This window comes from Rhinolophus sinicus, chromosome 14 (assembly GCF_057876585.1).
Source record: "Rhinolophus sinicus isolate RSI-liver-muscle chromosome 14, RSI-T2T, whole genome shotgun sequence".
Classification (NCBI taxonomy): Eukaryota; Metazoa; Chordata; class Mammalia; order Chiroptera; family Rhinolophidae; genus Rhinolophus; species Rhinolophus sinicus.
Genome location: NC_142514.1, coordinates 93,215,385 through 94,368,817, shown reverse-complemented (window position 1 = coordinate 94,368,817; position 1,153,433 = coordinate 93,215,385). Strand labels below are relative to the sequence as shown.

At 40.9% G+C, this 1,153,433-nt stretch overlaps 4 protein-coding genes, 1 long non-coding RNA gene, 1 other non-coding gene and 6 pseudogenes across 7 annotated transcripts; 9 read left to right on the top strand and 3 right to left on the bottom strand.

The window, feature by feature from the left end:
* The first annotated feature begins 132,196 nt into the window (after window positions 1-132,196).
* FOXQ1 (forkhead box Q1) lies at window positions 132,197-138,538 on the top strand. Its single transcript, XM_019752350.3, has one exon. It carries the CDS (start codon window positions 136,433-136,435, stop codon window positions 137,636-137,638), a length of 1,206 nt encoding a protein of 401 aa, XP_019607909.3. The 5' UTR covers window positions 132,197-136,432; the 3' UTR covers window positions 137,639-138,538.
* Window positions 138,539-149,453: 10,915 nt separating this feature from the next.
* Window positions 149,454-183,898, bottom strand: LOC148755763 (uncharacterized). The gene is made up of 3 exons (XR_016018479.1): window positions 183,427-183,898; window positions 172,734-172,832; window positions 149,454-153,488 (listed from the first exon to the last, which is right to left on the bottom strand). It is a non-coding gene; the product is annotated as an uncharacterized LOC148755763 (long non-coding RNA).
* A 38,566-nt stretch (window positions 183,899-222,464) lies between these two features.
* On the top strand, window positions 222,465-228,728 carry FOXF2 (forkhead box F2). The gene is made up of 2 exons (XM_019752351.3): window positions 222,465-224,386; window positions 227,820-228,728. The coding sequence occupies exons 1-2, from the start codon at window positions 223,192-223,194 to the stop codon at window positions 227,984-227,986; spliced, it is 1,362 nt and encodes a 453-aa protein (XP_019607910.2). The 5' UTR covers window positions 222,465-223,191; the 3' UTR covers window positions 227,987-228,728.
* A 97,731-nt stretch (window positions 228,729-326,459) lies between these two features.
* On the top strand, window positions 326,460-327,246 carry LOC109458570 (small ribosomal subunit protein uS5 pseudogene; annotated as a pseudogene).
* Window positions 327,247-452,620: 125,374 nt separating this feature from the next.
* FOXC1 (forkhead box C1) lies at window positions 452,621-455,506 on the top strand. Its single transcript, XM_019752390.3, has one exon. It carries the CDS (start codon window positions 453,165-453,167, stop codon window positions 454,803-454,805), a length of 1,641 nt encoding a protein of 546 aa, XP_019607949.1. The 5' UTR covers window positions 452,621-453,164; the 3' UTR covers window positions 454,806-455,506.
* An 11,350-nt stretch (window positions 455,507-466,856) lies between these two features.
* On the bottom strand, window positions 466,857-1,116,275 carry GMDS (GDP-mannose 4,6-dehydratase). Of its 2 annotated transcripts, XM_019752387.3 has the most exons (11): window positions 1,115,936-1,116,275; window positions 1,012,702-1,012,746; window positions 995,483-995,570; window positions 993,322-993,431; window positions 838,066-838,258; window positions 837,120-837,224; window positions 806,585-806,712; window positions 603,078-603,196; window positions 570,930-571,026; window positions 467,530-467,598; window positions 466,857-467,299 (listed from the first exon to the last, which is right to left on the bottom strand). In XM_019752387.3, exons 1-11 carry the CDS (start codon window positions 1,116,035-1,116,037, stop codon window positions 467,237-467,239), a joined length of 1,119 nt encoding a protein of 372 aa, XP_019607946.1. In that variant the 5' UTR covers window positions 1,116,038-1,116,275; the 3' UTR covers window positions 466,857-467,236. The 2 variants fall into 2 exon arrangements, with proteins under 2 accessions (XP_019607946.1, XP_074191415.1); XM_074335314.2 differs by lacking the exon at window positions 1,012,702-1,012,746 and having other exon boundaries at window positions 1,115,936-1,116,228.
* On the top strand, window positions 652,964-653,393 carry LOC148755762 (small ribosomal subunit protein eS24 pseudogene; annotated as a pseudogene).
* On the top strand, window positions 773,034-774,150 carry LOC109458600 (anaphase-promoting complex subunit 10-like; annotated as a pseudogene).
* On the bottom strand, window positions 832,244-832,413 carry LOC141572548 (U1 spliceosomal RNA). Its single transcript, XR_012497873.2, has one exon. It is a non-coding gene; the product is annotated as a U1 spliceosomal RNA (small nuclear RNA).
* Window positions 1,084,017-1,084,151, top strand: LOC141572415 (thymosin beta-4-like; annotated as a pseudogene).
* A 17,579-nt stretch (window positions 1,116,276-1,133,854) lies between the features above and the next one.
* LOC141572330 (large ribosomal subunit protein eL34 pseudogene) lies at window positions 1,133,855-1,134,244 on the top strand (annotated as a pseudogene).
* Window positions 1,134,245-1,140,123: 5,879 nt separating this feature from the next.
* LOC109458571 (nucleosome assembly protein 1-like 4 pseudogene) lies at window positions 1,140,124-1,141,290 on the top strand (annotated as a pseudogene).
* The last annotated feature ends 12,143 nt before the right edge of the window (window positions 1,141,291-1,153,433 follow it).

The window sequence follows — 1,153,433 nt, the reverse complement described above, 5'->3', positions numbered from 1 at the left end:
ATGAGTTCCTTGTATATTCTGGATACTAGCCCCTTATCGGAGGCACTGTTTCCAAAAATCTTCTCCCATTCAGTTGGTAGCCTCTTTAATTTGTCAATGGTTTCTTTTGCTGTGCAGAAGCTTTTAAGTTTCATATAGTCCCATTCGTTTATTTTAGCTTTTACTTCCATTGCCTTTGGAGTCAAATTCATAAAATGCTCTTTGAACCCAAGGTCCATAAGTTTAGTACCTATGTTTTCTTCTATGCAGTTTATTGTGTCAGGTCTTATGCTTAAGTCTTTGATCCATTTTGAATTAATTTTGGTACATGGTGACAAATAGCAGTCCAGTTTCATTCTTTTGCACGTGGCTATCCAATTCTCCTAGCACCATTTATTGAAGAGGCTGTCTTTGCTCCATTGTATGTTTTTAGCTTCTTTTTTTTTTTTTTTTTTTAATTAAATTTATCGCGGTAACAATTGTTAGTAAAATTACATAGATTTCAGGTGTACAATTCTGTATTACATCATCTATAAATCCCATTGTATGTTCATCACCCAGAGTCAGTTCTTCCATCACCATATATTCGATCCCCCTTACCCTCACCTCCCCCCCCAACCCCCTTACCCTCTGGCAACCACTAAACTATTGTCCGTGTCTATGAGTTTCTGTTTCTCATTTGTTTGTCTTGTTCTTTTGTTGTTTTTGGTTTATATACCACATATCAGTGAAATCACATGGTTCTCTGCTTTTTCTGTCTGACTTGTTTCGCTCAGCATTACTCTCTCAAGATCCATCCATGTTGTCACAAATGTTCCTATATCATCTTTTCTCACTGCCGAATAGTATTCCATTGTGTATATGTACCACAACTTCTTTATCCATTCATCTATCGAAGGACATTTCGGTTGTTTCCATGTCTTGGCCACCGTAAACAAAGCTGCAATGAACATTGGAGCACACGTGTCTTTATCTCTAAATGTTTTCAGATTTTTTGGGTAGATACCCAGGAGAGGGATTGCTGGGTCATACGGCAATTCTATTCGTAATTCTTTGAGGAACCTCCACACTGCCTTCCATAACGGCTGTACCAGTCTGCATTCCCACCAACAGTGTATGAGGGTTCCTTTTTCTCCACAACCTCTCCAACATTTGTTACTATTTGTCTTGTTGATGATAGCCATTCTGACTGGGGTGAGGTGATATCTCATTGTGGTTTTGATTTGCATTTCTCTGATGATTAGTGATGTTGAGCATTTTTTCATATGTTTATTTGCCATTTGTATGTCCTCTTTGGAGAAATGTCTCTTCAAGTCCTCTGCCCATTTTTCAATTGGGTTGTTTGTTTTTTTGTTGTTGAGTTGCACGAGTTCCTTGTATATTCTGGATACTAGCCCCTTATCTGAGGCACTGTTAGCAAAAATCTTCTCCCATTCAGTTGGTGGCCTCTTTATTTTGTCAATGGTTTCTTTTGCTGTGCAGAAGCTTTTAAGTTTCATATAGTCCCATTCGTTTATTTTAGCTTTTACTTCCATTGCCTTTGGAGTCAAGTTCATAAAATGCTCTTTGAACCCAAGGTCCATAAGTTTAGTACCTATGTTTTCTTCTATGCAGTTTATTGTGTCAGGTCTTATGCTTAAGTCTTTGATCCATTTTGAATTAACTTTGGTACATGGTGACAAATAGCAGTCCAGTTTCATTCTTTTGCACGTGGCTATCCAATTCTCCCAGCACCATTTATTGAAGAGGCTGTCTTTGCTCCATTGTATGTTTTTAGCTTCTTTGTCAAAAATTATCTGTCCATATTTATGTGGTTTTATTTCTGGGTTCTCAATTCTATTCCATTGGTCTATGTATCTGTTTTTCTGCCAATACCATGCTGTTTTGATTATTGTGGCCCTGTAGTACAGGCCAAAGTCAGGAAGTGTGATACCTCCATTATAGTTCTTTTTTCTTAAGATTGCTTTAGCTATTCGGGGTCTTTTGTGGTTCCAAACAAATCTGATGATTTTTTGTTCTATTTCTTTAAAATATGCCATTGGGATTTTGATGGGGATTGCATTGAATCTGTATATTGCTTTGGGTAATATGGCCATTTTAACTATGTTGATTCTTCCAATCCATGAGCACGGAATGTCTTTCCATTTCTTTGTGTCTTCTTCAATTTCTTTCAAAAATGTCTTATAGTTTTCAGCATATAGGTCTTTCACATCTTTGGTTAAGTTTATTCCTAGGTATTTTATTCTTTTTGCTGCAATTGCAAAAGGAATTGTTTTTTGTATTTCTTTTTCTGAGATTTCATTGTTAGTATATAGGAAGGCAATGGACTTTTGTGCGTTGATTTTGTAGCCGGCAACTTTACTGTATTCGTTGATTGTTTCTAATAGCTTTTTGGTGGAGTCTTTAGGGTTTTCTATATATAGCATCATGTCATCTGCAAAGAGTGATAATTTAACTTCTTCATTCCCAATTTGGATGCCTTTTATTTCTTTCTCTTGCCTGATTGCTCTGGCAAGGACTTCCAACACTATGTTGAAAAGCAGAGGTGATAGGGGACATCCCTGTCGTGTTCCTGAACGTAGAGCAAAGGGCTTCAGCTTTTCTCCATTAATTATGAGATTAGCAGAGGGCTTGTCATATATGGCCTTTATTATGTTAAGGTATTTTCCTTCTATACCCATTTTATTAAGAGTTTTAATCATAAATGGATGTTGTATCTTGTCAAATGCTTTTTCTGCATCAATTGATATAATCATATGATTTTTGTCCTTTATTTTGTTTATGTGATGTATCAGATTGATGGATTTGCGGATGTTGAACCATCCTTGTGCCCCGGGGATGAACCCCACTTGGTCGTGATGAATAATCTTTTTAATGCATTGTTGTATTCGATTTGCTAGAATTTTATTTAGGATTTTTGCATCGGTATTCATCAGAGATATTGGTCTGTAGTTTTCTGTTTTTGTGCTGTCTTTACCAGGTTTTGGTATCAGGGTAATGTTGGCCTCATAAAATGAGTTGGGGAGTACTGTTTCTTCTTCAATTTTTTGGAAGAGTTTGTGCAGAATTGGTATTAGATCCTCTTTGAAGGTTTGGTAGAATTCACTAGTGAAGCCATCTGGTCCCGGACTTTTGCTTTGGGGAAGGTTTTGGATGACTGATTCAATTTCGTTACTGGTGATCGGTCTGTTTAGATTTTCCAGTTCTTCATGGTTCAGCCTTGGAAGGCTATATGTTTCTAAGAACTTATCCATTTCTTCTAGGTTGTTGAATTTGGTGGCATATAGTCCTTCATAGAATTCTTGGATGATCCTTTGTATTTCTGTGGTGTCCGTGATAACTTCCCCTTTTACGTTTCTGATTTTGTTAATCAGTGTCTTCTCTCTTTTTATCTTAGTAAGTCTAGCCAAGGGTTTGTCAATTTTGTTAATCTTCTCAAAGAACCGGCTCTTTGTCACATTAATTTTTTCTATTGTCTTTCTGTTCTCTGTTTCATTTATTTCTGCTCTAATTTTTGTTATTTCCTTTCTTCTGCTGACCTTGGGTTTTACCTGTTCTTCTTTTTCTAGTTCTTTAAGGTGTAACATGAGGTTATTTATTTGGGAATTTTCTTGTTTCTTGAGATAGGCCTGTAATGAGATAAATTTCCCTCTTAAAACTGCTTTCGCTGCATCCCAAAAATTTTGGTAGGATGTATTTTCATTGTCATTTGTTTCTATGTATCTTTTTATCTCTCCTCTAATTTCTTCTTTGACCCAGTCCTTCTTTAAAAGTATGTTGTTTAGTCTCCATGTATTTGTGTTTTTTCCCGCTTTCTTTTTACAGTTGATATCCAATTTCAAAGCCTTGTGATCAGAGAATATGCATGGTATGATTTCAATCTTCTTAAATTTGTTGAGACTGATTTTATGTCCCAATATATGGTCTATCCTTGAGAATGTTCCATGTACACTAGAAAAGAATGTGTAGTCTGATGTTTTAGGATGAAGTGCTCTATAAATGTCAATTATGTCCATTTCATCTAATGTGTCATTTAGGGCTACTATTTCGTTATTTATTTTCTGTTTGGATGATCTATCCATAGCTGTCAATGATGTATTTAAGTCCCCTAGTATAATTGTGTTTTGGTCAATTTCTCCCTTTAGTTCTGTTAGTAGTTGCTTGGTGTATTTCGGTGCTCCCTGACTGGGAGCATAAATATTGATGACTGTTATGTCTTCTTGTTTTACAGTCCCCTTCACCATTATGAAATGTCCATCTTTGTCTCTTGTTATCTTTTTCACCTTGAAGTCTGTTTCATCTGATATCATTATGGCTACACCTGATTTTCTCTGGGCACCATTTGCTTGGAGTGTCAATTTCCACTCTTTCACTTTGAGTCTATGCTTGTCCTTGTAGCTGAGATGTGTCTCTTGGAGGCAGCATATGGTTGGGTTTAGTTTTTTGATCCAATCTGCTACTCTGTGACTTTTTATTGGTGAGTTCAGTCCATTTACATTTAGGGTGATTATTGATATGTGAGGATTTCCTGTCATTCTATCTTTAGTTTTCTGGTAAGGCTGTGTCTCCATTGTTTCTTTGCCTTTTTGTTGTTGTCTATTATTTCTGTGTGGTGGTATTCTATGATGTTTCCCTCTGTTTCTTCTTTTATTTCAGTATATATTTCAGTTCTGGATTTTTTTTGAGTGGTTACCCTTAAGTTTATGTAAAAGAAAGTTTGATATTTAGAGTATTCCATTTTCTTCAGCACGCTTACTTTCTCCATTCCCATATTCCGGTTCAGGCCTTTATTCTCCCCCTTTTTGAGTTTTGGTTGCCACAAATTGTCCCTGTTGATGGTGGTCGAATAGCCTCCTTTAGTATTTCTTGTAATGCAGGTCGTGTATTAGAAAATTCCCTCAGCTTCTGTATGTCTGGAAAGGTCTTTATTCCTCCTTCATATCTAAAGGATATCTTTGCTGGATATATTATTCTTGGCTCATGATTTCTCTCTTTCAATAGTTTGAATATTTGGTTCCACTCCCTCCTGGCTTGTAGAGTTTCTGCTGAAAAATCTGATGATAATCTAATGGGCTTTCCTTTGAAAGTTACCGTCTTCTTTTCCCTGGCTGCCTTGAGGATTCTTTCTTTGTCGTTGATTTTAGACAGCTTCAGTACAATGTGCCTTGGAGAAGGCCTGTTGGGATTGAGGTAACTAGGTGTTCTATTTGCTTCTTGGATTCGAGGGTCCAGTTCTGTCCACAAATTTGGGAAGTTCTCATCGATGATTTGTTTGAATATATTCTCTGTTCCCTTCTCTCTTTCTTCTCCTTCTGGTATGCCCATTATTCTTATATTGCTCTTTCTGATGGAGTCAGAAAGTTCTTGTAGAGTTCTTTCATTTCTTTTAAGTCTCAAGTCTCTTTCTTCTTCTATCTGTGTCATTTCCAGGTTTCTATCTTCGATGTCACTGATTCTTTCCTCCATCTGGTCAACTGTACTACCTAAGCTGGTTATTTCATTCTTAATTTCTTCTATTGAGTTCTTAATCTCCAGAAATTCTATTTGGTTCTTTTTTAAAATTTCAATCTCTTTCGTAAAATGCTCATACTGTTCTTTAATTGAGTTTCTGAGTTCATTTAACTGCCTATCTGTGTTTTCTTGTATCTCGTTGAGTTTTTTCAGAACCGCAGCCTTGAATTCTCTGTCATTTAAGTCACATATTTCTGTATCTTTAAGTGCCTTCTCTGGAGATTTTTCACTTTCTTTCTGAGCTATCTTGTTGCCTTGATTACTCATGGCGATTACTGGTTTACTATTTCTCTTCCTAGACATCTACAGGAGTGACTTCTGCAACAAGTTGATAGGAAGAGGTCTTTCTTTTGTTCAGCAGTTCTGTTTACTCCTGCAGGGATCCGCCCAGATAGGTGGGGCCAGGGGCAGGGTGAGCTGTGAGAGGTGGCCCAGAGCAATGGCGGTGACCACCACCACAGCCGGTCCTGCTTCCACAGCTCTCTTCCCTTTGCCGGAACTAGTTGGGCTGTGGATTTGTGTTTGTGGGCCACAGTTCTCAAATATAGCAAATTTTCTGTTGTTTTGATCTGACACTGCTACTGTTTCGCTTCTAGCACCGGGCAGGTGGGGGCGGGGCGAGCTCTGGGAGGGGAGGGAGGGGGCGGCTAGTCTCAGTGCCTAAGGCTCCGTTCTCTGCTCGGCAGTGCGGGCTTAAACCACCGTTTTCAGCCTTTTTCCCTCAGTCTTTTCTCCGAGGTCTCTGCCGTGAGCGTTGGGTTCAGCCGTGTTATATGCTGTCCCCTCAGCCCTGTGGAGCCCTGGCAGAGCCCTAGCAGTCCGATCTCCCGCAGCTGCGGTAGTTCTGGGAAGCAGCGTGCTCGGCGCACTGAGCTGGGTCTGAGACCTGCGCCCGCGGAGCTGCGTCTGCGCTCACTTCTCACTTTCCTCCTCCCCCCACTCGCACGCGCGAATCTCCCACCTGTAGGTGATTTCAGTCGGTAGTGGGCCTCTTCATCTTGCCTGTCTGCTGTGCAGGGAGTCCTTTGTGGAGTTTTTGTTGTTCGATTCTTTGTAAATTCCAGGGGAGCTTTACAGAGGCTCACCTCACTCCGCCATTTTTCCGGAAGTCCCCAGGTCAGAATTGAGGACCAGCATTCCCCAACCCAGGCTGAAATCCAGGACCAGCACTCTTCAATCCAGGCTGGAGTGGAGGACCAGCCCCCTCCAACCCAGCCCAGAGATGAGGACAAGTACTTCTCACCCCAGGCCAGAATCGAGGACCAGCACTCCCCACCCCATCCCGGAGTCCAGGACCAGCACTCCACAACCAAGCACGGAGTTGAGGACCAGCTTTCCCCAACTGAGCCTGGAGTCGAAGACTGCCACCCCCAGTTCAGCTCCTGAGCATGGCCCTTAGGGGTCCCCCTCAACCCATAGCACCAAAAGCCCCAGCAGCAGTGGAGTCCCAGAGGGAACAAACATGGAAAAGTCCCTCCATGCTGGGCATCCTGATGGTGTGACCCCAGCCTTTTCCTCGGGCCACACACAGCCAGGGCAGCCAGGGGGTGGCTAGGAGGTTCTTGACCCTTATTTTAAGCCACCTTTGCTGTTGGCAGTCCACCAAGAAGCCACATGGCAAATGGAACCAAGTAAAGCCAATGTAATGCTTAAATGGTGGACAACCAAGGCAGGGCCACAGTGAAACACTCTGGGAAGGTCAAGCCTTTCTCCCTATATATTAAATGTGGAACTCGAAAATGCTGAGCACCAGAGAGGCTGGCCAGATGGTGTGTAAGATCAGCCAGAGGCTGAACGCAAACAACCGCAGCTGGGAGCAGTGCAAGAAGTACACGCTATGTGAAGGACTGGGTCCAATGGATGGTGGAGGTGTGCCAACTGCCCCAGCATTCTCTGCACAGGATTCAAATCAGGATGGTACCCAGCATGTCTGTGGTCCTAAGAAGCATCATGCCCAAAATACCTGGTGAGCTTGGAGGATGGCCTGGAGGCCCCTGGGGGACAAGAGGAGAAGCCGCCCTCACTGCAGGTCCACCCCCCAGCCCCCACCTGGGTGAAACTTCAGAGACAGGACTGTCGTTCCTGGGGCCCTTCTCCCCATCCCTGCTCTTCTCTTCTTCCATGTTTGTGGGGTGTGGGTGGTTCTTATTAAAGTACTGGGTTCTTCCAGATCTTGTAATAAACTGATGCTCCAGAAAGATGTCTCAGACTGTTTTGAACCTCCCTGTACAGAATTGGGGCTGTGCATCCTCCAGGCCAAGAAGCATGTAGCGATGTAGTGCTTGGACTTAATCAGAACAACCAATGGAAAAGAGACTGAAGACAACGCTCATGGCAACTCCCAGTAGCAACGAGTGCTGTTCCAGAGGGAACAGGCTGTGAGCCAGACTGCAAAGCGAAAGGCAGAAGTTGTGTGTCACCTACCTACACTCATGTTACCTAAAGTCTTCAGAAGAACTGAGGGGGGACTGTTAGTCCTGTGGCCTGTGTTAATTAGGACCAAGAGATCCACTATAGGATAGCAAACCAGTCTGTGTGGGGCGTCAGAGAAGTGACAGGGGTGTGGGCCCCAAAGCAGCTCACGGGTCACTTAACTGTGTAGCTGAGTTTCCTGATTATAAGATAAGAGTCAGGTCTTCCTATTTACCCATGAGGATGGGGCCCCAATGTGCAGGTGAGAGGGAGCATGAGGGCAGGAGGAAGCTGGAATGTTAGCTGTATACAGGACAGAAGTGGAGGGTGAGGCTGGGAAAAGAGAGTTTGGCCAGCACCCCTTGTTTCCAGGAACACCCGCACTGGTGCATTTGGCTCTGCATCTCCAAATTTAAACATCCCCCAGCTCAGGGCCTGGACAGCAGTCAGCTCCGATGACAACGCTCTGCTCAGGAGACTTTCTCCTGTGAGCTCTGGCCCAGTGGCTGCCTCCGACCTCCCTCATGAGCCCCAGCTCAGTGCCACAGGAAGGACTTGGGGTTCTGTTCTGAGGAGCAGGGGCTCCCGAGCAGGGAGGGACATGATCAGCTGCCATGAGACAAGATGCCTCTGGCTGCTTGTACACAGTGCTCGCCGTGGGAGAGAGAGAGCCTCAGCATCAGTAATGAACTCCCACCATCGACTTGGCAGCAAATCTGCTGAAAGCACTCACTGGCCCATGAGTTTCAGCTGGTTCCTGAATTAGGAATTACTTCATGCAGTTCTCTGGTGGACAACCTCTCATACGGCATGAACTCAGGACAGGGAGTGGGGTGCGGTAGAAGGGAACATTGAAAGGTGTGTGGCAGAGACACCCAGGTGGCTCCCAAGAACCTTGCCCACTTCTCTCTCCGAGCAACCTATCACCTGACTTACAGCTGAGCACGTGGCCGCCCATCACTGCAGAATTCCCAGCCTCTTCTGCAGCTAGGCTGGGAGTGTGACCACCCTCTCCCTCCAAGATGGGAAGTGAAGAAGCAATCTGCACAACTTCTAGGAGAGTTCCTAGGAGAGAGAAGCAGGCCTTTCCTTCTGCTTCCACTTCTGCCCTGCTGCTGAGAATGCATGCTCTGAGGCTGGAGCTCCGTTCTGGCCCGTATGGGTGAAGGCAACTCCCCTGGGATGATGGGGCATCAGGGAGAGGAGTCTTCTGAAGCAGACCTGCCAGTCCAGCCCTGGACTGTCTGCCTTCACAGCGAGCTGGAGAGAGATACAAACTTCTGTCGGCCACTCTTAAGCTGGAACCTTTCTTAGGAAAACTGAACCTATCGTAACCAGGACAGTAGTCTTGGAGGGGAGTTTCTGTGTGGTTCCCTTGGGGCAGGCTGCTCCAAGAACCATAGCTGTCTGAAATTGTCAGCCCTCCTTTCCATGGCTGACAGCCAAGCTCAACTCCAGCCCACTCTCCTCTCCTGGCGCTTCTCTGGAAATGCAACCTGTGAAAATGGATGTTCCCAACTAGACGAGTCTGGAGCAAGTCCCTCCAGGGAAGTCACTTGTGCTTTCCACCCACACTAGTGCACCCCCACTCTCTCCCAAAGATGCAGCAGCTTTGGAAGTAAACTGTGCTGACTCTTTCCCTGCTAACATCTACAGACACTGAAGAACTCAGGGAACAGGCTGTCTCACGCCTGCGATAACTTGATTATTGCTAGAAATATGAGTTTGGAACTGGCAATTCCCTGCTAAGCGGACAAGTTTAAAAGCCTAATTTCAAAAACCAACCAAATTTCACTCATGGTATGAGGGCAGAAAGTGGACTCGGTCAAGCCTTGGCTGGAGCTTTCAGTCTGGGGAGACAGATATTTAGGACTCCGCAGGTCTGTTGTATTGTCCATATAATTTCCTATGTGCACTCCGTTCTCATGGAGCCCACAATTTTATGGGGAAAAGGAACTTGAATATATATTAAAATATTAAAGTTGTTGAGGATATCGTAAAAAGAAAGGTATCAAGTTCATTAATTCTTCATATGTTTACTCTAAGAGTCTGCAATGTGTCTTGTAGGGCTGGTTTCAAATAAAATGTACTAAAAGAAAATCTGAGGTTCAGTAAGGTCAGCAGATCAGGAAATGACTGCCAGTGAACAGACAGTTTGTTACTCGCCATTCCCAGAGGAGGGGCCATGCCACACCCTTCGGGATCACACAGGGAAGCCCCAGGATCACTTAGGAGGCAGAGGGATCTGTGAGAGATGTTCCTTCCTGAAAAGAAAGAGATGGGCAGGGAAGGAGGGGCCCCCGTGCTTCTGGCTTGAGCTCTAACTATGGGGATGTGATGGCTGGAATGGAGGCAGCCATCCTGCAACCATGAGGGAGTGACACTATCATTCCATGAATGGTAAGTGCAGATGTGGTGGCTTCTGAGTCACTGATGGCATTTTTGTGCCACCAGACCACTTCTGGACCTCCCATCTCTCACATCTTTAAACATTAAACATGAGATGCCTTTGTAGTTTAAGCCACTCTTGGTAGGGTTTTCTATTACTTCAGACAAACACATACCTGAATGACACAGCCTTCAAGTCTCAGTGGAAAATTCTCTGTCCTCAACTAATTCCCCAGCAGAACTGGGTCTCTGCCCCGTCCCCCCGACCCTCCACCCAGGAAAGCAGCTCATGAGCTGTGGTGCTCTGGCTGGCTGGCTGGCTCTCCATCTTTGGTCTGTGAACTCCCCTGGGGCAGGCCTCTGCCTTTTGTGCTCTCTACACTCTAAGCCTGCACACAATGGGTCTTCAGGACACCTGAGGGACATCACTACTCACACTCCTACTATGGCCAGAAGCCTCTCGCCATCCAAAATCTGTTGATTTGCTGTGGTCCAAGCACTGTTTCTGCACCCCAGGGGCTTCTACAGCCTCTTCTGTGAGAAGTGTGAGGTCCCAGCTATCAGATCTCACCTGACATGCACCTTCAAGTGCTGTGCTGGTGACAGAAAGGACTACGTGAGCTGGGTCTCAAGGGAGCTGTGGAAAGGGCAGTGATGGATACATCCCGTTCCAAACTGACTGAGGTTTCTGCATTTTCTGCAAAAGACTGCTGGTGTGCAAGTGGGCTTTCCTTTTATGGAAGCAAGTGAGCCCCAAGGCCCAAAGGAAGGAGTTGTCCCCAGATAGGATGAGGACCAAGACTCTTGTAGGAGCTTCAGATGCTGGTCTGTGAATGGGTGACTGCCTATGTGTTCATGTGAGCATGACCCTGTAATTAACAACAAAGCAAGAGAAAGGGATGCCAGGGATGGGGGCGATGGGAGAGTGTGGTGGTGCAGGTGAAAGAAAGTCTCCTTCCTCCCATCAGTGAGGATTGCTTGTGGGCCAGGTGGCAGTTACCAAGTCTCAGGCTCCCACAGCTCCCCAGCCACGGGGCTGGCAGCCTTAGCCCTGGTCACACTGACAAGCCACATCATGCAGCTTCTCAGAGTATGAGCAGCAGAATCTGGGGGTGCAGTCTGGCTCCACGCTTCCTCGCCATGGCCCAGTTATGTCCCTTCTCTGAGACTCAGTCTCACCCTCTAAAATGGGAACATCAGTTACTACTTTAACAGGGTTAATCCCATGAGGATTAATTTGGGTAACATGAGTGGCCCAGCCTGTAGCCAGCCCTCACCAGACCCTGCTTGAATCCATTTGGATCTCCACTTTAGACTGGAGTCTTGCAGTGTTATTTGGAGTTCTTCCTTGAAGCTAGCCTAAATCCATACGGTTTCAGTGCCAGGGGGCTCCATTTTTTTGATAGCCGGTGACAGGAATCCCAAAGTGGCTTAAACAAGCAAGCAATCGAAGCAGGAGGAAATAATTTATGTACCAGGAAGTCTGAAGGCTGAGAACTTCAGGCAAAGCTTCACCTGGGTGTTCAATGACCCCAGCAGGAACCAACTCTCTTCTGCCCTCTTGGCTTTGCTTCCTTCCGTCTGTGCTGGTGTCCTTCTCAGGTGGGCTTTCCTATTATGGAAGCAAAATGGCCACCAACGGACACAGGATGATGTCATATCCCCTCAGGACCCCAACAGAAATTGAGCTTCTCTTGTCCCATGATTCCAACATGAGGGCCTATCTCCTGGGACCTGATTGGTCACATGCCCAGCGTGAGCCAATCACTGTGGCTGTGGAGCATGGATGACGCTGACTGGCCAGATAACAATCATGGGACCAACCTCTCCAAGGATACTTGTGAGATGTTCCCTCTGTTTTTAGAGTGGGAGGTAGTGTGACGCCTAAGACAGCAGGGTTGAGTGTCCAGCACTGTGTTCCCCTGGGCTTAATTTCCTGGGCTATACTTGCTCATGTCCTCTTTTCACACCCCACTGTGTCCTGTTTACAAAGCAATTCATGGCAGCACCGCTTCCCTCCCCAAAGCCCTTTTCACCCAGACCAAAAAGGAGTGAGCCTCCTGTAGGAAGACAAGGTTTGGGCTCCACTCCCAGCTTCAAGGCCTGCTCTTGGTATCCCATCATATTGTTCATTCAGTCCACCAATGTCACTGAGCACCGACGACATGCAATTGTGAATTTCAGGACTGGTAATTATTCTGAGAGTGGTCATCACCTGGGAGTCTTCCAAGGAAAAGGAGTTTTGTCAGAGCAAGCATCTGGAAGTAGATTCCAGTCCTACTGTGCCACTCACTGTGTGGCCCTGAGAGAATTCTGTCCCCTCTCTGGGCTTCTGCTCTCCCACCTGCAAACCGAGGCACTGGCGAAGATGGAATTCTGGAACCCCCTCAGTTCTGACATACTGTGGTTGGGCCTTTAGCATGTCTCTCCAGCTGGGAGTCAGCTCAGGTCAGAGAAGAATCTGGAGATTTCTGTGTGTGTGAGGACCCCAGGCTCTAGGTTCCTGGGAGGTTTCCTGATGCTGCTACTGCTACTACAGAAAATCTCTTTTGGGGTGTTTGTGAACCCCACGCCCTCCCACCACTGAAAGTCAAGTTTGAGACACTGAAAGGGAAGTGTAGAGAGGCCACATGGAGGGGAGGAGAGGATGGTGTAGAGCTTCCATGGAGCCCATCCTTCTTCCACCTTCCTCTCCCTCCCCCTTCCTCTCCCACCCACCCCCATTTCTGGGTTCCAGCTGAAATTGGTCCTGGCTCCCTGGAAGAACTGGCTCCCTACCAACCCCTGGTGTTGGTAGGGAAGAGAGGGATCCCTCTGAGGCACACCCCGTGGGGAGGGCTTTCTTTTACTTCTGGTTCAGTCTTGTTTCTCTTCACACTTTCAACATTTCAGGACATGAACTGATTGTTGTGGTCACTCTGTAACTCCTTGGTCAGTTCACTCATCCCCTGAGCACCTTATTGATCCATCTGTTCCCTCCTTTACTTAGCTCATGCCTATTTTTCTAAAACAACAGGAGAGAGAAATCCAAAAGGAATGGAGAAAAGCCAAGAACAGAGACTAGAGCAGCTGGACGTCTCAAAAGACTGGAGCCAGCAACTGGTAAGACCTGCGAAACCAAGTCTGCTGTCTCTTCCACCAGCCCTGGGCCATACAGTCACTCATCCTTGCTGCTCTTTGCACATTACTGGACCCTCCTCACTTTCCAACCCATTGTTTTCTCTCCATTGCCACTGCAATGACCCTAGTCTAAAGCACTCGGTTTTTTGTTTGTTTGTATGTTTGTTTGTTTTTTGGCCTGGAAAACTGAAATGGCTTTCTAATTTTTCTCCCTATATCTATTTTTCCCCATTTCCTGTCTGTTCCCCTCACTACAGCCAGAATGATTTAGATTTTTTATTTTTTAAATGCCAGAAAATAATTATAGGAAGTAAAGATTTCCGGATATTGCTGCCAAGGAAACCAATATGAAAGCCCAAATCACCGCATGTTTGGTGAAGTGCTGGTTAAGGTGCAGATGCAAATACTCCAGGAAGCCTTCTTGGGCATCTCTCTCTCCCAGCTCTGATGTCCTCCAAAGCTCTTATCTAGGTCCTGGGCACATTGGCCCTCCCTGCTCTGCCTGCTGAAGCTCCACTGCTTACAGTCCCCACCAATAACACAAGGTCCAACAATTAAGTTCGCGTACTTGTTGCAACAATGTCACTAACCTTTTCTGATATCAGAGGGATTATTCATTATGAATTTGTACCAACTGGACAAACAGCTAACCAAGTTTACTATTTGGAAGTGCTGAAAATGCTGCGTGGTGCTGAAAGGCTGTGTGGAAAAGATGAGAACAACCTGAACTTTTTGTCAAAAATTCATGGCTCTTGCAACATCACAACAGCACCAATTCACAGTCACTGTGAGGGAGTTTTCAGCCAGTAAACAAATAGCTGTATTGGAACACCTTACTCACTTGACCTGGACCCCAACGACTTCTTTCTTTACCCGAAGATAAAGGAAATATAGAAAGGAAGACATTTTGGTGACATTCAGGACATCAATGGTAATAAGACAACAGTTCTGATGGCCATTCCAGAAAAAGAGTTCCAAAATTGCTTTGAAGGGTGGACTAGGCACTGGCGTCAGTGCATAGCTTCCCAAGGGGAGTACTTCAAAGATGACCATAGTGATATTCAGCAATGAGGTGTGTAGCACTTTTTCTAGGATGAGTTCACAAACTTAAGTGTCAGACCTAATATAAGTGAAATTACATTGCATCTGTCTTTTTCTGCCTGACATACTGTACTCAGCACAATACCCTCCAGGTCCATCCATGCCACCGCAGATGGCAAGAACCCATTCCCTTCCATGCCGAGCAATATTCCATTGTACGAGTATATACGCACCACCCCCTCTTTATTCATTCATCCATCAATGGACATCCAGGCTGCCTCCACATCTTGGCCATTGTAAACAATGCTACAATAAACATATGGATGCACATGTCTTTTCAACATAGTGTTTTGGGTTTCTTCAGATAAATACCCAGAAGTGGGATTACTGGGTCCTTCTTTGTCTCTTCTTTTAGTCTTTGTTTTAAAGTCTACTTTATCTCACATAAGTATTGCTACCCCAGCTTTTTCTCCCTCATTTCCATTTTCATAAAATAACTTTTTCCATTCCTTTATTTTCAGTTTGTGTGTGTCTTTCAATATAAACTGAGTTCTTTGGCAACATATGTAAGGGATTTTTTTTTCCTGTCTATTCAGACACCCTATGTTTTTGGAGAATTTAATCCATTTACCTTGAAAGTACTTGTTGATAGATAGTATGTAGTTACTGCCATTTAATTATCCATATTTTTTATTTTATTTTATTTTATTTGTCTTAAAGAAGTTCCTTTAATATTCCTTATAATACTGGTTTGGTGGTGATGAACTCCTTTAGCTTTTTCTTGTCTGGGAAGCTCCTTATCTGTCCTTTGATTTTAAATGATAGCCTTGGTGGGTAGAGTATCTTTTGGTTGTAGGTCCTTGTTTTTCACCATTTTGAATATTTCCTGCCAATCCCTTCTGGCCTGCCCAATTTCTGTTGAGAAATCAGTAACAATTTTGTGGGAGCTCCCTTATAAGTTACTATTATAGTTGCCTTTTTCTTGCTGCTTTTAGGATTCTCTCTGTCTTTAACCTTTGCCATTTTAATTATAATGTGTCTTGGTGTGGGCCTGTTTGGGTTCATCTTGTTTGGGACTCTGTGCTTCCTGGGCTTGTATCTCTATTTCCTTCTCCAGGGTAGGAAAGTTTTCAGTCATTATTTCTTCAAATAAGTTCTCAATCCTTTGCTTTCTCTCTTCTCCTTCTGGAAATCTTATGATACGCACGTTGTTGTGTGATGTTGTCCCAGAGGTCTCTTAACATATCCTCTTTGTTATATTCTTTTTCCTTGTGCTGTTCCAATTAGGTGTGTTCTGCTACACTTGTCTTCCAAATTGCTGATTTGATCCTCTGCTTCATCTACTCTGCCAATGATTCTGTCTAGTGCATTTTTCATTTCAGTTTTTGTGTTCTTCACTTCTGACTGGTTCTTTTTTTATGGTTTCTATGTACTTTTTTTTACGCTTGCCATCTCTTTGTTGAAGTTCTCACTAAGTTCCTTGAGCATCCTTATAACAGTGTTTTTTATTATGTCTCTGGTAGGTTGCTTGCCGCCATTTCGTTTAGTTTTTTTCTGGAGTTTTCTCCTGTTCTTTCATTTGGGACATATTTCTTTGTTTCCTTATTTTGACTGCCACTCTGTGTTTGTTTCTGTGTACTAGGTAGATCTGCTACATGGTCTCCCAGACTTGCCAGGTGGCCTTACATAGTAAGTAGGCTGTGGGGTCCAGTGGCACAGTGTCCCTGGTCACCTGTGCTGGTTGCTCCAGGAGTGTCCCCTGTGTGGGTTGTGTGTGCCTTCCTGTTATAGTTGAAACTTGATTGCTGTTGGCACCTCAGTGGGTGGGATTACCCTCAGGTTGACTGGCTCTGGGGTTTGGCAATGTCCACAGCTTATGGGCTGCTGTGGGAGTGAGGCTTACCACACAGAGTGGGATTTGCCCCAGGGGGCTCTGGTGCCTGTTGAGACTGCCCTTTGGGTGTGCCACTTGTGAAGCTAATTGGGCAGTACTCTGCTGTAATCTGAAGCCAACCTCCAAGTATGTTGGTTCTGGGGCTTCTTGAGAAGGTTTCTGATACAGGCCCAGGTCAGCCACTGCCTGTGACCCTCCAGGGATGACCTAATAGTGGCTACAAAGTGATCCATGGTTGGTTGCTGCCTGTGCTGAACCTGGGAGAGGCCATGCTGTGGGAGAGGCCATGCTGTGAACCAAGGACTGCTGCCACCAGAACCAGGTCTGGGGTAGTTCAACAAAAAGGCAGGACATACCATGGGAGCCATATGGTTGCTGGCTCCCATAAGGTTCAGCCATTAATAAAGCCTTATGTGGTATGGACAGAGTTGGGTGCGGCAGGGTCTCAGTGAGTCACCAGGGTGGAGCAAGTGGAGCTCACCAAACCAATTCAGATTTAGATTTGGCCATGGGAGTGGGGGAGGGCTCAACACTGGAAAGATGACACCTGCCTGTCAGCTGCATGGGAGAAGGATCCCATGCTGGGAAAATGGCAACTATCTTCCAGCCCTCACCTCAAAGCCACACACCTCAGGTCTGACCCCCAAATGTCTCTGATGCCCCCCCTCACCCGGAGTCACTGACCCTCCTCCACAGCCCAGGGTGAGAGCCTGTGGGTGAGTCGCTGGGCTCTTTAAGAGGACATCTGGGTTTCCTGAAGACTTACATCCCCCCAGACAGTCGAAGTCCCCGCTGTTTATCACAGCCATATGTTGTGGAGGCTTCTCTTCCCCGCACCAGTACTCCAGGCTGGGGAGCCTGGTATGGGGTTGGGGTCCCTCGGCTGCTGGGGAGCCTGGTATGGGGAACCTCTGTGGCTGAGATATCTCTCCCAATTTTCATCTGCCACATGGCAGTTTTGTGCCAGCCTGTCTTGCAGCTCTACCCTTTCTACCAGTCTTGAGGTGGCTTCATCTTTATATTTTTAGTTATAACTTCTTTTCAGTTAGACTTCAGATGGTTCTCCAGGTTGATTGTTCTATAATCTAGTTGTAATGTTGATGTGTTCACAGTATGAGGCAAGCACAGCCATTATCTACTCTGCCATCTTGGATTTCCCTCAACATTGTACTTAATGAGTAACCATTTTAAAAGATACTAGTCAAAAAGATTTCTATTTGGATCACTATATTGGGCTCCTAAGTCTTTTTAATTTAATTTTAAATCATCCAAGACAATCCAAAATAACTCATTATTGCCATATAAACCACATTTTCTAAACTGTGTTATAGGTTATATACACTATTGATAATTTTGAACTAAAATGTTATTTATAAATACATAAGAAAAGCAAAATGTATTATCTATGCATGGTTATTATGCAATAGTAAGTTTATTTTAAGAAAGACATAGTATACCAGATGCAAGAAAGAAATTGCATGAAAATGCTTGATTCTGATGAGAGAGGTAAAGAGCTAACAGGAACAAGCTTAAGAATTAACCGCTCTGAATCCCTCAGCTAGCAATTGATACACTCTCTCCAGCTTCAGAGTCTTTGCACACACTCTTACTCCTGCCTGTAATGATTCCCACAGTTAACACCTCCTGACCAGCGTTCACTCTCAGCAGCTGTTCCTGACTAAGGTGGCATCTCCAACCACCCTTTGCAAACTCAGCCAAGCTTCCCTCTTCATTCTTTTCAAAATGTCCTGCCCTTCCCCCACAGCACAGGCCAATATTGGGCTTACATATCTTTCAATCCTGCTTTGATTGATGCTGCCCCCACCCATCTTCCAGCTCAGCACAGGGCCTGGCACACAAAAGTGTTCCATTTTAGAAAAGATGGTGGCATTGTCCAGGAAGGTGCGAGCACCTTTTGATTTAGAAGTTCAGCTCCTAGGTATAGATGCCAGTGGTCAGAGAAATGTGTGACACAGCCCAGGGCCCTGTGCTCCCAGAGCCCAAGCTGGAATGGGCCTAATGTGTCTATCAGGAGAATGGATAAATGTGGCCCATGTACACAATGCTAAGCAGCCATGGGAATGCATGAGCCCTGGTCACTCCCAGGAGCAGGGGGAGTTCCCCAGGTAGCCAGTCCCCAAACAGGGCCCGTATCACAATCCATCTACATGCAGTAAAACAGTGAAACTCAATGCCTCAGCTGAGAGGTGCCCACCTGGGAGTTAAACTATGTCTCTCCCATTTAACACAACCACTCCCGGCACTCTTCTTTTTATTGTGGTACAGTATACGTAATATACATACAAAATATACCAGGGGTACCAAAACAATGTATACACATTTTGAAACATGGCCAATGTTGCTCAAGCAGTAGTTCAGCATAATCAGAAGTGTCTGGACATTGATGGTAACCACTTTGAGCACCTTTTGTAATTGCAGAAGTCAAACGTGACTTGTATTCATCTTTTGTTATCTGTATATATTATTACAATTTTAATAGCTTTTTCCTTTCTTAAAATGTGTATACATTTCTTTGGCACCCTCTGTGTGCGCACGTGTGCACACACACACACGAGGGCAGACAATTAAATTGGCAAACTCATCCTAGAAAAAGTGCTGCATACCTCATTGCTCAATATCACTATGGTCACCTTCGAAGTACTCCCCTTGGGAAGCTATGCACCAGTGCCAGTGCCTAGTCCACCCTTCAAGGCAATTTTGGAACTCTTTTTCTGGAATGGCCATCAGAGCTGTCATCATATTACCCTTGATGTCCTGAATGTCATCCAAATGTCTTCCTTTCTATATTTCCTTTATCTTCGGGTAAAGAAATAAGTCATTGGGGACCAGATCAGGTGAGTAGGGAGGGTGTTCCAATTCAGTTATTTGTTTACTGGCTAAAAACTCCCTCACAGGCAGTGCTGTGTGAGCTGATGATGCAAAGGCCATGAATTGTTGATGAAAAATTCAGGTTGTCTGACTTTTTCACATAGCTGTTTCAGCATTTCCAAATAGTAACTGTTAACTGTTTGTCCAGTTGGTACAAATTCATAATGAATAATCCCTCTGATATCAAAAAAATATTAGCAACATCGTTGCAACAAGTTGGCAAACTTCATTGACAGGCCTCGTGTGTGTGTGTGTGTGTGTGTGCGCGCACGCACGCCCATATATGTGTTTATATGTGCAATATTTGACATTAATAAATATTTTATGGGAGACCAGAGGACTGGTCCAAAGTGAGAATCAGGATAAATAAATAAATGATGATTACTTCAGAGCATACTCAATAATTTTTCTTATTGTATTCCTTGCCTGGCCTTATGCTTAAATCTCTAAATTTCTCTTTGTTATTTATGGATTAATTAGTTTTCTTTTTTTTTTCTTCCTTTCTCTCTTTCTCATTCATTTTCCTACTTGTTCTGATGTATATCTGTATGTTAACTTATGAAAATATTGGCTAGCCTATAAACTTGAAGGAATATATGAGCAAAAAGATAGCAGGGGTAGAGCAAAAGATATTAGGGAAAGACAAACAAGATGAAAGCAGGAGTCACAACGGCAATATGAAAAAGACGCAGTTGAAAAGTACATGAAGTCTCTTTAATTCATTAACCAATATAAATATTATATAATTGCCACAAACATGTATTCACCAAAAACAATTACAACAGAATTTGTTAATACACTTCTTTCAGAATTAGAAAGATCTAACAGTAAAAACTAGTTAGGGTATTCTGATCATAATCTAATAAAATTAGAAAAATATAAAAAAGTATTTTTCTTAATAACTAAAATATATCTTTCTAAATAATCCATTTAATAATACTGAAAATCAAATTTAAAATTAAACTATCTAGAAACCAATGAAATAATACTTTATACCAAAGCAGATATAGCTAAAGCAGTACTAACTGCTCTATCTTAAGACATTAGGGAAAAAAAGTCTAAGATACAAAACTAGGAAGACTCAAGAAAGATATAAGCTAAAATTAATAAAAATAAGAAACAAAAATAGTAGAAAAGATAAATAAAACTTAAAAGTGACTATTGAAAAGACCATTAAAATCGATAATCTATTCATGGGCCTAATTAAGAAAAAAAAGAGCAAGTAAAAAAATATACAAAACCAGGGAGAAAAAAATACAGATACAGAGGGAGTGTAAGAATAACAAATAAATAGTATGTGTAGCTCTGTGGAAATGGAGTTGAAGCCTAGAATAAATTTATTGATTTTTCTAACACATAAAAAGCGAAAATTTCCCCATGAAGAAGAAAAATTTGAAAACACCACTGCCATAAAACAACTCAAAGAGTGATTAAAGACCTCCCATCAAAAAAGTTCCCAGGGCCAGTTGTCTTCAAAGCGGAGTCCCATCATTCTTTAAAATTAATTTTAACATTATATACATTTTTCCATGGCATGTAAAAACATGGAAATTTCCCTAATTTATTCCCTAAAGCTAATGCATTATTAATTTTAAAAATTGATAAAATTGGTACAGTAATAAAAACCATTTAACAAATATCATTTATGGATAAAAATTTTTAATTCTGAATAAAATATTAACAAATGAAATCCAAAGTGTCTCAAAAGAATAACAGAGGAACAATCAAAATGGTGGCGTGAGGTGAGCCTCTGTAAAGCTCCCCTGAAATTTACAACTAATCAAACAACAATAACTCCACAAAGGACTCCCTGCACAGCAGACAGGCAAGATGAAGAGGCCCACTACTGAATTCACCTAAAGGTGGGCGAATCGCGAGAGCAGGGGAGGAGGAAAGAGAGAAATCCTGAGACGAGGACACAATGCCACAGGACACAGACCTAGATCAGTGCTTCGAGCTCGCTGCATCCCGGAACTACCGCAGCTGTGGGAGAGGGAAGAACTTGGACTGCTAGGGCTCCGCTTATGGCCCACAGGGCTGAGGGGACAGCATATAACACGGCTGAACCCAATGCTCACGGCAGAGTCCTCGGGGAAAAGACTGAGGGAAGAAGGCTGAAAATGGTGGTTTAAGCCCTCACTGCTGAGCAGACAACAGAAGCCTTAGGCACTGAGACTAGCCAAACCCTCCCTACCCTCCCAGAGCTCGCCCTGCCCTCACCTGCCTGGTGCACGAAGCGGAACAGTAGCAGTGTCAGATCAAAAGAACAGAATATTTGCTGTTCTGAGAAGGGTGGACCGCAGACAGAGACACACAGCCCAACTAGTTCCAGCAAAGGGGAGGGAGCTGTGGAAGCAGGACCGGCTGTGGTGGTGGTTGCCACAATTGCTCTGGGCCACCACTCACAACTCACCCTGCCCCTGGCCCCACCTATCTGGGCGGATCCCTGCAGGAGTAAACAGAACAGCTGAAACATATGGGTTCTGAATCTGGTGCAGGAAGAGCTTTGGAACTTCAAAAGCTCTACGCATACCCCGACAGACACTGCCCCTTGTGACCCAGGCAAACTACTAACAGAGGAGAATCCCATCTCCCAGGGAATCACCCCATTGTGTGAGAAGCTAGAATAGTGCAGAGGAAACATAGCGCTACCGTGTGAGAGAGGGAAAAAAAAAGGTTGCAGTCGGAGAGAAAATAAAACATTCTACCAACAAGAACTGGAAAACAAAACAAAGACCTCTTCCTATAAACCCTTTACAGAAGCCACTGCTATAGATGTCTAGGAAGAGAAATAATAAATCAGTAATTGCCATGAATAACCAAGGCAACAAGAAAGCTCAGAAAGAAAGTGAAAAGCCTCCAGAAAATGATATTAAAGATATGGAAATATGTGACTTAAATAACAAAGAATTCAAGATTGCAGTTCTGAAAAAACTCAACGAGATACAAGAAAACACAGAAAGGCAGTTTAATGAACTCAGAAGCACAATCAGAGAACAGCATGAGCATTTTACAAAAGAGATGGAAATTTTAAAAAAGAACCAAATAGAATTTCTGGAGATTAAAAACTCAATAGAAGAAATTGAGAATTAAATAACCAGCTTAGGTAGTAGAGTTGACCAGATGGAGGAAAGAATCAGTGACATCAAGATAGAAACCTAGAAATTACACAGATGGAAGAAGAAAGAGACTTGACACTTAAAAGAAATGAAAGAACTCTACAAGAACTTTCTGACTCCATCAGAAAGTGCAATATACGAATAATGGGCATACCAGAAGGACTTGAAGAAGAGAGAAGGGAACAGAGAATATATTCAAACAAATTGTTGATGACAACTTCCCAAACTTGTGGACAGAACTGGATCCTCGAATCCAAGAAGCAAATAGAACACCTAATTACCTCAATCCCAACAGGCCATCTCCAAGGCACATTGTATTTAAGCTGTCTAAAATCAACGACAAAGAAAGAATCCTCAAGGAAGCCAGGGAAAAGAAGACGGTAACCTACAAAGGAAAGCACATTAGATTATCATCAGATTTTTCAGCAGAAACTCTACAAGCCAGGAGGGAGTGGAACCAAATATTCAAACTATTGAAAGAGAGAAATTATGAGCCAAGAATAATATATCCAGCAAAGATATCCTATAGATACGAAGGAAAAATAAAGACCTTTCCAGACATACAGAAGCTGAGGGAATTTGCTAAAACACAACTTTCACTACAAGAAATACTAAAGGAGGCTATTCAACCACCATCAAAAGGGACAATTTGTGGCAACCAAAACACAAAAGGGATAGAGTAAAGGCCTGAACTGGAATATGGGAATGGAGAAATTAAGCGTGCTAAAGAAAATGGAATACTCTAAATATCAAACTTTCTTTTACATAAAACTAAGGGTAACCACTCAAAACAAATCCAGAACTGAAATATATACTGTAATAAAAGAAGAAACAGAGGGAATCATCATAGAATACCACCACACAGAAATAATAGACAACAACAAAAAGGCAAAGAAACAATGGAGACACAGCCTTACCAGAAAACTAAAGATAGAACGACAGGAAATCCTCACATATCAATAATCACCCTAAATGTAAATGGACTGAACTCACCAATAAAAAGGCCCAAAGTAGCAGATTGGATCCAAAATCTAAACCCAACCATGTGCTGTCCTCAACAGACACATATCAGATACAAGGACAAGCATAGACTCAAAGGGAAAGGGTGGTAATTGACACTCCAAGCAAACGGCACCCAGAGAAAATCATGAGTAGCCATAATTATATCAGATGAAACAGACTTCACGGTGAAAAAGGTAACAAGAGACAAAGATGGACATTTCATAATGGTCAAGGGGACTATACAACAAGAAGACATAACAGTCATCAATATTTATGCCCCCAATCAGGGAGCATCGAAATATACCAAGCAACTACTATCAGAACTAAAGGGAGAAATTCACCAAAACACAATTCTACTAGGGGACTTAAATACATCATTGACAGCTAGGGATAGATCATCCAAACAGAAAATAAACAATGAAATAGAAGCCCTAAATGACACATTAGATGAAATGGATGTAATTGCCATATATAGAGCACTTCATCTTAAAACATCAGACTATACATTCTTTTCTAGTGTACATGGAACATTCTCAAGGATAGACCATATATTGGGACAGAAAATCAGCCTCAGGAAATTTAAGAAGATTGACATCATACCAAACATATTCTCTGATCACAAGGCTTTGAACTTGAATATCAACTGCAAAAAGAAAGCAGGAAAAAACACAAATACATGGAGATTAAAAAACATACTTTTAAAGAACGACTGGGTCAAAGAAGAAATTAGACAAGAGATCAAAAGATACATAGAAACAAATGACAATGAAAATACATCCTACCAAAATTTTTGGGATGCAGCGAAAGCAGTTTTAAGAGGGAAATTTATCTCATTACAGGCCTATCTCAAGAAACAAGAAAACTCCCAAATAAATAACCTCATGTTACAACTTAAAGAACTAGAAAAATAAGAACAAGTGAAACCCAAGGTCAGAAGAAAGGAAATAACAAAAATCAGAGCAGAACTAAATGAAATAGAGAACAAAAAGACAATAGAAAAAACTAATGTGACAAACAGTTGGTTCTTTGAAAAGATTAACAAAATTGACAAACCCTTGGCTAGACTCACTATGATAAAAAGAGAAAAGACAGTAATTAACAAAATCAGAAATGAAAAAGGGGAAGTTATCGCGGAGACCACAGAAATACAAAGGATCATCCAAGAATACTATGAAGGACTATATGCCACCAAATTCAACAACCTAGAAGAAATGGACAAGTTCTTAGAAACATATAGCCTTCCAAGGCTGAACCATGAAGAACTGGAAAATCTAAACAGACCGATCACCAGTAACGAAATTGAATCAGTCATCCAAAACCTTCCCAAAAGCAAAAGTCCGGGACCAGATGGCTTCACTAGTGAATTCTACCAAACCTTCAAAGAGGATCTAATACCAATCCTGCTCAAACTGTTCCACAACTTGAAGAAGAGAGAGTACTCCCTAACTCATTTTATGAGGCCAATGTTACCCTGATTCCAAAACCTGGTAAGGAAAACACAAAAAAAGAAAACTACAGACCAATACCTCTGAGGAATACAGATGCAAAAATCCTGAACAAAATTCTAGCAAATCAAATACAACAATGCATTGAAAAGATTATTCATGACGACTAAGTGGGGTTCATCCCCAGAGCACCAGGATGGTTCAACATCCACAAATCCATCAATGTGATACATCACATAAACAAAATAAAGGACAAAAATCATATGATTCTATCAATTGATGCAGAAAAAGCATTTGACAAGATGCAACATCCATTTATGATTAAAACACTTAATAAAATGGGTATAGAAGGAAAATACCTTAACATAATAAAGGCCATATATGACAAGCCCACTGCTAATCTCATAATTAATGTTGAAAACCTGAAGCCCTTTGCTCTACGTTCGGGAACACGACAGGGCTATCCCCTATCACCTATGCTTTTCAACATAGTGTTGGAAGTCCTTGCCAGAGCAATCAGGCAAGAGAAAGAAATAAAAGGCATCTAAATTGGGAATGAAGAAGTCAAATTATCACTCTTTGCAGATATCATGATGCTATATATAGAAAACCCTAAAGACTCCACCAAAAAGCTATTAGAAACAATCAACGAATACGGTAAAGTTGATGGCTACAAAATCAACGTACAAAAGTCTGTTGCATTCCTATATACTGACAATGAAATCTAAGAAAAAGAAATAGAAAAAACAATTCCTTTTGCAATTTCAGCAAAAAGAATAAAATGCCTAGGAATAAACTTAACTAAGGATATGAAAGACCTATATGCTGAAAACTATAAGACATTTTTGAAAGAAATTGAAGAAGACACCAAAACATGGAAAGACGTTCCGAGCTCATGGATTGGAAGAATCAACATAGTTAAAATGACCATATTACTCAAAGCAATATACAGATTCAATGCAATCCCCATCAAAATCCCAATGGCATTTTTTAAAGAAATAGAACAAAAAATCATCAGATGTTATTGGAACCACAAAAGACCCCAAATAGGCAAAGCAATCTTAAGAAAAATGAACAATACTGGAAGTATCATACTCCCTGACTTTAGCTTATACTACAGCTGTACAATAATTAAAACAGCATGGTATTGGCAGAAAAACAGACACATAGACCGATGAAATAGAATTGAGAACCCAGAAATAAAACCACATAAATATGAACAGATAATTTTTGACAAAGAAGCTAAAAACATGCAATGGAGAAAAGACAGCCTCTTCAATAAATGGTGCTGGGAGAATTGGATAGCCACGCGCAAAAGAATGAAACTGGACTGCTATTTGTCACCATATACCAAAATTAATTCAAAATGGATCAAAGACCTAAGCATAAGACCTGACACAATAAACTGCATAGAGGAAAACATAGGTATTAAACTTATGGACCATGGGTTCAAAGAGAGTTTTATGAATTTTACTCCAAAGGCAATGGAAGTGAAAGCTAAAATAAACAAATGGGACTATATGAAACTTAAAAGCTTCTGCACAGCAAAAGAAACCATCGACAAAATAAAGAGGCAACCAACTGAATGGGAGATGATTTTTGCAAACAGTTCCTCCAATAAGGGGCTAATATGCAAAATATACAATGAACTCATGCAACTCAACAACAAAAAAACAAACAACCCAATTGAAAAATGGGCAGAGGACCTGAAGAGACATTTCTCCAAAGAGGACATACAAATAGCAAATAGACATATGAAAAAATGCTCATTACTAATCATCAGAGAAATGCAAATACAAACCACAATGAGATATCACCTCACCCCAGTCAGAATAGCTATCATCAACAAGACAAATAATAACAAATGTTGGAGAGGCTGTGGAGAAAAAGGAACCCTCATACACTGTTGGTGGGAATGCAGACTGGTGCAGCCGTTATGGAAGGCAGTGTGGAGGTTCCTCCAAAAATTACAAATAGAATATGGTAAATATGACCCAGCAATCCCTCTCCTAGGTATCTACCCAAAAAATCTGAAAACATTTATACATAAAAGCACATGTGCTCCAATGTTCACTGCAGCTTTGACACGGTGGCCAAGACATGGAAACAACCACAATGTCCTTCGATAGATGAATGGATAAAGAAGTTGTGGTATATATACACAATGGTATACTACTCAGCGGTAAGAAAAGATGATGTAGGAACATTTGTGACAACATGGATGGATCTTGAGAGTGTAATGCTGAGCGAAATAAGTCAGACAGAAAAAGCAGAGAAGCATATGATTTCACTGATATGTGGTATATAAACCAAAAACAACAAAAGAACAAGACAGACAAATGAGAAACAAAAACTCATAAACACAGACAATAATGTAGTGGTTACCAGAGGGTAAGGGGTGTGGGGGTGGGAGATGAGGGTAAGGGGGATCAAATATAAGGTGATGGAAGGAGAACTGACTCTGGGTGGTGAACACACAATGGGATTTATAGATGATGTAATACAGAATTGTGCACCTGAAATCTATGTAATTTTACTAACAATTGTCACCCCAATAAATTTAAATAAAATAAATAAATAAATATAAATTTAAAAAAAAGAATAACAGAGTAAGATCAAATCAAGTATAACCCAATAGTAAATGTGTATTCACTATCTGGAAACATAACAACATAATTCACTATATTCACATGGAGAAGCATACAAGCATACCAACTGATACTCAAAAGACCTTTTATAACAACTGTTCCTACCACTACTTCAGTTAAAAAGGAATAGAAATTAAATCGTTAATATATTACAAGAGGACTAAAATACAACCAATTCATCACTGTAAATGAAGAAACGCTGAAGTCATCTCCATTATAGTCAGAAAAGAGCAGTAATGCCCGCCATCGCCTTTATTACGCGTATTCACCATAGCTTTAGTGATCTGCCAAACGAAATGAGACAAGAAAACCGTCCATACAAATATTAGAAGAGTAAAGATAAGTTTTCTTTCCTTGCTGGTGATATGATTCTATTCATGTGAAATTCAAGACACTTTGAGAATGAAACACTATTAGAATTAATCAAAAATTTTGGTAAGGTATCTATCTATATAAAGATGAACACACCAAAATCCATAACTGTTTTTCTATATTGGTATTAAATAGCTAAAAACAAGTATTGGGGAAATGTTTAATTCACAACAGGAATAAATCTATAATGTAGGAAAACATCCAATAAGAAATATTATTCAGGCCATGTGAAGAAAACTATAAAGTCTTGTTGAAGGATATAAAGTCTGAAAAAGGGGAAAATATATCATGTTTTTTAATGAGATTTAATATGATAAATTGACAATTATCCAAAAATTAATATGTAATATAATACAATTGCCATTTTAGTCCTACTGGATTTGGGAGTAATGTGGGTTGAATAAAGTTATTTTAAACTTCATTTGGAAAAATAATTGACCAAAGATAACAAAGAAAAAAGTTTTTACATATGTGTATGTTGGGAGTTGGGGGAGAAGTGGACTTCCCTTACCTGCTACTAAGACATACTATAATAAAAATGAAATTATATTGGCATAGAGATAGACAAATAAATTAATGGAAAAAAATCTTAGAAACAGATCTTAATTTATAAGAGAATTTAATAAATAACAATTTGTTGGATGGAGGTTGGTTAATGAAATAAATGATGCTGGCACAAATGGCTCTCCATCTGGAGGAAAAGAAAATTGGAACACCACCTCATCATATGTATAAAACTAACACTAAATGAAGTAAAGATTTAAATGTCAAAACATAATAATAATTTAGAGTAATTGTAGGACCATGTACAAATGAGGAAAGAAAGGAAAAACAAGAAAAATGGGAGTAAAAGGGAGGTATCTCAAAATGTATACAGAATACAGACAAACACAAACACACACACACACACCTAACTGATTACAGGAAAAATTTATGTAAGACAAAAATTTACTCTAAATAAAATCTAAAGAGTTGTGGTACACTGGGGCAAATACCTGTCATGTATGTTATGAAGGGAATTGTTTGAAAGGCAATTACCCACAATATACACAGTGCTTTCACAAATGGTGAAGGTAAAGACATACAACCTAAAAGTAAAGCCAAAGGAAGTGAGGTGATTTACAGAACACATCCAAGTGTGTGCATCCTCACTGAAAGTCAGGAAAAATGAAAGAAAGTAACGATTAGTAAGGAAAAATATTTTGAACATGGTAACATCCTACCAGCAGGGAAGCTGCTAAAAATACACACTTCTGATGGAAATGAAATGGTTGGAGTCTTTCTGCAAAACAGTCTGACAATATCATTAATTAAGTGTAAAGAAATGTGTGTCCTTTAACCTAGCAATCCCACTCCCAGGAATCTATCTGACAAAAATAAAAGCATTAGTAGATTAAATGCTAATACTTTTTAGTCATAGCACTGATTATTCAATCATAGTACTGTTCATAGTAGCCAAAAGTAAAAGAGAGAGATCTTAATATCTAATAAAAGAGAACTATTTGAATAATTTTTTGTATATTTGTGCAGTGAAATACTGCAGTCATTGAAAAGAATGAATTGCATAGCAGCTTTCTATGTAATAGCCCTAACTGGAAACAGTCCTGGTGTTGATCAACAGAGAATGAACAAATTAGCGGTGGTATATTCATAAAATGGAACACTGGTCAGGAAAAATAAAGCAGGGGAGAGGAAAGGAGGACAGTCTGCTGCTATTTCCATAATCTGGGTAGATTTCAGAAACATCATCCATGTGAAAAAAAGTCTTACACAAGAGTCCACATTGTACGAATCTGTATTTGTATAAAGGTCTAGAGGAGGCAAAAGTGATCTACGGTGGGAAAAATCAGAAGTCATGTCTGTGAATTGACTGGGAAGGGATTGGATTACATAGGTGCGTGCCTTCGTCAAATCTCATCAGATGATACACTCAAGGTTAGTGCTTTAGATTATATATGAGGTTTGACAATTACGTTCACAAACTTGTTGCAACGATGTTGTTAACCATTTTAGGTATCAGAAGAATTATTCATCATGAATTTGTACCAACTGGACAGTTAACCAAGTTTACTATTTGGAAGTGCTGAAAAGGCTACATGAAAAAGTTAGATGACCTGAACTTTTCACCAACAATTCATAGCTCCTGCGTCACAACAATGCACCAGCTCACACAGCACTATCTGTGAGGGAGTTTTTAGCCAGTAAACAAATGCCTGTATTGGAACACCCTCCCTACTCACCTGATCTGGCCCCCAGTGACTTCTTTCTTTACCCAAAAAAGGAAATATTGAAAGGAAGACATTTTGATGACATTCAGGACATCACAGGTAATACAATGACAGCTCTGATGGCCTTTCCAGAAAAAGAGTGCCAAAATTGTTTTAAAGGGTGGACTAGGCACTGGCATCAGTGCATAGCTTCCCAAGGGGAGTACTTCGAAAGTGACCATAGTGATATTCAGCAATGAGATACTTAGCACCTTTTCTAGGATGAGTTTGCGAACTTAATTGTCTAACCTTGTATAAGTTGTACCTCAGAAGAAAAAATAAATAATGAACCCTAGCTAATGGCATGCACACACAGTATTTAGGGAAGTACACTGGTGTCAGCAACCTGCTTTGAAATACATTTAAAAAAATAAAATTAGATAGAATGATGGATGGTTAGAAGGATGAATAGATGGAAAATCAAGCTTAATCATTAAAGGGTAAATGGTGGAATCTAGGTAGCGGGTATAAGGGTGCTTTTAATAAAATTCTTTCCACTTTTCTGCATGTTTAAAATGTTTCATAACACAATATTGCACCTACAGAGAGAGAATCCGCTGGATCTATACCAAATGGCTGAAGGGACTTCTACAGGGAGACAAGCAAGATGTAGCAAAAGTGTACATAACAAAATTATATTTTAGCAAAATAAGAAATGGCCAAAATACATCCATGTATGTGTGTATCTACCAAGATAATCATATATGGTTTTATGAACATGAAGACAATTGTATAAAGACCCTTTATCCCTGGGAGAGGTAGGTGGAAATGGGAAACGAAAGGTGAGATCACAATAAAAAGAACATATTCCATGTTATATACCTTCTGTAATAGAGAAAATGCAAGAAGGATGATCGCCAACATACTGTTGTTAGCTCACCGTTGGAAAATTCTAGATTTCATTTTTCTCACAATTTTCTATACTTTTAAAACTTTTTTACACCAATCATTTATTATCTGCAATTTAAAAGTCATTTTCATTTTAGATAATCATAAAACCAAACAAACACACACAAAAAAAAATGTCTTATTCTGAATCTTAAAGGGGTCCGGAAATCCTCTTAGCCACAGGCCCCCAGAAAGTGGGGACTACTTCTGACTACCAGAGTCGGATAAGTTTATCAAGTGGTCTCAACTCCATGCTGCAAGCTGCACGAATTCCACTGGGAAAATGGGACCATCCGCCACCAAGATTTGCTTTCCATAGTCTCCAATGAGCCAGAATGTGAACACCCAGGAAGATTCTAGAAAGCCTGTGCTCGAGGGCCGCACCAAGGGCCCCCAGTTCACAGCTGCTTTTGAAGGACTCATCCTGCAGAAGTGATCCTTGCCACTTCAGACTTGTGGACTCTGGAGCACTCATGCAGCAGGCAGCCACACAGCCCACGTGTGACGGTCCCCGACTGCATCCCTAGGGCCACCAGACAGAAGCCCTTGCACGAAAGAGTGTACAGGGGACACGTCTCTGAAGGACAGATGCTGTGGGCTCAGCACGTGGGAAATGCCTCCCTGTGGGCACAGCATTCTGCTGTCATCCTTGGGCCCAGCGGCAGGGCACAGGCGGCCTTCCTGACCTGCACTGAGGAGAGCAGTCCCTCCAGGATCTCTGCAGGAGAGCAAAAGCTCATCAACCCTGGTCGCCCTCTTTCCTGTGCCATCCCTCGGCCCAGGGCACCAAGCGTGGTGGAGAGGCTGGAGGAGGAAAGGGAGGCTTCCCAGGGCTGCAGTGTTCTAGAATCTACACCCCGGGCAGACGTCCTCCCTCCATATCAGTGAGAAAAAGAGCTGAGCGCTTTCCTTCCATCCCAAATCCAAGGGATGCAGAAATGACACCTGCTTCTCAAGTCAGAATACCCCTTGCTTTCACGCTTTCTGCCTATTTGTGAATCCCTAGAGTTCCGAATATTTCCCAGACAGTTAGGTGAGGTCCCCGGGGAGCCAACTCCAAGGAGGCGCGTCCTGGGGCTGCGCTCCTCACTGCCTCACTGTCACCCTGGCTGTATGCGACACACCAGCAAGCACCGTGGGCAAGCAGGTGCGTCCGTGAGCAGTGTGCTTTATGCCCAGGTGATGCCCTGCAACACATGTTAGCTGTGACAACTGGTGTGAAATGCCTTTGCTTGGCATCACTGTGAACGACTGCTTCACCGGGGCAAACTGAGCACATTTTCCTTGGCTGAACAAGCTCAACATTTAAAACAAGTATGTCAAAAGGCCCTTACAAAATGGAAGTGGAACCTACCCATTCAGAGTAGTTAAGCAGTTCCCCCTGCTGTGGTGTGTGGGATAGGAGTTAAAAACCCACATTTGTGAAGCAGATTGCTGGTTTCGCTGCCCGTGTGACGTTGGACAAATGACGGTAGGAGGTGAGCCTGAGCCCCATCCACAAAATGGAGGTAACAGAGTTGGGCTCAGTGCTGGGTGAAAGGTTTGAAAGAGATAATAAAAGTAATGTCTGAGGGGCAGCTCAGGTGGCTCAGGCGGTTGGAGCTCCGTGCTCCTGACTCCAAAGGCTGCCAGTTTGATTCCCACATGGGCCAGTGGGCTCAACCACAAGGTTGCCGGTTCAATTCCTTGAGTCCCACAAGGGATGGTGGCCTGCGCCCCCTGCAACTAGCACCAGCAACTGGACCTGGAGCTGAGCTGCACCCTCCACAACTAAGACTGAAAGGACAACTTGACTTGGAAAAAAAATCCTGGAAGTACACACTGCTGCCCAATAAAGTCCTGTTCCCCCTGCCCCAATAAAATCTTTAAAAAAAAAGTAATGTCTGACACATCTTGAGGAATCAACCAATGTTGGCGATTTTATTATTGGTATTTATTATAGTATGCATGTTTTAAAAGGCATTTTGTAATTTTTCAAAAATGTAAACTAGCTACCAATGCTTTTATACCCAATTATTTTCTGCCAGGATTGATGCTGTTTGAAGTACTTTTGGGCCATTGGATGACACGTTTTCTGGTATGGTAGAAAAACAAACAAACAAATGAAAAACATAAATATAACAAACAACATATTCATCCATGGTTTTCCTACAGAAAATATAATTTCCTAACAAGAAAATGGTATTTATAGCAACTCAGTTGTTTTAAACTATACCACTTAAGAGTAAGAATTTTAAAAGAAAAGAAAAAAACAAACAAAAATAAACCACCTAAACATGAGTTGTGTAGCTTTGTCACTAATTAACTGTCCCAGTTATCTGAACATGTGCTTGCCTTTGAACTCTGACAATGATCTGGCCCTCCAGTTGAGGACCTGGCCCACATGCCCAGCAGGCTTCCCCTGAGAGGTGTGGGATGCTCTGTCCCAGCAGCCACCACATCTTGTCCCATTCTTATCGCCAAAGAGGATAGGCTTCCTGACACAGACAATATTTGCAAATTTTAAGCAAAAACCCCTTTGTTATTCTCTTGATTTAGTCTCCCACAGTCATCTGGAACCCTAAAACTCTAAAAACTCCTCCCCATGGATAGTAAATGTCCCCCTTGTCAGTTCCTCACACTTAAGGGCCTGACTTTACCTTCTGTCTTCAAAAGGAGCTACTTTAAGGAGCTACAACTTTTTTCTTACAGCACTGACAAATATCTACACCATGTAATGTTCCCTTATAGGATGTTTTAAACAGGATGTTGTCAGGGCCTACAAAGCAGGGCATGGAAGCCTGACAGTGCCAGGACTGGGAACAAGCCCATCAGAAGGGGTTGGGGGTGGGGGTGGCCAGGGAGAGGCACACACCTTTCCCACAGATAGGCTGTAGAGCTGAGCTTCAGGGCCGTAGTGCTCATAGCTACAACAGCCACTGGAAGAGCAAGCCTCAGTCCTAAAGCTACCTGGATCCTAGGAAGATTCTAAAGATGGACTCAGTCACTGGGACAAAGACCCATCCAGTCATTAGAACTGGGATACAGCGGGACCAAGGGAAAATCTGCTTATTAGAACTGGCCTATGAGTTTGGACAATTAAGTTCACAAACTCATCCTAGACAAAGTGCTACATACCTCATTGCTGAATATCACTATGGTCACCTTCAAAGTACTCCCTTTGGGAAGCTATGCACTGACATCAGCACCTAGTCCACCCTTCAAAGCAATTTTGGAACTCTTTTTCTGGAGTGGCCATCAGAGCTGTCGTTGTATTACCCTTGATGTCCCGAGTGTCATCAAAATGACTTCCTTTCAATATTTCCTTTATCTTCAGGTAAAGAAAGAAGTCATTGGGAGCCAGATCAGTTGAGTAAGGAGGGTGTTCCAATACAGTTATTTGTTTACTGGCTAAAAACTCCCTCACAGACAGTGCCGTGTGAGCTGGTGCATTGTCGTGATGCAAGAGCCATGAATCGTTGGCAAAGATTCAAGTCGTCTAACTTTTTCACGCATCCTTTTCAGTACTTGCAAATAGTAAAATTGGTTAACAGTTTGTCCAGGTGGTACAAATTCCTAACGAATAATCCCTCTGCTGTCAAAAGAAGGTCAGCAACATCATTGCAACAAGTTCTCAAACTTAATTGTCAGACCTCGCATAAGGTCAATCTGCCACCTCATGTATGACTTGACCTCGAGTAACAGCGTTGTCCTCAGCCTATATTTTAAGTCAATCACCCAAACATACCCTTTATATTTGATGAAAATCTACCTGACCATTTTGCACAATGTAGTAACAAAGAAAGAGTTATTTTTTTATTTATAAAAAAAATATTTATGCTGTGCAAGCACACTGCTGTGCAATTTGTGATGTAGCTTTATTTAATCTGTGCAAACACTCTGTTAAGGAAACATTATTGTTCAGGTAAAGAAAAGGACTACAACATGGTAGAGTTGCAATTCAAACTCAGCTTTTATCTCTTTCCAATACTCATGTTCTTTTTATTACAAGACATGGACTCTCAACTACTTGTTCATGGCACACCTCCATTTCTACTTATATTTTAATCTCCAAGAGGGCAGGATTGTGTCTTAAATTGAATACTCCTTGTTGTAACCTAACCTAGTTTTGATTATAAAATAGGTTTAATGAGTATATTTTAATTAAATGTATGAATCAATGGCCATCAGTTTTCAGGAAAGTAATTTCAGTGGAAAGAATGACTTTACAGTGCCCAGTCCCACTCCCTTAAGTGTGAGCTCACAAGTGGAGGGGTTTGTTCCATCTAAGAAACACAGTGTTGCACAAATATGAAAACGGCCACCAAACTAATTCGCTGCTTCAGATGCTGTATGTGCAGCTTCATACTAACTACCTAATAGCCACAATCTAGTTACCCTACTTCCTCCTCCCCAGAGACATTTAGCAATGTCTGAAAATATTTTTGTTTGTCACAACTGAGGATGGGGATGCTACTGGCATCTAGTACATAGTGGCCAGAGATATTGTTAAACATTTTCCAATGCACAGCTGACTTCTGCCCAGCGAACAGTGGAGGGTATCCACCCAGTGAAAAGCCTTGCTGGCAGCTGGCTATATGGCAATGGACTGGGCGGAGCCTCACACCAAGAGAGGGCTTTCGCAGCTGGGTCCAGACCGCCTGGCCAACTTCAACCAGAGCAGTCCCACTGCATCTGTTCACAGCTAACGTTAACATTTAGCATGTTGTTACAATGTGCCAGGCACTGTGTTCAGGGCTTTACAAGTATCCTATTAACTGCTTACAACAACGCTATGAAATAGGTACAATTACTCTCATTTGTAAAATAAGAAAAAGAAATCTTAGAAATTTTGGAATGTGCTTCTCTGAACAAGTGGTAGACCTGGACTTTGAGCCCAACAGGGCTATCTTCAGTCTGTATAACATTTGTAAATAAAGCATCTTTCAATTTTCATAGGGCAAGGCTCTTTCCTTAGTACCACTTAATTCCTTATTATGTTATGTCCTCTAACCAGAAGCCACAGATAAGGGCCTGTCCAAGCAGTTTCTCCGACTGATCTTTTATAAAAAGATAAATAAATATAGATAGACAATGCATGCTGAATATTATAAAATGACCTGAAGTACACTTAATGGAAAGACATTAATAATATATTTTAAACAGGACAATATACACAACACAAGAGTCACTTTTAGAGCACACGCAGGGGAGAAGAACGAAGTAGTGCAAGTCAAATATAAAGGACATTTATTATATACTAATCCAGCAAGAACTAAGAACTCCAGGGCACCTATCTAATACATCGAAGCAAACACAGAGAGTCAGCCAGAATGAGGAAACAAAGAAACATATCCCAAATAAAAGAACAGAAGAAACCTTCAGAAATGGAACTAAATGAAGCAGAGGTAACCAAACTGTCAGAGACAGAGTTCAGAATACTGATGATAAGAATGTTTAAGGAACTTAGAGAGGACATCAAGAAGGATGTAGAAATCATAACGAACAACCAGTTAGAACTAAAGAACACAGTTACCGAAATAAAGAACTCACTTGAAGGAATTAACAGCAGGTTAGATGAAGCAGAGGATCGAATCAGCGACTTAGAAGACAAGTTAGCAGAGATCACCCAAACAGAACAACAGAAAGAAAAAAGAATAAAAAACAATGAAGATGGTTTAAGAGACCTATGGGATAACATCAAGCGCAACAACATGCGCATCATAGGAATACCAGAAGGTGAAGAGAAGAAACAAGGGATTGAGAACATATTTGAAGTAATAATGTCTGAAAATTTCCCTAACCTGATGAAGGAAACCAACATACAAGTCCAGGAAGTGCAGAGAGTTCCAACCAGGATAAACCCAAACAGGTCCACTCCAAGACACATTATAGCTAAAATGGCAAAGATTAAAGACAAAGAGAGAATCCTAAAAGCAGCAAGAGAAAGACAGAGGGTTACATACAAGGGAACTCCCATAAGACTATCAAATGACTTTTCTGCAGAAACATTGAAGGCCAGGAGGGAGTGGCAGGAGATACTCAAAGTGATGGAAAACAAAGGCCTACAACCTAGGTTGCTTTATCCAGCAAGGCTATCACTTAAAATTGATGGGGAGATAAAGAGCTTCCCAAAAAAGAATAAGCTAAAGGAATTCATTACCACCAAGCCAGCATTGCAAGAAATACTAAAAGGACTTCTGTAAATAGAAGAAAGACGAAAACAATTTATCCACAAATTTAAAAATGGCAATAACTATGTACTTATCAATAATCACTTTAAATGTAAATGGTTTAAATGCTCCAATCAAGAGACATAGGGTGGCTGAATGGATAAGAAAGCAAGACCCTTGTATATGCTGTATACAAGAGACTCACCTCAGATCAAAAGACACACACAGGCTGAAATTGAAGGGTTGGAGTAAGATATTCCATGCAAATGGAAATGAGAAAAAAGCTGGAGTTGCAATACTTATCTCTGACAAAATAGACTTTAAAATGAAGAAAATATTAAAAGACAAAGATGGACACTATATAATAATAAAGGGATCAATTCGACAAGAGGATATAACTCTAGTAAACATCTATGCACCCAACATAGGAGCACCTAAATATATAAAACAGATATTGACTGACATAAAGATGGAGATCAACAGTAACACTATCATAGTAGGGGACTTCAACACACCTCTGACAACAAGGGACAGGTCTTCCAGACAGAAAATCAATACGGAAACAACAGCCTTAAATGACACATTGGACCACTTGGATTTAACCGATATTTTCAGAGCATTCCACCCCAATGCTGCAGAATACACGTTCTTCTCAAGCGCACATGGAACATTCTCCAAGATAGACCATATGTTAGGCCACAAAGCAAGTCTGGATAAATTTAAGAAAATTGAAATCATACCAATTGTCTTCTCTGACCACAGTGCTATGAAATTAGAAATGAACTACAGGAAAAAGACTGGAAGACACACAAATTCATGGAGGCTGAATAATATGTTACTAAACAATGAATGGGTCAAACAGGAGATCAAGGAAGAAATCAAAAGATATCTCGAGACAAACGAAAATGAAAATACAACGACCCAAAATCTATGGGACGCAGCGAAAGCAGTCCTAAGAGGGAAGTTCATAGCACTGCAGGCCTACTTAAAGAAACAAGAAACATCACTAATCAACAGTTTATCTTCACACTTAAGGGATCTGGAAAAAGAACAACAAAATAAGCCCAAAGGGAGTACAAGGAAGGAGATAATAAAGATCAGAGCGGAAATAAATGAAACAGAAACCAGAAAAACAATACAAAAGATCAATGAATCCAAGAGTTGGTTCTTAGAGAAGATAAACAAAATTGACAAACCTTTAGCCAGACTCATTAAAAAAAAGAGAGAGAGGACCCAAATTAATAAAATCAGTAATGAAAGAGGAGAAGTGACAACAGACACCGCAGAGATACAAAAAATCCTAAGAAATTTCTATGAGCAACTGTATGCCAACAAATTTGACAACCTGGAAGAAATGGACAATTTCCTAGATGCATACAACCTCCCAAGGCTAACTCAAGAGGAGACAGAAAACCTGAATAGACTGATTACCACCAAGGAAATTGAATCAGTAATCAACAATCTCCCAACAAACAAAAGCCCTGGACCAGATGGCTTTACAGGTGAATTTTACAGAGCGTTCCAAAAAGAATTGTCACCTATTCTCCTCAAACTCTTCCAAAAAATCCAGAGAGAGGGAAGACTCCCAAACACTTTTTACGAAGCCACTATCACCCTGATCCCAAAATCAGACAAAGACACCACAAAAAAAGAAAACTACAGGCCGATATCGCTAATGAACATAGATGCAAAAATCCTCAACAAAATACTAGCAAACAGAATTCAGCAATATATTAAAAAGATTATACACCATGATCAAGTGGGATTCATCCCTGGCATGCAAGGGTGGTTCAACATCCGCAAATCAATTAATGTGATACACCACATTAACAAAATGAAAAATAAAAATCATATGATCATATCAATTGACGCAGAAAAAGCATTTGATAAAATTCAGCAGCCATTCATGATAAAAACCCTTAAGAAAGTGGGAATAGAGGGATCATATCTCAACATAATAAAGGCCATATATGATAGACCCACAGCTAACATCATACTCAATGGGGAAAAACTAAAACCATTCCCCTTAAAATCAGGAACAAGGCAAGGCTGCCCACTTTCTCCACTTCTATTCAACATAGTGCTGGAAGTTCTAGCCACAGCAATCAGACAAGAAAAAGAAATAAAAGGCATCCAAATCGGTAAGGAGGAAGTAAAACTGTCATTATATGCAGATGATATGATACTATATTTAGAGAACCCTAAAGACTCCACCAAGAAACTATTAGAGCTGATAGATGAATTTAGTAAAGTAGCAGGATACAAAATTAATATTCAGAAATCAGTTGCATTTGTATATACCAATAATAAAACATCAGAAGGAGAAATTAAAAAAGCAATTCCGTTTACAATTGCTCCAAAGACTATAAAATACCTGGGAATAAATTTAACCAAAGAAGTAAAAGATCTGTACTCAGAAAATTATAAGACACTGAAGAAAGAAATGAAAGAAGATACAAATAGATGGAAACACATACCATGTTCATGGATAGGAAGAATTAATATAGTTAAAATGTCCATACTGCCTAAGGCAATATATATATTCAATGCAATTCCTATCAAACTACCAACGACATTTTTCACAGAAATAGAACATATAATCCTAAAATTTATATGGGATAACAAAAGACCCCGGATATCTTCAACAATCTTGAGAAATAAGAACAAAGTGGGAGGTATAACAATACCTGACTTCAAATTATACTACAAGGCTACAGTAATCAAAACAGCATGGTACTGGCATAAAAACAGACCCATAGATCAATGGAACAGAATAGAGAGTCCAGAAATAAATCCATGCCTATATGGCCACTTAATCTATGACAATGGAAGCAAGAATGTACGGTGGGGTAAAGACAGTCTATTCAATAAATGGTGCTGGGAAACTTGGACAGACACATGCAAAAAGATGAAGCTGGATCACCTCCTTACACCACATACAAAAATAAATTCAAAATGGCTTAAAGATTTAAATGTAAGATCTGAAACCATAAAATTCCTAGAATAAAATATAGGAAGAAACTTCACAGACATTACCCGGAGTAAGATTTTTACTGATATATCCCCTCGCGTGAGGGAAGTAAGAGGAAAAATAAACATGTGGGATTACATCAAACTAAAAAGCTTTTTCACAGCAAAGGAAACCATCAATAAAACAAAAAGGGATCCTACTGATTGGGAAAATATATTTGCCAATGATATATCTGATAAGGGGTTAATATCACAAATTTATAAAAAACTCACTCAACTCAACTCCAAAAAAACAAACAACCCAATTAAAAAATGGGCAGAGGACATGAAGAGACATTTTTCTAAAAAGGACACACAGATGGCAAACAGACATATGAAGAAATGTTCAACCTCACTAACCATTAGAGAAATGCAAATAAAAACCACAATGAGATACCACCTCACCCCAGTCAGGATGGCTATCATCAATAAATCAACAAACAACAAGTGCTGGCGTGGATGCGGAGAAAAGGGAACGCTGGTGCACTGTTGGTGGGAATGCAGATTGGTGCAGCCACTATGGAAAACAGTTTGGAGATATCTCAAAAATCTGAAAATGGAACTACCTTATGATCCAGCAATCCCACTCCTAGGTATCTATCCGGAGAAATCCAAAACTCCAATTCAAAAATCTTTATGCACTCCTATGTTTATTGCAGCACTATATACAATAGCCAAGACCTGGAAACAACCGAAATGCCCATCAGTAGATGACTGGATTAAGAAACTGTGGTACATTTATACAATGGAGTATTACGCAGCCATAAAGAAGAAAGAAATCTTACCATTTGCAACAACATGGATGGACCTAGAGAACATTATGTTAAGTGAAATAAGTCAGAAAGAGAAAGACAAATACCATATGATCTCACTTATATGCGGAATCTAAAGAAAAGAATAAGTGAATGAACTAATCAGAAACAGTTTTGGAAACATGGAGGAAAAACAGAGGGTTGCTAGAGGGGCGGGGGGGTGGGGATAAGGAGAAGGTGAGAGGTTTTGGGAACGTACAGAAGGATAGTGGATGGGGGGAGGGGGGTTCACACAGTGTGAGGGATATAAATGATAAATGTCTAAGTTTTGCTTTGTCTTGTGCACCTGAAACTAATTAAAAAAAATAATAATAATATATTTTAGATTAAATAGTACATATTTTCAATACTTTTTTGAAATTTATGGAACAATGTTGGGACTAGAATATTTTCAAGGAGGAATGTTGGAGATAGGAAAAGCAGTGCTTCTCAATGAGGAAAGGGGGGAAGATTTAGCCCCCCGCCAACCCCCCACTTCACTTCCTCCTCCCCAGAGACATTTAGCAATGTCTGAAAATATTTTTGTTTGTCACAACTGAGGATGGGGATGCTACTGGCATCTAGTACATAGTGGCCAGAGATACTGTTAAACATGTTCCAATGCACAGGACAGCCCCCAACAACAAAGGATTATCCCGTATAAAATGTCAATAATGTCAAGGGAGAGAAATACTGAGAGAGACAGAGACATAGGCGGATCAATCCATAGGTAAGTAAGTAGGTGGGTAGATGGAAGGAAAGAAGGAAGGAAGGAAGGAAGGAAGGAAGGAAGGAAGGAAGGAAGGAAGGAAGGAAGGAAGGAAGGAAAAGACTGTGCCCTAGAAGTCACTTTAGAGTCAAAAGACTGACTCATAACATCATGATTATCCTTGTAGTTCTGGTACGATGCTGTCCTGTGGTTACTGGTCAAATCATTTAAATTTCATATGGCTTTATAAGCAAGTAATAATATTATCAGTCATATTTAGGAATAATGTGGTATCTTATAGAAATAGCAAGTACTTATCATCTAAGATACACTTATAAGAGAAGAGACTGGAAATATAAAAGATCATTTTTAAATTCTGAAACTATTTGTAAATATCTTCTTCCATTCAGTTGGTTGCCTCTGTTTTGTGGATGGTTTCTTTTGCTGTACAGAAGCTTTTCAGTTTGCTATTGTTGCTTTTACTTCTCTTGCCTTTGAAGTCAAATTCATAAAACCCTCTTAAACCCAAAGTCCATAAGTTTAGTACCTATGTTTTCTTCTATGAAATTTATTGTTTCGGGTCTTACGTTTAGGTCTTTGATCCACTTTGAGTTAATTTTGGTACACGGTGACAGGTAGCAGTCTAGTTTCTTTCTTTCGTACATGCTTTCCAATTTTCCCAGCATCATTTATTGAAGAGGCTTTCTTTTCTTTTTTTGCATGTTTTTGACTCCTTTGTTGAAAATTATCTGGCCAGGAAAAAAGCCAGTTGTGACAACATACATGGATCTTGAGATCATCATGCTAATCAAAATAAGTCAGACAGAAAAAGTCGAGAAACATATGATTTCACTCAGGTGTGGGCTATAAAACTAAAAGCAACAAATAAACAAGACAAACAAACAAAGAAACAAAAACTCATAGACACAAACAACAATTTTGTGGTTACCAGAGGGTAAGAGGGGAGGGAGGTGGTCGATGAGAAAAAAAGGTGTCAAATATATGGTAACGAAAGGAGAATTGACTCTGGGTGATGAACACACAATGCAATAAATAGATGATGTATTCTAGAAATGTACACTTGAACCCTATATAATTTTACTAACCAATGTCACTCCAATAAATTTAATGAAAATGTTTAAAAATATTTTGAAACTATTTCATTAGAAAAGTAAGACACCATGCATGGAAATAAAGGAGTTGGAAAAGGAAACCAACTGTTTTATTGTGGCTTTGGACATATTGAGTTTGAGATGACCATGATATGTCCACACAAAGAAGCTTGGTAAGGAATCAAAGACATAGGGCTAGAAACAGACTAGGTCTAGAGACTGAGAATCTCAGCTTTGAAGTAATAGCTGAAATCAAGAGACAAAGATTGTTTACTGGGGACAAAAAAGTGGTAACATTGATGGGAACACTGTTTTGTTTTGTTTTTTAATTTTATTAGTTTCAGGTGCACAAGACAAAGCAAACCTTAGACGTTTATGATTTATATCCCTCACACTGTGTGAACCCCCACACCCTATCCACTATCCCTCTGACATCGCACAGAGCCAATACATTTCCACTGTCTCTATTCTTAATGCTGTACTCCACTTCCTGTAACAATATACATACAAATATATAAATATACATATATATATTTATATAAAATTATAGTTGGCATTCAGTATTGTTCACCTTCAGGTGTACAGTGCAGAGATCAGGCATCTACATCATCCCTGAGGTGGTCTCCCAAATGGGACACATGTCCATCGGATACCCTACAACATCTTTACATTATTGATCACGTTCCCCAAATTAATTTTCAAAACCCTGTGGCCATCTTGTGGTTACCGACTATTTTCTAAACCTCTCACCTTCCCGTTATCCCCACCCCCCCACCCCTCTAGCAACCCTCAGTTTTTCCTCTATGTCTCCAAAACTGTTTCTGATTAGTTCATTCACTTATTCTTTTCTTTAGATTCTGCATATAAGTGAGATCATATGGTATTTGTCTTTCTCTTTCTGACTTATTTCACTTAACATAATGTTCTCTAGGTCCATCCATGTTGTTGCAAATGGTAAGATTTCTTTCTTCTTTATGGCTGCGTAATACTCCATTGTATAAATGTACCACAGTTTCTTAATCCAGTCATCTACTGATGGGCATTTCGGTTGTTTCCAGGTCTTGGCTATTGTATATAGTGCTGCAATAAACATAGGAGTGCATAAAGATTTTTGAATTGGAGTTTTGGATTTCTCCGGATAGATAACCTAGGAGTGGGATTGCTGGATCATAAGGTAGGGGAACACTGGTTTTGGAGAGCACTTCCCAGGGAACAGCCAAGAGGGAAGAGAGTCAGTAAGGAGACAGAGGACCAAGAAGCTTTGATGTCACCAAGGCACTTAAAGAACAGGTCTGGCCATCAGTCCCAAATGCTACAAGGAGATCAATAGAAAAAAGGTGGAGGAAAGATCAAATGTTTTGAAAAATGACAGGTGGGCTTTAGAAGTACAATACAGTCAGATAATTAAAGAATAGTTAATTTTTTTAAAAGGAGACATTCTAGGTAGACCAATTGTTTGAGAAATAGAACGATGAAGGGAAGCCAATTTGGGTGATACCTAAGCATGGACTGGTTGATCAAAAGTTTTTTTCTCTAAAATAAGAGTTATTTAAATATGTTCTTTAAAAGGATGGGGGAGGTAGTTGATAAAAAATAATCTCCATGGATCAATTGCTCTTCTGTGAAAAGAAGGAAAAATCACCATATATTCAATCCCCCTTACCCTCATCTCCCACCCCCCACCCCCCGCCCCCGTTACCCTCTGGCAACCACTAAACTATTATCTGTGTCTATGAGTTTCTGTTTCTCATTTGTTTGTCTTGTTCTTTTGTTGTTACTAACAATTGTCACCCCAATAAATTTAATAAAATAAATAAAAAAAAGAAGGAAAAAATAAAAAATAATTATAACTATTTGAAATGTTAAAGTAATAAAGAAAATTTTACTTTACCACTATATTAGCTAAGAAGGATCAAATATTTAAATTTATTTCCTAATCTGCCTGAAACAATGAGGATCTATTTTCAGTTACAAAAAAAAAAAAAAGAAAACATTGCCACAAAGATAACTGGACAGCACCAAAGAAAGCTATCTCAGTGTGTATTATATTAACATCTGTAAAACGTGTTCCTACTTTTCTGTTCAGATTAGATTTTACAGCTTCCAGGAGAATCTTACGCAAGATGCATGGCATGATCTTGCCAATCAATGCTTATATTTTAAAAGTAAGAGTAATGTATTAGCTTAGTAAATTTGCTTTAATGCCAAGGAGGAAAATGGTAACATTGACCTGAAATGGTTCCAGTGACTGATAATCTATGTAAAAGAAAAGTGATGCAATTTGGAGTTATAATAACTATTGGTAATAAGAATAACAGTCACGTGCTTGCTACTTTGGCAAGATTTGGCCCTGAGTTTAATTACAGAAGCATCCTTTATAAAGGCTGTTACAGAGTCAGGAAACCCAAATCTAACTACTGTGATTGAAAAAGTATTTTCCTCAATTTTAGCAAAATCCAGAAATCTGGGTCAAGGATAATCATCATCCAAATTAATTCTGTCTACTTGAAATAAAACTTTGTATCTATCCATTTTCATACCCACCTTGCTCCAAAAATGATTTAGTATTAAATTTATTTTCTTTGTAAATATATAGCCTGTCTTAAAATTCATAGTATAATACCGGGGGTGCCAAAAAAAATGTATACATATAACTTGCATTCTTTTGTTATTGGCATATATTGAGTATTACAATTTTAATACAATTTTTTCCTTTCTTAAAATGTGTATACATTTTTTGGCACCTTCTGTACACGACTGAAAAATGAGTACACATGACACAAATAAAGAATGCTTAAATTTTCAAAGGCACAGCCTCTTTTGGAAAGAACAGATATGGAAGATAAAATTCCAGTTTGACAGCAAAATGAGAATTTAGAGATCATCTAATTCAATCCTTCTATTCTTGATTTGTACACGATTAACGAACTGCAGCCAATGTCAGTGAAGTGAATGGCCTAAAGCGTTCCTTTAACTCTGATTTTAAAGATAAGTAGGACCAGAGTCATAGTTATTTTATCTTTAATGCAATTTTATTTTCATTCCTGAGAGTTATCCCTGTGGGTTGCACAGATTTTATTAATAATAACAAAAAATAAATAATAAAAATAAATATTGGATTTGTTGTTTGTCTCAAATAATTTTTGGGACAAATAGTGATGATTTTCAAAACTCCTGATTTCTCTCATGAGCTCCTCAAAGTAAGAATGAGTTCATTTCTTTCCTTCACCCCCATTAATGGAGGTAGAGAAAAGGGCTTCCTGATCCCTAAGTGCTCTAGGAGGCCAGGCTGGAGATGAGAGGCAGCAGCAGTAAATTCTTCCCCACCCTCTGACCTACAAAGCACAGTGACATAGTTGGTGGGAATATAGGATGGCAAGGCTCAGTTGGTTGAAATCCCAAGTACAGAGATAATTACACAGAACTTTAAGGAGGAATCAGGCTAGCTGTGAGACCCACCACAGAGGTCAGCACAGGCTCAGCAAGGATATTTCTTCATTTTACTTGATCTCTAAACTGAGCCTGGGTATCAGGCAGCTCTGGGAAAGACCCCACCAGGAAAGCCTCAAGGCAAAGGAGGTGGCATCACTTTGTCACATTTCCCTTTAGAAAACTCTGGTAGTTTTCCATTTTGCAGTGGGAGATCCATCAGAGAGCATGTGCCTCTCGCACCAAGCAAGACTACTAGAATCAGTTACATAACAAAGCTTGACTTGAGCCCCAACAAGACACCAAAAGCATCAGACCTCTGGCTATCACTGTATCAGATGACATCACCATTGACCAATCCCTTAAAACCAGAAGACATTTTATTTCCTCTTACCCAAGTTACTCCTCCTTCGGGCTTGAATATCAAATGACAGAGCTTTAGAACACATAGAATGACCTTCTCTCTCTCTCTCGTTTTTTTTAACCAAATAATGAAAAGATAAATGGTGTTCTCCACTATATTCAAATTGTTTTAACACTTTAGAAAATTATAAAACAATTTGTTAAAGTGGTGACTAGTGATTTCACCAAGATCAGCCTCAATACAGAGTTTTTATGATTCTGGGTGTTTTGCAAGAGTCTGCTATGCATAAAATGGTTCTTAAAAAAAAAGAAAGAAAACTTACAAATTATGCAAATTACACTGGATTTGAACTTTTAGACTTCTGACATTTATTCAAATAAATGAATTATGTCTTTTCAATTTGACTCACCTCAGAAATTATTTGTAGTCCATAATACAGATCAATTATCAATAAAGAAAGGACAGCATTAGAGAGGAAAGAGGGAGGAATATGCTAAATTATCAATTATATTTTATGTAAAAACTTCTTCCCATTTGTTCAAGAAAAGGCATTAACTTAGACTTAGCAAGTTCTATCAGCACTTTATTGATAGCATTGAAGATGTTTTCATGAATTGTTGAGTTATAATCACTTTATAAATTACTGTGAAGCAAATGTTTACTTCCAAAGCAGCATTTTCCAAACTGTAGTCTAAGGGAAACTAGAGATATGTATATGTATTTGGAGGGAAACAAGACTTTCATAGTCAGAAAGCACATTCTGTAACTCCTTTTAGAGATTTCCAAGACACATTAATGTATCAAGAGTCTATTTGACCACAGAACCCAATTTTCCTGAAATTCCTATTAAAACTCCAGTGGGTCTCAGGTTCCCTGAACACCAGTTGTGAAACATGATTCTGAATTCTTTAGAACAGTTCACTCTTATAAGAAGTTAAAAGAGTCCACTTGTGATTTGTTTTCACTAACTGTTTGCTTGGTAAAGTCTTTCCTGATAGATAATCCCAAAGCAAACCTCTGCCAGGTCTGGGTTAAACATCAAAAGGTCAGAGTTAACAAGGTTTGAACCAATGAGAGTTTAAGGACATAAGTAGGCCACTACAGAAATGGTGAGGAAATACCCACACCCACTCCCATCCTGACATATTTCTTTAAACACACCTAATAACCTTTCTCATCACCCCCCACTCCACCAAGACACATCAGTTCTTCCACACCTGGCCACTGGCAAGACCATGAATTTTTTTACTTAGTGCACTAACCTCTTGTGTTCACTCACACTCTTCACCTCAACACCATCTTCTTCTCCCACTTGAAACATATAGCTGGTCTATGCTTGCTCATTGTCCCTTGTCAAAAATCTGCCTTTGAAAAGAATTTGACATAGATTTACTAAAGGTATCTGCATTTTAATAGAAGCAGATAAGTCAATCAGTAGTTAAAGCATATAGAAATTCTGAGCTAGAAAGGGCATTACAGATGAAACTTATGGCCCCAAAAGACGTTAGAGACCATATCAAAGTCTCTAAAATCTCAGGTCACTTTGCTACACTCCCAGCCACCCTCCTCCTAAGTACTTTACATAAAAAGAGGAATTACTGAAAGTTACCTATTCTGCCCACTTTTAAGACCTACCCTAAAAGATTCCATGATAATGTCACTCTCATAACTTTGAAATGGAAGCCCTTGGCTCAATTTTTCTCTTTGTACATCTAAGAGGAGAAAACAAAATTTCTAGACATGGGACAGAACAAAAGTTCTAGACCTCGGAGAGATTTCAAGATAGTGGAATAGGTAAATGCTATGCCTGTCACCTTCCATGACCACATTAAAATTACAACTAAATTATAGAACAATCAACCTCAAGAATCATCTGAACACTAGCTGAACTGAACCCCTATAACAAAGGATATAAAGAAGAGACCACGCTGAGAGAGGCAGAGATGCAAAACCAGCTTACCCCAAATCCACAGAGAGTGGTTGAGCATTGGGAGGGACACCTCGGTGGCAGAGGTCTGAGGGGTTCCACACCCACACTGGACAATCCAACCCAGGAGTCTTGTGCCAGGAAAAGAAGTTCCCACAACACCTAGCTGTGAAAATCAGTGAGGATTCTGCCAGTCCCAGTGAGAAGGAAGGCAGCTGGAAACCCAGACATACTCTTAAAGGACCTGCACACAGACTCAATCACTTGCAAGCACTTATCCTGGTCTGTAGTGAATGGGCAGCAACCCAAAAGGTGCCAGAGATATATAGGGAAAGACTGAGTTGTGTGGCTGCAGGGTGAGGGCTAGAGGGACAGTCACCATCATCCTTGTGTGGAGCCCACCTAATGTGTAGCCTACAGAAGGGCACCATCAGTCCCATGTTGAGCCCTCTCCCACAAGGTCAACTCTGAGACTGAATTGACTTGGTGAACTCCACATGCACCCCACCCTGGTGACTCCCTGGGACCCCACCTCAGCCAGCTCCTGTGGCATCACATTGGCACTCTCAGCTCCTGGGAAGCCAGCTCCACCTCATAAGAAGCTGCAGCTTGTACAGCAACAGAAGGCCCACAGCAACCTGTGCGGCCAACTGAGAAAATGTCAATGGCAGACAGTCAGACCCAGCTCGCCCTGTAGACTTTCTTGGGAAGCTCTCAGGGATCTGTGCACCAGAGGTGAACAATGGCTGTCCGTGATGTTCTCTGGGTGTTTTGTGGAGTGGCCACAGGCTCAGCACTGGTGCAAAAACTGAATCTGTTTTAACTTTGTAAACACCACCAGCCCCAATGTGGTGATTCCCTGTGACCCAGCACTGCCCAGCTCAGGTGGAGTCACCAGGGCACTGTCAGCACCAGGACAACCAGCCCAGCCCATGCACCTAAGAAGGCTTTTTCAGTGGCTGAGTCTTACAAGCAGCCAGCAGGTGGCAACAGGCCTTGGCGATGGGGAAGGCTGGGACATTGACTAAGCTGCCCCAGGCCTGATTCTGGTGGGAGTCAGCCTCAATCCCCAGGAAGGCCACCCCCACATGCCTCCATGTCCAGCAAAGACAGGAACCAACTGCATAGAGTTTTGTAGCTCCTACCAGGTAGCCCTGGGCCAGTCACATGCAATGGCTGAAACTGGCCTGAACAGGAGCCCCTCCCAAAAAGTATCAGAAAACAACACACCAGGAGGCTGACTTCAAATCACACCAGAGCATCACCCGATTAGCCCCAGAATCGGGTGTGGTCCAAACAAGCACAAGTGTCCGCTGAGGTGAATACCCCTCTGAGGGATCAGCCCACACACACCAGCTTATACACTGTGAGTATAGCCAATTCTCACAGACAGTCAGCCTGAGAGTCAGTTCCACCCACTAAGGCACCAAAAATAACCAAGGCTCAACTACAACAGTAGAGTAAATGTAAAACACACAATGTGTACTTCTGGAACACATGTTGCAGGTGATCAGGGAAAATGTGCCACTAGGCCACACCAGACACCTACTATATAAGGCCACCCAGTGAAAACTCAGAGTCATAGGAGATCTACCTAATACATAGAAACAAACAGAGAGATGCAGCCAAAATGACAAAACAAAGAAAAATGTCCCAAATAAAAGAACAAGAGAAAACTCAAGAAAAGAATTAAGTGAAATGCTTGCAACTAATCTACCAGAGACAGAATTCAAAAAACTGGTTATTCGATCCCCCTTACCCTCATCTCCCCAATAAATTTAATAAAATTCAATTAAAAAAAAAAAAACTGGTTATAAGAATGCTTAAGGAAATTAGTGAGAACATCAACAATGAGATAGTAAGCATAAAGGAAATAGAAACCATTAAAAAGAACCAGTCAGAAATAAAGAATACAATAACTAAAGTGAAGAAAACATTAGAAGAAATCAACAACAGATGAGATGAAGCAGAGGACTGAATCAGTGATTTAAAAGACAAGGTTGCAGAAAATATGCAGTCAGACAACAAAAGAAAAAAACAATTTAAAAAATGAAGATAGTTTAAGGAACCTCTGGGACAACATCAAGTGTAACAGCATTCCCATCATAGGAGTACCAGAAGGAGAGGAGACGGAGCGATGGATTGAGAACCTATTTGAAAAAATAGGACGTCATCAAAATGGCAGTCTAAGGTGAGCCTCTGTAAAGCTCCCCTGGAATTTACAACTAATCGAACAACAATAACTCCACAAAGGACTCCTTGCACAGCAGACAGGCAAGAGGAAGAGGCACACTACTGAATTTACCTAAAGGTGGGTGAATCGCACGAGCAGGAGAGGAGGGAAGGGAGAAGTGTGGAGACGGAGCCGCACAGGCTCAGGACACAGACCTTCCTCAGTGCTCCGAGCATGCTGCATCCCGGAACTACTGCAGCTGCGGGAAAGGGAAGAACTCGGACTGCTAGGGCTCCACTTATGGCCCACAGGACTGAGGGGACAGCATATAACACGGCTGAACCCAACGCTCACGGCAGACACATCGGTGAAAAGACTGAGGGAAGAAGGCTAAAAACGGTGGTTTAAGCCCTCACTGCCGAGCAAACAATGGAAGCCTTAGGCACTGAGACTGGCCGCCCCCTCCTTACCCTCCCATAGCTCACCCCAACCCAGCTGCCAGTGCTAGAAGCGGAACAGTAGCAGTGTCAGATCAAAAGAACAGAGTATTTGCTGTTCTGAGAACTGTGTACCGCAGACACAGATTTGCAGCCCAACTAGTTCTGGCAAAGGGGAGGGACCTGTGGAAGCAGGACCGGCTGTGGTGGTGGTCACCACCATTGATCTGGGCCACCACTCACAACTCACCCCGCCCCTGGCCCCAGCTATCTGGGCAGATCCCTTCAGTAGTAAACAGACCTGCTGAAACATATGGGTTCTGAACCTGGTGCAGGAAGAGCTTTGGAACTTCAAAAGCTCTCCGCATACCCACACGGACACTGAGCCCTGTGACACAGGTGAACTATTAACAGAGGAGAAGCCCATCTCCCAGGGAATACCCCCATTGTGTGAGAAGCTGGAATAGCACAGACGAAACATAGCACTACTGTGTGAGAGAGAGAAAAGGCTGCAGTCGGAGAGAAAATAAAACATTCTACCAACAAGTACTGGAAAACAAAAGAAAGACCTCTTCCTATCAACTTGTTGCAGAAGCAACTCCTGTAGATGTCTAGGAAGAGAAATAATAAATCAGTAATTGCTATGAATAACCAAGGCAACAAGACAGCTCAGAAAGAAAGTGAAAAGCCTCCAGTAAAGGAACTTAAAGATATGGACATATGTGACTTAAATGACAGAGAATTCAAGATTGCAGTTCTGAAGAAACTCAACAAGATGCAAGAAAACACAGAAAGGCAGTTTAATGAACTCAGAAACACAATCAAAGAACAACATGAGCATTTTACGAAAGAGATTAAAATTTTAAAAGAGAACCAAATAGAACTTCTGGAGATTAAGAACTCAATAGAAGAAATTAAAAATGAAATAACCAGCTTAGGTAGTAGAGTTCACCAGATGGAGGAAAGACTCAGTGACATCGAAGATAGAAACCTGGAAATTACACAGACGGAAGAAGAAAGAGACCTGAGACTTAAAAGAAATGAAAGAACTCTGCAAGAACTTTCTGACTCCATCAGAAAGAGCAATATAAGAATAATGGGCATACCAGAAGGAGAAGAAAGAGAGAAGGGAACAGAGAATATATTCAAAAAAATTGTTGATGAGAACTTTCGAAACTTGTGGACAGAACTGGATCCTCGAATCCAAGAAGCAAATAGAACACCTAATTACCTCAATCCCAACAGGCCTTCTCCAGGGCACATTGTATTGAAGCTGTCTCAAACTAACGACAAAGAAAGAATCATCAAGGCAGCCAGGGAAAAAAAGAGGGGAACCTGACAGGAAAGCCCATTAGATTACCAGCAGATTTTTCAGCATAAACTCTACAAGCCAGGAGGGAGTGGAACCAAATATTCAAACCATTGAAAGAGAGACATCATGAGCCAAGAATAATATATCCAGCAAAGATATCCTTTAGATATGAAGGAGGAATAAAAATCTTTCCAGACATACAGAAGCTGAGGGGATTTTCTAATACACAACCTGTAGTACAAGAAATACTAAAGGAGGCCATTCGACCACCATCAACAGGGACAATTTTGGCAACCAAAAAACAAAAAGGGAGAGAGTAAAGGCCTGAACCGGAATATGGGAATGGAGAAAGTAAGCGTGCTGAAGAAATGGAATACTCTAAATATCAAACTTTCTTTTACATAAACTTAAGGGTAACCACTCAAAACAAATCCAGAACTGAAATATATACTGTAATAAAAGAAGAAACAGAGAAAACATCATAGAATACCAACACACAGAAGTAATAGACAACAAAAAAAAGGCAAAGAAACCGAGGAGACACAATCTTGCCAGAAAACTAAAGACAGAATGATAGGAAATCCTCACATATCAATAATCACCAAAATGTAAATGGACTGAACTCAAAAATAAAAAGGCACAGAGTAGCAGATTGGATCAAAACACTAAACCGAACCATATGCTGTCTCCAAGAGGCACATCTCAGCTACAAAGACAAGCATAGACTCAAAGTGAAAGGGTGGAAATTGACACTCCAAGCAAATGGTACCCAGAGAAAATCAGGAGTAGCCATAATGATATCAGATGAAACAGAATTCAGGGTGAAAAAGATAACAAGAGACAAAGATGGACATATCATAATGGTAAAGGGGACTATACAACAAGAAGACATAACAGTCATCAATATTTATGCCCCCAATCAGGGAGCACCGAAATACACCAAGCAACTACTAACAGAACTAAAGGGAGAAATTGACCAAAACACAATTGTACTAGGGGACTTAAATACATCATTGACAGCTAGGGATACATCATCCAAACAGAAAGTAAATAATGAAATAGCAGCCCTAAATGACACATTAGATGAAATGGACATAATTGACATATATAGAGCACTTCATCCTAAAACATCAGACTATACATTCTTTTCTAGTGTGCATGGAACATTCTCAAGGATAGACCATATATTGGGACAGAAAATCAGCCTCAGGAAATTTAAGAAGATTGAAATCATACCAAGCATATTCTCTGATCACAAAGCTTTGAAATTGGATATCAACTGCAAAAAGAAAGCAGGAAAAAACGCAAATACATGGAGATTAAACAACATACTTTTAAAGAACAACTGGGTCAAAGAAATTAGAGGAGAGATCAAAAGATACATAGAAACAAATGACAATGAAAATACATCCTACCAAAATTTTGGAATACAGCGAAAGAAGTTTTAAGAGGGAAATTTATATCATTACAGACCTATCTCAAGGAACAAGAAACATCCCAAATAAATAACCTCATGTTACACCTTAAAGAACTAGAAAAAGAAGATCAAATGAAACCCAAGGTCACAAGAAGAAAGGAAATAACAAAAATCAGACCAGAACTAAATGAAATAGAGAACAAAAAGACAAAAGAAAAAATTAATGTCACTAAGAGCTGGTTCTTTGAAAAGATTAACAAAATTGACAAACCCTTGGCTAGACTCACTATAATAAAAAGAGAGAAGACACTAATTAACAAAGTCAGAAATGAAAAAAGGGAAGTTATCACGGACACCACAGAAATACAAAGGATCTTCCAAGAATACTATGAAGGACTATATGCCACAAAATTCAATAACCTAGAAGATACGGACAAGTTCTTAGAAACATATAGCCTTCTTAGGCTGAACCATGAAGAGCTGGAAAGTCTAAACAGAGCGATCACCAGTAACAAAATTGAATCAGTCATCCAAAACCTTCCCAAAAGAAAAAGTCCGGGTCTAGATGGCTTCACTAGTGAATTCTACCAAACCTTCAAAGAGGATCTCATACTAATCCCGCTCAAACTCTTCCACAAAATTGAAGAAGAGAGAGTACTCCCTAACTTATTTTATTAGGCCAACGTTACCCTGATACCAAAACCTGGTAAGAACAACACAAAAAAAGAAAACTACAGACCAATATCTCTGATGAATACTGATGCAAAAATCCTAAACAAATTCTAGCAAATTGAATACAGCAATGCATTAAAAAGATTATTCATCATGACCAGATGGAGTTCATCGCTGGGCCACAAGGATGGTTCAACATCCACAAATCCATCAATGTGATACATCACATAAACAAAATAAAGGACAAAAATCATATGATTATATCAATTGATGCAGAAAAAGCATTTGACAAGATGCAGCATCCATTTATGATTAAAACACTTAATAAAATAGGTATAGAAGGAAACTAACTTAACATAATAAAGGCCATATATGACAAGCCCTCAGCTAATCTCATAATGAATGTTGAAAACCTGAAGCCCTTTGCTCTACGTTCAGGAACACGACAGGGATGTCCCCTATCACCTCTGCTTTTCAACATAGTGTTGGAAGTCCTTGCCAGAGCAATCAGGCAAGGGAAAGAAATAAAAGGCATCCAAATTGGGAATGAAGAAGTTAAATTATCACTCTTTGCAGATGACATGATGCTATGTATACAAAACCCTAAAGACTCCACCAAAACGCTGTTAGAAACAATCAACGAATAAGGTAAATTTGCCGGCTACAAAATCAACGTACAAAAGTCCATTGCATTCCTATATACTAACAATGAAACCTCAGAAAAAGAAATACAAAAAACAATTCCTTTTGCAATTGCAGCAAAAAGAATAAAATACCTAGGAATGAACTTAACCAAGGATGTGAAGGAACTATATGCTGAAAACTATAAGACATTTTTGAAAGAAATTGAAGAAGACACAAAGAAATGGAAAGACATTCCGTGCTCATGGATTGGAAGAATCAACATAGTTAAAATGGCCATATTACCCAAAGCAATATACAGGTTTAATACAATCCCCATCAAAATTCCAATGGCATTTTTTAAAGAAATAGAACAAAAAATCATCAGATTTGTTTGGAACTACAAAAGACCCCGAATAGCCAAAGCAATCTTAAGAAAAAAGAACAATACTGGAGGTATCACACTCCCTGACTTTAGCTTGTACTACAGGGCTACAATAATCAAAACAACTTGGTATTGGCAGAAAAACAGACACGTAGACCAATGGAATAGAATTGAGAACCCAGAAATAAAACCACATAAATATGAACGGATAATTTTTGACAAAGAAGCTAAAAACATACAATGGAGGAAAGACAGCCTCTTCAATAAATGGTGCTGGGAGAATTGGATAGCAACGTGCAAAAGAATGAAACTGGACTGCTATCTGTCACCATGTACCAAAATTAATTCAAAATGGATCAAAGACTTAAGCATAAGACCTGACACAATAAACTGCATAGAAGAAAACACAGGTACTAAACTTATGGACCTTGGGTTCAAAGAGCATTTTATGAATTTGACACCAAAGGCAATGGAAGTAAAAACTAAAATAAACGAATGGGATTATATGAAACTCAAAAGCTTCTGCACAGCAAAAGAAACCATCAACAAAATAAAGAAGCAACTGAATGGGAGAAGATTTTTGCAAACAGTGCCTCCGATAAGGGGCTAATATCCAAAATATACAAGGAACTCATGCAACTCAACAACAAAAAAACAAACAACCCAATTGAAAAATGGGCAGAGGACCTGGAGAGACATTTCTCCAAAGAGGACATACAAATGGCAAATAGACATATGAAAAAATGCTCAAAATCACTAATCATCAGAGAAATGCAAATCAAAACCACAATGAGATATCACCTCACCCCAGTCAGAATGGCTATCATCAACAAGACAAATAGTAACAAATGTTGGAGAGGCTGTGGAGAAAAAGGAACCCTCATACACTGTTGGTGGGAATGCAGACTGGTGCAGCCGTTATGGAAGACAGTGTGGAGGTTCCTCAAAGAATTACGAATAGAATTGTCATATGACCCAGCAATCCCTCTCCTGGGTATCTACCCAAAAAATCTGAAAACATTTAGAGATAAAGACACATGTGCTCAAATGTTCATTGCAGCTTTGTTACAGTGGCCAAGACATGGAAACAACCAAAATGTCCTTCGATAGATGAATGGATAAAGAAGTTGTGGTATATATACACAATGGAATACTATTCGGCGGTAAGAAAAGATGATATAGGAACATTTGTGACAACATGGATGGATCTTGAGAGAGTAATGCTGAGCGAAATAAGTCAGACAGAAAAAGCAGAGAACTATGTGATTTCACTGATATGTTGTATATAAACCAAAAACAACAAAAGAACAAGACAAACAAATGAGAAACAAAAACTCATAGACAGACAATAGTTTAGTTGTTGCCAGAGGGTAAGAGGGGTGGGGGGTGGGGGGTGGGGGGTGGGAGTTGATGGTAAGGGGGATCGAATATATGGTGATGGAAGGAGAACTGACTCTGGGTGATGAACACACAATGGGATTTATAGATGATGTAATACAGAATTATACACCTGAAATCTATGTAATTTTACTAACAATTGTCACCCCAATAAATTTAATAAAATAAAATTAAAAAAAAAAAAAAAAAAACCACAATGACATATCACCTCACCCCAGTCAAAATGGCTATCATCAACAAGACAAATAGTAACAAGTGTTGGAGAGGCTGTGGATAAAAAGGAAACCTCATACACTGTTGGTGGGAATGCAGACTGGTGCAGCCATTATGGAAGGCAGTGTGGAGGTTCCTCAAAAAATTACGAATAGAATTACCATATGACCCAGCAATCCCTCTCCTGGGTATCTACCCAAAAAATCTGAAAACGTTTATACATAAAGGCAAGTGTGCTCCAATGTTCATTGCAGCTTTGTTTATGGTGGCCAAGACATGGAAACAACCAAAAGTCCTTCAATAGATGAATGGATAAAGAAGGTGTGGTATATATACACAATGGAATACTATTTGACGGTAAGAAAAGCTGATATAGGAACATTTGTGACAACATGGATGGATCTTGAGAGTATGATGCAAAGCAAAAATAGTCAGACAGAAAAAGCAGAGAAGCATATGATTTCACTGATATGTGGTATATAAACCAAAAACAACAAAAGAACAAGACGAACAAATGAGAAACAGATACTCATAGACACAGACAATAGTTTAGTGGTTACCAGAGGGTAAAGGGAGTGGGGGGTGGGAGATGAGGGTAAAGGGGATCAAATATATGGTGATGGAAGGAGATCTGACTCTGGGTGGTGATTACACAATGGGATTTATAGATGATGTAATACAGAATTGTACATCTGAAATCTATGTAATTTTACTAACAATTGTCACCCCAATAAATTTAAAAAATAAATTGAAAATAATAATAATAATGACTGAAAATATCCCTAACCTGGCAAAGGAAATAAATATACAATGCCAGGATGTGCAGAGAGTCCCAAACAAGATGAACCCAAAGAGGCTCACACCAAGAAACATCATAATTAAAATGCCAAAGGTTAAACACAAAGAGAGAATCCTAAAAGCAGGGGGGAAACAAACAACAACTTGCTACTTACAAAGGCACTTCCATAAGATTGTCAGCTGATTACTCAACAAAAATTTTGCATGCCAGAAGGCAGTTGCGTGCAATATCCAAAGTGATAGAAAGCAAGGACATACAGTCAAGACTACTGTATCCAGCAAGATTACTAATGAAAATTGAAAGAGAAATAAAGAGCTTTCCCAATAAGGAAAAGCTAAAGAAATTCATTACCACCAAGGCACTATTACAAAAAATGTTAAAGGGACTTCCTTAATAAGAAAAAGGGGGAAAACAAACAAACAAAAGATTAATAATATGAATAATAAAATGGCAATAACTATGTACCTATCACAATGATCACTTTAAATGTAAATGGATTAAATGTTCCAATCAAAAGACACAGGGTAGCTGAATGGATAAGAAAACAAGACCTATACTTATGCTGTCTACAAGAGACGCACCTCAGATCAAAAGACACACATAGATTGAAAGTAAATGGATGGAAAAGGATATTTCATAGAAATGGAAATTAAAAAAAAAACTCACAATGGGATTTATAGATGATGTAATACAGAATTGTACACCTGAAATCTATGTAATTTTACTAACAATTGTCACCCCAATAAATTTAATAAAATTAAAAAATAAAAAACTCAGGTAACAGTACTTATACATGACAAAATAGAGTTGAAAATGAAGATTATAATCAGAGACAAATAAGAACATTACATAATGATAAAGGCATCAATCCAACAAGAGGACATCACCCTAGTAAACATCTATGCACACAACATAGGAGCACCTAATTATATAAAGCAAATATTGACCAACATAAAGAGAAGAATTGACCATAACACAATCATAGTAGGGGACTTTAACATCCCATTGACACCAATGGACAGATCTTCCAGACAGAGAATCAACAAGGAAACAGCGACCTTAAATGACACACTAGAGCAGATGGATTTAATTGATATTTTTAGAGCATTTCACCCCAAAATAGGATATACATTCTTTTCAAGTCCACATGAAACATAGTACAAGGTACACCACATATTAGGCTATAAAACAAATTTCTGTAAATTTAAGAAGATTGAAATCACACCAAGCAACCTCTTTGAACATAGTGGTATAAAACTAGAAATCAATTACAAAAGAAAACAACACAAAACTAAAAAACACACAAACTCATGAAGGGTAAATAACATGCTACTAAATGATGAATGGGTTAACAATGAGATCAAGGACAAATCAAAAGATACCAGGAAAGAAATGGAAAAGAAAATACAATCTAATGGACACAACAAAAGCAGTCCTAGTAGGGAACTTCCTAGCAATACAGGCCTATCTCAAAACACAAGAAAAATCTCATGTAAACAATCTAAACTTACGCTTAAAGGAACTAGAAAAATAACAGCAAATCAAGCCCAAAGTGAGTAGAAGGAAGGAAATAATAAAAATGAGAGTGGACTTAAACAAAATAGAGGCGAAAAAGCAATACAACAGATTAGCAAAAACAAGAGCTAGCTCCTCAGAAAGCTAAAATTGATAGACCTTTAACCAGACTCATCAAGAAAGAAAGAGAGGACCCAAATAAATAAAATCAGAAATGAAAAAGGAAAAGTGAAAACAGAAACCACAGAAACACAATTAATTTTTAAAAAATATTATGAGCAATTATACACCAACAAATTGGACAATCTGGAAGAAATGGATAAATTCCTAAAAGTATACAGTCTTCCAAGGCTGAATCAAGAAGAAACAGAAAACCCGAACCGACTCATAAAAACTAATGAAATTAAATCAGTAATCAACAACGTCCCTACAAACAAAAGTCCTGGACCAGATGGCTTCATGGGTGAATTTTATGAAACATTCAAAGAATTAACACTTGTTATTCTCCAACTATTCCAAAAATGTCAAGAGGAGAGAAGGCACCCAAGCTCATTGTATGAGTCCATCACCCTGATTTCAAAACCAAAGACATTACAAGAAAAAAAAAAAAAGAAAAAGAAAACTATGGGCCAACCCTTGATGAACATAAATGCAAAAATCCTCAACAAAATATTATCAAACTGAATTCAGCAACAATACATTACAAAGATCATACAATATGATCAAGCGAGATTTATTCCTGGGATGCAAAGATGGTTCGATATTCACAAATCAATTAACATGGTATACTACATACACAAAACAAAAGATAAAAATCATATGATCCTATCAATAAATGCAGAAAAAGCGTTTAATGAAATCCAGCATCGATTTAAAAATCTCAGCAAAGTGGAAATAGAGGAGACATATCGCAACATAAATGCTGTATATGACAAACCCACAGCTAACATAATAGTCAGTGAGGATAAGATAAAAGCATTGTCCTTAAGATCAGGAACAAGAAAAGGATGTCCACTTTCTCCACTTTTATTCAATCTAGTACTGGAAATCCTAGCCACAGCAATCAGACAAGAAAAAGAAGTAAAAGGCATCCAATTGGAAAGGAAGAAGTAAACTGTCATTATTTGCAGATGATATGATGCTATAAATAGAGAATCCCAAAGATTCCACCAAAAAACTATTAGAACTGATAAATGAATTTAGAGAAGTAGCAGGATACAAAATTAATATTCAGAAATCCGTTGCATTTTTATACACTAATAATCAATTATCAAAAGGAGAAATTAAGAAAACAATCCCATTTACAATTGCATCAAAAATAAATAAATGAATGAATGAATAAATAAATCAATAAGTGAAATACCTAGAAACAAACCTAGCTTAGGGGGCAAAAGACCTCTATTCGGAAAACTATAAGACACTAAAGAAAGAAATTGAAGAAGATACAAATAAATGGAAGCATATACCGTGTCCATGGATAGGAAGAATTAACATCCTTAAAATGTTCACATTACCCAAAGCAACCTATAAATTCAGTGCAGTCTCTATCAAAATACCAATGGGATTTTTCACAGAACTAGCACAAGTAAACAAATTAACATGGAACCATAAAAAAAACCCTGAATAGCCATGGCAATCCTGAGAAAAAACAAAGTGTGAAGCATCATTCTACCTGATATCAAACTATACTACAAAGCTATAGTAATCAAAACAGCATGGTATCAGCATAAAAACAGACACATAGATCAATGAAACAGAGAGCCCAGAAATAAACTCATACATGTATGGTCACTTAATCCATGATAAATGAAGCAAGAATATATGATGAGGTAAAGACAGTCTATTCAATAAACAATGCTGGGAAAACTGGACAGATACATGCAAAAAAATTTGAAACTGGACAGCCTTCTTATACCATATACAAGAATAAACTCAAAATGAATGAAAGACTTAAAATTAAGATCCAAAACTACAACATTTCTAGAAGAAAACATAGGCAGTAAACTCAGCTATTACCCTTAGCAATATTTTTTCTATCTCCTAGGGCAAGGGAAACTAAAGAAAAAATAAACAAATGGGAGTACATAATCTAAAATGTTTTTGCATAGTAAAGGAAACCATCAATATAATGAAAAGACATCCTACTTAATGAGAGAAGATATTTGCCACTGATATATCTGATAAGGGGCTAATATCCAAAATTTATTTAAAAATATCATACAACTCAACACCAAAAAAACAAACAATCCAATTAAAAACTGGGCAGAGGACCTGAGTAGGCATTTCTCCAAAGAGGACATACAGATGGCCAATAGACATAGGAAAAAATGCTCAATGTTGCTAATCATCCGAGAAATGCAAATAAAAACCACAATGAGATACCACTTCACTCCTGTCAGAGTGGCCACTATTAATAAACCAAGAAACAGTGCTGATGAGGATGTGGAGAAAAAGGAATCCTCATGCACTGTTGGTGGGATTGCAAAGTGGTGTGGCCACAGTATGGAGGTTCCTCAAAAACTGAAAAATAGAACTACCTAATGATCTAGCAATTCCACTCCTGGGTATTTATCCAAAGAAATCCAAAGCACTAATTCGAAAAAATATATGCATCCCTCTTTGTATTGCAGCGCTATGCACAATAGCCAAGATATGGAAGCAACTGAAATAAATGCCTATCAATAGACAATTGGATAAAGAAGAGGTGGTACATATATATAATGGAATATTACTCTGCCATAAAAAGGAATGAAATCTTACCATTGTGACAACATGGATGAACCAAGAGGATATTATGCTAAATGAAATAAGTAAAGAAAAGACAAATACTATATGATTTCACTTATATGTGGAATATAAAGAACAAAATTAATGAACAAACAAAACAGAAACAGACTCATAGATACAGAGAACAAACTGATTACCAGATGGGAGTGGGGGTTAGGAGGTTGGGAGAGGTGAAGGGATTAAGAAGTACAACGTGGTAGTTACAAACATGTCATGGGGATGTGAAGTATAGTATGGGGGACACAGTAATACTGTAAAAACTATGGATAGTGTCAGGTGGGTACTAAACTTATCAGGGAGATCACTTCATAAATTATATATATGTCTAACCACTATCTTGTACACTTGAAACTAATATAAAATAATGTTGAATGTCAACTATAATTGAAAAAAATTTTTTTTCATGGGGATATAAAGTACTGCATGGGAAATATAGTCAATAATATGACTTATTGGGGGTTATCATTTTGTGAGGTGTGTAAATGTCTAATCACTGTGTTTTTGTACACCTGAAGTTAATATAATATTGTACGAGTATGTTAATGCTAATTGAAAAATAAAATTTTAAAATTAAAAAAAAAAACTGTTCTAGACCTCATAGTCATCCAATGAGCACCCACTCTCTTCCTGTCACTGTTTCAGAAAACAACGATATATTGTGAATAAAAGAAGTGAAGTCCCTTCCCTGTGGATCTGATATTCTAATGGAGAAGACAAAATAATCAAGCAAGCAAATACACATAACATATAATGTCAAGTGGTGCTCAGTGCTGTGCAGAGAACAAAGCAAGATAAAGGAGTGATGGAGGACACTCTCTTAGATGCAGTGGTCCTCAAGGTCTCCCTGAGAAGGTGAAATTTAGGAATGTCCTGAATTGCACAAAGAAGCACATGTGAAAGCCCAAGCACAAAAGCTCCCAGACAGAAGGAACACTGAGGGTGAAGGGGCCAAGGCCAGAACTGCCTGGGTGAGCTCCACAAATGGTCAGAGCTGGGGAGGCGGTGTCCAGCGGAGGGGGCAGGGCCGGAGCCCGCAGGGCTTGAGTCATGGAGAAGAGCCTACATTTAGTCCTGAGGATGATTTAGTCCCTCAGAAGGCTCTGGTCAAAAGAGTAGCCTGATTTTAACATTTTTTAAAGGCCACTCTGAGGGTAACGTGAAGAAATCGAATTGGGAGAGAGGGTGGGAACAGGATGGAAGTGGCAAGATCGGTCAGCAGACCATTGCAACAGAGTAGAGAAGAAGCGATGTCAGCCCTGAACTGGCAGCAGTAGGGAGGGAGGGAGACTGAGGAAATTAAAGGAATCAAGGATCAATCATGTGTCGGGGAAGCTGGTACTAATCCCTGAGGGAGAAGAATGGGAGACAGAGGCCAGGATGCAGGTGGCAGAAGGCGGAGGTCTAATTGGGGTGCTACATACAACACCTAAGTAGAGAGAGGTCATATCGACAGTTTGGTACCCAGACCAGGACTCAGGAGAGAGACCACTATGATATTCAGCAGAGGACATTTAACTTAACCAATGGCACTTAAAGTCACAAGAGAGGCCGCTTGGGGAAAGAAGAAGGTAGGGTAGAGAGCCGGAGCGTGTGTTGTGGAGTACACTGGCATTTACAGACTAGGAAAAAGAAGGCGTACAGCGAAGGGGACTGACAGGAAATTACGATACAAAAATGAATGAAAACAAATAAAAGCAAACAAGTTTGTATGCTCCAGAAGCCAGGAAGAAGAGAGAGTGATCAATATCAATTATGTCAACTGCTCCTGAGTGACAGAACAAGATTAGACCATGCGATCGGGCAATATGGAATTCACTGGTGACTATGGTAAGAACAAAAGAAGTGGAAATGGTCAGGCAAGTGTTCCTAAAGAGTTTTGCTGTGAAAAGGCAGAAAAGTGCAGCAATAACTGTCATGGGTGGAGAGCCCAAAAAGGACTTTTTTAAGTGGAAAAGTCTGGAATGTTTGTATGCTCTTTGGGATGACCCAAGGTGGGTGGGAATTAATGATGCAAAAGAAAGAAGGCTTAACTGCGAGTGTTGACTCCTTGAGGGCAGAGGGGCCCAGCTCACAACAGGAGGGATGCCTTGAGAGAAGAGCAGAGACATTTATCCACCGTAGTGAAAAGGAAGTCAGAGCCTAAACACAAATGCAGGCAATGAGCTACTTTTATTGCTTCTGTTTAGTCAGTCAAATAAGAAACCAGATGATCAGCTTAGTGAGAATGAGGATGGACGTGGTAACTTAGAAAAGAGGAAGGCATGAAGCCACATCTCAGAAACAAGAAATCAAGTGCTCCCTTGAGGCTCTGCATATATACTGAAGCAGAGCTGTCCTCCTCCTCGGACACAGGGTGAGCTTGGGGCTAAGCAGAGTTGGGGGTTTGGCCAGGAGCATTGAGGGTGCACACAAAGAAGTGATGATGGTGATGCCCCTGAAATCGAAGCCAGGTGGTACATAGCGGTCAGTTTCAGGGAGTCAGAACAGGAGGGAAGGATGGTTGGGTTGGGGGTGACAGAGTGAGCAGACTGCAGAGATGGAGGTGGGGCCGGATCATGGCAAAGCCAAAGTTACAGTGATGGCAAGTCTAAAAATTACTATGCCAATAGATTAATGAAACGAGGTGGCTGGAAAGGTCTATGAAACTAGAATTCCAAATATGGAGAGGCCAGAGTGTTCAAGCACCATGCATGTGGACTTGAAGTTGCCAAGAGTGATGGCAGGAGGAGAGATGAAGAAGAATGGCAGCCAGACAGGTAAACCTGCAGTTACTATGAGAGCAACCCGCAGTTCCTTAGCAAACTACACAAAGAAACACAGAGCATGGATCATCTGAAGGTGTGTGATGCAAAAGAGAGGGGAATTGTCAAGACAAATAGGAGGAATTGGGGCCCACGAGCAAGGAGGAGCCCGGTGAGCATGTAGACCCAACTCCTGGCCTGAAGCTCCATGAGGCTGGGGAGAAAAGCAGCTACTACTGAGCATTGTAGGGGAAGCATATTTCCCTGTGGGCCTGTAGGCTCCAGGTGGAGTAGACAGTGAATTATCACGTCTGGTGGCCTGACAGTGAAACACAGGGGAATGGCTCATATCCATATATCCCAAGGTCTCTCAGCCTGAGCACTATTGACATTTGGGCCAAATAATTCTATCTTGTGCAGGCTGTCCTGTGCATTGTAGATGTTTAGCAGTATCCTGAGGCCTCTACCTACTAGATGCCAGTAGCGCATGCACACACACAATTTTGACAACCAAAAATATGTTCAGATATTACCAAATGTCCCCTGGGGGCACAATCACCCCAGTCTGGAACCTCTGACCTATTCCTAACAACCTTGGTGTCATTCCTCTTTCGCACCATTAAGTATCCACTCAGCTGAGTCATGGAAGAGCAAAAAGTACATCCCCATGAAGGGTTAGCTTCTTCCAAGAACACACATCAAGTTGCCCTGTGCTTGAGCCAGCATTATACCTTTTTCAGTGATAACTCAAAGAAGGCTACCTAAAGAAACCATTATTTGTCCCATATTTTCCACTGGCCCTAAACACTAGTGTAGAATTGGTTTACTGTAGATCTCACAAGTATGTTCAGTACTTACAGCTAAAACTTCCAGGATGCAAAACACAAGCCACAGAAATTAATATACAAGTCTCTACAGGCCATATGAAAACCTGCCACTGGGTGTCCTAGAAAGGACTAGCCTTATTCCCCAAATTACTCTGCAGATTCTGCATGGAGTCATGGGCACACTACTTGTGGAGACTTGTGAATAAATGACAATAGGACAGCACACAGATCTTTGCAAACAGTGTGCACCTGGGCCCCAAGCTGGCACAGTACCTATGGGTACACCAGTACAGTCCCATCGTTGTACAACTAGTCCAATCCAGAATCACTGATTTCCAAATGACAATGCAATCATCCTGCAATCTACGTGTTTAAAAAAGGAGGATATACACACATACAAAAACAATCACACATGGATCAAAGACTTAAGTATAAGGCCTGAAAAAATAAACTGCATAGAAGAAAACATAGGTACTAAACTTATGGACCTGGGGTTCAAAGAGCATTTTACGAATTTGACTCCAAAGGCAAGGGAAGTAAAAGCTAAACTAAATGAATGGGACTATATCAAACTTAAAAGCTTCTGCACAGCAAAAGAAACCATCGACAAAATAAAGAGGCAACCAACTGAATGGGAGAAGATTTTTGCAAACAGTGCCTCCGATTAGGGGCTAATATCCAAAATATACAAGGAACTCATGCAATTCAACAATAACAAAAAACAAAACAAAAAACCCATTGAAAAATGGGGAGAGGACCTAGAGAGACATTCTGCAAAGAGGACATACAAATGGCAAATAGACATATGAAAAAATGCTCAACATCACTAATCATCAGAGAAATGCAAATAAAGACCACAATGAGATAGATATCACCTCACCCCAGTTAGAATGGCTATCATCAACAAGACAAATAGTAACAAGTGTTGGAGAGCCTGTGAAGAAAAAGGAACCCTCATAAACTGTTGGTGGGAATGCAGACTGGTGCAGCCGCTATGGAAGGCAGTGTGGAGGTTCCTCAAAAAATTATGAATAGAATTACCACATGACCCAGCAATCCCTCTCCTGGGTATCTACCCCAAAACTCAGAACACATTTATCCATAAAGACATGTGTGCTCCAATGTTCACTGCAGCTTTATTTACGGTGGCCAAGACATGGAAACAACCAAAATGTCCTTCAATAGATGAATGGATAAAGAAGTTGTGTTATCTATACACAATGGAATACTATTCTACCACAAGAAAAGATGACATAGCGCCATTTGCAATAACATGGATAGATCTTGAGATTATAATGCTAAGCGAAGTAAGTCAGACAGGAAAAGTAGAGAACCATATGATTTCACTGATATGTGGTATAAAAACTGAAAACAGCAAAAGAACAAGACAAACAAATGAAGAAACAGAAACTCATAGACACAGACAGTAGTTTAGTGGTTACCAGAGGGGGAGTGGGGTAGTAGATGAGGGTAAAGGGGATCAAATATATGGTGATGGAAAGAGAACTGACTCTGGGTGGTGAACACACAATGGGATTTATAGATGATGTAATACAGAATTGTTCACCTGAAATCTATGTAACTTTACTAACAATTGTCACTCCAATAAATTTAAAACAAACAAACAAACAAACAAAAACCAATCACACAGCATTTCCTTGAAGTAACCAGAATGGCAACATCTAAAACAGTCTCTTTTGGGAAGCTCATTTCACCAAGGTTAACCATTGATGGTAGGGTGATCCCTTCCTACGCTGGGTGCCAATCGTCAAAGCTAAGAATTGAAGCTCCATCAAGAATTTTTCTAGGAGATGGTAGTTGTGGGGGTCTGCTCTAAAAGAACAGATTTCCTAGTGTGCTATAGACTAGAGATGGACACTTATGGTTAGATGACCTCCACTTTTGGAGAAACCGTACTTCTGTCCTTCTCAACGTCTTGAGTTCATTCCGTCCTCAGGAATTCATTTGAACTCACACTTCTGACACTGAGGATCAAAGCCCACAGAGACTGTTATCAACTGGACTTAGATATTCAGCAAATGCTCCTTTCCTTTTCTCGCACCTTTATCTGCTGGGTAGTTGGGTGGTGACTGGAACCCAACACTTTCAAAAGTTCAGCAAGAGAAACCGAGGTTGTGAAACCCAAGAAGTGTGCTGCAGTGTTAATGAGCCACTCTTCAAAGAGGTGCATGGCAGGTGGAAGCAGAAGCTGAAGCAGTGTCTGAGATGACCTGTGACCTTTGCACAGGCGTGCTCTCCAAGCCCTCCCTTATTGCAGCCGGCTAATGGTTTTCCGAATATTTCCGTCCTGGAATCTCCCAACTTTCTCAAGAAGGACAGAGCCCTCCAGCCAACAATTGCAGCGCACCGAACAGGATTTTTTGCACCATCTCCCTTTTCGAGAGGCATACTTTCCAAACGAGCCCATGGCGGTGCTCATCCAAACACTCCTTCCCTCTCGGGGCCCTGGGGGAGGGGCAGCGCCCTCAGCTGGGCCTCTTTACTCAGCAGCTCCAGCACCCCTGTCCTTTCTTACTTCCTCTCCCGGAGTGGGAAATGGGAGTTTGGAAAGGTGAAAATGTTCCCTATGCAAAACAATTCTGAGCAAAAAAAGGAACTTTTTAATCTAAAATTAGAAGTGACCTGAAAGAAGCTAATTTGATCAGAGAGCAGGGTATTTGTGCAGAATTCCCAGCCGGAGACTCGAAAAGTAACTGGGTCCCTGAGGGAAGTTTGTCACCAGATTAAGAGCAAAGGTATTTATTTTTCCACTCATTTCTTCAGTTAAACAATTTACCTACAAGTGTTTATTGGTATCTCTGCCATGGATTTCGGCTAGGAGACAAAATAAGCAGAAGACATTAATTCTTTGAACAAGATTTGAAGTATGTCGGGCCCTAAACATAAAATGGTTAAAAAGACTCAATCCCTGATGATGAGGAACTCAGTCTTCTAAGGCACATACATTGACCAGAGTTTCCCAACCTCAGCACTACTAGCATTTGGGGCCAGGTCATCCTTTGTTGTGTGTCCGGTGTGTTGTCAGATGTTTTGCAGAATCCTGACCTCTACCCACTAGGGCCACAGTACCTCCTTCCCAAGTTGTGACAACCAAACATGTCTCTAGATAGTGCCAAAAGTTTTCTGGAGAACAAAATTGATGCGTACTTTCTCCACACACATTGAGAACCACGGACATAGACACATATTAGCAATATAGTATGATAAATTTAGTAGCAGAGTTATATCCAAACCATGGTTGTTGTACAAAAGAGATCTACACACCTTTGCCTAGGAAGGAACTCAGAGAAGGTGATGCTGAAATAATGTCTTGAAAAGGAAGTAGGAATCAATGGGTAGACAAGAAAGATGAGGCCAAAAAACAATGTGCATAAAAGTAAGAGGCAAGAAACTGCAGGTACACAGATGATGAGAGATGGCCAGTGTGAGACAGAGTTAGAGAGAGATGCAGAGGACACATCACCTAAGGCCTGGGCAATCGCAGAAAAGCATGTGGCCTCCCATCATTTGAAAAAAGAAAATGGACACAGATGGAATGTTTTAAGCAGGGGTGTGACGTGAATAAAATTTTTAAATTTTTTTATCCCACTGACAGAAAGCATTGATTGCCTTTGCTCTAAGGGAAATTCAAATGTAACATGGAAAAAAAAAGACACACAGGAAACATCACTAACCAACCATGTAGCCTCATCCTGTACAGACACAATAAAGAGAACAGGACAGAATAGTCATTATTTGTGCATTAAAAAATTAGCAACTCTTCTTATGAATAATGTTAACGTTGTTGTTTGCATTGTTGCTTTTGTTTTTAATAAGCAGCCTCTCTGGTTCTTTCCTCACCAGTCTGCGAGTTTTTCAAAGTCAGGGACAGGTGTCCAGTTTCTCTCTCTGTCCCAAAGCTCGTAGAGAGCTTGGCGTGGTGCAGAGCCTCGGTAAGCATCACTGGATGAATGATGTTCTAAACCAGGTGTCGGCAAACTTTTTAAATAAAGGGCTAGATAGTAAATATTTGGGGCTTTATAGGCCAGGCAGCTTCTGTACCAACCACCTGGCTCTGCTGTTTTTTGTTTGCAAATGAAGACACAGATTGTGCATAAATGAATGAGTGAGACAGTATTCCAATAAAACTTTATTTAAAACAGTCAGCAGGCTGGATTTGGCTTGAGGGCCATGGTTTGCTGACTTCTGTCACAGAAAAATGTGCTCTCACTGCGTTAAAGAAGACAGCTACTCAAGAATATTCTTGTGAAAATAAACATCCTCACAAATAGAAGGAAGGCAATCTCTTGGTCCTGAATTCAAGTGATTCATCTGCTCTTACAGACACACGTACCCACTTGCTCTAACGAACTCAAAGCGGCAGAGTGCTGGAAGCAGAAGATCCAAATTAATGCCTTCCTCTCACTGCTAAGGAAAGGAAGTCTTCATAATCTCGGGTGCCTTGCCGCTCTGATTACCTCATGTGTGGAGGAGAAAACTCAAACCCCGTTTGAGTGACAGCTAGAAGCAGACTTCGCTGAACACCCGCAGCCTCACTTTTGTGGGAAGAGAGCCAGCCTTTCACCACGGAGGGAGATGCTCCAGGATTAGAAACGGAGCAGCAGCAGTGTTAGCCAAGCTGAAGGGGCCTGTTTGGCAATACCTTCCTAGCTTGATCACTCCCAGAGCAGCAGGGCTGCAAGGTCCCCGGGTCTGCACTTAACATAAAGCCAGGGCCACTCAGGGGATAAAGAGGGCCTAGACCTGCCTCGGCCATGCGCACAAAGCAGCAGTGATCCCTTGAACTTGTATTCATTGAGAAGGAGAGTCTGGACATCAACTGTCTTGAGAATGGCATTCCTTTCAATAAAGTTGCATCGTAAGACCCAGTCAAGAGGTCTTTAACTTCCTGTTGATCTGGGAGAGTGATGTCCCAAAGCACTACAGTCTGGTTCCCAGCACATAGCAGACTTTCTAACTTCAATACCAATTGTCGGACTCCCCGAGGCTCTCAAAGCTTTCCACAGGCAGGCTTCTCCAGCTCCCAGCATCCCGCCTGAAACAAGAAGAAATAGTCGCCTGTATTTCTTCTGTCTCACAAATGGAAAGACAAGGACAAGTGGCGCCAACTCAGAAACAGCTCTTCCCAGTTTGTACCAGGGCCTGGTGCATCTCTCCTCCCTGGACCTGTCCCTGCATGCATTAGAGACATTTTGTGGTCAGAGAAACATGTGTTTTTACTGATTTCATTGTTGTAATCTTTAGGGTGGTTCCCTTCACAGGTTCCAAAGTAACTAGATATGCAAGACAACTCACAGAAATGGCATTTCAAGTGGAAAACTTGTAATATAGGAATCCAGTGTCAAAATTTTACTTGAAACAGTCTGGAATCAGAAAGGCAGGAGGTTAGAAAGTGCTCTCCAGGAAAAATCCCACCTGCATCCCACAACTCGAGGACAGTATAAGGCGGTATGTCCACATCTGCTGCCAACAGTTTCTGCTTGCTGAAGCAAACTGCCCTTTCCTTATGGCCTTGGTAAACTTGGCTTAACAAAGTGACACACCCATCTCACATAAACTGCTTTACTTAAACCTACACATCCCAAACTTACACTCAAATGACAGGTTCTCGTTTGAAGTTTAGAACAAGTCAACACAATTACCCATACTTCGATTCAAAAGATTTTTCATGGTCACTTGGCATCATCAAAATGGGATGGCAGTAATATCACAAAAGGCCCCAGTGCAGCTACTTACAGCGTTCAAGTTTTGGAGACTTTTTAGGGGTATTAGGATAGATAATACATCTATTATTTTGAAAGTGCTACATTATTAATTAATTTAACCTTAAAAGATTCACAACTATATTTTCTTTTAGGATCTATCTGAAAACATGAACACTGGGCAGGGGGGCATCTTTTTTTCTCTCACAATTTTTGGAAAAAAATCAAAATCAACTGTTATCTTCATTGATGCAGAATAAAAGCTGTGACAACGCCTGGTGTCTTGTCTATGCTTTACCTTCACCCCACCCAACCCCAAGCCCCCAGAAAAGACTTCAGTTATTTTATTTGTACCAGTGATTCCCTTCTCAACAAAGGCCAATTCACTTTCCAGGAAGGACCCAGCTAAGGGGACGTTTGGCAATGCCGAAGGGCATTTTAATTTGTCACGACTGGGGAGGAAAGTGTGCGTAAGGAGTAGAGACCAGGGATGTTGCTAAGCATCCTACAGTGCACAGCATGCCCCTCACCCTAAAGCCAATAGTGCTGAGGTTGAGAAACCCTGCTGTGCTCATCCATACAATCACTATGAAACGATCGCTATGAAACGTTACGAGATTGTCAAACAGGAGGGCCATTTCAGGCTATACTCACAGTATCTGCACTAAGAGCGCTAATGTGCTTCATGGACAGGGCATTGGGCATTGGTCCCCCACTTTTTGAGGAGGGCTGCTGTGGAGTGTGGAGAAGCAGGAAGCTGTGAAGTTCTCAGCACAGTCCATGGAAGGCCAGTATGGCTCCAGGTGCTGGGCTCTATTCCAAAGTCCGTCTGGATCCAGGCAGACTTTTCAGCAGAGGGCATGACATCAACTGATCTTTTAGGAAAGGGAATTGAAGATGCAAATGAGAGAGAGGTTGAAGATACATGTACATTGTTTTGTGATCTTATGAAACTCTAAAGAATATTTTAAATTCTGAAAGGGCCAGAAAGTTGGTGGTAAATATAAAATAAAAGACAATATTTACATACATTTGTGAGTTGTTTCTGCACAGAGGAAGTAACATCTAAAGTTAGACCTTGTTTGAGCGGTGGATATTAAATGTTTTAATTGCAAGATTTTTACTATTGTAAAAGTCATGCGCACTTATGATAAGGCTGAGAACGGGACTCCAGGCCGAGGTGCAGCACAAGGCAGCACTCGAAAACAGAAAGCACTGAGCACCCCCAGAAGCTGGAGAACTCAGGTGAGTCATATGCTTGCAGCAAAATGTAGAGGAGGCTATAGTGGGACTCTGAGGACCATACCTGCCTGGGCTCTGTCTGAAGGTGGGACATCTGCCTGCTCCTTGAACATCCTCGTTCTCATTGCTTCTTTCAACTCCACTGAGTGATTCTGTGAGCCCATCAGCACCTGAAACGCAATCAATGTGCCCAGAATCTCATTGCAAACTCACTCAGAGCCACTCGGGGCTTTCCTAGTCTCTCTGCCTAGGGGCTTTCTTCATTTCTTTCCACGAAATCTGGGCTTGGGTCACCTCTTAATCACATCAGTTCTCCCATCTGAGCATGAAGATAGTTTTCCCTGATAGAGACCCCAAAGGCAGAGAGCAGCAATCCTCGCTTAGCATTACACCACCTGCCCCAAGCATGGGTCTGACCCCTCCTCACTCCTCTCTTTTCTCCAAATCTGTAGAGGTTGTTTTTTTTTTTAAGCTTATTGGGGTGACAATTGTTAGTAAAGTTACATAGATTTCAGGTGTACAATTCTCTAATACATCATGTGTATATCACATTGTGTGCTCACCACCCAGAGTCAGTTCTCTTTCCATCACCACATATTTGATCGCCTTTACCTTCATCTACCACCTCCCAAATCTGTAGCTTTTGAAAATCCATTTGTGTTCAGCAATGTCTCTTTCAGAAGCCTCACTGCCTGGGGACTCAGCCTTGGGGACACTCCCCTTCAGTCTGTGCCTTTCCCTTGTCTTCATCTTTGGTGATATGTATCCTCACTTACAGATTCCTTTACTAACAGAGCCAATCAGAAAGGTCCTGATCCAGCCCCCTTGGGTTTCTTAGAGGAGAACATACATCCTTGGCCATGCAGCCAAGGAGCAAGACTTATGGGCTTTGAATCATTCCCTACTTTTCATGCCCCACCACTTTCCCACCTCCTTGAAGGTCTGTCAAAATCTACACCTGGTGAGACCATGGCCATCCATCCCAGTCCATCTCAAGGCCATCTTACTTGTTCCATTTGCAGTCTTTGAGGCATCTAGAACCTCATCTAGTGACCACAAAGGAAGAAGAATCCAGGATGGGAAGGACATGAAGACTGGGGAGAACTAGGGAGATGACAAGCACCCAAATGGTGCCCAAATATAGTTCAAGCCAGCATCAATGCCCAAGGGGGCATGTTGGTAAAACATGGGGACAGGAGGTTCTAGGAAGTGACATCACTGCAACCCAAGCACTTAAAAGGAGGGTCTCAAGGACCTAAGCAGATAGCAGTTCTATGCTCCCTGGGGAGAAATCAATAAAGGTTAACACAAAGTAGCTTTGGTGGGAATGTGAAGCTGAGCAGGCCCAGGTTCAGGGTGGGGCTCCAGCCCTGGAGTTTCATGAGCTGTCTTAGAGATTATTGTTTGTAAAAAGGAAAACAGAGCTACCTGCCACAAACAGGGACTTATTAGAATTCTCAGGATGGGCAGAGGGGGAAATCTTCCTGCCACTTCAAATTTAAGTCAAGTTACTTCAGTCACCTCATGGCCTGTGGCAAAAGCACTCCCCGTATCCTTCAGTATTTTTATGATTTCCTCAGAATTATGTCCCACAGATGCCTCAGCCTCTAGTTCCTTCATATTCTCAAAGGAAGCTTAATCACTGACCTCATAGCCTTCACTGAAAGTACAGTGTCTTCTTCTATTCCCAAAACAAATGATTGTTCAGAAACTTACACATTTCGTGAACTTTACAGACATCTTAGTGGACCTACATGGAAAAGCCACATGAAGCTGTGCCTGGCTCCCAGCTCCCTCCCACTTTCATCTCCCTCCATCCTCTCCCCCGGCCTCTTTAGGATTATCTGGGGAGTTCCAGATTCTTCCTCCTCATACAAAGCAGCTTCAAGGGAGACCTCTTGAATTTGAGTCCTGGCACCAGCTCTGTAACATTGGTTTAGTTACTTACTTTCACTAAGCCTTGGTCTCCCTAACTTTAAAGTGGATATTTTCATAGTACCCACTCTGAGGTTCAAATGAGAAAATCCAGGGAAAATGCTAGCACAGCATCTGGCACATGCTGAGTGCTCAGTAAATGTTACCATTATTATCCTTATCCTTTTGTTTCCTAAGCCATGTGATCTTGACCATCAGTATCCATATAAAGTCCAAGCAAATTACTTTTTCAAGCAATGTACAAAAACATTTCTCATCTTTAAGAGAATCAGGAAATCTCCTAGAACCTGACCAGGCACTGAAGGTTTTAAAACAACTTTCTCTGCTCTCTCTCTCTCTCTCTCTCTCTCTCTCTCTCTCTCTCTCCCCCCCATCTCTCCCTACCTCCTTCTCTCTCTCTCTCTTTCTCTGTCTCTCTCACTTTCTCATTTGCTCACTCTCACTCTCCCTCTGCTTTCTCCATCTCTCTCTCTGCCTTTCTCTATCTCTGTATCTCTCTCTACCTGACCATTCTCTTAATTGTAGCAGACTCTTCATTCCCACACACCCATAACTACAGCCCACCCAGGTGCTCCATGCTGCCCCCACTGAACCCATTTCCACTCACCCTGCAGCTCCCTTCGCAACACTGTCTAACACAAATCCTCAAGGCAGAAACTGGCTCAACTTAGATGAGGTATCTACACTTGGTGAGCTTAGCTGCAGCCAAAGTTGCTAGACAATCTGGCCCAACATGGTCCAGAGCCCATCTGTTGGCAGAGACATGGGAAGGCATATAAGCAAAGCTTGTGGCTGACAGACAGCCCTCACACTCTTACTGCCACAGGAGTCCTGGCTAGAGCAGAGCTGACACAGGGAGATGGCCTGGAGAGCTGGGCCTGGGAGCTTAAATTGTCGTTAGCTCTGGGAAGCACCTACCAGTGGTTTTGAGTCTACACACATTCTCCCTGCTGTGTCCAGGACAGGACTGGGCACTGAGGAGTCAAAACCTAGAAAGTGTAGGGCATCAGAGCTTCCGGCTGACCCTGCAAGTGTGCAAACAGAAAGAAGGCATAGAGCCTACAAACCAATATGGTGTCTCTCCCTTAGAATTCCTGTCGTGTTTCCCAAACAGTATACCTAGAAGATGTTAGCAAGTGCTCCTCACTTGGCCCACTTTAAGAGACCCCTTTGGCTGTAGATTTCAAAATCCCACAAGGCCTGTTCCCCGGCAGTCATGCACATTAGCACACCAAAGGCTCTGAAAAGTTCTGCGGGAACAACCCAGCATTGTCCAAACTATTGGACAGGGGGATCCTTTTTAGGTAAAACACCTATTAACATCACATAGAACCTCATCGGGATACAGCTTGAAAAAAGCTACCCTATGGCATTCTGTGTATCTTGTCCTTTTCAGGGCTGGTTGTGTCCCTGCATAAAGCCCTCCCACTGTACGGTCGGCCCTTTGGGGCCTCAGAACCCTGAGTCTGATCACCCACATTCCCCCTCCAGCCTGGCAACTGAGGCTTCGTCTCTTTCTTCAACAAGACTGTTGTAAACTGTACCCTTTTTGTCTAAACTCTTTACCCCCGAGTCACTTGAATGTTATCTTCAGTGGCTTCATTTCTTATCCCGTTCTCTAAATGTCTGTTTCCCAAATTAACTCCTCACCATGGGCAGTTTGGTGTTGCTGGAGTCCCAGGTTGGAGGAAGAGAGGGGCTCCAACAGGCAGGCCCAGGCAGGGTCTTGTCAGCCTCACTGAGGACTCTGCTCTATGTAGGGATCACCACTGTGAGCAGCAGTGGTGGCATCACTCACAGTAGTCATGTGATCTAGTAACATCTTAGAAAGGTCACTCTGTGGCTGGTAGTGACAGCGAGGTGGTGAATCAGAAGAGAGACACAAATACCCTGGGAGAAGAGGTGAGACTGACGGTGTTTAGGAAGGAAGTCAGAAACACTTCACTGGGGTTCTCTACCTGGATGCCGCCCCTCATGCCTCAAAGTTGGTTCAAAATCACCATCTTTTTACCCAAATGTCTCTCCCCGCTCCCTTTTTCTATTTTGCACCATAATTTTTCAAGTCCCCAGAGTAAGAAGCTTAAGGCTACGTTTGACCCTTCCCTCACCAAATCCCATTAATCCTTCCCCTGTCTGTAATGCCCTTCACCTCTGTCCTTCCCTCTCCATCTCTGTGGCCTCCTCCCCAGTCTAGACCCAGCACACCTACCAGTTGTCCCTGCAGTGTCCTGTCCAGGCCCCTTGTCAGCATCTCCTGTCTCTAATCCACTGCAGCTCACTCTCCAAGTGATGGCACACATTTCCCCCCTGCCCCATGGTGCCCTGAAATATGTGCCCCCTTCTCTGTGGAAATCTTTGACTCCAGCCCAGCTGGTCTTCTCAGTCCCCACACCCCTACTCATGCTTTTTCCCTGCCCAGGGTCATGGACCTGCAGCTCCCTGAGGCACACTTCCTTGGCAGAACTTTCCTATACCTTCTATGAACCTTGAGCACATGCTTTCTTTTAACATTTAGGTCCTATTTTACCAGCTAGACAGTCAGCCCCTAAGAGAAGATGGAGACTTTATTCTGCATTCCAGCCTCTCCTCCCCTAATGGGGGCAGAAGGGATGTACTAATGTTGATAAGGGACTCTGTGCTTCCATGTACTCTACGGGTCATTACAAGCCAGCCATGGTCTCCTAGGAGTGGATATGACTTCTGAGCTTTCAACTCGCCACTGTGATGTCACTCAGGGAATAGGGAGACTGTGGCTCATTGACTTGTTCTGTGGATAACCTCTATAAGTACTAGGATTTATAGTTCTCTAATTTGCTAGAAAACAAATCTAATCCAACAGCTCTTAGGAGGTAATGTACTGTGGGATGCCATATTCTAAGCTTGTTGTGAAATTATAATGGCACTGAAGGATTATCATAGACTTTTGTACCTTTTAATACTCTCCCTTCACACTAAATAAAAAAATATTCATCTTTCTTTTCCTTACAAGGATCTGATTCAGGTAGCATTTACTAAGAGAGTACAATATTCTAAGCATTATGCTAGATGATTTTGCCCTCGTTTTTTTCACTTTTGTGATCAGATCACTTCACAGTTTTAGCAAAACTGGGCTGATTGTGTTTTATTTTTTCTGCAGACTTAACTGAAGCCAGCCCAAGTAAGTCATAATATAAATTATATAAATCATACAATGGGGTCTACTGAACTATATTTAAGCATGTAACTAATAAATACTTATTGAATTAATTATACTTCTGGAAACATTGAACTTAAACGTTGCCACAGCCTAACAAGGTAATATTATGACCCACATTTAGAATGAGAAAACTGAAGATAACAGACAGGAAATACCCTGCCCGAGGTCACACGGCCCATGCCCAGTCTCTGCCTGAGGGCACATGGCCCCCTATGTCTTGCTCTGGACTCTCTTCCAGTAGATAACCAAAAGAAAATGCCGAGGCCCTCCCAGAGGCAAGCCTGCCCTCCATTTCAAGTGAGCCAGTGCACAGAGCTGAAGTTATTCTCTGCACAGAGCACACAAAACCACAAATGTGTCACCACACAGACCCCGAGGAGTGGGAGGTGCAAGTGACTGTCTGAGGCTTCAGCGCCTTCCTAAACTGAAGAGTTTGTATTTGTATGCAACAGTTGGGTGCTGCTGTTTTATCAAGAAGGGGCTGACTATGCCACTGGCAGGAGAGTTAAACCATGGTGAGGGCCAGTAGGGCAGCGATTTGTGAGCGGGCCTCCACCTCACCCTCCTCTGCAGAAGCAGACAAAACTCAAATCTGTCTCTTGGAGGCCTCTGGTCTACCCACTCTTACCCTGCCACATACAACTTGCAATTTACAAATAAATATGATCTCAACATTATTCATAAAACAAAAGTATTATAAACAATGCTAGAAATGACCACATCCATTCTGCACTACACCCCCAAATCCTGGCATGGCATGCCTTCCAAGTGAGAAAGGGGCCACTTATGAGAACAGCCAACTTAAATAGCTACAGCTTTCATAATTTTCATACTAAAACATAAGTAACTTCTAAAAGGTAGCAATTGTTTTGAATAAAGTCCTTAGGAATATATATACTGGGGGTGCCAAAAAAAAATGTATACACATGGCTTGTATTCATCTTTTATTATTGCTATATATTGAGTATTACAATTTTAATACAGTTTTTTCCTTTCTTAAAATGTGTATACATTTTTTGGCACCTTCTGTATATACATATATATATAATATATGAACACATATATATATATAATACTATACATAATGTAGTATGTAGGAATATATATTATATATGGGGATATAATATATTATAAATGGGGATATAATATATTATATATAGGGATATGTTATATATATATTTATTATAAAGAGTCTCATTATTTTCAAAGTGAACATTTCATATAAAGAAAACAGCAGAAGCCACGCTTGATGTTGGAATCTTGGTTGAGAAAAATCTGTATTCACATATAAAAAAGCTATTATCCTAATGTGAGTGATTCACTTATTAAGAAGCGGGAAGCTTGTTCTTAACAGAAGAACATCTGTTCATTGCTCACTGAATTAATAATATTCACAGTATTGTTCCTTGTTCCATAATTAACCTTTAGTCATACCATTTTTCTTACATAAGAATTACCTGGCTTGTATATAAAACTTGTATATATACGCATGGTCTTTGATCTAGAATGCCCATGCACATAGAATAACATATGATTGTGAAATTCGAAGGAGGGCTGAAATTCTCTGTGTTGTTGGAGACATAAAAATCATTAGGTTTTGCTGTTATTCTGAACAGTAATGCCTTCAGTTTAATTATTGGTGGTAAATCTCTTAGCTGAGTGACTCTTTCAGGGTTGACTATTATATTAAGACAAATGGATCTATTCCTAGGCTTGGTAAGTACGGTATATAAAACGTCTGAACACTGGATCAGATTGTATGGTTAATCCTCTAATTGCCCATTGAGAAACTGTTTCAAGAATAATTACAGTACCTGGTTGTATTCATATGCATTGCTAATCCTTTTCAAAATCTTATGAAGCTATTTGGCTCAACAATATCCTGAGGCTAATGTTGCCATAGGTTTGATAGACACTTGCTTTAAAATACTACCCTGGATACACACACACACACACACACACACACACACACACACACACACAATCCAAATGCATTTGCTTTCAAAGTGCCCATTACATTTGAAGTTAGTATTTACTCACGATTTTGCCTGAGCTCTTCATAGAAGTCACCCCTTTTTCCTCAGGGATGGGGGATAGATTGAGAAAAATACACACTATTTCCCTGACTCTCAGCCTGGTTAACTCCAAAAATTTGTGTCTTAGATGTCAGCTCTCCAAGAAGTCTTTGCTGAAGACCCAAGTTGAAGTCAGACAGCCTCTTTTCTGCTGCCCTATGTCCTGGGCCTCCTTTCTCCATGCAAGTACTAGATGCTGGTGTTTAAGAGAAGTAAGTAAGACAATTTTCTGTTCTTAAGGAACCAGCAGGTAAATAACTACAAAACAACAGTTCTGTGTTGATCTTGACACAATGGAGGCCAAAGAAGGGGCTAGGCTTAGAGAAATCTGGGAAGGCTTCAGGAAAAGAATGAGCAAAAGCAGGAGTAATTTCGGCCCACTCTGGATCTGATTCAGGAGCTGATGATGCATAGAACTTCTGTTGTAGTTCCCTCTGGTTTGCAGAGGTGGCCACTACGGAGGCAAACATCTTGGCAATGTCAGGGTTACACACATCAATGGTGTGGCCATGTGACATTTCTCCCAGTTTGTGATATCACTGTGGGAACTTCCCAGCTCTGCAGCCTCCAAGGCTGGTTCCCCAGCCCTCCCAGAGAATCTGTGAGGTGCACTTTATTATTTTCTTTTTTTAATTTATTTTTTTTTTTATTTTTTTTTAATTAGTTTCAGGTGCCCAAGACAGAGCAAAACTTAGACGTTTATCATTTGATTTTTTAATATATTATTTTTCTCCTGAAATTAGCCTGAGTTGGCTCTGTTGCAACTGAGAATTTTGACTGAAGAAGGGGAGGGGGAGCTTTGGAGAATGGTCCTGGGAACTCAGGTGTGAAAGGGTCTTTTGTTCATGTGGTCCAACTGGATACTTCCCGTTAGGACAGAATCCTGGGAAGGAGAAAGCACTCCTGTCTGCCCAGGCCTGGGAAAAATCAAGATCGAGAGAACAGAGAGTGTCCAGAGAGTGGAATTTCTGACCTGGAGGCTGGAAGGAGGTGAGCATATTCTCCCCAGTGTCCCTGGAAATCCACCTGGAAGACATTGGGCCCATCCTGTGGGTGCAGGGTAGATCTTCCCAAAGTGCCTTCCACAACCTCCACTTCACCCATAGCAGGTTCCCAGCAAATGTCGGTGCTTCTCCTTTCCTGTGTGGCATTAGTGCAAATGCATGTCACAGCCAGGCCTGCTGGAGGCCTGTGGCCTGACTTATTCTTCTTCACCAAGCTCTCTCCTCTCTCCTCCTTCTTCCCAAACATGGCTAGATGTGCATTCTTCCATAGGAGTCCTTGGCCCATCTCTCCAGGAAGCACAGGCTCTGAGTGTCAGCAAGCTTAGAGAAGCTGAAGCCTGGATCAAGGACAGGACAGCCTCAGAAATGGGGGGCAGGGAAGACAGCCAGCTACCATCATACAGGGAACAAGGTCAGAGCCTGGATGTTGTGCTGTAATGGTTGAAAGTCAGTATATCTGTAAGATATACTGTGGTTCTATGATACAGTATAAAGGGCATCAGGGGAAAAAAATAATAATTCGTTGTCCTGTTGACATAAGGCAATGAAGGGAAGAGAAGAACTATAATCTTTTACCCTAATCTGCATTCTGTGAAGTATATATTGTCATCTCATGGGAGAATTGATTGTGTCTTGTGGATAATTATCCTAAGCACAATAGCTATTATTTATGACAGCATGTGTCACATTAAATTTGTAATAAGTTTTATTTTATTAGAGTACTAAGCCTTGTTCTTGTTTGTTCAGTCTTCTATTGTCCTGTTAACATGCTTACCTGTTCATGACTCTAAAAACATAGAGGTAATGTCAGTTCAGTGCAACCAGATTATTCTACCACCTCCCATATATGTTCTCTCTCTCTCTCTCTCTCTCTCTCTCTCTCTCTCTCTCTCTCTCTCTCTCTCTCTCTCATTTCCATCTCCATATGGAACTGTTTTGAAGAATGACAATATATGTAATGATTGGATAATAGGGTAAATTTAAAAGAAGATATAAAAATATACTAAAGCCTCATATTATGTCATGTATAAATATTAAGGAAAGTTGATTAGGAATTATGCAACAGAATAAGTCTAATTAGAATAAATGACCCCTTTACCATTTCTCATGATATAAAAAAAGTCCACAGAATTACAAGTCCACTAACTAACTGAATTATCCTGAAACAGGAGGAGAAAAGGAAAGGAAAGGAAAGGAAAGGAAAGGAAAGGAAAGGAAAGGAAAGGAAAGGAAAGGAAAGGAAAGGAAAGGAAAGGAAAGGAAAGGAAAGGAAAGGAAAGGAAAGGAAAGGAAAGGAAAGGAAAGGAAAGGAAAGGAAAGGAAAGGAAAGGAAAGGAAAGGAAAGGAAAGGAAAGGAAAGGAAAGGAAAGGAAAGGAAAGGAAAGGAAAGGAAAGGAAAGGAAAGGAAAGGAAAGGAAAGGAAAGGAAAGGAAAGGAAAGGAAAGGAAAGGAAAGGAAAGGAAAGGAAAGGAAAGGAAAGGAAAGGAAAGGAAAGGAAAGGAAAGGAAAGGAAAGGAAAGGAAAGGAAAGGAAAGGAAAGGAAAGGAAAGGAAAGGAAAGGAAAGGAAAGGAAAGGAAAGGAAAGGAAAGGAAAGGAAAGGAAAGGAAAGGAAAGGAAAGGAAAGGAAAGGAAAGGAAAGGAAAGGAAAGGAAAGGAAAGGAAAGGAAAGGAAAGGAAAGGAAAGGAAAGGAAAGGAAAGGAAAGGAAAGGAAAGGAAAGGAAAGGAAAGGAAAGGAAAGGAAAGGAAAGGAAAGGAAAGGAAAGGAAAGGAAAGGAAAGGAAAGGAAAGGAAAGGAAAGGAATTCCCAAGCAGTCCCTGACGTTGACCCCATGTGATGAATGCTAATATAGTGAAAGTCACCCAATTTTCCTCACTTCACAGCTCAAAGAACTATCACATTTTCTTTTAATCAGTGTGTTACGCTGGACGTAGCTGAGGGCCAGTCCGTGGAGGACAGGGGCCCCAGGAATCTTCAGGAGGCATGTGGGATGGCCGTATGGAAGAGACATGGTACCACAATCCTCCAACTTTCAACACACAAGATACTTCTTTTGCTACAAAATACCCAGTGGCCAAAGGGTCCAAGTCCAACCGTATGAGCACCAAAACAGTCATGAAAGTTCAAAGAGAACCGATGGCCCTAGTTTTAATGAGATAGATACGAGAAAGATGAAAACTGACTCTTATTCAGCATCAGACATGAAGTACTACCCCATACCTCATCATATTATAAAGACCTAATAGCAAATCACACAAAATGGGATATGACCTGAAGAGTTGCTACAGACCCACTGTGGTGCTTCCATCGGTGGGTGAAGTCACATGGCCCTTGGGGGGAGACAGCAGCTGCAGTGGAAGTTAAGGGGCTTTGAAGCCTGAAGCCCTGAGCTGATTCTCAGCTCCGCTTCTTACTAACTTTATGACCTTGGGCACGTATCTCAGCCTCAACATACTCATCTGTAAAATGGAGTAATCACCATGAACTGGCCTGGCAAGGTTGCTGTGAGGATGTCCACATAAGTGACACAAGGTGAATGTGAATGTCCTCCCTCCCACTTACACGAAATTCAGGCAAGTTGCTCATTCTCTTTTACCTTTCCTTGTTTTTTTAAATGAGTATCAGTAACAACTGCAGCCATGTTCTGCCCATAGGTGTTATGAAGACCCATTGTATGGCTGTTTCTGTAATCCATAAATATTTATCTTCTCAGAGTGAGGACTTATATAGAAGCAGTTGATTTTTATTCCCCAAAAATAAAGAGGCCTTATTATTGTACCTATAATTATCCAGTTGTGATAATGTATTATTATTAAGGCCATATTGCTGGATAGAAAATTGCTATTTAAAACTAATAAAATAGTGAAACATCTATTTCTATATTAGGTAAAATTATCAAAGCTCCCAGCTCCATTGCAGGAGTGCACCCGTGGTGGCAGCCTCCAAGACAGCCCCCGAGGAGCTCTTTCCTGCCTAGTTCCCTCCCATGCTGTACCCATAGTTAGTCTGTGTGACAAATAGAACATGGCAGACGTGATGGTAAAAGCCCCAGCACCTACACTCCATCTTGAATCACTGGCTCTGGGAGAAGCAGCTGCCCATCTGGGGACACTCAGGCAACCTGTGGAGACATCCACAGGGCAGTAGGCACTGAGATCCCAGCCAACAAGAACTGACCGTGGAGGCCTGCTAACAACCACATGAAGTGGATTCTCCCTCAGCTGAGCCTTCCCATGACTACAGCCCTGGCTGACAGCTTGACTATCATCTAATGGCAGAACGCCAGCTAGAATCATCCAGCTAAGCACTTCTGCATTCCTGGCCCACAGAAACTATAATACAGTATTTGTTGTCTTAAGTTGCTAAATTTGGGATAATTTGTTCCTCAGGAATAAGTAAGTAATAAAAATTACCTAATCAGTACATACAATCGTACATACACGTACACACACACATTCATTAAGAATGAATCCTTTTCAACATGGTAACTATATTGTACTCTGGAGTCCAGCACTAAAGTTGTCCATACTGAGGTATCATCCTGTCATGATGCCCTTTAGTTCTTCAGCTGAAAGACGTTAGTCCCTGGCACCCAAGATGTACCCATCTCACATCAAATTCCATCATATATCAAAGAGCATATTCTAGGTTGAAGGAAAGAGACCATGTCTTTACCAAGGAAAGACAAATATAAACGAAAATATTTGCCAACTAAAGAGAAAAGGCCTCATTAGACTCCTCCAATAAGATGAAAGGAGAATCCAAATTTTATGACCTATGGAAAAATCTGCTAAGCAGGATAAGGAATCAGTGAATTCTTGGTACACTGTCTGTTAGTTGAAGAGATTCTTCTGAAGCATATATAATATGGGTTATCTAAAATAAATCAAAGAACAAAATGAATGGATAACTTATGACATAATTCTTATGCTTAGAAATATATGGGAGACAAAATATATAAGGAACTCATACAACTCAACAACAACAAAAATAAACAATCCAATTTAAAAATGGGCAGAGGACCTGAAGAGACATTTATTCCTCTAAAGAAGACATACAAATGGCCAACAGACATATGAAAAAATGCTCAACAGCACTAATCATCAGAGAAATTCAAATAAAAACCACAATGAGATATCACCTCACCCCAGTCAGAATGGCTGTCATCAACAAGACAAATAGTAACAAATGTTGGAGAGGCTGTGGAGAAAAAGGAACCCTCACACACTGTTGGTGGGAATGCAGACTGGTGTAGCCACTATGGAAGGCAGTGTGGAGGTTCCTCAAAAAATTATGAATAGAATTGCCATATGACCCAGCCATCCTTCTCCTGGGTATCTACCAAAAAAATCTGAAAACATTTATCCATAAAGACATGTGTGATCCAATGTTCATTGCAGCTTTATTTACGGTGGCCACGACATAGAAACAATCAAAATGTCCTTCAATAGATGAATGGATAAAGAAGATGTGGTATATATACACAATGGAATACTATCCTACCACAAGAAAAGATGAAATAGCGCCATTTGCAATAACATGGATGGATCTTGAGATTATAATGCTAAGCGAAGTAAGTCAGACAGAAAAAGTAGAGAACCATATGATTTCACTGATATGTGGTATATAAAACTGAAAACAACAAAAAGAACAAGACAAACAAATGAAGAAACAGAAACTCATAGACACAGACAATAGTTTAGTGGTTACCAGAGGATAAGAGGGGTGGTAGATGAGGGTAAAAGGGATCAAATATATGGTGATGGAAGGAGAACTGACTCTGAGTAGTGAACACACTATGTAATATATAGATTACGTATTACAGAATTGTACACCTAAAATCTATGTAACTTTATTAACAATTGTCACCCCAATAAACTTTAATTTTAAAAAAAGAAATACATGCGAGATTTTATAAGAATCCAAAGATATTACTATCCAGTACTTACATAAAATACAGTGTATACGTAGGTCTGACAAGTTTGCAAACTTGTTGCAATGATGTTGCTAACCTTTTTTGATATCAGAGGGATTATTCATTATGAATTTGTACCAATTGGACAAATAATTACCCAAGTTTGCTATTTGGAAGCGGTGAAAAGACTGCGTGAAAAAGTTAGACGACCTGAAATTTTCTCCAACAATTTATGGCTCTTGCATCACGACAATGCACCAGCTCACATGGCACTGTCTGTGAGGGAGTTTTCAGCCAGTAAATAAATAACTGTATTGGAACACCCTCCCTACTCACCTGATCTGGCCTCCAATGACTTCTTTCTTTCTCCAAAGATAAAGGAAATATTGAAAGGAGGACATTTTGATGACATTCAGGACATCAAGGGTAATACGATGACAGCTCTGATGGCCAATACAAAAAAGGAGTTCCAAAATTGCTTTGAAGGGTGGACTAGGCACTGTTGTTGGTGCATAGATTCCCAAGGGGAGTCCTTCGAATGTCACCATAGTGATGATATTCAGCAATGAGGTATTTAGCACTTTTTCTAGGATGAGTTTGAGAACTTAATTGTCAGACCTTGTAAGTACATTTGTAAAAGATGTAAAAGATTGTGCCTCAGATCTGTCATGACCTATTAAATTCTACATTTATAATTAGTTAATCCCCAAATTCTTTGCCATCATCATGAGATGAAACACCCTTGATGAACAAAATGATTTGTTTATTATATAAAATGAGTCATGAAGAAAAACTATTTCTGGTTTAGACTAAGAAATCCAGTAACTGAGTAAGGCTGCTGTAAAGCAATGACATAAATATTAATAATAATAATATTAACTAAAAATATTGGAGATAAAAGAAAAAAGGAGACAGAAATTAGACTATGTAGGTGTGCCATAAGTAATTTAATTTTGAAGAGGTGGTCTACAGTTTGAGTTACTAAAACTATTTTCAAATAAATTTGGCATGCTTTATTCTGTACTTCAGTCTGTTACATAAAGAAAATTTCCATGAGAATGATGCTCAGAAAGTAGAAGGGCTGCCTTGTGGGTCTTTGAGAAGAAAGACAAGTAGACTTGAAGAAATGTGGCATTGTTCTTTGTAATCAGAAAAAAACTCAGACCAAATGTCATCAAATGAAGCAAGAACTGGATAATTGCTCTTTGAAGAACTCTCTGCAATCTGCCTCAATTTAAATCAGATTTGAATAATTAGAAATTTCCTGAAATCTCAGCTCCTTTTCAATTCAGACTTGAATAATCAGAATCTAATGAAGATATAAAACATTTAGAAACATATCAAAGGTCGGAAATTCAGTTTAAAATTAAACCCAATAAAAGTGTGTGATAATTTAAATACATGCACAAAAAGTATTTAGCAAAATTTAATACCCATTAATTATTTTTTTTTAAAAAGAGAAAATAAGCTCTTCGCAAACTGGTACAGAAGGGAACTTCCTCAAACTGATAATCTATAAAGAAAACCTAAAGTAAAATATTGAATATTCTCCCCTAAAATGGAGAATAAAGCAATTATTCTATTCAAAATTATACTCAAGGTCTTAACTATCTGTATTAAGAAATAAAAACCATAACGATTAGAAGGAAATACATAAAACTGTCTCTATTTGCAGGTGACACAATGGTTTGTTTAGATAATCCCATAAGATGCATGAAATAACCACTAAAACCTATATGAGTATTCATCAGGCTAGGATACAAGAGTCAATTATAGTTCTAATATCAGCATAAACAATTGGAAAAGAAAATTTTAAAATTTACCTAAGAGCCCACATCATTTACAATTCAAAGATCAAATATATTTAAAAACAATTGTAAGCCAAATTTTAATGGAGACAAAATTATGAATATGAGTCAACTAACAAAACTCTAAGTTAACAAATAACAAAATTTTATAACAAATATAAAAAAAGACTTCTAAGTATGCTATTTCAGTAAAGCATACAGAGGGCGCAAAATTGGATTTCATTTGCAAAGCATATATGATTTGGTAATAAAAATAAAACAAACTCATACAAAATAATTAGGTAACACAGAAATGTCAACCTGTGAGATATAGAGATTCAGAGTTCTGTAAGACAGGAAACCTCAGTATAGACTGAAACAGTCAGAAGGTAAGTCGGGTTTAGGCCTAATGACAATCGCTCACTTATATCATATAGCACTTTTACTGCTTTCTAAGTACTTTGAGATGTTTTCTCCCGACTCTTAAAACTGCTGTTAGATGAGCAGGACTTAATACAGTCTCTATGTTATGGAAGAGCCTGAGATCATATAACTGGAAAGTGGAGAGGGAGGATCAGAACTAAGGTCCTCAACTCAGTCCCTTTATTTTCCAGGTGGGAGGGGAAGGACTGCAAGAACAGAACGCACAGGGAGTGAAGATGAAGCCGCTGGCTCAGATGTAGTACAGGGTGAACATTACTATAATGTTAGACCAGAATATCAAACTGGATGGGTCATCAGAGCCTGCTGATAGCAACACACACACACACACACACACACACACACACACACACACACACACACACACACGCTGGTCTCTCGAATGAGGAAAGGCAGCTTAGTGGTGTAGAGCCCAGATTTGGGTGTCAGGCTCAAAGGAGATCCAACCTCAAACACAGCATCACTATGTGATCTCATGCAAGCTACAGTCCCACACCTGAAAAATGACCCACACTGACACTGTTCGGCAAGGTAGCTTCGCATCCTTTTCCTTAAAGAGGACTCCCTAATTGTATGAGCTTCAGGGACCCGGGAAATCTGGAGCTTCCTCTGTACTCTGTAATTTTAGCTACTCTTATTTCATTACACATAGCATGGAATCTTGTCGGTCTGGATGGAGTCACAAGGGAGACAGGGTGGGAAGGACCCCAGAGTCTCTACCCTAAACATCCATGCCCTATTGCCTCTCCAAACACCAAGAACATTAGCAGGTAGTGATAGCAATAGTAAATACTTGTAGAACTGAGCAGATCCTCACCAGAATTTCGAAGAGTTCAGTGTGTCAATGCTCAGATGCATATAAAAGAAGAAAAATTCTAAAACTTTAGGTGCCAGGGTTCCCCGAATTGAAACAAATTTTACCATGTGCCCAATTTCAGACTGCCAGATCCGTCTATGAAGCAGCAGCCAGAGAGCCATCTTTCAAGTTGGTTTGTTGAATTCTGTTCTACACAGAGAATAAACCAGCCATTTGACTGCAATTAGAGCCAAATGTCCTCGGGATGTGGCTCTACTCACAGAAATGGTAATTATCTATGGAAGTTAGCGTTTCTGAGCTCCAAGCTCACTGTTTTACACACAGGACTCTACATTAATGCTGTGAGCTAGGTACTAGCTCCACTCCTCTTTACATGTCAGGAAACTGAGACTCAGAGAGGCTAAGAACTTTGAACAGATTCCACAGCACTCAAGTGGAAAGCTGGGGGTGAGTTTGGACTCTGAGCTCCACGCTGCTCTGCTTCTGGAAGGTGGAGATAACAGCCAGCCCTCACATAACCCAGGCTCCTAATTTGGAGACTATATAAAATGGCAGATAGTGGCAGAACCAGAGTGACAGTACAAAGAAAGGGCCCTGCCCCTTCTCTCAGACACAAGGTTCTTTCAAATTCTTCCACCTCTGTTCCCAGGGTCCAAGAGAGGCCTTCCTCACCACACACCTGTGCCTCTCAGAATGACCAGTGCTGGGCAGCACCTTGTAATGTTGTTGGGAAAGCAAGTGCTCAGTCTCCTGATCCAAACTGACTGAGAGAACACTTGTTGGTCCCCTGGTTCTTTGTATGGAAAGGTGTGCTGAGGGAAAGAAGTGATTGTTTATGTAGATTTTGGCTTTAGAACAACTAAGGTCAGGCTGGCAGTTGACATGGGTGAGTAAGGTCAAAACAATAACAAAACACCCCTTATTTGAGATCATAGCAATTGCTTAATTATATACTTCATTATGCTTTGACGTTGCTGGGGTTTCCAGCCTCCTGTAACTCACCGAACCTCCAATTCTGTTTCTTTGCTTCTCTGGGCATGGCCCACAGAAGCTTGCCACCAGCTGAATGGTTTCCATGTGGACTCCGGGTCCTTTGGCCTTGATAATGGGGTAACCTGGCAAACAGAGGCTGGTAAAAGTCCAGCAATCCGAATTAACGTGAGAATCAAGAAGCCTTTAGTTTGGTGGTAATACGTCTGAAAAATTTGGTTTCTTTTATTTTCTTTCTAAACAAAAAGTGCTTTCTTCTGTGTTGCTTGGTCGCTCAACAAGGAAAAAGGAACTGTTTCTGTTCTTTATTGTTTGCTATTTATTTAGTGTACAAAGGTAGAGTCCATAGCCTGTGAAAAATCCTGTGCATAAACTGGAAATTCTAGCTTTTTAAAGAACCTGTTTGTCATTTTATATTGAGATGTGTAGATTTTCTTTTCACTGATTATCAAGAGGATGTTTAATATTGCAGGTTTTTATTGGGGGGGGGGGGCTTCTTTCTTCTTGTCTTTAAAAGAACTGCAAAGTTGTGTTAGAACAGTAAGCTTAAGGTAAATTTTGTTTGTTTGTTTCCTTCTTATTTTAGAAAAGAAAATGTGCTAAGGGAAAATTGAATATAAGAACTTTGAATAAAAGTGTATTAGTGGGGTTAAGTGATTTTGGACAATGTTGTCAGGTATATCAATAGGAAAGGAAAATAAATAAGAAAGAAACATCACTTGACACTTCTTCCAAGAAGACATACAAATGGCCAACAGATATATCAAAAAATGTTCAACTTCACTAGCTATTAGGGAAATGCAAATCAAAACCACAATGAGATACCACCTCACACTTGTTAGAATGGCTATCATCAACAAGACAAATAATAACAAGTGTTGGGTAGGTTGTAGAGAAAAAGGAACCCTCATATACTGCTGGTGGGAATGTAAACTGGTACAGCCACTGTGGAAAACAGTACAGAGGCTTCTCAAAAAATTAAGAATGGAATTAGCATATGACCCAGCAATCCCTCTCTTGAGTATCTACCAAAAAAATCTGAAAACACTTATCTGTAAAGATATATGTACTCTGATGTTCATTGCAGTATTATTTACAGTGGCCAAGACATGGAAACAACCAAAGTGTCCTTCGATAAATGATTGGATAAAGAAGATGTGGTATATACACACAATGGAACATTATTCTGCCATAAGAAAAGATGAAATAGGGCCATTTGTGACAACATGAATGGGTCTTGAGATTATCATATTAAGTGAAATAAGTCAAACAGAAAAAGTCAAGAACCATATGACTTCACTTATATGTAGGATATAAAACTGAAGGCAACAAAGGAACAAGACAAGGAAAGAAACAAAAACTCATAAACACAGACAGCAGTTTAGTGGTTATCAGAGGGTAAGGAGGGGAGTGGGTGGTATAAGAGAAAATAGGACATAAGAAGAGAGACTAGGACACAGTCACGTACTTAGAGCAGACCATGTGAAGAAACAGAGAAAAGGTGAACATCTACAAGGCAAGGAGAAAAGTTTCCAAAGAAAACAACCCTGCCCACACCTCAGACTTCTAGCCTCCAGAAGTGTAAGGAAATAAATTGCTGTTGTTTAAACCTGTGGTATTTTGTTAGGGAAGCCCTACCACATTAATACACTTTTCAAATAATTGTCTTAGTGGGCACTTGAAGTTAAGTTGCTGGAGGACATTTCAAAGGATCCAGGAGAGCTGCCGTAAGGGTTATCACTGCTCACTTATCAATTGACTTACCTGGTACTCTCCTCAAAACCCAAAGGGACTCTTTTGTCCAGGGACTACCCTCACAATGCCTGCGCCCAGACAGAACTATTAGGTTGGTGCAAAAGTCATTGCGGTTTGAAAGGTTAAAAATAATTGTAAAAACCGCGATGATTTTTGCACCAACCTAATAAATTGCTGTTCACTGGATGGCCTGCCGAGTCAGTCAGAGAAAAGACAGTGGAATTTTTCTAAAGATGCCTTTTCATTACAAGGTTGGAAAGGGGTTTGGCACATAAAAGATGCTCAATAAACATTTGTTCAATGAGTGAGCAAAACCCTTAGGAGACTGAATTCCCTTCGCCAGGCTGGGGATCTTTCTACCCAATGAACCTGTCTATATTCAGAGCTTCCTCTTATTTTTTCAGAGTTACAGCTCTCCTCCCCTCTTTACACCTCTAAAATATGCTCAGGTCTTCTTTCAGCATCCTTCCTGAGCTACATTCCCCTTCTCTTTTCAGTAACAAAATCTCATATATTTCATTCCAAAGGACAACATAGTTTTGCCTCTAGGGAGATTCCTCAAGGCAGAGGGTAATTGTCCTGTAATGCGTGGGCCAGCACTATAGTTGGCCAAAGAAGTGATGTTTCTCCGGGTTGTTTCACCTTTTCGCCAAGGTCAGGTTTCCTCTCTAAGGATAACAGCACTAGCTGTTGTTGGCATTGTGCTTTGCAATTTACAAAGCATATTAATCGGCACTATCTCATTTATCTTCACAACAACCCATCAAGGCAAATTTTTTTTAGTAAAGAGGCACATCAGGAAGGTGATGTGATCTTAGTACGCAGGTGTAGTATCGATTGACTTATTTATACAATCCCTACCAGCATTCTACACATTAAATTATTTACAGTGATGAACAAGCATTTTGAGAATCTCATGGAGCTGGTAAGAAAATCTGGCTTTTCCTTTTCACCTGGGAACAATAATGGCACATGGGTGGCATGAATCCAACAGTCTCCCCCTATATCCACAACAAAAGACACCGTAACCACGCACACTTTCCAACTGGGCTGGACACACCTCTCCCAGATTCTGCATTATGCTGTTTCCATATCTAAGTAAATGTTCGTGAGATCCGGACCGGCTCCGATCAACTGTTAATACATTTATTTATACATATTGATGCTGCAGATAACCTGATGACTAGACTTAAAATGTGTTCAGGAATGCCCTTTCTGATATTTTGCCATTATGTTTTCTTATTCTTTCTGGGGATTCAGGGCTGGTAGGCAACATTCTCTTCATAAATTTCCAAATTAATTCTAACCAAGCCACGCCTGAACAAGCGGCTGGTGCACTGGACAAAACAAAGGGTTCCCCCAAGCATTCACCTACGATGTTACCACAAGCTACTCGAAGCAGTCAGGAAGCCAGCTACTGCCTCTCCTTGTCAGATGCACTTCATCTTCCCAGGGAACTCACATATCCAGGTCCTAACAAGAGTTGCCAATCACAGACATTTTGGGGATAGGATTATTTTTTTCCATTTCTAAGCACAAATCGTGGAATACAAAAAGCACTAGCAGTTGAGATACCATATGCTAACCCCTGAGTGTCGGTATTCTGTGCTGAGTTGAGTTGCTTTGCCTCCTCGGCAGCATGCAGAGAGCTGCTGAAAGCTGTTGTCATCTGAGATGGGCTCTTCTGTTGAACAACAGTCTTTGAAAGATGGCTTTCACAGAGGATTCGGGAGCAGGAGAAAAGGCAGGTGAGCAGGCAAAGAATGTAAATTTATAAATCTGCATTTGTTCCTGAGGTCAGCATCCAAAGCAGAAATATGTTTGACTTCTTACAAATCAAGAAAACTTTCAGTGCTGTTACCAGCTTCATTAGCTTTTGTAGTGTTTTGCTTTTGCTTTGCATTTAATCAGATGACAGTCCTGCTCTTCCACCTGCACAAGGTGGTTCTGTTTGTTTTGCTGGCCTAGGGAATAGAATATAAAATGACTTTCACACTTGCTTATTTCATTCCTAATTCCCATGCAGCTGGCATTTTTAAGAAAAAGCTGAGTTTGGGAGTGAATATGTGACAGGGGATGTGTGGGACTGAAGTGTACATCTCAGCCTCATTCAAGCCACACCCTTACCAGCTAAACCCATTGTCATGTGGGGTGACAGGAGAGGTCTCTTCTGGGGTCTCTAGTCCTGCTCCCCGCATAAGAACGCAGAATATGGTGAGGCCAAAAAGGAACACCCACGGAGCCATAGATAGGGTAGTCATACCACTATAGTCTCACTGGCAACTGGGTTGGAGACACAGGAAGCAGGAGACACACGATCCACAACCCACCGTCCATTTGTCTCTGCCAACCAACCTCACTTGCTAGCTGCAATCACCCTGCTAACTACAATCCGCTGCTCTTGCTAGCTCAGCCATCATCTTCTTGCTAGCCCCCCATTTTCTGCTAGCATAGCCACAACAGTTATATTAGTGGCCAATGGCTCACTGGTTACAGCTGACAGCCAACTAGCCACAGTTGATGGCCATCCAATCACAGTTGATGGCCATTTACTACCCGAGTGAACACCTTTCCACGTGAGGCCAAAAGCCTGGAAACTGCACTCCTGACTCTGTCCCCACACCCATCCCCACTCCAGCGTTGGACCCAGCCCTGTCTCTTCAGATGGACACAGCCAACCGAAGCAGTACTCTGGTCATGCCTAAAACTACTGCAGGAGTGCCACCCCCAACACGCATGCGCACGCACACACACCAACATGCACATCCAGACCGCCTCTCATTGCCCGTCCTAATGGACCCTTCCTCAATCCAAATTACGCTTATTCTTTGTCCCCTATTGGATTTTAAATTACTTGGATGTTTAGACTGAAGCTTTTTCTAAACTTCCATTTCTGTCTCAATTTAGAGTCATCAGAACAAATTGTCCCCATGGGCCTGACTGGCCAAATTTAGTTGCCACCAGCTTCCCTGTTACTGGGGTGAGAGCATCCAGCATAACGAATAGGCTGAATTCAGATGTGGACAATGAAATACCCCATAAAATAGGGCAAAAATTACAGCCTCTCTGCATAAATGATGGTCATTGACTCCTTAGGGAAGAAAAATGACAAGAAAAAAGAAAGACTAAACACCCAAACTAAAATAACTTCTTAAAACATCTTTAGAATCATTTTCACTTATTTTTCCTGTTGACATAGGCCTTACCAGAAGCTTTCTGAAACCACTGCCTCTCCACCACGGTAAAAATTACTCCTAATTTAGTTGTTCTTCTGGTCTTCTGAAATTGATCTTAAAATACAGGACAAGAGATATCCAAATAAAAAGGAGGCAAGGTTCAGAGAAAATAGCAAGACAATGAGTACACTTCCTACAATGGCAACCAAGATATATTTCTTAAACCCTTCCTTTGGTCTGTGAATGAAGGAGATCACATCCTATCAGTCCTTGGCAGAGATACATGATGATAAAGGTAATAGAATAACCAAATCAAAGAAAGCTGGGAGAGCATCCTGTCCAATTTCCTGTTTTAGCAGAGGAGAAAAATGAGATGCAGAGGACTGAAACAACTCACTTAAGGTCACTAAGGCAGTTAGTGGCAAAACTGAACTTAGAGCCTTGTTTTCTTGGCTCTTCAGCGTGGGTTTGCAGAATCCCAGAGTGGGAGCCACAACCCGTCCAACCAGCCCATTACCCCACCAGCACCAGGTGTGGGGCCAGTGTGCGCCTGAGCTCTGGGAGGTGAGATTGACCTCACCTCTTCTCAGAGCAGACCATCCTAACTTTGGACATCTCTGAATGTAATGATGTTGTAGTTTCCACCCCCCGTCCTACTGCTATCTTTGGAGGTGACACACAAGTTTTGCCTTGTTTCCCTGGCCTGTGCCTCAGAGTCAAAGGAACTAGCTGTGTGTTCACCAGTCTCTCAGTCATTCTCCCTGAAGCATGCTGTCAGGCTCTTTTGAGAGCTGATCTCTGTGCTTTGGGTATATTTTGTCCTTGTCTTCTTAAATGCGTTGTCCCAAACTGAATGCCAGTACTCCAGAAGGGGTTACACTAGCCTAGAGAAGAGAAGGGCAGTTCAGCATGACAGGAGGAAACACTTTGCCATAACACAGCCAAAGATGGTGTCATGCGGGAGACCCTGCTCGCTGAGCCATTTTTCAGGCGGGGCGGCCTGCGGGATCTCTGCTCCCGCTCCCCACACAAGAACGCAGGATATGATGAGGCCAAAAAGGAACACCCACAGAGCCATAGGTAGGGGAGTCATACCACTATGGTCTCACTGGAGGCTGGGCCCACCAGACGCACGACCTGCTGTCCGCTCCTCCGCCAACTGACCGACGACTCTCCTCTACTCTCCTCAACTCTGTTCCTCTACTCTCTTCCGCTCTCCTCGACTCTCCTCGGCTCCTCGGCAATCCTCGGCAGTCCTCTGCTCTCCTCCGTAGCTACAGCAGTTATACCAGCGGCCAATCGGCTAACCAGCCACAGCCGATGGCCAATCAGCCACAGCCGACGGCCATCCACCACCCGAGCCAGCACTTTTTCACGTGAGGCCAAGAGCCTGTAAACTACTTTCTGGGGCTCTGTCCCCACAGATGGACTGGACAAACAGGTGATATCTACATTCTACTGTCATCAGCCATAAGTTCTTTTTATACTATATCACATTGCTAGGCCTTGGAGCTCTAGTGAAGTGAATTCTTTGAACCTGAGTAAAGGGACTTTATGTTTAAGCTTTTAATATGTAATTTTATCTTAGTCAGCTTTTCTTTGTAATCTGTACTATGAAGCCCTTTCAGCTCTTGATCCAGACTGTCCTTCCAAACATGTTCACCCTGGGGCAGCACAGAGCTGAGTGGTATGGCTCAGCAGGAGACGCTGTCACCGTTGTCACTGCTGTCATCACATAGACCAGCCTTTGCTGCATGGAGTCATTGAGCCTGTTAAGGAATTGCTCTCGTACTGGCCGCTAGCTGTATGCCTTCATTCTGTACACAAGCATGTCATCAGAAGAGACTGCCAAATGCCTTGCTGAATACCCCACCATGGCAGCATTTCCTTGACCTACAAGTCCAGTGGCCCTGTCAGAGTAAACAATGGATTTGCCTCAATGTGACTTGTACCTGTGGATCTAGGCTTGAGCCTAGATTTGCCACTACTGCCCTGCCAACTCTGGCAAATATGAACAAGTGTGCCCCATGCCCTGATTTTCAACTCTGCCACTAAAAGTCTGAAGAGTACTGTCGTGCAGGGTATCAGGCGGGGTCTCTGCTCCCGCTCCCTGCACAAGAATGCAGGATATGGTGAGACCAAAAAGGAACACCCAGGGAGCCATAGATGGGGGAGTCATACCACTATATTCTCACTGGCGGCATCCGCCTCTCTGCAATCCGCTCTTGCTAGCTCAGCCACCATCTCCTTGCTAGCCCCCATTTTGATGCTAGCATAGCCACAGCAGTTATGTTAGTGGCCAATGGCTCACTGGTTACAGCTGACGGCCAACTAGCCCCAGCTGATGGCCATCCAATCACAGTTGATGGCCATTTACTACCTGAGCCAGCACCTTTCCACGTGAGGCCGGGAGCTTGGAAACTGCACTCCTGGCTCTGTCCCCACAAGTACTCAGCCATTTTAAAGGAGGGGGTTGTCTGTGGAAGTACTGGGAACCCCTGAGGGCTCCGGGCTCTGTCTGCCCCAGAGCTCAGCTGGGATGTTTCCAATGAACTGCCTGCGCTTTCCTCATGGGCTCACAGGAGGATCAAGGATGGACAGTGTGGGGACAGAGCCCCAGAAAGCAGTTTACAGGCTCTCGGCCTCACGTGGAAGGGCGCTGGCTCGGGTAGTAGATGGCCGTCAGCTGTAGCCAGTTGGCCAATTGACCGCTAATATTACTGCTGCGGCTGTGGAGGAGGGCCGAGGAGAGGAGAGGGGAGTGGAGGAGAGTCGTCGGTCTGTTGGCGGAAGGGCGGACAGCGGGTCACGCGTCCAGTGGACCCAGCCTCCAGTGACACCATGGTGGTGTAGCTCCCCTACCTGTGGCTCCGTGGGTGTTCCTTTTTGGCCTCACGATGTCCTGCGTTCTTGTGTGGGGAGCGGGACCGGAGACCCCACAGGCCGCCCCGCACAACAAATGGCACAGCGAGCAGGGTCTCCCACACGACAACAGGGAGTGTGCCAGTGCCGGAGAGTGGGCATCAGGGGAGCTCATCCACTCTTCTCCTCTGGGAAGAGCTCCTCAGACTTTCCCCATCTTCAGGACTACTTACCTGCTTCCCTGAAACAAGCTCCTGCTGCAGGCTGCCTCTGGTTCAGCTCCAGGCTTCCTGCAGGCCTGTTTTTACCTCTTTCCCAATCTCCACTGCTGCTAACAGGAGGCACTCATTTTCCGGTCTGTCTGGATGGGTTTTATGAATTTATGTTGCAAAAGAACCTCATCGCAGTAACAAAATACAGCATTCCAAGCAAGCTAAAGAAAAAATGTATGGAGCCTGTGATCCTGTCTAAGACCAACTAGTGTGCCACTTTTCAGTTTTAGATTGCAGAGAAAAATACTTCTCCCCCTTAATAGTGATGTAAGAACCCTCTATGTTTGTGAAGCCACTAATCTTTCTGATCAGAATGCCATTTAAAATCATTACAAAGAGGTCAGTAATTTCTGCCTTCAACACAGAGGGGCTCCTTTTACATTTCTTCACTGGTTTATTGCATAAATATTTTTGCCATCATTCTTCAGTGTGTAGGTGGCATCTCCAGTGTGTAGGTGGGCAGAGACAGTGATAAATGAGCCTCCAGGTGTTACTGCACTTTAAAAAATTCCTTTAACAAATAGTTATGAGGACTGAAGTCATTTCAGAGGCAGTTACTAGGGAAGGCTCCTCCACAGAGAATTCTTAAAGAAACACTGAGCTGTTTGGTAGCTACAGGACACACTCTCAAGGAGACAAAATGTAACGTCTATATGTTGAACATAATTTAATCTGACACTGTCAATTCTCTGTTCCATCCTAGCAAATACTATTTGATGCTTAGAATGCAGACAGCACTATACATGCTGTGGACTTTGCAAAGCAGGAGAACATACACTGCTTAATCTGATCCTTATGACATATGTGAAGCACAGAGGCGAACTCTCTATAAGTATTTAAAAGACTCAAACTCACAAAATTCGAGAAACTTAGTCAAGATTGCCAGGCTAATTAGCAGAAAGGTCAAGACTAGAACTCAGGTTTCTTTAACCCAAGACAGACTCGTCAGGAGAGAAACAGCAACGGAAGATGGAAGAACTATGATGTTGGACCCAAATAGACTTGGATTCCAATCCTAGCTCTCCTTTCTGCCAAACATGTGGCCTTGGGCTAGTCATGTAAGTGTTCTGACTTCCAGTCTTCTTACCTATACAATGAAAGTATCTCTAACTCTCGGGATTGTGGTGAGAACTGCAACTGACACATGTAATGTGCTTGGCATGTACCCATTGCTACCATCCTACCAGTGTTTCCACTGACCTTGGTTTTCCTCTCTGCACAACAGTGTTTTCCAAAGTGCATCCCACAAAACACGTGTGCCAGGAAATGATCTCCAAAAAAGGGTCTCATTGTTAAATAGTTTGGGGACCTTGCCTATTTTATCTTGCTCTTTGAAATGAGCATTTTAAGAGCTCCACCAGACTTTAATCTCCCCGAAGGCAGAGAACACATTTGTCTTCCTTTGCACCACCTTCATAGGGCCTAATACAAAGCCTGACACATGGTGAGACTCAGGGGAAATGATAAATGAGCAAGTGAATGGATGAATGGAAGGCATAAGAAGTCCTGCTTCAGGAAAGAAACCCATTTAACTTTGTGGGACACAGCATTTCCAAAACCTGTATCGCAGTGCATTTTCCTTTGAATACCTGTAAATTGCCGTCCTGAGAAATGCTGTTCTGGAGGAGTGGATAATGTTCAGCCCCTCTCTGCATGTGGTGGGGTATCTGCTGCTGGGAAGATGGGGTTAAGAAGACCCAACAGGTCTCTTCTAGTCATTATCGATTTTATAAAACTCCCAGACTGACTTTTCCCATACATAAAGATATAGCTGGCTACCTTTCTCCATCCAAGTAACTTAAAAAATGCAAATTTTAACTTGAAAGAAAATAGTTAGGAAGGAAGATTAGTATGATACAAATCTACAATGTATTCCAAGAGGAAATAAGAATTTTCTCTTATAGGCATTCATGAATTAATTGAGTCCTGAATCACACACATTAGCCTGACATTAAGACTTAAAACAGTATTTAAATTTCTCCCTAGGAGGAAAAGAAAGATGATGGGATTTCTATAAACACAAAGATATTCCAAACGAAGTCATGTTATTTGCACAGAAGTCTTTGTAAATGTGATCAGTGCTGAGGGAACACTCTCAGCAGTGCTAAGAGGTGTGTGATGGGAGCAGGGGTATGTTCCCCAGGAGCCACAGCTTTGAATCTCCCTTGTAGAGTATGGCTGAAGAACACAGACCAGCCTCGAAGCTTCTAGCTGAGGTGGAAAGGGTTTCCTTCTCTCGTAGGTCACTGCCTGCTTTAGTCTGCTCAGGCTGCCACAACAAAATGCCACACATTGGGTGGCTTTAAAAACAGACACTGATTTCTCCTAGTTCTGGAGGCTAGAAGTCCAAGGTGCCAACTGATTCAGTTTTTAGTGAGAGCTCTCTTCCTGGTTTGTAGGCAGCTGCCTTCTTGCTGTGTCTTCATATGGTCTTTCTTTTCGCTTCTTATAATGCAGTCCTATGGATTACAGCCCCACCCCCATAACCTCATTTTAATCTTTATTGTCTCCTCGCAGATCTTATCTCCAAATACAATCACATTGGACTTAGGGCTTTAACAGACAAATTTGGGGAGACATAAACATTCAGTACATAACACTAAACTTTGCTGGAACAAGCACTACCAGCAAAGACCTGCAGTGCCAATTGTCTTGCAGTTATGAGACAGTCCAAAGTTGAACAGGCTTGACATAAACTATGAGTGTTAATCCTAAAGGTAGTACGGTCCAACCAACCACAACTAAGCTCAGTGATAAAGAGTCAGGAGGATATTTCACACTGCCAGTCCATATCTCACATACCTGGTCACAAGAGCTGCATCAAACTTGAGAGAAAAACAGAAATAAAAATGTCCCCTAGACAACCCAAGTGTCTATCAATAGATGAATGGATAAACAAAATGTAGTATATAGACACAATGGATGATTTAGTATTAAAAAGGAAGGAAATTCTGACACAGGCTACAACATGGATGAACCTTAAAAACATCATGCTAAGTAAAATAAGCCAGACACAAAAGGACAAATATTGTAGGACTCCATTTATATGAGGTACCTAGAGTAGTAGATTCATATAGATAGATAGTAGGTAGTTGCCAGAGGCTGGAGGGATGGGAGAGTGGGGAGTTATTATTTAATGGGCACAGAGTTTCAGTTTTACAAGATAAAAAAGTTCTAGATATAGATTGTAGTGATGGTTGCACAACAATGTAAATACACTTAACACTACTGAGCTGCACACTTAAAAATAGTTAAGATGATACATTTTATGTCATATATATTTTACCATATTAAAAAAATACACCTGCCATTATTTAAAAAAAATTAAAATAAAATAAAATCTCTTTCCCTAAAGAAGTCATGGACACTTTTATGCAGTCTCCTAAGCATTGCAAAGCAAGTTTCTTTCCCATCCTGGCCACCTGACCATAGACAGCCACTCTAAATGCTGTTTCTCCTCACAAAACCTGGAATTGCTGGCACTTGTAAGAAGTAGGGATATTTCTAAACTAGTGGTTTCTGTTTAAGCCTGGACTTTGCTCTCCTAATGGGTTAAGGGCTGTGTTGAGGTAGCTGATTTGTGGAAAGCTCTTTGGCATTTCATAACACACCTTCAAACTTCAAGGGCACTTTCAGCATTGTCTCTAGCTGTAAAAGCATCATGTCTTGGCAGAAGTTTTCGATGACTCGCATTCTTTCACAATTCTTGCTCTCCAAAATGTTTTCTTAAAACACCTCTGCCCATAAATGCAACACAAAAAAAGGTGCCTTATGAGTCATAGGACTAGAGCACACACTAAGACCATGCAATAATCCTGTGTAAATTGCTCCTTAATCATTGTCAGACCCATTAGATCAATATGCAGTGTGTATTTCTTTGGAAACAAAGCCCTCTATAAAAACTACCTTTGTAAACAGACTGAGCAATAAAGAATCCCACAATGAGTTTCATCAAAAAGAATTTTTAAAAGATAAAAGTGCATTTGTTTTGAAATCATTCAGGGTAAAATATCAAACAGGATTTCCCCATGTCTACCCTGGGCATTGACTGCTTTTAAAATTTACATATGAAAAAAAATCATGATGGCCTATCTGAGCAGTTAGGGACAAATGCTGAAGTCCCTTAATGGAGATCAACTTTGCACAGGAAAAACAACATATAGATTCAACAAGCAAAGCATAGAATTCAACTAATTAGCTTCCTTTCCTAAGCTTGACCTTGGCCATCCCCACCTCATTTCCACACAAAGCTCTGCACAGAAAGAGGCTCATAATCAGGTGTGTGTGCTCTTCTCAGCACACACAGTAAAAAAATTAGGAACTTCTTTTTGTTGTTGTTTACAAGGAATGGGGACAGAAGTTAATGTCGCTTCCATACCTAACATGATTTATTCCAAGTTCATTATAAATAAAATGGAGAGAGTTGAGCCTCACAAAGCAAAGTGGGATTCTATTAGAAAGGTCCAAGAAAAACTTGGGAGAAATAGGCATCATCACCTACACAATACACACACACATACATTCAGACACACAATACACACACACTCAGACACATTCACACTCACACACACACTCATACATTCACTCACTCACACTCAGACACATTCACACATGCTTACACTCACACACATACACTCAGACATATTCACATCTCCCACACATACACTCACAAACACATACACTCATACTCATACACATATATACACTCACATACATTCACACATGCTCACACACTCACATGCACAATCACATACACCCTCATACTCAGCTGTTCTGCCCAGGGTTGGTAAGTACACGACAAGCACGATCCATCCTCCCTCTGGAGCCCAGGACAATCTGTAACTGCTCATGACACCACCCTCTCCCTTCTAGTCTATACTTGTCTCTCAGACCCTCTCAGCAATTTAGACGTCATCTACTCGTCCATCTAGTTGGCACTTGAACTTGAACCTGTGCGACCTCCCTGACTAAGCTTCTTTATTCTTGAACCCATAAATCTTAAAAGAGTGAATCAAGAACAAATGGAATTTGGATCCAAGATGGCAGAGTAAATAAACACTGTGCCTGCTTCCTTCTGTGAACATATTAAAATTACAACTAAATTACAGAACAATCAATGTGGAGAATCATCTGAAGTCTAGCTGAACAGAAGTTTTACAACTAAAGATATAAAGAAGCCACATTTAGAGTGGTAGGAGGAGCAGAGACACAAAACGGGCTGGCCCCAAACTTCCATGTGGCAGTTGAGAACTGGGAGGGATAGCTCAGCTGCAGAGGCTCCCATTTCCTGGAGGAGCGAGGGACCCCCAGCTGCAAACCAGTCTCCCCAGCCCAGAGTACTGGTGCCAGGAAGACGAGCCCCACAACATCTGGCTGTGAAAAACAGGGAGGAGTCTGACCATCCAGATGGGATGGAAGGCAGCAGGAAACCTAGATGTCCTCTTAAAGGGCCTGCACAGACTCACTCATAAGCACTCACCCTTGGCTTCGGTGAAGGGACAGTTATTCACGGGTTGTCAGAAGCATATGGGGGGCAGACTGAGGTGTGTGGCTTCACAGTGAGGGCTGGGGACAGTCATCACTTTCACTGTGTGGGGTGCTTCTCCCATGCAGCCAGCAGGTGGGCATCATCTTTCCTGTGTTGAGCCCTCCCCACAGGGCCAAATCTGAATCTGATTGGTCTGGTGAGCTCCATTTGCTCCACCCTGCTTACTCACTGGAACCCTGCCCAACCCAACTCGCCCAACACCAGAGGCACTTTCTCCATGAGCAGCCAGCCCCACCAGAATTGCACTCTTTCTTGGAAAACTGTCAGAGTCCATGGGCCCCAGGCAGGCAGTGACTGGCCTCAGTGTGCTCAGAGACTTTTGCTGAGTCACTCCAGGCTTGGCACTGGCACCAAACCAGTCTACATTAACCTGATGACAACAACTGTTCCTACTGAGACTCCGCCTCACCCAACTTGTGTACCTCATGAAGCTTTATCAGTGGCTGGCCTTAAGGAAACTGGCAGGTAGCAGCTGTCCTGGCATTCTGTGGAGCTACCCCAGGCCCAGTACTGGTGGCAAATATCCTATGTTTGCAGCGTGGCCTCTCCCATGTGCCTTCAGGATTAACTGTGGATTGTCTTGTAGCTCCTACCACATAGTCCCCATCTGATCACAGGCAGTGGGTGATCTGGGCCTGCACCAGAGCCCCTCACAAGAGGCTCCAGAACCAACATACTTGGAGATTGGCTCAGACCACAGCAGAGCACCACCCAATTAGTCCCACAAGCAGTATACCCAAAGGGCGGTCTCAACAGGCACCAGAGCCCACTGATGTAAGCCCCCACAAAGCAGCCCATAAGCTTTAAATGTGGCCAAACCCCACAGCCAGCAGCCTGAGAGTCAATCCCACTCAATGATGTGCCAACAGCAATCAAGGTTCAACTATATCAGGAGGGCACACACAATCCACAAAAGGGATACTCCTGGAACACTCGAAGCAGGTGACCAGAGAGACTATACCAGGGCCACACAGAGCACCTACTACATAAGGCCACCTTGCCCAGACTGGAAGACAGAGCAGATCTACCTAAAACATAGTAACAAACAGAAAGGCAGCCAAAATGAGGAAACAAAGAAATACGTCCCAAATGAAAGAACAGGAGAAAACTCCAGAGAAAGAACTAAAGGAAATGGTGGCAAGCAATCTACCAGAGACAAAATTCAAAATAATGGTTATAAGGATGCTCAAGGAACTCAGTGAGAACATCAACAGAGAGATAGTAAGCAAAAAAAAGGTCATAGAAACCATAAAAAAAAAAAGTCAGAAATGAGGAATACAATAACTGAAATGAAGAATACACTAGAAGGAATCACCAGCAGACTTGATGAAGCTGAGCACTGAATCAGTGATTTGGAAGACATAGTAGCAGAAAACACCCAAATAGAACAGCAAAAAGAAAAAAAGAATCCAAAAAAAAATAGTAGTTTGAGAGACCTCTGGGACAACATCAAGTGTAACAACATTTGCATCATAGGGGTACCAAAAGGAGAAGAGAGAAAGCAAAGGATTGAGAACCTATTTGAAGAAATAGTAACTGAAAACTTTCCTAACCTGGTGAAGGAATTAGACATACAAGTCCAGGAAGCACAGAGAATCCCAAACAAGATGAACCCAAACAGGCCCACACAAAGACACGTTATAATTAGAATGACAAAGGTTAAAGACAAAGACAGAATCCTAAAAGCAGCAAGAGAAAGGCAACTATTAACTTACAAGGGAGCTCCCATGAGATAATCAGCTGATTTCTCAACAGAAACTTTTCAGGCCAGAGGGATTGGCACAAAATATTCAAAGTGATGAAATGCAAGGACCTACAACCAAGATTACTCTACCCAGCAAAGCTATCATTGAGAATGAAGGACAGATAAAAAGCTTCCTGGACAAGAAAAAGCTAAAGGAGTTCATCACCACAAATCAGTATTACAAGGAATGTCAGAGGGACTTTTTTAAGATGCAAAAACATAAAAGATCAAAATTATGAATAATAAAATGTTAAAAGCTACATATCTATCAACAATTACTTTCAATGCGAATGGATTAAATGCTCTCCTCAAAAGACATAGGAGGGCTGAATGGATAAGAAAACAAGTCCCTTACATATACTGCCTACCACAGACTCATTTCATATTGAAAGACACACACATACGGAAAGTAAAGGGATGGGAAAAAAGATATCTCATGAAAATGGAAACAAAAAAGAAAAGCTGAAGTAGCAATACTTATCCAGACTAAACAGACTTTAAAACAAAGGTTATAACAAGAGACAAAGAAGGACCCAGTAATCTCACTTCTGGGTATTTATCTGAAGAAACCCAAGATACTTTAAGGGAATGTGTGCATCCATATGTTTATTGCAGCATTGTTTATAATAGCCAAGATATGGAGTGTCCGTCAATGGATGAATGGATAAAGAGGTGGTACATATATATAATGGTGGTACAGCCATGGAAGGGAATGGGTTGCCATCTGCGGTCGCGTGGATGGACTGGAGAGTGTTGTATTGAGTGGAGTATGTCAGACAGTGAAAGACAGAAGCAATGTGATCTCGCTTATATGTGGAATCTAAAGAACAAAATAAACAAACAAATGAAACAGAAACAAACTCATAGATACAGAGAACATTTTGATGGTTGCCAGATGGGAGGGGGGTTGGAGCGAGTGAAAAAGGGGAAAGGATTAAGATGTACAAATTGGTTGTTACACAGTATCATGGGAATACATTCCCATGTAGGGTATAGCATAAAGAATATGGTCAATAATATTGTAATAACTATGTATGGTGTCATACTGGTACTAGATTTGTTGGGGTGATAGATGGGAGTGTGTTTGGGATCAGGATGAAGAAGAGGAGGGGGTTAATAGGTACAAATTGATTGTTACAAAGTAGTCATGGGGATGCATAAGGATTGTAGTAAATAATATTGTAATAACTATGTATGGTGTCAGGTGGGTACTAGATTTATCAGGGTGATAGATGGGAGGGGCAGGGGGCAGGGTGGAAAAGATGAAGGAATTAAGAAGTACAAATTGTCAGTTACAAAATAGTCATGAGAATGTAAAGTGAAGCACAGGAATATAGTCAATATTATGGTAATAACTATGTATAGTGCCAGGTGGGTGCTAGACTAGTCAGGGGGATCACTTCTTAAATTATATAAATATCTAACCACTATGCTGTACACCTGAAATTAATATAAAATAATATTGAATGTCAACTGTAATTGAAAAAATTTAAAAGGGGTAAAATGTGAAGGGGAATAAGAGGTCCAAATTTCCAGGTATAAAGCAAATAAGCCATGGGGATGTAACGTACAGCATAGGGAATATAGTCAATGATACTGTGATAGCGTGGTACGGTGTCAGGTGGTTCCTGACTTATCATGGTGATCACTTTTTTAGGTCTATAAATGTTGAATAATTATGGTATACCCCTGAAAGTTATATAATATTTTATGTTAGCTATATTTTAATAAAAATCTCTTTTTAAAAAGAACAAATGGAATTTCATATTAGGAAATATAATTATGTTTTTGCCTATTTGCCTTGAGGAGAAAAAACATATTTCTATAAAGAATAGGTTATAAAGTTTCTTAAACATCAACCTCATTTTTTTTCGATGTCTTATTACTTAGTTACGGCATTACCCTGAAATGTCTCCAAAAGTGGACATGAGGCTCTGACTTGGGCCATAGACCTGTATAGGTCAGACCATACTTTGTGTCCCTTGTCTGTGGAACTTGATGAGCTGCATGGAAGCACCGTCCAAATTGTAAACGTACAGGATGAAATGGGACGACTTTAACACTCCAGAGATCTGCCCAGCTTCCTAAATCTCTCTCCTTCCTTCTGGAAGAAAGGAAACTACGTTATTTCTATATTAATTTTATTGAATAGAATTGTTCATTCGATTGAAGTAAGCTCAACGTTTTTGAATAGCTCTCCTTCCTTTTCTCTACTGTGTGTGCGTGTGTGTGTGTCTACGGGCATGGGGTGGATGGCACATATGTATTTTTCAAGAAAGAGAAGGGGAGAGGACAGGAATTTTCTGGTTGAATTGGTTTCATAGAAGTAAAAAATACAAGTGTATTAATCTGGCTTCTACCAACAGTTTCAAGCCCCAGGGGCTGCATGATCCTCCTGTCCAGAAAGTGGTGGCTTTAGACAAATGGTTAAGAAGGCTAAGAGCCTCAGTAAGACAAAGACTAAGAAGAGGAAATCCGAATTTTCCAGTGAAGCATTTTGTATCAAATACTTTAAGAAGCATCACCTACAAGTCCCTTTTCCAGTGTGTCCCAGAACCAGGACGCACCCCACGGTTATCCTTGGTGTGGGACAGTGTGCCAGGATATCTTGCTCTTCAGGCCAGTTCCACACCGGGAGTAGAAAGGGTGGATGGACACATGGTGTAGAGAAGAGGAACAGTGAGCCCCACGCATGTCTGCACAGTTAGTGGGCCAGAGATAGGAGAGACTGAGCAACTACAGGAGAGAAGGGTGGGCCCCCTGGCTCTACAAAGGGCTCCCCGACCCCTCCCCTTCTCACTTCAGATGGGCAGCCACAATCACCCCCACTACTTGTGGTGGCCATCAGTCATACCTATGCCTCCCCATGTCACTGCTAGCCCTGCACTGGATTAAATGACCCTACACTTCAATTGATATAAAGAAAACAGACATATGTATCAAATGTAATTAAAAGTATACTAGTTGAAAGTCAAACAGAAGAGGGCTTGGTAAAATACACTAGGGTGTCGGGTTTCACCACACACATTGTGTGGGTGCCTCAGCCCTTCAAACCCTCCTCCTCTGAGTAAACTTGGGTTTCCACTCACCCTTCAAGATCGAGCTGGCTCAGGAGTGACCGTCTCAGTGAGTCCTTCCCAGAGAACTCTCGTCATCGGGCCCCCCTCCCCAGAACCTACTCTTATAGTACAGATCCCATAGCATTGTTACTGTTGGTTACTCATCTTGCTCCTCTGGAATTTGGAGTTCTCTAAAGATGGAAAGCCATTTATCTTTGAGTCTGCAGTTCAGAACCTGGCACTAGAGATGCTGGGTAACCGATGCTGACTCAATCTACCAAAAAGTGTTTGTTGCATATCTGTCTTCAGGCCACAAACTGGCAGACACTATGGGAAACAAAGAATAAGTAGGAGACATGTTTGATTTCCCTAAATGCCTGGTACTTCTGTTGGAAAGGATGCACTTGGAAGGCAAAGGGCACACTCTAGAGAAATTTCCAAAGTAACCCATAGGAGAGGGATGGGAGTGTCACAGGTCAGGGAAGCTACATGGGAGACAGATGAAGGTAGTGAGCACTGGGTATGTAAAAGAGGCTCAGCTTGACTTGAGAGGACAAGTGATTGGGAAAAGGAAGGGATGAACGGAGAGGCACCTGACCACAGGGTTTGTGAGCATAACCTCTGAGCAATCCATCCTGCGTTACAGTGCTCGCTGCACATCTTTGCTGACTGTGTGGTCTTGGGGTACGCTCCTTAGTTATTCTCGGCCTCAGTTTTCTCTATAAAACAGGAAAATGATAGTAACCTCAAATCGTTTGTGTGAGGATTAAATGGGACAGTGCGTGGGAAACCCTAGCATAACGCAGTGCAAAATCTCTCATCAATATCCGCTATTAGCACACAAAGCAATAATGAGCCCCGCCTACTCACGGGACAGAAAGACGAGCTATGCCAGCACTGGTATCCCCTGAGAAGAGTCTGAACAGTGGCTTAGAGAAACATAGTAGGTTACGGGGAGCTTGAAAAACCAGCAGATGAACCTAAGCATGACGGATGTGGGAAGAAACAGGAAGCCCCAGGAGGCGTTCCCCTGGCCCGCCCCCTGGTGAAAAAGAGCAGAGCCCATGGTCCCAGCCCTGAGTCTCCTCACCCCACTGCTGCCTCGCACACTGACTGCCTAATGGTAATCAATACCATTTCCAATAATTAAACCTTCTGTGGTGCTCTGATTACTGTGTGGACTCTTTTCCCCCATTAACAAGCAGTACCTAAAATAGGCTAAAATAATAAAGTCTCTCATCATCTCCAACTTTGTTTGACTTCATACTTCTGCTCAAGAAACATGACCTTGATTTTCACATCTTCAAAACAATAAGCCAGCACGTCCCCCAGGTATTGGGAGAGTGGGCATCCATCACACCTACTGGAAACGGTGGGACCTATCACCCTAACAGGGATGAACCCTGACATCCTGCTGCCCCTGAAGTCCATGCCATTTTGGGTATTCCTCGTTTCCACTTTCATGTACCTGATTATCCTTCAAAAATGGGAATGTTTTTCCCTTCAAATACATATGTGCATGCAGTTATTTTCTCGCTCTCTCTTACCCACAATATTTCTCATTTGTTCCAAATCTCCATGATTCTTTCAAATCATGGAAACTAAGATACTGTCTGTCACTAGCTCCCAAAACGTTTGGTTTATGTTCTACCAGCACCAGTAGTATGCTGAAACAAGCTCTTGTTAAATTTTCAAGAGTCTGTGAAACAGTTGTGAAAGAATTGGTAATTTGACATTGCCCAAGGTGGGGGTATTTACACTTTATGGAAATCGGCACCCACTGTAAATTAGGGCTTGATTGATGGTTTTGTTAATTGTCTAGATGTAAGAAAGTCATAGAGAAAATGTTAATACTGAAGATTAAACTATAAAATGTGTTGTCGGTAGACATTACATTGTGAGTAACACAAAATAATCAAGGAAATATTATGCCAGTCTTTGAAAATTACTGTTTCATTCCACACAAAAAGTGACTCACATCATGTCTTCATTGTTTCCCTTTTGTCTCGTTCATTAATGGTAAACAAAATATCAACCAACATTCATATTGGAATCAAATTCTGAAAGCCAGTACTGCGTCCACCCCTACCATCCACAGCACAGAATTCCCTAGGGAGGGATGGCATTAGGTGATTTCATTCCCATGGGTCCAAGCTAGCCAACCCTCCTCAGCCTGCATGCCAAGATAGCTGACCCTTCCCCTGGCTGCAGCCCTGCTCTCGTCATACCAACTATCCTTCAACCTGCAAACAAACAGGACCCCTGAAGATTTCCAGTTGTAGGAACAACAAACTCCTACCTTCTTTATTCATAGGCTTTGAAGTTTGAGAATTTCCCAACAGTGAAAGGCCTCAGAGATTGTGAAATAAATAGGAGTACATCTTAAGTAAGTCATGTATAAATGACAGGAATGGAAATAACATTCCCACAGGCTGGGCGTTATCAAATATTTAGGACAAACTCTAAAGAAACACAATTTGGCCTCATTTTTCTACACGTTCTGTTTTGCACTTTTGGAAAAGTTGCATCTGAATACAAAATTGTTCTTGCAGACTAATTGCACCTGCAATCAGCTAATTGGAGGGGCAAGGATCCAGCCGTGCTTGCAATTATGTAATTGCCGTTGTAATTCCTTGACTAAGAACAATGATCATTTTTAGATAGCACTTACAGTTGTTTTTCAAGTAGTTTATAAGCATCATGTAGTTATTCTTCCAATAACCTTGCACCACACCCATTTTACAATGGTGGATCGAGCAGAGAGAGAGGGAGACCAAAGCAAATGCCCTCTGCTTATGATCGGAGAGAAACTGTGCAACCTCAAACACAAATGTCACCACATCACTCCTGGGTTTAAAACAGTAACAGCCCCCAGTATCCACTAGATAAAGTCCAAATTCTTTAGCAAGACATGCAGGCTCTTCTTCATTGGGCCCAATCTATTCTACTTGTTTCATTCTCACTCTTCCCCACCTTCCTAAAAGCATCCTGGGCTCCAGCCACACAACTGTGTGCTAGTCCCTGTGCATGCAATACTCAAACATACCACCAGGAATGTGCAAGTAGCCCTCTGTCAGATGCCCTTCTCCTTCTTCCTCAGTTGGAAAACATCCATTTAGCTGAGCTCAGCTCTCACCACTCCTGAAGAGCCTCCCTCAGTGACCCCAGGTAAAGTTGGTCACTACAATTGTGACGCTCCAAGACAAATTGTCTCACCTGCAATATGGTAACTGAGTTGTTCCTTATGTGTTTATCTTTGCAATTAGACTATGAACTTGTCCAGGATAGACATGGTTTCTCATTCATCTTAGTATCAACCCTTGCCCCTGGAAATCAGGTATGTGCTCAACAATGCCTGTGGGATGAAAAATAAATGAAGTCGGTCTGTCTATGAAAGGCTATGGGCACTTACTTCTGGTCTCTTTGACAAAGTGACTGAATCAGCTGAGGCGCGAGCAGGTCTCGGTTCTCATGGAGAGAGGGGACGGGGTCTGATGAAGGTGACAGACAGACCTGCAGGCTGGCTCAGTACTGATGCCTGGGCTCAAAGGATGAGCCATCCAAGTGAAGCCCCCCTGCAAGAGACAGGAGGAGCCCTTCCCCCGCTCCCCCATGTTTGCAGAGTAAGGAGATATCTCACATCCTGGAAGTCCTCCTCATGCTGCCTATTTTATCTGTACCTTTGGTAGTGAAATATCTTCTCACTAAAAATGAGATTTCTTTCCAAAAGCAGCTTGGCATGTTTTTCAACAAAATCAGTTTGCATTTTGAAATTTCCTATCCTGACTCAAAGCACCATCACTATTGGCCCAATTGCCCAAGCCAGTGTGGACCTCTCTGGGCACAAAGCCCAGTCAATGTACATTCCCTCCTGGATCCCTCCCTTGTCTGTCATCTCCTTTTCATCCCCACTGGCACTGCCTCAGTGCAGGTCCCCCTCATCACTCACCTGAGTCATTACAACCACCTCCAACTTGTCTCCCTGTCACCATTCCCAGCTCCCTGAACTTCATACAAAAGCCTCAGATTGCTCTCCATTTCATACAAAATAAAGTCCAAATCCTTAGGCCTGGTATTCAAAGATTCCATGACCCACCATTTGTCTAAATACGCACTGTCCAATATAGTAAAGGCTAGCCACACAAGCTATTTCAATTTAAATTTGAAATCAGTAACATTAAATGAAAATAAAAATTCTCAGTTGTACCAGCTACATTTCAAGTGCTCAAGAGCCATATGTCTTGTGGCTAACATACTGAATAGTGCAGTTCTAGAACATTCTGTGGCCACATGCGATTCTATTGGATATCACTCTTCTAGATATGCCTAGAAAGGACCAGGAAGCTGTTCTTCAGTGGTACCTTCACACAGAGAGGAAGACCCAGATCTACCACTGCTCCAGGCAGGCTTGTAAATCATTCATCAGAACAACAGTTTCTGAGTGTCCCTTTTCTGAGGACAGAGGGCATTATCACAGCAGTTTAGGGACAAAGGAGATTCTACTTGAGAAACTCCTAGGCAAAGTACCACTGTACAGAGGGACTCGGGAAATCTGGCGACCCTAAACCATCCCTGGGATGAAGTGGGACTCTCTCAACAATTAACCTTGAGTAACTTGGAGTGAGGGAGGTGGTGACATGACCATTTGACCTAGTGGTTCTTAACCTCAACTACAGATGAAAATCCTTTAGGGATGTACAAGTTGCATCCCAGACCAGCCAACTCAGAGTCCTGGAGGTGGAGCCCAGACATCCGGAGTGCTGCCCAGCCTCCCTCCCTGGTAAGTCAGCTGTGCATTTCAGGTCGAGAACCACTGGTTTAGCCCAACAAGGTGTCACACTGGTTTTGGTCTCCTTTTCCTTCAGTTTTTCTCCATAGGCACACAATCATAATAAAATGAGTGAAAAATCAGAATTCCTTTCTTCTACTTTGATATGAATTCTTGGTTAAGTATATTGATATAAAATTGGTTCTGTTGATTATTTTTAAATAACATTTAGAAGCATTTTGTTAACATTTCAATAGCATTTTTGTCCTGTAAGTCACTGAATCTCCAGGCAGAGTCCAGCACAGATCTCTCCCTGTCCCAACTCCTAACTCGACCTTCCAGTTGTTCAGTGTTTGAATGCTTCATGGCTGTGTCATTTGTAGACAATTATATATATTTGATAGGGATTTACACACATGATTGATTCTACCACCAAAATTTACCTGAGAGTATTTGTCAGTATTTACTCATGCCTAAAAAGCAAATAAAAAGCAATTTGTTTCCTCTCTGCTTATGGAAACTATTTCAAGAACAACTGAATTCTGTAAGCATAAAAAAAAAAAAAAATGCCTTGTGCCACAATATTGGACTGACCAACTTTAAGTTAAGAAATCATTGAATTGTGGAGCTTGAAGGCACCTTGAAATCTACAAACCAATGGACAAGTTTTACAGGTAAATCTCGGATGCTCTGGGGCTTCCCCAAGGCCAGCTGATTAATACTGGAGCTGAGATGAACCCAGCCCCAAACTGCCAGTGGAAGAGGAGGACACTACCAACTTACTGAGGAAAACAAAGGTTTGCATTGTTCTTTCAACAATTTACTTTAAAATTGAGATTATAAAGCTTTGCCCTGAGCCACTCAAATACCCTCTTGCCTGATCATTTTTACGTAATCACCAATGTTTAGGACAAAGGTGCGCCCATATGTTTTCCTCTCACACAGTAGCTCTTCTTTAGTCCCTGCTCACACAGCTCAGCTCAGCACACATGAATAACAAGTGTCCCCTTCCTATGTGGCAAGTGCTCTGTGAACACTTCACTTGTACCTTCTCATTTAATCCTCACCACAATCCTCCAAGAGCTACTATTGTTGTCTTCAGATCGCAGATTGGGACACAGGTTTAGAGACATCAGGTCAGTGTGCCCAAGGTCACCCAGCTTGTAAGTGACGGAGCTGATATTTGAACCTTGATCTGCATAATGTGAGCCCAAGCTCTGAAGCACCACAATTTTCTGCTGAAGAGTCAGCCCTAGAATATTAACCCCAGTCTTTTGCTCAGAAAGCCTGTTCTCCACCACAAACTTGGGAACTTCCTTAAAAGGCTTCCATGTACAGCTCACAAAACTCCTTCACCCACAGTAGGGACCCTCGGCTTCCAGCTTGACTGCTCCCCATAACTACACACCATGATCCTGTATTATGGGACTATTTAAGTAATCGACTTAGGTCATCACCCAACGAACCCACTGCCCTGATTCGAAGCCAGCCTCCCTTATCAGCTCATTAGGATGTCAACACGTCGCAGCCAAATGTCACCCACGTACAGAGGCCTCTTCTTGCTGGGACTACTTGAACCTCACAATGCTTCACAAAATCATCCCAGTTAGCTTAACTGTGAGGCCTGCTAAGCAAAATAGGTCTCCAGTTTATGCCCTCCAGGAACTTATCACAACAATTAATATGGATACGTTTCCCTCTCTCCCTTCTCTGTCTGTCACATTCAACTCTAAGTATAATCACCAGCACCCACTAGTTGTATGTTGACATAACTGATTTAGCACGTTCTCCAGAAGCATGAAGGTTATTCCTTTTAATCATTACATGGTTGTTCTTAACACAAGACAGATATTGCACTGAATATTTTCATTACCACAAAGAAACAAGATCCAACAACAGATCAACAGACTTGCTAAATATAGTTCCTTTATAGCTGTAGGAACCCTTCCCCTAAGAACCCTTTGGCAACTAAATAATATGCTGTGCCCTTAACAATATTCCCAAATGCCTTTGTATTTCTGGTCATAAAAATGCAAAGTGACTCACTCTCTAGGGATCTTGCTAGGTTATTTTGAGTAGATCAACTCCCATAATACCTCTCATTCATTGATTCATTCAATAATGTTTTGCTGAGTCAGCCCTTATGTTAGGTACTAAGGAGACACACACACACACACACACACACACACACACACGAGGTCTGATAATTAAGTTCACAAACTTGTTGCCACGATGTTGCTAACCCTTTTTTGATATCAGAGAGATTATTCATTATGAATTTGTACAACTGGACAAACAGTTAACCAAGTTTACTATTTAGAAGTGCTGAAAAGGCTGCATGAAAAAGTTAGACGACCTGAACTTTTCGCCAACAATTCATGGCTCTTGCATGATGACAATGCACCAGCTCACACGGCACTGTCTGTGAGGGAGTTTTTAGCCAGTATACAAATAACTGTATTGGAACACCCTCCTTACTCACCTGATCTGGCCCCCAATGACTTCTTTCTTTAAGATAAAGAAAATATTGAAAGGAAGACATTTTGATGATATTCAGGACATCAAGGGTAATATGAGGACAGCTCTGATGGCCAATCCAAAAGAGGAGTTCCAAAATTGCTTTGAATGGTAGACTAGTCACTGGCATCAGTGCATAGCTTCCCAAAGGGAGAACTTCGAAGGTGACCATAGTGATATTCAGCAATGAGGTATGTAGCACTTTTTCTAGGATGAGTTCATGAACTCAATTGTCCAACCTCATACATTCTCACACAAACACAAAATGCTCCAGTTTATCCTTAAAGAGGTCATTCTCTACTAAGGAAAATGGATACATACCTGACAGTACAGTGTATTAAGCATATAGTGCAAGCACAGTTCCTGTAGGAACACAGAGGAGAGACACTGAATCCAAACAAGGAGAAGCTTCCCAGTGGAATATTTGTGTTGTACACAAAGAAGAAAAAGCTGATACAAAGAAGGAAATTCATCCAAAATTAGTTGGATGAATGGAATGACGGATGGATGGATGGATGGATGGATGGATGGATGGATGGATGGATGGTATCATGGATGGAGGGACGTGTGAATGAGTGAATGACTTCACAGAGGAGTGATGTGATAGGCATGCAAACAACATCAATAACTTTAACAGAGTGTGCCTGAGGGCCTGTGAGTAAGGAAGGAGCCGCCATCTAATATCTGCTAAACACAGAGCTGTTCTCTGGGGAGAAGTCCCTATATGCAGGCCAGGAGTCACCCAGCAGAGGAATGACTTTTTTAGACTGCAGGAAGGGCCTGCTCAGCAGCACCAAGAAGAGAGAGCTTAGAATGTTTGGGAAATGTTTGATTTGTCTAAAGAGGAGTTGAGTTAGGGAGAGAGGTCAAGGGGAAAGGTGAACACATACTTAAGGTCACAGATCATGGACAGCAAGCAAAGGAATTTTGATTTTGTCCTGGAGATAATGGGGCGCCATGGTCATTTGGCAGGTGGCCTGGAGAAGTGGTCAGCATTCTAAGTCTCTTGTAATAATTACAAGAGAAATTATGAGAATCTGAAGCAGTGGAATGCTGTAGTGGACAAGAGGAAACTGGGTTGGATTAAAAAAAAAAACATATTTAAGGGATTGTTGACTTGGATGTGAGGGGAAGCCCAGAAGGACAGAAGCACAGTAACCTTTCCATCGCAAGCACCTAGAGTGGCAGAACAGACCAACAACAGGTGTTGCTGTGATCACGCCCAAGGCAGCCTCTTCACCAGAAGGCTCCAAAGGGTGCACAGTGGTACTTCCTCTGTCTTTGCTCCCAAGATTCCAATTGCAAGAATGGACCCCATTTTTGGAACACCCACATCTTGCCATATACTGGACTAAACACTTTATCCACATCACACAACCCAATCCTGCCTAAAACTCTTAGACGTACGTATATTAGTCCTCCTGCTGTATTGATGAGGATATGGAAGCTTCTAGAGGGTGAATAACTTGCCTAAGATCACATAGCAGACCTGGGATTTAAATCCAAGTTTAGAGTGACTCCAAAGCCTTTGTTTGTTCACAACAGTAGACTGCTTCCTCAAATGTTGTCTCCTTGGAGTTCTGTCTCTTCCTCTCTCCCTCCCTATCAGGTTGACTACTCTCATTCAGCCTAGGTCAGTGCATAAAACAGCAAAGGCCATGGCCCAGCTCATTGGCCAGTCATGTACCCACCCAGGGCTTCACATGGGACCCTCCATGCCCCACATCTGGTCCCAAGAACAGTGTGGCAGAAACCAATGCCAGACTCCTACACAGATTCTCCCCTATTTCTTACAGCAGAACTCCCAGTTTTTAGTCAGCTCCCTGCTGCCCTGATTAGGACTACATTTCCCAGGCTCGTGTGTCTACTATAGTCAAGTAGGTACATTTCGGTCAGTGGGGTTCAAGCATGAGTGCAATGTGTACTCTTGGGAAATACTGATACAAAGAAGAACGGCACCCTTCATTGTCCCTTCCTCCATCCTGCTGGCTGGAATGTGGACATGATGGCAGGAGCTCAAGCATCCAATATGGATTACAAAGCCTTGTGAGTGGCAGCATAGAAACCTGGAAGGAGCCTGGGTCTCTGGGGACCTAGTGGAACAGCCATGGACTTCCCATTTTCCAACATTCTTAAAGGTGCCTCGAATATCTTGTGTTTGAGCCACTGGTAATCGGAGTTCTCTATCACTAATAACTAATCTTAGTCCTAATGGATGCAGGCAACAAAATTGTGGAGAAGCTATTGCTATTTCCTCTAAATTAAACATTTGTCACCTGCTAAGTGAGTCATGCTGACTCTCTTAAAACAGAAAAGGCTGTCTATGCATTAGGGGATATTTACATCCCTCTCCATACCACATTTTGCCATATCATGGGGGTGGGGTGATGACTGGAATATGAAACAGCACATTCTGCAGCTGAATAAGCAAACTGTCCAATTTCAATCATTTGTGCTCTGACTTCTCATGGTCTATTTATGACCTTTGTTCTGTATCATTAAATACTAACCAAAACTCAACCCATCTTCTCACCCATGCAGTCCAGAACCCTTTGTCAGCCATAACATCTATCTCACCTTGAAGGCAATAGAAGCCTTCACATCTCAGACACTTCTTCCCAAATAACAAGCATCTGGTGGTGATTTAGAGTCTTCTTTCATTCAATGCATGACCATATTGGTTAGTTTTTTTGCTTCCTGCTGACAATTCCACAGCACATATCTTTTAGACCAGGAGACAGGCAGGATCCTGGGGAGGCGCTGGGTGGACATAGGCCCAGCTTGTACTGCAAGGCCTCAGGCTGAGGTGCCAACTCTAATACTCTGATGTTGGCCTCTTTGACCACGCTACACTATCTTTTTAATTCATACATGCTTTCCATGGCTACTACGTGATATAAGCTAGGAGCCGGCCATTTAGTAAGTGCCTTTCAGCATTAACCAAGTGTCTACTATGTGTTCTAAATTGTCCTAGGATCCTCGAAGCCAAGGAAAGAAAATACAAAGTGATCCCTGCTCTCAAGTTTCCAGACAATAGCCATGTAAGTTTTCTCTTGATTCTATGAAAAGCACATAGTTTTTTATTTTATTTTATTTTTTTAAGGAGGGTGCAACTCACAGTGGCCCATGCGGGGATGGAACCAGCAACTTTGGTGCTACTACATAGCACCACACTCCAACCAACGGAGTTGGCCACCCCTTATAATTTTTAAAATAGGGTTTTGTTTGTTTGTTTGTTTGTTTTTCGGTGTGTTTTTTTCGTTGTTGGGGGGGAGTTGCTGTGTTTCTGTGTAAACCAGAAATTATAAGTCTGCTTAAGTGTAAATTAATATATAATAATAATAGTCTACGAACATCCTTATATGTCAAAGGACCTCTTTTACTCATTGCAACAGAAACTTTGGCTCTAAGGGACTACTTTAACCATGATGTGTGAACATCCCAAACTCACTCTGAGTACTTAGCAAGACTCATGCAAAATGCTTAAAGTTTATATCAAATTGTACTTGTTCTGAAAGTAGGACCCCAGGCAGAGCCAGAGTACAGGAGGAAGGCCACTGGACCCAACATGAAGACTTAGTCACATATCAAGTGCACCACTAAGCCAGCAGGACTGTCAGGCCACTTGCTGTCTGAACACGGTCACTGCAGACATGTGGATGGGAATGCCTACTTACCTCCATGTGCTGTGCTGAGCATGAAGGGACAGCGTATGCGGATGTGCCTCACAAGTGCTCAACATGGAAAGAACATTCTATGAATATTGCTTGAATCTTGGTCAAAACCTACAGTTAAAAATGTATAAATAGGTTCTGTGAAAGTGCGACACCAATGGTTATACATATGCTCTAGAAATCTAAATGAAGGCTACATCCTGATACTAAATGCAGATGAAACAATACAGTTCATGCATAGAGTCTCAAATGCAGACAGTAGGAAATAATAATGGTAGCAATAATAATAACTGTTTATTGAACACTTACTGAGTGCTCACACTTTATATAAATGATTTCATTTAATCCCCACAATAACTTAATGGGAAGGTATTCATAACCTTATTTTACAGATATGTATACAGATCTAGAATGAATGGTGGCTATAGCAAAAGATAAGGAAAGAACAAAGCACTTGGGTGTAGGAAGCCACGAGAGCCAGCCCCTTCCCAGTGTGAATGGGAGAAGTACTTTGACAAGATTGGGTTCTTCCTTTATATACCTAGGTGCTAGCATTAAGTTATCACCAGCATAACGTAAGAAAAAAGCTTGCAAGATGTTTAGGAAAGAGTATGGAGATGAAGAGGGCTAATTTTGTGACGCCAAGAGCAAACTGATATTGAGATCCCTCATGGTAATCTAGATACGAGTGAGCTGGCAAGGAAGAATTTTTCCTTGTGAATTCACTTTCAGGTACCATCTTCTTTGAATTTCAGCCTTTAGGACTCCGTGGATCAATATCCATTCAAGGCTTTGGACTAGACCCTGACTTCAGCATCTCTGAAGCCCAAGAAGTTTTATGCAGTTTTCTTACCTATGTGCACTTGTATGTTTTTTATAAGAAAAGGTTCCCAGCGCTCATCAGATCTAAAGAGATCTGTCACCGGAAAAGATTAAGACCCTGCTTCATCTGCCAAGAGTGAGGCGGAGCCTCTGTGGGGGTGTAACTCTACCTGCACCCTAGCCAGTGGCCTGCTGAAGCCTGTTCTGACTGCAGGGAGCCCCAAGGCCAGTTACTCTGGGAACCTGGCCCACAGTGCAGATCGTCAGCTGCTGGTATAAAGCTGCTGCGCCCTGACTGAGCAGTGGGACAGAAAAGCTGCATTTCCTCCCCAGAGACAGGCTACCATACCCGGAACTGAAGGAAACGAAAGTCGGACTTCAGACTTCCCTGAAAGTCACATGGTCCCCACCGTGTTGGTGACATTCTCAGTGCAAAAGAAAGATGGGGAGGCACAGAAATGAAGCAGGTCTTTGGTGCCATTGGCTTGAGGTGCTCCCCTCACACCTGCCCACCTCAGGCTGCACCCCTCTCTGCCCAGCCACCCTTTCCTTTCTGCAGAGATAACTAACAGAGAGTCGCAGCCCCTCCTTTCTGGTTCCATTGTCCAAGCTGGGACAAGCGGCCCAGCCCTCCCCAGGTGGACACAGGAACCCCACAGACCCCATGCTGTGTACCAGTGAACATGCAGAGGATAACCGACCCTCACAGCTGTCATGAAATCAACTTCCTGCGTCATGGAAAACTTGTCTTTCCCTTTTTTATCTTACAGAATAGAATAGAATGGAATGAAAAGACTAGAAAATACATGAGCCATTGAATACACTGTAGTAAAGTTAAGTTTTGCTTCTTGAAACTTGTGTGTGTGTGTGTGTGTGTGTGTGTGTGTGTGTGTGTAGGATTATAGTGTCTGTTAGGAAACTGAAAGATAAATCTAGAGCAGTCTATGAAGCTTGTACACAATGGCAATAGCTTTTTGAAGAGCTGTGAAGTCAAAGCAGAAAAAAACAAAACCAGTGGGGACAGAGAACCTGGATTCTAGTCCTGGACACGCTGTGTGTTCCCAGCCAAGTCCCATAACCTCTCTGAGCCCCTTCCTCAGTTGTAAAATAGAGATGGCAATGCCTGCTCTGCTTACCTCACAGGATCACTGTGAGGTTCAAATGGCACAACTTTGACAAACATTGTACACACCAAAGGACAAGGCTGACGTAAGGCATTTTGAAATTCTGGTTTATGGTGGGGAGTTCAAGCCAGGAAGGGAAGCGGTGGATAATAGGGTTGTTTAGGAGTCACTGGAGGGTGCAGAGGGTGTTATAGGGCCCCCAAATCATCGCATATGGCATCCTCCCACTTCCCCTATGTGTCCAGGGAGGAAACACAGGCCAGGTGATGCCTCAGGAATCCTTCTACTGCAATGATTCTAAGCAACACAAGCAAAGGATGTTTCAAGTTTGTTTCATTCAATGTCCCCGGCCCTGGGGCTAGTATTTGACAGCACCTGAATGTCTAGTGCTGACCTGTTCTTCCTGGCTCACCCCACCCTACAGAGCAGTAGGAAATCCATGCAAGCCTATCACTTATCGATGAAGTGAGGCAACATTATGTGCATTCCTCTTACTGGAGCGAACACTGATGTTCTGCCCACTTCATGGAAAGGTCTTGCAAAACATTGCTTCTAATGTCTTCTTGCATGAGTCATAGACTGGAGGATGAAGAAACACGTCTGGATGGCAAACAGGAAAAAAGAAAAGGAAGAAAGCTATGATGATGTGTTCTTTGAACACAACTCTAAGTCAGTTTACATGAGCAAAATCAACATGTAGATGTTTGTGCAGGGTATGCTGTTCACGGACAAAAAAAAGTCCACTCCTTTTCTTTTTTCTAATTAAAAAGATAATAGACACACAAAAATCAAATAATAAAATCAGTTCCTAAGGAGAAAGGAATGTCAGCATTTTAAAGTGCATCTTTCCAAATCTGTTTCTTTTACTGAACTAACAGGTAAATACACACAAATGGAGACATTGTACTGATGTTATTTTGCAACCCATTTTTTTATCCATCAAAATGTCAGACAGATTTATCTGTGATGGTGAATGAAGAACTAGAACACTGCTGCTAGTAGTTGGATAGCATTCCGTCATATGAATGAAGCATAATTCCTTAAGAATTCTCACTAAAGGACACTGACATTGCCTCTGAACTTTTTATTGGGACATAATTGACATACAACATTGGGTAAGTTTAAGGTGGACAGTGTGTTAATTTGATACATTTATAGTTGCTTCTGAATTGTTGCTTGTATAAACAAATCCAGGATAAACATTCTTATACATTCATCATTGTGCATTTGCCCAATATCCCCTGGGATAAATTTCTAGAAGAATGAGCCCGAAACTATCGCATTTTCAACGCTAATGCATATTGCCAAATTGTCCTGCATAAATGTGATGCCAACCCCCATTGCCCCAGCAATGTGTGAGAGAACCTGTCCTCCACCTCACCCACAGTGGGCATCTCCAATTCGTTCACTTCGCTCCAATCTGACAGGTAGCAAATAATATTTCTCTGCTCTTTGAATTGCATTTCTTTGAATTCGGTGAGGTGTTAAATTATTAACATTACTTGTTAATCAATATACTACTGGCAGTGATAATAGCTAATGTGCATTGAAAGTGTACTGTGCACCAGCCACTGTGCAAGCATCTTACAGAATTGCTTAATTCTCGTGATAGCCCCTCCAGGTAGGCACAATTATTATCCCTGTTTCACAGGTAAAACCAGAGATGTGGAGGTGTTCATCTGCTGATGGTCATCGAGCTAATAAACAGTGACCCCAGGACTCAGACCAGGAGGACCTGCCCCAGAGCTGTGGGGCTGAGCAGGACATTGCACTCTGATTCTGTTTCTTCTGTGTATGTCTCTAGGTATATTTCATGTGTTCATGGCCTGTGCCCACTTTTCAACTGGAGTGTTCATCTTTTTCTTATTAATTAGTAATATCTCTTCATATATTAAGAATATTAATTCATCGTCATTTTTGCTACCAACTTTTTTCTCTATGGAATGTATTTATACCCAATTTACAGCTTTCACTTCTGTTTATAATTAGTGTAAGGACTTGAATAATGGCTGTAATAAGCCTGATGTGATAGGTTATATCCCCTGATATATAGATGAGAAGAAGCAGGTTAGCTAAGCTGAAGGTGTTAGATTTCGCTGGTGGCCTGTTATGGACACCCAGAGTTTCACTAGCAGAGTGCTTGGCGCTGGGAGAAGGGGAGGACGTAAAAGAGAAAGGGCGTCAGAGTGCGTCATGAAGTAGTAACTTCCCCTGTAACACATCTCTTTCTGAGTGTTTTCCTCCTCGTGGAGCTTTTCGCGCCACGTCTGCCAATCCCCAAGAAGTGGGGGTTTATCACGTGGTGTGGTTTCTAGGGATCTAAAATCTCTTCTTTTCATTCCCAAACTCAAATCACCCTTTACTGAACACAGACTAAGCTTTGGCTACAGAACACTTTCCAGAAAGCAGGGCATATGCAATGGAGACAAGGGGTCAGACGCCCCGACGTGGGGCCCCGCAAGGCACTGTGACTATTAGTGAGGTGTGTCACTCTCTTTGCTTCAGTTTCCTCATTAGAAAAATGGGGATAATGATAACTAAGTCATAAAGTAGCTTGGAAATGAGCTAAGAAAATGTTCCTCAAGTGTTGGTGCCTCGTAGGACCCTGAGTTCTCATCAGATGGCCCTCTGTCCCCACCCTGGGGTTCTCAGAGATCACGCGCAGGAAAGGAAGACAAGCCTCGGAGGCACTCACAGGAGGAATGGAAGGGTTGCTATGCCTCAGCTGCCCTGCATTAACCTAGAACCTCAGTTTATGTGTCTCCAGAATTGACCCACGAGACACTGCCAGAGCTAAACAGCGAGACAACCATAAAGCCAACACCCGATTCCGGTTGCCTCTATCTGTCTGGGTGTAGGCAGTGAGTGCATCCCTGCTGCCTGCCCCTGTCATCTATAATCATTTGCCTCCGTGGTTATTCCTGAACTAGTATATGGTCCCAGAGCTGCTGTCTTTGCCTCTGATTATGCAGGATAGCAGAGTCATAATTTAAATGAAATAATACCAGGATTCATTCAGAGAAAATTCCCAAATATGTCAGAACTCCTTGGAAAGTACATGAGAAATGTGATCCCCTTAATTTATTGTAAGAAGCAAAACAATCCCCTCAATTGCTGATACCCTAGTATTTCCAACCATCCTTCCCAATACACACACACACACACACACACACACACACACACCCCTCTTTTGGCCTTGAGTTGTTTGTTATAATAATACTCTCCCTTTGTAAAGCACTTTGGACTTAAAGAACATGGACCTGCCATGTGTTGAGCCCTCCTCTTCGCCAAGCCCTTTACAAAGGAGAATTGAGCAGTTCCAAAGCCGCATACCAGACAACGACCAAGTGCAGTTCCAACCCAGGCGTCTGCCCCCGACGCTTGATCTTCTCCCAATCCTTCTGAGTAGTACAGCTCCTGCTGTCTCCATTATGGACGTGAGACTAAAAGATGCTGCAGAACGTGCCCCACTGTCACCAAGGTGGAACCAGGACCCCAGACATGGTTTTACACCCCGGCAGGCAGCCTCCCCCAGCCAGGCTCTGAGGGGCACTCATGGGAGAGCTCGTGGGCACCTGAGAAGTCCTCTGCTGAAGGGAGACATAAAGACTACATAAGTCAAGATCGACCCACTCGCGCGGGAATGGCATTCAGAGGCCCTGGACTCCCAGCCCTCCTCCCCGAGGTGCTCACTTTGGCTTCAGCAAGCAGATGCTGTGGCACAGCCCTCAGTCTGCCCCATCCCTTGGTTTACCTGTAAAAGCTGACCAATGCAACCAGCCCCTGAGGGCCCCATGGTAAGAAGGCAAAACCAAACACAACTCTGAAGGAGGAAGTTCAGAAATGCAGCCAAAACAAATGCCACTGAAATGAAGGATGAGAAAACACTACAAGAATAGCTGGCACAATGAAGTACATACCCTCACATTCTTCAAGGGCCTTAAACATCAAGGTCAGCTCATCTGTGAGAGAATGCACCAGCATGCTCAGTCTGCAGCCATGTTACCTGCTTTCAGTGAGGATTCATTAGGGCTTTGGAGCGTTCCAACTGGAATCATAGACTGTTCAAGCTGAAAAGACTCTTGGGGAAAAGCCAGAACAATCCCAGTATTTAACAGTTGATGGAATGAATGTACCATCATCAAAGTTATCAAAGAGGCATCATCAAAGTTACATAGCTGGTCAATGGCAGAAAAATGGCCAGAAATCAGGTGACAGAGCTCCAATAACATCCGCACTCATTTCTAAGCACTCAAACTTTCCTCCAATTCTCTTTCCTCCATACATATTTACACGCACATGTGCGTGCACGTGCACACACATACACACACATCCAGCATTGCTTCACACTCCATAGACCACATACTCATCAAGCCCTTCCAGACATTTAAGCAGCACTATAACTCCAGTAATGCGGCTGACCATGAAGCTTATGACTGTGCCCAGGAGGGGCCTGGCTTACATTCAGCTGTATATTTGTACCTATTGTTCACTTGATAGTCAGGCCATAACAGTATTGAGCTATAAGGCTGTTAAATGAGTGAAAAAATGCTCCCAGAGGGTGCAGCATGGTGCCCAGCTCACGACAGCCTGTCTTAGCTGGGATGTGTCAGGCAGAAGACAGTGGTGGAATGAGCAGGGGCTTTGGGGTCACACAACCTGGGCTGAGATCCCCACATTGCTCTTGACTTTGGGCGGATTGCCTACCCTCACTCAGCTCCTGAGTCTATATACATAGGCCTCTGCAAGGAGTAAATGAGATGATGTGTGTTTGCTGCTTGACTCCATACCGACAAACAGTAGGTGCTAAACAAACAGAACAACCAGATCTGAGATCTGTGTGTGCTGGAGAAATGCACCGTTCTGCCCCTTCCTTCCCAAACGTGCAGCCGGTGAGCAACTTCGTCCTCCAGGGCGCGTTTGTAACCACACAGCGCCAGACACGGCGCGGTGTGCGGTCAGAGCACAGTCCACCTCTACGGATGGGAAGTTTCTCCAGACCCCTTCACAATTTACCTAACCAGGAGCGCTTGCCTAGGGACTCTGAAGGGACTCAGATGGGTCCTGTCCCGGCAGATGCTCAGCACTTGACTTCTGCCGTGCCGCCAAGCACGTGTTGTGAAGGAGCTTTGTTAGCATCCGCAAGTCATTTCATTGGGTTGCTCTGCCCAACTGGATCACAACGCCCTAGAAGGCCATGGTTAACCAACACACCCCCCACACACACACCCACCCCCCCCGTCAGCTGAGAGGGCATTTGGATCCAACGGGGACCCAAGGGCCTGACGCTGGAATATGTTTTCTTCCACCCCAGTGAAACCTTCAGGTGAAGGCCCTGCATCTTTTCAGAGATTCTTCTCAAGTGACTGTTTCCCAGAGACTCAATCAGTGTGGGGAAGGTGCAGAAAGATCCTTATTTACCCCTCTCTTCACACATTCTGAACACCAGCTTCTCAGGGGCCAAGCACACAAGCCCGTACTATACAGGAGGAGCAAGGCAGACACGTACAGAATGGCCTGGTCTCAGAACAAATGCAGACAGTCTGGGAGTCCCACACACACACAGAGCCTGCCTCGAAAAAGCTCAGCTCTACAGTCGTCCCTGAAATCGGGAAACATCAGAAGCAAGAGCAATAAGAGACAGGAGAAAGGGCCATGTGTCAACAGTCAGCTGTGAGAAGTCCCTGCTAGCAAGGATCAGTGTCCAAAGGACGCCCCATCCATCCCATCGCTCGGTGTTCACAGACACACACACACACACACACACACACACCTTGGTACTGTGAAATGTCTGGGCTAGACAGTTAGCCCAGCCTGATCGTCTCCAAGCTCAAGCTAGAAATCTCCCAAAAGTGGCCTAAACTTACATGAGTCCTCCTGTATAGACAGGTCACAGCTCACTGACTCAGTGAACCTTCTCAGGGGAAAAATATAGAGAATTGCCAAGGATTTGGCACCAGAGACTGTATGGCTCCCATAAATTGCTCTCTTATTCTCTAAAATCCTCATAATTTACTGAGCAATTATTTCAAGCTGATTGTTTCAGGAATATTATCATATTTAATTTCCTCCTTATCATTAACTCTTATTTTCCCAGTAAGGAAACAACTGCTGAAAAATTATGTAACTTGACAAGATTATGCTCTAGAAAGAAACAAAAGCCCTTGTTTGGCATCCATCAGACCTAAATCCAAATGGCCCCTTCACCACTCACTAGCTGAGCCACCTGAACTGCTCTTTGAGCTTTCTTCTCCTCATTTGTAAACTGAGGTATGATAATATCGTCCTCACAGGATTATTATGAGGATTGACTGTATCAAAATATATAAAGAGCTTAACATACTGATTGGCACATATAAGTGCTCAGTAAAAGATAAGTTCCCTGATTGGGTTTACTGCCATTTTGTTTTCTAATCTCCATTCTGCCAATGCCAGCTCATACCTCCATCCCTTGGTAGAACTTTGGAGAAAGCAGGAGGCATCTCTCAGTGAACACAGCCCTCCTACCTCTTCAGTTCTGGATAACAGTAGGGTGGCTTTCCACTGCAAAGTTAGCTTGTCCTGCTACGTGAGTCAAAATGCCCCTGTGGTCCTCCACTTTGACAGCCTTGATTACTTTAAACACTTGTGCACAACCAACCAAGTACATTTTAATTTGTACAAGTCCTTCCTACAACCTAGTGATCTTTACACAACCTTTAAAAAATAATAAAAGATAAAGAGAATACTGAAAAGGGTCTACGATTTGCTTGAACTGACATCAGTCCCAGGGTAAGCCATGCAGCCCTAAAAACTGTTGTTTAAACGTACATTCAGGTCCTGTGCTTCTTCCCAGTGTCACAGCCAGGTGCACACTCAAGATGTAAGTAACCCAGATGGAGTGCTTGGGAGGGACTTGTTAGCAGCTCTACAAATGCAGACTCTCTCTTTCATCTTTTCTCATGTTTCAATGTGAATAGAGATCTGGTAAAATTTAAGAAGATACTTTCATTTAAAGATACATACGCTGGCATTTGTTTCTCCTTCCCCTCGATAAAATATCTGACCCCGAAATTCCCCTTGCCCACTTCTCCCTCTGAACGCATGTGACTCAACAGCACCTTGCCCCAAGCGTCTCGATGCCGGCTGGGACCTCTGGGCACTAAAACAGGAAGTACAGGGGCTTAACACCCACAGGGCCACCCTTGACCAATGGGAGATGAAGCCATGGATAAATGCTTCACCCTTTGCAGGGAACAGCAGACAGTTCCAAGATATATTTCTTAAGGCACCTGAGGCATTCTCTGGGAGCTGGTCTCCTCTCCACAATGCATCCTATAAGAGCTTTCCTTCCCTGTCTTCCTCTTCCTGCTCCTCACTCCTGGTCCCTGACATTATTTCCCAAATAAGGTACCTGCATACAGGCTGGTCTTTCAGGCTCTGCCTCAGGGTAATGCAGGCTAAGGCAAATCCTTTTCTGCAGTAAAATCCAATGACCACAGTTTTAAAATCAACAAACAGGACAGGAGACCTTACGAATAGGTCCATTCCCAAATATGGACCCAAAATGGTCCCAAAATAGGACCATTCCCAAATATGGGATATATAGTTGCTGTCAGTCTAAAAGAATGGTGGGGGGAAAAAAGGTTTAACTTGACTTCCCTCAAGAGAGTGAGACAAAGAGGCAGAGAGTATCAGGTCTTGTTTGGCAATAAGCCAAAGACAGGCCACAGCAGTACTGACAGGTTGTCACCACATCTGAGCTGAGATGGCTGAAAGAGCTTTTAAAACATACGTTCCAGAAAGTTGAGACCAAAATCCCACACTAAACAAATATTTTAATTTAGAGAGGAGGAAATTACCCTCTCAGGTGTACATGGAGTGTGGTGGAGGAAGGAATACTAATACTGCAGTACTCCAGATTAAACATCTTAGAGCTTGAGAAACCAATATTGTGCTTTACCAAATATGCAAAACATCTTGGGAACGTTCCAGAAGGAAAAGGGTTATCTGCAGCTGAGTATAACCAACCAGCCCAACAACTCACATAACCCAGACCACTTTGGGGATTACACCCACAGACAACTTTTGAGCATGCCAGTGGAGATCAACCAACACACCAAAAACATGTTTCAGAGTTTCCCAAAGATTGCAGTGACAAAGTTCAAAGCAAGACACAAGCAGGCCTGACCTAAAATAACTAGCCCAAAAGCTACTTAGAAAGTGTTGACACAATTTCTTCTGCACAAGTGTGTGTGTAAGAAGACTAAAGAGAATTTCTCCACTATGTCCTAGGGCATGGAGCTCAGGTGTGAAACAACCAAGGGACTGGAGGCAGGGAGGCGAGGCTAAATGAACTTTTTCAAGTCCCTAAAACTTCTGTGCCCCAGTTTCCAAGTCTTATTACAAAATTAGGCTGATAATATCAGAAAGAAATCACGAGGAAGAAGAAATGAAAGAGCATAGTAGAATATGCTTTGTAAAAACAAATAATCTCATGTCTACTAGTGTGAGAGGACAGACACTCACCTTTGCCTAGAAAATCCTATGTTCACACCTAATATAACTCAGCCTTATCAACTAGCATGAAAAAAAAAATTTGAACAAATTACTCTACAAAGACCCTTTACATACCCTTAAGCACTACAAAAGCATCTTGTCGTATGACTGATATGAAAAGCCATTCTTCCCTCTCATTGAAGAGCCCTAGGGGTGCTTTCCTTCCTGGAAGTACCACTTGAGACCAGCTTTAGTTAGATCATAACCTTGAAAGTAACATATATAGATTGATATAATTCAAGCTGGCCTCCTTCCTGTTTGTAAAAATCAGTCAATTTTTCCTTGAGCGAGTTTAAAGACATTCCTCTTTTCATTGGAGCTCCAATTTGTCTTCGTAACTGATATTTTGAAAACAAGTACATAGCCAGAAATAATAGTCCCAGTTGCAAAGTCTAGAAATTCAACCTACCACAAGCCCATTAATTTGTTAATTTATCTATGATAAATTAACAAATTAAAAGAAGTACTTTGGTCAGTTATTTAGTATCAATGCCTGCAAACATTACAAAAAGAGAGACAAGTGCCTCTTGTTGGAAAAGCAAACCAATGTCTTTATAGTTGTTTTGAACAAAAAATTATCTGAATCTCATTGAGTCTCTAAATTCAAGTGCTAATTACCAGAGAATGCACATGGAGAACATGTTAAAAGACACCATGGGAATGCAATCAGTAAAATCCACAATGTGGTAAACTTTACATATAAACATTGAAGTTTTTTTTTTTCAACAAAAGAAAATGGAAGGAAAAAGAGATAGTGAGGAAGGGGATGAATGGACTTAGTTATTAAATAAAGTAAAAATACACACAAACCAATCAAAATGTGTAAACTTTATTTGAATCCTAATTCAAATATGTAAACAGTTTTTTTTCAAATTATGATTTAAAATCCTGGCCATGAAGGAGAAACTGGTACAGAATATTTTTCCTCCCCCAAACAAATAGAAAGTTGTACAAAATATATTTTTAAAAATTTCAGACATAAGGTATCAAGCAATATAACTATGATCCCTGAGAAAAGGAAACAAAGGATCTGAGTTTTACAATCATCCTGGATTTTGGCCTGAGAGCAATTTTAAAACAACAGCAAAGGGACAGAAGAAAACAAGAGTTGCTCCAAAATCTCAGCATTGAGGAGAAACAGATGGGAGTTCAGGAAGGCTAAGCCTATTGGAATTTGTAGTAAAGTACCAGAGAGAGTTGAACTACCCAAAGAAGAGTGCCAGAAATCAGCATAGGGGACCCCTTAAGTCTTTTACTGAATACTAATCTGTGTATTCACGGGATAAAAGCTTACAAGAATAGACAAAGATCTGAAGAAGAACTATAATCAGAACAGTTCCCAGAGCTTTCACAGGGCTGGGAGGCATGTAGATTCTAACTAGCCAGTATGTACTCCCCTTCTTGAACACTTAGTAGTAGGGCTAACATAGCCATAAAGTACAGACTATTCTAGACTTGCCCTTTTTTTAAAAAGGCTTAAAAACAAGTTTGGTAAGGATTAATCAAGTTTCTTATTTATCTACCAAAACAAATTTCAAAACTCTTTGAGAAAGAAAATGAAATCCAAATAGTCAACAACATAAACCTCACAGTGTCTTGCATCCAATAAAAATTACTAGACATGCAAAAAAAATCAGCAAATTATGACACCTAACAAAAAGGAAAATCAGTCAAAAGAAATAGATCCATAAATGACAGAGATATTAGAAATAGCAGACAAGGACTTCTGAAAAGCTATTATCCATATATTTAAGATTTTAAAGGAAAACATGAATATAATAAGAGACTAGATAGATGATAGATAGATGGATAGATATAGATATAGATATAGATATAGATATAGATATAGATATAGATATAGATATATAGATATATAGATATATAGATATATAGATATATAGATATATAGATATATAGATATATAGATATATAGATATATAGATATATCGATATAGATATCATCAAGTGGAAATTCCAGAGAAGAAAAATACAATTATCTGTTGGGAAATTTTCATCAGACAATTTTAACGGCAGAACAGATGCTGCAAAAGAATGATCAGTGAACATGAAGACACTGCAATTAAAAATATTCAATAATAGGGGAGAACAAGAGAAACACACACAGAAACTCAGCAACCTGTTAGACAATATCAAGCAATCAAACATACACATAATTGGAGGGGTCAGATCAAGATGTTGGAAGAGGTAAACACTGTGCTTACCTCCTCTCACGACCACATCAAAATTACAATTAAACTACAAAACCTGAAGAATCACCTGAAGTCTAACTGAACCAAAGCCCTATAATTAAGGACATACAGAGGAAGCCACAACAAATGTTGTGGCTTCTTGCCATTGGTAGGAGGGGCAGAGACACGGAATAGGCTGGTCTCACAACCACATTTGATCAGAGTAATAGCTCGGCTGTAAAGCTCCCCACCCCACCCCCACCCCCAGCCAGAGGAGCAAGCACCAGTCTACCAAGTGGCCTTAGGTATTTTAGGAATTAAATTATTTCCTTTCCACATCAGTGTTTAGGAACTGGGGTAGTAAAGCACTATCAAATAACAGAAAGTCTTAAATTTGTAGATACTTGCCATAGTTAATTAAGTTAGTAATTGGTGTCTAGAAATAGATGCATTATCTTCCTTTGCCTAAAACCACTTCAGGGAGGCTCAGAAATCATGGAAATGTAAACTCATTCTTTGCCATTGTTTATTAACTTATTTCCCTGTGAATTAAGGGGCAAGGGACAAAATTAGCTAATGGGTTTTTTGTACCTACAAGTAATTTGGTCAGGCCCCACTACAGGCATTTATTATTAACCCGTCAATAGTAGACCACCTCCCAATAAAAAGGATTAAGAATTAGAGAACAGAAATCTCCCAGCATTTCTGGGGGATTTATGAACTAACAAAATATTACATATGATTTTTTTTTTTTTTTTTTTTGCAATGTCTGAGTTCTTCAACTGTTCCTAGACTTGAGGATGCTGTGGATAGAGGCGCAGAGAATGATGTACGTCCCCATGCATTCCCGGTTTTTCTTATATCTACAAAAGGTAAATGGCTTCCCAGCTGTAAAACAACAGTTAAAGATAATATACCAAAACCAACTACAAAGAGGAAGAGCAGTTTTATTCCTGATCGTAACTGAAAATAAATGCAGCATATTCCCAGCATGTGGCACAATGCAACAGCCATTCTCAAGGCAAGGACTGGGGATGCAGCAGTGAAGAAAAAAGACAAAACTCCTGTCTTCATGGGGCTCACATTCTAGTTCCTGGGGACCTTTTAGTCCTTTCCAGGTGGCCTAGTGCCAGCCATTCTCATGTGGGGCCTTACTTTCCAAAGTCTACTGCCCATCTCCCAATGCTCTAAGTCACCCTGAAATGTACAAAAGGCTTTCCTGCTGAGAATTCTCCCACCTCTACCCCACGTCTTTCCACCTAAACCTTTGTAGGCTGCAAACCCTGCAGACAGCAGCCCACAAGTGGCTGAGGCAAGGGAAAGCCTATCCCACAGGAGTGATTGGCAGGTCCTTTCCCTACCTGAGATCCTGGACTGGGATAAGGAGAGGCTACTGCTGTTGGGGTGGGGAGGTCACCCCAAGAAAAGGGAAAAGTGGGATGGGGTGTATACCTTCCTTGGTGATGACCAACACTCCTTCTGTCCACAGGAGGGGAGAAGTTGCTGGATATAACCCCGAACCCCAGGTTGCTCTGCAAGGAGAGCAACACCACCAAACCCCTCCCACCAGGCCAAGCATCCTGGGCTGCTGTAGTGGGGTTTGCTGGGAGTTCACGACAGATGGCCCCAAGAAGTCCCCAGAAGCAGAAATGCCCTTGCTATACGTTCCACCCAAGAAAAGATGCATACCAAAAAATTCTGCACAGGAGCTGAAAGAAAACGTCTTGTCCATTCTAATAGGCATCTTTTTACAGGCAAGAAAGGGCCAGCCACAGCCCCAAGGTCACGTGGTCATGTGTGAGTGGCATCAGGGCCTAGTGTGGTACACAATTTTCTTCTCTCCTCTCTGAACAATAGTCCTATCAACGGACTGAAGCTCTCTGGAACTTGTGAAACTTGAAGACCCTGGAGCAGCTGGGCTGGGGGATCTGGAGAGACTGGGGGGGGCGGGTATAGGAGAGTGTTGCCCCAGGGTGTAGGAACAGGTTGTAGGAAGTCATGCGGGTCTGGGGAAGTGAACTGCCAGCCTCCACAGAGGGCAATGTTGCTGCAAACCCTTTGGGTTGCATGGGGGCAGTGGTGTGGTGGTAACTGAGTGGCTTCAGGTCTGCGGGACAGCTCACCTATGTGGTCTCAAAGATGGAACTGGGAGTGGGCAGAAAGCCTTGGCCCTGTAGTCTCTCAGTGGCCGTCCCTTAGACTCTCGCCAATCTGGGCCTGCACCTCAACCAGTCTGGGTTTATCTCCTCCATAAAATAGGCCTTCTGTCCTCCTGTCTTGCCCACCTCCAGAGTTCAAACAAGGATAATATTCATTACGAGTGCCCATTATCCCTAGCCAAATCGATGCTCTTTTACCTGGCTGCTTTCTTGTCCCAGCTCACTCCCCTCTCCAGGTCCAAGGGACGGTAAACTCCCAGGGCTAGAGCTGAGCAGATCCCCTTCAGGGTGGCTCTTCCCCAGGAAAGGAGCCATTACCCCATGGCCTCCCCACTGGAACACGCAATAAATGTCAGTGTAATCTCCAAACGTGATCATTTCCTCAAACACAAAAATAACTGATGGAGCCTTCTCTGGGTCTGTCATTTTGCCCACCCCATACTACATGCCTTTAAAACTGCCTGAATAAAGATGGGAGATGATTGTGTATGCCTTCTACACAAATGGTGGAAAATAATAAAATAAACATCAAAGGTGAGCGCCACGTACTCGCAGTTTCGTAGCTATTCGCAACAAAGGCAGGAAAAAGGAGGAAATCTCACCGTGGAAGATTAGAAATGTACCCTCTGGGGGCCTGTGCGCCCCTCCCTGGAGTATAGACACCGAGTAGGGGTCAGACCTCAAAAGTCCTGGGGCTGAGAAAGGTCTCGCTTTTCCCGATCGTCTGACCCAGTGCTACTGAAACCACAGTGAAAGTCCTCAAGAAGGATTGGAAATGGCCGCAAACACGTCGTACTCTCGGCTCCCGCCCCCAGAGAAGACGCCCTTCCCGTTGTTCCTCTTGGAACCCACGAATAGCAAGGCTTCGCTTCTGGAGGCTTCCGCAGCGGCAAGCGCGCAGGCATAGCCCGGCATCCCGCGCCAGAAACAGCCGCCCCAGGTGAAGAGGGAACACTGCTGTTCTTCCCCAAAAGCCACCAGCCAGGTACAGAAAAAGGTAAAGAAAGGCAAAAGAAAAGTGAGTCTGAGGCCATTTAGCGAGCCAGAGTCAATGTCATCCAAAAAAAGCGTATACAATTTCAAGTCCAACATAATATTCATTAAAAAATGGAAAGAAGACAAAAATAGCCCTCGAAAAGGAATCGTAAGACTGGGCACGGCCTGTGGCTCCCGTAAGAGGCCAGTTCAAAGTGTGTCCGGTGCGGTCTCTGCAGTTCAGCACCTCGTCAGGGACGAGAGGCGTTTATTTTCGGAAGAAGCACCGTTTCACTACCAGAGAATCAAACACTCATCGCGTGCACCGTAGAAAGGCAACGGGCCTGAACAAAGTTCCTACTGCCTGAGGCCCAGAGCCTCCAGATGACCCCCGCCAAGCCCTCTTGCCCAAATCGCTCCAGGGCGCAGGGACCCCTCCCCCGCGGCCCCGCGCTTTTACCTGAGCCTGGGAGCGAGTGGGCGTGGCCGGCACACACGCACACCTCCAGCCGCGCGCACGCTCCCCATTGGCAGGAGGCGGAGGGCGGAGCCGGCCAGACCCAAAACAAACAACCTGCGCTAAGTCATTTTGGGGCCGCGCCGCCGCTTTGCCCTGACCTGGTGCGCGCCCGCCTGGGAGCCACAGCCCCCGAGGCCACCTCGTGCCCCCACCTCTGTGCCGTCGGTGCCCAGGCCCCGCCCCCGTGGAGTCGCCGCAGGGTTATATTGGGCCGAGCCGAAGGTGGAGGCAAGACCTAGCGGCAGCGGGCCAGAGCAGAGATGTTGCTCCCGAGGCCGGGGGCAGGAAAGCGGCTGCGGGCGCCAAGGCCTCGAGGACTCGGCTCCGCGGGCGCTCAAGGCTGAAGGCACCGGACCCTGCTCCGAGGGTGGCACGCATACCAGCCTTCACCACTTCCCTGCCCCGAGAACTCCTGCCCGGACCTGGGACGTCCAGTGAAGAAACCCTCCTGGTCTCCTGAACCGATAGCAGATGCGCATGCTTCTTCCCTCCGGCAGGAAATCCCAAGGCCCCTACTCCTGGGCACCAGAGGTTAGAACCGCACCCCTGCACGCATTCACCCCGAAGTCTCTTATCCTCGAACTGAAGACAGTGCCCACCCAACTCCTGCCTCTCCGCCCCTCTTAGTTCACCCAATAAGTACACCGCCTCCAAAGAAAAATTCCAGCGGAAGCGGTCTCTTCTACGGAAAAGTGACTAGCGCAAAAGGAGGGAGAGCTCCCGGGAAAGGAAGGCAAGGACCCCTGGCCCCGGAATCACCACCTCCGTCCCCGGCACCAGCTTCCCAAGACTGGGAGTAGGAAAAGGGTACGGAGCTGGGCAGGGACAGGGTGCGCCGGCATGAAGTTGGAGGTGTTCGGCCCCCGCGCGGCCCACGGGGATAAGCCGGGTGGTGACCTGGAGGGCGCAGGCGGTAGTAACGCGCCATCTCCGCTGTCGGCAGCTGGCGACGACTCCCTGGGCTCGGACGGGGACTGTGCGGCCAACAGCCCAGCGGCAGGCGGCGGCACGGGGGAGCTGGCGGGTGGTGGCGAGCGGAGCACGAACGGTGGTGAGCCAGCAGCGGAGGAGGAGGGGCGGGCAGAGGCGGGGGACGCGGAGGTGGGCGCGGCGGGGCCGGGAGCCGGGAGCGCAGGGAGCGGCGAGGGCGCGCGGAGCAAGCCGTACACGCGGCGGCCAAAGCCTCCGTACTCGTACATCGCGCTCATCGCCATGGCCATCCGCGACTCGGCTGGCGGGCGTCTGACGCTGGCCGAGATCAACGAGTACCTCATGGGCAAGTTCCCCTTCTTCCGCGGCAGCTACACTGGCTGGCGCAACTCGGTGCGCCACAATCTCTCGCTCAACGACTGCTTCGTCAAGGTGCTGCGCGACCCCTCGCGGCCTTGGGGCAAGGACAACTACTGGATGCTCAACCCCAACAGCGAGTACACCTTCGCCGACGGGGTCTTCCGCCGCCGCCGAAAGCGCCTCAGTCATCGGGCGGCGGCTCCCGCACCCGGGCTGCGGCCCGAGGAGGCTGCAGCCCGCCCCGCCGCCGCGCCCCCGCCGCCCGCGCCGGCTGCCCCAGCCTCGCCCGGTGTGGGTTCGCCCGCCCGCCAGGAGGGGCGCGTCAGTCCCGCGGGCAAGTTCTCCAGCTCCTTCGCCATAGACAGCATCCTCAGCAAGCCCTTCCGCAGCCGCCGCGACGGGGACACGGTCCCTGACGTGCGGCTGCCTTGGGGCGCCGCGCCCTGTCCGCCGCTGCCCGCATATCCTGCGCTCCTCCCCGGCGCGCCTGGCGGGGGCCTGTTGCCGCTCTGCGCATACGGCGCGGCCGAGCCGGCACTGCTGGGCGCACGCGGAGCCGAGGCGCCTCGGCCCGAGCCGCACCGCCTGCTCGCGCCCTTCTCCGCCTCCGCCCCTGCCAAGCATTTCGGAGGCCCGGCGGCGGGTGGCGGCGCGCACCTGTACTGCCCCCTGCGGCTGCCCGCGGCCCTGCAGGCGGCCTCGGCCCGCCGCCCTGGCCGGCACCTGCCCTACCCCGTGGAGAAGCTCCTGGCCTGAGCAGCGCCGGTGGGCGACTTCGGGGAACGCAAAGTTCAGGGTTTTGCACTTCTTGTCCAGAGGAAAGGAGACTTTGAAGAAAATTCTCAATCAAACGTGCCTTAAAGCTACAGAATTTTTGACAGAAATGTTTTAACTTAGTCCAGAATATTTCCTTCGACTTTTATAACTTTACAGAGGACCAAAGCAGTTTTTCATAATTGTTTGAGTTTCATGAACAAGCATGTCCCTCTCTCCCTTTAAAAAGATTTTCCCTCTGTTCTTACTGCCTAGGCTCTCCCTTATTCCTACTGTTTTTGTCTCACCTTTCATTGATTTGTCCCTAACAAAAAAGAAAAAAAGCACATCAGGGAACCATTCCGTATGATAAATGATATGACTACTGTTTGGGGTTTATTGGGCCCCTGTTCCGTGTACTTATGTGTCATTTACAGGTATAACTGAATGTGAGAGAGGTGTCAGAGAACCTTCAGTCATTTCTCTGCTATTGACCCAGTGCTTCACTGTGCCAAAAGATATGTATATGTATATGTATATGTATATGTATATGTATATGTATATGTATATGTATATGTATATGTATATGTATATGTATGTGTATAGTTGGGGTTTGTAATTAAATTATTTATATATTTTTGAAACCTGAATTGAAAATGTTGCAGGCAACGGGCTACAGCTTTATTAGTGGTTCGGTAATCTCTAATGGTGGTCTCCTTGGGCCAAGCCATTCCATTAAAGGAAAAGTTAACATTATGTATGTGGGGTGCCAGGTGCCAGGACCACTGCCACGTGAAAGCAAGCGTGATTTTTATTTTTAATATTTTATTTGTGTACATATTAATGTATAAATTTTATGAAACCCAAGCATAGTGCTTATTTTTTAATAAAATTCACAACTGACTGTGGTGATGGGCTGGAGATGGAGAGTTTTTAACCCCCACCCCCCAAAAAATAGGTTTAGGTTTGAGTCTCAAGAAACTTCCTGTGGGGGTCAAAAGATTTTCCTGAATGATTCAATAAAGGCAGAAGCAGTCAGCAGGTTTCCTTACCTGCAAAATTGCTGTATAGAACTCCAGAATGGGATTTCCATCAATGGGATTTCTTAAAACTTCAAACCAATGACCTCTCCAGAGTTATTAGAACAAATCATAAGGTATGTGCCCCCAAGAATCCTTTAGTAAACAAATTGTTAACAAGCTTATAATCAAGCAGATATTTTCAGGTAAATTGGTTCTGATTAGGGGCTTAAAAAGCTGGAAACAATCTTGACATAGGACTATCTTAACACACCAAAGACTTCTTCAGGGCAATTTTAAGAGTAACTTAAATGTCAGTGTTTTTGTCAAAATAAAACTTTGTACCTTTTTAGAAATGCAAAAAGTACATTTGGGTGTTAATCCATCGTAGTGTTTCTTTTCACTCTCCCCTTTTGTATGAAGAAAGTGTTTGTAGATGTGGGGCTGCCAGGCCTATTGCAGTTGTGATCTGAAGAGAAAATGCCAGATGGATGGGTAAAGATAATTTCCCATATTAAAAATGGAAGGTTTCGATCAGATGAAGTACTAGAAAAGTGTGAACATCTGTTTCTCAAATTCAAAAACAGTGGAGCTCTAACAATTTATGAGTTGCAATATTCTAAAGAGCAACACAAACAATGAGAAATTCAGAGACTGGAAATTTAGGCCCCATTGTTGTTCCTACCATTCTTGGGTAGATCTCATCTCATCCAAGAGGATAATTTGGGATCAACATATTGTGAGGTAGGGAAAGAAAGTGAAGTTTACTTGAGGATGTTGCCTTTCAGCAGGAATGGGGGGGAAAGTCTAGTTAACAAGAAACAAGTCTTGACTGATTTGGGTTGTATCTACATAGTAGTCAGGAAGAGTGATAATAATAGGGTTGAATTATGACAAAAGGTAGGCATTTAAGTGGAGATTTGCACCCCCAAGGCCAATAATTAGACCAGAAAATAAAACTGAAACAGAGGGAAAACAGAGGGGACAATGAGTTGAAATGATCAGAACCCATACTCAATTCTTTGTTTTTCTCTTGGAAACACACTCTAAGATTGAAGGTGAGGGGGCAGTCATCAAACTCATCTTCCCAACTCTGATGCCAGTAGACGTTTCCCTCCAACTCTGTGCCTTGTCTCCAGAGCAAGGTGCTGCTTTTTATGTCAGTTTTATAAAGCCACTATTTTTATTGCTATTTTGGTACGGGACGACAGGTCTGCAAATGGAGATTTTCAGTCGCCGCTGATTTATGTTGAAGAACACAGCACAGCAGTGTAAAAAAGGGAAAGGAAAAGGTGATGTTTTTTGAAATCACAGCTGTTCTCTCCTCCCCTCAAAAAATCCTTCCTTCCTAATGAACACTCCGGAGTCTGCGTCCGGTTGACCAGGGTCCCCACCTTCAACTTCTGGTCCCCTTCAATGTCTCCCCACGTACTGTAAGGTTTTCTAGAGAATGGTCAGAGTCGCATGAACTTTGCGCCCCTGTTCGGTGCTCCGTGACCAAGCTCCTTACTCCCACGACCCAAATGACAAAATAAAACTGAAACGGGGGAACAGGGGGCCTCGGTGGGCGCGGACAGCGAGGAGGGTCCCAGGGCTCTGTCGCCGTCTCCCGCCTCTCCTTCGCACTGTTCGCCCCCTCCCCCACCCCCAGCAGTTTCGCAGGGTGGCGGACGCGCAGAGGGAACCCTACGAGCTCCCGTTTTTCTACAAGAAAGTGGAAAGTTGCACCGACGCCTTTAGTTCCAGTTCGCGGGAACCACAGGTCGATACGATGATCAGGGCTTTCAGCGATGAGGTCCAGTCGTGCTCTCAGGACCCGGGCCTCCAGCTGCAGCCACCGCGGTGTATCTGCCCAGAAAACTGAATTCCTTGGAGGTGCGGGAAGAACGCTCCGCGCCTCGGGCGGCTGGGCCAAGGTCAGGGCCTGTCCCTCCTCCAGCCCCCGCCCAACTCCTTCCACAGCCCGCTCCTTTCCCCTAACCCACTTCACCCTCCTCCCACAGCCCACCTCTGTCCCTAGCTCCCAGCTCGCCCTTTCCAGAATGTGAATCGTGCTGGAGCTGAACCTCGGCGGCGGCGGGGGTCAAGGGACTGCTGAGTCGGGGTGGGGGTCTGTTTCATTTGGGAAATGCCCTTTGATAAAGGTCAGGCTTGCCTGAAGCCAAGAATGAGGGCTCCTTGAGTCGGTTTTCAAAGAACACCCCTTCTGGCACCTGCGTTGGCACTTTGCAGTCCCTTATTCCCTCAACCCCCTAGAAGACTCCTCCAGGCCTCGGTGGACAAGTGGGGGGACAGAAATGCACAACCGCGACTCCAGCTCCTACTGAGCCATAGGCGACAGTGCACACGTCCTCCCCACAACAAGGGGTGGAGTCTACTGCCTTTGGGAGCTGAAAACTTCTCTGGATGGTGACACACAATATTCTGATCAATCTAAATCCCCCTTTCTAATGTAGAAGACGATTTATATAAATACTGGAAGCATGGGGCTGGATGGGGGCTGCGCCCTGGTCCTGGGCCCTGTCTCCGCTCAGTCGCCTGTGTGTAAGCCAGCGCAGCAAACAACTGCACCCATCTCTTGGACGGCTTGCTTCAAGTCCCTTAGCTTATGGATGACCAACCTAACTAAGATTCCCTTAGACTTGTAAGTCACATTCTTGATTCCACATGAATTATAACGGAGGGAGAAAGAGAGGGGGGCGGAGGAAAGGGCACAGAAGGGAAAAGAAAAAACTCAGGGGTGGCTGGCTAGCTCAGTTGGCTAGAGCGTGGTGCTGGTAGCACCAAGGTTGCTGGTTTGATCCCCACATGGGCCACTGTGAGCTGCACCCTCCTTAAAAAAAAAAAAAAAAATCAGAGAAAGTCTCACCCCAAACAGATAAAGATGGATTGCTCTAGGAGCACCCCAGGTTGAACTCCTTGAGCTGGAAGCATGCCTAAGGAGAATTACCTATGCCCTCCCTGGTTCCACTATTGCACAATTTCACAAACTTGACATTTTTCTGCCTCAGGGAATGTGTGTTCACATACAAATACAAACTTAAATTCATTGACTGTCTTGGATAGACCCTAATCTTATAGATGAACAACAGGGGCCCATGGAGTAGCTTAAACACTCCTTTGTAGCAGACCCATGTGGAAACCAAGATCCAGTTCAAAATTCTTTCCACTATAAAACAATTATCTGGGTAATTCAGACCAAAACAAACTTTGGCCTGAACTTAGTTGAACTATGCAGATAATTGTCTCAATTCACTTTTATTACAATGGTAGGCAGATTTCCCAAACTGGTAAGAATTTATTCCCTCCACACCCCCATAATTGTCCTTTTCTAGAAGAGGCTACGTCCAGCCCTTGCCTGAGACATCAGGTGTGGGGTGTCTTAGACTTTTTAGCTTCAGTGTATGGGGTAGTGCTCATGCTACCACAGTGGTAGCACCACTTTCTCTCACTTCTGCTCTGCGCCAATTACAAACCCCTGCCAAGGGTAGCAAAAGTCTCTCTATGCTGAGAAAGAAGGGTCTACTGAGGCCTGGGTGTGACTCAGCAGTCCCTGCTCTCTGGTGACAAGCACTAACAGGCGGGTGCTCACTGAGGCACACCTCTCCTACTTTCCCACACCAAGCCCAAACTAAAAACGGTCCCTTTCTGACACTGGAAAGAAACTAGAGCTTCTTATAATTTGCCTTCCATTTTTAGCTTCTAAAAAAATGCTTACTCAAAGCACCCACGTGACTGACAACTTTCTTAGATAGTAAGGAACTTTGTTGGCATTACACATACAAAGATACTGCTTCTCTGTTTAACTATTTTTAAATTCTTTAAATCATAATAGCTGAGCTTTGCCTTGGTTCTAGAAATTAGACCCCAAAGAGTCCTCCAGTAAATATTTCCTGTTTTCAAATACCACAATACTTCTTAACAGACTTGATAGTTCTCTAATGAAGACATTAAACTTTTGTTATGCTTTAACAACATAATTTGTTAATTCTTAATGTTGTCAGCAAATGGGTCTAATAAGTATCTTCTAAGATCATGATCAAAAACATAAAAATATAACGTTGACCGGATTCTAGGTCCTCTTTCAAATTGGCAAAGATTCTGATGTCACAAAATGCTGGTTGTTGTGCAATAGTTTCTGCTGCAATTGTATCTGTTCAGCATTACTAAGATGGACGGGTGATTAGAAGCAAATGTTGTTCCTGTCATTTGCCAACTTATACACAGAAGAGAGAACTGTATTAACCTTCGCTTTTGGTGAACTACAGCCAAACATAAACATTAACATAATATAACATTTCCCTTACCACTCCAGGACCCTCTTTGCTGCTCATTCCAGAAACAGTTTAACTCAGAAGACTTGCCATAACTGAGCCCTTTTATCACAATTGTTTGGAGCCCAAAATAATATATGTATTCAACATCATTGACATGTATTTGTTTTTTCTGATCACCAATTTCTAACTATTAAGGGAAAAGGTAGAAAAGTTTTCCCACCTTTGGCTGGCTTATGCTCCCTGTATGTAAATATCTGGCAATACTCAAAATCACAGAAGTGATTCATTCAAGAAAGAACTCCTAATGAAAACTCCAAAAAGACCTGAGTCTAAATTCTGGCTCTGGCTCTCACATCTGGGTGACCTTAGGGCAGTGGGTCACCCCTCTAATCCTCAGTACAACAAGGGGATTGAGCTAGAACATGTTCACACACCTCCCCTCACAGTTCACAGCCATGAAAACCTAGCATAGAATGCTAAAGATGTCATGCGAATGGATGATTTTTCTTTCCCCTACACTCAATCAACTTGGAATCAACTGTGTATTTCATGGACAAGTTTCATTAGAGCATTAGTCAACATAAGTCAAATACTTATAGACACAACAAAACATATTTGAGACTGTTAGGGTACAGTGGACATATGCAACTTGTCATTATAATGGATCTTAACATGTATTTCCAATATATTTTCTCCCAGTGTGCTTTCAACAACTTAAATTTTGCACAAAATCCTGGCTTTCAGAATTAGGTGTAAAACACGCTTATTTCACAGGCAGGAAATTGAGGCTGAGAGAGGTTGGGATATTTTCAAGAGGTTTCATCATAAGTAAGGCACGCAGGGCCACTTCCCTGGCTCTCGTGATGGCTCCCAGACCAGTGCTCAAACCCTGGGATGAGAGGATCAGACCAACCTTCATTTGCTTATTGAAGAACAAAGTCCAAATACCACAGGCAATTCTCAGGGCAACACCTAAAAATGCAACTAGCACTATGGAAACTGAATGTATACATGTGTGTACAAATATAACATAAAAATACTAATACTAAATATTAAAATAAAATAAATGTGGGAACACTAAAGGAGGGCAAATCTGGAAACTAAAAAAAGCCCCAAAAATACCAAGCCAAATAGTAATAAATATTATTATTTAATAAAGTGCATTCCAGATACATTCTCAGGCCTGAGGAAAGCATGAATGATAAGGGTTACATGATACCTGCAGATAGACCTACCTTCATATGGGGGAGCAGTCAACATTTGTCTCTGCCATCCCAGCATCTGACCCCTTCCCCTGGTATCAGTACCCTGTGGAGGAGTCACCTCTCCCGATGTATGCCATTCTGCAGGTTGACCTCCCCAGCCTAAGGCAGGCCAGGCAGGCCTTCTCTTCCCCAGGACTCTGAACTTGGAGCAGAGGGATACGAGGACCAGGCGTGAGTTGGGTTTCATTTGTCCCTCATGCCCCAGTAAAATGGTCCTTTAGGTTCCTCTACGGAATTGCCCTGTCTCCTCTCCTTGTCAGGGAAATCCTTCCAATCAAGCCCTGCTTTGCTCACATTCGTCAGTTTCTGTCATTGGTACGCTCATCACTGTCCTGTGCAGTCAGCAGGCACAGAGCCAGGCAGCCAAGGTGGCTTTCCTGCTCTTGCTCCCTTTCCTTCGGGAACTCTTCTCCACGTACTGGCCCTGCTTGGACACACACAGACCCCGAGTGGGAGATGGTGGGGGACGCAGAAGGTAGGAGGAAGTGTGAAATGGGGGGCCAGGCAGTCGGTCAGTGCAGCGCAGCTCTCTTCCCTTCTAGGGAACACACAACAAGCAAAGAGGACCTCACACTATGAATGGCTACTCTGCAAGACAAAGCAACAGGCCACAGAGCTCAGGACAGGAGACCTCCAAAACATTGGGCTGAGTGAAAGGAGCCAATTCAAAAAGGTTACATCCATACAATTCCATGTGTATGACACTCTGAAAAAGGCAAAAGGGACAGAAATCAGATCAGTGGCTGCAAGGGTCTGGGGTGGGGGCTTGAAGGGGCACACAGGAATTTCGGGAGTGATGGAAATAATCTACCTCTTGATTATGGAAGTGGTTTCAGGACTGTGTACGTTGGTCAACAGTACCGTACATCTAAAAAGTACATGTTCCTATATGTACATTATATTTCAATCACCCTGACCTAACAAATAAACTCATAGAGAATGAATGGTAAGACATATTGTGTTGCCCAAAGCAAGGAAGGATATGTCCTAACAAATAACAGCTTAGGTTAAAGGAAATAATGCTTTTTTTATGGAATTTTGATTGATGTACTAGTTAAGGGAGTATTTTCAAAAGAAAAATAAACTTCCCAGTGCTTCTTAAATTATACATAGCACCAAGCCACCCCTCCTACGCTGGGTAAGGCAGCCTGTGGCACTGGTGCCCACTCCACTTCAGCATGGGAACTGTCTCAAGGACCACCATCAAAAAGGGATGCCATGCCAGAGCTTACCCTGTGCATGTTCCTCCCACATTCAGACACATTGTTTCCTTCATCTGGCCCACTGGCTGAGAAAGGACAGAGGAACAGAGAGCTGACAGCCCAAGTGGAAGAGGAAATAGCATTACTATAGTCCCATTGGCTGCCTGAAGCCTGGATGAGCTCACAAAGCAACTCCTTGGGGGTACTGCCAACTCCAAGACCTGGATCAATGCCCAGCACTCCTGCAAGGAAAGGCTACCAACCGAGGGACCCAAAATGGAACTACCAGGAATACATGACGTCACCCAAACCTATCAAACACACTCACCTACCAACACATTTCAGAAAGCAGCCCCCAAATGAAAGAGGTCACACAAACACAATTCATTCCCTCTGCTCCCTGGCCCATACCTGCACCCCAATTCTATAATCACAAGTGTCAGAATGCTGTGGAAATATTGAGAAAACTGGACACTTTTGACCCCTCATAGCAGTTATACAAGTCAGCAATCTGAAACAAGATAATTATTAGTTCTCATATTTATTATCTGAACCCTTTTAAGTAATGGCCTCTGGAGGCATTTACAAATGCAATAAAAGACCTCATCATTGTTAAGTGCAACATGATGTGGGTCACTTTGTGTTTTGGCTTCAGAAGACCCTCAAGCCCACGCTGTGCCTCTGCCTAACTTCAAGGATGGTACACGCTGTGACTAAACCTTCTCCACTTGTGTGCGCAACTCCAGCTTCTGCTTCGTAAATGCTTGTTGAACTTATTCAGGGGTTCGAAGTCAGTAAGAGGTGTCAACCAATTTGGATCTCGGAAAGATAAATCTGAGCCCATATTTTCCAATATGTTAACCCCAGAATGACTTGTGACTGAAAAGAGATGTCAGGTGGCTCAAGTCACCTCTTTGAGCTGTGTCCATAAGCAAAGTCAAAGCGCTTATGCTAAGAGATTCAGCCTCAGAAACAAAGATTGCCCCAAAGGGCTTTCTTAATGAGTCACAGGAAATTAAAACTAGTGTATCTTTTACTCAATGGTTGATTCAACAGAATCAGGGCCCAGCCCACATCTGGGGCCACTGGCTGGTCACTTGCACAGAGTAATTCATGTTTAGAAAGGGAGCCAAATGCTCTGCTTGATAAGATCTCTCTCCCCACACTTCTCTGATTGCCCACCAACTCCACTCCCCTGCCCCAGCTACTCTGTTGTCTGAAATACCACCATTTGATTCATTCTGTCAAGTTATATAATAAAAATGGGGCATAAATTCTACTAAAAGGAAAAAAGAGAAAAGGGGCGGGGGGAGAAAGAGGTAATCATTGTTCCACTGCAAACACGGCTTCCCCTTCTTCACATCTTTGCTAATTGTAATTGCGGGGCCCATGTGGACCCACTTGCTGGCCTCAGACTACACAAGCTCTACATACAAAACATATCTGTCAATAGGCAAACACAACACAGATTACAGAGTCTTCAATAACATTCCCGGTGCCCATCTTAAGCTTTTATCTTCTGTACTTCAGTAGCGGAGTCATCAGGTATGAATGAAACACTTCTGGTGACCAGCAGTGACTTCAACTCATGCAGAGAACACAATGCCAAGTTCTGCTGCCCATGGGCCACAGTCTTCTCTCTCGATGGTCACTTTTCCTTTGTCTTAGGATGTGAAATTGTGTACTGGAATAAATTTACCTTTAAATTCCTTCAACAGATCATTTTGCTCCAGCCTACAGCTTTTTATCAAAGTTAGAAAGCGAAAAATCACAATCCACATTTAGAAGTCAGGCTATGGGGAAACAGGAGAGGAGTGATGGAGGACAGCCGGGACGGACTTCAGTGACTTGGGAAGGAGCTTACCCCTGCTTGCCCCTCCAGCGTGGCTTTTAGGTCAGCTGCAGGCTCTGAGGCCTGGGCTCCTCAACTCCTCGCTATGCTTCCCTGTTTTGCCCTTTTGGAGAATGCAAACATTGTTAGTGCTGAGCACCTGCCCGGCCCACCCCCACCCCCCACTATCCCTCCCCACCCCCCACAGCCAAAGGCAGGCTTTAGTTCTAAGTCAGAAGCAATCTAAAGGATAAACGGGATCACTGCAATCAAACATATCAGCTCAAAATCTCGATTCCCTGCCAGACCAGGGAACAGACCAGTTCAAACAGACTGTTTTCCCAAACATCACACTAGAGACATTTGTTAGGGCCGCACCCAAGCGAGCTAGTGACTTCCTCCAGCAAAGTTCACATCACTCTCCTGGAGTGAGTGCCAGGTAATATATACTCAGACTTGGGGAAACAAGTCTCAGGTAGTGTCAGAATGATAATAATGAGCTCAGGTCACTCTTTCACTGAGGAAAACTCTTTTACATGCTACAAGGTCTTCTCTGGAGAATTGTGCACCACCCTGGGCAGCGGCTAGGACAGTAGCAATGCCCCACCACCTGCAGGAGCAGAGTAGGCAGGCAGTGCCCACACCATCAAACCTGGCAGCAGAGCCAGCAAACAGAACTGAGTCTCTGAAATACAAACGCCAGGCCCAGAGGCAGGCCAGCACCCAGTGGAGGGCTAAGGCAGCTCCATCCCATGGCCCAGCCTCCCAGCCTTTGCATATCAGCACCTGAGTCCACCCACTCAGCCTCTCTCAATTGGGGTGCCCCCAGAGCACTCTCAGCAAGAACTGGGCTACAAGTTTATTGGGTAGGCACAAGAAATACCAAGATGGGCACAAGGAATTGAGCCCATGAACTGAGGGCAGAAAGTAAAGAGTGAGTTATCAAGCCAACTCTGACTACGGGTAACTAGTGCCTGAGGCCATGTGGAATCTCTGGGAACAGTGTAAAAGGTCTGCCTCCAAAAGGTACCACTAGTGAGCAGAGGGACAAGGTGGTCATTGGTAACAAGGTTTGGGGGCTGGGGAGGCAGGGGAATGTTATTCCTTGGTGTTTTTGGACGTCCATGCGTTAGTTAGACTGAGTGACTTTCCATGCCTTCAAAGAGAGCTTCATGCAGATACCAGCACCTACAAACATCTCACAGACAGAAACATCTAATCCAGTCCAGCCTAGAGAGGTCCTGGGAAAAGACACACCAGGCTCTTTCAGTCAAGACTGGCATCTTCCAGTAGGGACACCGCTTGGCAATATGACTTCTGATCTGTGGTGTTTGCCACTTTCTATGGTGTAAATGCTCCTACTATGGCTGATTTGAAGCCATTAACATCTGACACTGGATGCAACGTTCTTAACTAGTGAGCAACTGGCTGTAGTGTCCTGAGCTGAGAGAAGCCTGCTCTAGTACTTCACAGAGTGGGATGGGAATGGTGCTGAGGTATTGAACCACTGGCCTTACTCTCATCATTTGCTGTCACCAAGGGACAGGGTCTCTTGGTCACAGTGACCCCTATAATGGGATTCTCAATCCAGTGGCAGCTCTTGTGTCTAGAGCTTATTTTTAAAGTTCAAGGGCTGACATGAGACATAAGAGTCAACGCAGTATAATAATTAAAAACATGGACTGAGGCCAGACTGCCCAGACTTGACTCTCAGCTCTATCATGTATTATCTGCTGTAAGCTTACGCAAGTTACTTAACCTCTCTGTGCCTGTTTCCTCACTCATAAAATGAGAATAATAATGATAACAATAGTAATTACCTCACAAGGTTCTTGTAAAGATTAAGTGAGTTATTATATACACAGTGCTTAGAACTTTGTCTGGCACATAGTTAGAGTAATATAGTAAATACTACTACTACTATTATTATTGCTATTATTATTATTTTATTATTATTATTATTTAGCGATGAGAGTGAGCAGTTGATAAGCCAAGACCCTAAGAACATAATGAAGCTGTCTTGTTCCTCCTGAAGGTGTTTTCCATCAGAGGAGTTGGGGGGCGGGGGGGAGAGAGAGTCTTCTTGATGAGAGAAATGTTTTTTTGTTTTTTTGTTTTTTTGTTTTTTGTTTGTTTGTTTGTTTTAAGATTTTATTGGGGAAGGGGAACAGGACTTTATTGGGGAACAGTGCGTACTTCCAGGCCTTTTTTTTTTCCCCAAGTCAAGTTGTTGTCCTTTCAATCTTAGTTGTGGAGGGTGCCGATCAGCTTCAAGTTGTTGTCCTTTCAATCTTAGTTGTGGAGGGTGCCAATCAGCTTCAAGTTGTTGTCCTTTTAGTCTTATTTGTGGAGGATGCAGCTCAGCTCCAGGTCCAGTTGCCGTTTTCTAGTTGCAGGGGGCACAGCCCACCATTGCTTGTGGGACTCAAGGAATTGAACCGGCAACCTTGTGGTTGAGAGGACAAGCTCCAACCAACTGAGCCATCCGGGAGCTCAGCGGCAGCTCAGCTCAAGGTGCCATGTTCAATCTTAGTTGCAGGGGCGCTGCCCACCATCCGTTGCGGGACTCAAGGAATTGAACTGGCAATCTTGTGGTTGAGAACCCACTGGCCCATGTGGGAATCGAACCAGCAGCCTTCAGAATTAGGAGCATGGAGCTCTAACCGCCTGAGCCACTGGGCCGGCCCGAGAGAAATGTTTAATGCCACAACCAATGAAGCAGACCTTTTAACCCAGGTCTCAGAAAGCACACCTACCTTGTTTTGGGGTTTGTACAGCACCACGCTCAGATTAAAACCATTATAAATAACAGATGCCTTACTTTTCTTTTATACACATAGCTTTTGGTCCGTCAAGTGCTTTCAATAAAATAAGGAGGTTCCAGCTGAATTATATGAATAGGAAATCCAAGGGTAAAATGAAGTTCTTGCAGGGATTTTGTTCAATTTCAAACCTTTGTGGGGATCTTTCGTTTTCTCTCTGGTGGCGGGCTCTCAGCTGTATATGATGTCAGAGGGGTAGCAGATTGGGGGTTGGGGGTTATCACTTTGTGAGGGGTGTGAGGAGCTTCTTATGTGTCAGGCATCTAGCACTGAAGAAGCAAGGGGAAAGCACAGCCCTGCCCTCCAGGTCTCACCGTGAGCAGGAGAGTACCACACCTGAGGCTGTGCTATACCAGAGGCAAGTCTTGGATGTCCTGCGGCCACATAAGAGGTGCATTATTCCTGGGCCCCAGGGATTTAGAGAAGGCTTCCTGTAAGTGTGGTATTTCCACTGAAATTTGAACCAGGAATAAGCCTGACGCAAAGGGCTAGGAGTGAATGGGAAGCTTTCCAGTTGGAAGAAGTAACTCGCACAATGGCGTGGAGCAAGAGAAAACAGCATAGTCAGGGAAGAGCAGATTGTCTGCGTACATGAACTGCAGAGCCTGTGGTGTGCGGGCAAAGGAGACCAACAAGAGAGGTAAGTATAAGCCAGATCATGGAGCACCTTGGTCGTCATTTTGAGGATAACGGGGAGTAACTGGAGTGTTTTTAACAAAATACTGCTACTGTCCCTTATAAAGGTAACTCTGGCTACTCTGTGAAGAACAGAAGGTGGGAGGGAGGAATACAAGCAGAGGAAAGCTAGAGCCTCCTGCAGCAATCCAGGTGAGATGAAATGATGTGATCAACGTGCCCACAGCGGAGATGCAGAGGCAGGACCGACGAGCTCTGCAGTGGGCAACCAAGACTGGAGACTGACTGGATATGGGGGAGCAGAAGGACACAGGGTGGGCGTGTGGACGTCCATGCAGCAAAGGCATCAAGAAGGAGCTGACTCTGCTTACACATGGGAGGGGGCTCTGAGCATGCAGGTGTTCAGTCCCCAATACAGTGCAAAAATGAAAAGGGGTACCATTCATACTGCAGTCAGAATAATTCTGTATATCAGTTACAACAATTTTTACCAAACAGAAGTAAAGTGTTTTGAGGAATGTGTATTTTTCTAATTTGCTCAAAGGCACCATATGAGCTAGCCATGGCCGTAAGGACAGTTTGAAATTACACTTTAGAGACACTAAGCTTGAGTTGCCTATAGAGTAGCTGAATGGGGCAATCAGCTACACAATTACATATATACATCTCCAGTTGAGGAAAGATCTGGACAGGAGATGTAGTTGGGAAACAGCATATCGTTTTTTACAGCCATGGAGACAGATAACATCAAGGGGAGTGTGAGCTGAGCAGAGGTTTTTAACTTGGGAGCGTAATGTGCCTCTTTGAGAATCAGAAAAGAAATACAAAAAATACCATGTTGAACCTATATAAGATATATATGTATATATGGCAAGGGGGTGAGGGAAGAACAGGGGAAATAACACAGTTCCTGAAGCTAATAGTAAAGTGCCCCGAGCAAAGGGAGAAGACAAGAGACTCATATTTAAGATAGGAGTAAGGGAAAACGAAAAGGAGGGAACTAGGAGAGTGTGGAATCATGAAAACTGGGAAGACTCACATTTTACAAAGAGAGGAAGTGTCCAATAAGATAATTAGGTTTGACTTCCCTGCTAGACTAAGAGTGAGCTTAGGAAGCCCCCCTGCAGAGAAGTGGTGGGTGGGGCTGGTAGCCAGATGGGGAAGGGAGAAGACAGCTTAAGGGAAAGCTGGAAAAAGAAAGAGTCTAGAGAAGGGTACTCTTTTTTTTTTTTAATTGCTTGAACCTTCTTAAGTGTTATTGGGAAAGAGTCAGGAAAGAGAAGAGGCTACAGATGGTTGAAAAGAAGTAGTGGGGCTAGATTAGGGAGCAGTTATAATCAAGACACTAGGGCCCTCTGCCCAACAGGGGCTAATCATGGACACCTGGCCAGTGGGTGGAGGTCTGAGCAAGCTACTGCCAGACGTCTTCCACCCCACCCTTTGGTCCTGCAAGCCTTCATCTCAGCCTGAAACTAGAGGTGGCCAGGCTGGGAGAGGCTCCCTGCCCTGCCCAGGGCTCCATATAGACTATCTTGGGATAATTGGAATATCAGTGGGGGCAGAAATGGGGCCTTTTGGGACCATAGAGTTAAGGCTTCCATTGCTACAAGAAGATGGCAGATCTGGTGAAGGGAGTGGCAGGAAGAGAGAGTGTGACCGATTTTTATCCCTTAAACTGATGTGGAATTAAACTTCCACTGGAAATTGTCTTACCTCTCATTGTATCTGCACCCCTCCTTGGGGAAGAATAGTATGAAATCCTGCGTTGGGTCTCAACTCTGTATGCAATAGTTGTGTGATCTGACTCTAGGTACTTGGCCTGAGCCTCTGTTTCTTCATCTATAGAGTATACTGGTCTTTTATATGCCCCCAACAAGGTGTAAAAGACCAGAATGGAACCAGTCTTTTGCCCCTTGTTGGGGGCATTAGGATTCACTTAGAATACACACACATGTGCGAGCACACATACACACACACACACACACATTTTTTGAGTACTGTGTATGTACAGTATATGGCACAAACAGTAATCAGTATTAATAGTAGTGGTAGTACACCTTATCCTTTAATGATGAAATCAAATTCTCATCAATCAACTTATAATTATTATACAAATTACACAATGTACCTTGAGGTAGACACCTGGGGGTAGAGTTCTTCAGTGCCTTTAACTAAATTACCTAGAATTTGATCTACAGGATTATATTATTTATGTTGCACATCAAAAGTCATGTATGTCTTTGCCAGCATGCATATCATATCATTCATGCCAAGAAATATAAACCTTTAATATTACTGATTGTGCAATTAACTTATTTGGTCTATAAAGGAAAAATACCCCATATATTTAAGAACTATGGGAGGAACATTGAAAACCTAGTGGATATAGTGAATAAGATCTCTTGGCCTTCTCATAAGAATTTTCATCTGTTAAAGCAACCAAGAAAATTCACTCCAAAAATATTGTTAAAGTGATAGTAACAAAAACGTTGTGTATTCCTTCTTTCCTTTTAGAGCAGAGCTAAATGCATACAAGATAAACAGAATTCATCTGCTCAATTGCTTTTTTCAGCCCAATGATTCTGTCGTCATTTTTCACACTGTTCAAGTAGAAACAGGCCCTATTAGTCTCATGGTTGATGCACATAGGTGATTAATCTCTTTTTAAATTTGTGTTTCTTCCTACCAGAACCCCTTAATTTTCCACTTTTCTCTCGATCCTCTTGCCATCTTCTTCATTACTCTTTGAGACCTCCTTCAAAGTACAGCCAAATATTCTCCTGAGTGGAAAATGGCAGAATCTTTGATGAGAGAGAGAGAGAGAGAGAGAGAGAGAGAGAGAGAGAGAGAGAGAGAGAGAGAATGAGACAAGTTCCTGCCTGGACCATACAAAAAACCTGTCTAAATCTTTTTATTTCCAAGGAAGCACAAAGCCTCCATTTGGCAGCAAGTTACTATAGTTAATAGGTCAATCTGCAGAACTACATGGAGGCAATAGACTCTGCTCAAACTGAATCCCTATCTCACCCAACCCCCAAATAAATGTCTGAAATAGCAAAGATTTATATGTATAAAGCAAGCCTGTCAGAGTACTAGAAGGAAGCTGGAAGAGATTTGAGACTTCTTTGCATATGTAGGACTCATCTAAACATGGTACAAATCCTAAATGCTATCCAAGAAAAGGCAGGTAGGTTTGATTCCATAAATATTGTAAACTTCTACTGGTTTAAAAAATAGACAAACAAGGAATGTATTTGTGACCTACCAATGTAAAAAACAAAGGCTAATGATAAAAAAAAAAAAGAAGAAGCTTTTATAAATCAATTTTGAAATTACTAAAAACCCAGGAGAGATGCATAGTGGTCTAGACCAGATAGTTGCCACAAAACAGAAATGCAAATAGTTCATAAACATGTGAAAATATTCAATCTTTCATAATTAAAATATGAATTAAAACAATAATGACTTGCCCTTTGTTGACTACTGGCAAAGATTTAAGTTTGATAGAACATGGAGTTGGTGAGGTTTTAAGGAAATAGGCTGTTCATACAATGTTAATGGTGCTGTAAATTGGTGCAACTTTTGCAGGGCAATTTGGCAATATCTATTAAAATGTAAAAGGCACACACCCTTTGACCCAGCAATTCCATTGCTGAGAACTTACCCTAAGGGATCGCTCTCTCCACTGTGCAACTGTGCCTGTGTACCAGGGTGTGTGCTGCAGCATTGTCGTCCCCACCCCCAAATGGGGGGAAAAAACTTTGAATACCAATTTAAGGAACTATTTAAATTAATTAGAATACAGGCACACAGTGGACCACTAAGCAGTTAGGAAGTGAATAGGTGGGTCTCTGAGTGCTGCTATGGAAAGGGTCTGCTATGTAGGGGAAGCAAGCTGCTGAACCATGCATGCACGTTAAAAATCTTTAAGTATATATCCACATGCATAAATGCTTGTGCATGCAGAGGAAATGTTTAGAAAGATTTGAAGAAATGCTTAAATTGTAGTTACCTCTAGGTAACTGATAGGACCGGAGAGATTGGGGGTGTAGAGAAAATATTTTATCCTTTCACCTTATATGCTTTCATTCTATTTGGAAGAAGTATTTTTACCATTAATGTGCATTACTTTACAATTTAAACAAGCATAGTTTACTAAAAGAGAAAGAAAACAAAAGGGGGAAAGTAAGAGAGAACGAAAGAGCAGAGGGGGAGGTCAGAGGGAATGAAGGAGGGAGGGAGAGGTAGACAGGGAAGGGAGAGAAAAGAAACACTTTCTCATTCTTTTGAGCAGATGAGCTCTTTACCTATTTAGATGAGGAGGACACAGGTATTAGCACATTTTAAAACGTCAGCGATTTTACCAAACTTCAAACACTACCTTGTTACTTCTTTTCAATGAAAACAAGGAAGCACCATACTCCTGGATCTATCTACACTTTTCCTGGGTCTCTGCAAAGCAACTTGGGATAAAGTGCTTACTGCAATGTAAGCCCAGTGGGAATCCAGGAAGCCAGACGGCATTTCCTCCCATAATACACAAATTTGTATTTTGCCTGATGTTTTTGTCTCTGTGCCTAGATCCCACAGTGATAGGCACCACCAAAGTACACAGACCACAGAAAGCTCCCCTGATTTTGCAGAGAGAAGACAGACATGTGGAGGTCAAGAGGCTTCCTTTGTAAAGGCCAAGAAGCCCATCAGGGATCCTAGGAAGAGCTTCTCCGACAAAGTCTGGGGCAGATTAGAGCGTCAGTCTTTGTTGCTTATGCATGTGAGGCTTTACTAGATGAAATAGCTTAGTTCTTCCCTTTAAGAGTCTGGTAGAACCTACATTCAATTATTTTTCATTTACTTTTAAAAGTTCAAGCCATATTTGAGGTCTATTTTAAAAGATAATGGGTTATTGCAGAGAATGTTTTTCTTTTTTAACAACTAGTTTTTAAAAATTGAGAGGCTTTAAGAGGTGTTTTGTTTTGTTTTTTAACTTTTCTATGGAAAAGGAGAAAAGTCTAGATCTATCACAGGGCCAACAGAAGGACGAAATCCGCTAAGAAAAGCAAATGAGACCTCCTCCTTTATGCCCTGCTGCTGCCCTGCCTGTCCTGTTCCCAGCCCACACTGAGCTCTACAACATGACTGAAGCTTACAAAATATTCTACTACTCGACAGTTTAAATATTAACGAGCAGGTAAAGATACTGGGGGTAAAAGCCCGGAGCCTGTAATAAGAAGCAAGCCTCGGCTGGATTCAGTAATTACTTCTTACCCAACTCCAAGGCCGCAGTCATAGCTTTCTGAAGATTATACACTTCCAGCAGCTCTGGAGGGAGGGCCTAACTCTGCCAGAGTTACATAACCCTTCTCATAGCATAATAATTAGTCATTAAGAAGCAGAACAAAGGGCCATTCTGACCACGGTGGCACTCTAACATTGTCTGTATTTGCTTTCCAGAAAGGACACATTTCTTACACATTCTCCCCCACAAGAGTGTAAATGGGGTTAGGAAGAAAAGGTGGAGATGTGGGGAGAAAAAGGTATGTCAAAGAGTTTGCTGCAGAACACAGATTCCGTGGGGATTTTCTGTGCCTGCTACTACGTTTCTTCCTGTTGCCACTGTGTGTAACCTCCCACCAAAGTACAGGTTTCCATTGTGGCCGTGCTGGCCACTGCTCACCAACCGGCACCACACCTCCCGCTGGGCCTCTGAATCTCCTTGGTTTCTAGGCTTCTCCTTGTCAGCAAAATCGCTGCCCTCATGTACCACATATTTTTCATAGGACTAAATGTTTATGAAATCAGGGTTCTAAAGTATTACTGTCCTGGTTACTTAATCAAATGAATACATAGAACCTGAATTTTAGGGCTAGAGAACTAGCTTCAGAAATAATCTAGTCTAGTCTACTGATTTTAGAGATGAAGAAACTGAGGCGAGAGAAGTCAAGAGGTGAGCTTAGTTATGAACATTTTGGGGGGCCCTAATGAAGGCACTTGGCTTTACCTTTTTATTTTTGGAGTACACAGCTAACCTCGCATGCTTTCTTTGTCTCCTATATGAATTCAGAGTCTATTTGCAACCTCCACCCAACCTGTTTGTACACCTGGAAGACTCAGCTTTGTGTATGGGATAGAAGATACTCATGGCAACACTGCAGCCTGCAGGTAAGTTTGAAGATAACAGCAGTTCACCTGTATAGAATGACCTGACAGCACAAGGGCCCAGGTCTCTGACAACCTCAACCCCTACAAAAATAAAGATATGTCTAAAGAAACTGGGTGGAGAGATGGCATTGAAGACGTAAACTTGGGTTTAGACTGAAATGATGGAGCCAAAGCATGATTTGTTATTCAGAATTACATTTGCCAAAGTTTACTGAGAAAAAAAGTTTAATTTCTCACAATATTGTTAAGAGAATTTAGTCTTCATTTGTGCTTTATAGACGAGGCCCAGAGAGTAGAAAAATAGCCCATGAGTCACCCTTTCTCCTTCTTCTGCCCACAGCAGCCATCACTACTCAATCATGGTGCTTGCTTATCACTAAGAGTTACTCCAAGTGGACAAAGGAAAAATAGTCCTTCACATCAAACTCATTCCCCTTGTGTGTGAGTTTGACTAGCTTAGATCAGGGAAATGCCATGAATGCTGAATATCCAGATTTTGATACATCTCAACATATCATTAATAATGGGATGAAATAGGACCATTTGTGACAACATAGATGGATCTTGAGATTATAATGCTAAGCGAAATAAGTCAGACAGAAAAAGGAGAGAACCATGTGATTTCACTGATATGTGGTATGTGAACCAAAAACAACAAAAGAACAAGACAAACAAATGAGAAACAAAAACTCATAGACACAGACAATAGTTTAGGGGTTACCAGAGGGGGGTTGGGGGTGGGAGATGAGGGTAAGGGGGATCAAATATATGGTGATGGAAAGAGAACTGACTCTGGGTGGTGAACACACAATGGGATTTATAGATGATGTAATACAGAATTGTACACCTGAAATCTATGTAACTTTACTAACAATTGTCACCCCCATAAACTTTAATTTAAAAAAAAGAATGGTATAGAGAAGTGCAAGCTAGATACTTAAGTTACAGAGAATTTCAATGGATTAGTCAGTTGTACCCCAAAGGTGCCCAGTTAACAGATTAAAATCAAGTTATAGAGAGTCCTCTAAATCAAAGAATAATTTTTCACCATATTTTCCAAAGAACTGGACATAAACACCTTCATATCTCTGCTCAAATGTCACGTTTTCTGTGAGACCTTTGTCTCTGTCCACCCTATCTAAAATCGTAAAACATTCTCCCCCTTTTTCCTCTCTCTCTTCCCTGCTTTCTTTTTCCCCTTGGCACTTGTCATTACCATATACACATAACTTATTTATCTTTGTTTAGTGTCTATCTTCCCTACTTGAATGAAAGCTCCAGGAGAAAAGAGATTTCTTCTGTTTTGTCCCTATTGTATCCCCAGAGCTTAGAACAGTGCCCACACTGTAGGGTACTCAATAGATAGTGGATGGATGGATGGATGGATGGATGGATGGATGGATGGATGGATGGATGGAGATAGCATGCTTATCTAATGTGAATACAACATAAACTCAGGAGAGTTGGGAAAAATATTAAATGACAAAGTCAACAACCAAAATTATCTTGACAGGTTAGAATGATAGTCTGAAGCTAGCAAATGGAATTTAATAGACTCCGTAAATCAATCCCACACTTAGATTTCAGAAAAACAATTGTACAAGAAGAAGATGAGAAAGATAATGTGGCTAAATAATAGCACGTCCAAAACTGACAGTTTCAGGTGAGTGCCAGCTCAATCTGAGTCAGAAAACAAAAAACCCAGCCTGTCAAAAAAGTATGATTTTCAGTATTCAGGTGTGTCCATATCATTCCTTTATTTAATCCTCACCTCTTCGTACATACACAATATACATATGAAAAATGTTCACAGCCTGACTTCTAAGCAAAGATGAAAAACCATATAAATGTCCATCAATAGGAACTGGTTAAATAAATGAAGAAAATCTATGCCATCGAATACAAAACAGTGTTTAAATAAAAAATAAAGACATTCTTAATGCACTAATTAGGAACAGTCTCTAAAGCAGGTATGTAAGTGGTGGAGGGTGGGGGGAAGAGCAATTTAACAAATGAGGAAATAAGTGCCACTTTTTGTTTAGAGCCTTGCTACCCAGGGTGATCTCTGATCACTAGCCTGGGCATCATTTGGGAGCTTGTTATAAACGCAGAGTAGCAGGTCCAAAATCCCAGACCTATTGAAACAGAATCTGCATTTTAGTAAGATTCCCAAATGATTTCTGTGCACATTAACTTTTTGAGGAGTGCTGCTTTAGGGAATAAATTTAACCCAGCCTAGCTCACCGTATCCACACTCTGAGAAGGACCCGGCCACGCTTTCCCTCTAACCTCCCTTCTTGCAGCCCTCCTTCTTGTTCTAAAGGCCGTGGAGCCCTTAACATTCCAATGACCCTGGGTCCATACCCAAAAGTCTCTCCGGGATACTCTCAGGAACACTGGATTTTGTAGGATCCTGCAGTTAGCTCAAAAGTGTCCATGGCTGAGCTGACACTGATGTCAGCTGATTTTGTTTTGCCAAACTCTGCTTATTATAGCAACATAAATGGGTACAGGTAATTCTGTAATTTGCTTTTTTTGAGTCACACTGCTCAGGTCAAGATGCCCGCTGCAGCCAACCCCTGCTGGCTGGTGGTAATTTTCAGTTGTCACCATCTAAATGTTCAGTCCAACTGATACAATCCCAGCCTCATCTGTGCATTCTCCTCCAAGGATACACAATGGGCCAGGTTAATCTCAAAATAATGCAGGTATTCTTTCCAAATTCAAGCTTACTGGGCCACAGCACAGTACGTCCTTCACCTGCCAGAATTAGGAAACTTATGAAGGCAGCAAGCAGTACTGATGTCAGCGTGAGAAGCCACTCGTTATGGAGCTGTCAGCTTATGCTGCTCATCTCTTCTTCCTAGAATTGGTAATGGCTGGCTTGACTTTCCCCTCCTTCAGTCATGTGGCCAGTGTCACCACATCTTCATTCTCGGCTACACGCCCAACCCAGGCAATGATGTGCAGCTTGTGATCCTTGCCCTGCCAGTGTTTTAGAGCCAGAAGCAAAGCCCACATGCCAGCATTGTACAATATGGAGTTTGGGTGAGATTTTATTCATGTCTTATAGTCACTGGCCAGAGGAATGAAGTCCGCATTGTTCACAGGGTTGCTATGGGTCTGAGAGGTCCCATTAATTTGGCAGCATCCTATGGGATCCATAGCCTAGTGATCAAAAAATGCCCACTCTGGAACACAGATCATTCCAATAAACTCTGTAACAATCTTTCTGTTTCACTTCAGACATAATCAAGATCTGTTACACTTAACTATGAAAAGAGTAGTGCGCATTCTATGAAAGGTAATAAAGGAGTTGTCAAATCACCAGTTTGCAAGACTTCAGAAGGTACAGGCAACATATTCAATCAGGAAGTGTGCTGAACTGTGGACGATGCATAGCTTTAGTGTAAAACCCAACTGAGGGTTTTTCAAACTCATCTTTGTCACAAGAAACTCATCTTTCTTCCATCACAAAAAACATTTTTTTCTTCCTATACAATTTTAACATTCTGAAATTGGCCTGTGTTTTAAAACATGCAGATGTTTTAAAGATGCTGATATTTATGGTGTAGTGTTTCCTTTCTTTCTGAAAAGCTATATTTACCTGCAAGATTTATTCTTGGAAAAAGCATGGTATAGAGTAGTGTGTCAGTATACTACTGTGTGCATAAAGGTGGGGGGCATAAGTATACACACACACAGGTGTGTGAGGATGACTCCAGGAATTTGATGATAGGGGAAACAAGTGGCAAAGAGACATTTCATCAAATGCTTTTGTTGCTTTTGAATTTGGCACCAGGTATAAGCATTATCTAGTCAAAAAATTAAATTTAAATTATAAGTAAATGAAAATATTTTTCTACCCTATTTAACACATATAATTTTGTATCTTATTTAACCAGTATTCAGTGCCAGTACTACAGAGTGATGTCCTATTTGTCACTCACAGTGAAGTCTTTCTCACCAGCAGAATGTTCAAATCTGAATGCCATACTTTCAAAAATTATATTTGCTGTTTATATAATAAAGACACTTCCCTGTCTCTCCTTCTGCCTCAACATCAAAAGCAACTCAAGGAAGCTCTTATCTCTAGGATCAAATGTTCCACTTTATAGAGAGTGATTATTACTTTTAAATCTCTTAGCATGTCTTCAAGTGCTTCTTGTCTGTAAACCACGTGTGTCTGTGAATTACCTCACCACGCTACTTTCCTCTGCCCAATGAGGAGACCCTGTACCAGAAAATGACAGACAAATTCAAGAATTCTCTTAGTGCCAATTCAGATAGTAAAAGTATCTGTTAACAAATTTTGTTTATTCATTTTATCAAAACTACAGTAATAGGTGGGGAACTTCCATTTTCTGGTCTGGCATTTAAAGAGTTTGGAAGTCATTACTCCCATCCTCACAACAAGAAAAAAACAAAAACTGAACAAACTGAAAATCAATAACTCTTCTTAGATCCATCAAAGAACTGTAATCACAAGGCAAAAGGCTCCCCCCAAAATGGAGACAGAAAGGCAGATACAGAGGCTCACAGCTCACTGGAGCAGAAGCCCAGGAGCAAATAACTAAACACTGCTGCTAGAACAAGTTTCTTCTTCCCAGTACATCATTTTAGTTTTCAACAACAAATTACAAGGCATATTAAAGGACCAAAAAAAAAAAAATGTTTAAAGACACAGAGCAAGCACCCAAACCAGACTCAGATGCATTAGAGATGCAGAAATTATCAGACTGGAGATTTGAAACAACTAGGATTAATACGCTAAGGACTCATATGAGAAAAGTGGGCGATATTCAAGAAATGATGGGTAATGCAAGCAAAGAGATGGAAAATGTAAGAAAGATTCAAAAGGAAATAGTACAAATCAAAAACACTACAACTGCAATAAAAAATGCCTTTGAAGAGATCATCGGTAAACTAGACACAGCCAAGGAAAAAATCCGTAAGCTTGAAGAAATGTCACAGAAACTTCCAAAATTGAAATGTAAAAAGATAAAAATAAAGAAAATGATAGAACAGAATATCCCAGAACAGAGGTACAAATATAAAAGATGTTAACATATACATAATAGAAATACCAGAAGGAAGGGAGGGAAAGAGAGAGAGAGAGAGACAGAAAGAAGAAAAAGAAGGAGGAGGAGGAGGAAGGGAGGGGGTAGGAAGAAAAGAAATATTTGAAGCAATAATGATAGAAAAAAATCCAAAATTAATATCAGACACCAAAGCACCAAGCCAGGAAGCTTAGAGAACTCCAAGCAGCATAAATAACCAAAACTTCACAATTAGACAATGGATATTCAAACTGCAGATAATCAAAAGCAAAGAGAAAATCTTGAAAGAAACCAGAGGGGAAAAAGACTCCTCACTTATAAAGGTGAAAGGATAAGATTGGGCTTTTAAAATTCATGCAATCGAGAACAGAATAAAGTGAAATATTTAAAGGTTAACAGGAAAACACCCCCCACCAAACTAGAATTCTGTATCCAGCAAAACTGTTCTTCAAAAGTGAAGGAGATATAGAGATTTTCTCAGACAAATGAAAATTGAAGGAATTTGTCTCCAGTAGCCCTGCCCTGGAAGAAATGTTAAAACAAGTTCTTTAAAGGAAAGGAAAACAATATAGGTCAGAAATTCAGATATATATATAAAGAAAGGAAGAGCATTACAGAAGGAATAAGTGAGGTAAAATACAAGCTTTTATTTTTCTTATTCTTAATTGATCTAACAGATAAAAGTTTGTCCAAAATGATAATAGTAAAAATGTATTCAGTGATTATGGCTATTTGATGAGTGAAATGAATGAAAGCAATGTTATAAAATATGGGAGTGATAAATGGATACTCTGTTATAAGGTACTTGCACTACACATGAGGTAGTATAGTCTTATTTCAAGAGGATTTGGAGTAGTACATCTATGTTGCAAACTCAAGGACAACTACTGAAAAAAATTTTTTTTAAACTAAGTGATACGCTATAAGAGGGAAAAAAAACTGAATCATATAAAATATAAAATGCTCAATTAAAACAAGAGAAGGGGGAGGGGTACTAGATGAGGGTAAATAGGATCAAACATATGGTGATGGAAGGAGAATTGACTTTGGGTGGTGAACACACAATGTGATATATAGATGATGTATTACAGAATTGTACATCTGAAACCAATATAACTTTACTAACCATTGTCACCCCAAAAATTTTAATTAAAAAGAACGGTTAAAAACAAAACAAAAAATCAAGAGAAGGCAGGAAAAGAATGGAAGAAAAAAAAACAAGGTCAATGAATAAAAACAGCAACAAACATGGTAAATATTAATCTGTTTATATCAATAATCACTTTAAATGTGAATGGTCTAAGGGCACCAATTAAAAGAAAGAGTCAGAGTGGCTAAAAGTACAAGGCCCAGCTATATATTGTGTACAAGAAATCCACTTTAAATATAAAGATATAAGACTTCCCGAAAAATGGCGGCGTGAGGTGAGCCTCTGTAAAGCTCCCCTGGAATTTATAAAGAATCGAACAACAAAAACTCCACAAAGGACTCCCTGCACAGCAGACAGGCAAGACGAAGAGGCCCACTACCGACTGAAATCACCTACAGGTGGGAGATTCGCGCGAGCGGGGGGAGGAGGGAAGGGAGAAGTGCACGGAGACGGAGCTGCGGGGGCGCAGGACACAGACCTAGCTCAGTGCGCCGAGCTCGCTGCTTCCCCGAACTACCGCAGCTGTGGGAGAGGGAAGAACTCGGACTGCTAGGGCTCCGCCAGGGCACCACAGGGCTGAGGGGGCAGCATATAACACGGCTGAACCCAACGCTCACGGCAGAGACCTCGGAGCAAAGACTGAGGGAAAAAGGCTGAAAACGGTGGTTTAAGCCCTCACTGCTGAGCAGAGAACAGAGCCTTAGGCATTGAGACTAGCTGCCCCCTCCCTCCCCTCCCAGAGCTCGCCCCACCCCAACCTGCCCGGTGCTAGAAGCGAAACAGTAGCAGTGTCAGATCAAAAGAACAGAACATTTGCTGTTCTGAGAACTGTGGGCCTCAGACACAGATTCGCAGCCCAACTAGTTCCGGCAAAGGGGAGAGAGCTGTGGAAGCAGGACCGGCTGTGGTGGTGGTCCCCGCCATTGCTCTGGGCCACCTCTCACAACTCACTGCGCCCCTGTCTCCACCTATCTGGGGGGATCCCTGCAGGAGTAAACAGAACTGCTGAAATATACGGGCTCTGAATCAGGAGCTGGAAGAGCTTTGGAACATCAAAAGCTCTCCGCATACCCACCGGGACACTGTGCCCTGTGACCTAGACGAACTATTAAAAGAGGAGAAGCCCGTCTCCCAGGGAATCCCCCCATTGTGTGAGAAGATGGAATAGTGCAGAGAAAACATAGCACTACCGTGTGGGAGAGAAAAAAAAGCCTGCAGTCGGAGAAAAAGTAAAACATTCTACCAACAAGCACTGGAAAACAAAAGAAAGACCTCTTCCTATCAACTTTTTGCAGAAGTCACTCCTGTAGATGTCTAGGAAGAGAAATAGTAAACCAGTAATCGCCATGAATAACCAAGGCAACAAGGTAGCTCAGAAAGAAAGTGAACAATCTCCAGAGAAGGCACTTAAAGATACAGAAATATGTGACTTAAATGACAGAGAATTCAAGATTGCAGTTCTGAAAAAACTCAACGAGATACAAGAAAACACAGATAGGCAGTTAAATGAACTCAGAAACTCAATCAAAGAATAGCATGAGCATTTTACGAAAGAGATTGAAATCTTAAAAAAGAACCGAATAGAATTTCTGGAGATTAAGAACCCAATAGAAGAAATTAAGAATGAAATAACCAGCTTAGGTAGTAGAGTTGACCAGATGTAGGAAAGAAACAGTGACATCGAAGATAGAAACCTGGAAATGACACAGATAGAAGAAGAAAGAGACTTGAGACTTAAAAGAAATGAAAGAACTCTACAAGAACTTTCTGACTCCATCAGAAAGAGCAATATAAGAATAATGGGCATACCAGAAGGAGAAGAAAGGGAGAAGGGAACAGAGAATATATTCAAACAAATTGTCGATGAGAACTTCCCAAATTTGTGGACAGAACTGGACCCTCGAATCCAAGAAGAAAATAGAACACCTAGTTACCTCAATCCCAACAGGCCTTCGCCAAGGCACATTGTATTGAAGCTGTCTAAAATCAAAGACAAAGAAAGAATCATCAAGGCAGCCAGGGAAAAGAAGACGGTAACTTACAAAGGAAAGCCCATTAGATTATCACCAGATTTTTCAGCAGAAAATCTACAAGCCAGGAGGGAGTGAAACCAAATATTCAAACTATTGAAAGAGAGAAACCATGAGCCAAGAATAATATATCCAGCAAAGATATCCTATAGATATGAAGGAGGAATAAAGACCTTTCCAGACATACAGAAGCTGAGGGAATTTTCTAATACACGACCTGCACTACAAGAAATACTAAAGGAGGCTATTCGACCACCATCAACAGGGACAATTTGTGGCAACCAAAACTCAAAAAGGGGGAGAGTAAAGGTCGGAACCGGAATATGGGAATGGAGAAAGTAAGCGTGCTGAAGAAAATGGAATACTCTAAATATCAAACTTTCTTTTACATAAACTTAAGGGTAACCACTCAAAATAAATCCAGAACTGAAATATATACTGAAATAAAAGAAGAAACAGAGGGAATCATCATAGAATACCACCACACAGAAATAATAGACAACAACAAAAAGGCAAAGAAACAATGGAGACACAGCCTTACCAGAAAACTAAAGATAGAATGAAAGGAAATCCTCACATATCAATAATCACCCTAAATGTAAATGGACTGAACTCAACAATGAAAAGGCACAGAGTACCACATTGGATCAAAAAACTAAACCCAACCATATGTTGTCTCAAAGAGACACATCTCAGCTACAAGGACAAGCATAGACTTAAAATGAAAGGGTGGAAATTGACAATCCAAGCAAATGGTACCCAGAGAAAATAACGTGTAGCCATAATGATATCAGATGAAACAGACTTCAAGGTGAAAAAGATAACAAGAGACAAAGATGGACATTTCATAATGGTGAAGGGGACTGTACAACAAGAAGACATAACAGTCATCAATATTTATGCCCCCAATCAGGGAGCACCGAAATACACCAAGCAACTACTAACAGAACTAAAGGGAGAAATTGACCAAAACACAATTATACTAGGGGACTTAAATACATCATTGACAGCTAGGGATAGATCATCCAAAGAGAAAATAAATAACGAAATAGTAACCCTAAATGACACATTAGATGAAATGGACATAATTGACATTTATAGAGCACTTCATCCTAAAACATCAGACTATACATTCTTCTCTAGTGTACACAGAACATTCTCAAGGATAGACCATATATTGGGACATAAAATCAGTCTCAACAAATTTAAGAAGATTGAAATCATACCATGAATATTCTCTGATCACAAGGCTTTGAAATTGGATATCAACTGTAAAAAGAAAGCAGAAAAAAACACAAATACATGGAGATTAAACAACGTACTTTTAAAGAAGGACTGGGTCAAAGAAGAAGTTAGAGGAGAGATCAAACGATACATAGAAACAAATGACAATGAAAATACATCCTACCAAAATTTTTGGGATGCAGCGAAAGCAGTTTTAAGAGGGAAATATATCTCATTACAGGCCTATCTCAAGAAACAAGAAAACTCCCAAATAAATAACCTCATGTTACACCTTAAAGAACTAGAAAAAGAAGAACAAGTAAAACCCGAGGTCAGCAGAAGAAAGGAAATAACAAAAATTACAGCAGAACTAAATGAAATAGAGAACAAAAAGACAATAGAAAAAATTAATGTGACAAAGAGCTGGTTCTTTGAAAAGATTAACAAAATTGACAAACCCTTGGCTAGACTTACTAAGATAAAAAGAGAGAAGACACTGATTAACAAAATCAGAAACGTAAAAGGGGAAGTTATCACGGACACCACAGAAATACAAAGGATCATCCAAGAATACTATGAAGGACTATATGCCACCAAATTCAACAACCTAGAAGAAATGGACAAGTTCTTAGAAACATATAGCTTTCCAAGGCTGAACCATGAAGAACTGGAAAATCTAAACAGACCGATCACCAGTAACGAAATTGAATCAGTCATCCAAAACCTTCCCAAAAGCAAAAGTCCAGGACCAGATGGCTTCACTAGTGAATTCTACCAAACCTTCAAAGAGGATCTAATACCAATTCTGCACAAACTCTTCCAAAAAATTGAAGAAGAGACAGTACTCCCTAACTCATTTTATGAGGCCAACATTACCCTGACACCAAAACCTGGTAAGGACAGCACAAAAAAAGAAAACTACAGACCAATATCTCTGATGAATACCGATGCAAAAATGCTAAACAAAATTCTAGCAAATCGAATACAACAATGCATTAAAAAGATTATTCATCACGACCAAGTGGGGTTCATCCCCGGGGCACAAGGATGGTTCAACATACGAAAATCCATCAATGTGATACATCACATAAACAAAATAAAGGACAAAAATCATATGATTATATCAATTGATGCAGAAAAAGCATTTGACAAGACACAACATCCATTTATGATTAAAACACTTAATAAAATAGGTATAGAAGGAAAATACCTTAACATAATAAAGGCCATATATGACAAGCCCTCTGCTAATCTCATAATTAATGGAGAAAAACTGAAGCCCTTTGCTCTATGTTCAGGAACACGACAGGGATGTCCCCTACCACCTCTGCTTTTCAACATTGTGTTGGAAGTCCTTGCCAGAGCAATCAGGCAAGAGAAAGAAATAAAAGGCATCCAAATTGGGAATGAAGAAGTTAAATTATCACTCTTTGCAGATGACATGATGCTATATATAGAAAACCCTAAAGACTCCACCAAAAAGCTATTAGAAACAATCAACGAATACAGTAAAGTTGCTGGCTACAAAATCAATGCACAAAAGTCCATTGCCTTCCTATATACTAACAATGAAATCTCAGAAAAAGAAATACAAAAAACAATTCCTTCTGCAATTGCAGCAAAAAGAATAAAATACCTAGGAATAAACTTAACCAAGGATGTGAAAGACCTTTATGCTGAAAACTATAAGACTTTTTTGAAAGAAATTGAAGAAGACACAAAGAAATGGAAAGACATTCCGTGCTCATGGATTGGAAGAATCAACATAGTTAAAATGGCCATATTACCCAAAGCAATATACAGATTCAATGCAATCCCCATCAAAATCCCAATGGTATATTTTAAAGAAATAGAACAAAAAATCATCAGATTTGTTTGGAACCACAAAAGACCCCGAATAGCCAAAGCAATCTTAAGGAAAAAGAACAATAATGGAGGTATCACACTTTCTGACTTTGGCTTGTACTACAGGGCTACAATCATCAAAACAGCATGGTATTGGCAGAAAAACAGACACATAGACCAATGGAATAGAATTGAGAACCCAGAAATAAAACCACATAACTATGGACAGATAATTTTTGACAAAGAAGCTAAAAACATACAATGGAGCAAAGACAGCCTCTTCAATAAATGGTGCTGGGAGAATTGGATAGCCACGTGCAAAAGAATGAAACTGGACTGCTATTTGTCACGATGTACCAAAGTTAATTCAAAATGGATCAAAGACTTAAGCATAAGACCTGACACAATAAACTGCATAGAAGAAAACATAGGTACTAAACTTATGGACCTTGGGTTCAAAGAGCATTTTATGAACTTGACTCCAAAGGCAATGGAAGTAAAAGCTAAAATAAACGAATGGGACTATATGAAACTTAAAAGCTTCTGCACAGCAAAAGAAACCATTGACAAAATAAAGAGGCCACCAACTGAATGGGAGAAGATTTTTGCAAACAGTGCCTCCGATAAGGGGCTAGTATCCAGAATATACAAGGAACTCATGCAACTCAACAACAAAAAATCAAACAACCCAATTGAAAAATGGGCAGAGGACTTGAAGAGACATTTCTCCAAAGAGGACATACAAATGGCAAATAGACATATGAAAAAATGCTCAACAACACTAATCATGAGAGAAATGCAAATCAAAACCACAATGAGATATCACCTCACCCCAGTCAGTATGGCTATCATCAACAAGACAAATAGTAACAAATATTGGAGAGGCTGTGGAGAAAAAGGAACTCTCATACACTGTTGGTGGGAATGAAGACTGGTGCAGCCGTTATGGAAGGCAGTGTGGAGGTTCCTCAAAAAATTACGAATAGAATTACCATATGACCCAGCAATCCCTCTCCTGGGTATCTACCCAAAAAATCTGAAAACATTTAGAGATAAAGACACGTGTACTCCAATGTTCATTGCAGCTTTGTTTACGGTGGCCAAGACATGGAAACAACCAAAATGTCCTTCGATAGATGAATGGATAAAGAAGTTGTGGTATATATACACAATGGAATATTATTCGGCAGTAAGAAAAGATGATATAGGAACATTTGTGACAACATGGATGGATCTTGAGAGTGTAATGCTGAGCGAAATAAGTCAGACAGAAAAAGCAGAGAACCATGTGATTTCACTGATATGTGGTATATAAACCAAAAGCAACAAAAGAACAAGACAAACAAATGAGAAACAGAAACTCATAGACACAGACAATGGTTTGGTGGTTGCCAGAGGGTAAGGGGGGTGGGGGTTGGGGGGTGGGAGATGAGGGTAAGGGGGATCGAATATATGGTGATGGAAGGAGAACTGACTCTGAGTGATGAACACACAATGGGATTTATAGATGATGTAATACAGAATTGTACACCTGAAATCTATGTAATTTTGCTAACAATTGTCACCCCAATAAATTTAATAAAATAAAATTTAAAAAAAAAAGAAAGGACAACAACTTGACTTGGAAAGAAGGCTTGAAAGTACACAAGGTTCCTCAATAAAGTCCTGTTCCCCTTCCCCAATAATCTTTAGAAAATATATATGTATAGTGTCACAGAGGTTCTAGACTTATTGGGGATCAGTTCATAAATTATATAAATGTCTAACCACTGTGCCGTACACCTGAAACTAATATAAAATAATAATGACTATAAACTATAATTAAAAATATATTCACAAGGAGATTTCTGGTCAAGATGGCACAGTAGGTAAATGCTGTGCTTACTGTCTCTTGAGGTGACCAGGGAGACAGCACTGAGCCCCACAGTACACCTACTACATAAGGCCCTTCTATTAAGACAAGGAGACATAGTAGCCCTACCTAATACATAGAAACAAACACAAGAAGGCAGCCAAAACAGGAAGACAAAGAAACATGTCCCAAATAAAAAAAATCAGAACAAAGCCCCAGAAAAAGAACTAAACAAAATGGAGACAAGTAATCTACCAGACAGAATTCCAAACATTGGTTATTAGGGTGCTTAGTGTTCCCAGAGAGAACTTCAACATAGAGAAAGGAAATGTAAAAATGGAGATAGAAAACATAAAAAAGAACCATTCAGAAATACAGAATACAAGAATGGAAATGAAGAATACATTACAGGAAATCAACAGTAGATTAGATGAAGTAGAGGATCAAATCAGTGATTTAGAAAATAAGGTAGTAGAAAACACCTAATTGGAACAGCAAAAAGAAAAACAGAATCCAAAATATTGAGAGTCTAAGGGGCCTCTGGGACAACCTCAAGTGTACCAACATTCTCATTATAGGGGTACCGGAAGGATAAGAGAGAGGGGAAGGAATTTAAAACCTATTTGAAGAAATAATGGTAGAAAGCTTTCCTAACCAGGTAAAGGAGATAGAGACGAGGTTGGACAACTAAGTTTATGAACTCATCCTAGAAAAAGTGCTACATACTTCATTGCTGAATATCACTATGGTCACCTTTGAAGTACTTTCTTCAAAGCAATTTTGGATCTCTTTTTCTGAAATGGCCATCAGAGCTGTCGTCATATTACCCTTGATGTCCTGAATGACATCAAAGTGTCTGTCTTTCAATATTTCCTTTATCTTCAGGTAAAGAAAGAAGTCATTGGGGGCCAGATCAGGTGAGTAGGGAGGGTGTTCCAATACAGTTCTTTGTTTACTGGCTAAAAACTCCCTCACAGACATTGCCATGTGAGCTGGTGCATTGTCTTGATGCAAGAGCCATGAATTGTTGGTGAAAAGTTCAGGTCGTCTAACTTTTTTATGCAGCCTTTTCAGCACTTGCAAATAGTAAACTTGGTTAACTGTTTATACAGTTGGTACAAATTGCTAATGAATAATCCCTCTGATATCAAAAAAGTTTAGCAATATCGTTGCAACAAGTTTGTGAACTTAATTGTCAGACCTCGTATACAACTTCAGGAAGCACAGAGTCCCGAACAAGATGAACCCAAACAGGCCAACACCAAGACACATAATAATTAAAATGTCAAACATTAACGACAAAGAGAGAATCTTAAAAGCAGCAAGAAGAAAGCAGTTAGTTACCTACAAGGGAGCTCCCATAAGACTGTTAGCTGATTATTCAACAGAAACTTTGCAGCCTACAAGGGATTGGCAAGAAATATTCAAAATGATGAAAAGCAAGAACTTACAACTAAAATTACTCTACCAGCAAAGCTATCATTTACAATCGAAGGACAGATAAAGAGCTTCTTAGACAAGAAAAAGCTAAAGGAGTTCATCACCATCAAACCAGTATTATAAGGCATTTTAGAGGGACTTCTTTAAGACTAAAATAAATAAATAAATAAATAAATAAATAAATAAAATGAATAAGAAAATGGCAGTAACTACATATCTAGTAACTACATATCTATTAACAATTACTGTCAATGTAAATGGATTAAATGCTCCAATCAAAAGATAGGGGTGCTGACTGAATAAGAAAACAAGACCCTTACATATGCTGCCTACAAGAGACTCACTTCAGATCAAAAGACACACACAGACTGAAAGTAAAGGGATGGAAAAAGATATTTCATAAAAATGGAAACAAAAAAACAAGCAAAATCTCTCATAGCAATACTTATAGCAGACAAAATAGACTCTTAAAACAAAGACTATAACAAGAGGCAAAGAAGGACCTAGTAATCCCAGCTCTGGGTATTTATCCAAACAAATCCAAAATGCTACCTGGAGGGTACAGGTTCCTCGTTATGTTTATTGCAGCATTATTCACATAAGCCAAGATATGAAAGCAACCTGGGTATTTCTGAATGGAAGAATGGATAAAGAACAGGTTTTACATATATACAATGGAATATTACTCAGCCATAAAAAAGAATGAAATCTTGTCATCTGTAACAATATGGATGGACTAGAGAATATTGTGCTGAGTGTAGTAAGTCAGATAGAGAAAGACAGATGTCATATTATTTCACTTATAAGCGGAATCTAAAGAACAAAATAAACAAACAAATGAAACAGAAACACACTCATCTATAGAGAACATTTTGATGGTTGCCAGATGGGAGGGAGGTTGGGGGTGGGTGAAAAGGGGAAGGGATTAAGAAATACAAATTGGTAGTTACAAAATAGTCATGGGGATGTAAAGTACAGGGAATATAATCAACAATATGCTAATAACTATGTATAGTACTAGGTGGGTACTAGTCAGGGGGATCATTTTTTAAATTATATAAATGTCTAACCACTATGCTGTACATCTGAAACTAATATAAAATAATATTGAATAATATAAAACAATAGTGTCAACTCTAATTGAAAAATTTAAAAGAGGGAGGGAGAAAAAGAAGAATAAGAGGTTCAAATTTCCAGATATAAAACAAATAAGTCTTGGGGATGTGATATACAGCATTGGAAATATAGTCAATAATATTGTGTCAGATGGTTGCTGAACTTACCACGATGATCACTTCTTTAACGCTGGGAATATAATCAATAACGTGGTAATAATTCTGTATAGTGCTAAGTGGGTAATGTTGAATAACTATGATGTATACCTGAAACAAATATAATATTGTATGTTAGCTATATTTTAATACAAATATTTAAAATATAGTCACAGGGATATAAAGTACAGCACAGGAAATATAGTCAATACTATTGTAAGAACTATGTACAGTGTTAGATGTATAATAGACTTCTTAGGGTTATCACTTTGTGAGGTATATAAATGTCAATTACTGTGTTGTTTTGTATACTAAAAATAATAATAATAAAAAGATCAGGCTGAAGATATAAACAAACAAACAAAGTATGCTTTCAGACCACAATGGAATTAAACTAGAAATTAGTAAGAGAGACAGTTTGAGGCTTAAAATTACATGATCATTATATAGATGCAGAAAAAGTATTTGACAAAACCCAACACTCATTTATGATAAAAACTCTCAGCAAACTAAGAATCGGGAAAAATTTACCCAAATTAATAAAGAACATCTACAAATACCTACTCACCTTTACTTAATGGTGAGCAACTTTGTGTTTTCCCACTAAAATCAAGAACAAGGCATGAATGTCCTATCTCATGACTCCTTTTGAATATTGTACTGGCCTAGCTATGCAATAAAACAAGAAAAGGAAATTCAAAATATACAGATTGGGGGGGAAAGCTTTTTTTTTTTTTTTTTTTTTTTTTTTCAGACAGCATGATTGTCTATGTAGAAAATCCCAAAGAATCAACAAAAAATCTCCTGCAACTAATAAACAATTTACAAAGTTATACGATACAAGATTAATACACAAAAAGTCAACTGTTTTCCTATACACCGACAATAAACAATTGGATTTTTATATTAAAACACCATTTATATTAGTACCAAAAAAAAAAGAATAAAATCATTGTAAATCCAACAAATGCATGCAAGATTTATGTGAGGAAAACTACAAAGACCTGATAAAGAAGATCTAAATGGAAAGAAATTCCATGTGCGGTGATAGGAAGACTCAATATTATTAAAATGTCAGTTCTTCCCAACTTGATCTATAGATTCAATGCAATCTTAATCAATATCAGAGCAAGTTATTTGGGGACATCAACAAATTGATTCTAAAGTTTATTTAGAAAGGCATGAGACTCAGAGTAACTGACACAATATTGAAAGAAAAAAACAGAGGACTGACAGTACTCAACTTTAAGATTTACTATAAATCTATAGTAGTAATCAAGATAGTATAGTATAGGTGAAAGACAGGACAAATAGAAATATGGCACAGAATAGAGTCCAAAAATAACCCCACACCAATATAATCAAATTTGAAAAAGAAAAAAAGGCAATTCAATGGAGAAAGTATAGTCTTTTCAACAAAGGGTAGGGAGTGAAATCAGAAACATGGCAGAGTGAGAAGACCACTTCATTTCTGCCCTTAAAGTTACAAGTCAGACAACTATAATTCAACAAGGATCCCCTGCTCAACATACAAACACATCTGAAAGATCCACACATCAAGATATCTGAAGGTCAGTATATCAGAATGAGCAGAGGAGGCAGGACAGGGAAGGACAGAGATGAGCTCTACACACTCAGTTCAGCTCCCACCATTGCCTAACTTGATGTGGTAGTGGTGTAGGAGTTGGGCTGCAGCCCTCACACAGCAGTCCAGAGGGTAGGAGGGGTGGAAGAAACATTCTGGCCTGTGTAGCAGGTGTCCACTGCAGCTATACCTAGTGACTGGGGCAGACACACACCACAGTGGTATGGCAGCCGTGGACTAGTGGCCATAATTATTAACAAGAAGGCAAAGCTGCAGACTTAAGAACCTGCCTCCCGTTGCCACCAATGCCCCTCTTTACACTACCATCATGGTGGAACCCAGTAGAGGTAGAATCCAATAGAGGCAGTAGAGATGTTTCAGATAGCACAGTGTGGATGGCAGTCTCTGGTTACAAGGAGGCAACTCTGGGACCTTGCAGACCTGGAGTCCCATGGCATGCCACATTCCACCACAGAAGTATGCCCTTAGACTGAGCCAACCCAGACACAAATGGATGGCCACAATTGAGGAATACAGGGCATTTTTCATAAGCAAGGTAACACTGCCCCACTGAGATTCCAGAGGTACCAGTAATGCAGGTAAACGAAAGAAGAAAAAAAAAACTTGAACTATAGCACCCTCTATTGGAAAACAAAAAAAAAAGACCTGTACTTAAAAATGAAGAGTTCACTAACTCAAATGCCTAGGCAGAGAAACAATCCATCAAGTACCATGATATCTCAGAAAGAAACAAGAAACAAGGTATCTCAGAAAGAAAATGAAAAGTCCCCAAAAAACAAACTCCAAGACATGAAAGAGTATAATTTAAATGACAGAGAACTCAAGATTGCAGTTATAAAAAGACTCAAGGAGATACCAAAACAAACAAACAAATAACTTGGAAAAGCAGTTCAATGGGCTCAGAAAGAAACTCAACGAACAAAAGGAGTATTTTACCAAAGAGATTGAAACTATAAAAAAGAAACAAACAGAAACTCTGGAGCTGAAGAAATCAATAAATGAGATAAAGAATGCATTAAAGAACATAGGAAACAGAGCAGACAAGATGGATGAGAGAATTAGCAAGCTCACAGACAAAATTCTAGAAATGACTCAGGTAGAAGAAGAGAGAAAACTGAAAGTTTTAGAAATGAAAGAACTCTATGAGAACTATCTGAACGCCATTAAAAAGAAGAATATAAGTATAAAGAGTATACCAGCAGGAGAAGAGAAGAGAGAGCTTATTCAAACAAATAATCGATGAGAACATTCCCAAATCTATGGAAAGAGCGTGACTCTTGAATTCAAGAAGCTAACAGAGCATTTAATTATCTCAATGCATTTAATTATCTCAATGCAAAAAGACATCCTCAAAGATACATTATATTAAACCTGTCAAAAGTTTATGACAAAGAAAGCATTCTCAAGGCAGCCACACACAAATACTGTAACCTACAAAGGAAACTCCATTAGATTATCATCAGAATTTTCAACAGAAACCTTACAAGCCAGGAGAGAGTGGATGAAATATTCAAACTATTGAAGGAGTGAAACCACCAGCCAAGAATAATATAAGTGAAGTTACCCTTTAGGATGAAGGAGAAATAAAGGTTTTCCCAAATAAAAACCGAGGGAATTTACCACCACAGACCTGCACTACAAGAAGTGTTTAAAGGAGATCTTCTTCCTGTAACAAAATGACAGAAGTACACAAAACTTTGAGTAAGATGACAAACAGAAAGACAGAAGCAGGATATTGCAATTCTATTTCAGAATACAGTAGTCAACAATTATAACATAAAGGTTAAAGGGGGAAAGCATTTACAAAGACTATAACTTCTGCAATTTAGAAATGAACACACAACATAAAAAGGGACAATTTATGGCAAAAAATAAAAGAGGAGGAGGAAAAGGATAACTTTCATAGATGAATGAAAGTAAAATGCAATCAGAAGAAAAAGGACTAATGTACATAAAAGCATTTTTTACACAAACTTAATGGTAACAACAAAACAAAACTCTAGAGCTAAGATACATAACACATACAAAAAAGAGAAAACAGAGGAAATAATCATAGAAAACCACCCAACTAAACAACATACAGAAACACAGGGGAAAGAAACAATGAAGGCAGAGAGCAACCAGAAAACAAAACATACAATGGCTGTAGTAAATCCTCATATATCAATAATCACCTTAAATGTAAATAGACTTAACTCACTAATCAAAAAGCACAGAGTAGCAGGATGGATTGAAAAACAATACCCAACTATACGTTGCCTTTAGGAGACCCATCTCAACTATTAGGTTGGTGCAAAAGTAATTATGGCTTAAAAAGTTAAAAATAATTGCAAAAACCACAATTACTTTTGCACCAACCTAATACAAAGTCAAACACAGGCTCAAATTGAAGGGGTGGAAGATGATACTCCAAACAAATGGCATCCAGAGAAAAGTGGGTATAGCTATATGTATATCAGACAAAATAAATTTCAAGATAAAAATAAAGTAACAAAAGACAAAGATAGAATTTCATAATGATAAAGGGGACAATTCATCAAGAAGACATAACACTTATCAATATATACGCACCTAACCTGAGAGCACCAAAATATATAAAGCAATGACTAGAAAGCCTAAAGGGAGACACTGACAAAATACAATTACAGGAGGAAACATGAATATTCCATTGACAGCAATAGAAAGATCACCCAAACAGAAAATCAATAGGAAATGTTGACCTTGAATGACACATTAGGTCAAATGCACATAATTGATAATTATAGAACTTTCCATCCATGACAAAATATACATCCTTCTCAAGTACACATGGAACAGTCTCAAGGGGCCAAAAAATTAGTCTCCATAATTTTTTATTAGTTTCAGGTGTAAAAAATAATGTAATAGTCAGACATTTACACCCCTCACAAAGTGATAACTCCCCTCCACTAATCTACTACATTGTGTATAGTTGTTACAATTCCATTGACTCTATTCCCTGTGCTGTACTCCACATCCAGTGACTATATATATATATATATATATATATATATATATATATATATATATATATATATTTATTTATTTATATTTATATTTATATTTATATTTATATTTATATATATTAAACTATAGCTGACATTTAATATTATTCAGCTGCAGCTTCAGGTGTACACTGCAGTGGTCAGGCATCTACACCATCCATGAAGTGGTCTCCCTAATAAGACAAGTGCCCCTCTGAAACCCTACAACATCTTTACATTATTGATTATATTCCCAAATTGTCTTTTGTATCCCCATGGCAATTGTGTGGCTATCAATTTGTTCTTTCAAATCCCCTCACCTTCTCCTTCATCCCCAACCCCCTCCCATCTAGCAATCCTTAGTTTTTCCTCTGTATCTCTGAGACTGTTTCTGATTAGTTTGCTCATTTATTCTGTTCTTTAGATTCCACATATAAGTGAGATCATATGGTATTCGTCTTTCTCCATCTGACTTACATCATTTAGCATAATGTTCTCTTGGTCCATCCATATCACTGCAAATGGTGATTTCATTCATCTTTATGGCCAAGTAATACTCCATTGTATAAATGTACCACAGTTTCTTAATCCAGTCGTCCACCAAAGGACATTTTGGTTGTTTCCAAGCGTTGGCTATTGTGAATTGTGTTGCAATAAACACAGGGGTGCAAATATTTTTCAAATTAGCATTTTGGATTTCTCTGGATAGATACCCAAGAGTGGTACTGCTGGGTCATAAGGTAGTTCTATTTCCAGTTTTTTGAGATACCTCCATACTGATTTCTATAGTGGTTGCACCAAGCTGCATTCCCACCAACAGTACATGATGGTTTTTTCCACATCCTCACCAGAGCTTGTTGTTTGTTGATTTATTGATGATAGCCATTCTGACTGGAGTAAGGTGGTATCTCATTGTGGTTTTCATTTGCATTTCTTTAATGATTAGTGAAGTTCTAGCCGCAGCAATCAGACAAGAAAAAGAAATAAAAATCATCCAAATTGGAAAGGAGGAAGTAAAATTGTCATTATATACAGATGACATGAGAGAAGAATCCCAAAGATTCCACCAAGAAATAGAATTGATAAAAAAATTTAGTAAAGTGGCAGGATACAAAATTAATATTCAGAAATCAGTTTTATTTTTATGCATCAATAATAAACTATCAGAAGGAGAAATTAAGAAAACTGTCCCATTTACAATTGCTTCAAAAACTATAAAATACTTAGGAATAAATTTAACCAAAGAAGTAAAAGACCTATACTCAGAAAATTATAAGACACTGAAGAGAGAAATTAAAGAAGATACAAATAAATAGAAACACATACATGCTCATGGATAGGAAGACTTAATATAGTTAAAATGTCCATACTACCTAAGGCAGTATGTAGAGTCAATGCAGTTTCTATCAAACTACCAATGACATTTTTCACAAAAATAGAACATATAATCCTAAAATTTATATGGAACTGTACAAGACCCTGAATAGCCACGGCAATCTTGAGAAATAACAACAAAGTGGGAAGTGTCATATACCTGACATCAAATCATACTACAAAGCTATAGTAATCAAAACAGCATGGTACTGGCATAAAAATAGACACATTGATCAATGGAAGAGAATAGACAACCAAGAAATAAATCCATACCTCCATGGACATTTAATCTACGACAATGGAAGCAAGAATTTACATTGGGGAAAAGACTCTATTCAATAAATGGTGCTGGGAAAACTGGGCAGACACATGCAAAAAAATGAAGCTGGATCACCTCCTTACACCTCCTTAATTAAAAATGGATTAGAGACCCAAAACCGTAAAACTCCTAGAAGAAAATATCAGAAGTGAATTTGCAGACATTACCCTTAGTAATTTTTTTTTAACTGATATATCCTCTCAGGCAAGGGAAGTAATAGTCTCCATAAATTTAAGATTAAAATCATACCCATATCTTCCAACCACAACAATATGAAACTGAAAATTAACTACAAGAAGTGGGAAAAACCACAAATATGTGGAGATTAAACAACATGCTACTGAAAAACTATTGGATTAGGAGACCCATATAGAAGAAATAAAAGAAGAAATCGAAAGATACACTGAGACAAATTAAAATGAAAATATGACATACCAAAATTTTGGGGATTCAGCAAAAGTGGTACTAAACGGGAAGTTAAGCATGACAGGCCTATTTCAAGGAGCAATTTTTTTTTTTTAATCTCAAATAAAAAAACCTAACATCACACTTTAAAGAACTAGAAAAAGAACAAATAAAGTCCAAAGTCAGTAGAAGGAACAAAATAATAAAAATAGAGCAGAAATAAATAAAACAGAGAACAAAAAGATAATAGAAAAAAATTAATGAAACAAAGAGCTGGTTCTTTGAAAATATAAATAAAGTTAACAAACCTTAGGCTAGATTCACTAAACAAAAAAGAGAAAAGACTCAAATAAATTAAATCAGAAATGAAAGAAGAGAAGTTACACCAGACACCACAGAAATACAAAGGACTATACAAGAATACTATGAAAGGCTATACACCGACAAATTCGACAACCTAGAGAAATGGAAAATACTTAGAAATATAGAACCTTCATAGACTAAACCATGAAGAATTGGAAAACCAAAATAGACCAACCACTAGTAAGAAAATTGAAACAGTAATAAAAAATAATCCCAAAAAACAAAATTCCAGGATGAGATGGCTTCATTGGTGAATTCTACCAAATATTCAAAGAAGAATTAATATTGGTCTTTCTCAAACTCTTCCATAAATTAAAGAGGAGGAAATATTTCTGAGCTCATTTTATGAGGTCATTATGCTGATACCAAAACCAGGAAAGGACAACTCAAAAAAAATAATTACAGACCAATATTGCTGATGAACATAGATGTAAAAATCCTAAACAAAATTGTAGCAAATAGAATACAACAATACATTAAAAGGATAATACATCACGATCAAGTGGGGTTAATTCCAGGTAAGCAAATACAGTTCAACATACGCAAATCAATCACGTGATACACCTCATTAACAAAATAAAAATTTTATGATCATATCAATAGATGCAGTAAAAGCATTCCACAAGACACAACATCCATCTATTATTAAAACATTCAATAAAACTGGTACAGAAGGAAAGTACCTTGACATAATAAAGGCCATATATGCAAACCTTCAACTAATATCAAACTCAATGGTGAAAACCTTCAAGCTTTTCCTCTAAAATCAGGAACAAGATAAGGATGCCCACTCTCACCACCTTTATTCAACATGGTGCTCAATGTTCTAACCAGAGCAATGAGGCAAGAAAGAGAAATGAAAGACATACAAATTGGGAATGAGAAGTAAAAATGTCACTATTTGCAGATGACATGATTCTATATATAGAAAACTAAAGAATCTACAAAAGACAATTAGAGACAATGAACAAACACAGTAAAGTTGCAGAATAGAAAATCAATATAGAAAAATCTGTCGCACTCTTATATACTAACACGGAAATATCAGAAAAAGAAATGAAGAAAACAATCTAAGTTATAATTGCAACAAAAAGGATAAAATACCTAGGAATAAACTCAGCAAAGGATGTGAAGGACCTATCCACTGAAAACTACAAGACAAGACATTGATAAAGAAACTGAAGAAGAAAAAAGAAATGGAAATAATCTGTGTTCATGGATTGAAAGAGTCAACATAGTGAAAATATCAATACTGCCCAAAGCAATATACAGATTTAGTGTAATCCCCATCAAAATCCCAATGGCATTTTTCAAAAGAAATAGAACAAAAAAATATCAAATTTGCATGGAACCACAAAAGACCCCAAATACCCAAAGCAATTCTGAGAAAAAACAACAAAGCTGAAGGTATCACACTCCCTGACTTCAAATGATACTACAAAGCTATAATAATTAAAACAGTAAGGTATTGGCAGAAACACAGATTAATGGAACAAAATTCAGAGCCCCAAAATAAATCCACATGTATATGTGCAATGATTTTTTTATAAAGGAGCCAAAGACACACAATGGAGAAAAGAAAGCCTCTTCAATATATGGTGTTGGGAAAATTGTAAAGCCAAGTGCAAAAGAATGAAATGGGACTGCTATTTGACACAATACACAAAAATTAACTCAAAGTGGAACAAAGACCTAAATATAAGACCTGAAACAATAATACATAGAAGAAAACTATAGGTATTAAACTTATGGAGCTTGGTCTCAGAGAAGACTTTAAAAAGCTGACCTCAAAGGCAAGGGAAGTAAAAGCAAAACTAAATGAATGGAACAATATCAAACTAAAAAGCTTCTTTATAGCAAAAGAAACCATCAGCAAAACAAAAAGGCAACCAACCAAATGGGGTAAGATGTTTGCAAATGATACCTCCAATATGGATGTAATATCCAAAATATATAAAGAACTCACAAAACTCAATAATGAAAAAAATCCATCATTGCAGCTTTCTTTATGGTGGCCAAGACATGGAAACAACCAAAGAGTCCTTCAATAGATGATTGGATATGGAAGATGTGGTATATATACACAATGGAATACTATTCTACCATAAGAAAAGATGAAATAGTGCCTTTTGTGACAACATGGATGGATCTTGAGATTATTATGCTAAGTGAAATGTCAGAAAAAGTTGAGAACTATATGATTTCACTAATATGTGGTATATAAAACTGAAAACAACAAAGGAACAAGACAAACAAATGAAGAAACAAAAACTCATAGACATAGACAATAGTTTAGTGGTTACCAGATGGTAGGGGAAAGGGGATGGTAGATGAGGGTAAAAGGGATCAAATATATGGTGATGGAAGGAGAACTGACTCTGGGTGGTGAACACACAATGTGATATATAGATGATATATTACAGAATTGTACACCTGAAACCTATGTAACTTTACTAACAATTGTCACCGCAATAAACTTTAACTAAAAAATAAAAAAAAAATCCAACTAAAAATGGGCAGAGGACCTGAAGGTACATTTTTCGAAGGAAGACACACAGATGGCCAACAGTTACATGAAAAGATGCTCAATATCACTAGCTATTAGGGAAATACAGGTCAAAACCACAATGAGATATCACCTCAAACCTGTTAAAATGGCTATCATCAACAAGACAAATAATTAGTGTTGGAGAGGCTGTGGAGAAAAGGGAACCCTCTTAAACTGCTGGTGGGAATATAAATTGGTACAGCCAGAATGGAAAGCAGTCTGGAAGTTCCTCAAAAAATTAAGAATTTAGAGCTATCTTATGACCCAGGTATCTACCTCCAAAATTTGAAAATAGTTATCAGTAAAGATATATGCAGCCCTATGTTCATTGCAGCATTATTTACAAGAACCAAGATATAGAAACACCCCAAGTGTCCTTTGACAGATGACTTGATAAAGAAGATGTGGTACATACAAGGTCAGACAATTAAGTTTGTGAACTCATCCTAGAAAAAGCGCTACATCCCTCATTGCTGAATATCACTATGGTCACATTCGAAGTACTCCCCTTGGGAAGCTATGCATCAATGCCAGTGCTTAGTCAACCCTTCAAATCAGTTTTGGAACTCTATTTCTGGAATGGCCATCAGAGCTGTCGTCACATTACCCTTGATGTCCTGAATATCATCAAAATGTCTTCCTTTCAATATTTCCTTTATCTTCAGGTAAAGAAAGAAGTCACTGGGGGCCAGATCAGGTGAGTAGGGAGGGTGTTCCAATACAGTTCTTTGTTTACTGGCTAAAAACTCCCTCACAGACATTGCCCTGTGAGCTGGTGCATTGTCGTGATGCAAGAGCCATGAATTGTTGCTGAAAAGTTCAGGTCGTTTTCATCTAACTTTTTCACACAGCCTTTTTAGCCCTTCTAAATAGTAAACTTGGTTCACTGTTTGTCCATTTGGTACAAATTCCTAATGAATAATCCCTCTGATATCAAAAGAGGTTAGCAACATTGTTGCAACATGTTCACAAACTTAATTGTCAGACCTCGTATATCATCTCCTTGAATAGTCTAATAACCCTGGATCTCAGGACTGCTTTTACCACCATTTTACACATGAGGAAACCACGTAGGAAGGCTAACTAACCTTTCTGAGGCCTCGCTGCACAGGAACCAACTTCGCTGTGTGAGCCCTGAGCCTGTGCATCAAAGCCTGGGACAGCACTTGAGGGTAGATACGGAGTTCAGCCTATTGCTGTGACACCACAGGACTGCAGGCCAGCTCCTGTTTTGTTCCCGGCAGCATTCCTAGCACGGTGCACAGCACCTGGAACAGAGCGCCTGAATGATTTCATGAAGTAGCAGATCTCACCAGGACCAAGAGCTGTTTACCTGAAGTGAAAATACGTGGATAAGTTCCAGAGGAACTGACTACATACATTCATCTGACATTCTGAATAACGAGGACATGACCGCCAGAAAGCACATCTGGAGGTTTGCTGTCCAACCCCCGGCTTCTGGTACTAACTACCAGCACATTCTGATTCTGGTGAGACTTGTATAATTCAATTGTGTATTTGTAAAGTATTCCCTTAACTACTTGTCACCAGTGAGTGAGTACTTACTAATCACTAATCACCACCCCCCACATGGTTGCTCCTTAAGCCAAGATGCTCCTTAAAGCAGATGCTAAAGATTTTAGCAAATGCTGTCAACTTAGCATATTTGAAAAAGTAATGTAAATGGCAGCATAGGCTCATCTCTGCCCCACAGAAAGCTCCAAAGTGGGAAGCTCATGTGGAATATAAAGGCTGCAGTGAATACCCCAAGACGGCTTGTGAATAGTAAGGCACACACACCTAGTGGTCTGAAACAGAAGTAGGCAAATGTGCTGCCACGTGCATATTCTCACTCTCTAACCACTTCTCTCCCTGCCGTCCCTCCACTCAATCAGCCCCTAACGTCTTTAACAACTTTTAAAGTAAAATTCTCAAAGCAGGAAATTAAACATGAGAAACACAGTATTGGCACCATATGGAACCACCCACTTGTTAAAGCCACAAGTTCATAATCAATTTTTAAAAATTATTATTATTATCATTATTCATGATGGATTATTCTGCATAATTACCCCATTTTGTCAGAGATTTTTCCTCTGATGAAGCTGTAACTGAATTCTGTGACTTTTCTAAACAGAGTTACTCCTTACTATTCATGCATTTCCGCTCTGATTTTTCCAAGAATGTAGGCTTACTCATATCCATTGATTTATGAAATACCAAGGCTATCCTCCTGTCCTTGGTTTCTCTCATTCCTCTTTTTCCCATATATATATATATATATATATATATATATATATATATATATATATACATATAAATATATATATATATATTTATATGTATATATTTATATGTATGATCACATATGTGTATATATATTTATTTATTTATTTATTTATATGTATGATCATATATATATATATATATATATATATATATCACAAATTAGGATAGGTAGTACATTTATCTATTATCTACACTTTGTTACTTTTGACTTCTAGACCAGTAGTTCTAAAACTTTGGCTGCATCAGACTCTCAACAGGGACTTGTAAAAACACAAATTTCTGGGTCCCACTCAGAGACTATAATTCAGTAGTTCTGGGGTGAGACCATGGGACCCAAAAATTTGAATTTCAAACAAGTTCAAGGTGATGCAGACGATGCTGGTCCAAAGCTTACATTCTGAAAACCATTGCCTGAGAGGAATTATTTCAAAATCCACCAAAATGGATGACAATTTTGAACACAGAGAATTAAAAAGAAAAAAAATCTCAAGGAAAGTCAAAACAATGGTCAACTGCAGAGAAAACACTGTCTTGACAATATGATAATAAAATACTGAGAACAGACTCTGGGTGGTGAGCACACAATGTGATATATAGATGATGTATTATAGAAATGTATACTTGAAACCTATGTAATTTTGCTAACCATTGTCACCCAAATAAAGTTAATTTTAAAAAATCAAATAAATAAATAAATAAATAAAAGAAAAGAAAACACTATGACAGAAGGGTTTTGTGGTGAACTTTCAAAATCATCATCATAATAATCATCTCTGGAGTTTTCTGAATAAGTGTGTACTTGACTGTATGTCTGCCAATTTTTGCTGAATTTGAATCTTCTCAAGGGTGAAGTTTCAAATTTTTATAAATAAACTGGACCCTAAGTAAAAAAAGTTTTTCTTCTGAGCCCTGTGCTTTTTCTTGGGGTCCTGGTTGCTCCTCAAAGTGAACTCCTGTGTCTCACTCTTGCATCTCTACCCACTCATAGCCTGAGCTAGATTATGAGTCTAGCTCATCAGGATGGGTTCTTTCTTTTCCCACATAAAAACCTGCTCTCAGAATAAAATATGATTTTTTCATTAAAACAAAAGTGTAGTGGCTGGATCTTTTTCAATGTGTGATTCCTCTTATAAGAAACTGATTTCAAATTTATTCTTTTCTCACCTAATCATAAATGTACTAAATGTTCCAAGTAAATGAAGAAATGACAGAAAACTGTAAAAAAAGAAAAAAAAATTACCCTAACCTCAAAGCCAGATAAAATGTATGCTAAAATTTTGGCTATCTCTTTCCAGTGTCCACCCCTCCCCTTCTATCCTTCACATGTCTGTATGCACACGCATGCACACACACACACCAACATTATCAAACTGGTAGGATGGATAAGATATTTGGGAGAACAGTTTCCAGAAAAACCCCACCCATAGAACCAACCATATTTTCTTAGTTTCAAAATTAGGACATATTTCAACAAGTACAAATGTACTTATAGAAATAACAGGAGAAGTGTTTAAAATTGACACTGATCTTGTAAGCTACAACATATAGTTGTCCTGCCCACAGATACCCCAAATCCCAAGGGCAGCCATGCGCACAAGGAATGTGTAACTGAGTTGCCTGTTGACACTTTATTAAATGCGATCACTGTCATGAGAGAAAACATCCCATGGAACAGCTAATGAGGGCAGGCTGTTCAGCTGGGCTTACAGTGGGTGCAAATGTCATAGACTCTTCCCGTAAAGGTTTCTAATCTGGCCATGACTCCATTTGCCTGCCAAATTCTTCAGCTAGGTAGTCAGCAGCTCTGACTTGCTCAAGGTCCTCCAGGTTGAACATGGGCCTGAGTCGACATCCTTGCATAGTCACATCTAATTGCAGACCTCACATAGCTGACGCCCTCTGAATTTCTCTAGAGAAATGGTGAGTTGGAATGTGATCTTAACTTACATTCTGTCAGCAGTAGTGCTGTAGCCATCCCTCCCCCAACGCACATTTCCTCCTCACCCCTCACTATGTCACAACAGTGTTTATGATGGGGGTGAGATCCAGGCAACATAATGATTCTGGTCAGAGTACCACATTGCCTGGAAATCCACTTGTGTAGGCAACATAATGAACAGCGTCATTCTCCTGAATATAGTACCACTTAAATAATATATTTTTGCTGTAACCAAAAGAAAAGAGATGTGTAACCTTGGAAGGAAGGAGATATGAAAAAATGGCAAGAGAAGCAACATTAAACACTAACAGCATGTAACCCGATCCTCAAACAACAGTGTCATACTACAGATGCTGCAGTGGTGCTTGGAAGACAATGTGTCTGTCTACTACATTGTCTGCTGTGCTCCATACACACCTGCTAAGTAATGAATCCATACAGATGCCAATTGGTGGGGAAATGTCATTGTTCTATGAACAATCTAGGGAGTCAGAGGAAAGCAGAGTTTGTTCAAAGGCTTACCAGAGATTATCAGTCAGGTGCAGCAGAAGCCCCCAGTTCTGCACTAGGCAAGGAGGTACTTTCTAGCTCTTCTCCCTTGAATCACTCCCCACTCTTTCAACTTGCACATCCATCCAGCATAGAGCCCCCATACAGTAAGGCAGGAATAGGGCAGTAGAAGTTTGCAGCTTCTCCTGAAACTTTCTCTCAAGAATAAAGTGCATCGCTTTGAAATCTTGGATAACTAAAGATTTTAGACTGGTCAGTTGAGGACCGAATACACAGAATATCCTGCAGGAATCCAACAAAATCTCCACAAGACAGAGCCAAGCCTGCCTGAAAATCTCTCCCTTTCCTTTCATTACATTCTGAAGATTTCAAGGGGTTGGCAGGCAGCAATGGCTGCAGGAGACCCTGCCAATTGTTTCAGCCATCTCTGCTTTACTATAAGCATAGCTGGGTATTTTGGCATCAACTGATTAGTTTATCTCTCTTGAGTCTAAAAAAATAGTCCTAACAAACATGGAGAGACCATGCAATATTTAGTTTTTGAACTATGAAATCTTTTGGTATACGTGAAAAAGAATAATACAAATTTATCTATGATGTGCCTGTGAAAAAGTATTGATATGGATATAGAAAGCAGAGAAAACTTTCAATGTAAAACCCCTTATTGTAGAATAATGAATATTTTTATCCTCATAAATATTTCTTAATATTACCTTCAGAAATTACAGATGCTAACACATGCTCACCACAGTCTCTGAAAGGATGCAAAAATTACAAAAAGCTAATAAGCTAACCCACACACCCTCTCTCCATTTATTCCCAAAATCTCACTGCAATCAATCTTGACATCCCAATATTATCCTTGCACACTCGTCTTCATACTCTAAGGAAAATACAGACACATGTATAAGGGCTTTTGGTCATTTAAAAAAAAAGATAAATGGATACATACATACCTAAGCACATGAACTCATTCTGTCTCCAATGTTTCTAACTTAAAACATCATGAACACCCCACCCCTTCAATTCAAGAGACATAATTCTAACTCATTCTTTAGAGAGGTTTCGCAATATTTTGTAATATAGGTGTTACATGGCATATTAAACTTCCTTGCTGATGAACCATGAGGTTGTTTTCAGGCTTTTGCTGTTAAAAACTATGTAGACCTCCCTATGAGTGGCAAAGTAATGACGTCCAAATATCCTCTCTTCCATAATAGCAACAAAAACACTAGCAAAAGTTGTCATCGTCAACTTTTTTTGACCTCTGAAAATCAGCCAAAGCTTGAAATAATCCAGGCATGTTTTACTCAGGTAAAACAGCTGAATCTTGGTAATAACAGAGAGCTGTGTGACATTTTAAACTGTTCTATCCCCATCTCCGCCTCCCTACCTTTTTGGAGCCTTGAAAACAAACAGCCCCAAATCATGGTGAAACCAGCATCCTGTCAACATCTGAAGGGGGTTGAAAGGTGTTTGAAACTTCTTCAAAGTCCCAATCACAGAGAATAGTCATTATCTGGCTTTTCAGGTGGTTCTCTGAAAGACCCCACTTTATTTGACCTGACTCAAAGTGCTAATAACCTTTTTCCCAGGGGTATTTATGAAAGACAAATCACTAGCAATTGTGTAACATCATGATTGCCTGAAGCAATGATAAAAAGTGAAGCAAAAATTAGACTAAAAAAAAGTTAAAAGGAAAAGCTGGGTACTGAGGCGTCCATAGAAGCTTTTGCAAAGCTCTGATATATTCCTGGGAGTCTAGAAGGCCACATGCATTTGTAGGGTTATGTGCATCCCAGAAAAGACTTGAGAAGTTCCTACTTTCTCACCACCGGCTGACTAAGGCTCTGTGCAAGCAGCAAGCTATGACTAAGACAGAGATGTCACCTGTCCTATTGGGTATAAAAGGCTTTTCTCAACACATACAAAAGCCCCTAGGCAAACACTGGAAGACTTACTGGTTCCAGACATTTGAGAAAATTGCTGTCCAATCATAAGCTGATTACTGAGCAGAGATTTCAGTGGTCATACATAACAAAGAACACAGAATTTACAGAATTCATTCAAAAAGCTACTAAACAAACAAACAACAAACAGTAACAACAACAAACCTTGGGTGGTGGAAAATTTGATTTACAGAGTTGACACATTATATTAGTCAAAATATCCAGTTTTCAAAAAAAAATTACGCACAGAAACAAGACACAGAGAAACAAGAAATGATCACTCACACACAGGAGGAAAAAAGCAATTAAAAGAAACTATATCTAAAAAAAAAAAAAAAAAAAAAGAAACTATATCTGAGGAAGCCCAGACATTAAACTTACTAGACAAAGGCTTTAAATCTGCAATTTTAAGTATGTCCAAAGAGCTAAAGATAATCATATCTAAGCAGCTCAAGAAAAGTATGAGAATGACGTTTCACCACATATAAAATATCAATAAAGAGAAATTAATTTTTAAAAAAAGACTAATTTGGAAATCTAGAAGGAAAAAGTACAGAAGCTAAAATAAAAAATTTACTAGAGGAGCTCAACAGCAGATTTGAGTAGGCAGAAGAAAAAAATCTGAATTCTAGAAAATAGGTTAATAGAGGTTATCCAGTATGAGAAACCAGAAAGACAAAAGAATGAAGAAAAATGAACAGTGCCTCAGAGGCCTCTGGAACACCAATAAGTAAATGAACATATGCATAATGGGAGTAAAAAAAGTAAAAAATTTTTTTAAATGAGGTAAAAGGACAAAAAGAATATTCGAAAAAATAATGGCCAAAATCATGCAAAATTTGATGGAATACATTAATCTACACATCCAAGAAGCTCAACAAACTCCAAGTAGGAAAAACTCAAAGAAATCAAGACCTAGACACATCATAATCAAACTGTCAAAAGACAAAAACAAAGAGGTCATCCTGAAAGTAGCAAAAAAGAAGGAACTCATTGTGCGCTTGGGCTTCTCAATAAAAGTTAATAGCTGATATCTCATCAAAAACCATGAAGTCCATAAAACAATGAGATTACTCATTTAAAGTGCTAAATGGAAAAAATTGTCAACCGAGAATTCTATATCCAGCAAAACTGTCCTTCAAAAAAATGAAAGAGAAGTTAACACTTTTCAGATAAACAAAAACTGAGAGAATCCATTGCTAGAAGATCTGCCCTGACAGGTTTCCTTATCTATGTAGAGATTAAACCAGTCTTTCAGTTTTCCAGTTCTCTTCATGGGATTGTTACAAGGCTTAATTAAAATAATATTCATAAAGCATTCAGCTGTTCAGGTATCCCTGAAAAAAATGCAAAGCACAATATTATTGTGATCATTATTCATTAGGATGATTCTGTCTGGGGCAAGGGATGTAAAATAAATAAATAAATAAATACACTAGATAGTAACTAAAATCCACATGAAAAGCTAAAGAACACAGTAAAATTCACTTCATAGGTAAATATAAAGGACAGTTTAAATGTATTTTATTGTAACTCTTTTTTGCCTACCTAATTTAAAAGTTACTTTATAAAGCAACAATGATAAATCTGTGTTGATGGGCATACAATCTATAAAGATGCAATTTGAATGAAAATAACAGAACAAAGGAGAAGGGAGTGAATTAAGCTATATAATGTGTAGCAGCAAAGTTTTTGTATAGTACTGAAATTATTTAAATTAGATTGCTATAATTTAGGGTGTTGATTATGATCCCCAGGACAATCATTAAGAAAATAAGTAAAAAATGTATTTAAAGAAATAAAATGGGAACTTAAATGGTATACTAGAAAATATCTGTGTAACACAAAAGAAAGTGATACTGGTAGAATAAAGGAACAAAAAAGTTATCACATATAGAAAACAGTAAAATGGTAGACATAAATCCTACCTTATCATTAATTATATTAAATGTAAATGAATAAAAAGTCAAACAAAAAGAAAGAGATTGGCAGAATGGACTTTAGACACATGATCCCACTATGTGCTGTCTAAAAAAGACACACTTTACATTTAAAGACACAAATAGTTGTAAGTAAAAGTCCAGAAGAAGATATAACATGCAACAATAAAAAGAGCTTTAATGGCTATACCACCATCAGATAAAATATATTTTAAGACTAAAAAATGTTACTAGATACAACGAAGGACACTTTATACTGATAAAGGGGTCAATTAACCAAAAACAAAACAATTATAAACATATATGCACCTAACATAACAGATATGCATCTAACAACAGAGTCCCCAAAATACACATAGCTAAAGCTGACAGAATTGAAGGGAGAAGTGAACAATACAACAATAAAAATTGGAGACTTCAATACTCAACTTTCAATAATGGATAGAAAAACTAGGCATAAGCAAACAGAAGAATTAAACAACACTATTAAACAACTAGACTTAACAGATATCTTTAGAAAATTCCTGGCAACAACAGCAGAATACATACATATTTTTTTCTCGTCAAGCACATATGACATTCTCCAGGACTGACCACATGCTAGTTCATAAAACAAGTCTCAATACATTTAAAAGGATTGATATACACAAAATATGTTTTCTGAACAAAATAGAATGAAATGAGAAATCGATAACAGAAGGAAGTTTAGGAAATTTACAAATATGTGGAAATTACATAACACGTTCCTAGAGACCAATGAGTCAAAGAAGAAATCACAAAGGAACTTAGAAAATACTTTAAGATAAATAAACACAAAAACAAACATACCAAATTATATGGGCTGCAGCAAAATCAGTTTTTAAAGATAATTATATAGATGCAAACACCTATACTAAAACAAAACAACAAAAAAAAACCTCAAATCAATAACCTAACCTTCCATCTTAAGAAACTAGAAAAAGAAGAACAAACGAAAAAGAAAGTGTAAGGGAGAAGAAAATAAAGATTAAAGTTGAAATTAATTAAATGAAGAATAGAAAAACAATAAACAAAGCCAATAAAATAAAAGCTGTTTCTTTCAAAAGACCAACAAAGTTGACAAACTTTTAGCTAAACTGATCAAGGAAAAAAGAGAAAAAACTCAACTACCAAAATTAGGAATACAAGAGAGGATATTACTATCTAGCTTACAAAAATAAGGATTAGAATGTAATATTATAGGCAATTATATATCAACAAATTAGATGACTTAGATGAAATGGGAAACTTCCTAGAAAGACACAAACTACCAAAATTTCTAGAAAGACACAGACTACCAAAATCTAAAAAAAAACTGAAACAAAGAGATTAAATTAGTAATCAAAAAACTTTCCACAAAGAAGAACCCAGGACCTGTTGACTTCACTGGTAAATTCTACCAAACATTTAAATAATAATTAATACAAATTCTGTACAAATTCTTCCCCAAAACATGGAAGAAGAAACACTTTCCAACTCATTCTATAAGGCCAGTATAACACTGATGGCAAAACCAAAGATGATACAAGAAAATAAAAGATACATGAATATTCCTTATGAATATAGATGCAACAATCCTCAATAAAATACTACTAAATTGAATCCAGTAACATGAGTATACAAAGAATTATACACCATGTCCAAGTGGGAGTTATTCTAGGTATATAAGGTTGACTTAATATCTGAAAATCAATTAATATAATACACCACATCAATAGAATAAAGTACAAAAGCCACAGGATAAAAAAAACAAAACAAAAAAAAAAACATGATCATCTCAATAGATGTAGAAAAACCATTTGACAAAATTCAATGCCTTTTCATGATAAAAGCACTAAAAAAATAAAAACCTTCTCTACCTCATAAAGGCATTTATGAAAAAGCCACATATAACATCACACTTAATGGTGAAAGAATGAATGCTTTCCCACTAAGATAAGGAAAAAGACAAGAATGTCTGCTATCACCACTTCTATTCAACATTGCACTGGAGTTCTATCCAGAACAACTAGGCAAGAAAAAGAAATAGAAAAGCATCTGGGTTGGGAAGAAAGAGATCTACCTCTATTTGCACTTGACATGATATTCTATATAGAAATGAATGTACACACACACACACACAGAAACTATAAGAAATAATAAACAAGTGCTGCAAAGTTGCAGGATACAAGATCAACATACAAAAATTGATTGCATTTCTATACACCAGCAATACACAATCTAAAAATGAAAACTAGAAAACCACCCCATTCACAATGCCATCAAAAATAATAAAATATTTAGTAACAAATTAAACAAAATGTAAGTTAAAAACTGAAAACTACAAAACATCATTAAATTTTTTTTAAAAAATCACACAAATAAACAGAAAGACATCCCATGTTCATGGATTGAAAGACTTAATACTGTTCAGAGGGTAATACTCCCCAAACTGGTCTACAGATTCAACACAATCTATCAAAATTCCAGTAGGCTTTTATTCAGAAATTGACAAGCTGATCTTAAAATTCATATGGAAATGCAAGAGCCAAGATAGCCAAATGTTCTTGAAAAAGAACAAAGTCGGAATATGCACAGTTCTCAATTTCACAGCTTTCTAAAAAGTTATTATAATCAAGACAGTGTGGTATCTGCATGAAAATAGACATATAGAGCAATGGAATATAGTTGAGAGTTCAGAAATGTACCCACTAACTTACGGGCAATTGATTTTTGACAAATCTGGCTAGACAATTCAATGGGGAAAAATAATCAAGAATGGTGCTGAGAGCTCCCGGATGGCTCAGTTGGTTGGAGCGTGTCCTCTCAACCATAAGGTTGCCGGTTCGACTCCCGCAAGAATGGTGCTGAACAACTGGATATCTATATGCAAGTGAATGAAGCTGGACTCTTTCTTTACAATCTTATTTAAAAAATTAACTCCCAGTGGATAATAGACTTAAATGTAAAAGCTAAAGCTATCAAACCCTTAGAAAACACAGGAGAAATCTTTGTGACTTTGGGCTAGGCAAAGCCTTCTTATATATAATACTGAAAGCCCAAGTAACAAAAGTAAAAACAGATAAATTGGACTTCATCAAAATTAGAAACTCTTGGGCATCCAGCTGGCTCAGTTGGTTAGAGGGGAGCTCTGAAAACAACGTTGCCAGTTCAATTCCCGTGTGGGATGGTGGGCTGCCTCCCCTGCAACTAAAGGTTTAAAATGGCAACTGGACTTGGAGCTGAGCTGCGCCCTCCACAACTAGATTGAAGGACAACTACTTGGAGCTGATGGTCCCTGGAAAAACACACTGTTCCCCAATATTCCCCAATAAATTTTTTTTTTAATTAAAAACTTTTGTGTTTCAAAGGACATGATTAAGAAAGTGAAAGGTAACCCACAGAATGGGAGAAAATATCTACAAATCATATATCCAACAAGGGATGCATATCAATACTATACAAAGACATCTTACAACTCAATAATAAAAAGACAACTCAATTTTTAAAAATGAGCCAAGTATTTTGATAGACATTTCTCCAAAGGTATACAAACAGCAAATAAGTGCATTAAAAAAAGTGCTCAGTATCACAGGATCATTAGGGAAATGCAAATCAAAACCACACTTTATACTCGTTATGATGGCTAGAATTAAAATAATATTGTTGGTGAGGTGGAGAAATTGGAACCTGATACACTGCTGGTGGGAACGTGAAATGGTGCAGCAGCTTTGGAAAGGAGTTTGCACAGTTCTTCAAAGTGTTAAACATAGAGTTACCATATGACTCAGTAATTGGAAAACATGCATCCACAGAAAAACATGCACACAAGTGTTCACAGCAGCATTACTTATAGTAGCCCAAAATAGAAATAACCCAAATGTCCATCAACTGATAAATTGATAAACCAAATGTGGTCTATCCATATAATGGAATATTAGTTGGCCATTAAAAGTCATCAAGTACAGATACATGTTACAACATGGATGAACCATGAAAGTATTACATGAGTGAAAGAAGTCAGACATGAAAGACCACATAATATTTGAGTTAATTTATATAAAATGTCCAGTGCAAATCCATAGAAACAGGGCCTGAGGTTAGGAGGAAATGGTGAATGACTGCTAGTGGGTACAGGGTTTCTTTTTGGGGTAATGAATATGTTCTGGAACTAGACAGTGATTGATGACGGTTGCACAATTTTGCAAATATATATACACTGAAATGTACACTTTAATAAATGTGAATAGCATGTGAATAAACTTTTCAATAAGGAAAAATGTAGTAATAAACATTTTTATACATATATGGTTACATACTATGGATTTTCTATAAGGATAGATTCCCAAGTGTAAGATTGCTGTGTCAACATTATATAGGGATTCTTTTCCCCTAATTGTAGATATTGCCAAGTTTTTTTCCAAAGGTGGTGTATTAATTCGCACTCCCAGCAACAATATATTGGAGAGTTCATTTCTCCAAATTCTGTCTGTCTCACTCATATTATTTTTTTCCAAGTTGATACGTGAAAACAATATCATTATTTAAATTGCATTTCCCTATTTCACTGAGCTTCTTTTCATATTGATGTGTAATTTGGATTTCCCTAACTATGAATTGCCAAGTTGTGTCTTTTGCCTATTTTTCTATTATTTGTCTTAATTAATAAGAGCTCTTTGTACATTCTATGTATTAACCGTTTATCTTATACATTACAGATTTTAACCCCATTTTGTTTATGCTGTCTGTATCTTTAAATGTCAATTTACATTATTATAATACGGTTTGAATAATTTGTAAAAGCAAGAAATAAACAAGACTATTTCATACCTCCTCTTTCCTTAAAACTCTATGCCCTCCTATCTCCTTATTCTCACTGCCAAAGTAGAAACCACCAGAAAAGACAGTCCCCCTCTTCCCATATATTTGGTATTTCAAATATACGAAAATGCCTGAATCTGTACTTAAATACACTGCCTCTTAAGATCTCAAAGTGGTCAACCAGTCTCTCTTGGGATCCAAGGGCCACCCATCCCCTTGCATACCTCTTTGAAATCTTATTTCAAACCTCTGCCTTTGTATCATCATTTACCATGACAGGAACTTGGGAGTCAAAAAATGCTAGTTTAATTGAATTAATAGATTTCAGTCAAGACAGGTTAGGGACTGCTCAAAGATAAGTCCATTTCCTGAAATTAGTGGGGCTCGACTTGATCTGGTCTAGTCAAAATTCTAGAACCATGTTTCTCACACTTTGTTCATCTCATGACCTCTTTACACCCTCAAAACTTTTTGTTGCTGTAAGATTTCCCCCTTATTTTTATATTAAATGTCCTATTCAGTACCAATTGGTTTGATATTGGATCTCTTGGATTTCTATGTATACAAGCATTTCATTTGTAAATAAAAATATTTCTATTTTTTATTTGATCTTTAAAAAATACTAAATACTTGAAATTATATAAGTCATCTCTAGCTAATTCCTGATTATAAGAGAGATGTTATCAATTCTTCAAAATATAAATAATTTTAATGATAGCTTTTTGTAAAGGAAACTTGGGATTTCAAAATAATAATTTATCAAGATTTTGGTAGGCATAATGAAAAATAACTAGTAAGGACACAGAAGTACTAAGAACTGAGTTTATCTCTGAAAATGCACACATGTATGTACTGATTAAGAACATAGTAGAGAACATAAGAATACATGAACACACATTTTATTAGCCATCTGAGCAATGTCATTTTCACATGCTGTGTAGCCCCTGGAAAGGGTCCCAGAGAACCCATGGGTCCAACAGACCACATTTTGAGAACCACTGTTATAGATGACTCCCTTCAGAAGTTTGAGGGATGCTGGATTAAACTGGTCCTAAAGGTGGAAACCAGGGAAAAGAAGAAAGAAAATGAAAGCGTGGGGACCTGGGCTTTCCTACAGCCTTTGAGGTTCTCATCAGGCTTCAGAGGCTTGATTCTCTGAACAGGAAAAGTCTTATAAATACTAATGCGCTGTTGGACCTTCTCTGGCAGCTGCAGGCTTCCAAAACAGAAAATTATTTGTGGGTAGCCCACAAATCATTCTTGCTTCTCTGCAGCTTTCCTTCAGGTCCTGGGGATATGTTCAACTGCACTGTCAACCGCACACATATGCATACCATTCTGGAGATGGGTCATAAACATTTGACTATATTGGCTCAATAATGGAGACATCTTGGCTCCAGACTGTGCTAAACTTTGCCCATTCCATAAATATCCCGTAAGACATTCCCAAGGCACTGAATGATGCAAACCACATTTATCCACTTACCATAGACAAAAATGTGACTGAAAAGGATCTCAACTTCTTCCCAATAAAAGAGATGGTGTGAACAGTGTTCACAATACAAACCTGCCATTCTCCTTTAGTTGAAAACAACTTCCAATGGCTCGTAACAGAATCTTTCAATGTTGGGAGTGATTTTCTTTAGAACTGATATCAAGTATCGCCTCTACTCTCGTACCCTTAAACATGACGTGCAGGGATGAGGTCCAGCACATGACATCAGTCCCATGCTCAGGAGCCCTGCAAATAATAATACTAATAGAAGGGGTAGTGAAAGCAGTAGCAATGCATCACTTTATGGACTGCAGGTGTGTCTGGCAAGCGTTAGCATTTATTCGGTGTATACTCTGTGTACAGTATTGTATTTGCCCCCACCAGATGACAGTAAGCTGACATTTGATGCATTATCCTGGAGCACTATTTGCCTTTCTATTTCAGTGATTCAATACATATTTGTTGAAGATATGAAAGTTTTACAAATGTTCACTTGCAGATCTACCAGCATCATAAAGATTAAAAACAGTACAACCTAAAACTCCTATTTCTACCTGTATCACTTTGCTAGAGCTGCCATAACAGAGTACCACAGACTGGGGGGCATAAATAGCAGAATTTATTTCCTCTCAGTTCTGGAAGCTATAATTCCAAGATCACGGTGTTGGCAATGTTGTTTTTTCTGAGGCCTCTCTCTTTGGCTTGTAAATAGACGGCTGCCTACTTCCTGTGTCCTCACACAGTCTTCCCTCTGTGTGTGTGTGTGTGTGTGTGTGTGTGTGTGTGTGTGTGTGTGTGTGTCCTAATCTCCTTTTTTATAAGGACACCGGTCATATTGGATTAGGCCTTATTATATGACCTCATTTTACCTTAATCACTACTTTGAAGGTCCCATCTCCAAAACAGTTACCTTCTGAGGTACTGGGGGTTTGGACTCCAATATATGAATTAGGGGGAACGTGGTTCAACCCAGCCATCTCTCTCTCCTGTTATCCCTTTGTGCTTACTTAAATTTCTTCGGTATGGGCCAGGCAGCAAACACACCTACCTTGCTCCCCTCTGAGTCTACAGCATTTGGCAAAGGTTCCTGGCCTTTAGCAATGCTTCAATACATATTTGCTGAAGGTATGAAAGTTTTACAAATGTTCACTTGTAGAGACTCCTGCATCATAAAGATTAAAAACAGTAAAACCTAAAATTCTATTTTGAAGCCACTCAGTTCTATAATTTCATTTTTATATTTATTCTCATATAAAATACGCCAAAGTATTATAGGTAAAACATTATTACATGACGGAATTTTTAAGACCTTTAGTTATTTTCTTGGTGGTAACAAAATCATTCTATGAAAGTACTTAATGTCTTTACTATTATTTAAAGATAAAAGAGCTAAGTAAACTTTTTCTTGAAACCTATATAATTTTATTAACCAATGTTACCTCAATAAATTTAATAAAATTTAAAAAACAAATCCATCGGCTCTGTTGGATCATATATGTATCCCTTTCCGTTTTTATTATTATTAGTTTCCGGGTGTACAAAACAACATAATTATTAGACATTTACACCCCTCACAATGTGATAACTCCACCAAGTCTACTACCCCTCTGACATCTTACACAGCTATTACAACACCATTCACTATATTACCTATGCTGTAATTTATTTACATCCCATGACTATATATTTTTAATTACAGTTGACATTCAATATTATTTTATATTAGTTTCAGGTATACAGTGCAGTGGTTAGGCATGTATATAATTTAGGAAGTGATCTGCCTGGTAAGTCTAGTACCCATATAGCACATCCCTGTGACAATTTTGTGACTACCAATTTGTACTTTTTAATCCCTTCACCTTTCTCACCCATCCCCCCAGCATGGATAAACCTGGAGGGTATTATGCTGAGTGAAATAAGTCAGACTGAGAAACACAAATACCATGTGATCTCACTTATATGTAGAATCTGAAGAACAGAATAAATGAACAAACAAAACAGTAATAGACTCATAAATAAACTTTTAAAGCGTCCTTTTCAGAATGAGGTTTAGGACTAATTTACAATGTTGCTGAGTAAAGTTTATTTTCAATGGTGCCTCACATGGACTAAAGCCTTCCACAGTGATAAGCAGTTTTGCATGTGCGCACAAACACTTTCACAATCCACATGTGCAGATTAAAAGAAAATGATTTTTGGTCAAAATTTCTTCACACATGATTCAATTTCATATGTAAGTAAACTCCTTTGACGCGAAAGTGTTTAAAACAGGAAATTAAGCTAATCTGGTGGGGGTTTTTTCTCTCCCTCCCTCTCTCTAAATAGGAAAAAAATATAAAAGGATGCTTCTCAGGGCATAGAGCAAAGTCAGGACATTTACATCTTCTGTTTCATGAACTCATAAACATCTGCAATCAGCATCTGGAGTTGCCCAGCTTGTGTATCTAAACTAAAAGTCATCCTCACCCTGTATCTGGAAAATGATTCATCAAAAGGAAAAGTACTGCAAAACGTAGCTGTATTCTTGGAAATCATGGGGGGGGGGGGGGAATCTTAAAAAAAAAAAAAAAAAGTTGTTCTGAACATCACAAAATTGAGCAGAAGCTTACAAAGTCCAGGATTTTTCTTTGCTGATTTTAGTCTTTTTAAATACCACAGGCCCGAAAACACCCCCACCCAGAGCAGCATCAGGAAGAGAAATAGCAGTGTTGTGGGGGCCTCAGGGCCGCCCTGTTTCACCCAGAAGCCTTCAATGTCTTGTGCTACAATGGCTGGGGGTAGCACAATTTTAGGAAATGCAAAAAACCTGGAAACCCACTGACCTACAGATAACCTATTCGGCAACAATGAGACGTGAAAAGAGATTTCATTTGAAAAAGTAAATGGGAAAAGAAGCTTGTTTAAAAAAAAGAAAAAGATTCCCGTATTTCCGGAAGGAAGTCGAATTCTCAAGATATTTCGGATCCCTGCCTTAATGGGTCTGCTTGTTTAGGGGATTTTCCCCGTAGTAAATAAGGAACCGGGACGTGAGAGCACGAAATGTGGCTCTGAACTGAGCAAACATCCTCAGCGCAGCTCAGCGCTTGGGCCCAGCACACAAATGAGCAGTGAGTTGAATTTCACCTGAGGGCACCAAGGCTACTACTCATCCTGACTGCTTGCTAAGTGCCCAGCCAATGTAGAAAACACCACCAAGAAAACTGCTCTGGAGCCTGCAGACTTCCCAAGCTAAGACATATTCTTAGAGAACAAGACAGCAGTGCCGATGTAGTACGCGCCTACCACCGAGGTGCAGGAAATTCAATCCCGGGGCAGTCCTGCCAGAACTCTCCCTCTGCTTCAGGGAAACACCAATAGCCAGATGACCATTCATCTGAATGTTATTCAAAGCAAAAAGTATTTGAAAATCTTATTTTCACATTCAAATTGTTATAAACTATAAAAGCAGGCAATCTTTGATTTCTTTGTTTGGTCGGGTCTTTTTTTCTCTGTCTCTGGGACAGAGGAAATTCTTTTAAAAATAAGGAATTTAGCAAACTTTCATTAAAAACAAAGAGAGGAGGGTGGCTCCTAGGCCTTGGAATAACAACCTTGAAGAACCAGCGTTCTTTCTAAATCAAAATGGGAAACAAAAATTTTTGTAAAGAAGCGTTTTTACAAAAGAGGGATTTACAGTAAAAAATGAGACACCGAGAGAACAGAGCAGACATGGAACAATCATCAATTGCATCAGTGAGAGCCAAATACAGCAGGACAAAAGATGAAGCAGATTCCTCCAGGCTGTCCCTTGTGTGGTGGAAACCCATCAGCACTGACACCTCACCTCACCAGGTGTTCATCTCTGGAGGAACAGGTGTGGAAAACATGACCCAATCCAGCAGCCAACCCCAAAACAGCCCCATGCTCTGGGACCATAGCTAAGTGGGGATTTCCAGGCCTCAGGTGCCCATCAGCCCCCTTCCCACTTCTAGGGAAGGGGAATCCTGAACTAGCCTACCCCCTATCCACACCTCACAAAGCTATGATCTGACTGCCTCTTCAGGGATGGGCCTTTAGGCATACACTTTCAATTTTCAAAGGAAGATAAAAGACCATTTTATAATCTAGGAATGCAAAACAGAGACTTTCTGAATACCATTTTAAGTGAAAAGCACAGTCAAGTTGGACAGAAGAAAGGAGAATTTCTGCTCACTTCACAATAAACCAGTTTTTATATTCTAAGTGGTTTATATGTAATTGTTGAACATTTTGTGATCAATACCTCATAAATATCAGCAAGACTCATTATAAGACTCACTTTTATAAACTCCAACCTATTATGCCAGCTCTTCATTTCGGGGTGGGAAAGCCAAGCTTGATGGTAGAAAATCTGATCACTTCAACTCCCTCTGTGCTTTCATTACCATCCATTCTAAAAGGAGGGTTCTTCCATCACAGGAAAATTATTAGTTTTTCATCCTAGTCCCTTTGAAACCTTTTCAACCTCACCAAAAAAAGATAAATAAGATTAAGAATTAATACTTCAACACTAATTTCCACCTATCTTTCAACTTATATTTTCTTCACTCATTCAAATAAAATTTCCAAAATTCCACAGATCCCAGGCTGGAGACAGAGAGCAGAAGGGAAAATAGAAGTCACCATGCTTTGTCAGAGATCTGAGAACTAGCTCTTATTCTGTCACTCTTAGATTAGGATCACACAGTTTCTCCTAACAAATGCTTTGCACCCACAGCCAAAACCGAAGACACGTGTGAACCAGGGTTTCTGTAATCCAACTGCATCTCATTCTAATAATCCTGGGGAGGCAGGGGAGGAAATGACTTGAACCATGAAAAGAAGGCCTCTCCAAAGACAGAGGAAGCACCAGGGAACGTTTATAGTGAGGTTTACAGTAAAACGTTTCGGCAGGGAAGGAGAGTTGTGCAGCCTCAGGGTGTGCTGCTGACAAAAGTGCTGGCTCATTTGCTGTTTTTAAGGGCCGTAGACCTATGATGTCAGAATTCATTATGCACAGAGGGCCTATTTACTGCCTCATAAACTTGTAGACAAGGAAATTGTTGGTGAAAACATCGTTTCCAAAGCTAAAATGCAATCATTCATTTGTCAGCTCCCACCGGACCATCAAGTCCATCTCCAAGGATTTCTCCAGCCAGAAGCAAAGTCCTGTGTCCTGAGTAGTAAAAACCTTCCTGCCCTAGTTCCATTTTGAGTATTTATGCCACATCTGAGCCACAGTTAGGTCAGTGTGTATCTCTAGAAGAAAGATGCAAATCCATGTCCCAGTACCTGCAGTCAGCAGACACTCAACATGGCTAAGGCGAGAAAGGGGACGGAGGAGAAGGAATGGGAAGAGAGTAAAGGTATCCGAAGCAGAAAATTGCCACATTAGGTCCTCTTGGCATAGGGGGATGCAGATAGCTCCACATCAAAGCTAATTCCGTAAAACTTGGTTTAGACTGGCAATGTTTATTTGTCCTCACCATTTGCTAAATGTTGTACTGCTGCTAGAGATACAGCACCCAAACAGTGCTTAGTGCATAGTAGGCACTCAAAAATATTTGCTGAATGAATGATGAGAAAAGTATGTGCCTCCCCTATTCTCCAGCCATCCTTCTGGGAGAAAATGTGTGTGCCTTTCCCCAGCCCCGTGAAGGAGCTATGTTATTGCAGGAACTTTGGGACGTGTCCCCCAGTCCATCAAAAATACTGTCCATTTGCTGAACTAATACCCTATTACTGAATTTTTTCTCTTTGTATGAAAAGCTGATTCCTTCATATTCAATGTACATTTCTATAGTTCCTTAAGTCAGAAAATAAGAAAGAATTATTGTTTAAGATAATAGAGACTATATCTATCTTAAACTCAAAACCAACGTAATACTTAGTGATAAAATACTAGAAACCGTCTCATTAAATCATGGGGAAAATAAAATATCCACTATCGCCAATATCATTTACCATTGTCTAGACATTCTAGCCAATGCAATAAAACATGAAACAGAAATAAGAAGTACAATGTTTGGCAGCGTTTCCCAAAACATCATCCTTGGAACACAACTTTTCTGTAATGTTAAACAGAGTTAAACAGTTTCTTTGCTGTAAGACTTCTCAAAGCCTTAAATACCCTGACACTTACTATGAGTCTCCAAGAGGAAACATCCAGCATTTCCTAACACTTTAATCATTGAATAGTTCTTTTCTCCGAGAATTTGAGAGGTCGTGTGTTCCTTGAAACACTCTTTTGGAAACTCTGACTACATTTGTTTCTGACCTCAGATATTTTAATTTATGTATTTAGTCAAATATATCTCTCTCCATGAACTAAACATGTTAGTTAATAATGAGGGCTTTAGAGTCAGAAAAACCCATATTTGAGTCCTACATCAGCTACTGACTAACTCAGGGGCTGAAGAAACGTCTTTTCATCTTTCATGAGCTTCAGTTTTTGCCTCTGTAAAATGGAAATCATGTCTACCTTACAAAATATTGTACATATTATGTTATATAATATTTTTGAAGTTGCTTCCTTCAGACATATTTGAAAATTCAAATTAAAACAACCATGAGATATAACCTCCATTATGGAATAATCAACGCTGGGAAAGATGCAGTGAGAGGCTGTAAATTGTAACAACTTTTAGAGAAAGTAAATTGACAGCTTAATCAAAGACTTAAAATCATTCATATCTTTTGATCCAATAATTTCATTTCTAGGAAAAAAATTATAACCCATATGTTTGTTGAAGCTTTTTTATAGTAATGAAATTTTGGAAAGAACATAAATGTCTATCAGTATGGTATCAATGAAATAACTCACATTACAGGTACTAGATATTTGTCATTTGTTAGCTGCACCTTTGGGATATTTCCTATTGTATGTAGTCTTGTTGGGAAGATATGCTGCCAACCTAGAAAATGGGGTGGGGGAAAGAATCTGTCTTTGCCCCAGCATGCCCAGGGGCAGGCATCTAAGTCAGACTTGTTCCGTCATTATCTCTCTCTCAGGACTTTGAATCTTGAGCTGGTGAGAAAGTATTAGTTTATAAATTATGAACCTGCTACCTTACCTATTTCCTGGCGTGGTGTGTGTGTGTGTGTGTGTGTGTGTGTGTGTGTGTGTGTGTGTAAAATTTCAATGTTTTCCTAAGTCTCATCAGAGGCTGTGTCTCTTTAAAGAAACATCTTTTGGTTCTTAAAATTATCTGAATTTTACAGAGGAAAATTGTCCATTTCACTGACTTCTGCCATCATCTTTATGATCTCCTTCTTTCTTGAATGCAGAAGGTATTTGCCATGCACTCTCCAACCCCAAGTCTTGCTAATTTCCCTTATAATGCATTCTGCCTCCCAAGGTAGAAGCCAGAGACTTGTCTTCTCAACTTCCCTATAGCAAGACTTCACCCCTGCACCTTAGACTCTACCAATCAGATCCACCCATGAAATGCTTCCTCTGTCATCTGCTCTCAGTAGTTCATAATTTCCCTTATGATAAGTTTAGTAACTCAGTCATTATTTCATACTCTTTTTGAATGTTCACAAACATGTTTTTAAACTATCCTTTTTATGTCCTTGTTATAAACACCTAAATTGGTTGCATTGTGGTGACTGAATATGGTTCATATGATATTAATTCTTTGGAATTTACTGGTACTTCCTTTGTGGCCTAGTCATGGTCAGTTTTTGTGAATGTTTTTTATGTGCTCAAAAAATATATGTCTATTCTGTATTCATTACCAGTGTTTTCCAAATGGAGTTCCACTGACAGGCTACATCAGAATCAGACTCATATGAATCACTATAAATAGAGTGCTACAGACCTCACCCTAAAATATAACATCTAAATCTCCGCAGTCAGACTCTTGAATCTGTGTGTTAACCAGCATCTCAGGTAACTCTAACAGCAATTTTAGCAAGCACTCTCTTTTGCTCCTACCACACCATGCCTCCACATTCAGACAGGAACAGAGATACAATTTCAGACAAATGGAATCCTTAATAATTTTGAAGAAATAGGTTCCATCTCCTCCCATGCTACATTTTTCCAGCATTCAAAATCATTTGTATTAGATTGTTCTTCCTTATATCTATCTTAAATGCTTCACGCATGCTTTCTATCCTTCATGCATTTCCTCCTCCTTCCTTCCTAAAGAACCCAGATTTCATTTCTTAATCCCATGATACATGTGAAACCATGTGATTCAGGGAAGATTCACTGCATGCCCAGCTCCAGAGAAGTGTCTTAAGTAGTCCAAGTCGACCCCACTGTACTTGCCACTGTACTTGGCTTGGATAATCTGTGGACATTCTGCTGGAAATTGTTACTCATCCAGACTGAAGCATGGTATCTAAAATGACCCCCAAAAAAACAAAAAAGAAGAGAGGAGAACTTTCCATTCCACAGCAGAGATTTTTTCCCCATATATATCCTTCTAGATGCAAACAGCGAAGCACACGTTTTCCAGCTGACGCTATCTTAAAACCAGAACATAAACAAGTTCTAAATAAAGTGCATTCAGTGGCCAGCAGAGTCGAAAAACAGAAAGAATTTGAGGTCTTGCTGATATCACTGAGCTGCTGAAACAATCAGCTGAAAACCCAGCTGATTTCTGTTTATGTGAGATAATGCACTCAGTGTGTTAATAAGGATTTCTGTTGCGCGCAGCCTGAATCACCCTGATACACTCCTGGGTCTTTTCACTACAGGTTAAAAACTCAACAAACCACTTTTAATTTTCAAAGTATGAATTTTTCACCTACTTAAAGACCACAAGTAAAATCCCTCCTCAGCTTTCTTAAAACTGAATACTCCTCAACTCTGTTATCTTTTCATCATGAGTGTCATCCTTCATCTCTGTTATCACTCATAATTCTTTTCTGAATGAATTTCAGGTCTTCCTTTAGCATCTGAGTGCACACATTACCTACCACAGTTTGAATAGTGCTGAACTTACTAAGAATTACCTCCAATCTGTCACTTATCTATATTAACTCCATAACTAGACTTCAGTGCCTACAGAGTTTAGGAATAATGTGACTGTGACCAAATTGGGAAAAATCAGCATATCAACAAACATGCCACTAAAATGTGAGTGCCTCATAGAAAAATGGAGAAAGTCAGTTGACTGTTAAAAGCACTGTAACCTACTGTGCTATGCTGTAAACAGTCTATGGCAATGTCACATGGTTATAACAGCATAGTGGGTATAAGCAGGGTGACTGTCTAGAAAAAGAAGAGCTCAGAAGTCAGACTTCACCCTGTTTAATAGCGCTGTCTCTCATTCTGAACAACTGGCACCTAGAGTGGAGAATGTCAGTCCAGGCACTTTGGTCCAAGTGACAGCCTTTGAATGTCCCAAGATCATTCCTAAGGGCCTGTGTATCTTCTGCTCCACATGGCCAGCTCTTCCCATAGTAGGCTCCTCTCAATCATCAAGTCCCACATCAATGTCACCCCACAGAAGGCTTTCCTGATCCCACCAACGGCCATTCTCTAGGGCGTCACCCTGTTATATTATCATGACTTCATACTGAAGGAGCACAGAATATGCCACCCTAAAATATTCCCCTTTGACATAAGGATTATTTTAAAGAAACAGAAGATACAAGAGACACTCTGAAAACTGAGCAGAAGTTACCGTTTGTAAGGAACATTTACATTTATAAGGCAAATATCCATTTGTCAGTGTCTCCCTCTCTATACCAGAAGAGAAGAATGACTCTAAATCACAAGAAACTCTAAGCAATGGAGAAGGCACCTACTTAAATCTCATAACAACCTTACCCTTGTTTACTGTGCTTTTCCTAATGATATCCCTTAACTGGCTCCCTGCCCCCCACAACATCTTTCTTTTCTCTTTAAAGAGGGTATTAATGTGGTGACTTGGGATATTTCAGGAAGCTACTCAGTTTTCCTGGGCCTCTTCAATGTATATAGGAGGTATACATGTTGGTACACTTGTGTTTGTTTTTTTGTTAATCTGTCTTTTATTAAGGGGGAGAGGTCTCAAGCCACAGAACCTAGAAGGATAGAGTCAAAATTATTTTTCTTCCCCTATGTTAGCATCAGCAACTTTCTCATTTATGTATGAACTTGTTTATGGTCTGTCTTCATACCACTGTCTCTACCTGAAAGGCTTTTTGTACATTTGTTTGTTGTTTTTCTCCCCATCCCTCGAATTTAAGCTTTGAAAACAGAGACCTTGACTGTCTTCCCCTGAATGTTTCCCCCACACCAGGAACAGTACCTAGCACAGAGTAGCACTCAAAATTGATTTGTGGAACAAAGGAATCATCTGATTTAATGAGAACTCCAGGGCCTGCGCAGCCCCAAGACTCCAACAGTGTTGTAAGCCCATACTCTCTCTATCTCCTCTGCTTCTTTCCTGGTTGTTAGCTAGGCAGAAAGAATAGGGCTGGGGAGGGGGAAGGGAAGGTGGATCTTGCCCCTCAAGGGGAACTTAGCTAATTGTAATGGATTATAATACTGTCAGCATTACAGGGAAGGAAAATCTCCACCCCCTGAGCCACCATGATAGTTCCCACAAGAGCCAAATAAGGAAAAAAGAAAAAAAAAAAATTCCTCCTCCCGCTGGGAAAGAGTGGTCAGGAATAACGGGCCTGGGAATGCCTGTAATGCCACCGAGTCTTGAATATTTCACACCCTCATTTCGAAAATAATAAATTCCCAAGCCCCAAACCTCTTCAGTGCAGTGGCTATTCTCCCAGCCTGCCCACTCCCACTACTCTGGGAGTGCACTGTCTTACCCTCTTTCTTTCAATAAATTCACCACTTGCTCTGCTTATTTGGTGCACCTTTGAATTCTTTCCTGTGGTGTAACCAAGAACCTGTTCTTTGGCAACAGGCTGGTGCTCTTCTATTGTAAATGGGCTTCTGCCAAGGAGCCAGGAAAGTGACAAGATGTTCAGTCACAGAAAGTTTCGAGGATGAATCCTTATGACCCCTGATCTAGTAGGGAAAGAGCCAGTCTCGCTCTCTCTCATTATCTTATTATCTTAACTAACAATACCAAGAAAGGACTCTAAGTGATCGAGGCTGATCCCACGCCTGCACTTGGCCAACTACAGTGGCCAAAGGATGGGTAATATAGATAGGTGATCACATGACGACCCCAAGTCTGAGGGTGTCATAACAGTGTGAGTGTACCAGGATGACACTGAGTGAGGGGAACAGAGTTCTCAAGGATACAGAGATGCTGTCACCAGTAGAAGGAAGGAAAAGATGCCAGGCAAACCAAAAAGCTATATATAGAGAGAGAAAATTCTCTAAATATGGCAAGATTTTTTTAAAAATACATTTTATCCTATTCTCCAACACACTGCTCTCTTTTGAAACTCCCAGCTATTAATGAAAGTCTCAAACTGTATTGATCTCTGGGTTTCCTGTTAATCTTCCAATGACCTAATTTTCCCTGTTCCAAACAGTGATGCTATGTTTATCTCTCCCTCTTTAAAGGATTAATAGGAAGGTTAATAGTCATTTGCAAAGTTGTTCTTGTTCTCTCAAAGACCATATGAATCACAAGTAAATACAGTGTAAGTTGTCACAAAAATGAAAGTGAAATTTAGAATCTTTTTAAATAATTTATATTTTCAGAGTTTAATCCTTTTCTTAAAGTAATATTTAAAGCTTTAAGAAGTAATTTAGACGAAGGTAACTTTAATTATGCAAATGAAGTATTTGCATTATTTGAGTAATATGATTTATTCTGTTCCCATCAATTGAAATTCCATGTTTAACTCAAGGTATGAAAGTAAATTGCACTGTCATTATATCAGAAAAGCAAATGAAAACTAAAAGAAAAAGTACAAATAATATAGGCCAGAAAAAATGTTTTTAAGGGGGGGTTACCTACACTACCCAACTCTGATCTTCACTTTGGGGACACATCCAAAGTCCAGACAGCAATCAAATCTTGGCCTCGAAACAATTTCCTAGTTAGAAAGGGATCAGGAATACATTATAATGAATTCAAAGCACTCAAAATTAATTATTATTTTCACATCACTATGGACTTATGCATGCTGATGTTAGGAAATAAAAACAAGGGGCAGCCTGTTGGTTCCATGGTTAGAGCACAGTGCTTGTAACACCAGGGTCCCTGGTTTGATTCCCACATGGGCCAGTGATCTGTGCCCTCCACAACTAGATTGAAAACTACTTGACATGGAACTGATGGATCCTGGGTTTCCCCAGTAAAACACACTGTTCCCCAGTAAAAAAAAGAAAAGAAAAGACAAACAAACAAACAACTTATTCTTCTGTCATACTTACTTGCTATATGTATCTAATTTTTTTCCATCTGGTTAAATCCCTACGTCTGTAAAATGCACAAGAATTCAACTTCATTATTTTTTGTAACTGATTTACAGGAAAACTCTTCTGGCTCAGATTGTTTTCTTAGAGCCCTCCAACTGCAGAAGTTTTCCATAGGTAGAAACCACAAAACAAAAAGAAGTGTATTAAATTTCGCTTCTGCTGAGCTCAGTAGGGCAGACTCCCTTAGCCTGATGCCAACATACACCCTCCGCCTACACCAAGCAGCAGACCAGAGATGGGTGATACTTACACCTGCTTTCCAGGTGATAATTGCTCCCTAAAGAGAATCTGTCACTCCCTACCCTCTTTGTCCATCTCTAACACTAGCCCAGACCCCCAAATGCACTCTGTCCCTTTGTTCAGATGAGCACTGCTATTCTAAAGGCTTGAACAGTCCCCTTGTCACCCAGCCTCCATCCTCAAAGCCTGTCTACCCTGTTGGCTCTTTAATTTTCTACACCCATTTTCTTCCAAAACATGGGTTCTGGAGGTTTAGTTTATATTTTTGTGTTCCCAAACACCATTTTCTTTCAATGGGGGAAGAAAACTTTAAGAGCCCCTCTTTTGCTGAATGAAAAACTGACAAATGGAAACAACTCACATTTTATTTTTTTCAAATTCTTAACATTTTAACTCCAGAGACTGGAAGAGTAAATAGGTGAATATCTGACTCATCAAGTACGTGGGTCTTTTTTAAAGCAGAGACCTAGTCACAGCTGAGTCTCTCATTAGACTTGTTGCAGTGGAACACCCCACTCCACTGCCATTCTCATTTGCTAGCTATTAACCAACAAGAGCCAAACAAAAGGGAAATTGGCTTTTTCCAAATATATATATATATCATCCCTCTAACTGGGAAAATAAAATTCTGAATCTATCCTAGTTCCACGTTGATAAAGTGAGGTGGAACGTTAAAACAGAACAGACAGCAAAGTTACATATAAAAACTCTGGCCACCAACCTCAAGATGAAACTTTAGCTGCAAAAGCCACTAATGAAAAGAAGAAAGAAAAAGACCCGGGATAAAGAAAAACTATTTTGTGCCAGATCGTTTTAAGAGTGAGAGTTTATGTGAATGATTTATTTAAATGGCTATTAAACTGCGAAGGCGTTTATATATGTAAAATATGCATATTGGAGGAAGTCAGCTGGTAGCTTCAGGCTCCTGAGGGAAAATCCAAAGTTCACTACCAATCCTCGGTCTACCGCAGAGAAGTCCGCAAACCCCAGGGGCCTGGAATTCTTAAAAGGCCATTCAAACCTCAGGTGGACTCCGCTGTTTCTCCATTTTCCTGTCCTTCCGTTTTTCTTTCCTTAAAAAACGTCTTATAGGATTTGCATTTGAAGAGGTTCAAGAGGTCACTTCCCCTCTCACTCTCCCTCTCTTGGCCCAGCCGAGCAGCCGCGTCCGGACCCCCTCCTGAACGCCGTCCTAGCTGCAGTGCCCCGAAGTAGCGGCTCTGCCTCAGGTTTTGCGCCTCACGCCCAGGTGCCGGCCACTGCGGGGGCCTATTTGCCTTGGGAGACGCTAGCCGGCCCTTACGTGGCCACGCGCCTCTTCCGGAATTCAGGAGAAGCCCGCGCTGATCTCAAGCCGAAAAGTGGCCGCTTATTGCCTGCCTTTTCCAAGCAGTATTTGGAGACAGGGCCTAACCGGAGTGGAACCTGACCGAGCATCAGACAAGGGAGACTTCGAAGGCACTAAAACGAAAATGCTCTCTCCGCTTTCCACCCACAGCTTCTAAAGCTGTCGCCCTCTGTGCCCTGTTTCCGTTCCACTCCAACCCTAGGGGGACACCGTTCCACTCTGAGGGCGCAGTAGCGCACCCTCAAGTAGCGCTGCCCAAGGCATCCAGCATCCCAAGCAATTTGGCCGCTCGAGCGGACGGGATTACGCCGCCGAAGTATGGAGAGGTATGGCTAAACCAAGCCCGACGCGGGCCACCAGCTCCCTTCTCGGAGAGCTGCACAGGCCCCAGTACCCAGGAGCGACCCAGCAGTCCCAGAGCGATCGTGCGGCACACACCTGCTTCGCGCGCCGCTGCTCCCGGCTTGAGCCTTCAGCTGGGGGTCCTACCCGGGCCTTTTTGTACTGTCTCCCAGTTCCGTTCCTAACCCTTAATTCTCAATCGAATCTTAAAACTAAAACAAAGCCCAGGAGTTTAGTAGGGCCTGGGACAGGAGCAGGGCCCAGTTTTCCCTAGCTCCTTCAGGCCACAACCGGAAGTAACCCGGGGAAAGCCGGTCCAGGGTCGGAGGAATCTGCACCGTCAATTTCACCTCTGACGCGTGCTGAGCATTCCCCACGTGCTGCATGCTGTTCTACGCGCTTGGCTTGTATTAATTCGTTTAATCCACCCAACAACTACATGGCGCAGCTATTATGATCCCAGTTATAGAAATGACAAAACTGAAATCCAGAAAAATAAAAATAACTTGCTCAAGGTCACATATCTAGTAAGTGCAAGATGCATTGGGGCGGGAAGAGACAAAGAAGAAAATTAAATGGGCAAACAGTATTTACGATCTTAGTATTTCAAATTACAGGTTACATTTCGAAATCAGAGCTGCCTGGGCCTAAGGGGATAGAGGGGGATGCCCGGCTATGGCCCTTTGTATCTTAGCTTACCGGAGACTGAGGGACCCATGCCCGCCTCCCGGGGCTCCCGGGGCGCTGTGGTTTGGGTGGACGGTGAGGGTTCTTTGCCTGCCTCTCCACCTCCCACAGGGTTGTCCAGAGTCTGCGCTTGTTGCAAACGGGAAATGGGGCAGAAAGGAGGAAATTTCCGCCCAAAACAAACACGCGGGCGTCTGCCTTGCTGGTGGCTCACGTCTGCGATGAACCCACCAGGAGCCCTTGCTGCCAAAGCAGCAGTGCGCGGGCAAGTTTTTCATTCTTCCCTGGTGATACCTCAGGGACCAGAGACCCCTCGAGGGCACATCAGCCGTCTGGTCAGCTTTCTGTGGCTCGCCCCCCACTGTGAGAGCCCAGGACCCACACATTCCGGGCGCCCATGCCGGGTATTATCACACTGGTACACGAGGCACACTTTGCTCGGGAAAAGTAACTCTCTACCCTGCAAGAGTGAGCTTCTCTGCCTGCGCTCAACTGCACACACACACACACACACACACACACACACACACACACACACACACCATGGTCAGTGTCTGACCTGCAGGAGCCCCCCCGCCGTCCTTCAAGGGCTAGCGCTCAGTTCCGCCTGATGCGAAATAGTCCGACCCCTCCAACCGACCAAAGGAAACATCCCCCACCGCGCGAGAATTAGCGCTTCGCGGTGGAGCCACGCAGCCCCGCCCAAGCACGAACATACCCAGAGAGACAGACCCCAGCCCAGCACAGGCGAACTTAAACTTACAGACAATGGACACATCTTTTCCTTATTAAGGACAAAACCAACGTGCATATGAAGAGATTGCTCAGGGAAGGCAAGATCCCAAGTACCTATGAAACTTACAGAGTACCTTAAAACTAAACAGCGCTTTTGTTGGATTGGGCCAAAAACAACAGTATAAATGTGTACATGTTAATGCTTTTTTACAACTTTTATTTCATCTTTATTGTTACCATGGGAGGGGGGGTTATTATTTTTATTATTTCCATTTTACAAAGAAAAAAAAGGAACTAAAACTGAAGCTCAGAGACTTACTACCCAAGGTCACCAGAGCAGGTCAAACGAAATCTAGAGCTACCTATGGCCACCACACGGCTATTCATCTGCTCCGGGTTGCAGTGAAGGTGAGGGAAATTCTAAACTACTACATGTATTGTTTGGGAGAGCAGAAAAATCAGACAAATCAATGAACAAATATTTGTGAAATATTTGTAGAGTCCTGGTGTGGACTGGGGGTTGTGGGTATGAGCCAACCAGTGCCTTGTGGTCCACACCCCAGGACCAATTCACCCCACCAACCTAGTCCAAAATTCCCCCACAGACACTTTGAAACAATACAAAAAATTATTTCCTGGCTGACCACTGCCTGGGTAAAAAATTTGGAATCTACTCTATTGTCCACATGGATAAACACACACACACATATAGGTCTATTCAAAGGACACCTGTGATCTTGCAGTAAAAAAAAAAAAAAAGGTCACATGTATGATCTGGTATGCATGTATGGAAGCAGTGCGGCATTAACTCTGGCAACTGAACAAGCAGAGCATCTCTTTTCACAGCCCCCTGCTAAAACACACCCCTGGCCCCAGTGAGGGTGAAAGAGGGAAAGCCTGGAGAAAAGCAAAAAACGAGGGGCTGGAAGTCACTTGAGAGGGAGGGAGCAGCAGGATGGAGAGTTCTGTTTGTTAAACACACATCCAAAACAATGTTCCAGCCCGATTTTGAACTTCCCCAAGGAAGTGTGCTGTTCTGCACCAAATGTAATTTTAGGTATGAGAGGGTGTGGGCAGGAGTAATAAGATACACTTTTAGAACATGATGTCTGAATTTGCCCTAATTTATTTCAGCAAGAATGAAAATAGAGAGAAAAGAGAATAGTGAAGCAAGTGTAGCAAAATCTTGATAATTGTTAAATCTAGGTGGTGGATATATGAAGGAGGACTTATTGCATACCCTGTCCACTTATGTGTACTATGAAACTTTTCATAGTAAAAAAATATTAAAAGAAAAATGAAAACTCAACCTCTGCACTTAAATGGGTGCATTTTATTGCATGTAACTCATACCTCAGTGGAGTTAATTTTAGAGTTTTTTTTATAAAAGTCAATTGTGATGGAGAATGCCTTCTTGTCCTCCAAAAGATAAAGCCCACTTCCTTCTGACACTATGTTACAGAGGATGATCAGTGGGTGACATTTTGATCTCAAGTTCCAAATCTAGTGCCCCTGGCTTTCTCACATCCCAAGCCTACCCCAAAAGGAGCCCCAAAGTTCCTTTCTTATCTTGCAGACTTTTACCAGGACAAGTTTGGGAGCTGCCTAAAGTTCAGGGAGCCTCCCTTAGTTAAAGGGAATGAGAAATAACAAAAGCAAAAAGTTGTCTTCCTGTTACTGTAAACCCAGAAAACAAAAGAATGGTTTTGGAGCCTCTCCACGGATGAGAACGCTGAGGTCCAGAGAGGAAACGCCTTCTCCAGGACACCTCCCTGCAGAACCAACCGGAACTGGCTTCTCCAGATGATGGACGGTCTGTTTTCTACTAGACTTCAGGAGAGCTCCAGGTGTAACTTACAGGTGGAGATACAGCCCCAGACCCCTTGCTTCGGGAACCAAAATAACTGAACCAAATCCTGAATTTCTTCGGCAAGGCCTAAGCATGTTTGCAACAGATAGAGGGCATTTCAAGAGAGGCGTAAAAGTATGTGACTAATTTTCCTTATATTTTAACTGGGTGGAGGCGTAGAAAAAGCAGAATGTGTCCTAAAGTGACCAACCGAGTACGAGGTAAGTGACAATACTGAAGGAATCTATCCACCTGGGAGCCAAACATTGGCTGCCCCAAGGCCAGACCTGGGGCCTGGGCCGCGGGCGTGGAGAACCCTGGAAAGGAGAACTGCGGTGATGGACGCCCGCGGGGCAGCCTCACAGACCGCGATTCCCGAGAGCCTGGTGCCACCCAGCGGAAGCAAGAAGAACTCCTGCTTCTTTCGCGCGGGTGCCCACGGGAAACGGGAGGCACAGCCCGCAACGCCGCAAAATCAAAGGACTCTCGGAGGGACAGGAGCTCATGCCCATTTGACCACTGCAAAAAAGATGCCACGCCTTGTCAGTTCACCGTTCCCCACTGACAAGGACACCGTGACCAGGGCCCAAAAGCTTGTCGGCCAGGCGGAAACTCTCCTTTCACCCTGAACCCCAAGACGAAAAGCGCCTTCTCCTAAAATGCAAACTATCCCACCGAGAAGCATTTGGTGTTGACATTCAACGCAGAGCGGGGGCGTGCTTTGGCCCTGCCGGCAGAGCGTTAGCAGGCACTGGGGACAGTCAAAGGAGAGGGTGGGAGAGAGGGTGAGGAGGGCTGCGTAAATCATTTGGAGGGATTTTTGGCCAGAGTCCCTGTTTCCGAAAGGTTGCGGGATGGCTTTGACGTTGATTATATAGCTGTTCTCTTTTCAAGTGTGCCCTTCCCCGCCGCAGCCCTCGAGTGTTGGAGGATTGTGTTTGAAAGCAAGGAAGCATTCCTGAAGTGGTGGGTGATGGATTGTCTAAACCCTTCTGGGACATTTTGGGCGGTGGTTTTTGAGGCAGCTCATCAATAAAGACCCCCCTGGAGAGAAGGGGGCGGCTGGTGAAGAACCCCCACCTCACAACCCGGAGGCCCCAGGCCTGGAAAAGAACCCTTGTGGCCAAGGGGCAGGGAGACATGAGGGAGTAACAGGGGAGTAGGCCCATGGCAAGTGGAGACTTCGCCTTGCCTGCAACTGTCCTCCACCGAAACCTTTCAGGCTGCGCTGCGTGGGTGCCGTGGGGTGATTTATTTGCGGAGGAGATAGGGAACAGCAGAAAAGCAGGTGGACTTCCAACACCAGGGTGTCAGGGGAGCAGGAAGGAAGTGGAGGGGCCAGAGGCCACTTCAGGCCATCTTGCTCCACTAGGAGTGCTCTACTTCTACTCGTTTAGTCTAGGCTCCTACTCCAGCTCCTCAGCTGCACTCACTGCATGCGATTTCCCTTGGTATTGCTTTCTTTTTGAAGCTTCGACCGAAAACCTGTTCACCTCTCCCAAGTTGGAGGAGAGAGATGGAGGAAGGGAGCGTAAGGATAACCCGGCTCAAGCCATCCCGACTGTTTGATGGGCTCAGAACTTTTGGATCAAGCCACAGATGCAGGCTCTGACACTGCAAAGCCCTCTTCCTTCTCGTGGAGCACCAGCCTTCACAGATGCCCCCTCGAGGTCCTCTCTGGCCCCAAACATGGGCTTCTCTAGGCCCATCTCGAAGAGAGGTTGGGAACCCCAATGCGGAACCGGGCGTAAGACTGGAAACATCCAAGAAAAGGCTGGCCTGAAGAGGCAGCTTTGGGGCCTCATCTAGTAGGATGCCCGGCCCCCGCATGCCCGGAAAGCCGCGGCCTCCGATGCTTTCCTGGCTTCCTCTTCTTTCCCAGCACCAGCGCGGCGCGCAATCCCTTCACCCTCGTGCCTGCCTCCCGGGCCTTTCGCCCTCTAAGGTCCCGGGGTTGCACCAAGGAGCTGTCTTCTTCCCTCCGGCGACCAAGGGTCAGGCGGCATCCCAGAACTTGCACCGTCTGCCAGGCTGACGGTGGGGGCTGGTAGGGGAGTAATGGGGTATGGGTCGGAGGGAGGGCTCCCTAACGGCAGCTCCACTAAGGCGGCGTCTGGGCGCCCCGAGGTCCCAAGTCGGGCTCCGGGCGCCGAGCACGTTTTATTTATCCCCACAGAGGATGCTGGAGGACAAAAGAAATATTTGGACGTCAGAGCTGATTTATATTTTTGGAAGAGCTACGTTTCCTTTTCTGAAGAGAAGCGAGCGCGCCCCATATCCTGAGCTCAGCGGGGAGGACAGGAGGGGGTTTTGATGCTCCAGGAAGTTCATCTATCACGGCGCGGCGCGCAGGGCCCGGCGCCCCGCGGAGTTCGCTGCCCTAGGAGATATTTATTTATTTGGGGAGAGGGGAGGGTAGGGGGACAGGAGACCAGCCAGACACCAGAAGAAAACCCGACCCGGGCTGGATTGGGACCTCCAGGGAGTCTCGCCGCCTGTGAACCCACAGCGGACCAGCCTTGCCTCTCTGTGGAGGAGTGTCGGAGGCGCGGCTTTGCGACCTGCGGACGCGTTTGGTTGGTGCATTCCGCTGCCCCCAAAGCGTACCCTCCCTCGTTTGTGCAGATGGCTAACCCCTCCAGGCCTCGCGGGCCCTCCCGGGTGCGTCCAGCCCCTCCGCCAGCCCTGCCCTGCCCTGCGTGCGCGCACGGCCCAGTCACCTTCCTCCCAGCCTGGGGAAGCAGGCAGTCAGAAGGAGTGGGAGCGAGGCCTCCCAAGGGGTGGGGCCACAGAGCAGGGACGTGCGGGACCACCCGGCCAAAAGCACAGCAGCGTGGGTGCAAGGGGAAGCGATGCTGAGCTCTAGGTGTCCTAGGTCCCACGCCTAAGACAGGCCTGGCTCCACCGGTTTCCATCTCATAGGGGGATTTTTCATCCTAGCAGCACAAATGGATCCAAAATTAACGTGCTGGGGTGGGGGGGTACCAGCACCCGCACTTGCTTCCACCTTTTTTCTCCCTACACTGGGAGTGTGTGGTACAGCCTTCCTTGATTTTCCTTCACCACTGGGAATCAATCATTCTTGTCCCCATGGGAGACGCACAGACTGTCTGTGCGGGCACCGTGTCTTTTCTCTCCTTCCTTCAGGAATGAGAGCTGCCTTTTAGTAGGAATGGCTGTCCCTGCCATGAAAACCCTCTTCTCAAGCCTCGGCCTCCTCACAAATAAACGTAGCAGGCTGTGGGCGACGGTCTACCGCGGAGGCCCCGTGGTACCTCCTTGCCTGCACCAGGCACAGGGCCTGTGGGCAGATAGACCGGCTCTGAGAACACCCCAAAGTTGTTTCTCCACACGGAAGGGAACCAGGATCTCGAAATCTGGGACGTTCGGAGATAGGAAGAGGCGCGGTCTCAGCACCGAGCTCCGGTAGATTGGACCCCTTTTTTCTCCCTTCCCAAGCACCTCAGACCTGGTCAAGTGGGTGATTAAGTCATCATGCCCACTTCAGGCCCAGGAGATGTAGGGCTATCCGCGGACCTCTCAGGAAGGTGGCTATAAAAAGTGCCCTGCTAAGGACACAGGCGTTTGGAGAGCGGAAGAATCTATCAAATAAACATTTGGAATTGGGTGGCTGGTGTTCAAACCCGAGGTCTGGGGGTTTCTGGACCGAGGAAGGAGACCAGACGCCGAGAAGGGTGTAGAATTCCCCCTGTTACCCCTCCTCGCCAAGTTCCCCTCTCCAACCCCAGCCTCGGCGCCCCTTCCTGGCCGCTTGGCCTGACTTTCTATCATAAATTGAAGTTTCTAGAGGGGCTTCAGTGGCGTGCAGACTCGTGGTCTTCCGTGGTTTCCTCAAACACGCTGACACCCCCTAGGCCTAAGCACTTGGTCCCACCGTCCCCATCCTCGAGGGAGATGGAGAATCCTCTACACACGTTAACTTTGTATCACAACACAAGGGGAACAGTGTGGTCAGTTTCAGACTGAATTAGGAAGAGAATTTGCTCCGGCCGGGCTGGTGGAAGGAAGGGAGGGGCAAAAGGATGGAGAAGTGCCCCAGGAGGCGAGGTCTTAGATGCAGTACACAGCGTTGGTGCGGATGCGTCTCCGGTGGGTAACTCGTTTAGTCTAAGCCCTTTCATGTAAAACCCACGAAGCAGAGAAAGCATGCTAAGAACATAAATTTTAAACCGCAATAATGAAGAGATTTCCGAGAATAAAACGCCGATTGCTGAACAAAATCGGAGAAACCCAAGCTTCCCGAAGTTTACACTCCCCTGCGCTGGAGCAGGGGCGGGACTTTGGGGTTTGGAGGGGGCAAGGAACCTTCAGCCCAGACGGGGACAGTCACCAAACGAGGGAAAGAGCACCGGTATGGAGAGGGGACCAGCAGCTCCGAGGTTAACCAAGGAGCTCCTGGGCTTATCTATACTCATTTTAAGGAGCTATACTGTTCCTTCACGTAAGAAAAAGAAATTAAGATTTTTGTTGTTTATAAAGCAGTGAGAGTCAGCCGGGAAGAGTTTACCACCTTAAGAAGGGACTCCTAGAGAGAGGGAAGTGTTCTAAGCAAGGCTGTTTCAGAGACAAACATGACTTCCCTTTTAAACCATATGCTAAACAGAAATCCAGATATTCTTGCCAGGGATAAAGAATTTGACATAATTTGTTACCGCACACATTCTTACCCAGGAGGTTTGTATAACGCGGTAATTAAAACACAGGTCAGAGAGGTTTGGCTGTGAGGTAGTGGAAGCAGCCTGGGAGTGGGACCTCAGGCCTGCCTACAGGCCAGCTTTCATGGAGTCATCTGATGTTTCTAAGCCTCAGTTTCCTTACCTCTAAAGGGGGATGACAGTACCTATGCCACGTGGCAGTGCCACGATTGGAGTGGAAAGGCTTGTACGTGTGAAATCTATAAGGAACAAACTGCAGAGGTTTGGTCTTTCTAGACGTGAGGTCTCTGCCAGAGGGACAGTTTCCATACCCAGAAGTGGGATGTTCAAGAAAGAGTTTTGGAGAAGAGGTCCTTCCTGCTCAAATAACTGAGAAGGTCACCAACCCCACATCTTTGGGAGTGCAGGGCAATATTTAGACACCTAGAAAGAGAGAAAGGCTCCAAGTCAGCCCACCTGCTCCTCGCTGAGGCTCTCACTGCTCTCTAATGTCTATTGCCCTTCCAGGTCTTGTCTAGCCTCCTGTGACACTCACCAAACTATAAGTGGTATTTCTTGCAAGCTTAGAGAATTTGGGTAAAATAGGTAAGACTGTCACTAGGAAAGGGCAGGGAATCTTTAAAAATCCCTGATAATTTAACCAGCTGAATTGGTAGAAACTAACAATGTGTAGAGCAGATTTTTTTTTTTTAAATGCATATCTGTGGGCCCCCTAAGACCCCAGGGGAGTATTTTTTTCTGGAGATAGCCTCGAAAGCTTCCATCATATTCTCAAAAAGACTAATTACCCCCAAACTGGGAACTGCTGGTATACAGAATTATTACTAGCCTTGCCTGGATTTTAGAGCTGGTGCTGTTTATTCTTCAGTCTCTGGATCCTAAAACCTTTTAGGGCCTGAGATCCAACATACATAAGAATCCCCGGATGCAGAAAATCAGAGAGAGTCTGATTTTGACTTAGTATGTTTTCCCCAAATCCATTGCCCACCACCTCCATCCACAAATGAAATGATTGCCTTCCTTTTTTCTATGCTTCCCAGCTAGACCGATTCTCTTCCTAATACACACACACACACACACACACACACACACACACACGCGAGACTATGAAGACTGGGGAGCTCCTTTGAGATACTATCAGTCCTTCTCACTACAGATTGTTTTTATTTAATTATTTTTCAGACAAAGCATTGGCCTAGTGTACACTATGTTTACTTTTATATTTAGTTGCTTATATTTAAATTATTCCATGCAAAATGACAAAAAGGGGGTAAGAGAAAAATACTATAATGTAAATAGGGACCCATCCCTAAAAATAAAAGGTCACCAGTCACTTAGAAAGAAATTCTTAGAAGTGGAAACAACTGCAAACCCCCTACCCCAACTCAATCAAAACATCTCATCCGGAAAAGAGCGACTTGTTTCTTTTTTCTATTCGAAATGAGCGGTAAACTGAGTTCATTTTGGCCGTGTTTTCTTAGCTGACTTAGCTGACTCTCAGCTACAATCAGGCCATTTTCGGACACATTCCCATGTAGGTACCAGGGGTGCTCTGGAGGAAGCTGTCGACGCCTGTTCAACTAATTTAGGTTTTCTTTGTCTAATTACTGCGGAGCTTAGGGAAAAGGAGCTCGGCTCAAGGCAGTAAACTGACACTCAGTCTCTGTGTGTGGTATCCAGGCAGGGTTTGATGGAAAAAGCCTGCTTCCACTCAACTTCAGGTCACTGTCTGGGGCCAGACCTAGCCCAGCCCCCAGCCTACGCCTCCCACCACTCCCTCTCCTCTGCTCTACAGCCTCACCAGCACACTCAGCCAGGAGCAGTCCCCCATGGCTCTGGGGGCACAGATAGCTAATGCCAGCCCAAAGAGGCCTGCCTCCGTTCTGTTCCACCCAAGGCTCTTTGCTGCCCACCTTTCACCAGATCACCACATAACGTCTCCTTCTCTTGCCCCTCCCCCATCTCACTGGCTCCCCCATCTCGCTGGCACAGGTGCTTGCTTGCATCTTGGTCCTTTCAAAGCAGACGCTGAGGTGTGCCCAGCATAGCCTCCCTTTTGGTCCTCTGATCTGCAGCAGCTCCCCTCTGGGCCTCCCCCTTCAACCCTGTGTGGCCCAGCCACTCCCCAGGCCTCCTGATCCCCTCCTCCCACTTCCAGCCCCTGTTCCTGGTCAGACTACATTTCCTTGCAGTGCAATCCAATAACTAACTGTCCAGTCTCATTGGAAGTGATGCCTCCCGAGGGCACAATCTCTCTCCCCGCAGGACTCTTACTCAAGAGTGGAATTAACCACACTAGGGTGGAGTGTTCTCCCCACACAAGGTAGCTTCCAGCCGCACCATGTTTTTGATGGGCAACACTGAGCCTGAGGATGTAAATCTAGTGATAGTAACACACCCCTTCAGGACTGAATATAAATATAGCTATCTCACTGATCTCAGCACCAGCCTTCTTTTTGCATTTTTTACAAAATGTCAAGTGGAAAACAGAAAGAAAGTGGAAGCAAATGCAAACAGGAGTTCTATTCGACCAGATTTCCAGCGTCTCTAAAACTTGCTCTAGCTTTCTCTATCTAAAGCCCTCTTCTCAAAGTTCAGCAAATGCCCACGACAGCTCCAGGCCACAACCCTGGGGCACTAGGGCGCCCTGACTTCTCATCCTCTACTAACTATTGTCCCGTAGCCTGCAGGCCCTGTCAGAAAGAGAGAGGATTGGCACGTTACCTTTGGGCGTCTGGCACCCTGGCCTGCTGAGGGCTGCAATGTCTAAATGAAGTTGACAGATGGTGTCAGTGCGGGAACGGGGGGGGGGGGGGGGGGGAAGACAGCTAAGGAAGCTCCTGGCGACGGCACCAACGGCAGCACCACTCGGCCCAGGATGGGCCAGGAAGAGGAGGGAGGAGAGGGAGGAGGAGGGGAGGTCTGCGCCACCGGGGGCGGTTGGTTTCTGGGACTGGAGGCAGGATGCTGTAAGGGGCAAAGAGAAAGATTTCATAAAGCCACAGGTGGTCGAGTTTTGCTTGGGGCGGGGTGGGGGTCATCCTAGCAGAAAGTGAGTTAGTCTGTGATCTCTCCCTTTGAAAGAGGGTGGGTGGGAGAGAGTGAAAGAGGCCGAGAGAGGAATTAAAGACCGAAGGGGACCCTGGAGAGCAGGGAAGGAGATAAGAAAAGGAGCCTGCCGTCAGGTGTGGGGGGAGGTTGAGCGCCGAGGCGGAGCGTGCCCTCCCCAAGGCGGCGGCGCGAGGAGGGACTGGGCGGGGTAGGGGTGGAGGGAGGGAGTAAGGAAGGGAGGGAGGGAGGGCGGCCGGGGGGAGCAGCGGGAGGGAGGAAGTCTGAGAGACAGAGCGAGGAGCGCTCCTGAAGGGAGACATCAGGCTTGTCCTCGGGGTGCCGGTCGCGGTCCCAGCCCGCGGGCGCAGCTGCCCGGCACCGGGCCGCTCCGGCTCCACGGCCCGGGAGGCCGCTGTGAAGGCAGGGCTGAGGCTCCGGGAGGGATGCGCCGGGCGTTGCCTCCCGCCCGCGGCCGCCGCCAAAAGCCCGAGCGGAGCTGAGGGAGGCGACGCCGAAGCGCTGGCTCGGAGTGGCCACGGCTGCAGCCCGGGTATCGGGCTAGGGCGCTCGCCTGGCTTCTGGGCCGACCCGGTTCCGGCGCCTCCGCTCCCGGCCGCGCGGCCCGGCCTCGCTCCCGGGTCCCAGATGACCTCCGAGGGCGGGCCGCCGCCGCCCCCGCCGCGCCCGCCGCCGGCCCAGCTCCGCCGCTCGTGCAGCCCGGCCCCCGGCGCGCTTCAGGCCGCCCTGATGAGCCCGCCGTCCGCCGCCGCCGGCCTGGAGCCCGCCTCGTCGTCCTCGTCCTCCGCCTCCTGTGCCTCCTCCGTTTCCTCGTCGTCGTCCTCCACCTCCAACCCTGCCAGCGCCTCCTCCGCGGTGGGCAAGAGTGCGGGCGGCGGCGGCGCGGGCGCGGGGAGCGGGGGCGCCAAGAAGGCGAGCTCGGGGCTGCGGCGGCCGGAGAAGCCGCCCTACTCGTACATCGCGCTCATTGTCATGGCCATCCAGAGCTCGCCCAGCAAGCGCCTGACGCTCAGCGAAATATACCAGTTCCTGCAGGCGCGCTTCCCCTTCTTCCGCGGCGCCTACCAGGGCTGGAAGAACTCCGTGCGCCACAATCTCTCGCTCAACGAGTGCTTCATCAAGCTGCCCAAGGGCCTCGGGCGGCCGGGCAAGGGCCACTACTGGACCATCGACCCGGCTAGCGAGTTCATGTTCGAGGAGGGCTCGTTCCGCCGCCGACCGCGCGGCTTCAGGAGGAAGTGCCAGGCGCTCAAGCCCATGTACCACCGTGTGGTGAGTGGCTTGGGCTTCGGGGCCTCGTTGCTGCCCCAGGGTTTCGACTTCCAGGCGCCCCCGTCGGCGCCGCTTGGCTGCCACGGGCAGGGCGGGTACGGCGGCCTTGACATGATGCCCGCGGGCTACGACGCCGGCGCAGGCGCTCCGGGCCACGCGCACCCACACCACCACCACCACCACCACCACCACGTCCCGCATATGTCGCCCAACCCGGGCTCCACCTACATGGCCAGTTGCCCGGTGCCCGCGGGGCCTGGAGGCGTAGGCGCGGCCGGGGGCGGCGGCGGCGGTGGGGACTACGGCCCGGACAGCAGCAGCAGCCCCGTGCCTTCGTCCCCTGCCATGGCGAGCGCCATCGAATGCCACTCGCCCTACACGAGCCCCGGGGCGCCCTGGAGCTCGCCCGGCGCCTCGCCTTACCTCAAGCAGCCGCCCGCCCTGACGCCAAGCAGCAACGCGGCGGCCTCCACGGGCCTGCACTCCAGCATGTCCTCCTACTCGCTGGAGCAGACCTACCTGCACCAGAACGCCCGCGAGGACCTCTCAGGTAACAGCGCGCCCACTGGGGGCGTCGCCTTAGGCCTCCAGGCTCTTCAGCCACTGCCCCTTGCACCGGAGTCGCCGGAGCCTGGGGGTCTGAGGACACTGGGAGAAGGTGATGCTGGGGGGAGCTGGCACCTTATTCGTGAAGGAGAGCGGGTTGGGGTCATACTGCCCTCCACCAACCCTTGGCCAAAAGGTGGGCCTCTAGAATTTGCACTGCTAGAGGATGGTACAGAATCGCCAGCCTACGGTCTTTGGATGTCCTTGTGGACTACAGGTCTCAAGTCTCAGGCCTGACTTAGCTTAGAGAGAAGGCGTGTGGCCTTTGGGGACCTTGGTCAAGGAGATATGTCTGTTTCTTTTTGTCTTTTTTAAAGTTTGTTTTTGCTGTATTTTCGCCCGTTTAGTAAAAGTCAGAAAGGGAGATATTCGGTATGCTGAGGGTGTGAGTGGGGAATGGGTTGCAACTGGGCAAGTGTTGAAAGGAGGGGAAATGAGGCAAGAGAGGCAAGCAGAGTGGGGTCCCAGGATCTTAAACTGGCTATTGAGTCTCCGGCCTTCCCACAACGGTGACCCACCTTGATGACACTTGAGCCTGTCTTAGGCCAGCAGGATCCGAGACCCACAGCTGTGACTCCCTTGAGAAATGCCTGCCCTTGGATGCCAGTTGTGTTGTAAATAATGTTGGTCGAGGATTATGAACATTTATTGACTTGCCAAACTTTTCCGTGGGAGGGGACAGGTAGGGTGGAGAAGGAAATTTGAATATTTGTCCAGGTTTACTGAGATAAACTCTGATATTAAAACCCACTCTGAGAGTCGAGACAAACTCTCTTATATTAACCCCTTCTGGGTACCCACAGGACGCAGATTAAAACTGAGATGGTTTGCCCATCAAATGGTGCTCTAGCTTACACTTAACTTGCCTTCCCCCCTATTAGAAAATGGTTCACAGGACAATGCATACATTATATTTTCATGAATCGTGTGCGACAAGAGAAGCAAGGGAGAAGGGAAGCCCAGAAATGGGCAAAAGATGTTGGTTCCCTGGATGGTGAAATTTCCCAAATAGGCCTTTTAAATGCGGGTCTCAGAGGTTAACTAAACAAAGACAGTCTCGGCAGGACCACACCGGAGAGGATTTTAGCCTGACTTAACCCACTGAAAGCAGAGTCTTGTTCAATTTTATGGGAATTTCTACAAGTAACCAATACAGACGACCTTCCCCTATTTTTTTTTAATCCTGGCAGACTGGCTGTCACTCACTACCCACCCCAGGCGTAGCCCGCTGACCCACTCGCCCACCCAGCCGCTCTTCTCCCGGCCCTGCAGATTTGTCCTCTCCGCTTCCTCTCTCCGGGCAGGCCCTTCTCAACCTGAATCCAGGCTTTGAGGCTTCGCAGCCGCCGTGAGAGCCCTAAAAATTAAAAACAAACAAAAACACTCAGGAAAGCGATTTCTAATCCTTCTGTGCGGTGGTCCTCTCCTTACCACACACACCGGGCGCACGCACAAGCCCCAGAAATTCGGGGATCCGGAAACACGACTCTTTGTCTTGGAGAGAACGAAAAAGTGCCGGGCGGAGCAGGCCAGCCTCTGCCGCGCGGCCTTTCCCAGAACCCTCTCACGACCTCTGAGCCGAGATTGGGAAACCGTGGCTCGGCCGAAGCCGAGCCAGACGCTCTGCACTTTCCTCTCTTGTTCTCAGGCTCCTGTACCTTTCGAATATTATCCCCACCCCCAGCCCTTGTTTTCTTGCAGACGGGCAGGGTGCATGGCGCCCTGCGGGACCCGCGGGTCTGCGGCCTACTTAGAGCGGAGGGCCAAGAGAAGAGCGGGGAGGACAAGCAGGGCTGAGGCTGTGGACAGAGGAGCACACACAGAGAGACACACACAGACACAGAACGACCCTTCCCCATCACACCCACGCAGGTCTCATCCTCCCACTCGGGACAGGGCAGCCAAGGCCCGTGTGCTCTAGGAGGACACGCGCGCTTCGTTGTGTGACCCTTTAAAGAAGGAGCTAGGGCTCTTATCGTCTTTTCTGTCACAACAAAGTGCCCACGATGGCCCTGAGAGGAGGTGTGAGCGCTTGCTTGGGGTCCTGCCTGGGTGCCTATTTGGGGAATCCAGGAACTGGCACCGCGACATGCTGTAACGTGCTGGGCGAGCGCACCTGTGTGCAAAGCCACAAGAGCATATCCAGGGCTCATGGACCGGTTGCTGTTTTATGAGAGCAGTGCTGAGCATGTGTGGCGACAATACGTGTTATCAGACAATAAACGTAGGCCGAGTCAAGGGTTACTTAGCAGCCTGGTCTTTCCGTCAGCGCTGGGATGTGGCCAGGCCGAGGCACGCGAGCAGGGCACACGCTGCTGGCCGACAGGTATGGTTTTCACACACTCAAAAACTGAGTGAGGCCTCGTGTCAGCGTGCGGCTGATGGTCCTCACACCCTGTGGGTGACTGGAAAGACTCAAGCTAGCAGGCCTAACCCAACCCGGCACGGAAAGAGGCCAGTTCTGGGAGAAGCCCAGGTCCCAGCGTGCACCAGACACCTCCGGCTGTTTGCGCCCCGGAGCTCGCAGGCGCCGAGAAAGCAAAAGCAAAGGGCGGCGGCAGATCGGCGCCCAGTGTCCGCCTGCCTCCGGCCCTGGGCCGAGGAGCTGTCCCGGAGCAGAGGGGTACAGGCCTACTTCCTCCTCCGCCAGCCGGGAGCTCTCTGAGAGGCTCCGGAGGGGGCTCCCCGCGCTGCCAGTCGCCTCGATGTGCAGAAGGGTGTGCAACTGATCTCTTAAAGAAGGGCTTTCTCTGTCCCTGGAGTCCTGGCTTCTCTTGAGGAAGCTTAAAACGTTACGGACATCCGAAGATGGCGCGCTTTCTTTCCCGGCCCTTTCTTAAGCTCTGGAATTGTTTTCTGTCCCCACTTTTGGCACGGGAAATACTCCTGCTGTGGCCTGCGACTCTGGCCGGGCCAGTTAGTAGGGAAACAAGAGGTGAGGGCGACAGCGGTGTTTCTGCTGAGGGGGCTTGGAGTCTGGAAAAAGCCCTGTGGTCAGGGACCCGGACCAAGAGCCTGGGTCAAGTTGTCCCCGTGTCCCTGCTCCTCCTGCGATGGAATCGTCGGTTCGAGCCTCCAGGAGTAATAAGGGAACTCAGGCAGGCACATCAGAACCCGGTTTAGAGGGGGACCCTGCTCTGTGTTTGTGGGTACATCAAAACAAAACGTAATGATTCCAGAGTTGTCCTATGACCCACAGTTTAAAACTCTGAGAACCTTCTAGAGCTGCGTTCCCTCTACCAGTTTTATAGCAATAGACCAACACCTTTCTTACCCTGAGTCAAAAAAGACACCAGTTAAATTTTTAAAAATAATAACGCCACACCCTAAGCTGGACAAACTTCTTTCTGAAAAGAGTTTTTATTTTCTTCTTTCAGTGGGACTGCCTCGGTACCAGCACCACTCTACCCCCGTGTGTGACAGAAAAGATTTCGTCCTCAACTTTAATGGCATTTCTTCTTTCCATCCCTCTGCTAGCGGGCCATATTATCACCATCACCACCATCAGAGCGTCTGTCAGGATATTAAGCCCTGCGTCATGTGAATGGAGGGAGAGAGGCCATGCCAAGGCTGCTCTCTCCTTGTGTGTGTGTGTGGGGCAGATGAACTGAGGTGGACTCACGTGATGTGCACCCCAATAGCAATAAGTAGCCCCCCAGTCACTTAGAATCCCCAGGCCAGCATTGTTCACTGACACTTGTCTACCACTGGTAGAAGGACAAGCCCTGGCATGGTAATGCCCTAAGTATGTGCAGGCTCCAATCAGAGGGAGAGCTGAGAACTCAGCTTCTCAGCAGAGATGGTACAAAGTTACCACATGAAAAACATAAACATGTAACTCTGGGATCTTCATTGCCTTCAGTAATCAGGGTCTGAAAAACACAGACAAGTTGTGTGTGTTTTTCTTTGTCTATGAAAATTTGTGTGCTTTTACAAAAGGCAGTGCTAAACACAAATTTTCAAGAAAGCCTCATCTTGTTGCCTAGTGAAGGAGAGAGTTGTTTCACCAAACACTATGTTTGGATACAGGTGCCAAAGAACATTATTAAAGAAGTATTTAGAAACAATGTGTCTAGTTTAAGAAAGTGGTTTTCAGTATTGTGACAATACAACGTTTTTTACAAGGTTGTTTTCTACCACCATATTTTAAAGATATTTTTATGATTTCATGTATACTCACACTTTGCTTGTATTTTAAAAGGAGGATATATTTGCACTTATGTATACTTTTACAGTTTGCCAAACAATTTTGATGTAAATTTTTTCAATAAAATGTATATAACAAATAGTCGTTTTAGGGACCTATTTCCTTCACGGCATCCTGAGATGGCCACGTTCTCTCCACCAGCCAGCAGTGCAACTCTACACTTTTTTTCCCCAAGTTGTATAATTGACGTGGTGTGGGGTCTGTGCCTTGAGTAGTACAGGCCAGGTTCTGATTGTGGGTCTTCTCAGGAGAGAAAGAGAAGAAGGAATGTTTTCTGTAATTTCTTTCTTTCCTTCACCCTAGCTCTTTCTGGCTAAGCAAAAAAACTGTAAGGTGAAAGGAACTTAAAAGAAAACCAGGCAAGATAATGAAAGACAAAAATGAAAATCAAACAAAAAAATTTGATTTGAAGAAATGAAGTTTTGTGCCCCTTTTGTTCTGTTTCCTGCGCCCAAGGAGAGTTTTGAGTTTTGCTCTTTCCTCTTCTCCACCAGCGTGGAGTGACAGGCCTGGCTGAGCCGCCAGCGAGGGTTAGGTACCCCCAAATCACCATCTGATTCCCCTTTGCAAGTCACAGCTTTGTTATGGGTGCCAATCACATTTTGTTACAGGTGGTGGTCAGATCCTAAATAGTCCTGGGTGGTGGGGAGGAAGCTGCGGGAACAGCAGCGGGCCCTCTTCAGCATCACAGGTTCTTTAACTTCCTTGGGGAGCAACAAAACTTGGCCCTCACAAGATGTCCTGGGCCTGCTCTCTGTCCCCACCCTCCAGTTCAGAGGCTGGCCAGCCCTACTTAGCTTGGCACCCGCCAACCCCCACACCTCTCCCCCATGTGCCCTATCCTCCCTCCTTATTTTTTTCAAGGGAGTTGATGTATTCCCTCAGGGTCCCCCCCCTCACAGCCCTTTTTCCTCTCTTGCATGGCCTCCCAACGTTTCCCAATCATGAATGCTACAGGCAAGGGCTGGAGAAGCTCTGCATGAAAAAAAGAGAATAGGCCCACTAGCCAGGAGTGCTTTTTTCTTCCCAGCCCACCCTGTCTGACCAACCCTTCAAACTCATGGGCAGTCGCAATGCAGATCAGAGCTGGAGCAGAGGTTCTCAACCCACAATCATGCTGCGGTTTTCTTCTCCAACCCAGGGCTGGGGTTTTGTTGTGTTTTTGCTTTTGGTTTGGAAAATTCACCTTTGTTCCTGGTTCCCTAAAAGGTCTTTCTCCCAGTCAATCACCAGGCACTTAATAACATTCAGTAGATACCTCACACACAGGTTTTTGTATTCCAAGTGAAGTTCAGTCCAAAGACCATCTCCCTAGTAAAACATCTTGTCTTAAAAAAAGTCTTAACCATCTTCCTAATCCTTATACTTCCTTTCTATAGTTCCCAAAACTAAGCAGTGATTTAAACTTTTTTGTGTGTCTTCATTATCATATTTGCAGTTAAATAGGGCATTTTTTTTTCTTTTATACTGAGCTGCTCAGGGGCCTGCTATAAATTATGAAGTCAGTTTCAGAGTTTGCTCCGACCACAGTGCTGTGTTTACATTCCTTCCGAGGCTGCCGGCATGGTCGTAATTTATATCCTAAACACTTGAACGTAACTTGTTTATACAGAGAATGACAGGACCTCAAAGACAAAAACGCTGCATCTCTGAGTAACCGCATTGGAAAGGCTAGCGCGCCCCCTAGTGGTGCAAAGGGATGCAAAGCTTCCCTTTCCCGGACTCCTCTCCCAACCCCGCACACGTTGATTCACGGTTCTTTGAAGATGCAGGAGAACTTTTTTTAAATGACCCATTTTAGGGTGCTTTTCCCATATCCTTATGATGTGGGGATGTTGATCTTACTTATATATCTGCACTAGATCATGGCTATCGGGGGTTCGACCCATGTCTGATTTCGGTTTGTTTCACACGTTTTTGCCAAAATCATATGTAAGAACTGTGCATCTAGCATCGCAGACACAGGCACAAAGGCGATCTTCACTCTGAAGCAGGGCTTCTAAGTGACATGGAGGGCTTGTTACACACAGGCCACTGGGCCCACCCCAGCTTCTGACTGAGTCCCTCTGGGCTGGAGCTTAAGAGTCACCATTTGTGATAAGTTCCCAGGTGATGATAATGTCAGTCCAGGGACCACACTCTGAAAACCAAAAGTCTAGAAAGGCCGTCTGAATTACAATATTTACAGGCTCTGATGGGTGTTGCGGCTAATTGCTTTGTTAGATAGGCAAAGATCTAAACAGGTTTTTGGAAAATAGTTTGTCTACCCAAATACCTCTGTCATTGGCCCCTAGGGAAATGCAAGGCCGAGTTTGGAACCCTGCACCAGAAATTTTAATTCAAACTTAATTTTTAATTCAAAGCGATGAGGCCTCTTGTTTTATTCCAGCCAAGAAGTCAGGTGGCATCATTGAAGTTTAGCAGTAAGTCTAAGTACTTATGCACAGCTCTGACCTCAGAATTCTCCAGGAAAAGGAGGTGAGAATTGCGGCAAACACACGGGGAAAGAAATTCCTGTATTGGTCATAAAATCTTTTGAGGGTAGAACAGACAGAAGGCAAAGAAAGGGGGCTGCAGTCTCAGTGTATATAAATAATGATCCCTAAATACAAATGGATTAGGCAGAATCATGGGGGTCGTCGTCAGGGAGAAAAGAGAGACAGAGGGAGAGATACAGAAAGAGGGAGCAGAGAGGGAAAGAGAGAGTAAGAGATGGAGGGAGAGAAGAGAGAAGAAAAAGAGAGGGAGTGAGGGAGGGAGGAAATGGGGGATAAAGGTAGGGAGGGATAGAAGAAGAGAGAGAGGGAAAGAGAAAGAGAAGGGGGAGCGCGGGAGGGAGGGAGACAGACAGAGAGAGATCTAGAGAGGAGGAATCTGCAAAATATCTCCAGGGTTCCTGCCCCAAAGTTAGCAAAGCAGCCTTTGAAGCTGGGCTGCTGTCCTCTGAGGCCGCAGTTATCTCTCCAAGTCTCCAAGGCCGGGCATTGGCTGAAACGCTCACATACTTCTGTTTTGCTTGGCTTCTGCTTGGATTCTCGGGAAGTAAGACAATTCTCTAGTTTTGCATGCTCAAATTTTCTGAACTGCTGCTTCAACTTCTAGAGAATTTAGGGAAAATATTCTTGACTTAACATTTTAGAGAGTGGAAGTCTGATTTGGGGGAGAATTCTTCAGGCCCATAGTATATGCCACCACACTGTATTAAATGGAATTAGTACCTCCTTCCTGAAGAAAATCTCTCTTGTTGATTCACATATACCTAATTACTGTGCATCATGGTGATTAATTCAAAACAGGCACTGACTTATTTAGAATGGAAATATATTTTAATATATTTTATCGGAACGGAAATATATTTTACCAAACCTGCCTCTATGAAACACTATCTGAGTAGGGAAAAACACCACAGATGTAGAGATTGGGCCAGGGAGGGCCATAGCACACAGTCGTCAAGATCATTTGGGAAAAAATAAAAGTCCTGGAAGTTCTTTTGGAGTTCAGAGCGCCCTGAGTCCAGAGCAACACAACTGATAAATATTCAGCACTCTAGTTCCTAGGGGATGTGTGCATCCCAGGGCCAAATCACCAGTCCTCTTGGCATAAGTGTGTGCAGGAGAGGAGAGGCGGTCTGAGGAGCAGCCGGGAGGCCAGTGCCCTCGACAGTGTTCCCTCCGGAAGGGCTCCATCCTATCCTTCCAGCCTGAGAGCTGCTGTCTCACAGATAAAAAGAGACCCAAAGGGCCTTGGCCACAGCTGGGCAGGGACCGCATTCCCCTGACAGCACTGTATCACCTCCCAAAGCTAGTGGAGCATCTCCAGAATCACAAAGTGCTTTGAATTTGACTGAGTCTGGGCCCCATGTGGGAAGGAAAGCTTCCTTCCTCTCTCTCCCCTCTCTCTCCCCCACCCAGGTCCCCACCCCTGTCATCAGGGACTCTGCCACTGCCCCTTGCCATTTGCACCTTATCCGGGACCTCCCTACTCCCATTTCCTAAGCACTACTCCACTGTGCCCTTCCTATGGTCTGTGAAGCCATCATTGTCACCCTCCTGTTTTATCATGGAGGAAATGCAGGCGAAGCCCAGGGGAAGCTCCTGGCAGTGGGCTCGTGAGGCAGCTGCTGTGTGTCTCCTTGGTTGGGGACGCCCTCTGTGTGCAGAGCCTGTCTGTAGGACCTCGTGTTATCCTTGATGTGTTCACCCCAGCACTGAACAGGTAACAGCATCATCCAGGGGAAGTGGCTGAAGCACAGGATGATCTGCGCTAACAGCTGTTCTTCAAGAAGAAGGAAAGCAACTTCTGTTCAAAAAGAGTCGCTTAACTGAGCTGAAATGTGAGATAACCAGACTAGTAGTTGGTGTCTGAATAGGGTTCCAAAAGTATCCGATTAGCGACAACCCCACTTTGGGGGCCCAGTGGTAACTTGATGGAGGACCTGGACATAAGTAGGGGTCACAGCACACATGTCTGGTAGAGGGATCTGGGAGCTGGGAAAAGCACCATGACTGACCATCCTGTCACCCAGCCAGCCAGCCAGCAAGGTCAGTTACTCTGGGAGGGGCTAGACCTCGGGGTTCTTCAAAAGTTCCCTGAGTGTTTTTATTGCTCAGACCAGAATTGACAGCCACTGATGAACTTGACCTTGTTTACGTCTTACAGAAATCCTCTGAAGAAAATGTTATTGTCACAAACTTGCCTGTTTGCAGAGAAGAAAAGGGTGCCCGAACTGTGTGTGGCTGGTGTCCACGTTAGTTCCCCTGTTTGGAAGGCAAGTGTGCTACGCCCTACACACACCAGGCCACTTGGACAGCTTTGGTAAATCAGAGCCCAGTCTTGCCCCACATGGCCACACAGGATCTCTGGGCAGGACTGAGGGTGGGGGCCTCAGGAGCTCCCCAGGTAAAGCCCTGCTCCATGTCCCCAGACTGCAGTCAGGCGGCTGCCCTGCTCACAGACCCCGCCTCTGTTTTCAGGACAGACCTATGGACAAGGAGGTACAGTCCGGCACTGCTGCCAGGTGTAACTCACAGGAATCAATTACTCAGGTTCTTTCCCCAGGGAAGAGTCGGGCTGGGGAAGGCGCAGAGCGTGAAAACATAAGCAAGGATTGCTGAGGCCCTCACCCTCCCACAGGGCTGCTGGGGCTGGCCGACTGGAGCTGTGCAATCTCACAGCATTACTGCCACATGTCACTCTGCACCTGGGACATCTGGACAATAAACCCAGGGGCCTGGACCTCACCTGTCCAGGGCCTCCTAACAGGGCAGCTGTCAATATTCTAATTGGATGGCAGTAGTGACCTAAAGATGTGGGGTCTCCAGGCCCCACGCACTAAGACAGGATTGTCCAGCAATAAGTGACAAATAGGGGACCCCTGCAGGGACTGACTGGGAGAGAGCCAAACAAAGGAAGAATGGTGCCCAACACCAAGTGCATCAGAGCCATTGCTTAAAGAAACACACACATGCAGACCTGCACACACACAGACATATAGACACAGATGCACTCACAGACACACAGGTACACACAAACACACACACAGACCTACACACACACTCCCACAGTCTTCTTTTCAGTTGTGGTTCTAGCTCCAAGTATCAAAAGTTTGACATTTTATCCTACCTGCCATCTTTCTAAATTTCCAAATTGATCACAATGGTTTAATAATCACCTTCTGAGATTTCCTTTTTCTCTAATGGCAGGACTTCCCCCTCCTCTAATTCTAGAAGTGTAAAAAATAGCCTCTTTCAAATTAAATTGTTGCTTTTGTTTTCAAAGGTCAAACTGAGCCCCCAGCACAGACAGGCTACCTGCTGGGACCAGGGCAGAGTGTAAAGGTTTCCGAGCCACGCACAGTGCTTCTTGGAGCAGCACCATGGCAGTGCAGTCTGGAGGGTGCCCTGCCGCTCCTCACAGTGGCAAGATCCCAGATGGCTCTGCTTGTGTCAGCCTCTGAACACTGGGTGTCTCCTTATAATGATAAGAATAGGTCTGGTGGGCAAGACAGATCCAACTTCCATTCGGATGACCTCTTCTTCGCATGCAGATCCCAAGTCCTAACAGGAATCAGACAGGTGACCAACAGGGAGCCCTTGATCAAGAAATGAATCAACCAGCAAATGTCTGACCCACCCAGGAGCACACAAAAGATGATGCACCAGCTTCAGATCTTCTCTCGTGGCAGGGACAGGCAGATGAAAGCTCATAACAATTACCTAGGCTGTCGGGATGAAACCCTGTTCCTTATCATGCCCTGGAAATAGCTCCTGGAGAAATTATGTACACTAAAGAAATGTCCCAGAGATGTCTTTAGACCGTCTCCCCCACCCTCACCCCCAGTCCCTCCCAAACTGCATACCCTGGTTCACTGAGCAGAGGGGACTATGAAGAACAGGGACATCAGAGGCAGGCAGGGCTGGGTTTATTGAGATCCTAGCCCTGCCACTTACTGCATTATTTAACTTGGCTGTGCCTCACTTTCCTAAACTGGGCAGTGGGGGTACTGAGACCAACTTTAAATATTGATTAGAGTGGTTACAAAGCAGTTAGTTCCTGGCATAATGTAGGTGGTCAAGGTATAATCCCTCAGTTTTCTACGAGCATGAAAGCATGGCATGCATGATCTCATTTTATATATAAATTGAGTCCCAGCTGCGCCCTAAATGAGACAGGAGGGAAACTGCTATTATCCATGTATGCAGATGAAGGGGTGGACCCAGGAAAGGCATGAGGCTATTGTTTTAGTTTGCTAGGGCTGCTATAACAGTGTCGTAAATTAGGTTGTTTAAATGACAGGAATTATTTCCTCACAGTCCTGAAAGCCAGAAGTCCAAAATCAAGGTTTAGGTAGGATTGCTTTCTTCCAAAGCTCTGTCCTTGGTTTGTAGATGGCACCTTCTCCCTGAGTCTCTTGTCATCTCCCTTCTGTTTCTGTGTGTGTCTATCTCTGTGTCCAAATTTCCCCTTTTTATAAGAACACCAGTCACAGTGGATTAGGAAGGACCCACCCTAATGACCTCACTTTAACTTGATTTCCTGTTAAAGACCCTATCTCTGAATAAAGTCACTGGAAGTTAGGACTCTAACATATCTGTTTTGGAGGAACACAGTTGAATTTGTAACAATTATAAACAGCAGAACAGGAATCTACTTGCTTTCTTATGGTCCCCAAGCCAGAGACTTCACCAAGAGAGTCTCAGGTAAAGCGAGCTCTCTGAAGAACCCTATCAGGAGCTGGGCCATTGGAGTACAGTCTTTTTTCTCCATCATCCCCTTGAACGTTGAGTGACCTGGAAGCTAATTTTTGTTTCCTTCCGTTAGAAAACACTCTAGAGCTGGTATGCAGGTGAGCCCCAGCCCAGCCAGCCTTCGTTCTTTTGGGCATCAGACATGGGCCCCGCACCCAGAATCACACCTCCCAAAGAGAAGAAAGACCAGGGAACGACTGTTTTGAGCTGGGGAAGAACTAGTGTGGTTCACACCATATGAACACTGAGAAGCAGCTCTCTGCTGGGTTCCCAATGCGTCAGGCTCTCTGCTAACCTGCATGCAACACCTGTCAGTCCTTCAACCACTCTACTCTACTTCTATTTCTAAGAGGTTCATATTGCTAAATCCACTTCCTAGATAAGCAAACTTGTTCACCACTACACAGCTACTAACTGTGAGAGCTGAAACTGCAATCCGAGTCCATCATCCACTGGACTCCATACTTCCGAATTAGGCAGTAGGAAAGGATGGGTGGCAGCTGAAGTGGGGGAGGCTTTGCTGAAGGGTAGGCATGCCCAGTATGCCAGGGCGTCCACGACACCCACCCTGGCAATTCATGAGATGCATACGCACACGGCAGGACATTTGTCCAGGAAGCACATATATCACCCAAGGCATAGCTCCATCCCGTAGTAGACTTCGTCCTCCTCTTCCCACATGAAGGGGTAGGCCTGGAGGAGGCCAGGCAATGGCAGTAGGGCCTCCAGGACCCAACACTTTCTCCTAATGTCCGTAGTGAGAGCCAGCCACACTGAGACAGCCTGGGACCTCGAGCCATAGGCAGTGGGGTGGTTCTTTGGGATCCCATACTGAGCGGGCTCTGATCCACCCTAAGGCCAACTTCCCACCGAGTGGAGACTCCTTCAGTCCCAGAGAAAAACAGCAGGACTCCCAGGCCTGGTGAGAGGGGAGCCGGGAGGCATGTCTGGGTCTGAAAAGGGACTTCAGGGAAGCAGAGAGCTGGCCCTCAGTGTCTAGAATGCATCTCGCTGGGACTTCCTTAGAAAGAGCTCAAACTCCGCTCCCCTGGGTCATTTGCCAGCAACGTTCCCCTCAGTGGACTGGACAGCCCCACAGGCTTGGAGGAGACAAGGTCTGCCAGGCGCCTTGGACAGGGAGGAGCCTAGCGTTTGCTAGGACTGCAGCTTTCGTGACACCTACCTGCTTCTGCAGCCCAGACATCCTCTCGGCCCATGCTGCTGGCTAATCTGGCAGGACTCTGCATCCTCAGACCAGGCGGAGGCTGACTCATGGAGGGGTTTTAATTTGGAAAACAAGATTACAAAAGAAAGAAACCACAGTTCTATTAACAATTACATGAGACCAAGGCTGAACTTACAACTTGCATTTTCCCCTCCAGATTCAGTGTGGCTATTACATGAGGCTCTTCAGAATTTCCAAGCAGGCTCTATTCTCACGGAACGAGAGGCAATTGCAAGGAGAGGGTGTTTGGTCTTCAGAGTTCTAGTTCTTTTCCATCAAAGTCCAGGTGAAATGCTAAATCTCATTGAACTCTGAGTGTGGCAGCGGAGAGCATGAAGAGGCTTATTAGAGCAAATTAGGGTACAGGGATGCTCTCTAAGCAATAGGCATTAAAAATCTGAAAGCAAGTGTGCCCTGTGAAAAACAACTGATAGGAGGAATCGAAATCCCCCAGGCCACCCAGCTTTTATTTTGGACCACGGAGGAGGGGTAGGAGATCACGACCCTCCTTGGACTGTGGCTGGAAGACCACCCCGCTTCTTGCCTCTGCAGTGTTTAAAAGCAGCCCCCAGTCTCAGGGCAGATGCTCAGCATGGGGCCGCGGCGGCCTTTGTTGTCCGGCTTCCGGCTGGTCCTCTTCCTATCCAAGCTGCCTCTGTCACTGCGTTGTTTGATATTTTCAAATCCGGCCTGAAGCAGATGATGGGGCCACAGGAGGAGAGTCCTTCAGGGTGTCTTGTTTGGTTTGGAAATATTTAAATGTCTGCTGCATTTCCTCCGAGAGGGGAGAAGTCAGGGCCTGTGGGAGAGTCCTGCACTCTGGCCACAGCCTGCAAGGACCTCATCTCCCCTACCCGCCCCTCCACCCCCACCACACCGTCTTGCGAAGGAATCCCCACCGCACCCCCACCCTCGGCACCATGAGAAACTCAAGACCAACCCAGACATTCCCCACAACCTGTTTACAGCCCAGTGACTCAGCTCGTCACTTTTTAAAAGCCAATGTAGCAATTGTCCATGATTATAGAAGCCTTCTCAGCTCCTGGAAAAATCACCAGCATTATTAAGTCCCGCTGCGGGACACATGTTTTCCATAGATTCAAGTGCTAGTGGCCACCACAGATGAACCAGCCTTTCAGAATGAAGAGCATGTAATTAAGACATAATCTCTTCTGCTTAGCAATATATGAAGCAGTAAATGGTTGCAAAGGTTAATTAAATTCTTCAACTTCCCTTTGGCATGTAAGCACCCCGAAAGCAGTTGAACCCCCTGCAGTCTAAAGGCAGTGACCCTCACCACTTCACAGTCTATGGCCAGGTGGTTCACAGCAAAGTGTATGCTTCTCTCTGGGGTCCCAGGCTCCTGATGTAGGCCGATCTGAGATTTATACTGACACACCTTCGGAGCATAGCCAGATTGACAGGGGAACGTAGGGAAGCAGGATGCAAGGAGTGACAATTAAGTTTGCGAACTTGCTGCACCGATGTTACTAACCTTTGATATCAGAGGGATTATTCATTATGAATTTGTACCAACTGGACAAACAGTGAACCAAGTTTACTATTTGGAAGTGCTGAAAAGGCTGTGTGAAAAAGTTAGATGACCTGAATTTTTGCCAACAATTCATGGCTCTCGCATCACGACAATGCACCAGCTCATAGGGCACTGTCTGCAAGGGAGTTTTTAGCCAGTAAACAAATAACTATTGGAACACCCTCCCTACTCACCTGATCTGGCCAATGACTTCTTTCTTTATTCGAAGGAATATTGAAAGGAAAGCATTTTGATGACATTCAGGACATCAAGTGTAATACGACGATAGCTCTGATGGCCATTCCAGAAAAAGAGTTCCAAAATTGCTTTGAAGGGTGGACTAGGTGCTGGCATTGGTGCATAGCTTCCCAAGGGGAGTACTTCGAAGGTGACTATAGAGATATTCAGCAATGAGGTATGCAGCACCTTTTCTAGGATGAGTTAGCGAACTTAATTGTCAGACCTTATATAATACTGATTAACTGATATGGAGTGGGCTTTGCTAAGTTAAATATTGATGAGGCAAGGGCTCCTGGTAAAGGAGATTTGATTGTGTGAACACAGAGCTCCCCATGGAAGCTTCCTGAATCAGGTGAATGCCTGCCTTTCCGGGGAAAAGCACCGCCTGCTTTTAACATGTTGTCAGGAGTTTTCTGAGGCCTGCCCTTGACAAGTTAAAAAAACAGAACACTTTGGGGCAGCCAGATAGCTCAGTTGGTTAGAGCACAAGCTCTGAACAACAGAGTTGCTGGTTCGATCCCTGCATGGGCCAGGGAGCTATGCCCTCCACAACTAGATTGAAGATAAGTTGCCGCTGAGCTTCCGGAGGGGTGGTTGGATGGCTCAGTTGGTTAGAGCGTGAGCTCTCAACAACAAGTTTGCCGGTTCAATTCCCACCATGGGATGGTGGGCTGCACCCCCTGGGACGGCAGATAGACTTGGAGTTGGGAAGCGTTGGAGTTGAGATGTGCCCTCCACAACTAGATTGAAGGACAATGACTTGGAGCTGATGGGCCCTAGTAAAGCACACTGTTCCCCAATATTTCCCAATAAATAAAAAACAAACAAAAAAGGAACACTTTTTCCTTTATACCTGCCCACATAAGGGAAAATCCAATCATTTTATGCTTCTCTGTGCAGAGAGTTGACATAGTCTGGGGCTGACCAGGACTTGTCCCTATGGACAATTTAGAGTCTTTGCAATGAGGTCCTTGTCAGAGATTATAACCTTCGTCTCTGCTGTTCAATTCTTAGCAAATGCTAATTTTTAAGAAATAATACTTATGAGAGATTACCCAGAGACACGCACTCCATTTTTGCTACATTTCATCCGTAGTGAACCTGCCCACCAGACAGCTGAGGGTTTGGGAAAGAATTTTTGACACATACAGAGTTGCCACTCTGTCATTCTTGGGCATTAGCCTGAAGCCCACATTGAGGGACCTTACAGGCAGCAACTGTTTGATACTCACTGGTGTGTTTATTGGAGGGGTTTTGTTAAGGATGTGTCCTAGTCCACCCTGTAAGCCCCAGTTTGGGTCCAGCCTGTGGACCTCAAATGATATAAGTGGTGGTCATGTCTCACTCTTAGCTCGAGCCACAGGGAAGGCTCTGCAATCACCCCACCCCACCTTGCCACAACTCGAGCTATTTGGTATGCCTTTTGCATGTGGCCCTACACATCTTTCCTCGCCCCCGACTTCCTGTCTTGTTAAATATATGTCGGCAAGCTGCCGCAACCTTTCTTTCCTTTTTTTCCTCCTTATCTTGGAAAGCTTCTGTTTTAATTTTTAGCTTTCTGATTTGTTACTGTATGCTTTACATTTCATTCTATATTTTAATGAACACATGCACGTCACAGACACACGGTAGGACCACTTGTACAGAGAGTGAAAACTACGTGCCAACCCCCAGCCCCGCCCTGCCACTGCCCTCTGCATGGCAGAGGCCATCATCTTATTCTCTCTGTGTCCCTCAGAGACAGTCTACACACATATAAGCATGTACATGGAAATGAATTTAACTTCTTTATTATAATTTTGTTATGTATTAAAATGAAGTCAAAATTTCCCCATTTGATTATTTCCATCTTGTTCTTCTGTACTTACTGATGAAGACTTAGTGGTCTTGCTGACAGAGCTGTGAATTTTCTTACAATTCACGTGTGCACACACAAATTACTTTTTTAGTGTATAGAAACTGATACAGTTTTGTTTTTTTGTTTGTTTCTGACAGATTCAAAACCTGGAAAGAGAGGACAGGCACATGAAGCAAAGGAATTCCGATGGCCCAAGTATGCTGCTACAGCGGAGGCAGGTCCCAAAAGCAATTCCACCTGTCCTTGAAAGCTTGCTTAGGCTTCCAGCACTAGCAGAGGAAGTACAAGGACATTTGCAGCCTGGTTTTCCTCAGGCTGCTGGCCTCTCAGCCTCAGGGACTGGAATGGAGCAGCGGTGTGTGTAGCTGCTGTGTCCATGTGGCTCAAGGGGCACGTGCCATGGGAGGGAAACCTTAAGTCATAGGTTTGGAGCTTCAGACGTGATCCTGTGGCATTGGGTTTTCTTACAAGTATCAGAAAAATAAGTACACTTTATTTACTTGTAGATGCTGAAGACACTGAACCGCATTATACAATGGCGATCTCTGGAGGCTGTGGGCACTGCAGTGATGAGTGCTGAGCCTCGCTCTGAATCGTCACCGCTACCATTCAGGCGAGCTCAGGCAGCAGTCCTCACTCTGCCCTTTTAGAAAATAACAAACAAATCTGCACAGGCTTAAGGAGAGAAGAGCTCCAGTTCTCCTTGTCTGGGTAGCCAAGTGGCAAAGTCTTCCTGACTGCCTGCAAACAGAGACAGAACACTGTTGTTCTAACTGCTGTGATTTACCAAAAACAGACCATGCAACGTAGGCGCTAACTGGAGATGAAAGCATAGGGAGCAGGAATTAGAAGAACCCATGCACCTGCGATATGGTTCACATGTCTTATATCATTTAGTCCTCAGTTAGCCCTATGAGTTAAGTCTCCTGTTATTTTAATTAAAGGGTATAAGGCTTGGACTGATGAAGTGACTCAACCAGAGGCAGTAGGGCAGGTAACTAAATGTTGTGCGGGAGACCATGCTCGCTGCGCCATGTGTCATGTAGGGAGGTCTGTGGGGTCTCTGGTCCCGCTCCCCACATAAGAACACAGGACATGGTGAGGCCAAAAAGGAACACCCATGAAGCCATAGGTAGGGGAGTCATCCACAGCAGTTATATTAGTGACCAATGGCTCACTGGTTACAGCTGACGGCCAACTAGCCACAGCTAATGGCCATCCAATCCCAGTTGATGGCCATTTACTACCTGAGCCAGCACCTTTGCATGTGATGCCGAGAGCCTGGAAACTGCACTCCTGGCTCTGTCCCCACACTCCACCCCTATAGGGTCTCGCCTCACAATCTACACGACAAACATCTTCCGGGAGGGTTCCTGTGCAAGGAGCCTGGAGGTGAATGCAGTATCCTGGACACAGCCAGGCTCTCTGGGCACAGCCAGGGTTTCTCAGGGCACCACCAGTACTTCTGGCACAGCCAGACTTCCTGGGCTTCTTAGGGTACCACCAGTCTCCCCAGGCACAGCCACAGCTCTCAGAGCACTGCCACTCTCTCTGGGCACAGCCAGACTTCCTGGACTCAGCCAGGGCTCTCAGGGCACTGCCACTCTCTCTGTGCCTCTCAGGATACTGTGCTGGAACAACAGAGACTCACAGTCAAGGTGCTTAATATTCTTGAAGGCAGCTGGTCAAGACACAAAAGCAAACATCCACCAGTTCCACTACATTGTGGCATGTTCAAGCGGTCCATTAAATTAAGGATGGAAGGCAATTCCCCATAGTCCACAGTCATTCGCCAGGGCTGTCCTGGGGGTGAGGGACAAACTTGACCTCACCCTCATCTCCCATGGAGGACTCAGCAAGCGTTTCCTCCTGGGACTACAAGTCCTGCATCCGGGCTGCCTCAGCAAGCACTTCCTAGCTCACAGGGCCACAACGACCTTCGCTTTCTCTGGCCTGTGCTGGTTGGGGAACCGTCCACGTCTTCCCACCTCTCCACGGGGGTCCAGGTCTCCAGCAGCTGCTCCTCCCGGTCTTCCTGAGACTGAGTGTTCATACGCACAAACTGCTTCACCGCTCTTCGGAGAGCTTTGGCCGGCACCGTACCCTGCTCGCTGCGCCATTTGTCGTGCAGGGTGTCATGCGGGAGACCCTGCTCACTGCACCATGTGTCACGCAGGGAGGCCTGTGGGGTCTCGGTCCCGCTCCCCACATAAGAACACAGGACATGGTGAGGCCAAAAAGGAACACCCATGAAGCCATAGGTAGGGGAGTCATCCACAGCAGTTATATTAGTGGCCAATGGCTCACTGGTTACAGCTGACGGCCAACTAGCCACAGCTAATGGCCATCCAATCCCAGTTGATGGCCATTTACTACCTGAGCCAGCACCTTTCCACTTGAGGCTGAGAGCCTGGAAACTACACTCCTGGCTCTGTCCTCACACTAAAGGAACAGGAGAGAGAAACTGGCTCTGTGCTTTGATTTTGAAAGTGTGCCCATTGCCCTCCAGGGATCCAGGGAGGAAAACACAGTTTTCCTGACTTACCAGTCCCTTTTGAGATTTCTAAAGAGAAAATCTGAACCTTTCTGGCCAAATCAAAAGATCTCAGAAGGTCTGCAGCAGTGGTTCTCCACCAGGAACAGTTTTACGCCCGAGGACCAGTTGGCAATCTTGGAAGACAGTTTGGTTGTCATGCAGTGGGGGAGGGTAGTTGCTACCGGCATCTAGTGGACAGAGGCCAAGGTCCTGGGAAACACCCCACAGGGCACAGGACAGCCCCACAATAAGGACTTACTTGCCCCAAGACATCACACAGTCAACAAAGGTTAAGGAACTCTGGTCCACAGGCATAAAAAAGTCAAGCCTTATAATTGTTGCAACACTTTTAAAGAAGTGTTGTATATCTTCAAGGAGAGCGTGCTTCACTGTAGTCACCTGGTAGCCGCCAAATTAAATTTTCTCTGTCTTTTGGTGTCTGGTGTACTCGTGTTGGAGATCTTATTGCCCAAATAAGTGTATTCTCAATAGAATCTACCTAAAGAAGTATTCCTAGTTTTGCTACAGAATTCTGCCACAAGATGAAGAGGCTTCTTGTGAATATGGATACCCCAGGCCAGGATCTGCACTGCACAGCAAGAGAGAGGATAGGGTACACACACAAAACAGAGGGCACATCTTGTACATGAAGCATAGTGACTTGGAAAACATCTAAACAAATGATAGCAATTTTTAGGGACTCTTAACGAAATGATTTTCCCAGAGTTCCTTGAGTATACCGTGGATTTTGACATCACTTCTCAATGGCAGCTAGTTTATCATAATTCCACATCTATCTCAGACACAGATGCAGCTCAGGCTGAACAAACCCCAGAGGACTCAAGAAGAGTCCCAGCACAGTGACAGCTCATCCTCCCTCAGATGAAAAAGGAGATGTTTGTAACATGGTTGCATCCCCCCTCTTTACTCCAGGGCATTTTTACATCTGGCAATACTAGAAACCACAAGTCAAACACAGAATAACTCAACTAGCTAACAAAGAAATGATCAAGAAAGCCTTTGGCAATCTAAACTGCTATCATGTCGTTTCTTCTTACTTTTCCATTCTAAAATTTTCACTGATTCTGGAAGTACCATTTGATGAAGAATATACACTGATTAATTGTTAAACTGAGAAGTTCCTCAAAAGCTATTGTTTTTTAGTCATTGTTATAAAAACATTTTTAAAACAACATTAATTAAAGTTTGGAAAAAGAAAACAAATCACCTATAATACTACACTTTCGAGAATTTAGACAATAGACACAGAGGAGCAAGGAGGGCAGCAGTGAGCTTGCAAACTGGAGCAGGCATGACCTATCGAAAGCCCTCAGCTGCAGCCAGTCATGGATATACAGGGTCTATTGATTTTCCACAAATCCAGATTATTATGTAAAATCTCCCACTTAAAAAATATTTGCTCATTTTTTTTGTACTTTTTAAAGTCTAGGTTTTTTTTTGTTTTGTTTTGTAATTTTTTTAAATTTTATTTTATTGGGGAACTTCTAGGACTTTCTTCCAAGGCAAGTTGTTGTCATTTCAATCTTAGTTGTGGAGGGCGCAGCTCAGCTCCAGGTCCAGTTGCCGTTGCTAGTTGCAGGGTGCGTAGCCCACCATCCCTTGTGGGACTCGAGGAGTTGAACCGGCAACCTTGTGGTTGAGAGCCCACTGGCCTATGTGGGAATCGAACCGGCAGCCTTCGAAGTTAGGAGCATGGAGCTCCAACCGCCTGAGCCACCAGGCCGGCCCCGCGCATATTTTTTTAAAGCACTGTGCCAGCTAAATAAAACACATCTACAGGTTATATTCAAATGACAACCAACCAATTTGAAACATTTGCTATATAATTTTGCATCCAAATAAGGGTGAACAGAAAAATTGGTGTGAGTTTATGTATTTTTATAATTTTATAATCAGAGCAAATTGGAAGACATATTCTCAATAATATTAGTGGGTCTTAGGCCTCTCAGCTTATTAAAAGGCTATTGAAATAATGTAACTAAAGACAAAAATGTTGGTGAAACTCCTTATTGTACAAAAAAACAAACAAAACAAAGCATGTCTTGGTCCACCATAGTTGCATGCGTATAATTTTTTTTTTAATTTTATTTTATTAAATTTATTGGGTTGACAATTGTTAGTAAAATTACATAGATTTCAGGTGTACAATTCCATATTACATCATCTATAAATCCCATTGTGTGTTCATCACCCAGAGTCAGTTCTCCTTCCATCACCATATATTCGATCCCCCTTACCCTCATCTCCCACCCCCCACCCCCCACCCCTCTTACCCTCTGGCAACCACCAAACCATTGTCTGTTTCTCATTTGTTTGTCTTGTTCTTTTGTTGCTTTTGGTTTATATACCACATATCAGTGAAATCACATGGTTCTCTGCTTTTTCTGCCTGACTTATTTCGCTCAGCATTACTCTCTCAAGATCCATCCATGTTGTCACAAATGTTCCTATATCATCTTTTCTTACCGCCGAATAGTATTCCATTGTGTATATATACCACAACTTCTTTATCCATTCATCTATCGAAGGACATTTTGGTTGTTTCCATGTCTTGGCCACCGTAAACAAAGCTGCAATGAACATTGGAGCACACGTGTCTTTATCTCTAAATGTTTTCAGATTTTTTGGGTAGATACCCAGGAGAGGGATTGCTGGGTCATATGGCAATTCTATTCGTAATTTTTTGAGGAACCTCCACACTGCCTTCCATAGCGGCTGCACCAGTCTGCATGCATATAATTTAGAACTCATCTTTACCAAGACAAATCTACTAGTAATAGAGGTGTATTACTGAGGATGAAATTGAGAAGATTCTTAGATAAGCAGTGAAGTTACTATGACACCATAGGGCCAAGGCTCCCAGGGCCAAGACACTGGAAGGAAAACCTTTGAAGGATTATTAAGTTATTAGGAATAAGAAAAATGTCCCTTCTCAATGCTCAAACCCAAGGAATTAAGTTGTGGCCCATATCATAAGTGAATATAACTGTGGAGTGTGGTACATCCACTTCTACAAAGAAATTTCCATCTTTACAGTAAGGGGAAAAGTTTGGCCATTTCAAGCACAGACATCAGATGGTGTCTGCCATAACTTGGAGTTATGAATTTTATTTATTCATAACTCAAGTGCTGAAGTTTATCCATCATTACTCTTTGAGCTTCTTAAGCCCTTGGAATATAGAGATAAACAAAACTGCCATGGTTCCCACCCTCATAGAGTACATGCATGGCCTGGTGGAGGAGACATGAAATAAGCACAAGCATCCAAAGATCTGTATAACTGTACAGAAGTGATAGGGCAATGAAGGTGCTAATTGACCTGTGGAAATGCCCATGAGTCCTGTCTTGCATAAGCAATATGAAAATAAATGGTAGAAAAAAATCAAGAAACCTACTATGGGGCTGTGATTTGCACCCAACTCACAACCCAGAATTCTTGTCTGAAGCAGTTAAAGGCATAAAGGTCCTTCAGGCAAAAAATCTTGAATGTATGAAGGTGAAAGTATTATAAGAATATTTAGATGCTGTCATTAAAAACAATTATACCATTTGAAAGGAGTAACTCATTCCTACATTGTGACAGAGCTGGGATATCCTAATCAGACCATCTGAGGGACAATCATTTTTCATAGCGATGCCCTTGCACACGGAGGGTGAGGAAGCAGAGCCAGTCTTATCCCTAGCCTTGGTAAAGCTAAATGCAGACAGGTATTTTATAATAGATGGTTAGTTCCTGAGGGAGACTGTGGAGATCATCCCCACCTTAGGACGGGGAAATCTCCAACCAACCCCCAGATGATTTATTAAGTACCTGCTCTCTGAAGCAATTTCATCTTGAGCTTATGATCTACCATCACCAAAAATGATTTGCTACTGAGGACATATAGACAACTAACCCTTGACTGTAACATGGGAGCACCTCCAAAAGAAGATTTATTTGTTTCCGGCTGTGCAGGCTTTGAGTAAGGAGCTGTCAATGAGGTGCTACCGAGTATGACACCAGCTAAGTGTCCTAAGGTTAACTCTTGCCATGTGAAGGACTAACATGCAAAGTTCTTTCTGTAATTTCCTTCCATCTTCCTTATGAATGTTTGGTTTTTCACAGGCAATACAGATCTGAAACAATGTCTCCTCCTCAACTGTTTTACTGTCAATTCCTGGCAAGGCTGCCAGAAAGGACTCACATTTCCACTTCTTGATGCTCCTTCTTGAGATGGACAGTCCAGCTGATAGAGCTATGAGAAGGCTGGTACTGTAATTGTAACACTGACAGCTGCCTTCACTGATTCTCATGCATGTTATGAGCATTTCCAGTGTGCAAATCCCTTCCATAAAGCTGAGCAGAGGTGGTACCTGGATGGGAAAATGTGGAAGTTGACGACCAAAGACAGGACAGTTTCTATTTCCTCATCAGTACAATGGGGATGAAAAAGGCTACTGTGAAGATGGAATAAGATGATTTGGTAAGTGATAATTAACTCTGTTAATTCAGATAATTCATAGTAAATGCTCAACAAATGTAGTCATGGTTATGATATCCTGCTCCCCATTCACTGTCTACTCTTGTCTGGGCCTTTCCTCATCAAAAACAAAGCAGAGATTGGTTGGAGTGATTTCTAAATTTATTCCTGGCTCTGAAACTCTGTAACTAGAGGATGAGAACCTATTTCAAGGGCTTTCAGGACAGAAATCTCTTTTGAAATTATAGGGCCCCAAGTCAGGATCTCAAGTTCCAGAATAAAAGGGGGAGTGCTGTTCAAACAATCTCATTTGATGCCAAGATTTCATACAAGCCTCAGACTCAGATGGCAACATAAAGTGTCTTGGCCAGTGCCGGTAACAGAGAGCCTCTACTGGTCTTTTCACAAGAAAAATGAGTATTCACAAGTTGTCACATTTATATAGATAATATTTTTAATCTTTATACTGCTTACCATTATCGAACACTTATATGTACTACGTACCTGTACATAGTAGGTGTTTTACATACATTTTCTTGAATTTTCCCAATAACTCTGCCAGGAAGATTTTTATGGATGAGGAAAAACAAGGCTCAAAATAGGCAAGTAACTAGCCCAAGGACACAGAGCTGTTATCTCCACGCTCAGTGGTGCAGCCTGGAGTTTCTCCCAAGCCTATGAGGCTCTGAAGCCCACTCTCTTTTCACAGTGTTTAGGTGCTCCAAGTATTGGTTGATTGTTTTTACAAGAGGAACTTTTATTAATGCACATAAAGCAACAATACCCTGACCACTTACCTCAGCCCGCCCGAGGGAGCACATGTGAGTTAGGAGGTCATGCTCCCGGCCCTGCACTGCATGACCAGGTCACGGAGAGACAGCCGGGGCTCAGCAGGGACACACAGTCTTTTGGGAAGTCTTTGCCCATAGTGGTAAACAGGAAGACCGTTTATGCTGACTGTACAGTGAAGAAAAGCCACTCTCAAATTTCTACTCCATGTGGCTTCTCATGGTTGGAAAAACCAAGCCTGCCAGTGTCATCCACCACCAAAGAGAAAGGAGCCCCGAGGCCTTGGAAGGTGGACCACCCGTGAGTTGTCTAATCAGGATCAGGCTTCCCGGCACTGAGCAGGACGGGGTGCATGGAGACGAGAAAGTCACCACCGTGAAATGCCTTCCAAACCTCCCCTCTAAGCAGAAGTCCCAGTCAATCACTCCAGCAGGGAGCGGGCTGTCAGGGGGCATTCCAGCCACATCTTGCCCTGCAGCGCTCAGGGAGCCTCCACCTGAGGCACCGAACATGGTGTCTTCTGCGCTTTACTCCAAGTCTGGCTTTCCTCCAGCTCTGCCCCACTGTTACTCACCCTCCCTGCCCAGACTCTCCTACAAACTCTTACGCGACCATCACAGAGGAGTGTCAGTTCTGGAGCTGACACTGCTCCCGCCCTGAGGAGGCTGTCTTCAGCTGCTTTTTACAGATGAACTAAGTGAGGTCAGGGTGGTACTAAGGTGTCCATGGCCACAGAGCAAGTAGGTGGCAGAACTGAGCTTCTGGCCATGCCTGCTATCTCACTTTTACTCCAAGGGAGAAGAGATGAAGACACATGAAGAGCTAGACGATTAAAAAGGACAATCCAAAAGCAAAGATACACCCAGGGCTTGGCTCAGGGCTTCTCTGAAATTCCTGTGAGGCTGGGCATCCAGCACCACATGGGATTTGGGGACCACGGTGGCAGTAGGGCCATTTGAAAGGTTTGCTTTTGAGGAAAGGAAGCTTCCCCTTGCTTTTGCTCTTTCTTATCTCCGTTATTCCTGTGGTCAGCCTCCTGTGGCTTCCTCCACTGCTGCCTACCCTATCCATCCCAGCAATGTCCTCAGGTGCCCAGTGCTCTGCCTTTTGGGTTCTGTCCATAGTTCCACCCCTCTCCACCCCCTCACCATTGTCATTTCTCACCCCTCTCTCACGAAACTCCTCTCTCCTCATGTTCTTCCCACCTCCATCATTGCCTGGACATTTTCCCTTGGATATTTCCTTTATAACCCCAAACCCCATGTCCCAATTCAGTTTTATTGTCTGTGTGTCACACATCACACGAGGTAGTGTGCAAATGCTCCCTAATGACTTCTTTTGTGTCCGTTTGGTCTCAGCTAGCCTGGTAGGTAACTTGGCCACAAGGATGCACTTTCTACTTTTAAAATATCCTCCCACAGCTCTCAGTGCCTAGTAACTACTTAGGCAAGCATGTCAAACTACTCTGAGCCAATTTCTGCCAAATTCTACCCACATACAACATTTAGGGCCGGCCCAGTGACTCAGGCGGTTAGAGCTCCATGCTCCTAACTCCGAAGGCTGCCGGTTCGATTCCCACATGGGCCAGTGGGCTCTCAACCACAAGGTTGCCAGTTCAATTCCTCGACTCCCACAAGGGATGGTGGGCAGCTCTCCCTGCAACTAAAATTGAACACCTTGAGCTGAGCTGCCGCTGAGCTCCCGGATGGCTCAGTTGGATGGAGCGTGTCTTCTCAACCACAAGGTTGCCGGTTCAACTTCCGCAAGGGATGGTGGGTTGTGCCCCCTGCAACTAGCAACGGCAACTGGACCTGGAGCTGAGCTATGCCCTCCACAACTAAGACTGAAAGAACAACAACTTGAAGCTGAACAGAACCCTCCACAACTAAGATTGAAAGGACAACAACTTGACTTGGAGAAAAGTCCTGGAAGTGCACACTGTTCCCCAGTAAAGTCCTGTTCCCCTTCCCCAACATTTAAGAGCAAGTCTCCTTGACTTTGCTGGAAGCTTGGCAAGGTTCCTTCTGCCTGTCCTTTGGGACACCCGAGCGAGCACACTGAATGGAAGTTTTGCTCAGAGGCTAAGGAAACAGCACCCTAGCAGCAGGTCAGGTCACTTTCCAGTGGGATCAGGAAACAGAATCGTTCATTAGATTGGAGTGTGGGGGCCCCAGGGCCAACCAGAGGCTAGAGTGAGGGTGCTTTCCTGAAGTATCAGGCCACCGGGATCACCATGTGCAAATAATTTTTTCCTGCAAGTCCGTATAGTCTTTCCAGCTAACACATACCTTAACCACCGCTCATTTAACCATGGAGAGTCTTAGTTTCCACACTTTTCCCCCCCTAAACAATAAGCTCTTAGGGGTATATTTAGATGGTGGCCTACAAAGGCCTTGCCTGCCTCTAAAATAGGGATTGGCAAACTTTTTCTCTAAAGGGCCAAATAGTAAATATTTAGCTTTGCAAGACACACCATCTCTGTCACAACTACCCAACTCTGTCACTGTAGGAGAAAAGCAACCTTACACAGGATGTAAATGAATGGCATGGCTGTGTTCCAATCAAACGTTCCAAAAGTGAGCCATAGTTTGGCCACCTCTGGTCTAGAGTATAGATTCTTGATTGGGACCCTTCAAAAGCTAACCAGTGTGTAATGCTGATTAGGGCACTTCCAGTGTTAACCAGTGGCCCCCAGAGTGTATTTTCTGGCATACATACGCTGAAGTATATGAGTAAAGGACAGACAATATGGCAGTGACTCTTAACGATAATTATCCAATTATGATATTATGCTAACATCTATTGAGCATTTAGTGTACACTAGGTAAAGCACTTTAGGGTATTTACTCTTTTTTTTTTTATTAGTTTTAGGTGTGCAAAACAATGTAGTAGTTAGACATTTATCATTTTTAACCCTCAGAAAGTGAAAACTCCCCTCCCCCAATCTACCACCTCTCTGACATCACACACAGCCATTACACTTCCACTATCTCTATTCTTAATGCTGTACTCCACTTCTTGTAACTATATATATACATATATATATATATGTGTGTGTGTGTGTACATATATATGTGTATATATGTATATGTGTATATATGTGTGTGTGTGTGTGTGTGTGTGTGTGTGTGTGTATATATATATATATATATATATATATATATATATAAAAATTATAGGGTATTTACTCTTTAAACCCCATAACAACTGTCTGAAATAGGTACTACTATAATTACTCCTACTTTACAGACAAGAAAACTGAGGCTCAAGAGAGGATAACTGACTTGCCTAGCATTACAGGAGGGGTCACATCAGACAGACAGGCTCCAGAGCCCATACTCAGGCTGCCTTTGAATGGCAGTTTCAAAACCAGAGTCTGACTCTGTGCCTCACCACACACAGCTGTGTGACTCTGGGCATGTCACACTGAGCCTCAGTTTCCTCATGTTCAAAATGGGGATGATCATTGATCCTTTGGGGGGCTTTTGAGTGTATTCTATACTACATATGAAAATGTCCATCCCAGAGCCAGGCAGCTGGTATGAGGTACAAGCTAATTGAAATGAAATTGTTTAAGAGATTTATTAACATATAATTCACCTATCACACTGAGTGTACAACTCAGTGACATTTAGTATACTTAGTCATACAACCATCACCATAATCAATTTTAGAACATTGTCATCACCCTCCCAATAGAAACCCTGTACCCATTAGCAGTCTAATCATTAGCAGTCACTCACTATTCTACCCCCAACAATCCCACCCCAGTCCTAAGCAATCACTAATCTGCTTTCTGTCTCTGTGGATTTGTCTATTCTGGATCATTTCATGTAAATAGAATCATACAATATATAGGCTTTTGTGTCTGTCTTCTTTCACTTAGCTTGTGTTCAAGATTCATGCATGTTGCAATGTGTATAAGTACTTAATTTCTTTCATTGCTGAATTATATTTTACTGTATGTATATACTGTATTTTACTTATCCATTCATCAGCTGTTAGACATTCAGGTTGTTTCCACTTATTGGCTATTATGAACAATGCTGCTATGAATACTTATATACAGAATTTTGTGTAGACATACATTTTAATTTCTCTTGGATATATGCCTAACAGTGGCATTGCTGGGTCATGGTAACTCTATGTTTAACCTTTTGAGGAACTGCCAAAAGGTTTTCATCTTACATTCCCATCAGCAGTGCATGAGGGTTCCGATTTCTCCACATCCCTGTCAACACTTGTTATCACTTGTCTTTTTATTTATAGCAATTCTACCGGGTGTGAAGTGGTATCTTATTGTGCTTTTTATTGACATTTCCTTACTGGCTAATGCTGTTGAGCATCTTTTCATGTGCTTATTGGCTATTTGTATATCTTCTTTGAGAAATCAGATCCTTTGTCCATTTTTAATCTGGTTGTCTCTTTTTTTTTTTTAATTTATTGGGGTGACAATTGTTAGTAAAATTACATAGATTTCAGGTGTACAATTCTGTATTACATCATCTATAAATCCCATTGTGTGTTCACCACCCAGAGTCAGTTCTCCTTCCATCACCATGTTGTTTTTCATTATATATTAGGGCTATAAGATCCTTATCAGGTACATTGGCTTCAAAATATTTTCTTCTGTTCTGTGGGTTGTCTTTTCACTTTCTTTGAGATATCATTTTCAAAACAAAAGTCTTTTTTTTTTTTACTGAAGTCCAATTCATCTATTATATCTTTTCTCACTTGTGCTTTTAGTGTCATCTCTAAGAAGAGTTTGTCTAACTCCAAATCACAAGATTTATACCTATGTTATTGTCTAATTGTTTTATAGTTTGTTTTATATTTAGGTCTCTGATTTATTTTGAATACATTTCTTTATATGATGTGAAGTGGGGGGTCCAATTTCATTCTTTTGCACCATTTGATGAAAAGACTATTCTTCCCCTCATTGAATTGCCTTGACACCCTTGTTGAAAATCAGTTGGCCACAAGTGCAAAGTTCTCAACTCTGTTTCTTTGGTCTACATATTTGTTCTCATGCCAGTACCACACTGTCTTGATTATTGCAGATTTGTTGTAAGTTTTTAAAATCAGGACGTGTGAATTCTCCAACTTTGTTCTTCGTTTTCAAAAATGTTAGACTATCCTGATTCAGTCCTTGTATTTCCATAGGAATTTTAGTATCAGCTTGTCAATTTCTGTAACAAAGCCACCTTCAATTTTCAAAGGGATTGCATTTCATCTGTAGATCAGTTTGGGAAGTATTGCCATCTTAACAATATTAAATCTCCCAATCCATGAACATGGATGTCTTTTTGTTGGTTTAGGTCTTCTTTAATGTCTTTCAACAATGTATTGTAGTTTTCAGAGTACAAGTCTTGCACTTCTTTTGTTAAATTTATTCCAAAGTATTTGTTTTTTAATGTTCTTGTAAATGAAATTGTTTTATTAATCTCATTTTCAGATTAATTGCTAGTGTATAGAAATATAATTAATTTTTGTATGTTGCTCTTTTACCCTACAATCTTGCCTGAGTTTCAACAACAACAACAAATGAACAAGAAAAAGGCAAAATGAAAGTAGACTGTAAAATAAGGAGGTTAAGGAACCATTTTGTTTTTATAAATGAAGAAAGAATGGCTATTGGGAGGAATCACTCAGTAGCAATTCCTCCTGCACTGAGATAGCCCTGCTGCAGCAGAAGAATTAGGAAATTCATTTGTCTATTCGTTAAACAGGTATGTATTATGTACCGACTATGAGCCAGTCTGCCTGGGTTTAAATACTGTTTTTGCCACTGAACAGAGTTACTGATCCTGCCAATAACTCAGTTCCCTTATCTGTAAAGTGGGGGAATAGTTCCTGCCTAAGTTTTCTGTGAGGAGTAAATGAAGCCCTTAAACAGTGCCTGGCTGAGGATAATTGCTTTCAGGTCTTAGCTATTGTTTTTTTTTATTATCACCAGACACTAGACACAAAAGTGAACAGAGACAAAATTCATGGAGCTTACATTTTAATGGCAGGGAGGGGTGAGCAGGAGGAGAAACAGACAAAGAAATAAAACAATAAAGATGTCAAGTAGTGATAAGTGCTATGAAGAAAAATAAAACATGGGAGGGAGGGAGGACTGCAAGGAGAAGGTGGGGTCAAGCGTTTCAGGTGGGGGCAGGTTAGGCTTCCCAGGCAAGGTGACATAGGAGCAGGGACCAGGAAAGGGTGAGGGAGACAGCCCAGAAGCAGGACATTCCAGAGAAAGGAGCAGTCAGTACAGAGCCCTTGAGCAGAAGCATGCTTGCCATGGGGATGGGAGGTGGGAAGAGAGGCTAATGTGTTCTAGAGACACAAGTTGGGCCAGGGAAACTAGAACTGGGTGAAAACAGAAGGGTAAGGGAGTGAGGCACAGAGGGTGTCCAAGTCAAGGTCATGTTGGGCCTCATAGGGCAGCAAAAGAACTGTACATTTTATATACACCAAACAGACTTCCTTACTAAGGAGATGGAGCTGTTACCTTGCTAGGTAACAAACCACACCACAATGAAGTAGCTTACACCAACAATATATTATTTCCCACAGTTATGGAGGTTGCCTGGCTCACTCAGGAGGCTGCACTCTGCTGGCAGCCGGTCAGGACAGGTCTAAGGCCTCTCTCATAGGTCTGCTGCCTTGTGTTGGGTCTTTCTCCACCTGTGAGCTCTCATGACTCAGTTTGTCTGAGCTAGGGCTTCTATACAGGGCAGCAGGAGCATTCTGGATGGCAATGGTGGAAGTGCAAGGGCCCTGAAGGCCTAGGCTTAAAATTCAAATAGTGCATATGCTACAATCTGTCCTCAAAGTATGGCCCAGTTTAGGATGTGGGGAAGTGGAAGTTGCTGCAAAACACCGTGGCTGTGTTTCCAGTCTCCGGCAGGAGGCATGTGAGACATTGGATGGCTACTGGTTTGAAGTCCCTTCCAGAGAGTTTTACGAACAGCTGGCAGTCTCCTCAATTAGTTAGGTTAGTGTGATTCGAAACTCAGGCCATCTTCTCACCTAGACATCTTCTTAGGGCAAATTCTGCCCAGGACATTTTTCTTCAGCATCTCATGGATCAAAGAGGCACTCTTTTCCTGTGGCTCCTTGAAGAACCACTGTTTTCCTAAACCCAATCTTTCATTTTGGGGTTTTGACATCTCGTATTTTGCTATTTTTCCCCCTGAGCATGGTGGCCTATGCTGAGCTGCTGAGTCACAGATGTGATTCTCAATGTTTAGGTTGGAATTCTGGAGCAATCCTCACTGCTAAGACAGACATGGGGACTGTGCGATTTCTGAATGGGTCCTTGCTGCTTCCTAAGCTGAGGACTCCCTGACACTTGTGTTGATGGGCTTCACTGTAGCCTGCTGGGAGAAAAACAGACCCGGTCTCCTGACTGCCACTTAGCAGTGATGCCCTTAGGTGGCAGGATTACATTTAGGTTGGTATAATCCAGATTAGAATATGGAAATTGGTTGATTCCATGTCGTCTTTGTTATTGTGAATTATGCTGCAATGCACATGGGGATACATATATATATATTTTTAATTAAATTTATTTGGGTGACAATGGTTAGTAAAATTACAGATTTCAAGTGTATAGTTCTATAATAAATCATCTATATATCACATTGTGTGCTCATCACCCAGAGTCAGTTCTCCTTCCATCACCACATATTTGACCTCCTTTACCCTCTTCTACCACCACCCCTCTTACCCTCTGGTAACCACTAAACTTTTGTCTGTGTCTAGGAGTTTTTGTTTCTTTGTTTGTCTTGTTCCTTTGTTGCTTTTAGTTTTATATCCCACATATGAGTGAAGTCATGTGGTTCTCGACTTTTACTGTTTGATTTATTTCGCTTAGCATAATAATCTCAAGGTCCATACATGTTGTTGCAAATGGTGCTATTTCTTCTTTTCTTATGGCAGAGTAGTATTCCATTGTGTATATATACCACAACTTCTTTATCCAATCATCTATAGAAGGACACTTTGGTTGTTTCCCTGTCTTGGCCACTGTAAATGAAGCTGCAATGAACATTGAAGTACATATATCTTTATGGATAAATATTTTCAGATTTTTGGGGATAGATACCCAGGAGAGGGATTGCTGGATTATATGGTAATTCTATTCTTAATTTTTTGAGGAAACTCCATAGCAGTTGTTTTCCATAGCAGTTGTACCAATTTACATCCCCACCAGCAGTGTATGAGGGTTCCTTTTACTCCACAGCCTCTCCAACACTTATTATTTGTCTTGTTGATGATAGCCATTCTAACTGGGGTGAGGTGATATCTCATTGTGGTTTTACTTTGCATTTCCCTAATAGCTAGTGCAGTTCAACATTTTTTTCACATATCTATTGGCCATTTGTATGTCTTCCTGGGTGAAGTTTTTGTTCCTGTCCTCTGCTCATGTTTTAATTGGATTGTTTGTCTTTTTGTTGTTGAGTTGTATGAGTTCCTTATATATTTTGGATATTAGCCACTTATTGAAAGCATTGTTTGCAAATATCTTCTCCCATTCAGCTGGTGCTTCTTCGTTGTTTGTTCTTGTTGTTTGTTTGTTCTAGTTTCAGGTGTAGAAAACAATGTAATACTTAGACATTTACATGCCTCACAAAGTGATAACCTCCTCCAATCTACTACCCCTTTGACACTGAATATAGCTATTACAGTTCCACTGACTGTACTCCACCTCCCATGACTATATATATATATATATATATATATATATATATATATATAATTACAGTTGACATTCAGTATTATTCAACTTCAGCTTCAGGTGTATAGCACAGCGGTCAGGCATTTAGACAATCTATGAAGTGTTCTCCCTAATAAGCCAGTGTTCATCTGGCACTTTGCATAATCTTTACAACATTATTGATTATCTTCCCCAAACTGTATTTCATATCTCCGTGGTTACATTGTGACTACTAATTTGTACTTTCTAATCCCTTTACCTTCTCCGCCATCCCCACTCCCCTCCCATCTAGCAACCATGAGTTTTTTCCCCCTATATCTCTGAGTCTATTTCTGTTTTCTTTCTTCATTTATTCCGCTCTTTAGATTCCACATACAAGTGAGATCATATGATATTTCTCTTTCTCCATCTGACATATATTTCACTTAGCATAATATTCTCTAGGTCCATTCATGTCATTGCAAATGGTAATATTTCATTATTCTTTATGTTCGAGTAATACTCCACTGTATAAATGTATCACAGTTTCTTTATTCAGTTGACTATCGATAGGCATTACAGTTATTTCCATATCTTGGCTTTTATGAATAACATTGCAATAAGCATAGGTGAGCACATATTTTTTCGAATTAGTGGTTTGGATTTCTTTGGATAGATACCCTGGAGTAAAATTGCTGGTCATAAGGTAGTTTTATTTTCAATATTTTGAGGAACCTCCATACACTTTTCCATAGTGGCTGCACCAATCTGCAATCCCACCAACAGTTCATGAATGTTCCCTTTTCTCCACATCCTCTCCAGCACTTGTTGTTTGTTGATTTATTGATGATGGCCATTCTGATCAGAGTGAGGTGGTGTCTCATTGTGGTTTTTATTTGCATTTCTCTAATGATTAGTGAGGTTGAGCATTTTTTCATATGTCTGTTGGCCATCTGCATGTCCTCTTTAGAGAAATGTCTCTTCATGTCTTCTGACCATTTTTTAATTGGGTTGTTTGTTTCTTTGGTATTGAGTTGTATGAGTTTTTGGTGTGTTTTTTTTTTTAAATAAATTTTGGCTATTAATCCTTTATCAGATGTATCTATCATTGGCAAATATCTTCTCCCTTTCAGTAGGATGTCTTTTTGTTTTATTGATGATTTCCTTTGCTGTGAAAAAAAATTTTTAGTTTGATGTAATCCCACATGTTTATTTTTTCTTTTGCTTCCCTTGCCCCAGGGGATATATCAGTAAAAATATTACTAAGGGTAATGTATGCAAATTTACTTCCGATATTTTCTTCTAGGAGTTTTATGGTTTCAGGTCTTACATTTAAGTCTTTAATCCATTTTGAATTTATTCTTGTATATGGCATAAGAAGGTGGTACAGCTTCATTTTTTTTGCCTGTATCTGTCCAGTTTTCCCAGCATCATTTATTAGAAGGCTGTCTAACCCCAATGTATATTCTTGCTTCCATTATCATAGATTAAATGACCAATAGGCATGGATTTATTTCTGGGCTCTCCATTCTGTTCCATTGATCTACGTGTCTGTTTTTATACCAATACCATGCTTTTTTGATTACTGTAGCCTTGTAGTATGATTTGATGTCATGGAGCATGATGCTTTCCACTTTGTTCTTATTTCTCAAGATTGCCATGGCTGTTTGGGGTCTTTCTGATTTCATATAAATTTTAGGATTATGTGTTATAGTTCTGTGAAAAATGTCATTAGTATTTTGATGGGGATTGCATTGAAACTATATATTGTCTTAGATAGTATGGACATTTTAACTATATTAATTCTTTCCATCCATGCACATGGCATATGTTTCCATTTGTTTATATCTTCTTTAAATTCTGTCTTCAATGTCTTATAATTTTCTGAGCACAAGAGTTTTAATTCCTTGATTAAATTTATTCTTAAGTATTTTATTGCTTTTGAAGCAATTGTAAATGGAGTTGTTTTCTTAATTTCTCCTTCTGATAGTTTCTTATTGGTGTATATAAATGAAACCAATTTCTGAATAATAATTTTGTATCCTGCTACTTTTCTAAATTCATTGACCAGTTCTAATTTTTTTTTTTTTTTTTTTTTTGGTGAGGTCTTTGGGATTCTCTACATATAGTATCATGTCATCTGCATATAATGACAATTTTACTTCCTATTTTCCTATTTGAATGCCTTTTATTTCTTTTTCTTGTCTGATTGCTGTGGCTAGAACTTCTAGAACTATGTTGAATAAAAGTGGTGAGAGTTGGCAACCTTGTCTTGTTCCTGATCTTAAGCTTTCCGCCATTGAGTGTGATGTTAGCTGTGGGTTTAGCATATATGGCCTTTATTATGTTGAGATATGATTCCTCTACTCCCACTTTGCTAAGAGTTTTTATCATAAATGGATGCTAGATTTTGTCAAATGCTTTTTCTGCATCTATTGATATGATCATATGATTTTCATTTGTGTGTGTGTGTGTTTCTGTGGTGTCTCTTGCTCCAGAGATCGTGAATAAGGGTGTATGCACAGGGAAGGCATTTCTGTGGGTAATCGCTGGAACTGGATCTATCAGTTTGGAAGGCAAGGAGGAAAACAGGGACAGTAGAATCACATAGGATGAATACACACAATATTTGTATGTTTACAGTCTTCAAAAGCCCTGTTACCTACATTATCACCATTAATGATAAAGAGGAAAAACAAAAGAAACTTTGATAAAGACAAATCTGAGTTGAAGGGATGTCCATTTTCTGGGTGTCTTCCCTTCTCTGTAGGATTATTGTATGTGAACAAACGTATTTGTCATTTGTACTGGACACACAAGTGTATTGCATTGTTAGAGATCCCGTGGCATGAACCCTGAGTTTTCAGGGAAGACCAGCTGAATCCTTAAAACTAAACAGAGCTGACATCTGCTAACCCATCTGATTCCCTCATCCTCATTTCCTGCTTGAATGTCTACTTTTTATAAACAAACAAACAAACAAGCAAAAACAAACAAAAAACCCACATAGTTTTCATTGTTTATGAGTTATTGTTATCGTTTTTAGGGCTATATTTCTTCAAAAGGCTGTATATATAAGATCATCTTTTCTCTTCTGGGCCAGAACACTAGCTCTACTACACAATTAAAGCAAAATAGAGTCTTTTAATATAGGACTAAGATCACTCCCTTGTGTTTGTATTAGCCAACTTCATTCACTTTTTAGAGCATATTTATCTGACGTATGTGGCTAGCTCTGATTTAGTTGTTTCATTAGTCTCTACCTTTTAAATGTGGAAAAATTGGCTCGAATCACTCATACCTGTTGCTACAAACATCTGCCAGAGATTACTGCAATGAAGTGTCTTTCTTTGACCACTTGACCAAAAACAAAAGGCCCTCGCTCGTGTCAATCTCAACCCATAAAACTGTCATTATTTGCATGGAACCTACCCAAAAATGGTTTTGCTGCTCACGGGACAGTAGGGAGAATGCCTCAGGCCTCTCTGCTTGTCCCCAAGAGACTCTGGGTGATGAACACACAATGGGATTTATAGATGATGTAATACAGAATTGTACACCTGAAATCTATGTAATTTTACTAACAATTGTCACCCCAATAAATTTAATAAAATAAAATTAAAAAAATAAAAAGAGACAACCCCTGGCAACTCTCCAGGGAGGACCCCTTCGGAAAATGCAAAGCTTAAGGAGATAAGAGAATCTATCCATTTCCTTTCCACCTGAGTAATATACTTTGGGATTAAGGAATTATTGACCCTATTCCCAAGTTCAGCTCTGCCTGGTGACCATGAACAATCACACTTTACTGCTATCCCCACTCTCTCAGGATAATAATATTACCCGCCCTCTAGGTAGAATATTAAGTACATCTTATCATCAAAGGCTTTGTACACATTCTTTTATGTAATCTTCATGTCACCTGTTTTGGCTTAGAGCCCAGAGAGTTCTGGCAAATCTAAAGTTTCAAAGTTGGTGAGTGGAAGGAACAGAATTCCAAAGCTCTTCAAGCATTTAGAAAAAGTCTCTGAAGAAAACTTTGGAAAAAAAGCAGCTCAGACATTACCTGCTTAAGTGAAAATATTCTTTCTCCTTCATGTCTCATTTACCAAGTGTAGAAAGAACTCACACTCCCGTTGGTCTTGCCTTCCTCATCATGTCTTTACCAGAGCTCACAGTCTTACCATGAACACACAGCATTTCAGGAGTGAGAAATGAAGAAACTGGAGGCCAGGACTATTTATCAGAATAGAAAGTTCCCAATGACCTCTGCATGGTCACATATAATTCACTGAAATATCTTTTATTTATGTTGCCCTGATAAGCAATGTTTTTTAAAATTACATGTTTTAACTTAGGACTTTTAAGAAGTGTGCTGTAATTCTCAGGACATAGCTCTTTATTCTTATGGACAAAACAAGCAGAGTTTTAAGCTGGCACCCACCTTATTTTTAAATAATGCATCCCTTGATGCCATCTCTGGTTGCTCATATATAAAGGATCAGATACCAGTTGACAGTCCCCTGAGAGTAAGTGGCTGTGCCTTGAGCAGAGCCACAGGAAGGTGGGCCCAGCAAGGAACACAGGTTGGAGACATGCAGTCCCCATGTGAGAGGGCTTCATCAATCTTAAAGTGAACAGCTGGCTAACTCAACTAACTTGACTCCAGCAAAAAGCATTATTTCAGTAAGAAATGCTATTTCTCCCCTATAAGATTCTTGTAATGGGGAAAATCACAAAATTAAAGTAAAAATTCAAAGCCTGGCTTTTTTGATAATATAGACAAACTGCTATCTATATGAATCTTCCATGATTCAGATTTGGTACTTACTAAAACTTAAGAAATGGAGGTTTGGGGTAACTGTCTGCATCTTGATGGTCGATTCATGAACACTGCTTTGGAGACTTGGAGTCAGCCAGCCGGAGTTCAAACCCTGCTGTGCTGCCTCTAGCTGTGAGACCATGTGCCTTGTCCTCTCTGGACTTCCCTCTCCTCGTTGGAAAGATTAGAGCTATGATACTCACCTCGCCATTTAGCTAGAGAATCAATAAAGCGACACTTTGAAGCCTCTTTGTGCACCTCACCTGCTTTCAACAATAAATCTTGACAAGTCTACAACGTTTTCCTGACAAAAAAAAAGTTAGTGCAGTTTCAGTTTTTTTTAAAAAAAGAATCTTGTAAAGAGGACGATGAAAGAAGAATTGATTAAAAGAAATAATCTACCAAGTGTCTGGAAAATATAAGGCAGGTATCCTATTAAGAAATACACATCACCACAACAAATGCACATCATTACAAGAAAAGAAAAAGTAATTGTGTTGATGGATGTTAACTAGACTTGTTGTGGTGATCATTTTGCAATATATGTAAATATTGAATCATTTTGTTGTACACCTGAAATTAGTATAATGTTATATGTCAGTTATATCACAATTTTTATAAAAGAGAAAAATCCATCAATAGTTCTGAGTAAGGAACTCTTGAGAAACTAATTTTTCCATGTTAAGTTAGGTGTGTATGGCCAGCAGTGCTTAAAGGAATGATCTGAACAAGTGCTAGTGAGGATGTGAAGAAACAGGAACCCTTGTATGTTACTCATACGAATGTAAAACGGTGCATCTTCTGTGGAAAACTGCATGGTGATTACTCAAAATATTAGAAATAGAATTACCACATGATTCAGCATTCCACTTTTGGGTATTGTCAACTAATGGTTGTTGGTACCAATTCAACACCACCGTGAATCCTCAACTTGGGGTGTGAAGAAGGAAACTTTATTCAGTGCAAATAGCTCGATTGTGATACAGTATGGTTGTGAGAACAGCACGGCTGTGGAAAAGCTCTAGTGTTATGGATCAATTATGAAACAGCACTGCTGGGGAACAGCATGGCTGTGAGGTGGCCCTGGGGTGACGCAGCTCTGCTGTACTCCAGTCTGCTCCACCTGCTCTGCTCCACCTGCTCTGTTCCATACCATTTTGCTCTGGTCCAGTGAGACTTCTGTGTTTCAGCTCCACCCAGGGAAATCCAGTCTTTTGTCTTCAGTATAATGCAAAACTGTGCTCCCTGAGGCAGTGGGGAGCTTACTTACATATAGAGGAGTCCCCACCCCAGTCCCTGATTGGTCTGTCCTCATGAAGTGTGGACTTCAAATTCTCACAGTGTTTTTCAAAAAGTACTGTCCTGATTGGTTGGAATTGAGTCACTCTGATTGGTCGGTGAAGATGCTAATGGCGAATCTCACTGCACAGCTGTGTTTGGACAGGAAAATCTCAGTTCAATTGGTTGAAATATGATACCAGGAACTCCTTTATAAAGGTTGGCTTAGATGGCAGGACAGTGCAGACAGGCAGTTCAATGTGGCAGGCAGGCAGTTCCATGTGGGCTTCTCCCTAAAGTGCAGTTTGCGTGAGATGTCCCTGTTTAGAAATGGCTGCTAAACTCTGTTTTTTAAATTTGAGCCCAGTTAGCCACCAGAAGCTCTTCTTGGTAAGTGTCTTCTTTCTCAGGGTCCACAGTATATACCCGCAAAGAATTGAAAACAGGATCTCAAAAAGATATTTGTACACCCATGTTCATAGCAACATTATTCACAACAGCCAAAGGGTGGAAACATCCCAAGTATTCATCAACAGATGATAGATAAACAAAATGTGGTATATACATACAATAGAATATTATTTAGCCTTAAAAGGAAGGAAATTCTGACACTTATTACAACATGGATGATTCTTGAAAACATTATGCCAAGTGAAATAAGCCAGTCAGCAAAAACCATGTATTTTATGATTCTACTTATATGAGGTTCCTACAATCATCAAATTCATAGAAACAGAAAGTAGAATGGTGGTTGCTAGGGGCTGGGGTAATGGGATATAAGGAGTTAGCATTTAATGAGTACAGAGTTTCCGTTTGGGAAGACAAAAAAGCTCTGGAGACAGAAAAAGATGATGATAGCATAATTTGAATGCACTAAATGCCATAGCATTGTATACTTGAGAATGGTTAAAATATGGTAAATTTTATGTTAAGTGCACGAGGTCTGACAATTAAGTTTGCGAACTCATCCTAGAAAAAGTGCTACATACCTCATTGCTAAATATCACTATGGTCACCTTCGAAGTACTCCCTTTGGGAGGCTATGCACTGATGCCAGCGCCTAGTCCACCCTTCAAAGCAATTTTGGAACTCTTTTTCTGGAATGGCCATCAGAGCTGTCGTCATATTACCCTTGATGTCCTGAATGCCATCCAAATGTCTTCCTTTCTATGTTTCCTTTTATCTTCAGTTAAAGAAAGAGGTCCTTGGGGGCCAGATCAGGTGAGTAGGGAGGGTGTTCCAATACAGTTATTTGTTTACTGGCTGAAAACTCCCTTACAGACAGTGCTGTGTGAGCTGGTGCATTGTTGTGATGCAAGAGCCATGAATTGTTAGCAAAAAGTTCAGGTCGTTTTCATCTAACTTTTCCATGCAGCCTTTTCAGCACTTCCACATAGTAAACTTGGTTCACTGTTTGCCCAGTTGGTACAAATTCATAATGAATAATTCCTCTGATATCAGAAAACATTAGCAACATCGTTGCAACAAGTTCGTGAACTTAATTGTCAGATCTTGTATTTTACCACAATAAAAAAAAATGGTATGTGGTGCAAGAGCAGGAATGCCCCTTTCTAAGGATCCTGCCATGAAAGGACCAGTTCTCCTTGGCGTCTACCTTGGCCATGAGAATAACTCTCTCTGCGTTCAGCTGAGGTCGTTCGGCCAGGTGGACACGGAGGTGCAGTACAAGTCGGCAGCTCTAGAGGCCACACTAAAAGCCTTTATTCCCGGTCCATCACTCCAGAATGGTTTTCATCAGGACAGATAGCCAAGATTAACCTCAGGAACAAAACAGCAGCAGATAAAATGGTAGGAACACACACTTTGCAAACAACTAAGGATTCAAGAAAACGTGTATTATACGAAACATTGGAGGAAAGCCATCTGCCTGCTCAAAACATGAGGTCAAATGGAATAGAATTGAGAACTCAGAAATAAAACCACATAAATATGGACAGATAATTTTTGACAAAGAGGCTAAAAACATACAATGGAGGAAAGACAGCCTCTTCAAAATAGTGCTGGCAGAATTGGATAGCCACGTGAAAAAGAATGAAACTAGACCGCTATCTGTCACCATGTACCAAAATTAATTCAAAATGGATCAAAGACTTAAGCATAAGACCTGACACAATAAACTCCATAGAAGAAAACATAGGTATTAAACTTATGGACCTTGGGTTCAAAGAGCATTTTATGAATTTGACTCTAAAGGCAAGGGAAGTAAAAGCTAAAATAAATGAATGGGACTATATCAAATTTAACATCTTCTGCACAGCAAAAGAAACCATCGACAAAATAAAGAGGCAACCAACTGAATGGAAGAAGATTTTTGCAAACAGTGCCTCCGATAAGGGGCTAATATCCAAAATATACAAGGAACTCATGAAACTCAACAACAAAAAAACAAACAACCCAACTGAAAAATGGACAGAGGACCTGAAAAGACATTTCTCCAAAGAGGACATACAAATGGCAAATAGACATATGAAAAAATGCTGAACATCACTAATCATCAGACAAATGCAAATAAAAAACACAATGAGATATCACCTCACCCCAGTTAGAATGGCTATCGTCAACAAGCCAAATAGTAACAAGTGTTGGAGAGGCTGTGGAGAAAAAGAAACCCTTATACACTGTTGGTGGGAATGCAGACTGGTGCAGCCGCTATGGAAGGCAGTGTGGAGGTTCCTCAAAAAATTACGAATAGAATTACCATATGACCCAGCAATCCCTCTCCTGGGTATCTACCCAAAAAATCTGAAAACATTTATCCATAAAGACACGTGTGCTCCAATGTTCATTGCAGCTTTATTTACGGTGGCCAAGACATGGAAACAACCAAAATGTCCTTCGATAGATGAATGGATCGAGAAGCTGTGGTATATATACACAATGGAATATTATTCGGCAGTAAGAAAAGATGATATAGGAACATTTGTGACAACATGGATGGATCTTGAGATTATAATGCTAAACGAAATAAGTCACACAGAAAAACCAGAGAACCATATGATTTCACTGATATGTGGTATATAAACCAAAACAACAAAAGAACAACACAAACAAACAAATGAGAAACAAAAACTCATAGACACAGAAAATAGTTTAGTGGTTACCAGAGGGTAAGGGAGGAGGGGGTTGTTAGATGAGGGTAAAGGGGATCAAATATATGGTGATGGAAGGAGAACTGACTCTGGGTGATGAACACACAATGTGATTTATAGATGATGTAATACAGAATTGTACACCTGAAATCTATGTAACTTTACTAACAATTGTCACCCCAATAAACTTTAATTTAAAAAAAACCCACAAAAAACATGAGGTCAGAAAATGAGGGAAGCAGTCTCCTGGTTTTATGGAATAATAAGGATGGCGTGGGATGGGGAGAATGATCTCTCTTTTTTTCTAACTTTATTGAGATATAATTGACATATACCGTGTTTTCCTGAAAATAAGACCTAGCTGGACCATCAGCTCTAATGAGTCTTTTGGAGCAAAAATTTTATAAGACCTGGTCTTATTTTAATATAATATAAGACCGGGTATAATATAATATAATATAATATAATATAATATAATATAATATAATATAATATAATATAGTATAATATAATAATACCAGATCTTATATTAATTTTTGCTCTAAAAGATGCATTAGAGCTGATTGTCTGGCTAGGTCTTATTTTCAGGGAAACACGATAACATTGTGTAAGTTTAAGGTATACAAAATATACAAGGTACACTCCCACTAAAGTATTCTCCACAGAAACATTTAATGCTGCTTATAGGAAAAAGCAAAGGTAAACTGTACCACGGTCAGCAAGATCAAACATTCTGCAAAGAAAAGTACTCCTCCATCCTCATCATCCTTACAAGTCAAATTTGAGTTCTCTTATTTTCTAATTTAAAAACATTTTAATTTTCTTTCCTAAAACTTAAATTTATTGGGGTGACAGTGGTTAGTAAAATTACATATGTTTCAAGTGTACAATTCTGTAATACATCATCTATATATCACATTGTGTGCTCACCACCCAGAAAGAAACCTACCTTCCATGGTGTGAGAAACCTAATTTTAAATTGTATTAGGAGGCTTCCAGTAATCTCTGGTGTGTCCCCGTGCTGTTGTTCTTGTTGCTGTTCTGTGCTTTATTTTAAATAATCTGTGTAAAAATATACTGTGGAAGTGTGGGATATCTTGCATGTGTTTGTCCAAATCAAGGCTTAAATGGGGAAACTTTTTAAAATAAAAATTGTATATATTTAAGGTGTACAACATAACATTTATATATATAATTGTTATATATATAATTGTTATGAAGGGATGAATGGATAATAAAAATGTGAGATATATAAATATATTTTATTGTTATTATCTATTCATCCATCCATAGACACTTAGGTTGTTTTCATACCTTAGCTGCTTGTTGTAAGTAATGCTGCAATGAACATGAGAGTGAGTGCAGATGTCTCTTCAAGGTAATGATTTCATATCCTTTGGATATATACCCAAAAGTGGGATTGCTGGATTGTAAAATGATTTTACTTTTCATGTTTTGAAATTTTCCAGAATAGCTGTACCAATTCACATCCCCACCAACAGTGCACCAGGATTCCTTTTTCTCTACATCTTTGCCAACACTTGTTCTTTTATCTTTTTGATAATAGCCATCCTTGCAGGTGTGAGGTGGTTATCTATCTATCTATCTATCTATCTATCTATCTATCTATCTATCTATCTATCTATCTATCTGTCATCTATCATCTATCTATCATCTATCTATCTATCTATCTATCTATCTATCTGTCTGTCTGTCTGTCTGTCTGTCTGTCTGTCTGTCTGTCTATCTATCTATCTATCTATCTATCTATCTATCTATCTTATAGGGAAACTACCTACCACAGTAGTGTTAGTTAATACCTCCGTTACCTCATATAGTTTCTTTTTTGTGCTGAGAACATTTAAGATCTACTCTTAGCAATTTTAAAGTATGTAATACAGCACTGTTAAGTGCTGTCCACAGAGCCCCAGCAATTATTCATCTTATAACTGGAATCTCTTTTTTAAATTGTTCTCGGGTTTTTCAGAGCAACAGGGAAAAGGGTTTTCTTTTGTAGCACAACATCGCCATCTCATGGAAAAAGCTTATATGGTGCAAAGTTTCTCTAAAGTGAACATTTTCTAAAAGCTTCTGCCAGGAACTTTTTATATTGACCCAAGCAGTCCAACTCTGTACTTTTAATGTCCACTATTATTAGTGGTGGTCCAGAGAGAACTATTCCATTATTTAAAGGCAAATATTTAAGAAAAAAATCTGAACCTCATTTTGTCTACTCTTTGCTCTTAAGACTAAAAAGTCTTTTTTGGAATTTGAATTTCAGATGAGGATCTGATCACTAGCATTAGTTTCACATTGAATACTCCCATTAAAGTATACTCCAAAAAACATTCAATCCTGCTAACAATCCTGCGAAACACAAAAGTAAACTGTACAACAGTCAGCAAGATCAAACATTCTACAAAGAAAAGTACTCCTCCATCCTCATCATCCTTACAAGTCAAATTTGAGTTCTCTCATTTTCTAATTTAAAAAATTTTTTTACTTTCTTTACTAAAAATTAAATTTATTGGGGTGACAGTGGTTAGTAAAATTACATATGTTTCAAGTGTACAATTCTGTAATACATCATCTGTATATCACATTGTGTGCTCACCACCCAGAGAGAAACCTACCTTCCATGGTGTGAGAAACCTAATTTTAAATTATATTAGGAGGCTTCCAGTAATCTCTGGTGTGTCCCCGTGCTGTTGTTCTTGTTGCTGTTCTGTGCTTTATTTTAAATAATCTGTGTAAAAATATACTGTGGAAGTGTGGGATATCTTGCATGTGTTTGTCCAAATCAAGGCTTAAATGGGAAAACTATTTTTTTAATAAAAATTGTATACATTTAAGGTGTACAACATAACATTTATATATATAATTGTTATATATATAATTGTTATGAAGGGATGAACGGATAATAAAAATGTGAGATATATAAATATATTTTATTGTTATTATCTATTCATCCATCCATAGACACTTAGGTTGTTTTCATACCTTAGCTGCTTGTTGTAAGTAATGCTGCAATGAACATGAGAGTGAGTGCAGATGTCTCTTCAAGGTAATGATTTCATATCCTTTGGATATATACCCAAAAGTGGGATTGCTGGATTGTAAAATGATTCTATTTTTCACGTTTTGAAGTTTTCCAGAATAGCTGTACCAATTCACATCCCCACCAACAGTGCACCAGGGTTCCTTTTTCTCCACATCCTTCCAATACTTGTTCTTTTATCTTTTTGATAATAGCCATTCTTGCAGTTGTGAGGTGGTATCTCTTTGTGGTTTGGATTTGTATTGGGGAAAGGAGATTTTGAAAGTAAGTCTTGGCCATCATTCAACAAAGATTGTTGCTCTCCTACTATGTGCCAGCCACACTGGGAGCTGTTAAAGATACAAATGAAAATGAACACACAGACCTGGTTCCTGCCCTTAGGAACAAGATGTGGAAGATTCAGTCCATAATCTGAATATACACCCACAATAGTTTTCTCCTTAAACTGCAAGAAATAGCCCAGGTGGAACTGGTATCCTGTAAAGGCCTGGTTTTATGGGACCTTAGATGTGGGGTTTCCAGGTGGACAGGGGCAAAATTATCTGAACTACTAGAGGGTAACTTGTGCCTTTGAATTACTTCAGTGTTTCTCAAAATCTAACCGGCTTTGTACTCAGGTTCTCTTTCCATGGCTTCTTGGGTCTAGGGAAGTTGTACAGATTGGAAAGAATCTTCTGATTTCTGCCTTTTCAGTGGCTAATACAGCAAAAGCTCAGGGTGTCCCACAACAGGGCTTCTTGCAAGATCATAAGTCCTCCCTCTCTGTGGGATCATTCTCATCAACATGCCAACAAGCTGTCATTTCTCCCATTTAAAAACAAATAAAAAAGGCATTTCTATCAACTCATTTTTTTTATCACCTGTCCCAGTTCTCCACTCATCTCTACAGCACAATTTTCAGAAGAGCTGTTTATAATCTCTGTCCCCACTTCCTCTTTTGAACCCACTCTGGCGGCTCCTTTCCTCCACCATCCACTGAGGTCCCAGTGCCTTCTCAGCAGCACCTGACACAGAAAATCAGCACTCCTTTCTAGAAAACCTTTCCTCACTGGCCTCCAGGACTCCACCCTCTCCTGGAGTCTGCACATCACTCAAACCTCCATCAGTGTCTCATTTGCTCTTTCGTCTTCCTGACCAACAATTATTGGAGAACATCCGGGATCAGGCCTCTCCCCCATTTCACCCATATCTTTAAATACAATCAATATTTGGGTATCTATTGATACCCAAACTTGACCTCTCTCCTAAACACCAACTGCCTCCCTGCACCACTATTGTTCCGTCTAATAGCCAATCCAAAATGTAGAATGCCCCAAACCAAACTCCTAGTCTCCCCCACAAATCCCACTTCTCCCTCAGCCTCCCACTCAGAGTGCAGCAGCTCCACACTCCCACCTGCCCAGGCCGAGGCCTGAGTTCACTTCAATGTCTCTCTTTCTCTCACATCCCTCATCTAATCCATCAGAAAACTCTTTTGACTTTATGTTCAAAACATATCTGAATCTAGCTGCTTTCCACCATCACCATCCTAGCCAAGTCACCATGATCTCATGCTTGGATAATCATCAAAACTCTCCTCCTGGCCTCCCAACTTCTTTACAATGTAGTCTCAACATGGCAGCCAGATCGTATCACCTCCCTGTTCAAATCCTCCATGGCTTCTTCTCCCACGCAGGAAAACCCAGAGCCCTTGTTTTACCTATAAAGTTCGATATGAGATGCTCCTGACCACTGCCCCTCAGCTCTCCCCATATCACCTCTCTGACCTTCCCCACATTGTTCTCTCTCCATCTGCTCCCCAGCCGCATCTGTGCTATTCTGCCACATGTCTTGGCAAACCTCCAGCTGGGGTACACTTGTCCTCATGTGTGCCCAGCTCATGTCCTCAATAACTCCAGGCCCTTGCAGAGCTTTCCTTGACCACCTACTACCCACCTCTTCTCTGCCTGATCCTTTTCCATAGCAGGTATTCTGTGCTATGTTTTTACTTTAGTGTTGTTCTCTCCTATTGGAAACAATATGCCACACCAAGGCAGAGACCTCTGTTTCTCTTAGTCACTGCTGTCTCCCCAGTGCCTGAGATGGTGCCTGGTTCCTTGTGGAGAATCAGTCAATATCTACTGACAAATAAGTGGGCATTACGTGGATTAATGGAAAGCACATGGTCTTTGGAGCCAAGATACAGGTTTATGCTCTGAATTTGACGTTTATTAGTCAAAGATTTCTAAGACACAACACCAAAGCACAATCCATAAAAGAGCAAATTAATAAATAGGACGTTAACAAATGAAAAAAGAATTCTGCTCTTTAGAAAAAAGAGACTGTTATTATCCATTTATGATTAAAACACTCAATAAAATGGGTATTAGAAGGAGATTACCTCAACATAATAAAAAACATATATGACAAATCCTTAGCTACTATCATACTCAATGGTGATAAACTGAAAGTTTTCCCTCTATGATCAGGAACAAGACAGGGATGCTCCCACTCACCACTGTTATTCAGCATAGTACTGGAAGTCCTCGCCAGAGCAGTCAGGCAAGAGAAAGAATAAAGACATCCCTGGACTGCTATTTGTCACCATGTACCAAAATTAATTCAAAATGGATCAAAGACTTAAGCATAAAACCTGAAACAATAAACTGCATAGAAGAAAACATAGGTATTAAACTTATGGACCTTGGGTTCAAAGAGCATTTTATGAATTTGACTCTAAAGGCAAGGGAAGTAAAAGCTAAAATAAACAAATGGGACTATATCAAATTTAACATCTTCTGCACAGCAAAAGAAACCATCGACAAAATAAAGAGGCAACCAACTGAATGGGAAAAGATTTTTGCAAACAGTGCCTCCGTTAAGGGGCTAATATCCAAAATATACAAGGAACTCATGCAACTGACAAACAAAAAAACAAACAACCCAATTGAAAAATGGGCAGAGGACCTGAAGAGACATTTCTCCAAAGAAGACATACAAATGGCAAATAGACATATGAAAAAATGCTCAACATCACTAATCATCAGAGAAATGCAAATCAAAACCACAATGAGATATCACCTCACCCCAGTCAGAATGGCTATCATCAAAAAGACAAATAGTAACAAGTGTTGGAGAGGCTGTGGAGAAAAAGGAACCCTCATACACTGTTGGTGGGAATGCAGACTGGTGCAGCCATTATGGAAGGCAGTGTGGAGTTTCCTCAAAAAATTACGAATAGAATTACCATATGACCCAGCAATTCCTCTCCTGGGTATCTACCCAAAAAATCTGAAAACATTTATCCATAAAGACACGTGTGCTCCAATGTTCATTGCAGCTTTGTTTACGGTGGCCAAGACATGGAAACAACCAAAATGTCCTTCGATAGATGAATGGATAAAGAAGCTGTGGTATATATGCACAATGGAATACTATTCAGCGGTAAGAAAAGATGAAATAGGACCATTTGTGACAACATGGATGGATCTTGAGAATATAATGCTAAGCGAAATTAAGTTAGACAGAAAAAGCAGAGAACCATATGATTTCACTGATATGTGGTATATAAACCAAAAACAACAAAAGAACAAGACAAACAAATGAGAAACAAAAACTCATAGACACAGACAATAGTTTAGTGGTTACCAGAGGGTAAGGGAGGAAGGAGTTGTTAGATGAGGGTAAAGGGGATCAAATATATGGTGATGGAGAACTGATTCTGGGTGGTGAACACACATGGGATTTATAGATGATGTAATACAGAATTGTACACCTAAAATCTATGTAACTTTACTAACAATTGTCACCCCAATAAACTTTAATTTTAAAAAAAAGAATAAAGGCATCCAAATTGGGAGTGAAGAAGTAAAATTGTCAGTTGAAGAACATGTGGAATATTTTGTTTTTTGAGGTTATAATAAAGTTGTTATTATGGACTGAATGTTTGCTTCCCTCCAAAATTCATATGTTGAAAATCTAACCCCAGTGTGATGTTATTTATTAGGAGGTAGAGTCTTTGGGAGGTGGTTAGATCGTGAAGGTGGAGCCCTCATAAGTGGGATGATTACTGATCTTATGAAAGAGGCCCTAGAGAGCTCCCTCAACCTTCCACCATGAAAGGACACAGCAATAAAATGGCTGTCTATGAGGAAGGGGGTTATCACCAGACACTGAATCTGCCAGCACCTTGATCTTGACTTCCCAACCTCCAGAACTGTGAGAGACTAATGTCTGTTGTTTAAGCCACCCAGTCTATGGGACTCTGTCATAGCAGGCTGAATGGACTAAGACAGTTATTGGGAACATTTGCCTACAAGTTTTTGTAAGAGCATGTGTTTTCATTTCTCTTAGGTAAATACATAGTAGTGAGATTACTGGATCATTGGTAAGTGTTTCTTAGCTTTATAAGAGACTGCCTCGTTGTTGTTGTTGTTTTCAAAGTAGCTCTACCATTTTTCACTCCCACCAGCAATGTACGAGAGTACCAGTTGCTCTGCATTCTCGTCAGCACTTGGTATTTTCAGTTTCTTTTTATCCGTTCTAATAGGTGTGTAATGGTAATCTCATTGTGATTTTAATTTATATTTCCCTAATGGCTAATGATGTTGAGAATCTATTTCATGTGTTTATTAGTCATTTGTATATCTTTGGTGAAGAGCATTTTCAAATCTTGTGCCAAATTTTTTATTAGGTTGTTTGTTTTCTTGTTTTTGAGTTGACATGGTAACTTTCTTATGTACTGCGTTTTCATATTTATGTGAATCTATTTCTGGATCCTCTGCTTCAGTCCATTAATCTACCTGTCTATTCCTGGGCCAGGACCACACTGTTTTTATTACTATCACTGTTTTATTATGGTAAGAATGTATTTCATTCATAGAAGACAAGTGTTTCTTTATTATTCTTTTCAAAATATTCTCAGTATTTACAAATATTTATTGTTAGATTAATTTTAGAATAATACTGTCCAAGTTATCCCCAAGTTCTGTTTAGATGTTTACCTAAATGATATTGAATTAAATAAAATAATTTAGGAAAAAATATCCTTTATAACCTTGTTTTCCGATCCAAGAAAAGAGATCTTTCGCTTTATTATAATCTTTATTTGTGTCTGATGAGTTGACTTTCCCCCCAGATATTTGTATTCAGTCTGTTTTCACATTCAGCATGCACAAAGTCAGGGATAAAATCAGAAATGAAAACAGGACACTTTGGGGCAGAGCTCTGATTTAGTCCCAAACTGTACAGGCTTGAGACTGAACCATGACAATGATGTTCTTTACAGCTGTCTTCTTTTAGCTCTTTGTAAAATTTACAGCATTAAATTTGAGGATTAGAAAGCAAATAGTCCCAGTTACAGTTAAGACTCCATCTCTCTATGCAGCCCATAACTCTTTACAGTGAATGAAAATTCTTTCAGTTCTTTTTTCACCCAAGGGAGAGCTCACCGGTTATAGAGGCATTCCAGAAGGAATCCACATTGCCACTGTGGATTGCAGCCACTCATCCGCAGCTACAAATATGTGACGCATTGAAAATGCCACTTTCTTAGTTTTTAAAATAAACGTAATCCCATGCAAACACTAAAAGAGCTGTTTAGCCTGATGTACAAAAGAATTCTTGTGAATAAGAATGCAAGTCATCAGCCTGCCTACCAAGCTGCCGAACTCTCTCTCTTAGTGATCAATTGATGAAAAGTGATCAGCTCCATTTCCAGGTTCCTCTTCCTGCCGTTAACAAGTCTAGCTTTTGCTTTATTTTCAAGAGGCTGGTTTCTATAATCTACAATTTTGAAGGAAGGAAAAATGGCTGTTGTATATCTGATTTAAAATCTCTTAAATGTTTAATGATATGCGTGTTCTCAGCTTCTATAAAGAAGCTTGGTCCCATTTATTTTGCTTCCTAGAGCTTTTGCATCCTACAGAATTCAAGTAAACATCTTAGTCATGATATAGGTTCAGCTTCCTTACAAAAAACCCCAAATTGCAATGGCTTAAATAAGAAAGACTGTTTCTGTCTTATATAAAACTATGATCTAACATGACAGTTGAGCTCCATGAAGTTTTCAGGTGTCACATTTCAGGTTTGCCTGTTCTGTGCATGGTCCAGTGGCATTCCACAACATTGCAGTCACGAGGCAGATGGGGGAGTGGTAGGGAGGCCAGGCCGCTCCCCTGCAAGGCATGAGTCAGAGACTGAACATGCCGTTTCCGTGCACACCCTTTTGGACAGTGTATTAATGGTCCCCAAATTGCCCCTAAAACTTAGCCATTTAAAACAGCCAATATGTATTATTTCACCATTCCTACAGGTCAGGGATCTTCATATGGCTCAGCTGGGTGCTTCTAGCTCAAGGCCCCTGGTGAAGTTGCTGGTGAGCTGTCAGCTGGGGCTGCAGTCTCCTCTGAAGCTATGAGTTGGGGGAGGATCATCTTCCCAGCCCACTTGCATGACTGTGGGCAAGACTGAGTTCCTTGTGGGATGTTAGGCTGAGGGCCCTAGTTCCTCACTGGCTGTTGGCTAGAGGCTGCCCTCAGTGTCTTGCCATATAGGCTTCTCCAGAGGGCAGCTCACAATATGGCAGCTGGCTTCTCTCTGTGCAAGTGAGGGAGAGAGCAGGAGAGGTCACCCAAGATGGAACACACAGTCTTTTTATAACTGAATCTTGAAAGTGAGAGTTCCTTTCTGTTCTGACAGAAGGCAGGGCACAGGTGGAGACAACCCAGTGTCCTCTGATCAGTTGCTTTTTGCTCAGATAAAGCAAGGACGAAGAAGAAAGACAGTAATCATGATTATCTAGGACACAAAGGACACCACAGCCAGGACTCAGTTACCCAGCCATGTCTTAGTTATGAGGAGGTTGGGAAGTGTCACCTTTATTTTATGCATCGATATGCCCAACTAAAAATTTTCTATGAATCTGAGAAAGAAGAGGAGAATGGATATAGAGGAACAAATAAAGTAGCAGCCCCTGCCTCAGTAAGCATTAAGAGATTTTGCAGGGCTATCATATCCTTTGGTCAGGATGGACAAATTTATGCAGGAACAGAAGAACCCCAAAATCTCTGTGACTGAACAGAAGCTGAGCTCTTGCAAAATCCATTTCAGGTCTAGGACACCTCCTCAGACAACAGCTTCCCTGGGGCAGCTCAGTATTCCAGCTTGCTTCATGTACACCATCATCACATTATATTACATCATCACATGACCAGGGGAAGAGACAGGAAGACGGGCAGGCACTGGCCCCCAAATGCCTCTACTCAGAAGGGGTGTCCACAATTATACTAGGGGACTTAAATACATCATTGACTGCTATGGATAGATCATCCAAACAGAAAATAAATAACGAAATAGTAGCCCTAAATGACACATTAGATAAAATGGACATCATTGACATTTATAGAGCACTTCATCCTAAAACATCAGACTATACATTCTTTTCTAGTGTACACGGAACATTCTCAAGGATAGACCATATATTGGGACATAAAATCAGTCTCAACAAATTTAAGAAGATTGAAATCATACCATGCATATTCTCTGATCACAAGGCTTTGAAATTGGATATCAACTGTAAAAAGAAAGCGGGAAAAAACACAAATACATGGAGATTAAACAACATACTTTTAAAGAAGGACTGGGTCAAAGAAGAAATTAGAGGAGAGATCAAAAGATACATAGAAACAAATGACAATGAAAATACATCCTACCAAAATTTTGGGATGCAGCGAAAGCAGTTTTAAGAGGGAAATTTATCTCATTACAGGCCTATCTCAAGAAACAAGAAAACTCCCAAATAAATAACCTCATGTTACACCTTAAAGAACTAGAAAAAGAAGAACAAGTAAAACCCAAGGTCAGCAGAAGAAAGGAAATAATAAAAATGAGAGCAGAACTAAATGAAATAGAGAACAAAAAGACAATAGAAAAAATTAATATGACAAAGAGCTGGTTCTTTGAAAAGATTAACAAAATTGACAAACCCTTGGCTAGACTTACTAAGATAAAAAGAGAGAAGACACTGATTAACAAAATCAGAAACGTAAAAGGGGAAGTTATCACGGACACCACAGAAATACAAAGGATCATCCAAGAATACTATGAAGGACTATATGCCACCAAATTCAACAACCTAGAAGAAATGGACAAGTTCTTAGAAACATATAGCCTTCCAAGGCTGAACCATGAAGAACTGGAAAATCTAAACAGACCGATCACCAGTAACGAAATTGAATCAGTCATCCAAAACCTTCCCAAAAGCAAAAGTCCGGGACCAGATGGCTTCACTAGTGAATTCTACCAAACCTTCAAAGAGGATCTAATACCAATCCTGCACAAACTCTTCCAAAAAATTGAAGAAGAGACAGTACTCCCTAACTCATTTTATGAGGCCAACATTACCCTGATACCAAAACCTGGTAAGGACAGCACAAAAAAAGAAAACTACAGACCAATATCTCTGATGAATACCGATGCAAAAATCCTAAATAAAATTCTAGCAAATCGAATACAACAATGCATTAAAAAGATTATTCATCACGACCAAGTGGGGTTCATCCCCGGGGCACAAGGATGGTTCAACATACGAAAATCCATCAATGTGATACATCACATAAACAAAATAAAGGACAAAAATCATATGATTATATCAATTGATGCAGAAAAAGCATTTGACAAGATACAACATCCATTTATGATTAAAACACTTAATAAAATGGGTATAGAAGGAAAATACCTTAACATAGTAAAGGCTATATATGACAAGCCCTCTGCTAATCTCATAATTAATGGAGAAAAACTGAAGCCCTTTGCTCTACGTTCAGGAACACGACAGGGATGTCCCCTATCACCTCTGCTTTTCAACATCGTGTTGGAAGTCCTTGCCAGAGCAATCAGGCAAGAGAAAGAAATAAAAGGCATCCAAATTGGGAATGAAGAAGTTAAATTATCACTCTTTGCAGATGACATGATGCTATATATAGAAAACCCTAAAGACTCCACCAAAAAGCTATTAGAAACAATCAACGAATACAGTAAAGTTGCTGGCTACAAAATCAACGCACGAAAGTCCATTGCCTTCCTATATACTAACAATGAAATCTCAGAAAAAGAAATACAAAAAACAATTCCTTTTGCAATTGCAGCAAAAAGAATAAAATACCTAGGAATAAACTTAACCAAGGATGTGAAAGACCTATATGCTGAAAACTATAAGACATTTTTGAAAGAAATTGAAGAAGACACAAAGAAATGGAAAGACATTCCGTGCTCATGGATTGGAAGAATCAACATAGTTAAAATGGCCATATTACCCAAAGCAATATATAGATTCAATGCAATCCCCATCAAAATCCCAATGGCATATTTTAAAGAAATAGAACAAAAAATCATCAGATTTGTTTGGAACCACAAAAGACCCCAAATAGCCAAAGCAATCTTAAGAAAAAAGAACAATAATGGAGGTATCACACTTCCTGACTTTGGCTTGTACTACAGGGCTACAATAATCAAAACAGCATGGTATTGGCAGAAAAACAGAAACATAGACCAATGGAATAGAATTGAGAACCCAGAAATAAAACCACATAAATATGGACAGATAATTTTTGACAAAGAAGCTAAAAACATACAATGGAGCAAAGACAGCCTCTTCAATAAGTGGTGCTGGGAGAATTGGATGGCCACGTGCAAAAGAATGAAACTGGACTGCTATTTGTCACCATGTACCAAAGTTAATTCAAAATGGATCAAAGACTTAAGCATAAGACCTGACACAATAAACTGCATAGAAGAAAACATAGGTACTAAACTTATGGACCTTGGGTTCAAAGAGCATTTTATGAACTTGACTCCAAAGGCAATGGAAGTAAAAGCTAAAATAAACGAATGGGACTATATGAAACTTAAAAGCTTCTGCACAGCAAAGGAAACCATTGACAAAATAAAGAGGCCACCAACTGAATGGGAGAAGATTTTTGCAAACAGTGCCTCCGATAAGGGGCTAGTATCCAGAATATACAAGGAACTCATGCAACTCAACAACAACAAAACAAACAACCCAATTGAAAAATGGGCAGAGGACTTGAAGATACATTTCTCCAAAGAGGACATACAAATGGCAAACAGACATATGAAAAAATGCTCAACATCACTAATCATCAGAGAAATGCAAATCAAAACCACAATGAGATATCACCTCACCCCAGTCAGAATGGCTATCATCAACAAGACAAATAGTAACAAATGTTGGAGAGGCTGTGGAGAAAAAGGAACCCCCATACACTGTTGGTGGGAATGCAGACTAGTGAAGCCGTTATGGAAGGCAGTGTGGAGGTTCCTCAAAAAATTACGAATAGAATTACCATATGACCCAGCAATCCCTCTCCTGGGTATCTACCCAAAAAATCTGAAAACATTTAGAGATAAAGACACGTGTGCTCCAATGTTCATTGCAGCTTTGTTTACGGTGGCCAAGACATGGAAACAACCAAAATATCCTTCGATAGATGAATGGATGAAGAAGTTGTGGTATATATACACAATGGAATACTATTCGGCGGTAAGAAAAGATGATATAGGAACATTTGTGACAACATGGATGGATCTTGAGAGAGTAATGCTGAGCGAAATAAGTCAGACAGAAAAAGCAGAGAACCATGTGATTTCACTGATATGTGGTATATAAACCAAAAACAACAAAAGAACAAGACAAACAAATGAGAAACAGAAACTTATAGACATAGATAATAGTTTAGTGGTTGCCAGAGGGTGGGGGGGGTGGGGGGTGGGGGTGGGAGATGAGGGTGAGGGAGATCGAATATATGGTGATGAAGGAGAACTGACTCTGGGTGATGAACACACAATGTGATTTATAGATGATGTAATACAGAATTGTACACCTGAAATCTATGTAATTTTACTAACAATTGTCACCCCAATAAATTTAAAAAAAAATATATAAAAAAAAAAAAAAGAAGGGGTGTCCAGTCTGAGCATGTCTGCTCAGATTTCACTGACTAGCATAAGCCACACCTAACTTCAAGGGGCCAGGAAGCACAATACCCTTATGAACTTGGAAGGAGAAGAGATCCAAAAGAATGGGCAGGCAACACTGCGTCTTTGATATCTTGAGGGGCTTCAAGTTAGCTGTGGTGCAACAGAAGAGTCCTAGAGAGGCAGAGGGGCAGCTTGGTGCCTGCCGATGGCTACAGACCTGGGCTCCCCTCCCAGCCTGCCACACTGTACCAGTGAGTTCCCAGGTTCGGACAGCATTCCATTAACTCATTTACAGCCAAGAACAGTTTTCAGTTTTAGCTCTGAATGAACTTCGTGAAGTTGGAATTCATTCTGACAGAAGGAACCACAGATAAATTCTATTGTTCACTCGTCAACATAGGCCACCCACCTCTTAATTATTCCAGTGTTTTGGTGACTTCTTAAATAATTTAGAAAACACTGCACACAATACACTGAACATGAAAAGTCCTAACAGTGGAACCCAGGGGTGTCCAAACTTTTTTCAACGGTTTTCACCAAGGGCCATATGTGGTAAAATACACAAACAGCCAGGCCACTCACTCGAGGTGAAGTACATATTGCCTCACCTGGTTTATTTAAGTAAACTAAATATATTTTTGGAATTTGCTGCGGGCCAATTAAAAATGGATTGCGGGCCGCAGTTAGCCCGCGGGTCACAGTTTGGACACCCCTGGTGGAAGCCAACATAAAAAAAATCTGTATTTTCTACCACAGCTGTTGATTATCAACATGATACCCATAGTTTTTCTAAATGAGAATCATTCGCCCAAGGTTTCTGGTCCCAGATTCTGGTATCTTTCTTGTGACATCATGTGGCTTTAGCATGAGCTTCCTCCCACCCCTGGGACTATATGGTAATTAATGAGGTATTTTGGATACTTTAATCTGTCTTTTCCAGGCTATCCCAGACTGCTCTGTGTTAAGTAGAACACCTTCACACTGGCATTACTACTGTTCTTTTTCCAGGTGTGACCATCTATCTCCCTTTATCTGCTTTGGTTTCTTCTCCATTCATAGAGGGAAACTCCAGCTGTTGTAATAGATAAGTGTCAACATCTCCATGGCTTCACATGATGCACGTTTATTTCTCATTTACTGAAAATCTCAGATGGATATTCCTGGTTGTTGCCAATAGTGGACTCCAATCCACAGAGGTATTCAGAGACCAGGCTGATAGAGGATCTACCATCCTCAACAATGTTTCCAAGTTTGCATTAGGTACCCCCACCCCCACCCTGCCCCAGCGAAAGTAGGAAGAAAGAAAGTAGAGGAAGCACACACATTCATATTCACTTGCTAGGGCAGCCAAAACTAAGTACTCAGACTGGGGGGCTTAAACAACAAAAATTTACTTCCTCAATTCTGGAAGCTGGAAGTCCATGCTCAAAGTGTCAGCAGGGTTGGTGTCTTCTGAGGCCTCTCTCCTTGGCTTGTAGATAGTTAGCTGTCTTCTCTCTGGGTCCTCACAATGGTCTTCCCTTTGTGCCTACATCCTAATTTCCTCTTCTTATAAGAACACAAGCTACATTGGATTAGGGGCCACCCTCACTACCTCATTAACCTTAATCACCTCTGTAAAGACCCTATCCCCAAATGCAGTCGCACTCTGAGGTACTGGGGGTTAGGACTACAACATGTGGATTTGGCGGGGGACACAATTCAGCCCACTCGGAATCACATTACAGTAAGAAGTTGTCTTGGTCAAAGCCACTGGCCAAAGCCAATGGCACAGCCCCACCTAGCTCCAAGGGCAGTTGGGAGTTTTGCCTTGTGCCTGGTGCCAGCTTTCCAGCAACTCCCCACTGTGGCAGGAGAAGTGCGAGTTGTGGGTGGACAGCTAGCCAGCCTGCCACACCAGGAAGGCTTTCCTTTGTGTCTCTTTACCTTTAATGCCCCAACCACCAAATTCAGATTGTCCAGTGAAGGGAATGAAAAGCCTAGAAGGCTAAAGTAAGTCAGCTTCCTGCGTGCGTTTCCTTATGTAGGTCGTGTAGTAAAGACCAGACACAGGTTTCCAGTTTTTGGCATTGCATGCTTAATGCACAATAGAATTTTAAAAATTTAGTTACACATTGAGTGTCATCAAGAGGAGTAAATGGTGTAGCTAAAAGAGAGAGAGATTTGGGAGAGCAGAGATTTTGAGAAAGACCCTCTATACCCCGCACAACAACCAGGGTAAAAATGTCCCAAATGCCAGCCATAATCCTAACTCCACAGAAATGTAAGCCCTCCCAGAACTCTGGCTTCCCAGCTGTGTAGGAAACACTAGCTGATGCCAGGAACGGCCTTGATGATGTCAGCAGGTAGGGCTGAGGTATGCACAAGCTCCTATTCGATCTGATGGTTAATAAATGGAGAATAGGTCTCAACAAGTTCACTAAGGCAAGTTTAAATGGCTGAGACCAACATTCTAATTTTTTTTATCCTGAAGCTTAGTTTATTAGAGATTACTGCCTGTACTGTGAACTTCACCATCACTTGTGAACTGTAACAGTCTTGGCAAGAGAGGGGTTTTCGGGGCCGGCCCGGTAGATCAGGCAGTTGGAGTTCCATGCTCCTAATCCCGAAGGCTGCCGGTTCGATTCCCACATGGGCCAGTGGGCTCTCAACCACAAGCTTGTCAGTTCAATTCCTCAAGTCCCGCAAGGGATGGTGGGCTGCACCCCCTGCAACTAGCAACTGGCAAATGGACCTGGAGCTGAGCTGCGACCTCCACAACTAAGACTGAAAGGACAACAACTTGACTTGGAAAGAAAAAAGGCCTGGAAGTACACACTGTTCCCCAATAAAGTCCTGTTCCCCTTCCCCAATAAAAAAAAAAAAAAAAAGAGAGGGGTTTTCATCCAAAAAAGTGATCATCTGTCACCATCCTTAGTTAATTTCTGATAGATGTTTTATCTTTAAACTTTAGGACATTGTGCCATGACTTCTTTCAGGGCAGGATGGTCAGAAAGTGAACAGAATTTTTCTATGTGCCTCAAAAAGCTCTGATATGTTTCAAAGAACAAAAGTGTATTAAGGAAAAACTAAGGCATTCTCCTTAAAAACCTGACAAATGTATGTTCATAGTTTCTCCTTTCCTATAAACAGACATAAATAAAATAAATATCTGTTTAAATATATTGTGTTTCTTTTTGTGGAACTAGATTCATTGTATAGTAGTCCCCCTTATCCATGCTTTCACCTTCCAGTTTGCTATTCGCAGTCAATCATGGTCTAAAAATGCAAAATTCCAGAAACAAACAATTCATAAGTTTTAAATTGCATGTCATTCTGAGTAAGATGATGAAATCTTGTGCTGTCGCCTCCATCCCACTTGGGACATGACTCATCCCCTGTCCAGCATCTCCATACTGGATGGGTATACATGCTCCCTGCCAGTTAGTCACTTAGTGGCCATCTTGCTTATCAGATTTACTGTCAGGCATCGCACTATTTGTGTTGAAGTCACCCTTATTTGACTTAATAATGTCCCCAAAGCACAAGAGTAGTGATGCTGGCAATTAGTATATGCCAAAGGGAAGCCATAAAGTGCTTACCTTAAGTGAAAAGGTATGTATGTATAGGAAAATCATAGTGGATAAAGGGTTTGGTACTATCCATGGTTTCAGGCATCCACTAGGGGTCTTGGAACAGATCCCCCACAGATAAGGGGGAGCACTGTGTACACATTAATTTTCAACATGTTTTTTTGACTAAATATGTTTGACTTAATATATCTCCTACCCATAAGAGATCAAGTTTTGTTACCTAATTTTTTCTGTAAATGATAGAATGACATAGAACTTTACATAAATGGGATTATATTATGTATATCAAGTTTTATTGTTGGTACAGCCTCCTTTAGCTTTTGTATTTGTCTCTTCGCCTGTCTTTCTCTGTGGCCCTCACTGCAGGTGACAACCTAGCACATGTCCTTCAGTACTTCACGCATGCTTGTGTAACCATCCGTAGCTTCAAACTGTCATACATAGACATATAGAGAGGCTTTTCATTGTTTGTTTTATACGTATGAGATCATAGTAGCCACACTTCTCCAAGCCTTATTTTCTCACCATAACACTCCCCATTGAAATCCCTCCAGGTTAATTGGCAGAGCCATCGTTCATTCTTTTTAGTAGCTGCATAATACTCTACAGTGTGGCTGTATCACAATTGGTTGAACCATTCCTCTGCTGATGGGTATTTACTTTGTATACATCTTTGCCACAGAGAACAATGCTAAGTTGTCTTTTGGAAATTAATTATTAGAGGTTACACAACACCAATGTCCCCAAAGCACAAGACCAATTCCTGTTCATTGTAACAAATATGGCAGAGATTTCATCTGGCTGTGTGCATATTTCCCTTGTTTCAGGGTTTTAGCATTCTACCCCAGGATGCCCTCAGATACTTAATGTTGTGCCCTCTTGAACTCTGACACTCCAGCCATCTATGCTGCATCCTAGTCATTACTTTCCTTGCCTTCTCCTTTGAACGTCTTCAAATTTGCAAGCTCTAAACTTCCCAAGTAGAAATAAGTTTTACTCCTCTGATCCCAAAGATTTCCATTACTGAATTTTAACAAAAATGTTGGTTTCCAAAAACATCTGGAACAGTAATTCTGAAAAGCACCTGTGAGACTCTGGGAAAGTTTTCTCTTTTATACACTAGACCTCTGAGGAAAGGCTAGGGGTTCATAAGAATCTTGGGTGGGAGAGGGGCAGAGACGGCATGTACAGTGTGAAAGTGATCTTGATTGTGAATGGCCGTCCAAGAACAACCAAAGAAATTTATAGTTAAAAGTATGTTCCTTGGTTTCTCTGTGTCCTGCACACCCCAGGAAATGGGAAAATGGTTTCAGGACAGCCCTTTTTTCTCTAGAGGGCTGTACTTCCCTTGATGCAGAGTGGTCTTCGTTACCACCCTAAATTTTCATCAGTTCTTATTTGCTGGGTAAAATTCCTATTGATACCAACCTACTCTATCACATCTTCAACATTATTTTTTCCTGCATTGAAATGATCAAAATGAGCATTAAGATGAAAATACATAACCAAGAAGATAAACAGTAGCTGCAGAAAGTTCATAAAGATAATAAAACCTCATTTGATTGATAAGGAGAATGAGGCAGAGAGATTATGGTGTCATTCCCATGCACAATGGCCTTAATGTGAGGAGAAACTTTGAAAAGTTTGAAAAATGGTAAAAGGGTATGTAGAGTGGGCAAGGGCGAGTGTGATAGAATATGAGGTGAAAGTAGGTAAGGCCTTGCATCTTGGGGTAAGGAATTTGGATTTTTTTTCCTATAAGCTTAATGAGCAGTCTTTGGAAGGTGTGTAGAGAAAGAATTATATTAGTAAAAATTGGAAGCTGTTTGATGAATTAGAATATTACTGCAATAGAACAGAGAAAATATGATGGGCTGAATTAGGTGAGGGTGGTGCAGGGGATATAAAGAGAAGTGGATTAATTTTGGACACTTTTTTTGGAAATAGAAAAAATAGACTTGGTGGATTGGCACTTGGGAGTGATTTAAAAAGGAGGAATGGAAGGAACTTGGAAGGAACATGATTGGAAAATTGATGACAAAGATATTTGGGGAAGAGATATGTGGAGGGACCTCTCTGAATAGACAAAACCATGAAAATATCTGTGTGCCATGTGAAGGCTCACCAAAGCACAAGAGGGTGTTAATAATCAGGTAGATAGGATGACCAGTTCTACAGATGTCATTCAGCCCATGTCCCCAGCCACCCGTCACTGCCCGATGGGCTCCTGCATGAAGTGGCAGTAGTGGCAGGGATGGAGGTGATGCATGGACCTAGCAGCATGGACTTCCACTCTCAAGGGATGACCTGGCTAGACCCACTGCTGAGTGTCCCCTCTGCCAGCACCAAAGACCAACAACACTGAGCCCCAAATGACACTATTCCTGAAGTGATCCACTAGCTACCTGGTGGCAAGTTAATTACACTGGACCACGCCTATCATGGAAGGGGCAGTGTTTTGTCCTTACAAAATAGACACTTGCTCTGGATGTGGATTTGCCTTTCCTGCGCACAATACTGCTGCCAAAACTACCCTCCATGGACTTACAGAATGCCTCACCCACTGACCTGGTTTACACATAGCACTGCTTGTGATCAAGGAGTTCACTTCCGAGCAAGAGAAGTGCAGCCGTGTGTGAGTGCCCATGGGACTCACTGAATTCGTCATACTCCCCGTTCTGAAGCAGATGACTTATAGAACAGTGGAATGGCCTTTTGGAAACTTAGTTACAGTGTGGCCATGTCCTCCAGAAAGCCGCATGACATCGAATCAGTGTCCACTCCATGGTGCTGTGTCCCCACAGCCAGATTCACAGGTCCAGGAATCCAGTGTGGAAATGGAAGTGGTGCCCACTCACTATTACAACACCCTAGTGACATACTAGCAAAAGTTTTTATTTCTGTTCTTGTGACCTCATGCTCTGTAGCCTAGAGGCATTAGTTCCAGAGGGAGGGCTGCTTCCACCCGGAGACACAGCAATGACCCCACTGAACTGGAAGTGAAGACTGCCACTGGACCCCTTTGGGTTCCTCTTGCCTCTGAGTCAACAGACAAAGGGAATTACTGTCCTAGCTGGGATGACTGATCCCGACTAACCCCGATTCTGGTGCTGGCTTCAGGCATTGGGTGAATGACATGGCCATTTACCAGAGGAGGCACAGCGCTGGGAGCAGGGATGGAGTTAAGACTTCTCTGTTGGACATGCTACAACCCAGTAGAAATGCCAAGTGTGGATATGTATTCGTGGACTCCACCGGGGAGATCAAGGTTTTAAATACAATCATGTAAGACATATGGGTGAAAGCTATGGAACTGGATGAGATCACCCAAGTAGAAAATGGAGAGAAGAAAGAAAAGACAACCCAAGACTAAGCCCTAAAACTTCAACATTCTGAGACTGAGCAGAGGAGGAGAAGGAGTCAGGAAAGATAGAGAGACAGTAGGTAGTGTCTTAGAAAGAAAATGAGAGGTGTGTGGGACACAGAAGTCAAAGGGAAAAGAGTTTCAAATGGAAAAAGTCAGTATCTGGTTAAGTGCTGCTCAGGGATGGCATGAGATGGGGAAAGAGAAGTGACACATTGGAGGCCATTGCACACCTTGGTAGGCGTGGGCTCAGCAGAATGGCAGGGGCAGAAGACAGTGGAGGAAGGTGAGGAGTGTACTAGTTATCTCTTGCTATGTAACAAGTTACCACAAATTGGTCAGCTTAAAACTATACGCATATATTATCTCATCGTTTTCATGGCTTTCCCTGGCCTCTGGGTCCTTTTAAAACCCAGGTGGGCAAAACAATCTTCTCTGAATATCATTTACATCCCCTTTCCCTCCCTCTAGACACACTTGCTCTGTCTACACCTCCTGCCCAGACCAGCTGCCCTGGGCCATGTTTTATGCCTCAATAACCACCCACCCCACAACCCCTGCAGCCTTTGAGCACCAACTATTCCAAAACCTCAACAGAGTAATTGTTAGTTGACTAGACAAACTGAGTGGAGCTGTCACTGAGAACATTGGAGGAAGGATCCATGAATGCCTGCTAAAGCTCCCAGGGCCAATGTGAACCCAGATCTGGGATCCGCACCCCATTATGTCTTCATTCTGCGATTGCATTGAGGGTGCCCATTGCTCTTTGAGTCTCCTCACCATAAAGGCCCTTTATCTAAACCAACTCGAGGAATTTGCCCCCAGGCAACCCAAACACCTTAACATACCTATTCCAGGCCTCACAACACCCCCCAAAAGGACTCATTCTTAGTTGTTAGTTCAAAGCTAAACATGCCTTGACAGGAATTGAGGGGAGAAGGAAGTGTGTAGGGGTTATTGTTTAATGGACACAGTTTCAGTTTGGGAAGAGAAAAGAATTCTGGAGATGGAGGGTGGTGATGGTTGTACAACAATGTGAATGTACTTAGTGCCACTAAGCCGTGCATTTAGATATGGTTAATATGGTAAATTTTATGTTATGTATATTTTGCCTCAATTTAAAAACAAACAATCAAATTCTCATTCTTGCCTTCTAGGTCCTCTCTCAGCCAGCCCTTCCTATGCAGCGCCATCGCTCACACTTGCACATAGTCCCCCCAAGTGCACAATGGCACACTCTGTTTGGCCTCCTTCCCCCACCCCCAAGAACTCCTGGGCTTCAAGGCCTTTATCTTTCTTTCTGCTCTTCCATCTACCTTGAAGGTAAACGCTTTCTATTCCAACCATTAAAATATTCCATGTTGCATTTAAGGCTCAGTCTAAGACTTTTCTTCCATGAAGCCCTCCTGTTACACCTTGAGAAGTGATTTTTCCTTCCTTAGAATCGCCTTGGCTTTGATGCAGAGCCTCCTTCACACTGTCACACAGCTGCTGTGGGGGCAGAGCCCCAGAAAGTAGTTTCCAGGCTCTCAGCCTCACATAGAAAGGTGTTGGCTCAGGTAGTAAATGGCCAACTGTGATTGCATGGCCATCAGCTGTGGCTAGTTGGCCGTCAGCTGTAACCAGTGAGCCATTGGCCACTAATATAACTGCTGTGGCTATGCTAGCAGAGCAAGAGGAAAGAAGAGGAGGAAAGAATGGGGGCTAGCAAGAAGATGGTGGCTGGGCTGGCAAGTGTGGATGGCAGTTTGCAGACAGTGTGGATCCAGCCTCCAGTGAGAGTATAGTGCCGCCAGAGAGAATATAGTGGTATGACTCCCCTACCTATGGCTCCGTAGGTGTTCCTTTTTGGCCTCACCATATCCTGCGTTCTTGTATGGGGAGCGGGAGCAGAGACCCCGCAGGCCGCCCCGCATGACAAATGGCGCAGCGAGCAGGGTCTCCCGCATGACAAATGGCGCAGCGAGCAGGGTCTCCCGCACGACAGCTGCTATGTCTTGCCTTGGAATGACTGGTTTCACGTGTGGCTTTGTGTAGCAGAGAAAGCTACAGTAAGATTATAAGCTCCCTGACGGCAAGGACTTAGTCCCAAATAATCCAGTAAAATCTATTCATTGATTGTCTGCATGTGCCTAGCTCCAGGGAATCCCAAAGAATCATGGCCATGGTCTCAGCCCTCAAGGGGTTTTCCTTTTAAAATTATTGTGGTAAAATATACATCATATGAAAGTGATCATTTAGCCATGTTTAAGTATACAGTTTTGAAGCATTAACTAATTCACATTGTTGTAGAACCATCACCATCATTCATCTCTCCAGAACTCTTTCATATTCCCAAACTGAAACTCTATGCCCATTGAACAATAATTTCTCATCTTTACTCCTCCAGCCCCTGGCAACCACCATTCTATTTTCTGTCTATGAGTTTTACTACTCTAGGTACCTGATATAAATGGAATCTACAATACTTGTCCTTTTGTGACAGGCTTATTTCACATAGTATAATGTATTCAGGGTTCATCCATGTTGTAGCATGTGTCAGAATTTCCTTCCTTTTTAAGGCTGAATAATATTCCATTGTATGAAAATACATTTTGTTTTTCCATTCATCCACCAGTGGACACTTGGGTTGTTTCTACCTTTTTCTATTGTGAGTGATGCTGCTATGACCATGTGCAAATATCTGTTAGAGACTCTGCATTCAATTCTTAGAAGTGGAATTGCTGGGTCATATGGAAATACTATGATTAATTTATTGGGATCAATAATCTTCTAATAGGGAGTAACATCAGCAGCATGGCAGTATGAGAGGACCTGCAGGTCACTCCCTTTGAAGTTACAACAAATCAGACAGTTAAAATTCAACAAAGCATTCCCTGCTCCACACACAAACATGTCTGAGAGATCCTCACATTGAAACCTCTGAAGGTGGGCATATCTGAGGGAAGAGGGGAGGAGGGAAGGGGGAAGGATAGAAGACTCTCCTGGCAGCAGTAAAGAGATAGGAAAACTGCTTAGGAAGCCATTTTCGTCGTTCAGGAGGGAGGGAGGGAAACTTGATCCAGGGAATAAAAGAAGTAGGAATAGAAGGGAAGCTCAGCATGGGTTCTTTCTTACGCAGTTGATAGTACTTCCAAGCATACTGTTTCCACATTTGGGTCCAAGAATACTTATTTTGGGGAAAACTTGGAAGGATAAGCAAAAGACAGGAGGTAGGACAATAGATGCTCTGGGTGACAGCCTCTGAAGTTGTCAGTCTTTCTTGGAGGTTATCAGCTTAAGAAGCCTTGAGTTCTTCCAACACATTCTATACAATCAGGAATGCTTGCAGAAAGCCAGCGTTATTATGCCATGAACGAATTATGTAAACGATGCTGAAACGCCTATAACAGGCTTTTAAATAGCCTAAAGCAAACAGGAAAATAATTCTGTATTAAATTTCTAAGACTTCCCGTGTTCCAATAGGTTGAACCTATTGGGGGTGAGCTATACCTCTCAAGTTTCCTTGGCATTTTGTTTGTACCTCTTTAATGCACACACCACACATAGCAACTGGAAGAGTTGTTTTCTGGATCTCAAGTCTCCTCCAGTCCATCGTAAATGTTGTTGAAGGTAGAAACCACTCTTGGTTCATCTTCAGGCTCCCCAGCATGCTTGGCAAAGAGTAGGGACTCGGTCAATGTGGAAGGAAGGAAGGACGAGGGAAAGAGGAAAGAAAGAAGGAAGGGAGGGAGGGAAGGAGAGAGAGAGGGAGGGAGAAAAGAATGGCTGATTATGGGGTGAAGCGTTTGAAACAAGCATGGCTGAGGGCAAGTAGAAAAGGTTAAATAAAGACCAACTAATGAAGAGTTCACCATGCTGAGGAAATACAGGAATGCACCAGATTAATCAGAAATATTTCCAGAAAGTTCAAAGAGAAAAACTGACTAATTCTATGGTAGGTTAACTAGGAAAAAAAATGTCCCAAACTGAAACAAAGTCAGATCACTGGCCAGAAAGAGTTTTAAATGATGATTTTAAATAAACCCCTGGCCAAAATGTACACACATCCATTTCGTTGCTGCTTCTTTTGTTTCTTCATTCTTTGTAGGTTAAGGTTATGGACCCTGGAGTCAGCCTTCCTGGGTTTGAGGCATGGGTCCCTCACCAGTTCTGTGACTTGGTGCAAGTCTCTAAACCTTTCTGTGCCTCAGTTTCTGCATGTATAAGGTTAGAGTATGAAAAGTACTAACTCTTAAGCTTGGGGTAGTAAGCAAATGACTTACTGGATATAAAGCTTTTAGAACAGTGCCTGGAATGAATGTTTAACATTAGCTTTTTCTCTGTATGTTTGCTGTATTTAGCACTTCATATGTATCAGGTATATTCAAAATCCTTGGAATAAAAAGACAAAGATGATATTACCCATCTGATAGTCTATCGGGGAAAACAAGTGGGAATAAACAATTATAGGCCAACATGGCAAATGTTGTAAGAAAGGCATGCATTACACACTTCAGGGAGCCGAGAGGAGGGTGAGGAGGGAGGGCTGAGCTGAGATGAGTCACCTGCACAAGACTGAAAAGTCCGCCAGCTCCACCCCTTCACTCCCTTAAATTCCCTGTTTTCTTGTCTTACAGACAAACTTCCTTTGTCTGCATCCCTTACTATGGGAAGGGGACCCCCCTATCCTCTAGATTCTTTATTGAGAAAGCACAATTGGGTGATTTTCTCTAGCTTCTTTGAACAAGGGAATAGAGGAGTGGGTGTTTCCAGGGTGTGATGCTAAGGGCATGCTCCTTCTTGGCCAATCGAAACAGGAAGAAGGCCGTGGGAAGGAAGAAGAGAACAACTTCTGGGGAAGGACAGTCACAAACCAGACCCAAGGTTTAGGTAAATAAACAGAGGCATCTCAGGGCTTTGGTGAAGATGCTGGCTGAGGGCAAGAAGAGAGGAGAGGTGGGGACAGGCGAAAGTGGGATTCCTGTGCTCTTCTGAGGTATATATGGGAGGGGTGGGGGATTAGTGAACTGGAGACAGAGGAGATAATACAATGGGTTTTATGCTTCTGTATTTTGAGTGTAGCCACCTAATGCCCCATCAGTCAATGACTCAAATGGGAGAGACCACAGTAAAATGTTGACATTTAGAAAGCTTCTTCTTTTTTTTTTTCTTTTTCAGAAGCCATTGCTGTATTGAGGAGACCTTGCCAGAAAGGGATTGCTGAGGAGAAACCTGAAAATACTTTGAACCTCAATGGATTTGGGGAAGCAACGGGTTCTTTCTGTTGCCAGCCTTGTTTTGTGCGTGTGAGGTGCGTCACTAACACTAACAATGATCTGTTTGCAAAGTAGCCCGTAAGCATGTTTCATTTCATTTTCACACCCACCTTGTAAGGTAGGCCCTGTGGATGGGCCTTAGGGTGATTTTTATACAACAGCATATGACACAGCACTTTTATGCTGACAAGTGAGGTGAAGTGTGTCCACTGGTGGGGCATAGAGCCCGACTCTGGCCGGGGTGTCCTGACCTCAGCGGCAAGCTTTCGTTCCGGGGCCTCAGCAAACAGTGAACAAGACAGAGCGCTTACCCCCTTTCCTTCTCCCGCAGAAAGAAAACTTGGGTAGATCCTCTTCACAGACAGCATAGGAATAACTCAAAATGGATGCTCCTTTAGTGAGGAGATTTACGTCAAGAAACAACTCTTTGATGTCCTCTCCTAAAGGGAAAAAGAAGATCAGCTTTACTATTAGTGTGGGTTTTGCTGTATATCAAAGCATTCAAAATTTATAAAAGTTTGAGCCCAAAGACTTTTTATTTCTAGAAGTCTGTGCTGTATGGGGAACAGTTTTCTTCTTTTCTTGGTAAAACAGCATTTAGGCAGTGCTACAGGGGATTACAGTGACAGCTCTGGATATGAGACACGGTCCTTATACATATTTTATCTGCTTGGAGCCAGGCAATTTATCTGCTGTGCTCCCCTGCCCTGATGCCGCGGCCACTTAATGTGATGGCGGCCGGTCTAGCTTCAACAGCGTCTCAGCTACGTAGTATTACACACCTTCCCTGAGAGCGCTGGGTTTGGACAGACCTCCATACCCCCCACTGTTGCTAGGCAGCTGTTGTAGCATAGTTACCCGGGAAGCTTCAGGGTGCTTGGCAGTGCTGGCTTCCGACGCTTTCTGGAACTGGTTTCTATTCCTCCCTTTTGTGTTCTACCTACTGTGTTTCCCCCCAAAATAAGACCTAGCTGGACCATCAGTTCTAATGCATCTTCTGGAGCAAAAATTAATATAACTCCTGGTCTTATTTTACTATAAGACCCGGTTAATATAATACAATACAATACAATACAATACAATACAATACAATACAATACAATACAATACAATACAATACAATACAATACCGGGTCTTGTATTAATTTTTGCTCCAAAAGACTCATTAGAGCTGATTTTCCAGCTAGGTCTTATTTTCGGGGAAACATGGCAGTCCTCCTTCCACTCCACTTCTCTTTCTTTGTTTCTCTCCTCAAAGCATTTATTGAGCTGCTGCTAGAGTCCAGATATTGTGCAAGGTTTTGCAAATACAATAACGCATGAGAGTTCTTGGACTCTGGGAATGTTCTCTCCATTTCTCTGGAATAGATTCCACATACTAAGTTTATTAAATCTGTCTGTTCTGGTTTCGATAAAACTGTTTTAGAAAGGAGACACTCTAGTAGCTATAGCGATATAATGACTAACAGTAATGGCATGACCACATAAAAATAAACAAACAGGAAGCATTCTAGCTCATTGATTGGGGTGAAGGAAGAAGATATTACATGTCTTGCCTGCGTCAAGGTTTAAGAATATGTATTAGCTATTTGGGAAAAAAAATATCACAAAGACAAGTCATGCTGCTGGTAGTAGACTTGTTTGTTGCTGAGATAACTAAGCAAAAACTCTCTCCTGAGCAGATGTCAATACTTAGGCTCCAAATATTTTCTTTCTTTGCTGGATGTACTGATTCCAGGTGCTCATATCATCCAAATGAGTAACTGGAGTCTTTTCAGTACAAGAGCATAGCATTAAATGAGAGTTCTACTCTATCTGGATGTCAACCAGACAGAGAACTGAATATGAAGAGGGAAACAGAGTTAATCCCAGAAAGTGATGGGGAACGGTGGCTTAGGCAACCACTACAGTCAGTTCAAGTAATTGGGAGTGTGAAGAGGCCGTGCAATGTTTTATTTCATGTCAATAATCTTTACTTACTCAGAATGATTCCAAATCTAATGTTGAGATTTGGTTTTAAATATTTGGAACACTGTTCAACAGACAAGCCAAAATCTTGTAACGGATCTGTCAAGAAGAAAAACACAGATTAGCTGTGAGTACATTGTATGCTCTGCAAAGTCACATTCAAAATTCACACCAATTATATTACTTTTTTCTATATGAACCACTAAAATTGACTCAAAAACATATCACCCAATATATTTTGTGTGTGTGTGTGTGTGTGTGTGTGTGTGTGTGTGTGTGTAGATCCATGAGGCTTTCAACAGCCCCTCCCAGTTTCTGCAAAGTCAACATTGGTCAACGTCAAGTTCACTCTGATGTCAGGGTCTCAGTCTATGAAATGAGCAGTGCCTTGGTGTGTGAGTTGCCTCGTCACTTGTTAAAATTTTTATCGTTGGGACATAAAATCAGTCTCAACAAATTTAAGAAGATTGAAATCATGCCAAGCATATTCTCTGATCACAAGGCTTTGAAATTGGATATCAACTATAAAAAGAAAACAGGAAAAAACACAAATACATAGAGATTAAACAACATACTTTTAAAGAAAGACTGGGTCAAAGAAGAAGTTAGAGGAGAGATCAAAAGATACATAGAAACAAATGACAATGAAAATACATCCTACCAAAATTTTTGGGATGCAGCGAAAGCAGTTTTAAGAGGGAAATTTATCTCATTACAGGCCTATCTCAAGAAACAAGAAAACTCCCAAATAAATAACCTCATGTTACACCTTAAAGAACTAGAAAAAGAAGAACAAGTAAAACCCAAGGTCAGCAGAAGAAAGGAAATAACAAAAATTAGAGCAGAACTAAATGAAGTAGAGAACAAAAAGACAATAGAAAATATTAATGTGACAAAGAGCTAGTTCTTTGAAAAGATTAACAAAATTGACAAACCCTTGGCTAGACTTACTAAGATAAAAAGAGAGAAGACACTGATTAACAAAATCAGAAACGTAAAAGGGGAAGTTATCACGGACACCACAGAAATACAAAGGATCATCCAAGAATACTATGAAGGACTATATGCCACCAAATTCAACAACCTAGAAGAAATAGATAAGTTCTTAGAAACATATAGCCTTCCTAGGGTGAACCATGAAGAACTGGAAAATCTAAACAGACCGATCACCAGTAACGAAATTGAATCAGTCATCCAAAACCTTCCCAAAAGCAAAAGTCCGGGACCAGATGGCTTCACTAGTGAATTCTACCAAACCTTCAAAGAGGATCTAATACCAATTCTGCACAAACTCTTCCAAAAAATTGAAGAAGAGACAGTACTCCCTAACTCATTTTATGAGGCCAACATTACTCTGATACCAAAACCTGGTAAGGACAGCACAAAAAAAGAAAACTACAGGCCAATATCTCTGATGAATACCGATGCAAAAATCCTAAATAAAACTCTAGCAAATCGAATACAACAATGCATTAAAAAGATTATTCATCACGACCAAGTGGGGTTCATCCCCGGGGCACAAGGATGATTCAACATACGCAAATCCATCAATGTGATACATCACATAAACAAAATAAAGGACAAAAATCATATGATTATATCAATTGATGCAGAAAAGGCATTTGACAAGATACAACATCCATTTATGATGAAAACACTTAATAAAATAGGTATAGAAGGAAAATACCTTAACATAATGAAGGCCATATATGACAAGCCCTCTGCTAATCTCATAATTAATGGAGAAAGACTGAAGCCCTTTGCTCTACGTTCAGGAACACGACAGGGATGTCCCCTATCACCTCTGCTTTTCAACATCGTGTTGGAAGTCCTTGCCAGAGCAATCAGGCAAGAGAAAGAAATAAAAGGCATCCAAATTGGGAATGAAGAAGTTAAATTATCCCTCTTTGCAGATGACATGATGCTATATATAGAAAACCCTGAAGACTCCACCAAAAAGCTATTAGAAACAATCAACGAATACAGTAAAGTTGCCGGCTACAAAATCAACGCACAAAAGTCCATTGCCTTCCTATATACTAACAATGAAATCTCAGAAAAAGAAATACAAAAAACAATTTCGTTTGCAATTGCAGCAAGAAGAATAAAATACCTAGGTATAAACTTAACCAAAGATGTGAAAGACCTATATGCTGAAAACTATAAGACATTTTTGAAAGAAATTGAAAAGACGCAAAGAAATGGAAAGAAATTCCGTGCTCATGGATTGGAAGAATCAACATAGTTAAAATGGCCATATTACCCAAAGCAATATACGGATTCAATGCAATCCCCATCAAAATCCCAATGGCATATTTTGAAGAAATAGAACAAAAAATCATCAGATTTGTTTGGAACCACAAAAGACCCCGAATAGCCAAAGCAATCTTAAGAAAAAAGAACAATAATGGAGGTATCACACTTCCTGACTTTGGCTTGTACTACAGGGCTACAATCATCAAAACAGCATGGTATTGGCAGAAAAACAGACACATAGACCAATGGAATAGAATTGAGAACCCAGAAATAAAACCACATAACTATGGACAGATAATTTTTGACAAAGAAGCTAAAAACATACAATGGAGCAAAGACAGCCTCTTCAATAAATGGTGCTGGGAGAATTGGATAGCCACGTGCAAAAGAATGAAACTGGACTGCTATTTATCACCATGTACCAAAGTTAATTCAAAATGGATCAAAGACTTAAGCATAAGACCTGACACAATAAACTGCATAGAAGAAAACATAGGTACTAAACTTATGGACCTTGGGTTCAAAGAGCATTTTATGAACTTGACTCCAAAGGCAATGGAAGTAAAAGCTAAAATAAACGAATGGGACTATATGAAACTTAAAAGCTTCTGCACAGCAAAAGAAACCATTGACAAAATAAAGAGGCCACCAACTGAATGGGAGAAGATTTTTGCAAGCAGTGCCTCCGATAAGGGGCTAGTATCCAGAATATACAAGGAACTCATGCAACTCAACAACAAAAAAACAAACAACCCAATTGAAAAATGGGCAGAGGACTTGAAGAGACATTTCTCCAAAGAGGACATACAAATGGCAAATAGACATATGAAAAAATGCTCAACATCACTAATCATCAGAGAAATGCAAATCAAAACCACAATGAGATATCACCTCACCCCAGTCAGAATGGCTATCATCAACAAGACAAATAGTAACAAATGTTGGAGAGGCTGTGGAGATAAAGGAACCCTTATACACTGTTGGTGGGAATGCAGACTGGTGAAGCCGTTATGGAAGGCAGTGTGGAGGTTCCTCAAAAAATTACGAATAGAATTGCCATATGACCCAGCAATCCCTCTCCTGGGTATCTACCCAAAAAATCTGAAAACATTTAGAGATAAAGACACGTGTGCTCCAATGTTCATTGCAGCTTTGTTTACGGTGGCCAAGACATGGAAACAACCAAAATGTCCTTCGATAGATGAATGGATAAAGAAGTTGTGGTATATATACACAATGTAATACTATTCGGCGGTAAGAAAAGATGATATAGGAACATTTGTGACAACATGGATGGATCTTGAGAGTGTAATGCTGAGCGAAATAAGTCAGGCAGAAAAAGCAGAGAACCATGTGATTTCACTGATATGTGGTATATAAACCAAAAAGAACAAAAGAACAAGACAAACAAATGAGAAACAGAAACTCATAGACACAGACAATAGTTTAGTGGTTACCAGAGGGTAAGGGGGTGGGGGGTGGGGGGTGGGAGATGAGGGTAAGGGGGATCGAATATATGGTGATGGAAGGAGAACTGACTCTGGGTGATGAACACACAATGGGATTTATAGATGATGTAATACAGAATTGTACACCTGAAATCTATGTAATTTTACTAACAATTGTCACCCCAAAAAATTTAATAAAATAAAATTTAAAAAAAAATTTTTGTCGTTGTTGAATTTTTTATTTCCTTGAACTTAGACTTCAAATAGTTCATTGATTGCACCAAACATTTCACAAAGTATTTATTATAATTAAAACAGATGCAAATATATGCAGATTTTCAAAACTAAGACCTGCATTTAAAATTCCGTGCTATCCCATCACATCTTATTCAATGTAATACGCCCCCACAACCACCAAATATTCCTCTATATGCAAGATATTGCATTAGCTATGATAAGGAGGACAAATATAATATTTTTTACACATAATTTCTACTTATTCAAAGAGATGCAGTGGCTCATTTACACCTTGGAATAGAGTCAAGAAATGTTCACCTGGCCCCATCCTCCATCTCCATATCACAAATCCATCCTTCATCCCTTGAGATCAGGGCTGCAATGTAAGCACCCAGCAAGTTCCCACACTGATTGGTTTGCTCATGCGGCTCCTCCCATTTCTAATGGTCTCACCCCTTTGGGCCATTGTCTAAATACTAAGTGTCACTCATTCCCATCTTCTTTGTGAAGGCTTCCTTGATAGTCCCCAAAATATTCGTTTGCTTCTCTGAATTCTTAAAACAGTTATGTCTGAAATAGTTTTTGTATGACTTTGTCCTTTGTTCTTTGACTTATCCTGCCACACTTAATCTAAACACAGAACTCCTGAAAGGCAGGGGCTGGTGTTTTGTTGTCCATTTCCTTCTCCTTTGTGCTTCTCGCTGAGCCTGACAGAGTAGAGCTCGGTCTATATTGCACTAGTCACTGAGCTGTGCACTTTATAAGAGTTTTCCATTAAATTCTTCAGACTCCCCAGCGTCTAGCAGAGAGCCTCACAGTCGGACACATAGTAAGCACTCCATAAATGCACAAAATGAATGGATGAATGGACCATGCATTAAGCTATCATCTCTCAACTCCAAATCCAGCCTTCTAAACTCTGCTTTGAGAAGCTGGGCTTCTCTGCAATCACGTTTCTCCTTTGCCATCCGCCAGAGGGTGCTGGAGGGAGACTGAGGCTGCGCAGAAGGGACTTGCTCCTTCTTGCATACTTGCCGATCCTTGAGAGTGTCACCTGCTGATGGCCTATCAACCTGCCAGTCGCAATTGGTTCCAGTGTTCAGCTCCTTTTGCACCTTCCCGGAATCAGCTGAGGCTCAGTTCTGTGGGCCCCTAAGCTCCTGTGATGACAGTACCTCAGGAGCTGTCACCCCTTCACTGGCAGTATGTATCTCAGTTCCGTACGACTCTTCTTTCAAGCTTCTAGAGTCTAATAGCTCCAACCTCTGCCCTCTGCTCTTCCGTCCGTTAGGGTAGCTGCTTCCTAACTGTTGTTTTTTGCTGTTTTGTTTCTCTAACAACTGCTTAACCAGTTCCCTATATTAAATCCTCTCTGTTAAAATAACAGATATGGTCCTGTTTTCCTGACCAGACCCAGACTGCTACAATAAATCATGATTTTGAGAGATAGGTATGAGTTACCTCATTTCATTGATGGGAAAATATAGACTCAGAAAGGCTTTATTAACTGGCAGAGTCAAGATTCAAACCCAGCCTTAAAAAAAAGCAAGCAAGCAAACACACAAATTGCCTCCTCTCCTAGTATTGTGCAGGGGCACTCACAAAGTAGAGCCTCAAAAATGTGTGTTCATTATTTGATTTGTAGGATTGCCTAGAATATTTTGTGTGTAGGCCTACGGTGTCTGGTAGATCTCTTTCAAAACTGGTTTCAATTTCAGCTGAGCTATGAGCTCACATTTGTCAGTGATAGAGTTCCAGACAGTTTTATCACCCACATTACTGACCTGGAAGATACATACTTGTTTGTGGTTTCTTCCATGGAAATGATCACTAGGTAATTTCAGCCTTGCACATCTAATCTAGTGTACTATTGTTTTATCAAACCCCCTTTGATCTGGTCACTAACTTTTCCGAGGGGGAAAAGGGATTTTCGGTTATGATCGTTTTACTTCTTCATAAACATTTTTGTGCTGTCCCAGGTCTTCCTTCAACTTGGAAAATCGGAGCAGGGAGTATGGAGACAATTGCTTTTATAAGGTATTTGGCAATCAGTATTGAAAAAGAGAGCCCGACTAACAGACGTTCAGGAGAATGCATCCTCAAAACTGTGAATAAATTTAAGTTGCTATCTGAGGAAAGGTGAAAGAGTCTAAGTATGTACTGCTTAACCAATTGGCAGTTAAAGAATTATACTGTATGTTTATCAATATTTTAAAGCTAGAGCTAGAATAAACTAAGGGCAGAAGAAAGAAAGAAAACATCTCCTTGATACCAGAAAATATTAGTAGGGAAACAATAAGGCACAAAGTCACAAAGAAAGCAGTTGGTTGATTCTCTCTGAAGATGTGTATATAAAAACAAAAAGATAGATTGCTTAAAAAGTGCTTAGAGTTTTAGTGATCTTTCCTAGCAGGTATCTCAATTTTATATTCGAGAGCAAATTTTATATTTGAGAGTGAATATGAAGTGTGCAGTTTTCTTGGGGAAAATGACATCAGTTCCTCCCGTCCCCCAACCCCACCCTCACAGACTCATGTCCTTCCCTCTATTGATTTGTATTTTCACTCAGGCACTTAGCATGCCTATATTACATTACATTTTCTTGTATATCTCTGTCATTCCTCTACTAGATGCTGCAAGGCGGGCTCTCCAACCCCAGGGCATAATGTCTTAAAATTATACTAGGCTCCAAGTAGTTGTTTGCTGAATGAATAATAAGGGTTATATGTACTTTTTTTTTTTGTTAGCAGAAAATAGGCTGTCCTGTGCATTGTATGTGTAAGAGGCATCTTTGGCTTCCACCCAGTAGATACTAGTAGCACTTTTACCTCCAACTCTAGTTGTGACGATCCAAATTGTCCCTAGATATTACCAAGTGTCACCTGGGGGACAAACTCACCTCTGGTGGAGAACCACTGCTTTAAAGAACTGCTTTTTCAATTAACAGATTACCAACTGCCTCAGAATCACCTGCCAAAATAAAAGGTAGTGGATTGTATTTTTAAGTAGTGCTTATATAATATCAGAACTGATGGGATGGGGGCGAGAGGGAGACTTTCCCCTGGACACTTGCCTCAGCTAATTTTTAAAACATATTAATTGGATTATCTGAATTTGGATTTTCTCAAAGAATAAAATTGGGAGGTTAATGAGAGTTGACCTTCTCAGGCTTCGAGGGCAGAGAGAACTGTTTCCTCCAGACTCTTTATTGTGTAGTGGCAAACAAGCTGAGGAAAGCTTCATGGTGAAATATACAATCTTTTCATCTAAAATATTTTTTCCTTAGCCTTTAAGTTATACCCACTTCTGTCTGTCCTGTGGACATGTATTGCTTCCACCCACGGGAAGACGGTATTTACAGTGAGTGAGCCCAGTGTGCCCCCAAACCGCCCTGCTGCCCCAGGGCCCTGGGACATGTCTGCATGGATGGCAGGCCCCTCTAAAGAGCTGAGAGCCAGTCCTGTTGGGGCTGAGGAAGAGGCTTCAGGAAAGCAGCCCTTAGCATCTGCCTTTAAGGGCAGCAACAGTTAGATGCGTCCTGGAGCTGTTTTGGGCTCATTCATGGAGTAGAACAGACTTAGAGAAACAGCTGGGGCTTAGCAGATGTAGGGTCTTAACAAATCTCAGCTCTAGAAACATTCTTGTGCCTTAAACACTGATGGTGGCCTGTGCTCTCGTGCCTGGGCTGGGCTACAACTGAGTGGTTGTCTAGGAGAGGACAAGCTTGCCTTGGTATTTGCTAGCCAGTGCTGGGGCCTCAAATGGAATCAGAGGCAAGAAGAAACTTTTTCATACTCCCAAACTGAACTATACCTCTCAAGTTTCCTTGGCATTTTGTTTGTACCTCTTTAATGCACACACCACACATAGCAACTGGAAGAGTTGTTTTCTGGATCTCAAATCTCCTCCAGTCCATCGTAAATGTTGTTGAAGGTAGAAACCATTCTTGGTTCATCTTCAGGCTCCCCAGCGTGCTTGGCAAAGAGTAGGGACTCGGTCAATGTGGAAGGAAGGAAGGACGAGGGAAAGAGGAATGAAGATTAACCTATCAAGGAAATCCCATTAGATTATCATTGGATTTTTCAGCAGAAAACCTACAAGTTAAGAGGGAGTGGAATCAAATATTCAAATTATTGAAAGAGAGAAATCACCAGCCAAGAATAATATATCCATAAAACTTATGCTTTAGATATAAAGGAGAAATAAAGTTGTTTCCATATATACAGAAGCTGAGGGAATTTACCATCACAAGACCTGCATTATAGGAAAAACTAAAGGGAATTCTTTTTCCTGAAACAAAAATACAAAATGATACAGAACTATGAGTAAGATGACTAACAGACAGAAGCAGGAAATTGCAAACTGTGTTCAGAATAGGGTGTTAAACACTTAAGCACAACATAAAGGATAAAGGACGTAAAAAGATTTAAGAACAAAAAAAGAAGAAAATAATAGCTCTTGGAACTTGGAAATGCATTCACAGCATTAAAAGAGATAATTTGTGACAACAAAAACATAAAGGAGGAAGGGATAAAGGAATGAACTTGCATGGGTAAATGGAGATGAGATGAAATCAAAAGAAAAAAACTATTGTATATATAAAACTTTTTTGCATAAACCTAATGATAATCAGAAAAAATAAAAAAACTGAGGTGTATAACATTAAAAAAGAGGAAACAGAGAGAAAAAAAATCATAGAATACCACCAAAGTAAAATAACAGACAGAAACTCAAGGGAAAAGAAACAATAGCAACACAAAGCTACCAGAAAACAAAAGATAAAATGGCTATAGAAAAACGTCATATATCAATAATCACTGTAAATGTAAAGGGTCTGAACTCACCAATTAAAAGGCACAGAGTAACCGTTTGGATCAAAAATCAAAATCCTTCCCAGACAACAAAAAGCTAAACAAGTTAATTACCACCAAACCAGTATTACAATAAATGCTAAAAGGACTTATTTAAGAAAAAGAAAAAAGATTTAAAAATATGAATAATAAAATGGCAATAAGTACAAACCTATAATTACTTTCAAAGTAAATGGATTAAATGTTCCAATCAAAAGACATAGGGCGGGGATGGCTGATTAGCTCAGTTGGTTAGAGTGTGGTGCTCTTAACAATAAGGTTGCAGGTTCGATCCCCACATGGGCCACTGTGAGCTGTTCCCTCCACAACTAGATTGAAACAATTACTTGACTTGGAGCTGATGGGTCCTGGAAAAACACACTTAAAAAAAAAAGACATAGGGTGGCTGAATGGATAAGAAACCAAGACCCATACATATGTTACCTACAAGAGACCCACTTAAGATCAAAAGACACACATAGACTGAAAGTAAAGGAATGAAAAAAGATATTTTGACAAATGGAAATGAAAAAAAAGGCTGGGGTAGCAATACATACACCAAACAAAATCAACTTTAAAACAAAGACTAAAAAGAGACAAAAGAGAACATTACATAATAATAAATGGATCAATCCAATAAGAGGCTATAACCCTCGTAAACACTTATGCACCCAATGTAGGAGTACCTAAATATATAAAGCAAATATTGATGGACATAAAGGGAGAGATTGAGTATAGTATGGTCATTGTAGAGGACTTTAACACCCCATTGACATCAAAGAATAGAATATACAGATAGAAAAATCAACAAGGAAACAGCAGCCTTAAACAACACATTAGGCCAGATCGATTTAACTGATATTTTTAGGAAATATCACCCTAGAGCAGCAGAATTATATTCTTTTCAAGCACACATGGAACATTTTCCAGGACAGATTACATGTTAGGCCACAAACCAAGCCTCAATAAATTTAGGAAGACTAAAATCATACCAAGTATCTTCTTTGAACTAGATATCAATTACATGAAGAAAACTGAAAAACATACAAACCCATGGAGGTTAAATAACAGGCAACTAAACAATGAATGAGTAAACCAGAGATTAAGGAAGAAACAAAAAATACCTTGAGATAAATGATAATGAAAACATAATGACCCCAAATATATGGGACACAGCCAAAGTAGTTCTAAGAGGGAAATTCATAGCAATACAGGCCTACCTCAAGAAACACAAAAAATCTCCAACAAACAGCCTAACCTCACAACTAGAGGAACTAGAAAAAGAACAAAGTCCAAAGTGAATAGGAAGTGAGGGTAGTTAGGAGGTAGGAGTATTTTCATGTGTGTTGGTCTAATTAAATTTCTGAAGTAAAATAAGTGAAATAAGTCAGACAGAGATTGGCAAATTATATATACACACATATATATGTATATATATGTATATATGTATATATGTGTATGTGTGTGTATATATATATATATATATATATATATATATAATTTTTTTTTTTTAAGCTCATAGATACAGAGAACTGGCTGGTGGTTGGCAGAGGCAGGGGGTGGAGGTGGTGAGTGAAATGAGTGAAAGGGTCAAGCAGTAGAAACATCGAGTGCTAAAAAATAAATAAGTCCTGGGGCTGTAATATATAGCATGGTGACTATAGTTAATAATGTTGTGTTGCACATTTGAAAGTTTCTAAGAAAGTAGATATTCAAATTTCTTATCACAAGAAAAATGTAGCTATGTATGGTGATGGATGTTAACTAGATTTACTGTGGTGATGTGATCATTTAAAAAAAAAAATTCTGAAGGAAGACCTCCTCAAAACTGAACAGTAAATAAACAATTCAATTAGAAAATAGGAAAGACTTGAACAGACACTTCCCCTAAAGGAGATATATGGATGACAAATAAGCACACGAAAAGTTATTTAACATCATTAGTCATTAGGGAAATGTAAATTAAAACCACAATGAGATATTTTAGATGACAATGTATGCTGATTAGAACAGCTAAAATAAAAAAATATATAGTGACAATACAAAATACTGACAAGGAGACAGAGATACTGGATCTCTCGGACATTTCTGGTGGGAATATAGAATAGCATAGCCACCCTGGAAAATAATTTAGCAATTTCTTGTAAAATAAAACATACACTTACCATAAGGTGCAACAATTGCCCCCTTCGGCATTTATCCCAGAGAAATGGAAACATGTCCACACAAAAATCTGCACACAAATGTTAATAGCAGCTTTATTTGTAATAACCAAAATCTAGAAACAACCCAAATGTCCTTTGACAGGTAAATGGTTTAACTGTAGTATCTCTATATGATGGAATACTACTCAACAATAAAAGAAACGAACTGATACATGCAGTAGCTTCTTGGATCGTCTCGGGCTTTAGGCTGAGTGAAAACAGCTAATCTTGGGAGATTACACTACATACTGCATGATTCTATTGATATAACATTATAAAATGGCAGAATTAAAAAGATGGAGAAAAATATAGTGGTTTCTAGGGAAAAGGCATGGGGAAGGTATGCAGCAAGATGTGACTAGAAGGAGATACAAAGATGTAGGGTGAGCGAGCTACTTTGTGGGAGTAAGACAGTTCAGATTTTGCTTGTGGCAGTAGTTACATGACTCTATACCTGGGATAAAAATGCACAGAAGTATCCACACTCACACACACAAATGAGTACAGGTAAAAACATGATATCAGCTTAAGGTCTGCAGTCCAGTTAATGTCAATTTCTGGCTTTGATATCATACTAAAATTTCATAAGATAGTCCTATTGGAGAAGATGGGAGGTACTAGGACTGGGTACTAGGACTCTCTTTATGATTTTTGCAACTTACTCTGAGTCTATAATTATTTCAAAATAAAATAAAAATTCTAAGAAAAATCTAGAAGCTAATTGGCTAATTAAGAATCTATAAAGTATATCAGTAACCTCTGAGTCAAGGACTATGTCATGAAGAAGTGACATCTTCTCCAGGACTTCAGAGGAGAGCTTACTCTTCATGGAAAGCTGCATCAACTCCTCTGCCACTGCAGGTCAGCAATATCCTCTCTGAGCTGGTCCAGAGTCTTCCTACTGGAAGTAAGAACTTTCTACCTACCAATCCTAGTGTTGGTGGGAGTCATGGAGACTAGGTCTCGGGCAGCTGGGAGAAGAGAAAGGTGAGACCTGGAGATGAATGGATGGGGATGTGGGTGTGAGAGTGTGTGCATGTGTCTGTGTCTGTCTGTGTGTGTGTGGGGGGGGGAAGGGGCATAAGGGAGGGAGGGAATTGCTGAGGAGGGAGTTACCAGTCACCTGTTTTCCCTAGAGTTGGCTCCAGATAGATAGTGGTTTTCTTTGACTAATCCAAGATTCCAAGTTCAGTCCCTTGATGCTAATGTGGTTTTCTTCCAAAGTTATGGAATGTTCTCTCACCATGTAAGTGTGTCATCTGCTGTCACAGAACATTCCTGATGAGATGGAAAAGTGAGCTTCAGAATTACATAGACCTGGACATAAACTCTTAGCTGTGAGACTAGGAGTACGTGATTTAACTCTTCTGGGTCAGAGCATTATAGTAGTTAAAATCATAACTCATGTTTCTTCAGCACTATCTATGTGTCAGGCACTATGCAAAGTGCTCACCTCACAATTTTCTTGAATAATTACATGAGTTTCTAAATCTAAAATTGCTTGGCAGAATACCTATATCAAGAGTCAACTGATAAACTCTGCACTTAAATAAATATTATCCCCATTATCATAGTAACCAAGAAGAAAAAGGAAACACATTTCTCAAATGGCATGAGAATCTCTGAAAATAGTAGCAAATGATGATTTTCAAATGGTGAAACAAGTTGGAATAACTCTGACATGTGATTTCTAGTCCTTAAATGTGCTTTGCACTGGACATTAGTCATGATCCCTGAAAATTTCAGCACAAAGAATCCGTGTGTTTGCTTGCACGTGTCTTCAAGTTGGATTTCCCTTAAAACGCTCAAAAGATTAAGTGCTCCCCTTGGTGTTAGCAATTTAAAAAAACACAGCGCCATTTCCTTTCCTCTAACTATGCAATAATGCATCAGCCAAAGTAAATACAAAGAATAAAGTTAGGTAAAAATATAAGAAACATCAGTGAGATACAGACTTGACAAAAGTTAATTCCTTAAGGAAGGACTTGATTGAACTGTGGATTAAAATGCCAAATAATCTGACTTTAATGCATAATTTCTGACATAGGAGACCTGATTTGGAAGAAGTTTGTAACAGATGGATATTAAATTAGGATTTTAATCCTTTTACGCTTCATAAATACAAGTCCAAAGTAGACTGATTTGCATATGCTAACATTCTGTCCTTGCTTTTAGCCTGGGGTGTCTGCCTTAAGCATTAAGGATGGTGTGGTTGTGGTGGTGGTGACGGTGGTGGTGATGATGGTGGTGGTGATGATGGTGGTGGTGGTGGAGGTGATAGTAGTGGTGGTAGAGGTGATGGTGGTGGTGGTAGTGGTAGTAGTGATGGTGATGGTGGTGGTGGAGGTGTTGGTGGTGATGGTGATGATGACAATGATAATATGGTGATGGTCGTGGTGATGATGTGGTGGTGGTGGTGGTGGTGGTGGTGGTGGTGGTGGTGGTGGTGGTGATGGTAGTGGTGGTGATAATGTGGTAGTGGTGAAGGTGATGGTGGTGAAGGTGATAATGTGGTGGTGACGATGGTGATGGTAGTGGTGGAGAAAATGTGGTGGTGGTGATGGTGGTGGTAGAGAAAATGTGGTGGTAGTGGTGGTGATACTGTGGTGGTGGTGATGGTGATGGTGGTGGTGGTGATGGTGGTGGTGGTGGTGGTGATGATGATGGTGGTGGTGATGCTTTTGATAGTGGTGGTAGTGATGGTGGTGGTGGTGGAGGTGGTGGTGGTGGTGCTCATGGTCATGTGTGTGTGTGTGTATTAGTTACAACCAGCACCTGACAGTGAGACAAATGACATGTCCAACCCTCATTAGAAAGGACTCCAATAGACAATTAGAAAAGTAAAATACCAAGTTAAACAGACAAAATTCAGAGATTTTCAAGCAGATCTTCTCCCTCGAACATTCTGTCCTTTCCCTATCTCTCCCACCTCTTCTTTCCTGGAGTACATTGAAATCTTTGGATTTCTAAGTTTAATTTTGCATCTCAATTTTTATGAAACCCAGCAAGATCATTGAGGCCACATTGATAAGTTTTGACCATTCCTCTCTGGGGGAAAATCATATATATATATATATATATATATATATATATATATATATATATATATATATGTACACATATATGAGTAATCACATAAGGAACCCCATTTTCCACTTTACCCTGTGTCACTTTACCCCATGGAGGCACAGATGTGGTCTTTGGGGAGAACATTTGAAATTAAACATACCTGTTTGAATTTATTTTGTACATGGAGGTTCTAAGCCCTCAGTAAAATGGAGGAACTATGGTTTTGTGTGGTTTTCAAACTGAATAAAATGGCCCAAATCACTTATGCGTCTTAATCCCCAGCACAATCAATAGGTTTGTCAATCTTCCATGGGAGTCTTCAAATCAGTCACTTCCATAATTTGATCTCGTTAATCTTCTTCCTCAGCCTTTCATTCATGGTAACTGTAGGGTCTTAAATTTCTAGACAAACCTCAAATCTCTGTTCCCAACTAAATCTATTGGAAGTGCATGCCTCCTAATTTGTTTTTTAAGTGACATATTAGACCCTTAGGCTCAAAGAGAAAATACCTGAAAAACCGCTGCTTCTTAGAAATTCATCGAACAGCTTAAAAAATAATTCAAATGAGCTTCATTCCAGAGGTGAGGTTTTTATTGACCAACGTTAACTCTCAAAAAATTATATTCCAATAGTCCAGAGTGAAAGTACATTGAGGTTTTTTTATCAAACACTTAAAAGAAACATTAAAATACAACTGTTTTTCCCTTTCCACTTTTAGAAAGGACAAAAAAAAAATCAGAAGAAAATTACTTAATGTTGGGGATTGTGAGAGGAGAATTAGCAAGAAAAAAAATTGTACTTCCAGAGAATTTTCCACAATCCCATGATAATCTCCTGCACCTCCTATTGCTCCATTAACAGGATTCTAAAAAGAGAACTACTGCTCAGAACCAGAATCACCGAGGTATACAAAATCTTTAGCCATGAAGACAAAAGTCTATTGCTATGTACCAAATGAATCTTCACTCATTCATTTATGTATGACTCTCGAAAGGCTGCCATGTTCCAAGTCAAGGACTAAGTGCTCAAGATAGACAAGTCCTTTTCTTCCTGAAGCTGGCTCCTAAACATGAATGACTAGGCTCTTCTGCTCTGAGGTCTAGTCCTGAGCTGCTTACTGGACAGCCATATCTGGTACCTCAAAGCCATCCTGTTTTATGCTAAAATCATTACCTCCTAAGTATGCCCCTCTTCTTTTGTCTTGCATGTAACAGTAACGCATTAAACATAAAATTATTTTAAGAAGGGAGGGTTACCACAAGGATATAGAGGGAACCTCATAGAACCCAAGGACAAAAAGTATAGTGAAGCCCAAAACCCAGAAAACCAGAAAATGGAAGGCATTTATAACCAGGGCAGTCCTTCTGCTCTTCTCCATTTCTCCATTTTTCTCTCTGGCATCTCATGTCCTTCTCTCTCTCTCTCTCTCTCTCTCTCTCTCTCTCTCTCTCTCTCTCTCTCTCTCCCTATCTCCTCTTTCTTTTTCTCTGCCATATTTCTGTTTCTCAATGCATAGGGCAAAAGATGATTGAATCTCTGTTCGCAAAATTTTATGACCTCCCACTTCACATCCTAATCAAGCCTGTTTAGTGACTCCAGTTTCAATTCCAAATTCTTAGGAGAGAAAAATCTTCCTGATATAGTGTAGCTATAAAGCTAAATATATACATGCGTATCTCCTAGTGTATCATTTTCTTGACCCCATAGTCAGTATAGTGTATTGATGGGATTACTTACTAATTGTATGACCTTGATCAAGTCAGTTACCTCTCTGTCTCACAATAATAGTACCTATCACATAGAGTTTCTATAAAAATTAAATGTGATGATGAAAGAAATTTATCACAGTATATGATAAATTTATCACAGGCACAGAATATACCCCAATAAAATGTTACCTATTACTATTATACTAAGGTTATTTTGTGTCAAATTTTTGGCAGTTGCCTGGACACATTTTCCCAAGGAACATTATATATGGTTATTGGGTTCCCACTTATATCCTGTCAAAGCTTTGAAACTCAAATGTCCCCAGATCTCACCAGTCCATTAAAAATGATTCTCTGTTCATATCAATATTCTATTAATATCAGTGTCCCATCTGTGTAACTGCATAATGTTATAGTCCTAACACATTCTCTTTAAATTCTCCAGTTTATTTTTCTGGAAGTTTACAGATATCTCAAATGTATGTACCAACACCATGATCATGCTTATCTATGCAAGTTCCTGATTCCTGATTTGATGTTCCTGATTTGATGGCTATGCACTGTAAATCTATTTGTGGCCATGAAAAAGAACCTTGTCAGTACACTGCTGTGGGTATTCTCATGAATAACACTTATGCCTTATCAAAGATGACATCTCTCTATGAGTATGCCCTCACATCCCACATGAAAAATGGCTTTGCTTTGGATCCACAGAGGCTTTCAAACATACATGGATAGAATGCACATAATGATTGTAGTATAGTCTTTAGAATCAGATTTTCCATTTATAGTCCTTTCCATTGCTGACTAGCTGTGTGACTATTGGTTAGTTACTTAATCTCCTTGAGCTTCAATGTTTTCTTCTGTCAATTAATACTGATCCCCACAGAGATATGGTAAAGATTAAATAAGATGATGCATTTACAGCCTTGGAGATTTCCAGCTTCTAGAAGTGGAGAAGTAGTTTATAGCAAATAAACTACCATCATCAAATGCCATCATCAGCTATAAGCTCTAAACAACTATTTAGAGGCACTGGAGAGCAAACAAAAGAGGAAGAAATGGGAGAAGATTCAACTCTTGAAAGAAAATAAACATACAGGGTGAAATCCACATTCACCCAATTTTTTCTCTTTAGGCACTCCAGAGTCTACATGGAAAATAGAGCTCAAGCAAAAGCAGCAATCGTGTTGGGCTAAAATGTCAGAGGTTATAGTTTGGGACTGCAACAATGACTAGAAATCAAGGTGGGAAGAAATCCCACAAAGAAGGGAATCACATAGGGGGTTAATTGCTTGCCAATATAAAACTCTAAATTTTCAGAGGAATATAACACAATCTAGAATTTCTATACCATATCATTCATAGTGTCCAAAATACAATCAAAATTACTAGACACACAAAAAAAGCAGGAAAATATGACTCATAGTCAACAAAGCTGATTCACAAATGACCTAAAGTTAGAGAATAATAGATATACTAAGGAATTCACAGGAAAAGATGGATATACAGATGAAGAGTTAAAGAAATAACAGAAATAAATAAATAAATAAATAAATAAATAAATAAATAAATCTCCTAGAATTCTGCACAATGCAGAATATTTCAAGATCATTCACCTTGAAGACAGATAATTTAAATAGAAATTATCCAAACTAAAGAACTAGCAAAAATAATTTAAAAAACACTGCATAGAGCCAAAATGACATGTGATATAGGATCAAACAATTTAATCTATACATAAATGGAGCCCCTGAAGAAGAGGAAAGAGAAAATGAGACAGAAAAAAATATTTGAAAAAAATATTTAGAAAAGAAACATCTTGGCCAACATTTTTCCAAATTTTATTTAAAACTTCAACACTCGGATAAATATGAGCAGATTCCAAGTGTGGTAAATACAAACAAAACCACACCTGAGCACTTCATTATCAAGTTGTTAAAAACTAATGATAAGGAGAAAAATCATAAGACAGAAAAGAATACCCACCTGTTACTGTTGACTTCTCATCAGAAATGTTGGAATCCAAAAGAAAGTGGAATGACATCTTTAAAGTGCTGGAAGAAAAATATGAATTCTAAAACTCTATGCCCCATGAAAAATTTTTCAAAAATTATGGCAAAACAAAGATATTTTCCAATTAAAAAAGCTGAATTTTCCCAGCAGTAAAAGATTACAAGAAATACATTATAAAAGAAGAATATTCAATTGAAGAGAAATGATACCAGGTGAAAAAATTTATCTATAGGAAAGAATAAGAATTTGAAATCATAAATATGTGGGTAAATATAAAAAACTATATTTTCTCTTTCATTTTGTAAATGGCAATTGAGTATTTAAAGTAAATATAATAATAGTGAATTGTGTGGCTTACAACATATATGACAGCAAAAATATTACAACTATAGCACAAAGAGATTAAGTGAAATTATGCTGTTATGTGGTTCTTACATTATACTTTAAGGGATATATATTATTTGAAGCTAGATTGTGAAAAGCTAAAGATTCATATCATAATCCATATATAACCAAAATACAAAGAGCTACAAAGCTAATATAGAAGACAGAATAGAATATTAAAAAACACACAACTCAAAGAGGAGAAAAAGGAGGAACAACAAAGAACACAGGGTAAAGATAGAAAACAAATAGTAATGTGGTGGAATTAACCTCCACTATATCAATAAATTAAGTAAATATAAATTGACTATACATTTCAATTACAAAGCAGAGATTGTCAGACTGGATAAGAAGCAAGTCCCAATAATATGCTCTTTAGAAGAGACACATTTTTAACATAAGGACACAACAGGTTGAAAGTAAAATAATGGAAAGAATATATACTATACAAACACTAAACATAAGAAAGATGGTGTTGGGTGGCCGGATGGCTCAGCTGATTAGAGCACGAGCTCTTAGCAACAAGGTTGCAGGTTCAATTCCCACATGGGATGGTGGGCTGTGCCTCCTGAACTAAAGACTGAAAATGGTGATTGGACTTGGAGCTGAGCTACGCCCTCCACAACTAGATTGAAGGACAACGACTTGACTTGGAGCTGATGGGCCCTGGAAAAACACACTGTTCCCCAATATTCCCCAATAAAAAACAAATTTAAAAAAAGAAAGGTGGTGTAGTTGCTAAGAGAATAGATCTTAAAAGTTCCTATCACACACACAAAAAAATTGTATAGTGACAGATGTTAACTTGACTTATGGTGATCATTTTGCAATATATACAAATATTGAATCATTATGTTGTATACCTGTAACTAATATAATGTTATGTCAACTATACCTCAACTAAAAAAAAAATAAAGCTGGTGTGTTTATATTAATATCATACAATGTAATCATCAAGACCAGAAGTATTACCAGAAATAGAAAGGAGAACTTTATAATGATAAGAGTTTATTTATCAAGACAAAAATAATCCTAATAACATCTAATAATAGATCCTCAACATACCTGAAGTAAAAATAATAGAAGTAAAGTGAAAAAATGTTGGACAATTTAACTCCCCACTCTTAGTAATTTGTGCAACAAGTTAAATAAAAACAAGAATCGGGATATAGAAAACTTTAATAATATACTATTAACCACCTTCATTTAATTGTAATATATTACATAAAACACTACATCCAACAACTGCAGAATGCACATTTTTTCAATTGCAAATGGAACATTCAACAAAATAGACTATATGCCATAAAACAAGTTGGTAATTAACTTTCAAAGAATTGAAATCATATAGAGAATTAAGTTAAAATTCAATACGAATGTGACCGCTACAAAATCCCAAAGTAGTTATAAATTAACCAACACTACTTCTAACTAATCCATGGGTCAAAGTAGAAATAACAAGGAAATTAAAAATATATTAAAGTGAATGACAATGAAAATACAAGATATCAGCATTTGTGTAAAGTAGATAATCTCTACTCACCAGTTCCTCACACCCCACCAATAGAAGACACTGTGATTTCTTTCCTTACTCTTTCCACCACTATTCTCTTAGAAAATGCTTGATTTTCCTTTTAACCCTCATGTCACCAAGGATTTTTGTGTGAAGCTGACCCCATTAGACTTCATGGATGGGGCATAGAGCTCAGAATAATTTTTTTTTTTTCAGAATAAATTAATCAATACTTTCCCATCTTTGGTCATGTTAATAGTTCAGACAGGGCATATGACTCAATTTAGGCCAACAAGTAACAAGAAATCTAAATTGAAATCAAAATTAAAAACACATAACAAGGACACTTATATCCTCTCACGTCGAAAGGTATAGCTGCAAATCAACTTTGGAGTTGGTTAACTCTGCAACTAAATGATAATGTCAAGGATCCAATTTCCTTTGAACTTTCATGACAGAGCTTCATAAACTAAGTTGCAGTTTATCATTGGCAGAGAAGACAACATCCAACAGGAAGAAAACAATCATTTCTTCCTATTGTGTCTCCTTTTAACAAGCAAAGAAATCTTTCCTATAAACTCCTCAGCAGATTTCTACTCAATTTTCATTGACCAGAATTGCATACAAGCCTAAATTATGATTAAACCAATGATTATTTTCCTCAGCTGGGGCATACTTCCTTAGAAGCAAAGAGAATATGGGAAAACTGAGTCAAATTAAAGTATTTTGGTAAGGATGAAAAGGAAGACCAACTTTTGATTAGGAACCAACCATGTCTGCTACTCTCTGTGATACCATTAAATATTGCTCCAGGCTGAAACAGCTCTGAAAGGTTACCTTTAAAACATTTCATGTAGGGTCCAGTCATGATGGTGGAGTAGGTAAATGCTGTACTTACATTCTCTCATGACCACATCAAAATGACAAACTACAGAACAGTCATTGAGAATCAGCTGAAGTTTAGCTGAACTGAGGCACTACAACTGAAAAGATACAGAAGAAGCTACCTAGAAACTGGTAGGGAAAGCAGAGCTGTGGAATGGACTGGCCCCTCACCCACCTGTAATCATTAAAACTTGGGAGGGATATCTCAGCTGCAGAGATTCCTCCCCCCTCCCAGAGGAGCGAGGGGCCCCAGACCCACAACAGATTTCCCAGCCCAGGGTTCCAGTGCCAGGGAGAAAAGTCCCCATAACTTCTGGCTGTGAAAACCAATGGAGATTGTGGCAGAGTGAGACTAGGGCAGCTGCAGTTCCAGGTGCTCCTCTTAAAAGGCCTGCTCAAGGACTTACCTGCTGTCGGACTCACTAACTCTGAGCCCCAGCCCTGGGGAAGCAACTAGAAAGGTGCCAGGAACTTGTAGAAAGGAACTGAACTGTCTGGCTTCAGAGAGAGGGCTGAAGGGCAGCCTTCTACCGGACATAGGAGCTGTTGGAAGCCATTCTTTGTTGAGCCCTCCCCTCTCCAGGCGTGCAGATGAAGGTGGCTTCCATATCTCAGTCTCCATCAACCTGACTCAGTTTGTCCACCCTGATTCCCCGAGACCTCACCCCACCCAACTTTCAGGCACACCCACAATCCTTTCAGTGGCTTTTCTATATAAACAGTCTGCCTTTGTTCATGCTTTTCTAAAATATCTCAAAGGTTCACAAAACCCAAACAAGCAGCATCTGGCTTCAGCATGTCCTGTACCTCTGGCTGAGCAGCCCCAAGCCAAGCACTAGCAGCAGCTGGCCTCACTTCATGACTTGGAGTCTTGAGGCACCTCTAACCCCAGCATGGGTGGTGGCAATCTTCAGATTGTTTGTGGCTCATGACTAGTGGCCCTGGGCAGGACACAGGCTGCAGCTGAACTTGGCCTGAAGTGGGGCCCCTCCCAAGAGGCCCTGAGACTGGCATACCCAGTGGTCAGCTTCAGATTCAGACAAAGCATCCCTGGCCACCTCCAGGGATGAAACACCCAAAGGGCAGACTATGCAGGCATCAGAGACCTGCTAAAGCAAACCCTGTTCTGTAAGATCAGCCCCTGCACCACAGCTCCCCTACTGTAGCCACAACTAGTCCTCACAACCAATCCCACCCATTGATGTACAAACAGAAACCAAGGCTTGACTACAACAGGAGGGCACACACAACATACACAAGGAACACATCTGGAGTACCCAGCTCATGTGACCAGGAAGACTGTGCCATTGAGCTCCACAGCACATCTACTACATAAGGCCCCTCTACTAAGACGGGGAAGCATAGCAGTCCTACCTAATACAGGGAAACAAATACAGGGAGGCAGCCAAAATGGGGAGACAAAAATATGTCCCAAATAAAAGAACAGAACAAAACTCCAGAAAAAGAATGAAACAAAATGGAGACAAGCAAGAGGCTAGAGACAGAGTTCAAAACACTGTTTATAACGATGCTCAATGAACTCAGGGAAAACGTCAGCAAAGAGATAGGAAACATAAAAATGGTGACAGAAAACATGAAAAAGAACCAGTCAGAAACAAGAATTACAATAACTGAAATGAAGAATGAGTTAGAGAGAATCAACAGTAGATTAGATGAAGCAGATGGTGCAATCAGCAATTTAGATGATAAGGTAGCAGAAAACACCCTATCAGTACAGCAAAATGAAAAAAGAATCCAAAGCAATGAGGAGATTTAAGGGGCCTCTGGGATAACATCAAGCATACCAATATTTGCATCATAGGGGTACCAGCAGGAGAAGAGAGAAAGCAAGGGATTGAAAACCTATTTGAAGAAATAATGATGGAAAACTTCCCTAACCTGGTGAAGGAAATAGACATACAAACTCAGGAAGTGCAGAGTCCCAAGCAAGATGAACCCAAAGAGGCCCACACCAAGACACATCATAATGAAAATGCCACAGGTTAAAGACAGAGAAAGAATTTTAAAAGCAGCAAAACAAAAGCAGTTAGTTATCTATAAGGAGCTCCCATAAGACTGTCAACTGATTTCTCAACAGAAACTCTGCAGGCCAGAAGGAATTTGCACGAAATATTCAAAGCGATGAAAAGCAAGGACTGACAACCAAGATTACTCTACCCAGCAAAGCTATCATTTAGAATCGAAGAACAGATAAAGAGCTTTGCAGACAAGAAAAAGCTAAAGGAGTTCACCAAAACCAGATCAGTATTACAAGGAATCTTAGAGGGACTTCATTAAGACTAAAAATAAAAACAAAAAGTATAAGAAAATGGCAATAACTTCATACCTATCAACTATTACTTTCAATGTAAATGGATTAAATACTCCAATCAAAATATAAGGTGGCTGAATGCATAAGAAAACAAGAATCTTACATATGCTGCCTACCAGAGACATACTTCAAATAGAAAGACACAGACAGATTGAAAGTAAATGGATGGGGAAAAAAAAATGTTTCATGAGAAAGGAAACAAAAAAAGCTGGGGTATCAATACTTATGCCAGACAAAATAGACTTTAAAACAAACGCTATAGCAAGAGACAAAGAAGGACCCAGTAATCCCACTTCAGGATGTTTATCCAAAGAAATCCAAATGCTATTTCGAGGGGATGTGTGCATCCATATGTTCATTGCAGCATTGCTTACAATGACCAAAATGTGGAGGCAGCCTGAGTGTCTGTCAATGGATGAATGGATAAAAGGAGGTGGTACATATATATAATGGCATATTGCTCTGCCAGGGAAGGGAATGGGTTCTTGCAGTGGCTGGATGGACCTGGATGGTATTGTGCTGAGTGGAGTATATCAGACAGAGAAAGACAGAGGCAGTGTGATTTTGCTTGTATGTGGAATCTAAAGAACAAAATAAACAAGGAAAACAGAAACAAATTCATAAATACAGAGAACATTTTTATGGTTGCCAGATGAGAGGGGGTTTGGGAGTAGGTGAAAAGGGGGAAGGGACTAAGATATAGAAATTGGTTGTTACAAAATAGTCATGGGGATGTAGGTAGGGTATAGCATTAAGAACATAGTAAATAATATTGTAATAACAGTGTATGGTGTCAGGTGGGTAGTAGATTTATCAGGTGACAGATGGGAGGGGGTAGGGTAAAAAAGGTGAAGGCATTACAAAGTACAATTGGTAGTTACAAAACAGTCACGGGGATATAAAGTAGAGCATAGGGAATATGGTCAATAATATGGTAATAATTATGCATAGTACCAGGTGGGCACTAGACTAGTCAGGGGGATCACTTCTTAAATTATAAGAATTTCTAACCAATATGCTGTACAGTTGAAATTAATTTAAAATAATATTGAATATCAACTGTAATGTAAAAGTTAAAAGGGTCGGGGGAGGTGAAGGGAAATAACAGGTCCAAATTTCCGGGTATAAAGCAAATAAATCGACAGTCCAGATCAAAATAGTGGCATGAGGTGAGCCTCTGTAAAGCTCCCCTGGAATTTACAACTAATCGATCAACAATAACTCCACAAAGGACTCCCTGCACAGCAGACAGGCAAGACGAAGAGGCCCACTACTGACTTCACCTAAAGGTGGGCGAATCGCATGAGCAGGGGAGGAGGGAAGAGAGAAGTGCGGAGACAGAGTCACATGGGCACAGGACACAGACCTAGCTCAGTGCTACGAGCTCACTGCATCCCGGAACTACCGCAGCTGTGGTTGAGGAAAGAACTTGGATGGCTAGGGCTCCACTTATGGCCCATACGGCTGAGGGGCATATAACACGGCTGAACACAATGCTCACGGCAGAGACCTCGGAGAAAAGACTAAGGGAAGAAGGCTGAAAACGGTAATTTAAGCCCTCACTGCCGAGCAGAGAACATAAGTCTTAGGCACTGAGACTAGCCTCCCTACCCTCCCAGAACTCGCCCCGCCCCCACCTGCACAGCGATAGAAGCAGAAGAGTAGCAGTGTCAGATCAAAAGAACAGAATATTTGCTGTTCTGAGAACTGTGGACCGCAGACACAGATTCGCAGCCTAAGTAGTTCCGGCAAAGGGGAGGGAGCTGTGGAAGCAGGACTGGCTGTGGTGGTGGTCACCACCATTGCTCTGGGCCACCTCTCACAACTCACCCCGCCCCTCACCCCACCTATCTGGGCGGATCCCTGCAGGAGTACCAGAACAGCTGAAACATATGGCTCTGAATCTGGTGCAGGAAGAGCTTTGGAACTTCAAAAGCTCTCCGCATACCTACACAGACACTGTGCCCTGTGACCCAGCGAACTATTAACAGAGGAGAAGCCCGTCTCCCAGGGAATCCCCCCATTGTGGGAGAAGCTGGAATAGTGCAGAGGAAACATAGTACTACTGTGAGAGAGAGAAAAAAAAAGGCTGCAGTCGGAGAGAAAATAAAACATTCTACCAACAAGTACTGGGAAAAAAAAAGAAAGACCTCTTCCTATCAACCTGCTGCAGAAGCAACTCCTGTAGATGTCTAGGAAGAGAAATAATAAATCAGTAATTGCCATGAATAACCAAGGCAACAAGACAGCTCAGAAAGAAAGTGAAAAGTCTCCAGAAAAGGAACTTAAAGATATGGAAATATGTGACTTAAATGACAGAGAATTCAAGATTGCAGTTCTGAAAAAACTCAATGAGACGCAAGAAAACACAGAAAGGCACTTTAAAGAACTCAGAAACTCAATCAAAGAACAACATAAGCATTTTACGAAAGAGATTGAAATTTTAAAAACGAACCAAATAGTATTTCTGGAGATTAAGAACTCAACAGAAGAAATTAAGAATGAAATAACCAGCTTAGGTAGGAGAGTTGACCAGATGGAGGAAAGAATCAGTGACATCGAAGATAGACACCTGGAAATTACACAGATGGAAGAAGAAAGAGACTTGAGACTTAAAAGAAATGAAAGAACTCTACAAGAACTTTCTGACTCCATCAGAAAGAGCAATATAAGAATAATGGGCATACCAGAAGGAGAAGAAAGAGAGAAGGGAACAGAGAATATATTCAAACAAATTGTCGATGAGAACTTCCCAAACTTGTGGACAGAACTGGATCCTCGAATCCAAGAAGCAAATAGAACACCTAATTACCTCAATCCCAACAGGCCTTCTCCAAGGGACATTGTATTGAAGCTGTCTAAAATCAACGACAAAGAAAGAATCCTCAAGGCAGCCAGGGAAAAAAAGACGGTAACCTACAAAGGAAAGTCCATTAGATTATCATCAGATTTTTCAGCAGAAACTCTACAAGGCAGGAGGGAGTGGAACCAAATATTCAAACTATTGAAAGAGAGAAATTATGAGCCAAGAATAATATATCCAGCAAAGATGTCCTTTAGATATGAAGGAGGAATAAAAACCTTTCCAGACATACAGAAGCTGAGGGAATTTTCTAATACATGACCTGCACTACAAGAAATACTAAAGGAGGCTATTCGATCACCATCAACAGGGACAGTTTGTGGCAACCAAAACATAAAAAGTGGGAGAGTAACAGCCTGAACTGGAATATGGGAATGGAGAAAGTAAGCGTGCTGAAGAAAATGGAATACTCTAAATATCAAACTCTCTTTTACATAAACTTAAGGGTAACCACTCAAAAAGAAAAATCCAGAACTGAAATATATACTGTAATAAAAGAAGAAACAGAGGGAAACGTCATAAAATACCACCACACAGAAATAAAAGACAACAACAAAAAGGCAAAGAAACAATGGAGACACAGCCTTACCAGAAAACTAAAGATAGAATGAAAGGAAATCCTCACATATCAATAATCGCACTAAATGTAAATGGACTGAACTCACCAATAAAAAGGCACAGGGTAACAAATTGGATCAAAAAACTAAACCCAACCATATGCTGTCTCCAAGAGACACATCTCAGTTACAAGGACAAGCATAGACTCAAAGTGAAAGGGTGGAAATTAACACTCCAAGCAAATGGTACCCAGGGAAAACCAGGTGTAGCCATAATGATATCAGATGAAACAGAATTCAGGGTGATAAAGATAACAAGAGACAAAGATGGACATTTCATAATGATAAAGGGCACTATACAACAAGAAGACATAATAGTCATCAATATTTATGCCCCCTATCAGGGAGCACCGAAATACACCAAGCAACTACTAACAGAACTAAAGGGGGAAATTGACCAAAACACAATTATATTAGGGGACTTAAATACATCATTGACAGCTATGGATAGATCATCCAAACAGAAAATAAACGAAATAGCAGCCCTAAAGGACACATTAGATGAAATGGACATAATTGACATATATAGAGCACTTCATCCTAAAACATCAGACTATACATTCTTTTCTAGTGTACACGGAACATTCTCAAGGATAGACCATATATTGGACACAAAATCAGCCTCAGCAAATTTAAGAAGATTGAAATCTTACTAAGCATATTCTCTGATCACAAGGTTTTGAAACTGGATATCAACTACAAAAAGAAAGCAGGAAAATCACAAATACATGGAGATTAAACAACATACTTTTAAAGAATGACTGGATCAAAGAAGAAATTAGAGGAGAGATCAAAAGATACATAGAAATAAATGACAATGAAAATACATCCTGCCAAAATTTTTCGGATGCAGTGAAAGCAGTTTTAAGAGGGACATTTATATCATTACAGGTCTATCTCAAGAAACAAGAAAAATCCCAAATAAATAACCTCATGTTACACCTTAAAGAACTAGAAAAAGAAGAACAAGTGAAACCCAAGTTCAGCAGAAGAAAGGAAATAACAAAAATCGAGCAGAACTAAATGAAATAGAGAACAAAAAGACAATAGAAAATATTAATGTGACAAAGAGCTGGTTCTTTGAAAAGATTAACAAAATTGACAAACCCTTGGCTAGACTCACTAAGATAAAAAGAGAGAAGACACTGATTAACAAAATCAGAAATGAAAAAGGGGAAGTTATCACAGACACCACAGAAATACAAAGGATCATCCAAGAATACTATGAAGGACTATATGCCACCAAATTCAATAACCTAGAAGAAATGGACAAGTTCTTGGAAACATATAGCCTGCCAAGACTGACCCATGAAGAACTGGAAAATCTAAACAGACCGATCACCAGTAACGAAATTGAATCAGTCATCCAAAACCTTCCCAAAAGCAAAAGTCCGGGACCAGATGGCTTCACTAGTGAATTCTACCAAACCTTCAAAGAGGATCTAATACCAATCCTGCTCAAACTCTTCCAAAAAATTGAAGAAGAGACAGTACTCCCTAACTCATTTTATGAGGCCAACATTATCCTGATACCAAAACATGGTAAGGACAACACAAAAAAAGAAAACTACAGACCAATGTTTCTGATGAATACAGATGCAAAAATCTTAAACAAAATTCTAGCAAATTGAATACAACAATGCATTAAAAAGATTATTCATCACGACCAAGTGGGGTTCATCCCCGGGGCACAATGATGGTTTAACATCCGCAAGTCCATCAATGTGATACATCACATAAACAAAATAAAGGACAAAAATCACATGATTATATCAATTGATGCAGAAAAAGCATTTGACAAGATACAACATCCATTTATGATTAAAACACTTAATAAAATAGGTATAGAAGGAAAATACCTTAACATAATAAAGGCCATACATGACAATCCTCAGCTAATCTCATAATTAATGGTGAAAAACTGAAGGCCTTTGCTCTACGTACAGGAACACGACAGGGCTGTCCCCTATCACCTCTGCTTTTCAACATAGTGTTGGAAGTCCTTGCCAGAGCAATCAGGCAAGAGAAAGAAATAAAAGGCATCCAAATTGGGAATGAAGAAGTTAAAGTATCACTCTTTGCAGATGACATGATGCTATATGTAGAAAACCCTGAAGACTCCACCAAAAAGCTATTAGAAACAATCAACGAATACAGTAAAGTTGCTGGCTACAAAATCAATGTACAAAAGTCTATTGCCTTCCTATATACTAACAATGAAATCTCAGAAAAAGAAATACAGAAAACAATTCATTTTGCAATTGCAGCAAAAATAATAAAATACCTAGGAATAAACTTAAACAAGGATGTGAAGGACCTATATGGTGAAAACTATGACATTTTTGAAAGAAATTAAAGAAGACACAAAGAAATGGAAAGACATTCCATGCTCATGGATTGCAAGAATCAACATAGTTAAAATGGCCATATTACCCAAAGCAATATACGGATTCAATGCAATCCCCATCAAAATCCCAATGGCATTTTTTAAAGAAATAGAACAAAAAATCATCAGATTTGTTTGAAACCACAAAAGACCCTGAATAGCCAAAGCAATCTTAAGAAAAAAGAACAATACTGGAGGTATCACACTCCCTGACTTTAGCTTGTACTACAGGGCTACAATAATCAAAACAGCATGGTATTGGCAGAAAAACAGACACATAGACCAATGGAATAGAATTGAGAACCCAGAAATAAAACCACATAAATGTGGATAGACAATTTTTGACAAAGACGCTAAAAACATACAATGAAGGAAAGACAGCCTCTTCAATAAATGGTGCTGGGAGAATTGGATAGCCACGTGCAGAAGAATGAAACTGGACTGCTATTTGTCACCATGTACCAAAGTTAATTCAAAATGGATCAAAGACTTAAGCATAAGACCTGACGCAATAAACTGCATAGAAGAAAACATAGATACTAAAGTTATGGACGTTGGGTTCAAAGAGCATTTTATGAATTTGACTCCAAAGGCAATGGAAGTAAAAGCTAAAATAAACGAATGGGACTATATGAAACTCAAAAGCTTCTGCACAACAAAAGAAACCATCAACAAAATAAAGAGGCAACCAACTGAATGGGAGAAGATTTTTGCAAACAGTGCCTCCGATAAGTGGCTGATATCCAAAATATACAAGGAACTCATGAAACTCAACAACAAAAAACAAACAAACCAATTGAAAAATGGTCAGATGGCCTGAAAAGGACATTTCTCCAAAGAGGACATACAAATGGCAACTAGACATATGAAAAAATGCTCAACATCACTAATCATCAAAGAAATGCAAATGAACACCACAACGAGATATCACCTCACCCCAGTCAGAATGGCTATCATCAACAAGACAAATAGTAACAAGTGTTGGAGAGGTCGTGGAGAAAAAGGAACCCTCATACACTGTTGGTGGGAATGCAGACTGGTGAAGCCGTTATGGAAGGCAGTGTGGAGGTTCCTCAAAAAATTAGAAATAGAATTACCATATGACCCAGCAATCCCTCTCCTGGGTATCTACCCAAAAATTCTGAAAACATTTATCCATAAAGACACGTGTGCTCCAATGTTCATTGCAGCTTTGTTTACGGTGGCCAAGACATGGAAACAACCAAAATGTCCTTTGATAGATGAATGAATCAAGAAGTTGTGGTATATATACACAATGGAATACTATTCGGCAGTAAGAAAAGATGATATAGGAACATTTGTGACAACATGGATGGATCTTGAGAGTGTAATGCTGAGCGAAATAAGTCAGACAGAAAAAGCAGAGAACCATGTGATTTTACTGATATGTGGTATATAAACCAAACACAGCAAAAGAACAAGACAAATAAATGAGAAACAAAAACTCATAGACACAGACAATAATTTAGTGGTTACCAGAGGGTAAGCGGGTTGGGGGGTGGGAGATGAGGGTAAGGGGGATCAAATATATGGTGACAGAAGGAGAACTGACTCTGGGTGATGAACACACAATGGGATTTATAGATGATGCAATACAGAATTGTACACCTGAAATCTATGTAATTTCACTAACAATTGTCACCCCAATAAATTAGAAAAGAAAAAAGAATGTGCTGTCACAGGACGAAGGAATGAGGATTTTTAAAGAAATAAGGCATGAATGAGCCCAAGGGATATTTTTGGAATGATGGAAATGTTTTAAAATTGAACTGTAGTGATGACTGCATGATTCTGTACACTTACTAAAAAGAATTTTTTAAAAAAGCAAGTAAGTCATGGGTGTGTAATGTACAGCATAGGGAATATAGTCAATAATACAGATGGTTTGCAGGACTTATCATGGTGCTCACTTCTTTAGGTATATAAATGTTGAATAACTATGGTATATACCTGAAACTAATATAATATTGCACATTAGTTATATTTTAATAAAAATCTTCTAAAATTTTTCATGTAATTGCATTGAGTGGTGTATAATAGAGCTTCAAGAAGTTGATGTGTGCTTTAAGAAGAAATTTTCATCAGATAGATGTTACAGGTTTAGAGAGCGAAACATTCTAGGCCCAGAGGACAGTGTGTGTGTAAAGGCAAAGAGACTTAAAACAATGAAGCATACTCAGGGAATTTCAAGAACTATAATTGAGCATGCCTGGAGTAAAGAATGCAAGTAGAGAGCAGAGGTAGATATGCCAGGAGGTAGGCAGGGACCAGATCATGAAAAGCGTTGAACACTCTGCTGAGGAGTTTGGAATTTATCCTATGGACATGAGAGTGCCATGTTGGACAGGCATTTTAGAACAATCATTCTGCTGTCATGTGGAAGAGGAGTAATACTGGAGTCTGCAAGGTTAGTGAGGAAGTCCCCCCATAGGCCAGGCAGGAGAGGATGACCAATGCGGGTGGAGAGAAGTGGGCAGAGTTCAGGGATATATCCTACGCAGAATCAACAGAACTTGATGGCCAATAAAATAGGATGGACTGAAACTGCCTCATATAGGGAGCAGAGATTTCACAAAAGGAGAAATGGGATTTTAGTTTAATTTTCTTCTGTAATAAGATGGACTAAAAGCATTGGTTTGAGACTGTGCTCCAGTGAAAGATTATATTGTGACTGGCAAAGTCATGACCTTAACATCATGGGACTTGGGACTAATCTCTTGACAAAATTGTGAAGTTTAACTTCCAACGTGAATGTCCCCTTCTGCTCTGTAGTATTCTCACCTTCAGGAATCACCTATATAACCAGTCAATTATTATTTTTGAGCATTTACTCTGTGCCAAACATCTTACAGAGCGGGTACGTATCAAACGCCACCCGTCTCTCAAGTCGGGAAGTGTGGTAGAGTGTCTGCAAAGGGAGTGGCCCCAAGTCTTCCTACCTGTGAACGCATATGCCACCTCTCCCATCAAGAGGAGGAGTCTGGCTTCTTCTCTGAGAAAACACCAATAGCAGATGACAAGGTGCTGTGGGAGGGGGTCCAGGGGCCTGGGGGCCTGGAATGGGAGGCCACGGCGGTGTCCTGGCGGAGATTGTGGCCACGGAGCTGGCGGAGGCAAGGCCGAGGACAAGGAGTGGATCGCCATCACCACGCTGGGCCGCCTGGTCAAGGACATGAAGACCAAGTCCCTGGAGGAGGTCCATGTCTTCTCCCTGCCCATCCAGGAGTCTGAGATCGTTGACTTTTTCCTGGGCTCATCCCTCAAGGGCGAGATTTTGAAGATTGTGCCGGTGCAAAAGCAGACCCGCGCTGACCAGAGGACCCCGTTCAAGGCATTTGTCGCCATTGGGGATTGCAGTGTACATGTGAGTTTGGGTATTAAGTGATCCAAGGAGGTAGCCTCTGCCATTCGTGGGGCCATCATCATGGCTAAGCTCTCCATTGTCCCTGCATGGTGAGACGACTGGGGGGAAGGAGATCTGCAAGCCCCAGACCGTCCCTCGCAAGGCCGCGGTGGCTCCGTGCTGATGCGCCTCATCCCGGCCCCCAGGGGAACTGCAATTGTCTCAGCTCCTGTGCCCAGGAAGCTGCTGCTGAGGGCTGGGATCCAGGACTGCCACACCTCAGCACTGCCACCCTGGGAAACTTTGCCAAGGCCACTTTGATGCCATCTCTAAGACTTGCTGGAAAGCAACCATGTTTACCAAGTCTCCCTGTCAGGAATTCACTGACCATCTTGTAAAGACCCACACTACAGTTTCTGTGCAGAGGACCCGGGCTCCAACTGCAACCACCACATAATTTTATACAAGAAAAATAAAGTGAATTGAGTCTGTTAAAAATAAAAAAGAAGTGGAGTCTATTTCCCATACTCTGGCATATGGCTTTATAAACTTCTTATGACCAACAGGATGTAGCAGAAATGGTGTGTGAGTTCTGGAGCCTAGACTTTCAGAAATCTTGCTCTCTTGGAGTCCTGAGCTATCGTGTGAAGTCTAGCAATGCTGCGGGAGAGACCACATAAAGAGACAGAGGCTCAGCCAGCCCCCAAGCCATTCCATCTGTCCCATCAGAGGCTCCACCAAGGTGAGGCTAACCTGGGTTGTTCAGTCTGCTCAAGACTTCGGATGACTCTACTTCATGAATGACCCCAGGCGAGACCAGCAGAAGCACTGCCCAGTTGAGTCAGGACCATATTGCACAATTGTAGGTAAATAAATGGTTATTATTTTAAGCTACCTAATTTGGTTTTTTTCAGTAATAAATAAGTGATAAAGGAAGTAAAGAAAATTGATTTTAAATGTATTGCAGCTAAGGTTTTAAGGACTAAATGCAGACCTATCACTTTTTTTTTTCTGAAGAGAATCGGAGTGCAATAGCTATTACGAATGAATTCACCCATCAGCTGGCACTAATCTACTTAATACCTACTATATGCCAAGTTTGAGATGGTTGCTCCATAGAACATTAAAAGTAGGAGGTACAGAGATTGCAACTTAGTGAAGGAGATCATATTTACATGAGGAAATAGCACAGGATATAATTTGTAATGGTGAAATTTAGGCACTGCATCAAGTCAATATGTATATATTTCAAGCAGATGACCCACAGCGTTCCAAGTAGGTAATCAGAGAAGACCCTAAGCTAGTAGAGAATTGAGGGATGAGTCTCTTGGGTCCTGTTTATTTATACTATTATACCACACAAGAGTCAGGTCTGGACTATGCTACTCTTTGTAAGTGGAACTATGGTGAACATTGATGCCAACAGAAGTGACTAAGAGACAGGCTTTGGAAGGTCCTTGTCATTTTTTCCTGGCAAGTTTCTTCTTCCACATATGACTTTAATATAAGATTTTTTATTCTAATAAATAGATTTAAGCTTGAAGAAAGTAAGTGCATAAGTAACCTGTAGCTAGCCTCACAGTTCCACAGCATGGGCCAAGGGGCATGGATGAATGTGTGTCATCAAACAGAGCCTCTGTCTGATTTCAAAATGTAGATTAAAGCCACAGTGATCAAAGCAGTGTGGAATTATGTAAAAGACTCACATAGATCAATGAAATAGATTATAAAGTCAAGAAATAAATCTTTACATCTCCAGACAAAGCATTCATTGTTTTACAACAAATGATGTTGGGACAATCAGATATACAAATGCAAAAGAATGATATTAAACCCTTACCTCACACTGTGCACAAAAGCCAACTCAAATGGATCGTTGACCTAAATGCAAAAATTAAAACTATAAAACTTCCAGAAGACAACATAGAAGGAACTCTTTGTGACCTGGACTTAGACAAAGATTATTTAAACATGACATTAAAAGTACAATAAAAAAATTGTTTTGATAAGTTGGACTATGCAAAAGTTAATAACTTTTGCTTTTCAAAAGGTACCATTAAGGAAGTGAAAAGACAAGCCACAGCCTGGGAGGAAAAAATTACAAATCATATATCTAATAAACTACTTTAATCCAGAATACCTAAAGAACTCCCAGAACTCAATAACAAGAAGACAAGTAACCCAATCTTAAAATGGGCAAAATATTTCAGTAGATATTTTACCAAAGAAGAAATATATGAATGGCTAATAAACTCATGAAATGCACTGCAAGCTTACTAAAATAGCAATAATTTTAAAAAGAGTTAATATCATGGATAAATACTACAACTTAGATGAATCTCAAAACTTGTGCTAAGTGAAAAAAACACACACAATGATTCTATTTATATGAAATGTCCAGAAATGGTAAATCTATAGAGTCAGAAAGATTAGCAGTTGCCTAGGGCTGGGGTGGGAGCAAGGACTGACTGCCGGGTACACAGGAGCTTTTTGGATAGGTGAAAACATTCTAAAACTGGACTATAGTGATAGCTGCACAATTTATAAATTTACTAAAAAACACCCATTGAATTGTATAGTTACAATGGGTGAGTTTTTTAAATTAAAATTTATTGGGGTGACAATGGTCAGAAAAAGCTACATAAGTTTCAAATGTACAATTCTATAATACATCATCTATATATTGCCTTATGTGTTCACTACCCAGAGTCACTTCTCCTTCCATCGCCATATGTTTGTCCCCCTTTACCCTCATCTACCACTCCCTTCTCCCCTTACTGTCAGGTAACCACTGAATTGTTGTCTGTGTCTATGAGTTTTTGTTTCTTTATTTGTTTGTCTTGTTCCTCTCTTGCCTTCAGTTTTACATCCCACATATGAGTGAAGTCATATGGTTCTCTACTTTTTCTATCTCACTTATTTCATTTAGCATAATAATCTCAAGATCCATCCATGTTGTCAAAAATGGCAGTATTTCATCTTTTTTATGGTAGAATAGTATTCCATCGTGTATATGAAGTCTGACAATTAAGTTTGCAAACTCATCCTAGAAAACGTGCTACATACCTCATTGTTAAATATCACTATGGTCACCTTTGACGTACTCCCCAAAGGTGGAGCTTACACTCCAACGCCAGTGCCTAGTCCACCCTTCAAAGCAATTTTGGAACTCTTTTTCTGGAATGGCCATCAGAGCTGTTGTCATATTACCCTTGACGTTCTGAATGTCATCAAATGTCTTCCTTTCAATATTTCCTTTATCTTTAGGTAAAGAAAGAAGTCATTGGGGGCCAGATCAAGTGAGTAGGGAGGGTGTTCCAATACAGTTATTTGTTTACTGGCTAAAAACTCCCTCACAGACAGTGCCGTGTGAGCTTGTGCATTGTCGTGATGCAAGAGCCATAAATTGTTGGCAAAAAGTTCAGGTGGTTTTTGTCTAACTTTTTCACGCAAACTTTTCAGCACTTCCAAATAGTAAACTTGGTTAACTCTTTGTCCAGTTAGTATAAATTCATAAGGAATAATCCCTCTGACATCAAAAAAAGTTTAGCCACATCATTTTGACTCTTGATTTGGACTGATGGAACTTTTTTTGTTGTGGAGAATTGGCTGATTTCCACTGTGCACTCTGACACTTTTTTTCAGGGTCGTATTGGTACACCTATGTTTCATCACCAGTAATAACACAGCTCAAAACACCATCTTGTCTCTCCAAAAGGTCTTGGCAAACTTTGACTCTCCTTTGCTTATGTTCGTCGGTGAGCTCCTCTGGGACCATATTTGCACACACCATTTTCATGCCAAGATTTTCAGTTAAGATTTTCCCAACTGTGTCTCTATCAATGTTTACTTGATCTGCTATGCTTCTCACAGTCAGCCAACAATTTGGACACACAATTCAATGAATTTTTTCATGTTTTCGTCAGTTCTGCTTGTTACTGGCCACCCTGACGCATTCAATGACGCATTCTTCATCAATGACACATTCTCTCCCCTCAGAAAAATGTTTAATCCATTTGTATACTGACGTTTTCTTCATGGCATTATCCCCATAAACTTGGACTAACATGTCCCTGATTTCACTTCCACGCTTGCCAAGTTAACCAAGAAATTTAATGTTTGTTCATTGCTCTAATTCAAGCTCAGACATTCTCATGGCATACAAAAGCCTGCCACAACAATAATGAACATCACTCAGCAAGACACTGACAGGAATACACTGTGAGACAGTGATATACCAAGGTTATTACTGAGCTGTTTGTACAGAGCTGCCAATGTAAGTGCACAGTGACAAGTTCGTGAACTTAATTGTCAGACCTCGTATATACCACATCTCTTTATCCATTCTTCTATTGAAGGACACTTTCATTGTTTCCATGTCTTGGCCACCATAAATAAAGCTGTAACGAACATCAGCATACATATATCTTTACAGATAAATGTTTTCAGATATTTTGGGTAGATACCCAGGAGAGCGATTGCTGGTTCATATGGTAATTCTATTCTTAATTTTTTGAGGAACCTCCATACTGTTTTTCCACAAGACCTGTAACAATTTACATTTCCACCAATAATGTATGAGGGTTCTTTTTTCTCCACAGCTTCTCCAACACTTATTATTTGTCTTGTTGACAATAGCCATTCTAACGGGTATGAAATGATACCTCATTGTGGTTTTGATTTGCATTTGCCTAATAGGTAGTGAAATTGAGCATTTTTCATATATCTGTTGGCTGTTTGTATGTCTTGTTGGGAGAAGTTTCTGTTCATGTCCTCTGCCTATTTTTTAATTAGACTCTTTGTCTTTTTGTTGTTGAGTTATATGAGTTCCTTATATATTTTGGATATTAGCCCCTATTGGAAGCATTGTTTGCAAATATCTTCGCCCACAATGGGTGAATTTTAAGGTATATAAATTATATTTCCATGATGCTGTTTTTAAAAAATAAGAAAAAAATGATAAAGAAAAAAAAAGAAACTCTGTAACAGGTACATGAAATTTCATGGGATAGCCCATGTGAAAAGCGCTCTGTGACTTTTTAAGCCCGGTATGGATCAGAGCAATAATAATATGGGGTTTTGTGATTACAGGAAACAAAACAAGGACTGTATCTATTGAAGGTGAGCTTAGCAACCAGAATAATTTTGGTTAGCCATAAAGAAGGACATTAAAACCTTCTTAAATTTTTAATGGTTGCTAAATCCTACAGCATTTAAAAAATATCCCAATTAGCATCTAGTTCCTATTCTTAAAATAGTTTTAACTTCATCTCAGCTTCCAGAGATGAAAAAAAAAGTGAGAGCCAACCAAGTCTTCTTCTTTGCCTTATGGTTTTAGGCTTCCCCAGCCGTCATTAGAGATATTTACAGATAGCTTTGGATGTTTGTTGATTTTGCTGCCCAGCATCTATTTTTTCCCTCCTCTTTGTGTTTATTTCCATTTTCTAGACTTTGATGTACTGGTGTATTTGGTGTGACTTTTAAGCCCGTTAGCCATTCACATTTCCTGCTCAGCTAGTCTGAGGTCCAATCTAATTGTAGAGGTCCCTGTTGAAGTCTCCTTAAGATGGTAGGTATTCAGGAAATCAGGAAGGTGCAGTACAAGGGAAGAAAAAGCAGGAAGCTGGCAGTGAGATCCCAAGAACAATTCCCAGTCCTTTATTTGGCCCTTCGCTCACGGTGAGCTCCCCTTGTTTTTCTGTCTCTCTGTCTCTTCTCTCTCTCTCTCTCTCTCTCTCTCTCTCTCTCTCTCTCTCTCTCTCTCTCTTCTGAAGGGTCAAATTCTTTCTCGTAAGGCTTGACCCCTCCTTTCCTGGAAAATTTATTTTTTACCAAGAGTTTCCCCTCAATCATCCTACCTGGAGAGACTCAACAATGATAGAAAATGGAACTTCAGATTGAATCCTTCATCTTCTCTCAAATGAAACAAGCATCTAAGAAAAGAATCTACTTATTTTACATTTATTAATACATACCTTACGATGTGATCACCATGATAAGTCTAGCAATCATCTGTCACCAAACAAAGTTATTACAATATTACTGACTATGTTCCCGTGTTATACATCCCTGTGACTTATTTATTTTATAACTGGAAGTTTGTACTTTTTATTCCCCTTCACCTTTTTCACCTATCCACCTACCCCCTCCTTGCTGGCAACCATCAGTCTGTTCTCTGCATCTATGCATCTCTTTCTGTTTTGTTTTGTTTTAGATTCCACATATACAGGTGATATCATACAATATCTTTCTCTGCTTATATCACTTAGCATAATACCCTCTAGGTTCACCCATGTTGTCACAAATGTCAAGATTTCATTCTTGCTGAGTAATATTTAAGTTGTACACCTGGTACTAATATCATACTATGTCAACTATACTTTAATAAAAAACCTGATGGTGCCCTTATATCACTTTTAAAATAAAATAACAGACTATATGGTTCCAACTATATGACACTTTAGAAAAAGCAAAACTATGGAGACAGTAAAGGGGGTTACTGCGGAGGGAAGGGATGAATAGGCAGGACACAGAGGATTGTGACACTGCTCTGTACGATACTGTAATGATGAGTACATATCATCATACATAAAATGCACAATGTCAAAAGTAAACCCTCATGACAACTATAGATTTTGGGTGATGATGTGTCAATGTAGGTTCATCAGTTGTAACAAATATACCACATGGTAAAGGATGTTGACAGTGGGGGATGCTACATGTAGGCAGGACAAGAGGAATTGGGGAAATCTCTGTACTTTCTGCTCAATTTTGCTATGAACAAAACTGAGCAAAGCTACTCTAAAAACTATTACTAATTACTCTAAAAAATAAAGTTCATTAAAATTTTTTAAAATAAGAGAGCAGAATTGATAGGTGGAATAAATACCAAAATCCTGGTGTTGTTATTCTGCTCCTGAATGGCAGTCACCAGAATTATATGTGGCCATTGTCCTGCTCTGACCTGCAGAAGCAGCTGCTCAATGGTGGCAGCAGTTGTTGCCATTATTCAGGATTAGTCTTCACTCTGCCTTCTTCACTTACGGCTCATAACAACAGCCTAGTCCATAGATGCTCAAGGCAACCTCAAGCCTACACATCATATCTAGAATTCAAGCAATTCCTAGGGCTATGAAGAGCCCACCATTGATACATTTCCCCCTACACCCATGCCCAGAATTCCTCCTGGCTGCCAGGCTGTAATTCTCCTTGTCTGTGAGTTGGACTAGCAGGAGCCAGAGAAAGTACAACTATTTTGGAACATTAAAACAGCTATTGACAAGGAAATGCTAAATTATTCTATTTTGTTTGTTTATGAAATACTGTGTGACAATATAAACTCTGGAGAACAGAACCCATGTTTTGCTCTCCCAGTATTTTTATCAAGGCTCCTTTGCAAGCGGGTCACCAAGTCCACATGCTCCTTGCCTGGGAAGGATTATTTCCCAGTGCTGAATGAGGTTGCCTGAAGATAACCTCTCTTCCTGCCTGTGTGAAAGCCTATTCTGGATGGTCAACTCAAAGACCGGCAGGGTGGCCTGTAACAAGGGAAGGAAGCAATCAGAAGATCCAGCCCATGGGGTGCAGTGGCTACCCAGCCCCCTCAGCCAGCTATGCCCATCAGGAGAGAAGCGACGTAGGGTGCTCAGCTATCCATTCATCTAGCTGCTGGTTCCTTACTTACCTTCTCTTGTACAGGTAGGTTTTAATTAAAACAAGAGCTAAGTTCCGTGTGAGCCAACCGAAACATGTTTGTGAACTGCCTCCAGTCTGAGAGCACAGTTCGTGACCTCTGGTCTAGACTCTGAGAAAATTAGGTGCCATGCCTGGAAAGGCTGTGGAGAAAAGACAAGGTCCCAACACCGAGAAGGAACCTCGGTCCTCTCCGTGGCTGTGCTTCAAGCCAGTGGCCGGCTCTCGTCAGGTGGCTGCACGATACACCTAAGGAGGTCAGATCCTGGGTCCTGTGCTCTCAGCCCCTGGAAAAATTCTCACACTTTGATGGACTCCAGAGCCCAGGTCGCTCAGAACCCAGGCACAGTGCTGGCCGGGACAGCCTTCCTGAAGCCTTGGGGCTCTGTAAAACCTGCCACCTTTGCAAAGTCCTTGGTGGTAGCCCCGTTAATGACTGAAACAGACTTTCCACCAGCTCAGCCAGATAAGGGTCCAGGGTCATATTTGAATTTGATTTGAAAGGAATAAAGAAAAGTGACATTTCTTTCCCATCTGTGTTTATAATTTTAGATTCACACTTGTAGTAAGAATAAGGCTCCTAATAGACATTCCTGACCTTGTACCCCTCTCTACCCAGGTTCCTCATCCCGTATCTGAACCCACTCTCATCCCTGCTTCTAGGGGTGGGGCAGGCAGGGAGGGAGGATATCTTTTTCATTCATTACATTGCAATTATTTCTCTTTTGAGCTAAAAGCTGAATAATTTATTTTCTAGGTCACCTCAAGATATCCCCAAGTCATCACTGGAACTGTTTAATAAAAGTCATTCTTCATTACAAAGTATATTAATTTGCTAGGGCCACCATAACAAAGTACCACAGACTGGGTGGCTTAAACAGCAGACATTTATTTTCTCGCAGTTCGGGAGGCTGAAAGTTTGAGCTCAAGTTTTAATAATGAAGTTAATTGTGTATAGTTCTGTTGGCAAGATTGGTTTCTTCTGAGGCTTCTCTCCTTGGCTTGTGGATGGCTGTCTTCTCCCTGTGTCCTCACAAGGGCTTCGCTCTGTGTATGTCTGTGTCCTGACCTCCTCTTCTTACAAGGACATCAGTCCTATTCAGTTGGGGTCCACCCTGAAGGCCTCATTTTAACTTAATTACCTCTGTGAAGCCTCTACCTCCAAATGTAGTCACATCTGAAGTACCAGGTTTTGGGACTTCAACATATGGCAGGTGGGGGTGGGGAACACAGTTTAGCCCATAATACACAAAGAGGGTAGCTTTATTCGGGACCCCGAAAGTTGTTCCCGTCACACAAATACAGATCTGATCGTATCAAACCCTGTGCCAGCTGAGTTCTTCAAAGTTTTAGGTGCCCGAACTTGCTCCCTAGGCTTCTGTACAAGGCTTCTTCAAAACTTATGGTGTATTCAAAACAAAGTCTTTCTAGTTTTCCCAGTGAAATGTTCATAGTTCTAAGGCTGATCTTATCAAAAAGCTTTGTCAGCACAAAGCCTCTGGATTTACATAGGGGACTCTGGAGAAAGCCACATGGTGTCAAGGAGAAGCTGGACTGTAGCCTCCTCTTTTGGTAACCAGATTGATATATAATACCCTTTATAGTCTTGTTTTTCAGCTTAAATTGTATATTCCCCAAGTCGTCGGCTGAATAAATAAATTGAATTAGGGGTGGGGGTGTGCAACTTTGAATAACGCTGGCTCTCATCTGTGAAATTCTATATGGCTTTGTCTAGGACCTAGACCAGTTGTTCTTGCCTGGCAGTAATGGTTTGATTCTCACATTAAACTTACTAGTTTGATAAAGGGCCAAAAAGTGCAGACTCAAGAATCTGAAATGACCCATTTTCCAAGGCGAGGCCCTGGCAAAGCCAACTATCTGTGGGAGATGGGAAGGGGCCCGGGCTTCTAATTTTGTGGTCTCCCTGAGGAACAAACATTTCTTTTGTGTATGTTTCTACTTTGATGTAGAAATAAAAGAGTATTTATATATCATTGAAGCTTTATCATAAACATTTTATAGGGAACATTTGCCCAGGAATCCCCAAACTTTGATGCCATTACAAGTCAGGGAGAAAACGATGGACACAAGCAGGCCAGGGAGCCCGAGTGTAGCCTGTCTTCTCCCACAGCTGCAGAGCTGCCGCCCGCCACATTAGCCCAGAGGTAAGCCGTTTGACAGCAAAGTCTTGCCACAGATAGAACTCGTCCTCATCCCACTGGCAGGTGTTTTAAAGCAGAGCCTGAGGCAGCATCTCCAGGAAAACTGGAAGGTCAGTTCTTCCTGTGAACTGCAGGCTCCTCTGAGTCCCCACAACTGCATTTCTGTGAATTCAGGTGGGACCTTGAGGAAGGGACAGAAAGCTGCTCCAGCCAAGAGCCAAGTCTGAGTGAGTGCCTTTTGTTTGCAGGTGCACAGCAATGCACAGAGCTGAGCTGGACGGTTGTCTCCCAGCCTGCTGACCGGCTGTGGCAGCACCCTCAGTGTGGGGGCAGGGACAGAGGGAGGCAGAGTGCAGAGGGACAATGCTGAGCTGGGGTGAGACAGCCTCAAGCTTCCCCCTCCCGGGAGTCTTCCAATCAAGAAACGTCTTCCCTTCCTGCTCCTCACTTTCTCGGGCTCAGTTGCAGCCACAGCCCCTGCCATAGGTAGTGCTAAGACCACGGACCTCAGAATCCTACCCACCTGGGCTTGAATCCCAACACTGCTATTTACTAACTGTGAAATCTGGGGCAACATGCACTATACTCACTTTCTTCATCTTTAAAATGGGCTCCCCTCACCTTCCTCACAGTATTGTTGTGTGGACTAGTGAAGTCCTAAGAGAGCCTGTGGCCTGCTATTATTGTGCTTTTTGAGGTTGCGGGGTCAGCGCCTCATGTGTTAAATATGTTCGAGAAGAAAAGCAAACACCTTGATGAGCAAACTCAGCTTGTCTATCCCTGAATGGCCTCTGCGCCATGCCCACCACTGGGCCATACCCAGGGTGGGCCATGCCCAGCCTAACAGCCATACCTCACCACTGATCGCCTCCTTCCTAGTGCCCCTCAGGAACTCCCACGTGGCCACTGGCCTCTGTCTGAGCACAGGAGACAAAAATGTGGACCTTGGGAAAGGGAGAGGGGGGCACCCCTCTTTCTGCACCATACTTGTATCCCAGAGAGGAGGGGTGGAGTTCTAAATGTGGTGGCCCCAGAATGCGAGGTTCTCTGTTTTGTAAAATCCCAGCCAAAGCCAACAGGACACGAACTTTCCAATGACCATCCTCCTTATTCTATAAATGGAAGTCATGTTTCCCAAAGTAATGCTCAGGGAAAAAGTTTCATCTTGAATTGCTTCTCATCTCCAAGACTGTGAGCTCCTTGAGGAGAAAGAATATGGGCTACTAATGTTTGTATCCGTAGAGTCTAGCACTGTCTGGCACATAGTAACCATAGTAATGGTTTGTATGTTGAATGAATACAGACACCCTTACATCTCAGCTTCTTTATCTCATTTCTCTAAGCAATCTTGATCGCTTTTAGCAAGCTGATTAACATCAAAGCCTTGATTTTCTCATGCATAAAATGGGGCTAAAACATGCCTAAATATTAGGATTGACTTCAGAATTTAATCTACAAGAATAGTGTTTCCAAACTAAGGGTCTCTTCCCATTTGTAGGTCACAAAATCAATTTAGTTGATTATGATGAGCTTTTTATAATGAGGTAGGAAATAATTGGACACAACGAAAAATGTGGTTGGGAAGATTAGAGTAAATGTTAATAAGTAAAAGTATTGTATTGTAACTTTTTTTCAATTATGTGTATAGGTGAGTACTGGCTTGGACTATAAAATGTATTTCTCACTGTACACGTGGTATAAGATGTCTGAAAGTCACTATGGGAGCAGGCTCACAGGCCAGCTCTGAGAGGACGGGATCTCGGCACACACTGCCTGTGGAGCCCAGTGTCACCTGTGAGAAGCAGTGGAGTTTCCCCAGGTCTGCGCAGTGGCAACCGTTGTGCTGCAACACCCTCTGGGATGCACTAACTTTATCATGTTGCAAAGGTTTCACCTAAAGAACTAGTTTCTGAGTGAAAAGCCCAGACCTATACAAGTCTGACATTTGTTATTTGAAGGTAAAGAAACCACAATTAAGACTAAATTGGTCTTTTCTCAGGGGATGCATAAACACATGCTCCAGAACATTTTAGAAGGAATTTCAGGAAAGGCCTATAGTTTCCATGTAAAGTCTTGGACCGAAAGGCTTATATTAGGAGGAGAAAAGCTGAGGTTTGAAATTAGAGAATCATGAACTCTCTGAGTAAGAAAGGACCTTAGAAATCAACTGACAACCCCATACATGAGTCCTTTGTGCCAGGTCACTTCCAGAGAGGGGGATCCTTGCTTCCTCTCAGAAAAGCCCATTCTGTTTTCATCAGCTCTAATTGTACAAATGGTCTTCATTTTATCCAATACAAAACCCCCCTTCTGTCACTTTCAATTATTGATCCTAAAAGCCAAAGAGAAAAGAATTCCCTTATAAAGTCTCTCAATTGATCAATGCTAAAAAAATGTATTGACTAAAAAGTTGGATAGCCCAACAGTTGTATAATCCTCTGAATTCAACCCAGTGCACATCATCTTGAGGGACTTGATCATAATTCGGGTTCTTTGTCCAGCTTCCTTTTGTCATTGGTTTGATTTAAAAAAAAAAAAAAGAGTCACAAAGCTAAGTTATTACATGAACATAAGGAAACCAAATACCCTTTAACAGTAACTTTACCCATATTATCAACATCCAGTCTCAGTCTCCTTTTTGAAGAATTGAGCTTCTGAGATCAGAACAGAGAATGTTGTCTCCAGAAGGGGCAGGGAGCTAGGAGAGTGCCCCTTTCCCCTTATGAGTTCCATGTTGATTTCTGCTATAGAAACTTCCTCTGGTCTCCAGACAGCACCACTTCTCTATTACGATTCCACTGAAGCATGGTCACAATACTCTTTCCTTGGATGCTCTGAGCACAACTGAAATGCATTGGAGTTTGTAAGGAAGAAGGTCATCCCAACTGCACAAAACCAAAAAGAGAAATAGGTTTGAGGCATTGCTGTTGGTACCATGGACTCTCAGAGTGCTCAGGTCTCCCTGGGACCCTTATCTCCAACATGGCACCATCCACTTAACCCCTGCTGGAATCCTAAGTAAGGAAAGCAACTCCCTTTACAACCTTAAAGATTCCATCTTGGGCGTCGGGATCTCCCATCCTAGTCCCTGAACCTCTTCTTTTCCCTCTTTCACTAGCTGGGTTTACTCTTCAGTGAGTCTTAGCCAAGAAGAATCTGGGTCTTATCACACTGGTAACCTCACGATCCCAGTGTCCACCAGCACTGTGGTCCAGCAGCCCCGTCACTCCATGTCAGTCCCCCACAGAGAGTGGAAGATTGCCTTCTCCAGGTTTAAAAAAATTCCTGCTTGAGTTCCTCTGCTGACTCTGAGGGACCCCATTAGGCACTCAGTTATTTTCCCAAGTAGAGATAAATTCATAAACACCAAGCACAAGGAATAATCACACCCTTTCTTACTTAGAAGCCACCACCACCCACTCAGGTATCCCCTGGACCCACTACAGTATCTCTCCCACCCAAACGTCACCAATTTGCAAGTCATCAGTTCACCCTGACATCTTGTTCTGGGACTCAGTTTGGGCCCCTGTGCTGTGTCCCAGAGCCCCAAACATTCTGGTGGAAATAAAGACTGGCTGTCTTCTTTTCTACGTGGAGTCCTCTCGACTGCCTTCTCAATTAGCATGTCATCCATCAGATCGAGAGAGAAGCAGATGGCAGAGCCTGCCTAAAATATAGTGTGGTGGTTCATTCAATCACCAACACAAAGCAAAGCACATTCTGGCATTGACTTCCCACAAGATATTTTTTTATCCCTTAGCGTATCATTTGTATAAGACTTTCCTAGATGTGCATACTGTTCCTGGAATCTTAGTGTTGGAAAGATCTTGGAGGTCTTGTGATCTCATACTGTCTTTTTGCAGGGTGGTTACTAAAACCAAAACCATTCAGCTTTCTACTGAAATAATAGGGCCTAGTGCATCCCAAGCACTAACATGCTGCCCCTTTGTGTTCCTGATATACTACCTGGGGCAGTTGTGAAATATGGCCACAATTCCTCGCCCTTCCTCCTATCACAAGGTAGGACCTATCTGTTCATCCTTTAAAGCTGAGTGGGCTTGTGGCTGCTCTGACCAGTGGAATATGGTGCAGAAAATGCTATGTTTTGATGTTAGGTCATAAAAGGCCATGCAGTGTCCCTCTTCCTTGCTGGAACACCGGCTCTTAGATCTTTGAGCCACCGTGTAAGAAGTCCAACTATCCTCCCATAAGGCTGCAGATGTGGGAGCCTGTGAGTACGTATGCCAGTCTTCACACCCATCGGAACCCAGCCTTTTTGCCATTCCCCCACAGCACGAGTCTCACACCACCTACACCCGTCCGTTCACCAGCTGAATACCTCCAAGTGACCTCAATCTCAGTCAGGGCCACACACGGCAGAATTGCCCTGCTGAGCCCTGCCTGAATTCCTGACCCACACACGTTTAAGCTACGAAAAAAAAGTTATTATCTTAAGTCCCTAGGTTTTGGAGTAGACTTTGTGCATCAGTAAATAACTGGAACACTGCATGATTTCCTATATTAGTTTGCTAGGGCTGCTGTAACAAAGTACCACAAGTACCACTGAGTAGATTGAACAGCAGAAATTTATTTCTCAGTTTCTCAGGCTTGAAGTCCAAAATCAAGGTTGTTTCTTCTAAGGCCTCCCTCCTTGGCTTGTAGATGACCACCATCTTCCAGTGTCCCTGCCTGGTCTTCCCTTTGTGTGTGTCCTTGTTCTGATCTTCTTATAAGGACAATAGTCATATCGAATTAGGGCCCACCCTCATGACCTCATAAAGAGTAATTAACTCTTTAAAGACTCTGTCTCCAAATTAGGTCACATTCTGAGGTACTGGGGGTTAGGACTTCAACATATAGATGGGGGGGGGCACAATTCAACCCATAACACCTCTAAAAGTGTTCTGATCACCAACTCCAATGTGTGGGTATAGGGGTTTTTCCACACCTCCAACAATTCTCTGGACTCCAGCTGATGTCCTGACACTATCCACCCAGAGATAGCATCAGATTCCACAGGTTGTGTTCAGTTCCACAAGACTGTGCTTGCCTCCTACTTCAGATGCCAATCACGAGCCCAGGTTGTTACCTCTGCTCCTGACCTACTGGCTGTAAATCAGAGGTTCCCATGACCCCCTCCTTGGGTTTGATTAATTTGCTAGAACTCAGGAAACCCATTTATTCACCAGTGTTAAGGAATAAAAGTTCAATCAAGTAAATCTGAGCATCTATTTGGCTTTATTGAGCAATTCATGAATCAAGCAGCTTCTCATCTAGCAAATAAAGAGGTGCTCCAAGGAGCTGTACAAAATGGAAGGCTTTTATAGGCAGAAAAAGGGTGGGATAAGGAAGTTATTAGCAAAATAAAAGAAATGATTGTTTCAAGCAAAGATGTCTTTTGGGGGGAAGGGAATGAAAGGGATTATCAATGAAAGAAGCAACCAAACCTGTAGAGAATTTTAATGAGTTTATTTGAGCCAAACTGAGGACAATTGCTGGGAAGCAAAATTTCAACAGGTTAAGAAAATGCTCTGGAGAATGGCAGTTTTGCAGCTTATTTAATACATTAGAATTAAAGGAAGGAGGCATAAGGAGGGTTACACAAAATCTATTGGTGTTAGGTTAAGGGGGCTGGAGAAAGCAAAGCAGGGAAATCTCTGGGATTGAATAAAAGGTAAAACAGAGAAACATACTACTTTTACATAGTCTGGATAGTTAATGATTAACATTCACAGCACATAGAGGTGGTATTTTGGGAACAAGACAGCACTGATGGGTTCTCCGTCGTGCTTTGGTGAGGTGGATTACGCCCTGAAGGGTCCTGAAAAAGGGATTACCCTGACATTCCAAGGGCATGCTATCATAGTGCAAAAAGACAATAGATAGGCTCACCTCTCAAGGTAAACATTGACCTTTGTTAAAGCAGCTACAAGTCTAGGATGTGACTACCCACCATGATTAACATTCATAAATTCCACCTTTAGTTAGGAATTTTTATGTTCAGACCATCCTACGTCGTTACTTTCAGTCTCAGTTTGTAGGGACTGCCATGCTGGCCTCCCAAGTTTGTCAGGTTTACTGTGCAGTCTATTTTTCATCCACAGGGTCTTAACATGCCAATTACCTAATTAATGTTGACCAGGAAATTTCAGATTGACTATTGAATGGTCACATTCCTGGGAGAGGTTGAAACTGCAGTAAGTCTTAGTTTATTATCATAGGGGTAAATGACTCCATTTGGGGCCTGTTATTTCTTTTTTAACACAAGATTACTGGTTTACTACAAAGAATATTAAATGATACAAACCAACAGCCAGATGAAGAAATACATAGGGCAAGATCCTGAACAGAGCAGCTTCTGTCCTCATGAATGTGGGGCCCAGCATGGTGGCACATGGAAGCGTTCTTGTTCTCCAACCTGGAAGCTCTTGGAATCCCGTATATACTACCTAAGGAACAGCCAGATGGAGGAGATGCACAGAGCAACGCATGCGGAAATGATGGGGAGCTTCCGTGCCCCTCTGAGCCCACCACTCTTCCAGAATACGTGGAGACTTGTTCACCAATCCAGAAGCTCTCTGAACCCTTCCTTTTGGATCAGTATGAAGGCTTCATTACATAGGCGTGACTGATTAAATCATTGGTTACCAGTGATGGATTTAACCTGAACCTCCTCTTCCCTCCTCAGAAATTAAGGGGTGAAACTGAAAGTTCCAAACCTCTACTCTGGCTGGTTCCCCTGGCAACTAGTCCCCAATCTTATGTACTTTCCAAAAGTCACCTGATTAATATAAATCCAGTGGTGGTAGACAAAGACCAATCTATATTTCTTATTATAAATCACAATATCACAACCTTCTTAAAAGGAAGAACAGTCTTTATATAATCCACACCCTCAAATAATCACTTCTAACTGCTCTAATAGGAAAAACAACGCACTACATATTCTTGCCTATATCACTCAATAATAATACATCCTAAACTGAAGTTGAAATAATGTGCATAGAAAAGAATGAAAATCAGTTATGATTATGTGAACTCTTTCTTTGTGTACAATGGGAAACTGGGGCCCACCTTCCAAGATGGTGAGAATGAAAAAAGCTTCAGGGCCGTGATAACAACTGGTCATGCAGGCTGTAGTCCTCCATCACACCTGTGCTGTGTGAGGCCAGGGCCACTGGGACAGAAAGGCAGGCCACTTCAGCAGGGCACTGTGGGGGAAGGCCAAGTCTGTCAGGGCTTTTTCAGGCTCCCCTGTGAGCCTGGCTCCAGCAATCAAGCTGTTAGGTTAGGCAGGAATCCCACCTGCTGCAAACACAAACAGGACACTCAGTGTTCCATTAAGGAACTTGTATATTACTCTGCAAGCCCCTCTCATTAATTATGTGCATGATGCTGTGCTGGGGGTGGGTGGACAGCAGATTGGTATGCTAACCTTTCACCTCTCCAGAGCCTGGACTCAAGCCCCAGCCCCCAACTCCACATGCAAACATGGTCTTGGCAAGCAGAGGCCGAGTCTGGTTTATGTAGAGCGAGGAAACCACTGGCAAGCAGCTCTCTTGGCCCCGGCTTCAGGACACGGCTCAGGCCTAGACTGCAGGGGTGTATGGGAATAGCCGTGAGGGTTTCTGCAGCAGCCTGCAGGGAGAGAACCTTTCCTTGGAGTAGGAAAGCACAACAGTGTTTGTGTCAACAGAATTGAGTCCTCCCCACTTCCAGGTCTTCTTTTTTGTAAAAGCTCTGCTTCCTCTGTCAGGCTACCTCACAGCACCGAACCTACCTACTCAGTTCTTTTCAACACCCAAGCTTCCCCAGGTGGCCCCTGTGCCTCTGAGTCTCAGGTTCTGCACGCCCTCACTACTCTATGAAACTTTCCAAAGAGAAATGAACTTGCTGGCTCTAACCTCAGCTCCAGTTTCCATGCCATGGCCTCAAGCTCCTCCTGCCATGTGGCCAGTCCCACCTCAGGTGCCTGGAGACACCTTGGTCACAGCTGTTATTTGGATTGTACCATACTCGCTGTCGAGGTCTCCGAGAACTTCTCATTCAAGGTTGGCAAGATGCTGCCTGTCATCTCTAATCTTCCGAGGTCTGTGTCCCTACCAGGAGTTTGTTAAGGCACATGTGTGCTTTATGAAAGGAGAGGGGCTGAGGCACTGACAAATGGACAAAGCAGTCTGACTCCCTCCAAAGCACTTTATTTAGCACAGGAGCATTTTTCTCCACCATAGGCTCTTCCTCAGAAGCAGGAAGCCATCCCTGAACACCACCCACCATTTGAGGTTGTTTAGTACTACAAGTGATAAATAGTCATGCCAGCAGCTTACACCTTCATGCTCTGCCTCACTGTCTCGCTTGACCCTTACAGCTGGGACTTAGGCAGAACAGGATCTCTCCTCATATCACAGGGGTCAAGTATTTGGCTACCCCAAGGTCATCACACTAGGTGAAGTAAGGGAGGGATGTGGGTACCCGTCCAGTACTCTTTCCCTCACACATGCCATCTGGGGCCTGTGAGTCCTGTGACTCTCACAGCTCCCAGCCCCAGGCAGCCACGCCTCATGTTCTTTCACTGTGGGAGTCTGCCTACTCCATATGTTTCCCTCCTCCCCAGAGTGCTCATGACACCAACATGACAGTCGCAGCAGGAAGCAGAGATGCACAGCAAACAGCAGGCATGTCATTGTGACGCATCAAGCTACCTGTGAATCACCTGTGCCCTCTGTCAATTTATCACTAGCTCCCTTGCTCTACCCTTCATGAATGGCCTGTGAAAACGGAGCTGGGCCTATTAAATGTTTCCTTTGCCAGCTGGCACAAGGTGAACCTTTATCAGTAGAGGGCATTGCGGAAACATTACGGAAGGAAGAAGTCTTCCTTTCTGGTTCCAGTGTGCTCTTTTTTCAGCCTCCTGCCATACACGCAGTTTCTCCAACAGTAGGTCCAACAGCCCCTGTGGCCAGAAGCAAGCTCCCCTACAGACCCTACTTTGGATGGGTTTCTGCAGAGCGCCTCTGATGAGATGCCTCCTTGTGAACAGCTTTCTCTGGCTGCTAGGGGGCAGCTTTTTCAGGAAGTTCTGAAGGATGGATTTCCAGAAAGTTCCACTAGCACAGCAGTACATGTGCGGTTCTGCCATTTAGGAAGCCATGTCCATGACCTTTCTAACAAGGTCTGGGCATCACGTCAGGGACTAGGAACCCTTTCTTGGGCATTCTATCTCGGCCTTAGGGGTTGTGGCTACTCCTTATATACATCTGCCATGTCTTCATTCTTTAGAGTTCTCTTCACTTCTAACTAACCAATCCTTCATGACTTTAACTCCTTATTATAGTTAATAATTCTTTATATTGAACTTTCCCTGTTTCTGTGTCCTTATTGAATCCTGGCTAACACATTGCCTAAGTGGCAATCATTTTTCCCCTGGAAAACAGCATTGGCTTTCCTAGATTCAGTAGAGGGAGACCAAGCCAGTGAAAGATGTGGAAATCATGCCATATTAGGGATAATTGTGTAGAATCAAGGGAAGGGGAAGGAGATGTTGGCCAATGTGATCTGCTGCCTTCAAGTTCCTGATAAGCTGGCTGTGGAAATGGACTTGGACCTGTTCTATTGGACCCAGAAGTGAGATAGAGAGATCACCAATAGGCAAAAATCCATGGGGCTGGAGAGGGGGCAGATCTCCACTCAACATAAATAAGAACTTTCTAATCATTCTGGTTGTTTGGGCATGACATGCACTGCTTCCACCAGGCTTGGTCTTCCCTAGCACACATGCTGAATAAGGAGATACAGACTGGACAATTGCTTGGGAAGAGTTATAGAGGAGGTTGGGGTCCAACAGAGAGGATTTCTAAGAACCCATTACTCTGAGAGATTTTAACAAATAAAATATAAAGCAAAGCATTGCAAAGACAAAACAATAAGAAACAGCTAAATAATAACATTAGACATTTTTAACCTAATATGTGGATCTCCATGTCATGCTCACATGGTGTAACTAATAAAGTCACTATAAAAAAGTTTCTCTCCAGTTTTTAATATTTTGGTATAATATATCTACCTGGATAAAAGCAATGTATCAATAATCACACTGAAATCATAGCTCTATTGGTACTCTAAATATAGTTAATCATTTGAGCAAAACACATTTTCAACTAAGGTAAAAATAGTATTGCCGGCATATATGTGTTGTATAGTTCTATAATTTAATTTTTGATTTCATCATAAAATCTCATTTGCTGTTTTTTATCTTATGAACCCAAGGGCTGTTTAACTTGGACATTTATGATGTACTAAAGTTACTGTGAGACTATTTAAATAGTTAGCATTAAGTGCACACAAATTTATGGTTCCATAAATGTCCTCTCGAACTGTATAAGATACAGTTCTGCTGGAAACCTAGCTGAGAAATTCAGACCTAGTTTCATCACTATTTTCTAATCAATAAGCAATGTTTTTATTCTCACTACTTTAACAAACCTAACTATTATACACAAAAGGTCTGAGTAATCAATGTGGTAATTTAACAAATATCTATTACTTGTCTTTTGCCAGCCTCTCTGAATATAGCAGTGAGAAAGACTGCTATGACTCCTGCCCTCAGAGAGTGGAGAAATCATGTTTCACTGTATCAGTGGTACACAGAACTATGAAAGTTAATGGGGTTGTAGGGTAGCCTGAGCTAAGGACTGGGGAGGAAGGCATGTAGGCAAAGCCTCCTTGAAGAAGAGATGTTTAGGCTGAGTCCTGAAAGTTGGAGGCAAGAGGCCAGGGGTGGGTGGAAGGGATGGGTATTATTATAGGTGGAGGAAAGAGCATGCCCTTACCACGTAAGAACATGGCAGGTTCAAGAATCTAAACACTAAGGGTACAAGAACCAAGGAAAGGTGATACGGGGGGAAGCCAGGAACCAGATCCTTGGGGGAATCACAGGCCATGTTACAGACCTGGAGCTTTATTCTTTGCCGTATCTTCAGCCTGTTCACCTTATTCTTGATCTTAATGTTGTACCCATCAGAGTGTGTATGCATGTGTGTGCACACACGTGAATGAGGGTATATGTTTATTGGGTCTAGATGTAAGAAGTCTTTCTTACCATTCATCCTAGTCGTATGTGGAAAATAGTGCTTTATCCTGAGTGTACCAGGAAACCATAAAATGCTGTGACCAGATTACATCTTAAGTTTCATCCTGGTTGCAGAGAAGAAAATGGACTGGTGAGGAGTAAGACTGGAAGCAAGGGACGCAAGCGCAGTTGAGAGAGTTAATTCTGCCTTAGATTTGAGTCATGCCAATTGGGATAGAGTGGACAAATCTGACAACTGTTTAGGGAAGAGGGACACTAAGACTGTAAGTGTGCAACATGAGGTAATGGACGGAGTCAAGCCTGCTTTCCAGGAGTAGGGATTGAGCAGTGGCTTGTATAGTGGGGCTATTTCCTACAAAACGGAACCATGCAGAGGAAGCACATTGGCCTAGAGAATAAAGGGCTCTGTCTGGGAAACATCTAGTTTGAAATTTCTGTGAGGCATCAATTCGGAGATGTTGAGTAAGTAGTTGGATATATGGGTCCAGAGCTTAGGAGAGAGGTCAGGACTGGAAATGAAGATTAATTCAGACATTTCTTTGGCAGATGTTTCTTGAGCTCCTACCATGTGCCAGGCACTGTACATTATGTTCTAGACATCCATTAGTGAGCAGACTTTACAACTGCCCGCTTGGAACTTCCAGCAATCACCATTTAAATGAAAATCTAAGTCATGGGAGCAGATATGCTGGCTGAGGGTGAGAGTTTTAAATAAGATGAAATGGGTTTAGAATTTCAACATCTAAGATTGAAATAAAAGAAGAGTAGTTGGCAGAACAGACCAAAACAGAGAAAAACTAGCACCGTGGTATGCCCTTAAGAGCCAAGAAGAAAGAGTTGCAAAAAGGAGGGTGGGGGTATCAGAGTCAATGCAAACCAAATTGAAATGACACGCTCAAGAGCGGTGCTCGATTTTCTCCCTCACTTCCTAGGTTTGCTCTTAGAATGAACAAGAGCATAGGCGTGAAAGCCCTCTGAGTTCCAGGGGACAAAATTGCTTATAAAATATCAGTTTTTATCATCACCATAATTATCGTTATAACAGTAACGTCAAAGAAACTACAATTGCAAAAAATTAAAGTGTCACCACCCAAAATTATCTTTGTTTCAGAGATTAGAAATAGGACAAGGGCTATGCAAAAAGATAAAAGATAGTGATATTTGAAAAAAGAAGAAATTGAAAAATACAGCAGATGAATGTTTCCTGGCATTCCTAGTCAACTGTAGATATTTCTTTGCTGATATGATGACTTATTTGCTAATCTCTGTATGTAGATGTACAGAGTGCATTTCTGATATTGAATACCCTCACCAGTTGGAGAGACCCCACTCTCTCCTGGTTGTTGGCAAGTGTCAGGGAAGTTACTAAACAGTTTCGTGCTGGAGAGTTTACCTCCCAGACCTTTGGCTTCTGAGATGATCCACTGTGAAATGGAATCCTACATCCCTGGGATGAAGGATTGTGAAGCATAGTGAAATTGTAAAGTGTTTTTACTCTCATTGTTATTATTAAAGTTTGCTGTGATAATTGGAGGAAACTAAGGAGAAATGACAACTACCTACAATACGGGACCGTGGATTGCATCCTGGAACAAAAGGAAAAAGGGACATTACTAGAAAAACAAATAAAGTCTGTACTTTAGTTAATAGTATTGGACCAATGTTAATTTACTGGTTTTGATCATTATAATACATATATGTCAGATGTTAACATTAGGGAAAGCTGGATAAAGGATATCCAGGAATCCTCTGTACTTTTTTGGGGGCAACTTTTCTCTAAGTCTAAAATTATTTTAAAATGAGCACTTTCTCAAACTCAAAAAAAAATGTTTAAAACTACTCTGTAAAACCCTAATTAATTGAAACTCTCTAAATCCTCAAAGCAGGTGTCAGATTTTGAATTTCTTATAACTATTTTCTAATGGGTATAAGTTGGTTCTTGTGATAAGCTTAGGTAACTTCACATTATAACACCAGTGTAAGTCTTCAACATATTTGTGACTTTAATTGCCTTTGACTGTTTCTTCAAGTTTTCTGCACCTAAGTACAATAAACCACCTCATTTAGACCCACCACTTTAGAAAAATATTGGAGGCCACACATATTCTTATAACATCAAACAAAATAGCCTCAGTGGCTCCTAAAAAAAAAAGAAATTATCTTTATTTTATTGTTTTAAATTTACTGTTTATTATTGCAATAAAGTATTTTTGTATACTTGCTTTTTAATATCTTTACCAAACTATACCTGCACATAGCCACTTTCATTCTATCAATTTTCAAATGGTCCAGTTTAGTGTATAAGCCATCTCAGCGTGTGAAGCATTTCTGAATGCATGGACCCATACACTTGTAACACCCATCCCCACGTGCTGCTAATTCACTCAGCACAAACATGTTATTGAAACAAGTCATGGTGTGCAAAACATTTGGTTGTCTCTTATTGTGGTGATATATTAAACAATGAAATCTGACTATATCATCAGGAAACACTTGCTCTTCTGTCCCAATTCACTCTATTATCTGTAAATGCACTGTGTTATAAGTGAAAGAGTTTGCCAAAATCAGCAAAGTCAGTTTTTTGTTTTTTGTTTTAAGCCTGGCTATTTGTCTCTGAAAATCTTTTTTGGCTAGATCCTATGTCTCTTTCCCAACTCAGGACTTGAATGATAACCACAGAGGATCTGTGTGAAGCCTGATGTCTGGGGACCCTCAGCATCAGGGAGGCCCTTTTATCTAATCTCTTTTCATGTAAATGCTGTTTGTGCCTAATGCACTGTAGCATCTCATTTAGATACAGAAAGATGAATTCCACAAAATAAAAAACCAAAACCATTATTCAGAGATTTAACAAGAATGGTTTCACTGAATAAGCACTGACCCATCCATCTAAAGGACTATTTACTCAAAGAACCCACCAATAAAGGACTTCTCCATACAATACACCACTGATGTCAGAGAGGGGACTGTGTCATTTGGGACTATGAATGTGCTAAAGCAATACTCCCAGGAGACCACACCTTCTATTTGAATCCCCTGAGTAGTGCTGACGGGTGATGTATCAGCATGTCCAAGCCAGAAACATAGTCAGCCTCCAAGGAGGATATCAGTCGACCTGTAAACTGTAACATGTGGCTTCCTTTACAAAGCTTCACTCTGCTGAATTATCAGTTTTCTACTTAGTGCAGTGTCCATGCGGCATATTTTACATGACACACAGAGAAGGCTAATCCTGTCCACTCAAAAACATGCAGTTTTGCTTTCACTGAGACTTAGAGAATTATTCTCAGCAAGACCATCTATAATGGTATGGCTCCCTCCATGGACAGGAGGGAGTACCAATGAAGAAAGTATTACAAACTGAAAGATGAAATTGTGTTTAAGCATGTTATGGAGATGTTATTCAAGCCAATAGTTAATATACGAGTCCCTGAAAGGATTCGTTTAGTTATGTTAGCTGTATAAAGACAGTCTCTTCAGAGTACAAGTATGTAAGATTTGTCAAAAATAGTATCAGCTAAACTAGACTGTCAGAAATGGAAAAATAGGGCACTAACTTCCTTGTTTCTCCTCCCAGACATCCAGTCTTGCAGAGTGAGAAAACAACTCACGTTACCTGGTTCCCTTGGATCAGACTTGGGGCACAGAGAGCCCAAAAGGTCCCAGGCAGTACTGGGACAGCAGGGGGCGATGTTAGCACGTGCTAGTAGACAACCCCCAGCCACCTGCCTGCTGCTAAGGAAGCTCTTTGATCCTTAGCTGCTCCCATGACTGGAAATGAGCAGGGGACTAGAATAGAAAGTGCACACAGATACTGTCCTGAAAGTGCAGGGGAGATTTTCCTTCTGTTTAGACATGAGACAAGGAACAGATGGGGACATACCTAATTTCCCCTGATCGGTTTGCTTTTGTTCAGATGAATCAAAGAAGAAAGACAGAAATCATGGTTATCTAGGACATAGGTTTAGGTCACGTAGAGTGACCACGTCAGAGTGGTCAGTATCAAGAGCTTTAGGGATGGAGAAGGGTATCAGGATCGGAGCACCACCCCAATGCATCTGATCCAACTGCCTCTCCTGTCAGAATCAGAGCTTTTCTTCTTTTAATGGTTCTGGAATACTGGTCCTCAGATATCATCTATTTTAATGTAAATGTCTCCCGCAGCACCAACTAGCTAAACTTATATGGGGGCGCCAAAATAATGTATAAAGTAGACAATGATCAAGGTTGCTCAAGCAGTAGTTCGCTGTAATCAGCAGTGTCTGGATGCTGATATGAACCACTTTGAGCACCTCTTGTAATTTTGGAAGTCAAACGTGACTTGTATTCATCTTTTGTTATCGGTATATATTGAGTATTACAATTTTAATAGTTTTTCTTTCTTAAAATGTGCATCCATTTATTTGGCACCCTCTGTATTTAATGGGATGGAACACAAGATGAGTGTCTTAGTGGTTGAGGAAGGTCCTGTGGACCGAAAAAAGCGTTCTATGGAAAGTAACCTTATAGGGTGATCTGATTGTAAATTCCTAACTGGGCAGGTCATGGTGGGTAGTCACATCCCAGACCTATAACTTCTTTAGTGAAAGACTTGTCTTTGCCTCAAGCAGCCCTGTCCATTGTTTCTGTGCAGCTAGGTGAACACACATTTGAAATGCCCCTTTTCAAACCCCTCCTAAACTGCAGCAAGCATGCATGCAATCTTAACTATCCTGTAATCCAATCCCTGTCTTGCTTTCTCCCTCCTTTCTGCAAACTTCCTTACATTCCCTCCTTAATCTCAAATGCATAAAAGAAGCTGCAAAACTGTCATTCTCTGGAGCATTTGAGATCTTGCTCCCCTGCATATGTCGTCAGTTTGGCTCAAATAAAGTCTTATAAAAATTCTCTACAGGTTTGGATATTTTTCAGTCCAACAATCCCATCCATGACTCCTGTTTCTTGCATCCATCATGCAATCCATCAGCACATCCTGCCAGTTCTACCTTCAAACGCAGCCAATACTCCCCAGTTCCACTGTTCCAAATGCAGCCACTGTTAAGCCATATTTAGGCCATGCCATCTTGTCTTGATCCTGCCTTGCTTTATCTCCTAGGGGCCTGTGATTAGCAGGCCTGGGAGGGCCTGGGTGGTCCAGACAGTGACCTGGGGCCAGGGTGTGGAGCTGCAGGGCTTGGTCATGCCCTGAAATCCTTTGTCAACGAAAACCCCCTGAAGCTTTGAAGGGGGAACAGCCTCATTTACCCCCTCCTCTAAAACTCCATACCCTTCTTTGCTTGGAGAGGTTATGGTCTTGTCTAGCCTGATCTCCCGCAGCTCAAACATGTCAAATAAATTCTAATGGACCAATTTTGGTCTCCCGCGACTCATTCCTCCTGTCGCGCCTAACAGCCACTGCTCACCAGTTCCACTGTTCCTTCCTGGTCTGGCTACCACCATCTTCTCTCACCTGAACGACCACAAAAGCTTTTTAACTGGTCTCCCTGGATCCTTCCTTGCCTCCTTTACTCCAATTTCCACTCAGCAGCCAGAGTGATGTTATTAAAATGTGTGTCAGATGATGTCATCTCACTGCTCATAACTCTGCGATAGCTTCTTATCTCAGAACAAAAGCCAAAGTCTTACAAAGCCCTACGTAATCTGATCCTGGTACCTTTCTGGCCTCCTCTCTTATTGTCCCTCTTACTCAATCTATCCCAGCCATTCTGTCCTTATTGCTATTTCTTGAACTTTCCAGGCACATTTCCCACCTCAGGACCTTTGCACTTGCTGTTCCCTCTGCCTATGAGATTCCTCCCCTCTCTCAGATCTTTATTTGAGTGCCCCCACAAACCCTCTTTATACCTGTTTCCTGGCTTTACTTCATTAGCATTTATTACCATCTAACATGCTACATATTTCATTACTCATCTTTTTCAACATCTGTTTCCCTCAACCTAAATGTGAAGACCAAGAGGGCAGGGTTTTGTTTATTTTATAGTGTATCCCCAGAGCCTAGAACATGTCTGGTACAGTTGGTGCTCAACAAATCGCTGCTTCATTCATTCACTGGGGGAATGAATGAATACTGAATGAACCAGACAGGTCAGCAGGATAAAGCCCCCCAAAAGAGGAGAGAGATGCTGCATAACTCACTGGTTATGCCAGGCATGCTATTTCTTAATCTATTGGTTAAGGGTGGCCAGAGGAGTCCTCTAGCACAGTGTTTTTCATCCAACATGGTACCCATAAGAGTGGCATAAGATCATTTCAGTGGACCGTGACCATCAATATAAAAAAAAATTAAAGAAAAAGAATAGACTTTTAAAAATTAGAGTAAATTATATACAATAAGGATAAGTATTATTTCATGAAATTTCTATTTCCAGTGGGCATACACAGATAGATGGTCAACTATTGTAATGTAAAATATACTGCTTATCATAGTTTTCAAGCAACAAAGTTTGAAAAATGTGTTATAGATAACACCCCTGAGGGTGATTAAAATAATCCTGTTTGAACAGTTCTACAGAGAAAGATCTTCCACGGCCTTTTTGGGACTCCCATTACATGCAAGTCAGTATACTTACATGTCCAACATGTCTCTGAGGCCCTGCTCATTTTTCTTTATTCTTTTTTCTTTCTGTCCATCTATCTTCAAAGTTGGCTGACTCTTTCTTCTGCCAACTCGAGTCTACTCTTGAGTGTCTCCATTGAAATTTTTATTTTTGTTTTTGCATTTTTCCACCACAGAACTCCCATTTGGTTCTTTTTTATAAATTCTACCTCTTCAGTAATATTCTCCATTTATGAGTCATTTTATCATACCCTCCTTTGATCCTTTAAACATGGTTTCCTTAGTTCTTTAAGCATATTTACAATACCTACTCTGAAGTATTTATCTGCCTAGTCCATCGTCTGGGCTCCCTCCAAGGCAGTTTCCATTGCTTCTTTTTTTCCCTGCATATTGACCACACTTTCCTGTTCCTTTGTATGGCTCATAATTTTGCTGAAAATTGGATATTTAGATGGTATATTATAGTCACTCTGGATAAGGATCCCTCATTTGGGAGCTTGATTTTTAATTTGGTTGTTTGTTTAATTGGTTAGTGACTTGGCTAAATGTGTGTGCAACCTCTGATGTTCTTCCTTGGGTACTTTCCTTGCTTACGATTTTTTAAGCTGGCTTCCTAGGGGTCACCTGGGTGTGCATAAACCACTTATTTGTCAAAAGTTGTGCTTAAGCCCCTTAGCCACTTAGATTTTCACCCCTTACTGTTGGATCTCTGTGTGGCTTGGAGAGTTGTCATAATTCAGGGAGTTTATGATGTTGCCCTGTCTTCAGCCTGGCACTCATAATTCAGAGAATCTATTTCCTGAGAAGTTGCAACCTTGGGCATGTATGGCCTTCCAGACAACCAGGAAAGTATGATTTCATTATTTACCTGGCTCGCTAGGAATCACCCCTTTGGTGTAGCCCGTGTTTGGTCAGAAGTTGTGCTTAAGCCCCTTGTTGATGGTTCTGTGTGCGGGGTGGGGAGTGCTTTCACATCTGCCCCAGGGCCTAGAGGGACAGCCCTGTTCTATGAGCAGACACTGGAAAGGGTGGTGATCCCTGGTCTTCTCAGCTTGCCCCTTCTTTTGTGGAAGCTCCATCCCATAAACAAACCGGTGTGAGGCAATCAGGCCCCATTGTTCCTAGCCTGGTACACCTGGGTAAACCCTCACCCTATGAACAGGAGCTGTGTGGGGAAGAGAGCCCAAGTCCTCACCACCTTGCCCACCTGGAACACCACTTTCACAACACAAGACAGGGCAGAACAAGAGATGCAATGACCTGCCTCCCACCCCAGGATAAACAGCAGCCTAGATTGGGCCCTGAGGGGGTGAGTCCCAACCTCTTTGCTACACCTGCCCAGAGTAGAGCTGTCATCACACTAGCTTGAGGTGGGAGGTGGGGAGCAACCCGAGGCTCGAATGCCACAGACTCTTGTTATTCTTACGGAGATTTAGTAGATTTTATCAAATGATTCTCCTTTTGCTGTGTGCCTTTAGAACAATAACTAGAAGGCTTAGATGGTTGTTGGGTTTTATGTTTTTGAATAATTTTTCTCAGTTAAATGGTTGTTTCGCTAAAGACAGGGTTTTCCTAGTTCCTCACACCATCATTCTGGAAGTTCTGTTCCTGGGCTTTTTGTAATCCTCACCAAGGCCTTACTCTGTGACAGAAGCTTTCTGTGTAGAATTCAGCATTTCATGTGCATTGAAACACCCTGCTATCTTTCAGCAGGTACCCATGCCTGATTCAAAGGGGAGTCAGAGGAGAATGAGGACAAATACAAGTGCAGAGCTCTTGTTTGGTAGTTGTGGTACCCACTAGTGGATCATTCAGTTCAAGACAACAAATATTGCTGATGGAGCCCTACACTTCAGTTCCCATGGGCTATCTGTTACTTTCCACCAGAATAAAAAGACCAAAAGGGCAGGGGGTTTTGTTTGTTATCTAATTCTGTATCCCCAGAGTCTGGAATGGTGCCTGGTTCAGAGCAGGGCAACCTGTCGACTGGATATAGTTCCTGGCCTCCAGCTGTAGCTATGAGGGGGACAAGATGGTGATGAGGCCGGGATTCTGTAGGAGAAACTTGACCTCCCTGCGACATAGCTGTTAGGCTCATTCTCTGATCCTATCATCTATCATAGCCCCCAGCTCTAATCCAGGGTGGTTCCCACCCAACCCCATAACAAGGTAGACAGAGCGCCACAGCTGTAGCCAAAAACTGGTAGAGCTGCTCCTTGAGAAAGATGCATCCTTGTCACTCTGTCACTCATACCTCAAATGGTGCCCCATCTGTAAGAGGGAAAGAGACAGCTGGAGAAAACTATTCTGCCTCCATCCCAGGAGACCAGGAGACATATTTTTAAAAATAATCATTGGGAAATACATTTTGTGTCACATGCGTTGAATAATTGAGCAAAGCCTCTTTATATATTAGGTCTTAAGCCTTGCCACCACCCTCTAAGTTAAGGAATATCAGACTGGTTTTGAGATGAGGAAATGAGGCTTAGAGGGGAAGTACAGTTGGCCCTCCATATCCACAGGTTCTGCATCCTGGGGTTTAACCAACTGTAGATTGAAAATATTGGGGGGAAAATGTTATGTTGTTGCTGATGTGCACTATATGCCGTGTTTCCCCGAAAATAAGACCTAGCCAGACAGTCAGATCTAACGCGTCTTTTGGAGCAAAAATTAATATAAGACCCAGTCTTATTTTACTATAAGACCTTATATAATATAATATAATGTAAGACCCGGTTTTATATTAATTTTTGCTCCAAAAGACACATTAGAGCTGACTGTCTGGCTAGGTCTTATTTTTGGGGAAACATGGTAGTTAGGCCTATGATGGTTACATCTGTAGTGAACATGTACACTTTTTTCTTGTCATTTTTCCCTTTCAACACAGTATAATAACGATTTACATGGCATTTACATTGTATTAGGCATTACAAGTAATCTAGAAATGATTTAAAGCGTATGGGAGGATGGACAAATACTACACAATTTTATATAAGGGACTGAAGCATCCTCGAATTTTGGCATCTGTGGGGGGTCCTGGAACCAATCCCCTGAGGATATCAAGGGACTCTAAGTTGAACATCCCATGACCAGTAAGTAGCAGAGCCAGGATAGGCATCCAGGAATACCTGAGTGCAGTGTTCTTTCTGCTACTATCTATACTATATCATCCAGGAAGAAAACATTATTTTAAATGTCCCAAAAGATCTTCATGGTGGAAAGGACCTATGAGTAAGCCAGGAGAAGCCCCTCACATTTTGCACTGGACTATGTAAAGTCTTACTTTAAACTGAATTAAGGCTCTGTTGTGTTGGCTGAACAAAATGATCCATCATATTATCCAAGATGATCGTGTGATCCTGTGACTTGCTTTGACTTGCAGCAGCCTTAGCCCCAAGGCCCACCTCCAATCATCATGTTGTCCTACAGTTACCTCATGAGTTTCTTTTTTTCACAGTTTTAATCATATAGTATCTCCTTTATAGTATCTCATATAGTGCTCAAAGGCATTCTATTGGAAGCAGCTGACGTTCATTATTATCATTTAGTGCTATCACTAGAAAAGTTGGAAGCCTTTCTTTTTAATTCAGTTAATTAGGATCTTAATGTAAGACTCCCCTTTGCTCAAAGCTCTGCTGAAGCAAAAGACATATTTTTTTAAATAGTATTTCTAAATGACCACTAACCTGGCAAGTCTCCCAATCAGAGATGCCTTTTTGTTATTTATTTTAATTATTTCAACATTTACAAAACCTAATTTGCCAAAACAAGCCCCTCAGAAGTTTCTGAGTGCTGAATTCTGACTGAGCAGGAGGGGCTTTAATAATTAGGCATGTTTTCCATGATGCTAGGGCACAGCCCTTCACTGGGCAGAGATGGCATGCTCCCTCTGCAGCTGTGTGAGGGGCCCACCAGTCTCACAACACAGATATGGCAAGAGCAAATTTACGTGCTCAGGTCTGGTGCTTTGGCCAGAAGGAGAGGCTTCCAATTGTATGTGCCACACCTAATTATGTAGCACTTTTATGAGGTGGACGGCAATGCCCCAGGGGCTAACTCAGGGACATGGGATTTATTGAACTCTAACTGCAAACTGACAGCCCTCAGCATGCATGAAACAGAGCCTATATTATAGGAAAGTCAATGTTGCAAGAGAATTCTTTCAAAGCAAAGTGAGGTACCCGTTCTCTAGTTGGGGTCCCTGTGCAATGACACCAGCATTTCCACCATGAGCTCAAGGTGCAGATCAGCAGGAGACATGCAGAAGGAAAGATAAGGGAGCAGTGACCCAAAAGCATACTTAGGGCCTTCCCAGTGATCGAAGGGAGAAGGGAGCAGCGTTCCTAAAGATAAATTCACCTTAATCAGGAACACCAAGAGTGATGCGATTTTAGTTCAACAATTTCTAGGGATAAGACGGGCCAGCAGGGGTAGGATCAATAAGTTTGGTTTCAAGAACAAGAAGACTGGAGTCAGCCACCTGTCTCAAAGTATCATTGCAACTTCAGCCCTTCACTGGCCAGATAAATAGAAGGAAGCAGGAATGTGTGATGCAACCAACCAAAGAAGAGCAGTTTACTATGTGATCACCCATGTCTAGCTTTAGGGAATGTTTTTGAATAGGGACAGACAATATGCTCTGCTGAAAATCAAAAGGAACATACTATAGACTTATAACTCTGCAAGTTTTAACCCCTGAATGAGTCAAAAATTTCCTTAGGATTTGGGAGCATCTACCTTTGGAGATTACATGTTTCATCCTAACCTTACCCTGTGCCATTGCTCTGGGTAGCATGGGCAGCTCTCCCTGCAGGACCATAGGAAGCAAGGGCAAGCTTGAAATGAGCATTTGTTTCCTTGGAACATTTATTAAAATAAGAAGATGTTATGTATTCTCTTCATTAATCCGTAATGTTGCAACCTGATTCAAAGCAAACACTTTAAAAAGCTCAGGGCTGATGTATAAGGAAAAGATCTTCATGAGGGATCCTTAGAGATTCTCACATATTTAAGCCAATGTGTCAGGGTGAAGACTCTTGCGACCCTGTAAGTAGCTGGTAAGTGTGGAGTAGGGTGACTATTCATCCTAGTTTTCCCAAGGCGTATCATTTTATCCAGTTGTCCCAGGATAATGGTTAATATTGTCCCCTTGTATTCTGAAAAGCACCTCAGTTTGGACGCCTAAATTATGCAGTACCTAGAACTGGAATCAATCCTGGAGATCTGACAGCTTCTCATCCTTCAGGTGTCAGTTCCAACAACTCTAAAACTAGTGTCTTTTACTTACCTTGGTTCCAAAGAGGGCAGTGAGTGATCAACAAGGCAAATGGAAGGCCAGACATCAAGTCAAACTCTATGCTTGCCTGGAATAGCTGATCTGCCCCTGCATTAATGGCCATGCTTCCTTTGACCACAGTGAGCCTTGCGGCCTCTCTGCCATCTGCCCCAGGCCCATCACTTTGGGTTAATGACATTATGCTGACAGAAGGAAGATTTCTCCAGCTTTGTGATGTGAAGGTCAAGCCCAGCCCAGCCAAGCAGTCCTTTTTAAATTAGTAACAGCTCTTAGCCTCTCTATTTGGTTGTCATAGAAATAAAAAACAAGATCCCCTTTTTCATTGAGATCCCATAACACTTCAGATATCTGGAAGAGAGATTTTTGGAATCAAATTGCCCAGAAATTCTGAAGAACTGAGCATCACTTATTTGGAAGCTGGAAGAGTTGGATGTCCATGACCCCTACAGGGTATCCCCTCCATATATGATGTGGGCACCAAGCAACATATTGCCTTTGTGGTTACAGGAAGACCTCCAGCTTTTCTGCAAAGTTTCTCTGGGATATGAGTTGTACAAGCTATCTACTCTTCAATAATTGCTACCAAATGGCAGGATTTACTGCTAACTGTGCTTACTAACCTATGAAACTTGCTCTGAATCAGGGACCCATATATTGCCAAGCTACAGTCTCTTTCTCAGTCTTTACTGGTCTGAGACAATGAATGGGTCAAGGTATTAGAAATAGATGGAACAGTATTTGGGTCCTAGCTCTGTGACCTCGGTATCTTAACTTCTCCAAATATTCATAAAATTGAAATATTAGATAAGAAGAACAAACTACTGTACAACAAAAAGAACAACAAAATTCAGGACTTTAAAGAATAAAGGAATTTAGGGGGATTTCTGGTCAAGATGGAAGAATAGGTAAAGGCAGTGCTTGCATCCTCTCATGACCACATCAAAATTACAACCAAACTACAGAACAACCATCACTGAGAATCACCTGAAGTCTGGCTGAACAGAAGACCTACAATAAAAGATATACAAAAGAAGCCACTTTGAGACTGGTAGGAGGGGTGGAAACGTCAACCAGGCTAGTCCCACAAGCACGTGTGGCAGATAAAAATTGGGAGGGATATCTTGGCTACAGCAGTCCCCCAGAGGAGTGAGAGGTCCAGCCCCACACCAGACTTAGGACCAGGGTTCCAGTGCCAGGAAGAGAAGATCCCACACATTGTGGCTATGGAAATGGAGATTGTGGCTGAGTGACATGGAGGGCAGATGGAGTCCCAGGCTCTACTCTTAAAGGGCCTATGCTGGACTTACTCACTGACAGACTCACTCACTCTGAGCTCCAGTGCTGGAGCAGCAGCTCGAAAAGTGCCAGGGACATATGGGGAATAATTGAATTATCTGACTTCAGAGAGAGGGCTTTCTCCCAGACAGAGGAGTTGGGGGGAGCCATTGTTTCTTTGTTGAACCCTCCCCGCACCCAGCATGTAGACTTTAGTGGCCACCATATCTGAGCCTTCATCAACCTAGCTAACACTTTTGGCCCCCTACCTGGTGATTCCCTGAGACCCCACCCCACCCAACTAGTGGACCCACCCAAACTCCTTCCAGTGGCTTTTCCAAACAAGCATCCTGGCTCATGTTGCAGTTTTCTAAAATCTCTCAAAGGTTCACAAATCCCGAAGAAGCAGCACCTGGCCTCGGTGTGTCTCATATCTCTTCCTAAGAAATCCCAAGCCTGGCACTAGCGGCATCCGGCCTTGGTTCATGGTTTGACCTCTCAAGGTACCTTCAAGCACAGTGTGGGTAGTCCAGTTTTCCTAATAATTTTGTTAATGTGCCATGAAAGACTGAAAATTTGATTATGTAGTGTATATATTAAATTGTGAATTAGTAGGACTTTGATGTAACAGCATATCAACATTTGAACATATTGGTACTTGATATTTTATTAAGGAAAATTAGCCTCCAAATTTTAAGCTGGAAAGTCACTGGGTTAACTGTTTAGAAAAGAATCACAACTACATGACATTTTATGTTTTGGGTAAGTATGTTAAGAATTGTGTACAAATTGAAATGTCTGTGTACTTATCCTCAAAACAACCAATAAAATCTCAATTATGAAAGAAAAAGAATCTTACCTCATTAACATGACAGAAAACTCCTTAATCACTTTCATCACAGGAAATTCCAAAGGCTGTAGGAGCTCTCTGCCAGGATCTAAGGCCAGGGGAGGAAGGCCAAATATACGTTCTTATTATAAATCATAATTTATCACACATCTCAAATTTAGTATGTACATATGTCAAAACTCATCAAATCATACACTTTAAATTTGTGTAGTTTATTGTGTGTCAATTATACCTCAATTAAATGTTTTTTATAAAACGTTAGTATGTTTAAAAAAAACAACAACAAAAAAAACACTTGCTTTTTTCCCTGAATATGTTCTATCTAAAGAACTCTAAAAGAGTCTGGAGGCTTTGCTAGAAATAAATGATAGAGACTTATTTAAGGGTCTGAGAATTTGCAAACTGGGAACGCAGCTGGGCAAAAACTCAGAAGTTCCAAAAAAGAAAGTAAAGCTAAAAGTTCTGATAGTAAAATGTCCATTGTTGAGTATTATCAGTCCTGCATTCTTTGCCCTAGGATTTGTCCAGGATGATTATCAGTCTGGTGTCAGGCAGTCAGGATGCTGGATACCAGGTGGTCTAGAAAATGGATGCCAGGAGGTCTGGTCAGTCTTGGTGGTCTGGATAATGAATGTCAGGTGCATGTATGCGTGAGTCCTTCAGAGAGTAAACAGGTGGCCTGGATACATGAGGTCATCAGGGGATAATTAGACATTACCTGCAAGTCCAGATGTATATCCAGGCATTGAAGCAAAACTGGAAAGTTCAAAAAAGTTTAAGTTCTCGGACTAGTTAGAACAAGCATGGAGCCTTCCCTCATGCTTCAATCTTCATAATGTTAACAATTTTAGCAGCTTGTTTAAAATGACTTCATTTTATATATTCCCGATCTTTACTCTTACCTCAGTTCTTTCCCTAGTTGCCGCCATTTCAGCAAATGGTACCACATAGTTGCCCGAATAGAAATCTTAGGTAATGAGTCCATGCCCTCCACACCCACATGAAATCCTGTCTATTTTGTGTCTCAGATCCATCTACTTCTCTCCCTGAACATGGACTGAGCTGTCATCATCCTGTGCCTGCACAGCCTACCTGTTGGTGCCGTCTCACGGCCTTCCCTCTCACTGCCTTCCCTCTCACTGCCTTACAATCTTACCTTTTTTCTGTATATGTAGTAATAATATACATACATAAAATTTACCATTTTTACCATTTTAAGTGTATTGTTCAGTGGCATTAAGTATATTCACATTATTATGCAACCATCACCACCAGCCACCTCCAGAAAATTTTTACCTTCCCAAACTGGGACTCTGTACCCATTAAACAATAACTAGCCATTCCCCCTTTACCCCAGTTCCTGGTAACCACTTCTGTCTCTATGAATTTGACTGCTTTAGGAACCTCATGTAAATGGAAACATCTAGTATTTGTCCTTTTCCGTCTGGCTTATTTTACTTAGAATAATGTCTTCAAGTTTCATCTATATTGTAGCATGTGACAGGATTTCATTTTTTTTAAAGGTTGAATGATATGCTATCCTATGTATGTGCCACATTTTGTTTATCCATTCATCTGTTAATAGATACTGGGTTATTTCTACATTTTAACTATTGTGAATAATGCTGCAGTGCACATAGGTGTGCAAATATCTCTTGGAATCTCTGCTTTCAATTAGTTTGGATATGAATACCTAGATGTGGAGTTGTGACATCACATGGTAATTCCAGGTTTAAGTTTTTGAGAAACCTCCATACTGTTTTCTATTGCCACGCAGCAGCCTACCCGTCTGTCTCCTCGTACCTGCCCATAAAGAAAGGCGAGTCTGTGAGACGGATCCTTTCAGGGACTTTGCTTCACCTTTGTGCTTACACCTTATGTCTCCCTGTTTGGCTCCAAAGGATGACTGGCTAGTCAAAGACGGTTACGATTACCCAAGGGGTGGGTTGGCAACCCAGCCAGATACAGCTGTGTGGGGACCATCTGGGGAACTCGCAGGACTGATGGAGGTGGGCACAGCCTCCCACCTTCCCCCGCTAAGGAGAGCCTCTGCCTCTGTGGCTGCATTCCTTCCCACAACCTGCAGGGGAAGTGACTCAGTGATGTGCTCTCCATCTATTCATATGCATAAAGGTTTTGTCCCTTGGGGACTTAACTTATCCTGAGACTTACGGTTCTGCTGCCTGCAGGCAAGGGTGATTGGCTTAAATCAGTTTCCTATTGTAATGTATGGGATTCACACATCTTGAGATTGACAAGCTTTATCCTCTCCTACCTAATAAAAGCCATGTGTTGGCCCTATTCGGGGCTCAGTCCTTGAGACTTGAGTCCCTCGGCCCCACTTGCATTCTACTCTTACCTACTGTCTTTCTTAACCTTGTGCCGCCCTTCTCGCTTCCCACTGCTCTTGCCGTGCTGGACGCAACAGTTTTCCACAGTGGCTGTATTATTTTACATTTCTATCAGCAATGCACAAGGATTCCAATTTCTCTGCATCCTCACCAATGCTTGCTATTTTCTCTTTTGTTTTGTTTTCTTTTGTTTTTGTACTAATAGCCATCCTACTGAGTATGAAGTGGCATCTGATTGTTTTGATTTGCATTTTCCTAACTAATAGTGATATTATCTTTTCATGTGCTTTTTGGCCATCTGTATATCTTCTTTGGAAAAATGTCTAGTCAAGTCCTTTCCCCATTTTTTAATTGACAATTTGGGTTTCTGTTTGTTTGTTGAGTTTTAGGCTACTTTTTAAAATATAAATTGGATCATGTCATCTCTTATTCAACCCCTTCTAACAGGTTTTCAATGCATTTATAATAAAAACTTCTCTGGCAGCTGTCTCCCTCCAAACCATCGTGCATCACTGTCCTGTTGGCTCACTAAGCAGTTCCCTCACTAACAGCCTTCTTTCTGTTCCTCAAACCCACCAAGCTCTTTCCCTGATCTCTCCTCATGGCCCTTCCTGTTGTAGTTGAGAGAGCCCTTCCCTGATTGCCTCAGCCAAGGTCACCACCTCTTTGGCTGAGAGTTATGCTCTGTGCATCATCTTGTTCATTACAACCTGAAATTACCTTGTACACTTATTTTGCTTTTTCATATCTTTCCCTCTTCACATAGCTCCTTGATGCAGGGATCTTGCCTGTTTTGCTCATGAGATCTTTAACACCTAGCCCAGTGCCATGTTCATAGCAAGAAAAATAAGTATTTGTTAGATGAATAAATAAATCTATTAGTCTTCTGCTACTGTGACTGTTATTTCTACTTCTATTATTGGCCCAACACTTCAAAAGGCCAAAACTCAAAACATCAGAGTTTGGAGTAAAAAAAGGTTTATTGATCAAGAAGTCACCAACCAAAAAGATGGGAGCCCTACTGTTCCTCAAATCCGTCTTAAGAAAATAGAGAGTTCAGGCTTCTTTTATATCAAGGGAAGGGAAAATAGGAGGGTCTATTTTTGTAAACCTCAAGTGGCAAGCAGAATTCCTCTAAGGATTAGCATGTCTATATGCAAGACTAAGCAGAAGCTGTTAGCCTGAACACCTAGCTTGAACAAGATGGAGAACAAAGCAAGCTTGAACAAGATGGAGGTAAAGAGGCCAAACATTTCACTCTGTTACACTTCTACTATTTCTATTATTTATTGGAAACCTATTATATGCCACACACTGTGCTAGGTATTTTAAATATATGAGTACTCTCAAAAAATCTGAAACTCAGGTATTAGAATGCCTATTAAATAATAAGAAAATTGTATCCCAAATTAGGAATGTAGGGGAGCAGAATTTGTCACCCCAAAATGTTTCTTTGGCATAAGGATTATTTTAAGCTAATTCTTTTTTAAGAAACAGCAGACATGGGAGATGCTCTGAAAACAGTAGAAGCTGTCCTTTTGTAAGACATTTACATTTACTAGGGAAATTTCTATTTGTAAGGCTGTCTCCCTCTCTGTACCAGGAAGAAGACTAAATCTGTAGACACGCTTATCAATAGAGAAGTGAAGGAATTAAATCTACAGAACAACCTTACCCTTGTTTACTGAACTTTTCCTGGTCACCTCCCATGACTGACTCCCAACCCCCAACGTCTTCTGTCTTTCTCTGAAGATGGTATTTAAGGTGATGATTTCCACCATTTCAGAGTTACTCAATTTCCCTGGGTTTCCCTTGTATAAGGGAGTCATATATGTTATTAAACTTTTGTTTGTTTTTCTCCTGTTCCTGTTAATCTGAGTTATTATAAGACCATCCTAGAAAGGTAGAAGGCAAGTCTTTCCTCCCTGGTAGTTGGCATAGTCAGCAGTGTGAACTTCACTGGCTGGACACGGCTTGCCGTCGCACTGGGAGATCCTGGGCCTTCTGACAAGAGCAGGCAGATGGTGAAAATTTTTACCACATCACTCTCCTGGATCCCTGCCTGCAGGGTCTGATGGAAGCAAGAGTGGTAAGTGTCCTCTTTCCTCTTCTAAATTTAGATTAGCAGGAGAAAATATCTGTGGAACTTGTTCCTTGGGTATAATGACTCTGGTAAAACTTTGGTTTGAGCACTCTTATTTTGTATTTATCCTTCTTCTTCCCACAGACGGTCATTGCTTTCTTTTGTCTCTGTGGTCTTGTTCTATGTCTTGAGAGCTTGACTTTATGACCAGTGAGAATATCCTCTCTGGTCTCCGCCAGCCAGAGGATGCATGTACCATCATGCTTCTGGTGGGCAGCCACATAAGCTTTGGATCTGATATGCAGTGTTCCCTTTGGCTGTGCCAGCTCTCAGAGGAGTTTGTCATAGGGGTCGAGCAATAAGGGACCTTTGTTGTCTCAACCTTCATTGTCTCATGAGTGTTGGAAATGTCACACTCCAGTAGCACATACCTGGTGTCACAGATTAGAGGTCTGTGACTGGAGGTATCTCATATTCTTCTGGGAAACTAGAGACACCATTTGCACCAGCTCCATTCTCGTTCTCCCTTAGGAAAGAGGAGTCTTGCAAGTGAAAACAATGTTCTTTCCCAAGATTATAAACTCTAGGGGCAGACGAGTGGCTCAGTTGGTTAAAGCGTGAGCTCTGGGAAACGGGGCTGCAGGTTCGATTCCCACATGGGCCAGCGAGCTGCACCCTCCACATCTAGAATGAAGTCAATGAGCTGCTGCTCAGCTCCTGGGTGGCCAGATGGCTCAGTTGGTTGGAGTGCGAGCTCTCAACCACAAGGTTGCCGATTTGACTCCTGCAGGGATGGTGGGCTGCACCCCCTGCAACTAACAACGGGCGACTGGAGCTGGAGCTGAGCTGTGCCCTCCACAACTAAGATTGAAAGGACAACAACATGAGTTGGAAAAGTCCCAGAAGTGTACACTGTTCCCCAATAAAGTCCTGTTCCCCTTCCCCAACAACAACAAAAAACTCTTTTTTAAAAAAAGATTATAAACTCTAGAAGGAAGAGAGCTGCAGCTCCTCTTTCCTTGGTGCCTTCCACGTCCACTATGCTGCCTCCTGAGCTCATCAGTCTATGAGTGCAGAGGGGGCAGCCATCACAGCCATCCCATTTCTCTGACTTTTGACTGACTCACTGCTAATTTAGAACCATGAATCTTCCTCCACTCCACTCCCCCACCAGGTCCATTTATCTGCCAAAGCTACACGCAGGTGTTTCTGGGAATTCCTAGGGGGTTTCTTGTGTGAAAAAGAGAAAAGGAACCTTTGAGATGGCCAGGCCTGGGCGCTCAACTACAAGGCAGCTGCCAGCATCACACACACCATCTTCTGCAGGCCCCTCTGTTACCAACCAAAGTTCGTGGGTTCTTTGCCCACCACATATATAGGCCAGATTCTGAAGCAACAGGTTTTTTGTAGATAAAAGTAGTTTTTATTCATGAGGCAGCCTGATGAGGAGACAGGAGGAAGCCCAAATCTGTATCTCCGAATAAAGATTTGAGGCAAATTTAAAGAATAAGATGAGGAGGGACTATGCATATTTATGAATTCTAATTCAGGGGTCTGGTTGGATAGTTTGGACCTAAGCCATCTAAGGTAGGAATGTGTAACAGGGCAAGACAAAGCAAAATAATTTCTCTGGCAAAGTTGGATTGGTCAATCCTACTATGTGTCCATATTTGGTCTAGGCACTGGATCTTCCCTATTGATGGACCATTAATTTCTAAAGGGTTCCAGATGGCAAATGATGGCACTTCTGTTTCTTGAGTTCCATGAACCATGGTTCTGTTATGCTCTCAAAGTCAGCTTAGGGTCATTTGGCTGCTTACTGCACCTGCTCAAGCCTCTGGGACCAGTTTTATCCGGATAGTCTGGCACTGTGAGGAGGCCTGGCATTCTCTGAAAAACACTAGAAAGAAACTTGACAGAAAAAAATACATGGGTCTGGTTTCAGTGTTCAGGCTCGGTTTCACCTTCACTGAGTGGTCGTTCCTGTGCTGGGCTACAGTAGTGACATGGCAGTCTGTAGGAGATTCCAGCAGGTAAGCATTGTCATGGCTTGGCATTAAGTGACCCTATAAAACTATTTTTTTCTGAAATATTTAGCGCTAACTTATTAAAAACCAGAAAATATGTTTAAAGCCATACCAGTTTTCTAAATTGTACAAGAGGGTGTGAAAATCCCTTCCCTCAGTAGCTTTTTCCTTTCTCTTATTCTGAGTCCAGATTCTCCTTTCTGCATGAATACAGTAAAATAAGAGACCCTCTGAGGGATCTATGGCTAACCAACCCAAAAGCAAGAGCCAGAGCTCCAGAAACCCAGTGTAGTGCCATGCAGCGCTAGAGGGCACCAGCATGAAGCAAGGGCATCCTTTTCCAGCAAGCCACCATGCTGCTAGGTGGTCTGAAACTGGGCTGGGGAGAGAGGAGCCTTCAGAACATGTGGAATAAGATCAAAGGTGGCTATGCTACAACACGGATGAACTTTAACATTATGCTCCGTGAAATAAGCTAGTCACAAAAGGACAAACACTGGATGCTTCCACTCATATAAGCTTTCTAGAATAGACAAATTCATAGAGACAGAACAGAATGATGATTGCCAGGGCTAGGGAAAGGCAATGATGGGAAGTTAGTGTTTAAATTGTTTTAGTTTGGCAAGATGAAAAAAGTTCTAGAGGTAGAGATGGTGATGGCAGCACAGCAGTGTGAATGCCACTGACCTGTGCCCTTAAAAAGGGTTAAAATGGTAAATTTTATGTGATATGTATTTTACCACAATAAAAGAACTTGAAGGTAGCTGGTTCCCAATCTCCTCTGCCTAATCTCAGAGAAACACATGGGCATAGAAAAGGAAGGGATGACCCTACGTATTGCCCTGACCCCATTGCCTTCCAGACCTTTGACACCACAGAACTCTTTCTAGCTACATTCACAGGCCACTTTCTGGGCCCACCGGGACCGGGGTGGGGGTGGGGAACTGCTGTGGGGAGAGCCAGCCTGTAGGCAGGGGACACGGCACGCAGTATGTTGACTGGCCATCTCCTTTTCCTTCCTCTCTTACTTACTGAGTGGGCATTTGCATGCACTTCACCCAACTCCTCCACTTTCAGGGCAGCCCTGAAACCCAGGACCAGCAGTGAGGAGCAGCAGAAAGAGCAGTACACTACTTGGGGACACCTGGCTTCCTGGCCCAGTTCTCAAGCCCTGTGTCACCTTAGGCGAGTCTCATAATTTCTGTAAGTCAGTTTCCTCATTGGTAACATGAGAGAGTCGGACAAGATAATCCCCAAGAGCCCTTCCAGCAACTCCCTTCTGAGAAATGGCCTGCCACAGCATGCTCCCTTTAACACACACAAAACCAAAACAGAGAAGAAGATTCTTAGAAGGAAGACGAAGTCTTGCCCAGCACACGGAGGCAAGGGGCCCCTGTGACTTTCTGAAATGCAGGAAGGGCACAGGTTCTGCAAATTCTTGTTCTCTCCTTGAACATCTCTCACTCTCTGAAGAGAGTATTTAGGGAGTAACCAAATACTTCAGCCCTGACCTGCTTCCTTAGCTCCTGATTGGATTCCAGAAGGCCTGCCCTGTAGCAGCTGTGGGCACCTGCTCCAGCCCCCCTAGGCCTGGAGATGGCTAGTCCCAACCAGTCCCACGGGCAGCCCTGCAGGGGTCATCTTGATGTAGGTGATGTTGGATCTGCTGGCAGTTTCTGAGCGTGGGCCGGGATCGTGTCTCGTGAAGCCGAAGAATGGAAACACGGACCAGGGAGAAGCAAAGAGTTGTAAAGGAAGATAGTTTATTAGAGGCAGGAGAAGAGGTTGCAGCTCCCAAGTAGGAGGGGTTCCCGAATGGGGGGTGCCCCATGACTGAGGCAAAAGCTCTTACTTTTATACCTTCCCTTGCCTGCTTGGGGAAGGGGAGCTGTTTGAAGGAGGGAACTTGTTTGAAGAAGGGAACTGGCGCCTTCTAATGAAATTCGTCTACCAGGTTTGTTCTGCTTGCCTATCCTGGAGGAATTAGCAAAGTAACCCTCTCTTATCTATCAGATCAGCTCCGTTTGTCAGGCCAAAAGGAATTTTATGATTAACCTCAAGGCCTTGTTACACTATGTCCTGGAGCAAAGGAGTGATTTTAAAACCTGAAGTTTTAGGATATGACTGTCTTTGTTTATTCCATCAGGGACCTCCCTGTCTACCTAGGGACATGCCAACTCTCCTGTATCAATCTGGGCCCCAGCCCTCCCCTCTTTTTGTGACTTTTGCTGGTGACTGGGCTGGGCAAAGGAGCAGGCCCATGGCACTATCTCTGCCCACTCAACCTGGCCCTCAGGCCGCGTCAGGCAGGACAGGCCACCAGCCGCACAGCTGCCCTGGAACTGCTCTGTCTTTAATTAGGCAGAAGTTTTATGAGGTGGATGTGAGCACCAGATTTGCGGAACCCTCCCTGTGACCGAGGCCCAGCTGACTCTCCCAGGGTTTCACCTAGCCCTGGAGACAGGTGCCCCTGGGCCTTTCTTGGCCTGCCCTGCCTCTCTGAGCCTAGACTGGTATGACAAATACCTGAATAAGCTCACAGGGTGGAGAGAACATGATGATCGGAGTACCCGGAAGCAGCAAGCTCATCACCAGGCTTGGAAACCTCACGACTCTAATTCTCCGTGCCATAGCCATCATGGAATGAAGACTTAGAAATTGGAAGTCTGTGAGCAGAACAATTCTGTCATAAAACCTTAAGGACCATATCAAGGCTGGGCCCCGAACTTAGCGTGATTTCTTTATTTACCAACAGGATAAAACAGGTCATTCGTTTTCTTAGAAGCTGCAAACCTGTCACCCTGCTCAGAACCAGTCTAAGCAGCTGTTCCAAGTACAGCCTTCAGCTCATGCCAAACTTAGGTGAACTGTAGGCTCGTAGGATGGAAATATGTGTGCCCGGGGCAACACGTGCATTTGTACCCTACTTGTGTGTAGGTGTTTACATACACCCCAAATGGACATGCACACACATTCATCGTACATGCCTGCTAAGGCCTTGGGAGGTAGAAGGCTCTCCGCACTCACAGGATGGAAAAACCATCACGTTTATTGTCTGCCCTTGTGCGGTATTTAAAATACAACTTTGAATGTGTGCAGATTTTTAAATGTTATTCAACCACTTGGGTTTTTTTATTTTTTTAAAACTAAGCTGACTTTGAGCCAGACTGCATCTGTGTGCATTGAAAGGGACTATTCTTTCCTTCCCAGCCCTGGCCCCCCTCCCCACACACCCTCCTTCAAGTGAAACCCAAGTGTTTCCTTTCCCGTAAGGCTCAGCCAGCCAGGTTTCTCCTAGAAGCCTGTGCTCAGCTCGGAGGCCAAGCCCTGCAGCTCAAGCAGGCCCCCGTGAGTCTTGAACTACAAACCCAAGTCCCAGGGTAGGAAACTGTCTGTCAACAGCCCCCATATTTACAACTGCAAGGCCAGGCTGATCTCCTGGTGCAAAGCTATTGTTCAAACCACCAATTACATCAAGGAGTTCCTGGATCTTTGGTTTTCTCCTCCAAAAAGTTTTCTTCAGCTTTGAAGAAATGCTGTTTCCTCCGTTGTCTCCTGTCTAGTGATGATTCGGATTAGAGGATTTTGTTATTTTGTTGAGGAGAGGACCACAGTGCACATTCTCTCCATTTGAGAAGACACCCCCTTGAAGGAGCATGCATACCAGCATCCAGAATTAATCTCAGTTCAAACCACTGTGATCTTAAGCTGGGGATAGCCCTTTGGTGAATGGGTCAGTCCCTCTATCTTCTCCAAAAGACACCATGGGCTGTATTTCCTAAAATATGTTTTTTTAATCTTCCATTTTCTGTGTAAAACAATTTACCATCATATACATATAACCCACAAGACAACTTTGTCAATCTCATGATTTTCATTTCTTTATATATTTTCCAGTCCTGACCATGTGAATGAGTATTTTACCAAGTTTCAACCAGCATCTAATGTTTTCACCTAACATTATTTAAAGCCACTGCATTATGATGCAGTCTGCACAATTATAATTCCTCATGCTCAGATACTATTCCATCCGAAGAATGCACTGGAATTTAGTCTGCCATTCTCTGTTGCTGGACATTTAGGTACAGCATGGTAGAGACCAGTTGTTTCTTCTATTGAATTATTTCCTTGAGATGAATTTCCATAAGTGACATAAATATATCCATTGGTATAATCATTTTCAGGTCTCGATGAAACTTGCTTTCTGAAACAACTTGCTTTGTAAAACAACTTGCTTTCTGAAAAGCTTTTAAGAATTTACAATGCCACCTAAAGCAAGCTTTATTTATTTATTTATTTATTTATTTATTTATTTATTTATTTTTACTGCAACCTTGCCAGGAATTAAATTAGTTTTTGCTGACTTAGTAGTTAAAAAATCATAAACTCAAAAGGTTATTTTAATTTGCATTTCTTTCATGACTAGTGAAGTTTTTTCCCTTAAACTCCATGCATTTTAAAAATAGCCTATGGCTATACCTTCATCCTACCTCTTCTAGACTGCTTCAAAGCGAAGGATGCAAATGAGGCCCAAAGGGGAAAAAATGAAATGGAGATCATCAGAATGGCTTGTGAATTGACTTTCCAGTACACATTACACACTTAGATCTATTCCTACTAGTATAAAATGGGAGACTGAGCTAGGAGATGAGGAGGGCAAAGAAGTAATTTCCAGGGTCAGAGAAGGTTGGAGGCCATTTCCCTCCCTCTCTTGGGTGATGATGGGGTTTCTGTGCTGACACCTGCTGCCTCCCTGGGGCCGGTTCCCTTCTATGGGCTCTCAGGGTCCCAACAGCTTGGTTACCTTTCCTAACAACATGTCCCAAAATGTAAGCTCACTATATGCAGCTCTTTGGTCCTCAAATTCTATATTTCCAGCACGCACTCTCCAGTTTCTTTTCAGCAGGTGTGACAGGCTTGTAGTGTTTTTGTTTTTTTTCCCAGCTTTATTGAAATATAATTAATATATAACATTGTGTAAGTTTAAGGTGTGCAATATGGTGATTTGATAGACTTATATATTGCAATATGATTACCACCATAGCTTTAGCTCACACCGCCATCACATCGCATGATTTTCATTTCTTTTTTTGTGGTGACAACATTTAAAGTCTATTCTCAGCAACTTTCAAGTATCTAGTACAGCATTGTTAGCTATATTCACAATGTTGTGTATTAGATCTCCAGAACTTGTTCATCTTATAACTTGAAGTTTGTACTTTTTAACCAACATCTGCCCTTTCCCCCCCACCCCTGGAACCTGGGGACCACCATTCTAGTCTGTTTCTACTCAATTCTGCTCTTTAGATTTCATATATATGTGATGTCATACAGTGTTTTTCTTTCTCTGTTTGATTTATCTCGGCATAATGCCTTCAAGGTGCACCCATATTGTTGGAAATTGCGGGATGTCCTTCTTTGTCATGGCTGAGTAGTATTCAGACACGCGCGCGCGCGCACACACACACACACACACACATATGTATATATCTCACATCCTCTGTATCCAGTCATCCAGTGATTGACACTCAGGTTGTTTCCATACCTTAGTTATTGTGAATAATGCTTCAATAATGCTGCAATAAGTGGAAATACGTGCAAATACCCAAAAAATAAATACCCAAAAAAGAAAGAAACCATTTAAAAAATAAATAAATAAATAAAATAATAGTTACAGATTCCCAGCGTTGTCAGGATTAAATGAGTATATATACACATTGCTTACCATATTGAGTCCTCAATAAATGTTAGCTATTGTGGGAGGCAGCCCATAAAATGACTCTGTGTAATCCCTACTTGGGAGTGCAAATATCTTTTTAAGATCCTGTTTTCATTTCCTTTGGATAAATATCCAAAAGTGGGATTGTTGGATCTTATAGCAATTCTGTTTTTTTATTAGTTTCAGGTGTACAAAACAATGTAATAGTTAGACATTTACACCCCTCATAAAGTGATAACTCCCCCCCCAATCTACTACCCCACTGACATCGTATATAGCTGTTACAATTCCATTGACTCTATTCCCTATGTTGTACTCCATATCCCGTGACCATATATATATATATATATATATATATATATATATATATATATATATATATATATAATTATAGTTGACATTTAATATTATTCAGCTTCAGTTTCAGGTGTACAGTGCAGTGGTCAGGCATCTACACCGTCCATGAAGTGGTCTCCCTAGTAAGACAGGTGCCCATCTGACACCCTACAACATCTTTACATTATTGATTATATTCCCCAAACTGTCTTTCATATCCTCGTGGCAACACTGTGTCCACCAATTTGTGCTTTCTAATCCCCTCGCCTTCTCCCTCATCCCCACTTCCCACCCATCTAGCAACCATCAGTTTTTTCTCTATACCTGAGACTGTTTGTGATTAGTTTACTCATTTATTCAGTTCTTTAGATTCCACATATAAGTGAGATTATATGGTATTTGTCTTTCTCTGTCTCACTTACTTCACTTAGCATAATGTTCTCTAGGTCCATCCATAAATGTTTTGAGGAACCTCCGTACTGATTTCCATAGTGGCTGCACCAATTTGCAATCCCACCAACAGTGCAGAGCGATCCCTTTTCTCCACATCCTCACCAATACCTACCTTTTGTTTTCTTTTGTTTTACATAATAGCCATCCTAATAGGTGTGAGGTGATAACCTATTACACCTTTGATTTGCATTTCTTAGTAATGTTGGGCACCTTTTCAAGAACGCATTAGCCATCTATATGACTTATTTGAAAATGTTTTCTCTTTTAGGAATGGGAGCCTTAGGACTGAGAACTGAGGCCTCTAGGGGTTAAACTAAATTAGCAGCCAGGAGCACTGCTTTTCAAACCCAGGTCACTTGGAGACTGTAACCGAACCTGGACTCCAGCCCCTGCGTCGTGGCCCGCGCACCACGTCAGCGGTCCCTTTGGACCTGTGGTGTCCACTAACTTCAGGCTGAGAACCAAGTCCCACCTGAGCCACCAGGACTTCTGCAGGGAAGTTCTGTGTTGAGCTGGTGAAGACATGGGTGCCTGATAGGAGGCTCATCCTCAGGCCATTGGGGACATGTTGTTTTCTTGTGAAGAAGTTAAGGGACAGTTTTGGATGATGAGAAAGAGAGACTAGGGGAGAAATAGGGGACATCGACGTTGGGCATCTAACAAGCTTTCTACTTGGGAGGATCTGGGCCTTATCTTGATTCACAAAATCAATACTCTTAGTCTGGTGTTCAACAGCTCTGCCCCAAAATGCCCTCCCACTGTCCTAGAAAGATAAACCATCATGTGTGGTTCCTGGGTCAATCTCATGGCTGAACTTCTTGTAGTTCCTATACAGTGCCAAGTTTTTCCCTCTAGCACAGCAAAAGTCACCCACATTACATTTGTCTGCGTATTTATCTGTCTCTCCCACTAAATTGCCATGTCTTGGAAAACAAGAGCATCTCTTAATTCTCGTATTCTCAGCACATGTCGCCTGAGGAAAGTATTGAACAAATAAGGGCTTTGGGAAGACAGAACTGAACACGGATTCTCCTTGAGTTAGCAGGTACTGCAGGGCTTGGGCAGCAGTCTGGACACAGAGACCCTTTGCAACCATCCACCCGAACAGCAACCTTGCCCAGCATCCTACAGGAGCCCAAGCAGAGCCCACGGGAATAGAACCTTTGGCATAAGTTTCTTGAGAACCAGGCACTCTTAGATCATCAGTCCCCTAAGCAGGGAGACTTGGCCCTGATCATGCTACGTGCAGCTTCATCAGCCTTAGCAGGACAATCACACCCAAACCAGGGGGCTCTCTGAGGGTCAGCAATGAGTGACAACCTGGTAGTAAAAGTACTGGGCTCTGGTTGAAACAAGCTTCCCGAGGATCCTAGCCCAGTCCTTCCACCTGGGTACTATGGTGGCTGTTCATTTTTATTTGGTTTGAGTTCTTTTTACTACTCCACTCCTCCCAGAAAGAGTCAGATCATGATCTGGACCCTGTGCTTTCCTTTAGCTTTACCCAATTTGTGTTACAGCCTGCTGTGTATTTAGCAAGCACTACGTAAATTTTCAGTTATTTTACACATATCTAATATAGACATGTATATAGCTGTTATTTTTCACTTAATATTTTCACAATATTACTTGCTCTGTTCACTCAGCATTGTGTATTGGAGCTCATTCTATAACAGTACATTTAAAGTTGCCTTGTTCCTTTTCTTGGCTGCATATTATTCCCATGTGTGGGTTTACCATAATTTATTTAACCTGTGCCCCATGGATGGGCATTTCAGTTATTCTTCTTAAGTTAATCTTCTGCTATTGTAAGTAATGTCCCATAGTCTTGTAAAATTACATCTGTAGGATATATTCCTAAAAATGGGATTGTTTAGTCCAAGGGCATGGGCATTTTAGTATGGGTTGAAATTGCCCACTTGTTGTGCACAGATGTCATGTCAGTTCACAGTTGTGTCAACACTGTATGAATATGCCCGCCTCCACACACATGATATTTATCACTTGGTTAATCTTTGCTAATCATTGTAGTTTTGAGTTGCATTTCTTCTATTATAACCAAGATTAAGTTTACTTCTAGGTAGGCTTTGTATAGTTGTCGCCGTTGTATATCGAATATGTAGTTCATTATATCTTAGACTAACTAGTTTTCATTTGTCTGTATGAAAGATATTGACTATAGTATATAGATTTTGAATGCAGTCACTTTACTGAAGTGTTTTACTTCTTGTAATTCCCTGGAAACCCCCCCAAAAAAAATCTGCCTGAAAAGAATAACTATCACATAAGTTGCAAATAATGATTAGTTTACTTCCCCTTTTTTAATTTTTATATGTCTAATTTCTTTCCCCTATAATTTATTAACTGATCTCTAGGACAGTATCACATGATATTTGTGAAAGTGTATATTCCTGTTTTACTGCTTTTTTATGTAAATGTCTCAAGTGTTTCTGCATTTTTAATCATGACACTGCCTTTGGGACTGAATATGTTTTTATATCATGTTAAGGAAGTATCTAAGTAGCTAGATACATTAAGGAAAAATGGCTGCTAAAATCTCAGAGACAACCAGGCATTATGTACCTCATAATGGAAAAACACACATCACCTATGAGGAAATCTTGTCCAAAAAATGTCAAAGCTGGATCTGATTTACCTTCTAGATCCAACTACCAACTTACGGAAATACAGGAGACAGAGAAATAGTCTATACTACACCAGAGGGAAGCAAACAGCAAAATCCAGACTGTGGGAAAATCTACAGGGCACACAACTCAGGTTCTTCAACAAACATATTCCAAGGTGGGGGAAAGAGAAAGGTTGAGGGAGACACCTCTAGGCTAGAGAGACTTAAAAGACATCAACCAATTCCAGTGTGTGGCACTTATTTGGATCCTAATTCAAACAAACACGTTATCAAAAAATTATGACATTCATGAGAAAATGCAAAAATTTGCACATTTACTGGACATTTGATGACAGTAAGAAAAGTATTATGAAATTTTTGGTGTGATTTTGACATTAGGGTTATTATTTCAATCCTCATCTTTAAGAGGTATGTACTAAAATATTAACTGATGACATAATATGATGTCTGGCTTTGGTTCAAAATAATCTAAGAGAGAGGGAAGTGGATGGGGCACAGGTGTAACAAGATTGGCCATAGTTGGTACATCTTAAGTACATATGCAATTTTTATTTGTCAATTATAAATAAAGCTTGGAAAAAAAAGTAAAAGAGTGGCATAGGTGAAGCTGTGTAGTGGGAGCATGGGGGTTCATTATACTATTCTACTCTTGTATTTATTTGAAACTCTTTATTATATGAAGTTTTCAGAAATGAATGGCGCATTTTAACAAATGTCTTTTTAGAACCTGTGGAATGACTAAATTATTTTTCTCTTGTGTGCTGTTAATATGTTTCATTTTATTAATCAATTTCCTATTAGTGAACAAACCTTGCCTTCCTGGGAAAAAAGCTATTCAGTTATGGTCCATTAGTCCTTTGGTCCAGTGGGTTGCTGGGCTGTCATTGCTGTTACTTTGATGAGGACTTTTGAATCATTATTCTTAAGTGAGATTAGTGAAGACCTTAATTTCAACGTAAATTCAAAAATGGATGCTTATATGGGAAGACAACTTGACTGTAAGACACCCTTATAATTGCAATGATAGTGGCAGTAAATATTGATTACCTATCACTGCACTGAGCACTTGACTTCTTAGCTGGTCCTGCCCTTCATCTCACAATTAAGAAGAAAGGATCTCACATGCCCTGGAACAAGGAGAGAAAGGGCAAAAGTAGCATGCAATCCACTGGGCTACACTGCACCTGCATCATTCCCTAAACCAGCCACACAAAACCACTGGTTGTCCTATGCATTCTCCTGGTCTTAGAGTCTCAGGGTTAAAGATGCCTCAGTCCTACTGTGAGGTCTTTACCTAAAGAGTCACTGGAATCAGGGTAAGAGTTGTTCCTCAACAGTCTTTTCCTTAGCCAATATCTTGCTTCACCAAGGCTATTTTAGGAAAGTTGAAAATAGCCCATTGGAATATCTTGAGAATCTTTGAACAATGAATGTATGTGTAGAAATCAAAGTTCCGTTTCCTGGTACAGGGGTTGTCTCGTAAAAAATAACATCTGATGGTTCACAGACTTAACTTACATTAATATAGCATAATTACCATGGGGGAGGAATGCTCTTGATTTGATACTGAATGAAAACAAGAAGGTTAAAAAAATAACAGTATATACAGTAAAATCTCAAGTTTGTAATACAGGTATATACAAAGAAAGAAAAAAATGGAAGGAAATATACCAAAACATTAATAGTTGTTGTACATGGATGGTGAATTATGGCTGATCTTCTTTGTTTCTGAAAATATTTTTCAATAAATATATCCTAATTTTTAAAAAACTATCATTTAAAACAAATAATATATGGTATCCCATATTTGATCAAAAGATTGTGGCTAATCCTTTTCTATTAAAATTTTATCCTGGTTAGTTAAATTTCTAGAAATTTAACTGCCCGTTAGTATGTCCACATAGGTAAAAAGTGTGCTATCATCCTACTGCGTTATTTTTTAAAAACTTTATTACTATTAGACCCCGATATTTCCTCCACACAGCCAGCATTTTGTTTATTCTTCTCACTGCTCACCCTGTGATCTGATCAAGATTCCTTTAAAAATAAAGAGCAAACTACTTAGGAAGTTTGAGATCAACAAGGAACAGAGACTTTATTGGCTTTCATTGTCTCCTCAAGTTCCGCTCTCATTCTTCTAGAAGCCTGTCACTATGGACAAGTGTGTTGTTCCCATGGGATTTATCCTCAACACTGCTACCTTCCTGGGCACGCCTCCCACTACTTGCTGTCCCGCATTTCCAAAATGCTTCTGTGCTAATACTGTCTAGACATAGGCAGTAATATGCACACATACCCTAATGCTATTTTGAAAGCTGTGAAACAGGCAAGCACAGAACATTTGACATTCCCTTGCTGTGCATGGCATTATCATAAGTAATTTGAAAAAGAGCACTCCAAGTTTTCAGATGCTTTGCTTTCAGAGAAACCAACTCTCTACTCTCAACAAACCCAGCATGCAAGCCATAAGGGAGGGCTTGTAGATTTATTTCCTGCAGCTGCTTTGATTACATATTACATATGACCCTAGTCCCCCAAAGACATCACAAGTTGATTGTTTCAGAAACAGTGGTGTTAAGATCAAGTACCAGAACCAGCTTATGGCCTAGAGACAGCCCAAACCTTCCAGGTAGGGGAAGTCAGCCTATATAAGCCACTTACACGCCACTTTAAAAAAAAACAAAAAACAAAAACACCAAGATATGACAGATACTGCCAAATAAATAACCCTCTTTTAAAGAATAACTTTTTGGTGGTCTGAAGAGAGTGAAGGTTAGCTTTTAAAAAATTGAAATAATTTGGCTCTCCTCTCAGTACCAACTGTGCCATTTGTAAAAGCAACAGAGACCTCAAAATTGTTCTGAGCTCATTCTTCCGGGCCACGAAGGTGAGATTCAAGGCCATCGTGATGTAGGAATATTTTTCTCTGAGTCCCCAAATGATGTACGTGATGTTGGATCTGCCGGCAGTTTCTGAGTGTGGGCCAGGATCGTGTCTCGTGAAGCCGAAGAATGGAAACGCGGACCAGGAGAGGCAAAGAGTTTTTAAAAAGAGGATAGTTTATTGAAAGCAAAGGGTCAGAGGCTCCCGAGCAGGAGGGGGTCCCGAATGGGGGTGCCCAGTGACAGACAAAAGCTCTTACTTTTATACCTTCCCTTTCCTGCTTGGGGAAGGGGGCTGGAGCCTCCTAATGGAATTCATCTATCAGGTTTGTCCTGTTTGCCCATCCTGAAGGGATTAACGAAATAACCCATTCCTATCTATCAGATCTGCTCCTTTGTTGGGCCAGAAGGGATTTGAGATTATCTATTAACCTCAAAGTGCATTCTCATGTCTTGGTCCCGGAGTGAAGGAGACATTCCAGGGCCTGAAGTTTTAGGATATGGCTGTTTTTTGTTTATTTCACCAGGGACCCCGCTGTCTACCTAGCAATCATACTAACTAACCTGTCTCACTTGGGTGGTCAGCATCACTTGGAGAGGTGGTGATACAGGATAGTTAGCATGTCCCTAGGTAGACAGGGAGGTCCCTGGTGAAATAAACGAAGACAGCCATATCCTAAAACTCCATGTTTTGAAATCACTTCTTCGCTCCAGGACATAATGTAACAAGGCCTTGAGGTTAATCATAAAATTCCTTTTGGCCTGACAAACAGAGCAGATCTGATAGATAAGAGTGGGTTACTTTGCTGATTCCTTTAGGATGGGCAAGCAGAACAAACCTGGTAGACGAATTTCATTAGAAGGCGCCAGTTCCCTTCTTCAAATAAGTTCCCTTCTTCAAACAGCTCCCCTTCCCCAAGTAGGCAAGGGAAGGTATAAAAGTAAGAGCTTTTGCCTCAGTCATGGGGCACCCCCCATTCGGGACCCCCTCCCGCTCGGGAGCTGCAACCTCTTCTCCTGCCTCTAATAAACTATCCTCTTTTTAAAACTTTTTGCCTCTCGCTGGTCTGTGTTTCCATTCTTCGGCTTCACAAGACACGCACTCAGAAACCGCTGGCAAATCCAACATCACCTACATCAGTGGGAGGCAAAACAAGGGAAATCCTGGGAGAAAGTACGTTGTCCAGACCATGGCAATACTATTTGGGAACACTATTAGGAGTCATGTGGTGATAATAGGTTGCATTTAAACTAGGGCATGGTTCTGGGGGAGTTCAAGCATCCTCTAAAGAAGCTCATGAGCTTTTAATATGAGGCAAAGAAGTATTTTGGGACCCATTTTACAGCAGAAGTAATGGATTTCCCATTATATGCAAAAACACAGAGTAGATTTGGTAATTATCGATTTTATTTGAGTACTCTGCAGTTGCTAGACTGTTTATTCAGACAAAATCAATTTATGGCCCTAATGGATCAAAATAACAGGTTGATCTCTGCCAAGTTTTCTTTTCTTGTCTCCTTTTTATGCTCAGTGGTCATGACTTCGGAGAACTGATTTCTTTGTGTCCATTCAATAACAGAGAAAGAATCATTTTTAAACCAAAAAAAAAGACCTTCGCATTGCCTTGATTTGCAAACAATGAATAGACAAAGATCACAGAAAAAGCAAGGGCAGTGGTGGAGAACCACATTGCATCCCGCCCTCACCTCTGCTGCCCCACCTGCCAGGTCTTCCCACCTGCTAATCTGGCCTCATTCATAGCCTCAGTCCCCGGAGGGCAGAGACTGCTGTGAGATGTATGCTGATGTGTCTGGCACCAGAGAAGATTGTAGCAGGAGCTGAGTAGACATTGGTGACTAATTTCTTAAGCTGAGGTTCCCTTTGTTGGTGTAATGCTTTAAAGAAAATGCCCAGATGGTCTCCCGAAGCCTCTACGGGCATGTCCATCGCAGGGCCTTCAACATCCCCAAAAGAAATGGGCTTAAGGTTCCTGTTTAAACTTCCTGCATCACTGGAAGCTTTAGTTTTCTGATAGGAATGATTAATTCCTGTGGAATTGGTACTGTTAGGAACTATTAGGTGAAGTGCTGTGCTCAGCCACGCTCCAGCCTCGGAGCTGCAGTAGGCTCTGAGCTTTACACAAATGCACTTTCAAGTGAGTGAATCAGGTCAGAGACACTGGGGGAGGAAGATGGGAAGGATGATATGCACATGTACGTGGGCCACTAGGCTGGCCTGGGGAATGTTTTGCACTGATACTCTTATCTCTGTCCTCATTATTTTAGAGCCTCTGAATAAGATCCTTGCTAGAGCCACGGGCTCAGAATTGCAGAGCTGGAAGGTCCATCTATGGCCCCTCTTCCAGAGCAGTAGGCTGGCGTCTACTGAGAACAGGAAATAAACCCGGAATGTTTTTCCTTAAGTGAGACTGAGGGGGGTTCCAGGCAGCCTACTGTTTCTCAGCTTCCTAACTGATGTCCATTGAACCAGAAAGACGGCCAGGCAAGAGCTCTTATTGGTCAGTGGAGAAGGCAGACCTGCTTTAGTTTCTTTCATTCCCCCAGTGCTGAAACCATCTGTACTCCAAGACTTGAAGAGCTACCAGACACCTCATAAAAGTCACCTCCTCATCACAGTGTGCACTTCGTCTCTCTGAACCTGCTTCCTCATCAGTAATGCTGTCTTTGGAAGATTAAGAAAATAATATGCGGGAGTAATCCCAAGTGTGGGTCATTCCACTCCTGGCCAAGGCTGCCGCAAATGGAAGTAAGGATGTGTCCGTGCTGTCATACCGGAGAAGAAAGGCTGCTTCCCATCCTCACTGCCGCGTGTCGCTCACAGCTCTCCTTACTGCTACAATACCCCAAAGAATTCACTTAATCTCTCAATTTCAGCCTATACAATGTCGAACTCTCCAGATGTTCCCAAGTATAAAATTTTAAATTTAGCACACTGTGGTGTACTCTCTCAATAGCCAGATGTTTTGCTGTATTAAGAATATGGTATTGAAATACGAAGTTCCAAGAACCAAACTACGTACTTTGCTTAAGTATTATTTATAATTGTTATAATAACCTTGAGAGGCAGAAATGATTACCTATATTTGTCCTTTTCCTTATGTCAGTCCTGTGGATTAGGAGGTTCCATGCCATTTTATGGAGACAAAACCGAAGTCGGGAAGCTGTGTTACTCACCTTTACCTTGGGTCACATGTTTGGTACTTGACAAGAGCGGGAATTAGAAGGGGGATCTGCCCAACTCCAAAAATCACTCTGCCTTCATCTCTCTGAACCTGCTTCCTCATCAGTAATTCCGTCCTTGGAAGATTAAGAAAATAATATGCATCGACTAGGAGGGCACAAGCTCAAGGCCTCCTTGGCCAATACAGCAGGGATGTATTTGACTTGAGGAACACAGTGTTTTAAAATGTTTTAATCTGAATCAAACAGGCGGGGGATGTTCCCTTCCTTTAAGCACAAATCCCTCTATGCCCTGTTGTCCTCACCCAGCTGATTCCTAATTGGCTTTATCCATATGGCCCTTACAATTATGTGTGTGTGACCCCTGTCTGGGGGAGAGTGCAGGGAAGAAGTGGAGAGGTCACATTCTGTCCCACAGTGATCCAGCAGGACTGAGAAACAGGTGGGTGACGGCAACAAGGAAGGAATTGTTTCCAGATCTTCAGGGGCCCTGAGCTCATGCCCAAGGACATGCCAGAGCTGAGAGTTCACATCACCCCCACACACACACACTTTACAAAGAGGGTGATCCTCTCAGCCTTCCCACAGGACTCGAAGAAACCAGCCAGGTAGCCTTCCTTAATGATGAAACAGGCAAAGGGCTTTCCACCTTTCCGCTTACTTTTCCCCAGGACTTTCCATCTTATGCTCTGTGAAGGGTGAGGCTGGTTGAACGAACAACATTTTGGCCTGTGTTTGAATGTTCTATATTCAAATATATGATAGAAGGGGGTGATAATTTTTGTTTAATAACTTTACTTCTTATATTCTGCAACTACTGGCAGGAAGAGGAGACCTGGGAGCCAAACTCCCAAGATAGATCATGTCTGTCAACTGAAAGCTGCAGAGGAAATAAGCCTGAAATGGGAAAGGAGGAGGAAAAAGGTGGCAGGGGTCCCTACTGCATCACATGACATATTAACTATATCTTCTTATTTTCTGTATTCTTGATGCTTTGCCACCTGGGGCCTCTCTGACAGGGAAACACTGCCCCTCCCAGGGTTAGCCAATTCTTAGAGAAGGCAAAGGACTCACCTGTGAGCACACCTTTCGTATGCAAGCCAACCAATCCACACCCCACCACCTCCTCTGAGTTGTTATACTCTGGGCCCAAACACCTCAAGGCCAGGTCCTAGACAATCAGGGTCAGCATGCCCAGAGCCTACTGACATTATTCAAAGTAGCCAATCCTAAACCTGTTTACCCTGCCTTGCCCTTTCCTTCCTGTTGAAACCACAATCAGGGCTCTGGCCCATGCTTTCCTCCCATTCTGCCTGCCTCCTCTTGTGGAGCTGCAGAGCACAGCATGCCCCCCTCCTCTTGAGATTTGTGACTAATAAACTATTTTCTCAATGGCAATCTTCAATTTTCTCCTGATCTGTTGGCTTCACCATACATGAATAATAATAAAACCTACATTTTTTTCACATCAAATCTCTGTTATATTGCTCAAGAGTGCAAATAAGCTCAAAGAGGCTGATACTAGTGACAACCCACAGAAGACACTCAAATAGCTACTGAGTTACCAAAAAGGATGACACGGTAAAACGTCCAGACGTGCACATTTCTTTCACATACAAAGTTTGATTTAGCACCCATGAATACAGAGAATCCGAAAAGTTCACTGCTAACTGAATACATTTCGTGTGATCTAACATTTAAAAACAACTGCCAGACAGTTTACCCTCTAAGGAAACTTATTTAGGGGCACAAACTACTTTGGTAAGATTAGTGTTAAGAAGTAATAGGAGGAGGTTAAGGGAAATCACTACTACATACACTAGAAACATACTGGAAGGCAAACACTGCACCCCCCTCCAAAAAAAAAAAAGCTCCACTGGGGAAAAAAAAATGTTGAAAGCTAATTGTAACACTAGTACCCTGCTCCAAGGTCAACAACGTGAACAACGAAAAACAAGGAAAAGACCTTGCTCAATCCCACGCTCAGTGAGGGACTACAGGAAAGAGCTGTGCGTGAATGGAACTCCTGAGAGTAGAGTGATGCTAGCATTCAATGGGCATGTCTTGATCTGAGGACCCACCACTCTTGGCCTTGACCCAGAGCGTGTGGCCCAGCAACCTGGGTGTCCAGCGTCCATTCACAGGTCTCACCTCGGGTAGATGAAAGTCTCTTACAGCTCCTTGACAGTAAAACCTACATTTTAAAACACATCAGAATGCAATCTGTCTTTGATTGTAGGACAAAAATTCTCTATTTCTGGATCCCCACTTAAATGATCATAATCACCTAATTAATTGAGCAGCAAAATTAGCAAATATATTGAGATTGCCTGCAGCATACAATCTATATTCTCAGCAATATGTAGGATAAAAAGAAACAGACCTGGTCCCAGCCCTCAGAAAGTTACAATTTTATCGTTTCCAATCCTGTTGTTAGAAGATGGACATTGAGACATCATCCCCAGGGCACCATAATCTGCTAGAGCATTTCAGAAAGTGTGTTCAGTAATTCCAGGGAATGCTGCGTGGTGGGGTGGGGTGGGGTGGGGGAAGAGCTCAATAGCCAGAGGATTTAGAGAATCATTGTTTCTGGAGAGTCACAAAGCACATTAGCATATTAAAGTCTCCGGGAAAAGGAGTTTACAATACATTTGTTGCTGGAACTGTTTTTTTCAAATTGTATCAGTGACAACTATTGACAGCTATTAACTGCCCATGAAACTCATTGTCAGAACATACTTTGCGAAACATTGGCCTATAACAAAAAACTTAGGAGCTGTTCCTTATTTAAGTTATATGAGAAATTTCAGAATGTAGGGCCAATACAGCATTTTCTCAACTGATAATTTAGTATTCTTTGTTATTTCTAAATATATAATTGATCCCAATATACAACCGATCTCATAGACAAAAGATGGAAAAAATAATGCAGTAAAAGCTCTTAGTTGCCTCGTAATATTTTCCCCCTTATTTAGTCACAGAATCCTGATTTTATTGGGAGTGGCAACATGCCCAACTAACAGACTACATTTCCAGCCTCCCTTATAGTTAGGTATTGCCAAGTTACTACTTCTGCCAGGGAGGCAATGATGGTTAGCAGAGAGCTAACTCAAATATTGAGCCCATTTTGTCCATTTATGACTCTTTAATCCTGCTGTCTGGAATGCAGATGTGATGGCAGGAGCTCCATCAGCCATTTTGGATCATAAAGTTACCTTGAAAATGGGAGCTACACACTGAGGATACGGGAGCAGAAGAGGCTTGGGTCCCTGTGAACATTGTGAAGCTGCCACATCAGCCCAGGAATGCCTATATCTGGATGTGCTGTACCTAACAAAATAAGCACTTAGACTTGTACATTTTAATCACTGTTATTTGAGGTTTTCTTTTATAAGCAAAGGAGTAAAATCTTAACCAAAGGAAAGAAAGTAAGCATCTGAGAGAGTTTATTGATACTTCCGGTACAGTAGTTTATTGGCCAACTTTCCAATAAATTTCCACCTTCCCAGCTGTTACTCCAAGCAAAACATGATCTATTGCCTGATAACCAACAGCAAAATTTCCTTTCCATCTAGGAATTCCTTGTCACTCCAGAATATTAGCCTGTGGCCCTTTATCCTTTCTTCAGGATAGGAATTATGTTTTTCTTGCCAGATTCCTTACAGAGTTATACAACATGAGTTTTCACTGATCATTGCTTTTCACAATGTAAATTTATCCTGTAAATTTTATTCTCATTTTTTTTGCGTGCATCTCCCTTTTGGATGCAGCCTCTCACCACAAGTTTGCCATGTCATTCAGTTGTGATATTTTCACCAGGTTCCTATCCCTTTTTCTCCATCTGTCAGGAATTGAGTTGCCATTAAGAGGAAGTTTCTTTTTGATTCAGTAAATTGATGTAAGAAGAAGAGCAAAACTATTTTGATTAGAATATGTTTGCTTTTCCAGCTGTCTAATCCAAATTCAAAAGCTCCTTATTTAACTCTCTCTGTGTGCAAAACAAAAATGAATCGAGGCCCAGAAAAGAAACAAAAGCTTTTACAGAGTAAAAATATTTGGTTCTTCTTCATCTCAGAAATTATGTCATCTCAGGAGACATCTGTAACAAGGTTTGCTTTCTCATTTTAAGCTAACTAATGATAAGTGGAATATAAGAGTTGAATTTTGTGAAAATCATCTTAGTCCTTTTGAGCTGCTATAACAAAATACCATTGACTGGGTGACTTTTAAGCAACAGAAATGTATTTCTCACAGTTCTGGAGGCTGGAAGTCCAAGATCTGGGTGCCAGCAGGTTGGCAGATTGTTGACTTTTTGCTGTGTCCTCACATGGTGGAGGGGCTAGAAAGTGCTGTGGGGTCTCGTTTATAAAAATACTAATCCCATTCATCAGAGCTCCAACTTCATGACCTAATTACCTCCTAAAGGCTCCATTTCCTAATACCATCACATGAATTTTGGAGGGACACAAACATTCAGACTATAGTAAAAATATCATGGTTTACTAAGTCATTTGCTTTAATCTCTAGAATAAGGACAGATGGATAGGTAGGTGTGTGTGTGAATATGTGTGTGTGTGTGAGAGAGAGAGAGAGAGAGAGAGAGAGAGAGAGAGAGAGAGAGAGAGAGGGCTAATATGATTATAAGATGATTGAGGGAACATCTAGTTTAATCTCCTTCATCTATGGATAAGGAAGCTAAAGCCCCGAGAAATAGCCCATGGTTTCCCCACTGACACCTGCAATCCAGGACCCTTAACTCCCAGTGCAGAGGTCTATCACTACAGCTTCGCCTCATTCCCAACGGAATTAGTCAGTCAAACTAAGTTATGCTGCAATAGGAAGCAACCCCCAAATATCCATGGCTCAAAACAGCAAAATTGATTTCTCTCTCACACTAGGTGTGCGCAGCTGGTCAGCGCAAGGGCTCTGCTCATCTTAGCTAGTCAGAGCCTCAGGCTGACAAAGTTCCACTATCTTAGGTCACAGCCTTCTTAGAACAGTCTTCAAGTTCACTGCTGTAAGGAAAAACAGCATGGAGGGACTCGTACCAGGTCTTCCCTCTTCTACCTGGAAACAACCTGTGTCACTGCCTCTTCCATTTCGTTAGTCAGAGCAAGTCTAATGGAGGTTGGGGAATGGTCCACATCTGCCTTGTTGTGTACTACAAAGTTGGGCTGGTAGGTAGGGAGACAAAGGCAAGATTCACCTGCAAAATCTTTCTCAAGACAAAATAAAAATGACCTCTGATGGAGGCTTAGAAATTTACAAAGAGACGAGGCATGCTTAGAGTCATTAATTCTGGCTATGTTCAAATCTGAGAATAGTGAAATGAAGACTTTAAAACCTTAAACACATAATAGTGTGGCCATGAAGAAAACTCTATTTTTAGAACATGCTATATTGCTAAGCTGGATGTTCTTTGAAGAATGTTAGGCCTGGAAGGAACCATTGTCTTCTTTACCATCCCTGCACAGCTATCTGGTCACAGCCTTCAGTCTTCAAGTTCACTGCTGCAAGTATGGATATTATCACTTGTACAGAGCATTAATTATGAACACAGAGTGGATGCTAATAAGTCTGAGAGCTGTGTCAGTCACAAAGCAACAGTCATGCCAGGACATCGCATGAAAGGCGTACCCAGTGAACTCCCTAACCAGATAACTCCAGACGCAGGGAGGTGTATGTCCACCTGGATGGCTTTATGGGACAACAGATCAGCTTTATCGGACTGCAGATGGGGGCACCACACCCAGTCTTGAGCATAAGATCAGAGCTCTCTGACTGCTTATTGCTCAGACCTCAGCTGACCAGCTGACAGCTACACCTGCACTTGTCCCAGATGGAGCCCTTGAAGCCTCACCTCCTGACTGTCTCTCCAGCCCAAACTGATGCCCGACCCTCCACACCCCAGCACCGAAGGGATCTTGCTGAACACCGGACTCTCTCTCCTTCTTGCATAAGACTCTGTTTGCCTCACCTGACCCTATTGCTTGCAAACCTGTGTGACCCGCGTATGTGAAATGGCTCTCCCTTGACTATTGAAGAGTATCCTCTGGTGGAGCCTCGGTTAATGCCCGTGGGGAAACCAAGTCAGTAGGACTGGATCTATGGCTTTATTCTCATGAAGTCTGAGGTTGTGGAAAGACACAAACGTGTATGAGACTGCTCCTTTGAGTCACATCCCGCTCATGACAATACCATTTTACAGAGGATAAAATGGAGACTCAGGATTAAGGGGAGTTGACCAAGTACATTAGTCAGAATGAGCTACATTAGACCTTAAAATTCTACAGTAATAAAATATCTACAGATAATAAAATATCTACAATAATAAACAAACTTAAAATTCCTGTTCTCTAACATACGTGTTTGTGTGCTTGCTCACAGGGTGTGTTCAACATGGATTGTCAGAGAGCTCTGTTCTGTACAATCCTTGGGACCAAGGATGATGGAAGCTCAGCCACCTTGTAGCTGCAGCACTGGGAGCAACCTTTTTTTTTTTTCAGTCACAATGGCAGAAGAAGAGAGAGACAAATGATCAACCTGCACATGACACAAGTCGTTTCCACTTGCCCCCTATCAGCAAGGTTGGTCATGTGGCTGGACCCCACCAGCAGTCTCTAGGAAGGACAGATTTCTGAGTGTGCAGGACAGGAGGCTGTGATAGCCACCAAACCCAGGCACTCAGCACAGAGCTGTTAGAACTACTTCTAGCTGTCCAGAGCCAAGTCATGTGAGTTTCCCTTCAGTGTTCCTATTCAGAAGTCAGAGTAAATGGCTTAACGTTAAAATTGGGGTTTAATCCAATGACCTTGGGTCAGTGGCTTTATCTGAGATTCAGTCTGGTCATTGATAAATAAGAATAATAAAATTTCCCTCAAGAGTGTTTATCGGGATTGCATGAGATAATGAATATTAAGTACCTAGTATAGGATTTGGCACACAGTAAGCTCTCATTAAACTGTTGATGTTGAGATGTAGTTTTAAAGTCATATGATATCATTGTGTCCTCTACTTTAATGTCAGAAGGATGATGTTGGCCAGGTAATTGAAACACCTTACCCTTCATTGTCGACCTCAGACTTGGTCAAAATGACCCTCCAATGACAATCTTCGTTGGAGCTGGCAATTCGTCACTGAGAAAAACCTTATCACAAACCCATTAAAAGTCTGGGTTATTTTTATGACCTCTTTATTTCATCCATTAATTCAACAAGTATTTATCAAGCATCTCCTCTTCACTAGGCACTTTCCACGTGCCTGGATTACAGTAGTAGAGAAACAATGAGGGTGCTGCCGGCCTGGCGCTCAGACTTGGAAGAAGCATAGCGTCACCTCACAGACTCTTGGGAAGTAGTAGGGACAGAAAATGCCCTTGCACGTGAAGGGACTTGGAAGCTCTGCAGCACATGGTGTCATCATACTCTGTATCCACACACAGAGCAGAGCTCCTAGTACACTGGATTTGAGTCATCCCTGTAGGTAACAGTGGGCACAGGGAGTATTGCTATGGCGAGCTAGTTGCCCACTCCCCTCAGGAAGCTGCACTCCCACCCTCCTTTGATTGCTTCTTCTGCAAACCACAGCAAGCCTCAAGACATTTACTCTCTTCTCTTTCTTGTAGTCCATCCTACTTACACATTCCCTTAATGTGATAAATCCAGTAAACATTATAAAAGTAACAAATTGTGACGCCTTTTCAGAGGCCTCTGTGAACTGTGTCTATCTGTCCCCAGTTGGATTCTTGCTCATGGCCGGGACACCATTTCCTTCCTCCTCCATCACGAACGTCCCCACCATGTGCCTTGATACCACATCCCTGGGTTGTGCAGATGCATTCTGGTACTCAATCTCCGTCATCCTTTTCTTAGTATGCCTTCCTTTATTCGATGGCAGGAGATGGAAACACCACCTGGCTCGTCGCAATGCCCATAGAATCTGAGCGGCAGCTAATACAGCAGCTTCCCAAAGTGTCAGCCTGCTCACTGACCTGGAAGAGCCAGAAGCCTCCTTGCTGTGTAGGACTCTGGGAGTCACTCCTGAGAGCTCAGTCTATATCTTGTTTGTTCATGTTCACCAGTGATTCTATGAGCCATTTAATATCCTGTAAGAAATCCCTTTCTGCTCAAACTGCTGAGAGTAGAATCTGTTCTATAGCTGAACTCTAATCAAGACAATGATTGGTATCAGTAGTGTTTGCAGAGCTCCTTTCGTCCCTTAGGAATGAAAATCAAAGATCTGCTATTTCAATGGTTTTCTAATTCCTGAGTTCAAGTGGTACACAGATAATTTTTAAGAAACCTATTCCACGCCCGCACCTTCCATAAATACTGTTGCGCCTAGCATGTGTGTGAGTACACAATCACCTTTCACCCACTTACAACAGAAAGCATTGACCCTCAGCCCTCCCAGACTCACTCGGGTGATTGCCTGGGGCTTAGAAACCTTCAAATGCCAAACATCAAAAAGCCTTTCCTGATAATTAATCAAGGTACCATAAACCCTCCTGCCTTTCCACCTTTCCCTGTCCTGTGTGACTTTCTGTTAAGGGTGGTGAGGCTTAGCATTAGTAACTGAGTATTTTGGCCTGTATTGACATGTTCTGAATTCAGATGTATGATGAAGTGGGGTGGTGAGAGTGATGACAAGTTCTGCTTAATAACTTCACCTTTTATACCATTCAACTGTTGTCAAAGAACACATCATTTTGAAGAGAGAGTCCTGTGAGAGAAAAGGAAAGAGAACTTGGGTGGTAAATACTAGACTTAAAACTAGGAAGGAATTGGAAGAATGGACTGATATTTCTATAACAAAACCCTTCTCATTCCTATGAGCTTAATTTAGTCATCAGGGTTTTCCAGCAGTTTCATCTACAAAGCACAAGAAATAAGAAAAGAACTGATGCAGAGAGTAAATCTTAAACATTCTCACCAGGCATACAAAACACATGTGTTTATTATCTTGATCTTGCTTTGTAATCATTGGTAATTATAATGTATATGTACATGTATATCAAGTCATCCCATTGTGCATATTAAATATACATAATTACATTTGTTAATTATTCCTCAATAAAGTTAAAAAAAAATTGATGAAGAACTATGTTGCATTATGGCAGTGGCATATCATCCCGCTACATTAAGAAAAGAATACTTTAGGTATTTTGGACATTAACCCTTTATCAGAGGTGTTGTTTGCAAATATCTTCTCCCATTTTGTTGGTTGCCTCTCTGTTCTTTGATGGCTTCTTTTGCTGTGCAGAAGCTTTTTAGTTTGATACAGTCCCATCATTTATTTTAGCTTTTACTTCCCTTGCTTTTGAGGTCAAATTCATAAAATCCTCTTTGAACCCAAGGTCCATAAGTTTAGTACCTATGTTGTCTTCTATACAGTTTATTGTTTCAGGTCTTATGCTTAAGTATTTGATCCATTTTGAATTAATTTTGGTACATGGTGACAGACAGCGGTCCAGTTTCATTCTTTTGCATGTGGCTTACCAATTTTTCCCGGCACACTTATTGAGGAGGCTTTCTTTTCTCCATGGTATGTTTTTGGCTCCTTTGTCGAAAATTACCTGCCCATATTTATGTGGGTTTATTTCTGGGTTTTCAATTCTATTCCATTGGTCTGTGTGTCTGTTTTTCTGCCAATACCATACTGTTTTGATTATTGTCACTTTGTAGTAGAAGCTGAAGTCTGAAGTGTTGGAGAGGCTGTAGAGAAAAAGGAACCCTCATACACTGTTGGTGGGAATGCAGACTGGTGCAGCTGCTATAGAAAACAGTATGGAGTTTCCTCAAAAAATTAAGACTACCATATGACCCAGCAATCCCTCTTCTGGGTATCTACCCAAAAAAATCTGAAAATATTTATCTGTAAAGATATATGTACTCCGATGTTTATTACAGCATTATTCACGGTGGCCAAGATATGGAAACAACCAAAGTGTCCTTCGATAGATGATTGGATAAAGAAAATGTGGTATATGTACACAATGAAATACTACTCTGCCATAAAAAAAAGATGAAATACTGTCATTTGCAACATGGATGGATCTTGAGATTATTATGCTAAGTGAAATATGTCAGACAGAAAAAGTCGAGAATCATATGACTTCACTCATATGTGGGATATAAAACAGAAAGCAACAAAGGAACAAAACAAATGAACAAAGAAACAAACACTTATAGACACAGACAACAGTTTAGTGGTTACCAGAGGGTAAGGAGGAAGAGGGTGGTAGAAGAAGGTAAAGGGGATCAAATATATGGTGATGGAAGGAGAACTGACTCTGGGTAGTGAGCACACAATGTGATATACTGGAGGTGCCAAACAAATGTGTACACATTTTAAGAAAGGAAAAAACTGTATTAAAATTGTAATAATATATACCAACAACAAAAGATGAATACAAGTCATGTGCAAACATTTTTTGGCACCCCCAGAATAGATGATGTATTACAGAATTTTACACTTGAAACTTACGCAATTTTACTAACCATTGTCACCCCAATAAATTTAATTTTAAAAAGAGAAAAATTTATCACATAAGTGATACATTTTCAATAAAAATTTTCTCCTGTGTTCAGCAATAATTTATCAATTTTTAAACAGATTTATGTTATTTTCATTAGTTGCATATGATAGCAATACTTGTAGTGATGACTTTACCTAGAAAAATGTCTTGAACCCCTACAGTCTTTTGGTGACAGGAAATAGAGAACATTTTAAAATTTCATTTCAGATACTTTTTTTTGTTTGCAGAAAAGAGTGATCATTAAGCTTTTCAAGCATAAAAATATATTTCAAATACAACATGGATGAACTTGAAAACATTATACTAACTGAAGGAAGGCAGTCACAAAGGACCACATATTATATGATTCCATTTATGTGAAATGTCCAGAATAAACAATTCTATAGAGAGAGAAAATAGGTTAGTGGTTACCTAGAGCTGGAGGGAGGGAGAATGGAGATTTTAGGGGCTGACAGTTAAGAAGTTCAAGATTTCTTTTGAAACAAAAATTTCTAAAATTGATTGCAATCATGCATGGACAACCCTGATATAGTAAAAGCCATCAAATTGTACGCTTGAAATGAAGGAATTATACAACATGTGAATTTATCTCAATAAAGCTGTTAGGTTAAAAAATACCAAAAAATATATATTACATTATGACAGAATTCCAAGGAGAAAGTGGAATGAAATACATGTTCAAAGAGTAAAAGGAAAAATAAAATTTTCAAGTGTCCAAAAAGGCGTTGTATAAGTATGTTTCAAGTAAATATTGATGGCTGCTGGCTTATAGAAGAGGCAATAGCTTCTTTAGTTCTGCATGATGGCTTTGGGCAGTGCTCTGAAAAGACCAATCTGGAACCTGTTTCTTCAGTCGTCCCAAAGAGTCTCTAAATCATGCAATACTCTTTAATAAATCTGTGTGTTGCTTAAATTAACTAGATTGAATTCTGTTGTCTGCCATTGAACTTGGGCAATGCACCATGTAACCCTCTTTGCCATTCCTTTCCCTATGTTTCCTTTTTTTCACTAAACCAAGTCACTGCACATGGATCTAGGATGTATTATTCATTCTCCTTGGCCAAAGCACAGGCTTTCCTTTTTTAAAAATGCAACTTGATATTTACCCTCCATGAAGCCATTTTAGATGAGTTCAAAAACACATTCCATTTCTTCTGAAACTGTAACTTAGACACTTATTAATGGCTCTTTGGGGACTCTAAGGACATTAATCAGTTTCAGAGCCAGAGTCAGAGTACTTCCCCTGGGGAAAAACTTTTCACATAACGTAAAAGTATTTTGACCCTAGCAGGGCAGATGAGGACTTAAAAAAAAAGCTAGGGTTTAAGGTTGAGATGGTGAAAGATGTGAAAATCATTCCTCTAGTCTTGCAAGCTATTTCTCTTCCCCTTTCCTTATCTCCCCCTTTTCCACAACACTTGACAATTGGTAGCAAAATTGCACGGTAGTTAATCATGCCAATGACGATATTCTTTCATTAAAAAAAGCCCAACCTGTCAGCAAAGCATGTCTATCTTTCAGGAGGCCATGGAACTCAGGGCCACCCCCAGCGCGCCTGAGTCTTCTCTAGATCATAGATGCTCAAGTGCCGAATGGCGGCAGATGCTGCCAGACTTGCACAGCCCGCCTCCTGGAGACAGGTCCTGGCGCTGCGTCCTACTTCCCACGGGCTCTCGGTCCCATATCTCAGCTGTAGACTTTTCATTTGGCCCACAGCATGGCAAATAAGAATGCAGAGACAAACTTACCTAAAGTTTTAAAGAGAAACTTTCAAAGGAAAACTAAATGAATAGAGGTCATTGTAACAAATATGTGAAAAACAATTAGAAAATGTGTAAGTTGTATTTCTCTTTTAGTGTGATTCCCAAAATCACTACCTTTTTTTTTAACCTCACTCAGAAGTGATGTCATGACACTTCAATTAACCATATCATTGAACTTTTGAAGCAGCTCTAAGCAGCTTAGGAAATTAAAAGACAGAATAATTGGCAATTAACAGTGTCATCTAAATTTTATGTCTTTTACAAAACTAAAGAACAATGCAAAGCAAACTGGTTAGTTAATCCTATGTGTTGATGTGTCATTTCCAAAACTTAATTTTCTTTGACTAATAAGACCAACACTTTCTCTAACAAATCAAGAGGTAATGGGGTGAAATGTCACTGAATCAATATTTAGGATTTGGAGCTAAAACTTAATATGTAGAGATTCCTTAAATGGAAGATTGGCTTCCTTGCTAATAACAGCTACCTGTTCCTACTTTAATTATTCTTGCTTTTAATGAGTGGATTGTGTTACATACCTTTTTGCTCACACGTGTATACAATGCTTGTCTCACCAGGAATCAACCAGATATTAAAAGAATTTAAACATATTCTGGCCATAAATTATAAAAGCTGCATTTTGGACATTCTAAGCATTTTTATTATTTGCCACCTGTCCTGTTGTAAATATTGAGGTGCAGAAAGGCTCTAGAGCAACTTTGCTTGAGAATTCCCAAGGAAAGTCCCCAGTGACAAGGGAAAGCCAGCAAGCCTTATGAACTTGAAACATCAGAGGAATTGACCATCCTGAGGTATATGCTCTTACAAGACATTGTAAAAACAAATGGTGAGTGCCTAGAAAACCAATACATTCTCACTCTTTCTGTAACGTCATCTTTTTAAAAAAATGACAATTCCTGAAAACCCGTGTATGCATAATTTTATGCAAATGTCACATGTGATCAGATGGAGTTGCTTCCAATTATGTTTACTAAAAGCGAAAATTCAGATACATTTTTGTATCCTCTTTTTGAAAAAAACTATAGTCCTCTTTATTAAAAATAAAATTTGGTAACAAACACAAGCATGTGTTACTAAAAGTGTCTTAACTGCTTCCAAAAATGTGTGAGCTCATACATGTTTGAAATCCCTTCTTTTCCTCATTTTCAGTGACAAACTTTTCATTTCCTGCTCTGAAACATGTGGAATATTATTTTAAACAAAAGTCTACTTTGAAGAGCTTTCAGGCTTGGTGTGAGTGTTCAGTATAGAGAGCACTCAGGCCTTGCTGCATAGGAGACTGGCTACAGCAGCACTACACATAATAATCACTTGCTTTCCAACCAGATGATAAACCAGAGGATAGTGGCCATGTCTCCCATATTCTCTGTAGTTGTCCTGGGTGCCTCCATTATCTTTACTATACATGCAGGGGTCCCAGGAATTAACCATAAGCGCTAATATTTGTAGGGCATACTCTCTGTACCAAGTATATATTATCACAGAGAATCTCTCACACCATATCTGGGAGGTAAAGGTTGTCATTACCACTGTTTTCTGCCTGAGTGTACTGAGGCTTAAAGGTACTAGTCAGTGTGCCCAAAGTAAAGTAGGCCAGGGAACAACCGAGGTATCTCTGGTGCCAGCACATCATGTTGTTGCCTTTTAATAACTGCCTTACTTAATTAATGGGCCACATTATTCTTCCATTAGGTATATCTGCAATCAGCATTTGATAAATATGAAAATAAGAATGACAGTTGCAAATGGAAATGAGCAAAAAGCTGGAGTAGCAATACTTATTTTGGACATAATGGACTTTAAAATGAAGGCTACAACAAAAGACAAAGAAGGGCACTACATAATAATAAAGGGATCGATCCAACAAGAGGACATAACCCTAATAAATATTTATGCACCCAACAAAGGAGCATCTAAATATATAAAACAGTTTGTGACTGACATAAAGTGAGAGATCAACAGTAGCACTATCGTAGTAGGGGACTTCACCACCCCATTGGCACCAATGGGCAAATCCTCCAGACAGAAACTCAACACAGAAACAGTGGCCTTAAATGACACTTTAGACCAGTTGGATTTAGTCGGTATTTTTAGAGCATTTCACCCCAAAGCAGCAGAATATACATTCTTCTCAAGTGCAAATGAAATATTTTCCAAGATAGACCACATGATAGGCTACAAAACAAGTTTCAATAAATTTAAAAAGATTGAAATTATATCCAGCTTCTTCTCGAACCACAATGATATGGAACTGGAAATCAATTATAAAAAGAAATCTGGAAAACACACAAAAACGTGGAGGATGAATAACAGGTTACTAAACAGCAAGTGGGTCAACAATGAGATCAAGGAAGAAATCAAAAGACACCTTGAAACAAACAAAAACGAAAACACAATAACCCAAAATCTATGGGACGCAGTGAAAGCAGTCCTAAGAGGGAAGTTTATAGCAATGCAGGCCTATCTAAAGAAACAAGAAAAATCTCGAATCAACAGGCTATCTTTATACATAAGGGAACTGGATAAAGAACAGCAAAAGAAGCCCAAAGGGAGCACAAGGAAGGAAATAATAAAGATCAGAGCAGAAATAAATAAAATAGAGACCATAAAAACAATACAAAAGATCAACGAAACCAAGAGCAGTTTGTTTGAAAAGATAAACAAAATTGACAAACACTTAGCCAGACTCACCAAGAAAAAGAGAGGACCCAAATTAATAAAATCAGAAATAAAAGAGAAGCGACAACAGATACCACAGAAATACAGAAAATTTTAAGAAACTACTACAAGCAACTATATGCCAACAAATTAGACAAACTGGAAGAAATGGATAAATTTCTAGAAGCATACAATTTTCCAAGACTGAATCAAGAAGAAACAGAAAATCTGAACAGACCGATTACTACCAAAGAAATAGAATCAGTAATCAACAAGCTCCCAACAAACAGAAGTCCTGGACCAGATGGCTTCACAGGTGAATTTTACAAAACATTCAAAAAAGAATTAACACCTGTTCTCCTCAAACTATTCCAAAAAATCCAGAATGAGGAAAGGCTACCAAACACATTTTATGAGGTCACTATTATTCTGATCCCAAAACCAGACAAAGACATTATGAAAAATGAAAACTACAGGTTGATATCCCTAGTGAACATACATGCAAAAATCCTCAACAAAATACTAGCAAACCGGATTCAGCAACACATTAAAAAGGTCACACACCATGATCAAGTGGGATTCATTCCTGGTTGGTTCAATATCCGCAAATCAATTAACATGATACACCATATTAAAAAAATGAAAAATAAAAATCATATGATCATATCAATAGATGCAGAAAAAGCATTTGACAAAATCCAGCAGCCATTTATGATAAAAACTCTTAGCAAAGTGGGAAGAGAGGGATCATATCTCAACATAATAAAGGAAATATATGATAAACCCACAACTAACATTATGCTCAACAGGGAAAGGCTAAAACCTTTCCCATTAAGATCAGGAACAAGACAAGGCTGATCACTTTAACCACGTTTGTTCAACATAGTGCTGGAAGTTCTAGCCACAGCAATCAGACAGAAAAAAAAAAAGAAAGAAAAGAAAAAAAAAGGCATCCAAATTGGAAAGCAGGAAGTAAAATTGTCATTATATGCAGATGACATGATACTATATATAGAGAATCCCAAAGACTCCACCAAAAAACTATTAGAACTGATAAATGAATTTAGTAAAGTAGCAAAATACAAAATTAATATTCAGAAATCAGTTGCATTTTTATACACCAATAATAAACTATCAGAAGGAGAAATCAAGAAATCAATCCCATTTACAATTGCTTCAAAAACAATAAAATATCTTGGAATAAATTTAACCAGAGAAGTAAAAGACTTGTACTCAGAAAATTATAAGACACTGAAGAGAGAAATCAAAGATACAAATAAATGGAAACACATACCATAGTTCATGGATAGGAAGAATTAATATAGTTAAAATGTCAATACTACCTAAGGCAATATATAGATTCAATGCAATTCCTATCAAACTACCAATGACATTTTTCTCAGAAATAAAACATATAATCCTAAAATTTATATGGAACTATAAAAGACCCTGAATAGCCACGGCAATCTTGAGAAATAAGAACAAAGTGGAAAAAAAAAAAAAAAAAAAAAAAAAAAAAAAAGAACAAAGTGGGAGGTATCACGCTACCTGACATCAAATCATACTACAAAGCTATCGTAATCAAAACAGTATGGTACTGGCATAAAAACAGACACATTTATCAATGGAACAGAATAGAGAGCCCAGAAATAAAACCATTCATATATAGTAATTTAATCTATGACAATGGAAGCAAGAATTTACACTGGGGTAAAGACAGTCTATTTAATAAATGGTACTGGGAATACTGGACTGACACATGCAAAAAAATGAAACTGGACCACCTCCTTATGCCATATATGAGAACAAATTCAAAATGGATTAAAGACTTAAATGTAAGACCCAAAACCATAAAACTCCTAGAAGAAAATATAGGAAGCAAATTTGGAGACATTACCCTGAGTAATATTTTTACTGATATAGCCCCTCAGGCAAGGGAAGTAAAAGAAAAAATATACATATGGAATTACATGAAACTTACAAGTTTTTTCACAGGAAAGGAAACCATCAATAAAACAAAAAGGCAGCCTACTGAATGGGAGAAGATATTTGTCAATGATACATCTGACAAGGGATTAATATCCAAAATTTAGAAAACACTCATTCGACTCAACACTAAAAAAACAAACAAGCCAATTAAAAAATGGGCAGAGGACATGAAAAGACATTTCTCTAAAGAGGACATACAGATGGCCAACAGACACATGAAAAAATCCTCGACCTGGGGCCGGCCCGGTGGCTCAGGCAGTTAGAGCTCCGTGCTCCTAACTCCACAGGCTGCCGGTTTGATTCCCACATGGGCCAGTGGGCTCTCAACCACAAGGTTGCCAGTTCAATTCCTCTAATCCCGCAAGGGATGGTGGGCTCTGCCCCTGCAACTAAAATTGAACACGGCACCTTGAGCTGAGCTGCCTCCCGGATGGCTCAGTTGTTGGTTGGAGCGCATCCTCTCAACCACAAGGTTGCGGGTTGGACTCCTGCAAGGGATGGTGGGCTGTGCCCCCTGCAACTAACAACAGCAACTGGACCTGGAGCTGAGCTGCGCTCTCCACAACTAAGACTAAAAGGACAACTTGAAGCTGAACGGCACCTTCCACAACTAAGATTGAAAGGACAACAACTTGACTTGGAAAAAAGTCCTGGAAGTACACACTGTTCCCCAATAAAGTCCTGAAAAAAAAAAAAAAATCCTCGACCTCACTAATCACTGGAGAAATGCAAATTAAAACCACAATGAAATACCACCTCACCCTGGTCAGGATGGCTGTCATCAATAAATCAACAAACAATAAGTGCTGGGGAGGCTGTGGAGAAAAGAGAACCCAGGTACATTGTTGGTGGGATTGCAGATTGAAGCAGCCACTATGGAAATCAGTATGGAGGTATCTCAAAAAACTGGAAATGGAACTACCTTATGACCCAGCAGTTCCACTCTTAGGTATCTATACAGAAAAATCCAAGATGCTATTTTGAAAAAGTATATGCTCCCCTATGTTTATTGCAGCACTATTCACAATAGCCAAGACTTGGAAACAACCAAAATGTCAGTAGACAACTGGATTAAGAAACTGTGGTACATTAATACAATGAAGTATTACTCGGCTGTAAAGAAGAATGAAATCTTACCATTTGCAGCGATATGGTTGGACCTAGAGAACATTATGCTAAGTGAAATGTCAGTTGGAGAAATATGATCTCACTTATATGTGGAATCTAAAGAACTGAATAAATGAGCAAAGTAAACAAAAATAGTCTCAGAGATATAGAGGTAAAACTGATGGTTGCTAGATGGGAGTGGGGTGGGGATGAGGGAGAAGAGGAAGGGATTAGACAGCATAAATCAGGAACTACAATATTGCCAAGAGGAAATGAAAGACAGTTTGGGTATTATAATCAATAATGTAAAGATTTTGTAGGGTCTTAGATGGGAACATGTCTTATTAGGGAGACCACTTCATGGACGGTGTAGATGCCTGACCACTGCACCGTACACCTGAAGCTGAAGTTGAATAATATTGTATGTCAACTATAAGTTAATATATATATATATATATATATATATATATATATATATATATATATGTATATAGTCACGGGATATGGAGTTCAGTATAGGGAATAGAATCAATGGAATTGTAATAGATAGATACGATGCCAGAGGGGCATTAAATTGGGGGAGGGAGGTTATCAGTTTGTGAGGGGTGAAATGTGTAACTATTACATTGTTTTGTACACCTGAAACTAATTAAAAAAAAGAAAGAAAGAATAAAAAGGAGGGGGGTGGGGGTGGGGGTGGGAGATGAGGGTAAGGGGGATGGGAGATGAGGGTAAGGGGGATTGAATATATGGTGATGGAAGGAGAACTGACTCTGGGTGATGAACACACAATGGGATTTATAGATGATGTAATACAGAATTGTACACCTGAAATCTATGTAATTTTACTAACAATTGTCACCCCAATAAATTTAATAAAATTAAAAAAAAAAAAGAAAGAAAGACTAAAAAGGAATGACAGTTACAAAGCCAAATAATTCCAACATGCTAAAATAAAAGAGTTTTTAACATTTAGTTCACACTCGAGCGTTTTCTACAGTGCTTTTCCTCCAAAGAGCTCTACAATTGACTTGTAAATTAAGACTATATATCAACTTAACTCATAATAAATATTTCATTATTTGATTATTTCAGGTCAAATTAAGTCTAAATGTATCATGAAATATTTAAGCTTCCCTTGCAAATAAAAACACTGGAGCTACTTATTTTACACTTGAAAGATTTAAGCTGTACAATGTCCATATAATAAAAAGAATTTCCAGGCGAAGACAATAAATTGTGCCAAGAAAATTAAGCTTTCCCTTGTCCACCATAAGTATTTACTTAAAAAAAAAAAAGAAGAAGAAGAAGCATTAAACCATGAAGAAAAAACAGTTTAAAGAGAATGGAAGAATGGATGAATTCACATTTTCATGTAATTGACATTAAACAAAGATTTCGACGATCAGCTAGAAAATTAGACAAGATAATCTCTATTGCCTCCCATCTTTTTTTTTAGCTTTTTATTGAAAAATATTTTAACTTTATACAAAAAAGTAGAAAGAATATTGTAATTGATCCTTTTTGTAGCCTTCATTCAATTCAACAATCATCAATACATCTTATTTTTATATACCCCTACCTAATACCCCTTCCTTCAACTGCTTTGAAGTAAATACAAGATATATCATTTCCTTTAAAAATATTTCCATTGATATTTCTAAAATATAATTACTCTTTTTGGAGGAAAAACAACATAACTACACTATAATTATCTCACCTAAAAAAAAGAGGACTTAAGAGCAATTATTTAACATCATCAAATATTTAGTCAGTGTTCATTTTTCTCTAATTATTTCATGATTTCTTTTTATGGTCTGTTCAGATCAGGTCCAAAGCCCATACGTTGTACTTAGCTGATATGTCTCTTAGGTCCTTTTTTTTTTCATTAGTTGCAGGTGTACAAAACAGTATAATGTTAGACATTTACACGCCTCACAAAGTGATAACCTCCCTCCCCCAATCTACTACCCCTCTGACATCATATATAGCTGTTACAATTCCGTCGACTCTATTCCCTACGTCCTGTGATTATATATACATTAAATTATAGTTGACATTTAATATTATTCAGCTTCAGCTTCAGGTGCACACTGCAGTGGTCAGACACCTACACCATCCATGAAGTGGTCTCCCTAATAAGACAAGTGCCATCGGATACCCTGCAAAATCTTTACAACCTTCTTAATTATATTCCCCAAACTGTCTTTTGTATCCCCATGGCAATCTTGTGGTTACCAATTTGTGCTTTCCAATCTCCTCACCTTCTCCCTCATCCCCTCTCCCCTTCCATCTAGCAATTCATCAGAAACAGTCTCAGAAGTATAGAGGAACATCTTAGGTCTTTTTTAATCTATGGTTTTCCTCTCTTTTTCCTTGAAATGTATTTATTCAAAAAACCAAGTCATTTGCCCTATAGTATTTTCCATGTTCTGAATTTGCTCATTGCATACTGGAGGTATCATTGAAATGTCCCCTGTACTTTTTCTAAATTGGTGGTCAGATATAGGTTTTTGATGACTTTTCAGTGTTGCCTCTTCCAAGATTGTTTAGCTTCGTGATTTTCCCTTCCCCTTGAAAAGAAGAAATATATACCATGACCTGCATATTATACAATTTATAACAATCGTAGACGAGGATTTTTTCTTTGGAATTCTTTGTTGGGAAGGATACTTAAGATCTCACCTGGACTAATGGAAAGAATACAAATTTTAGAGCAAAAAGAAAAACCCACCACCTATGAGTTATGTGATCTTGAGTAAACTATTTAAATCTCAGTTATTTCATCTGTAAAATAGAGACAATAACACCTTCCTTAAAATGTTTTTATACACATGAGAGAGAGTAACATATATAAAGCACCAGGTAACACCCTAAGATTTTAATAGTGGGTCTCAAGGATGTCTACTAATACTCTAGGGGTCTCAAGGATGGCTACACTCTCTGCCTGAAGTGTTTTTCCCATTCTTCTCCCTACCCCTATATTGCTTTTCAACAATCTGATGAGCCATTACTTTCCAGGAGATGCTCCCAAAATCCCAGGCTGAGCTATGTACCACTGTTTCTTGTATCATCAGCATTTATGAAACCACCATTAGTTTGCTCGTTTTCTTTCTTCACTAAAATTTGAGCTACTTAGAGATAATGCCTCTGTTTTACTTTACTCTGTTTTGTATTACTTTTTTTCTGATTTCTTTAAATTTTTCAATTACAGTTGACATTCAACATTATATTAATTTCAGGTGTACAACTTAGTGATGAGACATTTATATAACGTACAAAGTAATGAACCTGATAAGTCTAGTACCCACCTGATATCATACATACTTATTACAATATTATTGACTATATATTGACTATGCTGTACTTTACAATGCCATGACTATTTTTTAAACTGGCAATTTGTACATTTTAATCCCTTCCCCTTTTTCACCCATCCTACCAACCCCTATCCCATCTGGCAACCATAAAATTGTTCCCTGTATCTAGGAATTTGTTTCTGTTTTGTTTAGTTTTTTAGATTCCACATTTTAGTATTCGTCTTTCTCTGTCTGACTTACTTCTCTTAACATAATATCTTCTAGGTTACCATGTGGTCACAAATGGTAAGATTTCATTCTTTTTATGGCAGAATAGTACTCCATTGTGTATATGTACCATAATTTCTTTATCCAATCATCTGTTGATGGACACTTAGGTTATTTCCATAATCTTGGTGGGAATGCAGACTGGTGCAGCTGTTATGGAAGGCAGTGTGGAGGTTCCTCAAAAAATTACAAATAGAATTATCATATGACCCAGCAATCCCTCTCCTGGGTATCTACCCAAAAAATCTGAAAACATTTATCCATAAAGACACATGTACTCCAATCTTCATTGCAGCTTTATTTATGGTGGCCAAGACATGGAAACAACCAAAATGTCCCTCGATTGATGAATGGATAAAGAAATTGTGGTATATATACACAATAGACTACTGTTCGGCGATAAGAAAAGATGAAATAGGACCATTTGTGACAACATGGATGGATCTTGAGAGTGTAATGCTAAGCGAAATAAGTCAGACAGAAAAAGCAGAGCACCATATGATTTCACTGATATGTGGTATATAAACCAAAAACAACAAAAGAACAAGACAAACAAATGAGAAACAAAAACTCATAGATACAAACAATAGTTTAGTGGTTACCAGAGGGTAAGGGGGGAGGAGGATGGTAGATGAGGGTAAAGGGGATCAAATATATAGTGATGGAAGGAGAATTGACTCTGGGTGATGAACACACAATGGGATTTATAGATGATGTAATACAGAATCGTACACCTGAAATCTATGTAATTTTACTAACAATTGTCACCCCAATAAACTTTAATTAAAAAAAAAAAAAAGAAATGATCTATTTTCATTCTTTTGCATGTGTCTGTCTAGTTTCCCCAACACCATTTATTGTGAACACTGTCTTTACACCATTGTATATTCCTGCTACCTTTGTCATAGATTAATTGACCATATGGGTGTGGGTTTATTTCTGGGCTTTCCATTTTGTTCCATTCATCTGGGTGTCTGTGTTTATGCCAGTATCATGCTATTTTGAGTACTACAGACTTGTAGTATAGTTTCATATCAGGTAGCAAGATACCTCTAACTTTTTTCTTCTTTCTCAAGATTCCTTTGGTTATTTGGGGTCTTTTGTGGTTCCATATACATTTAAGGATTATTTGTTCTAGTTTTGTGAAAAATGCCATTGAAATTTTGATAAGGATTACATCGAATTTATATATTGTTTTGGGTAATACAGACATTTTAACGATGTTAGTTCTTCCTATCCATGAATACAGTGTAGCCTTCCATTTATCTGTATCTTCTTCCATATTTTACAGTTTTCCATGTACAGGTCTTTTTTCCAATGTTTAAAATATTTTTTAAAATTTTCAATTACAGTTGACATACAATATTATATTAGTTTCATGTGTACAACTTATGATTAGACATTTATGTAATTTACTAGGTGATTTCCCCAATAAATGTAGTACCCATATGACATACCTATTACAATATTATTGACTATATTCCTTATGCTGTACCCACATCCTCATGACTACTTTGTAACTACCAATTTGTACTTCTTAATTCCTTTCTCTATTTTACCTACCCCCAACCTGTTCCCAGCTGGTAACCCTCAAATTGTTCCAGTATCTATGAGCTTGTTTCTGTTTTGTTTGTTTGTTTATCTTGTTCGTTAGATTCCACATATAGTGAGGTCATATGGCATCTGCCTTTCTCTGTGATATTTACTCCACTTAGCATAATATCCTCTAGTCCATCCATGTTGTTGCAGATGGCAAGATTTCATCATTTTTATGGCTGAGTAATATTCCATTATACATATAGCCATCTTCTTTATCCATTCATCTATTGAGAGACTGCCTCCAGGCTGCCTCCACATCTTGGCCATTATAAATAATGCTGCACTGAACATATGGATAGACGCATCCCTTCAAAGTAGCATTTGGGTTTCTCCAGATAAATACCCAGAAGTGAGATTAATGTGTCCTTTGTGTCTCTTGTTATAGGCTTAGTTTTAAAGTCTATTTTGTCTGATATAACTAATGCTACCTTAGCTTTTTTTCATTTCCATCTTGATGAAATATCTTTCCTGAAAATATCAGTCCCTCCCCTCCCATTGATGTGTCAATAGCAACCAAGGCTCACCTACAACAGAAGGGCACATAAAACCCATACAAGTGATACACCTGCAGCACCCAGTTCTAGTGACCAGGGAGACTGCACCACTGGGCCCCACTGGACACTTACATCATAAGGCCACTCCACTAAGACCAGGAAGCATAGCAGCCCTACCTAATACATAGAAACACAGGGAGGTAGCCAAAATAGGAAGACAAAGAAACATGTCCCAAATTATAGAACAGAAGTAAGCTCCAAAAAAAACACTAAACAAAATGGAGAGAAGCAATCTGCCAGTCACAGAGTTCCAAACACTGGTTACAAGGATGCTCAGTGATCTCAGAGAGAACTTCAACAGAGAAATAGGAAACATAAAAATGGAGATGGAAAATATAAATAAGTACCCATCAGAAGTAAAGAATGCATTAACTGAAATAGAGAATACATTAGAGAGAATCAACAGTAGATTAGATGAAGCAGAGGATAAAATCAGTGTCTTAGAAGATAAGGTAGCAAAAAACACCCAATCAGAACAGCATAAAGAAAAAAGAATCCAAAAAATGAGGATATTTTAAGAGGCCTCTGGGACAATATCTAGTGTACCAATCTTCACATTATAGGGCTACCCAAAGGAGAAGAGAGAGAGCAAGAAATTGAAAACCTATTTGAAAAAATCATAATGGAAACCTTCCCTAACTTGGCAAAAGAAATAGATATACAATCCCAGGAAGTGCAGAAAATCCCAAACAAGATGAATCGAAAAAGGCCAACACCAAAACATATCATAATTAAAATGCCAAAGGTTAAAGACAGGGAGAATCTTAAAAGCAGCAAGGGAAAAGCAGATAGTTACCTAGAAGGGATCCCCCATAAGACTGGCAGCTGATGTCTCAACAGAAACTTTGCAGGCCACAAGAGATTGGCATGAAATAGTCAAAGTGATCAAAGGCAATGACCTATAACCAAGACTACTCTACCCAGCAAAGCTATCATTTAGAATCAAACAACAGATAAAAAGCTTCCCAGACAAAAAAAAAAAAAAAAAAAAAGCTAAAGGAGTTCATCACCACCAAACCAGTATTACAATAAGTATTAAAGGGATTTCTTTAAAAAGAAGAAGAAAATAAAAAACATATGAATAATAAAATGGCAATAACTACATATCTATCAACAACCACTTTAAATTTTTGCAAATGGTTTAAATGCTTCAATGAAGAGACTAGGGTGGCTGAATGGATAAGAAAACAATAACCTGGGGCCGGCCCGGTGGCTCAGGCGGTTAGAGCTCCATGCTCCTAACTCCGAAAGCTGCCGGTTCAATTCCCACATGGGCCAGTGGGCTCTCAACCACAAGGTTGCCGGTTCAACTCCTCGAGTCCTGCAAGGGATGGTGGGCTCCGCCCCCTGCAACTGGGATTGGGCACGGCACCTTGAGTTGAGCTGCCACTGAGCTCCCGGTGGCTCAGTTGGTTGGAGCGCATCCTCTCAAACACAAGGTTGCCAGTTCGACTCCCACGAGGGAGGGTGGGCTGTGCCCCCTGCAACTAGAAAACGGCAACTGGACCTGGAGCTGAGCTGCACCCTCCACACCTAAGACTGAAAGGACAACTTGACTTGGAAAAAAGGCCTGGAAGTGCACACTGTTCCCCAATAAAGTCCTGTTCCCCTTCCCCAATAAAATCTTAAAAAAAAAAAAAAAAGAAAGAAAGAAAGAAAGAAAACAATAACCTTATCTATGCTGCCTACAAGAGAGTCACTTCAGATCTAAAGCACACACAGACTGAAAGTAAAGGGATGGGAAAACATATTTCATGAAAATGGAAACAAAACAAACAAACAAACAAAGCTGAAATAGATATTTATACCAGAAAAAATAGACTTTAAAACAAAGGCTATAACAAGAGACAAAGAAGGACCCAGTAGTCCCACTTCAGGTATTTATCTGAAGAAACCCAAAACACTACTTCAAGGGGATATGTGCATCTATATGTTCATTGCAGCATTGTTTACAATGGCCAAGATGTGGAGACAGCCTGGGTGTCCATCTATGGGTGAATGGATAAAGAGTAAGCAGTAAATATATACAGTGGAAAATTGCTGAGCCATGGAAGGGAATATGTCCTTGCCATCAGCAGCAGCTTGAACGGACCTGGAGGGTATTGTGCTGAGTGGAGTATATCAGACAGAGAAAGACAGATGCAATGTGATTTCACTTATATATGGAATCTAAAGAACAAAACAAACTAATTGACTAACTCACAGATACAGAGACCATTTTGATGGTTGCCAGATGCAGGGGGCATTGGAGGTGAGTGAAAAGGGGGAAGGGATTAAAAAGTACAAATTGGGGGCTGGGGGCCCGGTGGCTCAGGCGGTTAGAGCTCCATGTTCCTAACTCCAAAGGCTGCCGGTTCAATTCCTCGAGTCCCGCAAGGGATGGTGGGCTCTGCCCCCTGCAACTAAAATTGAACACGGCACCTTGAGCTGAGCTGCCGCTGAGCTCCCGGATGGCTCAGTGGGTTGGAGCGCATCCTCTCAACCACGAAGTTGCCGGCTGGACTCCCGCAAAGGATGGTGGGCTGCGCCCCCTGCAACTAGCAACAACAACTGGACCTGGAGCTGAGCTACGCCCTCCACAACTAAGACTGAAAGAACAACTTGAAGCTGAACGGCACCCTCCACAACTAAGATTGAAAGGACAACAACTTGACTTGGAAAAAAGTCCTGGAAGTACACACTGTTCCCCAATTAAAAGTCCTGTTCCCCTTCCCCAATAAAAAAAAAAAAAAAAAAAAAAAAACTTAAAGAAAAAAAGTACAAATTGGTTGTTACAAAGTAGTCATAAGGATGTAGGGCATAGCATAAGGAATATAGTCAATAATATTGTAATAACTATGCATGGTTTCAGATGGGTACTAGATCTATCAGGATGATAGATGAAGGCGGGTGGGGATAGATGAAAAGGTGAAGACATATGAAGTATAAATTGGTAGTTACAAAATAGTCATGGAGATGTAAAGCATTGAAAGTATAGTCAATAATATAGTAATAACTATGCATAATGCCAAGTGAGTACTAGACTAATCAGGGGGATCACTTCTTAAATTACATAAATGTCTAACCACTATGCTGCACACCTGAAATTAATATAAAAAATATTGAGTATCAAAATAAATAAATAAAGTGTAAAAATCATATAAGGATTTTCTAAAGCATTTTTAGTGGTTTTTATTTAATGTACACTATAGTTATATAATTTGTTTTGATGATGAAATGTTCTACTACGATTGTTAAAATATCGCTAATGTAACCAAGGAATCAATTTTTAAATTTTATTATTTTTAATTACTTAAAATTAATATAACTTTAGTATAGCAATTTTCTACTGGTTTGTGTTACATGAAATACATTTTTTAACTTTTATCTTTCTTTTATGCTTATGTTAAAGGTGTATCTCAAAAATATGAATGGATAAAAAAATACTTCACAAACAAACGAAAACTGAGGTAATTAATCAGCAGCATACTGGCACTACAAGAAATACTAGGGCAAGTTCTTTGGGTTGAAGGAAAATTATAATAGATGGAAATGTGAAATTGCAGTAGGGAATAAAGAATACTGGAAAGCATGAAAACTACTCACTGGAGGTCAATGTGGAAGGAATAGAACCTGGGTTCCAAGCCATCGCATAAGGAAGTACTTCATTCATGATGAATTGAATAGCCTATTCAGGAAAACAGGGATTGCCTCCTCCCACAGATCAGCCCCTCTTCATTCCAGCACCTTGAGTTAAAGCAGAAGAATCAAACCCTTTCCTTCCATTCCTGATAATATTGTCTCCAGGAACTTTTTCCCATGCAATGATAATTATTTTCTTGAAAAAAAGTAAATCTTTAAAAGAATGTGTGCTTGCTCTCTTTTTAAGTTTCTTTTGTTTAAAAAATTGTTTACTATAAGAGCTTCATTGAGATATATAATTCACATGCCACACAATTAACTCATTTAATGTGTACAAGTCAAAGGTTTTTAGTTTATTAACAGAGTTCTGAAAACATCACTAAAATTAATTCTAGAACATTTCATCATGCCAAAAAGAAACTCCATACCCATTAATAGTCACTGCTCATTTTCCCCCAGCACTTTCTCTCCCAGTCCTAGGCACCACTAATTTACTTTGTGTCTCTCTAAATTTGCCTATTCTGGAAATTTAATATAAATAGAATCATATAATAGATGTGATAGACGTTTTTGTGACTGGTTCCTTTCACTTAGCGTAATGTTTTCAAGGTACATCCATGTTGTAGTGTGTATCAGTATTGCTTTTTTCAGTTGTGGTAAAACACACATAACACAAAATTTACCATCTTAACCATATTTGAGTGTATAGTTCAGAAGTGTATAGTTCTGCAATCAATTTCCAGAATGTTTTCATCTTGCAAAATTGAAATTCTATACCCATTAAACAACTTCCATTTCCCCTCACCCCTGGCCCTTGGCAATCACCAATCTACTTTCTGTTTCTATTAATTTGACTATTCTAGATACGTCAAATAAATGGAATCACACAGTATTTGTCTCTTTGTGATTGACTTATTTCACTTGACATAATGTACTCAAGGTTCATTCATGTTGTAGCATCTGTTAGAACTTTCTTCCTTTTTAAAGCTGAATAATAGTTCATTGTGTATATATACCACATTGTTTATCCATTCATCTGTCATTGGACATTTAATTTGTTTCCACCATTTGGCTGTTGTTAATAATGCTGCTATGCTTATGGGTGTACAAATATCTCCTTGAGACACTGCTTTCAATACTTTGGGATAGATATCAAGAATCATATGGTATATATGGTAATATATACAGAATCATATGGTAATTTCATTTTTAATTTTTTTTGAGGAACTGCCATACAGTTTTCGGTAGTGGCTGCAATATTTTCCATTCTCACCAATAGTGAGTGCACAAGGGTTCCAATTTCTCCAAATCTTCACCAACACTTATTATTTTCTGGTTTCTCTACAGTAACCATTCTAGTGAGGGTTAGGTGATATCTCATTGTGGTTTTGATTTGCATTTCCCTAATGATCAGTGATATTGAGTTTTTTCTTATGTTTATTGGTCATTTGTATATCTTCTTTGGAGAAGTATCTATCTATATTTGCCCATTTTTAAATTAGATTAAGGTTCTTTTTATTATTGATGTGTAAGATTCTTTATGTAATCAGATACATGATTTGCAATATTTTTTCCCATTGTTAAGGTTGTCTTTTCACTTTTTTTGGTGTTATCCTTTGAAGCACAAAAGTTTTTAATTTTGATAAAGTCCAATATATCTACTTTTTCTTTTAATTCGTATGCTTTTGGTGTCACATCTAAGTAATCTTGGCTAACACAATGTCATAAAGATTTATTCCCATATTTTCTTCTAAATCTTATAGTTTTAATCTTACTTTTATGTTTATGACTTGTCTGAGTTAATTTTTGTGAATAAGTGGTCTAACTTTATTCTTTTTAAGGTGGATATCCAGTTATCCCAGTACCATTTGTTGAAAAGACTATTTTTTCCTCCATTGAATTGTCTTGATAGTCTTATTGAAAATTAATTCACTGGAAATGTGATGGTTCATTTCTGGACTCTGGATCCTATTCTATTAACCTATGGACATGTCTATCTTTATGCCAATACCACACTGACTTGATTACTGCAGTGTTCTAGTAAGTTTTGAAGTTAGGAAGTAGCGTCCTCCAACTTTGTTCTTCCTTTTCAAGAACGTTTTGGTTATTCTGGGCACTTTGAATGTTCATATGAATTTGAGATTGTCAATTTCTTCAAACAATTTTGCTGGAATTTTGATGATACTAATTGCTTTTCTTTAGTGTTTCTTTTGAGTAGGTCTGTTAGCAACAAAATCTTTCAGTTTTTGTTTATCTGTAAATATTTTTATTTTATCTCCTTTTTTGAAAGATAGTTTTGCTGGATATAATATTCATTGCTTTTTTTTTTTTCCTTTTAGCACTTTGAATATGTCATCACATTGTCTTTTGGCCATCCGTTGTCACTGATGAGAAGTCAACTGTTAATTCTTTTGTGGTTCAACTTTGGTGTGTGTGTGTGTGTGTGTGTGTGTGTGTGTGTGTGTGTGTGTTTAATTTTGTTGATTAACTACAGAATAATAGAATCACATGAAGCTGTGTTGAGGCTTCTCATCCTTTGTAGCTGGTAAATTTGGATCAATTACTCAAACTCATGAATCCTTATCAACATTTTCTAATACGATGTGTCTAGATGTAGATCTGTTTGCATTTATCCTACTTGAAATTTATTTATGTTTTTCAATGTAGATTAATGTTTTTCATCATAATTGGGGAGTTTCAGCCATTATTTCTTTTAATATGTTTTCTGCTCCTTTCTCTCCTCTCTCTCAATTATTACATATGTGTTGGTGCTCTTTCTGGTGTCTTGCATTTCTCTAGGCTCTGTTCATTTTTCTTTATCTTTCATCTCCCTATTTTATTTTTCAGATTGCATAATTTTTGTCTTCAAGTTTTGGAATTCTTTTTTTCTGGCAGTTAAAATCTACTATTGAGCTCCTCTAGTGATTTTTTCATTTTAGTTATTGTAGTTTTCAACTCCAGAATTTCCATTGGATTCTTTTTCATTTTCTATCTCTTTGTTGATATTCTCTATTTGATGAGACATTATCATTATATCTTCCTTTACTTCCTTCAGCTTGACTTCCTTTAATTCTTTGAATATACTTGTAATGGTTGCCTTGAAGTCTTTGTCTGTTAAATCTGATGTCTGAGCTCTCTCACATGCAGATTTTGTTGCCTGTTTCCACTTCTCCGCCCCCCGATGGGTTACACTGTCCTGTCTATTTGAATGTGTCATTTTATTGTTGTTGAAAACTGGACATTTTTATTCATATACTATAGCAACTCAGGATACTGATTTCCCCTCCCTTTGGAAGATTTTTGTTTTTATTATTGTAATTTGCTTGTTTTTTATTTAGTGACTTGGCTGGCCTAATTTATTGAAGTCCATTTCCCTTGCAGTGTCAAGCATCTAATTTGCTCCTCAGAAAGCACAGCCTTGGGTATGTGCACAGTTACCCTGGGATGACAGTGGTTTTAACAGGACATTCTTTCACTGTTTCTTTCCCCAACCTATCTGTTAAGCTGTCTGCCTTTGCTGATATCACATCCAGTTCTTAGGTTCTACTACTTGCCTGGTGATTGCTGTATTGTTTTTCACAATGCCCTGGTGCATAAATTTCTCCATAGTCTCAATCAATTAAATTTATACCCTTTTACAAGGGTAGTTTTTAGGCTAGTCTTCAAGATTTGCTTTGAACCCCAGAGCGTTCTCCTTAGCTGTCTCTTTCCCTGGTTCTCTCTGATAAACTGGCTGGCCTAGACTTGTTGTGCTCATGGAGCTACCAGCCTCCTCTTAATTGAGTACCAGCAGAATCTCTATTGTTTTTGAGAACTCTCTGAGGTTTGACTTCCAACATGCTGTTCTAAATAAAGTAAGTTCATTTGGGGAGAACTTTGGACGTCTCTGTTCTTAAGGCCCACCCCTTCTACTAGCCACAATCTCTGAGGTGCTGCTCTGAAGCTGGGGGCAAGGGCAGTGCTGCACTTCTTTTTGAGAAGCATGCTGGGCAAGGACAGTTTTCTCTAGTCTTCTTGTCTTGCCTCCCCTAGCATGGAACCACCACTTTATGAGTGAGCTGGAATAAGGGCAATCAGGGCCCCAATGCTCTTGGCCTGCCATCTGGGATAGAGCTTCCATTCTAAGAATAGAGGAAAAGAAAACTTGACCTCAGCCACACTCAGCTGGAATTTAGCCTATTCAACACAGAACAGGAGGAGATGAGGAATACTGGGGGGTTGGCCCCCTTAAAGAGATGGTGGGACAGAAAGTCCTACATTCTTGGGCACACCCACCTAGAGTGTAGCTCCCATTATGCTGAACTGATTGGGTGCAGGTTGTGGCTCTGGGCCACAGACTTTTTCTTTCCTTACCAAGATTTAGTAGAGCTTTGTGAAAAAATATTTCTTCATTTACTCTCTCCCTCAGCACAATTTCTAGAGCTTTTAAATGGCTGGAGTTTTTTAAAAATAATTTTTACCAATTATGGTTATGTTGGGGAACTGATCTACAGAGTTTCTCACACCACCATCCCAGAAGTGAATCAACCATATGTGCTCATAAGCATAATAATTTTTAGGGAAGAATATTTAAGAAACTATGCATAAAATGGTAAAAGGAAAAATAAAATTAATTCCATTTAATACCAATCTGTATTGGAATTTGTCATTTTTCTTTTTAAATAAACCATAAAAATAAACAATTTCAAAGCTAGATCGTAAGACTATACAGATTCTGCCTTTGTTCACTGATGACTTGCTCTAGGAGTCCTAAGGCATCCTGTGAAGAATTTGACTCTCCCAAGGATGCCATATTGTGAGGAAGCCCAAGCTACAAGGAGAGACACAGCTGAGCCCAGCCAGCAAGTCATCTCAGTCCAGGTGCCAGCCCCAAACATTTAAGTCATCCCCAGGTGTTCAAGTCTTCCCGGCTGAGATATTAGACATTGTGCAACAAATACAAGCTGTCCCTGGTATGCATTGTGCAAAATGGAACCCACAGAATCTGTCAGCATAATAAAACAGCTGTTTTAGGTCACTAAGTTTGGGGTTGTTTATTACACAGCAATAAGCAACTGGCAGAAAATTCTGTATTCAGAACTATTTCTAATACGTCATGGTCAGCAGGTAGAAATTAACAAGAACATTGCGAGATGTGAGATCCAGGCTCACGAGCCATCATGCTGGGGAATCTCCCAGCCCAGCGAGCTCACACATTGTAGGGGTTCTTTCAAGTGGCCTCAGGGGTTCTTTCAAGTGGCCTTTTGGATGCCTGAACAGTCCCCAGCTCCTACAGTTGTAGACCCCAAAAAGAAAGAATACGATGTGGTAGGTGCTGAAGAGTTCCACTAGAGTTCATGTCAGTGTGGAGATCTGGTGCTCAACTCTGCAGGTTCACAAACCTGATTTCTCAGCGTTCACCAAACCCACAAGAGACAGATAAATGACAAAAGGGCAACTTACTGATTTACAATGAGGAAGATCATACGTCTTCTCTCCTTCTAGGAGGTGTGATGTTGAAGCTGAACAGTAATCAGAAGTTTGGTGACCAAAGAACCAGAGCAAGGGGTATTATAAAATAATGCAAATATTTAACAGAGATTAAATTCAAATGAGCTTAATCTCTCATTAAGCTCTAGCTCCACACAGAGGTTAAGGTGAGCAGACAAGGGATAGGTGTTGCTATGTGCTGGCCCCTTTCTGACTGGCGCATAATCTTTAGCTGTGTTAATACCTTTCGTTAGGTAATAGGGGCTTCTCGCCACTGACTGTCACGTGGATGCAGGTGCAGTATCACCAGATCTTCTGCCTTTTGGAAGAGATGCTAGAAATCCAGGTTTTAATTTAAAAATTCCTGATTTTTGAAAATAATGACTCAAACCGTTTGGTAACATGATGTGGGTCCAACAAAGCCCATCATCAGAATGAGTCCCACCTGCTGGCTGCTTGGTTGCAAACTTTGGGTGAAAAATCAGGTCTTCTGGCATGTGGATGTAGCCAGGCCTGTTCACAGAAAGCCCCTGGTAGACTTCGGAGGTGAACTCCTGGGCCCAGATAACGGGAGGCAGCCCAGCACTGGCACACAGAGACCTCAATGTCCCTCACACCCTGCTGAGGGGACATGTTCACTGAGGAGCTGAATGTCACCCTTATATGGTCATATCTGCTGTTTCTGGAGCTGAGACCCTGTAAACATGTAAGGCAGTGAGCACACAGTTCAGTGTTCCTCCAAACTGGCAGCTGACAAGGAGGTTGCCAAGGTGGAGAACTCTGGGCTGAGACATGCATGGCAAGGATGGACACAGCCACTGTCTGCATCCCTGCCTCATTCATGTTCTTTTCACTGCTGGTTTCTTCCTTCAAAAATAAACCAGAGTAAAGCAATGTTAGACTAAGTCCAGGGGCAATTTTGGCTAATCCCCAAACCTGAAACAGGAGAAGGCAACTTTGAATCATCCTCACTCAGGCTGTTTCCCTCCCATCAAAAGTTTCCCATCAGTCCTTATAACCCTCTAGTAGCCCACTCTCAACCGGATGTGCTGTGGGCCTTGCACACACAGCGGGCCCAGCATCACGACAGGCAACCCTGGCCAACGACCAAGGCCCCATTCTTTTCCCACAATTAGCTGATGACTAAAGCCTCAGTTTTCTGGAGCAGACTCAATTATGAATGATGGGTTCCTTCAACAGACCATGATGGATATTTTGTTCAGAAAATTCCTTGGATGGATGTAGAAATTTCCTTTCCCATGGCAGAAAATGCAGAGCCGTAGGATTTAACAAACCTGGGGCCAAGTTCCAGTGTTTGCCAGTTCTCTGTCCCTGAGTGCTGCACTTCCCCTCCTAGAGTGTCCGGTTTCTCATCTGTGGAAAAGATATAGCAACCCCTTCCTATAGTCTTGTAAGTGTCTGGGAAACACAGGGAGGGACGACTTACATTTGAGCTCACTGAGTCTCTCCTCCCTACACCTTGAGTTAGTCATCGTGGACACTGGCTAGGAATTCAATAAGCATGAGTTCCCTTCCTCCTAGTCCCTATCGCCAGGTTTTATCTCAACAGGAATCCCCGCCTGTCACTCAGGGCAAAGCTCCTGTTAAGGCCCTGGGTTTGCCCTGTGGTGTCAGCATGATGACCACCCACTAACACAGAAGGAGCCTGGAGTCCTTCCTCCTGGGGCCTCTGGGTCTGCGTGCTTCCCCACTCTGAGCCTCCTCCCCGTGTCGTCTCCTCTATGTAGGTGTGGGAACTGAGGTTCTTAACAGACCCAGAGGGTTTTGGGGAGGGAGTAGAGCTGGAACTATAAAACTCACAACCTCTGAGTTCCCAGGCTCTTTGTCAACCCACCAAGCCATGTCACCTCACAGCTAATGCAAACTGTGGCCCAGCATTCCCTGGGGAAATGTTTAAAAGCACAAGTCTGGTTTTTAGAAAACACAAGAAGCTGACAGTCCCCCACCATTTGAATCTGTAACAAAGTGAAAGAGAAGAGGGGAAAGAGCTTCTTGAGTGACATTCTCACAGGAGACACCATTTCTACCTGGGAAACTGGAAGATTTCAGGCAATAATTTTGCTCTATCAGGAAGAAAGCCATAATCCCCAAAGCATTCCAAAGTTAAGAGCCGGCCCTGCTCCAGCCTCAGTCCAGTCTTAACAATGACTTCCCAACAAGCCTGAGGAGGCCACAGTCTCAGGGTTTCACTCTCCATTTGCTTGCTTTCAAAAAGAAAAGGATTCCAGGAACATCAAAAGTTCCCCTTCCCAAAAAGGCAATCCAGGATGCTGTTTGAAACCTTCCTTCACACCCAGACCTCAGCCCGTGCAAGAAAAGACAACACTGTCCCATCCAGCTCCCAGTTAAATGAAAGGCTGGCCTTGTTCTGATGGGAAAACAGGGTTGTGGCTCCCCACAATTGGAAAATGCAGTTTTGATGACTAAAGTGTGTATTTCAACAAGCTTTGTGAAAGACGTTTCTGGGCGAGGTCTGAGAAAAGGAGGCCATCAGTGAGCTGTGTGCCAGCCTTGTTTTCTCTGAACTTCTGGCCCCAGTGGGGAAGGAACTAAAAGTTAGTTTCTAATTTTCAGTCTTGATCCACAATGCTAAAGGGTCATGGCCTGGGGTTTAGAAAACGTAGCCATGAAAAAGATCCGAAATGCTCTATTCAAGGTCAGTCTACCAGCCGAGTATTCCTTCTACGACAGAAGCACCGCAGGCACAATCTGGGGTGACAAAATTATTCTATATGACAGCAACATTGTACAGTGAGGAAAATCCTGTTACACATCCCTCAAGTCATGAGTCATTATATCAATGCTTTAATCTGCAAATTACCTAATGATTTCAAAGTGCTGTCATGCTTGGACTGAAACCTGACTTGATAGGCCTTCATCTCTGAAATTCCTATGCTTTCATTCTTGATAACAAGCCTGGTGCTTTTACTTGTATTTATTTGACACCAGTTTATGAAATTATGTGCAGAACAATCAATCCTGGCAATAAACGAAAGAGGAGAAGTTGGAGAAAGAAACACCCAGGCTCAAAATCAATCATTGCTCAGTGGATAACTCAATACCAGTAACTTCCAAAAGCAAAGCTCTTCAAGAATGAACAGCTAGTGTGTCTCACTGGCTCCAGGGAGTGATTCTAGAGAAAACTGGTAACTGCAGGAAAGCAAATAGATCTTGTTTGGCTTTCAGAAAATTTTTTTTTCTAACTTGAGTTATCACTTACATGAGGTACCTAGAATCTCACACTCACAGAGACAGAAAGTAGAATGGTGGTTGCCAGGGGCTGAGGGAGGGGGGAGGGGGAGTTGTTGTTTAATGGGCATTGAATTAGAGTTTTGCAAGATGAAGAATTCTGGAATCTGTTGTACAACAGCGTGAACCTACTTACTACTGAACTGTACACTTAAAAAATAATTAAGATGGTACATTTTATGTTATATATATTTTATGTTATATATATATTTTATCGCAATAAAAAAAAGAGAAAAAGGAGTTGAATTAATTGCTAACATTCAAAAGTCGAGACATCACACGTACAGATCTCGTTTCCTTCTCCTCTCTTACCTATAATTGAAAGGTGAGGCTACACTGGGCCTACCATCCCACAGGGCAACAGCCCGTTGGGGCTGAGAACCACTACCCCTTAGCAAGCTGGACAGTCTCCACTCACCCCAGTCGCCACTCCAGGCCACCAGAAGCTTTTGGGTTTCAGAATCCTGGCCTGGAGCAAATGGAACATACTCTACACACTTGACCCAGAGCAATTAAGATGCAAAAACTTTAAATACACGTCAGAGTCCTATGAGAAAATCCTCTAAAATGCATTCTGAGTCATGTGGAACAATAATTTAGGCAGATAGCAAATGGAAAAGACCAAGGGCTCAGCGGGAGGGCTGCACCTGATGGCCGCGCCCACGCTCCGCGGCACCTTTGCTTCCTTTGACGCTGTCCTGGTTCGGCCGCGCTTCCAGGTCTGCAGAGGACTCAGTGCTAGTAATCACCTCCTGAAGGGGTAAAGGGCCACTCATCTTCCTCCCAGGACACTCCACCTGGGCCTCCCCAGGCCTGCACCAGGGCCCTGAACGGGGACAGTGGGTGATGTCAGAACGCCCATTTGTCCGCTCCCAGGCTGCAGGAGCCCTGGGCCCTCAGGGGCCAACTTTGGGGAAGATTTGTGATGTGGAAATCTAATCCTTGGAAACAAAGTTGAGCTCTGGCTGGTCATATGCCATCAGTCATGGGCAACCGGGCAGCCTCTCGGAGTAACGGCCATCTCAGGCAGCCAGGCCCCACCCCCACGGCTCACAGCGGCACAAGCGCACCTTCCTCTTCTGGATCCAGAGCATTCACACCAACCTGGGTGTTTGACAGGATCCAGGGACAGGTCAAAAGTACCAAATAAGGAAGAGTATCTGAAAATGGGCACCAAAGGAAGAGGAATAAATGGCTAGAAAGCTGAGTTTAGCTGTCCAAGCGTTTGGAAATGCCTCAAAGCCTGACATTAGTTTTTAAATTGTGGTCTTTAAAGTGTAAGAAACGACTGTACTAGTAAAGACAAAGAGAGGATACCATTTGTGTCCAGATGTCCCTGGAAAGAAGGAACAGAGAGTCTTGAGGGCAAATGCAGGAATAAACACCAAGAGACTTTTGGCCCAGAGTATTCTAGATGCCCAGCGCTCAACAATGGTACCCAGCTTTTAGAAGTAAGGCCAGCACTTGGGCACAGAGCAACCTGACTTTAGAAGTCATCAGTGCTTTTGTTTTTTATTTTTTTTATTTTTTGACATTTATGTTTCATTATTTTATGTAGAAAATTTCTGGTTTTGAACAACTCAAAGAAGGAACCGCAAAGAGAAATGACATGAGGAGGGTGGGAGGGATTGAAGCATTATCTAATGTTTTCAAGAAGAAAACCTACCATTCTTTTTTTTGCGCTTCTCTGATGAAATTTATTACTCATCCAAGCACAGTAGATAACTGAGTGGGGTATTCCATCAGCTTTCTAAAGACAGTAATGCCACATATCCAAAATTCCACCAGTTCAAAAACCTCATATTCAACACATTGTAAAGAGTCCCTCTATGGTATCCATCTCGTACCAAATAAATCCTGCTGTTGTCACAGATGGCCATGGTTCTTTCCATTTCTTATGTGGGCTTTGAACAGACCATAAATCCATTGATGAATTAGTCATTTTAGACCACAGTTCTTTCCACAAAGGCTAGGCAAGGTATGATGAATTTAAGCCATGGGGCCATGCACAGGAAAAATCATACAAATTCTCTCTTCATAAATTGAGAATGAGACATTTGGGAGAAATGTACTGTGAGTTCTTGCTTACACCCAGATTCATTGATCATTTATTAGCAGTTTGTAAAAACAGCTGAGAAAGTTCATCCTTCCTGGGTTCCGGTCCAGTCTATTAGTAACTAACCACGACTGGTTGAGTCATAGCTCTTCTGGGACTCAGATGTCTGGTAGCTAAGATTAGTCCCTGTAGGCTTCTTGCTGTAAGACTCCATGGGATCTACAAGAGGCAGGAAAGAAGATCAAATAATATCTCGGAAGAAATGGGCAGAAAAGACTGAAGAGAAACTGAGAAAGAGGATAGCAGACAGCTCAGTCTCCCATAACCTGAGGTAAGAGTGATCCCTCTTTGCTTTGAAATCAGAATTTAGCCTTTCTAATTTCTAGAGAGATGCTTCAGCCTGAGTTTAACAGCCCCAACAAAGACAACATGGCCTGAAGTGCATCCACCCCCACGATGGAGAGAGCCCCTGTGATAGACAAGTCTTCACCTGGAAAGAATGCACCTTATCACCACGTTAAAGGCACTGGAAAGGAGAGAGGACACATTATTATAGTTAATTCCTGCTTTTGTGATAGATACAGAAAAACAAGGGGCAACGATGTGGGGAAACCAAAGATTCCAGGAAAGGTCTAGGTGCATCAAGGAAGACTGAAGTACTTATAAATATATGATGTAATATAGTCACAAAAAGAATTTTTTTAAAAACCTTATGATACACTGGGTGTACACAGAGGACAAACACTGTGTGCCTGAGAGGTAACAAGACTTTCTTTATTCTGCAGATCCCAACCCTTAGTTTAGCCTTTCAGAAGACCGCAGACAGTTTGGAGCACCCCAAGTTCACAGGAACATTGAGACATTGGAAGCCTTCCAGAAAAGAGCCACAGAGTTGAGTTACAGGCTGTGAAGGGTTGAGCAATGAAGGGAGGGCCAATAGCATGAAACACTGAGAAAGTGCAGCAGCTATAAGTCAACCAGGGCAAGAACAACCTAAAAATAATCACAAGGCCTCCCCCATGAAGAAGGTTTCCAACTCCACGGACCAGGACCTGGGCGGCTGCAGACCACAACCGGGCTCTTGGCCAAAGAACCAACAATATATTTATAACCTGCAGTTTCCAGGGACTGTGGCTGCTGTCCTGCCTATACCAGGTTTAGCGAAGTCAGCTGTCAGAGACGGAATCGCATGGAGAGGTGACACGCTCAAGGAGAAGTGGTCCCCAGGAACACTGTGAGGGGCCCTGTTGGTATAGATGTGTCCTCACCTCTCTTCATCTCCCCTCTCATCAAGCCCTTCCTCTCGCTCTCCACTTTCCTCTCTTCCTTGTACCTTCCTCCTCTCCTCCCCACTGCAGTAATCCTTGGTGATCTTCTGTTATGTTATCTTCCCCAGTCCAGGGAGAAAGTGAGATCATAAAACAAACCATCTTTGAAGTGTGAGTGACTCTGCAGATTAGCCTCCAAGACTAGAGGGTCTGTGAGGATGGAGAGTCCAGCAGACCATTGGGGGTCGTCGAGGCCACTGTGGAGGCCACTGCCGTCCTCCTGTACCTCAGGCCTCTCCCGCTGTGAGCGTCTCACCCAGCTGGAGCGCTTACTACTAGTAGCACAAGTCAGAGTTTCTGGCACTGGGTGCTTGGCCCCCTCTTCCACTCAACCAGCCTGAGCCTATCCTTCCCTGAAGTGCACAACTTCGGACTCTAAACAAAAAAGCCAGAGGCAAGAAGATATGGGAGAGTTACTTGCCATTTTTTTTTTGTTATTGTCTTTGAAATCAATGATTTGAGTTAAAGTGGCTTTTAGGTACACTAATATGGCCATCACTTGGAGCAGTTTAGAGATGAGTTACTCATGCTTCAGCTGGGAAAAGCTCTCCTGAGTCTTTTTTTTTTTTTAATTATGCTGTATTGACTGAGAACAAGGTACAATTTTATATTAAGTAATGAAGCCAGCATAGAGAAAAGTCCCTTAGCCAACACACCTGGAGGAAGAAGCATGCAGTGATATGGGGTCCCACCTGGCTTGAAGCGCAGCCCTGTAAGCACCACCATGCTTTACTGTTTAAACCAGGGACCACCTTAGGACCCTCACGCCCTGGGGAGCTAAGATTCTACCAGAATCTTTTTAACCTGTATTCACTTTTCTGCCGTAGAAAGAAATCTTTATAAACATGATATTTGTTCTATAATTCAGATTTGATCAGGGTGATAGGTCCACCTGTTGTGATCTGTGGTCATCTTTGTTGGAAGGACACAGGACAGAACATCTGCTGACCCTTAGACATGGAATGGGGACAACTGGAAGAGCAAGTAATGCCATCAAAATTTGATATTTAGTTGGGGTGCGTGTGACAACTTTAGCAAAGTTTTGAGCTGCCTCTACTTCTTTGTGTCTGTCCATCGGTCCTGCAGTCCCCCCAAAAAAATCCCACCCAGTGTCCAGAGAGGAGAAAAATCTCAGGACAAGGGCGCTGGGGGCACACTTTGAGTCAAGGTGAACAGAGCTGTCACTTGGGCAGGATGTGGGCCATCAGGAGCTCTCTTACACTGCCACGGGTCATTGGTGACTAGCACCCAGTAACCCCACTCTGAGGGATGTACTTAACAGAAATACAATACATGAACATATGCATCACAATTCACGTGCAAGAATTTCATAGACAACTGGTCCAAACATCCCCAAACTGGAAAAATAACTCAGGTGTGCAGCAGGATTAAAATTTATAAAAAATAAGTGTAAAGGAGCATGTAAACAATGAAAACAATAAACTATAGCTACATACAGAAAGAAGCATCAATGTCACAAGCACAATGTTGAAGGGAAGCAAGACCAAAAGAAATAGACTCCATTTATATACAATCAAACACAGACCAAAACTCACACAAAATGTGTATTGTTTAGGGGTTATAGCCAGGTGGTAAAACTATGAAAAGAAAAGCAAGAATCTCCAGAGAAGTGGGATAAAGATGAAACTGGGAGAGCACATGGGTTGCTCTCCCAGGAGTGGGATGAGGTGTGGGGTGTTGGAATGTTTCATTTCTTGATCTGAGGGTGGCTTCACTAAACTACATATATACAGGGAAGCATTTTCTGCATGCATGTTCTACTTGTAAGTAAAAGAAGTGGGGAGAGAAGAAAGATCACTGAATTTAAAGTAAAATCCATGGGTTTTATTCCCATCTCTGTCACTTATTAAACCCTTAAGCTAGTCATATAACCTTGTTAAGTTTCAATTTTCCTACTTATACATATACCGAGGTGTGATTAAAAAAAAAAATACAATAAATGCTGCTGCCAAATGCCATCCAATGGAAAGACAGGGATCCTCAATACGGGAAGTGGCGCGTCAAACCTTAGTAACAATGTGTGACAAGTTTTAACTTGATTGGTGCAGTCAGTTGGGTGTGAGCTACAGTTGACAGAAGCTGTGTTTTAAAGTGTGCCGTAAATGATCTTCCATCATGACAATGCTCTGTGTCACACATCGCTTCTGGTATATGGCAATTTCTGTCAAATAAAAACATTATGGTGTTTCCTCATCCATCTTATTCACCAAATCTGGCACCGTGCTATTTCTGGTTCTTCCCCCAAGTCAAAATTACCATAAAAGGTAAATGTTTTGAATCGATTCAGGCCATTGAGGCAGCCACGACAGCACGACTAAAGACACTTGTGAAAGAGGACTTCCAGAACTGCTCCAGAAAGTGTCAAGAATGATGGGAAAAGTGTGTTTGAAGCGAGGGGGAGTATTTTGAGGGGGATTAATGGCAATGTGTCTTTTACTGTAATACGTTTTTTAAAATTTAAACGTTCACTGTAGTTTTTTATCACACCTTATAAGTGGTAAAATGGGAGTAATAATCTCAAAGAGTTGTTGTGTAGCTAAAATGAGTACATATTTTTAAATGCTTTAAATCTAGAAAAGCAGCATACACCTGGAAAATGTAACTTTATCAACTCCCATCTCGAAATTTTGTCTATGTGCACATTGATTTGCTATCTATGCCCTTAGTAACCATCTGTTGTGTGCTTGGAAGGTGCCTGGCACTATGCTGCGTGCTGTGTAAATTGCAGGGAGCAAAAGCAGACATTTCATTGTATATATTTGCATCAATATGCAAAAGTGAAACTGGGATCCATCAACAGATGAATGGATAAATAAAATGTGGTCCACCCATACAATAGAATATTATTCAGCCTGGAAGGAGAACTGACTCTGGGTGGTGAACACACAATGGGATTTATAGATGATGTAATACAGAATTGTACACCTGAAATCTATGTAATTTTACTAACAATTGTCACCCCAATAAATTTAAATAAAAAGAAAAGAAAAAAATTAAAACATTAAAACTTCCAGATTTAAAAAAAAAAAAAGAATATTATTCAGCCTTTAAAAGGATGGAAATTCTGACACATGCTACAACACGGATGAATCTTGAAGACACTATGCCAAGTTAAATAAACCAGTTACAAAAGGACAAACATTGTATGATTCCACTCATATGAGGTCCCTAAAGTAGGCAAATTCATAGAGACAGAAAGTAGAATGGTGGGTGCCAAGGGCTTGGGGAAGAGGGACAGGGATTTAGTGTTTAACGGAGACAGAATTTCAGTTTTACCAAAAAAAAAAAAAAAAAAAAAGTTCTGAAGACAGATGGTGTGATGGTACAATGTGAATGTATTTAATGTTACTGAATTGTACACTTAAAAATATTAAAACGGTAAATTTTATGTTTTGTATAGTTTACCACATTTTTTTTAAATGGTTAAGATAGTTTAAGAAAAAGTGAACATGGGGAAACACTGGAGGTATTCTCGCTAAAGTAAGTAACAAAACAAGATGTCCACCACCATCACTACCATAGCACTGTACTGGATGTTAGTCAAAGCAGTTCGATGAGAAAGAAACGTATAAAAATTGAGAGGAAAGTGAGACTATCACTGTTAATGGATGCAACGAGGAAGCCTTGAGAAAATGAACCAAAACTACTGCTATAAACAATAGTTCAGGAAGGTCAAAGCAGAGTCAACATTAGCCTCTACCATGCTTTTCCCCTTTCTGGTGGTCATGCCCCATGAGCATGCTGCCTGAGCAGGGAAGGGCAAGCTGAGTTCCAGCCCCATGCCCACTCAGCTGAATGCTTTATGCAGTGACACAGGTCTATAAACGCACACTCTCAGTAGTAAGATAGAAAATTAACACATAGAAATCACCAGCTTTATATATACCAGCAATTCCCCTTTAAAAGACTGTGGGAAAGGCAACACTATTTATAAGAGCAATACCAAGACAAAACATCTAAGGAAAACTTAACAAGAAATGTGAAAACCTTTAGCATAAAACTTCAAAATGCTCTGTAAGAATACAAAGGTAGGATTTTTTTAATGAGAGGACATACCATTTTCTTGATATGAATATTCAATATCAAAAGATGTCCACTCTCTCTAAGTTCATTTACTTAAATATGAATTCCATCTCAATTTTTAAAAAGGGAATTTTCTGGAACTAGACAAGTAATTCTAAAGTCTATATGAAAAAAAAGGAAGGAGAAACAAGAAAATGTAAAAGTAAAGAAAAATGAGACGGGGCCAGCCCTAAGACATATCAAATATACTCTAAACGTTTACTAATTAAAACTAAAAGAAAGGCTAGTGGAAAAGGGTTAAAGAGTTTAGAAATAGGATCAAGTGTATATGTGAAATAAGTGTATGACAAAGGCTACATCTTAAGTCTGTGTCAATAAAGATGGACTTTTTAATAAAGGAGACTGGTGCAACCAGGTAGGCAGTTGGAAAAAGATAAACTGGATCCATCCCTCACAGAATACACCAAAATAAACTCCAGATGTATCATAGACTTAAGTATAAGAAAATGAAACCATAAAAAGTACGGAAAAATTCCAGGACAGAAAACATCCAAGGCCTTTGTAACTTTGAATGGGAAGTTCTTTTTAACTATGACTCAACAAATTAGTAGTCAATTAAAAAAAGAAGATTGAGAGATTGATTAATCTAAACACGTAAAAATAAAAAATGTCTACATGGCAAAGACATCATGGGCAGCATGAATACTAGATAATATTAGGGAATTATTGTTCATTGTTTTGGGTCTGATAATATGATGAATGTGTAAGAAAATGTCCTTTTTGGAGATGTGTGCTGAAGTGCTTGGGTTTAAAAAGACATGCTGTCTTCATGTTATATGTAAATTATACATGCTCACACATGCACGTGCTCACACCCCCACAAGCTTACACAGACACAGCTAAGGCAAAGATGGTGACTACTATCAATGGTTGAATTTAGGGGATGGATATACAGGTGAGTGGTGCATTATTCTTTCAATGATTTATTTATTCATAATAGAAAGTTGAAAAAAATACACCATGAGCAAAGTCAAAAGACAAATGACAAACTGGGAAAACTATTTGTAACTCATATCATAGACAAGGGTTGATCTTCCTAATACATAAAGAACTTCTATAAATTCAGAAGAAAAAGTCCAATAACCCAATGGAAAAGTGGACAAAGGCAGAATTAGTTCACAGAAAAAGAAATATGAAATATGACCTTGCTAGTAGGAGGACAAAATGGTAAAATGACAGAGGATGGGTATTTTATATCTGTCAAAACTATAAATACATTTAGCTTTGACCTAGAAATCTGACTTCTCGGAATTTACACTGTGGATACCCCTGCATATATATACAATGACAGATTTCCAAGTTGATTTATTGAATCGTTGTTCATTATAGTAAAAGACTGACCACAACACATCTGTCCATCTATGTGGGGCTGGTTGAATAAACCTTGGCATAGTGACTGTTTAGAGAAGCTCCCTATGTACTAAGGGGAGATCAACAATAAGTGACGATAAGTGAAAAAAGTAAGGTACTTTTCTTTAAAAAAAAGAATGAAAATAAGAATATATATACTTTCTACTTCTTCATATTTCCACAATGAAACACTAGGCCAAAGCATATACATACTCCCCCACCCCACCCCACACACACACAAACACTAATAAATGTAATTACATTTGGGGCTGGGTTTGGGGAACAGAAGGACAGTGACCTGGATGGGAGGAAGACTTCCCCATTTCTACCTTTTTATATGTTTTCTATTTAAACCATGTTCGTGCATTGCCTAGTAAAATAATAAAAAAAGTTTTTTCTTTTTTTTTTTTTTATTAAATTTATTGGGGTGACAATTGTTAGTAAAATTACATAGATTTCAGGTGTACAATTCTGTATTACATCATCTATAAAAAAATAATAAAATTTAATTTAAAAAAAAAAGAAAGAAAAAAGCCCTCAAGAACTTCTTCTGATTTTTAAATAAAAATTTTTAAAATGTCGGTAATACTTGTTTTAAAGATTGTTCTCTGAGTTGTCTGGTCCACACCTCGATTCCCAACATTCTCTGTGACCTCAGTCATCTCTTTTAAATTGTGCAAATTCATGAGCCAATTGCCTCCCTGGTGATTTGGTGCCTGTGCAGAACTAACCTCAACAATTCAGAACGACAACAAAAGCAAAAAAAAAAACAAAACAAAAAAAAAAAAAAAACCTTTCTTTGGGGACTTGCTGTAAGTGCTCCCATTAGCTCACCCACATGGCTCTGCTTGTGTAGACACAGCCTGACTTCTCCCAGGTGCCTCTGGGTACTATCCATCTCGGTAAGCTCATAAAATCCCCTTTCCAGATAATTCATAAACAAATATGGAGGTGAGAAAATCAACAGTGCAAGAGTGTTGGCTGCTGTTCAAGAAGGATGGGAATAAGCATTGCTCCACATGGGTCTCGTCCAAAACCAAACAGAAAACACATCCCGCCCTTCTGAGCCACCCAGATGCCAGAAGGCCACACGTACTGATTCTATTCATTCTAGTCTATTCGCAAGCGAGAACAGCCAGAATGTTTGAAATGGCTATAGTATGAGCGGGCAACTCTAGGAGCCTTTTGAAACCCACCACCCTCTCCCAGAAGCTAGTTGCTCAGCATGAAAACACATTTTGCAGAATGCAGCTGCCGGATGAGGACATTCCTGGACTGCTCTCCTGCCTGGGGAGGTGCTGCTGTGGGGACAGGGGCTCCAGCAATCCTGCTGAGTGTCAGTGCTGAGGCTGAGTGTCTCTCCCAGGCTCCCCACATTCTGACACCCTACTGTGTGCTATGGGGCAGGTGAAATCAGCGCAGAAGAGAGAAAACCATTTATGAAAAGCACATGCAGCCTGAAGTGTTTATAGAAAGGAGAGGTGCGTGTCCTTGGGAACAGTGCATCTGTGGGCGTCTGCAGGAGAGTGGGCTTCTGGGCTCCCAGAGCTGCCAGGCAGAGCCACCTCCTCAGAGCGACACCTGACCTGGGGCCCTCTGCCCGGGGCCAGCACAACAGCACTTCTTAGCACATGGTTCTAGACCAGCGCCCCCATGCGCTGTGCCCCAGGCCAGCTTCTGGGCGAAGCATTCCTCCCTTTCTCAGTTTCCAACCAGGGACAGGAACAGGCACTGGCTACCTGCAAAGTGAACTCCTGCTGTGCCAGTCACGTGCCTCTACAACAAACCAACCTTGACAATTTTCTTCTTCAATATATCTTCTAAATCCTTTGGCCTTTTCCTCCTGTGACTTTGGCTTTTTCTGTTTTCCTTTTACAAAATAGAATTCTACAGGGCAATAAAATATTTAATACAGAAAGTAAGACTTCAGTTTTCCCCAGTTGCTACCCAGAGCCTTTCTGAGAAAGCTCCAGGTTGTGAAAAAGGCTGTGAAAAAAAAAAAGGCTGTTAGTTCTGGTTCTAGCTCCTGCAGAACCAGAGCTCTCACTGACTAGTGGTCACTAATTCATAGAGGCTGGTATGTTTTCTCCAGAAGTTAAAAATAACAACTGTTCCTGACAATAGCTATTGACCAGCTGCACCAAATCAATGGACTGCTGAAAGTGTGGAGAAAGCTAGAAGAGCGCCCAGGCAGGTTGTCATTTAGCTGTGACTTTCCTCTAACCCAAGTAGCTGCCACCATCTTCTGCTTTCCCAGGGTGATTGCTTTCTCCAGGGTATATAAATACAGGTTTTCTGTGACTAGAGAGGGCACCGCAAAGGTCAGGCTGGGAGAGACCTAAATTACATCATTCATGAGAAAAGAGCAAACCCTGGAGGGTTGGGGGTGTGCGCTTCTCCTGTTATGACAAAAATGTTGAATTAACAGGGTCAGGGGTTAACCTCACTCCTGCTTAGCCAAAGCCTTCAAAGATCCCTTTCTGATCTATGTCTCACACTCCTAATTCTGAAGTAGCAGGCAAATGAGGGCATTCGGGCTTCAGAATTACCTAGGTCTGATGAGTGTGTCTCCTCAGCATCCCTTCCTTTCCTATTACCTATAACCAAGCAGGGAGAGTCTTTGTACTCCCTGAGGAAAAAAATGACCCGTTGATTCAAGGTTTGTATCAGCCAGACTGAGAGGTAGGCTCTGTGTGTCAGTGTGTGTCAGTGTGGAGGTTTGTGTTGGATGTGCTTGTGGGTGTGCAAGTATGTGATGTGAGTGTATGTTGGCTGTAAGTGTGTATATGTGTTGTGTGAGTGAAGGTGTGTGTGGGAGAGAGAGAGAGAGAGACAGAGAGAGAGAGAGAGAGAGAGAGAGAGAGAGAGAAAGAGAGAGAGAGAGAGAGAGAGAGAGCACATCTCTTGTGTGTGTGACTGGGTTGAAATTTGAATTACTGGTGAACTGAAGCCAACCAATTCAAATGAATAATTTCTTTTTTCATTGACTCAAGAAAAGCTTAATAGCTCTGGCAAAAACTCTCCAAAAAAATTTTACCTTTGGGCATACATGGCCCAGCACCAGACAAGAGGTTTCAGCCCCAAAGAATTTGGCAGAAAGTTATGAGCAAGTGACTGAAGCAGCTGTGAAATGCAACTCCATGCTCCTCTCACTGCCTGCTAGCTCCTGCTGACAGCACCGGAAGGCCACTTCTGCAGCCTTCACTCCCGCGCAGTCAGTGGGCAGCAGAGCATGGCTGATCTGGTGTGGTGGCGGCAGAAGCAAGTCCCATAGAGGTGTTTGTGAGCTTATGTTAAGCGACATTTACGGATATAGCACAGACTGTAGGCTTCACCAAAAGTCTATATACGTATCCTAAAGCTATCTCCTCTCTATAGAACCTTACACACTCAGAATACCATGATAATCCTAGGTGTTTCACCATCACTTTCCTTTAAACCTCAGTTCCATTAAAAAAAAACGCTGTCCCAAACATTGCCAGCAACATCAGAGTTACTGTTCAGAGCAAACCTGGAAAGTTCCGGTGTTGGGCAGAGTGAGTAATTGAAGACTGACAGCTATAATTGTTACTACTTAATTATAAATGCAAGAACGTCTTTCACTTGAGACAGAACCTAAATCTCATTTACACCATTGCCTAGTACTAGCACACACTGGCACATACTAGATGTTTAATAATAATGGTATGTATGCTTTTTTTGTGCACAGAGATGACCGATATCAAGCTTCAAATTGCACAAAGCAAAAGAGGGATGTTGAGAACGCTTTGACTGACCCCTCAGAAGCTCACTTGAGGGCAATTTTTTAAAAGTTGTTATCATTATCCAGTTGTTGTGCCTGTGACACTGGCTATGTGAGAAACGCAGAAAGGAAAAAACAAAGCCACAGTATTTCAACAGTGGTAGTAACAAGACAGGTGTCGGTCCCAGTGTGTTCTGTGGGGTTCGAAGGAGAGGCACTGCCTGAAACATTTGCGTTTGGTAACTGAGGTTGAGATGATTATCAATGCAACATTAAAAACACGATCAAAGTGAAGTCATTATAGTTTCGCTCTTCTTTTGGCAACTCTAAGTCCCATTCATCTTTGCATTACCCACCCTTAGCCTATTCACAGTCGATGGTCCATAAACGTTTCTTGCAAAATCACAGAGAGCAGCATGTCCATTTCAGTACCTAAAAGCCAGGAAACAATCCCCCTGTAGTACTGAAAGAAAAAGGAGGGAGAGCATCATTTAATTTACCCAAGACAAGGGGAGACACTGCGTTAGCCCCCCTTGTGGTCCAACCCCAGCGGCTGCCATCGCCCCCCCACACACACACATGTACCAGCTCTGCTCCCCTGCTGCAGATACGCGGTGTACTCTGTGTAGCCCCAGCCTCTACGTGCTGTTTTCCAAGAGAACACTGCTCTGGGAGATCATTTCATGGTCCACATGTGGGGGCACAATGCATGCCTCATAGAATTCTAAAACATACAGCAGGCTCTGAGAAAGCATGCAGGAGAGGAACAAGTTGGGCTCTGCTCAGAATTTCCCAGATTTATACGTTGCATAACCCACAGTGCTAGTATTCTATGGAACTCACTTCAGGAAAGGGTGCCCCAGAGGGGCGGTTTCATAATCTCACTTTGGAGGAAATTGGTAAGCCTTCCTTGTCATGAAAATATGAAGAGGACAGTTGAAAGTGATCCTTTACCTGAAATATTTTCCCCAATATAGCTCCAAAGGGAAAAAAACACCATCTCCAAGTGAAGCAATTTATACCTTCTAGTATATGGAATACAGTCATATTCAGCAGTTCAACAATGACGAAATTCTGATCTTTAGAATGTCGCAAAACTATCAGTTGTGACTGGCAAAGCAGGCGAATAGCAGGGCTGGTCACATCCAGAAATGCAGAGGGTGTTTGATGTGTGACTTTTTTTGATGGGAGTAGAAAGATGACACAGAAAGGGATCATTAACTTCCAGGGAGAAAGAAAGATGAAGAGCTATTTTCAAAGTCCTGTGTCTTTATTAACAAAACACTGTATAAATGCAGTTAATTTTTTAAAATGTGAATTATCTTTGCTTTGACATTAGATAAAACCAAAAGTTATATTACTAGATAATAATCATTACCCAGAATCAACAGATTTTTAAACTGTATGTTGAATTTACCAATATTATAGTCAATCCTCATTATTCACAGATTCCATATTTGCAAATTCTCCTATTTGCTAAAATGTATTTGTAACCCCCAAATCAGTGCTCTTATTATATTTCTGGTCATTCATGGACATATGCAGAACAGTAAAAACCTTAAGTCGCCCCACATGGTTCCAGGTGAGGGTGAGCAAGGTGGTGCTCTGCCTCCTTGGTTCAGCTCTTGTAAACAAGTGTCTTTCCATGGTCTATTTAGTGTCCTATTTTTGTATTTTTGTTGGTGATTACACTGTTTAAAATGGCCCCCAAGCAGAGTGCTGAAGTCTAGTCTTCCTAAGGGCAGAGGGCTGTGATGGGCCTCAAGGAGAAAATATGTATGTTAAATGAACTTCATTCAGGCACGAGTTATAGTGTTGTCAGCCATAAGGTCAACGGTTATGAATCAGCTGTATAGTACATAAAATAAGGTGTCTTTGAACAGAAAGACACATCAAGCAAGGTTCTGTATTGATCAGTTGATGAAAATGTAAGCAGAGGCTCGCAGGAACCCAACCCTGCATTTCCCCCAGGAACAATGGTTCGGTATTTGCTAATTCAGAATGTCTGGGTACGTTATAGAGCTTAACATCGGCAAATAATGAAAATCAACTGTATTATTTGGGAAGCAACTAGCAAAGTTTCCTTCACGAAACAGTCTTGCTGAACGTGAACAAGACCACTCCCGGAAGGTGAGCGTGCTGCGAGATGCCCAAGCTTGGGATGAGGCCAGAACCACTTGGCCAGCACCAGGCAGCCCTTCGTGACAGAGCACACAGGGAAACACGCTGTTTGAATCAAGTCCACAGCCAGTTTATTCACTCAGCACTACGTGTAAATCTCTTTTACTCCTACCTTCAGCAAAGTTTTCTGTCAATTCCTGGTTGAAACAACCAAATGGTGCCCTAGAAGGCAAAATTTATTAACATCTTGACTCCACTGCTCTAAATTGTTGTTCTTATCTGAGCTCATTTTAATTTGAGATCAATATTTTAACATGTCATGACAATCAAGTGTAACTGTAATTTCAAACAATCTTATAAAGCTATGCTGACATCATCAAACATTTGCTCAGACATTGTAACTTCACCCTTTTCTGTAAGGAGCCTAGGAGATCACTCCTCGAGGAGGCCTGAGTTAGTATAATGCTGGCTCTTGTCCCCAGCTGTATCACAGCCTGCACGGCCCAGCCTGGCACACCGTTTTGTTGACTTCAAGGAGAGCTCACTAACATGTGGGAGCAGTTTGGTCCCCAGGACACAGACAACATCGGCTGGTACACTTCAACCACCGTGCAGCTCCACGGCCACCAGAGTGGCCCACATTCAGTTCTGAGGAAGAAAAGTTCAAAATCTACGCTCCTACTTCCTTCCAGCACACTCTCCGTGCCACCTCCACAACACACACACACACACACCACACACACACACACACACTCACACACACACACTCACACGGAGCACTCAGCAAGATTAACTTTGTTCAATCCTTTAAAAAGTCCATGCTTCTAGAGTCAGTCCATGGATAGACGGTTACAGCCAAATAAGTCAGATTGATTTTAAAGTATATGCAGCTACCTAAAAAAAGTCCTTTATGATCAGGCACCCTCACCACCCAGGTGCAATGTGCTTATTCCATGACGGGATCATTCTATAGTTACAAAGAGATGTGTTCACAGACTGAAATAGCACATTTTCCCTTTGAACTGATGCAAAGCTCCTTGGGCGATTTGGAGAGCTGTGCCGGGTGAGTCCAAGGAGCGGAGTGACTCACGGGGGTCTGCTTGGCTCGTGCAAACACAGGATGTCTCAGGAGGAGCTTTTACTCCTTGGGTGAGTTTTCTAGAAACCCGATGAGGCTGCTCTCACCCCGAGATCATACCCGATGAACTGGGCACCTGTGGTAACCTGCTGTATCTGTATACACCTCGTGGCCAAACTGAAGGAAACCCAGACGGTGCTATCTTTGTGCAGAGGAGCTTGGCCTGAGGGCACGCAAGACCGGAGTGCTGCCTCCCAGGAAGGAAGTCCCAGGTAGGTGCCTTAACCAGTGCTGGTCAGCCCTCCCCACCTGTCCTACAAGCTGGCCAAGGAAACCACCCTGGTTGTTTGTTTCTCCAGAGGGCAAAAGGGGGATATGGCAAGGAAAATGAAAAGACTTCCCTTTGGGGAAAAAGCAAATGAGGAGGGCACTGGAAGATTTTCTTTCTTCCCTTTGAGTTTTAACAGAAGCAGATTCCTGGCATACTGGGGTACCATTATAGGAAATGAAGCATCCCCTGACTGGTTGGTATTCATTTTGCTGTCATTTGTACCTGCTTGGTAGCTGAGGGCCACAAAGGTGAATCTAGATGTGGTGTGTGTGTGTGTGTGTGTGTGTGTGTGTGTGTGTGGTCTGATTTTTTTTATGTTTTTGTTTTGCTGTTTTCAAAAGAAAAAAAGAAAAAAACCCAGACAAAGATACAATAAATGACTAGCTGGCCAAGAAAAAAATTGCTGGCAAGTGTGGGTTAACCCAGCTACCAGCTTTCTCGCAGCTGCTTAACTTGCCTATAGAACATTTAGTTAGTGCACTAGAAACATTTGCATTCTTGCTGGGGACTCTCCCTAGTAAGGTGTCTCTGAGTCAGCCCCCATCTTTCCCGGCACATTATACGTCTATCAAGGTGAAAATCAAGAGGATGAAGTTGAGAAAGTGCCTGCCTTTAAAGTCTCCCTTTGAATATGACTGAACAAACGCTTCTGATTCAAAAATAAACTTGCAGGTTGTGTTATGAATTCTATATGATTCAAAATGTATAGGAAACAAGGAAACTTGTCAAGGCTTAGTCCTTAATAAAACCCCCTTTTAATAATTGTGGGGGGAAAAGAAAGCCCTATTTTTCTCTTTCTTTACTTAAAGCACTAGAATTCTGTTGTCTAAAAGCTGCCTCCCTGGAGCCCATGGAAAATTTGCCTGTGGAAATGCGACAAAGTAGTGAGCGTTCTTAAAAGACATGTTAAGCTGAGAGTAACCCACAGCCAAAGAAAAACAACGAACTTTATGTTCTTCCAGAACAAATTACACACTTTCCCCAGCTCATAAAGACTTTTTATGTAACTTCACTCAGGCAATACTTGGGCAGGGAGGGTCTGCGGGGAGATAACCACATCCCTGGGGCAGCAGATGCCCGGGTTCACACCACCTCACAATACCCAGGAGTGTCTCCACCTGGCATCACGGCGCCTTCCGTCAGGCTGCTCCTGTGTCCCAACAGACTCCTGCCTCCGGGCTCTTTTCCCCGCCTGGGAATCAGAACTTAATGCCAACTTGCATCCATCAGGGCCCCGAGCAGAGAGAGGAGAGAGGGGCTGTCACTCACATGCTTCAGTCACCATGTAAGTCAGTCTCTATTGATGCAAGCTTTGGGCCTTAGAAGTTAAAACTCAAAATATATACCCTGAAAACCTTCTAAGAGAAGTCCAGCCTTCTCATGGGAGAGATTAAATTAGTCAGCTCCATCCTTCTCTCAGTCAGTGCAGCAATTTTCCTTACCAATGCCACCCCACCTGCAAGCCACTCCTGCTGGCTGGCTGTCCCACCAGGCTGAAAGTGTCTCTCCTTGTCATGCATGGTCTCTGCTCCTGCTCCCCACATAAGAATGCAGGATATGGTGAGGCCAAAAAGGAACACCCTTGGAGCCATAGGTAGGGGAGTCATACCACTATAGTCTCACTGGAGGCTGGAGTCACCCGACGTGAAACCCGCTGTCCGCTTTTCTGCCCACCGACCTACTCCCACTCCCCAGCGCAGCCACGGCAGTTATATCAGTGGCCAATGGCTAACCGGCTACAGCTGACGGCCATCTACTACCCAAGCCAGCACCTTTCCACATGAGGCCGAGAGCCTGGAAACTGCTCTCCAGGGGTTTGTCCCCACACTCCTCCAACAAGGTTTCTGCATTAGGTGACCAGCCAAGCCAACACGACAAAGCTGAAGAACCTATGACCAAGAAAGACTATGTTAATCACTTATACGTGAGGGTGAGCTTTACATAATTCCAGGGAGTCATTCGAGACAGTTATGAATGTTGTGTTTTATTTAAATTATTTTGTTAACATATCAATATTATCAAATATTAACAATTCTATTAATTATTTAAATTAACTCATCTAGCTGCCCATCACCTCTCATATGAACTATAGTCGAGGTTTTTCCAAGGGCTAGATTTTTAGTAACACCTCCAAACCCTCAGCTGCTGGAAAGGTTAGAAAATATCAGGTGGCTGAGTTGGGGGTCCCCAAAGAGTGCTTGTCAGCTAGTGCCTCATTCCCAGGGGTGCCTTGGGGCAGCCCTCGCTGGGGCACGACCAGGCCAGAGTGACTGGCTCCCACTGGGTCTCAGTGTGCCCCTACCGCCTCATTCCCAGGGGTGCCTTGAGGCAGCCCTCGCTGGGGCATGCCCAGGCCAGGGTGACTGGCTCCCACTTGGTCTCAGTGTGCCCCTATGTTCTCCACAGCAGGGCCTCCAAGCAAGGCCTGCTGTGATGCACAAAGCTGGTACTGCACTGGGTGAGATGCCAATGGCCCCATCCCTCTCAGGTACCCTCTCTGAGGGCTCAGTGTGGTGAGGGCTGGTACCCCAGACAAAGCCTTTGCAGCAGGTGCCTGGAGGTGGAGACTTTTAGGGCACACAGCATCTAGCACCTCAGTGTCCTCGAAAACATCTGCCTGGGCTGCTCTCCTTCCCCAGCCCTCACCTTCACTTCCGCCCTCCCCTCCCGCTACACATCCAACGCAGGGACAACTTGATTTTGGTAGGTGTCTTTACGGAGAAGTGTTTTCTAAATCAGTTTGGGAAATACATGAGCAGAAGTGCAGGAGGTGTACCTCATATCGGTCTGCTGAGCTGGGGGATCCAGCGCACGTTTTGAACGTTTCCTCAGTTGCCTCTCATGGGTATATTTGGATTTGGAGATGGATTGACCGAAGTAGACAGCAAGTCCATTTATGGTTTTTGGCCCCGCATAGGGAAACAGGCCCACCAAAACAGACCCTAATTTGAACCGAAATTCAGCTGCTTCTTCTCCCTAATGAGCTGGAGTCAGTCTAAGGACTCAGCAGTGAAACCCATGAGGGACACTGCCATTCCAATCCACTGAGGAGGCTGTTGTCTTGCAAATATTTAGCGATAAAGCTCATGGACACTCACCTTGCTGGTGTGAAACTTCTGGGCTTCTGAGGCACCTTGGTGCAGTTCTCATTTATTGCCACTAGATGGCGCACGAGATCCATCACAGTCCTTGCAAACTGGTGTGTTAAAAGTGCCACAGCCAGGACTCCTGGAGGAAAAAGAAAAAAAGAAAAAGAAAAGGCTGTAGGGGACGGTAAGGGGGTGGGGTAGGGAGAGAGTCGGGAATAACTTTTGTTGATACATTCTTACCGAGTCAAGAAATAACTAAGATCACTGGTTTCAGTCTTCAAAACTAAGTTTCCATGCCAATTTATTGGATCTTGTGATAGAATACATAGCATCAATATATAAAAACCCCAGATAATTAAAGTTGCAACCAATAAATACAAAATATGGAGTTTACCTTTAATTTTTTAGTCTATGTAAAGCATCATTGAGTGCATTATATCTAAAACAAGGCCACAAGAGATTTTTTAAATAATTTCTTTTCCATAAGTGCTAAAGGGCAATAGAAAGAAATGTCTGGCTGTTGTTGACACAGCAAACGTCTTGAGCCTCTGGCCCTCTCCTATTCTCAGAACCTCTCTTCTGTTTAAGGCTGACATCACATAAGACCTCTTCTTCCCCAGGTTATAGCACACAAAGTGAAGTGTGCCAAGAGACAGAGTCCTCATGAAAATTCTTCTCTCACTGGGAAGCCAGAGCCATTTGCCCTGGAGCTTCCCAGACGCCCAAACACACACACACACACACACACACACACACACACACACACACACACACACCAGCCCAGAAAAACCAGAAGAACAGCCCATAAGCAATCAGCTCTCTCCCTCACCTGCCCCCCTCTTCTTCCATAGCACCCAACCTTCTTCCCCTTCCTGGACCCCCACAAGCCCAAGAGATAAGATTCATGCAAAATGAGAGGGAAATCGATACTCTCCAGACTTGTTCCCCCTGAGCTGCCCCACTCTGTCTTCATGTCAATTTGCAGCGCTTTCATTTGTGAACCAGCAAATGTTACATAAACGATTCACCATTTTAAAGGTGAGATAACATCAGAGCGGAGGGAGATAAAGGGCTTTACGGGAATTCAATGCCCATGGTATTGGGAGTAGTTGAGGCTTTACTTCTTTGCCTTGATGGGGCTTTAGGCCCCTTGTTTATCTCCTTCTCTCACCAAATTACTTGGGGTGTTTACACCTCTCCCTCTCCCCCTGACACCCACTTCTTTTTCTTCCCACACCTCCCATGAGCCCTCTGCCTGTCCCATACTTGTTCACAGGGGAATTTCCAGGCCCAGCCGCCAGCTGGAGGACTTTCCAGAGAGGCTTCCTGTGATGTGATTGTATATCTCAAATAGAAAGCGATCCTTTTCCAAATTCCATTTTCCCACTTTATAACTTTAAATTCTGTAAAATCATACATTAAAGAAATGGTCAGATAAAAGAAAGGATCATACCTCTACCCTAATGATCATTTTTATTTTTTATTTTCTTTGACATTTTTTGTCCCAAAGTATCCATCAGTGGGTTCATCATTTCATGCTCTGCAAGGTCCTAATAATTATGATTTTTCATGACCCCATTAAATTGATGTTCTCATTAATGGACATCTAGTTTGCTTCAAAACGTGTCTTCAAAAACTTTTTGCTTCAGTGTTTACACTGTTAAAAACCTCAGTTGTGTTTAACACCTGAGGTTATAGTATAGTAGACTGTAATTTTTGTATATTTACAAATCAAAATCTCAACTGCAATACATAAATGATTTTTTCCCTAGACTCAGAGCTCCCTTTGTTTCCCATGGTAACACAATTTCTTCTAAAGCTCAGTGAGCACGTTCACACACAAACCGTCACCAACACTGAGGAGCAGGCGGGTGCTCTGAGAACAGAATTTCTCTGGGCCCCTTCGACCTGACCCATTTCTCCTGATGCCGTTAGTGTCTTCATTCGCAGCGTCCTTTCTCAGCATCATCAGACTTGAACACACAACTCCTGTCAGTGTGTGCTGGTCAGGGTAGAAATCTGAAACTCCAGGGACATAGCTGGAACTTCAGAGCATGGTATGCTCTTTCATTTATTTATAATCACCGTTCCTTAATTTCCTGTATTTACACAGTTTCTTTTTTCAAAGGCATTCCAAAGATTCTCCATTGGGATCATCTCATAAAAATCCCTCTTTTAACTTTTAAGTAAGAGACAGGGATTATTCTCTCCTTGGAAAACAAGGTAAACTGAGGCACAGCTAAGCACGTCGTGCTAGACCTCCTGGGTGTGCTTGGCTAGACAGGCTTTGCAGTGTGGGGCCTCATGCCTAGGGCACTGAGCCAGCCAGAGTTCCCCTCGGCTCTGCAGCTAGTGCCACAACCTGAAATCGAGGAAGGCTTTACTTCTGTGTCAGATTTTGCTTGCAGCGCCCAACCATTTCGTGGTGTATACTGTATGTAGGCAGAAATTGGACCAGGGAGACATATAATTCCACATAGAGACGGAAATTTTCCACGGAGAACACCCACACTCAGCTCACAGAGAAGGAGAGGGCAGCAAGCACGCGCTGGGCCCAGCAAACAGATGCAGGTGAATGATCCTCCACCTCCTGATAGACCCGCCCCACCTGGAAGGGGCAGAGGCAGGGCCTGCAGGTGGGCTGCAGCGCCTGCCTGGCCAGCAGATAAATGATGGCTGTCCTCCCCAGGCCACCTTTCACACATGCTTTACTCCCTTTGGTGGCCAAAATGAGAAGACCCCCAGAAAGTTCTTAAACATCGGTACAAATACTGCCTTCCGTCAGGCTTCAACATTTACTCTATGCCTGCATTTGGCAGGGCAGCTAGGTGGAGAGGCCTCCTTCCCCTCCAATTTTCCTCTGCTCCTGACAACACGCTTGGTTTCTTGCTGCACTCACTTTCTTGAAACACTTAGTTCCAGTGGTATCCAATACCAGGGCACTGATCCTGCAGGGACCCCCAAACTGGGTCTGCAGTAGGAAAGTGGTGAAGGGGTGTGGATCTCTTCAGCACTCTTCCTCTCCCTTCCATTTGTGGCCTTCTCTTTGCCACCACTCCCCTCCCCCCATTTGTGTTCCCCTCCACAGGGCAGCTCTAATGGAGGAAAATGGATGTTATAGAAGCAATTTGCACTGAAGTGTCAGACAGCTCCTGTATCTTTAAAAAAAAAAAAAAAAAAAAAGGAGGAGACATGTTTGAACAAAAATTACCCGACCCCCACCACACACACACACACACACACACACACACACACACACACACACACACACAAGTCCAGCCTGCAGACAGAGGGCCCATTCCCTGTCTCCTGGCATGGCCCTGGAGGCTCCCAGCAGCGTCTCAGACTGAACCCAGCCAGGAGGACAAGGGGGGCTTCCCTGCAGTATCCCTGTGGCCTCTTTGCCCCATACAATCATTAATACGCCCTTCAAAGATGAGAGCATTCATAACCACAGTCATTACGCTTTCTAAGGGAAAGTAGAATCAATAAAAGACCCATCAAACTTCTTCCTCAAAATTTTGGTCCTTGATCTCTTTTCCGACCCCAGCTCCATTCTCTCTTCTCATGCCCCAACACCCATTAAGTTCAAAATTTAAATATAATATTAAATAACTAGAAATGGGGCACAGTGGGGGACAATGAATTGTATCTATCAAGACATACATTAAAATGAATTATTCAACATTCAAACTTTTCCTAAGAGAAAGAACAAATTATGCATCCATCATTTTCTTTTTCCACTGAATGTAGACACTTACAGTATTTGTTTGATGGATAAAATTGAAAGTTATGCTAATTTTGGAAGAGCAGATCTAGGCATATCAGAGAAATTTGTTTATAAAGGGACACTGCCAAGAACTTTAAATCCAGTACTTGACCTGTACTTAACATTACTCTGATCTGCTAGGGAACGCTTTCTGGGTTCTAAATACCTGCTTGGAAAATGTTTGGCATAGTAGGAAAATAAAGTACAACTCTTCTTTTGTGAGATTTACAATAGACTGTCAACACCATCTGATAATTGAATCTCCTTGAAATCAGCAAAGCTATATAGAGATATCATCAGGGAAGCTCATGGACAAACCAGCAACAGAAGGCAAAAAAAGAGTAAGAAAAACTTGTTTATCTCCATTTAATGCATAATCAAAGGAAATTCAAAATATGCCAAACTGAGGAGAAATATGAAACACAGGTTTTTCAAAATTCTTTTAAAAGTAAAAGGCAGTGTTATTGCAATGCATTAGCCCTCTCTTTTAAAACACCCAAAGACAAACTAAAATGGGCAAAGCATCGCAATCGAAGTCTGAGCCAGAAAAAACAGTTGACACTGATGACAGTAATGTTTACTAGAAAACTAACCTAGTTCCAGCAGACAGTAGACAATGCGACTGATATTAAACAAAATATGTGACTGTATTTGCCTTGATGTGAAGAGGGTGGAGCCCGGTCTATTTTCCTATTATGTAAAACCACTGTCCGACTCCTCCCCAAACATTTTCCCAGTGACACATTTATGGGCCTTTGGACAGGTTCCTTACTAAAACAAATACACCTAACAAGTAATCTTTGATAGCAAATACTCAAAGACAAACAGTGAAACACTACGATGGGGTGTTTCTCAAGATGGCAGCACGCACTCTGCAGAATTACCACATACAAAAGCAACACAGTTCTGCTTTGCTGACTGGGCCCGTTCCCAGAAGTCAGCAACTTTTAGCAACTTGCTCTTTCTTGGCAAGTAACTAATTTTCCCCTTTATGGGCAATGAGTGGTCCTCTTCCTAATAAGTCATAGTGTGTATATATGTTGTCTACTTTAGAAGAGAGAGAAGTATAAAGACAAACTATTAGTACAAGCACACACTCACAAATTTAAAAAAATGTCTCCTAAACTGATACCGACACCTTATAAAAGTGTAATTTAACCTTATCTAATCTGGAGCCTGTTTCATCATTGGCACATCCCATAATGTAAACCTTTGTGTTAAAGGAAGAAGGAAAAGCAGGGGCGGGTGGGCGGTGGCCAGCCTCTCCTGTGAGCCGCCGCGGGGACTTTCTGCTGCTGGGCAGTCAGTCAGTGCAGACTTTGCTGTCCCAGGGACAGTAGGTGAGAAAATGATGGATGGGCCAGGGTACAGTGAAGGCAAAAATGGCTAAGAGAATCGTTTCCTTTTCCCATCTGCTCAGGAAGGACGTCAGCGAGATAGACTAAACACATGCCCTGGGTTGGGATTCCGTGTGTGCGCCCGTGTGAACACAACAGCCCAGCCTTTAAAAGGACCTTCCTCCGCCCGCTGCGCGGACCCACAAAGGCAGACCAGACGCCCACAATGGCTGGTCTTGAAGAGAAGCAGGACAGTCCCAGACTGTTGCCGCTGCCGGTGGCGGGGGGGGGGGGGGGGGGGGGGGGGGGGGGGCGGGGGGGGGTGCTGGGGGGGCTGGGACATTCCCGGCGGAGTCTGGCCTATGGAACCCATCGCCTGCTGCGGCCACCACCTGGGGGGACCCACACTCCAGGGCTGGGCAGAACTGGCTCTCTCTTCCCAAGAAGATGCAGTATATCCTGGCGCAGAGGGGTCCCTGGGCACCACTGAGGGGTCCAGAACACTATGTTGCCCTGTCCTCTGGGACAGCACATCCTCTTGGTCTGGAGAAGCAGTACCCTCCCAGGCCTGTCTGAGGCCTCAGGTCTGTCTGCCCCTGGCTCTGGCCACCGGCCACCTACTTTCTACCTCACCAGGAGACTTTGGATCAATCTTCCAGGCTCAGACCAAGTCGGAGCTGGGCAGGGGAGGGATTCCTCCAAAGGAAAAAAAGGCCCTGCTCTCTCTAGGCCTCTGTTTATCCCCACAGGCCAGGTGGCCGAAGGTCTACATTACACATCAGGGTCTTGGTGGGACCTCAAGCTGAGGAGCCAGGGTGACTGCGGAGGGGAGGCTGGACTAGACTTTGCAACGTCTGGGTGGGGGAGCCCTGCCTCCCTAAGAAGTGGGTGACCTCAGGTCAGCTCTCTTCAGTAAGCCTCAGTTTCCCTCTCTTTGATATGAAAAGCATGAGTTCTATGACTGTCCAACAGTCCCCTCATGGGGTCCTGGGGGTTAGCCACTCCTGAAACCCATCTTCAGCTGTCCATCCCTCCCACAGGCTCCTTCTTGCTGAATCCTGTGAGGGGAAGAGAATGGAAATGTTCACATTTTCTTGCAGTATCCTAAGCTTTCTTAGCCTGCAATATCCGGTCTGTCTAGTCCCTCTGAAAGCAGGGGTGGGGGCTGAGAATTGGGGCACATCCAGCATGGGGGCAGGGGACAGGAAAGATCATCTCTTCTTCCATTCGCTGTATTTCCTAGAGAATCTTCCTCAGTACAACTAAATGGAAGGGAAATCCAGGAGAAGGGCCATCAGATAGCATTCAAGATGAGAGCAAATGCATTAGCCAGCAGGACCTTTATTAGTTAATACAGAAATGTTTGTGCCCAAATACATAGCATTTTTCTGTGCATGTCCTGTGAAGATTCCTAAACATATGTATGCAAATATATCAGCCTTGTGCAAGCCAAGTGTGTTTACACACATACAACAGATCCAAGCATTAATGTGGGTGAACATTTCCCCTGTGGCTATTAGTATCTAACTTCACAAAGATGTCTAGCAAAAGGCATGCTATTATATCTCCAGCTGCTAGAATAGTGCTGAACATAAAGACAGCCTTCTTATACTTGTTGATTAAATGGTTTAGTCAATGTACCATTGATCTGAAATGCACATTTTAACATCTGAAATAGAAGTGAGACTTACCACTGATGATGCTTAATAGTTTAATATTTCCTTCTCTTAGTGGCACATAAATGACACCTTAGATCCAATATGACACAGCAAAGTAAAATTATGAGGGCTGTGTAAACTTAGGCAAGTTATCTATTCTCTTTAAGCCACAATTTCCTCCTATATAAGGCAGGGATAATAGTATCCACATCCGAGTCCTTGTGAGGATTAGATAAAATGATTACTTAAAGCACTCAGCAGAATGACAACATAAGTGCTCCGTGCATCTTATTGTTATTTAAGGGTCTGTGGTTAAGACCAGAGAAATGTCATATCAAACAAATTCACCCTTGGTTAGTATTCACACTCTGCTCTGAACTGTCTGCAGGAGGAGTCAGGCTTTGGGGAGAACAAAGAGTTGTCCCATTTGGTGAATGGAGAGATTTTCTAATTCCAACCGGGGTCTTTGTGACCCCAAGCAAAAGGGGACCTCAATAAAAGTCAATCCTGTGTTGCTTTGTCTATTGCCCTTGATTTATAGTTTAACTCTAGTCAACTATTGGCCTTAAAAAATACTAGGGCAACCAGAACTACATACTACAGAGGAAGAGTCTTTTTACCTTTCATGCATTTATTTTTATTTAATATTCTGTGGAAATTTGCCTCTCTAGTTGCCATAGTTTACCTTTTCTTATAGCTTCACTTCCAAACTAAATAGCACTAATCCGAATGCATACCTCTCTGCCGGCCAACGTCTAGCCTCGCGTCTGTGTCTACCGTGTATATAAATATTGGCACGTCTCTCCGTGGGTAGAGCCGCAATGTGCGCAGTCGGTGTTGTCCTACGGTGTCCCTGGGGTGTGTAAATGCGTGTGGGGGTGTGAGACCGCACTAGCAGCCACCATTACTGCCACTCACTAGTCCTGTTCTCTAATCTGGTTCTTTGGGGGTTCAGTTCTTCGTAATTAAGACTAAGGAGTGGTTAAAAAACAGAAGTACATTTTCCTGGAAACCAGCAGTCTTCATTTGCAACTTTTATTGGCAAACCTGGCTGCCAGTAAATACATTCCTTGGCATCTCCCAGAATGTAATTCACTTGATGAAGCGGCCTTGCTTTTTCTGTAATGTGCACATCAATTAAAATGGGCCGCCTGGAAGGAATGTAGCCGGTGGCTGAAAGCCCTGGTACCAGGTCACCTCGGGCTCCAGAAACCAAAAGGTCCTTGGTCTGTGCCTGGGAGTCTGAGATAGTCTCCTATGGGACTTCACGAACAGGCTATTCCCGCCTGGACTCTGGGCAGGCTTCAGGATGCGAAAACAGCAGCCAGTCCCTGCGGGGTCCCACTCCAGCGGCGTGGGCTTCCCTAGGGAACCCTTCCTCAGGAGCCACTTCCCCAGGAAAGGCTCTGGAAGGCAACGGAGGAAGCCGGGCGGAGAGCCCCCGCCTCCTTAGAGGCGCAGCCGAGATGAAACTGAGGACGGCAGGGGGCGCTCGGAGCTCGCGCAGGACCGAGTGCCCGTGCCCAGAGCGGCGGGCGGGCCCGGGACCCCGGAGGTATAGGACTGGCCGGGGACCTGTGGCCCCTAGCCCCGGGCTGTGGAGTGGACTTGGGACTTCCCACACCTTCCCTTCTCTGCCCTGAGCTCGCAGGGAAGAGACAGGAAGCCTGTGGAGGGCAGAAGAGGCCTCCGGCCACCGCTTCCAGCCGCAGGCACACGCGAAGATGAGCCGCCCCCTGGGGAGACCTGTTGCCCCGAGCCAGGTGCCCGCTTTGTCTCTGCCCCTCGAGGTGCAACCAGCTGCAAGGCACAAGGTCTGGGTGCGCGGCTGCTCGCGCCTTATGCACAGCAGGCCCTGCCGAGCGTCCACGACGGAGGACGCCGGGGCGTTGGGGTGAGGGACCTAGGGAGGAACATCCCAGAGTTCAGGCCCGATGGGCGCGTGAAGGGGCCGGGTCGTCGAAGCTCAGACTCCGCGAAGGTCGCACTGGGGCGAGAGAAAGGGTCTGCTGCAGCCCGAGCGCGCGGGTCCCCCGTGGGGCAGGGCTGGAACCCCAGGAAGTGTCTGCCGCCCGCAGGCCATAGGCCCAGCCGCCAGCAAGGTACAGCCGGCCTCAACCCCGCCTGCAGTTCCGAACTGTCTGTGGGTCTGTCCACTGGTCAAACCTTTCCTCCAACACCCGTTAGCCAAGCGGCGTAGGTGCAGGAGTGCGCGCTTCCCGCCCGAGCCCGGGGAAGGCGCCTTGGTCCCTCTGTCCTCTGACGCCCGCCCGCACCCTCACTCTGTGCGGCTCTGGCATCCTCTGCGGCTTGAGGACAGCCGGGACCAGAGCGGCGCGCGCCCCAAATGACTCCAAGTCGCGAAGCTGGGTGTCGGCATGGCCTCTACCTTTTCGGGCCCTGACTTTCGGCGGCGGTGGCCCTGAGTCGGCTGGTGAGGACCTGGGTAGGGAGAAACCGAGGCGCGCGCGAGCACACACGCACACAACTAGTCCTTTCCAATTATCCGCCTCTTTACACATTGTACGCTTGCCCTGGATTGTTCACGGAAAACGACAGTTCGAATTGCCATCTACCTCTGCCTGGACAAAAAGAAGCCCTGCGTCTTTCGTAGCTAGGCATCAAAGTTAAAGATTCACTTCCCGCAAGCCCCGTGGCCCTTTCTTGATACTCAACTTGGCTTTGAGCCCCAGAAATGCTCTGGGAGACTGGGGTTTCCCTGCAGCGAGGCAGCAAGTGAGCCCACCCAAGGGGGTCACCACGAGAAGGTGTTGGCTTATTCTCTCCCGTGTACGTAACTAGTGGGGCGGCCCGTGTTGGGGACTTGGGGAATGACATTAACTTACCCCATCTTATAAACTTCCGGGGGAGGGCTGTCCCTAGGAGGGCAACAATCTAATTAATTAAATCATGTAGACACATAATGTAGATCACTTTGTCTTTAAAACATCATCGAAAAACAAACACTTTTAATTTATTGTAAGAATTATTTTTCTACGAAGCAGGGGCTGAATTAGAGGGACTGCGTTAACAGAACCTCTACTCAGAAACCCCGAATTAAGCGAGAAGAAGAAAGTGGATCCTCGGAGTCGCGGTCACCCAGACGTTCGGTCCCCGCCTTCTCCCTCCGCTGAAAAGTCTCACTGATGACAAACACTACCTGCCGGGCCGACCTTTTGATAACGAATAACGGTTATTGACGCCAGGATATTCTCCTCTACCCCTGGGCTTCTGGTCTACGTAAACGAGGCCACATAGAGAAGCATGAAAATTACCTAAATAGCTGAAATACACCCCCAAAACGGACTTGCTCCAATTGTTTGTGATTTCAATCTAGTGAGGCGTTTTCAAGTCGAATTGTCGGGGTAATTGCCTTAATCTTCCACTTCGTCTCCGAGCAGGGAAAGGGGAGATGGTAGGACGGCCGCGGATCTGCAGCCTCGCTCCTGGGTTTGCAGAGCCCCCAGAATTCGAGGCACCGTCTAGAGCTGGAGAAGCCCCTTTCCTCATCTTCTCTAAGCCTGCCTTTCCTGTTCCACAGCTCCTGGGCCAAAGCCCGCACCCCCCTCCTCCCCCATTCCAGGCCGGCTCGCGGGTGTCCTAGCCCTTCGACTGGACGGTTTCCTGGGCACAACTCAGAGCCTAGAGCGTGCGTGATCCGGAACAGCGGGCGGGGAGGGGGTCTGGGCACACCATGGAGGCGATTCGGCTGGCCAGGGCTGAGGGGGACGCTGGAAAGTTCCCGAGGGGTCTCTGATGGGGAAGACAGTCTGTGCACCCAGGGCTGGGCTAACGCCCTTCAGCAGTCGTTTCCTGGACCTGGGTCCTCCGCGCGACCCTTCTTCTCTCTACTTGACTTGGAAAAAGAAAGAAAGAAAGAAAGAAAGAAAGAAAGAAAGAAAGAAAGAAAGAAAGAAAGAAAGAAAGAAGGAAGGAAGGAAGGAAGGAAGGAAGGAAGGAAGGAAGGAAGGAAGGAAGGAAGGAAGGAAGGAAGAAGAAAGAAAGAAAGAAAGAAAGAAAGAAAGAAAGAAAGAAAGAAAGAAAGAAAGAAAGAAAGAAAGAAAGAAAGAAAGAAAGAAAGAAAGAAAGGAAAAGAAAAGGAGTTCCCGGGCTCCTGATGACCTGCATTAGGGCATCATCTCTCCCATTACTCCCCACACACACTCATTCCTGCGGTGTCACCACGTTCCCGAATCCGGGCATTTCCTGGAGTGCTTGTCACAACTCCCTTCTTGGTGATTTTCTACTGTGTGGAGCCGGGGGAGGCCTTGTTTTAAATATCGCTGTGACGTCACGCCCCCTCCTCAGAGCCAAGAACCCTCCGGTGGGCCCAGGGAATTGGAACCCCGCCTGGCGGGACAGGGAGGGGATGGGGGTCGGGGGGCGTGACGAGCGACAGTTCCATCAGACATCCATTACAGCTGTCGCCTGCGGGGCATTTCTGCCAATTGAGACTAGTTTGTGGGGGAGACGGGTGATTGAACAACCCCGTGAAGCAGAAAAAAGGAGCATCAAAAACTTTAACCTGGAAATAAAAACTTTAGCCCATTCCCCACCCCCACCCAAGATTTCATGTCCGCGCCTTAATGTCCACTTAACGCCGCTAGCAGCAATAATAAGTACTCGAAGTACAATTCGAACCGTTTACTGGAGGTTTGCTTCCGAGTGAGCTTATAAACACAAATGCAAATGTCTTTTCCTGGCGAATGTCCAGAGCTAAACCGGTGGAAAGTTGATCTTTATAAAGCTGTACCCCTTCTTTTTTTTTTTTTCGCATGCCAGATACTAATTTCACAACGGCAATTTTTATACCCGAAGCGGGGAGCCCAGAACACAACTGCTATTCGATTTGAAATTTTCATAACAAGCTGTTTACACTTCTCGGGGCTGACGGACAGAGGGAACGAGGGGAGGGGCAGCGGAGCACGACTGTCTATTGCAAAACCCAGGCCCGTTGGCGTTTCCCACACTCGGAAAACAAACGAGTCGCTGTTTCTGTGTTCGTCCCTGCGCACCGCTAGTAGTAGAAACGCATTTTAAAGACCGAATTCACCAAATGCTGAGGAGCTTAGGGAATCCACTTACTTAACTGGCCTCCAGGCTGAAGCAAGAGCGCCCCATAAAGCCTTAGCCAAAGGGGCTGATTAAGCCTGGGTATAGGGGCTGCGGGTTGGACACGAATTCGTTTTTCAAGTCTTGGGGTTTCTCCCGGGTCCTTTCCCCGTAAGTGTTTAGAACTGCCAACTGCTGAGCCTCCTGCTGAAAAAAAAATCGAGTGTTCTTCCAGCCCGTCTGTGACTGGGCCTTACTAACACCCTGGAAAAGGAGTTTCATGTGCCCCGAGCGCACAACCAGCCAGGCGGCAGCGGCCTCAGGAATCGGGACTTCCGGGCAACCTCCCAGGCTAGTTCTAGAAGTAGCAGGTCCTCCTCTTCTCTCCATGAAATGTCCATTTTTGAAATACAATGTATATTTTTCATGTTCAAGTGACACCAAGCTCTGCCTACTACTCAAGTCAGCGCCCCTGACATCTAACAAATGAAGCTGAAATTCGGATTTTTGTGCGGAGTGAGGAAGTCGAGTTACCAGGGGGAAGCCAAAAGGGGCTCCGAACACGTGCTTGCAGTTAAAGATTGTCAGAAAATTTGGGAGTGGAAGTGTTCAATGCGACACGCTGCTCTTCTTCACAGTTTGCTAAACCCGCCAGCCCCCCAGCTTCTAGTAAAGGACCTCGTGCTCAGTGTCCAGGAGGATCTTTTCTGCAGTTGCCCCGGTGCAGGGTCGCGCTGCAGGAGGAGGGAGGCCCATCCATGTCCTGCTCCTTCGTTTTTCCTCCCTCATTTCTCTTCTTCCCATCTCACCCCAGTCACCTAGAAACTTCAAAGCCCACGAGTATGCACCAGGAAGGATACGCCTTCTGCGCTTATCCCCCTTCCCTTGCAGGTGCGATTCTGAACATTCCCCCCAACACCCGTTATCTCTGCGAGCCGGCAGCCCCGCGCGTGTGGAGATGGAGATTGAACTGGGACGTGTTAAGCTCTTGGACGTATTTATTTGCTTCTTGTCATCACACCTGCTAATGTCACTGAGCCCGCAGGCTGACCCCTCCTCTGAGCCAAAACACGCAGTACTCGACAAAAGGGGATGCTGCATGGCGAACCTGAGGGATTGCATGCTTTCCGAAGGGCAGCGTGGGGAGCCTCCTGGCTCCAGCAGCCCGCTTCGCAAGCTCCCTTGCGCAGCCGAGGGCCCTGCGGGGGGGGGGGGGCGGGCGGAGGCCAAGGAGCGGGGTGTCCCTCAGTGGGGCGGGCGATAGCCTACCTGGGCGAACCACCGCCCGAAGCTCCTGGCGAAGGCGAATACCCTCCTCCCTTATTTCTACTGTGGAGGGGTCACGCGGACGGTGCGGTGGGGGCGACAACTCCTTCCCCACCAGGAACAGAGCAAGGCTGTTACTGAGCCCTTGAAACTATGGCCCGTGTAACCCAGTTAGGACAGGAGAACCTCCAGGTGGCAGGAACTAGAGACATCTGTGAAACCAGTCGATCGGGCGATCGGGAAGGGAGGGAAAAAGTGGGGAGAGAGAAAAGGTGAAGGGAAAAGGAGGAGGGGCCCGGGAAATCCCGGAGCTGGAGCCGGCCAAATTAGCCTAGGAATGGGAGAGAGCCAGCGCGTGTTGGGGCTCCAGGAATCGGTGTCATCTGGGAGCGGAAGAACAGAGGAAGGGTCTGCGTGGGGCCCGGGAGGACCCAGGAAGTCTGCGGGAACAATGGAGGTCCGTGCGGAGGGCCCAGGGTGGGAGACCATGTCCCGCGCCGGCGGCGGGTGGGTGGCCGCAGGGTTGCGAACCGACTGCGAGCGCAGGCCGTGCGCCCACAGGGGCGCGGGCATCCGCGCAGGACCCCGCGGGCCGGCGCGCGTGCGGTCAGCCCCGCGGTCCTACCGCGGCTGGGCGCCGGCCGTCCGGGCTCGGCCTCCGGCTCATTCAGAGGCGGTTCTCCCCTCCCATTGGCTACTGATGCTGCGGTGGGGCGGGGCTCCGCTGCCCGGAAAAAATGTAACTGCGTAAAAAAGTCCTCGCCTGGGTGACGGATGCTCAAAAGTTCAGAAGTTTTCCAATGCTTCCTTAAGCGGCCGGCGCGCGAGAGACTGAAAAAAAGGTGACGCGGGGCCCGGGAAGGCGGCCGGCGCGGCCCCTGCCCTGGTGATCTGGCCGCCTTCGCTGGCGGCTCCGGGCAGATTCTCCTGAAAGGCTCAGGCCGTGTGGCGAGAAGAGCGCCTTCTTGTTTTTAAGTTTTGGCTCTTTTTTCCCGTTCTCGCCTGGAAGTGGCTCCGTGAGTTCCTCCAAGGCCGTCTGCGGCGTCCCGGGCCGTCCTGTTCCCTAGCACCGACCCTCCTTCGCGGCTGGCGCGGGCCCCGAAGTGGCCGGAGGAGCCCAGGAGCCCGAGCGAGTGCAGGGAGAGGCCGCGCGCGGCCCGCGGCTCCGGGAAGCGGCGGCGGCCCGGCACCAGCTCCGCGGGGCCCGGAGTCGGACTGGGCGGCTGGCGCGGCGCGGCGCGGCCGACCTGAGCGAGGGTGGGGGGCGGCGGGCGGCGCGGGGCGGCGGCGGCAAGCGGGGGCCATGCAGGCGCGCTACTCCGTGTCCAGCCCCAACTCCCTTGGAGTGGTGCCCTACCTCGGCGGCGAGCAGAGCTACTACCGCGCGGCCGCGGCGGCGGCCGGGGGCGGCTACAGCGCCATGCCGGCCCCCATGAGCGTGTACTCGCACCCCGCGCACGCCGAGCAGTACGCGGGCGGCATGGCCCGCGCCTACGGGCCCTACACGCCGCAGCCGCAGCCCAAGGACATGGTGAAGCCGCCCTACAGCTACATCGCGCTCATCACCATGGCCATCCAGAACGCCCCGGACAAAAAGATAACCCTCAATGGCATCTACCAGTTCATCATGGACCGCTTCCCCTTCTACCGGGACAATAAGCAGGGCTGGCAGAACAGCATCCGCCACAACCTTTCGCTCAACGAGTGCTTCGTCAAGGTGCCTCGCGACGACAAGAAACCGGGCAAGGGCAGCTACTGGACGCTGGACCCGGACTCGTACAACATGTTCGAGAACGGCAGCTTCCTTCGGCGGCGGCGGCGCTTCAAGAAGAAGGACGCCGTGAAGGACAAGGAGGACAAGGACCGGCTGCACCTCAAGGAGCCGCCGCCGGGCCGCCAGCCTCCGCCCGCGCCGCCGGAGCAGACGGACGGCGCCGCGCCCGGACCGCAGCCGCCGCCCGTGCGCATCCAGGACATCAAAACCGAGAACGGTACGTGCCCCTCGCCGCCCCAGCCCCTGTCCCCGGCCGCTGCCCTGGGCAGTGGCAGCGCAGCCGCGGTGCCCAAAATCGAAAGCCCCGACAGCAGCAGCAGCAGCCTGTCCAGCGGGAGCAGCCCCCCTGGCAGCTTGCCGTCGGCGCGACCGCTAAGCCTGGACGCCGCGGAGCCCGCGCAGCCCGCGCCGCCCGCCCCACAGCCCGCGCCGCCCCCGCACCACAGCCAGGGCTTCAGCGTGGACAACATCATGACGTCGCTGCGGGGGTCGCCGCAGGGCGCAGCCGGCGAGCTAGGCTCGGGCCTTCTGGCCTCGGCAGCCGCCTCCTCGCGCGCGGGCATCGCACCCCCGCTGGCGCTTGGCGCCTACTCGCCGGGCCAGAGTTCCCTCTACAGCTCCCCCTGCAGCCAGAGCTCCAGCGCGGGCAGCTCCGGCGGGGGCGGCAGCGGCGGCGGCGGCGCGGGGGGCCCCGGGACCTACCACTGCAACCTGCAGGCCATGAGCTTGTACGCTGCGGGTGAGCGCGGCGGCCACTTGCAGGGCGCTCCTGCGGGTGCCGGCGGCTCAGCTGTGGACGACCCCCTGCCCGACTACTCTCTGCCCCCGGTCACCAGCAGCAGCTCCTCCTCCCTGAGCCACGGCGCCGGCGGCGGCCAGGAGGCCGGCCACCACCCTGCGGCCCACCAAGGCCGCCTCACCTCGTGGTACCTGAACCAGGCGGGCGGAGACCTGGGCCACCTGGCTAGCGCGGCGGCGGCGGCCGCGGCGGCAGGATACCCGAGCCAGCAGCAGAACTTCCACTCGGTGCGGGAGATGTTCGAGTCGCAGAGGATCGGCTTGAACAACTCTCCGGTGAACGGGAATAGTAGCTGTCAGATGGCCTTTCCTTCCAGCCAATCTCTGTACCGCACCTCCGGGGCTTTCGTCTATGACTGTAGCAAGTTTTGACACCCCAGGCCCCCTCATTGCCAAACTGAATCGAACCCCAAAGCAGGAACAACCAAAAGAACCATCAATGCAAAATCGAAACCAAAAAAATGCAATTTAAAAAGTCTTGAAGAACTTTCGCCAAACCGGCGAACATAGAATCCCTCCAAAAGTTCAACTCACCAGCACAAAGAAAACTATTTTCTTAAAAGATTTATTCAGAGCCACCTCCACTTTGCCTTATCTAAATAAACAAAACCGTAAACCATTTTACACAGAGACAGCAAAATCATGGTTTATTAAAGGACAGTGTTACTGCAGATAACACGTAAGTTTCTTCTTGCTTTTCAGAGAGCACGCTTTCCTTTTCCTCCTCTCCCGTTCCCTTACCCTTTTCCTTACTTCACCTCTCACCTGTAAGATATTTTATCCTATGTTGAAAGGAGGGGAAAGTCCCCGTGTATGAATATCGCTTTCTTTTTATTCATGGACTTGTTTTAAAATGTAAATTTCAACATAGTAATTTATTTTTAATTTGTAGTTGGATGTCGTGGACCAAACGCCAGAAAGTGTTTCCAAAACCTGACGTTAAATTGCCCGAAACTTAAATTGTGCTTTTTTTCATTATAAAAAGGGAAACTGTATTAATCTTATTCTATCTTCTTTTGTTGAACATATTCATTGTTTGTTTATTAATAAATTACCATTCAATTTGAATGAGACCTATATGTCTGGATACTTTAATACAGCCTTAATTATTATGAGGGAAAAAAAAGTTTCAGAGATTCAAACACTAGACGTTACCTATTCTCCTCCTAAATCTCTGAAAAAGTGGAGAAACCCTCTGACTATTCCCTGTCAAATTTCACATAAAAATCTCTTTTTTGTTTAGTCTTTTTTCCTGCAGCATCTTCTGCAAAATGTACTATATAGTCAGCTTGCTTTGTGGCTAGTAAAAACATTATTTTCCTAAACAGATCTGAGTTGGCATATACACAAAATATATTTCTCAGTAACGACAGACATGATTTGGAAATTGTCAGCAGCGCTCTTTACCGCAGTGATACCTGTGTGTAGAGAGATGTGAATGTACCTCCAAATATACACAGATGAATATTTGGCTTGTGTAGAACGTAAACAGTTGCGATGTGTATCATACACCCCTGTGAACCAAATGCTGGGTAGACTTTTTCCTATTATTTTTATTCCTTTATAAAAGGAAAAATAAACCCTTTATAAAAATGTATGTATATAACTCATCCACATTTACAATCCTCCATGTGTTATGTAGACGGATTGATTTAAAAATATATATATATATATACCGTGGGTTGGAAAGGGAAATTTAATCTTTGGGAAACTATTTTAGAACATATGTTTGTAGAACAATTATTTTTTGAGAAAGATTTAAAGCAGTAACAAGAAAGAAGGAGAGAAGAGCAGAACATTTTAGCCTAGGGTGGTTTCTTTTCAATCCAATTTTTCTTGCTAATTTACAGTCAAACCTAGGGGGCAATCGGATTGGCCCTCCCCCTTTGTAAATAACCCAGGAAATGTAATAAATTCATTATCTTAGGGTGATCAGCCCTGTCAATCAGACTTTGGGGAGATGGCGATTTGATTACAGACATTCAGGGCCTTTCAGTTTGTTTTCGAGGTAATACAGTTTCCTGCTATCTGCCGCTCCTATCTAGAGGCAACACTTAGCAGTAATTGCTGTTGCTTGTTGTCAAAATTTGATCATTGTTAAAGGATTGCTGCAAATAAATACACTCTAATTCCAGTCAAAAACTGCTTTACGTGGCCTCTGATTTGCTCGGGTCTCCTTTGCTCAGAGTCGTAACCTAATAGCCAGGGAAGATTGCAGCAGCGCAGGGCGCGGGTGTCTCTTCGGGTCAGGCCCCCGGCTGGGGCTGGCCTCGGGGCTGCTTGTGAGCCTCCGCGCAGCTGTCGCAGCCTTAGGTCCTGGGGCTGCCGTGAGCTTCCTCGGGTCACCCCCTTTGTGTGGGCGGTGGAGGGAAAGAATCCATTGACAAAGCTCGTAGAGTTTGTGCGTTGATCCACATTGGCGAGCCGAGTGTGGAGCCGGGATTTGCGGACAAAGGAGGGGTCCAGTGGCCGGAGCTGGGTTGTCTAAGCCCGGAAGGAAAGCGGCAGCAGGTTACCAAATGGCCCCGGCCCTTCGGACCGGGTGACGGATCCCTAGGCCGGGCAGCTCGGGCAGCCGGAGTCGGTTCCTTTCCGACTTGCCTGGTTCAACTTTTTGGAACCAGATAGCGAGCGGAGGCCAGCGGGCCACCGCGGGCTTTCCAGGGGGGCGTTTCTCGAGGCCCGGGCCCAGCCGAGTCGCGCCCGACCCGACGCCGGCCTTCGGACGCCGCTCCGGCACTGAAAGCTCCTCAGCTAATTAGCTGTAATTACCCGCCGCGGTCGAGGCCCGGCCTGTTTGTGTTTGGAGCTCCTTCCCTCGTGTCGCCCCCGCCCTCCCTCCTCCCTGGCTTCCCGCAGCCTCCTCGCGAAATCAGTAGTTTGGAGAGAAAATAGAGTCCAAGGAGACCTTGGCTAGGTGCATGTGTTGGGACGTGGATGCCGGGAAGACAGCGCTGATGATAAGGTGGCAAAGGGCAAGGGTGTGCGTGAAGGGGACTTGGGCCCTCGCCGCCGGGCCGGTGGAGCCGCGGGAAGGTAGCGGGCTCCGCTCCTCACCCTCGCGCCGCCTAGACCACAGGGCTCCCGTTTACACTCCTCGCTGCCTTTGTTTTGAAGACACACGTGTGTTTAGGAGCTCAGCCGGGGTGGAAAGGTCACAGGCACTCCATTGCTCCCAGGTGACAGCAGCCACAGGTTTGTAGGAGGACCCCCAACCCGCGCCCCTAGGCCTGCCCGCGCCGACCTGCCCGGTCCAGCGCTGAGGCCCCAGGCGGCCTGTCCCGCAAGGATGCGTCCCCGCGGTGTGTGAGGTCGGTTGACTGAGGCCACAAATCACTTGGCAGTGGTCGGGGCGGGAGTCACTCGGCCTAAAGGACGCGAGAGGCGCGCAGGCAGGCAGCGGGTTCGGAGTGTCCAGGCTCCAGGTGACCGCGACACACTGCGTCTCCTGGGACCTCGGATTTGTGGCCCTAGGACGTCGCAGCCGCGGCTAGCCTCAGGTCTAGGCCCAGCCTGGCCCTAGAGAACTGGACCGCGCCGCTCCGAGGAGTGGGCCGTGGGATAGAGAAGCAGGCGCTCGGGGAGAGGGCGGCCCTGGGGCCTTGAAGGAGCGCACGCGGCCCGAGCTGGCGTAGCCGCGCTGGTGTCGCTAGAAAGCTGAGTGGACTGCGGGTCCCCTTTGCTTCTCCTTCCTGCGTCCAGAGTCCCTGAGGCTGGAGAAGGAACCGGGTGTGAGTGCAGTGCGCTGGCTTCTGGCGGCCGGCGAGGAGCCCCTCGTCGCAGCTCCTGACAGTGTTTACATGCTTGCCAGGGGAAGACTTCTTAGCAATCATTTTTGCTCTCTTCGATTCCAACGTTTGAAAATTAGTCATGGAAGACATATGTGTTTAGGAAGGTGTTTGTGTTATACATATATAGAAAAGGTAGTTCATTGCTACCGGAGTCACATACACAATAGTTCAAAAGCTATGTTTGAGTGGAAGGTCCGAAGTTCTATTCATTAGTCTTATTTTTAAAACCACATATATGCTTTCTACTATCAATACACTTGCGTTTGGATTCTCACAACCAATTTAAGAAAAAACAACTCCCACCAGCCTTACTTAATCTGGGAGATTCCTTAGTGGTTTGCTCGTTTGGTTTGTACTTTTTCAGTAATGAGGATAATGCTTCTGTAAAATATTCTAAAAAAAACTCCTTGATATTTTAACTAATAGTACGTTTTGAAATTGGCTTGCAGCACCCGGCAGTACCCATTGGTGGGGACTTGGTTAATTTTGACATTAGCCTCTGTGGAAAGCTTTAGGATAGTATTTTGTCCTTTCTGTAGCAGCGGGAACATTTATTTTCTTAGCATTTTATACCATGAGTATGTAAATGCCAGCATGTTACATGCCACCTGAAAACTGGCATTTGGCATATTACACGTGTGGTAGGAATGCATGGTGTCTCCAGGGTTGTGTAGTCAGCAAGCCTTTTTCACCAGACTTCATGCAGACAGGCATGTATTTTACGATTTATCATTCCACAGTTTGTGTCGTTAATAATCGATGTTTGCAGAGGAATAAGGCTCAATTGTGCTGGGGGCCCATACGCTCTTGGCTGTTTCCTGCGGGGTCAGAAACAAGGGTCAGGAAACAAGAGCGCCTTATAGCCTGGGCTCCCCTGAACTTTGATAGGTGAAGAAGGGACATAAGACCTTTTCTTTCCCACCCACTTCCCTAGAGAGGAGTCTCAGTTTTTAAGGTAGAGGGCCATGCGTTTTGTTCTTAATGCTGCAAAACCCCACGGAGGCCATGAACCCTCTGCTGGTTCAGGCTGCCTGGCCAGGCTGCCTAGGAGGGACCAGAGGCACCCATAATAGACCCAGGCCCTGAATACCTGTGTTTTTCCCGGCTGGTAGTGGCACCCAAAGCAAGGCTGGTTGGAGTGACAATTTCTACCTCCAGACCACATCTTGGAGTTCTTGGGGAGGGAACTCCATTTGCTTCTGAGTCCAGTTCCCACCTCTGGATCCTGCCTGGTGTTGCAGGGCCTTGTCTTTAGACTCCTCTCATTTCAGAGCCGGTTCATGAAGCCATTAGCCTTTCCCACCCAGTCATAAACAAATGTCGCGTTAGGGGCAAGATTGATGGTGGCCATGTAATAAAGCTGGCCAGGCAGGTCAGACTACGACTCTGCATGGGCAGCCATTCTTCAGCCAAGCAGGGAGTTTTGCGGGGAGGCAGGGAGAACAGGGACCAAGACACTTTGTCAGAGTGCTCACCCCACCAAGTTGTGGGGAGGCGGGGAGCAGAGGGCAGACAAACCATAAGCTCAGAAGAGCTTCCAACAAGAAAAGCCTAGTTTATTCAGACAGTGGCCACAAGGCATGAAAAAACCCACTGAGATTTGCTATGGGACTCTAAAATCCAGCTTCAGAAACCCCATTTTCCTGAAAGCTCCTATTTCAATTTACAACAAAGCCAAGAGGTTCCTGGTAAAGAGGTTTTTAAATGGCCTTCCTTTACCATTTGGGTTCTGTAGTCATAACGAACTTTTGAGGCCTGATATCCCCTTTACTCCATCTCCCCTTTTTGAGTGTAAATCCAAGATAATCATTAAGTTCTATGTCTCTTTCTGTCTCTATCCCTCTGTCCCTCTTTGTCTTTGTCACTTTTCCTCACCCCTCTTCCTCCCAGGCCCCCAAAGAAGGCCTTGAGGCTCCGAAGTTCCTCCCAGATGTCCCCACTCCAGTTGGGCTGCTTCCCTGGTGGCCTGCAGGCCCAGGGGCTGAGCCCTTTGGGGGATGGGTCAGATGCAGGGGACCAGAGCTTACTCCCAGGCCTCTGACAGACCCGGGGCCACAAGGGAGCCGGACTGGTAGATTCCAGGTCCAGTCGGGTTGTGAAAGGAACAATACTTAATTAAATGAATTCCAGCTCCAAAATCCACTCAGGAGAATGAAAACCGCTTCTCCACGATGTTCTAAACATCATTAGTAGTGGAAAATTGAGCAAAATGTACCATGTCCGCCTTATTGGAAACCAAAATACGGCATAGAGGGCATAAGGCCTGACTTAAGACCTTGGTTGCACTCCTTTCCCCTCCTGGCCTGGCTGCAAGTAAACCCTCTGTTTTATATTATTTTTTTGTTGTTTACTTGATTTTTTCCCTCACTGATTTTAAATTTGCAGCATATTGAGCGTATTATAGGAGATGCAGTAGGATCTGGAATTTCCTTGCATATAGGTCTGGGTCTTCCAAACAAGAGAGAAGGGCGGAGCTTCCACCGGAAATACAGCCCAAGAGGAAAAGCACCGTCTGCATGGTCCTGAGAGGGCCTGGCATTGCTTCCAGCTCGGGATCTCCCCACCTGGGGTTGGGAGGGTGACCCCAAAAGCCTGAGTGTTGCTTCCCCAGGTCTCTTGCTCTTCCAGATGGCGCCTCCCTCTGTTCTCCCAAAGAGCATCTTTCTCTGTTTGTCTTTGGGTTCCTGTAAGGCCGACAGTCAGCAGTGCTGGTCAGTTGAACTAAATTGCCCATTCTCTTCTAGCTGTCTCTCCATGTCGCTCCTAGGAAGACTGGGTGAGCTGCTCATTTGCCCCCTAAGTCAACACAGCTTGGTTCTACTTGGGTGGGAATGGGAGTGCAATTTGTTAACCCAGGGAGTGAGCAGTGGGTGGTCAGCTTGGGCCAGGCAGTGGGGCCTTTCCATTGAGCCAGGTGGTGAGACCCCAGGCAGGGCCTAGGCACGAGGAGGAGGTCTAGTGAGGAAGTGAGGAGTTCTTTGGGGCTCAGAACTTGAGGTTGGGGAGTGAAGCGGTTTGCTGTAGGGCTTTGAGGATGACTTGGACAGAGAGAGAGAGAGAGAGAGAGAGAGAGAGAGACAGAGAGAGAGAGAGAGACAGAGAGAGACAGAGAGAGAGAGAGAGAGAGACAGAGAGACAGAGAGAGACAGAGAGAGAGAGAGAGAGAGAGAGAGAGAGACAGAGAGACAGAGAGACAGAGAGAGACAGAGAGAGAGAGAGAGAGACAGAGAGACAGAGAGAGACAGAGAGAGAGAGAGAGAGAGAGAGAGACAGAGAGACAGACAGAGACAGAGACAGAGAGACAGAGAGAGATTCCCTTCTCCATTACCTACCCCAAGAGAAAAAGCAGGAAAACCAACATTCAGCGCCATTAACTCTTAAGACCTCTGCATTTCCTTCAGTATAAAAGCAGGTCATTGGTCCCGGTGGCTGGGCCGGGTGGGGTCTTATTAATGGCTACAGATGTGAAAGTGGACAGGGTTGGGGAGCACGTGTTTAAGTGGCGATCGGATTCTTTAAAATCCTCCAGTGGAGGAAAAAATGAATACTGTCCTGGAGTGGAGCAAAATCAGCAACCCCGACGGTGCACAGGGAGGGCCCTGAAGGCTTCAACCGCCTGTCTCCGGAGCCTGTCGCACCGGGCCGCGTGTGCGGGTGGGGTGCGCCAGTCCCCCAAGATGGGTGGGTCCGCAGCGCCTCGGGGCCTTTCGGGTGCCCTGGCACACAGGACAGCAGAGGCCACAGAGCCGGGGCCGAGGGACAGGGGCTGCCCTCCTTGCGGTTCCAAAGAGGATTTTAATAATTATTACGCACGAAAGACACATGCGGACAATGGCTGGGATTCGCAGTTGGCCCGATTACGGCCAGAGGAGGAATGTGGGCTAATGCAAGCTCGCGGGGGAAGGCGGGGTACGGTGGGTGTCGGTGTGTGCCGCAGGAGCCTCAGTCCTAACTGTCCCGGGGATAGACATAGGAGTTGGCCCCACCTTTGTTCCCGCAGCTAAGGGCTGTCTAGGTGCTATAAATTCCCAGGGAGAATTTGGCTGGGTGATGCCCTGAATCACCAGTTCCCGGGTCCCCTCCGGGCTTTTTGCGCCCCACTCCCAGTCCCGCTCTGGTTACACGTAATATCGGAGAGGTTCAGGGCAACGATTTACAGTAAATGTTTGGTGACCGGGGAAATAATGTGACATTGCTCTGCATTTGTCTGCTGGCCCCTGGGCGGGCCTACCCGCCCCTCAGTCCCGCAAAGCATCCGTGGAGCCAGGGGCCTTGGGGTGCCGACAGGATAAGAGCTCCCTCTCTCCCTGGAGCCGCCTGTTAGAGGTGGCACAACAGGAAAGCCTCGCCAGAAGGCCCTTCCCAGGCAGCTAGCTCTCTCGCCATAAAAAGCCAGACTCCAGCCGAGGTCCTGACCCTTTCCAAATATACATTCCCTCGCCCCGCGGCCAGCCACTCTAGCCCAGGCTTCGGGCTGTGCGGCTTCCTCACAGGCTGGCGCGGCTCAGCTCCTCCAGTTAGAGTAGCGGGAGTAGGGGAGCCCCAATTTCAGTTGTCTCCCCCAGGTCACCAATCCTTTTGCTATCCTGCTTTGGACGCTGGGCTTCTGAGCGCCGGTCCCCGGGTGCGCCCTGAGCGCATTAGCTCATTTGCAAAGCCAGGGATGCAGCTGTGGAGCATTTTCTTTTTCTTAACGACAGTTTTCCATCACCTACTCAGCTCCCCGCGGTTGCTCCGGGGTGGGAAGCTCGAGGCTGTAGGCACCGGGACATGTGGCGGAGGGACCAGAGGCCAGCGCATGCGCACGTGTGGCGCCGCTCAGTCCCCTGCGGTCGGCGGTCCCAATAGCTCGGCCCCCTACTTTCCGGCCAAAGCCTAGAAGCCCAGAGACCTAGAGCCTCGCCCGAGGGTGCCGACCCGAGCTAGTGAGCGGGGCGCAGGCCCGCCGAGGCCTACCGCAGCCGCCGTCGTTGCTCAGCAGCACAGCAGCGAAGTGGTCCCAGTGCCTTACGCGCAGAGCGAGCACGCTGGCGGGCACCTCGGCCCGCGAGTGCAGAGATCAAAAGGGGCTGCTGAGAGTGGGGCGTCCGCAGTGTTATGACCCTTGACCCTGAAGGAAGGGCGGCAGCCAGGGAGTAGGCGGCGAGGCCTGGGGTCAGCCCGCGGTCGTCAGCCTCCTAGCACAGACGCTCTGGCTGAGGAAATGGGTGAGGGTGGGGTGGGGCCCTACCATCGTATTCGTAATGGGGGCCTTGGAAGGTCTTTGGGGATAGAGCGTACTCTGGGGGAGCCAGGGCGCGTCTACGGCGTCGGGTCGGAAGCCCTCCAGCTCCGGCCTGGAGAGGCAGCGGCGGCCTCGCAGGCCAAGGACAGCGAAATGGCCGTAGGCCCAGTCATCGGTAATAATCCTGGTGGCACACCCCTCCAAAAGTGCTCCATGCTCCCCTGGTGTGTGCTGGGGAGGGAACGAGGCTGAGAGGTCGCGGGGAGGCCTCGGCCTCGAACATGTTTGGGGCAGGGTAGCAGCACCGCTTCCGACTCCTTGAAGAAATCGTCCCAGACCCTGTGTGTTGGGGAAAGGACACCGTGGACAGGGGAAAACCCCGACTGCGGAGAGTGGGGCAGCTCCCAGAGACGCCTTGTGTCCCAGTTGTCGCCGCTGTTTGTGAAAATTCTTGGCATCCCAATCATTAAAACCCACAATTTTCGGAGGTGCGGGTGGCACAGGTAGACCCATTTGTAGGACACATCCACACACACAGAAACCCGATCTTTTTGTTCAACCCGGGTGGGGGCTTTACACACACACACACACACACACACACACACACTCCCCATGCCATCTAGGCTGCAGTGCAGGTTGTGACAAATATATGACGTGTAAACTTGGACTTAATGGGCTTAAAACTGAATACCCGGTTGGCATTCCCATATACAAACCAGGTGCCTGAGGTGTTTTGAGGTTTTTCTAGGGGCTTAGAAAGTTATTTGTAAACAATGCGTTTGTTATTTTGAAATGATATTTTAAAGTGTTTCCCCCTGCTACGACTTTAATAACATATGGAAGGTTTCATTCAGCAGCAGGGACCAATGGGCAGCCAAATGTTCTATCCAATCTTGGTGGTTGGTGTAGGTAAAGGTGATTCAAGGAGACGAGCAATTTCTGTACTGGTTTACCAGCTCACAGTCATAAAGCTGAAATCAGGTTTCCTAAGGGCCATCTTGCATGGAGCGGTATCTTCCAAGCACTTCGGCACTTCCCTTGAAGGTCCTGCAGCCTGCCAGGCAGGCCTTTGCTTCCAAGTAACTGTGGAGCTGTGTCAGGTTTATTATGCCGGACCCAGCTCCCTCTCAATTCTTTAAAACAAAGGGTAGCAGACACAGCCCAGGACAGAGTCTGGCAGGCAGGTCATGAGGCTGCGGGGAGCCCAGGTGGCCCAGGCATCCACGCACCTTGTTGCTTGCTCATCTGCAGCACAAACAAGGCGTTTGACTGCTTTGCTGTGATACTCGAATGTGCTGAAAATTGAACGTTCCTCGTGTTCACTTTAAAAAATCAAGGTGGAAGATATTTTATTACATCTAAAATGAATAGCCAAAGCTGGCAGAGCAGGGAAAAAAGGGCAAATAAATTCACTGGAAGTGAGTTGAGATTCAAGATAGAAGAAACCCTTTAATAAGAATTGTCTTGAAGGATATCCAAATGAAATTCACAGCACAGAAAGAAAGCAGAGAAATACTCAGGCAAGTCTGTTCTCCTTTTCTAATTTTACACCACACACCTAGAGACCTAAAAGACAAACGAGCCTCCCCCCTTCAACCCATTGAGGGTGCAGGAATCGAGAGAAGGTTGAAACCAAAAATACTTTTTGTGTCCTTCAGACACTGATACCCCAGGTTGTTTTGGGAAGAATAATTTAACATTACGGCTCCACTGGAGTCCCAGTAAACCCCTACCTAGAATCTGTGCTGGTCTTCACTGAAGAGCTTATTATGTCTTTAGGTGAACAAGCCACAAAATACTGAACTGAATGCGGCCACTGCAAGCCCTAAGGCCCCTCGAATGGCCTCTATGCCTGGGTGTGGGAAGAGGTGGGGGATTCAGGGGGTCAGAGGAGGAGAGGGGGTTCCTGTTCATCAGGGTCAAAGCTAAAGGGGATGTGTGTGAGTGTGTTTATTTGTGAGATTTGTGAGTATGTGTGTGAGAGTGTGTGACAGCAGGTTTGTGAGTTGTGTTTGCAAGTGAGTGAATGTGTGTGAGTGTGTGAGATGGTATGTTTGTAGGTGTGTATTTGTGTTTGTGAGTGTTTGGATGTGTGTATTGGAGTCTCTGAGTGACAGTGTGTGAGTGTGTATGTGTGAGTGTGTGTGTATGTGTGCCCACCAGCCTGCCTAGTCCTTCCTGGAGGCCCAGTCTGCCAGGGACCATCTGTTTCCAATTAGCAGCATCCCGATTGGGAGAAGGCCCGTCCTGGGGCAGCTTCTGAGAAGGGGGGCACAGCTCAGGCCACCCCAGTTCTGCTCCATCAAAGCTGAGGCTGGCCCTGGCCAGCATGCTGTCGCTGCAACTCACAGCCACACAAAGAGCCCTCTTTCCTGCAGCCAGCCTTCGGAGCCTGGGTCCTCCCCCAGATCATAAACCTGCTGGTGAAGACATTCAGAAATAGTTCGCCAGCATTCACAGGAGCATGTGCAAAGGCTGGAATTCCATTTGCTATAAAGTTTTATTTTATTTTCCTTGGAGGGGGAGCGAGGGGGAGAAGAGTCCTGACCTAATTTGTTCTACAGCAAAACACTATTTCATGCAAGATATCCACCTGTACACAGACAGATCCGTGCTCACTGCCTGTGGGTTCCATAAGTCTGTGTGTCCACCTGCCTGAGGCTGTGCAGATACAATGTCCATGGCACTGGAGCATAGGTCTGTGGTCAAAGGCAGGCCGCCTAAATGATGCACTCAGTGAAGCTGGATTCGGGGGTCTGAGGCCCAGCCTTAAACCTCTTTATTATAATTCCTAATTAATGCTGATGTACTTGAAGGGCACAGTGTCTGTCTGGCATCTATTAGGCACCTACTGTAAATTGGTCGAGTGACTAACTCAAAATTAGATTTAAAAAGTGATCTAGTAGTGAGAAGGGGTTGGAAATAAGTATTGTGTAAGATTCTAGACCACAAGGAAAGGCATGGACTGAGACCTCTTGGTGACCCAGGGGCTTTGGCATGGAACGTTCCAACAATATTTACTTACCTTCAAGTTTCTTCTTCTAACCCCCCTCTATTTCTGAAGCCTTCTTTTGAGATGATTGGAGCCCCGTGGGTTCTAATTATAGTCAGCAGAGACCGGAGGGGATGTGAATGCCTCCTTTCTGCAGGAACTGGGTTTCCAAATCCTCTGGATAGAGTGGATTATTGTCACCAGGAAGGAGAAAGAAATGTCCCAGGCAGAGCCTTAGGAGGACACTCTGGCCAGATCAGACTCAGGCCTGGCAGGGGTCTGCCAGCAGGGGTTCTCTGAAAAGGGAGTAGGCCTGAGAGAAGCGATTTCCTTCCAAGGCAAGGATTTGGGTGTCTTTATTTGGGGCCTCATAGCTGCCTTTATAATTGGGAGGAAACATCGACATCTACTCTTACTGTTGGTTCATAGAAAGGCCATTTTTAATAAGAAAAGAGAAACACCATCTGAAAGCCCCACACTTTCAGTTGTCTAATGACATAGTTTCAAGTAAAGTGAATATGTGATTAAAACAGCTTGTTGATTTCACAAAACCATTCTGAAAGGGCCTGGACAAAAGGAAAGTGGGCCAAACGCGAGTGCCAGGTCCCGGCTGCTGCAAACCTGAGCGACCCCAGTCCTGCGGGCGGGACCACCTCGCAGATGGGGTGAGGGTCCTGGGCAACCGTCGGAAGGACACGCTCTTCACCCCTCCCAGGACCACGCCTGCGGCCCCTCACCAGCTTGTTCCGCGATGGGGATAAAGGCCGGCGGGGCTGCTGGGGCTCAGCGGCTGCGCTCAAGCGTTGGGGTTGTTCCTCATGAGCTCCACGTCGGCATCCACCATCTCCCGCACCAGCTCCTGAGGCCCAAGACGGGGGTGGGGGGTGGGCGGTGAGGGAGGAGTTTGTCACTCTCTCCTGGTGACACCTCCACCCTTGTGAGGCCTTCACCCAGCCCCTCCTTGCCCTCTGGCCAGGCCACCTCAGGCGCCCAGCTGCCTGCCCGGACGGCCACCCTCCCGCGAGGTCCGGCCCACACCGGCGGGTTGGCAAACCAGCCCACGCGCTCCACCGTGAAAAGGACACTTACATCAAAAGCGACCCGAGGTTTCCAGTTCAGCTTCTGTTTCGCTTTGGTGCAGTCTCCTTGTAGAAAGTCCTGCAGGGTGGAGGGAGAGAGAGAGCAGGCGTGGTCCGGTTTGGTGGCGGGATCCGGAGTCGCAGGGACCCCCGGCTCCCCCGCCCCCCCCCCCCCCCCCCGCAGCTGTCGAGTACGGGAAAGGCTCCCGTTTCCCTCCTTTTGGTCCCCTCCCGGCACGTTGTCTGGGCTCTTCCAGCCGTAAATCTTGCGAAGGTCGCGTTTAAGAATGTTCTGCGCAGGCCAGTGTGGACCGTGACAGCCACAGGGTCCGCAGCTCGCGCATTCCTCCCGCGCACCCCTCCGGTCCACGGCGTCCCACTGACGCTTAATGACTGTGTGTGTGTGTGTGTGTGTGTATATATACTGAGTTGACAGGGACGCTACTGTGAGAACTGTTTCGAATTACTGCACGTCTCCGGCGCGAAGGGAGTAAATCACCAGACCCCCCCACCGCCCCCCGCCTTAGTCTGCAGCTTCTCTAGGGTGGAGGGGGACGCCCCTTGCCCCACGCCTGCCGGCATGCTGGGTCCCATCCCAAGCCACCAGCCGCAGCGTGGAGGCGTGCGGTCCTGGGGGACCTCGTTCCAGGCGGGGGCTGCGCGCCCCTCTTTGTAACCCAGCCGTGGTTAACTTCTGCCGGTAGCCCGGCACAATTTTTCTCCCGCAGCGGCTTCGAGCTTTTTTGACCCTCGAAAAGGACGGGCAGTTCACACTGTCATTCAACACACCCACATGCACGTAAAACGAAACTGAAGTCTCACGAAGCAGTCCTCAGTCTGACTGTCCAGGGGCACACAAACCAGTATTTTCTATTCTGTTCTATTCTACTCCTTAGAAAATGCTGATCTCGACCCACTTACTTCATCCCACGACCCACTAACAAGGTGCAACCCACAGTTTGAAAGCCCTGCTCTGAAGAGCGAGCTTCGGGCAGCCTCTGCAGCCGCCGTCGCTCTCCTCCGTGTGCCCAGTGTCCCCTAACCGCTCCGTTGGAGGAACAAGTTAATTTTCAAAGGAACCCCCAGGTCCTGTACAAGAGGCCGGGGCCGCCATCTGCTTGGTCCTTGAGTTTCTCATCCCATCTTACAGGCCCTTATCAAAATGCTGAAACACACAAAACAGTACGCCACAGACCCTGTGAGAGTCTGCTCGCTTAGCTTTACCAGAGCAGAGCGGAAGCGGCAAACACATCAGGGCTTCGGAGACTTTCCATCCATTTAAAAGACTTCCTTGGAAGGAAAACTGGCTAAAAGAAAACTAGAGGAGAATAACTTCATCCTGCATCTCAGCCCTCACTCACCAATTTCTTATTACAGCTCTTTGAAGACTGAGTTAGGAGAAAATTGAGACGAGAATTTCAAGATTATTTGCAAAAAAGGACGGAGGGAGGGAGGAAGGAAAGAAAGCAGGAAGGACAGAAGAAGAAGTAGAAGAAGAAGAAGAAGAGGAAGAGACAGAGAAAAAAAGAAAGAAAAGAACTTTGAAATACACCATTTTTGGGGTAAGATAAACATTTGGCTTTTCCATATACAAAAGTATTCATCAAATAGTACACAAGATATGAGTCCTCGAAATGGAAGAATGTGAAGGCAGTATGAAAATAGCTGAACTTTAAACACGTTAAATACCTCATTAAGGCACTATTTTAGCTACACACAATATTAAGGAACAATCTAAAACCAGTGATATGGAGGGAAAGTAACAGATCCTCAAGCTGCAGTTGAAAGCCTTCCCCACTGATTTTCTCCAGAATGCCCTGGAAGGAGGCAGGCAGGCCTGGGCGATTTGTTACAGACCCAGAAGGGGCTGACAGGACCTGCCCTGCAGGACTCCCTGGGTACTTCCCCTTACTGCTAAGCCTTTGCTACCAAAGGGTGTCTGGATGCTACTTCTCAATGTCTGTACTGTTTGCTTGAAACTGTACCTTAACAGAGTACATTCAGCAACTCTCATTCTCAATCATCCGTCATTACTTTTTAGGGTTGAATAAATCAAATTCCCAAAGGCTTTCTATTTTACAATATACTGAAGTACTGATTTCCTCTCCAGAGTGTTAATCATAGTAAAAAAAAAAGTTATTTCTGCTGGCCTTAAAAGTCCATATACAGATTCTTCAGGAAAAGTAGGATACAACAATTAATAATTAGCAATTTAACAGGAACTGGAAATACAAGTGGAAAAACAAATGATTTCTCTTTCCTTTCCCTAAATAAACTTGTATATATAGTTCTACAATATTTCTATTTTCCTATAAGTCACACAAAGATATTCATTCTTTTTCCCCAGAGGGAGCTGTGAAATGTGGCGTCATGAAACAGCACCGTCCTCCCTCAAATTCTACAGCAGTTACACAGCCTGAAGAAACACGGTTATTGTTTAATCACGTAACACTTGTTGTAAATCAACTAGCATTGCATAGGATGCAATTCATGGCTCTGAACTTATAGTTAGCAAAACCCTCAAACCAAGTTTGGCTTCAAATGATCTCAGTAGGCTTGGGAAAGGGAGCTTTGTATTGTAATTATGTTTCCTGTATTTTTCTACAAGTAGCTCATAATATAAAAACAACCAGGGAACTACAATAAAGGAAAAAGAAAAATGGTTTTCAAAAGCCTAGAAACAGACATTACTACCATACACTGTAAAAGTATTTCATTGAAACCAGAGACGCACCCAGTTAAACTTCCCAATTTAGTTTTGAGCCCAACTCCTACATTCCAGTCTAGCAGCTTACTTTAACTTTCTGCCAAGGCTCCGTCTCCCTGACATTTAATTAGGACCAAAAGACCTTGTGAAGGGAAAGGATGAGGTCCCATCAAAACAAAATAGTGTCTCTTTATACCAGCTGCAACTGTGCTAACATTTAGAGTATTCCAAACGTGTGTGCCCCAATCCACTTTTAGGGAAAGAATAAGGACATCCCAGCTTGTTTTACACTTCACCCCTCCTGAAGGACTTTCTTACCTCCTCCTGTTGTGAGAAGTTATAGTAAATGGTTTAGTCTGCAAGGTTTGGGGCACAAGGTGTACTTAAAAGGTGGCATGGGGAGGCCTGGCGTGGGAGTGCGTGTGGCTCTGGAATGACAGCAAAGATGTGGAAATGCTTCTTTACCTAAGGCTTCCGCTGGCCTGAAGAGAACCAAGACTGTGGAAGCTGTATTCATACGAGGACAGGACATCCGGGACTGCCCTTCTTGTAGCACTGTGTCGAGCAGTGGGAAGGGGGTGGGGGAATAAGGCTACAATATAGTTTCCTTTTAAATTTCACAAATCCTCTCCACTAGGGTGTGATCAGCTCCTAAGTACCAAGGAGAAGAATGAGTTCATTTGTTTTGCTCTTTTTTTTTTTTTCTTTTTGAAAGTTCAGTTCCTTCTTTGTTTATAGGCTTAAAGCTATAGTATGACAACAGGGGCAAAAGTTGGATTAAAGTGATGATTTTATGTATAGTTTCCAAAATGGACTTTGTGCACTGGGTGGTCTGTAACCTTTCTTTAAAAAAGACAATAAAGCTCTGAGAAAAATTTAAAGGATTTCTGTGTGAATATGACATTTCCTGAACTCTGGCTTCTGGTGTCTTCACCATCTCCATTGCTATTCCTTAGGTGAGCTATACAGTTTCAACATGTGATTAATTATTGTCAAATTCAATTATGGTTAGCTGAGGATTTTATAGCAGCAAAACAGTATGGGCAAGAGAAAATGTATATGTCAGGACTCCTAGAGCCCCCTGCTTTTTTCTCAGAGTTCCTGACTACTGTTGACTTGTTTGACCTTGAGGAGTTGTCCTCTAAGTCTCTGACCAGGCATAAACCCTAAAGGTCAAGGCCAGCGGTCAGAACTGGGAACAGCAGCCCAGCAGGAGGGGATATTTGGCTGCAGCAAGTTTTCAGGCTTTCCTGGCTTACCTTCTTGTTAGAGTGAACTGATAAAGGGGCCAGGCCAAATCCTGGAAAAGTCATTGAGCCAGTTTCTGAGCCCGCAGTAGTTAACATAAAGTCCCCGAAAAGCAGAAACCATGCTATGCCATTATCTTCTACTCTAACTATCTTCCCTCTCCTCAAGTCTCCTGGGCACCTTTTCACCTCCATCAATATAACAACACATCTTTAATGACACTGGTTTTCTTTCCTTCCCCCAATCTTATTTTATTTTGATCATTATTTAACACATTAAATCCCTTTGCTACCCACCCACTTTTCCTAAAATCATTGTGGGAATGTTATTAAATAGATTGTATAGCATATCTTTTCAAAGTTCACATTCTCATTTTTTCTTCCTCTTTCCTTGAAGTTGCGTTGGGCAAGTTTTAATATTTATTTCAAATTATGTGTTAGATACCATATTTCCTCAAAAGATCTGCTCGTAAGGTTTGCGATGGAGTGGAGGAACAATTTAAGAGTGTGAGCGCTTTTGGCAGGATGTTGTTAACTTTCTAATGCGCATATTGAAAGAAATTCACTCTTGAGTGCTGTAAAGAAGGAGAAGATGTATAGACAGGGGATGTTAATAAGGAAAATTAAGACTGATGAAAACCCTGGCGAAACATCTTCAAGAATTTAAGCTATGACGCGGCACTCGATATTCATTTCTTTCCTTCCACGTTTCTTAAAAAAAGCAAAATTGAGGATTAGCTCCGGTTCCAAGGGAATAAAAGAACGCCAATGAATTTGGTTCTTGATCTAACTGTATGCTAATGGAGAGTGAGCAGGGAAGATTTACTCTTGGGGAAATACTTCTTTTTAGAAAAACAAAAAAACAAAAATCTAAAAAAAATCTAAAAAACAAAAAACACACCCCAAAACAAAATAACCCTAAAACCCGAAACCCCAAAGAACTTCAGTAAAATGGAAAAAGCATTAGAGTTGCAGAGAATATCCCAGTCAAGATTCAAGATATGCAGCTGAAAGTAAGAATGGGAAAACCAAAAAAACAAAACATAAAGTCTGAAAGTTCCCCCAGAAAGTTTGCAGTATAATGTCTCTTATGAGCAGTTTAAACTCTTATGTGCTCATAAATATATCCTTTGATTGGAACCTTCACAAAGAGGGAGCGAATCTCAGAGCAGTAAGAAATACACTGGCCTTAGTAAGGGTAAGGAACATTTCCCATCTCTCTTCCCTTTTACTGCTCTATCTCAGCACAAATTGAAGTTGAAGCCAGGCATCTCCTTTAATGACAAGGGGTGATAAGAGACAAGTAGAGAATAGTGGGCCGTCTGGTCTGCTCAGGAAGCTGTACTCAGTGGGACTGTCCGTCAGCAGGAGCTGACAGAATGCCGTTAGAGCGAAACAATGCTTGGGCTCAGTCTGAGGGAAATCAAGTCCGTCAGCACCGGCTCCGACTAGCACACTGACAGTGGACATAAAGTGGCAAAGGGAACAAAACAGTGAGCAGGCCCTGCATCGTGTCTCAATCCCGCCGAGCAACACATGTGTATACTGGACTGAAACTCTGCTCAAGCCCTCACATCGTGACACTGTCACCTCTGCTGGTGGCCTCACATGTGAGCCCCGTTACTTATGACTCAGGATGTGCGGTCCCGACCTCCTGGGAAGTGTGTTAAGGGGTCTCTAGGATCTTGTGACCCTTCACTTGATCCCATTTTTCTTGGCTGGGGACCACTTGTGTTCAATTGGTAGAATTTGGCCTTTGGAATCAATAGCTATTAAGAGCACCAAACAAAGGGAAAGAAACCCATCTACATGTATGCCCCCAGACACTAATGAAAAAGTCTACCAAGCACCATAGAGCTTTCATGGAAAGTGAGAACACTGTCTTCCTTATGTGTCCATTTGTAAACAAAGCTTAATGTGGTTAAAAAATAAGTATCCACTTTATAAAGGGAGAATGCAATTAATGGCTTTTTAGTGCAGCCTACATATAGAGGCATCTGTTTTCATTTGTATTTTAAAAATATGGTTAGCATAAAAAGAGAAATGCAGTTCGGCAAAAAGGGCTCTGTAAGACACACAAACAACATAATCATATAGGCAAAATACAGCAAATAAACACATTAATTTACTTTTAAATAGAGTTAAAAAAAATATTCTGGAGAAAGTCCTTTCAGGCAGACACGCTTGCCGCGTGTGGAGACAAGGATGGTGGCCCGTTCTCCTCTGTGGAACGGCCACACACATTCCATACAGCACATGCCACGCGGGAGCCCTGCTGCCCTCCCTGTGAGGCAGAGGAGCAGGCTCCCAGGACACTCCAGCCACCTGCACTGGACGGCCCTGCAGGCCTTTGGGGCCTGTCCTTTCAACAAGGCACTGGTCTGAGCAGGCTGAGCAGAGGAAAGCATTTCTCAGAAGCTGTACCTCATACCTTCTGGGGCATTATCTTCTAATAGGTGGGTGTTTAATAGGTTGCTTTAAATAAAATAAGCAAATAAGATGTAGGGGATGTAATTTTGCATCATATATATTTATGAGGTACTATCTCTTTCTGTACCTGTTCTACATCTGTAATTATAATTGTAGTTACTTTTTTTCTTTAGCTTTATTTCTCGATCCCTGGTGCTTCTAGGAGTATCAGCCTAGGGAAAGCTAAATCAAGTACTGTAACTGAAGCCCACTTGACTTTGATTTCTTCACCGATCTTCACTCTAACCAGCTGATATGGGGGGGCTGACTCACAGCTGTAATTCAGGTCCAGTTAATGAAAGGGAGATAAGATTGTTGGTGACCTCAGCACTCCGGCTTCAAAGCCAGCACCTCTTTGTCGGAAATGACTGGTTACGGTTAATAACTGGCTCTCGGGTGTAAAGATTTACCCATGCTGGTAGGATGTGACACAAACCCTGAGGAAAGGAGATAAAGCACCTTTAAGTGGACTGATTAAAGATTGTTGTGACATAATTGGCAAGTAGTGTTCTGGAGCACGAGACACAGGCTACTTTTCTTTTGCCACTTAGTACTTTTTACCCTCAAAGCACTTTACATCCATCAGCTAATTAAATCTCCAGAGAGTCACATTCATAATGCAACTCAAGAGATCTTGTATCTGTTTCAGGTGGCCTCTTTCCTGGGGATGAAAGCAGTGTACAAAGTACCTGTGGGGTTATAGCCCAACTCTGCCCTTGGCTTATCTTCAGGTGCATGCGGAGGGAAGGTACCCTCTCATCCAGGAAGGCCGACTCAGGCCACACGTGACCCCTAATCGCACACGGTGAAGGTGATTTTCCTTAAGCTTGTTCCCTTCCAGTTCATTAGGACATCTACACAGCCCTTTGTAAAAGGTTCCCCCACTCCCTTTGAATATCAACACTAAATATTTTAAATGATACGAATGCCTCCACAGTATAGATGGGATATTTTTTCCTTTGGGGTTTTTCTCAACTTATATAATACATTAGGTTATTCAAATTCAAGAAACCTCACTTCAATAACCCTTCAGACTCCCTCCCTCCCATCCATCCATGAAGCCATTCATCCAGCCGGCCAGCTAACCAGTCAGTTAGCCATGCATCCTTCTCTCCAACCAAAATAGAAATGACATGACAGGGTCATTCAAATGTGTATCCACAAGTTCAGTCAAACATTCGTTCCCTCAATAACTTCTTAAGAACGTCTAGGACTAACCAGGTAACTGATCACATCCAAATTGCTTTTTTCTCTGGGGACTTTCATATTTCTGGAAAAATTAAGACAACTACTATGAGATTTGTTAGTAAGGTTTTTGAGAGGCACGAAGAAAAGATGAGTATTAAGATGAATCTTTAGGTTTTCTATGATTTTATTTATCCATTCATTTGGTTTCCTATTATCATAATTAATAGAGAGTTTTTACCAGGGTATCTATACTAGATGGTTACCTAGCATTTTTTTTTTTTTTTTTTTTTATCTTTTAAGAGCAATAGAATCCTATACCTGAATGCATCTACAGAGATATTTAAACTAAATAACTCTATTAATGTCACAAAGCCATGGTAGGGTCTTGGATGAGATGGCGGGATTTCTGGCTGTTAGTCCAGCACCCACAACACTCAGTAGGGACTAACCCTCCCCAGAAAGTCCTGTAAGCAACATACCTTAGGCTGCATTACTTTGAATGGCAAACAGATCTCTAAATAATAAAGACTATATCAACATTTAGAAATATTAATACACTCCAATGCTGAAGGAAAGAGATGGACAGAGAAGAGTAGATACTGTATGATTTAATGTGTATGAAGTTCCAGGAGAGGCAATTAAATTGATGATGACAGAAATTAGATCAGTGCTTACTAGAAAAAGACCGACAGGGAAGGTGCATGAAGGAAATTTTGGTGATGTTTTTATGTTGACAGGAGTGTAAGATTTATGTGTATGTTTGTCAAAGTGGATCAAACTATGTAGTTCAGACCTGTGTGTTTTACTTTGTGTAAGTCACGTCTCAATAACAAACGATTCTCAGACATCAGCAACACTGAAGAGACCTCGTTTCACATCGTGGCTCCACCACTCAGTGTGTGACGTTGGGTAACAAGTTCTTAACGTTTCTGAGCCTCAGGGTTTAAATCTGTAAAATAGGGAAAACATTGCCTATCTTGCAGGAATGCTGTGAGAATTCAAGATTACACATGAAAAGTAGCTAGCAGTATTTCTAATTCATTGTATACTTGAACAGGTTTTCTGTTAAGGCTAGCTACTGTTGCTTTTATCCCTAAGGTGTAGGAAAAGCTATTCTTTTCATTTCTTATAGTAACATGATGGATGAATTTGTAATATTTTAAAGCGAGCTGTCTTACAGTATTTTTTCCATACTTATATGCTACTTTCACCCTGTACCTCAACCCAACTTCTGTTTTTAGATCATCATTTTTTGAATAATTGTAACCAGAGTCTGCAGAATTTTGTATTCTGCTTTTCAGTTATTGCAATCATTTCACATGCTCTTGATTGTTGTTGCCAAACACTTACTGTTTCAGATGCTGGGGAAGCAGCCATGGACAAGACAAGGCCATTCCCCTGAGCTCATGCCCAGCTGGTGAGAGAGGTAAGGGTACAGGAGATATGAATTAAGAGCATTTCGGCTGTGGGAGAGCCAGGCAGGAGGCTGAAGAGGAAGTGGGATTGATGAGGAGTGGGAGGCTTGGGTGGGGAAGGCCTTCCTAAAGAGGCAACATTTGAATTTGAGATTTGAATGACAAGAAAAAGCCAGTGCATAAAGAGTTGGCCCAGGAGGGTCTCCCGAAGATGCCACAGTTGCAAAGACCTCAGGGAGCAATACACTCAGCCTGAGTAGCAGAGAGGAGGCTACTGAGTCTGGACAAAGCGCCTGAGGACATCGAGGCCCCAGGCCAAGGTAGGGGAGGCCGGTCAGATCACCTCTGGCCTCCTGGGTAACGCCCATCATAGGGCACAGCCATGTTGTCACACGGCTTTATTCTCTAGTCACTGATTGTCCCTTAGAGCATCTGCCACTGGCAGGCCAAGACTCCAAAGCTGGCTACTGCAGCTGAGACTTAGGGCCATGCCCAGCTGGCCCTGGAGGACGCAGGGCCCAGTCCTGGAGGCAGAGTGCAGGGGCCTGTCCTGCTGCTCTGGCACCTCCTGGGTGTGAGGTGGAAAGTTATTCCTCTTCTGGCCAAATGGATACACATTCAACCTCCTCAGGGTTGCTGACATGGTGTCCCACCCTTTACTTCCTCCTGCAGGAGAAGAATCCTGACGAGAGTGAATCTGAGAGCACAAGCTCTCCTTGCTGGCTGAGGAGCCGCTCTCGACTCTCTTCCTCTCCACTAGCTCTCAAGAGAATGGATACAACACTGACATTTGCTTGGGTTTTTAAAAAGTTTTAGCAAATTCTCTGTGTGTGTGTGTGTGTGTGTGTGTGTGTGTGTGTGTTGCATAAAGGGCCACTCATCTACAAAGAACCCACTTTACTTTAAAATTCACAGTCCTTTATCAGCTTGCTACACAGAGTATGGAGTTTGGATTTTGTTCTGAGCTCCTGGAAGGCTGTAAGGACTGCAGGCATAGGCTCGGCCAGACGTTTCCAGCCTTGCTGTGGGTGCTGTGCTACATCAGAGAGGGGCTGTGTAGGAGAGGAGACCAGCTGAGACAGTGGCCACAGATGTGGTGAGATGGTGGCAGCTTGGACTGGAGGGAGGTGGTGTAAACGGGAAGCTGGAAAGAAGTGGATAAACGGGGGGCCTATTCTGGAGGCAGAGCAGGAGGACTTGCTGATGAGCGGGGTGTGTGTGGGGGGAGAGGATTCATAGAGGACTCAGGATGCTGGCTTGAATGAGAGCCTTTTTATTGCTTTCAAAGGCACTGTATGCGTTTATAATGCTACCAACAAAGTATGAGTGTAACATTTTATCATAACCCACCGGCATTAGATATGATCTCCTTTTCAAAGAAACCTCTCATTTTCATGATTATGAAACTGAGACTTTCAAAAGATTACTTTTGTAAAATTGCCTACGATCGCTTATATCATTCCACAGAACACTGTCTTGTTTTGAATCTTGATTTGGTGCCAAAGCTTCTTAGCTGAGGAAGTCTCATTAACTCAGAGGAGGCCCCGTGTCCACAGGCCCCGCTGTATTCGTGGGGAGGGAAGGTACCGGGGAAGGCAGCTCACCTTCTTCCACAGCCCTAGCGTAGGGGGCAGCTTCAGCTGCCTTAAGACAAGCAAGGAAAGGGTTAAGTCAAACTGTGTCCACTCTGCCTGACCAACACGTCCTGCTTTAAATCTATGGCTTGTGGCAGGAGGAAGTCCGAGAGGTGGCCTTTCACATGACATCATAAAAGCCTGATTTATCACCAGCCACCAAACATCTAGAAAATCATAACATCCTTTCAGGAAAATGCAGTGGAAAATAATCAGGTTGACTTTGATGAAAGCTTTGGTGGGGACTCCCAAGTGTGACGCTCTGCACAGAAACCCTTGGCAGGTGCCCTGTTTGCACTCAGAAAGGCCTTCTCTGACAAAGCCGAGTCAGAGCTTCATGGCTGCCTACAACCGAGCGTGGCTTTCATGTCCAAGATAAAAAAAGAGTTTGGCGCACACTCTGCCAGCTCACCTAAAATAACACTTCAGTGGATATGACATGCTTTGGAAATGACAGCTCTATTCAGATGTGAGAAATAATTGATTGTGGAAATAAAAATCCCAGTCTTGTTACATAAGCCTCTGCCGTACCCGCAGTGCTGACCTGTGACACTTCCCACACGGCATCCATCGCTCTGCTCTTGTCTGCTCTCTCCTGGGACTGTCTTTAGGACCCTGCCCTATACTTAGGCCTCTTTCCTGTGTGGTATTTCCAGAGCCGTGTGCCACTGTGGAATTCTGCCTCATAACTAAGAGGGCTAAGGATTGACAGGGGAGAGACATTCCAAAATGGAGGAATGTCCATTTTATTTCAGAGGAAATAAAGGGATGAATTCCTCAGGCCACCAGGAACTGGTCCTGGGAACGTCTGCATCTTGACGTTGTCTCGTTTGTTCAGTAATTTCATAAAACCACCGAGCAGGAACCTTCTCTTCTTTGATGTGCACGACATGCTCTGCAAATAAACACAGGAAAGAGGGACAAAGGCAGGCTGGGGTCTTGGATGATTCTAGAATTCTGGCCATATCAATCTTACAAAAGCCTGTCAGTAGAGAAAGGAGGCCTGACTTTGCAAAGCAACACCAACAGAAGGTGCTGGGATTCTTGAGTTTGGGGAAGGAGAGGTGGTCTACAGATTGAGCCAGGATGACAAAGGGCTAGTCTGGGTTGGAAGGCTGACAAAAATGAAAATTTGGGACTCAGTTCAAAGTTCCTTTCACTTTGTTTTACTGCTGTACCTCAAGTATGTTGCACAAAGACTATTCGTGGGATCAAAGACTCATGTGAGTAGACACAGCTCCGTGAAGGTTCCTGGGCGCCTGGTGCTCAGTGCAGACGCTGTGGAGGAGAGCCCCAGGTTGGAGGAGCACACAGTCTGGGCCCTGACACCATCCACGTAGGAGGGGGCCTCCTCCTCCCACCTAAATCAGCTCTAACCATACCACTGTTACATCCTTCCATGTTTGACTTCTTAACTGAAGAGGCCTGCCCGTGCCTGATCTTCCCAGGACCCTATACAGGAAACAGGAATGACAGGGAAGGGAGCAGAGGAGAGAGGTGAGGCCCAGCTCTGGCCCTGCCGCGTGAGTTCTGTAACTCAAGCTGTCCTCATCTGTATACACAGAATGGCTGGACTAGAAGAATTTCAAGGTCCCTTTTCTAAGCTACTCCTTGCCACTCGGCTGGGATTGCTGGTGCTGGAGCGAGCACTACATGCCTTGTGTCAGTGCCTTAGGGACACCCATCGCATCTTCTGACCTAATGACCACTCATTGTTTCATAGCATCCAAGGCAACAGGAGCAGCAGTGTTCAAGTTCGGCTCCAGCTGGGCCCCAGTCTGGCTTAGCCTCAACCCTGAACTTTGGGAGTTCTGCTTGTGAGTAAAGCTGGGTGGTGGGGGAGCTGCGTGCCTTGGCAGCGGGTGGTGGGTGACCTCTCCTGGATCTGGCCCCACTGCAGCTCTGACCACTGAGGCTGGGCACATGCTTCCCACATGGCTCGAGGCAGAGGGCGCTGGTCAGGAGGCGAGTCAGCAGGGTGGTGTGCTGCACGGAGCCCTGAGGGTATTGGGACATTCAGGTAGCTGGGACACACAACCAGTCAAACCGAGTGCTGCGGCTATTTTGTGGCTGTAAAGTGGACAGTTGTGGCACCTTATTTTTCTGGGCTACACGTGTCACGGAGGCACTTGCATGATAGATACATAATGGTGACAGCGGGGAAACAAATTTTTCCACTGATGCGAATCATAATCAGATGGCCTGACCTGCTGGAGACTGTGGCCGGGTCAGGAAACCTGTAGTCAGACGGTGAAGCGTGGTTTCCCTGCAGTGGGCTGGTGAGCCACCTCCACTCCCTACCCCTGGGCATTCGTTCAAACTGGAATGTGACAGGGCTGCTGGCTGTTATTCGCTCCAGGGGTAAAGCCTCTGGGCCCAATGACTACTTTAGGGGTGGGGAAATTGGGGATCCCCTAGAGCCAGCAATAACATCTTTTCACTGGGCCCTTTCTTTGTGCTATATGCTAAACACATTACAAACCTCGTGCTATTTCACCTTCTAACAATCCTGTATGGTTCACGAGGAAAGTGAGGGTCCAAGTAAATTAAGTAACTTGCCCAGTGTCACTCCAGGCGGAGTCTGGACTCCGACCCAGGTCTGTGTGACTAAAGACTAGGTGATTCGCACATGTACGTAGACCACCTCCTGAGGGTCTTCTCTCCTTAGCACGCGGGCTGACAGGAGATGAGAACAACAGTGTGCCAGGATGGGCATCCCTTCCCATGAAGCAGACACTCTTGATGAGGATGAAATCGCCCCCGGCAAAGAACTTGTCACAGACGCAATAGAAGGAGCTATGCTTTTCCTCGCTAGAGGTCCAGAAACACTAAAACTGTTGGTCAGATGACTTGCGTAGATTACAGATTAGAGCAGACACCAATGGGAACCTGAGTCAGCACAAAAGAGGGCCTGCCAAGAGATACCAGGTTGAAACAAGCACACAGCTCTTTATGTCATGGCAGCACACGGTGACAAGGTTTGATGCAGCCTTGGATTTTAGAGCAAAAATGAATTCACTGTTTTTCTCTAGCTGGAGGTTAAAGGTTTTATAAAGGGAACCTCCGCTGGATATAAAGTATCTTGTTTTGGCCAATGTGATTAATGTAGTCTTCTCAGAAACAACTATCAATTCTTCAAGTACCATCAGGAGTGGTGATGATAATGGCTGTTATATTTATGAGAAGCTAAAACACAGACCAGTGGCCATGTGACCGTGGAACGATGTCCTGGATACCACTAGGCCATGAGACCCCCAGGGGATCTCCTCTGGCAGAACCTGGCTTTGAGGTGGGTTCTTCTAGGAACTACTGCTGTGTAGGACCACCAGGAATACTAAGAGACATGGGAACTCTGTGGGTTTGGGACACTTCCAAAAGACCTGTGCTCAGCATCTGACCCCCTCAGAACACTTTTTTTTGAAAACACTTCAACTCACAGAATTTAAAAGAGTTGTCTGGTCTTATTTATGCAACTGCCATGACCTACTATCAGACTTTTCAGTTTCAGGGCCCCAAGCTTTTCAGTTTCAGGGCCCCAAGAGTGAAGGAGACCACTGCTGGACCTGGATACGAGCAGAGAGTAAGTCTGGAGAACACGGGATATCTAAAGACTTTACCCAAATCTACTTAGTTCTTGAGTTTGATAGTGAGTGAGGAAAGAAAGGGATGCCTCTGATTATCACAGTAGTAATGACAGTAATAGTTATCACAAGAGAAACAGCCATGCTGCACTTTCCTATTTAAAAAGGACCTTCCAATCTAATGTAATGCTGGCAACATGCAGTCATTCACACAATCAACAGCCATTCTCACTGGGTCCTCAAGAAGTTCAAGGTCCAATGGTGGAGACTAATAAGCAAATAGCAGATCTGATGCATGTCCCACAGTGCAGGTGAGTAACGGAGAGCAGGTGAGCAGACTAAGGTCGAGAAGAGAGTAGGGGGTAGGGAGAGGGTTGAGATGGGAGGGGTATGAGAAGGGGAGGACAGTGAGCTTGGGGGTGGGCCTGTGCTACCAATGCCCCCCAGGTGCTTGCATAAATAGGAAAAGGGAAGACTTGTCCAACAGTCCCCCTGGGAAAGTGCTAGGGTTAAGCTACCTTCACAGTGGGACAGAGGAGGGGACCGCAGCCCAACAGGGGTGCAAGGACCCAAATCCTCTCCAGAGCAGATGCGCCCTAAGCAGGTTGTGAAGAATGAGCGGGAGGTAGGAAGGCAAAGAGCAAGGCAGGCAGTCCAAGACGGGAGCAAGGTGTGCAGGGCATCCAGGTGTGAGGGAGTCATCGAGGAGCAGCAGGCGGGTTGAGGGGAACTGTTCCCTGGGGCTGCGTGTGCACCCCAGGAGCCTAGCGGTCGTGCTAGATTAGCATGAAATTCAGCGTCTCCCTAAGCTGACTCCTTGTTCCATCATGACTAACTGGGCTTCGGGTACTACATTTATGAACTTGTTACCTTTTATCTGCGAACAATAAAGTTTATTGACAACATAAGCACTGAGAACAGCGCCTGACGTTGCGTGGGTATTCAGTCATGGCAGCCACATCAGTGTGTAACGTTATAGCTCCACCAGGGCCCGGAACAAGTGAGATCCCTTAGGTGGACATCCCAGACCTCTGTGCTAGTTCTCCAACGTTACTTACTCCCTTATAGAAACGACTCATTGTATAATAGCAATCAGCAACCCTCTTTTGTCACACCGTTAGTTCCCACAGTCTGGAATATTCTTGTTCCTCATCTTCAATTATTTAACTATAGCCCTGTAAAAGCACATGAGATTTGGGGTCAGAGAAACCTCGGCTGAAATTCTAGATTCACCGTCTGTTAGATGAGACTCAGTTCCTCACTGGTACCTCCAGCTGGTGTTTTGGCGAGGACATGCCCCGAGCTCATTCCAACCTTTTCTGTTGTGCCTAGTCTACCTGTGTACCCCCACAGCCCTGTCTCAGCGCTGCCGACACAGCAGTCAGAGAGGCAGATGGGCAGCTCATGTAGCACTACGGGGGCGCTGGCAGTAAACAACCAGCAAGGAAGAAACCAGGTCATTATAAGGGCCATGATGGAAATAACATTGAGTAATTGGGGTCAGAAATGCTGATGAGGTAATGTTCAGGCAGAGTCAAGACTGACACGGAGAAGCCAGCTACAGGAGGCCCAGGGAGAGTTCCAGGGGGGAGCAGCTTCGGTTGGGGTCCAGTGGCAGGGAGCTGGCTGCTAAGAAATCCTTGCATTTTGGAGTGGCCCCTGAGGTTGGGGTGAGTGAAGCTGTTACAGGTGGTAGTGAATTTAAGATGTACTCATTTATAGCTTTGCCAAGAAAGGTCTCTGGATCTCTTTCTTCTTCCGGATACTTATCAGACCCTCTGCCTGCAGGTGTCCTCTGGGCTTCCCTTGGGGAACCTGTTGGCCATCCAGGGGCTAGTGATTGGACTGTACTCAGTTTAGGACATCCTGGGAAAGGGCTGGCGGCCAGGTGGCACAGATACTTGCTGCTAGGAGCTCCAAAGCCCACAGGCCTCAGAGGAAGCCCCGGGCCCACTCCAGTCCTCTTCACTCCTAAGCACACACCTGGAGTTGCTGCAGGAGGGAAATGGGGGTTGATGTATTAGGTTCATCAGGGATAACCTAAGTCACTGTCACCATGTTAGCGAAGATACACAGTGGGAAATACACTCTGTCTATCGATGGTGCACAGAAAGTGCTGTGGGGGGACTGCCTGAGCTGTGGGCCACAGGAGGTCTTTCAGCAGAAAAGTGACCTTCCTGTCAGAGGAGGTTACTGTGACTGACAGGGCACTGCACAGCCCAGTGAGTGTCTACCTGACCCCCACTACGATCTGTTATCAGGTGACTCAATGCTTCTTACCTCACATCCCTGACTGGAGTACTGGGAAAGGGCACAATACCCGCGGAGGCACAGAGGGGAGGGGTGGGAAAGACCCCTGTGCCCCCGGGGGTGAGCACAGGCCTTTAGACGCAGAGCATCATGCCTTAGCAACCCACTGCTCACAGCTCACTTCTTTTCAAAGGCTTTTCTCTGTCTTTTCCTCCCGAAGGATTCATGTCTTTTAAAGTAAAGCCTTTTAAATATTGGTCAACCTTTTGTTTAACATTTTGCACATCTTAGAGTCTCCTTGCATCTCTCTGGCTTACCTTCATAAAGGGGAAAAGAAAGGCTGTGGACAACTCAGGACACCTTCTTCCCCCAAACGGTACAAAACCCATCAGAATGTTCCTTAGGACCCAGGAGAAGGCCCTGGCTCACACACCTCTGGGATGTCCCCTGCCTTTTCCTATCAGTCACTGTTCCCTGGCACGTCAGCACCTGCATTGCTCTTTCCTTTGGGCCTTATGTCCTCTTTGCTAGGAAGTCACTCTCTTCAGATGTCGGTGGCCAGTAGCAAGCTTCATTTCCATTGAAGTCTGGCCGCGTCAGCCTGAAAACCTATCCCGAAGTCATCAGTTCTAGAATGATTTTTCTGGTCTGCCTGAAAGTTTTGGTTTTGTGGGGGAAGAAAATGAATTGCTCCTTTTATACCATCAAAATACTCCCCTCTTCTAAAGTTTAAGGTCAATCTGGCCTTGTCCTCTAGACTGGAAACATGGGTGCCATGGTGCCCATAATCTTGAGTTATAAATGAGGTGAGTTTATTCATCTTTATGACTAGAAACACAGTGTGATGTTTGGACTTTATAAACCTCGCCTTCATGATGTGCGTGTAGCATCCGTGTGAGGAATGCATTGGGAGGGGGAGGGGCTGGGGACCAGCAAGGTGTGCCCCTCAGAGCCCAACAGGAAGTCAGGGGGACTCAGTGGTGCTCAGGGTGCATGCAGCTCTCCTATCCAAGGGCAAACCAGGGACAGCCGGCCCCTGCAGTCCTCACCTAGAATCCTCACGGAGACCCTTCCTCACTCTGACCAGTTCCTTGGTTTTCTCTCATTTAATTGTTTTCCTGGTTTGGAATATCTGCTTCTGGAGACTGCTCAGGGCCTTTTAACCACCCACCCTCCGGCCTTGGCAGAGTGGACACAGCTATATCTTAGACCATCTATTCATAGGTGGGCATCAGACAGATTGAGTTCATACTTCCTTTTTAAATTTTATTAAATTTATTGGGGTGATACTGGTTAGTAAAATTATATAGGTTTCAAGTGTACAATTCTGTAATACATCATCCATGTATTTGCATTGTGTGCTCAGCACTCAGTCTAGTCTCCTTCCATCACCATGTATTTGACCCCCTTTACCTTCTTAGTCCTCCCTCTCCCCCTTTTACCCTCTGGTAATAACCATACTGTTTTCTGTGTCTCTGAAATACTTCCTTTCATTTTCTTATCTGGTTGCTTTTCTCCACCTGTCTCCTCAGAGAAATCAGTGGTTCTAAACAAATTTGTAAAGTTGGGATCCTTAGCCAGGCCAAATGAATTAGAAACTGAGTGGGAGTCTTTAGAAAAAGTGTCCTAGAATTGTTTCCTCAGAGCACACCTATTTTGAGGGCAGGGAAACATCTTACTCAGCTTGGTGTCCCTGGGACGCAGCCCCTTTATGGGTACATGATGAACATTCCAGGGAAAAAGGCCTCTCTCCTTCAAACGAAGGCCAGACTGCCCATGGTTTAGCTGGACACTCCCATGTCTGGCCTAGCCCCTCTTGATGTTCTCTTGCTTCAATTACTCCCATCTTCAAGGGACTCCAAGTTCCTTATCTTCCCCAGGCTCCCCTTGGCATAAATGCGGCAGGTGGAGCCTGCAAAAGTCCCATTAAAACACTGAGAAAGAACAAAGGAAGGCATTCCCTGGAGACCATGCTCTGATTATGCCTCAGCCAACCTACTTCCAAGGCTCACAACCCCCACCCATTCCGCGCCCAGCTGTCCCAAGACACCTGCCATCCCTTCCCCAGGCCCAGCCCCATGGTGGGCATCACACTGCGTCCTGACTCCATATCTCCTGCTTGTTCTGCTGGAGCTAGGAGCTTTCCCCAGACTCTCCTCCAGTTGTGCAGACTGGCCCTGGCAGGTCCACCCACAGCCTACAGCCTTGAGTCTGAGGATATGCTGTCCTTCCTCTAGGGACCAACTCCTGGAAGGCCCTCACCTGCCAGATGAGACCTGATTCCACCTTGAGGGAACATGTGAGCAATGCACGCGTGTGGACACCAGGCTGTCATTCTGTCTCGGCTGCCTGCTGAGCGCCTGTCAGCGGAACCGGCACGCTACCACCCAGATGCCCATTGCTGGGCACCCAACTCTGCCCTCAGCACAGCCCCCCAAACCCTTGCCTTCTCTCAGTTTCCGTGAACAGGCTCCACAGAGCGGTGAACTGAACTGGCTAAACTCGAGGTCTTGTCTCTGACTGCCCTGTACTCCTGCCTGTCTCCCCACCCTGTACTTCTGCCGCTCTTCCCAGGTTCCCTGGTTGACATTCTATCCATTTTAAATGATTCTTTAAAATTCTGACCTGGGGCCAGTCTCCTGAGCCACAGGCTGACACTCTAATTCCAGCCACCATTCAGGGCAGGAGCTCCAGGGTCCCCATTTACAGTGCCCTCGGTGGAGGTGAACGATTTGCTGATGCCCAGAGCTGGTGTGAGCCTAGCCAGGACCTGCAGGCACGGCACTCAGTGTCTTCGTGGTACCACTGCTGCCTCCGTGCCACTGTCTGGGTGACTGCTTCTCAGGACCCTGCAGCCACGTGTGGACACGGCCCCTTCACAGCTCTGCACCCCCGTAGCCCCTGCCTTGCATGCACTACCACTCTTACTATGTTACCACTTCTGCACACACTACGTGCTTTGCCTCTGTTGCACCATCCAACTCTTCCAGTAATCTGAGGTGCTAGATCATCTCATTTTTTGCACATGAGGAAACTGAGGCTTAGTAAGTTGCCTAAAGTCACTAAGTTAGTGAGTGGGAGTGAGGGGCATGAGCTATAAACTCTGGTTTTATTCCTAAACCCTTGTTCTCAATCATTGTACTTCCTTTCCCAAATTGAATGAGAGCTCCATGTGGGCAGAAATTGTATCTTGCCCATTGTCAGTGACATGTGATGTGAACGATGGCTTCCTGCACATAGCAGCTTTAAAAATCATCTATGAAAGCAGGCCTGACCATAAAGAGTGCTTTTCAATCACTGTGCAAACCAGCGCCTTCTCCTGGGGTCTCTTCTCCTATTGCTGGCTCTGTCGGTGCTCCCCAGATCCTGAATCTCTTCCTCTGCTGGTCCCTTCCTCCCCTTGCTCCTGCCCCATTCACCACCCCTCTCTCCTCTGCTGGTTCCTTCTCTCTTCCCACCTCTAAGCTCAAGTTCTGTTCTTTCTGTGGGCTGTCTCGTGGCAGGACAATTTCCACTCGTGATTTCAGTTATCACCTCTAGGGACACCACTGTCTCCATTTTTAGCCCTTACCTTTCTCCTGGGGTTCAAACCTGCATTTTCCTGGCAGCCGCAGCTGGCCACTCACAGGCACCTCAGAGTCACCACCCCTCCCAAGGGTCTTTCCCTTAAGAAGTCTCCATATACAACCCTGCTTTCCTATGTGCCACTGTCCTCTGCATGTCTCTTCTAGCCCCTTTCACACAGTCTGTAATTCCTCTGTCAATTAGTTGATGGCTCTACTGTCTCCTTCCACACAATGTGAGCTCCTTGAGGGCCAGAACCACCTGTCTCACTTACCGCTCTCCTCAGGACCTAGCACCTGCGGAGAGCACAGTGGGCCCTCATTGAGTCGGTGGAATGAATAAAGGGATGCTTAAACTGAGGTCAGTACAGCCTCCCACCCACCAACTAACTACACTTGTTTCCCTTCCTCAGTGCTTTGTTACCTTCCCACACCCCATCTTAAAATCATGGTCAGCTAGCTCCCGCTGTTTTGCCCCCATCATTCATTCCCAAATTTGCCAGAAACTTTTGCACTCAGGTTTTCCTTTCATGGCCTTCAGGTCACATGTCCTTGGGTGACAACCGCACCATCCTTCTTAACAAACCCGCCCCCGCTACCCACTCCAGTGTCCCTTCTCTCCTGCGACGCAGCTCACTCCTCCTGGAGACCCATATGACATTCTCCCAGTCAGAAATCTCTGTGACTTGTCAAATAAAATCCGAACTCTTCCTTAGACTTTCAATATCTTTGACAATTTGAACCTGACATACTCCAGGTTTATTTCTCATTCATTTGCAGCCATACCCTGCATTCAGGACAAGCTGGATTAACCAGGAAGAAGACTCTCCCCACCCCCCACACCTGCCCCGTCATATCTAGAAATTCAATGAAGAAGCGTCAATTGAATACCTGCCATGTTCCAGGTACTGGGTGCTGGACACACTGCTAAAAGTCACAGGGCTGGAACAGGGAGTGTAATTCACAAGCCAGGTCAGAGAAAGCCTGTCAGTCTGTGTCTCAGGCAGGGTACCTGGCCGATCCCTTGACATGGGAGGTCAGGCCTGTTCCTTCTCTAGCCTGGCTGGACAAGGGGGCGTTCAATAGGAAAGGGCAGAACTGCTTTGCATAAAGGTGACAAGACCTGGTTGGGGAGCTGGGCAAGTGCCAGAGGGAGAGGAGCTGAATTCCTCTCCCCAGGGGACCAGTACTCTACAGGGAATAACAGCCAGGGACTTTAAAGAATGGGCCTGTCCCATATGTGATTTTAAATTGCTTCATTCACTAACATATAATCAACCTCTTTACCAAACCCTTAAAATTACAGAAGATCTTATTTGTGATGTGATATGGGAAATGGAAGATGCAGGAGACCCAGAGCAAAGGTGGAGAGTTCAGAGGAAGCTGGAAATTCCCCGAAGCGAAATAATTTGCAGAATATTGGGAGAGACTGGTATGTGGGGACAGGAATTCAAGCAGTTTAAAAAGATTTAAAAACAGGGTGTCCCCAGTAGGCAGAAGGGTCTGGAAACATCTATGTGATTGAGACTTTGGTTACAGAAACCAACCACAGTACCTCCAGCTGCACACGGGAGAGGGGCACATGAGCCAATCACCACCATTCCATGCAACGAGAACAGACAGGGTCCTTCGTGGGGACGGCTAGGATTAAAGGGAAGAGAGGTAGCAGCTGCTTTTTCTTGGGACAGACAGAGCTCTGCACAGCAGACAGTGTCTGGGCTGACTCCTGAAGAATCCTGGGAACTTTCTCAGGCCAGAGTGGGAAGCACAAGCCTTTCTTTCTTCTTGGAACACTATTCTCTCCACCTGGACCTACCAACATCGTACCCATCCCTCAAGAACCAGCTTAGAAGCCACGTCCTCCCAGAGCGTGCCGACCCTAAGTGATCTGTTCTTCCCGGGAGCTTGGGCAGCTCTGTGCTCCTCACTGACACAGCTCCGTTCCCCGAACCCTCAGTGCACATGAGTTCTGCCCTTACAGCGTCTTCCTGACGGTAAAGGAACTGTCTTATTCAGACTCCTCTCCATTTGCAGCTCGCAACGTATTTTGCCTACAGTGAGTGCTAAAGATATATTTACTGAAAGAGTGAGCAAACTCCTTGTTTCTAGCTCTTTTCCTTGATTTGATGAGAACAGGCTTGGGGTCCTACAATTTGGGCAATGGTTCATCATATCCTCCCTTTTCAGGATTTCCCCACTATTATTCTTTAGAAGTGACAACATAAGCAGTGTGGTTATTCTGTGTGCAAGAGCATCAGAGGAAGTTATTTTGGGTGGGATCTCACATCTCTACCATATCTGCACATTTTAAGATCACCTTCATCCAGAAAACACACACACCACTAACGCTTCTCTGCAATGCCATGCCTTCTGACTTGCTTACCAGTGGAGCTGCATCCAGAAATGCGGGGCGTTCTGAGGGTTACGTCTACATCATCATTGAGGCTGCTCCATGAGGCATGGCTTCATTTCACAACTAACAACACAACGTCACGGAATTCACGGGAGAAGCACATAGAACAAACGTCAGGTCTGCTAAACCCTTATTCCTTGCCATTATAGTAAGGAATGGTTTTGAACACATGCTGAGAATATACAATTACATTTTCCTCTGCACAAGGAAAAGTATGGCTTTTGCTGCTTCAAAAAATGCAAACCTGTTTTGCATAGAGAATTTTCAGATGTTAGTTGCAAAATACTTTAATTCATTGGTAGTCTAGCTAATTATCACTCCCAAATAATGAAACATTGTAACTATTAACAATTTTAAATGAAATAATTTTTGCAAAATCGCTGAGTGTTATTGGTCTAAGTGTAAAAACACCGTGGTGCTCATGGTGTAATTCTTTTACGGCTGCTTAATTCTTCTGCTGGCTGCTGCAGAGACCTTCCTGATAAAGGATCTAAAACCTTAACAGTCTTCTTGTTAGAGGTCTTCTTTGAATTTATTGCTCTAAATTTCTCGATACACATAATGGTTGTAAAGGCAACACTATACAGAACCAGAAAGGAAAAGAACATGAGCTTATGTTTATGGCAAACTTTGAAATACACAAATGTAATTACAATTCTTATTTTTAAAAAAGTGTTCACTTATATTACTGTCTACCAAATACTATTCACATGTGAGGTTTCAGATTATGCTTCAAATCACCTGCCATAAGGTTGGGTTTCACTGGTGTGGGAGGCGCACATTAATCCTTTCTAACCATTAGGGTTCTGTGTTAGAATAACACTGTGATGCACTCTCAGGAAGTAAACCTGGTACTAAGAAGAAATGAGACTTGCTCTGTGGGGTTTTACATAGTCTTGCTATGACTCACCTCAACCCATGTTTCAAGTATGTGTCATTCACTCTTCTTAACAGATGGGAAAACTCAGTCTCAGAGGACAAGGGGGAGGTCAGAATACCTGATAATTTCCCAATCTCTAAATTTAACACATACTTATGTCAACAACATTAAAGATGTTTGTAAAATTGTGCAGCTAGCCTTTTTCAGAGCACATTTAACTACATCCACTAAACTAAGATTCCTAGAGGACCTGAAATCCTCTATTATTGTACCTTATAATATGAAAGTACATTGCACAAGGTACCAACGCAATAGGTCCAAATGTTCTTGCCCTGATTACTACATCTTCTTTATGTGCAGGCCAAAGGGCACTTTTTCCTTTTGCTACATTCCAACTCATTCTCAGACAAAAGGCTAGTTACCCCATGTTATTCTTTCTAAACCATTTCTTCTTTATTTTTAAATAAAAGTTTATTGTATCATTCTCTAATAAAGACATTTTTACTGTACTTCAAAGATATCCCTTAGATATTAGGGTTCTAAATGGCTGTTTAACAAAATAGTTCTAACATATTTCTTTAGGTAGGTGACCAGTTCCTGGTATCATAGAGTTTCCCAAATTCATCTTTTAGAGAGCCCTAAAAAGAACAGAATGGAACGTCCCAGCATATCTCTTGGCCAGTAAATCTGTACTTCACCTTCTGAAAAAGGTCAAAAGTATCTGCCTAGCTGTCTGATCTTGGACAAGTAACAACTTCTGTGGGTCTCAGTTTCTTTAGCTATAAAGTGCAGAGTTGGATTTAGTGGCTGTGGCCTCTTGTCTCTACCCGCTGAGACTGTAGCCTTTTTCTCTCCTCATCTCATTTTATGGAGACTGGTGTCTACAATGTCAACAACTGCACCAACAGCACAAAGAATTTTAACTGTCAAGGCAGCCAGGAGCCTAGCAAAGACTGAAAGGATGAACTTCTGCACATGGCTCTACCAACAAACTCCTGACAGCACTTTTGTTGATCAAACTCCATGCCAGGAGCAAACAACCAGGAAACATACGTTAATTTCTTCCTTTAAAACCGGGAAGAGGCTCCTATAAGTGCTGCAACACTCCTCCGGAGTGTCCCAACAGACGGCTTCTTACAGTGGCACCTATTTAAGAATCTGTGAGAAATGACAGTCCATTAGTAACCAGGCAGAACCAGAAATACTCAGAGGAGTCTCCTGCCAATTCTGTTTTACTTTAATTGTCAACTACACTACAAGCGCAGAGTAGAAAACCCCTCTTTACTTACTGTTCACTGTTTAAATGTCTTAAAAAAAGGTTTTGCACATCTGAAACTAAAAAAAAGAAAAAAAAAAAAAAGAAAAACAAAACAGAAAAAAGAAAATAAACTCATCCATCCAAAGCTAAAAAACACACACAACTATGACAGTTTTCTTAGATTGAAAAGAATGACCAAACGAATGAAACAGAAAAATGCCCAACAATGCTGCCATACCTCTCTGGGGAGGCAGAAGCAGCTGCGCTGTCGGGAACAGAACCAGATCAACAATGAAGACAGATGAGGAGCATTCGAGGGCCCCTCTTGGGATGAAAACTAGGCTTGGCACTCAACAGGTAACAGGTACTGTTCCTCTTTGGGCACCTTATCTAAATAATAATGGCCATGCTGGGTTTCACCACCATTAACAGTGTGCACACTCCCCTTAGATCTAATCGGACAGGGAGTCACTTTGAGGCCTGGTGGCCTTGTGCCTGCTGTGGCACGTAGGCAGCAACCCACATTCACCTGACTTGTTCTCACCGAGTCTTAGCTCACACCTGTCATACAGGTTAGAAACACTCAAAGACAAGTTCAAAAAGTCAGACTGATCTAAAAATGCAGTCTGGATCGAATTGCTGAGGCCCAATGCAGTTCTCTCATTTGCTATCCTACACATGTTCTTTGATTTGCATGTCTGGTCTTTCCAGGTAAGGGACAGAGAGGCAAGAAAATATTCTCCTGGAACTCCTTTCTATGATGCTCTATGAGCCTCAATTTCTGGGTCCTGTGTCATCAAGGCTCCCACTGTGCTATGTGGACACCTCCTTTAAGTAAAAGAGCAGTTGTGGGTGTTTGTGATCAAGGCGTGGAACACACTTGGATCTCTTGCCCAGGAGATCTGATGCCCGGATTTAGCTAAGGCCAGACTTGTTGCCCTTCCCCAGTCTCTGACCTTGGAGAAAATGGATGCAGATGTGGAACTTTAGGTTTTTTTGCCAGCTCAGACATTGTTTAAGGTATCCTCTTGTCTATATTCTGTTGTTTGTCCTTCCTCTGCTTGTTGAATATGCACTGGCTGCCACACACATGGGTGCTGCCTTGTCCCTGTCCCCACCCTTTGCTAGGTCACTCATTTGTGTTTAAGCTTCCCCCTTGATCAGGTTTGCTTGATTTTTCTTTTAGCCTTCAGCACACTTTTGGTCATTCAGATCAACAACCCCTCGGAATCTTGGCTTTCCTGACTCTTTCCTTGGCTTGTGCCACTCACGTCAGTCTTGCATGGGTGCTCATGCTGGTCAGACATACATTCCTCTTCTGACCCTCATGGTATCACCCTTGATGAACTCAACTATTGTCATTTCTCATCTATGCTCTTGACTCATTTGTTTAATTTGCCTTATCATTCAAATTGGACTGTACACTGCTCTAGAAAAAATATTAAATTTTTCTTTTTCCCATGATCAAAAATGATGCTGTACTTACAATCGGCCTTCAAAAACAAGTGCAAGAGACAGATAAATGGGAAGACATCCTGTGTTCATGAATTGGAAGACTTAATATTGTTAAGATGGTAATGCTACCCAAAGAAATCTACACATTCAATGCAATCCCTATTAAAACCCCAATGGTATTTTTTACAGAAATAGAAATTTGTCCTAAAATTCATATGGAATCTCAAAGGATTGGGAATAGACAGAAGAATCTTGAAAAAGAAGAACAAAGTTGGAAGTCTCACACTTTCTGATTTCAAAACTTATCACTAAACTATGGTAATCAAAGCAGTGTGATATTGGCATAAAGGCTGATGAATAGACTGATGGAATAGAGATCCCAGAAATAAACCCTCATATATATAAAATGTTTTTTGACAAGGGTATCAAGACTATTCAGTGGGGAAAAGACAGTCTTCTGAATAAATGATTATGGGAAAGCTGGATATCCGCATGCAAAAGAATGAAGTCAGACCCTTATCTTATACCATATACATAAATCAACTCAAAATGGGTCAGATCTGAACGGTGGAGTCAAGATGGACTTATAGGTAAACTTGAGCTTACCTTCTCCCACAATCACACCAAAATTACAACTAAATTATTGAACCATCATTGAGAACCATTCAAAGACTAGCTGAACAGAATTCCCATAACTATACCTACAAAGAAGCCACAGTAAGACTAGCAGTGACACAGACTGGGCAGGCCCCACACCCACATGTGGCAATTAAGAAATGGGAGGGTTATCTCAGCTGTGAAGGTCTCCCTGAGGATCGAGGGGTATCAGCTCCAAACTGGGCTCCCCATCTCGGGGCAACAGTACCAGGAAGGGGAGTGCCCATCACTGGTTGTGAAAAGTAGTGGGGATTGTGTCTCAGGGAGAGAAAGGACTGCAGGAGACTGAGAATGCTGCTTTTAAAGGGCATGGGCACAAACTCATTTGTGATAAGCTCTGGCACAGGGGCAACAGCTCAAAATGTGCCAGGGATACACCAGAAGAAATACATTGATTAATTTCAGGGTGAGTACTGGAGGGGCAAGGATAGGGACATCTCTCTCAGGGGATAGAAGCACTCGCCATTTTTCCTTTGTGGAGTGCTCCTCTGACACAGCTGGCCCAGCTCAGGTAGGTGCCAAATCTGTGCTGTCCGTTAAGCTGGCTAACACCATTCACCCCACTCAAGAGATTCCTTGAGACACTACCCCACCTAACTCTCTCCCCAGCAGAGCCTCTTCCAGGGACTTCTCCACACATGCAGCCTACCTCGGCTCATGCTGAAGACTTTCCCCAAAATCCACAAGTCCCATACGAGTAGCAGCCACCCTCAGCTAGTTCTGCAGAATGTCTCAAAGGTCCACAAACACAGCACAAGAAGCACCGGCCTCAGTTCACACCATAGTGCTCACCAAAAGGTCCCAAGCCCAGCAAAGTGGCAACCAACTGTGTATCACTTTATAGCTCCTACCAAGCAGCCTCAAGCCTGAACAAGAAGCAGCTGACCTTGGCCCATACCAGAGCCCTTCCCAAGAGGCTCCAGACCCAACACACCCTTAGCCAGCTTTGGACCACACCAGAGCCCTACCCAAATAGCTCCACAACCGACATACCTGAAGAGCAACCACAGCTGGCACCAGAGCCCCACTAAAGTGACTCCTGCTCCATGGGGTGAACCCCTGCACAAACAGCTTGTCTGCTGTGGTCACAGCAGATCCTCACAGCCAGTCAGCCTGAGGGTCAACCCCAACCACTGACATGCTCAAAGCAATCAAAGCTAAGCACAACAGTAGGGCATACATGACCCACACAATGGACATTAGTTAGATCTGTAAGACTTAGCAGATCTAACTAATATAAAGAAACAAACACAGAGTGTCAGCCAAAATGAGGAGACAAAGACACATGTCTCAATTGAAAGAACAGGATAAAACTCAAAAAAACAAACAAAAACAAAACAAAACCTAAATGTAATGGAGACCAGTGATCTACTAAATAGAGTTCAGCACACTGCTTATAAGGATATTCAATGAACTTGGGAGAAGAATAGATGAATTCAGAGAGAATATCAACAAAGAGATAGAAAACTTAAAAAAGAACCAGTCAGAAATGAAGAATACAATAATTAAAATAAAGAATACACTGGAAGGAATCAACAGCCAATTAAATGAAGCAGGGGGTCAAATCAGCAATCTGGAAGACAACGTGGTGGAAAAACAATCAGAACAGCAAAGAGAAAACAGAATTACAAAATGAGGATAGTTTAAGGGGCAACATCAAGTGTATCAATATTCACATCATAAGGGTAACAAGAAGGAGGAGAGAGAGAACAAGGAATTGAAAAAACTGATTTGAAGAAATAATGACTGAGAACTTCCCTAACCTGGTGAAGGAAATAAACATCCAAGTCCAGGAAGTACAGAGAGTTCCAAACAAGCGGAACTCAAAGAGGCCAACACCAAGACACACCATAGTTAAAACGCCAAAAGTTAAAGACAGAAAGAGAATTTTAAAAGTAGCAAGAAAATAGCAGTTAGTCATATAAAAGGAGCTCCCATAAGACAATCAGCTGATTTTTCAACAGAAAATTTGCAGGACCCAAGAAAATGGCATGAAATATTCAAAGCGATAAAAGGAAAAAAAACCCTTACAACCAAGATTACTTTACCCAGCAAGGTTATCATTTAGAATTGAAGGAGAGCTAAAGAGATTCCCAGACCAAAAAAAAAAACAAAAACAAAAAAACTGAAGTTCATCACCACTAAACCAGCATTACAAGAAATGCTACAGGGACTTCTTCATGTAGAAAAGGTCAAAAATAAAATTAAGAAAACATAGGAAAGAAAAACCCTCAGTGACAAAGGCAAACATTTCGTGAAAGCAATGGCTCAACAAATTATAAAGCTAGTGTAAAGGTTAAAAGACAGGATCTTTTAGATCTTGTAGAAAGATCATATTTAATTGTAGCAATAAATTAAGGGATATGCACACTCACGAAGTAAAAAAATAATGACAAAAACATAAGTATGGGGGGGTGAGTAAAAATTGTAGTGATTTTAGAATTTGTTCAAACTCAAGCAATAATCAATGTAAAATAGACTGCTATAAACATAGCTTGGTATATATGAAGTACATGGTAGCCACAAACCAAAAATCTATAAGAGGTATACAAAAAATAAAGAGAAAGTAATCCAACCATAACTATCCAATCCAATTATAGAAAGTCATCAATATGCAAGAAAAGAGAGCAAGAGGATGGGAAAGGAACAGAATAGAGCTACAAAAACAATAAAAAAAATTAATAAAAAATCAACAAGTATATCCATGTCAATAATTACTTTAAATGTAAATGGTCTAAATGCTCCAATCAAAAGACACAGGAGGGCTGAATGGATAAAAAAAAAGACTCATATATATATTGCTTACAAGAGACCCACTTTGGATCAAAAGACATACACAGACTGAAAGTAAAGGTATGAGAAAAGATATTTCATGCAAATTGAAATTTAAAAAGCTGGGTAGCCATATTTATATCAAAAACAAACAAATGAACAAACAAACAAACAAACAGTGGCCTTAAATGCCATTTTAGAGCATACGAACTTAATTGATAGTTTTAGGACATTTTACCCCAAAGCAGCAGAATATACTTTCTTTTCAAGTACAAGTGGAACATTTTCCAGGATAGACCATATGTTAGGCCACAAAACAAGCCTCAATAAATTGAAAAAGACTGAAATCATATCAAGCACCTTGTTTGACAAGAATGATATGAAACTAGACACCAATTACAAGGAAAAATAATACACAGATACATGGAGACAGAAAACATGCTACTAAACAACAAGTCAGTTAACAAGATCAAGGAGGAAAAAAATACCTTGAGACAAATGAAAATGAATACACAATGACCCCAAAATCTATGGGACACAGCTAAAGCAATTCTAAGAGGGAAATTTATAGCAATACAAGTCTACCTCAAGAAACAAGAAAAATCTCAGATAAACAATTTAACCTTACACCTAAAGGACCTAGAAAAAGAAGAACAAACAGAAGCCCAAAGTGAGAAGAAGGAAGGAAAAAATAAAGACCATAGTAGAAATAAATGAAGTAGAAACGAAAGAAAGACAGACAGACAGAAAGACAGAAAATATCAATGAAACCAAGAGTTGGTTCTTCGAAAAGATAAATGAATTGACACACCTTTAGCCAGACTCATCAAGGAAAACAGAGAACCCAAATTGAAAAAAAAAAAAAAAAAAAATCAGGGGGTGGCCCAATGGCTCAGTTGGTTAGTGCATGAGCTCTTAACAACAGGGTTGCTGGTTCAATTCCCACATGAGCCAGTGAGCTGCGCCCTCCACAACTAGATTGAAGACAACAAGCTGCCACTGAGCTGCTGGTTGCCGGTTCAATTCCTACATGGGATGGTAGGCTGCACCCTCTGCAACTAGGTTGAAAATGGTGACTGGACTTGGAGCTGAGCTGTGCCCTCCACAACTAGATTGAAGGACAATGACTTGACTTGGAGCTGGTGGGTCCTGGAAAAACATACTGTTCCCTAATATTCCCCAATAAAAATTAAAAGCAAAAAAAGATCAGAAATAAAAGAGAGTGACAACCAACACCACAGAAATAGAAAAAACTATTAGAAGTAATGAATTCAGTAAAGCATCAGGACACAAAAATTAATATTCAGAAATTGGTTGCATTTTTATACACAAAAAAAATCAGAAAGAAAAAAATTAAGAAAACAATCCTATTTACAATTGCATCAAAAAGAATAAAATATCTAGGATTAAATTTAAGCAAGGAGGTAAAAGACTTGTACTTGGAAAACTGTAAGACACAAGAAAGAAATTGACGGAGATACAAATAAATGGGAGGACATGCCATGTTCATGGATAGAAAGAATTAACATGGTTAAAATGTCCCTACCATCTACAGTAATCTACAGTGTCAATGCAAGCCCTATCAAAATACTCATGGCATTTTTCACAGAACTAGAACAAATAATCCTAAGATTCATACGGAACCACAAAAGTCCCTGAATAGCCAAAGCAATCTTGAGAAAGAAGAACAAGGTTGGAGGTGTCACGCTATCTGATATCAAACTATACTACAAGGCTGTAGTAATAAAAACGGCATGATACTGGCATAAAAACAGACACATAGATCAATGGAACAGAACAGAGAACCCAGAAATAAACTCACACATATATGGTTAGTTAATCTATGACAAAGGATGGAAGAATACATAATGGAGTAAAGACAATCACTTCAACAAATGACGTTCGGGAAATTGGACAAACACACGTAAAAGAATGAAACTGGATCACAATCTTACACCATATACAAGAATAAACTCAAAATGGATTAAAGAGTGAAATATAAGGTCTGAAACCATAAAACTTTTAGAAAACATAGGCAATAAACTCATTGACGTTTGTCTTAGCAATGTTTTTTTTGGATATGAGTATGTCTCCCAGGGCAAAAGACAACAAAAGTAAAAGCAAACAAATGAGACTACATTAAACTAAAAAGCTATTGCACCTCAAAGGAAACCATTAACAACCAAAAAAGTAGCCTACCTACTGAAAAGGAGAAGATTTGCAAATGATATATCTGGTAAGAGGTAAATATGCAAAATGTATAAAGATATGCAAAATGTATAAAGAACTCATATAGTTCAACACCAAAAGAACACAAATAATCTGATTTAAAAATGGGCTGAAGACATAATAGACATCTCTCCAAAGAGGACACACAGATGGCCAATCGACAATAGACTCAATGTCACTAATCATCAGGGAAATGCAAATCAAAACCACAATGAAGTATCACCTCACACCTGTCAGAATGGCTATTATCAATAAATTAACAAAAAAAAATAAATGTTGCTGAGGATGTGGAGAAAAGAGAACCCTTGTGGGATTGAGAGAACCTTGTTTGTGGGATTGTAAATTGTTACAACCACTATGGAAAATAGTATGGAGATTCCTCAGAAAATTAAAAATAGAGCTATCTTATGACTCAGCAATTCCACTCCTGGGTATTTAGCCAAAGAAATCCAAAACACTACCTAATTCAAATAGACATACACAGCCCTATGTTAACTGCAGCGTTATTTACAATAGCCAAGATATGGAAGCAATCTAAGTATCCATGAACAGACAAATGGATAAAGAAGATGTGGTACATATGTACAATGAAATACTACTTATCTATAAAAAAGAATGAAATCTTACCTTTTGTGACAGCATGGCTAGACCTAGGATATTATGCTAAGTGAAATAAGTCAAACAGAGAAAGAAAAATGCCATATGATCTCACTTATGTGTGGAATCTGAAAAAAAACCCCAAATTAAAGAACAAACAAAAGAGAAATGAACTTATTGATACAGAGAACATATCGATGGCCCCTAGATGGGAGGGATGTTGGGGGATGGGTGAAAAAGATGAAAGGGATTAAGAAGAACAAATTGCTAGTTACTAGAATAGTCATGCAGATGTAGTACAGCATAGGGAATATAGTCAATAACATAATAACTATGCATGGTGCCAGGTGGGCACTATATTTATCGGGGTGATCACTTTGTAAGGTATATAAATGTCTAATCACTACATTGTACACCTCAAACTAATATTGTATGTCATACTTATATTGTATGTCACATAATATTGTATATCAACTATAATTGAAAAATAAAAGAAGATTAAATGGAAACAAACAAAATGGTTCAAAGACCTAAACTTAAGAGATGAAATTATAAAACTGTTAGAAAACATAGTGAAAATTTTTATGACATTGGATCTGGCAATAATTTCTTGGTTATGACACCAAAAGCACAGGCAATAAAAGTAAAAATAGATAAACTGGACTGCATTGAAATTAAAACTACTCTCCATCTAAGGACACAATGAAGAGAGTGAAAAGGCAATGTGTTCTCCCATCAGAGTGGGAGAACATATTTGTAAGTCATACTCGTATATCTGACAACAGGTTAATATGCAGAATATATAAAAAGCTCCTACAGTTCACCAACACAATTAAAATTGTGCAAAGGACCTGAATAGACATTTCTTCAAATAAGATATACAAATAGCCAATAAGCAAATGAAATGATTAGTCACTACGGAAATATAAATAAAACCACAATGAGGTACTACATCACACCCTTTAGGATGGTTATTACAAAAAAGACAGAAAATAACAAGTATTGGTGAGGATGTGGTGAAATTCTACACTGTTGGTGGCAATGTAAAATGGTGTAACTGCTATGGAAAACAGTATTGAGGTTCCTCAAAAAAAAGAATGAATATATAATCTAGCAATTCTACCTTTGGGTATACATCCAAGAATTGTAAGCAGGGTCTCAAAGAGATATTTGTATATCCATGTGCATAGCAACATTATTCACAACAGCCAAAAGGCAGACGCAAACGACATGTCCATCAACATGAACAGATAAACAAAATGAGGTTTATACACACAATGACGTATTATTCAGATTTAAAAAGGAAGGAAATCCTGACACAGGCTACAATATGGATGAAACTTGAAGACATTATCCTAAGTGAAATAAATCATACACAAAAGGAAATAAATCATACACAAATATTACATGATTTTACTCATATGAGGTCTCTAGAGTAGTCAGATTCATAGGTAGTAAGTAGAATGTTGGTTGCCAGCGACTGAAGGGAGAAGGGTGTGGGTATTTATTGTTTAATAGGGACAGAGTTTCAGTTCTGAGAGATGAAAAGAGTTCTGGAGATGGATGGTAGTGATGGTCACACAACAATGTGAAAGTACTTAATGCCACTGAACTGTTCACTTAACAATGGTGAAGATGGTAAATTTTATGTTATGTGTATTTTACCATAATAAGAAATAATCAACCCTCAAAAATAAATCAAGAAATCATTACTGTATTAAATCATTAACTCTCCTTTACTTTTCAAAAAGTGTCACACTAGAGCTACTCCTTTAGTTGGTTTCTGAGCCTTACTGTTTGTATTATAGCACCTAGCACAGTGCTGGTTACATCTTGGAAACTCAACACTAAATAAAAAAAAGAGCGTGGGGATGAATATATGGATTCCTGATTATTTTTCTCTTAAATTTCTAAAGCCACTCATTCAACTATTTTCTGTTTAAACTGACGTATATAAGTATATGTATTTGTGTATACATATATGTCTCTTTTTTAAGTTAAGAATTTTCCTATTTACGTAAAATACATACATTAGTTTTTTTTTTTTTTTTTTAGGTAGAAAGCCTATAACATTTTTAACACAAAACTAGAAAGAAGAGTATAATAAATGTCCATATATACCACCCAGAATCAACAATTAAGAGCTTTTTATTTGGCCATGGTGTATCATGTTATGGTAAACAATAATTTTCTCAGAGTCACGGTAACATCTTTGTGTCAAGTACGAGGAAAAGGAGTTAAGTAACTGGACCAAAGTCACACAGCTGGTAAGTGGTGGAGTTGGTACTTACACCCAGGGCATCTGCCCCATAACCCCAGCTATGACAACATCTGCCAAATCCATTAGGATGCATTTCTTTTATTTCCACTTTTTTATGCAAGTTAATTATCTTAACTAATAAGATTAATTTTCCAACTGGGCCAATTTTTCAAATAAGGTTAACTTAAATTTTCTTAAAAAGAAAACAAATACCTTACGAGTCTGTTCTCCTACCACTGGTATTTGAGCTTTGGAAACAGCCTCACGACCGTCTCGAAACACTCAGTTACGCTTCTGGAGTCCTGACTATCTGAAGCATGTGCTGAGGCATGTGGGGTCTTGGGCCTCACAGCTGTGCAATTCAGAGGAGAAAGTTACTACCTCCACAGTCAGTTACAACTTAAGTTTCTAAATTAGACCCAGATTTATCCCTTTTTTGTCAATGAGGAAGCAATTTATTCATTTTAGAAAAATGCTTTTTGCCCTACTCTTTTCTTTCACCCTGTTCCCCAGGCAGATTTACAACCACAAATCACAAATTCAGGCTCAAATGAGGTAACATCTGCAAAGAGCTTTGTAAATGGTGAATCAGTCCATATGGTAAAGTAGACTGGTTTGCTTGCTAGAAAACATAAGTTTACACTTTCTGACCTGGGTTTGGCCCCTGGCTGCACATTGCGGCTCTCTCCCTCCACAAACCTGAAACACTACTGAGCAAAGGACTGAGGTCTATACTGTGGTGGAGAAGGGCTCCGGCAAATGGTCCCTCACCAGGAAACGATCTTCACAATTATGTTCACAAGGCACAAGGAGAAGACTGAAGTCTGGCCTCCCAGACGACCATGCGGGAGGCTTCCTCAGGGGGAAACAGGTACGTGTGTTAGTACTGGAACCATGGAGTGGCACGCGTCATCAGGGCCCTCTCCCCCACACCCCACGTCTCACCCAGGGACCTCTGCTCCACCCAGCGTCCCATCTCACTGAAGTCAAACTTACATTCTGTACCAGGCCGATCAATGAGAAGAAACTTGTTTTGGGGATGAAAAACCCGGATGTATTATAGGGTCACTCATCATGACACTGTCAGAGACTCGAATGATGAATTAATTCTTTCATCCAGTGGTCACAGTGTGATGGTGGGCCCGGCAGGCATGACCTGCTCTCCCATGGAGCACATGAGGGCCGTGCAAGAGGGCACAGAATGGCCACGTCATCTACCCAAGCAGGTTGTGGTAAGTAAAATGGCTCATCAATGACCATGTGAGTCCTCCAGAACATTGGCCTCCTTTAGTGATCGGGACACTCGACAGGGCTTGCTCAGCACAGGAGGAGCAGCAGCGCTCCTGGCTGATTCATGGATATCTGACCAGGATGCCGCCAGATTCCTGATGAGCACAGAGGACGGATGATGTGCTTATGTGCACGGTGGGGACTCTGCTGCATGGGTGTTTTCCCAGATAAAACCAGGTGAGGTGTTAAGGGACAGAGTGGGGCTGGCTTGTCTGGTGCAAGCCTGCAGACAGGGTCCATCAGGTCCCTGCTGGAAGGGGCACTCAAGCACTTAGGCAGGTGCTGAAATGGGAGAGGCTGAGCCCCTAGACGCTGGTCGGCTCGAGATGACAGCTACACTGGGGATCATAAAAAGCAGCCGAGCCAGGAGATAAGTGCTGGTAACTCGTGTCACAATAAAAACGCCAGTTTTCTGTATTATTTTACAACATCAACCAGCTTAGGAATTGCTTCCAAGCGGGACACTCATACGGTCCACTGTTAAAGACAACTGGGCATTTATTAACTGGTGTTCACGTGGCTCCTCACTATCCGAGTTTGTGAAATGAGACCAAATTTCCTGTCCTTGGTGTTCTTTCGAGAGCAGCGACCACGTGGGTGCTGTAAAATGTTTCTATCAAAAGCAACAGCTGAGGGCAGGCACTCTACACTGGCTCATCCCTATCTCAGTCACTTTCTCTTGCCCATGAGAGTTAAGCTAAATTCTTTCATTAATTCTATTCTTTACTCCTTCAAAATATTCTTGTAACAAAGATGTACATACAAGCAAAAGATTCACATAATAATTTTAAGTAAAATGTCCCTCCCTCCTTTGTGAAGTATGAGGTGAACTCAGGGGCAGTGGTGTGCAGCCCAGGCCCAGGACACTGGCTCCTCTCCTCAGTTCAGCCTTGCATAGCACTGGGGCCCCGCAGTCTGGGACATTCTGACGGAACAGCTCAGAGGCTAGGATTGCAAAGGGCATGTGTTTGCAAAGAGACATCCAGGTGATTATCTAGAAAATGTGCCCCTGAATTCTAAGCTGAAAGACATTATTTTGAGGGTTGTCTTCTCCTGAATTCGGGTGAATCATCATGAACTGATTTTATAAATATTGCTATCCTTCAAATTAAAGGTGTATATTGCACTGTCTCTTTATCCAGCAGTTGCTCCTCTAATGAGCACACTTGAACTTGTTCATTGTTTCAAAGCTGAAGCCACAATTTGTGAAACCTCATTTTGTTTACAGCTTTTCTGCTGAAGAAGTACAGTGTAGCTCTGTTGCCTGCTGGCCATGCCTCCACCGCCAGCAGACTCCAGAGACAAAATTACCTGTGTGAAGGTGGGAACTTGTCACAGGCATCGTGGTGCAGGTGCAAGACTGGCTCTGTTTTTACCTAATGCTTTTTAGTAGATACTTTATGATATACTCAGTCATATGAAGTCTATTGATCATGACGGAAAAAAAAGCAACTTTTTTGAATGAATAAATTCTATTTTAAAGAATAAAAGAGCAAGATTAAAAAAAAATCAATATATACATTCATAATGCTTCATTTCAAAACTGTAGAATCTGGAATATTTAAAGCACCTGGGAGATTATTTAGCTCAAATTTCCTCTTACAAATCAGGAGTTGAGACACCAGCCCTGGGGAGGCCAATGTCTTGACCAAAGTCACCTTCGCAGCATGGCCTTGTCACCCAGCCAAGCCTGTTGTCACCAGTGTCCAAAGAAGGAGGGACGTAAGGTGTAATTAGGGTTTTCTTTGACAAGAGATGTTGGTCGGGGTCGGGGGCCTGAGAGTTGTCCTCTGCTATCTGAAAGACTCACGTGGGCAAGGGGTCCGAACTGTTTGTGGTAGACAGATGGAGAAGTTACATGGTGGCAGGTTTTAGTTTGATAGAAGAAAACAGCTTTCTGACAATGGAATGAGCTGCCTTGTGAGCTAGTGACCAACTCTTCATCGTGGGGCAAAACAGACCCTGCTTAGCCTCTATGAGGATTTGCTTGAGGAAAGGAAGGCTGACCAATCCCAGCGCTGTGTTGGGCAGGGACATGACAGGCAGAGTGCGTGCTGGGAGTACCTCTGGGGAGAGTGTTCGTATTTTCTTACGACTTCACGGTTGCATGTTTTACATATCATATAATTCACCCATTTCAAATGCACGATTCATTCAGTGGTTTTCAGGTACTCTACCAAGTTGCACAACCATCACCATACATCAGTTTTATAACATTTGCACCCCGATAAGATCCCACGGCGGAAGTCACTTCAACTAAAGCTCGTCCGTGGGTCTGGATTGTCTAGTGAGGGCCAGTCTTACGCGCACCAAATCCTGAAGGTTTGCACCACAACCCGGCTCCCGCAGGGAGTGTGCTGGGTGCTGTGCCAAAAAGCAAGGGTGACCAGGAAGGGACTGGAGGGAAAGGAAGAGGCTGGCAGGTGGGCGACCGAGCCCACGAGTGAACCAAAGGGTAGTGTCACTCAGGTAGCACCAAGAGAAGAGTATGTCTCCTTCCCTGGGTCCTGCTCCACTCCATGTAAGTCCTAGCTGTCACAACTCTGCCGCGGCCGTGACACTAGCACTCTGACCTTCACGAGAGCACACTTCAGAGGGCTTTAAGAGCATGCCATCATTTGAAAAACACTCAGGAAACTGAAGCCAGCTGCTAGCAAAAAGATGGTCCTGACTGTACCGTCCATTTTTAAAAGTAGTAACATCCATTTCAAACCCACTTCATTTCCCTAACAAGTTAAAGTCACCAGAAAAAGGGAACCCTCATTACACTCAGGCTCGCTGTGCGCCCCAGTAGGGGGTGTCCGTGGCCTCCCGCGGACACCGTGAGAGCGCAGTGTGCTTGGCCCCGCGTCGTGCTCCCCATGCCACCCAGCCTGGCTGTGACCTCATGGCAGGTACGTACACAGCACCCTGAAGACAACCGCGCGTGCGCTGTGCTTTCCGCGCACGCGCGCACTCCTTGCTTCCACGTCCTGCAAAGCCTCGCGAATCCGATGTGGGGCAGTCAGGCAAGGGCAAGGGAAAGCTTCCAATCCACGTGCCAGCTACAACTCAGGGGCCTTGGTAGGACTGGAGTAATTTTTAAGGTAAAGCCTAGGACTTCGGCCACAGGAAATCTGAAAATCTAAATTGATAGTTAATGCTTCATACAAAAAAAAGCTTTGAAGTGTGGAGCTCGGTCTTTGGGCTTATAGCACCCAACATCCAAAAGAAACAAAAACAACGCAGCTACCCATAAAATCTCAGAAAGCCATTTCAGTTTTTTGAAACTTTAAAAATATTGCAAACATAGCATGTATTCTCCAGAAAGGCTGACGGGGAAAAGGATGTAAGGGGGTGGAGGTAGGGGGTGTCCCGAGTAGCACTTGTAGCAGGAGAAAATGAAGATGTATGTTAATGAGAAAAACATGTAGGAATTACATCTTTGTTAGTGTCATCCGGCACAGAGTGTGATCAACACTGTAACCTGCGGGGTCACAGTCTGCTCCAGTCACCTCTTCCATCAACTAACTGGGTAAGAGCCACCTCTCTAACAAGGCTGGAAATGGATTCTTTCTCTTCTGATTATTATCTCACTGGTACCTGAATTCAACCTACCTATCTGTTTTGTGAGATACAAGGAACATGTCATGTTAGAAGACAGTGGCAAATCTAAAGCCCAAATCCTGCTACAAAGTCTTTTTAAAATAGACACAACCTCAAAAGTGGGGTGGCAAAGAATATTCATGCTCAGCCTCTGTAAGCTTTCAGAGAGCTGCCTGGAAGACAGGGATATTAGGAACTCTCATTCTGTCCAGCAGAGCTCCATGGATTGTAAATAAATCCGTGCTGGTCACACATCGGTCTCCATTTTTCCCCCATCTTGACCTTGAGATACGGCCTGAGGAGACTGCAAGTCCCAGCAGGCAGTTTTCAGTCTCTAACTGAGCAGTGCCACATAAAAGATGAAAGCAATTTCAACAGGCACCATGTATACTCCTCTTGGCTCCTGGAAAACTGTAGAAGCCCTGTAACTGGCCCAGTGTTTGGGCAGCAGCCTCCTGACATCTTTTTCAAATTATAAATCCATTTGGGATAAATTCTCATGGGTTGTACCTTAGAGCCCGGAGTGGATTGCACAGCAGGTGCTATTAGAACCTAGCTGTAATCAGTGACTGATGGTCCAGGAACCTGGGAAGGTTCTAATAATAAGCAAGAACTATCATCAGAATACTTAAACACTTAACCAGCTTTGCATCTTCAAAGCACTTTACAAACATTAATTAATTAATGTACACTACACCCCTGTGATATAGTTAAGTATTATTATCTCCATCTGACATATAAGGAAACAGACAGGTTAAGTGGCTTGCTTGAGGCCACACAAGCCCAGAGTGGGTCTGGGAACTGAAATTAGAAGCACCTGATGCAAACTCACACCCAGGTGTGCTAGTGGTGTGGTCAGCTGGCTCACCTGAACCCTCAGTAGGGAGCTGAGAAGCACCTCTGTGGGAGGGCCTGTGGTTACAGCAGACCTGCTGACAAGTGTCATAGGAGGCCAGCCTCAGGCTGTCCGTCAGACCCTGTCCCATTCCACAAGGTGAAGCTGCTCCTTGATCACTTTGCAACCCAGAATGGTCAGTAAGAGTTTGATGAGGGAGATCAGGAGAGTGAGAGCTATGCTCTGGCTAGTCCACTGCTCTGTCTAGCTGCGGTGGGTGGAGGAAGGACAGCCCTTTGCTTCTGCATTCCCTCACCACATGGGAAGTGCACTGACAGGTCTGGCTAGAAGAGAATGCTCAGGCAGGCCAGGTAGCTGGAAAAGTCAGATGTCATATCTAAAGAGTGGGTGACAGAGGGAGGAAAAAATGGAGGAAAAGAGCAGACACGGGCAGGAGGAGCCTACCATCCGAGAGTCCTCACAAACAACAGCAACAGCAGCAAAAACCTACCCTGTGGAAATGGAGGTTGTAACTGAGAATGAAAAGGACTACTACAGAAAGGAGAACTGAATGGTGAAAGATGAATTGCCTTGGCAACTGAAGGTGGCAAGAAAGGGTAGGAAGTTGGGTGGCTGGAAGGAACATGGGGGACTGGGCAAAGGAAGGAGACCCAGCATTTCCTGAATGCCGTCTATGTACCAGGAGCTTTACAATAGTCACGTATTTAGTCCTCAAATCAGCTCTGCCAGGTGAATATCACTTTATTTTTATCCTCATTCTAGGAATGGGAAACTGAGGTACCAATGGTCAATTTTCAGGCAGAGTTAGAATTCAAACCAGGTCTGGATAACATGACCATCCTGCACCATCCAAGGCAGCGAAGGACTCGGGCATTTCAATACATGGAAAGGCAGGAAGAACTGGGAGGAGGTGCAGATTTGGGAGTGGCTGTAAGGACGCTAGTGGCACCACGCTGGGGGCACTTCTGGCACCCTGCATCTGTGGCGGACAGCTCCCATACGAGGAGGTGCAGTTGACTTGAGAATGGTCTTAGGGAAATGGGGAGAAGCCGGAAAAGGCAAAGGAAGCCCTAGGCCCATGTGTATCTCTGGCAAGCACATTCTTAGGAATCTAGTAAACCCTACCTAACTTGTTGGAATATCCAAGGAGAAATATTCAAGTGGTTCATATGTGTCACACCGGTTGGCTTACATTAACTTAGATATGCTGTCATCAGAGCCAAGGAAAAGCCCTTCACTCTTTAGAAAACACAAATTGACATAGATCATCCCAATATTTCCCTGGTTGTTTGCTGACAACGCAAATCTGGAGAGTGCTCCTGTGTAACATTTGTGCTCTCTCCTGCCAAGGTGCTGGTGACAGTCACCAGGGAAGGACGCTGCTTTGGGATGAATGGACATTTGTTGAATGAATGACTAAACAAGGATTCAGAGGCAAATGTTGTCTACCAATCCTTGCAATGGGACTGCCAGATGGAGGATATAGGTTTGCATTTACTTATTTTACTAAAAGCTCCCTATCTCCCCGACCCTCTTTCTGAATATTGGAAGACAGGTCTGACCTTTTCCTTTCAAATATGACATTTCCTTCTGTGGGAAGAGACGCAACCTAAAGTGAAATTATTTTCGTGGAACTAACTCTTATTTATGGTATTTAAAACCAGATTGTAGCTTTTCTTAGCATGTCGAGCTTTTCTAGCGTGTGCAATGGGAATGAAAAAGGGAGAGAACTTCAACTTGGGTTGTCTTCGAAAGGGATACTGGGAAGTGACGGGAAGCGAGGGTCCTGAAACGTGTGCAGGCAGAGCACCCAGAAGCAGAGCTGTAGGTGTTGGTTCAGAAAAGGCTGCTCTGCTTCCCTTTACGTACCAGCCCAGTCCAAACTGTGGAACCTCCCGCCGCACAGTGCCCTCAGTTGCCTCCTCTCCTGACGTATTTAACTGAAACCCCCTAAAGTTTCCTAGAACGTTGAAAACCTCGATATTTTCTCCTTGCTTCCACCCATGCCTCCTACAGAGTTCTTTCCACAGCTTTTACGAATGCAAGTTGCACTGTGGTGTTCTTGCTGTCCAAAACAACCCCACAGTTCCCCTTCTCACATCCACCAGAACCCCAAACTCTAACTATGGCCTGTAGTGCCTTATGTGACCAGCCCATGGCCATTTCCCTAACCTCTTCTCTTCGCCCAGTCCCTGCTCACTGGCACGTGCACTGGCCCCACTGCTGTTCCTTCAGCTGGCTGAGCACACACCTGCCGTAGGCCTGTGTACTCACAGAACACCCTTCGTGGGAAGGTCGACGTGGCCTGCTGCCTGATTTCCTTTATGCCTGTACCCGAAGCTCTCATTATCAGAGAGGCCTGCCTCGATCACCAGTTACTTTGCTTTGTTTTTCTTCACAACACATATGTCCCCTGGTGGACTCATTTATTTATCGTCTGCGTCCTCCCTTTAGGAGGTAAGCATCCTATGCATAGGGACTTTGCACCCCCAAGGCCTAGCACAGTGCTTGGCACCCGGTAAGAATCTGTTGGATAAATGCTTTATTCTTGCACATACCACCTATTATAGTTTCTTTACAATAAAAAAAGCAATCCAGTAAAATTTTCTACTTTGGTATTTATTTTTATCAAATTAATCCTGAAATGTTACACATTCTTACTCCAAAAGACCAACTTTGGATCTTAATGATTTTTTTTAAGATCAAGAATCTGTTCCTTTTACTTGAATGTTGCCCAGCCTTTGGTTGAAACCTGTAAAAGCCTGGGCCGACTTGTTGGTCTCAGAGATTTCTGAATCCTGCATGTACTTCCTTTATGCCCATGACCCCTGCCTCACCTGCCAGCTCCCCATCCAACTCCATGGTCCGTCACCAAGGGTGACGCCAAGGTGCGCTCTTACCTCACTGTTCACTCCTATGGAGGGAGGACTGGGAGTTTGGCCCCCCAGTGGAACTGAGTCATTTCCCCTTACAGGGACCTGGGATGAACGAGTGTCCCATTCTCCTGAGCATTCTCACCCCCGTGTGTGGCCCAAGTTTTCATTTACAACACGGACAATCACGTAAAGCTGAAAGTGACGATGCTCTTTTGACTGTCAGCCAGATGGCTATGTCACTCTGCCGGTACTGAAGGGTTTGAGCCCATGTAAACTCTTCCCTGATCAGCTGCAGTTCTGGCCCAATGATTAGGGGAAACATGCTGATATTTAAGCACACTATTTAGCTTGGAAAATCCTAGACAGCAGTAAAGAGGCTGCACGTTCAGGTAGAGATTTCTCTACTTCACTGATATCAAAGGCATAGGGCCATAAGAACGTTTTGAAATGGAAGTGAAAATAGTTCTAACTGTAGTATTAACATGTTTTACTTCAGGAGTGTTCATCATAGTCACTTATATATGACATATGCGCTGTGTAAATACATACAGTCTTCTACACACCCAGTTGGCTTGCCTCATCTGTAACTCCTGTGGACAGAGCAGGATTCATGGAATTGGCAGTTGGTTGTTTATTTTTTTCTACTGTATTCAAAGGTGGCTTATGCTTTTAAGGGCTTTTAAGTGCATAATCACAATTATTTTAAAGGGTTTCAATTCCATGTGCTAGAGAGGTAATGAGCCAGCATAGGAATTGAAAGTGAAAATGAAATATTAATATAAAAGGGAAAGGGGGAGTAGACCCTTGACTTTTAGTGCAAAGAATAAGACAATCTTAGACTCATTTTATACATCACTTTCAGCCATTTTTCTTCTGAGGTAGGAATGAATATCTGATGTGGAAGTATAGGGCAGAAAGCTTTGCTGTTGTTTTTGGCATTCTGGTTTTCCTCTTTTACTGTGGCCAGAGCAGAGGGCCTCCTTCTTTCTGGTGCTCACACATTCCTGATTTGCTTGTCATCTGGAGATGTGCTTTGTCAGTGGCTACTGGGTTAAGAATGAAGTAGAGCAAAATGAAGAAGACAGTGAGGAGATAATGGGAGGGAGAGAAGGATATGCATGCGCCTGGCTTCACACAGGCTATAGCCCCGGAAGAAGAGAACATGTGTAAGTATAATCATGTCTGAAACGTGACGAGGAAGCTTGCTCTCTGAAACAGACCCCGCTGAGCTAAAATAAGGACTACTTTCTAAATATCATCTTTAATTTATCGTTTTGGTATATTTAGATTTGTTATATCAAGTTGAGTTATATAATTGGTAGACTTTCTGAGGACATTATTTCTAATTTCAGTGACCTATAGGAGTTAAACTTGACCTCTGGTCACATGTGCTAAGAGGAGTCAGCCAAATGCACAATCAATGGAGGAGTGATAATGACACTTCCATTCAGATAGGGCTGGGAGTCTACAAAGGGATATCCACATATATCACTTTTGATTCTCAATAGCCACAAGAAGTAAGTATGTAGTAGGTAAGTAGATTGGACACCTGTCCCACGTTATGGATAAAGAAACAAAGGCTCTGTGAGACCCCTAAGGTCAGACAGCCATGAGGTTCTAGAAAGGGGAATCAAATTTTTGTCCCAAGGTCCTCTCACTTGCACCACAAGGCATGTGTCTCCTTCTATACCCTCTTTATTTTATACTATGGATTTGTGGGCTAGAGCTCCTCTTCTATTGGTCCTGAAGATGCACCAAGACCAAGAACATTGTGGAGCAAATGTGGTAAATCTTAAGTATCAGAGAACTGTCCTTTATTCCCATTCTGTCAGCCTTACTGTACCAGGGAAGTAAATCTCTGCTATGATTTACTTAAGTTTTTGTCTACCTACTTGTTTAAATCAAAAAGAAGTTCTTGCAAATTTAAAAAGTTGTACAGACACTCAATGATCTAAAGGTAACATGAATTTATACTTCCACAATCAGCTTTTTATGTCACGGTGTTGTGATCATTAATAGAATTTATTGAGCATCCATGGAATGCACAGGACCCTTGGGATCCTGGGGTATAATTTGAACTATTTCGTTGCTTTTGTTGTGTAGTAGGCATCTCTAATAACGTCTATAGCTGATTCATGACACATTCACATTTTGGGTTCCCAAGGTCACAGTGTCCTTGTAACCTTGGCATGGAGTAAGCTAACTGGAATGATGGTGGATCAGGAACTAACTTCTCTCTTTTTTGACAACATGAACGGGGCTGGCTGGGCACTTCCTGTCTAGCAGTTGATGTAATCAACCCTCCCAGCTGGTCACAGGCATTTATGGAGTACCCTCTGAGGAAAGGGTGCTGTGTTTTCTGCTGAGTACAAGCACCCTTGGAGTCCTCACAGAACAAGTCAGAGCATACCTAGATGAGCAACACCAAAGAGTAGGGCTTCAGCACATACTAACATGAGCCAAGTGGCAGCTGGGCCCACCCTGGGCCCCTGCCATTGACTCAGCAAGTATGGCTATCTTATAGGGTGTCGGGGGGAGGTGGTGGTAGAGATGAAAGAAGCAAGTCTGCTCAGCAAACTGCTGGATGGCCAGACCCAGATTGATCAAAGTCTGCCATTTTGCCTTATCTATTTGGAACCATAATTCAAGAATGAAATTGCCCTAGGTTTTCTCCTCCCCACCATTAAATTCCATTCAATCATAGTAGGCAGAATGCAGTCACGCTCAAGCAGCCAGATGTTATCATTACAGACCTTTCTTTATAAACCAATGCTGAAACTTGAGTGGTTGATGAGACCAGCTAAGCAGTTGTACCTTTGACCCGACTGCATTAAACTTGCCCTATCAATTTAAGCTTAGTATAAACACCATTTCCCAGAGCCCCTCATGAAGTCAGCGGTGAGAAGAAGCTGACTAAGCCTAAACATTTTTTAACAGCAATCTTGTCTTACAACACCAAGGGGATTTACTGGGTATCTGGGGCTTTATAAAACCATATGAACATGCTGAAAGAATTAAAATCCTTTAAGAATGAAAAATTGATGGTGACAGTCCTTTCTGAAGACCACTTGGTGGAATGGCAGCATAGAAATGGGTAGGAGAGTTGATTTGAAACACTTTTGTATTTTTTAAGTGACACATTTTTAATAGTTTTTTTTTCTTTTTTCTCAAATGTTTACTCTGAGGTGGCCACTCTGATAAAAAAAAAAAAAAAGTGTCCTACTTATCAGTAACTTAGACATTTTGAGAGAAATTGAACATATTTATTGTCCCAGTTAAGTTTTTTTCTAATATAGAACTGGGACCCCCTCTCCATTCAGACAGCTTGGATCATGCCATCACAAAAGGTAAGGATACATTTATGATTTGTAAATAAATATACTTCAATGTAAGGCTATTTCAAAAGAGAAGACAATCCTTGGAAGTGTTTGTTTAATATATATATATGTTTTGACTTTGTATAAAAAGAGTATTCAGTTACTCTGTGGCTTAGCTTCCAAATAAGTAGGGTACTGTCACTTTCTGCTAAAATAGTACATTGGTAAGCAAACTGTACTATAAGATTTATAAACTCTAATACAAATTACTTTGAAAAATGTCTTATCAATAAGATAAAAATTTTTGAATTATAAATTATAAAAAGTGGGCAAGCAATGTAAATATTTTAAGAGACAGGGAAGAAAACGGAACCCAAACATCAAAATAGAATATTCTCCATTAAGGGAAAAAATACTTTTAAGTTAGAAATAGTTTTTTTGGAAAATCATCTGATTTTTGCCATATCAAACAAGTACCAGGGTATCAGCTCAGGACAACAAAACCAGTTAGTTATCAAGAGGTATTTTCATATAAGCCTCACATACACTGGAATTAGTGAAGAGTCATAGATTTAAAGGAAACATACGTGTAACTCAAATCAATAATATGAAGAAATCAACTAGTGAAGAGAAGAGTTCTCTATAAGAATTCTCTATAACTGTGAAATCTAATACTGAGGTCTAAAAAAACTCTGTCAAATGTCTTGCTAGCCTGATTAAAAGAATTCTTACATATTTTTCCTTTTCTTCAGAAGGAGGCAACAGAAAAGACATTTATTTCATGGGATAAAGAGAGAAAACACTGAAACAGTTCTTGGAAGATTGGGGTCTAGACTTGGTACTGTCACAGTTTGTGCAATTTCGTGAGCCCAGCATGGCCTGGCCCGTCTCTCTGAAAGCGTGCACTTCAGAGCGGATGGCAGCTCAGCTTCTTTCAGGCCCTACAATTCTTCCAAGGTACACAATCTCTCTGGGATGCATTTCAGATTCTGTGATCTTTAAGGTTCTTCCCATCTTTCTTTAGGATTCAACAAATGAAGGAAACATTTGTTCAGAGAGAAAAATGCACTTCGTGAATAACACCTTCCTCTGTTACTTCAATAAAAAGAAATAACATGCATTGCGTGCTTTGCTATTTAAATGGGAGTATTGAAAAATGATGTCATCACATTCCACAGCACTTCACAGTGAGTTTATGAAGCTGACACTTATAAGTGGAGGTCTGCCATCAAGAGCTGTCACAACCTGTTTGATGACGGCCCAGTGATTGCAAAAACCACAGAAGACCCCCTCCCCCCGAAGGTTTGGTGGGCTTCTCAGGAATATCCACTTGGAATTACAAAGGAGGGGAAAGCTTAAACAGTGTTTTTCAGACCCATCAAGTCTCTAGGAAGGATCAAATGGATGGCATGATTTCAACCCCACTTGACGCGGGGTGAGAATGAGGAAGCCTCGCTGGGTGCTGGGTGGCCTTCTGGGAGTACGGGGCCAGAGGGCAACGGTTTAGAAAGGAGAGGGTGTTAAAACATGGTGAGACAGGGGTGAGAGGGGTGTCTTGTGCATGGGCGTAGTACACAAAGAGCTGTACTTTTCTTGCTTTGATTTGAAAAAGCTATTTTAGTATGAAGGGTTTCTTCTTGTTTGATTTTTCCACCTAAACTAAAAGTGTGAGGAGAATGCTTTAGGAAAAGTTCTGGTAATTAGAGAAACCTTTTCCACTTGATGTAACACACAGGAATGTGGGATTTGTAAGCTGAGGCATCATGACTGGTAACTGATTTTTAGTTTTTCTTAATTAATCAGCAGCTCAGATATTTAAATGGAATTGGTTTATCCACACTGGGATAGGCCAGAGGAAAAAAAGTACACTAATCTGAAAAACTAGGATATTTTCTAAGTTGGTTTATAATTAAAAAGAACATTTAAAATGAAGAAAATTAAACAGACATGCTATAACATAATCTTCCTAAGGTAAGGCGACACTGGAGAGGTAATCGAGTCCTACTGTCTTCTGACTTCTGCTGTATTTTTAGTTTTCATTCTGCATTCCACAGTTCCAAAAGCTGAAGTCATCTGCAGGTCAAACCATGGCCTGCGGTGACTGCCTAGCACTTCTTAAAAAATGCATTTTAGTTCTGAAAACATGAAAACTCTTGCTCTGAGGCTGGATTCAATGAACCACACCTCTTTACAAGTTGCTCATCTTTCCTCCCTCCCAGGGCAGACTTCTGCTCAGAGTTTTGCTGTCACCACATAGCTGCGGGGCTTTTCGAAATCCTAGACAATGAAGCTCATTTCCAAGTTGCTCACCTCCCAGCAACGGTGAGGGCCTTCAGAAGGCTCGAGTCTATGGATTGGGGGTGAAGATCTGACAGCAGCATCCTGTAAACCATGGTAACCTACCAGCACTTACAACGCTCCAAGGTGTCAGTCGGTTGCACCGCCCTTACCCTTTCCAAGCGACCTGTGACCCACAAAGATGCCAGCCTACCGGAGCCTGGTGGCAGGCTTATCGCTCTCATCTACGAGTTTCAGACACATTCATGTTGGTGCATGTGTTTAAAGGCTGCCTCTCACTCTATGCCCTGTTCAGAATAAGCAAGCAAAGGAAGGCAGCTTTCATCCTAGGTTGCTCTTCTGTGAAACACCACAGTGATGAGGAAAATGAATGGCAGCTGCTGGGGTCTGGCCAAAAGCAACAGCACCACACCACCGCCAGAGACTACACCTAATACAGGGCATCATTATCTTCTAGGCCTAAAGTCACAGATGTATGTGCATGTAAACCACTAAGTAAATAAACAGGAACACAGAATGAATTACATCCTCTGATGATTTCAGAGGCAAGCATTTTGTGCATTCCTAAATATGTATAAGATAAATTAAAAATGGGCAATATCACGAATCCAGGACTACCACAGACTTCCTCATTGTGTTTCGGACTGCATCAGACAGGGCCTAGTCGTCACACACTACAATCACATTTGGGTCTGTCTTAGAGATGACAGGTGTGGGTAATTTGAGAGGTACCGGTAACCTTGAAGCAATTGCTATGCTGTATTTTCTGAAATGATAAAGGTGGTCTGGTGCCAAGTCACGATGAATGAATGAGAGAGAAGATGGGGTGACAAGAGATGGGAAAGAACTGGAGGGCATGGGATGGTGGGTGGTTAGGATAAAAATGGAGTGGAAGAGGGGAGAGGTAAGTGGGAACAGGAAGTAGGGTGGCTATGATAGAAAATAGTCCACAAGCAATTGATTAGGTGGTGTGTGTGTGTGTGTGTGTGTGTGTGTGTGCAAGCAGGCATACATATTAAGAGACCTAGAGTTTTGTGTAATTCTTTCCATACAATGATAATTTTAGAAACAAAAGTATTTCTGAAGTTTCCAGTTTTATATCTAACATTCTTGGGCATTATTTAAGTCTCTAAAATCAGTGTAAAAAGAGGCATTTCACAAGCTCGGTCTCCTCAGTAAGCAAACTCAGATGCTGAGACAGAATTCTGAGATTGGATAAAAGGTCTCCAGAAGTGACAGGCTGCAGAGGTTTTACATGTGGTGCAAGGAGGCCTATTTGGCCACCTGCCTGAGTATCTTCCAGAAGGTAAAAGGGACCTCAGGAGAATCCAACCACCTCACCAGGCATTGACACAGTAGTGACGCAAATTTCAGGGTTAATTTCCTTCCGGTTTGTGTGCCCTGTCTCATGCGGTACTCTTCTGACCTTTCTAAGGAGGCTTTCTGAATGCTGCTGGTTAGAAGCTGGAGTCGGCATAGGGCTAGAGTGAACGCTGTTCCCAAGTATCCTTTCTGGGCTGGTCAGAAAAAGCAGCTTGTTACTGGGTCTGCACTCCTCACCACGCCCAACCAGGCATTTCAGCGGGGATTCGGAATGTACCATCTAATTCCCAATTCCATATTTTTAAACACAGCATGAAACAAGCCATCGATCAGCCCACAGCAGCTGGCAGAGGATCAAGCAGGCCCACCGTGGCTTGAACTTTGGTGAAAACAAATGAGGGTTAGGATTTCAGAGACCCTCTCCCGTTTCAGGCGATCACTAATTCCGACTCCATTTCCCCTAACATCCCAGGCTGCCCAGGCTGCTCAGCCCAGCAGACTGGTGCCGGCGGCACAGAGTCACAGGCTGCTGTGTTCCCAGAAACTATAGGGCCAAGTGATCAGGGCACTGCCATATCCGGGCCGTCCTCCCCACCTTTTTGGCAAAGACTCCAACTTTTTCACTATGACCTCTTCTGTTAACTTGTTAAAGGGCCTTTTCTTTTTTTTTTTATATAGGACTTTAATTTTTTAGAGCAGTTTTAGCTTTACAGAAACATTACACAGAAAATACGGAGTTCCCATATATCCCTTCCTCCCCATTCCTTGCACAATTTCTATTATTAATACCTTGCATTAGAGTGGTACATTTGTTACAATTGATGAACCAATACTGATGCATTAGTCACTAAAGTCCGTATTTCCCATTGGGCTTCACTCTTTATATTGTGCAGTTCTATGCCTTCTGACAAACATATCGTATCATGTCTCCACCACCACAGTGTTGTACAGAAGAATTTTTATGCCCTAAAAAACCCTGTGCTCCACCTCATCATCCCTCCCTCTCTCCCCCCGAACCCCTGCCAACTACTGATCTTTTACTGTCTCCACAGGTTTGCCTTTTCCAGAATGTCATACAGTTGGAATCATACTGTATGTAGCCTTTTCAGATTGGCTTCTTTCAGTTGGTAATATGCATTTAAGTTTCCTGCCTGTCTTTTTGTTGCTTGATAGCTCACTTCTTATTATTTCTGAATAATATTGCCTTGGATGAATGTTCCATAATTTATCCATTCTCCAGAAGGATATGCTGCTTGCTTCCAGTTTGTGGAGATTACGAATAAAGTCGCTACAAACATTCCTATGCAGCTTTTATGTACACGTAAGTTTTCAACTCCGTTGGGTAAATACCTAGCGGTGTGACTGATAGATCATATCATAAGACCACGTTTAAGGTTTTAAGAGACGGCAAACTTCCCTCCAAAGTGGCCCCCCCACACTCTGCACCAGTGGCAAACAAGAGTTCCTGGGGCTCCAGACAACCCTGCCAATATTGGCATTTGGGATTTTCATTACTCTAATAAATGTGTAGTGCAATTCCCTAATGACATAGGATGTTGTACATTTATTTTTCCATATGCTTATTTGCCATCTGTATATCTTCTTTGGTGATGTGTCTGTTTAGACTTTTTGCCCATTTTTGATTGGGTTGTTCATTTTCCTTTTGAATTTTAGCAGTTCTTTGTCTACTTTGGATACCAGTCTTTAACAGATATTTGTTTTGCAAAGACTTTTCTCCAAGTATGTGGCTTTTTTGTTGTTCTCTTAATTGTGTCTTTCACAGAGCAGAAGTTCTTAATTTTAATAAGGTCTCATTATCTTTTTCTTTCATGGACTGTGCTTTTGGACTAAAAACTCCGAAATCATCTTTAGTGTTATAACTAAGAACTCCAAGGTCACTAGATGATCCAGATTTTCTCCCATATTATCTGCTAGAAGTTTTTTAGCTTTCCACTTTACATTTAGGTCTATGATCCATTTTGAGTTAATTTTTGGGAAGGGTACAAGGTCTGTGTCGAAATTATTTTTATTTATCTATTTATTTTGTATGTAGCTATCCAGTCGTTCCAGTACCATTTGTTGAAAAGACTCTTATCCATTGAAATGTCTTTGCTCCTTTGTCAAAGACTAGTTGACCATATTTGTGTGGGTCTATTTCTTGGCTCTGTATTCTGTTCCACTGATCTATTCTTTCACCAATACCATGCTGTCTTGATTATTATAGCTTTATGGTATGTCTTGAAGTCAGGTAGTGTCAATTCTCTAACTGTTCTTTTTCAGTAGTGTGTTGGTTTTGGGTGTTGTGTCTTTCCATACAAATTTTAGAATTAGTTTGTCAATATCCACAAAACTGTCCTATATTATGTTCCTTCTTTATGAAGAACTTCTTTTTTTAAATTTATTTTTATTTTATTATTATTAGTTTCAGGTGTGCAAAATAATGCAATAGTTAGACATTTACACCCCTCATAAAGTGACAACCTCTCTCCCCCAATCTACCCCCCGCTCTGACATCGCACATAGCTGCCACAGTTCCACTGACCCCATTCCCTGCGCTGCACTCCACATCCTGTGACGATATATATATATATATATATATATATATTAGACCACAGTCGACACCCATCACTATTCAGCTTCAGCTTCAGGTGTACAGTGCAGTGATCAGGCACCTACACCGTCCCTGAAGTGGTCTCCCTAATAAGACAAGTGTCCATCAAATACCCTACAAAATCTTTACAACGTTACTGATCATATTCCCCAACTGTCCTTCGTATCCCCGTGGCAATCTTGTGGTTACTGATTGTGCCTTCGAATCCCTTCACCCTCTCCCCCATCCCCACCCCCCTCCCATCTAGCAACCCTCAGTTTTTTCTCTGTATCTCTGAAACTGTTTCTGATTAGCCTGTTCATTTATTCTATTCTTTAGATTCCACATAAAAGTGAGATCGTCTGGTATTTGTCTTTCTCCATCTAACTTATTTATGAAGAACTTCTTTTAACTTCAATTCTTGCAAGATAAGTCTAGTGGTAACAAATTTCCTTAATTTATATTTGTTTGAGAAAATCTATTTCTCCTTAACTTTTGGTGGATAATTTCACTAAGTACAGAATTCCAGGTTGGTGTTTTTTTCTTTCAACACTTTAAATATTTCACTTCACCCTCTTCTTATTTGCATGGTTTCTGAAGAGAAGTCTGATACAATGCTTACCTTTTTTCTTCTAGAGATAAGGTGTTTTTCCCCTCTGGCCTCTTTTGATATTTTTTCTTTGTCTTTTATTTTCTGCAGTTTGAATATGACATACTTAATTGTAAATTTTTGGCATTTATAGTACTTGGAGTTCTCAGAGCTTCCTGAATCTGTGGTTTGGTGTATGTCATTAATTTTGGAGAAATTGCAGCTAGTTTTGCTTTAAATGTTTCTGCTGTTCCTCTCTCTTTCTTCTCATTCTGCTACTCCCATTATGTGTATGTTACACCTTTTGCAATTATCCTGCAGTTCTTGGATATTCTGTTCTAGTCCCCCCCTCCCCCATTCTTTTTTCTCTTTGCTATTCAGGTTTAGAAATTTCTATTGACATATCTTCAAGCTCACTTATTCTATCCTTGGCCATGACCAGTCCACTGATGAGCCCATCAAAGGCATTCTTCATAGCTATCTTAATTTAAAGTCTTATAATTCCAAAATATTTTCTATATCTGATTCTGATGCTTGCTTTGTCTCTTCAGAGTATGGTTTTTGCCGTTTAATATGTCTTGTAGCTGAAAGCTGGAATCGATGTAACAGATAAAGTGAACAAATGTAGAAGACCTTTAATGTGAGGTTTTATGTTTATCTGGCTAGGAATTAAGCAGTGTTTATCGTTTGCTGTAGCTGCATCAGAGGCTAAAATTTCCTCCAGTGTCCTTGTTTTTGTTTCCTCCTTTGTCTTTGGGTTTCCCTATAGATTCCTTCTTGGAGTCTGAACCTTGCAGTTCTTTCAGCTGTAATACCCATTAGTATAAAAGAGCCTGGTGACGTGGTGTTAAAGTGTGAAGGAAGGGAAACATTCTATAATCCTATAATTAGTGCTCATTCTTTTATTGGTCTATGTCCCTGGGCTGTGACCTTTGTAAGTGCTTTTCAGCTTTCTTCCTCATCATCCTAAGTGAGACAAGAGGGCTAGAGGAGGCTGGAGTTGAGTATTTGCTTTCCTTTACATCAGTTAGACTCTGGTAAATAGTTTCCCTTGAAGGAAGGCGTTTGTTAAGAAGAAGAGAGAGCTTTGAACATACCCTGTTTCCCTGAAAATGAGACCTAGCCGGACAATCAGCTTTAATGCATCTTTTGGAGCAAAAATTAATATAAGACCCGGTAATATATTATATTAGATTAGACTGGGTCTTATAGTATAGTAAAATAAGACCGGGGCTTATATTCATTTTTGCTCCAAAAGATGCATTAGAGCTGATTGTCCGGCTAGGTCTTATTTTCAGGGAAACACGGTATTTCAAAATGGTTACTATTCTTCTCCCCCCTGAGGTGATTTTTCTTCATTCTTCACCATGAGACTCCTGTAGGTAAAACTCATGAAAGTGTGGGGTCCCCCTGATGCTGAACCCCCAAGAGTTTTGATCTCTCAAGCTAGTTCACACTCAGCCTCCAGCAATTAGTCAATCACCATTTACGTGATCCCATCTGATGCTGGCCCAGTGGAACTTTCTGCTCCTGATAATCTCTGATTCCCTCTATTCACGTCTCTCTCCAAATTTTGGGGCAGTGTTTTGCTCCGTGACCTCAAGGATCTGAAGGATCTAAGAAGAGTTGTTGATTTTCAGCTTGTTTCGTTTTCTTCTTGTTGTGAGAATGATGACTTCTCTACCTACTCCTTACATGTTGGAGTGGAAACTGGAAGTGAGTTCAATGGACTTCTAATTTATTTTTCTCTTCAACTAAATGCAACTCAGATCAAACATGGAAAGGTAGTTCATAAGGCAGGGAAAGTGGCAAAACCAGACAGGTAGAACATTTTAACTTAAGACTCTGTCAGAGGTAAAAGATTAAAATAGATTTTACAATTATTTTTCCACATGACACATTTATAAATTCCTGTAAGGAGAGATTTCCCTGTGCCAAAACATGTTTTCAGGCATTTCTTTTAATTATTTAAAGTTATCATAAAAATTACTTAAATATTTTATTTACACAAGCCCAAGTAAGCCTTGCCACTAAACACTACAAAGATTTCATTATTTGTTTAAAACAAGCACCCACCACAGCACATTCTAATTCCTAACCCTAATACCGATAGCAAAGGAACACGTTTTCTAAATGAGTGCTGTTTACCAAGATAGCCCTAGACAAAACTGCTTTTCAAATAATTTATATGACCCAATTGCACGCATACACACACACACTCACTCTCACACACAGTACTCTCTCTTTCACATATACAGGCACATATTGTAAAAACAAGGGAAGACACCATTTTGCTGGTGAATCCTGTGTCAAGTGCAGATAGGTAGTGGCTGTCACATCTGCACTGAGTATTCTGCATTGAGCAGAACCTTTATGAAGACTGCCTTTGGCACTGGATCCAAACCTGAGCAAGAAGCCCTGTGATGCCCTCTTCCACAGAAGCATATGGATTGTTCTAGCCCGTGGGGGTGGGTGGGAAAGAGTTTTAAAATATAAATAGAGACCAGGACAATGACTACCTTTATTTAGAGGTGACAGCAACATTAAATAATTTAGGTCAGCTGATGCAAGAGCTGAGAAGCTGAACCTTTACAATGACTGGCATGGTTCTCTATCTTGCTTACTAGGCCAGGCCAGCGTGGCCTGGTTAAAGCTGACTATTTGTTCAGATATGCTCTTTGCTCCCATACTTGCTGATATTGACCGTGGGAGTTTAAGGTCCATGAGTGATCCATGGGGTGATGGTGGGATGCTAATGGGTATAGAGAAAGTCTCTATGTGCTTCAGTCACACACAACACCTCCAAAAGGGAGTTTGGCCACTGCAAGTTGCTACAGTTCAGTATGCACCATATTTTGATAGTGTACAGGCAGTGTTTTATTGCAGTCAAATAATATCTGGAGCTCTCACAACAGCAAACTGCAGGCACTTCAAAGGGATTCCAGTCCAACTAGAACCATCATTACAAAACAAATTTTAGCTTTATTGTTAGCCAGACCACAAAGGGGTAGAGACTGTGCCAAAGTAAATGCTCTTGAAATCTCCTCTATATATTACCTTTGAACAATTAATTGGTCTCCTGGAGACAAGGAAAAAAAGGGAAGAAAACAAAATAGAAGATTGACAATGGACTATATTGTTCTTGGATGTTGTAGCATGGACAAACCATAGTCATACTGCACAAATGCCTGCTCTGAATTGATCATTAATTTTAGCTAGTCTACAATTTTACACAGTAGGCTAGGTGTCATAAACTGAAATCATACTCACTTTGTACATTATTTTTTTAGTTGGTTACAGAGAGAAGATTCTACTACATCAGAGAATCTATTGTATTTAACATCCAGCTGTTCAATGGACCACTGCCACCAAGCCTCAGAGGTGACCTTCACTCGTGAAGCACTTCTCTGTGGCTAACCCAAATTCCTAACACATGGGCCCTTCTCCAACTTGACTTCTTGCAGCATCCTCCAAAGTGACACGATGTAACTGAGCAGCCAGGTTAATGACTAGCAAAGGTAGGGGTTACTGCAGTGGATGAATGGGGGCCTGATCCATGTGAGGAATGAAAGGTTTTGGGGTCCCAATCCAAAATATCAGAATCCCTTTGCTGTAATAGCTATTTGTCTTCTTACACCTCTTATCTTCCAAAGTTCTGTACAACTTAAGGCTCAGATCAGATTTTACCTCTGATTCACTGTGGTTTGATTTTTCGTATCGGGAATAGTGCCTGTCTTCTGGCCTCCCTCCCTTGGGAGCTGTCCTGAATATATATTACATTACCTTTTAATGTGACATTTCACATTGATAAGGTCCTTTGAGATCCTCATATTAAGGGGACTTATTAAGGAAAAGTATCACTGATGCCATCCATGTATTCTAGATGCAACATCTGAAATGTAAGAATCACAGAACAATTCCCCTGTAATTACCTTCACTCAGATGTTGCCCAGCAGGCAAACTACAGCAGTCAGTCTGCAAAGATGTCTATCCAGAGTGGGTGTGAAAGCGTGCTTGACCGTTCTGAAATTAATGTGCGGAACCTAACAGGATGCTTTTCATGATAAATCACCTTGGGTGATGTTTCCTAAAGAAAAGCCACAGAAGTGGGCCGGAGACAATTTAGCTCTTGGTCTGTTGTCTCTGGCTGTTCACATTTACTGCTGTCTCTTTAGGAGGGAGGCTAAAAAGAAAGCAAAATGCACAGACACCTACACACACCATACACGGACACACACATGCACAGCACCCACACACACCATACAAGGACACACACACACATGCAGACACCCACACACACCATACACAAGCACATACACACATGCACAGACACACACATACTCCCCTCCACCCCCAAGGGTTGATGGGCACAGGGCGTGTGTTGATGTAGGGGAAGGAATGTGTCGGCACATTTGACCCTTGGCAGCGTCCTACCACCTGGACATGTTGGTACTCGTCCAAATGTGACAAAAACTCCTGCTTGACTGACTGCATGACATCATACTGCAAATTCTGTCACATTGTTGGATAAGTCACTCATTTTTCAGTCGGCTGTGTTCTACTTCTAGCATATGCAGGGTTCCAAAATGGCCCAGGAAAAAAGGAGCCCTACGGTGTCCCACACCTGACGTGAGGAATCACAGAAGGCTCCACGCTCAGGACAACGGGTACGGCTCTGAGTGCAGAGGACCGGGGCAGACAGATGCACAGCAGGGCTGCCTGACTGACAGGGCTTTCAACACAGGTGCGCTGAGGGCGTCACAGGGAGCAGTCAAGTCCCACCCGCCCTGCTGATCTGCACACCGCACTGAAGTGCTGCAAGTCGAATGAAGAGAACGCTGTGAAGCTGTCAAAACACCACTTAGTGCATTCAGGTAGAAATGCCTCCTTTTCTTCCTTTTTTTAAACTTTTATTTATTTTAAGTGTGTTTTTCTAGGACCCATCAGCTCCAAGTCAAGTTTCAATCTAGTTGTGGAGGGCACAGCTCACGGCCCATGTGGGGATCGAACCGGCAACCTTGTTATTAAGAGCACTGTGTTCTAACCAACTGAGCTAACTGGCAGCTCCGTTCTCCTTCTTTTCTTAATAGAGAGATATGGGATTTGGATTTAGCAGACCTGGCTCCACATTATGGACCTTTCACTTACAAATCTTCCAGACTTCAGTATTTGGTATGTTCTAGGTAGATGAAATGCTCTTTTCTTCCAAAATTTTGACACTTTCTGAACACCTACATTTTACCTTCCAAAGTAGATGCAATTGTAAGCAATTTGATGGGATTCATTTATTTTATTTTATAATTTATTCTAAAACAAAAGCAAAGAAAAAAAGGGAGTCCGTGTCCAAAAAGACCTTAGCACACATTTTATACGCGGTCACAACTTTGGGCAGGAAAAAGCCAGCACTGCTAGAGCCCTGACAAGTTCTCCTTGGGCCCCACTCCCAGGGTCTCCACCGCCATCAAATTCACAGTCGGTGGGCCCCTAACTGTTGGCATTTAGGTCAGGTTCACAGACAGACTCTCCAGTGCCAGCAAGGGAACGTGCACCCAGGTCTTCTGATGTCTCAGAAAGATCAATCTGGATGTTTTTGCAAAATCTTCTGATATTTAAATTCAATTAAAGAAAGCACCTCCATTGGCCCTGCTGGTCCTAGAGGCTCCTGATTGGACACTTCTGGTGGGCAATGCAGAGCAGGGAAAGAAAATGTGTGCAAATGCCTGCAAACCTCACTGCTTAGTCCACGAATTTCCTTTGTTTGAGATTGGTTCCCATGCCATGTGTTTTACCCCACCCATGGCTCTAGTGTTAAAGTTAACCCAAGAAACTGTGGCTGAAAGGCTGATGTCAGAAGCCCAGGAATCCTCGCTCTAGTGCTGGCTTCTCTACTATTTGCTCTTCAGCAAATAGGATGTAACCATTTAACTCCACAGGTTTCAAGGAGAGGGGGTGGGTATCCTACACAAATGACATGATATGCTGATTTGCGGGAGTAAAAGCTTTAGACATAAGAGTGATTTTGATCTCACTTGTATTTTCCCTAAATTTGTTTTTCATTGAGTTAAAAAATTCCTTTGCACATGTTCAACTTTGTATTTACAAGTCATCAGATGAAGTAGTAGGCTCTTGGCCTTTGATGTGTAACTAATCATATTTCATGTGTCCTAAAATCCTCTGGATTATCAACACAAGTTTTCCTAACTATAAGTGCAGTGCTTTGTAAAATACACAGAGTGGGTATGGGGCATCAATAGACCCGGGTCAGTATAGACTGAGTCTGCCATCTGTTAGCTATCCTGTTTCACCGAAAATCAGACCTAGCTGGACGATCAGCTCTAATGCGTCTTTTGGAGCAAAAATTATTGTAAGACCCGGGATTATATTATATTATGTTATATTATAAGACTCAGTCTTATATTATAGTAAAATAAGACCGGGTCTTATATTAATTTTTGCTCCAAAAGACATATTAGAGCTGATCGTCCGGCTAGGTCTTATTTTCAGGGAAACACCGTGCGTACATTACACAGGTCCCTCATCTCTTTAGGCCTCCGTTCCCCCATTTGTAAAATGGGAAAAATAACCATAATACCTAACTTCATAGTGTTGTGAGGATTAACTAAGTAATAAAGATGAGGATGTGGAGCAACTGGAACTCTCAGCTATTGCTGGAGGGAATGCCTAAGGGCAGAGCGAGCTTGGAAAACAGTTTGGCAGTGTCTTACAAAGTTAAAAGTATACTTACCACAGCAACCAGCAATCCCACTCGCAAGTATTTACCCAAGAGTAATAAAAACTGAGGTCCACACAAAACGTGTACGTGAATGTCCAAAGCAACAGCATTCATCCCATCCCAAAAGGAAACAACCCAATGACCTTCAGTTGCTGAATGGGCCAAACAGTATGTACTCATACAATGGGACACTGCTTAGCAATACAAAAGAATGACCTAGTGACATGTGGAAGAACATGGGTGAATCTCAGCCATTACGTTAGGTGAAAGAAGTCAAACACAGAAGACCAAAAATGAATGATTCACTTTATATGACCTTGTAGAAAAGGAAAAGCTATAGTGAAAAAAAAAAGTGGGCTGAAGGATTGACTGCAAAGGGGCAGGAGAGAACGTCCTGAGGGAAAGGAATTGTTCTCTGTCTGGGCTGTGTGATGGTTGCTTAATTGTATACACCGCCCATAGTCATCCAGTTGTACGCTGCAAGTGAGTGATTCTTATTTTAAATAAATTATACCTCATTAAGGCTGGGGGCAGGGGAGCCAAGCACAGTACCCGGCATCAAGTAAATACACCAGGTAAAGTGTTAATCCTCTTCCTGTTTAGTTGTCATTTAGAATTATAACCCTGTGCTTAGATGTGCTAACGCTCCTGTCACCAAAGCCACGAGGCCTACATGTAGTTTTCCCCTTCAAGTCCTTCTGACACTAAACTGCCTCCCCCGCCAACTCCCCCTGCCTTTTTTTTTTTTACTATTTAGCTACCTCAAAAAAGAGAGAGTGAGAGAGAGATAAGGTAGAGAGACTTAAACTAGTGTTTGTAAAGCACCCTGGGACACTTCTATAAAAGTGATACAGGAGTGAGTGCCAGGTGTTGTTACTTATTCTTCGTTTCAAATATACAAATAGTACAATTCTTTGTCTGATAATTGACTTTAGAAATAAAGCAAAAAACCCTTTTTATTGTTAAAGGCAACTAAAGGCCATCTGACAATAAATGCCTCATCTCCAGTCTGCTGACAGATTCCTGATGCTCGCGTTTCCGCCTGGGCCATGGCGCCTAAGTTCTGACAGCTGCGATTCCCCCGGTGCTCCCCTCTCCTTCTCCCAGAGATCAAGTCCCACCAGGCATGGGGCAGGTATGTTGGCATGAACGCTCAACAGAAGAATGGAGTGAAGACAGGAAAAAGAACCAGAGGGGCACAGAAGAGCATTTTAGGCGCAGGCTGAAGGAAAAATGATGGATGTTTCACTCAACATTTCTTGGCTTTACTAATCGATAATGTGTTTAAAAGCTAACAATTTATGACAATTTTCTTAATCTTATCAGTAAGCTCTTAAATATCACACACAGGAGCCTTCCTTTGGCACAGCCCCGAATCTTAATTTCTCTTTCCCATTCTGGGTAATTATACCATAAAGCAGAGGATAAAGAGTCACTTTCTGAAACAAAAATGTCACTCCACTTTGGGGACTTCTGGGGCTGGTCCTTGATGACTGTGGGTCTTGTCTGGGGGTATCGGTAGAACAGGAGCCTGTAACTCTAATTAAAGCCCTTCCTGGAGGCACATGCTGTTTAAGGGGAGAGTCGGACCTAAGCGTGTTTCTCAGCCTCTGCACTCTGAAACCCGAGATGACCGGTTCTTTCCCGCACAACAGTGTGGAGCGTGTAGTTGCTGTTATGACTTGTCTGGTTCCCACAGAAAGAGAAATCCTGCCAAATATTTGTAATCTGCGCTGAAGTATGCAATCAGGGAAACCACACCCAGAAGCAAGTGCATGGCTGAATAATTAAAAAGATCTTGCTTGAAGATCAGATGGAAACATTGGTCAGGAGTGTAAGAAGCTAATGAAGGAGCGGAAATGGCATCTCTAACAACATTTTGGCTACCGTCCTCTGCAAAACATTTTCTCCTTAGACTCTGGTTGACATGCATGTTTCTCGATGCCCCGGATTAATCACAGTGTTTTCCTTTGTACGTGCAGTCATTGAAGACAGTATCTGTATCTATGTAAGGCGTCTAGATAAATAGATCCCATCAATTCAGTTTTAATTTATGTCACAAGCCAAAATAGAAGGCACTTATGTGCAAACAATCATCTCCTTTCCTCCAAGCAGGCCTCCTGTCACATGTGTGTGACAGCACTGGTAAACGTGCGCGATACAGTCACGCAGGCAGCTTGTGGGATCAAGCTGCTGCATGTTTCAGGGCTGGCTTCACTATACGAAGTGGTTAAAACCATTCACTTTCTGAGGTCTCGGTAAGATACAGGACTAAACAAATTAATGTAGTATTCCAGGATGCAATAAACATTTTTAATGAGATTATTTAAGTTAGTAAAGCTGAACTTTATATTTCATAGTCAGATAATAGCTACCAGCAGCGCCATCTGTTGAAATATTGCAAAACTTCATTTCCTCCATCCCAAATAATATTTACTTTAAGTAAAGGAAGATAAAAACATTTGGAATCACAGGTAGAACTAGAATTGTGTGGCATTTTAGGGAAAATCACAACTCTCGTTTCCAAGGCAAGGGAAAAGCACTGTATGTAAAGCCCCTCCCTGCATCGGTAACCTCCCCAGTATTTACTAAGCAGCTCACGGACAGACTTTCTCCTTTAACAGAAAACTAAACAGCTCATACTGTGATTTCAGTGCTTTCTGAGGGACCACCACCAGGGAAGTTGGGGGTAGCAGCTGAGCAACACACGCTGTGCACAGTCTCACTCATACTCCACAGTATCACTGGGTTGCAGAGCTGGAAGGGGCCCAGGCTTCCATTCTACATGTTCTAGGTCTAAGTCTTGCCCAAGGTCAGACAGGTGGCGAGTACCAAAGTCAGGACCTGAATTCAGGCCCCAGGTGTTCTGAATTTCAGCCCAGAACTCTTTCCATTACATTCCAGGTCTCTATCTTTCAGTGACATGTGGGGGGCAGTACTACCGTACCTCATCCACCCAACAGAGAGTGATCGAGCAGCTCGTTCCAGGCACTGTTCTAGGTGTTAGAGAGACAACAGTGGACACGATGAGCAGAGACTCAGTCTCATTGGACTTACAGTCTACCTGGGGGAGAGACACAAGAAGGTGGCAGGGAGGCTGTGATGGGGTGTTGCTATTTTATGGAAGCTGCTCTGAAAAAGTGACATTTATACAGAGACGGAAGGAGTGAGGGAACCCGCCCCGTTCTTCAGCTTTCTGGAGAGACAGCATGTCTGTCTGCGTGCCCTTAGGGTGACGTCTGAAAGGGCAGTGTGGTTGCAGAAAGGTGAATGGGGGTGACAGGGTCACAGAGGTAGGGGAGAGGGCCAGATCATGGAGAGCCTTGTCGACTGTGGGAAGACTTAGCATTTCATTCTGAGTGAGATAGAAAGCCACAGGGAAGTTTTTGAGGGAGAAGTAACAAGAACTGAATTGATTTTAACAGTGTCACTCTGGCTGTTATCTTGAGAGTGAGCTCCAGGGGGCCAAGAATAGAAGCTGTGAGGATGCTACTGGAAAAACCCATGGCAGAGAGGACGGTGGCATAGTCTAAGGAGGTGCTGGGGGAGCTGGTGACATGTGGCTGGATTCTGGATATATATCTCCAAAGGAGAGTACACCGAGTTTGTTGATGATGAGAGATGGGTGTGAGAGAAAGAGAGGGGTCAAAGGTGTCTCTAAAGTTTCAGGGTTCTGCAAAAATAATCACCACATTTGTTGACTACCTACTCTGTGTCAGGCATATTATTTCTGCTAGTCTCGGAAACTCTGAAAGGTGGGAATCGCTCCCACTATACAGATGGGAAAAAAAGGCTTAGAAAAACTCATGGCTTGCGAAGGTCACACAGGTGCGAGGTGCTGAGTAGAACACAGGTCCCACTCCAGACCGCTTTCTTTCTCCCACTTGAATCTACCTCCAGCAATGAAGCAATTCCAATTCCCTCTACTTTCTAAAGTCATGTGTGTGTTTCCACTTTAGTATGTGCTGCCGAAGCGAGCACAAGTGTTTCCACCTTAAATCTTCTCTGTGACTATTTTCTGAAACCTGTCTATGGTCTTCAAGCACATCCTTAGTTGCTGAGTGGCAAATCCACGGCAGCTCTTATAAGGTCTCTATCATAGATACTGGCCCAAACGGGAGAATTTGTCTGGGGACTTTATAGTCGTATGCACAGCTTAGTATTTTTAAAATACTGCTGTAATAGTCTTCATTAGGGACATCAATAGCAAATAAAGTAGCAAGTCTATAAAGACAGCCAACTAACACTTTGGAAGTGTATGCAGATTTTGGGGGTAGTGCTTTTTCCAACTTTTGGCATCTATTCAAGGAACATGAGTTTATAAAAAAAAAGTCAGCTCTACACACATAAGCTTTGGAAGGTAAATGGATGACAGGACTTTAACATCCTGTCATTTGCACTGGACATCACCCAGAACCAACATTAGAGAATGTGTATTTGCATGGCCATTGCTCTAAAGATTACTTTCTTATAAAATGGTATTGTTATGAAGGATGCATTGAAAAATGATGCTCTGAAAATACACTTTTGTACCATCAATTCTAGTAGCCTACTACACTCAGACAACTATTTGGTCTTTTTATCACGCTGAGCTGTTAACTGTGTCAGAGGTATATACCTTTTAACCACTGAAGAGATAGGAGGAATAGCTTGTATGGGGTCGCATATTTCATACTGGGTTGGATATGACCACAGAAGGTTTTGTCTACCACTTCCCTCTCCTCTTCATTTGATTTTGCTCCACGCCCAATGACTGCAAACATGAGCCAAGAGAGCCCATAAAATTACTTAAGTGCAGGCCTTTAAAACTACTTTGCAATGAGTACTTAAAAGCTTTCACTAGCTATTATAAAGTAACTTTTTATTATCTGAATGAACTGTCTCATGACTAATGTCATCCAACAATGTAGCAATCTAGGGCCACTCCTCCTGAGTCATAACTGTGTCGATCTGAATAGAGGTATCATTTAAAAAACTACACCCACAACTTTGAATCAGATACATTTGTTATAGACACTGGATATTAGGAGTAAACATGTTTCTGGCAGCCCTGCACAGGTAAACTTGTAACTCCAGTGTTGATCCTGTCACTCATTGACACACAAATCTCTTTCCTTTTTCTTCCGTGTACCGTAACTATTTCACATTCCCAGGGTTTTTAGTCCAAGTTGCCTTTCCATTGCCTACAAGACTGATTTGAGGGCGGACTTAGACTGCAAGCTACTGGAGCGCAGGATTTATATACCATAGTATCATGCAAATGGGGACTCTCTGATGCCTTCTGAGAAATTGTAATACAGTTAAAGAAGAGTCATGATTTTCTTAAGTCAAGTGGATCCTACCTGGTCTAATCTTAATGAATCTTCAAATTGGCTTTCAGAAGCCCACAAATATACAAAACATGACCAAGTAATATGATTGCTTTTGTTAAATAAAATGAAACTGTTGCACATTTACATACACAAATAAACTGAGCATTGTTTCTTCGAAAGAAATCATCCTGGAGTCTAATATTACTTATACCAGCCTTGGTTCAAAATATTTCTGGAGTGTTTCTTTGGGTACTGCCTTAACAGTGAATCTGTAAGTCACATTAGAGAACCAGTTTTATGGTATAGCTGTAGTATTTTAAATTTGTTTTGCCTTTACAGCTTTATTAAGGTTCATAATTAACATGAAATAAGAAGCTGTCATCCTTGTCTTTGTTCCTATGTGTGTCAAGTGTCCTTCAACATTTCTTTTTCTTTGTCACTGGTTTTGTGCAATTTGAGTTATGAGGGATCTCAGAGCAGTTTTCTTCCTGTTTGGGGTTTGTTGAGCTTCTTGGATTTGTGCGTTTAAGGTTTTCACGAAATTTGGAAAATTTTCAGTCACTGTTTCTTCAGATATTTCTTCTGTTCTCACCTCTTTTCAGGGACTCCAATTACATGTAGATTATAGCACTTGAAGTTGTTCTATAAAACTAAAAAAACTATAAAACTATAGTTTCATATACATATTTATATAAATATATGTATATTTATATATAAAACTAAAAAACTTTTTTTTAAATGAACAATTCTATTTTTCTGTGTTTCATTTTGGAAAGTTCTTTATTGCTATGCCTTCAAGGTCACTGATCTTTCTTTTACAGTGTCTAGTACACCATTAATTCCATCCAATATAATTTTCATGTTGGACAGGATAGATTTCATCTCTACAAGTTCAATTTATATCTTCTTTCTACCTAATTTTTTAAACAGATGAAGTTCTAAAATTTGGTTTAATGTCCCTGCCACTGATTTTAACATCTTTGCCAGTTCTAGGTTGGTTTTGGTTCCTTTTCTCTTCATTATGGGACATATTTTCTTGCTTCTTTGGAAACTTGGTAATTTTTTATTGGATGCCATACATTGTGAACTTTACTTTGTGTAGCGGTAGATATTTTTGTGTCCTTATAAATCCTTGTGAACTTTGTTCTGGGACAGTGTGGAAACAGTGTGGTCTTTTGGGTCTTCCTTTTAATACTTGTTAGGCAGGTCTGGAACAGTACCCAATATAGGGCTAATAAATCCCGATAACACAGGCAAGACCCTTCTGCACACTTCAACCAACGCCTGCGGATTTTGAACTTTTCTAATCTGGCTGATGGGAACAGGCAATATTCCCAGCTCTGTGTGATGCTGGATACTGTTCCTTCTAATCCTTTTGGGTGGTTCTTCCCCAGCCTTCTTAGATGGTGTCCTCATATGCCTATGATCGTCAGGACTCTCCTAGATACGCCGGGGAGGGGGGGTGTCTTTGCAGCTCTTTGGCACAGTCTGTGCAGTTCTCTCCTCTTTGGAACTCTGTCCTGTGTACTCTTGCTGATCTGTCCTCTCTACTCTCATCTCTGTTCTCTTGACTTAGGGAGTCTACCAGGCTCTGCCTGACTCTTGTCTCTAGCTGTATCTTGGAAAGTCTCTCAAGTCAGTTTGTGGGGCACTTAAAGGGCTCACCTCATTTATTTCCTATTTCTCAGGGATCACGGTTGTCTGCTGCCTGATATCTAGTGCACTGAAAACCATTTTGCCACACATTTCGCATTCTTTGTTTTGTCTTGTTCTGGACAGGAGGGTAAATCTGGCCCTTGTCCTTCCATTTTGGCTAGATGTGGATGTCTCCCATGCTTAGTTTTTGTTATCACTCAACATGGCCATCACTTTGATAATGGTAGACTTTGGATGACTTGTGCCTATTTCAGAAAAAATCAAATAAAAGTACAAAGGATAAAGCTCTGTCCCTAGCAAGCACGGTTAGTTACTATGTTGTTTACCCTTTTATCATTAACTGAGCATGTACCATATACCTCACCAGTAAGCTCTGCTTTATGCACATCATCTCATGTAAATCTTTATAACAACTTTTTAAAGTAAATACTATCATCCCCATTTTAAGTATGTGAAAATTGAGACTTGGAGAACCAAGCAACTTGCTCAAAGTTACATAGCTATAGTAGTAAGTGGCAAGACTGAGAGTTGGAACCAAGTTTGTCTGATTCCAAAGCCTGTGTTCTAATCCCCTGCACTTCCTAGTGTAGTAAAGAGAAGATCTTAGGCCAAGCTCTTCACTGGAACAGACACAGCATTATTAAAACAAAGAATACAATGCCTTCCCTGATGACCTGAAAAAACATAAGGACAACAATTACTCTGTTTCATTGATTCAAAGATGCCACTGACAGTTAGAGGAAGCATTATTTTATTTATTCCTGAGAAAGGAAAAACCTGCCCGTCAAACTATGACACAATATTTTAAATACCAATTGTTTTAAGATTGTTACAAATTAAATTTAATAAGCACTTAAATTTAAAGACTCAGATTTAATGTTCTTTAGGATCTCAATGACCGGCACCTACTATGTGCCATTATTACATTTAATTCAACAACACTAAAAGCTAGGCATTACAGTCTGCATTTTACAGAAGTAGAACTAAGATTCAGAGAAGTCAGAAACAAATTGAAGTTCACGCAGCTAGAAATTGGTGGTGTTAGGCTTTTGCTATTTCTTATATGCTCATAAAAAAAATCAGCCTTATTACATGACATGTTTTACTAATGGCATGTTAATCCCATGTACGTCTGCACACATGTACATTCCTGAGAGGCCCTGGGAGTTAGATCTGCTGTAACAGATGGTGAGAGGTGGAAATAGGATCAGTGAATGTTGGCAGAATGAAATTTCTCATCCGCCCACAATCTATGAATGAACAATGTCATGAATGTTACATAAACATAGAAAAAGCTTAAAGATTATTTACTGTGGCAATAAACCATTTTAAAAATTAGAACATACATCTGTTCAAATGAAAAATATCTATTGCTTTTGTAGATTCCTACTTAGTTTGAGTGTGTTAGAGACTCAAGGCAAACTCTGCTTAGTGAGTATAATTGTCTGCAGCCCTTAACATTAAATGCCTTTTTACAATACTATGTGAGGAACACTCTGCTCCAAGGACAATTTCTTTTTGTTTTCTTGTTAATTCGGTCCCTCTCTTGTGTTAAAAAACAATCAGAGAACAGATTCATATTTCTTTGTATGAACAAATTTAAAAAAAATTTCCAAAGGTAAAAGTGAGAGGTTGGTCATTTATTCTGATTGATAACTGTAGCCTATAATGAAATATCCAAAGACAGCCAATCTCCATGTCATCACTAGTACAGTATGTAATGTGGAGAACACTGAGAAGGTAGTCTACTGTTTAGGGTCCTCATTTCTAATAAGGGCTATAAATCTCAGCAGCACATTAATTTCAGAAATAAATGGATTTCTGTGCTTTCTGTAAAAGAGCTGAACCCATGAATGGCTTTGAAATAGAAAGAAGTGTAACTCCCTTTGAAACCTCATGTCAGTAATATTCTCTAAACAATGATAGGTATGTTAATGTAAAGACTGCTATAATCCTGGCCTTGAAATGTGATATTTTTAATAGGAATGGTTCAACTATGCTTCCTATTTCAGAAAAATAAGGGGTGACAGTAATATACAGTGAACAGATTTTTCTAAATGCCAGTTATTGCTGATTATGGAGAGGTCTCTCATGCGGTAGCAGTGTCTAATAGGTCAACCTTCCCTGAAGTCAGGGACACTTGGGTCAGACAAATGGAGTCTGGACGTGGCTCCTGTGAGCCGATGTGAGCCTGTGCCTGAGAGGCCCATGTGCCAGGGACCTGCCCTGTCATGCTGAGATTCTGGCACCTCGTGTGCTCCTCTCCCGGCTCACATTCAGTACCGGGTACCCAGGGGCTCAGGCCTGAGAACAACAGTGCTGAGGAAAGCCCATGGTGCCACAAGCAAGCTGAACCCCAAAGACATACGATCACACACTTTTTATTGTTTTGAGTTGAAGCTTTGATAAGAGACACAATGCCGGAGGAAAGGACAGGATTTGGTTTAACTTAGATGAAGACGCTGCAGCAGCTGAATGCATGCACAGAGAGAAAAGGGAAGAAGAACAGCAAAGGAAGGGGGCAGACGCAAACACATTCATAAAAGGATGATTATAACCCTCTTGGTGCAGCACTCTAGAATTCCTAATGTTTTAAGCAAAAAGAAAACAACTGTAATGAAATGTAAGGAGACCCTTTAACACTGAGGAGGTGACAGCTCAGGCCTGGCCTACTACTGCACACCTGTTGTCTGTGACTTGCAAAGGACTGCCTCACAAAGGCAGTGCCTGCTCCCCCACCCCGCCCCGCCCCCAGCCCGTGTGCCTGCTCCTTTGCACTGGCCACCGCCTTTTACCTGACTGGCTGCTCATGGATGGGCCACACACATTTCTAATCCTTGTAAAACCAGCTGAAGAAACATTTTCCCCCTGAGAATTTTCTTGTGTTCTTTGCTAATAATGGCTACTTTAACTTGCTTTTTTCCTCCTCCACGTTAGCAAACAGTCCTCAAGTTGATGTGCCAAATCTCTTTTGGAATAACACATGGCTTAGCAAGTATACACACATTTGTTTAGCACTTTGACAGGTTACCAACAGCTTTACAAACAGTATTTCGATTGCTCTTCAAGACAAGCTAAGGAGGAAGGCGGGGGAGGCATTATTATCCCCATTTCACAGGGGAGGAAAGTGAGGCTTAGAGGGGTTAAAAAGGTGACTTGATCTGAGTTATTCAGCTAGTAGCCGAAAGAAATAGGACAAAAGTCCTGATGCTTAGTCCACTGCCCTCTATTCCAGAAAGGGTTTATCTCCAATAAAGCAAAAGCATGTGAGTGGTTAGAATACTGATTACTGCAAAAAGACTCAGATTTAATGTCATTAGGGTCATGTAGTCAAAGAACAAGTATTTGACCTGTGGCTTGGCCACTTACAGATCTGTGACCCTGGGTAAATAATGGTCCCTTTAAGCAACCACTACTTCTCAAAAGAAAGAAGTAGTGATAATGACCTGGTAGGGCTGCCATGAGACTGAAACAAGCTACTGCATTGAAAATGCGTAACACTCTGTCTGTCACATAGTAGGTACCCACCAGCACCTGTGTTATTCAAGATTATAACAACTGTTTCATTGTGTGAGCCTAAATGCCACAAGTCAGCATGTTTAAAGTGGCTGTGATTCCTCCACACTCCTCATTAGGTTTAATTAACATCTCTGAAGATCATTGCTGTGCTTTGATGGCAGGTATCACTCAAGTTCAAGGAGTCACCACTTCTACTACTTTGCTTGTGAAACCCAGGGGGCATATTCACAGTCTTTTGAGGGGGAGGAGGGGCCCTTTGAAAAGGGCCTTTCTGAGTAAGCACCTTAACAGAGCCCATGTGGAAAGCATTTTTGGGAGCTGGGTCAATAACTAAGGCAGCCAGTCCCTTCCAGATTGCCCAGAACTTTCCCAGTTTGGGCATCACAAATCATGTGTCCCAAGAACCCAGTCAGTCCTGGGCAACCTGGGATGGCTGGTCACCCGTCAGTCACAGAGGCTAAACTAGTAATAAAACAAAGCAACCTAAACCCAGCTTCTTATAAAATATTCCTAAACAGAAAATAATGCAATAGCCATGGACCCCTGCAACTCTATGTTCTGAACCAGTGGTTCTCACAGTGTGGCCTGCAGACCAAACAGCGTCAGTGTCACCTGAGAACATGTAAGAGAAAACGAATCTGGGTGCACTCAGCCAGGTCTGATGAGCCAGAGACTTCAGGACGAGGCCCAGGCATCTGCCTTTTAACAGCCCCTGGATTATTCTGATGTTTGCTCAGATGTGAGACCATTGGTCTAGACCGTAAGTGAGACTCGCTGCCAAATAAAATGAAGACAGTGAAAGGCCACGAGAGAAAACTTGTTTCCTTTGAACATTATCATTTACTTCCATTTCTGATTACTTAAACTGAACTGGGAAAACCCTATGCAAGCACTGCCTCCCCCTTGCCCCACAGTAATGCACTATGACTTAGAGACCGTCAAGTGTGAAGTACCTCCGAAAAAGCACACACTGGCAGGAGAGGCCTTGGGACAAGTCAGACGCGTGGCATCGTTTGTGGCCACATGCGAATGCCATTTATGCCTGTGTTCTGAAAAGAAAAGGGCGGACAAAGAGATATTGCTCCCAGACTGTGCACACCAGAATCCAGTTTCCTCTCTTCAGCTGGTACTGCAGGCCTGATTCCAGTAATAACAGCCTCCTGAGGAGATTAAAGCGCTGGCAACCACAGTTTATCTTGGTTAATGCATACTTTAGCTTTGTGTATATATGCACATACACATACACTGCAGTATTTATGTATGATATACATGTGAAATATTACTGGAGATGGGGTCTGGAATGGGCAGGCAACACCTATGAAGCTAGAACTGAGGTTTTTTTCAATGTAATCTGTTTTCCCAATTGCCCTCCGCCCTTGTGTGGTAAAAACACACATGTGTGCATATCAGGAAGAGCACCCCCTCCCTGCAAACAAGTTCAGCCGTCTCTCTTCTGTTTCCAGAAAGAGTTGAGTATTTTGTGGTAGCTTCTTTTATCTCTGGGAACTTTGCTTATTAGAAAAATACCTGGAACTTCCATCTCCTGGCTAAGGAAAACTGCAGGTCGGGAGATGAGCTGACTGGTGGTTGCGGCTTCATGGCAACTGGACAAAGCGGGAATCGAGGTGGAAAACAATCAGGGTGACAGTGCCCAGCACTGCAGAAGGCAAGGCGCTGCTGCCACTGGCCCGGACACGGAAGGGAAGCGTCACAGCAGAGGTGCTGCCCCAGGGCACCGTGGGGCCTGGTCTCCTTTTTTTGTGATAGGGGTGCATGTTTCCTCAGGAAGGAGCAGATAAGTTACTCCTTGGGGCTGTGAATGCTTTCTCGTCACCTGGCCAAATGGAAATTCCAAAAGTACTCTGAGTAGACAGTGCCACTAGGAGTGATGGGTGTACATTCACAATACTAGCCACAATCATGGAGTGATAAAAACTCCCCTCTCTATTTTCATGTAAAATAAGTGGGAAGCTCAGAGTTGCAACCTTTCAAAAATGTTAATCCCGTGTGCTTTATGGGCTCCATCTAGTCTCTCTTCATGGCCCTCTGTTCAAAAAGCACACGCCCGGACTGTATTAAACGAGAGAGGCTGCCTCAGTGATAGAGAAGTGTGACATGTGCTGCTCTTCATTTAAGGAACTCATCAGAGGAGAGATGGAAGAAAGAAAAGAAAAACTGCATATCAGACTAGAAAAATGAGCCCTAAGGTTTATGTTTTGAGAATGCGAAGAAAAATAAAATGGGAGTAGGGAAAAGGAAAAGAAGCCAGAGGTGAGATGCTGATGAGGAGGGACTAAAAGGATGGGGTGGGGGGTGGGCAGCCAGAGAGTTTTTCAGAAAAGGACGCACACTGGGAGGTGTGCTGGAGGGGGCTGGAAAGGACATTCTGGGGTCAGGGAATTCCCACATGCCTCCTAGAGCTGCCTAACAAACTCCCACAGATTTAGGGGCTTAAAACAACGCAGGCTTATCCTGTTAGAGTTCTGGGTGTGGGCAAGGCTGGTTCCTCCTTAGAGGCTTCAGGGGTGAGAATTCATCCCTTCCCCTTCTCCAGCCTCGAGAGGCCGCCTGCACACCTTGGCTCATGGCCCCCTCCTCACGTCACTGTGACCCCTGCTTTTGTCATGACATTTCCTTCTCTGACTCTGGTCCCCCAGCTCCCTCTTGTAATGACATTCGTGTATGAAGGGCGTCTCCTGTGTGCCCAGCTGCAGGGGAGCACACACAGCTTCCTTATCCCCAGGGGCAGGCTGCCGGATGGATGGGCTTCAGCACCCCCACTTAACACTTACGAGGCCCAGGGGGGGGCCCAGCAACAGGTCACATGGTCCTAGGCCTCTGTGAAGAACTTCCACAAGTTAGATAGATTTGCATTTTTTTCTGTAAGGAAGGCCTCAAATGTATAAACTCCCACACAAACTGGATCCACACCAGTTTAATCTATTTGTCCATCTATTGAAAGACTCTCAGGGGAAGCTACGGTTTAATTAGAAATACTTTGTATTTAATGATGTGGCAGAAATACTACAGTGTTAAGATGTGCAGGAAAAGGGATATTTCTTTAAGGAAAAATCTTCATGCTCCTACTGATTTATCTGAGTATGAAATTTTTGTTTTATTATTTAAGAAAACTCACTTTTACTCTTAACTACTCTTTAAAGGTTTTATTTTTATTCTGAATTTTATTTTTATGCTTGCTGGAAAAAATCTGCAATCGTTTAATTTCATTTTCATGTAGTTACAAAAGGAGAAAATCGAAATCTGACAATTTGATGTTCAGATCAAATGGAGCTCCCCAGTACCACTCAAAGCAGGAAGGGCAAGGAGATCATGGAGGAAGTTTCATAAACACCAAATTATTAGTTTTTTGGGGGAAGAAAAAAAGCACATCTGTAGTCTTTTGGCACCTAGTCAGTCTGAACAGTGTCAGAAGCTCCACAGGAAGGATTCTGTATCACATTTTAAACTCTTATGAATGGACAAAAAAATAATTAAAGAGTGCCTGGATATCAGGGCCTTTGATTTGAGAAGTAACATGGAGACATAGGGCAACAGTATCTATGTTTGGTATTTTGCAGACTTGAGCTCTCTTGTCTGATGAATGTTCTACATGACAGATAGAGGTGCCAGCACAAACCTCGCTGAGCTTCCGCTGCCCCCCACATACAACACCACCTGTGGACAGTGTCCTGCAGGAGTTAGTTACTAACTGTCGCTGTACTCCAGGCACAGATGTACCCTAGACACAAAAATCCATCCCATGCCCATTCTTGAAACCTGAGACTGTTACTGTACTTTAAAGATAATTGAGAAATAAAGACAGGAGTTAAATACAGAGGTCAGGTGTAACTTATCCTATTCATGAATCAGAACACCAAATACAGAACCCTGGGCAGACTCTCTGATAACCAGGGTACCTGACCATGACCCTTTAAGAGTGCGGCACTTGCGGAGGGGCGGGTGTTTAGCAGAGTACATCATTCTGTTAAAGGGATGAGCTATGTTTACTAAGTTTGCGTTATGGTTAACCGATTGACCCCAATTCTTCATGTAAATTGTGTTTATTATTCAAAAACACAAGTAACGCTTCTTTCCTTGTGAACGTTTCAGGTGTTTTCTTCCCATGGAAAATGAAATAAAAATAAAAGTCTTGTCTTTCAATCTCTGCGTTCTTTCCCTACCAGATTAAACACTGTCTGTGGATGGCTTTTCAGGTGTGAGACCTGCATCTACTTTGACTCTCGCAGTTCTCCACAGAACAACTTCATTCTCTAAGGCAATTTTTGAACTTAGAGACAAATCTGTTCAATTTAAGGGATATATAATCAAATTAATGAGAAATTAGTAATATCTATGTTCTCTTGTGTCTTTGTGATGACAAAATAAAAAATAAAAAATTCTACTTCCATACATTAGGCCATCAAATCTGAGGTCACTGGGGCAGAAGTCTTATTACTTTTAAATTTTATATAAATATTAATTACAAGTAATGCATTTATTTATAAATTTCTTCCTTTTCATACCTCTATAAATGTTTCTTCCATTTCTGTAAACTTAAACTTCTATAAAACAAATTATTTTTGCTTACTGATGATGGATATGACAGTTTTATTTGGAGGAAAACATGTTTTTATTCAAAGAGAACGGTTCTCCCAAAGTGGCTAAAAGCTGGTTCACAACACGGGAGTTTGTCTTTTACAGGGAGATATGACGTTATAAAACATCAAATGTCCAAGACTTTTGAGATGGGGATATTATTGACCTGGAAACTGGAATCCCCCCTTTAATAACAGATATTAAAGAAGTGTCTCAATGCAACATGGTCAGCTCTGTTTTCGCAGCAATGCCAGACACAACCTCATGTTTTAACAAGAGTAGCCTGGGTCTGGCTATCTGTAAAAGTAGAGCTTAGCTCAGGCACCACTGGAGAACCTGTGACAGAATTAAAGACATGCAGAGCAGTAGGAACTCCTGGTCTGGTTCCTCAATTTTATAGATGAGGAGACTGAGGTACAGCAAAGCTAGAAAAATCCATATTTCTCTAGTGGCATCGTCAGGACCAAAACATCACAGTACCTTCCACTCTTTCTCCCAAAATTTTCATTAAAAATACCCTTTGCCCACTCAAGAGGTTAATGTGCTGAACCATTTCCTAACAACACTGCTCTGATTATGGTTTGTAGTTTCACTGGGGGGTGGGAGAAGAGTTAGGAGAGTAGGGAAAGGAGCAGTAAAAAGTAGCACTTGGTATTACTGAATCACGTTCCCTAGGGAAGAGGACAAAAAACGCCTGTGAGAGAAGCCGTGATGATGACAAGAAGGTGAGCATCCATTCTCTGTCCTCTTCTGTCTCTCTCTCGATTCCTTAGCCATGGTGGCACTAACAGCATTGTCAGTAAGGACGGCATGTGCCTATGGGGAACTTGGGGGAATGATGGCTTTAAGAGTTTCCAGGGGGAGGTTTCTGGAGGTTTCCAGGCTGATGCCCCTAAGTCATAAGCACTTAGGATGTTACAGCTCAAGAACACTGAACTGCAGACAGACACACAGCCTCACTGCCCTTCTGTTGACCCTGGGGGAAATCACTTCCCCATGAAAGATTACTTCGTCTCTGTGACAGCTCTGTCCCAGTCCACACTAAGAAGAGAGACAATCAATTGTGCTGACTTATGACTGCTGGTTTTCGTGTTCCAGATTGCTGAGCATGGAGGATTTCCTAATGCAGCTGGACCAGAGCCCAATACGCAGGGACGAACTGAAGTGTTAAAACAAAACGTATGCCCTTTTATAGCTGCAGCAGTACATTTTGGTTGAGAGAGCGGACATATTTCCTAAGCATAATAAGAATAATGTATGCCCTTTTAGTGTAGTGTAGGAGTTCCTTCTGTGATAACTACTCTGGAACAACTGAGCTGGTGTCTCAGCAGGGCTGGGTTGGGAAACTGCAAGCAGGTAGAGTCGTGTTTACTTCTCTCTCTCTCTCTCTCTCTCTCATTCTCTCCCTCCCTCCCATCTCTTTCCCCCTCTCCCTCCCTCCCTCCTCTTCCTCAGGGAGAACAGATGTTTTCACTGATAGTTTGTAAATATTCTTAAGGCAGGCAGTTTGTACCTGAATTCACCTTTCTTATCTCCAGTTCTACCCTAAAGTGATAATGCAACATATCCAAACATGTCTTGTCGTACCAAAAAGGAGCCTGTAGCTCAAGTATTTACTTTCATTCAAAAAAGTTTTTAAAGGTTATTTTTGTATATGACTTTTTCTGTCCATTAAAAACTATTTTGTATACATATAGAAATACAACCCTCTTCCTCACACCCAGTAATGCAGAGGGCTGCATGCTGGCCACTGTCCTTGGGAGTGTCCGTCGGAGCCTCTGAGGCCATGTTCTGTCCCAGCAGCAAGGAGACGTGTGTGTATGTGTGTGTGTGTGTGTGTGAGTGTGGACACAAGTTCCTCCTGAGCATCACATTACCATTGGTGGCCCAGGACAGAACTCCATTTTTAAGCATCACATACACTCTCTTGGTTCACATGGAGCTTACAGAAAGCTACAATGCCAAGGCTTTTTTTTCACACGTGGTGCTGTTAGGTTGTGTCTCGTCCTTAATGTGAGTTTTAGATTTTGGCTTAGGACTTGAAGTCATCACATTTCTCTTCTCTTTTTCTTTTACCTTTGATGTTCCCTTGTCCTTTAACGTTTTCTTTTACCTTGTAAAAATGAGTATAAGGAGGTGGTCGTCTCATGTGAGAGAGATGTTTCTGAACATCAGTGCACCCTGACTTCCTAAGGCCCCATCGATCATAGTATTAATCACCTATCATTTGCCTGTCATAGTGACAGGCACCATGGATGCTACAACAGCGAGACAAGACATGATTCTCGACTCTAACAAGTTAACATTTTGCTAAGGGGTCTGAGATGTAATCAGCCAACAACAAAAGGTTGTCTACAAGGGTTACATTTGCACTGCTGGCTCGGAGTACAATAGGGCCATCAAACAGAGAATGAGCATTCCAGGGGGCAGGGTCAGTCAGAGAAAAGGTACAGAAGATTCAAGGAGGGTAACTGTGGAGGTGAAGGAACAGCCCTGCCTGGTACACAGGTAATATGTATTAACAGGGAAATCAGATTCTGGAGAGCTCTGAAGGCTGGGCAGAGTCATGTGGACTACATGGGGTAGGTGACTGGGAATCACTGCAGGAAACTGGGCAAGAATGTGCCTGTGAAGAAGGAAGGTGAATGTATTCAAACTATTCAAGATGGTTTGCTGAAAGAAGAGGACTGAGGCAGTGAAACCAGCTAGAAAGAAACTCAGGAAACCAAAGGCATACCCCAGAAAGGAGGATAAAAACGTCTGCCTTGGGATATTATTGAAAAGAGTCAAGAAGGATTTTCTGGTCAAGATGGCAGGGTAGGTAAATGCTCTGCTTGCATCCACTCACAGCCACATCAAAACTACAAGTAAACTACAGGACAACCATCATTGAGAATCGCCTGACATCTAGTTGAGCAGAAATCCTACAACTAAGGACATACAGAAGAAGCCACGTGGAGACTGGTGGAAAGGATGCTGATCTAGAACAGGCTGGTCCCACACCCAATCGGGAGGGATATCACAGCTGCCGACGTCACCCTTGAGGGATGAGGGGTCCAAGCCCCACACCAGGCTTCCCAGCCCAGGGTTCCAGTGTCAGAAAGAGAAGTCCCCATAACTTCTGGCTGTGAAAACCAGTGGCGATTATGGCTGAGTGAGACAGAGGGCTGCCGGAGTCCCAGACACTCCTTTTAATGAGCCCGTGCACAGACTTACTTGCTAGACTCACTTGCTCTGAGCTCTAGTGCTAGGGCAGCAGCTTGAAAGGTGCCAGAAACATAGGGGGAGGAGTTGAGTTGTCTGGCTTCAGGGCAAGGGCTGTAGCGGCAGCTTTCTTCCAGACAGAAGTGCTTGCAGAATCCATTGTTTCTTTGTTGAGCCCTCTCCCACCCAGTGTGCAGATGCAGGTGGCTGCCATATGTGAGTCTTCATCAACCTGATTAGCACTGTTCCCCCAGCCCTCCCTGGTAATTCCCTGAGGGAGGCCTCACCCCACACAACTTGTGGGCCCACCCAAGCTGCTTCCAGTGGCATTTCCATACAAATGGCTTATCTTGGCTGATGCCGAGGATTTTCCTAAAATCTTTCAAAGGTTCACAAATGCCAACCAAGCAGCATCTGGCCTGCATGTGTCCCACACCTTTTGCTAAGCAGCTCTAAGCCTGGCACTAGTGGCAGCCAGCCTTGGTTTGCAGCTTAACCTCTCCCAGGCACCTCTAAGCCCTGTGCAGGTGGAAGACATCTGAAGATCACTTTGTGGCTCATGCCAGGTGGCCCCAGGCAGGGAACAAGTGGAGGCTGAACTTGGCCTGTGGCGGGGTCCCTCCCAGGAGCACCACCAGGCTACCTCCACAGATGACACACCCAAAGGGCAGACGGGGCAGGCACCAGAGCCCTGCTAAAACAAATCCTGTTCCATAGGGTCAGCCCCTGCACAACAGCTGCTCCACTGCTGTCATGACCAGTCTTCACAGCCAGTTGGACTCAGGGTCAATCCCTTCCATTGATGTGAAAACAGCAATCAAGGCTCAACTACAAGAGGAGGGTAGACACAGACCACACAAGGGACACACCACACCTACAGTACCCAGCTCAGGTGATCAGGGAGATTGCACTACTGGGCTACACAGCATACCTACTACATAAGGCCACTCTACTAAGACTGGAAGACAAAGCAGCCCTACCTAATGCATAAAAACAAACACAGGGAGGCAGCCAAAATGGGGAGACAAAGAAACATCCCAAATGAAAGAACAGAACAAAGCTCAAGAAAAAGGACTAAACAAAATGGAAACAAGCAATCTACCAGATACAGAGTTCCAAACGCTGGTTATAACGATGCTCAATGACCTCAGTGAGAACTTCAACAACAAGATAGAAAACATAAAAATGGAGACAGAAAATATAAAAAAGAACCAGTTAGAAATGAAGAACACAATAACTGAAATAAAGAATACATTAGAGGGAATCAACAGTGGATTACCATGTTTCCCCCAAAATAAGACCTAGCTGGACAATCAACTCTAATGCATCTATTGGAGCAAAAATTAATGTAAGACCAGGTCTTATTTTACTATAATATAACACCCGGTTGTATAATATAATATAATACAATACAATACAATACAATACAATACAATACAATATAATATAATATAAAATACTGGGTCTTATATTAATTTTTGCTCCAAAAGACGCATTATAGTTGATTGTCCAGCTACGTCTTATTTTCGCGGAAAAACAGTAGATGAAGCAGAGGTTCGAATCAGCAATTTAGAAGATAAGGTAGCAGAAAACACCCAATCAGAACAGCAAAAAGAAAAAAAATAATCCAAAAAACTGAGGGTAGTTTAAGGGGTCTCTGGGACAACATCAAGCATATCAATATTCACATCATTGAGATACTAGAAGGAGAAAGAGAGAGCAAGGACTTGAAAACCTATTTGAAGAAATAGTGATGGAAAACTTCCCAAATCTGGCAAAGGAAATAATCATACAAGCCCAGGAAACACAGAGAGTTCCAAACAAGATGAACCCAAAGAGGCCAACACCAAGACACATCATAATTAAAATGCCAAAGGTTAAAGGCAAAGACAGAATCTTAAGAGCAGAAAGAGAAAAGGGGATAGTTACCTACAAGGGAACTCCCGTAAGACTGTCAGCTGATTTCTCAACAGAAACTTTGCAGGCCAGAAGGGAGTGGCAGGAAATATTACAAGTGATGAAAAGTGAGGAAATACAATTAAGATTACTCTATCCAACAAAGCTATCATTTAGAATCTAAGGACAAATAAGAACCTTCCCAGACACAAAAAAGACTAAAGAAGTTCATCACCACCAAACCAGTATTACAAGAAATGTTAAAGGGACTTCTTTAAGAAGAAGAAAATTAAAAATGTGAATAATAAAATGGCAATAGCTACATATGTATCAATAATTACTTTAAATGTAAATGGATTAAATGCTTCAATTAAAAAACATAGGGTGGCTGAATGGATAAGAAAACAAACCCTTACATATGCTGCCTACAAGAAACTCATTTCAGATTGAAAGACACACACAGACCGAAAGTAAAGGGATGGACAAATATATTTCATGAAAATGGGAACAAACAAACTAATAAACAAAAAGCTAGAGTAACAATACTTATACCAGACAAAATGGACTTTAAAACAAAGGCTATTACAAGAGACAAAGAATAACTCAGTAATCCTAAAACACTACTTTGAAAGGATATGTACATCTGTATGTTCATTGCAGCATTATTTACAACAGCCAAGATGTGGAGGCAGCCTGGGTGTCCATCAATGGATGAATGGATAAAGAAGAAGTGGTACATACGTACAATGGAATATTACTCAGCCACAAAAAGAATGAAATTTTGCCACCTGTAACAACCTGGAGGGTACTGTGCCAAGTGGAGTAGGTCAGACCGAGAAGGACAAATGCCATATGATTTTACTAACACGAGGAATCTACAGAACAAAGTAAATGAGCAAAGTAAACAGAAACGACTATAGCTACAGAGAACATTTTGATGGTTGCTAGAGGGGAGGGATTTGTGGGTGTAGGTAAAGAGATGAAGAAGCACAATCGGTAGGTGCACAGCAGTCATGAGGATGTAAAGTGTTACATAAAGAACATAGTCAATGATATTGTTGTAACTTTGTATGGTGCCACATGGGTACTAGATTGATCAAGGTGATCATTTCGTAAGTTATATAAATGTCTAATCAATATATTGTACACCTGAAACTAATATAATAATGTATGTCAACTGTAATTAAAAATTAAAAAAAATTATTAAAAGCACAGTCAATGAGAAAATACAGAAGAAGCACTTAGCATAGTGTCCGGTATGTAATATCTGCCCAGGAAATGCTACCTAATAGAACTATTTTGTTGTTATTATTTCCATGTGTGAGAAGAGAAATAAATCAATAGGAAGTAAATAAATGATATATAGCCCCTGCCAGTGTGGAGGTTGTTCTGTGGATTAATTTTAGGTATATCTGGCCATAAAAGCACGTCTCCTATCATTTGAAGGGGTTGAGTACAAATAGCGTTGGCATTAAAGCATTTAATGATCACACTCACGGTTAAAATGCTGGACAAAGCCCATGCAGAAGTTTTGCACATCAATAGCTCAGAGTTTTGATAATGAGATGCTAGTTCTATAGACAGTTAATTATTAGATGTGACTAAACAGCAAAGTAATGAATGTTCAAATTCCATTCAACCAATAAATACTGATAGCTTACTATGTGCGTAGCAAGATAGTGGTGATACAAATGAAACAAAACACCTGTCCTGTACTTAAAGAGCTTAAATACTGGGGCAGAAAGAGACACAGAAACCAGCAATTAAACACAGGTACACAGTCCCTATGTGAAAACTTCTGGCATCATTTGGAACTTAGATTGTTTGGCTTCTAGGAGTACAGTGACATGTGTAGTGCACAGAGGAGAACTTCTGCTCTGGTCTGTCTGGGATAGTATCCATTTATCCCTGTCCTGGCATTGCATCAGGCCAGTGCCCCCCTTTACTCTCAAAAGTTGGAGGGTGAATATATGGTAACACTAACCCCATCTTTCTGGACACCTCCAACAATGTCTGGGCAGCGTCCTGTATCAAACATAATGTTTCTTCTGCAAAATTAAAATTTATCGAGCAAAAAAGCATGAAATCTTGAATATTCACAGGAAATAATACTATAAAGACAAGGTATAGATAGTCTTGTGTCAGTTCAAGTTAGATTTTGCTGCCAGATGGGTTATGAGAGAAGTTTTGATTTTCCAGCGCTTGCTGGATTTTGAAATCCAGTGTAAGGGAATGGGGACCGTGCAGGGTGGTAAGTGCAGGAGTTCCAGAGAACGGAAGAGAGAACACGTTACGTGGTCCATCTTGGGAAGTTGACGGAGCTTCCCAGAGGAAGTACGAGCAAACCCGAGCAAACACGAGACCCGGAGACTAGGGAGGAGAACTTAGCTCCTGGAGAATTCGGGAAGAGGGGCAGTGGAGGGAATGGCTATCTCATCAACTTCCTGGGACGTTCCCAGTCACAGTCAGACAGGGACAGAGCATGAGGCAGAGGGTCCCTCGCTAGCTATGGGGTGCAAGTGGAGAGTGTTAGGCCAGGAGGAACATGGTACGATCTGAGCTTTAAAAAGAGGCGCTCTGGCAGCTTAGCAGCTGATGCCTCCTGAGGAGAGGGCCAGGAACGGGGATACAAGTGGGAGGTGGCACAGTGAGAGGTGATGTGCTCCAGGGATGTTCCTGAGGCGGTGTCTAGGTTTGGGGATGATTAAAGTGGGGGGGAGGGCGTGAGGTAAAGAGTGGAATCCAGAGAAACATCCAGGCTGTTTCCTGTTTATTTGTTCTAATCTGAGGGCCGGTGAGAAATACTTGTCTCTTTTCTCATGCTTTTCTTTGTTTTAACTGATGAGAACAACTCTGAGGTCTATGGCCAAGATGGTTTTTTCCCCCTTTTTACATTAAGGTAATACATGCTCATCAGTGAACATCTGGGAAATATAGAATGTTAGGGGAAAGTTCCAGTATAGGCCCATCAGCAAAACACAATGCATGCTAACATTTGTGCTGGAATGAGGCCTGGAACACAAGAGACAGCTAAAGACTGTGGCTGAATGATCATTTCCTTCTAACTTTCTCTTACCTGTGTGTAGGTTTTCTTACATGGCTGTGATCATACTGTTTGTACATTTTTAAGTGCTGCTTTCCCACTCTTAACACTTTATCTCAAACATTTTCCTGAGTTATTCCATGGTCTGAATAAATGAAGTTTTTAATGGCTTCTTTGCATTGTGTCAATTTTGAAGTATCATGTACAATTGTCTTTTATGATTGGACATTACACTGTCCAACAGATCTCTAAACCCCCAAAATTTATTTTAAAGGCAAACTCTCATGCCAGTATTTTAGGGAAAGCAAAGAAGCATTTGGCATCTCTTACCAGTTCCTAGCTTAAAACCTTCCAAATTCTCTTGCTGTCAACTGAACTGGGCATGGAAATATTTATAACTGGTGGTTTGTGGATAACAGAGTAGTATTTTAGCAGTTAAAGGCATCTCAAGTTTCAGTACCTCTCAAATGTTGTTTACCCAAAATTTCAATATTATTATTGGTTGGGAATAGAAGGAATTAAAATTACATGTCCACTGTGCCCACCAGAACCACGTCTCTGCTAACCATACTTTTTATATGACTTTACAAAAGCAAAACCAAGTCATAAGGTTTTGAGGTCAAAAAATGGGGTGAATAGATTGTGATTTTAAAAAATATCTATCGTTCCATCCACCTACCTATCTACTGCTTAAAAATTTTTCTAGGTCTCATAGGAGGGGGAAGAAAGGCTTTAAGGATAGATTGAGAGAAATAATGAGAAGACAACTTTCTCTAAGGCTCTGTTTCGGAGCCCTGTTACTTTGCCGAGGGGTGAGGCACTGAGTGGAAGTGGCCTTTGTCCCTGAGGGCAGCCCTCCCGCAGGCCAGACCCGACACACAGCTCTGGGTAGAGGACCTCTGCTGAGCTTCTTGGCCTTCCCACCCACCTCACACTCCTGAAAGACACGTGTTGTTAGCACACAGATTCGGAACTCAGGACATGCGCTTCCATAGAAAAACAATTTTATATATGGTAAGTAGGTGTAGTTAAAATATTTTCATTAATATTTTAGATTCATTAGAAATGAAAATAGGCATTTGTTGGGCAGGGCTGGGGCCCTAATATCATTTAAAGAAGCTTTAGGAGAGAAAAACGTTTTCAAGTACCAACTCTTTTACTGCACCAAAGACTTCACAAAATATGTTGAACCCTCACAACTCATGTGGGTAATTACATTTCCTGAAATACGGTATAAAAAATGAAATAAGAATAAACCAATACATTGCTCATCCAATTTTAATGGCATAGAGAGGAAACGTCCAGAAGTACCAAATGGGAAAGGTGCCCATCCACACCCTCCTAAGGCTTGGAGGCCATAAAGAGCAAGCCATTTGTTCGCCATCCACAGAAAATGTGTGAAACAACATGAGGCGTCTTTACATATCTCACAAGTAGGAAGGGAAACAACTAGAAGACGGTAACTCTGCAGATGCTGGAAATTCTCTCCTTGAGAGGCAGCATCCCACCCAGCTGTGAGGTGTGTTCAGAAAAGAGCAAGACAGACGAAGACAGAAGGGCGAGCTGAGGAACAGGCCTGCAATGGGAACCCCTCTGGGGACACTGTGAGTAGAGTGGCAGTGACAAGGACTAACATGCCACATGGCAGAGGTCCAAATCTGAACTGCTCAGGGATAAATAAACGTGTAATGAAGTCTGATATTGACAATATTACGGTTTAGGTATGGAGAAGGTATTGGGAAGAAAGTCCCATTACATCAGATAAGTGGTCGATAAAATGGTTTAGATCATGGAAAAAGGAGGTTTGGCTTTTCCCCAACCATTCCTACTCCAAACTCTCGTCGAATCGTCCTGTTAAACGAAACTCTAGTGGTCTGCTCTGAGATTCCGAAGGCACACTGAAGACAGAACAGTGACACTGGCCAGGGCTCGGGCCTTGCTAACACTGCCCTGAGCCCCAGGGAAAGACCACTGTTGCTTGAAAAAGCCACCAGAAGTCACATCTTACTATCCTGCATCTCACAGTTTATCCTTTAAACATAAACTAGAAACACTGCTCAAGAAGACTTTTTTATGTGGCAAGTACAATGTGTGCCAATGACACAGCAAAAGGACAAGGAGTCGCTGATGATACGATGATGAGCTCCAGCTAGGCCATGACCCCTCCCACTCATAGATGAATCTTCAGAACCACGGGGGAGAGCTGGGCCACCTGTATAATTCCCTCTGATGGCCCATGAAGTGTTCACATTGCCTCAATTCTGCAGGTGGACAGGACAGGGTTATGTGCTATGGACAGGGCACGGATGCTGCCCCTGAGTTTATAGTTTCAGGCCATAAAGTAGGTGCAAACACAGCCACTGCACTAGGAGAAGCTGTGCTGAGAAGAGGCGAAGGCAGATCTTCAGAGAACCGAAGTGCCAGCCAGCCCGGTGCCGCAGCGCAGGAACTGACTGAAGCACTGAGGCTGGTGTCCCTGGTGGCTCAGGAGCAGCAGGCAAAGTTCTCAGGGAGCTGGGACTCATGAGCCTGGGGAAAGACGGAGGCTTGATGGGGAACCACAGCCTGGAACCGGCCAGGCCGGTACCACACAGTGTGCGTGACCTTAGGCAAGTTACGTGGCCTTTTGGTGCCCCAGTTTCCCCATCTGCAATGATGATAATGAGAAGATAACGCTCCCAGGGCAGCTGTGCGCGGAGACCAGGAGGCTCTGTGCTGGGAAATCAGGGAGCTGCAAGGCCAAACTCACACCTTCTAAGTGGCGCAAAGGCCATTACCTCAGCAAGGGCCTTGCTGCCTCACCCCACCCCTGGACTGGGGACAGAGAAACACGTGATGGTTCCAGCCGATCTTCACAGCAGCAGACCGAAATGACTCCTCTCTGTTTCCTGAGGCGAGAACTTGACTCTGAGCTGCCCTTGCACAGCTCTGAGACACTGTGTGCTCCAGAGAATAAAGGGAAACAAGGAATTTATCAGGAATTTATTCTGCAACTAGCATGTAGGTTTGGGACTGAGAGTTATGTTTCAAACCAGATTATGAAGTTTTGGGAAAGGAAAACGGTCTTTCAGTTCAAAGCCTGCCTGGCTCATCTGGGCACAGCACCCAATAATGGAGAGTTTGCACCTCAAACAACAGCTTTTGGCTTAACTGCAGAATTATTTTCTGGAAGTAGTCAACAAAAATTGCATATGTATATAAAATGATAACATAAAACCCCAACCCATACAAGATCCTTTAAGGTAAATGACTTCAGATTTTAAAAAACTCGTTTTATATTGCCTAAATCCCTGCCGTCTGAGCCCATGTTGTAGCTGGAGGCTTCCTGAGAGTGGCTGCTGGTCACCACCGTGCCTGCTGAAGCCAGGAGGCTCACCTCCACCAGGCCTGTCAAGCTGACATTGTCTCTGCACACTCTGCTTTTACATTCCCAGCCTCCAGCAGACAGAGAACAGCGTTTGTAGATGTACATGTTCCTAAGAAGCTTAACCATAGTATGGCTGATAACACAGCAGATATATTCATCAACTTGGTAAAGAAAATCAAACTGATTGATCAGATGCCTAAAGCAGCTCACTGATTCCTGATTTTTCGTGTATACTTGTGGCATTCATTCAGTCATCAAACACTCAGTGGCCATGTGCTCTGTACTCAGCATGGAACAGACAGGTCATTGTGTCAGATCTGACAGAGCTCCAGCTTATCAGAGAACTCTGTAGGGGCGGGGGCAGCATTCAAAATGCGCGTCTGCATAGACACATCAAAATATACCTTGGAAGTTCTACTGGGAGTTTCTTGGAGATGGGGTTGGGGAAACCAAGGCTACCTGCACACAAAATCGTGACATCTAAATTTCTACCACTATTTCACTTTCATTAGTAAACTACCTTTTGAAGCTGCCAAGTTCAACGTCACTACCGTGCCTGCTGAAGAAGGTCCTAAGAACTTCCTCCCTTGAGGGGCAAAAGCTCTTCATGTTCTGTTGTGTGTGGGAAGGTGCCAGGCTTTTCCAAAGTACCCATGTGAGTTTGTGGAGGGCTTACCTACGGCTCTGTGAAGGGTTGACTACACATCATCAGATTACACAAATAAAAATTTTAATCACTCAAAATGAGCATTTAAAAAGTAAAATAACCTATAAAAAGATACTTGAGCTAAGCTAAAACTTGGGATTAGAGAAGAAAGGAGCCAGTCTTCACACTTCAGCTTTGATTTTTCTCAGCATGGATGACTGGAAAGGAATGATGATTCTCTACAATTGCATAAAAAATGCTGGATTCTGAGCATTCCCCCCTGGGAAGAATCAGCTTATATCTGATTTTCAAAGAGGTTAATGAAACCCAAAAATGCTGGGGACAACTAAGCCATCTGCATCCTTCTGACTGCAGACCTCGGTGATCTCACTGTGTTCACTGCCCGGCTCCAGGCTGGCTGTCTCAGTGTGCCTACGGACAATCCTGAACTCCCAGAGACTCCTGCTCAGCTGGTTTGAAGATAAACCCTGGAAAAAAGTATTTTAAACAGCTTTCTGTATGATTATAATGCACCAGGCTTGAGGACTCTGGCTAGTGTGGCCACCCTTAACAAACTATGCCTGTAATTCTGCTTATTGCCTGAGTAGAAATGGGTCTCTGGCCACTTCTCTAAGAACATAGGGAAACTGGTACATCCATACCAGCTCTGACTTTACAATCAAAATGAAACACCTCAAGTGGGAAATAAATGGAGAAACCCAATTTGCCACTGTTTGCTTTGAACCTGCTGCATACACAGCCTGCAGTTTTGGGGGTACTCCTCTACCATTTTCACACATTAAATCTAGGTATATTTTTTTACCCACTTTGCTTATTTCTGTGCTGTCAGTCTGTTCTTACCTCTAAGACTCCTGGTCTTCTATGTATCCGTCCCCACCCCGTAAGTGACTTGGGAAACTTTTGGAAAGCCATCTTTTCAGCCACATTCTGTGCAGTATGGACCAAAGTCCCCGTCGGCCATATGGGATGAGTTGGATGGAAGGACTGTCAAAATGGCATAATAAATGCCACTGTGGACATTAGGGCTGACATGGTGTGACAACCAGCAGATGTCTGCTGGGTGGCTTTGCCGAATCGCCACCCACAGAATATGCCCTACAAATCTTGTCCAATCCGTCGCCTGAGCGTTTACCAATACCTGACACTCTTCCTCTGTTTGTAATTCCATGACCGTGACTTACTTTTTAATCTTCTCCAGCATCTAGAAACAGACTTAGTACCAAGAGAGAAAGTTCCAAGAGATCAAAGATTTGGTGCTTCACAGAAGTTCTAGAGGACATTGAGTAATTCAGTCAGTTTAGTCCTAACTTCTTGTTTGAGGAGTTTGAGTTTTCCTCGAAAATAAATTTATACTAATAATAGTATGTTTGATAATAGATCTCAACATGTTTCACAAACATTAATTCAACCTCCCAGTACTTTTGTGAAGTTTGGCACAATCATCCTTCATTCAGAAGACGGAGAACCTGAGGAGATGTGAGAGATGAAGACGCAGACAGCTAAGTGTAGGACCGTCAAGTGCTGCTTCCTTCTTAAGTCCTGATCACCTGACTGAAGTGTTCCTCCCTGTGGTTTCCTTCAGAGGAAGACACTAATAGCATCACTAATGATTTATAGAAACAGCAATAACTGCAAATACACATTCCTAACCCATTATCTATACTGAGAGCTGGGGCTCAGGATGTCAAACAGATAGAAGATGCAGAAGAAATAAGGACTCACCACAACTCATGTTTGAAACCAAACACACATTTTACTTTTAAGTCTTTCATGCAGACGACAACGCATAAAGGTATCAGAAATGAAGTTCATCTGCCTTTATAAAAATGGAGGAAAGACAAAAGAAAAGAGGTTGCGTTATTGGGAACAAAAAGAATAATATAATGACAAGTGCAGAAAAGGAAAGAAGAGCATTTCTAGTAAGCAATGGGTTATTTAGTTTGGATTTTAACAGAGGTTGGTAGCAGAACAACGTGAGTGTTACTTAGCTGGGGAAGAGGGCTGAGGAGAAAGGAGGCTAAATCAGAAAGATGGACAGTGGGACAATGGAGCAGGTATATAAAGTTGTTTCTGCTGTAGAAAGCGAGAAAGCAATAAAACTGTCAACACAAGTCTTCTTACCGAGTCATCGATGTAAGGCTAATGAATCAGAAGAAATGTGACCATGGTGGGCGTTCTCAATGGACAAGCAACTGACTTTGTTTTATATTTGCCAGACAAACCCAAATACAGGAGCCAAGTGCTAGCTTTTTCATAAATGTTAAAGAAAGGCATGATTACAGCCATTCTCTTAGCTACCGTTATCCTTCTGGGATGAGTATCCTGGTTTTGCTGATGGACCCCCAGTGTGTTGAATTATCTTGCCTCGTCCTTCTGGGATCAGTTGGTGTTTGCCCAGTCCCACATGTGACTATTGCGCACCAGCCTTGCGGCTCCCAGCACCTACCATCCGCCCACTCCAAGATCAGGTGCTCGGCCATTGTTTGTTCAGTGTCTCCTCCCTTTGTCACACGCCCTCCCACTGCCCTCCCTTACCAACTGAAAGAAGAGACAATGCATCATATTAACAGCCACCCCCACCTTTAGGGCAAGTGGGAGGTGCTGATTCATGAAGAGACTATTTCATATCACCAATGGAAAAACAGGCTTTGGATCCACGGACTTTCTTGCCCTTCCCCCCCAACACACACACGACATTTTATAGGTGTTCCAACTGCGTGAAAACGGCTTCCCATCATCTCAATTTGGCAGCACACTGCACATGGGCCTAAAAGGAAAATCAGCAACTGTTTTGATTTGCATTCCTTCTTTTCTTTTTCATATTCATCTGACCCATGGACGCATTAGAATTCTTTCTTCACATCCTCAGTGTAAGTTAATCTTTTTAGCAAGACAGCTATACTCAATCAGTACACTTCTCTTCATCTGAGAAGTGTAATGTTAAAGAAAACTATATTTTCTATACCTGTTTTAGAAAGTATATCCAAAGCCTATTCCAGTGCATTGGACTGTATTTTTCAGCAAAATAGGTTCACAAAGGCAAAGATATTGCAAGCCTTACTAGGAAAATCTTCTCCGTAAGCCCAATACTTATTTCAGAAATTAAAAAAAAATATTATTCTAAATGACTGTCACTTATCTTACACAATCATATACTTAAATTCCAGTCTGCACTTAACAGAAGAAAAACACTGACAATTCTAAGTGAGGGAAGGAAGTGGTAACATGCCATTAAGTGTCTAGTAGACTTTGGCTCCAAAGTAAAAACATCAGTCATTACAGTGATTCATTGATCTGTACTTCTCACTTTTTTAATCACAAAGTTTTGAAGATAGAATAGCAAAGGAACATATGAAGTGGACCAAGCCAAAGGAACAAGTAAGTGTCTCTACGCTGTATGCTCCACAAATAGTCTTAGAGTAGGTAAAAGAATGATAGTAGCTGCCAAAGGGGGTATTTCTTATTAGCAGCTCAAAGTTTAAAATACCTCCAACTGGCAGATGTACTTTCCTCAGACCAAGCAACCTAGTATGTACTTAGTGCCTGTGATGTTGTTGGTGCAGCCCTTCCAAGACTACAGACTTACACAGTGCCAGCTTTCTCACACAGGGACGGCACCACAGTGCACACGACACACCATCATGATGCCTGAAGCACCTCGCTTGAGAGTCAGCTGTAATATCGCCATTACCAGTGCTTCCCATGAAGAGGCACCGGCATCAACTCTGGTGTGTTGAGCTCATTTAAGATGCTTGGAAGAGATTAGAAAGGAAGTTGCAAGAAGGGAAGGGGGGAAACAATCAGAACGTATGAAAAAAAAAAAAGAATTTCAGAAAAGAATGAAGAAAGAAAGAAAGGAACATCAGCAAAAACAGGAGAAGATTAAAAAAGGGGCAGAAAAATGAAAGAACTAGTGAAAAAGGCATATATAAAAAAGGGCTAGATATGGAATATGAATTTTATTTAAAGATTGGATGTACACGTGTGAACTGTAAACTCAACACTCATCTTGCCATAGAATCTCAAATAGAAAGAAAAACGGGAAAATCTTTATACCTTCTTTGCTATTTAAAATTTAATTACAGTTTATTACTTTGGTTTGAGCAATTTTGTTTATACCAGAGATGGTTGGAAAGCATGAGAATGACTCACTGATGTGGCATACAGACATTCATTAATTTATCCCCTACTATGTGCCAGGTGCTATCCAATGTCATTTCTGTTCACAAGGTCCCAGGTGGAAATAACACATCACAATGCAATGGGACAAGTACTTCAGAAGAGGTGAGTGCTAACTTTGCCTGAGGCAATAAGGGAAGGCTTCATCAATAGGCTGACATTTGTGCAGGGCCTTGAAACTAATAATTTATCAGTATTCTTCTATATGCCCATTGAGGTTGGTGGAAAAATATGCATTGTTATGTTACAGTGGAAAACGCAGGAGAGCTGAAGAGCTTTAAGAAGATTTATAAGTTTGAGGCTGGGAGTAAAAAGTCTTGGGACTTATACCTTTTAAATTTATAATGCAAGCCAGTACAACTTATCCAAATTATTACTATACTTTCTTTTAAATTTTAGAATTTCAATAAGGGACTCTCTAATCTTCCAAAAATAAAACTAATCCAGAAACAAATATTTCTCTTCAACATCTTCTTAACTTGCCTTAGAGAAAATATGACACATTCCCAAAAGTTTAACAAGCGGTTTTAGATGATCTCGGTAGGGACATTTTCTCTGATGATCTGTTTTCCAAAAATAATAGAGACAACCTGCATTGAAAAGGTACAGTGTCTTTCTAATGCCACTTCTGCACAGCATTACTTTCATTGTCACCAAAATCCCTGTAAAATAGGGAAATATTTCGTATAAAGTCGAAGAATGTGTTTTTAAAAAAGCGTATTTAGATTGATCTTCTTGGAATGACTGTTAGGGACCCATGTTTATGAGATAAACAAATCTCTTATGAAAGTAAGGTCCTCCCTATTCCTGACTTTACCTTTTTAATCACTAAAACAGCTGTAAGCTGTTTAAGAATTAGTTTCAAACACAAAGTTGTTAAACTAACTTAATTAAACAGATGAGGGAACACTTCCAGAACTTGCAAAAGTCAGGGATCAGATGACATGTACCGAAAGAGAGGCTGGTGGTCTCAAGGAGAATAGTGGCTCCATGGAGCGGAAGGAGGACATGTGCCTGGTTTTAAGGCTTATGACAGCGAGAAAAGGGAAGAGAAGGTAAAAATACAGGGAGAAAAAAGTAGACACAAATAAAGGAGGAAGAGCAGCTGAACTGCTGCACAGACAGGCTAGAGGTGCAGAGGCATGGCGCAGAGGGGCACGGCGACAAGTGGAAGGGCTGGGAAGGAGCTTTGTCTCTCATTATTCCCCTGCTGAGCCCACTCTCTCCACAAGACAGCATCCCTGCCCTATGGCTCTTTCCCAGAGCACCTCCTGCCCCCACCTGGAACGTTCTCTCTCTCTCTCTCTCTCTCTCTCTCTCTCTCTCTCTCTCTCTCTCTCTCCCTCTCTCTCTCAGCACACATCTGTCTAAAACCCTGCTCCAAAGCTCCCTTCCTTTACGAAGGCTTTCTTGTCTTTCTGCCCGGTGTTCCCTCAGACTTAAGCATGGCTTGTCCTGATTCACAGCTGCCCAAGCGCATGTGGATGGTATTTTTTGAGTGTGTACATTATGAAACTTTAAACTGACGATTAACTAGAGTCCTCCACTTTTTCTTTCTCTTCAAAGTGATTAATAATGCGTTTTCCAAACAATAGAAAACACTGTGATCCGGCAACGGTTCAAAGAGATTCATTCAGTATTCTCGGCCAACAGGCTATCCTACAGTCCAAGGACTCTCCAGGCTCCAGAAGGAACACAGCTCGTCAACCCCTCCTGTCAGCCTTCTGACCTCCAGAACTGTACGATAATAAATTTGTGCAGTTTTATGCTGCTCCGTTTGTGACAATTTGCTACAGCAGCAATAGGAAACCAATACATTTTAGACTGTACGAGTGACATCCGGCTGGCTCTAAGAAGCAAGTACAAAGATAGGTTTTTGCATCAAGATTTCTGAGGGAAGAGAGAAGGGTGTGGTTGCCAGTAAATGTCAACACGATGATAGGTGATGTCTTCTCTCTGGTGGCTGCTCTCTAGCCTGTGAGGGATCCTGAGTTCTAGGGCATAGCCGTAGAACTTGCTGGAGGTCAAGGCCTGTTATAGCCATTTGGGACATGCAGTTTACGCAGAATCAGAAGCGAAGGTCACCAGTTCAACTCCCTACCTTTCACCATGATCATCATCTCTACCATTGGATCCAGAAGTACAGAACTGGTAGTGCTAATTAGCAGCCTTTTCTGCATGAAGTTGTACAGGTACAAAACAAAATGAATACTTAAATAAAAGAAAATCTCAGGAGTTGAAGACCTCACAGTATCCTTTCAGATGCCTTGTGATAAATAATGATTTCAGAGAAGTGTATAATGATGATGATGATTAATGATGATGACAGTAGTAAAAATTATAATATGCCGTGCAAAGTACCTTATATTTACACAAGACCTTTGATCTTTAAGAATTCAAAAATGCATTGCAACTTGACTTCTAGGACACATCAACTTGAAATTAGGTCTCTGCTTACCACTGATATTCAGTTTTGCCTGTATTGAGATGTACCGTATTTTGTCGAAAATAAGACCGGGTTGTATATTAATTTTTGCTCCAAAAGACGCATTAGGACTTATTTTCAAGGGATATCTTATTTTTTCATGTACAACAATCGACATTTATTCATGTACAACAACCTACATTTATTCAAACACAGTCATGTCATCTTCTTCTGGAACATCATCATAACTCTCCAAACCCCGAGTTCCGGCTTGAATTTCTTGTGACTCCATTTCCTGTGGAACCATTGGCCCCAATCTCTCATGTCCAGCAATAGAGCTCTCCTTAAATGAGCACTTCTTGTCCATGTAGCCTGCTCGTAGTGCATTGGTGACACAGCTGTCAGTGATTTTATCCCATGAATTCTTCACCCAAGTCACGACCTCTTGCAGGCCAGGCTTCACAAAGTTTCCACGCTGATTTCTCTCCATTCTATTTTCAATGCAGTCATTGATTTCCATGTGCAAATGGTCCTTGAATGGCTTGTTTATTGCAATATCAAGAGTCTGGAGATCGGCAGTCATTCCTGCAGGAATCATTATTTGATCTATTCTTCTCTATGCAAGGAAGTTCTTCATGTCTTTAGTGTGGTGAGTGCTGGCTGAATCCCAGACTAGCAGACCTCTTTGGCCACCTCGCAAAACAAGTGGCAGCACTAAATCGACCCAATTCTTTATGACTGCTTGTGTGCCCCAAGCTTTTTCGGTTTCAAGAACATAAATCCCTGAAACACGTTCAACCTTATCTTTCTTGCCCTTAGTGATGATTAGAGGTGGGGCTTTCTTTCCATCCAGATGAATTGCCAAAATACAGGTAACACGTGCACTTTCATAACTAGTGGAGGGAATGTAGATTGACGAGGCACCTCTCTGATCAATTGTCGTTTGAGATCTGTGGCCTATAAACACTGCAGTTTCATCCATAGCAATCATGTTGGAGAGTTGGTATTTAGAAAAGTCGATGCTATCAACAAAGGACTTGAATGCAAGTGTACATTTAATAACGTTAGTATCTTCCAGCTTGAAGAGTGTTGTCAATCTTCTTAGAGACAGTTCATATTGCTGAAGGAAGCCATCTAGCCAGTGTTGCAATGCTTTGAATTCTTCTGGGGATATTTCTGAGTGTGGTGCCATTGCGAGGGCAAATGCTTGAATATCAGCCCTGCACACAACAAAGCCTTTGCTCTCCTGTCAGCAATCCATTCACAGTTGATGTCTTCCAGCTCAGGAAATAATGGGTCCCGACCTGATCCACACCTGCGCTTCTTAGCATTTCCCTCATCCACCTGTTGACTGAGGTTATTGTACTCTGCTCGCCATTTTCAGACCAATTGGAGATCCATCTTCTTCTCTTCGCAGAAAGCCTAAGATTCTTGCTCCGGAAGTCCTCCATGATTCCTGTCTTGTACTCGGCAGAATAGCTCTTTCTTTTTGCACTCACCTTGTCTGGGAGTCAAAATATTATTCCCTTTAAATCTACCATTAAATCAAGTGTTAACTGAAGACTTATGAGACAGGAGTGGCAACAAAAATGATGGCAGTTAAGAATGATGGTCTACACAAAAGCAATGAAAAATTGTAGGCACCAAAATTCAGAAAACGTTTATTTCACACGAGTGCATTAAGTATGCCCGTTATAACACACGATGTATTGAATTATGAAGATTCATATTAGACACAACCACGTCCATTCATTATCAAGTGCGCACGTTATTCGTGCGTTGTGTCTGTACTCCAATCGGTCATTTGGCAATAAGTCTCGAGTTCATCTGTTTACATAGGTGTTTAGCTCTCGTCCAAAGGCACCCGCTTGGGTATTTACAAATACTTAATTATAATTTATATTATCATTTATTTTAAGTATTAATGTCAATCATATTATTTATTTAGATTTAATTATATATTAATATTATTATTTTATAATTCAATACATCTGTTGTGTGTTGCAATGGATGTACTAAATGAATCTGTCTGGTTGACGATCTTATGGGGCTTATTTTTGGGGTAGGGCTTATACTATGAGCATCCTGAAAAAACCATGCTAGGGCTTATTTTCCGGTTGGGTCTTATTTTCGGGGAAATACGGTAGTAATCATTTGCCAGTTATTATAAACTATTTGTACTTGGCCTATAAATCTTTAAGGAACATTGAAGGCAGGGAATAATTATCTAGGGTCAGGGGCACTGAGTCTGGCACAGGCTCTGGGACACAAATGCTTGATTTGTGAACTCTGGATTCTTAACCCCATTTTTCAAAATGTGTTTCTGAGTCTTACCTCCTGGAATTCACACTTGCCTGCCTGGCTTTGTGACTAGCTCCCTGTTCATGCTCTGCTCTTCTCCCTGCTCCCTACCCCAAATGCTCTCTTTTGGGGTGCTCATCTCAGGTCTTCAACTCTCAAAGCTTACACATGAGCCTCTTTCTTCTCCAGGCGGCCTCGGCTCCCTCCTGCTTGATATTGCTACATGGATATCCCCAAGGCACACGAATGTAACAGCCCTCAGCACCTCCCCCTGCAGACAGTGTCCTCTCTTTAGATCTCGGATGTGGGTACGGCATCACTATCTCCCCACAGCCCTCCACTTCAGAGAGTCACCCTCAGTTCCTGCCTATCTTCCACCTGTCACGACCCAATCTGATCCCTAACGCCTGGTGTTCATCTCTGCAGTGTCCTGGGACCTGTCACAGTTTTTCTCCCTCCACTGCCCTGGTTCAGGTAGCTCCTTGTTATACTTCCCTGTGACTGTCCCAGTAGCTTCCTAGCTGCTCCCCCTTATTTGTCTGAGAGTTACTATCAAACAAGGACCGCATCTCATCCATCTTTATATTTCTCACAGGGCTACTAGGACTTCCTTCCATGGTAGGAATCCAATAAACATTCTTTCTGAATTGAATCTCTAAGACCTAATCACATAAGAGTATTTTATCTTACATATACTGATATATTTCTGAGAAGCTGAGATAAACAAAAGTTATATTTTAAATGTACACAATGAAAGTACTATTTAAAGGATTCCTGTAATGATCCTAAAAATTAGAGAATCTTTTGGTACCTAGATAGCTGCCCATTTCTTAGCTTAGATATTCTTACACCAGTTTTTCATGAAGAAGTACACATATGACTTATCCAGGCAACTTGCAAATTTATGCACAAGCTGATTTTGCTATTAAAGACAGCGCCCATTCTGAACAGCAGCTGAAGGGAACTAGGTTTTACTGGCAGGCCGAGCCGTGAAGCATGCAGATCAGAGCTGCCAAATCAGGAAGTAAGACCATCACTGTGGGTCTCCACCTGGAGGTTTCCAACAAAAGCAGTCAAATGGACTGTCCACTTCGCTGGTAGACGTAACAATGAATGAAGAAGCCAGTTTGCCGAGAGCCCAGGGCGTGGGGAGTGTGGTAACAGGGAGCCTCAGAGTGAGATACAGACAGATAGGAGCCCAGGTAGATCTACACAGACTAAATTTTAGTACAGCCAGAATATTTGGTGTCCATAAGGGAATAATGTGCTAGGAAAAAAATCAAATCAAGCCTGGACAAGAATAATTAACCTTACTGGGAAGATAAAGCAGAATGGGGCGAGGGAGGAAGAAAACCATGGATGGTATTATCTATGAAATCTCCATGCATAAAGATTTTTGAATTATAGTTTGGTAGAAGGTAAACATGGCTTGATAGAACAGAAGTGCATTGTTAAGCTGTTTAAAAAACAAATAGCAAATAGGGATTTGTAAAATTCCAGAACACAGGTCTCATTGGCTAGATGAAAATGAGGAGGGAACAGGTGATCACATTGGTGATGGATGGGCCTCCCGTATGTAACTCTATACTCTGAGTGGCCTGCATAAGAGCTAGTTTAGGTAGAAGCTGAGCTCAAGTAGTAATTGCTATTCCTAAGAAAAGTAGCTGCAGAGGCTAAAACAAATTTCCAAGATTTTGGAATTTATTTTGTAGACGTCAAGAGGTCAACACTACAATTATAAACCAGGGTAGTCACTACCTGGACAGCTTCTTTAGGAAAAAGGGACAGATGTCCCTATTGGTGCAAGGAATGAAACCATGTACATTAAGGGTACCAAAAAGGTTTTAGGATCAATACAAAAAATACTTTTAAGTAAGAGAATGCATACCCTTATGTATACTCATAAACATTTTTGAGTCTTTAATGACATCATTCTAATCTGGATTTAATCATAAGGACCTTCAAGGAAAAACAGGAGAAAGTTGGGGGCATTATAGTCACTACACAATGCTATTTCATGAGATAGAGATGGAATGTTCTTGAGGGGGCCAGCAATGTTAGGAGAGATCACAGGCTTTGGGAGGAATGTTACATAACCCTGGGGGTTTCTATGGGATCCCATGAAGTATGGAAAACATACAGTGGAATATTTGAGAATCAACCAAAGAGATTGAAACTTAAAGCTCTCTTGGTTAAGTCCAAGGAAGGAAAAGGGCAGGAAAGGCCAATGTGATTAAGGAAGGATATAAAGATTAGTATGAAGAGTCTAAGAGGGAGGCTCAAAATATATAAACAGTGATTTAGAGATATAAACTATTTATAAAATATAAGTAGTAAAAACTTCAGAGAACAATTACAAAAGAGGAAGCATTCTGACGAGGCATTAGTGACAGCATCCCACACGGGTGTGCTCTGACAGTTACAAAAGGAGGAATGATAGGATATGAATGTTGGAAGGGACCTTACAGAACAAGTAGTCCAGCCTCTCCTTTTACAGGTCCAGGAATGCAGGAAGAAAGGGACTTGCCCTTAATTTGCTATCTCTGAATCCTCTTTCCCGCAGCTCCCACAAGTCAAAACAAGGAACAAAGAAAAGTGGGGGGCAGGGGGGGCGGGGATTAGAGCTGTAGAGGTCAGAAGGATCAGGACAGGGATATCAGAGCTGGAGAAGGTGAAGGGATGGAGTGGAGAGGATCTAATTTCTTGCTACAGGAGGGGAAGTGTGAGAAGGTGGTGAGAACAGGGAGTAAAAGGGGACAGTTTCAAGACCCCCAATACACAAAGACGGACCTGAGGGAAGCTCTACCTGGTATTTATACAGTCCTCTGATGACAGATCAGATTCTTGAGGTCTGGAAAGTGTTACGTAGCATTATTCTAGAGCTACGGGATAGAGCAAGCAATTATCGGCCATTTAACTTAACCTCATTTACAGAAAAATATTAGGAAAAGTTTGCAAAGGGGACAACTCGACAAGCATATGGTACTTTTATTAGAATTTGGCCACATGTTTTTACTGAAGGAAGGTGTTGGTTTAACTAGCTTGTTGGACTCCTTTAAAGTTACCGTTTTCTCAATTTTAGATTTGCAGTCATATTTTTTTCTAATATCTATAAAGAGTGGGAATAAACAAAGTATCTAAGCAAATAACACAAAAGCCAATCACAATTGAGGACAGTAGAAATACAAGCAGAAAAATGAATGTTAAAGACAAATAATATAGCAAGAAAAAAACTAGTTCTCATTATCTGGTAGAATTGAAGTCCTTTTTTATGAAAAATACATGATTTCACTTTTGGTCTATGAATGTGTCCCCCATGCCGTTTCCTAAATACTCTGCATAAATAAAGGATTTTTGCTTGTTTCACTGAAAAAAATCTTCCTTCTTTTTGTGTTTGTTTTAAGTGGCTTGACCATTTGGCATGGTTAAAATTTTCCAAGTTAAAAATTCCCAAATGAAAAGATGACACCTTTGTGATTATTTTAAAATATGTAATAGTTCAGTATCAATTTTCTTACATTTACATGATACTTCCATACCACTGAGTAACTATTTAATCTTAAGAAAGAGGATCAAAAAGGAGGGAAATTAAGATAAAACAAGAATAAAAACATATTAAGAACATATTAATGTTTGCTAGTAGCCTTGATTATACCTTATCTACTTTTTATTGGTTAATCTACACAGTTCACCAATGATGTCATTCTACTTTTCAAAACTTACTAGACTTAAGTATAGATCTAGACCTCTATATCTATAGTTTCCACAAAGGCAGGGGATGTTCTGTCTTGTGCATACAAGGGTATTCCCAGGGTCTAACAGAGTGTTTGGTAAATAGCTGAATGCATAACTAAATATCAATCACAGCATCAATACTGGGTTTTTTACTGTGTGCCAGATACTATTCTAATAAGCATGTTGTATACTTGACTATTATTCTCCAACAATTCTTTGAACGAAGTTCTATCATCAATCCCATTTTTAGAGAGGAGGAAACAGAGGCACTGAGAAGTAACTTGCCCAAGGTCACACAGCTAGTATTTGACAATTCAGACAGTCTGGCCCTGGGGCCCATATATAAGCACAACCCTACTTCTCTATGAATGAATCTGTGTGTAAACACATGCACATACAGAAAACTACACACAAGATAGGAGTTTTCAGAGGCACAGAATTCAAGTATTAATAACATCATCACAAAATACTGGAATTCAGGGGCAATGGGAAATTCAAAGTCTAATGTTCAGGATCAAACTCTCCACAGTAGCAAAACTCCTAAATGTTCAAAGGAAGCCCCAAGGTTTTATAGGTAGAGAAGCAAAAAATTTGACTTCATTCAGTTCTAACTGGGTGCTGGAGTCTGTAGTTCAGAAAACTTTCAAGACTCTTCATGTGGATACAGAAGCAGTAGTTAAGGTTTTGCGTGGCAATGGGGACACCGATTCTTGGCACACGTGGCAGTATGCTCTGTGTGGACCCATGGTGGTCTCTTTTGGATTAGAGCTGGCCTATGTGGAGCAAAGAGCCTTTCTTAAGGCTTGTCTGAATCTTATTAGAAAAAAGATACAAAGCTCCATGTCCCTTTCATCCTGCTTTAGGATACCGGTGTTCTGAGACTTGATATGTCCTTATCACTTTTTTATTTTCAAATTTTCTTTATGTTTTTTGCCATCAGTCATTAGGGAACCATCTGACTCTCAGAAGGTCTAGTGTAAGCTCCTGGCTTTGGAGTGCCCTGTGTGCTGAAGATCTTGGGGAGATACACATGATAAAAGCTCATCAGGATAGCAAGCTTTTACAGAATCTGAGCAAGAATGGAGAGAAGCCTCTGGCATGCTGGATGAACTTAGACACTGAGTGGGCAAGGATATAGTGTAGACCAGGGAGAATTCCATGTCTCCCCTATATTAAGTGCTGATAAACCTCAGAGAAGCTTGGTGGTTTTTGGGACTCTCTGGATGTGTTGGCTATCAAGGCCCACACCTAAGTGAAAGCTCGTTTACAAGTCAATGTTCAGTACTGGTCACCTTTCAACTAGACGAATGCTACTACCCCTGAGGCAATTCAATATAAGGCTGTCAAGCTGATCCAAGTTTGGGGAAAACTCCTTGTTCTGATGAATGAGGTTAAAAGTTTAGTCTCACTGTACAAGAAAATCTTGCCCAACAGAAAACCCAGTTGAAATGGAGTGAGCAAAATTAATGCAGCCTAGAGGCTTAGAAAGATGAAATGCAGTTAAACATCCAAAATCAAGCTGTAAAAGGATTCTGGGGTGAGAGCTAGATCAGTGAACAAATAAAGCAAGATTATGAAATAAGACACCACTCTTATGTTCAAACAACTTTAGTGCAGATGGAGTTGCAGAACAGGTATGATAACGACATTTGAATGAACTAAAGAAATGACGAGGGATGCAGTATCAGGACAGGAAAGGGGCTGCTAGGGAGCGACTTCAAGAACTGTCTTGTTAGTCCAAGGGTCCTTTTCCTGCTCAGCAAATCCTTTTGTTCTGTGCTCTTATCAATCCTACACCTTGCCTAAGTGAGAATGACAGACAAGCCATTCTTAATGACTTCCTAGCTTTGGAAACTATTCGGTCTCCAGAAAGAGAAAGAACCGTGTTTAAATTGTTATAAGGATTGAGGTTTCTGTTGGCTCAATAAGTTTTCCACTCTGAGATGACAATTTTTGTTAGCACAGAAACAAATTTGCCTCTTTATGTGATCTGTGTGACATTCCAGCAATTCCAGCAAAGTGACACGCTGCAGCACCTCGAGGACAGGGAAACAAATGCAGCCTGACTGGGGCTCCACAGACAGGCCTTGTTGCTGTGTCAGCAGGAGTGTGCCGTATCTTCCTCCCCCAGAGACACAGCACATCCTCTCTTTGGCACACCCACGAGCCATTAACACAGGGAGCCATTGTTCCCTGTGTGTCCCAGACCCAGCCACGCCCTGTGCCAGGGCAGTGCCGAGACACTGCAGCCTGTCTCTAAACACTGCTTATTTCCTTTCCTTTTTATTTCCTCCTGTGTGTAAGAGTGCATGAAATGAAGTTTTTCTTTGTTTGAAACAAGACATTTTAAAGGGTGGTTACTGATGACATATGCACTTTCAATTTCTTTGCTGGGGTTTTCCTAATCTCTGAAAGCTTGTACGACACATGGGAATTTGGTTCAAAACACAGGTAAAACAGGTTCAAGGGATTCTATTTTCAGTTAATGTACATTTCATTAGGTAGCCATCATAGTTGAACATTTGTCTCGGAAAAGTCTGCTTTCTTTTATGTTTAGGTATATAACATGGTGAGTTTTGTCACCAGAGTGAGTGTGGACCACATTAAAGTGACAACACCAAGCTGAAAGGTTGTATAAATGTAGGAAAGGCAGATGTTATGTCCTAACAATCTATAGGTCATTTCTTAACACAGGAACCTCTGTATTTATAAATCCATTAATTTATCCACCCATCTACCTATTAATCAATATTTATTAAGCACCTAATTTGTTATATTCGACGATACTAAAAGAAAAGCTCCTTATCCTAGAAGAGTTCACGGTTTGGTAAAAGGAGAAAGACATGTAAACAAATGAGTATAATAAATTATAATAGGTGTTATAATTATCTACAGTGTGTAATGGAGATACAAAGGAAGGAGTAGAAATTTCAGTGCTAGTGTTTATTTTGTCCAGAAAAGGATTCACTTGAGCTGAGTGTTAAGAAATGTGTAGGGAGACCATTTATGACTTACGTTTGTGTATGCGTGTGAGTATGTGTGTGTGCGTGCGTGTGAGTGCGTGTGTGTGTGTGTGTGTGTGTGTGTGCACTGGAGACATAGGTAAGCACTCCAGATCTTGAGATCCTGCAGGTTGTGGAGGGCCTTGTAAGTCAAAGCTACCCTGTAGGTATCGGGGGCCAGCAGTCAAAGCAGAAGACTAACACATTGAGGCTCATTGATATGAGTCTCCATTTCTGAAACCAACTATTTCCTTGGGTGTATTTTACCCTTGTTTTCCTTTTTAAAGCAATCGATTTTGTGGTGAGAATAACATCTCAAATTCAACGCACTGTACTCTGGTTTGGGAAGTGCCCACTGAAGGATGCCAGCGAGCCCAGTGGAAAGCTCTGAAGGTTGGCGTTGGGCATTCAGTGACAGTATTTTCCCAGCCAGCTGGCCAAATGCAGCCATATGCTGGGCGGCCAAGACTCCTTACCACTTCAGTTGGTCGGTAGTATTTGAGATCCACAGTCACGTGAACTTTGCCGGTCTCTTTACATCTGCCCACTTCGTTTTCATTCTTTCCTTCCCACCTGTAAAGAAGATAAACACTTAATCAGCCTTTAATTGCTTGAGAGCATTTGGCCAAGCTGCAGTCCCTCAGGATGGCTCAGCCTTTTCCCTGCAGGAACGTGGAAGCTCATTAACTGCAGGAGCACAGGCTGCAGTTGAACTATGTTATTAGGGAAACAGTGACGTTCAAAGCCTTCCCAGATCGTTTGGAAAGAGCAGGGGTATTTTTTGTTTTTCGTTTTTTCTTTTCTTTCTAAGAAAATCGTGATGGAGTCAGAAATGAGACTTTAGAAATCAACAGATTATTGAGAATAAGTAATTGGGCAACTTTCAGGAATTTTAAATTTTGCACTTCTTTAGACTATTCTTGATAAAGTTAATTATTATGAATTAATTAATTTCTTCTGAATCTCCCTTCTTTATATTTTAAAATTTTTGTAGGGATATTTGTTATTAATTCAATGCATTTCAGTTTGAGTAACTTTCACACCCTAATTAACCATCTATTTCATTGCTGAATTACATATAAATTTCCTTACTCTACCGAGTCAGCAGTGGGCCTCATTAATAAATCTCAGATGATTAAATCTCCAAAAAGTGAACAATTAATTGGTTACTTCTTGCAAAGAGAAGGTATATTAGCATCTCTCTACTTCCTTTGGTTCAGCTACAATGTTATTATTATTTTTTAAAATATATATTTTTAATTTTTCAATTACAGTTGACATACAAGATTATATTAGTTTCAGGTGTACAGCATAGTGGGTAGACATTTATATAATTTAAAAAGTGATTACCCTCTTCCCCCAATAAGTCTAGTACCCACCTGGCACCATGCATTGTTGTTTCAATATTATCAACTATATTCCCTATACTATATATTACTTTCCCATGACTACTTTGTAACAACCAATTTGTACTTAACCCCTTCACTTTTTTTCACCTATCCCCTCAACCCCTCTCCCATCTGGCAACCCCCAAATGTTCTCTCTATCTATGAGTTTGTTTTGTTTATTTTGTTCTTTAGATTCCCCATATAAGTGAAATCACATGGCATTTATCTTTCTCTGCCTGACTTACTCCACTCAGTACAATACCCTTTAGATACATCCATGTTGTTGCAGATGGCAATACTTCATTCTTTTTATGGCTGAGTAATGTTTCATTGTATATATATGTACCACATCTTTTTAATCCATTCGTTCATTGATGCATACGCAGGTTGCCTCTATATCTTGGCTATTGTAAACAATGGGTGGCTATGGTAAACACATGCATCCATATGTTTACCATTGCACACAATGCTGCATCCATATGTTTACATATGTAGTTTACATCCATATGTAGACATATGGACGCAGCATAAATATCCCACCTCTGGATATTTAGCCAAAGAAACCCAAGTTTCTTTGGATAAATATCCAGAGGTGGGATTACTAGATCCTTCTTTGTCTCGTTATAGCCTTTGATTTAAAGTCTATTTTGTCTGGTATAAGTATTGCTACCTCAGATTTTTTTTTCTTTTTGTTTCCATTTTCATGAAATATCTTTTTATATCCCTTTAACTGTAGTCTGTGTGTATCTTTCAATCTAAAGTGAGTCTCATGTAGGCAGCATATGTAAGGGTCTTGTTTTCTTATCTATTCAGCCATGCTATGTCTTTTCATTGAAGCATTTAACCCATTTACATTGAAAGTAATTGTTGATACATACCGAGTTCTGACAATGAAGTTCGAGAACTTGTTGCAACGATGTTGCTAACCTTTTTTGACATCAGAGGGATTATTAATTACGAATTTGTTTCAACTGGACAAACAGTTAACCAAGTTTACTATTTGGAAGTGCTGAAAAGGCTGTGAAAAAGTTAGATGACCTGAAGTTTTCGCCAACAATTCCTGGCTCCTGCATCACAACAATGCACCAGCTCACACGGCACTGTCTGTGAGGGAGTTTTTAGCCAGTAAACCAATAAACTGTATTGGAACACCCTCCCTACTCACCTGATCTGGCCCCCAATGACTTCTTTCTTTATCCGAAGATAAAAGAAATATTGAAAGGAAGACATTTTGATGACATTCAGGCCATCAAGAGTAATACGATGACAGCTCTGATGGCCATTCCAGAAAAAAGAGTTCCAAAACTGCTTTGAAGGGTGCACTAGGCACTGGTGTTGGTGCACAGAGCTTCCCAAGGGGAGTACTTCGAAGGCGACCATAGTGATATTCAGCAATGAGGTACGTAGCGTTGTTTTGTTACAATGAGTTTGCAAACTTAATTGTCGGACCTCATATGTAATTAGCGCCATTTTATAATTCATATTTTTTTAATCTTTCTTCTCCTCCTTCTCCTCCCCTTTCTCCTTCTTCTTCTCCTCCTCCTCCTCTTTCTCTTTCAAGAAGTCCCTTTAATATTTCTTGTAATCCTGGTTTGGTGGTGATGAACTCCATTCGCATTTCTTGTCTAGGAAGCTGTTTATCGCTCCTTCAGTTTTAAATGATAGCCTTGTTGGGTAGAGTAATCTTGGTTGTAGTTCCTTGCTCTTCATCACTTTCACTATTTTGTGCCAATCCCTTCTGGCCTGAAAAGTTTCTGTTGAAAAATCAGCTGACAGGCTTATGGGAGTCCCTTGCAGGTAACTAACTGCTTTTCTCTTGCTGCTTTTAAGATTCTTTGTCTTTAACCTTTGACATTTTAATTATGATGTGTCTTGGTGTCGGCTTCTTTGGGTTCATCTTGTTTGGGACTGTGTTTCCTGGGCTTGTGTGTCTATTTACTTCAACAAGTTAGGGAAGTTTTCAGTCATTATTTCTTCAAATAGGTTTTCAATTTCTTGCTTTCTTTCCTCTACTTCTGGTACTCCCATGATGCAAATGTTGGTATGCCTGATGTTATCCCAGAAGTCCCTTAAATTATCCAGTGATTTTTGGATTTTTCTTTTCTTTTTGCTGTTCTGATTGGGTGTTTTCTGCTACCTTCTCCTCCAAATTGCTGATTAGAGCCTCTGCTTCATCTAATCTACTGCTGATTCCCTCTAATATATTCTTCATTTCAGTTAATGTATTCTTTATTTCTGACTGGTTCTTTTTTTATGTTTTTTTAATCTCCATTTTTACGTTTCCTATCTCTTTGTTGAAGTTTCAATGAGATCACTGAGCATCCTTATAAACAGTGTTTGGAACTCTGTATCTGGCAGATTGCTTCCATTTCGTTTAGTTCTTTTTCTGGAGCTTTGTTCTGTTCTTTCATTTGGGACATATTTCTTTGTCTCCCCATTTTGGCTGCCTCCATGTGTTTGTTTCTATGTATTAGGTAGGGCTGCTATGTCTCCTGGTCTTAGTAGAGTGGCCTTATGTAGTAGGTGTCCTGTGGGGCCCAGTGGCACAGTCTCCCTTGTCACCAGAGCTGGGTGCTGCAGGTGTGTCCCTTATGTGGGTTGTGTGTGCCCTCCTGTTGTAGCTGAGCTTTAGTTGCTGTTTGAACATCAGTGGAAGGGACTGACCTTCAGGCTGATTGGTTCTGAGGACTGGTCATGATGACCGTTGTGCAGGGGCTGATCCTATGGAGCAGGATTTGCTTTAGCAGGGCTCTGGTGCCTGCCCATTCTGCCCTTTGGATGTGTCATCTATGGAGGCTGTTGAGGGTCCAAAGCAGGTTACCAAGTATGCTGGCCCTGGGGCCTCCTGAGAGGGGCCCTGCTACAGACCAAGTTCATCCTCTGCTTGAGCCCTGCCCAGAGCCACCTGGAGCAAGCCACAAAGAAATCCACATATAGATGATACCCATGCTTGGCATGGAGGTGCCTGGGAGGGGCTAAGCTGGAAACTGAGGCCCACTGCCACCATTGCCAGGCTTGGGGCTGCTTAGCAAGAGGGATGGGGCACATTGAGGCCAGATCCTGCTTCTTTGTGTTTTGTGAACCTTGGAGAGATTTTAGGAAAGTCCACAGCATGAGCCAAGACAGGCTGTTTGTACAGAAAAGCCACTGGAAGCAGCTTGGGTGGGCCTGAAATTTGGGAGGGGCAGGGTCTTAGGGAATCACCAAGGTGGGGTGAACGGTGTTAGCCAGGTTGATGGAAACTCAGATATAGAGGCTGCCTGTGTCTGCCTACTGGGTGGAGGGAAGGCTCAACATAGAAACTATGGCCTCCACCAGCACTTCTGTCTGGAATAAAGCTGCCCCTCCAGTCCTTGCTTTAAAGCCAGACAACTGAATTCCTCCCTGTATGTCCCTGCCATCTTTTGAGGTGCTGCCCCAGTTCAGAGAGAGTGAGTCCATCAGGGAGTAAGTCCATGTGTGAACCCTTTAAGAGAAGCATCTGGGGCAGCAATTGCCCTTGCCTCACTCAGTGCCAATCTCTGTTGATTTTCACACCTAGAAGTTATGGGGATTTTGCTCCCTGGCATTGGAACCCTGAGCTCGGGAATCTGGTGTGGGATCCCTTACTCTTCATGGGGGGGCCTCTGCAGCTGAGATATCCCTCCAGATTTTTATAGTCATATGTGGGTGTGGGGACAGCCTTTTCCACATCTATACACCTCCTATCAGTCTCGTGATGGCTTCTTCTGTACTTCTTTAGTTGTAAGACTTCTGTTCAGCTAGACTTCAGGTGATTTTCAATGATGGTTGTTAGGTAGTTTAGTTATAATTTTGATGTGGTTGAGAGAGGAGGCAAGCACAGTGTTTACCTATCCTGCCATCTTGACTGGAAATGAGCTATTTTATTGTTATTTGGACTCAAGTTTTGCTTCCTTAAACATCTACAGTGGACAACAGTTAAGGATCCCAATAGTGGCCCCCTGAAGTCCACGTCATGCACCACACAGGATATGCTCAGGAGCTGCAAGTTCAGCTTTTTGCTGGAATTCCATTTTACGTTCTCATTTTATAAAGAAATAAAGCCACTGGCTTAATGTTGACCTCTGGATTTCTACAATCCAATGTCCAGACAACAGAAAATACTCTATAATTTGAATTATTTTTAGAAATGAACCTTTTGGACCAAGGAAGAAAAGCAATTAGAAAGTAATGTTTGACTTCAATGTTTATCCTCAGAACTGGTTTGCTGTATCAGCGGGAGATGAACCCTATGACAGCAGGGTGATTCGATGTGCTCCTGGATCCAAGTCACAGTGGGGAGTAAAGGGAAGAACAGAGCATTAAATTAGTTACTCAACTATGTGATTTACAAGTGCTATTGAAGATGAACGTTAAATATTGATCATGGTTATATTTTGGACATAGGTTGAGTATTAGAGACATAAACTGATCTCACAAGCTTTATTTTAAGCAATGATCTGAATGTTTCATTCTCAATTCACTTTTTGATAACATAGAGATTTCATCATTGGAGGAATAATCAATTTATAAGTATGCTAAATTTGCCAGTGGACTCAAGGCAAATATGAAAAACATCCCACAACAGAGAGAATCATATTACATAATAGAATAATTTGTTGAACAATATGAAACTGTACCACTGGCATTTTCCAAGACTTTCATATTAATTGACTCAAAAAGGAATGTTTGATAATTTCCTTGTTTGGTTTAATTTCTTACTGTCAATTAGACTGATTTGGCAGGATCAGAGCTAAGTTTTTGGAAAATTCATCTATAAATGGTTTGTGGATGTTCTAGAGTATGCAGACTAAAAATTCTGTATAATGAGAAAACCTAAAGTGATGCTGAACTCTGTACATCTTTTATTGATAACGATCAAATTTTGGCTAATATCCATAGTAAGGGAGAATAATTGGTAAAGCTTTAATTTAAAAAAATTACCTAATTCTAAAGTTAATTATTTAAGTGAAACCTTTCTTTGGTTAGGCTTTCAGTAAACAAAAAGATATTTGTATGGTAAAAGCATGTTTTAATTTTATTTTTGTTCACATTTTATACTCTCAAAGAGAAACAAGTTCAATATATATCTTTCTGATAGTATCTCCAACTAAGCCAAAGGGTTTACAAAAATACTATTCATAATTTTGGTGTTTTTTCCAGTTGTAGCTAGGTATGTAATCTACGATGGGTCATGCTGACTTATGTACACACATACATATGACACTGCCCTTTATATTGGTAAATCTGTTTAGATGTCACAAACTTGAGAAATGATAATTCCATATATAGAATCTATATAATTAAACTTTTTTTGAAACCACACACAAGCACACATACATGTTTAAGTTGCTAAAGCCTTGGGAAACACTTGGAGAACTTTCCCTGACTGGGGAAGGAGCATGTAGGGCAGGAAAGGAATGAGACTAAGCCAGTGGTGGCTAGACCAGGGACTGGCAAATTGTTTCTGTAAAAAGCTAGAAAGTAAATATTTTAGGCTTTACAGATGACATACAGCCTCTGCTACATTTTCCTCCTTCTCCTTTCTTTTCTTCCTTCTCCTCTTTCTCTTCTTTGTCAACATCATCTTTGTTGTCGTTGTTGTTAAACTACCCCTTAGAACGGTGAAAATCTCCTTAGAGGATAGGTAAAAACAGGCCTCAGGTGGGCTTCGGCCTGTAGGTCATAGGTTGCCGCTCCTTGCTTTAGGGGATGAGTTAACTGTATATGCTCACCCTCAATTAAAGGCAAGCATTTAATTTCTGTTCACACCAATAGGTTGCATTGCTGGATCAGCTGTAATTTTCCTGTCTACTACTGATTCTGTTTGATTGCTCTGCAGTCATATACTAACATTTGGCATTTGTACAGTAGCTGAAATGGGAAAAGATTGCATCTGTCTGAATATTGTCTGCTAGGCTGCCATTTTGCAAATGCTCTTTACTGTCGAAACCATCTCTAATGGCATGACATTGCCCATACGATTGATATAGCTGCACTGAATAATCAACCGTAACCAGGAAATGGCTCAAAGCAGAACTGAGTTGGCAAAAACCACTTTCTAATTTGCACTAGGTCTACATGAGGGCAGTAAACAAAAGTTTCGGCCAAGGGCCAAAAACATTCAGTTACAACAATACACGAAACACTTGTATTAACAAGTAAAAGGTAACAGCTAACTTGTCTTAACAAGTAATGTTATTACTCAAAGCAGAGATGATGTGTTCATGAAATGACAGCACCTTGACAGGGAGTAGAGGATTTAGCTAATTAACAGGAATTGCTACCCACTATTTTTAGATCAACAGCTCACTGAACAGCAATCCTGTATAACTCAATTTTTAAAATAAATTGTTGACTCCTAATAAGCATTACAAAGCAATAGAAAGCATCGAAGGATAACAGAACGAAGCACAATAAAGCAAGATGAGGTGCTATTAAAGTCTCAGCTAGGAATCCCTTTAAGGAATAACAAAAGCAAAGTCAACTGTGTAAGTTAAGTTTAAGTGACACAGATAAAAAAGGGGAGGGGACGAAGCACTCCTTGTAGCAACCTGAATATCACAAAAGCTCTCAGGGATTATTTTAAGAAATACTACTTCATTAGGAGGTTGTCCGAGGCTAAAATTTAGTAAATGACATAAAGTAGTCCTGGAAGAATTATTAGGTTCTGGAAAAAGACAGTAGTTTGCACACACGTTTGCTTCGTCCCAAGACCCCTTTCAAAAAAGGAACTAACTCACAAGGACTGAAAGAACAGGAAAGAGAAACCAAATTCTAGAAGCTGGAAAGCAGATGGATGCGTGTTAAAGGACTTAGCATGAGCCCTAGGAAACAGACTCCTAAGCCAGAGTGGGGAGGCTGAGAATGAACCTAATGTAACTTGCAGGAGACCACAAATGCTCAGGATGTGTGGACTGATTACAGTTCTCCTCGAGAAGAAGTCTGATGCCTAATCCCCTCTGGGTTTCTACATCACTTGGCAACTGCCTCTATCTTTCTGGAGCAGAAGGTCCCAGGATTGAAGATCACTGGGTCGAGTGAAAAATAGAGTCACCATGCTGAAAAGAAGGAAAAAGTCAGTGAATGCTGAGTGCTGAGACTCCCCAGCCAGCCCCAGCGTGCTGGCCATCAGGCTTATCTCTTTCTAGGGAGGAGAATGGGGCCTCTTCTCTGGGCATCAGAGACTCTCTGATTAAACGGCCCTTGTCATGTCACCCTGCAATGACACAGCCAACACGCTCTGACTATGTTCTCAGAAACTCCCTATTAGTGTTTTAAGCCCTACTTTTAAACATGAGCACAAAACAAGGATTCCCAGACAGACACGTGAGGAAAACACCATATATGAAACACAGAAATCACAACAAACAAATTGAAAAACAGTCACTTGGAGGAAATAGAACAAACAGGGGAGATAATTAACAAAACAAAACAAAACAAAACAAAACATAAAGTCATATGCTCCACCATTAATATCTTCAGAGACACAAGGAAAGATATCAAAGAAACAAAAACAAGACGCTGTATAACAACAAATAATTAAAAAAGTTTAGAAATTGAAAACAATTCAGAAATTAAAAATTCAAGAGAAGATTTTGAAAATAAAGCTGAAAAAGTGTCCCAGAAAGTAGAGCAAAAAGGTTAGATATGAAAACCAGAAGGCTAAAGAATGAAATCTTACCATTTGCAATGGTATAGATGGACCCAGAGAACATTATGCTAAGTGAAATAAGTCAGACAGAGAAAGACAAATATCATATGATCTCACTTATACGTGGAATCTAAAGAAAAGAATAAATGAATGAACTAATCAGAAACAGTCTCAGAAATATAGAGGAAAAACAGGGTTGCTAGAAGGGGGGGGTGGGAATGAGGGAGAAGTGAGGGGATTAGAAAGCACAATAGGTAACCACAAGATTGCCACGAGGATATGAAAGACAGTTTGGGGAATATAATCAATAATGCTGTAAAGATTTTGTAGGGTATCCGATGGACACTTGTCTTATTAGGGAGACCCCTTCAAGGATGGTATAGATGCCTGATCACTGTGCGGCCCACCTGAAGCTGAAGCTGAATAATAATGAATGTCAGCTATAATTACACACACACACACACACACACACACACACACACACACATACATGTGTAGTGGAGTACAGCATAAGGAATAGAGACAGTGGAAATATAACGGTTATGTGCAATGCCAGAGGGGTAGTAGATTGGGTGAGAGGGATTATCACTTTGTGAGGGGTATAAATGTCTATTGCACTGTTTTGTACACCTGAAACTAATAATGATAAATAATTAAAAAACAAAACAAAACGAACACAAAAAAACAGGAGGATTGAAAAAAAGCAGAAGATGGCCTCAAGAGGTCAGTATAATAGGATTTCCAGAGAGCACAGAAAAAATGGAACAGAGCAAATAATTATCTTAAAATAAATCAAGAAATTGATCAGAAATTGAAAAGAAGACACATTTCCAGACAGAAAGAGCCCAAAAGAGTGCTCCAAATAATGGGTGGGACTAGACCCACGTCACATGAAATTTCAGAATACTGGGACAAAGAGAAGGTCTGACGACTTCCTGAGAGAACACACAGGGACTCGGAGTCAGAGTGGTTCTGAACACCCCACAGCAGTACTGCAAATTAAAAGGCAATAGAGCGATGCCTTCAAAATTCTGAAGGAAAATTATTTCCAAACTAGAAATGCATATATCAGCTATTTTATTAATTTTGAAGATAGAATAAAGATATTTTCAGATATACAGTAGGTCCTCAAATAATGTTGTTTTGTCATAATGTTGATGAGAAAAAAAACAATTGATTCTCGGCTGGGGCCACTGTCTGCTTGGGTTTGCACGTTCTCCCCATGTCTGCAAGGGTTTTCTCTGGGTATACTGATTTCCTCCCACATCCCAAAGATGTGCACATGTCTACACTGTCCCCGTCTGAGTGAGTGTGGGTGTGTGTGAGTGAGTGGCCCTGCGATGGAAGGTGTCCTGTCCAGGGTGGGGCCTGCCTGCACCCTGAGCTGCCAGGATGGTGTCAGGCCAACCGGGGTCCTGCACTGGAATAAGTGGGGTGGAAAAGAATGATCTTACTTGTTTTCAGTAATCTTTCTTAAATGTATGTATAGCTCACAGTTATTTCAGTGCTTCATATTAGAAGTGTTTTGGGTCTTTACGTAGAAGTTTGGTGATGTTTTTGTGACCAGGAATATGCTGTGGGAAGTTAACTCTTGTTTATATCAATTAGCCTGTGGTAAATTGGTTTTGTTATAAGTTGTTTCACTTAAAGTTGTAGTTTCCAAGACCCCATGGATGACATTAAGTGAGGACTTACTGTACTTTGTCAAAAAATATTTACTTTCCATGTACCATTCTCAGGAAATGAATTGAGATTTGCTTTACCAAACCAAGGAGTTTTTTTTTAAAAAATGCCAGGAAATAGGGGATCCAAACCAGGAGAGCGGCTAAGAGAACCCTTCAGATGAACAGGAAGGTAGATCACGGAATGCCAACCCTCCACCAGTCCAGATGGGATCAGGTCAGAAGGTTCTAGAGGGCCTGCTATAGGATGACATGGCTGATAGAATAACCCATGCGCTGATTCAAAGCTGATTTAGACAGCTGGGGCAAAGTTTGGGGTAGTTAGTGATAAATATATAGAAAATAAGGCAAATGGACAAAGACAGTAATTATTAGCTTCATGGTAAACAAATGACAATTGTATAGAAAAGAAAAAGTGATTGTGGTTTACTGATATGAACAGCACTGATCATTCATGATAATGTAACACTAAATATGAAGCTAACTTAAAATAAAACATAACAATAGCGTATTAAGAGAATGGAAGGATGGGGCAAGGGAAAGAAAAGAGAACAAAATGCTTGTTTTGAATAAAAGGAGGACAATAGATAATGTCTAGAAGGGAAAAAACATCAAGAGCCAGCAATCAAAATACGTTATTTAGAAACTCGGGGGTAAATGACAAAATAATGAGCTAAAACAGTATAAGAGAGTACAATGGTATTTCCAGAGAGAGAAGAGAGACATAGAGCAGAACAAATAATCTTGAGGTAAATCCAGACAATTTACCAGAGCAGAAGTGCATGTGTATCGAGACCCAAAGGTCCCGCAGACTGTCCCAAAGAGCAGACAGGACTAACTGTGAAATGGAGGGGTGGGAATAGTAGGGGGTGGGAAATTGCTGGGGTTTCTGACAATTCCTGTGGAACGACTGGAGTTTAAATTAGGAGCTGGAGTAACTAGGGAAAAAACAAACAACACGATAAAGAAGGAAATAAAATCATGACAAAAACGAGCTTTATAAATCATACACTGACCGACCAAGGCCCACCCCAGTGGCTCCCTCTTCAGTACCCGCCAAGGCCCCACCCTGACCCAGCCAGAGCTCTGCCCCAGCGTTTCTGCTCTGCCCAGCTCCCCTAAAAACCCAGTAGATCCCTCTAGATCTCCTCCTCCCACTCTGTCTTCTGGACAACAGAAGAGATGATGTTTTTTGGAGCCATTGACACTCCAGCTGCCATATCCTCCAGAGGAAACCACCCACAGGGCGGGCAAATCAAGTCTGCAAAAACTGAGGAGGAGAAGTCTGGGAAGAAGCAGGCAAACTGTAAATGGCTGGACCTCAGAAAATGAGGTAAGAGTTGCGTGTGCCAAGGGAGGGAGGGGGTATCAACATTGCCAGATGTTGGGGAGATGTTAAAGAGGATTAGAGAATGGAAACAGGTCCTTCGAGTTTAGTACCCTGCAGGTCCCCAGGGATGTTAGAAAGAGCCCCTTTGAAGGAGCCGATGGGGTAGACTAGAGTGAGGTGAAGAGGGCAGGAACTAAGGAAAGGGGGAGGGTGAGGAAAGGCAACTCTTTGGTACTGTCTGTCAGGGCAGGGAAATGAGAGAAAGGGCAGGGTCTGGAGGGAACCAGTGTTTGTGTGTGTGGGGGGGACATTAAAAAAAAAGATGGTTGGATTTGAAAATGTCAAGATGTTGATGGGAAAGAGCTGTGAAGGAGGGCTGAGGAAGAGGTGGAGGGATAATTGATAGTTTCCTGAGAAGCCAGGAGGTCTGTTTCCAGAAAGGAGTGAGGGGTGACCTGCTAGTAGAACGAAGCAAGGAGGACAGGTCATAATTTTCAGGTTCAGGGACCACTATTTTAATCCCAAAACCTACTCTAATTTCTAAAAGACAACACTAGTGTAAAGGTTGTACTGTGTCTGTATGAGAACTAAAGTTGTGCCCAGGTCTTTCAGATTGCTACTGAAATGGTAACCCTTCTTCTCCATCCATGCTCAATCTTTCTCCATTTTATTTATATTAACAATGATAATTGTCACTAAGTGAGGGCTTTCCAGCTCTTCCATTGTAGTTAATAAATAATCAACAACAAAAAAGTAAAATTTAAATCCATCATACACTGTTCATGTAGAAGGCTGTTCATGTCACTTGTTAGAGTAACAGCTACCTTTCTTCTGCGCTTCCCAAGTGATGGGCCCTTGGAAATGTCAGTGCATGAATCCCCACACCAGGAGTCAGGCAGATAGGACACCCAGTAGTTTCCATGTGGGGAAAGGAGTTTAGGGTACTGAACGATGTATGAAGGCCTCATGGGCAAGGGCTTGGGTGCCCTCTTAAAAGGACACTATCATTTTTATGGGGAAGCCTCCCAAAAATGTTTTCTGTAAGAGTTATTGATTGGTCAATATTTCCCTTGCTTCTTCTTTTCATCAGTATCACTGAAAAACTATTAAACTGAGAGGCTCTACTTTCAAATTATCTTTTCTTATGCTTTATCTTTAGGAAACTGGATTGTTATGATTAAGTCAATGGTAAAAGCCTTGTATGGTCTTGTCTAATGTGGGTGGCTCAACAGATCAAATAAGAAAAAACAAGAGGTTGCTCTCCCCAGCTGTAAAAATGGCAGTGAAAGGAAATTCAAATGCACAGCTAGCTTCTAAATGAGCCCCAGTGTTTCCATGCTATCTCTACATGGATTGCTGACTGTGCTCTATCCACCTGCTTTATTTTAATTTAACTCAGCTGGGGGCCCATTCCCAAAGATTATAGATGGCGTTTGTCCTGCTTTACAGGATAAGTAAAATGTGTGGAGGTTTTACTAAGGGGCCACCTAAGGACTAGTACTCAAGTTGTGTATGAGAGTCCCAGTCGTAGTTCAGAACCTTCTTTCATCTGTACCTCCTCCATTTGGCCAGCCTTATCTATGCACCCACAGATATTCACCGAGTCCCTACTCCAGGTGCCAAGGACGCAGGCATAAGTGAGCAAGACATGGTCTTTGTCCTTTTAAGGGGCTAGAAGTCCAAAGGCCACAACAATATAGTGCGTCAATGATGGTACAAGGCAGAAAGTACTGTTAGAGGACCAGTGCTGTTAGAGGCACTGGCGAGACTTGGTTGAAAGTATGGCGTTGGCCATAGGGAGAACACCTAAGCTAAGACCTAGAGAATGAGTGCGGGGGAACAGAGGGAACAGGAGGTGTGGGTATCTCTTGATATGCCCCAATGTGGTCAGGCTGGTCCAACCCAGTTTATCTGTTTGCCGATCGCCCACATGGAGCTTCCTGACTCCTGCCTCCATGTCTTTTCTCATGCCGTTCCACCCACCTGGAATCCTTTCCTTCTTCTGAACTACCGTCCCGATCTCCCACTTTGGCTAAGGACCCGTTTAAATCTATGTTTCTGTGGACAGCACTCCAGTCAGGATCATGGTGCTATTACTTCAGTACTGAGATAATGAATTTTCACAAACATCATCATCTATTTGTGTATATTTGTAAATAATGTGCTCTTACTGTCACCCAATTAGAGCCTATACTTCTCAAGCACAAGAAAATGCCTTTTAATTCTCTTAGATGAGTTTGGCTTTCAGAGAAAAATGAAGTGGGAGGAAAGCACATTTACTGAGCACCTGCTATGTCTTAGGTACTGTGCTGGCTGTTTAATTAGGTAACATATAGAGGCAGCAGCTATTTTGAGGATCTAATGGATCCTTAGTTAAAGAATTTAGACTGACCTGCTACCCAGTGAATTGCATCAGCTGTGTGTGAAATGGAACAAGGGTGCCTTAGCCTCCAGGGCACAGCATGACATCAGCACTCAAATGAGATCTTCTACATACTAATAATTCAACATCCTGCTGCTTTGGTAATGGCTCACATCACTTATGCTGTTATATATTGTTTTTTATGGGTTAAAGCCCCAAGCATATTAGAAGTTAAAATGATGGTAGGGCTTAAATTCCAGCAAGATAGCAGAAGGGACAAAGAACAAAGAAAGAAGGGGATGGGGTTCTCTTTCAACGGTACTGTAGTTCCCCGAAAATAAGACCTAACCGGAAAATAAGCCCTAGCATGACTTTTCAGGATGCTGATAATATAAGCCCTACCCCCAAAATAAGCCCCAGTTAAGATCGTCAGCCAGACGGACGCATTTAGTACATCCATTGCAACACACGACGGATGTATTGAATTATAAAAGAATAATATTAATACATAATTAAATATAAATAATATGATTGACATTAATACTTAAAATAAATGATATAAATTATAATTCAGGGTTTGTAAATACCCAAGTGGACGCCTTTGGACGAGAGCTAAATGCCTATGTAAACAGATGAACTCGAGACTTATTGCCAAATGACCGATTGGAGTACAGACACAACGCACGAATAACGTGCGCACTTGATAACAAATGAACATGGTTGTGTTCAATATGAATCTTCATAATTCAATACATCGTGTGTTGTAATGGACGTACTTAATGCACTCGTGTGAAATAAAGAAACATTTTCTGAATTTTGGTGCCTGCAATTTTTTGTCCCTTTTGTGTGGACCATCATTCTTAACTGCCATCATTTGTGTTGCCACTCCTGTCTTATAAGTCTTCAGTTAACACTTGATTTAATGGTAGATTTAAAGGGAATGATATTTTGACTCCCAGACAAGATGAGTGCAAAAACAAAGAGCTATTCCGTCGAGTACAGGAAAGGAATCATGGAGGACTCTCCTTACGGCTTTCTGCAAAGAGAAGAAGTTGGATCTCTGAATGGTCCGAAAATGGCGAGCAGAGTACGATAACCTCAGTCAACAGGTGGACGAGGGAAATGCTAAGAAGCACAAGTGCGGATCAGGTCAAAAACCATTGTTTCCTGAGCTGGAGGACATCATCTGTGAATGGATTGCTGACAGGAGAGCAAAGGCTTTGTTGTGCGCAGGGCTGATATTCAAGCATTTGCCCTCGCAATGGCACCACACTCAGAAATATCCCCAGAAGAATTCAAAGCATTGCAACACTGGCTAGATGGCTTCCTTCAGCGATATGAACTCTCTCTAAGAAGATCAAAACACTGTTCAAGCTGGAAGATACTGAAGTTATTAAATGTGCGCTTGCATTCAAGTCCTTCGTTGATGGCATTGACTTTTCTAAATACCAACTCTCCAACATGATTGCTGTGGATGAAACTGCAGTGTTTATGGGCCAAGGATCTCAAATGACAATTGATCAGTGGGTACCTCGTCAATCTACATTCCCTCCACTGGTTAAGAAAGTGCACGTGTTACCTGTATTTTGGTAATTCGTCTGGATGGAAAGAAAGCCCCACCTCTAATCATCACTAAGGGCAAGAAAGATAAGGTTGAACGTGTTTCAGGCATTTATGTTCTTGAAACCGAAAAAGCTTGGTGCACACAAGCAGTCATAAGAAAGTGGGTCGATTTAACACTGCCACTTGTTTTGCCAGGTGGCCAAAGAGGTCTGCTAGTCTGGGATTCAGCCAGCACTCACTGCACTAAAGACATGAAGAACTTCCTTGCAGAGAGAAGAATAGATCAAATAATGATTCCTGCAGGAATGACTGCCGATCTCCAGACTCTTGATATTGCAATAAACAAGCCATTCAAGGACCATTTGCGCATGGAAATCAATGACTGCATTGAAAATAGAATGGAGAGAAATCAGCATGGAAACTTTGTGAAGTCTGGCCTGCAAGAGGTCGTGACTTGGGTTAAGAATTCATGGGATAAAATCACTGACAGCTGTGTCGCCAATGCACTACGAGCAGGCTACCTGGACAAGAAGTGCTAATTTAAAGACAGCTCTATTGCTGTACATGAGAGATTGAGGCCAATGGTTCTACAGGAAATGGACTTGCAAGAAATTCAAGCCGGAATTCGGGGTTTAGAGAGTTATGATGATGTTCCAGAAGAACATGACATGACTGTGTTTGAATAAATGTACATTGTTGTGCATGAAAAAATAAGACATCCCCTGAAAATAAGCTCTGATGTGTCTTTTGGAGCAAAAATTAATATAAGACCCGGTCTCATTTTCGGGGAAATACGGTAAGTTGAAGCTTATGGAAAGTCCAAGTCTCTTTATTATGTATGACCAAATGTTCTGTATGGTCACAACTGTTGAAGGATTAGATCTGTTTAGAGGACCTCCAGGAAGTCCCCACAGTACCTACCTTCAGAAACAGGCTTCTATGCAGGTTCTCACAGTGAGTGCTTTTCTAGCTCTAATGGCAGATTCTAAGGGTGATGACTGGATGTGAGTCACACTTTCATCACTCAGTTGCACAGATGTCACTCATCTCAGTATGGACATCAAAGAAACACTTAGCAAGTGTTAAGGTAGGGGTTAGAGCTGTTGGGCGGCTCAGAGGTAGCTGGACTGAAAACAGATGCCACAACGCTGTCAGGAACGGGACGCTTAGTCACCTATGCACACTTAATGGCATGGGTCTTCCCAGAGGAGAAAGTGCACAGCCCAGTGATTTTCCTTCTCCTGACTTTCCCCCTTAAGGATCCTCTGAAGTGTGCCATGAGAAAATCTGTTCATCAAACGTGACTGATGGGAAGGAAGTGTTTTCCCTATAATGTAGTCAAACACAGTCACAGGCTCAGGCACAGGGATTCAGCGTTCGCAGCCTGGAGGTTCCTTTTTGTATAGTCCTGCTCATGTGTGTCCTTAAGGGCCAGAGGCCAGGAATACCACCCACCAGGAAACAATTCCCTATTAGGGAAGGAATTTGCATGAATGTCTCATGTCAGCCAGGAGGATTTTAGAAATGAGTGTCTTTTTAAATATATAATAATTGTTGTCCTTATTGTTTATACTGAAAATGTAGATACACTACCACAAACTATGATATATATTTCCATTGGCTGAAACATCTCCCCACAGTCCCAAGCAGTACATGGTGGTTCTCACATGGTTACAGGCTAATCTTAAACTCTCTTCTCAAAATTTAACAAGATTAATGACAGAAAATTAGTCAAGACAAGTATTTGCTTCTGTTTGGTTTATGCTACTATCACTTTAATTGTGGGAGAAAAGTGCTTCCTTTCCAAATTACTGAGTAATAAGTTGATGAGAAAGTGAAAGACAAAACCTAACACTAAAAAAAGAAAACAACAGACTTCCGGAAAAATGGCGGCGTGAGGTGAGCCTCTGTAAAACTCCGCTGGAATTTACAACGAATCAAACAACAAAAACTCCACAAAGGACTCCCTGCACAGCAGACAGGCAAGACGAAGAGGCCCACTACCGACTGAAATCACCTACAGGTGGGAGATTCGCGCGAGTGGAGGGAGGAGGGAAGGGAGAAGCGCGCGGAGACGGAGCCGCGCGGGCGCAGGACGCAGACCTCGCTCAGTGCGCCGAGCTCGCTGCTTCCCGGAACTACCGCAGCTGCGGGAGAGGGAAGAACTCGGACAGCTAGGGCTCCGCCAGGGCTCCACAGGGCTGAGGGGACAGCATATACCACGGCTGAACCCAACGCTCACGGCAGAGACCTCGGAGAAAACACTGAGGGAAAAAGGCTGAAAACGGTGGTTTAAGCCCGCACTGCTGAGCAGAGAACGGAGCCTTAGGCACTGAGACTAGCCGCCCCCTCCCTCCCCTCCCAGAGCTCGCCCCGCCCCCACCTTCCCGGTGCTAGAAGCGGAGCAGTAGCAGTGCCAGATCAAAACAACAGAAAATCTGCTGTTTTGAGAACTGTGGGCCGCAGATACAAATTCACAGCCCAACTAATTCCGGCAAAGGGGAGAGAGCTGTGGAAGCAGGACCGGCTGTGGTGGTGGTCACCGCCATTGCTCTGGGCCACCTCTCACAACTCACCCCGACCCCGACCCCACCTATCTGAGCGGATCCCTGCAGGAGTAAACAGAACTGCTGAAACAAACGGGCTCTGAATCAGGAGCTGGAAGAGCTTCGGAATATCAAAAGCTCTCCGCATACCCACCGGGACACTGCGCCCTGTGACCTAGACGAACTATTAACAGAGGAGAAGCCCGTCTCCCTGGGAATCCCCCCATTGTGTGAGAAGCAGGTATAGTGCAGAGAAAACAGCACTACCGTGTGGGAGAAGAAAAATAAATTGCAATTGGAGAAATAATAAGACATTCTACCAACAAGTACTGGAAAACAAAAGAAAGACCTCTTCCTATCAACCTGTTGCAGAAGTCACTCCTGTAGATGTCTAGGAAGAGAAATAGTAAACCAGTAATCGCCATGAATAACCAAGGAAACAAGATAGCTCAGAAAGAAAGTGAAAAGTCTCCAGAGAAGGCACTTAAAGATACAGAAATATGTGACTTAAGTGACAGAGAATTCAAGATTGCAGTTCTGAAAAAACTCAACGAGATAAAAGAAAACACAGATAGGCAGTTAAATGAACTCAGAAACTCAATCAAAGAACAGCATGAGCATTCTACGAAAGAGATTGAAATTTTAAAAAAGAACCAAAGAGAATTTCTGGAGATTAAGAACTCAATAGAAGAAATTAAGAATGAAATAACCAGCTTAGGTAGTAGAGTTGACCAGATGGAGGAAAGAATCAGTGACATCGAAGATAGAAACCTGGAAATGACACAGATAGAAGAAGAAAGAGACTTGAGACTTAAAAGAAATGAAAGAACTCTACAAGAACTTTCTGACTCCATCAGAAAGAGCAATATAAGAATAATGGGCATACCAGAAGGAGAAGAAAGAGAGAAGGGAACAGAGAATATATTCAAACAAATTGTCGATGAGAACTTCCCAAATTTGTGGACAGAACTGGACCCTCGAATCCAAGAAGCAAATAGAACACCTAGTTACCTCAATCCCAACAGGCCTTCTCCAAGGCACATTGTATTGAAGCTGTCTAAAATCAACGACAAAGAAAGAATCCTCAAGGCAGCCAGGGAAAAGAGGACGGTAACTTACAAAGGAAAGCCCATTAGATTATCATCAGATTTTTCAGCAGAAACTCTACAAGCCAGGAGGGAGTGGAACCAAATATTCAAACTATTGAAAGAGAGAAATCATGAGCCAAGAATAAGATATCCAGCAAAGATATCCTTTAGATATGAAGGAGGAATAAAGACCTTTCCAGACATACAGAAGCTGAGGGAATTTTCTAATACATGACCTGCACTACAAGAAATACTAAAGGAGGCCATTCGACCACCATCAACAGGGACAATTTGTGGCAACCAAAACTCAAAAAGGGGCAGAGTAAAGGCCTGAACCAGAATATGGGAATGGAGAAAGTAAGCGTGCTGAAGAAAATGGAATACTCTAAATATCAAACTTTCTTTTACATAAACTTAAGGGTAACCACTCAAAATAAATCCAGAATTGAAATATATACTGAAATAAAAGAAGAAACAGAGGGAAACATCATAGAATACCACCACACAGAAATAATAGACAACAACAAAAAGGCAAAGAAACAATGGAGACACAGCCTTACCAGAAAACTAAAGACAGAATGACAGGAAATCCTCACATATCAATAATCACCCTAAATGTAAATGGACTGAACTCACCAATAAAAAGGCACAGAGTAGCAGATTGGATCAAAAAAATAAACCCAACCATATGCTGTCTCCAAGAGACACATCTCAGCTACAAGGACAAGCAAAGACTCAAAGTGAAAGGGTGGAAATTGACACTCCAAGCGAATGGTACCCAGAGAAAATTAGGTGTAGCCATAATGATATCAGATGAAACAGACTTCAAGGTGAAAAAGATAACAAGAGATAAAGATGGACATTTCATAATGGTGAAGGGGATTGTACAACAAGAAGACATAACAGTCATCAATATTTATGCCCCCAATCAGGGAGCACCGAAATACACCAAACAACTACTAACAGAACTAAAGGGAGAAATTGACCAAAACACAATTATACTAGGGGACTTAAATACATCATTGACAGCTATGGATAGATCATCCAAACAGAAAATAAATAACGAAATAGTAGCCCTAAATGACACACTAGATGAAATGGACATAATTGACATTTAAAGAGCACTTCATCCTAAAACATCAGACTATACATTCTTTTCTAGTGTACACGGAACATTCTCAAGGATAGACCATATATTGGGACATAAAATCAGTCTCAACAAATTTAAGAAGATTGAAATCATACCATGCATATTCTCTGATCACAAGGCTTTGAAATTGGATATCAACTGTAAAAAGAAAGCGGGAAAAAACACAAATACATGGAGACTAAACAACATACTTTTAAAGAAGGACTGGGTCAAAGAAGAAATTAGAGGAGAGATCAAAAGATACATAGAAACAAATGACAATGAAAATACATGCTACCAAAATTTTTGGGATGCAGCGAAAACAGTTTTAAGAGGGAAATTTATCTCATTACAGGCCTATCTCAAGAAACAAGAAAACTCCCAAATAAATAACCTCATGTTACACCTTAAAGAACTAGAAAAAGAAGAACAAGTAAAACCCAAGGTCAGCAGAAGAAAGGAAATAACAAAAATTACAGCAGAACTAAATGAAATAGAAAACAAAAAGACAATAGAAAAAATTAATATGACAAAGAGCTGGTTCTTTGAAAAGATTAACAAAATTGACAAACCCTTGGCTAGACTTACTAAGATAAAAAGAGAGAAGACACTGATTAACAAAATCAGAAACGTAAAAGGGGAAGTTATCACGGACACCACAGAAATACAAAGGATCATCCAAGAATACTATGAAGGACTATATGCCACCAAATTCAACAACCTAGAAGAAATGGACAAGTTCTTAGAAACATATAGCCTTCCAAGGCTGAACCATGAAGAACTGGAAAATCTAAACAGACCGATCACCAGTAACAAAATTGAATCAGTCATCCAAAACCTTCCCAAAAGCAAAATTCCGGGACCAGATGGCTTTACTAGTGAATTCTACCAAACCTTCAAAGAGGATCTAATACCAATTCTGCACAAACTCTTCCAAAAAATTGAAGAAGAGACAGTACTCCCTAACTCATTTTATGAGGCCAACATTACCCTGATACCAAAACCTGGTAAGGACAGCACAAAAAAAGAAAACTACAGACCAATATCTCTAATGAATACCGATGCAAAAATCCTAAATAAAATTCTAGCAAATCGAATACAACAATGCATTAAAAAGATTATTCATCACGACCAAGTGGGGTTCATCCCCGGGGCACAAGGATGGTTCAACATACGCAAATCCATCAATGTGATACATCACATAAACAAAATAAAGGACAAAAATCATATGATTATATCAATTGATGCAGAAAAAGCATTTGACAAGATACAACATCCATTTATGATTAAAACACTTAATAAAATGGGTATAGAAGGAAAATACCTTAACATAATAAAGGCCATATATGACAAGCCCTCTGCTAATCTCATAATTAATGGAGAAAAACTGAAGCCCTTTGCTCTACGTTCAGGAACACGACAGGGATGTCCCCTATCACCTCTGCTTTTCAACATAGTGTTGGAAGTCCTTGCCAGAGCAATCAGGCAAGAGAAATAAATAAAAGGCATCCAAATTGGGAATGAAGAAGTTAAATTATCACTCTTTGCAGATGACATGATGCTATATATAGAAAACCCTAAAGACTCCACCAAAAAGCTATTAGAAACAATCAACGAATACAGTAAAGTTGCCGGCTACAAAATCAACGCACAAAAGTCCATTGCCTTCCTATATACTAACAATGAAATCTCAGAAAAAGAAATACAAAAAACAATTCCTTTTGCAATTGCAGCAAAAAGAATAAAATACCTAGGAATAAACTTAACCAAGGATGTGAAAGACCTATATGCTGAAAACTATAAGACATTTTTGAAAGAAATTGAAGAAGACACAAAGAAATGGAAAGACATTCCGTGCTCATGGATTAGAAGAATCAACATAGTTAAAATGGCCATATTACCCAAAGCAATATACAGATTCAATGCAATCCCCATCAAAATCCCAATGGCATATTTTAAAGAAATAGAACAAAAAATCATCAGATTTGTTTGGAACCACAAAAGACCCCGAATAGCCAAAGCAATCTTAAGGAAAAAGAACAATAATGGAGGTATCACACTTCCTGACTTTGGCTTGTACTACAGGGCCACAATAATCAAAACAGCATGGTATTGGCAGAAAAACAGACACATAGACCAATGGAATAGAATTGAGAACCCAGAAATAAAACCACATAAATATGGACAGATAATTTTTGACAAAGAAGCTAAAAACATACAATGGAGCAAAGACAGCCTCTTCAATACATGGTGCTGGGAGAATTGGACAGCCACGTGCAAAAGAATGAAACTGGACTGCTATTTGTCACCATGTACCAAAGTTAATTCAAAATGGATCAAAGACTTAAGCATAAGACCTGACACAATAAACTGCATAGAAGAAAACATAGGTACTAAACTTATGGACCTTGGGTTCAAAGAGCATTTTATGAACTTGACTCCAAGGGCAATGGAAGTAAAAGCTAAAATAAACGAATGGGACTATATGAAACTTAAAAGCTTCTGCACAGTAAAGGAAACCATTGACAAAATAAAGAGGCCACCAACTGAATGGGAGAAGATTTTTGCAAACAGTGCCTCCGATAAGGGGCTAGTATCCAGAATATACAAGGAACTCATGCAACTCAACACCAAAAAAACAAACAACCCAATTGAAAAATGGGCATAGGACTTGAAGAGACATTTCTCCAAAGAGGACATACAAATGGCAAATAGACATATGAAAAAATGCTCAACATCACTAATCATCAGAGAAATGCAAATCAAAACCACAATGAGATATCACCTCACCCCAGTCAGAATGGCTATCATCCACAAGACAAATAATGACAAATGTTGGAGAGGCTGTGGAGAGAAAGGAACCCTCATACACTGTTGGTGGGAATGCAGACTGGTGAAGCCGTTATGGAAGGCAGTGTGAAGGTTCCTCAAAGAATTACGAATAGAATTGCCATATGACCCAGCAATCCCTCTCCTGGGTATCTACCCAAAAAATCTGAAAACATTTATATATAAAGACACGTGTGCTCCACTGTTCATTGCAGCTTTGTTTACGGTGGCCAAGACACAAAAACAACCAAAAGGTCCTTCGATAGATGAATGGATAAAGAAGTTGTGGTATATATACACAATGGAATACTATTCGGCAGTAAGAAAAGATGATATAGGAACATTTGTGACAACATGGATGGATCTTGAGAGAGTAATGCTGAGCGAAACAAGTCAGACAGAAAAAGCAGAGAACCATGTGATTTCACTGATATGTGGTATATAAACCAAAAACAACAAAAGAACAAGACAAACAAATGAGAAACAGAAACTCATAGACACAGACAATAGTTTAGTGGTTGCCAGAGGGTAACGGGGGCGGGGGGTGGGGGGTGGGAGATGAGGGTAAGGGGGATCGAATATATGGTGATGGAAGGAGAACTGACTCTGGGTGATGAACACACAATGGGATTTATAGATGATGTAATACAGAATTGTACACCTGAAATCTATGTAATTTTACTAACAATTGTCACCCCAATAAATTTAATAAAAAAGAAAAAAGAAAAAAAAAAAAATATCCTTCAGATCTTGCTTTTTTCATCAGAACTTGGGTTCCTGAATGCTCAAAAGCCAAGATATAGCTTCTTTTACTTTCTGCATTATGGCTGGGGCTTCTCTTTCCCAGAGGCATGCAGGCCTCAGCCTAATTTGGTAAGTTGTTTGTTTATGATGTAACTCTGCTGTTTGCATGCAAGCATCACATCACCAAGTTTTCTTGGAGGATATAAACAAAAAGGATGAAAAGTGCAATACAAAGGGCCTTTTGATTCAGAAATACTCAGTTTAGATCCTGGCTCTACCGCACACACTAGCTGAGAACCTTTGGAGGGTCACTGTGCCTCACTTTCCTTCTCAGTGAAACAGCACCCACAGGCCTGGAATCATATTTTGAGCTACGGTGAACACGTTGTTTTTGTGTACTTAGCACCATGTTTTGCCTTTTTTTTCAGCTATGACATGCCACTGCTGGTGGAGGATACTGCTCTTCTCCCACTCAAACCATAGATTTCTGCGGGGCTGCCAAGCATAGACTTCTCTCTCCCTGACAGCAGGACAAGGCCCAGGAGCCTGCTCCACACTCTGGCGTCCATGATAGGTCTAGAGATGATCACGGGACCAATGGGGTCAGCCAGAATCCTCCTGCAGGGTTTCTCGAAGAGGATAGCTATCAAGAAGGTTCTAGTCCTCTTTGACTATGTTAGGCTGTCTCACCAGAAATGCTATCAGTGATGTCCTCGGTCAGAGAGGCAAACTGAAGGAACGGCGGTGGCATTCCAAGAGTAGAAGGCCAAAAAGCAGAGAGCACTGACAGAGCTCCAGATTCTGGACCCAAGTGTTCCTGAGGCTACTTTGAGTTCAGTTTCAGTCCCTTAAAAATAAAATAACTCTGACTAGTAAAAATACTCATTCACTTTTCTCTCCTTCCTAATATAAAGACTTTCATTAGGCTCAATGCTTTGTTATATTAGCATGGATACTTCACACATTAAAAACAAATAAGAATTTATATATATTATTCTTCACAATTTTTGGAGCTTAACAGAACATTCCTAATAATAAAATGCTATGCTTGATTACTTAAGAAAACACAAACAAAAGATGCACCTATTTTTAGAAAATAAGGTGTTAAGTTGCCTCTACTATTGTATTGAGTGGAGGATATTCATTTATTCTAAAATATACATTTCAATAAAAACTTTGGAGGGTTATTTAAAAGCAATATGAATTCTGTATTAAAAACACACAAAAAAACCCTCAATCCCAACATAAGCAATCCACAATACATTTTTAAGCCCACAAAAGAATACGGATAATTTCTTTGAAATGTGAAATACCTTCTTTAAAAAACGAAATAGAGGGCATAAAGATAATCTAGATGACTAAAATGCATTGTAAATATTATTTAATATACTACTTTTTATTTTTATTCAATATTTCAACTCTCAGCATTGTCTTTAAAATAAAACTACTACAAACAAAGATATTGGTTATGGGTTTATGGACTTTAACTTATTGTTGGGATTTAAGCAATGTCAAATATTTTAAAATGCAAAATGATTTAGGAAATCATGTTACATGTTTCCAGAGAGATAAGCTCTTGGGCATTCTCCAATTTCCAAGGTTATTTTGATGGAATGATATTATAATGTTTGAAGTAAGCAAACTACTTTATAAATTGTTAGTTCATTTGAAAGAAACCGAGTCATCCAGAACTGGTGGGTTTGGGTAGGTGATGATGGCTGGAGAAACCACAGTGGTCCTTAGGCTCTGACGTGACTTGCATACCTGCTCTTTAATCTGAGAAGCATAGTCTCTCAGGTTAAAGAGCAGTTTGGTCCTGGATGGACCAGAAGCAATTTCCAGAAAGTTTGGCTTTATACTTTGGAGATCCCAGTCTTCCTTTGGTCTATTTCCTTCAATCATATGAAAAAAAAAGGTAGAAATGACTCTTGCTTTTCAGATCTCTTCGTCTCATCTGAGGGCATTCCTGAACTTATTAATGGCAGAAATGGAAAGTCTAGAGAGATCTGTTAACCTCAGTTAATCAGATGATGAACTTAATCCAATTGCAGTGACCTTATGAATAGTGGAGATGTGAGGAATAGAAGGAAAAACGAGGAACTTACTGATTTGTTCCCATGGGAAGCCCTGGAATTTTTAAGTCTTTACATTTTTAAGAAATTACTCCCCTTGCAATACCTTCCAATCAAATTTCCCAACTTCCAAAACTCTTCTTTGCATTATTGATTCATTAAAATGTCAATTTCTTTACCAAATGTCTGACTGTGCTGGGCAGAACGAAAGGTACAGACAGGAACCGGAACCAGATTCCGCCCTTAAGGAAATGACTGTCTCGTCTAGCAGGGAAGGTGAACGTCACAGATGACTAAAACAAGGTCGAAAGTGATAAGGAATTGGACGTGGCAATTGTGAAGTTTCATTCAAACGTGAGGATCTATAGTTCTCTCAGGCTCTGTACTCAAGGACCAGCAGCACTGGTGTCACCTGGTATCTTCTCAGAAATTCAGAATCTCAGGCCCCACCCACACCTACTAATTCCAAATCTGCATTTTGACAAGATCCCCAAACGATTCACAGAAAATTAAGTTTGAGAACCACAGTTGTACAGGAGACAGATTTAGGAAAAAGGTGTTATAATTCTGATACATGTCCAATTACTTTTCAGAAGGGGTCAGGTGTCAGAGACAAAGACATGTCTAACTCCAACTGAGCAAGCTGGTTCTTCCTCCTACAAGGACCTTTCTCTGCTAAGTGTCTTTGTTAAATTTCTTCTGGTCATACAAGCATGAAGCATTCGTGTAACCTTCTTTACTTTTTCTTGTCCCCAAACATACAATCAGGTGCCCAATCTTACAGTTTCTACATTTTGTTTATCTCTTGTGTTCACTGTTGACAAATGTAATGTTCCATCAAGTAACTATTTCATTAACAGCAAATGCTTATATAGAGCTTAGGATGTATCAGGCACAGTTTTAGGTGCTGCACCTATATTAACCCATTTAACCTTCACACCACTCCTGGGAGCTAGGTACCCTTAATAGCCCCATTTTACAGTTGGGAAAATAGATACAGAGAAGATAAATAAGTCCCCTAGGAAGTTGCAGAGCTGGGATTCCATCCCTGGGAATGTGGCACAGGGACTGTGTTTTTATGGCACACAATATTATGCCACACTGTGTACACATAAGGACAGATATCTTAGGAATGGAGCTGACCACATCATGAAATAAAAAAATTAAGACAGCATAATTGAGAGAAGGAGGCATGCACTCCTAAAGGTCTAGAAAAATGTTTCTTCAAATATTAATAGTAATAAAACTATGAGTTACTAAAGTACAATACTATCCTTGGCCTGCTAAGCTTTGTTCAGATCCCACTGTGTTTTCTTTGCTCATTTCTGCCTGGTTTCTGACTGTGCACACACTGTTCCCAAGAAGGACTCGTTAGGCTTGTGGAAAGCTTACAGACAGATGCAGTGGGGATTCTGAAGCTCAAGGAGCAGCCGTGGCCCTGGCACATGGAGTTGCCTGTGGCTTCCCTGCTTTTCTTCCAGCTGAGATCAATATGCTGATACATGGAACCAATAGAAGACCCAGAGGAAGGAAATTGCAAAAAATCGAACAACAGAACATAACGTACAGACAGCATGCACAAAGCCATCATGATTTTATTATCTGGCTCTGAGAAGGAATTTTCTATTTTCAGACAAACTATGAAGAATATGCATTGTAAACATTCTTTTCCCACAACTCCAATGATATGACACAGAAAGACTTGAAAACGGTACTGGGCACACAGGTGGTAACTGCCACCAGTGAGATATGCTGCCACTCGGAAGGCTTACTAAAGGACAAAGCAAGGTCTTTAGTTCATTTGGAATAGTCGTCACCTCACATCCATCTCTCTTTTCTGGAAAAATTTGGACAAAGTTTGATTTCACTAAAATTTTATATACCAGGCAAAGGTAATTTTTAATATACCACTAAAAGCTTGATTCGTGTTTAGTCTGTCAATTGAAACACAATGAAGGTCATTGCCTGAAATTTGAAATAAATTTTAGTGAAACCGACTCAACTGCTTTACTGGTCCTTCCAAACAGAGGGAGAAACTACCAATGACAAGTATCACCTTAGGAAATGACAGACAAACATTTCCCAGTGGGTGATTCACAGAACTGTTGTTTGTGTAGGATTTTAATATAAAATTTTAAATTAAGCTTGGAAAATGCTAGGTTAAACAAAGTTAAACACTTTCTTTAAACTGTTGTTTACATCAGTTTCTTTAAATCTGGTGCTTCTCCAAGAAGGGTTGTAATATTCAATATTTTTTAAAGGAGCTAGACATGGAATGCTTTTTTAGAAATCTCCTGGAATAGCATCCTAGTTTGTGACAGACTGAGCTAGGTCAAAAAATAGGTATTTATCCCATGGGAATACAGGACAGAAGGATGACTTGGTGACTGAAAACAGAATATTATCTCCAAGACAGGAGAATGGCCAACTTGCATATACTTCCAAAAGAGTCTTATTTGAGGATTCATTTGCAAGACTACCCTAATTTTGAAAAATTATGTATAAGATGATTCCTTACTACAAAAGCATATAAGTTCATTATAGAAAATTTGGATATAGAGAAATGTATACAGTAGAATACTAAAAGTCACCCATAAATCTCCCATGTAGAAACTGACATTTATTAAATTTTTGGATCAAAATGGCGGCGTGAGGTGAGCCTCTGTAAAGCGCCCCTAGAATTTACAACTAATTGAACAACAAAAACTCCACAAAGGACTCCCTGCACAGCAGACAGGCAAGACGAAGAGGTCCACTACCGACTGAAATCACCTACAGGTGGGAGATTCGCGCGAGTGGGGGGAGGAGGGAAGGGAGAAGTGCGCGGAGACGGAGCCGCGCGGGCGCAGGACGCAGACCTAGCACAGTGCGCCGAGCTCGCTGCTTCCCGGAGCTACCGCAGCTGCGGGAGAGGGAAGAACTCGGACTGCTAGGGCTCCGCCAGGGCTCCACAGGGCTGAGGGGGCAGCATATAACACGGCTGAACCCAACGCTCACGGCAGAGACCTCGGAGAAAACACTGAGGGAAAAAGGCTGAAAACGGTGGTTTAAGCCCGCACTGCCGAGCAGAGAACGGAGCCTTAGGCACTGAGACTAGCCGCCCCCTCCCTCCCCTCCCAGAGCTCGCCCCGCCCCCACCTGCCCGGTGCTAGAAGCGAAACAGTAGCAGTGTCAGATCTAAAGAACAGAATCTTTTCTGTTCTGAGAACTGTGGACCGCAGACACAGATTCGCAGCCCAACTAGTTCCGGCAAAGGGGAGGGAGCTGTGGAAGCAGGACCGGCTGTGGTGGTGGTCGCCGCCATTGCTCTGGGCCACCTCTCACAACTCACCCCGCCCCTGGCCCCACCTATCTGGGCGGATCCCTGCAGGAGTAAACAGAACTGCTGAAACACACGGGCTCTGAATTAGGAGCTGGAAGAGCTTTGGAACATCAAAAGCTCTCCGCATACCCACCGGGACACTGCGCCCTGTGACCAAGACGAACTATTAACAGAGGAGAAGCCCGTCTCCCAGGGAATCCCCCCATTGTGTGAGAATCAGGAATAGTGCAGAGAAAACATAGCACTACCGTGTGGGAGAAGAAAAATAAGCTGCAGTTGGAGAGAAAATAAAACATTCTACCAAGAAGTACTGGAAAACAAAAGAAAGACCTCTTCCTATCAACCTGTTGCAGAAGCCACTCCTGTAGATGTCTAGGAAGATAAATAATAAATCAGTAATTGCCATGTATTCATGGCAACAAGGCAACAAGACAGCTCAGAAAGAAAGTGAAAAGTCTCCAGAAACACAGATTGTGTTGAAAAAACTGGACAGATATGTGTGAAAAAATAAAACCGGACCACATTCTAATACCATATGCAAGAATAAACTCACAATAGATTAAAGACTTAAATGTAAGACCTGAAACCATAAAACTCCTAGAAAACAATATAGGCAGTAAACTGTCTGACATCGCTCTTAGCAATATTTTTTTGGATATGTCTCCTTGGGCAAGGGAAACAAATGAAAATGCAAACAAGTGGGAATACATCAAAATAAAAAGTTTTTACACAGCCAAGGAAACCAGAAGAAAAATATAATCTACTGAATGGGAGTAGGTATTCATCAACAATTTATCCAATAAGGGGTTAATATACAAGATACATAAATAACTCATACAACTTAACATAAAAAACAAACATTCCAATGAAAATTCACAGAGGAACTGAGCAGGCATTTCTCTAAAAGGGACATGGAGATAGACAATAGACATGAAAAGATACTCAAAGTCACTAATCCTCAGAGAAATGCAAATTAAAACAACAATGAGATATCACCGTACACCTGTCAGAGGGCTATCATCATTAAGTCAACAAATAACAAGTATCGGTGAGGTTGTGAAAAATAGGGAACCCTCATGCACTGTGGGTGGGATTGCAAATTGGTGTAGCCCTATGGAAAACAGTATGGAGGTTTCTCAAAAAATTTAAAATAGAACTACCACATAACCCAGCAATTCCACTTCTGGGTATTTATCTGAAGATATCTAAAACACTAATCTGAAAAGATATGTGCACCTCTATGTTCACTGCAGCATTATTTACAATAGCCAGGATATGGAAGTAATCTATCCATCAATAGATGACTGTATAAAGAATAAGTGTTACATATATACAAGGGAATATTACTTGGCTGAAAAAAAGAAGTCTTACCATTTGTGACAACATGAATGTACCTAGAGGGTGTTGTACTAAGTGAAATAAGTGAAATAGAGGAAGACAAATACCATATGATTTCACTTATACGTGGAATCTAAAAAAGTAAACAAACAAAAGAGCAACAAACGCAAAGCTACAGAGAACAAACTGATGGTTGCCAGTTGGAAGGGGGTATAGGACAGGGTGAAAATGTGAAGGGATTAAGGAGTACAAATTGTCAGTTACAAAATAGTCATGGGGATGTAAACTACAGCTTGGGAAATACAGCTAATAATATTGTAGTAACTATATGTGGTGTCAGGTGGGTGTAAGACTTTTCAGGGGGAATCACTTTGTAAGTTATATAAATATCTAACCAGTATGCTGTACACCTGAAACTAATATAATATTGAATGTCAAGTGTAATTGAAAAATAAAATATATTAAAAAATAATAATGATTAAAATGGTAAATTTTATGTTATATACCAGGGGTGCCAAAAAATGTACACAAGTGGACACTTTGGTCAATGTTGCTCAAGCAGTAGTTCGCTGTAATCAGAAGTGTCTGCACGCTGATGGCAACCACTTTGAGCACCTCTTGTAATTGCAGAAGTCAAATGTGACTTGTATTCATCTTTTGTTATCAGTATATATTGAGTATTACAATTTTAATACAGTTTTCCTTTTTTAAAATGTGTATACATGTTTTTGGTACCCTCTATGTATTTTTTACCACATTAAAAAAATTGGGAAAAAAGGAAGAATCTTCCAATCTTCCATGTGTAATGAAGGATTTCCCACAAAGCTTTCAAATATTGCAATAAAAATCTAACTTCAAAATGTGTATAATGCAGCAAGTAAATGTAATGCATGATTATAAGCTGGATCATTTTGATATAAAGGATAGCATTCACCTTATTGGCAAAGATCAAATCAGATCTGATGAGTAGACAGTAGCAATTTATCTATGGTGAATTTCCTGATTTTGATGTTTGTATTGCGTTTATGTGCGATAATTGCATTGTTTATAGGAAACGCACACAAAAGTCCTGGGTGATGGATGTTAGGCTTCTAAATACTCTCAGTGGTTCAAAGAAAAGACCATTGCTTGTAATGTGTTTGAAACTTCTCTGTACTTTTTTAATGGTTTCAAAATTTTAAAATATAAAGTGAAAGCATTAAAAAAGATTGTGTAATGTTATTGATCTGGTAAGAGTAGATTTAGCTATAGTAACATTATAGTAAACCATATACAGTATAAACCATAATAAAACATTTATAATTAAAAATAATTTAGAATGTTTTAAAAATAAAAAATAAAACAGATAATAGAAATTTTCAAAAGATTGTTTAGATGCTGACAGATATTTCACATGGAATAACTATGGGTGGAAGGTGTGAAATACCAAGACCCTGCTCCATACTGAAACTGCAGATATTGCTTTACAAGAGAGTAAAAAGGGAAAAAGACGAAACCGAGACAGAATAGCAAGCACATATACAAATCTGCCAGCAAATGTCTGATGAATGCAGAAATGAACTCTCAGTTATACTTACACAATGGTTTTTCCAATGTGCAAAAACGATTTCTCTACAAATTCCCGGACACTATGGACTTCCCCAGTGGCGATGACAAAATCCTCCGGTTGATCATTCTGCAACATGAGCCACATTGCCTAGAGACAGAGGAAAATCCAGGTTAAAGTTGCACCCAGCTGCCACTGGAAAATGGAATGTTACCAAACTCACATAATTGGCTATGGACATTGTTAAAAGGTAAACTGAGGCAAATTCAATTTTTTAAGAGTTTATTTGATCCTACGTCTATCCGAATAGTGCAGCGCTAAAGCAAAGGTGGTTAGGAATGTTTCACCACAGGCTAGGGGCAAGGTTTTTATAGAGCAGACACTGAAGCAAAGCCAGTAAGTTATTTGGTTGGCTATAGCATATGCAGTTGCCTTATTTGGGACTCAAGTTAGCTGTTTGTGATTAGTTGTTAAGTTTCATTTGCTTGGTTTTGAGTGAATTGAGTCTGGCTTAATGTCTCTACCAAGACATTAAGCACTTGAGGTCAGTGTGATGGTCCCCATGTTGAAATACTTTAAAATGACTATGAATTTAATACAATATTCTGACCACTATAGTAGTGGTTCTGAAACTTGAATGTTCCTGAGAGCCATGTGGGGCGCATCTCAGTATGGATGCCTGGGCCACAGGTGCAGACGTTTGGACTCAGTAGAGAACATGCTTTAGGCATTTTTATCTTTAACATCAGGTGATTCTCATGCAACAGGTCCTTGGGGTAAAATTTAGAGGAACAAAATGTTAAAGAGTATCTGTGGCAAAGAACTTTCCCATAATACATTTAAGAAAAGACGAGTTTAAAAAGCCTTATCTAATATACTCTCATATCATGGATGGAAGGTAAGGAAACGTCATTTGAAGACAGATGTTTGTCCCCCCAAATATAAACAAATTTAACAGTAAAGTTAAAAATTTTACCAATGTGTTGACATTAAAAAGAAAAATAATCAAAAATCATTAATGGAAAAACAATCCTATAATGAATATTCCTAGCACTAGAAAAGTTATCTGAGAGGCAATGAAAACGTGTGGAGTTAAGGATTTCCTCAGGCAGAATTTCAAGGTCAGGTGTTCTCAGCCAGAGCATCATACAGGTGCTCTTTTCAATAGGAAGGAGAAGTCTAATTGGCCCACAGTGCAGCCTCAGGGCTAAGACACAAACTGTGGTAACGTCACAGCCTGGCTCTACTTAGTCACATCAGCTTTTGTCAACACAGACAGACCTGTAGTTTCTGTAGCTTGGAACTGCACATTAATTTTAAAGGTTTTGTTTACACAGATAGACAATGTAGATTTAAAACAAGTAAGTATACTTAGTATCTGAGAACATGTCTAAGAAAAATCCAAGGGGAAAAAAAAATCAAAGTTTTTTATCACTCCGACGCACTTTTCAAAATATAATAGGTAAAAATAATAGGCACTTCATTATAACACAATTTGCAATATCATGTGAATTAAACTCTTGTTCTAACATTTAAAGAAAACTGTTTTGGTTGGTGTCTCCCTAGCTGCTATTGAATAAACTGAAAAGTAGGTTGTTGAAATCAACGGGCAGCTTATTTTGTCTTAGAACATGAAACCAAACAAGTTTAATTCCTCTTTATTTATTTGAATTTGTGGCAGACTTCTAAAAAAAAAAAAAAAGGTAAATATTTCTCCTTTACTAGAAGTTACTTCTTGTGAATATTGTATTTTTGGCCTATTACAGGATTGTTTTAAGTCACATTTTTGTTCTATGGAAGATAAACCTTTGGGCAATTTCATATGCCTTGGAGATGTGGCACCCTGGGTGGGGCAGTGGCAACAGACTCAGGTCAGTGATCTACTGAAAAGTAACCGATAAAATTTTCTTGGCTAGGAGAGACTTTTGTTCACATTAATAAAATATCTGCAGCTTCATTTTGCATTAAGGGATCATCGTTGACGAATTTAGTCACAATACTTTTTAAATTTTACATTGATTCTATTATTAATAATAAAGTTTGATCAGTTTTTTAAAGGCACAGAATATGAGATGCTCTCCTTATTGGGACAGTCCGTGCAGTGCAGAGTCTGCAAAAGCTTTGCAGTTCCCTCAGCTCATGGCTGCGCATACTGCTGTGAGCTCCAGGCCCAGAGGAGGGCCATGGGCTGAAATGCAGCCTGGCTCTGCTGGCCAAGCCCTGAGCCCAACCCCCTTTGTTGTTAAGCTCCTCCAAGAGGAGCTTCTTGGTCATGGCTGGAGCCACTGGGGCTAGACTGGCTCTAGCTAGGGCCCGGTGGGCCTGCTTTTCACACTGTGCCTTGCACGGGCAGTTCCCCCGTCTGTGTGGGGACTCGCACCTCTCCTAGATCACGTACAGGAGCCCCAAGTGTAGTTGTTGAAGTGAATTGCTGTCATCTCCGTGGGTTTCCCTGTGATGGACAGCACACAGCCTGGTTGGGTTCCCTGGGACCTTTGGCCACCCTTCCTTCCCCAGCTGAGCTGACCCTCCCACCTCCACCAGTGCACTGGGGCGTGCACGCGTGAGTGCGTGTGTGTGTACACACACACATGCACACACAGATTTATTTGGGCTTTCTTCAGAATATTTTCAAAGTTTTTAGGAAAAATTAAATTATGCTTCTGGCTAGAATATCTATTTAAACATTTTTCTGAGGGATTAGTATATACACTTAAATGTGTTTTACTCAAATTTCCCTTCTAAAAATAACATTTCAAATAGGTCTTTCAGGACTGCTCAGCTTATTTTCTTTCTTTCAAAACACTATGTTGTGCTAGAATGGTTTTGAAAAAAATCATACTTTTAGTCATGTGAAAGAAAGCAAGGGCTCACTAAAAATAAAAGGAGAAAATCTGATTACCAGTTAATGGTAGATTACTTTAAACACTGGCACAAGTTCTCTGGTGCTTGTTTTGTTCCTCAACAGGAATCTGAGGATCAGTCAGAGCCTCTCACTTTCACTAGCGTGAGTGTCAAGAATCTGCTCTTTTCTTTTCCATAAGACTATCTGCAGCCTTTGACCTATCAATTTCTAGGCATTTCCTCTAAACTTCATATTGTACCAGACTCCAGTCTGAGGGTGGGAAGGGAAAGGATATACAACTCCAGATTTATTTGTTATTACTGAATAGTTTACTGGTTTTAACAGGGGGAAAGGGCTTTGTTTAAATTTCCACTGAGCATAATTAATGGTTATTGACTGGTAAATGAAGAACAGGTGACACTCTGGATTAGAAGATAAACGATCTTATGTTCTGGTGTGATAATGGGTTAGTAATTTGCCACAAACTGTAGGCCCAGTGCATCCTATCGTAATGCTAGGTCATGTCCAGAACACAAAGGCCCCTGTGTGAGAAGTACTCTGCCGTTCACCTCCTTATACAGCTGCACACGTTGATTTGGTCTATTTATTCTCTGATGGATGGCACAACTGAGGCAAAAGTTCACCACTTCTCACCTTCCTGTTCACATGCTGAGCATATGACCCATGACACCACCGGGGTACAATCTGTGATCAAATTGCCACCCAGCTTTGGCTTCTGACTATAGAAAGGATTTTGAGATTACATGTTTTAGATGAAAATTCTCTTTGTCTCTCAAGAAATGAAGGAAGAAAAAGACAGAGTCTTCCCACATTCTTTCAGTGCCCTTTAAGGATATGACTGACTTAATCCACTTTCTCAGATACTTATTTACTTTCAGCCCTGACCTGATCACCAGTGGTAACAGAAAACAAATTTCCTGCTTTGTAATCCATCTCACAGGGAGGAAAGACAATCAGTTAAGGAATGTTCAACATAAAAATGTCCTTTAATGTCAAATGAACAGTACAGTTTTCAAATCATGTCTCACATTCATTTTGCGTTTAAGGTACATGAAGTTTAGGAGAAATCTGACTTCATAACTCTGACATATGAAGGCCAAGTTAGATGGTTATAAATATTAGTTAAGTTTGGACATGTGCTCTCTTGTAACTTGTAACTATATAATGAACTGATCTGTTCTACAGGTGTAATTTAGAGAAGACAAAATAAAACTTAATTTAAAAAATTTCAAATAAAAGTACTCCTCTCCCACAAGCTACTATTTGGCCATTGAAGTCACGATTGCGGAAGTGGGCAGTGAAGGGTCATTTCTCTTTCCTTGATTTGGTAGCTCTGGAGGCTTTTCACAGCTAGACCAGTGAAGGAGAACACCTGAAGTACATCACCACAGCCCAGTGACTACACCTGATTCCATGCATGCCTTTTGGGTGGGATGGATGTTTGTCTTAAAAATCTGGATTCTACAATGGCTTCCACCTCACCATTAACTCCAGTTCAGGATCCAAGCCACAAATACTTATTAACTGAGCTGGCATCCATGAATAACAAGATTTGTTAACCAAGGTTATGTTTAACTATGCTATTTGACTGCTGGTTTTTCAGCCCCGTGCTTTTGTGCTTTATGTGCTACTGTTGTAAAAATAATGTTAGAATGATACACACACACACACACACACACACACACGTATAGTTCAGAGGAGAGAATCTATGAAATAATTCTAACAAAAATTGTAGGAATTTGAACAAATGGAAATTAAAATTCCCAATAAAGCATGCCAATTGTGGATCCACTCACATACATTTGGTCTTAAGCTTTGTTCAGTCGCTGTTTTCATGATGCCAGCCTGGTATTCACAGTGTGGTTGAGGACTTCCAGTAGTTCTGTTCTAGGCTTGAACTTCAGTTTTGTGGGATCCATATCAGTGGGTCTGAGGGTTAGCCTGGGAGAGCACCCCCTGCTCTAACATAACTAGGAAACAGGCACCAAATGACTAACAAATAAAACTATATCAAGAAAATCATCGATATAAAACCAAAGGATGGCCTGAAGTCCCTTTCAATCTACTAATTTTCTTCATGGGCAAAACCTACTATGGTTTGTGGGTTCCTTTGATTAAGGACTCTTCAGACATTTTAAAGATACAAAATTACTGAACAAGAAAAATCATTAGATAATAAATTAATAAAACCACCAAAAATGATGAAACAGTTTAAAGCTACACAGCTCTTGCTTCTTATATTTGCTGTTAGCATATCATCTCCATTGATATCACATACACTGAAAGAAAGGGGCTATGTCAAAATCCGCCTTGCTCTGGGTCCTTTTATTCTAGCCAGGTACACCAATCTGCAGATGCAAAGGTTGGGACTAGTTTTCCTCATCCCTGGAAACAACACAAAACCTAAAAGCTCTTACTCTTGTGGTAATAAGTCTGAGTCAGCTTTTCTGGGATACCATCTGTTCTTGTGATGTAGATTCAAGTTATATATTTATTTCGTCCATTAATCTTTGAGTATATTTAATCTTTTCTACTTGTTCCATTTCTTTTTCAGGAACACCAATTACGCACATGTTGCATCTCTTTCCTTCTATTCTCGATGTATATTTTATCCTATCTAATCATTTTTATGTTTGCTCTTTTCCATATTGTTTTATGTGATTTCCTCCTGTTGTTCACCTGATTGTTTTTAGTAACACTTACTTTAAGTTTCATTGCTAATGTAGCTTCAATTTCTGCAATGATTTTCTTTTTCTCGTCAATATCTTTCCTGCTTACTTCCAGCTTAACTCTTCCATTTATTTTCTTTAAGCCAGGGCTCAGCAAACTTTTTCTTAAAGGGCCAGGTAGTAAATATTTTAGGCTCATGAGCCATATGCTGTTTAACACAACTACTCAACTCTGTTGTTGTAGCAAATACACGGCCATAGACAACATAGAAACAAGTGGACATGGCTGTGTTCCAAGAAAACATTATTTATAAAAACAGGCAATTGGCCCGTGGCCTGTAATTTGCCCACCTTCACTTTTAGCAAACTGAACAAAAACATGTTGCCTGTATTTCTTTGATTCTGTGGAGAACAATTATCTGAGCTCCAGCTACATATTTTTTTCTTTGAATAATTCTTCGTATAATATGTGCTATTTGTTTTATGAATGTTCCTCTTCTTCTCCTTGCAACCCTTTTCCCCACTCCCACTCAGGTACAGATCATGGGGTAGTGCCTTTTCAATTACTATTACTATTTGAACAAGGCTGGATATTTGCTGAAGAATGGTACGAGGAGGAGCAGGAAAGTGCACTGAAGGCAGCCTGCAGCTTCCATTCAACCTTCTCTCAAAAGCCTCTCACCAAACTCACTACATTCTCTGCCCCAGGACATGGCTGCCCTCATTTTTCAGCAGTTAGTTAGTGTGGCTCCCAGAATACCCATAAGTCCCAGGGTCACTATGATGCTACTTGGCCATTACTGCTTCCTCTGTGACTTCATCCCAGATCACATCCTGCACTGCCACTCAGCTAGGAGGCTGTGCCACAGACAGTAAAATTGGTTTCTCCTTCAGCAACATCTTCCCGCCATCATGAAGTATAAAAGTGGTCATCTGTAAAGATATTCTCCATTCCTAGGTAGTATCATTTTGTGGGTCTCTTGAACTTAAAATTAATTTGAGTGAAATCTGCAGCCTATATATGTATGTATGCTCAGTATAATATATTCTGAGTGAGTGCATATAGATCTATTTTGAGCAATTATATGTATCCTAAAGTATGTGACCATGTAAATAATAAAAAGAACCTAAATGAAAAATGCACATACAAATAAAGGATGTTTCACTCGTCAATGCTGCTAACAAACCATCCTAAAACTTAGTGGCTTAAACCTTTTTATTGCTCAGGATTCTGTGAGTTAGGAATTCAGGAGTGCTCGGCAGAGGTGCTGTTGGCAGAGGTGATTTGACCAGGGCTGTAGGACCAAGATGGCCTCCCTCACAGAGGACCCAGACGGTCCTTGGTGCCGGACATACCTGAGTTCTCCACACGCCTCCGCCCCCATGGTCTCTCATTCATTCGTCTAGCTCAAGGTTCTTTACACAACAGAAGCTACAAGGCCTCATAAGGCATCAGCCTGAAAGTGACCTCGTGTCACTTCCTCTGCATACTACTGATTATAGGGTCAGCCCAAATTCAAAAAAGGGTGTCCCCCTTTATGAAAAGAGTGGTAAAGTCACACTACAAAAGGGCGTGCAGGATGGGAGGGATTATTGCAGACATCTCTGGAAAAAATCTACTATCTTGTGATGATTATATCAGCTGATTGTTTCAAGAAAGTAATGAATATTTATGCCTTTAATTCCAACATTGCTTCAGTTTGTGGTTTCTATGTAAGGCTCTATGTATCTTTAACATTGTTCAGGGATAGTTAGGTTTATATGAGGGCAACAACAATTCACAGACTAACACCTGGAATGTGGAAACTCACTTTCAGTCACTGTAATTTAATAAATGTTCTGACTTGGCCCTAACATCATTACTGTCACAACATACTTCTCAGAAGTAGTTGTTTCCTGGAGCGCACCCAGCCACCTATCTCAGCCAGGTGTTTCCAATTACCTGCTCCCACTCGCATACCTAGGTAAGCCATTCTAGAATTAGTTCCTGGCTCAACAGGAACAGTGTAACACTCTGGGTATGCAGCAGGAAGTCCCTCTGCACTCACGGCCACCTGATCGTCCATCTCCCTGCCCAGGGTCCCCGGCCATGCTGCCTAAACACGCTCTTGGGAAGCTCTGACTTCTCTTTGATCTGACCCCTCAAGCACGTCCTGACCGTCTGGTTTTACCTCTCAGTCTGACTCCGACCTTCGGAATCCAACTTCTGGGCTGGTTCTGGGCTCCCTGAATAACAGGCCCTAGCCTTGCCATAGGTCTCTCAATTCCAGCGTTGATAATCGTCATTAGCAATAAATAAAAACTCTACATACACCTATTGCACGTATTAGGTAGATGACGATAGGCCATTACAAGCTTAGTCCAAAACATGCCGTCCAACAGAAATATAGTGCAAGCCACAGATGTAATTTTTAATTTTATATTAGCCACATTAAAAGAGAAAAGAAAATACGAAGTTAAATTTGATGTTTTCTTTTTTTAAAGGAGGGCACAGCTCAGTGGCCCGTTCGGGGATTGAACTCACAACCTTGGTGCTATCAACACCACGCTCTAACCAACTGAGCTAACCGGCCGCCCCCAAATTTAGTGTGTTCTTTAACTCAGTATATACAGTATATTATCATTTCAACATAAAATACTGTAAAGGTGTTTTACATTATTTTCCCACGTATTAAGTCTTTGGCGTCCAGTGTGTAGGTTGTGTTTACAGCACATCTCAGTTCAGACTGGGCACACTCTTCAGGTGCTCAGGAACCACATGCAGCTGGTGGACACTGCATGAGACAGGGCAAGGCCAGCACTGGAGAGGAAGGAGAGTCTAGACCTACTATGTGATGCACTGCCCTTATCCTGTGTGTTCAATCTGTCAAGGTTTGCTGGGGCTTCCTGGAGGAGGCTCCCTCATCTTGGTAGCACAGCTGGCTGAATAAACCCACTTTCCTCCCTCCTTTGCGATTATCTCTGCCTCCTGACTTTTCCTGTAGTGATGTCATCACTGATGCCAACTAGGGGAGCGAGAACTTGAAAAGTAGTATAACTAGCTCCTAATTTATGATAGCTCACGTGTGAATGCTTGCATCGTTCATGTATAAATGGGCAGTGATACCACATCCCCAACTCCCAACTGGAATACCGGAGAGCAAATACCTAGATAACCTCTTATGGGTATGTTGAAATGCAGTGCTGAAGAGAGGAGGCAGGGACTTTCAAATTTTATTGTGCATTACAATCATGTGAAAGGTTAAAACACATTGCTGGCCTCTGCTAGCCCCAGAGCTTCTGATTTAGTGGGTTTTGGGTAGGGCCTGGAAATGTGCATTTCTAACAAGTTCCTGAGTGAAGCCGATGCAAGTGTCCGGGCACCACATTGACAGTGACTCTTGTGGTTGGAGCTCAGAGTCAGAATCAGACCACCAGTGTTTAAACTCTAGTGCCAGGATTTTTCTCAGCAACTTCCGGCAAGTTCCTTAATCCTCCAGTGCCTCAGTGAAACGAGAACAATAACAGTACCTACCTCATAGCTTATTTTTAGGATTAAATTAATTAATATATGTAGAGTGCCTGGACCAGTGCCTGACACACAGTAAGTGCTCAAGGACTATTACTTATCATGATGTTGATGACAGTGATGGTTATGTGGCTTGAGAGGGTTACTGGTACCCAAGGATCTAGTTCATCTTTATGACCAAACTCTTGTACCTATATATGGCACAAGGAGGAAAGACTGAAAGGGTGGAGTAAATTTAATCCTCATTCTGTGATAGCCACAGAATTTTATAGCTGGAAGGTGCCTCAGAGATGTCCTCATTCAACTCATTTTAAAGACAAAGCCGCAGAAAACCAGAGTGGTTACCTGACTCACCTGAAGTCACACACCTGCTTAGTGCTAGAGCCGGGACTAGAATCTTGATTTCCCTTTTATATTCTTTTAACTGCAGTACACTAAAATGCATTTTTCCTAATGGCTATTCCTAGGAATGCAATTTCCTGTAGGAAGGCTGTTATAAGTGGTTGTTAGGAATAGCTGCATGGACTTCTGTGGGACCTGACCAATCAGTATATATGGAATGCCTGCTAGGTGCCAGACACTGTGCTAGAGTCTGAGATACACCAGGTGGGAATAAAAGGTAAATGCTGCACCTCCTTGGATTATGGACTCCCAACATTTATACAGGAAAAGAATTTTAAAAGTCCAACATTTGATATAAGAACTTCTGAGACAAACTGTAGGTAGTGTCTAGAAGAAATTGCATGGAAGCCTTTTGAAACCTTCCTTCCAAGCAACACTATCCCCACCCACAGCTCTTGCTGAAGGAGTGAATTAAGGCAGCTATATTTAAGCCAGGTGACCTGTTCCTGGGCCTCCCCTCCCTCCTGACTCCCTTAGGATGGATGGAGACCTGACATATTCTGGGACAGTCAGTCTCGAAAGAGTCTGGAGTAAGAGACCCAGAGACTGAATGAGTAGGACAGCACTGCAGCCAAGGGGAGGGCAGAAGTGGGGCTGCAGAGTGAGCAGGAGAAGATCTATCTGGGCAGAGGAGTGGGAAAAGGGAGACAACAAAGCTCGAGTGGGCCTGAGAGAGGACATGCACACACATGGGATAGCAGATTTCACTTCCCAGTTCCTGTGAAGCCTCCCTACACGCTTTATATAAATCCCTTCTTACTTGGATTTCTTTGCGTTGGTTTCTGCTCCTTGTGCCAACAAGCTCAGGTGAAGATAGCTGGAGACCAAACAAGACTCCCAGGACTTTGCAGTCTGAGTGCATGGACCCATCATGCATCAGGATCTGGCCTCAGAGCTGAGAAGGCAGTTGTTTCCAAGGGGGTAAGACAACACTTAGGACTGCAAAACTGACCGAAAGATTGCCATGTGCCCACCCAGCAACCAAAATAACGTATGGCCAATGGGATAAATGCTAGCAGGAAAGGGAGTGTGGGAGCACCAGGAGGAGACAATTAACACACACCAGAGGAGCAGGAGAGCTTCGAGAATTCTTATCGCTCTGTTTTTTAATCCCATCGAGCACTGATGACTGCCTATTCTTCAGCTCCTCTGAAGGCTGCAGACTAGGACACTTGCACCGTCTTTGTAACTGGGAATGAGTGTCCCATTCAACTCATTTCAAATGTGTTTCACCACAATATCCTCACTCACAAAAATCAGGATTTCAATTTAAGAGTGACTCTCCCACTCAATACTCTTAAAACTATGCTTGAATAGATTTAGATTTAATCATGCTGTCCTTAATTTTTGGTTGCTAAATATAAAATTACCCCAATATAAACAGTACATAAGCTTTGTTCTTCTGGGAGGTTAAATTGCTCTTATTGACTTGGTCTCATCCATGAGGGTAATGTTTTTGTTATCATAATTATGTCCTAGATGCTGACTCTGTAATGTCCTTGATTGAAAGAGATGAAAAGGGAAGCCAGTTATACTTAAGAAAACATCTATTGTAACAGTAATATTAGTCTAGTGATACAGGAGGAAAGAAATTCTACTTTATATAAAAAAATAGTAACTTGGAGACAACTTCACCTCCAGTAAGGGCCCCTCCACACTATTGGAAATTAAACAAAGAGCTTCTTTATGCTCACCAAATTAAAAAAAAAAAATCAGGAGAGCTCCTAAAAGTTCAATTATTTTAAAAATACATAGATGGTGATGGGTTTTTATTTCTGTCTGTATAACTCTAGATGAAATCTAGAAAAACAAACCTCTGATAAATTGAATTAACATTTTCAAAACATTTAACAATATCGAGTATTCGAAAATTCTAAAATGTCCAAAAAGTATTTTAAAAGAATTTTAGAAAAGCTTAATGGAAATTACCAGATTCTGGAGAATAAACATTTATTTTTCAGTGACTAAAATTTTCAGTAGTCTGACAAGTATCAATGACTGCTCAAGATCCATTATCAACAATAAACAATTGTCTATTACTACACAACACCATAAGTAATGTCATCTAGCAAACGCTAAAGGTCGAGAATGAGGAGCAATCTTTTCTGTTACTATAACAACATTTTTCGCATTCATTTCATATGAATGAACAATGTCTTCATTGTTATCCTGAACACTAATTTAGTGTTGTATTTTTTTGCTTGTGTCAATGAGTGTCAAAATATTGTTCTTTTAGTACATGAAAGTATTTGCATAGAGCTTTATTACTGATCTTTAGATGTTGGCCAGAGGCAAAATAAAACAGAGATGCTCCAGTTGGGAAATCTCACTAGCAATGAAAAGCAAGAGTCTTTAACATATTCTGCTTTTCTGCCAATTTTTTCCCCAAGTACACAATGGTTTATTTACCCCACAATTGGTGAAATTAAAAGCAACGTCGGACACCACAAAACAATACTTCAACTATAAGACACAAGGATTCCATTTCCCTAAAAATGAAACAGAAAGTTTGCAAGGAGGACTAGAAAAACTCTTAAGAGGAAGTGCTAAGATCCTAACATGAATTAAAATACAATACCATGTAAACCAATTATGGAAAAGCCAAAAAACACAGTGTGTTTCAACAATGAGCTGAGAAACATATGGGCAATTTTTATTGTTATGCCTTTCTGCATCATTTCATCACTAAATGCTCAATTGCCTATAATTGTTTGCATGTATCCCAGTTATTAAGAAAAATAAAGCCACTACATTTTCTGTCTCTTCAAAGTTGAAGAGTTCACACCAGGTATCTGATGTGGTTTTCAATCTTGTTTTTTTCCTCCTGAACACTAATTATCTTGCCATGGTCGTACGGCTCGAAAAGACAAAATGCCCTTTCAAGAGGAGTAGGCTTCAGCTGCTGGGTTACTCACTACGAAACTGAGGGCTGTACCCAACTGGTTGCAGTCGGGAAACAGCAGTCCCAGAGCTGGGTGCCAGGACGGGCTAGGAAAGGCCATGCTCGCACCACGAGAAACCAGACTAGCCTTTCAAGTCAAGTGTTGGCTTGTAGACATATAAGTTAATCAGCTATGAAATAACCACCACAATGTTCTTATTGATCACAAAGGGCTTCTGATGCAACTCTTGGCCAGGCGAGGATCTGTGCTTCATTCTTTCAGCCTCCAGCTTTCAGAAAAAGAGAGCAGCAGCACATTGAGAGCGGTTTTTACAAACTTCAGATGTTAACTTCATGATTTACACCTTCCTAGGAAGACGTGCAGTGTGCCGGGTCTTCACAATGCAGTGACTGAACCCATCACATTCACATACGTGCTTGTTTTCTCAAAGAACACGATAGCGTCCCCTACATTTTTTTCTTCACTGAGACACTAGGTAATGTTGATACTTTTGTTTTTAAATCAGTATTGTTGATTCAAAGAATAACTATTGAACATTTGCTCCAAAAGTCATCAATTAATTTAAGAAGCTGGTAATTTAAAGTGTGTAGGTAGACTATTTAGTATACCTTTACTGCCCTGAAAATGAGCCAGTGGGATAATCATACTTTCTGCTTAATCTATACCAAATCTTTAGTTCCCATTTCTACTAAATTCTTTCTCAAACCACAGAGAAAAAAACAAAAGTAGGTGAGGGTGACTTGTGCTGTTGGAGCTTTAGGACATATTCTAATATGTTGCTAAATATGGGCAATTGGGTCATCCACAGATGTGACAATAATCTAATGAGTTCTCTTGTACTAGGCAGCTCCATTATTCAGAAGTGTCCGCTAGAATGAATCCTCTTAAGCAAAAATGAAAAAGAACAAATTCAGTACAGAGCCTGGTGAGAGAACTATGCTAAGAAGCTGAAGAATCAGTGAGTTAAGTCTTTAAGAGAAACATTCAGTCAATCAATTCTCCAAGGGCATGGAGACAAAATCCTGGTGGCTCCCCAGGAGTGAACTGGCTGCCAAGTAATGAGTCCTCTACTTCCGGTACGCCATCCCCACTATCTGGTTAGGCCTCCAGACGCACGTGGCCACAGCCGTGAAAAGAGGTCAGTCAGTGAGAAAAGGAGCACGCTTGGCTGAAATGACAGTTACATAATTGTTCCTGCTTTTCTTTTTTTCTTTCATATAGATTGCCTGTGTGTGACTGAGCCCAGGGAAGACTGATGAACAAAAATCAAGTATTATACTTCTAACAGTGACAAGGTTTGCTCTGGGGGGAACAACCGGGTATCCCGGGCTTCGTGGTGGCATGACGATCTACAAAGCTGGCTTCTCAGTTTCTCAGATTCCCTTTGGTCTCCAGTTCAGTGTTAGATTAGTTTACAGTTTTGCTAGGACCACTGAGGGAAAGAACAAGTATCAGCCATTTGCTCCTAAGGGTGAACAGTGCCCCCCAGCTGGGGGGCATAGGTGTCCTGATCATTTGGAGGAAACAGCGCCACCTGCTGAGACCCCGACCTCTTGGTCCAGGCGCTTCCCCAGCACCCCGCGGGTTTGAAGGCTCTGCAGGAGAACAGAGCCCGAACTGCCAGCTTCTCCTCTGAATTCAGCTCTTCCTAGCACTCCTGGAGGTGGAGGCTAAGAGTGAAGGAGTGGAGAAAAAAGTGTTTTGCTTTGTTTTTCAAAGATCTTTTTCCAGCAGCAAGCGCAGTGATGGTAGCTTAGGAACCCTTTGTGTGATCACTTGTGTACTTTTAGGCAACAGGAGACAATTACTTAAAGCTGAGCTTGTGGTGAGAGGCTGCATACAAAAACACATACTCAAAACAAAAACCCGTATGCAGAATGTGAGAGCTGAGAGAATCACAGGGCCAAGATGTGAAGGCCTCATTTGTTTATTCGTCTTTCCAAATGAAGTGTTTTTACAGGAAAACAGGCAGTCATAAAGGACCGTCTTGGTGTCGTGCAATGAAAAGAACTGAGATGGAAGTCCTGAGACTCCAGGCTTGTCATGTTAAACAAGTCACTATTTCACCCTTGATTTTCTTACACGGGTTCCAGGGTTTTAGGTATCCCATTAAATAACATTTTGAAAGCATTTTGTGATGTACTAAATGTTATTGCTATTATAAATGATAATATTATTGGAGAAAATTCCAGGCTTAATGCCTAAGAGATCAGTGTTCCACAATGATCACTGAGATATGACGTGATAATTCCATGGACTGTTATCAGACTTCACATAAAAACACTGCATCTTTCAGAGCTCTAATTCATTTTAAAAATGTGTTTTAGAACAGAATCTGGAGTTTTAACATTTCCATACAATTTCTGATTCCTTACCCCAAACAGGTCAGTTATATTCACGTTTTCAAAGAGCATAAAAATGCTGATAATTTCTATATATGTCTTATATGTGGGTTTCTGCTACTTCAGGAAAATAAATTTGCATTATATAGGTAGATATTTCAGAGGAGCTTTAAGTCTTTTCTTTTGAATAGTTAGCTTCATTAATTGTTGTTAGATAGTATTCTTTTGTTTAATAGTGTTTCTAAATAGTAAACAGCTTTTGACAGTGTTTTCCAACATGATTTCTCAATGAAGAAGGAAATAAGTAGAGCCTGAACTGAGGAGTGAGCAGCAGATTTAAACAAATGAAATCTTAGACAAACAAACAAACAACCTTTATAAACAGATCATTTAACTGGAGATTGTGCTTTTTGGAAATGGATTCTAACTTGAGCATAATAATAAGTCTAATGTCATTTTTCATTCAACATCATTTTCCTAATTATCTTGGTCTAAGTGTTTCCAATCTTTATTGTTTATTTTGGCATAAAGAGCTCCCACCTCCACTGTCTTTCTTCCTAGAGTGGGGGGATGGTGTTAAACATGAAGGTTAGGTGGGAACACAACCATTAATAGGCAGCAAGAAGGCTGTGGTCTGAAAAAGCACCTCTGAACAGATTAGCAAGCACTGGACAAAAGTAAACCAAAGAATGGATCAAAGCAGAGCCCCCATGAAAATATTCATTTGCTATAGTTTTGATGAAAACAATGAGAAGGATTTCGCTAACATTTCTTATAAAGAATGTTACTTTCATTGTCTTATTTTATAGATGGAGAAACTGAGACATGCTAGGAGTGGGGAGGTGTGTGTGGGGCGAATGACCTGCATAAGGGTCAGGCGGCAGCAGAATGAGGAACAGAAGGCAGATTTCCTGATCCCTCTGCCAGTTTTCCACCCAATCCAGCCCGGCTAAATGAAACGGCAGAAGCTTAGTTATGATAAGCAGTTCCATGAAAACACATCCTGTGCCAGATTCTCTCCAGTGCCCAAGACACTCCCCGATGGTGAGTTAAGGCTTGGAGTCCTTTAACTCTTTCAGCACACACTGACTTAGGAAACAAATACAGTGAGAGGGCCTTGGGTAAGCGTTCCCAAGACTCAACACAGGACCGTCCTCCCTTTCCCACTTTTCAGGCTTACCCACCAAGGGCTGAGGAGTTTGAAGCCTTTAACCTGGGTCCTTTGAAACATCCCTGGGTCCCCTTATTAACGACTGTACTGAAGATATCAAGAGCAAATGTCCACTAGAACGGTGGTCAGACTGGCTGCACAGACTGGAAACTATCGAGATGAAATGGAGGGTGATACTTGAGTGACTGTTACCTTTACAAAGGGATTCTCTGCACAGTTTATTATATTCAACACTCTCAGTGCATCAACATGTTTGAGTCTATGCTTTTTTTTTTTTTTTTTGACAGAGAAACTAGGGAAGTTAGGAAACCTAAGCCGTTGTGTATTGAGTCATTGGAAATTGAAAGGTAGCAAAGATCAGAGAACTTCTGAGAGTTGGCAGGTTTGTTTGGTTTTTAAGGCTAAGAAAACTGGGGTCCAACAAGATGTCTCACAGGGCTAAGGACAGGGCAGCATTAGAGCCCACACCTTCCATCTTCCAGGCCAACCCTCTTTCTAGGTCACCATGTAGGAGATAAAAGCATCCTGAAAATCATAATTTAAGCCAATGATGAAATGAGTGTAATGTTTATATATCTGCTTTCATAGGGAAATTAGGAATAACTTTCTAGTGAACAAAGTACTCTAAAAAGTGATTTCTCTTTTTAGCAAGGCACTGGAAGAAGGGTGTAAAACAGGGTTCACAATTGCAGGGCCTCCAGGGCCCAGGCTCAGCTCCCCCGTTGGCCCCCCAAGTCCATCCCCTCCTACCAGGGGCCATGTGCATTGCACTCTAGCAGACAGATCCCATCTGAAATGTTAAAAATCTAGCATTATGTTAAGAAAACTCATATTTTAACTGTTAGCAAAAAAAAAAAAAAAAGTAAAACTTTGCTTGGACTAAACAAACCATGCCAAAGGGCTGGTCACATCTGGTGCAGTGAGGTCGGCCTGTTAGCAATCTTGCCTAAACAAGTACCTCAGGAAGAGTTGTTTTTTCTTTAAGAATCTGACGTAAGTGTAAAACTGAGCAAGGCTCTCCAAACCTTCTTCTCACACCAGCACTGCAGGGTACACTGAAATTTATTCACTTCACTAGAAAATAAAATGGACAAACTATAAAATGTAGCTTCTTAGTCTGCTGACAATATAGACAGCATATTTAACAATACTCATGTTTTCCTACTTTTCTGAAATGTAAACTGCAAAAAGAATATAATTTAAAAGCTGGAAACATATTTTCTAATACTCCTCACCCCAAATTTCATTAAATGCACAAGAGAAAACATCCTTTGTAAAATAGCTAATATAATTACAAAATAATTAGTTGCAGAGATCCTACATAATAAAAATAACAACAACCCTTAAATTTCAGTCATCTAAAATCAGGGAACTCATTCTTTGGGAAATAAAAATACTAGTTCATCTAAAGTAAATTTGGGGTTGAAAAAAAAGAAAAAAAAAGACAGTCAAGCAAAACCCAGTACTACTTCCACCCTGTCCTCTGTCCACCCTTTAGAATGTATTTCAAATAACAACAAATGACAAAGACAGAAAGTGCTATTGCTAGACCTCCCCTGAATTCTTCTCAGAGCTGCCACCTCTCCCAGTTCCCAGACTGACCTCTGAGTCAAGCCAGATGGGCTGAGAGAGACATCAAGCAAGTGCTGAAAAGGTGACTTGAGTATCTGGCAGCTGAGTCTGGAGCGAGTTTCTCTACCAATTCTCCAGGGGTTGCTGCTTTCCAATTTCTCAGGAATGTTGAATTCTCCTCATCCCTTCACTGAATCTCTCTCTGGAGAGGTCAGGGAAGCCTGTGACATCTCCGGAGGGCACTGCCTGACTGAATTAGCATGAGATAACTTTAGACTCTCTTCTAAACAAGAAAATACAAGGGAGGGAATTTCATTAAAAGCAGAAGACTGGGTGATCCAAGTTAATCCCGGCTCTAAGCTGCCGTAGAAACACTCAGTGTTTATATGTGACTCTCCTCTCTGTTAGAGTTCACCAACTAGAATGCCAGCAATGCTGAGTGTCCAACTTGACCTCAGCTGACCAAACCTTACTTTCATAATGAAGGTAAAAAGTGGGTTTGGTGGTGTCAAAATAAGGATTCAGCCTGTGGATGTGTTACTATATAAAGCAGTAAGATCCCAAGCTCAAAAATAAACATTTCAGGATTTCAGCCTTTAAATATCTCTTAAATCAGGAAAAGAGGAAACTTTAATAGGTAACATGAATCAGTAACCATATGTACGTGTGTAAACACGGGAATATCTAACGTCAATTTAGTAAGGCACAGAATGTCATCAAGACATGCTTTCTATTTTATCTGCAAATGTTTGAAAGAACACATTGTAAATATTTAGAATGATAGTATAATTAATGAGATATGTTCAAAAAGTACAAGAATGACCATTTCATCATTTGCTTTTAAAAAATTTAATTGGAAGGATAGCTCTAGAAAAGGTATCAGTGTAGACTGCTTATAAAATATGACCAATAAAATATTAAAAAATTCAAACTTGGATGCATGTTTTGGAGCTCTTCTGTTTCAAGAAGCTCTATGTTTACTAACTCTGTGAATAAATGTTTCTTGTTAGCTACTATACCACAGTGTGTACTATGTTTCACTTTGATTTAAAAAATATTTTGTTTCTTTTGAATATTAATAATTTGTGAAAGTTGGTATTTCATAAGTATAATAAACTATTACCTATCCGAATTTTGCAGACTAAAAGTTATGCTGTGTATTTTTAAACATTTTTGTGCACTTTAAGATATTTTCCATTTTGGATTCCCTTTCATTTTCCTTGACGATTATAAGAGATAAAAGGTATAAAATAAGATGCTTCAGATGAGGCCTAATGGCTTACTTTGTCTGATTATAATACATCCTCCTATAGACAGCAAAGTACTCAGCGATGAAAATTATTGGCTAGTACATTATACTTTACAGTAGGTGATCTCCTGCTAGAATTAGTTCCTAGAAAAGTCCTGTTTTGACTTGGTGATTCTGTGTAATATGCCCCCGACTACTTCACTAAAGCCTCACAACAATGACCGACACTAACGGAACACATACTGCACAGCGGCACTGTATACCAAACTTACAGAGATAAAGAGGAAATGTACCCCTCTCTCAAAAAGCACCTAGGTATGTGATGCAGAAGGTACGTAATGTAACTTGTGAGGAAATAAAATTCCTGAAAGTCAAAAGTTGGGTTAAGAAACTCTCTGAAACCTGGGCGAAACTGAAAAAAGATAGTTTAGCCTGTGGTAAGTTACTTCTCAGCTGAAGTACAAGTTATATGCAGATTGAAGCTATGACCATACCAACAATCCAGGAAATACAGTGAGGGAACGAATGGCATGCTCTAATTCCCTGTCTCTTTTTAACACCATCATGGGCATTTTCAGGGTAGCTGGTGGGCCTCAGTGAAATCTATGGCTATAGAACTGTGCTATTAATTATAGCCCATAGGAAGACTGAAGCCCAAGATTTAACTTCAGTTTTAAGCTCTAACAAACCAAAATTGATTAGCTTAGACATGAAATGTGGATTTGTTTAGGCAACACAGAGGTTACATCTAACTTTCTGATGATTTCTATCTTTTGTTATGAATGCTAAATAAAATTGTAAACTATTTTGTGGCTAAGTATTTTAATTTTTTAAAGCAGTGATTATTAACTTGATTTGAGTCATGGACCCCATTGAAAATCTGATGACAAATAAGGAGGCTATGTTCTTCCCTGGAAACCATATGTGTGACATGGGCACATTTTTGCGTAAGATTTTAGGAGATTCAAGACATCACCTAAAGGCTATCTTTGGATGCGAGGCTCTAACATTTTGATTTACAGAGATAACACTACAATTTCCACTAAGCTTTCACTCGTGCTTGCTTCCATCTAGTAGACATTTACTGAAGGTCAAGTTTAAGGCACTGTATTAAAAGCTGTGTGGAACACAATAGTGCAGGACACAGTCCTAGCTGTAGAGAATCTCACCATGAGCAAATCTGGAATGACACTGTACACATTGTCAATACAACTGCCCCAGAGCACTCCCAGGACGGCATTTCCTCCTGTGTGAATTGGAGTCCTGTGACAGTGACCCCCAGCACTGGGTGTGAGACAATGGCTGTGAACAGTGCTCTCTTTGTAAATGGTAAACCACTGTGCAAATGTTAGTTGTTCATTTTATGAAGTCAAACTTGCCTTCCTGTTCTGAGAGCCAACCATTGAGTAGAAAAGCAAAATTTTATACCAGAAGAGTGAAAATGAGAAGGAAGAGAATCAGAAGCATCTATAATGGTGTCTTTAATGAGAATAGAAGATCATTTCATCAAAAGCATTCAATCAAGTGCTTTGAAAACACTTTTTTTTTTTTTAAATAAATGATGATCCTTTAATAAATAAAGCTGCCAAGATAATAAATGAAGAAGCATTTGCTAGAGTGTATAACTCAGGGCTCTGACCTACTTAATGCATTCTTTATTTGGTTCACAGGCTATATAAATAAAATAACTAAACTAAAAATAAATGTAAGAAGTAAAAGGTTTATAAGAGATAGTCACTCTTGATACTCACTTATCTCTCATACCTCACATGCTAAAACGTCTCCACCTCCCCTGGCAGTCCAGCATTGTATTCTTTTGGAACTAAGACAGCTAAACTTGAAAATATGATTCATCTGGAGCCTGTCAATTGCAAGACAGTCAAACAGACTATCGTCAGTTTCAACTGACTATCGTCATTCCCAGGAGAATGGCTTTGATGGTGTCTTCTTTTGTCTTCTCTTTTTCCTAATTTAGGATGTAGAGAGAAACCACGAGGAAAGCCTGGGCATTGGACAGACCCTGGTGAGAATTCCAGTTCTGCTACATAATGCCTAGAATGCTAGGCAAGTCACTTCAACGGTAAAATGAGGACAACAATGCCCCTTCTGCAGGCTTGAGAAACCTAAGTGAGGAAATGCCTGTGACACTGGTTGGCGCATAGTAGTACATTGATACAATGGTAGTTAACATCAATTTGCGTTAATGCTGCCGCCATTCACTCTGAATAAATTAGGCACAAATACCCTACAGTCATACAGGATGTTTATGTTTGATAAAACACCCACCCAATATGTCATGTGATCCTCACAACTTTGAGTTAAAAAGACAGGGATTGCTTCTCTTTTGCCTATGAGAAACCAATGGATGAGAGATGTTAACTGATTTGCCAAAGTCACACAGTGACAGTTTTATGACAACATCTGGTATGTCCAGCAAGGAGAGCGTCCTGTGCTACCTGCATCTATTGTACAGTATGGTATTTGAACCAGCTCTATTAATGCTGTAAATATTCAGGAAAAGGAGCTATGTGGGAAGTGTGAACATACAATAAGGAGACGACCAGTCTCCAGAGAAACTGAAGAGCACAGGAAAGAAAAGAGAACAGGCAAAGTGGATTTTGACTTCTCACAGCAGCAGAGAGAACTGACTGGCAAGCAGACCCTGCAGGCTAACAGGGTGGGTTTACAGGCACCAGGAATGGTACTCATGAAAACAGCACACTCGCCTTCTGTACTCTCCAGAATCTCATGCTGTTTGCAGTTACTGCTACAAGGAAAATAAAGCAGGAGATGATGAATTGAAGACCACAGTCAAAACCCAATACTTAAAAAAAAAAAAAAACACACACCAAAAAACTCCGACAGTAGAACAGGAACGGAATATGCTAAGGAAAAAGTGAAAAATGTTCCTTTATAATTGAAAGCGCTTGCAGTGGATGCTGAGAAATTCTGATGCACTTAAGTTCCCAAATCCTTTCATTCTGTCTTCAGCGAAAATAGAAGCCATCTGATTCATTACTTTGAATTTGCGTGTTGATAAGAAAAAGTACCTTTCAAATACAGAAGTGGCCGTTGAAGGACTTCAATGGATGACTGTTGGGACTGCATCCTCAGAGGTTGTTAAACCTTTTACAGATTATATTTAGCTCTGCCAGTGAACAAAGCTTGAGCAGAGACGCAGAGGACAGAGACACTAATTTGGTGCAGCAGCATCTACTCTCATGCACGAGATTATCTACACTGAACAGAACATGGAGGATTATATATCATGGAGGATTCATTTAGAAGAACTTTGAAAATAGGCTGGTGACTATGGGGAAAGCCTAGTGGGGGAAGAACTGGTAGAGGCCCATTATGCTACCTGAGATAAAACTGAACATGGAAATAGACGGAAATATTCTTTATTTCCTCTTAGTTCTTTGCAGGTGGCAGCTTGTTAGCAACAAGCTAGTTTTTGGACGGAGGGTTTTATTGCAAATATTACCCACCTCTATGTTCCTGTTTGATATTCCTTATGCTTAAGCTGGGATGTACGTTTCAGAGGAAAATACAGGTAAAAAGCTCACACAGGGAAGATTTTGGTGATCACTAGCTGGGACTAATATTAAAGAATCTCATTCCTCTTTCTTTGTGAATGGCAGTGCCCGCCAATACTTAATTGCAAACATTAGGCTCAAACAGGAGGTTTAAAGCAGCTGGAAAGGAAGGTACAGTTTATCTCACTCGATGATGAAAAAATGCAGGGGAAGTTCAAAGGAAAACGGATGCTTTATACTTTACATGTGTTTAGGGCAGTTAGAAAACTGAGTGAGGGTCCACTATTTTAACTTCAATATAAGTGTACTATTTGAGAGACATAGCTAAGTTATTTGGGCTAACCAAGATCTTTCTTAATAGTTATTCTATTCCTTGGAATTATTAGAATCTAGTGAAGGAACAATTCCTCAAATACACCTCTGTGTTTTTACTGAGATGCTAACTAAATGGAAGCCCTGTCCATTGCCCAGAACGTTGAGTGCTACAGTGTCAAACGTTGGGCGTAAATACTTACCTGCACTCACCCACTTTACAAAAGGGGTCTAGGTGCCTCAGGACCCCAATAAACAGTCATACAAATGAAGAAAGAGGGCTGACACTTGGACAGGTATGTGTGACATCAGAGGGAATCTGAGTATCCCTGGTATGACAGCTTCACAGCAATGGGCAGGAGAGGTGAGCAGCTCACTGACACTGGCCAGCTCTGAGAGCTTGTGGTAGGCACCTGGGACTGTCCTGGGTGCCCTGGCCCGACTCTCAGTGCCGGATAACACGGGAGTTCTAAGCCATCAGTTCCTCCGGGGAGAATGAGGGGAAGGACTCTACAGAAGGAGTCACGTCTTATTGCAAGACTTTAGTCTCCTTGGGAAGGATAGAGGAGACTTTAACACGAAAGAGTACAGCCTGTTTTTAAGAAATATCAAATCCACTAACAGTTTATGAGTATCTTAGAGTTCAAGCATTTATTATTGGGTGAAAACCTGAAACTACTGTACATGATACAGTTTTTAAAAAATAGGAACTAGAGGGAATTTTTTAATAGTAGCTTCAGTTTAAAGCACAGAAATGACTACAACTATTCGACATCAACATTAGAATGACTATATGTATAAATATATAATATAAAAATTAAAGGGAATCTTGAAAGAAGAAGGTGATGGCCATTGTTGCTTCTTGCAAAATTCCCAAAGAGCACTGAAAATGTAGGAAGCAAGGCCTTATGAATAAATGAATAAAAAACATAAGAATTCTACTTCTCTCGTTTCTCCTCTGAGCTGCATTATTAATATAAATATAGCTGCAGAATAAAGAACAGTATATTATCTGGTGTAGAGAGATATACTGTCTTCTTAACTCACTTGTGCCTCATCACTCCTGTGTCACAGGGTTTAACCTCCCCCTCTTGTGGAAATAACATCCTTGCTTTACAGCATCTATCATGCGGTCTTTCTGCATACATGGGGGATAGACAGAGTAATGAGTTGATATGAGATATGGAGTAGATCCCACAAGTAAGAGAGGCAGGCTCTCAGATGAATTATGAGGGTTATTCCTTCACAGCTGCAGATAGTTTTCATATTTTGTAAAACAAAACACGATGCAATCTCTCACTAGGCTATTAAGAGCGGATTAGGGCCCATCAGCATCCCCGAATGATGACCGTGTGTAAATGTGCAGACATAGACAAACACAGGCATAAACACACACGCACTCTGTCCTTCTGTCTCAGCAAAAATCGAGGGAAGCTGTTTTAAGCTACGGCTCACATTGAAAACATATGTGCAGCACGTTATAGTTCAGAAAAGCACGGTAACTCATGTCAGGGTAGAAATTACTTGACCCAAACTGAAAAAGGAATAGCTTCCAAAGTTTTTCTTAGTGCTTATAAAGAAGCACATTTTCATATTTAATTACTTCAGTTATCTTCACCAGCAACTCTGATTGAATCATAGATGTATATAATTTTAGACTATCAGAAGACCTTAGATGACCTTAGATTAAGAAAAGTGAACTGAGTTTCAGAGAGTTGTAGGTAGAGCAGCTGGTCTGGGGCAAAGAGAAATTTCTTTGGGACCAGGGAAATGATTCTTGGGGGGAGGGGCAGGGTCCATGGAATTTCCACGTTGAGGCCACTAGATGGCCTGTTGTCTTTGGTTCCTTCCAAAGAAAAAGTCTATTACAGACAAACCACTTAATTAGAATCCATAACACCTAATATGATCATGAAAAATAAGTAAATAACACAACTCAGGGACCAAGGCTGGGGTTTCTTCAGAATTACCACGCCCTCCCAGAGAAGAGGTGGAGAATTGTGATGGCAAGCCAACGGCCGGCTGAAGGTTCACAAGGGTTTATGGGCACCACAGCAACCCCCACGGGCCATCTTTGTCCTGCTCTTCAGTGAGAACGCTGTGTAAATGATAGTTAAGACGGCCACCACCCCTCAGTGTGGCTGCAGCTCACAGAACAGCTTTGTGTGCATTAGAAAAAGGCGAGCGTTCCTTTTACTCTGGGACAAAATTGCATGAATATGTTGATTGTTACAATAGGGTGCTCTACTGCCACCTGCGAGAAAATCATCATAACAAGTATGCAGATCAAAGCTGTCTGTAAGGATGGCACTCACACTGGCCCCATGGACTTCACCCCACTACACTTTGAAGCTTCCTTAATCTTATGCTCAGGAGGGCCAAACACATCACTTCTTTGAATAGACAAGTCACTGCCTGGCCTGATGCCCTATCCCAGGAGTCCAGGGAGGGAAGGAGGCAGTACCTTTTTAAATATTCTCCCTGTTGCTATGAAATGAGATGAGGGCGGCTGGCACATCTTTTTTCCCTCTAGAAAACTGTGTTGCTTATAATTCAAAATATTGTTCTCCAGAACACAGAGGCATTATCCCACAATTTTCAAAAACATGAGCAATAGATGGCTGTTTCTAAATAATAGGTCTGTTTTGCTTCAAATTTTCTAAAACGAATGTGTACACTTTTCTGACGTTATAGTGAAAAGTTTGTTTTTAAGAAATCAGAAAAGGGGAGCTTTCCCGGCTGGTTTGTCACTCCCTTGCTATGGGTGGACAGGCCCTTGCACTGCCTCCATCCTGCAGTCCTCTGGGCAGCCTGGGCAGCAAATCAGCTCGACTCACAGGTCAGCGCCTGTGCCCCGAAAACCAGGCAGCACCCGGAGCTGACAACACATCATGATGAAGAAGACACTGGCTTTTCTTAACCATTCACCGGAGGACAGTGAAATAAATACCATTTCTTTATTTCCCTTGAATTTGGAAAGTCATGGGGGCAGGTGTGGCCTTTCTTTAAACAAATTATGTTAAATACACAGATTTCCGTTTCGGTCTAAGGCATCCCTGTTGTGATAAAGCCTTGCATCCCACACAGCGTTGGAGGAATCTCAGATCCTCATGAGCACCGAATAATCTGTGGACCAGCAGCTCTGCTGGTTTGTGGAACCTCAGGCTCAACCTCGGACTCACCGCATCAAAATCTGCATGTAATCGAACCGCCGAAGCACGGCATGAGCTCTTTTCTGCCTGGGCAATTGCCTACCCTGACAGCCCGTTAGCACAGGATACAGACATGAGGGTGAAGACTGATGCTCTTTTTCCACGATGTTCTGCAAACTCCTGCGGGATGTGGCTCGGGCCTCATCAGCCCAGGAAGCAGCAGCACACAACATTCGCAGGTGTTCATGTGGCAAAGCGTCGCTATATATTTTATATGTTCACATACACGTATACATATATCAGCCCTCGGGAGACCTCGCTTCAGGTGGAGGTGTCAGCCAATCATCAGTGTGAAAACAAATGGCTCAGACACAAACTCGAGTCACCTCTCTGCCGAGAAACCTGGCACAGTGGTCACGAAGCTCACCACTGATGAACACCTGCCATTTTCCAACTCCATATGTTGCCCCGGTCCTCACAACATTACTTAAGTAGGTGGCGGTGCTGCGATGCGGTGGCAGGAGAAGTGGAGGTCGGACGCACGACTGCACCGGCTTCCTACGACTTCATCTAAGGTCTGCCCACTTCAAAGGCGATGCTCCCTTTACTATTCAGTTGCTTCCTTCCAGGTCATGCTGTTGTGGGGAATGTGTGAAACTTAAAAATTTATTTGATAGTTTAGTGGTTACCAGAGGGTAAGGGGGCTGGGGGGTGGGAGATGAGGGTAAGGGGGATCAAACATATGGTGATGGAAGGAGAACTGACTCTGGGTGGTGAACACACAATGGGATTTATAGATGATGTAATACAGAATTGTACACCTGAAATCTATGTAATTTTACTAACAATTGTCACCCCAATAAATTTAAAAAATAAATTAAAAAAAATTTATTTGAATGTGGCAATTCTAGAAAGAAATAATGTTTGTACTTTTATTTTATATTATTTCTGTTTCTTTTTGATGTAGTTCCAAATTTATTGCTAAAGGTTGAGGTCACCTTGCTTTTAGAAATTTAAATATATAATATATATTTATAAAAATACATACATATACACATATGCACACGCATACACATATATACACCCATACACATATGCACAAACACATACGTACACCCATATACATGTACACATATAGGTACTCACAAATATGCACACACACATACACAGACACACATTTCTATATATTCACATACACATATACATATATTCACATGTGCACATACACATATATACACATATATACACCCATACACACGTACACATATGCACATGTAGTAACACATACATGCACACACATATACACTCAGGCACACATATCTCTATATATTCACATACACGTATACATATATCAGCCCTCGGGAGACCTCCCTTCAGTAGTGGGTGTGACACCATGAGTCTTACAAGTTTCCTAAGATTGTAATGACATTAATATTTCTAGGAAAAGGGGAATGAGGAGCAGGTCTGCTTCTGAAATGTAGTACTGTGAGGTCAACAGCCATGTGTGAGGGAGAGAACGGGAGTTTGATCAGATGGTCTCTGGGTGAAGCTCACGTTTATAGAACACTTTCTCTTTGGGGGATGGAGAAGGGACAGCAAGAAGGTATAAAATGCCTTCCTCATTCTAAAACACAGTTCTCCTCAGACTGCTCACCGTGAATAATGAACCAGGGAATTAAAGCTTTAAACCTGTTAAAGAAGCAATATTAAGTTTGGTATAAATATAGCTGAAATAATCCAGACAGTTTTATGACCTTACACCCCAAATAAAGGTGAAATACTGAATTCTTTCCCTAGAAATAGTGGTAAACACAGCTAACAGATGGAAGAGCTGAATGGAAATTTCAATAAAGAAGGCCACAAAGAAGCATTTGTAAGCTCAGGGGTGCACACTTTAAATAAAGAAGCTGAAAAATGGAACTTTGTTTTATTTTGATAGAGTGCCAAAACAGTACTGCATTCCTTAAAGAGCTGAATAAAGGATTGAGTTAGACTGGCCTTCTCAACACCTCTCGAAAAGCCCCCTTGGGTCTCATTTTGCTGGGATGACTATTTATATGACAGGTAAGGGAATAATTTTGCTGGATTCAGTTACACTCAGGCCTCCGTGACCCCTGGGTCAAAAGAGCAAAGGCAAAAGTGACAATGTAGATAATTGCCTGTTCAGGATAATGGAATACTGATTGAAGTCAATGATTATAACACCTGAAAGATAAATGAGCTGATGTGAAAGGTTCAGTGGAGATAGCAGACAAGTGGGACGGTGGGCACTGCACCAAAGAGTGGCCGAGGGACTGAGAAATTCAAGAGGCGAGGCGAGTTTCCTGACCTGGAACTTACTCCAGCCTGGAGTGTTCCAACATCTAAAATAGGTTAGTTTGTAAAACATGCCATAAAACAGAAATTTCGCCCAATGCCCCAAACTGCAGGATTAGAGTAACATTAGTTAACGTGGTCCTCCATTAATTTTCACTGTAACCTCTGAAGGCCTAGACTTGCCCCAAATCCATTATTTTTGTCTGTCACTGGAGGGAACTTTCCCTTCCTGGCAGCCAGGAAAAAGCCTGCTGACGTTTGCAGTTCAGACCTCAAAGCGCGTCGACAGCAGCCCTGACCAGTGTGGGCCAGGGCTGTACCAGCTACACAGTCAGAACTTGGCCCCTTGGTTTTCTTTCTTTCTTTCTTTTTTTTTCCTTCAAGGCAGAAAAATGCCTGAAAATGTTTTTCCAACCCCAATTCCCCCGCTGCCCTACTGGTTCAGGTTTCTTATTGCTGTGCCTGGCCCTTCACGGGCCTGTCCTGTCACCTTGCAGGGGCTGGCGCGGCCTCCCAGGCTGCTCGCTGGGCCAGACCTGGCGGGGCTCTCAAGGACAAAAAGCCCCACTCTGTTTCCAAGTGAGGCTGGAGGTGGGGTGCCGCAGTTCTCATGCCTCCTCAGGGTTCGGGGTCGGGACGGCCCTTCCTGGCAGGTCTCTCTGTGGTCAATGCTGGGAGTCTTTCTGTCCCAGACCCAATATGCCGCTGGATGGGAAATTTTGGAAACAGGTCACTCCTTTGCCTGTTTCCCGTTCTGTCTCTTCTGACACTGATCTGATGACACACTCTCCTGACCAATGCCTTTTGAGTTGAAAGTCCTCACTTTGCTTCCGAATAAATTCACTGAGGCTCAAGGTCACATATCTGGTGAGCTAACATTTTGGGATTCTACCCAGGCCCTCTTCCTCCAAATCCTTTCCAAAAGTAACCAAAGAACCCTGAGTGACTTGAGAAGCTTCTAGAGATTATGACTGTGGAAGGAAACTTTTTGACCCAGCCCACAATTTTCCAGTGAGAGACAGTGCATCTGACCCGTGAGACATCCGTCTTCTTCTTGATGAGTACATGTCTATGTAAATAGGAATGTTCTCTGACAGGAAATGTCCTCAAAATATTCTTTTGTTGCACCCTCCCCCCACAAGAATAGTGTATAAGCAGCTGGACAAGCATAACTCAATATTGTGTGCTAATCTGTAACTCTAACTGATAGTGGTAAAATAAAAACACCACTGATCAAATTCAATTTCTTCTTTAATTTATTGAGGGTCACAGATGAATTAAACCAAGTATCTGTTTTTAATTGCTCAGAACCCTGAAAGGGAGCCAGCCCTATGACTGTAGGTACATTTTAGTGAACAGGCACAAGCAGGCAATTACTGAACCAGCTGGAAAGAATCACTTCTCCCGAGTTCTGCTTCAGTGGCTGATTCCAGTTGTGAGTTTAGTCTTGAGGACACATCCCCCAGATATCTCCCTCAGGCCACACACAAATAACCGCACCTTCAGGAGAGCTGGGATGGGCTCCGTATATAAAAAGAGAAGCATAGGTAATACACTCCCTCCACTTGCAACCTATTGTAGACATATATGAAAAGATACATTTTAGTAACTGCATTTGAGGATATAGGAGTAAAAGTTTTGTTTTCTAAATAATTATTTCTAATCTTTTGGAAATGTGTGACTTTGGGCAACTCACTTCTCTGAGTCACAGTTTCCTCATCTGTAAAATGAGGATGATGATACGTTGTAGCACAGAGGTTTTTGTTAGGATTAAACTAACGGGGGTCAAATATATGGTGTTGGAAGGAGAACTGACTCTGAGTGGTGAGCACACATTGTGATATATAGATGATGTAATATAGACTTGTACACTTGAAACCTATGTAATTTTACTAACCATTGTCACCCCAATAAATTTAATTTAAAAAAAATTATAGTACTTAGCATGGTGGGACACACATAGAATATATTCCATAAAAGGTAACAACTGCTATTATTTGAAAAGTTCATGCAGGCTTCCCGGGATTGTCTCCATTGGCCTGTGAGAGGGGAAGAACAGAAAGGTGTATGCTCCTCTGCTTCAGAGCCCCCTCCATGACACTAGAAGCCTGTAGCCATCACATATAGACCACCTCCTTTCCCTTCCTTCTCCCCAGCCCATGGGGCTGGAAGTCCTGGCAGGGGCCTCCCCACCTGCCTGCTTGGCATGAGTGGGCCATGCTGGGTGCCGGGCCCAGGAAGCTGGTAGCCTCTCCCTGCTCTGTCCATTTTCGATTCTGTGAGGATCAGCACAGTACAGCTCACTGTCATCTCCCCAAGCCGTGCAATGCAGCACGTAGCTCAGGAGCCTGATAGGATATCAGACAAACAAGGTCTTTGCCATCTTGTTTTGCTTTATTATACCTCAAGGTGACTTTTCTTTTAAATCTGAGAGACTGAATTGCAAATGGAGACTTACAAGTACAAAGTCCATGGAGAAATCTGACCTGGTGTAGACATTATAATGTAGTATCATTTCTCCACATCTTTTTTTTAAAATGTATAAATTTAAAACCATCATATCAAGAAACCAAGCTTTAAATTTTAAAAACAAGCTTTAAATTTTTTAAAACAAGATTTTTCTTTTTCTTTCATATCTCATTAGACATGCAATTTGAGTTTGAAGAATTACCTGCTGGAAGTGAGTTTTTCTCTGCAACTGCTGCAGTTGGACAAAACTAATCGGTGCTGTAAGATCATCAAGTTCATAAGCACTGTCTTACATGGGAAGTCTGTGATTTGTGAAGATGCAGAAATCATAAAAGGCACACAACAACCTGCTGGTTAAGAAAAGCTCTTTGCTAATCCACAGTGAGAAAATGACCTTGTGTGTTTAAGGGACCTAAGGCAGAACTTCCCAAAGGAGGCCCCTGCCTTCCTGGTCCTTCCTGCAGGTGTCACTACTGCAGACTCAGGTCCCCCTGTGAGAGACAGGAAGCTCTGAGGGAGCTCAATTCCTGCTGTCGCTGGTGGTCCTGGCTTGTCACTCAGCAGCTGCCTAGTCTCTGGCATCTCGGTGCTCATTGCCTCTGGCGTGGGTTCTGTCATAGCGTCCTCGAGCCCTGGCGTGGGTTCCTGGCCCTTTGCTCCTCAAGCTGACTGTGGAGCCGCCCGACTGCTGCCTTAATCGCTTCAGTCCAAATCGACCTCAGGTGGGTTTGACTTCCCATGTAGAGGCCAAACCCTTGGGCCTGGTTCCCTCTGGTATCTTCTGCCACCCTCCTTCCCAAGCTGAGTCACCTCATGTGAGATATGTTGGCAGCTCTTCCACATGGATTTGAACCCTAATGCATTGTCAGTACAGAGAATAATGTCCCGCTGTGAATATCCTCTAGAATGAACCCTGCTGGTCATAACATCCTTCCCTTTCAACTTAGTACTGCAAGATGAGTCACCAGGTTCCAATATTCTTAATGGTTGTGGAGCCTTTTACAATTTTATAGTATTGTAGGAATAATAATTTAGGAGGAACAATATTCTCAAACCAACTTTTTTTTTTTTTTTGGGCAAAAGTTGATTTTCAGAGAATCCCAGCTGTACTGAAATATTGATGAGCAGAGGTGGAATGGGCTAACTTCAAACACAAATCCCTGTCACCACCCCTCGCTGCCAAGTTCAACAGACTGCACAGCAACAGGCTGTTGTGCTTGGATCAAAAGGATCTGAGAGTCTGGAGGCAGGCTTGAAATACAACTGATTTTATTATGAGTAAAATTAATTCAATGGAATTCTATTGAAACTGCATGGGGGGAAAGAGAATTTGGCCTGGCTTAGTCCAGACTCAGAATTTGGTCCAATTCTTTCATTTATTTCCCTATTCCAACTTAGCCCAAAAGAAATTTCTAGCAAAAGACCTAGTTACATGTATTTAAAAAGCACGAAGGAAAAACAAAACATCCAAACGAGCACACCCAAACCTAGTTATGTTCTAAGAGTCACTGTTTCTACATACACAACACCAAACAAGCACAATAATGTTTGATTCAAGCTTTGCAAACACTCATTTTCTCAGTTACTTTGAATAAAGACAATTGGGTAATTTTTTTTTATGTCATCAGAAGCCACAAAAAACTCCCCAACGTTCATCTTCTAATAATATCTTTCATGTCCAAGCTTAAGACCAACTTAGGGCCAATAACCTGAATTTAGAGAAAACGGGACTATCATCAAACACAAAGTTCGTATCTCCTATAAAAGGATGAACGCTGTGTATCAGGAGACCTCTGACAGAAATGCCTCATGGCTGAATGTCGGATTCTTAAAGTTTACTGACTTTGACTCAATCCCGGCAAAGAGAAATATTAGAAATTACCAGAAGTAAAGAAGAAGGGTAAAACGGCAACGCAGATGAAAAGTAAAATGTTTATGAAATAATTTTTCTAAATGCCTAAAATCTGCTAAGCACTATGCACACCCACATTTTAACTCGTCTGACTCCCAGAACAACACTGAAAAGGAGGCACTATTCTTCTCTGTCAAAAACCCGGGACTCATAGAGGCTTGGTAGGGGAGCACCGTGTATCCCTGAAAATCAGACCCAGCCGGACCATCAGCTCTAATGCGCCTTTTGGAGCAAAAATTAATAGAAGACCCGATATTATATTACATTATATTATATTAATTATATTATACCCAGTCATACATTAAAATAAGATTCAGTATTATATTATATTATATTATATTATATTATATTATATTATATTATATTATATTATATTAATTATATTATATTACATTATATTATACCCGGTCTTATATTATAGTAAAATAAGGCCGGGTGTTATATTAATTTTTGCTCCAAAAGATGCATTTGAGCTGATGGTCCGGCTAGGTCTTATTTTGGGGGAAACACGGTAACTGAAGACTTGGTAACTCAACTCAAAGCACCTGTCACATCCCTGCATTTTGGAAGTTTGCCCCTGAGGTTGTGTGGTGCTGGTGTATGGGAGCAGAGTCTTACTGGACTCTGCTATGTTAACTGTTTATTTGTGTGTTCCCCAGAAAACTATATGCTTTGCGGGCAGCAGGGTGCTCTTCTCACCACTGTATCCTTGTGGCCTGACCTAATAAATGTCAGACAAACACCAAATATTTAGATCATGATCCACATGTGCATAGGAATCCAAAAGGAGGGGTACAGTTCTCTTACTCTTTGGAATACAGAATCTGAATCAAGTTGTAAATCAAAATAATAAAGTGCATAGTGGTAACTGTTCCTTTTTCCTTAAGAAGAGCTGTGATGTTTACACAGGTTAACGATACTGCTGCTGAAATAAATACGCCTTTGCCATCTTAAGAGTGGCAACTGTATTAGTACTGAAAATACACAAAAGAGAGAAAAGTGAACATGTTAATACAAGCTCCTGACAATGCAGCTCATTCATTCATATTAATGGGCTTCAAATACAGACACTAAAAGGACCCGAGGCTCTTTGGTACTTGGTGACAGAAAGTATGTTAACATGTTAAGGTTAGTTTGGCTGATTTACAAACTCTTGCCCCTTCCCCATGGGTCTATGGGCAGCCCTGGATTTGTGATAATTGGGTAGGTGGTCAGGCTAGATGGACCAGCCTTAAGAAAAAGAAAAATAAACCCAAAAGACCAAAAACTATTCAACTTTAGTTAGGGCCCTAAAACCAGTAAAATATAAGGGAGCTAAATCTGCTGTAATAAAAGTTGTATTTTGCATGTTACACGTAGGCTACTTATGATGCCATTTAGAATTTTTTTCTAAGCATAACTACATGTGACAGAGACCAGACAAGTTTATTTGTAAGTTTTCACAAACCTCCTTCTCCTTCACCTGCCCGAGGATGTTCAGTTTGTCTCATCCAAGGACTGTCTGGGGCTGGAAGGAGTAATGGCTGGAGAGGAGAGCAAAGAGGCCAGAGACAGAAGGAAAGAGACGACTTGATGTGGAATCTGAGAAGCTGGAGGCCTTCGGGTAGATGGGTGAAGAGGAACTCCAGGGCTAACTCCTTGGTGTCGTACGATCAGAACCCCTTGGTTGCCTCTGCCAGAGACAGCAGAAAAGAATAAAGCCCCTTTTCAGTGCTTCTAAGGGGCTGGACGTTTGCTTCTTTGGGCTGTGTGACTGGCCACTCAGCAGTCTAGTTCTCTCTGCATTACATGTAAAACAGACTGATTTCATTCATCCGCTGGTCCATCAGAGATGCCTTTGCAGATCTAAATAACGAATCACTGCAATAGCGACACGAAAATCGTGCAACTCTGTTTTAAACGTGACTATGAAGTAAGGGTTTTCCAGAGTAGCTTTGTGACAGCATAAACTTTTCTCTTAAAAAGCATCAAGAATCACTTTTCAGTCTAATAAGGTAAGGATCAAAATAAAAAGTGTGCTGAATAAAGCTTCAGTAATACTCAGAGTTGTAAGAAGTTGACCCACTATTTTCCAGCAGAGCCTTATGTCAACCAGGGTTAGGGAATATAATTCATGAAGTCTTTTGTGTGGCCGTGACAAATCCAGATGGTTTACAATTGAAAAACAGGATTAAAAACATGTTTTTATTTGTATTCTTAATAAATCCTCAGCACGAAGTATAAAAAAATGATAGAGCTATATAGAGGGTTAAGAAAAAGTCTAACAAGTAGCAAGAAAAAATAGTTTTGTCAGATGAAAGTCATAATGTTATATACAATTGTAATAGGTTGTATCATTGGGCCTCATTTCCTTAAAGAGAGTAATTTAACCATGACCATGGCAACTCAAAGCCATGATGATATTTGATAGAACTTTCTTATTCCTTAATGACAGTCCAGAAAAACTGCACTCAAAAAATGCTTAGTATTAAGTTTTCACAATGTGAATAACATCTCATTCTGGAGAAGTCAATCCCTAAGAACTTGGCATAGCATTCTTGTGGGGTAAGACCTGCAGCTGGTCTGGGAGACAGTGCAGCAGTATACTTTTTGATGGCACCATTCTATCTAAGTAATGCATGCTGCTGTCACAGACAAACACTGAAATCTCCATGTCTTAATATAGCCATGCCTACCCAGAATACACTGTCAGCCACAAACGTAATTTAAAATTTTCTAGTAGACACAATTAAAAAGAAAAGAAATAGGTGAAATGGACTTTTATAACGTGTTACTTAATCTAATATATACAAAATACTATTTCAACCTGTAATCCATATGAAAATTACCGAGCTATTTTACATTATTTTTTTGTACTCTGAAATCTAGTGAGTTTATATTTGAAAAAATCTTAGTTCACACTAGCCTCATTTCAGGTGCTCAATAGCCACATTGTAGCTAGAAGCTAAAGTTTTAACACAATAGAATCTAGCCTTGCTTTCCTTGATTCAGTTGGGTATTTAAAAGCAATTTTCAATGTATTGATTCAGGGACAAAGGTCCTTCTATCTTTTGGACATTTCCATCCCCTAGGGGCTCAGAGACCTTCACTTCCAGTCAGTGAACAGGGAAAAAGAGGGAGGACCCAGAAGCCACACATCATTCTGCTCCCAAACAGGCACTGGATCACCTGGATGCCAGGGGACACGAGATGTCACTCGGGGCTGAGCGGCTGCTTCCCAGCAAGAACTCAAAGGAGAAACAGGATCTGTACAAAGCTGGCGAGTCTAAACTTCCGTTTTTTGTTTTTTTGTTTCTTTCTCACAAGTAGGGCAAACTGCATGCTCATTTTGAAGTTTATATTCCTAACATTCCAGACTGACTGGCTTTATCAGAGAGGAGGAGATAAATGACACCTTAGTTTGGCATTCACATGGCTGAGGGTCAGCGGTGTGGGCATGCATGGGTACTGAGGCTAGCATTTTCAAGGCTGGTGGGCAGGAACAGGTCTGGGCTACCACGTAAGTGTGCTGAGATACGAATACAAACTCTACTCTGTGCAGCTGGTTTGTCTGAGCTAGTCCTCTAGTGACTGTTGTGGCCACTCTGGTTGTTAACAAAATTTCCCCAAACTTAGTGGCCTAAAACATCCATTTATTATGCTCATGAATTCTTTGGGTCAACAATTTGGGCAGAGTTGTTACTAATTGAGGGCTGGACTCATTTGAAAGATGGGTCATGCCTGTGTCTGGAGGTCAGTGTTGACTGCTGGTTGTGAGCCCCAGTGCCTCTCCATGTGCAATAACAGGCTTTCTCATATAGTGACAACAGGATCCCAAGGGCAAGCATCTCCTGACAGGAAGTCAGACGGGACCTGTGTTCCCTATTTGCCACATTCTACTCACTGAGACAGTCACAAAGGCTGGCCCAATTTCCAGGGAAGTGAAAAGACGTTCTATCTCTTGAAAGAGAAGTGACAAGGCTCTGGAAGAGCATGCCAGGCTGCTAATGTTGCTGTGGCCCTTTGTAGAAATAGAATCTGCCACACTAAGTGACCTGCTGAGCATCTCCTGAGTTTCAGAGGGGCTCTCTGGTCTCTGCTCACCATTCAATGCTGCACAGAATGATGCTATTGTAATAACGCCACAGAAATGGTAAAATAATGAAGCATTAGTATAGTTCAATTCAGTTCACCACAGTTCGTTAAATCATAACCATCAATGAGGTTGATAACTATGATTCAGAAAGATGGAACCGGCAATGCCTCGACAAACAGCATCCAGCTGGCAGAGACCCTGGGCTGAGGGTGAGCAGACAGGAAGTGGAGTTCCCGGGGGCAGGCACCAATCAGAGCCCGAGTCCTGCAGGCTAGGGCACAGAACAGGGCTCAGGGCTCTGGGCGGTGGAGTGCAGAGACTCAGCGCAGGGCACTGCCACAGCTCTGGCAAGCCCAGAGAGCCTAGAGGAAGGCTGTGGCTTCATGAGCAGGAGGTGACCTTATGTTCCATGTTCATGGTCCACACTCTGGGCTTCAGCTCGCAAACTGACTCTTAGCCCTTGCCTGTTGGTGACTGTGATTGTGCAGGTGCTGCCTGGAGTGGGGCTGGACACTCGTGTACCTACACGCTGAGCACTGAGGCTCCAAACCTCCAGGCTAGACACCAAAAGCAGTGCTACCCACCCTCACAGGGCACTGGCATCTCTCAAATGAGGCAGTTATGTATTGAAATTATTATAATTAAGAAAATTTGTCAATAATTTGCGGCATTGTTATCTTCTGAAAATTATAATTACTTTGGAAAGTAGGGAAGAACAAAACAATGACTATCGATTACGCCAAAAAAGAAACACAAGAAACAGAGTAAACTAAGTGTCAGTTATGATGTAGCAGCCATCGATACACTGAGACACCTCCCATCATTTCATGTGCTCATGGACCCTCAGCAACGTGACCCCAGCAAATATAATTCTGCAGTTATTCATGACTCTCCAAACTCATTTGTGTCAAAACAAAACGAAAGTTTCCCACTTAATAAAAATGAAAGGCTAATAGACTTGAACATTTACTGCATGTTTTTTGGGTATGCCATAATCTCCCCCTTGGCTAAATTGCCATCGTATAAATCAGACCCTTAAGTTATCATTGTTATAGTAGCAATAAAAATAATAATAAAAGTACTGTGAGGTCAGAAAATGTCAAGAACAGTCAGAAAAATGAGAGCGACATAAAACAGTATAAAAGACTAGCTCGCATTGGAAAAATTCAGGTACTGTACCTCCAAGTGTATTCCAGCAGGAGGTAGCTGCCACTGCTGTTTTATTTAATGAGTCTCCACATAAATCCCAGCTGCTAACCATGTGATAAGTCCATCTCTGCAAACAAGAGGCCCTATTCTCCATCAGTGTTGGGTCCTGGCTGTCACTAATGGGAATTTCACTTACAATAAGGGAAAAAACAGATCTTGAGATGCTCCTTTGGATTTTCTTTTTTCTTTTTTAAAAACACACAACTTAAACACTAATTGGTTTGACTCTATTTTTTGCAACAAAATTAATGTGTAAAGGCTTGAGACCCAAATACGTACATAAAAAAGGAACGAGAGCAAGCCTGGATACTTGAAATGTTTTTCATGTGGAGATGATATTAAGACATTTTCCTAAATTACCAAAGAGAGAATTTGGGCTCTAAAGTAGAAATAAAGCCTAACTGTTTCATAAGCTGTCTGTGATGAATAGATACGAGAAAAGCATGACATCTTGTTTGGAATATCCTTAAAGGACACACTTGTTTTTGTAAGCTTCTTAACTCCCAAGTTGCAGTGGCTGCCGCACCATTTTAAAAGTGGAGTGTGTACAGGTCTGAAATACAGACTTGCACTTGGTAACAGAGGCTGGGTGGGTGGGAAGGGGTGGGAGAGAGGAAAGAACAGCCTCGAGGCACACAGGCTGGGAGCCCAGCCCGGCCACATGCTCACCTTGCAACCTTGGCAGGTTACTTACCCTCTCTAAGTCTCAGTTGCCCAGATGTCAAATTGGAATATTAATACCCAGAGGTTGGAACAGGCACCGAGGAAAGGCTTGGCAAGTCAGCCAAAAGCAGGCACCGAGAGGAAACCATGAGTCACGAGGCAGGGACCAGGAGACTACTACCCAGGCCATAGCCAGGAAGGCGATCCAGAGTTCAGAGCAGGGGTGAAGGGACGAGGGGAAGGCTCAGAGGACCCAGAAATCACACAGGCACAGAAGGTCTTATGCACACTGCGTGGTGGACAGGACTCTTCAGTGTCTTCAAAATTAAAAAGGAGGGTAGGGGCTGTAGCACACAAATGGACTCATCTGGGGCCTTTTTGTTGGTTTCTCAGGTGGTGGTCATGGGGTGACTATGCTGGGATCTCTTGGCAGAAATGCCTCAGAAAATTTGATGGAAATAGTTGAAGGAAGAAAGAAGTAGTTTCTGATACTTAACCAGCAATGGAGGGGGAACAATAAGGGCTGCAGGTGATGACATCGTTACTTTAGGGAAGAGAAAAAGAGCTGCTGTCCGAAGACCTCTCAATGAGAGGTTCAACAGGCCTCTCATTTAGGGCCAAACATCAATCTAGCTAGTTAAGAGTATCAAAGCTCCATTAGGCTCAAATGCTGTTGATGCAACTTAGCACTCTATATTTTAGGAAAAATAAGTTTAACTTTTTCAAAAACCATATGTTTGATTTTAATTAACTATCTTAGATTCCTGGATTTTCTTTCCCCTCCCTAGTTTGTTAGTCCAATACTGCACTGTAATTCTGACATTGACACCAAGGGGTTAGACTCCATGCTGTAAAGGGCACAGCCCCCACCAAGATGGCCCTCACTTCTGATGCCAGCCATAGGTCTGGGGGTTCCCTGGCCACTGCACTTCTAACCATCTACACATTCAGTGTTGCCCTGAGTCCCTTCAAGTTTGATAATGTGTTAGAATTAGTCACAGAACTCAGGAAGTGTTACACATACGCACGGAATAAAAAACAGGACCAGCCAAATGGAGGGACACATAGGGGATGGTCTGGGAGGGTTCCAAACTCATAGCTTCTGTGTCCTCAGGACATGAAACCCTCCCAGCACGTCTATATGTCCACTGAGTCTTGGGTCCAGTGTTTTTTACTGGGGTTCATTATGCACACATGATTGATTGGATTACTGACTATGTGGTTGAACTTAACCTCCAGCTCCCTTCTACCCAGAGGGCAGGAGGTTGGGCTGACTGCATGTGGCTCAAGGTCCTGGCCCTCGAATCACGTGGTTGGTCTTTCCAGCATGGCCAGTGCCCTCTTACAGTTAGCTAGGGGCCCACTATGAGTTACCTCATTAGCATGGTCCAAGGGGTCCACCAGGAATAACAAAGATGCACCTATCACTCATCCCTTCCAGGAATGAGGAACAAAGGCCATGTGTAACTCTTTATTACACGAGTTAGACAGAAGTCCGTAGACAACAAACTTTTCTTATTGCATCTTGCTGCTGGTAACATAGCTAAATATTATGCTAGCATTTAATCTTATTCCTGTTTAAATAAATATTTACATTTATTAGCTTCTATAGTTAAAATTATTTGTGATTCATTCTGATATATTTTTCCCCATCTTGTATCCAGAAACACATATTTTTTTGGTTCTTAAATATATACGTTGCATTCATTGCTGTTGAAGTTCTTATCGTATTTCATGAACTGCTTCTCCCATTTTCAAGGTCATCTTGAAAATCTCACTCTTTTTGTCAACAATCTTATCAATCCTACACACTGATTGACAAATCCAGACATAAGTTGTGTCACCCTAGTATGACAGCTCAGGAATAAACTTTCAGGGTTTATGGGTTATTAGATAAGCCCCTTTTGTCAAGAAGAACATAAACCAATAATTGATAATAATAAACAAGAGCTCCTATTTATCGAATGTCTTCAATGTGTTAGGAGAAACAGACTTACAACAACCCAAATGAGGTAGACTATTGTTTTCATTGTTTTACAAATGAGGAAACAGATTTAGAGAAGATAAGTAACTTATACACACAGAAAATGGTGGAGTTGGGCTTTAAAATCAGTTGTTTGACTCAAGCATCTAAATTCTTAACTGCTATTGACTTAGTTGTTTTAATGGAGATGATCTGACAGGCAAATTATCTGTGAAACTTCCAAATGTTCCAAAATATCAAGGTTTTCAATAGTCGAAGTTATAACTAAAATTAAATTTTATTGACTATAACAAGAAACATGTAGTTTTAAATAAATTTCAATTCACTGACAATAATCCTGATACTTGGGGGTTACGTGTAAACTTCTGTTTGTTCACACCTGCTGATTCCCTTTACCTCTTGTGTTAGATTGAATAATGGTCCCTCGAAGATGTCCATGCCTTGAGATACCTCCATACTGATTTCCATAGTGGCTGCACCAATCTGCAATCCCACCAGCAGTGCATGCGGAATCTCTTTTCTCCACATCCTCACCAGCACTTGTTTGTTGATTTATTGATGATAGTCATTCTGACAGGTGTGAGGTAGTAGCTCATTGTGGTCAGTATGGCGGTATCTCAAAAAACTGGAATGGAACTCTTATGACCCAGCAATTTCACTCTTAGGTGTCTATCCAGAGAAATCCAAAACACTAATTTGAAAAACTTTATGCACGCTTATGTTTATTGCAATGCTATTCACAATAGTCAAGACATGGAAACAACCGAAATGCCCATAGGTAGATGACTGGATTAAGAAACTGTGGTACATTTATACAATGGAGTTATTACTCGGCCATAAAGAAGAATAAAATCTTACCATTTGCAACGATATGGATGGACCTAGAGAACACTGTGCTAAGTGAAATAAGTCAGACGGAGAAATACAAATACCGTATGATTTCACTTATATGTGGAATCTAAAGAGTAGAATAAATGAGCAAACTAATCAGAAATAGTCTCAGAAATATAGAGAAAAACTAAGGGTTGTGAGATGGAAGGGGGATGGGGATGAAGGAGAAGGTGAGCGGATTAGAAAGCACAATTGGTAACCAAAAGATTGCCATGGGGATACCAAAGACAATTTGGGGAATATAATCAAGAATGTTGTAAAGATTTGGTAGGGTATCCGATGGACACTCGTCTTATTAGGGAGACCCCTTCATGGATGGTGTAGATGCCTGATCACTGCAGTGTGCACCTGAAGCTGAAAAATAATGTCAACTATAATTATATATATACATATATATTTTATATATATACATATATATTATATATATATGTATATATATTTACAGGATGTGGAGTACAGCATAAGGAATATAGTCAGTGGAACTGTAACAGCTACATACGATGTCAGAGATCAGAGGAGTAGTAGATTGGGGGAGGGGGTTATAAATGTCTAACTATTACATTGTTTTGTACACCTGAAACTAAAAAAAAAAAAAAAAAAAAAAAAAAAAAAAAATGTCCATGCCTTAATCCCTTAACCTATGAATATGTTGCTTTACGTGGCAAAAGTGATTTGCAGGTGTGATTAGGATCTTCAGCAGGGGATATTATCCTGGTTATCTGAGTGAGCCCAATGTAACTGCAAGGTCCTTATAGGGGAGGCAGGAGGATCAGAGCAGGCAGAGAAAGTGTTATGAGGACAAAGCAGAGGTTGGAGTGATGTGCTGTAAAGATGGAGGAAGGGGCCATAAGCAAAGGAATACAGTCAGCCTCTAGAACCTAGAAAAGGAAAGGAACAGATTCTCCCCTAGAGCATCCAGAAGAACATGTTGCTGACACCGTGATTTTAGCGTATAAGACCCATTCGGACTTCTGACTTCCAGAACTATATGATAATAAATTTATGTTTGCCTCAGTCAGCTTGGGCTGTCATAACAAAAGACCATAGACTCGGTGGCTTAAACCTACAGATAGTTATTTTCATACAAGTCTGGAGTTTAGAAGTCTGAGGTCAGGGTGCCCGCATGTTCAGTCTTGGTGGGAGCGCTCACCTTGGCTGGTAGACGGCAGCCTTCTCACTAAGGTGTCCTCCTCATGTGCCTCACTATGGCGTCTCCTCCCCTTCTTACAAGGGCACTACTGAGGGTTCCACTTTCAGGACCTTATCTAAATGTAATTATCTCCCAAAGGCCCCATCTCCAAAGGTCATAACATTGGGGGTTAGGGTTTCAACACATGCATTTTTTTTTGGGGGGGTCACAATTCAGTCCATAGCAGTGTTGTTCTAAGCCACCATGTTTGTGTTAATTTGTAAAACTAGCAATAGAAACTTAATTTCTTTCCCATCTTCTTTCTCTAGATAAATGAAATGAACAGTTTACTATACTAACTATAGTTAATAATACTGTACTGTGTATTTGAAAGTTGCCAAGTAAGTAAATCTTAGAAGTTCTCATTGTTAAGAAAAATAATTTGTAACTATGTATGGTAATGAATGTTACCTATGCTTTTGTGATCATTTCACAATATATGCAAATATAGAATCATTATATTGTACAGTTGAACCTGATATGTTATTATCTGTATCTTAATAATAAAAAAAGAAACCTTACTTCCTGTTCCTAGAATATAGTGTGCATTCAGATGAAAAGTGAACATACTTTTTAAGTTTAATATTGTGTATAACGTATATAGTCAAATTATAACAGAATAGACACGTCATTTAGCAAACTGTTGTAAGTATTGAAAGGGGCTCTGGAGGGTCTGACCAGTTGGGAGAAGCTTAACAAATAGTCAAATTATATTTGTTTTTTAAATTAATTTTTAAACTAACCAAATTTTACACATAAATAATATTAAACATTAAATAGTGCAAAAGACTTATTATAAAAAACAGAAGACCTTGTTCCCTGCTCCTCCCAACTGATCCAGAACCACTTTCAGCACTTACAAGTTTGCTGAATTAGGTGTCTATTCTGTTATGTCCTGGTTAATCCATTTTAGGCATTAACTATAGGCTTCCTATTACAGAAGTAGAGGAGTTTTAGTAGATTTACTCATTTTTTTTCACCCTAAACTGGTGGACGATGATTTCAGTTCCTTTCTTAAAAACCCCTTCCCTCTCCCCATCACACTTAATAACTGTTGGGTTTTTGTCATTTAATTAGTTTTCCTTATATATCTGCATCTTCTTATACCCTTCAACTCTATTTATTGTCCATGCCCTCAAATCTGTCAGAGTACTTATTGGTTCCTTTTATTTTTTCTCCTGGATATACACATCCTGAAGGCCCCCCCCCACCCCCCAATTACTGTCTGTTCTACACCTGTTGCTGTGGTCTTCCTGGGACTTCCTTTGCTGTCATCCTGAGAATTTCCTTCTTTTTTCTTTGTGTTGGATCCCCTACCTCCTGAAATTATGCCTTCATTTATTTTTTAAATTTTTTTTATTCCCTTGTTTTGGTGCAGTATATCCTCTAAGAGCTTTCTCAGAAAAGTGTGTGGAGGAAAATTTCTTTAAAAATGATGCATGTTTGAAAATTTCTGTAATACTTTGACTGGGTTTAGAATTTCAGACTAAAATAATTTCCAAAATTCCGAAGGCTTTTCTTCATTGGCTTCTCATTCTAATGTTGAAACAAGCTTACACAATGCCATCTTTACTCCTGATTTTATGCTAGATCGTTTGTATTCCTGGAAGTTTTAGGATCTTCTCTTTAATCTCAATGTTAAAATTTCACAGTAATGGTCTTTGGTGTGGGTCTTCGTTCATTCACTGAGCTAGACACTCACATACTTTTTGCAATCTCAAGATTCATAGTCTTCAGTTCTGGGACATTTTCTTCAAGAAGTTATTTGAAAATTTCCTTCTATTTCCCTTTTTTTTTTTCATTATGAGATTCTTTTTTTTTTTTTTTAATTGTATTGGGGAATATTGGGGAACAGTGAGTTTCTCCAGGGCCCATCAGCTCCAAGTCATTGTCCTGCAAGCTAGTTGTGGAGGGCACAGCTCAGGGCCAACCACAGTCGCCATTTTCAATCTTAGTTGCAGGGGGCGCAGCCCACCATCCCATGCGGGAATTGAACCAGCAACCTTGTTGTTGAGAGCTCGTGCTCTAACCAACTGAGCCATCTGGTCGCCCCTCTGGAAGCTCAGCGGCAGCTCTTGCCTTCAATCTAGTTGTGGAGGGCACAGCTCACTGGCCTATGTGGGAATTGAACTGGCAACCCTGTTGTTCAGAGCTCATGCTCTAACCAACTGAGCCATCCGGCTGCCCCTCATTATGAAATTCTTATTAGATGCTTTCACTTTTCAATATATCCTCTAGTTCTCCTACATTTAATCTTCATGTGGGTATGCTCCAGGACTTAGTTCTCGGTTCCCTTTTTCTATCTATACTCACTGTAATAGTGATCTCTTCTAGTCTCAACAAATGAGTTCTTCAGGTTTCCTCCAGGGGCACCGTGGGGCATTTTCCTGGGTCATTATCAATTCCCAGATGTCCCACATTTTATGGTAGTCTCAGCACCCATGATAAAATGATTATGCATTTATGATGAAATTCTCTAGTCCAGAATGGTTTTAGGAACCTATGAAGCTGTTCAGGAGTACAGATATGGGTTTAGGTGAGCCTAAGAGTTCCAACTGTCTTCAGAACAGAAATCCAGGTAAACTGAAATTGCTATGTTCCTTTAAAGTCGGTCTGAATCAGTGTGGGAAACTATAAATGACCTCCTTCCGTAAGTTCGTGGACTGAAAACCTGATGTATGTTCTGAAGCTGTCCACGGATTTGGTGAGTCTGCCCTTGTGTGTAAGTGAATATAGTCAACTCCAGGAAAGCTGGGTGCTTCTGGACCACCCCAGGTGAGGCTGGGGCTACGTCTAATGCAGAGGTGATGAGTGCGTATATTGTGAAGGCAGCTCATCTTCTTATTTAAAAATGCCCAAGGAAGTGACCCTCTCCCTACTCCAGGGGATAATTACTATCGTTTCCCTTCCTGCTCTGCAATTTTATGGTCACCTGGAATTCTGCGTCTCTCATTTTACTTAGTATTCCTGAATGCACACAAATTCTCTGCCTCAAGTCTCAGAGCTTCTCCCAAATACTCAAGACTTAAAAGTATAGAAAGTTTGACAGTGTAGAGCCAAAAATATAGAGATGTCTTTACTTAGCTTAAAGTATAACATGCCTGGGCCTGGCAGGACAAGAGATCCCCAAGGATGGCAGAAAGTGAAAGGACAGAAAAGGCTTTACATGCTACATGGGAATGGCTTAGTTTAAATGGACAGGAGATGGAATAGATACTTGTTAACAAAGGGTGGGGAAGTGAATGATATCCAACGAGTGCACGTTTTAATGAGAGGGAAAATGACACAAAACAACCAAACGGACAAAATAAATCTATACGAGTTTATCCTAACCTTTTGAAGTGAATTTATAAGCCACCTTTCAATGCCATAACCAACACATAGTGTGGTCCTTCTCTTTTTTATGATAAACCTATGGAGATTCCTACAATTAAATAATTACATTCCAAATCCCATTTATTTATATTTATAGCTACTCTACTTTAAGGATTTCTCAATCTAAGTCATTGAGAAAAAACTAAAAACTGGGAAAACTGCAGCACCACATAAATTGCTGAGGTGGTGCAAACATTTGGATAAACATAGATACTTGTATATCAGCAAAAATCAGAGAAAGGAAATTGTGGCATTTTAGGGATGGCTCTGTGTTTGGTGATTGAAACCATGGAGTGGCCATGTATGATGGTTCTATGTCTAACGACAGAATTAGAAGTAATCTACTGGAAATAAACAAGTCTTGGGAGAGTCTGGCCTTAGTTTGACTTCATAAAGAAGTAGGGTTAATACTGTCGTCGTAAGATGAAGGAATGATTTGACAAGAGAAAAGTCTAAGATGTCCTACATTGAGTCGCAGCAGGCTGGAGAGGGAGAGAAGAGACATGAGTAGTTAACCAGTTAATAGCTGTGGGCCAACCAACAGTAGCGGGCTCACATCCCTGACAGTAAGTTGGAGCTTTGAACCAACTTCTGCAGTGACCACCAGACATCACATTATCCTGCATATACTGGAACTTTCAGGACTGCTGCCTGTAACCAGTCAAATATAGTAAATATTTCTTCCAGACTGTGCACCTATCATAGAAATGCCCCGGCTTCACCTTTTCCCGCCCACCCTTCTCTGTAGCCAGTGTAAATTCTTTCAAAACAACTTACACATTTCTTCCCCCATAAACGTATGCAGGTGCCCAAGGACTGTTGCCTTCTCCACCTAGCCTTGTGGCTGGTGGTGCAGACTTCATGCTCCAGGACCCGGGGCTTACTGGCTAGAACGTTGCTCAATAAACCCTTTCTTTTAGAAAAGCTTTTGGTTGAGAGAGTTTTCTTTTCTTTCTACATATTAAATATCAAAGTTTCCTATCAACTCTGAATATTAACAACAGTCCCCAAATCATTTTACATATTGATTAAAAGCTATATGTATTCAGTGAGAGGACTTTCATATGTGTACTACATAGGACGAACTTGCCATTCTTACCCCAAGAACATAAAATTCATCTGGAACCTTTGAAAAGAGACAGAAATGTCCCATTCAAGACTAAATGTATTTAGATGTTAATAAGATCCTAAGGGTTCTAAGTGGTCTCAATGAATGTATTTTTATATAAAGATTTCTATAAGTTACCAAACACTCTGATGTACTGACTTTATTTTTTATTTTTAAGGTATTCTCAGTTATAGTTAAAACCCACGAGGCACCAAAATTACATAAATGCATACAATGTTCATCTAACTGCTTAGATGGCTGTGTGGAATCTAAGTACTGATTTTCCTTCCGAATATTCCTATCTCTTTTTTATACATATGTATATGTCTTTTAAATTGCCTATTGGAGAGAAGATCAAGATACTATATTTCCTCATTGGAAAACAGCTGAAATCTGAAATAAAACTTTTAGATTTAAAAATAATAACTATGCAGTCATAAATGGGCAAATTAGTATGAACTATGCCTTGAATGCAAATAAAATGTGAAGATGAATTATGTCTAAACATAAAGTCCACATGAAATGTTTCAATACTGGAATGAGCTCTGCAATATAAAGAATATGTAAATAGATGTTCTTATTCTGAAAGCAGTTCATTCACAGTAACAGTGATTCTTATTTTATTTAAACCGCTCTTTGATTTAAAGATATGCAAGAAACTTTTGCAACATGACACTATGGAAGCACTCAGATGAGTGTTGATAATTTATTGTAAGTACATAATCTTCATTTACAGTGACCCTATTTCTAATAGTCAGTGGAGCGGGCGTGGGAGAAAAGCAGGGCCTGGCCAGTTTCTTTCTTTCTATACCAAATTAGCAGGATGTCTGTAGCCGAACAGAAAGCAGTAATCAGAGCTGGACCCTCAGTCAGAATGCGTTCCTTTCTGAGCATAAGCACAGTGGTATGTGCACACTTCTCTATTAATCGTCACAGGCCCCGAGAGGGCTCTGCAGCCATGAACCACAACAGGGCTCTGGGCAGAGATCCCTGCAGTGCTGGCTCTGGGAGGGCCGCCTGGCCTCAAATTTTTTCCTTGAAGCTTACAGACAACCAGGGTCTCTGGTCATTTTATCTCATGCAGGAAGATATGTAGAAAGAATGTATAAAATTTGTTATTTTTCCTTAAGACAGTGCTCCAAAAAATAGGACGAAAAAACAAAGCTGGTTCAAGTTATAAACTACACTCTTACTGTGTGTATTTTGAATCACCTGGGGTGCTTTAAAATAATACAAATTCTCAGGCCTCGCTCCTGCAGATTGCAATTAGGTAAGTTGCTGAGGAGCCTGGGAACTCCTGATTTTATAAAGCTCCCTATGTACTCTTAACAATCAAGCCATGTTTGGGATTTCAAAATTGATCCTATTTGGGATAATTTCCTTGGGATACTAACTTCTCAAATCATAACCCTCAAATTTTATGTCAGTATGAAATATTGAACTCCTATACATATTTGCTCCTTTAGCAACATAAAATTCACCGATTTGCCTCATTTTAATTAAAAATAAAAACACAAAGTATTAATTTGCTGTGTTTTCTGTCCAAATGCTCCCTGTTTTTGTAGCAAAAAACTTGAGGAAGCAGAGAATAAGGTTTTCCCTTCCTCAGCATTAGTAAAAATCTTGTTCCTCAAATTGTAGTGATTTTTACTCATTTGATATGTTCATAGGGGTTCTTTTCCCGTTCATTAATGATAAATCAGAGAAAATTTGTCTTGCTTCTGATGAGAAATGTTCATTTAAATGGCTCTAGAAAGTAGAAAAAATGGTGCTACTATACCCACATCAAATGATCACTAGAGCATAATTCTGTTGTGCTGAAGGATAATTTAAAATTTATAGCTGGCATGATAAAAGAGTACTGATAAAAAGAATTCTCTTACTTCTTTCTTTAGTTTAGGTTATACACATTGTAACAGATTAGTTTACATCTATGCTGACTTTCTATGAGATTGAAAGCTCCTCCTCAGGAAGAATTTTGTGATGTTCTGATTTGTGTGGTGCAAACATGGTGGCAAGTGCATGTCAATACCATCACCACCACCACCACCATCATCATCACCATTGCCATCATCATCATCATCATCGCCATCATCACCATCACAATCACCACCACCACCACCACTACCACCATCATCACCACCATTGCCATCAATATTATCATCATCATCATCACCACCATTGCCATCAATATTATCATCATCATCATCACCATCATCACCATCATCACCACCACCACCACCATCATTATCACCATTGCCATCATTATCATCATCACCACCATCACCATCATCATCATTATCATCATCGTAGTTATTAACGTTTTAAAAGTCACAGTTTCATGAATTTTACATACACTGTGTTTAATTACCCATTGGAATCCTGTGAGGTCAGTATTATCATTATGTTCATTTTACAAATGGGGAAACTGAAGCACAAAGAACTTAGGAGACGCCCCAGTATTTCACAACTAGGAAGTGGCAGAGCCAGTGTCTGAACCCAGGAAGTCTGGCTACTGAGTTGATGCTCTGGAACTGTGCTCCAGGACATCATTCACACAGAATACAAGGGAAGTTGTGTACTTGGGGATCCCAGTGAGCACTGCCTTGAGGACGCTCTATAACCATCAGACCCCATGTCTGTGTGCACACCAGCACAGACTTCGGAACATGTCAAAACACTTGTTCTTCAGTGATGGGCAGGGCACTCTTACTTTTCTGTTTTAACTTTGTCTCTGACTCATTTTGGGATATTAATGTTAAGAATGTCGTATAGTTATTTCCTGGTTTTATATACTCAAAAGCACTAGAAAATGCCTTCCTGCAATTCTTTTACAAAGTAGTCAAAGGAAACAAAGTTTACACATTTCCAAGTTTTGGTTTCAATCTCAGTTTGTACCAGCTTCAGGAAAATACTCATTCCGTAGTTCTAGAATTTTCATTAAGTGTGACTGTATACTGAAGGAGGCCAATCTTGCCTAAATTCTGATTTAAGAGTTTATTTCTATTCTTTCCTCCCTGGCTGCTTGAGGGTCGTCCGCCATCATGAATGACGCAGTAACTATCTGGCCCAGGAAGTTCATGACCAATAGACGACTTCAACAGAAACAAATGGTAATCGACGTCCTTCACCCTGGGAACGTAACAGCATCTAAGACAGAAATTTGCGAAAAACTAGCCAAAATGTACAAGACCACACCAGATGTCATCTTTGTATTTGGATTCAGTACCCATTTTGATGGTGGCAAGACAACTGGCTTTGGCATGACTTATGATTCCTTGGATTATGTAAAGAAAAATGAACCCAAACACAGTCTTGCAAGATATGGCCTGTATGAGAAGAAAAAGGCGCAAGAAAACAGTGAAAGGAACACAGAACAGAATGAATAAAGTTGGGGAGACTGCAAAGGCCAATGTTGGTGCTGGCAGAAAGAAGGAGTCAAGATTCGCCATTGACTTTCACTGTGGTGACTGAGCAGAGTTTTCATGAGAGGACTAATAAACGAGTAACTTTGAAGAAAAGTTTATTTCTAATTACCCAGCAATCTCTCTCTCTCACACACACATACACACACCGTACCTACCTTAAGGCAAAAGTCTTAAGGATTTAAAAAGCTATTACTGAAAAATGCACTCCACACCACTGTGTTCTGATTCTCTAGTCAGTGACGGTACTAGGTCATTTAGAAAGAAACATGATCTTTAAGGACGTATGCAGTAAACCCTCCTGTACTTTGCTCTTCTCAGGTGAGAACAGAACCTGTAGAACCACACAGTCTTGTGCAAACCCTTTGTGTGGGAGGCTCTGGAACAGTACCAGGCTTTCTGGAAGCTGGAATGCGAGGGAGGAGCGTGTGGAGGGAGTACCAGGAATCCTTTGTTCGGTCAGAATTATAATGATAACTCTCCCTGCCACCAGCAACCCACTGACTCTTCAGGAGAAAGTATGGCTCCTCTGGGCCTACTGCCTGTTTGGAAGTCCTCCAAGCGAATGTCCCCTAAATGTCACCCAGAACCAGGCACTAGAAATTTCTATTTCGCGAGGACCTTTGCAATCAGACCACACTTTCGGGTCCTGGCACCCTATATCTTCCAGAGTACGAGACAGCTTCGCTGACACCTGCACAAGGGGTGTGAACTGCAGGCTACAACACATCAGTGGCAACGCAAACCTGCCTTCTGCTGCTGAAAAACATGCTTCTTATTTATGCGAAGCAGTCATATGGATTTAGCAAGGCAGGAAGCTGGATGTGAAGAACTTACAGACCCCTAATTTTACTTCTGTCTCACGTATGGTGTTCTGGGCCCAGTAATAATTCATGAGACAATAAAGAGACAGTTCAATCACCACCACTTATTTTAAAATATGTATTTTCAGAATTTCTATACCTAACAATCCCCAGAACATTGTTTAGTTCAAAGACGAGAAAAGGAAGGGATGTAGAATCAAGCAGCTGGAGCTGGAGGAGGACAATGAAAGGGAAAACGGACGTGAGGAGGCTGGGGTGTGGACGGTGGGTTCCTGACACTCAGTCCAGGTCTAGAACTTCCTACTGGTAGAAGAGTCAGCCATTTCCCCGCCTTTTTGCCCTCAATGTTCTGATAATAAAAACCAGGTTCTCTTTAAAATGTCAGATTTCTCAGGATTTAATCCCCAATGATGAAAGTTGAGCAAACTTGATATGTCAGCTTAGACAGCATATACTGAAAAGGCCTCAAGCTAACAAAGGATGAGGTGTTACACGTGACTCTCAGCCGAGGTGCACTTAAACTAGGTACCTTTGGTCTAGCTTTCATTTTTAAACTGGGATATCTCTAATGGGAAAATTTTTAATAGGAAAACTATGATCAAGATATACTTCTATGTTAAGTCTGAAGGTCTTCATTATTGTCAAGGGAGGCTAAGGAAGGCAAAAAAATAGAACTTGATTCTCCTTCCTTCCTTAGCCACATTCTAGAATAAACAGACGTCACATGACCCTAACGTGAAAAGGAGAAGGAAAGCAGAGGAAGAAAGTCAAGAGAAATTGGCTGGGGATGTAGAGAGAATTAAAATTGGAGACAGATTCTGGAGAGAATAATTCTTGGATTCATGCACATGCTATTCATTTAATGATATATATTATCATTAACACACAATCTTTGATTTCAGAGTTACATCCTACTAAATAAACCCCATGGACTAAAAGCCTAGATACATTGGTCTGGAAACTTCCTTGTTGAACAAACAAGAAGACCCACCCACTATTTCAAATACATCCCACACATTTATAACAGAGATTCACTGGAATTAACAAAGTCTCCAAGGTTTAAGCTAGTAGGTCATTCACACCTTATTGTCAAATTTTCTTTAATAATTAAAGTCACAGGTAGCTAAGATGGTCTCAGCAATTCAGAACTTTGCTGTAGGGAAAGAGAGCAGGAGGCCAGGGCAATGGAGTTGAATGGAGTAGAATGGTCTCTCATTCACCTGCTCACAGCTGACCTTCACCTCTTTCCCAGCCCTGCCCTCCCTTCCATTTTAACTAGGTTCCTAGGACTGGCGGCTGACTTCTGGAAACCACTCCTGAACAAGGTCTCCAGATTAGGTTTTCAAAGTGAATGAGGCAGTTTAAGTAATGTGATATGCTATAGAAAGCAGGAGGCTTCTGATTCTGAGAACTCTGGGAGTGAATCCTACAACTCCACATACCAGTTGTACGGATTTGGTGAATTACTAAAGTTTCAGTTTACTCATTTGTAAAAAGTGGATAATCATATCATCCTGTGTCAGAAGGGCCCCTGTGAGGTGAAAGGAGGTCACATTTGCAAAGGGCAGCATGATGCATTCATCGTTCCTACTGATGCCCATTTCTTCTAGTGTCGCACATTCACACGTCCTTGGGGCCTGGGGGAGGCAGACGCAGCCAGCATGGAGCCGCAATCAGGGATAAATTTGGACGTGAAGGCACAATGGTGCTGGGCTTCCAAGAACAGTCACACCAGGAGGTGCTGAGAAATGGGAACAACTTCTGGGGAGAACTTCCATAAGAGGGAGCTTGGAGACTGGTAATTCCAGAAAGGGTATGTCCTGGGTTAGGGCGATGGCTGTCACAGATCTTACCTGTGGCAGTTACCAAGTCATCCCTGCTCTTGAAAAGGTATGCTCCAAGGACACAGTCCACTTCGTCTGTCCTCTGTGGAATGCTCGACCCCCACTGTGAGGTCAGCAGAGTCTACCCTAAAGCTTAGAAATCGGAGTTCTCTGTACCGTCCCTATTCTTTGAGACCCACATTGAAATTACCTTCCAGAAGGAGAAACATGCTGTCTGTGAGGAAGCTAAGCATGGTGATCTTTATGGGGGACATACGTATCCATTTCTAGTTTGTTCCTTTGAGTTTTCATAACGCAAGCCATGCCATTTATGAGTGAGAAAGGTCCCTGGTTGGAGAATATGAAGTACGTAGATTATCGCAGTTCAAGTTGCCAATTCTGGTAGCAATGCAGTAGATAAGTAATTAGTAGCAGTTTGTTGGACCACTAATACCAGAGATTCATACCCTTGGAACAGAACCTTAATACAGCAGTAAAGGTTTATAGCTATATAAAGCTGTCCAGCTGGACTGGAAGCAACCCACAATTATTTTCCATGCAAAACCCACTCGCATGAAGCATTCCTCACCCTACCTCACTGCCGGTGGAGAGGCAGGGCAAGTGAAGCCCATGTTTGCATGGGAATTTTCCCAGGGCTTAATTCGAGAAGCTGAAACAGTGAACACACCTGAGCAAATGAGGCCAGGATCAGGTGGGCTGTAGCCCCACATTTCTCTAAGACTGGTTTACTAACACAGAGAGACGAAGGCATTTTCAGTCTTTAAGGTTGGAATTCTATCCACTTGGTATAGTAATGTTCAATTTTATCAGCTTTGCAAGAGGGGACAATGGAGAGGGGACAATGTATTTTCAGTGCGTTGCATTTTCCGTGTGTGTGCCTGTCTGTATATACCTCAGAGAAAACACCTCGTCTAATGCTACCCTCTCCCCATGCGTAAATGACATCGGATATTGTGCTGCTGAAATAGGCACCGACCTTAACATGCAGCACCTCAGGCATTGCTAACAAATTAGGATTTGGATAGTAAAGCAAATTATGTTAAACAAAGGCTCGCATTTGCCAAAATAGAAAACTGGAAATGTAGTATCACATAAGGAAAGAGAAAAAAAAATAACGCTGCAACACTTTCAGTTGATTATTCCAATGTAAAACTAAATCTACCTCCTAAAATATTGTAACAAAGGTACAAGTCTTCAGGAACTGAAGAGAAACTGAATTATACATGTTAATGAATGTATAAATATCAAACACACCAGTTAGCCTTGGTCTTGTATACAGTTGGTACTCAATAAATGTTACTTGACTTGAACTGAAGGACAAGACAAAATTCTGTTAAGATGAAAAGGAAAAATGAAAGTTTCCGCAAAGCAAGTATTTTGTATAACAGGCATATCTCAAACTAATAGGCAGGAAGTATATTTAAAAAATGTTTTTGCTTTAGGTCTAAAAGATTTTCCTTTCCAACTATAAAACAGCTGAAATCATGTATTCTCAGCCCAACGTAATTTCACGCCTAATTTATGGAAATAGAATACCAAAGGACTCTGAAAGGGAGAGGGCAGGCAGGAGGGAAAGGATAGTGTGACATTAACACAGGGACCTGCTACTCTGTTGTTTGGCCAGGAGAGAGACTTGGGCGATTCTAGCCTACAGGCAGCACTGTGAGATTCCAGCAAAAACATGTGTTATGAGGGGAGAAGGGGGGTTCTCAGCTGAATGAACTTACTGTTACCTTTTTCCCCTCTAACATAAGTCTTCTTTTTCCTGATACTGTCTGAATTTGAAACATCTAATTTAATCCGTTGGAGGGCCAGTCTTCCTTTTATTTCCTGTCTGTACTGAAGCAGTCGCCTGTTTCAATTACGTCTTTCTCCAGCTCCTACATTTCTCGTGCTCCAGCTGGCTCAAAGTGCACTTCCTTGGAAGGTAAAATGCACTAACTGTGCTGATCGGAGACTGATAGCTGGAGAGCCACAATATTTAATAGCTGCACTGATAAGGAGGTTTAAAAAAATCCATTTTTGAGCCTAAACAAAAGGATATTATGTAGCTGTATGTTCAATTAAGATCTAGTTAAATTCTTTTTCCCATTATGTGGGACTTCATACAGGCAGCAGACATAATTCATAGTGTTATGGCAAATTTCATCGGCACTGTATGTTTGAGAAATACTTCCCTCCTGCTTTTCAGTTAGTTACTGCTGATTTGGGACCAGCTTGGTGCAATTATTTCAAAGAACAGAACTGTGGGATTGATATGGCGTTCTTGCAAAACCTTGGCTGGCTAAAAATAAGGCTGTTTTGTAGTTGAGAAGGCAAAAAACGACGCTGGGCTGTAAACACCAGTCAATGTATTTCTTTTCTGCTTTATGAAAACCACAATTTCTTTTTCTCCCCCCCCCTCTTTACTCATAGTGTAGTTTAATTACAGTTTAATCTTTTTCAGCCAGCTGCCCTGGAGACCTTATTGTTCAACTATAGTATTATCAAGGCAGCAGCTACAATTTATAGCAAAAGGTAGAGGCTCCCCTTAGAAAACCCCAAATTCTCCCTCCCTCCCTCCCAATAAATAAATAAATAAATAAATAAATAAATAAATAAATAAATAAATAAATAAATAAATAAATAGTCACTTTATTTCTAACTCACATTGCAAATTTTTATTAGGCCCCAGAGATGCTGGCCCAGTAATTAAAGAAATGCCTGAGAGGTGTTGATCAACACTTACCCTGTTTAACTCTGCCGGGTCAATAAATCTGAAGGAAAACTTTTAAGTTAACAAGATTGTTTAGGCCTCCGGTTGCTGAAAAGTATTTGGTTACACCGAGGGGAAATGAGGTGGGAGAGGGTGGAGGAGAGGTTCAGAAGTAAAAAACCAACTCTCCACACTCCAGGTACAAGAAATACAGAGTAAGGAGTTTGTTGCAATTGAAGGGGGTGCTAAGGTCAGTAAATTATTTTTGCTGCTTTAAGCTCACAAGTGTAATTTAGTGTCTGATTTTTAGTACATATGTTGAAAGCGTGGCTATAATCCTAGGGGTTTCAGTAAAAAGAAAGGTATAACTCCACTGTTTATTAGAACAAAACATGACAAGAATAAGGCAACTGCTCAAGTCTGAGATGGAACTTTAACTGTTACTTTGCCAGTCATTCCTTTATTGTCTTCATTCTTTCAATGTTTTGAGGTAAGTTTGATTAATAAAATCATTTTCTCTAAAGGAGCAGGAATAGCAAGAACCTTTCCTCCAGCGCAGCAGTGCCGGCTGGCCAGCTGGAGGGTTTCCGCTCTCCCACTAACTTGGTCCTTTCCAACAGCAGTCGTTCTCCAACCCCAGACCTTCCCTTCAGTCTTAAATCACAACCCAGGGGCACATGGATGCTCACGGGGCTTCGGGTGGCTCTGCCCGGAGAGGGTCTCCAACCTGCTGCACCTGGGACCACCTGAGCCATCTCTGAGGCTGGTTCCCTCCACCAACCCCCCCGCCCCCCACCCCCACCCTCCAGCAACCACGGCCTCTGCCACCTACCCTTCTGCTGCCACTCTGTTTTTCTCTCCTTCTGGGGTTTTATGTAAAAAGTGCAGCTTTATGAATCAGAACTTCAGTGCCTACTGGTCCTCTCAGTTGTTATACCTGCTGACCAATTCCCCTGCTACCAGAGAACACATTCATCTCTTATTTATCACGAATTACATACACTTTCATTTGAAATTATGGAAATTCATTAATACACTAAACTTTACAGAAAAAAAAAAGCCAATGAACAGAAAGTTCTAAAAATCTACTAGAAATCTGCGTCTAATCCTAATCAATAGACATTTTTACATGGCAGAAATGTGTTTATTCTATTTTGTGTTTTTCTAAAACTCTTTAACATCATATGCTTATGTCCATTGCTCTTAATATTTTATAGGCTAAAATCATCTCTGCCAAACCATAAGGCACAGATCTGTAGGACCTCCATGGAATATTTTTCCAAGTGCTTCCACAAAATCAGTTTCTGTTTGAGAACACACTAGTCTCCAAGTATCCGATAGCGAACCTTCTAAAGAAGTTGAGCGGCATTCTATTTCAAAGAGAAATCAAGACAGACATCTCACTCTATCATAGAGTGTCAATTTTCCTCCGTTTTCTCTCAGTTTTGGAACTGATGGGTCGCTCTTCTGACACACAGAACGTATTGCTCTATCTTTACGGTCTTAGATTTTCACAATGTAACTTACTAGGTTAGGCCTTTGAGCTAGTTCAAAGTTAAGCTGCTTGATTTTATTAAGTGCTGGTATAAGAAGTGGTCTGAAATGTATGCTTTATTTTTTTCTGTTGTAATCTGCATGCATTGAAATATTATAAGATATGCTGTTTGTTTTCTAAGTAGGGGGAGCATATGTTATTAAAAATATATTCCTGTGTATTAAAAAGATCCACATACATGCCATTTTAGAGGTGGTACTGTCTAGGTTTGCGTAAGTGCACGACGGAATTGCCTAATGATGCATTTCTCAGAGAAAGATCAACTTACTTTGTGGAGAATTTCAAGATTATCTTTTTCTCCAAACATAAAAGGGTAAGGATGGCTGGAACTGAAGTGAAGCCAACATTATAAAATATATACATACTTACCTATCTATGTATTTTTATCTACCTCTCCCTCCAGGTATTTGTTTAATTAGGTTTTCGGTACTGTCTTTCTTTTTCAAAGATGATTTTACATCAGTATTTTCCATGAACACATCTGCTGTTGCTTTACAGCCTGAATTTACTAAATGTCATAGCTAACAAAGGAAGGATTTACGTTTTTTCAACATACATTCATTTTATTTTCTCCAAGCTCCTCCCTCTCTACTCAAAGTTGATGACTTCTAAAACCAAAATGGTTGGTCAGAATCCAATCAAGAATATAAAGGCAACTGAATAAATAAAACCATGAAGTAAGTGTAAAATATTAGTGTCCAGACATCCGAGATGTATGTGGCTACTATGAAACTCCCACAGCTGTTCTGGCCTGGAGCTCACGTGGTTCCTCAGATTTAACAGGACCCATTACCAGTTAAGAGTTTTATTTGCTTAATAAATTACATTCTAAAGCACAATAGCCTAGGTTCATAGCTGTAAAATTGCCAAATATTGTCAATGGCCACTCTCTGGTTATAAATAACAAAATCATCTATGACTCATTGGAGTTTTGATTCCCAGGGCAATTCTTTCTCACCATTACTCAAAAATGTAAAAAAGTGCCTCTACGTGGCATTTTATGGAGGTTATAAATTACTCAAAGGAGATGACATAGGACAGATTTGTAGACCGAGTAACAGGAACCAGCCAAGCAAATGTGTAAATTAAAAAACTAGTGACAAAGAAGAGGGCTAGTGAAAGAACACTGGAATCCTAAGAATAGATCACAATTAACTACAAAAAAAGAAGAGGGGAATGGAACAAAAGTAATACAAAAAACATTCACATAACATGCTATTAGGGGCAATGTATTAAAATAATTGAACCATCACCTGGTGATTCAAAGAGCAAAACTCACGTTAACCTTGAAATGTATGTATATTCACAATCTTATTTGAATGCATCAAAAGGTAAACATAGTATCTAACAGGTGCCACAGAGACAAACCTTAGAAAGCCATTTTTTAATAGCAAATATCAATTTTAAAATGTGGTTAATAGTTCTTTCATTTACACAACTAACATATAATACTGAGCAGTTGCTGTCTGCTTGCTCTCAGGCCAGTGGCTGGGGTATTGAAATTAATAAGGCACGGTCCTGCCATCTGCAAGAGAAGCTCTCAGTCCCACAGAGGCTCACAGTTGGGAAAGGAGGGAGACGGTTAAATCAGCACTCCCACTTGCACTCCCTGGGTTAACACAGGTCCCCAGCACGGAATGGTGCAGACGAGGGCACCTGACTCACTTGAGTTGGGAAAGGCAGGCTCAGGAGAAATTGTGCTGGGCATGACAGGTGGGAGGAACCTGGGGGAGTAAAGATGGAGAAACAGTTGTCCTGGCAGACAAAACAAGGTGAATGAGAGGCATGAAAAACCTGGTCTCTGTGGAGACAACAGACAGGGGAGAGGTCAGGGAGTGAGGTAAGAAGGGCAAGCACGAGGGTTTCCACTGCCAAAGAGGAGGATGGACGTTACCTGGTAGGCAAGCAGGACAGTGACAAGGTCAGATTGGTATTTAGAATGATGACTGTTTCAGCACTGTGGCTAATTCCAGTATAAGACTATTTAATGATCAAAGTCAAGCTTTTTTAGCTTTTAAACAGAATGTTGAAAACTAAAAATGTATTTTTGTGGCAATTAATTATGAAGACTAGAGCAGAACAGACTCGGTTATATTCTTTTTACATGTACTGCACATGTACTAGTCCAGTTATTTTCTGTGGAAATGGAAGGTGTCCATTCACAACGACAAGGTTTTTTACATGTCTTTATTGCTCCCTCTCATTTAATTATGGGTTTTCCCCGTCCAGTATTCTAGACAGTGATTTGTAATGATGTTAGGAAGATTCTGACAATGTGAAATACAATCTTGCCCATTAGTTTGTCCCACGTTCAGAGGATAGATTTTAAAATCTTTTTGTCTCTAAATTTCTTAGACTAACTGCTGGGTAAACTCTCCTGCCCCACTGAGGTTGAAATGATGAAATAATTATTGAAAAACTTTCACCTTTGTCAAAGAGAAATTTGTCCTGTTTCATAGAAGCCATCAAGAATATGGTCTTGAGGTCTTTTCTAATATTCAGTGTAATGCTATGACGTGTGAACTGCCTTAAACAGACATTTTGACAAACAAGTTGTGTAAGTATTATCAGCTAAGTTTTATTCACATGTGTGTCCTTCGCAACTTCCAGTGGTATTTTGCACACAGTAGGTGATTAAGTACACCTTGAATAAATGAGTATTGCTTTTAATTATAGATGATTCCATTTTAATACATGTTTAACATACTATTTTATATGTACAATTACTACCAATATTTTGATTGACCACATACATATATTTTTAACTGAAGAGCTCCGTAATGCTTTTGGCGACTTAATGGAAAGAGTCTCCTGTTACACAGCGCACAGGCACATCCACAGGCACAACCTCTGTCCCTCACGGAAGATAATGGCATCGCTGACCCTTCCCTGATGCTGTCTCCAGTAGGACCCGCGTCTGAGGGCAGTGACACACTGGTTGGTGCTCCTATTCTGCTACCTGTCATTCTCTGAATAAGTTTGATAGTCCATTAAAGTAAGTACTGGGCCCAGAGAATTCTCTTTGGATATATAACACAAACCCACTTGAAATTAAGTACCTAGTTTCACAATGCTTTGCTTCCATATTTTAGAATTAGAAGCGCTGATATTCATTCATCTTATTCACCTAACTACTATTTACTGAGCAAATATGTTCCAGGTACATGCTGGATATGTAAAACATAATGGTACTGTCTTCCTGTCATGGAAATCACAGTCAACTAGGAGAAGCGACGTATAATTAAGATATAAAAATGCTAAAACACAGACCTTTATACAATGCTATGGAGGTACAGTGGAGGAGGGAATTATTTTGAGTGGGATAAAGGGTGGGTTGGAGCAAAGCCCACAGAGGTCAAGTTTTAGCTGAGGACCTAGGAGTTCCCACGCAGAGAGAGGCCGTGCTACCCAGGCAAGGTGAATGGCAGGACCCAGGGACACGGGCTGTGTGCACAGAGCACATTGGGGACGTTCAGTGCCCCGGTGGCGATACCGTGAGGAGCACGTGAAGGGGAGATTCCAGTCAGTCCCTTGGGGCCACGGGATAGAACTCACTGAGGATTGAGAAAAGTAGAGGAAACCAAGGCTTTCCAGTGTTAGCAGCTATAGAATCTCCCCAGAAACTCAGGAGGGATATGAGGGAGATAAAAAAAGAAAGAGCAGAGGAAGGGGAAGGGAAGGGGGAGGGGGGAGGGCGGAGGAAAAGAAGGAGGAGTCCGGGGAGGACAAAGACGAGAAGGGAGAAGAGAAGGTAAAGCCGGAAGGGCAGGTCAGAGGGTGACAACTCCACGCCTAGTCCCCACACCGAGGTGGGCTAGCCCGGAAGCTACAAGTGCAGGGCCCGGGGCGCGGCAGCTCTCTGGGGCTGCGCAACCACCTTGGGTCTTGCTGTGGATTCTCGGGACTCGCTGGGAGGGAGGCCCACTCTGTATTTTATTCATTTTTTGAAACAAACAAGCAAAAGTTCCAGTTCGATGTAAAGTTATTAGACTACAGTATGAAAAGAATGTACACTGGGAGGAGAACTTTTTTTTTTTTTTTTTTTTTTTTGCTAGAGCTTTCCTTGGTTTATCTCTTTGATAATTCTTGGTGACTATATGCTTCTAAAAGGCGATACTAAGCATCAATATATGGTTTCAAGAAACTTGGAAAAGAATAAACACTACTAAATAACTAATAAATAAACTCAATCATTTTAAAGGTTTCTTTTCATGAAAGTTCAGAAGGGAAACCCAGAGCTCAGTAGTCAATGCGAAGTTATTTTAGAAACTACTATTCCTAACTCATTCCTAATGTCATTTAATGTGAGAAAAAGAAAGAACTCTTATGGGCTTCCTTTTTCATCTGAAAACTTTACATGATTCCCCAGGAGACAGAGAATCGTAACATCCCTAAGGAGGCACATTGGGAGTGATTCATTCTAGGTGGCCAATAATGGACGGTCGAGAAAACAGAGTTCCAGAGGTTTTAGTAAGAGCGTCTTTCCAAGGATTACAGCATCCTTACGAGGTACTCAAGACCTTCAAGGAAGAGAGAAGCAGCAACTCACTGACCGTTTCTTTAGTAGTGATGTGTTCTTGTGTATAATTTAAAACAAAAACTCCTTTTAAGTTTTCTTAGTGCAAGTCAACTAAATACAGAATTGTTCATCCTATTGTTTTATCATTAAAAAATATTAGGGGAAAAAAAGCACAGAATCTATCCCATGCACTGTTTAATATAAATAGTAAAATATTTGGTTTCATGTAAAGAAATGTATAAAATGTATAAATTATAAAACATAATTGTTTCACATTAGCAAATTCGGAAAATCTGGCATTATGAAACCTGTGCTACATTTTAAAATGAAGCTCAGTTGTCAAAGGGAACCTGAAGCCTACCTGTCCTTTCTGGCTTTCCATTTTCATTTCAGCAGATTCACATATTGGTAAAAATTTCCTGATACTTCAATTTCTGGATATTTCAGTTTCCAATTAAAAATGATAGGATGAACATTTCTGCACTTAGTTGACTTGTACTAAGAAAAAGAAAGGTGTTTATTTTAAATTAAGTGTGAAAAGTCAGGTCAAATTTGGGGACAATAGCAGGCATGTAATAAAACATCATAAATTCTAACACAAAACATACATGACCGCGTTATAAAATCTCAAGATGAGATACGTGATGCCATGGGTTAATACTGACCACATAATTTAAAACCAAATCAGAGTATCAGTGCTCATATAAGAGTCTGATTAAATCTACCTTGGCTGCCAGAAAGTGTTTGGGTAGCATCAAAACCGGGAAGGTTTTCATTATCCTCATTCATAGGACTGCCTGTAGCAGACACTGGAACTCCTTTCACAAAAGGAAATAGCTTCCCACTTTCAAAGGACTGTGACTAGAACGGTCTTTTTTTCTTTCTAAAAAATGTGAACGTTTTCGGAACCTTTGGAAAGACTATCGGAACCTTATGAAGGTCTTATAATGTTTTCAACATTAATACCCAAGATAAGGGTACCCAGAGTAAAAAGGGGCAGCTCCTGTGGGACACTCAGGGACCACCCAAGCTGTGTTCTGTAAGTTTGTCGATGTGCCTGCCATATGAGGAGCAGGAGAAATGTAAACACGTCGGGGATTGTGAAGACTTAAATAATGTAAGAGTTAATAATACGAAGAGCCACCTCATGTCTATAGTATTAAAGAACTCTCAAGTGGAAGATGATATTTAATTTGAAGGCATTTTATAGTTGTATGTAAAAAAAAAAATCACACAAGTGTGTATATATATATATTCAAAGCTCACGTATATGAAACAATTCTGCTTTGTAATTCAGTCTCTAAACGTCTTTATACAAAATCAATTAAACTACTGGTATTTATTTTATGATTTTGTAAAATTTCCTGATACTTCAATTTCTGGATATTTCAGTTTCCAATTAAAAATGATAGGATGAAAAATTCTGAACTTAGTTGACTTGTACTAAGAAAAAGAAAGGTGTTTATTTTAAATTAACTGTGAAAAATCAGGTTAAATTTGGGGACAATAGCAGGCATGCAATAAACATCATATATTAAAGACAAAACATACATGACGGCATTATAAAATCTCCTCTTTAAGGTGAGATATTCTGCTGTGGATTAAATGCCCTCTCCCCCCCACCCCCACATAGTACATCTCATTCAAATAGGTAGCTGAGGCTTTCCTCTATGTTGGAACACTTTTAGAGCATTTAAGACAACTTCTTTTTCCCCAATGCATGTACTGTGTGCAATAAAAAGCAATTCACCTAATTAAAAAATTCAGCAATTCACCTTAGGTTTGAGGCAAGTTTAGAGTATCAGTCACCCTATAAATAATATTATTAACCCAACAAGTTATCATGCAAATATGTATAAAATAAGAGATAATTTCATAAAATAAACATTAGATAACTTCTTTATATTTGGAAATAAATAGCCATGATAGAAAATTTCAGTGCCTTTGTTTTTGCTATTAAAGTCTAAATGAAGGCTACTTGTCGTCCCAGCCTCACTGATCAGGCACGAAAACGTACCTGACATAGACAACAGGCCTATCCATTGACTTGAAAGGAAACATTTATTCCACTTGGTGAATAAGGCCATTTCTTAGAAAACTAAGAGAAAATCCGTCTGAGTATTTGTTTGTTATTCTCCTTTTGATGGCCCACATGCTTTCAAACATCTCTTATAAAAAAGGAATTGGTGAGATTAAAAAAAAAAAAAAGATACCATTCCTACTCACACAGAGCAAGGAATGAGATTTTCAATTTCTTTATTTTTCCTTTTTTTTTTAAATGAAAAAGAACATGCATAGTAAAAAGGCCAAGCCAAGTTCTATAGATAACTTAGTATTTAATTAGTTGAGCTGTTTTTGATGGCCCTCTGCCTGTTTTACACCTTACACTGATGTTCAACCTTGTTTTAGTTCTTGCAGATTTCTTTCACAAGAAAACTCAGGCTGACAGAATATTGCAAAATAAAGAGAAAACTAAATAATTTGGAAGAAAGAATCTGGAAACTAAAGAATCTTCTCAAGTGGAAGAAAGAGTCTTTGTCCATCAGACCAAATACATGCCATATTTCTAACATGCTATGTATGCAAATTACCAGCTATTTGCCATGCGAGGTAAATGAATAAGAGTGTACACTGTCCACGGGTGTGGGCGCTGAGTTGGGTGTGAGGTTTGCACTCCTGGCCTTTACCTGACCTTGACAGGTGGTATGACAGGGCAAGGGGAGAGGAAGTGGGTGCAGAAGTAACCATGCATTCATATCTCATTCATTCAGTACTTATGAGAGCTTACTGTGTTGTTGGCAGTGTTCTAGGTGGTGTTGAATCCTTCTAGGTGGAGGACCTGCTACGTACCAGCAGCTGTAAATACCACCATTCACCTTTATGCCATCTTATTGGAAATGATATTTTTGTGACTTACTTATGCATGAGGAAACTGAGGTTCAAAGACCTTATTTAGTTATCTTAAATTACGTCAACTAAGGACTGAGCTATGACTGCATCCCAATTTTGTCTCATTTCAAAGCTAAGGATCTCTTGATGACTATATTATGGTGATTCCACAAAATATCACTGTTAGATTTATTCACGTATAATAGCAGCACCCTCTTCTAAAAGCTTCAAGAGAGGTAATATTTCAGACTGCTACTGGTAATTCATAGTATATTGTGACATGTTTTGCTATGATTTCTACTAGTTTATAACTTTAATATAAAAGTAATACATTGTCATTGTAATAAATCAAAGAACACAGAAGTGTATAAAGAGTTAACAGGCTTTCTCCTCCTCTTACAAAGTTGAATTCAACCAATTAACCAATGTTCAAAGTTTGCCTTTTTCTTTTAATAACTTTTTCTCAGCTCACGCTAACAGCAACAAATCACACGGACATCTCTTTTCTTCCTTCCTTCCTTCCTTCCTTCCTTCCTTCCTTCCTTCCTTCCTTCCTTCCTTCCTTCCTTCCTTCCTTTCTTTCTTTCTAATTGTGAAAATGTTTCTTTTTGTCTTTTGACAGCAGGACGCTGCTTCAATGGGAGTAAATGGAGGGGTAGTGATAAAGTTTTGGAAGACCATGGAAACTGCCAGAATAAAGCATGTCTGGATGGGGTTATCAGAGTTTAAATCAAATAAATTTTCCCTTTCTTCTAAAGCAGTATCTAGAAAATTAATTATTAGTAAATTAGCAGTCACTATACATAAAAATAGCAGCATGACTATACATAAGCTGGTGTCTACACACATATATTTAATACATTGCTCTCTCTTTGTACACACATGCGCGCGCGCGCACACGATGCTACTGATAGATTGCAATGTAGAACATGCCTTCCTGTTCCAATACAAATGGGTCTGCATTTTCTTTCAACTTGGCAAGGTTAAAAAACAGACTCGTCATAAGTGTGTAATGTCTTGAACCAAAATAGACTTCCTTAATGATTTGTTTTCTCCAATTTCACCACAAAATGTAATGCAGCCAACAAAAGAACTATTCTTCCCCCACGTATAATAACATGTTATTCAACAATCATGTAAGAAAGCCTATACATAAGACTGCCAAGGATCTGAAATTGAGTTTCTAACTGAAATGTTTGGGGGAAAAAAAATTTTTTTAAAGTTTCACTCCAAGGCTTTGAGTGAAGTGATATAAATACCTAGGCATATACAGTTTTGCTTTGCTACTGTAACATGCTTACAGAAGTAGTTATGGTTTACTTTATGACATAGGTCACTGAAAACATTAACCGTAAAAACATATAAAGATACAAACAAGTTCTCAGTAGGCCATTTACTTTGTAACAGAACAAACAATTTAACTGCTTCTGTCCTTGGGAGGGCAAACAGCTCCGGATGAACCTGGGTCAGGAGGACCCCTTGGCTTTCTGGGAGCTTCCAGTCTGCGTGCCCTTCACCCTGTCTCACGACATCGGAGGAGCTGCACCTTGGACAGGAGGTAACAGCCTGGTTAACAGGAGCAAAGGCACCTATGCCCTAAATGCTAAAGATTATAATTAAATGATGAGATTTTTCTTTCTCTTCTTTTCTTCCCTCCCTTTCTTTCTGAGAACTTCAAAAGAAAGAAAAATTATAATGCTGTAAAAAGCTTAAAAAAGGGGAAATAAGTGAATCCCCTATTTAGTTTTCTAAAATATAGAGTTGGTCTTAAAATATATTTCATTATCATTAGCCCACCAGAAAACTACAGAAACTACAGAACTAGAGAACATAAATGCAACATCTGACTACACAATGATGCATTAATGCATGCTTTGGGTATAAATGCGGTAATGGATATCAATATTACCAAACGTGAAGATATCTCCTGCATCTGTCACATTTCTGAGGAATTCAATTGGATGAATTAAAGCATATTAGGCAAGAGAAGGCATAGCTAATGAATTCTGAAAATTAGAATATCAAGGACAGATTGTTGTAAAGACTGAAAGGTTTCTCTGAGGTGGGGGTGGCAGGGGAATTTGTATAATGTATATAACATGTCATGTATGGAGCACACATACACACTTGTACACTGGATCATCAAAATAAGTGCATTTTGCCTCATGGACTTTGGGGAGCCTCGGTGTAAGTCCCAGACCCACTGTTTACCTCCCATGTGGCCATGGGTAAGTCACCCACCCTTCTTTGCCTCAGACTAGGGAGAACACCACTCATCTTACAGGGTTACCGAGAGATGTAAAAAGTTAATGCAGGTAAGGCCCTAGTGTCATACCCTGCAATTAGTGTCATATCCTGCACTTCATTAATTCTTGTGAAAAGTACTGGCTGAAACTTGTCACATCAGGAAAGTTTCATGGAAGAAGTCTGCCCCTTGGAAGATATTTCTTTATATCCATTTTAAAATCTGTACTATGGGTTAGGTTTCTCATAGAGATATTATGACAGGTAGAAGGTTTGGGGGTAATGTTAATCTAGTTGCTCCGTTGTGATGAATGAAAACATTCAAGACAATAAAATAGTATGGTCCACAGTAGGAGTCTTCATTCTAAGTGGAAACGATTGCTGCAATTTTGAGCATTTGTTTTGGTAATGTGCACAACAATACAAATATCACACAAAAACTTCTGTCTGGTACGAATATAAAAGCCCCCCCGATAGTATAACCATTATTTAATGAAACTGCATATTTCCTAATCTGTTGTTGCAGTTTCTAAGCTACCTTTGACTCATCATTAAAGAAATGAAATTGACAAGCTTGAAAACAAATTTAGTATGAATTGTAAATGGGGAAAAAGAACTTAGGGTAGTTATCTGTTATTCACGTGATACTGAAAGAAGAGGCATAAACTTTATTATAAAAAATAAAATGTGGATAAAGAATCCCTTGGTAATGAAAACATACACATAAAAAGTATTGGATTTCGCAATCAAAATTTGCAATGAGAATTTTCTCCCTTTGGCAGTCAAACAAAAATTCCAGGAAAATGGTTTAAATTCCCTTCACAAAGTTTAAATGTAGCTATTGGTTATTAACTTGCAAATATAAGATAATATTTTGATATAGATATCTGACCAATGATTACTTATGTACCCTATAAAGCTTAGAATATTTTTTGCCTTTAATATATTTGATATACAATTATTGTTATAGCAGTCCCACCTCTATTTACTGAATGTAATTCCATACAGATGTGTTAGAATCTCCTAGAATTCTATGTAAGTTTTAATGTAAACAATTTACCTAGATGGATAGTAGTGTTCATGATTATTTTTAAGAGAGAAGAATGTTTTAATGACGGGGTAACCTACTCATGCTTTGAAGAATAAGTTCATTTAATTTCTAAAATTCTGATCCACACTGTAATTTACATAATGCTCTGTAATGTAAAGTCTGCAGCTTTTAAAAAAAATCACGCATTCCTCTAAACTCACATTTCACAGATACAAATGATCCATTAGACTGTCCTGCTTGTAAGCCTAAACACTCTGGGGCTGCCTGCTCACTAGGTCTTTCTGCACATGTGGGTAGGGGCCTCAGCTGTGACCCTGGCCCTGGGCTTCTAACTCAGCCCCCTGCCATTGACTTCAGCAAAGTCACAGAGCCAGTATGTTTCTAAGAGGAATTTACAAAAACAGTTATGGGAAATACTGAAAGCACGTTGACCTCACTGTGTCTTACGTAGTACATGGGTTCTATATATGGACACATATATTACGCCCAATTATAGCTATCCCAAAGTGAAAGGATGTCTTGAGAGAGGCATTATTATAGCAAACAAGACAGGAAACATTCCTTTTCATTTTTCAAGGAAACACAGATATTTGTTTCTTGTCTCCTGGCAAAAATGGGAAGGTCTCTAACATTTCAGAGTTAGTGTGTCTCTCCCGAGATTCCAAGAAGCGCCGATGCTAAACACTCCCAAGCCGAGGCAACATTCCTGGTTCCTTCCTAGCTGGGAGGTTCTGTTCAGCCTGAGCTGTGTGTGCTGCCAGGAGCCGCCGATGGTGGACAGTGACCAGCGGCCAGCCGGCTGCGGGTGGGCGGGCTGGCGCTTCAGGGAGCATGCCTGGCAAAGCCAGGGCGGCCAGGAAGAGGAGGGGGAGACTGACATTTCTTTGGTAATAAAAACTCAATTTATATAAACTATAGGAGACTTGGTGAGAAAGTAAAAGAGGTAATTGTTCACATTCCAAATGTTTTAATATATAAACTGTGTAACCATCACTCACGAATAGTGCAGCTGCTAACAATTTTTCTTTTTTTTCTCTCCCCAGGATAAAAATCATGCTGAAGCCAAGAGATGTTTCTCTAGTGAATGATATTTTGAAACTTTGGTCATAGTACATTTTTAAGAAGTACATTTTTAAGAAGTCAGGAAAGCTCGTAGTCTGAAATTTGAAAGAAGACCCAGTTTTTACCCCAAGTAGGAAGGACCACATTTCGGCTTAGTCTTCAGAGGAGGAAAAAAAGGCCAATTCTGCATGCACATCTGTTTCCAGTGTGATGCTGGTATGCAAACTATTGTCTATTGGAAGTGTGTTGTGGTAACGTTTGCCAGGGTTAAAGGCTGGGTCAATTTGATCAAGAAGCTAAAATTAGCTTCTGTGTGTTTTCCTGAAAAGAAAAAAATACTGTAAAGCTCTTTGTTTTCCTTTAAGCACTGTTCTCAGATTTCAGTTTCTGGTGTGTAAACTACCAGGAAACAGACGTCTATGACAAGTGACTTTTTGTTCATTGCATTCTGCATAATGAAATGATGCAACACATTACCTGAGCTGAAGGATGCATGAAAAAAGCAAGCATTCTGACTTACTTCACATTATCCCATTTAAAAAATATTCACCTACAAAATATTTAAAGCGAACGCATTTGGAAATTCAAAACCATAGCTACATTTTAAAGTATGTGATGGTTTGGCAAAGCCCAGACATATTAAGAAACTCATCATTCTGAGAAGTATTGGGGTAAGTTTTAGGTCATATATTCCTGGTTTCATGACAGTGCTCTGATTATTTTCACAGGAAGTAAGTTCCTTAAGACAAAAAGGAGGGAAAAAATTCATATAAAAACTCCAAAACAGTAATAATTTAACAAACTCAAAGTGCAAAAAAGGACTAATAGAAACAAAATTCACAGTGATGAGATAATTCAAGAAAAATACCAATATGCAAAATTACTTAACAGTTCAGACAGATGGGAGAGAAAAAAGGAAAGAGCATAATTATCTGTTATGTTTAAGACTTTGTGATGAGTGCACAAATAAACCAAAAACAGAAGCATGTTTTTTATTTACATTCTCAGAAATTTACTTTTTCTTGTATTAGATGCTAAGTTAAATAACAATGATCTATTTTTACTCAGTAAAATGCCTCTTTCATATTTTAACTACTTAATTATTAACTTTGAAAATGATTTATAATATAATAAAATATAATTTAAAAATGATCTATAATGTAACAAGTATTTTTATTTTTTGTTATAGCATAGTTACAACTTTCCCTGATAAAGAGAAGTCTGAGAGAAGAAATAAAGTATTTGTTGGGGGAAGTATTTGTTTTCCCCCAAATACAAAATGTGATGGGAAAATAGTTCAACCTAGTTATACCAATGTGAAATATTATATATTTGGGTCATTTATACCTGAAAATTTCTTTTTCTCTAGGCATCCTCTTGATTTTAGTAAGTTTTTGTGCTTTTTAAATTTAAAGATAATTAAAAAGATTTGGTATGTATACTAGACATATGTAAAATATTTGGCAACACATATTTCTATACAAAATTTTTGTATTTGTAAAATATACATAAAATTACCTACTTTTTATATTTATATATCTTCTATAATTTAACACTCTAGTACTTACTAAATGTTTGATTTTTTTTTCTCTTGGGTCAGATATTACTGGGGGAAAAAAAGCCATTATATATTTTGACATCAACAAACTTCTATATTATCTCTAACTTCTCAGTACCAACTCTTCAGTTTAAAATGGGCCCATTTCTCACACAATTCTTTTTTAAAAATGGGGATAATAATATGAAACATCAATACGTGTCTATTCATCAAGTCCAAAGCTTTTCTGATACTATCTTCCTAATTGTATCACCTTAAACGCAGCTGATTGCAGTCTTCTCTGAAGAGATTCTCCAGGGTTTATAAGATCTGCGCTGGCCATGTGCTCTTCCCTCCTTGTCCTAGCACTCCCACCTCCTCCTCTTCTGGGCACCTGAATTTAGGCATTTCCTAAAGTTGTGACCTCATCTTCCTTCCTTTTCCTTTTCCATACTGTTTTTCACTAAATTCATCTACTAATATGGCTTCAATTACCTATGTTTCTGGTGTAAGTACCTTTAACCTTCTGGTCCATGGATAGACTTCAGGGGATCTGTTAGACTCCTGAAATTGTTAGAATGTGTGAATAAATATGTACATTTTTGGTAAGCATCTAAGTTTTTCACTGAAAGTTGTCCATGACTCAAAAACAGGATAAAACAAAAATTGAGACCCCCTTTTCCCACACCATTTCAAATAGCCCAGTATCACCCACACTTCATGTTATCTGCCATACCCTGAGAAAGTTGCTTCTCCTGTGTGCCTACTTGTTATGTTATTACCAGGTTCTACCCCTCTTTTCTCTGTCACCCAACAACTTCAATTTGCTGTGAGTCCAGAGGCTTCTCTGCTCTCATCTGTTCCCACTGCCATCCCATCAGTCTGTGACCCTTGAACTATGTGATGAGTTTGCCTCCCAACTGTCTTCCTATCCAGGATGGCCACTGTCATAAACCATGCAAATGCACTACATCTCCATGCGACCTGAAAGAGCCTCCTGGGGCTATGCACACAGTCAAGGATCCAGGCACACACACTTCCGTGCTGTCCACAGCATCTTTCCCACTTCCCTCTGCAGTCTTGTTTTCTACAGAAACAAGACTGCTCTTCCTTCCACAATTAATTATTCACTGTCTCTAAGTATATCCAAACTTTTTTTTAAAGCCTTTGTGCCACATCTCCTGATGATCCCTCTGTTCTGGAAAAATACTGTGAAATCCTTGCCTCTCCAAATGCCCAGCAACCTAGCTTCTGTGTCTGTTCCAAGGGTTTTGCAGGAGGGCACAGGGTTTGCAGCAATAGGAGCGCATGTGTCACGTCAGCTCCAGCACAGACTACCCAAGGAGCCTTCTGCAGACTACCTCAACTCTCCGCAATCACAGACTTGTTCTAAAGTGTGGATAATATTTAACAGCCAGAATATGAGGATTTTTAGTGCTCAGTATTTTGTAGCTAATTATTTTAACATCCTCATTCCCAAGTAGTGATTTTGCTGTCCTCTGTCCTCTGCCTTGGGTTCTAATACTGCACGTGTATTGTTTTTTCACCTCCTAAACATGACTTTAGATGTTGAGAGCATTTGTTAATTATATTTAAATCACCTCGAGCAGCTAGCACAGGGCCTTACACATAGTAGGTGCTTATTAAATATTTGATTATTTTTCTGAAGTCACTTTTTCTTGGGCCAAAAATTACAGAGGCAGAGGAGAAGGAGAAAGAGGATTCACAGAGAGTTTTTAAAAACTTTAAAAACAAAACAAAACACACATCTAAATCCTTTACTTGCAAATAAATAAATCCTCTTGTGGAAGTCAGTCACAGTTTCAAAACGAGATACAATGCATAAGGTTTTTACATGTACCAAAGCAAAGCATCAACTGAGAATACCCCTGATAAAGTTTCTCTTGTACAGTTTCCTTCAAAATATCTGATACATGTGAGGATGTCAGATAGAGAAAGCATAAAAATTTCACAAAACATAAATTTTCTTAACTTTTAAAAAGTTATGACCAAATGCATTACAAAACTTCAGATTTGCAAAATAGACAAATAAATTACAAGTTGGCTTAATTGAGCTATACTGAAAAAATAATTTGAAGAACCAGTTTGAACAGCTGTAGTAAGAGGATCATGGAATATTTTTAAGTAGAGAGCCTATGAGATCTATGTTTATGTACAGATACAAACTTTATATATTAGCAAATTGTTTTTGTGCAAACAAAGGCTCCTAAATTATGTTAATTGCTTAAAAGTTTGTTGTAGGTAGTAATCACATTCACTTTGCTTAAACTGTTAATATAGTAAGTAAATTCTTTCTACAGATATTGTAAAAGTAGCTATGAAATCCAAATTAATAAGGCAATTTAAAACAGCCTGACTTCAGTTATACATACCTGATTACTTTTTAGTTCTGAGGTCTTATCAAGAATGATCTGAGCCCCATAAATTTTCAAATTACTATCTGAAATCATTTCACATTAGAAACCTATGTATAAAATGAAGAATTTGAAGAGCTATTGTTTATTATAATTTAACAAATATCTACTGAATACACACTAACGTCAAGGCACTATACCATATGTTTGGAAAGAAGTCCCAAGGCAGAATCTCTAACAATCTTGTAAGTTAGTTTTATTAAAAGATAACAATTTGTTGCCATTGTTTCAACCCCCACCAGCTAAAACAACTTTCAGGGGATTTAAAGGAACTAGACCTGTTCTGTAGGATATTCAAAAATAATTGCATTATGGGGAATTTAAAAAGCCACAATGCTTACCCAGGGAAAGATGCAGGCTCAGAAAAGTCATGGGAAGACCTTAGTCGTTCACTTTAAGATGATTCCTGGCACAGCCACACACTACAAGAATAAAAAACAAACAAAACCCTAGCAAACCCTGGGAAGGAAGAGAATCTAATTTCCAGAGTTAACATATAAGATTTAAATGTCCAGTTTTCAACAACAACCCAAAATCACAAGGAACACAAAAAACACACAAAACAAAACAAGAACAACAACACAAAACCAGAAAAGTATGGCCCACTCAAGGGAACAAAATACACTAACAGAAAATATACCTGAGGAAGCCCAAACTTTGGAGTTACTAAAAACTGTAAAAAAAGATGCTCAAAGGGCTTTATAAAGGAAGTCAACAACAAACCAGGAAAATGACATAGGAACAGAATGAGAATACTAATGAAGAGAAAATTATAAGAAGGAACTACAAAGAAATTCTGGAGCTGCAAAGTAAATAATTAAAACGGAAAATGCAATAGAAGGGTTCAGAAGCATAGTTGAGAAATAGAGAATCAGTAAACTTGAAAATAAGACATGTGAAATTATTCTGAATGAGGAACAGAAAGGAACAAAAAAGTGATCAGAGCCTAAGGGACCCATGGGACACCCTCAAGCAGGGCAACATATACACCGTGGGAGGCCCAGAAGAAGCAGAGAGAGACAAAAGGGCCAGAAAGAATATTTGAACAATTGTCACCTCAATAAATTAAAAAAAAAAAAAAAAAAAGAAATAATGGCTGAAAACTCCCCAGATTTGATAAAAGACATGATTCGATAAATCCAAGAAGCTCAATGAAGAACAAGTGGGATAAACTCAAAGATGTGTACCAAGACATGTAATCAAACTATCAAAAGACAAAAACAAAGAGAGAATCCTAAAAGCAGCAAGAGAGAAGAACCTCATCAGATACAAGGGGTTCTCAAAAAGATTATCAGACAATTTATCATCGGAAATCTTGGAGGCCAGAAGGTTTGATATATTCAAAGTGCTGAAAGAAAAACATTGTCAACCAAGAATTCTATATCCAGCAAAGCTGTCCTTAAAAATGTGGGAGAAATAAAGATATTCCCAGGTAAGCAAAAGCTAAGAAAGTTCATTATCACTAGACTTGTCCTGCAAAAAATGCTAAAGAAAGTCCTTCAGGTTGAAATGAAAGGAAGCTAGACAGTAACTCAAAGCCACATGAAGACATAAAGACCCTGAGTAAAGGTAAATACATAGCCATTATAAAAGCTAGTGTCATTATCATTTTGGTTTGTGACTCTGTCTTTTATTTTCTACATTACTTAAGAGAAGTGTATAAAAAAGTTATTAATTTATATTATTGGGTACACAATGTTTAAAGATGTAATCTGTGACATCAATAACAAAGGGGCAGTGATAGAGCTGTATTGAAATTAAACTGGTACAAATACAAGTTAGATTGTTATAACTTTAGGATGTTAATTGTAATCTTCAGCTAACCACAGTATCTATGGAATATAAACAAAAGAAAATGTCTAGAAAATATACACAAAAATAGCTATAGAATATATACAAAAGAAAGTGAGAAGGAAAAAGATAAGGACCTGGTACAACTCTGCCATTTACTAACATGTAGTTCTAATTTGTCCACTTAACCTATTGGAATCTTAGTTTCCTTATTTACAATTAGGGTAAATACCACCTGCTGTGACTGCTTCACAGAATTAGAGGGAGGACCCAATATAAGTAAAGAGGATCCAATATAAGTAAAATGCTTAGAAAACTGTAACTTCCTATAAAGAATTTGGGTGATTGATGAGAAAATACACTTTATTTGAACTGACATTGTCCTACTTGAATCTGCATTTCTAATGTCTGTAATATCTTTGCTTATGCTCCTCCAATCTCTTTATATACACACAAAGAGGATGACATGTAAGCCTTACCCTTTTCTGCTCAATGCTATAAACAGTTGTAGTTCATCAGTAGAAAATATTAGTGTTCTTAATTATTAATGACACATTCAATTTTTAATTTTGTGGATCTCATGGTAGTAGTTCAGGAATCTCCATGTATCTGTATTAATAATCTATATAACTCAAAGAAGATAAAGAACCGTATTTTGCCATGTATAATGCACACTTTTTTGCCCAAATTTGTGAGGGAAAAATAAGGATGCACATTATACATGGGTAATACTAATTCTGTTTCTATATAAATGTTTTTAACTATTTTATTTGTGCTTATGAGTTAAGTGTAACTCTAGAAATCAATGATATCCGTGTGCAAAATAATATCCTAGAATATGATAATTGGTTTTGCTGAACTAACGATGAACTTGCAACTATGAAGAGTTCTTGGCCTTTCTATAATGGTTAAATATTGTAAATTTGTTACTGGTACACAAAATTTCCTGTTCCTTGTATCTGTTCTTGTGTTTTGTAATTATTTGTTACATAAAATTGCTTGGACTATAATATTTAAAAAAATAAATGCTAAAATTCCTTTATAATACAAAAACAAGTACCTAAATGTAAACAAATAAAAATTTGAATTAAAAAATTAAAATGAAAGAATTTTTCCCCCTGAAAGTTTGGGTCAAAAATGTGGGTGCACATTATACAAGGAAGCACATTATACATGGCAAAATACAGTAATAATTTACCTCTCTCCTTTGGCACAACTATGTAATAATGTACCTTAGAACAACCCTTTTCAAGGAGTTATGTGCCTTCAGTGGGATGAATTAGTTCTTAGATGACTCACAAGAAATCTGTTGCTATCTTACCACTAAAGTTTGCAAGATTAAAAAAAAAAAATCTGAGCATATTCAAGGTCATCCACACACCTAGACACGCTTGCTTGAGCGGAAGTGGATATCACCTAACCGTGGTATGCCTATGGAGGATGTGCTCTTCATTAAAATACATTTAGAATTCCATATAGGACTTACATACTTACATACTCAAAATAACCAAGTGAATAAAGTGATCAATGTGATTGACTAAGTCTCCAAGTATAATTACAATAGCTATAAACGACTTGAGGATTTGTAGTAAAATTAAAAACATTTTGGTGAAACCAATTCAACTGCACAATGCTTTTTTTTTTTTTTTTTTTTTTTTTAAAGATGAGTACCACACACCAAGGTTCCTGGTAGAAGAGATGGGGACCAAAAACCTTCTCTAATGAAGAGTAGTGGTTTCAGAATATACAACCAAGGACATCATATTATGCATTTATCCATCTCCACCTTCCAATTTCTTGCTGTCAAGTTAGGAACATTTGTATTCTGTTCTATCCTTTTGGTTGAGTAGTCCAGACTTTGTCATAGCTTGACTCTAAACAATGGAAACCAAAAATCAATTTTACATTCTAGCAGCCATGCAAATAGTGCTCTCTGCAGAGCCAGGTAATGTGCTCGGATCACACTTCATTTCCTAAGATTCTGGCTTGGCACATGAGTCCTTGTCTTACAAGACAAGAATATTGTCAGCATTAACGTCATGTGAAATATCATGTCTGGGGTTCTCTTCAAAACGATACAGGATGAAAGAAGTCAGTAAAAGTATAAATTAAACAAGAATGTAGGTTGATAAATTGTTGAAGCTGGGTGATACGTACTTGAGAGTTATTTCATTATGTGATACTGCCTAAGTTTATATGTTTAAAATTTTCTAAAATAAAATGTTTAAAAAAGTGAATTCTCTTTTAGCTTGCTACATACTTGGACTATGACTGTTTCGGCTTTCTATTTTTCCAAGTTTTTATTTAGAAAGTGATAAGACATCACTGTAACTCTTCTATCCCTCATTGCCTTATTTATTTTATGTACTGCTTGGAGTTCATGCCAGTCTATTTGAATACATTCTTCTTGGAACTCACTGAGTCTGATCTAATCTGTACTGATCACTTAATAGGCTTGAATCACTGCCACCAGACCAGGGATTCTTTTCATTGGATGCTTTGTTTTGTTTGCTTTATCATACATTTCTGTCTTTGTTTTCTCTCTTATTTCACTGGAATTATGGGTATAGAAGGATGTCTCAAAATTGACTTCAGTCTTCCTACTTCATTGACATTGTGCTTGGATAAGGAAAAGTTGATTAAAAATAATTTTCTCCTCAGAATTTTGAAGGTCTTGCTCAACACTTTTTAGTATCCACTGTTGCTGACAGGAAGTTCCAGTGTAAGTCTGATCCTTGTGTGGTTGTGGGTGTCCGGTATTTATTTATTTATTTTTTAGCTGCAGCGGGTGCAGCCCACCATCCCTTGCGGGAGTCGAACCAGCAACCTTGTGGTTGAGAGCACGCACTCCAACCAACTGAGCCATCTGGGAGCTCCTGTATTTATTTTTCTAGAAGTTTTTAGCCTTCCTCTTTATTCTTGGTCTTCTGGAACTTCATAATGAGTGTATGTGAGGGTCTTTCTCATTCTTCTTGACCAGCCTTTCACAGGCACTTTGAACCTAAAGGCTCGTAGCTCTCTCAAAATCCTGGAAATTTTTCTCCTGTGATTTTCAGTTAGAAATTATACCTCTGAGGATTTATGCCTTATGCCTTTTATTTTTCCCCCCAAATTCAAGTCCTGTTTTGTGGAGGTTGTGTCTTCTTGAGTCTCTCTGTGGATAATAAACAGACATAAAGAAATGAGAAAGCCAAGTGTGAGGTCTATGTATGAAGCTGAATGACTGTTGAGCTGTTTTGGAGCAACTAGGGAATCATCCATTATACAAGGATCCCTCAAAGACCAGAACGGTCAAGGCTTAGTTTCCGGAATCCAAATCACCTCAGCCATGCTGGTTCCACCAAGGGAGCTTGTTCAGATACTACAGAGAAAAAAAGAGTTTGGATTTTACAGGGTAAAAGCAGGCATGAATAGGCATTGCATACACTGACTCTTAGTTAATCCCTGTTTCAGACCTATGAGTGACTTCTGCCTTATGTGATGTGTATCAACTTCTAGTGGAAAGTTTTTCCGGGTTTGCTGGGCAAACAGGCTCTCTCTCCATGTCTTCTTGGCCCTTGATCCTCAATGTGTGGTCCTCAGATTGGCAGCATCCGTTTCACCTGGGAACCTTGTCACAAATGCAGACGCTGAACCCCATCTGAGACACACTGAAGAGCTTGGAGTGATTCACACTCATGTTCAAGTTTGAGAAGTGCTATTTTAAATCACAATTTCTTCTATTCTGCTTAGTTCATTAACATTCTTTGATCCGCTCTGTGTTCAGAAATCAGGTAAAGTACTTCATCTGCTTTTCTCTTTGATGTTATCAGTACATAAATCTTTTATCTTTTTACTTTTTTTTTTTTTTTTAATGGGGCCTAAGGCTGTAATAGAAACAAATGCATGTGTTCATTCCACTTTTTTGAACTGGAATCCTACTTGTTACATTATGGGGCCTTCTCTCAATTACTTTATTTGGAACACTAAAGAATTCTTTAAGGAAGATTCAATAGCTTGAAAAGACCTCATTCAATGTTATTTCTGAATGCCATTCTATAGGTCAATTGATAGTAATTGTAATAAAGGAGGCAAATTTAATGCAGATGTAGTTGTGTTCCTGAAGGTATGCTCTCATAATTGCAAATGTTAGATGTTGAAAACAAGTCTTTTAAAATTTGGCTTAAAAAGAAATACAGAAGGTAGTTATTTTAAGGATTTCAAGAATACATACATAGAGGATAAAAGGGAAAATAGCTAACTTAATGTCATGCAAGTGGCTACCTCTAACATAGAAAACATTTTCCAAGGACAGATTTTTAAAGTGCTGCACACAAATATTTTAAAAGTACTGTATCTCAAACAGCTTGGACAGCAGTGACAGTGTGTTCTGGGAAAATCTGTAGACAACTCAGGGGCTCTAGTGATGATGAGCAACTACAACAGAGATAAAACTGAAGAGCTGGAAAAATATTATTTCAGAAAATGTGAGACTGGAAAAACATAGTAGGTATATTTATAAATATATATGTATATATATGCGAATAGCTATATCTATATATCTGATTTTAAATCTATAACTAAATTGAAAAAAGTTAATTACAAGCAGATATTTTCCCCTAAAAAAATATTCATTCCCCTAACCCACTTTTTTCAGTGAATCTTCCCATAAGGTGAACACAAGAATCATCTTATATTCAAGTTACTTTATATGGGTATGTATGGTCCTCCTGTGCACTGTGTTCCTGGAAAGTCACTCTTGCCTTGGCCTTTCTCAGATTTCCTTTTTCTGTGTTCCCCTAACACCTCTCAGGAGGCTTCTTTAAAGAGTTCTCATACATGGAGCTGTAATTATTGATTAACTCATTAGTCTTTTCTTTTAGACATGCACCATCAATGTGGTAGCTACCAGCCACAGGCAGCTTTTAAATTTTAATTTAAATTAATAAAAATTAAATAAAATTAAAAATTCAGTTCCTCAGTCACACTAGCCACATTTCAAATGCTTAAAATCCACATGTGATTAGTAGCTTTCACATGGAAGAGTGCAGCTATAAAACATTTTCATCATCAGAGAAAGTTCTACTCAACAGAGCTGTTCTTAATCAGGGTTTCTTAACCTCAGCACTATTGACATTTCTTTAGGTTTATTTATTTATTTTTAAACTTTTATTAAATTTACTGGGGTGACAATGGTTAGTAAAATTACATAGGTTTCAAGTGTACAATTCTGTAATACATCATCTATATATCACATTGTGTGTTCTCCTTCCATCACCACATATTTGATCCCCTTTACTCTCATCTACCACCCTTCTCCCCCCTTATCCTCTGGTAATCACTAAACTATTGTCTGTGTCTATGTGTTTTCTTTCTTTGTTTGTCTTGTTCATTTGTTGCTTTCAATTTTATATCCCACATATGAGTGAAGTCATATGGTTCTCAACTTTTTCTGTCTGACTTAATTTGCTTAGCATAATAATCTCAAGATCCATCCATGTTGTCGCAAATGTCAGGATTTCATCTGTTTCTTATGGCAAAGTAGTATTCCACTGTGTATATATACCGCATCTTCTTTAACTAATCATGTATGGAAGGACACTTTAGTTGTCTCCATGTCTTGGCCACCATGAATATAATGCTGCAATGAACATAGGGCTACATATATCTTTATGGATAAATATTTTCACAGTTTTTGGGTAGATACCCACCCAGAAGAGGGATTGCTGGGTCATACGGCAATTCTATTCTTAATTTTTTGAAGAACCTCCATACTGTTTTCCATAGTAGTTGTAACAATTTACATTCCCACCAGCAGTGTGAGTGGGTTCCTTTTTCTCCACAGCCTGTCCAACACTTGTTATTACTTGTCTTGTTAATGATAGCCATTCTAACAGGTGTGAGGTGGTATCTCATTGTGGTTTTGATTTGCATTTCCCTAATAGCTAGTGAAGGTGAGCATTTTTTCATATATCTGTTGGCCATTTGTGTATATCTTCTTAGGAGAAGTGTCTGTCCAGGTCCTCTGCCCATTTTTTAAATTGGATTATTTGTTTTTCTGTTGTTGAGTTGTATGAGTTCTTTATATATGAGGTGTGATCAAACACTACAGTGAATGTTTAAATAAAAAAATGTTTAAATAAAAAAATGTATTACAGGAAAAGACACATTGCCATTAATCCCCTTCAAAATACTCACCTTCGCTTCAAATACACTTATCCCATTGTTCTTGCCACTTTCTAAAGCAGTTCTGGAAGTCCTCTTTTGTGAGTGTCTTTAGTTGCGCTGTCGTGGCTGCCTCGACGTCCTAAATCGATTCAAAACGTTTACCTTTCATGGTCATTTGACTTTGGGAAGAGCCAGAATTTGCATGGTGCCAGATCTGGTGAATAAGGTGGATGAGGACACACCTTAATGTTTTTATTTGACGGAAACTGCTGTACCAGAAGCTAAGTGAGACATGGAACCTTTTCATTATGATCACAAAATACGGTGAATGCTGCTGATGAGTGCCATCCAACAGAAAGGCAGGGATCTTCAATATGGGAAGCGGTGCATTGAACCTTAGTAACAGTGTGTTACAAGTTTCAACTTGTTCAGTGCAGTCAGTCAGGTGTGGTCTACAGTTGAGAGAAAGTATGTTTTAAAGTGTGCTGTAAATCATCCTTCATCATTGCAGTGCTCCATGTCACATATCACTTCTGGTATATGGCAATTTCTGTCAAATAAAAACATTACAGTGTGTTCTCATTGTTGTGCGGGACGGCCTGCGGGGTCTCTGCTCCTGCTCCACACATAAGAATGCAGGATGTGGCTAGGCCAAAAAGGAACACCCACGGAGCCATAGGTAGGGGAGTCATACCACTATGGTCTCACTGGAGGCTGGGTTCACACGATGTGCGACCTGCTGTCCGCTTTGCTGCCAACCGACCAACTCTCCTCCACTCCCCAACGTAGCCGTGGCAGTTATATTAGTGGCCAATGGCTCAATGGTTACAGCTGACGGGCAACTAGCCACAGCTGACGGCTATCTACTACCTGAGCCAGCATCCCTCCACGGGAGGCCGAGAGCCTGGAAACTGCTCTCTGGGGCTCTGTCCCCACACTCATCCACCTTATTCACCAGATCTGGTGCCATGCAACGTCTGGCTGTTCCTCAAAGTCAAAATGATTCAGCACATCGAGGCAACCACGACAGTGCAACTAAAGACACTCACGAAAGAGGACTTCCAGAACCGCTTCAGAAAGTGGCAACAAGGATGGGAGAAGTGAGGGGGAGTATTTTGATGGGGATTAATGGCAATGTGTCTTTTACTGTAATATATTGTTTTTAAACATTCACTGTATTGTTTGATCACACCTTGTATTTTGGATATTATCCCCTTATTGGAGGTGTTATTTGCAAATATGTTCTCCCATTTGGTTGGTTGCCTCTTCGTTTTGTTGATGGCTTCTTTTGCTGTGCAAAAGCTTTTTCACTTGATATAATCCTGTTCATTTTATTTTTGCTTTTATTTCCCTTGCCTTTGAGATCAAATTCATAAAATCCTCTCTGAACCCAAGGTCCATAAGTTTAGTACCCATGCTTTTTTTCTATGCAATGTATTGTTTCAGGTCTTATGTTTAGGTGTTTGATCCATTTTAAGTTCATTGTGGTATACGGTAACAGCAATCTAGTTTCATTCTTTTGCACGTGGCTTTCCAATTTTCCCAGCATCATTTATTGAAGAGGCTTTCTTTTCTCCATTGTATGTTTTTGGCTCCTTTATTGAAAATTATCTGCCCATACATATATGGGTTTATTTCTGGGTTCTCAATTCTATTCCATTGGTCTGGGTGTCTGTTTTTCTACTATTACTATGCTGTTTTGATTATTGTTGCTTTGTACTATAAATTGAAGTCAGGGAGTGAGATACCTCCATCCTTGTTCTTTTTCCTCAGGATTGTTTTGGCTATTCGGGGTCTTTTGTGATTCCATACAAATATGATGATGTTTCATTCTATTTATTTAAAAAATGCCATTGGGATTTTGATGGAGATTACTTTAAATGTGTACATTGCTTTGGGTAATATGACCATTTTAACTATGTTGATTCTTCCAGTCTATGAATATGGATACCTTTCCCTTTCTTTGAGCCTTCTTCGATTTCTTTTAATAATGTAATAGTTTTCAGTTTTCATTTCCTTTGTTAACACATTGCGTACGGATCACGAGAATCTTCGTTTTCTGTGTCCCACTGCACAAAGGAAGCTGCTTTCTACAGTATCACACCAGGAAGGATTACTAACATCATAGGTGAGTAAATCCTAAAAAATTCCATAGAAAAATAATAAATGACATAGAAGCATTTACGCTTTAAAGAGAAGAGTGCATTTTAAAGTAGTTTATTTTAAAAACCTGCCGGAACAGAGGGGTATGAGGGATTTAAACCCCGCCGTATGCAACGTGTTAAGTTTATTCCTCGTTATTTTATTCTTTTTGTTGCAATTGCAAAAGGAATTTTTTTCATTTCTTTTTCTGAAATTTCATTATTAGTATACAGGGATGCAATGGGTTTTGTTCATTTTTGTCCTGTATTTGTTTATTGTTTCTAATAGTTTTTTTTTGGTGGAGTCTTTAGAGTTTTTATATAAAGAATCATATAATCTACAAAAAGTGACAATTTGACTTCTTCATTCCCAGTTTGGATGCCTTTATTCTTTCTCTTGCCTGACTGCTCTGGCTGAGACTTACAATACTATGTTGAACAACAGTGGTGCGAGGGGGCATCCCTGTCTTGTTCCTGATCATAGAAGAAAAGCTTTCAGTTTTTCACCATTAAGTATGATATTAGTTGAGGGTTTGTTGTATATAGCCTTTACATGTTGAGGTAGTTTCCTTTTATATCTATTTCATTAAGTGTAATCATAAGTGGATGTTGTATCTTGTCAAATTTTTTTCTGCATATATTTATATGATCACACAATTTTTATCCTTCATTTTATTTATGTGGGGTATCACATTGATTGATTTGCATAGGTTGAACCATCCTTGTGTCTCTGGAATGAACCTCACTTGTTTGTGATGTATAATCTTTTTAATGTATTGTTGTATTTGATTTGCTAAAATTTTGTTTAGGATTTTTGCATCTGTATTCATCAGAGATATTGGTCTGTAGTTTTCTTGTGTTATTCTTACCAGGTTTTGGTATCAGGGTAATGTTGGCCTCATAAAATGAGTTGGGATGTATTGCCATTTCTTCAATTTATTGGAAGAGTTTGAGGAGGACAGGTATTAAATCATCTTTGACTGTGTGGTAAAATTCACCAGTGAAGCCATCTGGTCATGGACTTTTGCTTTTGGGGAGGTTTTGGATGATTGTTTCAATTTCCTTACTGTTGATTCATCCACCTTCAGATGTTTCGATGTGCAGATCTCTCAGACTTGTTTGTGTGGTGTGCAGGGAATCCTTTGTTGAATTACAGCTGTTCTACTCATACCTTCAAGGGGAGAGATTAAGGGGGACCCCTCATGCTGCCATGTTTCAGATATCACTCCCCACTGTTGACATTTTGTGTCAGATAATTCTTTGTCCTGGGATCTCTCCTATGCATTACAGAATGCTTAGCAGCTTCTACCTCGTAGGTTTCAATAGCATCCCTCCAGTTGTAACAAGCAGAAATGTCTCCAGACATTGCTGTTGATTGAGAACCAGTACTTTACATTCTAGACATCTTGACAAAAAAGAATATGTTTATTCAGCTTTGTATTCCATATAACCAAGCAACATGCTTGGTGTACCACAGAGCTCAATGTATGTTTAGAAATGAAGAAAAGAAGGGAGATAGAAGAAAGGCCCAGAAAATGAGCATTTTCCACTCTAACTCTTCTCTAGTAAAAAAAAAAAAAAAAAAAAGCCAACAGTAAATACATTTTGATATAATTATTTTTGCCTAGAATATAAGTGAATAATATCTGATATCTGTTTAGAGATAAATCCTTCATAGTTGTTATCAATACCACATTAATGCTGTCTGATAATAATATAAAATGGAATCCCCTGCACTATACCAAGACATCTAAAAGATAACAAGTGGAGATAATTATTAGAGTTTAATTGAGAGTATTCCAACTTTTACACTGGTATGTGAAAATTTACCCAATCATGGTAGAAAATTACTTGACAAAAGTATAATTTTAAAAATTATTCTTAACACAATTCAACAACCATAAATGTGGAGATCACACTGGCTTTATTTTGCTGTTATAGATACAGGTTTAATGTTTCCAAATCAGAATGAACCAGCAGAGTTATTCTGTTAAGGCCTTTTGTAAATCATTTCCTGAAGGCTACAAATGCATGACCAACATTATGAAACTGGAGCAAGTCAGAGGGCTTTCCTCCCTCTGAATCATTCCACTGGTCATCCTGGTCTCCTTGACATAAGGTCAAAGCCCTCCCCTTCTAAAACCAAAGGGGATTTCAGTGGTTGTGTCCCTTCCGCCATCTTTGACAGGGAACGTAAGCAAGAAGGCCTTGACTCTACTGGTAGCTACCACTAACAAATGCTGCTTAAAATTCCTTTAGGAAAATGATGAATCATGATAGTAAGTCCCGCTTTATGGAGGTTAGGTGAAGAGGAAATGTTTATAAACTGGAAAACACTAAACAGATGCCAGGTTCACTTTTATGTAAGTAGTTTTGATACAGTTATAAAGTTTTTAGCTAAGCAACTAGGGGAGAGCACACATTGACGATAACTGTAAATCCCAGAGGCAGTTTTTAGGGAAGCATGCTTTAATAAAATAAAAACAAACACCTTAGAGTATCATGTCACTAGGGGATAGTCAAACTTTTTTATTCCAGCTTTATGAGGATTCATCTGAACAAAGACATTCCTACCCTTTTCAGGTTTTTTGATGAAATCATGAAAGCTCTCCAGGCACCAGCACCTGTAGGGAGTATTTATCTGAGGGGGTAAAGCTTGCTTCTAGAGGTATTTGTTAGGGCAAACTACCATACTGAAAAATGAGATGTATGATGTGTGGGAGCCTAGTTCAAGCCCATAATAACCATCAATTCCAGGGTCTCTGCACAGCCAGGGTGCAAGGGCCACAGGTCACTTCTGGTGACTTTCACTCTCACCATTTTAATCTCCATGCATGAGAGTTTTTGTAAAGAAATAATTCTAACAAAGAGCTTCTTTATGGTCTGGGTCTTAGAATAAATAACTAGAAGAAGGTTTTGAAAATAACTTCAGAAATTTAATAAATCTGTGAAAAGTACCATGTTACATGGATGGGCTAGAGCTAAGGGAAGACTGGCGTGTAGAACAGAAAAACTCTTTAGATGTTAATTTTTATCTTGCCCCTTTGACCTAGGGGTGCAACGATGACTGTTTTGTGCTGAAGGACATGTAAGTGCTACCACTGCCTGTCACGCAGATGACACACAACCTGGCTGCCAGGACTCAACGGATGTTCAGGATGAAGAAGCAGAAAAGTACACAGCAAGGCTGGGTGAGACAGAGCCAAAGAGTCTCTGTTTTTAAAAACAGTCTGCCACACAAATTGTTTGCTTGACTGAACATTCCGGAAGAAAAAGAACTACCAAAGTGAGCCTCCACATTTTAGAAAGCACATTTGCAAAAACCCTTTAGCTCAAAAGTTAACTTTTCATTTCTCTTTTATGTTGAGCTTCATCAAGTGCAGATCCGACAAGCTCCAGTGAAAATGTCGGCAGTGGACGTGAGATGCCTGCCATGAACTTTATCAGACTGTGTCTTGGTGGCCTCTTTCCAAATCACACATTCACCCAACAAAACGTTCAGGCCACACAAGGAAGGAAGTCCTCAGCTACTGAAGATCGTTAGCAGCACTGGGTGAAGTCGCTGTCAGTTTCTTGGGGTTGGCCTCTGATCACTCATACAAAGGACGGAAAATTGTCGGCGCCACTGGAGCTCTGCCCAGCTCAGCCAGCAGCAGAGCATATGAAAGCCTCCTTCTTTAAAACCAAGACGCTGGAAGAGGGCAAAGGGTGGCAGGGACCCTCAGGCACATTAATCAGCAGGGGAATCGGCCCAATGTCATCTCCTGCTGGGCTTCACTGCTGAGACTACATGTGTCAGCAGCTCCCAGAAAAGGGGAGGCCCCACAATAACACTGGAAGCATCAAATGTCCTCCCTTCTCTTCATATGGAAAGCTCATCTCAGAGGTGTCAGGATAAAACATGAGAACAGCATTTGTCCTCAGAGACAAACATGAGTGATTCACTGTCTCATGGCACAATGAGAGGAGGAGGACACTGTAATAAAAACTTTATAAGGGGAAATCTAAATCCTGAATGCAGCTCACATTTTAAAAAACTTTTTTTTAATTTTTTTTTTTTTTCTTCGTTTTCTTCATTTATCTTCTCCTCCCCTTCCTTAGGGAACATGACACAATGTAATTAAACAGTAAATTACTTGAGAGAGAAATGTTTAGACTCATGACAAATTTTTGTGCAGAAAACAAAACTTCACACCCCACTCATATTTTGGATGATCTAGTTCTCCCAGTAAAGCAAAAAACTACAAGGTTTTAAAAAAAAACAATTTTCAGATGGAAGGGCAGTGGTTTGAAAAATCTTCATTATTCAAGACAAAGGTAATTTACAGAGGCAGAAATTAAGACGAATCCAAGTTCCCCATTAAATAAAGTAAATTAAGAGGTAGTTGGTTAGCTTTTCTCAATTTCTAGTCAATGTGTAAATGGGAAATATGCTCCCATTGAAATCATAACATGTCCATTCGTTCAAATCCTTAGAAAAACTCCAGGATTCCTGCTCATTAAAAAAATGAAAACTTGTATATACAAAGACAACTGAATCATCAAGGCAGAGCTTAGGTTTTAGCTAAAGTTCATTTAAAACCTTAAAGAAATTATTAAGGGCTAATATTTTTAAATCTAATTTTAAAATTGAAAAGGGAAACGTTACAGATTTGCAGGCTAAATTTGCAGGTTTGGTGTGCTTTGAAGTTAAACCAGCTGATATTAATTTCAAGCAGCAAAAAACTGAAAGATATTCCACAAGGTTTCATTAAGGGTCCACTGAAGGTTTAAAAACATTAAAATCTAAAAGAGATTCCATTTAAAATGTTCTTAGTGGTGGAAAAAAACAGTTGGGCTATTTTAAGATACTAATTTCCATCTGGCAGGAGAGAGCAGACCTACAGTGCATTTCCCTGCTCCCGGGGTGACTGCGTGTCAGAGGAACCATGATACATCTTCTGTCCACTGGCCCCAGGTGGGAGCCGTCTTTTCTTAGTGCATGACATCTGTGTGGAGAGTCAGCAACTCCCTTTCATTTTAATAATAAAACACAAAAACCCCATTATTTACAGTACTTTTCTGAGATTTAGTTTAAGCACCAGCATACATTTTTAATATATTTCTAATCTGAATACAGGATTACTCTGTATGAAGTAATGAATGAATCACAAAACAATTTCTTATTAAACTATATCATATGCAGTAATTCCCGACTAACTCATGTTTTAAAAAATCAGATATTGCATTCATATGGTTAAAATCTCAAAAATTAACAAGGCATATAGCGAACTGTCTCCATCCAGTCCCTGCACACTCCCTCCGCCCGGCTGTCTGCATCCCCAAACCAGGCAGCCACAGTAACACCCCTATTCTCCTCACCCACCTTCTTAATACTACACTATATACACTATTTGGACCTTTCTTTTTACCTTAACGTCACCGAGAGGTGTTTCTGTTTCATAGAGAATGTTCTCGTTCTTTTCTATAGCTGCAATCGAACTAAACTATAGGTTTATCATAATTTAGGTGTTTTAATTTAGACATTAATTAGTTCTCTGTTGATGTACATAGGCTTCCTCTCCCCTGATCCCGTAACAAGAAAGAAAGAAAAAAAGGAAGGAAGGAAGGAAGGAAGGAAGGAAGGAAGGAAGGAAGAAGGAAAAAGAAAAGTGTGTTTTTGGATTTTAAAATCTTGTCTTGATTCAGTTCTGTGCCTCTAATTAAATATATCTAATCACTTGGGTTTAATTTTTGGTTCTTGAGTTTGATCCAAAATTGAAGACTGCCATTTATCTATTATAAACAACACTGTATCCAATTTTTCATTTAATATTTTCAAGAAGTATTTATTAAGCATCTACCATTATAGGCCTAGCTCTAGTTACCTCCTAGGTATCAAGTGGAGGTAAGAGTAGGGGTGGCGGGAGGTGATTTTAAAAAATCACCAGTGTTCATTAGGGGCTTATGTCATTAAAAAGACAAGCTACAGAGAGCTCAAAAAGGGTCCAAAGCAGTAGATGAGCAGGTGTCAAAATAATAGTTGCATGAATTTAGATGTTCCTGGGTAAGTTAGTAAAAAAAATACAATTGTTAATTGTTTAAGATAGGAGATATTTTAATATTTGAGTTCAAATGTAGACTCTGCTGTTCCCCATCTGCATGATCTTGGGTAAGTTCTTTTCACCTTTTCTAGGCCTCAGTTTCTTTGTGCATATAAGGGAGAACTTCCTTCTATTTTATGCAGTTACTGAGAGGAGTGAATGAGAGTACACATATAAGCTTTCCAAGAGCTCTTCCTGACTCTGGTAGATAGATGACCCTTCCCACATCACGGATGAAAGTTCTTTTGGGATACGTCTTTCAGAGAGGGAGAGACAGAGAGAGAGGGACAGAGGGAGGGAGAGAGAGAGAAAGAATGTGTTAAGTGCTAAAATGAGATGAGACGATATGTGATAGGGACATAAATAGGGAGGGCACAAAACCCAGTGTTGAGTAGGGGAGACCCTAGAGGTATTTGCATTGCGGACAGGATGTCTAAACCAGCTGAGGCCTATGAGCAGTCAGCCAGGTGAAAGCACACAGGGCAAACTGCGGGGCGTTTGGGGGCGGGGGGGGGGGGGGGGGGGGGGGGGGGAGGCGGAGGTGGGTTATGCTGAAGCAGGTTCTGACTCCAGTTCAGAGGAAGTGACATTCCTAATGAAGATAACAGTTACAGTCTTTGGGAGGAGTTGTTAAATTCTGGGAATTTTTGTCCAGCTTTTATGGAAAATAATGTGAAATAAAGGTGAAATAAAAGGGGATATGTCACTATCACAAATAATGATAATCTGAGTAATATTCACATTTAAATCACTAAATTAGATTTATGTCTTTTTAGGTTTGATTAATCTGTTTTACAAGTTCTTAGACGTTTTTGTTTTTCTAATTCAAACAGTAAGTGCTGGCAGATAGGCATAAATATCAATTGAATAGTTTATTGTGAGGAATCATGAATAAATGTAGTAGGTATTTTTTGATTACAAAATATTTTAAATACTACATCAATTTGGTAATACAGTGAAAAATAAGTATTGCATTAAGTAAAAGAGAGGCTATCAATGTAATGTTCCAGAGGGTCACCAGGGATTTTTTTCATTTGCTTTATTTTTTAATATATATATTTTTGATTCCCTAGTGTCTTATTGTCTCTAACAGATAAATGTCTTTTCCCAGTGGTTCTATTGTAGTTGTATCATTGAAACAATAATGCCTAAAAGTGAACTTAGATTTTAACATATGAAAGCCAGTAGAAACCAAATTAAGTGCTCAGATTGGTTAAGACATCACCACCAACTCACCAACTGCTAAGCTATTTCGCTAAACTCAGTAAGGCATCTGCATTGCTTGTTCCAATTTGTGTTTATGATTAGAGATCTGTCAGTATTTTCTATTATGTTCCTAAGTAAACACAGTTCACTGAATCTGAAAGCTCAGAGAGTACTCCTGTGCATTTTATGATAAAGCATCCTAAGTTTTTGCATTAGTAGAATAAAATCTACTAGCTATTTCAGTTTGCAGAAAAATATTTTCACTATGAAAACAACCTATACAAGGGAGACTGAGTAAAACGGTCGATGAACTGGTTGCATTAACATGTGTTTCCTCACTGAATTTTGTCAAGTTCTCCCTTTTCTTATAAAATTCTGTGGACTCTTGCAAATCCCTTTCTTCTGCAGCCAAGCTCTCATTCAGAACAGAGGACACCTGAATTACATAAATCTCTATCACAAAGTTACATTTTCTACATAGAGCAAGAGCTTGTCAGGAAAAAGGTAATGAAGAAGAATAGCTTAGACAGAGGGATTTAATGATATCCAGCTGCTACTCTATGTTACTTGCTGATAAGACTTTGTTTTAAGTTTACAATAGAGAAAGTTTGGGAAAAGGCTAAAAATTCATATACAGGATGTGGAAGTCTTTATATTTCATTTGTTCAATTTCCGCTAACTCTTGCAATTATGTTCACACAAGGTTTAATTTTCAGAATGCTCAAATGTGTCACTGTAGACTTTAAAAATAAAATTTAAATTGTATTCAAAAGTGTGGAAATATCGCACCTTAGGGAAAAGATACTTAACCTACTTGGGCTCCCTGTATGTTTAGATGATAAGTTAAACCTGGGAAAGATTGTTAAACGTTTACTGTCATTGTATGTCATTATCTGCACTTACGAAAGGGCAGGGGTGGGTGAAGAGAGAGAGCTCTTACCAATCAAGGGGACACAGTTATTTCTTCAGAACTTATAGTCCGTTACCATAAAATTAGGCAAAAACAGCATTTGAAGAATGGAAAAACCTAAACAAAGTACAGTTTATTGAGGATTCAAATTCCAACACAATGTGACCTTTCCGTTTGCACAGATGATGCTCAGTGGCATTGCTCAAAGCGCTGACCAGCGTGAGGGACCCCACTACCATGTCTGCACTTTCTATGGGAAGGAATGCGTTATGATTAACCCTTGTCTGGGAAAGGAAGTTACTGAAAAAAATATCTGTGGGGAGCAAAGTAATTATGACCCTTTAAAGAAAGAACTTCAAAATCTGAAATGTGAATACTACCCTCGATGGATTTCCTGCCACAGGAGCCCAAGAGTTAAACACAGGAGCGATGTCCTTTCAGGCTAATGAAACCTTCCTGTCCGGAGTTCCTTTCCCAGTGAGTGGGAAAGGAATGGATGAATAGCTGGTGCTCTGTGCACTTTCCCACAGGTCTGAACAGGATCTCCATCTCCCCTCAGAGGAAGACGTGCGTGGAGGGCAGCCGCTGGAGACCTGGGCCTCCCAGGGAGGAGGAGACAGGGCGACTGGAGAGACGCAGGTCAGGCGGTCCCACATAGCCAGGCTGCCCACAGAGGGCTCTGACAGGCTTGACCAAAAATAGCATTGCTTTTTTTTTTTTTTTTTTGTAAAGGGCAAAGGTACACGAAGGTCATTGGCAGATACCTGTCTGGAGGCTTTTTATGCTATTGGTGCAAACCTCCTACAAGTTGAACTTAAAGGAATGTTCCATCCTTGCAGGAAGTCTCCAGATACAGGAAAAGCTAATAAAATGAAAAAGGAGGAGGCTCCTCGTGCTTTCCTTCCCAAACTCAGCTCCTACCACATCTCACATTACAAATTTGCAAACTAATTACTTAGACCCAGACATATTAAAAAATTTCCCCTTACAACTAACTGAATACAGAGAAATACAGAGAGATTCAAAACAGAATACTTGGTTCCAGACTTGGATCAGGCTCTGAATTTAAAAGTCTAATTAAGGGAATCATGTTTGCTCTGTAGTTCTCTCAAACACTAGCATTATTGAAATGACTCCTAACGACTTAATTGATTTAACTAAAACCTCAAGTAGAGATTAGGCAGTAAATTAGTTCAGCCTGCAGAAGCTGGGGTATTAGGGATGATGAGGCTTTCTATAACGGCTTTGGCAATTTTTTTTCTACATATTTATTTCTGTGAAATTTCACGTTAGACAATTTTACTTTAAACAGATATATCACTAAAAAAATCAATATTGAAAATAGCTGAAATGCTAACTTAAATGTGATGATTTCTTGATTAGCATTAAGATTAGTATGGGGAGTGGAGGAATTCCTTTCTGTCTTTCCTTTGAGCTCTCTTTTGAAAAGAGAAAGGGGAAATGGCAGTATTTTGTGACTCATCCTTCGGAGCAGCATTCCAAGTGTGATTTACTTAATATAGCCCCATAAATCACCTAGTGCAGAAATAATCTCAAGATCTGCATGTAAACACAGCTATTAAAATATTACAATTACTCTGTTTGCTTAGTGTTCATAAGGTATATCTCATCTTAAGGTAAACAGCTCCCACTGTGCCTCCCCCAGGTGGGGCATCTAAAGTAGCATCCAAATTACAGGCCCATGTAAGAATGCTGAATTTAAGTAAAATAAATATCTCATCTAAGTAGCTAAGGAAGGGACTATTATACCTTTAGCTGACATTTTTTCTGCTTTCAATTTGCTGCAATGGTTTGAAAATCAAATTCATCTAATTTTACAGTTGGTTATTACACTGGTTGCAAATTATTAATCACAGAAAAAATTTGCAGCTCAGGAGAAAAAGCGAGAATGTCTTTTGACTACATTTGTTTTAGGGATTCGCTCTGCAACAGCCACAGGGCATTCATTTTTAAACAGAAAGTGAGCCAGGGGACCCATATATATGTGCCTTTTGATAGTACTTATTTCTGACTCACAACACTTAACTTTGTTTAGTGTGGTAATCTGTAAGAGTAAGCAATCACCCTGCAGATTACTATTGGGTTAAAATCTGTAAACCATCTACTATTACTAGCATGATCCCTAACCTTTGTAAGGTGGTAATCCAGTATTGCTTGTTAGCTGTCAAATTTATTTCCCTTTGGTGAAATATACCCTGGATTTAATTAGCAGTCATTCTTGATACTTTATGGAGCTGAGCCCAAGCACTGTGGCTTTGACATTTAACCCCTGACCCTCAAATATTTACCCGCTTTTAAACTGGTTGTGTACAATTATCCCTTCAAGTGTATCTCAGATCCATCATTTTGACCACTCCAGTCAATTCCAAGTCAGATATACTATTCCGAGTGATGTTGTAATTTTCACCCTGAAACTGGAAATAAAACCTTGTTGTTCTCCAATGAGCTCTGTCAGGAAAAGCTGGAAGCACTTGTCACTAGAAGCTACCTATGGAAGGAACAGGATGGGCTCCTAGCCGGAGTCACACGGACCAAGGTGGCAAGCAGGCATCAGGCAAAGTGGCTGCAGGCTGCTCTGCAGGCCCTAAGCCCTGGGCCTTTGGTGGGATGTTTCAGAACCAATTTCATATTTAGCTCACAATGAAAGGAGTATTTTGGGACCTGTTTTCCTTTGTTTGTATGTTTGAAATCAACTTTATTGAGGTATGATTTGGGAAGTATATTTTTTTAATTCCTCCTCAGGTTCTTAGGCAGCAGGCACTAGATGAAAGCACTCTGCGGCCGGGCCCCTGTTTTTCCCACCCTCGCTTAAACTCCCACAGTGTCTAATGCACAAAACAAGTGCTCTACATGTTAGAATTGCAGAGACATTGTCACGCGGGGTGTCACGGGGGGTCTTAGCTCCCGCTCCCCACATAAGAACGCAGGACATGGTGAGGCCAAAAAGGAACACCCACGGAGCCATAGATAGGGGAGTCATACCACTAAGGTCTCACTGGAGGCTGGGTTGGAGACACAGGAAGCAGGAGCCACACTATCCACAACCCACCATCCACTTGTCTCTGCCAAACAATCTCACTTGCTAGCAATCCGCTTCTCTGCAATCTTCAATCCACACTCCGCCGCTTGCTAGCTCAGCCACCATCTTCTTGCTAGCCCCCCATTTTCTGCTAGCGTAGCCACAGCAGTTATATTAGTGGCCAATGGCTCATTGGTTACAGCTGACGGCCAACTAGCCACAGCTGATGGCCATCCAATCACAGTTGATGGCCATTTACTACCTGAGCCAGCGCCTTTCTATGTGAGGCTGAGAGCCTGGAAACTGCTCTTTGGGGCTCTGTCCCCACAGACATATTTTAATCCACATTATTGGGGGAAAAAAAGCCCTCATTAGGCAAATACCAAATGTTAAAAGATAAAAAGGGTGTTGTTCTATTGAGACATTTCAAGACATCACACCTGGAAGATGCAGCCTTCATTCAGGAATGACAACTGGTCACATGCTCTACCCGCCAGGCACACGCATCACGCCTGGCATAAAGTAGGTGCTCAATAACTTTTTGAATGGGTACTATGTAAAGATGGCGGTCAGAATGACAGCTATACAAAGGCAGATGTGCTAACCAGAAATGTCAAATACATTTGTGCAAGTAGAAAGAAGAATGTTACTGGAAGTGAGAGTGTTGGAGACAGAAAAATAGAAGCGGGTATCACTGATCTCTTCCGCCCACCCCTCCCCCATGCAAGAGAAAAAGAGCGAGAGAACTGTTTGCTAGAGGGGAGCTCATAAGTTGAGTCTAAATTAGGGCCAGATGCTAGTTTTTGGCTACTTTACGAAACCAAAGTCTGGGTCAGCTGCATTTCCAAGTAGAACACTGAGTGGAGACTGGGCTGTGATGTCCAGCTGATCCAAAAGCCTGTTTTCTGTAAGGAGCCAAAACAGGCATGTGAATCAGCTGGACTTAAAAAAATCTGCAGAATAATAGCCATGATGTGTGGTCTTCAGTGTATTTTCAGTAAAGGCATTCAGCGTGGGTAAAACACCTCAGTGGCAGTTTGGTGCTTGCACAGGATCTGGCAGCCACTTACTTTGCGCAGGGCTGTGGACTGCTGCATAATAAAGCTACACTGTATGCGTAATACAAATTAAAAATAAATAGCACAGGCTGAAATTTATGAGTCAAACCTCTTTTGTTTCCCTAAGGTTGACACACAGACAAATATTATACAGAATTTCAGTATCAGAGACTGAACTAGCTATACGTTTTAAAATCTCTGGGATTTCTTCCCCCAAGTTTTGTTAACTAATGTTTTGGTAATGTAAAAAAAAAAAAAAAATCCTAAATAGTAAAAGCCGATAAGTCTTGGGCATTTATCTTTAGGGAGTGCTAAAGAGCTGGACGTGCTAAAAATAAAACGGACCCCAATCATACAATCCCCTGCTTTCAAACATCCTGAAATATTTCAAGGCGTTCCTTATTTCTAGTTTGGTCTTAGTTCAAAGGTGAACTGCATGCAGGGAGGAGGTTGACTAAGCATATTTCAGCCATTTGTAAGAAACATGATACTGAAAATAGTATGTTTCTTCCCAAGTTCTAACTACAAAATGAAACTTATATGGAAATCAACAGATTCACAAGTAGCTGACAACCAAATACTGAGGTTTTACAAAATGATCAATTCTTTCTAAAGATCAATGTCACAACTAATTAGAAATCACCAAATCTTTTTTAAAAGAGTCACTTGTCTTGCATCCTCAAACAAGTAAAATTGTTCATTTAAATTATTTCCAAAAATTGGGAAGGGGAAGCTGTTAGTATTAGAATGGAGAAGAGAACAAATGAAAATTATGATGTCCCTATTTTTGCTGCAATGTCACTGCCATAGAAATTTCTGCCTCTGAGAGAGAGAGAGAGAGAGAGAGAGAGAGAGAGAGAGAGAGAGAGAGAGAGAGAAAGAGAGAGACAGAGAGACAGAGAAACAGAGACAGACAGAGAGAGAAAGAAAGAGACAGAGAGAAGCTCTATGAGAAATGATGATGACACAGATGGTTAAAGAGGCTGAAAGAGCAAGGATCTGTTGAGGTCCACCACTCCTTTGTGCTCGCTTCCTCATATCCCACTGGCCAGGAAGTCCTGTAACCGTTACCTCTGAAGTATTTCTCTAAAGATCACTTCCTCTCCACTTTCTAGATATGCCTGTAATTAAGAATGGCATTCAAGCTTAGTCATGACATAAAAAGACCTCTTTCTCAGACGCATATCTCATTATTCTCATTCTCTTATAGTAACCTACTTAAAGCTCCCTACAAAAGAACATGTTATTTCAGACTTCTGAACTTTCTGTGTAAGCTGCCCCATCTACTTAAAGTTTCTTCCTCACCTTCTACATCTCCTTATTGTTTAAAACTCAGTCCAGAGATTTCCGGTCAAGATGGCAGACTAGATAAACTCTGTACTCACCTCCTCTTAGGATCACACCACTTACAACTGAAACACAGAACAACGATTACTAAGAATCACCTGAAGTCTAGCGGAACTGAAGCCCTACAACTAAGGATATACAGAAGAAGCCACCTTGAGACTGGTACGAGGGGCGGAGATGCGGAATGTGCTGGTCCCACACCTGAGTGTGACCATTAAAAATTGGGAGTGATATCTCACTTGCAGAGATCCCCCTGAGGAGCAAGGGTTCCCAGCCCCAATCCAGGCTCCCCAGCCCAGGGCTTCAGTGCCAAGGAGAAAAGTCCTCGTAACTTCTGGCTGTGAAAACGAGCAGAGACTGTGGCTGAGTGAGATGGAGGGTGGCTGGAGTCCCAGGTGCTCCTCTTAAAGGGCCCACACATGGACTTACTCGCTGATGGGCTCACTTGTTCTGAGCCCCAGTGCTGGGGCAGTAGCTCCAAATGCACCAGCAACATACAAGGAGGAACTGAATTGTCTGGCCTCGGGGTGAGGGCTGGAGGGCAAGTTTCTCTGAACTGAGGAACTGGCAGAAGCCATTGTTTCTCTGTTGAGCCCTCCCCCTCCCTACATGCATATCTGAGTCTCCATCAAACTGGCTATCATCTTTCATCTGCCCTGCCCTAATAATTCCCTGAAACCCTGCCCCACCCAATTTTCAGGCACACCCAAGCCACTACCAGTGGCTTTTCCATATAAACAGCCTGCGTTGGCTCATGCTGCGGGCTTTCTAAAATCTCTCAAAGGTTCAGAAAACCCAAACAAGTAGCATCCAGCTTTAGCATGTCCTGTACATCTGGCTGAGCAGACCTAAGCCAGGGACTAGCAACAGCCAGCCTTGGTTCGCAGCTTGGACTCTCGAGGCACCTCCAAGCACAGTGTGGGTGGCAGCCATCTCTGGATTGCTTTGTGGCTCATGCCAGGTGGCCCTGGACAGGGCACAAATTGTGGCTGAACTTGGCCTGCAGCGGGTCCCCTCCCAAGAGGCCCTAGGACTGGCAGGCCCAGTGGTCAGCTTCGGACTGAGTCGGAACATCACCCAGCCACCTCCACGAATGACACACCCAAAGGGCAGACGGGGCAGGCACCAGAGCCCCACTAAAGTGAACCCTGCTCTGTAGGGTCAGCCCCTGCAAAACAGCTTCTCCACTGTAGTCACAGCCAGTCCTCACAACCAATCAGCCTGAAGGTCAATCCCTCCCACTGACATGCAAACAGCAACCAAGTCTCAACTACAACAAAAGGGCACACACAACCCACACAAGGGACACACCTGGAGACCCGGTTCTGGTGAGCAGGAAGATTGCACCACTTGGTCTCACAGGACACTTACTACATAAGGCCACCCTATTAAGACTGGGAGGCATATAGCAGCCCTACATAGAAACAAACACAGGAAGTCAGTCAAAATAGGGAGTCAAAGAAAGATGTTCCAAATAAAAGGACAGAACAAACATCCAGAAAAAGAACTAAACAAAATGGAGAAAAGCAATCTACCAGACACAGAATTCCAAACACTGGTTATAAGGATGCTCAATGATCTCAGAGAGAACTTCAACAAAGAGATAGGAAACATAAAAAAGAACCAGTCAGATATAAAGAATACAATAACTGAAGTGAAGAATATATTAGAGGGAAGTAAGAGTAGGTTAGCTGAAGCAGAGGTTCGAATCAGCGATTAAGAAGATAAGGTAGCAGAGAACACCCAATCAGAACAGGAAAAAAAAAAATCCAAAAAAAATGAGGAGCATTTAAGGGTCCTCTGGGACAACACCAAGCGTACCAACATTCACATTATAGGGGTACCAGAAGGAGAAGAGAGAGAGCAAAGAATTGAAAATCTACTTGAAAAAATAACTTGATGAAAAAAATAGATATACAAGCCCAGGAAGTACAGATTGTCCCAAACAAGATGAATCCCAAAAGGCCAACACCAAGACAGATCATAATTAAAATGCCAAAGGTTAAAGACAAAGAAAGAATCTTAAAAGCAGAAAGAGAAAAGCAATTGGTTACCTACAAGGGAGCTCCCATAAGACTGTCAGCTAATTTCTCAACAGAAACTTTGCAGACCAGAAGGTATTGGCATGAAATATTCAAAGTGATGAAAATCCGGGACCTACAACCAAGATTACTCTATCCAACAAAGCTATCATTTAGAATTGAAGGACAAATAAACACCTTCCCAGACAAGAAAAAGCTAAAAGAGTTCCTTATTACCAAACCAGCATTACAAGGAATCTTAGAGGTATTTCTTTAAGACAAAAAAAAAAAAAAAAGAAAAGAAAAAAAGATAAAAAATATGAATAATGGCAATAACTACCTATCTATCAACAATTATTTTAAATGTAATTGGATTAAATGCTCCAATCAAAAGACACAGGGTGGCTGAATGGATAAAAACAAGACCCTTACATATACATGCTGCCTATGAGAGACTCACTTCAGATCAAAAGACATACACAGACTGAAAGTAAAGGGATGGGAAAAAGATATTTCATGAAAATGGAAATGGAAAAAAAAAAGCTGGGGTAGCAATACTTATATGAGACAAAATAGACTTTAAAACAAAGGCTATAACAAGAGACAAAGAAGGACCCAGTAATCCCACTTCTGGGTATTTATCCAAAGAACCTCAAAATGCTACTTCGAGGGGACGTGTGCATCCATGTTCCTGGCAGCATTATTTACAATAGCCAAGATGTGGAGTCAGCCTAAGCATCTGTCCGTCAGTGAATGAATGGATAAAGAGGAGGTGGTACATATATACAACGGAATATTGCTCGGCTAGGGAGAGGAGTGGGTTCTTGCCATTTGTAGCAGCATGGATGGACCTGGAGGGTGTTGTGCTCAGTGGAGTGTGTCAGAGAGTGACAGACAGATGCAATGTGATTTCACTTATACTCGTATATGGAATCTAAAGGACAAAATAAACAAACAAAACAGAAACAAACTCATAGATACAGAGAACATTTTGATGGTTGCCAGATGGGAGGGGGGGGTTTGGGAATGGGTGAAAAAGGAGAAGGGATTAAGAAGTACAAATTGGTTGTTATGATACAAAGTCTTCACGGGGATGTAGGGGATAGCATAAGGAATATAGTAAATAATATGGTAATAACTATGTATGGTGTCAGATAGGTACTAGATTTATTGGGGTGATAGATGGGAGGGGTTTGGGGGAACAAGGAGAAAAAAGTGAAGGAATTAAGCACAAATTGGTAGTTACAAAATAGTAATGGGGATGTAAAGCATAGGGAATATAGATAATAATATGTTAATAACTATGTATAGTGCCTGGTGGATACTACACTAGTCAGGGGCAATCACTCCTTAAATTATATAAATGTCTAACCATATGATCTACACCTGAAATTAACATAATATTGAACGTCAACTGTAATTAAAAAAGTGAAAAAAAGGGGGGGGGGAGAAGTGAAGGGAATAAGAGGTTTAAATTTCCAGGTATAAAACAAATAACTCATGGGTATGTAATATACAGCATAGGGAATATATTCAATAATATTGTGAGAGTGTGGTATGGTGTCAGATGGTTGCTGGACTTATCATGGTGATCACTTCTTTAGGTATATAAACGTTGAATAACTATGGTGAATACCTGAAAGTAATATGTTAGCTATATTTCAATAAAAATCTTTAATAAAACAAAACCCAGTCCAAAGATCGCCTGCCCCAGGAAATCTCCTGTGGTAGTTTTGCTGCAGTGGCCTGACTGACTTCCTCCCTCTCCCTTCCTAAGAGAACCCCAGTGTGGTTTGGGTGTTTATCCTTTACCCTTGTGCCTGAGGGAGGCTGACCACAGCTCCAGTCTTAGACAATCAGAGCAATCCCACTTATTTGACTAGCAAAGGACTTAGGAATGGCATATGACTCAACACTAGCCAGTGAGATGGGACAGGTGTGCCGGGGACTTCTGGGAAAGCCGTGGGATGTCATTTCTGTTTGTCCACATGGAGAAGAATGTGGCTCTGCCTGCTATTGGCAGCTGGCCTACAGCCATGTCAGGGATGAGCCTGAGGACGAAGTGGCACCGTGTGCACAGCAGAGATGGGACAGCCTGGGTCCTGGACAGCTCTGATTAAGCCAACAGTGAAGCCCAGCTCACCTCTGATGTTAGGTTATGTGTGACAATGTATTTCCTCAGCTAAGGCCAATTTGATTCAAATTATCTGTTACTTGAAGCTAAACATTTCCTCATTTGGGGGATGAGGTTGGGGGTGGGGAGAGATAAGCTACCTGATGTTCCTTGCCTTCAGAGGTTACAATGAGATAGAGGCTCCAACCGTACACTTTCAGTAAGAGAAGATCTAGCTCTCCTGCATGGCTGCCTCCTGCCTGCGTGTTAGATAATGGGAAGTACCGGTTAGGGGCCAGTGCCAATGTGGTGTGCCAATGGCCACAGCCAGGTGGCTGGCCTCCAGTGTGGCAGGAGGTGTGACCTGAAGCCGGCAGGTTCACTCATGCACAAGGCAGGCCATGACCTTGTGGGTCAAAAGGAGACGTCTGTCAACCCTTCTGGGCCTCCTGACTCTTATGTTAGAAAAACAAACAAACCAAAAAAACAAAACCAAAAAACTACATTAACGTGCAGTTAAGGTGTGGAAACAACAAAGTCACAGTGAGCAGGGCACTACAATGGCCTTGTGCAGTGCAAGATCCTGGCTGAGCACATGGCAGCCACTGACAGCCCCATGCCCCAGCGCATAGGCCCTTCCAAGGTGAATGCAGGACAGGATGGATGCCGTCATGCCCCCAGCCTGTCTGAAATGCAGGTAATCCCTGAGGCCAGCTTTCTAGGTCTCTCACCAAGTTCACAGGTTTTATTTACAATATGAGTGTACGGCTGATCACAAGATCCACAATTCCTTCAAAATTGTAATAATGTGCTGGGCAGCATATTAGTAGTTCTGTATATGCCACCAGATTTAATTCTCACAACAATCCTACGTACACGGATTGTTGCCCCCAAAGCCCACAACTGGTTAGGTGGCAGAGCAGGGTGTGCATGCAAGTTTGTCTCTAAACCTTGCATTTCTCCAAGTGTGATATACTGTCCAAATAAAAAGAAAACCTCCAAGTAGAATGAATTTTTCCCAAATCAAAGGATGAGGGCTTGTCCTCGCTGAAGGCTGAATGGGTTGTTTGTACTTGAGCCATATGTTGAATATTCCACGTTGGTCTTTAAAAGTAGTTAATATTACAGGAACCCTATGTCAAAGTTTTTACTGATTTTATGATAAAACTTGAAATTCTTTCTATACCATACTTCTTGCACTTAACTTGAATTTTGAAACTTAAAAATGCTTGGCATCTTTTTTACATTTTGTTTGAATTTTCCTAAACTCACTGACAGATGGATAGTCTTTAACATAAACTTCATCAACTTTGTACCAAGAAATGTAACACAACCAATACTTTTTTTTCTGGAGGGCTTTGGAAAACATCTGATTTTTTGTTGTTGCTTAAAATACTATGGTTGGCAAATCTGGCAGCGATATGGCTGTACCAGCTGCCTGTACTGTATCTCTCTAGCAACTTTCAGTATCATTACCACAGGAAAGTACATTTCAGAATAACTTTTGGCCCAACTGCAAATACACACTTTTTAATAAATATGTTAACTTCTCTCTCAGATAACTTCATTTGAGTAGAAGAAATTAGTAACAGAGAATTTTGTAATCTTAAGGTAATATTTCTTAATGTGAACAGGTAGTGATGAAAGTAAGTGGCCCTCCTTAAGCAAACTGGAAGTTTGGCCTCAGAAGAAATTTTTAGGTTTTACTGTACCACTCAGTAAATGCTTCTAAAGCTCAATGCATTTAAATAATGTATTCTTAATAGTTTTCTCTAGTTCAAATTAAATTATGAATATGACAGGTTACCAAGGAAAACTACAAACATTTGAAATAATGGCAAGACAAACTGTTTCACATCACACAGAATTTTACCCCAGAGATTGAGGTAATGTGTCAGTGTCATCATCTGACTGTCTAATGATTTCTAGATTATACATTAAAAATAAAATAACTGGTTTATATAATAAGCTCATAGACTGAGTTAATGGCAGAAAGCATAATGGATATTCACAGTTTATTATCCCATACTAAAGTTTGTATTTATACTTTTGTTATTTAAAAATTAAATTAAATTTCAATTACAGTTGACACTAAATATTATATTAGTTTCAGGTGTATAACATAGTTGTTAGACATTTGTATAAATTACAAAGTGATCCCCCCAATAATTCTAGTACCCACCTGACAACATACATAGGTATTACATTGTTATTGACTATATTCCCTAAGCTGTATTTCACATCCCTGTGACTGTTGTGTAGCTACCAATTTGTACTTCTTAATCCCTCCACCTTTCTCACCCAGGCCCTGGCAACCATCAGTTTGTTCTCCATATCTACGAGTTTGTTTGTCTGTTTGTTCATTTATTTATTAGATCCCACATCTAAGTGAAATCATATGGTATTTGTCCTTCTCTGACTTATTTCATTAAGCATAATACCCATGAGGTTCTTTCGTATTGTCACAAATAGTAAGATTTCACTTTTTTATTATGGCTGAGTAATATTCCATTGTATACACGTACCACTTCGTCTTTATCCAGTTGTCTATTGATGGACAGTTAAGTTGCTTCCATATCTTGGCTATTGTAAATAATGCTGCAATGAACATAGGGGTGCACATATCTTTTTGAATTAGTGTTTCGGATGTCTTTGGATAAATACCCAGAATTGGAATAGCTGGGTCATATGGTAGTTCTATTTTTAATGTATTTTAGGAAACTTCATACTGTTTTCCATAGTGACTGCCCCAATTTGCAATCCCACCAACAGCGCAAGAGGGTTCCCTTTTCTGTGTATTCTCACCAACACTTGTTGTTTGTTGATTTATTGATGATAGCCATTCTGAGAGGTGTAAGGGGACATCTCACTGTGGTTTCAATTTGCATTTCCATGATGATTAGTGACATTGAACATCTTTTCATATGTCTATTGTTCATGTGTATGTCCTCTTTGGAGAAATGTCTACTCAAGTCTTCTGCCCATTTATTAATGGGATTGCTTGTCTTTTTGGTGTTAAGCTGTATGGGTTCCTTACTATTTTGGATATTAACCAGTTATTGGATGTATCATTTGCAAATATCTTCTCCCATTCACTAGGATGACTTTTCATTTTGCTGATGGTTTACTGTGCAAAAACTTAAGTTTTTTTTTTTCAATTACATTTATTGGGGTGGCATTCGTTAGTAAAATTATATAGGTTTCAAGTGTACAATTCTGTAATACATCATCTATACGCTGCACTGTGTGTTCACCACCCAGAGTCAGTTCTCCTTCCATCACCATATATTTGACCCCCTTTACCCTTTTCTGCCACCACCCTTCCCCTCTTCCCCTCTGGTAACCACTAAACTGTGTCTATGAGTTTTTGTTTCTTTGTTTTGTAAAAACTTTTAAATTTGATGTATCCATTTGTTTCTTTTGTTTATCTTGCCTGGGGATACATATCCAAAAAAATATTAGTAAGAGCAATGTCAAACAGTTTACTGCCTATGTTTTCTTCTAGGAGTTTTATAGTTTCAGGTCTTACATTGGAGTTTGTAATTCATTTTGTGTTTTTGCTTGTATATGGAGTAAGGTGGTCCAGTTTCATTTTCTTTTGCATGTATCTGTCCGGTTTTCCAAACACCATTTATCGAAGAGACTTTCTTTACCCCATTGTATATTCTTGCCTCCTTTGTCATAGATTAATTGACCATATAGATGTGGGTTTATTTCTGGGCTCACTATTCTGCTCCACTGATCTATGTGTTTGTTTTTATGCCAATACTACGTTGTTTTGATTACTAGAACCTTGCAGTATAGTTTGATATCAGGTAGTGTGATACCTCCAACTTCATTCCTCTTCAAGATTGCTTTGGCTATTCAGGGTCTTTTATGGTTCCATATACAATTTAGGATTATTTGTTCTAGGTCTGCAAAAAAAAATGCCATTGCTATTTTGATAAGGAGTGCATTGAATCTATAGATTGTTTTGGGTAATATGGACATTTTAACAATGTTAATTCATCCTATCCATGAACACAGTATATCCTTCCATTTATTTCTACCTTCTTTAATTTCCTTCATCAATGTTTTGTAATTTTCCAAGTACAGGTCATTTACCTCCTTGGTTAAAATCATTCCTAGGTATTTTATTTATTTCGATTCAATTATAAAAGAAATTGTTTCCTTGGTGCAGCCAGATGGCTCAGTTGGTTAGAGCGGTGAGCTCTTAACAACCGGGTTGCTGGTTCTATTCCCACATGGGCTAGTGGGCTGCGCCCTCCACAACTAGATTGAAGACAATGAGCTGCCGCTGAGCTGCTAACGGTGAGGCGGCCGGATGGCTCAGCTGGCTAGAGTGCGAGCTCTTAACAAGAAGGTTGCCAGTTCAATTCCTGCATGGGATGGTGGGCTACACCCCCTGCAACTAAGATTGAAAACGGCGACTGGACCTGGAGCTTAGCTGCACCCTCCACAACTAAATTGAAGGACAACAACTGATGGGTCCTGGAAAAACACACTGCTCTTTAATATTCCCCAATAAAAAAATTTTAAAAAATAAAAGGAAATTGTTTCTTTAATATTTATTTCTGATAGGTCATTATTGGTGTATAAGACTGCAACTGATTTCTGAATATTAATTTATTATCCTGTTACTTTACTGAATTAATTTATCAGTTCTAATAGCTTTTTGGTGGAAATCTTTAAGGATCTCTCTATATAGTATCATGTCATCTGCAAATAATGCCAGTTTTACTTCTTCATTTTCAATTTGAATGCCTTTTATTTCTTTTTCTTGTCTGATTGCTGTGGCTAGGACTTCCAATGCTATATTGAGTAAGTGGTGAAAGTGGATATCCTTGTGTTGTTCCTTAAGAAAAATGCTTTTCACTTCTCATCATTGATATGATGTTAGCTGCGGGTTTGTCATATACAGTCTATTATGTTGAGGTATGTTCCCTCTAGTCCTACTTTGCTCAGAGTTTTTATCATCAATGGATGCTGGATTTTATCAAATGTTTTTTCTGTATCTACTGATATGATCATATGAATTTTTTCCTTCATTATGTTTATGTGGTGTATCATATGATTTGTAGATATTGAACCAACCTTTGATCCCAGGAATCCCACTTGATCATGGTATGTGATCTTTTTAGTGTATTTCTGAATTCAGTTTGCTAATATTTTGTTGAGGATTTGTGCATCTATGTTCATCAGAAATATTGGCCTATAATTTTCTTTTCTTTGTAATGCCTTTGTCTGGTTTTGGAATCAGGGAAAAGCTGGCTTTGTAAAATGAACTTGGGAGCCTTCCCTCCCCTTCAATTTTTTGGAATAGTTTGTGAAGAACAGCTGTTAAATTTTTTAATAGGTGTTAAGTTTTCTAAATGTTTGGTAAAATTCACTTTTGGTAAAGCCATCTGGGTCCAGGACTTTAGTATGCTTGGAGTGTTTTGATTACTGATTCAATTTCGTTAGTACTTATTACTGCATTCAGATTTTGTTTCTTCTTGATTCAATCTTGAAAGATCATATATTTCTAGAAATTTATCCATGTTTTAAAGGTTGTCCTATTTGTTGGCATATAATTTTTTATAGTATATTGTTTTTAATCCTTTTATTTCTGTGGTGTCACGGCTCCTCTTTCATTTCTGATTTTGTTAATTTCATTCCTCCCTGTCTTTTTCTTGTTCAGCCTTGTTAACAGTTTATCAATTTTGTTTATCTTTTCAAAGCAGCAGCACTTGGTTGCATTAATCTTTTGTATTGTTTTTTTCTAAATTCTATTTCACTTATTTCCTCTCTGATCTGTATTATTTCCTTCCTTCTACTCACTTTGGGCTTTGTTTGCTGTTTTTCTTTCTTTTCTTTTTTCTAGTTCCTTTAGGTGTATGGTTAGATTGTGCTTTTGAGCTTTTTTTTTTGTTTTTGTTTTTTGATGTAGGCCTGTACTGCTATGAATTTCCCTCTTAGGACTGCTGTTGCTGTGTCCCATAGATTTGGCGTCATTGTGTTCTCATTTTCATTTGTCTCAAGGTACCTTTTGATCTCTTCCTTGATTTCATTGTTAACTCATTCATTGCTTAGCAGCATGTTATTTAGCTTTTTCTGTTTTTCAGTTTTCTTCTTGTAACTGATTTTTAGTTTCATACCATTGTTAGCGGAAAAGATGTTGTGTATGACTTCAATCTTACTGAATTTACTGAGGCCTGTTTTGTGGCCTAACATGTGGTCTACCCTGGAAAATGTTCCATGAACACTTGAAAGGAATATATATTCTGCTGCTTTTGAGTAAACTATTCTAAAAAAAAGCCACCAAAACAAACATCAATTAAATCCATCTGGTCTAAGGTGGCACTTAAAGTCACTCGGTGATTTTCTGTCTGGATGATGTATCCATTGATGTCAGTGGGGTGTCAAAGTCCCATACTGTTACTGTATTACTTTTGCTCTCTCCCTTTATGTCCACCAATATTTGCTTTATATACTTAGGTGTGCCTACGTTGGGTATATATATGTTTACAGGGTTATATCCTCTTGCTCGATTGATTCCTTTATTATTAAGAAATGTCCTTCTTTGCCTATCGTTATTGCTTTTGTTTTAAAGTCATTTCGTGTGATGTAAGTATTGCTACCCCAGCTTTCTTTTTCTTAATTTCTATTTGCATGAAATATTTTTTTCCATCCCTTTACTTTCAGTCTGTGTGAGTGTTTTTTGATCTGTAGACAGTATATGTATGTGTCTTATTTTCTTATCCCTTCAGGCACCCTATGTCTTTTGGTTGGAGCATTTAATCCATTTACAAAGTAATTACTGATAGGTATGTAGTTATTGTCATTTTATTATTCATAATTTTGATCTTGTTTTTTCTTCTTTTGTTAAAGAATTCCCTTTAACATTTTTTGTAATATTGGTTTGGTGATGAACTCCTTTAGCTTTTCCTTTTCTAGGAAGCTCTTTATCTGCTCTTCAATTCTAAGTGATAGATTCACTGGGTAGAGTCATCTTGGTTGTAGGTCCTTGCTTTCCATCACTTTGAATATTTTGTGCTAATCCCTTTTGGCTGCAGTTTCTTTTGGGAAATTGGCTGACAGTCTTATGGGAGCTCCATGGTAGGTAAGTAACTGCTTTTCTCTTGCTCCTTTTGAGATTCTTTGTCTTTAACCTTTGGCATCTTACTTATGATGTGCCTTGGTGTGGGCCTCTTTGGGTTCATCTTGTTTGGGACTCTCTGCGTTTCTGGGACTTGGGTGTCTATTTCCTTTGCCAGGTTAGGGAAGTTTTCTTTCATTATTTTTTTCAAATATGTTTTCAATCTCTTCTCTCTCTCTTCTCATTCTGGTACCCTTATGATGCGAATGTTCGTATGTTTAATGTTGTCCCAGATGTCCTTTAAAGTGCACTCATTTGTTTAAAAAATTCTTTTTGGTGTTCTTTTTTTTTTTTTCCCCCCCACTACCTTGACTTCCAGATTGCTGATTCGATTCTCTGCTTCATCTAATCTAGTGTTGCTTCTGTCTAATGTATCCACCATTTCAGTTATTGTGTTCTTCATTTCTGACAGGATCTTTTTTATGTTTCCTACCTCCAGTTTTCTGTTTTCTATCTCTTTGTTTAAGTTCTACTGAATTCATCCAGTCTTCCCCTAAGTTCACTGAGCATCTTTATTACCAGTGTCTTGAACTCTGCATCTGGTAGATTGCTTGTCTCCATTTCATTTTATTCTTTTTCTGGAGTTTTGTCCTGTTCTTCCATTTGGGACATATTTCTTTGCCTCCTCATTTTGGCTGCTTCCCTGTGTTTGTTTCTATATGTTAGGTAGATCTGCTACTTTTCCTGGTCTTGATAGTAGGTGTCCTGTGATGTTCATTGGCACAGTTTCCCTGGTTACCTGAGCCAGGTGCTCCAAGGGAATCCCTGTGTGGGTTGCATGTACCTCCTGGTGTAGTTGAGCCTTGATTGCTGTTGGGACATTAGAGGGTGGGATTGACCACCAAACTGACTGGCGATGAGCAATGACCATGTAATGCAGGGATTCAGCTCCCGGCAGGTGAACGCAGGACACAGTGAGGCTGAAAAGGAACACCCACGGAGCCATGGGTAGGGGTTCATACCACTATATTCTTGAGGGCGGCTGGTCGAGACACAAGAAGTAAACACCCACCAGTACCCCAACAAGGCATCTTCCTGCACCACAGTCTCGCTGGCAGCCAGGGAGACACAGGAAGTAGGACCTGCAAGATCCACAATATCCGCACTTGCTAATGTAGCCACGACAGTTCTATAGCATACAGAACAACAGGGGCTGACAGCCAGCTGGTTACAGCTGATGGCCAACCGGTTACATCAGTGCTTACATAGGGATGTATCCTATGCATGTGTGGGTTACATAACTGAGCCGGCACCTTTCCACGTGAGGCTGAGAGCCTGGAAAATGCTCTCTGGACTTTGTCCCAACAGACCACGACTATAGTGGATAAGCTATCGTGTAGGGGCTGATCCCACAGAGTGGGTCTCTCTTTATCATGGATCTGGTGTCTTCTGTTTCCACCATTAGGATGTGTCATCTGTGGAGCTAATTGGGTGGTTCACTGGTGTTGTCTGAAGCTGGCTACCAGGTGTGTTGGTTCTGGGGCCCTCTGGGAGCGGTTCTTGTGCAGGCCAAGATTAGCTGCTGCCTGTGCCAGGCTCAGAGCAACCTGGTAGGAGCTACAAAGTGATCTGCAGATGGTTGCCACCTGTGCTGGACTTGGAGGCACCTGTGAGAGTGTAAGCTTCGAACGGAGGTGGGCTGACAGGAGTATGGAGGTTGGAGCCACTTAGTAATAGGCATGGAGCATGCAGAGGCCAGATGCTGATTGTTTGCGGCTCGTGACCATTTGATAGATTTTAGGAAAGTCTGCATTGTGGGCCGAGGTCATCGCTTTTGAGGAACACCCGGTGAAAAAGGTTCGGGCATGTGTGTGAGTTGAGAGGGGTGGGTTCTCAGCGAATGTTGATGGAGACTCAGATTTGGCGATCTTCTGCACCCACAGGCTTGATGGGGGGGAGGGCCTCAACAAAGGAACAACGGCATCTGCTAGCACTTCTGTCCCGGAGAGAGCTGCCCCTCCAGTCCTCATCCAGAAGCCAGATAATTCAGTTCCTCCCAGTATGTCTTCGATGTTTTTTGAGCTGCTGCTTCTTCCCTTTGCTGGAACTTAAGGCAACATCTGTGCTTGAGTCCATTAAGGGACAGCTGGGTCTCCAGCAGCCCTCTGTGTCACCCAGATGGAATTCTCACTGATTTTCACAGCCAAATGTTGTGAGAACTCCTGTTCCTGGCACTGGTAATTTGGGCTGGGGAGCATGGTGTGGGGCTAGGACCCTTTGCTCCTCAAGGGGGATTTGTGCAGCCAAGATATCCTTCCCAATTCTTAATTGCCACACGTGGGTGCAAGACTAGTCTGTTTCACGTGTCTGCCCTCCCTACTAGTCTCGACATGGCTTTTTTATTCCCTTCGTTATAGAAGTTCTGTTCAGCTAGTTTTCGGGGGATTCTCAAGGGTAGTTTTTCTATAATTCAGTTGTAATTTTGATATGGTCATGGGAAGAGGTGAGCACAGTGTTTATCTACTCAGCCATCATGCCCAGAAGTCTCCTATTTATGCTTTTAGTGGAAGCAAACTATATCTAGATTCTCTTTACAACATCTATCAATAGTGAACATAGATATACACCCAGAACACACATATGTATATAAACACAGTTCTCACAGAAAATGCACATAAATTATAGCAGAATAATATGCTGGCCCGTAATTTTATTATCCAGCCATTTCATTGCTTATGAATGTTAAATGGATACTTAACATAATTGAGTCCTTCTTGGAGAGCTCTTTATTATCTTCCCATTAGACTATAAACTGTTCACAGGGCACCTTCTAAGTCCTCACAGCAGTATCCACTCGTGATGACCCAGTGGGGCAGGTTTGAACCCCAGGCCTGAAGTGGGGCCTTCTGGGAGAGCCAGTCATACTCTGGCCTCCTTGACAATATGAAGTGGGAGTTTAAAGGAGGGGCTAGACACCATGACTTCTAACGTCTTTTCATCTCTAAAATCCTGAAATTCAATAAAAAGACAGAAAACTACTCCAACACTGGGTTAAAGTGAAACACAGTTTATAAAACCATGATGAATAAGTTTCTCTGCATAGAGAGTAGGAAAGATTGAAAAACTGTGAGTCTGGAAGGAATGGTGAAACAGTTTGGAAGGCATAGGGTGAACACACAGAGAGAAGAAATTCTCTACATCTTCTGAAATTCTAGGTTATAAACCTCTATTGCCTCCATTGAATTGTTAAATTCACAATCTGTATTCTGGAAAACTAGGGCACAAGGCAGGGCACTGGAGTGAAGAGAGTAAATGAAAGTTAGAGATGTGGCCAGAAGCAGCATCATGTTTGCAGTGGAGCAAAACCCCAGTACGGCAACTGAGCAGATATGTTGTAAAATTTAGAACATTTATAACTCATGTCTTTTAAGATGTAGCAAACTTATCAGTTTGGACTCTAATGATCCAAGAAGGCAAAAACTGGCAAAACAAATGATTATCGTGGAAAAAAACTCTAAGGGAAGAGGAGCTGCTGACATCATTCCTGATCCTTCAGCTGTATTTAATAACCATTATTATGCACATTTGACTGGAAAGATGGTAAATGTTCTCGAAGAAATCTAGAAGATGGCAAAAAAAGATGATGAGGGCAGGGATGAAATTTCCATTCATGGCAATCAATGTTCAAAAGATCAAAATCCCAGAAGCTTATCCAGTCTTTCTTTGGTTTTTAAATACCACAGCTGCAATTGGCTTTCACATCTAACTCTACATCCCTAGTTCTCTGCCATGTTTCCCATGCCTGCTAAATCTCTCCACACTAACACTCACCAGCGCTTCAATCTCAGCATGGGCAATATGGAACTCAGCTTCTTTTCAGCTAGACATGTGTCAACCCATTGTTTCCTATCCCTATTAATGCAACACATGACCCCTGTGAGGAGGCTTAAAACCCTGAAGTCATCCTTCATTCACTCTTCTACTTTGCCCTGATATTAATCGGTTAGTAAATTCCACAGTGTCAACTAGGGCTGACATTCTGATTTGTGCTGGTCTGAGTGTTCTGGTAGACCAAAACAGACATAGCCCCTGACTTGAGAGTTTCCAGTCTAAGGGGAAGGTAGACTTCTCCTATAGTCTAGGAGGAAGGGGAGGAGGAAAGAGTGACACAAGATTTACGGAAGAGAAATATAAGATACTATGGGAGTGTATAGCATGGGCATTAAGCCAAGCCTTGGGAATTGGGGAAGACTCTCTGAGGAAGTGACATTGAAACTGAGACTTCAAGGATGTGAGGTGAAAAGCAGTGGGTGGTCCAGGCACTGCTATTAGTTTAATCTTCCTGAAATCCGTCTCCAATCAGGTCCATTTCCAATCTCATGGCGCCCACTGCCTCCAGAAAGAAGTGCAGCCTTCTGAGCTTTGTTTTTCATATTCTCCATGATCAGGCTCCAACTTAGCTTTCCATTTACATCATCTACTCTTCCCTTAAGTAGCAATACTCCAAACAGTGCATTCCACTGTGTATTTCCTGGTCACAGTCCTACTTTCCAGCTCACCTGGAACAGAAGACACCTTTGATCGTCTGTTACATCCACCCAGAAGCTCAGATGTCTAATTGTTACATACCTTTCAATATCCAGCTCAAATGGCACCTTCTCGATAAAATATCTGTGGATCTCTGCCCCTCCCATCCCCCCTCCATATCCTCACTGCCCTTAAAGCAGGAAGCACTGTGTCTGAACTACCACTGGAGCTGGTACCCTCTCTTAACATTGACTACTTTCTTTCTGCTTTCGGTCACTTATACAACTTGATTTACCCAAACTGTTCTGTGTTGCATTCCAGCCATGTGCCTAACAGAGTGCTGCAAGCAAATGTTTGGAGGAAAGATGGTGAATTCCATTTTGGACACTCAGTGCTTGAGATAGCCTTTGAGACAGTGGGGTGGGAATGTCTAGAGGGCAGGCTGCACAGGGCTGGGGGCAGGGACAGGTCTGGACTGGACACAAAAATCTGGAACTAGAGCGCACGTGGCTATAGAAACCCTGAGAGTGGAGGAATCACCTGGGTGTGTGTATGTGTAAAGTAAAGACAGCTGGAAGCTGGGGATGGGTGTGCATACGTTTTCTCTTCTACTAGAGCAGATTTTCAGCAGTGGCATTATGGATATTTTTGGGCTGGACAGATTAATCGTGGGGCTGTCCTGTGTACTGCAGGATGTGTAGCAGCATTCCTGGCCTCTACCCACTGGGTTCCAGTAGTACTGCCCCTGCCCCCCATAACAAAACTGTCTCCAGCATTGCTGAATGTCCCTTCGGAAGTATAATCACCACTGGTTGAGAGCTACTGGCCTAGACCTGTAAGTGTAGGTTCTAAGTACGGTTCTTTCTTCCTGTGATTTAGTCAGTTGTTGATTAAATTAATGGTTAAGCAAGTACTTAGTAAACATCTATTATGTATAAGGCACTTGTGCTAACACCGAAGGTTTGTGCTAGCTGCTTAGTAATAAGTACATATTTAGTCAATAAATGAAAAACACGCTACATTTCAGGAACAAATCTGGTAATGCGTGTTCATAAAGGACTATGATCACTGGAAGCACGTAGATCAGTTTCATAGTCACACAGCCACAGGCCATGTGTACTGATGAATAAAATGATACCGTGGAGGAGAAATACAGTGACTTGATGTACAATGATGATCTTTCTTAAAGCAGGTAACACAGGGTGAAGAAGCAAATCACATTGGTATTTCTTTTATTCTCCAGATGCAGAAAAGTTTGTTGACTTGTTAATAAGCACAAAAGCATGCAGGCTTCTTATTTGTGAATAACTTGTGAATACCCAGTAAATGTTCTCAGCTTATATGGAGTAAGATAATTTTGTTATTGCAAAAACGAACTGCTGTTGCTGTAGCTTTTTCATGAGTTTGAGTTTCTTAAATTTTTATTATAGCCTCCTCATTCTAAAGAGAGTATACCATAAGTACAACCCTGTTATGCCCAGAGAGGCAGCCATGCAGATCGAAGCCCTTTGCCGTAGTATACAAATAGCAACACCACAGGGATAATTTTGAAACAATTTTGCAATCCCTTTTCTCCTTGTAACAAGGAACTTTTCAAAACGCTTTTCAGGAGCCAGAATTGCTTAGAAAAAATGGGTCTTCTTTGCAAAATATGAAGTTTGCTTTTCAGAATAAGGAAGTTAGATCTTAAAGAGCTTTTGTACCTGAAGATATGCGTTGCATGTAAAATCCCATTGGGCTCCCTGTAAATGACCCTCATGTGTGCTGTGTAGAATTCCAGACACATCCTCCTTTTCTTGGTGTGTTTTCTTCCTACCTCTCCTCATTCATACACATGCAGGCTCATGGGTCTCCTGCTCCAAATAAAGGCATAAGCTGGCAGCAAACCAATGGCAAGCTTCTGAATCCTTGTGCCAAGCTGCTATCGGATGTAAGTATGCTCCCAGACTGTGTTAGAAATGGGCCTTTTTCGGTTCAGCTTCAGCTTCTATTACCCAAGGTCTGTTCATTAGAAACTCATTACTATGGACATAAGTGTCAAAATACGCGTGGCAGTTAGGCTCTTCTGCAGGCACACAGTAAAACTTTTATGTAGGCCTCTAAGTGCGCTTTTTATCTTTGTCAGTTTTCAATTAATTTACAATGCTGGCTTGTTTATCAGAACTGGAATTAGGCCAGCACCCCCCCCCCCACCCCCCCAGTATTTGATGAGTCTTACAATAACCCTGAATGCACCTGTTAATTTTGCCTCTGGGTAAACAGTTGAAAACTCCTCAGCTATTTCCTCAAATTGGGTGGAAACAAAGAAACATGAGATTGAAAAAAAATGTCTAGATTAGGGAATTGGAGATGCATTAATTTTAAAAGGGAACAGGGTCAAACTAGGGGCTAGGAGGCTAATAAGCACAGAGCACACAGCTAAAAAGCTCCCAGCAGGGTAAGAGTTCACTCAATTTATCCAGGCGATCTGTTCCAGACGCAGTCAATGATACATTATTGGATCCAGACCTGCGACTGCTTCCTAGGACCAACCTCACTCAAGTGTCACTGCCCTCCCTTTCAGAAATATTGCTATTACCCAAACCTGTTCATGGGGAGGGCTTTACTCAGCTGGCAACCCACTAACTTTTGTTCTTTATGATGCTCTCTCTAATTCCCTTCTCTGCTGTGGGAATTAGGCATAACAACCAACACGCAAACCACAGAACACCCAAGTTGATCCTACTCTATGAGATTTTTAGTCCTTTATTACAAGGAAAGCCCAATCTCAAGGATAACAGATTATAAACAGCAGCAAGTGCTCCATCCAGCAGGGTGTACAAAGTCAAGGACTCTGATTTACCAGACGGGCTATGGACGGGGTCGTCCCCTCAATCCAACGCTCTTCCTCATACATTAGGTTAAAAACAAAAAAAGAATAATGGAATATAAGACAACCTACTTAAGATATTTAGAAAACATGTTTGTTCCAAAGAATGAGGGGCTAGGCTGAGCGATCAGCTATAACTAAGGCTGTCTTCTAACCTTTTACTTAGTACTAATGTTCAGTTATAAAACCGAGAAAATACATGTGTTTTATTGCAACAGGAAATAAGTTTTAGGTGCCGGCTAATGTCATTTAAACATTTACATATTTAAATACATTTGATGAACAATAAATAATACTCTACGCATATTAAGGGGCTTACTGGAAATAAAAGTTATTAAAGTTAGGAGCTTCAGGGCAGGAATGTGCCTCTTGCCTGTGCTACTATCTAACTGTTTGAAAACACACATATTGCACAGCAGACCCCACGCTGGATGGCAGAACCTAGGCATTTCATAAGGGAAAGTGTTTTTAGGGCTACAAACACAGGTCGACTACTAAGGAAGTGATCACCAACACTAAAGTGCCAGCGCTTTCCCTTACTCTGGTGTTCACCATGAAACACCGTATTTTTAAAAATAAGAATAAAGAAAAGAAAAGCTTGAATTGAGAACTAGCCACAGAACCTGAAGTCCTTTTAATGACAATCTGAGGTCACTGTTTTGTCATTTCTGTAACATGGATCTCCCACTCCTAAGCCCTGTTCTGTTTCTTATTCAGAACAAGCACCTTTTATTTGGGGAGATTAACACTTTCAAATGAGCAAACAAAGGGAGGCTACCCAGCAGACAGCACAGAGCGGCCCCACATGCGTGTTCCTTCACTAGCTACCAGTGCTGTTTTTGGAACAGACCATCCCACTATCACCTGCCGTTAGCAACAGCAGAGGAGAGAAGAGGCAGCGGAGCTTCACTGACAGCCACACGGACCCTCTGACACGAATGACAGCATGCTTCTAGGTGCAATGGATTATTCTCTTCTGTGACTGACTGGATGCCCTGAAATATGTCTCCTCCACAACTGTCACTCCAACCACCACAGTTCTGGAGGCCCCTGGAATTCCAAGTGCCATGCTGAAGCCGCACTCCCCCACGTGGCCAGAAATGACCCGGAGTGAAGATGTGGACACACAGGTGGCGTATGAGTGCCAAGCACATTACATTTACTAGTGCTTCCTTTTGGTCAAAAACATTTCAAGTACATTTTCTAAAACAAAAGCTTTTTGTTTAATGAGTAAACTAAAAAGTGTGAAACTTGAGGACCCTTTCTATTCTAGACTCAGCGATACATTCATTCTCTGCCTTATGCTCCACAGCAAACCAGTTAAAAGCAGTATCTCACCATTTGTTTTCCCCAGGCTCTTCCCTTCATTAAAATATGTTTTTCCTCCTAATTCTTGCTTTGATCATTTTGCATTTTGTCTTTCTCTTTCTCGAGTTTTCTTGACTTTCACTATTAACTACCCTTGACTATTGTTTTCTGTTCCTGGGGACGGTGAAAGAACAGTAGGAAGCGGGCTCAGCCTAGAATCTGTTTATCACTTAGAGAATGTTTTCATTTCCGTCCTTGTTGAGAGGAAGGGGAAACACAGGTGGGCCTTTCTAGAATTCCTTCCATTTCTTTTTTTCCTCCTCACCAAGTGCACACAGGAAACTTCCGAAAAGTATCCAAGACAATGCAATATTGCCAAAAACAAGCACAAAGCATACTGTCTTTTCGTAAAAAGTTGTCTCACCATTACATAAGGAGATCACTGGTTATGTGTGTGTTCGAGTGTGTGACCATGTACAGGGAGCAAGACAAAAAACATTTCAAGCTGTCCATACCTGCATTGTTTAGAGCTACAGAACCTACTAGGAAATTAAAACATTAAGGTAGACTACAGTGAAATGATTCGTTTACGAAAGAGAACATTCATAATTGGGCGATCATTTTAGTAGTTCAAGACTCAGTTAAGATAGTCTGGAAGAGGTAACCAGAAGTCATTATCAATAGTTTGGTTTACTATGGGTGGCGAAACATACAAATCTGATGTGGATCAAACCTAGTTATTCATTTTAGAAAATCTCCTGAGTTGAATGAATGAGTCATGCACAAGGTGTATTTTTTCATTTTAAATGATTTCCCCCACTCTGATATCAGTGCCAAATCTTTCCCCTCCTCAGTCCTTTAGCACCATTCAGAGGCAGACAATGCCACCACTGTTTTCAGAACACAGACACGGTCAAGAGTGGAATAATATAATGATGCCATTTGAAGCAGGGCAGCTAAGGTTGTGTCAGCATTTCCATTATAAAAATCTCCTTTCAAGGATTAATATCTCAGTTGTAAAAATTCACACCCAGGTAAACTTTGGTAGCAGAAATGATTTCATTTTGTAAAACTGGAAAATGTGCTTATTCAAGAAGTATTATTTTTAATCTATAACAATTTCTCATATATAGATATATGACAAAACAATTTAGAGAAAGATGAATGTGTGTGTGTGGATGAAACACCAGTGCTGAGGTGTACCTCGGTGGCTTTATTTTACTGAAATCAAGGGTAAAATTACCATGTACTGAATTGGGGTTTTAGTTTTAAAACTCAGATTACGTTGTTGTAAGAACCAAACACAGTAAGTCTCCCAAGAAACTTCCAGGATCTTCTGTTAATAGCATCCTCCAGCACTATCTCACCTTCATCCATCCTTATAGAACAGTGGCTCTCAACTGGGGGAAATTTTGTCCCCCGAGGAACATTTAGCAGTGTTTGGAGACATTTGCAGTTGTCACAATGGGGTTGTGTGTGCACACTAGGCCAGTGATGCTGCTGAATAGAAAAGATGAAACTGGCCCAAATGTCAGGAGTGGCGATGAAGGCTACTCTGGAAGTTACTTCCAAGAACCCCACTGCAGAGCCATCCTCATCAGTAGGAGCATGGGAGGTATATAGCTGTCCACAGCGTGGGTTCCCTGCTCCTACAAAACCTGCAATCCATTAGGGAGGTGGGCCTCATTTGCAAACCATCTTATCCCCACTGTCCTAAAATGTTCATCTCTGTGCTTTCTTTGTCCGTTTAGAGAAGGGGAGACAGTTTAAAATCTCAGATCAACTATGCTGGACGATTTCCTTTATTATTATACTTTCTTGCTAAGGCAGACTTTTTACAAAGCCCTGAGATAATTAGAAAAAAAGGAAGATGAGAAATAAGTGGCTCTGTGCTAGAAACTGATGCTTATTTTTTATGTTTTTATTTGAAAGGGTACAACGTACTGTTGGGCTGGAGTGTGTAGCTGTCTCAAAAAACCGGAAGTGTTTAGTTTACGGTAGGTACTCACTTGGCATTTCAAAACTCTTCATTCACTTTATTTATCTATGACAAATACACAGCTGCCTTCCATATTTTATCCTTTGATTAACTGATCTCCCTACCTTGTGTCAGGACAGATAGTAGGAAGTTCTATGTACTTTGAAGATCTCCTACGGAAAATTCAAGGACAGCACAAACCAAATACAAGCAAAGGAAACCCTTGACTCCATTTTTAGCTTTTGGTGTCAATATCTTCTCCAGTTGCCATCCATTTGCTAAAACCATCAATCAAGTAACATATTTTGGTAATTGAAATTTCAACTCCTTACTTCCTTATTTCTACCATTGAGAGGAAGGTCTACTTATTAAATAAAGAGTCAAGAAGTGAGAAGCTGGAGGCGGGGCAGATTTAGCGGTTAACACTAAACAGAATGGAGCTCTATTTTAGAAGAGAGGCCGGCCATTGCAGAATCTAGAATTCACAAGTTCAGAGATAGTCGATACCATTCCCCCCCAAATACCACTGTCAAGATAGTATATATTTCCTTTATCTGTTATCTTGATAGTTGTCTTGAAGGAGTGGCAAATAATGTCAAGTATTAGAGCAAAAAGAACTGAAGGATAGTATGTTAAGCAAAATATTCAATTGGAGCAAGCTACAAAAATAATAGTTTTGTTAACCAAAATACAGCATGATAGCAGGAGGCCAACTAGCAGATTGACAGGGAAAGTGTTTTCAGGAAAAAAATATACACAAATTTGCCCTTCCAGAATTTGAAACATTTAAAATGGAATTTAAATGTACCTTTCCAACAAACTTCTGGCATTGTATCATAAACTATTCTTCTTTCCCTCTGCTACTACTGTGGACTTACACACACACTCGTACAGACTACAGGTGTCGTGGATCCATCTCTCAACTCCAACACCTCTCCACAATAGTTTCAACATCCTCCCAAATTCTGAGTGGCTGAACACTGGAACATTTCTGGAAATGTAAACCTCCCTGTAAGTGCACAGACTGCTTTAGGGGTAAGACGTATTTCGGAATACGGCTACTGAAGATCAAATATGTTAGTTGTTGGTGGTGATAGTGATAATGGTGGTCTACATGTGTTTAAAACACCTTAACTATTGTCACCTCCTGATTCTGACGAATAAAGTTGTTGAAAATGAAAACCTTGATAATTCACCGGGCCTGCACTCTAACCTACCTGTTAGAGGTTGACTGTATCTATTCCTACTTACGACTCAGCACCTACCTACATGCTCCCCCTTTACTTCTATAAATCCGAAAATTCCTGCTGGCTCTAAAACACTGTTAGCTACCTTAGGGAGTGTCAAACTTTGCCACTGGTGTAGATGTTAGCTTTTCAATTGGTTGAGTGCTAGCCTATTTGCACAATTTGCATTTTAACAGTCTGCAGCTGCAGCTAACTCCACTCACTTTATGACAGGGATGCCCCAGCTTTGCTCAAGACAGGCTACACTGGCACACTGCCCAGAGCCTGACAGCTGTGCCTCATTTGGACAAAATGCAAGAGGAGAGCCTCTTGTTCACAATGGGGTTCAGCACGTTGGGGGCTCCACCCTAGGCCCAACAGCTTGCTTACAGAGCTCCCTTTCGAAGAGCAGTTCTGATGCTCCTTGCTAGATGTTGCACCCTTCTGTGCAACCACTTCTCTCCCCACAGAGCCGCATGGAAGTGGGTAGACTCTTTCCTATGTCTATCATGGAGGTGAGGGACATCACAGTCTAAGAAATTAAACAAGGGCCATCCATCCCAGAATGCACGTAGCTGTGCCACATGCTAACAGATGTCTGACCTTGAGTTCACTGAGCTTTCCAGAGGGAATAAACATACTGAGTACACACATGGAGGCACAGTGTTGAGAATTCGAACCTATCTGCTTTAGATACTCCCAAGGCTTTCGTCTTAGAAAATACTGACTGTCATGCAGGGCGTCCGGTGGGGTCTCTGCTCCCGCTCCCCACCCAAGAACGCAGGATATGGTGAGGCCAAAAAGGAACACCCACGGAGCCATAGGTAGGGGAGTCATACCACTATATTTTCTCTGGCGGCACTATACTCTCACTGGAGGCTGGATCCACACTGTCTGCAAACTGCCATCCACACTTGCCAGCCCAGCCACCATCTTCTTGCTAGCCCCCGTTCTTTCCTCCTCTTCTTTCCTCTTGCTCTGCTAGCATAGCCACAGAAGTTATATTAGTGGCCAATGGCTCACTGGTTACAGCTGATGGCCAACTAGCCACAGCTGATGGCCATGCAATCACAGTTGGCCATTTACTACCTGAGCCAACACCTTTCTATGTGAGGCTGAGAGCCTGGAAACTGCTTTCTGGGGCTCTGTCCCCACACTGACTTCATTTCCAAGTTCCTAAGTATGAAGATGCGCACGTATTAGAAATGGTACAGAGGAAAACATACACGTGACAGTCACTGCAGTGAGTGTAACTGGGTCTTGCTGTTTTCACAATACAAGAAATCACCTGATAGTCCTATATGCTGAGTTTAGTTCCAGCCATCATAATGGGAAGCACCGGATTATTTGAGCAACAACTTCCAAAGCCCACGAACAATAAATAAGGCCTGGGGACACAAAGGGACAGCCGACTCTGTGGTGTGCTTCTGCGGGACTTGGGCTGAGGCGGGATGTCCATTTCAGTGTCTTTAGTTCTTTACACTTGAAAACTGCTGTTTGGTTCTGGCTAACAGTTGTTTGATTTAGGGTCACAGTAGGGGTTAATTTGGAAAGTGTTTCTAAACTTCTTTTTGTTAGAAAAGGGTTGATTCTATGGGCTTCCTGTTTGTGAGTCTGAGAGCTGCCTAGCACAATGCACACGTCCCGAAGCCCTGACATGACTAGTATCTCTACCTGTTTTGCATTCCTGGGGATATAAAAATGTACTTCAATTATTCATTATATTTTATAGCAGGTCTGAGCTGTGGTCCATATGCAGACTTTTGGTTTTGTTTATTAATTAAGTCATAAATATGGCTGCAACCATTGTGAAAGTCAGAGTTGCCACTGTTGGGAATTGCATTTCTGTGCGTGTAAGCAAAGCACATTGAGGCAGCCATCACAATCATCGTCTTGGAAAACTCACCAGATCAATTTTAAGATAAACTATTGCCACATCCACCGCAGCCTGTGCTGCATTTATGAACATGTCACTCCAAAGCACAGTAAAGTGTGTATACTTATGAAGATCTACGTCACACTATGTAAGAGTAAAGTTACACAGCTGAGAGTAGTATAGCTTATTAGCCTATGACTCCAAATATCTCAGCACACTGAATAAAACATATATAAAAACAGACAAAAAGGAGCTATAATGTAAAATCTTCAAACAATAATGAAACCTAGAAAAGAGTGTTTAGACGTTACCCCTCATTTCTTGCAAAGTAAGCTCATATTTAAGTTCAGATAGACCAGGTTAACAATCACTATTTTTACTGTTAAAATGCCCCAGGGAAGTTATAAACGCACCAAATATGCTGTTAACCTTCCTTTATATTGTGTGCAGCTGTATGGCTTTGTACCAGGGACCAAACTTCCTAACTGGGCCAGCAACGTGAAAGAGGCTTTTTTCCAAAACCTTTCAATAACAATGCTTTGCTTGTCACTAGATTTCCATTTCGTTTTTTCTACTACTTCACACTAGTATTTGGTTTACATTTTATTTATTCCAATTACTTTCTTTGGTTGTTATTTTTGCTGAGTGCATTATATATTGTTGAATAAGGATAAAAACAGAAAAAGAAACATAATGGAAAGAAAGAAGAATAAATTCAAACGTTTATTTGCAACACCCAGAGTCAATGCTTTTTTAACTCCTACTATCATTTTCATTCACAAGTTTAAAAAGACATTTGTACCATTTCTGTAGACCTTCCTGGCATCATTAATGTTAAAGACTATCAATTGAGAATTCAACAAAGATGATAATTTTTGTTCCCTTTTTTTTTTTTTTACTGTCTACATGGGAGGTTAAAATCTATTCAACTTTTTAAAAGAGATTTTTAATGGCTTTGGATCATTTACAAGCATTGGCAGACTACATTAAAGGAGAAAATGTCAGCCACATTTCAGTGTCCCCCCGCCCCCCTTTTTTTTTAAACATCGGACTATGATGAAATCAACACTGTGGCCAGATTCTCAGGTCTGAGGAGACACATTCCATCCCACTGGTTTATACTTTATGAATTTTGTACTCAGGTCTGTACAGAAATGGCAATTCAGTCTAGGCCCTGGCAGTGATTAACTGACTAGCACATTGTACGTGATCATTTCTGACGTCCAGAGACAACACTTACCTAGGAGACCAACAGTACACATTGATACTTAATCAGAAAACAGAAATCGAACTGGAAACCCATGTGCTGTTTCAGTTCTGTTGATGAAAATACTTTCTTCAAATGGCTCTGATAATAGAAAGGCCATCTACAAACTATTTACCAAAATGTGTCTCATGACAGAGAATAAATAAAACAAAAATTCTGTTGGGCAGACGGTCAAATTAGGCTAGGCTGTAGTTTGTTGGATTAAAAAAAATTAATAGAACATATTAATTCAATAAGGTATAAAAATGGATTAAAAAAATTAATAGAACATATTAATTCAATAAGGTATAAAACTGCAACATTTTAGCTGTAATGACCACCAAAAATGCAATGAAATGAGTCTAACTGCCTTAATTAGTTTATAGTTCATGCCTCGTCATGATACGTAACTTCAAATCTTTGTCTTTTTTGTTTTGCTTTTTAAGTAAGAAAAAATGATCTTAAAGCTTTGTTTCTGAATGGTCTGTCAAAAGACCACAACCCTTGGAGGGAGAGTTGGAGGGCGTTTAGAGACCACCATTCCTGCCCTTTTACCTATGGATGTCTGAGTGGCCCCTGCACCCTCTGAAATGCCCTACTGTAAAATCAGGGGGCTGTCCAGATGATTTCTACAGCCCTCAGAGAACTCACGCTGGAACTGTGAATCATAACACTTGACTGTATCCAAAGAATGAATATCATAATTTACTTATTAAATGCCTTCAAATACATTCAATCCTCATTTTATGAAAATAGTACTTAAGCACAAATTTCAAGAGATTAGAAAATCTTGTTTAACATGATTGGACTACAAGCCCATGAAACGGCTTGACCTGTATTGACCAGAAGACTGTCGTGTCCCCACTGGGTCATCTAGACCGCATATTCTAGTGAGGAATAGAGACTAACTAAGCAAATAGCAATTAAAAAAAAGAAAAACAAACCCTGAACACCTACATAGTAATGTGTTAAAAAAAAGGAATACATGAATTCAAAACAAGTCACTGATCTCAGATTTTAATTATATATACTTGAAAGTGTTTGGAACGTATATAATATAAATTTGATATATAACTAAAATGTTACAATGAAGTTCAATAATTTTTTTCAGTTGAAAAATAGCTTAGCCGAAGCAATCTTAAGAAAGAAAAACAAAGTTGGAGGTATCATGCTCCCTGATTTCTAACTATACTACAAAGCTATAATAATAAAAATTGTCACAAAATAGACAAACAGATCAATGGAACAGAATAGAGAGCCCAAAATTAAACCTTAGATTATAAGGCCAATTAATCTATGACAAATGAAGCAAGAATATACAATGGGGTAAAAACAGTCTTTTCAAAACTGGATAGATATATGCAAAATAATGAAACCACACCATTTCCTTACAACATATACAAAATAAACTGAAAATGGATTAAAGACTTAATAAAATGTAAGACCTGAAACCATAAAAGTCCTAGAAGAAAACATAGGCAGTAAACTGACAGTGATCTTAGCAATTTCTTTTTGGATATGTCTCCTCGGGCAAGGGCAACAAAAGGAAAAACAAACACACAGGACTAAATCACACTAAAAAGCTTCTGCATAGCAAAGGAAACCATAAACAAAATGAAAGGACAATCCACTGAATGGGAGAAGATATTATCAAGTGACATATACATTAAGGGGTTAATGTCTGAAATATATAAGGAACTCACAGAATTCAACATTAAAAAAAAACAAAAGAATCTGATTGAAAAATAGGCAGAGGACCTGAATAGGCATTTCTCCAAAGAGGACACACAGATGGCCAATAGACATATAAAATGTCACTCAATGTCACCATCGTCAGAGAAATGCAAATAAAAAGCACAATGAGTTATCACCTCACATATGTCAGAAAAGCCATCATCAATAAATCAACAAATAAGTGTTAGTGAGCATGTGGAGAAAAGGGAACTCTTTGTGCTATTGGTGGGATTGCAGATTGGTGCAGCCACTATGGAAAACAGTATGGAGGGACCTCAAAAAAGTAATAATAGAACTATCTTATTATGACCTAGCAATCCCACTTCTGGGTATTTATTTGAAGAAATCCAAAACACTACTTCAAAAAGATATGTGCACCCCTATGTTCATTGCAGTGCTATACATAATAGCCAAGATATGGAAGCAACGAAACTGCCCATCAGTAGATGAATGGATAAAGAAGATGTGTTGTGTGTGTGTGTGTGTGTGTGTGTGTGTGTGTGTGTGTGTGATGGAAAACTACTCAGCAATAAAAAAGAATGAAATCTTGCCATTTGTGATAACATGGATAGGCCTACAGTCTATTATGCTAAGTGATATAAGTCAGACAGAGAAAGATAAATACCATATTCATTTATACATGGAACCTAAAAAAAACCAAAACAAACCAATCAGAAACAGACTCATAGATACAGGGAACAAACTGATGGTTGCCAGAGGGGAAGGGGTAGGGAGATGGGTAAAAAAAGTGAAAGGGAATAACAGGGGCAAAAGTTCCAGTTATAAAATAAATAAGCCACAGTGACGTAGTGTACTGCACAGGGAATAGTCAATAATATGGTAATTGCACAGTAACAGATGGTTACTAGACTTATCATGGTATTCACATTTTAAGGTATATATGAGATATGATCGAAAAATATGGTGAATGTTTAAATAAAAGAAATTATTACTTTAAAAGACACATTGCCATTAATCCCCCTTGCTCTGAACACACTTATCCCATCGTTTTTGCTGCTTTCTAAAGCACTTCTGGAAGTCCTCTTTTGTGAGAGTCTTTACTTCATCCTCCATCGTAATAACACTCCCTGTCACACATCGCTTCTGGTATATGGCAATTTCTGTCCAATAAAAACATTATGGTGTGTCCTCATCCACATTATTCACTGGATCTGGCACCATGCGACTTCTGGCTCTTCCCCAAAGTCAAAATGACCATGAAAGGTAAACGTTTTGAATCGATTCAGGACATGGAAGCCGCCATGACAGTGCAACTAAAGACACTCATGAAAGAGGACTTCCAGAACTGCTTCAGAAAGTGGCAAGAGCGATGGGATAAGAGCATCCGAAGGGAGGGGGATTAATGGCAATGTGTCTTTCATTGTAATATTTTTTTAAATTTAAACATTCACTGTATCTTTTGATCACACCTTGTACATGTGGAATCACTATGTTGAAGCTAATATAATGTGCCAATTATACTTAATAAAAATTTTAAAAATTCTCATCACAAGTGAAAAGTCCATTGTATGGACTACTACTCAACAATAAAAAGGAAGAAACTATTGATACACATAACAACAGGAATGAATCTCAAATGTATATACTAAGTAAAAGAAAGCAGACTCTGAAGGCTACCTGTGGTACAATTACATTTATATGGCATTCTACAGAAGAAGAAATGATGGGGCAGAAAGCATATCAGTGATTACAAGGCGATAGGAGTGGAGACAAGGGAGGAAACTGAATATTACAGAGGAATGGGAATTTTGGGGGTGGTGGACAGTTTTATATCTTTTTTTTTTTTTTTTTTACATTTATTTATTTATTTATTTATTTATTTATTTATTTATTTATTTATTTATTTATTTAAAGACTTTATTGGGGAAAGGGAACAGGACTTTATTGGGGACCAGTGCGTACCTCCAGGACTTTTTTCCCAAGTCCTTTCAATCTTACTTGTGGAGGGTTGAACGGTACCCTCCACAACTAAGATTGAAAGGACTTGGGAAAAAAGTCCTTCAAGCTGTTGACCTTTCAGTCTTAGCCGCGGAGGGTGCAGCTCAGCTCCAGGTCCAGTTGCTGTTGCCAGTTGCAGGGGGCGCAGCCCACCATCCCTTGAGGGATTCGAGGAGTTGAACCAGCAACCTTGTGGTTGAGAGCCCACTGGCCCATGTGGGAATCGAACCAGCAGCCTTTCTAGTTAGGAGCATGGAGCTCTAACCGCCTGAACCACTGGGCCGGCCCCACAGTTCCATATCTTGATTATGGTAATAGTTTCATGATTAATGCAGTTTGAAAAACCATAGAACGATACACCAAAAAAGGTGAACTTAACGGTATGTAAGTCCCACCTCAATAAACCTGACTCAAAAAAAAAAAAAAAAAAGAAAATCAGCTAACGTTTTGCCCAAAAAAGGGACAAGAGGGTCTAAGATCTTACGTTGTTGTCTGTGAAAGAGAAGGTCTGGTCCACAGGTTTGGATTTTCAGGGACCTGACTAGGAAGGTAAAATCCCAGGGTGCTTTGCAAAGGTTAAATACATTAAGTCCTCCAGTTTGCTGAGCTACACAGCAACCGAGCACTGGTAGGGAGGAGATAAGAATCTGAACCTTTCAGTTTTTATTATGATTACACCACCTGGGAAAGGTGCCTTTTCTCATCCTGCTACATTAGCTACTGGTCAGTTAGCTGCACACTCACATTTATATATCTTGGCCCAGAGCCGACCATCAGGGCAATGAAATATCAAGAATGTAATTTACAGAAACAAGATCTGTCTTTTCTCTGCCTTCCAGTTAGTGTACTGTTAAACTAAATAAGATGTCTGCTTGTGAGTAGATCACTGGAGAAAAGTTTTACCAACCACCTGCAGGGTAAAAGGCAAGGAAGGTGAGGGACCCTTGGTCTGTGGGGACCATGACACCAGGCTGCCATCGCTGAAGTTCTGGGCTCACCATTCCTATGTCGACTTAAAGTTCATTCTAGGAAGGAACATATATATAAACCTGGAAAATGATGAAACATTTAAACAAAACTAACATTTGCATCGTGAACAAACGGGATTGAGAATCCAGGGGTTCTGGAACAAGAGGCCTAATGCCAGGCCGTTTCCCTTGCCCGAGTTAGCCCTGGCCATTATACAGGTCTGGTTGGCAGAAGTGTCTCACACAAAGTAAGAACCTTTCCTTTTAGATTGTTTTTTCTTTTTTTTTTAACCTCTGGAACAACATAGATGATTTCTATTTCCTCTATTAAATAACAGCCTTTCAAATGTGAAAACGTAGCTTTTATGTTTCCGCCCTAGGTCAAAACATGTACTGACGTAGTTTCTAAGCAATGTTCAGATTTACCACTAAATGATGTTGACTCCTTAACCTCATCACCAAAAGGGTCCTTCTCTGTCCACCTCTCTCTGGTAGACAGCAGATCAGCCCTGCATAATTCAGAAACTGCAGGAGCTGAAAGGCTGAATAATCTCAAAAAACAGATGCCAAGACGGCTCAGAATGTACCGCAGGGAATGGCGCTATCCCAATGGCAGAGAGCGGGAACCAGGAAGGGCCAGTCCAGCTCAGTATACCTCAGGGACATAGCCAGTGGGGTAGGCACCTTGGGTCCTATCTTGCCTTTTAGAGGGAAATCCAGAGACCCTGATTTCTGTGAAAACAGCACCCTGCAGGGCTGGAATGCTAGCGTTCTGATCTAATTCTGCAGGCTGATCTAATTCTCTGATTTCAGGGCATGAAGCAGAAATGTCAGTGACTAAAGGTCATCATGAAAATTTCTCCCCTAAAATATTGAAAAAAACCAAGAGGTGTCTATAGATCCTAGGAAAATTGCCTAACTGGCTGAGAGTAACCTGGTGCTAGGCAGGGGACTCGTATGGGAAGCTGACGTGAGAGAATCTGGACAGGTCCACTGTAGTCCCTGATCACAAGTCAGTCTAGGGGTAATAAACACACTCGGTCCCACTTGACTTGCCTTTCAAAAAGTTAGTCCACGTAACAAAGACAAAATACATTCTATGTATTATACTGAAAATTATTTTTGTTAAAATTCAAAGTGACAAGCAGGTAGTATTGAATAAGCTGAAGAAAAGAGCACAGAAATTACACAAACCTAAAAATAATAAAAGCGATTCACAGAGAACATTTGCTTCAACCACTTTCCCAACAACCTAAGTTTTAGTTACACTTTAAATCTCTGAGTATTTTACTGGGATTTACAGAAAATAACTTGAACAGGATGGGAGATGATGATGAAAGAACAGATATTTCTACACTAGGACTTCTCATTCTTCTTAAACCAGACCAATGAAAATAATGTTTTGTTTGATGAGTTAAGCTTATTTATTTACTTTAGAGGGTGTGGGTGATCCATCGGTAATGAAATAGAATTAAAAATTATTTTGTTTAATATTTCAAACTAAAACAGCAGTTCTCCCTTTACATAAACACACTTTGAACAGGAGACAACAGCGTAAGACAAAGAGCCCTCCTGGCTCAGCTTCAGACTTCCGGGAGAACGATGTCACCCAAGTATATTAGTGACACACGCCACTGCTATGTTAATGCTGGGTACAGCACACCAACCTATGAAAAAGACTTTGCTGAACATACCAAATGTGTAACTCCAAGAAGTTCTTTGCATTAGCCAGAACAAGGGTAACAAACATTAAAACCGTCCAACAAATGAGTGTGTGATGCATGTTATTTCCACAACCTGCTATGGCTTGTGCTGGTTAGTCTTTGTCAGCAGTACCCAGTAAGATCCTGCATTGACGACAACGTCAAATTAACTTGAGAACATTTAACACTTTATTTATAGAATATTTTCCTAGGTAAAAAATTGTGGATTTATTAGTTTGTATCATTGAGCAATACTTTTCTTTAGGCTACAATAATGGGCATAATATAAAATCTATTGGGGAAGAGATATAATTTTTATGCATACAGTGTTCATAACATTGTTAAGAGTCTTTTCAAGCCGCATTCTCACTTCCAAACATAAACTTACATACACAACTTACGCAAGACAGTAGAAAACATGTTAGAGGAAGTTAAGAGAGGTTAGATATTAAAGTTATAATTTATTATAAGTAGTAACTGCTTAGAATCTAAACTAATTACATCATTCTACTTTTTAACATGTAAGAGATGATGCTTGTATTTTTACTCTGCAGAACAGGAAGACATATTTTTTAGGGAATTTGATTTCAGACATTCAATTCCAAAGGTTCTGCTGTTTTCTGTTGTTTCAATGACTTTGATTACCTATGTGACTAAAAGAGGTGGCAGAGGTCTGAACATGAACATATCAAGGAGCTATTATTACAAGGTGTTACAGTCATACATAACCGTTAGTTTCTGTGGGGACAGAGCCAAGAGTGCAATTTCTAGGCTCTCGGCCTCACGTGGAAAGCTGCTGGCTCAGGTAATAAATGGCCATCAACTGTGATTGGATGGCCATCAGCTTTGGCTAGTTGGCCGTCAGCTGTAACCAGTGAGCCATTGGCCGCTAATATAACTGCCGTGACTACACTAGCAGCAAAATGGGGGCTAGCAAGAAGATGGTGGCTGAGCTAGCAAGAGCAGATTGCAATTAGCCCAGCGGATTGCAGCTAGCAAGTGAGGTTGGTTGGCAGAGAGAAGTGGACGGCAGGTTGTGGACAGTGTGGCTCCTGCTTCCTGTGTCTCCAACCCAGCCGCCAGCGAGACTATAGTGGTATGACTCCCCTACCTATGGCTCCATGGGTGTTCCTTTTTGGCCTCACCATGTCCTGCATTCTTATGTGGGGAGTGGGACCAGAGACCCCACATGCCACCCTGCATGACAGTTTCTTTTAACATATTGAGGAGAACTCACCATAGGAAAAATTCTAGCAAGCAAGTAAACAAGCAAATGTTTTAGGATTTTACCTTAGAGAGTATATTCTTCCTATTGGTTTTACTACATGTTTGTGTGTAGGGAGAGTGAACTGGAAATAGCACACACAAGTACTTGTCTGTGAAACCTTAAAGTTTTATGTAATGTGTCCAAGTATTACTTCTTTATATGTGTTGTGAGGGATGGCCTGCGGGGTCTCAGCTCCCGCTCCCCACACAAGAACACAGGATATGGTGAGGCCAAAAAGGAACACCCACCGAGCCATAGGTGGGGGAGTCATAGTCTCACTGGAGGCTGGATTCACACGACATGCGACCCGCTGTCCGCTTTTCTGCCAACCGACCGACTTCCTCTCCCCAGCGCAGCCGCGGCAGTTATATCAGTGGCCAATTGGCTAATTGTCTATAGCTGACGGCCATCTACTACCCAAGCCAGCACCTTTCCATGTGAGACCGAGAGCCTGGAAACTGCTCTCCGGGGCTCTGTCCCCACAATATGGTACCTCAAAACACAGGAACACATGTATACAGGTGTACATGTCCGTGTGTGTGTGTGTGTGTGTGTGTGTGTGTGTGTGTGTGTGTTCCAATATAAGTAGATGAGGGAAAACATCCTATCAACACCTCTAAATTTACATAAAGTATCTGAATAGTTTTTCTTTAAACTTTTGAACAGCATGCAAATGGGCTATTTTATTAGTAATTTAATGATTCTGAAACCTCTTAGAAGCTTCTTTAAATCTTATAAATTAAATTCATTCTTAAGTTAAAACTTAGTACATTCCTTTATGTCTGTGCATTTTAGCAACATAACAAATCACCAACCTTCAAAGTTATCACAAAAGAAAAGAACAAGTTTCATAACATTTTCTAGTGTGTATCCTTTAAAAAGACATTACCAATTGGCTAAACAAATTAGCCAATAAACAACCAAAGTGGTTCAACTGATAAACTACCTGAGGGGTAGGTCACAACATTTTATTCATAAAAATTTTAAGTAAATTTTTATGCAAATAAGAAATGTGCTTTCTAGTTTATTAACAGTTCAAAAACTACCCTAGAAGATAAAACATATAGCTATCAAAGAGTTATTTATATAAAGTGTTCTTATTATTTACTTCATAGGAGCAATACTCTGATTAATCTTTCAAAGCAGGGATTAGGGGAGCTATTGTTAACTTCTATAGTAGAAAAAAAGACAGGGCATTTCAATATATATTTTTACATAATGCAGTTCCTAACAAAACTTTGAAAAAAATAGAAGTGTAAATTTAAAGAACCATGACCAAGGAAAAATGATGAATTGATAAAACAGCATTCAACTCATTTTCAAAGATTAGAAATAGTATTTATTTTTACTATAAATAAGAAATGTTAACTAAACATTCTAAGTATCAGACTAGTAGTCAAAATTATGAAGCAATGGGTCAACCCATAGGATGAATCCATAATGCCATGAATTTTTCTTTTTCTGTAGTGGATGTCAGCAAATAACCAGGGGAGGAAACAAATCTGTTTTGTTTCTCCATTCCTGGGCTTCATTCATTTAGTAGTGTTTACTAAATGTGGCAAAGGTAGATTGGCTGGTGATGAACTCAGGATAAAATGGAAAAAATGTGAACCCTGACCTGTTTAACACCACTCAGAAATCAGAACCAGACGCGCCAGCGCACCATGCCACTGCCTCCAGCCCAGCAGTTGGAAACCCGACCTCCTGTCCTGAGCAGAAAGCACACTTGCTAGGCTTGCTGAGAGGCAAAGCCCTGATCCCTCTCTCTGGCTTGCTCCCTCCAGACCAGAAGCGCAGAAGGATTCTAAATAAAGTAACATATCCTGTGGTATTCAGAGTTTACAACAATGCTGGGTGTAAAAATATTTCTGAAGTCATTGTTTCCTTTGTCTTGTTTTCAAATTTCATTTGCAAAACGTACTATAGAGGATATATGTTTTGAACAAGGAATGATAGAGAGGCCATCAAGTGCACTCATCAGCTCCTCTTCACAGCATTATCCCGTGAAATTGGCCAAAATCTCCTAACGAAGCAGTCTGCACTTACCACAGACATAAACCACGTTCTGTATAAAATATTGCTCAACTCAGGGTTTCCTTATAATCTTTCTTCCCTGTTTTGTCTTTGATTGCAGAATCTTTTCTTTGATCTCTTTTTTTTACTTCTCCAACCTGTTAGATTTGTAATAGCAGAAAAAGCAGTAGGAAGATCACTATTTGGTATAATGTCTACTACACAATTGAGTTTGTGTTTATTTCAAGGAAAAACAAAGATGACTGAAAATACCTGTTTTCCTCTATTTTTTCAAACTGGAAAACCTGGAACTAGGCAAAAACGAGGTGAAATTTTACAACAAATTAAGCTAAGGTGATAAAATCCATGGGGGAAGAGGAGAAGGAGATTAAATGACATTAAAAAATATCCAAGCCTTCATTTGATTAACTTTAATCTAATTATGAAAAGTCACTGCTCAATTCCCTACCAAACAAGGAGACCTCAGAAAATTTAAGTTAAAAAAAAAAAAAAAAAGATGTTAGAGAAGAAAAATAATGCTGAATTAAAGCACTTGGAGACCAATGGCTTTGAACCTGGTCTCCACCAGTCCTTCCAACCAGTGAGGCTGTCTGCAGAGGTTTGGACTCTTGCTAACAGAGCCTTCATTGTTTTCAAAGGCAGTTAGAAAAATGCTGCTTTATATCTCCTCACACCACAGGCTCCATGCACAGCCCCGAGAAAAGGCAGCTGAGAGTGTACAGTCCACAGGAAGAAAAAAATGCATGGATATATACACAACCCCGCACCCCACCCCCACCATACAGAAAAACACATTTTTCTGCTATAAACTACCTCAGACTCAATTCCTGGCTCACAAACTGTGGTAAAGGATGTTATGGTGGTGCATAATTTATAACTGGAAATTTCTGATTCATGTGGGATTTGGGGCATTTCTTTGCCCTCTACCCACTGCCTCTCCATTTCCACCTCCAGTCCAGGGAGGCGAAAGCCATCAGGCAGTGAGGAGATAAACACTGCATTTCTGAGAGCGCAGTTATTCCACACCTGTTTAAAATGTTTATACAGTAATTAAAGATTAATGCTTATTCCAGACCAGATAAATATTAGACAGTGCGTGTGTATATATACATATATGAATCTGCAATGCTGCAGAGAACAAAGATTTTATTGTGTCAAGCTTCCTTAGTGAAGGGTATAAGCTTTAAAAAAGCCTGAGGTTCACAGAGTTTATATTACAGAGGGGAAAAAGGCTTAAAATGTTAAGTGGTTGGAGCTACTGAGTGCCATGCAGAAAGCAGGTAGTTAGCAGTGAGTATGAGCTAATTCTGCTGCTAATCGCTTGGTTGTCTATTTATTAAAGGGAGGGCCTCAATTTCCTCCTGACTAGCAGTCAGTCAATGGGTCACTCTGTAAGTATTTACTGAAGTTCAACCATTAAAACCTGCTCAGCCCATGACAAAGAAAACATTTAAATTATTTTTGAAATTACGAACTATAATCTATACAGGTTTTATTCTTAATTTTTGAAAAGGCCAATGGACTGTATTTGGTGACAAGCAACGTGGTCCTCAGTGAAGAGGGGGAGGCCACCTGTGAGGACAGAGGCTGCGGAAGCTGGGGAAGCACACTCCGTGCAGGTCCCCTTGGGGCCCTCAGGCTGCACTGAGGGTGGTTTCCCATGTCCTTTCCAGGAAGAAAACTCATCCGGCACACCACACCCACTGAAAGATAACATCAGTATATTTCTGTAGTTTACAATTGACAGTTTTATTAACTTTTTAATTAATACCCAAAAAAGTTAGAGTGTTATCTTTCAGTGGCAAATTGCATGGATATATTCAGCCACATTTCTCAATTTTCTTATGAAAAATTTATAGTCTATGTATTTCCTTCCAATGATATTAATTCTGGTGAATTGTTTAATACATAGAAAAATTACTTTGAACTCAAAAGAATTGTACATTGCTACAATTTTTAAGTTAAAATAGTCACATATTGCATTTTCTTGAAGTTCATGCTAATAGAGTCAAAATAAGGATTACTCTAAAAAGTGGTTAAATAAGTCTCATAAAATAATTTTTACATATTTTCTATAAAGAAAAGGTTTTTTTCTCCTCTTAAATGTTAATGAAGACATGTTTTATTTATACTATTATTGGGTAATATAAGCAATTAGACATGAGTTTTAAAAGATAATAATAAGGTTATGTCTGAGAGATTTGATAGAATTTGCAGGCAAATACACACAGAAATAATTCTGACAAATCTAGAACACATTCACCTGGATTTTACAAACTGTGCACTCAGACGACCTACTCCATCCATAGCCTACTCCCCACCAACATACTGATACCCACCCAGACTACAAACGTACAGCTGGGAGCCTTCCTTAAGCGGTTACACAGCAAGGTCCCCACCATAAAGATCCCTAGAAAGAAACGAACATATATCTTGGAGAATAAAGACATACGAGGAAATTTCCCTCTATTGCTTAAGTAATTTTGTATTATTAGTAAGACTTTAAGATGTTTAGTAAAAATAAGTCAGTAAATCAAAAGACAATTCTGAAAAGAAATATCAGAATACAATGTAAAATTCACTGAGAGGAGAAATTATGAAGAAAACACACATTTGGGAATACTGCTAACAAGGCAGAATGTTTGGGTGGGAGAAACACTGTCAACAATTAGCCGGTGATTGTAGGTGTTCCTACATGCCTGTGGGTAGGTGTTTTCTTCCCCCTTGAGACAGTTTTAGGAAGACAGGGTCCTCGCTGTTAATTTCATCTCCCAAGGGCTGTTCTGTAATCTGGAGATGTTTGCCCATAAATTTACTCACCAGTTTACTCTAAATGGGTAATCAGGTAACCTGGCATGTATTTTTCTACGTTGATGAAGTGAATATGGGGTGAATATACAGATGACCCACAGGAGACACCAATAATTTGAGTTGAATGTGCTTAGTTTCATAAACCGAATACACTTCATCTCAAGATAACCTCAAACCCAGACAACAAAACAGGTTGGCGAGAAATTGAGGACACTATTTTGTGGAGCACCGAGGTAGGCACTTTTCCATTCCTTACTTCATTTAATAATTTTTAAGACTCTTTGAGTTAAAGGATTTTAGAGATGATGAAATTTATCTCAGAGGTGTCAAATATGGCAGAGTTGGGATTCATTCCTAAATCTCTGACTTAAATTGAGGGCTCGTCCCCTTTGAGGGCTCTGACACAAAGGGGACACATGTTTAGGAACTGTAGAATGTACAGAACACATTACCTCTTACTGCGTACCGAGATACTTAATATCCAGGTAACGTAGCCTTTGAACCCAGAATCTTACAGAGCAATATGCGTATGTTATGAAGTCAGGAGCACAAAGGGAGAAACTTCTAGTTATAAGACAAATACGTGCTGGAAATATAATGTACAACATGATGACTACAGGTAACAGTGCTGTGTGGTAAATTTAAAAGTTGCTAAGAGAGTAGATCCTAAAGGTTCTCATCACAAGGAAAAAACATTTTTTTTTGTATCTAGATAATAAATGTTCATTAGATTTATTGTGTTAATTATTTTGCAATATGTGAGTCAAGTCATTATGCTGCACACCTGAAACATACACAGTGCTGTATGTCAATTATATCTCAATAAAGTCGAAAAAACTCAGGAGATTCTTTATGTATATTTTAAGTTTAAAATGTTCATTTTAAATTAATTATTCATAATTTATATCTACTTTCCTTCTAAAATGATTTAAGAAAGCTTATTCATAATTTGAATACCTACAACTGAAATAATAATATGAAAAAGATCGGAAACCATATTACGATTATGGGAGGAAAGCACATAAACATCAGCTTCTCTCAGTATCAAGCAGATAAAACAACTGAAGCCAGAGGGAGGCCTGCTGGGTTATACAGTTCCTGCTGTTCGAATAAAAGGAAAGTACTAGTTCTTCAGGAATGCTGTTCTCTGGCACGAGGCACATGAATTCTCATACATGTATACTGAGTAACACAAGTGGGAGTGTTTTCAAAGGTGTCTTTTACATGCTAACGTGTTTCTTTGGGTTTTGCCTTTTGTTTTCACTTTAGCACTCTTAAAGCAGAGGCAGGTCACAGGGAAATCACACCCAGGGTGGGACATCTGGGTGGGGACAATACATCCAGCTTTCTCTGCGGTGATCTAATCTGAGGCGGGCACAGGGTTTATAAGCAGAGCAGAGGATGGCATGATGTCTTTCTTAAAGCGGCAACAGTGTCTGACTCGCTGGACCGTCCAGACCTCACTCCCTGTGAACGCCTGGCACGTGTGCATTCTGAATCATGCATCTGTATGGAACCAGAGCCTGTAGGCGTACACGCTGGGACATTTCTGATATGGATAGGACATGAAAAATCAGAGACCATCTGCCTCTGGAGGAAAAGATAGCAGAAATGCTTAGAGGTTGCAAATAAATTCTTATGTGAAAACAACAACGACGCCAACTGAGGATCTGCAGAAGAAATCACAGACCCAACGTCTGGACCGCACTGCAGAACCAGTTTTGTTCTGCAGCGTCAGGTGGGCTACTGCCCGTCACACTCTGAGGGACACCTGCTGAGGACGGGGTGTCATCCCCAACTACTGCCCCTGTCACACTCTGAGGGACACCTGCTGAGGACGAGGTGTCATCCCCAACTACTGCTCCTGTGACACTCAGGAGGACACCTGCAAAGGATGAGGTGTTGTCCCCAACTACTGCCCCTGTCACACTCTGGAGGACACCTGCTGAGGATGGGCTGTCTCCCCTGACCGTTGCCTGCCCTCCTGTCATGAGCAGAGACATGCTGACTTGAGTGTTTCCTCAAAGCCTGGCAGCAGAGAGGAGGGCATTATGTCGTGTGCCCTGGAAAGGGTCCTTCTGCCACAGGGCAGGTGCTGTGGGTTGAGGTGGTCTCTGTCTGATATGCTTGTCTGCACCAGCTGTCCCAAGAGGAAGTGGGGAGGGCCGCTCCACTGCAGGGCAACAGGGAGGTGGAAGCAGGCCCTGACAAACAGCCACAACCTGCTCTGTTCCTGCCAGCATGCCATCATTGGCACTTGAAAAGTTTACTTCAGTGGCCACTTTATAGTGATTTTTCTTCAGGAATAAGCAGCAAAATCAGTTTGTCTAGTTTGTCCTTGGTGCTCAGCGCCCGATGACAGCCCTGTGACTGGTCTCACAGATCTGTACATAGAAGGGCAGTTCCAGTCCCTGCTTTGTCGGTGCACAATGACTAGGAAAACCAGGACCCACCTTCTGTGGGGCACAGTGGGGAAGAGCCAAGGTGGGTGCTTCATCCGCTGGGACTTGCAGCGACCACTGTGCACTTGACTCTTATAAGCAGAACATGTACTTGTGCCAATCAACCCATCATCTCAGCCTCTCTCCTGCCCCCCAACACATGCGCACAAGCACACACAAGCACAGCTGTAAACCGTCACTGTGGCTGTCTGCTTGTGGTGCGGGAAGCCTCAGCTGGGCTGTGCAGGTGCCACCTCGGCATTTTCTGTCCTTAAAGAGGAGGACGCATCCTCCAGTGTTAGTTACCTTGCGGTGGGTATCATTAAATACACTCTCCCTTACACATGCTCCTCTTAATAGAATCATTATTTTCATCACACCCAAGACACACCTATGAAGTTTAAGAAGTCATTTAGGAAGAGTATTCAAAACAAATGCAAAACACACTATTAGTTAAATTAACCCATATTAATAGTTTTATTTTTCTTTATATCACTTCTCATAGAAGACAGACATGATACATTTGGGGATTGCACCAGCCAATTAATGTTTGTAGGCAAAAATAAACATTAACAGGGCCAGAGGTCTGATAAGGTCTCCTGTTCCATATGCCAGATAAACAAACATCGGTTGGCTGCAGAAGTTTACTATCTCACATACACAACAGACCCAGGTTTGGGTGGCTTCCCTTCTGAGAGTAAATCGCTATCCTCTCCGAACACAGCCATCCATGCCCCTGTCCCCTAGACCCCAGCCCACACATTGAAACCACCATCTAATGAAACTGTGAACACCCAAAAGGAGAGTAACCAAGCACCAAGGGTTAAGAAAGGGCTGGCCAAGACAGGGCGAGGGAAAAGGAAGAACAAGCAGGGATGCCTCCAGCTGGGGCCTGTTTTTGACTTTTTGGCCTTACTGTTTGAGGCTTTCTGGCATTTTTATTGCCTGTTGTCTCAGTGATAATGTGCAAGCATAGAGAGATTAAAATCCTAAGTAAATATATTCAAACAGAGAAAAAGAATAGGTCATGAGAGGAAAATAGCAGAAGAACATTAATTTTGAAATAATACGTATAGAGAATGCAATATTTTAATTTTAAAAATTGCCATAAAAGTGTTAGCTAAGGCTATTATTATTTCAGTTGAGTGCTTCGGGGAGTACAGACAAATAAATAAATTATAAATGACATTTCATGAAATAAAAAGTTAGAAGAAAACTTTGGTAAGGTGGACTCGACCCATCCTTCTCTGTTATAGAATTACTTCTGCACGAAATGGTGAAAGGACTGATCTACCAATTTTATGAAAAAGGATAACTACCTTCATTTCAGATATATTTGTTCCATGCTAAATCCAATAAAAATGCTGTTCTAAGCTGCTGTTACTAATGATAAGGAAAGTCAATTACAATGTGTCCTAAGTATTTAAAAAAAAGTTACAAACAGCTCAATTCTTTTCTATTATTCATAAATACTTTTTACAAGAGCCCTGCCCAGACTAAGATTAACAATGTGACAAGCCATTTGCCCTTTTTTTTCTGAATGGGAACAAACATTAGGTTGGTGCAAAAGTAATTGCGTTTTTTGCTTTTAAACCGCAATTACTTTTGCACCAATCTAATACAGGACATTGATATCAAAGCCAGCCAGCCCAGATGTGCCGGCAACATCACCTTTCTGTGTAACACAGTGAACACTCTTTGGCACCACATTCTTTATTGGGCAAATGAAGAAGTTAACTGCTAGCCAGCATATCACGGTCCCTCCCCCACAACTGAGCAATTACTTCCCAGATTCCCTTTCACAAGTTAAGCTCTCCCTTGCCCACCGTCTATCTCTTCCACTTATTACCCTGTGTTCTAACAGCAGGCTACAGTTCCTTTGGCATACCCACCCGCTCCGTGCTGCCCACAGCATGCCCGCTGGCCTGAATGCAGAGCTGAGCTGGCTGAGGACATCCGCCAAGCGGCGGGCAGACGTATCTTATTTTTCACAAAGGGGATTGAAATTTTAACTGTATTCAATAATCCATATTGATAATAAGAATTCAATACTTATTGTTTATATTCTTTTGCCTATAAGTTGCATGTGTGTGTCATATATGACTAATAACCAAGAAAAATGATGGCGAATGTGCTATGGAAAGGTTGGAGAAGAAATGCACACATTTGTTTGTAACTAGATTCTTTAAAATTTTTCCTCTAATTGTTCTGTAAGAACTCTTTTTGCAGGGACACGACAGTCCTATGGCTAAAATAGCCCACATTTGCTAGCTGCATGTGACAATATCCAAAAGGGGTACAATACATCACCCAAACAGCTCAGAAACTGGCTAGTCACATTATTTATTATGAGCCACACATGTGACAAATTATTTAACTCAGTTGATCCTAATAAGTCAAAGAGCAAGCAATTAGCTAACTCAGTCAGAGGGCTGTTTGTGGCAATTTATAGATGCGCTCAAGCTGTCCCAGCACTTCAAAGCCCCATTAAGGGGGAAACCTTTTAATGACTCACTTGGGATGACAAGTATTACACAGCACATATGGCAGCCAACAATTTGGCAGCCGATTCTGTTACACTCGGCCTCTCGGCCGGCCTGCCCCTAGCCCCCAACAGCTGTTTGCATGTTCTCAGTCTGTGCTCTGCTGTTGGGAGCAGCCGTGGTGCAGAACCAGGCATCACAGTGTTTCAGGAGCAACAAGTGACATTAGATTCTAGCATCATGCATGCAGGTTTCTGTGAACTGCTGACATTCCCACAGTTCTATTCAGTGAGTTATTTCACAGGAGAGGGCAGACAGACAGACTGAGGCTCAGTGAGGGGCAGCCACGGTGACTTCAGGCTCTGTCTCAGCTGCTTTACAGGAAAATGAAGATAACGTATCTTAAAGGGGTGTTGGGAAAATGAACTAACTAAATGTTAATAAGATGCTCTGAGATGAAAAGTGTCATCTATTAAGTCCCAGGATGCTCATTATGGAACATCACTGTGAATGTCATAGGGTGTTTTGCATTGTAACTTTCTCCCACCACTTTTCTGAAAACAGCGTTCACTTGGGCTGGACCCGCGCACGCCTCCTAATCCCGCCCCACCTCTGCAGAGGCCTGCAGGAATGCCACAACTACCTGTTCAGCAAAAGAATGCAATTTTGATCGGCAACTTCCCAGAGGGATACCCACACGGGGGCCACTTTTCCCCTGGAAACAGGGCACACAACAAGTTCAGACACCTAGAAATGCAGTATCGGCTGATGTGCTTGGTATTCTGGCAGCAGTGAGGAAACCGCCCTGAGAGGGAAGGACTGAAGGGAAAGCTGAGACCCGGAACACTAAAGCAGTGTCCTTATTTTAAAGTGAAAAAGGTCCTACCTCTTTATCTGTGGTTTCAAGTACCTCAGTAAGGCCAGCCTGGTAAAAGACAAACGATCGATAAGAGAAGCTGGTGACAGCAGGAAAACCCAACACCCTACCTTGCGTGGAGGGGCCATGGTTTACTAAGGAAAGGAAAGTGTCACCCTCTTCCAAAGTACCAGCAACCACCACAATTCATTAAATCCCCTTACCCCATACACTCGTTTTATTCACGTGAAACAATCTACCGACTGTGCTTTCGTAGTCCCCAGTGGCCACAGCTGTATTAGAGCCATGCTGTAATTACAGATAGAAGGAGGCTGATGACAAACAGGAGAAGGGGTCACCGTGGTCTCTCACTGTGCACGGGAGTGTGCCACCCCACTGGGGATGGCACAGCCACCCGGCCACCAGGGATAGGAGTCACTCTGCTAGTGACTGTACTTTGTCACGTTGGCCTGATGGAATTTCAAGTTTGCTCTTTTGGTTATATAGAAAAGCTTAACAGAAGAAATGTGAAATTTAAGAGGTGATACAGAAAGAACAGTGCAGAGGTGACATTTCTTTTATAGTTGTGGTTTAAATTTTCAAATCTCCTTTCCAATACCCCCCAGCAAAACTGGAGTCACCTTAGATGCGAGTACCAACAAAATCCTGTGTATTATGAGGCAGTCTCTTAATTACATTATTTTGAACAACCGAGTGCTGTGTTGGGGTCACAGAGTGAGAGGGAAGACATATTAATTTGAAATAACACCAATCAATCCTAGTTTATATAGTTCAAGGGGTCACGTGAAAGAATCTATTTAAACAAAGAGGTCAAAAATTAGCTATAATTATTGTGAGTATGACCTCATAATTATACGAGTTTGATGCCAATGGTGCTTTGGAAGTCACTTAAAAAGGAATATATTATGGTTAGGTGGGCATGACTATATCTCCACATGGGGAGTGAAGCAGTATTTACTGGAGACTCTGGCTGGAAACAGGATTCCTTGTGACAGCACCAGCAATGGATTCTGAAGCCCTGGATGAAAGTGATATGCTCGGAGAGCAGAGGACTCAAAAAGGTATGTTTGAGAATACTGAATAAAATCACTTTATAAAATATGAGTAGAAAAAACCTTCAATATTCCCTCATATCCTAATGCTATTTGTAATATGTATATGTACTTAATTTAGTAACCTAAACATTTATAGTCATTTGACCATGTTGTCCACATTCCAACATGTTTAAATATTTAGTTGGCTTAGAATAACTTTTATTTCTTCTCTTTAGAAAATATGGAACTGTCTCATATTTGAGGTTACCTATTCTTGGGCATATATAATTCAAAATAAAAAGAATACAAAACTGTCAAATAGTGTAAGAATATCCAAAAAAGTTCTATTAAAAATTATTTCAAACGAATTAATTTGAACTAATTTAAAAGAACATTAATATTTACAATTCAGATTTTATAGAAAATATTTGAATTTTTAATTTAACAAAATATATTTTATTTCCAGTCTTTTTTCTATTTATATACATACACATAAACACACACACACACACACACTGGAAGGTTATGCATTAATGCAATCTCTGAGTGTTAGGATTAGAAAGGTTTTTAAATGTACATAAATGCCACCAGATACATTATAAAGATTTTAGTCATTTAACACACACACACACACACACACACACACACACACACACATGCACCCATACACACACGTATGCAAAATAAAACCCATGGGACTCTTACTTCTTGAAACCTCTAAACACTAGAATTATATAGATGGAACAGGAATCTTAAGAAATTTTCAGAGTATAGACTCTTTAACTACTATTATTAAAATTACTGTATTGCATCTCAAGATGTTCTAAATGGTTTTTTTCCTTATAGTATTGCCAAATATTTTCACAATTTCTAGGTGCAAACTATTGTCAAAGTAAACTTTTGACAAAGTAAAATTTATCAAAATAAGAATAACATTAATTTAATGTTTTAAACTATGTAGACAAAATAGCCTTATGCAGTCTTCTATTGTATCTTCATTAAAAAAATAAAGATAATTCGATGTAAGGCTAAAGACATGATCTAATCACGTTTTCTGTTATGCTCAAGAGCTGAAGGTGATGAGTAAAGAAGAGGTTTTTGAAATGAAACATAAAAGAGATCATTTATTGATTTATATAATCTTTAACCTAAGGATGTAATCCTCAATGGTGGAATCAACAGATTCTGAGAATGAATGTGATGATTCCCCAAAGAAACAAACCGGTGCCCAGGTAGTGGGAGGCTGTGACGCCAGGCTGTTAGAGAGCAGAGGCCATCGGAAGTCAAGACCGAGGTTCATGCCTGACTTTGGACAATTCCTGAACTTCTGTAATCTTTATCTCCCACACTTAACATGGGAACAATAATAGTAACTAGTGCTTTGTGAGGAGTGGTAAATATGGTGACTTAAAGGAGAACTTTCAGAAAACTTGGACATGCAATATAAAGTTTAGGTATAATTACTGACATTTCTGTTTGTTCAAGAAACTTACTTAGAATATACCATGATATCAAACTTTTCCGTTCCTTTTCAACTTACAGTGAAAAATAAGATAAATAATTCTCATATGTACAAAGGTTCTCTGAGCATCTTTACCTCTTCCCATAGTGGACAAACCGGGAGAAAGTGACCTTATAGGAAAAAATACCTTGGGGAACAGTTATGGCTAAAATGCCAGGTTAATACAAATTTCTGTTATTACATTGCATCGGAACCCCAGTACTTCTCAGAGTAACAGAAAAGCTAAACGTCAAACTCTGGTTTCTAACATGTTGATCTTCTTTACCCTTCAGGGTCACCTCAGAAAAGTCACGCTGCTGGAACTGACAGTTACGTCTACCACTGTGGAGGGAGGAACTGCACTCACATAACTTTTCTGAAGTCTCACAGACCCACAGCAGAGAGGTCTCACTTTGCCGCAGACTCCCAGAATTCAGCAGAACTATCGACAGGGCAGAATTAAGAGGCCTAAAACACGGTAAGGACTGAAAGGCACACCTACTATTGTCAAGTCACCCGTGACCCTTAAAATGGTTGGCAGGTACATTGCTTCACTGGCCACCTGGCATAACAGGTACTTATGTATGTCCCAGTATGTGGGATTTGGAGGAATTGCACATTTTTTGAGGGATGCTTCCTTTGAGGAGTAAAATTATACAAGCTGTAACATCTATAAGCAAAATGCTTTTGCTCTTTGAAGGAAATTTGCACGATTCAGAGGTCAGCCATACCTATTTGTACATTCCAGCTTACCTGACCACAGGACGGGTTATATCTGATTCCCAGCAGCTATGACACAAAACTAAATGCAAAAATATCATCTCTTTAAAAAGTTCTTAGCTTAGCTATGCAAAACAATCTATATTGTTTTATTCCTCAGGGACATCCTTTCATTTTTACAAACATGGGTATTTCAAGGGATGATGTGATGTGTTAACCCTCAAAAATGTAACCAGCAACCACTGGGGGATTCTTGATTCTACAGATGGGCTCCGGGGTGTACAGATATAGATGTGTGACATCTAGTCCTGTGGGGCTGGGCTCTAACATTTCTATGGCCACACAGAACTCTGTGTGAAAAAAGAAAGTTACATTTACAGAATTGTGAGACGTGTAGGATGAAAATGCCAGTGTACAAGGTAATGCTCTTAACAGATACGATTTAATCACTGGAAATATGAACTGAAGTATAAATGAACCCAGTGTGCTTTCTGCAGAATCTAGTGGGAAACCAGGTAAATGACTAGATATATGGAAAAATGACACTTCAGGATAAAATTTAGAAGACTCTAAAAGGGTGAGTATTTTCCGAATAGATATGAACTCAAGAGAGCAAATGATAGAAAGTGGGGTTTGAAACAGCACTAACTTTTTCTAAATATATCTGGGCCCAGAGCTGTCATCACACTCACCACCACTTAGTGTAATTTATTTCAGTGAGTGTGTTTCTTTGTTACGCAGTGGACCTGTGAGGTCAGAGGCTGTGTTGTATTCATCTTGCCATCCATTCCCAGTGCAAATCAGTAAATTCTCAATAAATGGCTAAATAAATTATTATAAAAAGTTGAGTTGTGAATGAAGAAAAAGGGGGAAAAGAATTCAAGAATTAATTCTAAAATCTAGTTATGGGCATGGAAAAGAAAATAATTAACTGGTTATTTTCTATTTAAATAGGTACAAAACACAGAATAATATTTAGATATGTGAGAAGGACTGCTTGACTATAAGAGGGACAAACCACCAAACAAGTTACCAGTTTCTCAGGATTCTCAGAAATCTTTGAAATGCACACCTTGCATAGTTTGGATATTGACTTGCTAAGGAAGCAAGCTGGCTGGGTAAGTAAACTTCAAGTGACCTCAGAATTATGAGCCAGTCTAGTCATTTTTATGTTAAATAAAAAATTAAATATTTCTTGAAGAGGGAAATTTATTATTTCCCAGCATGTGACCCAAGTTTTTCTATGGAGGTGATATATAGAAGTTCCTTTCACTGTAGATTTTCTCTCATTTTTTACTTCTGTGTTGAAGCAGCAGAACACCTGCTACTCGCTGGTAAACATCCTGACAGACTGACGCACTAACTCGCCAGGTCAAGCACAGGAGAGATGGCTTTAGTTGGTCAGTTTGGAAATGCACTGTGTTGCTAAGGTATCTCTTAAAAACTCTTGATATAGTGAGTTCTGATCAGGTATTGTGCATGAGATGGAGGAGAGTGTTCAAGAAATGGAAAGTTCTAGAGGCATCACAGTGCAGTCTTTTTAGGTGATAACACTGTTGACCCTAGTTCTGTATTGAAAGGGTCAGGAAAGCACTACTCACTTTGCTACAAGAACATATGACGTTGTTCCCCATTTTGAGATGCGGAGTGCACTTTGGTAAACATGAGGAGAGAGGCAATTGGTTTTATTATTCAACAAATATTTGAGTTGACATGTAGGAGAGTGAATAAATGGTGATGTACTTTCTTAAACAGAGTTTGTATTACAATGGTAGGGAGGCAAAGTATGAGAATGACAAAGAACATTTGCAAAAACATTTTACTGTTACAAGAAAAATTTTAAAATGTAACTGGGTTAAATTGGGGCTTCCTACGGTTGCTTTACCCAATGTTGCTTAGTACCCTGCTACACCCAGTACTGCAAGCCCACTGCTTGGGACACTACCCATTTCGGTTAACGTCTGAACAGCCGCTGGAGTTACTTCCCCCGGTAACAGAAAGCGTGCACTTCCGGGGCGTCTTTCAAGGCAAAGGGAGACAAGCAATAAGGTTGCGTCAGTATTTTCTCAATTCCAAATTCCATCAATAGACATAGAATCATCAGAAACAAAAGTAACTTTTAGAAGCAAAAACAATACACCACATGCATGGGAACTTCAAACATCATATACCTACGACAAGGTCTCTATCTGTATTCTGGTGAACACTGAAATAAGTAAGTACATATGCATCCCTGTGAGGTAGTGATAGGCACTTAGTAGGAAATTAAACTATTAGGTGGGTGCAAAACTAATTGAGGTTTAAAAAGTTGAAAACAATTGCAAAAACTGCAATTACTTTTACACCAACCTACTAGAAAGAAGGATATGAATTGTTGATGAGATATGATAGTAGAAATCAGGGATGAAGACACAAAAGAAGAACATCTTATTATCTTGAAGATTTTTAGACTGAACCAAAGGTAAAATAACTTCTGAAGTATATTTCATAGATGGAAAAAGAATACATTTAGAAATACACATTTTTCTATTCTTAGTTAAGAAGACATTCATCTATTAAATTAAAAAACAAAACAAAACAAAAAACCAGGAAGGAGGAAAAGGAGTGGCACAGAGAAATCAAACAGATCAAACACATTAGAAAAGCAGACTTTTCCTACAGAATGAGAACCATTGATACGTACAATAAACTTAGGATGTGTATCCAGAACATAGAAGAAATGAATAAGGAGATGAAACAAAAAGAGAAACTATAATATTCTATACTACATTTTAACCCATTTGCAGCCAAGCTGTTGTCTTGAAAATCAAACTTATAAGACCCAAAATTTTAAAAATTCATTAAGTGACTAAAACAAACAAACAAAAAACAAACAAACTGAAACTGGAAATTAAGATGGCTTACTTTCTAGCAAAAAGGGGCTGAACATAGGGTTAAGTGAAGTGATTTTGAATAAATCCTAAAGTATATCATCATAAATCTCTATCATGTAGCCTTGCAAGGGCAATATTGATATAGTCAAAAGAAGTGAATCTGACAAAATAATGCGTTCATCTTGAAACTGCAAAGATGTGATTAAAATAAGAGCCACGGGAATCAGACAAAATTATCTGCCAACAAATGTCTGTTCTGTTTTTCAGCACACTTCTCACCTGTCTGCTCAGTGTTTCCACAGGACAGCTCCCACTTCCTTCCCAGAACTTCACTGAGTTTCCTGGCAATGACAGGACTCAGATCACTCAGGTGATCACGAGCATCTGCTTCCTTGAAGATGCCCAGTGGGGTGAAGCAGAAGATCGGGCAAATCATCCAACAGTCAGGAAGAGATCTGGCAGGAATAAGAAGTGGAAGGAGGCCGGCACAACTTTCCAGAACCACAGAGAGAGAGCGAGAGAGAGCAGTGTCATGTGATCCCAAGTCTTGCAGCTACTGAAAAAGTTAATAAAGTCTTTTCCCAGATAGGGTCCTATGTCAAGGAACCTTCATCCACAAAAGATAATAAAAATGATTATTTTCTAACACGCATATGAGTAGGGTTATTTATGGTATTTTATTTTTAGAACTTTTTTTCTAAATCTACCAAGGGAGGCCATGGCTTAAAAACATGGTGTAGCATTTTCAAACTAAAACATGCAATTTATACTGTCTAAATTAAACATATTGACCAGGCAGCGAGGGTCAGAGAATTCTTTGCTGCCCTTAATTCCTCAGAAGTGGAGGCAGAGAAAATTCATGCACGGTATTCTCTGTGAGATTGACCAAAGAACTATTTGAATGGCTTTTTACGATGGAAATACAATATTACTTAGAAATACAAATACTGGTTATAATTAAAATCATCCCATTTAGTTGCACATATACAAGGATACACATATGTGTATGTACACGAGCATACACTAAAATATGAATAAAAGGCTTGGATGAAACAAACCTAAGTATAAATCAGAAGTGTTCTTTGGGCGTTCTTAGGATAGGATGACAAGTTGACTAAAATGTTCCATATTTTGCAATTAGAATGATCATGACTTAGGATCACTTAAAAAGAAAAGAGAGGACTAATGACATGAAGAAACTCTACATAAGGCCTTACGAGGGGAAAAAAGTCTGAAATTCAATTTTTAAATTAATACCATTAGCAATACCTGACAAGTGACCTACAGTCATAGAGACTCAATGAGCAAGAGAATCCTAACACAATGTTTGTTGATGATTATTTTAATAAGCACTAACATAACTACATATAAGATCATTACATTCTTTGGCTCTTGAATTCATTATCTGAGGATGTCTAAGAATGGATATATAAGGATAAGGCAAGATGATGTAATAGAAAAAAACACATGGATTATTCAACTCAGAATTCCCATCTTTAGTGTTATATACCTTTGGACTTAGCTCCAGTTTTGTCATCTGTAAAACAGATCTGATAATACCTATCATGCGCATTGCTGTGACGATTAGATGAGATAGTGTATGGCATTTAGCCTGGTTCACAGTAGCTCCTAAAATGGTAGCTATGCTGGCAGTAGGAGTACAGCCATTACCTAGAGGAAAGGATCACTCTTTTTACACACAGGAAATTTGTGACATTAAAAATAAATACATACATCACACCTTTATTTAAAAACATAATTTTATGGAATTAATCACGATGGACTATGGATCTATTTTTTAATATTACTGATCAATGGATTTGAAAAGTTGGTAATAAAAAAGAAGAAAAATTAAACAAATTAAATATCTTAAAGACTAATTTAAACAATTAAAAGATCTTTTCACATATATTAGAAAATAGATTTTAAAAGCTAAAAGGGCCCTTAGCTATATCATCTATCTACTCTTAAACCCTGTCTTAGTGAAAAAATTTAGGTAAGTCTTTAACTTGCACAGACACACACAGATGAAGATCAGATATAGGACTAATGGTCAGCACCCTGGTACCTGGAGACTCTTCCTCCTACCTAAATATGCACAAATTATTTTGTATATTAAGCCAAATAATGTAAAAAGTTTCAGCACTACAATATTAACATTTACATTTTAATGTTAATTAAATTAAATATAAAATATACCGAAAAGGAATTTTGACCTTACATGTTTTATGTTTCCTTATTAGCCAAATAAAATTTATAAGGCTCAAGTACATTACTACATGTTTATTTAATCAAACAACAGTCTTCAATTATTACAAAATTTATTACCTACTTCTACTTCCATTTCATTTAGAATTAAAAATGGATAGAACATGGCCACCTAAATAATATTTAGCATACAATTTTCAACCAGCAAGGATTTTGATGTAATGGAATGATAATTAGACCAAGAGCCTCAATTTAAGAAAGAAGTCATAATCAACCTCCATGTGGGGACTTGAATTACTCACTTATTGTCCTTCTACACCTCTTATCTTACTTTTCTCACCAAATGGTACCCACCACCCAATCAATATCTATGTGAAATCAGATCAATGCAACCATTCATTAAACTCACACAGTTGAGAACGTCCTTTATGAAAATTATCCAAAGATCAAAACAGTGTCAACAAAGTAAATCATAGGAGGACAATTTACATCGTGTTTCTCCGAAAATAAGACCTAGCCGGACCTTCAGCTCTAATGTGTCTTTCGGAGCAAAAATTAATATGAGACCCATTCTTATTTACTATAATATAAGACCGGGTCTTTATAACATAATTAATATATGCAATATAATACAATACATAAGACCGGGTCTTATACTAATTTTTGCTCCAAAAGACACATTAGAGCAGATGGTCCGGCCAGGTCTGATTTTCGGGGAAACACGGTAGATAACTTAAACCATCACATTTAATAAAAAGCATGAATCCCAGAGTCCTGGGAAGGAAACGATGCAGCATCCACGAGGGAAAGCCTACAAATAGGACTGGTGGTCAGTTACGTCTTCGCCAAAATGGCTTTTTTGCCAACAAGACTCTTGGCAGCCCTTAGGGGGCTAAACTTGTACAATTTACCAAATATGGTGGAGAATGTGGAAACATCACAGACATTAGCATTTATTTTTGCAGCTAACATAATGCAGTCCGCAGGCTGCCATCGGAGCCTGCAGCCACTAAGTGATAACTGAAGCCGTGGAATGCAAATAACCCACTGGTTCACATCAGTGTCACGCTCATTTGTAAATGTTCCCAGTCCCCTTCTGGCCCTCAGGGTACCTCACTTGCTTTTTAGGGGCATAACTCATGGGCAGTATATTACAAAAAGGAGTTAAATTGTGAAAGCATCAGTTAGCAATGATTTACTCATTAGAAAGTGCATTCGACTGCAGTGCCCTGAGCTGCTCAACCTTGTAGCTGATCACTTCTAAACTACTTGAATAAAAGTTGGTTATTTACCTATGGGTAGTGGCCCAAGATTTATCTGCTTAAGCCACAGAGTTCTATCATTTAACTGTAAGCTCCCAACTCAATGTTAAATTTTGAAACGCTGATTTAACTATAGGAGGAAACTATGTTGGAAACAAGTGAAAAATGAATATAGAACTCTGATAAAGCAGGAAATATTAAAGCAAGCTGGCACCTCTCCTCTGAGAAGTTGAAAGGATGTTTCAAATAATTTATGGATTGGAGGGGATAAAGCCCATGTTATAAAGAAATAAGGTCAGGAGGCCCAGAGCACTTGACCCAGAAACGCCATACCGGACTTCTGATTCTGGAAAAGAGCAAAACTCTATAATTTAACAGAGAAGCCTGCATGGAAATTAATTTACAGCCTAGTTATCTCCACACTACAGAGATAAATATAATTATTTTTCATTTTGAAGTTGGAAAAGAAAAGCTATCTTAGAATAAGTGGATTCTCCCACTCATTCTCTTTCTGCTTGTTTATCTTCGTCATATATCAAATTAATGTGTCTGCAAATCCAAGTAAAGAAGTCAAGTGTTTAATCTGAACTTTCTGTCACTTTCTCATACCAAGGAAGAGCAGGAGAAATGGTGGAATATATTTTAACTGACATTGGCTGGAGACTACAAAGGCAAGGGACAAAGCAGTGTTTTCATATGTTACAAACACCCTTGTGTTTTTAGTTTATAAAGATCACAGTGGAAAGTGCCAAGGCAATTGCATGATTGTTCCTTGGCTTCTGAGGCTTCCTAGGTGTCAAAGGGCAAATGGAGTCCATCTCACCAGTCTGCAGGCTGCCTGCTTCCCCTCCCATGTTTCCACCCTTTCCATCCTCCTATGTTACCACCCACCTGCCACTCCCTCCAAGACATGTGTCCTCTGGTCTAGACCATGAGGCCCACATACTTTGTTTAACCACTCACTGGCAGGCAAGCTGGGGCACTGCTCGGCCATCCAGCTGCAGGCGGAGGGGCCAGCTTCAGCCATTCGTCTTGTCCCACACCCCAACACTGCTGAACTCACTGGGCGCACCGACCAATCAGACGGTGCGTGATTCCCATACTGCTTTGATGACTGCTGTCTGCAGACGTGAGAAGGACAGGCTGGACCAAAGTGACTTTGCTGGGAATCACAGCATGCTATTCAAAGTGAATGTTTTCGTAATTTATAAAAAATTTCCTGCTTGGTCATTTGTCTGAGAAAAGAAGAAAAGTTATGATCGTCCTCCTCCCCTCCTCCCAAAAGGTAAAACCAATGCCAAGAATGTCCCCTAAAAATATAACATTAATTTCCAACTTCAAGAACTTAACATACTGCCATCAAGTTCAATCTCCATCAGAAATCCATCAGGGTACATGCTTTTAGGACCTATCAAATCATTCTTTCTCAGTTGTGTAATTCTGTTGGAATTTGACTGTAACAAGCACTAAAATATTAATGGGAAAAGGATAATGACCAGAAACGGCATAGATTTTATTCTGCAATAAATCAACTAACTTCATCACATATCAGAGATGGAAAGGTAAAGATAAATTAGAGACCCTGTAGTTGAGAACACAAGTAGGCTTATATAATCAAGACCGTTCATTTACAGTGGCCTACAAATTTGATAGCTACTTTGTTAATAGCATCCTATATAAGAAAATGTTCTGTTAGGATTACTTGCTGGTACATCTTACTCTGACCCTGGATTTCTGCAGTGAACGATGACCACTTCACGACGTGCTTTATTTACTTCATTTCAATTAACTGCACTTTTTAAAAATATCAACAATTCTCACCCCAATAAACTTTAATTAAAAAAATTAAATTAAATTAAAAAAAGAGGAAATTCAACAGGATTAATATGCAAATGGGAAAATGTTCAAATTCTCTAGGAAATGAAGAGATGGCAACCAAAACAACAAGAAATTAAATTCCTTCTGGCAAATGAATAAAAAATTGAAAAAAACTGAAAAAAAAAATCAAGAACAAAACCAATATTTATTCTATTACATTTATCAGTGCCAATGACTAAGGGAAAAAAAGACTAAAGTTTGCAAGGCAGAGGTGTTAACCTTTTGGTTACTGTAATAAGAGATTAGATTTGTCAGTTTTAACAGATGGTAAACTTTATCACAGCAGCTTCAGGCTTTAATTCGAATAATGATGAAATCAGTAGGGCCCATTCCTATTGGTTAGCTCTCATTAACAACTGGAGAAAATTTTTCTTCTTTTTCCTGTTTGTTCCTAGATTTGTACTCTGAGTACTGGTAAAAGTACTCAAGAGGCTGAGTACTCATGAGGCTGCTGCTGCCTCTTGAAATTACTGAGTACCTACGATATGCCGGGCTCTGGCCTTATATGCATTTTCTCATTTACTCATCATAACAATTACATGAGATAAGTGCCTCTATTATACCCATTTCACTCATGAGAAAACAGAGGCATAGAGAGGGTAAGCAACTTGATTTGGACTGGAACCCATGACAGTCTATTCTAAGGCTTTATTTTATTTTACCAATTACTTAGCAGCTACATTTTTCAGTAATACTTTTTCAATAACCCTAACAGAAATCTTGCAAATAGGTATTATTATTACCATTTTAGAGCTGAGACCACATACTTGAAGAGGTTCACAAAATTGCGCCAAAGCTCATAAGAGGCAGTGCTGGATCCAAGGGGCATGTCACAGGGAGGAGTTCTCAGTGTTAAAAGGACAAAGATTTTGGAAACATTTTACAGAATGACAAGTTACCAAACACTAAATGTATATTTTTCATTAAGTAAATAAAAAAAGATTTCTACTGTAGTTCTTGCCCACCTCCAAAATGTGAAGAAGGGGCACTGGTTGTGGGGTGGGTACCAAGTGTTTATAATGCCTAGATTAAGAGTTTTATTTTGTCACGAATATTTTCTGCTCTGCCCTAATTATCAACCATTCCTCTGTCCTGGCTCCTTTCCCTCTGTCTCTAAATTTTCTTAAGATTTTTCTTTCTAAACAATGTCATTATTAACAGCAGAAACTTCCTTTAACCCTCAGTAATTTCTTCTTTCTTTTCCCACCCAAACTCCTTGAAAAACCAGTCCATACTACCTTCCTTAAGCCTCACTCATTAAAACTTTGTATCTGGCTTTCACCTCCATTGCCCTTAACTGAAAAATTGGTCTCACAAACAGCAAAGTCAATCACATACGTAGTCGTTCCATAAGCACTGCCTTTGTTAAGGGCCTCCTCTGTGCCTCTCCTCTCCTTCCCTTCCATTTTTCCGTACCATTATCTGTTCCTTCATTACCTCTTAGCCCATTTTTCATCTGTCTTCTTCCTGACCTTACAAAATACAGCTGTGTTGTCAGGGTCTGCATTCACACAGCTTCACTGTTGACTCCCGGCGCTCTCCCGGGATTCTCGATTCACTGCCACAGCTTCACCCACTCCTCAGGCTGAGCTTCAAATGCTTCCCTTTGGTCCAGCCCTGTCTCCCAAGTTTCAAACACCACTGGACTTCGCCCTTGCATGTACTCTTGGTGTGCTGAGATTAAAATTTTTATTTCCTTTAAAAAAACGTCATTGATACATAATTCACAAACCATACAATTCAGCCAGTTAAAGTGCATAATCCAGTGGATTTTAGCAGAGTCATAGAGTTGTACAGCAATCTAAGTTTAGAACATTTATCATCCCCCGTACCCATTCACAATCATTCTCCGTCCCTGGCCCCCCGTACTAGACAATTCACTAATCTACTTCATGTCACCGCAGACTTGCCTGTTCTGGGCAAGACATACAAATGGAATCATACAACATGTTGCCTTTTAGGTTTCTCTTTACATGGCATAATGCTCACAGGCTTATCAATGTTGTCCCATGTATCAGTACTTCATTCTTTAGATGGCTGAGTAATATGCCATCATACGGATATGCCACGTTTTATCTGTATGGCTTTTGAGTTGCTTCTACTTTACGGTTGTTATGAATAATGCTGCCATTAATATTTGTGTACAACTTTTTGTGTGGACATGTGTTTTCATTTTTCTAAGATATGTACGTATATTTAACATTTTGAGGAGCTGCCAAACTGTTTTACAAAGTAGCTGAGACATTTTACATTCCCACCAATGATGAATGAAGGTTCCCATTTCTCCACATCTTCGCCAACACTTGTTAGGAATCTGTCTTTTTGATTAGAGTCATTCTGGTGCTGTGTGGGGTGGTATCCCAAGGTTCTGACTTGCATAAAATATCCCTAATGACTAATGATGCATCTCGTTATGTGCTTACTGACAAACGCCTTCTTTGGAGAAATGTCTATTTAAGTCCTTTGCATATTTTTAATTGGGTTATTTGTTTTTGTTATTGAGTTGTAAGACTTATTTACATATTCTGATTGCTTTTCAGGTATGACTTGCAAATATTTTCCCCTATTTGGTGGGTTGCTTTTTCATGACAGTGTTCTATAAAACACAAAAGTTTTTAATTTTGACGAGGTCCAATTTATCTATTTTGTTGTTGTTGTTGCTTGTGCTTTAAGTGTGATATCTAAGAAAGCTTTCCCCAAGTTTTTTTCCTAAGAATGTTATAGTTTTGTTACATTTATAGCTACAATCTGAGTTAATTTTTGTGTATGACACGAGGTTCTTTCCCCACTGAATTGTCTTGGTACCCTATTGAAAACCAACTGACTACAAATGTAGGGGCTAATATTTTAGAAATTAAGCTTTACTTCCTTTCCCAAATCCAGCTCCTGGTATTAAAAACAAAACAAAACAAAACAAAACAAAACAAAACAAAACAAAACAAAACAAAACAAAAAAACACATGGCACTGCCATTAATTCTCCTGGTCTGATATGTGGAGTCATTTTTGATTCTTTCCTTTGCTTCCTGTGCACAAACATTTGTCGAGCCATGTGGTTTCCACTTCTACAAGTCATTTTCTTTATTCTTTCCTATACATTCTCCATGACATTGTCCTAAATGGAACACTCACTATGGTTGGCTTCAGGATAGTTGAGATATAAATCCATATCTCCCCTGGTGTATAGAACTGTTCCAAGTGCAAGCCGTGATACCTACATGGTCAGAGCAGAGAGTAAATGCTCTGGAGTATGGAATAAACTGCTGTCATGAGAGGCTGTGCTAGAGTGCGGGCCCACTCCTGTTCTTAGCCCAATCCCAGAACTTCTAGAATAGATGATGATAATTTGGAAAAATGTTAGTGGCAGTCCTGGATAATTAGAACACTTCCTCCTTATTTTAAAGAAATTATCAACTTAGTATAAATATGTGAGTTCCTAATTAGTCATTCTAATTTTTTTCAGCTTTATTGAGGTATAACTGACAAAAACTGTACATATTTAAGGTATAAAATTTGATAACTTGATACGGTGTTTATCTATACATTGTGAAATGATCACCTTAACAAAGATACTTAACATATCCATCACCTCACATAGTTACTATGTTCTGTTTTTCTTTTTTCATTCATGGTGAGAACACTTAAGATCTACCCTCTTAGCAAATTTACAGTATTAACTACTGTCATCATGCTGTATATTAGATCTCCAGAACTGCAAATTTTTAAAACCACTTTCATATTGTTGGGTCAGGATGTGGGTGAATGGCTAGCTCTCCACTTGTGGTACCAAGAGTCGCAGCAGCAGGATTACTTGGGAAATTGTTAAACATGCACATTCTGAGGACCCAGTCAGATCCACTGTATGAGAAACTCTGGCGTTGGCAAAAAAATCTGTGTTTTAACAAAACTTCCAGGTCATTCTGATACATGCTAGAAGTTTGAGAACCTCTGGGCTAGGCTGACAGAGGCAAGGATCCAGAAACCTGGGAAACAGTGTCAATGTCAGGAGGGTATATGACCCCAGCAACATCTCTTCTAGGTGCCGAAAGGGCTGATGAAACCAAAGAACTGCACAAATTCAATCAACGATGAACATCTAGGAGCTATGTCTAAATGATACAGCTAAATACAGACAGTGTTATGGTCAATGGTTAACTTCTGAAGGTATTAATTAGGTTTTTGAAATTATTCGAAAAGCAGTGTTCAAAAAAACCCCACTACAAATAATAAACTTGCTTATTTTGATATTACAAATTCCATACAACAGAAGCAACACAGTAGATATGTAAATAAAACTTACCAGTATTACTAAATTATGTTTAGTAATGTAAATACAGTATTTCTTTTCTCTTGGGAGAGACTAAAGCATATACCCAAAGAGGAAAGCAAGGACACACACACACACAACTTACCTAGAAGTACACCTATGTTCTCCCTGGACTTGGAAATCAATCTGCCTACGGAACCTAGAATCTACCTGTGTGCATTTTAGTAACGTATCCTTTACCAAAGCCCACAAGAAATCCACTTTTAATTAACCTTTTAACACCTCATATGAATTACTTAAAAATAACTTTCGGATCTAACAGACTCCAATTGAGCAGGGTGGCTTAAGTTCAATGGTTTTGTAAGGGAAGCGTTAGTACTTTCTGCTCCCCTGCCGTGGAAATGTGAACATTTGATGCCCAACCTACTTTAATTAGACACGCGTTCTCCCTCACAGCTGCGCACCGGTGCCCTTCCTACCTGCTGCTCCCAGACAAGACACGTGATTCGGCCTGGGTTCTAAGACCCCTCCTAACCATTGCTGCCCATTCTCCTTCAGCTGCAGAGGGCTCCACACTAGCCCCTTGTTTATACCAGTGCTGCAATTAAACTGAAGCCAAGAAGAGAAACCCCAAGGAGAGTGACAAAAGTGCAAGGCTGAACAGCTCTCCTACATAAACCTCCCTGTCCTAACCTCAACTTAAGAAAATGGAACCAGGCCAGGTTGGGGAGAAGGAAGGAGCACCGGGAAGAGAATTACAAAGGTTTCTCTTCTCCTTTCTCTGGTTGTCCCCCGTCCCAACCTTCTCCATCCTCTTTTTCATTTTCAGTTGCCATTTTGGGCTTTCTTCACAAATTAAATCCTGTTTTCCAAATTGGCCAGTGAAAAGTTTTTGCCATGTTGAAATCATTTCCAGAGCTAAATTGGGAAACCTGAGGCAGCCAGGCAGTCTTACAGCTGGCTGGAATGTGGCTCCAATAAAAGGCAGTGTGAATAAGGTGCATTGAGGCTAAATTGGATTCCTGTGAAGGGCCATTTATTCGGAGGGGGGTGGAGATGGAAGAAGAGGAATTAATGAATATAAGAAATTCAATTAGCTCAAGCAACCCTTTAAAAAAATATACTGAACAATATTTGACCTGCCGTGAACCTTTTATAAACCTGAGACCTTTGGGTTCAGAACCCCAGAAGCTCATTGATACTCGTCTCCAAAGGGAGCCTTCTGGAAGGCAGACAGGCACCCCCGAGTTAGGTAAGACAGAGCTCAGAGGTGGCGGGGGACAATCTGGTTTCTCTCGACTGCAGTCAGAAGGAAGGAGGCACAGCTGTGAAAGTCAGTGTGTGGCTGAGAGACAAGAGGTCACCACCGATGAGAAATATTTAATTAATTAATCACAGAATACCTGACACAAAAATAAACATCTTGTCATTTTAGCTATCACATTTTTCTTTAATGAAATTAAATTATAACCTATGATGTTCTTGAAAAATTATTGATCAATTTATGAGCCTAATGCTTTAACCAATTATAATAATATTTTACTCACACTTCTAATCTGATCATACTACCACTCTGAGAAAAGCCAGGGGGATTCCACCTGGAAGAATGGCCATGTAGCTACTAACAAAAGGGTCATATATTAAATTGTCCTGTTAAAAATCATCCAGTTGTGAAAAAATTTCTTCCTTAAATAACCATCTACTTTTACTATTAAAATATTTAATATTAAAACATTAATAGAATAGGAGAGAATAATGATATCAAATATCTTAAATACTGCTGAGTGCTTTCTTTACAATTCCAAAGTGAAAACACATTTATCTCATTTTCACCTAAATCTTTCTTCTCTTATTATGTAGAAAGAAACATGTTACATCTATTGTTTTAGTTCCACGAGCTATCTAGTGTTAAACCAAAAAGAATATACCTGCCAAAAAGGACACCTCCTGGGTAACTGGGATCAAACGCAGAACCAGAGCCTACCAGCCAATGTTTGCACAGTTCCCTCATGCACACTGCATTTCAGGGACAGGCCACGGACTGGGCTTCCAAGCCTCCTGCCTTCTGAGTCAACCCTTACAAGAGAGCTCCTAGGATCAAAATTCAACCAATAGGACTGAGAACGTTCCCCTCTAATCGGAGATGCAAGCTATGGCTTCATTTACGTCTTCACTAATCAGTCAGAGCAGCTCCATTCTGACCAATCAGGACCAATTAAACTATGCTCATAGTTTAGAGTCCTCATTTGCATGAAAATGGACCAATCAGGGACCAGAGGCGGGGACTCGTCTCTGTATGAGCCAGCTTCAAATCCCTCCAGGTGAGGCAAAGGCTGCGTTCTCCTGGCTGGAGCTGAGACAGGGGAGCTGGGCTATAACCCTAGAGGTCTTCTTGCCCAGGCCCACCTCACAACCATGCTGTTCCACAGCCATAGGGTTCCACAGCTGAAGTGTATCACAGTTGAGCTGTCGAGCCTCCTTGTTCGACAGACGAGATGAGATGTTTCACAATTGAGCTGTTTTCACTGAATAAAGTCTCTCCCCTCACCACACCCCAAATTGAGGACTCCTGTTGGCACTGACTTGGTGACGATGAACTTTTGTTGAAACTAGTAAGGGAATAAACATATCCCAAGTATTAAAGGCTATTTTGCCAAAAATATTACAGTTAAACGGTATAGGAGTGAAAAAAAATCGTATTTTAAAAAGTCAAATGTTTTTGCAAAAGTGTCTGAGCTCCATGGAGTTTGGGGGTTGTCTTACAGTCCTCTCAAATATGCCTGTCCTGCGGGAGACCCTGCTCGCTCTGCCATTTGTCGTGCGGGGCGGCCTGCGAGGTCTCTGGTCCCGCTCCCCACATAAGAACGCAGGATATGGTGAGGCCAAAAAGGAACACCCACGGAGCCATAGGTAGGGGAGTCATACCACTATGGTCTCACTGGAGGCTGGGCCCACCGGACGCGCGACCTGCCATCAGCCTTTCTGCAACCGACTGACGACTCTCCTCCACTCTCTCGACTCTGTTCCTCTCCTCTCTTCCGCTCTCCTTGGCTCTCCTCTTCCGCTCTCCTCGGCTCTGCTCGGCTCCTCAGCAATCCTCAGCAGTCCTCGGCTCTCCTCCGTAGCCGCAGCAGTTATACCAGCGGCCAATCAGCTAATCGGCCACAGCCCACGGCCATCTACCACCGGAGCCAGCACCCTTCCACGTGAGGCCGAGAGCCTGTAAACTACTCTCTGGGTCTCTGTACCCACAATGCCCCAATGCTGACTGATAGTGGGGTCATAGCAATAGGCATTCAAAATATATTTGCTGACTGGGCTTATTTTATCTATTAACAATTAAAAATACTTATTAAAAATCACATCCCCTCAAAGTAAATGCCAAAAGACATTCTCATCTCGCCATAGGCTGTATAATTTATTAACAAATTTTATATTCTAGAACTAATTTCTACTCATTCCCATCTGAAAGTAGTGTACACTGGAACCTGTTCAAAGGTCAAAGAGGTCCGGGAACATTACTGCGGCATGGCTGGGCACTGGCAGTACTTTTTTGCCCCGGGCTGTGAGTTTGGGAGTGTCTGAGGGTGGCCCTGGCTTGCCTGTCATGCTTTTCCCCTCCTGCCCAGCTAAGCCTGACTTCCATTAGCCACACGCTGATCACGTGACCCAGACCATTAAGGTCTCTGGGAAAATGGACTACTTTTCCCACTGCATTGTTTTTTATTTTTTAGAACTTTGTATTACTTCTCATTCTTCCCTGCCCACGATGAGCTGTGATAAGGTTAAGAAAATGTTCCCAAGACTACCATGTGTGGTGGAGCAGCCCCGAAACAGCCTTCAAGTCTGTAGTGCATGGGCCAAATGTGGCCACTTAAGTTTACTTTAATTAAAATGAATAAAACTGAACATCGAGCTCCTTCGTTGCACCAGCCACACTTCAAGAACTCCAGAGCCACATGGGCTCCTGAGTACTGTATTGGACATTTCCAGCACCGCAGTCTTCCACTGGGCAGCAATAATTATTCTTGCCACCTTCTCCTCTGTGAAGTCTAGTGCACACACAGTACAAATGAATCATGAAATTAGTTTGCATGCCAATTACCTAGAGTCTGTCTCACAGTAGTGCCCTGGTCAACAAGCTCTCACACAGCTCTGTTCATGCTCCACCCATCTCTTGTCTGCATCTCCAGTCCTAACCACCAGATACAGAGATGCAGAGCTGACCCATGTGTAAAATGTGGAGGCAACAGGACACTAATGTAAAATAATATTGAATATCAACTATAATTGCATATATATAGCATCTTCTACCATTCATTTCTTTTTTTATTCATTCTTCTCAATTGTTACTTACAGAGCCCTAGGGCAGTACCTACAAGCACAAAGGTTCCCGGCCTCAAGGAGTTCATATAGAAAGGGTAGGATAAAGAAGAGCCCTGATCAGAGTCATTTCCTAAGAGCCACCACAAAGGCACAAGCAGAGCTGTGGGAGTAGGAGCTTGGCTGGGAAGGGCAGCTCCCTGAGGGACAGAAGCTAAGGTGGAGTTTCTGAACATTGGCACTATTGACATTTAGGGCTAGGTTATTTATTCTCCATTGTCATATGCATAGTAGAATGTGTTGCAGACCCCTGGCCTGACTCACTAGATATGATGATGAAAAATGTCTGCAGACATTGCCAATATCCCCTGGGAGTACATAATCACCTCCTTTGGAAAACTACAGAGGGAAGGCCTTTAGGACACATTCCTTCTTTTACTCAACGAAATTCACAGAGCCACTACTGCGTGCTAACTGGTGTGGCTGACAGGATGGGAGGACAAGGCCCTTACGTTAAGTGGCTTGACATTCTAGCAGAAATTAGAGTGAACAGGTGGGGTGAAGGTGGAGGCGATTTCAAATGGGGAAACAACAGGTATAAAAGCACAGAGGCATGTCAATATCTGGGAACTTTACAGAATGGTAAATGGGTTGGTGCTGTGAGGAGAGAGGAGTGGCAAGAGAAACTGAGACAGGGAGACTGAGTGAGAGCGTGCAGGTGCTGGTACGTCGCATGCAGTTGTATCAGATTTAGATTTGAGAACACTTGAACAAGGGAATGACACGATTCACACGTTTTGGATGGTGGTATAGACATTATGTCATCAAAATGTGACCTACTACCACAAGTGCCATCAAACACCTACTCTGCAGACAGCAGGTTAGGAGCCCTTTCCTAGGTAAGGATAACCAAGTTACAGGTTACACTGCTAGGGATGAACATGGAGACGGGTCTGCCTGATGCCTCTGGGAGTGGAAGAGACAAGCCCTGGTACTCCCTGTGGGAGGGGGAGGGGGAGGAGGATGATGAGCGGAAATCTTTAGGACAAAGTCCCAGTTTTGGGTAAGAGCACCTACGTATGGTCACGTGAACAAGGTGGTAGATTCAGGAGAAGGAGCAGGTGGTAGGTGGAGGAGGGCTGGACTAGTGAGGCAGGTGGCAGGGCTCCGTACACAGCGCTGGTGGAAGCCATGCTTTGTAAAAGGAGTGGGCAGGACAAGAAGGCTGGATTGGTTTTCTAGGGCTGCCATCACAAAGTTCCACAGACTGGAGGGCTGAAACATCAGACATTTATTTTCTTATGATTGTGGGGGCCAGAAGTCAAAGATTAAGATGTCAGCAGGGCTGATTTCTGGTGAGATCTCTCTCGTTGGCTTCAAGACAGCCATCTTCTCACTGTGTCCTTACATGGCCTATGTTACTCTCCTCTTCATTAATTTTGTCCCAGGAACTATGGCTTTCTGTTCCTCAAATGAGTCAAGCCCGTACCTGTTTCAGAGCTTCTGCACTTGCTGTTGTCTCTCTAGAAAGTTGTTGCACTGGCTCATTGCTTGGCTGGCTCTGTCTCATCATCCACCTCTCAGCTTAAATGGCACCTGTTTAGAGAGGACTTTTTCCCCTTCAGTGACTACCCTGTCCCAGCCACTCCGTCACAGCACTGTGCTTCCAAGCTGGGGCAGTACTTCGCCTTTGAATGCAAGTCTCCTCTCATTTAAGTGTAAGGTCAAGAAAGCGGCAAACTTCCGTGGCTTATTCACCAGGATCCCCGATTCTGGGATAGAGCTTATACATAATAAGGGCTTTTATTTCTGGAAGGGAGGGAGGAAGAGAGGAAGGGGGAACGAGAGAGTAAAGAAAGAAGCAAGAAGAATGCATGGAAGAAAGGGGTCAAATGCAAATAAGTGAGGTAAGTCCTAAGAGATCTTGACGGATGTGGCACTTCTGATTCCACCGACGACATACAACTCTGAGCTGTGGTTGGGAAGGACTGCGTAGTTAGTGATGACGGTCAGGAGCTAGAGGCTGCCCTCAAAGCAACAAGGTGGTGTAGAGGAGTAACAAGAGGTTCAGGGGCAGGGACACTGAACTTGAATAAGTTAAACAATTCCGGACTTTAGTTTCATTCCCGCTGAAATGACCCATATCTTTGTCGCTTGCCTTACCTTGGGCCATCGTCAGCTTTTCATGGGAGCCTCAATGGATTTCTTCTAGCTTCACAAACGAGCTACCATGTTTCCCTGAAAATAAGACCTAGCCAGACCATCAGCTCTAGAGGGTCTTTTGGAGAAAAAATTAATACAAGGCCCAGTATATATATTATATAAGACCCAGTATTATATTATATTATTATATTATATTATAGCCGGTATTATATTATATTATATATTATATCATATTATATATTGTATTGTATTATATATTATGTTATATTATATTATATTATATTATATTATATTATATTATATTATATTATATTATATTATATTATATTATATTATATTATATTATATTATATTATAAGACTGGGTCTTATACTAAAATAAGACCGGGTCTTATATTAATTTTTGCTCCAAAAGACACATTAGAGCTGATGGTCTAGCTAGGTCTTATTTTCGGGAAACACGGTATACCCACAGGCCTCCAAACACAAAGCTATGCCTGAAAGATCTAAATTCAGATGCCACCCAGGAACACAAAGGCTGGGTCAGGCTGCTCAGGGACAGGCCACACCTCCCGTAAAGTGCTTATGGCCGATCATCACAGTGCCTCTGCCGTCTGACTGACGAACCTTTCCCCTAGAACATACACTCTCTCCAAGAGGCCAGGCACCACGTCTGCTATGCCCTCCATGCACCTGGCACTGTGCTCAGTACAGGGCAGCTGAGGGGAGGGATACACAGTCTAGTTCATGTCTGTTCAGGTGGTGTCTGTGAACAAAAAGGTTTGACTTCACCATGACTATGTGCATTGTAAGGAAACGTCACACATCTGACAACTATGACCAGATGGAAGGGTGACATTTTGGACAGCAGAATTAGCCCCGTTACTACTTTAGCCACAATCACAGAATAGCAGTGCCAGATAAATGCAAGGCATCCAGTGGTATTAGAATTTCATATAAACAGTGAATAATTTTTTTGCATCACTGTTTTCATGCAGTATTTGGGACACACTTATACTAAAAATTATATGTTGTTATGTGAAATTAAATTTAATTGGATTCCGATAATTCTATTTGCTAAATCTGGCAACCCTACCATGAAGGGACTGCCTATCATTTCATACACATTTCAGGGCAATTCTGATCACTTACCACCAACAGATGATTCATGAAGGCTTCAAGAGGACACATGCATTCACTTATCAAACTTTACTGAGGATCAACTGTGTATAAAACCCTGATAGGCACCACAGAGGCACATAATCCTTGCTTCTAGAACAAAGCCTAGTAGGGGAGATGAAGCCTGCAGAAATGAATATTGCAAAGTAGAAAGTGGTGCTGGTGACTTGCCACTCAAATCTGGAAGAGGAAAACCCCATTCTATCCTGGGATCTGGATATTTTCCTGGACATTCTAGCTGAGAATCTGAACGAAAGGCTAGACAGTGAAGTCAGGGTAGGACATACGCAGCCTTCACTATCAGGCCAAGGAATGTGGGCTTCAGTATACAGACCAGGGAGCCAGTGCCCTGAGTAGGGGGGTTTGTATTAAGCAGTATCGAAACCATCACTGGAACTACCAAAATCCCAATTTGACAAAGCTGGCCTACCTGAATCCACCTTGTAAGTCTCATACACCCCAGAGGTCTGAGTTCACAATTCCCCATTGAAAATCTTAGATTATTGGGTCTCAAATCATAGATGTGCCATGGTTTCAACGTCTATTTGAACATGCACCAGATGAAATAAATAGGACCCCCAAATCTTACAGTGAGAGCTTCTTGGGTTGTGGAGGAAGTAAAAGGCAGGCCAGGATGCAGTCGCAGACTACATGAAGAACCCACACTCTGAAACCCTTTTCAATCTATCAGAGAACTCAAAAAACAGAAATATCTGAAAAGGGACAAAGCTCTCCTCAGGTGATCCATTAAGAAAGGGATGGGTGGGTGTGAGAGAGATTCAAGAAAATATTTTTTTAATCACTGTTGACTAGGACTACCCAAAGATCCATAATTATAATGATAAATTAAAAAAAACCACACAAACATTGTACCGAAGTCACTAAACAATTCTGTCCACAGAACAGATGATGTTACACATTGAAAAAAGATTTTAGTAATGTTCTTTTAAATATTATTGCCTTTAAAATGCTCATGAAAGTAATCTGGCTGGAAAAATGCAAGTACACTTTCTCTACCCCTCTTTCTATAAGTTGCCTATATTAAAATTTGAAATCTTTTTCATATGAACTCAAGTACCAAAAGTAAAAAGGTTTTCATAGTTTAATTTTTAAATTGAGTTCGGATTTTCTTGGCTCAAGACAAAATATTTATGCCATATCTAGCATATATTAAAAAGGGTATTATAGGACCGGCCCAGTGGCTCAGGCGGTTAGAGATCCATGCTCCTAACTCCGAAGGCTGCCGGTTCAATTCCCACACGGGCCAGTGGGCTCTCAACCACAAGGTTGCCGGTTTGACTCCCACAAGGGATGGTGGGCTGTGCCCCCTGTAACTAGAAATGGCAACTGGACCTGGAGCTGAGCTGTGCCCTCCACAACTAAGATTGAAAGGACAACAACTTGATTTGGAAAAAAGGCCTGGAAGTACACACTGTTCCCCATTAAAGTCCTGTTCCCCTTCCCCAATAGAGTCTTGGGGAAAAAAAGAGGTATTATAGGGAATTACCATAAAAAATACAAAGAGTTGACAAATAGTTTAATTTTTGAAAACACCAAGAAAGATGATTTAGTAAAGAAATCTTTCTTTTTGACTTGACTGCTTCATGTTTAAAATTCTCACAAAAACATGCTCGCTTTGGCAGCACATATACTAAAATTCTCACAAAATTACATAAATTTATATAATGTATTTTGTTTAAAATAGCATATGACTTCAATGTAGCTTGACTTCAGGCATACTTATCCATATGAAAATTTTAGGTTTTACAAGTATGATTAAAGTGCATGAAAACACACCTCAAAGGTAACTGTATTATATTCAGAATACTATGAAGAAAATGTGCTCTACAAACAAAACAAAACAAATACCAGTATTAAAAATGGAAGTCTTAGAAAAAGCTAACTGGTAAACTCTCAAACATGAATGGAAAATTGTTTGAGTCATTTACGATGTACCTGTGTTACTGACTAAATTACTTTTTATAAAAGGAGTGTATATGTGTGGACTTCTAATTTTTAATTATTGTGATTTATCAAAATCACTCATCTAAAAAAACTGTATATAAGCAGACCTAGACTGATTACTGTATAATCTGTACATATACACAAAGCATAAAATTTACCATAAATACTAACTAAAACCTCTTTTATGGTCCCAATTTTGCCTCCTTACTGCGTATCTTCTGATGAACATTAAAGAAACACACATTTTCAAGGCAGATCCAGTCAAGATGGCAGAATAGGTAAATGCTGTGCTTATATCCTGTCACAACCACATCAAAATTACAACTAAATCACAGAACAGCCATCACTGAGAATCACCTGAAGTCTAGCTGAACTGAAGCCCTACAACTACAGATATACAGAAGAAGCCACCTTGAGACTGGTAGGAGGGGCAGAGACATGGGACAGGCTGGTCCCACACCTGTGTGTGACCATTAAAAACTGGGAGGGATATCTCTGCTGTGGAGGTCCTCCGCTGAGAAGTGAGGAGGGGTCCGAGCCACACACCAGGCTCCCCACCCCAGGTTTCAGTGCTGGGGAGAGAAGTCCCATAACTTCTGGCTGTGAAAACCAGCAGAGATTATGGCTGAGTGAGACAGAGGGTAGCTGAAGTACCAGAGGGTAGGTGGAGTCATCATGAAGGGCCCATGCGTGAACCTACTTGCTGATGGACTCACTCACTCTGAGCTCCAGTGGTGGGGCAGTAGCTTGAAAGGAGTCAGGGACATATGGTTAAGAACTGAGTTGTCTGGCTGCAGAGCAAGGGCTGGAAGGGCAGATTTTGTCTAGACATAAGTGTTGGGGGAGGCTACAGTTTCTTTATTGAGCCCTTCCCTGTTCCTGGGGTGCAAGCCCAGGCAGCTGCCAGATCTGAGTCTCCATCAACCTGGCTAACACTGTTCACTTGTGCTGATTCTCTGAGACCCCACCTCACCAAATGTCGGGCCCACCCAAGCTACTTCTGGTGGCTTTTCCATATAAATGACCTGTCATGGCTCATGCTGTAGACATTCCTAAAATCTCTCAAAAGTTCACAAAACCCAAACAGGCAGCATCTGGCTTTGGTGAGTCCTGTACCTGTGACTGGGCAGCCTTAAGCCTGGCACTAGCGAAAGCCAGCCTCAGTCTGTGGCTTGGCCTCACAAGGCACCACCAAGCCCAATGTGGGTGGCGCCCATCTGCCGACTGCTTTGTGGTTCATACCAGGTGGTCTCAGGCAGGGCAGAGGTTGCAGCTGAACTTGACGTGTGGTAGAGCCCCTGCCAGGAAGCCCTGTGGTTGGCATACCAAGTGGCCAGTTTCACCGACACAGTGGGAGCATCATTGACTACCTCCAAGGACATCAAACTCCAAGGGCAGGCTGGGCAGTTACCAGAGTCCTGCTAAAGCAAATCCTGCTCTGTCGGGTCAGCCCCTACACAGTAGCTCCTCCACTATAGTCACAGCCAGTCCTCACAACCAATCAGCCTGAGGATCAATCCCACCACTGATGTTCAAACAGAAACCAAAGCTCAACTACAACAGGAGGGCACACACAACCCTCATAAGGGACACACCTGGAGCACCCGGCTTAGGTGAACAGGGAGACTGTGCCACTGAACCCCACAGCACACCTACTACATAAGGCCACTCTACTAAGACTGGGAGACATAGCAGCCCTACCTAATACATAGAAACAAACATGAGGAGGCAGCCAAAATGGGGAGACAAAGAAACATGTCCAAATAAAAGAACAGAATAAAGCTCCAGAAAAAGAACTAAACAGAATGCAGACAAACAATCTACCAGATGTAGAGTTCAAAACACTGGTTTTGAACGGACGCTCAATGATCACAGGAAAACCTTCAACAAAGAGATAGAAAATATAAAAGTGCAGATAGAAAACATAGAAAAGAACCAGTTAGAAATAAAGAATACAATAACAGAAATGAAGAATATATTAGAAGGAATCAACAGTAGGTTAGATGAAGCAGAGGATCAAATCAGCAATTTAAAAGATAAGGCAACAGAAAACACCCAATCAGCACAACAAAAAGAAAAAAGAATCCAAAAAATGAGGACAGTTTAAGGGGCCTCTGGGACAATATCAAGTGTACCAACAGTCACATCATAGTGTTACAGAAAGAGAAGAGAGAGAGCAAGGGATTAAAAACCTATTTGAAGAAATAATGACAAAAAAACTTCCCTAACCTGGAGAAGGAAATAAATATACAAGCCGAGGAAGCACAGAGTGTCCCAAACAAGACGAACCTAAAGATGCCCACACCAAGACACATCATTGTTAAAATGCCAAAGGTTAAAGACAAAGATCGAATCCCAAAAGCAGCAAGAGAAAAGCAGTTAGTTACCTACAAGGGAGCTCCCATAAGACTGTCAGCTGATTTCTCAACAGAAACTGCAGGTCAGAGGGATTGGCAGGAAATATTCAAAGTGGTGAAAAATTCAAAGTGGTTAAAAGCAATGACCTACAACCAAGATTACTCTACCCAACAAAGCTATCATTTAGAATCGAAGGACACATAAAGAGCTTCCCAGACAAGAAAATACTAAGGAATCTTCAAGGGACTTCTTTAAGATAAAAAAAAAAAGAAAAAAAGAAAAGAAAAAAAGGATCAAAACTGTGAACAATGTGGGCTGGCCCGGTAGCTCAGGCGGTTGGAGCTCCGTACTCCTAACTCCAAAGGCTGCCAGTTCGATTCCCACATGGGCCAGTGGGCTCTCAACCACAAGGTTGCCAGTTTGATTCCTCGACTCCCGCAAGGGATGGTGGGCAGCGCCCCCTGCAACTAAGATTGAACACGGTACCTTGAGCTGAGCTGCCGCTGAGCTCCCGGATGGCTCAGTTGGTTGGAACGCATCCTCTCAACCATAAGGTTGCCGGTTTGACTCCCGCAAGGGATGGTGGGCTGCACCCGCTGCAACTAGCAACGGCAACTGGACCTGGAGCTGAGCTGCGCCCTCCACAACTAAGACTGAAAGGACAACAACTTGGAGGTGAACGGCACCCTCCACAATTAAGATTGAAAGGACAACAACTTGACTTAGAAAAAAGGCGTGGAAGTACACACTGTTCCCCAATAAAGTCCTGTTCCCCTTCCCCAATAAAATCTTAAAAAACAAACAAACAAACAAAAAAAGAACTATGAACAATAAAATGGCAATAACTACATACCTATCAACCATTACTTTCAATGTAAATGGTTTAAATGCTCCAATCAAAAGACAGGATGGCTGAGCTGCGACACCAATTCAATGTCGTTGGGGAAGCCAGGTTATCCTGAGAAGCTGAGTGGGAGTGGCACAGAGCTGCACTCCCTTGAGCTGCGGCAAGCCTAAACCCTTGAGCTGCGGCAAGCCAGGTCTGCAAGCTACTATTTTAAAAATGACCACACCAAACAAGACACCTCCTGGTGCTGACCCTATGCAGAAAGGACTGGAACAGTACGGAAAAGTGGGTCACAAGCTGGTTGGTCACTCACTCTCATCTTGCAAACCAGGATGTGGGGTGGATTAGTAATGAGATGACAGTCTAGAAACTTACTGGCAGTCAGATGGCTGCCAGCCCCATTTAGTGAACATCCAATTCAGAAGAAAAACAACAGTGAAGACTATGTATTTATGCAGACTACAAATCTGATGAAAGCTATACTCCAAGCAAAATCTCAGTCAGAGTAGGAAATAATTTCCACAATCTCCAAGAAATTCGACAACTTGAATTGATGGAACCAAGTGGCTGGATTCACGTTCCCTTAACTGATTGATAATCATAAGAAACATTCATGATACAGACTGCTGTTCTAGCCAATCAACAAAATGGAAGAGACACTCACATGAGACAAGTTAGAATATATACACCAGTGGAAGAGAGCTCCATTGCTCCATTGGTAAATTTCCTAGATGTACAACTAATGATTTCATGATGTATCGTTCAATAAGGTGACTGAAAACAGAATAAAAGTCATTAAACATATAGTTTTCTCTTGTCAGTAAATGTTATAGCTGGTATCTTTATTGAAAAAGCATCAGTTATTTTATAATTTTTGTATGCATTGAAAGGTATTTTATTGTAGCTTTAATAAATAAATTTTGGATAAAAAAAAAAGATAGGGTGGCTGAATGGGTAAAAACAACAAGACCCTTACATATGCTGCCTACAACAAACTCACTTCAGATGGAAAGACAAACACAGACTGAAAGTAAAGGGATAGAAAAGATATTTCATGAAAATGGAAACGGAAAAAAACCAAACAAAAAAAATCCTGGGGTAGCAATACTTATACCAGACAAAACAGACTTTAAAACAAAGGCTAGGGTTGGCCCGGTGGCTCAGGCGGTTAGAGCTCCATGCTCCTAACTCCAAAGGCTGCCGGTTCGATTCCCACATGGGCCAGTGGGCTCTCAACCACAAGGTTGCTGGTTCAACTCCTCGAGTCCCGCAAGGGATGGTGGGCAGCGTCCCCTGCAACTAAGATTGAACACGGCACCTTGAGCTGAACTGCCGCTGAGCTCCCGGATGGCTCAGTTGGTTGGAATGCGTCCTCTCAACCACAAGGTTGCTGGTTGGACTCCTGCAAGGGATGGTGGGCTGTGCCCCCTGCAACTAGAAACGGCAACTGGACCTGGAGCTGAGCTGCGCCTGCCACAACTAAGACTGAAAGGACAACAACTTGAAGCTGAATGGCACACTCCACAACTAAGATTGAAAGGACAACAACTTGACTTGGAAAAAAGGCCTGGAAGTACACACTGCTCCCCAGTAAAGTCCTGTTCCCCTTCCCCAATAAAATCTTAAAAAACAAACAAAAAAATGAAAAAGGAAAAAAAAAGGGCAGCTCTCTTAAAAAACAACAACAAAAAAAACAAAGGCTCTAACAAGACACAAAGAAGAACCGAGTAATCCCACTTCTGGGTATTTACCTGAAGAAACCCAAAACAGTACTTTGAGGGGACATGTGCATCTATACGTTCATTGCAGCATTATTTACAATGGCCAAGATGTGGAGGCAGCCTGTGTGTCCGTCAACAGAAGAATGGATAAAGAGGGGGTGGTCCATATACACAGTGTAAAATTGCTCAGCCATGGAAGAGAATGGTTTTTTTTCCATCTGCGGTGGCTGGATGGACCTGGAGGGTGTTGTGCTGAGTGGAATATGTCAGACTAAAAAGAAAGACAGATGCAGTGTGATTTCACTTATATATGGAATCTAAAGAAAAAAATAAAACAAAACTAAAACAAATTCATAGATACAGAAAACATTTTGATGGTTGTCAGGTGGGAGAGGGATTGGGGCGGTGGGTGAAAAAGGGACGGGATTAAGAAGTACAAATTGGTTGTTACACAGTAGTCATGGGGATGTAGGGTATAGCATAAGGAATGTAGTCAATAGTATTGCAAAAACTATGCATGGTATCAGATGGGTACTAGATTTGTCAGGGTGAGAGATGGGAGGGGGCTTGAGGGACAGGCAAATCACACTGCATCTGCTTTCTTTTTAGTCTGACACTCCATTCAGCACAACAGCCTCCAGGTCCATCCAGCCGCCGCAGATGGGGAAAAAAACCCATTCTCCTCCATGGCTAAGCAATTTTCCACTGTATATGTGTACCACCCCTTTCCATCCATTCTTCTATCGACGGACACCCAGGCTGCTTCCACATCTTGGCCATTGTAAAAAACGCTGCAATTAACATTGAAGGGCAGGATGAAAAAGGTGAAGGGACTAAGAAGTATAAATTGGTAGTTATAAAAGAGTCATGGGGACGTAAAATAAAGCATAGGAAATATAGTCAGTAATACGGTAACAACTATGTGTAGTGTCAGGTGGGCACCAGACTAGTGAGGGGGAATCCCCTCTTGAATTATATAAATGTCTCTCCACTATGCTGTGCACTTGAAATTAGTATCAAGTAATAATGAATGTCAACTTTAATGGAAAAATTAAAAACGGGGGAAACGTGAAGAGGAATTAGAAGTCCAAATTTCTAGGTATCAAACAAGTCACGGGGATAGGCAATATAGCCAATAACACTGTGATAGCGTGGTACGGTGTCAGATGGTTGCTGGATTTATCATGGTGATCACTTCTTTAGGTGTACAAATAATATGAATAACTATGGTATACACCTGCAACTAATATAATATTGTATGTTAGCTTTATTTTCATAAAAATCTTCAAAGAAAAAATAATAAATTTTTGAGAAATTCATTGTGGGGTGTCTTAAGGTTGCTAGAATGAGGCTTCCTTCCCAGCTGTATCATTATTTTTTATTTATTTTATATTTATTTATTTATTTATTTTTTAAATTTTATTTTATTAAATTTATTGGGGTGACAATTATTAGTAAAATTACATAGATTTCAGGTGTACAATTCTGTATTACATCATCTATAAATCCCATTGTGTGTTCATCACCCAGAGTCAGTTCTCCTTCCATCACCATATATTCGATGTATCATTATTTTTAGAGTGAGAATTTAGCTGAATTTTGCGGCGGGACAAAATGACAAATGTTACAAAAACTAAACAAAAAGCAGGTTGTTAGTAGATGGTACAACTCCAAGAGGCAAAGGTTCAGGACCACGGAGTTTAAGCTCCAATTTGAAAGCACCAGGTGAAGAAGCAAAGAGTGTTTGTACTGCTCTAGAAGCAGGGCCCACGAGCACCCCCTGCGATGAGGCCCGTGCCGCATCTGTGTCAGTGTGGTGACAAGTGCAATGGGTTACAGAAGGCTTGGTCACAGGGACACTAGAGCCTTTTCAGAGCAGTAAGCCTCTCATCATTAAGGTGGGATGCCTTCTGCCAACTATGGTATTGCAAAACAAGTTTGGTAGGCAATTTCTGTGGCATGATGCTCTCTTTTCTCAGGCAGCTAGATGTTTTTACATCAGAATGCGGCCCTTCAAATTCCACAAAAGTCTGACACATCTTTTGAGGCACAGAGAAAGGCAAAGACGTATTCTTTCAAAATTGTAAAAATCAAAAATGTATAGCTTTATACTTTTACTGGACTGAGAGATCTCACAATTTCAAAGCATCCTTTGGGAGTCCGTTTGTAAAATGAATTTCTACTCTAAGTGTACAAGTATCCCTTTCTATCAATCAAGTTGCAATTTTTTCTCGCCCCTCCCCCAGGACACAGTTGTAAGTCTTATACAAATAGTTCTCCTAGCTTAAAAAGGAAGATTTTTTTGAAGTTTTAATTCAAATGTGAATACATAGTGCTGTCATATGACAGTCTCAAGCTTCTTTATGAGACAGCACTGGGGACCAGGGGAGCCAAAGGTAACCAACCACCTCCCAGAGCTGGACAGGGACCTGGCACTGATCCTGGTTCTCAGGACCCACGATACGGACCTATCTCACACTGAATGATTCCTGGACAAAAACCTCCTTGAAACGTGAGGGTATCTGATCTTTTGTGCAGGCTGGATTCATACCACAGTTGGCCCTGCCCACCTGGGATACCATGGGCCCTGCGGCCCCCTTTTCTGCCCAGGCCTCACGCTGTATGCAGACGCTGCCCCATAGCAGATCCTCAAGGTCTTTCCAGCTGTTTCTGTCCACAACAAAACTCACTAAAGAAAAGAAACCTTATGAATTATTTTTTAAGTTAGAATTACAAGATACTTTAGAAACTTATCTAGGTCTGTCTCTGAACTGATATCATCAACTTGTGTCCTACTGGTTGCTAAGCTACTGAAGGAGGGCATCACTTTGTACAGAACAGATCACCAGGAAGTGTTTGGTAAGTAAATGAATGAATGGATGTCTGTTGCCCGAAGGCTCCAGCAGCAGACACCGTGTGTAAGCACAGTAGATGTACCCGTGTCCTTACTCCCAAGGAAGCACCACTTAACGTGATTGTTTTCAGCAGGTGACATTTACTGATCAGGAGGGTTTATTATACCAAAGGGCAAAATCCCTTCGAGAACTCAGAAGACAAATTTTTTTTTTAAATCTCCTTGAGGAGTGATTCATTAGGAACTCCTCAGGGAGGCTGGGTGACCTGTAAGTCCACAGGTGAGGTTACCTCACTTGTGCTGGAGACAGCTTGGAGCAGCGTGTCACCCTGACCAGGGCAAACTCAGCCTTGTGTGTGTACCCTGAAGGACACGGGAGGCATTGGCCACTGCTGCTAAGTTTTATTTTTGGGTCCCCTACCCCTGGGCTGCAGGTCCCCCCAGGACCTGGAAACTGTCTTCTTCAGAGCAATCATGGAGTGGATTTCACATTGAGTCAGGGTGGTTGTCATGCAGGGTGGCCTGCGGGGCCTCTGGTTCTGCTCCCCACACAAGAACGCAGGATATGGTGAGGCCAAAAAGGAACACCCACGGAGCCATAGGTAGGGGAGTCATACCACTATAGTCTCACTGGTGGCCAGGCGAAACACACACAGTAGTAGCCACACGATCCGCAGTCCGCCATTCACTTCTCTGCCTGCCAACCAACCAACCAATCAACTCAGCCCCGCAGTTACATCAGCAGCCAACTGGCCAACCCATCACAGCTGACGGCCAACCAATCATAGTCGAGGGTCATTCACTAGCCCAGCAAGCACCTCCCCATGCAGGCCGAGAGCCTGGAAACTGCTCTCTGGGACTCTGTCCCCACAGTGGTACAACGGAAAAGTGTAGAACATAATGTCAGGACAACAGCTATTGATGGCGCCACCACACACCACGTGACCCAGTTAACCCACTCACGCTCTCAAGTCCAACTCACTTTTCTAAGAATCAGGCAAGACGACAGTATCCGTGCCCCCTGTCGGGAGTGTGTTTACTTGTTTGTTCATTGACAAAGCTTGAGTAAGCGTCCACATGTACTCAGTGCTGCACTAGGCCCAGGGACTCGGGGACAAGAGCTCACACATGGGCCACGCTCTCCTGGGCCTGGCAGTCCAGCAAGGAAGAAAGACTGAATAACCACCTGGAAGTGTTCTCTGAGATTCAAAATACAGAACAACATGCAATGGGTTCTTAGACTGGGGGATCAGAAGAACCTCCTGGGAGCATCACACTTAAGGTGCGGGTGCCATGAGAATCCAGTCTCATCACCCCTTCACTTAATAAATACTTATGGCCAGACTGTCATGGCCAAGAAGTAGCCAGTGGCCGGGGATTAAGGAATGAACAGGACAAACAGGGCCCTACCCTAATGGAGCTTACAAAAGCATGGAGAAGAGGGAATCATTGGGGATTACACAAATAATGAATTAATTACAATTGGGATTCATGCCAGAAAGAAAAGAACTGCGATCGTGTATATACAAGGGCTTGAAAAAAGAGCACCTTCTTTATAAACGCTCCTTTTTGTCAAGACTAGAAATGGCAATGAGAGAATAAAATTAGAAGGAAAGCTTCCTTTTCCTCTTCCTTCCTTCTTTCTCCATCTATCCATCCTGTTTATGGGGCTGGTAAGACATCAATTATCAACAATACTTACAGTGTCAGATTTACATGTCACCAGCATTACTTTTTTTCTGAATGCTTTCATCCAATACTGATAAACTGGAATAATTAACAATATCTGACTTTATAACTACGACAAAATGTAAGACCACTGTTTCCATGCTTCATGGCTACCTGGAGAACAGGTAAAGTGAGTAATGGTTACAAGTCTCAATGTGGCAAAGTAGAAAAAGGTGATTCAAGAGATTTTTAAAGAGTAGCCTCCATTAAAGAGAGAAGACCCTCACTAAGAAAGCCCAAAACTAAGGCTGCATGGAACCAAGAGAGACAAAATCCTTGGGCCATCCCTGAAAATAACGGGAAAAAGCATAAGTTTTAATAAGTTTACCATAAAATAAATTTCAAAGCCAAAAAACAATCTCGGAAGGCTTCAGTAGACCTTCAGTTCAGACTGTTTCGTGAACATAACTGGAAGCTTTCCTGAAGACAGCGTGGGTTGGGACCTGGCAGCAGCAAAGCGAGCAGGCACCCGTGACAGGGTGGCTGTCCTGAGTCCTCTGAGAGAGCCCACAGAGCCACCCACACATTTCTAGCTCACATGTAAGGTTGGGTCACTTTATTTTCTTCACGAATTGTTCCTTTCCTAGGAAAGAGAGCTCTGAGGGGCAGGGAGCCCCATTCGTGCCAAAGTGTGGCTTGGAAGGTCTCTTCATCAGTCAGGGCCTCCCACGGGGCAAAGTGCTGGGGGAGGGAGGGAGGGAGGGAGAGCAGGGAGTGCAGTTGTGGGGGTGACCTCCTCCTGGAGCTCTAACATGGGGTGGGAGACCACCCAAGTAGAGGCGGTTCCTGAGCAGATGCAGTAGAGAACTGCTAAAATGTAACAATTGAATACTTCTGTCATGTGGGGTCTCCAACAAACACTGCCAACAATGCATGAAGGGAAAAACTGATACTTTAGCACACAACAGAGCAGCAAGCAAGTCCATCTTTTCATAACTACCCTCTCAACTCTAAAGGTTAAGCACTTATTAAAAATATGCTCATGAAGAATTCATGATAGTGAGTATGATGTCAAATTTCATGAACAACGATGTTAAGATAACATATTGAAGTATGATATACAAATTTAAAAAGTACACATATTATAAGCATATGGCTAAATGTATTTTCTGCAACTAATCATGAAGTTTTATGGGCAACTTCTACCCATCTTTAAAATAACGTGACAATATGAGATAATAGTGAAAGAAAAAGATGCTAATAGTCGGTTTTTTTGTTTGTTTTGTTTCTGTGTTTTTTGTTTTGTTTTGTTTAGTTCTGGCTGTATAGCATTGGATAAATCATTGGCTTCTTTTGGCCTTAATTTCCACATCTGATAGGAGTAGACAATTTCAAAGTGTACCTTCTAGTCTAAAATGTTATCCGTTGACATGTAGGCTGTATAACTTCAAGAAAGTGCTTCTGGATGATATCACTGAAAGTGTTTCAGACGACTCATTTATTCCAATGTGCTACAGTGACACACTACTATACTACACGGAGTTAGGTTAAGGCTGTAACCTTTTGTTCCTTCTGAGGCCATTTCCCCACACGTTTCACTAGCAAGAAATGCGTGTGTTCAGCAACAATCACAATGAGAGGCTGGCAGACCACTGGCAGCAAAGCCATGTAGGCCCTCGGCGCCCACACCATTTCTGAGGAGCTGAGGAGGCAGCTGTGGGCTCCGTCGCCCCGCTGTCCCCAGTCAGTCCAGCAAGCAGGCAGCGCAGAGGCACCACCCTGTACCCAACGCTCCGGGCTGCAGACACCTGTGCTAATCCAGCTACCTCTCCCACCTCAAGCGGGACCGTGATTCTGACTTGAATACAGCAAACTCTTCAAGTCAGTCTTTTCTGAAAGTTAATAGTGTACAAATGTTTGGACTTGGTAATAAGATGTCCTTGCTGGCACAGACAGTGTAATTCTAACAGTGTACATGCTCACACTTATCAAAACTACATTAAGTCTTGCTAAGCCAGCTTTTTACCTCCCTGTGATTAAAAACAGAGAAGGAACAATATATAATGGAAAAGATTATTCTAGGAGCCAGCCACCTTTCTGAGACAACTGCAGTAACTCTTTTAGATAGTTGAGGATCATATATTACTATTTCCAGAAACTAAAAGTTATCCGAACATAATGCATCTCCCTCAAATACTTCATGTACTAGAAAATTCTGCTGCTCCTCCCCTCAGGGCTGGTACATTTTTGGAGAGTAGTTTTGAAGCGCTGTCAGAGAAATCTGCGGTGGCCTCCGTGTGCTGTGGCAATGATGTAGCACATCATCCTTTACTAGTCTGAAAGGACACATGTCACTCTTCTGTCTATTCAATCATCTGCATATATTGAGCTCAGACTTCGTGCTTGTTACTGAGTTAGACACTGAAAAAAACCAAAGGAAACATCCTCTTGAGGAATTCGTAATCTGTCTGGATAGACAGACACATAAACAACTAAGTAATAAATCATTGCTATGCAGGCTGCATGAACTGAGGGGCTTAGATAGGGGAGAAGGGTTATTGTGGGTGCTGAGAAGATTACAGTCCAAAGGTAAAAGAGTGTAATTTTATTTAAAGTTGAAAATACTCCAAATTGAAATATAAAAGAATGGATTCGAAAAATCTGGGGGAAAGGGAGCTCCTCTACAATTCCACATGCTATGTTATATACCTATTGCCAATTGGTTCAAAGTTCTAGAAGTGTGTAATTAAAGTCTGTATAATGGGAGGTGAGTATGCAAGAGTATTTAAAATAGACAATAGGGAAGGTTTATTTCTCTAAATTTCCTGACTCTTAAAACCCCACCCAATCTTTACTCTAGAGACACACTGACCTGTGCCTTTCAACTTTACACAGTGTTAGTAAAATTTAATTGTAGAATTAAAAGCAGTGAGAAATATAAAGGTTACTATGGACTAAGCAATAATGCATGAAACAGCAATCTTTCTGAGAAATCAATTATCTGGACTAACAAAATGTAAGTTTGCAGTAAGTAATTTTTTTCTAGACAATTGACGAAAGTAAAATATCCTCGAGGAAATCCTTACAAAACCAAATATGCTGCCAGATCCTTAACAACCCCAAATGATCTACCAGTCCTCAGTAATCGCAACAGAAATACATAATTTGATCATCTGAAATTGTTATCTCTGAGAAATTGCACAGGAATGCTAAAAAGTCTATTTAAATTACTCCTTCACCCACAAGATAGCCAGATTATAAGACAAAAAAAATACTAAGAAGCTATATGTGATCACTTATAATGTGGCTATTAACAGTTCAGCAGATTTTTTTAAATCCTTATAACTGAATATAGTTGTATATTTAAATACCTGGGTCAAATAATAGACATAAAAGCATTCAGATTACTTTAGTTGAAACCGCAATGTTTCTCTGAAATCTGTTTAATATCTAAATGTAGTTTCATTATTTAAGTTCATAAAAAACAAAATTTTCATGTCCAGAATGTAAACATTAATTTAGCATTGTGAGGAAATCTACCATTCTTGGGAAAAGCTAAAGTTTCCATTGATAAAAGCTTCATGTTAATATAAAGACATGCATTATAAAATAGCAAGCTGTCCCAATCACAAAGAACCTCATTTTTCCCCATTAAAGTATCCCAATTATTGGCAGCAATTATCTATTACAGATCGTATAGCAATCAGAAAATTCACTTTATTTTGTTTATAAAGTTTGTAAATAGTTGATTTTCAGATATTCAACTAGGAAAATGTACATATTACCATAGGAAAAGATTATTGATCTATTGTTAGTCTTTGATGGTGTCTTTTTTTTTCAACTTTAGAAATCAAATCTCTACAGTGGTAAATACTAAGTTTAAAGTCCTACAAAACACAGCAAACCACATATGGTTTTAAACAAGTTATATATTGTTTTCTATTTCAAATGCCGTATTTTGTTTGTACATATTGAAAATTAGTTCATGCTGCATATTCACTTTCATATAGATCTGTTAACACCTCAAGAGCGTTTTATCTGCACAGCTTCTTTAGTCTAAAAAAATTTACAGGCTGTGTGAACCAGGCATTCATTTCATTACCATATTTTTTTACAATGCAAGCTCCTTTACTTGGTTCATTTTCTTTTGTCTCCTCAATTAAAAGGAAACTTATTTTCCTTCCATTTAAATACTGTCTGCACATAGCCTGACATAGATAAAATTTTTTTCCTTGTTGGAAAGCTTGTTCTATTCCCTCCAAAGTAGATAAAGTCCACTCAGATGTGCTGATGGGCGCCTCCCTCCCCCTCCAAATCCTCCCAACCTTGGATGCCTTTCCCATCCTCCTCCAGCATATTCTTGGGTGGGCAGAAACCTGGGGAGACGCAGCCACTAGGCAGCTTGCTACTCTCTTGAAGCACATCTGGGCTTTATATCAGGCCTTTAATTAATCCTCAGTGAAAGCCAAGCTATGACATTTTGACTGGGCAGGCTCCAGTCCTGGACAGGTCTTGATTTATTGCGACTGAGTCTCAACCAACTTTGATTTATTTCAGCTCTGGGGAGGAGGGCAAGCTCAGAACAGAAAAGCGCTGTTGAATGTAGAACACGTGATGGCAGGACAGGACCTCCAGACTTCCGAGGGCTGGAGGACAAACGGTTCAGAACAGTCTCTGAGAAAGCCATTTAAAAAAAAAAAAATCTAAGATTTAAATAACATAAAATCGTACAAAACAAAATAAATGCAATCGGGAAGAGAAATCGGTTCCTGAACTGGCCAGCTGACTGCAGCAGGGTAGGAAGGCCAGGCCTTATCTCTGGGAAAGGACAAATCCCAGTGGGGCGTTTGGTTAAACAGAACTCTCATTTGCATGCAGGGAGCCTGGTCCAGCCACGCCCCTTTCCTAGCGGGAGGAAAATCCTCCAGGATGTCTTCTCTTCCCAGCGCACAAACATCTTCTGGCTGATGTAAATAAGGGCAGGTCTGCCATGTGACTGTTTTCAGTCAGACAGAGTAAGTCAAAAGAAGAGACTGTTACTTGATTAAACAAAGACGAAAAAGTAGCAAACTGAACTGATGAGCTTGTTTCTGTCATGGGAAGGCTATCAGCAGTACTCTTTCCTGGCTGGGCTTCCACCATGGGCTGTGCTCACCGCCACCTCCTTGAGCACAGCCACGTCAGCATGGTGACCCCAAGTGCCAACAGAGGGTGCACAGACGAAAATCCAGCTAATGCTTCTCTACACCTTCAACTGTGCTGCTGTCAGCTCAGAACAGAGAGCGGGAGGTCTCCCGCAGCTCCTCTGAAGCTGCCCAAGCCCTCGTCCCTCCCTCCCACAGGGCACCAGCCCCAGTGCAAGTGGCTGCCTGTTGTTACAAGGAACACGGTGACAAAAGAGAACTGTCAGATCATTAGAGGCAAAGTTAAGTTCACTGAAGAGAGATAATAGTAGGAAGAATGGTTGCAAAAGAAAGGAGAGGTGAAGTGAAGGACAGCGGAGGGCACAGAGGACAGAGGCAGGCGGCACGGCCTGACAGACTGCACAGCAGTAAGCAATGGCATGGGTAACACTCACCCTCCGCTACAGCCTCTAAGCACGCGTGCTCTAGGCAGGCTGCATAAGCGCGCTGAGCCTGCTTTCCTTCACGGGCAAAATGGGCATGAAACACCCTCATCCTGCAGGGCTGTTTCAAGGAGCAGAGGAAACACTTGTAAAGCTCTTACCACAGTAGACAGGGTACTCGTGGTGTTCCAGACACAGGTTTAGAGACTGGGACAGAGGAAGACAAGGCCCCGTGTCACCTGTGTGCCGCAGTGGTACATGGCTGTTGGTAGGTAAGAACCACCCCAAAGGTGTCTGTGAGCACCTGTGCAGGGGTCTCTGAGAAGAACTGCCCAGGCGGCTGCAAGTGTGTGCCCTCTGTCATGCTCACATGGGAGTGGAAAGTAGTCAGACTCTTCCTTCACAGCCACGTATGAGTGCTCCTAAAGCTACAGTAATCTCTACCTAAACCTACAGAGTAACCCTGTGACAAGGTTAATATAACTGTTAGACCTGAGGTTTAAGTTAATACACAGCACTGTTCAGTAAGCAGCCCAGTATAGACCTTACAGAAGTGCTATCGAACACATCTATTCACTATTTTGGAAATCAAACTCTTGTCATATCTCTAAGATCTCCTAGTTTCTCAAAGATTCTGAGGCTCTTGGAGGTTGCGGAAGCCCCTGCACTCTGTGCTGGAAAGGGAGAGCAGGGGGAACGGCTTTGTCCCCCAAGAAGCTGCCTCCTAATCATTAGAAACAAGCAGGGCTGAAGTGGTCTGCAAAGACTGTTTCCTGCTCCCTGTGGGTCCAAGGCTCCCTAAAGCACAGGCTGCAAGGTCCTTTTCACTACTCATTCTCCGCCCAGTGACACTGACACAGCAGGAAGGGGCAGAGGACCTGCTGCAGGGGGCTCCCTGTGCAGGGAAAACCCTGATTCTCTGAGAAGGCGGGAGTCAGACGGCACATATCCCTCTGTCTGACCACTGAGGGTGAGTGCACAGACAAAAGGAAGAGCTGTTGGCCACATGCATCCAGGACCCATCATTTCCCCTGCCAATCTGGGAACAGGAAGTTGAGGTGGAGGGTAATGTGTCCATAAGCCTGTGCAAACTCACCCCATCATCACTTGTTTTTGCATACGTGGTACTGGCTCATTTGATTTGTCGGATTCTAAGGGCAGAAGCCTGCGAGTAGGTGAGTGCACATGTGCGTTTGTGTCTGTGTGTGCAGCTACGTTAACTTCAACTCAGACATTTTCAAGCTCCATATGAGGGAGAGGGAGATGATAAACCACTGGATGAATTCTCGCAAATCAAGAATCACTCAGTCCTGTGTACCAATTTTTAAAATGGAATTATAGTACAATTTAAATAAACAAAAACAAACCTGGCACAAAGCAATATATTGTGACATATGAACAGAGATAACTTTCTAAACATATTTTTAAAAGATGTTTTGTTTAAGAATCAAAGGCTGGATATCTACTTTGGGCCACTACAGTGATTAAATAAGGGAAGTAATATAAATTCTCCTAGGAATGTTCCACCTTGAAGGGGTCTTTTAACTAAAATAGGTGAACACTTTTCTCATAGACCATAATGTATTTATTTCCCCAAATAGGCCAATAATTTCATAAAGTAATCGTCAGTGAATTGTTCACTATTGCAGAGTAAGGCTGTCATAGAACCAACCAGAAAGCCTTCTCCCCTGTGAGTCAGTTTGGCCTCTGTGGGCACTTACGTTTTACAAAAAAACACAAATAAACAAAATGTTAAATTTATATGAGGTTATAAACAATATTTTGCATGACTATATTAGATAATTCCTGATCAATGAGTGAGCTCTACCGTTTTTGATACATTCATTTTTCTTATACTTTTTACTTAAAAGTTTCACCTAAGGTTTCTCTTTGCCATGTAGTTTACAAGTATTGACCAGTTTTGCTCTGAATTTCTTTTGGTAAAAAAATATTTATTAAAATAAATTTTCTTTGAGATGCATGTAATTTGGGTTATGAGATAAACTCAGTAAAGACTGTATCATTTTGATGTCATCACGCAAGCTAACAGAACTATCCAGAAAGGAGAAAAGGGGTCATGGAAAGTAAATCACTCTGTTCAGCCACATTTCTTTCCTCATCTTGATTTACTTCTTCTGATTATCGCTCTGATCCTCAAATACACACTTGGCGATCTAAAGCATGAACTGTTTGCTCCTCAGCTCAAAGACTATAAAACAGATATGGAGAAGTTTGGATTTTGCCATGGGTTATTCCTCACACACAGCTGGACATGTACTGTAATGATCTGCAGTATCCTGCCTCTTCATATTTTTAAATAACTAATGAGAGCAGAAATCCAAGAATCAGGGCTCCTGGGCTAAAATCCCAGATTTGTCCCAGACTCGTGGCTGACAAAGGCGAGGTACAGCATCCACATCTCTGAAGTTAGGAAAACTGTACCAACTTGTTTAGAAAAATGGTTTGAGATCCTTAGAAAAAAAGATGCTATGCAAACAGAAAGAACGACATGAATTCACCTGAAAACGTAGGGTATTAGCCATACCAATGAAGTTATATTTAATTGACCTGTATTGCTGCTCTAAGAATCAAAAAAACACCCCATGAGGTGTGATGAAGTTCCTTTTAAACAAAGACTTTTGGGTTTTTGTAACTAGTGAAGTTTGGCAGTCTCCAAAATGGAGTGGGACAAACCATTACAGGAAAGTGCAGCTAAAATGTTTTAAAGAATTAAGTGGAACCTTAGTCTGAATTAAAGCCCTTAAGTAAATTAGCTTAGTCCTGAATTCCACTTGACAACTGAGATTCCACCTGCCTCTGACTTGCCTGTGTGAAACACGGTTACAATGAATATGTCTTGTCTGCATGAAAGACCCAAAGATACAGACTCTGTTCTTATGGTCAGTCCTATGTCAACAACGACATGTTTTCTAAGGGCCTTCATTGAAAAAAAAACCTGGGACCCTCTGGATTGCAAAAGGATCTTGCTGAGGCTTCAGCTGATTGTCTTTTACCTGGTGCCCCCAGTAACATGGTGGTTCTTTTGGCTGCTTTTTCTGAGGGTAATTTGTATTTCAGAAGGTTGAATTTGCCCATCTGTGCATGGTGCTAGCTACAGCCACCCCCAAACCTCCCCAAAAACTCTCCCTCTAAGGGTCTTCTGCGTGCCCCTTTAAAGCAGGGAGGGACTGCCTGGCTGTAGTCCCCATCAACTACTCAACTGGACTGACTGTCAAGTCACATGACCACTACAGAGAAAAGTAGCAAATTGCTTATTCCAAAAAAATGGCACCATACAAGCATCCAGGTTGTCTTATCTTATAGATGTGCTTCTTTAGGAATCCGTAAGTATATGTAAGAATGCTGGTTTTAGAAGATGCAACTCCGTGTATAAGAAAGCAATCTCTAAATCTACAGACATGCAGAATTCCCACTGCAGCATTTACTACGGTAGGGGGCAGCTTGAAATGTGACTTAAAATGTGGCTCATCCAAGTTGAGATGTGCTGTAAAGTGTAAAATACGTTATTAGATTGTGAAGACTTCGTACAGAAAAAAGAATGTGAAATGTCTCAATAATGTATATTCTTACACATTTAAATGATATTTTGGACATACTAGGTTAAATAGAATATAGTGTTAAAATTAATTTTACCTGTTTCTTTTTATTTTTTGAAATGTAGCTACTAGAAAATTTTAAATTGCATAGACTTAAACAGCTTGCATGTGTGGTTTGAATGGATATTTCTACTGGATAGTGATGTTCTACAGCATCGTTTATCCTGATATGGAAAAATAAATAAATGTTAGCTTATATCAGTCCAGAATAACTGATGAAAATTGAAAAAAAAGAAATGACATTGGGCTGTATAAGTGATTTGTTTCATTTAGGGATTTCACAATATGAAACACAAAAGCATATTCCACATTATGAAAAACAATATAAATTTTATACTAGAGGGTAAATAAGGCTTTTATGGAAAGATTTATTCAACTGAAATCATATTCTCAGATTATGAATTTTATACTGCATAGGACTCTAGCCCCATCACTTTGGAGATGAGAAAATTAAGACTCTGAATGGTGAAGTGACTGGTTTGGAGCTCCAAAGGGGGGAGTAGCAGCACAAGGCGAGGACCCAGAACAGAGCAGGAGGGTACTGCTCCCCACGGCATGTGGCCTTTTGTGTGAGGTCACACAGGCCACCTTCCTCACCATAAAAGGCCTTCAGGCCCAGAAAACAGTAGGTACAAACATGCAAGATTTCAGGCTCCATTTATAGATAAGTTCCACAAGTATAATTTTATTCTAATAAAAGCAGCTCATAAGGTTAATTCCCTCTAGAAAATATGTGCTAGAAGACTTTTCTGGATGAGTTGAATATTAACTTTAAAAAGTTGCTGTAGAAAAATTGGTATTGCGTTTTTAAGAAGAATCACTGATAACTCTGGAGAAAGGGCAACTGATGAATTAATTTTATCACAAAGAAGTTCACTACATTAACCATTCCCTGGAATCATTGTACAACCTCTATGACTACTGCGGTGATTTCTCCATGAATATGGTTTGGCTTATTTATTCATCCCAGTGGTTCGAGTATTTTTTCAAGGTGGTGTGATGCAGGATGTGCTCCCATAGCTTGGACTCTGCAGTCAGGGATGCAGTGATATCTAGCTCATTTCTAACACAAAGAAAGCAGCCATGCACACCATACACTGTTTGAGCTGGCTAACAGACAGGACCATCCAAGAGTAACGTTTCTGAAAGTAATATGCTTTCCCTACATACTGATCCAAGTACCCAGACCTAGGGAAATTGTCTCCAGGAACATGCTAATGTCTCCCAAAGAAGGTGAGTCAGAAAGTTCAGCTGCTCTATCTTTGGACCATTAATATTGGATGTTGAGTCAGGCTGCATCCCAAAACACCTACAACTGAAAAGTAATTCTTCTCAAATGAAAACTGGCATATTAAGTGTACCCTCTGGGTTTGGAGAATGTTTCCCATCCCAAAATAAATTTTTAAGCACAAAGAGACAGTCAGAAATGGTCAGTCTGCTGATAACTATGGTTTATTCAGTAATCTGTCAAATAAGGGGGAAATGGCACAAACAAACAAACAAACAAAATCCCCAAACCCCAAACTCCCAAAGCAGACCTTTGTATTTTAATTTGCTTGTGCATGTTCTTTCCCACATTTAAATAATGTGGCATTTATCAAAAGAATGAACAAAGGGCTGGCCCGGTGGCTCAGGCGGTTGGAGCTCCATGCTCCTAACTCCAAAGGCTGCCGGTTTGACTCCCACATAGGCCAGTGGGCTCTCAACCACAAGGTTGCTGGTTCAACTCCTCCAATCCCGCAAGGGATGGTGGGCTCAGCCCCCTGCGACTAAGATTGAACACGGCACCTTGAGCTGAGCTGCCTCTCAGATGGCTCAGTTGGTTGGAGCGCGTCCTCTCAACCACAAGGTTGCCGGTTCGACTCCCGCAAGGGATGGTGGGCTGCGCCCCCTGCAACTAGCAACGGCAACTGGACCTGGAGCTGAGCTGTGCCCTCCACAACTAAGATTGAAAGGACAACAACTTGATTTGGAAAAAAAAAAAGTCCTGGAAGTACACGCTGTACCCCAATAAAGTCCTGTTCCCCTTAAAGTGCCCTGTGTCTCATTAAAAAAAAAAAAAAAAAAAAAAAATATATATATATATATATATATATATATATATATATATATATGAAAAAAAAAGAATGAACAAAAATCACAGGAGTACGATATGTCTTCCATGTTGCACTGACTCATTTTCAAAGGAAAAGAATTTAGCAGAGAAAGGATGCTGCCACACGCATATAGTAATAGCTTTAACCACACCGACTTGCAATGTAAATCTAACCACAAAAGGATTTAAATGTTCCCCATTAACTTCTATTAGTCTCAATTTTTAACTTTTTCTCTTCCTCCTAAATTTAAAATGAGCCTTCCCTTCAGTTCTGCACACCTTCCAACAGCATTAGGCTAAGCAAGGTCCCAGGGGGATCACAGACTCATCCTGGGGGGGAAACAGCACAAGTAACTGAATCCTTGGGTGCAGAGTTTCTTTTAATGTCTCTAAACCCTTCCGTAAAAACAGTAAGTCATAGGTTACATTTTTTTAAATTTACAGGATGAATCAGAGATTTCATAGGCCATTATTTGAGTGCTTATCATTCCTAATCACTAAAAAGAAGTGACCTAATTAAAGTGACCTAATTTTTGGAGAGGGTTCTAACATTTTTGAGTCCTTCTTATGTGCTAAGCGTTAGGTTAAGCACTTTAAATTCATTATCGTAAAATTTGTCAAGTGCAATGCCTACTGGTTAATGAACATGATACCTACAAAGAAGAAAGGGAAAAAATGCCATGGGATATTCCTCACTCTCTCTGTAGCTTGTGTATCTGATCTGCCACGTGATATGCATGGAAGGAAGGAAAGGAGGGAGGGAAGGAGGCACATATACAAATAAAAACCTTTTGATTCTAAAGAGGCTTTTGATTTGTTTCTGAAACTGATGTTACATTACAAAGTAGCATTTCAGAAAATGAAAAATAAGTGTACATTTGGTTACATAAATTTCAAAATTTGTGGAATGTTACAACAGCAAACTACAAAATTTCACCTCCTTATATGCTTACCTTTGTGGAAATGTATCTAATGCCCAGTTTAATGAGTCTTTCAGTTAAAAAATTTGCTTATTATTACTATTTATTGTTAATTTGATCCTTTATTGCTAATTGTTATTTGATTCTTTAAGAAAACTATGATATATACACAATGGAATATTATTCAGTCATAAAAAAGAAGAAAATCTTGCCATTTTTGACATCAATGGACCTTGAGGGCAATATGCTAACTGAAATAAATTTGACAGAAAGACAGACACTGTATGATCTCTCTTATATGTAGAATCCAAAACAACAACAAAAACCTAGCTCACAGATACAGAGAAGAGACTGGTGGTTGCCAGAGACAGAGGGTGCAGGGTGGGTAAAATGGGTGAAAGCAGTCAAAAGGTACAAACCTCCAGTTATAAAATAAATAAGCCCTGGGGATGTAATGTATAGCATGGCGACTAGAGTAATAATACTATAGTATATATTTGAAAGTTGCTAAGAGAGCACTCAATCTTAAAAGTTTTCATGACAAGAAAAACATTTTGTAACTATATATGGTGATGGATGTTAACTAGACTTGTGGTGATCATTCTGTGAATATATATATATATATATATATATATATATATATATATATATACTGGGGGTGCTAAAAATGCACACATTTTAAGAGATGTTATCTATGTTATTACTTTTCAAAGTTGAATTGAATTACGGTAGCAATGTGTAGTGTGACGTTTGCTCAAAAGATGGCATTAATCAAATGAATGTTAGCGTCATTCATTGTATTACAATTTTAATAGTTTTTTCCTTTCCTAAAATGTATATGTCTATTTGATGATATACATAGATATAGCAAATTGTTATGCTGTACACCTGAAACCAATATAATGTTATATGTCAACTGTATCTCAATTAAGAAAAAACTAGCTATTGTTAATCGAACCTTTAAGAAAAGTTGTATGTTGTAAACATTTCTCGATTATACTCTCAGTCACCTCAGTTTGCTGGCATGCAAAATTGGTAGCTCACTATTTAGAAGCAACTTTTCTTCCTCAAAGAATAGAATGGTGTAATTCTTTTTAAAAGACTGAATTCCAGTTACAGAATATATGTCAAAAATGACAATTATATGTGTTTTTTTCACCTGGAAAGAAGGCTGTAGTATAACTTTTCTATCACTCCAGTTGAATTCTCAGACCACCAGTGTAACAGCGGCACTCAGAAAACCGCAGGCCTGGCCTTGCTAGAATACACATCGAGTTGCTGAAGAACAGGAAACGAGGCCAGATGGTTCTGCTGAGGGAAGCACTTTTTTTCCCTTATAAACCAAAAAAGCCCTAATAGGTCAAACACAAAAATGCAGATATGGTAAAACAGAAAGCTAAAAGGGAGATTTATGTAAATGAGACAAGTCTAGTTTTGCACTATGTTTCCATCTACGCCAGTAAATGGGTGTAGGGGAAAAAAGGAAGGAAAAATAAAACAGTAGATCTCTACCATAGACCTGCATGGTTTTCTTGACTGGCAGAAAAGCTGTTAGCAGTCCTGAAATAGACGCTGTGGCAATTCTGGAAACCAACAGCGAATGATTTGGGTTAGGCTGAACACCTCCAGGCTATCACAAACACTTTTTAAAAAGTGAACCTTTAAATACAGAGTCTAAAGCGACCACAGTGTGCAACTCTCACTTCTTGCACATCCAGTTAAGGTGGGTGTTCACAGTCACATGAAGTCCAAATGTGGGGGACAGCGCCCGACACAAACTCCCGCGGGCAGTCTCCCACTCAGGGCCCTTCCTCCCTGTGGCCAGCACACAGCCACGCCTCTGCACACACCACTTGGATGTAGGCCTGTCTCCTGCAGCACCCATTTATTCTCTGGTCTTCCTGCACCAGAGTCTGTGAGTCATGAAGCCCTTCCAGAGCAGAGTGGCCATGGGCCACGGCTCTGGCTAGGACAGAGCTGGTGCTGGTCACCCAGAGACTGGCACAGACTCTGGGGGACAGCACAGGACGGCTGGGCTGTGGAGGGGGCTGGGATTGTGGCTGGTGGCTGCTGCCACCCTCGGGGCACAAGAAAAGGAATGATCAGAAATTTGGCCCTGGCATCTGTGAATCACGCAGTGGCCTACACCTCACCCGGGACTTCTGGGGGTGAGTAAAAGTAACCCCTGGTCAGCTCTGTCACTGCAGCTGAGTGTCACTCCTAACGGAGGCGTAAATCCCCAAATGACCAGTCTCCATAGTTATGACAAAACTCATCATGTAGCACTTTCATTGGTCATGTGACATGACAGATAGTGTTAGTGGGAAGACCATGAGAGATTGGAGTTGAATTTAAACCCTGAACCATCTGTTTGACCTCAAGTCAGTAAATGTCTGTGAATAATGAGATACTTTACCTGCTGAGTGAAGAGGCTAGGCAGGATTATGCCTGAAGCTGCTTCAATTTTTAAGTTAAAGAAACCAATGGAGCTAATCTGGTTTGAGGTTCAATTACTCTCAGGTATTCATTCAATAAACACAGCTAAGCACCCCAAAGTTTCAGGTGTTCTGAAGGGCAAAAGGGGGCCATTGTGGTGCTCAGACATGGGCAGCTGTGTGTCTGTGAGAGGCTGCCTAGCCAGGGTGGGGTGAAGGCTCTGGTGGGGACTGGAAGGCATGTGAATGTGGGAGTGGGGGCGGCTACAGGGCCCCTGCGGGATGGTCAAGCAGGTAAGGAGGAGGCTGCGCGGGCTACGCCTGTGGCAGAGCAGGATCTGGAGATGAGCTGAGCAGGGCACAAGGCTGGGTCTGGTCCAAGGACCAGTGTAAGGCAGGCACACAGCGAGGGCACGCGCGGGAGCAGGAGGGACCTGGCTACACAGAGCCTGCGAGAGACACTGGCAGGACCCTGAATAGCACACTCCCATCACCAGCCTTTACTCCGTGTGTCATGCAGGGACTCTGGTCCCACTCCCGCACAAGAATGCAGGACATGGTGAGGCCAGAAAGGAACACCCACAGAGCCATAGGTAGGGGAGTCATACCACTATATTCTCGCTGGCGGCTGGTCGAGACACAAAAGCAAACATCCACCAGTACCCCAACGAGGGGTCCTCCCACACCCCAGTCTCACCAGCGGCCGGGCGAGACACAGGAAGTAGGATCCACATGATCCTCAATTCACCATCTGCGCTCGCTAACCCCCCTTGCTAGCCACAATCTGCCATCCACTTCTCTGCCAACCAACCAACCAACCCCCTAGCATAGCTACGGCAGTTATATTAGTGGCTAATGGCTAACCGGTAACAGCTGATGGCCACCCAGCCACAGCGGGTGGCCATCTGATTACAGCTGATGGCCATCTAAGAACCGAGCCAGCAGCTTTCCACGTGAGGCCAAGAGCCTGGAAACTGCTCTCTGGTACTCTGTCCCCACACTGCGGTGGAGACACTGACGGTCTTGATGGAGAAATAGATGAAGGTGTCTGCTTGCACCAAGGGGAATGGCAGCCTTCTGGGAGGTGGAGAGCCCATCAGGGGTGGGCACAGAGCTGGCTCTCCACGCAGGGAGGGCTGCTAAAGAGAAACGTGTAAGGACAGAGCCCATCTGAGACTAACCACGTTCTTGTCTCTCTCCAAGTCTTGTTTTTTGTGTCTGGGGGAGGAAAGGAATAACAGCATCCATTTCGCTCGACTACTGCAAGTAAGCTTGTGAAGAGTGTCAAGTCATTTATGCAATTCAGTACTCAGTAAGGTCTTAAACTTGGAACTAAAATTACATTTCAATGAATGGTATTTCAGATTTAGAAAAGATCATTTTTAAAAAAACAACAACAAATGACAATTAGAATAGTTCAAAATAGAGGGCCACCCTGGACACAATTATTTCCCAGTTATTCAAACACAGACTGGCTAGCCACGTCTCAAACACACGACCAAGATGGAAGGTTAGCGCTACCTGAAGATTTTAAAATTCTTGCTGGTGCAAAAACTGTCATTGAATATTTAACACAAACTCAAGTGGATAATCATAGTCTCCTGTACTTTAGCCCTTTCTTCTCGTGATGTTTTCACTAGTCCGTTCTGCATGAAAACCAGCTGTAGGAGAAAAAGAAGCCCAGCAGCCACCTCTTCCTGCCATGCTGTCCAACAGTGCAGGGTGCTGGCCAGCAGGGGGCACACCCGCAGTTCATCACACTTCCAGAGGGCCTTCTGCGCCAAGTCAGGAGGGTAAAGCTCCACATGTCAACACTCTGAAGTAAGAGTCTGTGATACTGTCCCCACCACCCACCAAATGAGAGAGACAGGGAGTGGAAGAGAGGGGAAGGAGGAAAAAGGGGGGGGGGTAGGGAGGGAGGGAAGGAGTGAGAGGGGGAGTGAGGAGAGGGAAAGAGAGAGAGACAGAGAGAGAGAGAGAGAGAGAGAGAGAGAGAGCAAGGGAGAGAGGGTGTCACGTGGGGCAGTCTACGGGGTCTCTGCTCCCGCTCCCCACATAAGGACGCAGGATGTGGCTAGGCCAAAAAGGAACACCCACGGAGCCATCGGTAGGGGAGTCATACCACTAAGGTCTCACTGGAGGCTGGAGTCACATGACCTGCGACCTGCTGTCCACTTTTCTGCCAACCGACTGACTCTCCATTTGCTAGCTGCAATCCTTCTCTCTGCAATCCGCAATCCACAGTACGCTGCTTGCAGGCTCAGCCACCATCTTCTTGCTAGCCCCCATTTTCTTCTCTTCCTTCTCGTAGCCACAGCAGTTATATTAGTGGCCAGTGGCTCAGTGGTTACAGCTGACGGCCAACTAGCCACAGCTGATGGCCATGCAATCACAGTTGATGGCCATTTACTACCTGAGCCAGCACCTTTCTATGTGAGGCTGAGAGCCTGGAAACTGCTTTCTGGGGCTCTGCCCCCACAGAGGGAAAGAGACGGAGAGGGAGAAGGAGAGGGAGAGAGGGAGAGAGGGAGAGAGGGGGGGAGAAGGAGAGGTAGAAAGGGGAGGGGAGGGCAGAGGGAGGGGGGAGGGGGGAGAGGGAGAGAAGGTGAGAGGGAGGGAGCGCGGAGGAGGGAGGAGGGGAGGGGGTGTCAGTGCAGGTGAGTCAGGCAAGAACCTGCTGAAATGCTGAACTCCCTAAGCGGACTCATAATTCTTTGAGCCTCACTGGCCTCCTAACATCCCGAGCCCTACATCACACACACTTAAACAAGCAAACGGTAATTCATTAGGGCTAATTTTAACAGATGACTCATTGGGCCCAGCCAGTTAATGAAGCTTTGGTTTCCCAAAGGCTCCAGCAGATAGTTAACTACAATGAAGCTTTCGGCTGCCACTGACAAAAGGCAATGGAATTTCTGCCACCTATGCCATTTCTTCGAACTTCCTACTTCAGGTTTTTTGAAGATAAGTATCAAATGAAATGATTTCTGTTAAACCTGTATTTCCTGTGCAGAGTTGATATCTTCTTCAAATTATATGATTGTACAACTATTAAATGAATCCCTACTTCAGAGGAAGTCTCCTATAGGACATATGACCTGGCCTTTTAACTTTTGACTCTTCCAGTGTTTCATAGTTTCTTCCTAACTCAATTTCTCTTATCTGTGCTCTTTGTTTCACAGGATGAGTAGAGATTCTAGAAGGCCATTAATGAGAGTGCTAGTTTATTTGTAATTCCTAGTGGAGTAAGCATACTTCGTTAAATGGTCAACATTTGAAGTCAGTGAAAAAAATGGCTTTAAAATCTCACAGAAATGACTAAATACACCAAGCATCAGCGAGAAGCCTTGTGCTGTTACAGGAACACGGGGGTTGCACTGGAGAGAAAGTGGGGCGCTGAACCCATTGCATAGCACAGCAGGACTTCCGGCCAGGGCCTCTCCTTTCAAAGCTGGCTTCTCCATATGGAAAATGCAAATAATAATTCCTGCTCTCCTAATCAGAGACTGACATTTGTTGGGAGATTCAAATACAAAGATGTAAATGACAAAGCAAACACAAATACAAGAGGATAACCTTCACGTGTTTAAAAAAGGTCTAGTGAAAGCTCTTTGTATTTTGTTTTCAAACTTGAAATTTAAGATCCAGTGAAAATTAGCGAGTAATTCTTGACCTAAAACAGGCACTATTAAAAACACACACCAGGAAACCAGGAAGCCCCCAAGATTCCAACCTTTGCCTTTGCAATGGCTAAAAGGAGGAAGAGGCCGTGACCACACCCATGGCACACAGCACTGTACTGAGTGGCTCTGCTTACAAAATGGCCAAGAGTCACCTTCCTGGAATGCTACCTGCCTACCCGGGCTCCACCCCGGCAACCCACACACCGTGGGCCCAGGGGCTGAGGCACACCACTCCACTTCATGAGTCAGGCTGGAGGGCGAGCTGGGAACAGAGATCTGAGCTCTGAACATGTGGGTAATGTGCTGGGGGGGGGGGGGCAGAATGAAACTATACACTTAAAGAACCCCAAAAGATACTGCACAATGGTTCTCTTCTCTTCTAACTGCACAGTTTGCAGATTTTCTACAGCTACTATCAAATAACTCTAAGAATGTTTAAGTTCACTTTTACATGTATTTAAACAAAAGGCTATTACTATTAGAAAATGACCTGCTCTGTGTGTGTGTGTGTGTGTGTGTGTGTGTGTGTGTGTGTGTGTGTGTTAGTAGGCGGATATGGACCAGGAGGCAGGATAGAGCGAGGGGAAGGAATGGATGAGTGAAAGTTTTCCAGAATAAAATCTGTGATGGAAATCTCACTCAATCTAGTAGAATCCGCTACTAAATGAGACTCTTGGAAACTGAGAGGAAGGGATGACCACACAAATAAAGAGGTTTCTGAGTAAGCAGAGAGCAGTTACCGGTCGTACTGAGGGGCATTTGGTCTTGTAAACTAACGCTACTTTTGTGATTTTTAAAATTGTGTCTTATAAGTCAGGGCCAGTGTAATCATTCTCCCTTTCCATTTGTTCCCATCTGCTCAAATATCTTTCTTTTAAAACTAGGAATAAAGTCTAAAAATAGTAGAATCTAGCGATAATTGGGAAACTTGCCACAGTATGAGAATATATGGACACTTTTCAGTTTCCCTTTATGGTCTGCATGCAATAAGAGTGAGCATACCTTGAAAACATTTTGCTGGAATTAAGTAAATCCATCACAACTAAAACTGAAATTTGGTAAGATCATATTCAGTGGGAAATGTCTTATGGTAGGTATAGGGGACAATCTGTTAACAGTAAGAGGAATAAACCACATTTCATAGATACATATTCATTTTTATAAGTTTTATAAAGAAATGCTCAGATAAGGAGTTTCCATTAAGTTTAAGTATTTATCAGGGAGCAGTTCTCGACCATGCATGCAGGAGACGCAATTACAACAAAGAGGAACAACAGCCAGATCCCAGCTTCAAGGAGCTTCCCTGAGAGACTGGTACCACATCATGTCCTGTGTTTGTGGAGAACAATTTTATTCTCAGAGATCTCGGTCTACTCAAACTATGCATGAAGTAATGAGCAGTCATGATTTACGCCCAACCATTCTCTTTATGAAATGACAAAACATAGCCAATAGTGATTTCAAACATTTGACTTAATTCTGAAAGGAAGCTGGGGAAGCCATATTAAGGAGTAATTCCATCTCTTTCTTTAGGCAATTACTAACAATTTCCACGTGAGGCTTAAATCAACAATGCAAAGACAATTTTGCAAATGGTTTATCAATTTTGCCTTTATACAGAGGGTACCACAAAAATGTATACACATTTTAAGAAAGAAAAACTGTATTAAAATTGTAATAATATGTACCAATAACAAAAGATGAATACAAGTCACGTTTGACTTCTGCAATTAGAGGAGGTGCTCAAAGTAGTTACCATCCGCATCCAGACACTTCTGATTACAGCAAACTACTGCTTGAGCAACGCTGACCAAAGTGTCCACTTGCATATATTTTTTTGGCACCCCGGTATAATTTGGCTTCTGTAAAATCGAACTTGAGAATTAATTGGGGTTAGTGGAAGCCTAAGTCTATCTTCTTCTTTTCTAAAATGAAAATGGGATCTTCACTTAATGGTACCCCAAATTCATCCATTTGGTATATTTAGCTTGCATGCATGTTACAGCCACAGTTTCTGGAGCTACTCCAAAAGGTACACGGGGAACCCTTTGGCCATTTGGTGCCAAGAGGATAGTGGCTTTGGACTATTCATTAATTCCAATAAGGCACAGAAGACAGACCATGGAACAAAGTCATTAAAGCTATTTCACTAGCAAGTCCAAGCGTCCAGCGTTTATTCCTGCACAATATCCATTCCACACAAGAATCCGAAGCAGTGCCTTCTCCTGCAGGCATCTGCCTCTTGGTCTCACAGCCACTGTCCTGGAGAGCAGACAGTCAGTGGGAACGTCACAGTGCCCAAGTTCAGATCTAAGTGCTCCAGACAAAGCCATCAGTTCTTTCAGTTTTACTAAAGTCAAGAGGTAGAAAAAGAAATAACAGATTGTACAAATGCAAATGACCAAACATTCATAGTGGGGATCAAACTTTTTCTTTGCCTAAAAGAAAAAATCAGGAGAATCTCTGAGACTTCACAGCCATGATTCTATGGCAGAGAATAAGCAGAAGACATATTTTCTAGAATGGAGTAAACAGAAGTAGAAAATGAAATGTGTGTCTTTGGCTTGGGGAACATTCTACTTGGTAAATGTTTTTTGCTTTGTGGCTTTGGATGCAAAGGCAAAATTAACACGTTTGTATGAAGGGGTCCCCTGAGGCCAAGCCTGGGAGCCTGTCTCCTGAGCTCCTGGGACAGCAGCAAGGAGCAGGCACGTGGTCTGAGGAAGTTACAGAGCAGGGCCTCAGCGCCAGGGCTCTGTGGGGACAAAACACGCAATTTTAGTAAATGATTTCCTGCAATAAAGCACTAAGAAGTAGGATAAAGCCAAACAGTACTTTAGAATGAATTTAAAAATGAGCATTTTGACTCTTAGGAGAAGGAGAGAGACTGAAAGAGAGAGAGAGAGAGAGAGAGAGAGAGAGAGAGAGAGAGAGAGAGAGAGAGAGAGATTATTTTTGCTGGGTGCTTGTGGGCAAGAGTTAAATGAAAATAAGAGAAAGACTACCCTGATTGCAAACACTTTCCAGAGTGCATTAGTATCAAAATGAAGCATGTGATATTAAAGATATATATCTGCTATAGGCAAAATCATCACTAAATTTAGATGATGTCATATTTTCTGAGGCAATTACATCTATATCACATGCATGGTCTTGTTATTAAAATTAAATAGCCAGTTTCCATTTGTGGGCGGAAGCAGGTATGAAGTGAGAGACACCAGGGGCAGGAGAGACGATGGAGGGGCAGAGAAAGCACAGAGGTGACTGCAGACGTGGCTCAGCGACCAGGGTGTGAGCAGGCCCACTTGGGGTGGAAGGAGAAAGCTTTGGGAATCCGATGACATTTCCAATGCAAGTGGGTGAGCATCATAATCCAAGTGAAAAAAGCGCTTTCCCCACTGTTTTCCAAGGACTTTTACTGTCAGGAAGAGAGCCATAATTTCTTAGGTCCAAGCAGGCATTCTCTGAGCATGATGGTGTGATGACACGTGGCACCCAGGGAGTAAGGGAGGAGCACGCCGTGCACCTTAGTGTGGTGATCGCTGCCCATTAGAACCTAGATGCCATTCACACACAGTCTCATAATCCATTTCCACAGGCACTGCACCTACTGCATACGCAAGTCCATTCTGTATTCATTTCCAGTCTCTCCACACACACGTACTTACATACATTTGCCGAGATTAACTTTTCTAATTTAATGGCAGATGATCAATTTTATATTTTAAATATACAACTGAAAATATGATCTAAAAATGCACCCACCTCCATGTTTCTACATTGTCTGTGGATGAAAACTTAATGAATAATCCATTCTAGAAATATGGATAGTGCAGGCTTCAGTTCTTAAAACAACAATTTAAACAGGGCCTACAGTTTCTGGGAATTGGGAGCATGGCCGCTGTTGCGATTGAGACTTGGCCAGAGTCACATAAAGCAACTATGACTTTCTGCATTTCCGCTAAGTGAGGCCTTACTAAAGAATGGATGCTGGTACCACGAACACTTAGAGAACTCCAACACAAGAAGAAATCAAGGTATTCTCCGGAATGTGGGGACAAAAGAACAGAGGTGGTTGATGCTGCTGTGATAATGAAGCTTTCCCTTGCAGACTGGATGAGAAGGACGGACTGGGGGACAGTGCTCAGTCCTCCCAGCTCTGTCCACAGTATGCTCCCCACTGTGTTAGCCAGAGGCTCCCAGTGTGCCCCAGGCCTCTTCCCAGCTGAGAACTGAAAGCTATAATGAAGGTGAACTCGTCTAGAAGCCAAAAGACACTTCACTACCCACTTTCCCCAAACACAACCTTTGCCTTGTTGCCTAATACACTCAATCTGCTGAAGTTCAGCAAGATGGGACCGATCTCTCGGCCAGCCTCTTTTCTTTCAGATATTTCTCTTCCCATTGGACTACTTATGGCAAAAAGAGAAAAGTGAGAGCAGCTTCATTTTCTGTCTCTCTGGGAAACGGAAGATTACTCAGACCTCGCTGCTAATGTCCCTCCCCTCCTCACTTCAATATAAACGAGTGGTTATGAACATGGCTTAGGTATCGGGCCAGGCCTGGGGCTCTGACGTCCTCCACCTCTGCTGGCCGCGGTTTTGGGCGAATATGTTATCTCAACTCTCCAACCCTTAGTTCCCTCATCATAAAATGAGGACATACGCTCTACCTTTCAGGACTGTTGTACGCACTCTGTAAGATAAAGCATATAAAGTCCTTTGTAAAGTTTCTGGCACATAATAAATGCCCAATAATTATTTGGCAATTATTATTTTAATTTCTAAAAGTAGCTTTTTGTTATTAATCTGTGCTCCCTTCCAAAAAAAAATAAAAAATAAAAAAAAGGAAAGAGAAAGGAAGAAAAGGTGTGTGTGAATATAATGTTACAATGTAGCTGAATCTCCAGGCTCCCCCAGCAATCTGAAAGCCCCACGCCCACCCCCAACCCCCACTGCCTCTGCACCAGCAGAACTGCTGGGGAGCATCTGTATGGTCAGCTGTTGGCAGTAATGGCTTTTTACTGAGTCCTGGAAAGAGCTCAGACTTCGGTCACTTGATTACTTGTGTATCCCAAGAGCAGGGGACCAGCTTGTGAGTGGTGAAAGCTTAAAGATACTTCCATCCCAGTCCTTATCAATTAGCTTATCTCTCAATATTTTCTGGCTACCGCTGTGTTCCAGCTAGTTTTCTGTCAAGGTGGGATCACAGTGGAACCTTGTTAACCAAACTGTTAGCATTAAGTTTATTTAAACATATGGTGCCATTTCCCAACTCTGTCCTGCCAGATGTTAATACTTATTATTTATTAAAATAGTAGAAAGGTAAGTAAGTTTGAGAAACTGGGCAGGCTACAGTACACATTCCCATAAGTTTTGAGAAGTCTGTCCTAAAATAAAGAAGCTAGCTTACCTTTGTGCAACATAGCATTGTGCAGGCTTAGTTGACTTTGGACAAAGTTTAGAAGACTGTCACTTGTAGCCACTAGAATTATGGCCATGGCTAAGTACTCAACAGAAGATACGAGTATGTTGAAGGAACAATGTTACCCAGAGAAGCTAGAGATTCTCTCTTTTGTGGTTTTTAGGACCACTAGTACAATACTGATTATGTGAATTTGCCCGAACGGGGTATACAGCCCCCAGGTGTTCTCACAGATACGAGGGACTTCTTAATGCACATGGACATAGGCAGGCATGAGAACAGGGTGTGTGGTAGGTATCACAGTTAGTTTACAAAAATGAAAATATTTTAAAAGTTTGAATTGCCAACTGACTATATCACCTAAGAAATGCAAAAGTTGGCTAACCCTTGTTTGTGTAAATTCAGTATTTATAGCTTTGCTCCATTAGCACTACAGCAATTCTGAAATACTATTTTTTTCTGAAAGTCCAACAAAAATTATAGATGTTAATTTTAGGATATGGGTGTTGGGTATATGGCTATTCATGTTAAAAGTCATTCAATGTTTCTGTATGTTTAAAGGGTTTATAATAAAATATTGGAAAAGATGTAACTGCATATAACTTGTTTATTCTGAAGTGCAATATAATTTAATATAGTTTGTATATTTTTCATTTCAAACTGAAATACCTCTTACGCACTCAAATAATTTTAAAATCATTTTCATCTAGGAAAGAAGATTATAAATGGATGTTAATGAACCTGACTCAGCAACAGGCAGTGGTTTTGTATAAATTGTTACAAAAATGTTTACAAGACAGAGGTAGATTCTAATCATGTTACGTACAGCACATTAAAGCTAATTTTTTACAGGGTTGTTATTATGTCCTTTTCACAGATGGGTAAATTTAGATATAAAACCCATCTAGGGCTGAAGAGCAAATCGCTGACACAGCTGGGATCACCTACACCTCGTCTGTCAAACACTCTTCATCATAAAAATTTATCCATAAATTAAAAAGTGTAAGTGGTGTAATCTAAAGATTTATCACTACAACATGTCTGTGTGTGACCCGGATGACACAAATGAAAACGTGTGTAAATGAGATGCTATTATGAGTTGTTGGATCTGCGCCTACCAAGGCTTCTTCATTCTGAGGCTAATCACAGGGCCAGTAACAGATGCATTTTAAACAAACGCTGCTTCTTTTTCACTCTTATGCTTTCTGATTTTAATTATGGCAACATCTACTTTTAGCCATAAGTCTGTGAAGTAATCTCATTTTAATGCATTTAGAAATGCATGGGATGGTAATATTTCTTAAAATGGAGAGAGCAAACTATGAATTCTTACTTATAATGACACTTTTTTAAAAACCAAGAAATTAAGACTTCTTTCAGAACCAAGAAATGAGGACTATAAAATGCTTCTAACGTCAGCAACACACGTCACTATCAGAACCCCAGGGGGATCCTCAATTCGAAAAACTCACTTGTACTGTGGGACACATCAGGTCTTGAATGCGACAGACAAGGACTTAATTTTGTACGTGTCTCTCTGTAAAATGTGAAAATTGTACATTATCACTGAAAGGCCAAAACATCTTGCTCTCACGGGAATCTTTTGGCTTCTGGGCATGCTATACTGACACCATCTTGTCAAGGAATCTTCAAAATGACATCATTTGTAAATTCTGTGTGAAGTCTTTAAGCCAAACGGTTTATAAAATACTTTTATGTTAAATAAATACAAATGTGGGCCCTTTGTACCAAGATGTGAGCTACACCCAGGAACAGTGCCAGTGGTGCCACCTGGGGAGTGAATGACAGCAGTGTCCTCCTTCCAGATCCACTGAGCTCACCTAAGGTTTTCTCATCACTTATGGGTTTATTCAACAGTGTCATGCATTTCTCGGTGGATATTTTGGCCTATTTTTAAAATTTATTTTGTTTCCTGATTTAAAAAGTGCATATATAATTATGTCAAGTATAAGGAAAAGATAGAAGTATAAAGAAGAAAATAAGTATAACTGGTAAGAAGCATTAACATTTTGGTATAGTGTTTCTGTCACTGTCAAAATCTATTTCTGAGTTCCAATACAAACTTTTATTTTCTTTACCCCAGTGCACAAATGTAAAATAAAATCGAATGACACTTGATCTATTTGGTTCCTGAATTTGGAGAACCAGAGTTTGGATAAAGAGCCATATCTATCTATCTATCTCTCTCTCTCTCTCTCTCTCTCTCTCTCTCTCTCTCTCTCTCTCTCTCTCTCTCTCTGACTCTAAGTATATCCTGTACATCAAAATGGGATTATTGAAGAAATAATGCATTTTTACAAAACTTGCCTCATATTTTTAAGTAGGTAAGACCACATAGGTTAGACAAAAGAAAGTTTCAGCTTCTCTTGCTAATATCTCCTTTTTCCCACTTGCTTACAATTTCTGAAAGTGTGGCCTTATATATTTTTTAATGTAATGTTCTTAAAATATATCGAAGGATTACTGTCATAAAATGTTTATCTGTAATTATAGCTCAGAGGAACATATTTAAATGATGTAAATGTTGTACTTTTCAGAATTTAAAAATCAGAACTCTTTTTTGTTCATAATATAAAAATCAGTGTTAATACACATTTTCAATTGTTATAAACAAAAATACCGACACTACTGCAGCTAACCTCTGTGTTAGCCAGCCAACGGCTAGTTAGCTTTCTTCTGCAAATGTTCAAGTTCCTTTGGAATCACATCAATGACCAAGGAAGCCAGATCCGGTTTCCCAGAGAGGAATCATTAAGGACAGAAATAGTCTCCTGAGCACAGGAAATCTGCAAGCACCTAAACAAGGACAAGCAGCTCCAGGGAAAAGGACAATATCACTAACATACTCATTCAGGTCTGGCCACAGAACCACCAGAGATATTTAAAAGCATACTAATCAGACAAGGTAAAACTTAACTATTCATTGAAAGAAAAATCACACTACTTAGATATATATAACATACGAAACTCAAACCAAAACTTAGTACGTATATAAATCCCAAGAGTGAAAATTTGAATTTCCCTTCAACTATATCCATTATTCTGCAATAGCAGCATCATCAACATCTCTATCTCTCTTTAGTTGATAAAGTTGATTGGCATGCAAAGCCACACTTTAAGAATGCATAGGGTATTGTGCACCTGAAACTAATTAAATAAATAAATAAATAAATAAATAAAAGAAGAAAAAAAAAAAAAAAAGAATGCATAGGGTAATAACCAGACTCTTCAGCAGCAGGAACCAAAAGCTCCACAAAATATTACTCATAGAGTAATTTAGTAGAATAATATCAATCTGAAGGTCTTAGGTTATACACATTGCAATTAGGTAGTATTTCATGAAGATCTGAGAACTAGTACCTTTACACCAAAGTATTCTTTCACGGTTAGTTACATGTGTATTGAGCACAGAGAAGGGAGAGGGTTCAGAAGACTGGGGAGCTGAAAAATATCTTTAGAAAGTGAGGAAGAATACCATTGAAACCTTTTTTTCATCCATCATCCAAAACACTGGCAGGCACATTTTAAATAATTAAACAATTGTGAAAGGCTTCCTTATTCAAATAGCATTCAGTATAATTGACAACGTACGCTGAACCAACAAGCCTAAATCGAAAGCAGTATGAGTGTGAACATATCTGCATTCGCAAAATGTTACATGCTACCAACTCCACCAACTCCAGGTCATACTTTCCCACTAGCAGCCTGGCATTTCAAACAGCACTTGATACAAGTATTTTTAAGAACATGAGTTAGTTCCTACCTCTACATAGTCCTTGGCATGGCCCCAATCTCGTTTGGCATCCAGATTTCCCAAACTGAAAGACTCCATTTGTCCAAGGTAAATCTTAGCTACTGACCGGCTAATTTTTCGAGTAACAAAATTAGCTCCTAAAAAGAGACAAAAGATGTGTTATCAGTAGAGTACATTTGACATCTAACAGGTTGGTGCACCAAACCCTACCTCAGCCTCTGGGCATGCTGTTCATTCTTTTTCCCCCTCCTTAAAATAATAATAAAGAAAAAGAAAAGAAAAAAATGATCATTAACTGTCATTTAGACAAGTTAAGAAGCTCTAATTCTAAGTGTCACATCAGCTCTACTTTCATAACAAACATTTTTTCTTTGAGGGACGGCTTAGACATTCCTAATTTGTTGCTGCAATATGCGACCTAGGCATTAGGCCAAAGAAAAGCTATCATAATGCCAGTTTTTTAAACAGAAAATTCAAAAGGGTTGTATAAAGGGAAATGCCAGAATGGAAGACAGATATCTAAGACCACCCTGATTTTTTTAAGAACATAAACAGCACATATTCCTATTAATAAAGCCATTTTGGAGCTCATGGGGAGAGAAGACGGGAGTAATTTGGCTCACAGGGTATACAAATAATTAAAAGAAACAAACCAGATATGCATTTGGGTTGTCAATAAGTGGTGATCACTTTCATTTAGAAACTTGTTCAGCCACCGAATTATAAATTATGCCACAGCTCTAAATCAAAAGTTTCTCTGTGTTGTATTTACTGCAACACCACTTTCCAACTTCATTTAAATGTTAGCTACAGGAATGAGCTCCTGAATTCTTTATAAATATTTTGAAATGAATGGATGAAAGGTGTCATAAATTGAAGAAACTAATGAAATTGTTTTAATATTCTCTGGTCTTTAATGAAAGCATCTATCTACTTTTAAAAGACTACAAAAAAGGAGAAAATTAAGACACTGCTGAGACAATTTTATCATGTCCCTCTATCTAAGTAAGTTTATCACAAAACACCAAGGAATGCCAGATTCTCCAGGTCATAGTAATAACACACATACAAACTAGCCAATAATGGCTTCATACAGTTTAGATAGATTATTATCATAACTTATCACATTTCAATTACTTTAGCTTTGTTCTTTTGCAGGTGAAGCAGGAAGGTGAATGTTATGATGAAAAGTTTTGGCTTCCAGAGAAACTGGCACAGGGATAAGGGGAATTTTTCTAAGTAGGTTTTCTAAATTTTGGCAAGACTATGGCCCAGTGCAAGTTCAAACACAGACCAGGTTCACTTCCTACACAAACTCGGTACACATCTACACCAATGCCACATCATTAAAAATGACGGTGGGACTTCCATGGAAAGTCAGATGTTCAGTTTCTTTTAGCAGTTCACAGAGGACCTTAGAAATCCAAAGTTTCAACTTTCCATGGCAGCTTATAAGACACACAGAACGCCTTCAAAAAAGAGCTTTTCAAAATGAAGAAATATTAGGTGCAATCCTTCTCAATCTATTACCAACTAGCAATATTATATTTTCTATTCAGTTGTAACAATTAAATCTATACTTAAATTTAGGTTTCTTGAAGTCGATCTTTCTACTTTAACGTCAAGACTATACTGTCACATAGTGTCAGGACTACAGTGTCATTCCAAAATACACTAGAGAAACGTGTGACGCCAAATCACTAAAAGAAGTCCCCAACAGAAAAGTTATTATTCTATTTACCAATAAATTAAGTTGAGGAGTCAAACGTAATTAAGCATGTGACCTTATTCAAACAATCGACGTAGGCCCTACCCTCACTGTTTCTTCTTTCATCCAGTACTAACTGAGCAGCTGGCAAACACCAAGTCCTAAGCTTGGGGGGCCCAGAACTGAGCAGCATCCTGACTCTCGCACAGCACGGAGAGGGGGAGAGAGGCAAACCAGTGCTGCCCGAAATGAAATGACAGGTTTGCAAGGAGAGAAAGAGTCAGGGCCTTTACAGAGCTGCTGGCTGCGGTCAAGAAACACCCACCAGAAAAGGACTGGTCTCCCTGTGAGGTCAGGAACATATTGGTTATGAAGCAGAGACAGTGACCCAAGCAGAAGGAGCAGCTGAGACAGGGAAGGGCCAGGTCATAGGCTTTTCTCTCTACACACTTCCGGAACCTTGTAATGAACACAACCAAGGCACGGCTGACGATGGACACTGCTTTGAGCTAAGCTCCTTAGACACAGAAACTCATTTAATTTTCGGAGCAATCCACAAACTGAGAATTATTATTACTTCCTTTGTAGAAGAAGAAGCTGAGATTTAAAGAAGCTATGCCAACTTGCCATTCTAAAACAGGATTCAGATCAATGTGTATGTGACTGTAAAGCCAGGCTCTCACCTTCCCAGGACTTAGAATGCACGCTAGAAAGTATTAGAGCCTTTCTTATCTGGATCCAAAAATTATCTTGGATAACTAGTCAAATTGATTGGAAATTTCTAGTTCTTTAAATTTTTAACATTATTATTTACAACAGCTTTACTGAGATATAATTCACATCCCAGTACAATTCATCCATTTAAAGTATATAATTCAATGGCTTTTAATATACTGAGAAACTGTGCAGCCATTACTACAATCAATTTTAGGACATTTTCATCACCCCAGAGCCTTTAGCAGTCACTCATTTGTCGCCAAGCCTCCTGACCTTAGGGAACCACAAATCTGCTTTTTGTCACTATAGATTTGCCTGTTTTAAACACTTCATATGAATGGAATCACACATGTGGTCTTTTGTAACTGGCTTCTCTCACTTAGCATATTTTCAAGGTTCATCTATATTACAACATAAATCACTACTTCATTCCTTTGTTATGGCTGAATAATATTCTATTATGTGGATATAACATTTTATTTATTCATTCATCAGTAAATGGACATTTGGGTTGTTTCCATCTTTTGGCTATTGTGAATAATGCTGCTATAAACATTCATGCACAAGTTTTTATTTGGATATTATGTTTTAATTTCTCTTGGGTATATTCCTACACGTGGAATTATGGGTCACGGGGCAACTCGACAATTAACCTATTGAGGAACTGCCAGACTGTTTTCCACAGGGGCCACACCACTTTACATTCCCACCAGCAATGAACTGGGGTTCTCATGTCTCCACATCCTCCCCAACACTGATTATGGTTTATCTTTTTCATGATAGTTACCCTATTGAGTACCGAGTATTATCTCCTTATGACTCTGATTTGCATTTCTCTGATGACTAATGACATTGAGCATCTGTATTTTCATGCACTGTTGGCTATTGGTTTACCTACTTTGGAGAAATGTCTGTTTAGATCCTTTGCCCATTTTTGAAATTGTGTTACTTATCTTTTTATTATTTGAGTTGTAAGAGTTTTTATATATTCTGGATCCACGTCCTTTATCAGATACATAACTTACAAATATTTTCTCTCATTATGTAAGTTATCTTTTCACTTTCTTGATGGTGTCTTTGATGCACAAAAGTTTTTATAATTTTGATGAAGTCCAATTTGTCTTTTTCCCCGCCTTTGGTAGTATGAGCTTTTGTTGTCATATCCAAGAGAGTTTTGCCTAGCCCAAGGTCATGAAGATTTTCTCCTATATTTTTTGAATGAATTTTACTGATTTTATTTTAACATTTAGGTCTTTCATTCATTTTTAATTATTTTTTTGTGTATGGTATGATGAAAGGGTCCAATTTCATTGCATGTGGATATGCAGCTATCCTAACACTATATGTGGAAAAGGTCATTCTTTCTCCCTTTGTTGAAAACCAATTAGCCATAAATGTGAGGGTTTATTTCTGACTTTAATTCTACACCGTTGATGTGTATATCTATCCTTATGACAGCACCACACATGCTTGGTTACTGTAGCTTAAGGTGAGTTTTAAAAGCAAGAAGTGTGAGGCTTCCGACTTTGTTCTTCTATAAAAATACCTTAAATTTCCATATGAATTTTAGGATCAGCTTGCTAATTTCTGCAAAAAAGTCAACTGAGATTTTGATAGGGATATACACTGAATCTGTAGATCACTATGGGGAATATGGCCCTTTTAGCAATATTTCATCTTCCAGCTCATGAACACAGGATGTCTTTCCATTTATCTAGGTCTTTTAAAACTTCTTTCGGCAATGTTTAGTAGTTTCCAGAGAGTAAGTCCTGCACTTCTTTTGTTAAATTTGTTCCTAAGTATTTTATTCTCTTTGATCTCATATAAATGTGACTGGTTTCTTACTTTCATCTCCAGATTAATTTTAAACATTATTGCTACCATACATTTTACTAGTTAAATTCTTAGGAGAGACTTAAAATGATTTTTAAAATATTTGCTCTCGTCATTTTTATTCTTTATCATGCAAGACTGCTGGTGTTAGGAGAGAACTATATAAAATCATTGAAAACTAAGTCTTCGAGGTCATTGTGTCCAACCATCCCAAATGTGCAGGAGAACAAAGAGGGGCAAAGAGAGGCCGCACAACTGCCCACAGTCAGGGCAAGGAGCTGTGCCTGGCCTCAGCCTGCCCCAGCCCGTGCTAGCTTCACTGATCCACAGTCCAATACAGGCGGCAGCCCTCCTCACATTGGCTCACTTAAGTGGTTGTGCGTTATATACAACACATGTGGATAATGGAGCTTCCTATGTATTTTAAATACATACCTGATTTCTAAGAGCCTTAAACTAGACCCTAGCTAGGAAGAAGACCACGAAATGAGAAGTTAACCCAGTGAATGGACAGAAGGCCAGCTGTGAGTAACTGGCATAACCATTTAATAACTCTGGAGTTAGTTTCCTCTGTAGACTACCAGTATAGTAATATTTACCACAGCCAATCACAAGGTACACTAATGTAGGTGAAATGTGTCGTAGAACATAAATCGCCACAGAAATGTAAGAAATTAATATCAACATGTCTTTGTTTATAAAACAAGGATAATCGCAGTACTTACCACGTAGGTTTGATGTTTAAGTGAAAAAAATCTAGGTAATATGAATAGCAAGTTCTCAATAAATGTTAGCTATTATTATAATTATTGTATTACAATGTTAATAGTCTCCATAATTAAGCCTTAACGAAAAGTTCAGATTTCTTAGTTTTTTTATGACTAAGTCTCTTAGCTCTGTTTCAATTCTGAGATTGAAAACATGTATTTGTAAAGATACATATATCCTTATATTCACTGCATCATTCATTGTGGCCATGACATGGAAACAACCAGTGTCCTTCGATAGAGGATTGGATAGAGAAGATGTGGTATATATACACAATGGAATACTACTCATCCATAAGATGAAATACCACCATTTGTGACAACATGGATGGATCTTGAGAATATCATGCTAAGCGAAATAAGTCAGATGGAAAAAGTCAAGAACCATATGACTTCACGCATAAGTGGGATATAAAACTGCAAGTAACAAACAAACAAGACAAACAAATATTCACAAAGACAACCATACGAGTATGGTGGTTACCAGAGGAAAATGGTCATGGTGGGGAGGTAAAAAATGGTAAAAGGGGTCAAATATATGGTGACGGAAGGATATTTGACTTTGGGTGGTGAACACACAATGCAATATACAGATGATGTATTACAGAATTTTACACTTGAAAAACCTATATATTTTATTAACCAATGTCACCCAATAAATTTAAACAAACAATCAGCTACAGGCAGACATGCAGACTCACACACTGAAAGCACAAATCAATATTTCTTAAAGCACTGTAGGTTAATTTCTCAATGAAAACTCATTAACCTAGGGCAAATAAACTTCCCACATAAATGTATATTCGTAAGAAAGAGATCAGTTAAGAAGGGATTTAGTCCCAATATTAGTTGTAAGATTGAGATCGTGAGTTTTGCTAGTGTTGACAGAATGAAAAGAACAGAATTTGTTTCAGCAATATGGTAGACAATAAAAGCTGCCACACTGAAAAACACTAAGATATGCTGGATAAAATATTACCATTTATGTGAATTCAAAGCTGAGTCTCCAAGAAGAGCCCAGATGAAGGGGAAGCTCCTGAGCATAGGTCAGGGTGTGTGCTAGGAGCAGAACTGGAATGCCATCTCAGGACCTGAAAATAGGCTCCAGCTTTATGTCCAATCTGAGGTGAAGGATGACGTCTTTCAGGCAGGACACTGGAAGTAGGGCGACATACTATGTGAGTTACTGATAATTCTGTTACTATTATCAGTGCTAGGATCTTAAGCAAGTGTTTTAACTTTTCAGTTTGCTTTATCTATAAAGTAGAATTATAATCCACACTTAGAATCAAATGGGGAACTACAAATCAAAGGCCGCATGCAGAACACTGCATCAATGTTAATTATAAACACTTACTGTGCTGGATATTTTTACTGTGATAAAACTTTTAGAATAGGGAGGCTTTTTTTTTTTTTTTTTTTTTTTGCTTTTCTCTTTACATGGTCATCTCCACAGTTAGCCCACGGCTGGAAAAAGATTAGAAGAACTACATGGATAGTCAAAAATAAACAGTTAATATGCATCTCTATGATTCAAAACAGGAATCTGTAAAAAACAGAAAATCTGAAAGCAAGGCAACATGGAGAAATTGTTTTCTAAGTAACTGTAGTGCATGCAACCCAATGTGGTCACAGCCCTGAGAGTCTCTCACAAGCTACCCCTTCGGGCTCTGATGGGTGGGCATGCAGCCTGAGGTCCTCCCAAAGCAGACAAAAAGCAGTAGGCAGACAGATTCCAGGCTCCCCTTTCTAAATGAGGGAGGACAAAAGTGGGAGTGGGAGAAGTGAAGCTGCGGTGTTTTAACGTGGCGTCTTTGGGATGAGATAACTAGTAACTGATTGAAGAAATCTCTAAGAGGAGCCTCCCGCCTATTTCACTGGAGAGTCTGAAGACATCTCCTTAGGAGGCCACCCAGACTGATCCGGGCAGCTGCACCAGGATCCACTTGGCGGTGACGCGAGTCTCTCAGGCAGGCCCACCATGGGACCCCCAGTGGGCCTGAGGTGGTGAGGGCGGGGTGCCTGGTAGCCCAGGCTCGGACGTCAGACCTCCTAAGCCAGGGACAACATGGAAGCTGAGGCCAAGGATCCGTAGGTCTCTAGTGCATATGCCCACAAGGGGTGGATGAGGACAGCTCGCCCCAGGTCCTGTGGAGAAGCCCGAGTTTTATCAGCAGCAAACATCAGGAAGAGTCATCCCTGGGGTTGTGCCACCTCCTTGGCCACCAGACAAGGGAGTAACTTGTACCAGCAGCTCTGAGCTGAGCACAGCAGGCCCGCAGAGTGTGCCACTTGGGCCTCAGGATGTCAGCTGTTCCCTGTCAACACAAGGTCAAATAAGCCACATCTGTGTCCCGTGCACCCATATGCCATCTCGAGAACAAACAAGGGAAGATGGCAAAACTAGAAAATCTGACTTCAACATTATATTGTAGTACACACTGAATCATTTTTAATTCAATTTGTTCTTTTTGAGGAAAGTATAAATGTAATCTTTTAGGACTGTATTCATTTCCTGTGGCTGCCATAACAAATTAGTACAAACTGGGTGATTTAAAACAACTGAAATGTATTCTCACAGTTCTGGAGGCCACAAGTCTGAAATTCAACAGCACCACGTTGCTCTGGGAGCTTGGGGGAGAGCCCTTCTTTGCTTCTTTCTATGCCTGACAGCCACAAGCACTCTTGGCTTGTGGCTGCATCACTCAGGTCTCCGCCTCCATCTTCACATCACCTTTGCCTGCGTGTCTGTGTATTGGCCTCTTCTGTTTCTTGCAAGAACACTTGTCATTGGATTTAGAGCCCACCCTAGTAATCCAGGATGATCTCTTCATCCCAAGAACCTTGATCACATCTGCAAAGAACCTTTTTCCAAATCAGGTCACATTCACAGGTTCTGGGAAGTAGGATGTGGACGTATCTTTTTGGGGCCACCACTTAGCCCGCTATAAGGATCCAGGATTAGAGTATTTGAAAAAATATGATAAACATGAATCAGGCATTGCTATATTATTCTAATATCATTGTAAGGGTAATTATACATATTTATGAGCATAATAGTGAAATAGAGTCTCTAATTGTGAAATGTTAATTTAAAGGTGATAAAATAAGTTTCCTCTCTATTTAAAATCTGCAAGCTAGACCCAATTGATAGAAACAGCTCCCTGGCTCTCTTTCTTCAGAGAATATACATCTATTTAAATTTTGGACTGGAAATGCTGTGCATACTCCTGTATTTACAAATTTCCTTTCTCATCATTCCTTCCTGAACCTTTCTTCTAACATAACTTCCTTCCTTCTTAAAACGAATTCTTTAGAACTTCCTTTAATGTAAAAAAAATTGTCTGGCTCATACATGAAAGACAGTTTTGCTAATTATACAATTCCAGGGTGAAAATTGTTTTCTCTTAGCATGTTCAAAGCATTATTCCACTGTCTTTTGGTTTCCTTTTGTTGCTATTGATAAATGTGAGGCTGAACTGTCATTGCATTGTAAGTTATCTTCTTGGTCTTTAGTATCCTGGAGTTTCAATGCCATGTTTCTAGACACGGTTTTCTGATTTGTGTCATGGTATTTCTTATATCAGGTCCGGAAATTTCTTAGCAACCATCTCTTCAAATATTGCCTCTTCTTCACTCTATTGTCTTCTATTTCCTTCTGGGAAAGAATGTTAGATCTTTTCATTTTACCTTCCAATCTCTTATAATTTTCATCTTTTTATCCTTCTCTGCAGTATTCTGGTTAACTTACTTAGATCTAATTTTCCCTCAGCAGTCTATATTTAAGACAGCCATTTAATTCTTTATTTCAATAATTATTTTTATACTTAAAATTCTTTTTTTCACATCTTTTATATTCTGTTGCTGCTTAATTATTATGACATCTTTTTTTTAACTTAAATATGTCTTACTAATTTTATATTCTGAATTTGATCATTCCAATCTTTAAAGTTCCAGTCCTTTAAAGTTCTTGAAGGACTAATTTCTTGTAATTTCTGCTAATTTTGATTGCTGTTTGTTTCCTTGTGCATTTGGTGACACTAGAGTTCATGTTTACTCATTTTGATCTGCTGGAAACCAGAGGGCATCTCTGAGAATGATGGGTTCCTCCTGAAAGGGTTAGCATTTGTTTTTCAGAGAAGCCAGGAGATACTGATCTCTGGGACGGTCCATCCCCTTCCACAGCGCCCAGGTGAGCACAGTTCTGCTTTTCCACTGTGCTGCTGTCTAAGGCCAAACCCGAGCCTTCTAGCTAAAGAGGTGTGGCCATCACTACAGGCCTATCAAAGTCCCTGCTTCACATCACGTGAGGATTGGACACCACCTCGGTGTCCATCGTGGTCCCCCCCTACCAGTAGGAGGAAAAGCCCCAGGAAGATGAAGACAGATTTAGAAAAATAAAAAAGAATTGCTTGCTCTGCACACCTGGATGTAATGTAAATAATTGTGCCACCCTGTACATATTTATTTTTATTTTTGCATTAGACCTTCAGAAAAAAATGAGTTTTATGTTTTCTTTTCTATGGAGTATTTCTGTATAATGAATATATGTTTATAAAAATATATGAATAAACCTGAAATTTGCCTCACTGTTTTGCTCACACTATTTCTTTAGCTCAAATACAATTATCTGTAAAACTTTTTTCATATACCAGGCAAACTATACTTCTTTCCCTTATGAAACTCTGGACCACAACACCATCTTGTCTTCGTGTTTCTTCCCCTTTCCACTGGGCCTCACTTCCTGTCCCGACAGATGGTGAGGACCAACTCAGATACAGAACTAAAGCCAAATTTCTACTTCCCTGCCTTTGTTCTTGTGTTTAATCCTTACATCAATATGTGTGTATGTGTGTGTGTGTGTGTGTGTGTGTGTGTGTGTATGTGTGTGTGCAATGTATGTACACATTCCTTGTTAATTTAAACTTTCTACTATAATATCATAAATTATACCAATATAATATTCTCACAATCAAATATCTTCTAAAATAAAAAATTGAAGGAAAAGGAAAACTGACAAAATCTATAAAATATACACCTCAAATTAGCAGCATTAAACTTTAAGACATGAATAGTAGCACACATTGAACTTAAAGAATTAGCTCATCTGTTAAATCACAGTCTTTACCATAATGTATTATATTTCAGTAGAGTTTTAGTTTTTAAATACAAAATGCAACATTGGACATCTTATGATGATCAAGTGGAACTGAAGGAAGAAACACTGAGGGAGAAATAGTTAAATCCTACTAGGGACAATTCTTCTGCTTATCAGATTCCACAAAATTATTTCTTGTTCAAACATATATGTTATTAAGGCCCTGCAATTATACTATTTCACTCCGAAGAAGCAAAGTAGCTCTAAGCATGTGCAAATTTTGTTTGTTTGTATACATGTACACTCAATTGTGTGTGTGAGCACAGACATACACACACATGTACAATTTATCCCTGTCAGCACCCAAACAGCATCTGAACTGCAATTTCTCTAATAAAAATTCTATTCCATTGCCCAGAGCTTCACCCCAAAGCTTTTGATGTAAAGATTTTTTGGAGTTAGAGAAAATACAAAGACAGTTTGGACAATATTCATGGGAAAACAGAAATCATTCCAATGTATCCTGAACCCCATGTGAACCTCTGCCTCGGGCCCCCGCACTGGCCCTGTGGGAGTCTCTGGCGCCCACTGAGATCTGCCTGGGCCACGGCTCAGTGCGGACAGAGTGTAGAAAGAAGAGACACTGGCAAGGTCATGGCTGACCGAGCACACCACCGAGATCAGAGCGCTCATACCTCATTTGCTCACCGAGTCCTGCCAAGAGCAACACTATTTAACTGCAGGTACTCCAAACCCAACAGGCATGCTTAAAGGAATCTCGGGCTCACAAGTGGACCATTCACGATGTGCATTTGTTGGGGACCGCTCCCACTTTTTGGCAACTTTCACAAACACGTGCTTTAAAGACAAAGGCTCAAAGCACTTTGTTATTTGCATCAAATGCTGAATGCCTTTTCTACTGAGAGTTAGAGAATTCAAATTCATGAATCCTCATTTCAGGGTTTCTTGGTTCGGTCATTATTGTCATTTTGGGCTGCATAATTCCTTTTTTGTCGGGGATGTTTAGAAGCATCCCTGGTTTCTACCCATTAAATGCTAATAGCATCCCCCTCCTTAGTCATGACAACCAAAATGTCTGCAGACATTGCCAAATTTTACCTGTTGATACCACTTCCTTAGTTAAACAAACCAACTATGACAAAGACAAAATCCCACAAAATTTAAACAAATTATATATAAGTGCTAATCCTACCCACAGATATACTGTGTTATTTTAAGTCTAGTCATCTGATACACTGACGGAGCTATCAGGGAACTAATAAACATGAAATATTTAAATCATGATGAGACAGGGTGAGTGTTCCTCTAAAGTTCAAGTGAATACATGGGTTTGGCCTCCTGAGGATGGTCTAGAGAAAAGCACACATTTGGGAAACATTGATGTACAGATGGTATTTCAAGCCCTGTGACCAGGTGACACCACCAAGAGAAGGAAGTGAGCAAGAAAACAGAAATGGTCCAAGATCCGAATCCACTAACACTACAATGTTTAGAGGTCAAACAGATGAGGAGGAAGCAGCGACAATGACCAAAAAGGAGAGAGCAGTGAGGCTGAAGGAAAACAGGAGTATGGAGGAATTCTGAAAGTCTGGAAGTGCGTGACTAGGAGGTTGTTAATCACCGTGCCTACAAGTCAGGGAAGAAGACAGAGGACAGACGGAAAAATGACTGCTAGTGATGGCAGCGTCAAGGTGACTGCAAACCCTGTTTAGATGCGTCAGAGAATGTGGACAAAAGTCCAGTGGGTGAGAGGGTTTGAGAGAGAATGGAAAAGTGCAGACAACTCTTTTCAGGACTTTTGCTATATGGTAGAGAAGGAGGTATGATTAAGAGAATTTTATTTCAAGAGGGGAAAAGAAGCATCTTTGCATGCTAAAGGGAAAGCGCTAGAAATAAGGGAAAAACGGATCCAGGAGACAGGTGAAAATTGCCGGTGTCATGCCTTTGAGAAGGTGATTACAGACAGGAGCTGGGGGACGAATGGTGAGCTCTCCAGACAGCTCCTCCCTGGGCACAGGAGAGAGGACAGAGAGAACACAAATATAAAGAGTGTGCAGGTGTTCCTGTCTCGGACCCTATCCTCCCCTCAGATCTTAAACCAACCCTGCATTCCATGACATGTCCTCCATGCCCACCATTTCCATCCTCACGGCGGCACTGCAGCCATTACCCGAGCACCCGGTAACCCCCAGTCTCTTGATTATCCAGGTCCCCCAATCTCTATTCCCTTCTGTTCATATCCTGATCTATCATAGCAGGCATTTTGTTGCTAATGCCCTTCATTCTGCCCTCTGAGCTGTTCCACTTCACGTACTCTGCAAAACCTCCCATCTACTCACTGTCTTTCCTCCTGTGAGGTGGCCTCTGCGAGCTATGGGAGAAAAAGCACACGCCTGCTCTACTTATGCTCTCCAGCTTAGGCTGAGCTGTTCTGCCCGACAACCATTTTATGGGACCTGCCAGTTCCCAGTAAGGGCTCCCTCCTGTTCACCTCAGTGGATAAAACCTTCACCTCATTCATGTCTCCTTTATGTCAGCTGAAATGACTTTTTGGCTGTCAGGGCTTGATGAATGGCATACCATCTACCCAGCTGCCTCTGAGTCTCCCCCTTGGACTCCTTTCTCATTGAAATCCTCCAGTCAATTAACTGCTCAAGTTCTAACTCCATGCAGACATTCCTACAGAACTTCCCAAGCCAGCTTCTAGTAGACCATCATTGGGGTGATGGCCTAATTTGCAGATTCCTCCAAGGGCATTTTGTGTCCCTTCCTTTCCTGTCCGACCCTAATGACAACAACCCGAGTGGCTCTCTGACTGTGCTGATGTATTCAAGAGCATGAGGTTGACACGAGCCCAGAGAACTACACTGTCCTCCACATAAGGACTGGTTGAGGGGCAGGCACCTGCTCCAGGGGGGCTTTGGACGCTTCCCAATCTTTCCCAAAGAGCACTGAGGGAGAAATCTTTCTCCTTCAGGCTAGCGAGACTGAAGCTGATAGTGACCCTAGTTCTAGCTGCACGGAAGAGAGTGGTATGAAAAGATGTAACCAAGATGGGAAGAAAAACGGAGACAGAAGCCAAGGAGAGAGCATCCTGACAACATCTGAGTTTCTGGTTGCAGCTGCCCCGGAGGTCAGGCTAGATATATCCCTGTCTCTCCCACATGTGGCTAACATCCATCTAACGCTCTGTTTAGTTAATTATTCTGTTTAAGCCTAAGGTAAGTCTTGCCATTTCTAGGCCTAGATTCCTCAGATACACAAGCCCAGTGCTGTTAACAACTCCTTTGGTCCAGGCTCTTATCACTTTCTTGGGATTATGGCCATGGCTACCAGATGCTCTTCTCTCCCTGAGTCTCTTTTCCCTTCAGTCTGTTGTAAAACCTTAGGGTTTCTACATGAAAATCTGATCACAACCCTCTGTTTCTTCCATGGTGACAATATTCCTGTGTGACCTGTCATCTGCCACCTTCCAGCTTTTCCTCCTGCTTCTTTCCCACCTCACGGCTCACTTCAGCTACCTCCAAATGTGTGCAGGTCCCTCAGCAGGCCTGGGTCCCCTCTCGTCTGCACATCCCCTCCACTGTGACAAATATCTTTACTCCACATTCGCTACCCAACTGTAACACGTCAAGTATCACCTCAATGGACAGACAGTTCCTGAGTCACCTTTCCCCAGGGGTGAGTGTCCCTCTGTGCTCGTCAGTCAGCCCCTGCTGTGTCCACACACTTTTAGGACACTCCACTACAAACTTCAGTTTACTCAGATCTACTGGGAAGTTTGTAATGCCAAGCATTACGCTCTTTACCTCCTTCACCAGTGTCTACTACAGTGCCTATAATGTGATAGGTTCTCAATAAACATTTTCTGATAGGAACTTAAGAAAGTAGGGTATTTAGCAGCTTAGAGAGTAAGATATCTTTTCATTGGTAAATTTCATAATGAACGTAATTCTTTTATTTATTTTGCCACAATTCCAGAGTTCTAGCAATGATTAAACTCTTAAACTGGTATGTTTGGTTTACAAGGACATGCCCACCAGTAAGAATAACAATAACATCACAGATATTAGTAAATGACAAGAAAATTGTCTGGTCATAGTTGGCAATTTGTCTCTCTTCTGACACATTTTAGTCAGAACTTCTTCATGGCCTCCATGTTTGTCAGGACCTCTGTACACTAGTTTTGCGTCTATAGTAAGAGGTGGCGGTGGGGAGAGGAAAGGGAGAGATGGGGAATATAATGCAGAAGAATCAAACTTTCTGTAACGAGAATACATTCAATTTACATAAGAATGAAAAATGCATGGGAATAATAAAGAAATATGCATATCATCTTCTGAAATCAACTCCTTTTTATAGAAATTATTTATTAACATTAAAAATGACTATCCCGCATCATTCTATATTATGTTTCGGCTTTATTTCAGAATTTACATACAGTGATTTAACAGAATGACAGTGTTTGTATTCCTATTTGTCAATGCTCATACTTAAACCTCTTGAATAAAGTTTCTTCTTTAGCTTACATCTTGACTTAGAACTGTAGTGACTTTGAGAAGTAAAGCAGAGCCATTTCATATAAATTTCATGTTAGAAGTAAGTTAAAAAAAACAAAACCCAAGAGTAGCTTATCGCCATTCCAGAGTAAAGACTATAGAGTAAGAAAATCTTCAAAATTCATCTTATAGAAAATGGGGACAAGGCAAATGTCTATATAATGAGGCAACTGTATCTTCTGCCACAGTAATCTTACTTGGCTCTTATCATAGAATTTCTGTTATTCTCTCCTGTCACAGAAAAGTAAATATATGCAATACCTTAAAAACAAAAAAACAGTACAAATGGTACTTTTCACCCAAGGAAAGCAAGTAACATTGTCTCCTCTGCGATTACTGTTGCTAATACTTGGTTTGGACTTCAGTTTATGAAATATTTTTCAAGAAGAGTCTGAATCCAAGGGCAAGAATAACTAGAAATAAAGGGTGACTTCTAAGTATTGGCTGCCAGGCTGTCAACACCCCCTTAATAGTTGATGTGGGATAGACGCACAATATTAAGGAATGGAAAAACACAAGGAAGGTAAAGTATGGGGGCACTCCTTATTGGGGGCACAATCTCTCTCCTCACTGCCAGCTACACCTTCTGGAGACGCTGCATCTACTTGGCGCCCCAGCAGGCGCACTCTAGGAGCCTGAGGAGCAAACAGGATGCTAGCAGTGCTTCCCGAAGGCGTGCAGGGACAGGGACGCAAACCGAGTCTGCACCACAATGGGGAATGTGGCCTTAGTGCGCCTTCTGGAAATTTAGGTAATGATTAGAAGCAAAGACATTTGGTCAGTACGACAGTCAATTATATGTCAACTTGACTGGGACATGGGGTGCCCAGAGAGTTGGCTAAATGTTATTTCTGGGTATGTCTGTAAGTATGTTTCTAGTGAGATTAGCACTTGATTGAATCAGTAAACCGAGTAAAGCACAGGGCCCTCTCCAATGTGGGAGGGCCTCATTTAATCCCTTGGAGGACCACATAAAACAAAAAGGTGGATGGAAGGAGAATTCCTTCTCTCTCAGCCTGAGTACTGAGTTGGGACATTGGTCTCCTGCCTTCCCTCTGGTGCTTACACCATGAGCACCTCTGGTTCTCAGGCCTTTAGATTCAGACTAGAAGAACTACACCTGGATCTCAAGCTTTCGAACATCAGAGCACAGGACTTCTCAGCCTCCATAACCAGGAGCCAATTCCTTATAATAAAACTCATATATGTACAGATAGCTCCTATTGGTTCTGTTTCTCTGGAAATCTCAACAGTCAGTGTTACATGTTTTTAAGACATACTGACACTAGAACACAATATGCAAGGAAATAAACTGTTAACACAAATTTCTTTTTGGTTCAAGTAGGTTTGCCTTGAATTTTAGAGTCTGCTCATATTATTCTTAAGGCCCATATTTGATTTGCATGAAAGAAGTGTCTGTGAGCTGCAAAACCCAATGTTCTTTAAATTAGTTTGGAAGAACACATATGGTCCCTATCAACAAAACTGCAGATGTAACAATCATATATTAGGTTGACGCAAAAGTAATTGCGGTTTTTGCAATTATTTTTAACCTTTTAAACGGCAATTACTTTTGCACCAACCTAATAAAATATATAAACAATACAAAGGATTCTAAAAAGGAGGGTAGCTATCATTCAGCAGCATTATTGATATAGCATTCTCTGGATAGGCTCTATAAACTAAATACCATGAAACATAGTTTTTGAAACTTAAAAGACTGAGTTACAAGATAGCTTAGTCATATATTGTCCCGGTTTCTATGTCAACTACATGACAATATTCAGGTGAAATAATGAGCTTCCATACTTTGCTTTGTCATTTAATTTTTTGCTAATTAAATTTAGGAATTAGTGAAAATCAAACAAACAAACAAAAAACAGGAAAGTAAAGAAGAAACAACAAAATGTCAAAAAGATCTTGAGGAAAAATCTGAGGGTCAAAAGGGGGGTTAATGTGACTAGAATAAAGCTCATTTTGGGAAATGAAGTTGACTAAAGAGACAGACAGGCCACCTTAGGAGCCAGCACAATATAATCGATAATCCCAGGCGTTCTAGAGTCAGGCTTCCTGGGTCCCAATCCTGTGCCTTTCACTTACATTGGGAAGGTAATTTTAATCTCTCTAAATTTCTGTCTCCTCACCTATAAATGGATATAAGCATAGCTGCTTAATAGTCTTATTCTGGGGGTTAAAAGGAAGGAGTGAAAAACAGAGTACCCTGCACATAATAAAGGCTAAGTAAGTGTTAGCTGCTATGTTACTTATCACTATTATTAATAGTATCACTAGCAGTCCCATATAGAAACACTTTTTAAAAAATGGAAGCTATTCATACTTCTCAAGAATGATTTGTGCTTAAAGATTCCAGTCTTAGGAGATTTAGAATCCAGCCCAGGAAAAAGGGAATATGCTAAAAATATCATGCTTGTATCCCAGGCCTTGGGGGAGTGTCCACAGGGCACGTCATCCATCAGCTGGAGGAAAGGAGAGGGTCACAGGAAGCCACCTTGATGCCAAGTAGGTAAGGCGTCAAAGTGAACAGTTAAGAACCCGCAGGAGTCCTTCCGCCTGGTGGCGGTGTCATCCAGATCCTGAAGCCTATCTCATGGGGAGCATTCAACTCCTAGAATCCCCACCCCCAAATCCATTCTAGTAAAGTGACTCCACTTTTATAACCATCGATCTTAATTAAATAGCGGTATTCAGCTGTGTCTGCCAAGTTTTCCTGCTTCTGTGTTAGAGAGAGACACACCTGCCATCTTTCCCATATATGGCACGTTAGCTCATTGTAACACTAGGCATAGAAGAGTACAGTATATTCATTTTTTTGTATTTGCTTTTCCCTGCCTTATATTTGCCTCCTATAAGGAACGTTTCCCTTTGAAGGTTTAGGAAACATTCCCAAACGTCTGTCACAAACTTCTGAGAGTAAATCGTCCTATGGCTAACTACATTAACATGTATTAGTACTAAGGTTCTTCCCAATATTCATTTCGTCTTCCTCAAAAAAAATTAATCAGTGCTCCCCTGAGAAACTCCCTCCTCTTCCTTCAAAAAAAGGTTTTGCTCCTTTTGTACAAATTCATTGTTAAGATTTTAAGAGGCACCTGGACCAGGGCTGAGACGTTTCCTGTGCACTTCAACACAGCCTTCTTTCGATTCTTATGGGCACTGGGGCTTCCCCTATTCATTGATGAAATTATGCTGCATGCCTACCCTTCTCACAGCCAGGAAGTGTTGCTTTGTCATCAGACTGTATTTTCACTTCCTTAATTGCATCCCATTATGGGCTAGTTACCCTCATGTAAGTCCTGCTTTATTTAGCGCCTTTTAAAAAAATCTCAAACTTACTCAACATTTAAAACATTTAATTGCAATGATCTGGCTATTCTGGCAGTAATCAGCCTTCTTTAACATGAACTCTGGGAATTTGTGCTCTGTCAGTCATTAGGGTCTGTCCAGACCACAACTGCATGTACAACAATACCTGGAAGTGTTCACCAACCAGGACAGTACAAAGGTGGCCAAAGAATTTACTGAGTGGCTGAGCCCAAAGGCTGACAAGAACCATGCACAGCTAACTCATTGTATCAGGTGACTGGAAGCCCCCAGACTCTGTCAGCCTGTCACTATAAAGGAAGTCAGAGCATCATTAGGGCCCAACTTTTGGTGACTCAATGCCCCTACCTTTAGGAGTTCCAGGGAAATGTTCAATGTTCTAAAATCCTCACCCTGCTAGCATTAAACTAGTTAGGGAGGAGTCACAGGCACCAGAACTGTACACAAGAACCCCACTTGCCAAGGGGGCTTCTGCTCTGGGGTTCAGTGCTGCACAGGTCCCAATTCTAAGGGGCCATGCACCAACCTCAATGAGTTGAGCCTCACAGCAGCAAGTGGGGAGATACCCCCTCCTAACTCATGGTCTCAGTCTGTAATCTGATCTTCAAAGGAGTACCTCTTGCATCCCTAGCTGCCTGGTCTCACAAATTTCTTTTAAAAAAAAGCAAAAAAAAAGCTTATTTTGCCCTCACTTTACACCATCTCTCCTTTCTCATACCTAGTTATGTGTCTCAGCTTCAAAGGGTGCCAGTCCTACTCTTAATCTTAGTTCAGGCTGAGCAGTAAGTACGTTTACAATTGTCTAAAAAACTATAAAGGATAGTCAGAGGTTCTGATAAAAATGCCCAGTGCCCCATTACCGCCCAACACACAGAAGAACTTGACCTAAGGGACCATTCTGTTCCAGGCAGATTCTCTTCCCGTCCCCTGCAGGTTGGCCTGCCTGATGCTGTGTCCCCGGAGTTTCTCATTCCGTCTCAGCACAGTCTTGGCACTGCCACGGTCAGCTGCTTCCTGTGCTCGGCTCTGGTTCCTCCTCTGCGTTCCCAGGATGCTGCTGCGGGTCTGCAGTGCTGCGGCTCATCTGTGATCTTCTTCTCCTTTCTTTGCAACCAATGTTTCCTTATTTCCTTCCTCCCTTCCATCCTTCCTTCCTTCCTCCCTTCCTTCATTTCAGGTGTACAAAACAACAGAGTGATCAAACATTTACACCCCTCACAAAGTGATAACCCCAATCAGTCTACTATCCATCTGATACCCCAGTATTTTCTTATAGTATACATTTTCTTCTGCAAAGGGTGAACATAGAATAACATGGGTTTTAAATCTTCTATCTAGAAGAATCTATTCTGCTCAGAGTCCAATCTTTAAATGAACTCTGGGAATTAAACATCCCATAAACAACAGAATTACAGAACATTACTCTCACCAATACTTCGTGTTCAGTATTCTATGAGTTACCTTATCACAACTTATCTACCTTAATTACCAGTTTCCAAGCTCTGAAAGCTCAATTTCTTAACTTGCTCAGGAAAGCTAAGTTGTCCATCCCTTTATTAATTTCCCCTTTATTAGTCCATTTTAAATTGTGAGGTGGCACAAATCGACCCTACTTCTCCAGATACATCAGCAATAGCAGTGGTTGTAATGACAATGTGTTAGTAACTTTACTTGCAGTATTTCCTTTAATGCACACAACAACCCTACATAAAGAGTATTATTATCCCACGTACCAGTGAGAAAACTGAGAAACTTGGCAAAGTCACTCATTTAGTAAGCGGTGGAACCTGGATTGAATCCAAGCAGTCGAAAACTTCTGTACCCTTACCTGAACCTGAGCCAATTAAAAGGGGGAACAAAATTCCATAACAAAGAGTGAAAAAAGAAAGCTTGGACTCAAACTGAATTTGGTGGAAAATGCCATTTTGAAAAAATTTGCAATTTATCTTATAAACAATAAAATTTAAATTATAATTGTACTTATGTGTTTTTTCTTAGTATATACAAAAAGTGTTTTTTCTGGTTTGAAATTTTTTTGACAAAATAACATTTTGTACCTCACATATGCTTCATACAGGAACATTAATAAAAATATCTGAATCATTTAAAAAAATACTTGAAGGATTCATAATTTTCCCAAGGATCTTTCTTTCCTAGGCCTTTGGTGTTTACCCATTTCCTTCCATATTCATCATCATCTCTTTGTGACTTCCCTAATTTAAAAATGTTCATCGGTTCAATTGCCAGAATCTCATTTGTAGATGGCTTTTCCCGTGATTCCAGCAATTCTCCAATACTACTTACATTTTTTCTTTTTGCAATTCATGGATGTCTCAGTGACTACTCTAATTCATCTGTAAACATCATTAATATAGTCTCAGTTTTCCATTTAAAACCATCTCTACTTAGCAGGCCCTGCTGGATTCACAGTTTTCACTGTCCTAGTCTTATGCTAGTCGCCACTAGAATCCCCCAAATAGGGTTCCCACAGAGCCTTTCAGCTTAGAAGGGGAGGAGTAAAGAAAATACTACTCTAAGATTCAGCATTGAAAATACAGGAAGAGAGAAGAAAAGAGGAGGGAAAAGGAAACAAATGTTCAAAGTCTACCAGGCATTGCATTCATCTTTTCCACATAAGTCTTGTCCATGAACCCACAGGTAAGCACACTGTCGCAGTGACATTATGAGTGATGCAGAAGAGGAAACTGAGGCCTGAGGGAGGCACATGGTGAAGCTGACTCCAGCCAGGCCTGGCTGAGTGGCTTAACACACTCTAACCACTGTGTACACTGCCTGCTGATACTGTGGGAACCAGACAGTCATCAGCCCGGTTTCAAATGTAAGTATCACAGAAATTAGGAAACAATTTAACTATCCCAGAGCCTCACCTCAGTAGGTGGGAAAAACTTTACTTTGTTTGGTGGTAATAACCACCTCAATTAGACCAACTATTGCTTCAAGAGTCTTTCATGTTTAAGCAATTACACCTCATCTCTCCACAAAGAATAATATAGGTGACAGCTCTGTGATCTCCAAGTGTACATGTCATCTATGAAGTATCACAGTCTACAGACCAAATGATGTCACTCTGTGCCCAACCAGAAAGGCCACCTTGAGCCTGGTGGATCCAGAGTGAGTGGCCACCAATTTAACCATTTACACACAGACAAAACGGTATTGTGTAAAACCTATAATGCTCTGAACTGTAACATGAAATTACTTCATCCTGATTTCACAATGGGCAGCTAATATTGTTTTTCAATAAATTAAGGCTATGATGCTCATCTAAAAAAAAAAAAAATCACAGGGCATCTTTAATAGAAATACAAATAAAATATTGGGCTGTTTGATATTGGTTCGTATATTTCTTCATATTGGTATAGCAGCATGATTTGAATTTGCTACTCAGATAGGCAAATATTTATTAATTTAGTAATTTATAAAAAGATTATTTATACAGAGAGAGAGAGAGAGAGAGAGAGAGAGAGAGAGAGAGAGAGAGAGAGGCAGCTCTCTGTGTGTATACTGGGATTAAATAAAAACAAGTTCCAGTTATTTAATTTATATCATGCATTCTGTTATCCTCTAAAGCACTAAAGTATCTATGAATTTGAATGGAAAATTCTCAAATAATGTGAACATCTCACATTAATATGCACTGAAAGATAATCTTGAATCATTATAATAGTTGTCTTAATAGCAAAGCCTGACCATGGACTCTATAACTTATTCCCAAATGAAAGTTTTGTTGTTGTGATAATTTATAACAAAAGATAATTACGCTCATTGATTTTGGAGGTGGAGGAAAAGTCCTGGGCCCAGCTGGGCGTGGTTCAGTGGACCAGTTGGTCAACAAAGTGAGAATTCTCTGAATGATTAAAAGCGCCCTGAAATAACAACTCTGTTATTTGGGCTTCCCTGACTTGGGTTTGAGCTGTAGTAGGCCAGAATACCTAAGGCCTACACAGTTCCACACGGAGGTATTTAAGTCAGCATTATTTTCTTCTGTATTTAGGTAAATGTCTGCTAAAGCTCTGAAGAATTTACTGCAAAGTAAAAGTGGTATGTAAAGACAGAGAAGATCCTAGTCTTACAGAAGACATTCGTCTAGATTTGGTGATAACAACATTGGAGGGTGAAATTCTACAGCAGAGTTTCCCACCCACAGCACTGCTGACCTTTGGGCTGGGTATTCTCTGCTGTGGGGGCTGTGCTGTGGGGGCTGATACTGTCACATGTGCTCTGGGGGGCAAAGTCACACTCTCCCCACACTCATTTCTCAACCCCCTGTTGAGAACCACTGTCCTTGAGTATTAACTTTAAAGCAATAAATAAAGAACAATCTTTAGAAAAAAAATGAAGGGGAAAATTATTCAAAAGTTTGCTATGACTGAGTTAATTTTTGCATAAATTATAGTTTTAAAAATATGAAGATTAATTTATGATAATAAATATAGATATTTTAAGAAGCAAAACACTTGGCAGCTAGAAAAAAAGCTCAAGTCTAAAACTCAAAACCACAAGTTCATGAACCTTCTAATGTCAGATTCTCTCAGTTAGGTGACTACCGTGTTTAGACTCATATACATGAATTCTTATGAAGCCCATATTTAGAGGAACGTGCTGTATCATCTAAAAATGGCTCAATAGCTAAACAACAGTAGTACACCATCCATTTGTGGTAGTCTTAAACTGTTAATTATGGGTATGTTTAAAGTACTTTATAACTTTTTATTGCCACGTGAGTTTTGATGTATTTTGTATCAGTTCTTTCTCTTCATTGTCAACTTCTTGGTCATACTTAAGTTATTTGTTTCATACCACATTTATATTTTAATCTTATAAAACTAGTTTCATTATGATTATTTCTGCTGAACATCTGAAAAAAAATACTGCCTTTAATCAAACTAAGTAATGTCTTTTACAAAAGATTAGAGCAATTAGGATAAATATCTACCTTCTCCACTTGCTTCGTACAAATACCAGCTCTGCCTCATGTGAATTGACTTGCTCCAGTTCCCACTCTCAAATTCATACATGTGCTATTTCTACAGATATGAACAGTGCTTATGTCATTCTGCCCCTCCTTAGGATGATTTCTGGTCTCAGTATTGACATTTGGTAGTTTTGTGACGTTGGGCAACTCCGTCTCGTGCTGCTTCAGTTTCTTATTGATGAAATAAGTGGGATGGAAGGAACTTTAAACTCCTTTCTATCTTACTAATTCTGAGGGTATTTAGGGAGAATACGTACAGGTGAATGCTAACTGTTTATTCCCTAAAAGCTATTTCAAGGCAATAATGTTATCTAATGAGTTATTATAAAATACATTTTTAAATTAAAAAATTAGAAAAATAAAAGTACATCTAAATTTTCATATACACATAAAGAAATGTGTAAGGTAAACATGTTAGTCAAAACGCCTGTAAAAGTACCTTTAAAGTATGAAATCACTATGTCAAATGCAACAAAGACAGCTTGTGGGTATAATATTTTTCATTATTATCATGTTTGATGATGATGACAAAGGCCAAACTACTCTGATTCCTTCAGCTGGGAAATGATGAAAAGTTCTTCTTGACTAAGAAAGAAATACAAAATAAAATAAACACGAACACGCACCAGCCTCTTAGTGGTATTCATTAGGCTCTCCTGGAATTCTAAAGAAGGCAGTGACGGAGTCTTTACAAGGTTCCACGGTCACAGAGAAGGTAGCATAGTTATACATCACATGTAGCATCATTTACAAGTCAACATGGATGGAGAGAGAAAAGGAAAACACCTACTACAAAGAGACAGTACTTCATTCTTAAACATTTAGGAGAAGAAGAAAGAGGAGGAAGAGAAGTGGAGGAGGAGAAGAAATAACACTGTCTACATGGCCTATGATTTTTGACTCAGACTAAAGGTACCCAAGGGACGAAGCCAATCACTGAATGTGACTCACTGCTAGTAAACAAAAGACCAGGAGGCAGGTTCACTAAGCCAAACTTTACTTCTTCAGTTCATTCTGGAAGTAGGAGTTACTCCATTGTCCAGACTGACCTAATGAGCTACACATTAAGATGAGTTAACATAAGAAAAACACCCTCATAAAAAGACTGAAACTCTTAAATTGACCTCCTTCTCCACAACCAGTGGCATCCAAGTGAGAGTCACAAGTAAACAACCTCACTGTCGAGAACTAGCAGACATTTGAGCCTGCCTGCCAACGCCAGACAGCAGAGAGCTTTCACCAGGCACACTCGCTGTGGGCTTTCTCCTCAAGGATACAGACTCTGGGAAAACAGTCAGAAACCTACACCGCTCCTTAACTGTGAGAACCTGAGACACTCATTCTACACTCACGTTGAAAATGGAAAAGTCCCATTCAAAAAAAAAGGCTCAATATCATTTGCACTCAGCCTTAATCACAGTGGCTATAGTCATCAAAGTGAGGAAAGTAAATCAAGTTTAATTCAATCATTTGATTTTTCTGTCTGCTAAAACTAGAAGGGGGGATATCTCTCTTCTTTGTTCAGTCTTCATGATCATGCAAAATATATTTTTTGTAATTTGTGCTACATTATTTTACTTACAATATGTTAATATTATTTATAATTTTTAAAGGTCAGCAAATTTGTATTTGTGACACGCCAAAGTAGTCTGCTGATATAAGAATAAAGCATAATTAGCAAAATAGTTTAATTATCTCGGTGATTAACAGTAGGTACTCTGTTATATTATCTTCTAAAGTAATAAAAAAATCAGAACTAGAAATACTGCTGTTAGCTTTACTAATAGGCTTGATTTTAATGTTCTGGTTTGTAGAATAATTTAAATTTAAGAAAATTTATATTGATAAGCAATACATTTGAAAACAAACTCTAATATCTTGATTCAATCTATTTTAAAGTAATTTAATAATTTCTCAGTATGTATTCCATAGCTTCTATAGTTAAAAGCTTTATGCCATCAATCTTATTAACTGATTAGCCTTTCAAAGAAACTTAGCAACAAAAGGATTTTCCTCACAGAAATTCAACAACTCTAGACAATAAACACAGATTTTATTTCCTAGAGAATATATAAATCTGTGTTTCCAACAAAAAGGTGTCATGACAGTTACATTTGTGCCAAACAGAACACAGTATTTATGTCCATATAGATATAGAGATTAGTAATTGAAACAGATACAAAATTTCAAATTTGAAGAAACCATATGAGAAGTTTTTCAGATACACGTCTGATTTGTGCAATTTATTCATAAAATAACTGTTCTTTAAAAAAGTACATTATTTATTTTAAAAAGTTGAGGGCTTATGAATAAAAGCACCTTGTTAACATCTGTGAATATCATTATATAACACACAGCAGTTATTCACAGACTATATGACACATACATTTTCATGCCTTTATGGACATATAATTCTAGAATTTTAGCTATTATTCATTATTAATTTGTAGTAACTATTACTAAAGTGCCTCCATTTTATGAAAAGCAAGCCTAAAGCATGAGCATATCAATCATCCGGACTTGACAGATGACTAGATCGCTGACTGGAGGAGATGGAGGCCGAAGCTCTACACGGATGGCTTTATCCCCGAGATCAGTGATTTCTAACCATTAATTCTGTGCAACCACAGGGGTTCTCGACTATCTCCCCCCCCCCCCCCCCCACCACAAATTATGCAGTCAAGTTTCCAACATTTGGGGAAATCACAGGGGTCAGCACATCCGGAGTGCAATGGATAAGCCTTGCCCTGGAAAAACTACCTCCTTGATCACGGTATCTCCCCTGCCAGGTACATATCTCTTAACTATCATTACCGATATTATAAACTTCCCTTAAAAAAACAAAACAAGAATCTTAAAAAGAAAACCACAAAGGATTGAAATGAAGCAAAGACATGAAATAGTGAAAGTATCACACTCAGGAGTCGAGCTGCTGTGGGAACCATGCTGCAGGTCTCCCGTCAGTTACGAGTTAACTGGGTTCCACATCCCAAGACCTGGTAAGCACGGCAGAGTACCAGCCGACCCAAATGCTTCAGGAACTCTTTAGGGATAGGTTAACTGTTGACTCTCCTTGACTTTAATATTTGTAAGAAAACTTTCTACAAGATTATCTTGCTAGGTTGGGAGAAACCCATGTTGAGGCCAGTTGAAAGTTTCTTGATTTTGAGGATCTGATTATTCTAAAACTGGGACAGCAAATGTTTTCTTAAAGGGCCAGACAGTAAATCCACTAGGCTGTGCAGGCCACAGGACTGGGTCAGGAGAGCAGCCAGTCTGTAAACAGATGGGCAAGGCTGGGCAGCATGGAAACGTTGTTTATAAAAACAGTGGGCTGGCTCTCCAGAGTCAACAAGGCCCCAGACATCAAATCATCAGAAATACAGAAAATAAAAAGGATGTGTCGTGCGGGAGACCCTGCTGGCTGCGCCATTTGTTGTGCAGGAGACCCTGCTCGCTGCGCCATTTTTCAGGCAGGGCGGCCTGCGGGGTCTCTGCTCCCGCTCCCCACATAAGAACGCAGGATATGGTGAGGCCAAAAAGGAACACCCATGGAGCCATAGGTAGGGGAGTCATACCACTATGGTGTCACTGGAGGCTGGGCCCACCGGACGCGCGACCTGCCGTCAGCCTTTCCGCCAACCAACCGACGACTCTCCTCCACTCTCCTCAACTCTGTTCCTCCACTCTCTTCCGCTCTCCTTGGCTCTCCTCCGCTCCTCGGCTCTGCTCGGCTTTGCTCGGCAGTCCTCGGCTCTCCTCCATAGCCGCAGCAGCTATACCAGCGGCCAATTGGCTAACCGGCCACAGCTGACGGCCAATCAGCCACAGCTGACGGCCATCCACCACCTGAGCCAGCACCCTTCCACGTGAGGCCGAGAGCCTGTAAACTACTTTCTGGGGCTCTGTCCCCACAGACGTCATCAAAATGGCGGCGTGAGGTGAGCCTCTGTAAAGCTCCCCTGGAATTTACAACTAATCGAACAACAATAACTCCACAAAGGACTCCCTGCACAGCAGACAGGCAAGACGAAGAGGCCCACTACTGAATTCACCTAAGGTGGGCGAATCCCACGAGCGGGGGAGGAGGGAAGGGAGAAGTGTGGAGACGGAGCCGCAGGTGGAGGACGCAGACCTAGCTCAGTGCTCCGAGCTCGCTGCTTCCCGGAACCACCGCAGCTGCGGGAGAGGGAAGAACTCGGACTGCTAGGGCTCCGCTTATGGCCCACAGGGCTGAGGGGGCAGCATATAACACGGCTGAACCCAACGCTCACGGCAGAGACCTCGGAGAAAAGACTGAGGGAAGAAGGCTGACAATGGTGGTTTAAGCCCGCACTGCTGAGCAGAGAACGGAAGCCTTAGGCACTGAGACTAGCCGCCCCCTCCCTCCCTTCCCAGAGCTCGCCCCGCCCCCACCTGCCCGGTGCTAGAAGCGGAACAGTAGCAGTGTCAGAGCAAAAGAATAGAATATTTGCAGTTCTGAGAACTGTGGACCGCAGACACAGATTCGCAGCCCAACTAGTTCCGGCAAAGGGGAGGGAACTGTGGAAGCAGGACCGGCTGTGGTGGTGGTCGCCGCCATTGCTCTGGGCCACCTCTCACAGCTCACCCCGCCCCTGGCCCCACCTATCTGGGCGGATCCCTGCAGGAGTAAACAGAACTGCTGAAACACACGGGCTCTGAATCAGGAGCTGGAAGAGCTTTGGAACTTCAAAAGCTCCCCGCATACCCACCGGGACACTGCACCCTGTGACCCAGGGGAACTATTAACAGAGGAGAAGCCTGTCTCCCAGGGAATTCCCCCATTGTGAGAGAAGCTGGAATAGTGCAGAGAAAACATAGCAGTACCGTGTGAGACAGAAAAAAAAACCAACAACAGTGGGCTGGACTTGATCCAGGAGCCATAGTATGCCAACCTCTGGTCTAGAATATCTTTATATTAAAAAATACTTCTTCCACACCTTTTTAAAAGTCAGTCAAAAGGGGCCCTGTCAGTTACTTTTCATTAGGTGAAAAGTACATATCCTGAAAAAGTTGTATCAGTTATGGACTCAGACAGGGCACTTGTGATGAAATACTTGAGACAAGACTGAAGTTTACCAGAGAACCACCTAAACAAAGCAAGTTTGTGCCCTGTGATCCACGCAAAGGGGACTGATGCTCAACCTACTTAAGGAAATAAACCCACTTAAAGTACTATGGCAATTATAGGTATATACCTAAGAGTATTAATTAAAAATAAATTTTACCTACTTATTAAAGTATCAGAGGGAATCTTTACTTCAAAATTGTTTACCTTCAATTAGTACATGCATGAAATCAGTAAAACATTTACGGATACATAAAACTGTCCCATAAATCCCTATTGCTCTCTAATTCAGAGTGCCTAGCTCACAGCTTTACTGAAACATGAGCTATTCATTCATTGATAAATATTTGATGAATGCTTATTAGCAGATAGGCATTGTGTTCGTGGCTGAAAACAAGAGTTCCATGAAGTCCTACCATTAAGGAATTCTAAGTCTGGCAAAGAATCTCCTCAGAAAATAACAACTTATTGTGACAAAACGACAGTATTATTGTCAGATTAATCTAATATTAAAATTAATTTTCAAGTTTCAGGAAATGCTCTAAGTATCAAATAGCTTATCAAATAAGGATTGCATCATTTCCCATCATTTCCATATATACCTCTATTATTGTTCATTATTTAGTTACATTCATATAAATGAAATAAAAAATGAGATATCATTGATTTCCCGATAGGTAATAAAACAAAACAAAACAAAGTGGTGTATGCCACAAGGTCAAGAATTCAACAAACATTCAACAAAAGCCCTAGAAGCAGAAGGTTATGCACAGAATAATGTTATTTTTATTTTTACAATAAAGATACTTGGAACATTTCTGAAGGAAAGTTAACAGTGGGCCTGAGGGCAGGGCTGGGAGGGAGAGAACTTTTGAGAGGGGCAGAACTTTTACTTTTCTCCTGACACCCTACTCTACTGTTTTCTTTTAAATAAAGAGAAGTATTAATTTTAAAATAAATTTTTTAAAAAGAAAGTGATTAACATCGACAAAGACAAAAACAGTTCTCATTATCAGATATGTAAATAGAGGATTTTGAGGGGTATACTGAAATTTATCTTTTCATGCTACAACTAAGAATGCTTTTCTCTATCCTAACCTAATACAAAACGATTGACTTCCATGCATTGTTTTTTTGTTTTTGTTTTTTGGAAGATGGCAATGTCAGGTGGGGGAAAGCACAAAAACCCAAACAATGTGTATAAACACGTTTGGACTACAGAGACAAGGACTGTCATTTACTGAACAGATTTCCTCAGCATCCCACATATCACATGCTGTAGGCAAGGATAGCTAGGTAAGCTCTTCCTTCTCCTTTTTCGTCTAAGGACACCCAGAACCACCAAATTAATTAAAGAAATGATTCTTGCTGCTTGGTAACTGCTTTCCTTTCGAGCAACAGAGATGACAGGCTGGGCTCTTCTGCTTTAAGAGCACATCATGAGAATTTTTAACTTTGGCAATTATAAAATAAAAATGTAATGATGCTAAAGATACCTTTGTAAATCTGTCACTTTAATCTTTCTTCATAACTTGGTTCAATTATGTCGCTATAGTCACAAAACTTAATTGAAAAAGTTACAAGCATTACTAGTTGTTGGGCATGAAACAACTTATAACACTGGACCTCTCATTTATTCTCAAGCTAAAAGGCTACATGATAGTGAAATTTAACAAAAATTCTTAAATTGTACAGATAATTTTTAAATTGCAGAGTGCACATGTTTTGTAATGCATCAGGTTTCTCACGCATCAGTAAAGCAGATATAATGATAGGAATGCACACTTTCTTATTTAGAACCTAATATTTGAAACAGGAGACCAAGCATATGTTAACAGTCTCAAGGACAGCTATGAAAAGGCAAAAAGGCAATGTAAACAAACACGGTTTTTGAGAAAAAAAAAGAAAAAAAAAAAGACAATGATTCTAAATGTAAGAACTGATTTCAAAATTATTTAAAAATATACTCTAGAAACATAGTCATTTCTGGATGACTGTTTAAATGAAATATAAAGAAAAACTATTGACTATCCAACCGATTCAAAGTAAAAATTACATAGATTCTACAAGTTAAGTCTATATGAATGAGAGTGACTTCCAGACAAGCATCAGTTTACAACTTATTCCTTTGCATTCATAAGGAAACTTCCTAATACTTAGGTTGAAAACATGATTTATAAAACGTTCCAATGAAAATGGTGAAATCGGGACGTTTGGCGTTTCATGTTGGAAAAAAAGCACAAACTTAAGTAATTAAGACTGGATGTACATGTCTTCATTTACCGCTTCTGATATCCATAATAGTTAAAATGTAAAGTTTTCCCAAGGTTATATAGCATAAATGCAGAATATATATACAACTTTTTGTTCTTTTTAAGTCTGAAATTCTCTTTCCCGGTAATACATTTACTAACCTCTTCTAGGACTCTCGTGATTGAAGAGAATGCCATTCACTGCAAAGAGGTTATATGCCTCGCGGAAGTTCACCACGATCCAGTAGGCATACAGTTTTGCCGCCCCTGTTGGAATAATTTTTGAAAAGCAAATAAAAGACATGATTATATAAAAGACAGTGTCTTATTATTGAAAAACAGTGATTGTCACTCATCTTAAGTAACAACGTTCAAAAATTATAATTTGTAATATATCGAGATAGAAAAAGATGAGTCAAAAGGTAAAGACAAAAATAAAGGTTCTTTTGCCGGTTAATAATGAGCACAAAGAAATATTTAAGAATTTCTTACTTCTGTAATACCCATAGTTCTTTCCTTCACAATCTAACTGATTTAGAATACAGTGTGTGCCACGTATCAAGTGGACTTTCTTAGGTCTTATTCCCTTCTGTTTAGCACTAAGGAATTAGAAAGTAGAAAATATGAGATCTCAATATTCTAGCTGCTTGGAAATTTTATCACTGAAGTCTTTCATGAATACTCTTTTTACAAATATATAAGATGTAATAGACCTTTTTGTTTTTGTTTTTTTAAGGGTTTGAACTCAGGGAGACTTTCATCGGGGAGATAAAAAACATGAAACCTTATCAGTGCAGCAGAATCTCACAACAGTTCAGAAAAAAGAATCATGTTGGGTCTAATTTTCCTTTCAAAGTATGAAAGAAAAGGTTGAGTGAACATGGACTGGTGAGGTGAGGTGGTAATTGCACCCTGGAGGCAACGGCTGCAAATACTTGTAGTTAGCAATGTATAAAGGTATGCTTCTCAACAAGTCTAGTCACTTTAGCCTATCTTAATGTTAATCTTACACCCAAATGACTTCAGCCATGAGACGGGAACAGAATTAAAGCAGAAGTACACACACGCCCCACACACAGAGAAGAGAGTGGCACATGGGCATTCTCACCATATGGTGACCGAGGGTAGAAGGGCGTGGTCTCCTTCTGGGGTATTTCTTGCACTTTCCCATAAAGTTCACTCGTTGAGGCTTGGTAGAATTTCACGGAGTTGATAAGGCCACAGGTCTTAAGTGCATCCAGAAGTCGTAAGGTGCCCACTCCATCCACATCTGCGGTGTATTCTGCCAGGTCAAAAGAAATCTGGAAACAGCAGAAGGCAGTGCTTGCTCATTAAGGGTAACAGAGACTTTTTACAGTTTCACATACTTAGATAACTTTCTGTGAGAAACTTAGATGTTTTCTGTGAGAAAACATTATTTCTAATAACAGACTTAAGAGTGTGGAGGTCATCTATTTCCAACACCAAGCACCCGGAAGAGAATGCCTTAAGAAATAAGCGTCTACGGTAAAATGAAGAACACTAGAACCACACCTCACCTTCTCATCCTGGGCTCAGGTCCCTAGGGCAGCGCTTCTCAAAGTGCAGCCCCTGCTCCGCATTACCTGGGGTGTTCCCTAAAACAGGGCCAAACGGCTCCAGCTCGGGGCGAGGGCCTAGAAATGCACATTTTATTGAGTTCCAGTTGATTTCTACTCCCAGAGAAGATTGAGAACGTGCTTTAGAGCACAGTTGATTTTAAAAAGGATAGTTTTATTTTCTGTTTTAAATTAAGATATACATACTGTCCCATATGGAAGGACTTGTTTTCTTTTTCCATCAATGGACACTTAGGTTGTTTCCATGTCTTGGCTATTGTAAGTAATGCTGCAGTGAACATGGGAGTGCAGATATCTGAGTTAGTGTTTTCGTGCCCTTCACATAAATCCCCAGAAGAGGAAACACTGGGTCATAAGGTAGTTCTATTTTCAATTTTTTGAGGATTTCCATAGCGGCTGCACAGATTTGAAGTCCCACCAACAGTTTACTTTTCTACACATCCTCGTCAACACTTTTTATCTCTTGTCTTTTTCGTAACAGCCATTCTATCAATAACAGGTGCGAGGTGATATCTCATTGTGGTTTTGATTTTGCATTTCCCTGATGATTAGTGATATGGAGCACCCTTTCAAGTACCTGTCGGCCATTTGCACGTCTTCCTTGGAAAAATGTTTACTGAGTTCCTCAGCCCATTTGAAATTGCATTTTTTTTCTATTGAGTTGTATGAGTTCTTTATTTATTTTGGATATTAGCCCCCTAACAGGTTTGCAATCATTTTCTCCCATTCTGTAGTTGCCTTTTCATTTTGTTGATGGTTTCCTTTGCTGTGCAGAAGCTTTTTATTTGATACAATCCCACTTGTTTAGTTTTGTTTTTGTTTTTGCTTTTGGTGTCCGATTCAAAAATCATCACCAAGACCTACATCAAGGAGCTCACTGCCTGTGTTTTATTCTAGGAGTTTTATGGTTTCAGGTCTTGCATTCAAGTCTTTACTCCATTTGGAGTTGATTTTTGTGTATGGTGTAAGATAGTGGTCCAGTTTCATTCTTTTGCATGGAGCAGTCCAGTTTTCCAACACCATTTATTGAAGAAACTGACATTTCCCCATTGCATATTTTTGAGTCCTCTGTCATAAATTAATTGACTATGTATGTGTGGGTTTACTTCTGGGCTCTCTATCCTGTTCCATTGATCTATATGTCCATTTTTATGCCAGTACCACACTGTTTTGATTACCATAGCTTTGTCATATAAGTTGAAATCAGGAAGTGTGATACGTTCTTTCTCAAGATTGCTTCGGCTATTAAGAGTCTTTTGGATCCATACAAATTTCTCATGGCTTTGACTTGCATTTCCTTAATTACTAATGATGCCGAGCATCTTTTTATGTGCTTATTGGGCATTTGTATATCTTATTTGGAGAGGTGTCTATGCAGATCCTTTTCCCATTTTTAAGTTGGGTTACTTGACTTTTCATTATTAAGTTGTAAATGTTCTTTATATGTTCTGGATAAAAGTCTTTTATCAGACACGTGACTTGCAAATTTTCTCTCATTATGAGAGTTGTCTTTTCATTTCCTTTTTTTTTCCTTTCAGCTATATTGAGATATAACTGACATTTACTATTGTGTAAGTTTAAGGTGTACAAACACTTTTCACTTTCTTAATGGTGTCCTATGAAGCATAAAAGTCCAATTCATCTCATTTTTCTTTTGTCATTTGTGCTTTTGGTGTCATGTCTTAGAATGCTTTGTTTAACCCAAGAGCATGCAGTTTTACTCCTATGTTTTATTCTAAGAGTTTTACAGTCTTATTTCTTACATTTAGGTCTTCAATCCAGTTAATTTTTACGTGTGGTGTGGTTTAGAGGTCTGAATTCATTATCTGCATATGGATATAAGTTGTGCTGACACCATTTGTTCAAAAGGCTATTCTTTCCCTCTTTAGTGCTGGGCCGTTCCGTTTTAGGGAAAATTGTGGCCCCATGTTGAGGGCACAGAGCAGACTTTAGGAGATAGAGGTGCCAGGGCAGTGGAACTCCTGGGGGTACCCTTGGCTGACCACTCAACTACTCTCCCTTGCTGTGGCTTTCTTACAGTACAGTGCCACAATCACACATTTACATGACACTTTGCAATTAAAAAGCACTGTTGGAGCTTTACAACAATTTTGGAACAAACAGAAACCAGGTCCTGAGGTTCAGAGAGCTGACTTGATAAAAAGTCACACTGAAAGTGTGGAGCCACGGGACTGGGAACGAAAGCAGTCTCCACCTCTGGAATGGGGCTCCCCACGAAAGCAGGGTTCAGCCTTTCTGAGACTCGGGCTCTGTGAGGAGCTCATGAGAGCCTCAGACACTGACAAGAAACAGAAACACACACGTGCACAAGTGCACACACATAAACGCGCACACAGTGCTGCCTAGGGGTCCATGGGTTACAGATGAAGAAAACCCGAACCAGGTGATCTCGAAGGTCCTTTCTAACACTACGTATCTGCCAAGTCAGTATGTAAATATTTTTTATAGATAAATTTATATCCAATATTTTCAGTCTTTGTGATGGGACCATTCAAGTTCGAATAGCAAAGAGCATATTGCTTTTTTTTCTTTTCTTTCTTTGGCTGTTTTTAAATTTATATAAATGCTATCTAAACAGCTACACAAAAAGAAAAGCTAGCATTTTTTGAGTACGCAATATGAGGCAGACATCACTCTAAGCATTTTGCATATATACATTATTTAATCCTAAGGACAGGTAAGCATTGAAACTGAGGCACAGTGGAGTCACATATTATATTCATGGAGAACATTATGTACATTGTATATATTATATAATCACGTTCCAGTCACAGTAAACCAAAACTTCTTGTGTAACTGCCGCAGTCACTGGAACACAGGATAAGGAGACTGCACAACTTAAGAGCGTTTCATTATGCTAGGAAATCCAATTAGGCAAGGAATAGGTCCTTATTCAGAGGACTGAAACATGGAAAGACTTCCAAGCAGATTGAAGAAATAAATGAGGCAGGGGAATTGGGGGATGTGTAGGACAGTTGCATGTGTGCAGAGTTTTAGGTAGCTCCATCAAGAATTAAGCATATGTTTGATATTCAAAATGAGGGGGAATGGGATTGGCTAATAAATCTATTTGTTCACAAAGTATTTAATAATGTACAGCAACAAATTAACTGGCTTGCTTTAAAAAAAACAAAAAACGAGACATTGTAGCTTGATAAAGTCCTAATGGTTACAAGGGTGATTCTGAAATACACCAACACATCAGGGGTCTGGAAAATTACATATACCCAGTGCATGGGCTCAATCTGTCCCCAGGCTTGTTTTTGTAATAAAGTTTTATAGGAACACTACCACACTCATTCTCTTATGTGTTTTCTATTATTGGTTTCACGCAATAACAGAGTTGAATAGTTGTGACAGCACTATTTTCTACAAAAACAAAACTATTTACTATCTGACCCTTTACAGAAAGGGATTTCTGATCCCTGCACTACAAAACATAGTTATAGTTGAAAGCAGAGTAATTTTTAAATTGTTTATCATTACTTTTCCGTATTCTCTCCGTACTACATGATGAAAATGAAGTGTTTCCAATCATGAACAGCGCTACATTTTTTAAGGCGTGGAGACTCAGGTAACAGTACAAATTTATTTCACCTAATAAGGAGAAAAAAAATTAGACTGATTAAAAATAATAATAAAACCGTCTACAGAACACCTGCCTATCTTCCGCTTCTAGTGATGGCTTCTTTACCACACATGCTTCTAGCTCTCGGCCGCACTTCACGGGTAGCGTCCTTCCAGGCCCTCGTGCTGCCCCGCACCCACACTGTGCTGTGAGGCTCAGTGTGGGGCCTCTTTCCTGCTCTGCAGGCATCTCACTGAGTCCAGGGCCTCCATGCACCAGCTCTGTGCACATGACCTCACAGGGCCACCTGCAGTGCCCTTAAGTACCAACCCCAGGAGTAGCCTCAAGTGCCTTCCTGCCCAGCTCACATGCCTAATAGCTCCTCACACTGAGCTGGCCCCAAACAGAATTACTGATGTTGTCACCAAAGTGCTTCTTCCTTTGGCTCCTCCTTCTCTGTAAATGCACCTGTTTGCCTACTGCTGAAAACAAAAACCTAGGAATCATGGCTAACTCCTCTGGTCCTTCACAGCTCACAGAAATCTAAGCACTTCTCACCACTACGGACTCCGGCATCCCTACAGGGCTGCCATCACCTTTCACCAGAACTACTCAGTAGCCTCCAATTAGTTCAACTAGTCTTTCTCCCACCTGGCTCCCAGGTACTTCTCCACCTCATCGCCTACCACTGTCCTCTCCCATGAAGGACCCCACCTCTCTGGTCATTCTGCTGCCCCTGGACCGGTGCCAGCTTGTGCCTCAAGCCTGTAACTTCTATGCCGTCTGTGGGCACGTGTTCCTCCGTCTTCCCCATCCCTCTGCCCCTCTGCTCAAATGTTACCCCTCAGAAAGGACTTCTTCCCTTCCCTCTCCATCTAAAACACCCATGTCTGGGTGTATCCATGCCTTCATGGTGCTTCATTTCTTCTTCATTTTAACATTTCATTTTATCTGTTTACTTATTTATGATCTATCTCCATTAAAACGAAAGCTCCCTGGGGGCAGGGATTTTATCTTCTTCTCTATAGTATCTGCTGCATCTGACAGACCCCTTGATAATATTTGTTGGATGAATAAAGAGGGCATGTAAACTAATGATGAATTCAAATGTCAAATAACCTATAAATAGCAAAATAAAAATACAAAAAGTAATAGAAAACAGGATATCAGACATCACTAGAAAAGACTGATAATTTAATAGTACTGAAATAGGTAACATTTCAGAGCAACATAGATAAAACTACATAAATTTCAAAGATTTAGTATGACAAATATGACAAAGGATTAAGAGTTACATCATATAAAGATGTTGAGTTGAGAGTAACAGAGAACTATGTCAGATCATAATTAATGAAGTTGGATGTAGGAGAAATGGATTACTGAAATATGCAAAGATCCTGGAGTGGGATATATTCATCTGAAGGCACTGTCAGGAGAGTCTCAGAGGAGAGTAGTAAAGCCTTGTAGGACCAGAGAAAAATTTCAAGTCAAAGGAAACTGGTAAATTTAAGTTAAAGTATAAAGCAAACTGTCCTTACCAACATTCAAAGATATAAACAGATATTTTTGGAATTATCCTCATTGATACGAGTGATAAAATCACGGCCTTTATGAAACAAAAATGAAATTAGGAATGGTCCCTGAAAGAGCTGTGTGGGACTCACACATAGGAAATGAAGGAATGCATTGCAATTCTGCACAGCATAGAGCTTGCAAGGAAAAATCCAGAAGTGTTTTTATTGTATCAGACTATTATCACAGCAGGCCTGGGCTTACTATGCTAGGCCTCATATCAAATAAGGCAAATAATGATAATTCCAACATCTTAAACCCCTTTTGCTGTCTCAAATATGATTATTAATATGTTCATTTTATAACCACAGGAAAATTGAGCAGAGATGGAGAAGGGCAATCTAATCAAGTAGGATGAGAAACATGTATTGATAATGACAACAATCAAAATGTTATTTATATTAGATCATTACAGGAGAACATGAACTGCGTCCAAGTAGCAGAGTGGTTATCACACATACAATGGTGATTGGAGCGCTCCATTTTTACCTATAAAAACGACCACCAAAACTGAATACTTGTGGTCAGAAACGTCACACATTGTGATTCTTTACCCAAGAAGCATAGCAAATAACATTCCAGTCCTTGAACTTGAGATTTTGGATATTCCCTGAGAGATTGCTGATTGGAAACCATGCTGGAACTTTCCAGGTGAGGTCTACCACCTCACTCACGGGACTTTTCAGTGTTCCAACTCCTTATTGCCTTGACCCCGAGTCTCTCATGCATACGCCTGAGGACCAGTTCTGTTTCTTATAATAAGAAGCCTCGGGGAACAAACCTCAGCTTAGGGATTAATATTGGGAGTCCAGAGCACGGCAGACGGCTCTAGTCACCAGAGGGAGTCCAGTATGAGCAATTTGTCAGAACTACCCCACAGGCTCTTCCTCGTACTTTCTAGTAACATACTGTCCTCTTAACCTCAAAATATTGACTTAAAAAGAGAGTGCACACTTCAAAACTTCTGAAATCCATAAGCAAAAGGTGAAAGAAAAAAACAACACCCCCCTCAATCATAGTAGGTAACTAGACTGTAAGCTTCATAGGGGCAGGGGCCTTGACTATTTCTGCCCACCATTAAATTCCCTAGAATTTAAAATGTACCTGAAATTTAAAAATGAAAAGCCATTTGAAGAAAAGCTGTATTTATTTACAATGAACTAAATAAAAACTATATTTAACTGCCCTACAAATGTTAATAGAACTATTAGATTCTAAAGTATAAACAAATAAAAGAAGTATTTGAATAAAAATTTTAGTAAAAATATTTCAAACACAGCAGAAGAGAATCTCATAACAAATTGATGAATAAGGCCTAACTTCTTTTAGGCTTTTCAGCTGGAAAAAAAAAAAAAAAACAACATGGATAAATTTAAAGATAGGCAAAATTACCTCAGAAGAAATGGAATGGCTTTAATAATGAGGCAAGATGTAGCACAGACAGTCAGGGGCTACAATGCAAGCTCTGAGTGAATGAATAATGTATATCAGACTTCTAGGAAAACCTATTAACATCACCATCATTCAAGCGTATGCTCCAACTACAGAAGTTGAAGAAGATGAAACTGACTGCTTTTATGCAAGTATCCAAGAAGAAATTGATCACATTCCAAAATCAGACATGCTGATAATAGTAGGTGATGGGAATGCAAAAGTAAAAATAAAGTAGAATCAAATGTCATTGGAAAATTTGGACTAGGGCTCAGAAATGAGGCAGGAGAGTGGCTCGTGGGTTTCTGCGAAGCCAACAACTTGTGACTCACAAAAACATGCTTTAAAAAAGTGAACACACAGCTGTGTACATGGACATAAGCAGATGGCTGATATAGAAATCCAATAGACTATATAATCGGAAGCAAGAGATGGAAAAGCGGTATTCTCTTTGCCAAAACAAGACCACGAGCTGATTGTGGTACTGACCACGAACCCTTAATACCAAACATTAGAGTAAAGCAGAAGAAGAGCTCTAAAGGAATCGTACTGCTAAAATATAATGTAAATAACATTCCTGATAAATGTGAAATCCATGTAAAATAGATTTGCATGGTTAATCTTGATTGAGAAGCAGAGAACTGTGGACTGAAACTAGAATTTTTATTAGGGAAGAATGTGAAAAGACAATGCCAAAAGTAAAAAGGAGAGAAAAATCAAGATGGATGACAGAAGAAACATTAAAATTTGTTAAAAACTGGTGAGAGGAAACAGTTAAAGGTGCCAAAAGCAGGATTAGAACCGTGAACACAGCTTTTCAACAATTATCATGATGTTGGGATAAAGAGCTATTACAACAGTCAATGTAAGGAGATAGAAGAGAACAACAAAAAAAGAAAACCAAGAGATCTCTACCAGAAGACTCAAGAAATAAAAAGGAAATTCAAACCTATACTGTCAATGCTGAATGACCAACAAGGAAGCACACTATCTAAGCAGGAGAAAATGAAGGGAAAGCGGAAACAATACGCGGGTACTGAAAAGGGGCAGCAGAATGACAGATAACTTTAAAGAAGATTTCTGTGAGGAAGAACCTGTAATTCTAGAAAGTGAGGTGAAAGCAGCCGTGAAAGTACTGGGAAGAAACAAATCACCGGTGTAAACAGGAGACCAATAGAATTATTTCTAGCCACAGAGACTGAATCTGTCAAAATCCAAAGAAGAATATGTCAACAAATATGGAAAACAAAACAATGGCCTATAGACTGGAAACATTCCATATACATCCCAGTCTTCAAGAAAGCAGATGTCAAAGGGTGCAATAACTGTGGGTCCATTCATTGTTCTAATTCCTGACATAAGTAAAGGGATGCTCAAGGTGATGCAACAAAGGCTCCCACCTTATATGGACCATGAAATGTGGATGTTCAAGCTGGAAACAGAAAAGAAAGAGGCATCTTAGATCTAACTGCAAACACCTGCTGGATACTGGAGTGCTCCAGAGAATTTCAGGAAAAGTTCATCTGTATTATAGATAAAGTAGAGCCATTGACTGTGTGGATCATGAAAAGTTGTGGGCTGCTCCGAAAGAAATGGTCACGCCTCAGCTCTTGATGGTCCTGATGCGTAACCTGTATTGTGGACAGGAAGGCACTGTCAGGACAGAATATGGAGACAAAATGGTTTCCTGCGGGCAAAGGTATTACATAAGGGTGCATTTTATCTCCCTATTTGTTTAATCTGTATGCAAAACACATTACACGAAAAACTGGAAGAGATCCAGAAAAAGAAGATGTGAAAATCTGTAGGAAAAATATCAATAACTTAAGATACACAGATGACACTTTATTAATGGCAGAAAGTAGCAATGATTTGAAACGACTTTGGATGAAAGTGAAAAAAGAAAATGCTAAAGCAGGACTGCATTTGAACATCAAGAAGACAAAAATCATGACTACAGAAGAAATATACAACTTTAACACAGACAATGAAGACATCGAAATAAGGACATTTCAATGAAGACATTAAAACATACAAACACACAACAATCAATCATGATGTAAAACAAAATGTGAACAGAATGATTACTAGCAAGGAGATTGAATCAGTAATCAAAAACATCCCTACAAAAAAAGTCCAGAACCAAACAGCTTCACTAGGAATTCTACCAAACATTCAAACAAGAATTAATACCAATCCTTCCCAAACTCTTCCAAAAAAAATACAAGAAGGGGTAACTCACTCTTCCAAACACATTTCATAAGGCCAGCAGTACCCTGATACCAAAACTGGACAATGATATTTCTCTCTCTCTCTCTCTCTCTCTCTCTCTCTCTCTCTCTCTCTCTCTCTCACACACACACACACACACACAAATTTCAGGCCAATATCACTGATGAACCTAAATGAAAAAAATCCTCAACAAAATATTAGCAAACCGAATGAGCAAATCAAATTATTTTAACGATCATTAAAAGGATCATTTGCCATGACCAAGTGGGCTTTATTCCAGGGATGCAAGGATAGTTCAACATCTGCAAGTGAGTCAATGTGATACACCACATTAAGAAAATGAAGGTTAAAAATCATAATCAGCTCAATAAATGCAGGAAAAGCATCTGACAAATTCAACATCCATTTATCATAAAAACACTCAATGAAATGGGTATAGAAGGAAAATAGCTCAACATACTAAGGGCCATACATGACAAGCCGACAGCTAACATCATACTCAATGGTGAAAAGCTTTCCTCTAAGATCAGGAACAAGACAAATAGGCAGAGAGAGAGAGAGAGAGAGAGAGAGAGAGAGAGAGAGAGAGAGAGAGAGAGAGAGAAGGCATCCATATTGAAAAAGAAGTAAAGCTGTCACTATTTGCAGATGTCATTATGTTATATATAAAAAAAACACACCTAAAGACTCCACCAAAAAACTGTCTGTTATAACTAGTAAACAAATTCAGTAAAGTTGCAGGGTACAAAATCAAACAAAAATCTGTTGCATTTCTTTAACAACAAACTATTAGAAAGAAACATTTTTTTAAAATCCCATTTACAATTGAATAAAAAAGAATACGATACCTAGAAATAAAAAGACCTGTATATTAAAAACTACAAGATATTAATGAAAGAAACTGAAGAAGAAATTAAAAAAATGGAAATATATTCTGTGCTTATAGATTGAAAGAATTGATACTGTTAAAATGTCCACATTACCCAAAGTAATATACAATGCCATACCTATCAAAATTCCAAAGGTATTTTTTTGTATAAATAGAACAAACCATACGGGAATTTGTAGGGAACCACAAAAAAAGCCTAATAGCCAAAGCAATTCTGAAAGAAGAACAAAGCTGGAGGTATCACATTCCCTGATATCAAACTACACAACAAGGCCACAGGAATCAAAACAGCATAAAAATAGGCACATAGATCAATAGAACAGAATAGAGAACATAGAAATAAACCCACACATGGATGGTCAATTAGTTTATGACAGAGGAGCCAAAAATACACAATAGGGAAAAAACAGTTTCTTCAATAAATGGAGCTGGGAATATTGGATAACCACAAGCAAAAGAATGAAACTGGACTATTATCTTTCTTACACCACACACAAAAATTAACTCTAAATGAATCAAAGATTTAAATGTAAGACTTGAAACCATAAAACTCCTAGAAGAAAACAGGCAGTGAGCACCTTGACGTAGATCTTGGTGATGATTTTGGAATCTGACACCAAAAGCAAAAGCAACAAAAGCAAAAATAAACAAGTGGGACTGTATCAAATGAAAAGCTTCTGCACAGCAAAGGAAACCATCAACAAAATGAAAAGGCATCCTATCGAATAGAGAAAATGATTGCAAATAATACATCTGATAAAAGGCTAATATCCAAAACATCCAAAGAACTCAAGCAACTCAGTAACAAAAACAAACATATAATCCAATTAAGAAATGGTCAGAAGATATGAATAGACATTTTTCCAAAGACATACAGATGGCCAACAGGTATATGAAAAGATGTTCAACTTGTTAGCCAACCGGGAAATGCAAATCAAAACCTCACACCTGTTAGAATAGCTATTATCAAAAGACAAGAAATAAAAAAGTGTTGTCAAGGATGTAGAGAAAAGGGAAGCCCCATGCATTGTCAATAGGAATGCAAATTGCTGCAATCACTATGGGAAAACAGTATGCAGGTTCCTCAAAAAAATTTTAAAAATAGAGCTACCATATATTCCAGCATTTCCACTTCTCTGGTTTTTATCCAAAGAAAATAAAAACACTAATTCAAAAAGCTATCTGCACCTCCATGTTCACTGCAGCATTATTAACAATAGCCAAGATATGGAAGCAATCCTAAGTGTCCATCAATGGATGAATAGATAAAGAAATTGTGTACACACACACACACACACACACACACACAAATATTATTCAGCCATAAAAAAATGAAACCTTGCCATTTGCAACAACAAAGGTGGAACTTGAGGCATCATGCTAAGTGAACTAAGTCAGATGAAGAATGAAAAATATTATATGATCTCTTTTATATGTGGACTCTTCAAAAAAAGAAAACGAACCAATGTCACAGATGCAGAAAACAGACTGGAGGTTGTAAGAGGCAGTGGGTGGAGGGTAGGAGAAATGGGTAAATTTTTCTTTTAGTTTAGTTTAAGTAAATTGAATAAAAAGAAGAAGGAAAGCCCTACAATCTCTCTTAGAACCCATATCCACACCATTAATAAGCTCTCATCAGCCATTTTCAATTCTGGATGTAGGAGGTATGATCAAACAACATGGTGAATGCCTATATATAAAAAAATTATTACAGTAAAAGACACGTTGTCATTAATCCCCGTCAAAATACTCTCCCTCACATTGAACACGCTTATCCCATCGTTCTTGCCACTTTCTGAAGCAGTTCTGGAAGTCCTCTTTCGTGAGTGTCTTTAGTTGTGCTGTCGTGGATGCCTCGATGGCCTGAATCATTCTGACTTTGGGGAAGAGCCAGAAGTTGCACGTGCGAGAGCTGGTGAATAAGGTAGATAAGGACACACTGTAATGTTTTTATTTGACAGAAATTTCTGTACCAGAAGCGATGTGTGACACGGAATGTTGTCACGATGGAGGATGATTTATGGCACATTTTAAAACAGCCTTTCAACCATAGCTCACACCTGACTGACTGCACTGAACAAGTTGAAACTTGTCACACACTGTTACTAAGGTTCAACGCATCACTTCCCATATTGAAGATCCCTGTCTTTCCGTTGGATGGCACTCGGCAGCAGCATTCACCATATTTTGTGATCACACAAAAGGCTCCAGGTCACACATCACTTCTGGTATGGCAATTTCTGTCAAAAACATTACAGTGTGTCCTCATCCACCTTATTCATTGGACCTGGCACTGTGTGACTTCTGGCTCTTCCCCAAAGTCAAAATGACCATGAAATGTAAATGTTGTCAATTGTTTCAGGACCTCGAGGCAGCCATGACAGTGCAACTAAAGACACTCACGAAAGAGGACTTCCAGAACTGCTTCAGAAAGTGGCAAAAACGATGGGATAAGTGTGTTCGAAGTGAGGGGGAGTATTTTGATGGAGATCGATGGGAATGTGTCTTTTACTGTAATAATTTTTTTTTTATTTAAACATTCACCATATTGTTTGATCACACCTCATACATAACCTAAAGGCATTATTGTTACATACTCAATTACCCTATAGTCTGAATCATTCAGTAGATTCCTGACCTCAATACTAAGTATCAAAACTCTGTAAGTACACTAAGGCATTAATGTGACCTTGGAGTTGTACATATAAATAAAAAAGTGATAATCAAATTAGCTTTCAGATCTATTTTATAATTTTTATAACTTTAATCATCTGAATTATTTGATCACACATATTCAAAATGATCTAACATTCCCCAAGCTCTCTGTTGGCAGAAGTTGATGGCACAGGAATGCATAAAGGGATTATTTAAATCAGGAGTATTTAACCAAGAGCCTTAAAATATTAAACCAACGGATTAAAAATATGTGTTGAATATAATCCAGAGATGACTACAGGATTTAATATTTGGTGCCAGTTACTATGACTCAGGTTATGGTAAGTTGGGGTATTCTCTGCACAGACAAAATAATGAAAAGGGTATAAAAGTTCAACTATATATAAGCAGACTAAAAAAAAAAAAAATCTTATAGTCTTCATTATTATTGTAAAGCATTAATTTCATTTTATGACTACTATAATTACACTTGTAATGGCCTCTACTATATGTATATAAACATTAAAGTAGGAACAGAGCATTTACCTCTGCAGTTAAATCACTTATCATTCCTTAGTTAATAGACCATCTGAACAAAAAAATGAGACTTCACTAGAATGGTTCAATGTGTCTGAGAAGCGATGACGTGACCTTAGTTATGAATTCTGAAGGTTTCAGTTACCCACATGGAAGAGTTCATCAGACAAGAAACTGAGCTAAAGTTTCTAGGCAGGAAAAATAACGAGTTTAGGGAGCTTCAATCCCACTGGCACTGGCATATGCAAATGTCTGAGTCACTAGAGAAGAGAGACCAAAGCAGCATGCTACATGGGTAATACAGGTTCCCCCGTGTCTGAAAGGAGAGCGTTCCCATGAAACCTTTCACAAGCCTACATAGCATAAAGTGAAGAAGCAATCACCTTAGGACGCAGCTTGCTAATAGGTACACAGAATAAATGGAAATAGAGCCTAGATGCTCAGACACAGCTCAAACCTCTGGGGCTTGATGCTGAGTGTGTTTCCCGGAAAGGAGCTTGGTGGGGCCCCTCTCGCTGCTCGGGATGTGTGCTGCCTCTACAATGGCTGCTGCAAAACAAATGCTAGGGCTATTTTCCCTTTTTTTTTTTTTTTTTTTGGATTTCTTTCGGTTAGCAAAACCAGGCACAAATGTAGGTCTTTCATAAAAGTGGACTGGTGTAATGCAAATTTTCAGAAACTGGGAATACCTATAAACCGTTTTCTGTCCTTCCTTACCTCCAATGCTCTTGCCTACTCTCTTTTCCACAAATAGCACATAGAGTGTCAATTCTAGAAGGAATAATACAAGAAAAATACCTAAGGCATGGGAGAAAAGCACAAAAGTTTTATTTAAGTAAGTAACCCCTAACAAGAAACCTAGCTGTTTTGTTGAAAATATTTTACTGAAAGCGCTGGAAAGAACCAGGAGCTCAAAACAAACAACTGCGTGGCAAACTGGCGAGCAAAACTGGGGGAAAGGTGCATTCGTTAAACTGGAATAAAATTTAAATAAAACTCAAGAAAGAACAAGGTGTGGTTTGAGGACAAATCCAAAATCAGTAAGAAGTGCAACCAGACATAGAGAAGGCTGCTGAGAGATCCAGGTACAACAGGAGGGCGGAGCGGCCAGAGAGACAGCGCAAGATTCGCTCTCTTAGCTGGGCAATACACAGGGAGGTTCTGATTCTCAAACTGCTATTTGAAGCAGGTAGGTAGGTACGGTGGTAAGTATCTAGCTGTTCTAGATGTAAGAGACAAACCAAAATGCAGACAAATCACTAAGACTGAGGAGCATTCAAGAAGCCGTTAGTGATATTGCAAAACCATATACATTGTGATGAAAATACCAGCAGATTACTAGTATGACTTTAATGCACAAAAAGGTAGCTGACAGGTACACGAAAAGGGAGCTCAAATCACCAAGCTGTTGCATGTTGCTTCCATAGTGAGTAATCTAGCAAAGGATAAGGTAATGGGCAGAATCAGTGCATAGTAAGTTATGGCAAGGTAAAACAATGAAGGTGGCTTTGTGAGAGTGGGGATTGCCTCGTTACTTCTAAAGAATAAACAAGCACGTGGGCCAGCGCAGTGAGGGGGAAGCCCGTGGACAGAATTCACCTAGACTGTCAGAGGCCTTGACAAACACCACACAGAACAATACCTCTGCCACTGGGAGAATATCCTGTCTCTTAAGTGCTAACAGTAGCTCCAGTACCCCACCCACTGCAAAAGGAACTTCCAGATAGAACACTGAAAGGAAGAATAAAAACATACTAACTGGAAGAGTAAAATACACAAAGCAGATCCTGTCACTAGCCAGTTTTAGGACCTGTCTTTACTTCATGGTTTGAAAACTATCTGGGAAGAAAGGTATACTATGAAAACCTCCAAAGCTTCCCCCCATTTGTCCAGAAAAGTAGAAAGTCACATTAGGGTTAGTAAACTGCAAGAGCTCGTGGAGCTACCTAAAGGGCTGGAGAAATGGCAAGACACTTCAAACTGCGCAATTGGAAGATAATGTATTTAAGACAGGAGGGGGGAAAAAGAATGACTGGACCCACGTCCCCAGAGTTCTATTTCCTGAAGACATCAGGCTTTGGTGAGACACTGTAAGGCCAAAAAAAGTAAATGTCGCTGGAATGAGCTCAGCAGAGAGAAAAAGGCAGTGTCCTTTGCAGAAGACTGTGATTCCTGCATCCCTGGGAGGCCGTGAAGTCCTGCCAATGTACTTTAAGACCTGGAACTCAAACAATATTGAAAGCACAAGAAAAATGTTAAAGGAAACATAGCAGCTATCACATAAAGAGAGGGTTAAAAAATTGCTCTTCTTTGGTTTGTGAAGTCTAAGCCAGGAAGTGGGCACAATCATTAAGGCTTTGTACAATAGTAAGGATATCAATAGAAAGACCATAAACCAGCTCACTTAGGGGTCCAGAAGACTTACATGAGGCACACTCTGGGCTTAAGCCTGATTAAGTGCTAAATGAACAAACCAGAAGCGTGTGTGCATATCAGTGATATCTGAAGAACAATTGGTTTAATCTGCTCCATTTGGAGTAACTCAGTCTATCAAGAAGCAGATTATGCATAAAAGAAACCATGAACTTCAGAGGTAAAGTTAATAATACTGATTAGCTCCATCTTGTTCTCCACTGTGTGACTAGCCCAGTGCCTGGCAAATAATAGGCATTCAGTAATATTTCTTGAAGAAATGAATAAATAAGAGCAGAGCATTTCAAAATCACCAAATATCGCAGATATTCTTCGAAGAGACAGTGATTTCAGAAATGCTCCTTCCTTATCTAGAGGGAAGCAGCTGGAACCCAGACACCCTGGTACAGAGTCTGCACAAACTCACTCAGTTGCAAACACTCTCCTAGTCTCTGGTAGAGGGGCGTCAACTCGAGAAGCTCAGAGACGTGCGGGAAAAACTGAGTTGTGTGGCATGGGGAAAAGGATGGAGAGACAGCAACCATTATTATCCCTGTGTGGATCCTGGCACATGTGTAGCTTACAGGGGGTCACCATCTCTTCCCTGTTGAGCCCTCCCCCAAAGGGCCAAGTCTGAGACCACATTGGTCTGGTAGGACCCAGGCGTGCCCACCACCTTGGTGACGTCCTGGGTCCTCTTCCCTCACACAGCTGGTGCTGCAGTGTCTGGGACACTCCTGACAGCTGGGCTGCTGGCCCCACCCCACAGAAACCTGGTTGTGGACGGGCCTCGGCAGCCAGGAAACATTTGGTGGAGGGCAGTGACCCAAGACCTGCATGGCAGTGTCTCTTGGGCAGCTATTCGGGACCTGCAGGCCTGAGGCTGGCAGTGCTGTGTTCTTGGAGCGTCTCTGTGGGGTGGTCCAAGGCCCGGCGCTGGTGCGACTGGTGCGGTAGCTGAGACTGCACTGACTTTGTAAAACCATCGCCGACACCCCTTAGCTCCCTGGAACCCTGCGCTGCCCACCTAGAACTACATTGCCAGGGGGGCTCTGGGTACCTGGGTGACCGGCCCCACCCCCACAAGCCACGGAAATGGACAATCTGCAATGACCTGGGGAGATTTGGGTGGTGAACACTGACCCCAAAACCATGCTGCAGCCACTTGGGGGCAGCTCTCGAGAATTTGTGAGCCTGAGGCAGTGGCGGGCTGCAGTGTTCTTGGGGCACTGGGCAAGGTGATCATAGGCTAGGCACTGCTGTAAGAACTGAATCTACACTAACGTTGTAAAGACCACCAGCCACATCTCATGACTCCCTGGAACTCCACCCCACCCAGCTAATGCTGCATGGTGGAGGCACTCTCAATATCAGGTGAACTAGCCCAGCCTGTGCACCTAAGGAGCGTCTGTCAAAAGCTGGGCCTTACGGGCAGCCGATGGGTGGCAATAGGCCTAGGGGACCTCCAGAAATAGAACTAAATGAAATGGAGGCAAACAACCTACCAGAGATAAGGTTTAAGATACTGCTTATCAGAATGCTTAAGGAACTTAGTGAGAATATCGACAAAGAGACATCAAGCATAAAGAAGAACATAGAAACCATACAAAAGAACCAGTCAAAAATGAAAAATACAATAACTGAAATGAAGAATACACTAAAAGGAATCAACAGCAGATTAAATAAAGCAGAGGATCGAATCAGTGATTTAGAACACAAGGTAGCAGAAAACACCCAATCGGAACAACAGAAAGAAAAAAGCATAATTTAAAAAAATGACGATACTTTAAGGGTCCTGTAGGACAACATCAAGCATAACAACATTCGCATCATAGGAGTCCCAGATGGAGAAGAGAGGGAGCAAGGGATCAAGTAACTATCTGAAGAAATAATGACAGAAAACTTCCCTAACCTGGTGAAGGAAATAGACAAACAAGCCCAGGAAGCGCAGACAGTCCCAAACAAGATGAACCTAAACAGGCCCACACCAAGACACTTCATAATTAAAATGGCAAAAGGCAGTGGCAGGAAATATTCAAAGTGATGAAAAACAACGGCCTACAACAAAGACTACTCCATGTAGCAAGGCTGTCATTTAAAATTGAAGAAGACAAAAAGAACTTCCCAGACAAGAAAAAGCTAAAGGAATTCATTGGCACCAAACCAGTACTACAAGAAATGTTGAAAGGATTCCTTTAAGCAGAAGATAGGAGAAAACAAACAAACAAAGATAAAAAAAATATGAATAATAAAATGGCCTTAACTATATACCATCAATAATCACTTTAAATGTAAATGGCTTAAATGCTCCAATCAAAAGACACGGGTAGCTGAATGGATAAGAAAACAAGACTCATGCATTTGCTGTCTACAAGAGACCCACCTCAAAATGAAAGACACATGCAGACTGAAAGTAAAGGAATGGAAAAAGATATTTCATGCAAATAGAAATGAAAAAAAAATGCTGGCGTAACAATACTAATATTGGACAAAATAGACTTTAAAACAAAGACTATAGTAAAAGACAAAGAAGGACATTACATAATAACAAAGAGATCAATCCAACAAGAGGACATCACCCTAGTAAACATCTATGTACCCAACATAGGAGCACCTGAATATAAAAAGCAAATGTTGACTGACATAAAGACAGACATTGACTGTAACACAATCATAGTAAAGGACTTTAACACCCCACTGACACCAATGGACAACTCTGCCAGACAGCAAATCAACTCTGAAACAGTGGCCTTAAATGACAGATGGATTTAATGGATACTTTTAGAGCAATTCACCCCCAAAGCAGCATAACATAAATACTTTTCAAATGCATATGGAACATTTTCCAAGATAGACCACAGGTCAGGCCGCAAAACATGTCTCAATAAATTTAAGAAGTCTGAAATGATATCAAGTGTCTTCTCTGACAACAATGGTATGAAAGTAGAAATCAATTATAAAAACGAACAAAACAAAAACCTGAGAAACACAGAAACACAGAGAATAAATAACATATTACTAAATAAGGAATGGGTCAACAATAAGATCAAAGAAGAAATCAAAGATATCTTGAGACAAACAAAAATGAAAATACAACAACCCCAAATCTAAAGCCGTCCTAAATTCATACCAATGCAGGCTGACCTTAAGAAACAAGAAATATCTCAAGTAAACAGTCTAAATTTTAACCCTAAGAGAACTGGAAAAAGAACAGCAAACAAAGCCCAAATTGAGTACAAGGAAGGAAATAATAAAGATCAGAGCAGAAATAAATGAAACAGAGACTAAATGTATGTATGTATGTATATATATATGTGTGTGTGTGTGTATATATACACACATATATATACATACATTTAGTCTCTTTCATTTAATATATATGTGTATATATGTATATATATATATATACACACACACACATATATATATACACATATGATGAATGAAACCAAGAGATATTTTTTTGAAAAGATAAAATCGACAAACCTTTAACCAGACTCATCAAGAAACACAAAGAAAGAGGTCCCAAATAAATAAAATCAGAAATGAAAGAGGAGAAGTGACAACTGACACTACAGAAATACAAAGGATTATAAGAAAATAAAATACTATGAACAATTACATGAGAACAAATTGAACAATCTGGAAGAAATGGATAAATTCCTAGAAATACACAATCATCCAAGACTGAAGCAAGAAGAAACAGAAAATCTGAACAGACTGAAGATTACCAACAAAATCGAATCAGTAATCAATGAGCTCTGAACAAACAAAAGTCCTGGACCAGATGGCTTCAAGGGTGAATTTTACCAAACATTCAAAAAAGTGTTAACACCTATTCTCCTCAAACTATTCCAAAAATCCAAAAGGAGGGAAAGCTCCCGAGATCATTTTATGAGACCACCATTCTCCTGATTCCAAAATCAGACAAAGACATTACAAAAAAAGAAAACTATAGGCCAATATCTCTGATGAACACTGATGAAAAAATCCTCAACAAAATATTAGCAAACTGAATTCAGGAATACATCAAAAAGATCATACACCATGATCAAGTGGGATTCACTTCTGGTATGCAAGGTTGGTTTAATTACTACAAATAAATAAATATGATACACCACATGACCAAAATGAAAAATAAAAATAATACAGTCATATCAATAGATGCACAAAAAGCATTTAACAAAATCCAGCTTCCATTTAGGATAAAAACTCTCAGCAGAGTGGGAACATAACAAAGGCTATATACGACAAATCCACAGCTAATATCAAACTCAACAGGGAAAAGCTGGGAAAAAAAAGAAATAAGTTTCTGTTTCTCATTTGTTTGTCTTGTTCTTTGTTGCTTTTGGTTTATATACCACATATCAGTGAAATCACATGGTTCTCTGCTTTTTCTGTCTGACTTATTTCGCTCAGCATTACACTCTCAAGATCCATCCATGTTGTCACAAATGTTCCTATATCATCTTTTCTTACTGCCAAATAGTATTCCATTGAGAAACAGAAACTCATAGACACAGACAATGGTTTGGTGGTTGCCAGAGGGTAAGGGGGGTGAGGGGTGGGAGGTGGGAGATGAGGGTAAGGGGGATCGAATATATGGTGATGGAAGGAGAACTGACTCTGGGTGATGAACACACAATGGGATTTATAGATGATGTAATACAGAATTGTACACCTGAAATCTATGTAATTTTACTAACAATTGTCACCCCAATAAATTTAATAAAAAAAAAAAAAGAAATAAAAGGCATTCAAATGGTAAAGGAAGAAGGAAAATTATCATTATTTGCAGATGACATGATACTATATGTAGAGAACCCCAAAGATTCTACCAAAGAACAATTAGAACTGATAAATGATTTTAGTAAATTAGCAGGATACAAAATTAATATTTGTAAATAGTTCACATTTTTTTACATCAATAACGAATTATCAGAATGAGAAATTAAGAAAACAATCCCATTTACAAATGCATCAAAAATATATATAACACTCAGGAATAAATTTAACCAATGAAGTAATAGACCTATACTCAGAAAATTATAAGACATTGAAGAGAGAAATGAAAGAAGATACAGAAGAATGGAAACATATACCATTCTCATGAATAGGAAGAATTAATATAGTTAAAATGTCCATACTGCCTAAGGCAATATACAGATTCAATGCAATCTCTACCATAATGCTGATGGCATTTTTCACAGAACTAGAACAAATAATCCTAAAATCTATATGGAACCATAAAAGTCCCCAAATAGCCATGACAATCCTGGAAAGAACAAAGCTGAAGGAATCACACTACCTGACATCAAATCATACTACAAAGCTATAGTAATCAAAACAGCATGGTACTGGCATAAAAACTGACACATAGATCAATGGAACAGAATAGAGAGCCCAGAAATAAATCCATGCCTATATGGTCATTTAATCTATGACAAAGGAATCAAGAATTTACACTGAGGTAAAGGTAGTCTACCCAATAAACAGTGTTAGGAAAACTAGACAGATACATGCAAAACAATGAAAATGGACCATCTCCTTACACCATATACAAGAATAAACTCAAAATGGATTAAAGACTTAAATGTAGGACCTGAACCCATAAAACTCCTGGAAGAAAATATAGAAAGCATACCCTCAGACTTATCTTTAGTAATATGTTTACTAATATAGCTCCTCAGACAAGGGAAACAAAAGAAAAAAATAAACAAATGGGCCTACATCAAACTAAAAAGTGTTTTCATAGCAAAGAAAAACATCAACATAACGAAAAGACATCCTACTGAATGGGAGAAGATATTCACCAATTATACATCTGATAAGGTCTAATATACAAAATTTGTTTTAAAAAATCCTCATACAACTCAACACCAAAACAAACAAACAAACAAAAACAATCCAATTAAAAATTGGGCAGAGGACCTGAATAGACATTTCTCCAAAGAGGACATACCGATGGCCAATACATATATGAAAAGATGTTCAATGTCACTAATCATCAGGTAAATGCAAATAAAAACCACAATGAGATACCACTTCACAATCCTGACAGAATGGCTATCATCAATAAATCAACAAGCAACAAGTGTTGGTGAGGATGTGGAGAAAAGGGAACCCTTGTGCTCTGTATGTAGGTGGGATTGCAAATTGGTGCAGCCACTATGGAAAACAGTATGGCCGTTCCTCAAAAAATTAAAAATAGAACTACCTTATGACCCAGGAATTGCAGTCCTGGGTATTTATCCAAAGAAATCCAAAAAAATTTTTCCAAAAACTATGTTTACTGCAGGGCTATTCACAATAGCCAAGATATGGAAACAACTGAAATGCACATCAATAGATGATTGAATAAAGAAATTGTGGTACGTTTATACAATGGAGTATTACTTTGTCATAAAGAATGAAATCTGACCATTTGCACCAACATGGATGGACCCAGAGGATATTATGCTGAGTGAAATAAGTCAGACTGAGAAAGAGAAATGCCATATAATTTTACTTATATGTGGAATCTAAAGAACAGAATAAACGAACCAACAAAATAGAAATAGACTCATAGATACAGAGAACAAACTCATGGTTGCCAGACTGAGGGGGCTGATGGACGGGGGACAAAGGTGAAGGGATTAAGAAGTACAAATTGGTAGCCACAAATAGTTACAAGGATGTGAAACACAGTATGGAGAATATAGTAAAAAATGTTGTAAAGACTATGTAGGGTGTCAAATGGGTACTGGACTTATCGGGGGATCACGTTATAGATTATACCAATGCCTAATCACTGTGCTGTACACCTGAAACTAATATAAAATAACATTGAATGTCAAGTATAACACACACACACACACACACACACACACACAAGTTCTGACAATTACATTTGCAAACTTGTTGCAATGATGTTGCTAACCTTTTTTTTTGATATCAGAGGGATTATTCGTTATGAATCTGGACAAACAGTTAACCAAGTTTGAAGTGCTGAAAACGACGTGCTGAAAAGCCTGCATTAAAAAGTTAGACGACCTGAACTTTTCACCAACAATTCATGGTTCTTGCACCACGACAATGCACCAGCTCACACGGCACTGTCTGTGAGGGAGTTTTTAGCCAATAAACAAATAACTGTATTGGAACACCCTCCCTACTCACCTGATCTGGCCCCCAGTGACTTCTTTCTTTACCCGAAGATAAAGGAAATATTGAAAGGAGGACATTTTGATGACAGTCAGGACCTTAAGGGTGATACAACAACAGCTCTGATGGCCATTCCAGAAAAAAGAGTTCCAAAATTGCTTTGAAGGGTGGACTGGGCACTGGCATCGGTGCATAGCTTCCCAAGGGGAGTACTTTGAAAGTGACCATACTGATATTCAGCAATGAGGTATGTAGCACTTTTTCTAGGATGAATTCGTGAACTTAATTGTCCGACCTCGTGTGTGTATACACACACACACACACACACACACACACACACACACACACACGGTGCCAAAAAATGCATATACATTTTAAGAAAGGAAAACTGTATTAAAATTGTAATACTCAATATATACCAATAACAAAAGATGAATACAAGTCACATTTGACTTCTGCAATTACAAGATGTGCTCAAAGTGGTTACCATCAGCGTCCAGACACTTCTGATTACGGTGAACTACTGCTTGAGCAACGTTGACCAAAGTGTCCACTTGTATACAATTTTTTGGCACCCCTGGTACACGTGTGTGTGTGTGTGTGTGTGTGTGTGTGTGTGTGTGTGTGTATAGTCACAGGATGTAAAGTATAGCATAGGGAGTATAGTTAATGCTATTATAATAGCTATGTACGGTGTGAGAGGGGTAGTAGACCTACTAGGGTCATCACTTTGTGAGTGGTATAAATGCCTAATCATTGTGTTATTTTGTATACCTGAAATTAGTAAAAATAAATAAATTTTAAAAAAAGATCTACACTTGAAGGAAGAATTTACGCCAGAGGAAATGAAAATAGTATTGCATTCAGAAAATTTCTTTAATATCTCTTTAACATTGACTTTAAAATATATCTCAAAGATAAGAATAAAAAATAACATCCGCTTAAAAACAAGGAATGATTTTTAAAAACAGAGAAAATGAAACAAGAAGAGAGTCGAAAAAGAATCACAATTGTGGAAATAAAACACAGTCAGCAAAACCCAAAATATAAAAATTGAAGAAAAGCACAAATCTTCAGAACATATCCCTAGAGATATCATGGCAAGAATAGATGCCAGAAGAATGGGTGCATTTTGTGAAGACTCGTGCCGTCTTTTAATCTTCCCTCTGTAGCAGAGTAGCAGGAATGCAGGCAGGAAACATACAAGTTTAGTGAAACCAGGAAGATGGGTGGGCATGGATGATCATAATGAAAGGCCAGGCTGGACGACCCAAACTGGGGCGTTCGAGAACTGAAAGGTGGCAGAAGTTTAGCAGCCTTGCACACCCTGCTTTGGAGCGACAGGCATGTCAGGATTTGCACATGGCACAGGTGGTTTTTGAGAAACGGTGCATTTGTGTACTGTAAGTAGAACCACTTTGTTCCTCTATGACTTCATGATGTACAAAGCTTAGCTTGAACAGTGGCATATTTATAGCAGTTTGAAAAACTGATGACCTAGGAAACTAGTGACTGCCAATAAGTTCAAGTTTCAGCAGTTCTTTTATTCAAAGAATAGCACTTTCCTTTAAGATTTATTACACTAGACAAGGTCTTAAATCACAGGTCATCTGTATATGATGTTCTGTTTATTCTGAAAAACATCTGAGAAAGGGATCTCCCTTTGGCATTCTCTAAAGTAAAATGAGATGTTATTACTGCTGTATCCACCTGAAATTATTTGTGCTTTTGTGATTATCTCCCCAGGGAAGTGCAGTGCAGTTTGCACAGGTCTCACATGGACACTGTGCACTGCCATCAATGCCAGACTCCAGCACTGGCTGGGTGCTTGTATATTTACCATCCTCAGTGACCCAGAACTTACACTTATGGAAAGTTTCAACCATTTCTGTTTTATGTTTCCCTATGAAAACTTCACCTTTCACTACCTTAAGGAGAACGGAAAATATATTAAGAATTCAATAACAAAGTTGCTTTAAGTTCCTAAGAGTGAGGTACTGCATAATCATGTTTTTTTAATTGCTTATCTTCAAACTTCCATATGAAGGTGGATTTTACATAAATGAGTATTACAATATGAAACCAAGATGAGCAGAGTGGGAGCGATCTCCTGAGACCACAAGAATCATGACAACTCTAAGCCCTGTAAGAAAACTTTCACCTTGCCATTAGTTTTACTTCTCTCTCCATTCACTGCTATTAATTTCCTGACCTGGATCGCTGTCAGGGATATTTGGTGAAAGCAGTTTATCTTTTAGGATAATCTCTGAACCACCATTAAAAACTTTTTTAGCTTTAAACTGTATAGAATCTGAGACTAAGGGGGCCGGGTCGTGATGGAAGGTATGAGTGATGGTGAATAAGCAAAGAAGAAACATACCACATTTTTTCAAAGGAGGTATTTTAAGCACCACTCTTTATCTCACATTGTAAAAAGCACAGGAAACCAACAGCTAAGGCAGACACAGTTTTGCTGTTTGAGCCAACGCTGTGCCGTCCACGGTGACTGACGTGGCGAGCTTCTGTGAGTTCGCTTCCACAGCCAGATCCAGCTGTGCGAGAAGCTTAGCTGCTGCTCAGAAGTTAAAGGGCAGAAAGGGGACTTGAAAAATCACCAGAAAATATTAATATGAAGATATAAAGAGATAGCTCATTCATTTTTCCTCGTCTGTGTCAAGGGAAACAGAAGACTGAGACTAAATATGGGAAAGGAATTTTAAAAATCTTTTTCAACTATTTTTTTTCTTCTCTATCAATATATATACCGGGGGTGCCAAAATAAAATGATGTATACAGAGGACTTGTATTCATCTTTTGTTATCGATATACATTGAGTATTACAATTTTTTTCCTTTCTTAAAATGTGTATACATTTTTTTGGCACCCTCTGTATATATTTAAAATACCCTCAAAATATAATTTCTCTCATTTTATTATACTTTCACTTTCTGGTTCAGATACATTCAGAGTCATAATATTTGCAAAACTATCATTTCATCGTCTTAAAGTGCTCCTGTTGCTCATTCACTAATTGTCTACAGAGCAACAGCTAAGTCTTTGGCACTGCCCTAGGTAGTACCAAGGACGCAGCAGTGAACGGAAGAAGCAAGACCCCTACCCTTGCAAGAGCTTACTTTCTAGTAAGTGGAGGAGAAAACAGACAATATAAAGAAGTAAAGTGTATTGTAAGCTTGATGGTGATAAGAGGTCTAGAAACAAAGCAGGAAATGAAAATGGGGAATGTCACGTCATACTATTTAAGAAGGTGAGGCTTCACTGAGCAAAAGAGGTAAAAGTCATTATAGAAATGTAGTAGCCACAGAAGGCATCGCAAGTGTTTGAAACTTGCTGTGCGCACGGCACTGGGACAAATACTCTGTCATTTAAGTATCAGGACAAGTCTGAGTCAGGGGCTACTATTGTATCTATTTTACATCTGGAAACAATGAAGCTAGAGCCATTAAAGAGCTTGTCTAATATAAGAGAAACAACCAAACCGCCAACACACACACACACACACACACACACACACACACACACACACACTCATTCTTTACTTGAATGCTTTCTATAATACAGGATACGTTCTATAACCAGAAGAATTGTGAAAGTAGAATACAGAATACACGTATAGACACAAAATACAGTGAACGTTTAAATAAAGAAAAGTTTATTACAGTAAAATACAAATTGCCATTAATCCCTCTCAAAATACTCCCCCTCACTTCAAATACACTTATCCCATTGTTCTTGCCACTTTCTGAAGCAGTTCTGGAAGTCCTCTTTCGTGAGTATCTTAATTGTGCTGTCATGGCTGCCTCCATGTCTTGAATGGGTTCAAAGCATTTTCCTTTCATGGTCATTTTGACTTTGGGGAAGAGCCAGAAAGAAGTCACATGGTGCCAGATCTACTGAGTAAGGTGGATGAGGACACACTAATGTTTTTATTTGACAGAAATTGCCGTACCAGAAGTGATGTGTGACACGAAGCATTGTCATGATGGAGGATGAAGTAAAGACACTCACGAAAGAGGACTTCCAGAACTGCTTCAGAAAGTGGCAAGAACGATGGGATAAGTGTGTTCAAAGCGAGGAGGAGTATTTTGAGGGGGATTAATGGCTTGTGTCTTTTACTGCAATAAATCTTTTTATTTAAACATTCACTGTATCTTTTGATCACACCTTGTAGAACTGGTGACCTAATTCTTCTGTGCAATTTAAAATCAGGATGATGAGTTACTTTTTCTAAAAACAGAGTGGCTATGACTTACAATCAGATTGCCTATAATAGTATATCATATTTTAGGATGGTTTTTATAATTCAGAATATATTTTCCCATAGATGCACTATTATAAATAGTAGCTTAGTTTATACATGAGCCTATTTGGTTCAGAATGCAGCTAATGTGTGTGTGTGTGTGTGTGTGTGTGTGTATAATCAATTTAGAAAAGAAAGAATCCAGTAACGCGTGCTCGCTGCAACCACTCACTCCTGCCTCCCGATCCCAGCCTCATCCCGCCTGTTTAGGGCTACATCCCTTTGGGACGAAAGTCAATTCCGGTGCAGGGGCCCTAAGCCCACAGCCCAGTGTGCTCCACTTTGGGCTCCCTACCCACCTCACCCTGAAAGCATGCTCCTCATTGTCAGAGCCCCCTTTTATGCGGATTTTAGGAACATGCACGCCATCTAACAATGACACCCTGTATTTAACAACAAAAAGTATCCTACACGGATGTGCAACCAGAGTAGGGTAGCTGTAGTTATGTTGAAACTGTTATGTTTACAAACAAAATGAATTAAAATGAATACATTTAAATGAGAAATAGATTTTTAAATATTTTATATGTTTTTTTTTATCTAGCTTTGAAGGAGAATAGGATGTAGATAAATGGTGTGAAAAGGAAAAAATCAAACAAATGAGGAAAAACACAAACCTTGAGGAAACTGTCAAGCTGCCCTGTGCAGAGTACGAGGCTTGACCAAAGGAGAGTGACGCTGGGGTCACAGGCAGTGAGGACAGAAAGCGTGATCCTCTCAGATTGGGGAGGACGTTGCAAGAGTCAACAAGCATTCAGAGTAGAGAGAGGCACAGGCCTCAGAACTTTCTTACAGTAATGTTCCTGAGAATAGAAATGGAGGAAGTTTACGGACGTTTACTCCACACAGCAGAACTGGCACAGCGGAAGGTCAAGGGCATATGGGATCTTGGGAAAATCTAGTGGTTACCTGCAGTAACACTCTTCAGGAATTCTAATATAGCCAGAAAAGAAATGGATAGAACTGAATAATTAGAATCCTAGAGCTAGGAACAGGGGCCGAGGATTGGTAAAGAGGCTGTGATGGAAGAGGAGGTTACACGTGCAAATCCCTAGGGAACAGTGACACCTAACTTCAGAAGAGCAAGGGTGGTATACACTCATGGTTGGGGGAAAAAAAAGAGAGACCAAGGGCTTGTACTAGGGCTGAAGTTCCCAAAGAAGAAATGTCCTGCTTTCACACATTAGTATTTTCACCCAAAGAGACACTTTAAATTTAAAGAGAAATGAAGTTTACTCTGAGCACTTGAAAGAGATCAACAGACCTTGTGTAGTCATTGCAAATGTTATTTGAGTGCCTAGAGCATTTCGAGCACTGGATGATTACTAACTTCCCTGGTTCCCCTGACACAACAAACTGGAAAGGGAAGACCCATGTCCGAGGTCACTAGCTTTTACAGAGGAAGGATAAAGGTGACTGTTACGTGCCATGGGTAAAGGCTGCTCTTTAATCTCAGATTTTCTCCGTTGTTTTTCTCAGAATATGTGTATACGGGAGAGTCACAAAATAGTAACCTCCGTAAGCTCTCCAATCACTAGAAACACTTATTTCAGCAGTAAGGTACTTTGTGAGGGACAGAGTTTCTGGATAACCAAAGATTAGGCATTGTTCAATTCACTGTATTTCTAAAGTGCTCTCTTACCATTTAAAACACAGCAGAAATAATACAATTCAATCATTCTTAATAAGCCAAAGCTATGACTAGAAACACTGATAACTGACTCTTGAGGACTACAGAGCATTTATGAATTTCTCCCACACTGAGTATGCTTCACGTTTTGTGCTAACCACGATGAAGCACACACAAAACTTGTAGCCCTGTGTTCTTTTGCCTTTCGAACACATACCTGACCTGCTGCTGTAACCTGTCCTAACAGACAACACGCAAACACTCAGGCCCATCGCAGGCCCAGAGCTTTCCAGGTGTGATAGGTGGTGGCAGGCACAGCAAACACTTACTGAATGAGAAAAAAAGAAGGCTGCTCATGATGGACAAAGTACCACACACACACACACACACACACACACACACACACACAAACACACACGCAAGTTAAAGAAGAAATGGTCAAGTTTTAAACAACAAAAGGAAAATAAGAAAGGTAATGGAAGAACTCAGAGTACGCTATCAAGAAATATATCCCAAAGTGTCCAGTTTGTGCTATCCTGATTATTAATCAAGAAATGGAAGTGTGACGATTACTCAGGGAAACAAAACAAGTTTCCATTTTGGAAGTTAGATGTGAAACACCAATTCCAGACATTTCAATGTATTTTAGGTTAACACTTCCATATTTATGCTGCTCGAGTTGGCAAAATCAGAAACTTTAAAAACCTAATGTGTAGACTTAAAGTTGTTTCCTATCTGGTTTTAAGATAAATGTAGACCAGATAGGAATGAAAATAGCATATACATTGTATACACTTTTATTTTCTCTCCACATTAGTTTAGTATTAAACTCAAAATGGTAGAAAATGCCAGAGACCAACCAACGTACTATTCAAAATAGTTATATGTAGATTTCTTTTCTTATTATTTACAATTTTTTTCCTTTGGGATTATTCTTTATTTTCCTATTGCATGTAAATTAACTTTTCCTGAGATGATTTAAGGTTCTGCACACCTCTCAGAATGACTATTATCCAGAAGTCAACAAATAAGCGTTGGAAATGACGTGGAGAAAAGGGAAGCCTCGTATACTGTGGGTGGGATTGTAGATTGGTGCAGCCGCTATGGAAAACAGTCTGGAGGGTCCTCAAGACATTAAAGATAGAACTACTTTATGACCCAGCAATTCCACTTGTGAGGATTTATGTGAAGTAAACAAAAACACGAATTCGAGCTCTGCACTAAGTAGAGGGAGTGGTCGTGTGGTCGTGAGCCTGCCTGGTGCTCGGCCCTCCTCTGACAGCAGCAGTCTCCTAGAAATGGTCCTGGGGTTCCAACTGGGGCCACTTATGAAACTGTAAGGTAATAGAAGAATAAGTGTATACAAGTACTTTACTGTAACAAGAGGAATTTAGGAAAGGAGACCACACTGGCTCCATGCTGGAGCTGGGGCCACAGGCAATGGAGTCGTTTCTCCCCCGCTTCACACCTCGATGTCAGTTTTTCCTGCTCACGGCTTTTATCTGTCCTTCAAATCTATATCAGAGCTTAACGACTTGTTGAAGTCTCTGAGAGTCTGTTATATATCATACAATAAAAATGAAATTATTTTTTCATACACATCTCTCTCACAGAACATTAACTGATAGTTAAGAATAGAGCAAAGTACACCGTTCAAGTTTTCAGGAAGGGCCTTTCCTCTTAAATTGCTTCTTTCCTAAAATTCATTACCTCAGGACTAATTTATGCAAATGTCTTCTCTTAGCCCTCAAAAGTTCTCTCTTAGCCCTCAATTTTTTCCCTTTCCCCAATTCAAAATGCGCCCTTCCCACAAATTGTTGCTAAGTTACTGCTTTGGTCTAGAAGCTACTAGAACTTTCATACAGATTTCAAGATAAATTTTAAATTATTCAGTCTGTATTTCAGTCTCCCATCATCTGTCTGCATCCTACCTATCAAACTTTACCTGGTAAGTGTCAGGACCATGCCTCACAGACCAGAGGTCAAAGGGACTCCCCCAGCACCAGTGCACGGGACGCAGGTGGGGAGGGTAAGCATGTCTTCCTCACCACTACCTGGAAACCTGAAGGAACAGGGCTCAGGTTCTTTACTGTCTTGGTAAATCCAGCACACACACACACAAAGCATATTCCTGACACATATTTTTGATTTTGAGAGATCTTCCCCCTACATATGACCAATTCTTAAATTGGGATGCAGAGAAACTACCTACAGATTGTGTTACCTATGTGGCAGGCAGCTATGGAAAGCTGTTTCAGAGGTGGAATGACCAGAGACGTACCCGGCAGGTCTCCAGACCCTGGGGAGAGGCTTCTTCTCACTGCACCAACAACCTACCTGGAATAAGGACTGAGCATTCTCTTCACATCACTCCTCTCCTCAGCTCAACGGAGACATATAATCACTTTCCATGGCACACCTTCCTATACCCCTGCCCCCTCATCCCTGGCCAGGTCGGCCCTGCCCTCCGTGGTCTGGAGCGAATCAGAGGTGGGTGGAGGATGTAGAAAGCACCCTTGCAGTCAGGCTGCTCAGGTTTGAGTCCCAGCTCTACTCGGCAGAAGGGCAGTTTTGGACAAGTTGTTGAACCATTCATTTTGTGCCTCAGTCTCCTCATCTGTAAAAGAGGGATATTAATACTACCTACCCCATGAGGCAACCGTGAAGGTTCTGCACAATACGTGCTCAAGATCTGACAGCCACTCTGCTCAGCACCCTGTTCTGCTGAGACCCCTCTTCTTTTGGCCTGCCACGGTGGCCTCTATAAGCCACATTTTGGGGTGAAGAAAATTCCCCACAATTGAACTTTTATTCCCACGTTGTCTCTATTTCTTTTTGGTAATCTAGCTGGTTCCCCACTGGTCAACTAATAAATCTATAATTCTTACTGATACTGGAACACAACCTCTGCCAAAACCCAACTTCTCCTCAACTATTTTTTTTTTCCCCACTCCTTGGTTGACAAAGAATAGCATATGCAGACAGATTAATAACATTACGAAGTTATGGCTGTCAGTGTCAGCAAAGCAGTCGATGCAGTTTCAATGCAGTTGCAGTCACGTCACAACCTATGAACTACCTCCCTGCCTTAGGGCTCCCTGCCTCTCTTCAGAGTTCCTACCCTTTCCTAGTTCTCTTATTCTCCAGCAGGCTAGCTCCCTATTTTGCGCAGAAAGCAGAAGTCACTGGGGCATGAATTTTCTCAAATATTTTACACAAATAAACTTCATTGAACCTCCCTGCTGTGACTTCTAATAAATATTATATCATACTGGAGCTTCCATTTCTAGCACAGAGCTCCTAAAACCCTCGGAATTTCCTAAGAGCAATAAAGGTCTTACTGTTATGTTAATGATGTGACTTTAGGAATCGATCATACATGTATGATTGTCAGGAAGCCTCCCTAAAAAACCCAAAAGGAAGGGATGCAGAGAGCTTCCGGGTTGGTGAACACATGGAGGCTGGGAGAGTGGAGCCCTGACAGGCGTGGGATCTCCACACCTTACTCCCGTGCCATACCCCAACCATCTCTTCCACGTGGCTACTCCTGAGTTCCATCCTTTTATAACAAACTGTTGATCTAGTGAGTACAGTGTTTCTGTGATTCTGTGAGCTGCTCTAGCAAATTCATCGAACCTGAGGAGGGGTTCATAGGAACCTCTGATGACCAGCTAGTTGATTAGAAGTACAGATGACACCTGGACATGTGACTGGCATCTGTAGTTCAAGAAGGGGATGTTAGGATCCCCCAATCTGTAGTTGGTCCGTGACAACCTGGGCTTGCTACTGGCGTCGGCAGTGTTGAGGGGAGAGGCCGCCATGTAGGACTGAACACTTAACAGAGGAATCTGATTCTAGCTCCAGGTGGAGAGTGACAGGATTTAGTTGAATTCTTGGAGACGCTGCTGATGTGGTAGAGAATTGCTTGTTTATGTGAGGAAAAACCTCCACACACTTGGTGACCAGAGGTGTCAGAAGGGAAGTGTTCTCTGTGAAGAACAAACTGGTGATTGCTGGATGGGAGGGGGCTAGGGGAGAAGGGGAAGGGATTAGGAAGCACAAATTGGTAATCATAAAATAGTCACGGGGATGTGAAACACAGTGTGGGAATAGAGTCAATGATGTTGTGAAACTCATGGAGAGTGTCAGATGGGGACTGGACTTATTGGGGGATCACTTCATTGATTAGATAAATGCCTGACCACTGCACTGCACACCTGAAACGAATATAGAATAATACTGAATGTGACTATAATAATATATATAGTGATGGGATGTAAAGTATAGGAAATATAGTCACTGGTATTGTGGTATTGTAATAGCTGTGTGCAGCATCACGGGGGCAGTAGACTTGTTGGGGTCATCACTTTGTGAGGGTTTAAACGTCTGAACATGTTGTTTTGTGCACCTGAAATTAAAAAGAATTATTAAAAAAAAAAGAAGTGATGTGTTCCCTATGAAGATGAAGGAGATACCCAGGAAGGAAAGCCATAGTAGGGAAGAACTGGAATTTTCCCAACACAGTAGGAAAACACTGAGGTTTTTCTTTTAACCTCACTTCTTCCTGTTTCAGTGGGAGAGACGTGCCTATTATTATCCCTTCCAGGCCTAATCTGCCCATGTCCCGATTCACAGCTGCTTCTACCTCTCCACCTCCATCCTCTCTTCCTCTTCTCTCATATATGAGCTCAAGGGCTCACCCTAAAAAAACACACCTCTTTCCCCCCAAGCACCCCCTTCTCCATGCTACTGCCCATCTCCCCCTCACTTCATTATCAAACATCTTAAAAGAACAGTTTCAGTTGCTGTTACTCCTCTTTACCACCAATAATTCTTAGTCTCCTGTGACCTGGCTCTAAATTCTGTGACTTTATATTGGCCAAATTCTTCTCTAACTTCTCAGATTGTTCTGTCCCCATTTTCTCTACACTGGCCCTTCTTGTTCTTCACGGTCTTCCTATTTCATTGCCTCGTGTCATGGGTTGAATTGTGTCCCCCCAAAAAGATATGCTACTAGCCCCAGTCCGTCAGAATGTGACTTTATTTGGAAATAGGGCCATTGCAGATCAGTTACACTAGAATAGGGTAGGCCCTAATCCAATATGACAGGTATCCTTGTAAGAAGATGGCCATTAAAGACGGATGCACTCAGGGAGAATGTCATGTCACAGTGAAGGCAGAGACTGGACTGGCAGCTGCGGGCCAAACACTAAAGACTGCTGGCCACCACCAGAGCTCAGGAGGGACACAGGATCCCTCTATAGGTTTTGGAGCAACCATGGCCCTGATGACACTTTGATTTCAGACTTGTGGCCTCCAGAACTGTAAGACGGACTTTCTTTTGTTTAAGCCGCCCAGTTTGTGGTATTTTGGTACAGTAGCCCTAAGAAACCAATGTAGCAGCATGCACTCAGGGTCCTTTCTCCTGTTACCCTACTCTCCCCGCCCCTAGTGTCAGAGTAGCCCCCACATATGTTCTAGCCCAGCTCTCCCTCCTGAGCTCCAGACTCACACTGAGCAGCACTGGACCTTCCCTGGGCGTAAGCACCTCTGTCTCAACCTGACTAAAGTCTCTGAACTGTCAAACCTGTCCCCTTGCCTCACGATGCATGATCTCCACCTCAAGGGAAGAGCGTCACTGGCACTGCTCTCCCCTCTGGAGCCTAAAATGGCACGTCTTTTCTGTCCCTACTGCCACTTTCCAAGGCCAGGCCCACGGCCACTCACCAGCTCTGGCCTCCATGCCAGTCCTTGCACTGGCCATAGAAGTTCCTGACTTGGGAGCTTTACTGGCTAGTCCTTCCGCCAGAAACACTTTCCCCCAGAAATCTGCATGGCTAAGCCCCTCACTTCATTCAAGTTTTGGGTCAACTGTTACTTTCCAAAGAATACCCAAGCACCCGAGCCCCTGGCACTCCTGACACCCTTGGCCTACGGAATCCGTCACTTTTAGGGGAACATATCATCTGCTTGCCTGCCCACCTGCTTATTTGTTTAGCATTACTGTCTTCGGTCATGAACACGCATCTCACTGGTGCTTAAATTGTTCCCTGGGGGTCCCAAACACCTAGAACAGCACCTGGCACGGAGAAGGGCTCAGGCATGAACTGCTAAGTGAATTAACCTATAGCAGAATAACAGACTTCTTAAGGGCATCCAGTCGCCAGCTTCTGTCCCACCCAACACACCCCACATACTGCCCACACAAAAGGTATAGAGACTTTTCAATAGATCTTTATTTGAAATAACTCATGAATAAAAAGAAAGCACTATTAAAAAAGAAATTAGAGGGCCGGCATGGCGGCTCGGGCTGTTGGAGCGCTATGCTCCTAATGCCTAGGTCGCTGGTTTGATTCCCACATGGGACAGTGGGCTGCGCCCTCTACAGCTAAGATTCTGAACAACAGCTTTTCCTGGAGCGGGGCTGTCGATGGCAGGAGGCAGCGGTGAGCTGCACCGGGCTACCGTGTGCTGCCATGAGCGGCCCGTGGTCAGCATGAGTGGCCGACAGCCGGCGAGAGCTGCCGTGAGTTGCTGTGAGCGGCCGACCGATCACCGGTGACCACTGCCTCAGCCAGGGGGAGCGCAAGGCTCAATACCAGCATGGGCCAGGGAGCTGTGTCCTACACTAGACTGAGAAACGACGGCTTGAACCGGAGTGGGTGAGGGGTAGGTGGAAAAACGGGGAAAAAATAAAAAAGAAACTGTCAGGCATGAGGTATGTACACAAATCGAGCTAGGCTCTTTTGCAGAATAAAGTCCAGATTCTGCTACGTGACACAGCCCTTCCTGGCCTGGATGTCCCCTATCATTACCACTGTGACCTCTCGTCTCACCCTTTCCCAGCCAGACCCATGCTCTAGCTCTACTCACTAAACATTCAGTCCACAAAACCGCTCTTTGTTTTCCAAATGGGTCATGCATATTCTCATTTCTAGGACTTTCCTCTAAGATTTTTGTTTGTTTCATTGTGAAGAATGCTGCCTTATTTACACAGTAAATTCCTGATCATCTCATCCTTCTTTTGGTAATCCCTACATCCCAGGAACTGAATGAGATACTTCTTCCTCTATCACTTTTGACATTGCATTACCAATTTTAACATAAGACCCCACCACACTGATTTGTGGACTCCCTGAGGGCAGAGAGGCTTTTCCATTTGCATATCGCAATACCGCTGCAGACAGCCTGGCACACAGTAAGTGCTTAGTAAACATCTGTTGTAGGCAGATGTTGAAATAAAGAACATCTTACTACAAAGTAAAGGATTAGCATCAAGCAAGAAACAAAGACATATTGATACTTCCTGTATCTATCTCTTCAGAACCACACTTTATTATTCTTGTTAAGTTGGATTAGCAAGAATCTCCCTGCCCTTGATGCTTCTTCATAGTAATTTTCCATCCACAGACCCCCTCACTCTGCTTCTTGGCCATAAATCCCACTTGTCATTTTGTATTTGAAGCTCAGTCTGCTCTCTCCTCAACTGCAATACCCTTGTTACAGCAGTCTTGAATAAAGTCTTCCCTACCATTTTAACAAGTGTTAGAATAATTTTTTCTTCAACAAGTGCATCACACTAAGGACATAAATTCAATAAAATAAGAATTAAAAGATAAGACGATCCAAAAACAAATCCATTTGTTCAACAGGTTTTTATTGTGAGTCTACTATGTTCCAGTCAGTATTCTAAGCATTGGGGAATACTGTAGTGAACAAAATGTAACGTCCCTGCCCTCATGGAGCTTATATTCAGGTGGAAAAGTGCCTACATTACACCAATTTATAGTATGTCGGGTAGTAATAGTAACAGATTACACCTATAGGACACTGACCACAAGCCAGACATTGTTTTAAAAGCTTTGGCTGTATTACTCATTTAATTCTCATGGCAACTCTAAGAAGCAGATATTGTTCTGGCCCTAATCTTACATGGAAGGCGACTGTGACGCCAAGCGGCCAAGCTGCTTGGCCAGAGTAGAAGTTAATGATGGACGAACGGGGCAGTCTGGCTCAGAGGTTGTTCTCTGCTAGATCCTGCTGATGCTACATGCAGTAAGGGAAGAAAAGGTAACAGATACGGCAGACAGAGACGGCCTCTTTGATGGGGCGCTTTGGACAGAGATGGAAATGTCGTGAGAAAACAGGCCATGTAAGTACCAGGGGACGAATGATTCACACGGAGGATTTAGAATTCTAGGACAACAGAGCAGTTCATGTGGAGGGAAGTGAACATGGACTAGCCTGACGGGAAATGACGTTAATGTAGCTAAGGGCTGGATCACTTAAAGACTTCAAGGCCAAGGCTACATAATATGCTACAAAAGATAAGGAAATCTCCCCAATTTTGTCAATTGATACTACCGTTTTTATACTGTTAACACTGACATTCCATTGTGTAGCCATATTTCACACAGTTGTTCAGCCTTACTTTGTTTAATATCAGCTTTATTGAAACATAATTCACATATTCACAACTTGAGCTGTAGTTCATAATTCCCCATTTAAAATGTATGATTCAATGGTTTTTAATACATTCAGAGATATGTGCTCCAAGGCACATTGTATTGAAGCTGTCAAAAATCAACGACAAAGAAAGAATCCTCAAGGCAGCCAGGGAAAAGAAGACGGTAACCTACAAAGGAAAGCCCCTTAGATTATCATCAGATTTCTCAGCAGAAACTCTGCAAGCCAGGAGGGAGTGGGACCAAATATTCAAACTATTGAAAGAGAGAAATCATGAGCCAAGAATAATATATCCGGCAAAGATACCCTTTAGATATGAAGGAGGAATAAAGACCTTTCCAGACATACGGAAGCTGAGGGAATTTTCTAATACACGACCTGCACTACAAGAAATACTAAAGGAGGCTATTCGACCACCATCAACAGGGACAATCTGTGGCAACCAAAACATAAAAAGGGAGAGAGTAAAGGCCTGAACCGGAATATGGGAATGGAGAAAGTAAGCGTGCTGAAAAATGGAATACTCTAAATATCAAACTTTCTTTTACATAAACTTATGGGAAACCAATCAAAAAAATTCAGAACTGAAATATATACTGTAATAAAAGAAGAAACAGAGGGAAACATCATAGAATACCACCATACAGAAATAATAGACAACAACAAAAAGGCAAAGAAACAATGGAGACACAGTCTTACTAGAAAACTAAAGACAGAATGGTAGGAAATCCTCACATATCAATAATCACCCTAAAGGTAAATGCACTGAACTCACCAATAAAAAAGGCATTGAGTAGTAGATGGGATCAAAAAACTAAACCCAACCATATACTGTCTCCAAGAGACACATCTCAGCTACAAGGACAAGCATAGACTCAAAGTGAAAGGGTGGAAATTGACACTCCAAGCAAATGGTATCCAGAGAAAATCAGGTGTAGCTATACTGATATCAGATGAAACAGACTTTGGGGTGATAAAAGGTAACAAGAGACAAAGATGGACATTTCATAATAGTAAAGGGGATGATACAACACAAAGACATAACGGTCATCAATATTTATGCCCCCAATCAGGGAGCACCAAAATGTACCAAGCAACTACTAACAGAACTAAAGGGAGAAATTGACCAAAATACAATTATACTAGGAGACTTAAATGCATCATTGACAGCTATGGATAGATCATCCAAACAGACAATAAATAATGAAATAGCAGACCAAAATGACACATTAGATGAAATGGACATAATTGACATATATAGAGCACTTCATCCTAAAACATCAGACTATACATTTTTTTCTAGTGTACATGGAACATTCTCAAGGATAGACCATACATTGAGATGTAAAATCAGCCTCAGCAAATTTAAGAAGATTCAAATCATACCAAGCACAGAAACAAATGACAATGAAAATACATCCTACCAAAATTTTTGGGATGCAGCGAAAGCAGTTTTAAGAGGGAAATTTATCTCATTACAGGCCTATCTCAAGAAACAAGAAAAATCCCAAATAAATAACCTCATGCTACACCTTAAAGAACTAGAAAATTGGAAACCCAAGGTCAGCAGAAGAAAGGAAATAACAAAAATCAGAGCAGAATTAAATGAAATAGAGAACAAAAAGACAATAGAAAAAATTAACGTGACAAAGAGCTGTTTCTTTGAAAAGAGTAACAAAATTGACAAACCCTTGGCAAGACTCATTAAGATAAAAAGAGAGAAGACACTAGCTAACAAAATCAGAATTGAAAAAGGGGAAGTTATCACGGACACCACAGAAACACAAAGGATCATCCAAGAATACTATGAAGGACTATATGCCACCAAATTCAACAACCTAGAAGAAATGGACAAGTTCTTAGAAACATATAGCCTTCCTAGGGTGAACCATGAAGAACTGGAAAATCTAAACAGACCGATCACCAGTGAGGAAATTCAATCAGTCATCCAAAGCCTTCCCAAAAGTAAAAGTCCTGGACCAGATGGCTTCACTAGCGAATTCTACCAAACCTTCAAAGAGGATCTAATACCAATCCTGCTCAAACTCTTCCAAAAAAATTGAAGAAGAGACAGTACTGCCTAACTCATTTTATGAGGCCAACATTACCCTGATACCAAAACCTGGTAAGGACAGCACAAAAAAAGAAAACTACAGACCAATATCTCTGATGAATACAGATGCAAAAATTCTAAACAAAATTCTAGCAAATCGAATACAACAATGCATTAAAAAGATTATTCATCACAACCAAGTGGGGTTCATTCCCGGCGCACAAGGAGAGTTCAACATCCGCAAATCCATCCATGTGATACATCACATAAACAAAATAAAGGACAAAAATCATATGATTACATCAATTGATGCAGAAAAAGCATTTGACAAGATACAACATCCATTTATGATTAAAACACTTAATAAAATAGGTATAGAAGGAAAATACCTTAACATAATAAAGGCCATATATGACAAACCCTCAACTAATCTCATAATTAATGGTGAAAAACTGAAGCCCTTTGCTCTACGTTCAGGAACACGACAGAGCTCTCCCCTATCACCTGTGCTTTTCAACATCGCGTTGGAAGTCCTTGCCAGAGCAATCAGGCAAGAGAAAGAAATAAAAAGCATCCAAATTGGGAATGAAGAAGCTAAATTGTCAATCTTTGCAGATGACATGATGCTATATATAGAAAACGCTAAAGACTCCACCAAAAAGCTATTAGAAACAATCAACGAATACAGTAAAGTTGCCGGCTACAAAATCAACGTACAAAACTGCATTGCATTCATATATACTAACAATGAAATCTCAGAAAAAGAAATACAAAAAACAATTCCTTTTGCAACTGCAGCAAAAAGAATAAAATACCTAGGAATAAACTTAACCAAGGATGTGAAAGACCTATATGCTGAAAACTATAAGACATTTTTAAAAGAAATTGAAGAAGACACAAAGAAATGGAAAGACATTCCATGTGCATGGATTGGAAGAATCAACATAGTTAAAATGGCCATATTACCCAAAGCAATATACAGATTCAATGCAATCCCCATCAAAATCCCAATGGCATTTTTTAAAGAAATAGAACAAAAAATCATCAGATTTGTTTGGAACCACAAAAGACCCCGAATAGCCAAAGCAATCTTAAGAAAAAAGAACAATACTGGAGGTATCACACTCCCTGACTTTAGCTTGTATTACAGGGCTACAATAATCAAAACAGCATGGTATTGGCAGAAAAACAGACACATAGACCAATGGAATAGAATTGAGAACCCAGAAATAAAACCACATAAATATGGACAGATAATTTTTGACAAAGAAGCTAAAAACATACAATGGAGAAAAGACAGCCTCTTCAATAAATGGTGCTGAGAGAATTGGAAAGCCACGTGCAAAAGAATGAAACTGGACTGCTCTCTGTCACCATGTACCAAAATTAATTCAAAATGGATAAAGACTTAAGCATAAGACCTGACACAATAAACCGCATAGAAGAAACCATAGGTACTCAACTTATGGACCTGGGGTTCAAAGAGCATTTTATGAAATTTGACTCCAAAGGCAAGGGAAGTAAAAGCTAAAACAAACGAATGGGACTATATGAAACTTAATAGCTTCTGCACAGCAAAAGAAACCATCAACAAAATAAAGAGGCAACCAACTGAATGGGAGAAGATTTTTGCAAATAGTGCCTCCGATAAGGGGCTAATATCCAAAATATACAAGGAACTCATGCAACTCAACAACAAAAAAACAAACAACCCAATTGAAAAATGGGCACAGAACCTGAAGAGACATTTCCCCAAGGAGGACATACAAATGGCAAATAGACATATGAAAAAATGCTCAACATCACTAATCATCAGAGAAATGCAAATCAAAACCACAATGAGATATCACCTCACCCCAGTCAGAATGGCTATCATCAACAAGACAAATAGTTACAAGTGTTGGAGAGGCTGTGGAGAAAAAGGAACCCTCATAAACTGTTGGTGGGAATGCAGACTGGTGCAGCCACTATGGAAGGCAGTGTGGAGGTTCCTCAAAAAATTAAAAATAGAATTACGGTATGACCCAGCAATCCCTCTCCTGGGTATCTACCCAAAAAATCTGAAAACATTTATCCATAAAGACACGTGTGCGCCAATATTCATTGCAGCTTTATTTACGGTGGCCAAGACATGGAAACAACCAAAATGCCCTTTGATAGATGAATGGATAAAGAAGTGGTATATATACACAATGGAATGCTATTCGGTGGTAAGGAAAGATGAAATAGGACCATTTGTGACAACATGGATGGATCTTGAGAATATAATGCTAAGTGAAATAAGTCAGACAGAAAAAGCAGAGAACCGTATGATTTCACTGATATGTTGTATAGAAACCAAAAACAACAAAAGAACAAGACCAACAAATGAGAAACAAAAACTCATAGACACAGACAATAGTTTAGTGGTTACCAGAGGGCACGGGGGGAGGGGGGTGGTAGATGAGGGTAAAGAGGATGAAATATATGGTGATGGAGAACTGACTCTGGGTGGTGAACACACAATGGGATTTATAGATGATGTAATACAGAATTGTACACCTGAAATCTATGTAACTTTACTAACAATTGTCACCCCAATAAACTTTAATTTAAAAAAAAAGATTTGCAAATATTTTCTCCCTTTCTATGGGTTGCCTTTCATTTTCTTGAGAAGTATCTTTTGAAGCACAAAAGTTTTAATTTTGATGAAGTCCAACTTACCATTTTTTTCTCATTATTTGTGCTTTTGGTGTCATATCTAAAGGTCCATTGAAAAATTTCAGGTTATGAAGAATTACCCCTATACTTTCTTCTACGAGTTTACAATTTTAGCTCTTACATTTAGGTATTTGCAATTGACAAACTGATTATAAAATTCCTATGGAATTACAAAAGATCCAGAAGAACTTAAAAAAGAAGAACTTCTTTTTTAAGATAGTCTTGAAAAAGAACAAATCTGGAGGACTCACACTTCCCAAATTCTATTATAAATTTACTATACAAGCAACAGTCATCAAGAAAACACTGTTTTGGCAAAAAGAAAGACATATAAATCAATGGAATGGAGTTGAGAGTCCAAAAAAAAAGCCCAGGGATCTATGATCAACTGATTTTCAACAAGGATGCCAAGACTATCCAATGGGGAAAAGAACAGCCTTATCAATAAATGGTGCAGGAACAACTAGATAACCACATGCAGAAGAATGAAGCAGGTGGGACCTTTGTCTCACACCATTAGCAAAACTGAGCTGAAAATTGATTAAAGACCTAAATGTAACAGCTTTAGGTTTATATTTCAATTGAATAACTGTACCAACAATTTACTTGACTATGATTTCACCATTCTAATTTATTTTGATTCATCAATTTGTTGGCTATTCTCAAATGGTTTTCCAAGAAGAGTACCTAGGTGCTGTATAACCCACATTCTGTTTAAAATTTGTTTTCAAGTTTGTTTAAAAATGGTCTTGAAGGAAATATTGGATTTATATAAAGTTCCTGAATCAGATTTTCTTTGCTCTACCATCTTCACGAACTAAGCGTTTATTCATTCATTCATTCATTCATTCATTCATTCATTCATTTAAGATACGAGTACATTGTTGAGTGTCTACCATATGTTAAACACTAGTGGGGAAAGCAGACAGTGTCCCTGTCCTCATGGCTCTTCTGTCCTAGTGGAGAGAGATAAGCTGTCAAAAAAATTATATACCAGGTGGTGAAAAACATTATGGAAATAATGCAGGATCAATGAGGAATATACTTAGACATTGAATTAAAAATGAAAACATACTGTCAAAAAATTTTCCAACTTCAATGTTTAAATCTTTTTTTTTTCTTAAACTTTCCAGGGTACTTTTAGGAACTAACGTTGAATATAATGGAAAAGCATTAAGCTGAAGATGAACAGTTCTTTCAGTCACTATTATTTATTCACTAAATTAAAAATATCTTGTCATGAAATCCTATCCTATACAAATATGAGGGATTAAATGTTGAAGGATCTAGGCAGTACAGTTCTGTTTCATAATAATTTCAAAGTACATCTAAAACAAACAGTAGAGATTTCTGGCACCACAGACCATATAAGAGAATCTTTTTAAAACACCAGAACAGAAATCACAAATACTACACTTAGAGAATACAGTCAAATGCAATAGCTATTTGTTGAGTGTCTAGCACCTTCAAACAATTGTACCTAAACAGGAATCCAAACTCAATAGAGTATTTTTGTCTTCACAAATTAGACGGTACTTTTAAATAATGCCAAAAATATCTATTAATCTTACTGGCTGTGGAAAAGCTCTTGGTGTACAGGTTGTTTTGAAAAGTTGTAATTTTTTGGAAACTACTTTCCAACTAACAAAAGTCATGAAAAAAATACATTTATTATGAAGTGTCCCCGTCTGAACATGTAGAATCTTGGCTAAAACAAGACCATCTTCTGCAACATTGTTTAATCATAAAGCACATGTTTCCTAAGCTAATATACTTGTAAAGGTGTATCCGAATGAAAATCAGAGTCCATAAACAGGATTATTTACTGCTTAGTCACAATTAATCTAGGTATCGAGAAAGCCAAAATGATCATGTTGTTGATGGATGATGATTAACGATGATGATGCCATATATTTATGTGGCATCAAACCCCAATGAGGTTTTAGATGTTATCTTATTAATATCCCTTACGTCCTTGAGAAGTAGAGACAACACATATTACTGCAGTTTTGCATGAGAAACAATAAATACAACGATTTATTTAAAATTTTAGAGTAAAATCACTGCCAAGCTAAATGACCAGGAAGAACTCTGCCCATTAAGCCGTAAATTTATAAAGCACTTGTCTTTGATAACCCACCCACTGCCCAACAGAATCTGTGACAACATAAAGATGGAAATGTCCAAATGGCAGCAGCAGCCAATTCCAAGGTCATTTCTTAGAGTAAGACTTGCCAGGAATGAAGAGCGACACCAGACTTCATATTTTCCTTGATCATAAAATACTGGCCTTACGATCTCAGAATAATTAAACTGTAATACTCCAGAATTTAGCAAGTTCTTGAATTTTGAAACCTGCATTGTGATAGGGACGGATCAAGTCATCTCAGGACAAAATCGACACCTTTCAGTGAGGGAAGGAAAAACACTGCCTCAGATTAGTGCCAGAGCCCATTATTTAAGCTTGTATGCACCCAAATCCTGTTTTTTGTGACCCCTTTTCCTCGGCTATGTTTGTCCAAGAGGATTATTTTGCCCTAAATTTCTGATAAAGATCCAACATGGGTATTTATATTTTGACATTTAGACATTTACCATATGTTAAAGTAAGACCCAATGATATGGTCACATAACACCCTGCACTGTACACCACATGATTAAATCTTCTTTGGCTGCAGTTCAGCTTGTGACAAAAAGGCCCTTCTCTTTGAAAGAGTATAAAACATTCAGGTCATGAAATAAAAATTAATCTGGGTGTATATCTCTATACTTTAAACCCTTTTTCGAGAATGTCCATTGCCGAAAGGGTAAGACCCTTCTACGAGACCAACAATTTAGAAAGTATTTATTAGTCATACCACACCTACTCCCTAAAAGGACAGATATAGATTTAAAGCAGCACAATTTCTGAAGCACCTTTTCTGGGTAGAGGACTCAGTGGCGATCTGGAACCATGGAAGCCGTGAAGAAGCCACCATTCATCAGGCCTCCCAGAAACAGCTACTGGTTACAACTTCAAAACAACTCAAAATTTGAGAACAGAATTGAGCCATTTTTGAATTTTAAAATCACTTAGTAATGTACTGTAATATTAACTAATTTAAAAAATTAAAGTTTTTCTTATCTGAAGTCCTTCCAAATGATAACAGATACTATACCATACATACTATACATACGAGTACATACTATACCAGATACTAAATGACAACAGAACTCTGAGCTGCTGGACATGGGGGACTTGATTTATAGACTCCACCCTCTGGGTCTGGTCCAAAATTGTTATTGATTGAGGCTTCCTGAACTATCACTGGGTATCCTGGCCGACACCAAAATTCTAAATTTCTGGTACCACCCCTCTAGGAACAGGCAAAGAAGTCCTAAACACTTCATCCACTGACATTTCTTCAAGTTGCATGGCGAGAGTTCAGGAGTGATGGAAATTAGGACTGTGGGATAAAATAGCAAGGAATACAAAGACAGACCCTAATTTCAAGCATGTTTAAATGGGTTTCTGGTGTTTGGATTTAATACTGCTCTTTAGAAAATTATTTGAGCTAATGTTTGACATTAGCCACTGAAAACTGTCTTTAAAATACAGCAACTGGAATTAAACTAATAAAGTCTTACACAATTTCAATCCATAGATTTAATAACTAGATACGGGTGATTTGCAGTGAGTGTATAGATAGTTTATAAGTAAGTGAGAGCTTCTAAAGTACTTAAGAAATACTTACGGCTGCTTATAAACAAAGTCCTGTTTTAAGTAGTTTGAACATTCTTGCTAAAATCTCATTTGCACTATTAGTTTGCTTAGTGGAACTTTTTTCAGAGACTGTTACGGTGAGTTTTAATAAGCCCTGTTCTGGAATTGCTCAAATCCTGACTCAATGGGGCCTGGATTAATAAGGTTTCGAATTACCTCAAAACACAAGGCCTTGTGCAAGATGTTAAGTACCACTAGGATTCAGGGAGTTCACCGTACAGGCCAAGCGAAGGCAAGAAAATTCTGGTCGGAGTCAGTCTACCAGGGCCACTTACCCCGCAGAAAACAATTGCTCCTTTACGATTTCAACTTTTAAAATAAAGAGAAGAGACAAACTGAAGTGGCCTGGAGTGGGCAGTGATGGGAGTTAACGTCCTACTTTAAAGGGCATTTTGACATGTGAAATCGAGTTTAACAGTTTTGCCTACTTGTCAGAAACTTTGGTAAGATTTAGGAAAGCCTAAATCACACCACCTATCACTTTACGCACTCTGTCAGGACCAATACCTCCCTTTATTGATCACCCATTAATGCGATTCAAATCTAAGCATTAGTCTTCTCTGTTCCTAAACCAAGCGTGTTCAGTCTCAGGGAGAATACCACAGGTACACCAGTTGGCACACACTCCCCGTGTATGGCTACCAAACTCAGCTGGTTCCCCACTCAGCTGGATCCTCACCCCTTGTCAGTCCTTTTGAAGGCATGTATCAATCCTTGAGATGAGACAGTACCATGCTTCTTGAAATACACTCCTTCCCCTGGTTTCTGAGCACCACCCACTCCTAATTCTCCTCCTGCTTCTCTCGTCACTCTTAACTCTTGGTATCCCCAAACACCATCCTTTTTCCCACTGACCTCGCTCTATCAGACTGATTTGCTCACATTCACTTACCACTTAATACATTAGTAACCTCCAAATCCTTATCTCTAATTCAGCCACCTTCTGATTTGCAGTTAAGCACATCCAGCTGCCATTAGAATAGCTCTGCCTACACTTCTCTCACCACCACCCTTCACCCAGTTGCACTGACAAAAAAAACAATTGGCTTCAGGGGTCAAGGAGAAGAGGTGGGTTCTAAATCTCTGTTCATAGCAATACATTTTATAAAAATTGACACAAAATAGAATTTGTATTTATTACTAAATAGGTAAACCTAAAAATGCGTAATTTAATACAGTATTTTTATTGTTTTATTTATGTATATACTCTGTACAAACTGAAAACACACTATTCAACATCATTCTACTGTGTCTGCCCACCAATAATTTTCCACCACCTTTTCCATTCTGTAACCAAAAGTTAGCAAGGTATTTAACTTTCCCCCAAATAAATCATCACAGATTACATCACTTTGACCTTTAAATTAATTTACATGAATCCAAAGCGCACAGTTTTCAATAAGTGTTCAAAGCAGTTGGGAGAGCCATTTCCAGGGCATACGGCAAATATTTTGCCCTCAAATGTAGAAGTGTTTTGAGCAATATGCTTATTGTAAGTTTTATGTAAGAGGAAAATACCAATCTGCTGTTATATAATTTCCTGCCTTAAAATTTATCCTAGGGGTAGAGAAAAAAATGACAGAAGATAAAAGAAAGTTTTGTATAGAGTAGTCTTTGTACTCCTAAAAATATAACGGAAAATAACAAATTACTTTAAAAATACCTAGACTGATTTGAGCAAGTTTTGATGGGTGGAGTCATTGTGCAAAAATCTCCTCCATCAATAGCTTCAAGGTATGAAACGCAGTATGAAGTGTCTCAGATTCCATCAGGGATGCAATTATCCCAAGAAACCACAGCCTCAAGAGGTATATATCTATAGTTGTTGCTTGTTTGTTTGTTTCGGTGGGGAATACAGAGTGTACTACTCACTGAGGGAACACCAGACCAAAAGCAAATAATACCATTATAATGAACCATGGGGTTTCCCCTAATTTAAAAAACGACATCATTTCACAATTCTAAGCATATGTACCTCTGGAGAATATTATCCCCCAGGGCTATTTATAACAAAAGATTCTATAAGAAATTTACCCTGTAAGTTAATTAACTTCCTCTTGCTACTTCTCGTGTTTTCATTCACATCCTCTTGAATGTGAGAGTATACAGTTCAGTACTCTGTTTTCTCACTATGTTCTCAAATTTACTTAGTTTTCTCATAAAAAGGCCTAACTTTTTCATTTCTTGGCATTTGAAGTTTAAAACCATCTGCACTGTTAAACATATATAGCTCTTCAAAGTTACTAGTAAATGGATGATACTATAAAGTGCTACATTTTGGAGGGGAAATGCTCAAATAATGGTAGGATACTCAGCAAAAAGGTTAATCCAGTTGTGCCAAAGGATATATTCTCATATCTTGGGTATTTGATTACACAAATCTTTTCAGGTTTCTCTGTAAATTAAATATCAAAACTTAAATGTGTATTGCAATGTATTATAAAATAAAATACACTGTGATCTCATTTTATTATTTTGTTTAATTTCAGAATATTTTTAAAATTATAACTTCTATTCCATTCATTTCCAAAATACTTTTCAAAAATATAAATTTGTAATTCATACTCTATTTACATCCAAAATGCTTCAGAAATAAGATATAATAATAATTAGTTGGAAACCGTATCATCTTTTCTCATCATCGGATTAAGAGGTTACATATCAGTTCTTCGTAAGACAGAAATATTTTCTTGGTACTAAATTTCAGTAGAAAACTATTTTCAACATCGTTTTTACTGAATACAAATATTCGTACTAAAATTGTTTCTTATATTTCTTTTTGATTAAAAAATACAGTTTGATTTATAACTATTTAAACCAACATTTCTCACACTTACTTACGATACATTTTTTTCCTTCACTGACAGTGGAATTAATATGCTAAGGAATGTACTTTGGGATGTGCTGACAGTGATCATTAATATGTCCCATGGCTGTCCCTTTCAAGTATTGCTCAGCTGATCTACTGTACTCCTGACAAGAGCTGAATAACTAACTGCCAATGTACTACCAAACTTGTGGGTAGTGACGGAAATGCTATAATTCTACATTGCTGGACAAAAAACGCATATCTTATATGTATTGACTGAAAATTAAGAACCTTAGCTTGCATTTTCCTCCATCCATCCATATCTACAGGACAGGATAGTAAAAAATGGCTCAATTTAGAAAAATGACCACAATATTTAGATCTTGAATGAATCTTAGATCAGCTAGTGCTTCACGCGCCTCCTATAGGTATGAACCATGCCGGAAATCCTTTCAGCTCCAAAACTGTCCTAGGCAGGTGCCCCAAGGTGCGCACAAGCCCCCCATGACGCTCATCTTGTGTGTTAGCTACTCAGCAGGCCACACACTTTCTGTTTGTACACGGGTTTTTGTTTTCTATCTCATTTGCTTCACCAACTACTGTATGAAAAGCAACTTGCTGGACAGTAACCCATTTTGTAAAAATAAAACTAAGAAGCAAGATTAAAGTGCTAGGTGCTATTTACCGTCATTATTTTACATCAAGGTATCATTTAATCTTTGCAATCCAATAAAATGAGTATTATTCTAATTTGATAAATGAGGAAAACGGTTAAGTTTGTATTTAGTACCACTTCCTGACTGATCAGTTACATTAGGAAACATATTTTGGGCCTTTTATTCCCACACTAAACTCCCCATATGTATATTTACACATCCTCATGGACATTCATTCAGTGAAATAGGTACCTTCCGAAGTCCTAACTAAGCTGGACCTACAACAAACTCAGAATCTTGAGGGATGGCTCCAAGGAACATTATCTTTAGATGTACAGTGAAATTTAGGAACCAGTTGTTTGGAAAACTACACTTCAGAGATATTGGGTCCTACAACTAATTGCTGGAAAAACTAGAGTAGAAAACGCCCAACTTAAAGGCCTGGGAACTTTTTGCAATGCCACATAGATATGCTTTTAAAAAGGCAGAGGGGATCTGTTCACAAATGCATTAGATCTGAGCCCAGAGAACCTTTTAATTGTGTCTGTATCATTGATTTTAAACAGTACTCCTATAACTGTGTTTGCTGATAGCTAAGAAAGCTCATCAATCGGGCCGGCCTGGTGGCTCAGGCGGTTAGAGCTCCATGCTCCTAACTCCGAAGGCTGCCTGGTCGATTCCCACATGGGTCAGTGGGCTCTCAACCACAATGGATGGGCTCCGCCCCCTGCAACTAAAATTGAACACAGCATCTTGAGCTGAGCTGCGGCTGAGCTCCCTGATGGCTCAGTTGGTTGGAGTGCGTCCTCTCAACCACAAGGTTGCCGGTTAGACTCCCACAAGGGATGGTGGGCTGTGCCCCCTGCAAATAGAAACAGCAACTGGACCTGGAGCTGAGCTGCGCCCTCCACAACTAAGACTGAAAGGACAACAACTTGACTTGGAAAAAAGTCCTGGAAGTACACACTGTTCCCCAATAAAGTCCTGTTCCCCTTCCCCAATAAAATCTTAAAAAAAAAAAAAAAAATCCTGAATGTGAGGGAATGAGGCATGAAAGGTGCTGCCTTTCTAGAAAAGCTTATTTCAGTTCAACCAAAATCCAGGATGCCTCATGGTGTCCATTGGGATCGGGAATTAAACTTTGTATTCTCTCCTGTATTTGAAACATTTTCACAAGGAAGAAAATGGGGGGAGGGGGGAAGAAAGCTCATTAATCATCTAAAAGCTGGGGGCTGGGTAATTACATAAATTGATTAATAAATGCCTTCTCGGCCCCCTCAATTGTCTGATTTTCCACAATTCACCATTAACTTTTTTATATAATTAAAAAAACCAAAACATTTAATTCTGTTGTCCATCGTGACTTTAAGATCATCTCTGCTGTGGACACTGGTAGCTTAGACAATTCACAAGCGCATATAAACACAGAACATCAAAATATAACACAAGAAGGTAATCACCAAACTCCAAGGATGAAGAAGATACAGAAAAACAGATCGTGTGACCTCAGTGAGTTTTTCACACTGTTCTGAATGATTTTAACATCTTGGGGTTTTTTTGTTGTTTTAAGAGATGAGGTGAAGGTAAATATATACATATATATTATTAAGGGCCTATAGCAGGAGAAAATCATGAGCAGGGCATTTCAAATCAGAGAAATTACCAGTCCAGAGAAATGATATCACACAGACATCAAACTAGAAAGAAGGACCTGTGTCACTGAGTCTAGGAAGTTTTATCTCTTTAAATAACAGCATGATAAAACTTACCTTTATATATCACTTTTGTATCCTGAAATCTTACTGAATTTATTCATTGCATTTCTATGCCTTAACAACAAACTATGAAAAGAAATTAAGGAAACAATTCATTTTAAATTGCATCAAAAAGAATAAAATAGTTGGGAATAAATTTAACCAAGGAGGTGAAAGACCTGTACTCTGAAAACTATAAGACATTTATGAAAGAAAATGAAGATGATAAAAATAAATGGAAAGATATTCTATGCTCATGGATTTGAAAAATTAATATTGTTTAAAATATTCATAGTAAACAAATCAATATACAGATTCAATGCTATGACTCTCTAAATTCCAACAGCATTTTCACAGAAATAGAAAAACAAACAAACAAACAAACAAACAAACCCAAAATTTCCACAAAAGACACAGAACGGCCAAAGCAATCCTGAGAAAGAAGATCCAAGCTGGAGGCATACACTTCCTAATTTAAACTACTTTACAAAGCTGCAGTGATCAGAGCAGTATGACACAACACAAAAACAGACACAAGATCAATGGAACAGAATAGACAACCCAAAGGAAACCCTTAACATGCAAAAGAACAAAATTGGACCCCTATCTTACACCACATCCAAAAATCAATTCAAAATGGATTAAAGGCTTAAATTTAAGACCTTGAAACTATAAAAAATCTTAAAGAAAACATAAGGGGTAATACTCCTGACATCGGTCTTTGGATTTGACACCAAAAGCAAAGGCAACACAAGCAAAAATAAACAAATGGCACTACCTCAAACTGAAAGCTTCTGCACAGAAGGAATCCATCGACAAAATTAAAAAAGCCAACTACAGAATGGGAGAAGATATTTATAAATCATGTATCTGATAGTGGTTAATACCTAATATACATAAAGAACTCACACAACTCAATAGCAAAAAATAAACAAAAAATACAATTACAAAATGGGCAGAGGAACTAATAGACAGTTTCCAAAGAAGGCATACAGATTGCCAAGGTACACAACAGGGGCTCAGCATCACAAATGAGACGATGAGAAAAATGAAAAATCAAAACCACAGTCAGCTATTCCCTCCCATTTGGCAGAAAAGCTGTCATCAAAGGAGAAGAAATAACAAGTGTTGGTGAAGATGTGGAGAAAAAGAAACCTTCATGCACTGTTAATGGAAGTGTAAACTGGTGCAGTCACTGTGGAAAACAGTACAGAGGAGCCTCAAAAAATTAAAGATACAACTACCCCAGCAATCCCAATGTTGGGTATAAATCCAAAGGAAATGAAATAGCACCTCAGAGAGGTTTCTGCACCCCCATGCTCACTGCAGCGTTATTCAGTATAGCCAAGACATGGAAACGACCTAAGTGTCTGTCAACAGATGAATGGATAAAGCAGATGTCAGATACATCCATAAATATACACAATGGAACACTACTCAGCCATGAGAAAGAAGGAAATCCTGCCATTTACAACAACATGGATGAACCTTCAGGGCACTATGCTAAGTGAGATAAGTCAGACAGAGAAGGACAAATATTGTATGTTATCACCCTACATATGGAATCTAAAGATTGGAGTAAAAGTGGCTGTTAGGGGTTGGTGGGTGAGGAAAATACAGAGAGGCTGGTAAAAGGGTACAAACTTTCAGCTATAAGATGAATAAGGTCTGAGGATTTAATGTATAACATGATGATTCTAGTTGGTAGCACTGTAATGTATGAATAAAATATGCTAAGAGACAACTGAAACATGCTAAATGCTGTCACCAAAAAAAAAAAACAAAAAAAAAACCACAAAAACAAAGTAGAGCTACTTCACTGTATATTCCCACCGGCAGTGTACAAGGGTTCCAATTTGTCTACATCCTTGCCAACACTCAGTATTCTCTATCTTTTTGATTATAGACATCTTTGTGGGTTTAAAGTAGCATTTCACTATGGTTTTGAGTTGCATTTCCCTGATGGTTAATGATGCTTTCATGTGTTTGTTGGCCACTGACAATGTATAAACATACCAGTGATTTCTGTATATTGATCTTGTATCCTGAATTTTCCTTGAACTGATTTATTAGCTCTAATAATTTTTATTGTATTCCTTAAGATTATCTACTATGTACAATATAAGATCGTACCATCTGCTAAAGAGCTAGTTTTACTTCTTCCTTTCCAAACTTTTATTTCTTTTCCTTGTCTAATTACTCTGCCTCGAACCTCCATGCAATGTTGAATAGAAGTGGAGAGAGCCCACAATCTTTTCTACTTCCTTATCCTGCCAGGAAAGCATCCCGTCTTTCACTATTAAGTATAATATTAGCAGTGGGTTTACTGTATATGTCCTTTTTCAGGTTAAATTATTTTCTATTCCTGGTTTGTTTAGTGTCAGTATCACGAAAGAGTTGGAGTTTTTCAAATGTCAAGTTTTCTGTTTGTCTTTTGAGAGGACGATGCGGTTTTTGTTTTTATTCTATTGATATGCTATATAATATTAATCAAATTTTGTATGTTAAACCAACTTTGCATTCCTGCACTAAATCCCACTTGGTCATGGTATATAATCCTCTTTGTATTTGCTGGATTTAGTCTGTAAATGTATTGTTCAGGACTTTTGTCTCTATTTAAGAAAGATATTGATATGTTTTTCTTGTGATGTCTTTATCTGGTTTTTGACATTTGAAATTACGAGTTTCACCTAAATCTTAAACTGGCAAAAGTCTAGAAAACTGCTGAGCATAGGAGTTTGTTTATCTGACTGATGCTGGACACCTTCATGATATTACCCCAAGAAAATGATATTTTGAGAAATTACCCTTGGGAATAATATAAGTATATGTAAACATGATTTGTCAGGTTTTATAGGCATTATTTAAACATGTCAACACTCAATATGTATTCCTAAAAGGTACAATGTAGGGGTATATAATATATACATATATATGTAAATATAATATCTAAATACATTTATGTATCAATTATCAGAGATAAAATACAGACGAGTAAACAGCAAGATTTTGAAACTAAAATAATATAAAATATTCTTAATTTTAAATACTTTCTCAGTTCTACTATTTAAATAGGTAGGCAGAATGCGTCCATTTTTTTTAAATTTATTTTTAGGGAAGCAGAGTTTTAGCTTAACTTTGTAAAAATATTAAAATAACTATATTACATTTTGCAGTACTTTAATAATCGTGAGAAAATACTACAGTAAATTCAGATATATATATTATTTAAAAATAAAAATCATCAGAGAGCCCCTTAATAGAAAAAAACAATAAAATAGAAATTCAATGGGGGGGATTATTAATATTTAATGTAAGTAAAAAAGAGTGACTCTTTTAATAGCTAGAGTAAATGCCTAAAGACAAAATTTGCCAAATCAGGATGATAACAAAATTATCTGAAAATAACACATCTACTTTCATAGGAAGAAATTTGCTCAAACCATACATAGATATATTTGTTTTCCTTAAATCATAAAGGGAACGTTACTTTAAAAAATGTGAATCCTGAAATTGAATATGTGTTTATCTACTAAGCATATCTGGAAAAATAAAACAAACGTGGAAACTTTTTTAAGAAATCATTTTTCCTCTCAATTTCTTTAGCTTTCCTACCCCCAGCCGAGATACTCTTGTGCTTCCGCCTTGGGCCCAGCTGTTCCTGGTACATTTGGCTTTAATCAGGTGCAGAGCAGGAACTCAACATCCTGTTGCCTCACTCTGATTAGGAGGAGTCAAATTCTACAAATTGGCAGGTTTCTGCTTTTAGTGATTCTGTTTGATGAATCATTTGCTTTTAAGTATTTGAAAGGGACCATTAGTGAAGCAGCAGCCCAGCTTGTTGCTATTTTCCGGTCTATTTATAATCAGCCACTCCAAGGAGCCAAATACTGACCCTCTTTATCTACTAAACCTTCAATTTAGGAATACAGCAGAAAAGAATGGATAACTACATGGTATCTGAAATAAACAGTAGTGATCAACAGCTACGGTAGGTAAGAGGCTAGTTCTAGTGATCTTAAAACCATTAAAATATTAAATGAACAGACTAATAGACCTAGTTGCCTTTTTCCTAATAGCCAAGAGACGTACAATGAGTATTTAAAGGCTGAGTCCAAAAACTTAAGGATTCAGTCTCCAGAAACAGGAAATACAGAATTAAAGGTATAAAAAGTCAAATCTAATATAATAAGTAAAACATGTATGACTTTCTTGGACTCTAGGTGCTGCTTTAACTTCAGTGCCTAAAGCTCTCATCCCAGATATAAGACACTGATGTGCTAGAGTCTCGCGGGGGGGGGGGGGGGGGGGGGGTAGGACATAGTCACATCCACTAATGAAGACGTTCCAAGTGCGTCCCCACCCCGCACATTCAGGAAATAGCTCCCCACATCACACCACACGGCCTGCTCCCTTGAAGCTCCAGTCAGACTGGAAGGTGATACTAACAATGCATATGCCACCCAGCTGGTAGGGTGGCAAGGAGCCAGACTTCCTCAGCTGCATCGTCTTGATTTAGAGGTTGTGAAATGACAGTCTCATTAAGACTTGGCCACTGTCTTTTTCTCAACAGCAGGCCCAGCATCAAATGGCCTTTGTGTAATCCTATTAAGACACAGGATGAGAAAAGCTGGACGTGCGGATGAGGGAATGCTTTTTATTGAAATCTGACTTTCGTATCTATTTTACAACATGACAGGCTCCCTAACCTAGCAAGGCAACAGAGTACGGAAAGATGGCACAGACAACAATGTAAGCTGTCACAAAACCAGGGAGATGCAATGCCAAAATGTCAAGGAACACGGTCTAAAGAAACCAAAGTGGAGCAAAATTTCTTTAAAATTTTCGGGAGACAGGGCGGGGAGGGGGCAGGGGGGGCGGGCCTGAAGAAAAATTGAAAGCAAATAGATCAGTCAGAGTATGAAGGGCAAACCTTCCAGATACTAAATGGTGGGATATGTAAATGGAAAGAGAAGCTCCCTGACTAGCAGAAACTCCTGTTCCCAAAGCCAAATTATAATTCGGTGGCATTTTTCTGGTGTTCTTTTGTATTTTCTGAGATTCATCATATAAACAGTAGTATAGTGATGTCATACATTGTTTGAAAAATACAGAGCTTCATTCATTTCTAAAATTTAAATTTTGAAAGGGGAAAAAGTCACAAATGAGATCACTTGTTAAATCTGCTAGCAATTATGCAGATTACAACCACATTTAATGCAGTATAAAAGTGGGCTTCTTAGCTACACAACATTTAGTATGTACCTACCATAGGGGCTGGTGCACAGAGACACTTTACACTGACATATATGTATTTTCGACTTTCATTCTGCATTTGACGATCCATGAGAAAAGCATTCCCAAAACAGATTTTACTTCATACGTAAATAATGTTGCAATCAGTCAATTAGACATCATCGTAGGCAAATAATTTTGAAGCTTTAGAACACACTAAGAGAATCCCCAATACTCTAACCAGCTTTCCTCCTGAGGAATAATAACTACTATTTAGGCACTTGTCTTTTAAGAACTATGTGTTCTTAACATATAATTAAGAGATTTTTTAAAAAATGATTTACAATTGACTTTTACAATTTATTTCCTTAAATATATAGATCCTGGCCCTACTTAGCAAACCATGTCAGGCAATACGACGTAGGTCCTAGAATCTAAGTGAATGGTTGTCAAACTGTGTTCCCAGAGGTGTTACAGGCATTTTTCAAATAGCTGACTTGAATTTCATTTTAAATTATATTGAAGACTATACTCAATCTCACATGTAAATGACACTAACATTGAAAATAGTGGCAGCTACCTAAATATGTACTTAGTTATCAAGTTAAATTCATTTTTATTTAGACTTCAGAATAAAGCTTCTCCTGTCGTTTTCACACATAGATGAACCTCTTTTAAATGTAATTAATTAGGATAATTACAAGCTACAAAAGTACAGGGCTTCTGTCTCTTCTTCATAAGTATTTGTCAGAGAAACAAACTGTTCTGTGGTATAATTTTCAGAATTGAAGACCTAAGAACTTGGTTGAAAATGGTGAAAGCTGGCAGCACTGGCACAGGCAGGAGAGACCCCTCCTGAGAGACCCTTCTACAGCACGTTACACACACAGTCCACACAAAGCAGGGCTGCGACCCACACAGGAATTTTCACTCCCAGAGTGAAAAATAAGAGAATATGAAAGACTCTCTAAAATAAGCATATTTGAAATATTCAAAGAAATAAAATGAGGATGTAAAGCCACAAAGTAAGAAAAGGCGGATTTGAAGAAAGCACTAAACAGAAATTCCATATAGTTAGTAAAATAATAAAAGATGTGAATGGATAGGGTGAATAGTAAACAAAATTATCCAAACACTAGCCAAACTACCATTCAAGAGTACAGGCAAAATTAAGACATTTTTCAGACAAAGGCAAACAGTTTGTAACTCACACTTTCACTGAAACTACCACTGCTTTAACAAGAAGAACATTAAACTCAAAAAGCAGGACAGGATGGAAGAAGTAAGGGTGAGTAAATAAATTGGTAAACATATGGATAAATCTAAACAATGACAAGCTATATTTAAAAACAAAAATAATAACAATGATTCATTTGAAGGATATGCAAATGGTAGAATTAAATTACTGGACAATAAATTGGAGCATGACAGGTAGCAAATCAGAGTTAAAAGTGTTCTGAGTACACAGTAAAAACCATTAATTAGGTTTACACTTTATAAAGATGTGTCTTAAAATTAAGCATAACAGCAAAAGAATACAAATGGAAAGTATAACTTCTAAACCAGTAGCTGAAGAAGAAATAAAAACTAACCAAAGGCAAGAAAAAAGAATAACGACAAGCAAAAAGAAAAACACATTAACAAGATAGAAATAAGCATTTATATCAGTAATAACAATAACAATAAATGTAGACATATTAAATTCTCTATAAAAGTGATAATAAAATTGAAGTTACAAAAATTAGTTTTTATAAATATACACTGAAAGCAAAAGGACACTGAATGCTTGAAAATATAAGGAATATTAAAAGAACTGCCAGACAGCTACTTACAAAAAAAAAGTTGATTGATTAATATTAACCCTTTTTTTGCTTGTAACCAAGAATGAGGCACATTACACACTGGTAAAATCATCCACCAAACATATATGATAATCATAAACACGGATAAAACATAAATCCACAACGATTGTGGGAGATTTTAGTACTTTGTGGGATTATAGTCCTCAATACAGTCATTTAGGAAAAAAGATAAATAAATGAGCCTAACAATTCAACAGAAGAAGAAACAGAAAAAGTACCCAAAGAAAACAGAAGATACTAAAATTGACTTTTTGAAAAGAAATGTAATTTGTTTCCATTTGTATTCACATTTTACTAAACCTATAAACTAAGGTCTGAAATACAAAGATGCTGGAAAAATTCAAAAACTGAAACTATTAGCTCTGTAAATCTGATGAGCAGAAAGAGAGAGAGAGAGAGAGAGAGAGAGAGAGAGAGAGAGAAAGAAAGAGAGAAAGAGAGAGAGAGAGATAAGGAGCTTAGAGCCTATTGAAAATATACAGAATTCTTAAAGCGCATGTGTGCACAACCACACACACACACATATATACACACACACATAAATGAGTACTTCTTTTCATACTCGAAAAAATTTCAAGTGATAACTTTACACATGCTGTTATTAGCTAAGTAAATTCAACTAAAATATTGCATGAATAATGACTACGCTAGCTCAAAAGAAAGTACATTCTACCTTGTACCTTAACCTCAGGATCTATAAATGAATGAACGCTTGATAACTCAGGATGAATAAGGATGTACCATGTAGCCAGTTGCCAGGTCAAGATGTTCTCTGGCAACGTGAAAACATGTTTCAAACTGCAGTCAGTATTTGGAAAATGAAATAATGAAAAAAATGGGCAAGTTCGTTCTTAATCCTACAAAGCTGCACAGAAAATAATACTTGCTTGAAGGAATAATCAACTCTTTCACCAGTCACATATTAAGTTATCATGTCTCCCTTACTCTAAGATGTTATTTTAAAATTTTTAAAAAATAATTTATAAAATTAATTTTCAAATTCTGTTGCACATTTTGACCAAATGCTCACATTTTACTTTTTTTTTTTAATGTAAAAGGTTTAACCCTTAGAACAATCACTTCAAGTTCAATTAGCCCCACTCAGCTGCCAATACAAAAACAGTGCTCAAAAGGCAAAGGAAGGTCTAAGGAGCACCCTGGTGCTGGGTCTGAGACTCCCGGCTTTCTGGGAGTGTCTCTACCTCAAGGTGCAGAAAACCTGCAACTGCTCTCAGTGCAAGCTCAGCAGGCCTTGCTTCCCAGCCGCGCACCTTCACGCCGCATTCTAGAGGTTCCATTTGTTCCTCTGCTGGTCGCCAGCATCACTTGTCTAGCCCTAATCTAAACATCTTCAGTATGCATCATGGCTTTACGAAGTGGAAAATAAGGATAACAGAACTTTTCCAAACACAAAAGTCATGCGAAAAGGTCTCTGTAATTCATACGTGAACCATACAAAGAAGATTTAACATTAACACACAACCCATTTTTCTTGGTAAATGAGAATATGCTAATCAGAGCCATCAGCATCTGGGATAGACATTTTCATTTTCTATGTCACTGCTACAGGTGCAAACTCACTGTGAAAATCAGTTTATTCCTTCGTATGATTTGTACATGTTATCAGCAAAATGTTTAATTTCAGCATTAACATTTCTTAAACTGCTCAGAGCCACTCTCAGGATTTCCTAGGAAATCTTCATGAGGACTGTTTTTGATGGTGCCGTGAGCACATCGCGAAGCAGACTTCGACCTCCTGTGGTGGATGGGACAGGCAGCTAGCCGGCCACCAGATCAAGTGGGATGCCAGTGCGTATTAATCAAGTCGAAAGTAGCTACTTTGTAAAATGCACCTTACATCTTCATTAGGTGATTGAATACGGTCTATGGGAGACCTCTGTACTAATTCTTAGGCATAATCAAAACATAGGAAACGCGTCAATAAATTCTTCCAATGAAGAGTATGGACCATGTAAGAAATAAGACAATAATAAGGTAAAAGAAAAACACCAAAAATAAAAACCCCAAGAACTATGTAATACATATCAACATGAACATAAGCAAAAATATCACGGTACAGTAGGAACTGAAACCAGAGAAGATTGTCTAAATCAAGAGAATTAGTCTAAAATGGCTTCATGAGACGATCTTTTCTGGCCCTTCTGAAGCTGAGGCATGCCGGCTTTCCGAAGGGAAGAGCGGGGATCCTGTGGGGCACATGGGCGGGCGCTGGGCCGACTGAGGCAGGCCGGCACGGGCAGAGCTCAGCTGTGTGGGGGGACAGGCGAAGCGCAGGGGGCAGTAACGGCCGTCCAACACGGCGAGATCAATAGGTAGAAAGCTCCGAGGGGCTGGATTCATCCTGTTTTCTTCTTTATTTCTAGTATGCTCAGAAGAGAGCTGACAGTGGACAACTGAGAAAGATGATTCTGTTCGGATACGCAACATATGCAGATATAGAGGGGATTATTCTTACAAGAAAAAGAAAGTCCAGGAGAAAAGTGTTAGGGTCTGGAATAAGAATAAGAGTGATCAATATAATAAGTATATTTGGCATATTAGTACAAAACGAAAACAGAATTTACTGATGTCAGAATGGCAAATAAAAGAGGATTCTTCCAGAAACAAACGTAAAGAAATCAGAGGACAGCACAGTACATGATAGTTACTGGAAAATAAGGTAACCGGCATGTCATAATACAAACTTAATGAGTCATGAATTTATGTTTCATAAAGTGTATGAAAGTTATTTTCATTAAAATGGATTTGTAAATGAAAAATGAAAACTTTATCTGCATAATTAAATAGACTTTCTATAGTGATATAACTAATGAACTTTCTAGCACTGCAGTCCTTTTCTTCTACATTTTAGACTCAAAAACATTCATATCTATACTTCTTTGAACAAAGATTTAAAAACATGGTGTTTCCCCGAAAATAAGACCTAGCCGGACAATCAGCTCTAATGTGTCTTTTGGAGCAAAAAATAATATATGACCCAGGATTATATTAGACCCGGTTTGTATTGTATTTGTTTTTGTTTTTGTTTTGTATTTGTATTTGTATTTGTATTTTATTGTATTGTATTGTATTGTATTGTATTATATGATCCGGTCTTGTATTATAGTAAAATAAGACCAGGTCTTATATTAATTTTTTTCTCCAAAAGATGCATTAGAACTGATTGTCCGATTAGGTCTTATTTTCGGGGAAACATGGCACTTTGAAAATTTAAGGAAAAACAAAGAATTCCTAGCCAAAAAAAAAAAAAAAGTCACTCAAAGATAGCTACTAAAAAGGGCCTAGCTAAAGAGGACTAAAGAAGGTAAAAAAATATCTTACATATTTTAGTAAGTTCTGCAGTAGATCTCTATTTTAGTTTCCCTAAACAAGTATCTTTAAGTAGAAAACGGATACTTTCATTCAAGCAGAGTCTCAATCTGTTTAGTATAACTAGTGAGGATAAATTCGTTCAGCGTGTGACATGGATATAAAACACCTTTGTAAGAGGAAAGGAGCACAGACAAGAGGGTAACTTAATCGAAGTTAAATATGTCTCAAGTTCTTAGTGGAGAAAAGGGTCACATTTTTTTAAATCCTAAATCATTTACCCTCTGCAATTATCTCATCTACCAGAACTCCAAAATCAATTTGACAGGACTTTCATTTATGCTTTAAATAGGAAAAAAATGACACATTTCCAAATTTAATTAACCAAAACAAAAATTCCTAGGACACCCCGTGTAATTCTGAGTGAACGAAACAATGCATCTTAGGAGCTCAGGACAAAAGGTCATTTGGAAGGGATGTGCCTTGAAGGGTTTACAAAGGCTTGGTCTTCTGTGCTGTAATAGAAGAGGAAGCACATCTCAGTAAAGGAAGGATGCCCACTTTAAATAAGGAAATGGGTTTGCAGGATACACACACACTGCTTTCTATTAATGATAAGCACAGTCTACAAAAAGAGCTTCAGATTGCTTTAACTTTCATGTAGAATACCTGCAGAGAATGCCTAACATAAACAAAATGACAAGTAATGTGTCCAGTCACCATTTTAGTAAGTGATTTATGTATTCATAATAGAGGCTAGTAAATACTGATGACTGTATTCCAGTTAAGGGTTGTAATTACTGGTGTGATGACTGTATGCCAGGACCAACGCCAATAACGTTTGGGAGAGAAGCTCACTTTAGAAGTTTAAGAGGATAATTATACAAGACAGATGGCTTTGCTAGGAGACTTTTTTTTTAACCAAAGGAAAGAAGGCAGAGATTGCCTGAGACTACTTTATCATACCTTTTTTAAAAATAATTTACTGTAAATGTTTAAGATATATAAAGCATTTTGCTAAAGTCTGATCTCCTTCAAAACAAAATAACTCCAATCAATATCTAAAAAATATTAATTTAATTTTGGCTTCCTCCATCTCTCTCTGTCTCTGTCCTCCACCCTAATCAGGTATTTTTCAACTACGATAAAATAAATTACAACCTTTATTTAATTACTCAGCTGATGACTGATCTGTCAACTCTCCCTGCCTTTGATACCCTCATATTCCTTCTCACCATCTACTGATAATCCTTGGGGATTTTGCTCTTTCTTAACACCTCAACTGAGAGGTATACAAAAGCAGATAAATTACCTACCTAGCAAAAACCTACTGTAAGTTGTCCAGAATATTGGTGATTTCCAAGAACTGCCTCGATAATGAAGGGAGACCAGATTATAAACCCTAACTTCAATTCAGCCCAATCTCTCCATGCAATGTAAGTGGCAAATTTTATAAAACTGGAAAACACTTGCTCATTGTACAAGACTTTTGTCAAGCATCACTTCTATTATGAAATATTATTGAACTGTGTTATGGCAGGCTCTGGGGCTGACCCCGTGCTGGATCACGTAACAGGCTGAGTATGTATTTGCCTGGGGTTCCACGTGTTACTCCAAAAGAAAAAAATTATCTACAGTAAAGTTATCTAGAATTTTTACATAAAAATTTTTCAAAGAAATATTTTAAAGACACTAATTTAAGCACGATTTTAAATTTTGTGTAATTTTTAGTTATATATTGGGGTATGTAGGAGACAGCATTAAGTAGTATTTTCCATGCTTCTGGTCCCTTCAGGATTTTAATCTGGTCCTGGTCAAACTTCTATTATAAAATAGACTGCATATATTTCACCTAACTGTTTAGCTGTTTCTCCCCATGAGATACTGTGTTTCCCCGAAAATAAGCCCCAGTTAAGATCGTCAGCCAGATGGACGTCAGCCACATTTAGTACGTTATGACGATATTCCAGAAGAGGATGACATGACTGTATTTGAATAAGTGTAGATTGTTGTACATGAAAAAATAAGACATACCCTGCAAATACGCCCTAATGTGTCTTTTGGAGCAAAAATTACTATAAGACCCAGTCTTACTTTCAGGGAAACACGGTAACAAGCACCACAGGCCAGTGCAGACATGTGGACAGGTTAGAGGAGGAAGACAATGGGGTGCTCACACAGGACCCTGCCCCACTCCAGGCCGCTCCCACAGCACGGTCAGCACCCCGGCAGCAGCGCCCTAGTGGTGGCTACTGGCCAGCTCCTCCATAAGAGTCTCTTCTTTTCGTCAAAACAGAGAGTGAACACGAATAAATATGTACCCATATTTTCCTAAAGTATTTGTGAGGATAACAGGAATGGCTGTGTCAAATTTGTGAAGTTGGAAAGCTGAGAAAAAGATGACTGAGGCACTTTAATTTGGTGCTGGTAAAGCACCTGAATGGTATTTTGCTGGGCTTTTTTGTACAAACACATTACGGAAGCCTTATTTGTATAGCCACTAGCTGGAAACAGCTCAGGTGCCCATCAACGGGTATTGCACACAATTGACTATTACTCAGCAGTGAAAACGGACCACTACTGATACAAGGCAACAACATAAAAAATCCCCAAAACATTATGTTAAAAGTAAAGGAAGCCAGACACAAAATACACACTATTTGACTCATTTATGTGAAGTTCTAGACTAGGTAAATCTATGGTGAAAACATCAGAATAGAGGTTTCCTCTGGAGAGGTGGGGGAGGGACTGACTAAAAGAGCACATAGGATTATACGGGCACACGGTCACACACATCAAAGGGCATATTTAATATCTGTGCATTTCACTGTGTACAAGTCTGACCTAAAAAAATTTAAAACTGATAAATAAACACATGATGTGCATGGTAAAGTATACTGATGTAAGTAACTTACTTTGAAATGCTAAAAAATAAGATGGGTTGATGGATGAATAGACAGGTGGAGAAATGTACAGACCAGTCTTGCTATGGCTTCTTCCTTATATCCTTAGTTATGGGGATTCTGTTCAGCTAGTCTTCAGACTGTTCTCAATGACGGTTATTCTGTAATTTAGCTGTAATTTAGACGCGGTCATGGGAGGAGGTGAGCACAGTGCCATCTTGACCCTTTGCTGTGCTTATTTCAGTATCTGAGAATTTGCAGGGAGAGGTTAAGAGAGGAAACACAACTTCAAATGTTGCCCCAATTTCTTTTTTACATGGACCTTGCTCCAAATATAAAATGCACATAAAATGCTTTGTTATCTAAAATTTCCCCAAGGGTTTGAAGCAAGCAGAGTTTGTTCAACAGACTTGACCACAATAAGTCTCAAAGGCTCTAATACTCTCTAGGGATCAATGACATGAGTGCAGAGAAGAATTTATAGGACTCACTGTAACAGTTCCCTTGGAACTATTACTTTCTGATGGGAAAAGTAATAGATATTTTTTTAAAAGTAGCACACTTGCCAAACTACATATTGGCGCCAAACAAGGCATTGTGCATTGGATAAACACAGTAAAACTGTTGTAAAGTGCTTCACTGAAACGTGACTATACTTCAGGTCAAAACACATTGCTTGAAAACAGTGATATATAGCCCACGTTTCACTAAAATGTGAAAAGCCTAGAACATGAGTATTATCCTCGTGACTCAATACCAATAGAATAACAAAGCTTTTCTCCAATTCCTTTATTATAAATAGAATCAATTATCACTGTGTCAACTCTCTCACAGGTAAAAATGATCATATTACATTCCATAACGGGGTCACAAATTCAGATGCCTACAGGCCAAACGTGTAATGTAAAAATGAGGGGCAAGCCAGGTGTGGTACGGTCGACTCCAGCGGTACTTCCTGAACTTGAATGTGCAGAAAGGACTCATAGTTCAAGTGCACATCCCGACGCAGCAGTTCAGAGTGGAGCCCAAGATTCTGAATTCCTAATGCACTCCTTGAGAAGCAATGCACTAGAGAGCTCTTTTCCCTTTCTGTGACTACCTCAGATGACAGTCCCCATATAGGAATGCAACCACACTTAATGCTGACCAGTTTCTCAGAAGCTGGAAATCCATTCATTCAACAAATATGCCAACCTTGTGTATGTTCCGGGCATTCCAGGCACTGAAGACACAGCACTGAGCCAGACAGACACACATGCACACCCTTAGCACTAACTCAGTAGTAGGAGGAGGGAGGCACCCATCCAGATAAATAAGAAAAATGTAGACGCTAGAGGCAAATGCTTAGGAAAAAAGATAAAGTCAAAAGAGGGACAATGTGTGTGGGGCAGGCGGGTGCACAGTTTTAGAGAGGGTGACCAGGGATGGTTTCACTGAGGACATGACATTTGAGTCCCTCAAAGAAGATGCAGAAGAAATTTATGAGGATATCTGGGGTAAGAACAAAGCCAAGTTGTAAAAACTGGGGTTAGAGCATTCCTGGGATGGTAAACTGGACTGCTACGGAGGCCAGTGGCTGAGAAGCAAGGTGAACATGGAAAAGATTGGCATTAAAGCATTAAAACCTAAATGCTTTACATATTATCTTCTGATTTATAAATGCTAAACAACTAGTCATGTACTTAACAAAATATTAGGCTTGTAGTCATCACTTTCTGGCAAGACTTGGAAAATACAACTAACATTTTAATAAAACCCTTTGTGAAAAAAATTATTAGCCATTTTATCATTAACCTAATTTTTTCTAAACTCTTCAGCTATATTGAAAACATAGAATTTTGCTATCAGAACTTATTATTGAAAATGTGTGCATGCAAAGATCCACAAAGAACAAGTACATGAGTTTGGATCTCTCGATGATCAAAGGATGGAATAAAATCCCAACGAAAGATAACACTCAGGTGTCCTTCCTCTATGAATGTGCTGCCTCTAGCCCATCATCTGGAAGACACACACTGGGAAGTGCTTTTCTGGTGGTGGTGATAGGTTTGTACCGGAGACGCCCCTTCCTCGGTGTCTTTGTAATCAATGTCAAACATTTGAAAGGAGAGTGGTACAGGCCACGGATGCCTGAAGAGACAGTAAATCTAATATGCATTTTCTCTTTCAGATACAGAATCCTGTACAACTGGAAATCTCAGAGCCAAATCTACACCCCTCCTCTGGGAAGTCTGTAGAGTTTCATATATGTACCCTATATTCTAATCTCATTCTTGGTACCATCTTACATTGCTACCTATATTTTCCAATTGTCTCAGTTTCTCCTTAGCAATATTAAATTTATTTTCTCTTGGCATATTGTATGTATGATCACACTCAAGTTTCCTTAAATTCTCTTCTAAAGTTCTGGAATCCATTCACATTCATTAAATATTTATTGAGTAACAGATACTATTTTAGGTGCTCCACATACATCAGAGAACAAAACAGAAAAAGATCCCTGCCCTTAGGGAGCTTACAAAATTAAAAAAAAAATATATAGGCAAACAAGAAAAAAGTATCTGGTTCACAAAATGTCTGATTTAACCAACAACTAAATCAGTAGTAAGGTCTCCACTCGTCTTTGTAAAACTTCTAATTTACTGCTAGTGGAAATGTCTTCCACAAGGTCACAGTAAAAAATGTCAGCATTTGGAATATAACCCATCTTGACAGACACAAAATAGTTCCTTTTACTGATGTGCTATATAACTCACTGACTCCTAGAAAAAGAGAATTCAAAGAAAAATTTTAACACCAATTTGGGATCTTTCAAATTTCATTTTCAAAAATTCTAAATTAAAAGACAATAAAATGAAGTAAAATAAATAAAACCCATGTAACATGTGGTTAAACTAAGTTACTGGGATTTATTCAAATGAAAGACTATATTAAATCTTGCAGTCAGTTGAATGAATAATCATGCAAGAAAAGAAATATTGAGGGCTTTGCAATTCAAGTCATTTCCACTCCTGGATTATTTTAAATTGGTATTTTCTTCATTCGCAATTTGAGCCAAACCATATGAACAATGGAATAATTGCATAATCATTAAATCAATGATTCATTAATCAATAAATAATTGCCCAGTCATAAACCCAGTCATGTGATTAATAGTAAAGAACTCAGTGAAAAGTTCCCAAAATATCACATTATACTGCTCTTAAACTGATAAACTAAAGCAATGTTTATTTCCCTCAAAAATTATCATATTGTGTGATTCGTTTATTCAAAATGTCTAGAACAGGCAAATCTACAAAGACAGAAAGTACATTAGAGGTTGTCATAGGTTAGAGGGATTAAGAAAGAAATTAAGTGGAACAGCTGACAGGTACAGGGTTACTTTAGGGGGTGATGACGATGTTCTAAAATTGACTGAGATGATGGCTGCAAAACTGTGAATCTACTAAAAACCACAGAATTTTACACTTAAATGGGTGAAATGCACAGTATGTGAATTATATCTCAGTGAAGCTGTTATTAAAAATGCAACAACTATTCTTATCTCAGGACTTCATTTGGCCCACAGGCCATGGCTTGTCAACCACTTATTTATACTAGCAACAGTTCTTAAAGTGTGGTCTAGGAACCCCTGGGGGTACGACACTTTGAAGGGGCTGCAAAGTCAAAATTTTTACTATAAAATGCTAAGATATTATTTGACTTTTTCATTCTTGTATTCTCACATGTATACAGTGAAGTTTTCCAGAGGCTACATGACATATGGTATTGAAACAGACCAAATGTAGAGGCAGATATGAGAATCCAAGCAATCCTCCTTCCTGCCTGAAATGTGGGCATAATGCTCAAGGTGAAGCAAACACTGTGAGACCATGAGGAAGAAAATCCAGGTTAAGGAGAGTGGAGAGTGGAAAACAGAAGAAGTTGCCACCCCTGACAGCACTGTGGAATGGCTATACAATCTTTAGTCTCCTTCTCTAAGCTTCCTACTACATGAAAAAAATAAAATTACTTAAGCTGTTTTCCAGGATTCTATAACTTGCAGCTTAATAAACGTCTTTATGTATACAGCATCACATCTCTCCAAAATTTATATAGAACATTGCCTAGTCTAGCTAGCTTATCCACCATGGAGGGCAGGCCTCATTGTGAAACAGCAAAGAGGTCAAAACAACTGTCCCCTCCCCTTAGGCACCAAGCTTTCTTCCCTGGGTCTTTTGAATGCTCTGTTTGATCTACATGGATGTCCTTTCTCTCATCTTCCAAAGTTCAAAGCTTATCCATTCTCCAAGGCCAACCTAACTAACAAGTCACCTCCTCAAAAACATAACTCCTTTTATTTCCCAGAGAATCACCCATTATTCTTACCTCCCCACATCTGTGTTTCAAATGGTACTTCACTTTGCATTTTACATTTGATTCATTTCTGTGTCATATTTACCACAGAACTTTGAACTAAATAAAAACTAAAGTCTGTCAATTATATCAGCACCATGTTTCCCCGAAAATAAGACCTAGCCAGACCATCAGCTCCAATGTGTCTTTTGGAGCAAAAATTAATATAAGACCGGGTCTTATTTTAATATAAAACCAGGTATAATATAATATAATATAATATAATATAATATAATATAATATAATATAATACCAAGTCTCATTTTAATTTTTGCTCCAAAAGACGCATTAGAACTGATGGTCCGACTAGGTCTTATTTTCGGGGAAACACGGTAGTACTACCCATAATCAAGTTCTTTAGGAAAGAGAAAACACCATAGGACAGAGCAAAAGAGTATTCAAAAATGCCCCCTCCACGAGTAATCTCATGCCTTAGGGCCTAATGGAGTGTCTCAGCCTTCAATTTATTGTGCTATTAAGAGTTAAAAGACAATGTTCTCCTTTTACCCAACTTTAATTTAATATAAGTATTTGTGTACCTAATGAAAATCAACTCAACCCTTAACTCCCTTTTAAAGTCAATGAAGGAAATCAGGGAGACTTAATTAAAAGGTGAAATAAAGACCTTTTAAGGAGGATTTATGACCCCTCTGTGTAAAGTATTTAAGATAACAAGGTGTTGATAAATTAGGTTTTGGCAAATCTAAATATATCAGTACAACAGATTATGAAGTTGTCTTTTATGAGTGGACATCCCAGGAATAAGTAGCTTATTGATTCTTCAATATGTTTGCTAACTGGGAACAAAATCCTTGCTTTTCAGGGCCTTATTGCTGAACATCAGGTTGGTTAGCTATTGGCACCCAGAAGTCAAAGTTACATCTACCATGGGAAGGTCTGTCTCAGGGACCCCATACTACTTCTGGTCTAGGCTTCAGCTGTGTATACTAGACATGCAGATATTCCTGACATTATCCATTATAGTAGTTGTCTATTCCAAATAAGCAGGGCTCCAGGCAAAATGCCAAGAGAATTTAAAACAATGGAATCATATATGCTGATTAATGATAAATCTTTTCCTATAAATGTCAGGAAGTAAATATAGGATATACCGAGAGTAAGCAGTTAACCTCATGAAGAGTATTTTATAGGAAAAATAAACTTTAAAAAAAAAAAAGTTGCTTTATGGAAAGATTTCAGAGCCTTTGATATACCTGTGAAAATGGCAAGGTAAGCAGTGCTTCCCCAAATTAATATTACCACAGATCACTTTATGGCATCTTGAGCCATAAAATAAATATATTTGCAGAAGAAGCAAGTTTAAAATACTCACTAGATGCTTTAATGTCCACTTCTGGTTGACCTGAAATTATTTTCTGGAGGCAGAAAAATACTGAGGTAAAAATATGCACTGTGAGGAGGAGGAGGAGGAGGAGGAGGAGGAGGAGGAGGAGGAGGAGGAGGAGAGGGAGGAGGAGGAGGAGGAGGAGGAGGAGGAGGAGGAGGAGGAGGAGAAGAGCCGTGGTAGCATCATGATTATGAATAACATTTCTCTAATAAAATATATCGCCACTTACAAAACTGGGGAAATGGTTCAATTAAACTGTGTGGTTACCAACACTTAGTAAGCTTGGCGCTCTCACATTAATTGATCGTGCCACTCCCAATTCCTTTCAGTACACACCTTCTGAGGGCTGTTTTTTGTAAAAGGAAAAGAAGGTAGGAAAGAGATGAAGATCTGAGAGAAGATTTACAAATAGTTCAAAAAGTAGGCAAACCAGATTAACTTCCTATTCTGTGGAATTAGTCAATAAACTATGTTATGCTGTGGTAACAAGGGCCCTCAAACAAAACCCTTCCACTGAAATATGCTCCTTTACACTTCCTGTCCCTCAGAAGGCAGGTTCTGCTCACCCAGAACCCCAGGGACAAAGAGGCTGCATCCTGACATGTCCCTTCCACAGCAGTGAGGCCGGGGATGGGGGGATTGGGGGGTGGGGATGGGGTCAGCAAAGGAAACTGGCTTTAGGAAAGGCAGAAAACAAAGGGGCTGAGAGGCTGGATCTGAAAACTGAACATCTGTGACATCCACATTTTTAAGAAATTTCTACAAATGAAGTTGTGATATGACAGTGCCTGGATTTCCTGAACAGGAGAATCTAATTGTCTCGTGACTTGGTTCTGCTGCTCTCTAGTGTTTACAAAAACTAAAGCTGGGCCGGTCTCCCCTTACCACTAAGATCTAAAAGTTTCTAACTTGCTCATTATTTCTAAAGTAGCCGGAAATGAAGACAGAAAGAAAACGAGTCTATGAAGACAGGAGAAGCCGAGGAAAGACAGAGTGGGGGGTGGGAAGTGACAGAAGAAAAGCTACCATAGGAGCACACCATGATTTACAAAAATAAATGTTTTAACCACTCCTTGCCACAATATATCTATAGTTTACCTGCCTTGGTAAGCCATACTTTTAAAGGTAACCTTGAACCTTGAAATAAAGGCAGCGGTGGGGGGACTTGGCTCACCAAAGAACCCCTTCTAAATTAAAGCCTGAAGTTGGGCTCAGAACACTTTTCACTGAAGACCCAGCCCCTTCCCACCCCCACCTCGGGACACAATGCTGTTTTTGTCCCCGTTCCTGCATCAGCTGCACAGCACAGGGCGAACATGTTGAAAAGCAGCTGTTTGCTGACAGACTGTGAGCTGGGAAGCTCAAGCTAAGTGAAGTGGTTAACCCACATCCCTTCCCCACTGATAAAGTGCTTTGATAAGCAAGCTACACTGGCAAAAGCTAGAAAGACTGCCAGAACAGCCTCTCAGGAATGAATGCGGGCTTGTTTGGTGGAAGCTCGAGCTTTCACATCCTTAGCAGTCACTCAGGGTCCCCACCTTCCTAGGCGGGCATGCTTCAGTGTTCTTTGAGCTTGCAGCAAGACCGAGTCTTTGATATGTCAGAGCAATATCCTGTTCATATGGGCAAAACAAATATTAAAAAAAAAAAAAAAAGCCTGCAAGGATACACCTCTCCATATAGCTTTTTCTCAAAAGTATTCTTCCTAATTCAAACTCCTACTTAGAAGCACAGACAGCATTAAACACTCCTGCAGAAATCTGCTCATTGGATCCATGACTGCTGAGGAATACAGGGACATACATTTTTCTCCAACTTTTATTAACAAAATGAAATTGGAAGTAAAAAGAATGTGATTAATTTGGAGTTTTAACTACTAAGTACCCTGGACATAGAGCTGCTAATTAAATGCAGAGGGCATGGGAGACAGGATCCCACACTGACCTTAAGGAATCTTTTCCTTCAGGAGCATGTCCCTCATTTAAATTTCTAGACTGGAGGGCTGAGATGCTGCTCACACACCCCCTTGGGCCAAATAGCTCCTGCCACCTGAGTAAGAGGACACACTGGGCAGCCTTTACCTCTCTCCACAGAGAAAAGGAATGTGGCAGGGCCTGGCTGCCATGTCTGCAGACAATGACATCAGCTCAACAGTGACGCTAATCCGAGGTGAGCATTCATGAACACCAACTAGTATCAGGTCACGTGCACATCACTCATCTGGGTGAAATGCTATTTAGGTGAATACAATTTTATATGCATGCTATTTAAAGACAGAATCAGTGAGTTTGTGAAAGTAGAGACCGGTTACCACTCAGAATGGGTATTAGGAAAGAGCTATATGATCTATTTGACTTACCTATTAGAAAATAGTGTTCTTTACAGCAAACACGTTAATAAGATTATCTTTGGATCAATGATTCGTATGTTCTTTACTACCAGAGATGTAGATTAATTTTTAAAATAACACATGTCAACTTGTAGGAGCTGCAGAGAACTCCCTGGGAGGAATCAAAGTGACAGAAGGCAGCTTCACTTGCAGAACTCTGGCTTCCTGCGTCTGCGGTGGAAAACTGACAAATGCTCAGGGAATACTGCACTAGGTACAAATGCATGTACACTTACATACAAAAACGTACATACACATGTGTGCCTGCATGAACAGAATTTCCAATAAATGCAAAGCCTGCTATAAAGGTGAAAAAAATTAGGCAAATAGAATGCCTAAAAGATACTATAATATGTAGGCCAAAAAAAGAAGTTAATGATCGGAAAATATGAAACACAGGAGACTGACTACTTTAGTTGCCTTGAGAGTACAGTGCGTTAAGTAAAGGACCACAAGTAATAATAACAGCACCCATGACATTTATCTCAGACCATTTAATGAAGCTATTTTTCCTGGGACATTTGTACAGAGCCATTTTGATACCAAGGCCGTTCTGACTGGGCTTAAAGAAAAATTACCATTGAACCTTCAACTTGTAAAACTTCACCCACTCACACATGCTACAGAGAGGGGAGCCCATCCCCAATCCTCACCTCCCATCCCTGGGCGTGAAGGACAGGTGGGGAGCAGGGAGAGGTGGGGGTCCAAAATGTAAGTAGGGAGCAAGGGTGTCTGTTAAATATACTGCTTAATAAAATTTTTAAACATCTATTCTGAGTGTTTATATGACTTTGTAAAACTATTAAGAAAAGTTTCAGGTAAGAAGGTTAGAATGTATGCCACAACTAGCAGTGTGGACAGAGTGAAAGCAAAAAACGTGAAGAGCAGCTTTAGGAAAAAAGCGTATCCAGCAGAGGAGATAATCTCAGCCATCCATGGGGCCAGTTCTCTGCGAGGCACACCACACACAGTGCAGACATGTATCACGTTCTAGCCCCCAACCAAATCACTTTCATGGAAGGGATCACACTTTGAATTTAGGTAGAACACCCTGGATCAACTAGGGAAATCTTTTTCTGAAGGACATAATATGAGATAACAATGGAAAATCATGACAGAATGACTTCAAATTTTAGAAGAGGTAGTAAAAGAAAAATCAAAAAAGTTAACTCGTGTGAATGCCATGTGCTTCCATTTACAAGTGCCCCCATCTGTTCTACTTTAATAACCATTACCTCAATTGGTAAACACTTTAAAGCATTCAACAGTAAGGGAAAGATGAGTGTTAGAAAGTGTCCACGATGGAGAGGGAATTACCCCGGACACTTCTCTTCCTCCTAGTGCCCAGTCACTAAGTCTCCCCGCAACACCACCCAGCACCTCTCCTTCCTTCCTCTCTGATGGAACCTGAATACAGCCCGTTCCCAAACCATCGTCCACACAGCAGCCAGTACCTCTCTTCTCCACAGCTTACGCATAGGACTTGCATAGGAAATTTATTCCAAAACAGATTTATGAGGTTTTTGGACTGAGATTCTAATTGATAAAGTCCAGCTTAGAATATAGGAACCTGGATTTTGAATATGAAGCCCAGATAATTCTGAAGTAAGTGGTCTTCAGAAACTATTTTGATAGTGCTGGCCTAGGAGATTCAAACCTTCATCATTTTCAAAACAACTCATAAACAAAGGAATGTAACATTTTTTTTAAAAAGCCTAATATTTTTTAACAAAGCCTACTGACGATTTTAATCATTTGCTTTTCACTTGGAGTCTTTTCTTTACATTAAAACATTATACCAATGATGGTAACAGAACACACACACACACACACACACACACACACACACCCCAAAACATTTAGACCATAATCACCCCTCACTTTGCTAAATCATTCACTCACATAACACTGTCTGTAAGTTTCCTTGGTTCACCGAAGTACTAATAAAGATAGCATTATAGTTAGGATAGAATTTTTTGAATTCTCTGGGGTTTGATCAAGTCTCATGGTCAAAAAGAGCCACCTGAACACACAGGGGTTATTGTCCAAGCACAATTTACTGCCATCTCCCAACATGTTAGCCTATGGGGGCCGAGAGAACAAGGCCACAGGGACAGCTGTCCTGCTCCATAGCTAGCTTTCCTGGTTTCGTAGGTTGAACATTCTGTCTGATGTCCAAAAATCCTGTTTCTGTGACTTAATAGGGCTCCTACAAACCTTTGCTAATTCAAGAAATCTTACAGAAATAGTACCTTAGTGTATATCCTAAAATCTTAGAGCTCCTCCCCCATTTTTATCTCAACACTCTTAACAGCTTGGTAAGCTGGATGGAGCCAGAGCAAACCCCAGCCAGCGCATGGGGGGCCACAGAGAACTAACACAGATAGAGGCGGTACCACAGCACCGCACCACACAGCTCACACCTGAGCTGTCCATAATGGAAGCCACTAACCACATGAGGCAGATGAACAATGTGGCTACTGCCATATGTTCAACAGCATTTGGGATATCCTGGATTAAATAAAATGTTTTATCAAAATTAATTTTCCTGTTTCTCTTTGCTTTTTTATGTAGCTACTGGAAAATTTCAAATTACATATGCGACTCACATTATATTTCTATGGGACATTGCTGGCTTAGCCTCTTATCTGTGAGGTAAAAAATAAACCTGTCTTCATGTGCAGCATATCGTCAAAGCAAATACAGAAAGGCCTTTTTTAGTAGGAACACATCAAGTATTTCATGGTTAAATACTATTGTTGATGATTTCAGATAGATTTCTTTTTATTTAAGTTTGAGACTTTTTTAGCCTATGATTTTTATTATTATTATTATTTGTGTTTTCAGCCCTTTGCTAGTTTCACAATTCAATTAGGAACCATCTCACCATTTTTGATGCTCCCCAAAAGTTAAATGGCGTAAGAATCATCTATTCTTTAAAGGCTTATAAAACTATCTAGAAAAAGAGCCTTTTGGGGATATTGTAGATATACCACTGTTACTAGATCTTCTGTTAATAGTTTAGGTTTTCTTGAATCAATTTTAATATCATATAATTTTTATTTTCCTGAAATTCATTTCATTGATTTTTTAATATCTTCTATCATATTACGTGCAATAAAATAGTTGAATAAAGCAGTACTAGACTACTCATTTTCTGGTGCATAAAAGTATTGTAACCCACCCCCCAGTCCCCCCCAAAAAAACCCTCAGAGTCCTTACATTCAATGGCGGTTTGAGGAATCAGTTTTACATTGAAGTGAAAATATTTCTGTTTTCTACTTATTTGAACTCATGAGTGTGTGCAGCGCATAAGCATGCTTGCACACATATAAGAATTACTAGAAACTGATCATTTAAGTACAAAGTTCACTTTTTAGTTATGTTTGGATAAATTCCAGACACTGAAAAATCAGAAGCAGCCTGAATATATACTAAAACCAATACCCAATTCACACCCTAGATTATAGTTTTATTGTAATGGATATTTGATATAGTCAAATGAGCACAAATCTTCTGGCAATTCTCTTTAGATGATCATGAAGAGATTGAGTTTATTAACATTTGAGCACAAAGCTTTTGCAGTAGCCTTGTAAACCCAAGGAACCAATCTAATTTTATGAAACAACGAACTGGAGGAATGGGAAAGAGGGCATGATTACTGGGTCCCAGAGGGATCTCAGCTTTTGTAAAGCAAATTTAGCGAGAATGCCTCTGAAATAGCAAATTGCCTGGCACGATTTTATTTAAACTGAATTATATCCAAGTCATTCACAAGTTTAAGAATAAAATCATATAAAGTAAGATTATACATATTGAATACTTTTTAAATGCACTGTTAACCTATAAAGACTACTCTATCTGGCAAACTACATCTAGTTTTAGAAAATTGGGCATCAAAATTTGACAACTGAACTTCCATTCCAGGTACTTTTAAATAAAGCTATGTCAGTGTTTACTAAATGCTTATATCATTTTGTTTACACTGAATAACAACACGAAAATTGTATGGTACGTAAACTCTTCAAACTAGTATCCAATAAATCAATGATCATTCTTCAGATTTACCCATTCTCACTAATATTCTCTGATAGAAGGAGTAGCCAACAGTCAAGAATGAATTCAAACTGCAAAGACCAACCAACTAATCTGGTAAGCTTTATATATCCTGTATATAAGAAATCTTTCCCTACCATGAGGTTATGAAAATATTCCACTATATGATGTTCTAGGAGATTACTTATTTTACCTTTCACATTCAGATCTGTAATTGACCTATAATTGTTGTATCTGGTGTAAGGTTTTTTCCCATATAGCCAGGCATCTGATACAACACCATTTAGTGAAAAGATTAGGTCTTTCCCCACCTTCCTTAATACTGTTTTCCACTAGTCTATCTGTTACTCTCGGGCCGACGCCTCAGGATTTTAATGAATATGACCTAAAATAAAGCTTAATAACCAACGGAGCCATTCCTTCTACCATACTATGTTTTCTTCCACAAGTGTGTTGGCTATTCTTGTCCCTTTGCATTTCCATATAAATTTTAGAAGCAGCTTATCAGTTCACACACACACGCTCACACACAAATGGTCACTCACAAACACATGTGCTCACACTCACACACAAATGCTCACTCACACATATGCACACACACATGCTCACACACAAATGCTCACTCACACATACGCACACACACATGCTCACACACACAAATGCTCATTCACACACACATGCTTGCACACATGCTCTCACACACACACACACACACACACACACACACACACACCCCTGCTGGGATTACATATAAATCTACAGATGTACTAGGGGAGAATCTACATTTTAATGATATTGCATCTTCCCATCTATGGTAGGAAGTATAGTATTACTTCCTTTTGTTTAGGCCTTCTGTAATTTCCTATCAATAATATTTTTTTCCTGTTGTGAAATTACGTATTTTTACATTTATTTGATATTTATCTACTATTGTAAACAGTATCTTTTTAACATTCTGTTTTCTGTTCGCTGCTGTTATATAGAAATACAACTGATTTCATTCACTGTGTTGACTCTGTATCTAGTAACATCCTGTTATAAACTGAACAGAATGTTTGTGCCCTAGCCTCAAATTTCATTATGTTGAAATCCTAACCCCAAAGATGACAATATTTGGAGGTGGAGTCTTTAGGACGTGGACAGGTCCAGAAGTCACCCCAAGATGTGCCTCTGTAGTAGGCAGAGTATTTTGAGCTAAAGGCAAGAGAAACTTCTGCCTTTCCCTTCAACTATCTAGAAGGATTTAGATTAGGGATCTTGCCATTAATAAGAGTTACCAGCAGAAATAACCTTTGATGACCCATCTATAGGGCAGGCGAACTTCTAATTACTGAACATCAGCTCTTCTTACCTTCCTGTAAAGGACCTTCCTCCCCTCTGAAGCCCCAAGGCACCTCACCTCATCCTTACTCAGGTGCCATATACCCCTCATTTTCCCTTTCTGTCTCTGAACTTCTCGTGTATTTGGGCTTCCCATATTAGATCTGTAAACAAATATGGTTATTTTCTCATGTTAACCTGTGTCATGTAGATTTAATTATTAGAATTGTGAAGGGTAAAGTTTATTCCACCCCCACAGAGGTAATTAGGATTAGATGAGGTCATGAAGGTCCATAAGTGGGGTCCTAAGGATGAGATTTGTGCCCTTACAAGAAGAGATCCCACAGAGCTTGCTCTCTCTCTCTCCCTGCCATTTGAGGACACAGTGAGCAGGCAACTATCTACAACACAGGAGAAGATCCCTTAGCAGAAAATGAATCTGCCCTGATCTTGGGCTTTCAGCCTCCAGAACTATGAGAAAATAAATTTCCATTGTTTAAGCTCCCAATCTACAGGGCATGACTAGTTCACAAATTTCATTGCAACAATGCTACTAACCTTTTTTGATATCACAGGGATTGTTCATTAGGAATCTGTATCAACTGGACAAACAGTTAACCAAGTTTACTATTTGAAAGTGCTGAAAAGGCTGCATGAAAAAGTTAGACGACCTGAACTTTTCGCCAACAATTCACGACTCTTGCATCGTGACAACACACGGCACTGTCAGTAAACAAATAACTGTATTGGACCACCTTCCCTACTCACCTGAACTGGCCCCCAATGACTTCTTTATTTACCTGAAGATAAAGGAAATATTGAAAGGAAGACATTTGGATAACATTCAGGACATCAAGGGTAATACGACGACAGCTCTGAGGGCCATTCCCAAAAGAGTTACAAAATTGCTTTGAAGGGGGGCAGCCCGGTGGCTCAGGTGGTTGGAGCATCGTGCTCCTAATGCCGAGTTCGCCACCAATTCGATTCCCACATGGGCCAGTGAGCTGCGCCCTCTACAGCTAAATTGAGAACAATGGCTCAACCTGGAGCTGGGCTGCCGTGAGCAACCGTGAGTGGCCAGTGGCCAGCATGAGTGGCCAGCAGCCGGCAAGAGCAGCCTGTGTCCTCCACAACTAGACTGAGAACAATGGCTTGACTCAGAGTAAAGGAGGAAAAATTGCTTTGAAGGGTGGACTAGGCGCTGGCATCGGTCCATAGCTTCCCAAGGGGAGTACTTCGAAGGTGACCATAGTGATATTCAGCAGTGAGGGATGTAACACTTTTTCTAGGATGAGTTCGTGAACTTAATTGTCTAACCTCATATACTATTTTGTTATGGCTGCGTGAGCTAAATAAGACAGAGTTTGGTATTGAGAGTAGAGTGCTGCTCTAACAACAAATACCTAAAAATGTGGAAGTGGCTTTTTAACTGGGAAATGGGTAGGGGCTGGAAGGTTTAAAAGTGCACACTGAAAATATGGATATCAAGGTTGAATCTGGTAAGGTCTCTGAAGGGAATGAGGATCATGTTACTGGAAACAGGAGGAAAGATAATCCCAGTTATAAAGTTGCAAAGAACTTGGATGAAAAGTGTTTTACTGTTTTGTGGAAGGTAGAACTTGCTAGCAATGAAATTAAATTCTTAGCTGAGTGGATTTCTAAGCAAAATCTGAAGGAGCAACACAGTTCCTCCTGACTGCTTATAATAATATGACTGAAGAAAAATTGTTAAGCAAAAAGAAACCAGAACTTGAATATTTGGGAAATTCTCAGTCTATGCACATTACTAATACTCAGAAAGTATGTTCTGAAGAGCTAAACTATCACTCGATAAAGAATTTATGGGATTATATGAGCAGAAACACTGCCAGTTTGAACCAAAGTGGATGGAGATGGAACAAAAAATAAAGGAAGGCTGCAGGACTTTCTTGGATTTGACAGGATATGAAGATGGTGCTACTCAGCTGTGAACACCCACTTTTCTTCAAGAAGCAGGGAAATGACACTGAAGGAGATTCAGAGATTATCAGAACCACCACCTTGGTTTCAAGAGACTAGATGGTCTCTGCCCAAAGCCTTGGGGGGCGGGGCCACTCCATGGAGCCACAGAGGTGGAGCCACCTGGAACCCTGGGGGCAGGAACCGGCCCAGCAGAGGGCAAGACCCCCTCCTAGAACCTCAGGGGTGAAGCTACGTCCCAGTGGACCTGGAAGGCAGAGTTCGAACCAAACAGAATTATTCTCAAGTCTTATGATCTCATGGAATTTGCCTTGCTAGGTTTTGACCTTGCTTGGAACTCATTACCTCTTTCTTGTCTTCTGATTTCTCCCTTTTGGAATTGGAATGTTGATACCATCCATGCCTCTCCCACCATGGTTATTTTCGAAGCACATGGCTTGTCTTGTTTCACAGGTTCACAGCTGGAAAGGAATTCTGCTTCAAGATGAATTGTACCTCGAGTCTCATTCACACCTGATTTAGATATTTACATGAGACTCTGCATTTTACACTATAGAGTTGATGCTGGAATTAGTTAAGAATTTTAAGGGTTGTTGGGAATAGAATGGATGTATTTTGTATACGAGAAGGGCATGAATTTGGGAGAATCAGGGACAGAATATCATGAACTGAATGTCTGTGTCCTCCCAAAATTCCTATGCTGAATCACTATGCCCCAATTTGATGGTGTTTGGAGATGAAGCCTTTGGGACCTAATTAGGGTTAGATGAGGTCATGAAAGTAGAGCCCTCATGATGGGATTAGTGCCCTTAAGAGAAGAGATACCACAAAGCTTGCTCTCTCTTCCCACCATATGAGAACACAAGAAGAGAGCTCTAATCAGAAACCGACCGCATGGCACCTCCATCTTGGATTTCTAGCTTTCAGAACTTTGATAAAATAAATTTCTGTTGTTTATGCCATCCAGACTATGGTATTTTGTTATGAGAGGCGAAGCTAAGTCAACTCCTAAAATTACTTATTAATTCCAAAAATTCATCTATACTTTATGTTGGATTTTCCTTTGTCCATAATCATATTCATCTGCAAATAATAAGGGAGATTTCTTCCTTTCCAAACTGGTATTTCAGTTGTTTGTTTGTTTACTTATTTGCCTAACTGCACTGAATATGTCCTCCATTGTAATGTCAAATAGGCATGGTGTTAATGGGCAGCCTTGTCTCACTTCCTAGGCCAGAAAAATTTTCGTAACTAAGTATAATTTCTTTGTACACTTTGTTAGCTACACTATGCTAGGCAGACTAATCCTCTCGCCCAAGTGCACATGTCCCTATAGATCAGAAACCTGTGGATGAGTTATACCTTATAGCAAGAGGGAGTTCGCATATGTGATGAAGTTAAGATCTTGAGATTGTAAGAGTGTCCTGAATTATCCAGGTGCTGTCCTGAGTTAGGAAAGTCAGAGTCAGAGAAGAAAATGTGACCACAGAAGCCAAGGTTGGAGTGATGCAGGGCTACAAACCAAGAAATACAGGCAGTCTGTAGAAGCTGGAAAACAAGAAAATGAATTCTCCCCTAGAGCCTCCAGAATAAACTTAGTTCTGCTAACCCACTTTGGACTTCTGACCTCCAAAACTGTAAGATAATAAATGTGTGGTGTTTTAAGCCATTAAGTTTGTTATAATTTGTTACAGCAGCAGTAGGAAACTAACATATACACCATAGCAGATTTTAAAAGTTCCATTACTATCAAATAATTATCTGCTTCTGGTAAGAAAATATATAATTTATCTCCTTTACTTAAATAATGTGTTGAAATACACTCATTGATTTTAAAATGTTAAATACTTGCATTCCTAAAATAAACTCAATTGGATAATGATGTATTTTCCTTTTTACATTTTGCTGGCTTTGGTCACAGCTATTTTGTTTACAATTTTTTCATATGAAAATTCACAAGTGAGATTGGTGTGTAATGTTCCTTTCTCTTAATATTCTTGTTAACTTATACTATCCATGTTATACTGCTTCACAAAATGAGTTGGGGAGTATTTCTTCTTTTTATAGTCCCTGGAAGAGTACGTGTAAGACTGGTACTATATAACTTGACCTAAGTATATATCAAGCAGCATGATCCATTACTTAGCTTAAGTGAGTCAATCACGCTGCTCAATTCTTCGGTATTTACACATATTTTTCTCTGCTTCTAGCACTTACAAGGAAAGTAGGGCAAAATCTCCTACTATAGTTAACGATATGTCTACTGCTCCTTTTAGTTCAACTTTGCTTTCTAGTTTGATGCTAGATCGAGAAGTGCAGACAAATTTAGAATGATCTCTTCCTAGGAACTGCACTTTTATCATTATAAAGGTAGTATACTGGTAGCAGTGCTTTTTGCCTTAAAGACTCCCTTTTTTCTGATATTCAGAAAGACTTTCCACAAAGAAGTTATATCTAAGCTGGTAGAAGTTATATCTAAGCTATGAGGAAAAAAAAAAAAAAAAAAAAAACACGTCAAAAACTATTAGGTATAGAAGGAAAAATTCCAGACAACAATGAGAAGGTCCTAGAAGCAAGGGAGAATATGGTGCTTTCAAGGAACTAAAAAAATCTTTAATACCTAAAATTTGTAAGAACAATAGTCTCCACCATATACTCCTTTCTTGCTGTCTGCCAGAGTCATAATTTTGTTCTGGTATTCACTCTGCTATTTAGTCAGGAAACACATGGTCTAGTCCAAGAAGGTAAATCATAATTGTTGCAAGCCAGTTGTGATAATTCTATTTCCCTGGCCAAAGAGATATGAGGAAACACCAGGAAAAGGTTTTCCCCTCTAATAATACATTCATGGAAGGAAACCTGGATGTCTGGAGCTACAGTAGCCATTTTTTGGTAATGAGGGAACTAGTCCTAGAAGCAACATAACATGATAAGGCTGCCAGGCCAAAATGATGGAAGGAACTTCTGTCCACACTGATGTGCTAACTCAGCCCTGTGCCCAGACTTACTGTTATGCAAATTTATAACTTTTCATTGATTAGGAGACTTTTGGTTGGGTTTTTTGCTCCTTGCAGTTGATGCATACTGTTATACCACTTCTTGATTTTTAATCCCCAGTTTTAAATTACAAGGGATTGCAGAAGAATAGTTAATTTCCAAAATTGAATAATTTTTGCAAGAAAATGTATTTTTCACTTTTCCCCAAAACACTGATATACGTATATATTTCATTATAGTCCAAAATATTTAAAAAATTTAATTTTAAAAACATTATAATAAAAATATATTACCACTCTATAATCCCAAAAATAATAGTCTTATAGGAATTCTTTTTGAAAATAAAGTTTTTATGTCTGGTCATGATGAAGGGAAATACAAAGAATTAAAAATAATAATATAATATATAAAAATGAATATAATTAAATCCCAGGAACATACACACATACGCCCATTCATGTATGATTAAGCCAGCATGAAGCATTTCACAAGAATTAAGGCTCTTTGATTTTCAATAAATTAACAAGTACAAAAACAAATTAAATTTAAAAAATTTTTCACAATTATCCATATCCTCACTTATACCTACTACCTTTTTATAATTGCCTTATCAAATATTTGTATCATAATAATGCAAATGTGAGAAAATTACAGAAGAGCAAGGCACATATTTTTAATGCAATAATGTAATTAAAGAGACTAATGTAATTAAAGAGACTAAAGTTTCACAGAACACAATTTTGAGAAGAGATTAAACGCGCTGAGAAAAATTTTTTTTCAGGTTCAATATGGTCAAACAAAACCAAAAAAGGCTTGATTTTTGTAAATACAATCACAGAATAACTCGAAATAAAATATTTAATTAATAAATATGCATTGCTAATTATGTTGTTATGTGAATCAAGTAAATAGTTGGGCAATTATCAAGGCAAATTAATCAGAATTCACTTTTCCTATAATTATATATACAATTTACACAAGGTTGTAATTACTTATATATATGTTCCCCCTTCCTCAAATTACTTGAATCATCAAAGATTTTTACACGATTTGTAAAAGCTAGTATCTTTTTTAGCAAATCAAATATTTCCAAATCAAATATTAAAGAAAACATTTTAATTTCTACAAGAAACACGTCAAATGTGCTCATTCAGAATTCAGGATAAATTCTACTCATGAAAGACACCGAAGTGTCAAAAGAGTTCTCATGGAAAATGAAACAAAAGCTGGAAAGTTCCATGTGGGGAAGCAGAAATTTCATTGTTTTTACAGCACAAAATGCAACCTTTATATATGCCTAAAAAGGAAGATTTTCAGGTGTTTAAAAGTAAGCAGCTCAGAAGAATACTCTTCCAAAGAAGAAAAAATGCCTATTTTTTAAACCATTGGCAGATAATAACTATAAACATCAACAGCATCAACCATTGACAAGGTCAACAAAACAGGAAGGAAAAAAAAAAACTGCTTGAAGGTATTTGAGAGCATCTCAAAGCAAGGAGATTCTGGAGGGGAGTTGACACCTGAAATAAAGATAAAAGAATGACTCTAAGTGAATTTCCTATTTCTGATGAATTTTAGCCTAAGGTCAGGCTTCCATTTGTACATGCAAAGGCAGCAAAACCTCCTACAGAAAACTACCGTCTTACTGGCTTGAAGAACCACAGTGCAGAGTTTAGGGCAACCACAGTGACTAGAAATGAGGTTGGCAGGGACAGGGCATCCCAGTAAAGACACAGAAAGAGAAGACAATCCACGCTTCTGTGTATAAACACTGCTCAAATAAATCTCCGGCTGATATGGAAACCAGGATAAGACTAAAAGAACTAAACTGTGATTTGAGCTACTGCTCAAAGACAGAGTTTGCAGTTTGAGTCATCCAAATAAATTTTTTGCAGAAACAAAAATGAAAAAACCAACATCATAACAGAATCGAAAAAGGGAAAGCTGATTCATTCTCCAAAAATAAGATAATCAACATAGATTGATTCTGAGATGATCCCAGATGTTGCTATCAGCAGACAAGAATTTTCAAGCAGTTACTATAACTTTGATCAAGGAAAGTACACTTATGATGAATGAAAAGAAATCTCAGCATAATGAACGAAAAGAAATATCAGAGAAATAGAACCTAGTTTTAAAAAAGAACCAAATTAAAAATTCTCGAAGTATAAAATATCATACTGAAATGAAATGGACTTTGTTAAGCAGCAAATGGGCTTAGTAACAGATGGGCGATGACAGAGAAAAGAGTCAGTAAAGTTGAAGATAGAACAAAACAAATTATGGAATCTGAGGAATGGAGCAAAGAAATATTGAACAACAGGAAAAGACCTTAGAAACCTGTAGCACAATATTAAAATATTCCTGTAACTGGGCTTCAAGAGAGAAAGAGAAAAAAGAAATAGGGCAAAAGAAATAAATTCCCAGCAGGGTAAAAGTCATTAATTTACAGATTCATAAAGTTCAGCAAACATCAAGCAGGAAAAATACAAAGAAAACCACACGTAGGCGTGTCAGTCCACTGAAAACCAGAGATAAAAAGAAACTTACCTAATTGTCAGTTGTGTCACTGTTTATTATATGACACTCATAGTCCTCCTACATGCTGTCGTGTATGGATATGATGACACTGGTATCTACACTACCCAGAATCTTGCCTCAAGGATGTAAAATTATTTTCTCTCTTTCTCAAGCATCTCATCCCTCAACTTCACAGGTAGTCATGTTAGCACGCAGGGCTGAGCTGTTGATGGAGTGGAAACATTAACTTCAATTTCCCTCAGCTCATATTTCTTGCCACATTACTCAAAACGAACTAACCACTGCTTAGCGTTACACACACACCTGTAGATTAAATATGAGGATAGTCAATATAGAACAGTGGTTAGGAAACAGGTTGGGCTTTGGGGCAAAACATGTTGATTCTTAGTTTTGTGACTTTCTAGCTGTCTCAAAATCATCATCTAAAAAATACGTACTATTATTACTCTGTTATGAAGACTAGTGTTTAGCACCATCCCTGGCACATAGAAAATGCCCGATACTTAATTGAAATTATAATCACCACAATTAAATTTAAAGAAGACACAAGGTTTTACACTTTATTAAAACAAAACAAAAATTAGTACACCTAATCATTTGCATTTCCTAAAATAAATGAATCTAAGACATGATCAATTGTAAGATATACTCTTTTTTTATGATTTGAGATCCTTTTAGTTTGATAACATTAACAATAAAAACTAAAAGTCATAAAACAGAAATACACACTTCATAAACATATGTTTTGGAAAATCCCCTAGCTTAAATAGTTGTCAGGAGTAAAAAGCAAAAGCTAACTCATGCGCGTGCGTTAATGGTCTGTTAGCATATCTGTTGTGAAAATGAACCATTTATTTTGACTATAGTGAGATTTTATGTTTCAGTAGAAAACTATAGCACACCCTTTTGAGTTATCAGATTCTAGCCTTGTTCTTTTTATTTTCAATTTATTTATTTTTTATTAGTTTCAGGTGTACAAAGCAACGTAATAGTTATATATTTAAACCCCTCATGAGTCATAACCCACACCCAAGCTACCATGTTTCCCCGAAAATAAGACCTAGCTGGACAATCAGTTCCAATGCATCTCTTGGAGCAAAAATTAATATAAGACCTGGCATATATTACATTATATTATTATATTATATATTATTATATTATATCATATCATATTATAGACCTGGTCTTATAGTAAAATACAACCATGTCTATATTAATTTTTGCTCCAAATGATGCATTAGAGCTGATTGTCCAGCTAGGTCTTATTTTCGGGGAAACACGGTACTACCCCTCTGACATCTTATACAGCTGTTGCAATACCATTGACTATCTTCCCTAGGTTGTACTCTACATCCCATGCCTATATATACCTATATATTTAGTTATAGCCGACATTCGGTATTATTCTACTTCAGCTTCAGGTGTATAGCACATTGGACACAGTCTAAGAAGTTATCCCCCGGGTAATCCAATGCCCATCTGGCACCTTACATGATTTTTACAACACTGTTGATTATATTTCCCAGTTTATTAACTACCAATTGTATTTCTTAATGCCTTCACCCTTTTCACCCTGCCCCCAGCCCCATTCCCTTCTATCACCCTGATAGATCTAGTATTTATCTGGCACCATACCTAGTTACTACAATATTATTGACTATATTCCTTATGCTATACCCTACATCCCCATGACTACTGTGTAACAACAAATTTGTACTTCTCAATCCCTTCCCTTTTCACCCATTCTTAATCCCTCTCCTATCTTCAAGAAGTCCCTCTAAGAGTCCTTGTAATACTGGTTTTGTGGTGAAGAACTCCTTCAGCTTTTTCTTGTCTAAGAAGCGCCTTATCTGTCTTTCAATTCCAAATGACAGCCTTGTTGGGTAGAGAAATCTTGGTTGTATGTCATTACTTTTCATCACTTGGAATATTGCCTGCCACTCCCTTCTTGCCTGCAAAGCTTCTGTTGAGAAATCAGCTGCCAGTCTTATGGGGGCTCCCTTGTAGGTAACTAACTGCTTTTCTCTTGCTGCTTTTAAGATTCTCTCTTTGTCTTTAACCTTTGGCATCTTAATTATGATGTGTCTCGGTGTTGGCCTCTTTGGGTTCATCTTGTTTGGGACTCTCTGGGCTTTCTGGGCTTGTATGTCTATTTCCTTCACCAGGCTAAGGAAGTTTCCTGTCATTATTTCTACAAATAAGTTTTCAATTCCTTGCTCTCTCTCGTCTCCTTCTGGTACCCCTATAATGCAAATATTACTATACTTGATATTGTCCCAGCGGCCCCTTAAATTCTCCTCAATTTTTTGGATTCTTTTTTCTTTTTGCTGTTCTGATTGGGTCTTTTCTGCTACCTTATCTACTACATCGCTGGTTGAATCCTCTGCTTCATCTAATCTACTGTTGATTCCCTGTAATATATTTTTCCTTTCCATTACTGTATCCTTTATTTCTGACTGGTTCTTTATGGTTTTCATCTCCATTTTTATGCTTCCTATCTCTCTATTAAAGTTCTCCCTGAGATCACTGAGCATTCTTATAACCAGTGTTTGGAACTCTGCGTCTGATAGATTGCACATATCCGTTTCACTTGTTCTTTTTCTGGAGCTTTGTTCCGTTCTCTTATTTGGGACATGTTTCTTTGTCTCCCCATTTTGGCTGCTTCCCTGTGTTGTTTTCTATGTATTAGGTAGGGCTGCTATGTCTTCTGTTCTTAATAGAGTGGCCTTATGTGCTGTGGGGTTCAGTGGCGCAATCTTTCTGGTCACCTGAGCCACTCACTCCAGGTGTGTCCCTTGTGTGGGTTGTGTGTGCCCTCCTCTTGTAGTTGAGCCTTGGTTGATAATTGCACATCAGTGGGAGGGACTGACCCTTGGGCTCACTGGTTGTGAGGACTGGCTGTGACTACAGTGGAAGAGTTGTTGTGCAGGGGCTGATTCTACAGAGCAGGATCTGCCTCAGCAGGACTCTGGTGTCTGCCCAATCTGCCCCTTGTGTGTACCATATTGGAGGTGATGCTCCAGCTTATTTTGAAGCTGGCCATAGGGGTGCCAGCCCCAGGACCACCTTGGAGGGGATCCGCTGTAGGTCAAGTTCAGTCACAGCCCATGCCTCACCTGGGGCCACCCAGCAAGAGCCAGCAAGAAATCCACAGATGGCTGCCACCCATGCTGTGTTTGGAAGCACCTTGAAAGGCCAAGCCGTGAACCAAGGCTGGGTGCCACTAGGCCGGCTTAGGGCTGCTCAGCCAGAGGCACAGGACATGCTCAAGCCAGATGCTGCTTGTCTGGGTTCTGCGAACCTTTGAGAGACCTTAGGAAAGTCTGCAGCTTGACCCAAGGCAGGCAGTCTGCACGAAAAAGTCACCGAAAGCAGCCTGGGTTGTGCCCGAAAGTTGGGAGGGGCCAGGTCTCAAATCACCAGGGCGAGGCAAACTAACGTGGAGATTCAGATATGGCAGCTGCCTGTGTCTGCACATGGGGAAGGGGGAGGGCTCAGCAAAGAAACAATGGCCTCTCCCAGCTCCCCCATCCAGGAGAAAGCCACCTCTCCAGCCCCTGTCCCAAGCCAGACAACTCAGTTTCCCCCATATGTCCCTGCTGCCTCTCCAGTCACTGCCCCAGCTGGAACTCAGAGCGAGTGATGCGTTGGTGGATAAGTCCGCACACGGTCCCTTTAAGAGGAGCGCCTGGGAGTGCAGCCACACTCAGTCTCGCTCAGTCACAGTCTCCGCTGGTTTTCACAACCAGAAATTATGGTGACTTTTCTCCCCGGCACTGGAACCCTGGACTGGGGTGGGGCTACGATCTCTCACTCCTTTAGCAGGTGGGGGGAACCCCGCAGATGAAACAGCCCTCCCGATCTTTAATGATCACACACGGGTGTGGGACCAGCCTGTTCCGTATCTCTGCCCTTCCTACCAGTCTGGGTGGCTTCTTCTGCACCCCTTAGTTGAAAGGCTTCAGTTCACCTTGATTGTATTGTCAATAATGGTTGTTTTGTGGATTAGTTGTAATTTTGATATAGTTGTGAAAGAAGGTAAACATAGCGTTTACCTACAGTGCCATCTTGGTTCTCATCCGATATACTCTTATTTTATGTAGCACACAGAAAGAAATAATGTTCCCAGGTGAACCTGAACATTCTCTTGCTTGTATGTCACCTCCTAATTTCAGAGACGGTAACATGTACATCTTAGAATCAATGAAATAAGGCACATATATTAATTTGTTTAGAAGTCTTACAAGATAAATACTAGTATCCCCATTTTTCAGATGAAGAAACTAAGACTCACAAAGTTAGGTGATTTGCCCAAAGTCACAGCATTGGTAAACAGTGAGGCAAGATTCAAAGACAGGAAAGCTGGTTCCTGAACTCTTCCTGTCAGCCAGTGTAGTTAACGTCCCTGTCTGTCTTGCGTTCTGTCATTTTGTTAATCTTAAATGTTCAACAATACAACAGGACTCAATTCTGCAAGGATGTCAGGCTCTCCCTGGCGACAAAGAGGGCCACCCACATCACAAGAAGACACAATGTGGCATCAATGATTACAAAATCCTACACAAGAAACTAGTGCTTTACATCCCTGGCTACCCATCAGAATCACCTCATATACTTAGAAAGCCACAGATGCCAGGAACCAACCCCTGATTGTCCGAATCAGAACCTCCAGGAGGAGAGTGCAGGGTGTGTACTTCCCTTGGTGCTCCAGAAGTGACTGCTCCACAGCCAGCTGTGAGGGCCAATCACTTCATTTCTGCTTACCTAATTTTCCACCAGTCCACTCTCCGCTACTCTGACCTCCAGTGATCTGCACCCAGGTAACACAATGTTGCCTGTATACTAACCAAAAGAATTCTGATGTTAATATAACCTTAAATTAACCTCATTACATTTTCAAAATTTAACATTTATTCCATGTGATCTGGACTGCTGAGAATCTTCGTTTTGCATAAAAGCAGCATTACTACAAACATTTTGTGCATGTTGAGATGATGGAATACAGCAGTACCTAGACAAACCAGGGAAACGAAGCGAAGTATTTTTGAAGGAAACAGCATCAGTGTTTGTCAAACTTCCACCTTAGTGACAAATGTTGAAACTACCCGCTGGTAATGCCTTCCCAGGCCAGTGGGCTTGCTTCCTGAGGACATCATTCCTATCTCAGCCACAGCACACAGCAAACTGCAACGACCTGCTCTTGCTTGTATCTCCTCCACTGACCTCTCAGAGGAGACCCCATGATGATATCTTCTCCACACAGGTCAGGGCCAGGACAGAGAGAGGAAGAACTCAACAAATGAGTGCAGAATGAATGAGGGAACAAATGAGTGTTCTTTTCCTCAGGTACACATTTCATGGCAGCATTTACATACATGTATATGTATATGAGGTCCAACAATTAAGTTCGTGAACTTGTTGCAATGATGTTGCTAACCTTTTTTGATATGAGAGGGATTATTCATTAGGAATTTGTACCACCTGGACAAACAGTTAACCAAGTTTACTATTTGGAAGTGCTGAAAAGGCTGCGTGAAAAAGTTAGACGACCTGAACTTTTCGCCAGCAATTCATGGCTCTTGCATCACGACAATGCACCAGCTCACACGGCGCTGTCTGTGAGGGAGTTTTTAGCCAGGAAACAAATAACTGTATTGGAACAGCCTCCCTACTCACCTGATCTGGCCCCCAATGACTTCTTTCTTTACCTGAAGATAAAGGAAATATTGAAAGGAAGACATTTTGATGACATTCTCATCAAGTGGAGTACTATGACAGCTCTGATGGCCATTCCAGAAAAAGAGTTTCAAAATTGCTTTCAAGGGTGGACTAGGTGCTGGCATCATTGCATAGCTTCCCATGGCGAGTACAGTGATATTCAGCAATGAGGTATGTAGCACTTTTTCTAGAATGAGTTCAGGATCTTAATTGTCAGACCTCGTATATATACATATATGTATATGTATATGTACATGTGTATGTATATATAAATACAATTTATCCGTGTCCCCACTTCCTTTTCCAGGTATATTTCTGACTACAAATCCTCATACACCTTAATCCCCATAATGCTGAATTATTCATGTCTCTCTGTATTACCCAGTTTTCCCAAGAAATTAACAATTCCATTAATACCTACTCTCAAAATGATATTCATCTCTTCCAAACGCAAATTAAATTACATCTGTTCCTTTAAAACCTACCTTATCCCCTCAAATAAAATGTTACTTTAATAATCTGCTATAATAAAATTAAAGGCATCAATGTGAGAAATATGGAAAGAAAAATTAATGACATTCTTTTTCTGTTTCATGGTATTAACTAATGGTTCAATATCAGAGCAGAGAAACAACCATCCAGTACAACTTTCTGCAATGATAGAAATATTCTATATTATTGCTGTCTAATAGCCACATGTGGCGAGTGCAGCTTGGGAACTAAATATTTAATTTCACTTAACTTTAATGAAAATTTAAATATAAACAGTTATCGTAATTACCATACTGTGCAGTGCAGGTGTGGAAGTAAGCTGGGGTACACCTTAGTACCCCAGCACTGGCATTATCCTCAACCTCCTCTCAGTCAATATTTGTATTAAGCCCCCAGATCAAATACTCGTACGTCAGTGACAGAAAGCTGGAAAGAGGGGAGGAGTAATATCCCTAAAAAAGACATGGCAGCACTGGTACCACAATCTGTATCTAGCAGTTAATGAAAATGAATATTAGCAGACTAAACAACAAACCAAAAGCAGAAATAAAAACAAAAAGCCTCATGAGGACAGGATGACGATGGTGTAGACTCACTGGTATACAATCAGGGAAAAGAAAACAAAACAGATTTTAACTAAACTGAAGCTCACCATGTCAACAGTGACTCCTGACCCTGACTACCCAGAGAAGCTGCTGTCATCATACCGTGTTGCCCCGAAAGTAAGACCTGGCCGGACCATCAGCTCTAATGTGTCTTTTGGAGCAAAAATTAATATAAGACCCGGTCTTATTTTACTATAGGACCAAGTCTTTATGATATGACATGACATGACATGATACGATATATGATGATATGATACTGGGTATAATATAATATAATTAATATAATACCGGGTGCAATATAATATAATACTGGATCTTATATGAATTTTTGCTCCAAAAGACGCTACAGCTGACTGTCCAGCTAGGTCTTATTTTGGGGGGAAACATGGTAGCTAGAGCTATATATAAATAGAAGCAGTTTCCAAAATGAGGAAGAATGGGCATTTCACCCTCTCCAGGCTGGCAAGTTGTTCCTGCTTTATGGACTAAGTCGGGGTGCCACCAAAAGCACGGCCTGCTCCAACGGGGGCAGGTCTCATGGACAGGGACCAAGAAGGTACTGGCAGGCTCAAAACCACTCCTGGGGAAGCTGTAAAAAAGGCCAGGAGTAGTTAACTTGGAATAATGATAGACCATAATGATTATTATCATATCCGGAAAAACCTAAAATAGAAGAGCAATGTAATGTTTTCTTATTACTAAGGTAATGGTTAAAGGCAGGTAGATTTATCATGAGCGTAGGAAGAGCTTTCAAATACTGTCTAAAGGCAGATGGAGTATCTTGAAAGGTAGTGACTCCCAAATTACCAAAGATATCCAAGAATGCCTCCATGCACCACATTCAGTGTCACTGAAAAGGGATTTGGAGTGGGGAGAGGTACGTGGGGTGGAAGCATCAGTCTAAGCTTGTAAGTCCAGGTGGAGAGCAACAGACTCCATAAAAAAGAACTTGGTTGTCACAGCACTGCTGTATAAATCACACACGCACCTGGGAGCAGATCTGCACCCATTCTGTCCACAAGAATAGAGGCAGTCATATTTTAAAGTTGTTTTCAAGGTTCTTAGTTTCAGCTCAAACTGCTGGCAGTGATGTCCACTAAACATGTTCTCGTGCCCAGAGTTTCCTTAGGAGACCAACGAGAGAGCTACCTTTGAAAATGTGTAATTTATTAGAATTATTATTTACTTTGAATTTGAGGAAGATTGAAATCTGATCATTAAAATCATAAATATCATTAAATAGTTCATACTTTTACTTATAGAGTTTATCATTCCCTTTCTTAAGTAATGTTCTAGAAGATTATTAATTTAATTATGAAACCTTAAAAATGCACTACTGTTCAAATCCTAAGGGAAAAAAATTGTACTTCATCCTTGAATACTTTTAAGTTTATCAACCCCAAATATATAATAAATAATTCTGAGAGAACGAAGCTCAGAGACATTGACCGAAAAACCTGTAAAGTAAAAAGTATGGTTTTGTTTTGTTTTTGTTTTTAATGAAAATAGAACTGTTCCATTTTTGGCACTGTTATTAGAGACTGGATTTTGAATTTTTTAAAAAAATTATAAAATAAGCTTTATAGTTGAATGACAACATATAATACAACCTTTTCAAAATAACAGAACAAAAGAATATATCAGTAAATGAGCCTCCCTCATTTTTTCAGTACACTATGTTCTCAATTTTCTAAACTGTTCGCCCTTGTCAATAAACCACAGACATAAACACTGATTTTACAAGTGAAAAGCTAACTGAGGTCATGCAACCAACGCCCCTGCCCCAGCAAGGGTGGCACTTGGGCATCCTGCTCCCTAAGTCCCAACACTCTCCACCCCTCTGCTCCTCAGCTCCTCATCACAACGGCCTCTCTATGCTCAGTCTCCATGACAGCTGGGCCAGAGGCTTCCGAGATGATCACTTTTTCCCCTTAAATACCTGACAGAAAGCACATCGTAAAGCACGTACTATGGGCCTCTACCACTCTAGGCTCCATGTTAGTATAACCCGTCCTAGAAGGTGCCACAGAGACAAAAATCTCTGCCTTTGTTTGTTGGTCTTATACTTTAGGGAGGAAAAAAGGGCAATAAACAAAATAAATGTCAAATACGCAGAGTGTGTTTGATAATGATAAGTGCTATGGAGAAAAATAAAAGCAGAGAAGGGAGACAGGTATGGGTAGACCATACACTAAGCAGGAAAAGGGAAAACCTGACTGAGAGGGAACATTCAAGAAAGACTCAAAGGAAGGAAGTGAGCCGTGAAGGCATCTGGAAGCAAAGGGAACAGCAGGAGGAGCACGACTGGTGTCCACCATGAGCCAGGCCTATGTGGCTGGCACCACGGGATGGAGGGGGAAACAGTAGGATGTCAGAGTGGGGCCAGGTCCTGCTGAAGCTTGTAGAACCCCTCAACTGCCTGTGCACGGCCTTCCCCATCTACTCTCACCACACTTACTCACATCCTTTATCCCTGAACCTCGTACTGCTGAGTCTAGAGGTCATCAAATAAGAAACGATTATGGCAGTGTAAAAACAGAAGAAAGTGGACTGGTAATTTCCCAAAAATCTATGTTCAAGTGTACAATGCTATTATTCTGGAAAGTGAAAATGAAGTTAGATATTGACCAGTATTAAAAATCTTAAGTGTTTACCAACCCACATTACTGAAACTCTCTCTGTTGGGACTCTTATTACAGCCCCAAATAAAATAGGAGCCAAGAGGATAGCGAAATGCACTGATTTACATTCTAGCTCATTAGTCGTTCTTTGTAATCACAGTACATTAGAAGCTTTCACTACTTCTATAACTAAATTTTGACTTTAACACCTGGAAACCTAAACCAGCACAAGGTGGTGGGCTTGCATTATTTCCTAGAGCTAAGGGTTTGGCAGCTGACTAAAACTGAGAAGTAAATGTTAATCCTTCATTTTCTTGACCACAGTTAGGCCTAGATCAGCACAGGAAACGAGAAAGAGTGTTCTGCTACAACATTCCCTGCAGCTAGCCCTAAGTTACCTTCCCAACCGCAGTCACCTTAAGCAAAACAGTGCTGGGGAGTGTCTGAAGAGCCAAGAGAAAGCATCTGCGTCCTGCACTGTGAGAGGCCTGGAAGGTCATGTGCAACAGTCACCCTTCTGGGTCATTTTCTGCCTTCAATAAATATACAGTTGACCCCTGAACGACACAGGTTTCAAATGCGTATGTCAATTTATATACATTTTTTTTTCAATAAATATAGACTTGGCCCTCTGTATCCTAGAGTCCTGCATCCAAAGATTCAACCAACAGTGGGTGGAAAACAGTATTTTCCATTTGAGGCTGGGAATCCACAGATGTGGAGGGCTGACTGAATGCTTGGTTCCACACCATTTTATAGGACAGACTTGGGCATATGCAGATTTTGGTATCCACTGAGGGTCGTGGAACCATACGCCTGGACCATGTTCCTTGGATACCAAGGAACAACTGTCGTTAAGTTTTAAGGGAGTCAAAATTTATACATGGATTTTCAACTGTGCAGTGGTGAGTGCTCCAAACTCCCAACTTGTTCGATGGTCAACTGTAATCTATATAGTAGGAAATCTCATAGAACTATACAAGTAGGTCCAATTTGGGGAAAAAATACTATAAATATGCTATGTGTTGTTCTGCATTGTTGGCCTAGAACATGCATTGCTAATGGCAAAAATTAGGAAGAAGGATTCTATATGCTTAGGATCACTGGGACTGATGTGGATAGTCACAAAGACCCCAAGAAGAACTGTGATAGCCATATTATCAGTCTGCACCAAAATAAGAAAAAACATGCCCTCACTTTAGTGAATATATACACAAACCATATTCACAAATATGTGGCTCCTACAATTCTAAGGCCAAAGAAGAACACATTAGAGAGAATCAACAGTAGATTAGATGAAGCAGAGGATCAAATCAGTGATGTGGAAAACAAAGTAGCAGAAAACACCCAACCAGTACAGCAAAAAGAAAAAAGAATTCCAAAAAATAAGGACCATTTAAGGAGTCCCTGGGACAACACCAAGTGTACCAACATTCACATCATAGGGGTCCCAGAAGAAGAGTAGAAAGACAAAGGGACTGAGAACCTATTTGATGAAATAATGACTGAAAATAGACATACAGACCCAGAAAGCAGAGAGAGTCCCAAACAAGATGATCCCAAAGAAGCCCACATCAAGACACATCCTAACGAAAATGCCAAAGGTTAAAGACAAAGAGAAAAATTTTAAAGCAGCAAGAGAAAAGCAGTTAGTTACCTACAAAGGAGCTCCCATAAGACTGTCAGCTTATTTCTCAACAGTACCTCTGCAAGCAAGAAGAGAGTGGCAGGAAATATTCCAAGTGATACAAAGCAAGGACATACAACCAAGATTACTCTACCCAGGAAAGCTGTCATTTACAATTGAAGGATAAAGAGTTTCCCAGACAAGAAAAAGCTAAAGGAGTTAATCACCACCAAACCAGTATTACAAGAAATGTCAAAGGGACTTCATTAAGAAGAAGATTTAAAAAATAAATAAAAAATATGAATAATAATAAAGTGGCAATAACTACATATCTGTCAATAATTACTTTCAATGTACATGGATTAAATGTTCCAATCAAGATAGGGTGGCTGAATCGATAAGAAAACAAGAACCTTACATACACTGCCTACAAGAGACTCACTCCACATCGAAAGACACACACAGACTGAAAGTAAAGGGATGGAAAAGATATTTCACAAAAATGGAAAACAAACCAACAAACAAAAAAGCTGGCATAGCAATACTTATACTAGAAATAGACTTTAAAACAAAGGCTATAACAAGACAAAGAAGGACCCAGTAATCCTACTTCTGGGTATTTATCAGAAAAACCCAAAAATGCTACTTCGAGGGGACATGTGCATCTATATGTTCATTGCAGCATTGTTTACAATGGCCAAGATGTGGAGGCAGCCTGGGTGTCCATCAGTGGATGAGTGAATAAAAAGGTGGTACACATTTGCAACAACATAGATAGACCTAGAGGGTATCAGGCTAAGTAAATAAGTCAAACTGAGAAAGACAAATACCATATGATCTCAGTTATATGTGGAATCTAAAGAACAAAATAAATGAACAAACAAAACAGAAACAGATTCATAGATACAGAGAACTGATGGTTCCCAGAGGGGAAGGGGTTGGGTGTTGGGTGAAAAAGGTGAAGGGATTAAGAAACACAAATTGGCAGTTACAAAACAATCATAGGGATGTAAAGTACGGCATGGGGAATATAGTCAATAATATTGCAACAACAGTGTATAGACTAGTCAGGAGGATCACTCTGTAAGTTACAGAAATGTCTAATCACTATATCATACACCTGAAACTAATATACTGCTGCTGTACGTCAACTGTAATTGAAAACTAAGAAATTATTTAAAACAATAAAATTCTGAGGCTCATCATTCTCCTTTCACCTAAAAGCCAAAAAACTCAAATTTCAAAAATAACAATTTCTTTGTTAATGATCCAAATCACCAAGTTTGAAATTGCAAAGTGCTGACTTCATCTTAAAAACAAGTTAGTAGTATTAGTCTAAAACCTATACTGAGAGATAATGAGCCACAGTGGAAAAGATCAACTGGCAACAAAGGGACTGGAGTTTTAAAATTCTCAGCACTGGCTCTGTGATGTGGAGTAAATTAATTTTTCTGAGCCTCAGTTCACTTACCTATAAAATGAAGATATTAATAGCTCCTTCTCATTAGTAAGGGTTTAGAGGTGTCATACACAAAGCCTGGAGATCTAAATAAACTGTAGTTATTATTACTACCAGCTTGCTTTAGAATTTGTTTTTGGTCAGATGCTATAAACCTGCTGTTTGCCCCAATAAGCCATGGACACAAGCCGTTACACATAAGCCCAGGGCCAAAGTTGCAGAACAGAGAGCTTGTCTGTCTGACTATGTTACCTTCTCTGTGCATAGCACAGTGCCTTGAATTTAAAAGGTTCTGAATATCTTTTTGACTAAGAAAGAAAGGTATTTTAATATACCTCAAAGTTGAGATCAGTCTAATCTTCTGCATTACTTCCTGCTCTAATAATAAACTCTGATACTTCTGGATATTAAGGATATCCAGTAAGCAAAAGGAAGATCTTTAATTTCTTAAGAAAACCATTTGTCTAAAGCGGTAGAAATTTCTTGTATGCTTTCAATTTGCAAATAAATACGTATCACGACATTCCCTACTTTGAGACTTACAAGGCCAAGGAATCAAAAAGCACAAATATTCACAACCATAAACACAATGGTTGTGTTTCCCATAATGGAAAACCATATAAATACAAACAAAACAAAACCATAATAAATGCTACATATAACTCTGGAACTGCTAATACAACCAAACTATAATAAATACTAATATATAAAATGTTTAAGGAAATGCTAACTCTGTAGCTAAGACCTTTATAAAGCTGACTCTTGCAGGCATGTTCCAAATTCAATAAAGAAGGTTGATGCCACAATGGCTGTCTGAAACATACAAGTCAAAATGCAATCTGGAGGGAACAAAGCACCCGTGGAACCCAGTGTTTCAGCAGCTCTAAATAATATCCCACCTGTCATTATGTCAAACAATTTGGCCCACTTCCATAACAAGTCAAAAGTCACTTTTGTTGCATGTCAGATGTGCTGACAGAACAAGTTAAGAAACGCTGTTTGAAGGTTAGAAGTACTCTGAACAGTTTTAAAAGAACAGCAATAAATAAAACTCGTTAACACCTCTAATGTTACTGGTCAAAAATACTCATGAATTAACAGATGTTACTAGGACAGCTACATGCCCAGGTGATAGACAAACTGAGTTATATAAATAGGTGACCTACAAATAAAGATATCAAGAATGAATAATTAATTACAGACCAGGCAGAAAAGATATCTTGCAAAGTTAAAGCATCAACAAATGGTAAGTAATGAAATGTTTTTCAAAATACAAAGAGTAGATCTCATTTTTTCTGTCACCTGAAAAGTAGCCCTAGTCATAAATTATGTTTTCATACATCAAACTGATACTTAAAAGGTAACTCAAGCTCAGGGAACTACTTAATTATTCTACATTTAAAAAAACCAAACGTGTTATTAGTTATTCACAATTGTATACCATATTTCCCTGAAAATAAGACCACGTCTTATATTAATTTTTGTTCCAAAAGATGCATTAGGGCTTATTTTCAGGGGATGTCTTATTTTTTCATGTACAACAATCTACATTTATTCATGTACAAAAACCTACATTCATTTAAATACAGTCATGTCATCTTCTTCTGGAACATCGTCATAACTCTCCAAACCCCGAATTCTGCCTTGAATTTCTTGCGAATCCATTTCCTGTAGAACCATTGGCCCCAATCTCTCATGTCCAGCAACAGAGCTCCCCTTAAATTAGCACTTCTTGTCCATGTAGCCTGCTCGTAGTGCACTGGCAACACAGCTGTCAATGATTTTATCCCATGAATTCTTCACCCAAGTTCTTGCAGGCCAGGTTCACAAAATTTCCATACTGATTTCTCTCCATTCTATTTTCAATGTAGTCATTGATTTCCATGTACAAATGGTCCTTGAATGGCTTGTTTATTGCAATATCAAGAGTCTAGAGATAGGCAGTCATTCCTGCAGGAATCATTATTTGATCTATTCTGCTCTATGCAAGGAAGTTCTTCATGTCTTTAGCGTGGTGAGTGCTGGCTGAATCCCAGACTAGCAGACCTCTTTGGCCACCTGGCAAAACAAGTGGCAGTATTAAGTCGACCCACTTCCTTATAACTGCTTGTGTGAACCAGGCTTTTTCGGTTTCAAGAACATAAATGCCTGAAACACGTTCAACCTTATCTTTCTTGCCCTTAGTGATGATTAGAGGCAGGGCTTTCTTTCCATCCAGATGAATTGCCAAAATACAGGTAACACATGCACTTTCGTAACCAGTGGAGGGAATGTAGATTGACGAGGTACCCACTGATCAATTGTCGTTTGAGATCTGTGGCCCATAAACACTGGTTTCATCCATAGCAATCATGTTGGAGAGTTGGTATTTACAAAAGTCGATGCCATCAACAAAGGACTTGAATGCAAGTGCACATTTAATAACTTCAGTATCTTCCAGCTTGAACAGTGTTGTCGATCGTAGAGACAGTTCATATCGCTGAAGGAAGCCATCCAGCCAGTGTGGTGATGCTTTGAATTCTTCTGGGGATATTTCTAAGTATGGTGCCATTGCAAAGGCAAATGCTTGAATATCAGCTCTGCACACAACCAAAGCTTTTGCTCTCCTGTCAGCAATCAATTCACAGGTGATGTCTTCCAGCTCAGGAAATAATGGGTCCCAACCTGATCCGCACTTGTGCTTCTTAGCATTTCCCTCGTCCACCCGTTGACTGAGGTTATTGTACTCTGCTCACCATTTTCAGACCAATTGGAGATCCCTCTTCTCTTTGCAGAAAGCCATAAGATTCTTGCCCCGGGAGTCCTCCACAATTACTTTCTTGTACTGGACGGAATAGCTCTTTTTTTTTTCACTCATCTTGTCTGGGGGTCAAAATAGTATTCCTTTAAGTCTACCATTAAATCAAGTGTTAATTGAAGAGTTATGAGACAGGAGTGGCAACAAAAATGATAACAGTTTAGGAATGATGGTTCACACAAAAGCGACGAAAAATTGCAGGCACCAAAATTCAGAAAACGTCTCTTTATTTCACACAAGTGCATTAAGTACATCCGTTACAACATATGATGTATTGAATTATGAAGATTCATATTAGACACAACTACGGCCGTTTGTTATCAAGTGCGCACGTTATTCGTGCGTTGTATCTGCACTCCGATTGGTCATTCGGCAATAAGTCTCAAGTTTATCTGTTTAATAGGCATTTACCTCTCATCCTAAGGCACCCGCTTGGGTATTTTCAAATACTTAATATAATTTATATTATCATTTATTTTAAGTATTAATGTCAGTAATATTACTTATTTATATTTAGTTATATATTAATATTATTTTATTATTCGATATGTCCGTCATGTGTTGCAATGGACATACTAAATGTGTCCGTCTGGTCTGGCTGACGATCTCAACTGGGTCTTATTTTTGGGGTAGGGCTTACATTACGAGCATCCTGAAAAATCATGCTAGGGCTTATTTTCCAGTTAGGTCTTATTTTCGGGGAAATACAATATATGTAATTACTGTATTTTTCAGTTTGTCAAAATGTAAAATATTTTAGAAATGAGGATAAAACATACCAAGGCCAAGAGAATGTTTAAAAGAATCCAAAGAGGTAGGAGTACTGGGGGAAGAAGGGAGGGAAGGAGAACGGAAGAATAGGGGTAAGCAGGGAAATAGAGGTAGATAATGTGGGGGGAGAGAGAAAAAATATATTTTGAATCCACTGACATACCTCCAGCAAATTAGCTCTTTGCTGAATATGTTCCCATTATTTTCCTCCCTGGGCTGGCTGACAGAAACATTTTGGCCCAAGTTAGGGAAAGTCTGTTTTTCCCCCTTTCCTGTCATCCTGAGCCCCGTCCCCAACCATCTCTTCCTCACACACAGTTTCTTCTAGTTTTATTCTCCCCTCATGCTCCCCATTTATCTGATTCAGCCTGTCTTTCCAGGTCCTCCAGCCCTGCTGCCTACTTTTACACTTCCGGACATGAGTTCTAATAGTAAGTTGAAGGGTACTAGGTTGGTCATGCAGCTGGTGTGGGAAGAAAAACGTAGTCTTGCCTCACCAGCTTTCAGAAAAGCTCCTCTGATTTCACGTCAGGTAGTTCTTTAGGAACTCCACATTATTTCACTTATAGACTGTGGTGTGTGTGTGTGTGTGTGTGTGTGTGTGTGTGTGTGTGTGTGTGTAGTCATTCTAAACATTTATATCCGTATAAACTTCACCATAACCCTATGAAGTAAATACCATTATCTCTGTGCTATGGTCAAGGAAACGGGCACAGGAAGGTTAAGTGACTTACCCAAGATCACAAAGGCGAGAAAGTGACAGAAGCAGGGTTTGAGCCCAGTCCATCTAGCTCCAGACCCCATGCTCTGCACCACTACACCCTACTGCCCTGACACTCTCTTCTCTGAAATTCTATTTAGAATGCATAAGCAGCAAACCAAATAAGAAAGCATAGTAAATAAAACTGAGGTTTCAATGATTTTCTATTAAAATTCTTATGGTATTTATTTCATTACAGATTGATACTGAAGGGTGGCAGAATATGCCACCTCAAAATATACCACTGGCATAAGGATTATTTTAAGCTAAAGGTACTTAAAAAATATCACATGCAAGAAGGGTACTCTGACTTCCCCTTTTCCTCCCAGAAGCAGGAAGAAATCTCCCATGTGAAAGATACCCTCCTGATACCAGAAGGAAAGAAACATTCTTATCACCAGAGATGGGGAGCGAAGACAATGGAATATCTACAGAGGGTGCCAAAAAAATGCATAAACGTTTTAAGAAAGGAAAACTGTATTAAAATTGTAATACTCAATATATACTGATAACAAAAGATGAATACAAGTCACGTTTGATTCTGCAATTACAAGAGGTGCTCAAAGTGGTTACCATTGGTGTTCAGACACTTCTGATTACAGCGGACTACTGCTTGAGCAACGTTGACCAAAGTATCCACTTGTAAACATTTTTTTGGCACTCCCGGTATATATATGGACCTTTTTAAAATAACTTTTATCTTCCTTATATTTTAGTTATTTTCCTACAATTGCCTCTCTTTGTTCAACCTAGTATATAAATACTTAGCCTAGCCACTTCTTTTGGTCTTCATTTTCCCAAAGGGACTCCCATGTACATGTAAAAATCTGTATGCTTTTCTCCTGTTAATGTTTTATGGTAATTTAATTCTCAGGCCCAGCCAGAGACCCTAAAAGGGTAGAATTATAGTTCTTCCCCCACTACAATCCAAATCTCATAATCAATAGATGACAGGAAAGCAAAACAAATAAAAGTAAAATTATAAATTCATGAAAAATCCAGTCTCTTGAAGAAAACATGGTCGTAATGTTTTATCTCTCTGGGTTTCTGAGTAGGTAGCAAAACCAATCAATCAAACAATTTTAAATGGCTTTGGACCAAAACAAGGGGGAGAAAGTGTAACACCTGACATTCATAATTATAGAAATATCCACAATTAAGAAAGGAGAGACATGATTTGATAGCAGTTAAACAGTTAATGTGTTAAAAACCAGAGAACTTCAGTCTTTTCAGGACGGTGTAAAAATGTTTTAAGCTAAAAATGATGTCAGGCCACACAAGTAGAAGACGACTTGCTGGATTCAGGCAGGTGTTTCCATTGCTGGGACCTCAGAACCCACCTGGCTAAGGAAGTACCTGAACTTGGGGGAGTATGCCGGGTGAGGGGATTCTGGGTCACTGTCAGAAACAGATGAAAGGAAGGGATATGTTTACAAATGGGAGGAAGAAAAATGTGTTTTAAAAGGAGAAATTTATTCTGTGTTACTCCAGAATTAAGACCATGAATAAGTGTCCCAGGCACACTTACATTTAACACATGCAAAAATTTTCCAAAAATAAGAAATACCTAACAATATCAAATGCTGTATGTAAAGTAGAAAGCCTATAACTACAAATATTCTGTCTTATTGTAGATAAAAATAATTTACTCAAAAGTTACCAAATGCCCACTATATAATAGGCACTAAAAGAATCTTTGGGATGAAAATTTATCTACTCAATTTACCTGTAACAAGAAGCTCACATTCTATTTTCTTTTAAATATATAATTTATAAACTATCACAATATACCATTTAAATTGTTATAATCATTGCATAGACAAAGTGTTACAGGTACTCAAAGCTGACATACTAGAATATAGCTTGAACTAGGTGAACGAGTTTACAGGTAAGGTCCTTTTCAATTACATAATCACTGAAGAAGAAAGATTATTATCAACGTGAAAGTACACTCATATTTCAACAGGTGTCATAAAAATGGTCCCAGGTTACCATCTCACACTTCTTCAAAATTAGCAAGTTAATGTATGAAAATTATGATTTTAACGCTATTGCCAACAACACAAGAGGCAGTCTTTTATATCTGATATGTATTGTAAATGCTATAAAACTAAGACATTTTATAGAGAAAATGGAAAGTAAAAATAGCATTAATACAAATTCTTATCACTCCAAGCATCTTTATTTGCTTCTAGCTATTTATGCACAAGCACATACCATAATCATAATGTGTCTACAATTCTTACATCCTTTTCTATTATCATCCAATTTTATGAGCCACTGTGTAGGGACATGGAAGTGCAGGGCACACACAGGGCCCATACCGGTTTTCTGCCATGGACTTCTGTGGCCATCTTTGAAGCCTATGGATGCTTTCTCAGAATAATGTTTTTAAAAATACAAAATAAAATACATAAAGATACAAAGGAAGCAAATTATTTGAAATATCATTATCAAAATATTTTCAAAGGCAAATTTGTGATATAGTAATATATGTCCTTTATTTAAGACTCCACAATAAGAGCTGAGGCTGGAAAGGTAATAAAACATTCTAGTCAAAAATATAATACATTTTTATATGTGTTTATAGACATTCTTAATACCAAGTACATTTTAAAATAGATTAGCAAAGGTAAGAAAAAAAAGTATGACAAAAGTTCGATAATCTCAAAAGTCAGCTCTAGGTACACCAATGGTTCTCTAATCAGAAGGCTTTATTCAGTGCTACTTTTGCTAACCTTGGCACGCTTGGGCCCCAGGACCCCCTCAACTTGGGCTTCTAAGACCCCACATTTACCTGCATCTCCCCCTAAAATTCCCAGTACTCCTGTCTCTGCTCCTTCCATTAGTTCTTTTTCCAATTTGTGAAAAGAGACATGTCCAAAGGTTTCTTATCAGAGTATGCATCATAGTACCAATGGCTCTTGGCACACCACTTGGTAAATTCCTGATTGGCTTTCCTGGTGTTTACCTCCAACTACCCCGTACCACAGTTACTGTATGTAGTATTTCCTCACTCTTGTCTGCCCGTAGAAGACATGCTCCTGCCTCAGAAATCACTCCCCTGGCCCCAAAATTACAGATTCCCACCAAGCAAAGGCAAATATCATTCACCATCTTTTCCCAATGCCTTCTTCTGCTCATTGTCCACATATACACAGCTTCTCGTAAGAATCTGATTTTCCAGCCAGTGTATCCCAACAACCACACATCCCAGATGTTAACTGGGCCAAAACTAGAATACCACTAATCCTAAACCCCCATTTGACTGCCTACAATAGCCAAATTTTAACTTAGAAATTAAACATTATAATGCACAGACAATATTAGCAGTCTTTTTATATTTATCCCTACATATCTTTCTTATTTTGGTGAGCTGAACTTAGCTAAGAATTCTTAAGAACCCCTTTTATTCCTTTAGTGTAAGTGCGAGAATCAGGCCTGCTGAGGCACTCCGTGATTCCTTTCCCTGAACCCATCTGCCGTAATAGGTAATGAATTCCTTGAGGACAAAAACAATGTTGTATACATTTATATATCCTACACAGTTGCCTTATACATAACAGGAGCCCAATAAATGTTGAATGAATAAAAGAACCACAAAGTGAAAATAAGAAACTAAAGATGTGCCAGAGGCTGAATCTCTTAACAAAGAATAAGCATTCCATATTCCTTAACAATTAAATTGAAGACTAAAAAATATGTGAAAAACAATGATATATGAAATACTTTACAAAAAAGAAGATACTAAAATTCTAAACCCTCAAACCCCAAACCCCCATTCAGCCACCTACATGGCCATATTTGAAATTCCCAAGATAGCAAAATGGCAAGTGCCATGATAGGGACTGAGTACCAACCCAAAGACAGTCCAATTAAGCTGCCCAAGCCTAGGTTTTTCACTTTTAGTGTGATCTTGGGCTGTTCACACCACATACCTAGGCCTTATTTTCTTCATCTCTAAATGTAAACATTAAGGCTCCAAAGGAAAAAAAATGAGTAAAAATTACAGTAAAGCCTTCTGTCAATCTTTATTAATGAAGAAATCAACATGTGAGTCAGAAGGTTCACACCAGGCAGGAGGGTGTGTGTGGGGGGAGAAGGGGATATAGAGGAGGATGACAGTGTGTATGTGCGTGTTTAGCCATGGATACATTCTTTTGTTTAACTTTTCCTTTACACAATAGAAAATGCATGCCATAGGGCAAAACTGATATTAGTTCATTTAAAAAGCAACTTATTTAGTTTCTACAACTTAGACTCCCCCCCTAAGATGTTTAAAATCTAAAAGGGTGGGGTGAAGTTTCCTCTACCCTCAACCCTCAATATTCTCCAAAGGTTCAACAGTTGCTCTTTATGACACATTTCAAGAAAAGCAAAATATCCAGAAAGCTCTGGGATGTCTAAAGACCTAACTTTTTTTTTTTTTTTAATAGAACTGATCAAACATTAAAGTATTATTGCTCCAAAATAGGCTGGAATTTCCAATTCTCTCAAAGCTATTAGGTGCATGAACTGTAAGTTTTGGTTTCATAGCAGCAGGGAGTGAATTGTGGGAGTTACGGTTTTATTTTTGAGTGACCAATGTCTGCAAAGTGAAGCTTAAGGAAAGACACTGAAAGTCATCCAAAATCAATCTTCTCTCAATTTCATTATTTTAGGACAAGGAGCAGATCCTTCACACTGCATGGAACAAAATCAATAAAAGCCAAGAACAACAGGCGTCACTCTTTCAGGATCATTTCATCAGGATTTAGTAGAGGCAAACACAATGAAGTATCTGTAAGCTGCTAGAATAACAAAATTTTCACTTTGTTATTCACTGTGCTCTAATCTGAACCCTATCTTCCTGTTCCAAATGCCATTTCAATATTTGAAATCTCTATAGCTGGTAAAATCACAAACACATCTGTGAACTTCTATCCCCTTAAATTAGATGAATGTGTGACCTTTCTCTATCTCGGGTTCAGATATTCTGCATTAACATACTATTTTCTTTTTGCATATATTCTTTTTATCCATTTGAGGTTCAATGACCCTTCCCTAGAAATATTAACTATCGGTTTTGTTTTCAACATTGGAATGTTTAGATTAGACAGTCAGTGCACAGGGAAAATTAATACAGCTCCCACCTGCCACAATTCATGTTAACTTCTTCACATGCCATTTCTGTGCTGAGTACAAAGAGCATCTTGGGAATCGTTCTGGGCTTGGGGAGGCATCTTTTCTAAACATATTTAATTACTCTTCATCATCATGGCATCCTGGGAGGGCAGAGAACCAATCTCCAGGATGTGAAAAAGTCACTGAGCAGAGGAAGGTCCAAGATGGTGGACTAGGTAAACGCTATGCCTGCCGCCTACCAGATCACACTACATCACACTAAAATGACAAATAAATTATATTAGAGCAATCAACCTCAAGAATCATTTGAAGACTAGCTGAACCGAAACCCCTATAACAAAGGATATTAACAAGAGGCCACATGGAGACTGGTAGGAGCAGTGGAAATACAAAATGGGCTGACCCCAAACTCACAGATAGTGGCTGAACAGCAGGAGGAACACTTCCTTGGCTGGGGACCCCGCAAAGGAGGCAGGGGTCCAAGCCCCACACTGAGCTCCCCAGCCCATGGGTCCTGTGCCAAGAAGAGTTCCCACAACAACTGGCAGTGAAAATCAGCAAGGACTGTCTGTCTGAGAAAGAACACAGCTGGAAACCCAGCTGCCCTGTTAGAGGGACTGCACATTGACTCACTCGCTTGCAAACACTCACCTGGTCTCTGGTGGAGGGGTGATAACTCAAGAGGCACCAGACACATACCACGAAAGACTGAGCTGTGTGGTTTTGGAGTGAGGGCTGGAGAGACCAGCCATTGTCCCCGTGTGGAGCCTGCCTTGTGTGTAGCCTACAGGAGGGCACCATCTCTTCTACATTGAACCCTCCCCCAAAGGGCCAAATATGAGACCACATTAGTCTGGTAAAATCCGCACATACGCACCAACCTTGATGACCCCAAGAACTTGCCCTGCACAGACAGTAGTACTGAATGGCCGGGGGGCATACTTGGCTACAAACTGGCCGCTCTGCCCCACAAGCTGTAGAAGTCTTTCAGAACAGCAGAAGCCTGGGCAACTTTTGGTGCTGGTCAGCAAGCTACACCCTGCATCACAGCCTCTCTTGGACAGCTCTCGGGGACCTGCAGGCCTAAGGCAAGCGGTGACTGGTGGAGGTGTTTTCGGGGCATTTTTGCAAAGTGGTTGCAGGCCCCACACCAGTACAAGAACCGAAAATGCATAAAAAGTAAAAAACAATGCCCACACCCCATCACTTACTGGGACCCCGCCCACCTCGTGCTGCATCTCCAGGGACACTCAACACCGGGCCAACCAGCCAAGACCATGCACCTAAGGAGGCTCTTTCAATGGCTAAGCCTTATGGGCAGCTAGTGGGTGATAACAGGCCTAGGGGGCCCTGGGCCTTTAGCTAAGTGGCCCCAGGCCCAATACTGGTGGCAGCGAGCCTCGGTCCACAGTGAGGCCACACTCCCACACTCCTCCAGGTCCAGCACTGACAGCAGCCAACTAAATATAGCTGCCCAGCTCCTACAGGGTATCCCTGGGCTGGTCACAGGCAAGGCTGAAATAGGCCTGCAAGGGAGTCCCACCCAAGAAACACCAGAGAGAACACACCCAGAGGCCAGCTTCAGACCACACCAGAGCACTACCTGGTTAGCCCCACAAGAGGCACACCCAAAGGGTGGACGTAACAGACATAAGAGCCCACAGGGGCGAACCCCACTCAAAATGGTCAACCGTCACACCACTACTCATATACCATGAGTATAGCCAACCCTCACAGTCAGTCAGCCTAGGAGTCAATCCCACCCACTGATGCGCCAAAGCAATCAAGGCTCAACTACAACAGGAGATCACACACAACACACTTAAGGAACACTCCTGGACACAGGAGATTAGAGAGACTGTGCCACTGGACCACATGGGACACCTACTACATAAGGCCACCCAGCAAAGACTGAGAAACATAGGAGAGCTACATAAAACATAGAAGGAAACACAGAGAGGCAGCCAGAGTGAGGAAACAAACAAAGATGTACCAAATAAAAGAACAGCCGAAATCCCCAGAAATAGAGGTAAACAAAATGGAGGCAACCAACCTACCAGAGACAGAGTTTAAAACAATGATTATAAGAATGACTAAAGAATTTAGTGATACTTTCAAGTATGAGATAGTAAGCATAAAGGAGGACATACAAACCATAAAAGAGAACCAGTCAGAAATAAAGAATATAACAATGGAAATGGAGAATACACTAGAAGGAATTAATAGCAGATTAGATGAAACAGAGGATCGAATCAGCAATTTAGAAGACAAGGTAGCAGAAAACCAATCAGAATGGCAAAAAATAAAAATAAAATGCAAAGGTAATTTAAAGGACCTGTGGGACAACATCAAGCCTAACATTTGCATCGTAGGAGAAACAGAAGGAGAATACAGGGAGCAAGGGATCGAGAACCTATCTGAAGAAATAATGACTGAAAACTTCCCTAACCTCATGAGGGAAATAGACGTACAAGCCCAGGAAGCAGAGAGAGTCCCAAACAAGATGAACCTGAAGAGGCCCACACCAAGACACATGTCAGGTTACAGACAAAGAGAGAATCCTAAAAGCAGCAAGAGAAAGATAACAAGTTACTCACAAGGGAGCTCCCATAAGAATATCAGCTGATTTCTCAACAGAAAGTTTGCAGGCCAGAAGGGATTGGCACAAAACAGTCGAAGTGATAAAAATCAAGGACCTACATACAACCAAGATTACCCAGCAAAGCTATCATTTAGAATTGAATGACAGATAAAGAGCTACCTAGACAAGAAAAAGCTAAAGGAGTTCATCACCACCAAAACAGGATTACAAGAAATGTTAAAGGGACTTCACTAAGAAGATTTGGAAAAAGAAAAAAAAAGATCCGACAGCAGAATGGCTCAGTTGGTTAGAGAACGAGCTCTTAAAAACAACGCTGCTGGTTCGATTCTCACATGGACCAGTGAACTGTGCCCTCCACAACTAAACTGAAAACAATGGCTTGAACTTGGAGCTCAGACACCGGTGAGCAGCCCGTTGGCTCAGTGGTTAGAGTGTGGTGCTCATAATACCAAGGCCTCCAGTTCAAGTCCCACATGGACCAGTGAGAAGCAACAGCTTGAATTTGGAGTTGAGCCACCAGTGGGCGGCCAGTTGGCTCAGTGGAGTGAGGGCTGGAGAGACCAGCCATTGTCCCCACGTGGAGCCTGCCTTGTGTGTAGCCTACAGGAGGGCACCATCATAAACACAGTGAGGTCCTCATAAACACCAAGGTTGCCGGTTCAAGTCCCATATTGGCCAGCGAGCTACACCGCCAGCCCCCCACAGCTAGATTGAAAAACAATGACATGGAGCTGATGGGTCCTGGAAAAACACACTGTCCCCCAATATTCCCCAACTTAAAAAAAAGTAAAAAATATGAATAATAAAATGGCAATAACTATGTACCTATCAATAATCACTTCAATTGAAAATGGATTAAATGTTCCAATCTAAAGACATAGGGTAGCTGAATGGATTAGAAAATAACGGCCATGCATATGCTGTCTAAAAGAGACCCTCAGACAGAAAGACATACACAGACTGAAAGTAAAGTAATGAAAAAAGCTATTTTATGCAAATGGAAATGAGAAAAAAGTTGAGGTAGCAATACTTATGTCAGACAAAACAGACTTCAAAATGAAGACTATATTAAGAGATAAAGAAAGATATTACATAATAATAAAGGGATCATCAACAAGGGGACATCACCCTAGTAAACATCTATGCACCCAACATAGGAGCACCTAAATATATAAAACAAACATTGATCAACATAAAGGCAGAGATCAACAGTAACACAACCATAGTAGGAGACTTTAACACCCGACTGACACCAACAGACAGATCTTCCGGACTGAAATCAACACAGAAACAGCAGCCTTAAGTGACACACTGGACCAGATGGATTTAATTGATACTTTTAGAGCATTACACCCCAAATCAGCAAAATACACATTCTTTTCAAGTACACAGGGAACATTTTCCAAGATAAACCACATGTTAGGCCACAAAAGAAGTCTCTGTCAATTTAAGAAGACTCAAATCATATCAAGCGTCTTCTTGATCACAATGGTATAAAATGAGAAATCAATTACAAGAAAAAAACTGAAAAACACACAAACACATGGAGGCTAAATAACATGCTACTAAATAATGAATGGGCCAACAACGAGCTCAAGGCAAGGAAGATATCAAAAGACACTTTGAGACAAACAAAAATGAAAACACAATGACCCAAAATCTATGGGACACAGTACAGGAAGTCCTAAAGGGGAAATTCATAGCAATCCAGGCCTACCTAAAGAAACAAGAAAAATCTCAAATAAACTGACTAACTTTATAGTTAATTAAGGGATCTGGAAAAAGAACAGAGGGGAAAAAAAAGCCCAAAATAAATACAAGGAAGGAAATAGTAAATATCAGAGCAGAAGTAAATGAAATAGACAAAAAAACAAAACAAAACAAAAAAAAAAAACCACAAAAAAAACACAATGAAACCAAGAGCTGGTTTCCTGAAAAGATAAACAAAATTGGCAAACCTGTAAACAGACTCGACAAGAAAAAAACGACCCAAATAAATAAAATAGTAAATGAAAGAGGAGTAGTGACAATGGACACCACAGAAATACACACACACACACACACACACACAAAAAAATACTATGAGCAACCATACACCAACAAATTGGATAATATGGAAGAAATGGATAAATTCCTAGAAGCATACAATCTTCTAAGACTGAATCAAGAAAGAAAATCTAAACAGACCAATTACTAATAACGAAATCGAATCAATAATCAACAAGCTCCTAACAAACAAAAGTCCTGGACCAGATGGCTACACAAGTGAATTTTACCAAACAGTCAAAAAATAATTAACACCTATTCTCCTCAAACTATTCCAAAAAAAATTCAACAGCAGGGAATGCTCCCAAGATAATTGTTCGAGGTCACCATTACCCTGGTTCCAAAACCAGACAAAGACATTACAAAAAAATAAAACTACAGGCTGATGTCCCTGATGAACACAGATGCAAAAATCCTAAACAAAATATTAGCAAACCGAATTCAGCATTACATTCAAAAAATCGTACGCCACGATCAAGTGGGATTCATTCCTGGTATGCAAAGTTGATTCGGTATCGGCAAACCAATTAATGTGGTACATCACATTAACAAAATGAAAAGTAAAAATCATTTGGTCATATGAATAGATGCAGAAAAAGTGTATGACAAAATCCAGCATCCATTCGTGATAAAAACTCTCAGCAAAGTGGGAATACAGGAAACATATCTCAACATAATAAAGGCTATATCCACAGGTAATATACTCAATGGGGAAAAGCTGAAGGCATTCTCCTTAAGATCAAGACAAGGATGTCCACTTTCACCATTTTCATTCACGTAGCTCTGGAAGTCCTAGGCACAGCAATCAAACAAGAAAAAGAAATAAAAGACATCCAAATGGGAAAGGAAGAAAACTGTCATTATTTGCAGATGATATTAGAACTGATAAATGAATTTAGTAAAGTAGAAGAATAAAACATCAATATTCAGAAATCTGTTTCATTTTATACACTAATAATGAATGATCAGAAAGAAAAATTAAGAAAACAATCCTATTTACAATTGCATCAAAAACATAAAATACTTAGGGATAAATTTAACCAAGGAAGTAAAAGACCCGTACTCATACCATACTCATGGATAGGAAGAATCAACAGAGTTAAAATGTCCATACTACCCAAAGCAATCTATAGATACAATGCAATCCCTATCAAAATACCAACGGCATTTTTACAGAACTAAAACAAATAATCCAAAAATTTATATGGAACCATAAAAGACCCTGAATATCCATGGCAATCCTGAGAAAAAAGAATAAGGCAGAAGGTATCATGCTAATTGGTATCCAACAATACTACAAGGCTATAGTAATCAGAACTACAAGCATGGTACTGGCATAAAAACATATACATAAACCAATAGAACAGAGTAGGGAGCCGAGAAATAAATCCATGCCTGTATGGTCATTTAGTCTGTGACAAAGGACACAAGAATTTACACCAGGGTAAAGACACTCTATTTAATAAATGATGCTAGGAAAACTGGACAGATGTATGCACAAAAATAAAACTGGACCACCTTCTTACGTACGCCATATAGAAGAATAAATTCAAAATGGATTAAAGACTTAAATGTAAGACCTGAAACCATAAAACCCCTAGAAGAAAATATAGAAGTAAACTCTCAGACATTAGGCAAGGGAAACAAAAGAAAGAATAAACAAATAGGACTATATCAAACTAAAAAGTTTTTGCACAGGAAACAGAACAAAAAGACAGCCTATTGAATGTCAGAAAATATTTGCCAATGATACATCTTATAAGGGGTTAATATACAAATTTTATTAAAAACTCATACAACTCAACACCAAAAACCAAACAATCCAATTTAAAAATGGGCAGAGAACCTGAATAAACATTTCTCCAAAGAGGACATACAGATGGCCAACAGACCTATGAAAAGATGTTCAACATCACTAACCTTCAGAGAAATGCATATAAAAACCACAATGAGATACCACCTCACATCTGTCAGAATGTCCATCATCAATAAATCAACAAACAACAAGTGCTGGTGAGGATGTGGAGAAAAGGGAACCCTTGTGCACTGTTGGTGGGATTGCAGATTGGTGCAGCCACTATGGAAAACAGTATGGGGGCTCCTCAAAAAATTAAAAATTGAACTGCCATATAACCCAGCAATTCCATACCTGGGTATTTATCCAAAGAAATCCAAAACACTAATTTAAAAAACATATGTGCCCCTACATTTACTACAGCGCTATTCACAATAGCTAACATATGGAAACAACAGAAATGCCCATTAATAGAAAATTGGATAAAGAAATTGTGGTACATTTATACAATGGATTGTTACTCTGCTATAAAAAAGAGTGAAATCTTACCATTTGCAACAACATGGATGGACTTAGAGGATGTTATGCTGAGTGAAATAAGTCAGACTGAGAAAGACAAATACCATGTGATCTCACTTACATGTGGAATCTAAAGAATAAATGAACAAACAAAACAGAAATAGTCATAGATACAGAGAAAAAAACTGGTTGCTAGATGGGAGGGAGGTTGGAGGATGGGTGGAAAGGTGAAGGGATTAGGAAGTACAAATTGATAGTCACAAAATAGTCACAGGGATGTGAAACACAGTATGGAGGATATAAACAATAATGTTGTAAAGACTATGTAGGGTGTCAGATGGGTACTGAACTTATGGGTGGATCACGTCATAGATTATATCAATGCCTAACCACTGTGCTGTACACCTGAAACTAATCTAAAGTAAAATTGAATGTCAAGTATAATTAAATATGTATGTGCATACACACACGCGCGTGCATGTATATACGAGTATAGTCACAGGATGTAAAGTACAGCATAGGGAATATAGTCAATGGTATTGTAATAGCTAAGTATGGTGCCAGAGGGGTAGTGGATTGGAAGGTTATCACTTTGTGAGGTTTGTAAATGTCTAATCATTACCTTCTTTTGTACACCTGAAACTAATAAAAAACTACTGCAAAAAAAAGTCACTCAGCAGACACCGCGAAAGGTACATATTTAGTATTGAGAAATGCTATTCTGCTTCAGATTCAAATCCTAAAAATATGCTCACCTTCAGTAAATAAATGAACTTCAAAATGATTATATCGGGAACCCTGAAATCAAGCTTCCCTCCAAAATCCTTAATTGTCACTTACTCAAAACAATACTGGACAAGATGTCCCCTCTGATCGTCACCTTTCCATTTTCAGGTGTCAGCATAGAAAGAATGCTTTTGTATCATGATGGAAGAACATTTTGTGGCTTTTACACTACTCATTTAGCAAGGTTTTAAAATGTGGTAAATTTCATACAGAAAGCAGTAAAGAACAGTACAAAAAGGTGAAGATGGGCTTTGGGGTCATCAGCGTTCTATTAGAATGCCACTCCCCAGGTATTTGAACTTTGGTTACTTATTAGCTTGAATAAACTAATTCTGCTGATATTCAACTATTTTGGGGCTACAAAATGGCAGTTTCGTATGGTGCAACTGAATACTTAATTAACGGGAGCCTTGATTTTCTGTAATATTGAGATAGTATTCCCTACTTAATGGGGCTATTGTAGGAGAGAGCATACAGTAGTACCACAAAAATTATTTCAACGTTTTTACTAAAATTTTCTTTGTAAGTATATTAGTAAATATTGGATGTCAGATTCTCAGTGAGAAACCTTGCTCTATTTTCTAAACTTCTTAAAGAAGAAAAAAGGATCACGGTAAAATGAAGACTTTGTGCAAGGAAAAAAACAAAAGCAGAAAACTCAGGACAGAGGAGTGTGCCCTCAACACTACATAAAGGCTGTCTCTGACTCCACGCAGTGCGCAGACTGTGAGGGTGCCCCTCCCCCCCCCCCCCCCCCCCCCGCCCCCGCCATGTACTGCTAGGTGCCCTCTCCATGCAGCGCAGTAAAAGGGCTCCGTCCCCGCCCCGGAACGCCTCCGCAGCCTTAGGAAGGGCTGCACAACGAGCTGTCCCAGGGATCAGCAGCTGCCTTTGGACGCATCCAGACCACGTCCTGCCTGTTGGTCCCCACCCATCGCCCTGCTCCGGGCTGTCCTCATCCTTCTGCCCTCACATCACCTCAGCAGTTGGATTTCCCATCCAGGTCTGCAGCTCACTCTTCCAACATGAGCAGCCCTCAAGGGCCAGAGAAACTAGCACTGGCATTTCACTGCTAAGGCTGCACACTATCTCAAACACCACAGGCCACAGGCTACATTCTACACTGACCTGACGTGCTGAGCCCTACAGGTCTCTTAGGAGTATTGGTTTGAATTGGAGCCCTTTTCTTTTTTTAGACGCTATCACCACATGAAATTCAGGGTAGTTTAGTGGACTCCACCCCGCGTTTCCATCTATTCTTTTTTGTTGTTATTGTTAGACATTTATCATTTATATCCCTCACGCTGTGTCAACTCCCCTCCCCCTATCCACTATCCCTCTGACATCGCACACAGCCATTACATTTCCACTGTTTTTTTTGTTTTTGTTTTTTTAAACAGGACTTCATTGGGGAACAGTGTATACTTTCCAGGACTTTTCCAAGTCAAGTTGTTGTCCTTTCAATCTTAGTTGTGGAGGGTGCAGCGCAGCTCTAGGTCCAGTTGCCGTTGTTAGTTGCAGGGGGCACAGCCCACACCATCCCTTGTGGGAGTTGAACCGGCAACCTTGTAGTTGAGAGCCTGCACTCCAACCAACTGAGCCATCTGGCCACCCGGGAGCTGAGCAGCAGCTCATTGACTTCATTCTAGTTGCAGAGAACACGGCGCACTGGCCCATTGGGGAATTGAACTGGCAGCCCCACTGACCAGAGACTGTGCAGAACTCACGCTCTAACCAACTGAGACACCCGTCCATCTATTCTTATAAGTCCAGAATTGATGTGCTTACTCCTGAGATATTCCCTCTCCCTGCCCCAAGCAAAATGATCTCCACATATTACATAAAGGTGGTCTCTCACACATGCTACCCATTTCAAAAGTATCTGACTCCTAGGGGTAGGACAAGTGAGCAGCTCAATCTCACCACTGCCAGAAATGTTGGGAAATTTAGCCCCATGGGGAACCATCTTGTTGTACTAACATGATTGAAAACTACTTATACCATTCATCCCAACTATGAAAAAATTTATATGCATAGCAATAACAGACAAAATAAAGAAGACATATGATACGAGGTATGATCAAAAGATACGGTGAACGTTTAAATAAAAAAAATTATTATAGTAAAAGACACACTCTCATTAATCCCCCTCAAAATACTCCCCCTCCCTTCAAACACACTTATCCCATCGCTCTTGCCACTTTCTGAAGCAGTTCTGTAAGTCCTCTTTTGTGAGTGTCTTTAGTTGCTCCGCCATGGCTGCCTCAATGTCCTGAACCGATTCAAAACATTTACCTTTCATGGTCATTTTGACTTTGGGGAAGATCCAGAAGTCGCATGGTGCCAGATTCGGTAAATAAGGTGAATGAGGACACACCGTAATGTTTTTATTTGACAGAAAGTGCCATACCAGAAGCGATGTGTGACAAGGAGCATTGTCCACTTTATGTAAGGATTACAGTTTGTCATCATCACAAACTCAACTTGCATTCTCAGTCCAAAAAAAAATCCTAAAATTGATTCCTAAAATTCAATTTTAAATCCTAAAACTGAAAGGGCTAAGAGCATCTAATCCAGTTTTCCAAACTGAAAGTGATGGTTGTGGGTCATGAAATCAATTTAGTAAATGGGGTTTTAAAAAAACAAAATAGGGGCAGACAGGTGGCTCAGTTGGTTAGAGCGTGAGCTCTGGGAAGCAGGGCTGCTGGTTCGATTCCCACATGGGCCAGCGAGCTGCGCCCTCCGCAACTAGAATGAAGTCAATGAGCTGCCGCTCAGCTCCCGGGTGGCCAGATGGCTCAGTTGGAGTGCGGCCTCTCAACCACAAAGTTGCCAGTTCGACTCCCACAAGGGATGGTGTGGGCTGCACCTCCTGCAACTAACAACGGGCGACTGGACCTGGAGCTGAGCTGCACCCTCCACAACTAAGATTGAAAGGACAACAACTTGACTTGGATGGAGCTCATGAGTTCTGGGAAAAACACACTACTGTTCCCCAATAAAAAGTCCTGCAAATACACACTGTTCCCCAATAAAGTCCTGTTCCCCTTCCAAAATAAAATAGTAAAATAAAATATATACTGTACATTGTGAGGACACTTGTTTGTAACATACATGATTACTAGACTACTTTATAAAATATATTTCTTACCGTGCATTCCAGTGGAAAAAAAGTTTGAAAACATCAATCTAACCTTATATCCTTATTTGACAGATAATAAAATTGAGGCCCAAAATGGTTAAAAGACTTACCCACAATTATGCAATTTGTTACCAGCAAATACTCAACCTAATTATTCTTCATAACATGTCTTTCTTAAAACACACAATCCCATTTTCTGTAATTATTTTTTTAAGTCTCATTGAACATCAGCATTTGTCTAAAACACAAAACAGGTATTTCATAAATTTTTCAGAGAACTGAACATAAAAATTAAAATAATTTTTCCAAATTACTTGGTAAATCTGGGCTCTATGGGTAAAATCAAACTGAGGTTAGAAACCAGACACTGTGTTTTTATTAATCAATACAAAATCAGATATATTTAACAAATAAGACTTAAATACAGTGTTGGGCATTTAATAAATGCTAATATCTTCCTGAGTCATACCTCGTTTACTTTTCCATCATGTAGCCTGAGCCTAGATTGAGCGCAGATAACCCAAAACAATAGAAAATCTCCCACAACAACCAATCTAACTGCCCAAAAGCTGTATCTAGCATTATTAGATAATTTATAACTCTTCAAGTATCTGTTAACAGCCCAAAGAAATCACAAAAACCATAGAAACACCTTGAGTTATTCTAATGGGTTACAAAATTAAATGAAATGGACAGAAAAAACAAGATCCAAAACAACTATTTAGGAAGTAAAAAATCAAATCAGATATATTTAAACTGAAATGTCACTTCAGAGTATTAACCATTATGATACTTTGGTTAATTCTAACTGCTTTGAAAGAACAGCCTCGACACTTTCTAGAGATGGGAGGTGAAGGTCATATCTATGCTCTCAGAAAGCTAATTTTGCTTTGATTTTTACAAGAAGGTTTCAGATTTCTCATAAGTCTTCGTGACATTTTCAGTACTCTTAAATATGACTACAGCATATTCATCAAGTAATTTTAAAATTATGGTATATTTATCATTTGCCACTGATTCCTGACAGATATACTCAAGTGGAGGTCTATTTTTACCAAAACATTCCAGTTAATTGGGGTGGGGGTAGGCATTCCAATGTCCCACATTAACAGAAGTTATTTCAACTTGAATAGAAAGAAACAGCTAATGCTAAACTAAACAATATTCCAGATACAATGAATAATAAGCAAGTCAGTCAAAATTATGTGTCTCATGGACAGTCCCGGGTAGAGAAAAACAAATTAACAAATATTTTATCAAATGCCCTCTATATGTAAAATACTCTGCAAGACTCTGTATTTTAGGTAAATTCAGGTAACTTACTTTTCCTGACCAAAGTCTCAGGTTCGATGATAAAAGTTACACTTGATCATGTAATCTTGACCTTTCCCTTCATCCTCTTGGATACTTTTCATATAAGCCTATGCATTTCTAAGTACCTTTATCTATAATATAGAGGTACCTGATTTCTGGGTTTGGGAGGTTTGAGGGAGGCGAGTTATTTTCTAATTTTTTGTTTTTTAATTTTTACTGGGGAATATTGGGGAACAGTGTGTTTCTCCAGGGCCCATCAGCTCCAAGTCGTTGTCCTTCAATCTACCGTGTTTCCCTGAAAATAAGACCCAGCTAGACAATCAGCTCTAATTCGTCTTTTGGAGCAAAAATTAATATAAGACCCGGTCTTATTTTACTATACTATAAGACCCGATCTAATCTAATCTAATATAATATAAGACTGGGTCTTATACAATACAGTACTATACAATACAATACCGTATCAGGTCTTACATTAATTTTTGCTCCAAAAGACGCATTAGAGCTGATTGGCCACCTAGGTCTTATTTTCGGGGAAATATGGTAGTTGTGGAGGCTGTAGCTCAGCTCCAAGTCCAGTCGCCATTTTCAGTCTTTAGTTGCAGGGGACGCAGCCCAGCATCCCATGCGGTAATTGAACCGGCAACCTTATTGTTGAGAGCTCATGCTCTAACAATCTGAGCCATCCGGCCACCTCTCCAGAAGCTCAGCAGCAGCTCGTTGTCTTCAATTTAGTTGTGGAGGGCACAGCTCACTGGGCCATGTGGGAATTGAACCGGCAACCCAGTTGTTCAGAGCTCATGCTCCAACCAACTGAGCCATCCTACCATGCCAAGATATTTCTAAATCTTAAAGACCATACTAAACCAATAAAACAAGAGGCAGCCCTTGTAAATACACCGTTTTGGATAAACTGGTTGGATGTACTTTGAGAAGCTGCTTATTTGTTCAAGTGGTAGATGGAGATCCAATTTTCCAATCTCTAAAATTGTTACCAGATCCTAGATTAGTCAATGACCATTCATTTCACAGCAAGTAGCTACAATAAAATAATCCAAATAAAATTCTTGAATTCAAGTTTTCAGAAGTAAGAGGGCTGGTTTACATACAGTTTAAGCAAACCAGAGAGGGCCATCTCTTTCATCAGAGACCTTCTAACACTATTAAAGTGAAAGAACCAGCCTTGCAATTAGTCACATAAAACCATAACCAAATTCAGCAGTCAGTACAAATCCAGCAACCCTATCATTTTCCAAGGTTATAACAGCCTTTACTAGGCAAAGCAAAGGAAGCCAAGAAAATATCCTCAACTAACACATTCACATTTAGAAAGGTTTCCCTCTTCTACAACAGTATATAAATTTATGACAGTATTCACTCTTTCTTTAAAGAAGAAAAAAAATAATTTTTCTTGACTTACATATCTTGAAGACAACCCCAACTCCACTCCCATACCCCCATTTTTTTCTCTTTCCCTTCTATCCATCTCCCTAGGTATCTGTAACATGGGTCATACATACTATTTAATTTTTCTCTCACTTTTTTTTCTTTCACTTACAGCTTCTTAGTCTAGCAAATCAATCAAGCTTGTTTTCTCACTTAGTCAAGGAAATAAATGAAGGATGACATTCTTAATTCAAGATGAAATCATAACATTCCTTCAATTAACTGCCAATACACCTACATTTTAGCAATCATATGCTCTTACTTCTAACCTCTTTTTTTACATGTCAACATCTTCGGAAGAGAAATAAAATTTACCATAAAATTTAGATATTTTGTATTCAAACAGACTTGTATTCAAATCCAGAATCTCCACTATTTAACATGCTTTGGTTGATCCATCCTGGTGAAAACAGACACTGTCGCAAAGATACGCTTCCAAAGTTGACACCTAGGACACTCCACTAACACTCTCTGTAGGATCATTTCCCAGCCATTGTACATCTTGAGGCAATAACTCTTTCTGTACAAGCACTGACCTTCCTGCCTACTGGCAGAATCTGTGAAAACCCTACCTGAGTTTCCTTTTCTTTTCATCCCTCTATTAGAAACATTTCTTTTGTTCTAAGACACAAGTCAAAGAAGTACCTGGTCTCCCAAAATAAACAATCATGCCCCACACATCTTGGGTTCCCATCATTCTAATATAATAGAGACTTTTTACTGAGATCCAGGCCTTTCTAGGCACACTGGCAAGGTAGTATCTCTATTTACGTCACAAGACTAACCAATCACAAAGTAACCAGAGTGATGTAGCTACTCCTGAAAGCTGCTCTTCTGCAGCTACTCCAGGGACTCTGAAACTTCTTCCAGTAGCGAGGAGGGCTGTTTCCCAGCATGTACATACTTTTCAATTCATATAATAGACATTTTAAAGACAGTGTTGATAGACTTTATTCTGCTGATGCACATCAGTTAAGTATGTTTTATTTCCCTTCTGGGCTGTGTGCTGGCAGAAAATAACTCAATGAAGAGGTGGCAGTGTACACTTCCAGGCCCGTTATGGTCAAGGTTATGAAAGAAGGGCTTTGAGGAAGAATGTTTAGGCTGACTATAATAGTTTTCCTTTAGTACATTATTGTTGCCATGTGTTTGCTGCTGTCTGGAGTAATAAAAAAAAAAGCCCTGAAATATTTGTCTGTGTCCTTCATGGACTCAAGAGTTTCCATAAGAGAAATCACTTGGAAAATCACAATATTGCTCCAAATAAAATATTAACAAAAAAAAAACCTTGTTGAAATGTTGAGCTAAAATACTAAAGAATTATTACCATAGATGTAATTTATAGGGATCTGAGTGTCTTAGCCTCACAAAGGCTTTTCCATTCTGACCAGGCAAATGTTTGGTATTGTTCTTCATACAACACTGAAGCCACCAGCCAGAATGAAAAGATTTGGGAGATTCTTGAAGTTCTTACAGAACAGATTAGAATGATGAGGAAAGAGCACTATATGATTCCATCATGAATAAAAATACATTTAGTAAGCCAATAAACAGCCCTTACAATTCACTTAAAGAAATTAAAGTGAATTCTCTTTTGTATGTTATATAGGTATGCTTTTCTTCTTTCTGTAATCCTAACTGTAGATTGATTTCCTCAAGTTGAAGGATTTCAACTTGAAGGATTTGAACAAGTTACCAGTAGTTACAATTTCCTATAGAAGAAGAGGTTAGCTCAACACTGGTAAAATAAATAATCTTTTGGTGTTCATGACTGCTCTCCAAACAATTTAGTGCAAATTTTCTCACTAAGAAAATCTCCTACAGGGAAATTACAGCTGGCTTTCAGTTGGTGGTATAGGTATACACTGTGCTTGCCTCCTCTCAGGACCACATCAAAACTACAACTAGACTACGGAACAACCATCATTGAAAATCACCTGAAGTCTAGCTGAACAGAAGTCCTATAACTAAGGATATACAGAAGAACCCATCTCGAGACTGGTAGGAGGGGAGGAGCGAGGGATCCCAGCCCCACACCAGCCTCCTCAGCCCAGAGTTGCAGTGCTAGAAAGAGAAGTCCCCAAAACTTCTCGGTGTGAAAACCAGCAGAGATTATGGCTGGCTGAGGCGGAAGGCAGCTGGAGTCCTAGGCATTTATCTTAAAGGGACCACACACAGACTTACTTGCTGACATACTCACTCACTCTGAGCTATAGCACTGGAGCAGCAGCTTGAAAAGTGCAGGGACATATGTGAAGGAAATTAATTGTGTGGCTTCAAAGCAAGGGCTGGAGGGAAAGCTTTCTCCCAAACAGAAGCACTGGCAGAAGCCATTACTACTTTGTTGAGCACTCCCACCACCCAGAATGCAGACTCAGACCGGTACCATATCTGAGTATGCATTAGCCCGGCTAACACCATTCACTCCTTCCTGGTGATTCCCTAAGACCCCATCCCACCCAATTTGCGGACACACCCACGCTGCTTCCAGTAGCTTTTCCATACAAACGGCCTCTCTTGGCTGCACACTTTCCTAAAATCTCTCAAAGGTTCACAAACTCCAAACAAGCTGCACCTGGCCTTGGTGTGCCCTGTACCTCTTACTAAGCAGCCTCAAGCTTGGTATTAAGAGCAGCTGGCCTCGGTTCACAGCTTAGTCTTTCCCAGGCACCTCCAAGCCCAGCACAAGTAGCAACCATCTGAAGATCACTTTGTAGTTCATATCAAGTAGCACTGATCCGGGCACAGGCAGCAATTGACCTTGGCCTGCACCAGAGCCCCTTCCAAAACACCCCAAAAGCAACACACCCAGTGGCCACCTTCGGATCACACCAGGGTACCAGCCAACCAGGGTAGACTGGGCAGGCACCAGAGTCCTGCTGAGGCAGTTCTTGCTCTGTAGTGTCAGTTCCTGCACTACAGCTCCTCCACTGTAGTCACGGCCAGTCCCCCCAACCAATGAGCCCGAGGATCAGTCTCTCCCATTGACATGCAAACAGCAACAAAGGCTCAACTGCAACAGGAGGGCACACACAATCCACACAAGGGACACAGTTGGCGCACCTGGCTCAGGTGACCAGGGAAACTGTGCCACTGGGTGCAACAGGACACCTACTACATAAGGCCACTCTAGTAAAACTGGTAGACATACCGTGTTTCCCTGAAAATAAGACTGTGTCTTATACTGTATTTTCTTGAAAATAAGACAGGGTCTTATATTAATTTTTGCTCCAAAAGATGCAATAGGGTACACTTTCAGGGGATGTCTTATTTTTTCATGTACAACAATCTACATTTATTCAAACACAGTCATGTCATCTCCTTCTGGAACATTGCCATAACATACTAAATGCGTCCGTCTGTCTGAAGATCTTAACTGGGGTTTATTTTCGGGGTAGGTCTTATTTTCGGGGAAACACGGTAGCAGATCTACCTAATATATAGAAACAAACATAGGGAGGCAGCCAAAATGGGGAGACAAAGAAAAAAGAACAGAACAAAGCTCCAGAAAAAGAACCACACAAAATGGAGACAAGCAATCTACCAGATGCAGAGTTCCAAACACTGGTTATAAGGATGCTCACTGATCTCAGAGGGAACTTCAACAAAGAGAAAGGAAATACAAAAATGGACATAGAAAACATAAAAAAGAACCAGTCAGAAATGAAGAACACAATAACTAAAATAAAGAATGCATTAGAGGGCATCAACAGTAGATTCGATGACGCAGAGGATCCAATCAGCAATTTAGAAGATAAGATAGCAGAAAACACCCAATCAGAACAGCAAAATGAAAAAACAATCCCCCCCCCCAAAAAAAAATGAGGACAGTTTAAAGGGCCTTTGGGACATCAAGCACACCAACATTCACATCATAGGGGTCCCAGAAGCGGAAGAGAGAAAACAAAGATTTGAAAAACTATTTGAAGAAATAATGACAGAAAACTTCCCTAATCTGGAAAAGGAAATAGATATACAAGCCCAGGAAGCACAGAAAGTCCCAAACAAGATGAATCCAAACAGGTCCACGTCATAATTAAAATGCCAAAGGTTAAAAGACAAAGAAAGAATCTTAAAAGCAGCAAGAGAAAAGCAGTTAGTTACCTACAAGGGAGCTCCCATAAGACTGTCAGCTGATGTCTCAGCAGAAACTCTGCAGGCCAGAAGGAATTGACACGAAATATTCAAACTGATGAAAAGCTGGGACCTACTACCAAGATTACTCTACCCAGCATGGCTGTCATTTAGAAATGAAGGACAGATAAAAAACTTCCCAGACAAGGAAAAGCTAAAGCTCATCACCACTAAACCAGTACTACAAGAAATGTTAAAAGGACTTCATTAAGAAAAAGAAGAAAAAAATCAAAACATGAATAATAATAAAGTGGCAATAACTACATATCAACAATTACTTCCAATGTACATAGATTAAATACTCCAATCAAAACAGGGTGGCTGAATGGATAAGAAAACAAGACCCTTACCTATGCTGCCAATAAGAGACTCACTTCCAATTGAAAGACACACAAAGACTGAAAGTAAAAGGATGGGAAAAGATATTTCATGAAAATGGAAACAAACAAAAATGTTGGGATAGCAATACTTATATCAGACAAAACAGACTTTAAAACAAAGACTATAACAAGAAACAAAGACGGACCCAGTAATCCCACTTCTGGGTATTTATCTGAAGAAACCCAAAACAGTACTTTGAAGGGACATGTGAATCCATGTTCAGTGCAGCATTATTTACAATGGCCAAGATGTGGAAGCAGGCTGGGTTTCCATCAATGGATGGATGAATAAGGAAGAGTGGTATATATCCACAATGGATTATTATTCAGCTGTAAAAAGGAATGTAACCTTGGCATCTGCAACAACATGGATGAACCCATAGGGTATTATGCTGAGTGGAGTAAGTCAGACAGAGAAAGACAAATGCTATATGATTTCACTTATATGTGGAATCTAAAGAATAAAATAAACGAACAAACTAAACAGAAACAAACTCATAGATTCAGAGAACATTTTGTGAGTTACCAGATGGGAAGGGGGCCTGTGCGATGGGTACCAAAGGGGAAGGGATTAAGAAGTACAAATTGTTAGTTATGAAATAGTCATGGGAATATAAAGTAAAGCATAGGGAATATAGTTAACAATATTGTAATAACCATGTATAGTGTCAGATGGGTACTAGATTTATCTGGGTGATCACCTCGTAAGTTACTTAAATGTCTAATCACTATGTTGTATACCTGAAACTAATATATTGTATGTCAACTGCAATTGAAAAATAAAATATTACCAAAAACAAAATAATATTCAACAGCAGAGACTGAATTTGCATTCGGGCTCTTGATTTCATCTTCAGTTTTCAAACTTAAGGACAGAATGCTCTACTGATTATCCTCAATACATGGAAACTGCCGGCACTAGATATATGCTATGCTAATTCAACTATAGGCATTAGCACTTAAACTCATGAGACCTTGTAGTGTTCCCTGAGTGCCACTGCCTGTCCTAAGGAACTGAAAATAAGTCCTGTGTCTTGAACCTTTAATGATCTGAAGACCGAACACAGTTTGGCTCTATTCTTAAATATTAATATTCAAAGAAATTTTTACTTTTGCCAAAATTTTAGATTGAGTGAAGTGTATGTAATCAAGGTAGATTATCTACATCACCCAAGTTTTGTGTTGTAAGGTTCTTTCTGACATAATACTGTATATGCTCTGTTGACATATTTTGTTTACACAAGTAAGGCCTTCATTCTTCGCAACCCCACAAGACCTAAAAAATGAGCTTTGCACTTAACAATTAATTCAGGGTTTATCTACTTGTCTGCAAAATAATGCAATATATTATATTCATACATTTGAGTGGAGGAAAGAGAGATGGTTAAAAAGGTCAAACGAGAAATAGACAACTATAATAAAACACTGATATGGAGTATTAATTTTACAAATGAGAATGCTATGGGAAAAAAAAGTCAAGTGTCTTGCCAAGGTTACAAGGCTAAATTAGTGATAGTAACAGGAATTAGAAAAAGAAATGTAGTCAAGATCACGAAAAAAAAATGTAGTCAAGAGCAGAGTGTGGGGGATATGGTGTTGAGTCAATGCTTCTTGAAAGTGAACTAAGTGACTCATATTCAAAAATAAAGGATGGCTAGAAGGTAACTTGCCCATAAAATGGCAGTAACAGGAATCTGCTTTGCCTGTATCACAAGGTTGGTATAATGATAAAAGGAGATAGATAGTACCTGGGAAAATGCTCTGTAAACCATAAAGCACCAAAGAATGCAGTGTTCCTCCTATCAACTTTAACCTGCCTCATAACTCATGCTTTCTTTCAGCAAAGTTATCTGATTTCTCTTAGTCATTATTTACTCAGAGAACATTTATTAGACAACTATTATGTGTAAATCACTATATGAAGAGTCAGTGCCAATACTAAAACAAAATAAAAGAACTGTCATTCCTCAAAGAGCTTAAGAGGTTAGTTTGTAATATAGTAATATAGCATGGGAATGAATCATATGAATAAATAGCTCCCAACCATTCCCCAGTTCCCAATACCTCAGCCCTACCTTAATATAATGAAGGAAGGTTCAGCTGTGACCAGATCACTGGGAAATCAAATGGAATTTTCATAAACTGCTGAAAGATTGTGAGAATGAACTTAATTAGCCTGAACCTGATTTGCAACTGAATTTGGGAAGAAAAAATGAAATTACACTCATCCAGAAGGCTGTAACAACAGCCCATTTGTGAGATGGCATCAGGACTTAACCTAAGCAATAGCACTGGGAATGAAAAACTAATGCTTTGAGAGTCTACAAAACCTAACATAATTCTTCTCCAGAGGAATTGATCACAGATAAGCCTCACAAATAATTTTACAAAGGCAATTAGCAGTAAGTACATAGTAAAAGATAACCAGACACTCAGTGAAAACAGCAATTTCTAATGAAACTTCTCGCATGTTTTCTTTCTTCTGCTTCATATACAGCTTCTCTTTTTCTTTCTCCTTCTCTTTTCTCTTTCTTGCTATCTACTCTTGTTTCTTTAGTTTCATAGCAGCCCTGAGTATTTTCACTAAAAATTAAACTCTGCTGTAAGACAAGTAGATTGCTTGTCTCCATTTTGTTTGGTTCTTTTTCCAGAAAAAAGAACTTTGTTCTGTTCTTTTATTTGGGACATGTTTCTTTGTCTCCCCATTTTGGCTGCCTCCCTGTGTTTGTCTCTATGTATTAGGTAGATCTGCTACCGTGTTTCCCCGAAAATAAGACCTACCCCGAAAATAAACCCCAGTTAAGATCTTCAGACAGACGGACGCATTTAGTATGTTATGACAATGTTCCAGAAGAAGATGACATGACTGTGTTTGAATAAATGTAGATTGTTGTACATGAAAAAATAAGACATCCCTTGAAAGACACTAATGCGTCTTTTGGAGCAAAAATTAATATAAGACCCTGTCTTATAGCAGAGGATAATTTTCAGTGAAAATACTCTAAGCTGCTAAAACTAAAGAAACAAGAGTAGATAGCAAGAAAGAGAGAAAAGAGGAGAAAGGAAAAGAGAAGCTGTACATGAAGCAGAACAAAGAAGAAAAGATGCGAGAAATTTCATTAGAAATTACTGTTTTCACTGAGTGTCTGGTTATTTTTTACTATGTACTGCTAATTGCCTTTGTAAAATTATTTGTGAGGCTTATCTGTGATCATTTCCTCTGGAGAAGAATTATGTTAGGCTTTGTCAAGAACCTAACGGTTCTACAAGTCTGTGAACCCCTCAAACTAAATCCTGGGCTTAAAGGTTTCTGGACCCATGCGATGTAATTTTGGATTACAATATGCTTGAGGGCCTACTTGTGGTTACTCCTTCCCAGGAATTTCCCTCCACTCTGCTCTGCTTAGCATCAAAGCAATTTTCTTGTGGAATCCCCTGGAAGTGGATATAGGGTTTATAGCTAATCCATCCTAAACTTCATGATGCAGCCCTCCAACTTCTCTCTCGCATCACACAAGACTGTCAAAACAAAGTTCCTCTTTGCCAAATGGGCGAACGCTCTCAGGATTAAAACAGCCTGAATGTGTGGCCTACCTCCCCTACTTTCCAGAATGTATGAGCCTGATAACTGCTTACTATTTTGTTTGGTCTTCAATTGTTTTAAGGAGATTTAAGATATATTTTATCCTGTACTTTTGGCTTTTTTCAATAGAAGATTTGATCCAAATAATCTATAGTATCCCTGGATACAGAACAAAACAATTAATTCAAATCTCTATACACAAAATGTATTGTGGTAAATTAAGGAAATACGTGGTCTAAAATCTGCTGGCAATGAGAAGGAGACAAGTATAAGAAATTCCTACCTATAGAAAAAAATAAGTATTTGAAAAACTAAAATTAACATATTCATTTGATGGTTATAAATAAAGTTATTTACGACTAAAAACTAAATCATTTTATTAGGATAGCAACCTAATATGACTAAATATAAAATACTCCTAATGAAGTGCATCACAAATATCAACAAACTCTTAAATATTAAAGCAATATTCAACCTGAATAAACAAGAATAGATTTTTAAAACTTTTAAGTTTATAAAATGACCTGTTTTACATTGACTTCTAGGATTTCAATCACAACCTAGAACAACAAAACCAAAAAACCTTGTTTCTCATTCTTAATCAATGGTATAAAAACCAAGTTTGTGGAATGGTATTTTGATGTATACTGATACTAGCTCAAATTAAAACAAATATTTTGAAATATCTGAACTCTTACTGTGTTTATAATGGCATAAAATAATTTGAACAATTCTCAACAACTGAAGTGGAATATATGCTTTAGAGTATCAAAGAAGGATTTAGCTGAAGTTTCAAGGTCTCATCACTTATTAGTTCAAACTATCAGCCTAACAGAACTAAAAGGAAAAATGACACTATATTCATTATGTGATTTAAGTATAAAACACTGCCATGATAAATATTTGGAAATTCCAAGCTTTTATAAAAGCACACTTTATGTACAATATCAGCATTCATCCCTTTAGGGTGTACAATGTGGATTGCCTCTGGGGGGAATTTATCTCATTTGATTTTCATTCTACATTCCACTTTTGAGTTGCCAACTAAATTGCTTCTTGGTTTATAGTATAGAAGACTTCATAATGTTTAGCTGGAATTGCTTACTTTTAAAGAATGCTGATAGAAAACCCAATGTGGTCTGAAATATCCTCACCAGATGTTTGGATGGATGTGAAACCAACACATATCAAAAGGAGATCCAAAATACCATTAGATGTATAATACATAACCTCATACATTTAACAAGTTCAACTGATGAGAACACATTAAAACATTTTCAGGGGAATTGAACTTAATTCTTACATTTTCTATTGCCAGGTACATGAATTATATCCATTTTGTGTTTTTCCTTTTTCTTTTTTTTTTAATAGTATCAGTATCTCCATAAATGTCAGGTGATAAAGAGTTAGAAGTACAGTTTGATATGGTTACCAAAACACTTTCACAATATTGGTCTGAAAACCAGAATTTTAGTCACTAAAACAAAGAAAATGATAGTCTTTTTCTTTCCACACCAGTCAGGCCACAAACCTACTAGAAGGTATTTAGTTCCTAGCGTTACACTGTAAGAAGGATACAGACAAATGGGATGTGCTGGGCAGACATGAATCAGGATAGTTAAGGGAACTTAGGTCCACATAATGGGAAGAACAACTATAGAAAATAGGGTTGTCTGCCCCTGAGGAGAGAAGGTCAGGGCCGAAGTGGAGGGTAAGGGTGTCTGTATGGGAATAATAACCCTTTGCAAATTAAGAGAGTAGAAAGGTAACAAAATAGTTGCGTTTGTTTTGCATGAATTCCCAAAGAAAACACTAGAAATAATGGATATAAAACAAGCTACAGATAGATGGGTTTTTCAAATAGAAATGTCTAAGAATGAAATGAATTGCCATGACGAGCAGTAGTGGCAGGGTTCAACTACTCCTCAGGGTATACTTGTCAATTCTTACTGAGTATCCCACACACCTTTACACAATCAGGCCTCAGCTTATGCTGTCCTCTCTGAACCAATTCCCTTCGTTGACCACCTGGCAAAACATGGCTGTATTCTAGCTCAAATGCAGTCCCCTTTCTGAAATATTCCCTGATACCACCCTTCTCTCCAAACCCTCCCATCCTTAGAATTAATCATTCCTTCACCCACAGCCATGTAGCACTTCTTGTGTTCTTTTACTGCAATATTTACCTACACTAACGGGTGGTAATAGAAGATAAGAACTACCATAATTATTATTATTTTTTCCGGGCATCTATATAGTGCCTGGAATAGTTTTAGTGTCTGTCATCTTGTAGGCAACAGATGTGTTTTCAAATTCAGATAATAGTCAAATACTAGATGCAGAGTCAGGCTACATGACTTTTTAAGATTCTATGGTTCTAGGAAATGTAGACAATTTTAAGGCCTCTTACCAGTGAAGACAGAAGGTGCTCTATCACTGATATCACTATCAGTAAACATGGAAGAAAAAAATACTACAAACATACCGCTAAAATGAAATAGAGAGACCCAGAATCCAACGTATTTCTCCCCACAGTAAAAAAATGTTCAACTACAACTCCACAGAAAGAAGTTGGGCATTTTACAGGTCCTGGAAATAAGAAAGCTTAATTTAATGGCAATATAAATCATATTCTAATTAAAGCAGAACATTTGATGGATAAGGAGAGATACTGAAAGGTTGTCAGGAAATATAGAGGTATGTTTATTAAGCTAATAGTTATCAGATTATACATATTTATAGAACAAAAATTATTCATTATCCTATTTTCTGGGCTATATTTTGAACATGCTCATTGAAATATGCCAAAAGTACAAAAGCAAGGCAAAGCAGGAAACCCATAGTGTCACCACCAACTCTATTTCCACTGTGACCAGTCTTTCCAGCTGTAACTAAATGGACTGAGAATTAGATTCAAACATATTTAGCCTATGCTATTACTGTCAGACTTTTAGAAATCTCTATTAAAAGAAAAATAGGTCTACAAGACCACAAAACATTCTTTCACATGTAAAAGAAGACCAAAAAAAAAAAAAACCCACTTGAAAAAAATACAAATAAACAAACCAAAAACTGGTGGGGTTTTGTTTGCATTATGTACTCTATTTTTTGTAAATTAAGAAAGGAAAAATGTTAGAAAAAAACATGGATTTGTCTTAAAAGTAACATCCAAGTCACTTGACATGGTCAGCATAGATTCAATCTAATCCCCTAACTAGAGAAAGTAGTTAAAGATTATGATAGTACCAATTATAGATATAGGACTCAAATAAAAATTGCACAAGAAAGAATTTTAATTATAATGCTTAATATAAATGTACAGGTAAAAATCATTCTGCATGATTCTTCAAATTGAAAGACTCATGTAAGATTATGTAGCCACTGAAATGCTGCTTATTGTAAAGAATTGTTTTACAAAATTTAATTCCAAAAAAGGTACAAAATCGAACTCATATTATGATTCAATATAAGCCAAAAGACTACAAAGAAAAACAAAACAAACAAACAAAAAATAGCAAAATGTGGGTTCCAGTGTTAACACGTTGCGTACGGATCACGAGAATCTTCACGAGGGATTTAAACCCCACCGTACGCAACGTGTTAAGATTTTAGGTAATTTTTCTCAGTTTTCCAGATTTGCTGTAATGTTACTTTTGTAATTTAAAAACAAAATTTCAAAGAAAAATATTTTTAAGACTTGATATAATGGGAAAACAGTGCTTAAGGTGGAACAGATTTCTCAAGAAACAATCCTGTGATAATTCCCAACAATATTCAAACCTTAAAGTTTTTCATGATATGCATATAGACAGGATAACTGAAAAGGAGGCCCTTGAGAGAAACCAAGGAGATTCTAAACTGGCTAAATGACACTGGAACCTACATTTAGCTCCCCAAGGAAGCTCAAGACCAGGGTCAACATACATCCACAGGAAGATTCTGTAGGATGCAACAGGCTGCTCTGCTCAAGTCTGTTCTGTTCAACACCTGTCACTAAAGTGGACACATGCTTAAAAAACATGGTGAGCATATTAGAAATGGATAATATTAGAAATGATTACAACTATATTGGACACTGTAAAACAATATAAAGCTTTTACATTTGTTTAATCATTTTTTTGTAAATTGAGTAAATTTGCAACTGGAAAAACTTCACTTAGAACTTCACTTAGATCTGCAAGATGGCAATTCAAAAAACAGTGAATCTGAAATCTTCCCCTAAATCTAAATATTAAACTATAAAAGTAGGACTGTATAAAACACAGCCAATGGGCCAAATATCTGAGAAAAACTTAGATATTTTAATTGTCACTCAACAGCACAGAAAACAAATAAGATTCCAGACTGCACAGAAAGAGAAGATGGTAGCCCTGGGATGCCATATGCTTTACTAAACCCACATTTACAGGGGACACTAATAAACTGAGCACTCAGAGAAAAAAAGGAAGACTTAAGCTACATTCACAATTTTAAGTGGAAATTATATAAAAAGAGGGGCAGATGTTTTGGTGCAGTTTGGGCATCTGAGAAAGCTAGAATCAAAGGCGTAAAGATAAAGAAGCAGATTTGGGTTGACTACAGAGACCTTTCTGACAAGAAAGCAGTCCAAACACAGAGCAGGCTGCTAGTGAAGGCATTTGGCTCCATGACTGAGAGTTCAGACAGAAGCATAAAGGAATTTATAGTCGGGGAAGCTACAGAAAAGATTCTTGTACCATAGAAAAGACAAGATTAGACTCCCTGCAAAATCTCTTCTAACTGCTAGACTTCATGATTTGTTAAGCCGACTAAGGTGCAGTGCAGGCACCACAACTATACTAACACTGAAAATAAAACAGAATTCTATATGGAATTTTCTTGTTAAAAATAAGACAAATGGTTATTTTCTGCGATTATTTGGAAGCTGAAACAGATGGCACACTGCCTCAAAGCCCTAAACACACGCACCTCGCTGGTACAACATAGCACAGAATGTCAGACGTTCTACAGTGGATATTTGTTCACGTGCTAATACCTCTACAGTCAGCCTACGCCTAATCCATGGCTTCACACAATTGCAGTCAGCAGGGTGATGGTGGCACTGTGACAGGCAGGGCCTTAGCATGCGCAGAGCTGATCACCGCTATTCACACTGTCACTGCAGGTCTTCCACACTACCTTTAATGACACTATCATTCAGCACTAAAACAGTTATTGTACACCAAAAGGAACTAAAATACACAGTGGGACAAAACTTCAGTATTAACTCAAGTAGATATTTACCACTGGAAGAATGTCTACAATTCCATATTTTCTTAGAAAGTAACCAATTTATTTCGCTTATAGTTTGCTTTTGATATGTGCACAAGAGTAAAATACAATACAAATCTGTCTCAAATCTAAATGAGCTTTTCAGTAAGTATAAAATCAAAATTTAAAGTGATAAAAAGAATTGTATGATAGTTCAATTAGAAAAGCTTATCCTTTCCAAATGGCACATACAATAATGATGCATCTGAAAATCAGTGATATCTTAGATTCAACGTAATACAATGTGTTTCTTGTAAATGCGGTACATACTTTATGCCACATAGCCCTTTGTTTTTAATCTCTCATATAATGAAATCTTAGAATTGTAGAGTTGGAGGGAACCTTGGAGTTCTTTTGGTCTAACCCAGTCTAATGTACGAATCCTTTCAACAATATACCTAATATATTGGATGACAGCTTTTAAAGAAGCTGAAAGGATACCAGCAGTGAAACCTAATAGAGAAAGTATACTAACCTAAACAGAATTTCTCAAACAAATCACATAAAGCAACCCCCAAAAAGGGTCAACCTCAAAAAAAAAAAAAGAAGAAAAAAGATTTATATTCAGTGAAGGACACCACAAAGTTAGCAAAGCAGTGACAAACTAGAAGAGTTTATCTACAGCATATATAACTGATAAAAGACTTATAGGAATTCCTATAAATCAGCAATATAAATGGTAGGAGAACTGAATAGGCATATAATAGGAAAAGGCATTTCACAGAAAGGAACGCTAGAATATCTAATAGCAATATAAAGGAAGTTTGACCTGTTATTAATCAGAAATACAGAAAAAAAGGATAGATTTTAATACTATTTAGTAAAGTGACACAGAAAGTTTACCAAAAAGAATCCCGAAATGAATTATTTTTATAAAGTAGGCATTCAGTTTATAGTTAAAAATGATAATCTTAATTTATTTCCTAAATTAAGGTTTTTACACATCAGGCTTTCTTGAAGTACAAAGACAGTATAGTATAATGTCTATACAGAGAAATAATTTTATAATTTCCAAATAAAAATACATAAATTTATCTCATTTTACTTTCATTACCAGAATTTATGTTTTAAGAAAACACAACACACTTGTATCCCTGAGCATAGTTTAAGCACAACCCAGTAAGGGCAACACTCACTGTGTCTATTTCAGAAATAAAAATTTTAATGGTAATGATGTAGTGGAAACCACTACATCAATGGATTGTCATGTTAAGGAAAATGACAAGTTAGGTAACAGCTGTTACTAGGTCAAGTGCAATTCAAAATCATTAACAACAATGTATGGTTGGTTCTAATAAATATTTCAATAGGTATTCTAGCTGTGAAGTTCACAAATGGTTCAGTAATTCTAGGACTAATCCAAAGCAAGAGGAAAAAATAATTCTCAATAGCGTGAGAACAGTAAAAACCTATTTGACCTGTGTCAAACAGGGAGGTTCCCAACTCAAACAAATGGATACAACAGCTCTAAAGTAGTTATCTCATGAAAATCCCAACCAAGTCACAATGAACACATACCATAAAAAGCCAACATTATCTTCATGTTTTATTTGTGTGTATATACACATCTATACCATTTAAGTTCGTGACTATGAATTTTATGTTCTAAAATGCCATATATTTTAGTCAAAGAATACGTTTTTTTATCTTTTCTAAAGACAGATGCATGATGTATACATATTGACAATGTGAATCTATTTAACAGTTTCATCATAATGTCTTTCTGTGTAAAATACAAAGAAAATAATGCTATTTGAAAGGAAAAGGAAAAACAAACCATACAAGTTTGTAAGTTCCAGGTAATAAAAGAACAAGAGAATTCCAAGAATACCCAGAAGTCCAAAAGAGACTTTTAAGGATCACTGAATTTTCGGAACCTCAAAATTCTGTATTTTTATATTTTATTATTATTGATAACTGTATACCTAACCCCCCCCAGCCCCCCACCCCCCCACCCCACCATGGAATAACGCCTGGTCTATTGCTTTGAGAGCAAAACATATGGTTCCTGTAACAGCTCCGCGTTTACCACGGATCCACTGCAGGGGCAGGAGGAGTGGAGGCGGCTAGGAGGAGGGTGTGTGCGGCAGTGACGAGAAAGATAGTGGGAGTTTAAATCACAAATGGACAGGTGGAGCAGAGAGGGATGGAACCGAATGTAAATTATGCTTGGCTTTAATATAGAGTTTTCATGTTTTATTAGTAATAAATCCACCTTTTCCCCCTTAAACTGCTGTCACAATACATATTAGTGGCCGCTGACAAATGCTTGAAATCTTTGCCATCATTACTACACAGGAAAGGCTTTGGAAGAATTCCAAGCAATCCATCCATGTCATACTTTGACAAAGCAAGTGAGAGGCAATGGGGAGAGAAGATTTAGCTCTCAATAAAGAGAAACAAAGCCTTGACTTTAGTCCCAGTTGCGCCCCACATGACCTAGCTCTTTAACGTTGGGCAACCCAAGGCATGGAACTTACTTTGAGAGATTCAGTTATCTAATACTGTGTTTCACCGAAAATAAGACCTAGCCGGACAATCAGCTCTATGCGTCTTTTGGAGCAAAAATTAATATAAGACCCGGTCTTATTTTATTATAATAAAATAAGACCGGGTCTATAATATAATATAATATAATATAATATAATATAATATAATATAATATAATATAATATAATATAATACAATATAATACCGTGTCTTATATAATATAAAACCGGGTCTATAATATAATATAATATAATATAATATAATATAATATAATATAATATAAATACCGGGCCTTATATTAATTTTTGCTCCAAAAGACTCATTAGAGCTGATTGTCCGGCTAGGTCTTGTTTTCGGGAAAACACAGTATGTAAAATGAAGGTATCAGAAGAGGATCTTCCAGTCATAAGAAGGTAGCCAGTCTCCAGTCTAGATGGTTAGGATAATGACAACAAAAGAAATGTCAAATAAATAAATTGTTGCCATTAATTGCAGTATACAATTAATTTTCAGGTATTTCCTAAATTTACTACCACAGCTTAAGGGAAAAAAAATCTTTAATAAGCTACCCAAAGCATGAGAAAACACAATATAAAGCTGACTAAATACTTCCTTATATTAGCAAAAGCAAATAATCTAGGATTTTATTAAGAAAATTACACATAAATTATTTTTATAATTGCTCTTCAAATAATGAAAATTTAGTCACAAAGAAAGTAATCTATTTGAAAAAAATTTTAGCTTTTATTGTAGGTAGCAAAAAACAAAGACTAATCTAAGAATTTGTATGTAATTTATAAAAAAAATTTTCATTTTAGAAACTAACACTTAAATCTTTATAGTACGTACATAGAAGTGGGGAAAATCAAATTTTTATATGATTACTTGAGTTACCCTTATAGCAATCCCTGCATAAAAGTTTGAAGATTTCCACAAGTCACGTAAGAAAACATAAAAATCTCAGAGAGTAAATATTTTAGAAATACCCTAATTGGTATTAAAATAAGACTGATAAAAAGCTTTTAAAAACCAACCTAAAAACAAGTTTGCCACCTTGAATGCATGAAAAGGAATCTGGATGAGTTAAAAATAATTGAATCTATGCTAGTTATCATAACATTATGTCGGACTCTTCTCACTTGGGAATACAATATTTAAATACAATGATAGCTAAAAGAAAAACACATGGTTTTATCAGTACGTAGTATTTCTGTTTGACTTTTATAAACTCCAGGAATAAATATCAATTTATTTATTCAAATAAAAACAACAAAAAATAAACACCTTGAAAAATAAAAGTTTTATTTTTGTTCTGCCAAATGATGAATTTGGGCTGTGCTAGTGAAATTATGATGTTATTTTTCAAAGATACATTTTTTAAACTTTCACTTTTTGTTTTCTAAAATCATTGTCTATATTTAACCACTACATTTCATGCTATAAACTCCCGTTTTGCAAAAATCTAGTAGAGCCCCCAGTAATGATAAGTAACAAACTCTATTACACTACAAATCAAACATACATTTTAAACTTAACTACTTCTCCAAACAAATCCCTTCACCACCCAACTTTGCTAAAGCAACAATTCATTAAATTGAAATTTATGGAAAGTTGTACTTTAATGAAAGTTCCTTATAATATTTAGAAGCTTAGTTTCTATAATTACAAATTGTATATTCAATATATCCAGGGTATGAAAATAGCTTTGTTTATTTTTCCCTGATAAACAAATTTGGGGCACATCAGATTCTTCTGCAATTGTCTAAAAGTTTTAAGAACTAAAGACATAAGTACTAAAGTGAAATGCAGAAACAAATTAACAGCGGCACCTATATTTATTTATATACCTCAGAATCAATTTATAAAAATCAATACACAAAAATATGTATATGAAAAATTAGCATGCATTATTCAGAAAACCAACTTATTTTATTCATCTAAATTTCTATTGGGTTGGTGCAAAAGTAATTGTGGTTTTTGCCAATTATTTTTAACCTTCTAAACTGCAATTACTTTTGCATCAACCTAGTATTTTACAGAAAATATTCACATACTAATTTTCTCTAGATAAGATATTCCCATGGTAAGAGTGTGATCAACAGCTTACAGAGTTCTCAACTTTAGTCTGTATTTTCTGACAAAATGGAATATAATGCTTTTTCCATCCCAGAGTTTCCACTATTCTGTATTAAATTTTTAAAAAGGTATAAGCCGACTTAAATGAGGATTTCAAATATTTCTTGGGAAAGCCATTATATATTAAAATGTGCCAATTGATTTTTCCCATAAAGTATGCTTTTTAAGAAAGATTGTTTGAACTTTTCAACCTTAGTTTTTATTAACACTTACATTTACACTAGACAAGGCACATAATTTATATTGATAAGAATAATATCACTGCAAAAACATATCATAGTATCACAGAATTTTAGGGTTGAAAGACATTTTAGAAAGCATATAACCTAACTTTTCCCTCCTTCTCAAAGTCTCACACCCCATTTTACTGATGAGGAAATTGAGGCCCAGAGAAGTTATATGTTTTATTCCAAAGTTTTGCTTTACATGACTAAATAGACTAAGCCTCTGTCAAATCTAATTCCTTTTATTTCTTTTCATAACGAAAAATACCCTATGCTAGCCTAGCATTTAGAATGTTTTACATTTCAATATGTCGATCACAGATATAAGGTCAATGAGGCTGAAATCATAAATTATATAATTAAAACTGGGTTAAGTAATATATATATAAATTGTCAATATAGTGAATCCTTAGCTCAGATGTCAACCATGTAGTTATCTTTTAGATTTAATACAAATTTCTAAGAGATAAACAATTTGTGAATTTTCAGACATTAGCCATGTTTAAGTGTTTTCTTAATGTCTTAAATGTTCCATCACTATTTTTGTCATTATAGTGATGATTCATTAAAATACCTGCATATGCAACAAACTATTTAATTTTATGAAGTTCTAAAGTCACCATGCAATTTAAATAAACCACAGATTATTCAGTAAGGGATTTAATATATGGCAACACACATATGTCTTCAGTTTAATACAGATGGAAGACTGCAAAAAAAAGTAAAAGACAGCAACAAAATCTATATAACTGAGAAATCAACATACTAAGTACAGCATCAGGTAACAAAGATAATATTAAAAAACAAAAAAAAACACCTCAAACAAACGTGACTAGAACACTATGCAATTGTCATGCGTGTGCTAACATCTGGAAGTAAGATTACTAGAGTGGAGAAAGTGAAATGCCCCTGAAAAGTAAAGGCAAGCATTAAATCTCTGAATTTTATTGCTGTTGTTGAACACAAAGAAATGTAATTCTTATCAAGAGAACTCATTTCACTAAAAGTTTTCAATTGTATTAGTATTTTCTTTAAGGGTGCAAGAAAATGAGTACGATTAGTCAAAACTCTTCATAAACTTCTATTTTATTATGAAAAGATAAAATTAACCTGCGATGTTTCTATCAAATATTTTATCAGCATATGAGCTGAGATTGAGATTTCTTTTTTAAAAATGAGATAGCGTTCAATTGTCAAAATTTTACTAAGAAGTTTTTATGGAACTAAACATAATTTATGGTACATTATAGAGTTTTTATTGGTTTGCAATTTGAAATCTCTGACCAGATAACTGTATAACTGGGATATTTATGTTGTCAGGTAAAATACAACTTTTCCCAAGTGATATATCTATAAATTATTTCAGTATTAGCACGGCAGAAATACACAAAAAAACGAAAATTCAATGAACCCTGTCAAAAGAGAAAACTCGAGAAAAAAATGAGAAGCTAGTATTTCACACGTTGAAGACTTCAGTAACCGTGTTTTATGGATTAGTCTCTGGGTCCTATGCCAATAAAGTTGCATCATCAAGACTTATCATCATAAAAGACATTCAATTTGATAAGTGGAATCCTCAAGAAGAAACTGAGATAGAAAGAGGGTGTGGGGAAGAAGGGAACTAGAGATATAAAAGAATCTCCCACAAAACGAGAGCACATGAAATCTATGTAAAATCATTCCTCAGAGAATATAAACTATGGGCAATACATTTATGAATTTAAGTGTGCAATCCAAAAATAAACATGTAACCTGTAAAAAAGAAAAAGGAGTTTTTTAAAGGATAAATTTGGGGCCAAAATTGGACGTTAGGGCATTTATATAAAATTAATTTTTTCAATGATTATTAATACTTCATGAAAAGCACTGGTCACAAGAGAAAATATGGTTTAGGATTACAGTCTTTCTCATTTACCTATTTAAATAATTTTTAAAATATTTATATATTTAAAATATTTTTATCAGTTGTTTTATAAAGCATAATTTGGGCATAACAAAAAAAAGCTAAAAATTAAAAGCAAAAATATTTTCACAGTATAATTCCAAACAATACAGTCCACTCTTATTGATCAAGTGGAATGCTACTTAATTATTAATAATTATGTTAAAGTTAACACAATAAGAAAAAATACTCAAGACATAAGCTATCATGTTATAGTGGAAATTTTCAAGTATCTAAGATGTAAGATTTAGTCATTTTACAAATGTAAAGCCATCACAAATTACAATTGGTCATAAGATGCTAATAAAATAACAGATATAAAACTGTTTTTCTAGTTTAAAAAGTACATCAAAAATTATAAATAGAGTGCATCCTTTCTAAAATACATTTAAAAGTTGATAAACAAACTGAAAAAAATGTAATTATTCAACATTGAATTGTTTATGTAAAATATTTACAACATTTTATCAAGGAACATCAATATGCCCACATTAAGAATAGCAACATATTGGTTAAAGAAAGTTTTAAAACAATGTTCTTCTGTTGAATTTGCCTACTTTAGACATGACTCTTTGAAACCAAGTAGTTGGAGGAATGGTGTTGCAATACTGTCCTTTTTGTGAAAAGTGTGGTAGTGAAAAGGTCACATATGTAATGTGAATGATACTAGCCCATTAAGAAAAAAGTGCACAGTCTAAATCCAATGACTGCCAAAGAGGAATAAAAAGTGTAAGAGAAAAAGTATGCCATCACATGCAAAACGTACTGTATTCTGGTTAAAAGTTGTTATCAAAAGCATATGTTAATCTAAAACAAATTATATATACTAATATCTTTCCTAAAACAAATACATTTGATATTTTGAATGATTTATAAATAAATGTACACGTAACTGTGACATATTAGACTCTGGTTTTAAGAATTACATGATGGTGAAAGTTTATCTCATAAAATTCCATTTAATTAATGAAATTGAAAGCCTGCAAAATTATAAAATTATTACATGTTTAGAATTAAATTCAAATTGACTAATTCAAATTTTTCTTAGTTTCTGTGTTTACACAGCCCATACTACAGGGGAAAAAAAGAGTAACACAGACCTATGTGTGCATACAAATTGAAGTTAACACAATCGATTGTTTAAAACGGAAAAACAGAACACATACGTGTGTGTATCTTCTTTTCCTATTGATATGTGACAGAGTATAACCATTTAATCATTAATAAGTAACAAGCAGCAGCCGGAATATGTTTTATGCTTCATTAAAACAACATTGAGGCCCATTACAGTGCACAGCAAATGGGGCTGGAAACCACCGCAAACCCTGGCAAACCACATTCCCTCCTAACCGCGTTTGCTTGAAGCTGCTAGAGAGTGAACGGCAATATACTCTCAAGTAAGCCTTTATTAAGTATGAGAAATAAATTATATTAAGTGTTATTTTTTGAACCCAGAAATGAGGGAAAAGGTTGTTAAGATATCAAATTTACTAAAAAAATAATTATGTGAGAAGTAAGTTGCTGTCACGAGAGAGACTTGCCAGACCCTGCATTTGAGCTAGTTGTCATACACACCTTTGGACTCGATTTTCTGACACAGAGATTATTCTGTGGTACTAAATCGCATGCGAGCAGATCAGAAAACAAGTGAGGGGTATGGGAAATGTTTTCCTGAACTATATTACCATTACGCTAGAAGTATTAAGGAGCCCTTATGTTTATAAGTAGTAAGATACTGACATGATTTGATAGTTCAGAACATGTTATAAATTGCATTTTTATAACATATTTCCATATCTCAGATTTCTAATATACACGATTTTACTTCATTAGATCCTCATGACTGTGATTTTACCAAATTCAATTCTAAAACTTGAAAATTAGCTTGGAAATTTGTGGGGAGCCACAGAAAGCTCCTCAGAAACAGACACATTAAATATTAGTTATAATGACTGTCATATTTTATAGTGATCATGTCATTATTTAGGAATGCTAATTAAGACAAAAAATTACTTGCTAATTGCAAACGCATTCTGAAGAAATATATTTGTACTTGTGTGTTTAATAGCAAAACCAGCCTGGGGACCAGACCATAATAGACTGCAGTTCTATTTTCTAAAATGCTGACATTTGAGCAAATGTTCCCATGGAATGTTTGCCTGATTCGGGACTGACATTTCCGCTCTGTAACTTGCTTAACTAAGGAGACACGCAGGCCAAACTCTACAGGACCCACAGGCAGCAGGCCATTACTTGCTGCTGAAACTTGGGTATGGTTTCTCTTTTACCTCCCTCTTTCCCTACCACCCCCCCTCACCGCCCCAGCCCTTCACTGTCTTTTTATTTTGACATGCATATTATCTTAGCTGATTTCTATCACCTTACAGGAGTGGATGACATACCTTAAAAGATTAAGCTTTCCCACTTGGGATTTGTCCAGAAATTCAGTGTATTATAGCTTCTTAGAGCCTTCTTCATTCTCCTATACTCTTGTGTTATCAATAGTGACTTTCTTTCTTATTTTATGTTTAACTACAGGACACAGGCAGCTACGTTGATAGAGATCAGTTTATATTGTCACTCATCTTTCACAACTACAAGGTTGACTTCCACTGTCTTGTAACACTTTGCTGCCATCTATGTGTGTAAAAGGGCACAACACTCCTCTATACACCAGAAACTACCCCCGTTCCAGAAAGAATCATGTCTCTAGACAGATGACAAGGGGAGCTTCAGAAATAACTTGCTTCCGCACAAAAATGTAGAAGCTCACCAGGAATTTCTATTTATTTCTCTGTGAAGCAACTTTCTAAAACTGAAAGAGTACTGAAGATTCATTGTTTAACATAAACCATAACAGTTTTTTCCATTATCGCTGCTGATCAAGTTTAGCTAATATGGCAACTTCTATAGTTATTATTTTTTAAAAAGTAACAAGAAAAGCTGAAGTTTTAAGTCACTTAAATAATTACAACAAAATGAGCTATTTTTTACAAAATTACAATCTAAATATCTTATAAAATGATATGATGAAATGGTCACTAAGCCAAAACACTTTCATAATATTTAATGTAAAGTAAATGTAAAGCAACCAGATAAAAAAGTATTTACTTACATTATGTAAACTAACAGTAACTCAAATACTGTGACCTAATAATCAGCTAATCTCTGTCAAACACTCAAGTGCTTCTTTTTTACGGAAAATGGAGAAATACATCAGAATACTAGTGAAACTCCGAACCTCGCCTTTAAGAACTGACTAGGCTGGCTCTGAACTGTCCTGACAAAAGTCAGGATGAAAAAACAGACACACTAGAGAAACATTCCAGTGTGAACCATATGGGAACCTTAAACAAAACAAACAAACAAACAAACAAACAAACAACTTTCCTCAACAAGCCATTTAACAATTAATCCACACAGTAAAGATTGATATTTTCAATCAGGACTAATGATGTGTTAATAGTCCTAAAGAATGCTCCTTAAAGGTTGATTTTGTCAATACAGATTTTTTACTGTTAAATAAACTGGTACCAATAAAATATATAGGGGTGGAAGTGGAAAGGAGACTCAGGAAAGGTTTTATCCTGACATAACAAACAAAATGAAAACCTCACACTGGCTGCCTTCTCTCCACTAATTTGCCATTTACAGTAACTGCATAATTTCTATCAACACAACATATCAACACACATACTTAACATACTTTAACAGGCCAAACCACGCCTGCATACATATGTACTTGTAAATAAAGCAAATTCAAATTCATCATAGATGATTTTTTTATTAACATCCCAGAATAATGTATACATTATGTGAATATTACTAAAAAGATTAACATAATGAAACCTACTAATTTTTGATGCTAGAAGTTTTTCAAACAATGGAAATCTAAATTAAAGCAATTTTCTTAGAATTTATTTCTTGCTGGCACTGACAAGGTATCCAAATCAGTGATTTACAGAAGTTAATAAAACATTTTCTGCATTAAATTTCTTTGAAATAGAAAAGGTTTCATTTTATCTTACTAAACCAACATTAAGAATCTAACTTTAACAAAGAGAATTTTATAAATCCCACTTGTACTAAAAGATAAAGTAGAAATTATATTTGATATCAAGCTGTATTAGGTGTTTTAAAAGAACCGTTACATTTAAATTCTTATATTTACACACAAGTTCTTTTTTTGTGGGGAGGGGAACAGATATAGCTAACCATGGTATTAAACAAGTTACTTAAGTCTACATTTTAATTTATGCAAGTTACATATTTTTATCTAATTGGGAATCCAAAAAAACACTTTTCCATTCATCAGTAAAAGTCTAAGGCAAAAAAGTTTCACTCACAGTGCCTTCACTGACTTACTCTTTAGATTTGTTTACTATTTGTGTTTAAATACATCTAGAAGTTGACGTTAAGATAAACGTGTACATTTAGCTATTTGCATTAATTTTAGCTTAATTGTTGCAAAGCTAAAATTATACTTTCGATTTTATTTAGTAAACAAGTCACTATTGTAAGTGGATTAAAAGTACAAAACCCAACAAACATACCTTTGTGTGGTCCACTAATTATAAGCAAAATTCCAAACATTATTAGCTGTTATCAAAATTACAATACCACCTAGATCTAATAAAACAGAACAATCTGTTTGAACAGGGAGAGGAGAACTTTCATAGAGTGTTCTCTCTCATATAAATTCTTAATGGACTATAAAGAACTTTTTAAGTGGTTTTAGATTTGAATTCAATTGCTCAAATATATAACAGACTTCCAAGAAGAATTTGAGCCAGATGACACATGGGACCCACCAGCAGCGTACAGTCCCGCTTCACCCTCAGGAATATAAGATAAAAAATGCTGAAACTTCTACTAAGAGCCATAGGAACTGATGAGCCATACTTACATTAGTGCAGTTTATGCACTACAAGAGCAAACATCAAATTATGAAAAGGTTTTGTACTGCAATTTAGCCTAACAAACTAGTTATCAAATTTATTAAATATCATGGAGACTGCCCACACAGGTGACAGACAACAAGATCGATGAAAAAGAAATGGACATTTGGAGACCAAAAACAAGGAAAAACACACTTTATTTAAGTGTGGAGGTTTCTATCACCCAAGATGTCTATCTGAGGAGAGTAAAAACATCCAGTGTTTGCTCCATCCACCTTATTCACTTCATATATAAGGGAGCTAATTTTTAAGAAACAGACATTATTATAGTGTGCATGGATATGAGGTCTAAATGCAAACACACCTTATAAATATTCAGGTTCTCAAAGTTATGCTCACTGCTCTTTACAAAGTAAAGCCTTCTGCCCATAGGTACCTTCATAATTTCAACATTAATAAATTGCTATCAAATTAGAGTGATTTTTATGTTGCTCTGAGCACAAATAAGAATTACATGTAAAAATATAAGATTTAATTTTAAAATACCTCATAAAATACATAAGACTGTATCAATTTATATATCTACTAAGCAAAATAAGTTATCTTCATAGATCCAACGTGGAGTTATAATTTATACACACACACACACACACACACACACGGACAAAAATATATTTGCAGTATTGTAACAGAAATATTGATTTTTAAATCTTAGAAAACAGATTAACTGACAGTATAGTCAAATAACTGACTTGACGATTTCTTTTAAAAAAGTAAGCATGTAAATAGAAACAAATTGTTCATTCTGGGTATTCAGCCACTGAGTCTTCTGATTACCTAAGTAGCATGTATTATTCACCTCCCAGAGCTTTTAGGGAAACTTACTTACACACCAGGAGAGTATAGGCACTCAGTATAAACAGGTTATATTGAATTGAACTGACCTATCTTAACCAAAAAGATGGTGATTATTCCTGATGAGTTAGTAACTGGGGATTTCTATCTTCCCCATATACGAATTTTATTTTAGTATCACTGACGTGCTAACATCACACCTTGCATTGTTATATTTGGTGATCTTCCTAGCTATGCAAACACTACTCATATGGTATTAATTATAACCAGTTCCCTTCAGCAAAGAGAAAACAATATTTTTAACTGAAACCTATTGCATCGAAACTTAATTTCAGCGTAATAAGAGGTGGGAATGACAAGAAAGGTAAAGCTCACACAGCAGTCTTGTGTTATGGTCCCCTCGTATTTCAGTAACACCCCCCCGCCCATCCGGCCTTCTCAGATTAGTAGTATGACAAGAAAACAGCGCGGGTTAGATCTGGGTCCCAGCCTAGACTGCAGGCTCTGCCCCTCAGCAAGCGGAAGTTGCAAGCAGCATTCGGCAGTGAGAGCCCGAGCCAGCTCATCGCCAAGGTCTTTCGCCTCAGAATTCTAGGGCCCATTTGATAAAAACAACGGCTCCAAAACATCGTTTGGCCCTTTATAATATGTCATGCCAAATTAAAGCTTCAGTGGCAGAAACTGCAGGCATTTGAATAGGACAACAGTCCTGCACATGACTTCCAACAGCAGCTGTGGCAAAGGGCTGGCCTCCGCAATAGCGAGTGGATGGCCGCGGACTCACTGCGTCACCAGAGCCCACTCGTTGTTTCTCAGAACAGCCCCTCAGGGTGGCCTACATTATGAGCTGAAAGCACACCGGGCCTGGGGGGAGGGGGGGAGGACTGAGCAGCAAGCTGCCATTTCGCACTTCCTGTCCCACCGCCCCCAGCTCCTGCTATATTTATCTGCTGGACTGCTCTCTCCAGAAGGAAGGACAGACGTACGGACAGACGTACGGACGTGCAGCCACTCCCAGGGGTACTGCTGTAAATGGGATGATCAGGAATGCTCTGCTGAGAAGCTGACATTTAAGTAAAGGGGACGGGGGAAGGAGTGGGGGGAGGGGGTTAAGAGAATTAGGCAGGTGGCTATGGAGGAAAGAGTATTACTTACAGGCAAAAGCAAGTGCAAAGGTCCATAGGCTCCACAAAATAAGGTAGGTGCTCATTTTAGAGATGAAAAGGAATCGTAGTAAAGCTGAGCACCCTGCCAAAGTCACACAGGTAGCATGTGACATGGCCAGGATCTGAAGCCAGGGGAACAGGAAGCCCAGGTTCTGGAGTGGGCCTGGATCTGAAATTGTGTCCTGGGAATTCTGATGTATACCCCTGATGTGAGAACTCGTGCCTGTAAGACAGTGTGCCTTCTGCCCTGTGACAGTCGTCTATTTGCATACTCATCACGATGGTCTGCATCTGGGAGCCTCCTGTGCATGCTGCTGGCACAGGACCTGGTAAAAGGCAACGGGCAGAGCGCACAGGTAGATAGCTGCAGTCACACAACCTGATGGAATTGCGTGGGACGTGGGGCCAGCCCCTCAGTCACATTTAAGGATGTTCTGACAGTTCTCTCTCTAACAGCCCCTGCCTAGCCCTCATGTTCCTGCTCTCCTGGCACCTCCCTGTAGGGCTCCCCAGGACCCAACATAAATAAGAGAATGAGCAAGGACACAGAAGCAGTCCTCTCTGCTGTTTGCTCTGGGTTTTAACAGGCCACCCCCTACCCTTGCTATAATTACCAGGAAGGGGCCACATTGTAGCAATTTTGTTTTGTTCTCTAAGTGGGTTATTCAGGCACTAACCAGATGTCCAACCCAGGCACCTGCCCGTCCCACCATAACACAATTCTCCCAGTGCAAGCAGTCACCACCACCCCTCCGCGCCCTCTCCCCCCGCCCCCTTCAATTAGAGCAGCCACAAGAGGTTTAGGCTTCCTGGAGATAAATATGGGGGTTAGCTCTCCAGCTATAAATTTCAACTCTCAGGGCCAGCCAGGAAAAAGCCACTCGAGATGACAATTATTTAACTCGGGTGATGAAATTGCTCAGTCCCCTCTTTAATTCTCATGCATGTTTTAATTCCCAGCTTCAGTCCGTGGACTGGCTTTTCTGTCTCATCTCTCCCTGATTCTCACTTGGTGTCTGCCTACTTGGCTCACAAGTGGCTCTGCTCTTTGCCTAGGTTTCTGGGCTGGAAGTACCACTATGAGGACCATTTACACTTGGCTCCTTTGTGCTTCATGTTCAGAATCTGCTAACTGGTCCCACACAACTAGAATAGGAAATCCTGCTCCCACTCACTCGGCCATGCCCCCGTTGACCTCCCAGGCACTTAGGCCTTCTACCTGTCATGAAACAAATTTAAATAGTTTATAGAGAATTGAAAAGAAAATAATAAAAGATAATTAAAGAGTTAGAAAATGAATGAAAAGTATGGACTTATTCGATTTGAATAAGAGAAAGTTAAAGAAAAACTTAATCAAGGTCTTCAACACTGAGAAAGAATTTGAAAAGCCTTCTCAAAACTAAAAAGTGAAGAGTAAATGACCTCTTCTGCCTGTACTAAAGACACGAGGGAGGAAATAAGCTTAAGAAAAAATTTAGATATGTAGGGTAAAAAAGTACTTAAGGTAAAGGCTATCTTACAATAGAATTATTACTAGCCGAGATAATCATTTTCTTGAATGGTCTTTAAAATAAACTGTAGAAACAAAGATGTGAGTCCCAGTCCTGGATTGGCCAGGAACCAGATGTGTGATTGTCAGCAGGTAACTTCATTTATAAAATAAAAATCTTATTATAATATTTCCAAAGTTCCTTTTAACTCTAACATTCGATGACTGCATAATTTTCATTCTCTGAAAAAAATAAAGGCAATTCTACTGACATTGTGAGACAAAGGGAGTAATACTGAACTAGATTTACTGTAGAAAGATCTCATCCAACACTATGACTTCAAAAGTGATGTAAGATTATCAAAGAAGTTGTGAAGAATGGTGGAAAAATCCAAAATCATGACAGGAATGAATATTGAACAAACATGAAATTTAAGACAGAAATTACTAAATAACTATTACTTACACAGAAAAATATAAAATAAACAGGCTCCTAAAACAATTCCCCATCAAAATGGGCAACACTATACATTGGATAGTTTGCTCCTACTTAGATGATGTCGTCATGCGAGGTTTAACTACTTTTAATAACTAGTACATTTCAGTCATCTCTCACTTTCTCCCACATAAGAGCAAATCAGCCTTTCAATGACCTATACTTCGTGAGTCATAATTTTTCTGTTTATGATTCAGAAAAATGTCTTCAGTCAGTATTTCCCAGACTGCTGTGGGTTTATTCCAAGAACCAATTTCATCTTCACTGGTTTCCTACAGGAAACCAGACCAACTTCCTATTATTTTATTTTCCTTACTTTTAGCATACCATAGCCCACATCAAATTAACTAGAAGTGAGAGTGATAGAAGACCTTATTCTGTGCAAAGAGAAGCCAACACAAACAGTTCCCAGTGTAGAAGTCATGGATTCAAAATTAAATACAAAATGTGCTAATATTAGAACCTTCTTTCAAAAGAGCTCCAAACCAAATAATAAGAAATGTATTTTAATTAACATAATTGCAGGCATTCCACTGTCTGAAAGACCTTTTGTTTAAAAACTATTGTCTATGAATCAATAAATCCCACAAACCTGATTAAAACAGAGAAATTAATTATAAGAAACAAAATACTCACATGTATTTTCCATCTTACCCGCTAACAGGCTGCCAGGAGACAAGGCAGACAACTGAAGCCCAACGCAGAGAGGCTGGGAATTGTAAGGGACCGAGCAGCGTCCCCCGAGCACCCTGGCAGTCTGTCATCACCAGCTGCCATCATGCCAGTCCCTGCCCCACATCCACTCTTTCCATGACTAAGAATCAATCTGACATTAGATCACAGTAGAAATATGGCATGGAACACGGGCTTTTAAGGGGCGTTCCAACAGTGGCTGGTACTCACACGAGGTGGGACAATTAAGTTCGCAAACTCATCCTAGAAAAAGTGCTACACACCTCATTGCTGAATATCACTATCATCACCTTCGAAGTACTCCCCTTGCGAAGCTATGAACCAACACCAGCACCTAGTCCACCCTTCAAAGCAATTTTGGAACTCTTTTTCTGGAATGGCCATCAGAGCTGTTGTCATATTACCTTTGATGTGTTCTAAATGTCATCAAAATGTCTTCCTTTCAATATTTCCTTTATCTTCAGGTAAAGAAAGAAGTCCCTGGGGGCCAGATCAGGTGAGTAGGGAGGGTGTTTCAATACAGTTATTTATTTACTGGCTAAAAACTCCCTCACAGACAGTGCCGTGTGAGCTGGTGCTTTGTCGTGATGCAAGAGCCATGAATTGTTGGCAAAAAGTTCAGGTCATTTTCGTCTAACTTTTTCATGCAGCCTTTTCAGCACTTCCAAATAGTAAACTTGGTTAACTGTTGGTCCAGTTAATACAAATTCATAATGAATATTCCCTCTGATATCAAAAAAAAGTTAGCAACATCATTGCAACAAGTTGGTGAACTTAATTGTCAGACCTCGTACTACTCCCCTAAAATATTAGGAGTGCCCAAGAAGTATTCATTCTCATGGACTGCTCAGGAAAGGCTTCCCAAATGTGAAGAATTTTGGTATAAACATATATTGGATTCTCCTTAGACTCTTTCTGTTGTCATCATTCTTGATTGTAGGTATAGTTTTAGACTTCAAAAGCTCACACAGTCATTAAACTGGCAAGGAACAGGATTATTCTCTACCAAATTCAAAAGCTGATACATTAAAGGAAGAAGACCTAAGAAAAATGCATTTAAGGTGCACATTCTATTTGGATAAAGCAAAAAGCCCAAAACATGAGAGCAGTGAAGTGCCCAGACCAGGAGCAGCATTACTGCACAGGTCCTAGGAACGCAAGTTCTTGGCCCCTCTAGCCTAACGGATCAGACATTCTGGAAAAGGACCCAGTAAACTGCGGCTGATGCTGAAGTGAGTTCTATCATATTCTCTCTCTTCCTTACACCATGAATTTCTAGAAAAGAATCCACTCAATTTGCATTCACCCCATAATCCCTGAACTTCTAACCCCTCTGCACTCTGGCTACCTTCTCTATCATATTGCTAAAATCCTCTTTGTAAAAGTCACAAATCCTCTGTACACTTCCTGCCAAGGCCAGTGGCCTTGCCCGGTCCTCATTCCCCGGGACTTGCCTGACTTATCTAGCACTGCTGACATCTTCTCCTGCTTGAAATGGCCTGCTTAGTTTTTTCTTTACTTCTGTGACCCAATGCCACCCTCCTGCCTCTCCATGTCTACTCCCCGTCGCCAGTGAGGACTCTTGCTCCCTCCACACTATAAGCACATGCATGCCCCCAGGCTTCAGGCTTCAGGCTTCCCTCCTCTTTTTCCATCTGCTGCCTTAGCATCTCAAAAACTCCCAGGATGAACTTACATCTTTGTACCCCAAATCTCTCTCAGACCTCACAGCATACTTCAACTGCCTCATGACCTGCTTCATGGGAATGCCCTTTAAGTACTAGCAGTGGAATGTATCCAAGAGGGAACTGCTCATTTCCTCCACACAAGTCCAACAGCGCCTCCACATGCCCGATTCCAGTAGAGGTACCCTCAGTTGCCTGGCCCCCTGGACACTGGAACACCGTTCCCCCTCCCCCCTGACCCCCATATCTTGTCAGCAGAGGGATCGCCCTACCAGGCTTCCTGTTTCATCCCCATCATTTCCACTTCTAATGCCACCATTTTCATCCGACAGCTTCCTATCTCTTCTGAAGCACTACTTCGACTCTTACCTGTAAACTTCAGCTCTGAATCTATTTGCCCCTGTTCAAAGACATGCTGAGGCTGCCCCGAGGTAGCCCTGATTCCTCACGTCACAGTTCTTCTCCAAACGTTTTCTCAGGTAATCCAGAATGCTCATGTTGCCAACATGTCCCAAATTTTCTAACTTGTGACTTACATCATTACCTCCCTTTTGTCTACCACGTCCTACAAACTGTGTTTATAAACTTCCCCCCTAAACTGCCTCCGCGACACCATGCACAATCCCCTCAAACTCAAGTTCTCTCTCACCCTTCTCTGAAGACTCAAAGGTATTCACGTCAGCCTGTCACCTGCCACAAATCACCACTATGAAAGTTGAAACCCCCCACAGCAAAAGTGGGTTTTAATATCTTTATACATCTAGAGTAGTTGAGTGTCTTCCACTCTACCATACATGCAAATATTTGTTCAAAGGGCTAAATGATCTTACAAGCCAAAATTCATGTTCAACTAAGTACCATTTCTGCCAATTAACCAGCCTTTAAGAGAAGCAGGCAAAACACAATAAAAAAGGTAACTTCACATATATAGCAACTTAGAAGGAATCAACTCAATGCCCCATGCTTTCTACACTGAGAGTACACCTACCCTAGAATGATAACCAGATACTAGTAGGCTCACTTCAAATAAGGAAAGTATGTCAGATGTTTTGAACTACAAAAACGTTTTAGAAAAAGGAAAAGACAGGCTCATTTACTACCAAAATGGTAGGGGGAAGGCCTTCTAGAAATAAATCTTATAAAATTTTCTGCATCACACACCAGGCCAGTTTGTAGCTTCCCAGAGGTGATAAACTCACTACAATCACAGAGGAAACTTCTTAATCTGAAGGAAATTAAATAACAGAGCATTCATCCAAAACATTCTATTTTATCTGGAAGATAGTCTCATGGTTGGTCAGGAGGCCAAGAAGCAGCCAGATAAGTTATAATGTGGCAGATGGACTGGTTGCTCCAGTTAGGGATAAATGAAGTCTTCATTCCAGGAGTGATAAAGTCACTGCTTCTCCATAGGAAAGTGGGTGATAATCTCTCAAGGCGTAGTGCACATAAGACAGCCTTTCAAAATGAGAAAACACGTTTACAAAAACAGCTCTGCTCTGCTCTGTCCGCAATACCTTTCACAGCTCAAAGCTTAAACTTAGAAACAAAACAACCATCAGAGATTAAGAAAGGTGTTAATTTCTTTTTAAATAACACAGAAATTAAGAAGTATTTTTATTGATGGACACACAGCCATCCTTCAAGGTTAACATTTTAGAGAAAAATTATGAGGATTTACCTCAATTTTTACATTTGACATCAATTACAAAACTGTGCTTACCACTTTTTTCTGTATGTTCTACACCTGGTTTCCTTTGAGCTACTTTACAATTTCTCCCTTAAACTAACAGAGATATAAAACAGGCATACAGCTTCCACTCAGCCCAAAGTTGGGATATGGAGAAATAGCCAATCACCTTAAAGACTTTCTGATATAAGATTGCTAAATTCAGTCATCAAACAGCAAAAAAATGCTGATAGATTTTTTTCTGGACTGTTTTAACATAGAGTTAATTTGCTTTTATTTCGAAGCTCCACTAACTATACTGGTTAAAAAGTGTCTAACTAGATCTCATATCATACCTGGCTTCAGATTTCACGCACTCAAGAGAGCACTAGGATAAGCAAAAACTTGAATTAAGCAAACTGCTAGAACCCTCTGGAGGGGCTTCGCAGGTTTAATGCAGTTTGTTCCAGAACAAAAAACTAAAGAGAGATATATAGACAACCAGAGAATCTGAACACGGGGAAAGAAATCAATATTGGCTGTATCACACTGAGGAGAGAAGAGGCTAAAAAGTTTTTCTTCCAATGATTTTTACCACTTATAATATAAAGTTAATTCCATTAATTTTAACATATTATTGGGACTCAAAAATACTATTTTCTCAGCCAGTAATATAACCACTACCAAAAATTAATATTAAAATAGGAGTTTTATTGAGTTACATTTTGCAATATTTTAACAAACCACTTCATTTACAATGTGACTTGAAATTAAAGAAAATATATCTAAGCAGGGTTCATAACTACAAAATCAACCGAAAATAAATGAATGCTGCCATTTTAATGCTAGCAGTAAGATTTTATTATATTGCTCAATAACAGAGAATGTACTTTTAAAACTGTACTAGTATTTTTACTAGGATTCATTAATATTCAAACTAGTATTGATGATTAAACTTGAGGACTAGGACTTGTGGTTGTAGTACTGTATTCAGAAGCAACAGACAAAAGATAAAGTACAGAGTAAGTCAGGAACAGCCAGAGAAACCACAATAACGGAAATGGCTTACTTTGACATGGCTCTGGGCTCCGAGGTTGTAGATCTCTGTAGGCTTGACTTCGTTAATTATCTTCACAAGGCAGGTACTGTCGGTGAGGTCACCATAATGCAACTTCATGTCTTTAGGGTTCAAAACATAGCATTAAATAGAAGAAAACAACATACGCCCCGTTTTGTAAAGTATCAACATTGAAATGCATATTCCAAAAGTCTGAAAAACAGACTGGTTCTAGGGCAGCAGAGTCTTTAAAAACCTAAATAGTAGAAAGATATTCACATTTGTTGCGTATGTCTCTACAGGATTTGTAAAAACTCAGATGAAGTTCAAAAACAAAATCATATGTTATATGAGGTATGACAATTAAGTTTGTGAACTCATCCTAGAAAAAGTGCTCCATACCTCATTGCTGAATATCACTATGGTCACCTTCGAAGTACTCCCCTTGGGGAGCTATGCACCGAGGCCAGTGCCTAGTTTACCCTTCAAAGCAATTTTGGAACTTTTTTTCTGGAATGACCATCAGAGCTGTCGTCGTATTATCCCTGATGCCCTGAATGTCATCAAAATGTCTCCCTTCCTATATTTCCTTTATCTTCGGGTAAAGAAAGAAGGCATTGGGGGAAAGATCGGTGAGTCAGTGCCATGTGAGCTGGTGCACTGTCACGATGCAAGGGCCATGAATCGTTGGAGAAAAGTTCAGGTCATTTAAGTTTTTCACACAGCCTTTTCAGCACTTCCAAATAGTAAACTTGCTTAACTGTCCAGTTGATACAAATTCATAATGAATAATTCCTCTGATATCAAAAAAGGTTAGCAACATTGTTGCAGCAAGTTACGGATTTAATTGTCACACCTCATATAATTAAGATATCTTACGGCTCACAGGTGCTTATGTGCTACATAAGAGTGAGACTCAGAAAAAGAAACTCTCTCAGCAGTGTGTATACTCTAAAGAACTCCAACACAATGACAAAGGTGCAGGCCACGATGTTCAGAGACTTTCATGCAGCACTTGTGAAGTGCTTCCTAAACATCGTCCTTAAGCCACCCACGAGCTGCCTGCAGTAGTGACATAACTGACTGAGGGACCACTAGCCTAGTGTAACCCAAAACCTAAGCAGACCCTCACACTGATTTCATTGGGAGAAGGATCTGACATACATATGGGCGATTTGCTAATGTGGTCTTTTCATTATTTTTACACAATCTTGATCTCTGTGTAGCTCCAACAGCCATACCAGTATGTACTTTGCACAAAAATGATAATAATTTTCAAGGAGGATTAATGAATAACCTAAATATTAAGGTGAAAAGCCGTTACTGGGGACAACTAGGTCATCTTCCTGATGATGTCACTATCTGTACAAGTGACCCAAACCTTCAACTATTCCAGGCTCTGAGGTGAATACAAAATCACTGATTGTTTACAAGCTGACTAGATCATCCCTGCTAACTGGAAAAACTGGACAAGTAAAGCAGGCCAAACTTGAAGTTAAAAAACCCTGTGCCCTAGTCCCAGCTCTGTCTTTTACATGGTCTGTGGCACTAAAAAAGTCACAACCTCTCTCTGCCTCCATTTCCTCATCTATAAAATGGTCTCATTCACAACTTCGGGAGCTGCTGGAAAGATCAAATGAGAAAACACTGACTGTGCTGTGTAAACTGTACAGCTACAGGCAGGCAATTTTATTAACAAAAATAACAAACACCTCCAAATATTGACAGTGATCTCTAAAACAATTAAATACAGTTTTTATTGCCATTTGTTTTTGGACCTGTCTTTAGAAATTATTTTTAAAAATAAATAAATGTACAAAGATTGCTTAACCTAATTAAATTAGACCAAACGTAGAAAGCAAGGGTGCTCTGTGAATAAGGAGCTGATCTTAGTACTTGAGAGGACAAGGACGCCTGGAAATAGGTGATCAAAGGCATGTCTACTCTCGGTCTCTAGAGTGGCATCACCTGACTGATATCCTAGTAACAGTCTAACCAAGATGGCACTATGACCCAGGGGCAGCAAGCCATGATGCATGTGGATAGCATTCAGTGCAGGTAATTCATGAGTAAATAACTGCAACTTGATGGGCTCTGAGAAAAACGACATTTGAAAGTACCTTATAATATAGGAAGCTATAGAAAGAGAGTTCAGAAAAAGAAAATTACTTACTTCCTTCAATATGAGCCTGTGGGTTCTTATACAGATGTTCAATTCGACCTGTATTGAATGAACTGGACCGCCGTACAATTCCATGAACCTGTATTTTTACAGTGTGGAAAGATAAGAACAAATTATAAATCTTCAATGAGGATTAATAAGCAACTCAGAAGTTATTCTGCTAATGTTTAGCTTTGTGAAAAAATATGTGACAATTATTTATAAAAATTATTTTTCAATTAGAAGTAGTTCCACTGCTTACATTCTCCCCAACCACTGCCCTCCAGTCACCAGCACCCAACCTACATCTTTCACCAGTGTTTTTACTGCCAATCTCAACAAAAGTAATTAGATAATTATGTGACTTCACAGCAAATACTAGTCATAGATACTCAAATATCTCTTTTTCCAAACACTTGCAGCCCTACTGCTGACAAAAAATTCTCTTACAGTTGAAACTGAAGACAGACCGCATGAGGTCATATCAGGAAAACAGTCTGCGGCCTCTTCAGCACAGAACCTGACGCGGAGATGCTCCGATGCCCACACCTTTCCAGGGTCCTCAGAACTTTGTGTCCTGCACCTGCTCTCTCTATATATATTCGGGTCACAAATAGAATCAGAGAGCAGTTGCTGTGATACAGCTGTGTGGCAAAGTAAGAACGCTAAATAGCACAGGTTGGGGACAAGGTTTATGTACTAGTAGATTGAAGACATGAAGAAAACTCAAATGAAGAGGGCATTTCTAAACAAAAATTTTTATCTTTGACTTAACCATAATAAGCGTAGGGGGAAAAAAGTCATTGGAACAAGAAAGCATACCTGTCTAATAATGAAGAAAAGACCGCTTGTGTCTTATACACAAGAGAAATTGTTCCAGACCTGGTATCACTTCCTTCTTGTGTCAAGATTGCTCCCTTTGTTTTGCCAGTACTAATACCAGCTTGTGTCACCAGCTGCCCAAGTTCCAGTTCAACTGGTGGCAGATTTAATCTTTCATTTATTTTAGAACTGTTCCTTCTAAAGTTGGATAGTCTCATTTGCAGCTGAATACACTCCTATATTTTAATTCAATCATTTTCTATTTCAAACCAAAGTTAATCCTTGGCATTACTCAAATATTCCAAATGCAAGGAGAAATTATAAGCACATAAGACTTTCTTTCAAAAGAAAGAAATGCCATCATCATTTTATATGACATACATGAGAAACTGACGTCTGCAAAAAGGATACAACACACCCACAACTAATAATTCTGTTAGTTGCTTTCGCCAAAGAGAAAAGCACTCATCCACTCTATTTTTCAAAAGAACTAAACCCAAGAAAACTTGGTAAACATGAAAGTATTTTAAGAAGGGAACATCACAACCTTGGTTGACATTTTAGGAGGTAAACAGTAAAATCTTGGAAACATTAATTTGAGAAATGGGTGTACATACCCATTTCTTAATTTAGAAGTGAAGAAAATGGCATATTAAGCTTAGAATTTATGCTATTTGATGGTCTCCAATTTTTCAAGTTGTTACTTAATTGTAAAGTTAAACTGGTCTGCAAACTTAAATTTTTTTTAATAAAAACAAGTTCACGTATACACTTATACATAGCAAAGCTGGTGTTTACCACCAAAGTTATTTCTGAAATACAGATTGCTCGGGTGCAAGTAGAGCTTTATTTCTACTTGCTTTATTTATTTGGATAGATAGGAATTCATATGCTCTAAAAACAGATAATTTAACTTTGACAATGAAAACATAATAAAAATATGAAATTGGCAGTAAAAACACTGGTGAAACATGGAGGTTGCATGCTGGCGGCCTATTTTTTCTCTTGATTGTTGAAATTCTGGTAAGTCACATATTCCAGCAACCCAAAACAAAGAGAAATGCCATATACATACACATTGCATATAAACATATGTCTTATAAAAAAGTTAAATGATATTGATTAATTCAGTATAAAATCAGACAACTATACAAAGTCACAGTAAATAAATAACACAGGACTTCATTGTCACACTCATGACAATAAAGCATTAAGCACTAGTTTTGGGGTTTTTTTAATACCAGAAGAAAGTGTTTTAATTTCTCCTCAATCCCAACTTGTGGTATATGTATACAGGGAAAGACCTGCCAAACACTTAATCCGTGACACCAAGTATTGTTCTAAGAACTAATGAAAGCTAAGTCTGTCGGCTTTGAGACAGGTGAAATACAAACTTTAAGACAAGCCAAAATGTGTGCAAACTGGATGATCTAGTTAAGAATTTGAGATTAGCGGCTTTCCCTGTACAGAAGGGATGTATGTAGGGTTTTTTGTTTGTTTTTATAAGGATTTTGGGGGGAAAAGGAATGAAGTGTTAGAAACCAAAGTGAAAAGATAAATGAGCTGAATGTGAGTAGTCTATATAAACTAAAACACAATCATTATTAAATTACAGCAGTTCAAAAAATATATATAATTCTGAAAAACTGAGGCCTTAAAATAAACAGGAGTATTTTGACAAATAAATTTCATGTCCCATTTAACTAAATGATGAAAAGGAAAATTTCAAGTTCTCTCAATGTCAGAGCAAAGTTGGTTTGACTTCAAAACCTAGAGTCGGATTAGGTAATACTTACAGAAGTCCTCCTTCCATCCCTCCCATTCAAGATCTCTCCCTCCCTTCATTCATTCATGTATGTATGTATTCATCACATTCATCACATGTGTATGTGTGTATGTGAATGTGTGTGTGTGTATGTATATATTTATGTATTGTCAAGAAAACAAAAAAATTTTACCACTGGATTTTAAATTCTTCAGTGTCTAGATTTTTTTTGGAGGCGAGGATGCCTTCCAGGGATGCTTAATGCCATCCACCTTTTCAAAAATACAGATCACGTGGGTAACATCAACAGCTAACACGTACAGGGCAGAGACATGTACCAGACACTATTTTTCATGATCATTAACCACTTCACCTTCACAACGACCTTCCTATTACCAGCCGCACTGTACAGACGAGGATGCCGCCTAAGACCACACAGCTCGTAAGGGGTCGTGTGAAAGGGCGGACATGAGCCACCGTGCCAACACTTGCTATGGTTTCAAAATGATATCCATAAAAAGCTCTGCCTTTCTTTCACAAGGTTTCTGGGATGTCCAACAACCCAGGAAAAATATTTCAGTGAGTCTCACAGATCAAGAACAGAAGAGAGAACCAAGATGGCGCAGTAGGTAAAAGCTCTGCTTACCTTCTATCACAAGCACATCAAAATTACAACTAATCTACAAAACAAGCATTATCAAGAATCACCTAAAATCAAAATGAGCTGAAGCCTTTCAACTACGTATGCGCAGAAAGAGCCACTTCCAGACTGGTAGGAGGGTCAGAGACTTGGCACGGGCTGGTCGCACACCTGCATGTGACCATTAAAGATTGGGAAGGATATCTCTGCCCAACCACCAGAGGAGAGAGAGATCCCAGCCCCACCCCAGCCCAGGGTTCCAGGGCCAGGGAGAGAAGTCCCCATAATTTCTGGTTGTGAAAACCAGCGCAGATTGTGACTGAGTGAGATTGAGTACAGCTGTACCCCCAGGCGCTCCTCTTAAAGGGACTGTGCAAAGACTTACCATGTTTCCCCGAAAATAAGACCTAGCCGTACAATCAGCTCTAATGCGTCATTTGGAGCAAAAATTAATATAAGACCTGGTCTTATTTTACTGTAATATAAGATCAGGTTTAAAATATAATATAGTATAATACAACATAATACAATACAATAAATAATATAATATAACCTGGTCTTATATTAATTTTTGCTCCAAAAGACGCATTAGAGCTGATTGTCCGGCTAGGTCTTATTTTCGGGGAAACACGGTACTCATCAATGGAATCACTTGTTCTGAGCTCGAGCTCTGGGGCAGCAACTGGAGAAGTGACAGGGACATATGGTGTGGAATTGTGTTGTCTGGCTTGGGACAGGGGCTGGAGAGACGGCTTTCTCCTGGACGGGGAAGCTGGTAGAGGCCCTTGTTTCTTTGCTGAGCCCTCACCCTTTCCCGTGTGCAGACAAGGCGGCTGCCATATCTGAGTCTCCTCAGTTAGTGTGCCACACCCTGGTGATTCCCAACTTTCAGGCACACCCAGGTCACTTCCAGTGGTTTTTTCGTACAAACCGCATGCCTTGGCTCAAGCTCCAGGCTTTCCTAGACTGTCAAAGGTTCGCAGAACTCAGAGAAGCAGCATCTGGCTTGAGCATGTCCTATACCTCTGGCTGAGCAGCCCTAAGCCTGGCACTAGAGGCAGCTGGCCTTGGCTGGCAGCTTGGCTTCTCAAGGTGCTTCCAAGCACAGCATGGGTGGCAGCTATCTGTGGATTTCTTTGTGGCTTCTGCCAGGTGGCCCAGGTGGGACACAGGCTGGAGATGAACTTGACCTACAGTGGATCCCCTCCAAGGTGGTCCTGGGGCTGGTGCCCCCAGTGGCCAGTTTCAAAAAGAGCTGGAGCGTCACCCAGCTGCCTCCAAGTACTACACACCCAAGGGATGGATTGAGGAGGCACCAAAGTCCTGCTGAGGCAGATCCTACTCCATCGGATCAGCCCCTGCACAACAACTCTTCCACTGTAGTCAAGGCCAGTCCTCACAACCAGTGAGCCCGAGGGTCAGTCCTTCCCATTGATGTGCAATTATCAACCAAGGCTCAACTACGAGAGGAAGGCACACACAACCCACTCAAAGGACACACCTGGAGGGAGTGACTCAGGTGACCAGAAAGATTGTGCCACTGAACCCAACAGCACACCTACCACATACAGCCACTCTAAAACCGGAAGAAACAGCAGCCCTACCTAATGTTAATAAATAGAAACAAACACAGGGAGGCAGCCAAAATGGGAAGACAAAGAAACACATCCCAAACAAAAGAATAGAATAACGCTCCAGAAAAAGAACTAAGTGAAATGGAGATAAGCAATCTATCAGACACAGAACTCCAAACACCGTTTATAAGAATGCTTAATGATCTCAGGGTGAACTTCAACACAGAGATAAGAAGCATAAATATGGAGATGGAAACCATGAGAAAGAACCAATCAGATATAAAGGATAATAAGAGAAATGAAGAACATATTACAAGGAATCAACAGTAGATTAGATGAAGCAGAGGATCCAAGCAGCGATGTAGAAGATAAGGTAGCAGAAAACGTCCAACCAGAACAGCAAAAAGAAAAAAGAATCCAAAAAACTGAGGAGCGTTTAAGGGGCCTCTGGGACAATATCAAGCGTACCAACATTCACATTATAGGGGTACCAAAAGGAGAAGAGACAGAGCAAGGAATTGAAAACCTATTTGAAGAAATCATGACAGAAAACTTCCCCAACCTGATGAAAGAAATAGACATATAAGCCCAAGAAGTGCAGAGAGTCCCAAACAAGATAAACCCAAAGAGGCCAACACCAAGATACATTATAAGGAAAATGAGAAACCTTAAAGACAAAGAGAGAATCTTAAAAGCAGCAAGAGAAAAGCAGTTAGTTGCCTACAAGGGAGCCCCATAAAGACTGGCAGCTGATTTCTCAACAGAAGCTTTGCAGGCAAAAAGGGAGTGACAGGAAATATTCCAAGTGATGAAAAGTAATGACATACAACCAAGATTTCTCTACCCAGCAAGTCTGTCATGTAGAATTGAAGGACAGATAAGGAGCTTCCCAGACAAAAAAAAGCTGAAGGAGTTCATCACCACCGAGTAATACTGTAATAACTAGGTAAGGTGCCAGACAGGTACTAGATCTATCAGGGTGATAGATGGGAAAGGGGTTGGAGGCAGGGTGAAAAAGTTGAAGGTATTAAGAAAATACAATTGGTAGTTAATACTATGGGGACTATAACCAACAATATGGTAAAGATCATGTAAGGTGCTAGATGGGCACTGGACTTATCAGGGGGATGACTTCATAGATTGCATCCAATGCGCTAGACACCTGAAGCTGAAGTAGAATAATACCGAATGTCAACTATAACTAAATGTTTAGGTATGTATAGGCACGGGATGTGGATACAACATAGGGAAGCTAGTAGATGGTATTGTAACAGCTATATAAGATGTCAGCGGGGTAGTAGCTTGGGGGGTGTATTGCCACTTTATGAGGGGTTTAAATGTCTAACTATTGCATTGCTTTGTACACCTGAAACTAATAAAAAATAAAATTACAGAGGAATAGAAACTCCATGTTCTTACAAATAATTTCTCAGAGGTAACAGTTGGACAATCCTTATTTCCCACATCTTGTCTGTCTTCATTTCCTTAATTATAGTTCCTTTCTTGGAAGGGAAACCCACAACTTGCCTATTTTTTATTTTCAATTCTGATACGCTGTGTTGTAGTTGTTACCAAGTCGTTTAACATAAATTTTTAATATGTTCCCTGGCTTCTCTGTACTTTGTGCAAAATGGGCACAAAAGTATGTTGTGGGCTTATCTGCTAACCATGATGCTAGGAAGGCACTTGAAATAAGAATCCAGTTTCCTAAGAAGCTTTCCTGTTGTTCATGTTCCTTTTCCCCGATGATGACAAGGCCGGGGCACAGGTCTATGGTCCGAGGCAATATAACAAGCTCGCCCTTCACTAATACTCAGTCATGAACTGGCCGAGGAGCCCTCTACAAAATCTGTGTGCCTCGGCTTGTCGGCATCAAGCACATGTCACCCTGCCACTCCTTTGTCAATAAGCGCCAGAGAGCCCACAGAGCTAGCTCCTCTGGACTGTTTTCCATGGACTGTCTCACCTAATTTGTACAACAACAATGGGAAACAGGTACGCCTAGTGTCCCCATTAATTTGAAGAAACTAGGTCTTACAGAGGCCCAGTGACTCGGCCAAGGCCACAGAACCAACAGGTGGCAGAGGAGGAACAGGACACAGGACACCCAGCACCTGACAGAGCCTAAGGGATTCCTCTCACCGCCAGCTCAACTGCTTCACCCACCTCCCTTGCACGGAGCTGGCTGGGGCATAAATGAGAGTTAACCTTTGCACTTCAACAATATATGGAACTAAATATAAAAAGTTTTAAAGGCAGTTGGAGGAAAAATGGCGGCGTGAGGTGAGCCTCTGTAAAGGTCCCCTGGAATTTAAAAGGAATCGAACAACAAAAACTCCACAAAGGACTCCCTGCACAGCAGACAGGCAAGACGAAGAGGCCCACTACCGACTGAAATCACCTACAGGTGGGAGATTCGCGTGAGTGGGGGGAGGAGGGAAGGGAGAAGTGCGCGGAGACGGAGCCGCGCGGGCACAGGACGCAGACCTCGCTCAGTGCGCCGAGCTCGCTGCTTCCCGGAGCTACCGCAGCTGCGAATGAGGGAAGAACTCGGACAGCTAGGGCTCCGCCAGGGCTCCACAGGGCTGAGGGGACAGCATATACCACGGCTGAACCCAACGCTCACGGCAGAGACCTCGGAGAAAACACTGAGGGAAGAAGGCTGACAACGGTGGTTTAAGCCCACACTGCCGAGCAGAGAACGGAGCCTTAGGCACTGAGACTAGCCGCCCCCTCCCTCCCCTCCCAGAGCTCGCCCCGCCCCCACCTGCCCGGTGCTAGAAGCGAAACAGTAGCAGTGTTAGATCAAAAGAACAGAATATTTGCTGTTCTGAGAACTGTGGACCGCAGACACAGATTCACAGCCCAACTAGTTCCAGCAAAGGGGAGGGAGCTGTGGAAGCAGGACCGGCTGTGGTGGTGGTCGCTGCCATTGCTCTGGGCCACCTCTCACAACTCACCCCGCCCCTGGCCCCACCTATCTGGGCGGATCCCTGCAGGAGTAAACAGAACTGCTGAAACTTACGGGCTCTGAATCTGGAGCTGGAAGAGCTTTGGAACATCAAAAGCTCTCCGCATACCCACCGGGACACTGCGCCCTGTGACCTAGACGAACTATTAACAGAGGAGAAGCCCGTCTCCCAGGGAATCCCCCCATTGTGTGAGAATCAGGAATAGTGCAGAAAAAACATAGCACTACCATGTGGGAGAAGAAAAATAAGCTGCAGTTGGAGAAAAAATAAAACATTCTACCAACAAATACTGGAAAACAAAAGAAAGACTGCTTCCTATCAACCTGTTGCAGAAGCCACTCCTGTAGATGTCTAGGAAGAGAAATAGTAAACCAGTAATCGCCATGAATAACCAAGGCAACAAGATAGCTCAGGAAGAAAGTGAAAAATCTCCAGAAAAGGCACTTAAAGATACAGAAATATGTGACTTAAATGACAGAGAATTCAAGATTGCAGTTCTGAAAAAACTCAACGAGATGCAAGAAAACACAGATAGGCAGTTAAATGAACTCAGAAACTCAATCAAAGAACAGCATGAGCATTTTACGAAAGAGATTGAAATTTTAAAAAAGAACCAAATAGAATTTCTGGAGATTAAGAACTCAACAGAAGAAATTAAGAATGAAATAACCAGCTTAGGTAGTAGAGTTGACCAGATGGAGGAAAGAATCAGTGACATCGAAGATAGAAACCTGGAAATTACATAGATGGAAAAAGAAACAGACTTGAGACTTAAAAGAAATGAAAGAACTCTACAAGAACTTTCTGACTGCATCAGAGAGAGCAATACAAGAATAATGGGCATACCAGAAGGAGAAGAAAGAGAGAAGGGAACAGAGAATATATTCAAACAAGTTGTCAATGAGAACTTCCCAAACTTGTGGACAGAACTAGACCCTCGAATCCAAGAAGCAAATAGAACACCTAGTTACCTCAATCCCAACAGGCCTTCTCCAAGGCACATTGTAGTGAAGCTGTCTAAAATCAACAATAAAGAAAGAATCCTCAAGGCAGCCAGGGAAAAGAAGACGGTAACCTACAAAGGAAAGCCCATTAGATTATCATCAGATTTTTCAGCAGAAACTGTACAAGCCAGGAGGGAGTGGAACCAAATATTCAAACTATTGAAAGAGAGAAATCATGAGCCAAGAATAATATATCCAGCAAAGATATCCTTTAGATATGAAGGAGGAATAAAGACCTTTCCAGACATACAGAAGTTGAGGGAATTTTCTAATACACGACCTGCACTACAAACAATACGAAAGGAGGCTATTCGACCACCATCAACAGGGACAATTTGTGGCAACCAAAACTAAAAAAGGGGCAGAGTAAAGGCCTGAACCGGAATATGGGAATGGAGAAAGTAAGCATGCTGAAGAAAATGGAATACTCTAAATATCAAACTTTCTTTTACATAAACTTAAGAGTAACCACTCAAAAAAAATCCAGAACTGAAATATATATTGTAATAAAAGAAGAAACACAGGGAAACATCATAGACTACCACTACCACCACACAGAAATAAAAGACAACAACAAAAAGGCAAAGAAACAATGGAGACACAGCCTCACCAGAAAACTAAAGATAGAATGACAGGAAATCCTCACATATCAATAATCACCCTAAATGCAAATGGACTGAACTCACCAATAAAAAGGCACAGAGTAGCAGATTGGATCAAAAAACTAAACCCAACCATATGCTGTCTCCAAGAGACACATCTCAGCTACAAGGACAAGAATAGACTCAAAGTGAAAGGGTGCAAATTGACACTCCAAGCAAATGGTACCCAGAGAAAATTACGTGTAGCCATAATGATATCAGATGAAACAGACTTCAAGGTGAAAAAGATAACAAGAGACAAAGATGGACATTTCATCATGGTGAAGGGGACTGTACAACAAGAAGATGTAACAGTCATCAATATTTATGCCCCCAATCAGGGAGCACCGAAATATACCAAGCAACTACTAACAGAACTAAAGGGAGAAATTGACCAAAACACAATTATACTAGCGGACTTAAATACATCATTGACAGCTATGGCTAGATCATCCAAACAGAAAATAAATAACGAAATAACAGCCCTAAAGGACACATTAGATGAAATGGACATAATTGACATTTATAGAGCACTTCATCCTAAAACTTCAGACTATACATTCTTTTCTAGTGTACACGGAACATTCTCAAGGATAGACCATATATTGGGACATAAAATCAGTCTCAGCAAATTTAAGAAGATTGAAATCATACCAAGCATATTCTCTGATCACAAGGCTTTGAAATTGCATATCAACTGCAAAAAAAAGGGGGGGAAAACACAAATACATGGAGATTAAACAACATACTTTTACAGAATGACTGGGTCAAAGAAGAAGTTAGAGGAGAGATCAAAAGATACATAGAAACAAATGACAATGAAAATACATCCTACCAAAATTTTTGGGATGCAGCGAAAGCAGTTTTAAGAGGGAAATTTATCTCATTGCAGGCCTATCTCAAGAAACAAGAAAAATCCCAAATATATAACCTCATGTTACACCTTAAAGAACTAGAAAAAGAAGAACAAGTAAAACCCAAGCTCAGCAGAAAAGGAAATAACAAAAACTAGAGCAGAACTAAATGAAACAGAGAACAAAAATACAACAGAAAAAATTAATGTGACAAAGAGCTGGTTCTTTGAAAAGATTAACAAAATTGACAAACCCTTGGCTAGACTCACTAATATAAAAAGAGAGAAGACACTAATTAACAAAATCAGAAACGAAAAAGGGGAAGTTATCACGGACACCACAGAAATACAAAGGATTATCCAAGAATACTATGAAGGACTATATGCCACCAAATTCAATAACCTAGAAGAAATGGACAAGTTCTTAGAAACATATAGCCTTCCAAGGCTGAACCATGAAGAACTGGAAACTCTAAACAGACCGATCACCAGTAAGGAAATTGAATCAGTCATCCAAAACCTTCCCAAAAGCAAAAGTCCGGGACCAGATGGCTTCACTAGTGAATTCTACCAAACCTTCAAAGAGGATCTAATACCAATCCTGCACAAACTCTTCCAAAAAATTGAAGAAGAGACAGTACTCCCTAACTCATTTTATGAGGCCAACATTACCCTGATACCAAAACCTGGTAAGGACAGCACAAAAAAAGAAAACTACAGACCAATATCTCTGATGAATACCGATGCAAAAATCCTAAATAAAATTCTAGCAAATCGAATACAACAATGCATTAAAAAGATTATTCATCACGACCAAGTGGGGTTCATCCCCGGGGCACAAGGATGGTTCAACATCCACAAATCCATCAATGTCATACATCACATAAACAAAATAAAGGACAAAAATCATATGATTATATCAAGTGATGCAGAAAAAGCATTTGACAAGATACAACATCCATTTATGATTAAAACACTTAATAAAATGGGTATAGAAGGAAAATACCTTAACATAATAAAGGCCATATATGACAAGCCCTCTGCTAATCTCATAATTAATGGTGAAAAACTGAAGCCCTTTGCTCTACGTTCAGGAACACGACAGGGATATCCCCTATCACCTCTGCTTTTCAACATAGTGTTGGAAGTCCTTGCCAGAGCAATCAGGCAAGAGGAAGAAATAAAAGGCATCCAAATGGGAATGAAGAAGTTAAATTATCACTCTTTGCAGATGACATGATGCTATATATAGAAAACCCTAAAGACTCCACCAGAAAGCTATTAGAAACAATCAACGAATACAGTAAAGTTGCCGGCTACAAAATCAACGCACAAAAGTCCATTGCCTTCCTATATACTAACAATGAAATCTCAGAAAAAATACAAAAAACAATTCCTTTCGCAATTGCAGCAAAAAGAATAAAATACCTAGGAATAAACTTAACCAAGGATGTGAAAGACCTATATGCTGAAAACTGTAAGATATTTTTGAAAGAAATTGAAGAAGACACAAAGAAGTGGAAAGACATTCCGTGCTCATGGACTGGAAGAATCAACATAGTTAAAATGGCCATATTACCCAAAGCAATACACAGATTCAATGCAATCCCCATCAAAATCCCAATGGCATATTTTAAAGAAATAGAACAAAAAATCATCAGATTTGTTTGGAACCACAAAAGACCCCGAATAGCCAAAGCAATCTTAAGAAAAAAGAACTATAATGGAGGTATCACACTTCCTGACTTTGGCTTGTACTACAGGGCTACAATAATCAAAACAGCATGGTATTGGCAAAAAAACAGACACATAGACCAATGGAATAGAATTGAGAACCCAGAAATAAAGCCACATAAATATGCACAGATAATTTTTGACAAAGAAGCTAAAAACATACAACGGAGGAAAGACAGCCTCTTCAATAAATGGTGCTAGGAGAATTGGATAGCCGCGTGCAAAAGAATGAAACTGGACTGCTACTTGTCACCATGTACCAAAGTTAATTCAAAATGGATCAAAGACTTAAGAATAAGAGTGACACAATAAAATGCATAGAAGAAACCATAGGTACTAAACTTATGGACCTCGGGTTCAAAGAGCATTTTATGAATTTGACTCCAAAGGCAATGGAAGTAAAAGCTAAAATAAACGAATGGGACTATATGAAACTTAAAAGCTTCTGCACAGCAAAAGCAACCATCGACAAAATAAAGAGGACACCAACGGAATGGGAGAAGATTTTTGCAAACAGTGCCTCTGATAAGGGGCTAGTATCCAGAATATACAAGGAACTCATGCAACTCAACAACAAAAAAACAAACAACCCAATTGAAAAATGGGCAGATGACCTGAAGAGACATTTCTCGAAAGAGGACATACAAATGGACAATAGACATATGAAAAAATGCTCAACATCACTAATCATCAGAGAAATGCAGATAACAACCACAATGAGATATTACCTCACCCCAGTCAGAATGGCTATCATCAACAAGACAAATAATAACAAATGTTGGAGAGGCTGTGGAGAAAAAGGAACCCTCATACACTGTTGGTGGGAATGCAGACTGGTGCAGCCGTTATGGAAGGCAGTGTGGAGGTTCCTCAAAAAATTACGAATAGAATTACCATATGACCCAGCAATCCCTCTCCTGGGTATCTACCCAAAAAATCTGAAAACATTTATATATAAAGACACGTGTGCTCCACTGTTCATTGCAGCTTTGTTTACGGTGGCCAAGACATGGAAATAACCAAAATGTCCTTCGATAGATGAATGGATAAAGAAGTTGTGGTATATATACACAATGGAATACTATTCGGCGGTAAGAAAAGATGATATAGGAACATTTATGACAACATGGATGGATCTTGAGAGTGTAATGCTGAGCGAAATAAGTCAGACAGAAAAAGCAGAGAACCATGTGATTTGACTGATATGTGGTATATAAACCAAAAACAACAAAAGAACAAGACAAACAAATGAGAAACAGAAACTCACAGACAATAGTTTAGTGGTTACCAGAGGGTAAGTGGGGTGGGGGGTGGGAGATGAGGGTAAAGGGGATCAAATATATGGTGATGGAAGGAGAACTGACTCTGGGTGGTGAACACACAATGGGATTTATAGATGATGTAATACAGAATTGTACACCTGAAATCTATGTAATTTTACTAACAATTGTCATCCCAATAAATTTTTTAAAAAAAAGTGTTAAAGGGTGATTTTCTATAAAACCTGACAATTCTTAGTTTTCCTCATCATGAAATGATACCTATAGTCTATAATGAATTAGTATTAGAGACGTTCTCTTTATGTTCTCCTTAATGTTTAATCTTGGGAAAATTTAAGAAACAAGCAACATTAAAAACTGTAACTTTAAATAGGGTCTCTTCTTAATGACAACCGGACCAGGGATGAGCACTTCTTCACTTTTTCACGTTGAACAGTTCATTCAAAACATGATCAGACGCATGGATTTCAGCCACCACATCAGATAACCAGGCCCCACAGCTTTAGGAACCCAATGTATGAGGTCAGACAAGGCATGACTAATCACCCAACACATGCCATTGCTTTTTTGCTTTAAGGTTGGCCAAGCTTTTTGTACCTTTCTTTTGCTTTTTTGACTGAAAGGGAGCAAATAAACTTTAATTTCAAGGGAAAAAAGAGATCCTGTGATTAAAGGATCTCATTTGAACCTTTGTTTGCAGTGGTTCTCAAACTGTGGCACCCAGGACAGCAGCATCAGCAGCAACAGCAGCCATGGGGGCTCGTTCCGAAGGCAGACTGCAGGCCTCTGCATCATCATGGGTTCTGGGGCATGCAGGCTGAGAAGCTGCTGAGTTAGATGTCTGTGCTCATCCAAACTGCCGGCGATGGCCTTATCCTACCTACTGCATGCAATTTACTAACCCTGCTACTTTGTTTATGGTCCTGAGCAACCAGGGACTGAATGCTGGCTGATAATTCTGGAAATTTTGCAATGCAGCTTCTTTGAAAAATCACTCTCACATTTACTCTGCTGTAAGCACAGAAAGACAAGGCCTGTGCCAGCATCAGAGTCCTCTTTAATTGCTTACCCTCCAATTATATCAATCTCTTAAACTGAACACAGAAACCTATTAAAATTGAATACAGTGTGGATAAACACCCTTTCACTCCCCTATTCCTACAAAACTCACATTTCCCTGTGCTGTGAGGAGGAATGTTTCTGGTTATGCTTTGCAGCTCTGTACCTTCCACCTGTACTGTCTGCAGTATTTGCTTCTATTCATTTATGGATCTCTCTCCTACACCTCTCTTCTCTTGCCAATCACTGTTTCAGTGATTCATTCCTCCCACTACCTGTGACCTGCCAAGTGGGCCTTCTATTGTCTATCGTTATCAAAATCAAATCTGCTCTTAAAATTTCATATGCCAATAAAACAAACACATGTGTAGCTCACGTGGCACTCCTAGGTGCTCATTACATTTACTTCTAAGTTTCCCATCCATTTAGGAACGGTACTACCTGTCTTCTGAAGTCTGTAGCTCCTTCCCGGGCTGCCTGGATGGAGCTCTGCCTCTCCCTGCATGTCTGCTTCCCATCCTCTCCCAGCAGCACTAACAGCAGCCTCCTGATGACTGCCAATGTTTACATCTACCACATCCAGACCAACCCCGCCCTATTGCTATCCCTCGCCTCATAGCTAGCCCCCAGGTCATCGCTAGCCCCCACGTCATCACTAGCCCCCACGTCATCGCTAGCCCCCGCCTCATCAATAGCACCCGCCTCATTCTAGCCCCTGTCTCATCTGGCCCCCACGTCGTCACTTCCCCCGCTCCCACCGCCCCGCGTCATCACAGAGACCCCACACTGCCTTCCCTTTTCTCTGGTCTAGCCACAGAGGCTGCTTCTTTCCACCATCCTCATCTCAAGTCTCAGTCCCCCACACCCACCTTGAAGGAAATCTTGACACCCAAGCTGTTCAAGCATTCCTTCTGATACACTACCTCTCTCTTCCAAAACCACAGTGACTGCAAGGGGGTTCAGGCACACCACCCCAAGGTATGGCGCCTTGACATGCTGACTATTTGAAGGTGAAGGAATTTGAGAAAATGGCAGAAGCAGGAAGGCTACTTTGACCTTCCTCCTGCCACTCTCCCCTGAAGCTCTCATAAAACCCTCATGTGAGAGGTGCTCTCCCTATATATGCTCACAGGAAAGGACCACCCTTATCTCCAAAAACAAGGGAACACCAAGAAGAACCTGAAGCAACAGACCTTCCATAGTTTCCCCCAGTTTACTACACTTACCTCATACTCCTTGACCTATCGTTTTTCTCTACGACTATCCACTCTCCATCAAACCTAACATAAAAATACTCAGGCTTATGTGTTTCTTTGGATCTTCATTTCCTCATGAAAGTCCCCCATCATGTAAAACTCACATTTAAAAAATTTGTATGTTTTTCAGTTTAATTTTCAGACCCAGCCAGGGACACTAAGAAGATCGAGGAAATTTTTTCATCCTCTACATTAAACTGACAAAGACAGATTTATGGGAGAAACTTCTGCTATTTTCTCAAACTGCTTCTGCTGTCTTCTCAAACTCCTTCAGCTTAAAATACTTACTGTGCCATATTTGGGGGTAGTACGTCCTGAACCCCATCAACTATTACTCGGTTAGCTCCTTCTCTTGGTTTACTCAATACACAGCCAAATCACTAACTGCTCTCTAGCCACCAAGACCTCTTAGCCAGTCCCAACATCTGAAACAAAGGTTTGCCTCTCTGCCAAACCTTTCGTTTTAGATTTATTACAACATTGTTAATCTAACCTGAATAAAAACAGTCTGTACCCAAAACCAACTCTTCTGCGTTATATATAATATGCTCTAAAATCCACTGCTCTGTAGAATATGTATTTATTGTTCAATTATTGTAGGAATCCATGTGTATGAACATCTGTGTACATGCATAATACATTCATAATTATATTGTCTTATTTTGACTTTATTGAAAGATATAGAACTAGCTATTAGATAAGGGCACAGAAGGTGCTAAACATATCTGCTATTACTTCTTAAAGTCTAAAAGTCAAGGCTGTTTGAAAAGATTATGAGTTACAATAAGAAAATAGTTTCCTTTTCTTCAAATCCTGTTGGTGTTTTGATGCCAAATCCCTTGCTGTAGTTTATCCATTTACCCGCAGTGCACATGTTTTAAACAATGCACCTCCAACTGGGATAAACAGAGAATCCCAAATTAGTAATGTAAACACTCCCCTATCAGCCCGGAGCATAAGGGTCTCCGTGCATAACATGAATCCATGCAGATGTATACACTGAAAATGGTTCTTTATGGAAGAAGTACACACCAAAGAGGTACACACCAAGCTACATCACATTTAATATATAAAACCCTTGTTTCTTTTAAGGAAAGCAGAACATTTTGAAGGAGTAGATGGAGGAGGAGAAGAAGAAGACAACAATGGCAGTGATGACAGCAGCAAACTTGTAAAATATGTATCTGCCTATTAGAAAGCAAAATCTGTAAGTGTAAATTTTTCATTTAAGCTTGCCAAAGATCAACTTCATTTTTATTGCTCTGTGCAATTTCCGAATTAAGTGACTTCACTGTGAGAAGGACATTTTTATGTAACACATTACATCATAAATTAACCCTAATAATGTTATAGCTTTCAGCATATACAAGTTGCAACTTTATCTGAGAATGTGGGAAGCGTGCAAAGCAGTTAAACACCGAGGATCGGGGGAAGCCACCCGGGCTCGGCAGCAGATAAACAGTACAATGAGCTGGCATGGTGACAAGCCAAGAGGCACATTCTTCCCTGATTTTGATTTGTTATCGGAGTTTCAGTGGAAAACACACACAGGAGGACGGCAGCAGAGGAAGCTGGAGGCCACTGTGTCGGAGTGATTCTACCAGCCTGCGCTTGCTCACTGGGTCACTCACCTCATAGCCCTTCTCCAGCAGGAACTCGGCCAAGTATGAGCCATCCTAGGAAGAGAATGGACAAATGTCAGACCCATCATAGCTAACCAACAAGGCAACGAAGACTCAGAGTTTGGAGAAAAGCATTTAAGAGGCTATGTGAACATAAATTAAGGATTACGGCAAACAAAACAAAAGTAACACAGATGATGATGGTAAACACGGTTCACTGTCCACTTTCACAGACATTGTTTCATTTTGAGCACCACAGAAGCATGGTAAGAGTGTGGTCACTGTCATATTCACAGAGAAGGAAACTGAAACCCAGGCAGTGAATAGGGGGCAACAGAGATGACAGGATGCTTCAGAATCAGATGGACGTAGGTTTAGGTTTTGCCACTTACCAGCTGTGTAAAACATGCAAAACACATGAGGCAAAGCAGAAGGCCTTGGTACTGCAGGAACATAAAACAAAACTCCGACCGAGGTTGGGGGCTATAGAAAAGGCACACTGGGGACAGGGTAAGACAGTGGCCATGGGGCTTGGGAGAGGACGGGGCGGGTGTAAGGAGGAGACAGGGGCCCAGAGTGCTGACACTGCTGAGAAGGCACCACGCAGAGAAGGGAGAGGTTGCCTTCAGGCAGGGGTGGGGGTCGGGAGAGGGGGAGGTGGCCTCTAGCCCAGGGATTTTGGAAAGTCACTAAAGAAAGGGTTTTAAAGTGGGAGTCAGGATGGGGGGGGTGGACATGGTCAGATTTATATTATTATTATTAAATATTCTGTGCCCATGTACACGAACTCTAAATAAAAGGAGGGTGTTCACCTTTTATAAAATAAGTACTTCATTTGTACGCATCTTAAATCATCCTGTTAATCTCTACATTCAGAAGAAGCTGTCTAACTAAACACAGATTTGCAACTGTTTTCTCATAATTCTTTAAAAAATTTCTAGGTAAGGGGGTTCCATTTAAACTGTTTCATGTGCCACTTTTAAAGACAGGAAGTATGGCAGCCATCTAACTGAACTATTAAGAAGACAAAAAGTGGGAAACCACCATTCTAAAGGTTCTATAAAAAGTCACCAGCCTTGCTCAGAAAATGAATTGCAGACATTTTACAAGTAAACATGTAAGTGGTCATCCAGGTAGGTCCACTCCAGCCCATCCAGATTTAAACATGAAAATGGGAGGCTCCAATTACTAGAAATTTGCATATGTAAAACATAATTGGGAACATTTGGCTTTTCTTTAGTTATCACCACTTCAAAAAGCTTAAAATATCCCTTGAGCTTCGAAAGTTCCTACCAGATATACCAGGAAAAAGATAAATGAAGGAGGACTTATTATATTATCGCTACTTGCCTTAAGGCTGGAAGTAGAGATACCTCCAGGCCCTGACAATGAGGGGACTTCCAAGACAGCGCTCACTACATTCATGCAGAAGGCATACAGAAATTCAGGCAGGGGGACAAGGCAAGATGTACACACGGGACACATTTTGTGGTTCGCTAAAACCTCCAGCAGATTTTCTTCTGACTTCTTGACATAAATATTCTGATTTATAGACTCATGTGAAGAAGAGAAAAGGTTTGACATATTCCTTTACCTTTCAATCTTATGATATACACAACTGCATAATTTTTGCATGTCCAATATGCAAACTGAATCACATAAGAGGGCTAAATAATTCAGACCAGGACAAGCCAGGTCATTACATGACCATTGGGAACATGACAATAGTCACTAGTCTTATAAATCAATCAGTGAGAAAACAGCTTAATAGAAAAAGCATTTACAATAAGAAAAATAATTTTACAGTAAGTTGGAAAGCACTAGAAAGTATGTTTTGTTTTGTTTTTCTTGTTGGTGTTGTCTTTTGAATCAGGCAATACTATACTTTTCATGTTTTATAATTTCTCTTGGAATAAAAAGTTAAAATGCTTTATGTTCTATCATGGTTGTATAGAAAGTTGTTAGTTTTTTTTTGTTTTCTTTTCTTTTTTAAAGGCAGAGGTAGAAGTGCTAGAGAGAGCTGTGATTATTTGGAAAGCTGATGTAAAACAGACCTGACCAGGACCGAACCCTGTCAATAAGGTCTTGTTCTTCTCACCCAGGCTGCCTCTCAAACTTTCCAACCACACTGGAACATTCTGAACTAGCAGTGGCATTCACTTCCTCCTCACTTCCTTGCCAGGTCTCTCAAGTGATAGGGCCCAGCCTGCACAATGAGTGGGAAATGGAGCAGAGCGAGGTCTCCTGGTCGCTGGCCCAGGGAGCCCAGCTGGCCTCCCTTCGTCCTCTCCCCAGGTCCCTGAGGGGACTCCGTGGGGAGACACAGGATCTCAGCAGGCAGGCGTCCACCACACCAGTGGGATTGTTGTTTCTGCCACCTCTAGAATAACAGGGCTGTTGGAGAAAGCTTCAATCAGACAGATGACTGAAACGTCATGGCAGCTAAGAACCTGCAACCAACATTGAATTCTGACACTTAACTCATCAGAAATCAAGGAACTAATGCACTAAATTTCCAACTCATTTGCAAGGAATACAATTAATCTGACACAAATTCCAGACTGGGTTCAATCCTGTTACCGAAAACTTTTTAATTGGAGAAATAATGTCCCAATTGTGACTCTTAAATTTAATTTTGCATGTGGTTATTAAGAGTATCCATTTCACAGTAAATGCTATAGAGTTTTAAGTAATCACCATGGCTTTAACATTTTCAAGACACTCAGCCCAGAAGGCAAGCAGCCATTTGGCACCTGAGGTAACCGAGGCCCATGGAGGTTAGCCAGCCTACCTAATATCACACCACCAGAGATGGAGCCAAGACTAGAATTCACGTCTGCCATTATTCTGACCTAGGAAACAAGCCCCCTCCCTCCCCTCAACCTGGGACCTACCAAAGCACGTCAAAACCCAGCAAAATCATGAAAGGCCATAAGCAGATTCATTTTTAAACCACATTGATTTAATCATTTTTCCATTATAGGGTGTTTGCATGGATTAGACAGCGCTTCTAGTTTTAACCAGGTGACCCAAACCCAGAGATGTCACATAATTTTAGAAGACTGCAGAGTTGAGGAGGGGGCCAGGAGCCAGCATGTGAGGTCCCCCCAGTCTCATGTGGGCCTGTGCACTGCTCAGGAAGCTGGATAGCAGTGTTTGGAGGTGGCCTTGGATTTGTGGTGGATGGATGTTAGGACCAGAGGGCAGGGCCACTGCCCAGGGTCCCAAGGGGCCTGTACTTGGGACGCTCTTTCTTCACCTTTCACAGAGTACTCAGAAATGTTCCAGATAAACAGCCATACAAGTTAAGAGTAATTCCAGAAATAAAATGAACTACACCTTGGCTGTAATATGAAAACTACCTAAAATTTCCCATCTATAAAAAGCTGAAGGAAGCACAGAAAGTTTCCCCCAATCGCAATGGCACTTATCGACCCTCATATCCACCCCACGTCCAAACGTATACATGCCAGGCACCCTGCCGTCCTGCAGAGAAGAGAACTAGCATTTCTCTTCTCTCTTCAAAAATGGAGGCACTTATAGCCCCGAAGGACAAATGAACAGGATACCTTCTTATACGCAATTTGAGAACCTGCTCCCTGTGAACTGCACACTGAATCCTACTGTATGTTTCTGCCTCAGTACCTTTTGGCAGCTTCTTTGAATAGAATAAGATAAGTAGTACTGGGCTAAAGAAATCATGCCACTAATTCTTTGTTTAGACCATCTCAAGCACCAGGAAATAGAATACTTTTTCTTTAAGAGAAAGCACTAATTTACACCGCCTTTTCTGCTCTTTAACTCTATGTATTACTCTAAATTACTCTAAAAGTACTCTAAAATAAGCATTTTTTCAGCTAATCGCAATTACAGTATAAAATCAATATCTCCAATAAGAGAGATACGAATACCTCAATAATTAACAGAGGACACTGTTTTGAATTAGAATGAAAACTTCCAATGGCAAGATTAGCCCATGCAGTTTGAAGAACCCAGAGGCAGGATATATTTGAAAAGTATTTCAACCTGACTCATGTTTATAACACAAATCACTGGATAAAATTTCTGTCAGACTCACAGAATTCAAAAGACCATAGGGATTAATTAAGTCAACTCTCTCGATTTATAGATCAGGAAATTGAGATTCAAAACAGTTACATGTTTAGTGTACTCACAGAAAGCAGCACAAACTGTACAAAAAAAACACACACATGGGTCTCCGGGCTCCCCAACCTCAGATTTTTTCATCAAAAAATACAGTGAAAAGATCTAATGTCTGCCGTTGAGAAGCATGTAAAACACACCAGTGCATTAGCAGAGTGAAGAACAAGAATAAGCCAACAGTGAGCAGCAGAGTGATAACAGACGGATTGACTGGTACACAAGGAATAAGGACACCATCAATATATAAAGCATATCAATAACTCCTATCTCCTGTAGTCTTTAAAGTTGAAAACTATTTCCCCATAAAGGCTGCAGTAGCCTAAGTACTGACTCTCACTTGCTTTGATTTATCTCCTGGTTGAGAGGAGCTCCGTAATCCAGAAATGTGAACAAACTCTAAATAATAAAGAACTGATTGTGCTCAGCAGCTAAGATACACCTGCTGTAATCACCCCTTCCCTCCAACTATCTGCTAGAGCAAGAGCCCTTCAAGCAGGTGCTTAGTGGGTGCAGCACACTTTACACACATACATCAACAAGTGACAGTGGCTCTGCTGCCAAACACCAGAGCTTCTTGGAAACCGCGATGAGCAGGAAGGTTAAAAGCAGTATTTCAGAAAGTGGCCGGATACCCCCCAGTCATCCTACGTATTGGTCTACCATTACCTTGAATTCTTGCCCCTAAACATGCTCAATTTCAAAAGATCATAATGTTCAGCCTTATGTTCACAGTAAATTTTTAAAGAAGATTTGCATGTGAAAAAAATATCATAGAGAATTTTAGAAAACATTGTTTCCCAATTTCATAGGTTAAAAAATTTTAGAAAACATTGTTTCACAATTTCATAGGTTAAAAAATTATGTTTTTCTTTTCAGTTTTAGATTAGTATTGGCACTGCTGAGATTTGTTTGTGTTTGTGACCATTTCTTCTGGGAATTATTTATTCATATCACTAATATTTTTTATGCATTTTTCTACAGGCTGTATTTTGCCAATTGATTTGTTCTTATAAGTACCTTGGACATACATTAAATTGACTAATTTTATCTCCAATAAAAGCCACTCAAAAAATATTTTGATACAGGTTAGCAGATTTTCAGTGATAGAACTCCCATAATAACCTGGTTTAAAATGCACATTCAAATAAATAAATAAATAAAATGCACATTACCTTCAAATTGCAAATGATAATTGTTAACTCTTAGTTTAATGAGCAAGGAAAAAGGCAAACAGCACAATTTGAGCTCCAGGTATATTTACACAACCCAGCATTTGCAATATCATTAATTTCCACATAGTATAATAAATTTCTATTGTTTGGGAAAATGCTGTAAGAAAATGGGATTAAAGGCTAAAATAAGAGATTAAAAGGAAATAGTTATTAATAACGTATAGAGAGGTAACTTTTAATTGCATGATTAGAAGAAAGAAAACACACAGAGATAGTCCAAACAGTCCCAAAGATGTTTTAAAAGCCTCAAAAGCAAATCCAAAGGCATTTATTAAGAGCCTACATTTGTGCTGGGTATACGTAACACAGAAATACATCTCCACATGAATAAAAATATGCCCAAAGAATACTGTATCCCTCTGATTTTCTTTCCTTTTTTAAATGTAAACTCCTTTAGTTTGAACTTCCTGTGTTTTTCTCTCTTCCACTCCCATTTTTGACACTCATGCTGAAGTTTTTATCCTTCAGAAGAAAAAAAAGTCTTAATATGACTTACTATTACTACAAATGATGGTGATAATAGTAATATAATAGCAATAGAATGTACTTATACAGCACTGAGGATATGGCGGGCAGGCTCTAAATGCTTTACATTCGTTAACTTTCAAATCTTCACCCTATGTAGTCAGCACTATTTTACAAATGAGCAAACTGAGGTGAACTGAGACCAAGTAACTGCCCAGGATCTCAGTGAGTAGCCAGAGTAAAGATCTGAACTATACATATTTGTAATGAATTATTTATATGGCAATTCACTTCACTAACGGGATCAGTCACTCCATAATGATGGGCCTACAGATGTTTTAACATAAAATTTGGTCTCTATAAATTTACTAAGATTAATAATAAATTAATCTTAATTTATTAAGATTAATTTATTTATTAAGATAATTTATATATTAATCCCAGATTAGTGAATCTCAAACGTTCACTTGGGTCATAGGTGTTACAGAATAGAGGTCAGGAAGGAAACAGGAGATTTAGTCCCTGCCCTATTGCTCTGAGAAGTATCTGGGAAGCCAGGCATTTCCTGGCCTAGATAGGATTCTGCTTCAACCCGGCTGGGACCTCCCCATTTCACAAGCATCAGCAAACCCACAGGGGACAGGAGGAGACTATTAACCAGGTAACCTGCACAGCTAATCAAAACGTTCTGCTATCAGGGAACAGCAGTAGACGCATGAGTCATGCACCGAGGGTAGCAAGGCTGTGTGCATGAAAGCAAAGCTAGGAAATATAACCATACCGACCTCTTCTACACTGGATGGCACAATGCCCTAGAGAAATAAACCACCACCCTTGAGCATGAAATCAAGGTGGGAAAAAAACAGAGGAAATATAAGAAGCATACCCTGTGAAAATCCTTTGAAAGATCTGCCTAACTGGCCAGTTCAGTGCTGGTGTGAATAACTCCTTTCAAGTTTAGAACACTATACTAACTGAAAGTTTTTAAATTCAGGGTTACAAATACATTGATAAAGATGTGTGTAGATCTATAAGGAAGTTAATAAATTACTGGTAAACTTCAGGCTTAAAAATAATTGCTTGGCTCCACCAAAAAACCATCAAACTGATAAATGAATTCAGTGAAGTAGCAGGATACAAAATTAATATTCAGAAATCAGTTACAAAAGAACAAATAAACAAATGGCACTACAGCAAACTAAAGAGTTTTTGCACAGCAAAAGAAACCATGAACAAAACGAAAAGATAAGCTACTGAATAGAAGATAATTTGCCAATGATACATAAGATGAGGGATTAATATCCAAAATTTATTTAAAAACTCATACAACTCAACACCAAAAAAAAAAAAAAAACAACCTGATTAAAACATGGGAAGAGGACCTGAATAAACATTTCTCCAAAGACGACATATAGATGGCCATACACATATGAAAAGAGGTTCAATGTCACTAATCATTAGAGAAATGTAAACTAAAACCACCATGAGTTACCACCTCACTCCAGTCAGAATGTCCATCATCAATAAATCAACAAACAAGTGCTAGTGAGGATGTGGAGAAAAGGGAACCACCGCGCACTCTTGGTGGGATTGCAGATTGGTGCAGCCACTGTGGAAGCCAGTATGGAGGCGCCTCCAAATATTAAACTAGGACTACCTTAGGACCCAGCAATTCCACTTCTGGGTTTTTATCCAACGAAATCCAAAATACTAATTTGAAAAGACACACATACCCCTCTGTTCATTGCAGCACTATTTACAATAGCCAAGATATGGAAGCAACCTAAGTATCCATCAATAGACGAATGGATAAAGAAAAAGTGGCACATGTATACAATGAAATATTACTCAATCATAAAAAAGAATGAAATCATGCATTTGGGACAACATGGATAGACCTAGAGGTTATTATGCTAAGTGATATAAGTCAGACAGAGAAAGACAAATTTCATATGATTTCATTATATGTGGATCTAAAAAGTAAAACAAACAAACAAAACAGGAACAAATTCATAAATACAGAGAACATTTTGATGGTTGCCAGATGGAAGGGGGGTTGGGGGAATGGTTGAAAAAGGGGAAGGGATTAAGAAATACACATTGCCAGTTATAAAAACAGTCATGGGGATGTAAAGTACAGCATGGGGACTACAGTCAATGATATTGTATTAATAATAACCATGCGTGGTGCCGGGTTGATACCAGACTTATGGAGGGGGGGTATCTATAAATGTCTAATCACTATGTTGTATACCTGAAACTATTATAATATTGTATGTTACCTATAATTGAAAAATTAAAAAAAATTTGATTTCTTTGTAGTATATATGTATGTGCATATATAAATTAAAATTCTACAAATTTTGAAAATAGAGTTCCTCTCTTTCCTTTTCCCTTTCTTGTTATCTCAAAATGACAGTCCATACAATTGAAGGCTGTTTCTTTGCAAAGTACATGCTTATGTAGTCCTAATCATCCCAATGATTTACAGAGGAAATGATTTTTTGCAGGAACTCAAACTAAAACAGAGCTGCACTTTGTCTAGTGTTCAAGGCCAAGATTAATAAAAAAAACCTTAAATTTGGAAGAAGAAAAGTACTAAAAAGAGAATTATGAAATTTTACTGTTTACCTGATTTATTAACATCTCTTTGTGCATTTCTTTTGATAATTTGTGTCCTGACCTCAGGAAGACAAAACAAGTGTCCTTTTGTTTAGTTTTTAAAAGGTCATAAGAAAAACAAAAACTGATGGCTGTATCTTTCACCATTTTACTTATACATTCATTTAACAGGTTGCTACTAAAATGTCACTGTTGGTGACATACAGAGTTTAAATATTTACAAATATTCTTGCTCTTTTTACCCCAATTTCTTTCAAGGATCTAATTAATCGGCACAATCCAGTTAAGACTACTCTTAAAACATGTGCATGCTAGGACAGAAATGTCACCTGTCGCCTCCCTGGTGTATTTCACGTCTGCTATGCAACTAGGGAGGGCAGTGCCCACCACCCTAGAGACAGTGTAAATCCCTGAAGAAAGACATAAAATAAAAGCTACGATTTGCAGGACTTAAAGTCATTGAGACAGGTGAAGCGTATGTACGTGCGCGTAAACAGAGAAGTGCGGAAGCACTCGTGCAGGACGCTGCGTACGGTCCAAGTCATACAGCTGACTGACAGGCAGAGCCCGCGTGGGGGCGGACAGGCAGGGAATGCGCGTTGAGGGGGGGCACAATTCAGAGTTCCCAACAGGTACTGACACAATGTTGATTTCACTGACGTGTGGTGTCTGGGAGTAGGTTCCGCTGGTTAAGTTCAACTTTGTGGGCAAGGGACTCTCTATGTTCATTTGTTAGGTTGTTCTATATATTGTACATTAGGGTTCTGCCACTCAGAGAAGGTATCAAAATCCATTTTAGGGGGAAGAAAAGCACATATTTAAAAGTACGTGCCTCCATCCACCTGCTGCTCTCTCTCCAGTCTCACTGCCTTTTAGGCCTTAAAATCCAGGTTTGTTTCCAGATAGCTCAGTCCTAGCAGAAACCTAGGAGGTGAAAGGAATTGTCTGTGAGATACTCAGATGACAGCTCAAACTTCTACAGAGCATAAGCTTTCAGTTGTTTTATTTTGTCATTTTGTTTTCTTTCACAAACAGCAATGGGGCTTAGCTGTCATTCAACCATACACTTTTTAAAATCCTGACTTAATAGGACTGATAGAAAACATTATTAAGATTATACTCTACTGAAGACCAGAGTTTGTAAGGGCAGACAGAGCTGGGGAGGTAGGCGGTGGGGGTGGAGATTTCCTAGGGAAAAACAATGCCCATCCTAACAGGGATTGTCCACAACTCCCCAAGTAGGTCACAGCAGCACCGTGCTCCAAATTTCAACCTTGCCAGGGTCTTGGACTGAAAATCAGTCTAACCTGATCGCATCTACATTTTGGTCTAATATTATAATATTTAAATATCTAACTGCTGCTTTGTTTTCCAGCTATTCTCTCTCTTAATATTCATGATTTATTTGGGATGTTTGGCTATAATTTTTTAGAGTTCGATCATACATTTAGAAAAACTGAAAGTATTTTTTTCTACCAAAACATTACGCTTAAAATTCAGATAAGCTATTACCTTTTAATAGACGGTTAACACAACCTTACCTTGTAGCACATATGTTCTTCAAATTATTTACTATTATTTCTATCAAAACAATAATATCTTACATTTCCATAATATCTCATGGTTGCTAAGTACTCTAAAATATTTTCCTCTTTATCTCTCACATCCTGGTGAGGCAGCTAATATTATCCAATTTTTCCGGATTAGAAAATTGAAGTTTAGAAAGCTTAAATCCTTTGTTCAAGGTCAGAGAGGTAGATAACTTGGCAGAATATGAAACCAATTTGTCTAATCCTAACTACAGTATTATTTCCACAGTACTTCTCCTTCAATAACAATAAAAATGTTTCAACCAAAATAAGTTGCCACAAAGTTTTTTAAAGCTTTTCAATTAATTAATAAATGTATAGAAAAACATAAAGTTTAGTGCAAAGTAATTTTTTAAATAAGTATCATCAATTACTTTCGCAATAATCTACTATTAAGAATGATTGCTTAAAATAACCCCCCCTTTAAGTATACTAAACAAAATGATCTTTTGTGTGTAATGTACAGTAGTCCCCCCTTACCTGCAGTTTAACAAGCACCCCTTCTTTCACAATAGAGAAGAGAATCTCCCATTGCAGTAACTATTACAGACATCCGAGTCTGCCAGTGAGTGCGGGCAAAGGGCACAGGACCCCTTTTCTGTGCCCTTCCTTGTCTTCTGCTCCTTCAGCAGGTCTGTAAACTGCAATGATTCATAGATGTCCATGTGCAGACTGAACACTTAACTATGGCATCTGTGGCACTTTTCACAGTTTGCTTCAGAATATAGCAGAAGGAAGCAATAAGAGAAACACCAGTCTCTTGTTTTCAAATTCTAATAAATGTGGATATTTGACCTAACATAGCTGGAGTACTATCATTGTGATAGAGATTAATTTTTTCATATCCATCTGAAATTCTTCTTTGATATATGTAAGACATTCAAAAATATCTATACTACAAATTTGGTATTTCTGGCCACAAATTTACATTTCTTTGTAAATTTTTAAATCTTTTGAGATAAGGGTATCTAACGTATTTACCTAACAGTGACTCTTACGTTACACACATACATTGTAAAAGTACCTGAAATTTTTCAAATTTCAAATCAGTTGATCTTTGATACTGTTAGAAAGAACTTGTATTCTACAGGCAATTGTTTGGTGATTTATTTATATATCTTTTAAGTTTTTGTAAAATATATTTTTGTCTTTTCTCATAATTTTGTAATAAAAGTTCAGTAACTGAAATGATTTCTTTTGCCATCTCACCATCTAAAAATGGTTCCTTTTTTTGTGCATTAATCCAAGTCATTGCATAGGTTGCCAAAGTTACAAGTTCACATCCTGTTACAAATTTTTAATATGTTGAATATTTAATTCAGATTTCAGGCAACTAAATGGGTTAATTCCTTTTGGACCTTTAGGAGGAAACTCCTAATCAAATCCACTGGATTTGCTGAAAATACCTTTTACTATTACCTACTTTATTTGCTTTAAATTTTTTTTTTTTTTTAACATAACAAACAGCTTTTCTGTTTGCCTCTAGTGTAGCAAATTACAAATGCCAGTCCCCATGGAATTTCCCAGCCTTCTTTTGTCCTCACTGCTCCGCCCATAGTACCACTTTCTGTGACGACATTCAATTCTGCAGCAGTAATGTGCCTTTGTTTAAATTTTAAAACTGGTCGATACTTATTTAGTATCAATAGAAAAATAATTATATTTTAATGAAAATTATAAACATTTTGATGTAATCACCAACGATGATATACATGTAACAGAGTAAGTCATGCTTCCTGTATAAAATATTCAAATAAACACAGTACACTGCTAGAACACAGAAAAAACATTCGAAGTGAATAAACTGGTTGACACCAGCAAGAACTGTGTGAAATACATCAATTAAAGTGAAATGTAGTCCTATCAAAACAAGAAAGTTGTATTTAACAGAAATATATTTTACATTTCTTCCGTTTTTAAAAATTCCGTTCCTCAGTTGTGATTGCCACATGTTAATTGTTCACTAGCTACATACGGCTTATGGCTACAGTTTTGAACAATGCAGTGATAGGCTGTGTTTTCAGCAGTTTACATTTATTACGTATTTCTCACAGCTCTTTAAAGCATTTACTCTAATTATCCTATTACAGACAATGAAAGGCAGAAGCAATTAAGTGATTTAGCCAGAGTCACACAGCTCCTAACCAGGCATCTGACTCCAGAGACACTTGCCCACTATCCCAATCAGTCCAAAGATGAAAAAGGCACAGAGTTTTAATGAGAGAGGACACAAGAGGTGCAAGATGTGTTAAAAATATTTACCAATGGGCAGCCGGTTGTCTCAGTGGTTAGAGCACAGTGCTCAGAATACCAGGGTCGCCAGTTCGATTCCCACAAACAGATTGAAAACAATGACTTGACCTGGAGCTGAGCTGCACCCCCACAATTAGATTGAAAAAAACGACTTGACATGGAGCTGATGGGTCCTGGAAAAACACACTGTTCCTCAATATTCCCCAGTAAAAATTTTTAAAAAAAAAAAAGGTCAATATTCTTAAAACAAAAACAAAAACTACTTTACAATTAAAAGTAGGAAGCCAAGACTAATAGAAAGTCACTGTGAAAGAGGAAGGAGAAAGGCTTGAGCTTAAAGATAACTGTTGTGGACAAAAAGGAAAAGCAATGTGAGACGAGGAGGAGTAAGGAGTGTGGGCAACGTGCTACTTGGCCATGAACGGACAAAGATGACCCGCTGCTTACTTACGGTGATGGGCTTGCGGGGCTACACCGTGCCCTCCAGAGACACAGCCACATCTTGCTCACTGCAATCTAGGAAGGCTGTCACACCAAAAACAGTCTTTGCAGACATGATCAAGTTAAGGATCCTGAGATGGGGAGATAATGTGGGATTATCCGGGTGGACCCTAAATGCTATCACAGGTGTCCTTATAAGAAGGAGGCACAGAGATTTCACACAGAAGAGAAGGAGAAGAGAAGGAGACCATGTGACCACAGAAACAGACAGTCATGATACAGTCACAAATCAGAGCATGGCCGCTGCCAAAAGCTTAAGAACAGAGAATGCACTGCCCTCTAGCGCCTCTAGAGGGCGCACCGCCCTGGCAACACCTGGCCCCCAGAACCCTGAGAGGATAAACCTGCTGTTCTCAGCCAAGCAGCCCTGGGAAACCAACATAGTTACGAAGGATCTCTCAAAGCCGTTAGTAACTCGTGAATCAGCAAGAGGTGAATCTAGAAAGCTGCGTTTCCCAAGTTACTTAAGACAGAGTCTCCACCCTCTGAGGGATAAGGCTGGTGGTGAAAGAACACCTATTAACGTCGAGCAGACCGAGTAATGTTCCCCTTACAACGTCTAGGAAATCCTAACCTAAGACACATTTTGGAAAGCATTTCATTCAGGCAAAGAAGTATGAACTGTATTCAACCAATATAGAACCACGGATGGTTTTTGAGAAATGCTGCAAGAAGTTCACCATTTGGGGTGAGGTAATCTAAGACGCTATGGACCTGGAGTCCAGGTGACTTCAAAGTGGCAGAATACACTGCTTTGGGAAACGCAACATTGAGTTAACCACCCCAGTTAACAGTAGAGTAGATTTTACCGCACTTTGCCCTGATGAAACCTCCACCTCTAGGAAGTGTTTCAGGTCTTCTTAGGGACACTGACCAGCTTAAGTGGCTTTGGAGGGTGACAAGTGAGAAGTGGCATAAAAGAAAGAAGTGTTCCCAGAGAACAATATTCAATGGGGGAACAAAAAGCAGTACCTTCAAGTAACTGAAGGGCTAAAATAAAAGAGAAAATGAACTACGAAAGATTCAATAAAAACCAAAAATATTAGGTTGGTACAAAAATAATTGCGGTTCAAACGGTTAAAATTAATTGCAAAAAATGCAATTACTTTTGCACCAACCTAATAAAATACTAAAGTGGGGGTAGGGTCGGCTCAACAAGAGGCCCTCCATGGTCTTTTGCAGTAAGGAGTTTCTAGTCAATGTGAATACCCTTGGGGAGACTAGATAACCAGTTGTTAGACTGCTACAGGAGGAAAAAATCCACACTGGCCCAGAAAACCGAAAAGCTTCCTCCAGCTCCAAGATTCCATGCCCGAATGGGCCACAGACCTGTTCATCACCCTCACATGCATAACTGGAACAATAATTGAATAAAAAAAAATATTGTGTTAAACTAGGGGTGAAATTCAAAAATTTAATAACCTGTGTAGCACAGACACTACCCCACAAGAATGGTTGCCAGCTTATATGCCTACAGGTGGGACCCTAGAGGATAAATTTTAGCCATCATAAAACTGTTAACAGTGACCTGTAGTTGAATATAGATTCTGAGTAGGCAGGAACACAGAGAGAGGAGGAAAAATTAACACCACTTAAAAGCTGTTTATTTAACTTGAAGCTAATAAAAAAATAATAATAAATTAAAAAAAAAACTTTATCTGAATTGACAATAGGTCCCCAGTCTCAGGAAACCACAGGACAGAAAGGAAGGATGACCAGGTAGTCTGGAAGCCACCTGCCATACACTGGACATCTGACAACAACCCTCCAACAGCCACACACGGTGGGACCACAGTCTCCAAGTGTCCACTTGGCACCTGCAAACACTAATTCCACGCCAGGAAGTCTGGGTTTGGGTTACATTCTCGGTCTCTGCCTCCATGCCCCTCTCCTTTCTCCTTCTCTCCCCAGCCTCCTATAGCATAAATATGGGCCCCACTGGTTTCGGGCTAAGAATAGCCATTTGGCACCAGTGTCTAATAGGTGAGCAGCCAACAATGAACACTTGTACTTTCTGACAAGGTGGAGGTAAATCAGGGCACTTGAACAAAGCCCTTATTATCTACATTTTACTGCACGTTTACTACAAGCCAGTTTCAATGTTATGTTTTCATTCCTAGGCCTTAGGACAAAAAAGAAAGAAAATTCAGGTTCAAATCTGAAGGGGCTATTTTCTAAAAACATAACAACATCAGGGTAAAAATAGGACCTGTTATGAGTGGAATTGTGTCCCCCTGAAAATTCATACATTGAAGTCATAAGAATGTGACCTTATTTGGAAATAGGGTCCTTGCAGATTACATCAGTTAAGTCACACTAGGGCAGCATGGGCCCTGATCCAATATGACTGGTGACCTTATAAAACGGGGATATTTGGACACAGACACAAACAGGGAGAACATCGTGTGCAGATGAAGGCAGACATCAAGGTGACATTTCCACAAGCCAAGGATCACCAAATATTGCCAGAAGCCCAGGAAAGTGAGGGGAGAAGCATGGAACAGATCCTTCCTCACAGCCCTCAGAAGGACCCAACCGTGCTGACGCCTTGATCTCAGACTTCCAGCCTCCAGAACTGGGAGAAAACAAATTGCGGTTGTTTACTCCACCCAGTCTGTGGCACACCATGTGGCAGCCCCAGCAGACTAATATAAGACCCCAAAGAATGAGGAATGGCAAGCCAGAGGGCAGGGAGCTCACAGGAAAGTGTTTCCACTCCTTGCACTTCCAGTTGGCCGTCAGGAATCACCAGGTTGGAGGTCAAGCCCATCCTTCCTCCCAGTGCACGGCGTGCAGGCCAGGCTGCCCTGCTTCGGGTGCCATAACCCGTCCTTCCTGAGCTTAAAGGGCTGCTCCCTCGTCCTAAGCACTCCTGACCACACTTGTCCCTCACACATCCACTTAGTATGACTCCCATAATTCTAGATGGCAGTTCAAAAACCATTTCCTCAGAAAATCCTTCCTGATTTGCTACCCTAACTGAGTCAGATCCCCTACCCTTCCAGAAATACTCAAAACTAACAGTTCTCTCCTTCACAGCCATTGTCACATGTCTCAATATGTGTCAGTGACAGTGGATTGTGTGCCTTCCCCACTGGACCTGAGGACCCATGAAGACGGGAGCACACCATGCTCAGCACGCGCATATGACTGATCGCCCACACTGTCTGTTAGGTACTTGGCATGCAGCACGTACGTGCTCAATATAGTAAAACGTAGTGTCCGTGGCTTTCTAATCTCACAGTCCTAATCTCCAGCAGACATGCCAATGACCCGTCTGCAACGGACATGTCACAAACTTATCAATCAGCTTGGCCCCCTTGTCTGAAAACACAAAGTACAAATGGGCTCTCCTCTTCCTCACTGCCCATCCAGAGCGCTACAGACTCCTTCTCTACCGCACCTGTGAGTTCTCCCCTAGGGAGCTTCTCAGATTCACAGCTACCCACCTCATCTGGGCACCGTCATGGTCTCCCTGCCTCCAGTAGCTAAGCCACCACACACCAACACCGGGGTAAATGGGCTGTGCTACTCCTACAACTAAACTCCTTTTCCAATGAAATTTAAGAAGAAATCCAACATATACAAAGGATTACCACAGCACTGTCTGGTTTTCAGGGAGCAGGAATAGCTGTAGAGGGACTCGGGAGGGGTGAGAATCTCTCCCATGCACTTGACCTCTGCTCCCCTCTGTGTCACACCACTACTCCCAGCCCCTCAGCAAAACTTGATACATTTCAGGCAACCTGGGGCTCTTCAAAACACAGTTTAGAAACCACTGGCCCATCTGATTAAACCTAAACTTCCTGGTAAAGAACTCAAAACTCTCGATTAACTATCACCTCCATTCCCAAAAGCCTAACCAAATAAAAGTAAACTTTTTCATGTGGGCATTTCATACCCTCTCTTCCATCTTCCCTGCCATATGTATTTTTTTTCAGCCATTTATCAAATACTTGTTGTCATTCCAGACGGAGGGTTACAGAGACAAGATCTGGCCTTCAAGAAATGAAAATGTGGTAGATGAGAGAGTTGTGTCAATCCAAATATGTGATAACATTAATAATAAAAATAACAGGCAATATTTCTCATGGGTCAGAACTGGTAAAAGTATTCTATAAGCATTAGCCTTCTAAGAAACCTTAACAATCGGTAGGTAGGGTCTGATTGTTATCCCAATTTTAAACATGAGGAAACAAAGTTTTGAGGAGGTGAGGTCAGGTCACACAACTAGAAAGAAGCAAAGTGTAGACTCAAAATCAGATGTTTTAACTATGTTGAAGAGATATCTGTACCCCCACGTTCACTGCTGCATCAAAACATGGAAACAACCCAAATGCCCACTGACAGATGAATGGATCAGAAGTTGTGACACACACTGGAATATTATTCAGCCATAAACAAGAGGAAACCCCGCCATAGGTAACAACATTAATAGACCCTGAGGGTATTATGCTAAGTGAGATAAATCAGATAAACACAAATGCTGTATGATTTCACTTACGGAGTATGATCAAACAATACAGTGAATTTATTACAGAAAAAGACACATTGCCATTAATCCTCCTCAAAATACACCCCCTCGCTTCGAACATACTTATCCCTTTGCTCTTGCCACTTTCTGAAGCAGTTTTGGAAGTCCTCTTTCGTGAGTTGTGCTGTAATGGCTGCCTCGATGTCCTGAACCATTTTGACTATGGGAAAGAGCAGTAAGTCTCACGGTGCCAGATCCAGCAAATAAGGTGGATGAGGACACACTGTAATATTTTTATTGGACAGAAATTGCTGTATACCGGAAGCAATGTGTGACACAGAGTTGTCATGATGGAGGATGATTTACGGCACACTTTAAAACACCTTTTCTCAAACATAGATCACACCCGACTTGAAACTTGTCACACATTGTTACTAAGGTTCAACGCACCACTTGACTTATTGAAGGTCCCTGCCTTTCTGTTGAATGGCACTCAGCAGCAGCATTCATCATATTTTGTGATCACAACGGTAAAGCTCTGTCACACATAACTTCTACGGCAATTTCTGTCAAATAAAAACATTAAGGTGTGTCCTCATCCACCTTATTCACCGGATCTGGCACTGTTGACTTCTGGCTCTTCCCAAAGTCAAAATGACCATGAAAGGTAAACGTTATGAATTGATTCAGGACATTGAGGCAGCCACGACAGCGCAACTGAAGACACTCACGAAAAGAGGACTTCCAGAACTGCTTCAGAAAGCGGCAAAAATGATGGGATAAGTGTGTTCAGAGCACAGGGAGTATTTTGAGAGGGATTGATTACAATGTGCCTTTTACTGTAATACTTTTTTTTAATTTAAACATTCACTGTATTTTTTCTATCACACCTAATATATGTGGGTTCTTTAAAAACAAAAACCCAAACCCATAGAAAAAGAGATTAAACTTGGTTACCAGAGACAGAGTGGGGTGGGGTGGGGGGTTCGATGAAGGTAGTCAAAAGTTACAAACTTTTAGTTATACGATAAAAAGTATTAGGGATGTAATGTACAACATGCTGTATGCTATACAGGAAAGTTGTTAAGAAAGTAAATCCTGAGTTCTCATCACAAGGAAAAAAAGCAATTTTTTTTGTATCTATGAGATGATAGACGTTAACTAAACTTACAGTAGTCATTTCACAATATATGCAAGTCAAATCATTATGTTACATACTTTAAACTTATACAGTGCTGTATGTGAATTATATCTCAATAAAACTGCAAAAAAATCAACTCTTGCATAATCTTTTATGTCATGGTCGGTTAGGTGCAGCCACAGGAGAGGCTCAGAAAAACATTTATCAATATTCTTGGGTCCTGAGAGCAGGTTGCACAGCACACCTAACAGAGCTGGATGGGGAAGCGCGGGGTGGGCAGGGGGCAAAAAACAGCAGCAGGGGAAGCAAAGGCTAGAGCCTTTACCAGGGTTTCTGTGGGAAAAGCAAGACAGGGCAGAGCAGGTTGGGTGTGGTTGGTGGGAAAATTTCAGCAGACTGCAAACTACCATGTTTCCCCGAAAACAAGACCTAGCTGGACAATCATCTCTAATGAATCTTTTGGAGCAAAAATTTATATAAGACCCAGTATTATATTATTATATTATATTATATTATGCCTGATATTATATTATGCCTGATATTATAATTATATTATATATTATATTATATTATATTATATTATATTATATTATATTATATTATATTATACCGGTCTTAAATTAAAATAAGTCTGGGTCTTATATTATTTTTTGCTCCAAAAGACGCATTAGAGCTAACTGTCCGGCTAGGTACTGTTTTCTGGGAAACACGGTGCCCTGAGATGTAGGATATACTGTGGAAAGATTCTTGTTCATGACACATAAAAAATGTTAACAGAAGCATTATTTGTAAAAGCAAGAAATGAAAACAATTGAAATGTGCAGTAACAGGAAAACGGATCAATAAATTGTGGCATATTCAGAAAAGTGATTATTACACAGTAGTGGAAACGAATCGAGTGTATTTACTCACCTCAAAATTGATAACTCTCATAAGCAATGTTGAATGAAAAAGATATACAATGTACAGCAATAACATAACTTTCATAAACTAAAAAATACATAAAAGTAAACAATATAGTGTTTAGTAACCATTCATTTATGACAAAACTATAAAGAAAAGCAAGAGAAGAGATGAACTCATTACCTCCGGGGCTTGGCAGGGAAGGACACACAGGGAGCTCTCACCAAGACTGTCTTGTTTTTTAAGTTCGGTGGTAGATTAATCTGGGTTTTCATTTTATTACTATATTATGCCTCTTAAATTACATAGATAGTACATATTATTTTTCATTTATCAAATATTTCCTAATTAAAACTAAAGAAAAATAAAGCACATAACCTAAAATAGGCCCTTAATAAATGGTAAAGATCATTCCTTAAAATGGAAGGGATTAAAACATGTCAACAACTGGGGAAGGGAGTCCATGAAAAGAAATAGAAGAATAAACAGAAGGGACGAGTAAAGGCATGACCAGGGCAGGAACAGGCTCAAGAGCACATGGAGAAGGTCTCGTCCGCAGAGGAAGGACAAGGGCTCCCCAAAACTGGGGACCAGGGTGGGTGCAGGTGGAGATACTTTAGTCATGGGAAAGCAGGAAGGAAGAATGCCTCAAGCATAAAAAGCAAGGTTACTTATTTGCAAAGGGCCAAGAGCTCAAGTTTGACTGGGAAGTTTGAAGAAAGAGGAAAACTTAGAATACCTACTGTTAGGGAAGAGGAAGAAAAATGATAAACATTAAGATGGCCACTGAGAGCCCAAAAGAGATAGGAAAGTATGAGTAAATAAGGATACCGTATACAAACTTGTGTTATTCTTTTTTTCCAAGAACACTCAGTCAATTCAGCATATGAACAGGGAGAAAAATAGTGAAACTTATTAGGATTGGGAATTTGCAGAGAGGTGAAAAAGAAAGACAATGACCCATGAGTTGAGAGTATTATTCCTAGATAATTCAAGTAACTAGCCATTGGATGTGGACCTGGAAAGGACAGAAGTGAAACCTGGATAGGATGATAACCTAGGAGGAAATGGAATACTTGAAGGCACAGAGACTTTGATTAGACTCCAGAACCGTTACAAGGGGGAACAGTGTAGATGAGGACTCCCACGGACAAGAAAGGCACATAATTAGTAGGTCAGAGATGCAAGTCTCTGCACGCATGTCACCACGCCACCTGGCACCCACCCATGGTGTATGCACAGCATCGGTGCCCCTGGGCAGATAATCTCCTTCCAGAGTTCTAGGGGGGTCACTATCCATCCACAGGCGCTTTCATTTGACCTTAAATCTGCCTTTAGTCCTTGCAATAATCACTAAGATACTCCCCCAACTCTTAATCTTGAAATGTTTTAAATGTGCGTGAAAGTTAATGAAATAGTACCGTGAACAGCCATTCATCTTTCACCTCCATTCACCAGTTAATAGTTTTCCACACTTGTTTTATCTCCCTGACTATATTTCGCAAATATACTCACGTTTCTGTTGTTGGGTGGAGAACCACTTAAAAGGAAGTTGCAGACATGGTTGTTAGGTGTCTGAATGTTAGAGACCTTGACTTAATGTTACGTCTCTGAATGTTAGGTTTCATAGACCTTGACTTTCAGACAGAGCCATGCCTGCTGGCCTGCACCTGCAGACAGAGCCAAACTTGCGATAACAGAAAATGCCACAAAAGAGCTACTGGCTTGTAGACAGTCAGCATTTTCTGGTCAAACAATGCTACCCTGTCAGCACAGCCCCTATAAAACCCTACTCACCCCTCCTTCAGGGCTGCAGGTCTCCTTTAGACGTGCAGCCTGGGCTGTAGCAGTCTTTGCTCAACCCAATATACTTTTCTCTCTTACAATAAAAACTTTCTTAACTTGCCTGACTGTGCGCATTCCTTTACCAGCCGACCTATCAATAGTGATACCTCACCTTTACTGACACTTCTCTGGCACACACCAGACTTCTAAGAATACTGCAGTCCTCTTATGTGACGTCAATACCATTAGTATCGTCAATATTCAAGTTTCCCGGTTGCCCTCAGAATGTTTTCAGAACTTTTTCTCTTCCGGTCTAAGATCTAGTCAAGGTCTATATATTGCATAGCAGTTAAAATCAGTACATTTTATACCTATGAAAAAGCAGTACTTTAGGATATGGCAATAGTGAATAGGATTAACTGAAAGCCGGAAGTGTAGCAAAGGAGAGAGACAAATCAGAAAATTACTTCAAGAGTTCAGACAAAGGTGGTTAATTTACTAAACAAGGGTGGTGATAATGAACATGTAAAAGATGGGCAAAGCCAAGAGTTATAGGGTATAAGAAAGGAAAGAGTCAAATTGACTGGAAGAATGATATACACCGGGTAGGCTGGTTTGTGGGGAAAAGACACTTGGTTCTTAGGCATTTTCAGTTTCAGGCAATAACAAAATATACACATGGACATGCCCAGCAGGCAATATGTGGTATGTAAGACTGTAATTTATTTACATTACATAATCTATTCTACCAGCCCTTGTAGCTCTAAAGAGTTAAGAGTCTATGATAGTATCAGAAAATGCCAGGCTTCATGGTTTCTTCAAGTATTCTACTGTAATTAACTTCTTCCCTTGCTTTTACATTTTTGCAACTCAAAGATGCTTTTTAACCACCCCACCTAAGAGGGGGAAATCTATCTTTATAATGTGGATGTTTCATTTTTTTTATTGTTTCTTCAACTGTACAGTAAGTTCTTAAAAAGGTACGAAAAGTGTTCATCTCATTTCCTCAGATTGCCTTCTGCTACAGTGCTATTCATACAATAAGTGATTTCTTTTTACTAAATGTAGTCTATACCAGGAAGAAAGTTAAGTTATGTATCTGCCAGGAAAGCCTTCCCAAAGACAAATTTGGGGGTGGCCTTTTAAAGATGTAAAGAAAGTTAATTAAGCAGAGAAGAGGAAGGAGATATTCTTGGTAGCATATATAAAGGCATGAAAGAGAGAGTCACTGATGGATCTGATATACCATTAGCTGAAACTGATGGACCAAAAGGCAAAAGAAAGTAGAGTTCTATTTTGTCTTATGCTTATTCAGTTCATTCTTAAATTTAGAATGTCTATATTTTTTTGATATGTTAGAATCAAAGACAGTATTTTAGAATGAAGAGAAAAAAAGACATTCGGAAAATTCTTCAGTTTTGATGAAACTTAAAAACAAGTTACCAGTTGGCCAAACTGCAACAGTGATACTCTGAAACAAATCATGAAGATAATCAAAATGAGAATCCTTAAACCTCTGATATAGCACACTCTACCAAGATTAGAAAACCGGTCTCACACACACAGTCAGAGTCCCTAATTTCAGTGGTATGTAACACTGGTTGCTAGCCCAGAAGACATGCATGAGGTTCTGAACCTAAACCTTCCAGTGACTTAGTCCAAAAGTATTAGGATATTTTTATAACATTCCAGAAGGAGGAGGAAAGATCTAGACATAAGATCATTGTAACTTTGAAACCCTAGAATTATCTCTACCGTATTTCCCCGAAAATAAGACCTAGCCGGACCATCAGCTCTAATGCATCTTTTGGAGTAAAAATTAATATAAGACCTGGTATATCATATCATATCATATCATATCATATCATATCATAGACCCGGTCTTATACTATAGTAAAATAAGACCCAGTCTTATATTGTATTATATTATATTAAACTTGGTCTTACATTATAGTAAAATAAGACCACTTCATATTAATTTTTGCTCCAAAAGGTGCATTAGAGCTGATTGCCTGGCTAGGTCTTATTTTTGGGGAAACATGGTAGTCTGGCATGGAAATGTCTGCATCGTTCCCAGGTCACTACTCTGGAGCCCCCTACATTTATCAATTTATTCCTCCCCTCCCCACATATATACATGCCATCACCATCTACCGTGTTTCCTCAAAAATAAGATCTAACCAGAAAATAAGCCCTAGCATGATTTTTCAGGATGATATCCCCTGAACATAAGCCCTAATGCGTCTTTTGGAGCAAAGCTTAATATAAGACCCGGTCTTATTCTCGCAGAAACACAGTATCAAATGAGAACAGCAACAATCTTGTACTTTTCACAGAAATTCAATTCTTAGTAAGATGCTTACAAAGCAGATCATGCTACAAAATACAGAACTTTTCTCTAAGTGTCTCAAAAATATATAAAGATGTACCCAAGCCTAGTAAATAACTATTTTAGAGAAATTCCCGAGCATACTAGATAATTCATGAACTTAAAAGTAGTTACATTTTATGCATAATGAAATAGATGTGTTGCTGACAAGATGTCTTAACAAAATATTGATATATTGACTCACATTTAAAATATGTTAGGAGTGTTCCCTATTTAAAAGAATCCTGTGTAAAAGCCTCTATAAAGGTTGTTGTGTATTAGACATTCTCAAAGTAGGGCACCTATACCATAGAACCAAGCTCCCTGTTTCTGTCCAGTGTTTTCAAACACATTTTTACTATTCCTGGAAGCACTTTCACATTTTTGTCAGATGTTGAGTGAGCAACAGGGTAAATAACATTTCAAAAGCATTTTTAGAGCAGTAAAACCTTAGTTCCTTACTAAAGGGGCTGATCCAAAATAAATTAAATCCTGGTGTGACTAAACTGAGTGTGGTAAATCCTGATTTGTAGTGTGAAAACCTCCAATTAATAGATCTGTTCAGTGACTCAACATGCACTTCGAAGTCTTAAGTAGGGCAGCAGAGTATAAACACAAGACGTAAAAGCATCTTCTGGTTCTGGGTTTGAGTTCACATCTAAGAAGCTGGGGGCGGAGAGGAGCCTTTCTCAAAGACCTGTTGTCACACTCTGATGTGTTGCATCAGTTTTGTCACAGAGGTGGAGTTTAGGGAGCTGAGCTTCATGAAGAGCTCAAAGCTCAGTGAGTCCATGGCAGCGACACTCACAGATGTACTAAAACATGGAAGGAAAGACAGTAAGAGACTGCATCTGTGGACTCATGGACCCCTCGGGGCTCTGCTGGCACACTGGGCTCCCAAAGCACCACTGAGACAGTGATAAGTCAAAGTCAGACTGGGAGAGGGCCTTAGAGATCAATTAAATCTAATTACCTCACCAGTGAGGAAACCAAAACCCAATGTGGGCAGATTGAGGAAAAAAAGCTGGTCTTTTGCTTGCTAAAGGTTGCCTCAGACCATTCAAGGAGGTTACAGGCTTTATATTAGAGTAATTAACAAGAAAACAGTAGGTAATCATTTTCTTATTTATTGGGAAAAGTCACTGAAGAGTCAGTGGTTTGGTTTGAAGACATAATCAATTCAGTTAACCTCATTAAAATGGAAATAAGGACAAAAAGGTGTGTTACCTTTTTATTTATTAATTGAACAACTACCAAATGCTGGGTCATTTGTGTTCCCTTCTGTTTGGAAACCTAGTAGGTGGACAGTAAAACCACCACAAAAGTTCGATGGACAGGCGTGCACAGTGACTGTCCACAGAAGGAGCAGGTAAGGCGTGCGTCACAGACCAGCTGTCAGTTACCTGGATGTAAGTCCATTAGAAACACCGTGCAGAGCGGAGAGGAGCAGAGCAGAGCAGCTGTCCCGACACAAGCAGTAACAGAGCTGAGAATATTCCCACACCAGTTCTCCTGAATCCAGTCTATTTTATGCTCTTACGTGGATTCAAGGAAACAGAATTACTATTTAAAAGTGCATTGACAAAGAAGCTTTTAAAAAGCATCAAAATAAATTACTTTGAAGTATTTTTCACCAACACGCCTTCAGCTTTCCCTTCTTTTCCTATTTGCTGTTCCACAGAACCCAACTGTGACTATATTTACCTGACTTACAAGCTGGGGAGACTGAGTACACAGGCAGATCCCAGCCAGAGCGGAATGCATTAACTAGGGCCCAAGGTTTCTTACTTTGGCAGATTTCTTTTCTTTCTCCTTTTCTTTAAAGTGTCTTAAAATTATCTTATATCCTGGGAATAAGAAGAAATACTTAGAAGACCCTCTGTGTCGGTTTGCTATGTATGTTGAGCTCTGAAACTTATTTTTTTATGAATAACAGGTGCTCAAGGCAAACACTGGCACACTGCAGTATTCTTAAAGTTTGTAAGTATTTTATTATTTCTACCAAGAAATGCTCTTTGCACCCAGTACATATTACTAAAGAAGATTAAATAACTTGTCCAATGATTTTCTTTTAGAAACAGGTATATAAAGATTAATAGTATTGGGTAGGAAATAACTAGGATGAATAAAATCAAAACGTCCTACAGAGGTGAAATAAATTAATAATTTCACTGAGTGGGGTCGCTCGGGCTCTGAAGTCCACTTCTCCCACTAACACAAAAGTATCTCCATGGAATTCTAGGGACACAAATTCCAGCATCCAACTGGCTTTACCATTTATGACATTGTCCTATGGGAAAACCACATACTGCTTTGGCTTTAGTTTTCCCGTCTATAAAATTAGAACTTTAACTCTAAAATAATTTCTGAAATTATTTCCACCTATAAGAATTATTTCAGATTAATAGTTCACAATAATTGAAAATAAGTAATATTCAATAGACTCAATGTTTCTGCAAACTTTGTAGATATTGGCCATATTATTGAATAATCACTCAGTAAATTTATAAATGCTGTGGTTAGCTAATATTTCTGTGTATCACTATTTCTTTCATTAATTATTATGTGATAATGTTATCTCTTTCTCCAGTTCACAGAAAAAATTATATAGATCACAGTTAAAGTTCACAGCTACTAACTAGTCTGAATATTTAGGAATTTTGAATATGAATATGATTGAACTGTTTTTACACTCTTAAATTTCCCTTAGAGATGCATGAAGGATTAGCGATATACTAGGATGTACTAAGAAAATGTATTTTTAATGTTTTGTCTATAAGGTAAAATTGGCTTTAAAATATTTAATTTTATTTTTACTGAAGATATCCAAAAGGAAGTATCAAAAATAATTTTATCAGGGGCTGGCCCGGTGGCTCAGACGGTTGGAGCTCCATGCTCCTAACTCCGAAGGCTGCCGGTTCGATTCCCACATGGGCCAGTGGGTTCTCAACCACAAGGTTCCTGGTTCCACTCCCACAAGGGATGGTGGGCTCCGCCCCCTACAACTAGCAACGGCAACTGGACCTGGAGCTGAGCTGCGCCCTCCACAACTAAGATTGAAAGGACAACAACTTGACTTGGAAAAAAAGTCCTGGAAGTACACACTGTTCCCCAATAAAGTCCTGTTTCCCTTCCCCAATAAAATCTTCAAAATAATAATAATAATAATTTTATCATGTAAATATGAATGAGTCAGAGGGAATGCTGAGTAAATAAAGTTTATAATATACGTGCAGGATAGCCATTTGTTAGCTACCTAATCTTGTACAAGTAAGCTGCATGATTTCTTTGAGACTATAAAACTATGAAGATGAATTCTTATACTCAGAATGTGAGGTAATATATAAAAAGCTCTTCATGTGATCTTTGGTTCACAATAATTGTCAGTATTATTATTACCTGTATTATTACTTATTAAGCATTGCTATTAACAAAAATACACAGAAAACTGCTCTTGACCTCTGAAAATACTATGTACAATATTATTAATCTAAAACTGGATTTTCCAAATTTCACTCAATCTCTCTCACTCTACAACATTTACGCAGTTCTTTACTTTTCTCTCTAAATGATTTTGCTTTGCCTTTAACCTCATTCTAAGCAAATGCCAAACATGAAAACACATATTAGAAATGGGATAAATAATGTTTTCCTAAGATAAATGAAATATGTAACTATTAATTTAAAATATACTCTTTAAAATAATTATGTTATCTTACCAACAGTTTTGAGAAACACTGAACTAAATAAACTGGCATCTGCTAATCTGTGCTGCGTTTCCAAATTAAAGTTCACAACTCCTGGTAGAAAGTCCACGACACGTAAAGGCCATACACGAGCTGATAGGGCAATGCCACAAACATGATTTTCTAATATGAAAATATTAATGCTGCAAACAAATACCTCAATCTATGTATTATCTTCTAATTATTAGCTTTATTTCTTGAAGAATGATATTTAAAGTTCCTTTATTAAACAGAAAAGTAAATTCGAGAGTATCTTCCTAAAAAGGCTATTTCTTACCACGTTAAAGGCACTCAAAATACCATGTTGGTCAATTCTGAGAGTACTTAAAAGACTAAGAATTGCGTCCTGGTGCTAGTGACTGTACATAGATGAGAAAGTGCAAGATAAAAATTAAATTACCATTCTGCAAATGATGTAACTGTATCCCTAAAAAACAAGGCACTATTAAGTTTCCTGGTTATAAAATTATTATTCAAAATCAAATTTTCCAATTCAAAAACAATATGAAAATTATACTGTAGAAAATATCTTATTTATACTAGCAACAAAATTTGAATACCTGAAGATAAAGTTAACAAGGTATTAAAACAAACCATATAAAGAAAGCTTTAAGTTCTTCAACTATGTATAAACAAAAGGCAGTTTAAAATACTGAAAGACAATCCTTGCTCTTGGATTATAAGATTCAACATTATGAAGATATCTGCTATACCTTAACTAACCTTAAATTTGATTCAATGCCAGGTAAGCGGTTTTTGGACAGAAGATGACAAAATTATATGCTAGAGTCTAATAAATACACAAGAATAACCTGGAAATCCTGAAAAAGATCAGTAGAAAAGATGGAATCCTGTCATGAAAATTAGGTATTATAAAAATATAAACAGCTGGTAGAGACATCAATGACTCAATCAAAACCTAGATACAGTCCCACCTACAAGGAATGTAGCGTGAGACAAAACACATTTCAACCAAAGGAGAAAAGATGGATTAGTAAATAAATGATGCTGGGAAGTAGCATTTTAAGAGAAACAAATAAAGCTACAGCCCTACTTCATTCTTTACACCAAAATTAATTTCAAGCACAACAAACAAAAGTTAAAAATGAATTCTTAAAAATACTGGAAAAGCATATATAAATGTATTTACAATCTTAGAGCAGGGAATATATTAAACAGGACACAAAATTCAGATCATAAAGAAACAGAATGATACTTTGACATCAGAAAATTAAAATTTTCTATAGGCCAAATAATATCAAATAATGAAAAAGCAAATGAGAAAGTGGAAGGAAAAAATATCTTCAATGTGACAAAAAGAGCTAATGTCCACATATACAAAGAACATGTCTAAGAAGACAAACAAACAAATAGTCCAGTAAGGAAAAAAAGGCATAGTTATGAACAGGCAATTAATAGAAAACATACAAGATGTGATAAAAACATATAGTGAATGTTTAAATTTAAAAAACTTAAACAGTAAAAGACACATTGCCATTAATCCCCCTCAAAATACCCCCCCATCACTTCGAGCACACTTATCCCATCGTTCTTGCCACTTTCTGAAGCAGTTCTGGAAGTCCTCTTTCATGAGTGTCTATAGTTGTGCTGTCATGGCTGCCTCGAGGTCCTGAGTCATTTTGACTTTGGGGAAGAGCCAGAAGTCACATAGTGCCAGATCCAGTGAATAAGGTGGATGAGGACACACCGTAATGTTTTTGACAGAAATTTCCGTACCAGAAGTGATATGTGACACAGCCTTTCTGTTGTGATCAAACTATACAGTGAATGCTGCTGCAGAGTGCCGTCCAAAGGAAAGGCAGGGATCTTCAGTACAGGAAGTGGTGCATCGTTACTTTAGTAACGGTGTGACAGTTTCAACTTGTTCGGTGCAGTCAGTCGGGTATGAGCTACAGTTGAGAAAAGGTGTGTTTTAAAGTGTGCCGTAAATCATAGATCATGAACAACGCATTAATATGAAATGGACAAACGGTTTCATCCTCCATCATGACAACACTCCATGTCACACATGGTGTCTGGTAATACAGCAATTTCTGTCAAATAAAAACATTACGGTGTGTCCTCACCCACCTTATTCACTGGATCTGGCACTGTGCTACTTCTGGCTCTTCCCCAAAGTCAAAATGACTCAGGATATGGAGGCAGCCATGACAGCACAACTAAAGACACTCACAAAAGAGGACTTCCAGAACTGCTTCAGAAAGTGACAAGAACGATGGGTAAGTGTGTTTGAAGTGAGGGGGAGTATTCTGAGAGGGATTAATGGCAATGTGTCTTTTACTATAAAAATTGTTTTTATTTAAACATTCACCGTATTGTTTGATCATACCTCATACATATAAATGGACAATAAATATATATCCAATGACAAAGACCCATATACAAAATGAAATAAATATAAATCAAAATGAGATATAAATATCATACTTTTTACCCAGTTATATACATGTGCGTGAACAAGAATATTTATCCCAGCAAGGGACAGAATTGTAAGAGTATACATTTATGCAATTGTAAAAGAATATGTACCAGTAGGTGCATAAAAATACTTCTGAAAAGATGCACCAAAAAGTGTACTTGAAGGGAAGGAGAATAGCGATCAATATGATAATAGCAACTTCCTATACAATATGATTTTTGCCTTGTCCATATAATACTTTTGTATAAAAAATAAGAAAGCATTTATTGAAGCTGCTTTTATGTTGTTACAATATGTAAGTATTTTCTACTCTTCCCGAAGATGTATACAACTCCACGTCATAATCACATTTACTATAAATTTAAATAAGGACGTTTGATATTTCATGGTAGATTTCAAATACAAAAGTAGAAAAAAAAATATTAAGTATATTTAGTCTTTCTTCTTGAGCTGTTGACCCCATCCACATTTTTCTAAACTTAACAGAACACCGGCTTGTGGGATCTCTTTTACCTCTATTTCAGAAATTTTATTCAATATCAAAATGGATATTAATTCAATTTTCTTTTCTGTTCAGATTGCTGTTAATAGTTTTAATTAACTAATACACAAAAATAATGTTTGAAAAGCACTCATACTCAAAATTAAATTAAAATACTGGGAAGTGGTTAGGCTCTATAATTCTGATGTGGCACATAAAATAGAAAAGAAAGTCAGTGACCACAAGTATGCAGCACCAACTCTTGTTCCAACTTAAACTCAGTAAAAGATTTTTTCCACTTCTACTTAGACTACTCAACTTCTAGACATTCGCTGTCTGGTGCCACCCAAAACTTCTTCTCTTGACTAATAATAAGCTTATAGTATCAGACTAATAATTGTAACATATCAATAAGTGTATGCATTGATACACAATTATATGAATGATCAGAGCAAAACCTGAATTTTTCAAAATATTTATCACTTAAGGACCTGAACTTCTGGCCACACCCAACCCTGTGGTGAAGTGTATCTATTAAAGTTGAGGTCAATAAAAGCTTCTTATTGAGAAGATTTTTTTAAAAGTTTACCTTAGATCAAATCAGTCAATTCCAAGAGTATTATAATAGGCTGACCTGTATGAAACATATTCAACAGTCCATCTACAGTCTTTTTTTTTTTTTACTTATTTCACATGGCTCGACCTAATATTAAACCTTAAAGAGGCTGATTACTTTAATCCATTCTTTCATAACATTTCTTCATTTTTTTCAACTCATTATATATGTAATCATACTTTATTTTTGAAATATGTTTCCCAAACCAGAGATGAGGCTCTTCCCTAGAGGATGCTTAGTCTCAGTTCCTTCCATAACATTGGCACAAGTACTTGATAAATGTCGTCAATTTAAAAAAAAGAAACAAACTACCTTCTTAAATGAGGTTTTAAATGCCCGATGTGGTATAATACAGATGATTCTAGTCATAAGGTTATTTGTTATTACCAATTAAAAGTCTATGCTTAACCAAGTTTATCTTTGCTATTTTCTAATAATTATACTTAACAGATGAAACAAAAGGAGATAGAAACTACAAAAGGACAATGATTTTCTTTTAATTTGACAATTAATAAAGCAATCAGAAAATTGGTCAGTTTCCAAAAATTAAGTAAATTCACAGACTGACTTGAAAGGTAATTACCATCCACTTGAAAAGTGGCTGTCTTCTGTGGCTAAACTTGTGACCAAATACCCAAAATTTATTTTGGACCGCTCTCATAAATTGTTTCCCCATTTAAAAGGAAGCATTTGACTTCCTTACCACCAATATATGAGAGCTCAACCTTTCAACCTACATGCAACTGATTGACAAAAAGAAAAATTAGTGTGTCCCAAGCAGCAGATAAGAGCATAATTGTTTTAAATTTTTCAAATTCGGGCACCATGTTCATAGGAGTTCCTTATTAATGGAGCATATGGGGATAGCATACCCTTAAGAAAAATGAAGTGACACAGAAAAGCATGCCAATTTCCTCTTAAGAAATATTAGGTTGGTGCAAAAGTAATTGTGGTTTAAAAGGTTAAAAATAATTGCAAAACCACAATTACTTTTGTACCAACTAATAGTTTCATCAATATTGTTTTCTCTTTCTTATAGTGGACAGTAAGTTGTTTTCTCTTTCTTATAGTGGAGAGTAAGAATCAGTGTTTCTGCTGAAAGGTTTTTTTTAATCAGGTTGTAAAGATTATACAAACGTAAGTTGAAATTTATGTATATTAAACCAAACACAACGGCCATAATTTGAAAAGCTATTTTAAACCAACCTGTTAACAAAATCAAACTGAGACAAAAAGATTCAAGGATTGTAAGATACTTAACAATTTGTTGCTAAATGTTAAGAAAAATCTAAATATATGATATAGTGTTTTCTTCTTTTAAATCTTTTCAGTTGATACCACTTTCTACACCAGGGCTTAGAAAATTAAATATATTATTCAGTACTTTAAAAACTGGTTCCCCCATATTTGTAAGTTGTATGTCATAATTTCAAGACAAAAATATGAAGGATAAATACTAGGGGCAGAGAAATTTTCAATCATTCAAAAAACATCTTTCTGAGGTAATTCAATTTTATGTATGTTCTTATTACTGAAAACTAGAAAAAAATGTTCTTACTATAAAAATGATATTAATTTTTTATTAAGAAAATCTAATGAAGACTTCTAAGCCCTAGAAGGGAAAGGCCCATGCCTTACAGTACCATCCATAGCATACGCTCAATAAGTAAATGATGAGTTAAATGAGTGAACTAATCACAATTAGGGACACAACCAAATCTTGACTTTCACGATAAACTAAAAAGTCTTCAGTTTTTCAAAATACAGTCTTAGAGCATATCTTTGGTAACTTTTAAAATAAGACGGTATTGACACTTTAAAAAAATAATGTGCCCAACAAAGTAAATTACTTTCTTCTTATCCTAAAGTCAGGTAAGGAATATAGAATACGTTTCATAATATCACTGTTAAAAAAAGATAAACATTTTTGGGGGAAATATTAGTTTTGTTTATGTGCATGAGAGTTTTCTAATTTCTACTCTGAACGTGCTTCTGTTTTCTTTACACACACAAATATCGCCCATACTTTCTTCCGTGCCCTATTAAAAGCTTTAGAAGGCACTGGGGAGTTTAATAAGGGAGTCAAATGCCACAGCTTTATACACATTGCTAAACTTGTGGAAGAGAACATAAAACTATCACCAAATTGTTATTATTAAAGAAAAACACAGAACTATTCAGATTTTTTTTTCTCTACTGATGCATATAATAAACTTTTATTCCCTTTGATTTCAGAGGAATTTCACTTTTGTGGAAAGTGAGGAAATGAGTGATAAACCCACTAACAACTCTATTGGTAAGAGCAGTGAAGCAAGGATTGTCTTTATAGACTCCATACATTCCAAAGCAGAGCTTCTCTAACTTTACTACGCATCCAAGTAACGTGACAGCTATTAAAATGCAAGTCCTGATTCCACGGGGCTGGGTGGCCTGCATACTGCACGGCTAACAGGCTCAGGACACTGCTTATCCGCGAACCACATTTTAAAGGCCCCAAGGTTCTAGAGAGACCTCTCGTGAGACAAGTGCTCAAGTGCATTCAAATTCTGTGTCTTCTTTCTGAATGCAAACAATGTGATATGGTAATGCTTGGGTGCAAAGGGAGCTATCAGTCTCAGGTTCATTTTAAAGGATCCAGGAAATAAGCAAGTGGTAAAAACTCTATGTGTACCTCTGCCCACTGACCGAGGGTGGTGCTCTAAATAGAAGAGATCACCCATCCGACAGCTAATCTCAGCACACAGATGCTGTTTCAACCTGAGATGCCAGCACTCGTCATGTAAGTAAATATTTTTGCTGCCAAAAGGAGATCTACAGACAGAGGACAAACTTGCCAGAGAAATTAGGGCTTCAGTAATTCGGAAACTGCAAGCCACTAATGCATCTTGCATCACTCAGAGATGAATGGGAACTCCTTCAAAAGTTTTTCACCATTAGCCTGTTCTGTGAGAGAGAGTCACAGTGGGGAGAGGGAGGGGTGCGGCAGGGCAGGAATTTTTATATCCCATTATTGCCCAGTACAGTTATGTGCTTCAGCCTAAAGTAACACTGGCACTGTTCAGTAGGATTCCTTCGTTCTGCAGGGTAAAATGAGAAGCAGAACAAATAGACTGTCTATATTAGCCTTTCTACATGTATCTCGGAGAGACATCTCTGTTTGGAAATGGGCATTAAAGCCTGCCTGTCTGATACAGCTCTGATTCACTATTGTCTCTAAGATGGCAGCTGAAACAAAAAAAAACACCTCAGCCCCCAAATGACATCAATACATCCCTCCTCTTTGAAAGAGCCATTCTTTCATGTTCAGCTCCCACAGTGGCCTTTTCGTCACCTTGCTGGTTCCAAATTTCATTTTCCCTTTATAGTACTAGTAATATTAAAAAACAAACACATACATAATGGAAACACAGAAATCAGAAGGTTGTCTCAGATCACATCCAAATAAGTCTCTGAGAGGGAGCCCTTAATTTACAGTCCTTTTCTAAGAGTATGGTGAGAATAGAACACAAAGCAAAGCTTAAATATGTCCTGAGACAATTATATGTTTTTCCTGAAAAAAAAAATTAGAAGTGTGAAGCAAAATTTCCAGTCAACCTGAAATACATCATCTAGATGCCAAAATGGTACTTCCCACATGTGACACTTCAGAGGACCTTAACGTAGGACCTTCCAACCTCAGTAAGAATCACAGAACACTGGTCCCTCTTCCGTAAAATCCTCCGGTTGGCCCTCATTCCCTACACCCCCTGCTGGATGCCTGTTGAGCATTGATTGCTACTACAGATTACTGCCCTGATTTTGCTTCACTGCTAAGGGGAAAAGGCCGGGGTGAGGGCTTAGCAAAATCTCTTCCGATTGTTCCTTCCCTAACCTTCACTTAAACCAGGACACCCAGATCGGTAACTGGCTTTTCCTTTATTTCTCCTACCTCATACCTGGGTGCTCCTTTCCCTCCGTGTGTCCACCTTACTTAATTCCCTATCCTGCCAGAGGGTGAGGTGGTTCTTCACAAGTCCTCAGCTGTCAGTGACAAATACAGCCATTTATATCAAGAATCTTCAAGGTAGCCCCACAGGAAAAGAAATTACCGAAAATAAGAGTAGGGGCTAGAGGGAGAATCAATCATTACACGCCCTGGGTAAGCAATAACAAACATAGGTACTGCAAAATAATGGATTCCTTTTCCCTCAATATTTTAGAATTTTGACACTTTACAAAATACAACCAAAATCTCCAATACCTGTTAATTAAACCAACCCAACTTTGAGGATATATATTAAAGGTAGCCCAAAAAGTTATTTTTAAAAGTTATTTGTAAGTACATGTACAAATATGCAAATATGCATTTTTACAGTCACATTATATTAGCACCAGGCATAGGAGTACAAATGAACAAAAACGCCAACAAAAAATTCTCTGACTACAAATATACTTTAATCCTTTTACAGTTGACAGGAGGTAACTATGATCTACTTAAGCCTAAATATTAACATATCTTTAAATTTTAAGACATGTAAATATCTCTACCTATAAAAACAGGGAGTACTGTATCTTCTAAAAGATTTTTACAGTAGCTTTTGCCTTTACAAACTGTAGCTTTGTAAAGATACTACATCTGATCTTGGAGAAGAGTGAATTTGGATAGTGAGACTTCCCCAGAAGAATGACAGCAGCAGCTGACATTTACAGAGTGTCCACATACTGTGCAAGCACGTACCAAACACAACTTCTTTCATTTCACCTTCACTAAGACCTGATGAGTGAGTACGGTTAAGATGCCATTAATAGGTGGAAACATCTCAGATAGAAATCAAGCCACGTCTGATGCCAAACTCCAAATTTATTAATTATTTAGATTTTTTAAACCAATTCTTTAAAGACAACTCAATTTGCTAAACCAGCACAGATTGCAAAGTCTAATAAATATCACTTCCCTAAATCTGTACTGATAGTCGCAACCCGAATAAACAAAGACCATACCTTAAAGCTCTTTGAAACTTTTTTAATAAACTTTGTCAAAAGTATTACACTAAGATAATTTTAATGCATAATTAATCTTTAATTCTATGTATATGTTAGTTTCATTCACTGACTGAAACAAGCTGTTTAGAGAGTAACGAACGACATGAGTGACAACAGGTGTTCACAGAGCACTTACCGTATCCAGTATCCTCAACAGTTTGAGTATTGGGACATGATTAATGAACAAGACAGACAGAACAGTGCCCTCAGAGAGCTTCAAAGTGTTTCTCTGAGGATTCTGTTTGCGTTTGGATGTACCTGAGGATCTGGAAATTCATTTTCAACATCATAACAAAGCTGTGCCGTGAAGCCCTGACCCAGAGGCAGCTGGGAAGAACCCAGCTCCCCACCGCAACCCCCGGACCAACTCCTCTAGGTCAGAAAAAGAACCATGTCGGGTGGGGAAAAAGATGAAGGACCTCAATGGAGAAACCAAAGCCCCCTTTTAAGCAGTTACCATTTCCCAAACCCCCCCTGAAACACAAATAAGGGCTAAGGGTTTGGTTTCAAAGGACTTCCTGGCTGTGACTCAGGCTGCTAGAAAAAAAAGAAAGCCAAGACCTGGACCAAGCAAGTCACTAATGACAGAAGTCGCTGTCAATAAACGTAAAAGCAAGATTTACCACAGATAAGCTACAATACAGCTAATTTACTCGGGAAAATCATACAGCTGGCTCTGTGTGCGTGTGTTACACCAAAATATATTCACCAAGAAAAATAATAGTCCGCCAAGGAACATCTTAACGAAACAGGAAATTGTCTGTGCCTGATAAGGTCGCTGCTTTCAGAGGCAAACTCTCTTGAGACTAAACTGGCCCCAGAGCCACAGTACGATATATATTCTAGTGCCGATTTAAAAAAAAATAAAGAAGCCCATTTTCCAAGGATGGAAAGCATACCTAACTGTGGGCGCCTGGGCTCTAGTCACGGTTCTGCCTGAAGTTATGTGACTTTGAAATGTTGAGTAAGTCAGTGTATAGAGGCCAGTTTTTGCACTTGTGAAAAGCAACTGATTAGACAAGTTTCAGTAGTGCTCAAATTCTCCTCTATGGAAAACCAGGGTTCCACATTGGTTTTCTGTTGTTAACATCAAATAGTAGACATCTGTTCTCAAAGTCCTTTCCCATAATTCTTTTTTTATACCTCTGGAGCTTGAAACTACTTGTATGCTATGAGCAAGCAGAAACTGATTGCTAACAGGTAAGAGTACATTTGCTTTTGTGTATTGCACTGTCATGTGTTCAAGGTTGGAATTTTCAACTTCATACTTAGAACAATTATATTTATTGCTAGTAAAATTATTCCTGGTTCAAATGATAGAACCAAAAACACCAGGTTTTCATGTTCTAACACACACACCCTCTTCCTGGTGCTTTACCACATGATCAGATTTGAGACTCACTAGATTAGCAACATCTAAAAAGTAGAGCTGGATTGAAAGGAGACAGCAACCGTGGAGATGATGGATATGTCCTCCTAAGTCACACTGCTTCCCAGGGGCATGGAGTCCCCTCCTGATTTCCAGGCTCTAGGGCCGCTGCAGTTTCACATCATTCCCAACATTCTGTGCATCTGCGGCCATCTTTCTCTAACACCTATATGCTCTATGACTACATCTAAGAATAAAAAGTTAGAAGAGCAACAGCCCACCTGTTTACACAATTCTCTAATTGTTTTCAATGATCCCAGCACTATCATGCTGATGTAAGACTGTCGTAAGGGGAGTTTGAGCAGCTCTTAAGATGTCCAATCAAGACTGATGTGCCTTGGAGGCTACGTTTATAACACTGAATTATGGTAAGGATGTGGCCCAGATGACAATGAGAAACTATCCGAACAATGAGCAGGGACTAGAAAAACTGCCAGGAGAAGGGTAGGTAATCATGTCATCTGCCTTGACTCCCAGGTAGAAAAGAAAAATCACCAGTGAAAAGTCAGATCTCCAAACCTAGCCATGTCATGTGGCATTCTCAAGCCCAGGAGAGACAAACACTAACTAGCCTGTATCATTCAGAGTTCTCCAGAGAAACAGAAGCAACTGGGTAAATGCGGGCCAGGGGGTATAAAGGGACTTATTATAAGGAATTGGTTCACTATGGAGGCTGAGCCATTCCAAAATCTGCAGTCAGAAAGCTGGAAGCCAAGAGAGCCACTGCTACAGTCCCCGTCCAGAAGCCCGTCAGCTGGAGACCCAAGCAGAGCCAATGTTTCAGTTCAAGTCCAAAGTTAGACAAAGATTGCTGTCCTAGCTCGAGGCAGTCAGGCAGAAGTTCCTTCTTGCGAGAGGGTCAGCCTTTTTGTTCTGTTCAGGCCTTCCACCAATCCTCGGGGAGGGCAAGCTGCCTACAGATTCAAGTGTTAATCTCATCCAGACACACGCTCACAGATGCACCAAAAATGTTTAACCAAATATCTACACATCCTGTGGTCAAGCTGACACATAAAATTAACCATCACAAGTGCACTCCTTGTCAAGTAGGTACCAATATACACACCACATCTCCTTAAACCAAAATTAATCTCCATATAAAGATGACAGTCATAATTTAGCCTAACATCAGACAAATATCCTATGTACAACTGAAAATGCACTAACCTTTTCCCCAGAAGAGGAGGTAAAGTCCTTGAACAAGGTTTGTTCTCTCCTTAATATCCCGTAAGTTAAATACTATGATGTAAAATTAAAAATATTTAAATACGATGACATAAAGTCAATACATATTAAGTTACATGATAAGGGAATAAGAGAGGGAGAAACAAAGATATTTGCTATATATAACATGTATAGTGTATATAGTGTGTGTGTATATGTATACATATGGTGTGTGTATACACACACACACACACACACACACACACACACAGATGCATAACAAAATAAGGAGGAAATACTCCTGATAATTACAGCCCTTGTTTCTGTAATGGTCACATGATCGTAGCTAGTACCTACGACTACTTTCTTTCACTACCCATTCTGTCATCTTTTGCCCTCAGCAAGCAGCTCGGCTCTTTGTGGTTCGGTGCCCCAAATCCTCGTTCCTCAAAGGTCTGGGTCAAGCTGACCCTACGTACACCCTTTCGCATGTGGGCGCAGTGCTGCTGTACACGCCCAGCTATAGGCCTGGGGGCCAGACAGCACCCAGCTCAGCTTGCACGGGGTCTTGGTGGGTCTGCGGTTAAGTGTTCAGTCTCTCCTGAGGTCCAGCGGCCGACTAAGAGCTGCTTCTCCTGTTCCTCAAGAGGAGAGCAGTTATCTGGGCAGGATGGCAGAGTGCTGCTCCCAAGTCCTAATGGCCTATGACACAGTTCATGTGGGTGTCTTTCAAAGGCTGCAAACAGCACCCCTATCTTTCACTGGGAATTCAGGTTCCACTGGGTCTGCTGGGTCACGTGGACCACGTGGCAGGGCAGCTGGCATGGCAGCCTTCCCAAGTGGCTGAGCGCAGCCACTTGATGCCTGCTACCCCAGGATCGAATTATTCCACTGCGTGTCAGTTCCCCAGTTCAGTGAGCTGAAGTGTATGTCTCTGGACCCTCCCCAGATGGGTGAGTAGGTCCTAAATGACAAATCCATTCTACTATTCCAGTCTCCCTAAGCTTTTAAATCCCTTCCTTTACATTAAACCAAGGCAAGCCCAGCATTTCTAACTCACTCACTGTAGACCACTTTTTGGTCCATGTTTCAGCCAACCAACCAAATTGGTAGAACCCTTTCTAACTTCGCAAACTGCAATATGAAATGCAGACTTTAAAATAAATATGTTTAAGAGATAAAGGAATCAAATTCATAATGTAAGAACGGGACATTATGAAATAAAAACAGGCAGCTCTGGAAAAGAAACAGAGAAATTCCAGAAATAAAAATATAAAGTCATTAAAGTTAAAAAATCAAAGATCGGTTGAACAGTAGACTTTACAAAGGTAAAAAATAATAATAATTAGCAAATTGGAAGAAGTCATCCACAATGATTCATAAAGAGATAGAAAGACAGAAAATATATACAACAAGAAATGTGAATGATACACTGAGTAGCTCCAACAAACATTCAATAAGTATACTGAGAAACTGAAGTGAGAAAATAGGAGAAATGAGTATTCAAAGAACCCTGGCATAACATTATCCAGAGCTGAAGACAGACAGTCCTGAGAATGAAAAAGTATTTTGAGTATCAAGCAGAATAAATAAGAGCCAATCCATCCTTATACATATCTTACTGAAACTCCATGAAGTGACAAATTCTTAGGGAAAACGTCCCAACTATTTCTAGTAAAGTAATAAGCCTTTACTCTGCGTCACCTTCAAAACAGTCTGTCAGATAACTCATATTCTCATTTCACAGAAGAAACTGGCTTAGAGAATTCAAGTAAATTATGCAAGTTCCTTCACCGGAAATTCAAATGCAGATCTGACTCCAATCCTAGCACCCTATTCATACTACTCACAATAACGACCCCCCACAAATAGCTATCAGTTTCTTCATCTGGACAGGAGGATAAGAAGATTTATCTGGCCACAGATTTTAAAATAACTTTCACAGGTCACAGAGTCGATCAGTAGCAATTTCAAATCTAGATCTATCATACTCCAAAAGCACTGTTCTTTCTGCTGTAAATCATTTGTCAGCGGGCCTGTCTCTTCGTCTGTGAAAGCACGGCCAATGCTGACCTTCCTCTCAGTTTCTTCAGGACGCTGCCCTTGCTAGCCGGTTACACCCACTAGGTAAAGCCCCAACCCTACCATTCCACTTTTTCCTCTTCAGCCTCTAATTTACATTCTCTATCTCTGTTCCTAACCCAAGGCAGCTGACATGGGCCGAGGAAAATCCCAGTGCCTCTACAGATAAAGATTATCAGATCTCAGCTGCATCATCAAAACTGCTCAGCAATCCTATGCTAGGTTACAGGCCACTGTTTCTCCCGAACAATTTTACATTTTGACTGACTCGTTAAGCGTTCCCATTTCAGTGAATTCATCAACGACTTCCTAGATGCCTAATTCTGTGGCCATTTTTTAAGACTTTATCTTTCTTGCAATTTTTGCAGCATTTTATTTGGTTGATCACGAAGTTAAAGGCACCAATATACTCATCGGGTCACTCAAGGCAAAATGGGAAAGTTATTGCAGATGCCTCCTCTTATGGCCTTTAATCAATGCATCCATCCATCCACCCATCCATCCATCTATCCATCCATCAATGCTATCAAAGCAAAAGATCACTTCACTACTAAGAAAATGTGAGCCTCAGAATGTGGAGCCAGAAAATTTTACATAATTTGAATGTCTCATCTGCTGTCAGCTTTTAGCCTACGGAATTACAAAAAAAATGTGAAATACTTAGCACATTGTATTTGTATATTGTTCAGAGAAAGGATACTCTGTAGAAAAGTCCCTAACTATGCTCATTTCATATACCCCAGATTTAGGTCTCTAGTATGCTTTCTCTTTTCTTTGCTGTTCTTTCTGAAATTGAATGAATCAGTTACATTCTTCAAATACTAGCCAGAATACATCAACTGCTTATTTTAAAATAAGCCCTCAAAATGGGGCAATGTAGATGCCAAAAAAGGACTCTGTTTCTAAATATAAATTTAATACAACCATTGTAGGCTAGGTCACAATTATTGAAGGAACTCTACTTCTGGATATTTAGAAGAAAAATGTTCACTCTCAATATTTATGAATTTATAAGTCTTTAAAGTCAACAAAAGAACAAAAATAATAATTGATATTTTTAAATTCTATTGGATATATTATATTGATGAGACACAATGTAGAGAATAGGGACTACTGCATGTGAATACTGAAAGTTTTAACTCACAATAGAGTATTTGAAAAAGATACTGAGATTCAGATAGAATCTATGGATTTCATTTTAGACTCCATAATCAACTTTTTAAGGGGGAAAAATACTAAAAATCATTCACTTTCTTAATATCTGGGATAACTTCAAACACAGGCAGTGTTACATTCACCAGACATAAATCAGGGACAAGTTAACAACTGGAAGGCACTTTGAGAAACTGAAGAACGAAACTAAAGTTAACATTACTATAAAAATAGTTAACCAAAAGCCCTGTTGATATAAAAAACAGCTTTAAGATTCTCACAAGAAATAGCTCACTCAAGAATAGTACATGTAATAGTTTAAAGCAGTCAAGCAGCCAAAAAACAGTTTAAATCTTCGGGGAAAACAGAGGCACCAAGAAACGAATGATCACAATAACCACAATTGCAATTCAATGAGGCCACTGAGAGTAGCTTATTTTTCCCCTTACTTTCATAAAATAGTGGTCAGGACCTGTTATTTTTAACTCACACCCCTCCTGTAGCCAAACACCATCCTCAAATACAGACTCAGGAAACAGACTCAGCGCTCAGTCAAGCCTTCCGCTGGCAACGCTCAACTCCCAGCTACTGCCTGGACAGTCCTGGGTTCGTTTAGAATCTGCTATCTAGTGGTATGACAGAAGACAGTCCCATCTTCTCATGTAATTTTAGAAAATCTTGGTCCTTCCAGGTTGCTTTAAATCATTTATCCTTATTACTGTATATTCTAAAGTAAATAAAGCAGCATGATTAAAGACTTGCCCATTTGTCCCATTACTTTTTCTGGAAGACTTAAAACTCTAAAACCCAATACAAATCAGACTGAAAAAATATATTAAGTATCTATCAGTCAAAATGAAAGCATTAAAAATTACAAACGCACATTGGTAAGGAAATCCAGGAACTCACGAACGTGAATTCAGGAGTCTGTGTTTTTAATCTGAGGAGGAAAATATCTGATACTGTCACACAAATTTCAAGCATCTTATGAGCTTAAATTAAATGCAGTGATGAGCTTTTACACACATTCAAAATATAATGAGAATAACAACCAAAGAAGAAGAGGGTATACAAAAAGAATTCAAGTAATTTGTTCAACATGGAGCCACTCTGGTAAAATAAAATGACATTGCTAACACAATCTATCAATCTATCAGATAAATTCCACTAAAACCTTATCAAAGAGAAAGAAAGGGAAGGGAGGGGAGGGAGGAGAGGGAAGGAAAAAAAGGAAGGGAAGGAAGAGAAGGAAGGAAGGAAGGAAAGAGGGAAGGAAAAGAGGGAGGGAAAAAGGGAGGGAGGGAGGAACATACTTAGCCATACCCTACAAAGACAAAATAATAATAATAATAATAATAATAATAATAATAATAATAATGAGAGGATTACTGCAGAGTAAAGGGCTATTACTTTTTGAAAAAGAGCTTAAAATTAATAAGCAATCAAAATTAATAAAATTATGGTGAAGATGCCAGAAATCACACCTCTACATCCAGGAGCCTTGGAACAAAAGATGGTAAGACAAGGACTAAATAAGAATTAGAATGAGGTGGCGAGAAGAAACCTTATGCTCAGGTGGGAAATGTGCTTAAGCATCATCAATAGCATTGCGACTAATATGTACTGACTACATCTACCAATGCCATTTGTTGGGAAACTATTATCCATGGGTCCCTAGTGTTTCAGCACATCTTACAAGCAGAGAAATTGAATGTCCTGTTGTCCCAAACTGTATTTTCAAGGATGTTTGTACAGTGAAAAGCTTTAGAAAATAAAGTGTCTCCCTCCAGAAAGGTGTGCTCACTTTCCATCATAAAAGATTCAGGTGCCCTAAGCTCAGGGTCCCTCTCCTGTAACGTAGCCCATTGTATATACAGACCTCGCCCTGCCATCTTCACACTGCCCTTGCAAATTGGGGGTTAAGAAATGACAGCAAGAAAATGTGATCCTTTGGTGACTGCTATTGCTATGGGTTAAAAAGCCCTTAGTCTCTGACCCAAGAGTCTTATGTGTTCCACAAATACCTATGAAACTGGTCGGCTAACTGGTTAGCTTGTAAGTGGGGTAAAATCTCAGACCCTTCACAGTTCTTCACAGACATAAGCATTTTATAAACACTGTGCCCTAAGTATTACACTATCCTATAAGGTGAGTACTCCTATTATTTTCATTTCATGGATATATCCATTGAACAAATATTTATCAAGTGCCAATTATGTGCCAGGCCCTCTTCTAGGTGCTGAAAATAGAGCTATGAAAAATACAGAGAAAAGTCCTTGCCTGGAGCTTATGCAGTAGATGACAAAGTGAGTAAAACAATTGAATTAAGGCACAGAGAAATTAGGTACCTTGCCTAGGGTCAAGTAATGCTTATAAGTAATGGAAGCAGGTTGCATCTGGGCAATATGACTCGCCACAGCCCACACTCTTAACCACAACACTACAGTGCCTCCAATGTTGTGGAGGAAAAAAAGCCTAGCCATGAGCTTTCCGAAGATTAGTGTACTTAGAATCATCTGGCACTACGTATATTACACTAACAGAAACCAGGACTCTTGGAAAAAAACATCTGACTGCAGGTTTGGAGCAGCAAGATTGGCCTAGAACATCTTGTTCTAGAAAGATGCAAGAAAGCTAATCAAGAATCCTGGGATTATATCTGAAGGACTCAAAGAGTAACCTAAACGGGCTTCCAAGGGGCCACATTTGAGCATCACTGAAAGTAACTGCAGTGGGTGGCTCGTGCCAGGTGGCCCTGGACAGGGCACAGGCTGTGGCTGAACTTGACCTACTGCAGGGCCCCTCTCAGGAAGCTCCAGGCTGGCACACCCAGTGGCCAGCTTCAGACCGAGCAGGAGCATCGCCTGCCACCTCCAAGGACGACACACCCTACAGGCAGACTGGGCAGGTACCAGAGCCCCGCTGAGGTAGATCCTGCTCCGTAGGATCAGCCCCTGCACAATAGCTCCTCCACTGTAGTCGTGGCCAGTCTTCACAACCAATCAGCCTGAGGGTCAGTCCTTCCCACTGATGTGCAAACAGCAACCAAGGCTCAAAGGAGGGCAAACATAACCCACATAAGGGACACACCTGGACCACCTGATTCTGTTGACCAGAGAGACTGAGCCACAGGACACCTACTTCATAAGGCCACTCTACTAAGACTGGCAGATACAACAGCTCTACCTAATACATAGAAACAAACACAGGGAGGCAGCCAAAATGGGGAGACAAAGAAACATGTCCCAAATGAAAGAACAGAACAAAGCTCCAGAAAAAGAACTAAACAAAATGCAGACAATAATCTGCCCAATGCAGAGTTCCAAACACTGGTTATAAGGATGCTCAATGATCTCAGTGAGAACTTCAACAGATTTAAAAAAAAAAACAAAAAACATAAAAATGGAGACAGAAAACATAAAAGAGAACCAGTCAGAAATGAAGAACACAATAACTGAAATGAAGAATACATTAGAGGGAATCAACAGTAGATTAGATAAAGCAGAGGATCCAATCAGTGATTTAGAAGATAACACAAAACACCTAATCAGAACAGCAAAAAAAAAAAAAATCCAAAAAATTAGGATAGTTTAAGGGGCCTCTGGGACAACATCACACATACCAACATTCACATCATAGGGGTACCAGAAGAAAAAGAGAGAGTGGAGGAATTAAAAACCTATTTGAAGAAACAATGACAGAAAACTTCTCTAACTTGGTGAAAGAAACAGACATACAAGACGACCAGGAAGCACAGAGTCCCAAACAAGATGAACCCAAACCAGCCCACACCAAGACACATCATAATTAAAATGGCGAATCTTAAAAGCAGCAAGAAAAAAAGCAGTTAGTTACCTACAAGGGAACCTCCATAAGACTGTCTGTCAGCTGATTTCTCAACAGAAGCTTTGCAGGCCAGAAGGATTGGCACAAAATATTCAAAGTGATGAAAAGCAACAATCTACAATCAAGATTATTCTACCCAGCAAAGCTATCATTAGAATCAAAGAACAGATAAGCAGCTTCCCAGACAAGAAAAAGCTAAAGGAGTTCATCACCACCAATCCAGTATTACAAGGAATCTTAGAGGGACTTCTTTAAGACAAAATAAATAAATAAATAAATAAAAATAAGAATAAAATGTCAATAACTACACATCTATCGACCATTACTTTAAATATAAATGGATTAAATGCTCCAATCAAAAGATGGGGGGCTGAATGGATAAGAAAACATGACCCTTACATATGCTACCTACAAGAGACTTACTTCAGATCCAAAGGCACACACAGACTGAAAGTAAAGGGATGGAAAAAGATATTTCATGAAATTGAAATGAAAAAAAAAAAAAAAAAAGCTGGGAGCAATACTTATACCAGACAACAAAGACTTTAAAACAAAGGCTATAACAAGAGACAAAGAAGGACCCAGTAATCCCAATTCAGTATTTATCTGAAGAAACCCAAAATGCTACCTCCAGGGGATGTGTGCATCCATATGTTCATTGCAGCCTTATTTACCGTAGCCAAGATGTGGAGTCAGCTGGGGCATCTGTCCGTCAATGAATGAATGGATAAAGAGGAGGTGGTACATACATACAACAGAATGTTGCTCGGCCAGGGAGGGAATGGGTTCTACCCATTTGCAGTGGCATGGATGGACATGGAGTATGCTCAATGGAGTATGTCAGAGAGCGACAGGCAGATGCAATGTGATTTCGATTATATGTGGAATATAAAGAACAAAATAAACAAACAAAACAGAAACAAACTCACAGATACAGAGAACATTGATGGTTGCCAGATGGGAGGGGGTTTGGGGATGGGTGAAAAGGGGGAAGGGATTAAGAAGTACAAGTTGGTTGTTACAAAGTAGTCAAGGGGATGTAAGGTATAACAAAAGGGATATAGCCAATAATATTGTAATAACTACGTATGGTGTCAGATGGGTACTAGATTTATTAGGGTGATAGATGGGAGGGAGCTTGGGAGACAAGGTGAAAAAGGTGAAGGGATTAAGAAGTACAAATTGGTAGTTACAAAATAGTCATGGGGATGTAAAGCAAAGCATAGGGAACATAGTCAATGATATGGTAATACCTATGTACAGTGCCAGGTGGGTACCAATCAGGGGGATCACGTCCTAAATTATATAAATGTCTAACCACTATGCTGTACACCTGAAATTAATATAAAATTATATTAAATGTCGATTGTAATTGAAAAATTTTTAAAGAGGAATAAAAGGTCCAAGTCTCCAGGTATTAAAACAAGTAAGTCACGGGGATGTAATGTACAGCATAGCGAATATAGTCAGTAATATTGTGATAGCGTGGTACAGTGCCAGCTGGTGGCTGCACTTATCACGGTGATCACTTCTTTAGGTGTATAAATGTTGAATAATTATGGTGTACACCTGAAACTAATAAAATATCGCGTGTTAGCTATACTTTAACAGAAGTCTTTTAAAAACTGTCCCAAGAGGTTCTGGCGCTTGCCCAGCACCTAAGCCCGGCTCTCATCACTCTCTTACTCATTGTGCGCCTCGTCTCTTCCTGGTCCTAGAACATAATCACCAGGCTTGCTGCCGCACTGAGGCCTTAGTGCTTCTGTCTGTTCTGTCTAGAAAGATATTCTCCAATATGTTTACAATTCAACACAAATCTCACCTTCGGAGAGGCCTTCCCTGAACTAAACTTACATCCTGGCACCATCCTGGTACTCTCTAGCATAGTGCTTCTCAAACTACCTTTGATGAAAGGAGCCTTTAAAAAAATGTTCTTCTCCAATCCATCGTTGAACTATTCTTTTGTAAAATACAGTAAAAATGATTTTCTTTAAAAAATGGAATAAAAAGATATAAAACATAAGACGAAACTACAATTATTAGCATCAATGGTCACAGATTTTCTCTATCACACTACTGTAGGTTGCTCCTTTTCTGTGCTTATCCCATTTCCAGCTGGCACAAGTGTCCACGGATTGGATTCCAACACAGCTCCAGCATGCCACCTACCATGCTTTCCCTTTCACAGCACTTAGCACACTCTAGAATCGTTGTTCACTTGTGTGTTTGTCTGCACCAGACATTGTCTGGGCACTGGAGCTGCAACAGTGCATGAAAAAAACAAGATTCCTGCTCTCACAGAGCTCCCTTTCTATGGGGAGGCCCAAGGAGGGTGGGTGATGGGTCAAGACCACAAGACAAAACCGGGATTTCACTCTGGTCTGACTCCAAGGCTTGTCCCTGGGTTCTGAAAAATGCTCAGCATTTATATAGGCAGTGAACTGCATAAGTTCATATGTATCATCATTTGTTCCTGAAAATACTGCAGTCTCCTACTATACATTTTCAGTTTACGCAATGGTCAAATATTTTTATCAAAATAATTATTTCTAAATATGTGTCCATTCAGATATCAACTTTGAGGATCTCACAAGGTGGAAGAATTAAACTACATCTTCAACCAGTATCTGGAGCCAACAATAATTTCCTTAGGCCTCTTGAGCTGATAACTGAAAACAAAGTCCTATTGAGAACACACTGGTGCGTCTCTGTAACTAGCAGATGTGGGGCTGCATCCTGATAGGCCCAGGAGTATCTCACTTACGCTCACATTCTCGCCACTCCTGTTCAACCAACGCACCTTCTCCCCCAAAACTCTCCCTACTGTTCTTATTCCCAACTATAAGTTGAGAAAACTGAGAATTAGATAGATTTGGTGAATATTTCAAAAATGAATCAATTAACATATATTTGTTAAAACTTTATTCTATTAAAACAGTGTTAAATCCTTACCAGTGATTCTCAAATTTGGGCTGGTGGTTCTACTGCAGCCAAACTGGCATTACACCATGTAGACACCAAGTGAGCACATGGACAAAAACGTGAAGAGAATGTAGGAAAGGGGAAGCTGCTCATTTCAAAAATTTGCAGGGACCACTGTCATATTTTATGTATGATGCTATTAGAATATCATTTGTGCAGCAATTCAAAAATCACCTGTTTACCTTATCGCAATGGAGGACTGGGCCTATCCATTAAAAATAGCAAAAGTGCCGATTAAAGGAACCTGGCATAAATCTACCTATTCAGTTTAGCTGGTTCCAAAAATAATGCCGAGGGAGATGTTTAAAAAGTCCATTAAAGCATGTGAGTATCTGCAACAACCTAGAAGGAGGGGATCTGTAACAAGCCTCTACAGTTACTTACTTCTCCAGAAACAATGTGCTAGCTGCCTTCCTCTAACAAGTTAGACAACGCCAGAACTTCAGCTCTACATTTGGTGTCGCCTCCAGCTGCCTTCAAGCATTTCCTCTAATACACACTGAAGACCATTATTTAGTTTTGTTTACTAATTTAAAGGAAAAAATCTATTCTGTCAAGGACTAAACACCACACAACTACCCACACAGATTCTGTACCAAGATCTGATTCATCAAGGTGTAGGACTAAAATTACTAGTGGACTCGTACTAACATTCTCTAGTGTTGTTCTTTTAACCACATGGGCACCTAGAAGAAGTCTTTACTTGGGCATTTGCCACAGTTCACAAACAAATATACAAATACACATATGGATGTGTATGTATTTAAATGTGGTGTTCTGCATGTGAGAAATTTGATACTTTAAACTAAAAGTGAAATCTGCTACTAAACATTAGCTACACTGTTTAAAAACAATAGTAGTTTTAAAATTTTGCCAGCTCATTAAATTATTCTAAATGATTCCTGCTCTAGGTAATCATACTTTATATATTACTATATATCACATCTGCTTGATTGGTTTTGTAATGGCATCATTTAAGACCCGAGATAATCTTCATTCACAAGTAAAGTTCACAAAAGAAAGCTGAGTAGGTTGCTTTCAGCGGGTTCTCTGTACACCGGGCAGGAGGGAAGGACAGCCGGTAAAATTTCTGGACTCGGACCAAGGCCAGACCCCACGTCTTCACATCCCACTCCAGCTCCACCCTAGGGGGCTGGGCCAAGTCACAGTGACTGGCGAGACCTGTAAGGTGCTTGGGAAACAAGTTCCATTCTTCCTATTCACCGCTTGGCTGGCATCCGTAGCTCTCCAGATTTGACTTACCTGTAGCCCCACTACTCACAGTCACAAGCTGCACTGTCATCCAGCAGACCTAAGCTACTCCTGGGACAGGTGCCATGCTCTCATACAAACTACAAACTAGAAGAAGCACAAACATGGCTCACAGTGTCTGTGCAGAAAACACTTAAACGATGAGAGACACAGCGCTAAGTGCTTGCTCTCCATCACTTCACTGATCTGCCCACAAGCCTGTGAGGCCCATCCCATCACCATTCCCAGTTTGCAGAAGAGAACACTGAGGTGAAAATGAAGTTAAGACTCCTTTGCCTAAGATGACATGTGAAGCAAGTAAAACAGTAAAGATTTAAACCCTGGGCTGTGATTTGAGCTGCCTTTCTGCCACTAGAATAGGTAATATAAAATAGCATCCCCATCAGGATGGAACAAGCAATGGTTTCCAAGCTGAAACAGCTTTATTCGAAGGAATTATTATTTTTAAATGTTTTCAATAAGGTCAATTACCGAAGATTAGAAAATTGTGGACTTAAATTAGCACTCACATTTCAGAATCACTGAATGTAACTGTTGACTCTAAAACCCCAGAAAACAATACCCACAGTAATTTGCTCAGGAAAGCAGAGGAGTCAAGCCTCCACGAGCCTTGCACAGCTCACAGCTCAGTATTGACCCAGCCAGCCCCGAGTCACACTGACAAATTCACTACGTGCACACTCAGGTTGGTCTCTCAGGCTGACAGCTCTCCACATTTTTAGAGGCCACATGCCCACTTCCACGGAAGAGGGAGGATTGAAAAGGATTTAAAGTGAGAGGGCCTTGGTAAGTAGGATGAGGGGACAGAGCTCCTCACTGCGCACAACTGTACATGGGTTGGATTTTCTTACCTAAATGCTCAGAATTCCCTCCTCAGATACAAAGTCCAATCTAGCTAAAATTCATCAATAGTCAAAAAGAAGTGATTTTGGCTTTTCCATATTTCATACTTTACTTCCAACCAAAGGTAATAAATATAAAGCTGCCTATAAAAACAGTATCACAAAAACTTTCTTTGAGTCTCTCCGGCTGCCTCATTGAAATGTTTGAAACTATTCTGTAATGGTCACATAATCAATCACCCCTTAAGTCCCACAATAAATGCTCTATCTTGATATGGAAAGGGTCATTACTGAGGTAAGAAAAGGTAGCAAGAGGTTTCAATTCTTATTATTTTCAGCAATAAAATATTTTCCACATAATTTCAGTTCTAAGGAATTCAACAATGGTTACTGCCTCATCTACAATGGCTGAGGTTTTGTACTAAGTGCTGCAGAGGTCTCAAGGTGCGCAAGCCAGGTTCTCAAGGAGCTGAATGTCCAACAATAAGGATAAGCCAATAACCACTCAATGGTAACACACCGGGTAGGATGGGGGTGGGGAGGGCACACCTGCTAAAGATCCAGGAGGCCTTCCTCAGGTGCTGACAATCTGGGCAGGCGGCCCGGGCAGGACACCATTCCCAGAAGGAACATGGCGGGTAGGTGAGAAAGGGAAGGCAGTCAATCGTCCATTGTGGCCAATCTCGTGAGACACAGAAAGGGAGGAAACTGTGATGCGACTTTGGAAGGGCTTGAATGCTGGGCTGAAGCACTGAACTCACAGCATTAGCACGATGCTCTAAGAAAACAGATCTCAGATTTACACACACTTGTAGGAAAGGCTGACTCCACGTGAATCAATAAGACTGCAAATCCCACGACAGGGTTGATGAGAACATGGACAGGAACAGTGGTACTGAAAAGGGACAAGGTTAGAGCAGAAAAACAAGAGACAGACTATATGGTGATAAACTGGTCTGAGAGAAAAAAGGGAGCAGAAAACCATTCAAAGGGAAATGGTGTTTTGAGCCTTGGCAGCCGAAGACAAACCAAGCTAATACAAAACTAGGTGGTGGCGTGAAGGGAGTGGCGGGGTGAGGAGCGTAGTGTTCTTTTTTACCTGTGTTGACTTCGAGATTTAGAGAACATCCAGCCAGAGCTATCAAATGGACAACTAGAAATGTAACCTAATCTTATCTTTGGAGGGTTAGTTTTCCAATCCATAAAGTTGATTCCCCATTCTTGATGATTGTCAGAATCAACTGGGGAGCCAATTCGAAGCAAAGACCCCAGCCCCCCCTCCCCACCCCCAAAACATCCTGACAACGTAGATGTGGATAGGGCCCAGAAATGCCTATTACTCGGAAACCAAAAATGGGGCTGCTGCACCACGGTCTCCTGCCTTTATCGTTCTGAATATTCTTCTACAACATAGGCACTTTGACAGCCTTTGCAGAATGTGAAACAAGTACACCCCTCTGGAGGACTGGAAACATACTTTCATATCTGAAAATCATTACTTCTCGGTCTGTATTCCACTGGTTATGGGAAATGGCTTTGATATTCCACTACATAAGTGATGGTTTAGGTCTACAAACAAGTATCAACCACTACAACACAAAGACCAATTCTGCTCACAGCTTTTGCGACCAAGCTAACTCATGACTCCACGAATACTAAGCTGATGACAGCGTATAGAAAGCAGTTTTCTTCAAACAATGGAGCTTGGTGAGATTATGGGATAACTTGCATAATCAAATGTAAACCTTTTACCTCAATAACTTGAATATGTTATCTCCAAATCTCCCCACTACTCCTATCTCCAATTCTCTTCAGGTTCAAGGCAGAGCTTAAGATCATTAAGCTCAGGAAGGCAACTCAACCAACTGAAAACATTCAACCTGCAATTTTTATTAAAAGCACAAAATGCTTTTTATTTTATTCTGTATTTTATTCCCAATGACAATAACCAGAGAGGGGGAAAAAGAGCAAGGGGGAATGAAAACCTGGTATCACAAGCCATGGGAATTTTATTTCTTAAATGTTTGTGATAAAAGAGCAAACATAGTTCACTATTAGAGTAACCCTAAGCCCATTTATTACCAGTTTTCTCTTTTGAAAAAAAAAAAAAAAAAAGTTAGACGATCTATTACACACTCACTATCTATAAGACACTGTGCTGTTTTGACACATTTCTCATTAGATTTTTGCAGTTACACAACTGCAAAATCACATTATCTTTTCTACAAGTGAGAAAGCCACTGCATGCACAAGTTTCTGTTCGAGGTCTCACTTCTTTGTGAGGGGCAAAGCTGGAATTGCCTCCCAGTGATTCCTGATGGCAGTCCCTCTTGGCTGTAATCCTAACGACTTGCCACAATATGGGAGAGAACCTAAACCAGGAGGAAAACAGCTTGTCTTTGAAATGGTCCACACGTGATTATTTGTTCTGGATCCCACCTGTGAGCAAGCTACCTCACTTTCCCTTACAGTGTGTGTGTGTGTGTGTGTGTGTGTGTGTGTGTGTGTGTGTGTGTGTTCTCACACATAAGACTGAGCTCTCTCAGGAAGAAGGAAGTGTCACTCACCACTGACTCTCTAGCATCTATCACTGCCTGCCGCAAGGAAGGTTCTTAACAGTGTTATTGAATGAACATGGCCAAGTAATCTGCTAGGGATTTACCAGTGGCTTTCACATCCCTGGTCCCATAGCCCAAAGGGGGTTTTGGAAATGTATGGAGGCATTCTGCTTGACACAACCATTAGGGGACGCTGCTGCTTATTGGATGGAAACCAGAAAAGCTAGAGGGACTTCAATGCCCGGGACACACAGCCAATAATCTCTTGTGTCCCTCACAACTTTCAAAATTCCTGCTGGACATTCCTGTATGGAGGGGGGACTAACAACAAACAACTTTTTCTAATTATCTGAGCACAGAACCTAACCAGGTTTTTACATAGGCACAAAGTATATTTTATTCCATATTTAACCAAATTGGACCATTTCAAAAAATTATGACACCAACAGCATGCTCACTAGTGTTTACTGAGCCACCCCTGCCACCCACAGGTGTCTCAGTCTGCATCTGCAGCCATCATGTCTGGGGTTCCATTTTGGGGACTCGCATCTCAGCACTTCATCAAATGCTCTAATGCAATAGCGCCACATCTGCACATTTACATACAGAAACACAAGTTCTCCTGCAAACTATTTTTCTTTTGTTTCTTTTTTTTGGTTGTAGTAAAAACATTTATGAATTTTTTTTAAATAACGTGTGCAGTTATAAGATACGTTATCTATGAATTTCATTTTAAGACTGTAAAGCCATCAAATACACATGAAACGGCCATAAAGCCACCTGAAATAGTAGACACTTAGTGAAAGTACTATATATATATATATATATATATATACTGTATTACAATTGTAAATGCTCAATATATATCAATAATAAATGAATACAAGTCACTTTTGTAATTACAAGAGGTGCTCAAAGTGGTTACCATCAGCGTAATTTTAATAGTTTTTTTGCTTCTTAAAACGTGTATACATTTTTTTGGCACCCTCTGTGTGTGTGTGTGTGTGTGTATGTGTGTGTGTGTGTGTATGTGTGTGTGTGTGTGTACCAGGGGAGCCACAAAAATGTATACAAGTGGACACTTTGGTCAACATTGCTCAAGCAGTAGTTCACCGTAATCAGAAGTGTCTGAACACTTTGAGCACCTCTTGTAATTGCAGAAGTCAAACATAACTTGCATTTACCTTTTGTTATCGGTATAGATTGAGTACTACAATTTTAATACAGTTTCTTCCTTTCTTAAAATGTGTACACATTTTTCTGGCCCCCTCTGCGTGTGTGTATCTGCACATTCTCAATCCAGCATGACGCAAGTCACACTAGGTCGGCAGTGCCCATGCCTCAGGAAATGCAGACTTACCCTCAGCTTTGTCGCAGTTTGGACTCTGTGTATATGACAGGAGACTCTCATAAGAGATCAAAGCACTTATGTATTCTATACTTAAGTTTTCTTTATATAAAATCTTAATTTAAAAATTCACTGTAATTTCTGAAGCAACAAAGTAAAACGAATTAAAAAGAATTTTAAAGCAAGAAGAAATGACATTAAAGTATTCACAATGCAAAAATTTTTTGAAAACCTTATAAAGAAATATGAAAAATAAAGTTGGGGGAAATATGCCTCATGATTCTTAAAGGTCATTTCCTTACAGAATATTTTTTAAACACCCACATATATACAGTTGCTTAAATCCAATAAATAAATATTACATCTAAAAGTATTGAACACTAAATTATATCTTTAAGCATTTTCTACCAGTTTTACTTATTTACCAATCAACTTGCTTTGTATCTCTAATTCTTTTATCATTATGATAAAAAGATTTGATTTTTATACCAAGCTACCAGTAAAAATAAAAGACAACTACGAGCGAAAAGTGCTACACACGCACACTTTTTTGTTGTTTTATTTTCTTAGTCATGAGTGGGGGACATACATACAGCTTCCTCTACACTGCTCACACATAGTAATAGGTTTTTTTAAATCACACCAATTTCTTTGACAAAAATCAATATTAGAACAAAGATTCATTGTTTAAAACTCTTGGTTACCACATGGCTAACCACGTACAGAAGGGAAAATCAGTATAGTCAAATGAACATATAGCAAGACTGAGCCACAGTAAACACTGCTTCTGACCAACTACAGTAGATCAATAAATGCTATTCTGTGGGTCACAACCACTCCTTAGCAGTCTTTGGAATTATCAGCCTTCACTTTACTAAAAAGGACAAGAAAATACGTTTAATGATATCGATAAAGACTTTGGTTTCCTTTCTGAGGTAATTATACTTACCTGGAGTTAACAAAAGTAAATAAAATCATGGTAATTTTGAAATATGTTTTTAAAAACCTATTTCATCTTTTGTCCAGGAAAGTTTTAACTATAATTAGCACAAAGGAAAAAACCTGATTTGAATTTCACCTTGTTTTCCTTTTCCTATTAACAGAAATGATAGTACCTAATGACTTTGTCTAAAAATGTTGAAGCAAAAAAAAACCTAGATAAACAGGAAACTGGTCATTACATTTTTGAAAATGTGTTCTATTTTCTAATATGCCTTAAGCTTATCAGAAAAAAAATCCTAATTCCAGGAAATCTGTGATTTAAAAAGTATAAGAACCCAAATTAAGATGCTGTGTCTTGATTTGCTAAAAAAGCATGTATCTCAATGGTTAATTTTACTTGAACTTCATTGCACATATATTCTATAATAAAGCAAATATTTTGGTATTTTAGTCCTTTTGTCTAATGTTAGTGGGAAGCTACTGAGCAACTTTCTTCTCATGGAATTAAACAGGCTTTTAAATTTTTCTTGGTAAATAATAAATTCACAAAAAAGTACATTGTTGATTTCTCATGTACTACGTGTCTCTCCATTTTCCACAGAATGGAAGTATAAGACAATATAAACTATGCTGACAATTGAAATTTCAAAAGTAACATTAAATAGCCACCCATTTTATTTGTAACTGTGGAAAGTATGTGACAAAATAAGTAGACAACAATTATCATAAAATTCTAAGATGACAATTTGGGGCACTTCAGCAAAAACAGAAACAATGTTCAAGCTTTCATATAAATCTAAGAAAAACACAGTGTTTGGGTCCATAAATTTGTAAATGCTAGTCAGTGACACAATTCAAACAGACAATCTTTTGCTTTACCATTCTAAGATTGTGTGGGGGAAAAACAATTCTCACAATGGTGTTTTATTAAACGATGGTGTTCTTACAACTGCAAACCTCAAGTGTGATTATCAGGGACTAAAAAGGGCAGACGCTCTATGCGTGGGCCACCTGCTGGTGTGTTTCCCTCACTGCACTCACAAGCAGCCTGTGCTGTGCACACAACCTTGGACTCTAATGGGTTTTACTTTTGGTGTCAAGACAAAAGAGACTCGACACTTACCAAAATTGAGTGGCAGTTAGGTCACAAGGCACAGCTCCACTCAGAAGCACCTAAATTCACTGTTGCTAAACACAGAACTCACTCCTGAAATGGACCAGAGCAGGTCTCTGTAAGGCTTTTGTCTCTTCAACAGGTTTGACACCTACATACACTACGCGTTGAACCCAAAACAAATTCAAAGTAAGTACAGATCACACAGCGAGACTGCCTGTGATTTATTTACCTCTTGCCTAGCTCTGAGCAGTTCAGAACAGAGCAAATTTAACTACTAACAGGACAGGCTGAACTGTCAGCAAGGTGTCAATAGGTGCTCAGTGTTTAAAAACAGAAAAAAGTTAAAGAGGTATATACTCTGTTAAGAGGAAACTTACAGAACGCCAATCTTTATGTCAACCAAAATAATTCTCAAAGAGATACTCAAATTTTTATGAGAGCAGAACATGCCCAAAGCATACCTTTAAGAGTAAAATGGCCTGGCAGCTGGAGCACATTAGACAACAGCCATGATAACCCTAATGGCGACGATGGTGAGGATTACAGAAAACTTGACCCTAAATGGATACTTGCCAAAAAAAGCCAGTGCCAGTGGAAGCCTTTAACTAGTAAAAGGGTCAGGGACGTGAACTGCCTTGTCCAGCAACAGTCCGACACCCCTCCTCCAAGTTTCAGTGATCTCTTCAATGCAGAACCAATAAACTCAGCATTAAAGAAAAGCTATGCACAAACTCACACCTCCTTATAACCATGACTCCATCACTGGTTTCCCGGGGGGCATACTAGGCATGGCTGCAGAGGCTCCTCACCCTCACGTCCAAGGGCTGCAAGCTCCTGACTCATCGCAGGGACTCAGGGCTGCACAGCTTGCCCAGTGGAAACAATGAATGAACAGGAAGCCTCAAAGGATGGCTCTGTTCATCTTCCAGCCCAGGCCGTTGGTGGAGGCTAGGCTGCTATTAAAAGACTAAAAAGTTTCCTGAGGAAGGTAGGTAGTTTTAGGGAAAGACCATTTGGCTGGCAGGCAGAGGCTCTTTTGCCAGCTGTTTCTCCAGCTCCCTGTGTGGTCTTGAGTTAAGCTGCTAAGCCTGACCACGTCAATGGCCAGGTCTATAAAAATGACTACATTTCCCGTAAAAAGGCTGCCTGGTTCTGCACCATTTGCCTTCACAGGGGAGCGCTTCGGCTTGAGAAGCTCCAGCTCTGCTGTGAACACATCAAAAAGTGAGACATGGGCTCAGGACATTGTCACGGAACATTTCCTCAGAGCAAATCAAAGGGTGCCCATTTCCTGAAACACTCTAACAAAAGATAATACGGCTTTAATTTTCAAAACTTCCTAATTCTAGGTGCTACCATGAAATAAACAGCATCGTAAGGGACACGATGACACTGCTTTCTTCTCTCTTTAATGCCATCTGTTTTTTAATGATACATAATTGACAAAAAATATATTCGTTTTAGGTGTACAAGACGTGACGGGAGTCAAAAGGTACAAACTTCTGGTTCTAAAATAAATAAGTCCCGGGGATGTAATTACAACATGTGACTACAGTTGACAATATTGTATTGCATATTTAAAAGTTGCTAACACAGATTTTAAAAGTTCTCATACAAGAAAAACATTTTCTAACTATGTATGGCGATGGATATTAACTAGACTTATTGTGATCATTTCACAATATATACAAATACAGGCACTGCTGTTATATGAGGTCTGCAGCAAGGTAAGGATGACAAAGGAAAGTACTCCTTAAAGAAGCCGTCTTTCTCTTAGTCTCTCCTCAGTCTGCAGGGCCAAGAGGCAGATAGACGTAAGCTTCAGTTTTTCATTCATTTCTTCAAAAATTTATTATTAAGAAACAACAAGATTTGTGGAAGGATACGAGCTTTCGAGTCAGCAGGCCTGGGTTCAAACCCAGTCTGCCATTTACCACTGGGAGATTCCTGTCCTCATCTGTAACAAGGAAGCAACGCACATCACCCCACAGCTCTTCACCGTAGCAGGTGAGGAGAAGGTATGTGGAATACACTAAAGTGGACAGGCACTGCGCTGAGACCCAGACTGGCTAATGAAAGAAGGAAAAAAGAATGCAGAACTTGTACCAGGAGCTAGAAGGTTCACTTTCTCAATTATGAGGAGGAATCGGAATATGTGTTACGTATGTACACGTATACATATACAAATATATGTAATTCCTAAGAGAGCATATGTTTCCTGAAGGAAGGGCTGTCTTGTTAACAGGTGTCTCATCACTGCCTGCCTCTTAACAGGAAAAAATATTTGTTAGGAAATATGTCCTAAATACTAAAAGAGGCCTTGAGGGCCCCACTATGAACTAATGTACTTAGTTTCTCCTTCAATGACACAACTTTCAATCAGTTTATTTCTCCTTTCCACAATATGAAAGCATGATAGGACTCTTCAACGAGTAGGAGGTCCAAGGTTATATCAATTTTTAATCCTGCCCAGAGATCACTGAACTAGAAACATAAAGAATGAGGGAATTGACCAATAAAGAAAAGTAGAGCTGCAGATAAGAACTGAGTAAGGAAAATTGTAGTTTACTGATACAAGGTATTTTACAGATTCAGAAAATTATGACTGACCAACTATGTAAAGCTGTAAACTATTAGAACTGTAGTAACTTCTATACCACATCAGACTTTTCATCAAGTTCAAGAAAAACTAAGCCTTGGACACTTCTTGCTGTGGCCAAGTTCATGGACCCTAAGCCTGAAGCAATATACTAGTCTATAAGGAGCCTGTAGCCTACCTCGAAAACCATGCTCAGGTAGAATGGGAAGAGACAGAAAACAGCCATTTGATGATGTCGATAATTCAGGTGAGGCAAATATTTGTACTGCTACCCTAAGGAGAGGACACAGTATCCTTACCCATTTGAATCCCTAATTTCTACAATAACAATATACTCATTTCAAATGTAATTTCAATATTTTAAATATTCAAAAATGCAATTTGAAAATGAAATTCCGTATGTCACATAAAAGACTTTATAATACAATATTATTCATTTCTTATTGGTCATAATGGTATAAATATTTAGTCTAATTTACTTTGTGTTTTTAACTTTCATGTCCGCAAATACATGGTATTGTTTATTTAATAAATGAGATGTCCCTTAAAACCCTTTTAATGAAAACAAATTCTAGTTTTATGGCGATAAAACTAATGGCAATAAAGAATAAGTATTATGCTAAAATAGCTCTATTACACCTTAACAGGAGCCCAAAATGAATTAACTCCCTGACACAACTGACAGGCAGCTCGAGAGCTTCACAAAATGTTAATCATGTAAGATGTCATTCCAATGGCTTCCCATTTCAACTGGAATACAATGTAAGCTTGGCCCACAAAAGCCACCAGCGTGTCCCCTCCTTACTTCATGCCTTGAGAGGCTCCCTTCTCCACCTGCCGTCTCCCCCCCCCAATACCTCCTCCAGGCTACCAGCTCCTTCACTCCTACGACACCTCGACACCTCGTCAAAGGCCTTCCTACCAACAACTTAACACAGTACCCCAGCCCGAAGCCCAATTCACTCTCTATTCCTAAGATTTTCTTTGTAGTGTTGTACTATCATATGTTGAAATTATCTTCCTTTAGTTCAGTCTCTTTCATTTAAGCATAAACTCCTTAACAGCAGGACTCTTATCTGCCTGTTCACCACTTTTCAGCAGTACCGAGAAAGAGTACAAAGCACAGAGCATATACAGGAAATATTTGTTTAAAAAAAAAAAATGTGTAAAGTCTGAGAATTAAGGGTTGCCACAAGATAAAGGGTAAAAAAAAATCCCAAACCAAATAGTAAATGCTCTTCCATAGCAGATTAGAAATATGTAACTTTATGTTACACATATGAATACTGTCATCTGGAAACCTTACTCCAGATACAAATAGCTCTAGAATGCATTTATTCATTTATTAAACAAATATTTACTGCACACCTACTATGTGTCAATATTCTAGGCAGTAAGGATCCCAGCAGGAAACATAATCAAAGTCCCTAAACTTGGAAAGTTTACACTCTAAACAAGGGAGATGGACAATAAACAAATACACATGTCAGGGGATAAAAAGTACCATAGCAAGAAGTCACATTTGGAAAGGGAGTGAGGAGGGAGGACACTGATATCTAAAATAGAATTCTATCTAAAACGAGGGCAAACCATGTGGATATCTGAGCTAGAATGATCCAGGCCGTGGGAACAGCAAGTGCAAAGACCCTGAGCTGGGAGTGTGCTTGGTACACCCAAAGAACAGCCAGGAGCCAGTGTGGCTGAGGTCAGCAGGGGAAAGTGGTGGAAAATGAGGTCATATAAGCGGGAACTGTTTCCTGAAAGGTTTTAACAGGACTTTGGTTTTTCTGAGTCAGATCAGAAGCCACTGGAGGGTTTGGGGGAGAGGATGACATCACCTGACTTACACTTAAAGACTCACTGATCACTACTACATAGGAGACAGATCACAGAGCAAGGGTGAGAGCAGGAGACTAGTTAGGAATCACTGAGATACAATTGAGGGTCTTTGCTATACAAGTATGATAAAAAATATGGTGAATATTTAAATTGAAAAAATTATTACAGTAAAAGACACATTTCCATTAATCCCCCTCAAAACAGTCCCCCTCACTTTGAACACACTTATCCCATCCTCTTGCCACTTTCTGGAGCAGTTCTGGAAGTCCTCTTTCGTGTCTTTAGTTGCGCTGTCATGGCTGCCTCCATGTCCTGAATCGATTCAAAACATTTTCCTTTCATGGTCCTTTTGACTTTAGGGAAGAGCCAGAAGTCAACAGTGCCAGATCCAGTGAATAAAGTGGAGGAGGAAAACACCGTAATGTTTTTATTTGACAGAAATTGCCACATACCAGAAGCAATTGTGACATGGAGCATTATTATGATGGAGGATGATTTACGGCACACTTTAAAACACACCTTCTCTCATCCATAGCTCACACCCGACTGACTGCACCGAACAAGTTGAAACTTGTCACACACTGTTACTAAGGTTTGACGCGCCACTTCCCGTATTGACGATCCCTGCCTTCCCATTGGACGGCACTCGGCAGCAGCATTCACTGTATTTTGTGATCACAACAAAGGCTCCATCTGTGTCACACCTCACTTCTGGTACAGCAACTTCTGCCAAATAAAAACATTACGGTGTGTCCTCATCCACCTTACTCACCAGATCTGGCACCGCGTGACTTCTGGCTCTTCCCCAAAGTCAAAATGAGCATGAAAAGTAAACGTTTTGAATCAATTCAGGACATCGAGGCAGCCATAACAGTGCAATTAAAGGCACGAAAGAGGACGTCCAGAACTGCTTCAAAAAGTGGCAAGAGGATGGGATAAGTGTGTTCGAGGTGAGGGGGAGTATTTTTAGGGGGATTGATGGCAATGTGTCTTTTACTGTAATAATTTTTTTAATTTAAACATTCACCATATTTTTTTATCACACCTCATAGACTAAGTGCTTGGGATATACTGCATTTATTTTAATGACTTAGAAAGCTTTGTTTTTTCCAAAAATTAGAGCTATTTTCCAAATAACTAAGATTTCCAGGAGTCTAACCTCTAACTAAATAGATTAGGCTATTAGGGTATGCTATTAAACTCAACAATAAACATTTTTAGATACACAGTATGAACCCTAACCATAAGAAAACTGAGTGGCTAATTAATATCAGACAAAGTAGATTCAAAACAAGGAATATTACCAGAGATAAAGAGAGACATTTTAAACTGATAAGCAAGTGACTTCATCAAAAACCATAGCAATCTTTCTTAATGGTATACAAACCTAATGACAGGGCTTCCAATAAACTAAGTGAAAAAAAAGATGCATGAATTCATGCACCAGGTAAGTATACTCCAGAGCGAGTGGGCACAGCCTCTCAGAGACACCCTTGGAGTTTGTCAGTCAGTGTGGCCTACTTGGGGTGAGAACTCCGGAAGTGGACGACCCCAGGGCCATAGGCCATTGCTCATTTTATTCTAAGCTGGGGAGGTACCATTTCAGTGCTCAAAGGGCTGCCACCCTGTCGGCTTCCATGAGGCTCCACATTATATACTTTGGTGTTCCGTTTGTAGTTTGTCTTCAGGCCTGACCACACCCCACCGCAGCATTCTGAATTAAAGCAGGGAAAATTCTTAAATAAATGAACATAACACCAACAACCTGAAATCTTGAAACTAAATTTTATCTTGAGCCATATGATGCTGTCATTTTTATGGGTCAAAATGGTTAACTGAATATTGGTAATTTCATATGGTTTAGCCTAATATGTTGAAAAGAACAACATAAGGCATCTTAATTGATGGTGATTTCATTCGTAACTATAAACAAGCACTTATACTACTCAGCAAGCGTAACTTCTGGAGTGACAATTCAGCCACACTAATCTCATATTGCTACTCCCCAGGAGACATCCTTAGCTTCACGTAGATGGACTATGTATTGGGTGCAAGCTCTTCTCATGTGGTCATTAACGTTCAGCTCAACCCATTGTGCAGATGATCGATATGGTAATGAGAAAATGTCAGATTACCATAGAAAATATGTAAGTATTCTGAGTATTAAAAAGATGTAATTTTTTCAAAACTATTAAGCCTTGTAGTTTCAGGGGGGAAAAACAGTAATCTGTTTGTACCCAACTCAGTATATACCATGGGGTACTTTCCAATGCTGTTACTACAGCCATTATTATTGTTGTTAATGAACATAACCTTATCATAAGTAATTACATTGTGACTAAACGGCGGTTGCACCCACTGGCGCTCAGTGGCTCAGATGTGGCCTTCACCCACCCAGTCCTTAAGACTGCTGCCATATTCTCAGTCTCTCTCTCACTGACAGATACAATATTCTCTAACATGTGTGCTCGACATCTGGTTTTAACTCGAAGGTCTGCGTGACCTCCTCAAAATTCTCTGCATGCCTTTGACTAGGAGGAGGGACCTGTTGTATGTATGGGAACGCAGTCACCTGATGAAAAGCAGGGAAGGCAGGAACAGTCATGGTCGCCCGGCTCAGGGACGAGATTGTCACTTACATCCTGGCAAGGCCAGGAGGTACAGAGGAGCTACTGAATTGACCGCACTACCGCGTGGTTGTGGTTTATCTCAGTAGAACCTACTGCTTCTGACTTGAAACTTCTCTCACTCTAAGAAAGATGCGCTGTGCTCTTGCTTCTGCACCACAGCGGACAGAGTGGTTGGAGGAGAGGAAGAAATGAAGTAGCTCCCCCAAATCATGTGCACGGTCCTGGAGAAGCAATTCCGGCCGTTTGTACTTGACAGGTTCTGCAGAAAGTCAGCCTGAGTCAAGTAGCAAAGGCACCTGGATGAGGGCTGTGCACCCCCTTTTGCCAAAAGTATTCTGCTGTATTTTCATTCAAAAGGTTTCTAAGAACTTTTTTTGGTGTGTCTTAAATGGTTCCTACTTGTTAACTTTATAGGAATGTGTGTTCATAGGAAGCCTGTTAATCAAATTGCCAACATAAATTACTTTTCCTCATTTCTGAAAGCTTGTCCAATTAATAAAAGGCTGATGCTTATGTACTGAAGTTATGTAAGGCCACTGGGGGGCTGGAGGGAGTTACATTTATTGATTCAATGTAGTCTTTCCTGTCACTTTGAGGACATTTACTCAATTTTGAAATGAAAAATGATGGTAAAATTGGAAAAGAATATGTAAGGAAAGAAATTTATGAAAGACAATTCCCCAATTTAAAAATAATACTGCCTTCCCTGTCAGGCTTTGCTGCCAGCTGTTCCTTAAACTCGTGTGCTCTGCCCAATGGAGCCAGCAGCAGAGTCCTACACAGCAGGAAACCAGGGCATTTATTATGGAGTTCCTGTTAGGACTTATTCTTAGACATAACGAATGCCAAGTTTCTTTAGACACAGTACAGTAGGCCCACTGTGGAAGCTCTGTATGAATACTGGTGTGACATTTAGGCTGCAATTTTTGTTTTATGTGTCAAGATGTTTTTAAATGACTTTTAAAATGTCTTTACAATGTTTTCTGTAATGATTTGGAGAAAGCAGTTGACTTTTAAATGAATTTGTGTTTTTAGAATCGCGTCTAATTGGTATACCAAAGAAATATAAGCAGTTTAGGTTGGGTCAATGATTCTGTCGTGTTTTCTTCCTATGTGGCACATTCGGTTAGAAAACCTTACAGTGGCCCTTTTAGGTAGAGAGTAGTAGGGTGGAGGGCTGGGAGAGAGCATGGGGGAAACATCTTCAAATAGCATAAGAAATGAAAACCTTTGAATGTCACATAATTTCTTAGGAAAACAAACGCATTTTATAAAAATGTCTTTGGGAAACAAATTTATCAGTTTATCAGTAGATAAACTTAGTGTGGACGAACAGAGATCAACATTGGCCATTTTTCTTCCCGGGGCAGTAGGGTGGGGTGTAATCTCCCTTGAGGTGAAGTTGAGGTATCTCTGAACAACTTGACTTTCAAACTTCATTAACTTGGGTGACATGCATTCTTAAAGAAAGCTGTTTCTGGGAGTGACAAAACTAGTACCTTAGGTACTCTTTCTTTTGACAGGCTCATCCTTTGTAGCATTTTCTCCGAAAGTGCCAAACATGTCAGGTATTAGGTTCCTTTCACAAGCTTTGGATGAGCCAGTAACAGAGATTATTTTTCTATCACCTTTATGTTGTCCTTCCTGCAGGCAGAGGAAATTTCTGCATTGATGGTTCTGGGCAGGTTAGAAAATCAGGGATCATCATACATGTCTCCTTATTCTACTGCCAAAATGTGGCAAACTACTTACACAGCTCTCCAACTTAACTGCAGCACTCTAGGAGGTCTGACAATTAAGTTCGCAAACTTGTTGCAACAATGTTGCTAACCTTTTTTGATATCAGAGGGATTATTCATTATGAATTTGTACCAACTGGACAATTAACCAAATTTACTATTTGGAAGTGCTGAAAAGGCTGCACGAAAAAGTTAGACGAAAATGACCTTAACTTTTTGCCAACAATTCATGGCTCTTGCATCACGACAATGCACCAGCTCACAGGGCACTGTCTGTGAGGGAGTTTTTAGCCAGTAAACAAATAACTGTATTGGAACTCCCTCCCTACTCACCTGATCTGGCCCCCAGTGACTTCTCTCTTTATCCGAAGATAAAGGAAATATGGAAAGGAAGATATTTTGATAATATTCAGGACATAACAGGTAATACAACAGCTCTGATAGCCATTCCAGAAAAAGAATTCCAAAATTGCTTTGACGGAAGGACTAGGCAGGCACTGGCATCAGTGCATAGCTTCCCAAGGGGAGTACTTCAAAGGTGACTGTAGTGATACTCAGCAATGAGGTATGTAGCGCTTTTTCTAGGATGAGTTTGCAAACTTCACTGTCTGTCTCCATATGTTAGCCCGACTTGTGTTGGGGCGGGCTGTCTGTTATCTCCCACATAGTTGTCACAAGGCCTAAAGCCATGATGACCATTTGTTTCTATAATAAAAATCAATCTGCAATAAATGTGTTTTGACAAAGAACTTTTTCTAATACTGACATTTTTTATGTGTAAAGTTTTACAAAGGAAAATAGTAATGACTAATATGTATTGACAGTTTACTATCTAACAGGTATTGTTCTAAACACTTTAACATACTTTTTCTCATTTAATTCTCCCAGCAATCTCCAAAATGGTAGATGGATCTCCATTTTACAAATGAAGAAGTTGAAGACACAGTATAACTTGGGTAAAGTCACACTGATAATAACTGGCAGAGCTGAAGCAACCAACTCAAAGGGTTGTAGGCTCTGTGGTCTGAAACACTAAATTATTCGCCCTCTGCTTAACTCACCATTAGTTGCATATAAAACTTCCTCATTAAAAAGTTCACCTCCCCACACAATGTGATCTATAGATGATGTATTACAGAATTGTACACTTGAAACCTATGTAACTTTACTAACCATTGTCACTCCAATAAACCTTAATTTAAAAAAATAGTTCACCTCCCAAGTCCAATCCTACAGCAAACCCCATCCATTCTGCCTCCAAAATATATTCCAAACCTGACCTCTTCTCACCATGTTCTCTATGTCCAAGTCACAATTGTCTGGTGTCCAAACTATTCTAAAACATGCTATCTGCTCTCCCTTCTTCCACTGTTGCCCTCCACAGTCTATCTTCCATTCTGCAGTCAGAATAGGCTTGTGGAATCTCAGATCAGAGTATAATACTCTTCTAGTTAATACCTTCCACTTGTTTGCGGTTTCAGTTAGAATAAAACCCAAACACTGTGCTAATTCTTACAGGTCCCGAATGACGTCGTCCTTGCACACATCAGGCGAGCCCAGGAGGATCTTACACTGGTGGCTTTGCACTTGCTGCTCCTTCCTCTCGCATACTGGCCCCCAGACAATTGCGTGGCCGACTCCTTTTCAGGGTTAAGTCCAAGCCTTCAGGGTTTTTGTCTGTTCAGGGCTGGGGCGGGGAGCTTTTACATGTGTATGAGAAAGAAGGTTTTTGGATAACAATATAGTTTCCTTAATAGATATATACTGTTATGCATGTGCTCTGTTACATCCTCAGTCAGTTTGGGCAGATTCTCTTTTTCAAGCAAGTTGTCCATTTTTCATTAAAATAGTTTCATGGTAGAACAAAAAACATAAAAAGCATAGACATCCAAATCTGAAATCTGATTTCCCAAAATGTTGCTTTCTCTGCTTTGGATGGCTCTGGGGTGCTACCGCAGGTGGGCTTCATTGACTGGCAAACACAGGGGTGCCTCTAAGAAGCACTTAGAAGGCACCAGAAGCTGTGGCCACTCACTTAAGGGAATACTTATCTCTTGCATGAATTCATGAATCTTTTTAAGAGCTCCTTGGTCAATTCCATAGTAAATAAGGAAAAACAGCTTGAGCACAGTCCAAAGGGTCATTTTATCTATTTCAAACCTAACTAGTCCACAGTTGCCTGAGTTACAAGATGCAGAAAATCCTAAATCAGTGCTTCTCAAACTTTAGCCTGCAGCTGAATCACTCACTACCCTGTCTCCCCGAAAGTAAGACCTAGCCAGACCATCAGCTCTCTTAATTTTTGCTCCAAAAGACACATTAGAGCTGACGGTCCAGCTAGGTCTTATTTTTGGGGAAACACAATACTACCCATGAGAACAATTTACATACCACCATTAAATAAAAGTAAAAATGGTTCTCATATTCAATCCCTCCTTCTCTTCTGTGATGGAAAGCCTTCCCATTTGAAGGTTCTCCTGGGAAGATTGCAACAGTAACACTGCCAGAAGCAATTTTCTTAAGGACTAAGGGGAGTTACACCAGTAATTTCCTCTGGGTAGGAAAAAATTGAGAACATTTCTCTAAAACAAAATCTCAGAAATCAAGAAGTTAAGTGTAGTTTGCCAACTGAGTAGCTTTATTCCAAGCATGTGAAAGACCTAGATGGGGACAGGTGAGCTGGGAAAGGTGGACAAGCATTTCCTATCCCAGATTAGAAAGAATCCATCCATCATCTTAAAATATGATCTGTTCTATCTGCAGCTGTATCACAGCTGAACAGTGCAGCTAGCTTAACATTCACTATCCCCAGTTTTATGGATGACAAAATTGTCACAAAGGAAGGCTAAGCAACTCACCTAGGGATAAATATTAAAATGACAGCAATGATGAAAAAGGAAGCTACTATTTCTGATCCCCAGGCCACACATTTTAGTCACAGGAGAACTGGCTAGAGTGCTGTATAGACAATGGACCTACCATTTTCTCACTGCTTTCCAGAGCCACAGACAGGTGGTACTGAGTGCAGTCCACGTGTTTTAAGACGCTTACAGGGAACTGCCTACTGATTAGTCTAAACATTTTCCTATAGACTGATAGCAGCCCAGGCTGTGGAAAAGCTCAGGGTAGCTGAAATACCCAAAGGGAATTAAAAGCACTTTAGAAAATAGCATGCCAGGGTACGGAAATTGGAGAACCCGCAATTTTAGAAAGACCATTTTTTACTATTTTCTTCAAGGAAAATCTGCACATTTTTGGTAAATAACTGTTACTAACTGAATTCAAAGGTCCATTGAATGCACTTCATTACGAAGACTTGGAAACATCCATCTGAACACTCACTACCACCATCCTTATTTACAGAAAAACAAGGGTATCTGAGGGTAAGGAGATCTAATAGTCTAAAGCAAACATAATGATTGAGTGGCCACTGCTGGCAAAGACGCTAACGTGACCCTGCAGTCCTGTCCCAAGAGGCAGAGCAGGTATCTGACTGAACCAAACCTCAAGCTCAGTTTTAGAAACCCCTTCCGTCACTTCAAGCTGCCATTACTTCTGAATCTCCTTCTCCTTAACTGAGAGTGAGGGGTCCACTCCTTAACAGTGCAAGTCCTTAACTGAGAGCTCACCAGCCCATTACAAAGCAAAAAAAGATAATGTCAGATAAGCCCATGGCTCAATACACAGATTTCTTATAAAATCTGAGCTTACTTTCTAACTATCCTAGTAATAAAATATCCTTTATTTTAAATGACAGTAATATTTAGTATTAGTATAGGCAGGGTTTTTGTTTGGTTGGTTTTAGTTTAAATATCCCTAGGTGACAAACTAACAGCCCAGTGTTGAACCCAGAATTGACACATATTGCGAGGTAGGAGGAGAAGATGCTGCTAAACATTCCCTTCCAGATGTGATGTCTCACATTTCCTCAGCTCTCTGACTAAGTACTGAATTCCTTCCCCCTCTAGGGGGAGCAGTCCATGCACAACAGACCATAGTCCTCAGCCAAGCCGCAGTCAGTAACAGGCAAGCACCAATTTGTGCCTAGTCTGACATTTTACAAGTGTCAAGTAACAAAATAAAAGCCACGTTCAAATCCTGAAATATAATGTATCTTTAATACATATATATACACACACAAACACGTACAATTAAATAAATTAAACTAAATTAATTAAAGAAAACTTGTGGAAAAATTCTACTACTTACGTTACTTATATTTATCATTATCAAACGTGCATTTATTAAAATCTCTAAATTGGATAAGTGGTCCTTAAAAAAGGACAAAATAATATAAACAGATTTTAAAAATAAAGGAAAAAATTTATTTTGGGGGTTTTAACATACCACAAAGCTTAAGATAGATTCTTAAGCTATTTCAATAAAACAAGGGCACAGTGGCTAAGTGCCCAGCTCAGCACTACTGCTGTGAGCCACATAAAGACAGACAGAACATATGCTTCTTACCCATCAGGACATGAAACCAAGACCCAAAATATCCAGTCAGAAATAAAAAATACAATAACTAAAATGAAGAATACCTTACAAGGAATCAACAGTAGATTAGATAAAGTAGAGGATCAAATCAGCGATTTGGAAGACAAGGTAACAGAAAACACCCAATCAGAGCCTCAAAAAAAAGAATCCAAAATAATGAGGATAATTTAAGGGTACCAACATTCACATCACAGAGGCACCAGATGGAGAAGAAAGAAAGCAAGGAATTGAAAATCTATTTGAAGAAATAATGATGGAAAACTTCCCTAACCTGGGAAGGAAATAGACATTCAAGCCCAGGAAGTGCAGAGCATCCAAAACAAGATGAACCCAAAGAGGCCTACAACAAGACACATCATAATTAAAATGCCAAGAGTTAAAGACAAAAAGAAAATCTTAAAAGCAGCAATACAAAAGCAGTTAGTTACCTACAAGGGAGCTCCCATAAGACTGTCAGCTGATTTCTCAATAGAAACCTTGCAGGCCAGAAGGGATTGGCATGAAATATTCAAAATGATGAAAAGTCAGGACTTACTTGTACAACCAAGAGTACTCTACCCAGCAAAGCTATCATTTAGAATCAAAGGACAGATAAGCAGCTTCCCAGAGAAGGAAAAGCTAAAGGAGTTCACCAACACCAAACCAGAATTACAAGGAAGCTTAGAGGGACTTCTTTAAGACGAAAAAAACATCAACGAAAAAAAATATGAATAAATTAGTAATAACTTCACATTTATCAACAATCACTTTCAATGTAAATAGTTTAAGAGCTCCAATCAAAAGATACGGGGTCTGAATGAATAAGAAAACAAGACCCTATATGCTGCCTATAAAAGATTCACTTCAGATCGAAAAGACACACAGAATGAAAGTAATGGAATGGAAAAAGATATTTCATGAAAATGGAAATGGAAAAAAAAAAAAAAAAGCTGTGAGCAATACTTTGATACCAGACAACATAGATTTTAAAACAAAGGCTATAACAAGAGACAAAGAAGGACCCAGTAATCCCACTTCCTGGTATTTATCCAAAGAAACCCAAAACACTACTACAAGGGGACATGTGCATCCATATGTTCTTTGCAGCATTGTTTACAATGACCAAGATGTATTGTCCATTGGGGTGTCCATCGATGGATGAATGGATAAAGAGGAGGTAGAATATTCCCAAGGAAGGGAATGGGGTCTTGCCATCTGCAGCAGCATGGATGGACCTGGAGGGTGTTGTGCTGAGTGGAGTATGTCAGACAGAGAAAGACAGAGGCAATGTGATTCTGCTTGTATGTGGAATCAAAAGAACAAAATAAACAAACAGAAACAAACTCATAGATAGAACATTTTGATGGTTGCCAGATGGGAGGGGGTTTGAAGGGGAAGGTGAAAAAGTTGAAGGCATTAAGAAGTACAAATTATTACTCCATGAACGCCACTGAGCAGACTGGACTCCACTCATTCGCGTGCCTCGCTAGCCTTACTTTGCAACAATGTCTGACAAACCCGATATGGCTGAGATTGAAAAATTCAATAAGTAGAAATTGAAGAAGACAGGAACGCAAGAGAAAAATCCACTGCCTTCAAAAGAAACAACTGAACAGGAGAAGCAAGCAGGCGAATCATAATGAGGCACACACCGTCGATACACACTGTACACTCCACAAGCATTGCCTTCTTATTTTACTTCTTTCAGCTGTTTAACTTTGTAAGATGCAAAAAGGTTGGATCCAGTTTAAAATGACTGTGCTGCCCCTTCTTACATCAGAACTACCAACAATGAAGGCCGCACCTGCCTCTCCCATATGCCTGTCTGGCTGGCAGGAAAGGAAAAGAACTTGCATGATGGTGAAGGCAGAACCTGGGTGGGACGACAGTGAAATCCAGAGTAAACACCAAGCTGGTCCAAGGCATCCTCCAGGCTGCAAAACGCAGTTTAATCAGAGTGACACATATAGTTGTTATTCAAATGGTTTCAGTTATTAGAACGCACAGTTTTAAATACGCAAATAAAGTTTTACAAACTGAAGAAAAAAAAGTACAAATTAGTTGTTACAGAGTAATTATTGGGATGTAGGGTATAGCATAAGGAACATAGCAAAAAATATTGTAATAACTATGCTGTCAGGTGGGTGGGTACTAGATTAATTGGGGTGATAGATGAGAGAGGGGTTGGGGGCAGGGTGAAAAAGGTGAAGGAATTAAGAAGTACAAATTGGTAGTTACAGAATAGTCATGGGGATGTAAACTAAAGCACAGTGAATATAGTCAATAATGTGGTAATAACTATGTATAGTGCCAGGTGGGTTCTAGACTAATCAGGGGGATCACTTCTTAAATTATATAAATGTCTAACCACTATGCTGTACTCCTGAAGTTAATATAAAATATTGAATGTGAACTGTAACTGAAAAATTAAAAAGGAGGGAAAGATGAAGGGGAGTAAGAAGTTCAAATTTCCAAGTATAAAACAAGTAAGTCACGGGGATATAACATACAGCATGGGGAAAATAGTCAGTAACAGTTGTGACAGCATGGTACGGTGTCAGATGGTTTCTGGACTTATGGTGATCACTTCTTTAGGTGTATAAATGTTGAATAACTATTTTGTATACCTAAAACTAATGTAATATTGTATGTTAGCTATATTTTAATAAAGACCTTTTTTAAAAAAAAGTAAAAGAAACACTGAATTTACTACTTGAGAATCTAAAAATAATCTTGGACTTGTGCCATCCAACGTGGACTCTGATCTCAGACTGTAAGAGCACACTGTCAGCTTGAAAAGTACAAAAAGCAGTTATTTTCTGAACAGCTGTTTTTTCTTAATCACTTTAAAATGTTTAAAAGAAAACTGTGTTTTTTTCTTATAATTTCTTCTGTATACTTATGTCATTTTTCACTTAATGTCTCTTCCCTAAGGTTACTCCCTTTTCAGGTGATTCAAGAAACTCAGGGACAGGGAATTAGAGGACATTCCCCACTGTGCACTATTTGCCAGTATTTTGAACTCAATAAAGGGAGCATGGATCATGACTGCAAATCTCTGTTCACAGTATTAAATATCACACAATTGTAATGCAAAGCAAAAGCTCATCATAAGGGGGCAAATATCACTCAGGAAAGCCATTTTAGACAATCTTGACTGAAAAATGCCTCAAAATATTTTGCAGGTGTGTCTTGATTTATGGTAGTCAGTGAAGCAGAATAAAAATCCTCTGCAGCTCTAAATTCTAACTCCAGCTGCTCATTAATCTGTTGTTTGCTAATGGTGGAACTTCCATTTTCTTCCTTCATAAAATGAAAATAACAATACAGACCAAATGGTCTTTACAGAGCAGCTGTAGGAATTAAATAAGATGTCTGATGTAAACTCACTTTGAAAATAAGAGAGCAAATAAAATACAAATTAATTTTGTCATAAAGGTACACAAAATAGTTCTGTCATGGGGGAGAGGGCACATGTAGAGTACAGAACAAAACTAAACAGAGGCAGGCCTAGACAGGAGGGAAGGCTGGGAAGAAGCACCATCTAACAAGCAACCCTAGGACGCAGCACCTTAGGAGACCACTGGTCAGAGTGCTAGGAAAGAGGAACGAGGCGTCGGGAAGGCCAGAGCAGGGCCAAACCAGGGGCCTTCCCTTAGTTTGTTTTCATACACGTGTGAGCGAGCCCATCACATCACATCATAACCTGGGAGGACAATCAGTGAGCGACTATGGAAGTGACCCTCCTGGTCAGACAGGAGTAAGCAGTGACAAGCTAAGATATAATTTTAAAGGCTGTACAAAATGGAAATACAAATGCATTTTGAGCTGAAGGAGAAACCACTAGATGTGGGAGAGCTGACAAGCTCAGCTCTCTCAGATAAAGTGTGTGGGTCATCACTGAGAATAAAGAAGCATGAGGCTGGAACTCAAGCATAAAGGGGGAGAAGACAGAACTCCCACTATTCACAGAGTTTTTGGTCAAATAAAACATTCCACACAACCATTTGGCAAATATGTATTAAGCTTCTATTGTGTAAAAATACTACACTAAATGCATGACAAACAGGTGAACAGATAATGCTCTCTATCCTGAGAAACTTCAACCAAAATCAGTACTGTAGCAGTAGCAGCGTGAAGGATTATTAATTACTTATTAAAAGACTTTTAATAATTAAAAACCTGCTTTGAGCACCCTGGAAAAATAACTGATTCCAGATTTTGAGCAGAAAAAATACATGGAGAGTCCTGTCATAGCAGAAAACAATGAAGGAAAGACTGCCAAGTCTGCATCGAAAAAATGCAAAGGCCAAATGAAAATGTTCCCCTGGCCATAGATTAGGCAATTTGAGTATCAACAAGATACAATGGACTGAAATACATCAAAAACATTTAATTCCATGAGTCCATAATGATATTTTAAAAAAAACATCACCATTGGAGGGTGGTATGGACCAACTCATTAAAAACTGGTAAAGAAAAAGAACTGATTATTTATTTTGCCTTTCCTATAATCCAGAGTAAACAAATACTTACAAGCTTCTCTTTTCAGACAGCTTTCAGCTAATCAATGAAGAAGTAATTACAGAATCCAATCATCACCACTTTGCAACCTCTAATAAAATCATGGATCCTGATTATGATCTTCAGTGGCTGCTATCACAAGAAGAAAAACAAGACATTAGATGCCTCTTAACGGAAGTACACAAAACCAACTATGAAGTACTGTTGCCCTCACCATGCCCCCCCAAAAAAACACACAGACTGAATTTGATCAAGCCTTTAAACCTAAATACCAATTTACAGAAAATACAAGACATGAAGGAACACTAGGGAAATGAAATCAGCCAAAGTCAAACTATGGAAATAAGACACAGCAAATGGCCCAGTGTCTTCAACAAGTAGATTAGGACAGAGAGGGGTGTGGCAAAGAGGGGGAGAGACAGGGAGAGAGGAAGTAGGGTAAGAGAGGAGAAGAGAGAGAGCATAGGAGAGGAAAGGAAACAAGGAGGGGGAAGGGAAAGAAGGAAGAAGAGGGAGGGAGTGGAGGAAAGAGACTAAAAGACTTAAGAGATATCAATCAATCAATTATAATATATGTACTTATTCGGACCCTGATTAAAATAAACAATTATTAAAAATTTTTATGTGACATTTGGAGAAATTTTAATTTCCTAATAGATATCTGATTATATTAATTACTATTAAAACAATAATGGTAGTGTAGTTATTTTTCTAAGAGAATCATTTAGAGTTACAAGAGTATAGCAGGTCCTTAAATAATGTCGTTCCATTCAAAGCTGTTTCATTATAACATTGACGAGATACCATGGGAACTTAACACTTGTTTATATCAATTAGGCTATGGTAAAATTGGTTTTGTCATAGATCATTTCACTAAAAGTCACAGAACCTATCGACAACGTTAAATGAGAACTTACTGCAGACTATAATAAATACATATACCTATAATAATATGATGCCCAAAATTTACTGTTAAAAACCTTGGGGGAAGAGGGTCATGGAAAAATATAGAGCTATACATAAAATAAATTTTGCTGATAATTTGTAGCATCGAAGCGACAGGTATGTAGAGGCTTATTATTTGTGCTAGGATTTCTACTGTAGTATATATATTGAAAATTTCTTTACTAAAACTGCCTTGAATCATTTTAGGATAAGGGAGAAAATAAATAAAATTTTGAAAGAGTTGGGATTATAAAATGATTGTTTAAAAGAGTACAATATATACTACTTAAAAAGACTCATATTATGTAAATATTTCTAAATTTCTAATTTTACATTTTTAATGTTCAGAAATGTCTGGATAATGTTTTAAAATTCTGTAAATAGAATAATATCCTATATTCATTTCACAGTTTCCAGATTTATGATCATTTATTGTGAACATTTTAAGAAAAACGTGATCTCCATTGGCTCAAGTTAGTAAGAAATAGATTCCAACTTAATCATAAGACACGCATGTACTTCAGGAGACCTGCAAACTTCTGAGGTGACTGGAGGCAGGGCTCTCAGGCGAGAATTCCCGCCTGTTCTCAGGAATTTTTTTCGCTTTCCCATTCCTGAATCCTGAGATATAAACTGTTTTCTGTTCTCCATGATGAATCGTTTCCACAAAGTGATGGCCAAAACTATCAACCACCTGGGTTCAAGGAGCCAATTTTCCTGATTTCTTGACCAACTTTTCTCGGGATTCGGGTACCGACAAGTGAAAAAAATTCCCAAGAACGGGCAGGGATTCCCGCCTGGAAACCCTAACTTGAGGGGTATGTGAGTATGTGTGTGTGAATGTGTTTAAGTAAACATGTGCTTGTGTGTGTGTGTGTGTGTGTGTGTGTGTGTGTGTGTGCGTGTGCGTGTGTGTAACTATGCACACCATGCACTTATGGCCCTCATGCTTTTCTCTACGGGGAAAGATCCAGGCTTGAGTCAAAAGGGTGTATACAACCCAAGAAGAGTTAAAAACAAAACTGGTTCACTTAGAACTGCTTACTGTCAATTCTCAAACATGACATTTTTATCTCTCAGGATACAGCAGAATCACTAAAATCACACATTTCCCCCTACAAGAAGCTCTTTCACATTGCAGTTAACACATGCTCCAAGCACACTGAAGGGCTTTAGGCAGACGAAACAAACCATGGCTGTCTCTCGCGTCGCCTGTTTTCCTTGTGAGCTGCGTGTGCCCGGCATGCCCCCCACGCACGCCCTCCTGTCTGCCAGCTCATTCCTACTCCTCTTTATGGAGCTGCACTCAGCCACCACCTGCTCCAGGCACCTCCCCTCCTACTGACCGCGGTGCCCGAGGGCCCAAGCTCAGTATTAGCACCACTGTCACTGTGCGCAGGGACCTGCAGAGATCTGTCTGCTCCCCAGGAGCCTGGGAATCCCAAAGAACACGCCTGTCTTTAGTTGTTCACTGGGTAATGAGGGCCAAGCAGTGCCTCACCCAGGCAGAGATGTGGATTAGGGGCGCCACTCCTGTCCCACGGAGGGCACCTCTGAGTTGTAAGTAGTAAGTAGGTAAGCAGCTCAACTGGAGAGAGCGTTAATGATCATTAGAAGCCAGTTTCTCTGAAGCCCAAGCTGTGACCCTTCTTAATCTGTTTAAAAGCCTCCTAAGGCTCTTGCTTCACCTCCCTCCCACCTGACTCTCCCCCTCCGCTTCCATCCTACTTCTGTTCTCACCAACAATCCCATCACTAGAAAAAATGCTCTTCCCCTTTGTTTTCTCTTCTTTCTGGATTTTTATTTCCACTCACCTTAATATCCACTAAACCAAAGAAGGGCAGAGCACTTTACACGTTATCCCATAATACAGGTCTGAAGTGTACTTTTAATACACCGTAATGTTTTTTATGATACGACATAATATTTATACAATAGCATATTGTATACAATGTAATACTTTAATGGTAGGTGAAGATTTATATTTGTGGTTTGTTGTTTAATTTTAAAGGGGATATATACAATTTCACCAACTCGCTTTTGAAATAAGCCTTTTACTGGGGTAAGATAGGAGAAAGGTCTCCCAACCCTGTCTGAAATAGTAAACATCACACTATGCTTATAAAAACTGCCACTGGCTTATAAAGTGATGGTACTCTTGTGAGGATTAACTATGCAAAAACCTTAGCGCATAGGGCATGGCGCGTAAGAGCACTCAATATATTCTATCTGCTGTTATTAACCCTAGCAGTAGTTAGATTACAAGGGAAATGGCTTCCAGTGTTAATAATTGAAATTTCAGGGCAGTTCACTAGGAGTAAGTGGGCTCCCTTAGAGCGAGATGGCTCTTACTCTTCTCTGAACTCCCCAGCCCCACCAGGGCCCTGCACACACAGGCTGCTCAGGAAACATTTTCAGGATGAAGGGAGCCACAGCCTACCAAAAAACAAGAGCCCTGCACATCTTCTTTGAAAGGAGCAAAGACAAAATGAGCTTTGCCCTGGATAATAAAAAGGCAAGCAATATTTTAATCCAGTTCACTTACACTCTGGAATAACTCTAGTTGTGTCTGAAAGACAAACTGATCAAAAATAAATGCTCTCAGGTTCCAAAGGAACCGAGAGATGGTTTGTTTGCGTGTGGCCTTTGGGCATGCCCCTGTATCTCCTCACCACCTCTGGACAGGCCCCTACACCCCTAAGTCTCCTCACCACCTTTTATTAGAGCACCCTTCCCTCTGGCACCACTTCACCCCACCCAAAGCCTGATAAACCATTTTCTGACTTACCCTTTTAACAACATCTGCAGGGCTGGAATAGAAACCTCAGGGAAATAAGGAAAAGAGAGTTAATGGGTTATAATGAATTCATCTGAATACCAAGATATCCAGAACCCATCCTCTGATCGCTTCTCGGCCTTTTGGCTAAGATCAAGTGCAGAACCCATCGTCTGGAAATTCGGAGGTTAAATGAAAGTAAAATGATACACAACAAAAAAATCCCATATTTCTGTACTGCAAATCAACATACATTCCCTCTCTCATCTTAGTTATAATTAGGAAAAACAAGGAATAAAACATCGTTACAGGAAATGCAAGATGAGAGCAAACCAGTTAGATTGGATCACTCAGTAATTACAAAATATTTTAGTTTATACACAGTTTCTTGGATTAACTGCTCATCTTTGTCAGAAATAAATGATTCGCTTTTGCAAATACTTTCACATCCTGGAATGAAAAGTAGGGGCTTTTTAAATTCATGTCAGACAGTAAAGGACATTAACATTATCTTAATTGTTTTCCTTCCCATGTGATAATTCTTCAATATACTTAAATGTGTACATTTGCAATTCTGAATCTTTTATATATTTTAATGTGTGTATCTATGGGTAAAATTTGGCAAATCAATAACATTAGACTTGGCTAGTTTGCAGTTTAACTCACCGCATAGCTCGCTATCTAGCTACCAGTAATTAAACCTAGCTAGTTTGCAGTTAGATCTGCCCCAACATTCAACTGTTTTCTCTTTTTGTTTCTCCCCTCACTGATTAACTAAAGAACTCTGTTTTGTTCCCTTCCAGGCTACACCCATACCTCATTAGTCCATTTAATTAACAGAATCCTAACCTGAAAAGAGCAATTCCTTAAGCCTCAGGTGCCCAGACACTGAAATCCAATTTACAACTTCTCCTGGCAGTTTTTCTGGTGAGCATAGTCCCCAGGCCACAGTGGCTGAGACAAGTCCGGAGATAACATCCTCTTCAAACAGACCAGATACCAGGGAGGATGTCAGCCCTCAGACCTGCCTGACTGACTCCCCCTTTCCTTTGTTCTTCTTCTTCTGTACCTATAAAACATTCTGCCCAGTCTAGGAACGGGGAGGCGGCCTTTGGACAGGAGTCCGCCATCCTCCCAGATGCCGGCTTTCGGAATAAATCTGCTTTTCTTTCCACCAACCATGTCTCTCGATTTTTAACTTGTGCAAGCGGAAGGCTGTCGGACCTTAGCATGGTATCATCTATATTTTAAAGCATTTCAGATTATAAATGTCATACCATTTACTGTAAACTGTGCTATGTGCCAACCACCCTGCAATTAAGTGTTAATTATCCTCATTTGATAAATTAAGAAACTGAGGTTCACAGAAGGTAAAATTTATACAAGGACACAATGTCCCCAAATCTGACCTAAAGCAGAAGCACTTTTTATCACACTATGCTGCTTTCCACTTGACCTTCGACCTTCGACCTTCTGTGCTTTCTTCATTAGCATACACTTCCTGCTAATCATCATCACAGCTGGTAGAATAACTACCTTGTTTAAAAAGAACATGTAACTCCCCTATATCATAAGTCCAAGCCTTTGGTTACTCAGGCTACATTTTGGGACCTTTTAGGGTGCACCTCAGAAGATTAACAAGAATTTAAATTGCTCAGAATTAAAAGTTCTACAGGTGTTCACTGAAACTATTTCACAGCCGAGATTATGTAAAGTCTACTTCAAAAATCTTCTAGATTAAAATTACTACAGCTATATTCTTTGAGGCAAAACTTAAGGCCCTTGAGACCAGTTTTTCTACTTCCCACGACGGAGACTCATAGAGAACCTGAGACTGTGCCTTGAACCCAACTCCATGCAGGGTGGGTACGCTTCACCTCTGTCTTGCCCCTGTCAGCACACAGCCTACCACTCTCACCACAATGGTACTCAGCAAACATAAAAGACTGGTACTTTCTTTCTTCTCATCATTTACTTACAAGACAACTGTTCATTTGAAACAAAAGGAAATGAACTACATCTAATTAGCAATATAGAAAAGCTGACTGTGGGCCCACACTGCTGCCCCATCTTTACCCAAAACTAAAAAGTTCTCAGACAGGACCATAATCTGCAGGCTACGGAGTCTATTCACTGGGCACTGAACTAGAGCTAACAGCAGACTACGGGGGGGCTCCTCTGAGAAGAGGAGATGGCAGGTGGGGGCAAGGGGTGCAAGGGAGACTCTCCTGAACACCCATTTGGACTTTCTGTATTTTAGATTAGATGACTCATCACCTACTCAAAAAATAAATATGGAAATAAGGCAAAAAGTCAGTAACAGCAAGATTCTCAGGGAACTGCAAGCCGAGTGCCTAGAGAAGAGCTATACCTGCAGAGCACTGACAGCCAGTGGCCAGCAGCCAGCAGCACAGCACGGCCCACAAGCAGACACTGAGCCTCCCACGGCCTCCTCCAGACCAGTGCTTCTCGCCAGCTGCGCTGAGAGCTGCCCTCCTAGTCACCGTTCTACTCTCCTTGTCCACCACGAACCGCTGCTTTTGTAAATGTGATTCAAACTGAATTACTAGGGAAATGATCAGATACATGAATGTCAAAGGCATGTCAACTTGCTATAGAAGCTTCTAACGTGACTGTCATCTTCTGCACTTGTCTTGTCACAGACCAGTAACAATTAGCTCGAGGACCACACTGGTGGGCAGACTACACCTATGGGCACTGACTGAAACAGGGAACTATAAAAAAATTCACTCTGGGGGAGGCTCAGTTGGTTCAAGCACAAGCTCTGAGCAACAGGGTTGCCAGTTCGATTCCCACATGGGCCAGTGAGCTGCGCCTCCACACCTACACTGCAGACAACAACATGAGCTGAGCTGCAGCTGAGGTGTGTGTGTGGGGGGGGGAGACAGACGGCTCAGCTGGTTAGCGGGCGTGCTCTTAATAACGTTGCCGGTTCGACTCCCGCATGGAATGGTGCTGATGGGTCCTGGGAAAAACACACTGTTCCCCAATAAAGTCCTGGAAATACACACTGTTCCCCATCCTAAATAAATAGATAGATAGATAGATAGATAGATAGATAGATAGATAGATAGATAGATAAATAAATAAATAAATTCACTCTGATTTCTGTACAACAAACACTGCTCCTGAGCAGCCCAATTACCTTCTGTTTTTTTTCAAATACCATAACTTATGCATTGTACTTCCCTCTTTGGTTTGGTAGCAATAAAGCTTTAAAAACCTGCAGCCTTCCTCTAAGAAAGGATGTATAGAATTGTGGTGTGTAGTTAGCCTCCTAGCTTCATCATGCCTGGTTTCACATTAGAATTCTGACTCTCATTTTTAATGTCACAATTTACCCACCCGTTTGACTTCCACTGTATTTTACCTTTCTATATTCATCGGGTTCCTTTAAATATAATATTACATTATTAAAAAGTATCATCTAAAATGTTACTTTAACAGTGACCTTAGCGAATTTTACAATGAGTAAAAAAATTAATTAGAAAGTCTTACACAACATTACTGTAGTCCCAAACAAAAACAAAACAAAAACTTACTTTAGGAATGTGCCATACAGCATAAGAGACAAAAAAAGAAACCAAAATTGGTAGGACCTGCCAACAGGACAAGCAGGAAACTTGGTACTGCCCGTAAAAGAGGCAGCCGGGTCATTATAAAGAAAGAACAAAGCCAAAGGTATCACACTCCCTGATTTCAATACCACAAAGCTATAATAATCGTTACAATATGGTATTGGCAGAAACACAGACACACAGACCAAAAGAACAAAACTGAGAACCCAGAAATAAATCCACATATATAAGGACAATTAATTTTCGACAAAAGAATCAAAAATACAAAATGGAGAAAGAAAAGTCTCTTCAATAAATGGTGTTGAGAAAACTGGACAGCCACATTCAAAAGACTGGAACAAGACTGCTACGTATCTGACACCACACACAAAAAGTTAACTCAAAATGGATTAAAGGCTTGAATATAAGACCTGAAAAAATAAAATACATAGAAGAAAATATAGGTACTAAACTTATGGACCTTGTGGTCTCAGAGGGGTTTTTGTGAACTTGACCCCAAAAGCAAGGGAAGTAAAAGCAAAAATAAATGAATGGGACTACATCAAACTAAAAAGCTTGAGCACAGTGAAAGAAACCATCAACAAAACAAAAGGGCAACCAACCAAATGGGAGAGGATATTTGCAAATGATACTTCCAATAAGGGGCTATTATCTAAAATATACAGAAGGTGCCAAAAATATGTATACACATTTTAAGATGGAAATAAACTGTACTACAATTGTATTATACAATATACACTGATAACAAAAGATGAATGCAAGTCATGTGTATACATTTTCTTGGCACCCCTGGTATACAGAATGCATACAATTCAACAACAAAAACCAATCTGACTGAAAAAAATGGGCAGAAGACCTGAACACTTTTCCAAGAAAGACATACAAAGGGCCAACAGATATATGAAAAAGTGCTCAACTTCACTAGCTATAAGGGAAATGCAAATCAAAACCACAATGAGATACTACCTCACACCTGTTAGAATGGCTATCATCAACAAGACAAATAATAACAAGTGGTGAAGAGGCTGTGGAGAAAAAGGAACCCTCATGCATTGTTGATGGGAATGCAGACTGGAGCAGCCGCTATGGAAAACAGTATGGAGGTTCCTCAAAATTAAGAACAGAGCTACCATGTGAGGTCAGACAATTAAGATCGCAAACTAATCCTAGAAAAAGTGTTACATACCTCATTGCTGAATATCACTATGGTCACCTTCGAAGTACTCCCCTTGGGAAGCTATGCACCGAGGCCAGTGTCTAGTTTACCCTTCAAAGCAATTTTGGAACTCTTTTTCTGGAATGGCCATCAGAGCTGCCGTCGTATTACCCTTGATGTCCTGAATGTCATCAAAATGTCTTCCTTTCAATATTTCCTTTATCTTTGTGTAAAGAGAGAAGTCCCTGGGGGCCAGATCAGGTGAGTAGGGAGCGAGTTCCAATACAGTTATTTATTTACTGGCTAAAAACTCCCTCACAGACAGTGCCGTGTGAGCTGGTGCATTGTCGTGATGCAAGAGCCATCAATTGTTGGTGAGAAGTTCAGGTTGTCTGACTTTTTCACGCAGCCTTTTGAGCACTTCCAAATAGTAAACCTGGTTAACTGTTTGTCCAGTTGGTACAAATTCATAATGAAAATCCCTCTCATATCAAAAAAGATTAGCAACATCGTTGCAACAAGTTCACGAACTTAATAGTCAGACCTCATATGATCCAGGAACTCCTCTTCTGGGTAGCTACCCAAAATACTTGAAAACACTTATTTGTAAAGATATACAAGGTGTGATCAAAAAATACAGTGAATGTTTAAATTTAAAAATTTTATTACAGTAAAAGACATATTGCCATTAATCCCCCTCAAGATAATCCCCCTCGCTTCGAATACACTTTTCCCATCCTTCTTGCCACTTTCTGAAGCAGTCCTGGAAGTCCTCTTTCGTGAGTGTCTTTAGTTGCACTGCCATGGCTGCTCTGATGTCCTGAATCGATTCAAATGTTTTCCTTTCATGGTCATTTTGACTTTGGGGAAGAGCCAGAAGTCGCATGGTATCAGATGCAGTGAGTAAGGTGGATGAGGACACACTGTAATGTTGTTATTTGACAGAAATCGCCGTACTAGAATGATGTGTGACACGGAGCGCTGTCATGATGGAGGATGATATAAAGACACTCACAAAAGAGGACTTCCAGGACTGCTTCAGAAAGTGGCAAGAAGGATGGGAAAAGTGTATTCGAAGAGAGGGGGATTATCTTGAGGGGGATTAAAGGCAATGAGTCTTTTACTGTATTACATTTTTTAAAATTTAAACATTCACTGTATCTTTCGATCACACCTCCTATGTAGCCCTATGTTCATTGCAGCATTATTCACAAAAACCAAAATATGGAAACAAAGTGGTCTTCAATAGATGACTGGAGAAAGAAGAGGTGGTACCTATACATAATGGAATACTACTAAGCCGTAAAAAATATGAAATACTGCCATTTGCAACAACATGGATGGATCTTGAGAGTATTATGCTAAGTGAAATACGGTGGAAAAGGACAAGAACCGTATGATTTCACTCAGATGTGGGATATAAAAAACAAAAAGCAACAAATGAATCAACAAAACAAACTCTTAGACATAGACAACAGTATGGTGGTTACCAGAAGGAAAGGCGGGTGGGGGGAGGAAGAAGAGATTAAAGGGGGTCAAATACATGGTGATAGAAGAAGTCTGGATTTGGGGTGGTGAATGCACAATAGAGTATATAGATATCATATTATAAAATTGTACATCTGAAATTTATGTAATGTTATTAACCAATGTTATCCTAATAAATTTAATTTTAAAAAGGGAAAATGAACACTGAAGGGTCACAAAGGGATAGACTTTCTTAAATAAGAAATTAAAAATTATACAGTAATTCTGCCTAAATTATTCTGGCTAGTTTGCAGTCAGATCTAAGATAAGGGAAAAGCAAAAGAAAGACGTGTGTCTGACAGGGCTCACTTGCCAGAAGTTGATTAGCAAGAAGCATCTAATATGCTGAAAAGTGACAGCTTTTACATGTTGTCAGAGTGCCAGTATCAGAGCTGCAAATTCTCAGGAAGTCCTCAGCACTGACTGAAGTTGCTGGGACTGGGTTTGGTGCTCAGAGGCTCACTCTAACGCACGATGTGAGCCGAGGGGACATCTCACTTCCCTGGGCATCTATAAACACACCCTTGGGGACTCATGATTTCACAGTGATGCTATGCCTGGTGATTCCTTAGTTTCAAAATGGTTCCCAAACCTCTGCTTTCCTTCTCAACAACTGCTCCATTATCAGATCCTTTGGCCTAAACTTTTCCATTCATTATACAATTACTAGGCACGCATCATACATTTAAACCATGGTCTGTGAACAGAACAGAGGCTTGGTCCCTGAGGCATTTTTATTCTGTAAGGGACAACAAGCAAGTAAAGAAAACACATCAACAAGGAAATAACAGTGTAGCAGAGGTAATTGCCAGCTAATCAGGAACAAAAAGAGGAAATGCTGTACTGCTTGGAAAGGTCAGGGCAGGCTGAGAGTTGAGTACTTGAGTACAGCAGTTTCCAGGTGGTCATGGGCACCACGATGGGTGGAAGGGGCAGTTTGGTCAGAGGTAAGACTACGAGAAGTTGAGAAAGATACTATGGTGGTTAATGGGGTGTCAGCTTAGCTAGGCAATGGTACCCACACACTTGGTCAAACAGCACTCTACATGATGCCACAAAGGAATATTTCAGATGATCAAGATTGCAATCAGTAGACTCAATAAAGCAGCTTATCCTCCATCGTGTGGTTGGACTCCGTCCGCTCAGTCAAAGGCATCAGCCCTGAGGAGAGGGGGCTCTGCCCCGGACAGCCGCCGGCCCCACAACGCAGCCTCAGCTCTTCCCTGGCTCTCCAGCCTGTAGCCTACCCTGCACATTTTGGATTTATCAGACTCCATGATGACGAGTCAGCCGATTCCTTAAAACAAATCTCTTCTTGTAAATACACAGCCAGTTGGTGCTGTTTCTCTGGAGACGCTGACGAATGATGACCTGGAGAGTTCCCAGAGGTCAGGATTACTGGGTGCACACAGAACAGGGGGCAGTTCTGCGAAGGCAGGAAGCACTGGCCACAGGGACTGGCCAATGGGAGCTCACCCTTCTCCCTGGAGCAAGACAGAGCCACTGAGGGTTGTAAGCAGAGGAGTGACAGTATCAGAAGGTCATTTCAGCTACAAGTCACTAGCAGCAAATGAATGAAACAAGGAGAGACTAGAGGTAGACCAGGCAGGAGGTGACTGCAATAGCCCACGCAGGACAAGGTGACCTATTCTGGCAGCGAGAAGACCAGAAGAAATAGCTATGCAAACTATGTTAGGGGGTAAAATCAACAGGACCTGCTAGTAAAGACAAGAGCGTGAAGGAAGATGACGATAAGACTACTCCATGGTTTTTGACTTTGGCTCCTAAATGGATTGTGATGCTGCTCTGAATTAGGATGAGAATAAACAGAAATGAGTAGGAGGGAGTAAGAGAACAAATCCATCGCTGGACATGTGGTGTAGAAGATGACACCCATGAAACACCTACACTGAAATGTTGAGGCGTTTGGAAGAAAGGGTCTGGAACTCAGCAAACAAATCTGAGCTGGAAACAGTGCTGTGGGGCTCACAACAGGCAAGGAGCTGCAGCTATGGGCGCAGAAAGTGCGTAGGGTAGAAAAGACAGCCAGAAAGGGGGTCTTAAGATGCACCAACCTTCCAAGGTGGGAGGAAACAGAGAGGGGTGGTAGAGAGGCCCTTCTGACAGTGAGGCAGAAGGAGAAGAGGGTAGAAGATCAAGAAATGGTGCCTTGCAGTGACAGCCAGTGCCAAGAAAACAAGACAAAGACTGAAGTAACACCGAGTCAGCAATGAAATGTCCTTGATGAGCGTAGATAAGCAGGTTGTAGGGTGTGATAGGAAACCAATCAAGTACAGTGAGCTAAACAGTACGTAAGAGAGGAAAGTAGATATAGAGGCTGAGGGCACTTACTGGGAAACAAAGTCTGCGGGAATAATCAGATGAACGGCTTTTCCCACAGCCCTTTGGGGGACCCCAGAATGGTCTGTCCCTACTGCCACAGAGGCTGGATTACTACAGTTCACCCTAATTTAGCTGCACTTCAGGGATCTCTAAAGCGGACTGCTGACTATAGGGCAACAGTGACCTCTGGGTACGACGCTCAGACAACTGGCATTTTCAGTTACCGTCTGATGTTGGAAATCTTGCTACACACCAAGAAGTTGGGAACTATTTTCAATTTGCAACAAATTGCTTGCTGATTAAAAGATCTTAATGATACTCCTTACAGGAGAAATTCATTTATCCTAAAAATTGTATGGAGTAGTTTTAACTATTTTACATATGCTTGTAGTTACAGGAGCAAAAGGGATCAGCGGTCAGAAATATTTTGTGTACAAGTTTGGTATTGTGTCTCAGAAAGGCTGAGAAAGAAAAAAAGCATGAGGACGGCATTTGTTGACTATCATCAAGTACCTTCATAAAAACATGTTTATTTGGACCTTGAAAAGAAGAGTTAGTGGAGTACTGCCCTCAAAATTATGGCTTACCTTCAGGAGAAGAATTCTGGGGCAAGACAAATGTTGAGAACAGTCAGCAGCAGAAAATCAATGTGTACTTATTATGTGCCAGCCACTTGTCCTTCCCATGCGTTATCTCAACTAACCCTCACCCTATGAGGTAGGTAGTGTTATTATCCCCATTTTACAAAAGAGAAAACTGAGGCACAGAGAAGCTGAATACCTTCCTCAAAGCACAGAATAGGAACTGGGAAAGCGGCACCTGAACACAGGTATGTCTGCACAAGTTCCGACACTGCCTGAGGCTAACACGGAGCCTTAGCACACTGACTGGACTGACGACAGGCCCCTCCACCTCACCTTTCCTCCTGTTAGTGACAGCCCTGCCCCCGCCCGTCCACGGCTGTCCCCTGCACTACATCCTGGTTGGTCCCGTGCCACTCTGTGTGAAGCACGAATCATGTGCCAACCCTCGGATTTTCCTGCTTGCATCTGGATCAGTGTGTTTGCTATAGACCAACGCTGACGATCAATCTCACCGCAGAAAGGACGTAGAAGAGCATGTTAGTTACACATTAAGCCAGGGACCTGAAGGGGATGATTGCAAAAGCCTCACATAGAGTAGACTAAGGAAATGCTTCAAGGGTGAAACAAGAGGGGTGGATTCAGATGGACCAGTTTCCATCTGAACCATGACCTACAAACATCATTAATGCTCCTTCCAAAGCTACTTAAATAATTCCACTATTCGCCTTCTAAACTCCCCTGGGGCACAATTGCCACCTACAGGCCATCAGTCAGGACCAGAGGAGGGCAGGGACACCATCACAGCCTTCCTCCCACTCCTCCTTCCCAGCCTGTGAGCTCTGTGCCCAGACGATAACCTGTTCCCACACTCAGCCCTCAAGGCCTAACCTGAAAAAGGGGTGACAAAGTAGGGGGTGGATAGAAAAGGAAAAAAATGGCTAAAGAAAAAATGGAGGAGGAGGAAACAACAAGGAGGGGGAGAGAAAACAAATAATGACACACGGGGCAGTTTCTACAAGATGACACCCAGCCAGATTAGCAGTCAAGATTACACCCTGTGCTGTTTTTTTTACTAGTGCTCACCAACATTTCACCATGTCTGCAGAACACAAGACCAACTTTCAAGAGAAAATCCACTGAGAAATGCAGACAGAAGCTGGTCCTTGAGCCCGGTGAGGAGGCTCTGTCCCACCCACCTAGGGCAGAGAGCAGGCCCAGTGCTCGCCCATTCTAGGCATCGGCCAACAACGTACTGGATTCTTCTCAGAACTGGCCTTGGGCGCCAAGTCCTGGTTCTTGGGTAGAAATAATGTAAAACCTGTGAGGTTAGTCTCCTCTACAGCAGTGCCCCAAAATGCAGTCCAGGAATTCTGAAAGAACATGTTAGAGCTGTAAGGAGACCTGTGAGATCAGGCTCACTAGCCGGATCTAGGAGTTAGATTAACATATAACTGTCCACAATAATAAAAGTGTGGGGAGAGAAACTTTCCTTTACCTGCCAATGTTCCTTTGGCAAGTGTCTAATAATGAAATCAACATGAGACAGATTAACAAGGAAAGTTCACCAAATTTAATTACATATGTACATATGGGAACACCGCAAACAGGAGCGAGTGAGACCCCCCACACATGAGAGGTTCAGAGACAGAAAGGGAAAAGGTGTACGTGGCATTCTGAGCAAGGATGAGGGAGGCTCCTTGGGGCTTCAGAAGGTCATCACAGGAAGATAAGCAGAGCAGGTGTTCAGTGATTAGAAGTTTGCCTGCCCTACAGATAGGTCATAAAAAGTCACCTCTGCCAGTAACTTGTTACGGACAACGCCCCTAATTTTTTTTTGTTTTGTTTTTTATACCAATTAATATTTTTAATAAAGCAAATAATTTTACAGTAAGGCACAAATGAAATCTTTCTAGAATTTAATAAACTTAGCTATTTCAAGTAATGATTGGTATTTAGATTCTCAGGTTTCATGATTGCAAAAGGAAGGGATGAGTGAATGGCCAGGCAGTAATTAACTCTTGGTTTATTCTCCTTTGATTAGTTTACAATGGAATATTTGCATGCTTCCTCCAAGGACTTTGTACCTTCTTGCTGCTAATTTAAGTTCTTTCAGGGAGAGGGAAAGGTTCTCGTGAGCCTGCAGGGTCTCTATTGCCTTCAGCTCACAGGCCAAAGCGGCACATCTTGGGGAGGCCTATTCTGAACTGCTTCAAGTACAACTAAACTTTGTCATTACTATGTGTTACAGTTAAATTTAAATATGAATAAACCAAGGTAATAAAGTGCTTCCACAGAGATATCATTAACAACAGTTAACTGAAAAATACACCAAGAGCAATAATCCCAACAACAAAGGTAAAGGACAACCTCCCGAGCAGGATGAGCAGCAATCAAACATAAGTATCTGTAATGGTGGTTTTTAATCAGTGTCACAGGAATTGTTTGTTTTTGCATATACCGTGTCAAAAATTCCTGAACTCTAATTCAATTTGCATTTATTCCGCTGAATTACATCATCTCACTCAAAATATAAAACCAATAAAAAACAAATAACATTTGAACTAAAATATACAAGCAGATGTCCATGACAATTGTAACAGAGGCTAAAGAGGTGCCACATGAGTTACATGATTAGAAATCTGGAAGATGGGGTTCTCTTCACCCCTGAATCCAGACGTGTGCTCTACAATCTCCTACAGTCCCTTGTACTCGATCAGTACTTGCTGACTCCTAAGGAAGCTTTCCGGAAAGATTCCAGCTACACTATAAAATCCATATCCTATTCCAGGCCAATAACATCTGCTGAAAAGCAGTGAAGCAAATCACAAACAGTTTAGTCAAAACAGTGGGAAAAAGATAACGCTGCTGCCAGTGGTTACTTCTAGTGGTGTGATCATGGATGTTGGTTGTTTTCTTTTGCCTATATTTTACACCCTCCTATTCTTTCCAATTTTTCTATAGTAAACATGTATTATTATTTTTAATAATTGGGAAAACATTAAGGAAAAAAATCATTTTGAGTCGCTACCATAGCCCCCTTGAATGAGCAGTTTGCCTGAACCCACTTTGGAATCACTGGGAACATTTTTAAAACAGCCAAGTTGACATCCCGCCCTAAACCCACTAAATGGTACAGGGGAAGAACCAAGACTTTTTCAAGCTGCTCAAGTGATTCTATTTAGAGTGCCACCAGCACTGTCAGCTATCTGTGCTTTACCGACAGTTTCTACTTCAGCTGCAAAGGTGAATTTCTTTGAAGAGGACTGAAATCGAAGGTCAAAACACCAAAAAGAAAAACAAAGTATTCTTTTGACAGAACACCAAGTCTGGAGTTACAGCTGATTCTGGTGACAATGTCGGTAATTCCTTGAGAGTGAATAGAGAAAACAGAAACCTCAGCAGGAAATACCAAAATGCATGCAGTGACCGAGGTGACAGATGAATCGGGGTTGGAGTGAGGACAGGCTGGGATTCCAGAATGAGGGGCTGTTTTGCACAGGTGCAGCTTCGGTCACAGTGGCAGCTGCATCTCAGTGGCCACGCCAGCAAGAAAAAGGCAGGGCCAGATTGCCACGTGCGTGCGTACAGCTGCCGGGAACTTACCTGCAGCTCCCCAAATGGAGGCCCCCACCCGTTTCCACATTCCCAGCTCTGAGCAGAACTTTCTGGCAACCTGGGAAATGCGCACACCCCTGCACTTCAGTAAGAGTTAAGGCATTGCCCCGCGACCCTTTTCCTCCGGTGCATGGCCCAGGCCTGTGCAGCATCTACATTGGGAAACACAATATAAAAGGAAAGCAAGCAAAAAGAAGAGAAAGAAAAAGAAAAAGAACGCAAGCAGCAACTTCAATTGCCAGTGCTAACCCTGGAAATATCTACCCCCATAGTAGCAGAGGCACAATTCACCTTCAGCACTTTTCCTAAGGAAACAGGGAGGGCAGGTACCTGTTTGTGCTTGGCTTCTCTTGGATATAAGCAACAAGGCTATGTTAACTCAAATGTCACTCAGTATAAAATGTTTTCTGACATCTCATCACTGATTTAAAATGATCTATTTACAGTGGGAAATGCCACTAAAAGCCCACACCAGCCTCCTATGCTTCTCGGCACTTCTGTGCCTTCTGCCTCTCTCCCTTTCCTCTTCTGCTTTATAAGCTCTCCCTCCTTCCCTGTCCACTCCAAAGCCTCTCTACAGAGCTGAGCCCATTTCTGAACAGGAAAAAGTGCATTTAAGAGAAAGAAGCCCCTGTGGCAGAATGTAGCCAGGAAAGCAGCCCTGCCCCACACCATAGCAGCCGTGCTTCCCCATCTGGAGGGCTTCTGCACGGTAATACTACCTGATCAAAGGGCTATGCTTCACAAATCCTGCCAAAACTACACTTGCAAATCAGCTGTTTGAAACGTGCAACCCATTTCTCCATCGGAAGAGCATGCAGCTGAACACAAATTTCGTGCTCACAGTCGTCCTTCCTGTGCTTTATACACGGGTGGCTTTCTCGGATCTGACTGAGCAGCTGCGGAGTTCCTCTGGGCCATTCAGAATCAGCCCACACCCTGCTGACAGCTTCATCATTTGGCGGTCCACGTATGATGTCTAAGGAACAGGGTAAGGGGCTCTAGTCGACAGTGCGGGGTGGAATGGGACAGCCAGGCTACTAGCAACAACAGCAGAAAGAGGCTCCTGAGGAAAACTCCGCGGCTATGTGTAATGGGGGAGGAGGCAGGGGAGAAGAGAGGGACGAGGAAGCCCCAGTAGCAGACTGCTAGCTGGGGGCTCCAGGGCAGATGGGGTAGAAGTGGGGAGGGAGCAGTGACATAAGCCAATCAGGTGGCAGGAGATAAGGGGCGGTCTGAATCCTGTCCTAGACAATGGAGAAAGCAAAGGACCCTCTAGGATTGTGAAGCTCCCACCTCCCGAGTGTCACTGCGCAGGGCAGCTTTAAACTAACTGCCACAGCACTCGCGGTAGGTTCAGCACTTCCCAGCCAGGTAGGAGTGGTGGAGCCACGCAGAAACTTGCCAGTGGCCCCCAGTAGGGACTGAAGTCAGGATTCAAACCCATGTTTATCTGGCTCTCCTCTTCCTTTAACAAGATACCTCTCAATTCCAAAGCCAGGATTATCATACCAGAAATGGATACTTTGCCAAAATCATCCCTGATGAAAATACAGAGGATGCCAAAAAAAAAATGGATACACATTTTAAGAAAGGAAAACTATTAAAATTGTAGTACTCAATATATACCGATAACAAAAGATGAATACAAGTCAAGTGTGACTTCTGCAATGACAAGAGGTGCTCAAAGTGGTTCTCATCAGCGTCCAGACACGTCGATTACTGCGAACTACCGCTTGAGCAATGTTGACCAAAGTGTCCCCTTGTAGACATATTTTGGCACCCCTGGGTATTTGCATATTAACACAATCTGATTGCAACTACTAAATAGAAAATAAAAGCTGTCAAATTAGAGATAAAATAAACTTTCAAAGCAGACTCGGCTGTTCTACCTGAGTCAGACAAAACAGTACCCACCCAGTCAGTCCTTGCTGTGCCGCTCAACCTGGGAAACCTCAGGGCCCATCCTATCCCAGAGCCCCAAGGAGCAGCCTCTGCAGCACGTTCCTACAGCCGTCATTGGAAGAGGCCCTACTAAATTCTAGTTTCCATTATACATGCTGCAAACTTTAACCCAGGAAAGCACAAGGAAAAATCAGATGTCTTACGTATGTATTCACATTTATTTCCTGAAATGTATATTTAAAAAGAAAAACCAAAGCCCACAAAGGTTAAGTGATCTGCATTGCTCAAAGAACTAAGTAGTAATTTCAGGTTTCCTGGGCCCAACCCAAAGCCCTCCACAAACCACTGTGCCCTACATAGAGAATCTTCTAAGATTTCCAGTTGGACTTCCATTCATTTACCTGGTCTTGATAAAAGAATTCCTTTTAATATAATCTGTTGTTTTTAGCAATTAAAATCAAAATTCCCATAATAACACTCTGGCAATAATATAAACTTTTGACAATGCTTAAATGGGTTAAAATCTGTATGTTCAAACATTAGTAAAGATAAAAATACAACTTAATGGAAAGAAAATACTCTACAGTTTAAAATTATTCAGAACTTCCTAAATTACTCAAAATAGCAACATGTAAGAAGGGGTTAAATGAAAACAACACTACAGTCCACGAAAAAGCTGAAACAAAAAACAACAATAGAAGCAGTTCAATTTTGTCCAACTTTTATGTTTCCTTTTCATGGTTTATATTTAAATATAGGAAAGCAAAAACACTCTGAAAAATCCATTATGTATTATCATGTCCCCTCAAAAACAAACCCCCAAATGTTCCCATTTACCCCGGAGAAAGTCACTCAATACTTTTTCCCCCATATACCCGGGCTTGACCAACCTCATAAAATCAAGTCAAAACCACCTACAAGCTCCCCAAAACTTGATTTCAGTTTCAGGTACCCAAGTTAAGGTTGAACCAACACAACAATAATTTGAATATTCTTTCCAAGCACACTTAGAAACTACAGACAGCTGCAAAACCAGAGTTGTAAGGGTTACCTGGGGATCTTGACTCTATTAGCTTATGCTGGTATTCTTTGTGAGGTAGGAAAATTGGCTAAGGAGTCTGCCCAGCAAGCCAAAGGAAGTGGCAAAAATGAAATCTCAACCAACCAACTAATACTTAGCGAGCATCTTTTATGGTGCTCAACATCAAATATATACCCAAGAGAACTGAAAACAGGTGTTCAAACATATACTTGTACAGGAATGTTCACTGTAGTATTATTCACATAAGCAAAAAAAGACAAAAATATTCCAAATATCCTAGAGGAGATGACTGGATAAACAAAATATGGTATACATCCATACAATGGAATATTATTCAGCCTTAATAAGGAAGTTCTGATAACATGCGACAACATGGTTGAAACTTTAAAACAATATGCTAAGTCAAAGAAGCCAGATACAAAAGACCACATATTGCATGGTCCATTTATATACAATATCCAGAATAGGGAAATCCACAGAGACAGAATGCAGGGCTGGGGAAAGGGAGAAAGAGGGAGCGATCAGTTAATGGGTACAGGGTTTCCTTTTGGGTGATAAAAACCTTCTGGAACTAGATAGTGGTAATGGCTGCACAACATTATGAATGCACTAAATATTACTAACGGTAGATCTTATGATGTATTTTACCACCAGAAACAAATACTTCTGTCCTTCCTCAGATTCATGCTACTACTCTGTACTCTGCACTCTCTCTCCCTCATTAGCGCTTCCAATCCTAAAATGTACATTTTTTTCTCCATCTCACCCTCATTCTTTCTGTCTCCATATTCTCCCATTTGGAGATACCTACATCCACAGCAATTCAACTGTCTGTCTGAGCAGCAAAGGTTGGCAAACTTTTTCAGTGAAGAGGCAGATAAAAGCATGTTAGGCATAGCAAGCTGCACAGTCTCTGCTGCAGCTACATCTTCAACGCTGTGTGGAAGCAGCCCCAGACACTAAGTAAAGAAATAGGTGTGGCTGTGTTCCAATAAAACTTTATTTACAAAAACAAGCAGTAGCTACACTTTGCCAACGGGCTGAAGTTTGTCAGCCCTTGCTGTACAGTATGATATATTGCACACCTACATCCCCAGCGCTTTTTTGATGCAGTAAACATTTCATCCAGGATTTTTACAAAGCAGAGATTAACTCCAGATATCATTTACTAAGTATTTACGAAGAGCCCATCACATTCCCGGCACTGCCCTACAGACACAGCAGTGAGACACAGTCCCTGTCCTCGGGACACACTAACTGAATGTCACTGGCATCGAGCACAGACAGACACACTTCTTCCCTAGTCCCCCCAAGCCAACAAGCCAATCAGCAGCTAAGTCCTTTGATTCTCCTCTCACAATCTTTCTGTTTCCTTCCTGTCTGCTGCATGATGGACTCTTTATTACGTGCTCCGTAATATTTTGAGTGAATGAGTAACTCTCTCTTTAGTTCAGATTCTTATCTCCCACACCTGCACTTAGGAAAGAAGTGGTCTTTTTTCCTGTAGCTACCCTTCAAACTGTTTTGTCTACCACCCCTCCCCCAATTAATATCCTAAAATGAAACTTCTGTCATACTTCTCTATTCAAAACCTTTTGATGGCTTATTACTTATTTGATGAAGCTCAGCGCCAGTCTAAGCCCCAAGGCTCAGCAAAGTCACTGAGCATAAAATCATCTAACCTCAGTTGTACAGAACTCAGTTCTGTGGAACTCCGTTCTGTGGAACTGACCATCAAAACAACATCCTGAAAATCAGTCATTTCAATTAGTGATTTATACAAACAATTGAGTTACTACTCCTTACGGTAAGGAACAAGATTTGCTGAGAAAGCTGCTTACTGGCTTGCCAAAGACCAAGCTGGGCACATGAGTGTGCCCCACTGCCAAGGATGTTACTGATGATCTGCTTTTCATCCCACATGGTTATCTTCTAAGCAAGCGTCAGTCATTTCACAGGTACTGAGATCCCATGAGAATGTCCCGTGGAACTGAGTACCTGGCTTCCAATTAGTCTAGAAATGTGGAATTCCCAAAATTTCTCAAGGAGGAAGAAAGTGGCGACAAGCTGAAAGTTGGAGGGATCGTAGTTTAGGGCATAGCATGAGTAAATTTAAATAACTGATAAATAAAAATAAAGAGGGAGGGAGGATTAAAGCATACTGGAATAACTTGGTTAACTGCAATCATGAAACTAAAGGGAAAAATGTTGGGTTTGGTGCCAGAGAAGAGGAAGCCACAGACAATTGTAGAGATGGGGCAAGAGGACTGGTGAAGGGTACCACAGAGTAGCATGAACACATACAGGACGTTCCCATTCCACAGGTGTTGTCCAGGTCGTTGTAAGAGCCTGACTATACGGCCATGATCTCTCACCTCAGACTCAGGAGGAATAAAACTAAATTCACTACTTTACCCAAAAAACTGGTTTTCCTTCCCAGTGCTTGCATTTCTGGTCCTGGTAATACATCCAGCTAGTCTCCAAAATTAAAATAACTTTGAAATCTCCAACTCTTCCCTTTCTCACACTCTCTATACCTAACTGATCACAAAGTCCTGTTGTCTCTTTGATTACCTTCCCATCACCACAATCTATAGGCTCCTAACAGGTCTTCCTGCCTCTATTGTTTTATTAGTCAGATTCATTCTGTGTATCTATACCAAACTGCATTCACAAACCACTTACCTAGCCTTCTCTCATTCCTCCCCATCTTGAAAACTTATTACACATAATAAATAATTTATTATACATATTTCATAAACAGTATGTGCCGGGCACTGTGCTAAGCACTATTGTAATCATCATATCTAACCCACGTCAATTTGTGATATGGCATAATTCATTGCATGTTAAAGAGGAAGCTACGGTTCAAGTAACTTACCAAGGGACACTCAGCTAGTAAGTGGCAGACATTTTTAAATGCACTTTTCTCTAACGCAGGATTTGAGCCCAGGTTTCAGCCAGACCCAAGACTGGGCTCTGTCTGTCACACCAATGTCTCTGCCTCCCCACTACTTATTTCATCAAATTCAAGCACCCCTATCTGCTTTTACAGGCCTTCCATGCTCTGGACATTCAACATATTCTTTCCCAGTACTCTACCCATATGCTACCTTCTGCGGTAAGCTCAGTACCTTTCCACACCCCAAATATACTGGACACTTTTTCTCCTGTGTTTCCACTTCCCCTCTCAAAATCTGACCATCGCTTAAGACCAAGCCCGTGGAGCTTTTCCAATTATACTAGTCTCCACTGACCTCAGTTTTACCCAGTTACAATCTACACAGCCATTTCTCTTTCACTGACCTCTTACCATTAAAAGCCATAGGCACATAATTGTCTCTGGGTTCCTAAACATGAGTTTTCCTTCCCTATCTACTGTAAGCTCCCAAAGGCCAGATGCCACGGCTTACACTATGTATATTAAGTGCTGGAAATACTACAGTGAACATAACATTTAAAAATATATGCTTCATGGTTCAAATGTATGGTTCAAATTAATGCTTAATATTCCAGTACAAAATAAAGTGACCTGATTTTATACTCTTAAGTCTCTGGCTACAATACAGTCATCACTGCATCATGATGCTTCAGTCAATGACAGACCACATACACTACAGTGGTCCCCTAAGATTATAACGGAGCTGAAAAATTCCTATCGCCTAGTGACACTGCAGCCATCATAACATCATAATGCGATGCACTCCTCACGTGTTTGTGGTGACGCTGGTGTAAGCAGAACTACTGCACTGCGAGTTGTTTAAAAGTACAGCACATACAATTACGTACAGCACATACTACCTGACAATAATAAACCATTATGTGACTGGTTTATGTATTTACTGCACTGTATTTTTTATTGTTATTTTACAGTGTACTCTTTCCGCTTATAAAAAAGTTGGCTGTAAAACAGTATATACCGTTAACACTGGCAGCAGCCTCATACATCTCTTGATTGCACATTTTTCTTGTGCTTGATTTCATCTCGCGTCATGTTGTACAGTAACGTGCCGTATGGGTTGATGGCCCAGGAGCAGCAGGCTAGCCCACTGAGCCCAGGTGTGTAGTGGGCTGTGTCATCTAGGTCTGTGTGACCATCCTCTCTGATGCTCGCACATCCCCTCAATCACCTACCAAGGCATTTCTTAGAACATATCCCCCTCATTATCACATGACTGTACCGGCTCAAAAATTAGTCACCAAATTCTAAAACAAATATTAATTCCCTGGCTGACACTAACTCAGAATTAGGAACTGGGAATGTTCTGTTCAATTCAAATTTGATCAGCAGAAAAGAAACATTTGACCTGCCCCCACATTATGTCATCACAAAGTCACCAATGCTTCTTCACTTGGGCTATGATTCCCTTGTGCAGACATAAATATAGCCGATCAAGGAACTGGCAGGGTCTCCAACTGGAATAAATGTTAAAGGCTGGAAATACCATACAGCTCTTAAGACAGAACAACGAGAATGAAATTAGTAACATCTTTAACCATCCTTCACAGAATACAAAACTACGCAAAAGACTTCCATGTCAAAAAAAGAATAAAGTAGCATACAGGAGGTCCTCAGGCAGCTCAGCTTCCTACAAACACGCCTCACAATTAAACCTTTTAATACAAGGGCATACGCCACCCGAGATATCTAAGGTAAGCAATGCTCAGTAAGCCTGTTGAATTCATGTTATTTTAGAGCATTCTCACATAAGGGGTGATCTTGTGATTCAGTGACTCATTTATCATTACCATAGCACTGAACATGCTATAAAACGGCTTGTCCCCCACTAGACTGTCAGCTCCTTGAAGACAGAATCATGTCTGTCTTGCTGGTGTCTATATCCCCAGCACCTCGCTCAGCATAGAATAAATCTCAGCAAATATTTACTAAATAAATAAAACCTCAACTATTAAACACTAAGCTCAAAACACAGATGCTTATATTTTTAATACTTCAATCAAAAGAAAATAAACAATAGGAATTTAAAACTCCTTCCTCAGCAAAAAATCATTTCATTTGGTATAACTTACAAGAGCAGACAGCTCAAATTTTTCACTTTAACTTTACAAATTCTGGCAAAATACAACTTATATTTGAATTTCTTCTTAGTTTACACACTTCACTATAAATTTCCTAACGTTAATAGTTCACTGATTTCATTTTTTTTTAATCCTCCTATTGGCCATAACTTTAAAATCGATATTAAATGACTGCACTGCTTAAATATAAATATAAGATTTTTTTTGCACATTATCATTTATAATTTAGTGTTCAATCCTAACATCACTGCCCTTTACATTCTGACCAGACTTAGAGATCATCTTCTCATTGTGGATTAAGAAACAGACTCAGAAAAAATTAAGGCTACACGATTAATTGGTGTTAAAACCCAGCCTCTGATTCTCAGTGCCATGCCCTTTCCTCAGTTAATCAATTAATAACATGTAATATAAAGACATAAAAAAAAAAAAAAATGCCTCCACCACACAACTTTGTCTTTGATCAGAGTAAGACAGTATTCAAGATACCTTTCTCATTTCCAGTTACGCCAAACCTTTCATCCCAGGACTGTAAATCCCACTGAGGAAGATTCAGAGTGAAGTCCACTGCCGACAATCCTCTTACATGAGAAGATGAGACAGGCCCCAGATGAGGGTATAAATAATTTTATAAATTAGTTTTCTTCATTCTTACTATTTATTTTTGTCCTCGGCATCGCCCAGAACTCTCCCTTCTCTGTGCTCCTGTGCACGCTGCTCACCCAGGACACGGCCCCCACCATTTATAGCATTCAGTGACTCTCCCAGAGCCTGGGGCAGAATGACCATTCATTTGGGCCCTACCATACTTTCCCAATACTAATTTTTTCATGTGCATTGTCTCATGCTCCTCAAAGACTGTGAGATCCTAATGGGCAGACAGTACATCTTTATATTCCCAGCAGCATCAAGACAAGCCTTGCCCACTGCAGACACATAGTGAAGATGTGTTGTCTTAATGGGAAGAGTAAGTCAGCATTTTTGAAAGCCCCCTGGGTGAAATCATGTGGCAGGTAACAGGCTAAAAAGGAGGCTTCCATCTTAAAGCAGTTTACAAACCAAACTAAGATATATTAATTATCTATGCAGCCAACAGGAACTGCATATATGTAAATACAAAGTAAGTTCCTGGAATGGCTGCATTTGGCAGGATTAGTCAGAGTATGAAGAGGCTTTCAGTTGAGTTAAAAGGAATAAGACTTGTGAGGACATTCAGTCACAAAATAATGACCCCAATGACAAAAAAGGTGCAAATATTCAAAGAACATTTCCATGGGTGTAGTAAAGAACTACAAAAATCATTACACAATGGAGGTGAACTTTGGGGATGCCTGGCAGAGGGCCTAGAGGCAACAATGCGAACACAGAGCTTGGTTTTCTAAGGTAAAAACTTTGGAAAATGATACACAACTCCTGTGTCAAGGAGGAGGAAGAAAGCTAGAAAATGACGGTAAATACTAGAGATGCACTCATTCTCAAGTGGGAATTTAGAACGACCCATTTAGGAACCCATCTTGGCACAACTGCCATGATAGAGCTAGGGCCAGAGCAGTAGTTTCTACCTCACCTTCTTGAATCTGAGATCTCTTCTTGGAGTACAACAATCTCAATCTCTCTCCCTCCTTCTCCCTTCACCACCACCACTAACACCTCACCCCTACCCCACCCCACCCCCCCGCCAAACATGCACAAAGCTGTAATTTAATGTGTGTAGCTTACCACAGGGGCAGTACAACAAAATGGCTTAGAGCAACTCCTCAGTTCAAATCTCAGCTCTGACACTCATTAGCTGTGCACTCTCAGGGAACATATTTAACCTTACTTAGCCAGATATAAGATGGGAATAAAAGGGGCCAGCCTGGTGGCTCAGGCGGTTAGAGCTCCATGCTCCTAACTCCGAAGGCTGCCGGTTGGATTCCCACGTGGGCCAGTGGGCTCTCAACCACAAGGTTGCCAGTTGGATTCCTTGACTCCCGCAAGGGATGGTGGGCTCCGCCCCCTGCAACTAAAATTGAACATGGCACCTTAAGCTAAGCTGCCTCCCAGATGGCTCAATTGGTTGGAGCGCATCCTCTCAACCACAAGGTTACCGGTTTCTACTCCATCCAAGGGATGGTGGGCTGTGGCCCATGCAACTAGCAACAGCAACGGCAACTGAACGTGGAGCTGAGCTGCGCCCTCCACAACTATGACTGAAAGGACAACAACTTGACTTGGAAAAAAGTCCTGGAAGTACAAAGTCCTGTTCCCTTTCCCCAATAAAATAAAATAAAAAAGATGGGAATAAAAACTGTACCTGCCTCGTAGGTAGAGATACATAAAATGTTTAGCAGAATGAGTAGCTCAGTAAGCTCTCACTCAATGTTATTTTTTAACGAACAATAAGGTATGGATTTTCAGACCCTCGTACTAACCTCCTTGAGACCCATGTTGGGAGTCACTGTCCTAGAAGGTAAATGCAAAGCATAGCAGAGCAGTAAGTTCCAACAGCAAGGATTCATGTGGCAGCTACACAGTTCAGCACTGTGCCAGGGGCTACAGACGCCAATACAACACCCCAAAAGTAAGGGGGTGATGCAGAGGGTAGATGTTGGAAGGAAGTGGGAAACATTGGTTCAGAGGCTAAACGGAGACTGAAACTCAAGCAGGAGTTTTAAAGTTGGAAATGATATGGGGAGCCAAGAACATCGGGTCAGGGAGCAGCATGCTGAACATGTGCTTAAGGAAGACTACCTTCCCCCCACCCCCCCCACCCCCGACCCCACCACCCACAGCCTACAGGACAAAATGAGGGGAGAGGGCGTGGCCCAGCCCTCACCACTCAGTACCAACCAAATGACTGCGCTCAAAGCTCTAAATACCGTAATACTGCTGGTCACTTAAGTTGGTATAAGCCATATGCCATACGAATAGTTACATTAACAATTTAACTAATTTCTTCATGATACTATGAAAAAACTTTACCATCAAGATCTCATGGAAGCTTAGTAAACACTGAGGTTCAGATCCAGTCTAAGAAATTGGAAAAAGGGAACCATCTGCAGAGGAGTCCTCAGCATTAGAAAAGGATAGACAGTATGTAGGCCCTTGACTGAATTTAAGGGTTCTCTTCCTCACCCTTAGATCCTCGACCTAACTACCGCTATCATTTTTCAAACACTTGTTCATTGTAATTACCTTAAACAAACTAAGATGCATGAATAACCAAAAATTAATCAGGTATCCAGTAGTTAAAGTTGTCTGATCTTTTTTGGCTTTATATCTAGCCAATTTCAACTTATTTTCTAATGCCAGAAAGCTTTTGAGAACAGAGTTTGAATCCTAACTGGACACTTCCTAGTTGTTTCACTTCAGGCAAATCAAACTCCCATGCTACAGTTTCCACATCTATAAAGAGGGGATACCCCCTCAAAAAGTAGTTGTAAAAACTAAATGACTTAGTATTAGTCAGGTGACTGAAACATAATAAGCAGAATATGTGTTATCTATTATTATCATCTTTATTTCAGAGTAATAATTGGCCACCACCAGATCTCCAGGGGCACAGACATCACATTTTTCCAACAAAAATACGTGGGCAAAATTATTTGATTGCCACTGAATCGAAAACAGCACAGCTTGATAAGACACAGTGGTGGGCCCCTACCTGTTGCAACACCTCTAAGAGGTGACTATCGCAAACTAGCCATGCTTTCAGGACCTCACTCAAAGAACTCATTTCTCTAGAACTGGAACCCTAGCATGTGTGAACATGAATTTCAGAAGTTCATGATATTAAAAAAAAGTTTTTGTAACGTATGATTTAAAAAAAAAAAAAAAGTATTTCCTGGTGTGTGACCATAGCACTACTTTATTTTCTCTTCTCCATCTGGAAATCTGGCGAGGTGGAACGAAAAGAGCACGGAACTCCCTTCCTTGCCTCCCAAACGTTAGCAGGTAAAGCAGCCCTTACGCTGAGATAAAGCAAGGTGACTCCACACACACATTCACAGATCAACGGTCCCTTTGCTCCCGGACACTAGGCACTAGGATCCGCAAAGAACTAAATGCCAAGTGCACCCTAGAGGGCTTGGAAAAACAAGGGCTCCAGTTGCCTGTCCGACATGTGAGACGATAGTCTTGGTCAGCTATGAGGACCACATCCCATGCAGAATACACGCTCCCACGCCCCAGGGGAAGACCAGAAACATTCAATGCATTGAGCACACCCCCCACAAGCTCCATCGTCTCCGACCTCTCGGGCAACAGACACCTTCCGGGACGCCCAGAGGCTGTTCCTGGAAACGCTGGCAACACCGAGCGCGGGGCGACGCGCACACGTGCCCCGGCAGCGCGACAACAGGCTCGGGCCCCCGCTTCCGCACTCACCTGGCCCGTGATGCCAGTGATGAGAGCCACCTTCCTGGGCTTGCCCATCTCGCCGTCCCCGGAGCCCCGGGCGCTGGGGAAGCGTGCCTGCGCGTGTGCCATGTCCCCGCGGGCGTGCGACGGAAGGTAGGGCGGAGCAGAGGCGAGCGGAGCTGAGGCAGCAGCGCTGGAGGGACGTGGGCGTGTGCCCGCGCAAAAGCCGCCTCTCGCGGGCTACAGGGAAAGAGCGCACCGCGCGGCCGGCCGCCACAATCTGACAGGGCCGGGTCGGGAGGGCGGGGGGCGGGCCCAGGCGAACCCCGCTGAGGAGTGGTGGGGCTGCCCCTGGCGGGCGCCGCGTCACACGTCAGCCCGCGACGCTCCCGCGGCGCTGGCGACAGGCCCCGCCCCACGTCGACGACGGGGCGGGGCGTCGGAGGCGCCGGCCCGGCTGCTGTGCTGTGCCGCCTCCGGCTGGGGCTGACATGCAGCCTCAGGAGGGGGAGTGATGTACCGGTGCTTCACTCCTGGCATGTCCCTGGCAAGGCTGGATCGTGGAGGGGCCGGGCCAGCGGCGGCCGGGGCACTTCACCATTTTACCCTCCACGGAAACCCTATGTCCTCTCCTTCACCCTTCTGAATCTCGCAGGAATCCTAGTAGTACCCGAGGATGCTGGCAGGAACCATAGGCTGACCTTTCCATTAGGAGAAAGCCCTGAATTCCAAATTTGTGCATCACGTGGCCTCGGTCAAAGGCTTTGATAAATAGTTTCTGGAAACCTATTGGGGTGCTTTTTGAGGAGTCTGGTTTTATGTCCCTTGAAAGGCCCTAGCATTACAAGGTCCCTGAATGGGATCGCAGTTGTGGGTCGTAACTAACCTCACCTCTACCCTGGCTTTCTGGCTCTTTTCACATTTCCCTGATGCTTGGAACCAGGCACTAGGTTCCAAATAACTGGGCTCAACGTCTTCCAGTTCAGAAAGTCTCTGGCCCCACCCATGTGCACAATAAGGAAATGTTGAAAAGACTGCACGGGTCAATAAACCAGATCGTGGCCAACTTCAAACAAAGTAATTCACATGCAAGGTGGAGTCCTAGTTTGGCGCCTATGAAATTTTGCGTGCATGTGGTGACTGCACATTGGGCAGTAAAAGCAGCTGAGTGATATAACTCAGACACTGGGAGGATAGCAGGTGTGTGTACCTAAGCAGTTGACTAGAATCCAGTAAGGAGACAGAAACTTCTCTGCCACTACTGCTCTGCTCAACGGTACATATTCCTCTCCCCTCAGCAGATACCCTCAGATCATCGCTTTAAATCACAAATTAACTAGGAGAGTGCCCAATCTAACGCCCAAGATGTGTTCCAGATCTCAAATCCCCAAATCAGAAAAGCTCAGGATTAAATTAAAAACCTCTGTCCCCTAAGCCCCTCAAGAATACTCCTCAGATTTATAGATAGGTTTGTCTTTGTTTTCACACCTTGCCTTTGCTGTGTCCATTCTATACAGCGAATGACAGTGTTACAAGAAGTAGCAGAAGGCTGCCTCTGAGTGGTGAATGAAAAAGCCCTAATACAGAGGAGAGTAAACACTTTCATTTAGGGGAACTCACTGTAAGCAAGAAATGTCTTTGAAATCTACTAGATGAATAACATGTTTTATTTAATATAAATATGCTTTGAATTAATTTGCAGATAAATTACACATTTTCCCTAAAATCAGTGAAAAAAATGGATACTCGGGGAGGACATGGCAGTTTATCCTGCAGCTATGAGACTTCCTGTCACACTACTGAACACTGGACACATTTGCCTGTCTTAATAAGTATGACAGTAGAAGACCCATAAAGAGAAAATCGATAATATTGTAGGGCCTGTAAATAAAATCATGACAAAGCATTGAGGAAAATGGTAGTTCAGAGATATAGTGGAAGGTTGACAAATGAAGAATATTTCTGTAGAAAACTTCTCTGAAGAAAGGTGTAGGACAGTATACGGCTTTGCTAGGGCTGTCATAACAAAATACATACTGGGTGGCTTAAACAACAGAAATTTATTTTCTCACCGTTCTGGAGGCTGAGAGTCCAAGATCAGGGTTGGTTCCTTCTACCGCCTCTCTTTTTGTCTTATAGATGGCCATCTTCACATTCACATGGAATTCTCTAATGTGGCTGCGTCTAAATTTCCGCTTCTTACTATGTTTCCCCGAAAATAAGACCTGTACAGCTGATGGTCCGGCTAGGTCTTATTTTCGGGGAAACAGGGTATAAGGACACCGGTCATACTGCACTATGGCCCACCCAATATCCGCATGTTGACTGAATTACCTTTTTAAGGGTCCTGTCCAAAGAGTCACACTCTGGGTTCTTGGGGATTAGGACTTTCACATATGAATGTGGGGTGGGGGGAGGGGACACAAAGAGAGGTTTTTCTTGTTTCTCGCTTTGTTCGCTGGAGTGGTGCAGAAGGGAGGCTAGTTTAAATGTGATGCAAACTATGAAGACAAGGGCAAGACCACAAACTCCAAGTTCTCTACATGGATAAAAGCCACTGTATTAGCTCAGGCTGCTAAAACAAAATACCATAGACGAGGTGGCTTAAACAACAGAAATGTATATCTCACAATTCTGGAGGCTGAGAAGTCCAAGATCAAGGTGCTGGCCAATTTGATTCCTGGTGAGAGCTCTCTTCCTGGCTTGCAGAAGGCCATCTTCTTGATGTATCCTTACATGGTGAAGAGACATCTCTCTCGTGGTTCTTCTTCTAGGGTCAATTATCCCATCATGAGGTCTCCACCCTCATGATCTAATTACATCCAGGCCCCCATCTCCAAATACCATCACACTTCGGGTTAGGACTTCAACACATGAATTTGGGGATGATACGATTCAGTCCACACATCAACCATTTTATATTAGGTTGGTGCAAAAGTAATTGCGGTTTTTGCAATTATTTTTAACCTTTTAAACAGCAATTACTTTTGCACCAACATAATACAATACTTAATATGTTGACCAAGTTTTTTTCACATCTTTGTTTCCCATTTCTTGACATTGAGTAGATGCCAATTATTCAAGAATAATGCTTCTGCTTTCCCTTCAAATTTTTTTCTTCTTTTAAAATCTTTCTTTCCTTTGCTTTTCACTTATGGAACATTTGCTAATCTTCTTTCACTGTACCTCAGATAAGAAAACCAATGATAATCTGGTTTTGAGTTAGCACATATTGAGTGAGCATGTAAGATGTGCCATATCTCATTTAATTCTGTGAGGAAAGTATGCTAACAATCCCTATTTTATAGAAATTGAGACTCAGAAAGGTTAGTAAACTTGCCGAAGGTCACATAGCTAGTGGCTGGTTATGGTAAATGTTATGATTGGCTCTTTCAATCCCCATTCCATACTCTATTTGGAACAATTGAAGTGCTAGAACCCATATTTCACAGACCATTTTGCAGTTAATATTTTGCAAATTAAGTTCTGTCGGTCAGCCATGTTCCTCGATCTGGCAGGTGGAAGTGAAACAGAAGCCATCTTTCTACTTCTTGTCAGACTGACCTAAGAGTTTTTGACAACTCAATTCCAAATTTGGGTTTAATCACAAGTTTCTTAAGTGCAGAGTCATTATTATTGAGTAGTATTCCATGGGATGATAACAGCAGTAGCTTCCTAATGGCTGCATTAGAGGTATGCCTTTGATATCAATAGTGATATCAATAGCTCAGGCTTCTGTTCCTCCATCCCTTACAAAGATTATTTTAACTGCAGTTTTTATTAAGATAATTGTAAATTCAAATGTATTTGTAAGAAATAATACAGTGACATCCTATGTACTCTTTAACCCAATTTCACCCAGGGTCATATTCTCAAAAACTATGATGCAATATCACAAGCAGGTTATTGACACTGATACAATACACCGATCTTATTCAGATTTCCCCAGTTTTACTTGTACTCACTTGTGCATGTATGTGTGCAGTTAGTTCTATACTCTTTTATCACATATGTAAGTTTGTTCATCTACCAAAGTCAAAATACCAAATAGTTCTGACAACACAAGAACACCTCATGTTGCCCTTTTACAACCCCATTCCTATCCCCTGGAAATCACTAATCTGTCCTCCACTTCTAAAGTTTTGTCACTTCAAAAAGTATTATAAATGGAATCATCCAGCTTGCACTCTTTTGAGACTGGCTTTTTTTCACTCAGCTTAGTTTCCTGGAGATTCATCCATGTTATGTATATCAGTAGTTTGTTCCTTTTTATTGTTGAGTAGTATTCCATTTTGTGGATGTACCATACTTTGTGTAGCCATTCAGCCACTCAAAGATATCTGGACTGTTTCCAGTTTGTGTCTGCTACAAATAAAACTGCTATGAACATTCATATAAAGGTTTTTGTGTGAATACAGTTTTCATTTTGCTCAAGAGTACATTCACTCGGCCATATGGTAATTGCATGTTTAGTTTTCTAAAAAAACTTCTAAACTGTTTTCTCACAAAGAGCTTGTAAACAGAATTTTTTTCACTAAATCCCTTTCTACTTGAAATGCCTACAGTGGTTTCTGTGTCCAACTCAAAACTCTGACTGACTCGGCATTACAGAAAAGACATGAACTCCAAACTCAGGGCTCTTAACCAAGGTTGAAAGACCAATGAAATGGTTATTTGTGTGTGTGAGTATGATTGATAGAGAAGCATTGTAGCAGAGAAAACATACAGGGGAGAAGTAGAGACCATTTTCTTTTTACTTTCCCTTCTTTTCAGGGTTAACACCAGTTTTCCAATTCAGGAAATAATCAGGAAAGACGTAGTAAATTTTTAAGTAAAATCTTATAAAACACAACTCTATTGGAGATGAGACCACTTAGATCCCTGCTTTTCCACTATGTCTCTCTCTGGAATTCAATGAAATTCTGTGAGTCTTCTTTCCAAAATTCATGGCAGAAGCAGCAGAATTTTAGAAACATAATTGGAAGTTGATGAGATAGCTCTGAAGATTATAAGAACTCCCTGAAATTTGTCACCCCAATTTTGGACTATACCATTCTACTAATGAAATTACACTATGACAAATTTTTCAGAGCACAGTTTTAGAAAAGGGGAAAAGTATTCAAAATAATTGAAGACGTATTTCTCATATCTTCACTCTTACCATTATCCATGTGAGAGCTCTCTGTCTTAAGACAAATGAGTATAAGAAATATGAGTTCAAGGCCCTCTGTATACCTCTATCTCAAGTAGAGCATGTGTGCCTAAAGTCATGTTGCCTCTACCTCTTTTGTTTTTTAATTTTCAGATTTTTTAGTTATACTAATAATTTTTTTAGATAGAAGAGCAAATTCATTGGGAAAATTTTCTACTCTGGTAACCTTACTTCACAGAATCTCAGGGAGGAGAGCCTTGGGATCATTGCTGTACTGTCTAATTAGAATCTCCACTCAAGATTGTTTTTCCATCAGTAGCATTAAACCCAGGGGGTTGAGGGAAGTATGTGAAACTTCAAATCTTCCTTTGCTCCTTTCTTCAGCATTCTCCTCTCTAGATTTGAGAATGTATACATGCTCACTCCTGTCTTTGCAATATTTCCTAAAGCCTTGCTCAATAACAGGTGAGTCCCCAGTAACAAAAAAGTCTAGAGATAAAGTTAACACAATATACTTAAATTGGAATAGGCAATAAAACGGCCTATGGAAATTTGCCAGTTCCTGGCTACTAATCTGATCCTTATATGTCAAAATTGCCTCAAGGTTAAGACATAGGTCGCATTTTTTAATTCTAAGCACTCTAATTCCAGAGAAACTTTACCCATTTGTACTAACATGTTTAACATATTCAAGATTCTCTCATAAATATTAAGCTCCTCCAGACCGAGTCCATGCCAACTAGTAATGGTTTCCAGTCTTCCTTCTAGTACCTGTATGCTAGTAAAGGTCTTGGCTAGGGGGCTAATCTATATAGACAACAGAGGAACACTAAGATTGTAAAGGAAAGTACCACAAATCCTATGCATGAGAAAATCTGCTAGACCTCCAGAGAGAAACAGTAAAGAAAAGGTTAATACTGATGGATTTATTAAATGGCCCTTCCTTCCCACCAAGAGGGATCCTCCTTTAACCCCTAGAAGGGACGCCTTAAGGAACTTACTCTAGGATAGAAGGAGGGCTGGAGAGCATGTGGGCTGTATCCTGGACTGTGCCTGAATCATTAATGAGAAGACTCATTTTTTATAAGATTTTTATGAAAATATAGCTAACATACAATATTATATTCGTTTCAGGTGTACATCATAATTATTAAACGGTACCCACCTGACACTATACAAAGCTATTACAACATTGATTACATTCCCTATGCTAAAGAAGTGATCACCATGGTAAATCCAGGAACCATCTGACACTGTACTGCGCTATCACAATATTGTTGATCTTTCCCCCCTTTTAAAATTTTTCAATTGGAGTCGACATTCAATGTTATTTGATATTAGTTTCAGCTGTATAGCATAGTGGTTAGACATTTATATAAGAAATGACCCCCTGACTAGTACCTCCTGGCACTACACATAGTTATTACCATAGTATTGATTATATTCCCTATACTTTACATCCCCATGACTATTTTGTAAGTACCAATTTGTATTTCTTAATCCTTTTACCTTTTTCACCCTGTGCCCAACATTCCTCCCATCTATCACCCCGATAGATCTGGTACCCATCTGACACCATACCTAGTTATTGCAATATTATTGATTATATTCCTTATGCTATACCCTATATCCCCATGACTACTGTGTAACAACCAATTTGTACTTCTTAATCCCTTCCCCTTTTCACCAACTCCCAACCCTCCTGCCATCTGGCAAACATCAAAATGTTCTCTGTAGCTATGAGTTTGTTTCTGTTTCATTTGTTTATTTTGTTCTTTAGATTTAGAGTGAAATCATATGACATTTGTCTTTCACTGTCTGACTTATTACACTCAACATAGTATCCTCTAGGTCCATCCATGTTGTTGCAGATGGTAAGATTTCCTTCTTTTTTTTTACGGCTGAGTAATATTCGATTGTATACAAGTTCTGACAATTACATTTGTGAACTTGCCATCCTGCACTTACGTTGGCAGCACTGTACAAACAACTCAGTAAGGTTTCATAACCTTGGTATATCAGTGACTCACAGCTGTGTTCATGTTAACATGTTGTGGTGTCTTGCTGAGTGGCGTTCATTATTGTTGTTGCGTGTTTTTGTGTGCTGTTGCAAGAATGTCTGAGTTTGAATTAGAGCAACGAATAAACATTAAATTTCTTGTTAAACTTGACAAGAATTAAAGTGAAATCAGGGACATGTTAGTCCAAGTTTATGGGGATAATACCATGAAGAAAATGGCAGTGTACAAAAGGATTAAACATTTTTCTGAGGGGAGAGAATGCATCACTGATGAAGAACGGTCAGGGCAGCCAGTAATGAGTGAAACAAATGAAACCATCGCACAAATTTATTGACTTGTGCGTCAAAATCGTCAGCTGACTGTGAGAAGCACAGCAGACCAAGTAAACATCAGTAGAGAAACAGTTAGGAAAATCTTCACTGAAAATTTTGGCATGAGAAAGGTGTGTGCAAAAATGGTCTCCAAAGAGCTCAACAATGAACAAAAGCAAAGGAGAGTCGAAGTATGCCAAGACCTTTTGGAGAGGTAAGATGATATTTTGGGCTGTGTTATCGCTGGTGATGAAACATGGGTGTACCAATACAACCCTAAAACAAAGCGTCAAAGTGCACAATGGAAGTCAACCAATTCTCCACAACCAAAAAGTTCCATCGGTCAAAATCAAGAGTCAAAATGCTGCTGCTAACCTTTTTTGATATCAGAGGGATTATTCACCAACTGGACAAACAATTAACCAAGTTTACTATTTGGAAGTGCTCAAAAGGCTGCATGAAAAAGTTAGACAAAAATGACCTGAACTTTCACCAACAATTCATGGCTTTTGCATCACGACAATGCACCAGCTCACATGGCACTGTCTGTGAGAGAGTTTTCAGCCAGTAAACAAATAACTGTATTGGAATACCCTCCCTACTCACCTGATCTGGCCCCCAGTGACTTCTTTATTTACCCAAAGATAATGGAAATATTGAAAGGAAGACATTTGGATGACATTCAGGACATCAAGGGTAATATGACAGCTCTGATGGCCATTCCAGAAAAAGAGTTCCAAAATTGCTTTGAAGGGTGGACTAGGCGCTGGCATTGGTGCATAGCTTCCCAAAGGGAGTACTTCGAAGGTGACCATAGTGATATTCAGCAATGAGGTAGGTAGCACTTTTTCTAGGATGAGTTCACGAACTTAATTGTCAGGCCTCGTATATGTACCACCTCTTCTTTATCCATTCATCCATTCGGGGACACACAGGTTACCATCATATCTTGGTTTATGTAAGTAATGCTGCAACGAACATATGGATGAGCTTGTCTGCTGGAAGTAGCATTTTGGGTTTCTTTGGATAAATACCCAGAATTGGGATTACTAGATCCTTCTTTGTCTCTTGTTATAGTCTTTGTTTTAAAGTCTATCTTGTCTGGTATAAATATTGCCACTCCAGCTTTTGTTTCCATTTTCATGAAATATCTTTTTCCATCCCTTTACTTTCAGTCTGTGTGTGTCTTTCAATCTGAAGTGAGTCTCTTGTAGGCAATATATATAGGAGTCTTGTTTTCTTACGCATTCAGTCCCCCTTTCTTATGCATTCAGTCTTTTGATTGGAGCATTTAATCCATTTACATCGAAAGTAATTGTTGATAGGTATGTAGTTATTGCCATTTTATTATTCATATTTTTTAATATATTTTTTCGTTTTAAAGAAGTCCCTCTAAGATTCCTTGCAATACTGGTTTGGTGGTGATGAACTCCTTTAGCTTTTTCTTGTATGGAAAGCTCTTTATCTGTCAATTCTAAATGACAGCTTTGCTGGATAGAGTAATTTTGGTGGTAGGTCCTTGCTTTTCATCATTTTGAATATTTCCTGCCAATCCCTTCTGGCCTGCAAAGTTTCTGTTGAGAAATCAGCTGACAGTCTTATGGGAGCTCCTTGGTAAGTAACTAACTGCTTTTCTCTGGCTGCTTTTAAGATTCTCTCTTTGTCTTTAACCTTTGGCATTTTCCTTATGATGTGTCTTGGTGTTGGCCTTTTTTGGTTCACCTTGTTTGGGATTCTCTGTGTTACCTGGTCTCGTATATCTATGTCCTTTGCCAGGTTAGAAGAGTTTTATGTCATTATTTCTTTAAGTAGGTTTTCAATTCCTTGCTCTCTGTCTTCTCCTTCTGGTACCCTTATAATGTGAATGTTGGTATGCTTAATATTGTCCCAGAGGCCCCTTAAACTCTCCTCAATTTTTTTGATTATTTTTTCTTTTTGCTGTTCTGATTGGGTGTTTTCTGCTACCTTATCTTCTAAGTTGCTGATTTAATCCTCTGCTTCATCTAATCTACCATTGATTCCCTCTAATGTATTCTTCATTTCAGTTATTGTATTATTTATTTCTGACTAGTTCATTTTTATGTTTTCTATCTCCATTTTTATGTTTCCTATCTCTTGGTTGAAGTTCTCCCTGAAATCGTTGAGCATCCTTATAACTTTGCATCAGAGTTTGGAACTCTGCGTCTGGTATATTGCTTGTCTCCATTTTGTTTAGTTCTTTTTGTGGAGCTTTGTTCTGTTCTTTCATTTGGAAATGTTTCTTTGTCTCTCCATTTTGGCTGCCTCTCTGTGTTTGTTTCTGTGTATTAGGTCAGGCTGCTATGTCTTCCGGTCTTAGTAGAGTGGCCTTATATAGTAGGTGTGTGGGGGTCAGCTCAGTGGCATAGTCTTCCTGGTCACTTTAGCTATGCACTCCACGTGTGTCCCTTGTGTGAGTTGTGTGTGCCCTCCTCTCGTAGTTGAGGCTTAGTTGCTATTTGCACATTGTCCCATCCAGCCCAACACGGGCAGCGAGGGAACAAGAGGGGCAGTGAAGGATTAAGAAAGAAACAGAAATCAAGAAATTTGTGCAATAGGGGCCAAGGGTCTCCCAGCCTCAAAGGACTGAAAGCCCCGAATCAGGCCACCCTGTGGTTTTCATTGATGTACACACAAGGAAGTAGCATTGTTTTCTCCATGGTCTGTGAGTCTCATACATCATACCAGAAAACTGATTCAAACCAATCACCCTTGCCTGCAAGCAGCCGGAATCGAAAGTCCCATGATGTCTTAATAATTGTGGTATGTGCCTCACCAGGGACAAAACCTTTATGCTGAAACTTATTGATAAGAATAGAAGGAGAACTGATGTTATCACATCATTGAATCACTTCCCAAGCAGGTTGTGGGAAGGAATATAGCCACAAAGGCAGAAGCTCTCCTTAGACAGGAGAAAGTGGGGGGCCATGCCCACCTCTGTCGACCCCGTGAGTCCTCCTCTTGGTCCTCACCTGGCTGCGCCTGGCTTAGGTTGTTCCCCCCATGGGGAATCTTACCCATCATTGACTGACCAGCCATCCTTTGGAGCCAAACAGGGAGACATAAGGTGTAAGCACAAAGGTGAAGCAAAGTCCCTGAAAGGATCAGTCTCACAGACTCTTTTTTCTGTAGAGGTAAGCATGAGGGGACAGACGGTTAGGCTGCTGCGTGACAACAGCACATCAATGGGAGGGTGATTGACCCTCAGGCTCATTGGTTGTGAGGGCTGGCCATGACTTCTGTGGAGGAATTGTTGTTCAGGGACTCTGGTGCCTGCCCAATCTGCCCTTTGGGTGTGTCATTCTTGGGGGTGTCTGGGTGATGCTCCAGCTTGTTTTGAAGCTGGCCACTGGGGCTGCCAGCCCCAGTATCATCTTGGAGGGGATCTGCTGCAGGTAAAGTTCAGCTGCAGCTTGTGACCCACCCGCAGGCAACCAGCATGAGCCACAAAGAACTCAGCAGATGGCTACCACCCATGTTGTGCTTTGAAGTGCCTTGAGAGACCAAGCTGCAAACCAAGGCCAACTGCCACTAGTGCCGGGCTTAGGGCTGCTCAGCCAGAGGTTCAGGACATGTTTAATCCAGATACTGTTTGTTTGGGTTCTATGAACCTTTGAGACCCTAGGAAAATCTGAAGCATGAGCTAAGGTAGGCAGTTTGTATGAAAAAGCCAGTGGAAGCAGCTTGGGTGTGCCTGAAAGTTGGGTGGGGCAGGGTCTGGAATCAAGAGGGCATGGCAAATGAACGGTGTTAGCCAACTTGATGGAGACTCAGATATGGCAGCTGCTTGCTTCTGCATGCTGGGAAGCATGAGGGCTCAACAAGAAACAATGGCTTCCATCAGCTCCTCTGTCTCGGAGAAAGCTGTGCCTGCAGTCCCCATCCCAAGCCAGACAACTCAGTTCCACCCCATATGTCCCTGCCACCTTTCCAGCCACTACCCCAGCCCTGGAGCTCAGAGCAAGTAATTCCATTGGTGGGTAAGTCTGTGTGCAGTCCCTTTAAGAGAAGCAGCTGGGATTCCAGCCGCCCTCTATCTCACTCAATCACAATCTGCTGGTTTTCACAACCAGAAATTATCGAGACTTTGCTCCCTCGAACTGGAACCCTGGGCTGGGGTGGGCCTGGGACCCCTCGCTCCTCTGGCATTGGTGGGGACCTCTGCAACTGAGATATCCCTCCCTATTTTTAATGGTCACACATGGGTGTGGGACCAGCCTGTTTCTTGTCTCTGACCCTCCTACCAGTCTCAAGGTGGCTACTTCTGCATGTCCTTAGTTGTAGGACTTTGGTTCAATAAGATTTTAGGCAATTCTCAGTGATGGTTGTTTTGTAGTTTACTTGTAATTTTGTCATGAGAGGAGGCAAGCACAGAGTTTACCTGCTGCTCCATCTTGACCAGACTTCCTTTCACTCTTTTTAAAGCGAAGCACCAGTCCTGAAAGGAAAGCGCCATTAGGGTGCAGGCAGAGCAGACGGCAGGCAGGGCTAGGTGGTGTATCTGTCCTAGGCACGGTACTGGAGCTGGGCAATACAGAGGTGGTGATATGGGCGGTGGGAGTGCAGGCAGATGCCAGTGACTCCCGAGCTGCTGCACAGCTTGTGCTCTCTGCCCATCTCAGGATCCACTAAAGTGGCCACTGCTTCTGCCACTGGAGGGGAAGGAGGCAAGCTGGAGGGGAGGAGACACGCAGCTAGGAGGGAGGGGAGAAAAATGAGGGTGGAGGAGAGAGTGGGGAGAAGGGGAGATGATCACCCAGAGTGGAGAGGAGGGAGGGAGAGAGGCACAAATGAGCACATCAAAGGTTTCCACCAGAAGAGCTCCAGGAGGAGAAATTCAAGATGAAGTGATAGGTCTCTTCCCCAACTCTACCTCAGAAGACTCACTTTTGATGTAATAGTAGATGGAGCCCCTAAATAATCTTTAGATGCATCTCTGAGGTAATTTGCCCCGTGTTCTCAAAGTGAACTGTAAACTCTAAAAAAGGAAGCCACTCCTCTGGGAACCTCACTGAAGAGCAGTCAGCATGGCTGGGAACAGAACCTCCAGCTGCCACTGAGCAGTGAAAATAGTTGAGACAACATCAGTATCAGCTGTGGTCTGGCACAATGACTATGGCAGCAGATACTCATTATAGCAGACAGCATGGTTGGACTCCCAACATAAGCAGTACTCAGCAACTATTCAGAGAAAGGAGCAACAGGGGTGAATGTTGATTAGTCTGCACTTATGATAATTGTATTCCCCTTGTCAGAGAAGCACTGCCATAGACATTTGGTGCAGCCCTATCCAATGAGAGGTGATGGGTGAAATTATTCAGCTATGGGAGTCCCCACCTGTCCCCCAAACTCCCTTGGGAGATATCCTAGGTTAGTGTTGATGGTACTCTACCTCTCCTGGAAAAGACCCAGCCATATTCTGCCTGATTACTGTGTAACAAACTGCTCATGATTCTGTGAATCACTAATTTGAGCAGGGCTCTGCTGGGCAGTTCTTCTGCTCTTTGTGACATCAACTGGGGTCACTCAGTAGTATTCAGATGATGGCTAGTATGGTCTAAAGGATCTCAAAAGTCTTCACTCACAGTCTGGTGCCTTAGCAGGGAAGGCTGGAAGGCTGGGTTCATCTGGGGTCTAAGATAGCCAGGCATCTCTCTCCACATGGTCTCTCCATATGGTCCTTTCAGTATGGTAGATAGCTTACACATTGGGTCAGGACTACCAAGTGCAAGGGTTCTACAAGACCTAGGAAGAAACTTCAAAACTCCTTATGACCGCCATGAAGTCTCAGAACATCGCTTCCATCATATTCTATTGGAAGCAAACACTGAGTAAGCCCGGCCCAAAATCAAGGGGAGGAAATAAGATTCCAACTCTTGATGTGAGGAACACAATAAATGTGCACAGAGGAATTGGTAGTGGCCCTCTTAGGAAACTATGTACCTCAGGCCATCCTTTGGCCACTCAATTCACATCCCCTTCTCATGCAAAATACATTCACCCCTTGCGTTAGTTTTCTATTGCTGCTTAACAAATCACCACCAACTTAGCAGCTGAAAACAACACACATTTACTACCTCACAGTTTCTGTAGGTAGGCATCTAGGCACATCTTCACTGGGTCCTCTGCTCGGGGTCTCATATGACTATAACCAAGATGTCAGCTGGGCTGTTTTCTCATCTGGGGGATTAACGGGGGAAGAATCTGCTTCTAGGTTCATTATGTTGGTAACAGAGTTCATTTTCTTCTGAATGTGTGACTGAGGACATTGGCTTTCTACTGGCTGTCAGAAAAGTCCAGCCTCAGTACTAGAGCACCTGCAGTTCCTTGCTTTGTGGGCTTCCTCAATATGGCTGCTTGCTTCATCAAGCCAGTGAGGAGAGTCTCTCACTCCAGTGTTCTAAGGGAGTCTTATATAGCATAACCTAACAAAGGAATGGCATGGCATCACCTTTGCCATAGTCTGTTGGTTAGAAGCAAGTCACAGATCCCATCCTCACTCAAAGGAATGGGACTCCATAAAAGCCTAGATACTAGGAGGTGGAAATTATTGACCCTAGGGTCAGTCCACCACATCCCACTTTTGGAGGACCCAAAATTTGGTGGCTTAAAAAAAAAAAAAACATTATTATTTTTGGTTATAGTTCTGTGGGTTGACTGGGCTCAGATGGGAAGTTGTCATTAGGATCACTCTTCTGGTTGCAGTCAAGTTGCATCTGGGGCTGGAATCATCTGAAGACCTGACTGGGCTAGAAGTCCAAGATGGCTTCTTTGCTCACATTTTTCATTCCTGGGCTGGGATAGCTGGCATGCTTGAGCCTGGCTGGGCATTTATCTCTCTCCATGCAGCGTCTGTGTATAGCTAGCTTGGGCTTTCTCACAGTATAGGAGACTCAGAGTAGTCAGATTTATGACATGGCTGCTGCCTTCACAAGAGTAAACATTTTTAGAGTCCCAGATGGAAGCTGCAAGGCTTTATATGATCTAGACTCATGCAGGAGTCATGTAGTGTGACATCTGTCACATTCTATTAATAAGAAACAAGTCATAAGGCCAGACCAGATTCAAGGTGTGGGGACTACACTACAGCATGAATACTCGAAGGCATGGCTCATTAGGGGAGTCATTTGTGTATAATAACTATTAAAACCTAAAACATGTTAACCTAAAAAAATCAGCATAAATACTTTATATGGTTTCAAACACTATCTCCTGTAAGAATATTACCTAGATCCATATCCAGATCCAGATGCAATTTTGACTGAGCAATCAATGCTATATTGGTGCATTATCCACTGTTATTTAATAAAGCCAGACATCAAACATGCATAGTCACCCTGAAACTGCATAACTATGGCAAACCATGGAAATGCATCATCCATTACCTTTGATACCTCAAGACCTAAGAGTTCAGGGTCTATCGATAACAAGAGACAGTCTTCTAAGAACTTCTGGAAAAGGTTTTCCTCCCTGAAAAGAAGTAGACAAGGCAAAACTCATTTTTCTGCCTGTGGGTGTTGTTATGTGAGGCTATGATGCCTGGAGTTGCAGCAGCCATCTTGTGACTCTGAAGGGAAAGTCAAAAATTGTACAGAAGCAATTCAGAACTCTGACATAATGAGCAGCTAGCTATAGTCACCAATCCTGAAACCGCTTATCTCCTGGCTTCTTGTTATGTGAGACAGTAAGTTTCTTATTTTTAAACCACTTTAACTGAGTATTCTGTTACTTACAACTCAGATGAGCTTTTATTGATACACATCTCCAGGTCACCAAGCAGTGAAGAAAGGAAGCTGGCAGCCACAGGACTTCAGTGGCCGCTAAAAGCAGGTGATCATACGGCACACTGACAGGGAAAGTTGGAGCCTTAGGGGCTCATTGGTTGGGAATCCACTCCTTTAACTGCCCTTCCTGAGTCCAAGTGGCCTGAGAAAACAAGTTTGTTGTTTTGTTTCCTTAGAGGTTTGGCTTTAGTTTTTTTCCATCTAACCCTTAAATATTTGCTTCTTTTCTAAGCCTGGTTTCATGTTGGAGAACTAAGTTTATATTTTAGGGAATTTCCATAATTATAGAAAACCTGGTGGGGGCTCCATCTGTTCCACCAATTATTACTAAACCCCAAATTAGTGTCAGATAACCTTTTGTGGGACAGTGTATTAGTCTCCTGGGGCTGTCTTACTGAAGTACCACAAAATTGGTGGTTTAAAACAAATTTCTGCTTTCCCAGTTCTGGACGTTTGAAGTCCTCTGGGCAATGCTCTCTCTGAAAGCTCCAGGAGAGAATCTTTCCTTAACTCTACTAGCTCCTGGCAGTTGCCAGTACTCCTTGGTGTTTCTTGGTTTGGAGATGCATCACTCCAGTCTCTGCCTGTCATCACAAGGCTTTCTCCTTATGTGTGTCTGGGTTCAAAGGTCCTTCTTTGTATAAGGACACCTGTCACATTGGATTAGGGCCCACACTAGTCCAGTGTGAGCTCAACTTAACTTGATTACATTTGCAAAGATCCTGTTTCCAAATGAGGTCACATTCACAGAATCCTGAAGTTCAGACTTGAGCATAAATTTTTGGGGTACACAATTCAATGTATGACAAAGCAATTTAGAGAAAAATAAATTAAAATGGTAAAACATCCATTTGAAAATGTGCTCAACTTAATGCAAATTAAAACAAGTTACCATTTATATCATAAAATTTTGAAGTATTCTGGGTTGGCTATTCAGTCTATAGAATGAGCTGGAGAGTCACTTTTATGCACTGTAAGTGGAAATGCAAACTACCATTCCTTTTGTTGAAGGCAGTTTAGCAGCATCTATTGAAACATACCCTCTGGTCCATCTCTGGCATATGGTAGGCATGCAATAATTATTTGTTGACTTAGAGCAGGATTACTTTGGGGAATGGAAAGAGCATGGACATTGCTGTCACACAGAGTTCAATTTTATCCCGAGCCCTGCCATTATTTCTAAGGAATTGTTAAACAATTTACTTAACTTCCCTTGAGCCAAATTCCTTTTCTAGAAAATAGAAATACTTCCTACCTTTTAGAGTCTTCATAAATAATGAAACAATACAAGCAGTGTTTCATCCAATTACTGCCAAGTTATAAGTTCTGGAAAAGAAAGACCTTATTCTCTTCCTCATGATTTCCCTGGCCACCCAAGATAATTCCATTTCCTCAGAAAAGTTTACCCAGATTCTTTTTACATTCTCCTTCCTTGTCATCTAATCACCTCTCTATCTAAATCCAGCATTCCCAAATATACCCTTAGGCTCTCCTCTTTTGTGATGCCAATAGTTCATTAGTAACTTGTTTAGGAATATATTCCCACAAAAAAAGTATAGAACTATTCTATTTGTCAACATAATAAAGGTCTGAACATGTAGAGAATTTTTATAAGAGTTTATTTGAGCCAAAACTGATGACAATAACTGGCAAGCAAGATGTGAAATGCTCCAGAGAACAACAATTTTGCAGTTTCTTTTATGCATTTATTGATTAGGGAGGGAAAGTAAGGAAGGTTAGATAAAAGTGGGAGAATGCAAGGTGGGGATTGGATTACAGGACAGTAAATAAGATTATGTACTCTCTTGACAGTGGTTGTGCTTATTTCAAAGGTGTGTTAATCCTAGATGCACAAAAACAATGGGCAGGGCTTGCTTAAAGCAAAGATAAACCTTTTACTAAAAAATTGATATGCCTGGTGCATGACTACTCACCATGACCTGCCCAGTTAGGAATTTATGACCAGATCACAATGTGAGGTTACTTTCCATAGAACCCCTTTTTCAAATACACATATTTTGTATTTGTATTTCTATGTAAAATATAATAAAAAATATTTTTTTCCCAAGTAGATATCCAATTATCATAAAGCCATCTATTAATTTGTCCATTTTTTCTTTATTGGATCCTGTTACATTTTATACATGAATCTTATACTAGAATCTCATTTGTTTTGTTAATTTAATTATCTCTTCCTTTTTTTTCAATACAAACTCTGTAACCATACAGTGTTATTGAGTACTTTATATTTGTTATAATATTTTCCTCTTTATGATTCTTTATTTTCAAAATTTCTTCCCTATTCATTTACATTTTCTCTTTCTAAAAAGTATCAAAATCATCTTGTCAAATTCTGTCGAATACAATTTCTGGGGGAGACTAAAATTAAATTTACAGATTAATGTAAAAATATTTATATCTTTATAGGATCATTTCCTACTCTTTAAACTTTAAAGTTTTATGGTTTTTGTCACATAACTCAAATACTTTCCTTATTAGATTTATGCCAAGGTTTTATAATTTATATTGTTATCGTGCATAGGAATTCATTTTTCCCAATAGTTCCTAATAGTTTATTGCTAGAAAATAGGAAACCATGAAAATTGGAAAACAAGCCTTTCCTTTTCCTCTTCTGGGGACTGTGTCTATAAGCATTTGGAATGGTCCAGCATCTGACATACCATTAGAGGCTGTCCTAAAATAGAGACTCTAATAAAAATAGGCTATCCTGAACCCCTGGTAATAGAATTCTTTACCTTTATACCAAGAAGGTTGGGAAAGCACAAAAATCTACATGTGGTATGTGCCCAGGCCAACTTCGTGGAGTTCGTTCTGTGAAACCTAAAGTTCAAATGAGCTTGTCTAAAACAAACAAACAAAATAACATATCAGCAGGGCCTATAATAAATCCATGTGTGCTAAATGTCTCTGTGACAGGATCAAGTGTGCTGTCCTTATCGAGGAGCAGAAAATTGTGAAAGTGTTAAAGGCAAAAGCACAGTCAGAAAGCTAAATAAAAAAATGAAGTTTTTGAGTAATAAAAACAATTAGAAAGCTAAAAAAATGGGAAAATAAGAAATCATCAATTTCTATATGTTAATTTTTCTTCACAGTATAGTGTTTCACTATAATCTGTTCTTCTTTATATATTCATATATATGAAAGTATGAATGAAAAAAAGGCTGTGTAGTAAATCTAACAGGCTTAATTACTGAAAGTAACCTCACAGGATGATCTGATCATAAATTCCTAATTGGACAGGTCATAGTGGGTAGTCATGCCTCAGTCCTATAACTTTCTTAGTCAAAGGTTTATCTTCTCCTTAAGCAAGACCTGTCCACTGTTCTTGTGCATCTAAGTTAACATACCTTTGAAATGCCAGCACAATCCTCTTTTCCAGACCACTAAGAAGGGTAACCATCCTCAAGAGAGTACATGATATTGCTGCTTGTATAACATTCCTGCTGACTGTAAATGTAAACTACCCTGTATCCACCAATGTAAAAGAAGTATGTGTCTCTTCATTTTACTTTTTTATTCAGTCATAGAGATTTCCCCTCCTTTCTTTCTTCCATCTCCTTAATCTAACACCAATGGATTTCATGTTTCCTCCTTTGATTCCAAATGTATAAAAAGAATTGCAAAATTGCCATGATCTGCAGCATTTTCTTAATCCATTGAGATCTTGATTCCAGGCATGTCCTCGATTTGGCTAAAATAAACTCTAATAAACCCTTATAAAACTTTCTGTTGGTTTCGGTGTTCATACATTGACAAAAGTATCACACACACACACACACACACACACACACACACACACACACAAGGTCTGACATTTAAGTTCACGAACTTGTTGCAACAATGTTACTAAACTTTTTGGATATCAGAGGAATTATTCATTATGAATTTGTACCAACTGGACAAACAGATAACCAAGTTTACTATTTGGAAGTGCTCCAAAACCTGTGTGTAAAACTTAGACAAGAACTTTTCACCAACAATTCATGGCTCTTGCATAATGACAATGAACCAGCTCACACAGCACTGTCTGTGAGGGAGTTTTAGCCAGTAAACAAATAACTGTATTGGAGCACCCTCCCTACTCACCTGGTCTGGCCCCCAATGACTTCTTTCTTTACCTGAAGATAAAGGAAATATTGAAAGGAAGACATTTTGATGACATTCATGACATCAAGGGTAGTACGATGACAACTCTGATGGCCATTCCAGAAAAAGAGTTCCAAAATTGCTTTGAAGGGCATCGGTTCATAGCATCCCAAGGGGAGTACTTTGAAGATGACTGTAATGATATTCAGCAATGATGTATGTAGCACTTTTTCTAGGATGAGTTCGTGAACTTCATTGTCAGATGTGTGTGTGTGTGTTTGTGTGTGTGTGTGTGTGTGTGTGTGTGTGTGTGTGTCAATAGGAGGCAGAAAATTGTCAAAGGATTAAGAAAGAAGAAAAGTCCAAATTATCTGGATTAGGCCGTAATAGCCCCATTAGGGTTTGAATGCCAGTACAGACAAATATCTACTATATTAAAGCTATTTGCTGATAGAAAACTTCGATAAAGGGAGTATGATGGTAACTTAAAGAGGCTTTTAAGGTACACATATCTGCTTTTTTATCACTCTTATCAGAAGCTGGCTACAGGGAGGCAGAACAAAGGGGCAAACAGATTCCCCATTACTCATTAAGGAATCGGTGTGCCTTGGGGAAGTATGAAGGTAATGGGAGGGCCTGAAACCCTTTAAATCAGTGGGCTTGGACTTCAAGAAATCCTTATGTAGATGAGTGAAGCCCAAATGAAAAGGTCAGAGCCCCTATTCATGCACAAGATTCATGTATAAGAGAATAGAAAGCATAGCATCCTTATCAGCTACTAAGGACCTAGCTCCCAAACCTGTATGAAAATGAGTAGAGTCTAGATAAGACCATCTTATGAAGGTCCAGGAAGTAACCTGTCCCCCTGAATGGAAATTGGGATTGATGGAAACCATCAGCCAGTCAAGGAAATTGTTGAACACGCACTGTGTACCAAACCAACAGTGAACAAAACTTCAATTGAGAAGAAAGCTGGGTGAAAACCTGGGTAGGAAACATCACCCATTTACTAGCTTATTACTCTGCAAGTCAACTTCTTTCCCTCAAGGCAGTACAGGAGTAAAACTGATAGGAAGACGACAAAAATCCTGTCTTTTCACTTGTTAAATATTACCTGTGTTGTCAGAGGTAACTTTAACTAGGCTCAATAACCAGAGGGGGAGTAAAACCTCAGGATGATAAAAAGAGGAGGATGAAGAAAGGTAGATGTGGCTGGATAATGACTATGGGAGGACGGTGGTGCTAGGAGTCAGCTCCCCAAAATGGAAAGAAAGAAATCTATCTTATGTCTCAGATAAATATATTGCACCTCTGTCAGCAACACATACAGTCACCATTTTGGAATTGCTCCTTCCAAGTCTCAAGAGACATTGGGTACTTCTTTAGAGGACCTCACGCATTCCCATAATATGGATAAGAATGCTGATTTAGCAGGGATGACATGTACAACAATCTTGTGTATGCATCAAGAATAAGACACTGATTTACTTTAGGATCATAGGTCATGTTTGATCTAGGACACTTGAAATAAGAGGAAAGACAAAGGCAGCCACTACCTCTACCTCTGCGGGAAGTACCTCAGGTGCATGAGGTGTGAGATGGGAAAAAGCAGAGATATCCCCTATTCATTCTAGCATTGGTCCATCATTGGCAGAAAGGAGCATTTTTAAGTGTAAGAGTTGGTGATGCTACTCAAATATATCCTCACCCAACCTCCTCATCAGCCCTCTCCCAAGTTCAAAGAAAAAGGTTGCAGAAGGAATTTAAAGAACAACACCAATGCAAGGGAGCCATATAAAAAGGTACCTCATGCTAAAGCTGGAATAGCACCTAAAGCACTTTCATAAGAACAGCAGTGACCACAGTAAGATTAGCAACAGCAACATCAATTACAATAGCAATAATGACAAAAAGTAGGCTGGTACCCTCTATCAGAAATGTACAGATCCAACAAGAGACAGCTGAACTCAACAACACCATCAATCAACTGGATGTAATTGACATCTATAGATTACTTCATCCAGCAGAATACAGATTCTTCTCAAGCACACATGGAACATTCATCAAGATAGATCATATTCTTGGCCATAAAATACACCTTAACAAATGTAAAAAAAAAAAAAAAAAAGGAAAAAAAAGAGGAAATGATACAATGTCTGCTTTCAGACCACAATAGAATTAAACAAGGAGTCAATAACAGAAAGACTACTGGAAAATCCCAAAACATGAGGAGATTAAACAACACACTTCTAAATAACACGTGGGTCAAAGAAGAAATCTCAAAAGAAATTTTAAAATATTTTCAACTAAATGAAAATGAAAGCACACCTTATCAAAATGTGTGGTATTCAACAAACACAGTGCTTAAAGAGAAATTTTATAGCATTGAATGCATGTATTCGAAAAGAAGACATCTAAAATCAATAACCTAAATTTCCACCTTAGGAAACTAGAGAAAGTATAAGAAATTAAGTCCAAAATAAGCAGAGCAAAAAAAAAAGTAATAAAAATTAGAGCAGAAGTAAAATTGAAAACAAGAAACCAATAGAGAAAAATCTACAAAACCAAAAACTGGTTCTTTGAAAAGATCAATGAACTTGATAAGCCTGTAGTCAGGCTAAATGAGAAAAAAAGAAAAAGGACAAAAATTACTAATATCAGATATGGAAGAGGGGGCATCACTACAGATTCCATGGTTATTAAGAAGATAATAAAGGAAAGATGGCAGAATAGGTAAACACTGTGCTTACCTCCTTTTATGATCACATCAAAATTACAACTAAACAATAGAACAACATCATTGATAATTACCTGAAGTCTAGCTGAACTGAAGCCCTACAATTAGGAAGGGCTTAGTTGCAGAAGAAGCCACCTCGAGACTGGTAGGAGGGTAGATCCACAGAATGGGGTGGTCTCACACCCACATGTGACCATTAAGAAACAGGAGGGATATCTTGGTGGCAGAGGGCCCTCCAGAAAAGCAAGGGGTCCCAGCCCCACACCAAGCTCCCCACCCTAGGGTTTCAGTGCTGGGAAGAGAAGTCCCAATAACATCTGGCTGTGAAAACCAGTGGAGATTGTGGCTGAATGGGGAAAAAGTGGCTGCAGTCCGAGGTGCTCTCCTAAAGGGCCTGCACATGAACTTACTAACTGATGGACTCAATCGCTCTGAGCTCCAGCAGTGCGGCATCAGCTTGAAATGTGTGACAAACATATGGGGAGGAACTAATTTGTCTGCCTTCAGGGCGACGGCTGGAGGGGCAGCTTTCTCCCAGACCGAGAAGCCAGCAGAAGCCATTGTTTCTTTGTTGAGTCTCTCCTCCTCCCTGCCTGCAGACACAGGCAGATGCCATATCTGAGTCTCCATCAACCTGGCTAATATCATTTGTTCTTCCTGTCCTGGTGATTCCCTGAGACCCTGCCCCACCTAACTTTCAGGCACACCCAAGCTGCTTCCAGTGGCTTTTCTGTACAAATATCCTGTCTTGGCTCATGCTGGGGACCTTCCTAAAGTATCTCAAAGGTTCACAAAATGTAAACAAGCAGCATCTTGCTTCAGTGTGTCCCATACCTTTTACTAAGCATCCCCAAGCCCATCTCCGTTCATGGCTGGGCCTGTCCAGGAACCTGCAATCCCAGCCTAAGTGGTAGCCATCTGTGGATTGCTTTGTGGCTCATACCAGGTGGCGCTGGGCAGGGCACAGGCAGTGGCTGAAATTGACCTTACAGCGATGCCCCTCCCAGGAGGTCCTGGGAACCAGCACAGCCAGAGGCCAGCTTCAGACCGAGTTGGATCATCACCCAGCTGCTTCCAAGGACGACACACCCAAAGGATAGATTCAACAGACACCAGAGCCCTCTGAAAGTGAATCCTGCTCCATAGGGTCATTTCCTGCACAACAGCTCCTCCACTATAGTCACGGCCAGTCCTCACAACCAATCAGCTCAAGGGTCAATCCTTCCCATTGACATGCGATGAGCAACCAAGGCTCAACTACAACAGGAGGTCACACACCTACATAAGAGACACACCTAGAGCACCCAGCTCTGGTGACCATGGAGACTATGCTACTGGGCCCCACAGAACACCTACTATATAAGGCCATTCTACTAAGACCAGGAGGCATAGCAGCTCTACCTAATACATATAAACAAACACAGGAAGGCAACCAAAATGGGGAGACAAAGAAACATGTCCCAAAAGAATGGAACAAAGCTCTAGAAAAAGTAAACAAAATGGAGACAAGCAATCTACCAGACACAGAGTTCAACACACTGGTTATAAGGATGCTCAGTGATCTCAGCAAGAACTTCAACAAAGAGACAATAAACATAAAAATGGAGATAGAAAACATAAAAGAGAACCAGTCAAAAATAAAGAATACAATAACTGAAATGAAGAATATATTAGAGGAAATCAACAATAGATTAGATAAAGCAGCTGATCAAATCAGTGATTTAGAAGATAAGGTAGCAAAAAGCGGCATAAAGAAAAAAGATTTTTAAAAATGAGGATAGTTTAAGGGACCTCTGGGACAATATCAAACGTATTAACATTCACATCATACAGGCACCAGAAGAAGAGTGAGAGCAAGGAAGTAAAAACCTGTTTGAAGAAACAATGATGAAGAAACAAAACCTTCCCTAACTTGGTGAAGGAAATAGACATACAAGTTCAGAAAGCACAAGGAGTCCCAAACAAGATGAATGCAAAGAGACCCTTACCAAGACACATTCTAATTAAAATGTCAAAGGTTGAAGACAAAGAAAAAAATTGTAAAAGCAGCAAGAGAAAAGCAGTTAGTTACCTACAAGGGAGCTCCCATAAGATTGTCAGCTGATTTCTCAACAGAAACTTTGCAGACCAGAAGGTATTGGCAGGAATGTTCAATTTCCAGCAAGGACCTACAACCAAGATTACTCTACCCAGCAAAGCTATCATTTTGAATTGAAGGACAAATAAAGAGCTACCCAGACAAAAAGAAGCTAAAGGAGTTCATCACCATCAAACCAAATTCTGGTGAGGATGTGCAGCAGTAGGAACTTTCATTTATTGTTGATGGGAATGCAAAATGGTACAGCCACTATGGAAGGCAGTTTGGCAGTTTGGTTGTATGCAGCACTGTACCAGCCTCTCTTTGGCAAGAGAAAGGACTTCATCACTGGTGATATTGAGCTAACAGATGTAGAATTGAAATGACACAGTGAGAATGAAGAGGAGGATAAATTGGCTGGAGACATGAAAAATAAAGTAGTTATAACAGAAAAAGAAGTAGCAATGGCTGAAGAGCCAAACCCCAAAGGAATCCCAGAGTTCTGGTTTACCATCTTCAGAAATGTATACATGCTAAGTGAGTTAGTCCAGGATTACGATAAGTCAATCTTGAAACACTTGCAGAATATTAAAGTCAAATTTTCAGACCCTGGACAGCCTATGTCTTTGTATTAGAGTTCCACTTTGAATCCAAAGACTACTAATTCAGTGCTGACCAAAATATAAAAGATGAAGTCAGAACCAGATAAGGCCAACACCTTTTCCTTTGAAGGTCTTGAAATAGTTGACTGTGACAAGGGCACCATTGACTGGAAGAAAGAAAAAAAATGTTACTGTCAAAACGATCAACAAAAAGCAGAAACATAAGAGTTGAGATATTGTCAGAAAAATTACCAAACAAGTTCCCCACCGTTCATTTTTTCAGCTTCTTCCATCCGCTGAAAGCATCTGGGGTTAGAGAATCACTGTGTAAAGATTGTAAATTCACATTAGCCTCCAACTTTGAGATCGGACACTTCTTTCTTGAGTGAATAGTCCCTCAGGGCTGTGCTGTACTTCACGGGGGAGGCCATAGAGGTTGAGGACAATTTTGAAGAAGGTAAGGAAAGAGGAGAGGAGGAATTAGAAGGTGATGAAGAAGGAAAAGATGAGGACAATGCTTAAATTAACCCCAAGAAGGAGCGGAGCCAGCCCTCCGAGTGCAAACAGCAGTGAGAACTAAGCGCACCTCACTCCCCTGGGTGTGGCTGCCACCTGCAGACTTCTGTCAGGACCCATCACAGCTGCAGCACCATCCTACTGAGAAGCCTTCTGTCTAACTTGTTTTCAAGTGCATGATTTTCTCTTTCACTTTTTCGTTTCTTTATTATATTGCTTAACATGTACAGTGGCTGTGGGGACAGAGTCCCAGAGAGCAGTTTCCAGGCTGTTGGCCTCGCGTGGGGAGGTGCTGACTCAGGTAGTGAATGACCATCGACTGTAACTGGTTGGCCATCGGCTGTAATCGGTTGGCCAATTGGCTACTGATGTAACTGCGGGGCTGCGTTGATTAGTTGGTTGGTTGGCAGGCAGAGAAGTGAATGGCGGACTGCGAATCATGTGGCTACTACTGCGTGTGTCTCGCCTGGCCACCAGTGAGACTATAGTGGTATGACTCCCCTACCTATGGCTCCGTGGGTGTTCCTTTTTGGCCTCACCATGTCCTGCATTCTTATGTGGGGAGCGGGACAAGAGGCCCCACAGGCCACCCTGCACAACAAATGGCTCAGCGAGCAGGGTCTCCCGCATGACAGTGGCAATTTAAATGCATTTCAGAAGTAGGAGGTTTAATTCCAGCACCCTGTATGGCCTTGGGTAGAGCTCAGTAGACTTTCCCAGGCTCTGCCTTTGGGAGGACTCCATAGACCACTTCAGGGTAAAGGTGGAAGGTCACTCAATGCCCAGAGCTGATGTCTGGGGATGTGGTTCCAGGGCATGCAGAGCCAGTCTCATCACTCCTGCCATGGGACTGATTCTTGTTTCATTTGAAGAAACCCACATGCTTTGTTTCCAGCCATTCAGTCTTCTGTATCTGATCATCTCAGAGAGCTGTAGAATAGAGTCCTGTTCTCCTCAGAGCGTTCTTTCTTTGGTTTTATTTTCCTCAGGTTGGGGGTGAGGTTGTGGCGCACACGACGCTGAGGTGAGAGTTTAGTTTGTTCCTCCTCGTATTTATTTGTTCTTTCCTGCTGCGAGGGTTTGGGACACATGCTGTCGCTTGTCTTCAGAGTTTCTGAAACTGTTTGTGACTTGACCAGGCAGAGGTGGTGCAAAAAACAAACAAACAAAAAACAATACATGAACCTCCTAGAACCCTCTCAGAGAAAGGAAAGCTTTTGGGGTGGGTGGAGGGGGCTTGGAATCCCATTGCTGCTGTTGGATTGGGAGCCAAAGGGAACAATAGTCACACTGATGTTTTAATTGTTTTCTTCTTGTTGTTAAACTCAAGCTTTAACTACCGTACACTCCTGGCTGTATGACCTAAGAAAGTGAGAGCTACACTTTTCATTTAGAAAACAGAAGATATTTAATGGTTTAAAAAACTTCTTAGAGGTACAGATGGAGAAGTATTGGCCATGAATTAAGGATTGTTAGGATTTATGAATGAGTCCATGGGAATTTATTAAAAGCAGTCTGTTTTTGTACGTGGTGAAATTCTCTGTACTACAAAGTTAAAAACAACAACAATAAACAACTCTTTGACATAGTGACAATGTTATGTTGGAGTAGCTTACCTTTGGTCACCCTGTTTTCTTCCAGTATTTGCTGCTGATAGAGCACTCAAACAAGGATACCAACTGAATGAGTCCAATGCAGCATATTATGTTTGGATTGGGGCACAGCACAATGCTGTTCTCTATGAAACTTAGATAATTTGGCTCAGGCCTGAAGCCTGAGTGGTTTCCTGTCCCCCCTCCTTATTTGGAGACCCTTGGCCTAGAATGGACTTATCCACCAACTTACCCACCCAGTGAGAGATAGCAAAGCTGGGAGAAGTGATGGTTGGTCCCCCTGCTGACTTAAGAAGGTAGGGGACTTTTCTTGACAGGTGTGTTCATCACAAGAGAACTGGAAGCAGATGAGACCCTACAGAGCCTGAGCAGGAAGTGAAAGAAAAAGTGAAGAACCTGGGTGTTGCTTTTAGGCACAGTAGCCCATTAACTCATCACCAATTACAATCAGATTCATCATACTTCCTCCCTTGGCATGGAGTGAAGAAAGTGGTAGAGGTGCAAGTCAGCAGTCTCTGTCAAAAATTTCCCCAAGGAAGAAGATGAGGAAGGCTTGGGCCAAAGTTTCATCCATCACTTGGACAGAGAAAAAAAGTGGAACAATAAGTTTACCTATGAAGAAATAGTACCAGAACAAACATGGCCTATTAGGAAGCAGCTTGAGAGAGCAAAATGTATTCCATGAGGATGCAGAAAATCTGAGGTCATGGCCCTGGCCTCGTTATATAATCTCAGGAGAGCTCCTTGTCCTCACTTGCCTCACAATTAAATGGGGGAACAAGTGCTTTCTCTCTACTTCCCTCCCTCCCTCTCTATTTTCTGAGCACATGGAGACTAAGACATAAGCCTTGCCCTCAGGGAGCTAAGGTCTTAGGGTACTGGAAACAATTACTATTTGGGATGCTTTCTAAAATCTGAAATCTATGATCATTACAAAGTATGCTCTAACTCCTGAAGAAGCCATATTTTTCTCTCACTTATAGTTAGCGTGAATTTAAATCAATGAAGATATAATTTGGACCAAACATTACTACTGTTGTTAGTTGACATCCAAAACTAAAAGTGTTACTAAAAATGTCCCTTAATGTTATTATACGACAATTATGTTCTGACAACTCACCTTCAGAGTACTCCCCTTGGGGAGCTATACGCTGACACCAGTGCCTAGTTCACCTTTCAAAGCAATTTTGGAACTCTTTCTGGAATGGCCATCAGAGCTGTCATCATATTACATTTGATGTCCTGAATGTCATCAAAATGTCTTCCTTTCAATATTTCCTTTATTTTGGGGTAAAGAAAGAAGTCATTAGGAGCCAGATCAGGTAAGTAGGGTGGGTGTTTCAATACAGTTATTTGTTTACTGACCAAAAACTCCCTCACAGACAGTGCTGCGTGAGCTGGTGTATTGTCGTGATGCAAGAGCCATGAATTGTTGGTGAAAAGTTCAGATCGTCTAACTTTTTCATGCGGCTTTTTGAGCACATCCAGAGCGGCTGGATGGCTCAGTTGGTGAGAGCGCGAGCTCTGAACAACAGAGTTGCCAGTTCGATTTCCACATGGGATGGTGGGCTGCGCCCCCTGCAACTAAAGGTTGAAAATGGCAACTGGACTTGGAGCTGAGCTGCACCCTCCACAACCAGATTGAAGGACAATGACTTGGAGCTAATGGGCCCTGGAGAAACACATTGTTCCCCAATTCCCCAATAAAAAATAAAAAAAATAGTAAACTTGGTTAACTGTTTGTCCAGTTGGTACAAATTCATAATGAATAATCCCTCTGATATAAAAAAGGTTAGCAACATACTTGCAACAAGTTCGCGAACTTAATTGTCAGACCTTGTATATCTTCCAAGGCAATCCTGAGAAAATTGATAAAACTCATCTTCAAGGGAAAGCTCATGTATTTAAGCAACAAAATTTCAAATAAACAATATTGTTGTGTGAAACATAAGCTAGTAATAAATCTGATCTAAAATATGAAAAATGAATACTTTAAAGTGTTTTTATTTTGTGTTTCTGGTTAAATGTATGTGATATTGTGATTTATAATAAAGATATATTTAGTCATTCAGATGACCAAAATATGTTTCTTATATATATTTGGTCTTCATCCATTGTTCCTGGTTCACAGCTCCCCAAATCCTTGGAATTTCCTGAGCAGTAAGACCAATGGGAGCATCTTTTGTTATAATATTTGGTTTGTTGTCCTTAGTTCCTGAAATAGCTTCAGAGCCATAAAGGTAAGATGGGCATTTTGTTATTCACAACAAATGCCTTTCCACTGCAACTGGGTTAATGAGATGATTTTTGGAAAGTACCTAAGGATGGGGGATGGTTGTCAGGAGAACCAACCATGAATGGAAGATTGGAAATTTCAGTCTCATCCTGTTTCTCATTTGTTTGTCTTGTTCTTTTGTTGAGTCTCATCCTGATTTCTGAAGAGGGTCTGAGAAGGTCCTGAGGTTGAATCAATCACCAATGGCCAGTGGTTTAATTAATCATGCCTATGTAATGAAGCCTCCATAAAAATTCAAAGGGCAGGTTCAGAAAGCTTTCGGATTGGTGAACACATGAAGATTGGGGAGAATGAGGTACTGGAAGAGAACATGGGGGCTCTGCACCTTTTCCTCATACCTTGCCCTATGCATCTCTTCTTTCAGGATGTTTCTGAGTTATATATTTCTATAATAAACCCATAATCTAATAAACAAAATGTTTTTCTGAACTCTGTGTGCTGCTCTAGCAAATTGATCGAACCCAAAGCAGAGGCTGCTGGAACCTCCAATCTATAGCAGGTTGGTCAGAAGCATAGGTGACAACCGGGACTTGAGACTTTGTCTGAAGTTGAGGCTGAGGGAGCAGTCTTGTAAGACTTAGCCCTTAACCTGTGGAATCTGATGCTATCTCCAGGTAGATTGTGTCAGAATTGAGTTGAATTGTAGGGCATCCAGCTCTCATTCAAGAGTTGCTTGGTGGTGTGGGAAAACCCCCTCCTCCACCCACTGGAATTAGTGACTAGAATCTTTAGTTGGTGTCAGAGAATTGGAATTTGCTAGAACAATCTTGATTCACAGAAACATGTGGTTTGTTAAGAGAAAGGATAAAAGGGAGTGGGACGAGGAACTTTTGATCCCTGGATGGCTACTTCATCACTGAGGAATAGAGTAAAGAAATAAAATGCAGTCACCATAGTCAACATTCTAAATTATTAAAATCAAGTAGGTTGAGGCATGAAGAAACAATTCTATTCTTGTTTTAACTAGCACAGGAACTAAACTTTGAACTTTCCAGTCCTGTGTCAATGCTTGGATGCACATCAAATTTCCAGATAACCTGAGTACCCCCTGAAGGACTAAGGAATGAATGTTCACATATCCAGACCAGCTGACACCCATTATCCAGACCACAGGACATGACCAGACCTTCTGCTGCCCATCTTCCAGACCACCTGACCCCTGACTGATAACCGTCCTGGACCAATCCTAGGGCTAACTATGCAGGACTGATTATTCTTAAGAATGCACTTTTTACTATAAGAACACTTTCTCCTTTGGAACACTTCAGGAGTTTTATCTAGCTGTGTTTTCAGTTTGCAAACTCTAAGACCCTTGAATAAATCTTTATCATTTATTTCTAGCAAAGCCTCCAAACTCTTTTTGAATTTTTTCGATATCACCCATGATATGAACATGCAACTGCCCTGTGATCATTTACTAATCCAGTGAGTAAATAGGTACTCTGAGTTTTGTGAGCCATGCTAGACAATTAATTGAACCCAAGGAGGAGATTGTGGTAACTTCCAATCTGTAGCCAGCTGGTCAGAATCATAGGTAACAACCTGGGCTTGTGATTGGCATCTGAAATAGAGGGCAGTCTTGTGGGACTGAGCTCTTAACCTGTGGAATCTGAGGTTATCTCTGGGTAGTGTCAGAATTAAGTTGAACTTTGGGACACTCAGCTGGTGTTGGAACCTCCCACATCCCACAATGGAATTTTGTTCAGAACCTTTTAATGTGTCACCTAAGAATCGTAATTGCAACTTGTAAAAAGCTATAGTCTGTCTTTTTAAAATTTCTGAAAAAAGAAGTCACATGAAAGGTTAATTCATGGAGTATAAATGGCAATGAGAGTAAGTAAAAGGAAAATGTTATAAAGCACTTATTCACTCTGCTATGCTAGGAATTCCATTTACATATGCAAAGTTTATATGAACTTCTTTGGAATCCAGTATAAGCTTTTGACAATATTTAGAAAAAGAAAACACGAAATAGCAAAATGGAAATTTAAAGGGAATGAAAACTCTTAGTTAAAAAAATGTCACACCTCCCTGTCTGTCTCTGCCTCTTGATTCAAAGCTCTAAGGCATGTAAACACTAGAAATTAGTGTTTCCTGCAAAAGCCTTCTTGGATTATACTAAATCAAAACAGAGTTCTTAATGAATTAAAAAGTTATTGAGAAAGAAGAGCTCCGAAGCTGCCAGCTCCTCAGAAGCAGGGCTGTGCATTTTACTTCTTTGAACATGCCCTGGACACACTGGAAAGATGTTAAATCAATGTTTACTAAATTGAACCTTGATGAGAAACAGACAGTGCTGTTCTTCTAACTATTAGTATTTTTTTTTTTGGGGGGGGGGTGTAGCTTAAAAATTAATCCATTTAGATTATGACATTTAAGGTCAGGAATCTTCTCCTTCCTTCTTCCTCACTCTATTTGTGGCAGCCTTTTCAGCTTATTGTATTCACTATTCCCCCCTGCATAAAATACAAAGACTAGTAACCAGAATTATCATAAAAATTAAAAACAAAACAAGTGTTTTTATTAAAAGTTTTAAAAAGTCATTTTGTCAAGAGAAAAGACTCCTTTAGTAGTGTTCACTTCAAGTCCAATAAAGGGCTTTGGCAAAAATGTTGAGCAGTTTTCTTCTTGCTGAAGTTCAACAAAGGCCAAAGGGACTTAAATTTGAACTTTGAACATTTTATTTAGTCAACCTTCACTCAGAAAATATTTATAAGTGTCTGCTACATACTGGGTACTGTAATAACTAGCTGTTAGTGCTAGGTTAGCTGCAAGAGTGAGTGTCTAAAGAAAGCAGTGTAACATGAATAATTACAGGTCTTTGATGGGAAGTAAAACAACTCTCTATCCTGGAGGGTTAATAGGAGAATAGGAAATGGAATGAAGTAAAACTCAAGACACTCTTCATGTCTCTAATTCTTACTCTATGCTTATCATAAATCAAGGTGGGAAAATTCTGACTTAGGAGGTGTTAAAAGATCATCAAGTTTGATTAGGTGAAATAAAGCCATGAGCACCATTCTATTACCTAACTTTCCAGTGATGAAATTAAATGACATGAAACTAAACATTAGTGAAGAATAACGTAACTTGGTTTAGTGAATCAGCAATTAGCTGTAACTCCACAATCATAATGAACCTAATAGTGAAACTTTTCTGCCACTGGAAAACGCATGATGTACAAAACTAGATTAAATGTGTTCCATGCTAGAGCAACTGTGAAAGTCTAGTTGAGAGATATTGCTAGATCCAATGGCTTCTTTAAGGATCCTTAGATGTTAAGATTCTTTCAGAGACCCCATATGGATCACCAGGGTAGACCTGGAGGACCAGTCTCAGGAATGAATCTAGGAATTATACTCGGTAAGTGCAAATGATTTTTTAACCTTTTTGCCACTCTGAAATTCATCGCGATTGACAGAATTAGGATGTAAAAACAAACAAATAAAAATCATATCCAACGGTAAAACAAAGAATTGAACCTAACAAGGAAAGTTGAAAATGAGACTGGAGAGGAACGTTGAAAATAAATAGTGATGGGTCTTATTTGCCATAATAAGGAGCCAGACTGTATTAGTGACATTTTGGAAAAAAGAATTGATCATGGGTTGTGCTGGCCCATGTATTGCAAGGCATTTAGCTACCTGGCCTCCTGATTCCCTTTGTGTGACAGTCCCAATACCATTTTGGTTAGGATTCTCCCTTAAGCAGATATAGAGACAAGATTTGAAAGCAAGTAGTTTATTTGGGAGGTGCAGGAAACACCAGTAGGGGAGTGAGAAAGTGGTATAAAGAATGGAAGGCAAATGATAAAGAGTGTGTGTCGTGCGGGGAGGCCTGCGGGGTCTCTGCTCCCGCTCCCCATACAAGAACGCAGGACATGGTGAGGCCAAAAAGGAACACCCACGGAGCCATAGGTAGGGGAGTCATACCACTACGGTCTCACTGGAGGCTGGGTTCACTGGACGTGCGACCTGCTGTTCGTTTTGTCTGCAACCCACCGACGACTCTCTTTCACTCTCCTCCACTCTCCTCCGCTCTCCTTCGTAGCCGCAGCAGTTATATTAGTGGCCAACGGCTCAATGGCTACAGCTGACGGCCAATCAGCCACAGCTGATGGCCATCTACTACCCGAGCCAGCACCCCTCCACTGAGGCCGAGAGCCTGTAAACTTCTTTCTGGGGCTCTGCCCCCACACTCCACCCCTACAGGTTCTCGCCTCACAAGCGTCTTCCGCGAGAGTCCCTGTGTCATATTAGCCTACTGACACCTATGGACGAAAAGAAACGGTAGTCTTAGGAACCAACAATGGCAAATCCCTTCCATCTGGGAGGATACATGCCAGCTTCTTGTCCTGGGAAAGGAGGGTTGCTGCCACTGGCACCTTTCCCGGTTTGTGGTACCAAACCTTTATGGCAGTGCTCGGGGTCCCTTGCATAGTTTCAACATGTAACAGAACAGGGGACCCCATAATAGGCCATAGTGAGAGCACATAGTTTCCTCGCAAAATCATCCCGGTATCGGGACCTCTGTATACTACAGTCACTTGAGGTGGCCACTCAGCCACCACCCCTGGCGTCACTTGCAAATCATGAGTCAAACCGGCCCCCCATGGGGCTATCAGACCCAACCACCGACAGTGGGGGCTTTTGACCTGCCAGGGCCAAGTCCATTGCTGCCGTTCCCCTGCTTTCAAGCATGTGGGTGCTGGCAGCAACGCCCCCGGGGCCCAAAGGTTGCTCATGCTTTACCTTGTGCTTCATGATGGGCCGGGCTTGGGGGTTGGGAGGTACATTTTCTCCACTTGCTTCCTCTGCCTCAGAGTCTCCACCTTGGGGCCCCTGTTCTAACAGGCGGACCCGGGCTTCCAGCGCGTCCAACCGGGACACCTGGTCAGGCACCTGGGCCCTTTCATTAAGCCCATTTTCCGTGTTGAGACTCAAGGCCGTGAGGAACATCCAGCCCGTGCGGCCGGCTGTAGCCCTCTCCTCCTCCGGCAACTGCTCAGCCAGAGCCTGTAGGGCCCTCTCCACGCTGGCTGGAGAGCCGTCCATCTCCTCCCACCCCTCCTTGGGGGTCCAACTCTTGAGAACAGTGGCCACCGAACACCATATACTGTGTGGGGGCCATACATCCTCCTGCCCAGAGTCAGACGCCATTCCTACCTGGTCGGAATCTTGCTCACCGTGGCAGGTGTCTGAGTGGGTGGAGGCCTCCTTGTAAGCTATCCACAAGCTTCGGATCCTAAGGCCGCAGCAGACCAACAAAAGGAGGACACCGCCTTCTATGCCCAAGAAGGTGGTGTGCCAGCTGGAGGCTCGAGTGTCCCAGGCAGACCGCGCCTCCCGTTCCCGGTGTCGCTCCTCATGGGCGTCCCGAAGCTGGGCTCTCACACGAACAAACCGCTCCACCATGCTTTGGTAGGTTTTGGCCTGCACCGCACTCTGCTTATGAAGCTGAGCTTTTATACGTGTAAACTGCTCCAGTACATTCCGGAGTGTTTCAGCCGACACCATACCCTGCTCGCTGCGCCATTTGTCGTGCGGGGAGGCCTGCGGGGTCTCTGCTCCCGCTCCCCATACAAGAACGCAGGACATGGTGAGGCCAAAAAGGAACACCCACGGAGCCATAGGTAGGGGAGTCATACCACTACGGTCTCACTGGAGGCTGGGTTCACTGGACGTGCGACCTGCTGTTCGTTTTGTCTGCAACCCACCGACGACTCTCTTTCACTCTCCTCCACTCTCCTCCGCTCTCCTTCGTAGCCGCAGCAGTTATATTAGTGGCCAACGGCTCAATGGCTACAGCTGACGGCCAATCAGCCACAGCTGATGGCCATCTACTACCCGAGCCAGCACCCCTCCACTGAGGCCGAGAGCCTGTAAACTTCTTTCTGGGGCTCTGCCCCCACAGTGTGTTATCAAGCTAGCTACTGCTGGGGGTGACTGAGCCTAACCCTGTAGGAAAACTTGGAAATAATACAGAAGAGCACCTCATAGTTATTTCACCAGGGCAAGGGAGCAGAGGTGTTTCTGTCCGTCTTGTTTGAAGGCTGCTGGTATATTCAGGGATCTGGACTATTTCTTCAAAATAGATGGAGTTGAAAGGTCTGGAGCACACTGAAATATGAAGTCCCAAGGTATAGAAGCAGAGAACCAACATTATCTGCTACATAGCCCCTTCATTTCTAAATGTTCTTCTACAGGTCAGTGCCAACTCTAGCTTGGTCTTATCCCACCAAACCAGACCATTGTGTCAGGCTAGCAAGTGTCTCTGAAGAATTTTAGGATGTGAAGCAATAATTGTCAGATTTGCCTTTTTAACAACATACTCATTTGGTTATAGAAGGAATTCAAGATTAAAGGCCTAAGAGGATGTTGCTGTAGTCAAAGGAGTTAGAAAATAAGCAAAATAAATACGTACAATAACATGTTAGGTAACAATGAGAAAACTGGAGCCGAGAAGGGGGCAGAGGGTATGAGGAGGTTAGGATAGAATTCCGTGATTCTAAATTGTGTGGTTTGGGAAGGTCTCACTGTGAAAGTTACATCACAACAGAAATCGAAAGGAATAAAGGAGGAAACCATAAGGATACCCGCGTTGAAAGTGCTCAAGGCAAAGGGAAAACAAAGGAAAATCAGCTCTGAGTTGATTGCATATTTGGCTTCCACAGAGAACAGAAAAGAAGCCAGAGAGACTGGAGCACTTTGAGCTGATGAAAGAAAGGGGAGTATGATCATTGTGGTGGGCAGTCTCCCAGGTGGCCATAGTGATCCCCAACTCCTGGGCTTCCCTCCTGTAAGTGTGGCTACACTTATTAACTCATATCTAACAAATAGAAAACGGCATCATGAATAGGATGTGACTTCTGAGACTGTGGCTTCCATCTTGCACATCCTATCTCTCTGTCCCTCTGTTTCTCTGTGTCTGTCTCTCTCTGTCTTGAATCACTTATACTGCAGCTTCCATGTTGGGAGCAGCCCCTATGGAGAGGACCACATGGCATGGCGAAGAGCTAAGGCCCTTAGTCCAGCATCTTACCAGGAACAAAAGCCTGCCAACAGTGACATGAGTGGGCTTGTAAGGGGATCCTTCATCTCTAATAGAGGCATGAGATGACTGCAACCCTGGCCAATAACTTGACTGCAACATCCTGAGATACCTTGAGCCAGAATTACTCAGCCAAGATGTTCCCAGATTCCTGCACCACCAAATTGTGCGATAATAAATAAACACTTATTTAAAATGTTGTTTTGTGCTGCCAAGTTTTGGGGTTCTTTGTTATGCTGCAATAGATAACTAACATAGTTAGGTAGAGGACTGTAGCCAATCTGTGAGTTTACCTTTTACTCTAAGTGAGAGAAGAAGCCATTGGAACATTTGAGTAGAAGAGTAAATTAGTTGCCTTACATATTTAAAAAGTCATTTTGGCTGTGTTGAGAATAAACTGACTGAGGGAAAAGTACAGTTACTGAGGGAAGAACAGTTAAGAGACTATTTAAATAGATCAGGCAAGACAGGACAATGTTGACTTGGACCAAGATGGTAACCAAGATGGACCAAGTGGAGATGATGAGAGGCTGTACCTGGATATATCTTAAATGCAGAGTAATCAGAATTTACTAAAGGATTAGAACTAAAGGGGGGGTGAGAAAGAAAGAAGTCAGAGATCACCTCAAGGCTTTGGCTTGAGCAAATGGAAGGATGGACTTGCTATGATTTGAGCTGGAGAAGGCTGTGGGAGGGAACAAACTTAGGTGGGAGACAAGAGGTCAGTTTGAACATGTTAAATCTGAGATGTCCTTAGGTATCTGAATGGAGCTATTGAAGGAAATGTAGGATATTTAATTCTGGGGTTCAGGGGAGACAAACCGGCTGGAGATACAAGATGAGAGTAGTCAGTCAGCATATAGATAACATGTAAAGAGAACAAGTGTAGATAGAAAAGAGTTGTCTGAAGTCTGAGACCTGAGGTCTTCCAACATTAACAAGTTGGGGAAATGAGGAATAACCGGTAGGAAAAATCAGTAGAATGTGGTGTTCTGGAAGCCAAGAAAAAAAAAAATACTATTTTAAGGAAGGAGTGATCGACCATGTCTAAAGCTCCTGGTTATTTAAATAAGATAAAGACTCAGAACAGGCCCTTGGATTTAGTGACAAGGTGGTGATTAGTGACTTTGACATAAACAGTTTCAGTGGAATGGTGCTTGGAGTGAGCTAAAGAGAAAACGATGGGAGAGGAATTGAAAACAGCAAAGGTAAACTTTTGAATAGTTTTCCTGTCAAGGGAA

What these genes read in the sequence shown, in the direction of transcription:
- FOXQ1 (XM_019752350.3), top strand. Translation starts at nt 136,433, where the DNA reads ATGAAGTTGGAGGTGTTCGGCCCCCGCGCGGCCCACGGGGATAAGCCG.
- FOXF2 (XM_019752351.3), top strand. Translation starts at nt 223,192, where the DNA reads ATGACCTCCGAGGGCGGGCCGCCGCCGCCCCCGCCGCGCCCGCCGCCG. An exon ending in CGCCCGCGAGGACCTCTCAG is followed by an intron (nt 224,387 to 227,819) that starts GTAACAGCGCGC and finishes TTCTTCTTTCAG; the next exon opens with TGGGACTGCCTCGGTACCAG.
- FOXC1 (XM_019752390.3), top strand. Translation starts at nt 453,165, where the DNA reads ATGCAGGCGCGCTACTCCGTGTCCAGCCCCAACTCCCTTGGAGTGGTG.
- GMDS (XM_019752387.3), bottom strand. Translation starts at nt 1,116,037, where the DNA reads ATGGCACACGCGCAGGCACGCTTCCCCAGCGCCCGGGGCTCCGGGGAC. An exon ending in ACAGGCTCATATTGAAGGAA is followed by an intron (nt 993,432 to 995,482) that starts GTAAGTAATTTT and finishes TGAACCCTAAAG; the next exon opens with ACATGAAGTTGCATTATGGT. An exon ending in ACTACCGACCAACTGAAGTG is followed by an intron (nt 467,599 to 570,929) that starts GTAAGGAGTCTT and finishes TCCACCCTGCAG; the next exon opens with GACTTTCTACAAGGAGACTG.